Source organism: Ambystoma mexicanum, chromosome 2q (genome assembly GCF_040938575.1).
Source record: "Ambystoma mexicanum isolate Mex_15411 chromosome 2q, UKY_AmexF1_1, whole genome shotgun sequence".
In the NCBI taxonomy this organism is placed as follows: domain Eukaryota; kingdom Metazoa; phylum Chordata; class Amphibia; order Caudata; family Ambystomatidae; genus Ambystoma; species Ambystoma mexicanum.
Window position 1 is genome coordinate 114,875,821 of NC_090924.1, and position 1,153,433 is coordinate 116,029,253.

General features: G+C 46.3%; 2 protein-coding genes and 1 long non-coding RNA gene across 14 annotated transcripts; 1 reads left to right on the top strand and 2 right to left on the bottom strand.

The window, feature by feature from the left end:
* Positions 1-33,486: 33,486 nt before the first annotated feature.
* MAPK8IP3 (mitogen-activated protein kinase 8 interacting protein 3) lies at positions 33,487-925,601 on the top strand. Of its 12 annotated transcripts, none has more exons than XM_069646979.1 (32): positions 33,487-34,645; positions 269,445-269,565; positions 343,170-343,240; positions 392,657-392,754; positions 440,677-440,700; positions 469,091-469,232; positions 476,646-476,883; positions 478,219-478,324; positions 502,781-502,899; positions 581,607-581,624; positions 585,192-585,249; positions 585,694-585,846; positions 589,555-589,609; positions 629,493-629,641; positions 638,723-638,779; positions 644,170-644,340; positions 658,254-658,413; positions 683,350-683,445; positions 742,962-743,120; positions 743,448-743,613; positions 764,295-764,480; positions 789,724-789,913; positions 795,954-796,064; positions 817,391-817,471; positions 824,620-824,687; positions 855,580-855,728; positions 874,978-875,149; positions 878,420-878,533; positions 886,658-886,696; positions 890,995-891,174; positions 904,851-904,994; positions 920,724-925,601. In XM_069646979.1, the coding sequence occupies exons 1-32, from the start codon at positions 34,337-34,339 to the stop codon at positions 920,846-920,848; spliced, it is 4,029 nt and encodes a 1,342-aa protein (XP_069503080.1). In that variant the 5' UTR covers positions 33,487-34,336; the 3' UTR covers positions 920,849-925,601. The 12 variants fall into 12 exon arrangements, with proteins under 12 accessions (XP_069503080.1, XP_069503086.1, XP_069503081.1 ...); XM_069646985.1 differs by having other exon boundaries at positions 658,287-658,413; XM_069646980.1 differs by having other exon boundaries at positions 478,222-478,324.
* LOC138569210 (uncharacterized) lies at positions 396,273-533,223 on the bottom strand. Its single transcript, XR_011303176.1, has 2 exons — positions 533,159-533,223; positions 396,273-398,071 (listed from the first exon to the last, which is right to left on the bottom strand). It is a non-coding gene; the product is annotated as an uncharacterized lncRNA (long non-coding RNA).
* A 93,590-nt stretch (positions 925,602-1,019,191) lies between the features above and the next one.
* On the bottom strand, positions 1,019,192-1,097,154 carry NME3 (NME/NM23 nucleoside diphosphate kinase 3). The gene is made up of 5 exons (XM_069646992.1): positions 1,096,982-1,097,154; positions 1,089,544-1,089,674; positions 1,084,280-1,084,381; positions 1,045,299-1,045,411; positions 1,019,192-1,021,453 (listed from the first exon to the last, which is right to left on the bottom strand). Exons 1-5 carry the CDS (start codon positions 1,097,025-1,097,027, stop codon positions 1,021,336-1,021,338), a joined length of 510 nt encoding a protein of 169 aa, XP_069503093.1. The 5' UTR covers positions 1,097,028-1,097,154; the 3' UTR covers positions 1,019,192-1,021,335.
* Between the last annotated feature and the right edge of the window lie 56,279 nt (positions 1,097,155-1,153,433).

Consider the following 1,153,433-nt stretch of genomic DNA (forward strand, 5'->3'; position numbering starts at 1 on the left):
AAATATAGTTCTTCCAGGCTCGATAGGACAATATAGGCCTAACACTGGAGATGTTTAATGGCGCAGGGATGTAATTTCACAAAAATGCCTGGGGTAGCGGAAGTGACATCACATGACCCTTGACCTCTGATGACACCACAGGACGTGATATCATTTGACCCTGCCCTCAAGTGACATCACGGGAAGTGATGGTGCACAACGTTTCACCCCTTGACAAAACAGGAAGTGGCATCACATATCATTCTTCCTCAGTACACTAAGAAAAATATGTTTACGATATCACTGTAATATGATATACATTATACAAGAATGAATCACTATATGAATCGTTAATATCAGTGTGTATAGGCCCATTTTACCAAATGACTGTGAATGTAAGCAGAAGTCCAAGGTCAAATGATGCCATGCAATGGAAAGAAAATACATGTGGCTGTTGCATGAAATGAAAGAAGTTGTGTCAGATCTCTCTCTTCGGCTGGTGCCTTCTTCTGGAAGAGCCTCCCTGCTTCTCTGACACTTGAGCAGAACCATCACCAGTTCCGCAAGCAGCTCAAGGCTTTCCTCTTTGCTTCTGCCTTCTCTCTTCTGCTACCTTGCTGATCTCGTGTCTGATACTGCACTGGTTACCTGGCTACCCTCTGAACCACGGGCCCCGGTTCCTTCCCTCCCAGTTGCACACCTGCACTGCCCCCCCTGACAACCCTCCACTTGGTGCTGTATCCGCAACCCTACAACCCCCCATACTTGCACTTATCTATCATCTGTTTTTCTGCACTTAACCCTTGCACTGCCACCTGCTGGCCGAATTTTTTTCAGTGTTTGATCATATGTCCTGCACTTGCTTCTCCTCCTCTTCCCCTGCACTTCTCCACTTCCCGCTCCCTTGCACTTGCGCAATCTCAATCTCACTGGGCCTACTAAGATCGTTGTTTTGTTCCCTCTTGTCCCCCTCCCTCGCCTCATCACACCTTGAAACACTTGTGTATAGGCGCGATATAAATAAAATATCATATCATATCATATCATAACCAATTCAACCCTTAGAAACTGAGCCAGAACCAAGCAAATCTACAGTCATCCCATGTCAGGATATGCACAACATTTTTTTGTAGCAGGTTAGATATATTTACAGATGTTGGAAGTTTTCTGAAGAATTTTCATTTGTTAGACAGTGCTCACATATTGAGTGTGGCAAGGAACGCAGAGAGATAGAGACCCTCATTTGTTTGCTCCCCTTTGGCTCCAGGCCACATGGAGACTGAGCCAACATAATGAGGCCAAGGCCTTCCACAAGCCCACATTCGTCACTAGCGGTCGTGTGTGGTCCATGGTGGCTGCACGAATATGTGTTTTTCTCATATAAGAACCTACGCATGTTGGCTTTTACAGTAATCTATCTATCTATATATACTATATATATATATATACATATATATATAGCCTCCCGTGGCTATGGGACCACATCTCGCTCCCCAACCTGAGCGACTGGCATCCGACTCGATAATAATATCTGGAGCGGAGCCGAAGATGGCTCTGCCGTTCCAGGCTTCCATGTGAGAGAGCCACCAGTTGAGCTCTGTCCTTGCTTGAGGAGACAGTGTCAGGAGTTGAGAATAAGAAAGGTTTCTCCTTAAGTGTTGGCCTTTTAATCTTTGCAGCTCTCGATAGTGAAGAGGGCCGGGAAATATTGCTTGGATGGAAGATGAAAGTAGCCCTATCACTCTTGCTAGTTCTCGAAGGGAGAACATGTTCTTCTGTAAGAGTCTGCGTATTTCTCTTTTGGTAGAGTGAATCTTGGCTGATGGGAGTCGAAGCTGCGAATTCTGTGTATCCACTATGAATCCTAGAAATTCCATATTTCTGGATGGAAGTAGAACTGACTTCTCCCAGTTTATAAGAAAACCTAGGCTGTGCAGCAAGTTTATTGCCAGTTCGGTTTGTTTCTGAACTAACTCCTGGGATTGGGCCATGAAAATAATGTCGTCTAGATAAATTATGAGACAAACACCTTGCTCTCTTAATCGAGCTACTACAGGTCTTAAGAGTTTGGTGAATACCCAAGGCGCCACAGAGAGTCCGAATGGGAGACTTGTGAATTCCCAATCTCGGTTTCTCCAGGAGAATCTGAGGTAACTGATGTGTGTTTGATGAATCGGTACTGCGAGGTAAGCGTCTTTTAAGTCTAGGCGCATAAGCCAGTCATTCGGTCTGAGAAGATCTCTGAGCATGTGTATACCTTCCATTTTGAAATGGCGGTAAAGGATGAACTCGTTGAGCGCTCTGAGGTTTATGACTGGGCACACTTTTTGCTTCCTGCGTACCAGAAAAATGGGACTGAAGAAGCCTCCCCGACTTGAGCGGGGGCGAATCGCGTGTTTCTGATGTAGACTGAGTATTTCGCTGTCTAAGGTGGTTTGGTCTGATAGAGACATTACTATGGGAGTGGGGCGACATGTCTGAACGGGCTGTGTAAAAAACTCTAGGTGTAGACCCCGAGCTGTGTCCCTGACCCAGGCATCTCCCGATAAGGTATCCCAAGCATTTGTAAACATTCTTAACCTCCCTCCTATAGGTGTTAGTGGCGCTGGCGCAGTTATCAGTACACTGACCTGTGGGTTGTTGCTGGGCTGGGTATCTGGCCGCTCTCCTCCAGGGACGCCCTCTACCACGACCTCTCGAGGGGAAGAAAGTGTCGGGGCGTTCTTGCCAGGAATTATGCTGGCCTCGAGATTATTGAGGTCTCTTGTCGAAGAAGTAACGGCCGGAAGAGCGACCTCTTCCTCGTCCGGCCCTGGAGAAAACTTTCGTTGCAAATACTCTTTTTATTGAAGCCTGTGCTTTGTCTAACGCTGTGAATGTCCCGACGAATTTTGTCATCTCCTTCATGAAAGGGTCTCCGAAAAGCTGGCCTTGCGCCATTGGGCCGGATTCTGTGTCTGCCAGTTCGGTTAATTTGGCATCTATCTTGTATAGGATGCCTTTCCGTCGCTCTGTTGAGATGGTGCAACTGGCGTTGCCCAAGAGGCAAATAGCCCTCTGGACCCAAACGGACAGTATCACTGGGTCAATGGGGTCCGATGAGGAGATGGCTGCATTCACAAGATCGGAGATTTTTGCTAGTGGACCTGCTATGTCCAATACTTTGTCCTGGCAGGCTTTCCAGGCGCGATCAATACCCTTCCTGGGGTCTTTAATGTTTTTACCCAAAAAGGTAATCATTTTAGAATCAAGCTCTGGAGTCAGAGCTACTTTATCCGCAATGTCTGGTCGTGGACATTCAGCACGTAGTCTGGCGCGAACTTCTTTATCAAGTGGCTTGAGCAGCCTAAGGTGGATGTAACTCGATGTCTTGGAAGATGGTTCCCAGTCGGTGGACCTGGGGTGTATTAAGTCTTCCGGGGTAAATGTACCTTCAGTAGAAGGTTTGGTCCCGGTTGTGTCATTAGGGATGGAGTCTGCCGCAATCCCTGACGCAGAGGGTCTTGAATCCTCAAAATGAAATTCCTCATCTGAAGAGGAGTGAGAAAGATCAGCGTCGTAGATGTTTTTGTTATGATCTTCTTCTTCCGAGCCCTGTCCGTGTCCCTCTGGGCTTGAGGGTCTAGTTCCCCTGGTTTCCTCCTCGGGGTAAGAGGGTAGATGGGAAGGGGTTACCTTCCTATTCATGAAGGCTTGTTTCAGCCTTGAGAAGGCGTCCGTTATGGCAGCTGTGGCATTAGATGGCTGGCTCGGGGGGGTCGTAGAGCTTTTACTCTTGCGAGCCGGTATACATCCCCCTTCTGTAAGGTGCTTCCTTTTCTGTGTTCTCTTCCTCCCAGGAGGGGAGGTCCCTCTGAAATGCTCCTCCGTAGTATCTAGACGATTTTGTATGGGAATGAGCATATCCGTTACAGCTTTCTTAACACTGGTCTCCACAGAGGATCCCAGAACCTTCTGAAAACTATTAGCCATTGCCACTTCATCTATGTAACAGTGATCTCCCTCAGCCTCAGACCAAGCCTGATCTGATTGAGGCGAGTACTGTTCTGCCATTATAAAATAAATGCACCTTACTCACTTTTTTAATTTTTATTTTTCCTTTCTGGGCTTCCGAACGCCTTCTCTCACTGCCCAGTAATGTTATTTCAGTTCAGCTTTGTAATTGTTCTTAAATGCTGAATAGAGAATTTCTTTGCTATATGCGCGGTGAAAATCAGCGATAAGAAACGGTCGCTCTTGTCTCAGGAAAGATTCCGGCGCTCGAGCTGCAAGAACCGTTATATTATAACGGGCATGCGCGCTCGAGCGCCAGAATGTAGAGGAAAGGGCCCGGAGAGCAGGAGCTCCCCTGGCAGCCTGCATGCGGTGCAGCGTCGTCCGACTAGGCCGCGCTGGATCCCTAGTACCTCAGAAGTGCAAAGACGTTGCGGCGAAGCCGGCGCAAGCGAATACGCTGGACAAGCGGAATAAATAACTGATCAGTTGTGACCGTGTGAAGCGGTCTCCGAGGTCAGAGGACTGACGTCGGAGCCCAACATACAGGTACAAATTGTTATATATTTCTTTTGTAAATGAATATTAAAAGTTAAATTCGTATAAGTCTATAACTATGCAGTAAACATATTATAACATTTTGTAACGTTATCTTTTAAATTATAAAATCATGACGTAAGCAGTGCTAAACATGAAGTACTTATCTCTTGCTGTGAGCAGCAAAGAAAGAGGAATTGTCATCATGTTTAGGACTGTTTATGCAGGGGATCTGAACTACTATTGGGTGACTAGGCCACGTGTTGATGGCCTCAAAATGAACTGGAGCCAAGCTCCCTGGGAAATGTAGTTTTCTTCAGAGACTCTTACCTTTTATGTTAAGATATTACTGTTATATTACTGTTACATTTCTATGTTTATTATATATATTTGGTGCACCTGTTTTCTGCACATTACTCATGGCACACTCACTTTTGGTGCACAAATATCTTGCTGCTGAGCTCTTTTCTTTATTGTCGAACAAAAGAAAGAGAAGCATAATGCTCGCCTCCGGGTCTTGACATAGAATTCCACACTAATTCACCAATCTCCACCAAATTTTGCAGAGTCACAGAGTCACCTTTTAGGAGCCTCTGGACATTACTGGCTACATGAAATCTGGAAACCCCACCTCTTTCCCCGAATTTCAGAAAAAGTGCACATTTAGGTGTCTGTGGCTTTGCATATGTTCCTTATACAATTCCACACAGTTTTACCAATCTGCACCAACCTTTGCACAGTCACCCGTTAGAACCATCTGGACATTACTGGCTACATGACATCTGGACACCCCACCCCTTTCCCCGGAATTCAGCAAAAGTGAAAATCTGGGTGTGGCTTTGTGGCTTTGCGGCTTCGCGTATGTTCCCTATACATTTCCACACTTTTTCCTCAATATGCACCAAATTGTAGATAGTCACCTGTTAGGACCGTCCGGACATTACTGGGTACATGACATTTGGACACCTCACCCCGTTACAGAAGAAGGCTCTCAAGGTGTTGTACCTCTGAGCATTGATGCTATTAACCTAAAAGGCATATATATGTGATTTTCTTCAACAGGGCTCTATACGAAACCTCAGTAAGGCTCTTGTTGAATTTGTCCCAGCTATGGTGACGAAGGGTGGGCAATACTATAAGCTGTATTATGTGCACTGTCATTTTACTTCCTTTGTCACGGTTACAAGCAAGGCTGCAATAAGAATTTGCTTCCTGCTTGGAGTGAAAGGATTTTTCAAGGAGTAAAAAAGTAATTAGCTTTGCCAACAGGGATACTTTATGTTTATTAAAAGATGTTCTTTGTCCTTCAAATTAATCATGAGATAGGGCAGAAATATTAGTTCCTCCTATGCCACTGCTGTGTTGGTCACTGATACAAGAAAATATCAGTGGAGCTTTGGTGGCAGAAGCCAGTGGTTGGTTCTTATGTGTGCATTGTTTCCCATTTGTATTGGGCACATTTTTACTGTTTTTAGGGAGTAAAAATGCATGGTGTATATGTCCCTTAGCTGAGAGACTGGTTTCGAGTAACTCACAGGACAACATAATGTGGACAGTAAGCAGAAGCAAGGGAATTTTGATAATCATATTCGGTGGTGCAGTTATTCAATGCAATTATCATCCTTACACAATTTATGAGAGGCATGCTCTCCTGACCCTTGAATTACTTCATTAAAGTGGCACATGAACTCCTATTGGCATGTGTTCTGACACTTTCCTCTTAGTTGCCATTATTTCATCTGCAAATATTACATCCCATCTGATTTTCAGTTAGGAAAAGCGATATTTGTTTTTTGTAATACACATGAGTGTTGTTCCAGTGGGATAAAGCACACATTTTTCTCTGCATGGCTGTACTTTTGGTAGCTACTGTGACACATCTGCTAGCTACTCCCCCAGAAGCTCATTGTCTCCGGAGTCCTGGTTCTCTCTAGGCTTGACTATTGCAATAGCCTCCTCCGAAATCTACCTTCTTCCACTCTGCGACCCCTTCAGCTAATCCAGAATAGAGCAGCAAGACTTATCCTTTCCCCGCATCTCTCCTGCCCTAAAAAGCCTTGACTGGCTCCCGGTTGTTGCATGGTTAAAATTCAAATCCCTCTGCCTCATCCACAAGGCTGTCCGGGGTTGGGGACCAGACTATCTGCAACTCTCTTACAAAATACTCTCCTTCTACACCTCAATATTCCTCTGGCACCAACTCCTTGTGTGTAGAGCTTTTCACTTAACAGAGAGCAGGAGGTCTTCACTTTCCTCAGCTGGATACCTACGATGAACAGCCCCCCCTCCCTCTGCATCTTGAGCATGGCCGTCTCTGATTCTGAAAGTACCTCAAAGACTTTCCTCTTCTCTACTCTGCTAATCTCTCAGTTGCTGTGATTGGTGTCTTGGACCTTTATGCATCCTTTGATCCTTTGTCCGCCCAGACACCATCTCCTCAGCTTCTGCCTACTTTCCTCTCTGATCGACCCTCCAAGGTTTAACTTGGTTCCTTCCTCTCCTCTATCTCTATCTCCACCTTTGGTGTTCCCCAGGGGTCTAACCTTTCTCCCTAGCTGTTCAACCAATACCTGGCATTTCTTGCCCACCGCATTACCACACTCTACCCCAACTTTCAGTGCTATGCGGATGACACCCAGCTAATTTTCAGGCTACCCTCAGCCACCTCTTCTCCCTCCCTCATCTCTGACTGTCTTTCCGCCATCCAGGAGTGGTGTGCTGCCAATGATCTCTGCCTTAATGCCAGTAAGCGCCGAGAGTCTCCTCATCGGCACACCTGCTCCATCCTTTCCTGTCACTCTTTGGCTGACCTCTCTTGCCCTCTTCCTGCTCCCACCTGTGAGGCTAAAAATCTCTGGGTCATCTTCGACTCCACACTCTCCTTCTCTCCCCACATCTCTGACGTCTCTAAGAAGTCACAGTACCAGCTGCACCTCCTCAGAGGTATTCTTCCTTTCCTCTCCTTCCCCAAGAAGCTCACTGTCTCCAGAGCTCTGGTTCTCTCTAGGCTGGACTATTGTAACAGCCTCTTTCTAAATCTGCCTGCTTCTACTCTCCGCCCTCTGCAACTCATCCAGAACTGGACTGCGAGACTTGTCCTTGGCCTCAAGCCAAGGGATCGCATCTCTCCAGGACTGAAATCTCTGCACTGGCTCCCAGTGGCTGTGAGGATTAAGTTCAAAACCCTCTGCATTGTCCACAAGGCCTTCTGGGGCCTCAATACCTTCAGCTCTCTCTTCCTAAATATCTTCCTTCTCGAGCTCTTTGCTCATCCACCTCCAACTCGCTCAGGGTCAGTCATTTCTCCAAGCAACAAGTTGGTGGTAGCTCTCTTCCTTCGGCTGGGGCCTCACTCTGGAATAGCCTCCCTGCCTCGCTGAAACTTGAGGAGAATCATCTCCGGTTCCGGAAGCACCTCAAAACCTTTCTCTTTGCCTCTACCTTTTCTCCTCCTCTCCCCTGCTGACTTCCTGGCTGAAACCAAATCTGCACTGGTTACCTGGCCACCCTCTGATCTCGGGCCCAGGTCCCTCCCCCACCAGTCACACACCTGCACTGCCTTCCTGACAACCCCTGCACTGGGGACTGTTTTTGTTTTCTGTCTCCCCACAGTCCCGATTCTAGCACTTGACACCTGTTTGTCAGCACTTACCCTTGCACTTGCCATCTATTGGCCATACTTTTACCTATTGTTATGTATTCTTTATCCCATGTACTGCACTGTCCCTTCCCCCTTCCCCTTGCACTCTCACCCTTCCCCCGTCCCTTGCACTTGCGCGATCTGAATGATCGTTGGATCGTTGTCTGTCTTCCTTCTGGCCCCCCCTTGACTCGCCGCGCCTTGAAACACTTGTTTATAGGCACGTTATAAATGCCATATCATATCATATCATATCATATCATGGGAGTGTGTGCTGGAGTGTGGACATAAAAGTCATGTCTATAGCCTGCCATACCCTGGGTGAGCGTAACGGGCCATTTGTTTAACTTTAGACAATCGTACTTTACATCTTGCCCCTCCGTAGCCTCTCTTAAGTGACGGACTCAGGCATATGCCCGCAGCTGTTTTCTATGTACAATCAAGAGGAGTTGTGAAGAGATGTTGAGCCAATCCACATTCTACTAATTCACAGATTCTGTTTAGTCACTGAATCGAACGCAATCCTGCTGTTGGTTTTCGTGATTATCTAAGAGGATTTGCGGGGAAAATTGGAGCTTTTCACATTGGCCATAAATTGCAAATTTTAGATGTTCAGAGCTTAACAGGACCTTTGTCTATTTTTAACTAGCACGATTACTGCAATATATCTAACCACAAACCTTTTCAGGAATGTGTGCGGGAGTGTGAGCATTATAGTTAAGTCCATAACCTGCCATTAGCCTGTATATTGATACTGGGTTGATAGCGCTAACGTGGTTACATTATATTGATCTTATCTTCCTACCTCTTTGTACTCTCACGTTGTCCTTGTCCATTTGTATTAATTCATAAACAGCTATAGTGTTGTCTGCTTAAACACGCAACTCAGACAAAGACACTAACGACGTGTAGAATTGATCGTATGCTCAATTCCTGCCAGTCAGGGGTCTAAACACATTAAGGTCATTGCGGTCTGGAGTACAGCGTAACTTGGGAAATCATGTAGCGGTTGAAGGGGGAAATAAATAATTTAAAAGAAAAAAGTGATCAACAACACGACGTATTTCTACTTAGTACTGGATGTGAAGTATAAGGAGCATATTTGAAGTGCGCAAACTAAACACACTAATAATTGGTTTACGTGCTCTTCCCTCCCTGTACTATTTACTTGTGTGCTGATAAACTAAAGTTAACTTCGAGAGGATTTGTCACTAGCAGGAACAACTGAGCAGAATTTGTATAGATCCAACTGGTTATCAGTCTCTGTTTTGTTATGAATTTGCTAGTTACTAGTGAAGCTAACTGTGTCTAACAGGGTGCATGGTTTTGTTCTGGAATTCGCAGCCGGAGGTCTGATTAGCTCTTATAGGGCTGATGGTTGTTGGACTCAGAAGCGGTAAACGCATTACTGGGCAGCTGCCATCTACCATCGTAAATATGAACAAATCACTGAATATGCCTAGTTCCTCTAATGAAATCAAGACCATTGAATGTAAAAATGATAGAATCATTTTGAAGGACACAAAGTGTAAGTGCAATGTCATCTGTGATAATATTGTGACTACTAAGCTCAATGACTCTGAACCTCATGATGTTGGACGGGTTGAGGTTTTAGCGCAGATCCATCACACACCTTCAACAACCACCAGACCCGACATCCAACCCTATGCTGGAAATAAAGGAACAACACATAAAGCTTCCTAAGCAGGCTCACAATTGACTTTTGCGCATTGACTCAGGCAGACCCGGAAGATCTTCTAACTTGCGCTGAAAATAACTATGTGTCTGACGTATCAATGCTGGCACCAGTTGTCATGGCTGAATTGGGCAAACGAGTATTTATTTATTTACGTATTTATTTTATATATTTATAATGTGCCCGCAGGCATCGGGGAGCAACAAAAACACAAGAGACAACAAAAGGACGGGACAATGAAACATCAGACAAAATCAGGGATTACTGAAAGGCATACGATTCCTTATGCAGGGCAAATTACCTGAACAAATGTGCTTTTAGATTTTTCTGAAAAAGGTTCAGGTTAGACATGGATCTAATAGTTGGTGGTATGGCATTCCAAGGGATGACGCAGTGATCGAGAAAGATGTTCCAAGACCCCTCGGTCGAGTGTATCTAGATTTCTGCAGCTAAGGCGGAGTTGAAGAACGCAGAGTTCTGGTAGGGTGGTACAAAGGTACCAAGGCTTTAAGATATTCAGGAGCGTTGCCATAAAGGCAATGCTGAACCAAGGTCCCCATTTTGAAATGGATCCGATCCTGCATGGGGAGCCAGTGCAGATCTCTCCTGAATTTAATGATATGAGATCTTCTGGGGACCTTCAGGGCCATGCGGATTGCATTGTTCTGAATAGTTTGACGGGCGTGGATGTTGGACTTCGAGGCTCCACATAATCTGGTTAAAATTGTGGTCCGAGCTATAGTCTCTGAGTTTTTTCACACAAATAAGGACGGATGGTCAGAGAAGCCCTCGATAATAATTACAATTCCGACAAAGGTAGTCCACTTGGGCATCGGAGTTAAGGGAGGCCTCTAGGTCAACCCCTAAAGTTTAAACTTTTTTGTGGGTCACAATTCTATTGTTTTGAAGAAGAAAGTTGTCAATAGAAGTGTAAGTATAAGACTGTTATTAGGCCCCCCTACACTGCATGCATTATTACCTCGAGTAACAGATGAAATTTGTTTATACAACAATGCTAGTGCCAGCAAAAGCAGCTAAGTAGAGACAAAGCTGGTGACTAGGTTGGACAACTATTCTTTGAATCACCTAGAGACACGTTTTACTATTAAATCCCCTATAGACATCAAGGAAGCCCAACTTTTCTAAATGTCCCTATTGATGATCAGAGCTCTTTTAAAATTGTGCAACTACACTCTGAAGCACATAGGAAGACCCTTTTATCGACACCATTGCCAAACATCAGCTCCTCTCAAGATTCTATTTCCCCTGATATGTATTCATTTCCAGTATTAACCAGAATTTTAAGTCTTATAGACAAGGGGCATGATGTTACCCAGTATGAGATTCGAGAAGTAAAAACATCTCTTGGAGACATTCTAGCCAACATGTATAAATTAGAGGGGTTCATATATGCGTATGGAACTTAACCAAATGCCATCATCAAGAGCTACAAAAAAGTTGATCCTTGCATCTCAAAGGCCATTCAAACTGATGTGCTAGACAGATCAACTCATTCCTGCCAAACATCATTCTCACACGCCTCGCCTCTTTGACACCATTCGGGGCCAATGCCAAACAGGGGCCACACCATGTCTCCTATGACACTCTCCAGTCAAATGGTAGAGACTTATGGGACACCGTTAATAACAATATGGCAAAATGTATTGCAATTGAGGAAAGCATAAAATCACTGCAATGGTCAGTCGACAATGGCACCAAGATGAAGTCTGTTATGCTAGGGACTGAACAAGAAATTGAATGTCAAGATTTGTACTCACCTAATAGCCCCACACCCTTGACAGACATTATTGAACAAACTAATAAAGTAGCCGAACAGAAGATAACAGAGAATTCTTCACTGTTGCCAGCAATCTCATGTTCGCCACCCTCTGAGGCATTTTTTCACATAGAACAAAGCGAAAGGAGATGAGAGCAAAAAATAAAAGAGCTAATATAAGTAGGAACAACTCTTTCCCTACAAAAAAAACAAAGATAAGCAGTCAACCAAAATATTAGGACATGATTCTGATATTAAAAACGTATGCAATTTGCCGAAAGAAGATGAAATTATAGATCTCAATGAGAAACACAAACAGAATTCGAACAAAAAACAGTAACGGTCTGATGAGGTTGTTAAAGTAAAAAATGACCTAATTGGAATAAGTCAGACAAATAACACCTCTCTCGCAATATGTCAACCGAACATAGTTCCAGTTAATACAAACAAACAATTAAACATCCCGCCAGTTGACTCTATGTCTCTGCCTACACAGTTCCTTATGGGAGGAACCGGCAGTAAACAAAGTACTATGTCGACTTTTTTTCCCATCATGACAAAAAAAAACACTACAAGGAGATTTAGTCTCTGTAGTAAAGATTGACTCTACTACTCAGAACCTAGATACCCTGTTAATGACAAGTTACACTCTACCAACTCAGAACCATTGCAATGATGAGCAGGAACAGTCTGATAGCAAAGTAGATCTTAACCAAGATTCACAACCAATGACTTTGCTACTGCTTAATTAACTACTATCTCTCTCCACAAACATCATAGGGTGGAAAAGAAAAATCAAAATGAATGGCACCAATAGAATTAATAGATCGCATATGCTTGATATATTAAAGCAAATTCATGCGCTGAGATTGTTGATATCTGATGATATTGACTGGGTGTCTTTACCATTGAAAAACAATAATCACATGATTTGTCAATTCCATTCATTAATTATAACAAAGCTCATTTGGGAACAACGAGAAGATCTCATGGTGTTGGGATACCAACTCAGTCTGATGAATTCTAAGGACGAAGCTGTTCTGACTTGAGTGTCGTGTAGACCGTTGAAACCTCCGTCCTCAAGTGACGCACAGGGGAACTAAAAGAAACCCGCTGTGCGACCTTTGGGGCCACAGGTGGGAGATGTTACTTCCCGGATCCACGGAACCTCTGGAACACCAATGCTGCTGTCAAAAAGAGCGAGGTTAAGTACAAGGCAATTACAGTATATAATCACAATAACCAAAGGATCTGAATAGCCTTACCTATTCGGTGTTTGGAAAACCCAGGAAACCTAGGAGGGAGGTTCGAGACTCAGATGAGGCGGTCCCTAAAACATGAGGACCGCAGACAAGTGTGGTTGCAGGATAAACCACCTGTAGGACTGAAGGCGTGACTTGAATCCCAAAAAGGGAAATGGCGTAAAAGTTCAACAAGGTACCAAGAGATAATCCAAAGGCAAGTCAGGGTCGTGTCCGAAATCCAGCAACAGGTAAACAGTTCCAAGCAAAGGTACAAAGGGGTAATCCGAAGGAGTCCAAGAGAGAGTTCCAAGATCAAGGTAAACCAGGAAAGCAAACCAAAACGTAACGCCAAACAGGGTCTGAAGACAGCTGAGAAGCAATGAGTGTTCCGTGTCTCAAGCCTTATATACTGAGCGTTTCGGGGTCATGTGACGTCCACCAAGGTCACGTGAGCAAGTGACCGATCGGCGTGGAGATGTAACGCCGCCTCTTCTGCTGTATGTTCTCCATGGCAACTGCCAGTGCAGGAAGGGTTGCAATCGAGCCCGTAAACCATACCCGGTACGGAGCTTTCGGTCCTTTGGGTAAACCGAATCACATGAGCCTCGAACCCTGGAGGGAGGTGTTGGGGAAATGTGAGCAGTATTCTGGTGTGCACTGGATCGGTGTGCAGAGGATCGCCTAACATAGCCCCCCCCCCCCCAATGACCCACGACCCCGTGGGCAGGACGGGTGATCCCTATGGAAGTGAGCCACCAACCGAGGAGCGTCAAGATCCAAAGCGGAAACCTAAGAACGCTCCTCCGGTCCATAACCCTTCCAATCCACTAAATACTGGAGCATACCCCTAAACCAACAGGAACCCAAAATGGCCGACACTTCAAAAACATCAGGAGAGGCCAGGGACCCGGAGGCGGGAAGAATCAGGACAAGGCTTGAGAAGAGAGACATGAAATACAGGATGGATACGCCAAGAACTTGGGAGAACTAGACGAAAAGCCACCGAATTCACAACCTGAGAGATCACATACGGGCCAACGAAACGAGGTAGAAGTTTCCGGCAACCCACCAGGCGAAGGTGACGTGAAGACAACCACACCCTAGAACCCACCACCAGGGGAGGAGCAGCCAAGCGCTTGCCGTCAACACGAGCCTTCATAGAAGCCTTTGCTTAAGTAAGATGGACCACAGTACTAGCATGAACAGCAGACAGATCCCTAAGACAAGCCGTGGCCGCAGGATTCGAAGAAACAGAAGCATCAGGGACAGGCAAGACCTTGGGGTGTTGGCCATAGAGGGCGTAGAAAGGAGAAAAACCTGTAGCAGAATGAGCCGCGTTATTGTATGCGAACTCAGCAAGCCGTAAAGCGCTCAACCAGGAGGTCTGTTGCTGCAATATAAGACACCGGAGATACTGCTCCATAGATTGATTTGTCCTTTCGGTCTGCCCATCAGTCTCAGGATGATAGGCCGAAGAATACCTGGTATCGATGCCAAGTAATTTAGTCAATGACCTCCAAAAACGAGAGGTGAATTGTGACCCTCGATCGGATACAATGACCGAAGGGAGTCCAAATAACACGAACACATGTTCGAAAAACAAGTCTGCCAAGACTGGGGCCGAAGGAATACCCTTACAAGGAACAAAACGAGCCATTTTTGTGAACGTGTCCACCACCACCCAGATGGTGTCAAAACCCCGTATCTTGGGGAGATCGGTTACGAAATCCATTGTCAGTGTATGCCAAGGTCTAGGAGGTACCGGAAACGGAAGCAGCAGCCCAACCCGTCATCCTCTTCGATGTTTAGCCTGAGCACAAACAGCGCATGAATTGACATAGCATTCCACATCGCGCTTCATAGAGGGGCACCAGCACCAGCGCTTTAGGAGATCCAAAGTGCGCTCTTGACCGGGATGGGCATTGAAGGGAGCATCATGAGACCACTCAAGGGCCAAGTTACGAGTGTCAGGTGTGGGAAGAAACAGACGTTCATGCACGAAAGGCAAACCATCAGAATAAACGGGGTCCCAATCCCGCAGTTGGTCGGAATGATTGCTATTCCAAGCTCGTACAGAATCTAACAATGCCAAAGAGGGAGTGCAGAGACAAATCACATGACTCTTTCCAAGAAGTGTCAGGGAAGGTTGGCAACTCGACCCCACCCGGGGAACGTGACAAGGCGTCTGCTTTTCCATGTGAGTTTCCAGGACAATGCATAATGTGGAAATCAAAAGCAGAAAAGAAAAGATGCCACCGGACCTGTCTGCTATTGATGCACTTCAATGAGGCCAGATCCTGTAGATTTCGATGATCTGAGTATACAGTGATTGGATGCTTAGCCCCCAGAAGATGATGGCGCCAGACACGAAAGGCGTCCATGACAGCCAGGAGTTCCTTCTCCGTTACGGTATAATGGGTCTCAGTATTGGAGAACTTACGGGAGTGGTATGCCACTGGGTGGAACTTGCCTGTTGTAGGACATGTCTGAGACAATACCGCACCAAGAGCAAAAGAAGAGGCATCCGCCTCAACTATGAACGGAAGATCGGGATTGGGGTGCTGGAGCACCGGTGCGGTAGTGAAAGCGGTTTTCAAAGCCTCAAAAGATTCCTGATGTTCCTTCTGCCATTGATAGGGTAACTGAGGGCTGGTCAGGGCCGTGAGTGGGGCTACAATTGTGGAAAAGGAGGAAAGAAAACGTCTGTAAAAGTTGGCGAAGCCCAAAAAGGCCTGCAAGGACTTGAGTGTTTGAGGAACTGGCCAATCTAGGACTGCTTTAACCTTGGATTCGTTCATGGATAATGCCCCAGGGTAATGTGGAAGCCCAGAAACTCAACAGACGTTTTATGGAACTGACATTTCTCGGGTTTGGCAAATAGGGAATGTTCCCTCAGACGGGATAATACTTCCCGGACATGCTTTACATGGTCATCAAGATTCCGTGAAAAGATCAAGATGTCGTCCAAATAAACAACCATGTATACGTCCAGAATGTCCCTGAATATGTCATTCATAAAACGCTGGAATGTTGCCGGGGCATTGCATAGACCGAAGGGCATGACTAGATATTCATACAAGCCGTAACGGGTACAAAAGGCAGTTTTCCACTCATCGCCTTCGCGAACGCGCACTAGATTGTATGCGCCTCGAACATCCAGCTTGGTGAAAACAGAAGCATGGCATAAGTGATCCAGAAGAGGTGTGATTAACGGAATTGGATATCTATCATTTTTCGTAATAGCGTTAAGACGCCGATAATCCACACAAGGACGTAAGTCCCCCTCTTTCTTAGGTACAAAAAATATGGGGCTTGCAGCTGGTGAAGTAGAGGGGTGGATATGTCCTAATCGTAGGGCGTTCTGTACATACTGTTTCAATGCTTGTTCTTCCGAGGGAGACAAGGAATATATCCTGCCCGAAGGAATGGTGGAATTAGGGATTAATTCAATTGGGCAGTCATATGGTCTGTGTGGAGGAAGTACCTCGGAAGAACCGCGATCGAAAACTGATTCGAATGCTTTATACTCAGATGGAATCCCTGACACCACCCCCCCCCAACGGTATGGGAATTCACAACCTCTGATCCATCATCATTCAGCGTGAGTTGAGCTAGAGCTCCCAAGGCCTGAGAAGGAGTATCGGTTGCTTGTTGTGTTGGGAGGCAATAGTTCTGACAAATCTCAGACTCGAAGAGCACCGTGCCTGATTGCCAATTAATCAGAGGATTGTGTTCACGTAACCATGGTATTCCTAATATGATACCGAATTGAGGTGTGGTAATCAAGTCAAAACTTAACGTCTCTGTGTGAATGTCTTGTATGGTCAACAATAGAGGTGCAGTTTGGTGTCTAACAGGACCAGAGACTAGTGCAGTGCCATCTACGGCCTGAACAGGTTCAGGTCGGGTTTCTACCACTAAAGGTAGATTGAGGGAATGGGCTAACGCAATGTCTATGTAGTTCCCAGTGGCACCTGAGTCAATGATGATCGTGACTGCATCAGAAATACCTATAGAGGGACAAAGAGTGGCCTGTACAAAGATGAGCTGGACACGAGTAAAGGCAAGAGGGGTACCCGGAGATGAAGACTGAACACTCGACCTGGTCTCCGGATCTAAGGTCGAGCTGTCCGAAAAACCTGACTCTTCCTGGGACGTCGAGGACATTCCTTCACATAATGTCCTGTGGTGCCACAATAAAAGCATGCATTATCCACCCTTCTACGTTCTCTCTCAGATGTTGTGATAGGGTTATGTAAACCTCCTACTTGCATAGGTTCTTCAGTACTGGAAGCAGGGGTACTGACAACTGTAGGGTGGGAAGAAACCCCCAACTCAGCTCTGCGCTCTGATCGTCGTGCATCCACCTGCAGGGCAAGATCCACTAGTTCCTGATACTGAGTGGGCATGGAAGGAATCACTGCTAAGGCATCTTTCATTGCGTTATTTAACCCCCTATAAAATATAACTGCCCGCTTGCTTTCTGGCCATGATGTCTTGGCAACCAATTGATTGAAGCGGGTGATGTAATCTATCAAAGTCCCTCTGCCCTGGGTTAGTTCTAACAACTCCAAATCCTTAGACTGTGCCTTGTGTCTGGTATCAAAGACTCGAGACATTTCTAGAACTAACAAATCAAAATCATAAAGAACCGGGCTATTGTTCTCCAATAAAGGGTTAGCCCAAGCGGCAGCTGTCCCGGCCAGGTGGGAAAGGGCAAAAGCGGCTTTGGCGGTGGTATTAGGAAATGCCAGAGGTCTGCACAAGAAATGTAATTTGCACTGATTGATGAAAGTCCTGAACTTCTTGGGATCACCTTGATAACGTTCAGGAGCAGCCAAAGGGGAAGGGGTTGGGAGGACCACCGGAGCTGGAGTTGGGGCACTTGCCAACGGAGGCGGTGTGGTTGAAGTGCTAGCATCCCCGAATTCAGGGTCTGCAGGGAGAGAATGCTGAACACTCTGTATAGAATCTAACCTCTGATGATGAATCACTGTATTAGCGGCGGCCATATCTGCCCTTAATACTGTAATCGCCTGCACTAAAGCAGCTATGGGTTCTTCCGTGGACCCCTGCATTGTCTAACACGACTATATGGCTTCTCAGTCTGTTCTGACTTGAGTGTCGTGTAGACCGTTGAAACCTCCGTCCTCAAGTGACGCACAGGGGAACTAAAAGAAACCCGCTGTGCGACCTTTGGGGACACAGATGGGAGATGTTACTTCCCGGATCCACGGAACCTCTGGAACACCAATGCTGCTGTCAAAAAGAGCGAGGTTAAGTACAAGGCAATTACAGTATATAATCACAATAACCAAAGGATCTGAATAGCCTTACCTATTCGGTGTTTGGAAAACCCAGGAAACCTAGGAGGGAGGTTCGAGACTCAGATGAGGCGGTCCCTAGAACATGAGGACCGCAGACAAGTGTGGATGCAGGATAAACCACCTGTAGAAGGTGTCCAGTCAACTGGTCGACAACAAACTGGTCGACTGCAATTTGGTCGACACCATTTGGTCGAATGCCAAATGGTCGAATTTTTTTTTTATATATATATGTGTTTTGTGGGTTTTCGTGTGGGGAAAAAAAATAAAAAAGAAAAAAAAGGGGGTTGGGGAGGGGACCCCCCCAAAAAAAACCAAAAAATGGGTAAAAAAAAAAAAAATTCGACCATTTGGCATTCGACCAAATGGTGTCGACCAAACTGTCTGTCGACCAAATGTTTTCGACCATTTGACTGGTAACCCCTGTAGGACTGAAGGCGTGACTTGAATCCCAAAAAGGGAAATGGCGTAAAAGTTCAACAAGGTACCAAGGGATGATCCAAAGGCAAGTCAGGGTCGTGTCCGAAATCCAGCAACAGGTAAACAGTTCCAAGCAAATGTACAAAGGGGTAATCCGAAGGAGTCCAAGAGAGAGTTCCAAGATCAAGGTAAACCAGGAAAGCAAACCAAAACGTAACGCCAAACAGGGTCTGAAGACAGCTGAGAAGCAATGAGTGTTCCGTGTCTCAAGCCTTATATACTGAGCGTTTCGGGGTCATGTGACGTCCACCAAGGTCACGTGAGGAACGCCACTCTGGATCACGTGAGCAAGTGACCGATCGGCGTGGAGATGTAACGCCGCCTCTTCTGCTGTATGCTCTCCATGGCAACTGCCAGTGCAGGAAGGGTTGCAATCGAGCCCGTAAACCATACCTGGTACGGAGCTTTCGGTCCTTTGAGTAAACCCACATGTGCCTCGAACCCTGGAGGGAGGTGTTGGGGAAATGTGAGCAGTATTCTGGTGTGCAGTGGATCAGTGTGCAGAGGATCGCCTAACAGAAGCACAACTATTCATTGAAACTTATAAAAATGAATTTGTTGGTGCAAATATAAATCAATCACAAGACAATACTACCACGGGACCCAATAAAATGTTGATTAATCAATTATCAACTTTGGCAAAAGATGTACAGGTTTGGTCTTGGGTTGAACCACTAATAAAAACCTTTCTGACCATACAACAAGGGAATTCACAAGCCTAGCATTAAGCTACGTTTCGTGGAACACTTTTGGCTTTAAGAATATGTACTCATAGTTCAATAATCAAGCTTTAGCTAACAAACCCTCTATCATATTGCTACAAGAAACCATGGTGCTTAAAAGGTTCAATCTAAGAGGTTATGTAACATACACCTCCTTCGCTAATATGGGTGTATTTGGACGACCTAGCAGGGTGTTAGCAATTGCCATAGCTAATATCATCAAAGCTAGGTCATGGTTAATATCATCCGATGATTTATTGGCCATTGAACAAAAGTCTACTCTCCCAATTATAAATCTATTTTGGAATCCCATCAAAGTTGTAATGTCTGGTATTCTCAAATAAATAACAGGACTGTTTGAAGACCCAATTCACTCTAACCCCAACTATATTTTATAAATCTATTTTGGAAACCCATCAAAGTTGTAATGTCTGGTATTCTCAAATAAATAACAGGTCTGTTTGAAGACGCAATTCACTCTAACACCAACTGTATTTTTATCATAGGAGGGGATTTGAACTGCAACTCTGCTGAGGGGGCCAAGATTAACAAGCTCTAAAAGACTAAAGAATGATAAACCTTTGCTAACCGTAGAGGACAGGTTTGGTATACATTTTTCTCAGAATGGGATATAACTCTGTTAGACTTCAGCAAAGAGACTGGGTTGGTCACTTGGTGTACAGGCAGTTGTACATCTCAGATTGATCACTTCTATGCTTCGGCTGCAATTATAACAGGGTGTGAAAAGAGAAAGATCACCAATCCACATTTAGGAGATCATATGATCATTCAATGTAATCTTAACAGCAACATCCTGGTACATGAGATCAATCCAACTGTTGCCCTGTGGAGTTCGAATGATCTGGGCTTTCGCTCAGGTGGAATGGAAGGTTGTGCAATCACTTTATTAAGTTATTAAGGAGCGAGTTGCAAATAGCTGACACAGCTTGTATTTTTCAGTTAAATCTTCTGGAAAGAGATGAACAAATTAACCAAACCACACAGAATGCGCATCAAACTCAGCCATATAAATTCTAAACATCAAAGACACACTTATGATCTTCAGATTGCAGATTCCAAGTGATTAAAAATAAAAAAAATTGAGATTTATTGACTCACAATCTTTCCGATGCCCAGTATCGCCAAACAAAAAAACATATCATTCAAACTCATAAGAAGTTAGATAAGTCACTGAAAATTGATATGTATATTAAGGATAATCAGACAATGATTAAACATATTTGTAATCATGATAATGCATCTTTTTGGGCATCCATGAGGAACATAATTGACAAGAAAACCATGTTGATGGACTCCTCAATTACCGAGGAGGCATGGGTTAAATTGTTTACACAAAAATATAATTTTCCCACATCTTTTGTGGATATAAATAATCCTTATAATGGAAGATCTATTCTTGGCGTGTGCACATCGGAACTCAAAGACATTGAGCGGGCCATCTCAAAATGAAACAATTCAAGAGCTAATGGCCCTAACGGCATACCTTCCTGTGTACTAAAATGTGATCCCAGTTTATGGGCATTCATCTTAAAAATGAAATACGACATGATTTTCAAAACCAATTGTCTTCCTAAATCTTGGACGCAATCTCTTATTGTGCCAATTTATAAAAAATGTGATCCAGTCAATGCTTCAAACAATAGACCTATTGCCCTAACAGAAGCCACATCAAAAGTATTCTCCATTCTAATCTTAAATGATCTTGAGAATATTATTAGAACATCTGCCATTCTCTCACCATTCCAGGTAGCATTTCGGAAGAGGATGGGCACCGCACTGAATGCCACAATCCTGGCTCATTTGCTAGAAACAGTCAAACGGAGCCAAATTGAGCCAAAATATTTATGGCCTCTTTGGATATGACATCAGCGTTTGATTGTGTTATTCGAGCCATTATATGGCAAAAGATTACTAAATATGGTATCCCTGCAAATTTGATCTTGCTTGTGTCGCTGTTGCATCGGAACACAACATACATAGTATGCATTAATAAGGAGGGCTCACTCACAGGTGCGATACATACACACATTGGGGTCAAATAGATGTAACTTGGCGTCCACCTTGTTTTAATCTCTATTTATTTGATCTTGAAGTGATATGGCAAGGTCAGTGGATCAATCCTGTAAGACTGGGTCAACTGCGTATAAACTGGATAGCGTTCGCTGATGACACAATACTCTTTGATGGGCTACAAATTAAACTACAGCTCTTCATTGTTTACGCCCAAAAACACAATTTACAGGTGAATGCAGATAAAAAATGTTTGTGTTTTCAGGTTGTAAAAAAATAAAAACCTTTGACCTGGTCCATGGGAGGCGAACCCATTGAATATGTATCGCAACTACGATACCCTGGCTACAACGTATGTAACATCTCCTCTCAGGTAATGTGGAGGGACTCCTTAACACAAATTAAGGCCAATGCTGTCTCAGATGAAATTTCTTTTTTACAAATTCTCTCTGATGCCAGTTATTGAATATATTTCCAAGGTTGAGCCAATATTGTTGTATGGTCTGGACATGTCCCTTTTGGACATGGGGGAATTCTTGAAATGTATTCAAGGGCGCATCTGGGAGGACGTCCTGGGTTTTTCTAGTTTCTTACCTAATGTGATCATTAGGCACGAGCTGGGGCTAAGCTCATTATCATCTGGATGTCTGTGGGGGTTACTGCATAATTACTCAAAATGTCTAGACCCACCCAGTTACTCCTTATATGAAGATCTCAATGATATGCTAAGGGATAAACCCCTCCTTCTCTAGCAACATTTCAGTTAAGAATGCAATCCTTACTGATCGAGATTGGTGCAAATGAAGAAGAACTAATTACAAGGCCTGTGAGTGTTAAGAAAAACTATACACTTATGACTGGTCTGTAACTATTAATTTCTTGGGTAACTATAGTTTGCATCAGGACTATGCATGCTTTCCACGCAAAAGATCTCAGCGTTGTTCATATCTGCTACGATTTCCGTGCAATAAACCACATGCAATCTATATGAGGTTTAAATTCAATCATTTTAAAACAAAAGAGCGGCCAAAATGTTGGGCCTCAATGGTGAAAGGAGCGCTCTATATAACATGTCAATTTTGCTCAAATGTGACTCAACTGGAAACACTAAAACATCTCATCACCACATGTCCTCTTTTTGAATCAAGCTAAAAATACTTGATCTAGAGAATGTCGGTAAAACCGAATACTCAGGGATTTTTTTTCTGGTTGAGGTGCATGTGGGGTGAGAACTATTCAATGGTACTTGATACTACTCTCTTTTTGAAAATCATTAACATGGAATAGTCTCGATCTGAAGCTGAGGATGAGTAATCTCACAAAATTGTAAAGGTCAACCTGATAAATTACAACTTTATATGGTGCATGAAATCTTACTTAATCGCAAAGGTGGCTATGATGCTGTGCTGTGAAATTGCTCAACTATGTGATGATCTTGAGCAATAATCGTGATGTAAATATGTAAGATGTATTTTTATGCAGATGTTTATTATCATTTTCTATTTTTATGTTACTACAATTTGACTATTTTCTAAAGGTTTTTGTACGAACCAAATACAAATAAAAGAAAGAAAACGTTTTAAAGGATTCCTGAAGCCTCCACACCTGCCAGTAGCTGCTCTGCATAAACCACAAGCTATGGCAGAGACCCACAATGGAGATACGGTGCAGCTGTCAGCAAGCTGCTTATGTGTCAGCTTGATTTTGTGTGCCCACACACCAGCTTGACCAGCCTAGCTTGACCAGCAAGCTAGCCTGGCTGCCACCCGCGAGCTTGTCCGCTCACCACGATGGGACTGGGGCATAAAATTGACACAGGCACCAATGAAAAAGTGGCCCACAGTTGCAGATGGCAATGAATTGCTTTTGTGACAAACGTTTTGAGTAGTAGGTATAAGGGAGGTTTGTGATAAAATGTGATGCAAATTGTGAATTTTAAAGAAGATTTATTCAGTAACACTGGTCAAAACGACCAGCTGCATGGTGAAGTAACTTATCAAACTGGTCCACATGGGCCAAAAAAGTGGCGCTATCATTTTGTGTTTTTTGTTCGGGCACTGGTCAGGCTCTGGCCTGGCTGACCTCTTTCCTCTCTGATCGACTCTCCCAGGTACAACTTAGGTCCTTCCTATCTTCCTCTCTACCTGTGGTGTTCCCCGGGGGTCTAACCTCTTGCACTGGCTTTTCAACCATTATCTGGCAACTCTCGCCTACTTCATTTCCATTTTCTGCTCTAATTTTCAGTGCTATGCTGATGACACCCAACTCATTTTCAGGCTTCCTTCAACCACCTCCTCTCCTTCCCTCATCTCCGATTGCCTAATCGCCATTCAAAATTGGTGTGCGGCCAACGATCTCTGTCTAAATGCCAACAAGACTGAGATCCTTCTCATTGGTACACCTTCGCCATGCTTTCCCCTCACTCTCTGGCTGGCCTCTCTTGGCCCTCCTCCTACCCCTACCTGCGAGGCCAAGAACCTTGAGGGCATCTTTGACTCCACACTTTCTTTCTCTGCGCACATCTCTGATATCTCTAAAAAGTCAAACTTCTTACTGCACCTCCTCAGAGGTACTCTACCTTTCCTCTTTTTCCCTCAGAAGCTCATTGTTTCCCAACCTCTGTTCCTCTCTAGATTGGACCACTGTAACAGCCTCTTTCTAAATCTACCTGCCTCCACTCTCCGCCCTTAACAACTAATCCAGAACAGGACTGTGAGACTTGTCCTTGGCCTCAAGCCCTGGGATCGTATCGCTCCAGTTCTGAAATCCCTTCATTGGCTCCCAGTGGATGCAAGGATTAAGTATAAAACCCTCTGCATTGTCTACAAGGCTTTCTGGGGCATGGGGCCAAAATACCTTCAACTATCCCCCCGTAAATACCTCCCCTCTCGAGTCCTTCGCTCCTCTACTTCTAACCCCCTCAAGGTCAGTTGTTTTTCATAGAAACGAGCTGGGGGTAAATCTCTGTCTTTGGGGTAGGGCCTCCCTTTGAAACAGCCTCCCTGCCTGCCACCTTGAAACTTGAGGAGAATCATCTCTGGTTCCTGAAGCACCTCAAGACCTTACTCTTCGCTTCTGCCTTTTCCCCTCTTCTTCCCTGCTGATCTGTTTTCTCTCTCGGCACTGTGCACCTGGCCACCCTCTGTCCATCGGGCCTAGGTACCTGCTCACCCTGCCACCCTCCTGCACTGCCACCATGCCACCCCTTGCACTGGGGTCTGTATCTGTACCCATACAGTCCCCCACCCACTTCTCTTCTGCACTTATCAGATATACCCTATATGCTTAACCTAGCACCTGCCACTTGCTGGCTGCACTACTACTGTTTATCGCCTTTATTTATTTATTTATTTTTACTTCTTTTTTTTCTTTCTCTGTTCTCTCCTCTGTTTCTGCACTTTCCACCTATCCCCCTTTCCATGCACTTTCCCCCTTACCCTCTCCCATGCACTCTCATACTCTTAATGTCACTGAGCCTAGTAAGATCGTTGTTTTTGTTCTCCCTTGTTCCCCTCCCTTTGCCTGGTCCCGCTCTGAAACACTTGTGTATGAGCGTGATGTAAATAAAATATCATATCATTGCCCTATTGCCCTATCACAAAGTAGAAGGTGAACATCTCACACTCTTAGTTATCTGTGGAAACCATTAATTTATGTAAACAGAATTTTTGAGCTCTCTTTAGGGAAAAGAGAGCTATGTTTAGGATGATGTGGGAACTTACTTTGTCTCTATTGCCCTATAAGCCAGTTCCAGCCTGCCGCTCACCAGCCTTCCTGCTTGTCTGCCTTCCTGCTCACCTGCCCTCCTGCCAGCCGACCTACTTTCCCAGGTAAGTGCATTCTTGTTTGGGTGGGGTCAGGGACGGTGTTTGGGTGAAGGGTCATGGCGTTTTGTTGGGGGGCTGAGGGGGCATAGGGATGGCGTTTTGTTGGGGATGTGGAGCCAAAGGGATGGCTTTTTGTTGGGTTGTGAGGAGTCATGGGGATTGTATTTTGTTGGGGGGTAGAGGTCATGGGGCATAGCTATAGTTGGGGATGGGAGTCATGGGGATGGCGTTTGGTTGGTTTGGAGGTCATGGGGCATAATTTGTGGTTGGGGTGGATGTCATGGAGATGGTGTTTGGTTGGGAGACGTGGGGGTTGGTCATTGGGCATAGAGTTTGGTTGAGGTGGATGGCGTTTGGTTGGGGGGTCATGGGGCATAGTGTTTGGTTGGGGGTTGTGGCCATTGGGCATAGCTTTTGGTTGGGGATCATGGGAATGGTGTTTGGTTGGGGGATGGGGGTTATGGGAATGAAATTTAGTTGTGGGTGGGGGCCATGGGGCATAGCTTGTGGGTTTGGGGTCATGGGGCATAGTTTTTGGTTGGGGGTGGGAATCATATGGCATAGCTTTTGGTTGGGGGTGAGGGTCATGGGGAATAGCTTTTGGTTGGCCAGTGGGGGTAATAGGGCATAGCTTTTGGTTGGGGGTGAGGGTCATGGAACATAGCTTTTGGTTAGCCAGTGAGGGTAATGGGGCATAGCTTTTGGTTGGGGTGGGGCCATGGGACATAGCTTCTGGTTGGGGGTGAGGGTCATGGGGATGGCATTTGCATGGGGGTGATGGGGCATGTGACAAATTGACTTGTGCCCACCACAAGTACAGGGTAAAGCGCCTACTCTGCCCTCCCATGGAAAGAGTGAACCCAGTCATAAAGTTAAAGCAGGCGCAGTTAAGAGATGTACCTCCTTCGCCTTTTGTGGAAAACTAGCCCAGCAAATGCCATATTCCCAAGAGGGATGTGATTATGATTCCATACCAACCCCAAACAGCAAAGTATAGCAGTCCAAAATAGCGGAATGTCCAATCAAGTTCCTACAAAATATATATATATATATATATATATACTTTGATTAAACAGAACATATGCAATAATATCTAAATAGAAAAAAACTACAAAAACCCACCCCTGTAGAAAGAACACAGAATATGCAAGACAGTAAGAGGCAGAACTCGGGGTGATGAGACGGGGAGAAAAGGCAATAAAAAAATCCAATGTTCAAAAAGGTTATGTTGCAGAGTTGTAAAAAAGGGGATAAAAATGGCCTAGCCATCTCCAGCACCCGAAATGGACCCCTCACTCCTCTAAAGAGGGATATGATATGATAGGTTATTTATAACGAGCTTAATAATACCCAGAGGTTTCTAAGCTTGGACCCTGGGATCGAACCTGTGGTTCTGTTTTTTTTTGGTCATTTCACTGAGACTGCCCCTTAGCAGCCTGTCTCAGTGAATACCCAGAGGTTTCTAACCTTGGACCCGGGGATCAAACCAGTGGTTCTGGGTTTTTTTGGTCATTTCACTGAGACTGCCCCTTAGCAGCCTGTCTCAGTGAATACCCAGAGGTTTCTAACCTTGGACCCGGGGATCAAACCAGTGGTTCTGGGTTTTTTCGGTCATTTCACTGAGACTGCCCTTTAGCAGCCTGTCTCAGTGAAATGGCTCTAAGCAACCATGTGGTTGCTGGGAGCCTGCCATACATTAGGGTCAGTTACAAAATGTAAGTTTAAATACAAATAAAGACAGATACACCTCAAAAAAACGTTTTCTTTTTCCATGTGTTTAATAACAATACCTAATCCCCCACACTAGCGTGAGATGGGGGTTTAGATTCTATAAAAGACAAGGAGGCGAGTATTATGCATTACAATCTTTACTGAGATCCACAGCAGCAAAGAATAAAACTTTGTAAAACGAAATTTTTTCCCAAGAAACATAAAGTTATAACAATGTAATGGGAACATCCCAGTTCAACATGGTGGGCAGGTCATGCCCTGGAGGTAGCCAATAGGGAGCGAGCCAATCCCATATAGGTCCATTCCTTTAACAACTCCCCCTCTTTCTGAAGCTGATCCTTTTCACACGACCACCGAACAACTTCTCCACGTACAATGAAGACCAAACTCCCATGGAGACGCCGGAGCTGAAACCTTCAGCAACTTGGAGCGGAAACTCTTGCCTCTTCCTGCGTCGAAGCCATCAACCGAAAGCTGAAACAACAATCAACACCATTAAGGGTGGGTGGGTGGGATAATACTCGCCTCCTTGTCTTTTATAGAATCTAAGCCCCCATCTCACGCTAGTGTGGGGGATTAGGTATTCTATGGCAAGACAGGAGGCTCATATTATGCAAGTTCAAAGCCCTTGCATTACATTCACCGCCACATGAGCAATACGTTTATGGTAAAATGTCTTAAAAGTTGACTCCCTTGACCAGTCAGCTGCTTTTAGAATCTGTTCCAAACTACCCCCCAGAAAGGCTGCTTTAGAGGCCATAGCACCACGGACTGAGTGGGGACCAAAGGAGGAAGTGTCAACCCCCGCCTCTCACATAACCCATTTGATCCATCTGGCCAAAGTAGAAGGGGAGACCGGCTTATGGGGTTTTCGGAAGGAAATCAGCAGCTGAGAGGTATTGGGAGGTCTAAAACGTTCAGTTTTGAGCTCCAAACATTTCAGACAATTAACCACACATAATTTACAATCTTCAGGAAAAGCTGGATAGGATATCGAGGAAGTCATGCATTTAGTCCTTCGTGAGATAAAGAAAGTAACCCCCTGAGGGGTGAACATCTTATTATCCACATCCAAAGCTCTGATATCAGAGACCCTTTTATTAGACACTAGACATAGTAACATAGCAAGTTTGGCAAATAACTGCTGCAGGGACAGTTCTTCATTAAGAGGCCAGGACCTGAAGAGCTGCAGTACCATATTAACATCCCAAAGAACCGAATACTTCGGTTGTGGTGGAACTTTAATATGGATAGATTTGAGGGCTCTTCGCACCAAAAAATGCCTACCCACCGGTTCCCCTTTAACCAAAAGGTGTCCTGCTGAAATAGCTGAACGAAAACCATTAACAGTCCTGTAGGCTTTTCCTTCCTTATACAACTCCACTAAAAAATTAACCACCTCTACAGGAGGGGCCGAAACGGGATTGAGGTGCCTAGCCACACACCAGCTAACCCATTTGTTCCATTCTGAGGAATACCCCGCCTTAGTAGAGGGTGCCCAGGAGTCCCTGATGACCGCCATAGAGTCTTGCGAAAGTCCTCTGAAGCACCAGGAAGAGCTGAAATCTTCCAAGCCATAAGGGCAAGGTGTCCCCGCAGGACCAACTCGTGAGGGAGACCCTCCGGATCCACCAGCAATAGGGGATCGGGAGGGAGAAGACGGGGAATATCTACTGCTAATTCCAGCAGGGCCGGGAACCAAACCTGAGAGGGCCAAAAGGGGGTAACTAGAACCAGAGACGCCACTTGTGTGCGCACTTGGACCAGAACCCGAGCTATCATGGCAAAGGGAGGAAAGGCATACCCCAACTGACCCGACCAATCCTGGAGGAAAGCGTCGGTGGCCAGAGCTAACGGATCTGGTCTCCAACTGTAAAACCTGGGAACTTGACAATTCAGTCTCGAGGCAAACAAGTCTATGGTCAGGGGACCCCAGAGGGACGCTAAGCGGGCGAAAAGAGATCTGTTCAACATCCAATCGCTCCTGTCTTGCAGGTGCCTGGAGTTCCAATCTGCCACTTCGTTGCTGACTCCCGGGAGGTATTCCGCTTTCAATATAATATCCCTGTCGAGGCAAAAATGCCAGAACTCTCTTGCCAAATCCGCCAAGACTTTGGACCTGGTACCCCCAAGATGATTGATGTATCTCACCGCAGAGATGTTGTCCATGCGGAGGAGAACACAACAATTCCCCTGATCCTTGAGGAGACTCCGAACCGCAAAGGACCCCGCTAACAACTCTAGGCAATTGATATGTAGTTGTTTCTCTGACTCCGACCATTTCCCACCTGTGGAAACCTGACCTAATCTGGCTCCCCAACCCGATCTGCTCGCATCTGACTCCAGTACGACATCCGGAGATGGGCCAAATATTGCCTTGCCATTCCATGCCTCCATGTGCCTGAGCCACCACAGGAGTTCCAACCTGGCTTCCGGCGGCAATGCCACCATTTGGGAGTAAGAGAGACACTTGCTCAAATGCTTGGCTTTTAAGCGTTGTAGAGCTCTGTAATGTAGGGGAGCAGGGAAGATAGCCTGAATGGATGCTGACAGCATTCCCACAACTCTGGCCAACTGCCTGAGGGAGATCCTCCCTCTTTTGAGGAGCAGACGAATTTCCTTCTTTATCTTGGAGAGTCTGTTGTCTGGGAGAAGAAGGATGCAAAGCTTTGAATCTATATTGAAGCCCAGAAATTGGATACATTGCGTAGGCTTCAATATGGATTTTTTTACATTTATCACAAAACCTAGATCCTGTAAGAGGGTCACAGTGAATTTCAGATGAGAACACAGAGTTTGATAATTCTGGGCTAGGAGCAACATGTTGTCCAAATAAATTATGATCCGAATCCCCCTGGATCTGAGAAGGGCCATCACCGGCCTCATGAGCTTGGTGAAACACCATGGGGCCGAGGATAGGCCAAACGGAAGGGATGCAAACTGCCACACCCGCCCCCCCATTGAAATTGAAGAAACTCCTGATGCGGGGGAAAGACGGGAACAACTAGGTAAGCGTCTTTGAGGTCCAATTTGACCATCCAATCTGCAGGGAGAAGGGTGTCTCTGAGTAAATGAATTCCCTCCATTTTGAAGTGGTGATACACCACAAAAGAGTTGAGGGCTTTCAGGTTGATTACTGGGCGAAACCCCTGGTCTGGTTTCGGGACTAGAAAAATGGAACTCAGAAACTGAGAGGCCTTGTAAGAGGCCGGGACTACCGCCCCCTTGGAGATGAGATCCCTTACCTCCACATCTATGAGGGATTGTTTGACTTCGTCGAACACCAAAAAAAGGGTAAAGGACAACTGACAAGGTGGGCATAGAATTCTATTTGATAACCCTGAACCGTTTGTAACACCCAAGGATCCGAAGTGAGGGCCTCCCACTGTGGAAGAAACTTGGCTAGTCTGCCACCTAGACTCTTGAGGGAAAAAACTTTTAGCACCTGAGAAAGTACCTGATTGCCCTCTTGATCTTCCGGCTCCTCTGTCGGCACGTCCTCTCCCATTCGAGTTTTGTTGTGGGTAGAACTGGTTATGTGCTCCCCGAGCAGAGGAGGTATGGTATGCGCCACGGGGCGCAAACTGGCGGGGACGGGAGGAGCCCTGGGAAAAGCGGCTGGAGGAGCGGGCCCTACCTCGTCCAGCCTTGTTAAAAACATTTGGGGCAAAGACCTTTTTTATATTAACCTGAGCCTTGTCCAGCGCTGTAAAGGTGTGAACATAAGCCGACAAGTCTTTCAGGAAAGAATCCCCAAATAAATTACCCTGAGCTGAAGGGCCACCTTCCCTTTCAGCCATGTCTGCCAGCTTGGAATCCAACCTCATTAATAATGATTTTCTCCTCTCCCTACATATGGAGGCATTAGCGTTGCCGAGCAGGCATACCGTACGTTGGATCCAACCCCTTAATGCGTCAACGTCAACCGGGGTATTAGAGGCCGCCGCCTCTTCTGCCATTTCAAAAATCTGCGTGACTGGACCCAGGATGTCCAACAGTCTGTCTTGGCAACTACGCCACGCTTTATCGACCCCCTTCTTGGGGTCCTTCCCTTTTTGGGATAGAAAAGCCGCCATAGACTGGTCTATTTCTGGCGCTAAAGCCACCTTGTCTGCAAGCACAGGTCTGGGACACTCCGACCGCATCTTATTACGATCCTCTTTGGGCATAGGGTGCCTTATCCAGAACTTGAGGAAAGAGGAAACTTCCTCAGAGGGCTGCCACTCGGCTGACCTGGGGTGCTGTATCAGGGCAGGGTCAAAGAAAGGTACTCCGCTACCATCAAGCAGGGGCGCTTCCTGAGGGCCCACAGATGTTACTTTCTTTTTCCGCCTCTTAGGGGGCGAATCAGAATCAACAGAACTTTCTGAGGATGACACCGCAATAGGGGACTCCGCCGGCGCGAAACGCGCGTGCGCAGGCCAGGGTGTGGAAGTGAAAGGTTGATGAGACTCTTCCCACTCTCTCTTTAAAGTTCTTTTAGGGGAAGATATGGGTGAAATGGCCAAGGGGGGACTGAATTGTCCCTGGGTATGTTTAGTTTTGGCCGTACACTTTTTAGGGGCCTGGGTGCAACAGATGGGGCAGCATCTTGGGAGGGGTGGAAATCCGCAATGCGGGATATTAATCTGTCAAAGGCAGACGCCAAGGTGTTATTTAAACCAGTTAAAGCTGTGTCCAAAGAGGACTGAATAGCGTGAGCCACTCAAGGTTGGGCATGACAGGATTGATCCCCCACATTGTCTCCAGACCTGTCGCTTTTCTTGGCAGTACGTACTTGAGTGCTGGCATCAGCAGAGGAGGGGAGCACCCCCTTATCCATGACAGCACTTGGCAGTATTCCACTCGGAACAAATATATAAATATATATTATGTCAACAAACAGCCGGGCTAGCTGTTGAACTATGCAAGCCTAGCAGGCTGAACCCACAATTTCACAGGGAGTAATATCAGGGGAAGGGCCACCTAGGCCTCACACAGGCAGAGCCTGCTGACTAGCAGTCAAAAGCACGCGAGCAGCGTGAGGGGAAAAATATAAACACAACTCCCACAATATAATTATAGAAATTTGTAATTATACAAGAAACATTCCAACAAAATGTTTCTTTTTACACATAAACCACCAGGCGGATAGCAGGTTTGAACCGCCAACCTCCAAACTAGCAGTGGCACCCCTACAGCATGTGCCAGAGACCCTGTGGAAAACGCACGCAGTCTGTCAGAAGATAAGCTTTCTGACACTGGCTGCCGCGCGATAAACAAACAAAGCAGACGCCGCGGCCCTGAACAGGGACGCGCGCCTGAAATAGAACGCTGAGAGCGTTCGCAACAATGTGTCTAGAAGGACCAACCCAGCGTGTGCGAGGGAACTCGGCGCCTTCAGGCAGCGCTCAATACACAAGACGCGGAGCAGGCTCTAATTTGGAACGCCACGCTCGCGTGAGCAAATGAAATGAAATGAAATGAAATACCCAAGTAAAGGAAACACACGCTTAAAACGAACGCCGTAATTAAGGCAAACAAAGATATTAAAGTAATAAATCAAGCAATTCCTACAGAAATGCCACAATGTAACAAGTACAAGCTAAGCAAACTGGAGGTGTGACTTAGCTGTGGGTCAGCAGCAAAGAAAGAGGGGGAGTTGTTAAAGGAATGGACCTATATGGGATTGGCTCGCTCCCTATTGGCTACCTCCAGGGCATGACCTGCCCACCATGTTGAACTGGGATGTTCCCATTACATTTTTATAACTTTATGTTTCTTGGGAAAAAATTTCGTTTTACAAAGTTTTATTCTTTGCTGCTGTGGATCTCAGTAAAGATTGTAATGCATAATATGAGCCTCCTGTCTTGCCATAGAATTGGGGGTTGAAAAAGCCTACTGCCACGCCGGACCCGCCCCTCCACACCCACATTCTGGCAAAATCAGTTGTGCACCCCAGCTCTATTACTACCCTTGCATGCGCACCCCTGCAATGAGGAACATCTATGTACCTCCCGGAATTAATTTCCCTCCTGTTGCTGGGGGCGGCTGAGACAGGCCTCGACGCTCCTGCGTTGAGTGCAGCATTTACCACAGTCATTGGGTTGGACCTGTGTGTATTACTTCGTGCGTGAGGTGGTGGTTTTGAGATGAACGTGGCCTGCATTGTTTGAAATGTGCAATTGGTTTTTATTTTCATGTTATTTAAACACAGCACTTGCACGCATCTCCTGCATTGGTAACTACGCAGTGATAGAAACCCTGTCACAGTAAGACGCTGGCGATACAGGGCGGCGAGCGCCCCCGCCCCCAGCCCACCCCCACGAGAGTATATGTGTTGGGGACGAGGGGATATTGGACTGTTTTCCTTCCAGATGAAGGTTGTAAAGACGGGATGAGCGCAGGTGGCGCTGCAGGGGATGCACCAGCTCGCCCCACTAGCTAGCTACCCAGAATGCAGACAGCCTGACGTCAGATCAGCAGCCCTGGACGGGGGGAGGAGGAGGAGGGCTGTGGGGGACCGGGGAGGGCGGAGGCTGCTGAGCCCGGGTGATCCAAGGAGGGCTGTCAGAGCCGGCAGGGAGGTGCCTGCGCTGCCGCCGCCGCTGTTATTCTAATTCCGGGGCTTGAGACGGGCGAGGGGAGAGCCCGGAGCAGAGACACCCCGCATCCGGCGAGGGAGAGGAGGACCAGCCCGGATCTGCTCAGCTGTGCAGGTGTGTCTGCCTTTGGGCTCCGTATTGACAGAGGGGGCTCAGAGGCAGGGGGAGGGGATTGCCGAGTCAGGTGCACCATCACTGGAACCAAGCATTAAAAAAATAAAAAAGCAAAAATGCCTTCTCACTGCCCGAACGCTGGCCATCTTTAGGATGGGCGCATCCTTCCCTCAGAGGCGTTTCATTATGGGGAAATAAAAAAGAATGGCTGGCTTGAATTTTTTCATCTCTGTGGCATCGCTGGACACCCGGCCAATCGACCAGTCCCTTTAAGGGACTTGCTTGGAAAAATCCGAAGGAGATACCTGGCCAGTGGTCGCTTCGCAACCGCAGGGAGGCTGCCTGCTTTTTTGAAGGCATATGGCAGTGATGAGGACACTGGCCAGCACAGACCTGGATCTCTACGTGGGTGATGCTGGTGCTCTGCTGCTGGACAGTTGCTGGTACCAAAGAGAAAACAGTCTTTTAAATGTCAGTCCCTTTCTTATTTGTTGAAATATTTTTTACCCTGGAAGCAGTACCGTTACTGCAGCATCTAATTCTATATATGTAAATATAAAGTATTTGGGGAAAAAACAAACGATCAGCCCCTCTCCTGGACAACCAACTTTCTCTTGGGAGCTGTCTCTAGGATAGACCAACCCCGCGACCGCCAAGATGATGGATATCCAGATTGACGATGGGGTGGTGTACCAGGACGACTACTGCTCGGGCTCGGTCATGTCCGAGCGGGTGTCGGGCCTGGCCAACAGCATTTACCGGGAGTTTGAGCGGCTGATCCGCTGCTACGATGAGGAGGTGGTCAAGGAGCTGATGCCGCTGGTGGTCAACGTGCTGGAGAACCTGGACTCGGTGCTGACGGAAAACCAGGAGCACGAGGTGGAGCTGGAACTGCTGAAGGAGGACAACGAGCAGCTGCTGACCCAGTATGAGCGGGAGAAGGCCCTGCGCAAGCAAGCAGAGGAGGTGAGTGCTGACCGTCCCCGGAACCCACCTTTTGCAAGTGGATGGTACTTCGGGTTACCGCCTGGATACCATACGCACTGAGCAAGCCAAGGAGTTGAATGCTGACACCCACACCGGTTTTGGTTGATTTGACAGGTGCAAGGGGAGTTTCATGGGGGCCATAGCGGGCCCCTGGGGTGTGCAATAAGGGAAATGTTTGGAGATGGTTGGTTCTGTGGAGTGGGATATTTGAGTGTCCATCCGTCCGTTCATATGACTTAACTGATATGTTGACTGTGGACCGGATGTTCACCCTTGAATAATGAGTGGTGGATCTAGAAATGTACACAAGGGCTAGAAAACCCCACTTAGTTTCTATGATTCTCCTGCTCTCCGCTCATTGGAGCAACCGGATTAGTCCTCTGTGTATCAGTTTGTATTGTTTTGACTAAGCTTGGTCATATGATATGATATGGCATTTGTAACACGCCTATACACAAGTGTTTCAAGGCGCGACTAGGCAAGGGGGGGTAAATGGAAGGAAGACGGACAACGATCCTACTAGGCCAGGTGTGATTCAGATCGCGCAAGTGCATGGGAGGGGGAAGTGGGAAAGTGCGAGGGAAGGGGAACAGTGCAGTACATGGGATAAATAAACAGCACTAAGTAAAGTACGGCCAGCAGATGGCAAGTGCAAGGGTAAGTGCAGACAACAAGTGTCAAGTGCTGGTAGTGGGACTTGTAGGGATACAGGGCTCATAGGGCTCGCAGAGCACTATACAGAACAAGGGATAACTTCAAACATAACTAACTTCAAACACAGCCACACAACAGATGATATTACAGAAATACACGGGGCGTGTGATGTTTGTTATTGCACCCTCCACGTGGGATCCCCGACCAGTCTTGGCTAGCTGCCTCTGCTATTGGTTATAGGGGATGGTATGAGGCCACCCTTAGGTTTTAACTCACACCCTCATGAATTGAATTGCATTGCTTGTATGCCACCTCTTTTTGTGGTAACAAACTGGATTATAAATGTAACAAACTCTTTGGCCAAGGAGTAAACATATGTCCAGGATTCTCCCGGGTGATATGGAGTTAATTGGTATCAATAGCGCCCATCCAATGGTTATTTTCTATAAACATTGCTGGAGTGTCACTTCACCAAATATTGCACACACGATTCGATAATATTGGTTGGTCTTTTCAGCAGGAGTCCTGGTTCAACAATTTGGTTGGCCCTGTTCTATATTATTGGATATTGAGTTCTCTATGTGGCCTGGCTCAACATTATTGCATCCCCAGGTGGATAACCGATTCATCAATGTTAGATACTTACTTCGATAACATTGTACATCCATTTCAATATGAGAGTTTGCCTGGCCGAATGATGTTGTATGCTTTTTCAAATCAAATAGTATGGCCAGTTTAGGGTCATTGTGCCTGGTTTATCATTTTGGGTTCCGAGTTCAATAATATGGAATATCCGTTGATGAGTGCTGAATGCTCGGTTCCATCATATTGAATGTGAAGTTCATTAACAATGAAGGCCCAGTTCTATAAGCCTGGATGCCTGGCGCAAAAGTATTGCATACCAGCCTTAATAACATTTTGTGCACCGTTCAATAAAATTGATTGGGATCTACTACTTGGAAGGGAAACGGACATAGACCTCTGCTCACTGCACATGAATAGAGCGGAATCCGTGGAAAAATTCGAAAATATACCCAGAATGGTAGCTTTGATTGAATTCTGGGTGAACGAAAATTTCAAACAGCCGAAAATGTTGATCAAATCTACCATTCGATGTAATTATAGTGAACACGGGGAGCGCGGGTCCCCTACAACCTTGTTCACTACAACCGAATCGGGGGTCCTCCATGACCTAATAAGAAAGTTGCATGAAACACATTTTTTATTATTTTTAAAAAGGACCCTGAGACGCCAGTTCCCATGCACATAAGTGATGACAGAGTCGGCAGGTTTATAGTGATAAAATCGAAAACAAAAAGGTCGAAAGTCAAAATGTCGAAAAAAAAGGTTGAAATTATTTTTTTAATGAAGTTTTTTTTTTTCGAAATGGGGGGTTCCCCCCCACAACCCCCTTTTTTTTTTATTTCTGGACCCCTAAATAAATATATAATTAAAAAAAGAGTAATTCGACTTTTTTTTGTTTCGACATTTTCGACATGTCGGCGACATACAGCAAAGTGTGCCGCCAAAGATAAGTAAGGGTGTGGTGGGTGGGGGGAGTGGGTTGAAGTGTCAGCAGGAGCGAAAAACGATACTTACTTTTGGTAAAATAACTTTTGCTTTTTTCTCCCTCTGACCTTTCTAATTCGAACAATTCATGGTAAACCGAATAGAGCCGCATACTCTTCTGTATCTACAATATTCACAGTGTCCATTGAAGATCTTGCATAGATGGTACTACCCTCCCAGATCACCTGGCTGGGGCATTCTGTTATGTTTCTAATAAGTGCTGGCAGCAATTTTGTGATAAGGAACCTTCATGAGTATTTGGTGGTCCTGCACAGGGATCCATGTTCATTGGCCAGAGGTGGTCTGTTGGATTAGGGTATTTTCCAGGATCTTTATGCACCTCCCGACCGAGATCCTACTTTTAGGCCACTTCTACTGAACTAGACGGTCCATGCTTCTTGACTACTATTGTGCATGTTAGCAGCAGCAAGAATCGCTCCGGCAGGCCAAGGGAAGCCTGACCAAGAGCAAAGCATATCTACACGAAGGGGCGGATTACCCAATTGAGGAGCAACAGATGGGTTACTTTTCACAATCTATGGAAATTGTTTATTTCCTATGCACAACTTTCTTCATCATCACTGCAACCTACCTTAAATAACGCTGCCCTATGAATATTCCCCTTTTTGTAGATTATGAGAGTCAAAGCTACTTAACGACCTAGAGGTGCTATGCGGCCCCTCTTGCTTTGTGCTCTGTATTGCCGGTATTCAATAATGCAGTATGGGAGTCGAGGAGGAATGCTTATTAGAGGATGTGATGTTACGCATTGGCGCTGTTACCCAACCGCATGCGCCAACAAGGTGGAATGGTTGCTCGATATGACAACCTGGACATTTCCAGGTTCCCCTGGTACTGTTCCCCTAAACGCTTCATCACTCGGAGTAACAGAGAATGCAGAGTATCATTTCTGATATTGAATACTTTGGTTCATCCTATTGTACACTTTTTTTAAATTGTTTGCCTTTATGTAATACTAGTTTATGATTTTGGGGATTATTAGCGTTTATATTATTTTATTCAGTATTGGAATGCGGTACTAGCCCTTAACTTGCTGTTGAAACGAATACAAAAAGATACTGTGTTGCCCGCTTTAACAATATAGTATTCCTCTTATACTGGATGCCCGGTTTAATAATATAGTATTCCTATTATACTGGATGCCTGGTTTAATAATATTCCATGCCTGGTGCACTAACCCTAGATGACCAGTTTAATGACCTTGTATCCCTGCTTCAATAGTATGGGTGCAAGATTCTGATATGACCACTCCCTGAGTGATCTCTTGATAGTGGGGTTCTTCTCTGTATAATATCACAGGCACTCTGATGGTTACTTTAATCTCTGAAATCGTAGCTGTAATGATGACCCAGTAAGACCGCCTTTCTTAAAGCTACAGACCACTGAGGCACGGAATGGGGGTGCTACCACCATGTCTGACGTGCCCAAATCTTGTTTTCAAGGGGCCATCACATGAGGATAGGAGATGCTTTTGGATAAGGAACACATCTTTTTTAAAGATAAAGGTAACGGTTTTGCCAGTTGCAAAAATGTGGGAGCCCCTCAACTGAGAACGAGCACGGCCAAATAAACTGTTGTATTGGGTAGTTTCCACTCGAGAGGGTCTACACCATTGTTTGACCTCACTGTACCCTTCACAGAGAAGAAACATCAACTTGCATATGAGTCTGGACCCACCCACTTGGGCAGTCCATCGCAAAATGATAGGCAATTCTCCTCTGAACAAGACTATCAACAGCAATCCCAGACACGTGTTTCGGCCTAGTCGGGCCTCATCAGTGAGGTGAAGCTGTACCTCCCTTAGCACAGTGAGCAAGCGGTCCACATCTGAATTACCCAAAGTAGGAACTCGGAATTAAAACCCACGTTTGTCAAATTTTGCCAAATGTTGGGAGCCCTACGTCTGAGAACAAACACAGCCAAATATCCTGTTCTATGCGGTGGTTCCCATTCAGGAGGACGACAACCTTGTTGTAGCTCATTGCACTTTTCACAGAGGAAAAATATCCATGCGCTCATCAGTCTGGTCCCTCCCACAAGGGCAGACCAGCACTGATATGCTAGGCATGTCTCTGAACAGGAGTACCAATAGCAAACTATTTTGGGCAGTATTGGCCATGGTTTTCAAATAATTCTTCCTTGGCCATCTGCAGAGTGGTACCACCTTTTGATATTGCCGCCGATGGGGGTTAGAACCAGACCTGCACCGTTTATGTATGAGTCTCTTAACCTTTAAGCCCTGTGCTAGACCATTTGCTAATCGACTGTACAGCTTTCTCTTATCCCAGTTGGGCTTTCATTAAACATCCCAATACATTCTTGGAGTTGTAGTCTTGGGTCACTTTGGCTGTTGGGGCTCGGATAAAGTAGCACATTGCAATGGCGTATAAAAGGAGATCTCCAGACTGGAATGTCCTGTTCCGGTGACATGAAGTTACTGGTTCGAAATCTCACACAACCAGATTCCTTCTGCGAGTATTCTAACTCCCAGCATGCCTTTGTCTGGTGATTGTCCTATGTAATGAGCCGGATGTGAATACCTGAGGGGAAGAGCATCAGCCCTACAGGCATAGTGAATGGTGAGACATCATGGGAGTTGTAGTCCAAAACAACTGGTGAGCCGCAGATTGCAGACCTTAGTGTTAGGGAGTCCGGTCTGGACTCGGGTGTCTCTGTAGAGTGGTCTGTGGTTTCCAGGCTTGGGGTATTGGTGTCTGCTGCAGCCACGGTGGAGGTGTTGTTGCATGGCTGCAAGTGAGCCTTCCGTAAAGTCTATTCATTGTGCCCAGCAAGTCCATGTTAATGTTCAGGAGTAAAATATTGTGTGGGTTATAGAGGCATGTGGGTGTTTTAGGAAAAACCCAAGATGCGGGTGTGCAGTCTTGCTGCATCAATGTAACTAATGGAGCCAATTCTACTGGTTAAGGGCAATTGTTATGTTCTTGAGTGTTTGTACTGCGCCCATCATCACTGGAGTGGTCTTACAGCGCCAAAGCTTGTCTGGAGAGGTGCCAACTTTTTAGTGCGATCTTGAGATGGGATAACTTGCTCTATTGCTAGCTTTTCTGCAGTCCGAGGTTGAGGGCCATTGTCATAACCATAACTTGGTACCTTCATTGCTGGGCACTTGCGGTCTAACAGGCAGCGTTTAGTTGATTGGGTGCTAACGGTCAGGATTGAGACCTACTGACCTGGCCATATAGGGCCTTCGTTTTGGAATAGCAGAGGGTGATGCCAGAATTGTATCGTATTGTATCAGGATTTGTAGAGCTCAGCAAGACCAAAAGGGCATCAAAGCGCTAACTGAGTGTGTAGCTGTACGTCAGGTATTTAGAACAAAGAATTTAAACTTTTTCCGAAATTGATTGCAGATCAGTGTACCTCACTCGTACACAACAGACAGCAGGGAATAGCCTGGGCGCTGTGCCACCATGTGAATTGGTACAACTGTGCACATGGGTGCCAGGGATAGGTGAGAAATGGAAGCATTTTTTTTAACACGCTATGATATGAAAAATAATTGCTTAGCTTTCAATGTACAGACAGATTAATGGCAATTATAGCAGAGATCAGCGAAAAATCAAACTCCTGACAAGCAATCTTGTATTCTATTCTGTAAGATTATTTGTTTCGCAGGTTGACATTCTATAGCTTATTGCGGGCACAGACGGCTTCAGGGTCCTTCAGACACTGCCTCTGCAGGAGCTGCGCGGCAGCACAGAACGGCTGCCCACACACACTACACGGAGGGCGCTGCTGCATTGCTGCATCCCCCTGGAAACACCACAAAGTCCAGCTTCCTTCGATCCTGCCATTCGATGTGTCTTGTTTCCAGAGTATGTTCACTCACTCGGTGGTCTGTAACCTGGGTCTGTTCTTTAGGTGGCGCCCTGCTAAGGTCTTGATCCAGGGCTCGATGTTGGTGCTATTGAGTTCAGTTCAAAATATGGAGGTATGTGCTGGACATGCCCAAGACCCCGGGCAGCCGGTTAGGAGGCCGGGGTCTCTGGCCCCCACCATGAGAGGATGCCCCGCCTGGCAGGGCGGGCGCATAGGCCCATTGTTGGAGAGCCACGCGTGGTGGCTCAACAGTCAGAGGGTTCTACTTCAACTGCCTCGTAAGCCTGCTCGGCACCTTTTATTAGGGTGGGTCACATGCTCACTCATCTGACCCCACTCATGTGACTCAGCACGAGCCCTGTGGCTCGCTGCTGACGCTACAACATCCCATGCCAAGGGTAAAACAAACAATTCACACCACAACAACTTCAGATGGCATGTGTAACAATAAGTGGTAAAACTCTCACTGAACTCGTGGGTCATTTTGGAATAGTACTATTATAATTGTTCTTTTATAACGCACTTCACTTAATACCAGCCAGTGGTTTCTAAGCACGGGTTCGAGTTGCTTCAATGTCTTGCTCCCAAGACAAACGCGTTGCCCCTGAGCTATCCTTCTCACCGATACATATTCTTATATAGGCACACTACTGTACACACTATCTACAAGGGTACACTGGCAGAGATTGGACTGTTCAGGTTATTATCTCGTGGGTAATGATGGGAACCACTTGACCCACTTGCAGTTCTGGCCATCATTGATGCCAAGCTGTTATGCTGGGCCTACTTTCAATGTATCATGTTTACAGTATCCCTGCATTATAAACACGCCTCTTTGTTCTGGTACACATTTACACACCGTTGGTGTGTAACACACCTTTGGAGCTCTACCACTGCCAACTTTATTCGTCCACCAAGAGAGTGGGGATTGCCCCAATGACCGGAAAAGTTCCACCGGGGATACCGGGCCACATCGGAAGATGGTCACAGGGCAGTCCTTCTTTGTCCGCTCACCCAAGATGGAGTGCGCTCCACTAGCCGGCAAAGCCGCAGTGCCTGGGTATGCCAGGGGCAACATTGGCTGTCTTGCCAGCAAGTCTCGTGTAAGTGAGGAATGGGGGTTGGGATTTTTTTAACAAAAAAATATATATATGGGAGGCGGGGGGAGGGGGAGTCATGGCAGCCTGCGGGTTCTGAATGGCCTCACCCCTCATTAAGCCATGCTTTCTGGAATGGACTTGGGTGTTAGCCCCCCTGCTAACCCAAACCTAGGTAGTTAATGAGGGCTTAAGGCCATCCCTGCTCATTGTGTCGGGTGTTGGTGTTTTAGTGGTTACAAAAGAAATTGTTCTCTCTGATGAATATTCAGCAAAGGGAACAATAGCTCATTGAATGACGGCTGGCATGGACAATGAGACGGGGGCGGCTCATCCATAATGGGTGAGGAGGCGTCAACCCAACAGGTCTTGGCCCCCTCTCACCCATTATGGAGGAGCTACCACGGTAAAATATGAGCACTCCCTCCGCTGTTCTTTTCAGGTGAGGGAGTGCTCCTAACTGTGAAAGGGAGGAGAAGGCCCTGAACCACGCTCTGTCTCTCTGCCATATCGGGGATGAATTTTTACGGCCCTCCTAATTCACCAGCCGGCCCTGCAAAGAGAGGAGCTCAGGGCTGAGTCCCATCCCACTTTCAATGGCAGTCTTCAGGAAAGACAGTAGGAGATGTGGCCACCAGGATGAGACCAGGTAACTAGATGAAGTAAGGGGTTTGTGGTGGTATGGGGGCCATGTGGAAGAGCCGAAGTGGTGGTGAACACACTGGAGCCGGACGTGAAGGGGAGCAACAGTCAGTTGTCTTGGACATGGGTTTATTCCAACGGTTGCAGCCTGGCATTCCAACGCATACATTGGTTAGCAACCTCATTCCTGGCGCCAATGTAGACTGGTAGACCCTTTATGAGCAAGACTTTCTCAAAAGCAAACACACTGAATGGAACTACCACTGGGTGACCCTAGGCTAAATGTGGTGGTTAAGGGAAATAAAGCACAATGAGAATAAATGATTTACTTACAATCATATAGTCTGTCAAGTGGGGAAGCAGTATTTTAGCCCTGAGTTCTTGGTATCAGAGTTTACAATTTAGACAGCTCTGTAAACTACATCCTCTCTAGTTTCATCTTTATTTTGTGTACCGACATACACAACTTTCTGCTTAGATGTTTTTAAGGGCTAAACTATCAATACATCCGACTTGTAAGGCGCCAACTCACATAGTAGATCAATTTAATAATTTATATGGAATCTTGTGAGGAACCGGTTTGCAAAAACAAAGTAGGATTCACTTCTTCTGAAAAAAACTAAAGGTAATGAACCGCCCTCACAAGGAGATGGTTGTACACTGACGGATTTACATGCTATATTCTTGGTGCGCAAGGAAAATGGGTGAATGTTTCCACACACATGTGTGGCAATCATTTAAAATGGATACGACAAAAACAATGAGACTGCCATCACTGCAGTGGAATAACCTTTGTTACAGAGCAGCATGACTACCACTGACCACTCCCCCATGCCATGTGTTTCACGTTCTTAAGCAATTGGCATAACCTGCTCTGAGCTGACAAGATCCTGTGCCCTCCAAGAAAAGGTGCAATGAACTGCAGTCTTTCTTCATTGATAAGATCAATAGAAATATGCACTTCCATAGAAGCACAGGCCAAAGATACCCTCCTAGCAACATCAGACACACAGACAAGCCCACCCTTAATCTGGGGACAATATCTTTCAAAGGTTTGTTCTCCTTCCACCCAGTTTGCATGTGTGACGTCTGCAGGGTTACCAGCAATCTGATTCCCGCTTCACACACTAAACATCTCTGTCCATCAATGCTAATGCAGGAGTGTGTCCAGGAGGTAGGCCTCCGATTGAGGGAATAATCAACTATATCTTTGGTATGGGGGTCATGATTCAACAGGCCTTTTTTTCCTTGAGCCATGTTGCTGCAGCTGTGCCGTCCCAGCTCACCTCCTGCTCCTACTCCAAGTCCCTGTCCCACTTTATTTGCGTTCCCTCTGCCACCACCCTTCCCCAATCCCCTCTCACTGTCTTTTTTCCACCACCCACCCCTATTTTTTCCTTTGAGTTCATTCACCACTCTCCATGGCTGCATGGGCATGGCCATTCTTTATCTACGCGTGGGGCATGTCCATTATATCTCCATTGGGGGTGATTACTCTTGGACACTGCCCGTTCCTGTGGAGCCTTTTCATGGGGGGCATCTATGTGCCCGCGGTCCATTTTTTCAATTTAATGAGTGGGACACTCCTGTGACCCCTGTCTTCCTTTTTTTTCTGGTCGCTCACCCATTCTCACTTCTCTGCCCTCCTCCTGTCTGCCGCCACATGAGCCCGCTCTGCTTCCATGGTATAGCACTATTGACGTGGAAGCATGTGCTGTGAACACTTGCCCATGAAAATACAAGCCTTTTTGGTTCCTTTGGGGAAAGGAGTGTGCCTGGTTCACTCAAAAACACTTGGGTCACTCCTTTGTTAAAACAGACATCCTTTCATTCACCGATTTCTGACAGCTATAGCCTGATTTCCAATGTGACCATATTGAGGAACATTCTAGGTGGGGAGTGATGCTATAGCCGCAGGCCTTTACTGAAGATTTGCTTCTTGGTGAAAGACAGGCTTTGGACCTAATAAAGGGACAGAGACTGCTCTGCTCGACGTCGTTGAGAACCTGCTGCAGCTGTTGGGACGTGGACAGAGCCAGCGTTTTCTTACTGATTGATTTTTCGGATGTATTCGAGATAGTCGACCATCTTGTGGTGCTCTTGGACAGACTGAAGGAGGAAGTGGATCTGACTAACACTGCAGTAACATTGCTCAGGTCCTGTCTCTGTGGAAGGTCCTTGCGAGTAAACCTGGACTCCTTTTTATTCTTTCTCCTCCCCTGAAGAGTTTCACAAGGGTCTTGTCTGTCCCTGGGCGTTTACATATGTGCATGAAGGCCTTGCGTGACCTGCTGGTTGAGGAAGGTGTGTCCTTCCATGCCTACGTGGGAGACAATAACCTGAATTGCATTCAAGACTTGTTTGAAATCACTAAAGACAGTTGACTTAGTCTTAATAAATCTAATTCTTTCTCCTGGCTTCCCAACAACTAAAAAAATAACTAATGATCTTTACCCTCAAGTACCCATCACCAGTGTGACAATTTGCAGTAGAAGAAGGGGGGGATCTTTATGAGTAATTCTCGGCTCCCCCTTGTCTATGTCGGCACATGCCAATGCTACCATAAACTCTTTATATTTCCACCTTAAACTCAACTCTTATGCAAGATCCGCCCCTTCCTATGAGAAGCCAACGGCTCCGCCATATGTTGGGCCATCAGAGTTGCTGAATTGGATTACAGCAATGTCTTCTTGATGGCCGACCATATACCCACTCCAGATCCTCAAAAACACTTAAGCTAGAATTGTCACAAACACCTATCGATGTGCCGACTTTTCTTTGGCTTTGGATAAATTGCTCTGGGTATTGGGAAAGGCACATCTTTTTTTTCAAGGCTCTCACACTGGTCCACCCTCCAGCACTAACCCTGATAGAGCTAGAACTGGAGTTAGAAGAGTAAATTAACCCATTCCTAGAATAAATTGGAAGTTTTTATTGGCTATGATAACGATACGTTTGCTTGGAGAATTTTCTCTCTGAAGAGATTATGTTAGCAACATTTTTAATGCCACACTTCTGAGGTAATATTTGTTACTGGAAACCTTTTTGAAGGTGACCTTTTTACATAGAACCCCTCCTGAAATGGCAGCCTTGCGTCACCTTTCAGTAAGCAGTATAATTGGAAAAGATTTGGTAATGTATGGAGGACATTTGGTGAAGACCTGTGCAGCTATTGCCAAACATGGAACAGAAATCAATATCCTCATGCCGTGTGAAACTTAATTGCGATACATGTAAAGGCAAATCACCACACAAGCTACTGCCGGAAAAGTTGCTGAGAGAAGAGAAAAGGGATTTCATAATTCTTATACCACCCTGAGTTCATTGTGCATGTTGCACAATCAATGAATAAGGACGGTAAAATAATTGAGATTAATAGCACATGCACAACTGTTTTTATTCTCTCTCTCGCTCTCTCTCTTTTATATATATATATATATATATATTATAGTGTGGTGGTCGCTGCACTATCGTTAAGTTGAGTATCAAGTTCCATAATAAACCCGAAAAATGAATTACTAATAACATTTGTCTCGCAATATGGATTTGGGTTAAATTGTGCAAACAAAATTGATTGTACTCGTGCCTCTCAGACCCTCAGACTAGAAATATTGGGAAAGATCTGTTATATAATGAAGTTATTAGGAAAGTTAAAAAAAAACATTGTTTCGGCCTAGTCCCCATTCATTTTCCCATACAGGAAAAAGTAACTTTTTTTCGCAACCCTGGAAAGAACTGGACAAGGTATGAAACAACTTGGGCATGACGAATTGACTGGATTTTCGCGAGGGCTCTGGGGTTAGTAGTTGTTAAAATATTTGAAAGAGAAGTGGGTGCCCCTGTCTCCCAAAATTATAGCTATATCTCCCATGGTGCTTTGCGACAGGGAGGCCGATTGGCTTTTCGGAAAGGAACTAGCAGCCATTTTCCCCCAAATCTCAATGGCTATTAACTTTTGAACTGCTGAATGGATTTGGATTAAATTCTGAAAACAAAAAGGTCCCCCACCCCCAAACTTCAAATTTTGGGAACAGTACGTTATAAAATGAAAAAGTTATTAAGAAAACAAAACTCTAGTTTCTAGTTTCACAGTTATCTGCCTATTCATTTTCCCATAGAGAAAAAGTGCTTTTTTGAACAGCCGTAGCGTGAAAACTGCTTGACAGATTTGGACCAAATAAGAAACAATTTGGGCACAAAGCGTTGACTTAATTTCCTTGACTGGTTTGGGGGTTATTCCATCCAAAATATTTGATGGAGATGTGGGGGGCCCTTTCTCCCAAAATGATAGCTACATATGTATCCCATAATGCATCTGTGAGGCTTTTCAGAAATGAAAAATCTGCCTTTTTTTTTTTTGCTAGAGAGAAATGGAGTTATAGCAGGTATAACCGCGGTTAGCCAAAAACGGAAAGTGGAACAAATGCCATTTGGAGGAGGAAAAAGGATGAAATGGCATCAGGCTAGAGGTGGGGAGGAGGGAAAAGGACACCATATGAAATGAGTTTGGGGGACATAACTGGGGTTATCTGGTAGGATAGAAAACTAGAAGATGAAGTGGGGGAGCATGACACAAGGAGGGGGCCACTTGGTGAGTGCCTGGGAGGGCAGGGGAGAGTTTTGGATTTTGCACACTTTTGACGGATAACCCGGCTATTTGCGTGCGTTTACGGATAACCGTGGTTATCTGGACATTGATAACCGCGGTTATGCGGAAAACACTTCTTAAAAATAAGAGCATTAAAAAATTGGATTAAGACAAAAAAGGGGAATTTTACAGCCACAGTGAGGTGGGTGGTAATGGGTGTGCTTGAATGCTAGGGCTGCTTTAATTAACTGAATGATGCAATATGGAAAGTGTTCATGGCCAAAGGCCATTGCTAGTGTAACCAAAAGAAACCCAGTGGTGTGGCCACGGCTGAAGGCTGGGTCACTAGCCATGGCCAAGGAGGCCATGGCTAGTGGGCCTGTTTAGAAAACCTATTGAAGCAATATGTAGATTTGCCAGGGACAAAGGCTGTAGGCACAGGGCTTGGCCAGAGGCCATGGCTAGAGGGACCGTAAGAAAGCTATTGCAGTAATATGTAAAGAGGCCACGGCCAATGGCCGGGCCAATGGTTATGGGTGAAGGCTATTACTAGTGAGCAGGAAAGAAAGGTAGTCTTTAAAAGATACAGTGGACACGGCACCTTGCTGTTGATGTCATGTTCTGGAATACATGTCTTGCATGACTTGTGTTCTGTGTCAGTAAAGGAAGCCTTGGTGGTGAGGAGACCTGCCTTGGTAAAGGGAATACATCTTCTGAATTCAAGATCCCTCTAACTTGTGCTAACTAATATACATGTTTATAAGCCAAGACAAGTAGCAATACTTGAAACATGTTCCCTCCTTCTTCCTCTGAGTTTTACTCCAATACTCTCCCCTCCTCCTCCTCCTCTCTCTAATTGCTCTACATACTGTTTTGTTGGTCTGATTCAAAATTCATAATTGTAATTTGCTTCTACTGTTACTGTTAATTTGTTATCGTTAAATGTACCCTGTTGTTAAAATGTGCAGCGCTTTGGCGTAAAGCGCTATATAAACCTAATTAACAGAATACAATAAGAAGCATACAGTTTACAAAAGACCCAGCCCTTCTCCGGCCACAACATTCCACAATGTTATCCTGACTGCTTGATGGGTGGGCAAATCTATCTTTGATAGTGATCATGGCCCATGCCTCGCCTGTGTGTTGTGGAGTCTTCACATTCTAAAACCTCGTAGGTGTTCTATTAATAAAGTCCATGGGCTTGTGGGTTTATAGTCTTTTCATCTAATGAATTCCATCGAATTATCTATCATACATAAAGCGTAAAATGTTTATGTATTGAAACCCTTTCATCGGAAAGGTTTTCGTTATATAAACACTTTGTATTTCTTGTATAGAAAAACGATGGAACGTGTAAAACGTTTTAACGTTATATGGAGCTGTCCAGTGCTTAAATATGAACAGCTCCCTATAAAATGTGTAGGTTGCACTTTATTTTATAGTGTGGGGCCAATAAAATAAAGCTCCCCAATCCAAGAAAATAAAATGACAGTGCACACTACACATATGATACGGAGATGTTTAGATTTAAGCACTGGACAGCTCCATATAACGTTATATGACTACACACTACACCAGTCAGAGGGAGCTGTCCAGTGCTGAAATCTATAATGTATTTCAGCACTGGAATGCTCCCTCTAGCATGTGTTTGTTTATTGGGGAGGGAGGGTCCAACTCCCAGGGGCCCCGTTTCCCTAATCCCCCCCAACCACCATTTTCAAAAATTAACCCTTTCCTCAATCCATCGAAATTCATTCAATTAATATGTTTTTCGATGGAAAAGCATTTCCATTTATGAATTTCGTGGGATTTTAATTCAATGAAAGTATGTTCGATGGACAGACCGAATACCGGGTTTGTGCTAGCCTTGACTGAAACCAGCATCACAACCAAATACGTGTACGTGTTTGCCATAGAGGCTCTTGACAATCCAGAAACCTTGGCACTTGAGAGCAATAGATTTTCATCAGGGGAGGTCTGTGATAAAGGTCTTTTACTCGCACTGTTTTGGCCATGGAGACGTTACTTGCAAGGCTGAGAATGCTCCATAATCGGGATCACTTCAACAAGATCCTTACCTCGGTGAGTTCAAAGCTGTGACCTTCGCTCAGTTATTGGTGATGGTGCAACGTAGCATTTAACTGTCCATTAGACCTGCATGATGCAATGTTGCGGAACATCAGTAGCGAAAAGGAAAACAGGGTGGGGTAGGAAGGTCAACAATAATAATCATCATGCCTTTTGGTCTCAATTCTGCCCTAAGAATTTTCTCCAAATGTTTGCATGCTTTGATGACCTTTGAAATGGATCCACACCACGCAGGCTGAGCTTCAAGATAATCTCTTTATTTGAAAAAGCCCCACACCTCCTCTCATCATGCCACTCTTTGGATAGTTCACCTCGTCTGGCAATCCTCTCTCTAATCCTCCCTAGATGCTCTCTTTATTTGAAGGTCACAACAACCTTCCCACACTGTCAGGTGGGTATGCTTCTACTTGGAGAATCAGAAGAACTAAGCTACCACATAAGACCAAGCTATTTTAATATCCAGTTGTTTTTATTTTCTTTCCTTGAGAACAGATTTCCCCTCAACCAGACCAAACTCATTGTGCAACCTGCTGAAGGACTGTATCTAATGAACACATTATTGAATGCATCTCTGCAGAGAGTATTGTAGTGGCAGAGTCTGATTGCACATTTCCAGGTAAATAATATTTAACGATCTTGGTGGTTTTGGGAAAGGATGGGCTCATTGCCTAATGCATGCTTCTTGTACTCTGTGCCAGATCAACCTTGGTGGTCTCGGAGAATGACGGGCTTATTGGCTAATGCATACTGCTTTTACTCGATGCAATACTGAGGGAGAAAAAAACCTTCAACCTTTAAAGTATGATTTATCCATGGATCACCATCGATCACCAAAAATGCAAATCTAATCTTCCTTCTTCCTTCGTCTTCTGGCAGCTGAATCCTGGAAAACTGGAAACCCTAGATTTCAGAAGAATATCCAGAGAATATTGCCTCCGATTTCACCATTACTGATCTTTCCAGATTCATATGGGGCCATGGCAAAATGTTCTTGACCATGATTTGCAAAGGATAAATAGTTTTGTTTAAATCTTCTAAGAGCCAAGACCATTTTCTGCACACCAAACAGGATCAACTGAACGAATGTGACTTCAAAGCTTATTTTGTAACTCCAGAACATTACCACCATAATGCATATAAAGATGCTGGGATGCTGAATTCCATCCACTGTGCACCGTGGTCGGTGAGCCCAAAGAATTCACATGATCAAAGATCGTTTTAAAAGTGTATTTAAGAAAAATAAATTGCTAGGATTGGATTAGAATCTCTGAAATTCTCCTTCCAGATTTGGGAACATACCAAGTCTCTCACTTTAGTCAGGTCTCTGACTTCATTGCGCTCTGCGATTCTCCTCCATCCCCTAGAAGGTAGTGTTTCCATTGAATTCATGTTATTATTTAGGTGCTGCTTTGGGGTTTTGTTTATTTAGTGCGCAAAACCCAAAGGTATCTAGGCGCTTCAGCTTAAGAAATTTAGTTACAGTGCTTCTGGTTACAGAAAGGAAGCACAGAAAGTGATTACATCTAAGAAAGTACAGAGATAATTACATCGCGAGCAAAGTGCAAAAAGAGTTTAAGGAGAACATAATCATGGAGCATCACCCCATGTTGCAGGGCGGCTATTGCACAGAGATGCGAAAGTCAAGTAGATGACCACTTTCATGGAGCCTCACCCCATGTTGCAGGGTGGCTACTACACAGAGATGCAAAGGTCAAGTAGATGGGCATATTCAAGCTTACGGCAAGGGGGACAACATCTCACCTTGGAACGTCCTGGTAGCGGACAGGGAGCAGACGGGGGCCTTTGTTGTGGGCCTCGGTTACTCTGGGCCGGCTCCCACCTCCTGGTTGCTGTTATTGGTCTTTCTACACCAATGCAACAAATGGGAGGGGGGAGTTAGGCCAAGCCAGGCACTCGGTTGATGAGCTAGTAAAGCGGCCATCTTGAAAGGCCAGGACCAGTTAGCCCCACAATAATGCCAAGAAAAGCAAAATGGAAAACCCAGGTAGTGTGTTCAAATCAGGAGATAAGAAATAAAAGCACACACTCCTCAAGCGGCATACGATGTAAAGAGCAATTTTGCAATAAATTTCCCCAAAGTGCAGGGTTTCTCTTTTGCTTTTCAGCTTGCTTCTGTTTTTTAGTTTTAGGTTTGTACTCCGTTTCCCAGGTTACATTATTTCACTTGGTTTCTCACTCTGTTTAGTTGCAGTTTGAGTGTGTGACACTAGGTTCGCTTTGCTTACTTTTGTAGCTCTTTGGGATTTGACTCCTTTTCGTTGAATGCAGCCTTTCAGTTGTTTTGCATCTCTTACTCTAGTTATACCTTGTGCTGGGACTATGTCTCACCGAATGTAGCGCTTACATGTGTGTCCTTTCCCCCCCTCTTTTACACTTCTCACTGTTGTACCCAGTTAGTCCCCTTTCCTACTGGTACTGACAACATTCTGGGAGTAGGTCCCAAACGCTCAGAAGTTAGCACTCTTTTCAAATCAAATCAAATTCTTTAATGTGATATAGTATGAAAATAAATTCAAACTTTACACATATATTAATAGACATAAACAAGAAAATCATACATATATATAAAATCATACACATAAAATCAACACATCTAAAAATCACTATTAATAACATCCGAGGCAAAAATGCAAAGGAAGTAAGAGAAAATGTACGTCTAAAAAAAAAAAAAGAGAGATAGATATGGTCACTGGAGACCTTCATATTATTAATTACATGCTTTTAAACGGCTTTGCCGAGTTTGCAGACACCCTCAAGTTACTACATAGAGATTCACTCAATTTTCCACTTCATGTTCTATCTGTTGCCAGACGTTGTATAGGGCTATGAATAAATGCATGTTCGATGTGTTGGTACAGTACTGCCAGAATCTGAATTTAGGTATGTAAAGCAGATCATGCACAAATTCACCCAGAAAATGTACAATAGTCTTCTTGAGTGCACTGCATTGTGTTAGTACATGTCTAGCGGTCTCTAGGCACACAGGAGATTTACATATTCGGCAAGTTCGCTCTGCTGCAGGTATATTTTCCCTTGCTCCTATTTTAGTCAAAGTAGGCAGTTGTTCCAGTCTAAATAGAATAATGAAACGGCGGAGTCTTCTAGTTGGGCAGAGAAAAAGATAGTCCTGTGGTTTCATGAACTTATATACTCTGTAGTTCACAAAATGATAAGATTTAAGGGAGTCTAGATGGGCAAAGTTCTCTAGCCAATCCCAATGGTCCACCTTTTTCCCCAGTGCATTTAGCATTTCTTTAGTCACACTTGTCCTTCTCTGCGTCCAGCCAATTTCGTTTAGGAATTTTCCCATATCTTTATACAGGGGTGAGATGGTGAGCTTTTTTGCTTAGTTCCTGGTGTAGGGCCGTTAGTAGGGGATTTGGGAAGCCACTTGTCATTTTCAGGTAGAACCCAGTTCTTTTTTTCAAGACCATAGCCTTAAGTGACGGAAGGCCCAGCTCCAATCTTATCAGGGCCATTGGCACTCCCGGGGGAAGCCCCAACATACGCCGCCAGAACTTTCTCTCCAACACTTGTAGCCACGCCAGATTTACCGTCAGCAGTGATTCCAGGCCATAAATAACCATGGGGGCAAAAACTTGCATGTAGAGGTGGCGAGTTCCCCATAGAGTAAAGCCCCCTTGTTTGTTAGTAAAAGATGCAATAAGTGCAATCACTTGAAGGGCCCTGGTGTTACGGCCCTGTTTACAGAGCACATAATCTCCTAGGGGCTCTATTTCTACTCCCAGATAGCGATAGGAAGGGGCGTACAGGATTGTCTGTTTATGTATTATTAGATTCACACGGGTAACTCTTTTCTTAGTGAATCTTAATACGTTGGTCTTATGCAGATTGATGGTCAGGCCATTGGTCTTAGCATATTCCCAAAGGACATGTGCAGAACGCCTGAGGCCACCAATGGTGTTATCAAGGACCACCAAATCGTCTGCATACGCCAAGACTGCACACGTCACCTCGCCTAGTTTTGGTGGACAATTATTAGCCTTCGCAAGTGTTGCCGGGATGTCGTGTACATATAGGTTATAGACGAGAGGGGCTGTGACACAGCCCTGTTTCACCCCTCTATTTTGGATCACATTTTGGGTTGCCTGCCCCTCCTGATTGAGTCGGAGGCTTACCGTTGTATCTCGGTGAAGCAGTTCCTTGCTTTTACACTTGGTCTTTGTCTCCCAGAATGCAGCGTTTCAATTATTTTCCCTCTTCTACTCAGTTGTGCTTTGGAACTTGACCTTTTCCTCTAGAGTGTGGTCTTTCAATAGGTCTCCGTTCTTTTACTTTGATTATCCCTGTTTTGGGCGAATCACTCAAGTTTACAGAAGTTAACGCTTCAGTTGGTTCCTTGCTTTCACTTTTGTTACACTCGGACTGGACGATGTCTCCCAGAATTCAGTGTTTCCTTCTCCTACCTGTATTCCCCATGCTGTGGGAGTATGACTCCAATTCACAGAAATTGGCTTTTCAGCCAGTTCTAACAATCCCCTTCCCTTTATTTGACATGCCTGTAGGAGTGTGACTCCAATATTCCAAAGTCAGAATCTTGCTCCTGTTCAGCAATCTCTTACTCTTAGTTTGGTTACTGGATCTCTCAGCTCCAGATGTCACCTTCTAGCTGCTCGATGGCCTTCTGTCTACCTCAGGCATCTGGGTTGCTCATTGTGGTGTGCAACCCCTTTAAGAAAATATGAGTCCCTGCCAGGGCTCATGCGAATGTCACATGTCTGTGACCAGGTGACCAACCCATTAAAAGGGCTGAGCGGTTTCCCGCTCATCAGTCAGAATCACCAGACTCCTGCCTGGTGTGTCGTTATTTGCAGCGCTGTGCTGGCGCTGCATATCCAGGCAGAGGGCCTGTCTTGCAAGGCCCTCCATCATGACAGTGCCCCGCAAAACAAAACTGTCCATGTACAGTCCCTGTCCACCTGTGCTTAGCAGAGCCCCAGCCGGGCAACTCTACATTGTTGCGCAGGAACGATGCTGTGCAACTCTGGCTGCGGAATGCTGCATTGGCCTGGGTGGCCCAGGCCACAATCAGAACGTGTGCTCACAGTCTCACAGAGTGCTCCCTGTAACTGGATATGTCGGCTGGGTGCCTCCCAGCAACTATGTGCCTGGACCCTGTTGCCCTGGGTCCAGGCACCCCACTCATATCCCATCGCCAGGACCAGTATCTCACCCTTGCCTTCCAGTCCGTCCATTTTCAACTCCCTTCTTTCAGTACCCACCTGTGCCTGCGATACACCTCTCTCTGTCAGGCCTCCTCTTCTTCTCTGTGCCTGTCCTGCACTGGGAACCTTGTACAAGGCGCCGGGACTTCTCCTAACTTTGGTCTCTCTCTGAGGTCTGGCGCATGTTCTGGTCCCCTTTTCCTCACTCTCTGTCACTAGCTCGGTGTCAGAGACCAGCGAATAACTGCTCTGTTTCTCCTATGAACGGTTTGCCACAGTATTCTGGCCTCCCTCTAGCTGACCTCAGTTTAGCGGCATCAGCTGAGATTTGTGGGACATCACTATTCATGTTCTTAGTCCTTTCTCTTATCCGTGTGCCTGGTCATCTGGCAATGAAGAGGAAAGCCATACTTGAAAGATGTTGGTCTGTTTTCCTCCGTGTTTCTTCCACATGCTGAAGTGGACTCTGGCCCTTCACCACAGCAGACTGGTCATGGGAATTTGGCACTTGCCGTTGACCCACTCTTTTCCTCTCATTGCAGACATTATTTAGGAGTGTAATAAATTGGTCCTCGACATTTTAAATCGGTAATCCTTATTGAAAAAGAGCCAATATATTCCAACTTTCCCTTCAAGTAATGTTCCCAAATGAATGTTTGGTAAGCGGGAAGGACCTTCCACCTGCACGACACTGGTTAGACAAGTACTGAAGTGTTCGAGCTTGCATGGGCTCGAATGTGTGGTAGATGACCTCTGCCCTAAGTCGGCGGTCCTGAGCGCAAGTAGGGAGCCTTTTAAACAGATGAAGGACCCCTGCCACATATTATAGCCCTTCTGGAAAAAGATCTTTTGAAATATGTTTATAAAGATGACATCTCACTTTGTTGGGTAAACCATGAGTCCCCAGCTGTTGTAACATCAAAGGGTAGCTATTTTGGGACTTGTCTGTGTGTTCATCGGGACTACAAAAGTGCCAGCTCTAGGAGCATAGCAACAAAGGAGGGACACAGAGTAGAGAGCACAGTGTAAAGCATGGAATGTGGCCTGCTATAGGTAGTTGGAGCACATATTTCAGGCGCCATGATTGGCTGAATGAGAAACCTGGTCTGACGGGTGCAATGGCCATTTCTTGCAAAATAAGTCTCATTAAATCAGTACCTAATTCCAGCCCTGCAGATACAGGCATGCCAGGAATCGGGAAAACACATTTTCCTAACAAAAATAGAAAACCTTCAGATTGGAGCCTGTCCGTTGTTTCACGTGCAAACCTCCACAGATCTATTCCTTTCAGTGGGGACAGTGGGCCATTGCCACAGGCATGAGCTCTAATACTAGTATTGCCTAATTGGAAGAGGGGCTTTAAGGTAAAAATGTATATTTTTAATGTGCATGAATTACTACGTGCGAAGTATGGTTTACAAAAATATTTCCATTTTTATAATACCTGTTTGGGAATAGGAATTTCTCTTTTACTAACTGAATAACATTTTTCTCACAACTTCAAAAACTAGGGAGTCAAATACTCCCAAGGAGCCCTCAGTAAGTCTGACGTAAACATGGTGCACAATGCTAGAGCAGCGAATTGGGGATTTTGCAGGAAGCCGAATTGACCGTGTACAGGGAGTGAAATAAAGAGTTGATGTGGGAGCAAAAAAGAAGCTGCTGCGTATCAGAGCTCCATCCCCTACGCTGTTGTTCAAAACGAGACTCAAATCTAACTAAAGTCCTTTGTGCTTGGCCCCCTGGGTTAATAAAGGTCTTCTAGATGTATCTTAATGCTCTTTCATGCCCATTCCCAAACTCAAAATGAATGTCACATAGATATGTTTGTCTGGCACCAGTTGGCTCGGGGACTCCAAAATGGATCCCGGCACCAATTTGTGTGAAAGTAACTGTTAAGACGGATTTCTGAACTCTGTCCTGGCGGCGCAGAAGTTCAGAAGGCCAACCTAATTACTTGGAACAGGGTAACCTCTGGACAAGCCAGACCAATCAGGGTAGCGATCGCGGCGGTCAAGACTAGATCTCAAGAGGGGTGAGGGTGACCAACACATACCATACCAATACAATATATATACAAATACAAACAAGTCTCAAGCGTTAGATGCACGAAATGTGTAGTCCACCTAAAAGGGAAGGAAAACAGGCAGTGCGAAATAATGCTTAGACCCAGTCCGCCTTCAGAGGCACCTAACTAAAAGGAAGTCCGAGCCCTACGAAAAGTGGAGCCTTGTGCTCAAAAGTACCTGCACACGCTGGTGCCAATGGGCAAAAGGGGAGTCTCTTCGAGGGAAATCAGGCAGTTCAGTCAAGTGCACAAATGAAGAAGAACAGAGTTCCGCGACTCAAGCGCAGCCTCCACTGTGGGCAGAAGCAGGGCGCGAGTACGGAAAGGCGTGCTGTTTTGACACAGCGGGGAAAAGCTATGGGCTCCTGCAGGAGGGCGACCAGTTCCTAGCTATGCTACTCACCGGTCCCCGATGCAAGCAGACCCAGGCTTCTCCGAGTCAGTTTCAGTCGCTGGCAGGTTCAGAAGAGCAGGGGACGTCTCGTCGTCGTGTTGAGTCTGCAGCAGCAGAGTTGAGTAAAAGACGTCCCAAACGAAGGAACCCGCACAGTTTGTTACCACAGCAGGGCAACGGAGCGGCCGTGTGTATCTGAGCCAAATGTACACTACTCACTTCAGACCTGGGAACGCCAAGGGTACGAATCGTGTGAGAGTGACAAGGACTCGAAATACTACACAACCTGGCGGCGGTTACAGAGCAAGACTCCTGTGTAGGCTGGTCAGTCTGCTGGATGGCCCAGAGACGCTTCCGAAGGCTTACTAGCAGGAGATGGTGAAAATGCCGAGAATAGCTGTCCCCGCTATTCCAAGGGTCGAAGTACCAGTACAGGCCTTCTGGTTCGATCAAAGGGGAAAAGGGTTTCACAAGGCGACAGCAGTGCAGAGGAGCAGTCCTTCAGCGGGTCACCAGCGATTCCTCGGTTCAGCCTCTTGGTTGCAGGATACTTGGCTCCTGTATTCCTTTGTTCGTGAGAACTCAGGAGATCGGCATGGCAGTGGTGTTTCCAGCCCCCTCTTATCCACGGTTCCCTTCGCGCCAAAACGGAGGGGACCCAATGGGAGATCCGCTCATCAACACTCACACCATACGTGGACCTATCACGGACCACGGTGGTCCCAGGCATTCACACCACCCTAGACTCTCTGGCACCCAGGATGTGTATTGGGACCAGACATCCCAGCCCACATCCTGGAGGCACACACCAGGCATGTAGAAGCCCGCAAAAGCATCCGTGTTTCGCGGGAAAGTACATGCCCAAATAAGGAAGGCCCTGGGTCGGCTCGACCTGGGGAAGGTGAATTGAGCAAGGCGGTCATCGGACAGGACAAAGGAGCCTCGTGGTCTGGCCATTTTGGGAGCCAGGCCACCATTTTGGGTTAAGCGCGAGAAACGCGCTTAAAACGCCAAAAGGAGCTCAAAACACAAGAAACGATCGCTGCCACCATTCCTGTCCGTGAATTACTTGCACCGATCAGTTACAATCCTAAACGAGTATCTAGGGCCTGTAGAAGGCTAGAGACCCAAGAGAGCAGTAATTTAGCTTACAGTGCGCTCTTGTGTCATGTTGCATGAAAGCCGCAACACGATAAAAGAAACTACGGAAAACAGCGTTTCCCGGTACTGACTGTCTTAAGGGCATGTCAGTTTCCCCGTAAGAAAGGAGCGAAAGCCCAGAGGAGTGCGGCAGAAGGCTGCACTTCTCTGGCAAAGTCGAGAACAAGGTGAAAAACAACAGCAAAAAGTTTAGGGGTTGCCACATGGAAGGAAAATTACCTACAATTACGAAATCTTTCCTAACAGTAACCAGCCTCTTCAATGCTAAAAGCAGGAGATAAATGGCTTTCAGCTATTTTCATCCCTGCTTACAAGAACCTCATAGTTAAGGGCCTGGTCAACTCTCATCCACCTCTTAATGAAACTGTAGACATTGTCTTGAAAATTCTTCCAAGCTTGAACCTTTGTGAAGCTCTGAGGTATATATAGCAGCAGAGATGCTGGGTCCTTTAGGGCTGTCGCAGAATGGACAGTACTGGCCAGAAATGGAGTGAGTCCACATTGTAAGATATTGCACAAAACCAGCCTTCCACTTTTTTAATGCAGATACATGAAGTGTCTCCGAACCGGTCATGTCCAATATGCTGTCCAAACTAATGTACATGCTCTCGCTGTGCACATGGTCAGTGTGTTGTAAACAAAAGTAAGCCCAAGGAGAAGTTACCTCTTTGGTATACTCTTTTCTCAGCTGCGTGGCCGCCACACTGTGCAGCATGCCCATGAAGCACAAATCCTCATTAGCACCTGGGGTAGGGGGAGCAGCCAATCTGGTTCCTTGGTTCGTGGGCTGAAATCGTTGATCTCGGCCCACATTACATGCCGCTGCTACACGCCACCCCCCCTTTCCCAGCCGAAACGGGAACAGAACTTCCATCTCTGTGGCAGCCATCTTGGAACAGTTTTTTCTATGATAAACGGGACGCTCGTGGCGTTCCGGTCATTCATAGAAAAGACCTGGCTATCAGCACTCCGGGTTACTGCTTTAGTAACCCGGGTTGCTAAGGGTTTTAGTAACCTGTTCCACGGGCTATTCCGGGGTTACTGTTCCTGTAACCTCATTAAATGAACTTGCTTCGCTTGGGCCTTTAACTTGGGCTGCCGGACTGTTACCCGCCTGTATAGCCCGTGAAATGGGTAACTATTGCCATATTACAACATTGGAATGTTGGTGTCAACATTGTGAACAATGGATCTACAGAGGTGCTTCATCACTGTTGCAAAGCTTGATATTTCTCAACAAAGTTCTGGCACGCTGCGCAGTGTCTCCCGTAGCCAACATTCCACCACGACAATGCTCACTGCAGGGTTCTGAGCAACTTCACCAATTCTTATATTTTCTTTCCAACTTGATTTTAATCCGTTTTTGTGATGTAGTCAGATTATAATGGCATTACAGCCCTAATGGAGATAAATACTTTATTTCGGTTTTCAACATTTACATCATATAAAATCAAGTACATTCAAAATGCACAAAAAAAACTCCATTAACCTCTACTAAAATACAATACAATTCAGTGCATAACAAGAAGCATGTTAAAATGTATAATAAAGGAAAAATTGCAAAAAACTTTAAAATGTTCTGCCCATACCTTTTAAAAAGCCTCAATAGTGTACTCGGATAAATCATTGATAAAAGAAGCATCGACATAGGACAGAACAAAATCCACAGCGTCATTGACATGCCTAATGTCATTGGCACTAAAATGTCTCCTCGGCCGTAGGCGTCTCAGATCTTAACATTTTCGACAGATAAATAGAAAATCAGTTAAATCCTCATCCGCCCCACTTCCGTAAAACCGAGCATTGCATTAAATAACAACGTCATCCTGGAGAGAGGGCTGTAAGAGGTGTTATGATCGCTTCCCTTGTCATGCACCCTACAGCCCATATCTCAGTTGAGGCCAATAATACCTGTTAGTCCGCTCCCCAGGGTTGGAATGCCCATATAAGGCATGTTTTCTTTCCATACGACAACTGTTGTGGAAACTAGCCTTTAACCACAGTACCAGCCTGCCTTCTAGGGTTCTGTTTTGTTCTTCTCACAGCTTCCATCTTTCGCGCCAATCAGTGCGCCTGGATTGGATGCTCTAGCTGCATTCCAAGCGTCCCTTTGTGATGTGTACACGCTTGGCACTGGTCAAGTGGACATGGCCAAGCTGTGCCATGGACAAACCCCAAGTGAGTCTTCCATTTCCCCCCCTGCACAAGCTAATAGCATTCGAGCCCTTATACTCTTGCTCAGTTGTGTGTGCGTTAGGTGACCTTTGCCCTCATTAAAGGCCCTCCCATTTGGTTCAGGGTCCCCTTTTCGGGATGCAAGCTCAACCTGCGACTCTCCAAATGTTTCTGCGATTCCCATAATCCCTTCTGATTGGCAATCCTGGCTAGGCCGGTCGAAGTTCTAGTCCAGAACATCTGGGGAGCTCAATGTTGCAGATACCCATCTTGATCCTATATGTTCTGTATCACTTGTTGTAAGTTACCTCTGTTTTGTAATAGCCTGTGTCAGGCACTGTAACTAAGTTTCGAGTCTACTTGTATTGTTGCTCCCAGCTGCTCAAGGGCTTGGAGCGCATTATCAAATAAACAAACAAACAAAACCTGACTTAGGGGATGTGTGTGCAGGACTTCCAAGGCGCATAAGAGTGCAAACATCATAGTTACATGAAAAATATATCATAGTGCCTCCAGTTGCAGAGTGTTAGAAAGAAACAGGAGCCTCAAATATCTTAGACTGCATTTTTATACTGACTCATAAATATTTATACAAATGTAAACAAAAAGTGTCCTCTTTTCAAGGAGCAGGATGATTTATTACATGTTTAGACCTGTCTCTGGATGCTAGTGATGAAGTTGCATATATAGATCTTAATCTGTTGTGTCATTGCCTCTAAACTCCTTATTGAAACGGGACCTTTTTCCAGGTAAGAAATGACTAAGGATAAACCCATTCCCACCCTGCTAGGAGGCATATTTATGCCAAAAACAGGGCACCAGGAAAATAAACCAGACTGTTTAGTATGGTTGCCTTATGCCAGAAGCCCTGGCACTTCCGGCAGAGGCTTGTGACAGGGTACCCGGACCGGTCTTTTCGCCCTGTCCTGATGCCTCCTTGGATTGCCACTGGAACTGGGATCGAGCCACATCTCAACAGCAAGTAAATGCAGCCTGACTGCACCGAAAGCGCACATACTGTTGTAATCTGGGATAAGTGCCTTGAGACCAATGACGGTGCTGCTTTCACAGATCTGTTTCAGTAATTGGTGTGGAAAAGTCTGAGGGGCCAAGGACCTGGAAAGGCATTAGAGACCCGGGCAGCGTGAGCCCTGCGAGGGAAGTAAAGTGAAAGACTGCCTGACGCGCCATGGTCCGCATCGGTAGACCTCCAGTCTTGGTATTTCCATGCAAGAATTCACGTTTCGGCAGAGGGCTTGCTAAAGACCCCTGGCCACTGCTCTTCCTGGCTTCCTCCCAGTGATGTCGGCAGCCATTCGGTCCGTGATAGGAAGACAATCAAACTCCCTATCATCCGGGTTCCAAGCTTGCCACGGGCTGTGCTCGGTCTAGTGTTGGAACATTCCAGCCCTTGAAAGAACACTCTGAGGAAATGCGAACCATACAAGTGCAGATGTGCACCCTGAAGATGCATCTTGGTGGGCCCCGTCCTCGGAGTTATGAGGGGGCCCTGAGTTGTAGAAATATAACTCCAATTCCAGGGACATGGGGAGCAGAGCCGACCCTACCACAAAACAACAGACAGTATTCTTTTCTTTGAGAAGATGCAGAACACGTATTTGTAAAAACAAACTATCAACAGGGTGCAGCTGTGCCCGCTAAAGGGACAAATGCCACACCACATTCAACCCCAGCTGCCCAGTTGAACTGACAACTGAGAGTAAGGCTGGGGTGTTGCTAGGTCTGGAAAAGATCCGGGGCTATGCTAATGTCGAGACTGTCAGGAATTGGGGCAAGCTAGCCTTTTGGTTGTAGCCGCTGAGCTTCTATGCAAGGCTACAACCAAAAGACCCAAGGCTATAGCCCCTTTAGCCCCCCAACCCATCTGGAATAAGGCCACCGTCAAAGAGGAAAAAAGAAAAGATTGACTTTCGGGATGCCAGACACCTGCATCTTCACAAGAAGAAGCACAATGGGAAACCGTTATAAACTGCTGGCTCTAACCCCAGTTTAAACAGGAGGGGCAATGAGTTATGCAAGGGCATTCGGATGGAATCCCTTTCTTTGCCATAATCTCAACATAGTCTCCGTAGAGTATCTCCACACAGGTACTGTCTTACTCTCCTAGCAAATCATTCCATCAATCATATTTCTCTGTTGTTTTAACGGTATTACCCAATTGATTGTTTACAAACGATTGTATGGTAAATCTGGCCGATCATTTTGGGTAATCACTACCAAACATGGGGAGCGGGGGTTTCGTGGGTCCCCCCCTGCTCTCCATGTTTGGTAGTGACAGCTTTTGGGGTTAGCAGGGGTGTCCCCCCGCTTCTGGATGTTTGGAGGCGAGGGACGGGAAGAAAGAAAATAAAAATAAAGAAAAGCAGACCCTGCTGCGTCAAAGCCGACGCCGCAGGGTTAGAAGATGAGCGGACGGCGAAAGGGTAAGTAGGGGTGGGTGGGGGAGTTTATAGGGGTGTGTTTTTTTAAATTGTGGGCGGGTTTGGCCACAGCAAAATTTGCTTTGCGGCCGAACAATTGTGCCACGGCCAAACCGTATACATCTGTTTTAACAATATCTACCCCCTTACTTGTACAGTAGAATATGTCATACATATTATTGAATGGACATAGGCATTCAGCTCGATCCCTGCAATAAATGTCTGTCTATAATTTGGGATAAGAGGCACCCTTTAAATTAGTCTTTTAAAGCAAAACGATTGCATTAGAGAACAAATAGGAGGAAGACCTCATGTGAGGAGGCACACATAGCTTCTGGGTGTTTGGTTATTTACCCACCCATTGACCTCCATGGCCATGCTAATTTCTATGACCAGGCCCACCGATTAACTGCCCAAAACACAATCACTTGGGATCTGTTTGAGCTAGCTCTATCCTGCAGTAACATCAAGCGTGATTTATAGGGCTTGCCACTGTCATTTCTGAGCAGTATTCTGAGAGTTAATAGTGCTATGTTCAAGAACAATTGCTCTGTATACAATCAATACATGGAGCCAAGGTGACGCATCAACTTCTTTATCTCTTCTCGTTATTCTGCACCTCCCCTTTCTGTCCCTGTGTCATTTCTCTTTTTCCTCTGTCTCACAACATAGAAAGAAGACATGACATCCCCCGACTTGAGTAGGAAATTGTCATTAACCCATTTCCTCGATCCACATCGTTTTGGCATTATAACAATTCCTCGAGAACTTAAACTCGATGGACACGTCCGAAACATTATCTCACTACAGCCATCCTCTATGTCAGTGTTACCATCCATATAATCAGACATTTCACATTAAGTGTATTCTGATATTGGGTCGTCATTTGAGGAAATGCATGCAATGGAGCTTTCTTAAAGAATGACGCATTTCTCGTGATCCGGTGTCCATCTTGTTTAGCCAATATCATGGATCCCTGAACATTTGCAATAACTAGTGGTATGTGGTCATAGACTGGAGTTGCTTTATGTGTTTGAGGTTGTCGTACTAGCACATGATCTCCTTCTTGAAATGAGGAGGGTCTGGCAACTATTCATTTGAATGTTTAAGTCTTCATCTTATTTTTGGCAGCCTCTATATCTTGTACCTCCAGTAGTATCTCTTAATTGGCATGTTTTTCTGTCATATTTGGAAGGCATGTTCTCGCGTTTCTGTTGACCATCAGTTCCGACAGACATTTGGCCGCAGAACTTTGTGGGGTGTTGTGATACTCTGTCAGTAGATGACAGAGTGACTGCGTGAGTGATCCTTTTGAGTATGGCATAGCTGGATTTAATCTTTCCACTGTACCATTTGCCTCAGGCCATAGAGGTGTAATTTTCTGATACCGGAAACCCATTTATTCAGAGAATAAAGCAAAGTCCTGACCACTGAAAAGAGGTCCATTATCTGACGATGCTATGTTTGAGATTCCATACAATGTCAACATTTTATCTAAGGCAGGAAGCATTGCAGAAGCTTCTGTGAATGTGACTATTTACATGTCAGGGTATCTTGACATCTCATCCATTGCCACCAGTATGTGAGTATCATTCCTTAGTGGGACAAATGGGTCAATGGCAACTTCATCTCACACATCTGAGGGCAGCACTGTCGTTTGCAAAGGTTTGGGTAATGTATGTGCTGCAATACTTGCGCAGGGAGGACATTTGTTGAGTGTTGTCTCCACAGGGGTGTCCATTTTATTTTAAACTCCACCTTGTGACGTAGTAGGAGTTTGGTGGAGACAATTCCCCCGCAACCTTCATGAGCTATGTCAATGATTTCTGCTTGGCGAGATGTGGGGATTTCGATTCTGCTGTGTTTTAATAGAATCCCTGCAGTAGCAATGGACAATTAACCTTTAATGAGGGAAAAGACTTTCAATGTTTGAGGATCCATTTCAGTCAGGTTGTTGGATGAAGTGGGTTATATATGTCACCTCCCTGAGTGGATGCATTCTTTAATCAACAGGTTCTTGCGCTGTCTCATGTCTGATGGGGTCTAGAGATTATGCATGTAGACGTGGGTGGTGAACAACATAATTGATGAATTTGTTAGCCTTGGAGGTTGTATCGTGTGTTGTGGGTAGTGGGTGGTGCAGCAGAAAATCAGTTGGGTTGTTCCCTGTACCAGGTTTATGAATGAAGTCAAGCTGATATTGATGCAATCTTAGTCCCCATCATGTGATTCTGGGAGGCATTTTAACATTGTGCTTTCCATATATCGTAAGTAATGCTTGCGTGGTCAGTGCATCCACTGTGAGCTCAGTGTCTAGGTCAGATTAATAGTATTCCTGGCATGTGACTGATGCAATGCAATCTTTTACTTGGTCAAATGCGCCTTTGCAACTTACTTACCTCTGAATTTCGGATCCCTTTTCCATCAGCGGTGTGTGATGAATGATTACCCCAGAAAACCTGGCCTGGGACCCTTCTCATGTGGCCAGGGAAAGACAGGCGCTTTCTGATCCCGACCCTGGGGGTGGTGTTCTGCAGGAGGATCACATGGGGGAGGAACAGGTCAGGAGGAATGGGAAACCCCCTTGTTCAACTTTCACCAAAGCCCCACTCTTTTAATGACTTAAAACTCAAAAGCCCAATTTTTCCATTAGGGACTTCAAGTCTCATAATTCCCTAACTACTGGGACAAAGAAGAGGGCTGAAAAGGTAAAATGTTGCAGGAGTGGTCAGATCATTAATTCAAATGACTCACACCTGAGGGAGACACAGAGGCGTAAAAGGCCCCCTCATGTGCAGGCCAAAGGGAGCAGGAAGTTGTTGTAGGAGAGGAAGTAAGAAGCAGAAGCAGCATGGTCCGTGTTGGCAGGCCACGCAAAGAATGGAGGACAGAGAAGACAACTGGGCCACTCTTAGGCAAATATCAGCTGCCGTCTTGAGATTGTCTGTGCCTCTAAAAATCTGAAGTGTAGAGGTGCGCAGCGGGAAGCAGGCACGAGGAAGGCTTACCTCCTTATGACCCGTTCATTAGAGCTTGCACAGCAAGACACTTGCAGGAGGCGGGCATGCACCCGAAAGCCTTGAGGCTGTCTCTGGTGGCTGGAATGCACCAGAAGGCCTCAGGATCAAGAGAAGCTCCACTAGAAGGTAGTGTGGACGAAGGCAGACTCCTGGAAGCAGTTTGCCGGGTTGTGAAGAGCCACAGCAGCAAAAGATCTTTGAGCGGCGATGGGGAATTGAGTCTTACCCGGTGATTTCACAAGCAGGCAGTGACCACAGAGCACTACATCCCCACTCACGTAGCAGAAGCAGGCATTTGACGAGTGAAAAGCACTTGGGTGTGAGTAAAAGTAACTCCCAAATTGATTTTGAATATCGGCAGCAGCACTCACGTATAAGGGAAAGTATTTCCACAGTTGATTTTGAATACTGAACTAGGGAAAAGCAGCAGAAGTCTATTATATAAATGCCAAATTACTGTAACCTTGAACGTGTGAGTCTGTGGAAACCCGAGCAAGCCAAAGGGGTAATATTGTTGAGAGTTGACACCTATAAGCATTGCCCAAGCCAAGAGAGACTAAGACAAAGGCCAATACAGCCTAGCCACTATTCTCATTAGCTAAAGGGGGCTAATGGAGGTTCCATAAACTCTGAAAACTTGTTGTCCATACTTTGTACAGCCTATTGTACATGCTGGGATAAACACACCATGCCAAAACCCAGGGAGAAGCGGGAAGAGTCCTTATCCCTCTCAGTCATTGGTTACTTGTGTAGTGGGGAAACAAGAGTGATAAAACCAAACTGCCCTTCTGAGAAAAGATATCCAGAGGGAGAGGAGCATCATTACCGAAAAGTATCAAAGAGCGCCAATGTGAATCTTGTTTTCCCTGAAATGTTGTTGAAAGTGGTTAAGCTACACTTTGTTGAAGACTGTGAAGTTGTTGTGAACCTTTTGTCAGTTGACCTTAACCACAAAGGCACCTGTTGGGAAATGCTGTTCGGGCCGGGGAGTATACCCGGGTGGCAGACCTTTGAAATTGTAGGCCTGGCATGGAAGTATACCAGGCGGAAGATGAAGAAGTGTTACCCTGTGGTCCTGACTGAGACAATTTGTTGTTTGTGGTGCTAAATGAAGAGGAGAGTAGAGCTGTTCTAAAAAGCTATATTTCTTTAGAAGTTATCAGTGGCAAAAGTCCTCTTGACCAAGACAATTATTGTTGCTATTGATGAACTGACAACCTGTTCAAGAAAGAGGAAGAGCCTTATATCTTTTATGTTGTAACTTTCTGTTGACAAGTTGCAGTTGCATCAAACTATATTGGAACTTTGTTTCAAACCAGGATTTCCTTGTGTTCTTTTTTTAACTGTGAAGCAGAATCACATTTAAATCTGGTGAAGGGGATTTCGCCCAGGTTATCAAGAGAGACTGTGGTTACATTGTGAATTTAAGCATTTGTGTTTTGAACTGCCATGTATTTCATTATTCATTTGTCCTATGTATAAGTGTGAGGGACAGATATCCTTTGTTAGAGTGTTTCCTTTAGTTTATTTTAGGCATGGAAATCATCATCAGGGTAGTGTTAGTGAGCTAACCTCTCGCATGTTGTAGTGAAGTACTGATTGTTGTGAAATCCTTGATATGTCTTGTGCAATAACTTGCCCTACCCAAGAATGATCGTAAAGAAGATATGTTTGGGATATTGGCGTAACTCTGAGATGTAACAGCTAAGGTCATTCTAGTATTCTTAGCCTGTAGTTCTCTCCCTTTAAACTAAAACCCACCCTCCTGTCCTTTGACACTTTGGCAGGGTCTTGTCATGTGCTCTGGGATTTGGCAGTCTCTCTCTCAGCGTGCTATCAGCCCAAAATGCCATTGGGTGGTTGAAATATGTCTGCACTTAGCCATTTGAGCAGGAAGATACATTTTTTAATGCAACCCTCAGAGTAGAGGTTATTTTCTGACATTCAAGCGCATTTGGCATTCAAAAGTCTTCAAAATAATTTGTGACAGAGCACCTTGGTGTTTTCCTTTTGCAGTTAAGTAAGGTATGGCCATCATGTGATCCTGGATTATTAGAAGCTTTTTATTTTTCAAAGCATGCCATACAATTTGTATTCAGTTGTACCATGGGCGCATTCCACGAGGACAGGGCAGGTCCTGCCAAGGTAATAATGGTGCTTTTTCTACTGAATAGAAGTGCTTTTATCAGTTTTACAATGTGATTAATGGAAAGAACTTAATTCGAGACATTGGGTGTATATTCCTAAATTCACCAGCAAGATAGGGTTGGGAAGAGGTGGAATGAGGCTGAGAATGCATAGAGCCCATTTGCATGTGAAGGCTGCCAAATGGGCGTGAAAGCGAATTTCATACATTCACAATTCTTGGAACCTTTTAATGAATTTACACCAATCTGAGGAGTTGTACTTCCAAATAAAATCATATATATGATTTTATCAGCCCCTCCCCGAAGTATTATCAAGTAAGTGGATAATAACCTTTTTTAAATGGTCACTGTATTCAAGGGGCCAATTACATTTTTGCCATATTCACTCAACTCCACAAAGGAGGCAATTTTGCTGTTGAACCTCTTGATCGCAGTCCTCTGGATTTAAAACTCTCTTTTTTTGTATTTATTAAGCGTTATGAGTTGAAGTGGTCACCCAGAGTTATATTAAATATTTCTAGGGCATTACCCACGCCTGAAATTAAATGACTTGTGCCTAAAGAGATTCCCCAGTTGCATTTATTGTGCACATTGGTAATCACAGGTTCATTCGACACAAACTCAGATAGTACACTTTTCTTTATTTCGGATATGACAAGGTTGGGGTGAAGGATGGCGTCAAGGTATGGGTAACTCAGTTGGATAACTAGCTAATGAAACAGTGCAATGGTGCTGTGGTAACAGAAAATACAGTGCTTGGGTTGCTGATATAAAGGACTAGAGGACCAAAGACCTTCATTAATCTTACCCCTACTCCTGAGTTTTGGAGACCCAAAATCCTGCCCTGAACTATGATACAAACAAAAGAAAACGCTCCCAGGTGTCCACCCCAAAGAAGATTCATCTGGACTCCGTTATGGGAGTTGTTGGGGGGGGGGGCACAGTCACAGGGAGGGTTTTGCCCCTGCACACTTCTTTTCTGATAAGCGATGGCTTGGCATGGTTCGGATTATGTGCTCTCTGCAGTCAGGGTCCCGTCATGTCCTGCCTTTGGCGTCTGGCGGTGATGGTGTCTTGGATCCTCCTGGGAGGAGGTAACACCATGTGGTAGCAGATGGTGTGTTATCTCTGCTAGTAAGAGCAATGACCTTTTCCTGGTTCTAGGTTGGTGGTTATACCCTCTTGCCACTACGGTAGTCAGTAAAAAGTTAGTAAATACTCCCCTCTCATGCCTGCGCTGTTCCGGATAGAATCTCTTAGCCCTCCAACCTAGATCTAAGATGCCTTTCTATCAAATGTTGTTGGCTGAAGTGACAGCCTGGCTCTTACTGGTATCGAAGTTCCAGGTCTAAGCTAATTATCTGGAAGAAACCCTTACCATCAGACTCTAAGCGCTGGACCACAGGTGCTTACACACACCTTGTTCTCTGGTCCTAGATTGTCTCCAGCTGGCACCTCAGTGGCCTTGTCCTTTGCTGTCTGCCCTTTAATGTCTTAAATGACCTTCTTGGCAACAGAGCTGCACTAGCCCTAACTGACTGCAGCTGTCCTTCACCCTCTTTCTCAATATTCGCAATACCAGCCTGTCCTAGCTCCCAACCCAACTCCCAAACTCAACTGCCTCTCTGTTTCCCTTTTTATATTGTGGTTGATTGGTAGCATTTGTAAAGTTTAGTCCTGATGTGTGGGGCTTTTTCCCTTCTAGCTTCGTACCTCTGGTTATGTGAGGGGTCACAAATGTGAGACGGACAACTGGATAGAGGTTTTTACAAGAAGCCATTTTATTAACTCATAAGGGTGTGATAAACACCTCACTTTCCCTAACCTAATGAGGATGTCCCTACTTATGAAACTTAGACTAAAGGAAAACATTCTAGCATCAAAAGGTATCTTTCCCTCACACTTATACTTACACAAAAATCATACAGGTGTCATATGGGCGTTTAACTTCAATAAAACAATAGTTGGATTCACACGTATATAACTATAGATCCTTGTAACTGGGGTTGGTTCCCCCTTCCCCAGGATTTTCCAACTCAAAGTTCAAACCAATGAAGTCCTTGTCAATAATCCAGTTCTGTTTCAAAAGCAATACAAATCCCTCTTAATAGCCAGGTTTTGCTTCATACACATAGTTTCTTCACTCCATGAGTTTTGCACTTAACACTTGGATTGTTCCACTTTCAGAGTTCATTACTCTGCAAAATACTTGTCAAGTTTCCACAACCTCTTGTGTGACACATCACGAAATGATATTGTCACACTGTCTGTCACTATTTCAATATAACTCCTTGGTTTTTCTCCCCAGTGAGGCTTTCTACAAGGAGGGTTTCTGTCCTGCCACCTCTGGGTTTCTACCACACCATTTCATTGCTGATCATGTCTCTTATTCACATTTCTCTCTTTAGGAAAGCGATTTCCCCTCTTATCTATGATTGCCCCTCTTTGCTTAGGCAATACAGATTGTCATTCTCCCTTTCAGGTACTCTTCTTCTTTGTATACTGTCAAGGAAATGGTATCCTGGTTTATTCGCAATTGCCTTTCTTTGGCTCAGGCAATGCTGGTTGTTATTAAGTTCCAATGTTTCCTCCTCTGGTTGTAACATTGTTCAAATATTTACCCCTTTTTGCTTTGGCAATGATAGTGACAGATTGCCCCTACTTTAATTTGGTAGGGATGGTTGCGGTCTGATTTAATTATTGCCCTTGTTATACTTTGGCAATGGATATTACAATCCTTTTCCTCCCACCTGCCTCCAATGTGTACATTAGGCCACAAATAATTTGGATTCATCAGTTCTGTATTCAAAATGACCGTTAGCAGCCAGCGGCCTAATACAGAGCTCCCCAGGGTCACCTAATGAAGGCCAACTCACCGGTCTTCTTTTGCACGTCCGCCTGACCTTCTAACTGCTTTGGTCTTATCGTCATATGTCTGGTTCTGGGAGTTTGACAGCTCCAGTCATACTCCCGCGGGCCACTCTCGCGCTGTAACAGGAGTTTGTCACTTCCCTCCTGTGCGCCCGTGAATGCCAACCACCGGAGTAGGACGCTGGACAGGACGAGCACCTCTCTCCAATGGGACAGACCACAGCTGCACCACTTCCCGCTGTGCGTCCTCTGCAGGGTAAACTGCCAGCGTCTACGACTCTCACCGCACTCTGCTGAGATCACAGCGGCGGTCCCGGGCTCTTCCTTCTGCTTCTTCCACTGCTGCGGCTCACTTCTTCTGTTTCTGCTTCTGCTATTGTTTCTGCTTCTGCTACTGATGGCCCACTCCGGTGTGGGTCATCAGAACCACTAGTCTGCACATCACAGGTCTGCGCCTCCGAGCTCCTCTTCCTCATTCCAGGACTTGGAGCATTATGGGACTGGAAGTGCCTAATGTTGTTCCTTTTTATGCCAAAAGCTTCATTCTGTTTATATAGTTTTTGAAATACAATTTTAAGGGAGGTCTGTATAGGAATTACTGGTTGATTCTGGGCATTATAGGGTACACCCAAGGGGGAATCATAACCATCAAAAGTCCTTGATTCCTGCATATACCATTCCCCTGTTGATTACAAAGTGTTTCACTTCTGACAATTTGGGTAGTTTTGGGAAGGGAAGCCCTACTCTGACAACAAGCCGATAGATATTCTGGCATCATTGAAATATCTCCCTTCGACGAAGATATACACTGTCTCTCCTAGCAGAGCGGTCCTATTCCCTTGGGGTGGGGGGGTGTCTTCTCCCAGGTGATCCACCCGGCTAATACCACCCCGAGAGTTAGGATCAAGTAGAGGCTGCCTTTCCCTGGCCACCTGGGAGGAGACTTTAGGTGGGGAGTCTGTGAGAATTCTGTTGGATTCATCACAGTTGACCCTTGCTAGTTACTTCCACCTTGGTTGTGAGTCCCACAGGTGTATCATGTGAATTGGGTTGTTGTATGCATACTCTGCCTGATATTTTGGTACATTTCCGTGTGCCAGGATTTTAAAGGGGCCTGCCGCAGGCGTGTTGCCATGTCTGGAAAAGATCTGGGGCTACACTAATGTCTGGATTGTCGGGCCTAGCTAGCCTTTTCGTTGTAGCCCCTGAGGTTCTATCCGGGGCTACACCAAAAGACCTGGGGCTATAGCCTCCTCGGCACCCCCTAGCAACGCCTCTGGCCTGCTGCCATCTTGGAGTCATGCAGTCCCAAGATGGAGCCAACCCAGCCCAGGGTTAGTCTCTGAAGAGGTGGGTTCCTTTGTCTTTTGGTTTTTGGGGCATTCTGCTGCAGACAGCCCTACAGGTAAGGGATGTATCGGCCATTTTTTACTCCCTAAAAATAGGCAAATACTCCCAAAAAATAAAAGTAGGGAGCAAACATACTCTCACCAAAATATAGGAAATGGACACGTAGGAACTTGTGCTCCTGCTTTCACCCACACAGCTCCATGGATGTTTGTACCAGTAGAGCATATAGTACCACAGGAAGAAACTTTTTTTTTCTGTCTGATTTAAAGAAGTAAACCTGTATCTTTTAACTTATATGAATAACTGGGTGTAAAAAAACATTTCCATTTTCCAGTTTAAGCATTTTTACTAAAATACTCCCACTTCAAAATCTTATCTGGAGCACTGGCTGCAGCGGTTCATGGCTCGCCACAGTGTCTTCTGTTTGTAATCCCTCCTGACAGGGTAACCGGTGTCTGCTCACTGGTCTCTGCAAGGGAACAGCAGGCCTCAGGACATCGCATTCAGGAGTTCAGGCAGGAGTCCAGGTCTCCCGCTTCTTTCCAAATTCGGGATGCTAATGTGGATTTGCAGCTGAAATTAGCTATTCTCCTCTATTGGTTTGATGAGGACATCAGAGCTAAACTGAGCAGTGGGCACTTTGCTCCTTATTGATTCAGCAGTTTACAATGTCCTTCTCTTCTTGGGGAACCCTCCTGCACTTTGTCATGGGGGACACTGCTCTCTGGCTATCCCCCCAAAAGGACTAGGGGGACCTCTGAGGGCTCCCCATAGCGGTTGTAAAATGGACCGGGGGGCTCACTCTGCCTTCAAAGCCCCCCCAATCCTCTGTCCAGGTTGTCACAATAGCCTGACCCTTTACCTATGGGGAAAAGGGAGGTTTTCCAATCCGTTGCAGTGAGGGTTACCTAGGTTAACGGCCACACTGGATACCCGGGTAGGTGTGATAGAACTATATGAATCAAGGAGTGAGTTTACTACATCAGATTAGGGGTCAGTGGGGAAGCTAATGGTGGGGGTCCATGGAAGACTCCCCATGTGTCCACCGGACCGCTCTTAGTAAGTTGCTGATTTGGCTATGCAGGAGGAACCATTCAGCTCGTGAAACTCTTTAGTAAAACACAATTAAATACAGATTTCCCAATAAATGCTATGAAACAAATGGACTCTCTGTGCTCCAATGGGTCAGTTTAAGGAACAACAAAGGGTGAAAGATGAGTAAATCATGCATTATTACCATATGGCAGGGAAGTGTTCAAAATCGGCAATAGTCAAAATGAGTTTCCTGTCGCATTCAATGCTCATCCTACAGTCCCTAAACCCGGGGAGTTCTCAAATCTTGTGCTGCCAGCTCATGTGGTCTGCCCTCCCTCTCGAGGCCTGCTTTGTCTTGAATGTTTTTCTCACCATGGTGTAGTCCGTCATCTCGCTTGGCTCTTCCTCATCTGCATTGCAGGGCTTGTTGTCTACGGCCACACCTGGGAAAGGGCACCGGCAGCGTGGAGCAGGGAGAAAGGGCCGAAACCTTTGAGCTTCCACCGTGCCGCCTAAACACTTGTAAGCAGGTCAGGGGCCCAATTTAGGGCAAAGCCCATAGGAAAACCCTGCACATAAAAACATCTCTTGCAGTAGCACTTTCACATGTCTTCAGACTGCGCAGACAAGCAGAGGAGCTGGCAGGCACAAGCAGCGGTGAGGAACAGTGATGGGCACAGGCAAGGTAATGCTCTGATTACTTACTGGTAGTCGTCATTACTCCTAGTTCTAATCTTCTTCGTCACAGTACTTGCATCATGAGGCACCTGCCTCCGACACAGGACTTTCTTCTATTTCTTTTCTTTTGTAGAACTCCTCCCCTTAACCCTCAGCTTCCAGTTTAGCCTATCCAAGCCAGAGCATGGGATCTGTAGGATATTTTGTGTAGATTTGGGATCTGGCGGTATTTTCTTACCACCAAAGAAGAGTGGTAATTTGGTGATGACTTATCCTTGCATTTAGATTGGGTTTGGCCTTACCTCCTTTCAGTGACCATGTCCTATTACACTATATGGGATAATTTAGTAGTATACACTATTGGTGGTATTTTCTGGTGGTAAATGACTTAGTGGTGAGCATGATTTTCCTTCCCTACATTATAGCCCTATCATACACAAAACCTTCCTTATTCTTATAATGTTCTTGTGATCTATAGAGAGCCTTGGACCTACATTCAGAAATGCCACAATTTCACATAGAGCATTATCAATAACCTGTGGTGTTATCACTGATTTACCTACATCAGTGAACTATGCTTTCATAGGCCTCATTATCGGTTCATAGACCCCCAGTAATCTATATTTTGTACTAGATTTCACCCAGACACCATGCACTAGGTGAACACACGCATACAACTATTTATCACTGCTAATTCTATCTATTCCATCTGTATGGGAAACATGACAAATGAACCACCCAAAAAATCTTCCCCGTGTCATACAGTATGATTCCAAAGGCACCAAGAAAAGGGAAAAACAAAACTCTATACACGTTCTGCTTTTATATTGTGTGTATTAGAAACAATTGCAATTCAAAATAAACATTTTACCATTTGCATTACCGCATTGTCTGTAACAAAAAGAAGAGAGAAATAATACAGCGACAGAACAAAATTCTCTTTGTAACATTATAACATGGCAATTAAATTCAGGGGATTCCCTTTGGCTACCCTGCCTGCCTGATATTTTTAGAAATTAATTCGTACAACAGCACACAATAACCACAATTCAACTTTGGATATTTACCAAAGATTTGTAGTTCTCTCACACACAACCTCACTTCGCTCGCCTCCGAAGAACGGGCCCAGCTAGCAGGGGTTGCCTTTGTAATTTTGAAGGTTTGAAATGCACAGCGAGAACATAGAGTTCTCAAGCCAGTGCTAAGTGAGACTAGGCACGTCTGTCTCACAGCCCAGTCTTCCAGATCATCTGTCTCTGGAGCCCAGCAAAAGCGATCTGAACTTTTTCTGTCAGACCTTCCCCAGCAGAACTCTGCTGCATACGTGGCATATCTGCAGATATACTTCCTTCCAATCATATTAGCAGAACATGTATTATGTTAACACCCTCATGTCACAAAACAATGGTAGCTTCAGATTATAACTGTTTCTTTTTTTCGATTTCCTGCTGCCTTCCTGCCTTCTGCATTCAGCACAGTAAGAAAAAATAAGAGAGAAAAATGCATGTTTAAAAACTAATTTCAAAACATGTAGTTCCACCTCATTTTTCACATAGAGATTACATTAAAATGTTAATGAATTAGCACCAGTGATTAGTATGTGTTAATTAAGTCAGGTAGTTAGATAAATAATGTAGTCTCCTGTGTATGAGGTATTTCAATGAAGAGAAAAGAAAGAAAAAAAAGAATGCACATTTACTCTCTGTAGCTTTATATTGGGCTTTCTGGCTGCATTACGAATTCCATACCTTGCATGCCTCCAGTCATATATTCACCTGTTATATTAGCAACATAAAGATGACTATATGTGTGTGCCACATTATTGCTGGCAATAAAATGCTATCACATTCAGTGAGGCGCTATAATTCAAGGCGCTATACTACAAAGTACTATAAATTATACTACATTATCCCTTCTTTTCTGACAATTTGGCAGTGGTCCAAGCCACAATTGGAAGAGCCCAACTTGCGCTCCTTTTTCTATTTTCATAATAGCAATTCAACAAAATGAATATTCACACTTCATACAATAAATCACTGTTTAACCACCATAAAATCAAAATTCATCTCAGAGTCCATCAGTTCTTATAAAATATTCTACATATTTCTTCCCAACTGAAGTGTCCATAGTCCAGTTTTTTATACTTGAAGTCAATCATAAAACAATAAAATAAATAATTAAAATAAAAAATTAACATATCAAATTAAAATGATTAATTAAAATAATAAAGATGTGGAACTCCATACTTCCAGGATACATCCGAATTAATGCATTCACAATGCTGCAAGTTTATTGTTCTTCTACTGTTGTCCTCCTCTTGGACGTCCCGACCAGCAACATCACATCATCTGGTTCATTTGGGCATTCTTTCATCCTGGCACTCATGCATGCTTTTTCCATAGGAGTCATTTTTTTTGGCATCTCGGTTACTTTGTCTTCACCTCCACTCGGAGGCAGGCATCACTTGATCTTTATCCCGTGGACTCCAGGACTCCATCGCCTCTCGTGTCCTCCGGTCCCGTGACCTCCGACCTCAAAAGACAGGTTAATGTTCTAAATCAAATAGAAAAGAAACAGATTAAGAACATAGCACAATACTAATTTCATCCTTTTACCAAAAATAAAATATATATATTTTCAAAAATATTTCGGCCTTTTTCTTTCGCTTCCTGAAATTAAGCACATGTTAGAGAGAAAATAAACATACATAAAGTATCATTGATCATTTAACATATTTCATCTTTGTAAAAATAATTTCATTATTTTCAGCCCTCTTTTAATGATCATCACATATAGTCTTTTTATTCCCATCTATCCCATTACAACAACCACTTCTATTTTTATTTCTCTGTTATTTGGCCCTATAAATAGATTCATGTGTCTTCTTTTATGTATTTTAGGGGACCCGATCTGTTTCTACACGCTCAAGTCTCTTTACTTCATGCTTGGGGTGCCAGGGCTTAATTTGGTTAACATGAACAAATTGTTCTGTTACCGTTTCACCTTCAGTTCTCAAAATTTGTAAACTACTGGAGATATCTTACCTATAATTTGAATTGGCCCCTGCCAGGCTGCCAGAAATTTAGAATTATTCTGTTTACCTTTTCCAAAATGAAATTTATACACCTGATCCCCCACACTATATTCTTTCACAGATGTCTTTTTATCATAATATGATTTTGCACTGTCAGCGGCTCTTTCTAAATTCCTCTGCACAAAAGCAAATGCATGTTGTAAATGTTTCCTCAGTTCTTCCATATATTCATGAACTGTAGATGCACTTACAAGTGTCTGCTCATGTGCCCTGTATAGCAGGTGTTGCGGCAACACCATTTTCGTACCTGTCAATACTTCATGAGGGCTGATACCTGTTGCTTTGGCAGGAGTTGATCCGATTGCCATCAAAACCAGAGGTAAACGTAAATCCCAGCTGGAACCTGCCTCTGCTACAAACTTCTTTAATATATCCACAACAGACCTATTACAGCATTCAATTTCACCAGAAGGGGCGGGTCTATATGCAATATGTAGTTTTCTTTTCACTCCCAGTATTTGCCACACCTTACTCATTAGAGCGCTCGTGAAATGACTTCCTCTATCTGATTCTATTCTTTGTGGTACCCTAAATCTTGAAAATATATGATTTACCAGTAATATAGCTGCCCTCTGCGCACTACAATCTGGTGCAGGAATACTCTATCCATTTTGACATTAAACAGACCACACTCAAAACATACCGGTTCCCCCTGCTCGACCTCTTTACAGGCCCTAAATAGTCTATTTGCAAATCTGACCATGGAAGAGTTGAGATTCTTTTCATTAATGGGGCTCTATGCATTGGCGAAGCAGGTTTAAATTGGACACATACTAGACATCCCCTAGTATACAATTCCACATCTTGGGACATATGTGGCCAGTAAGCATAATCTTTCAGTATCTCTAATTTTTTTGTGAACCTCTGTGTCCTGCAGTTATTGCGTCATGTGAATAATGTAGCATTAGCCCTCTGAATGAAAGGGGTACCACCCACTGTATGTGTCCTGTTATGGACTCTCTAATCATGAGTCCATCCTGTAGTCTATTTAGTTTCTTATTTTTTAATAGCACCCTCAACTCTTCTTTTCCCACACAACCATTTTCTGTTAAAGGGTTTTGTTCAGGGTCCATCAAATGATTATAGTAGATTCCCAAAATGTGATCATCTTTTTGTGCCTTAATCAGATCTTGATCTGGTGTATCATAACTCCATTGTACTACTGGTTGGTCCACCTCTTTTGGAGCTTTAAAGCATGTAACTGCATCAATTTGTATTTCACCAAGTAAATGTTCAATAGGTAGCAACTCTCCCAGCACAGCCCCAATTTTGGCTAAATGATCTGCTTTATCATTTCCTTCTTTCTCCTCTCCTGGAGTTTTTAAATGCCCACACATTTTCCTCCAGTATATTGTCAAATCATTCTCTGACACCAATTTGTCTATGGCTTGTATCATTTTTCCATGTTTAAGTGGCCTTTTATTGTATGTAATCATGCCTCTTGCTTTCCAGCCAGGCAAATATTCCACAAAGCTATTTCGTGCATAATCAAAATCAGTCACCAGAACAATTTCACAAAATGTATTATCAACTGCAGTATTAATTGCGTTATAAATGGCTGCCAATTCCACTACTTGACTGCTCCTAGCCCCAATTCTCATCCCTATACTGAGAATGCCTTGACATTTCAACCAGACATTTCCTATTCCTGACACCAATTGTTTATTACTGTCATTTTCAATGTGAAAAGCACAACCGTCAACATATACAGTTGGCAAATCCTTGCATGTCTTTTCATCAAAAGCTTTGTGTGGTGATTGCCCAAATTCCTGTAAACTAGATTCCACTTCTACTTCGTTTGATACATTTTCAGCTGCACAGTCATGTAGACCTGCCAAACCTTGAGCAACTGGGCTCTTTTTATTTTGGCCATATCTCACTTCTACAGGAAAGCCTTGCAATGCCAGTGGCCATGAAGTGATTCTGGACTGTGCTAGGATACCTGAACTAATTCTTTTACTCTCTAAAAACTGCAAAGGTTGATGATTTGTCTCAATAATTACCTTTTCTCCCTGAACAATGGGGCGGAAATGCTGTAGCGCCCACACAGTGGTCAAAAGGGCCTTTTCACATTCACTGAATTTAATTTCAACTTGGGAAAATGCCTTACTTGCATAAGCAATGGTTTTGTGATTCAAATCATGTTTTCGTGATAACACTTCTGACATACAATGTTCAGAGAAACCTATTTCTATCAAGAAATCCCTATCCTTTATGGGGTATGCTAAACATGGTGCCTTTACAAGACATTCCTTTAATTTAGCCACTGCCTCAGACTGCTCTTTTTTTCCATTTCCAGGGTGTATTGAGCTTTAATAGTTTAGTCAATGGTTGAGTAATTTCAGCATAATTTTCAATGAACCTTCTGTTATCATTCCTAATACACTTTTTTAACCCTTTCACACTTCTAGGGTCTTTTAGTTTTTTGTATGGCCTCTACTTTCTTCTTTTGTGGGTTTAGTCCATGTTCAATCACTTCATGGCCTAGAAAATTCACTTTTTTCTTGCACCATTGTGGTTTTCGTAAAGATACTTTGGCACCTGCCTTTTGCAATTGGCCCAGAACATGTTTTATTTCATCAAAATGGCTTTTCAAGCTTTCATTCTTTATCAGGACATCATCCACGTAAACTATGGTTCCTCTTTCCGCTGCATCAGGTATAGCCTTTCTCAAAAATATTCCAATTTCACTCCCACTATTAACGTACCCGAATGGAACTCTAACCCATGCGTATTGGGTCTTATCAAATGAAAATAAATTCTGAATCTCCTCTGCCAATGGCACGCACCAATATCCAGATGTGAGATCTAATGTAGTAAACACTTTTGAGCCATGGACCTGAGCCAGGCCTTGGTCAATGAATAGCAGTGGCCTTCTGGACACTGGCACTCTTTTATTTAATTCTCTCAAATCTCCAAATAGACGTCATTGACCATTTGGCTTTAATACACCTAAAATAGGTGTGTTGGATGTGCTATGAATAGGCCTGATAATTCCTCGAGATTCCAAATTTTTAATGATCTCTGCCAATGATTCTAAACATGCCAGTGGTAATCTATACTGGCGCACAAATACTGGGCTTCTACTACACCCTTCCGGTAGTGTGGCAACATGTAAATTAGTTAGGCCGCAATCATAAGCATCTTTAGCAAAGATGTCTTTAAACTCCATAAATATTTTTCTCAATTCATTTTTATCTTCATCGCTATATCATGCATCTGCTGATAAAATCTGCTCCTCTACCATTTTTGAAAATTCTGGGAAACCTTCCAGCGGAGGAATCTATGTGCTTTCTTCTAACTGTGTGGCTGTATTTCTCTGTAAAGCTGCCACTTTTAAATATTTTGGTATATCATCTTCCACTTCAATGGGCTGATTTTCTGTTTCATTTTCATTCAAGTCAAATGTTATATAATCCTTTTGATGACAGCACACTGTCTCATTTGAATCATAAGGGTACACAGAATGAATTTTAAAGACCCTTTGGGCTGAGAATCCAGGTATTCTGGCAACAAACCCCCTGCATCTACATACCTTTCAGGGATATTTCCAATTACCATGTTATTGAAATCTGCAGTATAATGTGATTTTTGTATGGCCATTCCTAATGAAGAATTTTCCTCTAATTTGAATATCTCGACATCCTTTATTATTCACCAAAATTTTAACAGACCCTTCACCAATATCTATCAATGGAATGTATTCATAATCCAGACCTAGCTGTTTTACGGATTCATTCAAGCACACAAATGCATCAGAATCCTTCATCTGCTGTCCATTTTTGCACTTCAGCGTTATTGTTAACTGCTTGGTGAATGCAGGGATAATAGTATCCTTCCTCAGCTATAATTCAATTGCATATGGCACCAGTTGTGCGCAATGATAAGCCCTTCTTTTGTCTTCAAATTCAGGTGCCGGCCCACCTAGGCGTGACCATATTTTTTTGATTAAGGAAATCTAACACCATACACATTCTGTGCATGATATAGTTGCCCATGTAAAAGTCATTTTGTGTCCCACTCACTATCCACACATTATGGCGAATTGTTTTCTGTCCAATACTAATCTTCAGCATGCATCTTCCTGCAATTCGGTTTCAAAGTCTGGACTGTCCAAACCGGAGACATATTGGTTTGTAATTCTAAATTTTGGGATCTCCTCCCTCTCCATTATTTTTTGCAGTAATTTCTCATTAATAAAGCTTCTTTCCTGTTCAAGCGCTAAGGTGGCTTTTATTATTTTAGAATCATCATTTATACCAATGTGAACCCTTGGTTGCTCATCTTCCATGTGTATTTCAGCAAGAGCAGTAATGTGTTTTTCTGTGTCTGTTTTAGGAATAGTATTCTGTTTGCATGTCTTCTCTTTTAAATAAAAACGTAATGTGTGCTCCTCTATTGCAGTTTGCCATTTTTTCCTAGGGTCTAAATATATTTGTACAGATTGTTTCTCATTTTCACTTTGCATTTTATCTTGACACATCAAGATAAGTGACGCTAGGTATACAGCTATTCTGGAGATATACCTCTACTGCATCATTTGTTTGGCAACGGTGTGACATTAATTTATATTGCCGTTTTGTGATTTTAGTTTCTTAGCTCTCAATGGTTTTTTGGTTAAGGACCACAGTACCCCATTCACCCCATCTATAAGAGGAGACAATCTTTTCATGCAATCTGTCCCCATCAGAAATAGAATTTCACAAATAGATGTGATCAATACCTCCTGTTTCATTCTGTGTTTTCCTATCTTTATGTCAACCTCGGTAACACCTATAATAGGCACCTCCTCACCGTGAAAGTTATGCACGGGACCTTCATTTTGCCTCACTGTGATCTGATTCTGTGGAGATCTCCCCTCATTAATACTTTTTACCAATTCTTTGGACATAATTGTGGCCTGTGCGCCAGTGTCAATCATTGCAAATGTATTGCATTTCTCTTCTACAGTGATGGGAGCATAAAACCTGTCTTCAATTTCCTCCTAACACACATAAGAAGTGTGAATTTTTACTAATTTCAGGACTCGCCTTTCTCAGGCCTTTTTCACTTTTGGCTAAACACATTGGTGAATGGAAAGATATTTTTCCCTCCTTTCTGTCCATTTCTATGTGAGAGACTTTATTCATTTCCCCATGTTCAGAGGTTTTTTGGAGTGTGGCCACTGTTCGCCCATCCATCCAGGTATCATCAGAGGTCACATTACAATCCTCCAACTGAACATGTGTAACAACATCACTTGGCAATTTGTCATTGTCTAACTCTGTGCATTTGTGATCATTTAATATGGTACCAGTCCTTTTAACTTCTTCAAAAATATGTGGCTCAAAGAATTCTTCAGGTGATTGACCTGTACCCTCCTTTGAGTATTTCTTTTTTCAGCCTGTGTTTTGTTATTGTTTTGATTGCCCAGGGAAGGAGTTATAGCGTATGCACTTACTCCCTGTTCACTGGTATTCCCCATACATGAGTCATTTTTCTTAAATATGTCTCTTTGTTCTTTTGGAATTTTAGGTTTTCCTGTTTCATTTGTACAAATCTCCAATGTTTGATTTAGCTCTAGGTTAAACCAAACATCTTTCATAAAGGTATTTGCACTTTATGTCACATGTTCATTTACCGGTATCTTTATTTTTCAATCTTTAAACATCTGAGTCATTATGCAAAATCATATCAGAGCAATCGGTTTTCTTAGCATTGCAGTTATCATTCCTACTTAGTCACTTACTATCAGAAACCACCCGGTCATTGCTATGGCCTTCTGTCCCCTCCTTTGATGACTGTTTTTGTGCTGTACAGAGCTTTCCTATTTGCTCAGCCAACATTTTCACTTGGGCCTCGAGACACTGGAATCTTTCCATTTCTCTAGAATCCTCTCTGTGTGGCCTAGATCGATATTTGTTGTTCTCCCCCTGATTGGATCTATTCTGATACCTCTCAGGAGAATGATTTCTATTGGGATTACCTCTGAACTCTTGATTCATATTTGGAGAGGAGCGAGGTGCACCCATCCTTTGGTTGTAGTCCTCTGGTGGTGAATCATTGTATTGACATGGAGCGTAATTCATATTCTGCCACCTATCCTCTCTCTCGTGTTGTGGGTATTGACCCCTATGTTGATTCCCATTATCAATAAATCGATCCACATATCGGGGTCTATCCTGATTACCATATAGCATGGTGTTGGGATCAAATCTGCTCTGTGTCCCCAATGTCTGGTAGGGACCATCATTTCTTTGATCCTGACTTTGTCTCTGATTATTATTCATACCTGACATATCAGGCCGATAGCCTGCCCGGGGCCTATCTCCTAAGTACCTAGGGCTGATGTAGCTCTCCCTATCAATAGGATCATGTGATTGAAATATTGGTGCAGGAAGTGACAACCTTTGTTGATTACCCCTTTGTTCAGGTGTCAAGTTATTTTTACCTGGACTCTGAGCAGACTCAGAGGACATTTTGGCTGACCTGATTTCCATCACTGTTTCTGAGGGTTCTTTAGATTTTGGTCTAGTGTCTTTCATTTTATCATTTTCTCTACCCTGAAAATAGAGTACCTCATAAAGTTTTGTGCTTTGGTGTACAATCCATTCAAGTGATTTGTCCCAGTCAAATTCACGGACTAACTGTGATATGATGTCTTTCTGTAGCCCATAGAAGTAGGCAGTTTTAAACTCCTCAGAATTAGGGTCAAAAGATAACATCAAAACGAGAAAAAGCTCTTTTTAAGTCTTGCAAAAATTGGCAAGGGGATATATTAGGCCCAGCAGTAATCGTGTAAGCAACTTTCTTTGCCTCCTGTAATGACTGGAAAGGAGAAAAATTACCTGTAATCTCTTTTTCAAACTCAGCCAATGTCATATTCTGCTGTTCATTTAATTCCCTTATGATACTGGCTGTGGGAGCATCTAGAGTTAAATGAAAATACTGTCTGTATTGTTCCTTGGGTATCTGGATGGCTTTAAATATATCATGCACCGCTTCTAAGTGATCCTCTATGCAGCATTCCCCTCCTTTTTTAAATGGTTTGATCAGAGCTTTGATGGATTTCATTATCTTTATGGGGCTACTTGTTGCAATGCACGGAATTGCACTACTTGGTGATTCAACCCTGGTTTCAGGTGTATGGGATTGGTAGCGGCCCCCAATGGGTGTATCAAATCCCCCAAGGGCACTGCAACCAAGTTCAGTCACCGGCCCAATCACTGGGGCACTAGCTCTTTGGGTAGAAATAGGATTCACCTCAACTCCATTGAATGTGGTGCCCTGCCGTCTATCCTGGGACCTGGAAATGCACATTTGCTGTTCCAAATCCTTACACTTCTTAAGGAGCCTGTCTGCCTCTTTTTTTCAAATAGTTGTTTTCATCACACATTTTATTAATGACCTCCTGCGTATCGCACATTTGCATATGGCATTCATTGAATTCTTTGTTTCTCTTGTCTCTTTCTTGAAACATTTTAACCATTTCTTGTTCAACATTTTGAAGATCACTTTCTTTTTCATAATGTTCTTTTTGTAAAATCTGCATTTCCAAAACAACCTCATATTTTGTCTTGTCTAATATGGTCTACCAATGCTTTTAAATGTACCAATTCTTGTTCACTATCCTCAAACTGTTTCTTGCTTTTGGACAATTGAGTATCAAGATCCCTACATTTTAATTGCATGTCTTTTTGACATACCTCCAATTCTGCTCTTTACATTTCCTCCTTTTTGCTTGCCCCATGTAGGTCGGCTTTTAACCTATTAATCAGCTTAGTATCATTTTCTTGCATTCGCAGGTACCTATTCAAAATAAACCATGTCTTGGCGCATAGCCGTATCAGACAATCTTTCTCTGCATGTTTATCAGCTGCATTTAATAATCTTAGAAGGCAGACCTGAATTATGCTGCCTTCTGTAAAAATGCTGTCTAGTGGTTCTTTCTGTACTTCACCATAAATGCGGTCATGCCGTTCTGTGGCATTATTTGATGACCATGTCCCATGTGCATATAACTTTGTCTCCAGATATTGCACTAGTTCTGAGAATGTGGCTTCTATTTGAGACATTCTGAAATTCGCTGTTAGTGACACACTGCTATTATGAAATGGGTTCCCTCTAATGCACGGATGGTAGTGTGAGACACACTTGCCACACCCAGTAGGTGTTCTATGATCACTTTCCCAGCCTGCAACGCACCATAAATATGTAGGATATTTTGTGTAGATTTGGTATCTGGTGGTATTTTCTTACCGCCAAAGAAGAGTGGTAATTTGGTAATGACATATCCTTGCATTTAGATTGGGTTTGGCCTTCCCTCCTTTCAGTGACCATGTTTTATTACACTATATGGGATAATTTAGTAGTATACACTATTGGTGGTATTTTCTGGTGCTAAATTACTTAGTGGTGAGCATGATTTTCATTCCCTACATTATAGCCCTATCATACCCGAAACCTTCCTTATTCTTATAATGTTCTTGTGATCTATAGAGAGCCTTGGACCTACATTCAGAAACCCCACAATTTCACATAGAGCATTATCAATAACCTGTGGCGTTATCACTGATTTATCTACATCAGTGAACTATGCTTCCATAGGCCTCATTACTGGTTCATAGACCCCCAGTAATCTATATTCTGTACTAGATTTCACCCAGACACCATGCACTAGGTGAACACACGCATACAACTATTTATCACTGCTAATTCTATCTATTCCATCTGTATGGGAAACATGACAAATGAACCACCTAAAAAATCTTCACCGTGTCATACAGTATGATTCCAAAGGCACCAAGAAAAGGGAAAAACAAAACTCTATACACGTTCTGCTTTTATATTGTGTGTATTAGAAACAATTGCAATTCAAAATAAACCTCTTACCATTTGCATTACCGCATTGTCTGTAATAAAAAGAAGAGAGAAATAATACAGCGACAGAACAAAATTCACTTTGTAACATTATAACATGGCAATTAAATGCAGGGGATTCCCTTTGGCTACTCTGCCGGCCTGATATTTTAGAAAGTAATTCGTACAACAGCACACAATAACCTCAATTCAACTTTGGATATTTACCAAAGATTTGTAGATCTCTCCCACACGTGACCTCACTTCGCTCACCTCTGAAGAACGGGCCCAGCCAGCAGGGGTTGCCTTTGTAATTTTGAAGGTTTGAAATGCACAGCGAGAACATAGAGTTCTCTAGCCAGTGCTAAGTGAGACTAGGCATGTCTGTCTCACAGCCCAGTCATCCATATCATCCGTCTCTGGAGCCCAGCAAAAGCGATCTGAACTTTTTCTGTCAGACCTTCCCCAGCAGAACTCTGCTGCTTACGTGGCATATCTGCAGATATACTTCCTTCCAATCATATTAGCAGAAAATGTATTATGTTAACACCCTCATGTCACAAAACAATGGTAGCTTCAGATTATAAAAACTGTTTCTTTTTCGATTTCCTCCTGCCTTCTGCATTCAGCACAGCAAGAGAAAATAAGAGAGAAAAATGCACGTTTAAAAACTAATTTCAAAACATGTAGTTCACCTCATTTTTCACATAGAGATTACATTATAATGTTAATCAATTAGCACTAGTGAGTAGTATTTGTTAATTAAGTCAAGTAGTTGGATAAATAATGTAGTCTCCTGTGTATGAGGCATTTCAATGAAGAGAAAAGAGAAAAAAAAATAATGCACATTTACTCTCTGTAGCTTTATATTAGGCTTTCTGGTTGCATTACGAATTCCATACCTTGCATGCCTCCAGCCATATATTCACCTGTTATATTTACAACATAAAGATGACTATATGTGTGTGCCACATTATTGCTGGCAATAAAATGCTATCACATTCAGTGAGGCGCTATACTTCAAGGCGCTATACTACAAAGCACTATAAATTAGACTACAGATCCCCCTCCCCCCGCAGGATGGGAGAGGAGGGTTGCCAGTACTGTGATGGTGAAGAGTAGGACTAGCAGTAATGAAGATTCTGGTAAGTAATCGGAGCATTACCCCCACTTCCACTGTTGCTCGTCCCAGTACTTACATCATGAGACATACCATAGCAGCAACAGTGAGAGGTCCCAATGAGACAGAAAGTACAGCATCAAAAAAGCACGCCTTATTGACTCCAAAAATCACATCCCAACAGACAAAACGCCAAGCCCGAAGGAACCATCCCCGGAGTGGGAGACATTCAATTGATAGTGGTTGACAAATGTGCTCTGATCCGCCCAGGTGGCAGCCCTACAAATCTCCTGTAGAGAACCCCCCCCAAGCATCTGCAGAGGAAGCAGCCAAACCCCTAGTAGAGCGACCCTAAATGTGGTCAGGTACAAGCAGGCCAGAGGCCACATAAGCCATGGAGACAACAGTATGGATCCACTGGCTAATGGAAACCATAGAGGCCTTCGGCCTCGCACCAGGGGGGTCAAAAGTAACCAAGGGACTATCGGACTGTCGGAAAGGGGTAGTACGAGCCAAATATTCCAGAACCGCCTGGCGCACATCAATGGCATGCCAAGCCACCTCTCCCGGCGTCTGTGGATCCTGGAAAAACGCAGGTGAAGTGTGAAACCGAGACACAACCTTAGGCAGAAACATTGGATCACAACGCAAAACCACAGAGTCTAGTAGAGCATTAAGGATAGACTGGATCACAGGACCCGAAAAACCCTGGGAGACTAACCGAGACCGTGCAATAGCCAAACCGCCCATTGAATCTGTCTGACCCTGAACCCCAGACCCACCTGCAGGGGACAAGGCCATCGCAGAATCAACCAAGGCTCCTGGGACCAAGTTTCAACAGGGAGGGAAACCAGCTCCGACGGGAGCCAGAACGGAGCAATCAACAGCGGTGTCCAGTCAAAGGATCGATTACAAAAGGCTTGAATTCAAAAGGTGAGAGTCAATCGGGTCGAAAACCATTTTTATTTATATATTTATTTTTGGGTTTCCGTGTAGGTAAAAAAGTGTTTTTTACCACAAAAAAGGGGGTTGGGAAGGAGGGGCATGCATGCACCCCCCCCCAAGCTTCTTCTGCCAGGAACCGGTAGCAGAAGAGATGAACCTTTGCAGAGGCCCAGGAGGCAAAGAGATCTAGAACCGGAGCCAGAACCTGATCTCTGCAAACGCCCTATCCGACAGAATCAGTTCCGAAGAGTAGGGGAATCAGCACTTGAGTAGATCCACCCGCGCATTGTCCACCCCCTGATATGAGAGGCCACCATGGATAACAGGTGTGACTCCCCTCAGGAACCTATCTGAGCCGCCAGAGCATTCAAGGAGAGGCAGGACCCACCCCTGGCAGTTGACATATGCGAAAGCTGTGGTAGCCATCGGGACCAACACCGCCCAGCCTTCCAGAAACATCCTGAAGTACAACAGGGCCCAGAGAATGGCACACAACGCTCTCCAATTGGACGAGTGACAAACCTCCTCCAGAGCCCACAACCCCTTGGCCTAGACGATGTCCCACGTGGCACCCCAACCCCTTCTACTGGAGGGCTGCCTTGATTAACCAGTCTCGGGAGTATAGCTCAGGGGCAACGTGCTCGCCTTGGAAGCAGGACGACATGGAGAAACACTGGTTCGATCCCCGGGTCCGCAGAAACCACTGGGTATTAAGCACGTTATAAATAACCTTTCATATCATATATCATATCAAGTCATCCAGGTAGGGAAAAATATGAATGCCCCTCAGGTGGAGATGTGCTACCAGGGGATCCACCAGTTTGGTGAATACCCTGGGGGCTGACTGCAACCCAAACGGGAGCACACAGAACTGGAAATGTTGAGACCCCAGACCAAACTGGAAGAACTTCATCTGGCAGGGGCGAAGAGACACGTGGAAATATGAATCGTGGCGATCCAGGGACGCCAGCCAGTCCCCCCTTCGCAATATCAGGAGAATGCTCTGCAAAGTCTACATCTTGAACCCTTCTATCCAGATGAAGCAGTTCAGTGCCTTGAGGTCCAAAATGAGGTAAAACTTTCTTGAAGGTTTGGGGACCAGAAACACCCTCAAGTAAAATCCCAGACCCAGCTCTGGAAGAGGAACCGGCATGATAGCCGCCATCTGCAACAACTCGGACAGAGCCGGCGACATAGCCAATCTCTTGGTCAGAGAGCTGGGAACAGCAGTCCGAACCATGCAACCTTGGACAGGGGTAGACCGGAAACTCACACGATAACCCCTCCGGACAGTGTCCAGAGCCCAAGGATCCGATCAACACTGGTCCCATATCGGAATAAACTGCCGGAGACGTCCGCCCACCGGCCCACCCAAACCATCAGGACTTCTGAGCCGGGCCTGGACGAGAACAGCACGAAGGGCCACAGCCTCCTCTGGGTCTCTGAAAGGAGCGGGAGGAGGAACCAGGGAACAACTGTCTGGTACTTGCACCCGCACCAGAAGAGGATTGCTTGAACATCTTGGAAGACTTCTGGCATTACTTATCAGCCGGTTTTGTCAGCACGAAACCCTTTATGCACCTTATCTTCAAGCAAATCACCAAACCGTTTGGAACCGTCAAAAGGAAGCTTAAGGGCAGCCACCTTCTGCGAACCGTCCGTTTTCCAATCTCTCAGGTGAACATGCCTTCGGGCCGACACACCAGCACCCCTAGCCATGGCCGAGCCAGATCAGACAAGAGTTCAAGCTGCCTTTGCATGACCGCCAGTAGCGGAGTAGAGTCAGAGCCCCCTTCCACAGCCGTTCTCAACTTCCTGAAACCACCCAGCACTTTCTCCGCAGTGTAGGAGCCGTAGACATTCAGTCTGAGGGCCAGATGTGCACCATCGTGAACCTTCTTCAGGCTAAAATTGACCCTACGGTCCACCGGGTCCCGGACAGCCGCCTCTTCAGCCAACATAGAGGAGCAACCCATCAGACTAGCAAGGATATCATCAACACCAACAGTGCCTGAGATCAACGTCTCACTCCCCTTGAATGGATAGAGTTTTGCCATGGCAATCTTCTCTGGATCACGCCACTCACAAAGGATTTCAGCACAGATGTCGGAGACCACGGCAACCCCATCCTCAGGGTATGTCTATACGGTTTAATGGAGGGGTCAGTCCCATCCTCCTGTACCAAGGGCTCCGAAAACCCTGTTACAGTCCCAAACTTGAGTAAGCACTTCCTCAACCTCTTCTATGTCCTGACACTTCCCGTTCCTCATTAGCTGATGCGGAAGGGAAGTGGCTGAGGAGGCCCCCGCCCCAGAAGAGGGTGAAGATGAAGACGACAAACTCTGGCGCTTGTGCCCATGTGAGTGTCCATGACCACGAAGGAGCAACTTTTTAATGTCTCTTCTGGACAAGGAAAAACGCCTCGACTTCTTCCCCTTTCTTTTGTGGTGCACAGAGGAAGTGGAAGACGAGGAAGGGGAAATCGCAAGGTGCCTGTGCTTCTCAGTGCGTTTCCCCATGGTGCAGCCAGAAGTACAATTGCCACAAAACTGGAACACCAGAAAACACCCCTGAGCGGTGCACTTAAATACCAGGCCCGCGAGAACCACCAATCGGGGCAAACAGCGTTCTTCCCCATGGCAACGGGCCGCCTTCAAACCCATCCCAAATCACACACACATACAATGAGCGCAGAGCCGTAGCACAGGAGAACAGACGAAAGCACAGAGCAGAAAAGCGATGAGACAAACTTCAATGTTGTGACGTGTCTCCTCCATGGCTGGTCGCAAGGGTAAGCTGCTCAGACGCACTCCCCTAAATGGCATAGAATTGAAGGGCGCCACCAACCCAAGAAGCCACCGTTTTGGGAGTCCAGCGCCACCACAGCCAGATGGACCAAGGATCGCCTCTGGCACATGACCAGGATCCTCTTATCAGTTTCTGCTGAATCTTTACTATAGTAGCCTGTGTTTTTCTTCTGGCTGATTTTCTTCTTACTCTAGAGTCCCACCACATTCCTGTATGATGTGAATCTTTTAGGTCAAATGTTAACCTTAAATTTGTGCATTTACACGATCATGCATACCACCAGGTTAGGCGATGCCTTGGATCACAGGGCCGGGCTTCAACTTTTCCTGCTCTGTACGTTGCTATTAGATTCTCTCGTGCGAGCGAACACGTGGGGCCCCGTGAGAGAGGCACGGCTGTGGAGAGCAATAGCTCACACGGACACTCAAGATCTGCATCTTGCCCAGAACTCCCTTGCTCGTGGCGGGGCAGGGCTTTTATTGAGAGCGCCTGACGTCACCGCGTTGGCGGAACGTCAGGCGTACAAAACATTCCTTTTACCCAAAAATTTTCAAACAACGCATGCTATGCATAACTCTGGTAACAAAACAACTAATTTCAACTGTGCACTCTAGTCCATTACAGATTAATATTCTTTCCTTTAGTGTCCTTCTACCACTCAGTCTTTCAACCTCTCAGGGGCTCTTGGTGCTGTCCTTAAAGCATAGTGCCCTCGTCTAGGGGCTGTCCCCGGACCTGTGTGCTTTGGTGGCTCACCTTCCTTATTTGGAGATGCCTAATCTGTACCATCCAGCGGCAGACCTACTTCCTCCGAGCGCTGCTGGTCTCCATCAGTCCACATTTGTCATGGCCCGCTCTTAAACCATGAGGCGTTCCTAGTGATGTGGCGTTGCCCCCGTGTTGCCGTCACCATGGTTCCCTGTAGTCGAGTTACAGTCCAGGGGACTAAGTCATACTGAGTGTTTAGTTTTCGAGGGGTTGCTCACCACCAACACCTGGTCCCCGACTTGGTGTCTGGATTCCTTTGCATGTCTCTTGATGCTCATGCGTTCCTTTGCAGAGATTCTCCTCCGGTGGGTGTGAATGCCGTCGTAAGTGTCTGTGCCCTTGCTTGGGTGGTGTGGAATGGATGAGTTTATCACTGTCCCGTACATGACATCTGCCAGTGGTATACAAAAATGGTAGCAGGCACCTTTTCTCGAAAAAACATGGCATGATAACCTGTTCAGTGGTTAATAACCACTTTGAGAGTTCGCAGCCATCTGCTTTTTGCTCACTGCACCTTTCACAGATGGGAAATATCCATTTGCATATCAGTCTTTGTCCCGCCCACATGGGCAGTCCAGCACCGAAATGCTATGGCAATTCTCTTCTGAACAAGAGTACCAACAGCAACCCCATATACATGTTTCAGTCTTGTTGGGCCTCATCAGTGAGATGAAGCTGTGCCTCTCTGAGCACAGTGAGCAGGGGGCAACCAGACGTGGACTTCCTGCTCACTGTGCCCCATGTGGGCGGGACAAAGACTGATATGCATGGATATGTCCCATCTGTGAAAGGTACAGTGAGCAAAAAGCGTGTGCTGCAAACAGGTTATCATGCCATGTTCTTTCCGGAGAGGAGCGCCTGCTACCTTTTTGAAACATCTGCCAGTGGTAACCCTCTGGTGCTGTGGGGTGTCACTCGATAGTTTCTTAAGAAATGGTACAGGTCCACCCTCCAGGGGCTGGAGTCTGCCTGTGATAGGCATAGCACCTTGTTGAGGGTTTGCATGAACCTCTCTGCGTTGCCGTTGGCTTGTGGCCATCTCAGCGTGATGTGATGGTATTGGATGTTAAGATCATCGAGGTATTTTTTGATTTCCGTACCCTGGAAGGGCAGTCCATTATCGCTTCTGATGCGTCATGGCAGACCACGGGTAGCGAAGACCTTTTCAAGGGCTGGTATTACCATGTCTGCTGATGTTGATGACACAATTCCTACCTCCAGGATATCTCGAATGGTCATCGATTGCTACTAGCAGATACGTGCCTTCCTGGACCATGCAAAAGTCAATGCTGATTGCGTTCCATCTTGAGGACCCCCGTTCTGCCGCTTGTATGGGTTCGGGGTTCGGTGGTTCACCTGTAATTTGGCACGGGAGGCAGGCTGTTATGAATTGTTCCACCTTGGTGTCGATGTGTGGGACCACACTCGGTGCTGGATCCTGGCTTTGGTCCTCACCATGCCCTGGTGGCCTTCATGGGCCAGCGCTATAATTCTGTCTTGTAGGCTGTTGGGGATTACGATCCGTGCCCCTCACAGGATTAGTCCATCCCTGGTGACCGACAGGTCTTGTCGTACCGGGAACATGCCCGTGAGGAAGTCCCTGGCTTCAGGTGTGCATTGTGTACATTCCGGAGAAAAGATTTCCACTCGCCTGATATGATTGAGTCTTTGATCAGGTCACAGCAGGTGTCGGTTTGGGTGGCTTCTACAATGTTCTCAATGCCGACCGCTTTGGGTTTCATCGTGTTAATGACCTGGCAGATGTGCTCCTCAGTTTCTTCTGCCACATTCACTTCCCTTGGCGTGGCAGCCGTCGGGTGCCTGGATGGAAGTCTGCGGGGTTGCTGGTTCCAGGTTGGTACGTTAACTCGAATTTGCATTGTTGCAGGTGTAACAGCCACTTCCCTATCCTGGCCGGGGGTGCGCAGAGGATCCTGTGACTATGGGGATGAAGGGCTTGTGATCTGTCTATGCTTTGAATCTCTGTCCATATAGGTATGTGTGTAAATGGCGGCAGCCCCACAGTACTGCAATGGCTTCTTTCTCAATGTGTGAATACCGTTGTTCGGTGGGCGTTAGTGCGTGGGAAGCGTATGCAATTGGCTTTATTTCTGCAGTTCGAGCAACTTGAACCAGGATTACCCCGAGGCCGACGGGGCTGGCGTCAACGTATAGTTCCGTCGACAGTGTGGGGTCGTAGTACACCATGTTGTCTCGGCTGAGAGAGATGTCTTGATCTGCTCGAATGCCTCCTGGCAGTCAGTGCTCCAAACCCATTTTGTATTAGATTTTGTGAGTTCTCTGAGCGGCTCGGACATTGTTGCTAGGTTGGGGTTAATGCATGACCCTTTTTGCATTGATGGATTGGTGCCTCTTCTTGGGGTACACTTCATGTAGAGAGGAAAGTGGGGGTGTAGGCTGTCAGTGACACATTGGCGTGCATGAACATGGTATATACAGTATCTTCGCAGTGGGTAGCACTACGCCAAGAAAACAGACCCTCATATCTTCCACTTAGACTTTCTCAATCTCATTTTTTATTCATTATTTTCTTTTATTGTTTTTTCACAGCTTACGGGCTGTCTTTCGACTCCATCGCAGTGCTTTTATAATGAGAATGGGAGAGGATTTACAATGGAACGTGTCTCACTGGGAGTAGCACGTTCCTACCTTTAAGCCAAGACTGGTCTGTACATTTGACAGAAAAGATGGGTTTTAACTTATTTACGGAATTTGCAAACGTCAGGTTACCAAGAATCTCATGGGGGTGGGCCTTGCGCATTTAAGCTTCTTGCCCAAAGTGCTTCTATCCCCAACGGTAGTGGAGACAGGCTATTTTGAGAAGCTGACTGTAGGCGACTGGTCGAATTGGTAAGGTAGAAACGGTTGTGAGGCAGCAATCAACAGAAGAAACGCAGCTCGTGAATATTATGCATGGCAGAGGGTGGTGTGCTTAATTGGTTAGTACCTTTAGGGTTTAGGGGAATGGTTCTAGGCTTTTGGGATTTTGTAATCGCTAAATTTAGCTTTTTTCTTCCATGGTGGCTATCTTGACATCAGACACTGGAGTGTGTTGCCATTGAACAATTACATTGTCTCATGTGTAATGAAATGTAATGAATGCATGTACAGTACTCTTACCATCATGTGTAACGGCGCCGCGATGCCCAAGGGCTGTCTGTGCGATATACAAATGTAAAAATAAATAAATAAATCCAGCAGGGCCTACACCTAACAGGGCCACTGTGAGGACACAGGCGTTCACATCACACGCCAGAGAAATGAGACCATGCTACATGCTAATGCCGCGATAGTTGCAAACCTTGCACACCATTCATGAAGCTTGCATTCCTCGCTGTGCACCAATCACAGATCTTGTTTTATTCTATTTTCAGTGTCCGTTCGTTGCATCGTAACGAGAGCCCTGGGAGAGAGCTACAACTCTTTCTAGCCAGACCTAAGCGATAAACTAGAGCATGGAAAAACTATAAAATGGACACACGTGTTTCGAACTAGGTTTGCTTGGACTGTGCCATTGATGAAGGCTTATTTTCTGTATTTGCAAAGACGCTTGCATCAGCGTTCAGCCTTCACCGTGCAGAGATCTTCTCTTCCCTGCTGTCAGGAATGGATCCACCATGATCCTATTGCACAGCGAAAGCAGCAGCACTGATCCCAGCAGACTGAACTTTTGTCCGTTGCTGACCTTTCTGTAAAAAGAAATTGCTACAGTAAGAGCACTTTCTCAACATTTAGGAGACATCTATATGCTCCAGAAGGCGTTTGTTTCCTGTTCCAGTTCTAGCTCATAGCACTTTCCTGCATGGCAGCCTCACGTGACCAAGGATTGAGCGTTCCCAGTAACCCCATGTTCAGAGTGGCACCAGGCCACAGTTCTTCCATTGCTCCAATATTTGAGGCCCGGGCCCCTGCATGGATGTGTTGCATTGATCACATTTCCATTCAGGCTCATTACGGGTTTGCCGGTATGGAATTACTAATACCGCCATTTGGTGAGGCTGTATCACCACTGGAGATAATACCACCTGATTACAAGTAACGGTTTGCCGGTGTAAATGCCCATTTGATGGAGTCAATAGGACTCCATTGGGGATTTTTGCCGGTATTACCTCTGGTGGTGTTACCGGATGTTAACATTGGTGATTTTTGGAGGTAAAGTGGAGGAGCTACATCTCCACTTTACCTTAAAAAATTGCTCATAGTACCATCCGGTAATACCGCCAGAGCTCATACCAGCAAACTTGAAGTTTGGCGGTGCGGGAAAAATGGAGGTAGGCGGTATTACCTCCACATTTTTTCCCGCACTGCCAAACTCGTAATGAGACAGCAAGGTCTCCCGCATCACAGACAAATCTTCACATCAGAATTTTTCAACCAGCCTTTTTTGTTTATTCGTCTATGCCTCCGAGGGCGTTTCCATGAATATGAGTTCACTGGTGAGGAGTGGGGGCTGCTGAGCAGGTTGGAGCAGCGCAATCAGTTATTGTGTATGACGTCCCTAATCGGCGTAGAACATATGTGCTTTTGACGCCTTTTAGGTACTTCAAGAAGTCGTTTCCCAGATGGAGATGTTGTAGGGGATTTCCATAGGGTAGAGACCCGTATTGCTTAGTCTTGCACTCTCTACTGAACATGACAGTAGCACCTTAATGCAGAAGTGGCAGCAACATGAGGGAACTGGTTTATCTTGACATGTGCAGCTGCACCTGAGCATGTGGTTGTGTGTCTGTACATGTAACATGTACCGGGGCTGTCAGGGCTGTGCCAGTGCACATGATGGTGTACCTCAACATATGAGGTGCACCTGGAAGCATAGTGGGTATGCCTGGGTAGGTGAGCTGCAACTTGCAGTAGATCTAATGAAATAAAAGGCTGTACCTGGGCATAGATTGTTGATGGACCTGGGAACATGGCCCTATGCCTTGGCATGTGAGAATGTTCTGGGCATGTTAAGCTTCACCAGGCATGTGAGGCAGTGCATTAGTGTGTTAGTCTGTAATCGGCTATGAAGCTCTTGGTATTGGTAAGCTCAATTTAAAAGAGATGGCAGGCATCCACATTGTATTAGGGAGAGTCATGTTATTGGGTGATGGATATTGTTGGTTAATCCCATTTTGAGATATAATTATGTGTTGTGGTGTACTCCTGAATTTTTGTGGCGTACACAAGAGCGATACCTGCTGGGCTCTGCTTATGTCATGTTACTATGCTTTTGTATAGCCGTATCACCACCGCAATGGTAGCGCCAATCCTTTTCTGTGCCGTATTGTGCGCCCACTTAGGGAAACAAACCCTTAGTCTGTTGGCAATGATGTAGCAAGTGTCATATGTGATGTCATCAGTGTGCTCACAGGTTGCACAACCGGAGGCTCAGAGCTAAGCTGGTGAAGCTTCCCATTTCAAGGGTTTTGTTTTGTTAAATCATCACCTTAACATCACTTCAACTAAAGTTTTTTCAGTGTATAGATACATATCACACAAAGTGAGAGAGCCCAGAGAGTGTCTGTCTATACAAATTGTTGGTTCCCTGAAAGAAATCGGTGTACCAATGCGTTATGGCTTCAGGAGAGAAGGTTTCAATGGGCAGAGAGAAATTACACCATCTTTGTAAAGGGTGTCTTATTGACGTTGACTCAATTGTATAGTTTTAGACGTCTGAACATGTGCTTGATGGGAATGTCTCACGGGTGGATGTTGAAAGTGAAGTATTCATGGTTGGACTTGTTAGAATAACCCGTGGTGAACCACAGCACACAATCCTGCTAGCTAGCCATATGATTCTGTACCCATTATGAATTGGAAGTAACTGGCCATATCAGGATGTGGCTGGCGCATTCATGCTGTACCTAAGATATGATGACTTTGCAGGGGTAAATGAAACTGTTTCCCTCCATATGAGTTTGCACCTGACACAATGCAGGTATACCCCTGAGCATATGATGTACCCGAGCATAGAAGCCTTTAACGGGTATACAATCTTCTTCGTAGCAATTGATGGCTGCACCATGACATGTACCTGTAAGGAACCATACATAGTAACTGCACCTAGCTTTTGATGCTGTACTTTGGCATTTGTAGCTTTGTCTGGGCAAACGTTGGTGTACAAAGGCACAAGGGCCAGGGTACCAAGGTACACCCTTAATATGTACAGTAGATGTATCTATTTTCAACTACTGACCTATATGCCCAGTTATACCATTATATACCAGTAAAAGTCAAATATGTAAACACATCCTAATAGGCCCAGGTATTTCCAATTCAATGGGAGCATCAGCCTCGTATTTATTTTTATGACGCACCTAATACCGTACCTGAGTTTGGTTTCTAAGCGCGGATCCGGGATTCAAACCTCTGTTCCTCCGCGTGGTTTAGCTTCCAAGACTAGCACGTTGCCTGTGTCTAATCCTCTGTTCACAACGACTATGCATGTGTAAGATTAAATTATGATTTCAAGACTCTAATATTAGGTAGTGATTTGATGTTGGAAGATCTGACTACTAGTCAGAAAAAATTGATTTTCAGAAGAGCTAAGGTGAGTAAAAAGACAATTCTGAGATGCTGGAAGATGCCAGATTCTGTGGACATTACAGTGTGGCTTAAAGAAATGCATATTCTGGCAGAGATAGAAAGAGTTCTTTACCGTAGAGAAAAGAAAATGGCATCGTTTGAAAAGATATGGGGTAAATTCCTTATATTATACTGTCTAATTGCTTACAAATGTGAACTTTGGAGGAGGTCAATAAGAAATAGATTTGTTTTTATTGTATTACCATATAAGATGTGTATAGTACATGTTTGTTTATTATGTAGCATTTTGTATATATTTTAAACTAAAATAAAATTTTCTAAAAAATAAAAACAATGACTACGCATGTACCAAGGAACCACAGTATATGTGCTAGGTCCAGGTCAAGAGAGTGGTGAGAGCACTAGGAACTACTGGTTACTGCGCCTAACTCCTAGTGAAAGAGCGGGTTTGATTGTACATGCAGCCGGTAGTAGGAAACAAAAGGGCCTGTGCTCTGGTGCCCCAAGTCTGGATTATGTAGGTTTTTGTTGGGCTCCTATACAAATGGTGCTTGTACACATGCGTATGAGCACTTGCTTTGTTTACCGTTTAACGTAAAAAGGGTATAGTCCACACATTTATTTTTGATACCATTGTGGATTTTTATTTTATCACCATAGGTGCTGACACGTGTTTCGACCATCTGAAGGTCTTTATCAAGGCTACAACCATTGATGGGTGTTTTGTTCAGATATTAAGCATCATATCACACCATCATAGTCAAAGGTGCAAAGTGATAGGTGATTGAGTGCAGAAAGTGAGGCCCTTATAATGAAATACAGTATGTTGAAGGTGCCCGGCAATAATGTAGGGCAATTATATGCACAAGGAATCACAATGTGGTTGTCAAGTAGCAACAAGTTACATTCAGAAAATGTAAGCATTATATCACAAGCGAAAATGGTGACGAGAGAAAATATAAGGAGAGAAATAAATGCACAAGGGAAGGAAAGGAGAACATTGTTAGATGAGTTATTGGCTGCGTATTGTCCGATTGCATGGCTCAACAGGGTGGGCATGGGAGTAAAATGTCGAGGTCACCTAGGATTATGGTGTCTCTTGCGTAGTGATTCCGGGAGGGCAGGTGGCCCTGGAAAAGTTATATCACCTTTAGGTGCATCTAAGGAAAACAAAAGAGCATGGTTGGGAATAGAGTTGCAGTTGCTCCCAATGAAAGTCGTCAGTGAGTGGCAGTCATGCTACTCGTCCCATGTGCCAGGGCCCACACCCATGTGTGGGCCTGCTCGGTAAATGGCGTGGTGCCCATGGTGCCTCACTTAATAGGGTTCGTCTCGGAAAGAAAATCCAGAGGAAATAATTCTCAGAAAAGAAAGGCGTATTAAGGATTTTATTATACCCAATACATTTTTTTTCTTTGTGAATTTAGTCACGAATTAATCTGCACTGTAGCAATTTTTATTTTACATAGCAGGAATAATTAAAAACAAAACAGTTTGATAAAATTCATCCTATTAAATCATACAAACATTTACCCACATTCATACTACATCCATCCATAAGCTCATACACCTCATCGACAATTACAAGATAAAAACATATAACAAATATAACAATTCATATACAATTTCATAATTATACAATCAGTTTTTGTGCAAAACAACGCATAGTGCCAATACATTTTTAAGTGGTCAGCAGCAACAACGCTTAATGCATGACCATAGTAGATTTTTGAAAACTGTGGTCAGCAATCAGGATAGGCCAAACAAGATCTTCATAAGCGGCCTTATCCTAGGTTTTTCTCGACCGGTTTCGACGTGTGAAAGATGGTTTAATACGTCTTCATCAGGAGATTAAGGGTAATTGTCTTGTCAATTGTGGTAGGAGGAAATTGTCACAATCTGGAGAATGACTTGAAATCACCGTAAAGGTATTGTCCAAATGCTTAACTTTCCCACCCGAGGCACCACTCTCCTCACCTGAGTCTTCAGGGTCTGAGGCTCCGACGCCGTGTCTGTGGGCAAGGTAATCCTTTTTACTCTTCGTTGTGAATGCTCTGACACGGAATGAAGCCGTGGTGGAACTCTGTATTGGTTACCACCGTGGCTCCGTTCCCGTATGCAGGCGGGTAAGGGGAAAAAGCCCAAAGGCGGAAAAAACCCCTGAGTTGTAGTCGTGGATTGCGATGAGAGATGTAGTTGTCGCTGTAGTGGTAGTGGAATTCAATTGCCTCGGAATCCTTTAGGTAAACAAATCGAAGATCCTTCCGGTGAGGAAATGACAAGGAAGGAAAGAAGACTGGCAAGTAGCCGGTAAGCGTCAACCCGCAGCAGCAGAGGGAAACCGGCGGAGGAGAGGAGCCGCCAGGGAGACGGGAGGGAAGGAGAAAAGAAGGAAGAGAAATCCCCAGAAGGGGGAACAAGAGCGAGAGAAAAGCACTGGAAGCGTCTCACCGTGAAAACGAAAGGAGACGGTTGCAACGCAAGGATTCATGGGAAGCAGGAAGTAAATAGGCGAGACGAAGAACAGAGGAAAAACACTAGACCGTAAACAGAGAAACGTGAAAAAAACAACGTGGTGGCAGTGTTAATGGCGGCGAAGCCGTAACAACGGCATCCATCTCCAACCAAGAGGGTTCATGACAGTATGCCCCCTCTTACTGCCCACCCCGCCCGGTTTACCAGGATGGCTCTGATGAAATTTAGCTACTAGGCGGGGCGCTTTGACAAAATGCACAGGTTCCCAGGAATCTTCAGACCTGGGATACCCCTTCCAGGAAATGAGATATTGTAAACGTCCCCGGTAGTAGCGGGAGTCACGGATTTTAGAAACTTCATACACCTCCTGGGAGTCTCTGGGTGAAGTGTCTTGCAAGGGTTTAGACCTAAAATGCGGTTCAGTCCGTGATTCTTTGAGAAGGGAGGTATGAAACACCGGGTGCACCCGGCGAAGGTAGGAGGGTAGTTGAATCTTGTAAGCCACCGGGTTGATTCTTTCTAGGATGGGAAACGGACCCAGGAACCGAGGAGACAACTTGGAGGACCGGATCCACCTTGGTAAATATTTGGTCGAAAGCCATACCTTCGTCCCTTTAGTCCAAGTGGGGGCCGTTTGGCGATGTTGATCAGCAAGGGTTTTGTAGGTTCTAAGGCTCCTCGCTAGACTGTCTCTGGCCGTCCGGTGAGCCTCAGCAATTTCCGATAAAGCAGCTTCGGCAGCAGGAGAGTTACTGGTGTGAGAAGCAATGGGCCAAATGGACTTGGGATGAAGTCCGTAGTTGCAGTAAAAAGGAGAGATACCCGTGGCAGAGTGTTTGGAGTTGTTGTAGGTGAATTCTGCCGTGGGGAGGAGTTGTACCCAATTATCTTGGAGTCTATTTATGTAGCATCTGAGATATTGTTCCAGAGTGGAATTGAGTCTTTCCGTCTGACCATTAGTCTGGGGATGGTAGCCCGATGAAAGAGCACGGTCAATACCTAACCGGGAACACAAAGCCTTCCAGAATTTAGAAATATATTGGCTACCCCGGTCCGAAGTAATCTTATCGGGCAAGCCATGAAGACGAAATATATCTCTGGCAAAAACTTCGGCCATGCGATTGGCCGTAGGTAAGCCCTCCAGTGGAGAGAAATGGGCCATCTTGGTGAATGAATCTATAGTTACCATGATGCAAGAACAGGACTCTGATAAGGGTAAATCCACAATGAAGTCAGTAGACAAGTTCCCCCATGGCCTTTGTGGTATGTCAGGCTGAGTGAGGAGACTTAACGGTTTGCCTGTTGGATTCTTTGCCATAGCGCAGACTGGGCATGCTTTTATGTATGACTGGACTTCTCGACGAAGATTGGGCCAGAAAAACGAGCGTTTTATGAGTTCAATGGTGTTTGCCTGGCCTCGATGTCCTGCAACTCGGCTGTCATGGCACCAGTAGAGAATCCTCTTGCGGAGATGTCCTGAAGGTATGTAAAGTCGGTTCTTGTAGAACCAGAGACCATCTTTGGTATGAAACTGAGACGCCAAACATTTGTCTCTAAAGCAGGGTTCAGAGTCTGAAGCTTCTTTGAGTTCCTGTAGAAAAGTGTGAAGAGGTGCCACTATGCGAGTAGATGGAAACATGAGTTCGGTAGAGAGGTGGCTCGAACCAGCAACCAACTCCTTGCGAGACAAGGCGTCGGCTAGGACATTCTGAGAGCCTGGTAAATAGGTAATGGTGAAATCGTATTGGGAAAAAAAATAAGCCCATCGCGCCTGGCGAGAGTTAGCACATTCGAGGGACTGCAGGTCCTTTAGATTCTTATGATCAGTGCGAATGATGAAGGGAATACTGGCACCCAATAACAGATGTCGCCATTCCTCACAGGCCAATTTCATAGCTAGTAACTCCTTTTCAAGGACGGTATAGTGAAGTTGACTGATGGTCAGAGTGCGAGAGAGGTAGGCGACTGGATGTTCTATACCTTCGAACTCCTGGAGCAAGGCAGCACCGATGGCCGCGGAAGAGGCATCGGTTTCCACGATAAACTGTTTAGTTTGATCGGCCTGGAGCAATATGGGTGCTGAGCAAAACAAAGTTTTGAGATGTCTGAAACTAGACTCTGCCGTCGATGACCACACAAAGGTTCCAGATGATTTCTTGAGAAGTGTGGTTATAGGTAGCACCATCTCGGAGAACCGGGGTATAAATCTTCTGTAAAAGTTTGTTAAACCCAAGAATCTCTGAACCTCTTTGACAGAGGTGGGAGAAGACCACTCTAAAATGGCAGACACCTTGCGAGGGTCCATGGAGATACCCCGGTCAGACAAAATAAACCCCAAATAGGGAATGCTCGAGACCCCGAACTGGCATTTCTCAGGTTTGGCTAGTAAACTGTTCTCCTTAAGTCGAGAAAGCACTGTCCGGACATGCTCTTCGTGTTCTTCCTTGTTGATGGAAAATACAAGGATATCGTCTAGATAGATGATTACTGAAACAAATAAGAGATCCGAAAACATGCGGTCCATAAATCTTTGGAAAACTGCGGGAGCATTAACTAGCCCAAAGGGCATGACTCTATATTCAAACAATCCGAAGGGTGTTCGAAAAGCCGTCTTCCATTCATCACCCTTAGCAATGCGCAATAAATGGTATGCATTGCGAAGATCCAGCTTAGTGAAAATGTGAGCACCTTGAACCGCCTCAAGAATGTCTGTGATGAGTGGCATAGGATAGCGGTCTCTGACAGTGACCTTGTTGAGACCTCTATAATCAATGCAAGGTCGTAATTCTTTGGAATCCCTCTTGGAGATGAAGAAAAAGGGAGCTCCGGCAGGAGATTTTGAAGGTTGAATGAGGCCATTGTGCAGATTCACATCCAGGTAAGTTCGTAAGACCTCCTTCTCGGATCTGGACAAGGAAAACATACGACCGAACGGAACCAGTGCGTTGGGCTCAAGATCAATAGAGCAGTCCTCAGGACGATGGGGTGGTAAAGGTGCTGGCTTGACTTCTGTGAAAACCTCTCTGAAAGCCTCACCAAGATGTGCCATATTATGGACAGTTGAGGATTCCTGACAAGAAGCAGGGGTGACCTGTAGTTGTAGATAAGATTGTTGAGGAATACAATGCTTCTTGCAAAACTCAGACTCGAAACGTAGCAAATTAGATACCCAATCTATTTGTGGGTTATGTCTCCTGAGCCAAGTGATTCCCAAAATAACTGGAAAATGGGCAGCTCTAATGATGTCAAATTTAAGACTCTCCACATGCTGGGAAATTCGGACTTCTAGCTCCTCAGTACTCTGCGTTATGGGTCCTGAAGACAAGGGAGTACCATCTACACCCTCCACCTTCTGGTCTTCGAGTCTAGCTAGCCTTTTGAGGCCCACCTTGTCAACCCATAAGGTATCAACGAAGTTACCGGCTGCTCCGCAGTCTAAGAGTGCCAAAGTCTCTACGAGCTGATCTTGGATCATCACGCTGATATTGATAACCATGAGTCTGGAATCTTCAGGTGTCTTCTTTGTGGATACAGCCAAAGAAACGTAGAGACTGGAAGATTTAGATAACCACCGGTTTTCTGTCCCTTTTAAAACCGGGGTGATTCGTTTCCCGAACGCCGTGGAGGTAGTTCGGAACAGTCCTTGAGCAGATGTTTGTCAGACCCACAGTAGGCGCAAAGCCCTCTTTCTCTTCGTCTTCTTCTTTCTTCCATGGTGAGTGGTGCTCGGGTGGTTCCAATCTGCATAGGTTCTTCACTCTGTTTAGAAGATGGAGGAAGAGTGTTGGATGATGACCCTATGGTAGAGGGATTTTCTCTGTAACGTCTTCTTTCATTACGTCTCTCATGGAGACGATGTTCAAACTGTAGGACCCAGGATAAAAGATCCGAAAAAGAGGCAGGTCGGGGGGACCGGGCTAGTTCGTCCTTTATCTCCTCTTTGAGACCTCTACGAAAAATGGCAAATTGTGCCTGTTCAGGCCAACCAGCCCCTGCCGCCAGAGTCTTAAATCTAGTAATGTAGGTGAGGAGATCTGAGGCTCCCTGTTTAACATCCAGGAGATCCTCACAAGCAGTGTAGGTCAGTTCATGTCTTTCAAAGGATTCTCTGAGAAGAATCTTAAAATTCCCGTAATTCTGTAGAACCGGGTCTTCTCCTGTCACAAGAGGTGTAGCCCACGCAAGGGCATTGCCCACCATATTCGAAATGAGGAAGCCAACCTTAGCCTGATCAGAAGAAAACATATGAGGGCGGAAAGTGAAGTAAATAGTGGCAGCTTCCAGAAACTCTTTAAGTTTTTTGGGAGAACCGTCGAACTTCCCCGAAGATGGGGCCATAGGTGGCGATTCTGGGGGAGGGGAAGGTTCTTTGCCCAAAACCAATTGTTTTAATACCACATTTTCTGCCTTAACAGTCTGAAGCTCTTGAGAAAGAGACTGTACAGCCTTCCATAGTTCTTGGATTTGATCCTGCAACTGTTCTGGAGTAGCCATTGGTATCTTCGGGCGTTGCAAACTGTCACAATCTGGAGAATGACTTGAAATCACCGTAAAGGTATTGTCCAAATGCTTAACTTTCCCACCCGAGGCACCACTCTCCTCACCTGAGTCTTCAGGGTCTGAGGCTCCGACGCCGTGTCTGTGGGCAAGGTAATCCTTTTTACTCTTCGTTGTGAATGCTCTGACACGGAATGAAGCCGTGGTGGAACTCTGTATTGGTTACCACCGTGGCTCCGTTCCCGTATGCAGGCGGGTAAGGGGAAAAAGCCCAAAGGCGGAAAAAACCCCTGAGTTGTAGTCGTGGATTGCGATGAGAGATGTAGTTGTCGCTGTAGTGGTAGTGGAATTCAATTGCCTCGGAATCCTTTAGGTAAACAAATCGAAGATCCTTCCGGTGAGGAAATGACAAGGAAGGAAAGAACACTGGCAAGTAGCCGGTAAGCGTCAACCCGCAGCAGCAGAGGGAAACCGGCGGAGGAGAGGAGCCGCCAGGGAGACGGGAGGGAAGGAGAAAAGAAGGAAGAGAAATCCCCAGAAGGGGGAACAAGAGCGAGCGAGAGAAAAGCACTGGAAGCGTCTCACCGTGAAAACGAAAGGAGACGGTTGCAACGCAAGGATTCATGGGAAGCAGGAAGTAAATAGGCGAGACGAAGAACAGAGGAAAAACACTAGACCGTAAACAGAGAAACGTGAAAAAAACAACGTGGTGGCAGTGTTAATGGCGGCGAAGCCGTAACAACGGCATCCATCTCCAACCAAGAGGGTTCATGACAGAAATCCATTCAATAATTTTTGTACGGAACAGCAACAATGTCATACAAATTGGCAATGTTCTAATAGACGATCCTGCAAGGCAGTTAGCTGCAGTTGGACTCCAATCTGCAGAGAATATCCCACAGAGTGCATCGCTGTTATTCAAGCGAGACCCAGAGTTCGCTGTTAACTCCGGACGTCTGTGTCGCGTCCAAATGGAAGGGAGACGCGCATCACTTAATAGGGTTGCCTGGGCGGCATAAGTGGACCATGGTCAGTAATAGCAAGAAGGGATGGCATGGTGATTCACTAGGTGGAGGTTGTACGTGCGGGGTTGGGTGGGTGGTTGAGTGACTGGAAATGGGGTTGGGTTTGGCAAAGTGGAACCGTGTGCCGTTAGGCTAAGTAACGCTTAAATTACTAAAGAAACAAAAAGATAAATAGAGTGCAATTGGTCCGAGCGTGGTCGAAAGCCTGAGGCTATATCCCGCTTTAATATTTTGCATTTGTCTGCCGGACGATTTGCTGCCAGGAAGCTGGTGGCTTGGTTGCTGCCAATGTTGTGCCCTCTGTTTCATCATGGGTAGTCTGAGCGGCAGTCGGAGGTGCGTTTATGCAAACGAAGCGTTAGACTATGGCCCGCTTCTATATTTAGGCATCTGGTGTGCACGTGTGCACCGCATGAAAGTTTAGCGGGAATGGGGAGGGCAAGAGTGCCAATAGCTTGGTTGCTCAGAATAATAAGTATGGTGCACTCCGTGTCGTACGGACGGTCTAAGTAGTAGTCGGAGGTGCATTTTGAAGGCAAGGTGTGGGTGCGGAAGCCCATCAGTGAAGCAACATCGATTGTTGCAGTGATAACCAAGTGAGAATGGAGTCTCATCCAGAATGTGACGGGAAGGGGAACAAAATGGTCCCTCCATGGTCACGCTTACCTCTATAGAACAGTGCTTGTAAACACTCGGGTGGTGGTCTTCTTCTTCTTCTAAATTACTGAATGCGTGGGCGGACCCACGCAGGCGCTTCCCCATCCAATAGGATGATGTGCACCTACCCCCACCATTCATACACATTGCCCTCACAATCTCATAACTCCTCCCACCGCCCCATTTGCCTCACAAAATCCAACAACACACTTCTCCTCCTCCTGCCTCTCGCCCCCTCACCTCCCAGCAAAGCCTTCCCACTCAGCTCAGCCACACCCAGCGCAGACATCCAAACTCTCATCAATTCTCTCTCCTCAACATGTCTCTCACAACTAAGCAGAAAATGTCCCAGTCTCAGGCACCCCACATACTGCACAGTCTCTTGACTCGCGCTTCCCCACTCGATATAGACAGTCATTCAGCCCCACATGTCCTATTCTCAACCGATTCAGCATCACCTCCTCCCCCCTCCTCCATTCCAGACTCCCCGCATCCACCTTCACCAACACTTTCCCACGGACACCAAACATCCACATGCCCTTCACCCCACTCCCCCACCTCTCCTGCCACTCATCCATGACCCGTCTCACCACCGCAGCCTTCACCTCATCCACACTCAAAGGCAACCTCACATCAACCGCTCCCCTCCTCATACCTTCACCCACAGCCAGATCCACCAACTCATTACCCAAAATGCCACTGTGACTGGGGACCCACGCCAACTCCAAATCCATTCCCCCACGCACACACCGATCGATCTTCCTCCTGATGTCCAAAATCACATCCTTCCTATCACCATCCACTGCCACAATCGCCTGCAACCCACTCAATGAATCTGAGAACACCACCACTTTCACATACCCCAACTCGCACACCCTATCAATCGCCAATGCAATCGCCACCAACTCAGCCGTACAAATAGACACATCATTCGTCAGTCGCCCCACTTTATACTCCCCAGTGCTTTCCAGATAATATGCCAGGCACAGGATCTTTCGAACCATCCATGAACACCTTACATCCTTCCTTCCCTGCCACATACGCCTGACCCAAAACCTTGATCTCACCCCGCAAACCCCGCTTCTTCGACACCACATTCGCCAACTCCAAACACACCTTTGGAGACCCCATCATCCACTTCGGCCATCTCACCAAATCCGTGTCCGTCACAGCCAACAACTCGCCCACACCCCACTGCACCCCCTTCTCCCACATGTGAAACCCCAAAGTGCCCCCCTTCCTCCTCCACCGGTCCCTGTAGTAGTCAAACCTCCAATTATACTTCAAACATTCACGCACCGGATGAGCCACACTCTTCGCACTGCACTTCACCCACCACCTCATATTCAACGCATCCCTCCTCAACCCCAACGGCATCTCCCCCACAAGCACCTGTACCGCATTCACTGGAGAGGACCTCATCACACCCGAACACACCCTCAATGCCCTCGCCTGCACCCTATCCAACCGCAACTTCTGACTCGCTGTGAAACCCACTGCCACCTGACATCCAAAATCCATCACACTCAAAATCAACCCCTTATACAACATTCGTAAACACTTCTGTTGCGCACCCCATTCTTTCCCAGACACCGCCCGCACAAATTCAACCTACGTTTACACTTATCCACCACACCATCCACCTGCAAATTCCAGTTCAACTTCCTATCCAAAATCACCCCCAAGTACCGAAACTCTTCTACGCTCTTCACCCTCACACCTTTCAAAACCAATTCCAACTCCTGCTGCACCCTTTTCCTCGAGAAAACCATACTCACACTTTTATCCACAGACACCGAAAAAGCCCCATTTCCCACACCACTCCTCCATACGCCCAATCACAGCTTGCATCCGACTCTGCACCAACAACAAACTCCGCCCTCTTACCCATACCACACCATCATCTGCGAAGAAATCCACCTGACATCCGATTCCTGCCAAAGCCCGAATCAACCCATCCGCCATCACATTAAACAGCGTTGCACTAATCACACTCCCCTGCGGCATCCCATTCTCCATCTTCCAAACCTCAGACAGCACCCCCCTCACTCTCACCTGAAAGGTCCTATCAACCAAAAACGCCCTAATCCACCGAAACATCCTCCCTTTCACACCCATCTCCAACAGTCTCACCAACAACCCATTCTTCCACACCATATCATACGCCTTCTCCAAATCCAAAAAGAACCCACCAACTCCCCATCACACAACGCCTCCTCCACACCAGTCACCAACCTCACTAACTGGTCAGCCACCGACCGATTCCTCCTGAACCCACTCTGAAAATCACTTAAACACCCATTTGACTCCAAATAAAACCCCAATCGCTCAACCACCATCCGTTCCATAACCTTACACAGCACAACAGTCAACGCAATCGGCCTATCCGACTTACACTACGTAGGAACCTTGCCACCCTTCAAAATCGCCACCACAATCGCTCTCTTCCACAACTTTGGCAAAACTCCACTCTTCCAGATCTCATTAAACAGTGCCAATACCTCCAACTTACATTCCACTGGCATCTTCTCCAAAAATACATACATGACCCCATCCACCCCTGGGCTTGACCACTTCCCCTTTCGAATCGCCCCATCCAACTCTATCATGGAAAACGGAACCTCATACCGCTCCTCCCAAGGCCCAACATCCGCCAACAACTCTTGCATCTCCTCCTCACCACACCCATACCTAGCCTCACCGCTTCTGGGAAGTTCCCTGAACTGTGCACTCCCGCAAAATACTCCCCCAACAAATTCGCCTTCTCCCCATCCTCACTGACCACCTCTTCCCCTTTCAACAACACTGACATACTACCCTGCGGCCTCATCAATCCAGACATCCGCTTGAACTGTTTCCAAACCTCACCCACACCAGAATCACTCCTCAGGGAACCACAGTAGCCCCTCCAATACCCATGCTTCCTTTCCCTAATCACCCTCTGCACCACTGCTTTAGCCTTCTTATATGCCACCAAATCCACCAACATTCCCGATCTCACCACCCTGGCCCTAGCCTTCTTACGCGCCGCCACAGCCCTCGAACACTCCACCGACCACCAAGGAACCTCGACCTTCCCACCCTTCCCCTTCTCAATCTCCTGAACTGCCGCCACATACGCTGCTCTCATTCCCTGCACCAGATGCTCATTCCATTCATCAACCCCCCCCCCATCTCTACCCTGAGGAACACTCGGGTGGTGTCTGTCGGTGGATCGGTCCAGTGAAGGTTTCGGTTGTGTGTGAAGTTAAGAGCTTGCCTATTGGCTCTAATCCTGGCTCCTGGATTGGTTGATGTGTTCTGTCCTATGATTGGTCTGTATTGTCATGTGATACTCGTATGTGGTAAAGGATACGGCTATTGGGAAATCTACAGCTGTATGTCTGGTTGGCTTGGTAAAGTGCCAATGGTTGAAACGTGCGTGTACTTTGTCGGATGGCATAAAATTCAGAAGAATGATTATGGTGCTGATGAAAAGTGGTGCACAATATTGGCGCTGCGCTATAGTGTTCACTGCTGTTTAAATCACACTGTGTAAACCACGTGATGTTGGCATAACATTGTCTGGCAAATGTACTGCTGACATGAAGATGTACAAGGAAGTTTGCTCAATATGTGCAAAAATAGTGATGCTAGAGTTCACTATCTGGTGAGGATAGGGACACACCTGTAGCGGGAACAGGAAGGGCGCTTGGTGAATGGGTCAAGGTATGTCTGTTGAAGCTGGGATAAGAGCTTAAAGGGATAGTCCAGTAAAAAATTTTATTTAAAAAATAGATAGGCAACATTAAAAAAATAATACTAGCACTTTTTTTTTAAACTTCCTATGTAAAATTTTGAGCTATTCAAGCTCAAAATTCGCAAAAGCAAGCACATGGGCGCATCCATTTTGTGAAATGGATGCCCGCCTGTGCTGGCTTTTGCTTTTGCGGCACTAATGAAGGAAAAGCCAGCCAGCTGTAGTAAACAAAAGCTACCGCTGGGTGGCTTTTCCTTCATTGGTGCTGTACGCGGAGGACGGGGACCGGAGACCAGAGCAGGAAAGCTGCAGCTGAATCTCGGTAAGTGCTATTTATTTTTTTTAAAAAATAAGCATTAGCTGCTTTTTTTTCTAAGTTTTCCGGGCTGGAGGAGCCCGGAAAACTTAGAAATAAAACCGCAGCTTTAAAAACGTTGTATTTATGTTTGCGGTCGCTTTTGAAGCGACCGCAAACATAAATAGAACGTTGTGTTTGAAAACGCTGTGGTTTTTCTTTCCGAGTTTCTCAGGCTCCTCCGGCTCGGAGGAGCCTGAGAAACTCGGAAAGAAAAACCGCAGCGTTTTCAAACGCAACCGCGTTGTGTTTCTGCCTGCTGTGGCTATCACTTTGGGTCTCCGGTGCTCCCCCAGGGGAGCACCGGAGACCCAAAGTGAAAGCCAAGGCAGGCAGAAACACAACACGGTTATGTTTACATGCCACAGTGTTTCTGCCTACAGCTGATTTCCCATTTTGGGCTCTCGGCTCCCCACGGGGGGCCCGAGAGCCCCAAATGGGAAATGCTAAATGCTGCAGTGTTTCTGCCTAAATCTGATTTCCCATTTGGGGCTCTCGGGCTCCCCACGGGGGCCGAGAGCCCCAAATGGGAAATGCTAAATGCTGCAGTGTTTCTGCCTTCCCATTTGGGGCTCTCGGGCCCCCCGTGAGGAGCCCGAGAGTCCCAAATGGGAAAGCGGATTTAGGCAGAAACACAACCGCGTTGTATTTCTGCCTGCCTTGGCTTTCACTTTGGGTCTCCGGTGCTCCCCTGACGGAGCACCGGAGACCCAAAGTGATAGCCACAGCAGGCAGAAACACAACGCGGTTGTGTTTGAAAACGCTGCGGTTTTTCTTTCCGAGTTTCTCAGGCTCCTCCGAGCCGGAGGAGCCTGAGAAACTCGGAAAGAAAAACCGCAGCGTTTTCAAACACAACGTTGTATTTATGTTTGCGGTCGCTTCAAAAGCGACCGCAAACATAAATACGTTTTTAAAGCTGCGGTTTTATTTCTAAGTTTTCCAGGCTCCGCCAGCCCGGAAAACATAGAAAAAAAAAACGCAGCTAGTGCTTATTTTTTTAAAAAAAATAAATAGCACTTACTGAGATTCAGCTGCAGCTTTCCTGCTCTGGTCTCCGGTCCCCGTCCTCCGCGTACAGCACCAATGAAGGAAAAGCCACCCAGCAGTAGCTTTTGTTTACTACAGCTGGTTGGCTTTTCCTTCATTAGTGCCGCAAAAGCAAAAGCCAGCACAGGCAGGCATCCATTTCACAAAATGGATGCGCCCATGTGTTTGCTTTTGCGAATTTTGAGCTTGAATAGCTCAAAATTTTACATAGAAAGTTAAAAAAATAATACTAGCACTTTTTTTTTTAAATGTTGCTTATCTATTTTTTAAATACATTTTTTTACTGGACTATCCCTTTAAAGCCATGGGAGGTGCAAGAATGCAGTTACCAGAGGATCTGGCATTGTGCACATATGTTGTGATCTTGTATTGATAGGTGGCTGACCCAGTTGTCATATAATGTTCTCCGTGTGATCTGTGGTGTTATTGGCTATTGCTGGGTGATCATAGTAACGTGGTAAGAGCCACAGTTTTAGAGACTGGGTGTCTGAACGTTGTGTGTAGGGTGTCAGTTGGGCAGGGGGATTTTGGCATTCCCAGTATGGAATGGGTGCCAGTTGGCCTCTATCAGCATGTTCAGTAATGATGAGCGTCGAGTTAATGGGTTCTTAATGGGGCCATGCGGTTGTGCAAAGAACCAGATACATAGAGAGCATGAGACATTCAGATATTATGCAGATACATTGTGCGGTATTAAAACATGGGTAGCTCTGTCATAAAAATACATTAAGTTTGTGTTCTGTGTTGAGGCCATGTTCAATATTTCTTGTCCTGCAAATCAATCTTGCTTCATTCTGACGAAGTTTGAGTGCCCTGTTCCCTCCCCTTGAGTCGCATTTGACCATTTCCAGTCCGACGAATTGGATCTATTTACGGTTGTCCATTTGGTGTTGCTCTTGCCAGTGTGCTAGGTACAGCCTCATATGCCCAGGAGCAGCAATTAGGTGGCAGATGTCCGGCTGCAGTCCTTAAATGCCAGGTGAAATCTGTTTTTTCTTTGCTGCTGGTTGGAGTACAGGCGAGGTTAATGCATCGTAAGAAGCCCCTGGTTTTGACATAGAATTGGGTGCTGATGTTCGTTGACGCAGCCTTATTTCCTGAGAGCCCAGCGCTACATCAACTGCTTTCCTCGCGCCTCTTGCACTGCAAGGGGGAAGCTGGGCTTTCGGTGATTAATTGAAACCACAAGGGCACCATATTCCCTAGTTAAGCCACAGCGCAGAGCTGCCCTGTCAGTGGTTCCTCCAGAGGCATGAACTATGATTTACACTGTGTGCAATTTATGAAAGTAATAAGTGGTCAGAATCTTGAAAGCAACAGCATCCCCAGTCCCTGGGGGGGCGGGATGTGGAGAGTGATCTCACAAGAGTGTGGCAACATGTTCACAGTGTTGTATTCGTCTCCAGGAAGGGCACCAACACAGGATTTTATCTTCAGAAAGGATGGGGACGGCATGAATTATATGCAAGTGCAGTTGCAACGTTTGAATGCAAAAGGGCAGGTTGAGCCCTGTTTGCTGTGGCGAGCACGTGGCAGCAGCACTCGCTTGACTCCTTTGTGTGCCGTCTGCTGCCTGCCAACCGCACAGTACTTCATTGTTCTGTCACTAGTGTCCCTGGGGGACTTAGTACCCAGGGGACAAATCTCAGCCAATTTTTAAAATGTTTTTAAAACTGAAGGAAGAAGAAGAAGAAGAATAAATTAAAAACACTGGAGATATGTTAGCCCTTCCCCCCTGAATATTCCAGGAGGGAATAATGTGCTAATCCAACTCCAGTTCCAGGAAACCAATGTAATGGCATCTGGGTGTGGATGCAGGATGGTGATGTCAATTGGGCATCTCACTTCGGCATCTGTGTGTGTGGATGCAGGATGGTGAGGTCACATGGAACCTGGAGTGTTGGTGGTACAGGGTTCTATGGGTTCCTACAGAGACAGTTGTATACCTCCTGACTCCAGCGTGGTGTGCGAGCCTTAGAACCCCATTACTTCAGAAACCTTGGTACGCTTTTTGGAATTTGGCACCACGTAGATGGAGCTGTATGAAAGGGGACTTGTGGGAGAACACTTGGATCTAGTTCCCTGTCAACCGTTGCGCTCTGCTAATAGTCTGCCCCTTGAGGCATCATGCGTCTCTTGTGTGACCTCTGCCTCGGGAGCAGGCCGCAGATTGCGTGTAAATTCAGAGATCCTTCTGGAAGGGCACCTTAGTTGGGTCACCTTCATGGAAATGCTTCTTCAGTGGAAGGCAGGGGCTTGTCCACCTACAATGCTTTGCTGCGATTCGCTCGCAGATAATTGAATTTTATTTTGATTATTTATAACGTGCTCCAAGACAGACTTAACTGTATCCAGGCGCAGATGGAACAGAACACCTCAGAATGAGGTGCTAGACAGAACATGTACTCAGATTATTTCTGGGTTGAACATCTTAATTAAACGGATAGGTTTTTAGCCCCTTCCTAAACTGCACCAATGACTGACAGGCTCTAATCTCCAATGGGAGATGGTTCCAGAACTTGGGTCCGAAGATTCCAAATCTCCTATCCCCTCTGGAGACAAATTTGGAGCGCGGGACAAGCAGCAGAAGCTTATCTCTTGAGTGCAATGCTCCGGCCGGGTGATAACAGACTTTCACACTGAGGTACTCTGGGGCGAGCCCATTGACACATTTGAAAATCAAACAGGCTACTTTGTACGTAATTCGGATCTCGACCACCAGCCAGTGCAAAGATCTGCGGAAGGATGAGACCTTGTCTCTTTTTCCAAACTGCCCCACCAGTCTAATTGCTGCATTCTGAGCCTTCTGCAGTCTATCTGACTGGCTGGAATGCCTGCCATCAGGCTGTTGCAATAATCTGAGTGTTCGTCATCGCACCTACAACCACTGCGTGATCTTCTGCTGGTAAGAAGGGAAGTATATTCCTGAGCACCTGCAGGGAGTAGTACACTGACTTTACCTTAGCCCCCACCTGGGCTTCATTACTTAGGTTCTCCTGCCAAAGACAGCCCAGATTATGAGGCAAGACTAATTCCTTCTCCACAATTCTCCCCTTGCGCCCAAACAGGATAATCTCAGTCTTTGCTACATTCAATTGGAGCTGGTTACTAGCCATCCATTTATCTATATCTACCATACACTGGTTGATTCTCCTAAATGCGTCCTCAATGTTCTTCGTCTTGATGTAGATTTGAGTGTCATCGGCATATGAGTAAAAACCCAGCCTGTGACTCCTCACCATATTTTATACTGGACGCATGCAGAGATTAAAAATCAGCAGGGACAGTGATGATCCCTGGAGGACACCACATCTGAGGACAATAGCCTCTGAGGTGAAGCCTCCCATTAGCACCCACTGGACTATGTCCGTCAGGAGCTGGACTTTGTCCATCGGGAAAGATCTAAACCAAATCGACACTTGTTATGAAGCCCTTCCCACTCCTCCAAGACACTCCAACAGGATGCGATGATCCACTATGTCGAAGGCCGCAGATAGATCCAGCATCAACAAAACAGTTGATCCACCACCATTCACAGCCTCTAAAAGATCATCATGTACTGCCAACAGCGCCGTCTCGGTTCCATGTTTAGGTCGGAATCCGGAGTGAAATTTATCCAAAAATCCCTCTTTGCCCACAAATGCTTGAAATTGAGAAGGTACCACCTTCTCCAGAATTTTCGCTGGCCAGATCAAATCAGTCTCACTGGCCGGTAGTTCTTTAGTACAGCTGGATCTAAATTAGGATTTTCAACAGGGGTTTCACTTTTGCATTTTTAATTGCATTGGAGACCCGACCTTCGCCAGGTATTTGTTCACGAACGTGGTCATGAATGGCGCAAGCGGGGAGCACAAATGCCAAACTATTCGTTGGCTTAAGTTGAAGAATAAGAGAGTATATCAATTCCTCAGACACAGGCTGGAATCTAACATTTTCCTCACAGCCCTCCTTCCCTAGGGTTAACTCCTCCGCTAGGGGCTCAGGCATCTCCCTCCCCGGCCTTTCGCAATCTCAATACTCTTCTGTATTGCTATAATCTTCTCAAAGAAGATATTAAAATCATTAGCTTGTGCCTGCGAAGGGACAAGGGATGCTGCAATGCAGGTTGGTTTACAAAGTTTAGACACCACTGCAAATACTGCCTTTGCCTGATTCCCGGCCTGCTCGATCTCCCCATGCAGAAAGTCCCTTTTTGCTTCGAATATGGCCACATTGTATGTTTTTAATACTTTCTTTGCCCTTTCGGCATCAGAGCCCAACTTGGTTTTCCTCCAACACTTACTGGTTTGGCGCACCTGCTTATCAAGCAGGTCGAGAGCAGGCCCAAACCAAGGCATTGAAGTCTTAGTTCTCTTCGTTTTCAGGGGTGCATAGTTGGAGCACAATTCTTCCAATATAGCGGTACCCACTTTGAACAATTCCTCACATGGAAGTATAGAATCAATGTTTGCCAGTCTCACCTGCAGTTCCTCTCTTGGACTTTTGGCAAGATCACTTACTCTACGAGTCAGCCGGGAGAGACTACTCCCGATTTGGGGTTAATGTTTAAGATCTCTGCCACGTTCATATAACGTATGTGTTAGTGCCTTCTGGGTTTTACACTTTTGCCTAAGTTATAGGAGCAGGGTTCAGAGGCGTAGACAAGGTAGGGCCTGAGAGGGCAAGGTCCACCAAAATCTGTAAATGCCCATGTAGCAGCTGAATGGGCATTTACCAATGGCGCTGGTCGCCCAGCACTTGTAATTCATAATATTCAAACCTATGACGGTAGGAACACGTCTATACGGGATTGAAGGAATAAATGGTGTGCATGTACACAAACGAAATGTACTTGGAAATTGATTGTCACAATAACTTTATGCGGCCATTGGCCATCAAAGTGCATCCTGTCACAATGTTATACAAAGACAATCCAAAACATAATACAAGGGTAAAGGGTAGAGAAAAAAAGAAAAATCAAACGAACCCAACCCCTTTCAAAGTATACCCAACTTCATGGGCCCAGCCATTTTGGACCTCACTGTGGCTCTACCCAGTGATGCAAGGTTCGCGCCAATTAGGAGTGATCCTCAGCGCTGTTCCAAGTGGGCCATTGAATCCAGAGTAGGGGTACGGACTAGCAAAAATCTGGAAATATGTGAGCAGGGTTTCCAATCAGACGTGCATATTTCAATCATGCAACAAGATCTTATTCAGAATGTGAATTTAGCTTTATAGGTTTAATATCCGGCCCGCAACCATAGGTTTATTTTTGGGGGCCATGATCCCTGGTAAAATCAAAAACAAAAATGTGAGATCGATGTTAAATACTGTGCAATATCGTGGAATAGCACACCCTGTTCAAATGCTGATTTCTTATGAATATGAATAATACTTTTTCCCTAAGAATATTTCTGAACATCATAGGCAAATGGTTTCTTTTAAAAATCATTCCATTAAATAAATTGGGCTTGAGAACAAGCTAGCAGGGTTTGCTCGCTGGCTCCTCTGCGTGTGTCAGGAACTAGGAAGCTCTCCCTGTTTCCTGTCTGCGTGATGACTGGGTGCTGGAGGCATAGAGAGTAGCCAGGACGCGGCATATTGTCAAGTCTGGAGGCAGAGGCGTAGACAGGGTAGGGCCTGAGCAGGCAAGGCCCATCTAAAATCTGTAAATGCCCAGTCAACATCACCCTGTGGGCATCTACAGCTCTGGGTGCTTGTGTCTGAATGGCAGGGAAGCTCTATGGGTGCTTGGCTTGTGGGCGAATGTGTATGAACATGTGTGTGTATGCCAGGGTGCGGCCCAAGGGGGCATTGGAGCAATGACATTTTTTGATAAGTGCATGGCATGTTTTTTTTGGCATTTTTCAGCAACGCCATCTGATGAGTGTTATGTGGAGGAGGGGTCGGGTAGGGTCAATTGTTAGGGCTCCCTCCCTACGCTCACTCACTTCTGCGCATTCAGGCAGGGGCAGAACAAGCCCCCGTCCCTTTGCAGACTATCATTGGGGTCGGCCCAACTACATTAGCTTCAGGCGCCACTTGTTAGACAAGCCTGGCAACGCCTCTGGCTGGGGGTCCAGGTTCACAGTGCATAGTTGCCCACCTCATCCATAAGCAACATCACATATGGGAATAAGAAAACGTCTGCATCTTCAGGCAGTGATGTGACATCATTTACACCGCTGGCCCCTCAAAGCGGCCCCAGCCTGCCTTAAAGTTGCATAATGTTTCACACCTTCTTCCAGGAAAACTGTACAAACGTGGAAGTCAAATGTACACACAATGTGTACATTTTATATCAGACTTCTGTTTCTTGTGAATAGGCCGTCTTCTTTACTTGTATGTGAACTTCCTGAAATAAAGACCTATACGTTCCCAATTATTTGGTTCGCATAGTGAATGTATTATCCTCTAGTGATTGCATACTGCCCCTTTCCTGGTTTGGAAATAACACTCTCTAATTAAATGTGATGTTCTGTAACATTTCAGTTTTTCTTCTTTTTTAGAAAGAATGATTACATAAAAAATTCTTGAGCTCCCCCTAAAATGTGTCTACACACATAACCTGTTTTCACTGTTGTGGGCTAGGCTCATTTGGCTGCACTCCCTCCTGTTTCCGGGATGGTTAGTGCCATGTACTAGGCTTTTTTTTAAGGTAGATCTATGTCTTCAAACCCCAACATGCTGCATGTTGACAAGTTGCTGAGATATACAAGGATGCCTGAGCACTTAGAATTATGTACAGTGACACCTAGTTTGCATATTTGCGTATATAGAGCCAGTGTAAACAGTCTGATTAATACAGACAGTAACATACTAAACGTATGCTTTCACTGCAGGTACATAAATCATTGGTAAAGTGCCCACACAAGGCCTAAAGTAGCTATGCATTAATTGCATGCATTTATACCATTCAAATGCACTTAGGAAAAGCTTGCTTATTTTTTCTTTTTTTGTCTTTTTATTGTTATTTAGTTTAATACAAAAACTTTTCACACAATAAGATCACTTGTGACATTTTTACACAGCCCAATTGGGCTTTACTTCTTAGTTAATCCACTAGTTAAGACAGAACAAAGTCAGTTTTCGATAATTACTTCTTGGTCCTTCATTCGTTTGTCCAAGAAGTTGACGCCTGCACACACTAGTCCCGGTTTTCTCCCTTGTAAGAACTCTCTCCACGAGTCTTCCTCCGTCATGGACTTGAATTCCTCAAAGTATTTAGGAAGAAACAATGTTCTGTCTTCTGTTACTGCGGGTTAACAGGTGTCTTACCGCTTCCAGTGTTCCTTGTATATTACTGTTGGGATGTGCTTTACGTGTATGTTGTGGTGTCTTTGGTAGAAAGGGAGATGTGCTGTGAAGTGCTTGCAATGTATGCATGTGTATGATGAGCTGAGAGAATGTTGCTGTGCTCTGTGGAATGTTTGGGTGTGAATGTTATGTAAAGGTTCTAGGCAGTGGTCGAAGTGTACGAAATAAAGTAGTGGAACTATGTTCCCTGTTGGCCTGCACCCACTCCCCACAAAATCCATCGCCACGTCCCCTCCCATACACAATAAACACCCCCCAAACACTTGCACCTGCTGTTTAAGGGAACGTTCAGTGCAGTGCACTGAAAGTGCAAGTTTCAACTTCTTCCTACACTTTGATTTTAAAACGAAACCATTCTGGAACTGTTTCTTTTTAAAATAAAAGTATAGGAGCTGTGAAAGTTAATTAAAAAAAGTAGAGGAGCACCGCTCCCAACCGCTCCCGCTCACTTCGACCACTGGTTCTAGGACTAGTCAATTGGTAGAAGCTAGCCTGGGCGATGGGACCCAGTAGTTCACCATAACAGCTTGTGAAGTGACTTATAACAAAGCTTAACTGAAAAACCTTACCTGCGTGTCCAAGGAGGCTGCTTTGTAACAATGGCAATGTGGATTTATTCTAATCAGTGAAAGAACCACGTGTAAAAAGAAAAAGAAAAGATGAAAATTAGCAGTCTCCTGAGGGGGGAGCAGCAGAAAAGGGGAGGCACCACTGCCCCCAAGAGAAGTAAGTCCCATCTGACAAGGAAAAAGGAAGGGGAAGATAAGCCCCAGACATCACCCAGGGGCGAAGAGAATCATAAGCCCCAGAGCAGTCCCCAAGGGAAAAAGGAAGAGGAAGCGTAAGCCCCAGAGCAGTCCCCAGGGGAGAAAAGAAACAGAAGCCCCCGCGAGGTACCCAGGGAAGAAAAAGGAAGGAAGCATAAACCTCAGTGCGGTCCCGAGGGGAAGAGATTGGGAAGCCAAACCCATTACAGAAGAAGAAAAGCAGAGTGAACTCTACAAGGAGAAGTACCAGTGCAGAGCCCGAGGGAAAAGGAAGGGAAGTTAAATCCCAACAAAATGGCAACCCCAGATGGGAACAGTGGAAGTGAAGCTGCGCTCAGAGTTGCAGAAGAGTCCATGCAGTGGCCACAGAAGCAGGCACTTCATTTTAAGCTGGGGAGCGGATCTTCTCGTGACAGTTCTGTGCATGCACTTTGATAGTCCCTGCGTGAATTAAGGGGAGCCTGTTTTTACGACTTTTCGCTACCCTGCATTTACACACAAAGGTTGTGGGGAACCCACCACTTATGTGCTATGTCTTGGCAACATATAGTTTAGACAATAACACAATAGGTCAATGGAAAAATATACATATTTTAAAACGTGTATATATATAACACTTTTCAAAAAATATAAAATCAAACACAGACAGATTGTTGTATCAACGCAAGGGTGTAATGAATATTTGGTGACACACATGGAAACAGTCATCACTCTTCTATTATTTAAGATAGCTTTTGTGAGGTTAGTAGCAAAAGTGAGAGACTGCTTTCACATAGTTATCTATAAATTGGTCCTCTCTATTGGGTGTCTACACTCATTGGTGTTTCTGGGTTCGGGAGAAAGCACCATTATGAATTAATCTATTTTATGCACTTCTTCGAACCCGTCTTCAGGACGCTTGCTGTAAATGGAACGTGAGTTAAATACATTTCTTGGTGCACATGTAATCATGTGCATAGAATACTACAATACAAAATAACAAAAACAGAACATTAGAAAGGTTTTTTTGGCCTAAAAACCTGAACCTAGATCGTTTGTATTATGCTGACGTGGGCTGGATGCCCATGTGACTGACCTTTCAGTTCCTTGTCGTGTATAAATTAATTTTCACGGATCTCCCATTTGTGGCACTATCCAGGTAGCTCGTATTATTCACTCCTACAGAAGGGCAACAGATGAGCCCATTTAATTCTTCTCGATATGACATTCAAATGATATTCTAATTGCTATAATGATGTTAATATCACATTGTATGTGTTCAACGTTGCTTCTAGTTATCAACAAGCCTAGTACCCACTCGTGGTACAAACACTTCTTATTAAGTTGTGAAGTGCTTGTAATGTATGTATGTGTAGAATGAGCTGAGAGGATGTTGGTGTGCTGCAGCGGAATGTTGGGCTGTGAATGCTGTGTCAAGGTTCTAGTAAGAGTCAGTTGGGAGAAGTCAGCCTGGGTGATGGGACCCAGTGGTTCACTTATAACATCTTGTTATGAACAAATAATAAAGCTTACTTGAAAAGCCTACCTGAGTGTCCAAGGAGGCTGCTTTCCAACAATGGCCACAAGGATGGGATTGGAGGGTAGTGCCTTTCCTTTGTGTGAGTGTGGGTATGATGTCCCACAGGGATTGGAGGGTCGCGCATTCCACCAGAGAAGTGAGAGTAAGCAGAAGATATTCCGTACCATGGTAGGAATGTAGGCATATCCCGAGACGTTTGAAGAGTGCTGCATGGAAGCTAGCAAATGTAGAGGTGGGACACCCTCAGCGTACGGATTTGGAGTATGTTGGGGAGGGGGGAAACGCTCTCCAGACTTTTACGAGTTGCATCTCTCCTTAGAAGGATGCCGCATTAATGTGTTCCCCATGTGTATCCTTTTGTGGTTTTGTGAGTGTGCGTAGAGAGGGAGATGTGTTGTGATGTGCTTTACGTGTATGTGGTGTCTTTGGTACAAAGGGAGATGTGATGCATGTGTATGATGAGCTGAGAGAATGTTGCTGTGCTCTGTGGAATGTTTGGGTGTGAATGTTATGTAATTGTTCTAGGACTAGTCAGTTGGTAGAAGCTAGCCTGGGTGATGGGACCCAGTGGTTCACCATAACAGCTTGTGAAGTAACTTACAATAAAGCTTAACTGAAGTTAACTTAACCTGCATGTCCAAGGAGGCGACTTTGTAACAATTGCAAAACCTGCAAACTCTGTTACTTACTCCTCGTTTCTCTCTTGAGTGTCGATATTCGTTTGTGGGGTAAACATTTAGCCTTATCTGTAGCAACTGATCGCAATGCTATTTGCTTGGGAATTTCATTAGATATTGTGGTATAGTATCTCTCATTCAATGCTCCTGTGCCGAGTTATCTAGAGATTTGTATAGTAATTTGATTTCCCGAGTGTTGATCCAGTCATCTCTTTTCAACTTTTCTTTAGCTTTCTCGGGATTGGTAATCAGTTCGTCCATAGACGAGCTAAGCTGTTCCAACTGCTGTTTGCATTTGTCCTTCCAACGTTTTGGTTTTACTGCACCTTTTCATTTCCTGCTACCCGTTAGAATTCTGTATAGGCAATCACTGGTTCCTTCAATGAGATCTTCCTTAGTAAAGCCGGCGATTTCCACCTTATCATTGAATACAGTGACTGCAGGCCTAACTGCTCTTATTGCCACTATGGAAAGGCAACTTGCCAGTTTTAGGGTTGTTTTCCAAAATCTGCTTTCCAGAGTAGGCCATATCTTCCATGACAGGTTCAGGCTCGCTTCGCCTCCATGGGTGAGAATGGAGAAATGTAGAAATAACAGAGTGTTGTCAAAGAGAAATGTCCAAATCTTGAATTCAGTATTGTACCTTGAGAGGCTAGCATTTTTACTTTCAAGAGAAGTTACGTTTGCCAGTTCTTTTCTGCTATTGACATATTAAATGTTATCCCCAGGTAATGTATCACATCCACCGTTTCTAGTTTCTCCCCCCCCAAATTTCCCAATTGAACGACTTGACATTTTTCCTGTTTTCCTCCTATTACCATGATCTTTGAATTGTTGGTGTTTATGACCAGGTCCTTGGTCTGCATGTAGTCTTGCAGTTTCTCAAGCACGTGTTGTAGACCAATTTGAGTTTAGTTCATTAGGAACAAGTCGTCCACATAAGCTATCACTGTTATTTCCTCGTTGTTGAGTTTCGGTGGAAAATGCTTTGATTGTTTTATCACCTCTGAGAGGTCTGCAAGATGCAACTTAAAGAGGGTTGCTGCTAGTGAGCAGCCTTGCTTTAATCCTCTTTTAGTTTGTATGGTTGCTGATAATGCCCCTTTCGTTGTCTAGCCTAACTCGTGTTGTCGTGTTTTTATGTAAAGCTTTGATCAGTTGTAGGATCTCATCTGGGCAGTTCCAGGCCCGTAGTTTGCACCACAATTTTTGTCTGTTCACCCCATCAAATGCTTGCTTATTGAAAATATTAGTTATCTACAAATACTATGTTTGTTTGATTTATTTATTTTATTGGTTATTTATTATGCGCCTATGCACAAAGGTGTCTACAAAAATAACCTGTTTTCAACAAGTAAGTTCACTGTTGTGGGCTTGGCTCGTTTAGCTGCACTCACTCCTGTTTCTAGCATGGCTAGTGTCATTTTTAGTCTCACGTGCAACAAGGCAAGGGCCAGTGGGGGGGAGGGAGGAATGAACGATCCTACTAGGCCTTGTACATTCGGATTGTGCAAGTGCAGGTTATTTATAATGTGCTTAATCCTGAGATCGGTTTCAAGCGCGGATCTTGGATTCGAAACTGTGTTGCTCAGCGTGGTCTTGCTTCCAAAACCCACGCGTTGCCACAGAGCTATTCTCCCTTCTATGATTTAAGACATTTAATGAAAGGCCTAAATGTCATTTTGCAATTTCTAGTGAGGTAATGTTAATGTTAAAGGACATTTGTACCGCGCACTATCGCCACCGGAGTGGTCCCCTGGCGCTCTGGCGGCTCTGAAAGAGGAGGGGAGGTTGAGTTAGTGGGAGGAAGCAGGAAAAGTGCACGAGAGCAGTGATGTGCTGTTGGCGGCCTCAGCCCGGTGGGTCCGTTGGCTGGGCCTGGGATGTTTGCGGCCGGTAGTCGTCGTGTACTGTTGTGCAAGACTATGTGTGTTTTTGTTTTGTTGTTGCAATGTAGTGTTTTTGTTTTGTTGTTGCAATGTAGTGAAGTTTGTGCGGTTTGTTGTGCTGTAGGTTTTGGTTGTGTTTGGTTTGTGTAAGATGCAGAAAGTTACACTTGAGACTACATTAAATTAGCCATTAAGTCTGGGAGCCCCTCTACCGAGAATGAACACGCCCAAACAAACCACCTGTTCCATGGGAAGGTGCCCACTCGAGAGGCTCTACTACCATGTTTTAGCTCACTGTACCTTTCACAGAAGAGACATATCCATTTGTGTTTCTGTCTAGTCCCACCGACTTGGTCAGTCCAGCACCAAGATGCTAGGCAGTTCTCCTCTAAACAAGAGTGCCAACAGCAACCCCAGACAAGTGTTTTGACATTGTTGGGCCTCATCAGTGAGGTGAAGCTGTGCCTCTCTAAGCACAGTGAGCAGGGGGTCCACACCTGCATTACCCTGGGTAACGTAGGATAAAACCCCAAGTTCCTAAACATTCACAAAGACATTTAAATTTAATTAGTCCCTTTTAAAAAAAGAGTATGAAAGGGGCACAGGATTAGCTTGAGATCGGAGCCTCAGAAGAACCGAAATCCGTCATCCGGTGCCGTGCTACACAGCGAGTAGAGAGAGAGAAGCCCAGCCGATATGAAGATGAAGAGTAGCGGAACATCCTACAACCTGATAGCAGAGGGCCCCAAGCAGTTGGGAGCGAGTGCCAAGCACAAATGACGCCAACAAGATGCCAGCATCTTGCAACTAAAGATACGGGTATGAAGTCCTAATCAAGGCAAACTTAAAAAGCAAGTCTTCAGAACTATTTCTTAGCAGCACACATGTTACCTAGATTAAATTAATAATTTACATTATTCATTGAGAGACAGGGAAGAATGTGGCAATCTGTATTTGATTACGCAGTACACTAAAATGAGTACAGAATTAGTACAGGGACAAGGAAGCATTTAGGAATCTGTGCTAAGATTGGTACACAGACAAAAAGGTACATTTAAGCATTTTGTTTTGAAGTCCCATAACTTGGATTAAATGCACACAAAGAGAGGCCTCTATTTAATTTTTGATTGAAATCAATACCCTAAATTATTTGAGAGTCTGTTAGAAGCATGATTCAGGTTAGACCTGCCTCTTTAGTGTGGGGACAATACATGGCAGCATACCTTTGTGAAACACTACGCCTCTTAATTAAATCATGCACAAACAGACAGACATATTTTAAAGAACTAAGAATTTAGAAATACAATTGCAACACCATTGCGTTGAGTGTTATTGTGAAGAATGCATTCACGAAAGGTGGACATCTTGTGTTGAGAAAGGTGCCCCAGCCTGGATGCGTTTTGCTTTATTTATGATGGTTAAAAGAACATGGAGGCTGTTTTCTTTTTTTTAAGTTTGAAAAAAAAATACACCAACTTACCAACTTGATATTCTTGCAAATCATTCAGAAAATACCAGTGTCTGAGCTAATATTGATATATTTTGTTATCACACAAATGGGAACTATCCGCACACAGACTACTTCCTCCTGCCCGTAGCAGGAGAGCCTAAGCAAGCATGATATAAGATCTACAGGAAGTAAGGACAGAATAGACTCACAGGCTCACGCAGACCATGTTGTTTTGTTTTTTACATTTGGATAGCTACATTTTACATTTATCCTGGACAGACTCTTCTCTGAGCAAAGCTCTCAGATGAGCCAGACAGAATGAGTGAAAAAATCGGAAGCGGTTTTAGTAAATAATAAGAATGTATTAATGTTCATTTTGAATGTGAGATACTTTCTTTCAGGGCAAGAGGTCAAAGTCCCCAAAAGTGAAATTCACGTCAGTACTGCCGAGCTGATTGATTCCCTGTTGAGCTCAGCTGACCACCGACTGCTGATGCCTGGTGCCCGCCTTGATATCACTTCCGGGAGGACGGAGTCCGCCAGCTAACATGTCGGCTTCCTTGCATTGCCCGCCTTGGGAATGCCCAAACAATTCCCTCTTGAGCTCAGCTGACCAAGGAATGCTGATGCGGCAATGTTTTTGGTAAACACCTTGATACCACTTCCGGGAGGCCACAGTCTCCTCTAGAATGCCAGCTTCCTTGCATTGGCAGCAGTGGTACCTGCGTCTGCTTCTGCCTGCATTACTGGTCTGCTATGTCCCATTAATCGCACATTGACAGGAGAGAGCAAGCGAGGAGATGTGGACAATGGAGAGGGTTCATGTGACCACCGAGGCCGGGACTATGTGAATGATTCCATTCCCCAGCAGCGCCAACACATGCTGGGTGCCCACGTGGAGGCCCGTCCAAGCTACTGAATCACTGTTGGAGACTATAGTTCCCCTTTGCCATTGTCCCCATCTCAGCAAGTAATGGGGGCCACATTGATTATACAATTATCCTAGATGGCGGTCCAGGGATATGCAGTGTCACGGATGGCTTCAATAAATTAGTACAGAGTTTAGATATTTTAGTATTAATTTGACGGGGTCGACATTTGAATCGTAGGCAGACCAGACTTAATGGGGTTCCTATTCTCACCCTCTTTCTTCCTGTGGGCACCCCCACCCTAGCCCAGGTGTCCCTAATCCCCAACAGGATAGGGTGTAAGCCCAGAGAAAGGTAACCCCTATTGTCGGGTTCCAATCTTGCCTTTCAGTGATGGCCTAGAGGCTGTAGCCTCATCTACCTCCAAGTGTTCCCTTCTCTGCTTGTTTCCCAAGATGGGGTTCAATGATGTTAGGATGATGGTTCCACAGTCTTGCTCTCTCTCTCTCTCTCTCTCTCTCTCTCTCTCTCTCTCTCTCTCTCTCTCTCTCTCTCTCTCTCTCTCTCTCTCTCTCTCCCTGATCTTTCTCTTGCTCTAGTTCTTCTCCCCTCGCCTTCTCTCTCTCTCTCCTTCCCCCTTTCATCTTCCTATGTCCTCTATCTCAACTCTATCTCTCGCACACTACTCTTTCCGCCCCCCATCAATCTTCCTAGGTCCTTTTATTCCCCCCTCTATCTCACCTCTTCCTCTCTCGCTCCCTTCTCCCCTTCCCCCTTCTTATGATCGTCTCACATTCCTTCCTCGCTTCCCTCTCCTTACGGCTGGCTCTTCTTCCCTCCTTCTGTTGATTGCTCCCTCCTGTTCTCCAACCTCCTCACTCTGCCTATGTCTCTCCCCTACAATCCTCCTTTTCTCTCTCCCCCTCACCCTCTCTCTCTCTCTCTCTCTTTCTGAGCCACAATTATCTATCACTACCCACACTCACCCCTCACCCTACTCTCGCCTCTCCCACACCCTTCTCTCCTCACACACTTACACTACATTGCAAACACTACAGTCTCTCTAGCTTGCTACCACTGAGTGTGAGGCTTTTATAGCCCTGCCTTTCCTGGCGTTCACCTCCTCGCCGTTCCCATTGGTCCTGAGTGTCACCTATCCGTTTTGGCCAATCCCTGCGTTTTCCCTCTGGGGTATGGGTTTTCACAACAAACATGTTAAATTCCACTCTTGTGCTCGCTCCCTTTTCGTTCAGCAGCATTTACTCCGTTTGGCCAGTTCAGGGTTTCTGGGTCTCACTGCGTTGGCCTCTGTCTCCAGCCTTGTGAAGCCTGCAGCTTGCCAGATGCCATGTTTCTCGTTGGTGGCATGAGACTCGCCGACGCGATCCTCCACCTCCTCCCCCTGACCTCGTTCGGCTCGTTCTAGTGTGGTTGCATTGATTCCTGGATGCTGTAGTCCTGGGAAAAAAAGGACGCCGTCCAGACAGGTGGCTGGAAGGCAAGGTGGGCAAGACAGTGGCATCAACATTTTACAGTACAAGTTACCTTCAGGTGGGGGGGGAGGAACTGTGGCCACCCCATCCCCCTCACCGCAAAGCTGGGACCGGTGCAGGTCTAGCATACGCCCCAGCATGCCGCCTGTCCCTGCTCCTACTTGACAGGTTCAAGACTCTGACCCTGTCAGACCAGGGAACTTAACATTGTAAGGAATCGGGAGTAAGACTCGCACAAAAGGGAACTGTGTTGAATGTTATAGACCTTTATTCACACAAAATGGTTTGGAAAAAGCTCTCTTTCGCCTTATCACTATGAGGGGTTTCCCTGTCTCAACTCAACTAAGGATGTCAAGTATCAGAATATCCAAAAGTAAAAGAGTTCTCTGTCCTGTGTCTGAAATCCTAACCTGACCCGTACATTATAAACTTGTTAGAACGTGAAAAGGGTGTAGTGTCTCAAGTGAGCAATAGCGAAAGGGTGTACAAAGAAACAAGTAATCAAAGATCCACAATCCTCAGGAGGGATCCTCCACTCGCCTGAGTTTCTCAGCACAAATACAGTTCTTTTTCTCAAAGGCTTGGAGTTCTCCAGTCTAGCGGGTACGGTTCCCTTCCGCTGAATTTTCTCACTCTCAAGGAGCACTTGGTTGCTTCTTGCTTTCACAGTTACAAACACAATTTCAGTCCAGATGGTATTGCTCCCTTCCCCTTGATGTCTCACACTCAAGGGGCACTGTTGTTCCTTGCTTTCACAGTTCAAACCCAATTTCTGCCCAGACGGTATTCTTCCGTTCCCCTGGACTCTCCACGTTCCCAAGAGGTTGCTTTCCTGTTCCCAATTCTCACAGTTCTCTTCCGATTGGGTGTGGGCCCCAAACTCGCAATTACGTTGCTTGGTATACTGTCACGCCAGGGCTTCCACCTCATATGCTTTGGGTGCGGGTTCCAGACTCCCAATTCTCAATGCCTGGTTCACTTCCTTACCAGGCCTTCTCAGATTGTCCCATCTATTCTTTTCTTTTTCTCATGCCTACTATTTTCCGACTCAGTATACCTTTCAGTGTAGCATTGGGTATGGGACCCCTTCTTATTCACTTGCGGTTTTCTCCAGTAATGTCCCAGGAGCCCTACTTCCCTGTTCTTGTCTCCCCAACCTTCATATACTGCTTCTTTCGGCACGCGGCATACCATTTCAAGCGCCTGGCATCCCAATCCCTCTGCGTGGGCTCACCAGTTCTCGACAGCAGTTTCAGGTTCCTTCATGTCCTCCGACTCGGTCTACGGTCTGCTGTTGGGTCTGGCAGATGCCTCGCTTGCTTCCCACTTTTCACCACGCCTCCAACTTTCTCCGGCAGCTTTCCCGGTGTTCGCCATCTCTGCTGCAGACCACAGACTCTTGAGATTCTTGTGACGGTGTCTCCAGCCTCTTCCCTACTGAACAATGCAGGCTGCTTCTTCTGGCTATCCTGGACCGCGTCGGGAACAGTGAGCCTGCTGCCATCTTGATACTGCACCATCTTCTGGTTTCAACAAACAACTAGCGCGCGTCTCTACTTCCGTGCTCCATATTATTCCCCTGCTCTTCATCTCAGTCTTCTTGTAAGGAGAGTGGGGAAAAAGGCTCACAGTCATAAAGCGGATGGACTGGCTCTATATTGCAATATACCATATGGGTTGGTGGTGTCAGAGAGTAAGTATCATGGCGTGAATGAAAGGAGGGATACTGGGGTTTGGCCAGCGAGTGTTCCTCCCTCCACATGGTCCTCCCACAGGCAGCCACTCCCAGGGTCGAGATCATGTAGTGGTTTCCCTTCCCTGGCCACATGGCAAGAGGGTTTCCCCATGGAGGGAGTGGTGACTAGGCTGGATTCACCACAACATGCAAAAAGATTCCTCTGATCCAAAGTTTCCATACCAGAATTTATTTAAAGGGCTGAAGTGGTTCCATAAAGGCAAATGGAAATGTCAGCACTTCCTTAGCACTTTGAAACAAATGTGACCTTGTAAATACCAAACAGATAACAAAAAAGACTGTAAAAATACCTAAAATGAGACCCAATAGAACAAAACGTTCTGTTTAATTATAAGTTAATGGCTGTCATCTACTCAAATCTGTTTATTTCGATTCACAATACTTTCAGAATAGATACAACCATTGGAAAGCCCAGTAAGATCATCAAACAGCACGTCCGATAGAAGTTCGTGTGTTTAATCGAAGGTATATATATATATATATATATAGGCAATCGTATTTTTAAATATTCTTATTATAGGTAAGATAGTTCAGTGAGTTAAGTGCTGACCTCTAGCATTTGTGTGCAGCCTGCAGTCAACATGTTTGGATCTTGGCAGGGCCAAAACAGCCTGTCATTCGTCTTAGGTCGATGCGTACTATTAAAGTAGGACATGACACGTATTATTACAGCACTTTGAAGTGGGAGGGATCTGACATGAGGCGCTATCTCAGAACGTACATTGTTATATTTCATGGTAAGGCTGCTTCGATTAGCCTGAGGTTTCTTGATCACACACCTGAAAGGTTGCATGCTTTCAGCCAAGCAGAGGAATAACGGAAGCCTTCTACACCCTGCGTATTTAAGGGCCATAATATTCGAGCACTTAGTGGCACGCTTAGCAATGCAAAAACCCTATACATTACTCTGAGTGCTCTCTGACCCTGCGCCGCACATCTAATGTATGCTATTGGCAGGTGAAGTCACATGCATTGGGAGCAGTCGCAAATAAACCTCTTAGTAGCGTTTCCCGCTCTTCTCCCTCCTCAGTCTATATTTGTTTCAATGTGCATCCTGTCATGTCGCCATCTATGGCACGTGGACGATCTATACGTTTCGCCTACCAACAGTACAACCCATTACTCGGTACCGCCCCACCCCCCTCCATGCTCACAAGATAGAGCCGTTACTTGGTAAACAAGCACGATGGCCACACTTGAGGGACCCCTCTGGAAACACAAACTCCCATCCACTCAATCCCACCTCACTTGGGACCCGACCAGCGATGGGATGCCAGGAGTTTTGTATTTTACTCCTCCCTCTTTCCTGACTCAACCCTCCCGTTTCTGAAAGGACTTAGTGCAAAGAAGGCACCAAATGGCAGGAGTTGCTGCGCTGTACAAGGCCTGGTTTCCGTACATTGCATAATGTCCTCAACTACTTCAACCGCCTGATATGCCGAACTGGAGGAGCGCGCATGCCAGCTCAAAATACTATGATTGCAAGAGTTGACCATGTGTTCCTTCACATGTGGAGAGTCCTGGAGGTACCAGGTTGTGAGCTGGAAAAAGCAGCCACAGTTAACTACACTGGCACTTTTTATTACCATCTTCAGAGATCTCTGCCCACGAGCCCTTGGACTAGTCCTGTTCGTCACCATATCCCTGTTCTAAACCGTTCGCACCTTGACTAAAAATCCAAAACCTGACTGCGGACGGTATGCAGACTAATCGGAGTGATGGTGCCACTTTAGTTGTGTGGTACAAACCAACAGTAGCGTTTTGACTTGACACAAGCCCCCTACCTTCACAACAAGTGAAGACCTTGCCACCTTGGCAATAGGGTGAGGACATTTGCCATAGCTTCATTTGGTGAGGCCCAGTGCACGTGCGCCCGTATCAGGCCCCATTGCCTTTTCCCTCTATGAGGCCCGTGCAGGTCTCATCCTCCAGGGACTGTTTCCCACAGACTCTGGCGAACAACCAAACAAAATGCATCTGTCCTGTTTTTGGTGTCGGTGCACTCCTTCATTTTATATCCCAGAACACGTGTTTATACACTACTATCAAGTCGCTACTCCCTTGCCTCCTAGTTTACTTCCCCCTTAAAGATTCCGCAGAGTTGCACAATGTCTTGGACTGTCTGAGCACACACAGGCCCTCACTATACGGTTGGCGGAATGGGTTTACCAGCACCGGTAAAGGTGCCAGTAAATCCGTTGCGCCCTATTACGAGGTGTCCTCGCGGGACCCGCAATGGGCGCCTGGAAAAACCAGGCGTCCTTACCGGGTCCCGCGAGGGGACCAGGAGCTAACAACGGGCCCGTCATTAACGGGCCCGTTGTTAGCTCCATCCCTATTCCCATTGAGCCCTATGGAGGCTCGAATGGGAATGGGGATGGACCGGGTCCGGGTTCCTCGGACGGGGAATTACCGGGTCCGCCAAGGTTGCGATGGCCCGGTAATTCCTCATTCGAGGAACCCGGCCCGGATTGCGGTATGGAGGCAATCATGCCGCTAAAAGCGGCATGGTTACCTCCAACCTTCTAATGAGGCCCACAGTGTGCAATACTAATGCATGGTATTGCCGCCATGTTTACGACTCCAAGAATCCAAATACAATGATAAATGGACTTGCTCCTAGCAAAATAAAGACGGGGTGTGCTTTTGGTACTTGCCAAACCGGTCACACACCCCTAGTAAACCAGACGGTGAATGGTTTAGCTCAGGGGCAACGTGCTCGCCTTGGAAACAAGACAACACAGAGCAACACAGGTTCGATCCCGGGCCAGCGCTTTGAAACCTGTGGGTATTAGCCTATCATATCATGTCTAGAGATGTCAGCCATGAAACCCCTGATGCCGGTTAGTACAAACTATGTCCTTTTTAAAAATGCAGAGTATTTTGGTAAAGAGGACTGGCATGATACCAAGGAAAGTGGCATGGAGTAAACGCATCTACATATGGAGCAGTCCTTTCAAAGGGGTGGTCCCCTGGCTGCCATTGGGTCCAGCAGGAATCGCAAACCCTCCTTTGCCTATCCCACTTGATGTAACATGTGTGGCCTCTGCGGCCTTCTCCCCGCCAGTTCTTCTTGCCAGCCCTACTTCCAACTGAACCTACGGTTACCAAGATCTCTGCTGTTCTTCTCCACCAGCACAACCAAGTGCTGTATAGGCCGTGTACCGCGGCTTCAGCGACGTAAATGGTCACGTGATCATTTACTGCGTGGTCCTTTACTTTGTGGGCGGAAACTAGACCGGCATATGTAGATGGGTGGGGGCAAAGAGGGGTGGGAAAAGTTGGGGCTGGGTCGTGGTAGCCGGGTGTTAAGAGGGCCATGTAGGGACCCTCCCATTATCCCTTTATTTCAAGTGAAACCACGTGGAATCTTCAGCCACGGTCTTCTACCACTGGCCGTGGAAATCTTATGGGAACTGATGCCTGTCTCTGAGGAAAACACATTGGTCTCTTTCTCTCTGTCTGGTTTTAGCCAAGAGATGGCAAACCATTATCCCTTTCTAGAAGTGCCCAGGGAATACAGGTAAAACGCCTAAGAAGCACATATGCTCTGGTGTCATCTGCAATTGACTGCTGCCTTCTTCTGGCTAAACCCCGCCCCAAACTGACATTCTGAATGTTCATTCTATAGCACAAATTCATTTTGCGTCAATCCCCTTAGAACCTAAATATAGCTCTATTACCTCTGTCAGAATTCCCCCCAGAATCCCGTCCGCCTTCACACTGATAGGAATACCCGCAAACTCCCTTTCTCTTTAGGTGATTCTAGGTGCTATGTAGCCCTTACCCTCTTGTAGAAACTCTCTAATCGCTCCCTGAAAATTGAGATGTTCAATTTCACGCTTTGGGAATTTGTGATTCTGTTCAAGACACAGATGCTAGCATTTATAGCTCACCCCTTTGAATATGCCCCTCCCCCTCTCCTACAAGCAGCTTTTTAGGACTGAACAAAGGTAAAGCAATTCAAAAATACATATACCCAAACTGAGGTCTAGCAACTGGCCCTTTTTGCTTTGGTCTGAAGGTAAAAGAAGGAGAAATCGTAGTAACATAACTAATAGATTGAGCTTTGGTCTTGGCATTGCATAGACGTGTCCAGTTGCAGTCCTCTATGTCACCTGCTATGCACTGGGGCAGTTCACTCTTGGATTATGCGACTCTCTGCATGTCCTCTTGTTGCATCCAGTCGGATTCAGCACTAGGGGGAGCAAGGAGGCAGTGGCCCTGTCCTGCTGCCTTCAGCGGGGGATGGGCAGATGCTCCCTTCAGCGGGAGGTAGGCATAACATCCACGCTCTTCCGCACCACTTCGGGCATGTAGTCACTGCATGCCATGCTGTGTGTATGGGTTACTTGGGATTTTAGCAAAAACGTTTTTTTTCAATGGATTTTTTTTACTGAAAGAAATCCAGTGAAAAGTCACCACGTTTGTTTATTTGGGGGGTGGGTGGGTCCTCCCCAAGCCCTCCGTTTCCCTATGTTTTAACCCAACCCCAACCTCTTACCCCCCGCACCATGTGTGTGTGTGTGTGTGTGTGTGTGTATATATATATATATATATATATATATATATATATTTGTTTTCAAAAAGATATTTTTTCGATGGAGTTTCTTCGGTAAAAGATCCATCAACTTTTTTTTTTCTCTGTAAAATCACTGGGTACCTATGTATGTCCTTGTATCATCCTATTGTGGACGGACACAGCATGAAATGTTTGGAAGGAAGAAATGAGTTGAGTTGATCGCCTAAGCTTTCTAATATGTACATGACCGCAGCTGCCCCCAAAACTAAAAAGCTCTTCCTTTGCAAGAGTAAAATCTCTTGTGCTGCAAATGGAAGAAAATCGGGCAAACAACATCATCCTCTGGAATCACTGCACCTTATTCCAGGCGATCACAAGGCTGATGGAAGGGGAAGGAAAACTATGTAAGCAGTGCCCGCCGCCTTCGTTGTCCCATCCCCTCCGGCCCCCATTGCGCCCTCCTGACTCCTGATCTAGAGAGCCCCATCCATCACGCGCATACCTATCCCCCAGAGCCCCAACGTCCTTCTCATCCCGCTCCTCTTCCCCTGCCTCACCCCAGGCCCCTAGCCCCCGCACTCCCAGCCCCCCCCTGGTTTCTTTTGATCTCCTTAAGCTGCCAATCCCAAAGGGCCCCCTTCTCTTGAGCCCCACCTATCGTCCCCCAATCTCCCAGGGGCCCCCCTTCCCCCTCAGTTACCAACGGGAACAGAACTCTGAGTGGTGGGGCTTTGGTGCTGGCTTGGCCCTAAAGACCTGGGTTTTTGAACCCTCCGAATATCTTCTCTGGAGGCAAAGAGGCCAACTTGCTAATATGCAGCAATGATGGCTAGGATTTGAAGCACTAGTAGGGCACACCATTGCTCTGGTTGACAATAATCAGATGGGCACGTTGGAAGAAGGGTTTGGTGACTGGGATTATGGAAGGACCATCATCTTAGCATGGTTCTTATTTGCTCCTGTGTCCCACCTCGTCCCAGTACTTGAGTTAGTTATGTTCCCGATGTTCCTCTTTGTCTCAGTACTTTCCAGGACGTTTAGATAGTCTACTTTATACCAACACATATACCTAGTCTGTACAAATAGATTAGCAGAGGCAGACGAGGCTAGAATGGGTGTGATGTTCCCATAAGGGCTACACATTAGATGGTCGTCCTCCCTGAAAGAAAAAGGGGGGGGCATGGGGATAGGGGGGTCTCTCATTATACCACCCCTAGGGCACCAGTGGGTAGTGGCCTCACCTCCATGGCCTCCTGGGAAGGGGTTCTCAATTTCTGTTTTCAGGCCCCAGACACTTGTCTGATAATTACTGGTTTTCTCTTTCCCACTGGGACGAGGAAGATTTCCTTCTGCTTTCGGGTACCTGTGAGCCAATATAATTCTTGGCTGAGTCCCAACTTCAGAAGGCAAACCACAGCTAGGGTGATGTGTGGCCCCCAATTACTGGAAACAGGTGCAGTATGAGCCTTATATGGGGTAGACACCATATCTTAGTTGTAATGCTGCAGATATGTGGTGGTCCAGGAAGGTTTCAGACCTGGATACAGTACAGAATTGGTAGTCTTGGCTTCAGCAGATGACCTAAGATGGGCAGCTGATCATGGTGGTGTCGGGGTTCTCATTTCATTGGCTTTATTGGCGGCATTTGACACAGTGCATCACAACATTCTTTTGTCCAGACTAAGTAGTTATGGGGTAGGAGAGAGCGCGCTTAAGCGGCTTGCCTCCTTTTTATCTGACAGAACACAGGTGGTGGTCTCTCCACGTTTTGAATCTAGTGCAAAATCGATCTTTGGTGGAGTCCCCCAGGGCTCTTCTTTTTGGCTGCTGCTTTTCAATCTTAATTTGAGACCACAGACTCTTATAATGAGGTCGGCTGGAGTTCGCTTTTTTATTTATGCTGATGATACTCGGCTAATTTTCAGCTTGACGAAGATGTTGCGCTCTCTGGCAACAGGCTGAGATTGTGTTTGGACGCAGGTCAGTATGTGGATGCATCAAACTAGGCTTACGTTTAATGTTCAGAAGACTGAGTTGCCAACTTGTGCAGCATATACAGTCAGTTCACTAGCTGGCATTTTTTGGGTCAAACGAAGCGTCTAGATGGGTGTCCCAATTTTGGCCCCCTTCTTTAGGACACTGTCCTTTGCCTCTGCAAAAAGTTAGGCATTTAGGTTTCTGGCTTGGAGAGCCAGATATCTCAGGATTCCATTGTGTGTTTCTTTCATCTGAGGACCCTTAAAAATCTTTTGGAGTTCTTTGGCTTCACATTAAAAATTTAAATTATAAGCGCCTTTATTTCTAGCCAGCTTGGTTACTGCAACGCCCTGTATCTTGGCCTTTCCAAAAGTGGCTATTGGTCGACTCCAAAGACTACGAAATGCAGCCGCAACGGTGCTGATGGAAGCTGGTCGGAGAGAGCATATCTCGCCGATCCAGCAAGCTCTTCATTGGCTGCCAGTAGAGAAACAAATACATTTTAAGTCGCTGTGCACTGTATGGTCAGTCGGCCAATTTCATGAATGCTACACTCCTCTGCTATGCTTTTGAGAGATGTTTGCGTTCTGCCTCCATCAATCTACTCTCAGTACACACCTTTAGATGGGTGAAACGGGGAGGTCTCTCTTTTTTCTGTTCAGGCAGCACGGTTGTGGAATTCTTTACCAATGAATCTGTGGGGGGATTGAAAGGCATTTAGACTTCCGCCATAAAGTGATGACTTTTTTATTCCATCAGTGAGTTGGAGGACAGTGTGCAAGGGGTTGGCGGGGTTCGTTTCTCTACCTGCTTGGGTCTCTTAGGCCCACTTGTTTCAGTCCCATGATGCCTCCAGATTGAGGTGAAATGCTTTGCGCTTAATAAGTGCTGGAACATACCACACCAAGTGTTGTCGACCCTGCGAAAGCCAGCCAGGGTATGACTACGTTATGTCATGGTACATCATGGATCTGCCATTTACACAAACTTATTGAGCTGTCATGACTGTCCCATGAAAGGAATAGCGCCAGAGTGTTTTATAGTGAGCTACGTTTGGTACGTTTTCCCTGAGCATGCTGGGAGTCGTGTGTGCTATGTCAGATTCTACCACCGACTTTTGCAGGAAATGGTTGTGCGCTCAACCCCTAAATGAGATAGTAGCGCCCTGTGTCGTGAAGTGACACAGAAAAAGGAGGGAGCTAGAGAAAAGCTCTGTATTCAGCTTCAGTGAGCACGCCCCGCAAAGCTGGTACCAGTCCCCTCCACTCACCAGCAACCCGTGACACGTAAGCATAAGTGTTGCTAGTCCCCTGCATGCAATTACTAAAATGACCCCCTCTGTAGTGATATAGATGTACTATGCAGATGCTCACCGCATTTAAGACAGATCTGAGTGCCGCTCTCTCAGCCCAGCTTGGTTGCCTTTGTGAGGTCGCGGCAAGGCTGGAAAAGCATTGGCGAAGGCTTGGCACAGCAGAAGATGTTGGCCCTCACTTTGACATACAGCGTAAAGCCATCACACATGTCCTAGGTCAGGGATCGGCAACTTTTGGTTTTCCACATGTTTTGGGTCATCACTCCGATTATTCATCATTAACTATGCTGGCAAGGGCTGATTGGAGCAGTAGTGCGAAACATTTGGAGACATTAATGTAATTGAGGGTGGTGTGCGCAAGGTAAAACACTTTACTTTATATATCGCAATTTAGCGCCCTTATGAGTCTCAAGTGGACACTGTTCTGCCTCAGCTCATAGATCAGACTAGGTTGTGCCGCATTGGAAAAGGGGTAGGAAGGTCAAGAGGGACAGGCGGGGAGCAAAGAAAGGACCCCAATCTCCTAAAGGCTGAAAACACTTGGTTAGGACATTTTACATAAGGTACTGAGGATAGCTCAGGGGCAACATGCTCGTCTTGGAAGCAAGAGGACAAGGAGTAACACAGGTTCGATCCCCGGGTCCGCGTTTAGAATCCTCTGGGTATTAAGCGCCTTATAAATAAACAAGTATAATCATAGTCTACAACCGGAGTGCTGTTTTACATGTCCTTTAGTAGTATGTTATTTATACTCTCCATCCTTGCCCCTGAGTTTGCACACCAGAAGTTTTTAATAAAAGAATAAAAATACCTGAACATTAACACATAACTATTCCTACTTTAAAACTATCCCACTCTAAGCAGCTGCCTTAAAAAATATTAAAATAGTCGTTACAAATATTCAAAGTTTATAAAGTGCACTTTATATGAAAGAATATATACACTGGGTCCTTACTTGTATTGCGTAGCTTGGTCCGTGCTGCATGTACGGACTATGCCCCATGTACCTGGTTTGCTCCTTCTTGGTTTTAACAGCCTGGCCCATGTCCACTCAGTGGCCCAGGGCCAGCAACAGTAGTAGGGTACCCCACAGCAGAGTCCTGGCCCAGACTGCGTATGTCAGGAGCATCCCAGGGTTGTGCTAAAAGTGTGGGGAGCCCTTTCATGTCAGGCCACATGTGCCAAGTGCAGCCTGGCGAATGTTGCAGCAGGCTGTTGGGGCTGGCAGAGTCCCTACCCCGGACCACATGCCCTTAGTGATCTGGGGATTGAGGAGTGCTGACCGCCGGTGCAAGAGGGTAGGCCCAGCAATTATTCTTATGTCGGTCCTCTTCCTAGCAGGGATTAGCACATGTATGTGGAGTAGCCTTGGTGGTGGCCAAGAATGCAGTAAAGTAGGACTGCGTTGGAGAGGATAGTACTGGGCTGCAGCAGCGATTGCAGCGCCCCTCCTGGCCACTAGGCGCTGAGTTGCTTGAGACCAGATCAGACAGGCATTTTGTTCAAGAGGCTGTGATGCGGAGCACCAGCTCAGCCCTCCGAAGTGGGGCTTGGGAAAACAACACATTTAAAAGCGTGTCTCTCGTACCGCTACATAGGTGCTTATCCAGTCCAGGTTTTTTCTTTGCATTCGGTGACTTGTAGTCTTGAGTTTTATAATGGGAAAAGTCGAACTACAAGTCCCAGAATGCAAAGAAAAAAACAGGACTGGATAAGCACCTACAAATTGGAAGAATGGGTCATGTTGGCAAGTGCTCTATATGTGTTCTCTTTCTTCTATTTGAAGTATTCTTTGCACGGTACATGCAATGAGGATGAGGAATAAGGTTCAGACTGGGAGGTTCCTGGGCTCTACCACTTCAGTTTTTTCATTTTAATTAAAAACGTGGCTCACTCGGAAGTGCCCATTTAAGGGGGGGGCGGTGTTAGGCAAGAATTGATGTAGTAACCCTGTGGGAGACTACACCAGCCTTGTCCTCTTGGTATTAGGTAACCCACCTATTGGTATAGGTCTGTACTACACACCTTGGTATTGTGACTGAGCAACCAGACTTCTCCCAAAAGGGGTGAATGTGAGCTGTAGAGTGGTAGCATCGAAATTCACCAATACAAGGATGCAAATAAACAATTACAAGGCAAAACAAGTAGATACTCTTTAGAGACGCTTCATCCACACTTCCTACACCCTGGGGTGCCTTCACTAACTGGGACAGTAATGGCATTTATGTATCACCTTTGTACTTTGTAAATTCCGAGGCCGATAGAAATGAAAGGTTAGAGGAAGGAAAAAAGGTTAACAGGTTCTCAGAGCATGTGAGCACTTTTAAATCTCCCAATGAAGTCTAGATAATACCTTTGCCAGCAATATTAGTTAAGCAACCAATGTATCACCTATGAGGCACAGTTAGAATCAAAGTCGATGGACTAGCAGAGCCTGCAGGGAGCCAGGACAGCCAAGGTCAATTGGAGCAAAGTATATGGAGCTGAGGCACTTCTTAGCAAAACGTTTTGCACAAAGTTAGAGAGTTTGTTGTAGAAAATCACTGTTGGGCCACAAGCTGTTACTCTTGTGAAAGTTAGAGCTAGAAAAACTCTAGAGAATCAGCTACTGCAAGTCTCAACTTACTCTTGTGAAAGCTAGAGCTAGAATAACTCTAGAAAATCAGCTACTGCAAGTCTCAACTGAGAAAAGTAAGCTACAGACACAGAGGTAAGTATCCCTTAGTCAGAACAGTACCGTAGGTTAGAAGAAGAGGATCCAACTGGTTTCTGTCTTAGTTGCAGTGTTCCAGATCCTGTGTTCCTGGGCCTCAGTCATGGGGACAAGAAGGACGACGTCTGGTGGACTCGTGAACAGCATTTGGAGGTCGGCGGCAGCTATGGGCTCTTTTCAATTCAGCAGCACTTGACACTGGTTGGGCTTCCTTCACTCCTTGAGTCCAGCACTCTGGTGAGGCGACTCCAGCTTGGTTTGTCCTGCTTCTGGAGGGTCCTCGGGAGACTCCTGGAGCTTTTGGCCACCTTACAGACCTTGCACTCGACTACAGACCTCTCGACCCCTGGCACTCGGTTCCAGCAGCAGCATTGTAACGCTCACCTGGTTCCCACGGAGGCGCAGATCCTGGCTGGACAGTTACCGTGTCTTCAATTGAGAAGCGCAGGACTCGGATGGTTCTCTGGACCGGACCTCCTCTTATGGAATGTCTGACTTGTAGAGTAAGGTGTCTGCAGGCGGAAGAAAAAGGGATTAATGGCTGGTTGTTGGTTGGGCTTCTCCTCCTTATTCGTTTTTTCCCTGAGGCCGCCCAAAGTCTGAATGAGGTCTCACCTTAGATATGTAAATGCTGGGCTCTCCATCCTGCGACTGATGCAGGGGCGCTGGGTTCCAGTTACTTCACTGGGATTGCTTTAAGTCTCTTGTAGCCTCAGAGGGTTTAAAGCTGCTGAAGAAGCGATGCCGTCGTTTTCTGCACGAGCGGATGCTGGTCGGTTTGTAAAGTTCGAGAGCACCTTTTAATGAAGTCTTTGCCTTTGGTTCTTAGGTGCCGAAATGCTATATGCTGAGCATACGGATGCACGTAAGTATGAAGGTCCGTGCACGTGGAGGAGCACGTAAGTAATATGCTTGCTGACAGGTTTATTCGCACCTCTTAATGTCTTTTTCTTGATTTGCAGGTGTGGAGATGCAGCAGAAGAGGAGATGGCGAGGAGCGCACAGCTCCGGTAAGTGAAAATATAATTGTGTCCAATTTCCCCTTTTTTTGAACTAACCGGAGTTCTTTGTCTTGCAGGTAGAGGCCGCGGGATTCGGGAGATGCCGTGGATTCAGGTAAGTAAGCGCGGCTGCTAAAACGTTGCCTTTTGCTAACCTGATGTTCCTTTGCTGACAGGTGCGGCCGGAGACTGGATCCCTGGATGGTAAGTGAAGATCTGACTTGTTTTCACAGGCTGGAGCAGAAGATATCACTAGAAGACTGGAGCTGACTCGGTGAGCGTCCTGCTGCAGATGCAGAATAACGCAAAGCACATTCTTCCAATCGGGTGTGGTTTAAATAGTGTTGAGGTGATTAGGTGTCTTCCTCCTCAGCCTCGCCCAAGAGAAAAAGAGTTCCTGTGTTCCAGAGTCAAGGAGTTATGCCAGCCCCACCCAGGTAAGAAAGTAGTTCCAGATTGGAAAAATAGTCCCACCCAGCAGAAGGCTGGAGCTTCATTTTGCCAGGACTTGTGAAGGTGAGTATGCAGCATGGTCTGCTACAGGTAAGTCCACCCAAGCACCTTTACCCAAAGTATGAGCCCGGCACCTCTGGCGCCGGGACCAGTGATTCTTATGAGCCTGGCGCCAACGGCGCCAGGACATGGTCCAGAGGGCCCCGATAGGGGTCGGTTGGGACCAGGGGCGGGGGTTGTGAGCCTGCTTCCGGGGATGTTGGGCTTGTCCTGACTCCTTGGAAACAGTGCTCATGACAAGCATAGAAGTACAGCCCGTTGGGGAAGGTCTTCCAGCAAAGTTTGTCTCAGGGTTAGTTGGTCCCACTAACCCAAGGGAACAAGTCGTCCTTTCCGGAGCTTCTCTTTTCAAGCAGAAAAATGAGTTTCAGCACAGCAGCAGGGCTTCACTGGGCAATTCAAAGGTCCAGGAGGATGCAGCAGGCATATGTTCGCGGTTTCTTCGTCGTGTTGTTCTTCCCAGTGGTCGACTCGGTCTTCAGTCCAAGAAGCCTTGCCTTTTATGAAGGTTTCTCCCATTCATGCACAGCCTAGCTGTCGCTCACACAGCAGGGTGGCTGTCCTACAAGGACAGCCAGCCAGCCAATCAGGACTGGGTGCATTCAGTTAACCAAGGAGACAAAGGACAGGAGAGCTTCAGGCATCTCCCTCACTTCCTGTCCGGCCAGACACACTGGAGCCAGAGGCAGGTTTCAGTACTGGAGCCTGCCAAAGGCAAAATGAACAAAGGGCTTAAACCTAGTTTGGCGGGCAGAGTAAAACCAAAGAAAGACCTCACAAGCAAGAAATGACGAAAAAAGAAGACTGGGCCATTTTGACAGAATATTAACCCATTGGTGCTTTACTGCAGCTCGGGATTCGGCCTGTGGAAGAAAAGCACAATGGTTGGAAAATTAAACAACTGCCATCAGCCATTTAAAGTAGTGAGGGTAACATAAAAATGTTTACATGAGCAAGTAGGAAAAGGGGCTACTAAGTAACCCCCCCAGCACTCCACAAAAGGGAAAAGGTATGTAAAGTCAATTTCACTTTACTATTCATTGGGAACTGTAGCTCACACAAGAAAAGTATTTAAAACTTATGAGGAATCTAAAGGATTTATCTGTGACACTGCACTGAAGGTGCTGTGTGTTGCCATACAAAAAAGTAGATGCATATGGCGTTTATCAGACTCCAAAAACAAAGGAAATACATAATTCAAATTAGATCAAAATACATGAGAGAGTAAGAAAAAGAGCTCACCTTCTCCAGGGTTAAAATTAAAAAAGTCCCAAGTCCAGCAAAAGAGCTGGGAGTCTCTAAGGTTGAATGGAATTAGCACAGAAATTAGAATTCTCCATAACGGGCGGGGGGAGAGATAGAGGGTGGTTACACCAAGCTTGCAAACCCCCTGACCTAGGTGTACAACTCGGATGTGTTGCAGACTTTAATAATAATATACTGACCTCAGTTGCAGGACCATTCCTACAGACCTTTATTACCTCGAAATATGTGGGCTAACCCATCTCTTACGCTGAACACTGTATAATTTTTGATTCATGCTTTTCTCTCCTTGTTTCTTGATAACCCTGATGTCCTGAGTGAACAGTTTCTCGCTATACTTGGGATGTTAGCGGCAGCCTATACGTATTCCTATGCAGAAGGAAATGCAGCATAATGAAGGAGCATAGAAATTAGGACCGAAACCTTCTGTTCTGTATTTCTGCTCATCCCCTATGTAATTTGAGATATTTATATCCGCACATGAAAGCCTCTCACAGCCAATCAGGATGCTCAGAAAACAGTCAACGGTTACTGGTATTGACTGCATTCCAGCCATTTCGACTTCAGAAGCAGTCTGGAAACAACAGAAAGCATTTCTCGGCATTCAAGAAACAACAACGCAATTTCCCAGCACGACTCGGTCAACAAGACGCTCCAACCTAATTCAACAAGACGCTCCAACCTAATTCAACACACAAAGTGAAAGCTAAACATGGAACAATGCTTTTACTACTGCATAGAAAAAACATTCACTTTAACATTGCACCTAGTGCCAGCTCATGATAAAACTGTTCCAGTTCAACCATGTTTACAACTAAAATGCTAACTTTATAAAGACAACATAGTGATTTAAATATTACAAAATAAAAGAATGTTCATTAAAGAACACGTTTTGAGTACTTTACTCACTATTAAGCTAAAATGTTTTACTTCACTACAATAACTCTACATCTATTGCTATTACCACTTTGTGATAATAGCCTTTTAGTCCTCAGGGTGGGTCATTATTCTGCAATGATGACCGCATCTGAGGTCTATGAGGCTATAATACAAATTCAGCTTTGGAGATCTACCCTTCACCTATGAGCAACACCTCAAGGACTATCAGCCTGTCTTCCTGAAGAGCAAATTCTCGTGTTCATTAATCCATGTGCTCCCGGTAAAGTGCCAATAGGCCGCTTTGATGAATGTGGCCAGTCCATTGACTGTTTGATTGAAAATCCTATATTGTAAATAAACTGTTGCTTCTTAGGGACTGGAATGATACTGGAATGATACTATTGGAAAAATTAGAAACTACGCTAAACACGGCTCTTTGGCAGTAATTGATAAGCCATTGGCAACACTGCGGAGGTATTTATGCAGATTTCCCAATGCTACTTGGCGTGATCAATTTCTGCGGTTTAGGCTTAACATTTTGCATACTAATGAGATCCTTTCTATTTGTTGTAAAGACAATACTATAAATATGCCCTGTAACTTTTGCGAAGAGAAAGTTAAAGTCCAATCATTGAAGCACCTATTGATTGAATGTGTAGCGTTACAGGAGCCCAGCTATTAGGCTGGTTTGTTGATAGGATAGAGTGGTTAAATACTACTGATTTTTGGAGTAGGCTTAAATCTGACAATGAGACCCTATGAAATGCAAAGGTTTTAGCATTTTTAATTAAAATTAATTTGGTGACACTGCATGGATAACTCTATTTTAATATATACCTGTTTTCCATAGAGTTTGGTGATTTCAGATCTCTGGTTCATACTGCTAAGACTACTTTAGGTGGCTGTGTTGTGCTGTTGTTGTATTTAGTGTGTAATTTTTAATATTTTAATTTTTTTATCTATGATGAATTTGAAAGTATTCGGTTTCTTAGACTACGATGAAATGTTATATTTGATGAAATGTATTTGTTTATTATGTTTATTTTTTTTATCAATTATGTGTAGTTTTTAATGGGTTTTTTGTGCAGGGTTAATATATTAACAGTAACACAATAAAAAAATAAAATATATGTGGTTTCTGCCACCTCGCTGGTCCACCCATTCGCATGCAGGAACATAGTTCAAGCCATGATGTTGGTTAGCCACCATTTTGGAATTCCTGTTTGCCCATCTGGGAATCAGGTATACCTGCCTAACCTCTGGGTTTAACCCTGAGACTGTGCGTTTTTACAGTCTTCTCCGAGTTCTCCGGGTTTAACACTGCACCAGCAGCGAGGCGCCTGCTGTATTTCCCAGTCACTGATGGCTGCTCCCCGTCTCCATCGCATCCAATTCCTTTTAGTCTCCTGCAGCCTATCCCTCCTCTTTCTTTAGATTGTACAAGGCCAATCGCCACTTTGCAACCAGGGCTCAAGTCGAGGGTACATGCAGATGGACGGAGTCCCCCCACTTTTTTCATGAGTACCCCCCCCACTTTTTTCAGAGGGAGCCTTGATATGCTAATTTCTGGTGACTCCACATTCAATAGGTATGTTAATGAGTCCCCCACTTTTTTTTAATAGGACTTGACCTCTGTTTGCAACCCTCACCCACTTCTGTCGTTCGCCTGGGGCATCAATATCATTGGCTGTGGGTGGATGACTCCCCTCACTCCAGGAACTTTATTGCCTGCTGGTGAGTGTGAAGTAGCACCATTTGTTTGCTCACGTTTAGCTGATGTGTAAAATTGGCACACAAACTAGAAGGACCCGCATAATGGAACTGAAATAACCTGCAGGCACACGCATTCCAAAAAAGGAAACATCCCGTGGGACCTGCGCCAAAATAACAGAATCAGGATCTGCACAGTATTGGAGAAACAAGTATGAACAAAAATCAAAGCACGGCCAAGCACAGCCACACATTCACTGACCCTACTGGTGAGAAATTCTGGCCCTGCCCCATTGCTCATTCCACAGCTTCACTGACCCCTGCATGCTCAATAACCCCACCATTTTGCATATTTATGTTTTCTTTAACATTGCTGTTACGAGTGGCCCAATGTTGTGTCTCCAGCGTTTTATGCGAGGAAGCGTCATGACATCGTCATGACGCTCCTCTAATAAAAGGGCCTCTGCTGGCACGTTTGAGTCAGTGCAGCAGAGCCACGAGAAGCGGCAACCCGTGTCTGTGTCCGTTATTATTGGTCCCCTGCCTCGTGGTCGTGGCCTGTCCCCGAAGCCCGGCCTTGGTGCCCCCATTGCCGAGGCCTCCATTGCTGTGGGGACCCCCAGCCTTGTGGTGTGTCGTCCATTGATCCGGACGTGCCAGGGTGATCCCTACGACTCAGTAGCTGCGTGACCGCAGTGTTTGTGTATCTGGTCGGGTGCCCCTGACACTATCTGTGGCCCGCCCCGGTGACTGGAGGCGGCCCCCCCACATTGGCGACGAGGAGGTCTCGCCCCATGTACTTCAGTGTGCGACCTCCCAGAGTTGGTGTCCCTTCCCTTTCTGGTGGCGCGGGCGAGGCAAAGGACCCGCATGCTCGGTTGTGGCCCGCGGCCGTGTGTGGTGAGGAGGCGGCGTCGGCCGTGAGGCGGGTGGCCCAGAGACAAAGGAAGGGGGCGGGCCAACCCTCCGCAAGGATCCCGAATGTAACGGGACACTGGGGGTCAGCCCTGGAAGGGGTGGACAGATTAAAGTCCCAGGCCGCATGGTGAATAATCAGTTTAAACATAATACTCCTCAGGCCGGTGATAAGACCAGGAAAGGGCGTGGCATCAACTGCTCGACTCCAGGGACAAAAGCAAGGGGTGTGGCCTGTGAATCCGGGCCAGCAGCGGTGAACTCCGTAGAACGCAGTTGGCAGCTGGCCCCGGCAGAGTGGACCTAAGAAGAAGACCAAGAATAACGGGTTAACAGAAAGGAGGGGAGAGAAGGAAAGAATGTTTGTTTTTCCTTTTCCTTCTACGATGGAGACAGAAGAGGAAGCCCGTCCTCTGGGGGAGGAAAGCGTGTCATCAACTTCTCCAGTGTTATACATCTGCCCCACGCGCCGCAAAGGGTAGCGGCTCCAGCCAGAGTGCTTGTGCGCCCTCGGGAAAGTCCACGGTAGTTGGCACTACTGAAGCCCACCACTAGGCAGTTGCAAGGGTGTGGCGTACAGTTGCAGGGACTCGTGTGCTCAGGCCAGTGAGCTCTAGAATTGTGCCCGGCTCCTCCTGACATCTCTGCGACCATCAACCTCCCCAAAGGGTAGCGGCTCCCCGAGGAGTGCTTGTGCGCCCTCCAGAACGTCACTCGGCCCAGCACCAGGGGCCCATCAGCAGTGAGTGCAAACTGCGCTACGCCCTGTGCCCATCATGGGGGGATGAAGAGAATGAGGTGGTGTATCGGCAGGGTGGTCAGCTCGCGCCTCTGTCTATTCGATGTCATGGGTGCTCCTGCCAGCATAGGGCCCCACTGGACGGCGTGGGTGCAGAACCTGGAGCTGTATTTTGAGGCGGTGGAAGTCCAGGATAGAGCAAAACACCCAACTCGCCTGTACTCCACCGGACTCACCGTCCAGAAGCTGTTTAGGAGCCTGCGGCCCAGAGACCAGTCCTATGCCGCAGCCATCAAGGCCCTGAATGAGTACTTTAGGTCCATGGTCAGGGACTATGAACGGTTCAGGATGAGGTGTGCGAGGCAAGAGGAATGGGAGAGCCTCGATGCATTTCATGGGAAGCTGCGTGGCATCGCGCAGTCTTGTGCACTGGGCATCTTCGAGGAGGATGAGATCAGGGCGCCGATCTACGGCTGCAGTCCATTGAAGCTGCGCAAGCAATTCCTGAGGGACCCAGTGCTAACCCTCCCATGCATATTAGAACTCGGCCGGGCCCAGGAGTTGGCAGAGGTGCAGGCCTTGGCCATGGATTCAACCAGACAACAACTCAAGCTGGAGGCCCCCATGCAACAGGTCAAGTTGGAGTAGGTGGCAGCCGTCGGCAAGTGGCAAGGAGGTAGGCCCATGAGGAGAGGTGACTGGACGTGGAGAGACCCCGGTCCAACCATAAGCCGTGAGTGCGGGTGGGATCTTCCACATCCGCAAGACTGCCCAGCCAAGGTACACATCTGTGGGAGGTGCGGGAAGGCAGATCACTTTGCACGGGTGTGCCTTGCCTCGCCCCAGTGCCGGCAAGCATGGTGGGAAACCCAGAGGGGAGTGGGTTGAAGGAGAGTGTGGAGAGGAAGACCCCCAGAGTGGCCGCGGTCCAAGTGGCTGAAGATCAAAGGAGGGGGTGGGATGACTTTGCCGAAGAGGAAAATGAGGAACAAGTATTCTTCTTGTACTGCAGCAGCGTCAGCAGCCAGTTCGATCCGGGCATCTTTTGAGTCCTAGAGCCCGCTGTCGGGCCCTGGGTGGTGTGAGGACTGGAACACACCTGGTAAGCTGCATTGTTTAAATAGTTTTTTAGTTGGTGCCAGGACTGGAATGCACCATAAATTGAGACCCTCCTTTGGGTCACTGTTTGCCGTGTGTTGTGGTTTTTTAAAAATTATAATAAAAGAGGGATGTTACGAGTGGCCCAATGTTGAGGGAGTGTGTGTCTTTGGCGTTTTGTGTGAGGAAGCGTCATGACGCTCCTCTAATAAAAAATGGTCTGCTGGAACGTTTGAGTCAGTGCAGCAGAGCCCCAGGAAGCGGCAACTCGTGCCTGTTATTATTGGTCCCTTGCCGCGTGGCCGCGGCCTGTCCCCGAAGCCCGGCCTGGGTGCACCCAGTGCCGAGGCCTCCATTGCTATGGTGGCCTTGTGGTGTGTGGTCCGGTGATCTTGATGTGCCAGGGTGATCCCTGCCACTCAGTAGCTGCGTGATCGCAGCGTTCGTGTGTCTGGTCGGGTGCAAATTAACAAGGGGGATCCTGGGAGTCCCTCTGCCAGACATTAGTCCTGGTTACGAGAGACTTACCCAGAGTCTGGGCAGAGTCTTGTTGAAAAGGCAGCAGGGTATCGGCGACGCCATTCCTCAGGTTTTTTATCTACAAATGTAGGCAGGTATGGAATCGGGGATGCTTCAACAGTCCACATACATGCCAACCCTCCCGATTTAGGCGGGAGACTTCCGATTTTGCAACTAAAAATTGCACAATTTTTTTATTGTCTCCCGTCGAAAATAACTATATCGCCAATGTAACCCTATGGAAAAATGACCTTCTCACGATTTCTGTGGGGAAATCTCCCTCTCAAGCAGGGGCTTAAGAATGTTGGCATGTCTGAGTCCAACACCGTATTGTTCGAAGCACCTGCACAGCACTTAGGTTAAACGGGAGCGAGTGCCACATTTGGAAATTAGACACAACAAAAATTGGTTGGACCATGTCTCTCGTTCCTTTTTTGACCATGATCACTTATGAGAAAGTGCTGAACATCAGGCACATACGCCCCGCTTCCCACTTGTGTTTCTGTACAAAAGCAAACACTGGTGGCTTACCTACCCTAATGTCTGTTTAGCTTTGCTTCCCGTTTTTATTTCCCAATGTCTGTCTTTTCCTGATCGCCTCTTCCTCGCCACAATAATGGCGCGTTCCCAGCTTCGAACACTTGCCTCCATGGTTCCATTATCTCTGGCTCTCCCGGTCTATCTTCCCTGCCAGAGGCTTGTTTTTCAGTGATACTCTTGCCTAGAGGGCCTCGGGGGATTAGTAATGGAAATGGTGCACAAGGGAATGCGCCGTCTGTTCATATATAGTAGACAATAGACAACACAGACTGGGAGGCAGCCACGCGCCAGCACTGGAGCAGAAGACTTCCGGTGCTCGGCTGATGGCCGTTTACAACCTCTTGTCGGCACGCGCGGGAACATCCATTATGCCTATTAGAGGTGAAGACGAGTAAGAGTGGCTAGCAGCGAGCTGAAGATCTAATGGGAGATAGTTTATGCAGGGTTTGCCACGCCCTCACCTAAAGCCCATTCAACAAGCGTTGTTTAAACTATGGGCCTGATTCTGAACTGCTTGTAAAATAAGAGTTCTGTATTTAGCTTTTGTCGGTACGTATCCCCCCCCCTATTCTGTTTTCCTTTATGAATGTAATGTTGTATTTGCTGTTTTTTACTTTGATGGCATTTAGCTGAATAAAGTATTGTGATTGTGGAGAAAAATTTTGATGCTAGTGACACTTTTCTTATTTGCTCCATATGCTGTATCTTTTTCTATATAGGAACTTAATATGGAGAAAATAATAAAAGTGTAGTTGCATCACAAATGACACTTTTTCCATCTTTTACACAGAGCTCAGAAGCAGGCCTTATGTGGGCCAATGCCTTGTCAGTATTTAAGACAATTACAAATAAACATGATTGTATAGGCAGTTAGTGAAACCCATGCAGTGCATATATACGAACTATTCTTTTCCAAGCGGCCTCAGTCGTCAGTATTGTTTTTTCTATTTTCCCGGCCACCTCAGATTCCCAGCTCCTTTGTCTGGATGTTCCATGTGTGATCTAATGCCACAAGAAAACAAGAAAAAGTAAGTTCGCACCTTGCTTGGCAGGTGGCGATGACTCACCCCCCCACCACACCCCCCTTACTTTTGGGGTAAGGAAGGACCGTATTGATTCTAGTGTATGAAGACCATATGCAGAGCTCTCAAGTTTCCAGTGACGGTGCGTGCGAAGACCACACCCAGTCCTGTTTCCATTTGGATTCTGGGACTTGTAGTCTCCCAGACCCCCATTTGAAACCTAAGAAAATTACAAGTCCCAGAATTCCAAGCAAAACAGGACTGGATGGCCACCTCACGCTTGGCCACTGGAAACCTGAGAGCTCTGCATATGTACCCTTTCTAAATTGCATCCTGTGGTGTCGTGCAACTTCGACAAATGTATATTATTGAAGATGTTGCAGACATACATGCCAGCATTATACATTTAATTCGGGAAACACTTGTCCTGTCCTGGTTCTAATTTTGCACAGTGGGACTTATAGTGCTGAGTTTATAATTGGGAAATCAAGGACCACAAGTCCCAGAATGCAAAGTTAAAACCTGGACTGTCTCCAGAATGGAATGGATAATGTTGGCATGCATATATGGATGCTGTCTCTCCAACTCTCTGGCTCTCTCTACATTTCGGATAGCCAGCCCAAGAGCTTCTCCCAAATGGAATGGATGATAATGTATGTTTGCCAAGAGCAAAATCAAATCAGGATTTCAACAATACTCATGTATGATAGAAGTGCAAGAACAGCACATTTTGGTGGAGATGACTTGCATATTATTAGGAGCTGAACCTGAAACCGAGTAACATGATCTTCTGGAAAAGTGGAAGGCATCCCATGGGGAGCTAAAGCCATCAGATTGACTACACCACCCAAAGTAATAGGAAAATCACTTTTAGATATGGCCCATGTGAGCAAGAAGGACCTGAAGGGGCCAGGGCCGCATGAATTCTGAGGAAAGAGTTGATTAGGTCAGGTGAAATAACTGAAGTTTTGCTACTTCGATGGTTGGAAAAGGCGTAATTTGTTGAGATACTCTGTGAGTGATTCTATGTCAAGACCCGGAGGCTCGGTTTATGCTCTACTCAACTCTTTACTTCTCGAGCAGCCAACCAATTACGTTTACTTTAAACAAACTGTCAAATGAACTACAACATCCATGAAAAACAGGAGGAATTTGAAGTTTGCCTCTTATTGGTTTAACTTCCCACGTGACTCACAACAGTCCATTCACGTCTCCAAGTCCATTATAAACACTACTGACATCCTTCCTTTGCTTTCTTTGCTGCTCGAGCAGCTGGGATAAGTGATTTTTACATTTGTTTTGAGAATGTGTGTTAAAATTAAAGAGTGATTGTGCGCGTAGTGTAGGAGAGTGCACTGCGCGAGGCGGATTTGGCTGAGCTTATCTGCAAGGTTAGGGAGCGGCAGTGCTGCATCGAAGTACGCTCCGGCCTCCAATAGGTTTCGGCGCTGGAGCATCATTTCCGTGGAGGACGGCCATACAGATATTTCACCGTCATACAGAGCCCAATATTTGACAGGCAATATCCTTATAAACATAACAGAGCGAACAGCTCCCAGAAGCACGTCTGAGTCTTGACTCTGAGGCTTCATTCACTGCACGCCACCTACTGGTGGCAGAGGCGCATTGCAAGTCAAGAAATGCGCAAAGCAAGGTGCATTGGCGGGCACAGTCCCAGGGGAAACTGATCATCCCTGGAGGTCACAGACCCAGTAGTAGCTCCTTGCAGACAAGCTCAGTCCCAGGATAAACTGCATATTACAGAATATTGACCTGCCTAGCTACGAAGAAAAATATAAATTGACGGGGGCATCCCAAGTATTCCTCTCACATATAAAGAGCGGCACAATCAAAGGTCATGAGTAGGGAAGAAGAAGATTCTGACGGGCCACACGTAAGTGGCATCAGGATGAGCCAGGTGGTCCAGAGAGCTATGAGTGCTGGTAAAGACCCGAGGCGTGAGAGCAGGGGCATTATGGAGGCCCTCGTGGCCTTGGCAGAGTTGAGTGGAGAGGCACACAGAGGCAAAGTGGAAGAAAGACCCGCAGGGCTCATAGCGCCCAGATCCCCCTCCGCCCCCTGATTCACCACACGAGAAGAGGTGGCAAGAGAAAAGCAAGGTCATGGGCCGAATAATGCAGGGATAGCTCAGAAGATACCTCTGAGATGAGCTGCCTAACCAATGACAGATCAAAGGAAGGGAGCTCTCAAAAGTCAGAGGACTCATAATTTTGTGACTCCAGGAAACACAAAAGCAAAAAGAGTAAGCCTACTGGCGAAAAGCCTCAGGGTGACAAATTCGACCAGATGCCTTAATTCACCCAAGGTCCTCTGGGGGGGGACCCCCCAGACAACATTACAGCATATGTAAAGATAAGTCTGAGACCGCCTTTGAGTAAAGAGGCAAGGAATAAGATGAGGGCCGAATGCCCCACCCCCCGGATACAGGATGGGGTGTCCGAGACCGAGATTGATGATCGGATGCTGAACTTCATGGGAAGGTACGGCAAAGATCTTTAAAAAGGCATGGACCGGTACTGGAAAACGTGCCAGGACAAACTGCTCGATGTGATTGGGCCAATCACAAAGATATGGCAGCTGGCCGAGGATGCGAAGCAGAGTAAAGAAGCTATCGACCTGGACATTGTCTCAGGATGGGCGCAGAGGCCAATATGACTTTTAGGTAACGCAAATAGTTCTATCGCAACAGAGAGAAAGTGATCTATTCTCATGAAGATTGACTTAAGTTAGGAGAACTGGCCCCATCTGAAGCAGAAGCTGCTTCCAAGGGCACATTATTTTGGTGAGACATTCATCAAGGACATGGCAAAGTTTGCTAGAACCTATGCCACACTGGATAAAGCCCAGGCTTCCCTGAAGATCTTCGGTAGTAAGGTTTTCGACAGGGCTGGCAGATGCAGGGGCCGCTCGGCTAGCTGGTATACCTACTGCAGGTCCATTGGGAGCAGAGCACAATGGAGAGAACAGGACGACTGGCGAGCCAACCCCTTCTTCCCATCTAGAGGAAGGGGTTGGGGCAGAGGCTGGAGAGGCAATGGCAGGCAACAGCAACAAAACGCCACAGGTGAGAGAATAGTTGTGTGATTGGTACACCGTATGCAGACATCCCTCCAGTGAGGGTAGGAGGGGAGTGGCACATCATATACAAAAGTGGAGAGGATTTTCTTCCGGCTCCTGGATTTTACAGATAAGAGGGTTTCCTGTTAGAATGTTGTCAGGAACCAGCACAGGTATACCCACGAGACCAATCAGGCTCAGCAGGGAAGACAGAATATTCCTGGATGGCGAGATAGACAAATTATGGGTAAAAAAGGCAATCAGACTAGCTTTCAGAGGACAAGGATGCTTTCTAAGCAACATCTTCTTGGTGAATGGCAGACGCAAAGTCAGGCCAGGGATCAACCTCAGAACGCTGAATACATTTTTGGTATACAGGCACTTCAAGATGGAGGGGATCCATCTACTAAGGGACTTACACCAGAAAGGGGCTGGCTGGCTCGGATAGATCCCAGGGATGTGTACCTTACGGTCCCCATACATTAGAGCCATCGACAGCTACTGCAATTCCTCTGGAGAGGTCAGAGATGGGAGTTTGTATGTTTTCCATTCGGCCTGGCATCAGCCCTTTAGTGATTCACCAAGTTGATGAAGCCAGTAGTGGGACACCTCAGAGAACAGGGTTTCAGATTGATTATATACCTGGACGATATATGCATAATGTGCCATGACAGGGAGCTGCTCTTAGAACAGGTGACCCCATTCCAATCGATGGAATTTCTGGGATTCATTCTAGACTCGGTGCAGGGCACTCTTAGGTTACCTCTACAGAAGGTGAATTCTATCAAGAGGGAGATAAAGACCACGATGTCGAAAGAGGTGATGTCTTTAAGGGGGCTGGCAAGGATAGTAGACCGTCTGTGATCTTCGATTCAGGCCATTTTACCGGGGCACCTCCATTATTAGGCATTGTAACGCCTGAAGATAAAACATATCAGACAGGACCTGTCATATGAACTGAGGATCCCTATTTCACAGGAGGCGAGGACAGAACTAGAGTGGTGGTTTCATCACATGGAGGCTTGGAATGACAGGTCGATATTTGGTTCCTCCCCGGATCTTATTATAGAGTCGGACGCCACTGGGGCTGGGGAGCCTGGTGTGGAGATCTGACGACTGTGGGGAGATGGTCGGAAGATGAGTTAGTACTCCACATCAATTGCCTCGTGCTGCTAGCATGATCTTTCATAGTTCAATGCTGGACACAAGAAGGGTCAAAGTGCTCCATTCTTCTCAAAATTGACAATGTGTCCGTGATCAGGTACATCAACCGACTCAGCGGGACGAGATCCATGATGCTGACAGAGCTAGCGAAAGACTTTTGGCATTGATGCCTCCAGAGGAGAGTCAGTCTGCCGGGGGTGCAGAACCAGATAGCATACTGGAATTTGAGACATCTCAGGGACTCCAGCGATTGGCAACTGGAGGAGTCAGTCTTCCAGGCGATCATGAGGGGGAGAGGTACCTGTCGAATGGATCTGTTTGCTTCGAGGCTGAATAGGAAGCTGTCTCGGTTCTTCAGTTGGAGGCCAGAACCGGAAGCATCAGAAATGGATGCCTTTCTCCAGGTCTGGGGACCAGCAACAGATGATGCGTTCCTTCCATTCGCCATGATACCACAAACGCTGGCGCAAGTCAGAAGGCAGGAAATGAGGGTGATACTCGTGACTCCCGATTGTGAGGCCTAGCTTGGTTTCTGGATCTGTTGGAGATGTCAAACGATATACTAATCTTACTACCGCAAACAAAGAGAAGACCTTGTTCTTGGCCCAACAGCTGAACTGCACCCTCTAATTCAGACAGGGAGTCTGAGCTTGGTAGTGTTGGCGATTTTAGGAGAGCCTGGAACAAACTGGGACTTTTGGGAGAGGCTCAGGAGTTGATCAGAGATTCCTGGGCCACCGGTACCAAAAAGGCTTACAGAGGCGCATGGCACAAATGGAGTAATTGGCGCATGGAGAGGGAGGTACAATCGGCATGAACAGATATATAGTTCTTGTGGTGAACTTTCTAGCTAACCAAGCGGCTCAAAACAAGGCTTACAGAACAATTAACACTTATAGATCAGCGATTTCAGCTGGTCATAAAAATGTTGAGGGTAACAGAGTAGGTGAACATCCTCTGAAATGTAGATTAATGAAAGGAATTAAGAGTATGAGAACGCCATTGCGGAAATAGTCCCATCATTGGGACGTGAGTGTGGTGTTGAGAATGTTTGAGTCATGGCCAGATAGCGAGGAGTTACACAGAAAGGCTCTTTGGGCAAAACTAGCTACATTGCTATGTTTAATTTCCTGTAAGAGGGTTTCTGAAGTCAAAGCTTTGGAAGTGGACAGGAAGTCTTTTTCGCCTGTGGGGATAACATTTTATAAAGAGAAAAAGGACTAAGAGAGGGATCAAGACTGTAGATTATGTGGCATTTCCAGACTGACCCAGATTGTGCCTCGTCAGATGCCTTAAGGTTTATGAGAGCATGACAGCTCTGTACAGGCCGGCAGGCAAGTCTCTATTATTGATAAGAGTAAGGAATCCTTGTGGGCAGTGCCGTCTGCCACTCTGGCGAGATGGGTAAAATGGTGCATGAGCCAGGCAAGCATTGATTTGGATAGTTTTGGAGAGCATTCCTCTCGGAGTGCCATGACATCCACAGCATTCAGGATGGGAGCACGCCTAGAGGACATTTTGAAGATGGCAGACTGGTCGAGTGAGTCAACTTTTAAGAATTTTTATTTCATACCGGTGGATCAGATGGCTACGTTGGTGATAAGTTCTAAAACGAGCATAATTCGAGTCTCCGGGTCTTGACATAGAATACAGATTTTCCATACATTCGTAATAGAAAGTCATGATTCTATTGAAGACACAGAGGCGAAGGATTAACCCACCCTCGCAAAGATAGTTGACCTGTCTGAGAACTTGTTGATTGATTACGTATCGTTTCATGACAATTCAAATGTGATTTTCTTTGCGATTGCCCACCCGTTCCGGAATAGTTGGTTGAATAATACTATCTATATCTTGACCGGTGCAGCGTTTAAACCTTCGGGTTCATGAAGAGTGATGGAATGTGTTTTTTCGCTTGCTTTGGGAGTTCAAGCGTTTACCGGTTGGGGGTGCAGGTTTCAGTTGTCGATCAGCTGCAGTAAGAGGATGAAGGAAAGATGTTGGTGCTGTTTATAATGGACTTGGAGACGTGATTGGACTGTTGTGAGTCACGTGGGAAGTTAAACCAATTAGAGACAAACTTCACATTTCTCCTGTTTTTCATGGATGTTGTAGTTCATTGGACAGTTTGTGTAAAGTAAACGTAATTGGTTGGCTGCTTGAGAAGTAAAGAGTTGAGTAGAGCATAATCCTTTGCCTCCATGTCTTTGATAGAATCATGACTTTCTATTACGAATATATGGAATATCTGTATTGCTCTCCTCAGGACTTGGTACTCAAGGTCTCAAAGGAAACCTTTAGCCAACAATAGCTCCAAAATAATTCATCTCAGAAAGATGAAACAGTCCTAAACATTCAGCACAAGCTCAAGCTATGAGAGCTCCAGCCCCACTAAAAATGCATCACTGTTTTAAGTCCATGCCAGCTGGGCAACCCTTCAAACTATCGTTTTTTAACCAGTCAAGCCATTACAGAAGGGAAGGGCTCTAGGCGAATCGGGTTGGAAGGTCTAAGTCCTATGTCTCCTGCATGAGACCATAAGCCAGGCCAGGCCAAACCAACAGTGAGAAAAATCTCTCACTGCATGTTGGTGCCACATACAGTAATGATCTAAGTAACAGGACCTGGGAATGCAGGGTTGCATATGTGCAGTGATATACGGCACAGAAAGGCATACGGGGGAACAGTAAAAGAGGCCCAGTCCTAGACTAAAATGCATAGGAATAGCCACTGTATGCCAGAAACAATGTGATTTTCTGAACACAGCATAATTATTTCTAGCACTTAATGATAAGTTGCAGGATGATTGTAATAGAACTATATGGTGAAGAAGGGAGGAAAGAGGAGGCAGAGTTATGGAGGAAGAAATGTGGAGGAAAAGGTCGTCGATGGGGTGTTAGGTCAGTTGGTGTTGCAAAACAGGTCAGCTTTTTTTTTTGGTTAATCTTTTTATTGGATTTCAAAACCATAAAAACATACACTAACGGGCATAAACCCCATCGACTGAAGAAACATAAAGGCCCAGGTAAAATAATGGACCCCATAAACCAAACTACCTGCCCCAACTTTAACCCCCCCCTTCACCGCATATCACCAATAATCAGCAAAACAAAGTGAGCTAACATGTACGCAAGCAATATTTCAAATAAAAATACAAATTCGACCAAAATGATCACTGAGAATGCTAGGGATTTTTCTTTTCCCTCGAAAGCACAACAGTCTACCAGTGAACAGGCTAGGGCAGAATAGCTAGAGTCCCACTTCAATATTCCAATGTCTCCAGTGGCTGCACCCACTCAAATTGTCATTGTAAGTCGATGGCCGGGTCATGAGATCTCAAAAGTACACTTCACGCGGCAGTCCCCAGATAAGGAGGGAATAACTAAGTATACGTAAGTAGACGGGCATCAAGGGGAGTAAGATAGAGGCATAGCTGTATCAAAAGTGGTAGCCCTCTTTTGGTCTGGTCCCCCAACGCATGTCAGCCATATACCGGACTCATCCGCACACACCAACACCCATCCTGTCACTCTAGGACCACTTTGAAGGTATTAACACTGGAAGCGCTCAAACAGAGGCCTCAGTAATTTCCCAAAACCTATTGGCCTGCTTCGATCTTGAGAGACTTCGAAGAGTGTCACGCTCCACTGAGCATAGCTTGGCCAAAAGGGAGCCCCATGCTGACTTGGAAGGAGGAGTGTCTGACACCCAGTTAATAATCAAGAGCTTACGGGCAGCAAAGAGCATGACATGTATACATTTGCAGACTATGGGTTCTTCTTGCCAGTCCTCCCGCCCAGCTCCAGCTCCAAATAGCATAGGCCCAGGGACCATCTCAAGCCCAACAGCGTGCACACGCGCTATCTTTCCATGCACCTTACGCCAATACGCATTGATCGCTGGGCAGGACCACATAATGTGCCCCATGGTGCCGTCAGCTAGAGGATGTGCATGTAAGACCCATTTTATAGAGTTTGCTGGGCATGTACTACAGCCTCTGGATCATTTTGTATTGGATTGCCCTGTTCTTAACATTAAAAGAGACCACAGGATGGTGTCGAAAAAGTCATAAATGTCTCCCCAGATCAAGAGGGACCTCCAGCTCAGTAGACCAATGCACTGCTAAGATGTGGTTACGCCTGACATTTTTGGGGTTGCCTATGGTGTAAAATGTACGTAGGTGCGGAAAGTCCATCAAATTCTGCTCCATTTCGAACTTGTCAGCTGTCGGTACAGCTTGCCTGGTCTGTACCACCATGTGTTCGCCAATCACTGCTCAGAGGGTTCTATACCGGAGCCTGTCGTTTTCTGCTATGTGCAACACCTGCCTGGCTCCAGGAAAGTCAAGTAGTGTTTCCCCGTCGTGTAAGCCCATTACCCTCACACACGGTCACTCAGTGTTTTGCTTTGGATGTAACGTATGCCTTAGCCCAAACTAGTGCCCATATGGTGGTCCATGCCGGTGCCTCAGGAAGGCGGGGCTGCGGTCACGTGCGGTGGCCCCGGGTAAAAATACAAGGACAAAAAAAGTTACTTTTTTGATGTGTAAAAAGTGCTCCGGTACCGTCTGATGGACGGAATGTCCCACAAGTATGCAATAAAGGGGACTATGGACTAGGAGTAAGGTAGTCACTACGGTGAGTCACTGTCATTTTGGATCGTTCTTCAATGTACTGTCTTGATAATAGGACAATCCCTTCAAAGGTTTATTTGTCCATGTTTCCCTCATGGCACTTCTGTAATATTTTATCAAAAACAATGTAACAAGTTGACCTATACAGTCCAACAATTGATCCAAGAACTGTACGTAATCGATCCAGGATCTCTTATTACCCCCTGACCATGTGAAGGGAGAGTCGCTATCAATTCCAGTGTTCACATAAAGTTGCAAGAGGCTGTTTATATTTATAAAAGTCGACCACAGGTCAATCATGTTAGGATACTCCTCCCAATTTTGTATTACGTTCGCACCATGTTTATTTATTGCATTTGCATTTGTTGTACGCCCAAACCCTGAGGTGTCACAGCGTAGTTACAGACATCTTAATTATCAATTGACAGCATAAAGTACAGCATAAAGTACAGACATATAATGAAAATGAACAGTAAATTACATAATATAGTCACATGGAATAAGTTTACATAAAGTACTAAAAGGCATAATCAGGTAGCTATCCTTTTTAGTTTTCTAAGATGGAAGGTGGCTACTAGCGTTGGGTGGATGTTGACAAACTAGAATTGGTTAAAGAGCCATGTTTTTAATAGCTTTTTCAAACACTGGAAGGATTCTTCATTTTTGACGTTGGTGTGGAGGGTATTCCAGTGTTTTGCAGCCAAGACTGGGAAGCTGCTCCCTCCTGCTCTAGAACTGTTATATCGAGGGACCAGGAGGAGTGATTTGTTATTAGATCTAAGTGTTCTGTTAGATTGTTTTTTTGACTATGGTGTTATTGATATATATTGGTGTTTTCTTGGCCAGGGATTTGTGAGTAACACACAGTGACTTGAAAATGATTCTGGCCTTAATAGGTAGCCAGTGGGTTTATCTTCTGATATTGGAGATATGATCGAACGTTTTTAGTGCTAGGACTGCTCGTAGGGCTTTATTTTGCATAAGTTGTAATTTAGCTAGGTTGGCACTAGAGGTGACTAGTAGGAGTACATTGCAGTATTCTTAGAGAGGCACAGCTCCTCCCTACTGATGAGGTCCAACCAGACCAAAACACGTGTCTGGGGATGCTGTTGGTACTCTTGTTCAGAGGAGAATTGCCTAGCATTTCGGTGCTGGACTGCCCCAGGGCAGGACAAAGACTGATATGTTGGGGATATTTCTTCTCTGTGAAAGACAGTGCGCTAAAGACTCTGGGTAAATCCCTCGTAACCAGGACTAATATCTGGAGAGGGACTCCCAGGACCCCCTTGTCAATTTGTACATTGCAGTAGTCCAACTTAGATAATATCAGCTCTCTGGCTAATGTGGTGCGGTTTTCAGGCGTGAGAAACTGTCGATTTAAGGCAATTAGTTTGGAGGTATAAGATGTGGATGAGGATAAGGCATTTACGTGTTTAGTCATAGTTAAGTTAGCATCTAGGTAAACGCCTAGAGTTTTTACCGGTTTCAATACTGGAATCAAGGTACCAACAATGTTGATTGAGGAATAGTGTCAAGATTAGTCAGGCGAGTACAAAGGCAGCGAATATGGCAAGGGAAATGTGCACCCAGGAACTACGACTCAGGTATGCTAGAACCCAGGAGTGCAAATAGAGTGTGACATCAAAACCAATATATAAAAAGGGATGTGGGGTAAGCACCTGACCGCGAGGAAAGTCGGCAAGCGCCTTACCCCCAATTGCTGTTACAGGTACTGACAGCGCTAAACCCACGTGGAGGGCAAGCAATGACAGGATCTGTGTACTAACACTCTTGATGGTATTACATAAGGGAACTTAAGAACTGTACTCACGAGGACGAGATAACCTCTTGAATGTCAGCTAGCCCACGAATCCTGTTGAAGAAACTGGGACCCAGAAAGGCTAGAACAGCAATGGAAGGAAAACTAAATACCTAAGTGGGAATAGTGTCTACAAAATAGTGAGGAAAACATAAGCATTCACACAGGAGCTAGCTACTACCGCACACCACACCTAATAATCAAAGGGAAAATAAATGCAGAAGTGCAGTGGAAAACATGGAATGGATCCTCTAGAAAGTAAGGATCAGGAGCAGGGAAAAAACGAAATAACCTATGCAAACTTCTCCCTACCCCTCCAAGGAAAAGACAGGAAACTAAACTAAGAGGAAGGCTAAGGCAAATGGGTAACAGCAGCAAAGGACAGAGTCAAAGAAATATAGAACACAGACAAACTGGGCTGCATCTAAAAGGGGAAAGCACTGAGAAATGCTGCCTGCAAACAGGGGAAGACAAAAAGGGAAATCAAGGGAGCAGAAATCAATAGCGCATGAATCCGAAATTCAGGGCGGAGGAAACAAGAAAACAGGAACAAGGAAGTAGGTACAAAGGCAAGGAACCAGGAACCAGGGACTAGTCAAAAACAGGAACACTGCAAACGATGACCAGCGCTGGACTGAAGTGAGACTGAGGCTTTTAAAGCTGTTTAACGAGCACACGCCTCAGGTGTGCTGACTGCTGCACCTGCAGCCACAGGTGTTGCCTATCCTCCACCCAACCTTGTCCTGCAAGGGTGGAGGTGGAGCAGTGGGCCAGGCATTCTGGGAAGCACAGTCATTTGGTTAAAGAAGCATGCTGGCTGCCAAAAACCTGGAATGGATCCGGAAGGGAAGTAGTTTGGAAAATAGGGATTTAGCGCTCCCAATTCATTACAGCACTGTGGCATTAGGTTCGGAGGAAATGTCCAGCAAGGAATAAGCCCCAAAACATGCCCCCAAGTGGCGGGAACGGGAGCGAAGGGAGCGAGTCGTGACAAATAGTCCGGGTGGAGAGTGTTCATTTTGGTTGGGGATTCTACGATGAGAATCTCAGTTTTCTCATCGTTGAAACAAAGGCTGTTTAGAACCATCCAGTTTTGAATTATTGCGTATATTTTATTGATGAATAGTGCATCCTGGTCATTGTTAGGCAGAATCACATGCAGTACCCTTTGGGAACACTACATGCAATTAAGACTACAAGTGTCAGTACAAATTCACCTTTGGTACAAGCCCGTACTACACAGTAAAGTGGTAGCGATGGCTGAGCAGCCAGACTTATTTCAAGAGTTGAGTGAGCAGTAGAACAAGTTACACATAGGACCAACAAATACAGTGATTCAAACGGACACTTTACTCAAGGTTTCTTAGTAAAAGAATATACATTTATTTACACAGTCAGTTTGAAAACATTACACTAGTAAGAGCAGCTCAATATCAGTTACTAATACACCAGAAATACACAACCAAACAAGTTACTGAACAAGTTTGCTCCCACTTCAGGGGAGCTGAAATGTCACTTTGGATACTTTAAAACGGGGTAAAAAGACAAGGTTATAAGAAAAGACAGGCCAAATACTTTCATAGGCAGGGCAAAGAGTTTCAGTAAACTACAACCAGCAATTCAGTTCATAGGCCTGGGCCAAAGTCAATGGTTCAGAGTCTTTGTATAGGATAGCACAGTTCTGGTAGTAAACAGTTAAGTCTCTGCCATGGATTTAGAAGAAATTGGCTAGGCGAAATGTTTGACGAATGTTTAGGGAAGGGCAAGCCTTCGAAGTCGGAAAGTTTCACAAACTTTCTCCGTGGCCGAAAAGATTTCCGGACAGCGTTAGCACAGTACCTTTAAAGTGAAGAAGAGCTGTAGCTGAGGCAGGTGTTCCTGGCAGTTCGAGCTGATCTCGCTGTTAATGAGCTTCAGTCGTGGGGACAAGAAGGAGGATGTCAGGAGGTTCCTGCACTGCCCAGGGATGAGGCCACAAGTTTGGCAAAACGTCGGTTTAAGGTGTGAGTGCCTTAAAAACCACAAACTGGTATCCTTCCCGCTGGCTATCTGGTTTTCCACAGCACTCTGCAGAAAATTTGACCAGGAGCGGACGGTGTCCAGGCGGCTTATGAGTTGGTTGTTCCCACCCAACTCAAGGGAAGAAGTTAACCTTGAAGGGTTTCTCTGTCGATGGAGTTTTAGGCAATTCGGACCTGCAGCAGGGCTTCACCGGTTGTCCAGGAGTTGCAGCAGTCCTCTTCCTTCAGCTCGTCTTCGGTTATTTCATTCCAGTGGTCGACTCTGCTTTCCAAGTCCCAGAGACCTGCAATAGTTTTCCCCCATTCATTCCATGCTGGTTGTCACTCACACAGCAGGGTGGCTGTCATTGCCAGGCGGCCAGCCAGCCAATCACGCCAGAGTGCATTCAGGTCTCCTAGGAGACTAAGCACAGGGAGTTTCGGGCACCTCCCTCACATCCTGTCCATCCCAGACACTCAGGCGCCAGAGGAGGGCTTCAGCACTGAAGCCCGGCAAAGGCCAACGAACAAAGGGACCAAACCTGGTTTGGCGCGCAGAGACAAACACAAGAAGGACCTTTCCTAAAAGAAATGGCGAAAAATGATAACCGAAGTCTGTTTTTACAGATAGGTCTTGGGCGCCATATTGAAAAACACGGCTGACCCGATTTTTAGCTACCGTTGTTAGCGGTCGGGAAAATCATGGTAGTTTGATCTAAACCACTGCCACCCGCCATTTAAAGTAGGAAAGGGTAACATTTGACTGTTACATGAGTGTTTTGACTCCGAGGATGCTGGGGAACCCCTCCAGCACTCTATAGGAAGATAGTGTGTGCGGTGTCTGTAAATTTAAAGAGACTAGTAAAGTCAGTTTAACTTTTTCATGCGCTGGGAGACAGTAGTCAGTCCCACAGAAGGTATTTAAACCTTGGGAAGTCTGAAAGACATCCCTGTGCCACTGCACTGAAGGTGCTGTGTGACACACAGAAAAAGATGATGCCTCTGGAGTTGTTTTAAAACTCCATAACCAAAGAACACAAAAGTACAACGCACATCAAAATACATGGAAGAGTGGGAAAAAGGTTCACACTCAATCCAGCAAAGTTGCTGGGGGTCTCAAAAGGTAAGGGAAATAGGAAGAATTCTCAAGAATGTGCCAAACAGTTATAGCTCCCAGTGATCGTTATGAGGATCTGGGTGTCGTCAGCGAAGTTAGTGTAGATGACACCCATAGCATCCAACGCCGCAAATAAGCACTTGGTGTAAGTGTTATAGAGGGTGGGCGATAGGCATAATCCTTGGGGTACACCTATACGGACTGGAATGGGATATGCAGCCTCTTTACCGATGGAAACTCAAGAGGTGCGATCCGCTAGAAAGGATTTCCCACAGAGGGTGGCATCCTTTGAGAAGCTAAAGTCATTTGCTAGTGTCACGCAAAGTTTGTCATGATCCACTAGATCGAATGCTGCGGATAGGTCTAGCAGCAGTAGTATACATAGTTTGCCTCAGTCCCTATTGGTATCCATTTGGATTTTCAAATCAAGGAGTGCCGTTTCTGTGCTATGTTTGGACCGAAAACCAGATTGTCTGGCTCCCAAGAGCTGGTTTTGTTCCAGATGGGCCTGGATTTGGGTGTAGGCTATCTTGTCTATGATCTTAAGCAAGATTGGGACCGTTGTTATTGGTCGGTAATTCGTGGGTACTGTTGGGTCTAGGGAGGGTTTTTTCAAAAGTGGAGTTACCCACGCTTCTTTTATACTAGCTCGGACTGAGTTCCTATTGAAAGAGGTATTGACAAAGTTAGTTATGATAGGAGTGAGGGTGAGTGCACAAAGTTTAACTAGATGGGCTGGGAAGTTATCCCCTTTGCAATTGGAGGCTTTTAATTTGGATGTCGTATCTAGCACAAATTCTTGAGTCACCTGAGTAAAGTGGAATAGACGTGTGGAGTTGTTGGTAGTTATATTAGTGGTGGAGGTGGGAGAATTTTGTCGGCTAAGAGTTTTCTTTTAGTAATGATTTTATTTTGTAGTAATTCGATTTTGGAGGCTAGTGCATTTTGAATAGTAGTGCACCATATTTGACTGGAATCCACCGTTATGGAGGCTGGTATCGGGTTTTCCAACTCTCTAAGGATACTGAAGAGCTCTTTAGCATTGGAGGTGGCGTTACTAATGCGGGTGTTATGTGTATTCGCTTTATGAGTTATGATTGATGCTTTGTAATGTTTGTTAGCTGCTGTGATAGCATTGGCAGAGTCTATTGTCGAGTAGGAAGAGTCCTGTGATGTATTTCAGTCTCTCAGTTCTTTCTAGTATCACTGGGACGAGTAGGATAAGTCCTGTCACATACCTTGAAATTAAGACTTGCTAATCAGGAGCTCAAAGCAGCTCATGGGTAGCCAGTATTAACCAGGGACCAGGAGCTACCACTGGGGAACCAGGAACCTCGTTCCACAAATCTAATGTTTATGTACTCATTGCCCCAAATGCAAAGACTTAAAATTCACACATGTATGTTTGGCATCAGTTGGCTTCGGGTGGCAAAAGTAGCTTCTGGTAGCTGTTGTTGTGAAGCTGGCTAGGCTCACCTCTCCTGGGTAACGCCACCACTCATGACTGGTTCTCTCTCTCGTGGTTCTCTTCGCCTGCTTTCTTCTTCCTTCAGCTCCTTTGGTGGTTCTCGCACATGCCAGCTGGTTGCTTCCTCCCTGTGGAGGATCTCCCAGTCTCCTTCAGCTTTCCGCACGCTGCTGATTTGAAACTCCCGGGTGTCACATCTCTCTGACAGTAGTCCTTCTTTCCTTTTTATGTCACATTGCTGGGTCCTCCCCAGCAGAGAACCATAGTCCTCTGTTGTTTCTAGTTGAGCACTCTTTACTATTAGCTCATTCTTCCTTTTCACAGTATTATTGGTTGTCAACAACTGAGCAATTGTTATTACTTGTTCATTCTTCTTCACAGTGATTCCATTAGACATTTCTTCAGATTGAATCTTGAACTTGTGTTACAGTAGCAAACCGTGGCTTGATGATCTGGGTTTTTCTTGAACCTTGATGTTTATTTATTTATTTGTAACATGCCTAATACCATTCACGAGCTCGGTTTCTAAGCACTGATCCGGGATTCGAACCTCTGTTGCTTTTCGTGGTTTTGCTTCCAAGACCAGCGGGGTGCCACTGTGCTGTCTTCCTCTGGTCCAAGAGAAAGGGCCTTAGGGAGTTCCTCTACGGATTGGGAGTCCTTGTCCCCAAGAGGGTAGTCTCGCCCTGTGAGGTCCCGGTTCGCGCCACCCTTAGGGGAAATATTGCATAGTGGGCTCACCTCCCTAGCCTCTCCTGGGAAGAAGTGACTGAATCGTGTGATTGGTCACACGCCTTAACATGGTAAGGGGAAGCACCAGCCCTTTATCCACCTTTTTTCAAATTATGAAAGCAGCGCTCCACAATTGTGGTCGTATATACTTTTCTCTGTGTGAGCTAGGTAGATAGGTAAATGTTGAACTGTCTCTCCGCCACATCAGATCAGTTGGCATCTTTGTAGATTGTGCACTGATTGTCAATAGAAAGAGTTTTGACTTTGCGTGATTCAGTACTAAACGAGATGGATCCATGTCATTTCCTTACAGGGATTTAATTCAACGAATCCCGTTACACTGGTTTCTTTTTTAATGCAAATAAATGCGGTGGGAGACGCTGCGCACCCTTCTCAGCCCCGAAACACAACCCCTCTTTCTAAATACCGAACTATCCCCATCTACGTTTCTACTATAAAATGCGGTAGAAAAACTGTGGTAAAACAGGATTCAGTGAAAGTGGCCTGCGAGCAAAATGGGTAATACCAACCAAACAATCGACCAAACTGTAGCAGCCAACTGCCACCCCTTCAAATGTTTTAACCTGGTGAAAGTGGTGCAGCACCTTTGTAGTTTGGTCTAGATCACACAGGGGTTGGCGTTGTCATGCCTACGGCCAAGCCATGCATGGACTTCAGGCCCAAGCTTGAAGCTTCAGTCCAGTAGGAAAACTGCAACTAGAGCGCCTACACCCCACATTTCTGGAAAGAAAACATTCCACGATCCCCGACGAGGTCAGGCTTATTGATCTTCTCAAGGTTGCTCTGCAGATCATGTTTACGTTTGTTGCTTTATATAAAGCACTGCAACGGTCCAAGTGTTGCTAAATTGGGACAGATGCATCGACTAGAAGCCACAATTCATCTGCAAGATCATATTCGTTACTCCACTGCTCACTAGAAAACCAACTTCATCCTTTCATTGCCTGCCCCGGGGGCTGAATCCTGGGACTAAACACGTTTTGCCCCGTGGTCCCTATGGCTTGAGGTGGGGTAGCACAGGGCCTACTGCAGCCCTTCCCCAAATGAGGATGTTCTGTTACCTGGATTAATGCGGTGCACTGCTGCCATTTCCATGGTCTGCGGTTGCTCTGGTGGATCTGAAAGTGGGAGAGGGGTGGGCTAGGTTAGTGGGGAGAGAAGGAGAAGGCAAGATGGCTTTGCTGCTGTGTTGATGCAAGCAGTTTGGAAGTACCTGTGTAACTTGTGCGGGTCTTTTCTATGTGGTCTGGGTCAAGGGCATAGAGGCATTTGTGCCCACCTGTGCATCTGCCCAGGCGGTGTGCTAGCTTGTTTCCAACCCTGGCACCCAAAGATCCTTGTCCATCACTCCATATCCCATGCTACTGAGTCCTGCTGCACCCTCTCACTCACCTGCTGAGACTGGTCTGGCTGTGCTCCCTCGTGATGTTCGCGATGGAAATAGAAAAGTTATTTACTCCCTTTACTATTTGCCATGACAGGCATTTTTGTTAGTAGTTTTTTTGGGCATGCATAATAGGCAAGGAGCCCATTTCCCTTAATAGCTAATAGCGATAACCCCTGGGTTGGGGGCAGACTGGACCAGTAAATAAGCCCTCGCTTTACTCTGGCTGTTTTGGTTCGGGCTGGCAGGCCCTTACCGACTCTGTCCACCGCCGAACGTGGAGGTTATTGCTACTGTCGTCTTTCTTCATCTACCTGCCAGTATGTCTAGGGAAATGCCACCCTTTATGCGGAAAACACCTCCAGGCACAACCCTAAACACTCTGGAAAGGTACATCATTGTACCTGCTCCAGGTAAGTGTTTTTCTGAAATACTGCTTGGTTATGAAAGCCTACTTGCTCAGACATTCATTTGGAGTGGAATTACTTTGCCAGGTACCATTTACAGGTGGTGTCATTAGAAACCACCCCCAACCCCACTTTTTCACAAGGATTTGTGTTGAAATAATTGGAAAAGATGGTTTTATATTACAATTTCACAGATGAAAGTGCCACTAATAATTTTTTGGCACAAAAGTATGTTTTTTTATGTGCTATTTCTTTTGCTTCCACCGTGTCACCCTTCTTTTTTTAATTCCCTTGTTTAGGTAATTTTTCCACAAAAACCCTGGCACTTTAACAACCAGGGGCGGGTGGTGAATTTTTCAATTGGAGCGGCGTAAATCTTACCCACAATTATGCCAGAGTGACTGAGCATAGTGAGTGAGCCTGAACCAACCAACGGGCATTCTGGGTTACCCCATAAAATGCCATGCAATGTTTTGAATAATGGGTCAAAATGGTGCATTATACAACAGACTGTCTGTAAAAAATTGAGTAAAAAGCCAGACAGTTTGCAATTGGTTTTGTAGGGTAACTTCAATCCAAAAATGAAATATATGCAAGTCACCAACAATGTACAGGAGCATTTCCCAATGCATTTTCATCATGCCTTAGCTTGTAAATATATGCCATTATAAAAACATTCTCACAAGGGTTGTGGCCGCACATTTCCATGCTGGCTGTACCAATATATGCTGGAATGCCTATATAAGAACATACTCAGGTTTGCTTTCACATAGTGCCAGTAGAGATGGCTATACTGGTTGCCCCAAAATGCCAGTCTATCCACGTGATAACACTTAACATGATTGTGTATCATAGATTACCAGTAAAAACAATGTCTTGCCACAGTAGGAAATGGCTAGATTGGCTGCCCCAAAGTAATACATAATAACAGTTATCATGCTTGCTATATCAAAGATGCCCAGCAGAAAACATCATGGCACAGCAAAAAACGGGTGGACTGGCTGCCCCAAAATTCCAGTCTAGCCGCATAATAGCCTGTATCATACTTTAAAAAAAAATGTTTTAAATCAAAGGGATTTTTAACTGCCCAACTACAATAGATGGGCAGTAAAAAATGCTATTGTTGCTACCTGCAGCCCCGTCCCGGACGCTGCTTAACAACCTCAATGAAATCCCTGCAGCTCCCACGCAGCACAAACTGGAACCTGGATGTGTTTCCTCCAAATAACAGACATCCATGCCCTGCAGTCTCGCCCCACATTTCATTGCTCATGCATTCAGGGGTTCATAAGAAGCTCCCATCAGCAGCAGGAGTGAAGGGACTTTCTTATATGCGCGCAAAACCCCTGAGGCCCATCCTCCTGGCAGGAGACCACACCACCATTCCCCATACAAATCTGTGCATTCATTTAATACATTTTGTGCATGCTTCACACTTTATAATAGTCTCACATTTATTTTCATCATCATTGTCAGTTTGTCAAGAGCCATACACTTTCACAAGAGATGCATACACATGATGCAAATACATAAACACATGCTTAAAATCATAATAAACAAATAATAAAATGCAGAGTAAATAGAATCCATCCCAATGAAACCCACAAGCCTGCCCAGTCCTAAAATGGACCAGTGGAACCAATGGAAGTATAAATAAAAAGTCCAACACTACAATGGTCAAACAATGTGGAAACTCGCATGGTTAGAACCACAGCATTTTCAGACCAGACACATACCTACAACTATAAAATGCATATTAGGTCAATCATCCTGCGTTGGGGTTACAACAAATTTTCCCCCTTACTACTTACCAACCAAACCCTATAGGGAAACTGGGGAAAATGATGCTCTTGTTTCCAGTCGATTTACATAGGAGCTGGGCATTATAAACATGTCTCATAGAAAGTTCTCTTAACACAGGTTTCAAGTAAGTAGATCGTAACTGACTGTATCCCGGACAAATAAAAAGGAAGCGTTCAACGGATTCTCTATCCAAGGTACACACTGGGCAGATAACCTAAACCCGACACCCCTAGGAATAGAGGGTGCACGTTAGTGGAAGGCAACTAGGCGCAGTCTTACAAAAAGTGCTTGCATATAAGCAGGTGTTCTCCTATCTAGGTAACACCCAAAGCCACATTTATTTTGCTTTTCTCTTTATACGAATTTCATCTTGTGTCAGTTGCAATACATGAGCGCTCCAGAGCACTATTGTGGAGAGTAGGGACACGTAAGGGGTAGATGCTAGCAGGAAGGGAAGAGCGGGAGAGGAGGAACACATGGTAGGAGACAGGAATAGACAGTAGGTGTTCAGTTTCCTTGGTGAGATGTCCAAGCTCAACTCAGTGGACTCAAAAGCACCCCCAGTGACACACAGCTGCTCTGTCACGAAGCCGAGAAGGATATACACCATCTAGAATGTCAACCAAAGGTTTATTTAGGGTGTTATCAAAGGTGGCGCAAAAGAAGCAAAGGCAATGAAAACCTTTCAATAAGGCAGGCTTGCTTCCCCAGAAGTAGAACATTTCAAATCCCAAACCAGCTCCCCCACCGGACAAAAGATCAAGGTACAGTCCGTCCGGGGTTTCAAGTGTCCATGCGCTTCTTTCTTGTTCCTTGGTCTGAAGAACTCTTGCACCTGCTGCTTCTTGTCGCCTGGTCTGAAGGACTTAGTTCTTTTGCTTGTCATCGTTGGCTCTGCAAAGTCCCACTGGAACCCATTGCATCTTCTGACTTTACGACTACCAAACGTCACTTTGTTTGCACTTCAACATGTGCTCATAGCTCAGGCCCTGCCGGGCTCACCCTTGGCAGAAATACATTCACTTTCTCTCCAGCCCCTAAACCCCCGCTTTGGGTTCTCTCTCTCTTTGAAGATTTCTTTAATCTCCTTCTTTGTGAAACTTATTTCCTTCTTCTTAAGGTTTTCCCTTGATCTCTTTCAAGTATATCCTCAGGTCAGCTCTCTATCTCTTCTACTAACCTCCATTTTGATGTTCTTTATTCTTTTCTCCTTAATGCTTCTTCCAACCATCTTCCTTCCTGTCCTACTGACCTCCGGTTTGGTCTTCATTGTCCCTTCCTCTATCTCCTTCCAACTTCCTCCCTCGGGTTCCTTTTCCTCCATTCCTGCATACTTCCTTCAGCCTCTTTCCCCCTTTGCTGCAACCTGTTCCTCACTTTTCTGTGAGTTTCCCTCTTATGTTGCCTTGAAACTTCGACCTTGGGTTGTGTCTTAACCTCCACACTCTTGAGGTTCTCTAATCCCACTCTCCTCTTTCCTCCTCCTCTCTACTGATGTTCTCTCCAGTCCTCCTTTCTGGCTCTGTTCTTTTCCTCCACTCTTCGCTGCATCTCCTCTTTGCATCCTCTGCTCTCTTTGTCTTCTCTCCTTTTTGCCTCTTCTCCCTTCATCTCATCTCCTCCCTGTTCGCCCCCTCCCTTCAGTTCCTCTCCTTTCTTCACCTCTGTTGCTTTCTTTACCTCCTACCCTCACTTCGCCTCTCTGCTCTTCTTTCCTGACAACTCTCTCTGTCTTCCTCTCTCCACCTCAGTCATGGGGTATGTAGTACTACTACTAAAACAAGGAGTTTAACACTGGATCAATCATAAAATGTTATGTACACATTTATACAGTCTGCAATACCACAAGGATCTGCTTTTGGTAACAATTATTGCACAACAATACAATCAAGAAGTATATATTTAACGTCTGTATGCAGTACTCATTACGGTCCTTGTCTTTTATAATTGTTCTTTTATGGTGCGCTTAATACCAGAGATTGGTTTCTAATCACAAGAGCAGAATTCAAACCTGGGTTGCGCTGCGTTGTCTTGCTTCCAAGACAAACACGTTACCCCTGAGCTACCTTAAGCCTGGGAGGGGAGAGGTGGTCCGGGGAATGCCTTGTGTACCGCCTCCAGGCCCAGCATCATATGGCTGGTGGTTGGAGTCTGCCCCCACACCCACATCGCCAACCCCCCATATACAGGAGGGGCTCTTCTTAGCTCTTTTCTATGATTCATAAATTACGGAATGAAACTTTCAAATATCAGAAAAAAAGCACAAGCTTCCCTTTGTGAGATCATAAGATCTCAGACAAATACTAAAGCCACCTCAGTGGGATTAACCTTATTTACACCTACCCTATAGAAAGAGACCAGATACAATTGTTGGTGTCAGATTATCATTAAGGAGGTTATTTTGAATTCTCTTTCTGGGTGACTGTTTTACTTTTTTTTCAGTCCTACTACTCTTGATTTTGTGCCTTGCCTGTGATAGATTTTGAAGCAATTTTTCCAGTGTATTGAATTGTTTTCATTTGTATTTGCTGCATAACATCACCATAGTCAGAGGGGCGGTCTGGATGTGGTGGGGATCTGCCTTGATGTGGGGGCTTGCTCTGATATTGGAGGAACATTAATTATATGCACTAGTGGACCCTCGTGAGGTCTGCTCCAGACATTCATTGGGCCTCAATACGACTTTGGAGGCAGCCATGCCCTTAATAAGGGCATGGCTGCCTCCAAAATCGTGTCCGGGTTCCCTGAATGGGGAAATACCAGGCCATTCCGAGTATGGAGGGCCCAGTATTTCCTCCTTCAGTGAACCCGGGCCCGGTCCTTCCCCATTCCCATTCGAGCACGCATAGGGCTCAATGGGAATGGGGAGGGAGCTAACAATGGGCACATTACGAACGGGCCTGTTGTTATCTCCCTGGTCCTCTCGCGGGACCCGCTCTGGACGTCTGGATAAACCAGACGTCCAGAGCGGGTCCCGTGAGTGGACCTCGTAATAGTGCAGAGTGGGTTTAACAGCGCCAGCACCATTACCAGCGCCGTTAAACCCATTCCGCACTAGTCATAATGAGGCCCATTGTCTTAAGAGACAGACTTCAGAATGAAACTCTCACAGAAAATTGCTTCATTAAACTTGTCGAACCTCTTACATTGTGCATCGTGAGATGGAGGATACCTTGATTACGGTCCACACAACTGCATCCTGGCCCTGAGGAAGTCACTTTAATAGCTAACCCCAAAACGTCTTAGATGTCGACCCTGACTCCAATATTAATCTGTGGACAGCAGTCCTATCGGTTTTTCCTATCATGATTTTAGAGGGTCTTTTCTGTTGCATGCTGCTTATAAGCACTTGCGAATAGAATGATTAACGTGTGTCCCTTGGCGACAAGCACAGAGAGAATTAGCACTCCTTGCAATTGAACTGTATAAACATTTACGTGTGTATTGGTTTATGAACTATCTTTGAATGTCTTCTAATGACAATTTAGTGCCCATTTGCTTTATGTGAGGGGTCAGAAATGTGAGATGGACACAAAAATTACTTTTTCTCAAGGTTTGCCATTTATTAAATGAAAAGGTATGGGATAAACAGCTATATTTCCCTATCCTAACAAGGAGGTTCCTGCCTAGCAAACTAAAACTAAAGAAAAGGGAACTAGTGTCCAAGTGCAATAAAACAATTTATCAGTTACAACTAAACAGTTTTGAGAGTACTCCTTGTGACCAGGGTTGGAATCTCTACCCCTGGATCAGTTCAAGAATACTTGGAGCAACGTTTTGATTCCACAAAGTTCAATGTAACACAAAAACTATTTTAAATCCACTACATCCTTTCCCTTTAAATATTAATTGTCTTTTCCAGAAATTTTTGTTCACAAATCAAAACAAGTGGTGTTCTCCACAGTATCCATTTGTAAAGGCAAATGTCTTTCTTTCAAAACACAGGTTCAAAAACTAAAGAAATAGTTATTTTCAAAATGTTCAACAATTATTAGCATATCACATCTTGAAATGAAATACTTTTGTCAGGATAGCACAGCAACTACTTTTAGTGATGCCACAGCTTGTCAAACAAATGATACGGTTAATAAGTTCTTTCCACCACACCTTTTTGTCACGAACATGCTTCTTCAAATATTCTTCTTCTTTCCTGCTACACTCGCCTGCCAGGACTAACTACTATGATCCCTTTCTTAGTATACTCGCCTGCCAGGAAGAAAACTCCTACAACTACAATCAAACTTGATGGCAATATTGAATCCAAGATTCTCGACACCAATATCTCTTGGAAGGAGGGCAAAACAATAACTGACTTTTCTTATAGTATCTTGACTCTTGGTAATGTGTGTTCCAGTTTTCTGCAAACTGGAAATTCAATATAAAAGCATGGTTCTCAAATTGTCTCTTAACTACTCCTTGACAGATTCCTGACTGTTGGCAGTGTGGGTTACAAGATTCCCCCAGTTGATATCCCAAAATGGGAGAGTTGTGCCCTTGTGACCTCTGAATGGTTTCACAGTCTCTTGACTGTTGGCAATGCTGGTTATAAGCTTTCATCAACCGTAGTCCCTTATAAGGGGACTTACACTCTTGCCACTTCTCCTGTGTTTCTTTAATTGTTCAGTATTCAAAATGATGTGGTTTTAACAGTTGTCTTATTCGGAGCGCTGCAGGGTCATCGTTAGAATCTGGCCAACTCATCGGCTTTCTACAGCATTGCCTTTTCACTGTCGACTGTTGCAGCAGACTACCCGTGTCCCCCCCACTCTACAGTTTCCACTTGCCTTTGGTGGGCTGCGTGTCTCTCCTCTGGAGCTCTGACCGCTCTGGTAATTTTCGGCTCACTGATATGCCATGCGCTAAGTTGGGAGCACGTCTCCCCACGAGCTGGACTTCTTCACAGACTGCTGCCCGCTGTGCATTCTCTGCAATGCAACTCACCTTCACTCTTAACAACAGCATGAGTTGGAATTCTTCTCTAAGGCAATTCCTGCACATCCAACAGCCTCTGCTTCAGCTACTTCTTCCGTATTTCCTTCTACATCTCCAGCTCCTTCCTCATCTCCTTCCTTCAGCTGGAACTCCTTTCGGGATTTAAATATCCCCTCAGGTGCCTTGGCCTGTAACAACTAGACCACCCATTTAGGTTGATAGCACTTGTAATCTTCACTGCCTCTCAGCCCTTCATCCTTGTCCCAATACTATAATCATTATGGGTAATGAAGTCCACAGTGGATTGTATAGCAGCAACATTCGCTTGTTCTATTTTGCAATAAGCCATCAATAATTTAGGAAGTATAGGGGAACCAGTGGGTAAAGGTGATCCTCCCACATAATACCACCCCCAGGGCCAGGTAGCGGCTGCCTTTGCCTGGATTCATCACATTTACTTTGTTTAACTCCAAAATTATCCTTTTGGCACTTGCACTTTCTATAAATACAACAGATTCGCTGTGTTACACTCAATCCTAATTCTCATGTTTCTCATGTTTTTTTATTCAGATATATGAATTGTGATTTTCAGCTTGTACAGAATATTTTCTTCAATGTGGACAGTGATGTTACATTCTTAGTGTTGGAAATAATTTCTTGGAACTATGTACTGAGCCGTTTCCAAACAGGAACGCATTTTGGTCTATTGTTTCTGCAGTTCCTGTTTGTGTAGGGGTTCCTTTCCCTTCTGTACTACTGATGTTGGAGCGGGGCTGGGACATATATTCTGAGCTAATAGGGCCTGTGCTGACGTTGTAGGGGCCTGTTTAGCTGCTGAAAATTTAAATGCCAGTCAATGCAGGGTGTCCACTAAAAAGATGGATCAGCATTAAGTGGGTTTGGGAACTGCTACGGTGCAGAGAGGTGGTCATTTGGTGTCTGACTCGGTGCATTTGTTGCTGGGCTCCTCTGGCCTTTTACTTTGGCCATGGAAGAGATTATGTGGCATTAAGAAAAGCTCTCCCACTCTTTTTGCTCGCGGTGGTAGACCCAAACCCTGCCAACACCTTGTCCCTTTTCTGGTCTTTCATCCAGTGGTGGACTGGCCTATAGGTAAGACTGGAGATTTCCTAGTAGACCTCTTTTGTTTGGTAACCTATTTTCTCAAAATGGTTGGGCTTGCTGAAAATCTGTAATATGGGGCCACTTTGAAAATTATTTCCATGGCCTCTTTTGGTTCTCAGTCCACCTCTGCTCGCATCACACACTGATGTCCCATTAACTCAGGAAGTCGGGGCCGGCCGCTTGTGGCTGCCTTCTGTTAAAATCACTGACTTCTTAAGACTGCTAGGGCAACTAGCTAGGGATAAAGGCCCTTTCCTTCATCACCAGGCAAATGCTTGACCAACGCCATTTTAGGCGGCGCCACTCGGCAGAACACCTTCTCGCAAGACAGGGTTATCATTGAGAATGCACTCACTACACCCAATGCATACCCAGGAAGGAGTAATTGGGGGCTGTGTTTTCATATCTCGGGTAGCGCTATCACTCAAAAGCAAAGACTCGTGCCTCCAGAAAAGCCTAGCAGCTAGCAATCAAAAATAAATGGTAAGAAAACGTAATCCCTCGTTCATCTCCAACTGCTCTGGCTTGACCATTTACTCTAAACTAACATCCAACTCTCAGCCTTGTATCCTAACCAACATGCGTTTTGTATAATAGCACCTCTCAGAGACTTAACCACTTGAATCAATTTTCTTATGCCTCCAACTACTCTGTCCTTATGGTATAGCAAATATCCACTCACACAGACCTTCCTTTCATTGTCCTTTACACCACACACATGTCAGAACCTGAGGATATGAAGGACACACATCTTCTGGGAGTCACAGTAGTGTTGTCTACCACCTCCCTTGAACGGAAGACCTTGCTGTTTTATGAGACACAAAGCCAAAATTGTTTCCCTTTCCTGGGCACAGGCGACTCAGTGGATGATGATAATCTGGTAACTGGTACAGGAGCTGTACGTAGGGAAAACCACAATAAGGAAAGCAGATTTGGTAAGGATCTCTAGTATGAATGTGCAAGGTTCTGCCCACCCTTCTTTAATTACCTGAAGCACCCTGATCCTTGCATGAACCACTGGGGATTATCCTTAATGTTTGCTTCTGTTGTATTCTCATAGGAAACCTTCTTCTGTTGTAGTATCACAGAAGTACTTCTTCATGGTTGCACTAGGTTCGAAGCACGTGAACCCAAAGTGCCTGTGGGGACCGGATGTGCTTTTAAAATATACTTAGTCTAATTGCCTAAACTGGGTCCCGGGAGGGTCAGGAATGCCATCATTCTGTTGTTGCAACACATGCGATGTTCGCGGGTTCTCCCTTTATAGTAACAGACCTGATTTCACTAAGACATGAGTCCACTTATTTGCAGGATACGCGCATCAACGGAATCGCGCCGAAGACAGCGGTCGGCCATCTTGGATGGGGCATGTTGCAGTCGTATTGGTGGCCCTCTTTGAAGAGGCTTGGACGCCTGTGGGAACTCGTCCCAGTGCCGCCCAACTCGTCCCGATGCTGCTACATAGCGGCGTGTCCATGTGGGTTACCATAACCGCCAGGGGAGAAGGAGGGGGGAGTGCCTAACCCCATACAGAGGTACAGAACCGGCCCTAGGGGGGGCGAGCCGGGCGACCGCCCGGGGTGCCACGCCCCCCAGGGCACCTTCTGCCCCTGCCACACCAGCTCGGGGGAGTCTTTCAAGGGCTCTCCCGAGCTGGCGTTGAGGGACAAGGTGCAGCAGGCGGCCTTTTACTGTAAATTGTGCCCGCAGCGGTGGGTGCATTTAAATGCGCCTATCTGCCGCGGGCAGTTTTCACAAGAAAAGGCGCCATTAGCCCCCCACCACGCCAGCTCCAGGGAGTCTTTCAAGGGCTCCCCCGAGCTGGCGTGGTGGCAGAAGGCGTGGCAGGCGCCTCATTGTCATTGAATGAACCCGAGGCGGCGTGCTCATTCAGTGGCAATTGGCTGCTAATGCGCGGCGAAGAGGTTAAAAAAAAATAAAAAACAAAAAAAGTGTCCCCTCCTGGCCCCGTCCCTTTCTGCCCCGCCCACTGTTACGAGGGGGGCGCGGTGGGTGCCAATTCGCCCAGGGCGCTGCAGCCCTTAAGGCCGGCCCTGCAGAGGTATTCCTAACGACAGAGACGATACACCAACCACCTCTCCACGATTATGATCACGGAATCCAAGAAGACGGCTCTGGGTGCCATCTGACATTATGCAATATCAGTCACATTGCACTTTCTGCCATACCGTGTCTTACGCTCGCTACACTGTAACATTTTCACCTGTAGGCCTTTTGAAAGCCAAAATTGAGAAGGTGTTGGCTTGAATCCACACACAAGGATGCCTTTTTTAAAAGCACAATGTTTTGATTGGAACAGTAGGCAGTGATAGCTGGTGGATTTTTAAAGTAGAGGGGTGTAAATATTTTCTCAGAATTTGCATAAATGTCCAAGCCAGAATCAATTTGGTGGATGTTGAGTGGGGCAGCCCCCTCCCCAGAGAATTGTTTTAAATAATGGGTCGAATTATGACTTTTAAAGCACAAAGTTTAGACAAATTGAGTAAAAAAAGCTGTACAATTTACAGTCGGTTCTGGTGGGGGAACACATGAAAAACTCTAATATGTGCGAACTCGCAAACGGAACACTGGAACAATGTTCCATCTGCAGTGCGAGCCTCCAACTCTGACACTCTCCTGACTTCCCATAGGCCAGTCTTCCTCAGTGCCACTTAGCACCTGCGGGGACATAGGCCATGCAGGCTTCATGTGGGATAGGGCCCCCCATGAGAGCCTGCAGGTTGTCTGTCCCTACAGGCAGTAGGAGAATGTAGTTATCTATCATGCAGAGCACTTCTGATGTGGAGCACGGTGCATTATAGGATAAATGACAGCCTGCACATAATGGGAAGGGCTGTGACCCTAAAGCCCATTATGCAGTGGCTGCTACTGGGGAAAGGGGTTCGGGGAGGAAATGTAAAACACAAAGAGACTTTGAATATTGTTTCTCATCCTCAAGTAGCAATGAGTACTGCTGAATAATATTTTGCAATTAAATAAAAGTAAATGCAAATTAAAGGGGCTTATTTTGAAGGTGTTGGACGCAGTACTGACCCCTCCACTGAGGACATCCTAGACTGCTGTCAAATGGGCTTCCGCCCCCTGATGGGAATGGAATAGGTCCTAGTATCGGTACTGGATGAGCTCACCATGATCAGAGACGAGGGTGGCATGGCGGGCCTCGTTTTGTTGTACCTGTCGGCCGCCTTCGATACGATTGATCATGAGATTTTGATAGCTAGGCTAGAGGAGGTTGGGTTTTCCAGACCAGTATTGGACTGGTTCTGTGCCTTATTGGGCTCATGTTCCCCAAGCAGTTTTCCTCTATCCGTATCGCTGTTCCCCGGTTGCGGTTACCTGTGGGGTTCCACAGGGCTCAGCTCTGTCCCCCTTACTTTTTAATTTGTATATTTGCCTTCTGATGGTTCTCATTCACTCATTTGGTTTTTGGGTCTTCTCCTACGCTGACGACACCCAAATTGTGTTTTGTTTGGACTCGAAACAGGTATAGGTGAGTGGAAGACTTAAGAGGTGTCTGGAAACGGCCCGGGCCTGGATGGACGCAAATTGGCTCAAGATGAATGGCGGGAAGACGGAGGTCCTGTTCACTGGTCCACCAGAGGTGGCCAGGGGATGGACCGACGACTTCTGGCCACAGGGACACACTTGGAAGCAAGATGACGCGCAGCAACACAGGTTCGATCCCCGGGTCTGCACTTAGAACCCTTTAGATATTTACTTGCTTTATAAATAACCAATTATAATTATTATAACACAATAGCGTCCATGTTGCAACAGAGTGTGATCAAAATAAATTGTAAATACAATCAGTCACCATGGGCAACAAAAGTCATAGAAAAGCATTCCAATTCTTAAATCCATCAAAACCCTGAAGTCTTGTGGACTGAACCTAATCTAAGGAGGGTACACGATAAGCACGAAACACGCCAATAATACAAAATATTGTTATACATAAGGACAATAGGTAGCAGAAAGGCAAAATGCGATCATGTCAAATATGAAATGATCACTGCAGTTCTTTGTTAAGGCCATCTTGATGTGTTTTTAATCGAAAGGTCCATTGTTGTTCTAGCCGGAATTAACAGCTAATTGTTTAGGGTCAGGAATAACTTGATTAATGATCATCCACAGTATGTCACGGTCTGTGTGGTCAAAGTCATGGTAATGTTGGACTAACAGAGCTGTAGCACCAGTGCGAATGCATGACGGGTGTTCCCCTATTGTGGTTGTAATCTTCCTGGTAGTCATACCATCATATACCTTTTGACATGGACACTTAATGTTGTAATGGCATTACAGGTGTTACAATTAGTATAAGTTCTTAGAGACCAAGACAACTCGGAGCAACAGAGGTTCGAATCTCGGTCTCCGCTTAGAGACTGGCCTCTGGTGATAAGCACGTTACAAAAGAAAAAATAATTGTTTACATTAAACCTTCCATGCATTAATAATTGATAAATTGTAGTGTATATTACAAATAATTATACGACCATATCATATCTTAGATGATTTCCATAGCTAAAGTATTTACATTAATTCATAAAACTAAGAATATAACAGAAGTTATAATAAAAAAGATTCACTTTTAGCCGTCTAGAATAACAAACACAAATCAACGGGAGGTTATGCTCATACTAAAGCCTCTAAACAAAAGGTTTATGTATTCCTAAAATTCTATCACAGATCAGCAAAGAGATTTGCAGGCCGATTCATGGAATAATTAGCGCGGCGCAAGTGGCCAAAAACGTGCGAATCGCAGTGGAATATCGAAAATCGCAGTGCAAGTGCGAAAATCGCACGAAAAGCAGCGCACATCGATTCATGGAAGGCCGTGCGCGAGAAAACCATCGGATGTGCGATAATAAAGTGCCCGGCGCACGTTAGCGCACAGGCCATCTAACTGCGTGCGCCAGGTCTCAGCGAAAATCGCACAGGCCACAGCGAAAATCGCACATAGCGCGGCGCACGCAACAAAAGTAGGCGGAACACGGGGCGTAACACTCGGAATGGGGAACAACTTGCCAAAATGTGGGCGTCACGGGGGAAGTACAGTGTACAAGTGCGCGGAACGCCCACACGCTCGCCTACAACACGTATTCATGGAATAGAATAGGGCAAAAAAGCGCACGCGCAAACCAGCGCACAGGCACAAACACGAACGCCACAAGAAAGCAGGCGGTAGCGTCTCTGCGCCTGTAAGAAATGTGCGCCAAAAGGTGCGGCAAAAAATAGCACCTATATACTGCCATGATGAATGTCCCATACTGTGGCCCTCCAGGACAAATGACGTGCAAAGGGGTACCCACAAACACGGACACCCGCTGACAAAAAATACGTGTGCGTGTATACCGGGGTGCGCGGGAAGTCTCACACGCGAATTGGCAGGGCATGTGAATTCCAGGGGTTTGTGGGAAGTTCCACACGCGATTTGTCAGGGTACGTGGATTACAGGGGTGCGCGGGAAGTTCCACACGCGATTTGGCCCGTGTACGTGGATTCCAGGGGTGCGCGGGAAGTTCCACACGCGATTTGGCCGGGTACGTGGATTTCAGGGGTGCGCGGGAAGTTCCACACGCGATTTGTCAGGGTACGTGGATTTCAGTGGTGCGCGGGAAGTTCCACACGCGATTTGGCCGTGTACATGGATTTCAGGGGTGCGCGGGAAGTACCACACGCGATTTGGCGGGGTACGTGGATTTCAGGGGTGCGCGGGAAGTTCCACACGCGATTTGTCAGGGTACGTGGATTTCAGGGGTGCGCGGGAAGTTCCACACGCGATTTGGCCGTGTACGTGGATTTCAGGGGTGCGCGGGAAGTCCCACACGCGATTTGGCCGGGTAAGTGGATTTCAGGTGTGCGCGGGAAGTTCCACACGAGATTTGTCAGGGTACGTGGATTTCAGGGGTGCGCGGGAAGTTCCACACGCGATTTGGCCGTGTACGTGGATTTCAGGGGTGCGCGGGAAGTCCCACACGCGATTTGGCCGGGTAAGTGGATTTCAGTTGTGCGCGGGAAGTTCCACACGCGATTTGGCCGGGTACGTGGATTTCAGTTGTGCGCGGGAAATTCTACACGCGATTTGGCTGTGTGCTCCCAGGTATTCCCTGTACATCCTCCACGGCCCCTGCAGGCAGCACACACCACAGGGGACTACCCTGCACACCTGCTCATGTCACCCAGCACCCCCACCCCCCAGCATCCAGGGGCACCCTCCACCAGGCCCCCACTCATGTCTCCCACCACCCCCACCCCCCAGCCACCATGGGCAGCCCCCACCAGGCTCCCACTCATGTCTCCCACCCACCCCCACCCCCCAGCCACCATGGGCAGCCTCCACCAGGCCCCCACTCATGTCTCCCACCCACCCCACCCCCCAGCCACCATGGGCAGCCCCCGCCAGGCCCCCACTCATGTCCCCTATCACCCCCACCCCCCAGCAGTGCAGGGGCACCCTCCACCAGGCCCCCACTCATGTCCCCCTGCACCCCCACCCCCCAGCATCCAGAGGCACCCTCCACCAGGCCCCCACTCATGTCTCCCACCACCCCCCAGCAGTGCAGGGGCACCCTCCACCAGGCCCCCACTCATGTCTCCCACCACCCCCACCCCCCAGCAGTGCAGGGGCACCCTCCACCAGGCCCCCACTCATGTCTCCCACCACCCCCACCCCCCAGCAGTGCAGGGGCACCCTCCACCAGGCCCCCACTCATGTCTACCACCACCCCCACCCCCCAGCCACCAGGGGCACCCTCCACCAGGCCCCCACTCATGTCTCCCACCACCCCCACCCCCCAGCAGTGCAGGGACAGCCTCCACCAGGCCCCCACTCATGTCTACCACCACCCCCACCCCCCAGCCACCAGGGGCAGCCCCCACCAGGCCCCCACTCATGTCCCCTATCACCCCCAGCCACCAGGGGCACCCTCCACCAGGCCCCCACCACCCCCACCCCCCAGCAGTGCAGGGGCACCCTCCACCAGGCCCCCACTCATGTCTCCCACCACCCCCACCCCCCAGCCACCAGGGGCACCCTCCACCAGGCCCCCACTCATGTCCCCCTGCACCCCCACCCCCCATCATCCAGGGGCACCCTCCACCAGGCCCCCACTCATGGCCCCTATCACCCCCACTCCCCCGCCACCAGGGGCAGCCTCCACCAGGCCACACTCATGTCTCCCACCCACCCCCACCCCCCAGCCACCATGGGCAGCCCCCACCAGGTCCCCACTCATGTCCCCTATCACCCCCACCCCCCAGCCACCAGGGGCACCCTCCACCAGGCCCCCACTCATGTCTACCACCACCCCCACCCCCCAGCCACCAGGGGCACCCTCCACCAGGCCCCCACTCATGTCTCCCACCACCCCCACCCCCCAGCAGTGCAGGGACAGCCTCCACCAGGCCCCCACTCATGTCTACCACCACCCCCACCCCCCAGCCACCAGGGGCAGCCCCCACCAGGCCCCCACTCATGTCCCCTATCACCCCCAGCCACCAGGGGCACCCTCCACCAGGCCCCCACCACCCCCACCCCCCAGCAGTGCAGGGGCACCCTCCACCAGGCCCCCACTCATGTCTCCCACCACCCCCACCCCCCAGCCACCAGGGGCACCCTCCACCAGGCCCCCACTCATGTCCCCCTGCACCCCCACCCCCCATCATCCAGGGGCACCCTCCACCAGGCCCCCACACATGGCCCCTATCACCCCCACCCCCCCGCCACCAGGGGCAGCCTCCACCAGGCCACACTCATGTCTCCCACCCACCCCCACCCCCCAGCCACCATGGGCAGCCCCCACCAGGTCCCCACTCATGTCCCCTATCACCCCCACCCCCCAGCCACCAGGGGCACCCTCCACCAGGCCCCCACTCATGTCTACCACCACCCCCACCCCCCAGCCACCAGGGGCAGCCCCCACCATGCCCCCACTCATGTCTCCCACCCACCCCCACCCCCCAGCCACCATGGGCAGCCCCCACCAGGCCCCCACTCATGTCTCCCACCACCCCCACCCCCCAGCCACCATGGGCAGCCCCCACCAGGCCCCCACTCATGTCCCCTATCACCCCCACCCCCCAGCCACCAGGGGCACCCTCCACCAGGCCCCCACTCATGTCTCCCACCACCCCCACCCCCCAGCAGTGCAGGGGCACCCTCCACCAGGCCCCCACTCATGTCTCCCACCACCCCCACCCCGCAGCCACCAGGGGCACCCTCCACCAGGCCCCCACTCATGTCTCCCACCACCCCCACCCCCCAGCAGTGCAGGGGCACCCTCCACCAGGCCCCCACTCATGTCCCCCTGCACCCCCACCCCCCAGCATCCAGGGGCACCCTCCACCAGGCCCCCACTCATGTCTCCCACCACCCCCACCCCCCAGCAGTGCAGGGGCACCCTCCACCAGGCCCCCACCCATGTCTCCCACCACCCCCACCCCCCAGCAGTGCACGGGCAGCCTCCACCAGGCCCCCACTCATGTCCCCCTGCACCCCCACCCCCCAGCATCCAGGGGCACCCTCCACCAGGCCCCCACTCCTGTCCCCCTGCACCAAGGTCCTCACAATCACCAACCATGTGCGTAATGGTCAGCCTCCACAGCCAAAAGGCCCTACCAAGTAACCCATTCACCCACATGGAAATGAAAATTATATGTTACACCCCCAACGTACATAAAGCAAATGAACCCATGTCTGTCACACACAATGGTTGCAAATGAATTTGAAAACACCCAACATGACATGCATGAAACCAATGAGATGATACCACACAGTGAAGTATGAAAACAAAAATGTATTAAAAAAATATGAATGCAAATGAAATGAAACAAACTACAATGCCAATGAAAAAAAGAAAAGGTGCATGTCCGTCCCAAAAAATGAAAAACACCAAATCCAAAAAAAATGTACTTCAAAGTCACATTAAAAATGAAATCAATCCGACAGAAAAAAAATAAAATCCAAACACCATTGCTCCATGGAAAAGAAAAAATAAAATTAAAAAATAAAACAATCCAATGAAGAACTATGTACAAAATATCCAAGGGTCCATGAGCCCAACTGAATAAAGGAAACCTACTAAAAACCCTAACAAAAAAGCAACTATATACAAAAAGTGGAGCTGTGTCTGTCGACTCCAAATCATAAGAATAAACAAATGAAACCTAAAACTAAAGAACTATATACAAAGGCGGCGGGCAAGTCCAGCGGCTCACTCCGTAGTGTTCCGGGCCAGGGCATCATCAAACTCCTCGTCTATGTCCCGGAGGCGGTCCTGTTCCATGGCCTCGAGGGTCCGCAGGGACGACGCCATCTGCTCCTCCAACCCCCTGCGGATTGCCTCGAGGCACTCGGCCCGCCTCAGGGCCCTCTGCATGGAGTTCTCCGCCCTGACCATCGTGAGCCGCTCCTCTTCCGCCCGCCGCCGCTCCGCACCTATCTGCTGGCCCAACCGCAGCCACACGGAAGACATTTCCTGTCCTGGGTCCTCCTGCCCTCCGGCCGATGCCTGCCCCTCCGATGTTGATGGCCCCGAGTCATGATGCCTATCACGTTGACGCTGCTGCCTCCGACGCAACTGCCTCTGCCAGCACGACGGCATCCAGGCTGATGGAATCCACCGACGCCGTCGTGCACGTGCCCTGCCTGATGATGCCGGCACATCCTCCATCTGCTGGGGTACAGTTGCTGTGGTGTCCACCCCTGCTTGACCTCCGACTCCCGACTGTGGCAGGGATGGGATCCCCACCGAGCTGGCTGCATAGGTCAGGGCAGGTCCACAGGGGGCCCTGGTGGCATCTGGGCCGGAAGACGGCAAGGAGAACTACTGGCGTATAGCCTCCACAGAGGAGGAGAGGGCCGCCAGATTGGCCGACACATGCAGGAAACCCCCGAACATGGAAGATCCCAATTGGGCCACGTCGGCACGGTGCTCTTCGTTATGATGTGCGTGCTCCTCCCGGGAAGCACGCACGTCATCACGAATTGCACCCGCGCGCATCGCAACCCCAATCAGGACCTTCTCCATACGGACACGGGTCCCCTCGTCCGCAGGTGGAGGGGAGTCAGGTGACATGGACATCCCCTCTACCTGCGGACGGGCCTGGGACGGGGCAACCCTGCTGGTGCATGGTGGTGCACTCACAGGGTCAGGGACAGCGACATGCACAGGCCCCTCCACGGTGACCTGTGCTGCCTCCTGCCCCTGGCCCTGGACTGCACCACTTGCACCAGCAGGGATGCCCCCACCAGGCCCCATGTGTGCCCCTGTGGCGGCCTCCTCCTCCTCTGTGGAAACCACCAACCTGGATGGCTCCTCCTACACGCGTTTGGCCTATGTACGTGTATATCAGGGGTGTGCGGGCACTTACACACGCAAGTACGTCAGCGCACCTGTATCCCGGGGTGCGCGGGAATTTCCACACGCTATTGGACTGGGTACTGGATTTCAGGGGTGCGCGGGTCACACGCTCGCCTACAACACGCGCAACGCATAAATTTCCGCGCTAACAAAATAACAAGCTCAGACCCAGGATGAACATACCGTTCCTAGCAGCAGTGGGCATGGGCTAACAAAGGAGGAGGAGGAGGATAGTCAGGGCCAGAATATTCACACCCAGAACCAGCCTTTTCGGGATGCCTGATGACCAGGTGTATGGGAGGTACAGGTTTCCACCACACATAATACTGGACCTGGTGAGTGAGTGGGAGGATGACCTCACATCACCCACCCTGTGCTCCCAAGCACTCAGCCCCCTGGAGAAGGTCCTCAATGTACTGCACTTCTTAACCACTGGATCATTTCAGCGGACAAGTGCCATAGTGGGTGGGGTATCACAGGCCACCCAGTCACGCTGCCTACACCAGGTCTTGAACATCATCACTGCACGCCCATCAGTCCGCAGGCACATATACCTGCCCAGAACACCTGCAGATAGGCATGCTGCCGCCCTGGATTTTTACGGTGTGGCACGATTCCCCAAAGTGCTAGGTGCCATCGACTGCACCCATGTGGCTCTACGTCCCCCCAGGGCATCAGAGCACATCTATAGGAACCGCAAGCACTGGCATTTCATCAACGTGCAGGTAGTATGTAATGCCAAGGGAATCATCACCTCAGTATATGCCAACTATCCCGGGGCCACCCACGACAGCTTCATTTACCGAATGTCCACCCTAAGCCGGGACCTAGAAGCTGGGCGGCATGGCGATACATGGCTGCTTGGTGAGTATGAATGCCACTGCACATGCATGCATGTCAGATACTGAGCAAGGTCACAACCCCACCAATGATACCAATCACCACCTCCAAAGGGGACAGTGCCTACCCTCTCAGCCCCAACATGATGACGCCAATTCGGAACCCCACCATGCCACCCCAGGTAAGATATAACACAGCCCACATTACAACCCGGGGCATAGTGGAGCGCACATTCGGAGTGCTAAAGTCACGCTTTCGCTCCCTTGACCGTTCTGGCGGGCAGCTGTTGTACGCTCCCCCAGTAGTGTGCAGGATCATAGTGGCAGCATGTGTCCTGCACAACGTTGCAACACGCCGGGGCCTGGCCGTGGAAATGGTGGTGGCCCCACATCCCCAACCACATGCACAGCCGCTGCGCATGGGAGGGGAAAGGGCACGGGGGGAGGCAGCCCGTACACAGCTAGTGGCTAATTACTTCACATAGAAATCACACCCCTGTGGAGTGCACACTGCCCTGGCACATTCCATCTGACAATCAATGATGACTCAACCTGACACTGATCCTGAATGTCTGGAGAATCAACCGTGAAAACCATATCAGCCTGAGATTGTTCACCTGGAAGTGTTACAATGTGTGCATCCCTACCCACACAGACACCACCAATGCAGTTTTGAGAAGAAACACATTCAAGCAGCTAAAATGAATACCCACTTGCAAAATGCAACAAGAGGACAGTGCCATGTCAGCCAACCCATCCCCAGCACCGCCACACGACACACCGTGCCATGTCATGCTATTTGCAGGTAAACAAAGTAATCCCCACAACATGACACTAGTGTCACAATGTACAGTGTCCCTAATTGAAACTTGCAACACCTGAAATGCTCACAGTAATGCAGGACCAACAACAAACTTGAGCAGGTACTACCATTAACATGACATCACAAATGTAATAAATTAGTAGTCTCACCACCTGGAAATGCCTGCACTCCCACCACTACCAACTGTGCAGTGTTGGCGCCATGTAGAGTTGTAGGTGCACTGCTGCCAACATGGACCCCATCTCCAAACTAGAGGGCCTTGTGTAGACATGAGGAAGGGACCTGCAAATTGGGAGGTAGACACAGATGATGAGTTACACATCAATGCAACATGCAGTGTACAACACAACAGCAATATGCACTAGGAATGTATACACAGTATTGACTAGACTACCCACACATGTAGTGGGAGTCCAATGTCACCATGTACGTCAATGTCACTTGGGCACACCCTTTGCAAGCCCATGGAAACGGGAAGCAGGAGGGGTGTGTCTGACTCAAACCCAAGCATCTGAACCAAATACATGACAAGCCTGCATGTGCCCAGCCACAATGCAGCGTATGCCCACAGGAACCACGGAAGGCAACAAATTGTCCCAAAAAAATTTGGAAAAAAATAATTAAAAATAAATAAAAAAATAAAAATAAAAATAAAAAAAAATAAAAAATGGCCATTGATGGGCCCGGGGGGGTTGGGGAGGCCACCCAGGAGGTCCGAGGACAGGGTGCACACCAAAACCCACCTGTGTGGATCCTGGGAAAAAAAAACACCTCCATGGGCTCATGGCCCACACGGCTACCCTATTGTGGGAGTATCACTGCTGTCGCTATTATCACCCTGTGCAGCTGCATCCGGAGGTGGTTGCACTATGGGAGGCAGCCCACGCAAGGCCCTAGTCTGCTCCTCCATGGCTGCAAGCATGCGGGTGTGGTAGGTCTCGTTCTGGAGGATGAGTGTGCGGAGGTCCCCATGCAACAACTCACGGGATGCCCGGACCTCCGCCCTCGTTGCCTGCATCTCAGCTGAGAGCGTACGGGTGAGACGCTCCAGCTGCTGTTCTGTCCTTTGGTGTGTTGAAGCCTCAAGCTCAACAAGAGTCGTCCTGAGGTGAAGGAGCTCCTGCCTCAGGGCTTCCCTGTGGCCCTGGGACTCTATGGAGATGGCCTCCTGCAGAGTCGCCAGTGCCGCCCGCCAGTCCCTGTTGGACGCCAACATGTCCTCCCTGTGTGACTGGCAGATGGAGTCGGTTGCCTGCTGTAGTCGCTCCATCAGCCTTTCAGGGGGGACAATGGAAGTGGCCACCCTATCCATGGCCTGAGCCATCATCTCGGATGATGCTGCCTGTTGGGTTGCCATACCGTAAATGGATTGCTCCCATGCGGTATTGCCAGGTGGCGTACGGCCACCACGTCGGCAGGCACCACACCTGTCTGGGGCAAGGCGAACTGCGCCTTGCTGTGCCGGCACTGCCTGAGGCTGCAGGACTGCATTCCCCCTCTGATCTGCTGGCCCAGGAACAGGATCAGATGTCGCGGAGTGTGACCCTGCATCTGTAACCACCAAAGGCGTAGCTGCCAACACTGACATCCCCATTGAGGGTTCTGACCCTGGTGCAGGTGGGTGGGACAGAACAGAATCCCTCCCTGGAACACTCACCTGCGACGGCACGTAGGTCTCATCATCCAAATCAACACCTGAGTACAGCTCGGGGGAGGTGCAGCCAGAGACACCCCTTGAGAGCACGACCTGCAGCACTTGTGGGTTCTCACCCACCACCACACCACGTCCCTCACTGGTGGTTGGTCGGCCCTCGGACCCCTCCTGGGTCTGCACCATCTCCACAACCCCAGCAGTATCAGGTGCGTCTTCCCCTGCAAAGACATAAAAACAAAGAAATGGAAACAGGCATTAGCACCATGGCACACAATGAGGGCTGAGAAGCAAGAGAACCAGTACTTGATTGACACATGTCCCACATGACTAAAACCCTCCCATGCATGCACCCTCACTGCGTATGAAGGGGAGGCAAATGGCACACATTGATGACACCAAGATGGAAGATGAACACATTTTCTGCATGCTGCCTGGCAGTGGCATCACACATTGGCCTGTGATTGCCAGGTGAAACACACATGCCATCACACAGATGGCATGTACCATTGCTATTGAGTGAAGATGGAGAGGAGGGCAGCACCTATTCATTCAGTCCAGTTCCCGCATGTAATAGCTTTTCTAATTCAAACAGGTCAGATTTTTCACCTGGAGCTGCCAGTCCAAAATGGTTCAATTGCACAGGGACATGTCTGAACAAATGATATCCAGGTAACAAAGTCACTCCACTTTACCATAGCCATGTCAGACATGTGACTAGAGGACTGCGAAATGCCTAGTAAAAGTGGTGGAATTCAAACAATCTGACTGAATGAACAGTGAAAAATAAGCAACAATGTTGTGGCAAGGTGACACTTCAAGGGCAACTGGCGTGCAGTTGAGCTAGATGTCTACTGTTGGCAGAAGGGATACTGCTATGGCCAAATGCAGCTGCGCAGGATGTATTGCATGAAGCACATGGCTGACCCATACGACTCAGGCGCACACACTCTCACCTGGCACACAAACAGAAGCCCTCACACACACACCATGCACATGGATGACACACACATGCATGTGCACTCACCGGACAATGCCTCGTAATCAGGCAGATCTCCCACGCCTTGGATCTGTTCCTCCGTGACGTAGGTCCCAGCGACTGACTCATGTGGAGTGAGTTCCATGTCTACTACTGGAGACCCACCTCCAGTCACTAGAGTTGCGGCATGACTTGAGGCCAGCTTACACTTTGCCCTGCGCTTTAGGTCATTCCAGCGCTTATAGCAATCATTGGCTGTGTGCCTCACGATTCCAAGGGCACTTACGATGTCCGCAACGGTCTGCCAGTGTGCCTGGCGTTGTGCAGGTGTGGTCTTGGATCCTGCAACAATGACCATCTCGTTATCATGTGCGGACACATACTCGACAAGTGCATTCAGTTCGTCATCCGTGAAGCTGGGCTTCCTCGACGGGCCGGACTGTGTAGCCGTGTCTGGGGCATCAACCTGTGCCGGACGAGCACTCTTCCTCTTCCGCTTGGAAGGTGGTGGTGATCCTGAGTGTCTGCGCCACTCTGGACACTAGGGGCAGGAGCCCTGGTGGACTCTGTATCAGGAGTGTGGGATTGCACACTCAGCATGGGAGTTGGTGCAGGCATTGGCTCAAGTGTAATGGTGTCAGGGGGAATGTCAGCAGGATGGACTAGGACCGACACTGTCCTGGCTGGGTGTGTGAGAGCTGGGGTGGATGGAGCCGTAGCTGCCCCTGCAGCCTCTCCGCCCTGCCTACTTGGGGCAGCAGATGACCTTGCTGCCCCAGATGCACGTGGCATGATGACATCAACGTGCACCAGCGCACGTGTCATAGGCCTGCTGACCTGGAAGTCAGCCATGGAGTCAGCCAGGTCTGGTGCCACAATGGGCTGGTCCAACAAGGGCTGAGCATGGATGGTGTCAGCCACATCAGCCTCAACGGGAGGGGGGGAGGGGGGATTATGGGTGCCCTTGACTGGTCCTCCACACATGGGGGGGACAGGCTCACCCTGCAAGTAACGACCACGTCCCCTACCGGATCCACCACGGCCACCACTTGTGGCTCTTCCACCTTTGCCACCCTTACGGAATCCTCGCCTCCCAGCCATGGCACTGATGTTAATGTGCGTATGGGAGTGGCTGTAAACTATTGTCCTGGGCAATTGGGGGTCAAAGGGGTTGGGTACCAGATGGTAATTGTACCCTAGTGCTCTAGCAAGGCTGAATGTAACCCCTGGGGAAAGATGACGGGTCACGCAACGCACAGGAGCCCCAAAAAAGGGAGATGACGTGCACGCAACCCCTCCTAGACCACGTGTGCAGAAAGAAAAACCTGCACTACGCTGTGGCACCCAGTAACACAAGAATGAACGTATGCGTGTCACACGCAGCCTAGAATGACCTCTGAAGGGGTAGGCTACACACGGGGCAAGCACAGATGTTAGATACGTGCGTGACTCACCGTCTGCCAGGTAAAAGAGCGTGAAAAAGGAGCGCGTTTGGTTGGCAACACCCCCGCCAAAAGAAGATTTGTACGCTGTCTGAGGAGACAGGACAACAGTAGAAGGGAACACTGTTTGAGGGAACAGGCCCAGGTAAACCAGTAAAAGAGAAAAAGCTGTCAGAGGTAACAGGGAATACAAACTTGAAACGCTGTGAAGTAAATCGCGTGTGAAACGACAAGAAGTACAGAATTCACCCACTCGCTCTCCGCGAAAAGCACGTACAAGGAAATGGTGTTCTACACGTACCAATTATACAGGCCCACACGTCCAGCGTCACTCACGCGGCGTGTACGCGCTAGGGCCATTTCCACCAATTACACGCTTTGTCACTGCCGCGTGTACGCGCTAGGCCCATTCCCACCAATTACACGCTTTGACACTCGGACGTGTCTTTCATTTTTTTAACACGCAACATTTTCAAACGTGTGCCCAATTCAACGTGCACGTGACTTCATAGACGCGCATACGCTGGCGACGCCTTTACGTGCTAAGGGCCTTTGGTCCAATGACATCGCATATGCGTGCTGCCGTGCATACGCGCATGGCCCTTTCCTCGTATTACACGCGGACGTGCAGATTTTTCACGTGCCAAATCACTCCGTATCAAGCTGGCCACGCGTATGCACACGGAAGACCACGCTCCTGCCCAGAAGGCCGAACTACTGCCCCCCAGAGCCCCGAGCACGCTCCCACCTGTCATCTGCTGCTGCCTGACTGCCTGCTGCCCACGTGCACTGCCATTTGCTGCCTGCACATCAGCCAGGGGTGCTGTTGCTGTGGCCACCCCTGCTGGAACCGAAGACTCCCGACTGGGATTCCATCGCTCCACAGCCCAGCCCCAGGACCCAGTTGCCCACCCACTCCTGCCTCTGGGGTTGTCATGTCGGGGCAAACACCATCTGTGACCACTGACAACCCCCGGCCAGAGAGGCAGAGGGGCACCAGCTTCAGTGCCACCGAAGTTGGTGTCCTGGTGGAGCAAGTCCTGGGGCAGTATGATGCCCTCTTCGGAAGTTCCCGCGCCGACAAGGAAGGACGGACTCGGATCTGGACTGACATTGTGACTGCCATCAACGCGGAGGGGGTGGCAGTCCGCGACTTACAACATGTCAGGAAGCGCTGGGAGGACTTCAAGGTCCAGGACCCTGAACAAGGCCCGGCGCCTCTTGAAGGCAGCGGATGCCAAGGGGCGCCGGGGCCACTTGTCGGAAGAACAGATGAGGGTCCTGGAACGCATATCCCCAGCGCTCCACGTCCAGGTCCTAGAGAAGCAGACCCGTCTGGAGTCGAGCAGTGAGTGTACATGCATCCTGATTGTGAGCAGTGCGTGTGGTGATTATTCGGTAGTGTGCAGGTTGCACATCTGTTTGTATGGGGTCGAGTATGGCTGGGGGTGTACAGGGCCGTGGGGCTGACACATGGGAGGGCTGTAATGTGTGAGACATGGATGGTGCTTGTGTGTGTAGGCTTGCATGCCAAATGCAGTTGTGTGGGCACACATGTTTGGATGAATGTGTATGTAAGTAGACATGTCCGTGATGTCACGCACGTATGTTGTTTTCGGCTGCATGTATCAGCACTGTGTACATGTGCATGTGTGTGTATTTGACAAGGGTGCAACAGTGATGCAACATGGATGCATGTGACGGCGGTATGTGGAAGCCTGATTGGCAGATGTGACATGGATGCCCGTCTGAACAGTGCGACACTTGGCAGAGGTGTACACATGCATGCAAGTGTGGTGGTGTGTGTACATGTGTGGTGCACTTCCTGTGTTGCATGTGATGTCGGGCTCACCTTTGGCTGCTCATGCTGTTGTATGTGTAGGGATGGTGGTGGCAGTTGCGATATGGCTGTGGTATGGCTCATGTGTGCGAGTTGTAATGACATGTGCGTTGGGGATTGTGATGACATGTCTGAGGTTTGCCAATGCCACTCATGTGCAACTGTCATGTGTGTATGTGTCCATTGTACAGTGCCCTGATGCCTGTGTTTTGTTTCTCCCTGTCTGCAGCGTCAACTGATGAAGAGGGCGGAGAAGGTGCTGTGGAGCACAGCGGCGGGGATCCCACCGCCAGCCGGAGACGCAAGGCCCGGCTCCCCTCCCGTGTTGTCATCTCGTCGGGGAGTGAGGAGTCCGGTGCCGCGTCCCAGGCCGCAGCTGCCGGGGGGAGGTCAAGAGGCGGAGGTTGGAGTTGGACTCCTCGGCAGCAGAAGGGGCAGCTGGGACCCCACAGGGCCCAACAGGGGAAGATGGCACGGAGTCATCCAGGTTGGTGGGGGGTTTGGTGGAGGAGGAGGCCGTGCAAGCACCAGAGACGGGGTCTGGAGGTGGGGATCCCACTGGTGCTAGTGGTGCAGTGCAGGACCAGGGACAGGAGGCAGCACAGGCCGCCGCGGAGGTGCCTGTGTGCAATCCTGTCCCCGATCCTGTCCCTGCATCATCTTGCACCAGCAGGGATGCCTACGTCCAGACCCGTTTTCAGGCAGGGGATGAGCTGACGTCAACTGGCCTTCCTCTGCCTGCGGACGTGGCTATCCAGGTCCGGGTTGAGCCTGTCCTGGCTGGTGTGGCGTTGCGTCAACGGGCCATGCGAGGTGACCTGCAGTCTTTTCATGGAGAGACTGCACGTCATCTCGAATGGCTCGTTGACCACGTCAGCCCGCTGGGACAGGTCACCCAGGCCGGATTCCTCCGTCTGATGGGGCTTGCTCCGACCCCCTCCTCAACTGGACCCCCTACGCGCCAGTCGTCCTCTGTGCCATCTTCCCACCCATCAGTCACCTGGGTGCCCTGTGGAGCTGCCTCTGACGGTGCTGCCAGGCTGGTGGAGGAGGCATCCCTGCCACAGTCGGGAGTCGGACGTCCAGCAGGGGTGGCCACATCTACGACTGCACCCCAGCCGGCGGAGGATGTGCAGGCAGCAGGAGGCAGTGCACGGGCAGAGGCAGAGCAGCATCAGCAACATGGTGGGAGCCATGAAGGCTCGGGGCCTTCGACATCGGAGGGGCAGGCATCGGCCGGAGGGCAGGAGGACCCAGGACAGAGAGTGTCTTCCGTGTGGCAGCGGTTGGGCCACGCCATAGATGCGGAGCGGCGGCGGGCGGAAGAGGCGCGGCTCACAATGGTCAGGGCGGAGAACTCCATGCGGAGGGCCCTGAGGCGGGCCGAGTGCCTCGAGGCAATCCGCAGGGGGTTGGAGGAGGACACGGCGTCGTCCCTGCGGACCCTCGGGGCCATGGAACAGGACCGCCTCCGGGACATCGAACAGGAGTTCGATGATGCCCTGGCCCGGAACACCACGGAGTGAGCCGCTGGACTTGCCCGCCGCCTTTGTATATAGTTCTTTAGTTTTAGGTTTCCTTTGTTTGTTCTTATGATTTGGAGTCGACGGACACTGCTCCACTTTTTGTATATAGTTGCATTTTAGTTAGGGTTTTTTGTAGGTTTCCTTTGTTCAGTTGGGCTCATGGACCCTTGGAAGTTTTGTACATAGTTCTTCATTGGATTGATTTTATTTTTCATTTGACTTTGGACAACATTTTTTAGGATTAGGATTTGGTGTTTTTATTTTTTTAAACGGACATGCAGCTTATCTTTTTTTCATTGCCATTGTAGTTTGTTTCACTTCTTTTGCATTCTTTTGTTTTCATACTTCACTGTGTGGTATCATCTCATTGGTTTCATGCATGTCATGTTGGGTGTTTTCCCATTCAATTGCAACCATTGTGTGTGACGGACATGGGTTCATTAGCTTTATGAACATTGGGGGTGTAACATGTAATTTCCATTTCCATGTGGGTGAATGGGTTACTTGGTAGGGCTTTTTGGCTGTGGAGGCTGACCATAACGCACATGATTGGGGATTGTGAGGACCTGGTGGAGGCTGCCCATGGTGGCTGGGGGGTGGGGGTGGTGGGAGACATGAGTGTGGGCCTGGTGGAGGGTGCCCCTGCACTGCTGGGGGGTGGGGTGGTGGGAGACATGAGTGGGGGCCTGGTGGAGGGTGCCCCTGCACTGCTGGGGGGTGGGGGTGGTGGGAGACATGAGTGGGGGCCTGGTGGAGGGTGCCCCTGGTGGCTGGGGGGTGGGGGTGGTGGGAGACATGAGTGGGGGCCTGGTGGAGGCTGCCCCTGCACTGCTGGGGGGTGGGGGTGGTGGGAGACATGAGTGGGGGCCTGGTGGAGGGTGCCCCTGGTGGCTGGGGGGTGGGGGTGCAGGGGGACATGAGTGGGGGCCTGGTGGAGGGTGCCCCTGGTGGCTGGGGGGTGGGGGTGATAGGGGCCATGGGTGGGGGCCTGGTGGAGGGTGCCCCTGGATGCTGGGGGGTGGGGGTGCAGGGGGACATGAGTGGGGGCCTGGTGGAGGCTGCCCCTGCACTGCTGGGGGGTGGGGGTGGTGGGAGACATGGGTGGGGGCCTGGTGGAGGGTGCCCCTGGTGGCTGGGGGGGTGGGGGTGGTGGGAGACATGAGTGTGGGCCTGGTGGAGGGTGCCCCTGGTGGCTGGGTGGTGGGGGTGGTGGGAGACATGAGTGTGGGCCTGGTGGAGGGTGCCCCTGCACTGCTGGGGGGTGGGGGTGGTGGGAGACATGAGTGGGGGCCTGGTGGAGGGTGCCCTGCACTGCTGGGGGGTGGGGGTGGTGGGAGACATGAGTGGGGGCCTGGTGGAGGGTGCCCCTGCACTGCTGGGGGGTGGGGGCGGTGGGAGACATGAGTGGGGGCCTGGGGGAGGGTGCCCCTGGTGGCTGGGGGGTGGGGGTGGTGGGAGACATGGGTGGGGGCCTGGTGGAGGGTGCCCCTGCACTGCTGGGGGGTGGGGGTGGTGGGAGACATGAGTGGGGGCCTGGTGGAGGCTGCCCCTGCACTGCTGGGGGGTGGGGGTGGTGGGAGACATGAGTGGGGGCCTGGTGGAGGGTGCCCCTGCACTGCTGGGGGGTGGGGGTGATAGGGGACATGGGTGGGGGCCTGGTGGAGGGTGCCCCTGGTGGCTGGGGGGTGGGGGTGCAGGGGGACATGAGTGGGGGCCTGGTGGAGGGTGCCCCTGGTGGCTGGGGGGTGGGGGTGATAGGGGCCATGGGTGGGGGCCTGGTGGAGGGTGCCCCTGGATGCTGGGGGGTGGGGGTGCAGGGGGACATGAGTGGGGGCTTGGTGGAGGCTGCCCCTGGTGGCTGGGGGGTGGGGGTGGTGGGAGACATGAGTGGGGGCCTGGTGGAGGGTGCCCCTGCACTGCTGGGGGGTGGGGGTGGTGGGAGACATGCATTGTTGATCAGTAGTGCAAGGTGACATGTGGGTTGGCTGGGGGGCATGCCCATGGTGGATGGGCTGCCTGCGGGACATGAGCAGGGGTGCAGGGTAGTCCCCCGTGGTGTGGGCTGCCTGCAGGGGCCGTGGAGGTTGTGGAGCGTACACCTGGGAGGACCCACACGGCCAATTCACGTGTAGTACTCCCCAGAACCCCTGAAATACACATACCCTGCTGAAATCGCGTGTGGAACTTCCCGCGCACCCCTGAAATACACGTACCCTGCTGAAATCGCGTGTGGAACTTCCCGCGCACCCATGGAATACACGTACCCTGCTCGCACTAGGCCAATCGCGTGTGGAACTTCCCGCGCACCCCTGAAATACATGTACCCTGCTGAAATCGCGTGTGGAACTTCCTGCGCACCCCTGAAATACACGTACCCTGCTGGAATCGCGTGTGGAACTTCCCGCGCACCCCTGGAATACACGTACCCTGCTGAAATCGCGTGTGGAACTTCCCGCGCACCCCTGGAATACACGTACCCTGCTGAAATCGCGTGTGGAACTTCCCGCGCACCCATGGAATACACGTACCCTGCTCGCACGGGGCCAAACGCGTGTGGAACTTCCCGCGCACCCCTGAAATACACGTTCCCCGCTTGGCGTTTGCTGTTTGCCAGCCCGGTGAACTGGTCCAGGGTTAGCGCAGCCCTTTGCGATGATTTAGCGATTTTGATGGCTTTTCCTTGCGCGAGGGCGTTCTTGGGGGCGTTACTGGCGCTGCTGCAGGGTCGCTGCGATTCTCTGCGCCACGGCTGGTTTGGGAGCCTAAAATCCATGAATACGCTGTGCGCGGAAATCGGTTTTAGCGCACGTGCCTGGCGCAGACAATCGCACGCGGACACTCTGCGCCAGCCGCTTGCGACACTTTTCTGCAAAATTCTATGATTTGCCCTGTTGGTCTTTCATTCATATACAAATGTCGTAAAAAAACGAGTTTGTACGTCTGTCACTGCCTCACATTCTACATATAGAGGTTTCAACAATTCTATCCAACCAGCATGTCTACATAATAAATATGCTCTTTGTTTATTTGTAATCCTTCTTGTGACCATCATTCTAGCCAAGCTAGTTTGTTCAATCACAGTATCAGAAAGGTTCTACACTTAGGTTTACAAGAAAACAAATATTTTGTTGTTTCCAAAAAGGTGGGGTTACTCTTAGATATTCAGCCAATGAGTTCTTTTACTTAAAACTTCAAACCTTTGCGCCCTTTCCATAATATCGCTTTTTTCCTAACCAGTGCTATTTTAGGATAACAATTCACGTTACAATCCAACATTTTCTGCAGAAACCTCTTAGTTTCTTCAAACAGCTCCTCAATAAAACTGATTGTAAACCATTCAATGGCATAGGGGTACTCTTTTGACAATAAGCTAATCTCAAAGGCAATACTGAGAATCCACCATATTATCCATCAATGTATCCCAAAGTAGATCCAACTGACATTAATTAGTTGCATAGAGTCTCAGTCGCTTTGTTAGTTATATAAAAACACATGTAGCGATATTCACCCACTACCTCAATAACTGTGCCTACTTGGGACCATTTGTAACTCTATTTCGTTTTTTTATATACATATAATTCCTCTTTTTTCCATTGATTTTAATTTTTGGTTCATACATGCAGTTATTTAATGCCTGAAGACTGCATTATAAATCTATTTTAGTGTGATCAAATAACACAAAGTCGTCATCAAAGGTCAACCAGTTAATAGGGATAGTGTTTATATTTGGTGGCACACTGTTTACACAAGAGAAGATTATTTTAAGGTCTTCCAAATATTAGTTAAAGGTACAAAGTGGTAAAATGCAACCTTGTTTTAGCCCTTTATTGCCACAAATGGGTTGCGAGAAGAGGCCCTTGTTATTATGCCTCATAGAAATTGCTGTATTCTTATAGAAAAGAATGATTCAATTTAACAAGCCCTGATCCACACACCTTTCATTCAACTGGGCCCAACGTGTATTACTATTCTCCTTGTGCAATGCTGCTTTAAGATCAACAAAGGGAACATATAATGGGGGCTTTCCTTGCACAGGGCATCCTATGTTAAGTATGAAATAATTATGCCATTGTGCGAGGTACTGAAGCCATGCCTACTTCCAGAAATCATGACAATATAATTTCCCTCTCCATCCAACACTGCAATTCTTTTAATATGAGGGAAGCAAAATCTTTACTTGACCCGTCAAGTAAATATTAGCCGATATATTCTTGGATCTTGTGGGTCGCCTCTTTTAAAATGGGGATTAATAAAGACTCTGTCCAAGTTAAAGGGAGCCTACATAATAGCCTGATCTTTTCAAAGAGTTCTGCCAATATTTTAGACTACTCAGACATTTCTTGCTTTAGTACAGTATTTAAGAGGCCATTTGGCCTGGACTTACAAATGCTCTAGTGTAAGGAATTTGCAATGTTCTTCTGAGAAAAAGCACCACTCCACAAGTTCTTAGCATTAACATTTAAATCTGTCACAATTGTATTTTATTTGTAAAAACAGTGGTTTGAAATATGTTGCTTCCCAAAAACGAAATGCTTTGACTTAGTCATCATGGACATTAAAGGTCAACTTAGGAAAAGTATTAGCTACTGTAAGGAAGGCATGGTATCAATCAGTGAAGGCAGACACAAGTGATCACAGTTCACAATTGTTTATTGAACTTCAGTGGGTTAGTTGAATGCCTATCTAATCCTAAATCTAATGATGGGAGCAAGCTACGACCATCAAATCATCATAACAGAGTCCTAGTGGAGTCTCTGACAAAATAAAAGGGCCTACACTAATAAACCTATTGCCAATCCTTCTAAATACAAAATGTGTGGGAGTGTTCAAGAAATAATACGTCAGGATAGTTTAGCAGTTGGCTTCCCTTCCCCACATTTTCAGCACGGGACAAGGCGGCACGTTTGAACTTCACAAACACTCTGGCTTCTTGGCCACTAGAAAACAGTTCAAAGCAAAGGTATCGGCACCTTCTGCCAAAGTCTCTCTCCCAATGACAGTCGCTTATTGCAGAGGGCCTGACATAACAAACACCAAAGTTGCTTTTTTTTGTTGTTTTGTATAACAACATTTTATTGATTTTTCCAAAGTAATATATTCATTACAACAATGCAATAATTATAAGTTAATTCACGATGAAGTGTCTCTCGGAATGTTTGTAGGTTGGGGGAGGGGTAGTTGCTGGTCTCCTGGCCATTGTCGGTGGCTCATCTTGGTTGCAGCTAGGTGTCCGTCTTGACTTTGGTGTGTTTTGGGGAGCTCCGGTGTTCAGTAAAGTGGGCTACATTGGAGCCATCTGGTGAGTGGGGGTCTCCTAGTGAGAGCTGGGAATTTGGCCGCGTAGTCCAAAAATGGGTCCCATATATTCAGGGTTCTATTTAGGGAACCTGTTCATATTGCCATGATTTATTCAGCTACTGTTATGTCCCAGCATTTGGCCCACCATAAGGCAATTGAGGGGCCACTTTCGTCTTTCCATAGTCGGGCCATTGCGATTTGTGCGGCCAGTAGTAGGTGATTGCATAGGCGGGGTATTTGTCCTGAGATCGGGAATGCTCGGTCTCCAGTTTCACCTAGAAGGACAAATCCTGGGTCCCAGGGTATGGAGAGCCCGGAGATTTCTTTGATATGTTTTAGGACTTCCTTCCAGTATACCTCTGCCTTTGGGCAGGACCACAACAAGTGGAATAGTGATCCGGGGACTGGGCAATCGCGCCAGCATGCATCGGGGATATCTGGGTTGGCTTTGTTCATTTGAGTAGGGGTGATATAGTATCTGTAGCAAAGTTTGTAACCCCCTTCCCTGTTCCTGAAGCATTGTGAGCTTTTGTGCAATCTGGCCCAAATTTTCCCCCATTCCTCTACCGCAATTTCTCGCCCAAGATCCTTTTCCCACTCTGTCATGTATCTTTCCTTTTTTGCGGGGTCTGACCTGTCTAGGAGCCAGTAGATAGTCTAAGTCCTGCCTCTGCTGGTTGGCGTTGTTAACGTGAGCTCCAGCGCTGTTGGTTCTCTAGAGCATTTTTCTCGGGTTGTTCTGTGGGACATCCAGTGCCTGATTTGGGTATAGCAAAATCTTTCCCGCTCTCCCACTCCGAAATGTATTTCTACATCTCGAATGTGATGGGAGCGCCCTCTTCTAAAAAGTCGCTAGTTTTCGCCAGACCCCCTACTGCCCAGGCTTGGAAGTCCCACGGGGGGTTTCCCGGTGAGAAATCAGGATTGTCCAGACGGGGGTCAGGGGTCCCAAGGCGCATCGAATGCCCCATTTCCGAGCTGCGGTTTTCCAGCAATGGGTCGTTACAGTCGTGGCTGATAGGGGCCCGCTGTTTGCCTGTGGCTTTATGTTTGGCAGGTGTGGGAGATCGGGTAATGGGACCGGACACCAGGACTCTTCGATTTGCCTCCATTTCGGGGGGTCTGTTTCTTGCACCCAGGAAAATGCGTGTGATAATTGAGCGGCTAAGGTATATCTGGCCAAGCCAGGTACTCCCAGCCCCCCCTGTGGTATCCCCTTCAGCATAATTCGTTTGTTAATTCGAGATCCCCCCACCCCAAATAAATTCTAGTATTTTCTTTTGTAAAGCTTTTATGGCAGGGCCTGGGATCTGTATTGGTAGTGCTGCACAGTGGTATAGCCATCTGGGGATCAGGTTCATTTTGACGGCGGTAATTTGCCCGAACCAGTAGATTTCCTGCTGCTTCCACCTTTTGAGGTCGTTTTGCAGGTTTCTGATTAATTGCGGGATGTTGTTCGAGTACAGTCGCATTGAGTCTTTGGTGATCTGGACCCCAAGGTATTCAATTGCACCCTTGGCCCATGGGATTGGTGAAAATGGGGTAAGGGAATCTCTTTCTTAGGTGGAGAAATTACCGCCTTCATTGCGTCCCAGGTTATGTTGGTGGGGAGGACTCAGTGGTGTTCTCCTTAAAGTAGTTGGATAAACGGTGGGGGGCGTGGCCTGGAGCCGACTCGTCTGGTATGGCTGCCTGAGCGCTCCCGTCTGGCCCAATGCGCCTCTTCACAAAACTCCCAGTTCCAGCCTCCGTTTTTTCCTGGAATTGAATCCTCCGGTGGAGGAACCCCCCAGGCACCCACCGATCGAGTGGGTCCCTGATAAGCACCGAAACAGCCGAGGATGACCTTCCTACAGTCCCGGGACCCACTCGGCGGTAAAATGGCCGCCACAACAGCGAGAGCCAGAGCCTACCCAGGAGGGGGCGGAACAAACATTGAAGCCTTGCCGATCAGCTCCTGTCTATGGTGAGCCGCTGCCCGCTTGCTCGTCGCCTGCCGTGGTGCCACCGTGCCAGTGGAACTCGACTGGTTCAACCCCCTGCACCTACCTGCTCCCGCTCACCCTTTGGCTTGGACGAAAAGTTTGGACAGCTCCTTCCCCAGGGGCCCGATAACAATCTGCGCCGGCCGGCCTCCACACATCCAGCTGCTCCCCTCGCCGCCGGAGCTGTCCCACTGCGGCGCCTCCCGCCTGGACCTGATCCACAGCTCCAGCTCCCCCGAGCCTGGCGCCTACTCGGAGCCCATCGCAGGACCACAGCAACGGAGCCCCCGTACCCAGAACCGGCCTCCATACTTCCAGCTTTTCCCCTCAATTCCGGAGCTTGAACGCACGCCAAGGGGGGCTTGATCTCCTGGTCCTCCCCGCCAATCCCACCGAGGACCGGACCCGACTCCCCTAACTCGCCGCGGTGCCTCCGGCCGGGCCTAGACCCGCTCCCCTGCGGCTCCGGCACCTCCAAGTCCCTGAAATCCCCCGCCAAGACCCGCGCATCACAACGCCGCAGCAACGGGGCCCACCCCCCCTATCTAACCTCCAGATCTACGGCAACCGCACAGCTTCCCTGCGCCAGGAGGTGAGGAGTCGGGGGGAGTGTGGGAAAATAATCCGATTGCACCGGAGGGAGGCAGAGGGAAGTGCCCGGACCCGCTGGCTCTCCATTTGCCGCGCCCCTGCATCACCGGGACTCCCCCGATCCCACCTCCTCAAACTTGGAGCCCGACCTCGTAATCGCCAGAAAAACACTGAGCCTCAGCTCTGAGCCCCCGTGCCCGGAACCAAACTCCATACATCCAGCTTTCCCCTCGACTCCGGAGCTCGAGCGTACGCCAGGGGGGAGTACTCTCCTGATCCTCCCCGTCAATTTCATCGAGGCCCCGACTCTCCTAACTCGCCGCGGCGCCTCCTGCCGGGCCTAGACCATACCCCTGCGGCTCCAGCGCCTCCAAGGCCCTGAAATTCCCCGCCAGGACCCGCACATCGCAGCACCACAGCATCGGGGCCCTGCCCCCCCATCTAACCCCCGGAACACTCCGGGGACCACATCTACTGCAACCGCACAGCTTCCCTGCGCCAGGAGGTGAGGAGTCAGGGGGAGTCTGGGAAAATATCCCGAGTGCACCGGGGGGTGGCGGAAGGAGGTGCCCGGAGCCGCTGGCTCTCCATTTATCGCGCCCCTGCATCTCCGGAACTCCTCCGATCCCATCGCCTCAAACTTGGAGTTCCACCCCCGAAATCGCCAGGAAAACACTGAACCTCAGCACCTCACTATCTTAGAGGCAACATCACGCCCCGCAAGCCCCCGCGACAATGTCTAAAAGCGGGAAGGCGCCTAAACAAGCGGACATTATTACCCTCATGACGTCAGCCACCACCGAAAAAGCTAAGAAAGTTGATCCACCGGAAGACACCATGAAAAATAACACTCCACCAACCGCAGAAAGAGACCCCACCTCGCCTCAAGCTGCTACCAAAGCGGACCTACAGGACCTATTGGCAGCCCTAACCAGGGAAATCCAAAAAAGTTCCGAGGAAATCACCAAGAAAATAAATACACTGGACAAAAGAATGGGGGAAGTGGAACATCGGACCGCCGAAATCGAAGCCGAAGTCTGTGACCAAAGATTTGAAGATGAACATAACAAGGACCGGATAGCTGCCCTTGAAGCAAGATGTAACATCCTGGAGACAAAACAGGAGGATAGTGAAAATCGATCAAGGAGGAATAACATCAGAGTCCGAGGCATTCCAACCACTATTCCAGATCCAGACCTGAGAGCTTACATATCAGATCTCTTCCGATTCATTATCACCCTCCCAGATACTTCCCCCCTAGAACTGGACCGGGTGCACAGAACTACTCCAAGGAAAACTTCCACTCTTCCCCCGGATGTCTTGGCTAGAATTCACTTCTTCCAGGTAAAAGAGGACATCATGCGTGAAGCAAGGCAAATGAGACAGATCACCTTCAGAGGATCTACGATACACCTGTACCAAGACCTGGCGAACGCAACACTCCTGAAGCGGAAAACATTGCGACCCCTGACAACCTGGCTACAAGAGAAGAAAATCATATATCATTGGGGCTTTCCCACTTCAGTGAAATTCAAATGGGACGGAACGCAGAGACAAATACAATCACTAAGAGAGGCTGAGAAACTAATGGGCATAAGCGGAGACGACCCCGGCACAGCGTCAGAAGAACCAGCTAACCCCCCCCGAGACAACTCCCCAGGAGGGTCATGGTCAAAATCCAACAGACGGCGCAGACTCAGAGGCCCTCCGAAAAAAGATGGCGACAGGGGCTGAGTACACAGCGGCAGCCCCCCCAACTCAAAGCTATGACGGCCTTTTGAGCCGGGGTCTCCCAAAAACCAACTACAGCTTTGAGATCCTCTGATAGCATCACAAACAACTCAGGTGCTCACACACAGAGGTAGTTCCTTCGACGAGCTTGCACCCGGTTCACCTCGACGGCCCGGTTGGCCACAACGAGCGCATTGGTGCCACAAGTTCCCCAGTGGCAATAGGTAGAAGTTTCACCTACCAGTTCAACGGTGGGAAAGAAACAAAAGATAAGAGAAAAGTTAGGAAATTTACAAGAATGCTTCATGCAACACGGCTACACCCCGTCCTCAAAGCCATTCAAAGACCCCGCAACACAACATGCAACAACATACGAAATCAAGCCCACAACTCACTCCAATCAACAGGTCGCACGCAAATCCCTCAGAGCAGCCCAGGGATGATCCCCACGATGCTTCCTCGACGACCCGCTGCCAATCATGTCTAACATAAATGAATTAAGATTCCTCTCCTGGAATATTCAAGGGATGAACTCCCCAAGAAAACGCAGATCGGTGGAACACCGCCTGGAACAACTGGCCGGAGACGTGGTCCTATTACAGGAAACACACCTACTCGCAGAGGATGAGCGCCGCATAAAATTCAAGAGATACAAACAATCCTTCTTCGCCACTTCTGGCTCAAAGAAAAGGGGCGTTGCAATCCTGCTTAGCGACAAAATTCCCCTCCTCAACATCACAATAAAAAGAGACCCAGAAGGCCGTTACCTACTCCTCAAAGGCATCTTCGAAGAACTTCCCATCACGTTAGCATCAATCTACGCCCCCAACTCCGCCCAAAGCAAGTTCCTAAACGACATGTTACCAACAATCCTATCCTTCCGTGAAGGCCACCTATTCATCGGCGGTGATTTCAATACTATACCCAACCCAGAGCTAGACAAATCCCTTCCCGCCACAAACAACGATTACACCCAGGCCCTCGCCGTACTCAAACTGTTCAGAGAAACGGAGACAGTGGATGCATGGAGAATACAAAACGACACTATAAGAGACTATACACATTTCTCCAACGTCCACAAGGGATACTCAAGAATAGACCTAATTTTAATCCCTGGCATCCTTGTACCCTGCGTCGCCAACACAGATATCCACACACGCATGATCTCGGACCACTCCCCGATATCTGTAAACATAACCATCTCAGGCCAGAAAACTCCCCCACAAAGGTACTGGAAACTGAATGACTCACTCCTCCTTGACATGAGTATAAGGGCCGAAGTCGAGGACTCATTGATAAAATTCTTTGAAGAAAACACTACACAAACATCCCCCATCAGCATAATTTGGGATGCAATGAAGGCGGTAATCAGGGGCGTATTAATAGGGGCCGGAGCGGAACAGCGAAGAACCTCAAACTTAGCCTCCTCCAAATTAGAAAAGGAAGTAGCCCTCCATGAATCACAGCTAAAAAAACAATATTCAAGAAAAACCGAACGAGCCCTAAGGAAGGCAAAAACAGCCTTGGAAATGCACTGCGCTGATCGTACAGCCAAATCCCTAGCATACACAAAACAATTTTATTACGCCAAAGGAAACAAAGCTAACAGAATATTAGTACAGAAGCTAAGAGCGCTTCGGAATCGGAACAACATACTCAAACTACGTGGGGAAAATGGAAAACTACTCTTCTCCCAATCGGAGAAAATAAGAGAACTATTGAGATACCATACCTCCATAATGTCCAGCGTTCCGCTAGATCTAAAAGACGTTCCAGGATTCATGACCGCTCTACCCCCCCGCAACTCTGCCCTCCTGGAGCACTTGGAGGCCCCTATCGGAATGGAAGAAATTATCGAAGCCATAAAATCTCTCAAAACCTCCGCACCAGGCCCAGACGGCCTAACCGCAACCTTTTACAAAAAATTCTCCAGAATCCTAGCCCCACATCTTACCTCCTTATTCAATTCCTTCCTATCTACGAAAACCGTCACTAAATCCATGGCCGAATCAATTACGATCCTGCTGCAAAAACCCGGAAAAGACCCCGAATTGCCAGACTCCTACCGGCCCATCTCGCTACTTAACAATGACGGGAAGATCTTCGCCAAAGTATTAGCCAGAAGACTGGGCCCAACCCTCCCAATCCTAATCGACTGCGACCAAACAGGATTCATCCCTGGCAGAGGGACCCACGACAACATTCGGCGAGTCCTAGATCTAATTGAAGGGGCTCACAAATCCAAAACAAAAATGGCCGTAATCTCACTAGATGCCCACAAAGCCTTTGACCAAATGGACTGGGGATACATGCACGCAGTCCTCCAACACCTTGGCTTCGGCCCTAACTTCATAACATGGGTCATGTCCAACTATCAAATCCCCACCACACAACTCCAAGTTAACGGCTCGAGATCTGACCACATCCATATCACCAGAGGCACCAGACAGGGCTGCCCGCTCTCGCCCCTAGTCTTCGCCCTATCCATGGAGCCCTTCGCTGCCAGAGTCAGACGAAGCGAAACCATAAAAGGCATTCAGGTGGGAAACCGTGAGTACAAAATTGCACTCTACGCTGATGACGTGATGCTTACGATGACGGACCTACCAACCTCCCTGGGAACCCTATGGAAAGAAATTAAGACATTCGGCACCATGTCAGGATTTAAAGTCAACCTAACAAAATCTTCAGCACTCCCCATCAATCTATCTCACCTAGACGAGACCGAGCTTGCCCCCCTCTCACCAATTCCCTGGGCCAAAGACACATTAGAATACCTCGGAGTGCAGATCACTGGAAACCCAGCACGCCTATACTCCAAAAACATCCCACAATTACTCAGAACACTGCACAATGATCTCAAAAGATGGAAACAACAAGAAATCTCATGGTTCGGTCGAATCTCAGCCGTGAAAATGAACCTAATACCCAGATGGTTATACCAATGCGCCTCCCTACCACTCCAAATCCCACCCCCGGCCATAAGAGCACTACAGAAGAAACTAATGGAATTTGTCTGGGGTGGGAAAAGGCCCAGAATCAATAAACGAATCATGACTAAAAGCAAACCCCTAGGTGGAATGGGAGTCCCTGACCTGGAAAGATACTCACTGGCGGCTCAATTATCCCATGCCTTCGCCTGGGTGCAAGAAGCAGACCCACCAGTATGGCGCCAAATCGAAGAATCCTGGTGCCCAGTCCCACTGCAGGATCTCCCTCATCTGCCAACACTTAAACCTCAACCCAACTCAGGACCACTGTCGGCCACGACCACGACAACCCTAAGCTGGAAAACCGCAGCGCGGAAATGGGGACTCCGCAGCTACCTGGGACCCATGTCTCCCATTTGGAACAACCCAGACTTCTCCCCTGGTAACCCACCTCGAGACTTCCACGCATGGATAGCAGGGGGCCTGGCAAAAACCAGCGACTTCATGGAAGAGGGATCCCCCATCACCTTCGAGAGGTGTAAAGCGAAATTCGGGGTGGGAGAACGAGAAAGATTCCGTTACTCGCAAATCAAGCACTGGCTATCCCACAGAGGAACTCGGGACAAATGCTCGAGAGAGCCCACAGCCCTGGAACTCACGCTAACATCCCCGACCAACAAAGGGAGAATCTCCACCATATACCGACTCCTCGACAGATCGGACCCAGAAAAGAAAGAAAGATATATGACGGAGTGGGAAAAGGATATTGGCCGGGAAATATCAGTAGAAAGTTGGGAGCAAATTTGGACCAGACTACATAAAAGCTCGCAATGCGTCACGAACAAAGAAGGAGGCTATAAGATGTGCTTCAGATACTACATCACCCCCACACAAATCAATAAAGCCAACCCGGAGTTTCCCGCTACATGCTGGCGAGGCTGCCAATCCCCCGGCTCCCTCTACCACTTAGTATGGACATGCCCAAAGGCAGAAATATATTGGAAAGAGGTGCTGAAACACATAAAGGAAATAACCGGCCTCTCAATCCCATGGGACCCAGGCATCGTCCTCCTGGGCGAAACCGGCAACGGAGCATTCCCAATCACAGGCCATATTGCCCGCCTCTGCAATCACCTACTACTGGCCGCGAAGATCGCAATGGCTCGCTTATGGAAAGATAAAGGAGGCCCCTCAATTGCCCTATGGTGGGCCAAATGCTGGGAGATTGCGGTATCGGAGAAAATCACGGCAATACGCTCCGACTCATTAAATAGAACCCTAAACATATGGGACCCGTTCCTGGTCTATGCGACCAAATACCCAACCCTCACCAGGAGGCCACCACTCACCAGATGGCTCCAATGCAGCCCTCTCTACTGATCCCCGTCCAGTCCCTGAACAGTCCAGAAATCAGAGGAAGAAGCAACCAGATCTCACCCGCCCAACCTCCACATCCAGGACCCTCCCTCTCTCTCCTCCACCATATGACTCGAAACAGACTGCAAAAGCCCTAATTAACGCTCATTCTGACCTGTAATGCGTTGTTGCATATAATGTACTATCTTGTAAAAATCAATAAAATGTTGTTGAAAAAAAAAAAAAAAAGTAGTTGGATATTGTGTCCTCCACTTCGGCTCTAATACTAATGTCTAGTAAGTGGGAGTCATTTAGTTTCCAGTTCCTCTGGATAGGGTTTCTTTGGCCTAATATGGCTAGATTCACGGAGACTGGAGCGTGATCGGAGATCAGGATTTCACATTCACAGGTTCGCAATTGGTCTCCCTCGCTCGGACCACAGATCCCCCTTGTTCTGGCTCAGATCCCTTTAGCACAGTGTTCACGGTTGGTCTCCCTCGTTCGGGCTACAACCCCGGATCCCCTTGTTCAGGCTCAGATCCCTTTAGCACAGTGTTCATGGTTGGTGTCCCTCATTCGGGCTCGGACCACGGAACCCCCTTGTTCGGGCTCAGATCCCTTTTAATCAAAAACCAAAGACATTCGATTGTGCAATGGGTTTTGCTTAAACCGTCGCAGGCCCACTTCGATTCACACCAATTCTTATTCTTTATCTTTTCAACTTGTTTTTTATTAACATTTTACTATAGGCAATGAGCAGACAAAGCAAAAGAGAATTCGAACAAATTAAAGTAAATACCAACAAATAACTGAAGGAAAAAACCCGACCTTCCCCCCTACACCCCCCCCCCCCCCGGATTCCAGGAGCAGTAAACTAAGCTTTATCCTTTTTGCAACATGACATCGGCAGCAGTGAGAGTTAAGCCCATGGGATCTTATCTGAGTTCGATCGGGATCTGCTCAAATCTCTCGCCCCTTCATGGGTCGGAGTCCTCTTGAGGAAGTATGATTCCAAGTAGTGCCATACTTCTGGGGCACCAAGCTCTGCGTGTCCCTTCCTTCATAAAAGTCAGTAAGGATGCCCAGTCAGATATAAATTTCATATGTTGTCCTTGCATGGAGTATGTAAGCCATTCCATGGCCACGATCGACCACATTCTTGCCACCCACTCGTGCTCTGGGGGGGGGGTGTCTTTCGACTTCCACCTGCGCGCCAACGCCATTGCTGCAGACATCATCATAGTGACATACACTATGCGGACCGATTTCGTAGGGATGTCTATCAGGGCCTGGTTTAGGCCTTACATATTGAGCCCCCTGTTTCCACTCTCCGTGACTCCCAGTACTCTTTCAATGGCCTGGTTAATAGTACCTCAAAATATATTCAGTTTTTGGCATTCCCACTAGATGTGGGCCCATGAGCCTCTTTCCCCGCAGTCCCTCCAGCAAAGCGGGAAGATCGCGCGAACATTTTGTTTATTTTGACCGGGGTTAAATGCCACTGATACATCAGCTTTAACCACATCTCCCGGATCTGGAGGGACATAGTGAGTTTTAGTGGGATTTGCCTCCACAGTTTTTGCCACCCACTCTCCTCTATTACGATGCACGTGTCAATCTCCCCTTTCCTCATGTAAGCTCTATGCGGAGGACCTTCCCCCAGCTTAATAAGCTTATAAATGTAGGCTGTGAGGCCCCTGTCCTACTCAAGTGTGTCTAGGTACTTTGCAAACAAGGGTTTCGATAGTCAGCCTTCACTCGATCCATGAATTTGGGTCCGAATCCCATTTTGGTCATTGTGGCAAAGAGGAAACCCCACTCCACGCGATCGAAGGCCTTTTCGCTAGAAGGCGGGCAGGGATCCCCTTTATCTGGGATTTCTCGACCAAATGGATCACTCTTCGCAGATTATCAGCGGTCTGCCGCCCTTTTATAAAGCCCACCTGATCGCGTCGGACCAGCTTGGGCATGAGGGAATCTAACCCAGACGCCAAGACCTTTGTATGAATCTTCGTTTCGACGTTTATGAGTGCTATCGGGCGGTAAGATCCACATTCCTATGGATCTTTGCCCTGTTTGTATATGAGAGTAACCTTGGCTTCGTCCATGGATCTGGGAAGGACGCCACAAAAGCCTATGTAATTAAAGAGTCTAGTGAGCTGGGGAATTAGAAATTCTTTATGAGTCTTAAAAAACTCGGCCACAAAGCCATCGGGGCCTGGGGCTTTATTCGGGGAGAGGGCAGACATTGCTTTCCTGACTTCGTCAGTTGTTATTTCCCCTTCAAGCCGTTGCCGCTCCTCACTTGAAAGGGCCCTAAGGTCAAGCCTATCTAGGTAAGCCTTTTGCATCGTGGGATCAGGATTGCTTGATGCATATAAGGTGGTGTAGAACTGGCGGAATTCTCTCTCTATGTCTTTGTTATTCGTAATCCTCCGACCGCCCTCCCCCTTGATTGCTAGAATAGTTTTACGCTTTTCTTCCTTACGTAACATTCAGGCTAGCAGTCTATCAGATTGTTTGCCTTGATATAGTGCATTTGACGCAAGCGCAATAAATTGCGCTCGGCCGCTCTGGTTTGAATAAGGTTTAATTGCCCTCTTAGCGTGCAGAATTCTCTAGCTGTGGCCGGCGTATGTTTGGTGGCCAATAGTGCCATTGCCTCTTTAAGTTTCCTGCCTAAATTCTCTTCCTCGAATCTTAACTCCCTTTCCCTTCTAGCTTTGATTGCCATGATTTTCCCCCTTATCGTGGCCTTGAGGGCCTCCCACCATACTTGCGGGGTAGTATCGTCCCAACTATTCTTCTCCACGTACTCCTCCAGTTCCTGATCTACTTCCCGGACAAGAACCGGGTCTTTAAATAATGGAGAGGGGTAGTGCCATTTCCATAGCCCAGGGAGTCCCAGCGGTCTGCGCAGAATTAATGTGATAGGGGCATGGTCTGATCTTGCGATGGGCCCAAGTGAGATCTCAGTAATGAGTCCCAGGAGAAGGGCAGAGACCCAGATGTAATCGATTCGGGAATGGGTCCTATGGACATACGAGTAAAATGTGTACTCCCTGTCTGATCCCTGTGTCTCCCTCCACGCGTCAACCAGGGCCAAGTCTTGAATTTTCTTTTTGAAGTCTCCGGAAGGTCCGCCTGGTGTTCCCCACGGAGCCTTGCTTCTGTCCCTGGAAGGGTCCCAGGCCATGTTAAAATCCCCGATTAACACAATACATCCTTTGGCAAAGTCCCTCAAGCGGGTAAGAGATTTCTGAAGGAAGGCCTCTTGGCCAGCATTGGGCGCATATAGCGTGGGGACCGTCTATACCTCTCCTCTGCCCTCCAATATCAACGCCAGGTACCTCCCCTGTTCGTCTTTCTGCACTGTCTTAATCGACAGTGTCGGCCGGGACGTCAGGAGAGGCAGCCTGGCTATATTGCATTTGACCGTAGCCCACCCCCGAGGCTTATACGAGCTACGGCAGCCGGAAGGGCCAGTTAGGTCTGCCGATGATTGCTCCTCGATGCCGAATAAGTCCAGGCCTTGTTCACAGTACGTGATCTTACATTGCTTTCCCTGTCACGTGAAGGATAGAACAAAGGGATGGGACCATCTGTACCTGATCTGTCTTTCGCGCAAGTATTTCAGCACTGGGAGCATCCGCCTCCTTTTGTTTAGGGTTATTTGGGACAGATCCTGCTACAAGAAAATCTCAGTGCCATCATAATATATATGTCTGGCTTCCCTAGCTTTTCCAAGGATCTTTTCCTTTGTTACAAAGTTGTGGAATGCCACTAGAACGTCTCTAGGTGTAGCGCCCGGCTCTGGGCGGGGAGGGCCCACTCGGTGGATCTTGTCGAACTGAAGATCTGAGGTCGTGCCCACGTCGAGGAGGTCTCTGAAGACGGCTATGAGGGTCTGTGCTAAATTCTGAGCCTGAACGGACTCCGGCAGTGCATTAACTCGTATGTTTATTCTTCTAGAACGATTCTCTAAATCTTCAGCCTGCAGTTCCAAATTCTGGGTAGCCTGTGCCAGTGTTTCCAGGAGATTTTCTGCTTTCCTCACGTCTTCAGTTAGATCCTGGATGGCCCGTTCATTAGTGTCCACTCGTTCCTCAACCTTGTGGATGTCTCACTTTATATCTTTTAGCCCCTCTGCCCGATCTTCTCTCAGAGTGTCCATCTGCTTCTGACTTGCCGACGTGATTTTGCCCACTATTTCTCCGAGGAATTGTCTAAATGCTGCATAGGTAACCGGTCCATCTTGATAATCAGGATAAGACTCCTCATTTTGAACATTTGCTCCATCATCCATTTGATGGTCCTTCTGGCGTTCAGCTTCCGAGTCGTGATCTCTGGCCCAGAGTTTAAAAAGGGAGCTCTCTTGGGTCTTCCTAGTGCTCTTGGGCGCCGGGGGGGGGGGGGGGGTCCTTAGCTCTGTTTCTGGACATGGTAGGATACAGGTCTGAAATTCACTTGACTTCTGTCTCAAAAAGTTGGCATGGACCAGCAAAGCTAGAGTAGGGGCCTCTGCACCCCTATAAGTAGTTGTCTCCGTCGTGATCGGACACCGCTCACTGCTCCTCCACTTAGGCCTCCATATTAGCCTGACAGTATGTTGGGGGGGCACGTCTGTCCGGGATAGCTGAGAGGGCCAGACGTCTCCTCTGTGCTCTAACAGTGTCACATGGGGGGCGGAGGGCCGCTCAGTCAACCTCCACCGAAAGTGTGAGAGGGCCCCGGTGGGAGGAACACAGAGGCGCCTCTATGCCTAGGGAATGCGGAGCTTCTTCAATGTCCATGGGGTCACCTTAGAGCTGTGGATCCCCCGCCTACACTCTCTGTCCCCCCGCTGGGTATGGTGGTCTAGCCGCCGGCCAAATTCAATAACCACTCTAGACTAGTGGGCCTCTCTGCCTTCACTTACCGTCTTCTCTCTAGATGTGGTGTTTCGGTCTCGCCAGTTCAATTGTTGCCCGCTGCTGCTCTGGCTCTGCTCACCCCCACAACATCCGTGCCCTCTAGGTTGCGCCAGGGACCGCGGGGTGTTACAGTGCTGCGCGGGATCTCCCCGGCCTCTCTCAGGACTGACACCGACGGGGAGTCCCCTCTGCTAAACTTCATCGCAGGGCCACTCTTCCACAAGTGCAGCCCGATCCAGGGTATTGCGGTCGACCCAGCGAGATGGGGATGCAGACCAGCTTGAATCTCGAAGGCCACTCCGTTAAGGTGCTCCCAGTGAGGGTCCGCAGATGATGCCCCAGGGCAAGCTTGTTGATCGAGGGTGCCGATACCTAAGAAAACAGCCAGGGGAGTCCAGAATCAGTGTTGGGCTAAATAGGAATCGTCGGCATGAGAATGGGACTGGGAGTTCAGAAGCCGCAGTGTTCGTTATGGAGCGGCCATCTTGGGCTCCTCTTAAGATCGCAGTCAGCATAAGTCACTGCAGCTCCTCCCAAAGAATCCTCTCCGAACAGAGCGCCGGTGTGTCTCCCCCCGGGGCGTGAGGGCTGCATATGTCCTCTCCCGCGGTCTCGGTCCCACTCCTGTGGGACCGCTATGTTCGTTCACAGGTCCCTTGCCTGTGCGCTTTGCCACGGCTCAAGGAGCGGGGGTCCGTGAAGGCGCTGGGCTGGCGTGCCTTGATGGCCCTGAGTGCAGATGATGCTTGCCATCGGGGGTATTTTCCAATTTCTCCAGCGTTGGAAGGCGGGCGCTAGATGCTGCGGAGACCGATCCGAGTAGGTGGTCGGGCGCCCTCTCTGATCAGCCCACTGCCGGGATCCGGATCTTGGTGGTGGCCCCAGTTGACCCCCCCACCCCTGATGCTTCGTGCCCTCCTCTAGCTTAGTCGGGATCCGCTGGGGGTCTGGGTTCGAAGAATGAGCCGGGGAGAGCGCTCCGTGCCACTCCCACACCCCGCACAGACAGGGTCCATCTCCACACTCCCTGCAGAGGTTGTCTCACCGGCAGTAGAGGTTTGTTACGGGCGACCCAACTTCTGATCCCAAGCTTTCATTGGATGTAGGTGGAGCGCTCGTCTTGATGACTCCCTCGTGGTTACGGGCCGTGGCTTACAATACCAGAGGTGGATTACGCATCCTGTCTGCCACCATTCTGAATGCCGTTTCGCACCATCCTTGTTGTCCAGGTTTGTTCCGGTGCCGGCATCTATTGCAAGCGGGAGCCGAGGAGGGCTAAATACGCTTTTAATGCCGTTCCAAGTGTTACGCAGGTCGGGAGCTCGGGAGCCGCAGTGCTCAATGAAGCGCGCCCATCTTGGAATCCCCTTATTCTTTATCTTTTACTTTCGTTTCTGCAACTTCTTGGTTGTATATCTTACAGAGACCTTCGATTGAGCACACTTGCGGTGCCGGAGCACTCTGTCACAAATATTGCATCTTCTTTGCTACAGTTCAAACATCCATCAGCCGTAAGGCTGTCCTCGCGTCTCATCACACGCGTTCAGCAATTGTTATCCTTGTACTTTGTATACAAAGTTGACGCCCGCAACCTTGACTTCAACACAGAGCGGTCTTGCATTGGTTTCCTCAACTCACTGGCTGTGTTGATCTTTCTTTGATCTTGGAGCCAATGACTGTACCAGAGCGGCTGCTGCTTCTCGCCTACTCGATCAGCCGTGCAGGAGGGCCCTGAGTATCTCTGATACACAATGCAGGATTCTTCTGTCTTGTTTCTTGGCCTTATTCTCTGAGATTCGAAGGTGTCTAGAAAGTAAAGTCTTTCTCCTGGAAAGGTCAAGGGTATCTCCCTCCTTGTGCACCCTTCATGGTTTGCCGTCTTTCGTCCCTCGTTCAGCTGCTGTCTCGAAACTGCTGTTACTTTGTGTGCTTTGCCTCGCTGAGAGTGTGCTCTTGTGCTCCGCCTTTTATCCGTGTGGGGAGGTTTAAAGGAAATTAGGTGTGAATGGTTATCACTAATTGCCTGATCCTAGCAGTGGGACATGTCAGGTACAGAGCTTGGGTGCAAGTCAGTTTTCTCCCAGAGCGGGCTGTCCATGTGAAAGTGTTCGTGCAGGAAAGGGGGGAGGGGGTAGAGTTTCCATATATCCTGCGGGATAAGATGGGGTAAAGGTATTACAGGGAAGAGAGAGATACTGCGTCTCGCCATCAGGTGTCCCACTCCCTGAAGACCCCTCACCCAGGTGATCCTCCTGCACTGATCCACCCCCAGGAACTGGATCGAAAAACTATGGCTGTGTTCTGGCCACCTGGATGACAGTTCCCCGAGGACTTGCAATTGAGATACCTTCTGGTTTCTCACACTACATTAAGAAATTAACCCCTGACCTGAAAGATAGTGTAACTGGCATAAGGAGGGGAAAAAAATCGATATAGAAATTGGTTATAAAGATGCTGCTTGAGTCATAGCAATGCGCAGTGGCAAAGAATGCTGGAAACTATTGTGAAGGCTGATAAGAAAAGTATGTGGAGAGCATTAAATGACTTCAGAGGCAAAGAAATCATGATTATTAGTAAACTCCATAGATGAGGCAACGTGGCTAGATTAAATAGAGAAAGTATATGGCAAGAAAGGAGCTAGTACTGCTGAAATTAATTCTGTGGCAAGTGTGTCGTTCCCAATTTACCTTTGATCGAATTTATATAATCCTGAAAATAAACAATAAACTAATTCCAGTGCCCCTGGCCCTGATGGTCTAGCCCAGGGTTGTCCAACATGCGGCCCGAGGGCCGCAATGTGGCCCTTCAAGCCATTTCATGTGGCCCTCGAAGCCTAAGAGCACAGACAAAGCATTAGGGTTACTTTTGTACATTTTGTATTTATTTTATACGCAGCGAGCATTGTGGCTGCAGTTTCAGGGTCGGAATTGTAGTCCACACACATTACGATTTCCATTGGCTGAGAAACAGCCAATGAAAATACTGTTACCATGCAAGGCATGTTGTAGTGGAAATAAATAAAATAAATAACTGCCTTGCATGGTAACAGTATTTCCATTGGCTGTTTTTCAGCCAATGGAAATCATAATCACGTAATGTGTGTGGGTGGAGTGACGGGCACACAGCGCCACCTTCACACATCTGCGTTGCCGAGCCCAGGGCAGAGGCTGCGTGAGCCAGCAGCTCAGCCCAGCCCAGGTTCACAGTGCTACGTGCGGTGCACACTGAGGCCTAGTTCTCCTTGCCTCCAGCAGTGGGAAGTACTGCCTGCTATATTTTCCGACGTATGTTTGCGGCATGCAGTGCTTTGGAGCATCCGAGATACTGCTGGCCAGATACACCGAAACACATGCATCTGCCCAGCAGTACCTCGGAGGCTCAAAAGCAGCGTGGGATGCCTTAATGTTTGAACATTCCGCCTCGGGAGGGAGGGTACAATTTGAATCACTTTTTGAAAAAAACCTCCCCCTTGGGTACTGTTCAAATTGTGTCACAAAAGGAATGAATTCCCACATGATTTTACCGCATGTGGGAATTAATCCTTGCAAAAATAGCTAGGCAACACAATCATGCCATCCACACCCAGAAAAGAAGCACAGAGGGTAAAATGCCTGGGGCTCAATCCAGTTTTTGTTTTTGCAACTGACAAGTGCTAACCTGGACGAGGCAAAACAACCCTTGGGAGGTGTCCGTGCCCCTGTCGGAGGAAGGCCAGCTGCGGGAGTGAATTTTCAGAGCGCATAACACTGTAGCCCACCAATTCCAATGCACTGTGGGCTTTACAGCAGACACCATGAGGTCAATTCCCTCCCCGGTTCCTATAACATGGCCCTCAGCTCAGCTGGAGTGATCCGATTACCGGCGCACTGGCCACCCCTGGGCGCTGGGAGACGCGGGCACCCGGTCATGTCTAGTTCTTCACACTTTTTGATTGTGCTCACATTGCGTTTCTTCAATTAGGATCACCTTTGGGTGATCGCTTTTCCCCATTTTATCTGTTGAATTGGATTATCCTTCTTTCATTAGCACAGAAGTAATGAATGTGTATTAGAGAGATAAGCTGCCATATGTATTGGGCACACTGCACAGACAGCATCAATCATTACCACAGAAGTAATGAATGTGTATTAGAGAGATAAGCTGCCATACGTATTGGGCACAACACTGCACAGGCAGCATCAATCATTAACACAGAAGTAATGAATGTGTATTAGAGAGATAAGCTGCCATATGTATTGGGCACAATGCACAGGCAGCATCAATCATTACCACAGAAGTAATGAATGTGTATTAGAGAGATTAGCTGCCATACGTATTGGGCACACTGCACAGGCAGTATCACTCATTACCACAGAAGTAATGAATGTGTATTAGAGAGATACACTGCCGTACGTATTGGGCACAGAAGTAATGAATGTGTATTAGAGAGATAAGCTGCCATATGTATTTGGCACAATGCACAGGCAGCATCAATCATTACCACAGAAGTAATGAATGTGTATTAGAGAGATACACTGCCATACGTATTGGGCACAGAAGTAATGAATGTGTATTAGAGAGATAAGCTGCCATATGTATTTGGCACAATGCACAGGCAGCATCAATCATTACCATAGAAGTAATGAATGTGTATTAGAGAGATAATCTGCCATATGTATAGGGCACACTGCACAGGCAGCATCACTCATTTACACAGAAGTAATGAATGTGCATTACAGAGATAAGCTGCATATGTATTGGGCACACTGCACATGTTCAGGCAGCATCAATCATGCTTTGTAAAGGACAATGTTGGCCTAAATTGGGAACAGCCAGGATAAACATGTTACTACAGAGGCATATTTTGGGCACAACCAGCATAACAATGTGTTACATCAGTGACAGTGCTGTCTTACACTGTGGACACATAGATAATTAAAATGTGTTGTGTTGTAAAATGTTCTTGTCTGCTGTTGGTGACATGGAATTTTCATGTTCCCCTTTAGAACTGATTATAAACGTATGGCTTTTTGATCAGATTTTCTGCTGTAAAATGCACCATTTCAACCCCATATTTGAAATAAAATTCTTGGAGGGGGAACCCCCCCAAACCCTCCCTAGATCCTTATAGCTCCCTCGCTATGCTCGGTCACCCCCACTATTTCAGGAAAATATGAACACATACACACTGAAAGAAATCACAAGTAACTGACCTCAAATCATTTGATGGAGGGCCTCCCTTAGATAATCACTGCCCCTGACACCAAAAGCTATCTTTGGGACTGCATGGCGCTTCACTACCTGTGATGCTATTGTGTCAAAGTTCACACAATATCACTTTTTAATATACTGCTTTGGATGAGGTTGTTGACTTTTGGCTCGCCGGCCCACATGGTGACAAAAAGTTAATGCTTCGGCCCAACATTCAAAAAGGTTGGACAAGCCTGGTCTAGCCGATATGGTATATAAGCATGATCCTGAGATATGGGGTGATATCTTGATGGTATTGTTTACTAAGGTGTGTGAAGAAAGTCGAATACCTGTTAGCTGGCGAAAGGCCATCCTCATAACAGTCTATAAAAAGTATCAACGTAACATCCTGCCTAATCATTGACTATTATCTATGCTAGACACGACGGAAAGTTATTTGGAACATTGATACTAAATATGAGAGACTTATGGTAGTAAACGTATGACAGACACAAGGGCTGCAGGTTTTCAAAATCCTTATTTGAATATTTGGATGGGGTTGGAAAACCCCCATCTAGCCCTATATCTAAGGTGGGAGTAGTCTTGACCATCAAATCAAAGAAAACGCAGTCCTAGTGAGTGTTTAGTTAAATAAAAATGGCATATACTAAAACAAAACTAATGCCTGCCCTTACTCTAAGATAATAAATGTGATGAGGGAAATGTAGATGCACAAAATGAAAAATCAGTGTTCAAATAATATGTCAGTGTGGCTGAGCAAAGTCTCTTCCCCACATTGAACCTCACGGGATAAGGTGGGCCACTTAGGCTGCATGACACACTCTGGCTCTAGACACTCAAGATGCAGTACAGATCGTAGATCAGGGCCCGCTTGGCCTTCCACGACAAAGTTACTTGGTTTCAGTTCAATCCACCGTTCAACACAGGTCTCCCTCGGACCTCTCAAATTACAGTTCAGGGGGTTCCCTTCCCCAAGTACAAATACAGTCTCAAATCAGCACAGGTGTCCCTCAGTCGGGCAACCTTTCAATCACAATGCTAGGGGGGGAGAGGATAGGGAAACGGGCTCCCTTCCCCAGGCTTTATTCACATTACAGGTCTACCTCAGTCGGGCTCTGACCTTTCCCTAATGTCGAAGACTTTCGATTGTGCAAGGATTTTTCACAGGCCTCCACAGGACCACGTCGACTTTCAGCTTCATTACACTTTGCTCTTCTACCCCAATGACTCTTGGGTCTCGTAGTTTCATACACAAAAGTTCAGCAAAATCCTTTTTCATCTAGGTTTCCCTCTGCCGGGCTCGAACCTAGTAATCAAAGGTATTTCAAAACGACAGTTTTAAATTCAGCATTACTTTGCTTTCTTAGCTGTTTTCTCGCACTGCAAGTCCCAGAATGCCATTCCTCTTTGGCATTTCTCTTTTCTGATCTTGCTGTTTCCCCAAACTACAAGTCCCAGAATGCAGTTCCTCCTTCATTAAACGTATGCCTCCTTCTCCCGTTCCAGCCACACACATGGTTACCGGGTTCCTCTCTTCCTCTGGTCATGAGACTCATCTGGATAGAGTGGCGCTCCCTGGGATTTCTGGGTTGAGGTCAGGGTCTCACCACCTGCCCCTCTAGCACCTGGGCTTCCCTTTACATGCCATGGGGAAACGAGTATTGCAGTGGACACAGCCAGCAGGCTGCAGTCTGCCTTCTCTGGCCCTTGGGAGACAGTTTCTCAGCACGCTGTAGCCCCACAGAGGCACTGGGTCATCTCTACGCCCCACTGTTCTCCTTTGGACACTCTCCACAGCTTATTCTGCTCCATCCTGCCTCAGGGCTCACCAGGTCCTCTCTGCAGTTCCCGCTCGCTCAACATGCTGTTTCTGCCTGCTACTTTTATCCTCCCAGCCAGAGTTAAGTGATGTCCGGTGTGTCTGGTTGTGCTTAAATTGCCTTACCCTGCTTGACTTTATTATTGGGACAAAATGGAGACTGCCCATAGGAACACATGGTACATTGGTTCCTATGGGTAATCTTTCCTTCTCTGTTGTTTCTTCCTCGTCTCAGTACTTAGGCAAGCAAGTGAGGAATAGGGGTTGTGGGAGTTGTAGTGTCTTATAGGGATAATAGGTAAGTCTGGGTTATTACTTTCAGGAAAAGAAGAATAGTGTTGTGCAAAGGCTGAGGGAGAGCAGGGTGATGGATATCGGGAAAGCGGAAGAGAATACTGCGTCTCACCCTTGGGCATCCTCTTTCTACTCCCCAAGGATCCCCTACTCAGCTGATCCTCCTGCACTTGTCCACCCCCAGGGTCTTGATCCAAAGGAGATGGCCGTGCCCTGGCCACCTGAGCTGAGGATCCAAGGGATGAAAATGTGAGGATGTCCTCCGGTTTCTCACATAAAGCTCTTAAGACACTCGGTTGAGGAAAATGAAATATTAGGATCTCTTCAGACTGGCTTTAGTGCCGGATCCAGTACAACTCTCCTTCTATTGATAACCAATTTGATGAACTGAGCACATGAATAATGCAATCACCCGTTACATTTGCTATTTGTAGATTTTAAATCTGCCTTTGACACAGTAAATCGTTCTAGGTTTTGGGAGAAATTGCAGAAATGGGGAATTCCTCACAACAAATTACGTATACTCAGAGACTTCCATACGCATAGTAGTGTGCAGGTAAGGTTGGATAACTTCCTGCACCAAAGAGATATACAAAGATAGGGGCCTCAAATAAGGATGTATGCTGGCCCCCATGTTATTCAACCTTTAACTAGTTCATCTTCCTGAATAACTGATATGGGTTAATAACTTTCCTCCGAAGATTGGCAGGCAGCACATAATTTGGATCTCTTCTGTGGACAATGTGGTTCTCTTTGACCACACGTATGTGGGACTGAATCGGTCTGTACAGGAGCTCCACAGGTACGCGAAGAGAATGAGTTATTAATAAACTGTGACAAAACAAAGAACATGTGGATAGAACATGTCAACATGATGAATTCACAAATGTATATGGCAAATGATCCCATTAGAGTACAAATATCTGGGTATCTACCTCAGCTGAGACTTGAAAAATCATGAAATGCAACAGGTAAAGTATAATAATGCATTTGTCCTTCCAGCAACTGTGACAAACTTCTCAGATAACACTGCAGGGTATAGCTTGAAGGGCATTCTTACTATATACCGACAATGCATAGTCCCGGCTGTTACGTTTGGGCTTGAAGCTATGCATCATACGAATATGGATTGGCTGAACATATTAAAAGGCTGGATATGGAGGTGACTATTAGGGCTTCCAAGGTGTGTTTCTACCCCGGCAATAAGATTAGAGCCTGGGCTCACCTAATTGCAATGTACTTTTGAAGCAGGGTTTCCTTTACATTAAGGCATTAAAAGATCCGAAATGTCCACTATTTCCACTTTTATGGCAAAATATGAGCCAGGAGACTCAGACAGACTTAATTAATTTTAAGTTTAAATGTTGTAAGACCATTTAACTCTATTGGATGGATGCCTCAATGAGAAAAGGATGAGCTTGTATTAAAAAGGAATTTACTGATAAATTGTAGGTATGGGATTGGGGTTTAAATCATATTAATTTGTTTTGAATTGAAAATTTATATTGAATTTGCAGAATTTCACACTTTTTATCTAAAGCCCCAGAAATACTTGATTTGGTCTTCTGCTTCAGATTTGCGAAGATTTATCTTACTCTTGCGGCTAAATCAACTCCCTACCTTGGGAGTTTTAGGACTGTCTATGGGCAAGCCCCTTGAAGAAAGGGTTGCAGATTATGTAAATCATTGCACTTTTTATTTAGACCATTAGACATGTAATGACATGCTGTAGAACGTTGGGTTGCCTGTACACTAATCACTTGGGTGAATTTGTACACAACCTGGACAACAAAAAAGATCAGCAGTCTGGAGACAATGGGCCTCATTACGAGTCCGATGGTAGCCGTGCCGGAAAAACTGGCAGGCTGCCGCCGGACCCTTAATACCATTCCGCCTCTGTGATTGCCGGAATCACCGGGGCATTACATACCCGTTGACCTGGTAATCCCGTAGGCGGAATTCTGTAAATCCCCATTCCCATGGAGTCCTCTAGGACTCCATGGGGATGGGGACCATGGAAACACTGGTTCCGTCTATGACGGAGCCGGTGTTTCCATTTCCGCCTCCAGGCGGGTGTTGTTACTCCCGCCAGGTCAGACCTGGCGGGAGTGACACCTCCCACCTGCAGGACTCGGAATCAGCCAGTCCGGAAACAACGATGGCAGCGGATTTACCGCCACCGTTGTTTCCGGACCAGCTGACTTGTAATGAGGCCCAATGTCTTATGGCTCCCAATAACGACAAAAATGTGGCACTTTATAAATTATGGATGAGAATTGATATTGTATTGGGAGATGCATGATGTGTGTTGATTTTCTGATTTTTAGGTAGAGGAATATAATTTTTTGCATGATGACTGCATTTTATTGATGATGAATTTTACTGTATGTTTGTAAGAAATGTGTATATATGATATGATTGATCAGTATAAAATGCATTGCTATTTAAATTTTGAAATGATTTATGAACTTAACACAGTAAATAACAATAAAAACATACAAAGATTCGGGTATATCATTTAATTAAGGATGAACTCCCCCTTAGAAGAATGTCTGCTGACCATATTCCAGAACTCTTTACTGTCTTTTTACCTATTACATGTAGCATCTGGTGCCAAAGTTCATCCATTTCATGAATCCTACTTCATTTGCACCATTTTTTTAAACTTATGAATAATTATTTTCTGATAGTGGAGCTATTCTTTCCATGGCAAAATATCACTTTTCCCAAGCAGTGTTGATTTACTGTGGATCATATCTTTTATCATTCTAAATGTGAATGGGATTTTGGTACTCTCCAAGTTCAGGTGAGATGACCCTTCTTTCACGTTTCGAGAGATCCATTTCAAGCTATTTCGTGGCCTTCTCTTCGTCAGTTTAGACATTCAGTTTGGAATAATTCTGATGTTACAATGCATCAAACTCACTGCATTTGTACGTTGATCATTTTCCAAAGATCCTAAATACTTAATCCTCTTTGAATCCTCCAGAGTTGCATTCATTCTCAAGAGTAAAATGGAATGATTGATAACATTATTCTTTAGAGCCCTTACTGCCTTTATATGATTAAACTATTTGCCTGAGGTACATAATAATCAATGAATTTTTGTGTATTACCTAAAGGCCAACCGGGATTGGCTGTTATGACACCGGGGCGCTACCATTAACCACTATTAAAGACCATTCTCTTAGCATATCCACCCACAAATACCTTGAACATTTCCTTGATTTCACACCAGCTTACGAAGAATATTTAAAACAAACAAGAGGTCGTCATACAAAATGCATTACATAAATCTGGACGAGGACATTAAGATTTTCACACATTATTACATTGTTGTTGGTAAAATCCTTGTCCTTTCTGTTAGGAGGACATTTATTTCCCTGTATGTAAGCAAGCTCCCATGATTAGAAGGGGAACTATAAATAAGAATTAATAATCAATTGGTTTCTTTAATTTCCGAATTCACATTTCATTGAATTGCTAAATTGTTGTCCAAGTTAGCTGCTCTACCCATCGTTTGCACTTCAGTTCATTCAACCACTGTTAAAAGGGCTCACCTGGGACGACCATGAAGACCGTTCTCAGTATCACATGAAAAGTTTGTAAATCAGTCTAGTCAAGGGCCTCCATTAGCTATGATTCCTGTAGCATCTGAATGTCTTTGTTCTTTAATAATGATTCCTCTTAAATATTTTGAATAAGGCTATTAAGCCTTGTGTGTACCAGGAAAGCATATTCAGCAAAGGAGGGCCTTTGATATGGACGTTGTTTAAATTTGGACAGAAGCACTGTCGATAACCACACTCAATTTTCTCACTTATTGTCCATAGAATCGACTTTGTCCTTGGTTGTAACTCCCCTCATATAATTTTTCCACTTGAATGTCAAACCACCTTTCCATAGCCCCCGAGGTAACTTTTGTAATTGGATCTCTAATCAAACCGCATCCATTTAACGGTTTAGTCAAATTTGCCTTCGCATCTTTCTCAGTTAATCTTATATCAAAACTCAGTATATGCAGGTCACCTGTGGGAGCTAAACAAGTTTAGAGATTGCACAGATTTTAAATATGGATAAACAGCTGAAACAGACCTTTCGGAAATAAATTCTACGTGCAAAATGCCTTGTGATGTTTAAACCCCTAAAAGAGGGTGCCTCTGGAACAATGCAAAAATACGCCTGCGGTTTAGTGCAAATGCCCTATCTTCAACAAAACGCTCCAATAGACCTAAAGCTTTTGCAATCTACTAACTTCCCCATGAGACTTTATGATTCCTGAATCAGCTACCAAGCTTGGTGTTGTGATGGATGACCTCTTCGTTTAAGCCATAGAGAGAGGAAAGGGCCTGATGAGGCCCCCGTCCAATTTCTATGTCAGACGTCTTTTTGTGATTGTGTTTTTTGTTTTTATTGTTTTCATTGTTTTCACTTTGGTGAATGGCTTCGAACTCCTTCTACAAACTAGTTTATCAAAATTCACTGACTTTCATGCGGATATTAATGACTGTGCAACCCTTGGCCGCAGGCAGTACTGTCCGGCATTGGCACCAACGTCCTGGTTAAAGGCCCTTGCTTCGCTAAGGCCGGTTAGCTCTGGCTGTAAGTCTGTAGCCAGCGGATTACGTCCACACCTGTGGCTGCTATTGTTAAAAAAATACAAAATTCAATTACACCTGTGAGTCATTGAATGGTGTGTTGTCTTCCCATGGTCTTGCTGGTCGAAATGTTCTCCTGCCATTTTTTTGTCCCAACTGCCCCTTTCTCCTTCCCTTTATGCTGGTTTGTACCATCACACGCTAAACCTTTTGATGATCCATGTTGGTACAGCCAACCACTCTAAACAATGTGTCCTTGGAAAACCAAATGACCACTACCATCATACTACTTATGTTATGTTAACAAGCATTTATACTGGGCCAACTGACCACTGTGGTTGTTTCAGAGTATCTCGGCATGTACCCAGAAACAAGTGGAGGCACGCCAGGATATTAATACGAGTATATTGTTCCTTTATTTTATCCACTTTTCTAAAAAAACACGTAGCTCGATACAAACGCACACTTGAGGAGAGAACCTAGGGGAGGGGAAAGTAACACCTGACACGTTTCACCCTAACACACCTTGGTCACAGCTGTAGAACTTCCCGCCTCGTTTCCTTATGTGCCCTCCAGACACTCCAGTCACATGGCCTACCGCCACTGTGCTGCCATATTAAAATTGGTTAGTACTACATACACCTCACTAAAGGGATAATGAAGGACTTTACTCCCATATTTTCGCTTCAATGTCAATTTAATATAATGGAATCATTATCCTTCATGTTTCTCTTTTCATTTCCCGCAACTGGTCCTGCCCCTTCTTTCTGCCCCTTACCTTTGTGGGGGGACAGGGGTTGGGGCACACCACCATCAACCTCATGCGAATCCACTTCACCACTCTCCCTCCCCATACAGGCCCCTGTATTTGTCTCCCTTTTTTCTGATTGTGGTGCGGTTTTTGGTTTTTAGGGGATTTTGCTCGTTTTCGTGTTTTATTTTTCAGGAAATAGACACTGACGTGTGAGAAGTCATTGTACAATTGTGGACGCTCCTTTAACCGTATCACCAATTCCAAGGCTCCTCTGTTCTGATTCGTTCTGTAGGTGTGTGTTATGTTGGAGAACAGTCCCACTCATGGCCTGTCCCAAAGCTTCCGATTACTTTAATGGAGTCTCACACCTGTGAATCATATTTTTGGGGTTAAAATGTGAATTCCTGTTGAACTAAAAACAGACCTATGAGGACTCCTGCATCCACCGCCTCATGCCCCATTCCATTGTAGAGCCTGTTTTTTTCTGTGGATTCGGGGGCCTGTAGCCCCAGAATTATAATTGGAACTTCGGGGCTACAACTCCTAGAATCAGCCCTGCGAACATCACAAAAGGAAAAACCTGAACATTTACATCACGCAATGCCATGCCCACAGCCACTTGCTAGACCCTGCCCACTTGCTGCTGGACTCCGCCCACTTACCCCAACCACGAGTAAAACATGTTTTTTTAAAACACCATGATGTACTGCCAGACATGGGTGGGATGTGTTCGTGATACTGTGTCTCAGCGCACACCTTCATGTGATTGGCCACAAACATATGCAGGTGTGGGGGAAGGCTCCCATCTTCCAAATTAGCATCTGTTTGTGAAACTAAACATGCTTATACGGGCCCACCACCTTGACAGTGGGATGATGTCTGCATAGCACTGGCGTCCCAGGATGGAGAGTTGGAATTTATGGTGGACTGAATGGGCTTTTTTGGGCAGGCATAATTAAAAGGGCCAGAGACTGCCTGCAGAAGTAGGCGGTTGTGAGGGCAGGGCAGTGGTCGAAGTGGGCGGGAGCGGTGTACTTTTATTTTAAAAATGAAACCGTTCAAATAAAAGTGTAGGAAGAAGTTGAAACTTGCACTTTCAGTGCACTCCACTGAACGTTCCCTTAAACAGCAGGAGCGAGTGTTTGGGCGTTTGTATTGTGCGTGGGATGGGGCGTAGCGATGGGGTTTGTGGGGAGCAGGTGCAGGCTAGTAGAGAACATAGTTCCACTACTTTTTTTATCGTACACCTCGACCACTGGGGCAGGGGTGGGTGTCCGAAGTAAATGGCCAATGGGAAGCATAATATGAGGAGGGGAGAGATTGCCATTCGTTAATGGTCCTGTAGCAAGTGACTAGGCTCATTATCTTGTTTGAGGGATGTGGTATAAAGTGTTTATATCGAATTATTTTATATTGAATACCAATATATGACATTTTTTATATTGAAAACCTTTATAGTGAATGCATTTAGGGGTGGGGTAAAGAGTTCAATTTTTTTGGTCAACGGTCGGGTGGGTTTTTAGGGGTTGGAAACAGGGGGTAGGGAGGAGCCCCGCACCCCTCAAAAATGTGCATTCACTATAAAAGTTTTCAATATCAAATATTCGAGATATGTGCATTCAATATACAATATTTCGATATTAAGACTTGTAACCGAGGGATGTTTTTAGTTCGATCAACTCAGTGACCTCATGTCCTCTGAACACCACTGAGGTTTCTTTTGAAAATCATTGTCCTCTGCTCTGTTAATCCAGTTGATACAAAAAACGCCCCAGAATGCATTGCTCTGTTATATAGTAGCCCAGGACTGGAGAACACGCTCCCAGGGGACATGGAGCCATCTGGCTATTTACTGGGAGGCCCACAATGTTTGAGTAAATGGGGGAAAAAGCGATATGCTTACCCCTTTAGTTTGTTGCCGCCTGACGTTTAAGCAATCCTTTGTTTAAAATTTTCCAACTTCAGGCACCTGCCTGAAGTTGGAAAATTGAAGGCTGAGGGTATTGGGCTTAAGAGGATCATTTCCTTAGTTTGTTGTTGTATATTTCCAGGAGCAATTTCTTATGTATGTGTGTGCGTGTGTTATTTACTGTGAAAAAATGTATGTGCAAAGGTAGGAAACAAACATTAACAAAGCCAACAGTTTTGACTTGGGTGTGGTGAAAAGGTTTTCGTTGTTGCTACTGTAGTTACTGATATCACGTGCCCATGTACCCTCATGACGAGTATTATTTACTATTCTAACTCCAGTCCTAGAACATTTGGGGAAGGTGCTTGATTTTCTCTGGAGTGCAAATTTGGGGAAATGTTGCCCACTGGTGACCTTTCTCCAGGCGACTTTATCACTGGATACCAATTTGCCTAGTGTAACACACACGTGTCCAAGTTACCATCATTTGGTAGGTTTTGTCAGGATATGTTAACATGCGACCTACTACAGGTATTATCATACAGAAACACACTCACATTGTTGCCAGGCATTTCCCTATGAATACTCGTGCACTCACACCATTTGATAGGTATTGTTATACTTTGTCTAGGTACAGCTGGGCGAGCCTGGCAGGGTTCAGGCTGGTTCGAGCCCCACCTGGGGCTCTGGCCTGACCTTCCCTACCCCACTGTGTGTCCGCCCGTTGTTACATTTATTTTTTTAAAACACACGTCTGCCGGTATTACATCCGCCTGACCCTATCTTACTCTTCCCGGCAGAGCACGTCCTTCACCACTCTCCTGGCTTCCTGCATCCAACAACACATGTTGCACGTTCACCTCTTCTGCCACGACATCTCTCAGCACAGCTGTTTTACCACGGCTGCCCACGGCTGCACTGTGCTGCTGTGATAGTGCGGACCACATTCTGTCCTTTTTTTGTTTGTTAATGTTAAAGGATATTTGTACCGCGCCCTATCACCACCGGAGTGGTCCCCTGGCGCTCTGGCGGCTCTGAAAAAGGGAAGAGGGGGTGAGTTAGTGGGAATACGCTGGAAAAGTGCAAGAGAGCAGTGATGTGCTGTTGGCAGCCTCAGCCCGGTGGGTCCGTTGACTGGGCTTGGGGTGTTTTACGGTCAGTAGTCGTTGTGTGCTCTTATGCGAGTCTATGTGTGGTTTGTTTTGTTGTTGCAGTGCAGTGAAGTTTGTGCGGATTGCTGTGTTGTAGGCTTGTGGTTGTGTTTGGTTAGAGTTTGAGAGATGTATGCAGAGGGGTGAAATTGTTAGTGGATCGGTTAATTGGCATTGCTGTCCTTGCAGTTATGTCTAGGTGTGATGCTTGCTAACATTCACTATTCCAGCATGGAGTGGCACTTACTAATCCTCAATATCATATCTAGATGTGAGGCAGGCTAGTGATCACGGTTCCCTCTAAGTGTGGCCCTTGGTAACATTCACAGTTTCATCTAAGTGTAGCGTATGCTAACATTCACAGTCCTATCTAGATGCCACGCAGGCTAAAGTTAAGAATTCCATCTAATTCCATCTAAGTGTGGCGTATGCTAACATTCACAATCCAATCTAGATGCGACGCAGTTGCTGAAATGTGGTGGTCATGGTGGGGAGCCATGCAGTCATCGTTAAAGAAAATGATAATGAAATTAGGTGCCCTCTCACCCCTCCACCATCCACGTCATTCTGGTTTCACCTTCACAAAAATATAGAAAATAACTGGCTCTCGGTCATCCTCCCACTTAGACATCCACTGACTTGCTCCCCCCTGGTGCCCAGTGCGCCCCCAGCCTTCCACGGCCACTGCCTCCACTCTCTCCATCGCCTTCTTCCTGTGCATGCTGATCCTAGAAGCCACCCCGGACACCAGCTGGAATGTCTTCTTTCTGCATCTGCAGACAGACCCAAAGAAACAGGGGATGGTGGGGCACCATCCGACGTTACTCAATCTCCCTAAGGTGTGGGGAGACCTAAGGGAGGTGGGGGGGGGAAGACGCGCGAGACAGATGCACTGCTCGGACTCGATCCTCGGGTCTGTGGAGACCGAAGGGACGTGGGGGCAGAGGACGTACCGCAGCACCCGTTCTTCCTCTGTTAACTTAGGATCTGGGAAGAGTAGGGGAGAAGGAGCTACATGCTTATATTAGGAAGCAGGGGGTAAATCATTGAATATTCGATATTTGGCTCAGGAGAAAGGAAAAGCGTCAACAACGTGTTTTTTGAGCATTTGAAAGAACTGTACAAATTAAATTAAAAGAACTAGTGGTACAACGTACCAAGGATTTATACTACACTTCCATCTCTGAATGTCGGTGAATTGCTGCCCCCTCTCCCACTTGTTGGGGGCACTACGGCTTAATTAACACTGTTCATGAAAATGCAGTGGAGGGCACAAAATAAATCTCCTGTAAAGTACTTAGTAACAGTTAAGATCACCATCACTTGATGTATGATCCCCATACTAAAGAATTACACAGAGTGTCCTAATTCTATACCATCGCTGGTAAGATAGCTCAGCAGGTTGAGCGCTCGCTCCTGCGATCTGTTTGTGATATGCAGGTTGCAGGTTCTCATCCTGGCAAGACTAATTCAGCCTTTCATCCTTCCGAGGTAGATCAATGGCTACCAACTTCGGTACACATTTAGCGACATGCAAATATGCTGTATGTACAGCGCTTTGAAGAAAGTGTTTTATGCAGTCATTTCCCGGGCTCGGCCCGTGGTGGGCTCCTAGAGCCAGGCCTGACCCCCTGGCTCGGCCCTACCCATGAAATCTCTGGCTCCCCCACCTCTATGTCCAGGTACTCGGATCATACAGCAATATGACTGCTCAAACTTGTAGACTGCCTACTTCTCTTGTCTTCCCCTATGGTGCTTTGAAGGCATTCTTTATAACATTATCTTACTTAATACACCAGGGAACCGCCTTCATTTTCGCCACCACTTAACTCCCTTTATTTCACCTCCATCTTCCATTTCTACGCCGCAGCATTTGGAACAGCCTCTGAGCACTGTATTCACCAACTGGAAAGGGCTATTGGCTCTTGCTACACTTTCAATTGAGAGCAAAATTATTGGGAAAATAGATTACGCAGCAGCAATAGACACTTTTGTAGTCGCTACCTCTAGGCCATGTCCTTCATTTAGACAATGAGCATAAACCTGGGATAATGAACATGAATTCCTGCTTCCAATAGTGTTGTGTACATTGTCTACTTATTAGTTTTAATTGCAAGCCAGTAAAATGATATTTAAATTTCAGTGGCTCCATGATTTTGGAGAGGGGGTGATGTGTGGGGGATAGCAGTAGAGGAGCATCAGGAGGGGGGCTTATTCTGGTGTTTTGCCCTGGGCGCAATAGACAATGCCCTGGGGAGTGGTGCACAGGTGCGCGGGGGAGCGGAGTCCCTTGCTCGTCAGATTAACATCTGAATAAGAGCAAAGGGAAAGCATATGTTTATTAAGACAGCGTTTGGATACCTCCGGAATGTGAAAGGTATGTTGTTAGCGTGTGTGCTTGTGGGCCTCGATATCCCTCCAGTACATAAATGGGTAACTTCCTGCTCAAGCTGCCTTGGAACCCGCCTGAAATGCTCTAGTCACTCGCAGGGAAAGCCTTGTGTGGAGATGTGTTAATAAACGGCGTAACTGACGGTATATAGTTCAGTAGATAAATCTGTTTTAATTTTCATACCCAAAAATTGTTTTTGGTTGTTAAAGGGGCCATATATAATGTGGACCCCTTCACTTTGTGACAGTTTTTCAGTCATAGTCAGTGACTTGTATCGTAATGTTTTCGACCTAACGCCACAAACGGTGCTGTCATTTACAGCGCTGTTGGTTAAAAAGGCGGGACTGGCTGATTGCGTCACATGGGACTTGGGGCAGCTACGCCATGGACGTGTACTGTACTGCAGGTCACCTGCCTCCCTTTTGCAAGTTGCTCTCTGAAAGTGCGCCCATCCCCCGCCGCCTCTGCCTTCACCACCCTAAACGACACATCAATAATACATTAGGGGGGATCTTTCCAGCGGTGTAACGTGATCAGCAGCGTTTGAGCGGAGTGGGCCCAGGGCTGCTGCAGCATCTGTTAACCCCCTGCCTTGGGGGAATGAAGGATAAGCAGCAAGACGTGCTCCCTACTGCCCACCATTTTATGGAGTTCCTGGTGGGAGACCCAGCCGGGCACCCGTCAAGGCGCAGCCGAATAACAGTGCCAGGGGACCTTCTTCCTGTCGGGCACTTCTTCCATTTGATTTAGTGCCATAGTGTTTCCAAAAGATTTCAGCGGGGTACATGCTTTTCTATGCTTCTACCCGTGGTGTTACAGAGGGATGCTAGCCAATTGAGGGGCAAGTTCAAGAGGTTGAGTTTCATGTTACGCCAGAGGCTTACTTTCCGACCCTTGATGCTCGGCCTCTGGTAGTCTAATGTTCCACAACTTAAGATAGTTCTGATCATTTAGGAGGCACAGTGACTCTGGCACACCTCTCAAGGGGTTGAGTCTCCTAGGCGGGTGAAGTCAATGGAAATAACAATATTCCAAGGAGGATGACTGCTTTCTACATTCCTCTCCCTCCCCACCCCCCCACCCCAAGTTTATGCAGGATGCTGGTCCAGCTAGAGGGATGAACATGAGTGCAGGGTGGGTGAGAGCAATCCAAATGTTGGGTGAGTTTAGAGATCTGTCGTGCTCAGCGTCCTTATCTGTATCATTGATTTTTACCGCTAGTGTAAAATATCATCAGACTTTCAGCCAATAAACTAGCACCCATACGGTTCATTAAGTTGAACATTTTAAAAGCCGAGATTTGAGTGTATTTAAATTGCAGGATCATCTTTACGGCCATCAAAGTTACTAGTATAGTTTCTGAACTGGCAAAAACTTGTGCTAGTACCCGGGATAGAGAAGCTAGCCAGTCAGATACTTTGGAATAAGCTAGCCAGTCAGATACTTTGGAATAAGCTAGTCAGAGATACTTTGGAATCTGGGGCTATAACTGTTTGATAGTCCAGCTGATTTCCAATGATTATGAAAGCAGGTGCAAAGCACCTAAGGTCACGGAGGTAACTTGCAATATCCTTTTTCGGTGTGGTCAGGGGCAGGAGTTGTTAGGCAGACACCTGTGCAGTTCCCTTAGGGACCACTGCAAAAAGTTTAAGACTACAGGTGTTAGCAGTAAACCCAATTGGTAGCAGTCTGTACCACCCAGATTTACCTGGTAGCTGTGGCTGAGCAGTCAGACTTCTCTTAAGAAGAGTTAGGCAGTATATAGAGTAGCGGAGTGAGCTGCTGAGTGACTGCAGACTTTGGCAGACCCAGAGTCTCTCTACAGTGGCCTTCGCTTTCCCAGCTCACCCAAGACTTCAAAAACAGCATTCAGCCGCGGAGCGGCCGCGGAGTGAGCTGCTGAGTGACTGCAGACTTTGGCAGACCCAGAGTCTCTCTACAGTGGCCTCCGTTTTCCCAGCTCACCCAAGACTTCAAAAACAGCATTCAGCCGCGGAGCGGCCGCGGAGTGAGCTGCTGAGTGACTGCAGACTTTGACAGACCCAGAGTCTCTCTACAGTGGCCTTCGTTTTCCCAGCTCACCCAAGACTTCAAAAACAGCATTCAGCCGCGGAGTGAGCTGCTGAGTGACTGCAGACTTTGGCAGACCCAGGGTCTCTCTACAGTGGCCTTCGTTTTCCCAGCTCACCCAAGGCTTCAAAAACAGCATTCAGCCGCGGAGCGGCCGCGGAGTGAGCTGCTGAGTGACTGCAGACTTTGGCAGACCCAGAGTCTCTCTACAGTGGCCTTCGTTTTCCCAGCTCACCCAAGACTTCAAAAACAGCATTCAGCCGCGGAGCGGCCGCGGAGTGAGCTGCTGAGTGACTGCAGACTTTGGCAGACCCAGAGTCTCTCTACAGTGGCCTTCGTTTTCCCAGCTCACCCAAGACTTCAAAAACAGCATTCAGCCGCGGAGCGGCCGCGGAGTGAGCTGCTGAGTGACTGCAGACTTTGGCAGACCCAGAGTCTCTCTACAGTGGCCTTCGTTTTCCCAGCTCACCCAAGACTTCAAAAACAGCATTCAGCCGCGGAGCGGCCGCGGAGTGAGCTGCTGAGTGACTGCAGACTTTGGCAGACCCAGAGTCTCTCTACAGTGGCCTTCGTTTTCCCAGCTCACCCAAGACTTCAAAAACAGCATTCAGCCGCGGAGCGGCCGCGGAGTGAGCTGCTGAGTGACTGCAGACTTTGGCAGACCGTGGCAGGGAGTGGAGGAGCCTGCCTGTCAGTCTGCGCGGTGAGCCCTTTTTCTGTGTGATTTTTGACCTTGCTCGACCACTCTGGCCGCCGTGACGGGACGGTGATCATTTCTGAGCAAACCTCTATTGTAAGGACTAGGGACGAGGGACCCAGGACTTAGCAAACTACGCTAAATACAGTATAATACTGTATTAGGAATCGGGCAGGCATGACGCCCCCCCTGCACCCTCCCCTCCCCTGGAGGTGGAATTTTTCCCTTCCTCCCCCTTGTCTGGTCCCCCGTTTCCTGTGCTAGCCTCCCCGCCAGCCCCTGTAGCTCCTAGTCTTACCTGGCCACCCGCTCCTGAAATGGAGGTCACCCGTCGCGTCTTGCGGCCACTGAAGGAAGCACCGAAGGAAGCCAGTGCTCTGAAACCGAACTCGAAGAGGAGGGGCGAGAAGTCTTCGGTGCCGAAGCGGGTACCGAAGCGGACAATCTCGTCAGACCCGCCTGACTCCTCGCCAGACTTTTCGGTGAAGACCGCGAAGACACCGAGGATGAATCTGTCGAGATGTGATGAGTCTCTTCCGGTCAACCCGTCTGAGGCGCCACCCGGCTCACAGCCACCTCGAGTGACTTATCAAATTCAGCCGGAGCTCGCGCCCTCGAAACCAGCTTCTTTAGATCAGGCTGAGCAAAACTCGCAAGCCCTGTTTACCTCCCGTGTGGAGGAGGAGATGGGTCTTTCGAGTAATTCATTAGCTCCGGAGAGACGAACCCCAAACGAAACATCTAGTCTGGAAAATAACATCTCCAGTAACCAAGTAACTGAAACCTATACTGCTATGAGTCTGAGCGGGGTCAGCAACCTGGAGTGCCGCACGCAGCAAACTACGAGTCCAACAATTCCCAAAAAAGGTGAAAAAGTCAGACTGACAAATGCAACACATATTTCAACTGAAACTTTATGCACTGCTATAGTCCACAACGTGCAAGTGAGTGAGGTCCTGGAGAGTCCAACTGAAGCCCAGATCACTGCAGAGGACGCCCAATCAATAGACATCACCAACAGACTCACTGGAATCATCCCAGTGTCGAAAAACCTCAAGACTGTCAATCCTTTGCACGCTCCTGTCTTTTGCAATCCACAGGACGGAGTTGACCACTGCTGTGAGCCAGGTACTTCTAGTGTATCTGGTTCACAGGCCGTGACCGACCAAACGATGCTAAAAAAGCATGATGGGGCGGCAATTCAAGTAAAGAAAAAAAAAGATAAACAAGGACTTCAAACGGATGGTGTGTCTAAACAACTTACCCCCGCACTAACCAAAATATATCGACATTATCCTAACAGGATGAGAAGAAGAGCGACCCTAAAACCAAAAGTACCTTTAAGTAAAAAAATGGGCCCAAAGAACAGACCTGGCATGCCTTTTACAGGTGCAGCAATGAATGATTTCTTTAAAAAGAAATTAGAGACTCGACTGAATCTGCAGCAGGAGTTGTCGGACAGTGAAATCTTGGAAAGTTGCTCGCAAACAGAAACAGAAATGACATCATTAAAAAGCTGCGCAGAAGAAGCTATTACACCTTCAAAACTTCCTGACTCTGCTTCTACAAAGACGCTGACAAAGAGTTTGCCGGCACTGAGATGGCACTACACCAACAAAACTGTAACAGTGAGAAAAGAACAATGTTTGAATGGGGAGGCGAGGGACTGCCCATCCCCTGCGAAACTTGGAGCCAAAAGTACAAGCTCAGTCGAAAGACAAACAATTCTCCAGCGACTGCAAAGCTCTGCGAAAACTTCACCAATCTAGCATCTGACACCATCTGAGCGAGGAAACGAGACGATCACAAGCCCACAGAGGTCGGACTCCCAAACTACACTATGCTCATCATCGAGGTCAGGAAACATAATGCCATCAGCTGAGCCTAAGCATGATGAGCGTGTGCGGGCAAGTGCTACAAAGTCAGCAAAAACTCCAACGCTGTCGTACACTCCTATACGCATGCGTAGACTGAGTGAAACACAACCATCGTTACAAGACCCTTTCCAACAAAACATTATGTCTACTGTAACAATTGCGATGGCACCTTTCAGTAAGCTATATGAGAGCCTAAATGATATTCTCCGCGATCAGATGTCAATGCTGGCCTCTATGCAGTCAAAATTAAACTATCTGGAAGGGTACATTGTCGGGACAGGAGGCATCCCGATACCCAGGGCAGATGGACCGCCCATCAGGAATGATCCCAAAATAATGCAGCCCCCTCTGGAGCTGCTTACACCGGACGGAGAAAACGCCAAGGGAGGGCCAGACTGTAATGAAAGAAATCCGACACTAATGTCGACTGCCAATTCTGAGACAGACTTAACAGCTGCTCAACAAAAAACAAGAAAAAGTGCATCAGCAATGGTACAACTGAAGGATCCTCTAGACGAGATAATTGCAATAATAGAGGAAGAGGATGAAGTCTCTCAGGCTGATCGCTCAAACGAGGTAACAGAAGGACTCACTAAACACGCACCAAATCCCTTCTCCTATACAAAGTCAGGTGAAGGGATGAGCAGGCCTGCCAAAGGCCTCCGGGATAACCCTAAGGTTTTTTCCTACGGTATATGCTCTCAGCAAAAGTCGATTGTCCATCTTACTTCCAAGAAAGACAAGAACACGCCAGCTGCGGTTTCTGGCCTACAAGCCCCGCGGCGGCGAACAAAGACGGCTGCAAGAAGAGTAACCCCTATGCTTCAACCAAAGGAGGTTACCCCTGCATGCGAGATCCGGGCCACTGAAGTAGATGGCAGTCAGGCAAAGAAAACACACCCAGTTCTCACGGTGGATGACCAGTCAGTCTGGAGTACGATAACCATCGATGAGATTGGGTACGAAAACAATACCAGGAAAACCCCGAAGAGAAAAGTGGGGGAAGTGGAAACAGATACCCCTAACAAGGAACCTCCGATCAAAGTCCAAATACATGACCACCCAGCATCATCGCCGAAGTACTCAGAGAAAATTCAAAAAAGCCAAAAATTGCGATTTGGAGATGTATCGAAACCAAGGTTGAACTCAACGTGCACAAAAAGAATGGAACCAGTGCATAGAACAAGTCCGAACATTTGGAGAAACGCCCGACCCTCACCCGAGCCAGCACTTCGTCGGCGAAACGAGTTGACGACTGACACAAAAATTTCAAACTCGACGGTGGAAATGGGTCGCAGAAACGTAATCGCACATGTGCAACACTCCCCTCGGGTGGAATCGAATTCTAAAAGCACTAGAAGATCGGAACCTGAAAGACCCCCAAAAATGGAATCTAAGAAAATAGTAAGCGACTGTATTCTAAGATTGAAAAGCACAAACCCAAATCTGGGCAGAGTGACCATGAACGGAACTAACATCCTAAAAATCCTAATGCAAATTCCAAGCTTAAGACATATTCGAAACCAGGACCTCTGGATGGTGGAGCCAAGCATGTCTGGAAGACTCGATTATTCCTATATACATCTCAATTCCAAGAATATCGAATCTCAATTATTGAAGGAAACTGAAACCCTCCTGCGGCTGGGTTATGAACTAGTGGAAATAAAATGTTTGAATAAACAAACGGATTCCTCACTAGAAGTGGGTAGGGCAACACCCAACCCCAACACTTCTAAACCACCGAAAAGAGACACGCGTGTTCATTATATCAGCAGGATGGAACATATCCGTCCGGTTTATAAGGAGCAAAAAGCGGACACGCACAGAACTCAAAAATCCAACCAGGGGGCAAGAAAAAAATCTAACAACGCCCCCGAAGGCGAAGGACGGATGGAACAGCATCAAACACGAAACGAAAGACATCCCTGTTTCCCAAGGATTGCACAAGCACCAAACAAGCATGATGTAACAGGGGCAAATCAATCAATGCCCTGGTCCTGGTCCAACACTAAGAGGACCCCGCGAGGTAACCAGTAGCCACGATCGGTGGTTGACGCAACCTATCATCCGTCAATCCAGGAAGAACTAACTGATGGGAAAACACCACCAAAGAAGCTTCTAAAACTTGGCTGTTGGAACACGAGGGGCTTTTGGCATTTAACTAAAGCAACCGATGTGAACCTAGGGCATTTCGACATTATGTGTCTCCAAGAAACATGGCTGACCTCCAAACCGCAGCTCGATGGATATGAAATCATCTATACAGCTGCAAAGAAAGGGGCAGCAGGACGCCCGCATGCAGGACTCTTAACCATGGTCGGAGCGGGCTCCGGAGTTGATGTTGTGGAAACTCTCCCGTCACCGTATTGGATCCAAGCATCAATCTTAAAACGTAAGACACTTTCCGCTGCTTCAAAAGTGGGCACAATCCTCTTGATAAACGTTTACTGGAACCCTGAGTCGACAACAAGTGATGAATTCACCTCAGTCCTCCAGAACCTGATGGGAGAGGCTTATGGAAAAAACCCGGATCACAGCACAATCATAAACGGCGATTTTAACGCGAAGTGTGAAGGGATTGGAAATTATCAAAAGCCTATAGACCATAACTCCCCGGCGAGAAAAAGAGGAAAACTCCTTGATGAGTTAATGGAAGCCAGAGACATGTATAACCTTCACTTGTATCATAAAGAGACTAATCTCGAGATCCCGTCATGGCAAAGAGGGAAGCAACAAGGGACGATCGACCATACATTCGTCTCAAGAGATCTCCTTCCGGAAATTCATTCTTTCAAGATTGTGCAAACAGCTTTCAGTGACCACAACCTTTTAGTCACAGAAGGTCTAGTGTCCATTGATCAATCTTCAAATTGCTCCTTACCAATAGAGACGTCGGAGAAGGGAAAACGAGTAAAAATATCTGAAAAAGGCCTCCGTGAGATTGAAGCACGCTATACTCGAATCGATCACAAGAACCTGCTATCTGCTAAAAGGAACAGGGAGGGCCTAGACTACACTCCTCTACTAACAAAGTTCCAGATGTCATCAGCCAAATCAACCAAACCACAGATTGGTCATCCACATTCATATAACAAAGACCTGGTAGAAAAAAGACGACTCCATAGGAGACTGAAAAAAATGTATCAAAAGTCTCCTTCCAACGAAACTTTGGCGAACTGGACAAATGCTGTCAATAACTATAAGAGCTGGCTCATACACCATCGGCATAAACTATACCAGAACGACTCCGAACAGATGTTGATCGCCATCTGTGGAAATAAGCCGAAGGACTTTTGGAACTTAATCAAAGGTTCCGTAAACAAGACCAATGACAACATACAAAATAATGTAGGAGAGAGCCGTTGGATAAACCACTTCTCGGTATTGTTTGCACCGATTCCACCATCGAATATAAATCAAGTGGAAAACAGGCCGAGACCCAAAGCCAAAACTCCCTGGGAAATTCCAGACGACAAGGAATCAATCCTCATTAAATTAAGGAAATTGAACAATTCCAGAGCACCTGGGCCAGATGGCATAAACAATCTAGAACTAAAAAAACACCCGGAGTTGTGGGCCAGCATAATGAGTAAACTTTTCTCAAATTGCAACCTTTCCAATGAAGTTCCATCGTCCTGGAAGAAAGCTAACATCGTCCCAATATTCAAGAGAGGTGCTACTGATGACCCTAATCAGTATAGACCAATCGCCCTCCTAGACGTGATGGGGAAGGTCTACGCATCCCTTGTATTAGGCTTACTCCAAACCTGGATTCGCGTTAACAATCTTGCGGATCCTTTTCAGAACGGCTTCATAAGGAACTCAGGAACCACTACTAACATCTTGCTACTGAGCGCTCTGAAAGCCAAAGTCTTACAAGGTGGCTTTCCCATCTACGTTGTCTTTATTGACCTGGTCCAAGCTTTTGACCAGGTCAATAGACAACGTCTCTGGACAAAACTCGAAGCCAAAGATTGCCCGGATTCAATTCTTGAACCAATAAAAGCACTACATCAAGGAACCTCCATCCGAGTCCGTCTCAGCGCCGAGGGGCGCCTATCAGAAGAAATTGAGACTTCAAGAGGCGTAAAGCAGGGCTGTCCTCTGGCGCCTACGTTGTACAATTCTTATATCGCAGACTTCGGTGAATCAAGTGCAGCGATCCGACACTTTCCTCCATCATTAGGCGGCTCTAAGATAGAGCGATTACTCTACGCCGATGACATTATTCTGATGGATCTGACGCCTATTGGCTTACAGCGCCAAATAGACAACCTGGTGGTATTCATGGCAAAGAACAACTTAAGGCTAAACAAAGACAAAACGAAAATCCTCATTCTTGTACAGTCTGCAAAGAAAAAACAAAAATTCACATGGCACTGTGAGGGGCAAAACCTGGAAACAGTAAAAGCATTTAAATATCTGGGAATTATGATAAGTAATGACAAAGAGGAAAAAACCATGCAAGAAGCACCATGGTCAAAACTGAAGAGCCTAACCACGCAAGCCAAGGCTGCGGATAAAAAATACAGTCGTTTCTCGATCGTTCCAACGTTGAGATTCTTCAAGGCCAAGGTGGTGCCGGCCCTGATTTATGGCATGGACAAAATGCCATTGGCCCCGGACTTTATCTGGGAGAAACTTGAAAGCTACTTCTGGAGGTCAGTCCTAGGTCTGGCGAATTGCACCCCTATCGCCTTAATAAGAAGAGAACTGTGTTTACCATCTCTCTTAGTAACAAAAATGAGAGCAAGCCTTATGTTGTACCGGAAAGTAATCAACGAGCCTGAAGTAAAAGTTCTGGACCTCATCAGAAAGGAAATCCAGAACGGCGACAATTGTATGCTCTCCATCTGGGAAGAACGAAATCTGACCATCCTAAAGGAATTGGACCTCAACGTGGAGACACTGATCCAAAACCCCAACAAAGTGTCGAAAAAAATGCTTGAAGCGCACTGGATTAACACTCAAGAAGTAGCCAATACTTATTCTCTGACAGCAAATATTCCAAGTGTTCCAATGAAGCTAGACGCGATACGAGGCTATCTTCAGAAATTCCCTGATAAGAGTTTAAGCCGACTGTTCCTGAGGTTTAAATTAAACCAACTGAAAACAAATGAAATCCTTGCTATACGCAAGCAAGCTGAAACGAATATCTGTCGCTTCTGCAAAACTGAGAACAAAATAGAAACCACGAAACACTTGATTCTCGAATGCACAGGTCTGGTGACAGAACGACATCGATTCCTTGCAGACCCACTGAAGAACTACTCTACCTTAGACATGGAAGATCTATGGGCAATGCTGTCCGGCGGTAACAACAGGCGCTTTGTCATCGGAGTGACTTTGATCTTTAAAGCTCTGAACTTGTAACAGATCGAACAAGCGAAGGGAAGTCCAACTCCCAAAGACATACAAAAATCACATCACGTCGAAGTCCCTTCTTCTTCTTCATCTGAGAATCGGGACTGAGGTCAAGTCAAGTAAAGGAACCAAATTAGGATATGAATTCAAGGTCATAAGGACTTTCTATCTTCCTTTTTTTGTAAAAATTGTGATACAATTAAAAAAAAAAAAAAAAAAATAGAGTATACACAATAGGGCCAAAAATACAGTAGCACAAGCAAACACTCACCAGAGCTTTGGTATAAAAGTATATAATTATTTATTTAAAAACACACTTGTAAAAATACAGTGGCACTAATATGTCAAGCAAGTTCAAACACAGTCACTAGAAATATATACACCTCCCTAATTAATTATTTGACAAGGCTAGGTTAATACACCACTTATTTAGCACTTATTTACAGAGGTGAGCGTGTAACGATAGATGGCACTCCAATAATTAGTTAAAAAGGGAGAGAAAAGGCAGAAATAGGAAAAACACACAATACCAACACTTTTAAAGAACCACAACAAGTCAAGAAAGGCAGGGTCTACTGTAGAGCAAAAAGTTCATAGGCCAGGCCCACTCTTGGAGAGAGCAAGGCGGAATGTGCCCAAGATCACACAGTGGAAATGCACTAAAAGTCTTTGCAGGAAGGTCAAAAAGAGGTTGCATCAAATTAGAAAGGTAATGTTAACGGGTCCGAGGTCACCCTAGGATAGAGAGTCAAGGATTTACGGGACACCTTGAACAGTCTGTTGCAAGGGAGACCAGGCGGGACACAGTACCTGAAATGGTGAGAAAGCTCCAGCGGGGGGCAGTTGTTCCTGGCAGCGGGTGCAAGTCAGTGCTTCGTACAGGGGAAGAGAAGATCTCGACGTGGAGGAAAGCCGGAGGTCGTTGCACTGCCAGGGAAGAAACCAGCCGCAGAGTTTCCCGGTTAAAAGGTACTACCCTTTTATTCGTGGTAGTGGGGAAGCGTGGCTATCCAGCCACCGGGGTGCTTGGCCACGAGACGATCCAGGAAGGCGAAAAAGGCGAACTGGTTGGTCCCACCAGCTCAAAGGGAAGAAGACCCTCCTGGAAGAAGATCTTCTCTGTCGTCGGAAAAGTGGTGAGTTTCGTACAGCAGGGCTCCACCGTTGGTGGTGTCGTTGTAGATGGCTCAGCTTCTCCCCTCTTTGGATTCTTTAGGTCCTGTGGTGACTTTTGAAGTTCCAGTCCCCAAAGCCCTGCTTTTATGCTGCAAACCCCCCATTGATCAGCCTAGCTGTCAATCAAACATGCTAAGTGGTGAGCCGGGCGGCTCACCACTGGGCCAATCACACAAGAGTGCGACTTGAGTTGCCAAGGCAACTCAGTCCAGGGTGCATATTCCCCCCTCCCACACATCCTGTAGACCCAGACAGAGTGGCACCACGTTTGGAGGCTTCTGTGCAGAAGCCCGCCAAAAGGGCTCAACTTGGGTTGGAGTTACAGAGGCGAACACAAACGCCATTTTAAAACCTGAGTCCTGGCAAAAAGACCCAACCGGGGAATAAATATTAAATAAATAACCCAGCGGTATCTTTAACATTGCACTAAAAGAGTGGTGCGTTTAAAATGAATGGGAAAATCCCATAGGAAATATTCCGGTGAAATATTTCACGTGGTAACCACTGCCACCAGCCAGAAACTCGACAAGGGGGGACTGGACAGTGCCCCCTTGGAAAACAGACCCAGGGGCAATCGAATTACTCCTACCCGTACTTCCACGATATGATGGTTTGTACTGGTTCATTACATTACGTGCCCTGGGAGACAGTAGTCAGTCCCAGGGTATGGAGTCTATGTTTGGGGGTCACTATGACACCCCTGTGTTACTGCACTGATGGTGCTGTGTAACACACTTACCAAAAACATATGAAGCCCTATGGAGTAAAAGACCCCATAGCCCATTAAACACATCTAGAGTCAAAGAAACACGCTCAAATCATGCCTAAGAGTGGGAGAAAAAGAGTCTCACTCTTAGCAGGAGAAAAAAATAAACCCCAAAAATCCAGCAGAGCTGCTGGGGGACTCACTAGGTTTGGGAAATTAGCCTTTACAGAGAATTCTCCCTAACAGGGGTATTTTATTACTTAAAATTAATGGTACACACTGTCATCCCTTTTAATACTTGGCCTCTTGCTTAATCTGATTTAAGAGATCTTCCAGTTGCAGATCCATATAATCAATATAGAATCTGTTTAGATTTCAAAAAGCTTTTATGCAGCTATGAATATGTTGCAGAAAAATAGTTTACACATTTTAATAAAATGCAATCAATGAAAAACGTTTTCATTTTGTACTTTAAGATAAGTAATAACATGCAGATTCCTGCTCACATGTGTTAATCTTCAGCAGAACAAAAATTAAGCATTCCACCATAAACAGATCCATGGTAATTAATCGCTGTAAAGTGTCACAGAAAACTATTCAACTGCCTATAGGTCTTTCTATTGCGCCACACACCCGAAGGCCTCAGGGCGCTCACAAGACAGAACAACAAAAAACAAATAAAGAAAATACAGAATTCCAGGCACCAGAAAGTCAGTCTATAACCTCATCAAAAATAAATGTTTTTTTAAAAAAAAATGTAAGTGCAGCCGGGAGAGTATTTCAAAAGGCAGGTGCCCAGGCATCAAAACTGGAACCTCCTGTCTTCTTTAAAGCAACACAAGGTTGAAACTGCAGGTCGTCGTTATTCGAACGCAAAAGGCGTCGAACGGGTAGTTTCCTGATTCGGGAAGAGAGATACGCCAGTCAGGCATTTGTACATCAATGGAAGCCAATGCAGCCTCCAGCGCGCCTCCGACACATGGGATGGACGTCTCATTCCACAGACTGCACGAGCAGCCCCATTTTGAATGACCTGCAGCCTTTTAATGTTGGCCTGAGTGGTGCCAACGAGACCGCCATTACAATAATCTAATTTCTTATTTATGATGGCAGCTGCCCTCAAAGCTCTATTAGTTTCAGAAAGATAAGGATGAATTTGCCACAACATGTGTATCATAGAAGAACAAGAAGAATTTAACTGAGATACGTGTTTCTTAAAAGTTGATTGGGGTCTATATATACACTCCCAGTGTTTTGACATATTCAGAAACATGAATAATGTTACCAGATATGAAAAAGTTACTGTAACAATGATACAGTTTTGTTTAACTGTGCGCCAGTACCGAGAACAAGCAACTCAGTCTTTTTGTCATTCAAGGCAAGCAAGTTCATTCCCATCCAGGATTGTATAGCAGCATAAACGTCATTCACTCTCTCCATATCTTTAGCATAAGTTCCCGATTATTCCAGGATGATCTGGGTGTCATGCGCATAATTAGAGAACAAGAAAATAATTTGCGATACTTGTAATGGCTTTCATTAACTACTGCAGTGACAGCTGGAATTCTCACCTTTGCTGGCAGGCATTGTGATGCAACAAACGAAGTGTAATAACTGACTGCGGAGCAGTTATTCGGTCAGTTTCTTATTACAGGTCATTTGGGATGGCACAACTAACCTGTATTAATAACATGATTTCCAGGCTTTTATACAGATATTGCAGGCTGCCATGTATTATAAATGTACTTCAGATGCACTCTGAGTTATGCTGAGTAACCAAGCGATTGTCTTCTTGGTAAGCGATAAACCGCTGACAACCTTAGTCGCCATTGGTTTCTTTTCCAGTAGACTGCCTCCTGAAAGTACTCCCATCTTTATGTCTATGTCTGCAACGGTTGTTCACAAATGCAAAGCTGGCTAGAGAAAAATGCTCAGTTCAAAATGAAATTAGTACCAAGTACCTTTATCAGTGTACTCACAGCTATAAAACTGTTAGTGGACTGTTTTGCTGGGCACTAACATCCCCTAGACCTTAAATGTCCTCTCTTCGCACAGGCCTGGAACTTGGTCTGCGTGCACTTAACACCCAGGAAAGCCATCCATCTCATGCCGTAGAGCTGAGTTAATTCTAGTCGATAGCTGCATTTGCCAGTTGGTACTCAGTCATGTCGATGGCAGATCGTTTCTGATTACAGGGGTGTGATGTAGGAGAAATTAGTTTTTGTTTGGCCTTCCCAGTGCACTTGCCCCTATGAATTCCGATGGCCTTTGGCTTTGGAACCAGCTTCTTTTGTGTTGCACTCTTATTACATGACCCCTTAGGTTTGCCTGGGTGAGTTTCAGAAACCTAACTGAGCAAAGCTACTTATTGAACTTCTTTGTGGGCCACTTTTGCCTGTTCTACTTTGACTGTGCAGTACTAATCTGCTGTCTTCCATTTTATCGATGTAAAGACATCTGTATATCTTTGCACTTGTGTCACACATCAGTAGAGGGGTCTTTTTTGCTAAATTGAAAACCGGCTGTCAAGGCTCTGTACTGTGAGAGAGGTATGGTATCGAGCAATCGACACATACACAATGGATACAAGTTTCCAAGACCTTTTATTTATGAATTTGATTGGGATGGTAGAATTCCTAACTGGCCCTAACTCTACAATGGGAGTAATCTCGGCCATTAAATAACAAATACGACCACGCCAGTCTGGTCAAAATGAAAAGGCCTGTACTAAGAAAATCTAACCTTGCCCTCCTCTAGATAACAAATGTGTTGAGGGAATAAAAAAAGGAAAATGGTGTGTCAAAAAGAAATGTCAGAATGGCTTCAGCACCAACTCCCATCCCCAGGTTTAACCCTACGAGGTCTAGAGAGTCTCTTAATAAACAAAGGATCGGTGAGTGGCACAGTTATATCAGTTTTGCACACTTGGCTTACTGGTACAGTTCAATAGTTCATTCTTTGGTTTTCAACTTCTAGAAGTTCGATCACTTCCTTAGGGTTCACCCGCCTTGCCATCAATACCCAATTCATATGCTTTCAATTTCTTACAGTTCTGCGCAGGCTTCCCTCTGCCGGGCTTGAGCCTGTCTTGTTCTTTGTGGAGGTTCCCTTCCACACGTTTTATCTAAGATCTTTCACTACATAGACATCTGCATGACCACTTTGACCTCGTACCATTTTCTTTCAATTCATAATCTTTTCTTGCAGCACCAATACCTCTTGGTACTTGTAGTTATTATACTCTTTCACTTGCCTTCTTTGCCTTTTTCAAAGTTCTTTATATTTTACTTTTGTCCTATTGGCGTGTTTTACTTTTGCCCTCGTTCATATTTCACATATTTCATTTTTGTCTTATTTAACTTTCTTTCCTTTTGATCTCCACTTGTAATATCTTTCAAAAGTTCATAACATTTCACAGAGACTTTAGAATATGCGACTTCCTCTCGCTGGACCACTGTGCTACTCTATATCTTATTTTAACAATTGCTCTCTTCAATCGTGTTTCATCGGCACAAGCACAACATTCACCTTTCAAATCGCAGTCACTTTCCCTTTGACATCAACCAGACTTTTGTTGTGCTCGATAACTCACTGGTTGTGTTAAATGAATGTCTTTCATCTTTTCCTCGCAGCTCAAGACCGTTACCAATGCCTCCTCTGCTCCTCCCCAACTCTGCCGTTCACCAAGGAGGGTCGCAGGCCGTTTGTTACCTGGAACATTGAAGGTTTCTTTCCTCTGCTCGCTCGGCTCTGACTCTTTAAAACATTCAAAACACTCACAGCTTCCCGAAAGCTTGGAAATCTTGCCTGCCTTTCTCTCGATCCTTTTAATTGCTAACCAGACGTTGGCCTTCCAACTCCTACAGCCTGGTTCGCATCAGTCTCGGAAGAGCTGTTCCTTCTCGTACCCAGCCTCGCTCAAAGTGTGTCTGTGCGCAGCCACATTTTATTTTCGCAGGGAGACTTAACAAGTGGCAGTTGTACATTATTAGAGCTGCGTGCATGACTTTGCCTGGCCTCATTACACAAATACACATTACACAAATAACCATGCTCACGCTGACCGATAGTCCTAGGGTGTTTATTGAATGAACTTGATAGAGCAGTTGGAATGGCTGTAGGTTCCTAAAAAGGGGTCTTTAGGGCTTAAGGATTCTTGGGAGGCGTGGGGGCTTGGCACTAGGGCGGTCCCTCTCTCTCTCTCACTCTCAACTTGTCCACTTCCAAAACCCAGGTGTCCGTACGGAGAGGTAAGTAGCTAGCGCCAGGTGAACCTGACTGTCTCTTGTTCTTTTTAAGACTGAGTGTGGCTTCCCTAAGGCGTTGGCTACATGATTCTCTAGTGGTCTTCTAACTCCCCTCTCCTAGCCCCGCTTAGTGTTCATAGGGAATTAGGGATGGTGCCTTCTTTCACCTGTCGTCTTTCTTTCTCTCTTTCACACGCGCAATCTCTCTTGGCCCTCTTTTACACTGGAGCCCAACCTGTTTTCTTCCCAGCACTCCATTATACCTCCACGCTTTGATGTTACCTCTCCACCTGCTACTCAATGCGTACACTGTCGCTACCTCTTACTACCTTTTGTTATTGTGCTCTCCACCCTGCTTCCTCCTACCTCAGTACTGCACAGTCTGCTGCGGTGCAATTTTGGCTTCCAGCGTTCTTCTCTGCTCTGTCAGTCGCAGTTCCTGTGGCAAGGCCACTGTGGCTTTTTCGGGTAAGTAGGAGCGGGGAGGGGGCCTGCCCACACTCGTCTGAGCACCCAGGTGGCTGAGGGGGCCGTGCCTACAGCCCCATCACACCCGCTTGCTAGGCCTTCATTGCTACATACATGATGCCTATAAGCAATATTGCTGCGATCAGAATGTTTGCAATGTAGTCGATCTCATCCGCTATTAACTGCATTCTGATGGGCATCAAGAGGTCTATCCTGAACACGAGGTAATAAAGCTCATCGACGCAGACCGAGGGCTGCACTAGGCGTTATGCACACTGAAGACAGAGTTAAAGGCCGGCCCACAGCAAGGGTGTTTAATAAGACTCACAGGCCCAAAATGCCCGGGTATGGCCTGGGGTCGGGTTTGTAAAGTTATTATAACCAGTTTTACTCTGTTATTATTTTCAAAGGCAATTCCATGTGACTGCCCAGGCTGATTTAGTCTATTATTCCGACTGGGCAGTCGCATGGAATTCTGTGTGTTCTTTCTGCGCTGCCAGTAGCATTGGAATACGCAGTTATGAAAAATCTGCAGGCTATGGAAACCATTTAAGGGTAATTACCGGCCCGCAAGCCAGAGCCTAAGCAGAAAGCAGCGCACCAGGGATCAGCTCGGGCTGCAAATAACTTTTTCTTTTTTGTTTTCACGGAAGAACCAGGCTCTGCACTTATTGCACGAGCCCAATCTCCCAGTAAAACAAAAAAACAAGATTGTCCCTGCCGTAGTAATCGAACAGGGACTACTTCCATGGTGGGCGCTGAGGATGGGAGAAAGCCTTTGGGCCGGAGCACAAAGCGCTGGTCCAGCAGGTAAGTGGGGAGGGAGGGGTGTAGGAAAAGAGTGCGATATGTCTCGCTAGGGTGGAGGGAGGGTGGGGTTGTGGGGAAGCCACCCCCACAACCAAGATGGTGCCACCTGGGGATGGGCTTTGGGTGGCTGGAAAATATGGGCGGTACGCTGCATTTCAGCCACCTGATTGGCTGAGTGCCCCTTCCATGTTGTGAATGAAGCTTTATAGACCTAGCCTGAGGACCATACCAGGAGTTATGGGCCATGAAAACCGATTGCTAGGGTGTTTAATGAGGTATAGGGCCTATAACTCCCAGTTCGGCCAGAGGGCTAGGTGTACGGCCTGGTCTACAAAGCTTTTAGTGCACCCCCTCGTAAATGAACAAAGAAAAAATAAGCAAGAAATATCAAAGTGAAGCTAAAAAAAAAAAAAAGTATTTTTATGGTACACGTGAACATTTGCAGCCTTTTCACCAGCAGCTGGAGATAGTTCAATGTTTTTTGCCTCCTCATTGCTATCTTCATATTTTATCAATTCCACTATGCCGTTTTTTCCCAAACTGCCCCATGAGCATGTACAAGAAAGGGGCAAGGCTTCGTAAACATCTGTCCCATATGTGCCTGGTGTGGCCCGGCAAAGCATCGGGTTTGCAGTCCGGGGGCGATTTAGGGAAAGAGGTTGGGCCACGTCTGCCAGGTGCGCCCAGCAAAAAGTGTGGAGACTTGGGGTGGGCCATTCTAGTGCCCGGCCACGTCTGTCCGGTGCGGCCTGGGCTTTTTGGGGGAGAGATCGAGAGTGGTGCAGTTGGCGGGGCTGCTCCGAGAGTAGTGCTCCTTTGATAGAGTGCCAAACTGAGATCTTTGCTCGCCGCTCTGTGTGCGTCATTATGACATTGGCATCAATCTGCAAACTATACCAGCTCATGTGGTTTTCAGATTGGCCAATCACCACTGTGAGCCGCACCCTGTGGGTGCACTCATTGCATATATTTGTTCTTCAATTGTAAGTACATGGATTGTCTGGAATTAGAACACGAACGCTGACGCTAGCATATTTAGTTGCGCGACCCGTTGCACAAGAATAGAAGATTCAAGGGATTATCCCAGGAACGGTAGAGAGGAGGACATAGAGTTTTGAGAAAATAAGCAATTTAAGATTTGAGAAAGAATATAATGTCCCAATTTTGAAAAAGGCTGTGGGGCCGAAACCCGTGTCAACATAGAGGGCTAAATGATGAAATAAATGAATACACAAATCTACAACTCGAGTCCATTGACTTTAATTTGAAAGCTTGGCGCAACCAAGGAGTACAACAATTTTTGTCTAATATATACAACGGAGTGGGTTAATCTGTTATTTACTCCAGGAGTGCGACAGACAAAATCCATAAACAAAGGGTCGAATCGCGGGGGGGGATAGACATATAAACAAAAACAGAGGAATCTTGGTAACTCCAATCTATACCAGTTGTATGGTTTTCAGATTGGTCAATCGCCACTGAGAGTGGCACCATGCGTGTGCCCTCATTGACCATATATTTGTTCTTCAATTGTAACTACATGGATTGTCTGGAATTAGGGAGGTATATGCTGGAGGGATGTGAAGTTGCTAGAGGCTGAGAAAAGATGTCTACACTGTGGGCCCCAGTCCTTCAAGTCTGTTTTAGAAAATGAACAGCCCATTCGTTATGCTACACAACGATTTCAAAATGTGGAAATAAATGGCAACAATTACTTGAAATGTAAGGTTCAAGAAAAGAGGAATTTGATATCTGGCTTTTAATCTGCATGCATTGATTGATGGATTATTGCTTCCCCCAGGCAAATATTTCTAAGCATGAATTTTGTTACGCAATTGGTTTTTTGCTATGACATAAGGATCAGGATATTTTGCTAATTGTTAAAAAAAAAAATCTGACCCTAACGGTTACAATGAAAAAGGTCCTGTTTCTAATGAAAGGATAACTAATGGGAGGCATGCCTACTGTCCAAAGTAGAGGTTTTTAGCTCCAACTTTATCTCAAAGTGATTTCTGTATCTTTTCCCATTCCTACCGGTCCCCCATCTGTTCCCTTGTATTTCTGCAAAGCCTCCAAGCCCAAGGCTTTGTGGTGACTTCTCAGGTCTGCCTGAATAGAGCTGTAGCTCTGAGGTAGAAATATTCGGGGAGTTTGAAGCAGTCTCCAGGACACAATAGCAAGCCTACGTCAACTCTCCAGGTTTTGTGTGGACGTTATCCCACTCGCAACCGCTTTGCACTCCTACTCATTCTCAGTTTCAGGGTGACCACTCCTCCATGCACATACACACGCACACCGGCACCCCTCCATACCAAGAGCACACTTTCTGATGGCCAGTGCCTAGCACAGCAGCCAAGCCAATCGTGGCGGGTGAGGGAATGGGGAAGCTGGTGCTTTTTGCTGTTGCACACCTGGAGTTGAACATGGGATAGCAATTCTGCTACATGATGCTGCCTGTCCCTAGAAAGTGGCATGTGAGCAGCAGAAGGAAGAGGACCTGAGCAGAAGCCTCAACAGCTTCTCTGTTTCTGTGCGTCTACTGCTGTAGGTGGGAGGTGAGCAGTCTCACTGTGAGGTCATGTCTCCTCGCACTCAAACTCCTGCCTCCTACTAGACATGCAAAACTATACCTGTGCATATGTGGCTCTACCCGAGGTAAGGTGAATGTACTAAGCATATGATGCTTGTACAAGGGCATATATCATCAATACCTGCCCATGTGTGGCTCTATAAGGATATGTACAACTGTAACCTGGCATATGTGGTTTATCTGAGTGTATGGTGGCTGTGCCAGGATACATGAAGCTGGAAATGGCATAAAAAGCATTTGATGGCTGTGCCATTTCAGGTTGCAGACTTTTATGGGTGATGTAAGTGTGCTTTTGAGACCGATTCTTATAGCTATATGGCTGTATTTGGGTATGTGATGGCTGTAATGGGTATGCATGACTGCCCTTGGCATAAATGGTCAGTACCTGGGCATATCTGGCTGTCATTGATATATGATAGCTGTACCTATTCGTATAAAGTCTGCTGGATCTTGAAAAAGATGCCAGTGACTGCACATATGATGCTGCACACAGCCTATGGGATTGTGCCCTGCATATGATAGCTGTATCTGGGCATATGAAGCTGCACATGGTTTAAAGGGATTATACTTGAGCATGTGAAGCAGTATTTTATTTGTATATGTTTATTGTTGGTTTCTGTGGCACAAACCGCAATGCACACGTTGCTTTGTAGCACCCCAACTTGAGGGAGATGGAGAGCAAAGACAAAGAGGAGGCGAAACTAATTAAAGGCCCTTCAAGGTTTTTGGTACATTCAGACCAGTATACGTTTGGGGGGCATGGGGTGGGGGCGAAAAGTAGGCGATTAAACAACAGGAAGTGCAACACGACAAAAATGGGACTATAATTACAGGTAGGCAGACAACAACATTGCTGCTGCAGTGAAGACGGATAATCCAGCCAATAGCCAGTTAAATAACCACAAAGATTGCGCTGGACCTTAGGTTACAGCAAAATGGAAGGTGAAGGCTTGAGCGGGGAAAGAGACAGATCTGACACAGGTGGATCAGTCCTGCAGGAAGGACCGCTGTTAGGTTGTGATCCGCTTTAATGCTTTGCCTTGGATGCCATTCGAGTGCTGCAGTCTCTGCAGCAGGATTTGGTGGCGAACAGGGTCACCAGCATCCTTGAGGTCAAAGAAGAACAACACACCAGGAGCCTTTTGGTCTAGGGTGAACAAGAATACTTCCTTCATGTCAAGTCAGGTGGTTTCAGTGTTACGAGAGGTCTGGAAACCTGATTGGTTGGGTATAACACGGATGATGGATTCCTAATATTCAAGGAATTGTTGTGTGTGGTGAACCAGTAGAAGGAGTCAGGCTCGAGGTTATCATTTCAAGGGTCTTTATTTTAACTCAAAAGAACAATTCCTATCTGTCCCTATTGCTATGAGGGGGTTTCCCTGCCTACAAACTAAATTATGGTTGCTTGTCCGTTGTCAGAACCAAAAAGTAGTGCTCAGTCCAAATCCTACTCACTATCTGGTCCTATCACTTCAGAAAATACAAAATAAAAATGAGTCTGAGCCCGTAGCCTTCAAGCTCTTGCTTCATCCAGCCAATGTTAGTTTAATCTCGCCCAAAGTACTGGCCGTAGCATACATGTTTGTTCTTCCACAAAAGAAACGTATTTCAAGTCAAATTTAAAATTCCTCAGTAAAAATGCTAATCTTTACACAAACCAAATGTCTCAAATTCTTGAACGGGAGGTTTTATACCCTTATTCCGTTTCCGCCAAGTTGGACCATTTCTTCCCCCAGTAGTGTGCCTTGTACAGATTGATTTATCCCTGCAGGTTCCCGTGTAACAATGTATTTTATCTCTTTAGGACTCTCCAGGTCCTTCTGGATCTTTCCATTACTTATTTCTCGCCCTCTCTCTTCATATAACTCAGCTTGCCTCCCTCCCTATGGGCAACCCTGGTTCCTTCTCTTCCTTTGGGTGTGCCCCAGCGGGGTGGCGTCTCTGGTGCATAAGTGTCTTCTCTCCTTCTTCTGTCCGTCTGGGCAGTTTCAGTTATACTTGCACCTTGAGCGGAGGATTCGTTCTTCTATTGTTCCCTGGTCTCGTCGGTTCGGAGGCCTCGGACCCACCATGGTTGCTACGTGGTCCCGTCACCAGGTAAGTTGGTCCGTTTCCTGCCCATCTCAACAGTTTCTATTCTCTCCACACTACAAGCAGAGCATTTGTTCCTCCGTTGTCCCCTGGTCTCGGTTTGCGAGTTTCAGGGCCACCACGGCTGCAGCGTGGTCACGCCACTCGGTAAGACAGTTCTTCCCCTGCCTCTGTTTCCGTGCAAGCAATGTCACCCTTTCAGCGCTGGCCTTCCGGCATCTCGTTTTCCTCTTTCGTTCCCCGTGCTACTGTTGGCTTTGCAGTGTAGAGCGGCTCCGTCCTTCCAGGATGTTCTCACGTCAGAGGCTTGCCTCTGCATAGGATTCTTTCTCCTCCATTGAAGGTTCCTCGTACCTTTTATTCTCACCACCACCGTATTTCAAAGGGGCGTGTCGTTTTTTTGTCAGCTGCTGAGTTCAAGAGAATTCCAGCATTACCCTGAGCCAAAGATATGGAAGTAATGTTAATAGGGTTTGAATGCAAAACAGAAGCAACAGAAGTCTTTTCCACTCCCATATATTATGCAGAGACTGTATTCTTCCTAGGGAATTGTTTGTAGGAAAAGGAGTTCTTGTCCCCTAAAGGTAGTCACTTCCAGTGAAGTCCCAATTTCCTAGACCACTCAGGAAGGACTTGCTTAGTGGGCTCACCTCCCTAGCCTAACAGGGGGGTGGCTTCCACTAAACGAGAAGTGATGAATTCCATGAATTCATCACATGTCCCACAACTTAACAGTTTGCCTAGGAATGGTTTGTTTAGAATATCGAATTTGATATTTTCCATGATATTCTGGTCTGTAGAGTGTTTTTTCCAAAAGTGGGCTTATTGTGGAACATTTGGCATGGACCAGTTTATGGGGGAAATATTGGCCAGCTATTTGAGGGATGCGGCTGGCATACAGATATTTTCATTAATTGGAATTGTGGGACCAGGGTAAGTATTTTCAGAAGAAGCATTCATTTTGACACAGTCTTGGTGAGTAATTCAGCTGAGACGAGTCCTAAAGTGCTAACGGATCATGTCATGGTGGTTCTCAGTGGGTGGTCACATTCGGGCTGATTGGCAATGTTGTTGAGAATAGCTTTGACCTGGTAGAAGTTCTTTTGGCTGCTTAAATCCCATGTGAAGCTGTACATGTCTACAAGGACTGCCCAAGGGCATTGATGGCCATTGCTTGGCATTTGAGGCAGCATTTGTGACAACATTTCATTACCTGTACTCATGTAAAACTGTAACTGCTGTAACTTCCTATGTAAGAAAGGTGCCCAGATGCCTCTGGGTTAGGCGCGCTATATAATTAACAAAATAAATAAATGAATAACCTGGGGAACATGAGGCTGGGCCTGGCATATTAAGCTGTACAAGACATTTGCTGGATGTACCTGGAGATATGAGGCTGCACCTGGAATCATTTGCCTATCAATGGCCATACAAAGCTTCACCTGACATAGGATGCCTGTACCAGTGTATGTAGTGGCTGTACCTAGAGTTCTAATGCGTGTACTGAACCATATATTGTGATAGATGGCTTAAAGAACATTCCAATTCCAAGAGAAGGTTCAAGGGTTTTGATTGAATATTTAGGCAGAGCCATTCCTCACTCTTTCCTCTAGACGAAGCATTTTCCACCTTAGCCCAGGCGTCCTTATTTTCCAGGTTAGTATCTAGAGCTTGTTGACCCCTGCTACCTACTTTCTAACTGGCTGTCAACAAGGGCCTGAAGACAATCGCCTTATCTTTCTAAGCTCCCCCCAGGACCTTCTAAGCTGGGCCTACACTATCAATGTTGTTAGTTCTAAAGGGTTTTTAGGAGAATGCCTTTCACATACTCAACCTTCACTCTGCCTTTTCTTATCAAGTCCTGATGTTCCTTTCCCTGTCTCTCACTGATTTTCTGGTCTCCTCCTGCCACTCTCCTCTTTCCAACTCGTCCACGTTCTCGCCTCTCCTTTCCTGCCTGTGACCCTCCGATGCCTCTCTTTCTCTTTCTCTCCTATCATTCTCACTGCTACTGCTACCCCCTCTCCACACCACAACAACTCCTCCTGTCCACAGTACTACTACTCCACCCCACCTTCTACTCAGTCACCCTCCTTCCACTTTCACAACTACTTTCCATGCACACTCACCACACAGTAACATTTGGTCTCACCAACCACTTTTCTTCAGAATGCCTTCACACTCCAGTCCATCATCCTACCATCTGCAGATATCTTGGTCCGTCACCTCCTCGGACCTCACCTAAATAACCCATGCCTCTCTGTTTCCTGTTCCCCTTCTTATCCTCCCCTTCCTTATCCCATTGGTTTTCGGTTAGCATTTACAAAATAAAGAGGGCTAAGCCCTGCCCCTTTCTTACTTTCTTCTGCTTGGTGCCACTGTGCTGCAACCGTGGCGGCCGCAGCAGTGAATGTCTCGGTTTATGCTTTGATGCCCTGTTGCAGCAAATTCCCGGGTAACTATTGTGTAATTTAGTCTTGCTCCATGGCACAATGACACGAGCCTCTCTGAGGGGGCTTTGTCGCTGCTTCCAGAGTTTGGTGCGTGCTGCTGACTCTTGGTTGTATGCTGCATTCTACACTGTTTTGCGAATCTTCAGTATCTCTAATCATCGATTCTCTCTCTTCTTGCGATACCGAGATCTCTCCCGGCCTGGAGTCTCTGATGGGTTAAGCTGCTGTGGTTGGTCTCCTCTGGTTTTGGGAGCTTATGGTTGCCTGCCATGAGAACAATAAGACCAACCAGCATTTGTTTGCAGTGGTATGTGATGATGCAAGGTGGTACCACAAGGCATACATTAAGCAGTATCATCTGTCAGTATTTATTTTTTATTTAATTTTTTAAACCTTTTTATATGCATTTTCAACACAAAACATTACAAATAACCACTTAAACAACAACACACATCAAATCTCTAATGGCACTTTCAAGTTGGAGTCCATATTATTTCTTACGCCACTCTGTGTATTCCACCCAGGTGTGAATGGCCGACCTTCTCCCCCTTGACTCATTTCAGCTCGTAATCTCCGAGCTTCCTCCGTCGTCTGCTTAGTTCTCGATCCGGCCTCCTGACTCGCCTATGCTGTCTCTTTCATCGCTTCCGAACAGTTCCTGCACAAGTGTGTTCCATGCTAATATCTTAGCCCCACTGTTGTCTTCTCCCCTTTGCGTCGCTCTTGTCCACACTGATGTTTTGGCTATCGCCCATTTTGCAGGTCCACCCACCACCCCCCTATTGAGGGTCCCGTGCTTGTGTTCCACGCCATTGCTATGTGGGGTTTTGCCAGTATTGTCATCGGGTCTTTCATTTTTGCCAGGTGTGTTCTCTGCTTGTCTCTTCTTGGGAACAGGCCTAGTAGATAAGAAGCTGGCGACCACGCCTGCATTTGGATTCCCCACTTCAACACTCTTTCCTTGATAGTGTCCCAAAGTTTGTTATTCCCGGGCATGACCAGAACATATGCGCCATATCCACCAGCTCAGCCGCGCAGCGCGGGCAGCTCCGGGTCTGTCTATTCCCCATGCTCGACATTCTTTTCGGTGTCATATATACTCTGCGTATGAGATCGAGCTGCATCTGTCTGAACCTTGCGTTCTTGGACGCTTTCTTTGCATATCGGAGGGCCCTGTACCATTCCTCATCTGTGAAGGGTTTCTGGAGCTCTTACTCCCATTTTACCCGTGCTTGTAATTCTCTCGGGTGTTGGCTCCTAGTAGTTGTTCGTAAAGCCTGGACACTGCGTGTCGCTCCTCAGAAACGTCGTACCATGTATCTAGTGCCCCCCCTGTGTCATCCGCCTCAACTAGGGTCTCCCATCTCTTCCTCATCGTTCGGACCATATTATTATACAGTATGAATTGACCCTTGTGTATGCCCTGTTCTTCTACCAGGGTCTGGAAGTCCACCCAGTGTCCATTTTGCCACAGATCTCCTATTTGGGCGACTCGCGTATCCTCCCACTGTGTTCTGAACGTTGCCAGGTTTGCAATGCGGGCATCAACCAATCTCGCAAGAGGGATTTGCCTGGAGCAGGGTAACCTTACGTCTTGGATTTTCCATGCTCTTTTCCATAGGGCTCGGCCCAGCTTGACCATATTGGGGAGTGTTTTGGCTGAGGCCGTGTCTATCCACAGGGGAGCTCTCAAGTAATATCGCTGCAGCGACGGTCGAAATAGTATTGAATCTATGGATGTTTCATCGCCCAGCCACTGCACCACAAATTGAAGTTGAGCTGCCAAATAATACTGCTCGAGGTCTGGGAGCCTGATGCCCCCCCCATTCGTAGTCCCTTTGTAGTGCGGTCAGTGCTACCTTGTTTCTCCCTCCCCCCGACAGGAACTCCTTTGCCAGAATGACCCAGGGATGTTGTAAGTAATGTTGGTGAAATAATACAGGAGGCGGGGTAGGACCGTTATCTTCAACAGGGCCGCCCTCCCTATCATCCCAAAGGTAGTGTCCTCCAAAACTGCATCGCCTTCCCTATTTTATCCAGGGCCACCTGTGTATTTGCCTTATGCGTTTCTTTAGTGTTGTGATATATATCCACTCCTAGATATCTGAAAGTAAGTGGTGTCTATGTGAGGCCTAGATCCGGTAACCGCTCTGGTGTCTCGCATCTCAGGCCAGCCAAGGGGAACAACAAGGATTTCTCCTTGTTGATAGTGATTCCCGACAGCCTGCCAAATGCTCACAGGGCTTCGAGCAGGTCCAACAAGTGAGTCCGTGGGTTCTGGACATAAAGCAGCATATCGTCTGCATAGATTGATATCTGATGTACTTCCCCATCTATCACTATTCCTGTGCCCCTGTACTCGGCTCTTAGAAAGTCTGCAAATGGTTCCAGGGACAGGATATACAACATCGGGGACAGTGGCCATCCCTGCTTCGTACCCCCTGCTATACTCCACTCCTTCGAAACGTGTCTTCCCATCTTCACCCTCCCCTTTGGATCCTTGTATAAAAGCTTGATCCAACGTAGGAACCCTTCACCTATCCCAAAGTGGGCGAGCACTCCCACAAGCCATCCCAGTTCACCAAGACAAATGCTTTTATGGCATCCAATGATGCTACTGCGCTTTTCCCCCTCTTTCTGATTAGTGTTGTCTATGACGTAGTGGAGTCTGCAGAGAGTCCACGCTGTATTCCTTGCCGGTAAATACCCCGGTTGGCCACAGCCGCTGCGAGGATCTTGGAATCTTGGCTTATCAGGGAGATTGGTCTATAGGACCCGCACTCTAGAGGCGGTTTCCCTGGTATTGGTACTTTTACGGATTCCGACATGCTGCTCGGGAGCCTTCTCCTCTCGTATGACTCCTTCAGTGTCTCCATTAGTCTCGGGGCCAGAGTGTCCTTGTATTTCTTGTAGAATTCGCCTGGTAACCCATCGGGCCCCAGGGATTTACCAGTCTGGAGCTGGGCTATGACCGCTGATGGTTCTTCCACTGTGAGGGACGTATCTACCATTTGAGCTTGCTCCTCTGTTAGTTGGGGAAGTGTGATTTCCGCCAGAGCATCATCTATATCTCCCGCCTCTGCCTCCTGGACTCGGGAATATAGTTTCTCATAGAATCACGAGAAAACTGTATTAATGCCTTCCTGGGTCCTAATCACCTCCTCCTGTACATTTTTCATTGTGTTTATCAGCTCCTGCTTGCCCTCCTGTTTAGTTAGCCAGGCTAGGAGCCTGCTGGGCTTGTCTCACTCTGCATGTAGCCTGTGTATATATTTCCCATAATCCAGCTTCCCCAGCCTCTCCCAGATTGCCATACACTGCTGTCTCAAGGTAGTGAGATCTCCCAGTTCTTCTCCCATCTCGCCCGCTCGTGCTTCCGCCCTTTCCACCTCCCTTTTTACTCCCTCTAGTTCAGTCAAAATCTCTCCCCTGAGGGCTCCTATCTTCCCTATTGCCGCTCCTCTAACCACCACCTTGAGTGCCTCCCAGACTGTTACGGTGCTATCCACACTCCCCATGTTGTGCTCAAAATAATCGTCTATCATGCTCCGGATATGCTCCTGGAACTCCCCATCCAACAATGCTTCCGCCCTCAGTCTCCATGTGGGTATGGAGGCTCGCCTGTATATATGTACCCATGTCACCCCCAGCGGGGCATGGTCGGATAGTGTTTGTGCATGAATGTGTGCCCCGGTGAGTTCCCCCAGTGTCTCGCTGCCTGTGAACAGATAGTCTATTCGGATGAATGTCCCATGCGGGGCACTGTAGAGAGTGTATGCCCTACTACCCACATGTACCTTTCTCCAGATGTCTTCTAGCTCGAGCTGCTCCAATATCTTCCGTAGTGCTCTGGCCGGCGGCGCTGGTTTCTTATGCTTGGTGTCCGACCTATCCAGCCGGGGGTCCAATGTACAGTTGAAGTCGCCGGCCCAGATGATCGATGTGTCCCTATATGGGGCCAGCCGGGGTGTAAGTGTCCTGAAAAACTCTGTTGCATTGTGGTTGGGGGCATACGTATTCACCAGGCACACCTCCTGGTTCTTCAGCATTCCCAGTATGATCAGGACTCTGCCCTCCACGTCTCTTTCTTGTTTTATGAGTTGGAACGGAATCCCTGGAGCAATCCACGTCAAAACTCCCCTTGCGTAGTTGGTGTATGTTGAACTGTACATCTGGCCTCCCCACTTCTTGGCAACCTTGGCTTGTTTTTCCAACGTCAGGTGTGTCTCCTGCAGCATTGCAATATGGACCTTCGCCCTATTCAGCCAGGCGTAAACCCTCAGCCTCTTGACGTAGGCGTCTAATCCCCTGACGTTCCATGTGACTATGTTTAATACTTCCTGTTCCATGTGTTCGCTGAATCCAGCGGCCCGCTCATTCCCATGGGCACATGTGCTGCTGTTCTTCTTGTTTGGTGCTTCTGGGTCTTCCCCCACTTTCCCCAGCTCGCTGGGATGGTGTTGGTACCTCCCCACCTCAGGGGCCTCCTCCTGCATCTGTTCTGTATGGGCCCACATTCCCGGTGTGCCTCCCTGGTTCTCTGTATTTGGACGTTGTAGCTCTGATCGCTTTATCTTTTCTCCTCTGCCATATCTTTGTCGTTCAATGCTTCTTCCTCTACTTGTGCCTTCACCAATCCAAACTAACCACACAACTCCTAGAACTATAAACAAACGCCCAGCCCCCCCCCCACCTGCTCGGACTCCGCCCCATCACATACAGGTGGCAGTTTGACTCGCCTTATGATGGTGCTCCAAGGGGCGTATAAGGGTCACCCACCTTGCTCCTGGGGTTTAGTGTGGGGACAGTGGTCTGCCTCCCTCGGTCCGCCGTCTGGAGAGGGTACCCAGTGCCCTCAGTTGCTTTGATGGTGTGTTTGCGTGTCTCTTGTGCAGGCGGTCCTTCACCTTCCCCTAGCCGTTGGTGTTCGTTAAGCCCGCTGTGGGCCTTCTCCCTCATGGGGCCCGGCACTGGTCTTGCAGCGACCCCCCCCCCATCCTCCCCGATCACGTTGGCTGAGGCTGTGTCCCTTCTCTCGGCCAACTCTCGGCTGACCAGCGGCTTGCTCTGCTGTTATCTGCTGCCCCTCCGGTCTTCTCCGCAATGTCCGTTGGGCATCTCAGTGCCCCCTCTGCCTCTCTCTCCCACATGTTGTTTTTTTTTTTTGGTGGCACCCAGGGAGGTCCGCCTGCAAGCTAGTTTAATTGGTAAATGCTGTCTGGGCTGTGGCCCTCTGCGCATATCGCCTCCTCCTCTTCCCGTGTACCCAGTGCGCGGCTGTGCTCCGTCCGTTCCTCTCAGCGCTGGCAGTCTCACTGCTGATCCATCCGTCCAGGGTCCTTGTGCTGAGTCCTCCTGGGGAACCCATCATGCAGTTGCTGTCTCGCCCCGGCAGGCCTGGTCCCTCGTCTCCAGATTCTCTTTCACCTCGATTGATGTCAGCGCGAGGCCGGTGCAAGATCCCCAGAGAGCCACCAACCTCACGCCCTCCGACGTCCGGGTTCGGACGTCCCGCACTCCGCCTCTCTCCCCCACCTCACGGCTTGGGAGTCGCGGGTTCTCTTGGGTGTGCCTCGCTTGGCGTCCTCACCACAGGTCCTTCCTCTCATCCTCGGGTGGCGCTCCACAGTCAGCCTCCTCGAGTGTTCGCGTTCCGCCCACTGCTTGTGTTGGGGATCAGGCACATCTTTGTGGTTGCCCTCTCTCGCTGCCAGCCGGTGTTCGGCTCTTCTCCCGACTTCTGCGTCCCTCGCCCGGGGATGCTCCTTGCAGGGTTCACCGGCACCGGCGTCTGCCATTTTGCAAGGCGGCATGAGTCCGGGTCTCGTCGCAGGCTCGTCCCTTCCTTCTCTATCTCACCGTTCCGTGTCGGAGATTCCCCAGCCGCGCCTCAGCCCTTCCGACACCTTTCCTCCAAATTTCTGGAGTTATAGTTCGTGTTGTGTGCCAGCTTGTCGGATCGACTGTCCGGATTGTGCGGGAGCTCTGAAAAGCTTGTTTCTATCGCATGGCCACCAAGCCATGCCCCCTGTCAGTATTTATTTATTTTAGCATTTATAGAGTGCACTAAGCCCTGGGGCATCAACTTGACATAATAACAATCATTAACACAGCTTAACTGGTGCAGGATACAGTGTTGTGGCGTATGTATGGGAAGCATGTTTGGATATGAGGGAAACATCGATCACCTTTAGGACTCTTGGGAAACAAGCAGTGTTTCGATCTGCTTGCGGAATGCCCAATAGGAATATTCTAGTCTCAAGGATGGTGGGAGGGTGTTCCAGTTCTTGGCAGCGATTACTTGGAAGCTGCCTCCCCCGGCTTTTTGAAGTCGGAATCTTGGGTTGTTGGCGATTCGTGTGGGATGAATGGGTAGGTCTGGTGTCAGGAGGGTTTGGTAAATTTGGACGCAGGGTATCTTGGGGTAGAGTTTGAGATACATTTATGAGTTATGCCCAGTGTTTTGAAGCAGATGTACTCTTTGTTCGGTAGCCAATGTGCATTTCTTCTGGCTGCCGAGAGAGATTCTTTTTTTGCACTGTTCAGAGCTGCCCTTAGAGCATTGTTCTGTATGATTTTAAGCTTAAGGTTACTGACAGAGCTGCCTGTGAATAGGGCTTTACAGTAGTCTAATCTGGATCCTATCAGTCTCTTGCAATAGTGAGGCAGCTTTCTGAGGAGAGGAATGGTCTATAAGCATAGATAAGTGTAGTGTAGGCTGCTGATGAGGCAATGGCATTGACTTGCCTCGATATTGATAGAGTAGATTCTAGATATACAGAGATGGTTTTGACGCTGCTGGCTATCTGGATAGAGATGCCGTCGATGTTGAAAGATTTGTACGCCGGGTGTAGTTTGTTTAGGACAGGTAGTGAGCCAACTAAGAGCAGCTGAGTTTTGTCATCGTTGAGACAGAGCATATGTGTCATCATCCATGCTTGGATAGTTTGGTATGCTCGTCTCAACGAATCCGAGTCGGTGTGGTTGCCGCTGGTGATGGGTAGGAGTAGCTGTGTATCATTGGCATAGTTTGTGTAAGAAATTTCCAGGCCATCTAGTAGATCGAATAGCGGCTTAGTGAATATGTTGTACAGTGTGGGTGACACACATGAACCTTGGTCGACACCGCAAGCGACAGGGGTATGGGAATCTGAGGCAGAAGTAGAAAAGACTCTCATTGTTCTATTTGATAAGAAGGAAGAGATTCAGGTAGTAGCCTCAAGGGAGAAGTGGCCTGAGGAAGGGAGGTGCTGGCATAGTATTTAGTGATCCACCAAGTCAAAGGCGACTGAGAGGTCAAGCAGTAGGAAGAGGGCTAGTTTGCTAGCGTATGTTTGTTCATTACTAATCGGCTGGGTTTCCCTTAACACAGGGACCCACTAATCCAGCATTCTTCTTAACTAAAACATTTGTAAAAGAAATGCTTTCTTCAGCGTGCGAATCTTCCGCGGTCCAAGTACACCCATATATGAGTGGCAGACAGCATTTTGCAAACATGATTATTACACTACCAGCAATGATTTGTCTAAATAATTAGAGCATTCAGTTAACTATTGTATCACAACACTGTTATGGTTAGGGTAATTACAAAGGCAGCGTAGATTGTGAACATTTGTCTTTGGTTATACTTACCTTTGCCACATTAGCCTTAATAAGGACCCGTACAAGGTTGAAACACGTGTTGGTTTACGGGCAGTGGGAATATTTGAATAGGTTCACAGCCGCATTTTGTTTACCAATAAAGCATTTCTCCATCTACAGCGCAGTTCTGTACAAAACCTTATTTTGTTCACAGAAAGCTCAATGGGTTAAAGGCGAGCACAGCATTCATTATCTCCTTTGCTTTTAAAAGCGCCCAAGACCGGTGTGGGAGTGTTAATAATTGCAAACCAGCAGCAACCAGGATGATACTTTTCTTAAGCTAACTATACACTGGGCCTCATTACGACTCTGCCGCTAATGGGTTAACAGCGCCGTAAAAGGCTGCGGCGCCGTTAACCCATTAGCGCCTGATTACGAGGTCCCTTCGGGGGACCTGACCTTAACGGCTGGTCTACACCAGCCGTTAAAGTAGGGACCCGCAAAGGGACCTTGGTGCTAAGTACGGTTCCGCAATTTGCGGTACCGTACTTAGCGCCTTCCCCATTCCCATTGAGCTCTATGGGGCAAAAATGGGGAAGGGCCATGGAGGAAGGGGGAATTACCGGCCCGCCAACCTTGTAATGGGGTGGTAATTCCCCCTTTCTCCATGGCGGAGTGGGTAAGTTACTGACATCGACCATGGTGCTATTAGCACCATGGTTTTCCGCCTGGGTCGTAATGAGGCCCCCTGTTTTGCAAGCAGCAGTCTGTAGGCATCCTGCAGATGCATTCCTAAGAATGCAAGTTGTTACTTCACGCATAAAGTAGCACCCCATACCATGAGGCGAGGCTCTCCAAATTGTGCACCCAAACTTATGTCGGTCTTTACCTACCAGTAACTGCATATTTGATGAAGCAGCCTGTACCATGAGGTGTGGCTTTCCAAAGTGCGCACCCAAACCCATATGACCTCACTCTAATACCTGTTTTAAAATGAATGTAAATAATGTCTGTATCTTATGCAAGAAACCATTGTAACTAAATACCTATGCAAGCTACCAATGTAACCACCCTCCTTAAGCAAAAGCACCTAAATGCCTCTGGGTTAGGTGCGCTATACAAGTGCCAAAATAAATAAATAAAATACTGCATGGTCTCCACATTTTTCTTTAAAGTTCAGTTTAGGTTAGTTCATCCCAATCTCATGGTCTGAACTAGATTTAATTGTTTAGTGCAAGGCGCGTCATATTTGACAAACACGAGAGAGCGCTTTTGAATATGTTCATTATCATAAAGCCAAATGGAAAATCTAGTTCTGAGACCTGCTGATTTAAATATATCTCTGCAGCTGGCAATCCGGGAGCTGATCGCAAATTCGTTGACATTCTACCCTGAAAGTGATGGATGTTGGCAAATTGCCATTTTCCACCTAGTTGTAAATTTGCCCAGTTTTCTGCCTTCTACAGCGCCACCAGCTCTGTTTAGACACCAGCTTTGTCTTTCTTCTTGCAGAATAAATACACAAAGCCAACTAGATTTTTTCACAAAGTGACAATCAGTAGTTCCATCCGGTCTGTACATCACAGACCTACTGCAAAATCATGTACTATACTTGTATACCTCCTCATGGGTACACCTTTACCATCCTTTCCTCTTACTCTCTGGCCGGCCTCCCTTGGCCCTCGTCCTACCCCGACCTGCAAGGCCAAGAACCTCAGTGTCATCTTTGACTCCACACTTTCCTTCTCCGCACACATCTGACATCTCTAAAAAAGTCAAACTTCTTACTCCACCTCCTCAGAGGTACTCTGCCTTTCCTCTCCTTCCCCTGCAGCTCACTGTCTCTCAAGCTCAGGTTCTCTCCAGGTTGGACTACTGTAACAGCCTCTTTCTAAATCTACCTGCCTCCACTCTCCGCCTCTACAACTAATCCAGAACAGGACTGGGAGTCTTGTCCTTGGCCTCAAGCCCTGGGATTGTGTCTCTCCAGCTCTGAAATTCCTTCATTGGCTTCCAGTGGATGCAAGGATTACATTTAAAACTCTCTGGATTGTCCACAAGGCTTTCTGGGGCTTGGGTCCAAAATACCTTGAACTGTCCCTCCGCATATAACTCCCCTCTCGAGCCCTTCGCTCCTCTACCTCTAACTCCCTCAGTGTCAGTCGTTTTTCAAAGAAACGAGCTGGGGGCAATATCTCGGTCTTCGGCTGGGGCCTCCCTTTGGAACAGCCTACCAGCCACCTTGAAACTTGAGGAGAACCATCTCTGGTTCCGGAAGCACCTCAAGACCTTCCTCTTTGCTTCCACCTTTGCCCCTCTTCTCCCCTGCTGACCTGTTTTACTCTCTTGGCACTGTGCACCTGGACCCCCTCTGTCCTTTGGGTCCAGTTACCTGCTCACCCTGCCTCTCTCCTGCACTGCCTCCGGGCCTCTCATTGCACTGGGTTCTGTATCTGTACCCATACAGTCCCCCACTTTTCCTCTGCACTTATTAGATATACCCTATCTGACTAATCTTGCACTTGCCACTTGCTGGCTGCACTACCACTTTTTATTGTCTGTATTTATTCATTCATTTAACTTAATATTTTCTCTCCTCGCTTCTGCACTTTCCACTTCTCCCACTTCCACACACTTTCACCCTTTTCCCTTCTCCATGCACTTGCGCGTTCTTAATGTCACTGGGCCTAGTAAGAACGGTGTTTTTATTTTTTGTTCTCCCTTGTTCCCCTCCCTTTGCTTGGTCGCGCTCTGAAACACTTGTGTACGAGCGCGATATAAATAAAATATATCATATCATACTTGGGGCCCGATTCATGGAATATTTGCCCGGTTCAAAGTGAACATGCACTGCTGAAAAGTGACTTTGCACTGCCGACACAAACCCTGATTCATGGAACCGGGCAAAGTGTATTTTTGCCATGCAAAGTTCGAGCGAAGTCAGCGCATAAAATTACTTTGCCCGGACTTTGCACAGCAAAAATACACTTTGCACGGTTCCATGAATTAGCGTTTGTGTCAGCAGTGCAAAATCACTTTTCAGCAGTGCAAAGGTACTTTGATTCGGGCAAATATTCCATGAATCGGGCCCTTAGTCTTTAGTTCGCGCTTTACCCTTCGATTATGGCTGTATTATATATTAGCACCCGTGCAGAAGCGCTGGCAAAATGGGAGGCCGATAACACAGGCAGAACCCGCAAGTAACCGCCTCCATTCCTTTCCAGCCCTATGCACCCCCACCCACCCCCCGGCCATCATCTTGGTGACGGTGCCCCAGGTCGAGTCGCTACTGGCGTCCCTCACTTAGGCCACCAACTGGAGTCCTCCAGCCCACACCGCATGCCCCACTCACCACCTGTACCGCCACGAGGCGCCAAGCAGGCATGCATGAATCGAGCAAAAGCCTGCCTTTAAAAAAAACCAAAAATGATCGGAGCCTGTGGTGCTAATATAGATAAATATGTATTTTTTTATTTGTTTTTTTATAACGTGCCTAATACCATACCCGAGTTTGGTTCCTAAGAGTGGATCCGGGATTTGAACCTATGTTGCTCTGTGTGGTCTTGCTTCCAACACCAGCACGTTGCCCCTGTGCGATCCTCCGTTCACAAATTTCACTTTCGGGGGCCATCAGGCCTCAAATGCTGCACCCATGTCTACCTGTCTCAGGCTGGATGGCAGTTACTGCCTCTGTCCGCCCTTGAAAGCACGTTTATCACTACATTGAAATGTGTTGTGTTAATTAAAGGTAAGGGCCACCTTGTCCATCTGTAATCTAAAGTTGACAATTACCCTGCCTGTCACAACAACATACTCTGCACTTGATCTCAGCTCTGACGTCCTCCAACATTACAAACATTTTGATTCATGGACATTTCTAAACTTCCTACCCATCAAACAATGACTAAGACACAAAATATATGGGGACACTGTCCTGCACATAACCCACTGCATCCTGCATCCCGGGAGGATAGCTCAGCGGCAACGTGCTCGCCTTGGAAGCAAGACGACACAGCAACACAGGTTCGATCCCAGGGTCAGCGCTTAGAAACCTCTGGGTATTAAGCACGGTATAAATAACCTCACATATCATACTTAGCTGATCAGAGCATTGCACTGAAAACTGTCTGCTATCGGACCATTTTTATCAGATTTATTTTGTCTTTGTGTCCTTTCGTGCAAGTTAACTTTTACAGACCTTCATTTCACTAATGTCTTATTTCGGAAATACACAAAAATGTTATATTGTTTTTCAGTCTATCTATTTAGTACCAATAACATCTAGTTACATTAAAAATATTAGTAGAATATTGCTAATCAAATGCATTTGTTTGCTAATAAAGAGCAGTTTAATTAGCAATCTCTGCTAATTCATTTTAGAAAACTAATGTATTCCTTGTACCAATTAAGATACGAACATGCAACAGGGAAGAGGACAGCAATGGGGGTCCTCTTGATGCCACTGTCCTCCTCTGCAGTAGGACTGGCTCTGCATTCCATCCTATTAGACCTCCCACTGCAGGCTTAGAGGGCTTCCTATCCCCTAGTGTCATGGTCTGATTACTGGCCTTGGCGCATACGGTGTAAATGTACATGTAGTGTGGCAGTTCCAGCCCCATGACAACCAGGGCTTTTCTCAGGCATATAAAGATGTATCATGCATGTGGCTGCAGTCACTGTCTTCATGACGGTGGACACGATGGGGTGGCCGCCTGTACATAGGCATATGGAGTCTACACCTGGTGTACGATGACAATATACCTGGACTAGCATGTATGCATTGCTGGCATACAAATTGAAATAAATCAATATATACTTGACTATTTGTTTGTGAGTATTAACTTGTTTATATCTCCACAGGCATCTGAACAGAGATAACTAATGGAAGTTCAGCATCTTATTTAACAGACATCTATAAAAAAAAAGTCCCACATGTTGGTTTTTAGTATCTACTGTATGACACAGATGTTGAAGGAAGATCTGTTCTCATACCAAGCTGTTGAGTGTTACAGCCCCAATCCTTTTCTTTTCCCCGCAATGTCTGCCATCCCTTTCAAAGGTGTGTTAGGGGTTGTGGTTGGCAGTTACTCGAAGTATGTAATGTGTTCTTCTCTTTTGATATAGTTGTTTTTCCCTGACTCCCTTTTTATCAATTTCTGTATTGTAGAAGTTCATTGAGTTTGAAGATGCCCTGGAACAAGAGAAGAAGGACCTACAAATTTTGGTGGAAAACCTCGAGCTTCAGTCCCGGCAGCTTGAGCTGAAGACCAAAAACTATGTAGACCAGAGTGAGTAGTACAGCGCTGCGAGTAATGCTTACAAGAATCTCCCCCACCACTTTGTCATGCTGTCATGAGGTCATTAGGGTTGAATGCACATTTTTAGGCATGTTAATAACAGTTAACCCTTTGTAGGTATGTACACCAACTCTCTGGTAGATAAAAGCATTGAGTTCCTCACCACAGCAGCACATTTGATCTTATTTTTGGTGAATAGTTTTCTTTAAGAAACAGCCATCAAACTCTTGCATTTGATGGGGAAATCCCCAATCATGGCTTTCATGGCTTTCCGTGATTTGCTTAAAGATACCTGCATCAAGCTCATATTATTTTATGTGGATTCTTATTTTGTGGACTTGAGGACTCCATCTCAAAAATGTTCAATACAATCATTCCCTTTCCAAGCCTGCTGTTGTTTTGTATATTTCATGGGCGCGCCACTACATGTAACAGTTAACACTAACCTCTCAAAAACATAAATACGCCCATCACGTGTTCACTAAAAAAATCTTGGTCAAAAGAGCAGTCCCTCTGTATAAAATCTAATGTAAATGACTTATTGTCAAGAACATCCACCATCCAAGAACTCTGTGATCTTACTTGTATTCTCCTTTACGCTCAGTTTGACTCTTCTCTGTGACAGTCCTTACTTCTTGATGATGATTGTAAAGTCAAGAAACAAGCGTGAATCCCAATATTCCTCTCACTACTTACTCCAGGGTTGCCTGGTTCCTATCTGTCTGCGACTTCCAACAGCAATTTGCAGAAAACTATAAGCCTTAAGAATAAAACGGGGTCATTTTCCACGTTGCATGTTCCATCAGGCGGAATCTTTTTCTAACTGCCAACACGTGCATTTGCATTTTTCAGAGTTATTTGCCTGAGATATTTTGAGGCAAAAGGCAAGTGCCTCCAACAGCCTATGAATTACTCACTCTCTGTTCTTGACTTGAGGAACGTGTCCTCTTCTAATAGAAGCAAGGGGAGCTTTCTCCATTCAAAATGACCTCATCATTGGCCATGGTCAGGATGGCTACACAGATGAAATAATGGAGCTAGCTCATACCACCAAGGTCAGCTCTAACTCTCAGCAAAAGTGACACACTCCCTACCCCACTCCATGAATCACTATCGTAGTTATACTGGTGTCCCCTCAGTCCAACACTAAAACCAAGGGGAGAAGATGCTTTGCCATCATAATATCGGGAATGCCCACCCCGCAGAGCTCCAAAGCATTAAGTATATTCCTACTTTTGAGCTTAAACCGAAAACCCACTTGTTGAAGTATGATCAGTGGCACCAAGAGATTCCTGCAGGGATTCCTGCAGGGGTGAGCTATAACTCAAGGAATCAATGAATAATTTGACATTTTCTTTAAATGCCCACTTTTCAACCATTGCATGGTCACCAGCACGAAACAAGAAGGATTTGTAATAGTACACTATGTAGCGACCAGGCCTAACTCCATTAGGATGTTCTACAGTGGAGGATGTAGTTTGGAAATGATAACTACATGATCTGCACCCACATAAAATCAAGCATGATTGATCAAAGCATTAACACCTTTATTCTGATCTATGATCTATTGAGATTGCCCCTGGGAGGGAGGGTGTTGTGGCGAGAGTGCAGTATATTGACATGGTCTGATGTAGTGCCTCTGAGTTCTTTCCATCTGATCAACCCAGGTCCCCTTTGAGTTGATGCCTTTCCCCAAACCATGCACTGCTGGTGTGCAGCAGGGAACTCTCTGTCAGCTGACTGATGAACATGCCCAGACCAGGTATCGTTGCTGCCATGAGGGACCTCATATGGAAGCACTGGTACATGAAGCGCATGTCTGAAACCCAGAACAAAGTGGACGTGTGGCAGTGTTGTAACCTAGTGAGCGGATCGGTATTACCCAAATTGTTCGTTTACAATTGTTCGAATGAACAACTGACCGAATTTAAATGGTCACAATTGATCTTTTCTCAATTGACCGTGTGTATGTGTATATATATATATATATATAATATAGGGTTTTGGTTGGGTGTCGGGTTGCGGGTGGTTTCCCCCCGCATATATGTTACAATTGACCTTCACAATTCGCTCAATTGTGAAAAGGTCAATTGTCATTCGAACAGTTGTAATACGAACAATTTGTATACAACCAGCGGACCCACTTCCAGAAGATGAGCTTAGATGGGGCTGTAGCCTAGAGTGGGGACCTCAGCTCACTGCTGGGAGCACCCAGCAGAGGAGATATGATGACAGAGGTGCTGCAGGAAAGGTGAGGTGTGATCTGGTCCTGCCTCCTTTCTGGACATATCCTGGTATACTCTGCCTATGAGGTGAAGGGTGAAGGAAAGTGTGTCACACGCCAAAGACATTGGGGCGTGTGGTCTCGGTGGCAACTGGGCAGCCATTGAGGTTCCCAGCACGTCTCCTCCACGTTTCATTTTTGACGGACTAGCTTCTGCAGCCTCGGCCTCGAGAAGCCTTTTCCGTCCGTTTCACCCGGAAGCCTGCGCGTTGCAACCCATTCGCGTCAGGCTCTGGGTGAGACGCTTGCGAGTTTTCCTCGCTCCGTGTGTACTTCGTTTCGCTTGATATCTTTTCTTTGTTACTGGTTCCTTGCCCCTCTCCACGGCCCCCCCAGCTCGCTTTCTCGGCCGTGTTTCTCTCTCTCTTTTTCTTCTTGCCTGCCGCTTCTCCCCGCTCCAGTCATTTCCTCCTCTTTTCTTACCTTCCGTGTATTTAGCATTTACTGCTCTGCCCTCCCTGCTGTTTATTATTTTTTCCGGACCTTATTTCTGCAGACTCCAGTTCTTCCCATCCGTATATTGTGTGCTACAGGTTACGACTCCTGGCAACTCTCCAACTCAGAAGACAACTTCTTCCAGTACCTGCATAACACCTGCCCTGAGGGTTTTTTTTGTTGCGTCAGGCTTTTTCCCCCTAATTGTTTGTTCCGGAAGAGGGGCCCCCCAGACCTCTCTGCTCAAGTTCAGGGTGGCTTCCTTCCGGGGTAGACCTTATCCGCTAACAAAAAAAAAGGCCCTGTGGAAGAAGTGTCACGCTTTCACCTCGTCCCATCTCTCATACATCTAGGCCAGGCAACATTCATACTGCATCAGTCACTTTGCCCCCAACCTCATTACCCCTTACCCACGTTCGGGGAGTGACACGTGAGCGGGTTTGTCCCAGTGGCCGAGCGTTCCGCTCAGACAGGCACAGGGATTCCCCATTCATCTGCTGGCAGCTTCTGTGGCGTCTGCGGGATGCTGCGCGAGGGTAGGTGCCACGGCAATCACTGGGACGAATCCAGAGGTCACGTGGCACAACCCCGGGTCACGTGACGCGCTATTCCACTTCACTCGCGGATTTTGTGACGCGGGGGCAGTGACTATTTATGCAGTGAACTCCCGCGGCACCGCGCTTCACAGCTGTTCACTTCGGAGGACTCTGTACGGCGCTTTGGATACTTTGATTCACGGCTTTAGATCACGGACTGTTTTACGGACTTCTTGGATTACGCTCTCTGTCTAAACTGCCTGAATTGTTTACCCGACCTCGGATTGTTATTTGGACTGCCTCGGACTGCCCTATATGGATCTGTTTTTTCCTGCCTTCAAGCTCCATCAGCCTTTGTGATTCCAGCTCGCTTTCAGTCACTTCAGGCGGGGAGGTTGGGGTTCACGCCCAACCTGCTGTTCCTCCTTTCCCCTCTACCATTGAGGAGAGCCTGCTCACGTGTCATCTTCCACGGAACTACACCAAGCATAGGATATAGGGTCTCAACTACCCTTGTTTAGGTAAGCCCCTGTACTTATTAAGTTTCTCTTGTGTACTGTGCTCATTTGATTGCTAACCTAAGCTTTCCTTTGCAGCGGTCTTGGGGTTATCAACATTCCGTGGATCCGGACTTTGAGGACAACCCACCTGTGACCCAATGATCACATAGGGAGTGATCTTGTATTTTCTCTTTGTGGTACTTGGGGACGGAGGTTCCATACTCTTCACGACAATCAAGACACCTAACAAGAAGAAACTTGTGCAAACTGTGGATTCCGATACTTCAGGTGAGGAGGAGGCTGAGGGGTTGGACCGGGAAGAGGGTTTAACTTCTGCAAGCAGTGACAGATTGCAACGCCAAGAAAGGACCATGGCTTCCCCAGCACAGTTCCAGGAGCTCGTAACGGCAGACCAGGGGATGAACGTAGAGCTACAGAATATCAAGGCAGAAAATGCAGCTTTGAGGCAAATGGTATCGGCTCGAGAGCCCAGGGAAACTGATCTCCCCCCTATGGTCTTATCTTCTGGCAAATATGACGGATCTCCCAAACGACTTAAGGAATTTTTGGAATCCTGTGCAATTTCTTTGCCTTTTGTCCCCACACATTTGCCAGTGGTCTTACCAAGGTGGGGTTTATGATCTCGAACATGACGGGAAACACTCTGGCTTGTGCCTCCCCACTCGTGACCAATAACAATCCTGTACTCCAGGACCATGGGGTCTTTCTGACCTTTAAACGCCTTGCAGCCGATGCAGGATGGCCAGAACAACCACAGTATACCATCTTCCGCCGCGGCTTGAAAGAAGAATTAAAGGACGAATTGGGTTGCATAGCCCGACCGACGACCCTCACAGATCTGATGTCCATTGCACTCCAGATAGAGTATCGCCTAAGTGAATGACGAGCCGAAAGGCGAAAACACCGTACCCCAGTCCCTCAAACTCCTTCAGTCCCCCCCCCCACCTCAACCGTCAGCCACCAATAAGGAAGAACCCATGTAGATAGGATCTGCACGAGCACCATTGACCCCTGAAGAACGGAAGAGACGCCGCGATACAGGACTTTGTATGTACTGTGGATCCAACACTCATCTCCTCCGCAATTGTCCTGAAGTCCCTCCTCGTAGGGCGGGAAACAGACCTCAGAAATAAAGGGGACGGGTTTCCGAGATTTATCACCAAGTCCCTATGCTACTCTGGCCATAGTACCTCAATCAGATACAATGGACTCTCGATCGATGGTGGTATCGATTCAGTTACAGGCACAGTTGAAACAGCTCACCAGCCTGGCTCTTATCGACTGCGGAGCTGCAGGAGTCTTTATGGACACTGTATGGGCAGACAAACAAGGACTCTCTCTGGTACAGCGTGAGGATGCCCAAAAGGTGGAAGGGGTAGATGGATCCCCGCTTTCCTCCGGACCTATTACCCACACCACCGAACAGCTGACCGTGAGGATTCTGCAGCACTCTGAGCTCTTGAAGTTCGATCGTATTCGAGCAGCCCACTTCCCTGTCATTTTGGGCATTCCATGGTTGAGGAGGCACAAGCCAGACACACCATGACCTTTGATTCGGGGTATTGCAAGGAGCACTGTTTGCCCCACCAAATTCAGGATGTGGTAAAGATCCTCTCGCCAGAACAAACCAATACGTGCGACGTCTGTTGTATTCCATCTGAACTCTCAATAGTTCCAAGAAGTATTCAGCAACAACACCATCCTGGATTTACCCCCGCATCGCCCTGAGGATTGCGCTATTGATCTCACCCAGGATGCTTTGGTCCCCTTCGGGCGCATGTTCCCGTTGTCCCTTACGGAGAAGAAGGCCCTACTGGCATATCTGGACTCCCATTTGATTAATGGGTTGTTACAACCTTCAAGGTCTCCCGCGGGCGCTTCGCTGTTTTTCATCCCCAAGCGCGACTCTTCCGAGTTGAGGCCATGTATAAACTATCCGGGTCTCAACAAGGTCACTATCAGGGATCGGTATCCCATGCCCCTCATTGCTGACATCCTGGAGGCAGTGCAGGGTGCCACCATTTTTTTAAAATTGGACTTACGGAGTGCCTACCATCTCCTTCGCATATGCAAAGGAGATGAATGGAAGACCGCATTCCGGACTCCCTTTGGGCTCTTTGAATACAGGGTGATGCCCTTTGGCCTCGTCAACGCCCCAGCGATATTTCAACGTTTCATGGACCGTTTGTTCTCTGATGTCCTATTCCTCAACACCATAGTCCATCTGGATGACATCCTGATATTTTCTCGTTCTCCACAAGAACACACCCAGCATCTCAGGACCGTCCTACTTCGCCTACAGGCCAATAGCCTCTTAGTGAACCCTGAGAAATGGATCTTCAAGCCCACTTCAGATCCGTACTTGGGGTATGTTCTTTCGAAAGAAGGAATAACCATGGAGCCTAAGAAGGTTTTTGCCATTTTGCCATCTTAGAATGGCCCTCTCCCACCACATTGAAAGAAGTACAACGATTCCTAGGTTTGGCTAACTTCTACCGGAAATTCATCAACCACTTTTCCCAAACAGTGTTGCCCATCACTGCCCTGCTCAAGAAAGAAGCCAAACCCTTTCAATGGACTGATCAGGCCAACCATGCATTTGTTCAATTAAAGAAGATGTTCTGTTCTGCTCCTATTTTGTGTCAACCAAATCAAGCCAAACAGTTTGTGGTCGAGGCTGACACTTCCGCCGAAGCGTTGGGGGCAGTTTTACTTCAGGAAAGTGAGGGTAAGGAACACCCCGTAGCTTACCTCTCAAAAACACTATCTTTGAGTCAAAGGAACTACTCCGTGATCGAAAAGGAAGTACTCCCTCTCAAGACTGCCTGCGAAGAATGGAGACACCTACTACAAGGTAGCGCCCTTCAATTCATTCTGCGCATCGATCACAAGAATCTGAAGGTTCTCCGGGGTATGGAATGTGTAAATTCCGGGCAGGCACGAGGGGTGCAACTTTTCAGTCAGTATGACTTCACCATCATGCACATACTGGGTACCCAAAACAGCCTTGCCGACGCTTTATCCCGACGAGATTCTCCTGCAGTACGTACCACCCCGTCTCGCTGAATACTTCTTTCCATGCAACAGGATTGTGGGAACGTTCTCTACTTTCTTGCAGGATGTAAGAACTGCCACAACTCCGGATCTGGAAGAAAAAGGTACCTCGAAACAAACAGCGAAATCTACAATGGACAGGAGGCTTGTTGTGGGTTAACCAGAGGTTGTTCATTCCCACTCGAACCTTACAGTTGAAGATATTAGGATGGTGTCACGACCATGCCACTGCAGGCCACCGAGTACAAAGGGGTCCTTTGGAGTTGGTCTCTCGTTCCTTCTTCTGGCCTACCCTGTCAGGAGATGTGAAGAAGTATTGTAAAGCCTGTCCAGTATGTGTACAAAGCAAGGCTCTCACCAGTAAACCTTTGGGCCTATTAGAACAACCAGAAATACCCACTCGACCTTGGTCCCAGATTTCTATGGACTTTATTGTAGATTTACCCATATCCCAAGGTCGTACTTGTCTTATGGTTACAGTAGATTCGTTTACCAAACTAGCCCATTTTTCCCCGCTGTCAGGTATCCCTTCTGCTTCCGGAATGGCCGAGGTATTCCTCAAAGACATTTTCCGTTTAAACGGCCTACCTGATAAGATCATTACTGACAGAGGTAGCCAGCTCACATCCCGATTTTGGACGGCCTTGTGTCAGCACTTAGGGATTGATAGAGCCTTGTATTCAGGTTTCCATCCCCAGACCAATGGCCAGACAGAACGGCTCAACGCCACTTTAGAGCAATACCTTAGATGCTACATAAATCGACATCAAGACAACTGGGTCTCCCTTTTATCCACCGCAGAATTTGCTTATAAAAACTCTGTACACTCCTGCTACCAATCTTAGCCCTTTTTTTTGTACTTATGGTGTACATCCATGGGGTATTCTTCCGGTATTTCGATCCCCTACGAATTTACCCACCATCGAGTCCACTCTGACTGAAATAGCCACTGCCCATAAGACCACCCAGCTTAGTCTGTTTGCAGCCAAGGAAAGGTATAAGGTCCAGGCTGATCTCCATCGTCTGCCCTGTCCCCAGTGGAAGGAAGGTGATAGAGTCTGGTTATCCACCAACTACTTACCTCGTTGGCTGTACCCTACTAAACTTTCCCCCCGTTATGTGGGGCCCTTTAAGATCACACAAAGGATCAACCCAGTGACATTTAGACTCAGGCTTCCTAAGAATATGAGTCGAATACACCCAGTATTCCATTCTTCCCTCCTACGTTCGGTAGACCCAAGTACCGCGAAAAACAAGAAACTCAGCCTACCTCCTTGTCCCATCTCCACCTCTGATGAGTATGAAGTATCCCACATTCGGGATTCAAGATTTAGACGAGGGCGACTTGAATACTTAGTGGCTTGGAAGGGTTATCCCCGTTCAGAAGATTCCTGGGAACTGGAGTCTTTTGTCCACGCCCCTCTCCTTACCCGGAGGTTCCACCGCACCCACCCGGGTAAACCGGGGGGTGCGAGGAATAGAAGGGGGCATACTGTCACACACTGAAGACACTGGGGCGCGTGGTCTCGGTGGCGACTGGGCAGCCATTGAGGTTCCCAGCACGTCTCCTCCACGTTTAATTTTTGACGGACTAGCTTCTACAGCCTCGGCCGCGAGAAGCCTTTTCCGTCTGTATCACCCGGAAGCCTGCACGTTGCAACCCATTCGCGTCAGGCTCCGGGTGAGAAGCTTCCGAGTTTTCCTCGCGCCGTGTGTACTTCGTTTCGCTTGATTTCTTTTCTTTGTCCCTGGTTCCTTGCCCCTCTCCACGGCCTCCCCAGCTCCCTTTCTCAGCCGTGTTTCTCTCTCTCTTTTTCTTCTTGCCTGCCGCTTCTCCCTGCTCCAGTCATTTTCTTACCTTCCGTGTATTTAGCATTTACTGCTCTGAACTCCCTGCCTTTTATTATTTTTTCCAGACATTATTTCTGCAGACTCCAGTTCTTCCCATCCGTATATTGGGTGCTACAGGTTACGACTCCTGGCAACTCTCCAACTCAGAAAACAACATCTTCCAGTACCTGCACAACACCTGCCCTGAGGGTTTTTTTTGTGCCGTCAGGCTTTTTCCCCCTATTTGCTTGTTCCGGAAGAGGGGCCCCCCCAGACCTCTCTGCTCAAGGTCAGGGTGGCCTCCGGGGTAGACCTTATCCGCTAACAAAAAAAAAGGCCTTGTGGAAGAAGAACCTTGTGCAAACTGTGGATTCTGATACTTCAGGTGAGGAGGAGGCTGAGGGGTTGGACCGGGAAGAGGGTTTAACTTCTGCAAGCAGTGACAAAGTGGCACAGCTGGCCATTGGATGTCAGTGGCTTGGCCTTGGGCACCAGCACGGAAGTGCTTAATATACGGATCACATTCCTGGAGACCTAGATTGTCACCTTTGTGCTCTACGGGCCCCTTCATGAGTGTGGGCGTGGTGTGATAAAGTCCCATGCTTTGGAGAGACTGATGGGACTGCCGTGATAATGGGATTGGGTGCCACCACCCCTCCAGTTTAGGTCAAATGGAGGAGCCCCCAGGCTTCTGAGCCCATCACCAGCATAAGAGGGAGCACCTTGATGCTGAGTCCAAGAGGACCAAAAGACAGAAGAGGACGGAACGCTGACAGAGATGTAGACCCCGGGAGGAGGAGTGCCCTAAATCAGCATCAGAGATCCAGGCCTGATGGAAGGAAGCTGCCGAATGTGCTCAAAATAAAAACACAACTTGACGGAGAGGGTTGTAGGGAAATAACATCAGTTACCCTCTGTCACGACCGCTGGGCACTGGCGGCTGTGGGAGAGGTGGAAGCGAGGCCGCCATTGAATTGTGCCGCCACGTTTTCTCCCTGACAGTATTATCGGTCTAGTCTTTTTCAACATGGCCGCTGCCTATGCGTATTTACTTCCACACGCTAGGCAGTTCGGCGCGTTGCAACTTCGGATTTCCCTCTGTTGCTCTTGCTCCCTTATTGTTTTCTCCTTGGCGGTGCTCCGCCCTAGCTGTTAGGGGCTCCCTGGCCCTAGTTGCTCTTTCCCTTGTGCTCTTTCTCTTTCAGTCATCCTTGTGTTTTCTCTTCCCAGTTGGTATCCAATTTCTCTCCTTTCCCTGGCTGTCTCTATCTCGGCACCTTTCACTTATTCAACTGGTCCCTCGTGTACCCTATCTCTACCGTTGGATACTTGTCGGATTGTGCTCCCCGAGTTTCCCGGTTATCTGGTTCCGGTCTGCTGAAGTACTCCAGAGGGGTTTTTATGCCATTCGGGCTTTTCCCCTCACTCCGTTGTTAGTCCGTCGCGGAGGGGGGTCACCGTGCCTCCTGTTATCGGAGCCGCGGTGGCTTCCTTTCGAGGCAGACCTTACCTTCTACAGAAGAAGAGTCTTCCCACTCTCCACGCCAGAAGAAAGAAGTTTAATTCAAGTTCAGGTGAGGAGGAAAGGGAACGGGAGTACGACCGATGTCCTGCTGATGAGGAAGACTTAAATGAACAATCTGATAAATCGGTTAGTCCGCCAGCCCATACTGATAGATTGCAACGCCAAAATATCGAGATGGCAACCCCGCAACAACTCCAGGAACTCGTCGCTGCCGTACAAGGTTTGAGTCAGGAGGTTCAGACTTTAAAGGCAGACAATGCCGCCCTTCAACTAAGGGTTGCTGCTCGAGAACAGCTGACTGCCGATCTTCCACCCCTACCCTTGGTATCAGGCAAATTTGATGGCACCGAGAGGAAAGTAAAGGAATTCCTTGATGCTTGTGATATTCATTTTTTTTTCCGAAGAGGCACCTTTTCCACAGACCACACCAAGGTAGGGTTCATGATAACCCATATGGCGGGTAATGCCTTAGCATGGGCCACTCCGTTGGTAGCTCGATCTGACCCAGTGCTACAAGATTATTCGGCTTTCAAAGACCTTCTCAAACAGACGTTCCTTCATACGGAAACAGCCTTTTTAGCCAGTGAAGACCTCCTTGACATGCGTCAGGGAAATTCAGACTTGCTTTCCTATCTGTCCGCTTTCAAACGAATAGCAGCGGAGGCTGGTTGGCAAGAAGAAGCACAGTATACCATATTCCGGAGGGGTTTGCGGGAGGACTTAAAGGACGAACTAGCCAGAATTCCTCGCCCAGACTCATTCTCCGATCTCATCAAGGCGATAATAAGGATCGATTATCGCATGACCGAAAGAAAGAACGAGAAGAAAAAGACTCGTCCTCCCGGATTATCCCTTGAAGCCCACACGTCGACCTCCTCACCTGTTACTCGTCCACCTTCCAGAGACGAACCTATGCAGATTGGTACCACCCGAGCCCCTTTGACAGCGGAAGAAAAGAAGAGAAGGCGAGAAGGAAATCTGTGTCTTTATTGTGGTTCGACAAGCCACCTTTTGAGGGATTGTCCTGACGTACCCCCGAGGAGGCCGGGAAACGAACGCCCTCGGTAATCGGTGGAACAGATTATCGAGGGGCGTCAGCTGGTTCCTATGCTACCCTTTCTGTGACCTCTGCCAAAACCTCCGAAGACCATCGTTTGATGGTAATTGCCGTTCAACTCCAGTTCAGAGGACAACAGATAGAGACACAAGCCCTGCTTGACTGTGGAGCTGCTGGTAATTTCCTAGACACTATGTGGGCTGACAAGGTGGGCCTTCTTCGATTACCAAAGAAGGAAGACCAGAAGGTAGAAGGGGTGGATGGAACTCCTTTATGCTCCGGGCCCATAACCCACACCACGGAGGAAGTCCAGGTATCTATTCAACTACATTCAGAGTTCCTTAAGTTCGATATCATTAGAGCCGCCCATTTTCCTGTGATATTGGGAATCGGTTGGCTCCGCAGACACAACCCAACAATAAATTGGACAGACAACCTGCTGAGCTTTCACTCATCTTTTTGTAAAGAAAGGTGTTTGCCGGAACCTATGTTTGAAGAGGTAAAGACCATATGTGCTACTGAGAATAACTCCATCCACAATTTACCCAGGATATACGGGGAATTTGCTGACATCTTTAAGGAACAACAACCTTCGGTACTTCCCCCTCATCGGCCGGAAGATTGTAATATAGACCTCATACCTCAGGCCTTGGTCCCTTTTGGTAGAATGTACCCCCTATCCTTGGCTGAAAAGGCGGTTCTCCGGCGCTACCTGGATGACAATCTTGCTAACGGATTGATCCGACCATCAAGATCCCCAGCAGGTGCTTCGTTATTTTTTATACCTAAGAGAGACACAAAAGAGTTGAGACCTTGTATAGATTACAGAGGTCTAAATCAAGTCACGATCAAGGACAGATATCCCATGCCCCTAATCTCGGAGATACTTGAAGCCGTGCAGGGATCGGTTTTGTTTACGAAGCTCGATCTTCGGAATGCATACCACTTGCTTCGGGTTAGATCCGGCGATGAATGGAAGACTGCTTTCCGCACTCCATACGGGCTTTTCGAGTACCGAGTGATGCCATTTGGACTGGTAAATGCTCCCTCTATATTCCAGAGGTTTATGGATCGCATATTTTCCGATTTATTAGGGATCAACACAGTAGTATACCTTGATGACATCTTGATATTTTCCCGAAATAAAGAAGAGCATATATCCCAGGTATTGGAGGTGTTACACCGACTCCGTATACATCATCTATTGGTCAAACCAGAAAAATGTGCTTTCGCTAAATCAGCCATACCCTATTTAGGGTTTATTCTCTCTGAAAAAGGTATAACCATGGATCCCGAGAAAGTGGAAGCCATTCTCTCATGGCCATCTCCTTCCTCGGTGAAGGACATCCAGAGGTTTTTAGGTCTGGCAAACTTTTATCGGAAATTTGTTCCGGGATTTTCGAGGTAAGAAAGAAATGCAGGATGTTAGGAATACCAGTTCTGCTTGGCCTCTGTGGCAGCTGCGTAGGAGAGAACACCCTCACAGTCTTTACCCCTTCAAAACGGCGGCGAGTTGCGCCGCGTCGCGACATAAGTTTAAAAAAAATGTATATTATTATGAAGTTTTACAACATGAAGTAGTAAAACAATCCTGCCCCCCACCACCCACACCCCCGGGATATTCCACCTGGCATTTAGTTTCTGATTGTCTTCTCAGTCTCTTATCTGAACATATCAAGAATCCTAATTTTGTGTGGGCACCATTGTTCCATATAGTCACTTTGTAGGTATTCCAACGTAACAGCCCACTCCTCTCTGTATTTTGATAGTTCCCTTGCAGGTTATACATGATGTGCTCCATTGTTGTATGGGACCAAACTCTTCTTATCCAGTCTATTGCCATGGGCGGGAGCCTCTGCTTCCATTTTTGGGTGATTTCCAACCACGCCCTGATTAGTAGCCCCATTAAGTTTCTTTTCTGCATTTTAGTAAGGGTTTTGTCCTTCGGGTCCCATATCCCACAAAGCCACATCTCCTCCCCCAGATCCCCTGCTCCCGGGAACATTGAGATTATGTGATCCTTCACTTCTCTCCAGTATTGTTATAAGTTTGGGCAGTCCCACCATATGTGTCGCCAGTTTCCTTCCCCACCACATGCCCTCCAGCATTCGTTGGGGGAGTTTCGGAACATTGCGTGGAGCCTTTCTGGTGTATAGTGCCATTGCAGGAGGATTTCCATCCACATTTCTTTTGGGAGTGTTGCTCTCGTGAGTTTGGATATAATCCCCCACGTGTATTCCCACCGTCCCCTGGGGATCGATCTTCTCAGGGTCTTCTCCCATCTCTTGATATATTGCCATGTAACTTTCTCATCTGGGGACTTTATGCATCTATATGTGTTTGAGACAAACTTCTTTGTTCCATCATTTGACATAATGTAATTTTCAAACGGGGTTAGTTCTCTGGTGGCCGCTTTTCTTATTCTCGGCGTATCTAGCCAATGGTATAGTTGTTCGTATTTATACCTATCCTTCGCACTTAGGTGCATTAGAGAAGCACAATCTTCAAACGATCTTATCTGTTGATCCTGATACATGTCCCCAACCATTTTGCAACCTGCTTCTTCCCACTTTTGAAAAGCCTTTTTCTCAACACCCGGCGGGAATTCTGGGTTTCCAAATAGGGGCATGAAGGGGGCTGGATCTTTGCTTAATGTGCCTTTCTAGGTTGCTCTATCCCATATTTCCAATGCTGCCTGCATGATTTCACTTATATGTAGGTTTGGGTGTCTGTGTCTCTTCCCCGCCCATAACCAATGTCTTGTAGGGGTTGTCGCCACTGCTCTGTCTTGGTCTGCCCATAGCCTCTGGGAGTTATCTGGTATCCATTCTTTCAGCACCCATAGTTGGGCGGCCTCATAATATCTTCTGAAATGGGGTAGTGCACATCCCCCGACTTTCCAAGAGGCAGTTAGAACCGAGTTTGAAACTCTAGGGGTTTTCCCTTGCCAGATGTATTCCGTGACTGCTTTCGTTAGGGATTTAAAGAATGACATTGGGAGTCTTATTGGTAGGGCCTGAAATAGGTCCAGGAGTTTGGGTAGGATGGACATCTTAATTACCGTTATCCACCCCCACCATGTTATCGTAAATGGATTCCACCTCTCCATGTCCCGTTTAATTTGACTTATTAGGTTCGGGTAGTTTTGAGAGTATAATTGCTGTATTTTATGCGTCAGAGTGATTCCTAGGTATTTGGCCCCCGTTTTAACAATTTTTAATTGGAGGTTGTCTGCGACAGATTGAATTCGAGCAGCGTCTCCCGCCAGTACCAGAATTTCTGATTTCTGTCTGTTAATCTTAATCCCTGATAGGGATCCATATGTTTCTATCTCTTGCATGAGGCTTGGGAGAGAGTTTTCGGGGTCCACCATCATCACCAGCATATCATTTGCATATGCTGCTGTTTTGTGGTTTGTACCTCCCATTTCTATACCCCTTATATCATTTTTGCTCCTTTTTTGCGTCAGTAGTGGCTCCAGAAAGATTGCATATAGTAAGGGGGATAGTGGGCATCCCTGTTTCGTCCCTCTTTCGATATGAATCTTATTGGATAAGCATCCATTCACTGCTACTCTGATGTTAGGGGAATTATAGTTGGCTTGTGTCATTTTAATGAAGGTTTCCCCTATCCCCATTCTTCTCATTGAGTGGAATAGTAGGGAGCATTCTACTCGATCGAACGTCTTTTCTGAATCTAAGGCTAGTATTACTGCCGGAGTGCGTGTTATTCCTATTTTTTCCACGATATGAAGGACCCTTCTAATGTTGTCGTGCATTTGTCTTCTGGGGATGAACCCAGACTGATCCTGGTGGATCAACTTTGGGAGTACTTACGCAAGTCTGGAGGCCAGAATTCTAGTGTGATACTTAGCGTCTTAATTTATCAGCACTATCGGTCGATAAGAGGATGGTAATTCCGGGTCTTTTCCCTGTTTGTGTATTACCAGCATCTTAGCCTCATTCATCGATGGGATGATGTTAGGTTTTTCTTTGAAGGAGTTAAACAGTTCGGTCAGGACCGGGGCCAGTATGTCCCTGTATTCTTTATAGAATATCGCAGTATATGTTTCTGGGGAGGTCTCTAATCTCCTTGTTAACCTCTTCTAGTGTTATATCTTTTTCTAGCGTGTGTTTCTCTGTATCCGATAGTACTCGGATGTTCATCCCCTCTAAGTATGACTTTTGGAGATTCACGTCTGGTTGATCTGAGGAATACAAACGTCTGTAGAACTGCTCAAATATTGCTCCCAATTCCGTTGTTGGGTCTTAATATTCCCCATATCATCCCGGAGAGCCTTTACTGTCCTATCTTGGAGTTTCTCCTTCAGCTGTCTGGCCAGTAGTTTGTCCGCTCTATTAGCCTTTGTGTAATACTAGTGTTTTAGCCTGATTAGATGCCTTTCTGCTTTTTTTGTGTGGATTGATCCTAGCTGTCCTTGGATACGTCTCAGAGCTTTTTGTAGTTTGATGGTCGGTTTTTGAAATATCTCTGCTTGAATGGTACTGATTTTGGCCTCCAGCTCCCTTTCCCATTGATGGTTAAGCTTCTCCTTTTGGGCCTTTAATGCAATTAAATGACCCCTTGTTACTACCTTCAGTGCTTCCCATTGAGTTTCTATCGATATGTCTGGGAGGTTATTGTTTCTGAGATACTCGGTGATGTGTTCTTGAATATTGTTCCCCAGCACTGGATCCCGGACTATCTCCTCTGGGAATCGCCATTTCCATAACCCGGGCACCCATGGGGTGAGCGTTATCTCGGCCCAAAGAGGGGCATGGTCGGATAGTGAAATAGAGCCGATGTCTATCATTCGTGTTTGCCCAGGATGCCTGGCGAGGCCCATAGATAATCTATCCTGGACATAGTGTGGTGTACGTGTGAGAAGTAAGTGAAGCTTCGTTGGTTGGTGTTAATGTGTCTCCAGATATCACCCAGTGCTAGATTGGACATTTTCTGTTTCAGGGCGTCCGAGGGAGGGCATTTCCCCTGTTGTCTGGGAGCCGATCTGTCTAGTGAGGGGTCCCACGCTATGTTCAGGTCTCCCCCCAGTATTATTTCCGCTGAGGCAAAGCGTTCCAATTTTTCAAGCGTGTCCTTAAGAAATCCCTCCTGCTCCGTGTTGGGGGCATACATGGCCGCTAGCGTTAGGGGGTAGCCTTCAATTTCCGTGTTTGCTAATAGATATCTACCCTGCTTATCTGCCTCTATTTGGAGCACCTGTACCTTTAGCGAGTCCCTGAATGCAATCAGAATTCCCGCCCTTTTGTCTTTTGCATTGGCTTGTATTATCTGGTTGTATCCCTTCAACGGAACCTTTCTCTTGTCTTGACCCTTTATGTGCGTTTCTTGAAGCATGATGATGTCAAATCTTTCTTGTTTCAGATAATGTTCTACCTTTTTTCCTTTTGACAGGGGAGTTGAGACCTCGGATATTGTACGTGAGAACCCTAGTACCCATCACGTTTCTGAAAAGAGAGTCTCTGGATGGTTGCCTTGATATGTTCCCTGGGTACTCTGGTGGTTCCCGGTTTCCCCCCCTTCCCCCGTTCGGCTTCCCCCAACTTGCCTTCGTCCCCTCCTACTCCCAAAAACGGCCCTGGGATGAGCTCTGGTTCCTATGATCGCTCAGGCATTGTGCTGTGCGCGCCATGCTCATCTATACTTAGGGGTAACTTGTAGGGTGTATTAAAACCCTCTGGAATCCAATTGGTGCCACGGGGGCCCTCCACCCCCCCCTCCGCACCTTAGGTTGAGGAAGACTCCTCCCTCGTGATTGTTCTCATCATGTCGGCATGCGTGGACATATTGTGATTATTCTGATGGAGACGTCTGGTGCCTCTCCTTTGTTGTTACTTCTCTTTTGGCGAGGGACCTTTTCCCTTACTTTCTGTTCTCATCCATTGCCATTCTGACCTTTTCTGAGTTTGTTTGTCTCTCCTCTCCCCGTGTGGTTCTTCATCCTGGTCGTGAATGCCCAGTATTTGTCTCGCTTCGTCACATGTTGTAACCCTCCTTTGCTTCCCCTCCCATGTCAACAGAAGCCCAAAGGGGAATATCCATTTATATCTGATTTGTTTTAACATTAGGGCTTTTACCACTGGGCCCATGTCTCTGCGCTTCTGTAACGTGGACTGAGCGAGATCCTGATATAGTTGTACCTGCTCCCCATTCATCCTGATGTGTTCCATTGTTCGGCCTTTCTGTAGTATCAGCTCTTTTTGGGGATATGAGGAGAGAGCAACTAGAACGTCTCGTGGCCTTGCGCCTGGTTCTCCAGTTCTCTTTGGACCCACCCTATGGTCTCTGTCTATTTCCACTTCTTCATCCTCCTTTGCATCCAGGGTCTCCTTAAGGACCTGTTGGATTGCTTCTTTCAGGTCTCTGTCCTCCACCGATTCTGCCATGTTCTTTATTCTTATGTTAGATCTACGTGACCGATTTTCGAGATCCTCGCACTGTAGTTCGAGGTTGTGGGTCCATCTCAGAAGCTTTTGTTGGATCTCTGCATACTGTTGAGCCTCCTCATCCAGATTTTGGGTTATTTTCTCCAGGGTGTCTGTCCTTTCTCCTAGAGTTGTAATCTCCGTACTTAGTTCTTGCATTGCTGTTCGCATGTCCTTTTTCATGGCCTCGAATTGTGTCTGTGTTGTGGCCAAAAATTGCGTCTGGATTTCCCCGAACCACGATTTCATGTCTTCTTTGGTTGCCATTTCAGGATCTGGTGATTCAGTAGCCGCTTTCGTGGGTTGTGCTTCTTAGTTTTTTTTCCATGTGGATGGGCTTGAATACTCTGACCCCCACAGTTGTGATAGGCTCTGATCCAATTTCTTCTGTGGTCCCTGTTAGTCAGGTTGCGTTGTCCTCCCCCTGGATTTTGACATAGGTGCTGATGGGTTTGTCTGTAATAATGTTTCAGATGCCCTTGCAGCCCTTTTGGGAACAACCGTTACTCTGTTTGACCCATCTGGGCACAGTGGGTGTATGCCGCCGCCCCGTCTTTTGCCCCTGCTTGGCGGTAGCGAGTCCTTGTGGGTGTTGCCGTGACCTTTAGTACTGTGTTTGGGATCCCTGTAGTTCTTCTTCACCTTCCCTTGTTGGGAGAGTTGTTGCAGCTTACTGCTCCCTCTGTTTCTTTATAGACTCTGTTCCAGTTCTGGTCTGGGGCTCTTTACTGCTTTTGAGTCCTTAGGGTCTGGTACAGCTGAGGCCTTAGCGTTTTTAGTCTGCCACTCCCCCTTCTGTAGTGCTCTCTATGTCTTTACCTCTCCTGTGGTGGGGGGCTGGGAGGGATCTTAGCACACTGGTTACTGACCGGTGTCTGTAGCGTTATGATGCAGCATTGGGCAGCGGGGGCTGGTTGGGGTTACGGACAGTAGGGGCCTTCGCCTTCGTGGAGGTATACTTTGTCCCTGTGGGCTTTAGGCCCTTTGCTGTTCTTGGCTGGCGCTGTAAAATCTGGCCCCCACTGTCCCCAGTTTCGCATACCTGAGTTGATTGTCTGCCGGGCCTGTTCCGACATGTTCCTGCATGTAGCTGCGGTCCCGGGGTTCTCGAGATGCTACCCTGCCCCTGTGAGCCGTGGTTGCGGCGTCTTCCCTCTGACTTTTCCCCAGCCCCGGCTCCAATCCACGCTGCGTCTCCAGCTTGGCGGCCTCCTCCCCTTCGCCAGGCAGCTTTTTATGTCTGGGCGCGGCTCGCACTCCGCTCCTCCTCTTCAACTCCGCTCTCCTTCTTCAGCAAGCGCTGCTCGGTCCTTTACTTTCCGGCGCATCCTCTGCTCCGAGGGTCTGCTCTGCTACCCCCATAAATCGCCCCCCGATTGTGTGGCAGCAGCCCCCTCTTGAGGGGAGGGGTTCCCCAGCCCCGCTCCGGACCGTCTCCTGCAGTGGCTTCTCCTGATCTGCGCTCCGTGGTGTGTCTCTCGGCGTTTGCAGAGTTTTGCGCTCCGGAACACGTCTCTGTGTTCTGGACTGCTTAGCTTCGCCCAAGTTGAGTTTCCTCCGTCCGGTACTGTTGCCCACGACCTCTGCCTATCGTGTTCGGAGATCTTCCGCTTTATTTTTTTGCTATGTTGATGCAGCCTGGATGGGAGGATGGGGAGACGGAACGACGCTCAAGCACGTCCACTTCCCATCGCCACCATCTTGAACTGTCGCGACAGAAGTTTAAGCAACCTTTTAGCCTTTTTCCAAGATGGCTGCCGGGATCGCAACGCTACGGAGCCCTGTTCAGAACATCATCAAGAGGCTTATAGAGTTGCAGGAAGGTGAGCGCCTTGCGTCACTTCGAACTTTCTTAGCAACTGACGCTGTGCTTTTCTCCAGTTTTTCCTTGTTACTCTGTCTCCGTTCCCTCCCATTTTCACTCACCATGGATCAGGAGATTCCGGATCCTCTCGCTTTCATCTGCTTTCTGTTGTCTGTCTGACTCTGGCTACCCCTTTGGATTCACAGCTGCACGAAGTTCATTCTGGATACGTTTCATCGTTCTCCTGGGTTTTTCCACTACGGGTAATTTTTCCCCTTGGGCTTGACCCATAAGGTGCTCACTTCTGCTCTGTACCATCGGGCTAAGTGGATGCCTTTTGGACTTGACTTCATTACATCATGCAGGACCAAACTCTCTGGACTCCCGGACAAGCCTAAGGTTAGTTGCAAACAAGTGTAGCCTTACAGCCCTTACAGTAAGCGACGCCCACACCATAAAAATGGATCAGATGCAGCAAGTGATGGCAGCCCTGCAGGATCTTACACAGGAGGTTAAAAATAGAGAACGCTACATTACAGCAGATCGTTGCAGCAACTCCTGCAAGAACAGAACTATGCCCAGCACCTCCAATGTCAGGGAAATCTGACGGCAACCCTAAGAGGCTCAAGGAGGTTTTGGAGGCCTATGTGGTCCAATTTACCCTTAAACCCTCCTTTTTTTCCCCTTGGACCATTCTAAGGTTAGCTATATGGTCTCAAATCCGGCTTGAGGCGCGGTGGCATGGGTAACACAGTTGGTCTACACTAACAATCCAATCTTGGATTCGTATCCTGCCTTTGCCAATAGTATCCAGGCGATGTTTAGCCGTCAAGAACTCACTATTACAGCACAAGAAAATCTCCAAGATATTAAACAAGGCTCTTCGGATATATTGACCTATGCTACCATCTTTAAGCAGATGGCAGCTGAAACAGCCTGGTCTGATGTTGCCTTAATCGCGCTCTTTCGCCATGGACTTTCAGAAGAATTTAAGGATGAGGTTTCTCGAGTGCCGAGACCTCACAACCTGAAAGAAATTATTGCTCTTGTCCTACAAATATATTTTAGGTTACAAGAACGCCACTCTGAGAAACGTTAGATTTGCCTGCAAAGGCTCTCTGAAAATGTACGGCTTGCTCCATGCCAACTCACTGACGAAGAGCACATGCAAATCGGTATGGCCAGATGACCCATATCGGCAGAAGAACGGAACCGTTGTCGGACTCTGCATTTATTTTGGTTCGAACAAAAATTTGCTGAAGGAGTGTCCAATAGCTTCTCCGTGCTAGGTGGGAAACTCCAAACCCCGTCTATAGTAGGAACCGCGCATGGGGTTGGATCTATCTGTTCCCATGGACTGAAACCTCAAGATACTCTGATGATAGTTCTTAAAGTGGATTTACAATTGCAGGACACCATCTTATGGGAGCTCCAGCCCTTGTTGACTGTGGAGCCGCTGGTAACTTCCTCGATGACCACTGGGCTAGGGAACATCAGGTGAAGCGAGAATCTACCCCTAATACTATTCCAGTGAAAGGGATTGATGGTTCACCTTTGTCTACAGGTCCCATTCTGGAACAAACGTCAGACCTGCTGATGCGACTTTCTTCGCACTCGGAAATCATTAGATTTGATCTAATAAAGGCTGCCCATTATCCTACAATATTAGACATCCCTTGGCTTCGACTGCACAATCCCTTTGTGAACTGGACTGCTACCACCATGCTTATGGGCTCTAAATATTGCATATCACATTGTCTTCATAATGGGGCCATCGGTTTTCATAAACCCTTGGAGGCAAATGAGTATAAATTCGTTTCATATTTGCTAAAGTTACCTGAAGAATATCAAGATTATTAGCGCGTCTTCTCTGAAGAAGAATTCAAGGAGTTACCTCCTCATAGACCGGAAGATTGTTCTATCGAGCTCCTACCTGATACAAAAGTGCCTTTCGGTAGAATGTATACCTTGTCTATGCCTGAAAAAGAGGTCTTCTGTTCCTACCTACAGGCCAATCTTCAAAACTGTTTGATCACTGAATCAAAGTCACCCGTTGGGGCCTCGATGTTCTTTATACCCAAAAAGGATACCTCAGAATTACACCCTATATTGATTACAGGGGCCTTAATAAGATCACTGTGAAGTATAAATATCGCCTTCCCCTGATTGGGCACATCCTGACAGCTGTCCAAGGAGCATCTATCTTCATGAAGTTGGACCTTAGAGGAGCTTACCATCTCCTCTGGATTCGTAGTGGCGCCGAGTGGGAAACAGCATTTCGCACTCCCTTTGGCCCCTACGAATAGTGACATGCCTTTTTGATTGGCCAATGCCCCTGCCGTTTTTCACCTTTTTATGTACCACCTTTTTGCGGAACTTACCTTGCATTCAGTAGTCGTTTATTTGGATGACATATTGATTTTCTCCAACAACCCTCAGGAACATCGAGCTTATGTGACAGACGTCCTGGCACGACTATTAAAACAGCTTGTATGCCAAACGGGAAAAATGTAATTTTCATCAATCCTCCATTGCCTATTTGGGCTTTATCCTCTCCTCTGAGGGAGCATCAATGGATCCCTCCAAGGTCCAGGCTATCTTACAATAGAAAGAGCCCATATCACCCAAGGACATACAGAGGTTTTTGGGCTTTGCAAATTCTTATAGAAGGTTTATTCCAAACTTGTCATTGTTGGTATTGCCTCTAACAGCACTATTGAAGAAGGGAGCAAGTTTTCTTTGGAACGACTCAGCAAGAATGGCATTTCAGGACTTGAAAACTCACTTTACAAGGGCATCCATTCTATGTCTCCCGGATCAAGACACACCCTTCATCTTTGAAATAGATGCCTCGAATGTAGCCACCGGAGCCGTGTTAAAACAATTATTTGAAGACAGTTGTCAACATCCTATTGCCTACCTATCCAAAACTTTATCCTCCTTGGAACAGAATTATAACGTTTTGGAAAAAGAACTTCTAGCAATAAAGAAAGCCTGCATTGAATGGTGACATCTGCTTCTGGGTTCAAAACATCAGGTCACAGTAAGAACAGACCATCGTAATCTTAGGGTGTTACAAATACATGAATGCCAAAACAGCAGGCAGGCCCGCTGGGCTTATTTGTTTTCCATTTATTCATTATTTATTTTACTTCTGTTCACATTTTTGCCTGGGATTGATAACCAAATGGCGGATGCTCTCTCCCGCACAGATTTCAAAAAATTGAATTCAAGTCCCTAAAGAAAGTCTGCTACCCAAAGTCTCCTTTCTCTTCGTGATTTCTACTTTTCTACGAGTCAGGCAAGCAACTGATCCTCTTGATCCTGCAACAATTACCACCATAAAAAGACATGCATTGTCTGAGCAACAAGAACTCCTGTTTTCTGGTCAAGCCCTCTACATACCCACCGCTGACTTGCAAAAAGAAGTACTTTGTATGTGTCACGATACCAACACTGTAGGACATAGAGGAATTAGGGTTACCTTGGAAAACATCAACAGGCATTTTTGGTGGCCTAAACCTCTGCATGCTATTCGAGATTATGTTTCTGCTTGCTTAATCTGTCAACAAAGCAAGAACCTATGCAGGGTATTAACTCAACCTCCTTTGCCTTCCCGACCTTAGCAACACATCAGCACCGATTTCATTGTCGATTTACCTCTTTCCAATAATTACACCACCATAATGGTGACTATAGATTCCCTCACTAAGATGGCTCATTTTATTGGTGTACCTCAAGTCCCAACCGCCAAACTCAAGGCAGATGTCTTTATCCAGACCATTTTTCACATACACGGCTTGCCCAGCACCATTTTATCTGATCGGCGACCTCTGTATACCTCTACCTACTGGAAGTTACTACACAAAAAACTCGGTATACAAAGAGCACTAACTTCAGGCTACCATCCACAATCAAATGGCCAGACAGAAAGACTGAATCAGTCACTCAAACAGTACCTATAGTGTTTTTCATCAGCATCATACGATAACTGGTTGGATCTCCTTGCATTTGCAGAACACACCTGCAATAACTCACTCCATACCGCCAAGGGTTTCAGTCCTTTCTTCTGTACCTATGGATTTCATCCTACCTGTGTGCCCGTTATTACTCCATCTGACACCAAATTACCATCCCTAAACAAACTCGCTGACAACATAAAGGCAGGCCATACCACTGCTCTACAGGCCTTATAAGACTGTAGAGCTTCCAGCAAGAGACCAGCTGATGTCAAACGCTTACAGTCACCTACTTTGGCTGTCGGGATCTTGTTTGGCTTTCCTCCTGCTATTTTCCAATACACTTGGTTCCTTCTAAGCTAGCTGCACGCTTTTTTGGACCCTTCAAAATCATCCAATTTATAGGATCCGTTGCCTTTAAGATCCAGTTACCGGTTTCCTGTACTCGCATCCATCCCGTTTTTCACGTATCCCAGTTGAAACCCCATGTACAGAACTGATTTCATAGATGATTTCGTAAACCGCCTGCACCGGTCATCACCACTTCTGGACTTGACTTCGAACTGCAATCCATATGTGATGCCAGGTACTGTAGAGGTCAACTTCAATATTTGTTAGATTGGAAGGGATACAGCCCCTCGGATTGTTCTTGGGAGCCAGCTTCTGCTCTTAATTCACCCAGTCTTCTCAGAAGGTTGCACAGACTACATCCCTGGAAGCTCGGTCCATTACCTCTTCAAAGCGGGCATACTGTTAGGAATAACGGTTCTAATTGGTCTCTGTGGCAGCTGTGGAGGAGACTACACCCTCACAGATTCTTTATCCCTTCAAAATGGCAGCGAGTTGCGTTGCGACATAGACGTATAAGCAACATTTCAGCCTTTTTCCAAGATGGCCACTGGGATGGCAATGCTACGCAGCCCTGTTCAGAACATCATCAAACGGCTTAAACAGCTCCAGGAAGGTGAGTGCCTTGCGTCGCTTTGAACTTTCTTAGCAACTGATGCTGTGCTTTTCTCCAGTTTTCCTGGTTCTCTCTTTTGCCTTCAGTTGCCCCGCGCATGCTTTCCTTTGGGACTTGGCTTCATTACATCACGCAGAACCAAACTCTCTGGACTCCTGGACAAGCCTAAGGTTAGTTGCAAACAATAAAAGCCTTACAACCCTTACACAGGGGACACTTATAACACCACAGTCATGAGTGACTTTGATTTGACTTTGGAGGCAGAGGCCAAGGAGATAAATTGATGTACTAGGGTCCACAAGCACACTTGCTTATCGTTGACTTATTTGGTTACTCCTTTGTCCTAAACACAGGTCCTTGGTACATTTTATGTTGTAAAATAATCCTTTTTGAACTAACCTATCACAGTCTCCAACTGTTTGTTGATACCTTGGCTGTGACAGAGGTTACAGCAGTCACAGCTGGAGGGTGAATGTTCCCACAGCTACCCAAGAATAAAAAAAAAGTGGGTCACCATGGCTGTTGGAAGCAGAAAGATAAACCACAACTAAAGGAGTAACCATGATGAGCTCTAGAGGAGCAAGGAAGGATGGTACTAGATCTTCATTTGAGGTAAATAAAAAGGGAAATCTCTGTAGTCTATTACGTTAACTATGTTTTCAACGTATGTGAGACTTGTTGCCTGGCTTCCAAGAAGCCTGTCGTGGCCTGTTGGGTATTCGTTCTGATGACCGTAAGGCGCTTGATGAAGTGGGTAAGCAGTTGGTCCAAAATGAAATGTTTCAGCTGGCAGTAGAAAATAGAGTACAATCTCCTTCTGTGTCCAATCCTGGTAATTGTACACAGATCCTTCTGTGTTTACCTTCAAACCCTGGTCAAAAAGTAGACCGACAATCAGTAAACTACGGGGAGAGACAGCATGGTGTAGGTGGGTTTATCCGTTTGGTCTCACAATTCAATGCAAGGACAAAGATCATCATGCAATCGCATTGAGGGAAGCCCTTCAGATGCTGGGTGTTCTGAAGATTGCAACAAGCATCCTGGACACGTGCAAGTGTGAGAAAAAACCCTGCCTTATTCTGGGAACTTCTAGTTGGGTGACTAAGGTGACTAGGAAACTCATCAGCTAGTGGATGATAGCCGTGGGGGATGTAAGGGTGGATTCCAAGGACACTTTACTCAGCCCCCACCAGAGGGCAGGGTACAATTGGATTCTACATAAAACTGTATCTGGTCCTTTCAGGGTAGAGTCATGAGATGCACAACCTCTCATGAAATAATGCACCCCTTCTCCAACACAGATTCAGTAAGATGTAGACCACAATCTCATAATAAATTATCATCACAACATGGAAACATTTGTGTACATGTGCCAACCAGCACAAACAGAAAATTCAAGATGCCGTACGTATGTCCTAAAGCGACCTCACTTGGATCACAAGAACAAATGCATGCTACAGCTGAGCTGGGAAAGCCATTGCAGTCCACCCACTCACCAGGCCGCAATTCTAAGAATATGCATGTACAGGCCCTAGAGCCCAGACCGCCATGGGAGGCTGGCACACCCACATATAACATGGACGTCCCAGGAAGGGGATGTGTGGGCATTTGGAGAAGGTTGTGGCCGAGATTTGGAGCAGGTGCATGATTCAGGTAGGTGGCTGAGGAAGTAGTTGAGCCAGGGACAGATGAGGGCCGATCAGACTGGAGGCAAGAGGAGGTGAAGAGATATCAGGAGATTATAGGAGGGAAACATCAGCAGCTGCTAGGGGGGAAATAGGATGCATTAAAGAGAGATATCAAGAGGGGACGGGAGTGAGACATCAGGAGGTGTTTGGACGGGCACATCAGGAAGGAAGACATCAGGAGATGAACGGAGAAAGATATCAGGAGGCCCTTGGGAGCCAAGATAGAAACCGAATGACTAGAAAGGTGGGGGTTAGCAATAGCAGGAAAGAACAAGAGGGCACCTACATACCCCAAATCTGGGTTAGGGACGAAACCTTGATCTGATGTGGTCAAGCACAAGCCCAAAGTGGGAGAGAGAACAAGCATATGGTGGAGCATCAAGGAGTGACAGGACAAGGATAGAGGGGTACTACAGAAGGTTGAAATCTAGACTTTACGAAAAGGATGCGAGAAGGCTGTCTTGAATGCATATGTGAAGACTGGGGCGCACAAACTAAGAGAAAATCCAGCATTATCTGTGGCTTCCGGCGGAGACCCAACAACATATATAGAACCTGCAGAAAAGATTGCAGGTGCTCATTTCCCACAGACTGTGAGTGACCATGAGGTGCCCCAATATTTTATGAACTGCAGAAGGAATCATTTAAAGTGATGAAACTATAGAAAATAGACTGTTCTGACTTTTTGTGTTTGACCATTTGTATGAATCGAACCTTTTTGCACATGAAATTATGCCTGGACTCTTTTTTTTTTTTTTTGACCCACTATATATACTATATGACAAAAGGTAGACAGGAGATGGTGACTGCTTGAAGTCTGGTAGTAGGTTCTGTTGAAGAGGAATGATGAAGACCAAATGAGAGGGATGAAAGATCATTGCACCAAAGAGGCTCACATGAGTCACCTCAATTCTCTAATTTCTGAAGGTCTTTGCCTTTGCATTTGTCAGTGTTGGTGAGGTGGAGTCTCTGTGCTGTTTCAGGCTACTGGTACCCATACTCCAGCTACTTTAACGATTACACATGCTTGGTTTGCTCCCTTGGGGGTGGGTGTAGGGTTTCAGGGAATTCATGAGCCTGTTCTTTAGGGACAAGTCTGGGCTTTTGTGAAGGCGTGCAGGTTCAGGGACCCAACTTTTCTGGTTGACTCTACGTGACCAGGACCCTCCATTGCCATGACCAGTTAGCCACCCTATTTGCAAGTTTTGGTTTTTAATTTTGTCGGCTGTTTATGGAGAGGCGTGATCTGGGTCGGTGAGCTATGTTAATCATTTGTCGTTTTGATTGACACTAAAATGGGGACTTTAACGATTTTATTTACATAGACCCATAATCACAGAGACGTTAACACCATGAAAGACCCATAAAAAGACAGAGTATAATATAACTATAGGAGAACCAACTTCTTCAAGATTTAAGCCCCGATATACCCCATACAAGCATGGTATCTAGAAGACTAAAATGCATGGGGTGGCTATATTACTACATAAGTACGTTATGTTTTAGTTGGGGGAGGACAAGCCAGGACAAATGTGGTAGTTTTATTGGTTCTATGTGATAATCTCTCTGCACAAAATCCTGCTTTTTTGAACGCATTTATATTTGGGGGATACCCCCTTGCAGCCTCCACCTTACCATAAATATCACCCCAACTCACCCCCCACATATAAATGCATTTAAAAGTGCATTTTTAAACTGCTGCTTTTTCAGCCACAGATTCTTTGCTGCAAGATTATCACTGGATATGGATCTATTATGGTGAAAGGGGTTATTTGTTGCCGGAACATACTTTTGCCGCTGTATTGCCCCAATACTGGTCAAGTTGTTCTCGAGACCTTTCCTTTAGGATCTTGTGTATTTTGCTGAGACAAAAGTAGATTCCTAACTGTGTGTGTAACCTGGGCGCATCCTCACATCTACTCCCCTTGTGTCTTCCTCTCAGGTGGCCAGGGACTGGCCATCGCTTGTGGATCCCGACCCTAGAGGTGGATATGTCAGGGAGGATCACCCGGGTGCAGGGTCCATGTGGAGTGAAGGAAAGATGCCTTTATGTGAGGCATGGTATCCCCTTTTCCCATGTCAGAATACACCCTACCCTCCTCCTACTGTTGTAGTTTATTACCAGTCTTCCCCACTGACAAACATACCAACTGTCCTACATTCAAATCCCTTTAAGACCGGGGTGAGGAAGAGGCAACTAGGAGTAAAGCACACTTCCATCTGTGCACACCACTTTGGTACTGGGACGAGGAAGAGGACTGTGGAACGCCACTATGATGGACAGGCATGTCCAATTGACAAAAGAAACTATGGTCAGGCAAAGGACTTGCACCTGCAGCCAATTGAGGGGCTACAGGTGCATATAAGGCAGAACCAGCGACTGGGGAAGAGAGACCCGCCTGGGCAGAAGGACGCAGCAATCCAACGTGGAGCAGGCTGGAGAGGGTCTGGTGAAAAGGATGCTGAGCGCTGCAGGAAAGCAAGAAAGACGTTGCGGCCAGAACGGGCCACGAGAGGGCCGAGAGCACTGCAGATTCCTGAGCCGTGTGTCCCCTGCTGGAGCTGGGGGACACAGAAGTCTCCAATATGCCGACAGCAGCAAGAAGGTTTGGAAGAGGCAAGTGCTTCTCGCCAGAACTTCCGATAAGGGAGAGGGGAGTGAGCAAGAGCCAGAGAGGAAGGCGAAAGCACACAGAGGAGTGGCCGTACACCGGTGAGTGACGGAGAGGGAAAACTCATGCCAGGGCGCTCCAGGGGCTTGATGTGTGCAAAGGAAGATGCCGATATAGTGAAAACTTGTCATGAATGGCTCTGGCGACCGAGTGGAAAATATTGAATACCGAACAAGCTGCAAAGTACTTAATGAGTTATTGAATACGAAACTAAAGAAAAGATATGCAAAATATATGAAAATACTGCTCGAGTAAAAAGAAGTAATGTGCATTTATGAACGAAGTGTAAACCAGTAAACCACATTTATGAACATTGTGAAAGTACAAGCCAAATGAAAGCCAGTAATGAGAGCTTGTGAAGCAAGTAGAAAGCAAATGATAAGCACTATTGGATAGTGTGAAAGCAAGGTGGTGACAAGGAACAAACACCACAAAGTGAGTTTTGTGAAATTCACGTGTTTATTTATTTTCTTATAATGCACCAGAGCCCGCAGGCATTAGGGCGCAAAAGACTGAGAAAGGGAATAGAACAAGAATCAGTATAATTCATCTCATTTAAACAAAAGTGTCTTCAAACGTTTCCATAGAGGTTGGGTGTAAGTTACCAGCTCAGTGGATAACTTATTCCATGCCGAGACTGCCTACATCGTGAAAGAATGACCGCTACCCCTAACCCTTTTAATATGTGTGCAACGAAGAAGCATAGAGTCACTGGACCTAGTGACCCTGCAGGATTGCTGCAGCTGGAAACCATCCCGGAGGTATGCATGTGCTGAACCATACAAGCACTTATGGGTGATTGTATTTATTTTAAAACTAATACTTTCTTCAATGGCCAGCCAATCGAGATCCCTTCTATGCTCCGAAATTGGGTCACCTCTTGGAATACTCTTCACAATACGGACTGCATCATTCTGCAGTACCTGCATCCTATGGATGCACCTTTTATTTGCTCCACTCAAAATGGCATTACAATAATCCAATCTCGGCATAACCACCCACATTTTCTTATTTTTCTGCACTTATCAGACTTACCCAGTCTGCTGCCGTAAACACAGCACTTGCCACTTGCTGGCTGCACTTCCACTGTTTATTTCCTCCATTATCTATTTATTTATTTCTTTTCTTTTATTGATTATTATTTATTTCCGTTCTCCTCTGCTTCGCATTTTCCACTCTCCCCCTTTCCATGCACTTTTTCCCCTTTCCCATGCACTTGCACATTCTCAATGTCACTGGGCCTAGTAAGATCGTTGTCGTTGTTCTCCCCTTTTTCCCCTCCCTTGCCTTGTCACGCTCAAACACTTGTGTATGATCGCGATACAAATAAAAGACCATATCATAAGTATTGCTCTAGTGAGAGTAATACAGTTTACCTGGGAAAGGAAAGGTTTGATAAGGCGTAGCAATCTCAGATGGTATTGTGTCTTGCTCACAACATTGCTGGTGTGGGCTTCCTCCGAGCTCAAGGAACGTTCAAGAACAGTTGAGTGTTTTAACTTCGGTAGCAGTGTTAATCAGTTGCTGCTCAAAATGGAAGCCCGCATACTCTGCATTTCATTTTGCTTGCGTTTGTGAAGACCCAAATATAAGAAACTCGGTCTTGGATCCGTTAATGCACAGTCCGTTAACTGTCATCCAAACCTTAATTGACTCATAAATAAATGAAACCTCCTTGGAATCTTTATCATAGTCCCTGCTTAGTTCCATGACAAGCTGGGTATCATCTTCATAGTTGGTAAAACAGATGACCAGCTCCTTCAGTAAGTCACATAGTGGGCGACGGAACCCATTTAAAAAAAACACTCTGTTGGCAGAGTCAAGAGACTGTCAAAGTGAAACAGCAGTACATAAGGACTAATGACAGAAGCAGAGAGGAAGCTTGTGTTGGCAAAGTAGTCCAATGACAATCAATGAACATTACAAAGTGCCAAGGGTTATCGGTTGCGTGACCTGTGATGATTGGACTGTGTGGTCCCGACAACTGCGCCTAGACCGAGTGACCCTTACTTGAAGTGAACCAAGGAAAGTCAACTGACGCTGTTATGCCTAGCAAGTGTTAAAGTGACTATAGAGAAAAGCAAGTTAAGTGAATTGTTGCAAAGCCTGAAAGGTCACAAAGTGAAGTTGGAATCCATCCATATTAAAAGCTGATACAGATGAACAGACTGTAAATTTCAAACCAGGAAAGCTTCCTTCTTGGGGAAGGGAACCCTGAGATTTTGGTACCTTGTTGAACTTGGGGAAGGGAACCCTGAGGCCTTTTGGAACTTAGTTGAACTTTATTTTGTGGAAAGGTTTTTAACTTGGGGGAAGGGGAAATGAAAAGTAAGCTAGGAGCTGGAAGAAGCTCGGAACTTTATTTTGAACACTGTTTTCTGGTTTCTGACATCCCTACACATTGTATATCTTTAGTTGTGAGAGCAAGTATAGGTTTTGGAAACAGACATACTTTTGAATTGAACTTTATGGCACAGATTATCCTCAGTTTCTTTAGTAGGCAAATTCCACCTTGGCATAGGACAAGTTAGGCTTTACTCCATCCTGATTTTTTAGGAAAAAAAGCATTTGAACAATGAAAAGACACCACTTGGGATGGCTGTGGCCTCCTTCTTTCTCAAAATCTTCCCCTAGCAGCCGGAAGTGATCCATGGATAACATGGATAACAACCAAGGAAATAGAACCCACGATGTATACTTTAATTGAAAAAAGGCAGACCTCATACCAGAATGAGGTCGATATGGAAGGACAGAAAATATTGACTTAATAAGGGAACAACAAGGAATTGTTTTCTTTTTGGTTTTTTTGTAAAAATTCATTGAATCAAATAAAACAAAAAACAAAACAATAAACCATTTATTTTAGAAACGTGAATCTGTTGTCTGTGTCCTACTTCATGATGCCTTTGCAACTGGTATGGAACATGACAGTGCATAGACAGGGGTATGGGCCTCTTTTGACTGATTAAAGGCTGTGATGGCAAACTTGGATTGAGGGATGTGTGAAGATTTTCTTTTTCACTTTTTTTTTAAAATTAATATTTATTAAGATTTTCATGTATGAAAACAATACATATCTTCCAGAATGTCAGTTGAATATCTTCTAACATCGAGTAATAATACCTATAACTTTGAAGTAGGATAACGATTAAAACATATATATATATATGATGAATCCAATGGAGTCATCACAGATTCCCTGGCGGTGATCTCTTCCCATGTGGCCAGGGGACGGTAGTCGCTACCTGATCCTGACCCTGGGGGTGGTTATATGATGGAGGATCCCATGGAAGGAAACAACTCCGGGGTAATGTTATGACTTCATTGGAGGCGTCAGTGTTCCCCTAATCCCCACAAGGAAGACCCTCTAATACCAGAGTTCATAATCGCCTACTGTCATTCTAGTCTGGCCTCCACCTTGCACCCAAAAACCCACCTATAACTTCTTTTGTTTCTGATGAGCCTTTATGTTAAGTTCATGAGAAAAACGATTCCGGAGTTAATAGATTCAATATGAACTTCTATTTTCCTAACCACTCGGCTACTGAGACAAGGAGGAGAAATGAGTTTGTGCGAAGTGACAGGAGCTTGCAATCCAACAAGCAGACTAGTTGTTTTTGCAAACCTTCATTGAGCAGGATATTTTAAAATGACGGCCACACTGTGGAGAAAGCAACTGCAGGGACAAGCAGTGCAGGCAGAGATGTTCCAATCCACGCTGGGGCTACACCGACAGAGCAGAGAAGGCCATAGGGACAGGAAGAGGAATTGTCAGGTCTACAGGTGATCTTGACTGGCGCAGAGTCAGCACGAACTCCTGCCTCCCCGTTGGGTCTTGGTACCTGCGATTAGTATAACCACAGGAAACCGCGACCTGCCAGAGAAAGAGGGTTAGAGTCCATTGGTTGGATGGGTATAGGGTTTCAGGATAACCGGGAAGAGGGTTAGGGAGAGGTGGTGAATGGGTAGGTGAAGTTAGGGTAACATGCTCCTCGGCTCCTGCTGCTGGTCATCTTCTTGTGCGTGATATTCTCACTCTGCCCTGTCTTTCAATGCATACCACTCACATACTGTATGCCCAGCCACATAGGAAGCCTTTGTATTGGAGCTTCTAACCAAACACTGCGCTCTTTATGAGCATAAGCTGCACTGAGCTTTTGCCTGGAGCTCTAGCCACGAAGAACGTGCTCTGCTATGAGCATTCACCTCAAACACAAACAGAAACCTTAACAGCACTTCACCTGCATTGCCTTCATGCAGGTTTCACAGTCACAAATGGTAAATAAACGCAAGCTATTGCTAGCATGCAGGCTTCCCTAATACTCGAATATGTTTGTGTTCATTAACGTGAAACAAATGAAATGCACTTAGCTCTGGTTTTCTGTCCAATGCTCCTCATGGGGCGGTCTGGTATGTCCTGAATGTTCTAAGAAGCGCTCCACTGGAAAATAGCAAAACAGTAATAAGAGGGAGCAGCGGAAGCACTGTTGGTTACACTATTTGTTTTGCCAATAAGCGTTTATCTGATAGCACTCTCGGAAAGCACACGGCCTGGAGTGGCTTTCACCCTGAGCTTCTAACACGTTTGTTTGACAATATGTGATCTTTCGTTAGCAATGATGGCCCGGGGTTGCTTACACTGGTAGCCTAGCTGGATTAGCGTCCTCACTGCGGTCTTTACCGCATACTTATCACGCCCACAGTACGGCTGTTAATACTGTTAGTCTATGTTCTCCCACGTAGGTGTGCCTTTCTGGAGCTGTGCAGCACGCGTCTGTTCCCCCCCAAGAGCCGGAATACCAAGCGCGACTTCGCCGGCGCTGGCCTGCGCATGCTGTTGGGTGTAATTTTCTCTTACTGGCAGGCCCGTGGAACACACGGCCTGCTGGGAAGTCTAGTTCCTTTGCACTTCTCTGCCCCTGGGCGTTCTGTCTGCAATAGGGATAGAGAAGCCTTCTGGAATAACGTGTGAATGGCTTACACAAAGGTTTACCAGCATAAAGCTGCTTACAGAGGGTCTGAATTTGGCCTACAGCACTAGTAGCATGCCCAGCCCTGACAGAAATGCTGCGTACAAGCACGAAGGGCTGTGGATATGCCACAAACAGTGCAGGAGCTCCTGCAGGTACGGTTGCTCGACGAGGCAGCAGACTTCATCCCAGGCCGAGAAGGAGAGCTGGCGTATGACCACGGAGCCATGGTAGGTGCTGGGGGAGCATCCGTACACTCCACCCTGGAAGGCAGAAGAAGCCATAGCTAAGAGGCGCAAGCAACGTCAGAGATGCTGGAAAACACCAGTGAGTCTGCCCAAAGCAACTGGGGACTCGGGGCATTCCGACAAGCGTGCCAACAAGTGATTGAATGGTACAAGATTACTAATACAGAAAATAAAGAAAGGCAAAATTTGTTTGAGTGCAGTCAATGCAAAGTACAAATTCAACACCCAATAAGAAGAATGTTTTATGCAGAAAATATACAAAAGAAAAGTTTTTTGAATGCAATCAAGGCAAAGTACAAAGACAAAATGTGTTTGAATACAGACAAGACAAAGTACCAAGGCAAGATTCAAGAAGAAGAATGTTTGAATGCAGACAAGGCGAAGTATAAAAGCAAACTCAAAGCAAGCACCGATCCATGAAATAACAATGTGAGGGAAAAGTTTGAGCAAATATTACCACAAGTAGATATACAAAGCAGCATAGGGTATATGCTATTGTGGTGTACCTAAGGAATTGTGAAACACATAGGAAGTCCTGTCAGGCGAGTACTTCAGGCAGTTGGAAAATGCATAAAGATTCCTGGCTGGGGAGCATGCTAGATAATATGCAAAGATACAAGAACATTTACAGAAAGACTATTATAGAACTTTTTGTTTGAACATAGCTTTTTGGTAGAACAAGAACTGTGTGAAGGCACAACGGAACTGTTAGCTAAAGTAGCTAAAGAGCCATTTTGTCAGCTTGTTTAAGAATCCTGGGGAAGGGGACCACCTTCTGGGTCCAAAGGTTTTTACCTTGTAGAACATTTCCGTTGGAGTCATTCCGATACTTTTGGTTTCAACACTTTTTCTAATATCAAGTTAAAGTCATTTCCTTGCACCTTTTGTTGTTTGTTCACAAGGACAGCTTTTCAGTCACTGACATCCTGACACAGACATATCCTTGGTTTTAGTTTCTAGGTAGGGAAGTTCCTCTTTAGAATAGGGCTAGAGACGCATTTTTCCAACCCATTTTTATAAAAATGTCTTTAACCACGAGTACAACAACCTTGTGTCCGTCTCTCATTTCTGACCCCTCACATATGGTGTCAGGCGTGAGATTGGGCTCAGTTGACATAAACTGGGGAACCCTTAAGTTTGAGAAACTCAGTAAACTCAGTAAACAAGCTTCTGATCTAACCTTTGCCACTGAAACCCTATCGGATTTGACTTGTGCAGTAGTAGGGGAGAACCTTTCAACATGGGGACCAGGTTTTATTACCCAGAGACTTGGTCCTCATTCCCTCTGCTGGAACCTACATTGGACTTGCCTCTAAGTCAGGTCTGGTGATATGGTTCAGACGCATTAGAAGGTGTCATAAACCCTAACTACAGAGGAGATGTAAAAGTACTGATGCAAAATAACAGCAGGCTTTAGAATAGCCCAAGGAATCTATCAGCAGGCTCTGTTCTCTAAACCCCAAGAAGTAAAGACCTCTATTGAAACCTAAAGAGGAATCAATGGTTTGGGGAGGCATATATAGAGCCTCAAGTTAAATCTGAAGCAGTGCCACCTCCTATGGCAGAGAAAGAACCTGAAGTTGTCCCAGATTTTATCTTTGCCCAAAGGAGTGATCACTTGCTTGCCAAGCCTTTTTCTTCAGGTTTTACCTGAGGCGGAGGGAAGTGTGAGGAACTCATTGTGGCAACAAGTAAGACAGACACAAGTGATCACAGTTCAAGGGTGTTTATTGAACAATGTATGATATATGCAGGTTGAAAAATGCCTAATCTAAACCTATATCTAAGGTGGGACCATCAAATGAAAAATAAGGCAGTCCTAGTGGCTTTGTCAAAAAAACAGTGCCTATACAAAAAAAAACTATTGCCAAACCTCACAACTAATACAAAAAGGGGTGTGGGATAGTTCTCAAGAAAAGAAACTAGTGTCCTCAAGTAATATGTCAGGATGCGGTAGCTGGGGTCTCCCTTCCACTTGTTTTGGATATGGGGTAAGATGGGAGCTCGGAGCACACTACAGTCTCGAGCTTCTTCAGCACGAGACAACAGTTCTAATGGCAGCTCTCAGGACACTCTCTCAAGCTTTTAGCTATCAGGGCCGTCGATGGCCAAGTCTCGTTTCACTTGAAAGTCTCTTGACTTCGAGGACCTGACGTGTTCAAATAACAAAGCAAAAGTTCCTTTTAACAAATGAAAGTTCGTTCTCAATGTTCGCTCAGTGATTGGTTCACCCTTTGGGTCCCCCTATTCTGGGTGCTGACCCTTCTCAATGGTTTACCGCAGTTTCCTGTAGGGTGATGGTTTCACCCCTGGGTCCCTCTTGTGGGCGCTGACCCTTCACGTATGGTGTTTCTCAATTCTTAATGTGTTTTTAAACAGTTCCAAACACACTGTTTCTTGGGACTTTAGAATTTGCCCCTCTTGGGATTCGCTTCCCTTGTTTCTTTTCACTCTGGAATTCATGTCCCTTTCTTTCACTTAGTTTGTAGATCAAAGTCTTTCGATTGTACAGGGATTTTACTAGACCCCCTGTATGACCACTTTGACCTCTTTCAGTGACTCTCCTATGGAATTCTGGTGCCTGTAGTTTCGTTCAGATGTGGATCGACCAGAGTCTCTTGAATTAGCACCCACGTAGTGCCGGTTTTCCCTCTGCAGCCGGTCTCCCCTTAACACTTGTTACAGTTCTTTATGCAGTTCATTAAACTTGTCTCCCCTCGACTCACTGGCTGTGATGAACCGCTTGGCTTTTGGCGTTCCTGGAGTCAAAGCTGGTACCGCAGGTGCAGGAGCTTCCCTCGGTCCTGCTTATCGGCATACGCTTGCCCTGTGTACCGTTGACATCTGCTACAAGACACTTGTGCTATTGTTAGCGGTTTTAGGCTCTCTTCCACGAAGGTTCTGCGGGTCTTGGACAAAAAGGCCAAGGACACTTCTCTCCTCGCCACCTCTCGATTCCTGGCGCCTTTCTCCTTCTCTTGAACTGCTGCACCTGATTAGCCGTCTCGTTGTGCTGTCTGCCGTGCTCGTACTGTGCTTTCTGGATCCACCTTGTATCCCTGTGGGAAGGGAAATGGCCGTCAGGTGTGTGTGATTCTGATCAATTGCCTGACTTTGCCTGACCCTTGTATCGGGACATTTCAGGTGAACGGCTCTGGTGTTAGTCTGTTGTCCTTTGTGTTGTGCGAAAGTGTTCATGTTGGAAAAGGCGGGGCGAGGGGCAGTGGTTAAGAATGTCCTACATAAGAGGAGGGGGAAAAGGTGTCAAAGGAAGGGGTATACCGTGTCTCACCCGTCTGTGTTCCACTCCCTGAGGACCCCGCATCCAGGTGATCCTCCCTCGCTGGTCCACCCCCAGGAACTGGATCCAATAGTGATGGCAGTGTCCTGGCTACCTGGATGACAGATCCTCGGGGACTAGCTGGGGAGACAACTTCAGGTTTCTCACAGGAGGAAGAAGGGTGGACCATTTCTTTCATGAAGACTGGGCTGTTGTATAGTGGGGACAATGGACCTGATGTTATCCCTAGATCACAAGTTGTGGTACACAAAAACCATAAGAACATTGTGCTGGAGATTACCCATTCCCCCTGACAGTCAAAGATCTAGGGACAGCCAAAACCCAGGACAGATCATGAACTAGTTCAATTGGACCACGTTATACGCAGATGTAAAGGACTTTGTGGTTACTTGTGCCCTATGTCAGAAGACCAGTACCCAAATGCCATCTCAAGTTCCCTGGCAGCCCTTACCCTTCATAGACCTACTTTTTTCACGCATAGCAATGGATATAAAGGGACACTTGGAACCATCAAAGTTGGGAACCCGGTACATACTGGTGATATTAGACTATGCTACCGGTTACCCTGAAGCCTTTCCTTTACAGAACAAAATGACATGACAGATACTCAAGCATCTAATTCCATTTTATTTCGAGAATTGGGTTTCCAAAAAAGATCTTAACAGATTAAGGATCAACCTTTATAAGTAAATTCATGTCAAAAGTAAAGGAAAGTCTTCAGAATAAAACTTTGCATACTTCTACATGCCACCCTCAAACTGATGGTTTAGTTGAGCTATTCAACCCGACCCTAAAGCATATCTTAAAGAAACTTGTTGAGGTTGATAGAAAGAATTGGGATGTTATGACACCATGGGCTCTTTTCGCCATTAGGAAAACGCCACAATTCTCCACAGGATTTTCCCCATTGAAACCTTTATATGGGAGAGAACTGCGCAATGTCTTAGATATGTTGCGTGAAACCTGGGAAGAACGAGAGAACGCTAATTTACCACTATCCCAAACTGCACAGATATTGAAAGAGCACATGGCAGTAGTTGGATCCATAGTGCAAACTAACAGCACTAAATCCTGGGTATAACGGAAGGGCTATCATGATAGAAAAGCTGTGCTAAGATCCTTTTCTAATGGACAAAGAGTCTGAGTCCTCCTCCCCGCTTCTTAAAACAGAATGCTTTCTTGGTGGCATGGTCCCTACGAGATTATAGATCAGACAGGGACTTACGATTATCAAGTCTCGCAACCAGACAGAAATATCAAGACTGCAGACCAAAAAAGTGTCCCGTCAGGAAAATAGTTTCTAAAAAGCGATAAGTTCCTAATAGTTCATCAGTGTGGGTTATTTTAGAGTGCTCGAAAAGTTGTAGCTATCTCTGGCAGTTTAAGTCAAAGCCCTGGATGTTACATTCTTAGAAGGAACACGTGCAAATGTGTTGTTATTTTCCAGCTTGCACATCGCAAGTTATTGATTTTGCATTTGTTTTTGCAAGCTTATTCCATGCATGTAGCATTTCTATAAACGTTTGGCCAAACACATGTATATTTCTTTGCATTTGAACCAAAATATTAAAGCTATACATAAAATCGAGGCATACAGGAAAACACAAATATAAGTCATCTATATCAAGAGAAAATGTTATATAGATATCGCAGGAGGTTAGGGGGGCCCAGAGTAGTGTCCTAACAATGAAAATGAAAAAAATATGATGGCATCAATTGGCTCTCTATCTAACTAAACGCAACATTCAACACCTAAAAACAGCCACATGGACCAACTTGTGGGATCATGGGTCTACGTAAGGCTCAGTGCTGATCACTAACACTGTGCAGCCACACTCCTGTGTCCCTTAATGTTTCACAGAAGGCTATACATTTTGGCGGTAGTGTTAGAGCTGTTCTGCCTTCCTCAGGACCAAAGAGAAGGGGCGACCTCTGAGGATCAAAGGATAACATCACAAAATAAGATGGAATATTAGGCTTGGGTAAACTATCCAAAATAATGTGACTTTCATGAGTCCCTTCACCTACAAGGAATAATACTAAGAACTAATAAGAAAACCCTTGTGATACCCACACCAAAAAGAGGGAAGGACCCCTAAATCCAAATTAAAGTCCTGTACAAGTGAGCAACCACCCTGAAAGGCAGACACATCCTCGCAGGGGAAGGGGAGGCACCTCCAGAAGGTCTTTAGACTAATAGGCAGATAACCTGCTCTCAATGTTTTCATCTATTTGGAGGATGTATCAGAGAAGCAATCCATATACATTTGGATATAAGCGGAGGGAAATATGTTATGATAAATATTGCAGACCAGTTGCAGGATAAAGAACCTCACAATTAGTTATGATCGTGGTAAAAATGAACGTACCTATTATAATGGTATCTCCAGAGTGTGAAGGGAAGTGGCTTCTCTCAAAGTGTCAACCTCTAACTCAGTCCAGGGTTCCATATGGTGACGCCTTGTGTGGCTCACAAACAATTCAAATGAAAGGGAAAATGCAGAGATTGGGAGGCAGGCAGGGGCTTGATGAAAGTACATCCATTATGTGCTAAAGATCTGGCTTAATAATACAATTCTCACCACCTTACCAGCTCCAATAGGTAAGAACTGGTACAGCTCGTCAGGTCGACAGGTTCCCGGATAATGTTACGTGAGGAGTGGGAGTCTCTTACCAACGTGTTAAATCGTGTTGGTGTAGTGAGCTGCTGGCATACTGGCAAGCAAGTCTGTGGGGTGGAATGAGGTGTTACAAAGGATCAATATTTATAGATTGAGTGCTGGCATGCATGTAAGGTAATTGTGATAGGCGAGGAATGTACCGGTTGTGCTGTTCATAGTTCCTGAGCGAGCAGTTGTCTTTGCTGTGGTTGCCAAGGAGACCTTGGCCGGGGGTGTGGTTGTGTCCTTATGCATTTTGGGCAGGGCTTAGTATGTTGGGGTTCTTTGTTGCGGGTGGTTTAGGAATTCAAATTCCTCTTTTGTTATCCATCTCATGTCCACACCAAATTGTGTTGTTTCTAGTATTTCTTGTTTTTTTGCAGGTGAGGGGTCCCACCCAAGGATCTGGTAGCTCTCCTCATCCTGCAGTAGTTCTAATACCATTTTGTTGTATTGGGCATTGTTAAAGACTACTATACCTTCTCCCTTATCTGCGGGTTTGATGGTCAGTCTTTGGTCCGTCGTGAGTGTCTGGAGGGCTTCTCTCAATGTTAGAGAGATTGTGCCTCACATGTTGTTTATAAGTACTTAGTCTCTTAAGATCGACAAACACACAATTCTCAAACAATATTATTTTCTTTGGCACTTGGTTATGCTGTGGGGTGATTGTTGATGGCACCCAGAGACCTATATCATCCCTTTCGTCCCTTGATTTCCCGTTCCTTGAAAAAGCATTTGAGCCTCCGTTTTCTGAAACATTTCTTAAATTCTACTTCTGAAGTGTACCAATCCTTTTGGTTTGTTGGAACAAATGACAGCCCTTTGGCTAGGACTTGTATTTGAGCTGGCAGTAAGGTAATGCCTGAAAGGTTAAACACTGGTATTTACTCTCATCATTTTCCTTTGGTGGCAGTTGCCCCATATTTATTGGTTGTATGTCCTTCTGCGGGACCTCTGTCGTCTCCTGCCTCCCCACAGGGGAACGTCTGCGTTGTAGAAGTCCCCTGGGTGGCTTCGAGGGGCACCTCTGCCTAAAAAACTTGTGAATCTTCTCAAGGAATGGAAAGAAAATCCCATTGAAGACACTACAGTGGTATTAACCAGTTTGTTATCTGATGAAACCAGCACCAATACTTTGATTCCCTCCGATTTGGCTCAGAATCGAAAGGAGGACCTAATGGACCTCTTCGAACAGTTCCCTGATGTGTTCAGAGCAGAAATTGGGAGAGTAAAGGGGATACATCATTGCATCTGTACCCCGCAAGGAAAAGTAGTACATCTGAAGCCATATCGGATACCTGAGAGTAGAAAGAACATAATTGAAGGGGAGTTGGAAAATATGTTAAGGGCTGATATTATCAAGCCCTCTCAAGTCCCTAGTCCTCCCCGATTGTGTTAGTCAAGAAGCATATCAATTGTGGAGGTTCTGCATTGATTTCAGGAAGGTAAACGCAGTCTCCAAATTTCATACTTATCCCATGCCTAGATAAACCAAAAACTGCTTTTTCTACACCCCTGATGCTTTTTCAATTCGAAGTGTTGCCTTTTGGCCTGCATGGAGCACGACAAACCTTTCAAAGGTTAATGGATCAAATCCTCCGGCCCTGTGCCTCTTTCTGTGGAGTGTACATTGATGATATCATCATCCACAGTAAGTCTTGGAGGGAGCATGTTTATCACCTGTATTTGGTTACCAGGGATCTAAGAAAAGCGGGGCTCACCGCAAACCCAGCCAAATGCCATTTAGCCAGAACAGCTAGATCAGTAGTACAGTATCTTGGGGTTTTTGTGGGAAACGGGCTGCTCCAGGTCCAGACAGAAAAAGTTAGAGCGTTTAAAGAAACCCCCACACCAAAAACAAAGAAGGATTTGAGAGCCTTCTTGGGTTTAGTAGGATGTTATAGACCTTTTATCTTTAATTTTTCATCTATAACGTCTTTTCTTATGGATACACACAAAAATGCTGAGCCCCACAAAGTTAAATGGCATCCTGATGATCAATTGTGTTTCGGCAAACTCAAACGCATTTTGTATAGCAAGCCTGTGTTGGAGGTGGCAGATTTCAACCGGGAATTCATCTTGCAGACGCTTCACATATTGGCCGAAGTGCATTTCTTTCACAAGATCATGACGGTATAGAGCATCCCATCCTCTATATAAGTAGGACATTATTCCCAAGAGCGGACGATTATGGGACTCTTGAACTGGAAGATTTGGCCATTATCTCAAATACTATTTGACAGGTAGGAAATTCAGACTTGTCACAGATCACACAGCATTGACATGGATCGGCCTCTGTAAAGGGCCTCATTACGCGTTCGGTTGAGCAGTAAAAATCCAGCAGTAATGCCATTACAGCTGCATTACCACCCCGTCCAATCCCGAGTTTGGGCAGAAAGTTGGAGATTTACCTCCAGCTTTGAGTCATGGGTAAATCTAGCCACTTTCCACCCAGTACCCAATTTCTTAATAGCGTATTGTAATTCTGGTAAGTCCTCCACCTTAACTCCCACAACCCACATATAACTTCTCCTGTTTCTGATGTGCCTTTATGTGAAGTTCATGTGAAAAACTTGAATCTGTGCTTAAGCCCTACTATATAATTTGAAGAATCATAAAATATGTTCATAATTGAACTTCGAAGGGATTGTGTCCTCCGACGTATTCCTCATCTTAGATATATCCTTCCAGCTCTGCTGGCCTCGGAAAATTTTTTCTCCAGAGGGCGCTGCGCGTCGACGTCCCTTGAGTCGATGACCCTCGACAGCCGCCGTATCGACGCTCGACGTCATCCTGCCTATAAAGGCCGCGCGCAGCGTCCGTTGCTCAGTTCCGTTTTTCCGCGCTACTCGGTGCCTCGGAATACCGTTGCTCAGTTCTTAGTAATATTTACTTCAAGTTATTCGAATCGTACTCGATGGCTTCCTCGTCGGAACCGACAACCCCTCAATCCGGCTTCAAAAAATGTCGAGATTGTGGGAAAAAGATGTCGTTGACCGATCCTCACAGAAATTGTCTGTGGTGCTTGGGAGCCGAACACCATTGTTCGGAGTGCGAGGACTGTATGTCCATGACTGCTAAGGCCCTGAAGGAGCGTAGGGGGAAGCTGGAGAAAGGTAAGACTTTTAAAGCTTCTTCTTCTTCGACGAAGTCGAGACATTCGTCTCCTCGTCACCACTCACGCTCCAGGTCTCGGAGTGGGTCTCATCACTCCTCGAGATCGAAACACTCGAAGAGGAGACGTCGAAGATCCCCTTCTCCGTCTTCCTCTTCCTCTGTTTCGCCAAAAAGAATCCCTTGCCCCACGAAACATAGTTCCCGGGCTGATTGGGAGGAATTCAGAAAAAACATGATGAGCGTCTTCGAGAAAGCGGCCTCGACCCCCTCGAAGACTGCCGAGAGCGATGCTCTGGTCGAAAGACCCGAAGGTCAAAAACGCCGCGAGTCGCAGTACCCGGCGAAAGAAACCTCTCGAGTGCGTCTCGAACCCTCGAGTAGGACCATGACCTCCAAACCTTCCTCGAAGGTTCCGTCGACGAAGGTTCCGTCGACGTCGAGGTCTTCGACGCCGTTGTCGAAGGGACCTTCGACATACAGGTCTGTCGACTCGACGTCGACACCGGCGTCGACGCCGAGAAAAGTCACGATGACCACACATCCAGTGACGATTCCCAGGCCCTCGACGTCGATGGCGTCGATATTGTCGAGTAAAATTCCAATTCTGTCGAGGTCCTCGAGGCCTCCACCTCTGTTTTCGACGCCACGCTCGAAGCCTTCGACGTCGACGACATCGACGTTTTCGAGGCCAATAATGACAAGTTCAGCACCCTCTGCCTTGGAAATGGGATTTACTCCCTTTATTAATTCAGAACAATTGAGAACTATATCCTCAATTTTAGAAGAGGGTGATCTGTCAGAACAAGATGAGTTACAGGGACCTGTAACCCCAGTTAGAGAGGAATTTTCCTCTGAAGAGCGCAGATTAAAGGATCTTCATGATTCTTTACATGAGGCAAGTGGTTTAGACACTTCCCCTGAGGTGGATTTTGCTAAACCAGACCCGGGGGAGCATGCTGAAACCCCCTACAGAGCCTTAATGGCCAGAATTACAGAGTTCATGGGGTGGTCTACACCTTCACAATCTTTCCAGCAAGATGACCTCACGGATATTCTTGACAAAGGCCCACAAGAGGATCCAGTGGTGCCCTTTCATAAAGCTCTTCAGAGAAAGATCATGACAAACTGGGAAACCCCAGATGTAATACCAGCAGTAAATAAAAAACTGTCTGCAAAATACAGAGTATCTTCCACAGACCCAGAGTTCTTGTCTAAACATCCATCCCCAGAAAGTCTGGTGGTACAAGCAGCATCCTCTACCGACGTCAAGACGGCTTATCCTACTGTCCCACAGGACAGGGACGATAAAAAATATGATGCTATGGCTAAGAAAGTCTTTTCAGCATGTAGCATGGCGTTAAAGTCTGTTAATGCTACTTGCACCCTTGCTAGGTTCAGCCATACACTTTGGGAGTGTGCTTCTACAGCGGCTGACTGCATCCCGGAGGGAGAAGAAAGGGATGCGTTCCTGAATATTATACAGGACGGTAAAGACGCTATGTGCGAATCCCTCCAGACGGGCATTGATTCGGCTGACAGTATCAGCAGAGCAATGGCGGCAAGTACATCAATCAGGCGGTTCGCTTGGTTGAGAAAGTCGGGTTTTGCCCCAGATGTGCAAGCCAGGCTTTTGAACATGCCATTTGATGGCTCTTCTTTGTTCGGGAAAAAGGCGGATGACAGTTTAGAGAAACTGCAAACTTCAAAAGCAGCAGCAAAATCCCTAGGAGCTGCAATCCGTCAGACTCCTTTTCGTCCCACAGGAACCTCTGCGAGGGGCAAGTCCTTTCGTTTCTACTCCTCATTCGGAAGAGGTAGAGGACGACCGGCTCAAAGGGGTCAAAGAAGAACTACCCGAGGTGGACGGGGTAGATATTCTAAAGCCGCAGCAACAGCAGGTGCCTCTTTACCATCAGCATCTGCATCAGCCGCCCCAAAACCACTCTGAGGACTTCCCTCACAGGACACCTGTAGGAGGCAGGTTGACTCAACATCTGGCGGAATGGCAGGCTATCACGTCAGATGCTTGGGTATTGGAAACAGTTGCCCAAGGTTACTGCCTACCTTTCCTACGTATACCTCAGAGTCATCCACCGGGGATCAGCTCTCAGAAAGCTCCAGATCCGCTCCTCTTGCAGGAAATTATAGACCTGCTAGAGAAAGGTGCCATAGAACCGGTACCTGTAGCGGAGAGGAACAAGGGCTGGTACTCCCCTTACTTTCTCGTTCCAAAGAAAGACGGAGGACTGAGACCCATCTTGGACTTGCGAGAATTGAACAAATTCCTCAGGAAAGACAAATTCAAGATGGTCACTCTTTCTCAGATCCTCCAGGCCCTTCAGTTTCAGGACTGGTTGGTATCTCTGGACCTTCAGGACGCTTATTTCCATGTGCCTATCCATCTCAAACACAGGAAATACCTGAGGTTCGCAATTGGCAACTCTCACTATCAATTTCGAGTACTGCCTTTTGGGCTGACCTCCGCCCCGAGGGTCTTCACCAAGTTAATGTCGGTAGTGGCGGCAAGTCTAAGGAGGGAAGGGATTCACGTCTACCCCTACCTGGACGATTGGCTGATCAGGGCTGTTTCTCCGGAGCAAGCTCAGATCCAGCTAAATCACGTATGCTACTTCCTTCACAAGCTGGGCTTCTCCCTCAATTTAAAGAAGTCTCAAATGATACCATCGCAGAGACTCCAGTTCATAGGAGCGATCCTGGATACTTCCCTGGGAAAAGCCTCGCCACCAAAGGTGAGGGCTCAAGATATTCTACAGATGGTTACCAAGTTCCAACTTGCCCAACGTCTCCCAGCTTTCGACTTTTTGAGGTTGGTAGGCCTCATGGCATCCTGCATTTTCCTTGTGCCAGAGGCTCGCCTGAGAATGAGATCCCTCCAGTGGGCACTGAGGACTCAGTGGTCACAATTCTCAGGGAGAATGACAGATCTTCTTCAGGTTCCCGGCAGGGTGGCTCGAGACCTTCAGTGGTGGGCCTGTCAGGAGAACATTCTGAAAGGAGAACAGTTTTGGCAACCCTGGCCGGAGATAACAGTAGTCACGGATGCCTCACTCACGGGGTGGGGAGCCCACGCCAACGACTTGACCATCAGCGGTCGTTGGTCTCCATCGGAGTCCAGACTACACATCAACTTGTTAGAGCTGAGAGCCATCAAACTTGCGTTGAAGGCTTTCCTGCCAATTGTACAAGGGAAGAACGTCCTGATAATGACGGACAACACGGTGGCCATGCATTACCTCAACAAAAGAGGAGGCGTAGGATCATTACCCCTGTGCAGAGAGGCGATGCAGCTCTGGTTTTGGGCAATCCAAGAAGGAATCTCTCTATCGGCAGTTCACCTAGCCGGAGAGAAGAACTTGACAGCGGACGCTCTGAGCAGGCAGAACACAGTCTCTCACGAGTGGGAGCTAGCTCAGGAAGTCCTTCAAGAGATCTTCGCCCTTTGGGGAACCCCTCAGGTAGATCTGTTCGCCACCAGCCTAAACAGGAAATGCAACCTGTTCTGCTCAAGGGAATTTCCTCCGAGAGGAGCTCTGGGAGACGCGTTCATAGTGGACTGGGAGTTTCCGCTTCTGTACGCGTTCCCACCTGTCCCTGTCATTCCTCAAATGATCAGGAGGTTGAGAAGATTCCGGCGAACCATGATCCTAATTGCCCCGGATTGGGCCAGGAGAACGTGGTACCCGGACCTTCTAGACTTGTCCATCTGCCCTCCATTTCGACTTCCTCTCAGAGAGAACCTACTCTCACAGAAGGGAGGTCAGGTTCTCCATCCAGACATCAAAACCCTCAACCTTCACGCTTGGCTTCTGAACGGCTGAGGTACAAGGATTGGGACCTCCCTGATGATGTTATGGAGGTGTTGCTTTCGGCAAGGAGACCAGCAACAAAGTCTTTATACCGCTGCCGTTGGAACAGATTTTGCAGCTGGTGTAGAGAACAGAATATCGACCCATTTTCATGTGGTACACCAATGGTTTTGTCCTTCCTACTATATTTGGCAAATTCAGGCCTTCAAGTTGGCACCATTAAGGGCTATCTCGCAGCGCTATCTATCTTTAAGCGTACTGCGGAGGAACCATCCTATTTCAAATTACCCTTGGTAATACAGTTTCTAAAGGGGTTAACCAATGTTTATCCCCCAAGACCATTCCAAGTTCCCCTATGGGATTTAAACTTAGTATTAACTTTCCTGATGGGGACACCTTTCGAACCTCTCCATTCTTGTTCGTTAAGATTCCTTACCCTTAAGACTGTTTTATTAATAGCACTTACATCTGCTAGAAGGGTGAGCGAATTACAAGCTCTTTCTTGTAAACCTCCTCATACAATCTTTCACAAAGACAAAGTTGTCCTGCAAGTGAAGCCTAATTTCCTCCCAAAAGTAGTCTCTGAATTCCATATCTCTCAGAAGATTATCCTACCATCTTTCTATCCTCCTCCTCACCCGGGGAAAGAGGAAGAGAGGTTACACAGACTAGACCCTAGGAGGGTTTTAAGTTTTTACATTAGTAGACTAGCCAGGATAAGACAGGCAGACCAGCTGTTTGTAGGCTACGCAGGTCACAAGCTGGGGTTACCAATAACTAAGCAGACTATTTCCAGATGGATCATTCTAGCCATTCTGGAATGTTATAAATTGGCAGGGAAAGAGCCCCCTCAAAACCTTAGGGCTCATTCGACCAGAGGTATTGCAGCTTCATCGGCCCTCAAAAGAGGCGTGCCGATTAAAGACATATATGTGCGGCCGCTACATGGTCGTCTGTCCATACCTTTACACGTTTTTACAATCTGGATTCCTCCTCTAGTCAAGAGACTAGGTTTGGAAGGGCTGTACTGCATTCTATTCACCAATAGAAGACAGCGTGAAGTCAGTACTCCCTCCTCCGAATATAGAATACTGCTATGGGAGCCTATCTAAGATGAGGAATACGTCGGAGGACACAATCCCTTCGAAGAACAAGTTACTTCTTACCTTGTAACGTTCTTTCGACGGGATGTTCCTCCGACGTATTCCTCATCGACCCTCCCATCCATCCCCGCAGTTTTACTTCCCTTGTTGTTGCAGCTTACGCTCCTTCAGGGTGATTAGTCTAGTCCAAACAGTAATACTGTGGGCTACAAAACGGAACTGAGCAACGGACGCTGCGCGCGGCCTTTATAGGCAGGATGACGTCGAGCGTCGATACGGCGGCTGTCGAGGGTCATCGACTCGAGATACGTCGACGCGCAGCGCCCTCTGGAGAAAAAATTTTCCGAGGCCAGCAGAGCTGGAAGGATATATCTAAGATGAGGAATACGTCGGAGGAACATCCCGTCGAAAGAACGTGACAAGGTAAGAAGTAACTTGTTCTTCTTTATTATCACCCGGGGCATGGGGAGCAGCCATTCAGGTTCCTTGGATTGCTGGATGATACTGCTAATCTCAGCCTGCGTTATATGGAACCTGAAGGCTGCTTCCCCCGCCCGTACTGTCATCTTCCCCCACCCTGATTCATATTTTATTTTTACCGTTCTCCCGCCCTCACCCCTCCGCTCCACTTACCTGTTTTCTTCAGCGGCGGAACCCTCTGCCACCACCGTCTTGTGTTGCTGCTCTGTGGCCACCATTGAAATGGAAGTGGGGCAACTTTTGGAGCTCGCCTTCCAGATCCCTGGCGGCCATTTTGTGCCAGTATTTGCATTCAATTAACAGGACGCAACGCACATCCCGTTTGTTGAATGAAAATAAATGTTTCTTAACACCACAGGTTTTGGGATTGGAAGACCCTCTGGCTTATTGCCTGCCGGATAGGCTATAGGCCTATAGCCTGCTGCATCGGGTTTAATCCGCCCAGGGACCCTTGTTCACTCAGGCCCCAGCCCGATAACACCCGATCCGGCTCGCCGCTATAATATGAATTTTAAATATGTCCATGTTTACTCTATCAAATGCTTTTCCCACATCTATCCTTACTGCCATTGTTCAGTGAAGTCTATTTTTAACAAATAATATCAATTAGCTCACTGTTATCATGGCTATACCTTCCTTTAATAAATCCTGTTTGGTTTATAAGAATTATATGCAGTATTATTAAACTAAGTCGAGTAGCAAAAACCTTTGCCAACACTTTGACATCAGCATTCAAAAGAGATATCAGTCTACAGCGCAATGTGTATGTTTTTTGCTAGGTTTAGGAATCAATGTAATGAATGCTAGCTGCATAGATTCTGGGAATTCACCTCTTCTTCTAATCTCTACGTATACATCATGCAATATTGGGCTCAACAATTTGCTAAATGTATTGTAGAATTCTATCGGAAATCCATCAGGTCCTGCACTTTTTTAATTTGCACATTCATCATAGCAATTAATAATTGATCCCTGGAGATTGAAGAGTCTAATGTTGGCACGTCTATATCACACAGACCTGATCATTTTAACCCTTCTAGAAATTCTTCCATATCTTCTTCAGAACCAGATTCTTCTGATTTGATATAAAGTTTCATAGAATTCCCTGAATGATGGATAGTACAGGTCTGTTTTTTTGAATTTTTTTGAGACTATTAGCCAATAAGTGTCCAGCTTTTCCCCCAAATTCCCAATATGACTGGAGATTTCACAACCCAGGTGGCAGAGAATTCACTTTCTGGTCCCATGTACAAGATTCATATACTAGCATACATCAGATTATAGTCCATGAGTCCTTGACCACTCACAATATGCTCAGAGACAGCGGATGCATAAAGATGACTTGTCATACACCAGTACAAAGTACCAGGGTCTTCCACCAGGAAACATGTTTAAAACATATTCATTTACTTAAAGGATAGTTCCGGGACTTTTTTTTTATTGTCCCTACAGGTCGGCCATGTGTTTGTAAGCATAAATCGGTAGATCGTAGGAAACTTTCCTATGGACCTTACCCGACTTTTCGCCCATTATCGCACTCGAAATCAGCCTCCATTTTGTGATAATCCTATCATTCCGCCGCATCGACCTGGCTCACCTGCCTTTGCGGCACTAAATCAAATCCCCCGCCCCTGAGCCTGACATCATCAGACGCGTACTGCCCATTTCAAGCACGTCTCGTGTCAACAATCGCTGCGCCTCAGCTATTGACGTGTTGCCATGGAAATGGCAGGACGCCTCTTTCCCCAATAAGTATAAACAGACCGTTTCACAACACACAGCAGCAGATTTTCGATTCCATTCCTCTCTCTGTGTTACTTTGAGTATTCTGTGACTCGTTTCAGTGCTCTGGTCAGCTACCTTCGCCGCTTGTAGCCCGTGTGAACACCTGTACCATCTCTGTAAATTATTTTACTATCTTTACCGCACAATGGCCACAATAATGCCGTATATGTACGAGCCCGAGTACACCGAGGAAGAACTACTGGAAAGTCAAGCACGCGAAAACGATGGGGATTCGGACGGCAGTTGGGAGGACCAGTCAACGGATGAAGAGCCTGGACCATGTCGCATGGACGGCGTCTCCACCTGGTGCACGTGCAATCGGTGCGAGCTAATGCCAACTGAGGAGGAGAACTGCTGCTGCCGTGAAAATTCCGGGTGCTTGGCCTACATTTCGGAAAGCGAGCAAAGTCTGCAGGAAGGCGAGCAAAGTCCGCAATGCATCACCGAGCTGCCAGAGTTCAGGGAAGCCTGCCTCTCACGGACCGTGTTGAGGATGATGATGGTGCTTATGCACGAACTTCGCGGCACTGTTCGTCCGCGTAATCCGAGTAACGAGTAAGTATACTCTGTTTGTGATGTCAGTGATGCCACCACTATTTCATGGTCGTCTCCCACATATAAAATTACATTTACATATCATTCGAACGCATGTAAATTTGTTCCATATAGTGCATTTTCTAGATATAATTTTTTTCTAAGAAAAATGACATGTGTTACCTGAATCGACATTGATAAGAAAGTTTGGTCAGTTTAATACAGTTTGCATCTTTTTTTTTCACAGGTGGTACAGGCTGGTGGCCTATCGTTGCTTCACTTGGTGGCTTCACGGGAGGCTCGGACACCGCGTTCGGAGAGTAATACCTGCCTGTGCGGTACTTGCCATTAGACAACATTTCCCCAGTGACAGTGGACAATACCGCGGATTTTCCCTCGATGTGCTGCAACCTCAACTTTACAATGTGTAATGTTTATTATTTATGTTTAATTAAAATCTAAAATAAAGCCCAACATATATTTTAACAATGGTTGTTTTGATTTTTTAAATGAATCTAGTGTATATTCTCCTGGGAGGGTGAGGTATTTATAAACTCACCCCCCTGCATTCCATGTAGTAGATCCTGCAGCCATCCTCTTACATTCAGTTAGATGGCCTCTCCTTGGCCATCCTTGGCCATCTTGGCCATCAAAGGCAGTTCGCACCGGGGTACTTGTGCTGGCAAGTGGAGCTGTCAGGGAGCGATAAAGGCCAAGAGGTGCCAAAGACCATGTACACTTCAAAGTGGTCTATAGAGCATGGGTTGTTGTTCCCATGTCTACCTCCAGACCCCGTGTCTCCTGCCAAGCATCCCCCCTCACGCTGGACGGCCCCCTGCAATCCACATAAGTGTGTCTCCATTCACGAGTCTTCCTGTGTCTTGTCTGCACGACCACCGCCCCGATCCACCCCCCGCCCTATCAAAGGCAGTTCGCACCGGGGTACTTGTGCTGGCAAGTGGAGCTGTCAGGGAGCGATAAAGGCCAAGAGGTGCCAAAGACCATGTACACTTCAAAGTGGTCTATAGAGCATGGGTTGTTGTTCCCATGTCTACCTCCAGACCCCGTGTCTCCTGCCAAGCATCCCCCCTCACGCTGGACGGCCCCCTGCAATCCACATAAGTGTGTCTCCATTCACGAGTCTTCCTGTGTCTTGTCTGCACGACCACCGCCCCGATCCACCCCCCGCCCTATCAAAGGCAGTTCGCACCGGGGTACTTGTGCTGGCAAGTGGAGCTGTCAGGGAGCGATAAAGGCCAAGAGGTGCCAAAGACCATGTACACTTCAAAGTGGTCTATAGAGCATGGGTTGTTGTTCCCATGTCTACCTCCAGACCCCGTGTCTCCTGCCAAGCATCCCCCCTCACGCTGGACGGCCCCCTGCAATCCACATAAGTGTGTCTCCATTCACGAGTCTTCCTGTGTCTTGTCTGCACGACCACCGCCCCGATCCACCCCCCGCCCTATCAAAGGCAGTTCGCACCGGGGTACTTGTGCTGGCAAGTGGAGCTGTCAGGGAGCGATAAAGGCCAAGAAGTGCCAAAGAAAATGTACAATTCAAAGTGGTCTATAGAGCATGGGTTGTTGTTCCCATGTCTACCTCCAGACCCCGTGTCTCCTGCCAAGCATCCCCCCTCACGCTGGACGGCCCCCTGCAATCCACATAAGTGTGTCTCCATTCACGAGTCTTCCTGTGTCTTGTCTGCACGACCACCGCCCCGATCCACCCCCCGCCCTATCAAAGGCAGTTCGCACCGGGGTACTTGTGCTGGCAAGTGGAGCTGTCAGGGAGCGATAAAGGCCAAGAGGTGCCAAAGACCATGTACACTTCAAAGTGGTCTATAGAGCATGGGTTGTTGTTCCCATGTCTACCTCCAGACCCCGTGTCTCCTGCCAAGCATCCCCCCTCACGCTGGACGGCCCCCTGCAATCCACATAAGTGTGTCTCCATTCACGAGTCTTCCTGTGTCTTGTCTGCACGACCACCGCCCCGATCCACCCCCCGCCCTATCAAAGGCAGTTCGCACCGGGGTACTTGTGCTGGCAAGTGGAGCTGTCAGGGAGCGATAAAGGCCAAGAGGTGCCAAAGACCATGTACACTTCAAAGTGGTCTATAGAGCATGGGTTGTTGTTCCCATGTCTACCTCCAGACCCCGTGTCTCCTGCCAAGCATCCCCCCTCACGCTGGACGGCCCCCTGCAGACCGCATAATGCCACGACATATACACGTCATTCATTCACAAACACACCCCTGTTTCGAATTCTTTATAACCCACTTCATATTTCTAATGAGAACTTCTTTGCGCTTTGCTAGTCAACCCGTGAAGGTGCTGGTTATCTGCTCTTCGTCTCTGTGAACTTCCGTGACCACTTTGAGCAAACTCGTCAGTTTGCAACCTGTGAACTGCTCCCTGTTCTACGACAAGAAACTACTCTGATCCCTGCATCTAACTGTTTGTTCGTCAAGGTAAGTCCATGTACCATAATCATTTTGTGTCCAATTTTTTAATTTATATCTATTTGCTAGTAGTCATCAAATTGCATCCATGTTTTCTTTTCGTTCACGACAGTACATGCAAGGAACTAGTCACATGTTCTGAGTTTAGTCAAATTACTTTTTCTATTTTTTGAAAGTTATTGAAATACTTATCCGCATGTGAATAACATGTATAGTTCCAAGAACCAAAACGGACCTTGCATTGAACCTTTTATGTGTCATTTAATGTTTTAACACATTGGTGTTCATAGAGAATTGTTGATCTTTACTTTTCAGAACTTTCCATAATGCCTGCCTGTTCCATTGGCGGTTGCCCTTCGAAGACCCATAACAAATCTGAAGGTACTATAATGCATGTTTTCCCTAAGACAATAGATCAGATAAGAGAATGGGTCCGATATTGCGGATATCCAGCCTCTGAGATAGAAAGTAGAGTCCTAGAAGTCTTTGCGGACAAGAGGGGTGATCGATACCGCATCTGCAGCAGGCACTTTAGCCCAGACATGTACTCCACATCATTGCTAATAAGGACGAAAACACCGCGAGCGAGGCGAAAATTGCTCTCAACCGCTATTCCCACTCTATTCGTCCACATCCCTCCACTGGTGAGTCAAGTTTACGTATTTATCTCTCGGCATTGCGGTAGTGTGTAGCATTAGCTAACAATAATTTCCCCATTTATGTATCCACTCAATATGAAGGCTGAAGATTCTCCATCCGTGTCGTTATTGCAGTCATCAGCCACTTCAAGCGCCTATCGGGTAATCTTACTTAGCTATTCTGACACTGACTTGTTTTAGGCATGTAAATCAATAGTTTTAATTGATCGTGTAATTATTTTACCTAATGGTACACCACAGTACTCGTCCTCTAGTCTTTGTTTTCAGTTATAATTATTGTTATCCAAAATAATGCAAGTACTGTCTTTCAGGGAGATGCTGAGGAGTCCAACGCATTGACGACAACCGTAGATGTCACTCAGATGCTCGAGGTACGTTTCCGGACAGTTCCATCGATGGAGATCATCAGATCTTGCATTCTTGTAGCGTGATTGTTACACACAATGTTTCTTTCGTTTTTAGCCATTGGTATGTCCTTCTGTCGTCGCCCTCCTATGTGTCTTCTTTTTTCAATATTGTGTTCATTACTAATGAAAGTCCTATGTTTCAGGGAGTCGATGGAGCATTAGTCCAAGAGGAAGGGGGAGCATGCAGTTACGGGTCGGCGCAACAGCTTGCAGAAGTGTGCACCGCAGTTACAGCGTCCCTTGATGTTCTTATGCATTTCGAGGTATGGATACTGACAGATCAATCATGCGAGATCAAATGACGTGATTACATCCGCTATACTTCCTTCTTTATTAACGCAAGTACTATGTTTCAGGGAGCTGACGGAGCTTCTTCAACAAGAACATCACCCCTAGTAGTTGATGCAGATCTCTGGGTGGTGACACTTCCAACGATGGAGCAAATCGAATCATATTTGGATATCCATTATTTATTTTAGACAACTGATCATTTGTGCAGGTCTATTTAGATGAGCCGTTGACGCCTGCAGAAAGTTTATGTTCTTTTAAACAAAATAGAAAACCATACTAATGCAATTACTGTGTTTCAGGGAGTTGCTGAAGCGTCATCTTCAATAATATCATCAATGGAAGTCTATGCGGAGCCCGAGGTATGGATCTTGACAGTTCAATCTAACTAGATCAACAATGCGTGAACTATTGTCGTTTGAATGTTCTACACAATGCGTTCATTCGTGTTTTGCTATTGAGATGTACGTATGGGTATTGGTCCCCAAGTACATTTTGTGTTTTCAATATTATTATACATACTAATGAAAGTTCTATGTTTCAGCGAGTCGATGGAGCCTCAGTGAGTGATGGATGTGCTTATCATGAAAGTATAGTCGTTGCAGCGCGAGAGGAAGTGGAGACATGCACACACGAGTCGGAGCAACAGCGTCCAGATGTTGAAGTTCGAGGAAAGAAAGTTTCAAAGAAAAGAAAGCAAAAGAAGGTTAGTGTCCTGTTCACTATATTATGTTGTTTTTCACTGTCAATAGTTCAATACTGTAAGTTGTGTTTAAACTGAACATCCCTTTTCTAATCTGTCCTCTAGTTGCGAGTGGGTGTAAGAACTAGATCTACACAGACAGTGAAGCGAACGAGAGATGTTGCTTGTCAAACCTTTTGGCAGGGACTTGAGACTGGTGATGCATCGTGCCAATGGGAAGAATATGAAGTGATTGACAACGGAGCTATACCACCACCAGCCATTGGTAGTGAATGTCCTCCTGGTAGTTTGGATGCAGTCGTAGATCAATTCACAGAATCCACACCCGCAAAAAATAAGAGCACGCGAAAGTTGAAGACATTGTTTTTTTCTCCCATCTCCGGACAAGGAACAGATGTTGCAATGGAAGAGAATGAAGTGGACGACAATGAAACACCATCAATATCACTCAGCATAGCGGAAGACGATATCAGAGATTGTACCTTTCATGCGAGTGACATGTCCTCAACGTTACAGGCCGAACCAGCTGGGATGCAGAGTGACAGTATAAGGAAAGAGGCCAAATTCATTGTATTCGATAGCTGTTTGATGGATATTATTATGATGATGAAATGTGGGCATTGGGTTGGTGGGGAAGTATGTGGGGAGCCATTGATTAATGTGACTCGTGCAATTCGAGGCACTAACCTTAAAATACATGCCACCTGTACACAATATCATCCGTTCGCATGGTCTGCACAACCCATGCTGGGGCAACTGCCAGCAGGCAATCTACTTTGTGCAGCGGCCGCACTTTTTAGTGGTTCAAGTTTTAAAAAGTTAGAGTATTTCTTTCAGTTTGTGGGAATCCATTTCATTGCGAAAACTCAGTTCTACAAATACCAAACCGATTATCTATTTCCAGCCATTAGCGAAGCTTGGAGAATGGAAAAAATGTCTATTGAAAGTACATTCGCGGGCAAACGGTTCAGGCTAGCCGGTGATGGACAGTGCGACAGCCCAGGATTTTCAGCCAAGTACTGCACCTACCACTTTCAGGACATGGAAAGTAAGAAAATTGTGAGTTCGGTGGTCGTGCAGGTGTCAGAAAGTACATCCTCAGTGGCCATGGAGAAAGTTGGCTTTGTAGCATCATTGCAAGAACTACAATCGCGGGGAATGGTGATCGACCTGATAGCCACGGACAGACACGTTTCAATTGCCAAGACAATGAGAGAACAGTACAAAAATATAAATCACCAATTTGACGTTTGGCATCTTGCAAAATCAATCAATAAAAAATTGTCGGCTGCAGGAAAAAAAAAAGATATGCAAGGTATTTCACAGTGGTCCAAGTCAATCAGCAACCATCTTTGGTGGAGCTCAAAAACATGTGAAGGGTCGTTGGAAATTCTACTGGAAAAATGGCGGTCAGTAATGTTGCACTGTAGCAACGTACATCGATGGTCGACAAATGAGCATTTCCACAAATGTGAACATGGCCATTTGTCCACAGAGGAGGCACGGAAGAAGAAGTGGTTGATTCCTTCATCACCCACTCACAAGGCCATTGAAAAGATTGTATTTGATAAAACTATAACAAGAGATTTGAGGGGACTCACGGAATTCTGCCACACAGGAGATTTGGAGGTGTTCCACAATATGTGCCTAAAGTACAGGCCCAAAAGATTGCATTTTGGCATGGAAGGCATGATAAATCGGACTCTTCTAGCGGTCTTGGCACATAACCATAATGTTGGCCGTCAACAAAGTAGGACGACCGGAACTTTAGGGACGCTTCGCTACAATAAGGCCTTCACTAAAAGAAGTAAACAATGGGTGATCAAACCAGTGTTTGAGGATATGCAATATGAGTTTATTGAGAGACTTATCGTAGATGTCCTCGATAGGCACATACATGGAGTGGTGAACGAACCTATGCAGGGGACAACTGCATTGCCACCCAACATTGCCTCTGTTCCATGTCCACCTAAAGCAGAGCTCATTGAGAAATACACATCACGGTTTAAATGATTGTAATTCGATTGTCTGTTCTCTCGAGTCTCCTCATGTTGCAGGCCCATTGCAATTAAACCAAACAGTAATATAAATCATTTTTACAAAAATTATAGAATGTTTCCGTATTACAAACACATGGCCGACCCATAGGGACAATAAAAAAAAAGGCACGCAGACAAGATGCCCTTACACTAACTGGAGCTAACTAGAAATGTGTGCTCGCTCAAAGTGAAGGTCAGCTGCTTTGATGTTTTGCTCGGGTGGCGGAACGGCCCACGACCCAATATAAGGTTCTATTGTGATTTGACCTTGACAGGCCGGGACCATCCTGAAAGACTAAGAAAAGATATAATGAATAAAATTTCAGAAACGAAACGATGAGCCACGTTCATTAGAAGAAGTAACGTCGGCAAAGAAGGAGTGGTGTTTCGGGTCTGCCCTACACAGAGACACAATGGAAAATGCAAATATAATGTAAGTAACTTTTGATGAGTTTATACCGCAATTTCATTACTATACAGTGGCTTTAAAGACGGGTTCAGTTGTACTTGTTCGTTCTATGTGGCATAGTGTTTTCTACCGCGCACTATCTGGAGGAGAAACATCTGCTTTTACTGAAGCACCTCAAAACCTTCCTCTTTGCTTCTGCTTTCTCTCTCCCTCTCCCCTGCTACAACTGGTCCACTGTCTGCGACCTCGGTCCTGGGCCCTTCCACTCTCCACCTGCACTGCCTCCCTGTCAACCCCTGCACTGGGGGACTGTCTCAGTATCCTACAGCCCCCCCTTCCCAGCACTTGTTCTGCACTTACCTTGCACTTGCCACCAGCTGGCCCTATTTATTTATTATTTTATGCTACTTACCTTGTACTCCACTCCCCCCCCCTCCATGCCTCGCCACGCCTTTAAACACTTGTGTACACCCAGTAGCGCTGTCCTCGCTATGAAATGAATAATTTTAATAAGGATATGATGGTGAGACTAATTTCATTTTTTATGTTTTTAGGTACATCATTCACTACTGTCTGTGTCACGAGTACCAGACACCGGCGGACGGCTTCTACAGCCGCCAGTTGCTTCTCCGCGTGAACAACGTTACCACCCTGACCATTTTATGGGACGATCGCCAAGTACAAGTATGCCCTTACGCGGTACTAACGGTTAGATGCAACATACCTACCGTTGTGGTGGCCTAGTGCCTCGTTGTTGGAACAGCCATGCGATTATCAGTGCGACAGAAGAGCTTATTTTTATCGTAAACCAACACCCTGTGTACTGCACACGAACATCGCTTCCCTCAAGACTAACTAATTTGGATCGAGAGCAAAGAAAAATGCAAATCGCTGAATATTCTCTAAACATTTGATGTCCAATAAACGTACTTTGCCAAATGTACAATCTTGCCGTTTGCTTTTAAACCACGGTTTCACATTCCGAATTGTGGTGCTGTATTGTGAGATGCTCTAAGACCCTGTGTACAGCAAAGGACCATCGCGTTCCTCAATACGAACTTTTTGGAACATGAGCAAATAAAAATGCAAATCGCTGAATATTCTCTAAACATTTGATGTCAAATAAATGTACTTTACCACATTTACAATCTTGCGGTTTGATTTCAAAGTACAGTTTCATATTCCGAATTGTGGTGCGCTGTATTGTGAGCTGATCTGTGTTGATTTCCGGGGTCTGTGTGGAGTCGCGTAGAAGACGCCTGGGCGCGTTTGCCTACGCAGCACAGTAACGTCACGGAGAGAGGCGGGGAATATGAATGTTTTGATAATGTCTGTTTCAGGGGCGGGGGATTTGATTTAGTGCCGCAAAGGCAGGTGAGCCAGGTCGATGCGGCGGAATGATAGGATTATCACAAAATGGAGGCTGATTTCGAGTGCGATAATGGGCGAAAAGTCGGGTAAGGTCCATAGGAAAGTTTCCTACGATCTACCGATTTATGCTTACAAACACATGGCCGACCCGTAGGGACAATAAAAAAAAAGTCCCGGAACTATCCTTTAATTTAGAGCTCCCAGCATTAGTCGCATACATCGGTTTGGGTTGAATACAGGGCGGCTGATTTCGGCGCGTGATTATACTGCGCTTCCGGAATGCTCGCAACGGGTTGCGCATACATGTTCTGACAGCAGGTTTTAAATAACCTGAACGATACACTTATGCAATTTTGTAAATGTCATCCTTCGATACTGTCAAAATCCACACGGTGGCACCATTGCATATTGTGTGGAATTTGACAGTTTCGCAAAATGCCATTTCCAAAACACGCCTATTGATTTTATGTTTCCGCTGACATCCGTCCATAGGAAGCGGGGCACACCCCTGCAGCCCCTGATCACATTATACCGTACAAGGGGAGCGAGGAACACCCCTTCAACCGCCGCTTCCCTTGTACGGTATAACCGATGCGGACACAATCTCTGTTCAAACCCAATCTTATATTTCATCATCTGCAATTCAACACATTTTTTTCAGATTGAATCTCTTGTTTCCCATACATCAGCATCTGTATAATACAGGTAAAAAAGAATGTTCTTCATTATAACAAGCACATAGAAATCAATGTATTTGTCTTGATCTCACATACTAAACATAGCATATGTACAATATTCACAACAACCTAAACATAGGTAGGTCAGTGCCACCTATTAATCATAAGGACAAGTAGGAACAGAATTAGAGAGAAGAAAAAGACCAGAAAGGGTGTGAACCGTTTGAAAGTACACAGTGTGTATAGTAAACTCAGGACGTATGTTGTTCGGCAATAATAGTGCATCACTAAAAGTATGGGAGAAAACTCCCAATGTTTGTTTGTTTGTTTGTTTTATTAATTTATAATGCGCACCAGACCCGAAGGTATACGGGCGCAACAGTACAGAATATGCAAGGCTTTAAATACATGGTTAGAGAGTGTGAACAGAACGGAGTATATACAAGGCAGTAATAGGTCTCATTAATTTATTTATTTATTTAGAATTAGCGCCCAGCGGCCCGGAGGCATCTGGCGCTGTTACAGCAAGTTACTTAGTACAGTAGGACAGGTAATACATAGGTAGTGAAGAGGTTAGTACATGTTCAGTGACCGTGTTGAGAAAGAGTTCCAAGGGTTACAGTGGAACAGGGTGGAGAAAGTACATTTGTAAAAGGTGTTAGTTAAATAACTTAGTTTTTAGCAGCTTTCTGAACACTGTGAGAGATTCTTTGCTTCTTAAATTGAGAGGTAGTGCGTTCCAGGCTATTGGGGCTAATACTTCAAAGCTAGTGCCGCCAGTTTTAGCTCTGTTGAAGGCTGGGACAGAGAGCAGGTGGGAGTATTGGTCACGTTTAGGTCTGTGGGCTGGAGTCTGGTGTATTCTGTCTACTAGGAAGACTGGGGCGGTCTTGGCGAGGCACTTGTGTGTGATGGTGAGGGCTTTGAATGTTATGCGTTCTCTGATTGGGAGCCAATGGGCGTCCTTTCTTGCCTCAGAGATGAGGTCTCTCTTGGGGATGCTGAGGGCGGCTCTGAGAGCGTTGTTTTGTGCAATCTGTAGTCTGTTAATGTTATTGGCAGAAGTGCCTATGAGAAGGATGTTACAGTAGTCAAGTTTTGCTCCAATTGTTGCTCTTGCAATGTTAAGGAGATTGCTTGTAGAAAGGTGGGGTTTTACTGCATTTATAATTTTTGTGGTAAGGGCAGCGGCGGATGAGATGGCGCTGACTTGCTTGTCCATAGTTAGGATAGAGTCGAGGTAAACCCCAAGGGTTTTCACTGATGTGGAGGCTGTAATGGTAGTATTCTCAATAATGAATGAATTATACTTCTCATTCAGTTGTTTTAGGGCTTCTTTGGGGCCTTCTAGCAGGATTTCGTTTTTTTCCCCGTTCAAGCAGAGCCCATTGGCTGCCATCCAAGCCTGGATGCGTGCATTTGTTAGCTGCAGGGTGTGGAGGTCTTGTTCGTAGTTTCCTGTTAGGGGGAGAAGAATTTGTGTGTATCGGCATAGTTTGTGAAAGCTATGCTGAAGTCTTCTAGGTCTCTGAAAAGTGGGAGGGTAAAGAGGTTGTAAAGGGTGGTGGCTGTACAGGATCCTTGTGGTACTCCGCATTCAATCGAAGTTGGAGAAGCTGAGGCTTGGTCCGAAAAGATCCGCATAGCTTGGCCCTCCAAGAAGGAAGTGATCCAGGCGGTGGCCTCTTGGGAGAATTGGGCATTGTCAGCTAGATGTTTACATAAGATCTTGTGGTCAACCAAGTAAAAGGCAGCAGAGAGATCCAGGAGTAGGCGGAGTGACGATTGACCTCTGTCCAAGGCTTCTAGTAGTTGGTTCTTGAGGTCTAGTAGGGCTGATTCTGTGCCGTGACGAGGGCGGAAGCCAGATTGCCTTTAGCCTAATATGTTGTGGGTTTCCAGGTATGACTGTATCTGTATATAGGCAGCTCTGTCCAATATCTTTAGCAGAAATGGTACGGTGGTAATTGGACGGTAGTTGTTAGGGGAGTCTGGGTCTAAGGTAGGTTTCTTTAATAGTGGTCGAACCCACGCTTCCTTAAGGGCTGATGGGATAGTGCTTTTGGCGAAGGAGGCATTTATGAAAGTGGTGACAAATGGGGCCAGGGCAGCTGCACAATCTTTAATTAGATTGGCTGGGTATATGTCTCCTTTACATGGCAAAGGTTTGATGCGTTTCATGATTAGTAAGACTTCAGGGATTGTTACTTCCCTGAATGAGAAGAGTGTAGGCTTGTTTGTGGAGGGTCTTGGACCGTCTGGAGGGTTGATGGCTCAGATGAGGGTGGAGTGATCCTGGGCAGTTTGTCGTATTGAGTCTTGATTTTGTTTTGGAGAGTTGTGATTTTGTTTAACATGGTGTGTTGGATGGTGTTGCACAATGTTTCATTTTTTTCTATAGATACATAAAGCGTACATCACGGCCAAATAGATACAAGAGTATATAGAAACAAGGTGTGAGCGGGAGTCTTATGTACACTAGTGTGGAACTAAGTATCCGAAGATTTCAGTAGATTGATATAATTGGATCTAAATTAGAGCTAGGGCTGCTCTTCTCTTAAAAGATGTGGCAGGGAGTTCCATAATTGTGCCGCTCAGGCTGGGAAGCTACCTCCCCCCGGCTTTAGCCAGCTTAAATCTCGGTATGATGAGGCTGTTGGCATTGATTGTTCTTGACGGTCTGGTGGAACTTCTCTTTAGGAATCTATCTGTGAGATAACTAGGTGCTACATTGTTCAAGGCTTTGTGAGTAAGGGATGCAACTTTTAAGTGAATTTTATTTTGAGTGGAGAGCCAGTTATTTTGGTGCCTTATCATGGATATGTGAGATCTTTTAGACACGGCGAGAGCCGTTCTCAAGGCATTGTTTTGTAGGATTTGAATCCTATGGATGGTAGATTTGTTAGCACCGATGTATAAAGCATTACAATAATCGAGCCTAGATAGAATGAGGGCTCTAGCTAAAATAATGCAATTATCGTCCAAGAGGAAGTGTTTGCCTGATCTGATGAGCTTACAGGTGTAGGCTGTGGCTGAGGCCAAGGAATTCACCTGTTTGTAGAAGGAGAGGATGGAGTCAAGGTAAAAGCCAAGTGTCTTTACCTCCTTTGCCACCTTGATGATGTTGCCATCAATTTCAAATGAGGAGTAGGCCTGGCCTAGTTTCTTGAGGTTAGGGTGGGTACCTAGGATGATTAGCTCAGTTTTATCATCATTCAGGCATAGACTGTGGGTTGCCATCCCGTGCCTGGATGATGAGATACACTCTATTTACCAAGGCCAAATACTTGTTGTAATCCCCGGAAAGTGGGAGGAGAATATGAGTATCATCTGCATAATTAGTGTAGGTGATACCAAGAAGGTCCAGATCATTAAAAAGGGGCTTAGTAAATATATTGTATAAGGTGGGGGAGACGCAAGAATCCTGGGGTGCGCCGCAGGTAATAGGGATCGGGTCTGCCGCTACAGAAGGGGAGAACACCCTCATGGTCCTGTCGCTAAGGAAAGACTCAATCCAAGTTATAGCCTCTTTGGAAAAGTGTGCGTCTGTGTCTAGGTGGCTGTAAAGGAACTTGTGGTTGACGAGGTTGAATGCAGACAAGAGGTCAAGCAGTAGGAGGAGGGCTGTTTTCCCTTTATCTCGTAGCTCATCAATTTGTGCCTTCAGATCAATGAGGGCAGTCTCAGTTCCATGTTGGGGTCGGAATCCTGATTGTCGCGTGCCTAAGAGCTTGAGTAGTTCAAGGAATTTTTGAATTGTATTGTAGCCGATCTTGTCCAAGATTTTTTAGCAAGAATGGAACTGTCATGATGGGACGGTAGTTTGTGGGTATGAGTGGATCTAGAATTGCTTTTTTAGCAGAGGCAACACCCAGGATTGTTTCAGGTTGGTAGGCACAGTGTCCGATGCAAATGAAGCATTGATAAGTTTGGAGACAAACAGGGAAAGCTCTCTGGCAGCATCTTTTATAAGCTGGGCTGGGCAGAGGTTGCCCTGGCAGTTGAATGGCTTGAGTGAGAGGATAACTTTCTCTACCACAAGAATGGAGTTTTTAGTGAACTTGAAACGGGCTATAGAATCATGTTCGTTCGAGGGGGGAGGTCGGGAGTATTATTATTGGACTGAGGTGGGTGATTGAGTGTGGCTTTTTTTTTGCTATTTTATTTTGAAGCGTAATTACTTTATTTGAGAGTGCTTGTTGTATGTCTGAGCACCATGTTTTATCCTTGGAACATGTGTCAGGAATGGGGATAGGGGACTCTAATTCCTTAAGGATGGTAAACAATTCCCTCATGCTAGAATTGGCATTGGCTATGCGCTTATTGTATGAGTTGCACTTGGCCAGGTAGATTTCCTTTTTATAGTGAGATGAGATTTCTATTAATTTAGTTCTACTATCCTCTGAAGGGAATGACCTCCATGAGGTTTCGCAACTCCTCTTTAGTTGTCGTAGATCCTTTAATAGGGGGGCAAACCATTTATTTAGATGGGATTTGGGTTTTTTCAGTGTAAGTTTCAAGGGGCAATTTTGGAACGTTTCGGCGGTAGGGCTTACTATGGACTGCCTTCATCAGGACTAGACTTGAGCTCCTAAAACACAAAGGCATAATTCATATATTGTGGCCCACATATTGTACAGATGACACAGACTCTCTGCATACCAGTTAGCTTAAACCCGCTTACTATATGTCCAAACTTAATTCAGGAAAACCTTGAACAGGTAGAAAGGAGCAGGGGAGTAATTGCATAGTGCTGGATTGGAGAGAGGCCCTTGGAAGAAAAACAACAAAGTGGCGAGAATAAATGCTGTGAGTGGGAGACTATTTCTAGTGTTTAAGAATGTACTCCATGGTGACTTGAATGTTATTATCGCACCTGTTGAGCCATCAGGATGATTGTATTAAGTGATCCTCTGTCCCTCGCCAGACAAAGATGATGTTGTCTATGTAGCATTTCCAGGAAAAAATATTGTCGTGAAATTGATTTTTATCTGATAAGATGAATTCCGTTTCGAAGGATGCCATAGATACGATCGCAAGGCTCCGGGCAAAAGCTGTGCTCTGGTCGGCAAGAAGTACTGGTTATTGAAAATAAAGACATTCTAACAGGGGGCAATGGTCATCAATTCAATAATGAAGCTATTGGGAACACATGTTTGAAGGTTGTTTGAGTTCAGATGGTCCCTCATACATTCCATGGCCTGTTACTGGGGGATACTGCTATATAGGGACTTAATGTCCATTGTGTCCAGGAACCCTCAGATAGGTCTGTGTAAACTGGATCATGGGTTTCTAAAACATGGCCACAAACTTTCAAATTGGTTCTAAAACCGATTCACACCCACATAATATCGGATGGCCAGTTTGGTTGGTAAAGTCTTTGTGGATTTTCGGGAGTGCATAACAAGTAGGGGTGCAACCCTATGTAGTGTTAAGGAATTCAAATTGTTGATATCCATAAAGAGTTGTGTCTGATATAGTTTGGCGGATCTCTGGTAGGATCCTTCCTCAAGATGGCATAGTTATCGGGATCATTAAGGAGGGCCTTCACCATTTGTGAGTAGTAAGTGGTATCATCACCACAATTTCATCCCCTTATCTGCCTAATTAATTGATAATAACATTAGAGTTGAAAGAGAGGGCTTGCAATGCCCCTCTTTCTGCATTAGTGATGATGTAGTGGATACATTTCTTCATCGTTTTCAAAGTGGCAAGATCTTTCAAGATGCACTTCTCAAAAAGTCCCTCAGGATTTGGTTATCATGTGGGCTGAATGTGGAGGCTAAGTGGAGACCTGAGTCGTTCTCTGTAACTTGGTCTGGATGATCCTTGAAAAAAGGTTTGGATGCGAACATTTCTGAAGAATCTCCTTATTTCCATTTCCATCCCAAACCAATCAGTGGCATTTGTGGGGACAAATGAAAGACCTTTAGATAAAACCGACATTTGGGGAGACGATAATTCAGTCCCTCAAAGATTAAAAATTGGAATGCATAGGTGGTCATTTACCGAAAAAGTGTTCTCCTCCGGTAACGTGACCGTCTCCTGCCCCCTCTGAATTGGCACTACTGAATTTGTGGCTCCCGTCTTCTGCCTCTTGGGTCTCCGATGCCTAAAAAAGGCAGTTGGCCTCTAAAGAAGAGTTGTGGATTTTCATAATAGTCCTCTGTAGGAGAATCACTGCTGGTATTGGAGAAGGTACCAAACCTTCTCCTCCCCTGTTGTCTATAGCGTGGGGCCTGGGACCTATGTGTGTTACGTCTACAGGTAATTATCTGCCAAATATGGATAAACCAACGCTAATTTGAAGTCACAAATATTTTTCGCTAATTTTGTGGTTTGTTAAAAGGGTTCATTTTGAAAATGCTCAAATTGTTTGGTAATTTCTATTTGCTTATCTTGCGCATTAGCAGTGGTGGGGAGCATACATTAGTTCAAATGCACGTAAGACAAACACATTAAAGAACCTAAAAGATGAAGATCTAATTCAAGGATTTTGAAAAAATGGTGCCCAAACAGGATATCTCCAAACGCAAAGAGGAATATTTTATTCTGTAAGGACTCGGTACCCCCATATGGAGATGAAATTAGATGCCTTTAAGTTGGTTCCAAGAAGAAAAGTGATAGCTACCTCAGCTAGTGTACAGTGTGTTCTGGAGTTGGCAAAAGAAAAAGTAACCACACAAGGAAACTCCATCAAGGAAGGTCTTATGAAAAGTAAACACTGTTAGAGCTCATGTAATACTATGATGTCAATGGGGCAATGATGGACTGAAGCAAACTACTTTTGGGAAAGGCAGCAAGGTAGGTAGGTTCATTGGCACATAGGCTCAAAGTGAAGCTGAATAGGGCCTATGTGGAGGAAATACAGGGGGTAAATGGAGAACACATCCTCGCCAGGCAAGAGAAATGGAACACATAATAAAGAGTAATTATAATGTGACCGCATGGAAAGGGTTTCCCTATCTACATTTACTAAATCGCAAAGGATACGCCTGATACCCTGATTTCGAGTGAGAAGGACACACATTTATTTTATTTTATTTTATTTTATTGAGCATTTGTAAGGCGCTTTAGACAACAGAATTGTGTTCCAAAGCGACAGATTAAATACCTCAGTAAGTGTTTTTATCATTCACGGGGAACGCAGATAGTTAGCTAATACCAAAATTGTGTAAAGAGTCGACTCTGTGAACATCGTACTGTCCCATTGCCCTAAAAAATCTGGAAGTTAAATTGCTTCTTTAAAGTCTAGCTAAATGGATTGATAATAATATGCCCCATCCTGTTTATTCTGAAAAGGCTGGTTTTATCTAGGGTGCATGGACGTCCAACACAACAATTGAAGACAATGCATCACCTGATTGAAATAAAATCAGTAGAAAAGAAACCCCTGCTATCCTAATAATGTAAATCAGTAGAAAAGAAGCCCCCACTATCCTAATAAAGTATTTCACCTTACCAGCTGCTCATTAATGTGGAAGTCCTAAATTAAATGGAATTCAGAAAGGTGTGTACCTGCTGGGTTCTCATCAACTAGAAATAACGCTTGGCTATCATTAACGTAAACAGGAAGTGTGTCAAATCGGGAAACCACATGACTCATGAAATGAAGGTTCAAACAGTTTTTATTCAAAAACAGGTTCTGATTGGGACAAACACTGATAAATTGTAGGGGGGTATTTATAAAACACCTGGGGATTCCTCTTGGGATATATGAACACTGATAGTGTCTGGATAGGTTAAAAAAAAGACCAGGACACTTGGCAAAATGGTTGTCTGGTTCCTTTGAAAATTGAGGTAGTGCCTCGTGCCTTAAGAGGTACCTCTCCAGGACTTTACAGTTTGCTCTTCAAAGCAGAAAGAAAATAGGGTTTGTAGACATGCCCACACAACCCAGAGCGTTTTATTCAACAACTAGACAAAGGGTTTGCCCCTGGAACAGTAATACACAAAATGTTGTCAGTGTTAGATAAAATATGAAGTTTTAAGGGCCACTCTCTATTGGAGATGCTGAACTCGGGTTCTCTAAACGCAACACAGTCTTAGAGATGTAGTTCCCAGCCTTTTTTATTCTCAGGATACTATCGCAGAGGTATAGTGCCCAGCCACTTCTTTGCCACACTTCCTCTTCACAGGAATACCACACCAAGCTTGCTAGTTGTAATACAGCAAGGAGCCACAGTGTCTGGCTAGTTTCTTCATAACCTAGGATTATAGTGACCCTGTTCACCAAGTAAGGGTAGTGGTACCCTTCTCACAGGGATATGATGTCTTCCTAACTCACAATAAGGCATATGGTGCACTATATATTTCTATATTATGTCCCATCCTGTTCATTCTGAACAGTCTAGCTTTATCCATGGTGCAAATACACAAAACCATTTATGACCATGTTAAAACAATTTAATTAAAAGAAAATAAGCAGAAAGGAAGCCCCCACTATCCTGATATAATGTTTGATACTGAAAAAGCATTTCACCATGTCAGCTGCTCCTTAATGGGGAAGGTCCTAAATGAAATGAAATTCGGAAAGGTGTATATCAACTGGATCCTCACCAGCTACCAATAACGATGGCTATCATTAACATACATGGGAAGTGTGTCATATTGACAAGCCACATGATTCATGAGGTGACGGTTCAAACTGTTTTTATCCGTAAACAGGGTTTGGTTAGGATAAACACTGATGGAATGTAGGCGATTATTTATAAAACACCTGGGAGCAGTAGCCTGCACTGCAGGCGGTAGGATTTGATACAGCTCCCAGGACCCCGCCACAGGTCTTGCTACAACTGCTGTTTCGTCTTTCTGGCTAATTTAGGACCCCAAGGATATCTCCGGGGTAACACGTTTGTCTTGGAAGTAAGAAATTGCAGAGCAGCACAGGTTCGAATTCGGGTCCTGTGCTTAGAGACTGGTCTTGGGTATTAAATGTATTATAAAATATTAATTAATTAATACGTTTCAAGTTCTATTTGCCAGCAGGTCTAGTGATCTTGACCATGTCCTCTGCTCTTTGGCATTCTCCGTGATGGATAATTTGGACTACTTCTCCTCCTGTTGCTCTCTAGCCTGCTTCCTTCCAGTCTGATCCTGGCCCACCCTCTGTGCATCATCTCCCTGGTCTGTTGTGCTTCTGATTGCTCTCTCAGTAGGCTTTATCTAGGCCTTCTACTTGCACTCGATTCGTCTCACTCACGGATTGGTGTACAGTCTGCCTCTTCTCTTTGGGGTCTGTACATGGGCTGATTAACTTCCATTCCCTGTTTCCACCTCCTTTTTGAGAGTCTCTGGTGGTCCAAACTTTAAAAAATGACCGTTTTTTTTCACAAGCTCGGAACCACTCTGCATTCTTGATCTTTGGTTCCCGGGGGCCTCTCTCTGTCCACTTCTGTGGTAGTTCCAGTCTCTACTCTCTGCTCCCTTCTGAGGCAGTTCCTATCTGCATTGTTCAATCACTGCACTCTTTTTTTTGCAGGTACGAACTTGGGGACTGAACATGAGGGTCCCAACACACAAATGGGGATATGAGATGTAGCCCCTGCATTTTCTGGCCCTTCCTTACCCCAAACCAGGGATGGATCCCACTGTAACCACCCCCATCTCCGAGACCAGCTGGACAGGACTGGGCACTAGCAACCTGCAATATATGATTTTATATTAAACAGTAGATGGGCTACGTCCTGAGTTCTTACATGCTCTTCACAATGTGACACAGACACCAAGGTGAATTGTTTTAAAGGATGCCAACGGGACCCCTTTTTATTTTGTACTAGCAAAAGTACGCGTTCTCCGAACAGGTTCTGTAGACAGACATGATAACACTCTCATTCATTGTTAAAAATGAATATCCTGTAGGTCGCCGTTACGCCTTACCCATGCGTGGTATGTTTCATTGCAGTGCATATATCTCGTAAATTGTGCATCCTACGGCCTTGAAACATGGATTTCTCGTGTCAGGAACGGTTGAGAAACAACATTTTTTCTTTCCGTTCCCAGTGAACATTGTTTACGGCTTCGTTGGCAGGCACCATCTCGCAAAAATCCTCTGGAAAAGTAATTTCACCTGATGTGGCAAACATTTTTGTTTCCCTTCACAGTGAACATAGTTTACGGGATTGTAAAGCTGGTTTAGAAACATTTTTTGGTTCCCTTCCCGGTGAACATGGTTTGCGAATTCAACAGCATGTACCATCTCGCAAATATCCTCTCGAAAAGTAATTTCACCTGATGCAGCAAAAATGTGGACATTTCTGGAATGCTACCTGCCTTCACCTTTGCCTGTAGGGTCCATTTGCCTCTCATACATTTTTTGTTTCCTTCCTGGTGAACATGGTTTACAGCTTCGTTGGTAGGCCACAAACCCACAAACAAATTTTAACTTTGCTGAAATCCTGGGGAAAGGTTAGGGTGTCCAAATGACATGTAGCTAGTAATGTCTGGAGGGTCCTAACGGGTATCTATGGAAAATGTGGGGCAGATCGGTGAAACAGTGTAGATTTGTATAAGGTACAACGCTATGTTAAGCCTCAAACAAATTTGACTTTTGCTAAAATCCTGGGAAATGGGTGGGGTGTCCAAATATCATGTAGCCAGAAATGTCCGGAGTGTTCTAACAGATAACTATGCAAAATTTGGTGCAAATAGGTGAAATGGTGTGGAATTGTATAAGGAACAATGCTTTGCGCCACAAACCCACACACAGCTTTTGACTTTTATATATATAGATAGTAACAAAACGCAATAATTATCTAAACGTTACTCACTTTAAACACCTTATAACCATTCTATTATTTATTACCCTGGCGTAATTATTGCTGAGGGATCTGCCATGTCAGCACACCCTCCATAAGGGGGTTCAAAGGTAGATCCTTAAGTTCAAACTGACAGGCCAGGCCCCTACCTCCTCCCTGGCACCACCCTCTGTGGAGGAGGGCCAGGAGATAGCCCTAGAGGCTGGTTCAATCTGCTAGACGCCCTCTGGCAGGGTCTTACGCCAGAGTACTCCCTAATACATCTTTTTATACCTACATCTATCCAACCCCACAATAAACTCTACACATACACGTTCCTAAACAATTATATACCTAATTACCTACCACAGTAACTGTATATAGAGTTACAATAAGTCCACACTTATAAATACCTGGGTGTGTATATTGATGAGAAACTGAATTGGACCCATCATTGGAATGAAACAAAAAATAAGTGTATGAAGGCTGTCTCTACAATAAGCCTGTTCATTGGCAAAAATATTGGATACTCGACACACACAGTTCTGCTGCTCTACACAGCTAAAATATCCCCCATATTACAATATGGATTTGAAATTTGGGGCTATAATACGTTAAAGAATAACGGAATAACGGAATCTAATCACAGCTCTCATCTACAAAGCAGCACAATGCCCCCACTGCACCGGAAACCACGTGAACTCCACAACCAGGCGCCCTCAGGTTCCTGATGCCCCATGCACCATTCATGCCCCATGATGAAAAAAAAGGTCACAAGCAGAATCACTGCCCACACCTCGCCCCCCTTTGCCACACTCGCTTGCTCCCTTCGACTTCCACCAGTCTCGACGCTCTAAGTCACCAAAATCATCAAATGCCTGAAGCCATCCAAATGGCAAGGTGACATTTGCCCAGCCACCGTCATCAAAGACTGCGCGGAAGAGCTTGCCCCTTTTATCGCATCACTTATTAACAAATCCTTTGCTACAAGCTCCATCCTCACCAACCTAAAAAATGCATGGGTCCTCACACTCTTGAAGAAGCCCACTCTAAACCCCAATATTCTCACTAACTACCGCCCCATTATGACAGTGCCCTTCCTTCTCAAAATATTAGACAGAGCAGCTTATCTGCAAATAAAAAATATCGCGAAGCTAACAACCTTCTTGGCCTATGACAATCCGGCTACCGACCAGGGCACGGAACCGAATCTGCACTCCACAAATGGATGAAATCGTATACAGAGGTAACCTAGCCATTCTCCTCCTTCTCGATCTCTCTGCGGTCTTTGACTTAGTGGACCATAAAATATTATGCCAAAACCTTGCCTCAACAGTCTACTTCTCCCCCAAAGCCACTACCTGGATAGAATCCTTCCTATCCAATCGAACAATGAGCCTTCTCCAAAACCGCTTCGGCCCCACCAGCACCTGTCGCCTGCAGAGTTCCTAAAGGCTCCTGTGTCTCCCCGACAATATATAACATCTTCACGAAGCCCCTCTTCGACCTACTAGATGAGCAAGGTGTCTCCTATACTAATTACGCGGATGACACCCAAATCCTCCTGCCCATCTCTGGCAACTACAATACCAACACTGATACCTTGAATAAAATATACCTAATCATCCAGGCCTGGATGGCCCAACATGGTATTGGCTTAAACTACGAGAAAAGAGAGTTACTCCTTGTAGGCACTCAATCACGATTAGATAAACTACATAATGACTACAAATCCTTCATCATAGAGGGCAACCGTAAATCGGTCTCCAAAGAGGTAAAAACTCTGGAGGTCTACCTGGACTCATCACTCTCACTAACACAACATGTGAATGCAATCGCTTCAGCTGCAGCATACACGACAAAACTAATCAATGTTTGCAGACCCTTCCTCACTTCCAAGAGCTGCCTCACGCTAGCCAGAGCACTGATTCTATCTAAAATCGACTACTGCAACTCGCTCTTTTCAGGATCAACCAATCTCAATATAAATAATTCAGAACAATGCCCTAAGGCCAGCCTTGAACATACCCAAAAAAGAACATATCTCGTCGGCTAGACGGACAGCCCACTGGCTGCCGGTTTGTGACCGCATAGTGCTTAAAACCCTCTCACTAACACATAAATGCCTAGCCAAAACAGCCCCACCATACCTCTCGAATATATTTTCCAAATCACAATCCTCTAGACCCACGAGGAAAGTCCACACCAACCTCCTAGCTGTTCCCAGATTCAAACTTAAAAAGGCTGATGGCCGCAGCTTCCCAATGGTCGCAACCAAACACTGTAACGCATTCCCATCAGCTCTAAGATCAGAGACTTCCATCTGTTCCTTCCGAAAACATCTCAAAGCATGGCAATAATTCAGTGAGATACTTCCTCTACTGTGCACTTATGGTTATATGTAACCGCTAACACTTTGGGGTCTCGGCAGGCTCTCATGTAACCAGCCACCAGGCCCTTGTTATTTGTGGAATTGTCCATACCACCTGTCGTTCTGCATCTATACCTTTGCTTCTGTACTACTCGGCGCACAGTTGCCCCGGGGTTCGGAGCGCTATACAAATGCCAAATAAATACATACATAAATAAAAATGACAGTTTCTTTGATTTGGTCCTTGTCAACCTTTTTGAATACCTGGAAAGTGGTTTGGCCTCATACACATTCCAATTATTTCCACAGTTTTCTACCTCTCCCGAGGCCGTGACGCCTGCAAGGCTCTCCTTGGACTGACCAGTTCTTATGTCTGTATGTACCCCCCGCCCTCGCTTCAGGGACGATATTGCCATATTCTTCATGTGCCAATAGAATTATAGGTATCGGGAGGCTATAGAATTGCAAGTGTGGAAGTTTATCTTCTCGCTAAGTATCCTGGTGAAAGAGTGGTTGGACTGTTGAGTATCTCAAATATGAAAGATTCGGCATAGTAAATAAGATATTTATTGCAGCTTTGTGTTGGTTGTTTCATTGTTTTGGTAGACGTTTGTCCTCTGCTGAACTTTTGACAAGATCACATATGCATTCCTTTGGTAATGGAATTCTTTCTTTCAGTTTCTCGATTGGAAGAACGAGAGTCAGAAATGAAGAAAGAGTACAATGCCCTCCACCAGCGTCATACAGAGGTAATTGAGACTATATATAGGGTTGTAGATGATATTTCCGTATCTGGGAACTTGCCTCCTTAACTAAAACCAGCAGAACACATAGAGTCATTAATGTGTATCATCTCTATAGCAATATTTCCTGTCCTGACTCAGATTTACATGGAAAGGACTGTTACACTTTTAGAAATTTTATAGTTGTGAAGCTGCTGCTGTTATGGCTTGCTACTGACTAGGGCCAAAACCTATGACTGGTGCAGTTGCTTTTTTTGTATTTATTGCCAGCTTAGCTGAGCATCTTTCACCTGTCATTCCCTCAGAAGACTTCTTCTTTCATACAAACAATATTTATCCTGCATGTGCAGCTCTCAATAAATGATGTGTGGCAAGGGTTCGGGGAATGCTTGTATAGTGAAAGCTAATTTACCACTGCTAGATATACAATGTGTGTGTGTGTACTATGTTTGTTTTATTTTATTTATATAGCGCGCCTGACCCAGGGTGTGATAATAGCCATATAGAGCTCGGGAAGGGACATTATATCATGGGTTAATGACCCTTTCCCAGCGTTTGACCAGTTGGTGTTCACCGGACAACACCTGCCCCCAGCGAAAACGAAGAAGAGCGACGGGTACTGGGTACCTCTGCCAAACTGTGCCTATAGTGCACCTAGAATGGTGACTTCAACTGTAAGACCAAGAAGACGACTCACTAAAGTAGTGGGAAATGTTTGCTTAAGGGACCTTAGGCAAAGTATACTATAATCCTGGGGAATGATGGTCAACAAGTCCTTGCTTTTGGGCAGCTGTCAAACCATGGTTCCTGGTGATCTTCTGTTTCCCAACCAGCTCCTGGCATATCAATGGTGCCCATTACGTGCGTAAATATGGATTGGGAGACTGTTAAGTAGTGAGCCGGAGACACCAGAGTATTTTGACAAATGATATTTATTTCTTGATATTACTTCAAGTTGCAAAAAGGGAGGTTATGCAAAAATCTCAATTCGAAATGAACAGTGCCAACCAGGCTTCTCAGAATCTCTTTTTAAAACGTGACCGTAATCATAGGTTCCGGTGTACCTCTAAGAAAACTTCGTTTGTGCCGTGCTGAGCGTTTTCCATCACACACTCGACCGAGCACCCCGTTAGAAAGAGTTTCATCATATAGAGTTCCTCCAATCTTCTTGCCGTCCTAGAAGTGAAAGGAAAAACTCAAACTCCAGTATTTTTATCACCTTGTGAGCAGTCCCTCTCCTGTTGACTGTGCTCTGCTCTGTGCATAGTGTTGCCTGCCGTCTCGATAAGGGTTCGTCCTGCGGAGTGCCCTTCTTCCTCTAATAAGCCCACCGGTGTTGTGAGCTGGTCTCTTCCCACTCGGAATCCACGCCGGCCGTCGCCTTCCACTCCTGCAAAATGAGACACACGTTGAGGTGTTTAGTGCAGCTTTAAACCCTTGGGCCACTCCTCCTCCTCCCCAGCAATTAATCACAGGTGCTGCCTCTGGGCGTAGTACAGCCGATGCTAATTCCCCTCCTTCCTGCTTCACACACTCTGAATCAGCGTTAGTTTTCACCCTTAACTGGGAGAGTCTATTCATATATGGAAATGTGGATTCCCTCCTTCTTTCCCTGTTTTCTTTTCCCCGTTGTTGGCTTTTATTTAAAAAATGCATCTGTTGAGGCCTTCTGGGAGTTGTAGTCCCTGTCGTTACTGTATCAATCATTTCACCTGCTGTGATGTGTGAGGTCTGCCCCTTTGTACCGTTTTGGTCTTTATCATTTCTCGATAACCTGTCCGCTGCTACAGGTTCTCGATCACATACTCCCCCCGAAGACCCATGCCGTTCGGGCATGTCCATTGCTCTGGATAAATAGTCCGCCACACATTGATACCTTCCAGGTTTGTGAACTGTTATGAAGTGATATGGTTGTAGAGTCAAGAACCACCGTAGTACTCTATGATTGGAGTCTTTTTGTGTTGCCAACCATTTCAGTGGTGCGTGATCTGTGAAGATGGTAAACCTCCTCCCCAACAGGTAGTATCTGAGGGACTCTACTGCCCATTTAATGGCCAGGCATTCTTTTTCAAGAGTTGAATACGGAAGCTCGTGTGGAAGGAGCTTCCTACTGATGAATGCAATGGGACACAGGTTTTGTTCGGTACCCTGTGAGAGTACCGCTCCTAGACCACATCCAGAGGCATCAGTTTGTAAGTAAAACTCTTGGCCGAAATCCGGACAATGGATAACTGGTTTGGAGGAAACCATTTGTATTAATGTCTGGAATGCCTGTTTTGCTTCATGAGATATATGTAGGGGTCTATTTGTTTTTAATAAATCTGTAAGCGGGGCTGCTATTGTAGAAAAATGAGGCAGGAATCTCTGGTAGTACCCTACAAATCCTAGGAAGGCTCTAATTTCTTTTCGGGTTTCAGGCATTTTTAGCTTTTGCAAGGATTGGATTTTATCTAACAGTGGGGTTATCATTCCGCCCCCTACTTCATACCCCAGATATTTTGTGGTATTGGCTGCCAATTTCGATTTTTTTCGGGTTAATGTGTAACCCGGCTTCTTTCAAGGCCATTATTACTTGGGTTAAATGTGCCAAATGTTCTTTCCATGTTTTGCTGAATATTACAATATCGTCTAAGTATGCAGCTGCATACTGATCATGAGGCCTCAGTATTTTGTCCATTAGGGTTTGGAAGGTTGCTGGGGCCCCATGTAGCCCAAAAGGCAAAACTGTAAATTGGAACAGACCCTGTGGTGTGGCAAATGCGGTTTTCTCTTGGTCGACTGGGTTGAGTGGAATCTGCCAATATCCTTTTGTTAAATCCAGTGTGCTTAGGTATGTGGCTGAACCTAGTTTTTCTATGAGCTCATCAATTCGGGGCATCGGATACGCCTCATATCGGGAAATAGCATTTAGTTGCCTAAAGTCCATGCAGAACCGGGTGGTGCCATCCGGTTTAGGAACTAATATTATAGGGGAACACCAGACGCTTTTTGAAGGCACAATGGTTCCTAATTCTAACATGTTCTCTTTCTCCTTGGCAATCTCTCCCCTTTTTGCTTCCGGAATCCGGTATGGTCTGAGGCGTACTGTTTTTCCCTTCTCTGTAGGTATTGAATGCATAGCCAAATGGGTCCGCCCTGGTATGCTAGAAAAGGTCTCGGATATCGGGTTTAGAGTCGAGAACAGCTCTGCTTTTTGGGACTCACTTAGTTGATCCCCCAACTGCACTTCTCGTATACCACAAGGATGTTTTGGAATTAATTGTTCCGGGACAGACGTGTCTGATAAGGTTGAACAAAGCACACTTTGGGTTCCTTCCTTCCACGACTTGAGTAAATTGATATGATAATTCTGATACTTGTTTTTACGTTCTGGTTGTTCCACCTCATAATTCACGGGTCCTAAGATTTTTGTTATCTGATACGGCCCGTGCCATTGAGCTAGCATTTTGTTTGTGTGGGTCGGTAGTAGCACCAGGACCTTGTCCCCTATCTTCAGGGATCTAGGTCTGCTTCCCTGATCATAGTACTTCTCTTGTTTTTCTTGTGCTCTACCCAAGTTTTCATGAGCAAATTCCCTCAGTTTTCCCAGCTGTTCTCTTAGGTCCTGAACATATTCGGTGAGGGATGTTTCTTCTTGTTGCTCCCACTTATCTTTTAGGATCTGTAACACCGATTTAGGTTGTCTTCCAAATAACAGCTCGAAAGGGGAGTAACCTGTAGAGGACTGAGGGGTATCTCTGAGTATCATTAAAACCCATGGCAATACCCGATCCCATCCCAAACCGGTAGGGCTGGTAGCTCTTTTTATCATCTGTTTGATAGTCTTGTTGTACCTCTCCACTAACCCATCTGTCTGGGGGTGATACACTGAGGTTCTCAAGTGGTGTATACCCAGGGTTTTGCACACCTCTTTCATTACTACCGACATGAAATTACTCCCTTGGTCTGTCACGATCTCAAGGGGTATTCCCACTCTAGCAAAGAATGGTAATAGTACATCAGACACTTGTCTGGCAGAGATACCTCTTGGAGGAAAAGCCTCGGGATATCTGGTGGCGTAGTCCACTATGACCAGGAGGAACCGAAATCCTCTAGTGAAGGGTGCTAACGGACCGACTATGTCCATACCTATCCTTTGAAAAGGCTCCTTGATCAAAGGCATTCTTTGTAGGGGTACCCGAGCTGGGATATGATTGCTCGTTTTCTGACATATGACACATTCTTGGCAATATTTAGCTATTTCAGCATAAATCCCAGGCCAGTAGAAATTCTGTAACACCCTCTTTCCTGTCATATTTTCAGCTAAGTGACCCCATGTAGTATGATCGTGTGCCAGTTGGATCAAGGTTTTCCTATATGACTGAGGAACCAACAGTTGCTCCTTCTCTTGGTTGTCTGTTCCTCGGGTCACTCTGTAATACAGCCCTTGTTTTTCTTTGAAATAGGGAGTGGTAACTGGTGAGTCTTTTATGGTTAAAGCTTGTTCGCAAGCTCGCTTTAGAGTCTCGTCAAGACCAACTTCGGTCCTGAAGGATGGCAGATGTTCGTCAACCCTCCAATCCAATACAGCAATATCTCTTCCCGGATGCCCATCATGGTTATTTTCTTTTTTCTGTTTCTTGGTGAGTTTTCCCCTTGGATTCCTCCCTCTTATCTCGGTTTGTGAAAAGGGAGCTTCTTTTAACCATTTATCAAATTCGGGAATGTCTGTCCCTATTAGTACGGGTGCGGGTAGAGAGGGTATAATAGCCATTTTAACGGGTATTTCTTCTCCCTGTAACCCTAACACAACGTCTTTTGTGGGATACCCTTTAACGTCCCCATGTACACATTTAATGTCAATAGTTCTCACCTGTCCTGGATCTTGTTCACTCACATGGGGTTGTATGGCTGTCTGCCGGCTTCCACTATCCATCATGGCTTGTTGAGGATGACCATCCACCGTAACTTCTATCACATAGGAAAGTCTTCTTCTGTTCCCCTGCGGTTGTAAGGTGCCTATTTCCATGGGTTCGGTTTTGTTTCTCTTTGCACAGAACCTGGCGATGTGACCCAATTCCCTGCATTCAAAGCATTGAGGTGCCTGACCTTTTGTTGGGTTGGTTCCGTTGGTTGCCTTAGGTTCCTGTCTGACTCGTGGCTCAGGTGCACTTCCCCGGTGGTTACTGCGTAAGGCGGGAAGATCATAGTAATGCTTTGCTGTTGGTGCTGCCACACTGCGAGGAATTCCAGCTTTTTGGTAAGCTGTGGCCACGTCTATGGCTTCGGACAATTTCAAACGGTGATGTTGCCTAACCCACCGTTGGATAGGACCTGGCAGTGCTTCAATAAATTGTTCGAGCATTATCTTCTCCTTGATTTGCCCGATTGTGGCGGTATTGGTTTGCAACCATTTCTCCGTTAGATCTAGTATTCGGTAAAACAACTGTTTTGGGCTCTCGCCAGGTTTTAGTCTGGTTTCCCTAAACTGGAGCCTATCGGATTCCTCATTCATCCCTAGCCTCTCCAGTATTGACTTCTTGATGTCCACATATGGGGTATCCCCGTTCGGATTGGCCGCCTGATATGCCCCTTGCATTACTCCCGTGAGCAGGGGCGCCAAAAAGAAAGACCATCTGTCCTGGGGCCATTGTGCCGCTCGGGCTATGCGTTCAAAATTCACAAAGAAGAAACTGCGATCGTCTCCTGCTTGGTATTTTTGAAGCACTGTGGGTGGAATGGCTGGATGTGTCCTGTGCGCCGCTACTGATTCTCCCAGAATTCGCAGAGCTTCCCTGCCCTGCTATTGGGCTGCTGTTTGTACCTGTAAAGCCTGTTGCAGGGCTTGTCGATCTGCTTGGGCTTGATGTCCTTGAACCTGTACCAGCTGTTGTAATTGCTGTTGGCCTTCAGCCAATGCTTTGATGACTGCTTCCATTATGTCAAAGTAGACGTGTCTCTACAGCATCCCACCGCTGCCACCACTGTTAAGTAGTGAGCCGGAGACACCAGAGTATTTTGACAAATTATATTTATTTCTTGATATTACCTCAAGTTGCAAAAAGGGAGGTTATGCAAAAATCTCAATTCGAAATGAACAGTGCCAACCAGGCTTCTCAGAATCTCTTTTTAAAAAGTGACCGTAATCATAGGTTCAGGTGTACCTCTAAGAAAACTTTGTTCGTGCCGTGCTGAGCGTTTTCCTTCACACACTCAACTGAGCACCCCGTTAGAAAGAGTTTCATCATATAGAGTTCCTCCAATCTTCTTGCCGTCCTTGAAGTGAAAGGAAAAACTCAAACTCCAGTATTTTTATCACCTTGTGAGCAGTCCCTCTCCTGTTGACTGTGCTCTGCTCTGTGCATAGTGTTGCCTGCTGTCTCGATAAGGGTTCGTCCTGCGGAGTGCCCTTCTTCCTCTAATAAGCCCACCGGTGTTGTGAGTTGGTCTCTTCCCACTCGGAATCCACGCCGGCCGTCGCCTTCCACTCCTGCAAAATGATACACACGTTGAGGTGTTTAGTGCAGCTTTAAACCCTTGGGCCACTCCTCCTCCTCCCCAGCAATTAATCACAGGTGCTGCCTCTGGGCATAGTACAGCCGATGCTAATTCCCCTCCTTCCTGCTTCACACACTCTGAATCAGCGTTAGTTTTCACCCTTAACTGGGAGAGTCTATTCATATATGGAAATGTGGATTCCCTCCTTCTTTCCCTGTTTTATTTTCCCCGTTGTTGGCTTTTATTTAAAAAATGCATCTGTTGAGGCCTTCTGGGAGTTGTAGTCCGTGTCGTTACTGTATCAATCATTTCGCCTGCTGTGATGTGTGAGGTCTGCCCCTTTGTACCATTTTGGTCTTTATCATTTCTCGAGAACCTGTCCGCTGCTACAGGTTCTCTATCACAGAGACCTACACCAAGGCCTGTGTGCAAGTTCAATTGCATGGCAAACAGATACAAGTAGGAGCTGCAGTGATGCCTAGTTTGCCCGAAGAACTATTTCTGGCGACAGATCTAAGAAATGTCCAAACTAGATAGACCAAGCATGGAGACATGGATCAAGCAACCACCCAAAAATTCCCCATTCCCTGCGCCCCATCAAGTCAGACAACAACATAAAAGGGACAACCTAGTTGCCTGATAGGGAAGAGACTGGTCTACTGGGGATCGGCTCTGGGTTTTATTTCTGAGCCCCTAAAAGTGTCTTTATGTATAAACAAAACCCTATCAGAGGAGGAGGGGCGTCATATAAAGGTGGTGGGGCATATGTGATGAAGTCTCATGTGTCAGGCTAGATGATTGGATTGGCATGCCCCGAGTACCATGTATGGTCCTTGTGATGCTGGAAATGCCTTATGGAGGGTCAGGGCCTCCCAGTCCTCGTCCTACCAATTCTCTGTGTGTGTTTTCCTTATGTTTTCTGCCACTGAGGTCCAGCCTGGACCTCTGGCAGTGCAGCTCTTCGTTTTATCTTTTGGTGAGGAACACCCATGGGATACCCTTCCCTTATGGCACCCATTGCTGGGGTTACACCCTTGTACCCCTTATGTGTGTTTTGGGCACCTGTGTTGCCCACAGAGCAGGGTAAGGGCTGGTAGCAGCTACATGCTGATTTGGCAGAGGCTCTGATTATCCTCCATTGTGGGATACCCAGGCCCTGCCATAGGAATCTATGGATTCCTAAACAAAGGCAAGATGGCCCCTGTGGCCACTTGGTTTCTATTGCCTTTTACCTAGTTTCCCAAAGTCCTGGGAGCCCCGTCTCTGTTCACTTCCTCCTGGTTGGATGTTGGGTGTAAATACCATATATGGCTCTGAGGCTGTCTCCTGTCAGACTGACTGGAGCCTTCCCAGAGGCTTAACCTGTGTGAATGGAGTTGGGAGTCAACTCACATTCTCTGTTGTGGGTGTCTAGTTTCTGTGTGTGTCTGACATAATGAATGAGGCAGCCTTGACTGAAACTGACATTAATGCAGTGTAGTCTGCTGAAAGGCTGGGTACTTACCCCAATGTACATTCTTTGTTATGGGTGTCTGGGTGGAGTGAATGGCCTGGCTGCCCGCATGAATGCCCTTCTGCGTGATTGGCTGACTGAGCCTGGCTCAGCCAGAGTGAATGGGGAACAGATGTGTATATCTGAGGACCCCTCACTTAACAATTTGTTTAGAAGCTGAAGTCGAAGCTTAGCAAGAAAAAGCTGTCCTTGAAGCCTGCTGTTGCAGAGACCTCTCCCCGAGCAATGAGGGACCATTGTGCAAACCTGCTACTCTTCATCCAAAGTGCCCTGGAAGCCAGTCCTGTGTGCCTGCCATCCAGAGAAAGGGTCCTAGTATGTCCTGAAGAGGAGTGCCCGGACATCTCAAGTCAGAGAAGTCCATTGGTGTCACCCAGAGTTTGAAGGTGAGTTTTGTGACCACTGGAAGCCGTTGCTATCTACCACCCAGAAGAGGGGGTACCCTGGCATAGTGCTGCTGGACACCCGGATCTGCGAAAGTTCCAAACTGTCTAAGAACATTTCAAACAACATCCTTGCCCTCATCACAGACCACTCTTTCCCACCAGAGAGAGCCCAGAGTCGTTGGGTGCAGAGGAAAGTCCGCTGGTGGGTTTCCCTCCAGCAGAAGCTAACAAAGAGGTACAGACTTGGTGAGGGTCTGCGCTCGACTCCAGTGGTCGAGCCTAGGTCGCCAGAAGCCGTCCAGAGGTCTGTGCTGTGGTTTCAGTACCGAAGAACCGAATTTCAGATAACCGTGTAAATCCAAAACCTGACACCAAAAGTGACCTATGCACCCGTCGCCGCACAGTCATCGAAGTGTTCCAGGGCTCTTACTTTCATCCACCAAGCCTTTAAGGAGCCGACAGCAAGTTTCATCATCTCAGGACTTCTACAGTTGGAGAAATCGTCGACCAAAGGAGAGCACCGGAAAGAGTAAAACTGCTGCACTTCAGAAAGACTTTGGTTCCTTTTTATTCTTGCACTCAGCATCCCAGCGGCTCCTTCTTCCAAGGGGGTCCATCCTCGGAAGGAATTGCTGAGTGAAACCGAGAAAATCTGCCACTTCGCCTGCCAAGGCACCTAAGGTACTGTGACGAGGAAGAGCATCTTTCTAGCCTCAGGAGTTCAAAGGTCCTAGAGTCGACTTGGATCCTGTTCCCCTGTGGCCTCTCAGGTACTCTGGGGTGGTAGAACCTTTTTTTAAAACAAGCACAAGGTTATTGAACATTATTGAACTAGGCTTTAAAAGACAGAATAAGTTACTTCCTAACTTTTCCATTACAGGTTGCCCAGGTGGGGGGATTCTCACTCAGAATTATCTATCTAGCCAAAATAAAGTATTCTGCCACTGTTCACCACTAAATGCTTTCTTCCCTGTTCTATGCTGATACACCTCGCTTAAGAATCCACCTGCCTATTTAAAACTGTCTGCAGTTAGTGCATGTATTACTGGATTTAAGTAATGTGTGGTACTACATAGAGTGTATATATTTGCCATTCTTTGAATAAGTATTCTAAGTACAAAGTGTTATTTTATGTGTATATATTCCTGAACCCTTATTTTATATTAAAAAAAAGCTGTGTTATCACCTAACATAGTGTGTGGACATTCCTTTGTGTGGGCGTTGGGGAGACGCTGTACTTAAGAACGTGCCTGCATCACCTCCTGAAAGCTTAAGCCTGGCTTGTCGTCCATTGCTACCAAGTTGAGAGCCTTGCTGGGGTGTTCTGTGCCTTTACCCGACCATATAGAGGGCAGAAGTACAGATCCCCCTCCAGTCTTTGCAGTTCTAAAAGGAAGTTTGTTTTAGTTCTGTTAAACCTTCACCCGCATTCCTCAGTCAAACCTAATTATTTAGTTTTCTGTTCTTATAATGAAGACCCTTAGAACGTAGTCTCTGGCATTGAGTCTTCAGGCGGCCTGTGACAGTCTGTGAAAGAAGCAAAATGAGCTGCAGAAAAATATGCACAGTCTTTGTAACAGGACTTTGGGACCTTCCATATGTGCAAAAAAAATTATTGGCTCTCAAATCTACAAGCGCTCTGTAGTATGTTAAACAGTAACATAAACAAGTTCTGGATCTTTTAGTTGTAGACAGGAGTTATGAGCGTTTTATTCTGGTGAGGTTTACTGATTACATTAATAATATGTAATTGGGGTAGAGACAGTTCGTAAGGAATTGGTGAGCAGTCTGGCACAGAGCGAAAGTTTTAAGCTTCAGGTAATATCTCATACAATTCCAGTAGAAATGCAGGATTTCAGATATGCATGCTGCATTTGAGCCTCCAAAACATTAGTGCATTTTGGTCAATAGCTTATGAGATGTGCCCAAGATGTAATGTAAAAAAACATTCACTGGAAACCTATTCTGGTCTTGCCCTAAACTGTATCCATTTTGGATATCTTTCAGCTAATAAGCACATTTTAAAGATGGAAGAACAGCAAGCTGATATAAAGTATTACGGGTGCTGGCAAGACCTACTTAAAACAGATGCATGGGTGGTTGTTAATTTTTACAATTGCATTCGTTTTTTCATCATCACTCACTGGGACTCATCAGAAACTATAGTAATAGGTGAAAGATTATGAAATTGGAAGAATGGTTTTTATCAAAGAAATCGACATAGCAAGGGGTATTTAAGGATAAAGGGAAGCAATAAGATCCAGGTGGAAGGGGAAGGAAGAAAAAATGTGAGCCAGTCTTATAGTTATTTGTGAGTAGCATTGGCACTTTAGCACGGCTGCACTTTAGATCTGGGATCATGTGTTCATTATAGATATTGTAATTATAGAGATTATAGAGGATATTGATGTTAATATTTTGAATCAATGATATGTAATAATCTATCCACATTTCAATTAATTTGTTGGGGAAGATCCTGATATTGCCTACAGTTTTCTGATCTATACTTATATTGCATATTTTTGATATGTTACCAATTTAAAATGTATAAAATTGTGTTACACTACGGCAGCAAAGAGTTTACTTACGAAGAACTTCCCGACCATGGAATCCGCTTTGGCATCGTTACAAGTTGCCTTGGAAACTGTTCAGGTCACGTAAACGTGCTAATCAGCTGATCGGACGTGCGTCACTTACACGGAAGCCACGCCTTGTTCCTTAAAGCCTTCAGCCGCGGGAACTTCGTTGCTGCTAATTGTTAGTTACTACGTGCCTTTTTGTAGCCCCGCCTACGGCACTGTTTGTCTTCCTTGAATTTCCCTCCGTGAACCTTTGACTCTGAACTCTCGTTACCAGACCTCGGCTTTGTACTCTGTTTCTGCTTATCTGGATTACCCTAAGGATTTGTTGTCACAGTAGTTTTATTTTACTACCGTTAAACCGCAGGAGCCTCCCCACTCAACTTTCAGTTCTACGGGCTCTGCGGCTCTTCACTTCCACTCAAAACTGAACTTCAGTTCTCATTCATCTTACGCTTGCACGAACGTCTTTGCTTTCCATCTGAGTTCCGGCTCTTCGATCAAGATCTGCTGAGATCAGCTTCAGCGCTACGCTGCTTGGTCCTTTCTTCCTGTTCTATCTGAATCATCTATTTGGAATAAGACCATTCCTACCAGTGCTGCTTATCAAGGACTGCCTTTGCTCCAACTATCTGATTAACTGTATTCGCATACTGAGAGACTGTTTGTTTTTTCTACTGAAGTGCATTTACGAATGCTTTCCAGGACATGCACCAACCCGGACCTAGTGCGTCCCTCGTGCCGTTCGGGTTGTCCTCCCAATACTAACTTACCCATTTTATTATTTTTTTCCTGTTGTTTTCATCAACCATTTGGATTTTGGTATTCCTCATCGCAACTGGTCCATGATTCCCTCTCAGGTCTACTCACATACACTATCTCAGGTACCGGCAGTTCTATTGGGTTTAATAGAATTAATTAAAAAGAAACAAGTTAGGCATAATACTCAGGCAGTGCGTTCAATCCCGCTCTTTTGCATTATAGATTACTCTGTCTGTTCTTACATAAATAGCAGAGTGGTAGAGTGGTACATCGTGAAAAAGAGCCCCTCTCGAAGAGAAAGCCTGATTCTTGAAATCAGGGGAATTGGGTTTTCGGAGACGTCTACAGCTCATCCTACATCTCGATTCAGGTTGGGGTCATGCACGCCTTCCGGCTCGGTGAGTAACAAATTGTCCAGCTTAATTTAAAATAACATGTCAACGCTGGCATGAAAGGAAAGTAGCTGTCTGGAGAATCTTGAAGGTCTGGCTACCTACGGGAGACGTCTCTAAGAGGAAATGGTAAACTGTCCCCTCCCTCTTGTCTGTGCAGGAGGTTTATCAGAACTGTTTCCACTCCTTTGGCCAGTATTTCTGAATCTCAACTATGGAGTTGATATGCCAACACCCTATCTCCCAAGAGAGGCAAACTTCCTTAGTCTTCTGTAACGAAGGGAAAGTCTTCTGTAACAAAGGGAAACGCTTTCCATATGATGGCTGTCTGACCGTTTATTTCAAAAAGGTTTTATTTATAACTCAGACATATAGGGCCACATCACGAGTTGGGCGGTATCCTGGCGTTACCGCCGGGGCTTTTAGCGTTACCGCCAACCCCCCCCGATATTAGCGCTGGATCACGGGTTTGGTGGAACAGTAATTTCCCATTGGGCCCATTCGGGAATTCCCCATTCCCCACTGGACCCAATGGGGAATTTTCTTCACTACTACCGCCGGCGGTATTAGCACGCAGTAATAGCGCCGATAATCTGCAAATTCGCGGCAGATTTACCCCCAGCTTGGAGCTGGGGGTAATTCCTGCCAAACCCATGATTTGGCGGACGCTTAAATGCAGCAGTAATAGCGTTACCGCCGCATATAAGAGTTATCGCCAAACTCATGATGAGGCAGATAATAAAGAAAACTCGGTGTCATACAACGTAGGGTTATGAGAAGTCTTTACATAACGTACTACATATATCTTATACAGATAGAGAAGAGTTTTTGAATAGGGATTAGTCATTTTACAACAGTGGTACCTCATTTTCATTTTTATCTGTTGGCCTTCCTCTGTGCATTGCTGTCTCAAAGGAGGAGGTACCGAACATCAGAAGTCGGAAATCTGGGGTTCACAACACATGTTTATTTACATAGAGTACAACTTTGCCTGACTTGGGAAATGAACAGTTTGGAGGCCTGCTGGGCCACAGGGCAGGAACATAGACATATACAAAGGCTCCCTCTGTATCAGTCTCTTTGCCAAGGAACCCTCTTCAGGAGACTGCACTTTCAGACACTCTAACAGAAACAAACACTCATGTAAGGCTACCAAAACCGTTATATCCAAGTTATATACTTGTTCCCATCGCTATAAGAGCTTTTCACAGCTGGACTATGTAAGGAAGGCATGGTATCAACAGCAAGACAGACACAAGTGACCACAGTTCAAGGGTGTTTATTATACTTAAAAAAGGTTTTGAAAAAAGCCTATCTAATCCTAAATCTACAGATGGGAGCAAGCTACGACCATCAAATAATAATAACGCAGTCCTAGTACTGTCTTGTCAAAATAAAAGGGCCTATAATAATAAACCTATTGTCAATCCTTACCTCTAAATACAAATAGTGTGGGAAACAATGTTACAAAAAAGAAATAAGTGTTCAGAAAATGATATGTCAGGATGTGCGTCGGAGTGTTCTTGGTAATCGGATCTATCTGCTGTTACTTGCTGCTTTGAGTGTTTTTTGCCTGTTTGCTGCTGGGAGAAGGAGCCTTCTAGTGAAAACCTTGCACCCGGACGCAGAGCACGTTGAGTGTTCTTGGTGATCGGATCTATCTGCTGTTGCTTGCTGCTTCAAGTGTTTTTTCCCTGTTTTCTGCTGGAGGAGCTGGATTAGCAGAGCGTCGCGGAGTGCATCAGAGTGTTCTTGGTGTTCCTGGTAGGACCCAGGACCTTAACTAGCAACTCTATGAAGGACTCAGCTACCACTACTACGGCTTTCAAAACCTTACCCGCTGCAAGTCTCACGATCATGCCCCCACCCCCAAAAACCAGGTTACAGCTGCGACGATGCAACTCTGCTCTGTCTCACCTGGCTCTGCAGGACTTGAGGGAAGTTGGAAAGGTATACGAACAAACTCAAGTAAGTGCTGGCTTGTGTGGGGGCATGCGTGAGGCCACTAAGGTTGGCGGGCCGGTGGAAAGAACAAACATTTGCTGCCACGGGGGGAGATCCATATGCAAAAGCACCATCAGAATTAACAGCACACAAAAGCCACTGCAATCTGACCCCTCTGCTTGTACACCCCCTGAACGGACACTGACCTCGCGCCGGTTGTCGAGCATGAGCGCAAGCAATCTGTGACTGTACAAGGAGAGATCAGGGGGGCGTGTCGGTTCATGAGAACCACAGAAGAATTAATGGCTTCACGTCCTCAGCCGGACCCAAACTGTTACAGCCCAAACCCCCACAGCCAAATCATCCTCATGACAGCCCACTAAAGGCTCTGACGGCCGTGGCAAGGCCCTCGAATCAAGCCAGGTGCCAGCTTTAAGCCCTGTGCTAGACACGGGAGGCAGCCCCTTGCTGCACGTTCTGGCATTGCAAATAGTGGAACAAAGTAGCTGGCCACACTATAATGGAAGCGTGGACACTTTGATGGGGTGCAGCGACGAAATGTGCACTAGCACAACAAGAATGATGGCAAACTCTGTCTTGCCCCAAAAATTGAAGGAATCCAGCTCGGTAGCAGTTTCCGCTCAAAATCTTGTTTGTAACCATTAGTGAAACAATAATCCGCTCACTGTGGAAAGCGTTGAGGTGCTCGCAGAGGACTGGTTGTTTCATGATAAAAGTTCCCAGCTTGAGCTGGGGAAACCTGCTGGGTCCGGCCACCCTTGGCAACCAATTCATGTGGCTCCCAAGGACGTCTTTGAAACAACTTGCTGAAACTCAATCATTGAGATAACAGGAGACGGAAACATATTCAGAGTCCTTTTGCGAAAACATAATTGTGACCCCCAAAAAACAGTGCAATTCGCTTGCAGTCGCTGACCGACTTCTCAAAGATCTGACCACACTCGACGCAAAAATCATAAACAATAACATGAGTGTGAAGAATTTAGGAGACTCTGAGTAGTGGAATTTTGTGCTCAATGATGAACATTTGTACGCTGGTAGCACTAGTTCAGCTACCGCTGGAAAAGACCACAGGGGCAAGCATTTTGAGCGCAAGCAACCGCAGAAACGAAGACCTGTTGATTCTAGACCCTTACCATCAATACTTTCTTCTCAAAAAAGATCCACAGCCGATAATGAACCTCGCAGGAACTCAAGCCCGCCTATGGACTCGGGACTGAAAGGTATTGGGATGACTGAACCACCAGACCTAGCCTCGTCGACGGATGAGTCATCTTCGGATTCATCGTTTGTAGAAAGGGAATATTCAAAAGTGAGAAGAACCATACCTGAGAGAAAACCAAAATCAAAGCAGTTCATTGTAAATAACGAAATACAGGAGATGGCCGAGAAGGTGCTCAACAAACTAAGGCCGAATATCACATCATCAATGACCATTGCAGTAGCTACCTTCATCAAAATGTATGAGTACTTCAACGACAATTATAAAGATCAGAACACCTTAATCGCCCTCATGAACTCTAAAATGCTCAACAATGAAATGGAACTGAAAGAAATGAAACTGCAAGCTAACAAGGACAGTCAAAAAACCAAAACATCAACTAACTTGGTAAAAGAACAGCTAAAAAACAACTCGGATGACAAAAGGCTGCTCGCTGAAGTCACAAGAGAAGCCCTGAACATTCTAAAGTAGGACTATTGCAAGCGAGGAGCTCGAGGACTTGCAAGCACTGAAATCCCTTGTAAAGACAAAGGCCTTCCTTACGTGAATGGAGGTAATGAAAAAAGGAAGGCGGAATGGTAATACCGGCATCATTAACGGGTCTGGGGCATTACGACCCGACAACCCGCCAATACCGCCACCGCCCGTTCCATGCCCCCTCATACCGGCATGCGCGCGTACACGCGCCCCTTCATGGGGTAAATACCGGGATGCCGGTAATAGGAGGACATCACAATCCACCCGGGCATGCAATTACCGGCATCCCGAAGGCGGTAATTAGGGCCTGCACGATGGCGGCCATACAGGCATCGCGGACCACCCATAAACAGCAATCTGCAATCATGCCAACTGCCACAGGTGCACACAATCACCACAGGTGGAGTCAATGGAGCCTGGCCCAGTATAAAAGGAGTACACCCACACACCACATCCCTTCCTACACCAAAATGATACCACTAGCTGTTGCAATCATGGGGCTGGAGGACATGCCTATACTGCTACAACTACAGCAACACCAGCAACTACAGCAGCAACAACAGGCAGCACAGAGGAGATGCAGGAGGAGAAGGAGGGTTAGATGGACCCAGCAATTACCACCAGTGGAGCCAGTAGTACCTCGTAGGCAGCCACCAATCCCTCGCATCAGACCCAGTCCATTCAATCTAACCTCAGAGCAGATCCACACCCTGTACCGGTTGGACCGGGACACCATCACCACCATAGTGGACATGATACACAACAACATCGTCAGCCTCGTAGAAATGCGCACTGCCATCCCCCCGCTACTAAAGGTGGTGTCTGTGCTCCACTTCCTGGCCACAGGCACCTACTAGCACACAGTGGGGCAGCTGCATGCCATTTCACAACCACTATTTTCACGCATGCTGAACTAAGTGCTGGATGCCCTCCTGAAGCACGCTAGCACCCACATATCCCTACCACGGACTGCCCAGGAGATAGCCGACACCAAAGTAGGCTTCCATGCACTGGCAGGCATGCCCAATTGTGTTGGTGCCCTGGACTGCACCCATGTAGAATTGGTAGTCCCCCATGCCGTAGAGGCGGTGTACCGCAATCGCAAGCAATACCACTCCATCAATGTGCAGATGGTATGTGACCCCAGCAAGATCATCACACATTGCTGCGCCCGATTTCCCGAATCATCACATGATGCCATGGTGCTGCGGAACTCCACGCTACCCCGTCACATGGAGCGACATGCTGGACGACGTGCCTGGCTGCTTGGTGAGTTGCCTGACTGGCCCATAACAGTGCATCGGGGTAGTGATATGTTGGGATGCATACTCCACCTGGGTGGGAATGGTGGGGGGATGCATACTCCACCTAGGTGGGAATGGGGGGGGTGCATACTCCACCTGGGTGGGAATGGACGGTGAGTGGAGAATGCACGCAGAGCTAAACACTCCTGACCTGAACCTCCCAACCCCAACATAACACATCACTGGCACACATTGGACCAATTACGTACATCAATGACATGTAAGACGCACAACCTGGCCACCATGGGTATGTCAAGCAATGCATGACTAAACATGATTGCAACTGTGCCAATGTGGCTAGGCTAGTCTGACCATGCACAGTGTAGTATACACAGCAAAAATGGGAGGCAAAACATCGTCCTACAACCAAAGTACATCTGCATCAGCATTCAAGAATTCACCCTGCAACATCTGTACAACGCCATCCAGACTACCACATCATATTGCAGTATAGAATGCATCTAAACAATATTTGTGCATACGTACAGGGACATGGGCAGGTCTACAGCAAATAGCTGTGAATCCTGAAGGTGGCAGCTCAGAATGACTCACATAGACCTATTTGTATTCGCTTCCAGGTGATGGAGGATATCCCTTGAAGCCGTGGCTACTTACCCCTGTGCGGAACCCGCAGAACAGCCATGTACAATCGGGTACATACCCGTACCCGTGTTGTGATTGAGCAGACCTTCGGCCTGTTGAAAGCACGGTTCCGCTGCCTAAGCAGGTCTGGTGGAGCACTCCTTTATGCGCCTGAGAACGTGGCAAAGATCACCATGGTCTGTGTCATGCTGCACTACATGTGCGTCCGGAGAAATTTACCACTGCCACCTGACATTGACATGCATGCACCGGGTGAGGATGATGAGGATGAAGACGGAGGAGAAGCAGCACCCCTGCCAGTACCTGATGCACAGGATGGCCGTGCAGTACGCCAGTCACTGATTGATGAATACTTCTGACCCACAGGGACGTTGATAGATATGTGTCAGTGACACATTGTACACTGTGTCCATGTGGACATGCACACAGGGAATGTGGTGAGTTGGGCACTGTACACCGTCATAAATTAAATGGATACACACAAAATGAACAATGTCCAGGCATTGAATGTTTTTTAACACAACCGGTGTATTGATATCAACTGCAGAAAGTGCAACCCCCCCACCTCCTAGTGAACTCCCAAAACCCCTCAGTGAACTCCCCCTAATACACCCATATCCCGCAGACACCATCTGACCCACTCCCATAGTTGTCCCACACTATTTCCTGGACTTCCTGATGTCCGGAGGCTGCATTTCTGAGTGCCTGGCACTCCGTCTTGTTAGACGCACAGGGCTGGAGGGTGCAGAGGAAGTGGGCGCAGAGGAAGTGGGTCTGGTGGATGGGGTGGAAGCCGTGGTGATTTACCCGGCTGGTGCGGGTTGTGGCTGCTGCATGTGCAGCAGGATGGAGGTGAGGTCCTGCGTGACGGCCCCCAGACTGTCTCGCATCATCAATGCAGAGGCATTGACAGCGACTGTGTTCGCGGCTATGGCGTCTGTGGTCGCCGCTATAGCCTGGGCAAGCTCACGCCTCGTGTCCTCCCCATCCACGACATATTGTCGGAGAAGGTCCAACATAGAGTCCTGTCGAGCCTCCACCCTCGCTAGGCGTGCCACAAGGTTGGTGGTGGGAGCAGCAGTGGTCGAGGGTGCTGCGACCGGGCCTTCATTGGCATTGCTGTCCTCGGGGAGGCTACTCAGGTCTGAATCGTGCAGCAAGGGATCTGCACTGCTGCAGGTGGGTGAGGGCTGAGTGTGGGGTTGGGGGGTGGACACGGGGCTTGGGGAGTGTGGACATGGCACATGGGTCTGTCCATCCTGGTCCACAAACTCCTCCAATGCAGTATCTATGTTGCTCAGTGGGGCAACAGCCTTGCCTTCCACTGGTGTAGCCAGCTCTGTGTCCACGGTGTCAGGCGTTGATGTGGGGCCCTCATGTGTGGCCATGGCCTGGCCACTCGCCCTGGGTGTTGGTGTGGGCTGCGAGGCTGCCCTGGAGATGGATTTGTCGGTGGCTGTCTTCGGCCGGGACGTGGATGCCCTTGTGGTTGGTTCCTCACTGGCATCTTCTCCATTGGTGCCTGGGGGGGGTGGGGTAGAAGAGATGCAGGGCATCAGTGATGGTGTTACATGCAAGATCCATCATATGGTGCTGTGGAGTATTTCATTTATCATGCATTCATATCTTACAGGTGTGTCACACAGGGTAGTATGAAGGGGGCATTTTGGCATTTACTGCATGGCAGGTGGTATGCCGTTGTGTTGGGGTTTGTGTGATGTATTACATGGGCAGGGTCCGTGTGTGTTGGCTGTGTGTTGGTAATGGGATCGGCTCTCAGCATGCATTTCAGTGTGGCAGGGTTTGGGCTTCCATCTGAACAAGGATATGTCTATGTGTGTTGGGACATGCATTGCCTTGCCTAGACTCTCTTCGACATCACTTGTGCTACGTCAAGGTTTCCCCCACTGGGATCTGCAGGGTCACTCACCTCCATCGCCAGATGTTGCTGCACCCGTCTCCATCTCCCCGAAGCCCTCGATCGACTCCATCTGTATAAACGTGCTGCACGTCTCCTCCCAGCGTGTCAGTTTGTCAGGTGAGTGGGGACACCCGCCTGTGGCCATGGCCTCCCTCCTATTGCTGGCCAGGATATTCCGTACCCTGAGGTGGAGGTCATCCCACATCTTTTTGCAGTCTTTCGCTGTCTGTGGAGTGGTGCCGACTGCCAACACCTTGCGGGCTACCTCCTCCCAGATCTCCTTTTTGCACTGCTGCACCTCCCTTTTCAGGTTCTGCAGGTTGATCTCCTCTGCATGGGCGGCAAGGGTGTCCGCCAGCATGTTCAGTTCATCATCTGAAAAACGCTTTTTCCGCAGGCTGGGCTTTGTTTTCCTTGTAGCCTTTGACATGGTGAAGGGATTGGGACTGGTCTCTCCTGAACACAACTGGTGGTTTGGGAGGATTGCAATGGAAGATGGCCACCGGCTCATTTTCCATTCCGACGCGATGATGTTACTTCCGGGTCCGGTGTTACGAGCCCGGTATTAGCATGATGTTATTACTGGGTCGGTATTAAGGAGTGCCTCCTAGGCGGAGGCGGTATTGGCGGGTCCCATCATGGCGCTATGGGGGGGTTGGAGAGCCTTTAGCGCCATGGCGGTATGGCCATTACCGGCATGGGGGTTTGTGCGTCCTCGCGCACTCGTAATCACCCGCTATTAGCAGCGTCATACGAGCACGGACCTGCTAGTTCCTTCATGCCGGTAATGACCCCGTTTTTACTGCGCTTATCGTAATGAGGCCCAAAGTGTCTATGGGTTTCAATCATTGTGTTCCCGCAGCGTCCCGTGGAACCTTAATCCACAGCAAGGAACCAGTGGTCGCTACTACTAATATGCACTTGATTGAAATTGACTTGAGCAACTCCATGAATAACATAAATGAAGTAGTAAACCTGAGCGACCATTCTAAAAGGTCGGAATAGATCCCTGAAATAAATAATAGTTTGCAAAGCAGAACATTAGATCCACCTCAGATCATGGACGAGTGGGCAGCCATCCCGTCAACCTCTGCCAACGCGGATGGAACTAGTGTCGATCCTGAGGTCAATGCAAAAACGGTGCTTAACAACTCAAAGAGCAATGAAAGCTATGCAATTTTTGAGAAAAAAACAACAGGTGAACATACAAAATCAAGTGGTCAAAATAAAACGCAGGCCAAAAGTAAAAAAAAGACCAAAAATATGTCAAGAGGCAAAAATCCAAATGCCAAAAACTTGTGCAAATTTTTGAGAAACATCAAATCCCTGAATTTTACAATTCAAACACCATCCTTTCAAAAAGCACCAGCTCTGGGGGAAACTTGTATTACGTCTCCCAATAAGCTCGATCAAAATATAGAATATGACAGCAATGGAATCCATCCAGGGGAGGTTGTGACAGAAGACTAGATTGCCATGGCGGGGTTGCTGAACTTGTCTACATATCAAATCGACAAAAATGAAGACGACTTAAAAGAGAGCAACCTCCAAGAGGGTGGTATAAATCTATGTACCGATTCTGAAAATGATCCGGAGAGCCCTACACCTGACGAACCTCAGGAGACTGCAGTAAAAGCTACCAAAAGAGTCTGCATTATTTCCAACACACCATTGACGCATCCAGATTTAATGGTCGATATGAACAGTGGTGTCCCTGAATCAGAGTTCTTCTTAACAATTGCAGATCGAAGAGCAATGATTGAAGCAAAGAAATTAAGAACTACGGTAAACTCGACCAATAAACAAAGATCACGACCCCCTGTCCAAACGTCCCAAAAAATCTCTGAACCATCTTTTCACATCGCTCAACGGGGACAATACAAGAGAAAAGCCGACCCTAAGAAAGAAAGGAAAGAGGGCCGGAGAGTTGATGGATGGTCTGTAGTCCCGGCCTCTCAACCAAAAGCAAGCAAAAGACAAAAGATTGATTCCAACTACTGCCTATTGTTGGAAAGAATCTCTCCAACCAACGATGGGCTTATTCTAAATAGAAATAATGTTCTCTGTCTTTTCCACCACATTCCACACTTAAGAGCCATATCGTCAAACGATATCAAAACAGTCGAGTTTATCAGGGAAATGACTTTTGATCGCGTGTTATTACATATTTACTCCAGAACAATCCGCGGCACAATCCTGAATGGAATTTCGGAGATAAATTCATTGGGTTTTGACCTAATGGAAGTGAACACTGGAGACAATACAAACAAATCTACAACACGCTCAATCTGGCCGGATACAGAGAGCAGTGGTAAAAATCTTGAACCAGAAAGATTAAAGAGTGATCACGCCTACATACACAACAGTGGCAGAACAAACTACTGTGGTGGACAACGAAGATTCAACATATTGTAGTTCCCCTGAGAATGACTCAAGGCTCAAAAAACAAACAGAAATCACGTTTCCACCGACACATCAAGCTATTGTACACCTTCCTGCTTCAACGGTTGGACACAATGGCAGATTCCACTAAAACTAACATATAAAGGGCCCATTTGCAACTCACTGCCAAAACACTTCCCGGAGAAGGGACTCATTCAAGTTAAACTCCTTGCAAACCGAAATGGAATGGAAATAATACTTCCTCAAACACCCAACAGACCACACTAATCATCTTCCCGGAGGGTTGAAATTACCTTGCCCCAGGAGGATGCCAAACACCTTTCTCCCACTACATATACCACTCATCTGTCTACCCAGTTCGTCACCCCAAATAACTGACTCCCCTCTAAAATATCCCACCACCTTACACTACACAGACAAATCTCCCCTGCATGGCTACCTCAGACATATCCATTGCAGGACAACATTAATTGAACTATGACCAAGCACATCTTTTTACCTCTACCCCATCCTCCCACACCAATATCAGCAGCTAATCCCTACCCAGAGCACTGTTTTTTATCAGATCTTGCGCTTTCCCCTCTGGAGATATATATTCCTAGGTGTCAATGTCAAAACTCATAGAGCCATGATGGCTTTCAGGGTTCAGGTACTTCTGAACTACACCCATCAAAGCCATAGGTTTTGCATCTACCTCTCCCTTTATCCCACTGTCAACTGTGGTAGGTCAGAAGGACACAGAATCTGGTCAGACATTTCACTGGTATTTTTATTAGAGAATATGAATAAAGCCTATCTTTCCCTATTCTATAAGGCATCCCTACCTAACGAAACTAGCAAAGGTGCTCTTCAGTCTTTAAATGAAATTGTCTGACTCAAACCCATCTGACCCTACCATTATTTTAACAACTCAAAGTCAAGAGAGTATCTCTCTTCTGCTGAGGTTTGTTGGCTTATCTCTCAACCAGTTTTCAATAGATGATCTTTAGATAGTCTGTAGTTATCCCTTGTATCAGTTCGTACAGTTCATTCATTATTGTCTTGGAATTTTGTTTCTTCTCTTTCCTTTCTCTATAAGGAGTGATCCTTTTCTCTTCCCCTGGTAAACCTATCCAGCAAGTATCGTTTCCTTCTGGACTATTTCTTAGTTTCATTAATAATTCATAGGCCCTCATTAGGACCTTGGCGGAGATCCATGGTGCTATTAGCACCATGGTCCATGGCGCTAAGATGCCAACTCCGCCATGGGGGTTGGCGGACTTACCGCCCCATTCCGACCTTGGCGGGGCGGTAAGTCCCCAATCCCCATTTACCCTTCCCCATTCCCATTTTTGCCCCATAGGGTATAATGGGAGTGGGGAAGGCGTTAATTACGCCACCGTAAATTACGGTGGCGTAATTAACAACAAGGTCCCTTAGCGCCATGGATTTTAACGCCTGCTAAAAGCAGGCGTTAAAATCACCATGGCGCTAAGGGAACTCGTACTCAGGCGGTAAGGGGCGCCATGGTTTACGCCGGCGTAAACCCCTTACCGCCTGGGTCCTAATGAGGGCCATAGTCTTTGATTTCCCTTTGTTCTGTGCCTGGAAAAATCCATCTACAATGTCCAGCTGGTGCTCGGATTTCTCTCGTGCATTATGACCTATTTGACTTAGGCCTTCTTGGTATGAGTTGTTATGAATTGGGTCACTCCCAGAATATTTCTCATTCACCTCTCTGTGTATTGACATCACAATATTTGTATCTTGACTGAGACGAGTATGAGCATGGGTATGAGCATTCCAATAATGATTCTCATTCACTCCCGTTTCTTTCTCTTGACTGTGACGAGTATGAGCGTTCCAATAATGATTCTCATTCACTCTTGTTACTAGTATTGTTATATTATCTTTCTCTTGACTGTGATGAGTATCAGCATTCCAATAATGATTCTCAGTCACTCCTGTTTCTTTCTCTTGACTGTAACGAGTATGAGCATTCCAATAATGATTCTCAGTCACTCCCGTTTCTTTCTCTTGACTGCAACGAGTATGAGCATTCCAATAATGATTCTCAGTCACTCTTGTTACTTTCTCTTGACTGTGACGAGTATGAGCGTTCCAATAATGATTTTGCACTGCAACACCATCTATGTTTGCGCCATGAAGAAACTGACTGGATAACTGTAATTTCTCTAAAGTAGAGTGGACCCCATAATTACTGGCAGAAAGAGACAATACTACATATCCCCATGCCATAATGACCTCCATTGGCTCCCAGTGGAATGCAGGATCACCTTCAATGTCATGTGAGTCATTCACAGGACCGGCAGTAACTCAGGTCCCAAATACCTGACTTCCCTCGTCACTTCCAATGCTCTGTCTGGGAACATGCACTCAGCCTCAGAGGGTCTCCGCTGAAGAGGAAACTATAAAATCAGAGAAGCACCAGACTTCTGTACCCATGGAGGCTCTTCGACTCCAGGAGAACCACCTGAAATTCAGACGATGCCTCAAGACCCACCTACTCACTCTTGCCGTCCAACATGTCTTAAGTTAACAGAGTACTGGTGGTGGGAAAGGGACCAAAATAAAATAAAGAGATTGATGGACTTATTGTAGAAGAGGCAGTAGAAACGACATACCCCGCACACTGTCATGCCGCGAGGCGGGTGGAGCCTGTGGAGCTGCTGGCGGTGCAGATACTAGCCCGTCACACGCTCCGCTCACCCGTCACGTTCTCCTTTAGCACCGTTCTAGTGTTGCGCGCTGACGCGGCTCGGAAGCTTAAAGCCTCCCGCTTCCGGATTGCGGACGCGCTGCAACGCTACCGGTTTCCTTTTCCGAGAGTGCTCTACGCTCTGTGCTTTTCACAGCTTTCAGGCTCGTGTATTTTTCTTTCGGTCCCCGATCCCTATAGGGTTCCGTTCCTCCTCTTACTTGCCTGCTCCTCATTGCTCTGAGCTTTTTCCCCCCTGTTTGTTTCCGCTCCTCTCATTCCTCCTTGCTCTCCTTCCAGTCTTCTAGCCCACCCCGTCCCATCTTTCCTTCACTCTGTGTTCCTTACCTTTTCTCTGTTCTGTCTTCCAGTACCAGTCTCCTCCCTTGCTTCCTCTCATCTTCCTGCTGATTCCCTGTGTACCGGACCCCAGCCTGTTGATTTCGGATTGTCTACTCTACCGCTTGGTCACCTTCTTCTGTTGCTTCCCAGTGTACCAGATCTTGGCCTGCTATTGGACTGCCGACTTCTCCTGGTTCTCTTTTCTTGAACTGGGTTTCTCCCTGTGATCACCCATTACCCCTTGGACTGCCTTTCTCCGGAGCTCCTCTAGTATATCTCCGCTGACCATCTCTTCAGCCTGGCCCCGTCTCAAGACTACATCTCAGGGGTCGCTCAGGGGTTTTTTGTGCGTTCGGGCTTTTTCCCCTTTTTGGCGTTCCCGGAGGGGGGCCCGGGCACCCTTTTCGGGTAGCACGGTGGCTTCCTTCCGTGGCCGTCCTTATCTACACAAAAAAAAAGAGCAACCAAGAAGAAAAGGAGAGAAGGGTACGGAAAGGAAAGAAGAAGGTGAGGAGCTAGGGGAGGGTGGAGAATCGGAAACAACGTTCTCTGACGAGGATATCTCTGATCCCAGTGACACACACATAGAATTATCATTATTAATAATGGTTTTTGAGAGGCAGAGATACACAAAATCAAGGTAAAAGAATATTGGTTGCCATGGGGCAGAACTGAACTTTGAATAGCTGAATTGAACCAATGGACGGACGATAGTGCTTGAGTTTGTCAGTTCTCCTGCAAGGATTTCTGGCCTATGAGGGGATTGACCTGAGTGCTAGTTAAATGAGTTGGGCCTCAGCCAATTCTATCTGACTATTGTCTTGTGCTCGAGTCTGCATCAATCATTTTGAAGTAACTACTGCATCCATAGTGTTTATATTTACACTTGAAATGTGAATTAGGCAATAGTGTGGGTGAAGGAGAAAATGAGGAGACACATTTATGGAGAGTGTTTAGACAATTCTATGTATGCTCTCCGCCAGCTATTTTCACTGATGCCTCGTTTACCGGGTCTGGCTTTGGCAATGCAGGGAAACAGTTTACGTGGGACCGCCGCTCCCCTGTCCCCTCTCATATGTGGGGAAAACCCCATCATTCCCCTTATGTGTCCTGCCAAATTTCCCCACAAGCTCCTCTATCTCATGTAGGCGACATCCATGCAACTCCCGGTCTCCTGCTGGCCCCCACTCCTCTGGACCCTTGGCCATCCTCTTCCCCTAACCCCTGTTCTCACTACCTACCCAGCTCTTCCCTACCCCCGGTGAAGTGTCAGAAATGCGAGACAGACAAGTGGATAGTTTTCTCACGAGAAGTCATTTTGTTAAATAAAAAATAGTGAGATGAACGCCTATCTTTCCCTAGCCTAAAAAATGATCTCCGTCCCTAACAAACTAAGGCTAGAGGAAAAGGACCTAATGTCCAGAAGCATCTGTCCTTCACACTAATATGCATACAACAAAACATATAAGAAATGTCTGGCAATGTGAGCTTTACACAATGACTCATAAATTCAGAAACACAATAAACAAGGATCCTTGTGTTGCAGGTTGAATCCCCTTCCCCTGGATCAATACATGATGTTTCAAACCCAAAGTTCAATTTCATTATCCAAGGAAAATGCACACTGCCAAACTGTCCTTTGTCTTGGCTACGTTTACTGATTCAGTTCCAACAAAAGTTTGTTATCTTAAACAATTATCACAGCTTCTACAATCATTGCTTGGTAAACCAAAAAGGGTTCTCTCTTCAGATGTCAAACCAATTGTCAATGTAAATATTCTCCACTTTAAAAGCAAATCACTTATCATTTCATGTTTCTTCTTCATGTGCAACGCCGTTTTGTCTGGATAGTTTACAACAGTTCATCAAAGAAAAAAAACTAATTGGAGGAATTGTCATTTCTTTTCAACCACAACCTTCTACCACTTTATAGTACTTTCAACCCTTTTCTCCCTTGTCCACACGCCTGACAGGAATAACCTCTAATTGTCCCTTTCCTGGTATACTCACCTGCCAGGATGAAAGCTCCTACCACTACTATTTGTACTCTGTGGTGACGTGTGTCTTTCCACATGTAATCCTCAATGGGGAAAGCAAAATCAACAACTGCTTCTTGATTCACTCTCTTAGCCTGCAACACATTTGATTCACTACTTCTAACTGCTTTTTGATTCAATTTCTTCACTGCTAGCACAACTGGGCCACAGCGTCTTTTACAGGTACAAAGGACAAAAGGAAACTACTTCTCATATGTATGAGTTTGCCTCAGGCAATGCAGGTTATACTCCTCTCCATCTTGAAACTTTCTACAAGGAGGGCCTTTGTCCTGCAGTTTCTGATTTATTTTTTATAAAACTACTTCACTGTTGTCAATCTAGGTTGTAATGTCCCTTTGTTGGATATCCCTCTTTAAGCAAGTGATATCCCTTTTGCTCTTTTATTGTGTCCTTTTGGCTTTGGTAATATTGGTTGTAGTGTTCTCTTATTAACCATCTTCCTCTTGGAAGAATACATTTACTTTACTTGGCAATAGTTGTTAAAATATTCTCCTGCTCGCTGTCTCCCTCGTGGGAGAGTACATTTGCTCTGTTTAATATTCAAAATGTGCACTTGAACCCAGCGGTCTAATTTGGAGTGCCCCAGGGTTACCTCTAGTAGGCCAACTCGCCGGTTTGTCTTGGCGGCTCCTGTGGAATCGCTGCTTCTGCTTCCTTACACATCGGCCCTCGCTGACGTTTGGCAGCTCCGGCTCGCCTTCCTCTGCTCACGCTGGCTGTCATTGGAGCACCCGCTGCTCCCCCCATGCTTCGGTGACAACGGTTCACTGAAGAAAGATGCAGGACATGGAGATCCTCTCTCCTCTGGGATAGCTGGCCTCCACACCACTTCCTGCTGCGCGTCCTCTGCATCTACCTGGGGTTCTGACCTTTGCTGCTTGCTCTGCACGCAGTGGCTTAGCCAGGATTGTCTAACAAGTGGGGTCTGAAGCAAATGTAGTTGGGCCCACCGCAATGACATTAACATCTGTAAATGCTCATACAGAGCTACTGAGTGGGCACTTACAGATTTTGGGTGGGCCTTGCCCGCTCAGGCCCTACCCTGTCTACGCCTCTGTCTGCACGGCATCCCGCTGCTGGCAACATGTCGGTCCCTGCTGCTGCTCACACAGCGCCCACTGCTCCCATGGCTCCCACTGATCCACATTAACCTGCACCTGAAGGGCCTTTAAATGTTTAAAAGTCCCACTCAGTTATGGGTGGTTTCAACAACTAGACCGCTCACTACGGTTTAGTAACTCTGCAACCCTCTTCCTCGTCTCAGTGCGAAGTGCATTGTTTTAACCTCAGAATCTTCAACTCCACAATAAGCCATCAAAACATTATGATTATTAGCGAAGTTATTCAGAGTGTGCTTCCATTCTTCCTGACCTGAACCTCCTTCCATATGATCATCCCACATAATAGCATCCCCAGGGTCGGGATTAGGTAGTGGCTGCCTTTCCCTGGCCACATAAGAAGGGTTCCAGGCCAGGGTTTCTGTGATGATCACCTCTGATTCATCACCCCCCCCCCATCGTACCCCCACCCCACTCCTTAACTGGTTGGGCTGCTCCATCTTTTCCTATCCAATCATGCGTGATTCTGGGCATTCGCTGTTCCTTATAGGCTGCCGTTCAGGAAAGGTGGTCGGTCTGGAAAATGGCATCAGTGAAAATGAGCAATTCCATTTGGACTCTATTAACTTCCAAGAGATTAGTGAACCATAAAATAAAGTCTCCAACTGCTGGAAACTGCAAACAACATCTAAAGGTGAGCATTGGTGCAGAGTTTCATCTTAAAAACTAATGGCACAGTTATTTTTTTACCTCGTTAAATGCCTGAAGTACAGTGGAAGACACATTTCTATCATGCAGTTTATTTTCTCTTTGTAGCGATAGTATGCTACGATTGTTTTAACTGTTCTTCTTGAGCAATCATTGCCTGAAAAAGTATTGTAATAAAATATAGGGGGAGGAAAATTAATAATTTTGGTGGGCATGATAGAACACAGCTCCTGGAGCTGCTCGCTTTCCAGGTAAGGGTTCTAACCTCTTGTACACTAGCACTCTGGCAGTGACATGCTCCCGAACACTTTTGACCCTGTGAACAGTGTAGCTTTGACCACTTTTGAATGACCAGGAGACACCCAGTGACGAGACGATAGGCAGTGTATCATCTGTTTCCAAATGTCGCTCTCAGGTGCAGTGTTTTGGTTTCACAGCTTCAGTTAATATATCAGGATTTCATAGCCTCCCTTAATCCCTTCCGAGCCTTCTAGTGGTGTCAAGCACCTTTAGACAACACGTCGCAGACAGATGGATCCCCAATGTATCAGTTATATTTCCCTAGAGCCGCCCAAAATGCCAATCTAGGTCCATACATTCAACCTGCAGAGAGTAGCGCAATCCCCTTCATGTTGTTCTTTGTTTAATGAAGAACTACTGTCAGAATCTTTATCTTGGCCCACTTCGACAAATATTTTGGCCTTTGACCTTTAGCATGCTCTGGTTAGATATTGACATTTTTTTTTAAAGCTGCAGGCTGCCAAAAGGTGCTCTCTGTAAATGTCTAAGATTGCATTGTACAGATAAAGAAAACTATGTAAAAAAAAACATGCCTGGTCTGCAAGTAAAGACTTGTCTCACGTTCCCAAATTGCAATTTGTGAGTTTAATCAACAATATTGTGTAAGTACTTAGTACATAAGTGCCCACGATACCCGTATGCATTGCACTTATGTTTGGCACTTTGCCAACACGTTTCCTTCTGCTAATTGTTCCTCAGTTTAGCCCTTTAATAGCCTGCTGTTCTAAGATTAAGTGTTTTAGTCCGCTAGTTAGCATTGCCGCTCAGTCAGAATTATAGTGAGCAGATCCGTTTGTTAAATCATTTTCCAACAGTTCTTTGCACTATACGCACTCGCACTTTAATGCTTTGCTCTTTGAGCAACAGGTCAGGACAGTTTAGCAACTTGGTATCCCTTTCTGTGCCCACGTAAGGGACTGCAATAGCAGCCCACTGTTAGTAAGCAGGAGCATAGCTATTCTGTGGAGACGGGGATAAGGAAAGCCACCCAACAACCTGGTGCAGTAGAGGGGGGAAAAACAAAAGAAATGATCTGGGAATCTCCATGCTAAATGCATAGAAGATACACTCGACGATTATCTAAAAGTTATATCTGGGAAACGAGAGCAGCAAATTGAATCAGCTGAAAGAGCATTGGTGAATGTGTCACCGAAAGCAAGCTTTAACGCTGCCATTTCATAGCCAAGAAATAGAGAAGTTGGGCAGGGCCAGGGCAGGCTAAGGGTTCTATTTTTCCAGGGAAATACTAGTGATCTTGGCCAGATTACTGGACAACTAGCACAGGTCCCCAAGTGGCCTCGCTGAGACCACCCTATTTATTTATAATGCGCTGAAGCCCGCAGGCATCAGGGCGCATATTAACACAGTGGACAACATCAAGAAAACGGGGCACAAAATAGAACAGAGCAGGGGACTTACTCAAATAAACAAGCCTTCAAGCGTTTCCTAGAGGGAAGAAGATTCCTTTCTTGACGTAGATCAATTGGAAGAGTATTCCATGCAAGTGCTGCTTTTACTGGAAAGGAGCGCCATTCCCTTGATTCTAGGACACACCAAGTGATTTGTATTGCAAGAGCGTAAAACTCTTGTAGGTTCCAACTACACCAAACCTTGATTAAGATAAGAGGGGGCTGCACCATAGAGGCACGTATGATTCAGAGTGTTTACTTTAAACTGCACTCTAGCAGCTACTGGCAGCCAGTGTCAGTCTTTCCTCGAGTCACATCGAAAAACAGAAAGAATATGTCCAGAGAAGGATATGTTAGAAATGATGTATCAACATTTATTTAAGGTGATACAAAAAATTGAAAGCTGGTGAATAAATCACTAATAATTACAGACTGATCACTTTAATATAGCAAATCAACAGCAACAATATGCCAAAGATCGGCTAAAACCTCATCACTCGTACTAACCATTCATGGTACAATCATTCCCACACAACTCATCATACCGTGACATACATCCAAAATACTAAAAAACACAAGAAACATGCTAAAAACCAATGGGGAAAAGGAATTCATAGCTAGTCCCCAAAATGACACACATTATTGTTATGTTTACAGACAATAGAAATAATTCACAGACAATCTATTATCAGGGTGGATCAGAAGAACAAGTGTAGAGATCACATCCCTGTAGAGTTTATCTCTCGACCGGTTTCGACGTGTAATGGTAGTTCACACAATGTCTTCCTCAGGAGGTAGATGTTACCATTCTGGTAAATATCAAGCTGCTGAAGCGGCCAGTGCAATGAAGTGCAGCAAGTCGCACCGAAAAATTCAAGACTAAATCCTGACCTGGAGGGTGCCCTATACAGTCTAGGGAGATCCAGGGCTGCATGTGTTGGAAGATGTAAAGGCAGCACAACTTGGCCTGGAAAATCAACGCTGTCGGAGTCGCTGTAGAAAACAGTTGCCGTGTTAAAGAATTAGCGAGCGCAGCAGGAGATAAACTGGCAGTCTCTTCGTCCCGGAATGATTGAAACGCTGCGCATGCGTGTAGGGAGCCTACACGAAACGGCCTCGAGTCACAGACACAGACATGTTCTCCCCTGGGGATGTTCTTAACAATCCTGATTTCTTCATTTTGTACCACCTGAAGCCTTTAAATACTCCTTTAAATACTGCTTTTACTAGCTTTACTCAAAAGCGCGTTGCAGTAATCAAACCTGAGAATAATTATGGCCCTCATTAGGATTTCACTGTTTTTACTGGAGACAAAAGGTTTAATTTGTCTCAGCATTCTCGGATGATATTGCATGCTTCTAGCAATACTTTCAACATGCGTCTTAGCACCAGGGGAAGGTTCAAAATAAATACCTAGTGTTTTCACCTTGTTCAGAACTGAAATACTGCTGCCCTTCATATTAAAGTTCAAATACCTAGGATCGAGTTTAGCTCTAGCCTGTGAAGATTCAAAGATCATAAGCTCTGTTTCTGAGCTATTTAAGGTCATCCAATGTGCTGACATTCAGTGATTGACAGTCATAGATGGAAGTTAGTCTATCCAAATCATTTATATAGTTACCATTTAGCTGAAGCAATAACTTAGTGCCATCTGCATAGTTTGTGAATTGCACCCCGATTCCTGCAAGTTTATCACAGAGAGGTTTAATGTATACATTGAACAGAGCTGGTGATAAGCATGCACCTTGAGGAACTCCACAGGTTAGTGTAGCTGGATCAGATGCAGCATTTCTCCATTGCACTCTAGATTTCCTACTATTTAAGAAAGAAGAAATCCAACGTACCACACTCTCTGTGCAGCCTCCCATAGTTAGTAACGTTTCTAGGAGGCGCTCATGATCAAGGAGATCAAATGCTGCTGATAAGTCTAATAACTCTAACATCCCGGTTTTGCTTTTGCCTATAATGTCCAACATTTGGGTTTGGAGGTCCAACAAGGTGCTTTCTGTGCCATGATTTAGCCTAAAGCTGGATTGCCTTGAATGAAAGATAGAAGTGTATTCCAGATGATGCTGAAACTATGCAGAGGCAATCTTGTCAGCAATTTTCAAGTGAAATGGGACATTTGTAATTGGTCTCAAGTTTGTAACATCTCTAGGATTCCGACCAGCTTTTTTTAAGAGAGGAGTTACCACAACCTCATTACTGATGTCCGGCACAGTATTATACGCAAATGTAGCATTCACAAATCGTGTAAGGAAATAAGCAAAGGTTTTAAAGTTTCCAAACACATGTTTGGACGGAATAGTATCGCCAAAGCATATGGAGTACCCAGATATGTGGTAGGGACCATAAGAATACATAAACAGTCAATTAAATCTTTAGGTTGTACTCGGTTGAAATTCCTACTAACCTCTTTTTTCAATTTAAGTTTCCAAGCAGGCCTCTCAGGGAGTTGGATCCCTAACTCGATAAATAAATTATCTGACCAAATGCATGGTTTAGTATCTATTGCATCTATCCTGATGTTTCTGGATGCTACCCAGTCCCGAATATTCCCTTTGATATGGGTAGGCTATATTATGTAATGTAACGTCAATGCTATTGAGATTTTGCTCCAGGAGTAGTGCCTCCTTGTCGGGGGTGTCACCCGGCCATCAATTGGAATCCCCCTGCAATATAGTTGAACAGATGGGTTTAGTCAGTGGTGCAAGTAAGTTGATTATTTCATCGTTAAATACAGGCATATTCTCAGGAGGACGATATATCAATATAACATTGACACAGTTATTATAAGAAGTTTAAGAGAGGTCATTTCACAGCCACCACAGATGCTTGATGTTTCAAAAAAGTGGAGATTTTTCCTGGCAATGATGGCAATCCTCCTCCCATCCTCCATTGCAACATTCATGGCTTTTACAAAAGAAATTAAAGTCTGCTGGCACGGCAAGATCAGTTTTGGGTCCACTTGAATCTTTAAGCCATGTTTTAGTCAGACACAGCACGTCAATATTGTTATCCATAATATAATCATGGACATAGATAGCATGTTTATTCAATGACCACGTATTCAAGAGGGACATTTTGATGGTTACATCATTAGACATACAAGGCGTAGTTCCAACAATAGTGGGGCAGTTGCCTTCCTCCTTGGCTATTATAACTTTCCTGAGTTTGACATTGTGAATTACGCTATCCATAATATCCTCGGCCACAAGGTCATTGAGCCCATCTTTAATCGCATTCGCAGTAGCAATTTCCACAGATCCACCCTTACGAGTGTTACTTCAAAATAGTTCATAATGGGATGGGGGTATTTCCAGCGAGAAATCAACAGGACACATAGCGACAATAGGAGTTGTTAACACATAACCATTACTTGAAGCTGAGGCTACTTGTTCAGAGGCTCCAGAGCCATCCTGTATGTTATTAGTTGGACACAATGTTTCCCAAAGATCATATCTGGCATCTGAGAGTTTCTGATGTACATACATACTTACATTTGTCCCACGTTCAGCTTCTTCTGCTGCTAATAGCAGACGCAACGCCTCCATTCCCTATCAGAGGATATATCCCACCCTGGTAATGGCTTAAACACCATGGAGGATCTTATTAGGACGATCAATAATAAGATGACCCGTGGACCTAGAAAATACCCTAGTGATAGTGCATAGGCTGCCAAATCTTCTCCACAAACTAATGACCCTTTGCTTTGTTCTCCGACTCCTAGGAACCAGGTCTTGCACAGTAACAAAGAAAGGGTGCTTGCCCTAGTATTTAATTCAAGAGCAACTTCTACTGGTTAGCTGTAATTGATTGCTTTAAAGAGAATTTGCTTACTCAACCTGAGTTTAGGACAGTTCTTCAGCTCCCACCGGCAGCAGTCCCTTTGGTCCGAGTAGTCGTAGGAATCAATCAGCTACAACCAAATGAAAGGGAGTCAACAGCCTCCCTAATTAAAAAGGCCTCTCATTAGATCAATACACAAATCCTGGGCCCAAGATCAACCACTGTTGTATCTTAATAGCTAGACGTTCTCCTTTGGTGGGAAATATAACTAAAAACACAATAGGGAACTGCATCACCGTCACTTTTGCTAATCAGGCTATTAAAGATAGCATGCTCAACTCAAACATATCGCTGCAAACACCCATGAAAAATACCAGGACTTACCCATTTTCTCAATTTGTATAGCACTTATCCCACCCTTGCAGTGAGCTTGCACCTTTCCTGGAAACTAGATCCAACATACTTAATCCACCTCAGAGGCTACAAGCAATGGCACCTGATCCACGCTCTGTACGTTGTGTAGAAACACAATACTATAACGAGGAAGAGTGAGCGAAGAGCAGGAGTAGAGGGCTCCAGAAGTACTGACACGAAGAAGATCAGGGCAATGAAGAGCCCTATGTGGAACCAATGCAAACATACTAGCTGTCAGAGAGTCAAAAGACGATTTACCATCAACACTGACAAAGGACTCTCCTCAGGGTCAGTCCTGCCCCATAGCAGCATTGAGCTGCGGGGCGAAGCCTGACAAGGAGGATGCGCTGCAGACCTGGATGCCTGCAGAAGGAAGTCTGCATCCAAGAAGGCTGAATGGAACCAAAGCTCACCTGAAGGCTGGAAAACCCGATGTGCGGTGGCAGGAAGGAAGCGTTCCTATTGGTGCAGGTGAGACCTGACGTGTGGGGCAAGACCAGCGTGGCGGAGCCGCTGAAACAGAGAGCAAACCGCAAGTGCCCAGGGAAAGTCAGAGAAGTTTTTTTGGTGTTGCCGAGGACCAGAACCCTTGCGGACCAAGTTAGAAGGTACACCTAGGGGGACCAGGAATACACTGGGAAACCTTAGAGGCTGTGGTTGGGAGGAAGTGCAGAACCATCTTCCTCGTCCCAGTGGGACCAGGCAGATAAACAAAACAAACTGGATGATGAGAGAGCACCCTACAGAAACCAGGAAAGAGATAAGGGTGTGGGACCCGTATGTTGAGAGAAATGGAGAATTATACATGCAAGACAACGCCTGGCAGAATAGTGAACTGGGCCTGATTAAGAGACATTATAACCCTGAAAATGGAGTCTGGGGCCAGAATGTTGAGAAGACTGGAGAATTGCATATGCGAGGCAATGCCTGGCAGGATAGTAAACAGGGTTTTAAGTAAGAGACATAAACCTGAGAAAGGAAGGGGTCTATGGGACCCACATAATGAGAAGAGAAGACCAAGGGGAGAGAGATATCCTTTGGCAAAGGCCAGAAGAAGACCAAAAGAAAAGAGAAATATTCTGTATTCAAAGTCAAGAGAAGGCCAGGGGAGGAAAGATATATCCTCTGACAAAAATCCAGACATTATTGCGACTATTGAAAGAGAGCCTGAGAAAGGCTTGGGGAAGGGAGACATTTTCCCCATCTTTGTAGAACTGTAAAGAGTTGCCTGAGAAGGCCTGGTAAGGGTAGACCTCCCCCACACCCCTCTGGGAGGAACTATACAGTGAAGCATAGTGACAGCCAGGGGATGAAGGATATTTCCCCATCATTCACAAACTGCCTAAAACCACCCAGAAGGAAGGAGCCACCCTTCTGGAGTCAGGATGGAACCTGTAATATCGTTTTTTGTTTTGAATTGTAAGGGACATAAATAGGTTTGGGACACAGTGCAGTGGACTATTTGATTTTGACAGATGTTCTGACATCATCTTAGTTTTGTTTGAGGCAGGGAAACCACTCTTAGTTATGGGGGAAGCTAGGCTTCTTCCTTATTTTCTGTTGAATAAAAGTTTATGCCAACAAGCATGCCACCTTTGTGTCCCGCGTCTACTTCTGCACCCTTGCAATTTAAAGTTAAATTCCCACAAATTGGCATTTTGAATAGGTAGCCCGAGAGGTACCATATCAAAACCCTTTCATTTTCATGTTAATGGAAGCATCTTCCAAACCCCAATTCCTATGATTATTTCGGGGTAACATTTACATCAAATCTGAAAGGTGCTACAAATGTGTCAAAACAGGCAACTAAGAGGACCCAGGCTATTAAAAGACTTGCTATTGTTACAAGGCCCAATTTGCAAATTCCAATTATTCTAAGGGTTTATAATGCCAAACCTAAGGCGATCTACTACTTAAAGGTGCCATCATTGGGGCTTTTCCAAAAAGTCACCTATACAGGCACGGAAACTGCTCTCCTGAAAATCTGTGAAGACCTGCTCTCCAACCTTGACTCTAACATTCCCTCTGTCCTCATCCTACATGATCTCTCCTCTGCTTTTAACACGGTCAACCATACCACCCTGCTCAATCGTCTCTGTGACAACCTGGGTATCACCGATCAGGCTCTGGCCTGGCTGACCTCTTTCCTTTCTGATCGACCCTCCCAGGTACAAGTGGAGTCCCTCCTATCTTCTATCTCCCTCTCTACCTATGGTGTTCCCCAAGGTTCTAACCTCTCGCTCTGGCTTTTCAACCAATACCTGGCAACTCTCGCCTACTGCATTTCCATTTTCTGCTCAAACTTCCAGTGCTATGCTGATGACACCCAACTCATTTTCAGGTTTCCTTCAGCCACCTCCTCTCCTTCCCTCATATCTGATTGCCTAATCACCATTCAAAATTGGCGTGCCGCCAACAATCTTTGTCTAAATGCCAACAAGACTGAGATCCTTCTCATTGGTACACCTTCACGATCCTTTCCCCTCACTCTCTGACTGGCCTCCCTTCACCCTCCTCCTACCTCTACCTGCGAGGCTAAGAACCACTGGGTCATCTTTGACTCCACACTTTCCTTCTCCGCACACATCTCTGAAATCTATTAAAAGTCAAACTTCTTATTGTGACCTTCTTAGAGGTACTCTGCCTTTCTTCTCCTTCCCTAAGAAGCTCACTGTCTCCCAAGCTCTGTGCCAGACTTGCTGCGTCGTGAAGAGAATTAGGGCCTCTGTCTCCACGTTTCCCACAGCAAAATACAAGTAAATTCACTGTGCAAGCCTTGAAGCCACAGGTGTTGGTGTTGTATCACAGGAACCTGGCGCCGCCGAAGACCACAGGGCTATTGGAGGGAAGGTAAGTGTTAGCACAAACAATCACAGTACTTCAATTAGTAATCAACGTAAGATAACAGAGAGGCTTACCTAAACCCAACAGGGAATGACTCGGGATCGAGGGTTGTGGTGCAAGGGGCGCGCAATCAGTTCCTGCAGTCTGGCACAAGATGGTAGTGCCGACCGTCAACACCTGCAGGGGTCATGGAAGGTGCATAGTTCTTGGTATAACGTAGTAGTACTGAAGGGACAAAGCGGAGACAAGTCCCAAAACAATCCAAAGGTCAGTAACAGGTGATCGTGATCAGTTCGACAAAATCAGGGATTAGGCAGAGGCAGTCCGTGATCCGTTTTCCAAAGGTCAGAGATATAGCAGTTTGTGTAGACAAATCCAAGGAGTAAGAAGTTGCAATCCGTGGTCCGAGAGCCAAGGTCAGTAATCCATGAGACTTGATCTTGAAACAAGACGCTGACAGTGTTGCAGGAGAACAGCTGTGAAGCAACGAGTGGTTTGAAATGACCGGCTTTATACGCAGCCCTGGTCACGTGATCAGATAACAAACCACGTGATCGGCAAAGCGCTCTGTAACTAGGAAGTAATGCGATCAGCCCGTACGCAACCTCCAAGGAAGTTGCCAATGAAAACGGGGAATCCAATGAGGACTACCAGTGCCCCTGCCCCGTAATGAGGACTGTTTACGCCTTCCACACACCACAGGTAACCTGAGACCATGAAGTGGGTGTGGATGTAACTTGGGAAGTCTAGCTATCCCATGTGTCCGGCATTCACAGAGAGTGGGCGAGTCAGTCTCCCTTCTTCTAATGGCCTGTATCGTGTCGGTGTTCCCTCCCCGCATGACAGAGCCCCCCTTAAAGGCCCACGACCCCGTGGGCAGGAAGGATGGGACATGTGGAAACGAGCGATCAGGGGAGGGGCATGGACATCACCCTCAGGAACCCAACAACGCTCCTCAGGGCCAAAACCAACACAATCCACCAGGTATTGGAGACCACCCCTGAAAAAACGGGAACCCAAAAAGCCTGCGACCTCATACTCCTCAGACCCACCCACAGAAACAGGACCAGGGGAATCCCGAAAACTGGTAGGAGTGGGACAGGGCTTCAAAAGGGAAGTATGAAACACAGGGTGGATGCGCCAGGAAGCGGGAACTGCAAGACGATAAGCCACCGGATTGATCACCTTGAACACCCTACAAGGGCCCACAAACCGAGGCAACAGCTTCCGACAACCAGGCAATTGAAGATGCCGAGACGAAAGCCACACCCTATCCCCCACAGCATAGGCAGGAGCCACCACCCTCCGCTTGTTAGCAGCAACCTTCGCGGACACCGGAGCCTCCCGAAGATGGGTAAGCGTCCGGGCATGGACGGAGGCCAAATCACATGCACAGGTAACAGCGGCTGGATTGTCAGGAAGGACGAAATCAGGTATAGGTAAAGTGCGAGGGTGCTGACCGTACATAACATAGAAAGGAGAGGAGCCGGTGGATGAATGTGGTGCATTATTTTAGGCGAACTCAGCGAGATGAATGACACTGAACCAGGACTGCTGATGCTGCAGAATGAGGCAACGTAGATATTGCTCCATGGTCTGGTTCAACCTCTCGGTCTGGCCATCCGTCTCCGGATGATAGGCTGACGAAAAGCGGGAATCAATCCCCAGGAGACCGGTAAGTGCCCGCCAGAACCGAGACGTGAACTGGGGCCCTCTATCCGAGATAATGACAGTAAGTAACCCAGACAGACAGAAAATGGATTCGAAGAATAGTTTCGCCAATACAGGGGCCGAGGGAATGCCAGAACAGGGAACAAAGCGTGCCAACTTGGAAAAAGAGTCCACCACCACCCATATTGTGTCAAAACCCTAAATGCGTGAAGGTCTGTTACGAAATCCATCGTGATTGTATGCCACGGCCTTGGTGGTACGGGTAGTGGTTGCAAAAGCCCCGCTGGACGGCCACAGCGATGCTTACATTGAGCACAAATCGCACACGTATTGACATAACAATCGATATCTTGTGTCATGGACGGCCACCAACACCACCGTCTGAGAAGTGCCAGCGTCCGTTTCCGACCCGGATGACCATTTATAGCACTGTCATGGGAATCACTCCAAGGCGAGGTTACGGGCGTCCATTGTGGGCAGTAATAGTGTGTTTTGGATGAATGGTAATCCGTCCCGTATCACTGGATCCCACTCAGAGACTTGTTCAGGGTGTTGTGAGACCCATGAGCGAATGGACGAAAGAAGCGGGGGTGGTGGTGTACAGAGACAGATGACATGTTGGTCTAGTAGGGTTTCAGGGAAGACAGGTAAGGAAACCCCCTCAGGGGATCTCGATAAAGCATCCGCTTTCCCATGAGACAAACCCGACTGATGCTTGATTTGGAAGTCATAAGCCGTAAAGAATAAATGCCACCGCACCTGACGACTATTGAGACATTTAAGAGAAGCTAAATCCTGGAGATTCCGATGATCTGTGAAAACCGTGATTTGGGGTTTTGCCCCTAGCAGATGATGTCGCCAGACTTGAAAGGCATCCTTAATGGCCAATAGCTCTTTTTCTGTCACTGTGTAATGATTCTCAGCAGGGGAGAATTTTCGAGAATGGAACGCTACCGGGTGGAGTTGACCAGATGAAGGGCAATATTGGGACAATACAGCACCAATTGCAAAGGATGATGCATCGGCCTCCACGATGAATGGAAGTTCTGCATCCGGGTGCTTCAGGACAGGGGCAGTAGTGAAAGCGGATTTTAATGCGTCAGAAGCCGCCTGGTGGTTGTCCAACCATACGAAAGGCACACTGGGACTAGTAAGGGCCGTAAGCGGTGCTACAAGAGATGAGAAACCTTGAATGAACCGCCGATAGAAATTCGAGAATCCCAGAAATGATTGTAGGGCCTTAAGGTTCTGGGGTTTAGGCCACTCGAGTACTGCTCGGACCTTGGAATGGTTCATGGCTAGGCCGCCTGGAGTGATGTGAAACCCTAAGAACTCTGCACTGTCAGTGTGGAACTGGCATTTCTCCGGTTTGGCAAAGAGGGAATATTGGCGAAGACGGGACAAAACCTCCCGGACGTGTGTCACATGCTCTTTTGGTATCTGTGAAAAGATAAGAATGTCATCGAGATAAACAGCGACACATACATCCAGCAGGTCATGGAATACTTCATTCATAAATCGTTGAAATGTGGCCGGGGCGTTGCAGAGCCCGAACGGCATGACCACATACTCAAACAAGCCATAACGAGTGCAGAACGCAGTCTTCCATTCATCTCCGGGGCAGATCGTGATTAGATTGTACGCCCCACTGAGGTCGAGCTTAGTGAATATGGTAGCGTGGGTCAATTGATCCAATAAGGGGGTGATCAAAGGGATTGGGTAACGATTCTTTATGGTGATGTTATTCAGGCGGCAGTAATCCACACAAGGACGCAGATCACCCTCCTTTCTGGGCACAAAAAATATGGGGCTGGCCGCGGTGAGGTGGACGGGCGTATGTGACCAATTTTTAAGGCTTTTTGAATGTATTCCTTTAGAGCATTCTCTTCAGATGGGGACAATGAATAGATCCGACCTGAGGGAATGGCAGAATCAGGAACCAGATCAATAGGACAGTGATAGGGACGGTGCGGGGGAAGGACTTTGGAAGAACCCTTATCAAAAACCACTTGAAAATCCTGATACTCTGTAGGAATGCACGTTGAAATGGCCCCCAGTAGGTGTGGATCGGCGGGAGAAGCAAGGTCATCTCTCTGTAAGCTGCGCAATGGCTCCTAATGCCAACGATGGAGAATCAATACTCTCAGGTGCGGTAAGGCAGAAGCTCTGACACAACTCAGACTCAAAGTGTATTTGACCAGACTTCCAATCAATCAATGTGTTGTGTTATTTTAACCAAGGGATAGCCAATATCAGTCCAAACTGGGGCATTGATATTAGATCAAAGGAAATGGTTTCTTGGTGGATATCCTGGATGTTCATCGTGAGTGGAGCCGTCTGCTGCCTGATGGGGCCAGAGACCAAGGCGGCGCCATCCACTGCCTGTACAGGCTCTGGTTGTTGTTTATTAATCAAAGGGAGGTTCAAAGTCTCCGCCAACTTGATGTCCACAAAATTGCCGGTGGCACCTGAATCGATAATGATGGAAACAGTGTGAGTGACATCTGGTGTGGGTTTGAGCGTTGCTTGCACTACTACTGGTCTGATACATCCAAAGGCATGGACTGATTCCAAGGGAACAAAAGAGGTACTCGATCCTGCCCTCGGTTCTAGGGTCGAGCATTCCGAAAAACCGGATTCTTTAGTTTGGGGCGTCGAGGACAGGCCTTGACAAAGTGTCCGTTCAAGCCACAATAGTAGCAAGCATTATCGGTTCTCCGACGTTGCCTTTCTATTGGTGAAATTGGACTGCGGATTCCACCTATTTGCATGGGCTCAGTACCTGTGTCAGTGGGAAGGGAAGATTGAACCGCATTAGAAAACCCCGCCTCATTCTTGCGTTCAGAGCGTCGTGCATCAATCTGTAGGGCGAGATCTACTAGGTCGGTATGTTGTGTGGGCAATGAAGGAACGACCGCCATAGCGTCCTTCATGGAATTGCTAAGTCCCCTATAGAAAACCATGGCCGCCTTTGAGTCAGGCCATGATGTTTCAACAGCCAGCTGATTGAATCTAGTGATGTATTCAATGAGGGTACCTCTTCCCTGAGTTAGGTCCAGGAGTTCGAGATCTCGGGACTGGGCCTTGTGTCGTGTATCAAATACATGGGCAATTTCTGTCACTAATAAGTCGAAATCGTACAGAGCCGGGCTATTGTTTTCGAGAAGAGGGTTGGCCCAAGCTGCAGAGGTACCTGCCACGTGGGATAAGGTGAATGCCGCCTTTGTGGTGGAATCGGGAAATGACAAGGGTCTACATAGAAAATGGAGCTTGCACTGGTTAAGAAATGTACGGAACCTCTTGGGATCCCCATGGAATCTCTCTGGGGCTGCTAGTGGAAACGGGGTCGGCATGGGTACAGGAATTTGAGGCGCAGCAGGGGGTGCAATGGGTTGTACCACTGGGGGTGTTGCCACGACATCCCCGAATTCCTCATCAGCGGGCAAAGGGTTTTGTATACTTTGGATAGAATCCAAACGTTGATGGATGGCCGTATTAGCGGCCGCCATTTCTGCCCTCAATACTGTGATAGCTTGCACCAATGCAGCCACAGGGTCAACGGCTGCGGCCTCCATACTCAACACGAGCAAACGGCTTCACAGTCTGTCAGACTTGCTGCGTCGTGAAGAGTATTAGGGCCTCTGTCTCCAAGTTTACCACAGCGAAATACAAGTAAATTCACTGTGCAAGCCTTGAAGCCACAGGTGTTGGTGTTGTATCACAGGAACCAGGCGCCACCGAAGACCCCAGGGCTATTGGAGGGAAGGTAAGTGTTAGCACAAACAATCACAGTACTTCAATTAGTAATCAACGTAAGATACCAGAGAGGCTTACCTAAACCCAACAGGGAATGACTCGGGATCGAGGGTTGTGGTGCAAGGGGAGCGCAATCAGTTCCTGCAGTCTGGCACAAGATGGAAGTGCCGACCGTCAACACGTGCAGGGGTCGTGGAAGGTGCGTAGTTCTTGGTATAACGTAGTAGTACTGAAGGGACAAAGCGGAGACAAGTCCCAAAACAATCCAAAGGTCAGTAACAGGTGATCGTGATCAGTTCGACAAAACCAGGGATGAGGCAGAGGCAGTCCGTGATCCGTTTTCCAAAGGTCAGAGATATAGCAGTTCGTGTAGACAAATCCAAGGAGTAAGAAGTTGCAATCCGTGGTCCGAGAGCCGAGGTCAGTAATCCATGAGACTTGATCTTGAAACGAGACGCTGGACAGTGTTGCAGGAGAACAGCTGTGAAGCAACGAGTGGTTTGAAATGGCCGGCTTTATAGGCAGCCCTGGTCACGTGATCGGATAACAAACCACGTGATCGGCAGAGCGTCCCGTAACCAGGAAGTAATGCGATCAGCCCATACGCAACCTCCAAGGAAGTTGCCAATGAAAACGGGGAACCCAATGAGGACGACCAGCGCCCCTGCCCCGTAATAAGGACTGTTTACGCCTCCCTCGCACCACAGGTAACCTGAGACCATGAAGTGGGTGTGGATGTAACTTGGGAAGTCTAACTATCCCATGTGTCCGGGATTCACAGAGAGTGGGCGAGTCAGTCTCCCTTCTTCTAATGGCCTGTATCGTGTCGGTGTTCCCTCCCTGCATGACACTCTGGTTCTCTCTAGGTTGGACTACTGTAACAGCTTCTTTCTAAATCTACCTGCCTCCACTCTCTGCCCTTTACAACTAATCAAGAACAGGACTGCAAGACTTGTCCTTGGCCTCAAGCCCTGGGATCGTATCTCTCCAGCTCTGAAATCCCTTCATTGGCTCCCATTGGATACAAGGATTACATTTAAAACCCTCTGCATTGTCCACAAGGCTTTCTTGGGCCTGGGTCCAAAATACCTTCAACTATCCCTCCGTAAATACCACCCCACAGGAAAAAAGGAAATGCTTTATACTTGCATTTATTTAGCAAGTAGTAGATGAAATGGCAAATAATCACTACAAACTACGCAGGAGTTTGCGTTGACAAAAAGGCAAATGCACAAGTTACATGAGCACCAACCTTACGTTCCTTTGCTTATTCGGCTGCGCTAGGGACCCTCATGGACACCAAACTGGTGGATCTCTCTCTCTCCCTACATGCCACCACCCAATGCAACACAGTACACAGGAACAGTCGCTTTAGGCCTCAGTTCCAGGACACGCTGCATGCCCACTGCTCTTTGCTTTTATCAATTGTGCCTATCCATTAACTGTTAAGTGCACTCTTCTAGAAGCTTCTGCCAGCTTATTGTCGATGGAAATGTACTGTCTACACAAGGGTTCCAACTTGCTCCTTCATCCCTCCCTCCGAGAGACTGGCTAGGCCCCTAGGTAGCATTAGTGGAATGCGGTCAAATCACTGACCAAGGTCAATCTGGACTTCTGGTACAATCTCGTACCTGTTTACGTAGAACATTGCAGTGAAAGCGAAAAAAGCTTAAGTCTGCAAACATTTGGTGCGTGCCTTGAAAATCAATTAACCCTTAATAACTCGGCAGGTCTCAGGCCTACGAGCTGTTCTGTCATTATGCAACACTCACCAGGCATGCCACTCCTGAACTGCTGAAAGTGGTTGCCTTCCAAAGCAACACTTGTCTAATTTAGGAAGCCAATTGGTTGAGGAAGTCAACAGTAAAATGCAGCAGACGGTAATGCCCACAATCTGATCAAGTCCAGGGCTCATTGCTTGGATCAGTCAAGGGGCGTTCCTCCATATGACCTCACCATAGTGTGGATGATCTTAGTAGTTTGTTGTGTTTCATACGAGCTAGGCGTGCTCTCCATATGCATGTTAAACAGGACTTGTGCCATGAAGCCACAGGTCCCACAGGAGGATGCAGTTGGGCTGATGGATGTAGTAGAAGCTACACGACCCGGTAGTAAGATGCTCAGTTTAAGGTTTTATGGCTTTGAAGCTTGCCATGCCACTTTGCCCAGTGTGAATAAATGATTAGAGTAACCGATATAGTCTCTTATTCCCCAACCTATAAGATTTCTCAATACCATGTACAATAACTTCCACAGGACACGCTCTGTTTCTGCTCAAAATAATGGAATTCAACAAAGTCCACAGGATATGCTCCCTTTGAGCTCAATGTCATACAGAGGAACACATTCCACAGTCGGTAGCCACTGCTTAAATGTCACGTCCTTGTAACTCACACTCCGTGGAGAGAACGGTAGCCTCATAGTCACTCATAGTCCGTGACTTTAAAGTGCCCCTGGTCCTTCTTTTATCTTTCCAGGCTCTAGGAAATCTTGTTCCCGGCTTTATAACCTGGTTATTGTGGAAGACCTTTTCCATGGACCTCCAGGCCCACACTATGCCTCCCACAGCCTGGAGCTGGAGTTTGGGCAGGCTGTAGATGTGCCACCATTGCTAATCTAGTCTGCCCTGCTTTGGCTTGTTCACCACCTCCCCACACTAGATTTCTGAGTCTGTTCCCGAAAATACCTGCCTCCTCTACATGCTTGTTGATGTGCAACAATCTCCAGCCCACAGAAGCCTGTCTTTCTACACACTTTACCTACCTACCCTCATGCTGCTTCTCCTGTACCTCCTGGATTCCACCTCCAAATCTGGGTCCCTTTCTGATCCTGTTGGTTTTAGCTATTAGGTGGCGCCCAAGCACCCACCTACAAGCCTAAACTATTGCATTGCAGTACAGATAGGAGGGAGATGGGATGTAAAGAGGTACACACAGCATCTGGGTATTGTTTGGTTGACCCTCCATTTCCATGCTAATCCCTGTGGCATTCCCACCAGAAAAATGCCCCTCCCCAACCAAAAGACATCCTCTAGCGATCTCTTTAAGCTAGATTTGCCAAGGATTAACATCAAGCTTTATGATTTATAGGGCCTGCCAGTGTTACTTCTAAGCAGTATTTTGAATGTTAATGGCTTAATTGCAGGTGTAAATGTGCTCCTCGTGCAATAATAATATCTTTACCATTTATAAGTAATGTGCGTTAGCGCATCTGTTTCTTGCTCTGAGGTACTGCTAAAAAGAAAGCATTGGTAAAGCCAACCGTTTAGGTTGTATGTACATTAGAAAGGTATTTGCCAGTCACTGTTACCATATGCCCAGGTACCCTCTCCATTTTCCAACTGTTGTCATGTTATGGCCAGGTAGTACCATTATGACAGTGCCTGGCAAATGCCTATCCCATGTATAAACAAAATCCCAAACTGTTGTTTTTACCAAAGCTTGTGTTTACTCCTTCCCAGAGATAGGAGCCCAGCTCAGGTCCCTCTCCTCGTCTTCCTCTTTTCCATTTTACAGCAGTTCTCATACCCAAGGGGGCCTCAATGTCTCGGGAGGATAGCTCAGGGGCAACACGCTCGTCTTGAAAGCAAGACGACGCTGAGCACCACAGGTTCGATCCCGGGTCCGCGCTTAGAAACCTCAGGTTATTAAGCGCGTTATAAATAACCCATTACATATACATATGTCTTCTCCTCGCTCCTTCTCAGTCCACTGCCCCTCCCAGATTTAATCTCCAACCTCTCTAGTCTATCTCGCCTGCTTGTCTACTATCCCATCTGCTTTTCCCATTTCCACCTTCATTCAGAGTCTCCACCCACCCCCACCTTGGTGCTCGATCTTTTCCCTCATGACTCCTTATAACTCTCGCCTCACCACATCCTTCAATCTCTTCTTAAATACGTTTTCTGCCACCCTCCTTGTAATTCCTGCCAACTTCATTGCCCAACAACCCCCCACACCTTTTCCAACCTCCATCTCACATCGCCTGCCAACGTCTTTCTCAACTTCTTTCCACCTCCTGGATGTTTCCTCCGACCTTCCTCCTTGTACTCTCCCTTCTCTTTTGCCCGCTTTCTTCAGCTAGTCTTCTGCCCCTAGCCCCCTTCCACTTACTGCCTTTCCTGCACAGGCTTCTCTGCGCCACAACCTCTGTGTCTTTCTCGCCAACCCCTGATGCCCACACCCGACTATGTTCTTCACAGCTTTTATAGAACACCTTGCTCCTCCTTTCAGGCTGTGATTCCTCTGAGTGGCTGCAAATGTGAGGAGTAATAGGTTCATGATTGTGATTGGCTTATCGGAGGGGCTTAAATGTGCACACCTGTAACACTCGTCCGCCATCTTGGAGCTGACGCATGCCATGTACGTGCTGTCGGGAAGCTGGCAGACCCGCAGCCCTCCTCCACCAGACTGCTGCATCACCAGTGCTGCCCTGCAGGCTTGTAAACTGAACTGAAACACTCATGCAGTGGCAGTGAGTCTTAAGCTCTCTTCTCTTCCATCTGGAAACGTTCCATAAAACACCGTGGGGCATACCTTATAGAGACAGACTCAGCATGAGCCGACACCCTATCACAGTCCTTTGGCACAGAGCAGGGGTATGCTGGGGTGGTCCAGGGAATCTCACATATACGACTTCCTGCCCAGCATCACCCCACAGGTGATGTCACCCAGCAAATGTGACCTCTCCCCACCTAGCCCCCGCCCCCCAGAGATGAGGCAGGCGGAGTCACACACGTAATGCGTGAAAAACATATGCAGCCTATGACATTGCACACATTTCTAATGTCTGAAAAACGTATGCATTAAGTGAGGGTGCATGTATAGTTCATGCAAGGAGTGCACATTAGTCATGTGCCTATATTAATAAGCCGTGTGTTCCTTTGCACAGCTCCCATTTTCATTGCATAATGAGGTAACCGCCTCATGCCATCGTTGGGAACCCAGGGCAATCGCCCGGCCTGCTAAATCATTTCAAACTGTCATGCTGGCGTTGTTTGCTTAGGTCCATAAAGAAAACAAAGGTGATATGTGGTTTTTATTCTCTTCTAGGCCTTCTTGGCTCAGCGAGTACCAACAATTCTAGAAGAAAATGAAAAGCACCTCAGACTTTGGGATTACAGTACGCATTGGTTCTTCAGTGTAAATTCATGGGGTTGAGCGCAGCAGGAGCTTGAGCTTTGCTCCTTTCCTGGGCAAGTGTTCCTAGATTTGCACACCCGCTAGCTGCCTAGAGGGTTCTAGTTGTAATGGGGCCCTCTATCGCCAGTCTCTCCAGCCCCCACCTTACTGCCTAACCCTTAAAAACATATATGTATTTACTTCCCCACAAAGTGATTCAGTCGACGTAAATGACCACTGAGTAATTTGCTTCGACATAATCGTGGCACGCGGCCTATAGATCCTCACCCTCATCCCTGCGCTAGAAATGCGCAGCTGTGTCAGCCCTTCGCATCCTTTATTGTTCAACAGCTCAAGGCTGCCCTCACAGTCAGATATGTTTTACGCCAAGGTATCCTACTGTCTGGCTTTGTGATTTTGGGGCTACCTCTGTCGCAAGTATGTAAAGCCGCTGTGCCTGGAGCCAGAGGCGTAGACAGAGTAGCCCATGAGTAGGCAAGGCCCACCCAAAATCTGTAGATGCCCCCTCAGCAGCGCTGTGTGGGCATTTACAGATATTAATATCTCTGTGGTGGACCCAAGTGCTTTTAGCTTCAGACCCCACTTGTTAGTCAATCGTGGCTACTACGCCTGCATAGCTCTTCTACCAGGGACCAACATCTGCAGCCTCTGTGCAGGCTTTGGGATGGTTTTGCCATCTGCCCTGAGTCTCAATGTTCTTTTGTAACCCAATCTGTCAGACATGTGCGGCCTTTCGAGCCATTGCTGCTGTCTGTGACGAGAAGGCACACACATTCCTACCGCAGGAATACTAGTCCCGCTATTGCATTGTTGAGACCTGTTGTTGCACTGTTTGATGGTGATGAGGTTTAGTCAGAAGCGGACGACCTCTGGGAAGCCTAAATGGTTATCTTGCACATGAGAACCATACACACAATTGATGAATTTTAAATCTAACATTGGGCACCACTATTCTACAATTTTATTAATTGAATTGTGCTTATATCCTTCCATCTCCTCATCCTAACCATTTCTCTTGCTATGTCTGTTTATCATTTCCTTTGGCTCCTTTTTCTGTCTCCCTTTGTATTTCTACCCGTCTCTTTTCCCCTGCCTTGTTGTTCGCGTATTTGCATACCTTCATTTTCTTTTCTTTCTTTCCTCTCTTTTCCCCATTTTGTCCCCCCTTTTTCCCTGTCTCTTTACATTTACTCCATACTTTTCCCCTCTCGTCCATCCTTCACGCCCACAGATGATCCAGACCTACGTGGAACACATTGAGCGCTCCAAGATGCAACAGGTACAATTAGCAGGAAACAGCCAGACAGAGGGTGTCAACCCTGGTCGCAGGTAGGCCTTTCGTTTTTTTCTTGTGGCTCATGGTGGGCGTGATGTGTGTTTGGAGGTGTGCGCATGCGCAATGCAATACCTGGCACCAGATGCTGGATACTTGGCACCTAGTGCAGGATGGTGTACAGTTGAGTGAGCATGTTGCTGCATGGGTTTATAGTCATTGCAGCGAATGCAATAGCATCGAATGCCATGCCAGAGAAAAAAAAGCTTCGAAAAAAAGCATCAAATGCATTTTTTTCCATATTTTTTTAATGGGGGTCCCCCCCCCCAAGCTCCCCTTTTTTAACCTTTACAACCCATTTTAATTAAACTAAACCCTTTACCTTTTAAAAAAAAGCATTAAATGCTCTATTTATTAGATGCTTTTTCCCCCTCTGGAATGGCATTCAATGCTATTGCATTCGATGCAATGACCAGATACCGCTGCTGCATGTAGGTCAGCTACCTGCCTAGGTGCTTCACAAGCACTGTGCTGAATGTATTATATCTAATTTGGGGCACTTCGTAGTTAAGACTTTGACTTTTTTTATTCAGCAAAGGCTCTGAGGTCTTCTTGACCCAGACATGGAGCGAATGTGATTTGGGCCACTGTTCATACCAGAAAACTCCTCAGAAAGTAAGAGGCAAAATAGGAGTGATTGCCCTTATTAGCGATGTTACTTGTTAGCCTAGCGGTTTCTGTGTTCCGTGCTATAAAACATGTATGAGTCAAAGTGGCCCTTGAGGTAGGCTTGACATCTGAGCCACGTTATCAGACACTCATTGAAATACCTGTAGATAGGAGTGCTGTTTGTCTGGAAGGGACAGCAACAATGCAAAGTGTCATTTTGACCGGTTGTGTGTGCCTGCCGCTGTCATGTTCAACAATAGACAGAGACAGGCTTCAAAATTAGACATTTCATGTGAGAGCTTATTTGTGCCTTCCGCCGTCATATTATAGAATAGACCAAGACCGGTTTAGGAACAAAACCGTTCATATGAGTGGTTATATGTGCCTGCCTCAGTCATGTTGCACAAGAGACCGTGGCAGGCTTAGGACCAGGGGTGGACAGGGAACCAAAAGAAGCCCTCGAAATAATTTTCAATGTGGCCCCATATTACACATTTTCAGCCGGTCCAACCCATTTACTATGAGAACATGTGGAAATACCACACGAAAGAGGCCCAGGGTGCAGAGGCCTGCCAGGAAATCTCCAGAGTTCCCAACAGGCCAGTCCACCCATTTTAGGACACCTGAATAACTGGGGCTCGATATTCCATGTAACACAGTTAGGCACAGGCTGGAATTCCTTTCTGTGTGAGTGAATCATGCGCAGTGTCGTGTATGAAATGAGGCAGTGCCTGCATTTGAATTCAACCTGAATAGCCTTACATGGTAACACTATTTGGGCATACAACGACGATGCAGGAAGGCTATATTTGCGGAGTTCGAGATTATCCTGAACACTTGGAGATGTCATCCTGTATGTTGACATGTAGTTGGTTTCAGTCTAAGACGAGAAATCAGCACTAGCCAGCAGTGGTAGAGTCTTCAGAAATGAGGGCCTTCGCTTCTGTAATCTAAATAAGAATCTGCTTTCTTTGCGTTCCACTTTAAATGTTACACCGCCAGGGGAGTTGCAAGGTCTGGAAAAGATCCGGGGCTAAGCTAATGTCCAGGCTGTCAGGACTCGGGGCTAGCTAGTCTTTTGGCTGTAGCTCCTGAGCTTCTATCCGGGGCTACAGCCAAAAGATCCGGGGCTATAGCCCCCTCAGCCCCCCCTAGCAACGCCCCTGTACACCGCAACACCAAGACTTAATCTTATTGCTCAGGACGTAATTTCACCAAAATGCAGGGGGCAGCGGAAGTGATATCACACAGCCCTTGAACTCTGATTAAATCACAGGAAGTGATGTCATTCGACCCCTCCCCCAAGTAACATCACAGGAAGTGATGGCACACGACCTTAAGATGCGACTAACCCCCCTGTTTCCCGGGGTTCTCATTTCAGCCATATATCAAAACTGAGGCGCAGAGGGAAGCATTTGGGAAATGTCATTTTCCAGTTTCGACGTGGAGCCTATATGTAAAACATACATAATGCAGTACTTGCTACAGCTATTGTATAAAATATCTGTAGATCAATGGACACAGAAGTGCTCGTTATCTGTGGAATTGATGCCAAAAAAGCACTGCCCTGGGGAGGCGAGCACTGTCTGTTTACCCAGGAGCAAATGATGCACAAACAAGGCCTGAAAATGAAATCCTTGGCCAGAATGTAGTATCAACAAAATGTCGTTGTTATAAATGTATCCAAGTCAGCTACCGCTACGATAGAAGAAACCTATTGTGCCGGTGTAAGCTGAGGCCATCTTTCTCTGTGTGCATTTATCTTTAAATTATGTGACAATCAACCACATGTTGTCCCCCACAACCCAGAGCTGAACATAACGCCTTCATTTCCTAGGCTTTGATACATGACTCTTCAATCTTTTTTAATGGGATGAGGTGTTGGGGGAGGTGACGACTGCATTCCCTCAAGAGTGGGGCTCAATGCATCTACGATTTTCAGAGCTCCATGTGCGAGGTGCGTCATTCAATGACCCCCCTCAAGCCCGGCCTATGAAGGAAGATTCCACAAAACCCTTTTCAAGAAGGAGTTTGAGTGGGGAGGGTGGGTTACTCCATGGCTCTCTCACTTCTGAAACTCTGTGTCCACCGCTTATTTTCTTAAACAGTGTTGCACCATAGCAGGGTCCTGGTCGAGTTTGCGGCCCATCTCGACCATTCACATCACATTTGAATGTGTTGAAGGTGAGCAGAGCCCAATCAGTGGCGTAGCACACAATTTGGGGTGCCCACTACGAGCCATGCTCAAGGCCCGACCGCCACCCCACCCCCCAAGCTCCTTAACAAAGCACAGGGCACCCCAGGCCGGCCCGGACCACCACGTGTGCATAATGTCGATGATGATTATGCTGCTGCAGAGGCATGCACTACTCCCAAGTGAAAGAAGTAAAGATGTTTTTTATTCAAAGCTTAAATGTCTCACCTAGCAAGAGCGGGGCGGTGCCTGATCCCAAAATATACTACCCGTCAGTGGTGGCTGGTGAGTTGTGTTATTGGATGGTGTAAACGTTTGCCAGAAATATGTGATTGCGATCGAGCATAGCGAGGGGGCCCGATCTAACAAAAACATGGTTTGGGGAGGTGTGGGGGGGGGGGGGGGGGAGTACAATAGATGCAAGTCACCAAAAGTGCCTAAGCGCTTTTCCCAATGCATTGTCATGCCGGTCGCTTCAATATATGCTAGTATAAAAACATTTTCATGCTGTTTGTGCCCATACATTTCCATGCTGGCTCCACTAACATATGCTAGTATTCCCATATAAGAACATACTCCTATTTGCTTTGAGATGTTTTTCATAGTATCATTACTGGCACTAGGCACAAAGCTGGCTCTGCCAATATATGCCAGTACTCCTATGTAATAAAATACTCCTGTTGGTTTGGCCATTAAAAGTGACATGTCACAATAAGAAAACATATTTATTTATTGAAATTTATATAGCGCACAGCGGCCCTGGGCCATCGTGGCGCTGTTACAGAATACTTGCTTAGTACAGACATATCCAAACTGGTTCCAATGTAAGCCAGTCTAGACCCACAAGAGCACTTATCATCCTTGCTTCATCATAGATGCAGAGTTAATAAAATGTTATGCTACAGTAAGAAATATACAGGCTGCTACACCAAAACGCCAGTCTAGCGGGGTAATATTACTTTTCATGCTTGCTTTATCAAAGATGACGAATAATAAATGTATCAACATGCCAGTCTAGCCAGGTAATGACGCACACACACACACACACACACACACACTCGTACATCCTTTCACCCACCCATACATCTCCTCCCACATTCATTCAGACTGCATTTACCACACAGGCATGCACCCATGCAGAGCATTCACACACACAGTCACATTCATACCCATTCACCCACCAGTCATTCACCCATATACCTTCTCTCACATGCACTTACACTGGCACACACCCCCAGATCATTTATTCACACACACACTCAAATCTTACTCACCCAACATTCACTCACCCATACACCTCTCGTTCACTTGCACTGCATGCTCTACACAGAACCGCACCCACCCACCCAGAACATTCAAACCACACACTGTCACATTCCTACTCATTCACCCGCCACTCACTGACCCATACACCTTCTCTCACGTCCACTCACAGTGCATTCTCCACACAGACACGTACCCATTCAGAACATTGAAACACGCTACCACATTCATACTCGTTCTCCCACCAGTCACTCACTCATACACCTTCTCTTAGATCCACTCTCACTGCATTATCGACACAGACAACTACCCTCCCACCGACCCAGAACGTGCAAACACACACTCTTATCACATTTCATCTCATTCACCCACCACTCACTGACCCACATACATTTGACCCAAAATTCACACATGCAAAATACACATCACATTAAAAAAAGCCTTTTAACCAGTTTTTCCAGCTTCAGTCCGTCTCCCCAGACCACCCTTGGCTCCTCTGTGCTGCTCACAAACAGGCGAGCTTCCTGGTTCCTGTATATGGTCCGCAAGGAAGCCAGAGAAGGGGTTGGAGCTAAACGTGGCATGTGACAAGTGCCACATGTCACAGTCAGATCCAACCCCTACTGAGCACTTCCTTCTCGTGCTGCAAGCCCTGGCACAGCATTCACCCTGATGGGTGAAGATTGTGCTGGGGCACCCCCAAACCTGATGTAGCAGGGCCTCCATACTGCATGGGCTGCGGGGGACTCTGCTACTACAGGAGCTTCAGTTAAAATAAACCATATTTTGTTTTATCTTTTTACAGCAGTAGCAAGGGAGAACACTGAGGTCATGGCTGTGACCCCAAATGACATCCCTGTAATTGCTTAAGCGCACATTGCCCAGTAACCATAGTAAAAGATCAGATTCACAGCCAGGTCAGGAAGCGTAGAAGTGCCGATCTGTTGTAGGGCCATTATCATTTTAGGATCCGCAAAAGGTGTTCATATTTCTTTTCTTTTTACTTGAGTATTTAAATCTTCTTCAGTCACCTTACAGCTCCAGTTCATAACATCATAAGACCAATTGAAAAGGAAAGTCATCTTATCAACATTGTTTGTTTATCTGACCCTACTCCGCCTCTTTAGGGAGGCAATGCTCCCTGGATGCACCCCTCCTTTCTCGTCCTCAGTCCTTCAGGAGCATTTCTGGATTAGCTTTGCTGTTCTTTCTTGGTTCTTGGCTTTGGTGCTTTCATCCTGTTAATCCTAAAATGGTAAAAACAAGTGAACCCTTTTTCAGGGGAACAAAGGATATTTCAAATGAGTTGCAGTATGTCGAAGTTCTTATATTTGTTGCTAACACTTCCACAGCTGAGCAGAAATTCATAAAGTGCATGAAGTGGGGATAGGCTGGAACACACAGAGATAAACCCCCCTCAAAAGGATATATTAACACTCTATGGCCAAATCAGCAACAGTTTTCTTCCTTCCCGGGCATACTCTATGAACACAAGAAGCTTTGAACAATTCTTCTTCTTCCTTTGCCTTTTGTGTGTTGCCTCAGGACACCTCCTCTGACGACTCCTCTTTAATACTTAATCTAAAACTTTCCACTCCAATGCTGATGACACTCAGATTTCCTAAATGTCTCCTGCCCCAAAACTTCTTCTCCCACACAGATCATTTGCTTCTCATCATCGAGAACTGGATGGATCAAAGTTACTTAAAATATAAAGTTTCCAAGACTGAAACCATGAACCTGGGTGTCACCACTGTAGAGAGATATTTATTTTGACACTTTGAATGCCAGATTTCTATTAGTGTGGCCCGACTAACTTCATGCTTCCTGTATAATTCCTACGGTACAATTCTGGGCAAGAAAAACAGATTTCTAAAAATAAATATTTAAAAGAATAGAATCACATTTTATTCAAAGTGATCTCCAGCTTTACACCATGGTGATCACCACAATGTTGTAGGCTGAAATACAATTGGTCAATCAAACACATATTTCCTGCCTGTAAGAATCTTGCTATTGGCACTCACCCAAGCATTCAACTTCATAGGAATATATATGGATACCAGGCATTCTAAGCAACACAATATAGTTAAATGAAAAAATTGCTGCTTTTTGGCCGGTGTATCATTAGGCATTTTTCAATGGAATCAACTCAACATAATATAGAAACCATTGTTTTTCTCCACTATCAAGACAAGTATGGCATTGGAGAAAAGTTACTTGTACATACAACATTGTCATGATATCTTTTTCAGCTAGTTCCCCTATATAAGTGTGGGGTTGTGAATGTATTGGCTATGTACAGCATTTAAATGTCAACAATGGCCAGCTTAAATATGACTCGCACAGGTTTGAATTCAGAAAATCATAGTCTCAAGAATTCTTGCAATCTGCTCTGAGCAGATGTGTGCACACTCTTTATGGATATTCAGTTTTCCCTGAACATGTGGGGGCAATTTCTAATAAACATGTGTTTGTTACTTTCATTCTAGACACGTGTACAACTGTCAGTCTATCTATGTTTGTGTGCACAACTTTTATGTACTCGTGTGTAGTTGTCAGTCTGTGTGTTTTTCGACTGAAGTTCTGATCTGCTCCAGTAGAATGTAGAATGTTATAACCCACTCTCCTTTCACATTACTGCCTGCGCATTCAAAGATTAGAGACTGCAAGGGTTTAACACTTCTAATTCCCTATACTCACTTCTGTTGCTCAAACATCTAATTTATGGCTAGGCCTACCTCTGTGGCAATTCTGTATGATATCACTGTAGACAATAGTGTGTCATACACTATGGCCCAAAGGATGCTACACAGACTTAAGCCACAGAACCTATTTTAAATTGTGTCTAATTTTACAAACGGTCTTCTGCATTCAAGTGGTACCAACGTTGCATACTGTTTTAAATTTGGCCTCCCAATACAAAATGGACTGTATCTAAACGGTCGCATGAACAAAAAGTTCTAAAAATGGTAAAGACTGCGGGGGCAGCGGGGCTGTCCCCAGCAACACCCCTGTTCACTATACTGTGTGGTATAGTGAGCAGGGTGTTGCAGGGTACACCCCCGCAGCACACCCGTGAAAAAAAAAACAGGGGCTGCGGGGGTGTCCCCCACAACACTCCGCTCACCATACTGTGTGGTATAGTGAACGGGGTGTTGCGGTGGACATGCTCGCAGCACACTCGTGAAAAAAACAGGGGCTGCAGGGGTGTCACACGCAACACCCCGCTCTCTATACTTTACAGTATAGTGAGCGAGGGTTGCGGGGGAAACCACTGCAGCCCCATAAAATAAAAATAAAATAAAAGGACACTCCGGCGCCCGTTCCCGATCACGGAAGTGAAAGGGAATCGGCACAGCAGGGACACAGCGTGAAGAAAAAGGTAAGTGGGCTTTGTTTATGTTGGGGGTGTGGGTGGGGGGTGTCATGGGTGTGTTGTGGGTGGGTATGTGGGTATGTACGTGTGTTCGCATGAGAAAGGTGCAAACTTTTGGTTTTGGAAAATCAGCCGCGGTCGGATCACGTAAATCCACAAAATGCATTGGGCTGTTAGGAAATTGGTTCTTACTTGGTACTCAATATAAGTGGGAGACACAGGGCACCATATTTAAGGTTGTGCCTGTAACTTTAATATTCCCCTTGGCTCCCACCCTCTCTGCCCTGGGTTTTTACCCTGGCGAGTCTATAGGGACATTTTGGAGTTATATTTGGGTTTCCATACTTCCATTTTAAATGCAGCTTTTCTTGTTTTGGAGACCGAGTTTGGACCCTCAATCTGGATGTACTGCCTCATCAGGGTCCCTTTTCACTGGCTGTCTGGAAAGCCAGTCTCCCTGGTGTGGTTTGCTCATTTGTCTGGAATGGCCCCTTTCCTCAGCCTGGCTAGAACCCAATTATCCAGATTGTGGTCTCAGCTCTGGGCCCTCCATCCAGTTGTAGTCAAAATCCTCAAATTGCATCTCCCCATAGTCCATAATAACCTCTCTATCTTCTATGAAGAAGCTTATATATTGTTGAACTTATCCCAGATCTTATGAAAGAAGTGTTATTTCTACCAGTCTCATGACACAGCAAGAAGAGGTAAGCTACCTCCTGATGAAAAATGGCAATTTTAATTTTAGGACATAGCTTTAGATGTAAATATTTGAGATTGTGTAGATCAGTGTGCACAATGACAGCTGTGAATGATCGCGTTGTGATAAACAGTGGAGTATATATGTGTATTTCCTAATACCCTATGCATGGGTTGGTAGATATAGTTTCTAGCTGCAAACTGCAATTTGTTTGTGTTAATCCGACCTTGCATCACATAGTTACGATTTATGTTCATGATTAAAGTTTGGGGTTTTAAAGGGTAACCTGTATTTTCCCATCCAGTTTTGGATGGAAGAAATGTTTGCTTCATCCTACAGGGGATACCGTTCATGCATATCCTGCATACTCTCCTTCATGATATCAGTATATGTTGAGGTAGAATGTCTTTGACCTCTCATAAAGATCAGATGAATGTCTGCATGGATTCAGCTAATGGATTTTTATGAGGCCTATATTTTGACAAATGGTGACAGGTCTCTTAAAAGCCTAGAGCCTAACCACATTAGCTGGCATCTGGCTGTGGTTTTCTGGGCTCTCTTCTTAGAAACTGCTTTCAGCATAATACACCAATGGCTCTGTGTAGGCTCATATCTGAACCGGGGCTAGGCTCTGGGAAGGAATTTTCCTGGGCTCATATCTTGTGACTGCATTCCTGAATTGGGGCCATGCTCTGGAAAGGAATTTTCAAACGGTTTGAAGTTACCCAACTTCATCAAGAATATGCCCAGGCGTGTTAATTTCAAATTAAATACAGGCCCTCATTAGGACCCAGGAGTTAAGGGGTTTACGGCGCCGTAAACGGCGCCGACCCTTAACGCCTGATTCCAAGGTCCCTTTGCGGGATGGTGATTTTAACGCCTGCTTTTTGCAGGCGTTAAAACCCATGCCGCAAAGGGACCTTGGTGCTAATTACGCCACCGTAATTTACGGTGGCGTAATTAGCGCCTTTCCCCATTCCCATTATGCCCTATGGGGCAAAAATGGGAATGGGGAAGGGTAAAATGGGAAATGGGGATTTACCGCCCCACTCACCTTGGAATGGGGCGGTAAATCCGCCAACCACCATGGCGTAACCATAGTTTACGCCATGGTGGTAAGGGTACGACCCAGGCAGTAACTTACCGCCTGGGTCGTAATGAGGGCCACCGTCTGATTCAGAGTGAAAGTATGCATGGCAGAACAAAATGGAAATTGAAATGAGGCTTTGGTTCTACTCTACATATCACATTATTTTGGTTAAAATGAAACGTATACAAATATAATCACTGAAATTATATACAGTTTTCTATGCTACACACGTGTAATTTAATTATCTGTGCTTGACACTTGAGACCAAGGACATCACGCCAAGGTTATGGACTTTGTATCCACATGTGTTTAACATTGATTCAGGCAACAGTTGAAAAAGTGCGTGAATTCCAGTTGTGTCTTTAAAATATTAAATCGGGCATTGGAAATAGTTGCAATCCAAATTCACTTTCCTGCTATTAAAATGTTCTTGGGCGTGTGCATTTGTTCACACCTCACACTTCAAACAGGCATCCTTTTGATCCCAACAGCTATCAAGATGCGCAATCCCATAGGCCGTACACTTTAACAAATAGCGACTCTCTTGTTCTTTCAGAAAGGCTTTTCTCTTTTCCCTTTTATTTTAGGCCATTATATGAGCTGTATTTTCACTTACACCACCTGCTTCATGCTATAGCACAAATGCCTCCTCCACCTTCTTCTTCTTTCGCTTCTGTGCTGCTCATGTAAAACGCAGCACATTCATGGCCTGAGCATGTCCTTGCAGGTTAGAACAGTTTTAAGGAATCCCTTGCACGCCTTTAGACTCTTAACACTTTACCCACATTGATCAGGATCTTTGGGCTTTGATAATTGTTTCACCATAATTTCTAAGGTGAATTATGCCAACTAAGCTCTTCCTGATTGCCAAATAAATAGACCCCAAGAAAAAATTCAAAACTCTGAAGCCAGACTTAAAGAAAAAGAGACCATCATCACTCTTGCGCTGGCTTCTATTCATTCACTCCCAGTTTGTACAAGAAGCAAACATCTGTACTTGATCTACTGATGCTTGTCAGACACAACTCGTTGCTACATCTTCATTACAATCTCCAGATAGGCAACTTCTGGCTTCCTGAGATCTGCCAGTGTTGATCACCCACGGCTACAAGCCTCCAGCTACCCTAGGAAATGTTACAAATTCTTCTCAATCCATCCCCCTTAGCTTTGGAACTGCCTTCCATACAGCATCAGAGTCTGCCTCTCCCTATGATTTCAGGGATGCATTCAAGACTCTGCTCCTTCCCCTTCCTGCGCTGGTGATCTCCCTGTCCCCTTTGCCTTGTGGCTGTTTCCCCTCACGTCTTGCCCTCTATGCATCTTAAGAAGATTAATTTCATAGTGTGCCCATTACAAGTTTCATAAAGAAAACTTTTGAGGGCTACTTGCACTAAACCGCACAGGCTGTGCAGATGTAGATTTTGTTTTTTTCCAGGCCCGCTTTGCCAAGAAGAGAGCTATTTCCAGTTCAGGCAAAGGCAAGTCCTTTTCCTACATGTATGTAATAAGTCCTTAATGGAGGTATGTCTTGAAAATCTGGTTTATTTCAAGATAACAATATAGAGCAGCAGCTCCAGCCGTCTCCGCTTCCAGAATCTTCAACTTCTCCACTCTCTTCCTCTTTCAAACCAACACATTTTCAGCTGTCTCGTTCCACACTCCAACGGAACCATCCCTCCATCAGGTCCCACTGAGCTGAATAGTGACTTACATGCTTACCTATCACACCAACTGTTTAAAATGTATGTACATATGTAACAGTGTGCTTATGTTAAAACCCTCCAAACTCTCCCCAACTTCTCAACAGATAATGCTAGATGGGTACCCCAGTATGTCTGAAACCAGGGGGCAAAAAGTGAAGTTACAAGCTACTAGCCAGCTTTAAAAAAAAATCACTTGCCATCTCAATTCTAGACACACAAATGGCACACCTTTTCTTACTTGCCAAGAGTCCAATATGACTAGCCAGTGGCCAGTGGCTAGTGGCGAGTGCAAATTCTGCACCCTGACACACCACACCGCTTTGCAGGATATCTTGCTATAGTTGCCCAGTGTTTTTTTCCATTCTGTCCACAGATTCAACTCTCATATTTTGTAGCCCATGGTCTCCAACAGGACGCTTTTGTAAAGTTTGACAAACATGTTTAATCTTTTTGGTCATTGTCTTTGGTTCGCTCTCGGTCTAATACTCAAATTCATACTGCGGTGTTCAAAATCAGCTGTCATTAATTGCCCTGAGTGAGTACACTTTTGACAGAGCATGGAGAAGATATGTTGTCTTCTGACATTATTAAGCTTTTCAGTGTCCGTCATCCTGGGTGGCTAGAGATCAGGGCGAAATAAGCTTTTGACTGGGGGCGGGAAGATGAAGGGGTGCAAGTCTTATTGCACCTCCCCTCCTTAGTAGGAAGTATGCATTCACCTCATGCCATAACAATAACATTTTTGCGTTAAAAGTGTTTTTATTGAAAAGGGTAAAACTGGCATATGGCAACACTTCAATCTACAACAAGGCATTAGAGAAGCAGAACATACACCACCTGTCATATTTCTCCACTTAGCTCTTTATTTCTCCCCTTTGATCATAATGGTCATTGAGCATAACTTTAGTAAACATTGCAAAAATGAATGTACACATAGTGATGCGCTATCGAAGATGTTCAACACTCCCTGAGCTAGATACCTGTACCTGCAAGTGACTGCATGTGGAACAAATTCTGCCCACTTAGATTAGCGGGACAAGTTACTGCATGCACCCTCTTTTCAAGGTAGGGTATAATTGGTTCCCATATACCATAAAACATTCATGCATTATGTGTTATTAGTTCTGTTGAAAGGACAGTCCAAAGATGTTGCCATTATTCCAACATGTTGTGTACATCTACCCGACCCTAGATTGCAGCTATTGCCAACTTGCCCACCAAGAGTATTTTCCTTATCAAGTAAGTGCATCTCAGCTCTGTACAGGAGTGTGTGTATTGAGACGAACCCAGCTACACCCTCTCTTCCCTGGATCCCAAGGCAACATATTGCCTTTATCAAAGCCTATTTCTTTTCATAAATCCAACAGAAACCGTTCACTTATTTGGCATGTCCACCATGTATGGAATAGTGTCGTCTCTTAACTGTTCTGTCTCCATCACTAGAAAAACCCTCCTCTTTCAAACTCATGGATCCGCAAGTTGGTCAAATACCATTGACCTAAAAGCCAATATGCTGGTTCCCTGTGCTGCACACAGAAGGACGAGTTGCTAACATGTTTTCAAATTGCTTCTGATCTATCATTCTGCATCTCCCTGCTTAGGTCTCTCTCCTAAATGAGCCCTTGCTCTAAGGTTGACATAAAGGCCAATTTCAGAAGAAAAGTCTACAACTTCAAGATAAGAATATTTGTCCTTTTGAGAGATTCCAGCAATAGCTGAAATTGTGTCAACTTTGTAGTAGTTGCAGATATATTGATAGCAGACAGTCCTGAACTGAAGGTACCATAGTCCATCAGCCTCCATTAAACCAAAATTCCTCTTGCAACTCTCAAATGATTTATGGCCCCTTTATCAAAACCATAGAAGTGTTGGTGCCAGTGTTCCCTCTAATGAAGTGTGGAAATTATTTCCTTTCGTGCAAACATTGTCTATTTTCACAACTAATGAGGTAATTCACTTTGTGAACATTGTGACGAATCCAAGGATGATGTCACTCATTCTTCACCTTCAAGTACTAGTCTAGTGGTCAAAACACAACATGACCTAAAGAGTTTGTCATTTCCCACCTTCTAAATATATCAGATCAACCAAAGTATGCCTGTGGAACAGCACCAGTAACAAGATTGTACAGTACTAGGACGAGGAGGCCCATAAAGTAACACTAGAGAAGCGCCAACAGCGCTCTAGTTGTTAACCAGTTACTAAGGGTTCTCAGCTGATAAAAATGGAAAAGGGACAAAACGAAAGTGGTTTTTGGAGTAACAGAAGCAGTGGCAGTCGTGGTAGTAGTGTTCTGGCGTTTCGGAACAGTTGGAGATGCAAAGGCAGATAATATGGTAGCAGAGAAAGTGAGTTACAGACTAACTGGATAAGGAGTTGTGGAACAAGTCGAAGTGGAAGCAGCAGCAGTGGTCGTTGTGGAAGTAATGGAAATGGTAGTTGGAGTGGCCGGAAAAGTTATGGAGAAAGACAGTTGAAAGGAGAAGCTGAAGTGAAGGAAACCGAAAGGCTTGTGAACAGCCCACAGCCCGTGAAGGAGACAGAGGGCTGATGCAGGAACGTGGACGGCGTTCAGAGGTGGCAGAGAGAGAATGATCTCAGGCGGGGCTTCGTGATCCGGTGTAGGTGTAGGAGCGCGGGCACGTTTGGAGGGAGAGTAAACCTGCAATAGGGAGTATAAGAGCCTCATGTCTGTCAAGGTACGGAGAGGCAAGGCAGAGAAGAGCCAGCGAATAAGCCGACAATCGGCTGTTCCACGTGTAACAGCAGTAAGAAACCTGGGAAGAGCGAAACCGGTTTGCAAACTCTGAGCGGGGCGGGAAATCATTGCGGGAGCCCAAGTGACGGCAGAAACCACGGCTTCCTGCAGTGGTACCGCCTCCGGCTTCATAAGGCCACATCATTAAACGCAAGCAACGTTCACTCTGAGGCGGACACACAACCTCAGGAGAGTAGCAGTTTTGCCGACGGTGTGAAAGCGGATGCTTGAACACAGCCAGAGTTAGGAGGAAGAATAAGGCCCCACCACCCGGAGAGCGGCGAGTACAATATTTGAACATCAAGAATGGTCAAATATATAAAAAAGGCATGGTCTCCGCCATACCAGGAAAGAGCTTGTCCCAGAGTCTACGGGAAAGAGATGTGTAGGGACTGAAGGGACCACGTCGCAGAGCGGTGGCAGGGAAGCTGAAAACTCCCAGGAAGTACCAGGACCGCAAAGAAGCATCTCTCTCGGCCAAGAGTGATACCAGATACCAGGGTCGTGTGGGGAGAGAGGACCAGGGATCTGAATAAAGCTGGGAGGAACTATGTTTGAAAATTGTGGCGAACACCAGTACTTGGGAAAATTAAAGATACACTTGGCAGACAGGAGACCAAGTGACTGACAATGAGAAGTAACACAAAGGCAGACAACTTGTAAGTCTATTCTACTCTTCCTCGGCGCAGTACCTGTATAAATAATAACTGACAGGTTAACAAGCCAATTGTTGATGTATAACAAAGTTGTGTGTGAACTAAACACAGTGAAGAATCTGTGAATATAACAGATTCAGATTGGACCGGATAAAAGGCCTGTATAGGCAGTGTGGTAAACCAAATATACATTATTACAGAAAGGAAAGACTAGGGAAGGGGGTTGTCCCCCTGCATTATAAAATCCACTTTCCAAATAGTGGGTGCAAAAAACCAGCAGCCAAATACATTATTATTTTCCCTCATCGAAGTTTGTGGTACATGAGTGTGAGGGCATGATAGGTTTTGGACACAGGACGGTGACCATTTATTTTGGACACCCTGACAGCTGTCTCATTGGTTAGTTTTGTTGAGGCAGGGAAACCCCCACATAGAGTAGAGCTAGTGAGGCATTTCCCCCATCCCTTTTATTATTTAAATAAAAGCACTTGTGGAATCAGTGTCTCCTTACTCCGACTCCTCACATAATGCATAGTTAATGAGCCTTAATTTCGGTAAAGAGCGTGGAAGGGGAATTTCTTCCTCGCCAACCACTGCACTTCTTTACAAATCGGTACAAAATGTGCAACCTATAGAACATCCCAATATATTCGGCCAAAAAAAACATATTCTATAGGTTTTCAAAGAGAGCTTCGAGGGGATTGGGTCCTCCGACGTATTCCATATCTATGACAGGTAATGTCCACAGCTGTGCTGCTTCGGAAAATCTTTGGCGTCTGCGTCCTGCGTCGATGCACCGTCCCCGAGGACCTCCTTCGACGGCCGACGTCGCCCGATGTGATAAGTAGGACGCACGACGCCCATAGCCTCAGTTCCGTTTTTTCCGCGAACGTGTTCGCTTCGTGAATCTCGGTACGCCTCGACTCGTTGGAGTTTGCTGTTTTCAATTCTCGGTTCGTTGAACCTGTTCGGTTTGTTGTGAAGACCTGTTCGTGGCGATGTCTTTCTCGTCTTTAACCCTGCGTCCGGGCTTGAAGAACTGCGTGGACGGTGGGTCCAAGATGTCGGTCACGGCCTCGCACGACGCCTGCCTCTGGTGCCTCGGGGAGGCCCACGATACGGACAACTGTGTCGACTGCCAGTCGCTCACGGCAAAGGCCTTGCGGGAACGCAAGAAGAAGCTGTCGGTAGGCCGGGTGTCTAAGCCCCGGAAGTCGAGGTCTGTGGGGCTTTCGACGGATGACTCGAGGGGTGACTCTATGCGTCATCGTCGGAACTCCAGTGGGTATCCTTCCGGGAGTCGGTCTCGCCACTCCTCCGCCTCTTCGAGGCATTCCCGGAAGCACCGGCATAGGTCGCCTTCCCCGTCCTCTTCCGAGGACTCCACCCGTCGGCGGGTCGCTTATCCCTCCATGCAAGCGACACCGGAGGAATGGGCTTCCTTTGGGAATCAGATGCTAGCGATTCTTGAATCGCAGGGCACCGGTCTGTCCGCGCCTCCGAGTGGGGTTGGTCGGCACCGGTCGAGAGACAACACCCGTACGCCTTTGGGCTCGGGTGGTCGGCACAGCTCGCGGGAGAGGTCCCGCTCGGACAAGGGTAGCCGTTCTCGCCATGCCCATGCCAGGTCCCGGTCCTCGACGCGCTCGAGACCGTGTGATCCTGTGCCGTCTTCGAAGAAGACGTCGACGCCTGTGGCGCCGAGGTCGTCAACGATTTCTCTCGAGGCTCCGCCTCCGATGGGGTCGTCGACGCCGTCGGCGCCTAGGTTGTCGAGAGACACGCTCGGAGCTCCGGCTTCGAGGACTGTGTCGACGCCACCGATATTGGCGGCGCTGCAGCTGACGTCAATGCCGATTCGCTCGACGTCGGCGCCTTTTCTGCCGGCGCCGACTCGTTCGGCGCCCTCGATGCCTTTTCTGTCGACGCCGGTGCCGACTCGTTCGCCGCCCTCAATGCCTTTCGAGGCGGTGGTGTCGGAGGGGCCCCGTAGCACGGGGTTTGCCCCTAGAAAGGCTCTGGCTAAGGCCAGGCACTGCTTTGGTCCCCAGAGGTCTTCCTCTCCCCGCCTGGAGTACATTTCAGAGGGTGATGAAGGCTCTGATGGCGGCTTGGTTCCGGTTCCAGGTGACCTTATCTCGGGCCATAGCCAGTTTGATGATCTGCGGCAGTCGCTGCATGATGCCAGTGGATTGGACACCTCTCCGGAGGTGGAGTTTTGTAGGCCGGAGCCTGCCACTCATGCCGATTCTTCATATCGGCGCCTTATGTCTCGGGTCACTGAGTACTTGGGTTCGTCAGCTCCCCCAGGGTAGTTCGTTCAGGATGATCTCACAGACATCCTTGATCTCAGTCCCCCCACTGACCCGGTTTTGCCTTTTCATATGGCTCTGCAGAGAAGGGTGGCGGCGGCTTGGACTGCTCCGGAGAGTCTCCCGGCAGTGGGCAAGTCTTTGTCGCGAAAATACCATCCAGCCAGTAGCGACCCCTGCTACTTGTCTAGGCACCCCACTCCGGAGATTTTGGTGGTGCAGGCGGCTACTGCCCCGGCAAAGCAGGCGTCGTATCCTACCATCCCTCCGGATAGGGACGACAAACGTGTTGACGGCTGGGCGAAGAAAGTGTTTTCTTCAAGGGGTATGGCGCTTCAGGCGGCCATCTCCATCTCCATTGTCTCGTTTCACACACACTCTGTGGAACTGTGTTGCATTAGCGGCTGAACATATTCCCGAAGGGGACGAACGGATGGTTTCCTTGCTATGGTTCAGGATGGCAAGGATGCTATGTGTGAGACCGTTCAGTCGGGTTTGGACTTGGCGGATTGTGTCAGCCGGTCCATGGCGGCGAGCACCGTAATGCGCAGGTTTGCGTGGTTGCGGAAGTCTGGGTTCGCTCCTGATGTGCAGTCCCGGCTCCTCAACATGCCCTTTGACGGTGAGCACCTTTTTGGCAGCAAGGCTGACGAGAGCCTTGAGTGGTTGCAGACCTCCAAAGCTGCAGCAAAGTCGTTGGGCGCTGCAGTCCGCCAACCTCCGCCTTTTCGTCCTAGGGGACAGCAATGGAGGGGAGGTTCCTTTCGCTATTACTCGTCCTTTAGTAAAGCGAGGGGAGCTAGCAGTCAAAGAGGCCATCGTAAGAGTGCCAGAGGTGGAAATAAAGGTACTCGAGGTGCCAAGGCCGCTGGGGCAGTTGCCTCTTTGCCCTCGGGCAACGCCGCAGCCGCTACCACTCAGTCATGAGGCCAGGTCCCATGGTTCGCCGGTTGGGGGAAGGCTGGTGCAGCATCTTGTAGAGTGGCAAGCCATTACTTCAGATGTGTGGGTTCTGGAGATCATAACCCACGGCTACTGTCTTCCTTTTCGGCAGAGGCCTCACGACAATCCACCAGGGAGCCTCTCTTTGAAGAGTCCGGATCCGCTCCTTGTGCAGGAAATTCAAGCTCTGATGGAGAAAGGCACCATAGAACTGGTGCCTGTAGCGGAGAGGAACAAGGATGGTATTCCTCTTATTTTTTGATAGCGAAGAAAGACGGGGGATTGAGACACATCATGGACTTGCGCGGTTTGAGCAAACTCCTCAGGAAGGACAAGTTCAAGATGGTGACTCTTTCTCAAGTGCTCCAGGCCCTTCAACTTCAGGACTGGTTGGTGTCTCTCGACCTCAAGGATGCTTACTTCCATGTGCCGATCCATCCCAAGCACAGGAAGTACCTGAGGTTCGCGGTTGGCGACTCGCAATTTCAGTTTCGGGTCCTGCCGTTTGGATTGACCTCCGCCCCAAGGGTTTTCACCAAGCTCATGGTGGTGGTGGCAGCGCATCTCAGGAAAGGGGGGATTCACGTCTACCCCTACCTGGACGATTGGTTGATCAGGGGGAGCTCTCCCGAGCAAGTCCTGGATCATCTGTCCGTCACCTGCCACTCCCTTCACAGGCTGGGCTTCTCCCTCAATTTAAAGAAGTCCCATTTGACACCAACGCAGCAGCTCCAGTATATCGGAGCAGTGCTCGACACGTCCCAGGGGCAGTGTTTTCCTCCTCAGGTGAGGGCTCTTCACATTCAGCAGATGGTGCACAAATTTCAGTTTGCCCAGAATCTCCCAGCGTCCGAGTTCTTGAGACTGCTCGGCCTCATGGCATCCTGCATTCTTCTGGTGCCAGAGGCTCGTATGCGGATGAGATCTTTGCAGTGGGCACTCAAGCTCCAGTGGTCTCAGTCCTCCGGCAGGCTGTCGGACCCTGTTCAGGTGCCGTCCTCGGTAGCCAGGGACCTTCCGTGGTGGGCCATCGAGGGCAATCTGATGAAGGGGGCCCCATTTTGGCTGCCCTGGCCGGAGGTGACGATCGTGACGGACGCATCCCTCACGGGATGGGGAGCTCATGCCAATGAGTTGACAGTCAGCGGTCGTTGGTCTCCGTCGGAGTCCAGACTCCAAATCAATCTGTTGGAGCTGAGGGCCACCAAGCTAGCCCTGAAGGCTTTTCTGCCGACTGTGCGCGGAGAGTGTCCTGATTCTAACGGACAACACGGTGGCCATGCACTACCTCAACAAAAAGGGGGGGGCAGGGTCACTTCCGCTGTGCAGGGAGGCGATGCAGCTAGAGTTCTGGGCCATCCAGCAGGAAGTTTCGATCTCGGCTGTTCGTCTGGCCGGAGACGACAACGAGACGGCGGATGCTCTGAGCAGGCAGAGCACGATCTCTCACGAGTGGGAGCTGGCTCAGGAGATTCTCCTGGAGATCTTCGCCCTTTGGGGGACCCCTCAAGTGGATCTCTTCGCCTCCAGTGTCAACCGGAAGTGCGAAAGGTTTTGCTTGCGGGAATTTCCTCCAAAAGGAGCCTTAGGAGACGCGTTCGTGGTGGAGTGGTCATTCCCACTGCTGTACGCGTTTCATCCAGTCCCCGTCATCCCGCAAGTGCTGCAGAGGTTACGGAGGTTCGGTTCCCGGATGATCCTCATTGCTCCGGCGTGGGCCCGGAGGACGTGGTACCCGGACCTTCTAGACTTGTCCATCTGCCCTCCACGTCGTCTTCCCTACCGAGACGATCTGCTCTCACGGGAGGGGGGTCAGGTTCTCCATCCAGAGGTCAGATCCCTCAATCTTCACGCTTGGCTTCTGAAAGGTTGAGGTATAAGGATTGGGACATCCCTGAAGACGTGATGGAGGTGTTGCTCTCGGCCAGGCGGCCGGCAACAAAGTCTCTGTACCGTTGCCGTTGGAGAAAGTTCTGCGATTGGTGCAGAGTTCAGAATGTGGATCCTTTTGAATGTGACATTCCCATGGTTCTGTCTTTTTTGCTTTCTTTGGCCCACAGGGGCTTGCAAGTGGGGACCATTAAAGGTTACCTGGCGGCGCTGTCCATATTTAAGTGCTCGTCTGAAGAGTGTTCCTATTTTAAGATTCCTTTAATTTCGCAGTTTTTGAAAGGGCTCACTAATGTGTTCCCTCCGTCACCTTTTTTGGTGCCAGGTTGGGATTTGAACCTTGTTCTTAAATTTCTTATGGGTGCTCCGTTTGAGCATTTACATTCTAGCCCTTTGAGGCTGTTGACTCTGAAAACTGTGTTTTTGGTTGCGGTTACTTCCGCTCGCAGAGTGAGTGAGTTACAGGCACTTTCAGTTAAGCCACCCTTCACTGTGTTTCAGAAGGACAGTGTTGTCCTTAGAGTTCGTCCTTCTTTTCTTCCGAAGGTGGTTTCGGAATTTCATTTGAGCCAGAAGGTTGTTCTTCCGGCGTTCTATCCTCCTCCACATCCTGGTAAGGAAGAGGAGAGGCTCCATAGGCTTGATCCTAGGAGAGCGTTGAGCTTTTATATTTTGCGCATGTCCCGGGTCAGAGTGAACGATCAACTTTTCATTGGTTACGCAGGAAAGCGTTTGGGACAAGCTGTGATGAAACAGACTTTGTCTCGTTGGATTATTTTAGCTATCTCCGAGTGTTACCGCTTGGCGGGTAAGGACCCTCCGGCTGGCTTGCGGGCCCATTCTACCAGGGGAGTGGCTGCGTCTACTGCCCTGCAGAGAGGAGTTCCTATTCGTCACATCTGTGATGCAGCCACCTGGGCTTCCGTACATACTTTTGTACGTCACTACTCCCTCGATTCCATCAGAGGGCAAGATCTGGCCTTTGGCAAGGCAGTTCTCTATTCTGCAATTTGATTGGGCATGCAAAATTTGTATTCTAAATTCTTTCCCACCTCCTTGCTTGGTACTGCTTTGGGAGTCTGTCATAGATATGGAATACGTCAGAGGACCCAATCTCCTCGAAGAACAAGTTACTTTCTTACCTGGTAACGTTCTTTCGATGGGATGGTCCGACGACGTATTCCATATCGCTCCCTCCCTGCCTTCCCCGCTGCAGAATTTCTTTTGCGATTGCAGCTTGCGTTCCGCAAGGCCTTGTGTGTCTGACTGGCAAAAAACTGGTGGCACACGTTCTGGGAAAAAAAATATAACTGAGGCTATGGGCGTCGTGCGTCCTACTTATCACATCGGGTGACGTCGGCCATCGGAGGAGGTCCTCAGGGACGGCGCATCGACGTCATCGACGCAGGACGTAGACGCCATCGAAAGAACGTTACCAGGTAAGAAAGTAACCTGTTCTTCTAAACCAAACCAAGGCTTCAAGATCTGCCACTGTACCTAGTAAAACTATTCATGTGCAGTGAAAAATATGTTTGTGTCAGAAGAAAGCATTGTAGATCTAGTATAAACAATGTTTTGTTATCGTTATTAATGTGCTGCCTTCTAATGCTATTTGACATGGGGTGGGGGTGGATAAGCAGTAAGGTAGGCTCCTCGATGGATTGTTGAACTAAAACATTAACTTTGATATTATGGGACCACTTAAAAAGGGACAAACTGTCATGTATCTACATGCGCACAATTACTGTGCAAAGAAACTAAGATTGTTTGCAACATCCCCTCCCCCTATCAGGGTTGCCTAGGGTTATATAAGCTGTCAGTAATGCTACTGATTTACAGGAGAGATCTGAGTTGCCATAGCATTCATTACATCTGTGCCCAACGGGGCTCTGAACAATGGAACATATGCAGATTGCCTGCAAAGGACTGCTGATTTCTGAATGTCTATTGCCCTATGCTAGCTATGAGTAGAGCCAGGAATGTTTCCATAGCCATAATCCTTTGCAGGCAAATGGGATTGCAGTGTTGCTTTCCCCTTGAAGTGGAAAATTAGCACAAATATGAGAGTCTGAGCATGAAATGTGCCTACCCACAATTGTTTAGTTTATTAAATTGGTATTTACTGTCAACCTCCTAGTGGTGGTAAGCAGTACATACCTATATCAACACTAGTTAGTATAATTTGGCATTCTTTACGGAGAAAGCAAATAGCAAGTAATTGCTGTAGCTTGTGCATCATGAATGCTTGAGAAGGTGACAGAAGGAAGCTGTGCAAGTCCACGGGCACGAATAAGAGGGAACATAGATTGGTGTACTTATCCCGCCCTTCATCTGTTAACATCCGAGCATCTGGAAGTCGAAGAAAAATCTGAATTGCCAAGGATTGCATTAAGGAGAGGAGGATATCAGTAGCCACCCTTAGTTGTGAGTTATCCATACCCCCAGTCAATTTTCGTGATAGAATTAAGATGACGTGATGAGGTCTCTGGGCTTCTTTAGCCGCAGCTTCTGCCACAGACGGTGGGCCACTGTAGCGTGATCTCATTCCCACCATTGTTTTGTGGATAATACTTTTTACTCTAAGCCTGATAAAAGAGAGCTTCATTAGGGCAAGCTGTCTCTTCACCTGCTCAGGTCTATAAAAGTCTCTGAGATACTCTGGGTGGTCCTCTGCTGCAGATAAAATTAGAATTTTGAGTAGGTCATCACTGGACGGATTTACTGGCAATGCCTGGAACAAATCAAGCAGACTGGCAATAATATTAGTTTTAAGCATTGCCACTTTTCCCTTGCTCGAAGTAGTTTTTTTGCCAATCTCTCAGCTCTTAAGCAAATTCACCAAGATGCTTTGGGGGAATTGGCTCCGAAAGGTCCAGGTATCTTAGGAATTTAGCGACCCAAAGAGCGAAGTAGAATCCAGAGGGAATGGAGATCATCGGGAAACCGTTCTATTAGCCACTCAGAATGCAAAGGTGAACATTCTGAGTTAACAAAATAAATTAAAATATGTGACAAAAGTAAAGTACAGTTCAGTGGAGTCAGGGGAAGCTCAGTTCGTTTGTATCTATTGTTTGTATTTCACAGCAAGGTTTTTGTTTTCCCGCTAGTGCTAACATTCTGCCTCCATGCCATACCCTTTTGAACAGAGGTATGGCAAAGTTGCTGTTTGTTGACAGTCTTATTTTTCTACCCATCAGTATTAGCGGCCATCAGAGAAGCGGACCTCCCCACAGGAATCCCCGTAGGTATGAATATGTGTTGGAAGAATTTTCCTGTACCCCAAGTATCGGGTTCAGGCGGCTCGGTCCATACCTGGGATGCACATAAATGGCTGACTCTTCCAGGTGTAAACAGGGCGGAGCAGTCAAGGCTATCCTTACAAGAGGTGAGGATTGTGGTAGAAAGATACAGGGCATCATGCAACAACATAATAACAATAAGGACATGTCCATTGTGGTAGGTCAGAAGGAGGAGACGGACTAATAGGTGCCATTTTCAAACGGTTTATTGGAAAATAATAAAGAAAAATGCCTAACTTGCCCTATCCTGAGGGTTTCCTTACCTAACGCAACTAAACTAGGGTGCTCGTCGTCAGTGGTGCAGTCCACAATCAAAAGTCTGTCTTCTGTCCAAAACGAACCTACGCTGACCCAACCACCATTACTACACAACCAAACGTGCAGGAGAATGTCTCCCTTCTCCTGAGTTGCTTTTCATCAAACCTCTCCTCAATATAGGACCATTAGCCTTTTGCTTTCTCTCGTAATGCATCCTTCAGGGGCTTTTCCAGGCCCTTTATATAGGTTCCCTTGACTCTTCAAATTCCTCTCTGGGCTTTCTTTGATTCTTGATTGAGTCTCTGAATGTGTTATCCCTCCCAATCCTAATTTCTTCATTAAGATGAATGAGTATATGTTATGTTAGGAACCTTTGTAAAACGCGCGGTCGCCCGGAGGCATCATGGCGCTGGAGAGGCAGGGACCAAAACCAAGGCACAGAGCAGGCCAGGAAAGCTGAAGATCAGAACAAATGGGTATTTAAAGCTTTCCGAAAGAGCAGGTGACTAGTCAAAGATTGTACCACTAGTGGGAGGGTATTCCACAACAGTGATGCCACAATTGAGAATGGAAAGACAAAAAGAAGGTACACAAAGCATGCCAGTAGCTGCAGACTGCAATGGACGGTTGGGAACATAGCGCACAAACTTGGCACACAAATACTCAGCTCCCTGATCGTAAAAACCACAGTGAACAGATCACAGTGCCTTGAATTGAATGCTCTGGGCTACTGGGAACCAATGAAGAGAGCGCAATACGGGGGAGATGTGGGCCCCAAAGGGGGTCCCTGTTACCATCCGGGCTGCCATATTTTGAAGTCGTTGTAAACTGCCAACCAGCCCCTTTGGTTGGGAAAAGTAAAGGGAGTTACGATAGTCCAACTTGCTCAAAATCATGGCAGCTACAACTGAGGGACGTAGTATAACAGGGATCAGGTGTAATATGTTTCTCTGCATTTTTAACTGAAAGCGCCCAGTCTGACATACCGCGGATACCTGAGCGGCCATAGATAGGTTGTCAGACATAATAACACCAAGATTTTTTACCTTAGTTGAAGGAACAGGAAGCGGGCCCAGGGAAGGGGGCCAAAAAGAAGAAATCCAGAGTGAGGGGGTCAGGAGGAGAACCCACCACCAACACCTCTGTTTTATCCCCATTCAGTTTCCACCAGTTGTGGCCCATTCACTCCCCCACGGCTGTCAGGCACTTATGCAGGCACGCCGACACCTCAGACTGATCAAGGTCGAGCGGACCAGAAGCTAGGTATCGTCGGCGTACGAGTAGCACCTGACGCCAAAGGAGCGGATGAGGTGCAACAAGAAGAAGATATAAATGTTGAAAAGAATAGAGGACAGAGCGGACCCCTGAGGAACACCACAGCTAAGGTGACATTAATTAGACGTGAAAGGAGGAAGAGAAAGAGTTTGAGATCTATCAGCCAAGAAAGAGACGAACCAAGCCAGTACCCGACCTGAAACACCAATCGTGCCCAGGCGGGGCATCAGGGTAGCATGGTCTACAGTGTCGAAAGCTGCTGACAGATCTAAAAGAATCAGGGCTCCGACACCCCCCTTGTCAACCAGCCATGTCGTCCTGAACAGAGACAAGGACACTCTCTGTGCCCCTGCCAGGACGAAAACCAGACTGGGCCGGGTCAAGGCAACAGGATGATTCAAGCAAAGAGCACAGAATAGGAGAGACAAGTGATTCCAGAAGTTTCATCAGAAACGGGAGGAGAGAGATTGGCCGTAATTTGGAGGGCAGAGCAGGATCCAAGGATGGCTTCTTCAACAAAGGAATGACCAAGGCAGCCTTGAGTTCAGAGGGGATAACCCCCGACTGGCAAGAGATGTTAACAGCCGCCGTGATTTCACTATGGAGATCAACTGAGATCTCCTTCATTACTCCCAATGGCAGAGGATCTGAAGGGGCACAGGGTGTGATCCTTTGCATGGCATTGTGGACCATATACTCAGAGGAAAGAGGAAAAGAGGACCAACTAGGACAATAACTGTGTGGACTACCACTCGGAGACTGATTGCAAGATGGTGAAACATGGGACAATGGGGCAAGACTGTCTGCAATATTAGTACGAATATTCACAACCTTGTTAATAAAAAACTCAGATAATGAGTTGCATAGCACCTGGGACGATTTATTGCCAGGTGGAAATTTGGGAGCAGAGAATAGGGACTTAATCACAGTAAAGAGTGCTTTAGGCTGGTTTAAAGCAGTCTCAATTTGCGGGCAAAATAGAGTTTCTTGGCCGTTAATACAGCGCCTGAGTAGGCTGATAGGGAGGCTCTATACTGAAGCCTGTCATTAGGGTCATATTTAGTACGCCATTTGCGCTCCAATTTCCTCACCTCCAGGCGAGCAGATTTGAGCTGATCCGAGAACCATGGCTCAGAGGGAAGCCTGCTTGGTTGAAAGTGGCGCAGAGGGGCGACTTCATTAGCAGCAGTCAGGAGAGAAGTAGTTAACAGAGAAATAGACGGTACAGTAGCCACTGCACATTTTTCCTTAACAGACAGAACAAGGTTCTGCAAGTTGACCGACCGCCAACAGCATCGCCATACCCGCTCAGGTTGGGTCTTTGATAGTCCATGGGTGATCAAAATTGAACAAGTCACTAAATAGTGATCAGTCCAGATCATAGGCTCAACAGATTGTATATAGAGGGATGTAGTATTAGCAAAAACAACATCCAAAACATCGAGTGTTCCCCAACTTAAGAGTGTGTACCGCCACCTGCTGAGGAAGATCTAGATCCCTCTGGCCATCGTAAAACAAGTCCAGGGCAGAGGCCCTAGGCGCATTAAACTTCAAATTCAGGTCACCGAGTACCATTAAGTTAGAAAACTTAGATTGCAGATCTGCAATGAAATCGACCAGGGGTTCCAATAGACCTATGTAGGACAGAGGGCGATAGATGACCAGAAGATGACACACATAGGTCGGGGAAATGACACATCTAAGTAATAAAAACTCCATGCTTAGTGTATGTGGGCAGCACAATTGAGGGCATACAAAGTCAGACTAGAAAATGCTCTCAACAACTCTTTCTTTTGGTTATTTTGATCCTCACTGAAACAAGTAGGTGGAGTCCATATTTGACTCTTGTAATTCTTATGATCTGGCCATTCTTGAGTCATTCTCCCTCTTCTTATGATTTTGCCCTCGCTGGGAGGAGTAGGCTCTCTCCAATCGTCCTGTTTGTATTTTCTCTGTACTTGTACATGCGCATCACATATGCCCTGTGCCCCGGATCTCACGCTCTCTCCACGTTACCTTTGTTTTACTGGGGCTGGATCACTGTTTCGGCATCTGACGTGTTTCAGTCTTCAGTCAGGATGGGTCTTCAATCTTGACTTTGTTGCACACATCTCTGTGTCTATTTGTGGTATCTGCAAGTAGAGGGTGTGGGTTTCTCAGTCCTGTCATGCCAAGACGCAATTCTCTTTCCTGTGCGTTAGTTTCCTCTGTAAACAAACCTTCCTGTGTCTGTCTTCAGTGTGCTCTAGGTTAAGCACCTTCGGATTGGGGTTTCACCTTACCCCTTAGTGGATGTCCCTCCTGGGACTAACAACCGTGGGACCGACTTCCTCTAGTCGGTTTCCCAGGTCGTGCACTGCAAGCACTTCTTCTCTCGCGGTGCCTGTAGCCAGGTGAAGCAGCGTTCTCCCCAAGTCACCAGCTTCACGTCTCATTCTGACATTCTCTTGTTCCTCCTTTAGGTTTCTTCATCTCAGTACTTGACAAACAGGCATTCTTTATCACTCCTTTGTTTTTACTCTTCACAGTACCAGGCAGATATTTTTCTTCTGCCATTACATGACAGTAACATATGTTAGTGGAGTTTGTTTGTCTGTCAACTGATAGGGTTGGACTGGGTGTTTGAGGATAATGAAAAAAGAGTTCCTCATTGAAATGGAGGGTCCTTGCCCACATGGGAGTGGGGGGGATTCTCTCTGTGTGAGGCCCCGCTTGCCGCCACCCCTAGGGGGGAGTATCGCATAGTGGGCTCACCTCCATAGCCTCAAAAAGAAGTCTCCCCCTGGGGAGAAGTGACAGAATCCCTTGATTCATCACACCATTTACTATATAGACAAAAATATACTGGTATCCAGTGATTACAAGGAGTAGAAAATAACGAATTAAATCTGAACAAATAAAAACAACGAAAAAATCCCTAATTTAAAATAATATATATATTTGGGGTGGGATAAGGAGTTCAATCTGGTGGGGAGGGGTTTGGGGGTGGTGGGCTTTAAACATGGGGAAGCCAGGGGCTTGGGGGGACAACCCCCAAAAGAATTCAGTATTATTTTTGTTATTTTGGGTTCAGTAAGAATTAATGTGTTATTTATTTATTTGTTAAAATCATATAGATCCAAATATACTCATTATACAGTCTTAGTGCTGAAGAAAAATGCATTGTTTTAAAGCTAAGTATCTTTTAGGAATATCATTTCTAGGGTAGTGTGTCACAAAATGTTCAGTTGTCAGAATGAGTTCAAAACTCAACGTTACAGGACGGGCAATATTATCTAACAGAATAAAATCAGTAGTAAGTTCTGTTGTTACTGTGAAATGGAGCTATCAAAATTTGACATTCAACAAAACTTGCGGTTGTTCGTAGGTTGTGCCCAATGGTTTTCTCTGGGCCAATGTTATCCACAAATAAGCATTACGCCTTGCTTTTGAGGTAAAAGCACTTTCACACTCAGTTCACCATGGTAGTTTTAGGGTATGCAGGCAGTGACCCCCGCCAAGGATGAAGACTGTACCAACCTGGACGACTCCTGGATTGAAGAAATATGAAACTGATGACGTGATAGAGTGCAGCCATTGTGGTAGCCAGTACTGCAGTCCTCATAGCCAAGGCAGTTTAGTGGTTCAAAAATAGTAAGTTGCTGTCTTGGCTGTCTTGATCTTGGTAGCAGATCCTGCCACACAGTGTCCAAAAAGTGCTATTCAAGGAACCGTGTGTCCTGGAGGTAAGTAGCCCATCTATGCCCACTGAGTAAAGGGACGAGAGCAACAGTGTGGTTTCTTCTGGTCATGTGATAATGCCTGAGTTGCGCAGTGGTCAGCAGTACTTCTCCATTGGTTGCAGTTTTGCATGGAATGCTTCAGCATAGCTTCCTTTGTCTTCTTCGGGAGATTGCCTTCTCCAGCTGGTTCGAGACAAGTCTCGTCTCAGCAGTTGACAACAGTATGATGCAAAAATCTAGTTCGTATACAATTATTGGAAGCTAGATGCACAGAGCTGGATTTGCATCAAGCTTCCATTTTGGTACACTGCACCATTAAAACATTTGCGGCCACCAAATCAGGGTCATATATCCATCCAAAACCAGTCTTTGCTTCACTGCGTCTGCAACTTGGAGTATCAGGAAGGTCATGACCGGATATGGACGTGTAGTCATTTCCATGCAGTCCAGATAAGAACAGACTTGATGTGAAATCTTTCTAGTGGGGACCTGAAGGTAACACGCCTTTATTCCCTGATCATAAAATGGCTGCAGCATTGCAACATGCACATTGTAAATTGCAACATTGTAAAATAACACACAGAGCTGTCACCAGGCAGTGCAGGACAAACAGCCAAGCAGGATAACTTGTTCGGGGACACTGACTGCATGGTACCGTAGTGGAAACCGAACCTGGGAGTCTTGGGTACTCCTTGTAACACATATCACATAGTTACATTGCCAGTGAGGTCCTGGTTGGGTCTCACTGGGGGAAAATTGGGTCAGTCAACCAATAGGGAAAAACCAAACATTCAGGTGATTAGCTGCAAATTCTACATTAAGACTTTGGGCCAACACTTTTGAACCTACAATTTGCATACTTGACTAGTCCAGGACACGATGAACTAAAAGGATGTGACAAAGCGGTAAGTGTAAAACACGAGATCACCCCGTTTAAAATCTTCCCTTTTATAATAGGGAATGTTTCTTCCAAATGAACAGCCTTCTTACCATTCTTCATCTCGAATTCGTCATATGCTGCATGCATGGGAATATGCGCCCCTCCCGGCCCCCCTCCCCTGGATCAAGAGCAACACTTCCTGCTTGCAAGAAGTTGGAGCTTGTATGACTGACCTACAAGGCAGTCCATTAAGGTCCCCCCTCCTGTCTTGCAAAGAAGTCACATGTTTCCCCGGAGGATTTGGAGACTTAGAAACTGAGATTTGTTGTGCCTGGGGGTGGTGGGGTCATCACTCGAAACAGAGCTTGCTTCTATGGTTTGGGTCTGCTCCTTGAATGATCTACCTCTCAACCTGACATCTATTTCAAATGACTTACCTTTCAGAAAAAAAATAGATCTTGGCATTGGGAGCGATTTAGTGGATTCTCGACATATCTAGGACTATTCAGTATTGTAAAGGTTTTTTTCTGTTGCGGAACATTGGGCTTTATTCCGAGTTGGCCGGTTCACGGTAAAAGTGATGGTAAAATGTTTACCGGCCCTTTAACCGGACAGGCCAACTACAACTTTGCCGGTAGGGGTTAGGGATTTACCTCCAGCTAATAGCTTCCGGTAAATCTGACCCCTACTGGCAAAAAACTGCCTTTATTACTGGCATGGCTGGTAATAGTGGCAAAATCCAATGGAGTCCTTGTGGGATGGGGATTAACCACCCTTACCGGCACGTTTAATCTGACGCTTATTCTGGCAAACCAAGTGCCAGTGACAGCAATTCCGTTTGCCAGTATTCCGGCGGATTTACCGCCGGAATACCGGCAAACTTGGAATGAGGCCCATTGTCCTTTAAGATGCTTACTCTGTCATGCATCATTCACCCAATAGTTTTTGTAAATAATATAATGATTTATTGTTTTTGTATTATGTTTTATATTGTATTCTGATATGTGGCACTAGTGGGTTTTATTCACACTTTTAAAAGTATAAATCAAACGAAAATAAATTAAAACAATGTAGACAAGCTCTCTTCGAATGCCTTTTTGGATTCCACAGAATAAAGGCTTCATTAACCCTCTCCACTCATTTCCAAAACAATTCGCAAGGTTAACCTTTCAGGGTTCACATCATTTACATAGCCGTGACTTTGGCCACCGAAATATGAGAGAAGGTAGCCTTTCTCTCGTCTGTGCAGGGGTACATTGGGAACCAAAAGAGGCCCCGGAAATGATTTTCAAAGTGGCCACATGTTACACATTTTCCCCAAGCCCAACCTCCATTTTCCTATGAGAGCATTTGGAAAAACCACACAAAAAAGGCCAATTGGGAAAATCTCCAGAGTTCCTATTGGCCAGTCCACCCCTGCGTCTGTTTGTCCAGATGAAAAAGTGGGAAGCTCTCGACTGCGAACGAACACGACCAAATAACCAGTTCCATGGGATTGTTCCCACCCTGAGGGTCTACAACCACATTTAAGCGTGCTGTTCCTTTCACAGAGTGAAACTATCCATGTGCTCATCAGGCTGGTCCTTTGCACAGGTACAGTCCATTCTCCTGTCAACTCTTTAAAAATCCACACACACTTCATTCACCATAAGAGTTACTTGAAAGTATTTGAAAAATAGAAGACCCTTAATGGGGCTCTATTACCCCAATGGGAAAATAGCTTGGGGGAATATCTAAGAGGCTGTTATTTGTTCCATTGACGTGTTATGTTTATGTCTATTGTCCCCTGTCGCATTCCTTTCGCCCGCTCAGGTTCATGTTATCCTTGGCACAGACTCTGTCGTTGTCTATTTTAAGAGTCTACGTCACGAGTCCTTTTTTCAAGGTTCCTGTAGTTCGTGGATTTTCTTGTGGATTAAACGGAAAATTACTCCAAATATCCACCCGGTTTAAACTCGTGCCCTTAACGTTGTTATGATATGGCATTATAGCGCGCCTATACACAAGTGTTTCAAGTGTTCTAGCTAACTGGAGAGGCGTTTTTCCCCCGCAGATGTGCAGGCGTGAAAGGCTGTTTTCTTTGAAAAGCAGCTTTCACAGTTGCTTTTTCATGTGATTGGCATGTGTGTGAAATGCATGCTCTGCCTGTGATTGAGATGTTTAATGGATTTTATAGGTATATAAAATGTATACTTTTTCAGACTTTCCTGTGGAGATAACTTTCTGTTCCCAGATTATTTTAAGGATCCTTCTAAACTACACACCTGTGCTTGCAATGTTGGCACACTTGAGTACAATCCCTCGAGCTGAAATGTGCAAAACAGGCACTTGGACATTTTTTTGCACGTTATGCATGCAACTGCTGCTTGGATTTTGACAAATGACTACAGGGAAGATGCTGAAGTTCATGAACCAATGTATTTCCTAATATTCACCTTCTTCTGGATAGTTTCTGCTTGGTAATCCAGGGCAAGAGTTTAAATATTTGCAAGATCTCAAGCTGGAGGGGAATACATTTCTTACCTACAACTTGGATTCTCCAGTGTGGGTATCTTCTATACCATGGTTACCCCTAAGGTCGCCCTCCAGATGTTTTGGACTTCAAATCTGATGATCCATAGCAAGCATAATCTATGGGGATGGATCATGGAAGTTGTAGTCCACAACACGTGGAGAGCCACGTAATAAGTAACCATGTCTAGACATTTAAAAACTCTCCAATATTCTCTTTGCGGCTTGAAGTGGCATCTCCCATTGTATACATCACCAAAAAGGGTTTTTACAAAGGTGCAAGTCTCCTTTTTACAATAGTAAAGAAATAGGTCATAAAGAAACAATGGTTGGCCATCCATTCATCCATCCATCCATCCATCCATCCATCCATCCATCCATCCATCCATCCATCCATCCATCCATCACCACAACATGCAAACATAAAACATTGGCAAGAACTCATTGGGTTGCTGGTTTGGAAAGAATTGTCCCTTGTCTTTTCCTCTCGTTTGTCCCCATTTGTACCGTAGTTCTGTTCAAACATTCTTCAAACATCCTCTGATTGGCCAGAAAATAGTCCTATTTTGTTTCCAACATGTTCCTGATTTTAACCCTAATTGGTCTTATTTGTATGTCTAAATAGTATTAATTTGGTCATTTTTTATTTGCTTTGCATTACATATGAACAGAAAATGCTACCTTTACATCACCCAAATTAGCGTATGTGACCCCCAAAAAGTCTATGTTGCTTTCCTCTTTCTCTTGTTCCTAAATTGCCTCTTATGTGGCCTCAAAAATACCCATTTGTACACCCCCTAAGAAACTCATTATCGTGTCTACAAAGTTACCATAGGAGCACGTATTGCCCCTTTTAGGTCAGCCAAACTCCTCTTGTTTGTTCAGTTCAACATTGTATTCAGGATAATATTCCATTAAGACATACAGTAAAGCAATCGGACACATAGCTTACATAAAAATACTTCATAAAACCCTTTGCCATCGGTTATAAACAGCTTTGACAAACTCCATGACATATTGCCAGAAAAAAAGCGGGTCATTAGAATTAATAATTGACATAGCGTCCGAGCAAACCCTTAGGTTGTTTCTAATAAAATGTGGGAGTATCCATCATCTCCTCAAGTCTAAAAAGTTTGTACAAGTCCATAAAACATGCACAAAGTCTTCATCCCAGCGCGACTTGCATGAACGTTTTTAGTTCGTGTCCAGCCAGGCCATACGAGCTTTCAGGGGGAGCACATTCAGCCAAGTCATCAGCAGTATCCACTTGACCTCCGGGGCTTTAATTTTATTTATAACGTTTTTGGGTTCTGCACCTATGTGCTTCCTGAACCATTTAACTGCGGTTACATTTTTAATGAGGCTCCAGGTTTCACCAAGCTCTATTTCTGTCTCCCTGCTTTTAAGCATTACCTTGTGCTGACCCTGAGACACACTGGTAAACACTGCAATATTCCCCAACCCGCACCTATTTAATAAGGTGTATGTATTTATTTATTTATTTATTTATTTATTGCATTTGTATCGCGTGCCTTCCCCTCCGGCATCTGGACGCTTGTCTTAAGAATATGGTTACACTTCATACTTAGTTGTGCAGGTCAATTAGGTCGTTCTACAATACAGTGAAAAAATACAGTTGCACAGTAAAGTCTAAGTATAACAATGAGTAGCGACTAATAGCGGGTTGACAGAGATGAGCACAGATAGGCAGAAGATCCGGCCGCTAGGCGTGTCAGGGTTGTTATGAGTAAGGAGGATGCGGCTTAGTGTCCTGTGTAAAGAGGCAAGTTTTTAGCTTTTTGCAAAAGGACAATAATGAGGCATCTATTCCCATTCTGTACCAAAGATACCGGTTTGAAACCTGGGAAGCAGTCAACTCTTTAAGAGTGTTGGCTAGATTACGGTTCGCCCAGTTATCTAAGTGAAGTCTCGGGAAAAAGGCCAGGTGCCTCTCCAGAGCCTGAATCACAATGCAGGGCATCTCCGGAGGCGAGGGGGGGGAGAAGGGGGTGCAAGGTGGCAAGCCGTCACGTTCCGCAGAAAGATATTGTGGGAAACATCAAGCAGCTGCTGTTTGTAAATCCCCAGATCTTGTTACCTTGAAGCACAGAGACCTGTGTTTTGCTCTATAAAACCTTGCAACACAGATCGAGCCTCCATCCCAGGTGTAACCGATAGAATATTAAAGCCCCTCATGCGTGTTGCCACTCTTTTTGTGTGCGGGATCCTGCTGCCCATGCTTGTAAAAACTAGCCCCAAATAGTTGAATTGGCTGACTTCCCTCTAATGTTTTGTTTTCAGTAGCCCATTTTGCCAAATACCATATTCTTTGCCTTATCTGGTTTTAATTTCAGCCGGTGTTTGGCCAAAGATGGTGGCCGCATACCAAGGCTCTGTTGTAAGTCGCCTGGAGTCCGGTCCATTAGAACCGTATCCTCTGTGTATAGAAAAACACTCATTTTTGTGCCATTTAGCGAAGGAGGTGAACGTCTGGCTGGTATGCAATGTGGGATAGATTGGAGAGTAAGAGCATGAATAGTAACGGCGCTAACGGACAACCAACCCTGATTAATCCCCCTATTAGTAGTAAAATCGTCTGTATATATCCACAATAGTTTGTACATCGGACCGCCCCTACTTTGTCTTCATACAGCCGTTGAATTAGCTTTAGCTTTAAAAGACCTGCCGGAACTCCTATCCTGTCTAGCTTTTCTCACAAGGTCTTATGCTCTACACAGCCGAACGCCACCACTAAATCTGAGAAGGCCACATAGACCTGACCACCCCTGATCCTCACACATGTCTCTACTATAATGTTTCGGAGGAAACACTGGCCCATTGTAGCAAAACCCTTCTTAAAACTTGCCTTGGCAGCATCAGGAATTATGTTGTTAGTTGTTGCCCAGTCCTCTAGCCTTGCGGCCAGGCAATTTGCGAACATGTACCGGATTCATGTAAAAGGGCAATTGGGTGGTAGCAAAACCGATCTCGTATCGGCCTGTTCTATTTTTTTAAGAATTTATTTATTTTGATAAGGTAATGGAACAAAATGATCATTAACAAATACCAAAACTGTAGAGTGTAACACTAGAGATACAGATTTAGGCATGATGTGTGAATTGGCAAAAATAGGAGTACATTCAATGTCCAATCGTTGTCGACCCTTTCTTAAAGATTGGAACATTCAGGCTTCTTTTCCACCGCAGTGGACAAATCCCAGACTGCGCATTACAGAAACGTTCCAGTACTGGTTACCCCCAGTCCAGGAACCATCTGAATAAGTCAGGACTTATCCCGCCTGGCCCGGGCACTTTACTGCTCTTCATTTGTAGAAGGCACGTCTGTAACTCTTCTTGACTGAACACCCCTTTGTCATAAGTTGATCTCTTGTGCAGGCTGTACTTAAGGTTGTCGAGCCCTACCTTATATAACATCTCCCGAGAGTGATTTAAGCACACTTCTGGGTGGATATAGCGCAGGTGGCCCGCTGCCTTCTCATGTGCCCTTGACACCAACCGCCAGAATGTCTTGGAATTATTTTCACAAGCGACCCTGTCTAATAGATCACAATGTCGTTTTAAAAAATCCAGTCCCTTTTTATAAGGAAATCCTTGTACTTATTTTTATTGCATGTAACTGTCCAGAACTTTGATCTCCCCTTTCGACTTCCGTGAATAAACTCGATTAGGCATGTCTACAATCTGCACCGATATATTAGCAAAGGACACAGGCCTACCTATTGCTTAGGAATCCATGTATCACATAACTCAATTGGGTTCAAAAGTTTGATGTGAGTTGTCATTTACAGAGTCTGGACGCGAGTCCTACATGCACCCAAACCAAAACATAAGTACTAATACAGATGCATACAATCATGGTTATTTAATCCAACAGGAAAAAAGTTCACTTGTGACATAAATGATAATAATCGAAAACACACATGAACTGTTCCTACACAGATTGTTCTTAGAACAAAACACTTTTTGGAAAACACAAAAATATGCAATCCAAAGATGCCATCGAACAAATGCCATATTATTAATAAAGCACGGGGAACCAACATAAATGTGGTAAGAAAATGGAACAGAAATGGGACCTATTACATTGTTAAAAAAACAAGACAGGAGATCAAAACATTACTAAAAGAGAATGCAGGGTGTAATCATGAAACCTGGACACAACGATAGAAACATACACAAGATAGACACTAAAATGTCAAGTGCACCTTAATCAGCAAAGGAATCTATCAAATATGTTTCAAGAGCAACCAATTTAGTTGAAGTACAAAGTACAGTCGAAGACGGGATGGAAAAAAAACAACTCCCAAAGTTGTCTGTTTTCGACTCGAGTTTCGGGCCACTACAAGGGTTCACATTCTAGCACAAAAATAAATGGGCGTGGCCCTCTTCAGGACGTATGGAGGATGAGTCCAAGCAGCGTGCAAAGGTGTAAAAGTTGATTTACTGCGTCTGTGATTCCCAGCAACAATGGATGCTGAAAAAGGACAGATCAGTAGAGTGGGGGTAAATGTACGGGCTCATTCCAATAACAAAGTGAACAAGGCACCACAAGATCATTTGGGTAAGAATCAAGTACCTGCACCCAAGGTCTTCACTCATAGAGTTCATTTTTCTACAGTCCCACCATGTGATGTAGAAATACCAGCACTGCCTTCAGGGATTAGTCAGGTAGAACTCCTATGGGGCACTGGAGAGTAACACTGTATCAGTGCTAACGATATATCACCTGGGAGTAGAGCACATGCCTATGTTCAAGATGGTGAGCTTTGTGGAAAGAAAGAGGGTTGAAAAACTCCTCGTGACATGTGGCACACTCAAGCAAAGAACCAGAAATGTTGTGCCGAAAAGAGCCGAAAGTGGCACCGCCTGAGCATCACAACAAGTTCCACCGGTGCATCCCATTGCCCTCACTGTGAACACTGTAAGGGCCCTATGCCTACAACCAAAATGGGTGCAGCAGTGCATTCTGTCCAACGTGATGTAACAACTAATTTATTTATTTATTTAGACATTTTTATAGCACACTTAACCTGGCGGCATCTAGGTGCTGTTCTTGATAATGAGGAGCATACAGGTTACAATATTGCACGGAAGTTACAATGAGGAGCATAGAGGTTACAGTGTTACACAAAAGTACTTGATAATACTGTGCATAAATTACAGGTTGTGCAAATGCAGAAGAAGGAAACTATCAGTTGCTAAACGCAAGTTTCGGTGTACATGTAGTTGTATTAAAGTGTGGGTTTTTAATAGTTCTTGTGAGAAGAGCCACGTTTTCAGGTGTTTAGGGAAGGTCCAGAAGGAGGCTTCTGACCTTAAAGTGGCTGGTAACGTGTTCCAGTGTTTGGGAGAAACCACTGGGAAACTGCTGCCTCCAGATTTCTGAAGCTTGAAACAGGGGGTGGAGAGTATGCTGAGCGTGTGGGTCTATTTGATAGGTTAGAGGTGAATTTGTCTGCAGGGTATTTCGGGGCTGACTTATGTAGACATTTGTGTGTCATAGTTAGTGTTTTGAAGAGGATTCACTCCTGGATAGGTACCTAGTGGGAGTTCCGTCTAATCAAGGAGATGTGAGTCATTTTAGATATGTTTAATGCCGCTCTCAAGGCGTTGTTTTGGATCACCTGCAGTTTTTTGATATTATAGTTCATGGTGCTAGCATAGAGGGCATTACAATAGTCAAGCCTGAACAAGATGGGGGCTCAAGCTAACGTGGTGCAGCTGTCAGGTGACAGGAAGGGCCTGCAGGCAGTGATGAGCTTTGACATGTAGGCTGCCGCTGAGGCTGTAGCGTTGACTTGTCTAGTCAGAGTGAGGGCTGAGTCAAGGTAAAAACCATGAATTTTTACTTCCTTAGACAATTGGATAAAATGGCCGTCTATATTGAATGATTTGAAGGAGCCACAGTTTGTTGAGACGGTGTTGTGATCCAATGAGAAGTTCGTTTTTTTCCTCATTTAGGCAAAAATCATGTTGGGCCATCCAGGCTTGGATGGTTTGATGGATTATGTTAAGTGATTCGGAGTCAGTGTCGTAAGAGCCGGAGATGGGTATGAGGATTTGAGTATCATCTGCGTAATTGGTATGGGTGACGCCAAAGTCGTCAGGATGGTCGAACAGAGGTTTTGTGAATATATATCATAGAGTGTCAGTGAGACACAGGAACCTTGCGGTACACCGCAAGTTATCGGGACTGGTGAGCTGCCGAGCTAGGTGAGAAGACTCTCATAGTTCTGTCCATTAGGAAGGAATGTATCCAGTTAATATATTTCGGTGAGAAGTGGGTGATAGATGATTGCAAAGTATGTTATGATTGACACTGCAGAGAGGTCGACCTGGAGGATGAGAGCTAAGTTGCCATTGTCCATAGTCAGTGCCGCAGAAGGACCCGTTGCCGCGTGTGACCAACACTGTGCATGTCTAATTAATGCAAAGCTGCAGGCTCGGACTGGCCTATAGGGAGGGCAATAGGCCCATGGCCGAACCGAAAACACAAAAAGCTTGTGTGGGACCGTTTTTTGAGTCAAAGTGGGCCCGTTTTTTTGGCCAATATGGGCCAGTTTGATGAGTTACTTCAATATGTGGCTAATAGTTTTGACCAGTGTTGCTTGGTAAATATTCTTAAAAATTCACAATTTGCATCACATTTTACCATAAAACTCCCCCCTTGGTATTTTAAAATAGTGTCACAAAAGGAACGGATTCCCATTTGCAACTGTGGGCCCCTTTTTCGATTGTGCCCAAAACAATGGTATGCCCCAGTCCGACCCTGCAAAGCTGAGTTCGAAACGGATGCTCTTACAGCAACATTGCACTTAGCTTGAAGTGCGTGAACAAGAGCACTGTCGATGGGAGGTCGCTCTGTTCCTAGACGTCTGAATCCGGACGCTGTGGTCTGAAGCAAACAGTGAACCAGCTTGGTCTCCTACGTTGGTATATGTTTGACACAAACGGATGGACATAAAAGAACGACAATGTGTACATGGACCAATCCCTCTTGCATGGGGGAATGTGGGCTGTAGAAACTGCTGTGGTCATTTTATAACTGGGTCTAAACGTGTACACCCGTTGGCCAGATAGAAACACAGAAGGGGCAAGTCTGTGTTTAACCAAATGCATATGAACATGTGGAAAAGTGGTTAGGGTTGTAGGTGCTAAGGTGATATGCTGTGCAGCCAGTATGACAAGTGCAAATGCAGATACTATCCTATTCAGTGGCTAACTCATTGAGTGGAAAGCAGTGGTTAGTAGCAAGGCTGGAGATCGTCGTGCTTAGAAACAAGGCTGGAGATCGCTATCACAATAAAATGGAACAATTGATGGTCTCATTGAGACAGTGGTTATGAGTATCTAATCTATATATCCAATGTTGTTATGGCTTATGTAACCTGCGCATAGTAAAACCATTTTTCATATTGGGCGGATGGCTTCTAATATGAACCACTGCAGGTCATTGATCGTGTGCCCCTTTTCCTGAAAATGTTCACCACGGGTGCTTGGGTCTGGCCTGTTCTAATCTTGGATCGGTGTTCATTAATGCAACTGCATGTGTTCAGTGTGGTCATGCCAATGTACCACCGATCACAAGGACAAGGGTTCCATGTGATATTAATGAAAAATGAAATAACGAAAACATGTATAACTAACCTAAAACACCGAAAAAATACAGAATTTGGTTATTTTTTATTTGGGGGGTCCCCCCACACCCCTGTTTCCCTAGGTTTATAACCCCACCCTGACCACCTCCCCACCCGTTTTAATCCCTTACCCCACCCCATATATATTTTTATTTAAAAATTCATTGTTTTTCGGTATTTTATGTCTGTTAAAAAAGTTATTCGTTATTTTAAATTCGTTAACATCACTGTATACCAAGGGCAAGCAATGACATAAATGGAATGTTTGGTCTGACGAGTAGTGAACTGTTGCATGGTCCAAGAGATATTTTTGTAACTGACTAAATGCGTTTTTTGGGTGAACGGACATGCAGTGCAATGTCCACATGGATGATGACCAATGGGCGATGAAATGAGATTACCAATAGCCTGGGGATGTTGGGTGGCCTTGTGGGGGTAGCCAAGGCTGAGTGAACTAATTTGTCATGCAAGTTGTAACCCCTTTTCAAGGAGAACAGTAGTGGGGAGCCAGTCAAATTAGGAATATCTAGTGCTATTTGCGCACACCAGCAGTTTTAACCTGGGAGTATATCTAGAAGTAGTGGTGACGCAAGTGCACATTTTGATTGGTCTTAGCCTGTTGTTCTGTAGAATGAAGAAGTGTTTTGTGGTTGGCCAACCAGACTCTCTTGGCTGTTCTTTTCAACAAATGCAGGGGATATACCCTTTGACGAAATGTTTCAATCATGCAATTGGCCTGGAGGTTGTAATCTGCTTTTTTTGTACAATTGCGCCATAGGCGCAAAAGTTGACTGTACGGAAGACTGTCCCAGAGTTGTTGGTGATGTTGACTGGAATATTGTAGTAGCGTGTTACAGACTGTGGGTTTGGTGTACAATTGGCAGTGTGTCTGATGGTTACTCCTCTTTACTCCATTGGGCAGTGAACTGTAAATTGGGCATGATGTTATTAAACCATGTTCTAAATTGTTGCAATCCCTCAATATTGCCTCACCAGACCCATAGGATGTCATCAATGTACCGGTGCCAAAGGCAGATATTGGGCGTAAACTGATGTGATGAAAATAATACTTGCCTTCAAATGCTGCCATGAACAAATTGGCAATACTCGGGGCAAAGGCTGCCCCCATCGCCGTACCTTTGATCTGCACATATCTTTTAGTGACAAACATGAAATAATTATGATTCAGGGCAATTTTCAAAAGCTGTAGCAAAAATTCAGTTGGAATATTGTGTGGAAATGTGTGTGTTGAGCGCTATTACTGCCACTAATAGTGCCTCGTCTTGAGGAATATTAGTGTAGAGAGCTGTAATATTCAAAGTTACCAAATAAGTTGTTCTGGAATCAAACTCAAGATCTTCATGACATTCCTGGTATCTTTCAAAAAGGCGTGCGTAGTAAAGGTAAGTGGTTTTAGAAATAAATCCACAAACTGGCCTATTGGTTTGATTGTATTTAGTGCTCTTCTCTCCACTTTACATAAATAGTCAATGACAAAAGGGCTCAGATCTTGAAATGATTTGTGTAGATCCCGTCAAACTATGGTGCATGCATTTAGCTTGTTTCGTTGGAAGCCCTGCCAATCCTACATTTTGAAGGAGCCTTGTTCTGGAAATTACTCAACAGTCGTTTGCATAGGGCGACTGTCATTTCTGATGCTTTTCTATTACATGATTGACAGTGGATGCTTGCAATATCAGCATCTCCAACATCCAGGCAGCTTGCACCTTATTATAGCTTGTCATATGGGGGAGAGACCTCACACCATGTGGATTTCGAGCTTCAAAAGGGGGCTCGGTCGATGTTGTCCACACCACGACAAGAGGGTTGTGATCACTCTCCGCCTGATTCAGGATCTCAAAATGCTTCTTTTTTGTAACATTTCGGTATCCTCTCTAGGTAATTGCAATTTTGCTCTTGGGAGACTAAAGGCTAGTCTGACAAGTATTGGGCCTGCTGTGAGACATACTGTATGCTGGAAAGCAACATTGAGTAGGTGGACAGGGATCTGTGCTGGTCACCAGTAGCTCATCTTAACATTCCAAAACTTTACAAAGGGGCCTCCTTTATCACGTGGGAGCATTTGGGATGTGTGTCCTTTTTTTGGTTTAACGACATTTCAAAGAATTTTTTTTCGCAGATTACTCATCGCAAATGCACTTTTTTCAGTGTCCTCTTCTTCCTTTACTTCACTCACACTTCTCACTACTTACAACATATTCTAAACTACACTGAGTCTTTCTGATTTATAGATTTCTTTTTGCTTTCAATCACAAATTTCTCTTACATGCCCAGAGAAATGTGGCTCCTTTTCGCTAACATGTTTTTGGTGCAAAAATACATACACTCTCCTTTATGAGCATTAGCACCATGAATGGGGCCGTCAGCCAATCAGGAGGCTCAGAACACAGGCTGTATGGTACAAGCCTGCGTTTCTGAGGTGCCTGAGCAGCCATCGCCCCTTTCCCTTCCCCGCCCCCCTTCCCACTTGCCTTCCCACCGATGTATTTTTATCAACAGTCTCAACAGATTTAAGCAATATACTGATAGACTAGTGCATACCCTACCTTAAAGGACCTGTGTTGATAGGAGGAGATTTGAATACCAGGTGTTTGAAACAAAATATGTGGATAAACGAGAAGAGTGCATTCCTATGGCATATTGCCAAAAATAATTCTAATAAAGCTGGCAGCTTCTGGGCACATTTACAGAGTCATTGCTTTAAGGATGTTGAACGGAAGGACCCATTACGATATATTAGATTTGGGAAGACATTTCATTCAACTTAAGATTACTTTTTTGTAAACGGGGGCTACTATTACAACTTTGAAAGTTTTTGAATAAAGAAGACTAGGGTGAGCAATCATACTTTTTTGTCTTTGCCGACATACTCCCGTAGTATAACTAATGTCTCTGTTTTAAGTGGGTAAATTAAGTGTAACAATGTAGGCAATGTAATCGGATTGATGGACTAGAATATCAAAGCAATAATTCGAAGAAAGGCTTCCTTAAATATTGTTGAGGACAACATGGGTAAGGTTAAATTAACTATTTGTAACTGACAAAGTTTTGAGGATGGATCATCTCAGTTACAAACTCTTTTGGTGTTGTTAATGGCTGGAGGATTACCACTTATGATGGTTTGAGGAAATAAAACAGATAGCACTTCGGAAGACATATTTGAACTTAAAAGTATTCTATGAAAAGTACAGGTTTCTTACTTTGAGGAAAACAGATTTTATAAAAACTGTATTAAAACCTATAGAAAAGCTAAATATTGAAAATACTGCTCTGCTTAGAATATTCCCACTACGAATGACTGCAAACCAATTGAAATAAGGAGGTGGGACATTTTGAAGTTCATCAGATCTTTGATGTCCTCATAGTCCCCTGACCAGAATGGGCTTTCTAACGTGCTGGTTATCAAATAATCTCAGCAATAGGCTTCTTTTTTTAGAGGCTATGTTAAAGATGATTACAAGAAAGAGTGAATTCCTAGGATTTGACAAGAATCCCTGGTTGTACCGATACACAAAAATGGAAAGACCCAACAAACTACAAGTTGATACTACTCTTAAGTACGTTAAGTAAAATCATTTCCACTATATAGCTACACTAAACGGCTGGGTGCACAATTGCCAACCCTTTGTCTATCATGCAAGAAGGGAATACCTTCCTCTCATAATCACCTTACTGGAAACGTCCTTCCATGGAGAGAATTGCAACTGGGATATCCAAAGAACACAACAAAAATAGGATTAATGGGCTACTTATTTACTGAGCATATTGAGAAAACTATGGTGAAAACTTGCAGAATGTCAAATAGATTCTAAAAGACAACACTTAGAATGGGATTAGATAAGGATGGGAGATTTTGTAGAACAATTCCATTCAGAGCCTTGTCTTAAACAAGGCTGCATCCTTGGCACCTTTTCTATTGTAATCTTCACTTTGCTGATTTGGAGCCTGTGCTATCTAAACAAATAACATTCCCCCAAAATGGGCTCTTGCCATTTGGGCTGCTTACTTTTACACAGGCAGTGTGGTCCTGATGGGCCATAAATGGCCTTCGGGAGTTCTTAGTAAAACAGGATCCGGAAATTAATTGTAAAAAGACTAACATTATGACATTCATGTAAAAAAAGAAAAGGAAAATGTTCCTACTGATAAAGAATCTTACAAAATTCAACTATATGGGTCTATAAATAAAGATAAGTTACTGGACAACACTCTAAAAATTAACGTCAAGAAAAAATAAAATCCAATCATAGCATCCTTAAGGGGCTTTGAAAGGAAACAAGGTGGTTTCAGATTTGGACCCATCTAAAGAGACCCCAATTCAATGCATAGGATGCAAGATGGGATTACTCTCACTTGCTGCTATGCCACGTGTTAAACAGGAATATTCTATATCATTATTATTTTTTTTTTATAAATTAGGAATATTTTATATTGACATTTTGAAAACATGTAATTTTTCCCTGAGTACAATACAATTCTGAAGGAATTGATGATGATGAAGAAGATTGGAAACCAAGAACCATTCTTGGCCAAGCTTATTGAGGATTTATTGAAGGAGATTCAGTGGAATTTAGACTGGCCTTTTGCAACATAAAATCTAATTCAATACAAGGTGATGTTTTGCGACTGGCCAAATAAGACAAAAGTATTGTAAACAAATACTTTGGCTAAATAATATGTTAGCATCATTTACAAATGTCTCTTTCTGCAAAAATATAAAATCTATTTCCATGACAAGGAGAAAAGTAGGCTTTTTTAAGAATCTTAGATTACATTTATTAGAGACTTTTGTGCCCTAGATTAAAATTGATCATGGGGCTAAGATATTAACAAACTGGAATCCATAAAGCTCTTGCTAATGCTTTGAACAAAACTGCACCACTGAAATACATGAGAAACAGACATATCCTTAAGACTACGCGTTTTGGCGAACATTTCTTGGGGATGAACACATTTCTTTGATTTTAGCTTTTTGGGATTTTTATAGCTATGTTTTAAACATATTGATTGGTCTATGATCTATCAATCATGTATATTCGTATTTATTCCATGTTAAAGTTTGTTTTTCTTTAACCAGAAATGCACTTCAAGGACTTTCTAGAAAGTAGACAATAATTTGAGTTGAGCCATTAGTCACTTCTCTAACTTCCAAATGAAAACCCATGCTAACATTAGATAGTAGGGACATTTATTGGAAAAATTAGTCTTGTCTCCATTTGCATATGAAAATATAATGGATGTTATGGAAACAATGGTAAAAAAAAGGAAATGTCTTTCCATTACATTCCTGCGTTTATCTCAGTAAAAACCTTTCCAGAGGTGTGGGTTCATATTGAATACTGGATATGGAGATGGCAGTTAATGAAGTAGTATCATAAGTACATTTACGCGCATATTTGTAATTCATATTCCACAGGTGACATGTTAGCAGATTCCTCCTCAATGATACCCTAACAACTCAGGTTGCCAAAACGTACACATCTTGAACATTTTCCTACCCATTATGCATCAAAACCCTCACTATGTTTAAAGACAGCCCATTTGTTTCTGCAAGTAAAACTTACTACGCACCATCTGAAAACAGAAAATATAACACCATCTCTGATATTTGTTCTCCCAATGAGAGCAATGTTGCAAATGTGTGAGATCCCCAAAGGCATGGGACAGACGAAGGCTGGGTGTACAACCATTTCAATTTCTTTTCTAAATCCACAATATTCTTGCTAGGAGAAATGTTTACTTTTCGAAGCAAACACCTACAGTACATTTCTGAAAGTAGACCTCTTGGGGGGGGGGGGGAGGGGAATCTAGAAAGGATCTGCTATCACAGTGTGCACATGTTTTTTCTGTATTAATTCCCGCAAAACTCCATAAGCTTTTTCAACATGTTGACACATAAAACCTACGAATCCAGCATGTGAGATATTTGATATTGCCTTGCTTTTCCTAAAGAAACACATGCATGTTCAAATAGGACTAAGTGCTGTGCCTTGAAAGGATTGCACATGACTGCGACAAGTCACCTTCTAAACACTCCCTAGGCCGTAACTCATGGATCAGGCATAACACGGAATGCAATTGTACTACTTTGTCTATGATGAATTGACCACAGCCCAGGAGAGGAAGTCATGCAAAAGATGAGTTCCATGCTGCTGCAGGGGTCTTCTATCTGGTCCCGCAAAAACGGCTGAGGTGTCTCTAGCAAACGTGCACTTGGCAACGCGACCCTCACCCACATAAAAGGAGACAGAAACATAGAGCGAGAGAGAGAGAGAGAGAGAGAGAGAGAGAGAGAGAGAAAAGGAGCGACTGACTGAGAGAGAGAGGGAGAGAGAGAGAGAGAGAGAATGCTAGATTGGTGCTGCCCTGGTACCAGCTAGTAGACATATCTTTGCCTCTTCACCGTTATGAACATGTTTATGAATGTAAGGGAGTTTGCTCTGTTGGTTAGACAGTTAATTATAATCTGGTGCATGTGTGTAACTGCTTTGTAGTTTGCATGGACTAACAAAGAAGGGCACTCACTCTTCAGATTAGTGCAAAGGACCAACGGTCTGTCTCTACATATCATTTCTCTGACGCATGCATGGAGTGGCATGGATGGCCATGGATGTTTCTGTCACCGATCTTTGTACATGTCCAGACTAAAGAGGACTGCTGTTTTGTGTGTTTGTTATTGTTCTGTGTTCATGCCCAGGTGGAAATGTCAATTGATCGGGCAGAATGGTTTTTGCTGGATCCAGTTTCTAGAATAGTCTCCTACTCGAAGACAGAGTGAAGGAAACAATTCTGTCTTGTTTCTTGTTATTTAATTGGATGTCTAAATCATTGTGCCCCGCCCCAGCTCATCTCTTAATATTTATTGTATCTACTTGTAACAGAAACGTGTATGAAATTGCATGCCTGTCCCCGTGCAGAGGCCACCGGTGAAGGAGGTCTTGTTTTTATCAGATATTTTTCCCTCTGAACTACTTTCTCTATCATTGTTTCTATGTTTCAATGTGTTTTCCTCTCTGGTCTTGGTACAATACATCATGGCGCATGTGTTTTATGGTTTGTCTTTCAGTATTTTAATAATACGTTGGAAGGGGGAGACTGCCCAATTCCCTCCTTTTTTCGTCTGATTTTCTACATCCTCTACCCCCTTTTCCTATTATGCTTCCCTTGCCCCAGATTCCATACACTCCAGTTGCTCATTCAAAGGTCTGTAAGTCAATCACTGCGTGACTCAGGGACTCCGCAACACACCAGCTGTCTTTCCTCTTTTATGATTGGTCGCTTTTGTGGAGTCGACCAGACTTATCCCTATTAAATATGGTTCCTTTATTCCATTGATTTCTAGTATCTCTGAAATTCCAAATCGCCCTTTAGTCTCTCAGCTACCTACAAACTATCCACAAAATGTCTCCTAGTCCCAGCAATCTTCTTTTAGGAGGATCTTCCAGATGATTAAAGTGTCCTTAAAGCCTGCTATGCATCTAGATTTTGCACATGTTCTGGATCAACGGAAGCCCAACCGTCTTGAAGAGCTTTTTGTATTTGAACGTATGCACTAAGCCCTGTGCTTCCAAAGGTAACACGATTAATTTATGGAAGTGTTTGGACATCTACTGGCCTGCGTTGGGGAACATTCCTGTTGATTTGTTTGAGTCTTGGAACTGGTTACTGTTGTCTAGTGTGATGTCGCCTATGAAGGGTATGGTGGGGATTCTATTGAAGAGCAGGTCAGTTCGCCTGTGAGAGAGAGAGACATGATCAACCGTCCTTGAGTCTGGTGGAGAAGACCGCAAAGGGCCAGAAATCGACCCCAGAGACTTATAGAAGAAATTAACTAAAAGTAACATTTTGTTAAGAAGGGGGTGGGGGGGTGATGTTGCACGAAGCCAGTATCTGTGTCACGTGGAAGGGGGGGACACTGGGCTCACGGGAGAAGGGGAGGAGCAAGAAAGGGAGGGGCAGTTATGTAGGAGAGAAGAGGAATAAAGACGCATGTCTAAATCCTCATCTTGTGTCTGTCTTTCCTTCATCGCATGCAGCATGAGGGGGGCCATGTGGACAAATGGTGAGACCCCCATAGGAGGTCACAGAATCACATCTAGAGATGTCTTTTAATATTAGTCCATTATTTTTCTGCCGTCCGAATGTAGTGTCCTCTCCAGGTGCTCATAGGGTGTTACTGAACCCAGTAGAAACGATTTGCCATGGAACAAGTAGAATTTCCTCCAGATCGTGGAAGGCGAGAAGGAATATGGGTGTGTTACTGCCACTGCATCTATATGGAACACTGCTGACTGGCACCTTGTATGTGTTTTTGTGTACATGCATAGCTACAAAAGGAAAATGGGTGTGTCATTTGTTTCTCACTGTGTAATATATAGACATACACATATGGAAAACTCATAATATTTTTGCTATTGTAATGGGTTATCTATAACGCCCTTAATACAGAGAGCATTCTAAGCGCGGACCCGGGGATTGATCCTGTGTTGCTCCGCATCGTCTTGCTTGCAAGACGAGCGCATTGCCCCTGAGCTATCCTCCCGTGATTATTTGTACACGGATGGACAATGTTTATTTGTCATGCTCTGCACTATGAGTGTGTGTGTGTGTTTGCCCCATTTCTGAAGGAGACGCTGCCTGTGTTCCTGTCACTGCCCAGTTGCATGCGTGCATCAGCACGCTGGCTGTTTGTGCTTTTGTTTCAGGTCCTGCATGAACTTTCCATTCTAATGGTTGTTTTCTTGTCTTGCTTTTCTGTGCCTCTGCTGCTATGTCTTTGCTGTTCTGTGTGTGTCACTGCAGTCATCGCCACACGTGGAGGAAAAGGTAATCTCCCTTCAGTTTTGTTTGCTGTAGACCTCATGGGGTTGTAGAGTTTGCAGGGTTGGTGTACCGGGTTGAGTGTGTGTGTGTATGCCTGATTGTCGGTGTGTGCCTTGAGGTGAATGCTGTGCACAGAGGGATCACACCCTTGTGATTCTGTGCGTTAGTTCCAAAGTGAACCACAGAATGTCCTATTGTTGAGTCGTGGAAGAGACCTTCACGTGGTCATAACTAGTAGGAAGGGCAAGTAAGCTAGTAGGAAGGGTAAGTAACTGGTTGTTTTGACCCGTAAGCTTCATATTGTGCCTGGGTTTATAATGAAGATCTTTATAAAAGAACCCAGGTTTCTTGAAACTATCCAGCATGCAGAGGGAAAACCTCCACTACCTTTTCCCTGATGGAGGACGGTACACAAAGGTAAAAACACGACAACTGCTTGAACATGCTGACGCCGCAGTGCCTGCTGACCCAACCACCTGCTTCTATCCCAAAAACTAGTCGTGGTTTCTGGCAGCTCTTTTCATAGTGGCAGGTTTTATCAGGGGGTAGAAATGCTCCTCATGGGGCAGGTAAATGCCATTTGACATCTCTGTGAGCAGCAGGGAGGGCACGCCTGGATCTCAATGAAGACCCAGAGGAGACAACCTCCCCTTGAACCCTCTCCCTAACTCTGCCACTGGCTTGCAAGAGACGGTCATGGAGAGGGCAACCTCAAGCGTTCATTTAATCTGTTTGAGTTTGGGTTGTAGTTTTTTTTTGTTGAATTATGTTTTTTTTAAAAACAACTTTATTTTAAGTATGCTTGCACATGAAGAATTGTTTTGATGTTTCTTTTGTTGTTCTGTCTCTGGGTGCCATTATGGTTTTGGAGATCAGAAATATGAAAAGGAGAATTTAAAAGTAGCTTTGTGCCCTGATGAAAATTTTAAATCAGAAAACTAGTTTAGGGTTGGAACACACAAAGTCATCAAGTTAAACATTCTTCTAATTAGCAAATTATGGGTGATTTGGGAAAAATATGTGTGTCGGAACCCTGGTCAATATATCACAAAGAAATGGGGCAAAAACAATCCGTCCATGTTAAATATCGCTGTTAAGTATCACGATTCAAGATAATCTTCGTATTAGCACTGACTAATATTTCTAGAAAATTAGTATAGTATCATCCATTGTGACATCGACTTAAAAACTCTATGCACTGTCTCTAAAATAAACACTGAGCTGCAAGCAGGCAAACCTATGGGGACCCTGGATCCTGTTCCATGAATGGAACTGGAGATGGCCAACTGTCACCAACAGAGAGGCCACTGTTGGTTGAGTCCTCAGTGACAATTGGCAGACTGAGTGTCAAGCTTGTGTTGTCCATAATGTCATTTGGAATGCTGAGATGATATGCGTCCCATTGTTGACAGTTGCCCATCTACAATTAATTTATTTTATTTATTTATTGGACATTTGCATGGCGCCTATACACAAATGTTTCCAGGTGCCACAAGACAAATTGGGTAGGGGAACATAGGAAGAAAAACAAAATGGTTCCATTGGTCTTGTGGCAATCCTACTGTGCAAGTGAAGAACGAGGTGGTAAATGCAGGGGTGGGGGTTAGAGGGAGAAATGCAGGAGTGAGGTGCCCAAGGGAGGGGGCGTGTAGGGTAAGTGCTAGGGGGGGGCCAAGAAGGCAAGTGCAGGGGTAGCCAAGAAGGCAAGTGCAAGTGGAAAAGGGAGTGGGAGGGGAGGGTAAGTTCAGAGGACATGGTGGACCAGGAGGGGGATAGTCCTGGGAAGGGAGCCCACGGTCAAGTGCTGGCAAAGGATGCTGGGAGACTGGTTGGGGAGGTGGTCTGGTCCCTGTGTGACTCTGAAGGGACCAGGCCCCAGTCGCAGTGGCAGAGGGGACGTTCGCATGGGAGGGCGAGAGGGAAGGAAAAGGAGAAAAGGAAAGTCTTGAGAAGTTTCCGGAACTTAAGATCCGGCTCAAGTCTGAGGGGAGCAGGGAGATCATTCCAGAGGGAGGAACCTGCCAAGGAAAAGGATCGACCTCCTACTCTCTGCTTGGAGAAACATTTGGACTGCAGACACTTTGAGCCAGAGCATCGAATGACTCTGGCCGGGGAGTATTTAGGGGGGGAGGCTGGATGTAAGGAGGTCCGAGGCCCCAGACAGCCTTGTGGATGATGCAATGAGTCTTGAATTTGATCCTTGCTGTCACCGGGAGCCATTGGAGAGAATTGCATTTCATCTATGGTCCATGTGTCAGTTTCCCACCCTAGCACTCTCCTAATGGCTCAGCATTACTGGGGGTGGAGAGGTTAGGCAAAAGTAAAACATAGGGCACATGCCATCTCCAAGCCCCACTCAGTCCATCACATTAAAAATGACCTGGCCACCTGTCACTCTCACCTCCTCGTATTGGTCCCCCACAGAACAATGTATGGTGTCTTGCCACTTCTCCTTGCATCCCTTGTTAATTACCCACCCCTTCCCTCCCAACAAAAGCATTACATTGCATCCATTCACTCATCTCCAACCTCCCTTATCTTTCCTGCACCCACACTACCAGAACGGCTTCTCAACAGTGCTAGTGCCATGAGACTGTCATTTGAACAGATCTGTGGCTTCTGCGCTATCAGAGACCTTCTGCAGAGCACAGTGCTGACCACAGTGGAGCCGCAGCTCTGGAAAATGAACTGTCTTGCAGCTCTTGTGCCCTCGGAGAGCCACACTGCATCAGTCAGAAACAGACCCTGTGCCTTTCCTGCATCCGTGAGGAGTCGGCGCGGGGAGGCAGAGACATTTTGGAAATACCGTGAGACGCAGAAGATGTTTTTTCTTTTCTCTTGTAGTGACAGAACGATTGCAAATTAGTAAAAATCGTTTTTTTTGGTAAGGACTTGTATCCACAACAGAACTTTACATACTGTGCCCAATCTTTTCCTGTTGTCACGGTCGAAAGCTTATTTTTCCATTTTGCTGGCTCACTTGGGGTCTCATCACAAGTTGGGTGGTGTCCCGGTGGTAAATCTGCTGAAATATCGCCCAACGCAATTACTGTTACCGCCACTTGCTCCGACAGTATTACCGCCTATCACAAGTTGCAGTGGTGGCATAAATCCCCATTTGGTTTGTCCTTAGGACTCAATGGGTCATTGTTGGTGCAATTACTGCTGCAGTAATTGCGCTGTGGTAATTGCACCAAAAATGGGCAGAAGGTCGGCGGATTTACCTCCAGCACAGAGCTGGAGGTGAATCCTCCAACTTTCCGCTATGAGTTGGGCGGCGGTATCTCTGTTACTGCTGCATCTTAAAAGCACCGCCCAAATTGTGATGAGGCCCTAGTGCTTTGCGTGATCTGAGGGTAAATCATGGCCAATGTCTATTTCGTTTTGGCTCAATTCAGACAAATTCCTAAACTCCCTTCCTGTAGATCACAACCCTCTTCTGTTGCTCTTCCTGTGCACACATCCAAGTCCTTGATTCAACGGATGCGTCTCTAGTCAAGCAGTGCTGCTATGGACCAGTCTCTCACCCGAAATCAGAGAGACCAAAGAGCATCGCAAATGTAGTATACTACCGTCTTCCCACAGCAATTCCCTTCACCCAACTTCTATTCTCTTGCTAGAGCATATGCACTCGGAACAGCCCAAAGAACAATTGTGTTGCGAGGCAGAACCTTTTGTGAAGCCCCGGGTCATTCATCGCTTTTTGTTACTCTGTGGGGGACTGGGGCTTTGAAAAGAAATGGCTGAAAGGTTTTGTTCCACACAGACTCTGTAGTACATTCCCCCATAGACAGTGCCAGTTGACAACCACCAGCAGCAACCATGGAAACCTTTGCAGTTAGATAAATGGGCATAGACTAGTGTCATAACCTCCCATCCTTTGGACTTGTATCATTAACCGCCATCCTTTTAGAGTTTTACTTCCGCAGAGACTCTGTTCGAGACTGCTCCTGTGCTGTTGCACCAGTACTGTGTTTGTATTTCAAATAAAGTGAGTGGTTACCATCAAAGTAGCACCTTTGTGCTGTCAGACATTGGGTCAAGTGATGCACCCAACAGCCCAAGCTTGACAGGGGAACAGTCCGGCTGATTGATTGGTTTGTCACATTTGTATAGTGCACCATTACTTCCAGAGGTCTCTGAGTGCTAAGCGTTTAACTTGCTTTTCAAAGGCATGATGTTTTCTATGCTGTGAGTGTTCCGGGTGGAAGTATTTCCATAGTTTGACTTTTCTGAAACAAGAAAAATTCCATACTTTGCTTTTGACATTTAAGTAAAAAGAGTGAATTTAGTGGTGCAGGTTGGAGATCAAGAAGGGGGAAGTCTTTGATGTAGAAATACTTATGGTCAGGTAGCAACAGGAAAACAGAGCAGGAGGTATGTGATCCAGTCCCTGGACTTCCATAACAAGACGTCCTCAGGAGGAATGTGATGCAGTCCCTGGACTTCCATAACAAGACGTCCTCAGGAGGAATGTGATGCAGTCTCTTGACTTCCATAACAAGACGTCCTTAGGAGGAATGTGATCCAGTTTCTTGACATCCATAAAGAGATGTCCACAGGAGGAATGTGATCCAGCCTCTTGACCTCCATAACAAGATGTCCTCAGGAGGAATGTGATGCAGTCCCTGGACTTCCATAACAAGACGTCCTCAGGAGGAATGTGATGCAGTCTCTTGACTTCCATAACAAGACGTCCTTAGGAGGAATGTGATCCAGTCTCTTGACTTCCATAACAAGACGTCCTCATGCATTCTGAATCTTTTGAGGATATTCTTTGAGGCAAATTGGTTTCTCATTTGAGAAAGTCTTTGATTGAGGGTCTTGTATTCAAATCATATGTTCAAAGGAATGACAGGCTACAGATGCTCTCGGTCAAGGGTTATATGAAACCATGAATTAAATTCACTCATTTCAATCTATACAGTTGACAACACTGCATAACATAGGTGATGTTATTTGCATCCAAAGAGTTTTATACTTAAGAAGAGAATTTCACATCACAGCAATTTCCCACGTTGTATTTGAGGCAATATTGTACAAATCTGCATAAAAACATGAAACACAACAAAGGTCATGCACCAACATTTACTCATTGGAGCACACACCAATGTTTCGCCCCCCATTTGAACTTTTTCTATTCTTTCATGATCCTTAATTTACCAAAAGTATAAATGGTACATTACAGCTGGTTTCCAACTGCTTGTCATGTTCTCCTTCTCTCTTTTGATGATTAACCACACATAGGACGACTGTGGGTAACGATTGGGACTGTGGGTAAAGATTGGTATATTTCACTTATGTAATGTTCAGCTTATACTTTTGGTAGACTTAGGATCAGGAACGCCTTAAATGCATTGAGTAATTACACACAGGAGGACTGTGGATAAAGATTGGTATATTTCACTTATGTAATGTTCAGCTTATACTTTTGGTAGACTTAGGATCAGGAACGCCTTAAATGGATTGAGTACACACAGGAGGACTGTGGATAAAGAGTGCATATATTTCTGCTTCTGTGGCATGGCTTTCTTTTGTTCATACTGTTCACAGGTTGTCTTGTGGTGTTACAGCCTCCAGGCAATTGATGCTGCTGGTTAATAGATATAATGAATACAATATATATCAACATTGAAAAAGAGATATACAGATAAACTCAGGCGGGCGCTGTGTCCCCGAGCAAAAACACTGTGCTTATATATTCAAATTGTATGTTAGATTCCTGCTTTAAGTGTTTAATTTCTTTTAATGCTGGTGGTGTTTTTCCAAAAATGTGAAATTTGTGTATATCAGTGTTTCTCTATGCTTCTCTTCCCTAAAATGTCAACTGTTATTCAACAGATTATACAAAAAAGTTGCTTATATTGCTGCATGTATGATATGTTAAAACAGCAAAGTCACAGGATTGTACAAAGTTATTAGAAACAGTCATATTTTCCACCCAAGAAAAATATTGCTTTTTTATAATTCCTATTGGACACTACCTTCGCGGAGGAGCCCGAGAAACTTAGAAAGAAAACCGCAGCATTTTTAAATGCAACAACATTGTATATTTGTTTGCAGTGGCTTCAGCTTTGAGTCTTCTGGGCTCCCCCGGGTCGGGGGATCCCAGGAGACTCAAAGTGAAAGCCGCTGTACACATAAATACAACACGGTTGTATTTATAAATGCTGTGGGTTTTCTTTACTAAGTTTCCCGGGCTCCCCCGACCCGGAGTGAAATCAAGACATAGGGCCTCATTACAAGTATGGCGGTCCAGAAATAAGGGTGCCGGTAGGGTTCTGGGCCGCCATACTACGAGAATGCTGGTAGGGGGCACAGATCCCCCGGCAGGCCTGACCACCTGGGAGTTCAGGCTCCTACCGGCATGTCTCTCACTGAAGTACCGGCACTGTTAGCAACAGTGCTGGTGCTTCAGTGTCCCCATTCCCATGGAGTCCTATAAGACTCCATGGGAATGGGGATTTACTGTTCCGCCGCAACTTGTGATATTGGCACCGGGATATCAGGCGGCGGAATCAGTGTTAGAGGGTTGGTGGCAACCCGCTTTCAGCACTGATGGGTTATCGCCAACCTCGTAATGAGGCCCATAGCGTAAGTGTCAAAATATGCAAACTAGCGAGTGCCAGCCACATCTATGCAGAAGTGAACTTTTTGAACTATTGGGACAATTTTCGTCCGAGTCCCAACTAGCATTCTTTGGAACTGGCAAAAGACACAAAGCAACAAACTTAGAATTTGAACATTTTCACCAGGCAAGAGCATGAGAGAAAGAGAAGATCCGGAGAGAGAACAGAGTGGGGGTCAGAAACCAGCTGTCCAAACCAAAGTATAGTGAAAGCAACTTCATTAGTCCAATTCCATTATTTAGTTTTAGTGCTGTGGCTTTTAGTGGTATGGCGAGCATAGGGTAGACTAGGTTTCAGACAGAATTTATGCAACACAAATTGACAAGCACCTGTTTATTGTTCCTTTTGGGTAATATTAAGGTATTGAGGTAGTTTATCTTTTATTCTTATTACTCGGGTATTTATTGTTCGCAGACTTGCTGTCGGGAATCAACGGAGCGCTTTTCAAACAATAGGGGGAAGTACATAGAGGGGAACGCGGATCACAAAGGATCAAAACAAGGGAGCAGGGAGTCAACAATGTGTGAGGGGGCAGGGCAGGCAATTTGGCAGCAAGGGATCTACAAGCAACCGGGCGAGGGGGTGGAAAGGAGGGGACAGAGCGGCAGATTGTCCAGTCTCGGGTTACGTTGTGAGTGGACGTGATGGGGACCTAGCTAATTACATGTCGGCTTAAAGCCCATGCAGGTTTTGGACACATGTCTGTAACTTGCAGATGTGTTGTTGTTCCTGCCTTATTTGCGTTTGCACAGGTTTACACATATAGCACCCATCTCAGAATAAGACTGTAAATTGGCCACACGTTGTGCCCGCCTTTCTGTCAAGCTAATGGTTTTTGCAGATATGGGTATTTTACATGAAATTTACCCAGAACTTACACTGAGCCTAAAAGAAGAAGTGGGAACAGAAATGGAGGAAGCAAGGAAAATATTAATAGGAGGGAATGTGAGGCCTATGTACAGACAGTCTGTGGCAAATAACTCAATGCATAGGGGAAGAGAAAGAGTGAGAGGAAAATTGAGGCTTCAGCAACATTTTTTTCATCTAAACATTTTTCCAAATAATATTTTCTAACGAAAAAATGTTTATCGAATGAATTGTTTTGTTTTTTGTTTTTTTGTTAGCCCCCCAACCCCTGTTTAGAACCCTTAAAAACCCACCCCAAATATTTTGCAAACAAAATTAAACATTTACCCCACACAAAAATGCATTCGATGGACATTTTTTTGTTACAAAATATTCGATGGAAAATGTTAAGATGAAATATTTTTCGATGAAAAGAATGGATACCGTCTGTGGCACAACAATACAATGAAAGTTGTTTCTGTAACCCTGTTACTCAAGTGGACGTTTATATTAATGTTGCCATCCGTTTGTTAATTGGACCTTTATATTGTACCTACTGGTGTTACGTTGCTGCTGCTCTGATGTGCAAAGCAATGGCCCAATAATTATGAATTTTGGCAGAAAACATGGAACCTTGAGATGAATTCCTACAATAGATACATTTAAAAAAATGCTAATTTCCAGCTATACTCGCACTCACTGAAATAATGCCCAGTGTAATGACATATACATGCATTTAACAAAGCGTTACACAAAGCAATCAATGTGCAGAAAACACAAATTGGTGTCAAAAATGAAAAATAAAACCATATGCTATATCTGAAAATAAATGGAACCTTTGACATACTTTTTTAAAAAAATCTAAAAACCATCAATACGCAGATTCAAATATAAACACAAAAATACAAATACTTCTACAAATCAAAATTAAATCTTAAATTGGTTATTTCTACATACAATGTGTTAGAATTCACCTCGAAGCTTCAGGATGTCTGTTCACATTCTGCATTTTCCCCTCAGTGTGTCTCGAGTTATTGGGACAGCCTCTTTTGAGATTATGCCATATTCCGTGTCGCAGTAATTCTGACGTAGATTGTTTTGTTATATCAATTCTGATGAATAATCTTCATGCTTGTTTTCTGATATGCCTATTCTCTTGCACATTATGTACAATAGCAATGTGTGTGTGGTGGTGTTATTTCTTTTGGCATGCTTTCTTCAACGGCACAGACAATGTTCTACTTTGATTCTGAGTGCCACATGTGGTGGGTACTAATTAATAATCTAAAGCGCATTCAGTTTACTGTCACTATCCAGAGACTAGTTGAGGAGAACAGGAGCCGAAAAGGCACAGCAAGCCCACAGGGGCCAACACCCATAGGATTACTAAGCCGCAAATACCCGAGACCAATGTTCAATTACCCAATGGAGCCAAGGAATCCGGCTCTGCCATTGGTAACGGGATTGTCCAACCGGCAAGCCAGAAACTCATCTACCACAGGCAGCCAAGAATTAATTTAGCCTGGAGAAATACCCTGAAGGGTCGAAACACGTGTTGGCTGACCTACCTAAATCACTGATGAAATCCTTTACATGAAAACTTGAAAATCTTTGTGTACCTTATTACCAGCGCATAAATTACAGGGTCCAATCCTTTCATGTTAATACAAGAGGTGTGGGCAAAACCTCTCCCTCCCGTGAGCTTGCTGCTAATTCAATTTACCAAAACTTAAACAAACCGGATACCTAATGACCCAGTGCTGCGCGATTTGATTCTGCCTCTAGTGCCCACTTTCCCCTTGTTATATTTTACTGAGGTTTACAGATTGACAACTGATGGACAATGCGACCAGAGCTCGAGTTCTCTATGTTCTCACTCCTTGTAACCCTGAGGTCAAATGCACCCTGCTTTTCCTAATTACCCATATACAAATGTTTGTTGTCTATGCACCCTCTGGCTCTCCATCCCATGCTCCGTGACCTTTGAAGTGTCTCCGCTGGAAAAGGCTCCCAAAGATGTTCTCCTAGCTTAACAAAGGTAACCGGAAGAACGAGCGGTCCAGGAGGACCCAAAGTAATCATTATTCCATACAGTTAACTCGTTCCATTAGAAAATCTGAAACAGAGTTAAACTTGAAACAAAGTACAAATGTTGTAATTTTAGAGAAAGAGCCTTTGAACAATGAGAAAAGAGAAGAATGGATATTCATATGTGGAGAATGGTGCTCAGCCAATCAAGTGGCTCGAACAGCCGGCGAGAATACACAATCCCTGCCCGCTGTTCCAGCCCCCCAGCCCCCCGAGGCCCTTCCCCGGGAGGTGCTTTTTTCTTCCTTTTTTCCATTGCGGGGAGGGAACAGGAGTCCTCTCCCTGTTGCCTCCCCACTGTCTCCACTTACTTACAGGACCAGAGCATTGCGCTCCGGGTCCCTAGCTCCTTCCATCTGGCCATCATCATAGACATCGAAAAGGGACTTAGTCCCTTTACAAATGGCAGCGGCCATCTTTTTTTTTTTTCATCGGTGAGATCACCTGCGCTAGCAGCGCGGATCTCCCGATGAACATTTTTGAAAGCCATTTGCACCCCAGACAAACCCCAGGGTGCAAATTGCTTTCATGCCCTTAGCGGCCTACAGTTCTGGCCTGCCTTAGCTGGGGCTGGCCGGTCGGTAAAGGCCTTGTCTGCCTTCCTGGCATGGCATGAAAGCCATAAAAATATCGTGGAAAAACGAGAAAGTAACTCAACCTCCTGTACAAAACCAAAGTAAGCATAAAGAGGATGCAAGATATGGAAAAGAGCTTAGAGAAACTATACAATTGAAGCACATATCAAGTAAAGTCCAACAAAGCTCAGTTAACTTTGAAAGATACTCTGAGAACCACAGTCAAGAAAGGAGAACTAGTAAGAGAATGCCAAGAGAGACACCCAAAGAAAAGAGAAAGCCTAACAATCTAATTTAGGAATTAAGAGTTTGATCCAAGAAGTCACTAAAGACCATTTGTGGATTACGTCCTAAAAATGACTGGTACTAGAAGTACCCTCAGGAGAAGGGATTCATTGTCCCACCCCAAGTTAGTTTTCATAGTGGTTGGATCAGAAAAGGGTTAATATCTTAGTCCGGGAACACCCATAGTGCTAGGGAAAGATATACTTTATCCTTTTATTTAAAAGAAAATTTGACACCATGTTCTTAGTGAGTCCGTGCCCTTTTTCTGACTCGGCACAATATACATTTATTTAGTAATGCATTAGGATAAAAAGACACAAGTTAAGTGCTTTAAAATAATATACAAACAATGCAAATATTTAGAAAAATTGTAGTGAAAGGGAAAAGATAAACATTTCACCTCACTCCAAGTTACACAATGTAGTGGGCTACCCTAACGTTGGAGAACTATACCTATACGAGCCATAAAAAGGAAAAAATGTTATTTCACGCATAGTTACTCATTATGTGGCCCTCGAGATGTTTTGGATTGCAACTTCCCTGATCCATAGCATATTTAATAGTGACGGATCATGGAGCTGTAGTCCAAAACATCTGGAGGGCCGTATAATGAGTTACTATGTAAGAAACAGGCTGAAAGGCCAACAGACAGCAAGTAAAATTAGAAATACAGTACTGGGTCTGAGTAGGTCTCTGTTAATCCATTGAAACAGATAGAAGCAATATAACCACTAGAGTTTACTAGAATGCCTTTAATTCCTATGACACAGAGTGAACTGCAGTGATGTATTTTACTAACATCTATAATACATCACTGTCAGTTCTACAATTACAGTTCTACCCTAGAAATGTAAGGCCCCCAACGGCGACCAAGCAAAAATGCATCAGTCCAGCTAAGTACCTCTGCAAGTCACTTTGCAGTTTAAGAAGTTTCCAGACCTTTTTCCTTCTGAATGAATGCATCAAATCTCATAGGTCTGCTGATGTAATATGGATAAGTCACGTAAGTTATGCTTTTACTCCCCAGGTGCAGCAGGAGAGTTAAACTGCCGGTGGGCAGCCCCCAGGCACATACAAAGAAGTGTTCCAGCCCAGGGTTCCAGAACCAGCAGCCCAGGAAAAGCTAATTGCAGAGGGACAACTACAGTTCATTCCAGACAATTAAGATAAGTGGCAGGGGCAGCTTCAAAACCCCACTACTCCCAGACAAAGGGGATCCCTCAGAATGGAAACAACTATGGGATCAGGACCACAGGACATGGGGACAGATACTAAAGCTGCAAAATTGGCCCAGGAATATTGGATGTGAAAAGGGTGTTTGGGTGTCTGGTCTGGTTCTGACTAGCAACTGTTGGGGGCGCTGCCTGAAGTGACTTGAACCCCGGACCCAGACAAAGAAGGCCTAACAAAGAAGGTGCCTTGAGAGAAGAACTATGAATCAGAAGACTCAACTTCATTGAAGACATTGACAGACGCACCAAAGAAGCCACCAAGGGCTACATGTCATCCCAGGGGGGAGGAAGGGTACAGGCAGCCAGGAAATGGATTCCCAACAGAGGCTACAGCTGGTGGTGACTCAAGGTGTCCCACAACAGAGCTGGAGTATTGCAGTGGCAAGCTGCTTCGATTTTAAGCCAGGAAGACAAGGATAGATCCCCTACCTTAGTCACTTGGGCTGGAAGGATTGTTCAAGGGGTCCAGAAACAGCAGATGTTGAAAAGTCTAGCAAGAAAAGCCAGTTCGACTAGTTTTGAGGACGGCAAGAAGCAAACAAAGACCTTAGTATGGGATTCTACCGGCAGGGAGGAGCAGGATGTACAGCAAAAAGGAGCCATGGTCCAGCCATTATGGCCAAACCAGTGTCTTCAGCAGCAGCTCCTCTTCTATCAGTGTTCAGTTAAGAATCAGGAAAGGATTTGAGGAATGTACAGGATCTTCCACTGATAACTCATCCATTCAGGGGTCGGTCTATATCAGCCTACCAATCATACTCTGACAACACACAAAGGTTTTAGCGGCCAGCCAATCGGGCTAGCCCTAAAATCCACCAAACACACAAGTATTCCCACACTCGATGTAGAGTGGAAAGTCTGGAGGACTTTGAACCAGTCTGCACCAGACTAACCCACAACCAAAGATGCCTTTGTGGGCTCAGCATGAGCCTACATCTGCAAAAAAGCAATTTTGGCACTGCCTTGCATAGTCCACACAGACAATGGTATATTCAAATATAAAATGTCTGATGCATTAGTACCCCAATGTCTACATAGGTGTATTAGACTACTAATATGGTAAAAGTGGCTGCAAACCTGGTGTAGCTAAAACTAAATTTCAGCTGCCACAAATGTGGAACACAAATTGGATGCTTATAAAGGGAGCCCCTGTCCTGGTAGCCATATGGATTTCATTGACAAAAGACATCAGTAGAAGACCTTCTAGAAACAAAGAAAGGTTTTAAAAAACACACATGATAGTAAACGTTTAAGGGGATGCACGAAGTTAGGGAATCAGGACCACAAAAAAGAAATTCTGTTTTAACATACATTTTGGCACTTACCCATAAGTTCTTTCAGCCCTTTTGTAGTTTTAGACTAGTCTTTATATAATTGAAAGGCTAGAAGTCTGTCTATCTTAGACCCATTGAAGTAGTACATCTGTTTTGTTTTAATTAATGTGTCTGCCACCCTGCCCGTTAACAAGGTCTCCAGCTTCTTTAAGTCCATATCATGAGGCACAGAACTTGAGATGATTCTGTCTGTTTATGGGCCTCTTCACAGACCTCTCGCTCAACCTCTGGGGCTTTACACCTACTCAGCCTTGCCTTAACATGCACAGCGATGTGACCAATGATCTGTCCTGTCAAGACATTGTTACCTTCATCATAGAGGATATCAACACTGACTTTCCCGGCTACCATCTCTCAACCACTCTTGGATGCTGTAAAAAGAAATCCTTTCGTTTCCACTGTGGTTTTCCCCTCACAGGGGCTTGCTTGTACCTCTCATACAGCTCTAAGTGGGCCATGATCTGATAATACAAGCTTCCATACTTCTACTTCTGAGACTTGGGATGTAACTCTGGATATAACGGTAAGCAGGCTGATGCAAGAAAAGCCCTTATGTGTCTTTGAGAAAAAGGAAAGATTCCTTTGTCCTGGTTGGAAATATCTGAACTATCGGCCAGTTTGATGTTGTCCATGTGCTCCTGCAAGCTTTGTGCTTTTTTAATCTTGGTAGGGGAGGAGGGTTTTGACAAGCTAGTAGGACTTTGGTTGGACAGTGGGGGCCTTCTATAGAGTAAGGGCATCTAGAAATAGTTGGGCTAGCAGCAGTGTCCAGTGCTTCAAACGACCTTCATTTGGTCGTGGTTAGTTTCGTCGAATTGTGCTGTAGCACCTTAAAGCGTCTTTTGTGCTAGATGGAATTACAATAATGGTCACAAACCAAATAACCATACAGACGCAAGAAATATGGCAAAGTACAACTTTATTCTCAGTTTCATAAAGCAGGGAGACCTGACAAACATCGGACAGATGCATGTACACTCGCACAGCAACTTGATTACTTGGAGGTTTTATACCTCAATATGTGTCATTTATGATGCCATTCTACATGGCAAAATACAAAACCTATGAAGGGTAGGGATTGGTGAAGGGAACCTATCTACTTATAGAACATATAAGGATTAGTGCTTCATTGGCTACCCCTTGTCTGCAGGGCACGCCTTGAACTACCTCTAAATGCATACAGTACTGATTATAGCAGACAAAATGACAGTGGATTGGCACCTGAAGCATTGTGTGTTAGCTTGCCTCCCAACCCCACTGATTAGTTGACATACTATCCCGAACCTTGGACTTTCGGCTCCTTAGCAGCACATATGTGAAACGAAACTTAGGTGTTTGAATCCCATCAGACTACGCCCCATTTTCCCAATTAGTCCATCATCTCTGATCGGTTGGCCATCAGCCAAAGTCTTCCGTTTGTAGTTGACATTGTTGCTGCTCACTGTCCTGGAACATTCAATGGGATATAAGCACACCACTATCTTAACTTGAGGCTCTAATGAATAGCCTTTGTTTTCAACTTCTGAGTCACATGTGAAGAGACCATGAATTTGTCAATTTCAGCCTTCAATTTACTGCTATTTGATTTAATTATGCAGGAGTCTCTTGGCCTCTAGAGACTTTCTCACTCTATCTCACATGAACTTTGTATGCTTTTAATTGACTAGCAATTTGGCTCTCACAGATGTTTTCGTCTTCCTTCATCTATCCGTCCCACATTCACCTATTTCGTCCCACATTCAAGGCTTATCCATTTACTCCCTTTGTGCTCTGGGCCTATGCCTCGAAAGAGCATCTTCGCTCTGGGCCAACCTTGACTCATTGTCGGGTCTGCTCAATGGGCTGTCTCTGGATTCTTACAGCCTCAGGTTGTTTCTGAGGTAGCTTGGTTTTATACAACGTGAGCCGTCGTCCATTTTCCTGATATGGCCATCCTTGCCACGTTATATATTCCTCTATAGCAAGCTTCTATATGTTGTCTTTCTACCTTGCGTTACTGAGTATTTACAATTATTGGTCAGTAAGTTACTTCATCTTTTTAAGATCCATGATTACTTTAGCTTCAGGTTCATGTTACTCTTAATGTCTTAGTTACATTGTTACTTAGTATTTTCATATTGTTTCAGCATAGATTCATATATTTTGTTTAATGACATCGCTTTGTCTTCGTCACATTTCCTTTTAACGTCCATTCACAATATTCATTGATGCATTCTGACATCTCGGCAGGCTACACCCTTCCATGTAGTATTCTTCCATGCAACATCCTTCCACACTTTCAGTGCAATGGTACATTCTATATGGCTGGCTGAGTGCATAGCATCACTCATAAACTTGATTCAGTATAGGAACGATGCAGGGGGTCCAATCTATAGCTTTCCTCTGACTGTTCCAATATGACGGCAGTGAGGGGCAGGAACAGGCAGGATAGCACATACCTGCTCCTCTACAGACTCATTTTAAATGAGTCCACCAAATGCATGCATATATATGTTTATGTGTGTGAATGTTTGGGGGTTGGGTTGGAGGTTTTGGAGGACTTCTCATAACAGAAAAAAGGAGATTGACCAAGATCGCACAAATTGATCTACGAAATCTAAATGAAGGTTGTTTTAAACATGCAGAACCAATAGCAGCATGCAATACTGTTGTATGCAGGAGAGACGTGTTACATCATAACATGGTGTGATAAATCTGAGGATGTCATCCCTTCTCCCCTAGGGGTAGACCTATCCAATGGGGCCAAGGCGGTGCGTCCACACTACAATAGTCCCCCTGGGGGTGGTGCACCGAGGGAGGATCACATGGGGAAGGAATCCCTCCATGGGACTCGAGTTGTAAAATTATCAAAGAACGTGGTATGACCCTGCTTCAATATACTTGGCCCTTTCTCCAACTCTAAATCCTCCTTCCCCTCCTTTGGATAGAGCCAATGGGCCTGATCACGAATTGGGCAGTAATCCCTTAAATGCGGCAGTAACAGTGTTACCAGTGCATTTAAGAGTCAGCCAATCTCAAGTCTGGCGCATTTACCCCCAGTTTATAGCTGAGGGTAAACACACCAGAAAAATGCCAATTTTCGGTGCAATTACCGCTGGCGTTATCACAACTGCAGTAATTGCACCAAAAAATTCCCCATTGGATCCACAAGAATGGGGACTAACTGTTAACACCTAACCTGTGATCTGGCAGTAATACTGCCGGATGGGTGGGTGCTAACGTTAATAACGTTGGGCGTTCTCCCAGCCGGGAGACCGCCCAACTCGTGATCATGCACAATGTGTGTTGGTGTCCCGTCCATAAACCTAACATATATTACAAGACTGAAAGACCAGAAATTACAAAGTATCATGCATATAGTTTTGAAATTTGTACTGTGCCAAAGAAGATGACCAGGAGTCCAGGGATCACTTTAGGGAAGCAGAGTGAGTTGTCTAGCTTCTCAACGCAAGTTATTGGCCCGCCGCAGTACAGCAGTCCTATGCAGGAGTTTGAAAGCTCAGTTGGGACGCAGAAGGGGGCGAGTGATCCTCTGAGGAGGATCAGCAGGAGCAGTGCACAGGAGCAGCTGACGCAAGCTGCAAGGGAAGCAGTAACCGGAGGGAGAGGAAAGGAGCCCTAATGGAATTGGCATAAGACAAGAAAAAGTCTAGGGGAAAGGAGAAAAGACCTCACATTGGAATATGGTATTTTGGAACATTATTTTGCATCCCTTTTTATTCCAAGAGAGACTGGGAACTTTTCTGTTGGTTGAAAACACAAGGAACACGTTTGCTTCGAGAAAATATCAATCTTGCACAGTTAATTTAGATTGTTAGTGTTAGGGACAGAAGTAGGTTTTGAGACACAACAGTAACAGGCTTTTTAGTTTTGGTCTTCCTGTCAATTTTACTAGTTTCCTTTGAGGTGGGGAAACCCCTCTTACCTTTAGGGAAAGAGAGGCCTTTTTCCAACCCATTTTTACTTAAAAGTCTATACCCAAAACTATGCCACCATTGTGACTGAGTCTTACTTCTGCACCCTTACAATGGGCATTTAGGGAAAGATAGCTGAAGTTTAGGATTAGTATACCAATTAAAGTTTTGAAGGGATTGTGTCCTCCGACGTATTCCTCATCTTAGATATCTCCTTCCAGCTCTGCTGGCCTCGGAAAATTTTTTCTCTCTAGAGGGCGCTGCGCGTCGACGTCCTCCGAGTCGATGTCCCTCGACAGCCGCCGTATCGACGTTGACGTCATCCTGCCTATAAAGGCCGCGCGCAGCGTCCGTTGCTCAGTTCCGTTTTTCCGCGCTTACTCAGTGCCTCGGAATACCGTTGCTCAGTTCTTAGTCAGATTAATCCTATTTACCTCGAGTCATTCGATCCGTACTCGATGGCTTCCTCGTCGGAACCGACAACTCCTCGATCCGGCTTCAAGAAATGCCGAGATTGTGGGAAAAAAGATGTCGTTGACTGACCCTCACAGAGTTTGTCTGTGGTGTTTGGGAGCTGAACACCATTGTTCGGAATGCGAGGACTGTATGTCCATGACAGCTAAGGCCCTGAAGGAGCCTAGGGGGAAGCTGGAGAAAGGTAAGACTTTTAAAGCTTCTTCTTTGTCGACGAAGTCGAGACACTCGTCTCCTCGTCACCATTTGCGCTCCAGGTCTCGGAGTGGGTCCCATCACTCGAGATCGAAGCACTCGAAGAGGAGACGTCGAAGATCCCCTTCTCCGTCTTCCTCTTCCTCTGTTTCGCCAAAAAGAATCCCTTGCCCCACGAAATATAGTTCCCGGGCTGAATGGGAGGAATTCCGCAAAAATATGATGAGCGTCTTCGAGAAAGCGGCCTCGACCCCCTCGAAGACTGCCAAGAGCGATGCTCTGGTCGAAAGACCCGAAGGTCAAAAACGCTGCGAGTCGCAGTACCCGGCGAAGAAAACCTCTCGAGCGCGTCTCGAACCCTCGAGTAGGACTATGACCTCCAAACCTTCCTCGAAGGTTCCGTCGACGCCGTCGACGAGGGTTCCGTCGACGCCGAGGTCGAAGGGACCTTCGACACACGGGTCTGTCGACTCGACGCCAGCTTCGACACCGGCGTCGACGCCAAGAAAAGTCATGGTTACGACACACCCAGTGACTATCCCCAGGTCCTCGACGTTGATGGCTTCGAGATTGTCGAGTAGAATTCCAATTCTGTCGATGTCTTCGACGCCGTTGTCGAAGGGACCTTCGACACACAGGTCTGTCGACTCGATGCCAGCTTCGACACCGGCGTCGACGCCAAGAAAAGTCACGGTTACGACACACCCAGTGACTATCCCCAGGTCCTCGACGTCGATGGCTTCGAGATTGTCGAGTAGAATTCCAATTCTGTCGAGGTCTTCGAGGCCTCCGCCTTTGTTTTCGACGCCACGCTCGAAGCCTTCGACGTCGGCGTCGACGACATCGACGTTTTCGAGGCCGATAATGACAAGTTCGGCACCCTCTGCCTTGGAAATGGGATTTATGAGTTCAGAACAATTGAGAACTATGTCTTCAATTTTGGAAGAGGGTGAATTGTCTGAACAGGAAGACGCATTTGAGTTGCAGGGACCTGTAACCCCAATTAGAGAGGAATTTTCCTCTGAAGAACGCAGGTTAAAGGATCTTCATGATTCCTTACATGAGGCAAGTGGGTTAGACACTTCCCCTGAGGTGGAGTTTGCTAGGCCAGACCCGGGGGAGCATGCTGAAACCCCCTATAGAGCCTTAATAGCCAGGATCACAGAGTTCATGGGGTGGTCTGCACCTTCACAATCTTTCCAACAAGATGACCTCACGGATATTCTTGACAAAGGCCCACAGGAGGATCCTGTGGTGCCTTTTCGTAAAGCTCTTCAGAGGAAGATCATGACAAACTGGGAAACCCCAGATGTAGTACCAGCAGTAAATAAAAAACTGTCTACAAAGTACAGGGTATCTTCTACAGACCCAGAGTTTTTGTCGAAACACCCATCCCCAGAAAGTCTGGTGGTACAGGCAGCATCCTCTACCGATGTCAAGACGGCTTATCCTACCGTCCCACAGGACAGGGACGATAAAAAATATGATGCTATGGCAAAGAAAGTCTTTTCAGCATGTAGCATGGCGTTAAAATCTGTTAATGCTACTTGCACCCTTGCTAGGTTCAGCCATACACTTTGGGAGTGTGCTTCTACAGCGGCTGACTGCATCCCGGAGGGAGAAGAAAGGGATGCGTTCCTGAATATTATACAGGACGGTAAAGACGCTATGTGCGAATCCCTCCAGACGGGCATTGATTCGGCTGACAGTATCAGCAGAGCAATGGCGGCAAGTACATCAACCAGGAAATTCGCTTGGTTGAGAAAGTCTGGTTTTGCCCCAGATGTGCAAGCCAGGCTCTTGAACATGCCATTCGATGGCTCTTCTTTGTTCGGGAAAAAGGCGGATGACAGTTTAGAGAAACTGCAAACTTCAAAAGCAGCAGCAAAATCCCTAGGAGCTGCAATCCGTCAGACTCCTTTTTGTCCCACAGGAACCTCTGCGAGAGGCAAGTCCTTTCGCTTCTACTCCGCATTCGGAAGAGGTAGAGGACGACCGGCTCAAAGGGGACAAAGAAGAACTACCCGAGGTGGACGGGGTAGATATTCAAAAGCCGCAGCAACAGCAGGTGCCTCTTTACCATCGGCATCTGCATCAGCCGCCCCAAAACCACTCTGAGGACTTCTCTCACAGGACACCTGTAGGAGGCAGGTTGACTCAACATCTGGCGGTATGGCAGGCTATCACGTCAGATGCTTGGGCATTGGAAACAGTTGCCCAAGGTTACTGCCTGCCTTTCCTACGTATACCTCAGAGTCATCCACCGGGGATCAGCTCTCAGAAAGCTCCAGATCCGCTCCTCTTGCAGGAAATTTTGGACCTGCTAGAGAAAGGTGCCATAGAACCAGTACCTGTAGCGGAGAGGAACAAGGGCTGGTACTCCCCTTACTTTCTCATTCCAAAGAAAGACGGAGGACTGAGACCCAACTTGGACTTGCGATAATTGAACAAATTCCTCAGAAAAGACAAATTCAAGATGGTCACTCTTTCTCAGATCCTCCAGGCCCTTCAGTTCCAGGACTGGTTGGTATCTCTTGACCTTCAGGACGCTTATTTCCATGTGCCTATCCATCTCAAACACAGGAAATACCTGAGGTTCGCAATTGGCAACTCTTACTATCAATTTCGAGTGCTGCCATTTGGGCTGACCTCCGCCCCGAGGGTCTTCACCAAGTTAATGTCGGTAGTGGCTGCAAGTCTAAGGAGGGAAGGGATTCATGTCTACCCCTACCTGGACGATTGGTTGATCAGGGCTGTTTCTCCGGAACAAGCTCAGATCCAGCTAAATCACGTGTGCCACTTCCTTCACAGACTGGGCTTCTCCCTCAATTTAAAGAAGTCACAAATGATACCATCGCAGAGACTCCAGTTCATAGGAGCGATCCTGGACACTTCCCTGGGAAAAGCCTCGCCACCAGAGGTGAGGTCTCAAGATATTCTACAGATGGTTACCAAGTTCCAACATGCCCAACGTCTCCCAGCCTTTTGAGGTTGCTAGGCCTCATGGCATCCTGCATTTTCCTAGTGCCAGAGGCTCGCCTGAGAATGAGATCCCTCCAGTGGGCACTGAGGACTAAGTGGTCACAATTCTCAGGGAGAATGACAGATCCTCTTCAGGTTCCCGGCAGGGTGGCTTGAGACCTTCAGTGGTGGGCCTGTCAGGAGAACATTCTGAAAGGAGAACAGTTTTGGCAACCCTGGCCGGAGATAACAGTAGTCACGGATGCCTCGCTCACAGGGTGGGGAGCCCACGCCAACGACTTGACCATCAGCGGTCGTTGGTCTCCATCGGAGTCCAGACTACACATCAACCTGTTAGAGCTGAGAGCCATCAGACTTGCGCTGAAGGCGTTCCTGCCAGCTGTACAAGGGAAGAACGTCCTGATAATGACGGACAACACGGTGGCCATGCATTACCTCAACAAAAGAGGAGGCGTAGGATCACTACCCCTGTGCAGAGAGGCGATGCAGCTCTGGTTTTGGGCAATCCAAGATGGAATCTCTCTATCGGCAGTTCACCTAGCAGCCGGAGAGAAGAACTTGACAGCGGACGCTCTGAGCAGGCAGAACACAGTCTCCCACGAGTGGGAGCTAGCGCAGGAAGTCCTTCAAGAGATCTTCGCCCTTTGGGGAACCCCTCAGGTAGATCTGTTCGCCACCAGCCTAAACAGGAAATGCGACCTGTTCTGCTCAAGGGAATTTCCCCCGAGAGGAGCTCTGGGAGATGCGTTCATAGTGGACTGGGAGTTTCCGCTTCTGTACGCGTTCCCACCGGTCCCTGTCATTCCTCAAATGATCAGGAGGTTGAGAAGATTCCGGCGAACCATGATCCTAATTGCCCCAGATTGGGCCAGGAGAACGTGGTACCCGGACCTTCTAGACTTGTCCATCTGCCCTCCAATTCGACTTCCACTCAGAGAGAACCTACTCTCACAGAAGGGAGGTCAGGTTCTCCATCCAGACATCAAAACCCTCAACCTTCACGCTTGGCTTCTGAAAGGCTGAGGTACAAGGATTGGGACCTCCCTGATGATGTTATGTAGGTGTTGCTTTTGGCAAGGAGGCCAGCAACAAAGTCTTTATACCGCTGCCGTTGGAACAGATTTTGCAGCTGGTGTAGTGAACAGAATATCGACCCTTTTTCATGTGGTACACCAATGGTTTTGTCCTTCCTACTATATTTGGCAAATTCAGGCCTTCAAGTTGGCACCATTAAGGGCTATCTCGCAGCGCTATCCATCTTTAAGCGTACTGCGGAAGAACCATCCTATTTCAAATTACCCTTGGTAATACAGTTTCTAAAGGGGTTAACCAATGTTTATCCCCCAAGACCATTCCAAGTTCCCCTATGGGATTTAAACTTAGTACTAACTTTCCTGATGGGTACACCTTTCGAACCTCTCCATTCTTGTTCGTTAAGATTCCTTACCCTTAAAACTGTTTTATTAATAGCACTTACATCTGCTAGAAGGGTGAGCGAATTACAAGCTCTTTCTTGTAAACCCCCTCACACAATATTTCACAAAGACAAAGTTGTCCTGCAAGTGAAGCCTAATTTCCTCCCAAAGGTGGTTTCTGAATTCCATATCACTCAGAAGATTACCCCACCATCTTTCTATCCTCCTCCTCACCCGGGGAAAGAGGAAGAGAGGTTACACAGGCTAGACCCTAGGAGGGCTTTAAGTTTTTACATCAGTAGACTAGCCAGGATAAGACAGGCAGACCAGCTGTTTGTAGGTTACGCAGGTCACAAGCTGGGGTTACCAATAACTAAGCAGACCATTTCCAGATGGATCATTCTAGCCATTCTGGAATGTTATAAACTAGCAGGGAAAGAGCCCCCTCAAAACCTTAGGGCTCATTCGACCAGAGGTATTGCAGCTTCATCGGCCCTCAAAAGAGGCGTGCCGGTTAAAGACATATGTGCGGCCGCTACATGGTCGTCTGTCCATACCTTTACACGTTTTTACAATTTGGATTCCTCCTCCAGTCAAGAGACTAGGTTTGGAAGGGCTGTACTGCATTCTATTCATCAATAGAAGACAGCGTGAAGTCAGTACTCCCTCCTCCGATAATAGAATACTGCTATGGGAGCCTATCTAAGATGAGGAATATGTCGGAGGACACAATCCCTTCGAAGAACAAGTTACTTCTTACCTTGTAACGTTCTTTCGACGGGATGTTCCTCCGACGTATTCCTCATCGACCCTCCCATCCATCCCCGCAGTTCTACTTCCCTTGTTGTTGCAGCTTACGCTCCTTCAGGGTGATTAGTTAGTCCAGAAAGTATTATTGTGGGCTACAAAACGGAACTGAGCAACGGACGCTGCGCGCGGCCTTTATAGGCAGGATGACGTCGACGTCGATACGGCGGCTGTCGAGGGACATCGACTCGGAGGACGTCGACGCGCAGCGCCCTCTAGAGAGAAAAAATTTTCCGAGGCCAGCAGAGCTGGAAGGAGATATCTAAGATGAGGAATACGTCGGAGGAACATCCCGTCGAAAGAACGTTACAAGGTAAGAAGTAACTTGTTCATTGCTCTGAATGCATCATGGTGCACACTTTAAAGTCAAGAGTAGTTATCAATGTTCTGTCTCTGTTTTCTCCTACTTTAATCATGTGGGTCTTGCTCGTGGCTATTTATCTCTTTTAACATACTGATGCATGCACCAAATTAATATTCTGTGGGTTCACCTTGATTGGCTGCATCTTGTGAGGCTGTGTGTAATAGTTACATATGATCTTGTGATTGATTCTTTTGGAACATGTCATACTATTTTTTTTATATCAAATACAGTATGCTGTATTGTTAGGATTGTCATATCATAGTAAGGTGTCTAAGGAGAAAACATTAAATTAGTAATTCAGAACATAAGAATGTAGTGTATGAATGCTGAAATATGTTCTTTAATTCCTGAAATATTTATTTTCAATGCCTGCAGATGCTTTGTTTGAAAGACATTTACCGGTCATGCTCTTCTCCACCAATCATCTCGAGCCCCACTCACATCCAAAGGGTATTCTGTAAATCTATTGTCATTGCCAGGAATTTGTTTTGGGTCCTTGCTCCTGGGGTATGAACTTTTGCTGCAAGGACTAAGAGCCGTCTTTATGTGTCATGTTTTCTTGCTTTGTTTTCTTCTTCTTCACTTTTAGACCTCTTTATTTCGGCCTCATAATATGGATCTTTCAAATGGGGGTACACTGTTGTCCCCATTTATACTTTAGCTTCAATACCTTTCTGACCTTTGCCTGCTCTCTTTCCTCCTCTGAACTCAGTCTATGCTACAGCACAGCTGATATTACAGTCTTGTTTCTTTCCAAATCTGAATTTTGGGCTCAGTCTCTTAAGGCATGCACATAGGCTGTTGTACCTGCTGCTTGAACACTTCTCAACCATCCATTTCTTCTCAATTGGGCCGATTCCAGAGCTCTTGGCTTCTTCCTAGGCGCCCCAGCTTTCTCCCCGTCTTCTGCAGACAGTGTCTTTCCTCATGCCTCCTCCATGGAGGACTGTTCTTCGTGGAAAGTCCTCCTTTCCTTTTTTATTCCACAGCCGAGTTCAGCTAGTTCAAATAGGCTGGTCTGCTAACTGTGGTTCGGCAGGGTGCTCTTCTACACTTTGCATCTTCTTCATCTCTGTACATTTCTTTAAGCTGTCATAACTGTTCTTTTTCGTCTCAGTACTTTTTGGGGGAGGACAAAGTTCTATTTTGCTCAAATACATAGAAGTATAAGAGATTCCAGGATTCTGGAGAGGGTAAGAGGGTGAGGGAGTTGGAACAGTGGTAGAAACATATACTGCGTCTCTCATAGGGTGTCATCCTCATCCCATGAGGGATTTCCCTCCCTCTTTCACCCTCCCACGGTGCACCACCCCCAGGGGGATTATTGGACTGTGGCTGCACTGCCCTGACTGGGCCCTCCCCCCTGGGAGAACGGACGACATCCAAGGATGTGCCCCGCAGCCTTCACTGTAGAACTCAATTCAGATGGCGAGCGGGTACCAATGGGCCTATACTACTAGACCAGGCATCCTGGACATTTCATCGGGTCAGGTGAATCCTTGCAACCCTCCCTGACGGGAGGGTGCTATATCCACCTTCCAGGGTGCTAGGTTCAGGCCCGTCCCAGAATGTGGATATAGGGTCATCCCAGAGTACAGGAGGAGGCCACCAACACCTATCAGAGAGGGGTGGGGCATGCCAGAGACAACTCTGTACAAGAAACAACAAAAAAGCTGGGTCATGCGTCTGCCCCTGTTTTCGGATGGGGCATATATCTCAGTCCAGCATAGATGGCCCCGTGGATATATATCCACTTACACCAACCTGGAGGTAGCAATGTATTGATGATCGGAACTAGTGAGGGAGGAGATGAAGATCTGAACCCCAATGTGGCTATGCTAACTATCAGGGGCATTGCTAGGGGGGGGGCTAAGGGGGCTATAGTTCCTGATCTTTTGGTTGTAGCCCCGGATAGAATCTCAGGAGCTACAGCCAAAAGACTAGCTAGCCCCCAGTCCCAACAGTACTGACATCAGCATAGCCCCGGGTCCTTTCCAGACCTAGCAACTCCCCTGCTAACTATTGATAAGTAGAGGAATCCCAGTCGTCCAGGAGTGCATACAGCACAGACCCTATTGGAGCCAAGCGATCCAGGCTCATATTTCCTGAGCAAGGGCTATGGGCCTGGATGGGGAGCAGGGGCAAGTCGTCTCCATGGAGTCTGCCAAAATTCCTGAGTAGCTTGGGCCTTTGGTCCTGTGGATAGACTTTTATCTTCTCTCCCAGTGGGTGGATCAAGCATATCTCAATCTGGGAAAGGGTCCCGGTATTTGTCACAATCCTACTTTGACGAATACCCCACACTTTCCTGTATGAGAGTCTGAAGGGACAGAGGACCGATGGAAACAGTGATGACCTGGCCCTAAGATTTTGAGATACCACCATCCCAAACCCATCATATTAACTTCTATACCTGGGTAAACAATGCCTTCAGGAACCCCTCTCCCAAATATGAATAAGAAATTGGGGAGCCACATGGAAAAGGGAAAAGCATGTGACTATGTCCTCACCTCTATAATAAGCCCAGCCCTGGCTCTATTGTAAAGCGGATAGGAAGACGTGCATATCCTGATTGTTTTGAGACACTCATATTTTTGTATCTGTGAGCGGGAGAGAACATTCCAGAAAGATGATGTGCCTGTGGAGCGAGAGCTCCAGCATACCTAGGGTGTGCATGCGTTCTGTGGCTGCAGCGTATGAGTATGTTGGAAATCAGAAACTGTAGTTAGAGCGTAGCCACACACTCGGATGAGGATGAAGCCTTGGAATAACCAGACGGCCACCATGAGAGGGCCAACTGGTTTCAAACTAGCCACCTTCCCTTTCTGTAATGTCCACCCGCAGCAACCAACTAATCCCTGCATTGCACCCAGTTTGGGGCAGGGCCAAACAGAAACCACCAATCCCTAAGCCTGAAGGATAGGTGTGCAACTGTGCCACAATTAAGCAGGCACTTTAGCAAGGAGACAGAGTACAAAAGGAGGCTGACAATACACAGTGCGTTGGGGGGTTTAAGAAACAGTTGTAGAGTGAATGTGTAGCAGGGGTAAGGAAGTAAGAGAAGGAAGAGGCATGAGTTGGAGAAGAGCGAGATCAGGAGGGGAAGTGCGAGAGAAGTGGTGACAGAGGAGGGAGAAGCGTAAACCACGAAAGGCACAAGGTGACTTGTAGGATCAAAACCTTAAGACCAAAGGACAAGTGACATAACAGATAACCAGGAACAGCTGAGCTGGGAGCTGTAATCCACAAGCCCAATAAAAAGCATAAAGAACACGATCCTAAACAATAATTTGACTAACTCTTGCCCTTTGAGAACCCAAACCAAAAAGGATTCACCTGACCCAGGAAGGCTACGCGAGATTCCAAGCCAGTAGGGCTTTCCGAAACCAGGAGGTTTCATTCAAGCCAGGAAGACTCCCTAAAAATGCAGGCTCTGAGGGTCCATCTGAACCAGCAGAGCGTCCCCGAATCTGAGCCAGTAGGTTTTGCCTCAGCCTGGAGGACTCGCCAGGAACCTGGACACCCGGTTTTAAGCACTAGATAGAGTGCTAATGTCACATACCCAACGGGACATGTAAGTATATGCGCTCAGAGACTTGTTGAATTTGGAACTTGTTTCCCTGAGATATGATAACAATATCTAACAACATGGAAAAATATAACCATGTGCAAGAGGAGCAAGAGTGCCCTACATACCTGAACAAATTAAGTGGTTAATAAGTGCCCTAAGTTTCCCAACAGAGGGGCACAAGAACCAAGAAAAGAAGAGAAAACAATCATATTTGATGAAAAACGGACAAAAATGAAAGTGTAGTAAGGGTGCTAAAAGATTTATTGTGAAAAAGATAGTCCCCTGCTCATACACTCAGTCTTTAGATTGAAATATTGCCTGCATTACAGTAGGTAAGTCAGTCTTAAGAAATAATAAGAATAAGAAATTCTGCAACAATTTGTTTTTAGTGTGATGTGTAGGAATGAAACATGTAGGGGTAAGTATGCATGAGTATGAATGAGAGTGTAAGAACTATGTGCGTAGGTGAATAGTCCATTTGCAACTGTTTTTTCCTAAAGACCACAAGGGCTGCCCACTGAAAATCGCATTTTATCGTGTTGCACCATTTGAAGTATTTCCCGTGAACATGCAATGTTGACTTGGAAACCACTATAGATATGTGAGTTATAGGTTAACCCATGTACTAAAGTTAAAGAAAAAGAATATTAATAAATGAATTATATACTTGTAATAAGGGGAATTGACTTGATTGCCACATATGTACGAGAAGTTAATGTGTAAAGTTCAGATATGAGCAGGTAACATTGCTCCATCATAACGAGTGGGACCTGAGAGCACAGTAGAGTTCAAGTATTTTTAATTTTGGTTTCACAACACCCAGAACTTGAACCAGAAGGGCTCACCGGAGACCCAAGTCACCCCCTGACTCAGAAGGGGCTTCAGTCAATGGCAGGTGTCTCATTTCACTTAATTGCCATGGCGGGAGACGATACTGACGACGGCCTGAAAATGCACCCAGGACAGACAGGGAAGAGATAGACTGTCGAGGTGACAACTAGAGCATAGGAGGTATAACCTTGACCATGACCCAAGAAACCTTACACAACATTGCTGTGATCCCGCACCCTAGGAGACCAAGCCAAGGGAACTATCAAGAACATTGTTGTCATCCCGAGTCCGAGAATACACAATTTGTGGAACTGTCAAGGACATTGGGTGGGGTGGAGGTCCATTCTGACAATAAACTGGTGAAGAACCAAAAGACTCAGGGCGCTGACATAAGAGTGAACATGAACTCCCTTCGACCTTACCTTGTTTTAAAGAGACATAGTCACCTTTAATTTCCTTGTTACTCCCACCCCAGTGTTTTCACCACAATAAAATTGTTGTTTGGAAACAGAAACGTGTCTTGAGTAGTTTGCTGGTTTGTTACTGTAATAGTTCTCAATTCAGTGTGTGGGGATGAGGAAATGTATTCATGACAAAATGTGAGTGGAGTGGGAGAAGCGTTTGGCGAAACGACGGTACGAACTTTGTAACTGTGTTATCTTAAAAAATGATTGAGGTAAATGGGTTTGTGCTCATTGTGTGCACCCTTGCTATATGAAACTGTCATGTTTTTCAGACATTTAAATGAAAAGTGACCCAACATCCTTTGCAAAACTGTTCTCAAAACATAATCTTTTTTTCTTTCCCTGTCTTTGTTCCCCCAACTACCCCCTATCATTTTTCCTCTTCAGGCAGGACCGCCCGACGTCGCTGAATGTCTTCCCTCTCACGGATGGAATGGTACGTGGGCAGATGGGTGTCAAGTTCACCCCTGGTTCGGACCACTGGCACCCGAGTGACCTCAGCCAGATGAAGTCCAACTGCATCTACAAGGTTTGCTAGACAGTCATGGGACCCTCCCCATCTGTCATGGGCATCTCACCCCCTCCATTGTGAAGGCGGAGGCCGAACTATGTCTGTGTAACCCTTTGCAGCCCCTCCCTTAAACCAAGAATGGCATGTTTGGTGGGGACACTGCAACAACGGCATCCAAAATGAGCCCTCTAAGAAGTGGAATGGGGAGGATAGCAATATGGGCGTTCATTGTTGGAGGTTGTTCAACATTGTTATCCTTTCAACAAAGGCTTAGGCGGCACTTATTTGAACACCCCATAACTCAGCTCAGACTCTGATTGTTCTATTGTTAGTTCCCCGTTAAATTTGAGAAACAAATCATCTGTATTTTAATTCTCCTCCCTTTTGCAGAGGTAAGAAACATTGACTCCCTCCAGCTTCCCCCCAAGCTATTGTTTTACATTTATGGTGCCATCACCAACCTCCCAGTGCCTTTCTTTGTTGGTCCTTGTCTGTTTGTTTAGGTCTTCAGATTTTTAGAAGCGTACCAAGAAAATGTGTGACATGCTGTATTCAAACTGATATATGCTGATTGCCCCAACAAATGATAAAACTCATCTCATGATGGACCTGACAGGAAGGAGGATTCCTGATTTCCCCCAAAATACACACTTGGGTTTCTGCTATCATGTGAACCCGGACCACATTATAATTCCTTACCTGCAGCAGGAATCTTGTGAAACTGCTACTTGGTGATTTTCTCCCACTACCTGCTTCTTCGGTAGATTTGCTGGACTGCAGTATGTTAATAGTCTGAATTTTGCACCTGGGTTAACCAGCTCCCAGCCAGACATGGGCCACACACTTAGCCACCTCTGAGACTTAAGTGGACGGATCTCATACCCTGTTGCAGCGGTATGACAATTCACCTTCCAAACCCAGTGAGTCCCCATCTGTATGGTAATTTTATCCATGCGTTTAAAAATTCTTTGTATTTTCTGCTGGGTGCCTCCAACTTGCTCTGCAGGCATGTCTGTATGGCATGTGCAGGGCTCGAGAGCCAAGATACAAATATTACCCTACAGCCATTTTTGCTCCGGATCAAATCAGCAGCTGCTAGGGGCCCTAGCTGTTCTCAATCTATCATTGCATAGATTTGAAAAAGCTACCAAAGGCACTCACAGATCCATAATAAATGGATTTTCTGTCTTTAATTCAATTTAAATAAATTCTGCATTGTACCTCTGGCACTTTAATGCAAGCCCTGTCCATTCTCCTGTGAAGAACAGTGGTTGGCCTACTAGCACTCAGGTGAATGTGTTCCCTGCTCTGTACTTTCTTAGCTGAAGTATATTTGGGTGCTCTGGAAGCTGACGTACTGCCGCAGTTGCACCGGGCTGCCATTTGCCAGGATCCTCCCTCAGATGGGCATGAAGTCTAGTTTTCCCACACTCTTCTGTTTTTGGGGGTCAGTGCTTCCCTAGGGCCAATGGAAGTGACCATAATCTTCTGTAGGTCACGATTCTGCATGGTGGTCCACATCTGTTTCACGGTTACTGCTAATGGTCCTGCTGAAGCGGCATTCGTCTATCAGTAAAAGCGACACCTTGCTATCAGCAGCAAGGAATGGCATTCTGGTTCCTGCAGTGTTCTAAAACCCCAGCACCCTCCAGGAACTGGGGGTGAACCAGTGGATTCTCTTCAGCATGGTCACTGTGGAAACCAAGATTTCATGGAATGAAATACAAACGTATGGGGGTTCTATCTTAAATTAGCTCTTTGATGAAGGCCCAGGTATTTCCTGTGTTTCCAGGGATTGCCATGAAATGCCCAGGTAGCCACCATATCCCCAAATATCACTACTAAATAACCCAGATATTCACCGCACTGCCATGGATTTCTCTAGCGTATTGATACTCGGCGCATCCCCAGGGATTCCCATTGAGTGCCCAGGTGCTTGCACCACTTCAAGGTGTGGCTATCAAAAGCCGAGGCACTCTCCCCAATGTTACCTAAAGGATTGCTGTTCAATTCCTAGGTAGCCGGGAGGATAGTTCAGGGGCAATGCACTTGTCTTGAAACAAGACAACCCTGGCCAGCACTGGTTCGATTCCTGGTCGCGTACTTGGAGGCTGGAGACAGGCATGAAGAGCGGTATGAGAAATCAATTTTTTATTTATTTGTGTACCCTCCACATTGGCAGAGATTGCCAAGAAATTACCACATACTAGCCCCTTTGCCAGCGATTGCCACCCTTTTCACAGGTACTCCTACCATTTTCAAAGATTGTAATCAAATCTCCATAGATTCGTGTGCAAAGCAATGAAATGGCATACCAGCAAAGAGTATGCTAGCTTAGTCCCTTCAGAGAGTGCATAACAGTCACTCAGAACACTCCAACTCTCATTTCCGCAAAAAGTATCATCATTTTGAACAACCCCTTAGCTTGTCTGATTTGTTACGTTTCTGTTTTTTGGGGTAGGCAAATCCCACCTCTTTAAGAAAATACTATTAGGGAGATGACTGTCTTCAAAAGGTTTGTCCTGATTAGACTGGGAATTTCAGTGATTCTGTTTATTCATTGTACTAGTCACTGAGATTTCCCCATAATGTATCTGTGTTTTCTCATCTAGAGAGCATTAAACCTTGCCAAGGCAAACCATGTAAGCTTTCTGACTGTCCTCTTGGTGATGTAATGCCCGTTTATAATGACTAATTTCCCCAGCCTCGACATTAACTATAGAAAGGGGTGGGATTCAGTGACATACACACCATCCTCCTGGGTTTATGGTTCCTTCATGCCAAGAAGCCATTTAGTTTGAAGATTCTCTTTGTCTGGTTTAGGTACACTGCACGATTGTACGACTCTTCCACGAGTCCTGAATCGGATTGGTAAAATATGATTATGTATATGACAGTAGTTTGTTTAATTCTTTTAACTGGATCTATTTATAATAATAAGAATGCTCCTGCAATCCACTGTCCTCATTTAGGTCCCATGGCTGCCATTTTGTAACACTTTCATGGCGAGTGGTCAGCTTCCTATGACGTCTCGTGGGTGAGCGTAGAGTCATGCACAACATCCAATTTGTATGTTGCTGACTTTGATGACAGCCTGTGAGTGGTCTATGAATTATGCAGTACATAACATCACTCTAATGTGGTCTATGGTGATATGTGATGGGCAAGGATTTAGGTAATGTTATCTCTCTGGTGACTGTGTATTGGGATTTCTGATATTTAACAGACAAGAAGTAGGTGTTGTGAAATAATCAATGGTACTTTTTGGGCTTGTATAATACCTTATGGTCAAGTTGCTTTTCTGGATTGTCTTGTAGCTTCAACATGGTAGACATATATGTACTGTGTGACAGGTTTGCGACATAGAGTATCCTATGGCTTTGTAGTGGTGTTTACTGATGCCTCATGCGCCAGGGACTATCCGTTGGAGATGATGGAAATGTTGTGTTTTGGTCGATGTATACCAGGGGTACATGGTGAGTTATGGAGATTCTTAAGTTCACTGTAGGCTTCGGATGATGTTTTCCTATCCGGGAATGGGCAGAAATACATCTTACTCTATAGATATGAGCCCAGCGCATTCCATACGTAGGCAGGCACTCTATCAAGTTGTCTTTAATAACATTCAAAACAATAGCCAACTCTTCAAATCTCAGAGCAATCGTCCTATCTGTTTTTACTTGTGGCTAGTGCAAACTTGTGATATGGTTTGTGTTTGTATTTGGAAGCACAAACCTTGGACGAAAGATTTCAGAGTGCTGGACAGTCAACATAAAAAAGGTATGGCCAAGCGTCCTGTATGGAATCCTTTTGACTCCTGGTCAAATTTAGGAATAACGTCCAGATGGCTGGTGATTTCGGAAGAGTACTGTGTGAACATGGTTTATAGTGATAAAATCGAAAACAAAAAGGTCGAAAGTCAAAATATGGAGAAAAAAAATGTCGAAAAAAAATCGAATTCTTTTTATTACGTATTTTATTCGAAATGGCGGGGTTCCCCTCCAACCCCCACCCCTTTTTTATACCCATTTTTTTTATTCCCAGACCCCAAAATAAATATATAATTTAAAAAAAAGGAATTCGACTTTTTTTTTCGACTTTTTGTTTTTCGATATTATGACTTTCGACATTTTTGTTTCGAAATTTTGACTGCACACCTGTGAACATTATACCAACATTGTACCATGAATTTCTGAGTGCTTTCCCTGCTGCAGGTTATAGATTAGTTTGAATAGTTATTGAGGGGTGTGTTGTAGAATAGGCACAGGCTGTAGTAGACGTATGTGACAGGTCTGACTGGCACGCCGTTTGCAGCTATGCAACCCGTGCATTCCACATGCAGTGGAAATACAGGTAGCACTTCTCCAATCAAGGATAGACGCTTACTGGAGTTAATTTCTCCTCGTCCTCACAGCCATTTAAATTGACTATTTGGTGCACTGCTGTTGTTGTGTTCACCCTCTCCCACTGCTGCTGGGACTCTGGACAGTCATGTGCCTCTGCTCTCTGTGATCTCCAAGCCTGGGAACCAGATACCCATGCTGTCTCTTTCCACATGAATGACTGGCTGCAAAGGATTACTACTCTGCCATTTCCTCACCCTGTGTCTTCATCCTGACATCACACCTTCTGTCTGATTGTTCCTTGTCTCTGTGTTACATGGAACCGAAAAGTGTGTGTTTGGTGGATACTATTGGGTCAAAATTTTCCTTGTGTGTATGCATGTTGAGCAGGGCTTCCCATGCATGCTCACAGGGAGGGAAGTCCCATTTTTTTCTCTAACGCTCATGCAATGATAAAACGGCTTTAGCTGTTCCCCATCTGGTTTCAAAGGATGCTTAGTGAGTTGAGCACCCACATTGGCACCTTTGCTCCCTTTTATGCCGACACCCCAAGGATCAATTGGGCTAACAGAAAGGAGTTCCTTTGTCGATTCTTAGATAAAGACATGTTTTCTGATAGAAGGTACCTTCCTTTCTGGGAAAGCAATAGCGAGTAGGGGGCTCTGAAAACAGGAAGTTGATCATCTAGAAGAAGATAACGGACAGGTCCACAGGTGAGTGTCTATTGATAGGCATCAAAGAACAGTAGCTGTTTGTATGTAGAAGTAATCATTAAGGGGTTTCTTTTTTTTGCATACTGCGCATCATCTCCTTCAAATGCGCAATATCAGCAAGCCCCTCTTAACCCATCACAAAAACACAATGCAAAAAGTGATGAACTATGATGAGAAAAACAAAGGAAGATATGGTTCTTTGACGATTCCTAAATGGTGTTTGTAAGATTTAAGAAAGGTCACGCTAGAGGTACATCAATCTTCTACCAATCACAGTCCACAGTGAAAGTGAAGACCACGTTCTGTTGCAAAGGTCTCTGCCAGGCACTGGAGTTTCTACGCATCTTCTTCTGAGTAGGGAGTGGCATAGGAGGATTTGGTCATTTTTATAGTATTCATGCTAGGAAGAAAATTGTATGATGATCATATTCAAAGAGTGATGGAAAAGGAACCCCAGTCTTAAGCTATGACACAAACTAAGATGTTCATTAGTCCAGAAGTTGTGCTTACATGGAACAAGGTCGCCCTCAAAGCCTGAAGATCGAGGTGACGAGTCAATTAGTTTAGGTATGTTTATGTTTGTAAACATCTTGGTGCTACGGTAGATGCGCAAAAGTTTTAGGAAAAGTGGAACCTGTTCATATTTTGGACATGTCCAATAGTCAATGTACAATACAAGGGATGAGAAATATATAAAAAGACATGGTTAACTTCAGAAATATGAGTATAATAGAATTCTCCAGGAAGGGCATCTTATAAACTCACATGCAATACCTCTGTACATGTTTTAAGGTTGGATTTGCATCTCTGAGTACTTTTAAAATGGCTGACGTACTTTTGATATACGCTGGAGTAGCCATTTTTATGAGAAAGTTGTAATTTGAAAAGCTATAAGAGACCACCCATGGTACAATCACATGTTCTTAGTGATGGTCTCTAAACAGTTGACTATTGCCTTTAGGTCGAGTCAGACATTTCAACATGTGCTTGTTTCTCCTCCGTTAGGAAGTCCATCGGCACCTTGGGACAGAATGCCACCCTACCTTTATTTAATTGACCTTCTTGTGAGAACATCTGTTAACGAGATGAATTATATTTATCCCTGAAAGTAGCTTTTAACATTACAGCCATTCCTTCCAAAGGAGTTAGTGGAATCCTTGCTGTGTCTGTTGATATTATGTGTACAGGATTTTGAAGGGATGATACCAGTGTCATTCTTGGGGAAAGTTATTTCTGGCTTTCATATTGAACAGTCTGCTTAACTTCCACTTAAATCCACATTTTCTTACTACACAAACATGCCTGCAAGCATGATACCATGCTAGATAACACAACTTTTGCTTGCTCTCATTGTCAATTTAATAACACATATGTTTTAGTCAAAACTAAAACTCAAGAAATGAAAGAATTTTGGACACAGTTTTAAAGGGTGTGTTTCTCTTTATAATGTGGGTTGACACAGTCAGAGGGAAATTACATTCCTATACACCATGCATACCACTGAGCTGGAGTGTTGGGGGTATGTGTTCTTCCCAATGCTGGTATTCTGTGACCTCAGGAGTTTCAATCCGAGTCCATACTATTAAGTGGAAAACAGACTTCCAGCATTCAGATGAAATGATAGCCTGTTTTTTCCAATATATTCCATGTAATTTAAATCTTGAAAAATATTTTTTGACCAAAAAACTTGCGGGGCGTACCCTTTTTGAATGCCATGGAAAGAAAATGTGTATTTCCATTTTAAAGCTTTGCATCTTTTCTCTTCTTGATATTATACGAAGCCCTGTGTTCAATGTTCTCACTGCATACTTCAACAAAGAAGAATGCTCCGTTGATTGGCTTGCTTCATGTTTTGACGCTTTCTTACTTCTCATTTGCTGTCGCCAGAACATCTGGCCACACTGTAGAACTTCATACTACACCACACCTTCCTGACAAGATGAATGCATTAGGTGAAAGGTGTAGATTTCCCTTAGCAGTCAATCCATTTTTGAGTTTTGAGATTTTAGAACAGCACAGGTGATGCAGGGATAGCTCCCAGCATATACCAATGTAGGGAAAAAACTTTTGGTAATTGCATGCTTACAGCCTTAGCAATTTGAGTCTCTACAACTGCCTATATGCGAGCATTCTTTAAGATCTCCTTCTGACTATCTGATATATAGATCACATTTCTTAAATATCTTTGCCAAAGTCATCAGAAAACAGTAAATCGACTTCCTCCCACTCCTAAAAAAATGAATGTTCACAATAAAGCACGTGGTTCGTGTGAGCTTGAAAGGGCATGTGAATGCATGTTCCAGAGGAAACAATATCTGTTTAGCGGTTGAGTTACTTCTATTTCTTTCCCTTATTTGTGTTCTAATGCCCAACAGGACGAGATGTCTGAGTCCGGTCAGTCCTCTGCAGCAGCAACGCCGAGCACCACTGGCACCAAGTCCAACACGCCAACCTCTTCCGTCCCTTCCGCAGCCGTCACACCTCTGAATGAGAGCTTGCAGCCTATGTCGGACTATGGGGTGGCAGCAAAAAACAAAAAGCGGGCCCGGGAAAAGCGCCATAGTCGCAACATGGAGGTCCAGGTCACGCAGGAGATGAGAAACGTCAGCATAGGTGAGAGAATGTTTGACTGTGAGAGGTGGCAGCGCAGCTGTCGAGAGGAACAGTCGTCTGTGCCAACTAAGGAAGCAACATACGAAGGAGAGGAGGGAGGTAGTGTTGGCTCCAGAAGATGTTATTACTGCTGTCATCTTCTTCTATTTTTAGGACTTCAGTTCTTTTTGTCTAGTAACTGTGGCTTGCTGGATCACAGTGTTTGGAGTAACAAGGGCAGATTACCAGAGACTAGACCTACCAGAGACTAGACCTTCGATACTCAATTTTGTAGATGTTCAATATTATATTATAATATTTCTCACGTAAGAAGGTTGTTTCCTCTCTGGTGCTTGCTGGTAACCTCTTTAGTCTCCAAGTCATTCGACTGTTTTTATATATACAATTACTCACACCTTTTTCTCTCTATAGACCCAATTGCGTCTTGCCATGCCATTCTCCTGGCATCTGCCCAATTACAGTCTATGGACCTTTATCCAAATATGTTTGTAAAAAGTATGCTATTGATCTAATGTTGTCCTGCAGATAGGCTGTTGACCCCATCATCAACGGTTCATCTATTGGGCTTTGCAGTGGATAGACTGTTCATGACCCTATCCTCCTTGATGTATATGGACCATTAGCCCCATGTTCCTTCCAGTGTATAGAAAGTTAGAGAGCAGTTGACTCTATGTCCTTCCTATTGGGTGGCCAGTTGAGCTCATTGTCTTGTGGTCCACCAGTAGATGCATTGCTAACCTTTGATCCTCTCTGCGGATAAACTGTTGATCCTGAGATCACTCATGCATGTTTGGGCCATGGACGTCCCATAGTATGAGCCAGCGGACTCACACTTTTAGCAGGACAAAGATTGTTGACTGATCATACAGCATATGTGTTATTCTTGTGTACTTTCTGGGGACATTTTAAATCCCTAGTTCTTGCAGAAGGTGACTGCTATTGAGTCAATGATAGAGTAACATGACTATTGAGCACATGGTTCTCCTCTTAGCTGAACTTTCAGCCCCATAGTTTGTTCACCTGTCCAGCCATAACGGGATCTACTGTTTTTTCTGGTAAGCTCAATAATATTGCATAGTGATCCATTATTTTGCCTCTTCTGTTGACTATATGGAGTGTTTTCATATGGAGGTTACTTTTACAATAGGTAGCTTGCATAGTATCCCCAAAGAGATCCCATAATTGCGCTACATGTTAACTCTGATTCCATGCCCCAGTTGCAGATGTGTTTCCACAGAGCCTCTGAGCTTCAGCAATTGACTCCTGTCCTCCTCTGGGGATAGGCACTGTTCATCCTATTTCTCTTAAGCATATTTCACCTCAGATGTCTTCTAGCAGGTATGGGCAGCAGTGATGAGTGGTCTGACGTCCAAGACATTATTGATTCCACGCCTGAGCTTGACATGTGCCAGGACCCCCGGCTGGACCGTACCGGTAACAGGTAGGTGCTCCCATGTTCTTTGTACTTTAGTAGTGGGTGCCAGGCACCTATGCTTGCTCTTCCCTATTGTATGTGTATTTGGGGGCGGACATTGTGGTTTAATGGGTGCACTACAATATTATTTATACATGGGGCTCCTTAATTGTTTTTGCAGGAAAAATACTGTCATGCGCTATTGTTTTTCTGCACTTCAATTGATTTTGCACCACTGTATTCCTTGCAAGTGTGTGTCAGTGTTCCTTAAAAAAAAAACAAAGGTTGTCTAGCAACAGCTGAAGTGCATTAGATCAAAATTGAGATGTTAAAGAGGATGATACAGTTCTATTGTAGATACTGTGAATGTACTGTGGTAGAGGATGGGGCAGTACTACAGAAGATCATTAGAAGTTAGGGCGGAGCCACTGACAATGTTGTATATTGTGATAGACGCCACTCGGGGTGCTGTAGCGGTTGAGCGGTCTCAAGTCAAGTTTCAGCACAGGTTGAGCTTACCCCAGTGCAGGTCACTCTATGGTTAGATTTAGGTCTTGTGAGAGTTCATGGGGTTCTTTCTTAGTGTAGGTGCAGGGAATGGCAAGTCTTCACCAATGCTTGAGAGGTCATATGCTTCTGTTTGGGTGCATCATTGTGTGAGTCTCATTTTATTGGTACACAATGATGAGTCAGCTCAATGGAGGTGAATGTTGGTATAATGCAAGACATTTCAAGTCAAGATACTCTAGAGTGTCCACCACCCCATAATGGCAATAGAAGTTGGCCCAAATAGAGTTTCTTAGCAGGTGAACCCATAATATAATGTGACGCAAATCACAACTGGAATGCAAGTGTGCGTGAGCAACGCTAATCAGAGTGAAATAACTCTTTGGTATAGCAGGACTCCTCCTATTGAGTCCCATGTGCATTTGATGCACTTTCTTATGGTGGTGATTGATCGATTAGAAAAATGGGTTCAGTCTCTCAGTGACAGTCATCTGTGTTCGATCTGCAGGGTGTGGGTTTAAATCCTAGCAGGGCTGAATCAACTCTTTATTCTTCTGAGATAGGAAAAAGGAGTACAATTTAATTGGGCTATATAATAGCACTCATTTTTACAATGCCTAGAAGTGGGACGAATCTAACAAAGCGCTTTATAAATGCACTGTATTTTTATATTTTCCGTGAGGTTTTTTGGTTCCCCAGGAACTTATATTGCTCAAGTCTGGCTTTAAGCCAATTGTGTGTTAAATGGTGGGTCAGAAAAAGGCGACAGACTGAGTTTTGGCGTTCTCCACTTTCTTTTATTAAATAATAAGTAAAAAGGCCTTTCTATCCCTAACCTCTGGTTTTCCCTGCTTAACCAAACTAATTAAGGTGCTCGTCGTCTGTGGTGAAGTCCAAAGTAAACAGTCTGTCCTTTGACCAAAGTTAAGCTGCTCCGTCCCTACCACTAATACAAAATAACAAAAGACCAGGAGAATGACTCCCTTCTCCTGGATAGGCCTCCTCAGACTTAGTCGACAAGTTTGAGATACATTTTAGCTATCACTTGGATTAACTTATTTAGTTCTTCCAAGGGACTTTTCAAAGTCTTTGGCTCCCCTATCCATTCTGTTTGTTGGCTTCTCCTCCTCAATGTTACAGGGTTTGGATATTCTTGTACAATGTCTTTCTTAAGTGTCTCTGAAAGTGGCTTTTTCTCTGAGATTACTAGGGATAACGAATTCCTCTTTCTCTGGTTATTATCTTTTGTGTTTCTGTAGTTCTTTAAATGAATAAGGTATTTAACATTGTATTCCTCCTCTGTTACTAGGTCTTTCTCATTGAAAGCTTTATTTTAGACCCAATAGTTATTCTTATTCTCCTGTTCAATTATTATTACTGAGACGAGTAAGAGAAGTTTCATACTGTTTCTCACTCTTCTTGGGTTTGTGGCATTGACTGGGATGAATAGGCTGAGTCCCAGAGTGTTTCTCACTCTTCTTAGTTCTGGTCCTTTAACTGGGATGAATAGGATGAGTCACAGAGTGTTTCTCACTCTTCTTAGTTTCGGGCCACTCACTAGGACGAGTAGGCTGAGTGTGCTCTTTATCACTGTCTTCCCTCCCGGGTCTCCTGCCGTTCTCGTTACCTTGTTTTCTACGGGTTGGTGTCACCGAGCCTGTTTTCAGGATAGGGACTTCCTTTTTGGTCGGGATAGCGTTGGTTCTCGCCCTGTCTCCTTCTGTTTCTTCTCTGCAGCTCTGTGGCTCCTGTGCTCCAGTGGTCTCTGCGTTGTTACCCGACTGAACAGTCCACCTCTCCAGGGTCATGCCACCGCTATCGACTCGCTCTTTCTCCTGAGGTTTTCATTCCCCTCTCTCTGTGACTTTCAGCTTCCTTGGTCTTCTTGCCAACAGCATCTTGTGGTTTCCTCCCGACCAGAGGATCTCCCGGACTCTTTCAGCATTTCTCACTCACCTCCCCCGGCACTTCTCCCCTCCCTATTCCCTTGCACTTGAGCGATCTGAATGTGACGAGGCCTAGTAAGATTGTTGTTTTTTTGTCCTCCCTCTGTTTCCCTTCCATTGCCTTGTCGCGCCTTGAAACACTTGTGGATAGGTGCGTTATAAATGCCATAACATATCATATCCCCAGTATTCTCAGACTACGATGATAGCCCATAGTAAATGCTCCAGGTACTACTGTGTGGATGCAGCGTCTTGCCATCCTTCTCTATCTAGTTCAAGGGTTAAGTGAAACTTCCCGTTTTCATTCTGAGGCATTCAGATCAAGAGCCTGCAATGCCTGCCATTTTGTCAGTCCTCTCTCTATGGCCCTGCTGCATGTAGTATGTGTCAAAACGCAAGCTGCAAAACCCCAGTGACTGCTGCTGTCTCTAGCCCTTGCGTGCAACCTTCCCATTGCTGTGATTTACACAAACCCCATTAAGACCTCTTCCCTGCTATTCCACTCCTTCATACCCAACCCTGATGCCTTGATGATTCAAAAATTCACCAAACTGCTAAAGGTGTTCTATGAAAGGCACTATTTTAAAGAAAATACACACGTCCTGCACGTTTAATTTCTATATGTGGCATTCACAGATCCAGCTTCCTCCAGGCATGTCTGGCTTTCTTGGATGCTCCATTGATGTTATAGTACTAAGTTAAAAGCCATTTACTGTTCCTCCACATAAATGATGAGTTATAGTTTAAAAACAACCCTCTTACTCGTGTCATTCTCACTGTACCGTCTCAATCGTATAACAACTCCTGCATGGTGGCGTCGATAATGTCTTTCTTCCTTCTGTATCCCTTTATAAATGGATTAGGCCTCTGGAGTTCTTCATTAGCACATGGATGATAATACTGATCTTCTGCTGTTCTGACAATGTGTCTGACATTAGGAACTTATCAGTCAAATGTCTAGCTGTCTGCATCAACAATTTATTAAGCAGAGTAAGCAAAAATCATGTAGATCTTTTTCCATCTCGAGGCCTTTGGCACATCCCTAAGGTAGTTGTTAAAAACATTCACAATCGTTCTTCACATATTGCCTATACAAAGTAACATTTGGCAGGAGACTTGTTAAATATGGCAACAGACCAACAAAAAAGGAAATTGTAAACCTAATTTGCCATTCAAAAGTACTTTCGGTGTGTAGCCTGATGCATTTGATAGATGTTGATTACCCATAATCATTTTTTGCAAGAACATCCTGTGATTCTGCTGTTTGTACACAGATCCAATAGAAGTGCACCTAACATGATTGAGCAAAATGTTTGTATAGAAGATTAGCATAAAAAAACAAATATCTATGTTCTTGCTTGATGACAGCCCCATTGCTATCCACTTCTTCGTCAAACTGTTCATCAACGCCAAATCGTAGCCTCCAACATTCATGCCAGTTGATCTAGACATAATTGGGTTTTCAACAAACTCCTTGGTTAATGCTCAATTCTTGGACCAAAATATTAAGTTGTTTCATATGCTTAAAACGTTGTTGGCATTGATGTCCTTGGTGTTGAGAACTGGGTCTGAAAATGTTGAATGTTTCTGAAGAATGCACACACGATGACTATGGATTTGTAATCCTAAACTCACCCACTCACAAGATGTTCAATGTCGGATAGATACAAAAAAGTCAACGTCTGAGGAATAGTTGAAACCAACAGGGACATATCCATCTGATGACACATCACTGGGACATTACTGTAGAGCTAAAGGGACAAACTCAAGTTCTTAAAACCTTCACTAACTGCCTCACACAATCTGTTATGTATGGCATTAATTGCCCTTGTAAACTACTCTACAACAGAAAAACTAAAAAACAAGTGAGGCAAAGAATATGTGAACATCGGTCATGCGTAAAAAACAAAGTAGACAAGAAACCTTTGGTCGCACATTTTTCTAAGCAAAACCACAAACCATCAGACATATTTTGGTTTTTAATACAAACTATTGCAGCCCCTAGTCGAGAGGGAGACCACGATCTGATGTTGAGGAAAGCAGAACAACATTGGATTTACAGATATACTGTCCAGCATGGTTTAAATACATTTAGTGAGGACTCTTTATATAGTACAGCCCTGTAGATATTTACCCGAATTGAATATGTCTTAGCATCGCTTGTGCCTATCTACTGTTTTTCATGTAGGAATGACCATTGGGACCCATTTTGAAAAAATCCATCTTTGAGTGCCATATGGGATACAATACTCAACGTTGTGCAACATTATTTAAAAAAAAACTGTCCAAGTGTTTTTTAATACATTTTGGAACATTATTTTTGTGTACAATCATTTATTAAGAGGGTTTCATGTAGAATAACTCTGACTTATATACCCACAATAAATGAGTTGTGACCCACATGTATACCATTGATTTACACTGATCCAAGATGGTGACACTATATAAAAAATCAAAATGTCAAGCCGTCGTGTTGTGGTCACGTAGCTCGACACGTGTCATCATGACGTAGCGCACACTGACACAGTGCGTCAAGGCAACATAAATAGAGAAACTTTTCGCCCATCCACGATCGTGGTTCTTGACAGCAGGGGAACAGTGAGAAGAGATGTCGTTCCACGTGCGTAGCAGGTAAGAAATTAGCCCACTCAGAATTAAGTCCGGCACAGCGAGACAGGCTTGCGATTGCTTCGTAATTAATGACACGCTGCACAATGAAATAGGTCTGCGTGTTGAGTGTCGTCGTTCTTCAGCGACACTGGGTTTTTTAACATCTTCATGGCAATTAGAAATGTTGGCCCGCTTAACGTTGGAGACAGAAGATAACACGTAGCAACAAGTAATAAGCTAAATAGCAACTGGATGCAAGGCTAATGGATTAAATTATATTCTTTTGTAGGAGAATGCCCTAACATATTGCATACTTACCCTTTGAAGTATCCTAATTGACAGAAGAGCATTATAAAAAGAGAACAAAAAAGAAAACATAAGGTCAGTAATGCACAGCATTATTGCTTGCTCCTTGAAAAATTAGACCCACTGTGAATAGTACACATAGTGAATACCAACTTAGATCACATCTGTTCTTGTTTAAATCTAGAAATAAAGACAGAAATAAATATTGTCCTGTCCCTCCTTCGGATAGAAGGAACACTTCGAATGGATTGTGTCCTCCAACGTATTACAAATCTTTGATATGTAATGTCCACAGCTGTGCTATTTTGGACATTTTTCGGCAGAAGACGTCCTGCGTCTGTGGCGTCGGGTCGATGTCCCTCGAAGGCCTCCGTCTTTCTGTTCCGCTTCTTCCACAAACGTATTTGCTTCGAGAACTTGTTGCGCCTCGTGTATTCTTCATGAATATGTCTTCTTCTTCTACCCCTCTGACTCCGCGGTCTGGCTTTAAGACTTGCCAGGACTGTAAGTCTAAGATGTCAATTACGGACCCGCTCCGCATTTGTTTGTGGTGTCTGGGCAAGAGTCATGACACTGTCAACTGTTCAAAATGCAAGTCGCTGACTGCTAAGGCCTTGCGGGAGCGTAAGGGGAAGTTGCAGGTAGGTTGGGGTACAAAACCCAGTAAGTCCCAAAAATCTGCGAAAGGAATGTCCACCGACGATTCGAGGAGTGATTCTCCTCGTCGGAAGGAGTCCTGGGGATCTCGATCCCGGAGTGGGTCCCGCCACTTGTCCTCCTCATCTTGGCACTCCCGGAAGCAGCGTCACCGGTCACCTTCCCCGTCGGATGATGGCGCCACTAGAAAAGTGGCTTGTCCCACTAAGTCCTCGACTCCGGAGGAATGGGAGGCCTTCAGGGAGCAGATGCTGGCAATTTTTCAATCCCAGGGCACAGTTCCGTCCGCGCCATCGGCGCTGTATCCGTCGGATACGGATGTCGAAGTTGTGCCTTCACACCAGCTCTCGGTGCCGTTGTCGACGTCGATGCCATCGGCGCCCTCGACGCCTTTGGGGCCTTTTGGCCGGAATTTGCTGATGCAGGTCCCTAGTACTGTGTATCCTCCAAGGAAGGCTAAATCCATATCTCTGAAGCCTGTTACGGAATCCAGACCCACTTATGTCCCTAGGCAGGAGTTCTTCCTTCCTCTGGATGATATCTATGAGGATGAGGAGAGGTCGGATTTGGAATTTGACCCTGTTGAGCCTGATGTGGCGCCTGTCTTTTCTGGGGACAGTCAGTTGGAAGAGTTGCGCCCATCACTCCATGAGGCCAGTGGCTTGGACACATCTCCTGAGGTGGAGTTTGGCAGGCCTGAGCCTGGGGCTCATGCTGAGTCCTCTTATAGGATACTGATGGCTAGAGTTATTGAATATCTTGGTTGGTCTAGTCCTCCGGATGCATTTGTTCAAGATGACTTATATTTTGGGTCAAGGTCCGTCCACTGACCCGGTGTTGCCTTTTCATTTGACTTTGCAAAAAAGGGTGGCGGCTGCTTGGCAGACCCCGGAGCCTCTTCCGGCGGTTAACAAAACGTTAACTAAAAAATACCGCCCTTCCAGTAGCGACCCCAGCTACTTATCCACTCACCCCACTCCCGAGAGTTTGGTGGTTCAGGCGGCTACGGCCACCTCAAGGGAGGCAACGTACCCTACCATCCCTCCTAATAGGGACGACAAACGCTTTGATGGTTGGGCACACAAGGTGTTTTCTGCAGGGAGTATGGCACTCAAGACAGCCAACTCCACTTGTGCCATGGCAAGATTTTCACACACTGTGGAATTGCGTCTCTCTAGCGGCTTAGCATATTCCCGAGGGGGAAGAAAGGGATGGGTTCCTTGCTCTCGTGCAGGATGTCGTGTGTGAATCCCTTTAGTCTGGGTTGGACACGGCCACGAGTATTAGCCGGTCCATGGCTGCGAGCACCGTTATATTCAGGTTTGCGTGGTTGCAGAAGTCGGGTTTTGCTCCAGATGTACAGGCCCTTCTGAACATGCACTTTGATGGCTCATTTGTTTGGCAGCAAGGCTGACAGGAGCCTTGAGAGGTTGCAGACCTCCAAAGCTGCTGCTAAGTCTTTGAGTGCAGCAGTGCGTCAATCTCCACCTTTTCGTCCTAGGTACAACAGTGGAGGGGAGGTTCCTTTAGTTACTACTCCTCTTTTGGTAGGACGAGAGGAGACGGCAATCAAAGGGGTCAACGTAGAAGTACCCTTGGTGGTCGGGGAAATAGAGGTGTCAAAGCTGCTCAAGCAGCAGCCTCTTTGCCTTCAGGCGCTGCCACAGCCGCTCTAAAACAACTATGAGGCCATGTTCCATTGTTCACTGACTGGGGGCAGACTGTCTCAGCATCTAGAAGAATGGCGAGCTTTACTTCGGATGCGTGGGTTCAGGAGACAATAGTCCACCACCCGGCCTGACCTTCCTAAAACGGCCTCACGACAATCCACCGGGGGGTCTCTCTTTGAAGATTCCAGATCCGTTCCTTGTGCAGGAAATCTTAAACCCTGCTGGAGAAAGGCGCTATAGAACTAGCGGAGAGGAACAATGGATGGTATTCCCCATATTTTTTGATTCCAAAGAAAGACAGGGGACTGAGACCCATCTTGAACTTGTGTTGGTTGAACAAGTTCCTCCGGAAGGACACATTCAAGATGATTACTCTTTCTCGGGTCCTTCAGGCCCTTCGACTTCAAGATTGGTTGGTGTCTCTGGACCTACAGGATGCTTACTTTCATGTGCCGATGCATCCAAATCACAGGAAGTACCTGAGGTTTGCGGATGGCAGCTCGCAGTTCAGTTTCGGGTCCTGCCATTCGGATTGAACTCCGCCCAAGGGTTTTCACCAAGCTAATGGTGGTGGTGGCAGAGTATCTCAGGTGGGGGTGGATTCACGTCTAACCCTAGCTGGAGCAAGCTATGGATCATCTCAGTCTCACCTGCCGCTCTCTCCACAAGCTGGGCTTCTCCATCAATTTCAAGAAGTCACATCTGACACCTTATCAACAGCTCCAGTACATCAAGGCTGTGTTGGACACGTCCTTGGGGAAGTGTTCACCTCCCAAGGTGAGGGCTCATCACATTGTACAGACGGTGGACAAATTTCAACATGCCCAGAGTCTTCCGGCTTTCGTATTCTTAAGGTTGCTCTGCCTCATGGCATCCTGCATTTTTCTGGTGCCAGAGGCCTGCGGATGAGAACCTTGCAATGGGCCCTCAAGATGCAGTGGTCCCAATTCTCAGGCAAGATGTCAGATCCCGTTCTTGTTCCACTCTCGGTCTCACAGGATCTTCTGTGGTAGGCCATGAAGGGAATCTGATGAAGGGGGGAGCCATTTTGGCAACCTTGGCCGGAGGTGACGGTTGTGACGGGCGCTTCCCTCACAGGATGGGGAGCTCATGCCGATGATCTGACCACCAGCGGTCGTTTGTCTCCGTCGGAGTCCAAACTCCACATCAACCTGTTGAAGCTGAGAGCCATTAGGCTGGCCCTGAAGGCTTTACTGCTGTCTGTGCGGGGAAGTGTGTCCAGACCCTGACGGACTACACAGTGGCCATGCATTACCTCAACAACAAAGGAGGGATGGGGGGTAAGGTCACTCCTGTTGTGCAGAGAGTCAATGCAGCTCTGATTCTGGGCAATCCAGCAAGGAATTTCACTCTATGCAGTTCATCTGGCCCGAGAGGAGAATGCGGCAACAGACGCTCTGAGCAGGCAGAGCACGATCTTTCACGAGTGGGAGTTGACTCAGGAAGTCCTTCTGGAGAGCTTTGCCCTTTGGGGAACCCCACAAGTGGATCTGTTCGCGACCAGTGCCAACCGGAAGTGCGAGAGAATCTGCTCAAGGGAATTTCCTCAGAGAGGAGCCACTTGTGTATGCGTTCATCCGGTCCCTGTCATTCCTCAGGTGCCAAGGAGTTTGCGGAGGTTCGTATCCCACTTGATCCTCATTGCTCCGAATTGGGCCAGGAGAGCGTGGTACCCGGACATTCTAGAGCTGTCCATCTGTCCTCCACACTGTCTTCCGTAGCGAGAGGATATTCCCATGCGCTAGGGGGGGTCGGGTTCTCCATCCAGAGGTCAAGAGACTCAACCTTCACGCTTGGTTTCTGAAAGTTGAGATATAAGGATTGGGACCTCCCGGATGACGTGATGGAGGTGTTGCTGTCTTCAAATAGGTACTATTAAAGGTTACCTGGCGGCTCTGTCTTTCTTCAAGCGCTCGTCTGAAGAATGTTCTTATTTTAAGATTCCTTTGATTTCCCAATTTCTTAAAGGGCTCACCAATGTGTTCCCACCGTCCCAGTTTCAGGTGCTGGTTTGGGATTTGAATTTTGGTCTTGAAATTCCTGATAGGTGCTCTGTTTGAACCCTTGTATTCTTGTCCTTTGAGACTGTTGTCTTTCAAGACAGTTTTTTTGGTTGCGGTTACATCCGCTCGCAGAGTGAGTGAATTGCAGGCACTTTCATCTAAGCCACTCTTTACTGTGTTCCACAAGGATAGGGTTGTACTGAGGGTACGTCCATCCTTTCTACATAAGCTAGTGTCTGAATTTCATTTAAGCCAGAAAGTGGTACTTCCTGCTTTCTATCCTCCTCCTCATCCTGGTAAGGAAGAGGAGCGACTCCATAGGCTGGACACTAGGAGAGCTCTGAGCTTTTATATTTCTAGCATGTCCAGGGTCAGAGTGGATGACCAACTCTTTGTGGGGTACGCTGGACACTGATTGGGCCAGGCTGTTACCAAACAGACCTTGTCCAGGGGGATTATCCTCACCATTACTGAATGTTACAGATTGGCGGGCAAGGACCCTCCTGAGGATTTGCAGGCTCACTCCACTAGGGGAGTGGCTACTTCCACTTCCCTGCAGCGGGAAGTTCCTTTTAGGAATATTTGTGACGCAGCTACCTGGGCTTCTAACCACACCTTTGTCAAACATTACTCCCTGGATATGCTCCATGGTCAAGATATAGCCTTTGATAAAGCGGTCCTTTATTCTGCCATCTGATTGGGTATTCTAAATTCTTATCCATCCTCCATTTGCTGGTACTGCTTTGGGAGTCTATCAAAGATGTGGAATACGTTGGAGGACACAATCCATTCGAAGAACAAGTTACTTACCAACTGGTAACGTTCTTTCGATTGGATGTTCCTCCAACGTATTCCACATCGCCCTCCTGGCCTGCCTCTCTGAAGAATTTCCTATGCTATTGCAGCTTGCGCTCCCTCAAGGCTATGTGCAGTCAAGCATGCATTGTGTACGTGCAGCTCACACGTTACGGCGGAAAAAACATAAACTGAGGCTACGGGCGTGGTGCGTCCTATTTATAACATCTGGTAACGTCGCCCTCGACTGAGGCCTTCGAGGGACATCGACCCGATGCCATAGACACAGGACGCCCTCTGCCGAAAAATGTCCAAAGTAGCACAGCTGTGGACATTACATGTCAAAGATGTGGAATACGTTGGAGGAACATCCAATCGACAGAACGTTACCCGTTGGTAAGTAACTTGTTCTTCTGAACACGCTGCCCATTACCGTAGTTACTGAAATTAAGGTTGGTGTGTGGCACTTATAAGAAATAACTCCACAAAACCAAGCACTATTCTGCATAATATTAATAGTTTGAATGTTTCCTCGGAGGAGCCTGAGAAACTTGGAAAGAAAAACCGCAGCGTTTTCCAACCCAATAACATTGTATTTATGTTTGCGGTCGCTTCAAAAGCGACCGCAAACATAAATACAACGTTTTTAAAGCTGTGGTTTTATTTCTAAGTTTTCCGGGCTCCTCCAGCCCGGAAAACTTAGAAAAAAACCGCAGCTAGTGCTTATTTTTTGTAAAAAAACTAAATAGCACTTACAGAGATTCAGCTGCAGCTTTCCTGCTCTGGTCTCCGGTCCGCGTTCTCGGAGTCCCGGCACTAATGAAGGGAAAGCCACCCAGCAGTAGACTTTGTTTACTACAGCTGGCTGGCTTTTCCTTCATTAGTGCCGCAAAAGCAAAAGCCAGCACAGGAGGGTCTCCATTTCACAAAATGGCTGCGCATCTGTGCTTGCTTTTTCGAATTTTGAGCTTGAATAGCTCAAAATTTTACATAGGAAGTTTTAAAACGGAGGATGCTAGTATTTTTTTTTTTTATGTGGCCTATCTATTTTTTAAATAAAAATGTTTACTAGACCATCCGTTTAAGACACACTCTGGCTTTGGACACAAGGATGCAGTTTGTTTCGTGGACAAGGGCCGACTTGGCCTTCCAAGAAAAGTCACTAGTTTATCTGCTGGACCTTCTCTCACTCCCGCCCAAGTCACCTTTTAGCTTGTAATACAGTTCAACGAAAGTTTGTTTCCTTCTGGTTACCACAGTTCAGTACTGGTTTCCCTCCGCCAGTCTCAAACCTTTCAATCGCAATTTGTGGAGTTCCCTTGGGGGTTCCCTTCCCCAGGCTACAATCACACCTACATAGGCTTCCCATGTCGGGCTCAAGCCTCCCTTCACTTTCCTTCTTCTGTTGAAGACTTTCGAAACTGCAAGGCGTTTGCTCTTACCTCAGCATGACCACTTCGACCTTCTTTTTTCAAACGCCACTTTTCCTCTCCTACACCAAGGTCTCTTGGTAAATGTAGTTTTGAGCACAGTACTTATTTCAAAGTTCAAAGATATCTCTTACATCCAAGTTTCCATCTGCCGGGATCAAACCTAACAGTTGAAATCTTGCATCTCAGTTTCTTTCTCTATCCGCTGCTTGTACGGCATCAGACATTCCACAGAGACTTTTGAATGGGCAATCTTCTTTCGCCGGTCCACTCTATTACTTTGCTTCTTTAATTTACAGTTATTTACGATGCTTTGCTTTCTCTCGCGTCTTATCGGCACACACGCAACCTACATTCATCGGATACTGTTGGCGTCAAGTTCCATTTAACACAGAATGGGCTTTCATTGCTTTCATCAACTCACTGGTGTGTTAATTCATTTTCGTCTTTCGCGGCTTTGATCCTGAAGTCAAGACTGATACCACAACTGCTGCTGCACCTCCCCAACTCTGCCGGTCACCCGGCAGGGTGGCTGGAGTTGTTGAAACACAAAAGAGGTGCGTCCCTTCTCTCTAGCTGGGCTACCTTGCCAAACCTCTAAGACCCTTCGGAGGTCACAATCTCTTGCTGGGGTGTCCAAGATTTCTCTGTACATTGGTTCCGTACCTCGGCCTGTCAGTTTGCTCCACCTGGTCTGCTGTTGATCTGGAAGAACTGCTCCTTCTAGTGCATCGCCTTGCCCAGAGTGTGTCTCAGTGTTACACATTTTAACCTGATGAGACAAAGCTGGGAGCTCTGTCAAGAGTGCTGGTTCCAACCTAAGGACACTACCAAGTCTGTGGCCTCAGGCAGAAACTGCCTTGGAATATGGACAGTGTCCAACCACACAGATTAGTGTACAAGTGGCTGTGAGGTATACTTCTGCAAATGCACCACACCGCACATGTGCAGGGAGAATTGATTCAAATTGGCAGTCTCAGTCCGTAGGGTGAAGCAAACAGTAATAAACATAGGGGAAGCATCTGCAGCCTCACCAGCCCACCAATCCCAGGCCTGCCATCATAACTGGCCCAAGTTGCAACCCATAGCAGCAGGCCAGGTCCCAGGGTAGGGTTCTGGACCCCCTACATAAGTATAGAGCGGGTAACTTCAGTGTGGATGTTTGGAGTAGCAGAGTGGTAAAGATAGAGAGAGCAGTTGTTTCAGGAGGACGAAGAGGTACAAATAGAGGTGCATGTGCTGGAGGAGGAGGTGTAGAGAGGCGCAGGCACAGAAAGAGGTGTGTAAACATCTGAAGGTGAAGGAAGTGGATGAGAAGAAAAGAAGCGAAGGAGCAGGAAGAGGAATGGAAACATCTGAAAAAGTTGAAGGTGGAGGAGGGAAAGAGAAGTTAAGGAATGGGAAGATGAGGCCGGAGGAGTTAAAGGCAGAAGTGAAGGCGCAGGAATAGGTGTGGAGAGACCTGAATTTGCAAAAGGAGGTGGAGGTGCAAAAAAGGTTGAGTGAGCCAGAGGCCCTGGAGAGGTGGCAAGAGCTATTGGGACAGAAGGAGCTGAGGCAGCAGGGTGAAGATTGAGGATAATTGAACAGGAGTAGGAGATACTGAGAGTGGAAACATCAAGTAATAGGAGAGAAGTTGGCATAAGAGGGAAAAGGTGAAGACAAGAAGATGGCCTATGGTACCCTATAGGCACACAGCCAATAAGAGCGCGTTAGAGAGAGAACATCCAGCTACCAGTTGTCTTGGGGGTGAACAGATCAAGTCCTGGGGACAGGGAAGCACTTCAACACCTATCCCAGCACTTGAAAAACACTGTTGCCTGTCTCACCTCTGGGAGACTTTGTGGACCATACTGAGACAGAGTGTGAAGCTCCAACACGTGGGCTGGTTCCACCAGAAGGATACTACCGAACCTGTGGCCACAAGCTGAAACTGCCCGGGAATACAGACGGTTCCCAACCACATGGAGTTGCGTACACAAGACAGCGCGAGACCTGGGGAACTGATTCTTTGGGACACATTTTATAAGCAAGAACATGTCTTTTATTACACGTTAAACTATCGACAAAACCTAGAAGCGTTTCTGTCTTCATTCAATGTTATTATTGATGTGTTGGTGGGTAAACCTATCCTCAGAAATCATGATCTGAAACCCATCTCCTTCCAGGAGTCTGTGCTTGATATGACACTATTTTCCACCCATGTGACTCGAGAAGAAAAATGACTTCCCTTATATATATATTTCTTCAGATTGAATATCTACCATAGAGTCCAGAGTCTCTGACCTGCCGCCGCACCTCTCTTTATTCTTCATATAGACGATTGAATAGTCTATATGTTCTGTTCCCAAAATGGAAACCTATAGTGTGTCAGGCACACATATATACATGCCCCAATGCTCCAAACACAAGGCTGTCAAGACTATACTGCACTAATGAACCCTAATAAGGGTGAAGCCAGGTATGTAATTGTCTTTCAGCCTTGCAAAATGTCTGTTTTGAGTTGGATAAGCTATGTAGCACTGCCCTCTAAGACAAAGACCAATTTTTGTAGCAAAAAGCGTTCATTTGGGCTAATTTGTATACCCACAATGCCTTGCTGATGTGGCTCTGAACTGGAGGTGAACTTCCAGCGATGGCTACAAGGTGGCGTTGTTGAATGTGTGACTTCGCTCAAATGGATTATCCTACTCTCTCTCTCTTTATCTCTCTCTCAATATATTTATATATATATATATACATACACACACATATATGCACTGAAAAAACCTTAGTTAAGGTGCAGTTAAGTTGCACAGTTTTAACCAACAAAACCCTTGAAATTCAACGGATGTGAAAAGTCATGACCAGTTTAACTCAGTGCCTGTTGATGTTCCCTATAACGCTATGTCCTCCATAATGTCATTTTGTATGTCATTTTGAATCCCTTCTCTTATAATATTTATATGCTCATGGGCTTTGCAACGGGAACGCTCCAAAAAAAGCTGGTCACAACCTCCCATATCCTCTTCAATTTCAAGTTTTTTCAGTGAATTTCAAGTGTTTTGTTATATCATAGTTTTTTCCAGGCCACTACCATTGGCCTTCGGCCGTGTCCACTGTACAAGTTCCTCCAGTATGTTTCCTTTGGACCCACTAGGTGGCCACAGCCTTCGGCCGTGGCCACTATACGGTTCCATGTCTTAAAATCGCGGCAAAAATGGCTGTGAATACAAAATATCACAGCAAAAATGCTGTGGTTTTGCCGCCACAATCATGTTAAGGATGCGTGGGACACCCCCGCAACCCCTGGACCCATTATACCATTTAAGGGGAGCGGGGGACACCCCTGCAATCCCTGCTCCCCTTAAATGGTATAATGGGGTACACCTTTACCAGGTCAAACCACAGCATTTTTGCCGTGATTTCTTTTACCTGATACCCACTATACATGTAATTCGGGCCTACTAGCCAGGGCCTTCGGCCCTGACCAGTGCGCATGGCCTTCGGCCGTGCACACTGTATATTTGAAAAAAACAACACTTATGGGCCTTATCCACTGTACATGTTCCCCCAGTATGTTTCTTTTGAACCCACTAGGTGGCCATGGCCTTGCATGTCTTTTGGGTACACTAGACAGGGCTTTTGGCCCTGACCAGTGAGCATGGCCTTCGGCGGCTCCCACTGTATATTTTAAAAAGCTACTGGGCCACTAGCCATGGCCTTCGGCCGTTCCCACTGTACATGTTCCCCCAATATGTTTCTTTTGGTCCCACTAGGTGGCCACGTCTTTCGGCCGTGGCCACTATACATGTCTTTTAGGAGCACTAGGCATGGCCTTCGGCATTGCCCAATGTACATGTTCCCCCAATATGTTTCTTTTGGTCCCACTAGGTGGCCACGTACTTCGGAGGTGACCACTATACATGTCTTTCAGGTGCACTAGCCATGACCTTCGGCAGTGTCCACTGTACATGTTCCCCCAAACTGTTTCTTTTAGACCCACTAGGTGGTCACATTCTCATGGCCACTGTACATGTATTTCGGGCACACTAGCCAGGGCTTTTGGCCCTGGCCCGTGAGCACAGCCTTCAGAAGTGCCCACTGTATATTTTAAAACACTACCGGGCCACTAGCCATGGCCTTTGGCCGTGTCCACTTACATGTTCTCCCAGAATGTTTCTTTTGGACCCACTAGTTGGCCACATGGCCTTGGCCACTGTACATGTCTTTGCGGGAGACAAAACCAAAAGTTATTTTCGGTAAAATAACTTTCAGGTTTTTCTCCCTATGACATTTCGAATTCAAACAAATCATGGACGACCCTAGCCAGGGCCTTTGGCCTTGGCCATTGAACATGGCCTTCTTGCTCACTGGCCAGGACCATATTGCACCCCTAGACAGGTTACCCCAAACCTCAGTGTAACTGTAAAATTCCACTCTTTTTAAAATTAATCTCATGTTTTTATCTCTCTTTTTTAAAACCCTTTGTCCCAAAACTGTTTATTTTAGCAATGGACCACAAATAACCCAGAATATTTCGAAAATATTCATGGTTATCACACATGTGATGTGTTTTTTATTCCCGATGCAGTTTACTACAATAACCACAAATATGCAACAAAACAAAACCTGAATGCGAAAAATAACCCAGAATATGCAAACATGTTCGAGGTCTGAACTTCCTCCCCAAACCCCCCTTGCAACTCCCCAATTTCACAGGGTGTACTCTTTCTGCCACCCCACCACTATCCTGATGACATTTCCTCCTCCAAAACTTCCAACATTTCGTTTTCAGATAACCCCCAATATTACCCTGAAGATTCTTGTATAACTCTCACATCGAACAAAAAAATGGTGGCGTTTTACTTTCTTAAAAGCGTCTCTGCTGCAGAGCATCATAGGTTGATATCCTTATAATTCTCCATTAAATATTGAAAAAACTGCTGGACGCAATAACCCCAGATCCCCTGTGGAAATCGAGTTAAAGCTTTGTGCCCAAGTTGTTTTGTACCTGGTCCAATGGCATCCAGTGGTTTGGGCTGTGCCCTTGAGAAAAAAATCAGGCTTTTTCCTCTATCGGCAAATGAATGGGGGCTATGCCGAAACTGTGTTTATTTGTTTTCTTAATAATTTCTTTGATCTTTCCCAAAATGTCAAGTCAAGGGGAGAGGGGTGAGGGTGGGGTTAGGGAGGAACATAAGTAGAATTGTGTTTGCAAACTTTCAGCCAAATCCGTAATACGAGTCAAAAGTTATTAGCAATTCATTTTTCATGTTTCCTATGAAACTTGATACTCAACTATAGTACAATGGTGCTGAACTAAAATATTACTATATATTCTGACAAATTTGATGATATCGTCCCTTCTCCTCTGAGGGGTGACCTTTCCCAGTGGGCCAGTGCAGTACGTCCACAGTACAATAATCTCCCTGGGGGTGGTGCACAGCGGGAGGATCACCTAAGAAGGGTAGCTCCTTATGGGATTGGGGCGATCATCTTCAGGAGACACGGCATAACCCTGCTGAAGTCCTTTAACTCCTTTTCAGGAATTAAATTCCCTTCCCACCCACCCTGATGCGGCTGATGTGGTTTATTGTGAAACCAATCCAACCAACTCATTCATGCAGAGTAAAGAAGAAACCAGTATTGACTTATTATATCTGAAACAATGTACTAAGATGAGAAAGAGGACTTTGAGGTTGAAGATCACTCCGGTAAACCGAAGAGAGCAGTCTAGCTCTTGCGGGAATTTGATTGGTCCAGAAGAACTCCTTTATAAATGTAGTACAGCTGAGAGACCAGGGAGGATCCCTCCGGGTATCTGTGACCAGAGAAACAAAGCTGTCAGCTGGAGAGCAGCACCACAGAGATGCCAACCCTGCAAACTGTGGGACACCGTGCAGGGAGCAGGACGGAAGCAAGTTTGCAGTCCGGGGAAGAAGCACTAACCATCACTCAGTCTGCAAACCCCTCCGAGCATCGTAAGGTCTCGGGAACTGCACACCACAAAGACTACAGCCCGAGACGCAGCTTGTTGTTGGTGGAGCTCCTGCTGAGGGAAACAACGCTGGCGCCAGCAAGATGCAGATCAAGAAGAAGAAGTGAGTGGCGGGATGCCACTGAACGAGGAAAGCAGCCACATAGCAGCAGAACCTCGCACCAGAGCAACGCCAATTGGAAGACGCTAACCAGATGGTCAGGTACGCGGTCGGCTCCTGGCTGTCCGGAAGGAGCTACAAAGTCAAAATTAGGTGCAAGACAAGAGGGTCTGGGACCCTGGCAACTAAACAAATAAAAGGTGGGACATTTGGCAGAGAAGTGAACCAAATGATCAAGGGACATTACTGCGAGTCTGGGACCCGCACCCATATGAAAGGCAAGAGCCTAAAGTGATCAAGGATAAGAGGGTCTGGGACCGTGTGAGACAAAAAGAGACTGCCTATGAAAGAGCCACTGCTTTGCGGTAGAGTAAACCAAGCGGTTCAGCAGTAAGAGAAAGAGATACAGCCTGTGAGCAAAACCAGCGTTTCAACAGTAAGAGAAAGAAAGACATCCTGTAAGTGTTTCAGCCTACTGCGAGTCTGGTACCTGCACCCACATGAGAGTTTGGAAATAAATGGGCTGAGAACCCTGGAACTGGAAAAGAACTGTGAATCTGAGAAACATGTTGTAGTATTTGTGGAAGATCCTTTGTGGTTTATGAGAAGAGACTAAAAAGACATTTGTTCCTTTTGTCTAGCTTAAAGGACAATCCCCTAATATTGGAACATTATTTCTTGAACATTATTTTTGAATCCTTTTGGAAGCATTACTGGCTGAGGACATGTTTTTTGACTTGATGGACGCTATTTTCTTTAGAGTGAGATAATCCTTGCACCATTTTGTTAGTTTATAGCGTGAGGGACAGAAATGGGTTTTGGGGGATGTGACTGGGACAGGCCTTTACTTTTGGAGATCCTGACTATTTTCATTAGTTATTTTGAGGCAAGGACCCCCCTCTTAGATTTAGGGCTAGAGAGGCCTTTTTTCCAACCAGTCTTGATAATAAAAGTCTATATGTTATGTTATGTTTGTTATTTCATATTTATATGGCGCTCTATATGTCATTGGTATGACCTCAAAGCGCTGGTAGGTTGAACGCCCTCGGGGTCCGTAGTCCAGGTCAGTCTAGAGAGTAGGGTGTCATAGGGTGCTTGGGTGCACCAATTATGTGCGCAGCTGATGCGATTGCCTGATGGTAGCTGCATCCTAGCATTAGGTGTGGTCATATTTGATATCAGTTGCATGTGTGCAGTCTGGAGGATGGTCACCAAGACTGGGTTCTGGCTGCGGTAGGCCTGTGTAGGACACGTATGTGGTCAGCTAGGCCAGTTTTCGTGGGGTATAGCTGCGTTTTATCATAATGTTGAGGTGTTCATTGAGTATTGTTTGTATGTGAGCAACTAGGCCGAAATTGATCGAGGGATTTAGCTGCGCTCAAATTGTGTGTTCGTGTAGAGTAGAGAGTGAGCTTAGTGATAGGGGAGGTGAGTGTCTGGGTAGAGTTTTTGATCTAACAAACTCGCTATTCCGGATTTCAATTGCGCCTTTGGGATTGCTGCGTTCAGAGTAAACGTATTAGTGCCTTAATAGGCGCTTTCAATGGCGTCATTGCTCGGGAGCGCTTTGAACTCTTGTCATTGGGTTGCAAGGTTTCAGCCGCCTCCAAAGGTCTTAGTCGGCATTATGGAAAGAGCCAGGTTTTTAGAGCTTTGCGGAAGGTCATGTAGTCTTGGCTATGTCGAATATTTGGGGGGGAGTGAATTCCACAGAGTTGGGGCCTTGGTTGAGAATGCAGATCTTCTGGTCCGGACAGAATTAGAGGTTGGAATCACTAGAAAGAGGGCAGTGCTTGATCTTAGGGTGCGAGATGGGAGATATGGTTTTATCTTCTCATGTAGATACGTTGGGCCGGTCTTGTGCACTGCTCAGTGGGTAATGCATAGGGACTTTAAGGTGGCCCTTCGTCCGACTGGGAGACACAGAGGGTTCGGAGAGCAGGTGAGATGTGGTCTCTGTGTCCCAGGGCAAGGAGGAGTTTGGCAGCAGTGTTTTGGGCTCTTTGGAGTTTGTTGAGTTGGTATGCCGGTGCTCTCAGGTATAGGGAGGCGGCACAGTTCAGACTCGACATAACAATAGACATAACAACGGCAAGTCTGTTGGGGTAGGAGAGGTAGGAAAAAATGTGTCTTAAGATGTTTGAGGTGGTAGTGACAGCATTTTGAAATGTTATTGATCGGACGGGAGAGGGTTAGGCCTGAGTCCATAGTGCAGCCTAGGTTTTTGACTATATCGGAGGGTTAGGGTGGTGGACCGAGGGGGGGGGGGGGCATGGGAGCGGATGTGGGAAAAGGGCAGTATTGCCACACACCACGATTTCAGTTTTATCAGGGTTCAAAAGGAGGTGGTTACTTGTCATCTGTCGGTCAATATCGCAGAGACAAGCTTCAAGGTCGGGACGTGGGTTGGTGCTTGTCTTGGCGATTCTTAGGAAAATGTAGGTATCGTCGGCGTAGTTGTAACAGGAGAGGTTGCGCGCGCAGATGATTCATGATAGGGTGGCTTGATAGAGGTTAAAAAGGAGAGCAGAGAGGCATGTGCCTTGGGGTACTTAAATGTTCACAGGGCGAGCAGTTGAGACAAAAGGGGGAGAGGAAGGTGATTTGTTTCCTGTTGCTGAGAAAAGAGTCAATCCATTTGAGTGCTGAGCCACGGATTCCTAGGGAGTAGAGGCGGTGAAAGAGGATTGAATGGTTAACCATGTCAAAGGCTGCAGAGAGATCGAGGAGATTCAGTGCTTTACAGCCCTCAGAGTCTGCCATAACCTTGAGATCATCCCAGATCGAGATAAGAGTGGTTTCTGTTCCATGTCGCGGTCTGAAGCCTGATTGTACGGGGTCGAGGAGTTTGTTGGATTCTACAAAGCAGTTGAGCTGGGAGTATGCAGTCCGGTCAATGAGTTTCTCAAGAAATCTGGTGTTGTAGATCGGCCTGTAATTCTTAGGGTCAAGGGGTCAAGGTAAACCTTTTTTAGAAGTGGCTTGACATGCGCTATTTTAAAGGCTTCAGCAGAGATGACAGAAGTGAGGGAGTCATTTAGTATGGCTCTTGCATGTTCTCTTGCGCAGGTAGAGCAGAATATTTCTTTCAGAAAAGATGCGGGCAGGGGTCGAGGGGCATCCCGAAGTGTCTGCTGGCTGATAGTAGGTCAAGGAACTTGTCTCTGAAGATGGGTTTGAAAGAGTCGAAGGTTGGTAAAGTGGGCATCGGAGCAATGGGATCAGGAGGGGTCGGTGTAGGTTAGGGGTGAGCGAGGATAATTTGGTGTTAATGGTTGCCATAGAAATGTAGCGAGAAGGAGTTGCAGAGTGATTGTGTGGGAGTGGATTGGGTACAGATGCAAGTAGGTTTCACAAATTCGTAGATGATCTTGTGAAGTTCTTTGCTGCTGCTGCCACAGTTCAGAACTTGTTTATTGTAATAGGCTTTTCGGATCTCAGATTTGTAATTACGGTGGTGGAGGGCGAACATGGATCTGCTGAGATCGGTTTTAGATGCTCGCCATTTGCATTCAAGAGAGTTATTTTGTTTTCGACCATCCTCAGGTGGGGCGTGAACCATTTGGGGGACGGTCCTTTGTGTGAGGTTGAGGGGCACAAGGCGTTAGGGGAATTAGTGATTCTTTAAGCCAAGAGTCAAAGGAATCGATCGTTAAGGGTCTACCACTGGGCAGCGTTGCAGGGGGATGGAGTAGCAGGGCTTCAGCTAGATTGGGGAGTACCTTGACTTTGTTCCAGCATTTGTGATCAGGGGTGAGGGCAGGGGGATCTGTAGGAGGAAGGGCAGGTGTGTAGATAGAGAAAGGGATGGCAAAGTGGTCTGTCCAGTTAAGCGGTTTGGGACTGGATATATAAACCAGGTCATAGGAGCTGAAAATCGCATCAAGGGTGTGCCCACCTGAGTTGGTTGGACCAGTGATATGTTGGGAGAAGTTGAGTGCATTAAGACTGTCAACCAGTGAATGGGTCATGGGGTTGTTGGGCATATCAAACCAGATATTGAAGTCTCCCAGGAGTGTAAGAAATGGGTGATTTACCTGAATGGTAGCTATTGAGTCACAGAGATTGTTGGCGAAATGTCTGTTGTATCCAGGGAGTCTATAGATGAGTTGGAAGCTGTGGGTGAATGGCGATGATAGGTTATTTATAACATGCTTAATACCCAGAGGTTTCTAAGCGCGGATCCAGGGATCGTTGCTCTGTGTCGTCTTGCTTCCAAGGCGAGCACGTTGCCCCTGAGATATCCTCCCGAGATGGTAGCGAGAGTTTTACCAGAAGGGATTCACAGGAGGCGTGGCATGTCTGAGATTCGATGAGTGAGACGGAGAAAGGGGGTTGGTAGAGGATTTCCACTCCGCCACCTCTGGTGGGTCTATTTTGGCCGATAAGCGAGTAGCCGGCGGAGAAGGCCTGTGCGCGACTGTGGCAAAATCTTTGGAGAATCAGGTTTCGGTTATAAAAGGAAAGGAGGTCAAAGATGCTGTGTCTGTTTCTTGCTACGGATGCATGTGACTTTGTGAGGGGAGGCGGTTTCCATGACGCTCATCACAGGGAGTGCTTGGTGGACATGGGTGCCCGATGAGGTGGCGGATGTGTTAGGATCATTCAAGGTGGTTGAGACTGGCTGAGGGGGTGTATAGGGGGGACTGGATGTCTGTGGACTTTTAGTGTTGGGTGAGAGGGTTATGTCGATGGGGCGGGAAGAGTAGGTGGGGGGTGGTAGATATGTGAGAAATGAGGAGGGGGATCAGGGCGGATTGGGGGGTTGGTGAGTGGATCACTGTAGGTGTGGGGGTTTAGGCGGTTTGTTTTTGGTTCGAGTCTGGAGGGCGCTGGGCGTTTAGGTGTACTGGGTGAGAAGTCAAGAGCCAGGGGGAGAAGACTGGGAGAGGGGGGATGGGAGGGTCTGAGGGTAGGGGTGGGAAAGGCTGGGAGGTTGGACTGATGGAGAAGTGGTGAGGTATGAAAGGTCGAGGGGGAGGGCCAGTCACATTTTCTGCATTTCATGGGTTTTGGTGCCATAGGAGTATGAGAGAGGGTAGGAGGGTCAGAAAGCGAAGAGGATGAAGCTATAAATCTAGCAGGGCGAGACAAGCTACTTTCAGAGAAGGGAAGGGAAGGGATACGAAGGAGGGGGTCTGTGGGCGGAGGTCAAGTAGGGGCTGAGGGGGAGTGAAAGGGCTCCATGGGAGGTAGGTTGAGAGGGTGGGGAGTTCCTTAGTGGGCATAAGGATGGCGTGGTAGTGGAGGGGGGACTTGCAATGATTGGAGCCTTGTGTCCGAGCCTTACATTTTGTATCTCACAATATATATAGCTATCCTATTTGAAATAATTTCTTTTGCACAGTGCTTCGGGCAGTGGGGCTGGATTTTGAGCACTAATAGAGTGGCGAGGGAAGGCTAGAAGGGGCAATAGGTTGTAAAAGTGTAATGAGGAGACCGAGAGAGGAGAGATGTGTAACTTTCTTGCATCCACAGATGCCTTGTAGATTTCATCATGCAAGAACATATAAGGAAATGTGTCTTGCGGACCAGTTTATACATATTACGAACCTCAAATTCAGTAAAGTAATCTGGGCATTAATATACTAAACAGTATTTTCTTGTAAGTGTGTATCAGGATCACATCTGCACCTCTACAAACAGGGGGAACTGTGACTGAAACAGGAGCTGGCATTAAGGATCAGGAAGCCCAAGCATAGGAGCAGGAGAGACTGAGACACACATTGAGGGTTCATTAGATATGCAACTGATCCACGTGCTTGAGTGCTGAATATCCCCAGGACCAGGATGCTGCACGGAACAATACATTTTGTGAGGGGACATCAGGTGAGCTTTGTAAGGTTTTCGGTGAAGGTTTGGCTGATCCCAATAGGGGTGCAGCAAGGATTGATCCTCTCCCGATCAGGGGTAATGGAGGATGAGTTCGACCCAGAGTAGGATCATGGAAAGCATTATCCAGGCCATGTGGGCATGCAGTGAAGAATAAGGTAACCAATGTACAAGTGCATTAAATGTGGCATTGACCTTTGTGCAGATAAATTACTCTATCACAGACTGGGTGTTGTAGTGTGGTAGGAAATGAATCGCCCCAAGTCGGTACTGTAGATTATGAACCTGCTCCCTTCGATGTGCAGAAGAGCCTGAGTGAACCAGGGTGAGTTGCACTAATGCTTGGTTGAACTTGATTTATTGAGTATATGCTTGACTCCATTTTGGATCTAAACATTTTGAGCTTGCCGATTGAGGATTTAAAATGGTGGAAGCTAACACCAGGCAGTATGCTGTTCAGACGTTATGTTGCAGGGATTCGGTTTATTAGAGCATGTGGAAAAGCCCTGGTAGCTCAACCTTTTAATGATGGAAACCTGTACACAATGGTTTCAGTCTCGGCGTCTACAGTTATAGTTTGAAACATTCACAGTTTTTCCTCTCTTTCTGCTTTATGTGAATAACAGTCCGACCCAGGGGATTGTAAACAAGGCGTTTGGCATCAACACCGACTCCTTGTATCATGAACTGTCCACGGCAGGGTCAGAAGTCATTGGAGATGTGGATGAAGGAGCGGACCTACTTGGTAAGTGAAACGTCTTGTGGTCTGCATAAAGGAAGGCTTGTGAGGAGGGCAAAAGCGGGGTTGTTGGCAGTAGGTTGCATCAATGTCTAGAGCAGGGGTCTCCAACCTTTGGCTCTCCAGGCGTGTTGGGCTACAACTCCTATCATCCATAGCCAGTCTAGTCAATGGTAACAGATCATGGGAGTTCTAGTCCAAAACATCTGGAGATTCTCAGGTTGCAGAACTGAAGTCTAGAGGCATGTGCTGAGTGCCCCATATTCTTACATCCCAAGCAACATTGCTGGGCTTTGTTTGGGGCAGCTGTCCGAGGCTGCACATACGAAGTGAAGTGCCTGACGCAGCCTTGCCATTGAAAGGTGTATGGCTGTAAACGTTGGTGAGCGCTTTAGAAACTAGGGGTTATGGTTAAGCTGGCTGATGTTTGTCTGCAAAGCCTTTGTTCAATAAACATATATATAGCACCACCTTTGTTTACTTGACTGCCTCAAGAATTACTGCTGAACTGCTGGATGCTTCAGTTTAGTGGGTGCCATAAGACGTGGACATCCACATCCTTAACATTTCATAGGGAATGCTGAGGAAGTAGACTCCCACGTCCTTAGCACCGAAGTGGGAAAAAGAGCATCAAAACGAACTTTCCTGTACTAATGCATTGTGTAGATATCTTGCGACTACAAAAATAAAGTTCCACCACAGTCTTTAAAAATTAACTGTCCTAAAGGGTTGAAATCATTATCTGCCCTCTGGTTATCTTGCACAAATGATGTCCTTAGAAGTAGGTGGAGACTTTGGAAATCTTCACCTTGGCAGGCTGCACGCTCAGCTCATCTTTCAGCTCTCTTTATGCTTTCACTACTTTTGTGTTGATTGACTGCCCCTGCATAGTTTTGTGGTGTACACAATGTGACCAGCTAACACCATCATCATCAATAGTTCTTAGGCATGGTTCACTGCTTTGCATAGCACTCCTGTGTGCACAAATTATTTATTTGAATGTTCGCTGCCTGGAAAATCATTGGGTAAATATTGGGGAAGCTGTTAGTGAGGATAGTTTACTGTTCACGTTGAGTGGATGCTCCCCAGAAGTATATTTTGGCTCTTGCACTGTCTCTTCGTACACGTTAGAGCACCCAGAGCGATGATCAGATTTACTGCAACACACATGCACATGTTCACGTCATTCATTGGTTATGTCCCCCTTCCTCTAGACTCCTGGCAAATCTGTACCTATCAATATGGAGAAACAAGCATTTCTTGCAAAGCATAGAAAGCCTCTGTGCAAGCACGGCTGCATCCAAAGCAGGCTCTGATCACATTGTGCAAAAACTGACTACCACACCTTTCACACCTGGGAGAAACCAGAAGGTTTCTCACCCGCTAATTCCTGGGGATCTCTCTCTCAGGTGGTCAGGGCACGGCAATCACCTTTGGATCCAGACCGTGGGGGTGGACCAGTGCGGGAGGATCACCTGGGTGAGGGGTCTTTGGGGAGTGGGGGTGAGATAACCGATAGCGAGACGCTGTATTCCCCTCTTTTTTGTTAATCTACCCCATCCTATTTTTTAGGATTTTACAAAGTCCCAACTCCCCCCCGTCCCACCCCTTTTTACACAAACACTGGGCCGAGGAAGAGGGTGACTGGGAGTAGCCAAACTAACTCTCTCACATCGTACTGGGCATGTTCCGTTAATCGGGTCAGGCAAAGTCAAGCACTTTACCCTAAATGCATACACCTGATACCAGTTAGCTCTGCTCACACGGATAAAAGGCAACACCTAAAGACAAACTCTGAGCAAGGCGGAACGCAAGAACGAGCAGAACCTCTGGGACGAAGGCACACCTACAGAAGCAGAGCAGGAGACCAATGGACAAGAGCAGTGGGCTGAAAACCCCAAGGCTTCCCTACTAGAGGTTGCATCTGACAGACAGCGAAAGACACGTGGAGAAGGCCAGATCCCACAAGTGAAGATTGCATTGTGTTTCAAGGATGCCAGCGACCCTCGCGGGTGAACGGCAGAGTTGGGGAGGGGAGGTCAAGCCTGTGGTACTAACCTTGACTCAAAAATCGGAAAGCACAAAACAAGAAAGAAGCGCACACAGCCGGTGAGTTGGCAAGCGACCTGAGAGACCGGTGTGTGTTAAAGTAAACGAAGTAGCAACATCAGATCACAAATGAGGGCTGCACGCGTGTGAATGAGATGCGAAGAAAGGCAGACCTCTGACTGAACTTTAAAGTAAAATACAGCTGCAAGATCAGCTATACTAGGTAAAAGAGTGGTCCGGTGAAAGGAAGTAACCCAATCGAAAATCTCAGTAAAAGATGCATTGTTTGAGGCCAAAGGAAGAGCAAACAGCAAGAGTGAAAGTAAATAGTGAATGTTGAGTCGAAGTGGTCCTGCGGTTGTCTGTAACAAAAACCACGCACATTCGAAAGACTTTGACATCCGAAAGTGGTCCAAGCCCGATAGATGAAGTTTGGGGAAAGGAGCCCCCCCCTTGCAAATTTGTGTGAATGATATTGTGAGAGGTCTGAGCCCGGCATAGGGGGGCCTACGAGAACTGTGTGGAGAAAGGTCTGAGCCCAGCAGAAGGGGACCTATGACAACTGTGTGGAGAAAGGTCAGAGCCCGGCCGAGGGAGACCTTTGTGAACGTTTTGGTTGAAACATTAATTTTGAAGTCAGAGAAAGGAACTTTAAATCTCGAAGGCCAGGCGAGCCTCGATCCACGGTTTTGAACTATGTATTGTGTTGGGAGCTGAGACAAAGTGTGTCATCCTGCCTACAAGGATCGCCTTACCCCGTGAGCCTAATGTGGGGAGGAGAGCTGGCTCCGCCACATTATCATTTGAACACTGACTTTTCCTTTTGCACACATATTCTCCTTTTTACACTTTTTGTACAAGAGATAGGGCAGGCATTAGGTTTTGTTAGCATGGGCTATTTTGATTTGAAAGACACTAGGATAGTTTTGTTTATCATTTGATGGTTGAGACTACTCCCATCTTAGTTATAGGGCAGTTATAGGGCAGAATAGGAGTTTTTCCAGCCCCAACATTTTTAATAAAGATTTTACAAATTATATCCATTGTGTCAGTGTCAATACTTGTGATACCATGCCTTCCCTACACTCACTTAACCTGATCAGACGTCCACGACGTTTTCAGTGATCTCATCTCTAAATATTTTAAGACTTTTCTGTTGCGATTCGGTTCTTTTTTTCAACCGCTTATGCCTCAATATTGGACTGTAACCAATGCTTAGATCCCCCTTCTACACAATTGTATGATATGATTTGTTATGATAGGTTATTTATAATGCGCTTAATACGCAAAGGTTTCTAAGTGCGGACCCGGGGATCGAACCTGTGTTGCTCTGTGTCATCTTGCTTCCAAGGCGAGGTCGTTGCCGCCGAGCTATCCTCCTGTATGATGCAGATTCTGACACTCTTTTTCTCCAGTGCCTTGGCCCCTCACATCATTGGCTGGGCTGTATTCTTTGTGATTCCCTTTCAGTTCTGGTTATCATGAAGAACTGTGTTGCTTGGTGGTCATCAACACTGCAGCCACTTTGTGCATCAAAGATTTGCTATGAGGAAGAAGAAATAGTGTATCTCTCTTTTCAAATGTGACTTGCTCTCATTATCAGCACTAGATGTTCTTTGCGGTTCTATCACTTCATCTGCATTTTAAGAGAAGTGCCTTGTGTCTGTTTGGACCAGTCCTGGATCTTCTCAACGTTTGGCTAGTCCCAGATCCAGGATCCCCCAATCTAGTTTACATGGGTACTCCTTACTCCGGCCCTATGATAGGACTTCTCGCTGCTAGTACGAATGGTACCAATTGTCCATGACATCCACAAACCAGTCCGGTTTCTGCCTGAGGTGACACCCCTTACTCTTTCATCAGGACTTTTTTTGCAAGCCTGTTTGTACAATTAACAGCCCCATTGCGGTGTCCTGCTCTTATTCCCTCATGTGGACATATGTCTCTAAAGGACCTGTGTCTCACAATCACAGGTGGGCATTTGCCTTATACACTATGCCTACACGCTCTGCTTCCCCAACACATATGCCAGAGAGAGCCCTCATAAAAGAAGACTTCTGTCAAGCTAAAAGGGTACTTTTAAACTCTCACTAGGAAGGTTGTTTGCACACTTCCTTGAACTGAAGACTAGGGTCTCAGCCCGTACATTACCCCAGCTCCTTGGCTTGTACCATTCAGGTGTACCTGCCCAGCTTCCCCCCTGCACACAATCTTGGTAACCAAGCCCTTCATGGCTCAACCTGGTTGATATAAATCCAGACTCAAGCCCTGATGATGCGTCGTAAATTTGTGACACGTATTCTTTGTCAAACGCCAAGTGCTTACATTGCATACTGCACCATTTAACAATCTTATGGGCCTCAAACCTGAGCACTCTGTGGTCATCGGTATGGAGGAGTGAGCTTCTATTCTGCTGTCAAGAGCTGGGAAGGTGGGCATCCTCTTTTAAGATGATGTATTGGGTCTAGCTGCTGATATCTGGAAGAAGCTTCCTTCATTCCTTGTCACAAATGTAAAATTGGACACCAAATGCAACAATCCAGTCTTAAGAGATTACAGTGACGCTCTACAAGGTGACGGGACCATCTACTTCCACTACTGCCTCTGTTAACAGGGCCCACAAGCAGAAGGGCATCATTTGTAAAACCTGTGATAAAGTCCCCTGCCTGGTGATCATGGCATGGGCAGTCACTGTGTGCCTGGGCATGTCTCTTGCCTTCTAGGATCCACCCAGGAGATAGTCTCCCCTCATCGACCACAGCGATAAGTCTAACCTCCTCGTGTCCCAGTAGAACCATTGGGGTAAATTGGTGGGCCCCATTAAGGGAATCCAGAACCAGGCACTTGGCTCCCCTAGCGTTGGTGCAGAGACTGCCCTTAACTCTGCAGAAAGAGCAATGTAGGGGGGCGGGAGCGATAAGAGGGCGACGGGCATAGGCGGTAAAGGTGATACATGTGAATATATATCCACACCCCTAGCCCGTCTCTTACCTGTCTCGAGTTGCCCTGCTCTCCCTGTAGTTTGAGAATCACCCTGGGTCGTGCCGTGATGGGAATGCGTAATAGGTCAGATAGAGGAATGGCAGTGACCATGACAAGGGTCCCAATCCCTTAAACTAAGTAAAATACTATGTTGTACAATAGCACATGGTTAAGCCCTTAAGAGAAAATACAGACTCGTAGACAACGTGGGAGCTGTTTTACGGTTTCTTTAGGTATTTCTTATGGTCACAATCACTGGCTTTCATTAGTTTCTTTATGAAAGGGAGTGAACACACACAAACATCTTTAACATCCTAACTATCCCTTCTGATCAAAACTACCTCTAACTAAGCAGCTGCATAGAAAAGGTAAAAATGTATCTTTAAAAATATAGTACACATGCACGTTACAGGCTGCCTGGTTAATGTCATATATAGAATCCAGGCCATAATGAACTGGGGAACAGACAGTCTCTGAGGACCCAGGCCATGTATGCTGGGTGGTCAAGATGCTGAAGCAGCAGCTGGCAGCCCACAAAAGTGCTATGACCCAGACCACTCATGTCAAGTGTGGGCTGAGCGGTATCCTTGTGTTGGGGGCATCTTGGGGAGACTTTGACACTAGGCACTGCATTGATAAGCTAAGGCCACAGTGGTGATGGTTGCGCAACAACCCTTCTGGCAAAAGAGTGCAGCGTTGATGAGGTAGAGGCTATGCAGGTTGCTACAGGAAGGTGTCACATTATCCAGATCACAGCTGTGAGCGCTGTACTCCTCCAGGGGCGCCACAAAAAGACTGATATCAGACCGGGATCAACCAGGTATTTTTTCTTTAGGCGCATACGTTGGCACTTGTTCAGCACCCTTGGTCAGGGTCTGGCAAACTCATTTATGGTGCTCCATTCCAATGCCTTATCAACGTTCTTTCTGCTTATGTAAGGGGTCCCTCTTATGGCACATGCTGGAGGGACCCTTCACTTAGGTGCAGTCTGTAGGGATCCCTGACTGTTCCCATTACTATTAAAATGTAAAATGCGTGCCTTGTAAACAGGGCAGGAGGTTTCCAAAGACCTGAGCTAAGCCGGAAAATATGGGAGGTAGGCAACCAGCTCAGGCCCCACCTCAAAACTAGAAGCCACCATCAGGGGAGGAAACTACCAGCCAAGGCCTATACTTGCAACCTAAACAGGAAGAGGGGCCTGAGGACTGCATAATGGCAGACGTAGGCACTGGAGAACTACACAGGCCTGAAGGACTATAACTCTCAGGCTATGTACACAAAGTCTAGATACCTTAGTCCCCTTTCACCAAAGATAGGCTGTAAGCCAGAGCCAAAGCCCTATACAACTCAGTGGGCTTAGTCAGTCAGTGGGGGTTTTAAGAGGAAGGAGGATGGCAGCTGGGTCAGGGGAAGAGAGAAGGAGTTTGACAAGAGCTGAAGGAAGAAGTGAGGAAGGAGTTGGAAGGAGTTTGGAGAAGTGTACAGAAGAGGAGGAGCTGGAAGTCTAGATGTGGAGACCATCCTTTTGGAAACTGATGACAGTAAGGAGGAAGATGTTAAAGTTACTTTGAAGGAGGTGGGCAAGTGCAGGAAGAGCTGGCAATAAAATTACATGGAAGAAGTGGAGTAGTGTCATGAATTTGGGGGTAAAGATATAAAGGAGGAGGCTGGTAATTTGTTGTTTTGGGGAGGGAACAACATTTTTGGAAAAGATGGTTGGAGAAGAGATACAGAAGAACATATCAGCGGGATTAGTTATTGAGATCTAGGGGGAGGACAAGTAGATGACTAAGGAGGTAGTTGGAGAAGAGGTGCAGGAAAGTACGGAGGAGGGAGAGGAAGGGTTAGGAGGAGAGTGCAAGCAATTGGAGGCGGTGAGTCACAAGGAGGTTAGAGGAGAAGGGATTAAGATGGTGGAGGAAGAGAGTCAATAGGAGTAGAATATTAAGGCTGTGGTTTGCGAAGACATTGAGGAGGTTGTTAGGAAAATGGGAATCATTAAAGAGATCAAGTATAGGCGGAAGGGTTCAGTACAAAGCAGCAAAAGAGTCAGACTAAGAAGGATGTAGGAAGAAATTAATGGTTTTTGAAGAAAGAAAGAGCTTGAAGAGAAAGATAAAGAGTTAGTGTGGGGACTGACAATATAAATAGAATGAGGAGAGATTAAGGAAAAGAGCAGAAAACCATGAGGTTGAGGAGTATAGTTAAATATAAGTGGGTGAAGATGACCTACCACAGTTGGAAAAGGAGAACAAAAAGAAGATGGTGTTTGGTAGTTTGAGCAGGACAAAAAGAGTACTGTGTTTTCAGAATAAGGGGTTGATGAATAGCTAGAAGAGGAAATAGCAAGAAGTGTTAGATATTAGGAGGCAGAAGAGGAGATTATCAGTAAGTGAAAGGAGCTTGAGAGAGAGCATGAGGCAATTAGGAGGCGAAGGAGCTAGAACCTAAGCACATTAAAAGATGTCAGAGGAAGAAAGTGGGAGACTGAGGAGACTTGGAGAGATATTGTTGTGCGTTGAGAGTCGTGAAGATATAGGAGACCTCCGTCCCCAAGTGCCGCACAGGGAGAATCACTTATCACTCCCTGTGCAACCCTTGAGGCCACAGGTGGAGAAGATCCGAAGCCGTAACCGAAGTACTAGGAACCCCAAGGCAGCTGTGAAAGAAGGCAATGATTATAAACCAAGCAGGCAGGGCACTACAAGTATTTAAACAGAGAACAATCAGAGTCTTACCGGGGACTTGATGAAAAGGATGTTGAACCTGAAAGGGAGGATGGTTCCGGGACTCACGTAGGCAAGGGACCCACCCTAAGGGATAGGTCCGAATGTCTTCGCCAGTCTCCACCTGGAGAGTGTTGTATTGGAGAAAGGGTCCCAATTAGTCAGATGACAACCACCACTTGGGAAGTGTGACCAACTGTGCAGCGAGGCAATCTGGGAGATCCAAGAGAGGTCCGTTGAGCAAAAAAAAAGGTCTGAAGCCAGGAAGAGCCGTCCGAATCAATGGAAGAACAAAGAGCAAGATCCAGAAGAAAGTCCGTGATTCAGTCCGGGGTCAGAAGCCGTGATGAACAGAGGAGCCGATGTCGCCGTAGCCAAGCGTGATCCACAAGAAGTCCAAAAACAAGAGCGAGATTCAAGTAAGTAACACGGGTAAGTCAGCCAGACAGAGTCTCCAAGGAAATCAGCTGTGAAGCGTGGTGTACAGGCACTGCACAGTTTAAATACCGTTTTACTTCCTGGTCATATGACATTGAATGGAGTCACGTGACCGCGAACCTGGGGCACATGACCGTATAGACAAGTCACGTGACCGGGCCACAACGGTACGAGCGCGTGTGTTACCGCTCGAGCGGCTGCCTAGTCTCCATGGCAACTGCCAATGGAGAAACGGCCGTAAGCGCGACTGAAAAGTGTATGGCGATTGTTTTGCCAGCGCGCGAGCCAAACTGGGTTGCCTGCGTGAGCCCCGGGAGACAGGTGAATGGGAGAGAGTGGTCATGTGACTGGGTGACAGGACATGGCCGGAGGAACGACCCGAAGGCATGACAGAGCCCCCCCCCCAAAGGCCCACGACCCCGTGGGCACGAAGGATGCTCTCGATGAAACTGAGCAACCAGCCGGGGGGCTTGGACATCCGAGGCAGAGACCCAGGAACGCTCCTCCGGACCATAACCCAACCAATCGACCAGGTACTGCAGGCGACCCCTAAGGAAACGGGACCCCAGAATGTCCGAGACCTCAAACATCAGGAACCTCCAGGGAAACGGGGGCAGGAGAGGGGCGAAGACGTGTTGAGGAGGGACAGGGCTTGAGGAGGGAGGTATGGAACACAGGATGAACCCGCCAAGAGGAAGGGAGAACCAGGCGATAGGCCACCGGATTGATGACCCGGGAAACAACATAAGGACCCACAAAACGGGGCAACAGTTTGCGACAGCCCTTCAAGTGGAGATGCCGGGAGGACAACCAAACCCGGGAACCAACGGGATACAAAGGGGCCATGGTACACCTAGCGTCCGAGGAGGCCTTCATGGAAGCCTGTGCCTCCTGCAGATGAACGAGGACCTGGGCATGGAGGGTCGTCATATCCCGAATGCAGGCTGCTGCGGCAGGGTTCTCGGAGGGTGAAATGTCGGGGACAGGGAGGAATCGGGGATGCTGACCATACATGGCATAGAACGGAGAGAAACCAGTGGAAGAGTGTGTAGCGTTGTTATAGGCAAACTCAGCATAACAGATGTTCTGCAACCAGGTAGTTTGCTGCTGCAGCATCAAACAACGCAGATACTGTTCCATGGACTGATTTGTTCTTTCCGTCTGACCATCGGTTTCTGGGTGGTAAGCGGAGGAGAACCGTGCATCGATGCCTAGCAGAGTGGTCAAGGCACGCCAGAAACGGGAAGTGAACTGAGAGCCACGATCGGACACCAGGACAGATGGAAGGCCGTATAGACAAAAAATGGAATCAAAGAAAAGCTTGGCCAAGGCAGGGGCAGAAGGGATACCATGACAAGGGACGAAACGGGCCATCTTGGTGAAGACATCGACCACTACCCACACGGTGTCATAACCTTGGATCCTGGGTAAATCGGTCACGAAGTCCATGCTCAGGGTGTGCCAGGGCTTTGGTGGCATGGGTAAGGGGCGCAAAAGTCCCAATGGACGACCCCTACGATGTTTGCCCTGAGCACAAACTGAGCATGAGTCTACGTAACAGCCCACGTCACGTCTCATGGAAGGCCACCAACACCAGCGTTTTAAGAGGTCCAAGGTACGGGCCTGGCCTGGGTGACCATTGATCGGGGCGTCATGGGACCACTCCAGGGCTAGGTTTCTGGTGTCAGTGGTAGGGAGAACTAGGCGGTCCTGTACATACGGCAGACCGTTGTGAAAGGTGGGATCCCATTCCGACAATTGATCGGGGTGTTTTTTGACCCAAGAACGAATCTCCTCTAGTAGTGTTAGAGGAGGTGTACAAGTGCAAACAACATGCCCCCGGGGTAAGAGTGTGTCAGGAAACACCGGTAACGAAACCCCCCCAGGGGAGCGAGACAAAGCGTCGGCCTTGCTATGCTCAGAGCCAGAGCGATGTTTAATCTGAAAGTCAAAAGCGGCGAAGAACAGGTGCCCTCTGACCTGTCTACTGTTTACGCATTTCAGGGCTGCCAGGTCTTGCAAGTTTCTGTGGTCGGTGTATACCGTGACCTTATGTTTGGCCCCCAACAGGTGATGACGCCAGGTTCGAAAGGCGTCCATTACCGCCAGTAGCTCTTTTTCGGTTACGGTATAGTGGGTTTCTGCAGGGTTGAACTTGCGTGAATGAAAGGCTACAGGATGAAGCCGTCCTGTAGTGGGACAGGCTTGTGACAGGATTGCCCCCAATGCGAAGGAAGAGGCGTCAGCCTCAACAACGTACGGCTGGTCAGGGTCGGGGTGCTGGAGCACAGGGGCAGTGGTGAAGGCGCTCTTCAATGCGTCGAAGGCCTGCTGGTGTATCTCCTTCCACTTGAACGAAACAAGAGGACTGGTAAGGGATGTGAGAGGAGACACAAGAGAAGAGAACCCAGAGATAAAACGCCGATAAAAATTAGCGAAACCCAAGAAGGATTGCAAGGCTTTTAGGGTTTTTGGTGTTGGCCATTCGAGGACCGCCCGTACTTTGGTGTGATTCATGACCAGACCACCAGGTGTAATGTTAAACCCTAAAAACTCCACGTTAGATACATGGAACAAGCATTTTTCGGGTTTCACAAACAACGAGTGGTTTCGCAGCCGGGACAACACTTCTCGTACATGTTGAATATGTTCTTTCAGAGTGTGAGAGAAAATGAGTATATCATCAAGATACACCACCACAAACATATCCAAGATGCCCGAGAAGATGTCATTCATGAAATGCTGAAAGGTGGCCGGGGCGTTGCATAGACCGAAGGGCATGACCATATACTCATAAAGGCCATACCGCGTACAGAAGGCGGTCTTCCACTCGTCTCCCTTTCGGATGCGGACGAGGTTATAGGCCCCCCGCAAATCCAACTTGGTATATATGGAGTCATGGATTACCCGGTCTAGAAGAGGAGAGATGAGTGGAATTGGGTAACGGTTCTTAACAGTGACGGCATTGAGCCGACGATAATCAACACAGGGACGAAGGTCGCCCTCTTTTTTGGGCACGAAGAATATGGGGCTAGCTGCAGATGATTTAGACGGTCGTATGTGACCCAGGCGCAGCGCTTTATCGATGTACTCTTTAAGAGTCAGATCCTCCGACAGGGACAAAGAATAGATGCGGCCCGAGGGTACCACAGCCCCGGGAACCAAGTCAATCGGGCAATCATATGGGCGGTGAGGAGGGAGTACTTCGGAGGAGCCCTGATCGAATAGCATGCTGTAATCCCGATAAACCACAGGAATGTGATTGGTGACTAAACCCACTATGTGTGAGGCAGGGGGAATTTCGTCGCCCAGTATTGATAGTTGGGCAACCGCACCAAGAGCTAATGCTGGGGTGTCTGTCTCTCTGTCCACAGGTAAGCAGAAGTTCTGACAGAGCTCGGATTCGAAATGAATGTGTCCCGTTCCCCAATCGATATGCGGGTTGTGTTCCCGTAACCACGGTATTCCTACAATGATGCCAAACTGGGGCATGGATATTAAATCAAAGTGGAGGGTTTCTTTATGGACTGATTGGATGGTCAGGACGAGGGGAGCTGTCTGTTGCTTAATGGGACCAGAAACAAGCTCTGTCCCGTCGACTGCTTGAACCGGTTCGGGTCGGGGTTTGTTGATCAAAGGTAGGTTCAGTGTTTGGGCTAGAGTGATGTCAATATAGTTCCCGGAGGCCCCGGAATCAATAGTGATCTGTACGGGATGAATGATACCAGGGGCAGGCTGTATGGTGGCTTCTACTTGAATAGGCCTGATTCGACCAAACGATGGAGTGTGATTCGGGGAAGGGCATGGAGAACTCGATCCTACCCCCGTATCTAGGATCGAGCTGGACGAAAATCCGGTTTCTTGGATTTGGGTTTCCGAGGACACTCCTTCACTAAATGCCCCCCCAAGCCGCAGTAAAAGCAGGCGTTCTCAGCCCTTCTGCGCTCCCTCTCCCTTGAGGTGATGGGACTCCTAACACCCCCTATTTGCATAGGCTCGCTGGTGGACTCGGAGTAAGACGATGAGACGGCAGAGCTGGCAGACTGGGAAAACCCGGCCTCAGCCCTGCGTTCAGAGCGCCGTGCGTCCACTTGGAGAGCCAAATCCACCAGAGCCGGGAACTGAACTGGTAGGGATGGTACCATAGCCAAAGCGTCTTTCATAGGGTTGCTTAGCCCTCTATAGAAAACAACCGATTTTTTGCTTTGGGGCCATGAGGTCTCAGCTGCCAGTTGATTGAATCGTGTAATGTACTTAATGAGGGAGCCCTTACCCTGGGACAGGTCCAGCAATTCTAGATCATGGGATTGCGCTTTATATCTGGTGTCAAACACTCTGGACATTTCTGATACTAACTGGTCAAAATCATAGAGGGCAGGATGATCGGTTTCTAACAGTGGGTTTGCCCAAGCAGCAGCCGTGCCGGCTAGGTGAGATAGAGTGAATGCCGCCTTGGTGGTGGGGTCAGGAAAAGCAAGGGGTCGACACAAAAAGTGCAACTTGCACTGATTAAGGAAAGTCCTAAACTTCCTCGGGTCCCCATGGAACTTTTCTGGGGCAGCCAAAGGAAAGGGAGAGGGCAGGACCACCGGAACGGGAGCCGGGGGAGTCGGGAGTGGGTGTGCAAGGGGTACAGATGCTGGAGTGGCGTCACCAAGCTCCGGATCTGCGGGTAAGGGATGCTGGGCACTCTGTAACAGGTCGAGACGCTGATGGACCGCTGCATTAGCAGCCACCATGTCGGCCCGTAGTACCGTAAGTGCTTGGATGACAGCGGCCAGGGGGTCTTCAGCGGCACCCTCCATATCTTACACGACAGGCTTCACAGTCTGTTGTGCGTTGAGAGTCGTGAAGATATAGGAGACCTCCGTCCCCAAGTGCCGCACAGGGAGAATCACTTATCACTCCCTGTGCAACCCTTGAGGCCACAGGTGGAGAAGATCCAAAGCCGGAACCGAAGTACTAGGAACCCCAAGGCAGCTGTGAAAGAAGGCAATGATTATAAACCAAGCAGGCAGGGCACTACAAGTATTTAAAAAGAGAACAATCAGAGTCTTACCGGGGACTTGATGAAAAGGATGTTGAACCTGAAAGGGAGGATGGTTCCGGGACTCACGTAGGCAAGGGACCCACCCTAAGGGATAGGTCCGAATGTCTTCGCCAGTCTCCACCTGGAGAGTGTTGTATTGGAGAAAGGGTCCCAATTAGTCAGATGACAACCACCACTTGGGAAGTGTGACCAACTGTGCAGCGAGGCAATCTGGGAGATCCAAGAGAGGTCCGTTGAGCAAAAAAAAAGGTCTGAAGCCAGGAAGAGCCGTCCGAATCAATGGAAGAACAAAGAGCAAGATCCAGAGGAAGTCTGTGATTCAGTCCGGGGTCAGAAGCCGTGATGAACAGAGGAGCCGATGTCGCCGTAGCCAAGCGTGATCCACAAGAAGTCCAAAAACAAGAGCGAGATTCAAGGAAGCCGGGTAAGTAACACGGGAAAGTCAGCCAGACAGAGTCTCCAAGGAAATCAGCTGTGAAGCGTGGTGTACAGGCACTGCACAGTTTAAATACCGTTTTACTTCCTGGTCATATGACATTGAATGGAGTCACGTGACCGCGAACCTGGGGCACATGACCGTATAGACAAGTCACGTGACCGGGCCACAACGGTACGAGCGCGTGTGTTACCGCTCGAGCGGCTGCCTAGTCTCCATGGAAACTGGCAATGGAGAAACGGCCGTAAGCGCGACTGAAAAGTGTATGGCGATTGTTTTGCCAGCGCGCGAGCCAAACTGGGTTGCCTGCGTGAGCCCCGGGAGACAGGTGAATGGGAGAGAGTGGTCATGTGACTGGGTGACGGGACATGGCCAGAGGAACGACCCGAAGGCATGACAGATATATAGTAGAAGAAGGCTTTTACAGCAAGAAATCACACAGCGTTAGGAGGTACGAGAGGGCTCAACTGCCTCTAAGCAGGCATTAGAGGCGACAGTAGGAATGAGCTGGGGGCGAATTGTGAGGAGGGAGCATTTTGTAGAGAGGTGACTTGTACTGTGGTGGCCAGAATGAGGGAAAGCTTAGGAAACCTGGTAGGGATCCCCAGGAGGACATCATTCCTGTCCTATCCAGCTGCCTCTCCACCAAATGGCCTAGAAACAACAGTTTGAAATTGCCCTATATAGCGGTCCAAAACACCTTTAAACCTGCATGGGGCAGCTCAAAGGAGAAACAACTGCACATGAAACCCTGACGGTGGAGAGAGATAGAGACTGTACCAATACAATGACTGCAATTGGGCATCAGTGTATAAACCTTGAGAGGCTTTTTAGTTGCCTTCATCCTGCCCATTTAGCCGCATTCTATACACACTCCCCGAATAAACCGTTGCTGTACTTCATATTGGAGTGTGCTTTCCCAATGGCTGTCCTGACAACCTTTGACAAAACACATCTCTCCACCTCTAACAAGCAAACAGAGAATGCCATATCAGTGGGAAGTAGCTATCACATGTGCAATGATCTTAGGTTTCTTTATTCCAGGAATCCCAGCTGCTAAACAGAAGGGGTTTGCAGCAACAATTAATGAAGGGAAATACATCTCCATTTCCCACCTGTGGAGTGCCCATGACCCTTTGGACACAGCATGCAGTGCATGATCCTTGGAGTGAATGCACAGTTCAACGGAATCCAGCCATCTCCCCCAACATACTCATGACCAGTTCCTCTATATTCTCCAAAACTAGGAAGAGCTTTTTGGTATTGAGAAGTGGGATCAGCTGGGCCTCAGAAAACATGCACAGTGTCCCGACAGTGGTGAACCTTATAAAAGCTCCATGCAAAATATGACCTTACAGGCCACGTGCCATAGGCAGGACCGGTCATCCGACAGCCAGAGGGATAAGCTTCAGTATGAAAAAATGAACCCGCAGCAGATAGGGGCCTAGGCTTCTATTTAAACTACTTTGCAGTATAGATTTGGGGCTTAAATGGCATATAGATCCACTTCTGGTCCTAACGGTGCGTTCCAGATAAACATCTAAAGACGGTTTCGGTGCAAAGAACTCTTTCACTCCTCCTTCCAGGGGGCTGGCTTTGCACCTTAGATACTATCCTGTGAACAAACCCTTCATAAGGCATTTGGCATGCAGTGACCCTTAGCACTACAGGGAGCATCCTTCTCCGCATCTTGTCCAAATTGATGACAGAAGCTGACATTTATCTATGTCAACAGGAGTTGTACAATCTGCCCCCACATGGACAACTGGTTGAACTGTCCATCTTTTGAACAGGCGGCTGGTGCATTCCAATCTGTTCTAAGATATTCTCCCAATTTATGGGCTGGTCCTCTGGTTTGAAGTGGCTTTTGAGGGCATATGTCCTCCTATGCGCAGGTGATTACATGTGCCCGCATGCACATTAGAAGTGCCCAATGGCAGCTCCAAGTGCATTGGTTGAAGCCAACTGGCTTCACTCCCAGCAGGTTCTCATCACAATACAATTGCTTGAGGACCTACAATGGTGCACGATAGAACCCTATGCCCACGAAGGGGGCTTCGCTCACTCCTCTGGATCCCAAGATCTCCATTACTATGAACTCCTCAGAGTGCCTTTGGAATGTTATTCTGGTTTTACTTCAGGTGCTTGATTCGCACCTGAGTGGTTTCAAGTAAAATACAAACATTGCTTACATGCATTTCGGCACTTTTGCAAGATTCAATATTTATCCGCCAAGTGCAGCCCTGTAATCGGTAGCTGTCAATATGTTCTGAGATACTCTTTCAGCCATCACAACCAGATGACAGATGTATTTATAAAGTTTGAGGCCTGAGGAAGTACAAGTGTACAAAACGCATGTATACTCATTAAATAAAGAAGCTACCTATTTTCTTGAAACCACTTGTGACTGAAATATCTTAATAAATTGTCATATGATTAAAATTGACTGCACTTTGGAATTATGACTCCCTGAACATAACTTAACGTTCTTTTTTCTTTAACATTTTTAAGAACAGTTTGACTAGAGAGTAGTATAGAATAGTGCCATTCTCACAAAATTACTTATGGGTGCTTTATATTCATTACCTGGAGAAAGAATGTATGGGTAAGTACTCAAGTATTACTCGACCTGGTAGTCCAGGCCCCATTCCTACAAATGACCTACCCGCTATCGTCTCATCCTCTTACATCAGGCTACCCAAGACCAGAACACCTGACAGTGCGAGGGAAGGGAACCAGAGCAATTTTATTCAGAAACAAATAGTTTCCCTTCATTTGATTGACATGCATAGCCACACACATGAGTGCATGTTGTCACACCCCTGCAGCCCTGCTCCATTGTATCTCTGCCATTCCTCTTCCCTGCATCAGTGGTATTGGAACCTCTGGCAAAAGGAGTGCGTTTTTTTCCTCCCTCCTGTTCTTTTCCCTTTCTAATTTTGACTTTTCTTTTCCTTCTGCCCCCTCGGTGTAACAACATAGTTCCCCTATACCTTCTACTCCATGGACCTATGAAGAGATTCCGCTGCAGCCTACTCTACCGAGATGCCCACCTTGGACTCCAGCAGGTTCTGCTCCGCCTGATGTCAGAGTGAACTCCTTTCTGTCTACGACTCATGATGGTGACCGCCAGCTTCAGGGTAACCACTCCCACCATTGGCTCTTTCGGTGCCATCACAAACTCCACCAGGACCTACAGCCCACCCCTCTCATCACTGCCGCCAATGAACCCTTTGCGGCAATCTGTCCTTCCACCTACATTTGATGTGGATTTAGGTCACAGAGCAGGGAATGACACAGGAAAAGATTACCGCTCTCTAGGAGTACAGAAATGAGTAGTGGCCAAAGCGTCTACTCAGTCCCACGCTTCTACTAAAACAGCAGTGATCCTAATCATAAATGTGAAATAAGTACAACCCGACAGGTATACCTCCTTCGCACCTAAGGAAAAGATTTTGGCGAACCTATCACTGAGAGATGCAAGAGCCTATCCAAAGGCAACAGTCCCTTTGAGTGCCTGCATTACCCGAGAGGTGCCCTAAAACATAATGCAAGCCAATCGGAGGAGTGAACATTGTTTTTCCTTTTCAAGTAGAATTTGAGGGTCCTATGCATATATAGGCTGTGGAGGACCCAGTCAGCTTACAAAGATGGAATTAGGAAGTGGGGAAATACTGACAGTACCTTAGGGACGTAGACCGGATATGTGTGAGGACCCACAGTGTAAGCCTCAGATGCTAAAAAAAACAGGGCAGAAAGAACTGTATAATGCTCCCAAAGAGGAGGAGGAGCCCTTACACGAGAGAAGCGATGTGGAAGGCCTAATGCCAACAGGTCAGTCAAGCACGAATACATATAGATTTCTTGATTTGTCAACCCATGGATGAATGAATAAAAAAAATCATCCAAAGTACAGGCCAAGAGATTTAGTGTGTGGTAAAGGTGCCAACAGCAAGATCTTCTGCATTTGGTCTTGTATTGAGCCCTAGTTACATATTTCCTAGTGGCCATGGTAACTTCCAGGTGATTTTGTTTTGCGACAGGATATCCAGCTTCTGACGAAGGTGGGCTGCAGGGGTTGAGAACAGAATCATGAGGTCTGAAAACCAGGACCTGGCTGGCCACCACCGGACAACTAGGAACATTATGCACAGACGAAAAGGATCACAGTTTATAGATGGCCATTTGGATAAGAGGGAAAGGCAGAAAGGTGCAGAGAAAGAGCCTGCCCCACCCCAAGATCCCCAGCATGTCAGCCAAGGAGTTCAAACCCTTAACCAGTGGAGATGCGAGAAGAACATGTTCACATATTGGGACCCCCACCTCCCTAACATATTCTGAAGAATCAAGGGGTCTCCTGCCTGATTCCAACCTGCTCAGGAAATGCATCTTTTGGTTTGACTTCCACATTACTTGAAGGCAAATCCCATTAGCAGTAGCCCACTCCTACATTTTCAGAGCGATCAGCAGCAGATTGGTACCCCCTTGCATGTTGCTACAGAACATTTCTGTGGGGATGTTAATCAGAGTTCCAACCGATTTGCTTTTTTGTTGTATACAAGTGATTTGGGATCCCTGAAAAAGAATGTTGATATGCCACTCTCGTTGTTCACCAAAGGTCGTGAAATTGCATATCGTCCTTGGTGGCTCCCCTTCCAGTGTCAGTAAAATAAGGGAAATCAATGTTTGCTGGACAAAAGGTCTCCAATCCAGTCTCTCCAGAACAGAATTCTATAGAGTATGGAGGAATAACCAAGAGTACGTATTTGACTGTGGAGTAACTTTGACTTTTTCTCAGTTGAGGTATATCCATACAGAGTGTGAGTCTAAGGTATGGAACCTGGTGCTTACACAAGTGTACACATCGGATGTACAGGATTTATATGAGCTAGCGGGCTGACTTCGATTGAATTCTGTGCTTTGCAAAATTTGCTCTTCTTTTTAGTACCAAATACACAGCCCAGGAGTCTGTTGAAACGTGGGTTGGGACTATCAACAAACAGAAGAGTCACTATAATGTATAGTCTATACTATATTTTTGCCGGCAATGACGTCCTCAAATGTGCCGCATACTGCTCTTTGATGGGCATTGGGGTACGGTGGTGCAACTTTATTTTTCTCTTTAGCGGAAGGATCAAAAAAGAAAACTACACAAATTCTGTTAGCCCCAATTCCAATTGCATTGAAGTTAAAAATGTTCCCTTTGAAAACTATTTCTGTTCAATGGTGAATCAGTAATAATCTTCACATTCTCTTCAAATAAACATTACAGAGATGTCCGCGTCCTTGTCCCAAGCATCACACACTCCTTCGGGACAGTTCCGGTCAACAGGTGCACAAATACTTTTTTTTTATTAAACCATTGTTAAATAAGGAGCATTAGAGCTAATTTCCTCCACTACGCTGACATGTGCTGTTTGGTGTTCGTCCGTAGGGTTGCTACTACGGGTGTACCGAAGATACTAATAGTCAGGTGTTATGCTTCACTCAAATGTACGTATGATCCCTTAGTGCACTCTGAAATTCAAATCATGATAGGGATTAAAAAAAGAAAATACATACGTCCAGATATTGACATGTGGAAAACTGAAGTGAAACTGTTCTTTATTGATGACTTCTTCTCTGCCTTTAGTGGTTACATTACATAGGTTGAATCGATCGAAACTAAAGTAATACAAGAAACCTGTGAGCAAAAATACTGAAGTGATGATTGCATTTCTTTTATGAAGAGATTTATCAGGTTTGGGCATTTGATTGTGGAAAAATAATTCTCTGGCTCTGACTTCAACTGAATACTTAAATATAAGGCCATTGGCTTAATAATGAAGCATCTGTTTGGTACACCCCTAGTTGCCACCTGTCCAGCTTTGATCGGAATTGGGCTGCTCTGTGCGGGTCAGTGGGTACACCTCTCCCAGGGAGGCATATGCTGTGTTTGGGTCTAGATATAGTTGAGTATAACATTGTTCAGGACTGGCCTGACCAAAGGGTGATGTCCATTTTAGAGGGTGCATTTTGCCTTTGTTGCGTTCATTTATTACACTAAATTCGAGATCCCGAAGGAACTGATATAAAATAACACCCAAAATAAATTGAGAAAATGGAAATAGTGCGAAGTATGTATTCATATTAAACGGATGTCCTGTTGAACACAATTAATTATTGGTTTAGAAGGCACCCTTGTAGTATTACTCACACCTGGAAGTTGGCATATGCGTGTTGTCACAGGGGTGAATGCTCGGATGATCCTTAGACAAACACAGCAAATGTGTCTATTGTGTTGAGTATCTGTAGCCTGTATGAATATCAAGACTTGTCTTCAGGTTTTGGAGGCATTTAGCTCCAAGTGACTCAAGCTTCAAACACCAGCATCATTGGTGGAAATTATGAAAACAAAGTAAAACACAACCTGTACTAGATTTATTTTAGTCTTGTTACTTTAGTGGGATTCATTCATTTAATTTGAAAGTTGTGAGGCACTGTTGTGTGATCCAATTAAGGAGGGTATCATCTAACAATCAAATAAATAACAGTTTTCAATTTTGGTGGATCATAAGTATATTTCCCGCGTCCACCTCAGAAGGGTCACTGTGCTGTTCTGTATGCTTGCGGCTTAGTTCCTCCCTGTAGAGAAGCCCAGGCCTGCAATAGCAGAAAGTGATATACTATGAAGTGCACTCTTAAGAGCCTTGCATGGGTCCTATCCCAGTCCGAACTCCAAGCATAGCAGAATAGTGGTTTCCAAACGCCTAGAGCTTCCATAAAGGGCCGGCTAACCTGAGTGTATCTTCTGCTGTTCTGCCACCACCCTGTCTCATGGATCTGACTTTATCCCCCAAAGCCTCATCCTCACTCTATTCCATGATGCGTCGCCATGATTCCTTGCTGAAGGGGACACCTCCTGCTCTCTACTTCTCAATCTGTCTCTCCTCCTGTACCTCCTTGATGCTTTCCACATTCTTTTTTTTTTGGATAAAACATTTTTATTGAATTTTGACATAACCAAAACGGCCACCAAATCGGGGGCCAAGAACAACAACGAACGAAAAAAGAGGGGACAACACATTAATAGCACTCCAGTACAGCTTCTTCAGTCATGTGTTTACATGGTCTTTTGGTATCTCACATCGCCGTGGGTCGCGGGCCACCCATCCCGCCCACCTTCTGTTCATGTGGAGGCCGCCACTGCTTCAGGACGTCAAGGCCCAGTCTCTTCCCATTTCCCCCATATCTTGGATGCTTTATTCGGGCATCCTCTTGCGCGATAGACTCGGTGCTCCGTCATGGCACATGAGTCCATGTCGAGTATCCATTATTCCAGTGTCGGAGGGTCAGGCGCTCCCCATTTTTGGGCAATGTTGCGTTTCACTAGGGCCATGGCAGTGTTCAATAGCAGTTTTTCCCATTTATTGGATTCAAACATGTCCGGTACCCCCAATATTAAGACCTTTGGATCTAGTTCAACAGTACAAGCAAGGGCTCTGGACAATTCCGTACAGCATGCAGTCCAATAGTCACGGATCCGAGGGCATGCCCAGAGGATATGATAGAAGGTGCCTTCCTCCTCTCCACAGCGAAGACAGTTCGGACTCACTACTCTCCTCCAGCCATATAAGAGTTCGAGGGTAGTACACCCTATGCAGGATTTTAAGTTGCCCCAGTCTAAGTCTGGAGGAGATGGCTACCTCCCGTGGGTTCATTAGGACCTGGATCCAGTCCTCAGAGTCTATTTCCCCCACCTCCCTTTCCCATTTGGACTTTAATCCCAATAGCTCGGTAGTCGCGAAGGAGGTGATAGCGTTATAGAGAGTGGATGTACATTTGCTGGGGATATATTCGGGTAGCATATTGCGTTCAATCGGAGTGTAGTCGGGAATTGAATCACCTGGGGGCATATGGGTTTGGAGGGTGTGGGTCAGTTGTGTAAAGTGGTACCGCTCGGTGTTGGGAAGTTGGAATCTACCCTGGATGTCTTCAAATGAGGTTAGTTTCCCATCTTTTAGGATATCTTTAATTCTAAGGATTCCCGCTCTTACCCAGCGCGGCCATGGTTCAAATTTCTCGATTTCCTTCAGATTGGTGTTGTGCCATAGGGGTTGTGCTGCTGTTATTTTGTCTTCCCACCCAACAAACACGTGTGCCTGCCTCCAGACCGTAGTAATGTGAGCCTTAATTGTGAGCGGGGGGGGCCTACCCGGAGATTGGTACAGTTCCTGCAACAGGTCCGTACCTTGTATGGGTTCCACTTCTGCCCTAATGTGAGGTAGCGCCCGATCCCGGTGAAGCAGGTCGTTGACCACCGAGAGTTGTGAAGGCCAGTAGTAAGTCTGGAGACGGGGTACGCCTATCCCACCCTCCCAGACGGACCTCTGCAAAGTACTTAGTGCAATGCGTGAGCGGCCTCCCCCGAATGAGTACCCAAAGAAGGGTTTCTATACGATTGAATTCGGGGGCGGGCATCGCAAGCGGGGCATTCTGCAAAACGTAGAGGAATCTTGGTAGTGACATCATTTTAAAGAGCGCGGCTCTCCCCATGAGGGTCAGAGGGAGGAGTTTCCAATGGTGGACGTCGTTGACCAACCTATCCATGATCGGCTGGAGGTTGTGTCTTGTGTATCTGGTGAGGTGAGGTGTTACCCAAATCCCCAAATATTTAAAGCCCTGCCGTTCGAGCCGGTATGGACAACTTGGTAACTCGGCCTGCCCCCCCCCCCCTTCACCGGGAACATTACGGATTTCTTCCAATTAATTTTCAACCCACTGAATTCCCTGTAAGTGACTAGCATTCGGGTTACTATGGGGCAGCTCCGGACTGGGTCAGCCAGGTATAGTAGAAGATCGTCAGCATAAAGAGATATGCGATCTTCATGCCCTTCGGGCCATTTGAATCCCTACCATGCTCCGCTTTGACGAAGCCACAGTGCCAGTAGTTCAATGGCGAGGGCGAAGAGGAGAGGGGAGAGGGGGCGCCCTGCCGCGTGCCTCTACCTAAGGGAAAGGCTCTGGAGGTCCATCCGTTCACTTTGACTTCTGCCCGGATGTTTCTATAGAGCAATTTCACCCAACCTAGGAAGCTTTTTCCAAATCCCATCCAGGCCATGATTTCCCAAAGGCAATCCCAACGGACAGAATCAAATGCCTTCTCAAAATCTATTGCCAGAAGTGCCAATGGGGTGTCAAGGATGGGGGCCCGTTCTAGAGTCAGGTGGAGTCGGCGCAGATTCATCCTGGTTGATTAATGAGGTATAAAGCCACATTGGTCTGGATGTATAAGTGTGTCCACTACCCATTGTAGTCGGTTAGCCAAGAGCTTGGCCAGGACCTTGGCTTCGCCGTTGATTAGCGAGATCGGCCTATAAAACGCGCATTGCTCTTGGGGTTTATCAGGCTTGGGGATGACCACTATGGTGGCCTTACATAGGTCGTCCGGGAGGGAGCCCCGCTCTAACGTGGCCAGCAGCATCTGGTGCAGGGGAGGTGATACGTTATTGCCTCCCAGTTTCTGCCATATCTCTGTGAGGTTTGGGCCCAGGGTCTTCCCCGGTTGCAGCTGTCCCAGGGCTTCTACCAGTTCGGCCTCAGAGAGATCAGAGTCCAGCATTTCGCGTTACTGAGCCAATAGGGCGGGGAGCACCACCTCATCGAGGAGGGTCCGGTCCAGCGGTAGCTCCGAGGCCTGTTATAGTTCAGCATAAAATTGGGCGAAGGCATCTGCTATATCGGCGTCTGACCGACAGATCTCGCCCTGCGGGGTGATGATCTCACGGACCGAGCGCCGACCCTCATCCCTCCTTTCAAGCCAAGCCAGCAGCTTACCAGCTTTATCCCCAAGCTCGTATATCCGGGCTCTGGATTCCCAGTGGGCCTCTTTGGCATTGTCTAGCGTAAGGTTTCAGAGGCATTCACTGGCGCGTTGAAAGGACATGTGGGTCTGTGGGGTAGGGTCTAGGGTATACTCATTTTCTCTATGGATTACCTCCTTCTCTGCCTCAGTTATCTTCCAGAGCCTCTCCTTTTTTTTGTTTGCTGTCCAAGAGATTATCTCTCCCCGCAGCACGGCCTTATAGGCCTCCCACAGCACAATCGGGTCGGTTTCGTCAGAGCCGTTAATCTCGAAGTATTCAGTTGAGGCCTCTGTAAGGCGGTCTACAAAATCCGAGCTGCCTAAATAGTAAGTGTTCAATCGCCACGTTCTAGGGGGGGCCGTTCCTTGCAGTGGTCCGAAACCCCCCGGGGGAGCAAGTCTGCTGAGAGCATATTAGACTGGTCTGTGTGTGGAATAAATAGATAGTCAAGCCTAGAAAGGGAGCCATGGGCCCCGGAGTGGAACGAATAGCCTCTGGTTCCCGGGTGCAGTTCCCGCCATACATCACCAAGACCCAGGGCAGACACAAAGTTAAACAGCTTAATGGGGAGGTCCGGGTTGCGTTGTCTAAGGTGCGAACAATCTAAGGTGTTGCACATGACGTCATTGAAATCCCCTCCCAGGAACCACTTGTCTGATTGGTGCCTACCCAACAAGGAGGTCAGGTCATCAAGAAGTTATTGCCCCAGCCCAGGTGGAGAGTAAATGGAAACAAGTCCCAGTGTTTCTTCCCGGAGTGTCCCAAGCGCCATCACATACCGTCCGCGAGGGTCCTGCTCTAGTACATGTAGAACAAATGGGACCCGTTTATGTATAAGACTAAGGGTGCCCCTGGATCCCATGGTGTATCCCGCATGGAAGGCGGTCTTGTAATTGGTGCATAGAAAGAAAGAATTTACAGTGTGCCCCCGCAAGGTGTGTTTCAGTGAGCAAAGCCACGTCGGGGGAATATCTGGAAAGTAGCTGCTTGACCAGACGTCTCTTGATCGTGGAACCCATCCCGTTCACGTTCCAGGTGAGAACCTTGAGCGAGCTGTGGCGCGTGGACATGGGTGGGTGAGATTGGTCAAGTGACATCTAGTAGAGGTATAAGAGGGATAGGCAGGCTGCCCCCGAGGGTGCAGCCCCGGCGTGTGAACATGCGGTGCAAGAAAGATAAAGATTGAGGTCTGAAGCGCTGATCCTGTGTAGTGTGGTCCCAACCGGCCAGGAGCTCCACCATCCCTGGAGAAATAACAAACAAAGTTCCCCAACTAACTCCTCCCTCCCCCTCCCTATACTCCACCCCAACTTGAAGTACCTGTCGACCCAACATTGCTGACAATCAAAAAGAGTAGATTGTCAGCTTTAACGGCCCTTATTAAAGTTAAACTAGAAAGTTAGGGGGGGGCTGTGATGGTGTTGTACCCCCTCTTAAACACCCAAGTGGGAGGGCAGCGATCCCCCGCTTACCGCATTACAAACGTGTGAAATCGCCTTTAGTAGTCCAATGGCTTCGTACTGTCAGTGACCACAAGGTAGGTACCCCATGGGCAAGGTCCTCGGCGGGTTCAGGGCGGTGAATCATCACCCCCATCTTCTGGCGGATCTGGTAGTGGTGGCCGGTCCGGCCTGGGATGTTGCTCCGGTGATGGTCTGAGGTTCCTGTTTCTGTTGTTGTTACCCCGGGTTGCGGACCAGTCTCCTTCAATGTGCTGCTCCGCCCAGCGCCACGCTTCTCCAGGATCATCGAAATGGACCGTCTTGCCTCTGTGATACATTTTCAATTGTGCGGGGAAACAGGAGGCCGTACTTGACTCCCAATGTCTGTAGTTGCTTCTTAAGCTTCCCAAAGGACTGCCTCGCTTTCTGTACTTCCCTGGTGTAATCGGGGAAGAAGGCCAGTCTAGATCCGTTGAATGTAATTGTACCTTTGGATCTTGCAAGTTGTAAGAGCGCATCCCGGTCTCGATAATTCAAGAATCTCGCGATCACGGTGCGTGGGGGAGCGCCGGGCAGTGGTCTGCCTGCGGGCATTCGGTGCGCTCTCTCGATGGAAAAGAACTTTGAAAAGGATTGCAAGTCAAACAGATCTGTTAGCAATTGTTCCAAAAAGAGTTGCATGCAGGGCCCTTCCTCTTTCTCGAGGATACCAAGGATGCGAACGTTATTGCGTCCGGACCTTCCCTCGCTCTCCTTCACCCTGGCCCCCAGCGTCTTGAGTGTGGCCGAGATTCCATGGATCTGTTGCTGCACATTGTGTAGGCCGTTTTCTGTCGTCGCGATCCGTTGTTCTGCCTCTCCAGTGCACGCAGACAGCTTCTGGAGGTCGTGTCTAAGGAGGGAGACGTCGAGGCTTATGCGATCTATCTTCTGCTCCATAGATGAGCGGGAGTCCACAATGGCCGCCATAACGTCTTTAAGTGAGAGCGCGTGTTCAGTGTCCATCCCGTCGCGATGTAGCGATTGGGAATCCGTCTGTTGTGACAAGGGCACAGTATATTGTTCAATTCTGTTCTGCATGTTGGGCTTCCTCGTTCTTTCTTTACCCATGGTTGCACCCCGATCCTGGGGTAGTAACTCGATAAGTGTTCTTACCAAGGGCCTTCGGTAGCGTCCGCGGGGTCGGTCCCGTCTCAGTCGGGCCGCAGCAAGGCCAAGAGGCGATTGTGTTGAATTTGCGGCATTACGTCAACCTCCCGTCTTTGTGGCCCCCTGCCGGGAGAGGGGTGGTGTGGTTGGGCACAGAGCCCACCGCCTGCCCAGGTGATGTCACCCCTCAGTGGGCATCCGCAGCTTCGTGGCCCTTAACGTGTGTCAGGGTATGTACCGTGACTTGGGCCCCCGGGTGTACTCCTGCCGGAATTCGGAATGTCAAACGTTCTTCCTCTCCAACCACGTCGCCGCTGGTTTCTTCCCGATGGTGTACCACTCCCACTTCGTGTGCTCCGTGTCTCGGGGCTGTGGTCTCAGTGTGGGAGGCGTCTGACGTCTAGGCCGGTGTTGCCAGTTCTTCTCCTTCTCAGGGGGCACCCTCTGCGAGCATTGATTCTGCAGTGCAAGGCACGACGTGCCGGATGCTTCGGCCCGGATAATATATGGGTTGGTGTCTCGGCCCAGTGTGTTCTTCCAGGATCTGTACTCCGGACCTTCCCGCTCGTCGAGGCCCCCCCAGTCCTCCAGTGGCCGATTCACCGGATCTGCTGCGCACTTGAGCGGTTGATGGGGGAGGCCCGGGAGCCGCGCTCGACGAGGCCCGGCTCTTCTTCACAGATATGACGGGTGGGGAAACCAGTTTGTGTCCCGGGGGGGAAGGAAGGGGGGGGGCGCCTGAGTCACACGTTGCGGGGTCCTGCCTCGGTCACCTTGACCCGGGGCAAGGCCCGGGCCCGGATCCTTAGGGCCGGGGCGGGTCGTCCGCCTCCCCCGTCGTTCCGCTCGGCTCCGGGTCTGGTTCGTCGTGGGGTCGCCTCTTAAGGTTTGCACAGGAGCACACCAGCTCCCCCGCGGTCTTTTCCTCAGCCGAAACCGTCGCAGCACCTCGTCACCCAGTGTGAACCGTTCGTTAAGCTTCTTCACTCAGGCGGCCATTTTGGGAGAGCGCCGGGCAGTTCTCCGTCCACCTTCGCCTCGACGTATCTTCGTACCCGGCTTTCGAATGTTTTCACCGCCTGGACCGAGTGAGCACCACGGTTCCCTCTAAGCATAGAGGTGATTTTTAAGTTTTATAATTAGCGATATCAGGCGATTTTTCAGGATTCATGCGGCGATCGCGGGAGCGACGAAAGGCTTCGTCCTCATCGCGCTGCTAGCCATGCCCCCCCATGCTTTCGACATTCTTGTATCCCCAGCCCTCCTAGGCACACCCTTGTCTAGCTTTGGGTTTGCCTCCTCATGACCTTCACAACTTCTCTCTGTAGCAATCTTCTCCATTCTGCACCTCACATCTCCATTAAGGTCTCTTTCCCATGGTCCTCTCTCTCTTCCACCTTCTTCCTGGTGTTTTTCTTCACTTCTTGTCTCATCCCACCTCCACTTTGGTTTTCACTCCACCTCCTTTATCTACTCCTCCAACCTCCTCCCTATTGTCTCGTGCTATCTCTTCTCCTCTCGTCCAACCTTCTCCCTCCACTTTTTCTCAGCCATTTCTGTCCCCCTTTGCTGTCCCCTTCTCATTGCCTCAGCCCCTTTTGTCGTCTTCACTCCAGCCTCCTATCTCCTCCTCCTTGCCACTGCCTCTTCGCTTCACCTCTCTTCTAGCATCACTTCCCATCACCAGGAGCAGGCATACATTGTGCCTCTTCATTGTCTCTTTGGCGCAGGTGGAAAAAAAATGAGCGTAAAATGTCTATTTCCCTCATCCAAGATGGTGCTGTCCAGCTACCCTTTTTTCGAATTCCATCAGCAGACTAGTCTTTCTCAACATGGCGATCAAATGACTCTGCAACCAGCAAAAGCATTTAGACAGCAGCATAAAGCAGACCGCTTCGGGAAGCTCAGGCGTAGCTTCTTTCTTGATACGCTACGCTCCTGTCAATTTTCTCTGTCTTCCTTGCTATTCTTAATTCCTTCCTTTTTGCTCTGTGTCACCCTTCCCATCTTTGCTTTGCCTTATCTTTCCTTTTCTTGTTTTCGTTCCGTAGTAGGATGTCTGGATCGCCTGCCTCTGCCTTTTTCTACCAAAGAGTTCAGCTTGCGCAACGCGGTCACCATTTATATTTCCACATTGTTGCTGTGTTTTCGTGCTGCTGCTATCATTGTGGGATGTCTGGATCCCTTCTCATGTTCAGAGCCCTGTACTTACCTTCACTTTACTTTCCAAGAACCCTGTAGCTCCATACTGGCATGATTGTCCTTGTTCCTTCCTCATCTTGCTATCCGTGGAACGCTAGGACTTTCATCATTCCTCTTACTCTCCATTTGCAAACTGGCAAGGTTTCATCCGTGTGCTCCTGGTATGCACTTTCTTTCCCTCTGTACTACTTGTTCTTTCTGTGACGTGGGACGTCAGAACATCATGTCTTCAGATCTTCGACTGCACGCCACTGTTGCTGTAATCCAGTCCGCATCGGGTGTTCTTCCCCAGGAGGGCTTCCCAGATTTTACACAGGTGGCTGTATTATATTTCAGAGACCTGTATGAGATGTGGGAGGCTTTCAATTATGTCATTGTCAAGACGTTACAACAAACAGGTTAGTGTCCATTGCTTGTGCACATTGAATGCTTACATTGAGCATCTGACAGAAAGCAATGCCCGTTTACAATGGGAAGATGAGGGGTATTTGAAGCCAAATATTTAACACTCTGCAACCTTGCTGCATAGAGTTAGATTGTGCTTGTACCTCTGTCGCACTTGCTGGAGGGATAGAGGTCCAAGACCCCGCCTCTATATGAATAGTAAATTAGTAGACCCTCCTGCATACAAAGTGCACCACACTTAAAGTTCGTTTGTTCCAGTATTGCAGTTTTTATTTGGCACATACAATTCTGGAATCCATTCTTAACAGGTTGGCCTATTTGGTAACACGTGTTTCGGCATTTGAACAGTGCCTTTCTCAAACCAGGGCTGTGCAATGTCAACCACAAATTATAAAAACAAAGACAAATATCCAATATATTTTAAATGACGTATGTATAAATGTGCACAAATTATATTGACAAATCAACAAAATAACATAATACGTCCATATATATTATAACATGTGTTGGTGTAGGACAGAGATGAAGGATGGGTGAAGGGGAAGGATAATACGGTGAAAAGAGAATCAATAAAAAAGAGACAAAAATTAGACAATGTATTGTGTTAGAATTGACTTGTTCGTTACATCTATTTAGGTTGTCACTAATATACTTGCACTGAAAAAAGAGACAATGATACAAATCGTCCTAATATATACTTAATGTTAGCTACATAAAGGTATGTATGTATATTTATGTGCTTACAGAGAACTGTATTGCCTCCATTTAAAAAAACCTAGGCTATTTTGCAACTTGTATCGATACACAATACAATAGTTGTTTTACCTGTATTGTGTGCTGGCCCTGTCTGATTGTATACGGTCTGTTGCACAAGTATTAACCGGGTTAAATCCCTGAATAGAACACAAATTAGAATTCAGTACAATCACTCTTCAAAATGGTATTTCATTTTGAAATTCACATGCCTCACTGCGGGTGCTGTTTATACATTGAGGGCCTGTTGGGAAATGGGAAATTGCTACGTATCATCTGCCGGTTATTACCAGAGTGTGTGCATTGTCCCTGCTAAATATTGCAGAGTTCCAAAAGATGCCACATTTTGTACGCGTTCACTTTTATAATTTCCGAGTCTGTTGCTGAAAGGATATAATGAGATTGAATGACCGCTTGTTTTAGCCTCTTTGCATAATAGATACATGCGTAATGCTAACTAAACTCGTACAAGATGCTGGCCAAGTGTTACAAACACTTATACTGTGAGCGCACAAGAATATGCATTTTAATTATGTGCTCTCAACATGCCACAGTTTAGATACGCGCGTGTTTGTATTTCAGAGTCATGTGCTTAGGGATTGAAACTGACAGCATATTCGGTTGTTTCCCATACGTGCACTTGTGCTGACTGCAAATTACTGGCTCAAATGCTTCGTATATTAAGGGAAAGCTTTAACTCTCATTAGATTCGCTTTTAATGCTCAAAAGTAAGCATTTTAGTAATTAACTTCTCTTACTAGCTTCAATGCTGATGCATGCGTCCTTACCGTTGTGCGTGGTTCGTGTCCCACGGCTTCTGAATCGCTGTGTGAAACAGCCGGAGCCATTTCAGTAGTAAGATTTTGTTGATAGATGGCGTCATGGCAACCAAGTCCTTTTTTGGTTGCCATGATCCTAATGGCCATGTTTTGGGAGAAGTCCAATGTTAGACATGCCAAACACGTCCGTATTCAGAACTTCATAAATCGTACCTATACTCTCGTTGACATATCGCAATTTATATTCTTGTGATTATGTTAACACATCCATCATGTGATTGGCATGATGCAGTTTGAGAACGGAGGAAATACAGCTAAATAATAATACATGCGCCAGGTTAGAATTGTGCATTAGACGCTCAGTTGTTCAAATGTTACTGTCTATACTCCTTAGGGTAAAATAATGAAAGTTACAAACTAGCAATGAAATGTCATATCTATGTGGTACGTTATCTCGGAGCCAGCGATCATGTAAAAGATAGTGATTTAATTTCGTCTCAGTTTGTAGTATATGTCATTTTGACATATACTGCTGCTCTTTTAGCAGACTCGTGAATGTGTAACGTTTTATACTGTGGTGTTACACTTCAGTTGCGAGAGTGCTCTAGAGATTCCCATAACATTGCTTGTGCAATGTGAGATATATTGGATTCTCACACCATTGATGATACCATGTTACATACATTAAGCGTTGCATTTTGTCAGATGTGCCATAAATAAAAATTGCGTGATATTTCATAAAAAGCAGTACATTTCACTATCTGTGTTGAGACCATATTTGAGAGTTCTAAAATGGCAAATAAGCCGTGCTTCTGACTGTTGTAATGACAGTTCAAGATTACCGCCTCTTCGACCAAGGCTCTCATGTTTTAGTCCAATGAATCTGATGTCTTTCTTGTTGCCAAACTGGTGTTCCTGCTGCCAGTGCGTTACTAGTGGCAAGGTAAGATTTGGACTGCCGATCCCGGCCAGGTGTTCACGAATGCGTATTCGGAGCTGGCGAATAGTGCTTCCTATATACATTTTATGACAAATGCATATTATGGCGTATACCACAAATTTAGTTTTGCAGTTGATGTTCTGTCTGATCATTGTTTGGTTTCCGTAGTTGTCTCGAAAGGTTGTTGACTTTTCATGCGCATGTTGGCACATTGAACAAGTGCCACACTTCCTGAAGCCAAAGGTGTCTTGTGTCAACCAATTTGTTGGTTGCTTCTCAGTGACTGTCGGAAGAAGTGAAGGACTTAAATGATTCCTTAATGTTGGTGCTCTTGTAAACATGATTTGTGGACCATGTTGTGTCCATTTGGCTAGATGGGGATCAAGCTGTAGAAGATGCCAGTTTCTTTTTAATATTCCTCTGATCTTGTCATGGTCATGGGAATATGTGGTGATGAATCTCACTTTTTCTGATTGGTGATCCATTATGGTGTGTTTCTGTACAAGAGTTTCTGATTGAGTCATGGCAGGTGCCTTCTGTGATGCCTTTCGGATGTATTTGGCTTGATAGCCTCTTTGTTTGAATCGCGATTTAAGTAACCTGCATTCTGATAGGAATTGGGATTGATCTTTACAATTTCGCCTCGCACGTATAAACTCTCCTGTCGGAATGTTGTTCTTAACTCTCTGTAGATGACCACTTGTTGCAAACAATGTTGAGTTCACTTCAGTTGGTTTTCGAAATGTTTTGGTGTGCAAAGTGTTCTGTTTTACATAGATGGTGAGGTCCAAGAAATCAATGGTGGTAGGACTTATATGTGATGTGAAATTGATCCCATATGTGTTCAGATTCAAGCGACGTATAAATTGTTTGAGTTGATCCATGTCTCCTTTCCAGATCAAAAGGAAGTTATCTATGAAGCGGACCCATAGAATTACATGTTCTGTGTATTCCGTGTCGGTGTAGACTATGTCATCTTCTAGCATCCCCATTAATAGGTTAGCGAGCACTGGGGCATATTTGATGCCCACACGCTACTCCTTGGTGTTGGTGATAATAGTTACCATCGAACATAAAGACGTTGAAGTCTAGTGTTGCTTGTAGCATTTCTTTCAGCATGTGTATCTGGTGGTAATGTGACGCACTGGTATCCTTGAAAACGTAATCAATAGTGTGAATGGCTTGTTGATGTTTGATCGATGTGTAAAGGGCACATACATCGAGGGATGCAAGAACATATTGCGGTTCCCACACAATTTTGTTGAGCTTCTGTATAGTATGTGTCGTATCCTTAAGATATGCCTTCAGATTTGGTACCTCCGGTCTGAGAAAATTATCGATATATTCAGCTATGGTCTCAGTTGCCCCTCCATTGCCACTGACAATGGGTCTGCCTTCTAGTATGCGTTGGTATGCCTTGTGGACCTTAGGCAAAAAATATATAGTTGGCATGCTTGGATATTGGTTAAATTGATACTTCTGCTCATCATCAGTTATGCTCCCTTGTCTGTGCCAGCTGTTGATCAATAGCTTTATTTCTAGCACAATGTTTGCTTGCGGATTGGATGGAAGTTTCTCATAACAGTCTGGGGTAGAAATATGTCGATATGCCATGGTCAGATAATCTTGTCTATTCATAATTACAATGTTGCCACCTTTGTCTGCCTCTTTTATTACAATGTTTGTGTCTTGTTTTAAGTTTGCCAATGCCTGTTTTTCTTGCATATTCAAATTCCACAGGATTCTGGTACCTGTTGGTTTTGTATCTGCCAGCTTTTGCATATCATTAAGTACTGCCTTGTAAAATACATCAATGATGTTTTCTGGCACCATTTGTGGGATAAATTTGGATTAGTTCTTGAACTCAATTTCTGATAAGCATGGAGCATGGAAAGACTATTCGCCAGACATTCACAGGGTCAAGCCCTGGACAACGAACGTTTATCCTTATGACAGGGTAACCAGGATCTGCTCATTTATATTGCAACCTTCAATAGGTTGGTGGTGGAAACCGGATGGCCTGAGGAAAAACGAATTACATTGTTTCATCGTGGTCTTCGGGGAGAACTCAGACGTCTTGGCTCAAGTTGTGAACCCACCTCAGGATTGCGGAGAGTTTATAGACTTAGTGGTCCAGCTAGACCACCGACTTCAGAATCGAAAGACTGATCGAGCTAAGTTTGAGAATCGGGTATTGGTTAAATCCAACGTTGCCCCCAAAGGAACAGATGCATCTGAACCTATGCAGATCGGGGGGGTTAAAGGACCCTTAACTCAAAAGGAAAGGGAAAGAAGACGACAGATGCAATTGTGTCTGTATTGTGGAACCTCAGGATATTTTCTACGGGATTGCCCTATAAAACCACCCAAGAAGGTGGTAGGAGTTGCTGATAAAAGCCACATAGAGCCTGTTTCAGGAAACCACGCCCAACAAGCGTAGAGGTCCGCTTGCCGAGTTTAAAGAAGGACACTCAGACTTCACATCTGATCATCCCAATGGTCCTAATTTATCCCAGGCAGCCATCACGTATGCACGCAGTAAGGGCATACATTGATAGCGGGGCCGTAGGGAACTATATGGACCACGAATTGGTGTCAAGGATGAATCTACCTCTGCAAAAAGACCACTTTGGATGTCATGACCACAGTCGATGGAACTGAGATTGCCTCGGGGCCTGTAACTCATTCCACTACAGAGATGACACTGTTGAGTCAAGATGGGCATCGAGAGACTATTGTGTTTGATCTAATCAAAGCCCCACAGTTCTAAATAATACTGGGGATGCCATGGTTGGAAACACATAATTCTTGTATTGAATGGCGAGAGAAGAGAATAACCTTCCCGGATTGTGCACACACCTGTTACCCGGAGAAAAACCTCGAACAAAGGCCTGGCTACAGTTGTTAACCCAATCGTGCAGTTACCTCAGGAATACCAAGAATTTCAGGATGTTTTTCAAAAAGAACAGGCCAATACATTACCACCTCACAGATCATAAGATTGTCAAATCGACCTCCTACCCGGTGCACAACCCCCATGCAGTAGAATCTACGCCCTCACGGAACCTGAAAATCTTCACCTATGGCAATACTTGGACCAATACCTTGCTAATGGCTTTATTCGTCCTTCCAAGTCTCCTGCATCCTCTTTATTCTTCATGAATAAAAAGGAAGGTGGCCTTAGAACGTGCATAGATTACTGCGCATTAAATCAGATTACGGTAAAAAATCAATACCCATTGCCTCTGATCCCCGAATCACTACACCAAGTAAAAGATGCTTGTATCTACACTAAATTAGATCTCCGAGGGGCATATCATCTGGTACGTGTCAAAAAAGGCGACGAATGGAAGACTGCCTTTCGCACCAAGTACGGATTATTCGAATATCAGGTGATGCCCTTCGGGTTGTGCAATGCACCAGAGGCCTTCCAGTATTTTATCAACGATGTCCTTCGTGAACTCATTGACGTCTGTGTTGTCATATACATAGATGATATTCTAGTGTACTCCTCCTCAGAATCAGACAATGTTAAGCATGTGCGTGCAGTCCTTGAAAAACTACGCCAGCACAAGTTATATGCAAAATTGGAAAAATGTGTTTTTCATGCTACGGAAGTTGAATTACTTGGATTTATCCTGACTCCAAATCCGAATGGACTCTCGAAAGGTGGACGCAATTCTCAAGTGGCCATCACCCAGTTCAGTCAAAGGGGTACAAAGCATGCTCGGATTTGCTAATTTCTACCACAGATTCATTCCGGACTTCTCCCATGTTGTACACCCCATCACCGCACTTTTGCGTAAAAACAAATGCTTCTTGTGGACCGAAGAGGCTGAAAAGGCCTTCCAAGAGCTGAAAGCGAAATTCACATCAGCACCTGTCTTAAAGCACCCTGAGCTTCCATACATAGTTGAAACTGATGCATCCAGTTTAGCCATGGGAGCTGTCCTGTACCAGAAGGATCCTGAAACCGGTCAACTTCACCCAGTAGCGTTTTGGTCCAGAAAGTTCTCAGCACCTGAGTTAAACTATGCGGTTAACGATAAAGAGCTATTAGCCATCAAATCCGCCTTTAGGGCTTGGCGGCACTATCTTCTTGGTGCCAGGCATACCATTACCGTAATCACCGATCACCGGAACTTGCAGTACTTAAAAACAGCCAAAGCCCAATCATCGCGACAACTTCGATGGGCATTGTTCTTTGCCAAATTCGATTTCGTGATCACTTATCGACCAGGCTGCAAAAATGGCAAAGCAGATGCCTTATCCCGAATAGGGATGAGAGAAGCATATGCGAACCCGGAACCGGTGCCAATAATTCCCGAACAAAGGATTTTGGCATAACTACTCTACAGACTCTAGAAGATATTCATTCAAAAATCCAACAACTCTTCGACCCAGCAACCCTACAGGACTGGGTAAAGAAAGGCCCGGACTACTCGGTCATCAATGATCTACCTTATTATCAAGGACGACTATTTCTACCACACAAGGAAATACAAGAACTAGTCATCTCCAATTACCATGACACCCTGATGGAAGGGCACGCAGGTATCGCAAAAACTGAAGCTAAAATTAAGAGACAGTTCTGGTGGCGAAAAGACGTAAAGTAATTTGTGATGTCTTGTGGCATTTGTGCCCAAAACAAAAGCCAGAAGAAAAAATCTGCTGGCCTTTTACAACCTTTGGATATTCCACCTACACCATGGCACACCTTGTCTTTAGACTTTATTACAGATCTACCTCCATGTAATGGATTTAACACCATCCTAGTTATTGTGGATCTTTTATTCCAAGATGGCCCACTTTATTCCTTTAAAGGGGTTACCTTCTGCTTCGATTCTGGCCAAGGAGTTCCTCGAAAACATTGTTCGATTACACGGATTTCCTTCGTATTGGTCTCTGACCGAGGTAGTCAATTTATTTCGCATTTTTGGAAGTAATGTTGTCAATTGGCGCAAATCGACGTGAGGCTATCAAAAAGTCACCATCCCCAGACTGATGGTCAGACGGAGAGGACCAACCAGACCCTTGTACAGTACCTATGCTGCATGCTACACCAGACCGAAAGCAATTGGAAAGATATTTTATGGATTTCCGAGTATGCATACAAAAACTCTGTACACTCAGGAACCGGACAAAGCCCTTTTTATACCATATATGGACATCACCCTCGAACCTCAGAACTCGATTCGCCTCACGACTTAGAAATGCCCGCAGTTAGTCATTTGCACTCTACTATTACACAAGCCTTTAAGGAAGCCACAGAACATTTGAAACAAGCAAAAGAGAAATTCAAGAAAAATGCTGATCAACATAGAAGTGAAACTCCACAATACCAGATTGGGGATCAAGTTTGGCTGGCTACAAAAGACATACCTCTGAAGGGAACTCAGACTTTTAACCCTAGATATTTGGGACCTTACACCATTAAGGCCATTATCAACCTGGTGGCTGTCAAATTGGAATTACCCTCTAATATGCAAATTCATCCTGTCTTTCATGTTTCACTTTTAAAACCAGTTCAACCAGGGACAAGATTAACCAAACCACCTGACCCCATCTTGATAGATGGAGAACCTGAATTTGAGGTAAAAAATATCCTGGACTCTAAATTGGTTAAATCAAAACTTTTTTATTTAATCGTATGCAAGAGCTACGGACCACAAGAAAGGTCATGGGAGCCTAGTGACCACGTTCATGCACCTCGGTTGGTGAAGAAATTCCATCGGGACTTCCCAGACAAACCTGGACCAAGGGGAAGAAAAACTTTAGGAGGGGCCTTGGGGGGGAGTGCTGTCATGATGCCTACCCTCGGGCACCCGGACCAAGCCCATCAGCCCCGGGAGCAGGCATCCAGACATTTATTAAAACCCCAGCAGCCCCAGCTAGGGGCTCTCTGGGTTCAGTCCTGGCACCTTTGGCGCCAGGCTCATAACAAAAACCAGTCCTGGCGCCATAGGCGCCAGGCTCATAGACATCACTTACCTCATGCAGACCATGCTGCAAATGAATCCAAGCCAACGTGAGGCCTGGATGGAACTATTTTACAACAGGGACTTTTTTTACTCGGGTGTGGTTCTGGGGAACTTCTTACCTGGAACTACTTTGGAGGCTATTTAAACCACGCCCGAACAGCAGCACACGCTTCGCGTTATTCTGCATCCAGCAGCGTGACGCTCACCGTGCCTGCAGCCAGCATCCAGTCTTCTGCCACGCCTGCCTCGAATCCGGAACTCCTAAAATAAAGAGGAAGAAAAGGACACGGTTAGAAAACAAACTTATTTCAAATTCCTCACCTGATTCCGGATCCATTTCATCTCCGGACCTGGAAAGTACATCTATCCTGCACGCGTCGCTTCGCCAGCTCCAGCGCCGCGCCATACTCACCAGTCCTCAGAGCATCTTTCGATCCGGCGCTGTCTCCATCATTTCTTCGCCGTACTCCGGCACCTAGGGGACACAAGAAAAAACAAGGTGAGCCAAGGAAATCAACAAATACAACCTCCTTACCACCATAGACTTAGGCATTATTCTATAACTCTCCACATCTTCATATGCCGCACCTATAAAGAGGGAGAAAAACAACACGTTAACTCATGCAATAGTTACCGGACAGGGTTGGGTAATACAGACTCTTACCTGAACGCCATCAGCAGCCATGAGACCTTCTTCTCACGAACTCAGCTGCAAGATAAAGAAGGAAGGGGACAAGAGTGAACATCGGACACATTGAACTCTTTGAACTTGATACTTACTAATCCTAAGACTAGGCGGGCAAGTCCAGACAGTCATCTCTGCACTACGCATCACATTGGCGGAGACCGCAGCTGTCGGGGTCCGATCGACGCCCCAGGTGAGCGTAACATCTGCCATGACTCAATCAGAAACTCTTGTACAGAAACACGCCATAATGGATCACCAAACCAACAGGTACTCTTACTCTCTTTCAACCCGAAAAGATGTCTCCCAATGTCACCTTCTTATTTATTTGTAGAAGATTTCCGATCTATACTTAGAAAGGAAACACTCCTTCATAGCAATACTATACAAGAGCAGGTGGCCAAATATAACCTCTCTAAAGAAGACGATCTATATTTTTATGGAGAACAGATCTTTATACCCACTATGAATCTAAGAAAGAAAGTATTGCAAATGACTCCCGATACAGTTTTTTCAGAACATCAGGGAATATGAGCCACACAAGACTTCTTAGTCCGACACTTTTGGTGGCGCAATGTGTCTTGTGATGTTAAGGACTATATTAAAGCCTGTACCACCTGTCTACAAACTAAGTCCCCATATTATCATCCCTTCGGACTGTTGGGTCAACCAGAACGTCCCACGCGACCTTGCCAGCAATTATCCATTGATTTTATTGTGGATCTACCACCTTCCTCTGTCTACACCACCATTATGGTTACAGTGGATTCTCTTACCAAGCTAGCCCATTTTATATCGATACTTCAGGTTCCTTCAGCTGCTCAAATGGCACATTACTTTCTCCATACTGTTTTCTCCTAACATGGCCTCCTGAACACCATCATATCAGATAGAGGACCACAACACACCTCTAAATATTGGACTATTATTTGTAAAATGCTGGGTATACAACAAACCCTTAGTTTGGGATTCCATCCTGAAATGAATGGGCAAACAGAAACGCTCAATCAGACACTCGAACACTACCTTTGTTTTGTTCCAGCCTTACAAGTTAATTGGAAAGACCTTCTTCCATTAGCAGAATTAGCTTATAATAACACCCTCCATTCCTCCATTAACACCAGTCCTTTTTTTTGTACGTTTGGTTATCATCCTTCCAGTATTCCTAATCAAACACCTTCTTCAACCAAACTCCCGGCAGTGGACAAGTTATTACTGGACATTCAGGAAGGACACAAAAAATCTCTTTTGGCTCTCTCAGCTTCTAGAAGGCAGTAAAAGAAATATTCGGATTCCAAACGGTCTATTGAACAGACTCTTAAACACTGAGATATGGTCTGGTTTGCTTCCCGATTTCTCCTCAGACATTTGTTCCAATCTAAGCTTTCTCCACATTTTATTGGTCCTTTTAAAGTACTTTCAGCCATGGGCTCAGTAGCATATCGCATACAATTACCCTAAACCTGATCTAGAATGCAACCAGTATTTCAGATATCCCAATTAAAACTACATGTACAGGACAGATTTCACATAAAAACAAAGGGACTTCCACCCCCTGTGGACACCACCTCAGGACAAGAGTTGGAAGTGGCTGAAATATGTGATTCCCGTTACTTTTGAGGACGTCTCCAGTATTTGGTCGACTGGAAGGGTTATTCTCCTCAGATTATACTTGGGAAACTGCTACATTCGTACAAGCTCCAGCATGTGTATGACATTTTCATAGATCTTATCCATTGAAGCCAGAAACCCTCTCCGTACGTGGGGGGCATGCTGTCATACATCGTGCCTCTTCATGGTCTCTTTGGTGCACGTCGAAAAGAATGAGGGTAAGATGGCTATTTCCCTCATCCAAGATGGCGCTGTCCAGCTACCCTTTTTTCCGAACTCCATCAGCAGACTAGTCTTTCTCAACATGGCGACCGACCGACTCTGCAAACAGAAGCATTTAGACAGCATTGCCTCTTTCTTGCTATGCTACACTCCTATTTGTTTTCCCAGTCTACCTTGTTATTCTTGATTTCCTTCCTTTTTGCTCTGTTTTACCATTCCGATCTTTGCTTTGCCTTATCTTTCCTTTTCTTGTTTGCCTTCCGTTGTGGGACATATGGATCGCCTGCCTCTGCCTTTTGTGGAATTTTTGCTGTGTTCCAGTGCTTCTGCCATCATCGTTGGACACCTGGATCCCTTCTCATATTCAGAGCTCTGTGCTTCACTTCACTTTACTTTCCAAGAACACTGCAGCTCCATAATCGTAGCATTGTTCTTGGTCCTCCCTCATCTCGCTATCCGTGGAACGCTAGGACTTCCAACATTCCTCTTACCCTCCATTTGCAAACCAGCAGGGTTTCATCTTTGTGCTCCTGGTATTCACTTTCTTTCCCTCTGTACTTCTTCTTTTTCTTTCTGCGACGTGGGGCGTCAGAACATCTTGTCATCAGATCTTCGACTGCATGCCACTGTTGCTGTAATCTAGGTCACATTGGGTTTTCTTCCCCGGTAGGGTACCCCAGATTTTACACAGATGGCTGTATAATATTTCAGGGAACTTTGTGAGGTCTGGGAGGCTTTCCATTATGTCATTGTCAAGACGGTACAACACACAGGTTAGTGTGCATTGCTTGTATACATTGAACCCTTAGACTGTATATCTGACGGGAGCCTCCTTAACTCCCTGGCCTACTCTTTCAATGCTCACTCATGCCAAAAGGCCCATTTCCCTTATAAGGGTTTAGCCCCTCCCATTAGACCGTGCTCCACATGAGTTGAGACAAAAGGGTGTGCTTATGGTGGCATTGACACAAATGGAGCAGTGGTTCCCTTGTACTGAATTCAATTGTAATGAGGTTCTCCCACTGTGCACATTGATGCAGACTGAGCTGATTTAAGCCTCACCCGCCCTCTTGAATTTTATAGATGCTCCCGGGCCTCACTAAGTGGACCGCCCCCTCTCTATCTCTCTCCTGAAGTGACAGCTGCCATATATGCTAAGCCCTGGATGCTGTCGGCATGCTGCCACTGTGTGCTCAGAACGCCACAAAAATTAACCATAACTTAACAGGGCATTAGTGTATTGGCTTGTTCTGAGCACATGAGAATTCCTAAAAGGACCAGGAGAAACAAAGGTGCCCTGCAGTTGACAGGCCTCAATCTTAGTGCTGAGGCTATGGGCAGCGGTCCGGGGCATTCCCTGTGCATCTCCTCCAGGCTTAGCATTACTGCATAGATAGTCGCACTGAGCCTATGTGACCACTGCTTTCACAGCCCTCAGGCAGCAGCAGAAGATTTTGTAATAGGGTGCACTGGCAGAGCTGTTCCAGCATTGCTAAAGTTGAGCATATGTAGATGACGTATTAGTCAAAGAAAGTGAACTGCATATTCACTGCAAAAATGACTGCAAGTATTCCCATGTTTGTGTTGGTTGTGATCACAAATGTCAATCTCTCTTGATAAACATGCCATCATCTTGGTAGCCTTGGTAGCTTTGGTAGGCTTGGTAGCCTTGTTTTGCAGGGCACTTCGATTGAATTTGCTCATATCTCGCCAGTGTGGCTTGGTATTGTTACACCATATTTGCCATTTAGAACACATTATTTTTTAACATTGCCAAACATGTTACCATTGTGTTGAGCTGGAAAATTCAAAGCACGTGTGTGCCACAGACCATTCAAACTTCACCATGTTTGTGCCACATCTGTTTTTGTCAGTCCATGATGACCTTCAACCTTTTTTGTTATCCATTTGGACTTCCTGGAAAACCTGTTACTTCAGAGTTCATTTTCCTCATTGATAAGTCTGAGGTTTTCTGAATTGATTCCACTACAAATGGGTTGTGGATTAAAGGACCTTGGCCTGACTATGATGAGATATTGTACACAGGCCTCTGGGTCTGATGCAGAAGGGATGGTACCTAGCAGTTCAGGCTGTACTGCCCCTTTGGGGGGGTGAGACCAAGCCTGATTTGCATATGGTTTTTCACCTTTCTGTAATGACTTGGCAAGCGAAGAATGATGGTCTGGATGGTTGCCCAGAGCAATTGCCAGAGGTTTAAGATTAATTCTAAATCTTCCAGCCATCACCTCTTTGTTTTAGCTGTATCACCCTGAGTGGGACAGGTATGTCTTGACTTGAATCCTGTGCCTGCTGGGCCTAGAGACCTAAGCTACTCCTAACTGATGAGGCCCAATGACGCCAAAACATGTTTGGGGATACGTGTGGTCTCATGCAGAAGGGATGTGACCTAGCAGTTGGGCTGGACTGCCCCTTTGTGGGTGGAACCAAGTCTGATTTGCCTATGGTCTTTCCTCTTTCTGTAATTGCTTGGCAGGCGAAGAACGATCGTCTGGAGGGTTACACAGAGCAATGGACAGAGGCTTTAGATTAATTCTAAACCTTCCAGGCATCACTTTTTTTTTTTTTGTACACAGACCATGCCAATCTTCCCAATCCATGAAGGGTAGTTTGGATTTTTGACACTACAAACACCTTTTTGATGTACCAGTTTTTGTTTTTGCTTAAATTATCCGATTGAGAGTACTGGAAATTGATATCGCCCACAGCAGCACAAATGTCCCCTATTTTCTCTATAATGTTCTCCAGTCTGCCAAGGGTGTTAGGAGGTGATCTGCCTCCTTCTAAGAAGCTTGGCGATCCCTCTCGGGCTGTGGGAAGAGCTGGGTGGGGAAAGGAACTCTGAAAATGGTGCTCTTTCCCTGGCCCACACCCATCTGCTCCTTAAAGCACCAGGCCGCATCCTGTATTTAGCGGATATTATTTGTGGTAGAGAAGACAGCCCTATGTGGTGATAAATGCAGTAAGAAGCCAGTGTTTGCCACTAACCTTCATGGCACCTCTCTCCTTCCTAAGACAACAGAACTTTAAACGAGAGGTCTCTGACAAAGCTTGTATTCCGTCGATCTTTTGTTTTTGTGGAGTCCCCTTGAAGTGGCTGTCATTCCACTGGGCTCTGGACTGAGATCTAAATTGAAAATGCTACTAAACAAACTACAAGGCAGACATAATATATGCCAACTGCTGATATGTGTCTGAATTGCACAAGTAGCCTAGTGATGATTGGCTTTCTAACGTGGGCATTGGCAGCTCCATCGATAGCCTACTCACCACAAGGCTCTGATGCTCCGAGGAACTTAGACTTATCTGGCCCTGCCTGGCTCTCTTCTGTAGATTGACGCACACCAGGGTAATCTGTTGTGTCCTCTACACATTGGGTGCATGAGAGATAAGTTACTGGAGTTTTGGAATGCCAGACCTGCAAAGCCTTCTAAATAAGGTAGCACTACTTAAATCCCAGCATTCTACTGGAATGTGTTTGACGGAGGGGATTTGTACTCTATTCATTGCCGATTATGTCCTGGGTAATCCTGGGGTGCAGTCGGGAGTGTGACTTTTGATAGACTGCACATGTCTGGGGGTGGCAATTTTATTTTATTGAGCACGTTATGCTGTCATAGTGAAGGACCACAGTGTTGCACATCCATGTTTCAAACCTATTTCACCTTCTTAACCCATGGACATCACTTCTATAGGAAATGCTTCTCCAAAGAAACCATACATATATAGAAAGGAATGGTGACTGTTTTTAAGTGGACATGTAATGTTTTGAATTTTCGCATCTACAACTACTTTTTTGTAAGCTATCAGTGGGATACGGATCGCTCGTTTCCAGGAAGGATTACAGTATCTAGTAACAGTTCAGTGTGCGTATGGGTCGTCCTTGCTTTAGGGCTAATGAAACCAGCAAAGGAATACCCAAAGGCTTAGTCTACATGAAGCCACCCTGTCACAAATCAGAAAACAACCATTTTAACACTCTTAGAAAGTTTTCAGTTGAGTTATGGAGCTGACACAAATATGATTCTTACTTGCTCTCGAAAAATAATGATCTATGAAAATAATGGAAAGTCCATGTGTTATACAGATCCTCTGAAAATGTGGCAGCACATTAATCAAGCATGTACACTTGGCTGACAAGTGGTCCTCTTGAATGCCCCATTAGCATTCTTTAAAGTGAAAAAATAAATGATATTTGTATTTGTATTTATTGGTTTATAAAGCGCTTTACACCAAAGCGCTGTACAAGTGAACAACTTAATACATAAAACATAAACATAAACAATATAACAGTAGAAGCAAAGTTACAATATGAATCAGTCAACAAAACAGCAAGAAGAGCAATTAACTGAAGGGAGATAGGGAGAATAGTGGAGTAGGACTGGTTGGGGTGGGGACGGGTGAGGGGTAGGAGGAGGGAATGGGAAGGGAGAGAGTGGGGAGGTGGGGGAGGGGAGGGAAATGGTCAAGGGGAAAGATGAGGGAGGGTCGGGAGGCAGGAAGGGGTTTCAAGGAGGGGAGTGGAGAAGGAGAGATTTAAGGGAGGTGCGGAATGAGGAGAAGGTGGGGGTAGAGCGGATTGCAAGAGGTAAGGAGTTCCAGTGCAGGGGGGCTAGGAGTTGGAAGGAGCGGAAACGGGAGGGGGCACAAGGGGACAGAGGTACAGTGAGAAGGAAATGGTCAGCAGACCATAGGGAACGGGAGGGGGAGTAGAGAGAGATGAGGGAGGAGAGATAAGAGGGAGCAAGACCATGGAGTAATTTGAAGACAAGGCAAAGGAAGTGAAATTTGAGTTGAGAGTGAAATGGAAGCCAGCCAAGAGAGGAGAGGGAAGTAGTTATGGAGTCACGGGAGGTGAGTAGACAGAGTACGAACAGGAGAGTGGTAGATGGATTTGAGGGGGGCGAGATGAGAAGTAGGTAGTCCAAAGAATAAGGAAGGAGCAGTAGAAGAGGCGGGAGAAGATAAGGGAGGAGATTAAAAGTTTGGTAGCATGGAAGGTGAGAGAGGGACAGACTTTGCGAATGTTGAATAGGTCGTAGCGACAGGTGCGAGAAGTGAGCGAGATATGGTGGGAGAAAGAGAGAGAGGAGTCGAAGTGAATGCCTAAATTACGAGCATGGAGAGAGATAGGGAGATTGGAGGGAGGAAAGTGAATGAAAGGCGGAGGAGAGGGAGAGGGTAGAGAGTTTGAGGGAAATAATAAGACTTCAGTCTTGTCAGTGTTAAGGGAGAGAAAGCAGGAAGACATCCAGTTCTTTATGGCATTAAGGCAGGAAGAAAGTTTTAGGTGGAGGTCAGTTGAGAAAGAGGAGAAAGAGAGGAAGAGTTGAGTGTCGTCGGCATAGAAGTGGTGGGAAATGCCAAACGAGGAGATAACAGGGGCTAAGAGGGAGGTGTAAAGGGAAAAGAGGAAAGGTCCAAGCACCGAACCTTGAGGTACACCATATTCAAGAGGTTGGGAAGGAGAGGATTGACCACCCCAAGAAACAGTAAAAGAGCGGGAAGGGAGGTAAGAAGATAGCCAGTTGAGAACCGAGCCTTTGAACTCAAAGGAGGAAAGAGTGTGGAGAAGAAGGGGATGAGCGACCGTGTCGAAGGCAGCGGAAAGGTCGAGGAGGATAAGAATAGAGGATTGCTTAAAGTGCCTAGCAGAGAGGAGGGAGTTAAGGATATAGGTGAGAGCAGTTTCAGGAGTGTGTTTAGGGGGGAATCCAGATTGGGATGGGGGTAGGAGAGAAAGATTGGTGACAAAGGATGAGAGCTGAGAGTAGGCGATGCGCTCAAGAAGCTTGGAGAGGAATGGGAGAAGAGAGATAGGTCGGAAGTTAGAGGTGAGAAGGGGATCGGCAGATGGTTTTTGTTCAAAATAGGGATGATCGTGGCATGTTTGAAAGCAGAGGGAAAGGTAGCTGAGGAAAGACAGATGTTGAAGAAGGAAGTAAGGTAGGGGATAAGAAGAGAGTAGATCTTAGGGATGAGAAGGGATGGGAGAGGGTCAGTTGGGGCGGACGTGGGGTGGGCTTTGGAGAGGAGGGTGGAGACTTCAGAAGGGGAGATAAATGAGAAGTAGGACATGCAGGATGAGGGAGGCTCGGGGGGAGCAGAAGAGGAGAAGTCCGAGGAGCAGTTGTTTTTTTGCCGAAGGGTAAGAATCTTGGAGGAAAAGAAGTTAGCGAAGTCAGATGGAGAAAGTGTGGAAGAGGAGGAGGGATCAGGAGTGGGAGGGGAGAGGAGTCGAGAGAGAGTTTGGAAGATACGGCGAGGGTGGGAGGCTTGGGAGAGGAGAAGGTTAGAGTAGTAGGAGCGTTTAGCCAAGGCAAGACGAGAGTCGAAGAGAGCGTGGTAAGAGAAATAGGAGGTTTGGTTGGAGAGCGAGGGGGTTTTGAGCCAGAGTCTCTCTAGACGTCGGAGAAGGCGCCGCATTGAGAGGAGTTGATGAGTGAGCCAAGGTTGAGAGTGTTTCCGGGTTGGGCGGAAGAAAGAAAGGGGGTAAAGTTGATCAAGGGAAGTGGAGATAGAAGAGTAAAGAGAGGATAGAGCATCATTCGCTGACAATAAAGAGAAGTCATGGAAAGAGGGGAGAGAGGAAGAGCAAGTGTCAATAAAGAGGGAAGGATCAAAGTTGCGAAGATCACACCGTGAGAAGATGGGAGGAGAAGGCTTAGTAGAGGAGGAGTGTGGGGTGGGAGAAAGAGAGAAGGAGAGTAAGGCATGGTCGGAGAGATAGACAGGAAGAGTAGAGACTGGGGAATAGGGGTAGGAAGAGTTGAAGATGAGGTCAAGAGTGGAGCCAGAGGAATGAGCAGGGGAAGAAGGAAGGGGGGAAAGGAGGTAGGAGTCGAGGATGGAGAAGAGGGGAGAGGAATGAGGGGGAGAAGGGAGGTGAAGATTAAAGTCACCAAGTACAGTTAGAGGAGAGGGGGAGGGAGAGATAAGCGAGAGGAGGTGATCAAGATCTTCATAGAAGGAAGAAAGAGGGCCAGGGGGACGATAGATGATTAGAAAGGAAATGGGGTGAGGAGAGGAGAAGGATTTGTAGAGAAACTCAAAGGAAGGGAAGGAAGGAAGAGATGGTGAGGAGGAAAGGTATTTGGGGTGGTAGAGGAGGCCAATGCCTCCACCACGGCCAGAAGTACGAGAGATATGAGAGAAGGAGGACGAGGAGGTGGTTAGGGAAGCAGGGACAGAAGTGTTATGGTGGGATCCAGGTTTCAGTCAGACATAGGAAATGAAGATTGAGGCGAAAGAATGTCGAGAACTGCTGCGGTCTTGTTGCAGATGGATCTGGCGTTCCATAGCGCCAAGTTCATGAGGTTGGGATGATGAGCGGTGGGTGGGTAAAGAAGATTAGGACAGTGAGAGTGGGTGGGTGGGTGGGGATAGAAGAGGGGACTGGGCATGAGGAGGGAAAAGGAGAATAGGAGGGAGAGAAGAAGGTGGGGAGAGTAAGAGAAGGGGGGAAGGGAGGAGAGGGTGGTGAAAAGGTGAATTTGCGGATCACATAACAGAGAAATTAGAGATACGTGGAGCTATGATGGTCCGTTGTTGTTGAGAGATGGCAAGAGCAGGGACCAGTGTAGCAGCTTCTAGTAGAGTCAGCACTCTATGGACACGCTTGTGTGGAAGGGGAAGAGGATTAGCAGCAGGGGTTGGGCAGTGGGAGGTAGGTAAGCGCAGAACTTGCTGGGTCTGGGTTGAAGAACTTGGAAGGGGAAGATGATTAGTAGCCGGGGAGAGGACAAGACAGGGGGTGGAGAGGGTAGATGGGCGTCCCAAGTAGTTAGGAGAGTATGAAGAGGGTGGAGGGCAGCTGGGCAGGAGGAGGCTGTATGGTGCGTGGGAGATGAGAGCTTGTAAGGAGGAGGGCCGGGGGTATCACGCTCCAGGACTGGACAGTGGGGAGGGCCGCAGGTGAAAGCAGCTGAGGCGGGTCGGGCTGAGGTACCAGGTGGGCACCGATGGAAGAGCTCAGGTGGTTGAGGTGGGCGGGCTGAGGCACCAGATCTTGGAGGCAACAGAAGGCACCAGTTCTTGGATCGGGGCACCTGTGGATGGACCCAGGCAGCTGGGGCGGGCAGGCTAAGGCTCCAGTTGGGCACCAGTGGAAGGGCCTAGGCAGCTGAGGCGGTCGGGCTGGGCACCAGTTCTTGGAGGCACTATAGGCACTAGTATAGGAGCACTGGTGGAAGAGCCCAGGTAGCTGAGGCGGGCGGGCTGAGGTTCCAGTTGGCACCAGTTGAAGGGTCCTGGCAGCCGAGTCGGGTGGAGGCCGCAGCCCTGTGCAGCCGCGCCTGGTCTTGAGGGCCAATTTAGGGGCACCGGCGGAGGATGCCTGGCGCCAATGTAGAAGGGCTAAAGTTCTGATCCTGGGCAGTCGTGCTTGTACTTGAGCGGGGAGGGCTGCAGGCGGAGGTACCAGGTCCAGGTAGAAGGGACCTGCAGAGAAGTCTCCGGCAGCCGCGGTGAGTAGGCTGAAGTCGCAGTCCGGGGCAGCCGCGCCCACTCACAGATATATCTGCATAAAGTGCACAAAGATAAAAATGCAGCGGCAAAGACAAGAATAAAGGTCAACTACAAAACATGCTACTTGGGAATTTTGGGCAGGGAGCCCTTCATCAAGTCCATGTATTGTATCTTGCTGAGCACAATCCGAATAAGTGTGACATGTACAAAATAATTTTTAAACCAATCTATCCAATTCAGGAGTACGCTGGAGGGGTACACAGTTGCATGCAGGCTAAAGGTACCCTTCTGCTGGTCTCGTCTAATGAAGATGTGTACATTGGATGTGTACATTGGAGATATGGGCCTCATTAAAAGTATGGCAGTGTGGGAAAAAATTGGCGGTAACGGACATACCGCCACGTTTCCCACACCGCCATAACACAAGTATGGCCCTACAGTGGGGTATTTACCTCCAGCATCATACTGGAGGTAATCCTCCTGCTTCCCGCCTAAAATCGGCAGACTGGGCAGAATTACTGCAGCGATAATTCCGCCAGACCAAGTGGTGGTAACGGTAATTCAGTTGGGCAGTATTAAGGCAGATTTATAGCTGAAATACCACCCAACTTGTAATGAGGCCCCTACTTATTCTGAACGATTGCAATAGAGCCTTGCATCCATCTTTCTCTTAATTTCACCCATAGAAGAAGTGGAAATCTGCTGAAAAGATCATCTTGAGTCCCTTTTTTCTTCCTTATAACCATCCTTTTTGGAAGCATAACTGGTGTGTTTAAGGTTTAGCCACTTTCTTTAGAGTAGGGGAAAGGCTACAACATGGCTAATGTAATGGTTGACAGAAGCCTGTCCAAGGACTGCTCAGTCAGTATGTGAAAAGCAGCCATGAGCTCATTCCCAACATGTTGCGCTAATTTATAGCCTTGTATTTATGTCATGGGTTTCACATCTTCATCTTTAATATTCCATGCATGCAAGAAGGCCAAACAGAATATCCCCAGCACTTCATTTAACAGATACACATCTGTTTTCAGGAGTTCATAGTTCTAAGGAAAAAGGTGTACCTTGAGAGAATAAAAAAAAAAATTACAATTCAACATCACTTCATCTTAATTATATCTTTGAACCAGATTAGTTCAAATTTACATTTCTTAATTAACATCAAACTATACAAACTTTAATTTAGTATCACTTACTTGTCATCTTGCAGCATTACCGTAACAGTCTCTCAAGCTTGGCAGCCATGTGTTGTTCTACTTTAATGTCAGTGATTGATATTTGACTAACCTAACGTCTTTCTTTTGTTTTTACTTTCACGTATGACCTGCTCAACTTAGAATTGATATTCATTTGTATTAATTTGTAGACGGTGTTCAAAGAAATCTTTCAGCCTAGCTTTTCAACGTTACTTTTACATAATTAGATACACATTAAAAAAAGGCAAAATTTCAAAAATGCTATAGTTCCAAAGTTTTATCAGATGCACTTGTTCCAACTTTTTATTCCAGGATTTCTTTTTCATTTCTGTTGTGGCAAAACATCTACTTTCCTTTTCATGAAATGAAAATATGTCAACAAAATAAAATTCATACATGTCTCAATCATCATTTCATTTTGAATCTGCTCGTACCTTAAATGTGTATGTGCGATTAGTCATTTGTAATCTGATTCATGGAGACTAGTATTTAAATCTGGGCAATCCAGTCATGAATTTGCTATGATTTCAAAGAGCTTCTCAATTCTGAAATCTATATTTCTCTGTTTCTCATTCTCCTATAACAATGATTGCAACAAATAGTTTGTCTGACCTGGACTGGTCAGAGTTGCATGCAACTGTAGATAAAATACCATCTAAAGGTTATCTCTTTAGAGAAAGCATAGTCAATTGGAGTCTTTGTTCATTGTTCCAGGAATAACAGAATCAACCATGTCCATTCTCGTTGGAGTGGACATGTATTAGTATCACTACCCTTTATTGGTTACATACCACTCCAACAATTAGTAATTTCGTTTCATTCACCTGATTCTTATGTGCCTGAAAATGTCTTACAACCACTTATTTAGGATTGTTTGTTAATATTGTATTTCATTTTCCTTTATTCCCACTTATGGTCATTTGTCCCACATAATAGACTCTGCATCGACATTTGATACTATAGATCACATCAATTAAATGACAAGTAGCAAAATGTTTTACGTGAATATGTTTGCCTGCCTTTCTGTGGAATACCAATCACTTTTCGTTATGTTATTGAAGACACTGTGTTAAAGACATGGACAGGTCCCTTGTATCTGTGTTGCCAAACATGTTGCAATGTACCTTTCATCTGTTCTGTGGAAACAAATAGTACTTCAAATTATTACTTTTTGTATAGGTGAAAATGTATGTGGAACTTCAAAGTATTTATTCTTCACAGGAAAGATGCATTTGCAGTCGGCACAGATCCTTTTCTTCAGCATCCTCCAGGGAATTGCAGGAACCTTTCCTGCTTTTTGATTCCCGCAAATCAGATTGGATTTAACTTGGCACCGTCCTTTTTAAGAATTATTTAAACACAATAAACACATCTTATTTTCCTCAAGATGAAGCCGACAATTGTCTAAGGAAACACGTGTTGAGGACATAGTGTTTAAAAATCACAAAGGTGACATACTGTTTTAAATTGCAAAAGGAAAACCCAGCTATAAACCCAGATATGAGGTTTCTGTGTTCAAACCAATATGTTCAAACACTGCTACAACACAACTGAAACTGTGATGTCTAGCAAGTAATCATATAATGTTTACTGTTGTGTACAATAATGATGTAATTGCAACTCTTCTACATTTATAGCACTAAAGAATCTTAAGTCTTTACTATTGGGCAGTGTGATTAATCAAGGGAATTGGTTCCTTTTCCCCAAGGGGGAGCCCCCCCCTGTCAGGCTGGGGAGGTGAGCCCGCTTCGCAACACCCTCCCTATGGGTCGAGGCAAGTGGGACCTCGTATGAAGAGAGAACTAACATATGTTATCATCAACAAGAAATCGAGCATATCACTTTAAATAGAAATCCCCATTTACCTGGGACGAGAACACTGGAGCCGAGAGAGACACTGCAACAAGCGGAGGGAGAGAGACGTGAACATCAGCCAGGAAAGGTCCAGGGCGGCATAACAGCTGAGAAGGGAGGAGACTATGGAACCTTCCAACTCGTTTGGAAACTGCTGTGGAACAGCAAGCAGAGCACTGGATGTGCAGTGTCATTTGAGAAGGAGAGAGCAAGAAGCTGATGGTGGTGGAGTCGCCAAAAGAACGCCAAAACCACTACGCGGTCAAAACCGCTTACCCCTCTGCATACCCGCAGGATGACCAAGTCGTACCGAAGGAGAGGAGAGAATGGAGCATGGGACACTGGAGTGAACAGAGGAACCAAAGAACACAATGAACCAGAGCGAACAAAGGAAACCAAAGAACACAATGAACCCAAGCAAACGAAGACCCCAGACACGTTGTCCCATAGAATCCAAGGTAACTGGCAGAACGGGAGGTCCGTGAGGCCACGGGGAATCATTATAGGTCTGCTCCTACTCATCCCAGGTGAATCAACGAGAGAATAACATGGAAACTAGGAAAGTTGAATGACGATAATGAGAGAAATCCAAATGCAATAAATATTGAGAAAAAAGCTAAAACTAGGAGACAACGTCTGAGGAGAAAGGCATAGTACCGTGTATGTCAAAAGACAGAGACTATATTCTAGAAGGAGAATCCTATGAACAGAGAGAATACTATTAATTCAGAAGAAGAGAAGAAACCCCCATTAGGGAGAATAGTATTCTGGATATCTCTACCCTGGGAAGAGGTGACAGTACCCCTTTATTGAAAAAGGAAAGCGGGAAACCTAAATGAAAGAGAATGCAATGAGTTGAAATATAAAGAAACCCCTACAGTTTGTAAAAGACAAGAACTATCTGAAAAGGAAGTGAGCTATAATCACTGTTTGATAAATCCCAAATAGGGAACCTACGTTGCACAAAACCAATTAGTATGGATCAAATGGTTCGTCCAAGGTCAAAGAAACCAATATTTGAGAAAGAATGAAAGTCTAATAAAATCTTGAAAGTGTTACACAAACTGGTTAAGGAAGTCACAAAAGACTATTTAATAATCACCTGTTAAGGAGAACCAAGAAGAAGAGATTTGCAAGAAGCAAACTCCAGGAGAAAGGAGTCCTTCTCCTGCCTTTAGTTGTTAGAATAGCGGTAGGGTCAGTTAGGGTTAGTTTTGGACTGTGGACTGATTCTTTGGGTAGGAAACACCCCATAGTATTGGGGAAAGTTAGACCTTATTGTTTAATAAACCTGTCGTTGAAATGTCATCAGAGTGTCCGTGTCCTAATGTGACCCAACACAGCAGCCACCACAAAGGCAAACCTTGCCATTTAAATAGTCCTGGAAGTTAGCCTTTTGTCTTGCTTACGTACAGTAAACGTTGCCCTATCCCTTTCACGTGACACCACAGATTGGAGCCTTTTCATTACACTGTCCTAAATTCTTACATTCTTTAGACATTTTTCACATTCTATACATCTGTTTTCACGTGGTTACAATCTAATTATGAACCTATATTCTCTCATGACCGCATCCCCTATGACATATGTTTAGAATGGGCACTATATTTTCTTATCCAATATGCCACAAGAAAGCATCTTGTCAATTGGTGCATATATATATATATTTGTGTGTCTGTGTGTTCGGTAAAATAAACTTTAGTTAAGAGAGAGAGTTAAGGTGATCATCAATTGCTTATTCCCCCTCCCTGGGCCTCTACCATTATCCCCTATCACTCTTCAGGACGGTTGGCGCAGTTTCTTTTCTGAACGCGTCTTGCAGCTTTGCCGCAGTAATCTTGCAAGATTCCCCCAGTATACCCCTGAAAAGCCAAATAAATTCCCCCTTTAGCCACCTCCAAAGACCACCCTCAACTTCACATGGTGTTCTCTTACCCCCTCTCAACCTTTGCCTTCTGCAATTGCATTCTTTTTCCTCCTAATAACAGCATTTGGAGCACTTTTCATTTTTGGCTTCCCACGATGTTATCACTGCAATCGCTTGCATCGAACAAAAAAAAAGCTTTTCATTCCTGACAAGCCTCTCTGCTGCATAGAACTATGGAAGTTATATTAATGTTTTTGGGAGCAGAGGGCACCCGCTACAATGTCATATATTTTGAAAACTACCGGACAGATTTACCCCAAACCAGAAAAGGAACTTAGTGCGACTGCTTTGTGTCCAAGTTGTTTCTTATTTGGTCCGATTCCATCCAGCGTTTTTTGTGCTTCAGCTGTAAGGGAAAGGCACGTTTTCTCTCTATGGGAAAATGAATGGGAATAGGCCCAAAACAGTGTTTTTTTCTTAATAACATTTTCATCTTTTCACAAATTCTACCCAAAACATCCAGTTTGGGGTGGGGTGGGGTGGGGTGGTGGTGTGGGCGCTATGACTAACATTTTTTGTGTGCAAAATGTCATCCAAATCCATCTTTCAAGTCAAACATTATTAGCAATAGAATTTTAAGAAAGGTATATGTACACAGGTTGCACCTTAACTAGCTGCCCTATAATATATGTAAATATAAATATTAAATCGTATGTTTCTTTTTTCACTAAACCTCTCATGAAACCTCAGTCCATTTATGTACCTATAATCCTCCTATAGCATATATCTAACATTGTTCCAAATCTAATTTAATTATTTAACAAAAATTACAGGGAAAACAATGCATATTTGGCACAAAAATGCTTACAAAACTTGTTAACATTAATTTACAGAGCTGCGGAGCAGTGTCCATAGCAATGGGTGAAAGGATGTGGATATAAGACCAGATGATACAGGGGTGGTAGAAACATGAACCAGGGACAAGGACAGTAGTGCATGATATAGGAACGAAATAGTGGAGGAAGTGCTAGGTTTTAGGATGAAGGAGTAAGGGATAAGTGCAATGGGGTTGTTTCAGAGAGGTAGGGGGAGAAGAGAACAGGGAGATGTAATGGCGTAGAATGCTATGCAAGTGATTCTTCACAAAGGAGGAGAGCTAGGAGGCTGGATTTAAATACAGATAGAGTGGGAGTAGTGCAGAGAAGGAGAAGAGCATACCCGAGTGAGGGGGCGAGGAGAGGAAGAGAGCGAAAACGAGAGGGCGCACAAGAGGCACGAGAGGTGGTAAGGATGTGAGCTGAGGATGATCGTAGGGAGCAAGATGGAGACTAGGGAGTGAGATGGGCTGAGTTTAGACTTTGCCCTCTGTCTCATAGATAACCGGCCTAAATGACGACTGGTGCGAGAGGTGGAGGTCAAGCAGGGAAGGTTTAAGAGTGTGCGGACAGCAAAGTTGAGAACTTTGGCGAGAGGTGGCAAAGCATAGTTGGGAAGGCCATATTGCAGACTTGCATGGTAGTCCGATTGAGAGAGTACCAAAGAGGAGATTAGATGCTTAGCACTGTTGAAGCGAAGAAGATGTCTTATTTTTCTGATGTTGAGGAGATTAAGTGTGGCCGCAGTGGAAAATTTGGAGATGAAGAGTGAGAAGTTATGAGATGCGTCAAAGACGTCACCAAGGTTGTGAGCAGAAGCAGAGTAGGGAAGGTAGTCTGGAGAGAAGAATAGAAAAGGGTGGCAGAGGAAGGTGTAGCCTGTTTGGATTGGAAGTAGAGAACTTCAGTCTTGGTGGAGTTGAGCAAAAGCTAGTAAGATGTCATCCAGTATTTGAAGGAGGAGAGAAAGTTAGACATTTGTGACTGTAGCTCGTCGGATAAAGAGGGAAAGGAGAAGAAGATCTGATTGTCATCAGCAAAGAGTTGATGGGAGAACTCATAGGTGGAGATCAAGGTTCCAAGAGCAGAGGTATAGAGAGTGAAGAAAAGTGGCCCTTGAGGAACACCAACAGTATGGGGGTGAGTGGGGAGGTAAGGCTGTTCTAGGACACCTGGACGTGTCCGGTGGCATGATATGAAGCAAACCAAGTGAGGGTCTTGTCCCAGATGCCTAGTATAGATAGTGTTGAGAGGCGTTCTGAATGGTTGACAGTATCAAAGGCAGCAGAGAGGTCGAGAAGAATAGGAATAGATTAACAATTAGCATGACGATCGGAAGAGGTGTATTTGCTGACATTGAGAGCTGACTCAGTAGAGTGCAGAGTTCGGAAGCCAGATTGAAGAGGATTCTGAAGGTTCTGTGTGTCAAGGAACTCAATGAGTCGGTTGAAAACTACACGCTCTAGGATTTTGGAATAGTGAGGTAGGATGAAAGTGGGCAGGATGGTTAGGATCTAGGCCAGGTTTCTTAAGGATAGGGATGACAGTAGCCAACTTGTAGGATGATGGAAAATTGGCACTGTCAAGAGAGTAATTGAAGAGGGAAGTAAGATATGGAGCAACACTGGAAGCTATGAGTTTCACTGTGAGTAGGGAAAGAGGGTCAATGTGGCAACCTGAAGGGTTAGCCCTGAGGAGAAGGGGAAAAATCTTGTCAGGGTTAGTGAGGGCAAAGAAACACATTGTTGCAGCAGAGGACGGTAGAGGTGTTGGAGAAAAGTGAGCAGGTGGGCGGATACAAGTTCATTTGCACGGGTATTTTGAATGTGGACATTTTTTAAGCATAGTAGAGAGCTAGTCATAGTAGAAAGAGGAGAGGAGATGGAAGAGGGTTAGAAGGGGAGAGAATTGAGTTGAAAGATTTTTGGAGATGCCTAGGTTGAGGGGATTGAGATGGAATGAGAGAGAGATAGAAGTCACATTTGGCAGAGTCGAGAGCAGAGGAGTAGTTTTGAAGAACAGTCCGGTAGAGTTTGAGATCCGAGGAGTGTCTAGATCGTTGCCAAGTGTGAAGTTTTTCCTCATTATTCAGGATGTGTATGGAAGGTGTAACCCAAGGCTGTCGAGGGAAAGGTTAGGAGTGAATGCAGTAAGAGGGAAGTGGGAGGAGAATGGAGCGTTAAGAGAAGTTTTAAAGTTATTGAAGACTTTATCAGTAGATGGAATGGTGAATTTTGTATTGGAGGTGAGTGGTGTAGGTCAGAGAGTTAGATAGGGAATTTGGAGCAGGGAAACTTCCGCTTCGTAATGGAAGTGGTGGATGGAGAGTGTGTGGTGGAAGTTGGAGTGGAGATCGAGGCAAAGGCGATTGTATAATCAGAAGAAGGAGCAGTGGAGCTATTAGAGGTGGAGAGTTGAGAGGAGATGAGAATAAGGTCAAGGAAGTTGCCATTTGAATGGGTGGGCAGGAAGTGGACAGAAGAGAGTGAGTGGTTAAGGAGAATAGAGCAGTTGATAAAGGAGTGGAGAGAGCGGGGAGGTTAAAGTCAGTGACAATGAGGTGATGATGGGGAGGAAGGGAGTCAATTATTTTCAGGAGGTAGTCAATAAATTGACAAGCAGGACCGGGCGGCCAATAAAAAGAAATAATATGAATGTCCTGGGAGAAGTGATTGTGGAGATAGTGAATTCGAAAGAGGGAGAACCAGTGAGAGATCGGGGAGCAGGAGGGATAGAAAGTTTGGAAGATGCAAACAGTCCTACACCACTACCCCTACCAGTAAGGTTAAGGTGGGGAGAGCGGGTGATTGTGTACGCAGGGTCGTGAAGGGCAGCAAGTGTTGCAGAGTCGAAGGGAGAAAACCAGGTTTCTAAAGGAATAATGATGTCAAGAGAGGGTGAATGGGAAAGATAGAAGTCGGAGATAAAGGAAGTCTTCTTACAGACAGATTGTGTGTTCCAGAGAGCAATATAAGAAAGCGAGATGTACAAGCATACTGATGTTGCGTCTGCAAAGTAGAGAGGCACTTTGGGTAGCGAAGAAGAGGAAGTGTGATGAGAGTTAGGGTTGGAGGTTTTGTGAATAGAGAGTAGGTGAGCAAGAAGAAGGGAGATGTTGAGGAAAAGAGATGAAAGGGATAGGAAGAGAGTTGAACAGACGTGGAAGAGATAGTAGGAGCAGTGCATGGTGAGAGCTGGGCTGAGCAAAGGACGTAATTGGTGCTCACAAGGAAGTTGCAGAACAAAGCAAAACAATAGCTTAAAGGAAAAGCGGCAAAGTGGAGGTTTGCCCATAACGGTTTGCCCTTTGCTGGGTCACCCCAAAGCAAGGCGTCAAGTACTGGAAGTGGTGAGGAGCATCCAGTAGCGGGAAGGTCTAGTGATATGGATTTTTGATGACTACTGTTCTTGTTGAGGGAGTGTAAGAAATGTCTGCTGAATGCCTCCTCTCTTTTCAAGGGCTGGAGCTTGGTTGCCTGCCACTAGCTTTGCTGCTGTGTGATGCCACTTACTGCCTGGATATTAACTGTGTTCAAGGGGAGTTGAGGAATAATTGAGGACTGCTACTGCTGGAGCTGCAAGCCACCACCCATGGGCCCACCTCTCCATTGCCAGGCCTTCTGTTTCATTTCCCTAGCCCCCCTACGAGTGATGTCCGCATCCTCCGGGTAGAAACTGGGTCATACTATGGGTCGAGCCTAGGGTATCAATAGTAGTTTTGCTGATGGAAAGGGGTTGTTGCACTGATGTCAGTCATACCATCTTCAACATTCAAAAACATAAGTATTCCACTGTCATCCTTCCTCGCCCTCTCTGCATGACACCCGCCACAACCTGGTTATAAGCTTGGATGCTGCTAGGGAGCAGGGTGGCAAATGTCACCTTTGTCATCAAAGCATACCTTTCTGCTCACCGTTGCTGGCTGATGAAAGGTCTGTGGTTGTGTTCCTTAATGGTGTGTCACTGCTTTGGCATGCTTTTGTGTGCCACTTTCATCATTGATTGACCAACAATTTCTGCTTCTATGCTCACCTTAACCAGTCTTCCTTTTTTAACATCTTTGAGGCTCACAGGTTTACCATTCCATGCGGCTGGACCATGGTCCTGGAAGGGACTAATAGCATTTCTGCATCTCCTGCTGTTCTCCTTTAATGTCATGGGACTCTTTGCAAAGGGCCTGGAAGCACCCTTGAGTGGGAGCAAGTGCTGACTCAAGGATAAGGATGACGCTAGGTTTCCCTCACCTCCTGCATTCTGACATGTGCCACATTGCCCTCAAGTGAGATGCTTATGATAATGTCGGTGTACTGTGGATGGGAGTGTGCTCACTGACCAGCCTTTGACCTGCAGGTTTCAATGGGAAGAGGCATGAGGGACTGGGCTCAGGTTGTTGAGCGACGCAAAGGTTTGTATATTGTGGGAATCTGACCTTGCATATGTAGAGCCTCTTGTGCCACGTTGAGGGGAAGTGAGGAGCTCAGTTTGGGGAGTAGGGGGTCCTCGCCTCACACCCTTGCCTCACTGTCTGTCGAGCTGCCCATATGCTGCCATTGCAGGCTCTGGCCTTTCAGCAGTCATGCCTTCTTGTCATCAAATTGGCCAGGTCATTGTTAATTTTGATTTATTTTTGTTCTATTTTGAAAAACTTTCTTTGGTTGGTTTTCAGTCACTGATTGACCCTTCTCTTCACTTCCTTTTTTTCCTCCCTCCCTTGTCTCTCTGTGCTTCGCTGGACATATACCCTAGGGGAGTTTTCAGGTGTGTATCCTCCACCACTTATGTTATTTCTTTGTTTTTATTTTTTTTTATTTCAAAGTTCCTTGCTAAATTTGGTGTGAATGATGTGGTGTGCACAGGCGATACTTCCCGCTTACTGTAGTCCCTTCCGGCTTCACGCATTTACTCCCACCTTTCCTGGTTTAACCCGGGTAGGCTTTGCATTCAAGAAACCCAGTACCCTGCAATAAACACACTAATGGGACTTCCATGCTTTGCGCTCACATGTCCGCTACACGCCAGCTTGCCCGTCAGCTTTATGTGCCTCCACTGTCCACGCACCATCTTGTGGTAGGGGAAACCACGCAATGCAGGGAGTTATTTGCTGCCATGTTGAGTGTGCTCACGGACTGATTATTGTCATGGTGGATTATGAAGAATGAGAGAAAGCAAAGAGTCTAATTGAGGAGACTGGGATAATAAAGGAAAATGGGTGGCACTGCTTTACATTGCTTTTCATCTTGTATCCAAGTAATAACAGGACAGGGTTAATTTGTAATGCCTGCTATGTATATTAATGATTGCCCTCTCATCAGCAACACAAGCATCCCCAGGCAAAATATCTTCTTTTTCCTGTAAAAGGGCTGTTTGAACTTTAAATCATCAATGCAGAAGAACCATGCCTGCTAGATTGAACTTGTGCTATCAGCCAATACAGGAAGAATGTAGCCTTTTGTGAAATCTAGCTTTATATTTTTGGAATAAGGTGGGGGCATGATTTAAGAGGTTTTCCTCCAGAATCTTAATATTCAGTGGCTGTTAGAGCAATGTGCTGTACAGGCTTGCAGTGAGCTGCCTTCAAACTAGAAGCAAGCTTCCCTTTGAAGCGTCTGTGTGCTCCCGACTGAAAATGTTCTGGAGGAGTAAGAAAGGTAAGTAAAGAAACCGTCTGATTAATCTGAAAATCTGAAATCGCCTTGTACAAGAAGGCCAGGGGATTCATTTGCACTTTTTGATATCTTTTGAGAAGAGGCGCATTGACGATCGAAGCCTCGACCACGCCTGCTGCAGTTGCAAAAGCAATGACCATTAAAATGATGACATTCCAGGTTAAGAAACATGGCCAGGCACTCAAAATGCTTTTGGGGAAATAGCTGATCCAAATGTTCTCTCCTATATGGGAGCAGGTTGCCTCACTAATTAGAAAAGTATACTAATTGTTTAACTAAGAGAGCCAAGAGTCCTAGGTTTTTGTGTGGTATGGCGAGGGCAAGGCCATTGTTCACTTGGACACGTAGCGGACACTTGGGATCAATGATGCCAAAATCAAATGCTACCTTTCTGTAATGTTTATTAAGGTCTGTGTAGAGGTATGGCCAACTGTGTAGTACTATGATCTCCCCAAAGAAACAATAACTAGGATGGTCTTCTCCCGAATGAAACAATAAACAAAATGATCTCTTCCCAAATGTCTCTCCCACCAAACAAGGATAGCAAGGCCTTCCGGCCTCATAAGCTATTGCTGCTGTCCATAGGGTACAAAGGAGGTTCCTTCACATCCTCCTTCCAGAGCTGCGCTTTTAAAGGACCATGAACCCTCTTTTTTGCAGCATCTATTTGCGGTTTTCCACAGAACCTAAACACTTCAATGAGTTTGGTGGGAGCAACGTCAAGAGAGGAATGGCGCCCTGGTAGTCTGGCTGAAGTAGCTGATCATCAGAACCTGACCCTTCTTCCTCTCTTCAACTACTGTAACCTCCCTATCCAGCTCGTGTTCCTCCTTCCGCCATCTGTGCCTACCTATGGCTGACATGGCCTGCTGAATCCTGCCTATTCTGGTTAAGTAGGCCCTGGCATTTCTCACCCTCGCCTTCACTCCTTGATCATCTCAGATTTTTCTCCCATTTCCTCTGTACCACTCTCCCTCTGTTGTGATTGCTACTGTGACATAGAGAGCCCTAATGTTCATGCCTCTCCCTTGGATTCTACCTCTTTTTCCTGGCAACTCCTGGCCTCAAATGTTACCACCTTCTTACTTACTACCACCTCCTTCTGTCCACTCTCACCTCCTAATGTTACCACCTCCTTTGCTACCACCACCCTTTCACTCTCGCCTTCTGATGTTACCACCTTCTTCACTATTGTTACCTCCTTCTATCCATTGTTCCTCCCTGGTGGGTCCTTGACTTCTTTTTCTACTGCCTCCTTCTTCTGTTCACACCTGCCTCCTGATAGTACCCCCTCCTGATTCTACCCCCTTCTTTGCTATCACCACTTGCTTCTGTTCACTCTCCGCTCCTAACGTTACCTCTGTCACACCCTTAATTCTCATCTCCTGTTCCTGTCCATTCTCCTTCTCCACTGTCATTTCCTTCTTCAGCTTCTTACTCCCTGTCACCCACCTACTCTGTCTAGTTTCCCTCTGTAGTGTTTAAACCTCCTCTGTACCACCATGGGCTGTTCTTACTGCCACTGCCTCCTCTCTAATTTTATCGGCACCACCTCCTCTGTAACACGTTGGGTTTTTCTTGGTGCTATCAACTCCTCTCTCGCACCTTGGGCTGTTCTGTTGACCATCTCCTCCAACGCTTTTACTAGCACCTCCTTAGCAACGTTTTCCTTGGCTGTTTCCATGTCTGCCACTACCACTGCCTCCTTCCCTTCGGGTCTGACCACTTCCCTTCCCTCTGGTCTCACACCCTCCTTCGTATCTGCTGCCACTACTGCCACTCATGTCACGATCACTATCTTCTTTACTGTTCTCACCGGTTCTATGTCTTTATCTCAAATATTAAAGGCCGCACCAAAAAAAGATTGTTTTTTTTTGGCCGATTTTGCGCAGCCTTTAATATTCCAAACACTTAAATATCTCTCCCTGCAACAGTGGGCGGGAGCGGTCAGGAGCGGCTCTCCTCTACTACTTCTTTTAATTAAGTTTTACTGTTGCTATACTTTTATTTTAAAAAGAAACCTTTCCAAAACGGTTTAGTTTTAAAATAAAAGTGTAGGACGAAGTTGAAAATTGCAGTTTCAGTGCACTGGACTGGACGTTCCCCTAAACAGCAGGCGCATGTGTTTAGGGGTTTGTATTGTGCGTGGGCGGGTGCGTGGTGATGGGGTTTGTGGGGAGCGGTGCAGACCAGTAGGTAACATTGTTCCACTACTTCTTTCCGTACACTTTGACCACTGCAATCAGGGGTTTCACCCCCAAAGCCCACTTCAACCTCTCACCCACCCCAACCTCTGCCTCATACTCACACACACCTTTCCCCAGCACCCCCTTACATACTTAAGCACTCAGTCAGAAACACACTCGCAGACACATTCCTTCCCCCAGCCCCCTCCCCACCACAAACACTGTCGCCTTTCATACACACACGCACGCAAACACGCACTTACCTGTAACCTGCCTTCCCCTTCCCCTGGCCATCTCGGTCCGCCTGTCAGCCCCTGCGCGCACTCTTGTGCAGCAGGGGCGTGACAGTTCCGATTTAGAAAGACCGCTCAGAGTTCTCAGAGCGGTTTATATCTTTTTATTTAATTGTTTTTTTTTAAAGCTCTTTTGACCTAGAACGGATCTCGCCACCTTCTACTCCTCAGTGGATGTCACTATCTCCTTTCTCCTACTGCTACCTCTCTAGCGTTCGCCATGTCTCCAGCCACCACCTCCTCTGCTGCTCTGCACTCTCCATTTTCATCAAATCCTTTCCAGCCAACTCTGCGTCTGCCGCTCTCCCCTCTCTAGCATTCACCAAACTGGAGCCACCTGCTCCTGCCACCCACTCTCAGCAACTGGGGCTTGTTACATTTATACTGTGTTCTCCCCTCCCCTTTCACTGAGGCTCTGCACCTATGAGTGCTATTAGGGTGAGGGCTTGGATTGGCTTGGTACACATGTGTCTGCTTGAGGCGAAGGGTGTGGAATCAAGTCTATAACTGTCCTGACCACCATTTATGGCGCCAATACTCCCTATATGTTCCTTCTCTGTATTGCTTGTGCTGTGCTGAGAGCTTCTGCTTTCCCAGCTTGTGGATTTGACATTGGAAACAGACTCTGTAGACTTTCTATATTCTTTGCCTACCTTATTAGTATGAGTGTCTACAACATTGTATATGCAGTACTTTCTAATCCATGAAGTGTTGCTTATGAGTTGTGAAATGACTTCACTGATTTGTTCCAGGCAGTGTTTAAACAATGTTACAGTATATGCTTGCAGTGTCTGGTGAAGCAAAATGTTTTCCTTCAGGGGGACACAGTAAGTTTATGTTCACTGGAGGTGGAGGACTGTCTAGAAAGAGCGGCAGACTCCCTCGGTTGGGGATGTGATGCCTTGTTATTAAATTTCAGGTTATTCTAGGGGTTTTGATTAGGAATGAACTTTGAAGGGGTGTTCTGACTTGTTTGGGTAGTGAGGACTGGACCCTTGAGACTGGTGTGGGCAGAGTTAATGTGATTGTTCCCTGCCTTGTGTCAGAAATTAGGGCAAAGTAACCAGGGACTACTCCCCCGAGCTCTACATCCACTGGCTCGCTCCAGAGTTACTGTCTTGGTGGTTTCCAGAACCAGTCGCAGGCCTTTGTCACTATGTATCGACGTGGCAGATTTGCAAGTTATTACACCCAAGACTTGTGCTCACTGTTGCATTTCCAGCATGTGCCCAACCATAATCTGTGACACGTAAGCGATCCATGTCAACCAATTTATGTTTCCACTCTTCTCCCTATATACGTATGTTTTCTTATTACTCCCCACTTTACCTCCCTTTTCATTTACGTTCCCTGACTTGCTCATCATCTGTATCCCTCCTCATCTCTTTTCTTCCCTGCCTCTGTTCTTCCCCCACTTTGCATCTTTACCTCTTCCTGTTTGCCACTGCAACATCCCTCCTGCCTGACCGCAGCCTCCCTGAGAGTCATTCTAAAACTATACTGCTGTATAGATCTCCTATTCCTGACCCTGTGTCAGTTATGCTAACCCCTTACTTTTGAATCCTAGCTCTGCCCCCCACATGCTATTTAACTTCTTGACATGGTCCTGCATCCCTCAGTACTCCACTTACTGTCTCTGGCAAGGTGTGGACATTTTGAGGAGAATCAATTAGAAGAGATATGCTATAGCAGGTGTACTTGCTCCCCTCAACCCACCTCATCCCTCTGAATTAATTTGCATGGGCCATAGCGTGAAAGGTTGGGTATGCTAATATTCTGTTTGTTCTAATGGCAGCGCCTTAATAATACAACAGCAGAATGCCAAGCCTGGCTCTGTTCCCTAAATTCAATCTGGAGGATGAAAGGGAGGCGGAATAAGTCTTGTTAAGGGATTTCTAATTCCAGTCAGCTTTTCAGCGAATATTCCCTCTATAAAGAGAGAGTTGGTTTCTCCAGCATTGGATCTTTCATGGATTCACATGCTTTGAACATTCCCCGTCGTCAGGCTGGGAATCCCCGGTACATTATATAGACCCTTTCCCGTAGGAAAACTTTTTCGACGCTTATGCGTCCTATCCACCTCGTTTTGTATCATGCGTGCCCGTGCCGTCAGGACGTCATGATATAAATACAGGCCCCGCCCCCGCGCTCCCTCAGATTTCAACCGTCTTTCAAAGCAGTGGGATCTTCGTGTTACTACTAGTGATAACTAGATTGTTTTTTTGTCTGTTTCGCGTAAGCGAAGTTCAAATCTGGAGAATTATGTCTGGAAAGGCGTTATTTCGCCCATGTGCAACCTGTGGCCTCAAAAAGGTTTATGAAGGAGACGGCCACATGGACTGTATCTACTGTCTCCACCCGCACCACACGGCGGATACATGTGAGATATGCCAGGGTTTCTCCCAAAAAACCCTTAAGGACCGTAAAAGAAGGCTGGTCGACTGGCTTAATGACGGAGCGGGTGCCTACCCGGCTTCGGAAGTTGGCTCCACGGCCTCCAGGAGCAAGTCGGAGCCTCCATCGAAGAAGGTGCGGCCAGCAGAAATTCGCCCTGAGGACAAGCATAAGGGGAAACATGCTGGATCCTCCTCATCTCATAAAAAGCCCTCCTCCTCCTCATCATCTAAGACGGAGAGGCTGGCGCTGTCTAAATCCTCCTCAGGGGACCGTCCCAGGTCTTCCGTGAGTCGAGAAGCTTCAGCCGGGAAGTCGGCATCAAAATCGACAACGAAGTCTAAAGGCTCGACGACGACGACTTCCTCGTCGACCTCGGTGTCATTGACGATGCCTATTACCGTTCAAGCAGCAGCGGTTGGGATTCCTTCGTCGACGGAAACTCAGTCTATGGCTTGGCTGCCTGAGGTCTATGACCCGATCCCCCCTGAGGTCTTACTGCAGCCAGACACGGCCTGCTCGGCGGAAGGGGAAGGTGACATGGTTCTGCAGCCATTGGATTTAGGCTTACGGCCTTCCACGTCGACGACGACGGCGACGAGTGCGAGCGGGGGTATGGTACCTATATCATCCACGTTGCTGAACCCCCAGACAGTTTTGTCTCTGGATGTGCTTAATACTCTTCAGAAGCTACTACAGCGGCTGGATACCCAGTTCCCTCAACCTGGGACGTCATCGTCACTTCTGTATGTACCTTCCGTCGACGAGCAAACTTGTACGGCTCGCTCGTCGACGAATCACCCATCGGCTCCCCAGGCGGTAAAAGATCGTCCTCGAGCTCAGGAGGAGGGTGAGTTGTCGGAGTCCGACTCTATACATGATGACTCTGGGTCAGACATCTCCCTGTCACCGTCGAGGGACCCGACATGGAATTCGGATGTAGAATTGGAGTCTACGAGGAGCCAGACACAGCCATCTCCCCCTGATGATGTGGGAGCCTTCCATGCAATGATGGGGAAAGCGTGTTCCGAATTCGGCTTGATTCCTGAGGAGCAGAGGAAAGACTGTTTCCTTTTTGACCATATGGGTCAAAGGAGAAAATCGGTATTTGCCATCCCAATCCTTGACCACGTGTGGCAAGAAGGTCTCAAAACGATGCGCCATCCGTTCTCGGAACCAGCCATAAAGGGACGGATCGAGAAAAAGTTTAAAGCTCCGGAGTCCACTCCAAAATGTCTAACATCACAGCCTTTGTCTGACTCGGTGGTGTCGGCGGCAGCAGCTAGGAAGGCCAGGGTCCAGCAAAAATGTTCAACGCCACCGGAAAGCGAGGCTAGGAGGCAGGACGCATTTGGAAAGAAGGTGCTCTCGGTCGGAGCGACGACAGTAAGAGCAGCCAATTCCTTAGCGATCGTGTCACGATATGATAGGGAAATGTGGCACAAATTAGCCCCTATCCTAGAACACCTGCCAGACGAACACCGAAAAGCAGCTATGTTACTGGTGCGGGACGGCGAGGAGGCCTCGAACCACGCTATTAATATCGCAGTGGACCTAGCAGAGTCTGGTTTCAAACAAATCAACCATGGAGTAGTGCTTCGTCGACAAGCGTGGCTCAAATGTACTACTTTCCGTCCTGAAGTACAGTACAAAGTCCTGGACATGCCATGCGAAGGGGAGCACCTGTTTGGCGAAAAGGTTGATGAAGCGCTGAAAGGGATGAAAGAAGACACGGATACTGCTAGGTCCCTCGGCGCCCTTCAAACGGGTAGAAATTTTCGCTCTTTTCGCCCTTTCAGAGGTGCTTCTGGAAACTCCCGCTTTGGAGCCTCGAGGGACCGTGGATTTAACAGGCCCTCGTACTCTTCACAAGGGTTCAGACGAGCGTCCCAGTCGGCACGTGGAAGCAGGGACTATCAAGCCTCCAGGCGGCGAGGCTCAGGTCCGTCGTCAACGAAGAACAAGCAAACCAGCAACCAATGACGGCCTTCGGAACGTCCTGGGGGGTCGAGTCTCTCATCACTTCGACCGATGGAAATGCATCACCAAAGATCGATGGGTCCTAGACACGATTCGCATGGGTCATGCGCTGCAATTCAAAGACAAGCCTCCGCGTCTTCCTCCTTTATTCTCGACACAGCCCCACCTCCAAATCCTACGACAAGAGGCGGAGCTTATGTTGCGAAAAGGGGCGGTAGAGAGAGTTCCTGTGGCACAGGAAGGCCAAGGAGTTTATTCCAGGTTCTTTGTTGTCAAAAAGCCAAACGGCAAATGGAGGCCCATTCTCGACCTGAGGGTACTCAACAAGTGGCTAAAGAGCCAAAAATTCAAAATGCTAAAACTCCAAGAGGTTATCAGATCGGTGCAACCCATGGACTATCTCTCTTCACTAGACCTTCAGGATGCTTATTTTCACATCCCAATACGCCCACGACACAGGAGATATTTAAGATTCGTCGTCGGGAGAAAGCATTTTCAGTTCAAGGTCCTCCCGTTCGGGCTCAAGTCCTCCCCCAGGACGTTCACCAAGTGCTTGGCCCCTATAGCGGCCCATTTAAGGAAGGATGGTCATCATGTCTATCCATATCTAGACGACTGGCTAATCAGAGGGTCATCCAAGGAACAAACACGAGACAGTCTACGAGCCACAATGTCCATCTTACAGGAACTGGGCTTCGCAATAAACTTCAACAAGTCCTCAGTAGAGCCTTCGAGGACCTTGGTCTTTCTAGGAGCGGAGTTTCATACGCACACAAGCCTGGTGAAACCATCCAGCGAAAGAATTCAGAAACTTCAAAACAAGGCGTCGGAATGGAGCGGCGGTACCAGAGTCTCTGTGCGCAAGTACATGTCCCTGCTAGGGACCATGTCGTCCTGCATTCCGTTAATAAACAACTGCCGTCTGTTTATGAGGCCTTGCCAGGAATTTCTAGCGGACCGTTGGGCACAGAGCAGAGGTCGCTGGTCCGACAGACTGGTCGTCGACGAACAACTAGTTCAAGCACTCGGCTGGTGGAAAGTGTCTACTCACCTAACGAGAGGGATGCCTCTACTGGAACCAGAGTTCCAAAAGACGGTGGTGACGGATGCATCGCTGAGCGGATGGGGAGCTCATCTGGATATGTTACAGGTACAAGGCCAGTGGTCTTTGCAGGAGTCCTCCCTGCATATCAACCTGCTAGAACTGAGAGCAGTGCGATGGGCTCTGAAGTCTTTTCTTCCGCAACTGAGGGACTCGGTGGTGCGTGTCATGACGGACAACACCACTACGATGTTCTACTTGAGGAAACAAGGAGGGACACGTTCCAGGTCCCTATCGACAGAGGCACAGAAAATCTGGCATTGGGCCCTTCAACACAACATACAAATCTTAGCATTTCACCTACCAGGAGTGAAAAACGTGGAAGCCGATGCCCTCAGCAGAGAAATGAACGAAGTTCACGAATGGGTGCTGAACGACCAACAACTTCAACAAGTATTCAAGGAATGGGGACACCCTTCCATAGACCTGTTTGCAACGAAGAACAACAAGAAATGCCATCAGTACGCAAGCAGATGGCCTCAGCAGGGCTCACTGGGGGATGCGTTCTCATTCCCATGGACGAACAAATTCCTGTACGCATTTCCTCCTTTTCCCCTTGTCAGGAGGACGTTGCAATGGATCCTCAGGTACCCATGTCGGGTAATTCTGGTGGCCCCATACTGGGCCAGACAAGTGTGGTTTTCAGACCTACTACACTTAGCGGCGGCGGAACCGATGAGATTCCAGAAGACCCCCGACCTTCTGTCTCGACAGGAGGGTGTCGTTTGGCATCACGACCCGGACAGCCTCAAGTTGACGGCCTGGCTCCTGACTTCGCCGAATTTGGTCGGCTAACGATTCCGGAGGACTGTCGACGTATCCTGCAAGCGGCAAGAGCACCTTCCACAAACGCCTCATACGCGTACAAATGGAAAAGGTTCTGTCAATGGTGTGAGGATCAACCAGGTTTGGCCCCGCAATCGATTAGGCCGGAACAGCTCCTTCCATACTTGCTGTTATTAGCTCAAATGGGCCTGTCGGTGTCGTCAATAAAAGTACACCTAGCAGCCATTTCCAGGTTTACTCGTCGACGGCACTCGGCACCATTGTTCAGCGACCGCCTGATTAAGCACTTCCTTAAAGGCCTCTTTCGGAGTTTCCCTCCAGAGAAGAAATTTCCACCGGAGTGGAGCCTCAATCTGATCTTAACGTCTCTTATGAAACCTCCGTTTGAGCCAATGTCATCATCGTCTCTGAAGTTTCTGTCGTGGAAATTGGCCTTCCTGGTGGCCATCACTTCAGCCCGACGTATCTCAGAAGTTCAGGCTCTAATGGTGGACCCACCATACTTACGATTTTTCAAGACCAAGGTAGTCCTAGCCACTAACCCACAGTTCATACCAAAAGCTCCTTCGGTGTTTCATAAACACTCTTCTATCGTGTTGCCTACGTTTTTTCCGGAGCCATGCTCGGGAGCGGAGCGCATGCTACACACATTGGATGTAAAAAGGGCTCTCAAGTTTTATCTTCATCGTACGCAACCGTTCAGAGAAACGAGACAGCTGTTTGTGGCCTATGGGTTGGGTGCTAGAGGAAAAGCCATTTCAAAGCAAGGACTTTCAAGATGGGTGTCATCTACCATCTCGTACTGCCATTCCAAGGCAGGGAAGCCTCTTCTACGACGGCCAAGAGCTCATTCAACTAGAGCAGCGGCATCGTCGACGGCACTGTGGGCCGGAGTCCCTCTAGGGGACATCTGCATGGCGGCTACCTGGGCGACTACACACACCTTTACCCGCCATTACTGCCTGTCGCAGCAACATGCCGAAGACACCCGGATGGGACAGGCGGTGCTTCGACACCTATTCCAGTAAGGTAAGCCCCGGCTGCGGGGTGGCATCCTGTGGAATTTATGACTGTATGTGGTCCGTTTTTTCCCTATGTAAACTATTACTGATGTATACATAATCTTAGGGAACGGCCTTTTGCGAAGAATGTATAGGGGTTTGCATGCACACCTCCTCTTGGGGGTAGTACTGCTATGTAATCTATTCAAAGCATGTGAATCCATGAAAGATCCAATGCTGGAGAAGGGAATAGTTTCTTACCTGTAACTCCATTTCTCCAGCATTGGTATCTTTCATGGATTCACATGCGCCCACCTGCCTCCCCTGATCATGCAAACCGGTTCCCCCACTACTTTGGGGGCCGAAATCTGAGGGAGCGCGGGGGCGGGGCCTGTATTTATATCATGACGTCCTGACGGCACGGGCACGCATGATACAAAACGAGGTGGATAGGACGCATAAGCGTCGAAAAAGTTTTCCTACGGGAAAGGGTCTATATAATGTACCGGGGATTCCCAGCCTGACGACGGGGAATGTTCAAAGCATGTGAATCCATGAAAGATACCAATGCTGGAGAAATGGAGTTACAGGTAAGAAACTATTCCCTTCAATGCCTGTCAGATTAAAATGACCAAATCTAAGCATCTCATCATGCTAGTGAACTGGTACTTAAAAAATATGTCAGCACGGCCTGTGGAAGTTTTGTCTTCTAAGGAGATATTTTAGGATCAAATTACTGTTGATTACAGGTCTGCATATTTTGATTAAATGTCTAGAGAAGAAGTAGTAGTGAGTAGGTTAACTGGTGGATTCGAAACTAGATTTTCGTGCGCTAGTGATCACCTTCAGGTTCAATTATCAGAAAGTCAATCAATCAAATGTGTGCTGGCAGCAATCACTCTAATCCCACCAACCCATCCACCCAGGTTGGTACAAATTAAGTACAGATTTGGCAGTGAGGGATGAAAATGCGCTCAGCACCAAGAAAGAAATTGGTGGTCACTTGAGTTTGAAAATGAAATAGTGACTTTAATTCAGTTACAAGCAGCCGACAGATGTTTCGACACGCTGGTCGTTTTCAAGTCACAGGATGCTTTAAAAATCCCCCACTTAGTAATCCTGAAGAGTAGTCAGGTATGGACTGGGGACACCGCAAAGGACGGGTGTGTATAGTATGAGAGTTAGATAAACAGAATTCTTCCGTGATGGCTCATAACCATATATTGCTTGATGAATCGAGTGTCCACAATCAACGGGATAATCCCCTGCTGTTTTCCAAAAGTTTTTAATTTTCAAGCTCAAGTGACCACCCATTTCTTTCTTGGTGCTGAGCGCATATTCATCCCTCACCACCAAATCTGTATTCTCCAGAGAAGAACTATAGATCTTTGGATTTTGGCTTTATTATGATGCCTGTGATGCCACTATTGGCACAGGGGGTCAGTTGTTCGAACCCTCAACGCCTGCATCTATACATATTTCATGTCATCAGCATAGAGGGCCCTTGGGGTTATTTGGGCGTCTCCTTTGAAAACAATTAATATTGGTGCTTAAACACTCACCTTAATGTTATACAACTGTGGTTCAATGTATCTGGGATATTCACGGCTCGGGCGGTCTTGATGAGAAGATGTGCTTGATTGTCATGGTAAGGGCCTGATCATAATTTCACCGTTCACGGTCTGCAGGTCACATAGCCGTATGTCTGATGCACAAACGGTTGCTTACCGAAGCGCAACATGCAGTATGTTGGGCTACCCGGTTTGCGGCTTGCAGACCGGCAGAGCAGATGGCTTGGGCCACTGCAGGTAAGTGGAGGAGCTAGGATCAGGAGAGCGGCAGGGTCACACAGCAAGGGTGGCAGGGGGTGCAGTTTGAGACCCTCATGAAATGGACCAGGAGAATGGGTGGGAACAAAAGACCGACCTGGTGGTGATGGCCTGCATGGGCTGCATTCTGAAAAGTCGGTCTTTTGTTCCCGGTCTTTTGATCCTGATCCATTCTCAACCTTGAGAGGTCTGAAATAAACATTTTCATTTCTGAAGAAAAAGTGAAGACCTAGCTTTCTGAGAGTGCTTGTAGCAAAAATGTAATTGTCGCTACGACTGTTTGGTTTGGAGAAAAGTTCCCACTGCAGCTTTCCTGGAAGGACAAGGTATACCCCAACTGCATATGTAAAAATCTTCTTCAGGAAGGGACTTTTTTTGCTGTGGGTAAACAAGTTTTCTTTTTTAAAAAGGACTTTTAATAACAAAACAACAATTTTCTACAACAGACCAATTCCATTTGTTTGCTTATGATATCGGATCAGGGGTCTGTAGAGCGGAAACAAAAGAATGACTTTGCAGAATCCAGATTGTAAAAAAGCTGCACATGCAAGGTCAGTCATTTGTTCCAGTCCTCTTCTCCCGGTCCTTTTTGGGGGGACACCCTTGTACTAACCATCCACTGCCCGGCCCGCCGCCCTCTACACCTCCATCCCTTTCCTTATCTGCCGCAGTCACTGCTGTCTTCTCCAACGGTCTTCAGGCCACATGCCCAGAAGCCTAACGTACTGCACGTCTCGCTTCGGTACGCAACCGTTTGTGCATTGGCTTCCGGCAGACAGCAAATGTTGAGATTATGGCAAAGATATAGCCCATTCTGTTTTCTGAAAAGCCTGTTGGTTACCCAATCTTTAAAACTGGGACTTCTCCCCCAAGCCTCTTTAGCCACATGAGGGTCAGGTGATGCAAGGAGCTGGTGTCCATAGAAATATGCGCTGCATACAGGAGAAAATATTTGATAAGAATAGATACTGAACAATTAAGCAAATACTAAGTCTCAAAGACACCATTAACCTCGGGTCAAAGGACATATTCATAATGGTGGCCTTTATTAGATTTCTTCCAAACCAAAGGTGGGGTGTTGATGAAACCAGCCAGAGTCAAGAATGCTAGCACTTGCATTTCAAAGGAGCTTAATGGCAGCATAGAATTCATATTATCTTTGGGAAACATTTATAATTCTACTGAAAGCATTCTTTTCTGGTCTCAGTTCACCTCGAAGGCAGTTCTACACAGACGTGTGTGGCGGCTGCACGCATAAGGAGGCTGAATCCAGGTGTATGAACAGTTGGTTTATGAAGGGAAACCTGCGGCATCTGCAGGGATCCATAGACGGCACTGGCTATTGCCCGCTCTTCGGACATGTCAAAAGGTCGATCCCTTTCCAGAGGATCACAGATGCAGCAGATATTACAAACACTTCCCTAATGGGCGCCACCACCTGGATAGCTGTCCATTCTCAAGTGCTGAACCTGTGCGTTTCTTGAAAATTCCTATGTTGGGACATTCTTATGTCTGCGTGGCCCAATGAGATCATGCATCCGAGATTTGCTTCCCGTCAGACCATTATTAGGAATGCCACAGGGATACTCTAAAACAGTATGGCGTTGAAACTGGATCACCAGTCAAAGGCAGTGTGGAATGCTTTTTAATCTTAAATGTTGAATAACCCTGGCTCTCCATTTTTAGATTGGGATTCTAATGGATTGGGATTGGATACAGACTGCCAAATAGGGAAGAGCTTTCAAGACCTTTCCCCATCAGCGTTCTGTGGTTTCAGGACGAGAAATTGTTCCAGCCCAGCCTTAGGCTAATTACGCTAGCTTTGCAAGAGTTCTGCAACTAGCCCACGACAAGCAGGTGTTGGTGCTGCGAGAGGTGGTGTCATTGCAGTGGGATAGCTTAGCCAGAAGGCTTCTAGAATGCCTCCTCTGTATTTAAACAAACTTCTTTTTTGGGAGTCTTCGTATATGCCCCATTCAGTACTTCCCGATAGGACGGTTTCACAACGCCATTTCCATTGCAGAGATGTGTTTAGTCTTTGGGTCTTATAGCCTGACTTCCTCAAGTTGTATATCATGCCTTACACAAGCTTGGAATATTGTGTTCCCTTTACTTCCGTTAATGGACACCAAAAGCCCAACACTTGGCTCTGTCTATTGTGAAGTTTAGCTCAGTTATGTTGCGTTGTAATCTACTTCAGTAGTTACTTCCACCAGTTATGGCTGGGAAGAGGGACTCTTTCTAAACAGAACCGCGTTACCTGGACTTTAGCAACTGCCATCATGTAAAACAAAAAAGGCGCAATCTCAAAAGTGCAGCCTGACCGTTTCACATATGCAGCAAATAATCAGGAAAGGGTCAATCACAGTAGCCCTCACCATCACTTTCATAATAATAAAGTCTGCTTGGGCGGGCCCCAAGTCGCTTATTGGTTCCTTTTTCGTGGTGATCGATTGAAGATGGTTATACAAGGGTGGTTCTGTAATATTGCTTCTCTGGCTTGCCATTCTTGGGCTCTGCATACCATTCTCTGGTATGGTGGCATTGACATTTCCCTCTTCCATGCGCTCTGGCTGGCTATGGTGTGCCTTAGATAGCAGGGTTCCCTTTCAAGCTTTGCCATCACTGTAAGCTCTTCTATAGCTCAATTGGTCTTTTTGCTATTTCTTTTTTGGGTTTCATAGATCAGAGTTTGAAGTTGATAAGCCGTAGTCTTGTTAACATGGTCCTCCCTCTGCCCCCACAGAACCCTGTTTGCCTCTTTGCATAGTATATGGCCGAGGTACATGAGCATCCATTCCGGACTTAGTGTCCAACGGGAAAGATAGGCTGAAAATTTGACCCAGTATCCAAGTGTTTGCTTTGCAGATGTGAACAAGAGGGAGATTTGGCCAAAAATACTACAGCTAGCATTATTAAATTATGTGGCATCGGCACAGGCACCAGCCTGAAGGGAAAGATTCACTTTTTGAGAGCAAAAATGCTTGTCCCAATTCATCTGGAGTGAAGTCTCTTAGAATCACGTTTCTCTGTAGGAGAAGACCCATAAAATACTTGCCATGCCTCTGTAAATGTGTTAAGTCACCTCTGATCCAGAGTATTGGGATTGGAAAAAGAAATGGAAAGCAAGTAGTCTGATTAATATGAAAGTTAGAAACACATTTAGTTAGATCTGCTGGAAGCAGTACAATGACTAATCTATTACTAGAAAAGACATTAAACTCAAGTCATATAGTCGGTCAACAGCTCATGACTATCACAGACACATCCAGGAGTGTTAATTGCTTCCATATCCTTTATAAAAGGTGCTTATGTACAGACATGATCATCTGTGGTGTGATTAGCCCTTGATATCATTTCAGAGCTGCAGGCTTATCTTTGTGTCTGTTTTAACTAGGAGTTTTAATTCCCTTCAAGGCTAAAAAGATAGATTTGGGGCTGGAAGCATTCTTTAATTTCCAGGTCAAGCTTCATAAAGCCACGTGGAGCCTCACCATTAGTGATACGCACACACCATTAGTGATGCGCACATTTCGAATGAAATCCAATTATTCTTGGCGCCGTTGCGTATTCAGAATCGGTGGGGCAGGGGGAAGGATGGAGTGAAGAATGGGTGCAAAAGCAACATCTGAAGTGGGCTTTTTTGAATGAATGAAATATCTCTGCTCTTCTCTTAGGTGAGAAAATTCTCCAACAATTGGGAGTCTGAAAAAACTTCAGACAAATAGAATCTGCTGCAAGCAGCGAACGTGTCTGGCTTGCTGCCTTTTATGCTCAGCACTGACTGCCTAAAGGAGGTTATATTTCAGATTTACTTAACCGCAGCATCTACATAAAATACTTCTTGAAGATCTCAGAGATCTCCAGCCTTGAGTCGCAGGAATGGAAGTCCTTGGCACTTAAGGGGTTAATTAGAAAAATAGCATACTTTTGGCCACATTTGTACCTTTGATTTGTTGATGGGAGTGGGATTACATTGCACTAAATGACCTCAAAGCGCAAACTGCTTTCCGAGACCAAAATAACAGAAGAGGTAAAAAAGGCAGTAATATGCTAAATAGGTTACTGGAATAAGAGAATCTTAAATACTCACAAAAGAGGAGAGATGACCAAGCCTGTGTAACTCTCCCGGGACAGCATTAGAAAGAGCTGCCAGCTGTACTTGAAAAAAATACCATAGTGCTTTTCTTTTCTTGAAATGAGGTGAAATAATCATCCCTATGTCATTTGAGCAAAGACTTGGGGTGATCCCATTTGATCTTGTCTTTGAGATAAACGGGGGCTTGACCAAATAATTCCTTCTACGCCAACGCAAGGGCCTTAAAGGTTATACAGGAACCAGGGCATTTCTCCAAGTACCGAAATGTAAAACCTACCTTTTTTTTCAACAGCGTTTCCGCATCACTTGAATGTTTTATTACAAGGGGTCGGATGCTCAGACCATAATCAAGCACATCGCAGTGTTACTTGCTGTCTTCAGTTAGATTCAGCACATGCCAAACCTGGAGTCTTGTCTGCTTCGCACCAGATAAATGGGTGTAAGAGGCTGGCATTGAAGACACTTTTTGAGAGGTTCCCTGTAACCATTTCTTTAACCATTCTTTCTAAGAAAAATAGTCTTTTATAAAAATCAAGTACCAAAAAAAGTGACGTTCATTCCTGCAGAAGGGCAGGGGCCAAAGGAAAAGGAGTCGGGCCTCTACCTGTGGATCTCGCATCATTAAAGTCTGCTACAGTGTCAAAGATGCAGGGATGCGCACCTCATTGCCTTTGCGTTGATCAATTTCTTTGGAGCCAAGTCAGAATCCTGGCTACCAGCTTCAGCAATGACAGAGCAGATGGTGAGGAGGAAAAGTCATTCAAATTCTAGTGCTTGTGCGCCCATGGGGGGGTGTGCGCAGTACAGAAAGCATTGTTATCCTTGGGACTGTCATGCTTGTGTTTCCGTATTTTGTTTGGAGGGGCCCTCTAGCACAACCTTACCTTTCTTACACAATTCTTAATGACTGGTATTTAGCACCAAAAATATAATCTTTTGACTCCAAAGCTGGCATATAAATGTTCTGGGGTGATTACCCAAACCTTCCACATTGCCAGCCTTTATGTTAGACCAAGGCCAAGGCAGGGCTCGTTGGGAAAGCTGCTGAGGCATTTATCATTCCTCTTAAATAGATCCACCAACCCAATGGTTCAAATAAAGGTCGCTGCAAATTCTGGATCTTTTAGCATTGTACGTTAAGTCCACAATCTTTGTTCTGAAGATGTTCGGCCCCTTTTTTAATTGAGGGACTGCCTGCTAAAACGGGCCTCCACTATCTTGCAATGGATGGTCAGTCAAGGCCGTGCATCAGGTGGTGCTTGACAACAAGAATTTTTCAACGTCCTCTCTGAAGAGGCATTTATGAATCGAATGATCAACAAATATACCTGATATCAAGTGATCGAACCACATGGACAGAATACCTTGGCAATGTTCTATGATGGGCAGCCTCGTTACCTTCGCCCAAAGATTTGCAGACGTGCTGCAGCACTAAGGTTTGGTCTGCTGTACAGAAAAATGCTTTGACGCAGTTGAAAATCATCTTTCAGTGCTTCACAAATCCCCAACGTCATTACTGGCCATCAGAGAGAGATGATGCATGCCTTACCCAGATGACTTGTAAATAAGACTTCCTTTACTAGCAATGTCAGCTTTTGAAACAAAAGAATTTCCACAAATACTACCCCTAAACAAAGAAAAGTCTTCCTACTGCGATGGTCTCCTGTTCGGGGGCATATTTCACTCATGTTTTCTACAGAGGCCAAGATCCAGTTCCAGAAAACACTTCATTGAAAGTCAAGAAATCCAAGTCTCTTGCTTAATCAATGTCCTATTTCATTTCTATTTCCTTTTTTTATGGACCTCTCAATGCGACGCCATTGAAAGCAGTCAAGAGTGCTGCATGGTGTTAGCTATCATGGCTGATAGTGTTGGTCCATGATTTTTCCCTCCAGCACCCAATTCCCCGAAATGATGGAATTTCAGAGAAACTCTCTTTGAAGATATTGCTCTTGCAGTAACAGCCAGACAGGCTTTAAGAGGGGAAAATTCTTTATCTTAGACTGGGCCAGACACATGGTATCAGAATTTGAGCACTATTCATCCATAAATTGTGATCATTAAGGCATCCTTGCAAATCTTTTTTCTATTTCTTGTGAGAAATACATCACCCAAACATCGAACACCAAATACTGAGAATCACAAAACAACAAATTTGTTAAATCTAATTTAGACACAGTTCATCGACAAAGTAGAGGGGGTGTGGGGTTGGGATGTGGAGGGGAACTGCGGGGGGTATCCCCCTGCTTTTTTCTTGAACTGTTTATACATTTTTAAAAACAATTCTGTGTTTTGTGCAGTGCAATAAAAGATTTGTTGTTTTAACGTAGATCTGTGAGGAACATGTTCACGATCACAGCCTGTACATTACATAGGAACGATGGGTCGAAGGTAACTTCTTAATTTCAAAGAAAACTACTTGACCCTGGAACTCTCAGAGCCTACACTCCAGTCGCCTGGTCTGAATGTTAAAGCTTGGGATTTTTACAGTGAAGTACATAAAGGAATTGCTGCATGGCAAAGGTTCTCTAAAACTGAGAATCCACTAAGATCCTGTTGGACCCTACTGCATCCATCTCCTCAGAACGGTGTGAAATACTGCTTTTTTGTCCAAAAATAAGTGACTGCTTAGGGTCCTGACTTTTTAAAAACCATATGATGTGAAGAGGCAGCAGTTCCTTGTCCCCTCCTCTCAACCACTACCGTAGCTGGGGATTTTCCACAGTTTGATTACCGCAGTAGATCCTCAATGGCCAAAGGCAGTCTAGCATTCAAGGTTTCCTCAGTTACTGTTCATGAGGTGAATGTAAATTAATAGATTTACATGGGGGTAGTTTGTCTAGTAATTGGCTACATTGGAAATTCCTTGTGGTGAGTCCGTTTAGGACCATTTGCAAGTAACTGTGTCCTACAGCATCTGGCCTTGATGAGGATTCTCAAGTAAACCATTCTCATCATCCTTGTTATACCTCACTGTTGCGGCCCACTTTTGCTTCTGCAAACTTAGTGTGGCAATTGCAAGTCTTCAGCAAAGTGCACGCTCCCAAGTCAACGGTTAAATGCACAGATTTCTTTTCTAGAGTTCGTTTTTTTTGTTTTTCCTCGGCCCATGTGTGTAAGATTCGGTTTCAGCGCACCGATAAAGAATCCCATGCATAGAATGCCGGCAGGGCTACACTTAGGAAACAGAACCCCACTGGTGTCCCTTGCATGCACTGACAATATGTGGGCCAACACGTTCACGCGTCCTTGGGAGGTACTGTGCATGCATGCTCCCGCAGACCTAAGTGCTCAGCTCCAGGGCCCTCTGGTTAACGATACTTATCTGCTGCTTTTTTCTTCCTCCTTTTTCTTCCTTGCGTCCTGTTTATCTTTCTCCCCTCCGCGCCATGTGGGACTGCACTCATAGTGCGTGATGATTTTTTTGGTAAGGCCCGGGCCCCTATTTGATATCTCCTGTTGTCCATGGACCATGTCTTCATGATTTGTGTCTCCCATCTGTCTCCTTCCGACCAGGAAGGAGAGCCTGCTCTGTGGTGTTGGGGGCTCTTTCTGTTTCATGATCTCTGTGGCTCACTTTGATGTTTCAAGCTCCCGGAATAGCTCACTCACAATCGCACACAAATACAGTCACTTCTACTCACCCTCATCCTGAAATTAGGTGATCTTAGCATAGCATCACACAGGAAATGTTTAGCACCCCTCACATACCTGCTTGTCTTGACCTACAAAATGCTCCTCTTCAAATGTCCCAAGCACTAGATCACCCTCTGATGGTTTGCACATGTGGGGCAGTCTATATTTAATCTCCCTCTGAGGAGAGTCTATCAAAGTGTCCATATAAGGCAGCAGTCTCTTGCCCCTTCATCCCCAGAGTAACATTCAGCTCATGTTTTGGCAGAATGTCTACATAATTTTTCCTCAAAATTCTCCCTGTGCCTCTCTGGAAAGGGAAGTATTCATTGTGATTACCCCCAAAGATTTGCAAGGTTGCCCTTATAGCAGTTAGTCTTCCTTAAGCTGATCACAAGAGCTCCCCTGTCTTGCTATTGGATGGGCTGCATTCCTCCCCCCACGCCCCACCCATCACAGCAATTCTTATTTTTAGCAGGATCTTGCCATGACTCCCAGTCTCGGATCTCCATGTTTCCACACCTTGAGTCGCTCTCTCCACCAACTTCCCCCTGCCCCCAATATTTCCTTTGCCCAATATGTGTGGAGAGTAAGGGCAATCATCATTTCTCTAGTTCCAAATACCACCTGGTGCCACCCTAAAATGGGTGGCACCTGCGTGTTTTGCCCAGACCACTTCCGGATCGCATTGGAAGCATGCACATACTCGGCCCTTCAATCCTTCATGTTAAGGTGCAATAAGCACCCTTTACCTGTCTCCAAGAATAAGGTTAGTAGAATTTGTGCATAGACTCTCACAGTGCCTGTTAAGTTGGTACATTCCTAGCACCCATAGTCTTCTTCTGATGAGGTAGTTGTTTTAATGTCAAAATGAAATCAAAAAGTGATAGCAGGGAAGGTTTTGAATAATTAACAAGGGGGGTCCTGGGAGTCCCTCTGCCAGACATTAGTCCTTGTTACGAGAGACTTACCCAGAGTCTTTAGCTCACTATCTTTCACAGAGAAGAAATATCCCAAACATATCAGTCTTTGTCCTGCCCTGGGGCAGTCCAGCACCGAAATGCTAGGCAATTCACCTCTGAACAAGAGTACCAACAGCATCCCCAGACATGTGTTTCGCTCTGGTTGGACCTCATCAGTAGGGAGGAGCTGTGCCTCTCTAAGAATAGTGAGCAAGGGGTCCATGTCTGGATTCCCCTAGTAACTTAGGGTGAGACCCAAAGTTACTTAAATATGCAAATTACCAATGGGGGTCCTGGGAGTCCCTCTGCCAGACATTAGTCCTGGTTACGAGAGACTTACCTCTTTGAGAGAGGCACAGCTCCTCCCTACTGATGAGGTCCAACCAGACTCAAACATGTGTCTGGGGATGCTGTTGGTACTCTTGTTCAGAGGAGAATTGCCTAGCATTTCGGTGCTGGACTGCCCCAGGGCAGGACAAAGACTGATATGTTTGGGATATTTCTTCTCTGTGAAAGATAGTGAGCTAAAGACTCTGGGTAAGTCTCTCGTAACCAGGACTAATGTCTGGCAGAGGGACTCCCAGGACCCCCATTGGTAATTTGCGTAGGGAAGGTTTTGAATAAAGCTTAACCACTGACTTTGTTCTAGGCAACGTTCCTCTTTTGCCCGCCTGTTCCATGGTAGATTGAGTGCAAACCTATGCAAGGCAGTCTTGATCCTACCACCAAGGGGAGCAGTCCCACCTAAACAACTAGGCCACATCCCCTCTGCACAGGGAGACCAGCAATGCCCGGGATGGTATGCCAGTCACTTACCTCCAGCGTTGTGCCCTGGCACTACCCACGTCTGGGTATACTCTCTCATCACTGACAAACCAAAGCCAAAAAGTGATAGATGACTCCATTACTTTTTGCTTTTAGTTAGTAGAGTGTCAGCACTCTTGCCCTTCCACTGATCTTTGAGTTGGTACTGTCCCCTTCTGCCTATTTCGTTGTAAAACTTAGCGTATTACCTCCAACCCCCCCAAATCCCCAGGCCTTTCTCACCATGCTCTCTACCCTTGCTTTGAATCTGGAACAGCCTATACTTGGAACATCAAAGTGACCCCCCCATATTCATAGTAGATAGATCATTTTGTCATTTCTTCCTCTTGCTTTCAGGGTGCATGCAAATTGTCCCTTCTTCTTGTCTGTCTTTTTCTTGCTTGTGTTTTCACTTTCACAATCAATACCAAATGTGAAGTTTTTAGAAGGTCAATCCAGCTTTTCATTTTGTTCCAATTTTATTTTTTGTTTAATTTGACAATTGACGCATTAGTCGTAGATCGGTTTAGTTTCTGCATATTTCTTTTCAACCTTAATTTAGACTTGCCGTACTAAAGTTCTCTATGTCCCACACGCAGGAAAGGTCTACCCCAGAATGTCATCTGTGGCCCGCTCTGGCCGTGATTCCTCCATAGTCCACTTTGTCTTTCACTGGGAAAGGAGTATCATTGTCCAACTCACCTGCCTCCCACATTCCGGGGGCCCTTGCCTGTAGTCCTTTCTATGCCACATTGGGCAGGGTGTCTCCCTAGAATATCATTTGTGCCCCATACTGGGAGAGCCAGTGAGCGAGCCTGTTCTCTTCCATTCTGGGAGCTACTACCTGGGTACGCCTTGCCCCACACAGAGAAGGGGGATCATGAACATACTTGGATAAGCTGTCCCAAAGTCCACTGTAGGTATCTTTCGTCCCACAGAGGGAGAGCGTTATCCCAGAGTAGCCTGTGGCCTTTCGTGTGCATGACATTGGGAAGAAGTATTTTCAAGTCCCTCTTGGGTTGAACTATGCCAATCCTTTCTGTCCCATGCTGGTTAATGTACTATAGTCCAGTGTTCCCCATTCTTGGACGAGAGGATCTCCCATAGCGATCTCTGATTATTCAGTTCCACTGAACATTTCTTTCCCTCATGGCTTACTAGCAATCTCTGATTATTCAGTTCCACTTAACATTTCTATCCCTCATGGCTTACTATTTCCCTCCTCCGTCATAGCCACAGGTAATGGTTCTGTGGGAGCTCACAGAAAGGAAAGATGTCTGCCAGGTTGCCCAACAACCATTGCTTGAACCTGCAGGGGGTCAGCTGAACACCTCCACTTCACACACGCGTGATCCATTGTAATTTCACTGACAGGCACTGCTTAGCAGCCGCCGGTAACACACCCCACCATTGCATGCATGTTTTGGACCGCAGCACGTGCCCTGCAGCAGAAATATGCAGAAAGAAGACTGCATGCGGAAGCTGGGGACCAGGAGGGGCAATTTACATCCCCACACACACTGGCTGCCCAACATTAGTCACAGTTGCTGTAGTTATTGCTCTTTCGGCATAAACCTGCTTGACTTTTCTTTCAGGGATGGGCAAGGAAGTTGGGAACTTGCTGCTGGAGAACTCACAGCTCCTGGAGACCAAGTAAGACTACGTTGTACACTCCATAAACACCTGAACCCTCCATTCCAGTTGAGGCCATGAACCTCAGTAGTCAGTTACAGGCCCCTCTATTGATCCTATTTCGGCCGGTGTAAGGCATTAAACATAGCCTTGGGTTGTGGATGTTTGCCCCTTGAAATATTATGGGACTAGGAATAGATGGGCACTAACCATAATGTACCACTTGATTAACCTCAGCTGAGCAGAATTATGCTCTAAGAAACCTGGGTGCCTGAAGTGTACCCTTCGTAGAGATCTTGATATGCTAGTGGGCTTGTCTTCTTGACCACTATTAAGGAACTAAGACCGGAGCCTTGTGCATCTGTACCTGTCAACACTGCTCCTGCTCTGGCTGAAGTGAAATAGACCAGCATGTTATCAGTCTGACTTCACTTGGCTTTACTTGTCTTTTCACTGTCATTAAAGAAATGCCCTAAATGTGGTGAAGAATGACCTGATCGCCCAGGTGGATCAGCTGTCTGGGGAGCATGAGGTGCTGAAGGGGGAACTGGAAGCCACCAAGCAGGCCAAATCAAAGATGGAGAACCGAGTCAAAGAGCTTGAGGAAGAACTCAAAAAGTAAGTGTGCATTCCATATATTGTTACCCATCAGAGTCTCTCAGTGTACCCCTTGCTTTGGGTACCCTATCGATCTGGGCATCCCATGACAATGAAAACACCCTGTCCATCGGGTGAACTGTTTGCCGTGGTCCTCACTTCCCAAGCAAGCAGACATTTTCCACATAACTGAGCATTGGGAAAGCACGCAACCATCATCCTGTAACCAATCAGACCCTACCCATGTCTTCCTAGCGCTGATTTTGGAAACTGCCTTAGAAAAAAGTGGGTGCGAGTTAGAAAGACATCACTTGTAATTGCAATAGTTACAAATGTCCACAAAGGGCCAAGTGAGTGAGAGGTTATATAGCATCTTAAAGCAAGGGTCGAGTCTACCAGGAGCAGAGCCACTGAACTATGAACTTATCGAAACTAAGCCCCCAATACAACAACTTCAACATAGACAACTCAACCATCTCCGTATCATCCTCTGTCAAGAGTCTAGGTGTTCACATTGATGCAAATCTATCGATGAACAAACAAGTCAGCGCCATAGCCTCTGCATCAGCGTTCAGCACCAAACTCATCAACGCCATTAAACGCTACTTATCCACCCCAACTGATTGGCCATAGCTAGAGCAACTATAGGAGCCAAACTCGATTATTGCAACGCCCTTCTAGCTGGCACCTCCGCCAAAAACATTCACAGACTTCAAACCACACAAAACAATGCCCTCAGAGCCGCCATGAGCATCCCTAGAAGAGACCATATATCCCACACCAGACGTGAAGCCCGGTGGCTCCAGGTCAAAGACCATATTACTCTGAAAATCCTCACCATCACTCACAGGTGCATCAACAAAACCGCTCCAGCATACCTATCTGAAGCAATATCAAGGACCACATCCACTCGCCCCACCAGAGCTCAGTACAGCAACCAGCTACACGTACCACGCATAAAGAGAGCCACAGCGGGAGGTCTAGGCTTCTCCTATATTGCACCGAAACTCTGAAACTCACTCCCTGCCACCCTTAGAGCTGAAACTTCCATCTCTGTCTTCCGCAACAACCTCAAGGCCACTCTCCTCAACTAGCAAGTGGAGGACTGCCTCCTCCACTTCTGCCATGTATATTGTAATATAAAACAAATGTAATATAACTATATTGTAACCTGTATATATACTGCTAATGAATATGTAACTATATTGCAACCTGTATATATATTGCTAATGACCATGTAACTAAGTAACTAAGCTTTGTACTGTAACAAGTGCCACGATGTCCTCGGGCTGTTGTGCGCTATATAAATACGAATAAAACAAAACAAAACAAACCAGGGACATCATCACTATGATAATCATGGAGAGTCTGTGTTTGGGGGCGAGGGCGGAATGAGTAGGGAAAATGTCCTGTATCAGGGATACAGGAGGGAGGGATTTCACTGAGGTGTCAACTTTTAAGTAGAGACTGTCCAAGTGAGAAGAAAGGGAACACGGTGGGGAAATAATCGGGAACCCAAGGAAGAAATGTCTAAATTTTAGAGTGCAAGCTCGACCAGACATCTGTATAACAGAGAGTCTGGGGAGACTCAACTGCAGAGAGCAGAAAGTTCTGTTGCCTTGAAATGAGAGAGCCTGTCCAGCCGTCAACATAGAAGAAGCTACAATGGATATAATCTGTAGCAGGAAGGGTAGATCGGGGAAGAGAAACAAAAGATATAGGCCCTCATTACGAGTCTGCCGGTAACCTGCCGGTGCTACTAGCGGGTTACCGGCAGACTCGCCTTGCCGTTTCTGCCACCTGATATCCGGGTGTTACTGGGATATTACGGGCGCCGGAGGAACAGTAAATTCCCAATCCCGTGGAGTCACTTAGGACTCCATGGGAATGGGAACACTGAAGCACTGGCACAGTTCGTAACAGTGTCGGTGCTTCAATGAAAAATCTGCCGGTAGGGGCCTGAACGCTCAGCAGGTCACGCCTGTCGGTAGTTCACGGCCCTGCCGTCAGATTTGTAGTTGGCCGGTCTGGGAAAGGTGGCGGTATCCGTTGTTACCAGCACGTTTTTCTGGACTGGTACACTTGTAATGAGTGCCATAGACTTTTCCGGCACCAAGCTCTCTCATGTCAGCCATGGGTAGTTCATCCAGTGCTGGTGTGTTTTTGCATTAGTGTGGCTATATGTTTGGTTATCACTTTCTGAATGCAAGACTAAGGGTACCAAAGAGCAAAGAAAAGTAGGCCTTCATGAGATACTCTGATCACGTTAAATCGCCCAAGATCGCCGTAGAGGAGACACCAGGTGCAGAATAAATGGAACACTTGGCTTCTATGCATAAGGGCAGAAAGGTAGATATTCTCTATTATTTTTCAGGGCAAATACAGGAGAGGAAGAGGGCGAATGGGGGAGTGGGAGAGAGAGAGAAGAGAGAGAGAAGGGAAGTGTGAGAGGGAGAGATGGAACTGCCACAGCCAAGGTGTTGACAGGGAGATGAAGAACAGGAAAAGAGCTAAAAGACCCATTGTCTGTTATTGAAATGTGAGAAAAAGTGCAAACAAAGCTACAAGAGACTTTGGATATAAATCATCAACATAGACACCTCACCTGGCCCTGGCTGCCAAATTACTCTTGTTCACTACAGACAGCACTCTGTCCTACTGGCAACATATCAACGAAAAAGGCCATACAGCCTAATAACAGATATACCTCCTCCAGAAGAAAAGAGTCTTCCATCCACAGGAAGCCCTGGTAATCTCTCACCTTGATGGGGAAATGCCCTACTCACCGGCTTTATGCTGACGCACCTGGTCCCACTTAGGGTTGCCCAACACACCACAGCCCGACTCCTAGCAGGCAACAACAAATGTGACTACATTTCTCCCATTCTAAGGGAGCTGCACAGTTTTCCCATCCCAGCCAGAGTACCCTCTCAGACTGCCTGCATTACCTATAATTAAACTACTCTTTGCACACCTATACGCCTAGCTGCAAAACTCTGTAGCTCAGGTGGGTTGTGCTCCCCCAGGAGTGGGGTCATCGCAAGGCTGGAGCTAAAACAATCATTCAATGAAAAAAAAACAGGAAAATGGCTTTCTCTTGCCCCACCCCTGCCTACAGGAACACCATCCTGGTGGCAATGCAGACAGCCCCAGTGCTCTTGCTGTTCAGAAAGAACCTCAAGACTTACTCTTCAGTCAACACCTAGGTGCCACGCAGACTCCTTGCGTTCCTGCATCACGTCCCACCCTCACGGCCGGGATAGCCCACCCACGCCGCATATTGGAACCCCCCCAACCTCATATGTTATCCTTGAAGATGTGCACTTCTCTCTTGCTTCGTAGCTAAGTTTGTCTTGCATAAAAAATCTGAATACAAATACACTACAGAGAAGCTGTCTTAAGTGTGAGATAGAAGAGACATTCCATTTCATATCAAACAAAACACAGCTGATGATAGCATTCAACGGTTAAAATAAGAGAGGGACAGTCCAGATGAGCATGACATGAGGGTTTGGAGCAAAATTTGTTAATATTACAAAAAATGACTGCGGGGAGGCGGTGGGGGATCCAACCAAAGTTGTACGTGCAGCATTTCTCTACATAACATGCCCTGATCTTGAACATGCCCTTTCCACCTTTTGCCTAGCTCTTCAACATGTAAACTTCTGCTCACAAGGACTTGTATCTTTCAATCTCATGCTGATCGTAGCCTAATGTTTTCTTTCCTAGGGCGAAGTCTGAGGTTATCGTAGCCCGGCAAGAACCCAAAGAGGAGGTGGAGGATGTAAGTACTTGAAAGTTTATTGCTTGCTGAACCATCTGTTGAAGTTGAGAAACATGTATTAGTTTGTTGAAATGCTTTGGTGGTCATGGCTGAAATTCTGAAAGTCACTTGCTTCGATCTTTACGAGTTGAGGGGAGTTGTTCCACTTGTGAGTGTAGAGCGACTCTAGAGCAATTTGCATAGGTGCACAAGCTTTTCTCACTTGTTCCATCAGGTTGGGAATCCCCAAGTAAATTTGAAACCGTCTTTTTACAGTGTCATTGTTGCAGTCCATCAGCTTCATTTGGGTTGTTTTCTTTCCAGCCATTGAGAGGATTTCTCAATAAGCCTCCCTCAGCTGGATGCCTTGGGATTCTTTTCTGCACTGTTGATGTCTGAAGCCATCATAGCAGAGCATCTGACCTCCCGAACAAAATATTTACAGAATATATTCACATTACTTATAAAATCATTCATGTAGCACTGAGGAACTTTTACGACAACAGTTTTAGTTTTATTCAAGACAGGTGTGGCGTCTAGATCTAATATTCAGAGGACTTTTGGCAATTTACTACCCCTCTTGGTCTCCTCTTGCTTTTCTTCTCAGACCATGTCTGAAATGCTAAAAAAAAACAATGTTGCCAATGAATAGGCACTTGAGCTTCCAAAGAGCTGGACAAAGGTGTTCTGGTGGTGTCCAGTTTGCACTGGTGCCTCCTCCCTTTTCCTCCTCTCCCTGGGTGGTAGCGCTAGAAATCTTGGTGGTGATTGTTGATGCTTTCATGTTGATTTACTGTTCTGTTTGATGCCCCCCCTTGGTAACCACCCCCCCCCCCCTAGTATCTGGGCGTCCATGCCAACTTTTACTGTGAGAGATGTTCCCAAAATCCCAGACAGGCAGTCTCTCAGGCAGGAAGCTGGAGGTAACCAAAGGCACTGGCGGGGGGAGGGGCCGGGGTGACCAGGACACGAAAGCACTCAGAGATTACGGTATAGGAGCATCAACTGGGGAATTATCAATAGTATTGAAATGGGCATTTGTAGCGCAACACTTGTTACTATGAGCTGACTTAAGGAAAGGGAAGTTGTCATGCTACACAAATGAAAATGGTGCCAGTCTCATGCATCAGCCATTTTAACTCCCTCTGAAGCCATGCATGTTGGTAGTTCTTTTGACCTTGTCTGCTTTATGGAATGCTGGCACGACTATAAGAGCTGAAGAGTCTGATACGGGAGGTACCAGAATGGACCCATGTAGGAAGGAGGATGAAGTTTGAGCAGTTCAAGGAAGGCATGTCTTTGTTTAGGGATAGTCTATGAGGCAAATAATTTTCTTTCTTGTTTTAATGACCAGTACTCTAGGTTGACCTATACGTCGGGCATGAGTTATCTCTGAAGGCGAGAGACCGCAAAGTAGTTTGTGAAATCTCTGGGATAGGACCCGGAGTACAACGGAGAGACAGGATTATAATGCATAGTGGTGCTTCAGGCGGGGTTCACGGTGCCCTTTAACTTCACATGCTACTGCTTCGTTGTACGATTTTCTTAAATGATGGAGGGTTAAGATGGAGAGGGAGTTATAGCTTCTGCACAACGATAAGCAACATGGAGTAAAGAAGAGACCGAAGGGAGCCTCAAAAGCCTTATTATTCTAGAAGGTGTGCTATTGATTAATGCTGCTGCACTACCTTTAATTCTGTAGCCCTGATTGTTGTAGCCATAAATTGCCACTACAAAGTGGTGGTGACAAATGGAGGCAAGAGGTCAGACAGTATCTTGTCGGCCGTACGAATTGAAACGCTAGAATTACAAAGGGACTACTGAAGATGTAAAAGCACCGGCACATTCTCTGTTTACTGGTGTGGATAAACCGTTGAATGAGCCAAGATTAGATATAGAAATGGGTTGGGTGAAGGCAGTGGTATCACTAAGCCTGCAAAGAGTGTTAGATGCAGGACTGTATGTCTAGATGGAGAACTCACAGGTTAAGCGATTGCCTCTAATGTAGGGCAAGCCTGAGCCTGCACTTCACAAGGTCAAATCCACTGCAGGGCCGACTCAGCCCTTTGTCCTTCTGAAGTCGAATAATTGAGCACCATTATGCTGGGTAATAGCATTCACTATTATAGCATTTAGAAGTGTGAGGAATCTAGCATGAATAAATACAAAACTCTGATATTGTTATTCATCAAAAGAAGCTTTGGAGGCCAATTTTGAGTTTGCTATAAGAGCCGGTCACAGAGACAGATGCATAACCAAAAGTACTGTTGACGATGCATTAGAGCAATCTAGATGCCTTCACATCGGTATGGAGCAGCATGCACAATCTCAATTGTAATTTAGCAGACCGACTGCCAGCTGGTTCAGAGACCTCACAAAATGAAGCATTGGCAAAGCTAATAATGCTAGAAAGTAATTAATAATGTATGGCACACTTCATACACTTCATGTTGTATTACTCCACCTTCTGATTGTTGCAAAAATGGATGTCAGAATTATTACTCACTTGTGGTACTCAATTTATCAATATGGGGTGGGAGGGTTAAGGGCTGAGTAGCCCTGACCGTGAGAATGCGCACATCATCTTCCTATTCCCAAGGTGAGCATGTTGCGCTTGAGCTATCCTTGCCACTCAGTAGGCATGGGGTTGGCAATTGCGCTGGGAGAACCTTCTGAATTGCTGAACACTCCATAAAATACCCCATTAACCTACTACAGATATAGTATTGAGGATCTAGGAGCATTCACCTGTAAGCGCCTTCTATAAATAACTATAATCAGAGAAAACATTGTCACGAATTATGAAGGTTTCCCTTCTTAACACGCGCTCCGTAGATAAATCCGCTACAGATATACGTGAATACATCCTGGATAACCAGGTTGACGTCATGTGCATCACAGAGTCATGGCAGCTGAACTCTAGTGGTCCTAGTATTGACCTGGCCACTCCAGATGGTTTTATGTTCTTTGGGCAAAATAGGGAAATAGGTAGGGGTGGAGGAGTTGCAATTATAGCCAGGTGAGACCTAGCTTTATTCCAAAAACCCATATCTTGTGGAGGCTGCGAAATTATGATGTGGACAATCCCCACACCCAACAACTGCTTGAATATTATCCTGTTGTATCATCCCCCTTGTGATCCGCCGACTTTTGTAGAAGAAATGTCACACATCCTAGCTACCATGAATAAACCACATAGCTCAACGATTGTTTTGGGTGATTTTAATAGGCACTTGGGGAAGGCGTCAGATTCTAATGCTTTGGACCTAGAACAATTGTTGCAGAATAATCCATTTGTGGTCCTGAATAAAGAGCCTACACATAAACAAGGCAACATCTTGGATTGGATTGCGGTTAGGAACCTACCTGTTGTTACATCGGCAATAGAACCTTGTATCTGGTCTGATCATTTTTTTGTAATTTTGATCTACAACTTCCTATCTTTCTCACACAAAGGAAACATGTTATCAAGAAAGTCATCAATAGGAACTTAAATAACGTTAAGGCAATTGATAAAGAATGCTGCCTTAAGGAACATTTGGCTTCTACTACTGATTATATTTATTTATTTCCATTTATAAAGAACACAACTGCCCTAGGGCATTGTGGCACTGTTACAGAATAGTCACTTAGGCGCAGGTTACATTGGAACAGATCTTAGCTGAAAGATTGACATACAATATATATGTTGTTAAATACATGTAATATACATATTCAGTTCATGATCAATACGTACATGTTACACAAGTACAATGGTGTAAGTGATAAATGGTTACAGGGCAAGCAGCGAAGAAGGCGTGGTCTACTTGAAGAGTATGGTTTTCAGAGCCTTTCTGAAGGCCATGTAAGAGGTTTCTTGATGAGGATACTCCGGACTTACTCGCATTAAAATATGAACAGGTCCTTACTGTACTGTTGGGTAAGTTAGCCCCTCTAAAACTTAAGGCTGTTAGAGAGAAATCCAATAAACAAAAATGTTATACATTACATCTGGTTACATGTAAGCAAATAAAATGGAAAGCAGAAAGAAACTGGGTAAAGCTGCAGACACAGGAGAGAAAATGAGTGGAAAGAATTAGAAAAAATCTATTGGAAAGACATTTTTAAGGCAAGTCAGGAATACTTCAATACACAACTTTTGAATGCAAAAAATGAGTCAAAGAAACTAAAGTTTTCAAGAACCTAGAAGAACCACAGGCCCAAATAATAAAGGTGGACCTCACACAGGAGGATTGTGAGACAGTCCAAAGAGCCTTTGCCGATAAAATTAAGATAGCTCAGGGCAATATTGTAAACATCTAAACCAATGCACATAGATGCAGGAACATCGAGGCAAGGCAAGAACATATTTGCCTTTACAATTGTTAAAAGAGATGAGCTGGAGCAGGTCCTCAAAAGAATGCATCCTCCCACATGCCTGGGGGACATTATTCCTGCAAAAATTGTTTTAGAACATTGGGACATCTTTACCCCTTTTTGCTGCGTTTTGTTATGTAATGCCACATTTATTAACAATCACGTGCCAGATCTGGTGAAGAAGGTGACTGTTAGTCCTTTGATTAAAAAACCTGGGCAGGATCATAAAAATTGAAATAATCGGAGGCCCATAACAAATGTACCTCTTTCATTAAAATTGGTAGATAAACTGGCAACTATTCAGCTCCAGGAACATGTGGAAAGCCAGAAGATTCTCCACACTAAGCAGTTTGGTTTCAGATCTTTTCACGGCACAGAGAGCGTCCTCCTGGATCTTCAGTCATAAATGCCTTGATATCATGGACAGGAGCATGGAGTGGCTGCTGATTCTATTGGATTTATCAGCAGCCTTCGACCTTGTGGACCAGTAAAAATGACTCACTAGACTTGTGGACCATGGAGGGTGCTCTAGTGGAGCTATTGGTTGGATCAGGTTGTTTCTTCTTGACAGGAAGTCAAGAATAGTCTGGGATGATGCGTGCTCCAAGCCTGAGCTAATAAAGTGTGGTGTTCTGCAGGGAGCATGCCTCTCCCCGGTATGGTACTATTTCACATATTTTGTCGTACTTTGTGAAGTTCTGGATACACTGGGTGTGCATTTTTCAAATTACACTGACGACACCAAGCTTATTATTGAATTAAGTGGGGTCTATGAGAAAGATCTGGCAAATATAGAACAAGTGTACAAGGCCATACAAGTTTGGATGACAACGAATGGTCTCTGTCTTAATGCCAAGAAGACGGAGTTCCTCATTTTTGGCTCAAAACAGGCACGTACTAAACTTTCAAATCAGTACAAAGGTTTTACTATAGAAGGTTACTATATTAAAACGGTATCCAAGGTAAAGACCCTGGAAGTGATCTTGGAACAATCCCTGTGTGCTGAAACCCATCTAAGTAGTGTAGTCAAGAAAGCCCAATATCATCTAAGGTTACTTAGACTAGTGAAGCATTATGTATCTTTAGCAAATTGTACAATACTGGTGCGAGCTGTTATTATGCCGAGGTTGGACTATTGTAGTGCTTTACTAGCTGAGGCCAGCAAAGGCTGCATTAAAAGACTCCAGAACGATGCAGTCTGGATTATTAAAGGCACTACAAAACGAGACCCAGTGTCCATACATAGGAGAGAGCTTCACTGGCTCCCAATAGAAGCCAGAATAAGGATTAAAGTAAACAACATTGTGCACAAGTGCCTGTACGGAAAGGCACCTGAATATCTAAAAGAACAAATGGTACTGGAGAACATTAACAAAGTCCCCCGGTCAAAGGATTCGATGCGCCTGACTCAGCCCAGATGCAAACGAGTCTGAGGTAATGGACGTTCCTTTGCCACACAGGCAGTGTTGACCTAGAACAAACTCCCTGTGGAGATGTGCTGGGATGAAAATAATATCACTTTTAGGAAATGTCTAAAGACATTGGGCCTCATTACGACCCAGGCGGTAAGGGGTTTACGGCAGCGTAAACAGCGCCGACCCTTACCGCCTGAGTACGAGGTCCCTTAGCGCCATGGAGCTTTTAACACCTGCTTTTAGCAGGTGTTAAAATCCATGGTGCTAAGGGACCATGGAGTTAATTACGCCACCGTAATTTACGGTGGCGTAATTAACGCCTTCCCCACTCCCATTATGCCCTATGGGGCAAAAATGGGAATGGGGAAGGGTAAATGGGGATTGGGGACTTACCGCCCCGCCAAGGTCGGAATGGGGCGGTAAGTCCGCCAACCACCATGGCGTAAACATAGTTTACGCCATGGTGGTAAAGTCACGGCCCAGGCGGTAACTTACCGCCTGGGTCGTAATGAGGCCCATTGTTTGCCTAGAATGTAATCTGTTGGTTTCGTCGGGTTGTATGTCTGCGCCCTGATGCCTGCGGGCTCCGGCGCAATATAAATAAATAAACATAAACATAACATAAACATTTGCCAAGTCTGCCTAGTGGTAAAACTTGTGTTAAGATGGCAACAGCTGGTAAATGATGTTAGTAACTGGTGAAGTCCCTAGCAACACCTATCTAATGCCTATAATCAAGCTAAAGCTGTTGACTTTCCTAGTGCATGTTTAACAAGAATGCAATCCAAGTATTAGGGATATCACTTCCAAAGGGCTGAGGCACACTTGGCTGTGTTTACAGCGGCCTTTAGACCATTACATTGTGACAGGACTGCTTAGAAAAAAACCAATAGCAGTTCCATTAAATCCTGTCCTTTGATGTTACTGCCCAATAGGATTTGCTAAAAGAGATATAAGGAGAGTGTCTTTTTGGCGGGTAGGGATTGGTAATGGGTGAGAATGAACCAAGAGATTAATCGGGCCATGAAGTGTCAATGGGTGGTTAAAAAAAAAAAATCAAACAACCACAGGCGGGATATCCCTCTTCCTGGCATGGGCACAATATGCCACGTTTTGGGCAAGCTTTGACCCTCTGAGCCTACTACAGTAGTGATTTGGCACAGTATAAAAACTTCATAACATAGAGCAAAAATGCTGGATATTGCCACAATGAAATAGACAATTTTGCTTATTCTTCAGAGATGTGAAAATGGGCAGTTCACATGTCTGCCTTGCAACCAACTCCGACTGTTGTTACTCAAACTGGATTCCAAGTAAATTAGTTGGCCAGATCACCATACCCATTTCCAGTTTTAAAGACAAATTCATTTGTGTTTCAGGCACATTCTCTCCACTTTGGCTCTGAAGGATGCTCAGTGCTGTACATCGTGCATAGATCATCCAGTAAACGGAGCTGTTGTTAGCCTATCCTATAGACAACTGCATCTCAGGGAAGTAATGGGAAAGGAATTGTTTAGATGCAGGCTGTTCCCAGCTGTGCCCAGCAACCCCTGGGTGGTGTCCGGTCTCCACGACGCCCCAAGAATCATCAAAGTTTTGCTTGCAGGGCCCAGTTACTCCTCGGTCAGCAGCCTCATGGCAGTATCCTTAGCAGGGAACCTGCATACTGAAAGCCACCATAACCATGAAGGGTCTTCTGGGTGACCTGAAAGAGCCCCTTCCCACTCCTCAGTGCTATGAGGTGGGTTTACTGTGGCATACACTGCTGTTCAAGAAACCGGCATGTAATAGCATTATGGTATCAGTCATGTAACACAGCTGTGCATAGACTGCACTCTGAGACAATATATAATGTGACAATCACATCATCGCCCCCCCCTTCTGAATACCAGCCCTGCAACATGTCCTGGATTGCATCTGCAAATCCATACCGGCCCTTCCTGCACTTTTGTTCTCCATTTACATTCACCTTTCACATAGCCTATTCTAGACCGAGCCACATTTGGCCTCCTGGCTTGGCAGTCCTGAATTACTATTCAGGAGTTTTCCTCTTGGGAAAATGTAAAAGGTAATCAGGGTTTTAAAAGCCACCAAAATTTACTGGGCATTAAGAGCACCTCTGGAACCCATCATGCAACCAAACGCTGTGTGTTATCCACTGCATTTTGCTTCTCTAAGCTTCTTCAGGTAGACTTTCCTTTTGATGCCAAACACATTTAGAACATACCTTCTTTTCTGCAGCTCAAACATATTGTCCACCTTAGTGAATCCACAGGCACACAAACCATCACAAAACATTTATTTTCTCCTCCCTCATCACCACATCCCTATGTCTGTGACCTTTCACCTGCATTCCCATACTTTTCATCTTCTCCCTACTCACTTTTCTCTGCACACTAAGGTCTAGGCACCCCAGGCAGGGACATACTGTGCCAACCACCAGACAAGCCAGATGCTCCGCAACTGCTATGCTAGTGTTTTGGCGTAGTGTAGGAACATTGTAGGATTGCATAACAACCCATCTCTTTCCTGTCCCTTTACTCCTGTGCCAACAGTTTCCTGCACTCCTATGCCAAAAGTATGCCAATAGTTTTGGCTTCATAGGGGGAAGTAAAGGGCCAACTACTAGCCAAAATATGTCAACTTTTCTGGTTATAGCCACAAACGTGATGGGTGGAAGGTTTTGAATGAATCTGAACCAGTGGCATTGCTCTGGGCATCCTTCCACACCACTGTTTTTTTAGCCCATCTACGCCATTACAAAAGGGATCCAGCCATATGCAAAATAGTCAGGTACTGCCACCAATGGTGGCAGCCCAGCCAGAGCTGCTCAGCCAGGTCCCCTCTGCACAGAAACACAAGCAACCCCAGACATGTTTTGGCCTTGTTGGGCCTCCCCAATGAGGTGCAGCTTGGTTCCCTATGGCGCAGCGAGCAAGGGAACCACGTCTGGGCATACCCTCTCTCACATAGTGAGACAAACTATAGCTTTTCTGGTTTACACTGAGAATCATTTAAAAAATGAGGGGAAAATGCAACTGAAGACATTGATCACTAATTGTAAGGGTCCTTTACGCATCTATGTGCAATAGAGAAAAAGAAGGGTTCTCTGAAGATTTATGAAGGATCTAGAAAAGCGGTGTGTGAACATGTGTATATAGCTAGATATTGGTTTGCACATTATGATTATTGGTGTGCTGGAACCATATACAACAGGGTCAGAAGGTTTACAGGGGAACGGTATGCGAGATTTGGATGTATTTGAATTCATGAGGGCGCAAGGTGCTTAGCACAGAAACACTTCCAGCAGAGAACAAAATATTTGGGGCAATCCTGCATCAGGTGCTTTACATTGGAGAAAATGTTAGTGTGCATTTGACTGTTTTGACTGGTTGCAGGGGATAAGTAGTGCAGAGACCAGGGACTGGACACAACAATCCACGGTAGAAAAAGGATGTTATATTCGGTGGAGATGGGTACAGGCTGTTCAGGGAAGGGAAGCGACAAAGCAAGCAGTACGTTCAGGGGCCTGCTAGACTCAGAAGGGGCAGCTTTAGCAAAGATTTTGGGAATGGATGGCTGTGTTTTTTTTTTCCGACATTGGGTAATTGGTCCCAGTGATGGGGCCAAGGAAGCAGAAGCAGCAAAAGTGGGAGGATGCTCAGGGTGGTTGTGGAACAGGGAGATTAAGGAGGATGCCAGCGTGATTTTAAGAGGCCAGCCATAGGAATTTAAAGAGGGGCTGGTTTCACAGAGAGCCAACTGGAATGGATGCAGTTTTAGGAAGTGCAAGTAGTATTTTGTTTAGTGGGGAGAAGGAAAGGAGGAGGCTGGCACAGTAGTCAAAGTGGCTGAGTGCTGAGCATTAGTATGATGGTTTTGGTGGATTGGTAGGGGAAGAGAGGGTGGATCTTCCTGATGTTGGACCAGTTAATCCTGGCCTCAGTAAGGGTAGAAGTGATAAAGTTGTCTAGGTTGAGATCGCTGTCATAATGGACCCCCTTGTGACTTCGAGAGGGGACAGTTTGTCAGGTGAGAGGAGCGGCACAGCATTAGAAGCAGACAGGTGGACTACTTAGGTTTGGAAGAGGTGAGCATTTGACAGCAGAGTGGCATCTAGTGGCGGATTGCCGAGAGGCAATTCGGGATGTAAGCAAAGAGGCCAGGAGTAGAAGTAGAGAAGGAGAAGATTTCTTCATCTTCCACAAAGGTGGTTGGAGAACTCAAAGATGAATCGACAGAGGCCGGAAGTGTAATGAGTGATGAGTAATGAGCCAGGGACATTGTTTTTGGGGAGGCAGTCTGGAACGTTGGTCTAGTCCGAGCTGTCTGTGTGCCATGAGATGAAGGACGACCAGTGAGAAAGGTAGGCGGAAACCCACTCAAGAGTGGTGTCCTGGATTCTAAGGTTGGCAATGATCTGGAGCATATATAGTGGTCAGCCATTTCAAAGGCAGCAGGAAGGTCCAGAAGGATAGAGGAAAGTATATGATGATTAGCAGAGACGGGGAAATGTGCGTGCTGTTTTAGTGTAATGACTACGGAATGAGGACTGCAGATGGTGACAGAGGTCTTTAGTGTCCGGGTAGGAGGAGATCCACTTAAATAAAGATGAATCATTCAAGGAGTTTGGAATAGTGGATAAGGAGAGTTACAGGCCTTTTGCTAGGAATATTGTTGGGGTCAGACGAAAGCTTCTATAGGTCCGGTAGGAGAGTAGCTATTTTGTATCAGGCCAGGTCGATCTCTACAAAGAGAGGGAAGTTGAGGAAGAAGAGATAGGAACAGGTGAAAGGCAAACGTTATTTGACTTTGTGAGGAAGTAAACAAGTCATTGGGGGGCGCAAGAGGCATTGGCTGTCCTCAGGATACGACCGGTAAGGAACTCATGGTGGCAACAGTAAAGATAGACACAAGTGATCACAGTGCAATGGTGTTTATTAAACTGTATGCCGGTTGGAAAAACACCTAATCTAAACCTAAATCTAAGATGGGAACAAGTGTTGGCCATCAAATGAAAATAAGGCAATCCTCGTGGTGTTGTGTCAAATAAAAAGGGACAATACTAAGAAACCTATTGCCATTCCTTACAACTAATACAAAAAGAAGTGTGGAATAATGTTCTCAATAAAGAAAGAAGTGTTCACAAATAATAAGTCAGGATGTGATTGCCAGGGGTCTCCCTTCCCCGCGTTTTGAGCACAGGACGAGGTGGATCTCCTGAGCACAGCACACACTCAAGCCTTAACAGCACCAGTCGACTGTTCCGTATCAGCTATCAGGTTCTTCAATAGTTAAGTCTCTTTTCAATAAAAGTCTATTGCCTTTGAGGGCCTGATGCATTCAACAAACACAACGTTCTATCCCACGTATATTTTGGGTTATGGCTTTACCCCTGGGTGCCCCTCTTCTGGAGGCAGACCCCGTACCAGTCATATTTAACAAAACAACTAAACAGTTCCTTTTCTCAATGAACTTTGGGTGATGACTTTTCACCCCTGGATCTCCCTCGGCTGGACTCTTCAATTCACTTCACCATGTCTTCCAATACTACTTGCATTCACAAATCTTAATGTCTTTTAAAACAGTTCTTTGGGCTTTGCCCCTGCTTGTCGGCTTCCCTTTCCGGGTTCACTCTCGCCAACTTTTACAGACAGTTCACTGTATTTCGGGACTTGACTTTGTCTCCTCTTGTTAGCATCTCTCCAGCGAGTTCACTCTTACCAACCTTTATGACACACAGTTCATACGCTAGTTTCACCACACGGGACTCATCTCCCTTTCTTCATCATTATCTGTGGGTCAAAGACTTCACAAGTCTTAATGACTTTTCAAACCATTTCCCTCCGTCGAGTTCATTCTTGTCAACAGACTTATCAGAAGACTTCAGACTTCACCATGCGGAATTCATTCCCTTAGCTTTCACAATCATCTGTCGGTCAAAGATTTTCGACGGTACAGAGGATTTTACAAGACCCCTGTATGACCACTTTGACCTCTTTTCGCCTCTTCCCAATGCTTTCGCCACAGCCACTCTAGCAATCAGGCCTAATTTCTGCATACATTTTTGCTATTCTTTGGGGCACAAATTGCCACCTAGTCAATAAGCTATAGTTATGTAATTTACACTGCATAAATACAGAGGCTTTCCAGGCACCTCCACATACACGCCTCTACCTCTCATCTCCAAGCACTGTGCCCATGTCCCTCTCCCGTTGGTTTTTCTGAATGATTTCGTTTGCACTTCACCCTGTCATCAAGGCCCCATAAATATTGGATATCCACCCCATAGACGACAGATGTTTATCCAAAACCAGTTTAAAGTCAGTCAGAGGTCTGTCCAAGGAACCTGCTCATTTGGGGTCTGCCATCGCTCCTTTCAATTGCATATACATAAAGGGAGATATGGGATTTATCCTTAATGCTGTCTGGAGGCTCTCTATGTCTATGAATTTGCCACCATACCTCTCTCATAACACAACTGGAACTGGAATGGTTCATGAATCTGATTCTGAATCGGCAGTGCACATATGCTACTAAGGGGCGAGGGCCAAGTGGTCACTTCTTTCATGTCGCCTTGCTTTCTCCAAATCGCCCAGAGCATCTTCAGGACCGGGTGTGTGCAGACCCACCTTGGAACCCTAGTCCCTGGCATCCACAACCACTCTCCTGTTGTGACCGGTGGAAGTAATATATTTTCTAAGGACACCCATTGTTTGTCTGTATTGCCTCTAAAGTGCTCAACCAACACCCTGAGCTTTGCCGCTCTATAATAGTTTTCCAGATACGGGACGCTCGCGCCTCGTTCCTCTTTCCCCTGGGTCAGTGTGTCTTAGGCCACCCTAGCCCTCTTCCCTTGCCAGCCATAAAAATGTCATCAGGGCTCTACTAGCAAGAACAGCAGGGTAATTTCCACTGGTAACATCTGAAACAAAAATAACATTCATGGTAGTAGATTCATCGTAATAGTGGATAACCTTCCACCCCACGATAGTGTCAACCGATTCCACCATTTCATATCGGGCAGAGTCTGTGACCATAAAGAAGGGTAATTGGCTCCTTAGAAATCCAACAGGTTTTTAGTAACATTTACCCTTAGGTAGCGGATGCTATCTTCCTTTATTCGCAATTGTGACCTTGATAATAGATCATGAACACTTTCAGAATCCCCCTATCCCCAAATTAAAGGCCTTCGATTTTTGTAAATTGATTTTAAATCCTGAACATCCCCCATAAATTGCAAGTGTTTCTGTTAGCTTCGGTAACGACTCTTCAGGTTTCATTATATATGCTAAAATGTTGACTGCACATTGGCCAATTTATATTCTATTCCTCCCAGGGTAAACCCTTTTATCCTTTACTCCTTTCTGATAGAAATGTCCAATGGTTATACCGATAAGGCATACAGCAGTGGGGAGAGAGGACATCCCTGTCGTGTTCCTCTTCCCAAGCTGAATGGTTCAGAAGCCATCTCATTTACTGAGACCACTGCCGTTGGGCAATTGTAGAGAAGCTTCACGCCCTTTGGCAATTTGTGCCCAAAACAATTCTTTCCATTGTAGCAAACAGGAAGTTCCAATCGACTCTGTCGAATGTTTTCTCCGAGTCTAGGGATAATAGTAGAGAACCCTCACCATTACCTTTTACAGACACCATCAGATCTAACGTCTATGTAATATTGTCCACATCCTGTCTCTCCGTAATGAAGTCCATCATGTTGTATGCATTACCTTGTGCAAAAGACCACTCAACCTGGTTGCCAAGACACACTGGTAAAAATGTTTGCATCGCAGTTCAACAGTGAAATGGGTCTATATGACCCACAGTCCTGTTTACTACGGCTTTTATGTGTAGTACAATCACCGTCGGATGTCAAAATTATTCAGATACAGCCGCCCCCTCCAATATGGAGTTAAATAGTTTCTAAAAGAAGGGTGCTAAGATATCAGCAGCTTCATAAGTATATCTTTTATAAAATTAGGCTGTAAACCCATCTCTCCCTGGGGCCTTTCCAGCTTTCATGGACCGTATTGTGCTGATCATCTCATTTAACTCAATGGGAGCCTCCGGAAACATTTGATACTCCGATGTCAATTTCGGAATCTCCAATGTGTCTAGAAAGGTCGCCCTTGCGCTCCCAACTGTCTCCTCTCCCGATTTATACAATTCACAGTAGTATGGCCCAGACCTATGCGCTACCTCTTTTGGGTTTGTCCTCAACCTACCCACTTCGTCTCCAATTTCGACAACCTTCTTCTCTGCCTGTTGCATTCTTAGGTTAATTGCTAACATAGCATTAGCTTTACCTCCTTTTTCATAAAATAATTGTTTACAGTAGTCGAGCTTACTGTAAATCTTGTCCGAATATATCTCCTTCAAATATGTACGTTTTTTCAGCACACCTTGTAGCAGGCACTCCCCTCCCACGGTGGTTCGTGGAATCGTGGCTTCTAGCACACTGATGTCTTCTTTAAAAGTGTCTTCTTTAGCATCCATTCCTTCTTTTTCGCAGCACCTTCAGTCATTATCAATCCCCTAAACGTGGCTTTCCCTGCTTCCCAAACCGTACTTAGCCCCACTACCCTGTATCATTAATCTGGAAGAAGCTTTTAATGTGTTCCCTCATCTCCTCAAAAACTGTATGTATAATTTGTCATTGCATATCAACTTTTTCTCTCACTATCCTATCCACTATGGCTATCATTGCTTTCACCAAGTCATGGTCTGGCCATCCCACCACATTTATGGAGGCAGCCCTTATGAGGTATTCCTGTCCTGCTTCCAAAAATATGTGATCAATCCATGTATAGGTTTTGTGTGGGATGGAATAAAATGTATATTCCGTCACATCTGGGTTCACCTGCCTCCACGCATCTAACAGAAAGCGGTTCTTTATTAACTTCAGTAAAGTGCTCCTCGTCCACTCCTCACCACATACCTTTCCCTCCTTGATGGAATATCTATCTACACTAGGGTCCATCACCAAGTTAGTCTCCCTCACAGATCAGCAGACCTTCTTTCCAGCGAAACAACTTATTAACCGCAGTTGCACAAAATCCAATTTGCGCCGTGTTTGGTCACCTCTTTTGCATTTTACCATTAGCCATCTGCCTCCCATCCCTGTCTTGACTTCCTGTATTTCCAACCCTAGGGATTTCTTATACAAAATACCCATCCCCCCCTTTCTTGTGTGGGCCCGAGGCCCATATGGTCCCCCACAACCATTTCCTTTTAATGTCAAATTCCTCCTCCTCCTTATACCTAGTTTCTTGTACAAATAGGACCTCTATCGTTTCCTGCTGGAAAAGTCACAACAACATTGACCTCTTTCCCAGAGAATGCAGGCCTTTCACATTCAGCGTACTGATCTTTACATCATTACTCAGCATAACAACATATTTGAAATGTCAGGGGACAGAGAGTGGCAAGACTCTGGACATTTCTGTAATGTAAAGAGTCGTATAATTGACCCCACATGAGTTTGCTACATGTCAAAACCCAACCCCCGTTTTATCCCCCCTCTCACTCACGCCCACCACTCCCTCTTCTCCCACTCTCACTCTAGTCGAGACACCCTGCTTTAATGTCCGGGCCACAAAGGTGAGAATCTCCTGATTCTCTTCAATGATCCCATCTACAGCTGTAATGACAATGGTATTGTTTACCAGTCATTCCATGTATGCCTTGTTTGCTACATCTTAATCTGCAAACTGCCCCCAACCTCTTCCCCAATTCCCCCCACCTAACTGAAAACAAGTGTCCACATCCTCCCCTCCATTTGTTCCATCACTCACTCCCTCCTTAAGTTAAACAGTAGCAACCTCATCATGTCACTAGCTCTCTCAGTATTAACCCACTGCCAATTCTCAGGTCTTTGGGGATGGAGTGTTCAGTCTTCTACATTTCCATCATCCTTCCCTTTCCTCATCCACTGGAATTTGCTGGGTCCGCTCTTGTGGGGTTTGAGAGGGAGACGCCAGAGCTTCCTCTGCCTCCTTCATGGTGGTGATACAATACTCTTCACTTCCGACCTCAAAGCTCAGGGCAAACGGATACCCCAGTCTGTATTTCACTCCTCGTTCCCGAAGCCAGGACATCAAGGCTCTACATTCTATTCTTTTTGTCAGGGTGAAGGATGACAGGTCCTGGTAGATATTAACTTTCGAGCCTTCAAAATGCCAATCGGTGCACGCCCTGGCATTGGCTACTATTTCCACAAAATCTCTGTTATAATGGCACTTCGCCAGAATTGAGTGTGGGCCACCAGGTGGACCCCCAGCACAGTGGATCCTATCAAAAATTAAGGACTTCTCACTCTTCCCTTATTCATCAAAAAGGGGTTTCAAAAACAGCCTGACTTCCTGGTCCGCCCTCCCCATCTGATGGACTCCCAGTATGGGAATATTGTCTCTTCGCTCTCTATTTTCTAAGTTATTTAGATTTAAGTCCATGTCGTATTCCCTTACTTCTAGGTCTGTTATTTGTGCTTCTAGTGTCATCTCCAAGACATCGACTGCCAATTGGTTGTTCTCCAAAGCCACAATTTTCTCCTCTGTTTTATCTACTCTGTCTTTATCTCTTTCAGGGAGGCGGGAATGTCGCTATGCATGGATTTAATTTCCTCGAGGATTACGTTATTGTCCGCTCTAGTAGCTGGTGCTTCTCCTTGCAGCTGTGATGACGTCTCTGGTGCCATCTACATAACTAGCCCCTCAATTATCTCCCTTCTATATCTTTGGAGGTTCACTACTGATCGTCTGTGGCACATCTGGTGTAGTGTCCACCAGTACTCTAGCAGGTCTCAGGAGTGTCCCCGTGCCACCAGGCACCCTGATATATTGTTCCTATGATCCTTCTATGGTTGGCCCAGCAAGCTTGCACATGAGCTGTAGCCCGGCAGACCCTCAATCCTATCGGCAGCAAATGGCCCCGATTCCAATTGCTAACCAGCCCACACTCACTCCTTCATTTAAGTGTGGGGAGGAAAGACCGTCTCATCATGTTCGTTATGCTCATACTAGTAGTATGTAGAGGAGCTCCGAGCATTGAAATGGCCAAAAGGAGTGAAGCTCGCTTGGGGGGAGTCCTCTTAATAACAAATTCCTTACCATGGTCTCTGTCCTGCTCCCACGTCCGTTCTGATCACTGAGTCTCTGCTGTGCTGCTTCCTCACTGTCACTGGTTGAAGCGGTGCTCCAGTCATCTGCCCTCATTTTCTAACAGCTGCCACCTAGCTGCAGGTACGTAGGACCTGCCCTCGCTGGCAAGCGCTCCGTAGCCGATTGCTGTACCACACCCTCTGAAGTGCTTCTCGTACTGCGGTTATATCCGAGCGCCACTGTCGCCTGCCTCAGCTGTGTGTCCCGCTCCTCCCAGGCACACATTCGTCCTCGTGTATCCAGCATTACAGCCCTGCCGTGATGCTAAAAGCAATGCAGGGAATCCTTGAGTATTTGGGGCTGGTAGGGGTGCACTGATTGTGCAGTTACCACTGTGCCATTAAAGCTGCATACAAGTGTTTTGTAGTAATCGGAGGAGCTCAGTGCTTAGTCCGCCATCTTGCGTGCACCCATTGGTGGTCTCCATGATCCTCTTTTTAATATCAAATCTCTCCTAGTGCAGATACATTTTTGACAGGTGTTGCTTAAGACTACACATTGAAGTGATCTGACACCGACAGTCACTGTCTGGCCCTCCTGGAAGCTTTGGAGGAAATGGTGCATAGAGTGCCACTAGATGTCTCTCACGTTCGATTTCGAATTTATCTGCAGGTCTATAAGTGAACTGTTGCACAATGTCGTATGAGGTGGCTGAGGGCATGATAATTGCCTGTTCTGCTAGACTGGAAGGTAGTACTAGCAGAGAAGACAAAGAAAGCCAGTGGGGCTAGTGCTTGACCAAGAAGTGCAAGTTCCTCCAGCAACCCTTCTGAAGGACAAACTGACAAACTTCAAAGGGGCAATAAAAGTCCTTTGTTGCATGCTGAGCCAGAGGAAGAAATTTGGCTAGCCAGTCTTCCTTTTTTATAGCAGCCTTCAGTGCACTACTGATGCGTTGCAACCCTTATTCTTCCTGCTCAGGCGTAAGACGCTAGTCGTAGTGCATACTGCCTACAGTCATTGCTTTTGCTTTCTGTGCTACTTTTTTTCCGCCTCCCCTTCCCTCTTGCTGCCTGCAGTCTGCGCCTCTCATTCGGTTTACTTTTTTTGCCCGCTCTGCCTTCCAATTCCACCACAGCAGAGCTTCAGCACCTCCGTCCTTCATTCCGTCCTCGCTCCAGACAACTACAGTACTCTGGCGCCCTTACTCTGTTTCCCACTGCTGCACTGTTCATACTGTTCTTTATAATACCCTCTGGACTGGCTCCTTATATCCTTATCCTCTCCTCAGTCCTCTCTGGGATATTGGCTCAGTGCTCCTCCTTGGCTGCCAATCCGCTTCAGCTTCGCCCTATGGATGCCTACACATATTCCCTCGGACACCACTTTGTGCAAGGATTGAGCTCTTCTCCACACCATCGGACACCTGTTGGACTGAAGGTTTGTTTGCCTCTTGGCTTTTTCCCTTTGTTTTGGTCTTTTCGGCCGGTGGCCTATTGCCTTGGTTGTTGTCACAGCGGGCATAGTGGCTTCCTCCCGAGATCGGTCTTATCTCTTCAAGGATCGGAGATCCACAAGGAAGAAGGGGAACACCCCCTCTCCAGAAGATTCACCTAGTCTATCGAGTGAGGTAGATTCAGGTGAGGAAACTCAGACCATCGTTGACACCGACCAAGAGCTCACTCTGGTCACGCAGCAGAGGGAAAACAGATAAATCGGCCAATATGGACCTTTAGACTGATGACTTATTCCTATTTAGAGATGGCACTGCACTACAAGTGATTGTATGGGGCAGGTACAAAGCTGGCCTTGGAGAAAAACGAACAGAACTTTCATTCAGATCAAGTAAAATGGCGACACAGGTTATTAACAAAGAATCTGAAGAGTTGGAGGCAAAACTGACAACAGCATTAGATAGACAGGGAGGTCTATATACTTGCCTTAGAAAAAATACATTCTTATAAAATAAAACAGCGCTTTATATCTTCGCCTCGAACTTAAGAAATACTATGAATGTATAGAAAAACGTGAAGAGATGCAAAGAAAAAGAACATGAGGAAATTCATCGCCTTCTGTACTGATAACATTTCTTAAGGGGGTGTTTTCAAACAGCAATAGAAGAGAGTGGGAGACCTCCATGCAATTCTATACAAACTGTGTGAAGAAAACAGAAGACCCAGTACTCCATTCAGGGGAACATATTCGGAAGATGTCTCTCGATCCCAATGTTCAGAACAATCTAAAGAAATGTTACACAACTTAACGGATGCACCGCACCGTAAAGGCCTGCAGCTTGCCAACCGCCCGCCCCTCAAAGGGTCTTGGCAGGAAATGTCCCTCATGCTACTACATTCCTGAGGGAGCTGGGATTGGTTACCCCTCAAACAAAATTGAAACAGTAATACCCCCGACCCCGAGTGTCGAAAGGGAAGCTGCACAGCGCGTCGGGTGAAATTTAAGCCATATATATAAGCTTGTTCGTTCACCACGGTTTCCCGTCCTGTCCTCTTCGCATATCACTCCCAGTCGACAACGACGGCAGGTGTTTTAACTTTAGTGGCACGTCATTCTAGTTCAATTAATTGCATTCTGCACAAGTTCGGCTTCCCCGAAACTACTACAAATAAAACAAATAGTGGTAGGTTTCGCTTTGCCATAATCGATGTTATCAAATGAAGAGTGTTCAGTAACAAGGTTACCAAAAACATATATATCGAATATATTTTATTTCGGATGAATTATTCTGTATAAACCAGCAACATAATTCTGATGGCATTAAAAGCCAATATTTTGTGTACTCGATCGTTATTATTGAACATTGGTTTTATCTGCAACTTCAGAGTTCCATAATAATTCAACCAACGCCGGGAAGAGCATTCTAATTTAAACATAAACTAAGTTAAAAACAACATTCCAGAGATAAATATAACAGCATCGCCCTCTGCTGGGAGACTTAAACATTGCAAGGCGGAATTAAATTGGTAACTGAGACGAGTGCATTCATTCTCTTTTACTTTCAAATATGCAGTCATACATGTCCTTAATATTCTATGTTCAAGTTCACCCCACGTGCAGTGCTTAATTTGTGGGGGTGGTTGCCGGTGGCCAACACCGGCACTCTTTTTTGGGCACCGGAACTCATGGGGAGCCAGCGTATGTGCAATTGCTTTGTTTGTTCTTCCACTTCGCTTTGCTTCGATTATAAATCATTGGGATTTGTCATTCTGATCTCAATCTCTCTCATGCTTGCAGGTAGCAGGCCATGGCTGGCTGGGCCTGGGAGGGGCCAGCAACAGCAATGAACAACAAACTGTTACGAACAACAACCAATGAAAACTACCATTCTGTTGTTACTATGCAGTATTTTATACATTAGTATATAGTAACACAGAATGTGCAGTTTTCATTGGCTGTTCTTTTGAGCCAGTGAAATTCCATGGTGACGTGTTGTTGTTGCCACAGGAGGCAGCACAGCGCCACCTTCATTTCACGAGTTACTGTGAAGTGAAGGTGTCGAGGTGTGGCGTCGTCAGTCCTGACTTGTAAGAGAGAGAGCCTGGGTGGTGCGGCCTAGTTGCTTCCTGGGGCCCCCTCTTTCTGCTTTTTCATTTGTGCGGGTACCACTGTGCGAACCCGCCCCCCCCCCCCGCCCCACCCTGAGGCCCCGACAGGAGACCAAGTTCCCAGCCGGCAAAGCAGGTAATTCACTTGTTGTTGCGTGCAGTGAAGCCTGAGCCTGTCACAGTCAAGTGATCAGGCAAGATCCAGGTCGGGGCCCGAGAGGCGGTACAGTCCCTTGGTGGTGTCCTGACTTCCCAGGAGTCAGGACCCCACCAGGGGCCCATCCGTGCCCAGGCTTCTGTCTCCGTGACCTGTGTGCAGTGTGCTGCTGACTGCAGTCAGTGCCAGGCCCAGGCCAATTTCTGTGACCTGGGGAGCCGGATGACTCTGCCGCGGGCGGCCAGGCCCGTGGATTGTGCCCAAAAGTAAGTTTTTTACTTTTTTCTTTGACAACCTGACCTTCCGTGGGGGTGGTGGCTGGAGGCCCACCCCAGAGAAGGTAGGTTTTTAAAGAAATAACTTATTTTGAGTGGTGGCTGTGGACAATCACTTCGAAAGTGACGGGCCTAGCCGCCCAAATATACATTTTCTTTTTTTAAATCTTACCTATTTTTGTCATAATCAGGATCAGCATGGCGGTGGCGGCCCCACGGAAGGTAGCCTAAGTGATTGAGGCAAGGCAGGGCACGGCCCAGGACCGGGCGGGGCACGGGCGGCAGTGTGGTCCCACTAGTCTGTCACAAAAGGAATGAAATGTCGTTTGCAACTTTGCCCACTTTTTCATTGGTGCCGAGCCCGACTCAAGACAATTGTATGCCCCAGGCTGACCCTGGATAGCATTCATCTAAGCGAAACATGAACTGTGACTTTTTGCCTTGGTGTTTCCATTCTTCCTTTTAATGTTATCGGCCTCATTAGTTCACAAACGAGCTTCAGTGAGGGGACCCGGAACGGTGCACGTAATGAGCCGAAACCGAACCGGCCGCACTTTGCGAGAAAAGCCCATGCAAAGACGAACTTCTGAAATGCCATTTCAGGCTTAAAGATACACACATGGAAACTAGACGGGGATAAACATGGTGCACGTGCCCACTAATCTGTCATCATAAATAAAAGCACTAGTTGAGTATTTGTGTATAATTCTCAACCGTCTTTTGCTGTCATTTTCTTACATAATTCCAGTGCATATTTTCTATCCTGATGTGTGGTTTTTACACCAGATGTGGCCCCTTAACCTGGGTACAATACGCTCCGAGTGAGAGCACATGCAATCCTCAGATAGGAATCCTCAGAGAGGTGGGTGTCTGTTACACCCCGCAGTTTAGTGAAGTATGTCAAGAACATGTCAGTGGGAAGGAGATATCCAATATGCATTCTCCTCTGGCTCCTGAATATTGGGTGACAAAACATATTTAGTTTAATAATATGTGTTAACGTGGAAAGAGGCCCTAAAGCAGAAGTAGCACAGGCTGTTGATTTCACAACAATGTCTTGCAGAAATGACTTTTTCCAAGTTATACAACACCATGCTCATGCTTGAAGGAAGGGTGAAGGGGGATGCATTTATGAGATGTGATGACTGATAAGGGCTTGAGAGTAAATTGATTACACAAAACACCTGGATGAGGTGACTGAGGAATGGGCTGAGAGGGGAGGGTGCTCTTCCTGAGGTAACCGATTAACAATACTTGGTGTACTTTAACAGACTGTCAGATGGGTCAGAATGGCTACAAAATTGACAAATAAGATAACATCCACAGGTTTGGAACAATTTTATCAAATGCATCATCACTGCGAGGACAGCAAGTATGGTCCATACGTCTAACAAGTGTGGTCCAGAACTTAGAAGTGTGTTCAAATGCACTCTTTTGCCTCTGGGTTTGCCGGAATGCTGGAACCACTACACCTACCATAATAAGTGTTTTCCACCTTTAAAGCATTATACTTTCTCAACTCATGTGGGCCCTTCCCCATCTCCATCCCACTACTAGCCTGTGCCAGCAGTTGCTGCAGAGCCAAACATGACACATGGAGCAGCAGCAGTGTTATGGGCTGGTGGTGGGCCGATCTAGGTAGGCCTAGCACTGAACTGGCGCGGCTGGCGTGCCCGCGCTGAGGGCAGTGCTGTGACCTCACTGAATGCAGCACCGCGCCGCACTGCGGGTGGCGCCGCGCCCGGCATTATGGGGCCAATATTTTTTGGGCACTGGCACTTATTTTTTTACAAATTAAGCACTGCCCACGTGGGTCAATAAAGTTAAGACTTACTATTTGTATACTACCACGTCCTCTTAAAATGACTTCCATGTTTCCCCCTCTTGGATAATGTTCAACTTTATCAACGACAGCAACACTTCCGTTATTATTGTTCGATGGATGTGCCTCGGCAAAATGAACAGCCGTCGAGTGTCTCCAGCATTTTTATTAATCGTTCTCATGTGTCCCATAATGTACAGATTTAAAGGCCTGCCGCTACTCCCCACATTTAGTTTAACGCATGGACACGTAACACGAATGGCAAAAGTTGATAAACAATTCAAAGTGTCAGAAATAAAATGTATTCTCTTCAAATTATTGAACTCCTGAACTTTTTATTAAGACACCCCTTGCAGTGACCATAGCTTAACAAAAATGGAAGCCTGTATTGAGTCGTTTATATTCCACAAAGTAGCTGCGTCACAACATTTCTTGGATATTTGCTGGTGTATATGCCTCAGAGAAGCTGCGTCACATGTCTTGGATATTTGCTGGTTTATATGGCTCAGAGAAGCTACGTCACAACATGTCTTGGATATTTGCTGTTTTTTTAAACCTTGTGTGTGTCAAGAGTTGAACCAGGCCTATCTGTTCAAGAGTACTCACTACACTACTACCTACATCCACACTTGATCTGCTCCACTTTGTTGCCTTTCTGAGAGCAAGCGGCAGGATTAAACTCCGACCTGGCCTCATAGTACTCATTTCCTCATGCAGAGCATTTCCCATGTAACAAGAGATCCGCCAGCATTGCCTCTTAGAAAATTAGTTTCCTGTCTTGCCAGTTTAGGTAACCCACACAACACTGGTGAGCATAGGGGTACAGCCAGTGCCATTTCCTTTTATACTTCTAATGCAGGGGTATAGAACCTGCGGCTCTCCAAATGTTTTGGACTACCACTGCAATGATCCTGCACCATTGACTGTAATGGCTAGGGCTGATGGCGTTTGTAGGCCAAACATCTTGAAAGTGAAAGGTTGCAGACCCCTGTGTGCTGCAGTTATCACTTTTCTTCCAACTCGCTGGTGGAACCTACTGGTACCTATCGCATGATGGATGAAGGTGGTCTGAACATCTCATGGCAGCTGATAGAGAGGTGAAATGCTGTAGCTCTTTCCATACAGTCCATATTTTTCCTAGGCACAAAAATGATCTCGTAACTTGTTTGTTTGTTTATTTATTTATTTATTTATATTTATATAGCGCACAGACAGCCCAGGGGCATTGTGGCACTGTTACTTGCAGGAACTAAGTTACAGGTGGTACAAGATTTGTAGCAGTCGTTGGCACATTATGATTGCTACAAACAGTTTAGTCATTACAGCTCATGCCTCTTTGGTTATTACATTATAATCAGTTTGTTAGCAAGCATGGTGCTGCGAGAGCCCTTATGTGAAGAGGATGGTTTTCGTAGCTTTCCGGAAGGCAATGAGGGAGGGCTCACCTCGGATTGTGGGAGGTAGGGCATTCAAGTGTGATGGTGCGAGATAAGGGAAGCTGGATCCTCCAGCTCTGGCTCTTTTTACTAGTGGTACACAGAGCATGTTGTTATATGGTGACCTGGTTGGCCTTGTGGAGGAGACTGGGTGGATTCTTTGTGAGAGGTAGACCGGGGCAGTGAGGTGGATGCACTTGTGGGTCAGTGTTAGAACTTTGAATATGATTCTTTCCCTTATTGGTAGCCAGTGGGCTAGTTTTCTGGCCTCAGAGATGTGTTCTCTTTTCATAATACCTTGGGTGGCGCGGAGGGCATTGTTCTGTATGATTTGTAACCTTTCTAGGTTTTTGTTGGAGGTTCCTAGGAAAGAGTACATTGCAGTAATCTAGCCTGGAGCCGGTGTGATTGCTCTGGCTATGTTTGTGCAGTTCTCTTTGGAGAGGAAAGGTCTGACTGCATTGATTAGTTTGGCGTGGTATGCAGCAGAGGAGGCTATTGCATTGACTTGTCTGTCCATGGAGAGGTTGGAATCCAAGTAGACACCAAGAGTTTTGACCGAGTCTGAGACAGGTATTTTATTGGAGTCAATGATGAAATGACTGTATTGGGAGTCTAGATTTTTTAGCGTGTCGGGGGAACCTACCAGGAGGAGTTCGGTCTTGTCGGAGTTGAGGCATAGTCCATTGTCAGCCATCCAGGCTTGGATGGTGTTGTAGAGGTTGTTGCGGATCAGTGAGTCGGTGTCATAGTTGCCAGTGAGGGTGAGGAGGATCTGGGTATCGTCAGCATAGTTGGTGTAGGAGATACCCATGGCATCAAGGATGAGGAAGAGGGGTCGTGTGAAGATGTTGTAGAGAGTCGGGGAGAGGCAGGAGCCTTGGGGCACACCACAGAGGATGAAGGTGGGTGAGGCGGAGGCTAAGTCAGAGAATACTTGCATGGTTATGTTATGATTAGGCGTAATGTTTACATTTGCTAGACCTAAGTTTTATTCATTTGTTTGGCAGAGAGGAGGTGCGGATTGTTACAATTCTGCCACCCCTTCCTCTCTGTGATACAAATACTGCAGCATTTAGCCTCATCATGAGTTTGGCGAAGCTGCAAAATTCAGCAGTAACGCTATTACCGGCACATTTACCACTCCATCCAATCTCGAGTTGGGCGGAAAGTGTGAGTTTTACCGCCAGCTTTTTGCTGGAGGTAAAAAATCTCCCCTTTCTGCCTGTTTTCGGCGCTATTAGCGCCGGTGCTTATAGTGCCAAGAAACCCAATGGTCATGGGGATTTACCTGCCACTGCAACTGAGGATCCGGCGTAAATTGCGCCGGACCGAGTTGCGGTAACGCTAATAGCGCTGGGCATTATCCCGGTGAATCTCTTGGTGAGGCCTTATGATTGTTCGTGCTGGTGTAAACTCTATGGATTTCTATGGAATTCATCTAATTTTTATACCAGTAAAGAGCAGGCATATTCCACAGGTATCCATTGTAAAGGCTGCTTGTCATGCGTAAATGGCAGGCAGTATTTATGCATTTTGCACAGCAGAGTGCAGAAGGGTGGTGTAAAAGCAGGCACACTACCATTTTACACTCCCCTTTTGCACTCTACAATTCAAAATATGCAGTACACTTGGCGTGGACGTGTGCATGCCAAAGTGTAAACTTAACAGGTCCCCTCAGTGTAATTTACTAGAACTTCCAACAGCTGCATATTTTTCCCTGGCCACAGCTAGTATTTCTAATGGATTCCTTCCTTCTGCAGATTATTCATTTTATAGATATACCTCTTCAGTGGCCGCCATCTTCAGAAAAATGTTCCGCCACCAGGGGCACTATGCGGTTCCATGTCAGTCTGCGCCTTTGGGCACTAATGCCAGATGTGATATCAGGGGCAATGCCACTAGTTCTTCTAGATTTTTCTACTGCTTCCATTTCCAATATTCTGTAGGTCTCAGGCTTCAAGCCCTGTAGGGATTGCGGGAGGCAGATGTCCTTGTTAGACCTCCACAGGATATCCGTCTGCGGCCTTGCAGGGGAGCATAACGCAGAGCACTGTGGTTCCTGCCAGTTTATGCATTTGAAGGCCCTCTGGGAGAGTGCCGCTAGTCTCTACACCTTCTATCATAAAGGCAAGAAGATGATGCCATCAAAGTCACGAGGTCGGAGCCTGACACCAAGAGGGCGCGGCTCTGAGAGGATTAAGCCCATTCTTTGGATGCTACATGAAGAACAAGAAGCAGCAGCACTGCAAGGGGTCCCACTCTTCAGTGATACCTCAAAGCAATACTCTTCCTCCTCTCCCAGAAAGAGAAGCCATTGCACTCTCTCAGAGGATGATGAGGACACATCTGAGGAATCACCACCTTAGGTACCATTTCCCATTGGTGATGGAGCCAGAGGCCAATGAGATTTCTGAAGCCAGCAGAGGCACCTCTTTGGCCCGTAACTCCATGCCTGCATTCTCAGTTCTGGTCTCAACTCTGGAGGCTGCTCCCCTCCAACACATCGCAGCTCAACCTCCGGGCCATAGAGCGGGAGCATCCTCTGGCTCAGCGCCAAAACACCGGACTCAATATGCCACTGTTTCCAGGAGTCTGTTTCTATCAAAGATGAGTGATTTGTTTGTACCTTTAAAAAAGAGGGTGATCCCGACACGTATGGATTCAAGACCTTGGCTTCTAGTGACGGAAAGTACTTGCCCGAGAAGTTCTACAGGCAGGTTGAGAATCTTACTACATTGGTTCTGACTTGAGGGATGGCAGTGGGCTGGATACCTCGGCGCAGCTTGACTTCATACAAGCTTCAGTCAATGCGAAACCAAATGTCTTTTGAAAAGACCAAACCAAATGTCTTTTGAAAAGACCTTTGCAAGAGCTGTAGAGACTCTAGTGTTGCCTCCGGCCAGGAAGCCTATGGTCCAGTTTGATCTTAATGACACCCTTGAGCATGGTCAATAGAGGGAGAGAGAGCGAGAGCCGCCTTCTTTTTAACCAAGTAGTTGCTGCCCGTCATGACCATGTGGCTGATGCATGCCTTTTGCTCTGGCTGTCGACCGCAACTATGCCAAGAAGCAGCATACGAATTGCTCGGATGCATTTTTGTCCACCCACCCTACACCTTAAAAATATGTGGCAAGTGCCGCTCCTGTGTGGTCAAAGTTGGCTACTTTTCCCTCTTTGCCGCCGAATAGGGAGAGCAAGAAGCTTGATACCAATGGCGCAAGTTATTTGCTTCTTGCTCTGAGGGCGGTGAATGCCACCTCTGCCCTGGCAATGTTCCACCCACAAGAATTGTGACTAAACAAGTTGATTGCTCCACCAAACCCTACTTCTCCATATCCAGAGATTTCCCCCTGCTTCTTGTAGCCATTCTAGCTACCTCTGTTACCTCTCACTCTAATTTTATTGCCTGGGTGCGTTTCATGGGGAAGACAAAGGGCTGTGGGTATGGCCAAGTAAATGTGCACAAGATCACAAAGTGAATTATACAAATCAAACAGCATGCACTCAGGAACCACGAGACATGCACGCTAATCTGCAAGTGGAACATGATACAAATATATTGAAAGGATTGTGGGATAAGTACTTGGAAGCTACTTACTCTGCACTTAGTCTGCAAGCTCCTCACCCACAATTACTGTTGCATGTACTGGAAGCGGTTAGCCCACATACAGGACGAGCAGTGACTGGGTCTGTGAGCTAACTCCCTGGATGGTATTGTATAAGGTAACTTAAAGACAATACTCACTAGGACGAGAATCACCACTTGGAATGTCAGCAAAGCCCATGAACCCTGCTGATCAAACAGGGAACCAGGAAGGCTATACAGCTAAGGAAGGATAACTTAATACATAAGCCTCCTGACAAGGGACACATTGGAATAGTGCTTACAGAATAGTGAGGGAAAACATAGGCCTTCACACAGGAACTGGACACAAGAGCACAGCACAACTTACAATCAATAGGTAACAATATGCCCACGCCCATAAAACGTGAATGCTAACATGTGCCACACCTAGAATTGTGAACACCAGCCTGCGTGGTGCTCAGATGGAGTTGTAAATGTTAGCATGCCCACACCTGGACGGGTCTCTAGACACTAGCCTGCACCGCATCTGGATGGGGGTGTGAGGGTTGGCATGACCACACCTGGATGGAGCCCTAATCATCGGCCTGCGCCGCGTCTAGATGGGAATATGAGGGCCAACAGGTGTCACACTCAGACAGAACTGTGAATGTTAGCATGGTAAAGGTCAGGTAACCCACTAACCAATATAAACTCAAACTCTGCATACTTATCTCACTCAAAAAACTCACACAACCATCTCTCGCACAACAAGCCGCACGCACTTCACAACACTGCAACAACACATAAGCCGGAACAACAGCACACGCGGACTGACTCCGATCCGATACCCGCACCAAAGCTCAGCACCCGGTGTATACTGAGTTGAAGCTGCCAACAGAACACCACTCCTCTCACTATCCTACACCCTTCTTCACCTTACTAACCCATCCCACCTTTATCGTTTACAGATCCACCAGAGTGCCTGGGGACCAATTCCGTTGCTGACGGTGCGCGGTACAAATACCTTTAACATTTAACAAAGAGAAAAGTGCAAGGGGAAACCAGGAACAGACTCAAATAGTAAGTTCAGGAACAGGATCTGGGAAAACGAAAAGTGCAAAACCACCCCCTCCACACACAAGGAAAGGAAAAGGGTATAAAATAGGAAATCTCTCAATTAGGTTTGTCTAAAAGATCAAGGTTACACTGCAGCACAAGGCAAAGTCAAAGGAATAAAGAACACAGACACACTGGGCTGCACAGGAAAGGAAAAGTACTGGAAAGTGCTGACTGCAAAACAAAGGAAGAAAGAAAGGGAATCCAGGAAGCAGAAAATATTAATAAGCACACTCATTTCTAAATCCAGGGATCCGGGAACAAGATATCAGCAACTTGAAACTAAGTGTAAGAACCGGGACCAAGGGACCAGTCACAAACAGGAACACTGCCATAAGGACCAATACCGGACTGAAGCAAACTGAGCCCTTTAAAGATAGCGAACAATCACACGCCTCAGGTGTGTTTACCACTACCACCTGCAGCCACAGGTGTTTCTTGTCCTCCACTCAACCTTCTCCTGTAAGCGTGGGGATAAAGAAGTGTGCAAGGAATACTGGGAAGTGTAGTCTTTTAAATTAAAAAAAAAGCATACTGATTGCTTAAAACCCAAAATGGATCCGGGAGGATATTGAAATGGAAAATAGGGGGGTTAGAGCTCCCAAAGCAGCACATCACTGTGCCGTAGGGTTCAGAAGGTATGTCCAATAGGGAACTGTACCCAAATCATGCCCCCCCCCAGTGTTGGGAGCGAATCGTGACAGTGCATTCCGTTGTTTCCCAACTAAGTTTGTGCTTTATAAATTGCATGCCGACAGGCATATGCCATACTGGCATATGCCATACACAGCCTCAAATACCATGCTAATATATTACCAAAATAGCACATCATTTTCACATTATTTTGCTATTATACAAACACACATAGATCATCAGAGAATGCCTACTTCAGTTTACAGTTCATCCCATGCATAATGTTTATCGCAGGCTGTTGGGAAATGCATTTATTAGAAATGAAAAGAGAGTGGCTCATCAGTGATCTTTAGCTGATCTCTGTGCGAATGAAATCAAGAAAGAAAACTACAAGCAGCAGGAGTGGGACAAAACTAGGATTGCAAGAGCTCAGCAGCCTCGGGCAGACCTCATAAGGAGGAGGGCAGGTCTGGTGAAGCAGACTGGTGTGAAGTGTGTGATTTATTACTTACACCTCCAAAGCATGCACGCCCTGCAGTGTTGTTAACTTCTGAGCATTTGGCGGCAGAGGCAAAAAGATAGCCTCATGCTTTAGATGTAATCACACATTACAGGAGAGCCCTGGCTGTCTTCAACACCTCACACAGCCAGGGGTGGCAAGGGTATTGCCAGGGTAACCAAAGGGGAAGCCCGGTACGCCTGGCTACATTAATGGCATCCCTTTCATGTGTACGACTTCTGTTCCTGAGTACCCAATCTCCTTAGCCCGGCTAGGTCTTCAGATAGCCATGGACTTTAAGAGGTCCCCTGAACAGGACTTGCTCTTTTCCATCCATACCCTTACGCAGTTTTGGCAGGAACTATCTAGTCAATTTCCACCATGGCAGTTTATTGTTCCTGCACAGGATGTGAACCTTATTTTAATATGTCACATGGCGGCTCAGTTTGAGTCCTTGCATTCTTGTACTTTGAGTTTGCCTACCCGTGGGTGTTTTTCCCTAGTTGCCATCATGTCTGCTAGATGCTCCTCCTGTAAATCTTTCATAACATGTCTACTCTAAGGGGTGGGTGACTCAGAGGGTGAGACCGACCTTCGTCCCCTAGGCCGTGTCGGATTTCCATCTCTCACAGAAGATTCATAATCGTGTTTTCTGCCTTCTGATTCATCCATCTATGGCAGTGGAGAAGTTTCACCCTTTGAACCCAAGACGGCTCTCGCCAACATTGTTGCTTGGTCTGATGGATCACCAGTTCTTTGTTGACTATGCTGCGGCCAGATACACATGCTGTGAAGTGAAGAGCCTCTCTGGTGTCGGGGGAAAAACGCCTTCGTCTTTCAATCTGTCAGTGCCACAACCGATTGCTCTAACCTCTCCACCAACATAAAGGGGGTGTACCACACTCTTCGGCAAGGATTCACTTTGCCAACGATCTCCATATTCAGGAAGTGGCCTGGAGAAATGTTCTCTGTTTGTGGTCCCAATGATGAAGGTCTTCCTCGGATAACTGTTAGGAAGATTCCCAGCTAGATAAACAGCAGCTTTGCTCATAGAAGAACTCCTTGGTCCTAAATTTGAACCTCTACCTTTCAAGTCCACCTGCACCACTTCTGCAAGATTGCTTTCAGTGTGAGAGGCACCTACCAGAAGAGTGAGTAAGGTGTGGGCACTACCTTAGGTGCAGCTGTTTCTCCGACTCCATGGACATTAAGTAGCATGCAGGCATTATGCTTCCATAATGCTAACAAAGACATTTCATGGAACATATTCCAGAAAAATGCAATTTGTTAACATTAACAAATTTCACAGAAAATGACAGGGGGTTGTTGAAGGAGGGAGTGATAGGAAGGAGGGTTGCAGGTGGAGAAAACCAGGAGGAATGGGGAACCCCACTGCCCCCAAGTTGGCTGAGGCATGCCGGGGACAAAAGAAACATTGTTGAACTGCAGTTCAATAAAGAGCGGGCATGCACTGTTGCCTACAAGCAATAAAGTCATGGCGATCATTCAACTACAATTTCCATCAAAGGTATAGTCGGATGCTCATCTAATCTGGTAAATTGCACTCCCAATCGTCTTCTCAAAGCTGTCCGCTTTGGCCGCGGTGTTGCACATATTGGACAACAAGAGGTCTGTTATAATTTATCAGGAACAGAACATTTCATGACTATCAAAACCTAGTTGCCTTTGGAGAATGCCTGTCCCTTGTTGGCATAACCAAACAGGACATTGGCCCTCTTTACAAGTTTGCTGGTCTGGAAACAACGGTGCCAGTAAGCTTTCCGGCACCGTCGTTTCCGGACTGGAAAACTAAGAGTTCTGTGGGCGGGTGCCTTCCCGCCCGTCCGGTCAGACCTGGTGGGAGGGATGACACCCGTGTACAGAGTTTCATGGAAGCACCGGCACTGTTAGACACATGGGACTCCACGGGAATGGGGATTAACAAAACTGCCGGTGCCAGATTTACCGGACCACCAGGGCTGTCTTGCCCCGGTTAATCCGGCAAGTCCGGCACCGGTAAATCAGTACGGGTCCGGCGGCAGCCTGCCGGTTTTACCGGCACGGCTACCGCCAGACTCGTAATGAGCCCCATCATCTTTTGGATTGGGGAGTGCACACATTTATTACAACAGCAACCAAACTGCACCGCTTCAAAAAAATCATATGGATTGTAACCTGGAAAATGTGCACACCTTCAGCAAACATTAATGCTTGGACTCAATCGCACATACAGATGCCCACGTTAGCGAAGCAGTGCTGGCAGAACTAGTTGGGTCTAGGAACTGCTGTGGTTCTGTCCTTCAGCAATAATCATGTTACTATCATTGCTTTGTATTGTATTCAGAGAAGCATTTGAATGTACGAAACATCCAGTGCTGTCGAAAAATGTTGGGGGCCTTGGAATGTAGTTCTCCACCGAAGGTGTCTTTAGTAAATTCGCATATGACAATAGTTAGTCTCCAGTGAGGTTAAATCTCACTGTATCTCTTCCACATGCTTGAGAGTCTAAAATGGCATCTGGTTGTGGGGCATGTGGCATCTGGCTCGCGCTGCACCCAGACAAGGCACACAGTTGCTGAGGGCACCCATCAATAACAGTTAATGCGCTCACCCGGTCTGATGTAGGAGCTGGGATCACCCAGCCAACAGACGCTGGCTCTGCGGGCACACGGCCAGGGGAATACACAGGCTGTGATCACAAGGCGCAAGCCCCCAGCAATTAGACACAGACACCAGTTTGCCACTCATGGAGTCTGCCGCTGTTCTGCCTCACATGCTAGCTAGGCTCCTTTTATTAACAGCAGGTCATGGGCCACACTGTTAAAAGGGCAACACCATACTCCTCCTTTTCCATAACAAAACAACTGTAAATGTCAAACGTGTGAATCAACACTACAACCCTGGATGCATTCCAGTCCGTGTACCCATTCTATCATAGGCAAGTGATCCTCTCGTCATCTGGTGATCCTAAAACCCAGGGTCAAACTCCTCACACTGTGGAATCGCGCTCCAGGCCTTCCACGCTTGCTGGTGAAGCCCCTGATCACTTTCCTGGGCACAGAATAGGAAGAACACATCCTCGTCCTCCTCTTCCTACCATTCGGGGCCTCTTCCTTCTGGTGACGCCAGCTGAGCCACAGATATTCTGCGCGGTCTCCTTCCCGCCACTTGTCGAGTATCCTCCCTTGAGGTGGTGGCTGGTACATGTACCGGATCCTTCTTTTCACACCTCCCACACGTGTTTCCTTTGGCCGAACATTTATGTGTGTGTGTGTGGCAGGCCACAGCCACACAGTGAGCAAATCACTGCTCCTCCCACACCTGCATCCTTCCCTGGCCTCTCTCCTTTCTTGAAGGCATTGCTACCCTGCCATTTTCCTACAGCACATATGTCCTCCAGCTACACCCGCTGCATGGGGTCCTCCAGCTTCACCCGCTTTATGGACCCATCCACAGCGGACGCTCTTCTGCCAACTCATGGGATCATCCCAACTCTAGGATCCTGGTCAATGTTATACCAGGCTCTATGAGGACCTGCTTCCTCAGTTTGACCAAGCTGCAGACATCGATGATTTGTTGCCTAATCTTGTCGTGCTCATTGTTGCCCAATGCGCAGGATAGTGCAATGTGCCGCAGCCTTCCACGGAACGCGTCCAGGCTTTCTCCATCTTCCTGCCTTGCTGACCTCAACCTGAACCACTCATAATCACGGTTTATCATGGACATGAAATACTCATTGAACACCTCAATGGCGGCAGCATATGATCAATCCCTAGGCCCCAGTATCTTGAACAGCTTCCGAACAGCGGGACCCACCGAATATAGCAAGGTTGGCCGTTTTGCTGGCTCACTGATCTCAGCAGCCTCGCAGTAGAGTTCAAGATTTTCACCCTACGCAGTCTACCGAGGCCCAAGGCTGGCTGGTGCTCCCACTAGGTCAAATCCACTCAGCGGCGTCAGCTGTCCTTGTTGACTGTGCTCCCTCTCCATCATCTCCCATGCCGTCTTAACAGATGCTCTTATGTCCTGTGCATGTACAAAAATGGTGTGCCACAGTTATTCAGTGTGTGTGGTGGCAAGAGGGCGCATGAGTGCTCACGAGGAGCCGCAACCCTCTAGTGTCCTTACCACACCTTTCCCCTTTGCACTGGCTGTGCTCCTGAGCATGGAGCGCTAAAGTCACAAGCAAGAGTACATTATATTGAAAGGCTTTCATTCTGTTTGCACAGTGTACCACTCCCAGAATCTCTGCGGAGTGCACACACAGCAGAGACCTGCCCGGGGAATACACTCTCCTGCTAAGCACAGACAAACGCTGTATTTCTTTTACATTTCGGAGTGTAGCGTGGAAGCCAAAAGTACTTATCTCTTTTTTTTCCTTTTTGTAAATCCACACACGGTGCTCTGCCGAACAAACACTGTTGTTTTTCTCACACTTCTAAAATGGGAAGTGCTCTCATCAGGGAGTGGAGAGTGGAAAACAGAAGCACTTGAAATGTTTTCCTCTGTATTTTGTAGACCATCAAACAGGGTCTGCTTTGATGGCTCTGATCCCAAACTCTCTCTCTCTACAATCCTTAATGCTGCGGCACGGCTGACTGCAGGCCTGCACTGCTGCCAGCGTCTAATAAAGTGAGCTGGCGCAATCTCCTATCCAACACTAAGATCAGTATGTAAAGCTATGATCACCAATGAACGCAAAGTTCCTTTAACATTCTTTTCCTCCAACAGGGGACTCATCTTGCGTTCTCTAGATGGTCTGTTGCTTCACATGGCCACATGTTCCACAAGCGGCCATCTTCTGTGCGGATGTGATTGGTTCCTCTGTGTACTACTTTTATGGGGTTGCTGAACTTGGACCCTGTCGTTTGATCCTTATAGGGTAGACACAATTTGAGGCCGTCTCCTTCCCTGACTTCACGACCTTGGGTCGCATTTCTCCAGTCGCTGAACTCTTCCTTCTGGCTCTTGAACTGTTCACCATCAACACAGTGGGTCTCCCTTCTTCTTCTGACGAGGAATCTGCTTTCACGTTGTGTTCTGCCTTCACATATGTCGTGAATAGGTGGTTCCCATTGTGGCCATGGGATAGAAGACGTACCTGGTGTTTGCAGGAACGGCGGGAGAGGCCTTGCTCCTTGCATGGGGATGCGCGGGTGTCAGGGTCTCATCCTCGTTGCCAAATCTGTTGTATAATAATCAGGATCAAGGTAGCTTGTAGCAACAGGCTTTCTTTATTCTACTCAGGCAGTAAAAAGCATCACTGGAAAAGGTGTCCAAAAGGTGCCCATGGGCTGCTGGTGTTAAGCAAGCAGAGTCTGGGGCCCCAGGCTTGCCCTCAAGGCCCTGTGGCAGTCTTTAGGTCCTTAAACAACAGGAGCGCCAGGAGCCGAATGCTCCGTGTCACTGGCGCCTTACCAATGCTGGTTTGCCACTTTCACGCAGCTGTGCGCGCTTCTCGGCAGGATCATCGCTTGACTACGGCGATGCCGCATCTCGCAAGCTCTCTACACTCCTTTTATTACATCATGACCCACTTTCTTAAAAGGGCAACACCATAGGGCATAGCTGCTCATTCTCCGATTGCTTGGACAGCAAACAGCCGAAATTCAATGTATGAGGTGCAATGCTAACACTGTAAGTGCTTGTTTAGAAAATGCAGGGACTATCAGCCAGACAGAGGGAAATACCTCATAAAAGTGCTTTACTAAATTAAATGCACCAATGCTGGACAACTAAAGGTGCAGGTTAATGACATACTTCTTTCAGTATGTGTTTTCAGCTATTTCAAAATTGATGAATTGGTGCCCAACATTGTTTTAATTCAGGGTTGGAATGCTAAATCTCACATTCCAGTTATCATGAACACACCTTTAAGAAACCTTCAGTGCTACTTGTTTTGCATGGCTGCAGAACTGCCAGAGGCGGGGACAGTGGCTTTTTATGGTTCAACCATAAGTGAAATCAGACTACAATTTTCTTGTATTCTTGTTGCCCTTTTGGCCAAAAAAAGGGGATAGCCTTTCTCAAAGTGTATATTGTTAGTGGGAAAGTCACAGAAGACCTCAACATATGTCGCTGCTAAATATTTGATGTTATTATGTCAATCCATATCAAGCTTTGCTAAACACATTGTTTCGGAATATATAGTAGACACATTGCTCCAGTTCCATGCTGCCAAGATGCTGCACTAGGCTTGGTTGATCTGCTGCTTTGGATTCTCCCCGAGACAAAGTAACACTAGCTCTAGAACCTGAGAACACCACACATTAGAGATGAAGAACAGAATACAAGGGAAACCTGGTGAAATCTCAGTGGACACAAATGACACAAACTAACAAGAGTGCCTCTGGAAACAGACAAAGAACTGGGTGATGACCAGAGCCAGTGCAGCGGACCAGGCAGATAAAAACAACGCTGGATGAAAACTAGTAACACTACGGAGGATTGCTCAGGGGTCACACAGTAGTCTCGAAAACAAAACTGTGCTGAGCAGCTCAGGTTTGATACTTGGTCCCAAGCTTAGAGGCTGGAGTCTGCCATGAAGCAGGATATAAGAAACCCATTTCTATTTTTTAGCACAGGTCACAACATTAGAACGTTTTTGGCAGACTTTTCGATCCAAAAGGATGTAGTTCTATATCTCTCACTATCCTCCCTACCCCTGAGCCACGTTGGTAGGCTTTGTGTGCTGTGGAGCTTTAAGAGTGGCAATTGATTGTGCTCTAAGAAAAAGGCCAATAGTTCAAACATTGACATATTGGATTGTAGGTTGGAAACTAGCAATTGAGGGTATATATTCTGCCGAGGGGTTCTGAGTGACATCTAATAGACAACAAGAACAAAGCACTTGGAACACCAAAGAGAAACATCCCACGTCATTGAAAGCAACCCATCTTTAATTGAATGTTGTGCATGAGCCCTGTGAGAAACCAGACGGTACTCTCACAGCTACTCCCCAGGGATCTTTTGCTCAGGTTGCTAAGGAAGGGCCATCCCTTTTGGATCCCGACCCTGGGGGTGGACAAGCAAGGGAGGATCACCTGGGTGGAGGGTCCTTGGGGAATGGGTAGAGCGTGCTGGATGCAAAACATGGTATCCCCACCTTTCCTAATATAGACACACCCCACCTTCCCTCAGCCTTCATGGCCTATGTCCACTCATACCCTATCTTTCCCTGTAAATACCCACCAAGTACTGAGAAGAGGGAGAGGCAACTGGGAGCAATGCACACTTCCTATTACAAACACCACTCTAGTATTGAGAAAAAGAGGTGTAAGACCATGCAGTACTGAAGGTCAGGCATGTCCCACTAATTGGGCTCATTGTAGCCAGGCGGATCAAGACAACAACACACCTGAATCCCCTTAAGAGGGCTCAGGTGTATAAAGGAAGAGGAGGCAACCATGTGAGGAGAGAAAGAGAACTGCCGGGTTGGGGCACAACTAGGAAATCTGAAGACCGGCAACAATCCCGGAAGACCTGCAGGCCCCAGCGAGAACGGGTCACGTGGCATGTGCAGGACTAGGAGCCTTCAGCATGGAAGGTGGACGGATGGAGCTGTTGAACAGCTGAGCTGAGGGAAGCATCTTCCAGCAGAGAGAACACAGTCAGCATTCTTTGTGGGGGACTGGGAAGCCGGCATGTGTGAGGATTTGCCCGGTTAGAGAGCAGCGCATATGCAGTCTACTTCTTGGCGTCAGAAGAGGTGAGCGGGAACAGCAGGGTGCCGCAGAACGGAGACACGAAGAGCTGGTGAGTGTCAGAGGACATGGGAAGACCAGAGCTCTCCCATGCAAGTAACGGTCCGCAAGCCGAAGTGAAAGTGAACAATATTGAATGCCGAACTGAATGGAAAGTGATAAATGAGTGAAAGCACATCAAATTGAATACCAAACTGAATGGAAACTGCTATTTTGATTACAAACAAGTGATATTGAATATCAAACGAACATTTGAAAGTTAAACTGACAAAAGTGAATGTCGCAGTGTGTGTCAACAATGTTGTGGACCAAATTAAAGCATATGGCAAGTTGAATAAACACTTAAGTATTTGAACCACAAATATGAGGAAGCTGTATGAGCTTGTGGCAAAGCAAAAGACTGATGCAGAAAAGTGTTACACTAGCCAAAAGGGAAGCCTAGTGTGGAAAACCCAAAGCCCAAGGCAGAAGGGCTTGTGAGGGGCTAACCAAATCTAAGGGGAAGACATATGGTTGCGTGACCTGTGATGGGTGGACCATTCGGTCTGACAACTGCACCTAGACCAAAGAGCTCTCTACTGTTAAAATCACAGACATTCTAAAGCAAGCCAAGTAGAAGCATGGGGTTCCTGGTTGCGTAACCTGTGATGGGGGGACCGTGTTGTCTGATAACTGCACCCAACAATGGGAGCCCTAGCTGCAATGGACAGTGTGAGCAAGCCACTGAAACACTGTATTGAAATCTTGGGGAAGTGAACCCTGAGAATCGAAGGAGCCAAGAAGTGTTGTCTTGGGGAAGGGAACATCAAGATCTTTTTTGTGTGAACTGTAGCATATTGAGCTTGGGGAAGGGAACCTCAAGGCCTGGTTGAACTTTGATGAGCTAAACAGCTATTTGAACTGTATTAAGCCTGAGATAGAAAGCCCAAGAAGAACCGAAGCTGAGAACAGCTGAGACCTTACTTTCAAACACTGTTCAATTAAGATGTGAGGACAAACATAGGTTTTGACAGACAAACATTTGATTTGGACTTGCAGACACAGATTTCCCTTAGTTTTCTTTAGGCAGGTAAAATCCCTACCTTAGTTATAGGGCAAGTTAGTCCTGACATTTTAATAAAGCTCTTGGAAACTTGTATTTCGTTGCCTGTGTCGTCTCTCTTGATACAATGCCTGTCTCACAGCCCCTGTGTCACTTCTCCTTTCCCTGCTGAATCTATTATGGATCAAAGAGGGGTTTGAGTTGACACATAGGAAAGATGTAAAATAACAAGTTCCTACACGCCTCAGCAAACCAGAAAACAAAAAAATATACTTTGTTGAGTAAATGTGGTATCCCATACTGTGAATTCCTTAATCCTCTGACATGACATCACAGAAGGAAGATAAAGCATGCTGAAAAATAAATAGTTCCAACGGAAGCCATACTCAACAAAAATGTGGTACATATTGGAAGGGTAAGTGAAGGACTCGATAAAGAGCCGTGATACAATCACTCAGAAAAGAGATACCACAGCATCACTCTACACCTCCTAACCACAACAGAAAAAAAGCAAATATGAGGTGCTTTTTAGGAGAAGCGAACCAATCAAAAGGAAGGGTATAGAGCACCCTTTCTAACACTTAGCATGCCCCCATATCCAGCAGACCCCTTCACACTCTTTCCTAAACTGGGCATTTGTAGGTTGATGCAAACGGCACAGGATTGTACAGGTTGCAAGGCTGCCTACTTGCCAATGCATGCACAGGATTACATGCCTGTGCAAAGGTATCAGTGGCGAGTCCCAGTTTTATTTCACTGGCTGAGAGTGGCTCTGACTCCCAGTGGGCCAGAGCTGGGGGCAGTCTTTTACTTTTCTCTTGCAGTGGCAGTATGAGATTGATTAGTGGCATGCCATTTTCCAAAAGAGGGTTCTCTTTGCTGAGACGGGACCCCATGTATCTGCAGATTGTTTTTTGGGTAAATTGTATGAGGTATCAGTGATGTGGTGTAGCCTAGTCAGTTGTACATTTAATAGCTGTCACCCTAAGCTCTCAATCTTCTTGGAGTTGTTTGGATGAGACTATTGACAGCACAGGCTCACAGGATTTCAGTACAGACACTGTATTCCCTGGGTGCAGTTTTTATTTACTCACAGCACACAACGTTCAAGGTAGTGGGTCTTGGGATGTCCTCTCGAGTTGATGCCACGAGAGAAGGGCTATTTGTGGTGCTCTTCCTAATGGCATGTCCCCGTTTTTTTCTTTTGTCAACTGATCTAGTGCTCATCCCCGCTGCAAGACAACATTCCCATCGCCCAGCGGAGGCGCTTCACCCGGGTTGAGATGGCACGTGTCCTCATGGAGCGCAACCAGTACAAGGAAAGGTTGATGGAGCTCCAAGAGGCTGTTCGGTGGACGGAGATGATCAGGTGAGCCCCGGGGACAGCCGGGGGGGATGGGGGAAAGAAACTGAAATCAAAATGCCACTTTACTTTCAAATGTGTAACTTTCTGTGAGGCTTCACTAACTCAGTAACATCACTGAAATTCCTTAGCTAGGTGCCTCTGGACCAAGTCTCGCTCATGACTAGGGGTAGCCTTGAGACTAGGGCTTTTTCTTTAACAAAGATTACCTAAATGACAGCCTGATAATTCTGCATCGCAGAAAGGCAGGCATGGCATTGGGGACACAGCAAGACAACAGCTACCCAGTGGCATTGTTTGGGAAGGCAAGAATAGCTGGTGGCACGAGAGCTAGTGTGTAGCCTGTCACCTCCTACACACTCCTACAAAAAATGAGTGTTGTGAATCACTGCTGGTTTACAAAGATCTTTTTTGGATGTTTGGATTTTATTGCAGGCGTCAAAATTGTTATCTCACATAACAGGCACCAACAATATTATCTCACACAACAACAATTGAGAACTGCGAATCATGGATGTATGAATAGATGTTAAGATTTTATATTAGGATCATAGACTTTCTCAATATACATAATACAGAAATGTACATTCAATTTTAGAAATACCAAAAGAATAGAAAGTTTTCAAGATCGAATGTCAATACATCACAATCTAACAAAGCAAGCCCTGCTCTATGTCGTATTCATTCATGCAGACACTGACAACTAGTCCTGAGTATAATTGTGAATATTTATCACTAAGAAATTAATTTAATTGAAGCCATTTATAAACATCGTTGAAGAAGCCTGAACATCAATGGAAGAGTCATCATGTGTTTTGAAGTTTGTAGGGTGGTTCTCAAGGTCATTTATGTTTATTCCCTGTTGTTTTGCAAACAACTTAATTAGTGCATGTTGAGCCCCCCTACATACTCACCTGCTGCGATTAGTGAAAGGCCCAACATTTAAAGAAATATGAGAAAACATTTCTGATATGAGAGAAGGCAGTGCGGTGACTGCTAAACCCAATGCCACCATAAAGGCATCCTCCTCCTCCTGCGGCCTGTTACATGAGTCTGCCCCTCTGCTCTCCTTCAGTCCCATCTCTGGTGACAGCATCTCATCATATCTGATCGGGATGGTGCTAATGGAATCCATTATGGATGCGATTCGGACAAGTGTATCAAGTGTGGAGCTTGTGACAATGTCCGCTGCCTAGCCCTAGTCGTCAGCATGGGGATGGCCGAGGGGGCTAGTCCCCTCAAAACTTTTACATGATAAGTCTAGGGGTGGCATGGGGAGGATCCCTAGTCTCCCCCACAGCACAGAGATGGGCCAGCATGGCAACATTACATTACCCCCACATAGCACCAATACTACAATCTCAGGGCATTGTGGTTTTGCAGTGTTATCCCTGCTTAACAAAGTGTGCAAATCATACCAGAAAAATCATGCCTCCAGAGATGCTCAACACATATCATTCCACCATATAATTACATTGGTCGAGCCAGGGTGGAGCAGAGCAAAGCCCTGCGGGTACTTCGCCATGCTTCTGATATGCAGGTACTCGCATGTACCGCAGGCCAGAAACCAAGATGGCTTGATCTGTGGTTCATGGCAAAGCCGAGGAAGTCTATCTCATATACCGGAGTTAATTGCCCATTCACCCACATTTTAGTCCCCAGAGCAGACAAATTACACTTTCCAGGTTCCCCGTATTCTGGTATATCTGGCCCAAGCAGAGAGGTTGGGCAAGTATATAAGTACAGGGAGAGAAAGGTTAATAGTGGTCAGTTGGAGTAGCGGGAGGTAAAGGAGTGGAGGGTGCAGGAGGTGGACATGCAGAACGTGACAACGGTGTTATAATGGCTTGGGGCAGAAGGTGGAGGAGTTCAAGTTTCAAAGTAAGTGGCAGGAAGAGGGTGACGTGAAGGTGCAGAAGGAAAGGAAAGTGCAGAGAAAGTAGCAGAGGAGTATGGAAGAGGTAAACGTTAAGGAGGAGAGGAGAGAGCAGAAGGGGTTGAATGAGGGAAACATTAAAGACAAGGAGAGTGTAGAAGAACCTGGAGGAGATGAAGAAGTGGAGAGGAGAGGAGAGAGAGAAGGAGAAGGAGAGGGAGAGGGGCAGAGAGAGCGAGGGAGAAATATACAGGTAGAGATTGGCAGGGAGGAAGTGGCTAGGGAAAGAAAATTGTCCAAGGAGGGGAGAAGGTGCAGGAAATCAGGAAGTCAAGGACAGTGGAAGACAGCAACAAAGGCAACTCAAGCTTATCCTTTGTCTGGGACAAGTGGGAGGAGGATTGAGCTTGTGGCTGATCATTGGCCAGTTGACCAGTGGCAAGGCATAGTGATAGATCACCAGGCACAAGTGAGCATTGCTTTGGCAAGGAGGGAAGTAAAATGGGCTTGGGTAATATCGCCATGCGCCCTGTAAAAGGGACGTCCACTGAACCCAACCAGGCACACACAGTCCCTCTTGGCCTAACTCACCTGACATTATGCAATTTACTGGAGATACAACACAAGTACTTGCAACGCCTAGGAGGCGCTACTCTACTTGCGGCCTAGGAGGAGAGGCACACCTGACACGAGAAGATTATTCAAAGGCACTGGTTTGTGCTTGGAAATTGTACGGGACGCCGGGGAGGGATCCAGACAGAAATGTTTCAGGAAACCTTTTCAAATCAACACTGCTTGAGAGCCCTTTGCAGACACTCTTTTTTATGAGAGACCTTATTTGGTAAAGAATAGAAGCAATGTATGACTTGTCTAACACTTTGGATTCCCCCTCCATACACAAATGGCAGGCAAAGTATTCCAAAGAGGTATGCCACAAACCCTACTGTTGGAGGAGAGCTTTACAAGGAGTCCAGGAAAGCCCTTCGATAAGTGTGCAAACGAAACATAAATTGCCCAGGGTGGGTGCGGGGGGGAGGATCCTGGGAAAAACCTCTGTTAACAAACAATCCTGACCAAAGAGTTAGTTGCCCATTAAAAGGTACATGGACAATTCTGTATGACTCTGACTGAGGAATGGGGGAATTGACATGAATGCCCACCCCTTGTTTTCGTTTGCCTCTGCCTCTGATTAGGACTCCTCCATTCCACTTTACCCCCGTGCCCATTTACTTTTGAATTCCGAATAAAGACTCTATTGAACTCTTAATCTTAAAAGGTACTAACGTATCAAGTGTTGTTTTCACAAGATCTTTGTGATGAGCCCCTTGACTTCTTTATGGCTTATATCATTAAAAATTCAATGTCTGAAGGACTGCCCACCTTTTCAGAAGAGGGATTGTTAGACCCCTTTAAAAAAAAGGATTTGCTGGATAGCTCCTGCTCAGCCAACATTCACACTATTGCCATCCGTAAAACTCTGGCCACGGTATTGGAACTAGAGGTTGTAAGGCAGCTCCAAGCTCATCATGATGCTCATAATATTCGGCCCTATTCAAACTGGGACTGGGGCCCCACACATGTTACAGAGTCGGCCTTATTCGATGTTAGCGACAGCATCTTGGCCTTTGCTGACAAAGGTTTGGCCTGCTTTTTGATTATGCTGGATCTCTCTTTCCGCCCTTCAGTGCAGTGGGCTTCCATGTGCCAGTTGGAGGTTGTGAGAGCAGGCCGAATGGTCGTTTTTTGGTTCTTCTCTTTTTTGGATGAGAGATCTACTGCACTAGGACTCCCTGGACGGATTCCTGCTCTCAAAACATGTAGTCAGTATTTGCATAAGTCCTCTTCAACACCTAATCTCCTCTTTTTGTCTTTCATGCCACTCCTGTGCAGACAATACTCGGATTTAACTGTCCAGGAATGGTGCTCTATGTCAGCTTGATTAATTGGGATAATGTCTTCAAGCACTAGAATTAAGATGTAAGTTGATCTTCCTGGCCCGTTGTGCTCCTTTGCGTCATCTTGCACTCAGGGCAGATCGGCCTGCCTTTTTTTCCTTCTTCAACTGAGCCTTCAGTCAAAATAAAAAATGTTTATTTTCAGTGGAATGCAGTCCACACACTTCATATACAAGATATTAAACAGCCAATACGTTCATCTCCACCGAGTTAAGCTACTCCTTCCTTTTTATACCTTCCAATGACTGAGCCCCAGTAGTGGGAGCTGGTTTATCAACTCGAGACTCGACTACTGCAAAAGTCATGTTGCGATGGGTGCCACACAAAAAATCCTGTCTTGTCTCCCGCTGTCAATACAAATTCCACTGTAAGACTGATGTATAGAGGCTGTAAATGAGGCTATATAGCACATCTGTGGAATGCTTTCTATTGACTCGCAATTATGTTTTGAATCTACTGTGATCTGTTGCTTGAACCGCAGGCTGCAAACTCACCTGAGTGACAGGCAGCACAGTCCCTGTGTCCTTTATTTTCATGGGGGACTGTGCTGCCTGTCTCTCTGCAGGGGCATGTCCCCCACTACATAATCTTTTTTCTTTTGGGCTCTGCAACAAATGTATCAGCGATTAATGGGAGCCAGCGGGGCGTCGAAAGACTGGCCCTGCCGGCTCTCATTATTACGTCAGCAGTGTAGACACTCTGCCTGAGAGGTCGAGAGGAGGCCTCTTCTGTCAGTCAGCATGTACACGTTACGGAGACTCGCAAGGTGAGTATGCTGACTTAGGTCTACCCTACGTTCGACAGGCGAATCCAGACATGGACCCCTTGCTCACTGTGCTTAGAGAGGCACAGCTTCACCTCAATGATTAGGCCCAATAAGGCTGAAACGTGTGTCTAGGGTTGCTGTTAGTACTCTTGTTCGGAGGAGAGTTGCCTAGCATTTTTAGTGCTTGACTGCCCAAGTGGGTGGGACCAGACTGATATGCAAATGGATATTTATCCTCTGTGAAGGGTACAGTGAGCTAAAACGTGGGTACCTTCCCGTAGAGCACTTTATTTGCCCATGTTCGTTCTCGGTAGAGGTTCTCGCAGACCTTTTTGTGAATAATTCATTGAGACACATGTTCATTGTTGACATGATGACTGTGGTGACAGTCTTGTCCTTAAGCAACCATTTCCACTTGAAGTGTCACCCATATGAGGTCACAAAATCGGAACCACCTGGTCTTCATCTACTGATGTTAATTCACTTGCTTTCAGAAGACGAACGAGAGACAATGATAAGTGATCGCTTTCAATCCAATCCAAGACCGACATCTCTTCCACTAGTGGGCAATCTCAACCAGTAAATAGTATATGGTTCATTTAAAGCTGCCATTATCTATTGGTTCTCTTGCCCAGCCCAGAATGCATCTACTCATTAAGTGGTCCCAGGCCCGTTCAATTAAGAACAAGTAAGAATTTAAACCGGATGTATCACATCTGGTAGCCATCATACAAGACTTGGGCATAACCTATGAGTCCCTCTGGGGAACATTTCCTAATTTCATGTTAAAATTGCCACCTATGATTGACACTTCAACATGTGAAAAAAGGTTCCTGTTGGAAATCTTCAGCCAATATGGATACTTTATGTAGCACTAATTCCCCAAAAACCTTGCCTGGGTGAGGTCAGTCAATGGCTGTCTACTTTCAACAAACCCAATGGTTGAACAAGTCTTATAACTATCTTGTATAAATCATGTAAGCAGATAATGGAGTGCTTTATTTATTCTATTACAAAGTTTTATTATAAGGCCAGAAAAAGTACATGTACCATTCTAAAAAGAATAGTAAAAAAGAATCCATACTCGTACTAGATGCAGTCACACCTTTCGCGTGGTGTGACTCTGTTGGTAGAAGCTGCGGCAGGACAAGCTTTTGGGGGTGGGGCTGCTCCTGAGGAGGTACTATGAATATAAATGATTCACGGTTAGTCACAGCTGCTCAATACTTTAAAATATTTCCCCAAATTAGTGCAAGCGAATAGGCATAGAGATAGGACCCCAAAATAATGTATGGATAATTGGGGACTGGGGGGAGGTTCTCCCCCAAGAAACATTTTAATATTATGTCTTGAAATGGTGCATTTCACAGCACCAATTTTGAGAACATGGAGTAAAAAGTCACATATTGTACATATGTTTGTGTAGGGAAGCACTTGAAAAAATCCAGTAAATGCCATGTCGCCAACTTTACACATTAGCATTTTACAAAACGTTTTTGAAGCTGAGGTCGCAATCTCTATATACCAGCAATTGGTCGCTGTAAATCACTTACAGGAGACTGAGGCCACAATCTATGTATGCCAGTAATAGTCACTGCAAACCACTTGCATAAAGTTGCGGCCACACTCTGTTTGCCTGTAATGATCATTGTAAACCACTTGCATGAAGCTAGAACCACAATCTCTATGCTAGTGATTGTCCCGGTAAACCACTTGCATGAGAATACTGTCACTATTAATGACAGTAACAGTCACTGTAAATCACCTGCATTAAGCTGTATCCCCAATCTCTACAGCAGTAGTGGTCACTGTAAATCACTTGCATGAGGCTGCAGCCACAATCGATCTATGACAATAAAGGTCATTGTAAATCACTTGCATTAAGCTGTGGCCACAATCTATCTATTACAGAAGAGTCACAGTAAATAGCTTTCATGAAGCTGAGCCCACAATAAATATCAGCCTGGCAGCAGCCTCCTGCCATGCCATAAAAACACATACATGCATTGTACTCATTTGCATACTCATACCCAGGCAACCCAAACACGAAGTCACACATATGGGCACACACACTTTGACACTAACATACACATGCATACATGCACATACTCACTCCACACTCTTGTGGGCGCGCAACCACACACACAAACACTACTTGCATTATATTCAAAGACACATGAATATAGTGGGAAAACATTTTCTAAAATAAATTCTTACCTTTAGGTCTTCTTCAGTGCCGAGTCATTTCTTTGGGTGAGCTAGTGAGGAACCGAATTCAAGCAGCGTGAGTGTGCTGCAGAAGGACTGGAACATGCAGGGCACACTAGGCACCAACTAATGCCAAATTGGTTGCTTTACAACCTGCGGCCAGCATGTGAGCTGAGCCACACAGTTTGGCGCATGTACTTGTTTTAACTTAAATTAATTGCAAAAATGTAAGAGCTGTGTTCAAGTGATATGAGTGCTAGCCCTGAAGGAGACAGGGGTGTACATTGGTAAATGAGGAGGAGTCCTGGGGGCGACTACCCCTTTACCTGCCCTGGCTCCACCACTGGGTAGAAGGCATGTATGCTACAGTTGTGGTCTCTATATATAAATATATATCTCAACACCTAGATCTTGTTTTTGGTATTTCAGGCCTGAGAGCCAGTTTTCAAGTAGCTAAAAAATTGCGGTCACTTTTCAGAGGTTGTACCTCCTTTGGCCATGATGGCGGCATCTGAATCACTACAAGCGGGAACAAATAGATTGACTAGGATGTAGAAACAATGCTATTCTGCTTTTTAAGAAAATGTCTAGTTAAATTGCGAAATGGTATATGGCCCCTTAAAATCTTAGGAAAACAGTGAGTCCTGTACCTACAACAGTAGATAAATAAGAACTCGTATCTGTTGTATTTTTTTTTGTTGCAAAAGTAATTAATTATATATTTCTCTGTTAAAACTGCTTTTTTCTACCTCTTTCCCTCTTTCCCTTCCCTGCTAATCACCCCACTGCCGCTGTGATGGGTGGCCTGATCCCCATGAATTTGTATTTTTATTTGTATTTTATCGTATTTATAAAGCGCCTTACGCCAAAGCGCTGAACATCAAAACAACATGATACATAAACCAATAACAGTGGAAGCAACATACAGTAATGAATCAGTCCAACACAACAGTGAGAAGAGCAATTAAACTGGAGGGAAGAGGGGAAACTTAGCAGTAGAACTGAGAGGGCGAGGGAGGGGGGAGGAGGAGAAGGGGAGGGGAGGGAAGGGGAAAAGGATGAGAGTGGGGAGGAGGGAGAGAGGAAGGAGATGATCAAGGGGAGAGAGGAAGGAAGGGGGGCAAGGAGGGGGAAGGGGTTTCATGGCGGAGAATGGAGAAGGAGAGATTTAAGGGATGTGCGGAATGAGGAGAAGGAAGGAATAGAGCAGATGGAGAGAGGTAAGGAGTTCCAGTGCAGGGGGGCAAGGAGCTGGAAAGAACGGAAGTGGGAGGGGGCACAGGGGGATGGAGGGATGGTGAGAAGGAAGTGGTCAGCAGAACAAAGGGAGCGGGAGGCAGTGTAGAAAGGGAGGAGAGAGGAGAGATAAGGGGGAGCAAGACCATGGAGGGATTGAATCTCACAGGATCCCAGGCCCTTCCTCCCAGTCAATACCAGCACTCCTCCCCCCACTGCACTGCCCTGCGGCCTCTGCTTGGTGGCTCCACATCCCACCCTTGAGAGTCGCTGCACTAGCACTCAGCCTGAGGTTCACCTGCATGACTCCCCTTAGCACTTCCCTCCGGACCCTCCTCCAGCACTTATCCTCTCCCCTGCTCCTCCTTCCGTCCCCATCCCCTGCACTTCTTCTCCACACACTTGCACGTCCGAATGCCACAAGGACCATTTGGACCACGATTGTATATCGCTGTTTCTGCCATTATTATTGCCCCTGTTCCCTTCCCATTTAGCCTCACGTCAGTCTGCAGTGCCAATGCCCTAACCAAGGCTTTAAGAAGCTTGACTTTCAAGGCGGTAAAGTAGAAGAATGCTCCACATAATGTGGCCTTCAGCCGACATGTTCTTTACCATAGTCAACAGCCAAGATTGTCATGCAACTCGATAAGGACTTTCTGTCCACGTATGAAGGTGCTGTTCATGGGCATGTGTAGGTTCATTCTCCATTAAAGTATCTATAAGCATATACTACTATCCCGAGGTGGCCACCAAGCTGCAAAGCAGGCATACATAAGGCCCCGATCAGGTGTCGGTGTCTTTGGGGAGTGAAGGTGAGGTCTGGTCCCCGAGTCCCTGCCATTGGTTTGAGGAGTCCTCCTTTCTGCAACTTCATTTGCCTGCTGCTCTTGACTGAACACACTTTTTTATTCACTTCTGTCTTTGCTGTTTAACTGTAATTTACAGGCATTTAAAAGTGGGGCTCATCCCTCATAAACATTGCAGACATTAGATAAATTTTGGTTCTCTTTGTGCTGTAACACGTTTTTCTCTCCTTCTCTGTATAGGGCGTCTCGGGAGCATCCGTCTGTCCAAGAGAAGAAGAAGTCCACCATCTGGCAGTTGTACGTAACCAGGCAGGATCTGCTCATAGTAACACAATTCTGTGGTGGGATGCAGTGAGCCGTTGTGTTGTACGAGGAAGGGATGGGCTGTGGAAGGGGCTGGACCGATTTGCTGGAATGGCATGGTGATGCCATAGGAGGATTAATAAGGAGTGTTACAGGAAGGAATAGAGGGATTGCAGAAGGGTGGAATTAGTGTTATGGAAGGAGTACAAGAGGGCCTATCGGAAGACTTTCTGAGGTGTTTCAATGGGGGGTCTAAGAGATCCGTTGGGCTAAAGAGGTTTGGGGATATAGTGGGTTGTTCTGGGAAGCACGTTCTAGTAGCCCCCGGCAGGCGGTATGGATTGCTGAGAAACATATTGCAGAGAGCAGATTGCTGTGGATTGTGGGAGAAGTTGGGACATGTGTGTTTTCTGAGAAGTTGGGGTTTGTAAACTGTACGAGTAGTTGCTGCACGCGTGTGTGGGTGAAGCAGAGACAGATGCATGGCTTGAGAGGTTGAGATATATACTGTGGCAGTATCTGAGGTTGGGTGTGTTGGGAGACCTCGGGAGTGTGGAGACAGCTGTTTCGTTCATGTGAGCTAACCTCTACCTGCTAGTCCACGGGTAAGGACTGCCATACTATTATTTGGTCTTAAAGAATGTCTGGTGGTGTAAATATTTTAAGGAAGCCAAAAGAAACGAAGAGGGAGGAATGACACATTTTTGTAATAGTTCCATTGATGCATTATGTTCTGATATTTGCCGAAAATACTCCCTTAAAGGTGGTTCTTTGTTACTTGGCCTCTTTGATCATGTTGGATTCTGAGTCTGCAAAGGGGTTGATTTTCTGCGTCAACATCCAGACTATTATATTGTCAGGAACTGTCAAGCAGGGCAAAGCATCCCTGACAAAACATCTTGAAAGCACATTTTGGAAAACGCTCCGTGAATAAGGGCCTTTGTGCGTGTGGCATGGTTGTTCTTTATTCCTTTGTGATGCAACCAGTGCATGAATGAACTGAGCTAGCACACGTTTCTTTTCATGTGGTTCACAACAGTAAAACAAGAGAACACATACAGTCTTCCCAGCACTGGGTTTATGCTAACTGAGTTTAACTGAAGTGCTTCTCAATAAACATCAGTAGTGTTTGTCATCTCAGTCTTAGAACAGTATCGCTATTGCCAACTTCTAGGAGCTTTGTTGCATAACCAGAATACAATAAGTCGATGCCCTCACTGGATAGTTTTTCATGGGGACTAGTGAAACGACCTGGTACGTCACAGTTGATTACTCCACACAAGTGTACTTTCATATTTAATAAAGTATATGAATTCTCCAATGAAGTCACTCGTAGCTAATTCAACTTGTAGGGTGCTTGATCCCCCTATTCCCAAACAGTTAGCCATTGGTACACAAATCCCCATAAAATAGCAATTTTCCATCTCCTGGTTATAATTCTCAAGCATCTCACCATCCCTTCGCCAGCGTATTGCCAAAATCCCACTTCCCCACAGGTCTGAGATCGCATCTGATGATCTTACTTACCTCATCTCTTGTGAACAATAAGTGCCACCGTGCACAGTGTTGCCCCAGCTCCTCCCTCCCCTCTACTCCAATGAGAAGGGGGGTAATGCCTTTGGGAGAGTATTGCTGTTGGTCCTTGCAAGATCCTGCTCGCCTGTGTTCCACACATGGGGCTATAGTCCGAAGAGACCTTGCCTGCTAATATCACTGCAGGACACTGGGCTGCCACCCATGCCCCTTCCGCATTGCATGTAGTGCTGGTCGCTGGTAGAAGCCACAGGGCCCTATAGAATGGTTCTGGAATAAATTGGGTATGCACTGTCATGCAGTCCCGGCTCACTGGAAAGACATTCTACTGGAGACAGCGCAGTACTCCGCAGCCTGACCCTAACATGGGTCCTCTTCTACTGTGCACTTGGTCCCTGCTATCCCAGTAGGTTTGTGACTCTTCTGTAGACCCGGACTGCTGGATCATACCTACCCGAGTCTAGGGCAGCTGTCCTCCCCATATGCCCAGAGCTATGTCCTTTCCCTGAGCCTAGGTTTATCCTGAAAATATTCGGATCATATACAGAAAACAACAAATGATAACCAAAACAAAAGTGCCCATAACGCTTAGAGAAGACCTTTTATAGAAACGTAGTGCGGTGCTGTTCTCCCTTTCAAGTCCTGCATTGCCAGCCACGCCTTCCTTCCAAGGCCTACAGTCACAAAGCCCTTGCCTCCCTGGACTGTCTTGTGGATTCACCTGCCCTTTTCTTCCCTCCCATCTGGTGTTTCCTCACTTCCTGCATTAGGCCTTCTGTAAAGGTGCAAGGCACTTCCTTTTTAGCATTCCCTTCTTAGGAGCAGGCCACAGTTCAGAGATTCCAGCCAAAGCTGGGCGTCCAAGGGCATGAAGGAGTCGGCTCATGAGTAATGAATGAACTGGCATGTTAAACACAGCTCTGCAGCAGGAGACTGCAGCCATTGATCCACTTTCTGAGCATAGCATGGTTTTATTTTACTGCGCGCAGTTTACAGCGTTTTTACTGCTCAGGGTCTGATTCTGACCCTGGCATATCTGTGTTTCTGGGTCCACGCGTGTCCATTTCTAGGGAAGGGGTGGCTGTTTCCTTGATATCCACTGTAAAAGGTTGAGAAAGAGCGCAGCCTAGTCAAACTGTTCTCAGAAATGTGAGGGGTGCACTATTTCTTGAATGAGCAGGGCACTGTTGGTTAACAGTTTGACCCCCACCCTATCAGCTCGGGTATGCAATGTGCCCAGTTAAAATTTAAGTTTTGCCTGTGAGTCCCTTGGACTTAGAGGGCACTGGGCTTACTGCTGCCTTTCTAAATTAGTTCAGGGGAAACAATTGAACACTAAAGAAGCCATAACATTTGTCTACTTTTGGAAGTAACAACTACCTTAAATCGGAAACCCCCGTTGATGTCGTCCATTATGCCATTTGTGATATGATGGATGTGCTAATGGGCTGTGCATTGGGGGGGACTCAAAGTTCAGTATAATCATTCTAGCTTGTGTTTTTATATTCATGTGCTAATGGTTCAATTCCGAATAGACCTTATTGCCTACCGACCAAGTAAAGGTTGTCGTCGCTTACAACACCTGCCGAATTTCATGGGCTTTGTTTTGTTGAATTGTTTCACCTTATCTGTCTCTTAACTAAAGATTTATGACTCAATGTCAAGGTTTTGTTCTGCTATATATTACACCACTTGTCGTAATAAACAACCAGGATCAGTGGCCAGGGCCTTAAGCTGGGGCCTCTGGCACTTTACTATAATAAGGGTGAAAGGCCATGACCCACTGGCAATGGCTGACCGCTTTCCAACAATTACAGTAAAACACTGTGAGCCAATGGGCATGGCCAAAGCAGTAATTCACCAGGCCCCACTGGCCATAGCCTTCCGCTGTGTTACCTGCCAATTGGATTTGGGTAGAATGCAATGGCCATTGGTCATGTCCTTCCGCCATGGGCATTTGCCACTTTCTATCTATTAAATACGGCGGCCCATTGGCAAGGATTTTCCTTCATGTTTAACATTCGGATTCATCCATACTGAAGCACTTGGATCTCTTAATGCATCAAAACCCAAATATTCATTCAAAAGCAACCAAGAAGTTCTTAAACTCCTAGTCAATGGATCCTCCATCCTTGGTCTGTTTGGTTTAGTTGCCAACAATGCTCTAGGCGACAAAGTTTTTTCCACCTTCATTCCCAAGGGATTTTCTCCCAAAGGTTTCCCAGAGGAGCATAGCTGCGAAAACCATTGTGCCGACATTCTATTCCCACTAGAACGAATTCACCTGGAATCGCAACACGATTTCAGTACTTCAGTAAGACGAAAACACCTTAAAATGTCTTCCACAGCCCCTCTTCAACTCTACGTGTGCACTCCCTCCCTTTTTGGGTCTCCACATCGTCCGCATACAGTCGATGTGCCCCCTGGCTATCACCTAATATAATTTCCCCTGTTTCATTTCCCACATCACTCTATAGTTATTTACCCGCGGTAATCCTGTAAGATCTCTGCTGAAAACACGAAAACGACCCAAGTCGTCAATAAGGCCTCTCTAACCCTCACCCAAAGTATCAAACTCCCAATTTGGTCCTCTTTAGCCCTTCCGATATCTTCCATGATGTCAAACTTCCATTTCCCTGCTCCAAATACCATTTTGCGTATTTTATTTTCTCAGTTCCCAGAGCATTATCACGTGAATGCATCGCATCGAGCAAACAAGCACGGCATTTCATCTCTAGAAAGCCCCACTGCTGCAACGCACCATGGGCAATATATACATTTGTTCTGGCTCGGGGGCAGCCCTTTCTAGGTCAAATAAAAAAAAAAAAAATCTGGATAGATTTACACCTAACCACCAAAAGGCACCTGTACACCACTTTGTGCCCAACTTGTTCCATATTTTGCACCAATCCGTCCAGCAGTTTTCGCTGCACAGGTGTCTAAAGGAAGCACCCCTGTACACCACTTTGTGCCCAACTTGTTCCATATTTTGCACCAATCCGTCCAGCAATTTTCGCTGCACGGGTGTCTAAAGGAAGCACCCTTTCGTCAATGGCAAAACTAGTGAACTCGGTCCAAAACCAACTTCTTTTTCATGCTTAATAACTTTTAAATCATTAGAGGAATTTGCCGCACATTTTCTAATTTCAAGGACTGAAGTTACGGGGGAGGGAGGATTGGCCAGGCAATGTTATTGGAAAATTTAAGACAGATAAATCAATTAGTCAAATTGTATAAGCATTAGAATGTTTGCAAACGTGAATGGATCATAGCTTTTGCCTCTAATATGTTATGTTGTGTTAAAGGTATTTGTACCCCGCACCGTCACCAACAGAATTGGTCCCCAGGCGCTCTGCCGGATCTGCAAACGAGAAGGTGGGATGGGTTAGTAAGGTGAAGAGGGTTAAGGATAGTGAGAGGAGTTATGTACTGTTGGCAGCTTCAACTCGGTAGACACCGGGTGCTGAGCTTTGGTGCGAGTATTGGATTGGTGTCAGTCCGCGTGTTCTGTTGGTGCGGCTTAAGTGTTGTTGCGGTGTGGTGAAGTGTGTGCAGCTTGTTGTGCGAGAGATGGTTGTGTGAGTTTTTTCAGTGAGATAAGTATGCACAGAGTTTGTGTCAAAACAAGTCCGCTTTTGGAGGGGGTATGTATGTCATGAGGGAATGCAAAGGTTGGGTCTAGGTCCAGTGTAATGTCAACAGTGACATCGTCCATTCAGCTAATGAGTGTCAAAGACCTGGAAGAAAGTGAAAGTTTGGTATAGTTTATGTGTCAAGTCTGGTAGATTGTTGAAGCTCCTACAATGTATTCCCATGTTCTCACTCTGCTTTTCTCCCCTGGTCTATTTTAGCTTCAGTCGGCTGTTCAGTTCCTCTGCCAGCCCGCCACCCACAAAGAGGTCGTACCCATCGATGAACATCCACTACAAATCTCCCACAACGGCGGGCTTCAGCCAGCGCCGCAGTCATACTATGTGCCAGATCTCATCCGGCGGCCAAACCCGTGAATTCTTCCCGGAAGAGTGAGTCCCTCGGCCCTAAGGGGCCGCCAAAGCTGCTGGAATGGTTGCGATTGAGCTCTTGCACTTAAGTACCTTTCCTCGTCCACAATCCGAGAGTGATGCTGCTAGCCGTAGTAAGGCTCCTGGGTCAAGTGCCAGACCATTGCGCTGATTGCTCGCCTCTATTTAAAATAAGAAAAAGCTCTAAAAACCAAATAGGAAGGGAGATATTCTTATGGAAAGGATTTTTTCTATTGCCATTTTTTTCAAACCATAATAAGGTTTGAAACTCTAGGCCACACTCCAGGAATCCATGCAGAGCACAAATTTAACATTTACAAGGTCCTTGTAAAGCAAGTACATACATGTGACCCTACTCCATCTTTCCAATTCTTTTTCGCAATTTTCTTTCCAAGAGGATCAATTCACATCAAGTAATGAAATTATCTCTATGAAAAGAATTAGTTTTGATTTGTGAACATTATTACTTGTTTACAGAAATTAGAATGCATTGTTAGAGGATGACAGACCCATCTGGGATTGTATTTTGATTTTTTGTGTTTTTGGTATTTTCAGTGGAGTAATAGCCTTGCAGGAGTTTTTTTACTTTTTGGTTTTTGTGTTGTCATGTAGATCTTGCTCTTTGTCTCTGAGGATGGACTTTTTACGATTGGAGAGGATTTCATTACTTGATGCAAATTGATCCTCTTGGAAAGAAGATTTCCTATTCAGGGAAATAATTAGAAAGAAAGATGGAGTAGTGTCACCTGTCTTTTTACATGTAAGGTCCTTCCGGCATTCCTGACTACACAGTCAGGACACAGTGTATCATTTTGGATTGGCTCCTGGTGCAAAGAGAGCCCCTTTTGGCTACGGGGCCACAGCATCTATCCCATTGGCTAAACATTGTACCACTATTGTGGTGCGTACTTACATTTATTTTTGATCACTTCATTTCAACCCTCTATTCTCTCGGCATAGGGCCTGTTTTATTTCCTTTTTAAAATCCTATTATTTCCTGGATCAACAAGTTTCTTGTTTTTGACATTGCCTAGCATTGGCCCACCTTTGCACAGCAGGGTTGATTAGCAAAGGGTCATTGGCACATCTGCGCTGTTCCTGTGGCAGAACTGAACAATGCGCAGCTCCTGAATTGGCATAAAAGCTCCCCCCCACCCCTATTTCGGAGGCTTGAGAAGGCTGCACAAGTGCTGCATTGTCTGTCCCTATCTGCATTACCAGAGGCATGCATGCATGGGTGAGGGATGTCTGATTGCTTGTGCAAGGATGCCCACGGGCCCTCCTCTCGTGAGTGCCTCAATAGTGCATTTCAGAGCAAGAGGCCTGTGGAAGGCTAATTTATTTTGCTATCCCTACTAAAGATATGGGAAATGGCTCTAGCACAGCAACGCTTCTGCAGTGCATGACAATTGCTGTGCAGAACCATTTCAAGGAAAGCAAGAGAGTGCTGCAGTCTGCTTTGCACACTACCATGCTGCACCTGGTAGACTAGACAAGGTCAGTGCACATGAAAGGCCTGGCTTCCCACTTTATTGAATGAGGGTTAGGATAGCATGTGGGATGGCCAAGACCCCCTCGTCACCATCCAGATGTGGAGCATATGCTCAAATGCTCATAGCTGCAAAAAGAAGACATTATTTCGATTGTAGAGATCAAGCCCATATTAAAAATACGTTTTGCAAATCTTTCCCAGTATTTATAGAGCTGGGGTAAAAGCGCCTCTGATTGGTCCGACCAGATGTTGGGCATAACATTCCATACATTTGCAGAGTGTTTCGCCTGAACTGAAAGCAGTGCGGGATTGTACTCAGTTTTATGATGTCCTAAACATCCAATGTCTTTTTCGAGAAACATTATAGCTTTCACACCCTGGCGGAGGAGTGAGGGGGGCGCTAGACATGAGATTTAACGGCCCACCAGCCAAAGCTTTGGTAGGCCCGAGCGAAACTAGGGCATCCGCTCAGGCTGCGGGCCGTTAAAGCCCATGTCCGCCCCCTCACAATCCCTGCAGGGGCGTGAAAGCTATTTGCACCCTGGGATTTACTGGGGTGCGGATAGTTTTCTTTCTTTTTTTGGTCTGACGACAGGAGATCAGCTCAGGTAAGCCCATCTCCCATCGAAAAAAAAATGGTCCTGCCATTAAAATGTTAGAGACTAGGTCCCTTTTCGGATGACAGCAGCCACAAGAAACATGTTCCAAAATGACCAACGTCATTAGGAAAAGGGGCATAGTCCATTTTCTATTTTAATGGCGGTGCAGGTGTGATTAGAGCATCGCCTTGGGAAAGATACATTTTCATTGGTCAATCTGTCTTTTCTGGGTAGAATGGGTAAATGTACATGACGGCACAAACTCTTGGCCCCCTTTAACACACTTTCTGACCTTTCAGCAAGAATTATTACAATTTTGGAAACCAGAGTGTGCACTTTTAGGTCCGGCCTCAGAGATGACTCCCTTGTGGGGCTATGTCCTCGGTATCACTGCTTCATTGCACATCATTTGTTTAAAACATTTATTACAGAAAACAGACACAATACACATATATGTGAACATTTGGAAACTGTGCCCTCAGTTCCTATGCATGCATATTCCAAAACAATGTTATCCTTTCTCATTTATTGTATTAATAATCGTCATTATGTAGCACCTAGTGAAAACTCGAACCCAAATTAAACATTTCTGTACAAGATGGGATATTGGTTGAGGGTAAAATGGGCTTTGGGGCTGATACTTGCAAAATACCTCATATTTTCCTTTGCTCATTCAGCTTCATTTCGATATCACAGTATCATAAAAGCAGTAACACAATTATAAATACATCGAGTATTGTAATCAAAATACATACATCACAAAATCAAAACTCCTCTTACACAAAAATGTATTTAATAGCACAAGAACACATGCAAACTACCCATATATTATAACATCTTCAACATTTGCAACCCAGTACATCATCTTCAATTAATTACAGAAATACTAAAAACAGATCATATTTTTTTCAACATTCCTTAGTTAAAATATTTTCCACGGCAAAGAAAACCATACTTCATGCCTGCAGTGATGACGTAACTCCAAATCGAAAAGGAGTTGAGTTGAGAGATAGTAAAATCATGACATCTATGCATGTCCCCGGAACATGAACAATGGCACAGCAACCCTGTTACATACATTCTTTACAGGGTCCTATGAGCTCACAGATGTGTTTCCCTGATGCGCCACGCATGTATTACATATTTTGCTGTGGAAAAACAGCAAGTCCATCGCTAGAATTGTGCCACAGGGCCAATGCCTCCACGGTAGTTCTCCCATGTCTTTCCTTGAACCAGGCTCTCAGAAACCTTTTTTTTAAGGGCAAAGACTTTTGACATTTGAGAAGAAAATTGACCCCATTCTCAACCTGGGCAAAAAGGAGAGTCGGCTGAAACACTAGCATTCCGGCAACAAGAACGGTTTCTCAACCTCAGACAGTTATCTGGCCCAGCTTGAGCTCATAGGCCCTTCTCGCTGCACAGTAAGATGCTGAACACGAGTTCGTTGGATTGAGACAGAGGCCGCTTGACCCTAGGGAATCTAGTATGAGTGACTCCATCTTGGGTTAATACACCCATTACTGCCTCCCTATACTTGCCCATTTCGCCAGCAGACCAGAGCCTTAACCAATAATAAATTGGGCAACCTGACAGAACCATTCTATGCACTGCATCCCTGATGGAAGGCATGCTGGCAGATTTGGTGAGATTTGGGGGAGGGCAAGAATATTTTTAAGATATTTATTTTCCAAAACCACCAATGTCGTGCAACCCGCATTGCCCCAAAGCTCTGCCCCAAATGTGGCTGCCTGCCTTGCTTGGGCTTTATAGGCTTCAATGGAAACTGGAATCACCCCTCCCCCATACTCATTAGTGAATCTCATCAATGCTCCACTATATCTCGCTAATGACGGACCCGCCTTAGCCAACTGTGTGTCCCAACGACAATTTGTCATAAGTCTCAGGCCCGAATAGTCATAATGTTCCATCTGCTCAATAATACCATCATTCAATTGCAAGCGTAGTGCCCCATTATTCCTTTTGCTAGCATGAAACACTGGGCGATTTTGTCTTTGTCGTGTTAACAGAATGTCCGTTCGTGTTACAAAATTCCGCCAATATGCATAATCCTGCCTGCAGCCCGCGAATGCGCATCATCCTGCCAGCAGCCCAACCGGGGTGAGAGAAAGTATGACCGCATCATCTGCAAACATTAACACTGGCATTTTTTCATTTGCCGGTGAAGGGGCAACCATCTGAAGTAGCAACAATTTTTCCATATTCCCATTAATGAATACATAGAATAGTCTGGGTGCCAGGACACATACCTGGCGAACTGCCATCTCTTTTTCCGTTGGCTTAGTTGTACTGCCGGCCATGCCCCATCTTACAGTTGCTGTATTTTCCAATGCCTCACTGGATGGCAGTCAAAAGAGCAGATGGTATACCAAGATTTTGAAGTATTTCCCGTACCCTAGGGACAACACCAAAAGCTGTACGCAAATCAATAAATACAGCATATATATTCATTTTCCTATGTGTAGCATAGTTATCGCAGATCAAACGTAATCGATTTTGATTAGTAGTACTTATGCCACTGGCAAAGCCAGCCTGAAGATGGTTAACGGCTTCCTCTTCCAATACCCATTATTCTAAAGGCTCCAGATCTGCTTGAGCATATATCTTGCCACCAACGTCGAGGAGAGAAATAGGACGATGGTTACTGGGAGCATCCCTGCCGCCATTTTTAAAAATCGGCACAATTTCAGCGTTAGTCCAACAGGACGGCACCGTACAAGAATTTAGCAATGTATTAAACAGCCTCGTCAGGTATTGAGTCCAGATTTCTGGTTCTGATGCGTAAAGATCTACTGATACTTTAACAGGGCCCGGCGCATTGCCTCACATTTGACTTTTGAGTGCACGGCCACCCTCTTCCTCTGAAAGAACCAATGGAACACGGTTTTGGGGAGGTAAGCAGCGAGCAACATTATTGTCTTCACAATTGTCATTTTCACAAGCCCTTGTTTCAGCGTAAAGTTTAGTAAAACGCTCTACCCATGCAACCTTGGAGATTGTTACTGTCTATGCGAGGTCCCGCACTCGTGAGGGACCAGAATTCCCCAAAATCACCAGTATCCATTGCAGTGAGCATTGAGGTCCATAGATCTCCCACCAAGGCCATCTTTTTCTGCTTTAACAGCGCACAATACCTGTTTTTAGCTGCACGCATCGCCAAAATACTACCTGACTAACCCGTCCGAACCTGACTTATCAACGACTTTTTGGCTGAGCAACAATCACTATCAGACCAAGGCGTCCTGCCCTCTGCCTCACGCTTGACGCTTCACTACTTTTTGGAGTTTTGAAAAGCAGTCTCCAAGAGTTTGTCATATTTTGATGTAGAGTTACTAATTCCTCCACATTCTTCGGGTTCTTTCCAGCAGTGGCCAGATCCTACTGTAAGCCACCGGGAGGACTTGCTCGAAGTTCAGCTGTGCCCACTTGATTGAACACCTGGCGTGTTGTGCTATAGACAATGTTATCCTTTCTCATTTATTTTATTAAGCATCGTCATTATGCAGCACCTCATTAAATAACCCAACGTAAGCATTTCTCTACCAGATGGGATAGCTATTGAGGGTAAAATGGGCCTTGGGGCTAATCCTAAAACAGCAAGTATTTGCAAAATACCTCATATTTTAGCACTCACCTCATTACGGAATTGGAGATATTTACTGAACTCTGTGATTTTCGACAGGTGATATTTCACCCTATTGTTTTTCCCCTAGCACTGGAGCGGCAGAGGCAGAAATTGTAGAGGTAGAGGTTTTTTTTTAAAGATTTGTTTCAGCACAGGAAGGAAGCACAATTTATTTGTGTATTTATTCTAATTCCTATTTAAGGTGCCCCACACCCAAAGGCCGCAGGGCGCACAATTGCTTCCCTTCGAGACCGGGAACAAAATGTGAATGAGGACGTTGGAAGGGGCTGAAAAAGTGTGCATCTCTGTTGCCCACTCCCTCCCCTCCTTTCTCATGCAATGCCCCAAAACGCCAGAATTGACACATTTGTGCATTACAAAAATGCACAAGTGATAGTGTATGAGCCACTACAGCACATTATCCCATTCCACCTACAATATGATGCTCGAAATGGACAGAAAAAAGGTCAAACGAATACCAAGTGGATTTTCAGAAGTCTCACTGGTGGTATTCCATGAAAGTCCCTACAGTTACCACTGGTCCAGTAGTCATGCTGGAATTGGGTCTTAACTACTCCGATTAGCACCAGTGCTAGATAGTGCTAGGTTCCCCCAGCTGATGTTCTGCAGGGAATACCTCCAGAGCTGTAATGAGGCATGCATGTATTTGATGTATTCCTAAATTGTATACGGCGTCCTCATTTCACCTTGTGCTCATTTCAGGGTGCTAACGATAAATTAGGGTGGGCAGAGACAAACCAGGGGTGGACTGGCCTATAGTGAACTCTGGCGATATCCCGGTGGGCCTCTGCACCCTGGGCCTCTTTTGTGTGGTATTTCCAAATTGTCTCATAGGAAAAGCATTGCGCTTGCTGAAAATGTGTCATATGGGGCCACTGTGGACATCATTTCCAGGGCCTCTTTTGGCCCCAGTCCAGCCCTGAGACAAACTATAAGAAAAAACATTTCTCAACTGCTCCCCACCGCCCCCACCCCTCCCAGTGTGCCCATCCAAAGCAGGTTAAAGCTGACCATCCTTTGGACAAGAAAGTAATACTGGTATTTGCTGTTAGCAAGGATAAACCTTTTATAGACTAATTTTGACAGAATCCGTCATTCGAGTGGCCTCATTTTCCCCAATTGCATCCAAAATGCTCAAGCTGCATCTACCTAAACAAACGGAAATACTTTCATTTTATGCGTTACACAAAACCTGCTTGGATGCTCATGACTGTGCTTTGTCCTCCATCTATTTTGCTGCCCGATCCTCTTTCATTCTGGTCCTCTGCAACTAACCTGGTTGCCATATTTGATCCCCCCCGTTTCCTTGTCTCTGCACACCTCTTCCTGGTCACTCCTGCCTTCATCTACTTTAGAATATTTATTTCTTACCTTCCCCACTACATAGGCTCTTAACCTCACTCTAATTTTCCCTCGTCTTTGGAATTGCTCTTCTGCCCGTCTTGGCTTTCATGTTTAGATTCTCTCCCCTCAGATCTTCAGCTTCACCCTGATTCCCCCATCTCTTTTTGCGTGGTCTGCCTTGGCCGGATCTGCTTCTCTGATAATTTTCCGTTTCGTTTTTTTTGTATTGTTTTTAAATGTCTTCATGGCTTGGCTCCCTCTTATCTTTCTTGCCTTATTTCTGTGTAATCTTCTTCTCACTCACTAGAATCTTCTTTTGTTCTCGTAGCTGTTCCCCCGTCTCCCTTATGCCCAGAGCCACTTTGGTTCCTTTTTCATCCTTGTGCGCAAAAATTGGAATGCTCTTATATCCTTTTGCTGCTACTCTTTAGTACTTCCATGCTTGTATTTGTTTTACTTTCGCTTTTGTTTTATTTGATTTTATTCTGGTCCTCCTATCCCCAGTTTTATCTCTTATCCGGTTTTACTCAGTGTTGGCTCCACCTTGTATGTTGTGTTTTACTGTTTGACTTGTTCTAACTATTTCTTATAAAAGGATAAATAACGCCAGAATGCCCTCGCTGTTATAGACACCAAAGCTAACTCATAACGCTTTATTACATGCGAAATCGAGCGGGGCGCACGAAGGACACGTCTCTATACTTCTTACTAGCGCTCGTTTACCTAAGGGCTTACGACGCTTTACAAATAAATAAATAGGTTTTGTCCAGACTCCTCCTCCTTTTCACTTCTTTCTTAAAGCTTGCCTTCTCTTTTTTTCTTGCAGCGCTTAAGATTGTTATGTTGTGCGGATCGCGTTTTATCTCAATTATGATTTTTTGGGGGAAAACAATGTACTTTTATTAAGGTACAAGTACTTCGTCAATTCAAATAAATAAAATAAATGGTAAATCCAATCATCCGTTTTTTTCTTAACCGCCTCTTTAACGTGATGTCGTTATTATTTCTCTTTGACTCTTTTTCTGATATATCCCGCTAGCCTGTGACAGATTGATCGATCACCATTTTCATCTTGCATGATGGTGGTCTCTGAGAGTAAAACCCAAATGTCATACGAACCGGGCCGTATGATGGCCACTCAGCCTAAAAAGCCAGCTTCCGGGAGCATCTAGTGAGCCACTCATAATGAAAGCAAAGGCTGTCATTTCGTTTGTCAGCACTCTAAGGTTGCTACTGGATCATCTTGATATAGTTAAGACAAAGGGTTCTTACAAATATTTTTTTCTGACTTTCTAGTTTATAAATTGTAACAGATATTCGATGATGTCCTCGGGTGCTTGGACTAGAGGCTGCAGAGTGAATGTACATGCCCCGGCACACGATGGAGGTCTTGGCGAGGCTCGAATAACAGGATAAGGGATAATATGTTGCAGACAACTTGCCAGACAGCGTTTGAGGCCTAGATCAGGAGTCTGCAACCTTTTTCACCCCAAATGTTTTGGACTACAACACCCAAGGAAATACAGAAAACATGGGGGTAGAAGTGTTAGAATAGTATTGACGGGTCTGGTTATAGTTTATGGTAGATTGACCCATTTCTTTAACATCCTCTCTATTTTATCAAGCCTTGCCTTGCAACTAAATTGCACAAATGTTTTTAGGATTTAGCGGAGGTTTTGCTCTCAACTTTGGAACATATATTGTTAGTACATCATTTTACAGACTAGCATTCTAAGATTTGGGTTTTATCGAGTTTTAAATGGTTACCGGAGACCTTCCCGAACCACAGAGATGGCATATTAAGCCTTTGGGTTACCGTAGATGCCACACACTATTTCTCAAACATTTACACGCGGCTGCAAGGACATCTCATCTCCGTTTACTAAGGCACAGGGATTTTACTCAGTTACTAACTACTGCACAAGAATATATTCCACAAACTTTGAGATACTTTACTTTGTTCGGAAATTGGTGAATGTCCGGTTTTGAAGAAGGCCAAGGGCCGAAACAAGTGTCAACTAACAGACACATCTAACTAATAAAACATCTCTAACTGGCGCAATGTGTGTGGTGGCATTGAATTGATATTTCTCAAACATCCTTATCTAATCAGACTTAATTATGCAGCACTGTATCAGCCGGTCAGTTTGTCCAAAATGCACTGCGCTGTCTATTCCTGCTTAAATGCATAGGGCTATCCCCATCTCCAGGGACCGAATATTCTAGGCATTGGTCTACATAATGTCCATGTACTGTCATCATCTGATTGGATTTTCTCTTCCACTCTACGGGAACAGAGAGTCTGAGATGATCCCAATAGGATCCCTTTCAGTCAGGGACTGTACCATGTATATTTAGAGACTACTCTTATATAGCATTTGCTGGATTCAGTCTCGCCCTGTTTATGACTCATATAGAGCCACATAGGTCCCTCCCTGTCTGCCACCAACTAGCCAAGAACCAAGCAAGGGCATAATTAATATTTGCACCAAATGATTTCATACGCCACCTTCTCTGTGGCACAAAACAAAGCTTCAATACACAAACTCACCATTTGGGATTCCACTTTTGGATCTCATGTACATGGAACACAGGCCAAATACACAGTTCAACCCTCCTGTCCCACGAAAACCCCTGAATGTTAAAATCAAACAATACCATAGAACATTACAAATTCGCCTTTTTCTGGAGCTGGATTTAAATCACAGCACCTTGTTCATTTGGGTAAAAAACGTTCTCCCACGCAGTGCGCTTGATTTATAATCTCACTGCGCACATGTCAAACTAGCAATGTAAAGCACGTCAATCTTTGAAAAACCGCACATTCATCACACATGGAACCTTTTCCTCCTTCACCTTGAAGCAATACAAAATCTCACTTCTGTCAGGGTCACTCTCTCACTCTCAGGAGCGCGTGGACATTTCAATTAGTGACTTCACTTTATTTCATTTGGCAAGGCACATCTCTGCCCCAGCACCATCAACCCTGAAATTCAGTGTACATAATCACCCCTCTGCTTTAAGGCCAGGTCTGAAGAATGGTGAACAATTTAGGAATTTTGTTTTTAGACAAGGACACCAATTCCTTTGAGGGAGTTTTGGCCTGGGAACGAGAAATAGGCATACTCAATTATTTTAAATGACTATAATTTGAATTAGTGTTAGAAAAGAGTGCCAAGGTCTCCAGCTACCCCGACCCCCCGTGCACCCCTGCCAAGTTCGATGACTATATGAGAGTTAATTAAATTATTATTCAGTAAAATATGCTAAGGCTCTACTCAGTTTGCCCCCCACCCACTAATTAAGGGGAAGGTATTAACTCAAACGCTTCCCCAATACACTTGGTTGTGTTGGACAACGACTTACATTAGCACCCTTACGGGGGACCCAGCCTGCCACATTGCTAGGAACGCAGGCTTGAATCGCTGATGTAAGCCCATGTTACAAGCCGCCTGACGGCCAGCTCGCCCCACCACCATCTTCCCCCTACCCTCTGTCCCATTTTCTTTTCTTTTACAAACCCTCCACTTACCTTATTTCAGGTGCTGCGGCCCTCATCGACGCAGCAACACCTTCCTTTCAGCTAGCTCTGGTCACCATGGAAAGGGAAGATGGGCTTCGAACGGAGCCCTGCCTTCCCTTTCCAATGCGCCCAACTTGGAAAAGGATTTTCCTTCCTCCAGTGGGACGCCACGCGCAACCCGTTGTAGGAGGAAAATCATTTTTACTTAGCACCCCGGGTTACCGCTTTGGTAACCCAGGGTGCTAATGGCTTTATCCCCGGAGAACTTTGCTCGGGCTGATAACTTGGGCTGCCAGGTCGTTATCCCCCGTTCCAGCGCCTGACAACTTTCTCTAATTTCTAAATAAACCTAGCTATATATATATATATATGTTCGAAGTCTACTCATCCTTCCAGACTTAATAAGATGTATCTAGCGTTGACATGATGTTGCATGTGCGAACGACAGATTTTCATGGATAACTCAAAAATTATAACGGTTCTCAACATAAAATGTTCTAACCAGATATCTAATGTATTAAACTATCACTTCCGTGAATCTCTGATTTTTGACATTTTCTGGGTAGTTACTACCACATTCTAGGTTATACCTTTTGTTCCCAAGGTCGAAATCTTAAGGGAGTTGGGTCAATAAAATTGTCTGTTCATTTGCTCTCCTATGATATCTGGGTTATCTTTCTACAACGTACGGGTCCTGAGAAAATCAACAAAATCCGGTCTTCAATGTATACTAAAGGCAAAATAATTACATATATGCATATTCTGTTTTAATGGCAACTTAAGTTTTGCTTCCCCCATTCAACCTGAGCCATAGGCATCTGATTTCTTTGTTGACTCAGGCTGGTGTAAATCACATAACATTCTTGTATAGTCAATTGCATGCTAAAGTGATTTTATCTCACTGTACAGATGGGTATCTGGCTTCATGCTACAATCTTGATAGCAGGCCATCCCCCTCATCAGCCCAGAGAGGGACCACATATGTTCTTGAATTTTGGGGATTTTACAGTGTTCAACTAATTAATGGCAGCCTTTCTGTTGACCCAGCCACACCAATACATGTCTCTTTCAAGCATGAATACAGCTTCATCTCTGGCCCTGACACTTCAAAGTGAGGGTGTTTCAGATAGAGAGCCTGGCATGTGATGGGAAGGTCACTGTTTTTAACTTTCAGGGAAAAGGTCTTTGCACTCACACAAGCCTTCTGTGCTCTGAACAATAGAAATACTTGCTTTCCAATCTGTCACATTCACTCTGCATTTGAGGCCTTTTTAATATATGGCATCATGCCTTCAATGTTCATATTTATATCCTCATATGTTCATTCACTGAACTAATGCCATGCAGATTTGTTTTCCCATGTTTATATTGTATGTAGCTGCAAAAGTGCCAATGTTACACTTTACAGTATAATATACCTTTAAAAGGTTTAGGCCACAGAGTTTCACTGGTACACAGTTCCTTTCAAGTCGTAAATATTTTTATTTTTCCATGCTGTCCTTTGTTGTGAAACTTGCTTTAATTTTCTTTATGCCATAGTAAAAAGCTAGGCTTCTGAATTTAGCTCTTTGTCATTCACTTTGCCTGGCCCATTTTGTACTCTTTACTTTCAGTGGAAAACAGCATTTTACTGTGGTTTTCAATCTGCAAAAGTCACAAATGTGCATGGCCTCTCGCTTATTAAAGGATACGTGGTTTTCAGGTTGTATACTAATTGACCTTTTCACAATTGACCTCTGGAGAATTGACCTAATTTAAAAGGTCAATTAGGACATATTTCCAGGGGGAAACACCCCGCAACCCCCATCCAATCCCCTTATATTAGTTATAATCCAAAACCAACCCAATACATATATAAAATAACTAGAATATCATCATGGTAATTTGTGCAGAAGGTCAATTAGGACCACTATAATTAGGTCAAGTAGGACAAAAGGTCAATTGTAAAAGGTCACTTTGGGTAATACCGGTTTTCATGTTTTGCAATTTGAAAATGAATTGCTGGGCATTTTCTTTGTCAATCACATCTTGTCCTGTATCTTGCTGCCAAGGTTGGCCCTAACTTGGCTTTTCAGTTCATTTGATCCTGCTGCCATTAAACCCCAGAACCACACCCACCTGAAATAGGTATGCACCTATCTCTTCCCTCTTTCCCTCCTCCCCACATAAAAACCCAGCTTCCCTGTCCAGTCAGCTAGTGAGTAACAGCTGCTCCCAGACAGTCCCCCTGGGGCTCCATACTGCCATCTATGGCCAAGCCACCTTCCCCTCAGTTCAGGACCCTGCAACCAACACACAGTCAGCATGACACCACACCATGGACTTTGGAGCAAAGAGGAGGACCCTATTCATCCCTAGGCAAACTTTTCAGTCTGTTTCCTGGCCAATAAAATATAAAACCGCATTCTGAGTCTGTAAAATAACATGGGGGTTATATAGTCACTCAGGCATAGGTGTATGTTTTCTCCTCCTCTGAAATTACATTACGCTTAGTAATGTGTTCCCCACTCAATGCGAATATGAGTAAGTAGATGGGACCTTAAGAACTATGGCGCTCCTATTCCCTAGTCCCCAGCGATGGCTCAGATCCAGAATGGTGTTGACTTATGATCTTCAAAAGATGCTACATGAGGATTGGCAAGGATGCCACTCATGACAGGGCTCCTTTTTGTGTGCCTTTGCAAGTTGTAAATGTTTTTTTGTCCTCAGGGATTTAGTGCTTGTTGGTTTTTAAGCGGGGCAGGGCTCTAAGTCAGGTGCCCGGTCTAAGGGTAGGTGAAATGTGGTATAATATGTGGCTCGCATATTTCCACGAATGTTGTCATGGTTCATCCTATGTTTATTCATAGGAACATGCAGTATTATGCACTGCATTCCTCCGAACCTTCAAGGAGGCCTTGAGAGTGCATGGTTAATGTAGGTAATAGCCTTTATTTTTAAATAGCCTGCGTTTGTTTGGTTGGTGCAGAAGGCGAGGGAGGGAGCATCAATACCGTTTGGAGCAATCGACTTTATAGGTAGCGTGGGTGTGAATCTGATGCCAATTTAGCACTTGAAAGAAATGTAGTATTAAGAGAACCTGAGTTGTACGTACCTTTTTCCATGTTGTGAGGGGGATAGGTGTGTGCATCTGTACTAATAATAACGTGCATGCCTCCCTACTCTTGCTTCTTGCATTTAAAGGTGGTTGTGGGCTTTGCGCACTCTCTGCCTGTTGCTGCCGAGCTCTGCTCTTTTATGCCTCTGCACTGCTTCGCTTCCTGACCCCCTGCTTCTTGTTTCTAACCACAGATTGAGAAGTAACAGTGTTGCTTCTCTCCTCAGTGACTGTACGTCGTCCGCACGTCGCGAGCAAAAGCGGGAGCAATACCGCCAGGTCCGGGAGCACGTGCGGAACGACGACGGCCGCCTGCAGGCATGCGGCTGGAGCCTGCCCGCCAAATACAAGCAGGTAATGTGGGGCTGTATCCGGCGGCCATCTTCTGAAAAGCTGGGCTGGCTCTAATGAATGGGTGTTTATATCTGTCAGTTTGCTATCCTGCCAATTCATTAACTGAGCCATTCACAATCGGTTTGGTGAGTAATACAAATAGAAGTAAACATTATTTTTTTACCCCAGGTGACTCTGTTTTGGAATCTCCTGCTTTGCATAACCTCCAGTCTAGTGGTTGGCCTGAGTATTACATTTTGTTTACGAAACTTTTGGTTGGGCATCGACTGGGGCAGCTCAGAATAAAATCCATGTAATTTTAGTGATGTGTTATTTATATAGCGCTTTCGCCAAAGCGCTTTACAGAGATCATATTTATACAGAATATCACCCAAACGAAGTTAGCACTCATTTAGCGACCTCAGAAGGATGAAAGGCCGAGTTTGCCTTGCCGGGATTCAAACGTGCGACCTGCAGATCACACGCAGATCGCAGCGGTGAGTGCTCAACCCGCTGAGCTATCTTACCATGTATGGCGTGTATGTGCAATCCATATTGCTCTTGCTAGTTGACACCCTCGACACATTGTTTTTTTTCCCGCCATTGGTTTGGTTAAGGAGAGGAGGAATGAAAAATCATTGAAGGCAATAAAACCACCAAACTCCATTTTAACCAGCTTTGCTGCAGAGGTTGTTTTTTGGCACAGGGTTATTCTGTGGGTGCAGCTTGTATAAAAAATGTTGTTTTTGGCTCTCCTGTGGGTTCACAATGTTTTGGGCAAATTGGAAAAAAGCATGTTTTAAGTTTTTTTCCCTGCTTGGAATCACGTTGCCATGAATATGGAAATTCAGGGGGGTTAACTGCAGCCTTCCTTGGTGCCATAGTGAAGCCTTGTGAGGCTTGCAGGAGATTGTGGTCCAAGGAACTCAAGACTTGGCAGGAAAAGAGGTTGGTAGGCTTTGCAATGGAAGCTGGTGTATCTGAAACCTCTGTAGGACTTCTACCTCTGGAACAGCCCACAGAGGTGTGGACAATAAAGGCTGCAATGGCAGTGGAGCGTGAGTCTGAGTACCAACAGATAAGCGCAACTCATGACTCCGAAACAGGATATGGGATCTAAAGAAACCCATTTGGGGCAGATCCCATTGCTGCAGCCAACATCATTAAACACTTCTCTAGTTGTACACTAGAGTAGTTTTCATGCTTCATCCCGTTCTGAGTGCTGCCTTCCAACCTTACTGAAACATGGTTTGATCACCCTGCTGTTAAAACGAGCATTGGCAATGCCAATAGTTTGGGCTTTCATCTTCAGGACAATAGATCAGCCTGTTCCCGGTGTGTCTCCAATGCGAACAGGAACGCAAGCTGAAGGACGCCATGCAGGCAGGAACCACTAGAGTACATGGTTGTCTGCCAGCAATGTGGATTGTCCATTTTCACCACAGAAGATTGGTGGCATTGGATCCACCGGGCCAAAGAAGGAGCAGCTTCAGAGACCGAAGTGTGGATTTGATCATCTGTGGACCATGCGTGTGAACGTGCGTGCTATGTGTGATGAAAGCACAGTGTACAGATTGCTAACAGAGGGAAGAAGGGAACCGGCAGCTCTGCTGATGCGCCTTCGACAGCTTTGTTTTCGGGAGGTGGGGGGAGCTATCCAGTCATAGCAGTCCTGCAGAAGTGTAGTTTTCGTTGGATTGGAAATGGTTGTTGAAGCATTCATGTAGACCTTCTGTAAGTGTATACATGCATTCATTTAACTGGTTGCAAAACAGCCTTGCAGCCCTCTCTATCTTCTGCCTCCAAATCTCCACCCCTCCACTTGCTTTGCTCCCACATCCGCACAGTCCAACTTGCCGGGCCAATGGCATCCAGGGGAATGGCACCACGAGCCAGGAGGCAACCTGGAATGTACCCAACCCGCACGCTATTCGGATACAATAGTAAGAAGGAAAACAACAAGCCAAAACTTCTGGCTTTGCCAATGCTTGTTTTTAACACAACTTCAGTGAAGGACATGCAGAGTGCGTATAAATTGAGTGGCTGAAGCTAGACCTGGTAAGACATTTATATTACACGAGTAGCGGGTTTACAACTCCAATTAAGCCATTAACTCTCAGAAGACTGCTTTGAAAAGCACTGGCAGGCACTTCGAGTGCAATGCGTGATGGTAAGGATTGATCCAAGGGAGCTCAAAGAGTTCCCATGAGGAGGTGGTGTTTAGGGCAGGGACTGGATCGAAATAACCACAGGGGTTAGCATGGCCATGGGCAGTTAATGGGTGGGCACCTAACCAAAACACCTACAGGCTGTGTGTCCCTCCTCATGTGCCATTCCTCCCCAGCTGTCATCTAATGCAATAGTTTAGTCTTAAAGCCCAAACAAATGTAATTACAGTAGCCTACGTTTAAAGCGTGCCCTTGATACTTTTGGCATTCAGAAATACCAGTTTCACCCACACGGTTGCATCAAATGCACATTTCTGGATCGAATGCACCTTCCTGGAATTTTGGTTGTTGAAATCAGTTACCCCATTTACTTGACTGCCACAACACAAAGAGTGGAAGATGCAACACAGTTCGCGGCAATAGAAAAATAACCTTTTAAAACCTGTCAGAGGAAATGGCTTTTTCGTTTTTTAACGGGGAATGCAAACATGTCAATTGCCGTCATTCTAGAACAGCAGACCAAACGCCCTGCACAACAGAGTCATAAGTGAAGCAATACAATGGAGTGAGTGCTGTATCTGCCAAGGCAGGTGTAACTCTTTCATGCACGACCAACAGTGCGTCCTGCCTTTACCGGCCAATTCCAATACTGTAGCATGGTCGCTAGGCATTTTGGGGCGCTCCCAGCTTGCAGCACAACACTTCTGGGAATCACACGAAGGGGATGTGTATCCAGTTGGAAGGACTAAGACGCAGAGCATGGAAGAAAGACTTCTTAGAAGACTGACCAACTGGTATTCCCATAGCGACAAAGTCCTTACTACACTATTGGATACCATAAAAAAACGAAATGAACCTCAGAAAGGACAGAAATAATTACTGCTGTCGAAAGAACTCTCATCAGTTTAAAAAAACAAGTCAGATGCATGGTGTCTTTACCATTCAAAGATGGCTTCTAGTTTTGGCTTGTTTCCAGCTTTCTTAGAGACTGTCATCCAAGAGTTCTGAGATGGGCTGGAATGGGTGGGATTAGCCATAGGGTTTAGCATGGCTAGAGGCAGGAGATGGGAGTGGGATCCATAGTCAAACACCAAATACATCTTGTATCCCTTCTCAAATGTCATCTCCATTGAAAAGCATTACAGACCCTCATCAAAGCCCATATTTGAAGCTCTTATGTTAAAGCTCTATAATGACAACATTTTTGGCTTAAAGGTAGCGATTTCAGCGCCACCTAATAGCCCAAACTAATAACTGGTCTTGATGAATGAATATTGAGCCATCTGAGACCAAAAAAGGCGTTCCTTTTTTAGAGAAAATAACCGAAAGGGCTGCAGCTACGGTATCACATTTATAGAAGCAATCTTTTAAGACTTTTTTCAGTCAGGTTTTGGAGCAAAGCACAACATGGAGTTAGCTGCCTGCCAGGTGATAGCTCTGGAATTTCTAGCGGCTTTGGATATGGTAGGGTGTGTGGCTTTGTTGACTATCTTATCTGCACTTATGGGCATTGCAAGGGTTGTCCTGGAGTGTTTTAAGTCCTTCCTCTCTGCCAAATCTAAGGTTGTCTAAATAGGTACCTCCAGGTCCTCTTCCTGCCCGTACAGTGTTGAGTGCCACAGCAGGGAAATCCTCTCTTCTTTACTTTTCAAGCTGAACATGAAGCCACTGGGAGATCTGGTGACTGGATGTGGCCTTTCCATTCGTCACTATGATGATATCAGAGGAAAAAGTATGCAGGCATGGGCCCTGCTTGGGCAGGTTCCCCTGGCTATCCTACCAGCCAGCATGGAAACACCAAGGACCACTGTCACTTTAAGGGAACAGAGTATGAGAGGCCAACATGCAAAGTTGGGTGTGCCTGCATGATTGGCTTCGCCTACATTGCGGCTTACATTCTAAATAAAACCAAAGGAGGAAAGGATGGGTCCTGAATTAGGAATGGAAACTTGAGCAGTCGACCAGTCACTACACACGGTCTCGACCCTCAAACACAGAAGAATGGTTAGGCTGTGGAAGTACAACCAGAGGGCAGAACCATTGGGTGCCAAGCAGGGAAAGGAATTTCCATGGGGAAGGACTAACTCACACCAAGTCCCACATCAAAATTGTAAGCCATCCCCATGTGTGGGGCCCATCATCCTATCTCCATATAAGCTGCATAGGGCAACGTAGACTAGAAAAGGTCTGGATGGCTGGGTCAGAGCCTATAAAAGCAGGGCACGTGGCAGAAGGCTGTGGGAGCCTGGAGAAGGAGACGGCTGGAGACAGGACGCCAGAGGAGAGAGACAGGAGACTGGAAAAAAGATGAAAGAAGGGCCCAAGAGGCTGAGGTAAGGAGAATATAGGTGGCTAGAGAAGTAACCATTGGGGCTCCAGAGACCCAGGTAACGGGGAGAGGTAAACCCATGAGGCTGGAGGTAGGCAGACCAAGAGAAGCTGGGGGAAGGTAGGCCCAGGTGGCTGCGTTGAGAAAGCGGTGATTGAGGAGGCAGAGAATAGTGGGGAGAAGCTATTACCTGATACAGGGGTTCTTGAGGAGGATTGGTGAATAGTGAGGAGGAGGTGGTAGCTAATACAGGGGTACCTGGGGCGGTGGGCCTCTATAGTGGGGATGAAGTGAAACCTAATACAGGGGTGCCTATGGATTAGCTGAAGGGAGGAGCTACAAACGAATTGCTAAGACTGAAAGACGGAGCTCTGAAGAAGTCAAATAGAAGAGCTCAGGGAGGCTGAAAAGCAGAGATGAGGCGCTGAAGAGAGGCTCTCAGACGAAATTGCTAAGGGGGCAGAGGAGGATGAGTTGATAATAGGAGCTAAGGCGAGGGAAGAGCAAAGGAGTTGAGGAGGACCTAGGAAGAACTTGGAAGTGTAGAAAATATGACAGAAAGAGCGCCTCACCTCACCCTAAGTCTACAGAGAGTGCAACTAAGGTAAGAGGAAAACAATGATAAGGCAGAATGTTGAGGAGATGTAACAGGAGTCAGCGGACAGTGAGGGGCCTTAGGAGGGTTGAGGCGCATGTCCCCCAGGTACAAGCATTTAGTGAGATGGCAAAGAGGAGAGGCAGCTAGGGTTAGACATCTAAAAACCTCGGTAACTGAGATGGGGAGGCAGCGAAAGGCCTAGAAGGAACCCACAGATAGCACAGGGTGGCCTCCAAGCTTGAGTTGGAGGCCATCTTTAACACGACTACATAACAACCTTCGGCTCCAGGCAGACTTGAGAGCTGTCCTCTAGCTGCACAAGAGCATCACTAACAATGTTACTTTGCTGAAAGACTGAATCTGATGGGCAGTGGCTCCAAGAAGACACAAGAGGATTCATGAGAAACATTCTATTTCCAATTGTTATGTTTTATTTACACTTACTGTGTTGAGTTAAGCTTCCGGGAGACACCATCAATATAGATATTCAAGAAAATCAGGGGGAAAGGGACTTCTTGAGTATGTACTTGAGGAGCCTAAACCAGTGCCAAGTAAACTCCACAGATGCGGTACGTTCAAATACAACTCAAAACCTCCATGGATACACTAGCCATTACTAAAGCAGTGAATGCAAAAATAGAAAGGTAGTACAAACTGTCCCCTTTAGACCCACTCGTGATTCAAGGTCAGTTACATGCAGATTCAATGGGAGCAACAACTGTAAGGAAATGCCGTGACACGGCGACTTCTAATAGAGGGTCTCCTTCACATTAAAGGAAAAGGAGGCTCTATTTCGGTGTAGGCATATCAACTGCAATTTCCCTAATTACTTGGTATGACCTCTCCCAGTGTAATGCAATGCAGAACCTTCTTAAAGACATGCCAGAGGGTATACATGCAAAGGCACAAGCCATAATAAATGAAGGGCAAAATGCCTCCAACACAGTTACAAAGAGAAGCATGAAAGACTCAGTAATTAAAGCCAGACACCAGGCAGCCACTGCAGCAGTCTTGGTGTGCCACTCTTGGCTGGACATAAAGGTACACACCTGAAGCCCATAGCACATTGATTAATAAACCCATCATTGGGGATAATCTCTTTGGAATATAAATTAATGGAAAAGCCAAGGAGGACAAGCAAACACTCCAAGCCCTAGAACAGCTCTAGGAGCGAGGTCTTTTCACTGGGTTCTGACCGGTTTCAGATGAGGTTTTCCATCACAGATTCCTCAAGCCTTTCAGCAATGCTATCAGAACATTTGATTGACCCATTGTGCATGGCCACATGCATGACACAGCTATCAAAGGATTCACAGAGGACAATACTGGCAAGAATGAAGAGGATGTGGTCACCGCCACGGTACCATGTGCCAAAACACAGGAAATAGTTCAGGTTTAGGTTGGCAACTCATACTACCAGTACAAAGTTCTACATTTTGGGAGAGCATCTCCATCACGCATACTCACAAAGATATTATCAGTGGTAGCTGCACACCTCAGGAGACAGGGCACTCACGTGTACCCATATCTCAATGACTTGCTGATAACGGGGAATATTGCCAACCAATGCTGGCAACACACCCAGAGCACATTTATGCAGTTACATTAATTGGGCTTCTCAATAAAAGTCCTAAAGTCAAGCCTTCAACAGTCAGGAGTAAAAAAGGTTCCTAGGCACAGAAAGAGACACAATGAAATCTCTTGCTTCTCCCTCTCACATACGAGTTGAAGGTTTTTCAGGCCGTAGGTCACCTTCATCAGCCAGTGGTACCTGTCACATTGAAAAGGGTTAAGAAGCTAGTAGGGATGATGGGTCCACTCCAGGAACGGCTCAGCACACCATGGCCACAAGCAACAGGGGGCTTTGAGTATCTAGTGGTAGAAACAGAACAGTTTTTAACGTCTGCGTAGTGGCTGATAAAGGAAAACATTTCACGGTCACAAGCCACGTAAATGCAAGTGACCATCGCAACAGATGTGTCCATGATGGGATTTGGAGCCCTTAAACACAGAAATGGAGGTGGAGGGGAAACATATATTTTATACTGCTACACAAGCAACAACCCCAAAATAGGTGAAAACCTATAACGCAACACAACGAGTGTTGTTGAGCAGTACTCCAATTCAGGAGGGAACACTGATTCTTTCCATTTGCAGGAATTGTAAAACAAGGAACAACGTTATGTTACACTTGAAGTTGATAGCTCAAATAGGAGAATTCAACCGACTATCAAACAATGAAATTAGTAAAAAAAATATACAATTTTATTAATGAACATTAAGTTTAAAAAATCAACGACGAAAACAATCAGTAATTCATCATGCATTGCATAATGTATACATTTACAGACAAACCAGACACAACAGAGTACACAGGGAAATAACTTGCAGAAGTAAACAACTACTTCAGCTGTATATCCAGGCTAGAAGGCAAAGCAAGTCAAGCCTTATGGGTAAGTCTGAATTTCAACGGCTAACCATATATGTGCAAAAATGCAATTTTCCATTCACTAACACACCAATACATTCCCATTCAACTCAACATGTTTCATTCCTCACACACTTCTCAAACAATAAAATCAAGTGAAATTCATCAGGAGCACTATTCTGCCTGTGAACAAGGTGCAATGTATGATGTGGAAACAAAGGCCACAAAAATCTGACACTTCAACTCAGACTATGTTGACTGGATCAGTGGTTTAGTCATCTGATGAGAAGTCATCTAGTTTCTACTCCATCGACTGAATAAACTGAGTCAACTGAAAAGAAATAGTGTTCATACCTGAAAAAGAGACAGAACAAGGGTGTAAGTAAAACCTTATGTCCAAAAAAGGGGGGGGCTAAACAATTTAGCAATTCTAAGGAGGATTATATATATATCCACCTTCGTAGAGTGTTTAATACTCCAAAACAATAAGGGACTAGCTTAGAACATACAGAAAAACTGTTGCACAACAGAATTCACAAGAGTTAGTACTATGGCACGGTGAAGCTCTGCATCTCAGTATTTGAAAAAAGAATTACATTAAACTGGACTTTGGTTACAGATAGTCATATAGCTGTTCTTACACATTATGGACAACCGTGCCTAACATAAGTTACCCCAGTGGCAGATTTAAGGCAAAGGGCCCTGTGGGCAGCACGTGTCACAGGGCCCTAGGTGGGAGGGTCATGTAGGCGGAGCTTTGGGTGGGCAGAGTTAATTGTGGTCACAGTGCACAATGGCAAACTTTAGGGACAAAAGCAATTTTTTATTAAGTTGTCTTCATTACAGTTACCTAGGGGTCTGACTACCTGGAAACAGCTGGGCCTCCTCAGCAGGCTTTGCTATTAATGCTAAATATTGTAAACCTAGAGAACATACGGGTCCTTGTAGCAGAAAAGTGACGTCATTCTGTTTGGGCTGGCGTTGCTGCAGCCATGCATTGCAAAATGGCAGAATTGCATAGTGTTAAGCTTTTGCTGCACGGGTTGGAGAGTGAAAACCTCGGATCTGTACAAGGGTGTACTAGTATGGAATTACAGAGCCCTTGACAAAATGTTGTATCTGCGGTGTTAAAAAACAAACAAGAAGATAATTGATGTTTGTGACAATAGTGTGATGAGCTGCTTGTGATCGCTGCAGGACCAGATAATGTATCTGTTAGTTTATTAATTACATTTTTTTCCCAAAAGATGATAGAATGCTGTGACACTCCCCAACCATACCACACGCCTATGTGTCCGATTTACAAAACGTTTCCAATGGGATTTTTCCATTGAAAAGTGCCTTTGTAAATCAGGCCATATGGCGCCTTCTAGGATACGGCTGTGCTCTGTAAACGTCCTAAATAAAAGAAAAGTAAAAAAAAAAAAAAAAACAGAACAACGTGCTATTGTGGATTGTCGTAATATTTAAAAACCTTTGCATTGCAGCATGTATTTTGAAGGAGATGCTGACATGTATAACAAAGCCCTAACCCTGTGACAACCAACATGCAGAACACGCCACTAGAACTGTTTTTTTTTTTTCAGTGACTCCTCTTCAATTCGCACCAACCTTGTTTGGCTTTGTTTATGGTGTGAAAGCTCTCACATAAAAGCCTGCCATGTTCCCTCAGGGCTGACAAACAGTGTTAAGATTCACAATGAGCCATACGGCGATGGCACGTGCCCCCTCTGGCAGCAGTCAGGGGGAAAGCGAGCAGAGAACTAGCCTGCGCAAAGCAGGCCCACCACAGCAGAAAGGGCCCTGTGCTGTGTGGAAGGGGTGGGCCCTAGGACAGGGGCCCGCTCCCCATTTGTCTGGCTGACGACTGTAGATCCGCCTCTGAGGTACCCCTACATCAACAAACCATCAAGGGGCAATCGTATGGCTGACATGCGGTCAAAATACTTGGTAGACACTCACCACCGAACGACCGGTCGGAAATCAATTCAAGAACGGGTGTCTAAGTTGACCTCTGGAAAAACTGTTGGGACAGAGCTGAAGTCCCCAAAGGGGCAAAGACTAAGAGGCTTGAAGTCTGAGCCTAGGCGTCAGGAGAAAGAAAAAGAAAAATACTGTAGGGAAAGTTCGAATGGGTGGCCCATTCTACAAAAAATGTGATGCAAGCAAAACATTAGGTCAATAAATACCTACATCTGCACCAAACACTAACTATCCCAGCAAAAAATGTGCCAATTAGTATTGCTCGGAAAGCTTGTCGTCTGGCATGTGGTTAATCCTGTAAAGGAATGTAACAACAAACACAGAAAAACAAGTCGGACCAAACTGTAGTGTCTTTTAAGCGAAATTGCTAGCGTGCTAATCACCTGCACATGGTTGCAAACAGGGTGCCTCGTGGTAACTGGCGTTCAGGTGGCCTGTTATTACAAGGCCAGTGTGTGATACATCAAAGCCTTCAAGATGTCCAATATCATGGCACTCTCGCCTTGTGTGGACTGTCCTTCCAAAGCAAAGTCAAAGGAAGAAACCCTGCGGGTATTGCGGAAAAAAGATAGAAAGTAAACAAAAAGCACCCAAATTGGCGTACAAGCACAGTGTTCGGCATGGGGATTCAAATTAATCTGTACGTTATATTGCAGAGGGAATATGCGGAATGAGTGAAACTTACCATCGCTAATTGATGGCGAATCAACAAACCACACCGACCTTAGATCATGGCTGCTGTCAGGTCGTGCCGGGGACCCTTCTGGGAAATCACCGGTTCCTTGCTTGCAACAACGTAGCTGTGATTGATGTTAGTTGGATATTTGACGCCCGGTGGCTAGTTACGTGGCGTTGCGTTGCTAAGCAACCTGTCATGGGAGTGGCCCGATGACGTTCGGACTGGATCCGCTCACAGAGCCTTCTGGTGATGGTAGTGCCAAAACATGAGCCTAACCGGCCACTGAAATGTTAAGGTGCCTCAGTACCACCTGTAATCGCCGCTGGGCAGGGTGGCTTAATCAACTTGTGTATATTGCCTGATCTTAGTGGATGCAAGCACTAGCAGAAGGTTGCAGGAAGACAGCCAAATATTGTTTATTTTTCCCAATGGTGATTTTCGTGGAATATTAGGTGTCAGGGTCAGAATAAGTTTTGCACACAGGACTGTGGACATTTATTTTGGTCATCCTGACCAAGAAGGGTCTATTAGTTAGTTTCAATGGGGAAGGGAAACCCCTCATACGTAGAGTTTGGGATAGTGAGGCCCTTTATCCCAAACCTCTTATGATTTGAATAAAACGCATTGGCATTGTGAAGCATACCACTGTGTCCATCTCTTGATACTCTGGCATCTCACAGTACCTGCAGACATAGGGTTGGCACAGGAACACCCATACCAATGCCTACCTTTTACTTTGGAAGTAATCAACTTGTGCTAATCTAGTCCAACCACTCGATGGTGAAATATAATTTACATGTGATTCTAAACAGAGGGAAGCAACAGAAAGGCTATAACTGGATAAGTAACTTTTGTCATATACTATGGAGCCACTGTTCCAGCAGTAAAGTGAAGCTTTGATCAAACTTTAGATAGGAAAGTGCAAAAAGACTTCCTCTCTGCCTTTTGTCGTCATCCATGAAAGTTCACCAAATGTGTCATGAAACTGATTTGGCTAAATTTGAACACTTCCACCAAGGTTTTCATGCCTAAATGATTGCTGAAAAATGCACTATTTAGACCACACTATCTAAATAATGTCTGATTCAGTTATCTCGCTGTTTGACACATACCCTGGCCATTGGCTAAAGGAGTGCATGCTGCAAGAATTTCGTACATCACATCAGCCAAACTCGAGATAATCACGTTTTGATGCCAAAGAAATGTATTGCTATTTCTGTATGCTCAGAAGAACAAACAAAATGAAGAATGTACCGCGAAATGCACACAAATTGTCACAGCCCCCAAGATAGATAGACACACACACAGCACACATACACACACCCTAATTAGTCATGTGTACTAGGGATAGATGGACACCACAAACAGAAGACCATTCCACAAAGCTAACGTTAGTCTGTGCACCGCACAATATGATCTGCCATTCCCAGCACGTGGTAGGGCTGCCATACATGTATTGTCTGGACTGCAGAACATCACGAAATGAAAACCTTTCTGGGAAATGAAAAATATTCTCAAGATAATCCATTACAGTCAAAACAAATCTGTCACCATTACTCGCGTAATGATCATCCTTCACAATATGGATTTCCACCGCCTTCAAATTGAGTCTTATATCCCTGTGAAAATGTGTTTTATGTATTGTTTGTATTTAACTTGTATTGTGCTGTATATACAAAGCCACTCGGCTTTGAGTATACAAATAAATAAATAAATAGATAATTGAATACCGTCTTAAAAACAAGGAAATCACTGGGAATTGAAAATAAAACATTAAGGTTACTATATGGTGAAGCTAAACATTGGCAGAACTTAAGTTCACTCTCAAATAAAAATTATAAAAGTAATATCACCACATATGTATACCCAGCAATAACAGCATACAAACCAAACATGCAATACATTACAAAAACAAGAAACATCCCTATTTAAATAGTGACGCCCAACAGGCAGAAACATGTGTCTTGGGTTGTTGGTTGTGCACTTGTTCAGAGGCGATTGTTTAGCATGTTGATGCTCGACTGCCCATGCGGCGGGACCATGCTGATCCTCAAAGGGATATTCTCCCCTGTGATTGGTACTGATCTAAAACGTGATTGAGACACTCCCAAGTGGGTCACAGCCAACAGAAAAGCATTCTGTAACTTGCATTCGTTCTTGGTTTGGTGTTTCTCCCATTTTGAATGGTTGAGCATGTGATAGTTGTGTATCTTTGCAAGCGTTGCATCATTTGCTAAAGCACGTGTGCATGTTTTGATGTGTTACTTGTGTACTGTGTGTTTGCACATGCATCATTCGCAATTGTGTGTGTAAATCTGGTGTCGGTCTTACATGCCTACTATGTTCTTTCTGGCCTCATAATGTGCTAATGGTGCGTGTGGGCATGCTGCGAGATCTAATGTGTGGTGTGTACAAGTAGCAGACCTCTAGTGTCATCCTGGTGTTTGAGTGTCTGCGTCGGTGCATGGTTCATCCACACATGTGCATGTGAATGGGGTTCCTGTATGTCTTGTGTTGTGTATTAGTCGCAGTCTGGTTGTGTGTGTGTTGCATGCATCATAGGCAGACTCTGGTAAATGTCAAGATTCATCCATCTTCCTGTCCGCCCATCCATGCAGTCACCTCCCATCCATCCATGAATTCATCTCCCCATGTATCCATCCATCTGTCTGCCTACCCATCATTCCATCCCTGTGCCCTGACATCCCTCGCTTCATCCCTCCCTCCATCACTCCCTCCACTCCCTATTCATCTGCTTCCCCCTGCACCCATCTCACTTTCCATTTAATGATTTATTTTTAGTTTATATAGTGCTTTCGCCAAAGCACTGTACCAATTTAAATAAGCAGATGCAAAACCAATAGTTATCTACAAAATTGACAACTCCTGGCACACATTTCATTCAAGAAGCTGAGCTTTAAGAGAAGATGATAATGTACGGGCAGACCGAACAGGGAAGAAAAGGGCATTCCAAAGTTTTGGGCCCAAAAGGGCAAAGCAGAAACAATGATATTAGGAATGGGGGGAGGATGGGGAGCAGTCAGAAGAGACAGAAGTAAAACAAAGTGTCAGAGAGGGTACATAAAGCGAGACCAAAGAAGAATGAAAAAGAAGGAGCAAGGCCATGGACACGTTTAATGGCCATACACAGAAAATGAAACAGGTGACCGTATGGGAAAAGCAAAGCACTGGAGTGATGAGAGATGGAGAAATGCTGGAGTAGTAAACAGGGAAAGCAAACAGTAGAACTAAAGGCATCACAGAAGTGGAGGAAGCACATAAGTGGGTAAACCAGCAAAGATGGGAGAACAATAGTCAAGGTGTGAAAATATCAAAGTAAGAATAAGAGTTTGAGCTGCTGAAAAGGTTCTAAATGGCCAGATCGTAGGAATAATGTTAAGCTGAAGATAGCAGGAGTGAGCAAGAATAGAAAGGTGATGAGAAAAGGAAAGGGCTGGATCAAACAGACACCGCTTAGGGTATGAGCTGGTGCAAAGAGTGAAAGAGAACCTTTGGGACAGAAGAGAGAAGCAGGAGGGGGACAGTCATAAGGAAAGGATGCTGAAAGAAAAGAATCTTGGGTTTACCGGAAGTGAGGTAAAGAATGGGAAAGCATCTAGGATTTAATCGCTGATAGAAAATCAGAGAGAGAATCTGAGAATGATGAGAATGCAAAAAAGATGTGAGTCATAAGTGTAGAAATGACACTGGAAGCCAAAAAATTGAATACTAGAAGAGCGAAGAGTTGGATACAATGCAAAGATTAAGGGAGCAAGAAGCGGGCCTAATGGAACCCTGAAACGTAAAAGTGGGGAACAAGAGTAATTCCCAGCCCGTGAGACGGAATACGTGCAAGAAGAAAGAGAAGGCGAAATCCAAGAGCGGGCAACACCAGATGTACTCATGCGAGAAAGCGGCAAAGGGAGAATAGCTGGATCAGCAGGGCTAGAGACGGCAGATAAAGTCATGTGGAATTAAGCGAGAGGACTGTTTAGCATGACATAAGGAAGGGAGAAAATTGGTAGTTTTGATAGAATGGTACCCAGATTGTAAAGAAGGAAGAAGAGAGTTAGATTTGAGATGCACAGGGGGCTGAGAAAAGGCAGCACATTTGTATAGTTTAATTTACAAAATGTAGAAGAGGGATGGCATGATAGTTAGCTTGAAGATACAGATCAATTGACAATATTTTCAGAATAGGAAGTGCAAAGAAGAAGGGAAAATGCTAGAGGAAAGAGAAAAATTGAAGGGAGAAGGCAAATAAGGAATAAAAGATTTATGCCAAAGGAATAAGAGATGAAGGGAGAGGACCTGATGGCGTAACAGCCCGGTTTTCACTTTGAAGCAGAAGAGATAATGAGTTTTCAGAAAGAGGAGAAAAAACAGGAAATTAAAGAATGCAGGAGGAAAAGAGGAGGAAGGGAAAGAAGCAGAGAGGAGAATAAGGAAAGAATTAAGGTTTTCAACTTTTGAAATGGAATAAGAAGCAACATTTAAGCAGTAAGAGAAGAGTTCAGTGAGAGACCAGAATGACGAGGGGACACAAAAGTGCGAAGAAGGGAAAATAAATGACATGAATGAGGAGAAAGAGTTTAAATAACAGATTTGTGATAAAGGTGTTTAGTAAGAAATGAATCCCCATCATTGGAGGTGTGGAGAGAAAAAAGAGCGGCAACATCAGAAGGGGAGTGAGATTTATTTTTTCCGAGCAGGGTTCCAATGTAGACGACACCCTCCGGTTAGGTTGTAAAACGGAGGTCAGCCATGGTTGAGGAGATTTCCAGGGAGGGACAAAGGAAAAAGTATAGAATGAAATTACCATAGAAGAAATTGAAGAGGAGAGAATAGATGAAGAAAAATCATTGCAAAGAGAAGACTCGACATGAGAAGAGACGGAAGGTGCGTCGAAGTGACAAAGGTCTCGATGCAAACAAGAAGCAGCAGAATGGTCGGGAAAAGGTAATGAGGGGAGGACAGAAGTATAAGAGAGGAAAGGAAGTGCAGATGCAGAAGAACCAGACGCGCGAGCCAGAGAAATAAGATCAAGTGAAGAACCAGAGATGGGAGGAGGAGGAATAAGATCAAGAGAAGAACCAGAGATATGAGGAGGAGGAATAAGATCAAGAGAAGAACCAGAGATATGAGAAGGAAGAATAGGTAGGCGCCACAAATGAAAGGAGTCCATAATGGGAGAAAAGAATAATGAGAAGAGGAGTGGTCCAGGTTAAAATTGCAAAATGGAAACCAGGGAAATCGAAGGAAGGAGAAGAGATAATAAGGAGTCACTGTTATCACGAAAGATTGATATCGGTCTGGGAGACCGATAGAATATGAGAAAAGCCAGGCAAGAAGCTTGGGAATTGGTGGCAAAATGGGATCCCAAAGAAGGAAAAATAGGAGGAGAAGTTGGAGGACATTAGAGAAGCCTTGAAGAATGACCGAGAGTAGCAGTGCTGCTGCCGCTGGTGCCCGACACATGGGGTAGTAAGAGAAAGAAGCGAAGCAGGAAGCCAAGGCAGTGAGGAAACAGGGGAATTGCAGATCAGGGCACAGAAAGCTTTCAAGAGTCGAGGAGGCCTTGTTACACAAAGGACGTGCATTGCGAAGAGAAATTCAGACAGGAGGTGACAGAGAAGAAGACATGGGAGGGTAGATGAGATTGTACAAGAAGGAAAATAAAGGGGATGCCAGAAAGAGGAAATATTGGAATAGAACGATGAATGAAACGAGGGCAAAATGAAGAATGAAAGGAAACTGTCAAATGGAGAGAATGGTTATAGCCAGACTGGAGCGACTGTCAGAAGGTGAAAAGCATTGTATACAAGAACCGGGAGCAAAGTGATTAGGGACAAAACTCAACACCACTCACCCTCATTTGCCACAGACCAGAAAGTGCATAGCCGCTGTGCCAATCTGACTCAGCCAGACACCGAATGCAGATGTGTGTGTGGTTCTGGGTAAAGGATACAGAAGGTGCTGCCAATCAAAGGCACGGCGCCGCGGACCACAGCAAGAGTGGCTGTGGTAGGTCCCAGCAAGTCACTGCGATGGATGGGAGCAGCAGGCCAAGACCATGGCCACGGGGGATCAGCAGGGTCGGACTGGGACAAGAAATAGGCCCGGGCACCCAAAGAAAACTGGCCCACCCTCGCCTCAAAAAAGTGGCCCAGCCTTCAAGGTCACGTCAAAAAGTGGCCCACCCCTTGCATCAAGAAAAGTGGCCCTCAAACCATCGTCATTGTCAATGCAAGCAGACGTCCAAGGCCAAATGATATGTTATTGTATAGCACTTACTCTTAAGCTCTTTTTTATAGAACAAATATGCATACAATATCACCCAACCTGTGTTGGTATTCATTTATCGACCTCAGAAGGATGAAAGGCTGAGATGGCCTACATCGCAGTAGCAAGTGCTCAACCCACTGAGCTATCAAAACAGCAATAGTAAACTGAGCAATTATTATGTAGTGGATACCATTAAACTGGTAACTGAGATTTAACAGCAGACCAGTTAAGTTCATCTGCAGGTCTGTGCAAATTTGGCTGCATTTCAAGACTGCGTGCATCTACTTTTCAGGCTTCGGATCAGAGGTTGGCAAAATAGGGAAAGCAGCGCACTCACAGGACATCCCATACTCTGAGCACTCGTTACCTCATACATGCAAACAAACATCCTGAACAGCATGCCAGTCTGGTGGGGAAAAATAGACACATTACAACAAGGTATTCATTGCGGCACAATGAAGACTAGTCAATGGCCACTTGATGTGCATGGTCAAATATTTCTACACTGAACACACGCTTTTAGGCACAAGGATTTCCACATTTCCAAGAGGCAGGCAGCATTTGAAGAAGGTGCATCCCTTGCACCTTTTTGTTTTTTTTTAATTCTTTCTGTAATGGGGCAATGGAAGCAAAGTGTTTTGCATAGGTTCAATCACACTGACATGTAAGCTGGAGTATGAACTCGGGCATCCTGGCTTCACGGGACTACAGCTAAAGAGGCAGTGGACTGCTTGATTACCGAGCATCAGGTATTCCCCTCATATTCTATTCCGGGGAATATGGTTTGTGGTAATACTGCATTACAAATCTGACTGTGCATTATTCTAATAATAAGATGTGCTACTTCCATTCCCATCCCCCACACTGACTGGGGTGGAACTTTTGTTGGTTAGCTAATAGCTACACATGGCATGATTTCTGAAAAATCGGCACATTTTAGCAGTGGCAGTTGGGCAGCAATCCGTAAGACTGCAGCAGGCCCTCATGTAGTCCGTATAGTGTATACTGTATGTCATCAGTTATCATTACATTCGCTAATTTAAAATATGTAGAATGCATGTTTTTTGCAGAAATGTGAGCCGTTTTTCCAAGGTATGTTTCTTGCTTGGGCCCAATTATACTGGTGTTTACTATTTATAGTTCACAAACCACATACATGAAGATCTCATCTGTTGGACACATGTGTGCCCTCAATGATTCATTCAGCAACTCCTCTGTGCGTCTCGTGTTAGTGTTAAGTGGATGTAAAAATCAGGAAACTGGAGCTTGTCTGTCTCAGCAACAGGGAGGAGAAAGGGTGAGGACTCGGGAACCTTTGTAATAAATCACGCTTTTTATGGATGACACACACTAACCCACTGACCGACCACCCCGGCGAGCGAACGAACACCGAAGAAGGCAGAGCTGCTAGGGTGTTGCAAAAAAATAACAATGAAGGGCACCTTAGGCTTCGAACACAACAACCCCCAGTAAGGAAAATCCAGGAGTGTCTCCTAATGTTACACTCAGACTAGAGCGTAGGGCAGCCCCCTCCCTCCATCCAACAGCAACACACAGGCCCCCTTTGTGCCTGCGCGGTGCTCATCCACCCTGTTGATTCGTCGAACAAACATGAATGCTTGTGACCGCAGTGGTCCTGTCAGCTTCGGCCTTTTATGGGACAGTCTGACAGCCAATGACCCAAAACATTTTCTGGAAATGAGTTCACACACAGGCGCTTTCCAAATGCGGCGAAATTTGTGGTAAGACTATTTTTTTAATAAACTACTAAACAGTCAACATGAGCAAGCAAAAGTTTGCCAAAGCAACGTGGAACATTTGCTTTGAGATGTAAATGGCCCCACCCCCAGTCCACTGCTAATTATCCCAAGCATTCCCTCGTGTGTATGATGTAGACCACGCTAGATGTTTTTCCATTGCAGGCCATCATCAAGTGGAGGGGTCTGCGAAGTTTATGAGCCAACTCGTAGACCGGCAGCTACTGCCATCCAGCACTGCAGATACATGGGGCTCGAGTCTGAGCATAAAAAAAGGAAGTGCCCGTCTCCACAATCATGCAGAATGCAGTGTGGAAAACATGCCACAGTCTGTCGCTCTACTTATCACGCAGAGTTGCGATGCCCTGTGGTGCATACCTCAATTCACTCTCTTTGGGTGGGTGTCACCAGCCCTGGAAATGTACACCCTCACGTCAAACCCAAGACCCCTCCATAGACTTCAATGTGCCTAAATCATCAACAACAAAAAACATCCGATTTCATCTGCATTGTCCTGCTCCTGGGATCTAATGATGCTGTGGTGGGCACTGGTGGAGAGGGAGTTGTAAGAGTAGTGAGCAAAAAGGATGGAGAGGAGGCAGTGGGAGAAAATGGAAGGGCAACAAAGAATGGAGCTTTGGTTATCAGGGTGTGGAGCTAAGAGAGACAAAGTGAGACAGGTGGGGGTGACATTAATGATAATGATGTCTTATTTATTTAGCGCCTTAATCCAAAGTGCTACAGAGCACATATTTACATACAATATCACCCAACCGAAATTGGTACTCCTTTATCGACCTCGGAAGTATGAAAGGCTGAGTTGGCCTTGCCGGGATTCAAACCTGCGACCTGCTGATTCAGAAAAGTGTATGCAAAATGTATCCCATGTTTTAAATGACCTTTTACAAGTCTCAGTTTGGTTGTGCACTTTTGGTCGAATCGACCAATTACATAGACACATATATGTGTATGTGGGGGAAGGGGGGTACGAGGGTGGGGTGGTCGGGCCGAGGGTAGTGAAGGGGCATTGGGGGACCTCCCATCACAAACAACAAAAAATGTGTCAAATTCAGGTTGTCCAAAAGTGCACAAGCAAAGGCTTTGTACGGCCGCATAGACATATTTGAGTCAGTCTAGCCAAAGAATGCCTGCAGGTGGGATGCCGTAGGAGCTGCGGCTGAAGATCAAAGTGCATCCTGGGCTGAAATGGGAAGGCGCTTTGATCGGGGAATCTCGGTGCCTCCCTCCCATGTGGCTCATCCGCACTGTGGGAAGACTCATGGGAACATGCAACTCTGCTACAGGTCGTTTTCGATAACCGGAATCTGAACTGTCTGACCAAAACAGACATGGCCATGGTTGGCATGAGCATTTCTAATCTAATTATTTTTCACATTAACTTCAGTCTAACTTGAGGAAATATAAAAAGTAAATCCACCGTGATAAGCTCTTTAAAACCCATCACTGCAAATGTACTTCCTGAAACCACATGGTTGCAGGGTGACACCTGCTCACACGCAGATGGGGGCAGCAAGCCTCCGCATACTTAGGTGCCAGGAATGTATATGACACATCATGAGATTGGATAGGTGGGCTTCTTGTGGGTCACAGGCACTCGCAGCAAGTCCTCCACCTGCATGTAAATCCCTGGTGTGAATGAGGTATTTCCTTGCACGGAATACCCGGGACATCCAACCAACGCCGCAGATCACGCTCAGATCGCAGCAGCGAGCGCTCAACCCGCTGAGCTATCTTACCGGCCATAACCGCATTTACGGCCGGTGACTCTTACCTCCTCATCTCAGCCAGGGGCGTCTCTCCATCTCTGCTGCCACTGTGGGCTGGTGACTGGGTGGGTAGGGGGTAGGGGATTGCCCGTGCCAGAGTGCCTGTGTGCCCTCCTGTGCTGGCCTCTGCTGCACTGCTGCAGACGAGTCAAAGGACTTGCTGTGGTGTGGAGACAGGGGCCTCGTCGACCTCGCCCATGGCACTGGTCAGGTCCTCCTTTGTGCGCGGCTTCCTGCAGGCTGCAGCTCCAGTCCTGACCTGGGGCTGGGAGTGGGGGCTGGTGGCGGCACGGAGTCTCGCCACATTTTCATTGGCCATGGCCAATATTAGTTGCTTTCAACTTTGCAAAATGGCGTGAAACAAATGTGTTGCTTGCTTCCTGCAAAGTTGAAAGCAACTTTTCGTGCCTCTGGCCAAGCCCAGCCCTAGGCAGCCTCCAGGCTCCTCCATCACACTGCCTGATGCTGCCCCAGGTCCTTCAAGGGTGAGCAATTGCAGGAATATGTTACTTTTTTACAAAACACTGGTAGCGGGCCGGGCTGAGTCCAGCCCGACCCACTACCAGTGTTTTGTAAAAAAGTAACACTTCCTTCACAATCACCTAGCGCGGTAGCGCCATGGTGTCAGTCTTGCGCCGACTTGCTGCCCGCAGGCCCTGATCATGCAGAGCAGATCAGCACTGCAGGCAGCCCTGAGCCAGCGCGAGACCGGCCCAGGCATGAGCTTGAAAACCGGCCCCTCGCCAGCCTCTTAGGATTTCATATCGGCCATGGGCCGATCGGCCGACGGGCCAATACGACACTGGGGATCAGATCAAAACAACTAAGGAGCAAGCCACACTGGACACGGTGCGCACATGCACTAGTTAGGAGGTGCATGCACCGCCAGACCCTTCCACTCTGCATAACTATCGTTAGGTTCCACCCTTTCCTCCCATTCTCGGTCCCTCCCTCCATCCATCCGCCCTCCCATCTACCCATCCATTCAGATATCCATCCAGTGACCAATGCTGTGCCCTGGGCACATTGGCAACTGAGTGGCATCTTCAGAGGGGCACAGTGGCCACAGGTATGATATGCTATGATTGGTTATATATAACATGCTTAATGCCCAGAGGTTTCTATGCGCGCACCCATGGATCAAACCTGTGTTGCTCAGCTCTGTCTTGCTTCCAAGGCGAGCATGTTGCCCCTGAGCTATCCTCCCGAGATATGGCCATTGGTCGCTTAGAGAGGCTTGGATGGTTTGAGATGTAGTTGAATCCCCTACTCTAAGCAAAGTGGCCACTAGGTCTGGCCAGTTGACATATAGGGTGGCTTGTGTGCTCCTGGGGAAGGTCCAAAGTAGCCATCAGGAATGGCAGAAGGTCATGGTCCTTTTACCCATTGAGTTGCTTGGGGGCTTTCATGTCAATGTAGCTACTGGGTATGCCCCCATCACTTAGCTTAGGGATGCCAGGGTCAAGGTCAGATGCCATGCCCCTGACAAACTGTGCCTCTATGTATGGCCCCACTTCAGCTTCCTTGACAGGAATTAGCCTAAGCAGGGGTCTGCAACCTTTGGTTCTACAGTTGTTTTGGACTACAGCTCCCATCAGCCCTAGCCAGAATAGTTGATGCTGTATGGGTCAGGCCATAGGCCAGTCCCTGTGACCAGGTTAGGTGGCTTTATGGAACCTGGACATGGCCAAAGTCCATTCCAGGACAAAATGTCCACCTGCCATGCCAAGTGGGCATATCAGGTGGCTCAAAGGTGCCTATTGCATGGCCAAAGACCATGCCCATTTGGTCCATCAGGTGTGTATATAGGAAGACTCGAGCATGGCAGATTCCTTTTCCCCAGCCAAAGGTGCCCCTGGGCATGGACCAGGTGTCTGGTGGGGGGTTCAGGTATGGCCCGCGGACATGCAATGGGGCAAAGTGACCCATTGGCTGCTTTCAGTGATATGCCACAGCCATGGGGTCACAGGCCATGTGCAATGGGTACTGTAGATATGCTAGTGTTGACCATTCAAAAATATTTTAATCCAGTGGAAAAACGGTGTTAAAGACACACTGGTCCTCATCACAGGTTTGGCAGTCCGGAATTAACAGTGGCAGTAAACCCGCTGCCACTGTTAATTCCGGACCGCCCGAGCCCGACTCCTGCAGGCGGGAGGTGATGTTCCCACTAGGTCTGACCTGGCGGGTTTAACACCTCCCGCCTGCAGGCAGACGTGGAAACACCAGCACCATCACGAGATGTGCGTGTGTTTCCACTTCCCCATTCCCATTGAGTACTATGGGACTCAATGGGAATGGGGATTAACCGGCTAATTCCGCCTCCGGAATTCCCGGGACACCAGGGTCGTAATGCCCTGGTATTTCTGGGACTCACGGAGACGGAATGGTAAAACGAGTCCGGCGGTAACCAGGTGGTTTTACCGCCTCAGTTACCGCCGGACTCGTAATGAGGCCCACTATGTATGCATGGCAGGGCATAAGAACAAAACCACACAAATTCAACCGGTGTCGTCCCCAAAGCAACCGTAACTCGGCCACCGCCATGCACTGAAAACACAATCTCAGGAGGGCCTTGAGTGATGGGAGAATTGTTTAGAGCACTTACCTGTCATGTATCAGCCCTATCACTAAGGGAACCATATTCACGCCTAACTAAAAGGTTAGTAAACAAAGTGTAATACTCCAGACAAACCACTAGAGGGCAGATTATGCAAAACATAGTTACAAACTGCAAGCATACTGTTGGAGATATGTAAGTTGTTCCTAATATCGTGTGTTATGCCAGATTTGTCCAGTTTCAAAGCAAGTTCATGTGGAAAGGAAATGTAGGATTTGACTAGTATATTTTTTGCTGTAGTTGTGCATACCAGTAGCATAGCTAAGTGAGTTAAACACCCACCTCAGAGAGGTCTGATTGTAACCCCCAGTCGCAGGTTTGAATCTTGATAGGCACCTCTCAGCCCTTCATCCTCAGATTGGGTAATGATAACACCTGCTTGGAAGCGGGAAGGGGGGGGCGGGGCGGTCGATTCTGGTATGAAGTGCTGTTTAAGAACACAAATGATTACAAGGCAATTTCCTAGTCTCCGCTTCTTTCAGTAGGGGGCAGATCTCCACTTACACAAGACTGAGGTGCAGTGATAGAAGTGTACCAAAAAAGTAGTGGAACTGTGTCTCCAGCGGGGGACAGAGTAGGAAGCAAGGGAGCAACTTCAAACACTTTTTTCAAGGGTTGCCGTCATGCTGGTTGACAGCCAATTGAGTTGAAACGGATTTCAGTCTAGCTGTAACTGATAGCCGGTGGTAAAATGGAGACGTGTGCTTTAACTTCACAAAGAACAGTTCCAAAATGGTGACAGTGGTTGCAAAAAGTAGTGGGTGGCGCTGTTAACAGTAAAACAATAAAAGTAGTGGAACACCGCTCCCGACCGTTCACGCTCACGTCGACCACTGCTGTGGTGGTTTGTTTATATACTTATCCTGGTCCTAGAACAATTTGGGAGGCCCGTTTATTGGGAGAAGGACAATATTTCTAGAGCGATGTAATCGCTTGGATCCATCACCATTGTTCCCATTCACGCCTAGTGCACCTTCTCCAGCGAGTGATTGGTGTGTGTGCACTATTTGTGCTGTAGTTGCTAGTCTAAGAGGAATTGCTACAGGGGCAAGGTTTGCCCGCCATGTTGACATTATGTATGTAGGCTGAGGAGGTGCGTCAGGGGCAGATGTGGATTGCTTGCAGTTGTCCTTGTTTCTCTGCAGGTGGCGCAGGGCTCTTTAGTTTTGGCTCTTAGGTGGTACTTTAGCGCACCTACAAGCCAAAACTATTGCCTTGGGATGGAGATGGGATGTGAGGAGAGATACACAGCTTGTGGGGGGGGTTGATGGATTTTTACCCAGACATGACCAAGCTAATCCCTATGGCATTCCCACCCCCTACCTGCCAGCCCAATCCCAAAACAGACCCTCCAGGAACTCTTTGAGCTAGCTCTGTCACGCATTAGCCTCAAACTTTGTGCTGTAAAGGGCCTTTCAGTGTTATTTCTAAGGAGTCTTCTGAGAATTAAAGGCTTAATTGCAGCTGCAAATGAGCTCCAGGGCTAACAAAAATGGCTTGCCGAAGACTGTTATAAGCAACATGTGTGTGTTCTTACCTCTCTTCCTGGCACTGAAGTCCTGTGAAAAATTAGCATAGGCAAAGGCATTCGTTTTGGCATGTGTATGGGTATTAAAAAGGCATGTGCCAGGCACTTGCCTCCTATGCCAAAGTACTCACACCATTTGCCAGCTGTTGCCATCTTGCAGCTAGGTACTATCACACGCCTACACAAAAAACAAAACTGTTGAATTTGCTAATGCTTTTTTCATAAGGCACTCTATTAAAGAATGTCACCACGAAGACACACCGAGATGATTGTGTGATTTTGTTATAAAATCTATTGTGAACGCAGTCGTTTTCACTGCACGGGGTGGTCTCATCTGGTGGTTGACATCGAGTTTTCTCACAGAGACGAGAAATCTGTCTTAAGGAATCGTAAAAAGTGTATTAGATTCCCCTTCTTTCTTCTTTTTAGAGGATTTCCGGCAATGTGAAAAACATGCCTGCCCACAGGAAACAAGCTGCCTGTTGAGGGGCATGACAGCATGAGAGTCAGACTTGCTACAAAAAATTGACATATGGCGCGCGTTTCATGCTTTCTGTGCCCTGTGCAGTGGCAGAGCCAGGGGGATAGGGGGGGACGACAGCCCCCTCTGCCCCCCGTTTCCCTCCTGGTTCCCAGTGCACACCCCTGCTGGCGCCCTATGATACGACCACGCTGGCCACAAAAGCTGCCTCCGCTACCGACCCCAGGCCCAGTTTGAGGGTCACAGCTGTACCTTGATCACCCATGCAGGAGTAGTTCTGTTCACGCTCACTCTCTTTCTTCTTTCTGCATCAGCTTAGCCCCAATGGTGGACAGGAGGACACGCGCATGAAGAATGTCCCTGTGCCCGTCTACTGCCGGCCACTGGTGGAAAAAGACCCTACCATGAAGGTAACAAGCACAGCACAGACGGCATTTCATTCGTTGCCATGCTCACACAATGCTGAGATATTCTTAAATGCGTTTGGTGGTGTTATTGGAGGGAGCCTCTTGTGTTGTTACTGTGACTGTTCTCTGGCGACCTTGAGTAGCAGATGTCAGTGCATATAATACAGTGTAATGTTTAAATTGTGATCCGTTGACTGAAAACATTTTACCCGTGCAATGTGGGACAAGCATGACTGGCAGAGCACAGATTGCAGGAATGAATGTTTGATTGTGTTGGCATTGGGAAACCAGAATGGATATTATTTCATCTGCATAGAAGTCTATTCTTCATCATTGCCTGACAGCATACTAGGTGTGTGTTTTAGGCTATATCCAGCACCGGCTCAAGGAGCGCTCAGCGGATGCGGCAGCATAAGCCCCCCACCGCACCCCCCCAACACCCAGCAAATAAAGGGCGCCTTGCCTCCACTTTACATGACGCAGAGCTGGAGGCTCCAGCTTGGTGTGATGTAGACTTAAATATCGGTCTGACCCAGTGCCTATTAAAGAATCACGCTGCGCCGTGCGCGCCCCTTAAACACAATTTACAAGAACAGCAGGGGTCTCAGTTCTTTTGTTCGGTTAATTCTATCAAGAACAAGTATCAGCCGAACAACCGAACTGAGCCCCCTGCTGCTTCATATATAAAGGCGAGAGGGTGGATGGAGGCGATGGGGGCGGGGAGGGTAGTTAGGCGTGCACCGAAAAATCTCACACGCTGCTGCCAGACCATGGGCCGGCATTGGCTAGATCAGTTTCTAATGCCATGTGTTTGACTGTTCAAATTGTTTCATATCCACCAATAATGTTAGTTGAGCGCTATACATTTCGACTTACATTGTATTGCATTGCATGTGGCACACCATTTTGTCCCACTCATTTGGCATGGGCCCCTTTCATTTAGATGTCATGTCCCCCCAACATTTTCAGCAAAGCTACTCCACTGGACATAGATCAGGTGTGATAAGCATCAAAGGTTGAGCCAGCACATCTTTAATTGTTGTATTGTAGCATCATAGGCTGAGACAATTAGGCAATAAGGCCTTGAGCCACAACAAGTTAATAGCTGCAAGTTTAGCACAGTCATTTAATGAGGGTGGCAGGCCATTTTCACCTCGGGAATATCTTGTGACTCATTGTATTATTTCCTTTACAACCCGTAATTAATGTCTGTAGTGTAAATGTTTTTTACCTGGAGCGGGATACAGGGTCATTTTGTCAGTTCGGTTCTTCCCTGATCATACACACCTCCATGGAAATGACAAACACCAGGGATGTAGTGATAATAATCATCTTTATCTGGGGTCACTTTGCAACAGGACTTGGGCACAGCACTAAGGGATTCTCTGCTTTGTTGCCTTCTCCCCGAAACACCTGGCGTCCATAGAAAGGAGGGGCACTGACTATCCCAGATCCACTCTCTGCCTTTCAGCCAATTGCTAGGAGCATTTGCCATCAACCCATGCTTGCATCAGCATCTTTGTAGTGTTGGACCTTTAATCACCTTAACCCAAGACAGGCCCACCACTTAAGAAGCGAGTGCACGGTAGTACATAAAGGAGGTTTATTGTAGAAAAGCCCCCGGGAGCGGTTAGATGGTGTTGCAGGACCAAACTAACCCAAGTCTCAACAATACAACATCAGTTGGCAGTTTATATACTTTTTGCAACAATTTAAAACACTCCCAGATACTTATATTAACACCCACCCCCCAAATATGATTGGACAAAACTTCTTCAAAGAAATCCCATTTTCCCCAATTCTTAAATTTTCCTTGGTCAGGCTTATCTTCATTATTATCTTCAGATCATATTCAAAACACACCTCTTCTTGGGATTCATTATAGCAGGTCCTAATGTCAGTGCATGGTTAAATATGAAAACATAATTCATTGCTAGCAATAACTGGCCTAAGACCTATAACTTTAAGTTTGTTTGCACATGGTCCTCGTATGGACATTTCCCGCAATAAGAGGAGGCTGGGTGAATGATTTCACTTCATTCATGATGCTATCTCATTATCCAGGCCACTGTTACCTTAACACATTCCAATCTCCAAGGCTCCCATTTTATTGCACGATTGAAAACTCCTAAATAGCTTTAGGTACTTAGCTTACACTGTGTTTTACTACTGACCAGAATAAATAACAAAACTCTTCTGGTTACGCTCTTAAACAGCAAGAGATTATATCTGCTATCTACAAGACTTATCAGACCATAATACTTAAGACTATTTCTGCAGCTGCTGACTGCAAAGGTTGAGATTACTCATTTACCTGCCTTCTACCGTCTGAAAAAAACCTTGTTAGAAGTCAAAGTGCATTTTGCAAGAAAGCCCTAACCACTGAGTTCTGATTCCTTGTGAATAGCCACTTATATTGAGCTCATAAAATCCACATGTATTTATATTAATGTGGATACATCTTTTTACATTTAGTGGATTTAATAGCTTATCTTCCTGTGTGTGTGTGCAAGCTAATATGTGTCAGTGCTGAACAAAAGTAGCACTCACGCTCAGTTCGCTCTACCCGCAGTCATCAATATGGCGCAAGCAACATGAATGCCTCGTAATGATGGGAACCCTCTCCTTGACCACCCTGACATCGTCTCTGAGAGGGAATGGACTCCTTCTCCGGCAGGCTGGTCTCGCCACCCACCAAGGTCAGGTTCTTAGAATGACATGTTCCCCCTATCTCACCAAGCAGGTTATAGCCATATGTATGTGCAGATATAGGTTGCAACCCATTACCTCATATACCATTTACATGGTTCTCTTTATACCACTATATTCTCCTACCTACACCCTAACATGTGCAAACAGTGAAACATGTTTTTCCTTCACCAACAAAATATAGCGACAAGTAAGATGGCTGCTGTTAGGTTTTTTCACAAAGTAATTACTTTGATGCAATTTACTTCGTTGAAATTACTTTGAAAAAACACATTGACATACTTTTTGGGGGGGCGGGGTTACCCCAAAAGCCCCTTCCCTTCCAAATGTTTTTTTATCAACACATAATGCACAGTGCTGTTCTAATGGAATACGTGGAACTGGATTGCTCACTTTCATCGCCACATTTGGCACATTGCACAGACCTGCAATGTTTAATATTTACATGAGACCTCTTTATGACATCTTCAAAAAAGGCAACCATAAAGGTAACTTAATGATCTCAATTCTGAAGAGGAGGTTCTGATAAATGTCTTGGATGAAAGTGAAACTTGGATGATGCTGGGACATGCAGTCAAAGTAATTCCTAATCAGACTGAGGTTTTTCTCTTTGGCCAAAAAACACACTTTGAAAACCAGCCAAACTTCGCGTGGCTCCACTTTTATTTGACATCCCTATGAAGTACGCCACCAAAGTATAAAATCTAGACTTATATTGGCAATAATGTCTTGATTTGGATGAGCAAATGATTCAATTGATGAAATCCTATTTTAATAAACTGTGGTGGCTATGAAAAGCTGCCCCTTTTATTGAGTCGAATTACTTTGCAGATGTGGTCGGTTCTTTGATAAACTCAAAAATGGATTGCTGCAATTAGTTCTACGTAGGCCTCCATAATGGTCAAATTCAGCAAATGCAGAGAGTGCAGAATGCAGCGGTTCGTTCAATCTTTCTCGTCAGGAATCTATTTCCTCATTTCGTCGAGCTCTCCACTGGTGGTCCGTGCGGAGAAGGGTTTACTTTAAGATCCTCTGTATAATAGTGGCATGTTGTTAGGAAAGATTTCGTAATTGTAGGTAATTTTCCTTCCATGTGGCAACCCCTAAACATTTTGCTGTTGTTTTTCACCTTGTTCTCGACTTTGCCAGAGAAGTGCAGCCTTCTGCCGCACTCCTCTGGGCTTTCGCTCCTTTCTTACAGGGAAACTGACATGCCCTTAAGACAGTCAGTACCGGGGAACGCTGTTTCCCGTAGTTTCTTTTATCATGTTGCGGCTTTCGTGCAACATGACACAAGAGGGCACTGTAAGCTAAGTTACAGCTCTCTTGGGTCTCTAGCCTTCTACAGGCCCTAGATACTCGTTTAAGATTGTAACTGATCGGTGCAAGTGATTCAGGGACGGGAATGGTGGCAGCGATCGTTTCTTGTGTTTTGAGCTCCTTTTGGCGTTCTAAGCTCGTTTTCCGAGCTTAACCCAAAATGGTGGCCTGGCTCCCAAAATGGCCAGACCACGAGGCTCCTTTGTCCTGTCCGCTGACCGTCTTGCTCCCTTCACCTTCCCCAGGTCGAGCCGACCCGGGGCCTTCCTTATTTGTACTTTCCCGCGAAACACGGATGCTTTCGCGGGCTTCTACATGTCTTGTGTGTGCCTCCAGGATGTGGGCTGAGATGTCTGGTCCCAATACACATCCTGGGTGCCAGAGAGTCTAGGGTGGTGTGAATGCCTGGGACCACCGTGGTCCGTGATTGGTCCACGAATGGTGTGAGTGTTGATGAGCGGATCTCCCATTGGGTCCCCTCCGTTTTGGCGCGAAGGGAACCGTGGATAAGAGGGGGCTGGAAACACCACTACCATGTCGATCTCCTGAGTTCTCACGAATGAAGGAATACAGGAGCCAAGTATCCTGCAACCAAGAGGCTGAACCGAGGAATCGCTGGTGACCCGCTGAAGGACTTCTCCTCTGCACTGCTGTCGTCTTGTGAAACCCTTTTCATCTTTGATCGAACCAGAAGGCCTGTACTGGTACTTCGACCCTTGGAATAGCCGGAACAGCTATTCTCGGCAGCTTCACCATCTCCTGCCAGTAAGCCTTCGGAAGCGTCTCTGGGCCATCCAGCTGACTGACCAGCTTACACAGGAGTCTTGCTCTGTAACCGCCGCCAGGTTGTGTAGTATTTCGAGTCCTTGTCACTCTCACACGCTTCGTACACTTGGCGTTCCCAGGTCTGAAGTGAGTAGTGTACATTTGGCTCAGATACACACGGCCGCTCCGTTGCCCTGCTGTGGTAACAAACTGTGCGGGTTTCTTCGATTGGGACGTCTTTTTACTCAACACGACGACGAGGCGTTCCCTGCTCTTCTGAACCTGCCAGAGACTGAAACTGACGCGGAGAAGCCTGGGTCTGCTTGCAACGGGGACCGGTGAGTAGTATAGCTAGGATCTGGTCGCCCTCCTGCAGGAGCCCATTGCTTTTCCCCGCTGTGTCAAAACAGCACCCTTTTCCGTACTCGCGCTCTGCTTCTGCCCACTGTGGAGGCTGCGCTTGAGTTGCGGAACTTGTTCTCCTTCATTTGTGCACTAAACTGAACTGCCTGATTTCCCTCGAAGAGCTTCTCCTTTTGCCCGTTGGCACCAGCGCGTGCAGGTACTTTTGAGCACAAGGCTCCACTCTTCGCAGGGCTCGGTCTTCCATCTAGTTAGGTGCCTCTGAAGGCGGACTGGGTCTAAGCATTATTTCGCACTGCCTGTTTTCCTTCCCTTTTAGGTGGACTACACATTTCGTGCATCTAACGCTTGAGACTTGTTGTATTTGTATATATATTGTATTGGTATGGTATGTGTTGGTTTACTATTGTTATATTGTGATTTTCTCGCTACGGTCATTGTTTTAAAGGCCTTGGAATAAATGTGTATATATTTTTAATATAACAACTGTTTGGAGTAGTTTGTAAGTGTTCTTGATTTGTGTGCTCATTGCGGGCTTTCAGTCACCCTCACCCCTCTTGAGACCTAGTCTTGACCGCCGCGATCGCTACCTTGATTGGTCTGGCTCGTCCAGAGGTTACCCTGTTCCAAGTAATTAGGTTGGCCTTCTGAACTTCTGCGCCACCAGGACAGAGTTCAGAAATCCGTCTTAACACGTGTCCCGACTCTTTTGACTGTGGTGGCCCAAGTGGGGTACTGACTTATGCAGGGGCGGCATGAGGTACGAGCGCACACACACATAATGATCATAGTTTACGATAATGGGGTGGCACCTGAGGTGGCCAATCAGATTCCAGGTGTAGCACGTGCCGTCCCAGGCCACTCCCTGGACACGCCACTGTTGTGCAAGGTTTAGACATCAGCATGATTCAGCCCCATCTTGCCTTCAAAATAAACTTCATAGGTATATTCCATCGAGAGCTCAGGGTTCTAAAGAGACGATGTTGTTAGCGGTCCCCGTTTCGATGTTTTGGCACAGAGGTGACTGCAGGTTTTCCGTAGTGCCCACTAAATTATGAAAGTCCCTTCCTCAGAATATCTGTGAGATTAGTAACTTTTTCGCAAAGCTATCAATACCTGGTTGTCTTGTTAATGCAGGACTTCAGTAAAAAACAAAAAGGAAATCGTAATCAATGAGTAACATTGGCCTGCAGGCTTGTTCGCGCCGTAGTTCACTTTATTCTGTAAGTGGCGCGTTATAAATGCAAATAAAACATTTCTGCTCTACGCCTTGTAGTGTGCATGTGCTCACTTGAACCTCCCTGAAACACTGAGCTGGGTGCCATCCAGTTCATAACTACACTGCTTGAAAGCCTAAAACCTGACCTCTTTGAATCAGATACGTTTTTATGGGACGGCAAAAGGGGCACTTGCCCAGGGCCCCCACCCTGGTGGGGGGGGGCACAAAGCTGCCTGATCTGAAGAAGTAAGATTCCATTGTTCACCAGTCCTAAATATCACACGTCAGGATATTTTATGGGGTGCTGCTGAGGGTCTAAACCCAGTGCCTTTCTGTTTTGACAAGTACATTCTGCCTTGATCAATTCATCATGTATTGCTTTCTGTGTTCACTGTGGCATACATAGTTTGTGTGTTCCTTACGGCACAACTCTGTAGCATTCTTTCCTTCTTGTGGGAATTATGTTGATCATGTGCAATAGGCAACAGTGAAATCCATACTGATAAATTGAGTACCACAATGGTTCAGAAGTTAGCTCAGTGTGTGAAGCACCCATTGCAGAGATATGTGTTCATATGCAAAATTAGAATATCCCATTCCAGCAAAGCAGGCTGAGCCTTTCCTATGTCTGAAGTTTATGAACCTGCCTGCATATCTACTTGGTTTTGCAGAACAACATATGCTATTATCAGCAATGTACCTGTACCAGATATGGGTTGCTATAAAAACTAACATATCATCCGTATGATGAAGGTCTAGAAATTGGTTTGTTCAGATGGGGTGTTGTAAAACCCAGGCAATCGCCTCCAACAATGGCATAAACTGTTAGTCCAAGAGGTGAATAAGTATCCAAATTCAGGACTATGGAACAAAAGCGTCCATGCTTGTATCTTGGATTTGCCCTCAGTTGATACAGTGATCCTGGTCAAATCATCTAATATATCTTACATTACTGTGCGGTCTTCTGTTAGGTTTGCCTTCTTGCATGCTGCTGGTATCGTTTAGCCCATTACTTGATCTTTCTTCTTATGTAGGCCATTTGGGTGGAAAGGTTGGTAGAGAGAAGAGAGCGGACCAGATGTTGCAGGCCTCAGGCAAGCATATTTTAAGGTCTGCTTGTTTGACACAAAAAAATGTTGCTTTTTGGTAAAAGTCGAAGGTTTTATGCACCTTTATAAATGAGAATGTCACAAACCATTGTTTTGGAAATATTAAAAGCTTTAAAATACAAAAGACAAACCCAGATTACATTTCTTAAATCAAATCGATTGGCATGCTGGTTCTTATAATCTTCCCTTGATGATGGAGAGAATGAAGCTATAAATAACCATTCACATTTCGCATAACACCCTTCTATAATATTTTGTTTAAAGATGGTCATGTTTGGTAATGTGATTTGTTTAGTTTCCAAATGGTAAGAACTGGAAAAGAAAGTGTTCAAATGCATAAATTGTAGAGTTGGCACAAATCCCAGCCTCACCCCTTAACCAATGTGTGATCCTGGGCATCTCATTTAATCTTGTATTGCCTAACCTCTCAATATTGCCACTCCCTAAACCTTTCAAAATTGTCAGCCCTTCAGAGTGATTTTCTTCTCATGGTATGATCTTCATGAAAGACTTATTAATGGCTTCACTGGCTATAGGGTTGCTTCCACTTTACTAGTGAGCATATTTATATCGCACGCCACAGGCATTTGTTCCTTTGATATCTAATGGCAACACTATTTGAAAACCATATCCCACTTCTAATCTCAGTCTGTCTGGATAAAGACACCATCCTGGTAGCTTCTAACCTGCATCCACTATCCATGCTCCGGTATGTGTAGCTTTCTCCTTCCTTCTAATTGGTCTCTTGTCCATGCATGAGCACTTCTGCATTCTGTGAGGCTGCTAATGTGAGTTATCTGCCTATTATGGGTTACATGTACCTTTTACATACAGTCCTGCATTAATACTACAGGCTGCATATCTTCCTGGATGCTATTGATAGAAATTATCCTGTATGTGCTAGAACGGTAACCGCTTCATAGACTGCTAATGTTGGTCTTCAAATGCTACTTGTTTTTCATTCTGATTAGAGCAAGAATCAAGAGGCTAAGGGGACTTAAAGGGAGTAAACATGCCGATCAACCTAACATGCAAGACAGCATATCAACCTATAGGTTGTGAGCGCGACGGTTGGAGGGTGGGGGGCGCGACCAGTATTCTTGATCCTTTCATTCCTTTGGTTTGGTGGAGGGGGCCCCAAAGATGTCCGTGCCCAGGGCCCCAAAAGTGCTTAAGACGGCCCTGCTTTGAATGGACCCTGCACTGAGTTAAGCAAACTGCATTCTGGCCCATGAAAAGCTTTGCGTCGTTTCCTTTTCTTGTGCGGTTATTACTCCTCGTTTTCCATGTCTTTCCTGGTAGCCTATACTCACAGCTGCCCACACTCATAATCATCAGGCCCCTGCCATCAGTGCAAAGAAATAACCGCCGTCGGCTCACTCAATCACCCAGCAGCACTGTAGCAAACATTTTCCCTCCAAAATCAGGCCCAGAGCAATAGGGCTGCGTCTGCAAATACCCATTCCGCCGTGAAAGCCACAAGGAAGATTCAGAGGTTTGCAATGAGTCTTCTGTGCAATTTGAAGACTGTGTTTTTGAGATTTACCTGGAACATTTGAATTTACATTGTGGAGAATGTCAAAGAATGCCTGTGAGATAATGGGATATCAACGGGTATGTTTGTAAGGCCCGTGCGGGAGATTTATTTTTTATTTATTTATTTTGTTTTATTGTTTTTTTATAATGCGCTTAATACCTGAGTTCGGCTGCGAAGCACGGATCTGGGATTCGAAGTTCTGTTGCTCTGCGTGGTCTTGCTTCCAAGACCAGCAAGTTGCCCCTGTGCTATCCTCCGTTCCCATAGAGAACATTATAGAGAACATTAGCAGGTAAGTCAGTCATTCAATGGGTGTGCCCTAAATATCTCAAGGTGTGTCCGAGTGGTGGGGGGATGGGCATGCATCAAGGAGAGGTGTTTAAGTCGTCAGGGTACTTGCTGAATGGTAGGCTCGAGTGACTCTACCCTGAGCAACCAACCATCACTAGCCAGACCTAAAGGAGTTCCAAACTCCTCTGCGCAAGGGTCAGTCCTGCGGCGAAGTTTGAGCTGCCAGTTCCAGGTCTACATCTACAGAGGCCAGGAGAAGAACTTGCAATCTGAGGGCAAACATAGCTACGTATGAGGCAACCAGCGCAGTCATGTAAGAAGCGTGCCGGGGCACGCTAAACCGCCTCTGGCTCTTGAGTGAACTGAAGAACACCCTCAGGGTGTGGCAACCCTGGGCTCCTGCTATTCAGAGTTGGACTGGAACACTAAGGGTCTCTTGGTGCACTTAGTTTTATCAATCCTCCATCCTGACACTGTTAGCCATAGCCCTTTGTGTTTTAGATGCCTTCTGCGTAGAACCTGTAGGAGTTCCACCGAAACCTTCCTGCAAGAAACATAGAGGGGTTGAACTGGTTCCCTGCTTTTCAAGTCTTCTCTTGCACCCACACCGTGACACTAGGCATATGATGGCAAACCCTGGTATGTTATTGGAGTACCTGGGTATGTTAGGTTGTACCTAGCATTCAAGTCTGGATTTGTCATCTGATCTACACCTGGGCAGAGGTTGACTTGCAAGCCACACATGCCTGGACCTGGGCATGGGCTGGCTTCAGATGGGTGTGTTTGGCTGCACTAGGGCAATTGACGCTACCCCTGTCGTATGATGGCAATACGCCACACCATAGGAGATCACACCTAACACACCATGGTAGCACTTGTTTAAGGAGGCTGTCCCCGGGCATATAATGGTTGCATGCGGACCTATGAGACTGTGAGTGGCATTAAATAAAGCTATACCCATTGGCCTTCTCAGTGCTTGTTTGACTGTGAGCACAAAGACAATAATTCACAAATGTAAATTATTCATATAAATTTTTGTCCCCTACCGTCAATCCCGTTTCCCATTATGTCTCTATTCCTAAAAATGAAGTGATCCAATGTGTCCTATACAGTGTGGTATTGACGCATTGATCCACCTGTGAGAAGTGCCTGGGAAGTGCCTCTTAGCCTGACCGACTTCCCGTGAACCCTCCTGTGGATTTTTGTGGACTTTCTGTGAACTTTACATCGTAAAATCAACTCTTGAGCAATTAGCTCCACCCCTTGGAAGGCAACAGCTTAAAAACGAGCTCCCACGCGTGCACCTGTGACAAGTGCCTGGGAAGTGCCTCTTTGCCTGACCGACTTCCGTGAACCCTCCTGCAGATTTTTGTGGACTTTCTGTGGACTTTACATCGGTATTATAACTGCACTAAATGTTAAGAAGTTCATGAGTATTTGAGGACCTGTCCCTTAGCATTTGCTAATGCGCTTTCTTTCTACTTTATCGTTGTAAAATCAACTCTTGAGCAATTAGCCATGCTCCTTGGAAGGCAACGGCTTAAAAACGAGCTCGCGCGCGCTTACCTGTGAGAAGTGCCTCTATGCCTCTTCGCGGAGGCGTCGAGGCTGCGGGGAAGTGCAGGTGCTTGTCGTGGCTAAACTGAAGTGTGCTGTGTTGGGATCCACCCTGGTGTTGTATTAGAGAACAATGAGCCGCCTAACGTTGAAAACAGGCATGCCTGTACGAAGCCCCCTGAAGAGTGAAAAGGCTGGGCGGGAAATGCAAATCAGTACGGTTACCCATGCAAGTTCCACTCCTAGACGTGGTGGAATTAAGATTAGCGCTTTGGGTAACGCGGATATCCGCACATTCTGTAATGGATCTTTGTCTGCTTTTCAAGCTAAATCGAAGTGAGAAGGGAACGTTTTGTACTGGGAAGGTGATGGCTGAAACGAACGGTGATTGTGACCCAAATAATATAAAAGCCCTTGAGACGGCTGTACGACTGCCGAGTGCTCGATATCGGATAGAGCGTTACTAGACTCTGTGCCAATCACAGGGCTCACTCAGAAGACCTCAGTGGTGGTAAATGAGCAAGTAACGGATGTAGCAGACTCAGTGGTAATTGATTTAGATGCAAATTATTCCGTTTTTTCGAACAACTTACTACCTGAAAATCTGTCAGCCTGTCCAGTAATGTTTTCAGAGAGCAGCATATGTGACTCCTCTCTTTCCAATGATGCTCCCTCTCCGATAAAACTAATAACGAATAATCATAGTACGAATACTTCTGTTACCATTCACCAACCCGATAATATGTTGGGAATTACCTTAGATTCAATGAACCTAGTAGTGGTATCCCTGTCTAGATCTTTGAGTGCATGTGAACAAACATTATCTGTTCAGGGTGAAAGGTTAGGGAAAATTATGGCCTGGCAAGCGAAGAACGCTCATCAGATCGTTCGAGTAGCCGATAAAAGAGTTTCTACTAGCAGGTTGAAGATGAGTATGACTTATGTGGCATCCCAAACGGAACCTAATTCAATTAACAATCAGTCCCCTAAAAATACTCCCCAGGTTAACAGAAAAATGCCAGCTGTTAAGTCTGTAGTACCATGTATTGATGAAATTATTTATGAGAATACATTGGGAACTCAGAATCAAGTGGGAATTGGAAAAGAGGGAAATAAAACAGTACCCACCTCCAATGTGACTGAGCAATGCAAATCAGTAAGCTCTAAAAAGCTGTTAATGGTTCCCCCCCGTTGGCCAAAGTAACAAAAAAGTCAATATTGGTGGGGAAAAGCTTCCAAAAAATCAACCAATCCCGAAAAATATAGGGAAATCCTTGGTAAAAGTCACGAAGCGCAACACCATAATAGCATCACAAAAATACCAGCAGCTTGCTCATGAGAGGAAAAATGATTCCTTTAATTTTGTTCCAGCTCAGGCAATGGAGTATCCTCCACTGGATGCTCTAATGGAGGCTCTATCAAAAAAATAGTGATGCTGGCAAAGTGGGGAATATAGAGACAACTCCTCCTATGAAGGAGCCTTCACAATCAAATCAAGTTCCAGAAGCAACGGACGCATTCCTCGCTGCACAGAGGTCTGAAATCCGAAAAGCAGTGGATGCGTATATGGTGGGAGTTAGTCCAGCTATATTAATCCCCCCGACGCAAAAGTGTCCAAGTGCAGGAGTAAATGGTCCCCAAATGCCCGCCAGTGGAAACCAGAGGGAGCTCCCTGGGGTGGTTTTGGGAGCAGGAATTATCATGCCTGGCATATCTGACCCTCGATGGGAAATGGTGGTGGAATCTAAGACAAATCGGCCACAATCCCAGGCTTTGGTCTCTGGGGTTCCCAACCAAACGCGAGAGGCCCCTATACTAAAAGAAAACACTGGGGATCTGTCACAGATGTCTGGGGCGATTATGTCCTTAATTGTAACGCTCACCTGGCTCCCACGGAGGTGCTGACCTGGTCTGGATTGCTGTGACCTCTTCAAGCGTGATGCGCAGGATTTGAAACACCGACTGATCTGGACCCCCAAATCTGGCTTGTCTGGCCCGTAGAAAAATCTTTCTGTAGGTGGAGAAAGGGAATTAACTGTCTGCAGAGTATTGTGATTGCTTCCCACCTCCCCTTTGCTCTTCTCTGACCACCTACGAAATCCCCAATCAAGGCTCACCTTAATGTTTGAATGGATGAGCTCTCCATCCTGCTTCTGGTGCTGGGGCGCGTATTTGACCAGTTACTTCACTGGTTTCGGAAGGCGAAATGCCGTAAGTATGCAGTTTAAAAGTTCCAGAGTAGAGTCTTCTCTTTTGTTTGCTTTTCTTAACCTGCGATCTGTCCTTATTTTCAGGTGCAGAGTGGAAGTGATGCTTCGAGGGATAATGCCGGAGATAAACTCGGGTGAGTTTGTGATAAAATGATCCCTTTAAATGTCTTTGAATCCCTCTAGTAATGTCTTTCTTTTTTCCCCTTAGGAGCCGGGGTGCGGTACCAGGCCAAGAAGTGGCGCCGACCCGAAATGAGGAGTGGTTCCGTTTAATATGGCCGGTTAAGTCTTGTGACGGAAAATCAGGCTTTCCTTATTTGTTCCTCCTGCTCACCCTTTGTCTCTTCTTCTCACCTGCAGGTGCAGAGATGTGGCGGAATGCCCAGAAGGTCGCGGTAGATAGTGAAGAGCCCACGAGGCAGGTGAGTGATGCGCGGCGCTGCAACAAGTAGCGCAATGCTTTTAAAGAATGTCTATCTTCAGGATCGCTGGCGTGATGGTTCCGGACACAGGTAGGAAGTTAGATTAAGTTCTTGGTTTTCACCTTTTCTCTTTCCTTCCTTCCTTTCAGGTATCCCAAGATCGAGGCGGGCGTGGCTGGAGGCAAGATGCAGGAGCAGGCACGGTGAGCGTTCAGCTGCTAGATGCAAAGCAACGCGAAGCACGTGTGGCAGTCCGGGCGTGGTTTAAATAGCCTTGGAAGAAGTTCCAGGTAAGTATTCTTCCACGGTCCCCACCCAAGTAAAATAGTTCCTTTGATAAAATAGTCCCTCCTAAGCCTCATTTGGCTTGAGGCTTCATGCAGCATGGTCTGCGTCAGGTAAGTGCACCAAACACCCTCTTTTATGAGCCTGGCGCCTATGGCGCCAGGTCTGATGTCCAACATGAGCCTGGCACCAAAGGCACCAGGACAAAGTCCAAAGAGCCCCTATTAGGGGCCGCTGGTCTTTTACCCGAGGGCATGATGCCTGCTCCCGGGGGTGCTGGGCCTGTCCTAGTGCTCCGGGGGTAGGCATCATGACATTAATTGAGAGTGCACTGAATAAGATGCAAGGTCATAATCAGCAAAGTTCTGTACTAGCAGTGTCTGATAATACATTACATGGTGTGGCTAGAACGCGTATGCCACCCCCATCTAGGTGTCGGCCTGCAGCGTATTCATTAATTCTGGCCTGTAAGCGACCATCATCCAGTCAATATGACCTAAATAGACGTGCACTGATGGCTATTTTTTCGGAGATTCCGCATTTGGAAGACATTGTGTCTTCCGACATGGCTCTAGTTGAATTTACAGTGAAAGGCCAACTAAATTCTGTAAGACTTTGGCTCAAATCTCAAGTAGTTCAAAATGTAATCTAGCAGGCAAAGGAAGATCTCTATAGTCTCGTATTCGTTCTGTTTACTGAGCCAGGTCTTAATTTACTCCCCAATCCATCAGGCCATCAAGTAACCTTGCAGAAGGGCCGTTTCGTGGAAAGTAAGAGAGATACGAAACCACAACCCACAAAGGCCGCTGGGAGGTATAACTGTTTGAGTGCTCAGAACTAATATGAGGTGGGGGAGAGGGTGAACCATGCATCTCTGGTAAGCTGGAATACTAGGGGATGTAGACACCTCATAAATAACGACCATAGTGAGTTGAGTGGATCTGACATAGTGCTCCTCCAAGAGCCATGGTTCACCAAAGTCCCCATCTGGGAAAATCATGAATTGCACTTAAACCCTGCCCTTAAACCTGTGGCAGGCCGACCAACTTCAGGGATCTTGACAGCGGTTAAAATGGGTAGTGGTCTGACATCTCAGTTGTGGGCCATGCCAAACAAATATATGTTGTTGGTTAAAGTGATGGCGGCTGATCAAGTATACGCAATTTTGAATGTTTACTGGAACCCGATTGCCATGTCTGACGATAGTTTTTTTCAAGATCTAAATTCAATCCTAGACCTGGTATCGGTAGCCCAAAATGTGAGAGCTTTGGTTGTGGCTGGCGATCTGAATTTAAATTGCCTGTGTGAACTAGGCAATCGAAACCAAGCAAGATTTAGAAGATGGTCCTCATTAGTTAAAGCCAGAGGCCTCTTCGTTCTTAATGGGGCTTTTGAATCAGACATCCCCCCGGCTCTGACATGGAACAAAGGCGAAAGTAATTCAATCATAGATTACATATATGTGAATGAGGTCCTGTGGCCCGCAATGACGAATTTCAGCGTGTCTAAATCTGATGCAAGCGACCATAATATACTTAAGGTGAATTGGGTCGCTGGTGCAGTGCCGGGGCGATCCGATCAAGTGTCCATGAAAGGTTATTGTGAGGTGAATGCTGGTGGGAATAGACTCTGATGGTCGGAGAATGAGATCATTCAACTCGAACAACTGCTAATACTAGGATTCCCGTATTATAGAATACTTGCTGGGAATGTTAGAAATGTACAATCCGACTTATTTCAGGTATTGCAGCAACAAAATAGTAAACCATACAGAACATCCCAGCATCTTGATTCATATGATAGGGCGATCAAGGAAAGCAAAATGCGGCTTTGCGTAGACCTGAGACTTGTGCAAAAAGAGCTGATGCATCTGAGAAAACATCTAGCCATTAAGCTAAGAACTACGTATAGAAATTGGACCAGAGGTAATCGTGCAGCACTGTATCAAGAAGACGGTGCCAACATGTTAAACATTTTGGTAGTAAAAACATTGCGAAAATGTGGTCTGCGATTAATTATTCTTTTGTAGCGCCACAAGTCGTCTTGCAGGCAAGTGCAGTCCAAACGAACGATTGGGTGGCTCATTTCACTCATTTGTATGCCCCAATTAAGCCTAGGGAGACTCCAGAGCGAGTGAGGTTTCCTTTGGTTTTTCATTTGAAATTTGAGTTGTCGGAGATCCTATGCCTTATTAATTCGGCTAGCAACGCAAAGGCTAGGGGTCCTGATGGGCTTTCCAACTATACCCTTAAAAAAACATCCTGAATTATGGGCTTCGATTCTGCATAAAATAATTTTGCTCATAAATACAACTCAGACTCTTCCCAGATCATGGACCCAGGCGATTACAATCCCAATATACAAAAAGGGTGATAGACAGGACCCGAGTAGTTACAAGCCCATCTCACTCCTCGACGTATCTTGTAAATTGTTCTGTCGGCTTATCTTGGAGAAGCTACAGCTTATGGGTGAAGAGCAAAAAACTAATGGACCCCTTACAAACAGGTTTTGTAAAGGGTCTTGGAACTATCCCTAACATAATCACTCTGAATATGATCCAAGCCGAGCAGGCGGAACGAAGGCAGCCCTTGTACATGGGGTTTATCAACTTTAGAGCTGCGTTCGACTCAGTTGATAGATCTTTGCTGTATCAAAAGCTAAAATCGTATGAGTGTCCCCAATTTCTTATGTCACTAATAATCCTGTTTCACTCAAAAACATCAATGAGAGTGCTTATCACCTTAGATGGCAAATTATCTCTGGAAATTCTAACACATCTAGGCCTAAAACAGGGTTGTGCATTGGCAGCGTTTCTATTTAATTTCTTTATTATGGATCTACGTCGTGAATTTATGAATCTGTAATGGCGATGCACCTAGGATAGGAGCCCAGAAAATCCCATATCTGTTATATGCGGATGACCTTGTTCTACTATCACAAATGCCGCAAGGTCTCCAACGAATGTTGTTGCGGTTGGGATATTATGTGTATGCAAATAACTTGGAGATCAATACAACGAAATCCCTAATATTAAGCTGCACCGTGAGTTTGGGGGCCATCAGTCATCTTCCTTCATTTTCATGGAAGCTTCAGGACACCAAATTAGTAAACGTTACCCAATATAAATACCTTGGGGTAGCTATTAAGAATAAACAGATTGGGAGTGATGATGAGGCAATTGCCTGGAATAAACTTCAGCACTTAATCTCCCAGTCAAGAATCTTAATTAATAATTTCGGGAAATTTTCCTTGAAGCATATTGTGTTATTTTACAAAATGAAGGTGTTGCCCGAGAAACGACAGTAGTGGGATGTTCTAGAATCAATATATTGGAAGCAGATTCTAGCCCTCCCAAACAGTGTCCCGATAGCATTCATACGCTACGAATTTGGATTGTTATCCCTCTACTCCCAGGTACTCTGGAGACAGTGCACCTTCCTCCGTAAATGCTTGTTGGGATTAAAGAGTGGAAGCATCCTAGAGGTGATAGGTTATAACCTGCTTAAATCTGGAAATGTATTCCCTAGAACATGGCGGAATCATGTGATGGATAACTTGGTTGAAGCAGATGTGTCCTTAGATTTGTTGTTATCAAATCCTGCTAGAGCTAAAGTTAAAATCTTTCAGGCTGATTGGGAGAGGAATATATCAAGGTGCATCCAATACAAAGACTTTAACATCTGGACCTTTGGAATGAAGCGGTATTGAATGATGGCGTCTTATTTTGTGAAATCTCCTTCGCCTAAGCTCTACTCAGACTATTTAAAGTTCAGACTTAACCTATGAAGCACTCGCAAAGTTCTTTGTAAAAGGAAATTGTTACCAACTGAACGAAACTATTGTAGATATTGTTTATTACTGCATCAAAGTGAAACATTACATCTGTTGGGAGAGTGTAGTGCTCTAAATGGTGTCCGAGCAAGATGTTTTGATAATGTGTTTTCAATCCACTCCGAGATGGAGAGCAGTCAAACATGGCAAATGCTGTTTTCAAATACAGGGAGAGGGTACAGATAGCGCTAGTTCAATTTTTGCAAATGATACTACCACGAGTGAATGAAATGTAAAAAAGCATTACGTGCAGGGTCCAATGGTAGTGATTAGTGGTGACAGCACTTATGTATAAGTCTAATGACTATAGTGGCTCTGTTCTGTTCTGTATGACTCATAGTTTTTATATGTTTTTATGTTTTTATGCTGCTATGTGACTTTAGGTTTTTGTGGTTAAATAAGTATGGCCTAGCTCTTGTCAAGTTTATATAGTCTTATTGATTCGCTGTTCCTGTATCCTGTTCATTTTTTTTATGTACTATCTTTATGTAATATATGGAGTTTGATTTGATGTATGTTGTACTAAATATTTGAAAAGTTGCACTGCAACTAAAACAAATAAAAAAAAAATAGATCCATTTTTGAAACATGAAAACCATAAATAAATAAGTAAATGCATTGCCAACAGGGCTCCAGATAAGATTCTGCAGCAGGAGTATTTTGCTGCCTGCTTTTAGAAGTTGGCAGTAAAAGTTTTTTTTTTTTGCATTAGGTCAGCACAAGCCAGGAAATTCCGGTAAAATGCCGGTGATCGGGAAGACCTGGGACAAGAGTTTGGCAAGCAAGGCTGAAATGTGTATGTGTATGTGTGTGTGTGTGTGTGTGTGGGGTGGGGTGTGGCTACGCAGAATAGGGAGAACCTGGGACAGAGGAGAAAGGAGGTGCGGGAGGGCCCTGAGAGTTCACAGACAGCAGATATGGCGAACACGTCACAGCCCTGGGTTTTACAGAATGGCGAAGAGCGGTGCAAAGGGACTGTCATCTTGCTGCCAGCGTTAACTCGCCAATATAAACAGCTGGCCTGGAAATTGCGGGGTTCAGACCTGCATCAGAATTTTTTTTCGAGGGCCAGTCATCTGCTTGTGACACTCTTATTTGGGAGAGCATTCACATAATTTTAGGGAATTAAACAGGAAAACACACATGAAAGCTGCGTATCTGGATGGCTAAGGGTGCCAAGCCTTTCAATCACTCTCCAAAACTCAGCGCCATCTGACGGCTTCCATTTCTTCATAGCAGCCATGCGTGCCAATGACGTTGCCATACATATAGATATTATCCTCATAACGCGGTTTCCTTGTCTTAATGAAACGCTCGCTATCACACATCTCCCACTGCCATCTCACTATATTTCTGCCTTTTCCAGGCTGTTTATTATTTTCCTCTAAAATGATATTGGACCTCATTACAAGAGTGGCGGTCCAGAAATAAAGGTCCCGGTCGCACCGTACCGGCACCCTTCTCGGACCGCCACACTCCAACTCTGCCTTCCTGGGCAGTTGCCCCTGGCAGGTTTGTCCTGCCGGGCGCAACGGCCCGGTAGGCAGAGTTATCACGGAAGCACCGGCACTGCTAGCAACGGTCCTGGTGCTTCTGTGTCCCCATTCCCATGGAGTCTTTTTGGACTCCATGGGAATTGGGACTTACACATACCGCCGCCGGATAGCCCAGGCCGCCAGGACTTGTAATGTCCCGGTGGCACCAGAATCTCAGGCAGCGGAAAAGCTGTTACCGGTTTGGCGGATACCGGCGGGTTACCGCTAAACTCGTAATGAGGCCCATCTCAACAGTGGGCAAATTTACTGGTAAAGGCGTCTCCTTGACAATATTGAAAACACATCTCAAACATGGTTGACTCAGTATTTTGAACTGCATCACATATACCTGTATATCATTTGAAAACGTTTTTCCTTTGCTAATTTGTATATTGCTTCTGCTTCATCTGGTTCAAGGCAGACCTCTGCATACTGTGAGAACATGCTAGGTTTTCCAGAAGGTGGCGGCCCACTCACTAGTTTCACAACTTACACTAAATCCTGTACTCTGTGCTTTCATCTTTAACCTATTAAGTTCTTCAAACACTTCCTGCATCCTTGGGTTGTGATGCCATGTAAAGTCCTTTTGTATAGTGCACCGCTGCCATCTTGGTCAGCCCATGGCTCTGCAATAAAAGCCTACACTAGGGGGGTAGGTGGAGAGGCAGATGCAAATCCTGTGGTGTTGAAAGCTGCGGGAAATGCCTGTGTATTGGTATTATTATGTTTGTGGCAGTGACAGGCGGGCAGGGGAAGAGCCGAAGATCTACCGGGGGACATTGATGGAACACTGCTAGTGCTACTGCTCTAGGAGTGAGGGCTAGGGTTCCTGGTGAACCCCCTGATTCTTGCTAGCCTCTTCTTTAATATTTCCTCTCCAATTCCTTCCTTTTATACCTTTCTACACGCATCTAGACTTGATTCTCATGTTCAGTCTCGCAATCTTAAAGGAATGGTTCGGTCAAAAAATGTTATTGTCCCTACGGGTCAGCCATGTATTTTTAAGCCTAAGTCACTCGATTTTAGAAAAATTTCCTATGGACCTTACCTGAGTTTTCGTCCATTAAACGCACGCTAAAACAGGCATCAGGGAGCTGCCATTTTGTGATAATCCTATCACTAGCCCCATCGCCCTGGCTGACCTGCTTTTGCGGCACTAAATCATATCCACCGCCCCTGAGCCTGACATTATCAAAACATTCATATTCCCCGCCTCTCTCCGTGACGTTACTGTGCTGCGTAGGCAAACGCGCCCAGTCGTCTTCTACGCGACTTCACACAGAACCCAGAAACCAACACAGATCAACTCACAACACAGCGCGCCACAATTCGGAATATGAAACTTTACTTTAAAATCAAACAACAATACGCTACATTTGGTAAAGTACATTTATTTGACATTAAATGTTTAGAGAATATTCAGCAATTGGCATATTAAATCGGAATGGATTTATTTTTTATTTTCTCTCGATCCGCAAATCCTCTAAAATTTATTGTGAGTCACGCGCTGTTCCTTTATGGTACACAGGGTGTTGGTTTTCCTTAAAAGAAGCATTCGGACGCACGGTGAACCGCAAGGCTGTTCCATCAACTAGACACTAGGCCACCGTAAAGGTTGATATGTTGCTTCTAGCCGCTAGTACTGCTAACGGCATATGGGCCCTTGGCGATCGTCCCATAAGATAGTGAACGTTGTGCATATGTTTACAAGAAGCTGCAGCTGGCGATTAAAAAATCCATCGGCTGTGGTCTGCAATAGGTGGCAGTAGCAGTACGGTAGGATGTACCTGTTTAGAAAACATAAAAATTGAAAATAGTCTCACCAGCCAATCTTTATTACTATTATTCATTTTATTTATTACGGCAGAGCTGAAACTATTTGCTTGCGAGGATAGTGCAATGGAGTATGTTTGGCTCTAAAAGCAATGCGAAAACTAACTAAATAAATCGAGGTAAACACACAATGTAATGATTTTTTAGTGTTGAACCACTGAGAAACGACTGTTTGTCTACATGCGTGTGGAATGGGGACATGCATGCCCATGTGCCCGGTAGAAAGACGATCCCACAAACGTTTTACTTGCTCTTCATTCATTCATTCATTCATTCATTCTTTATTCCCGTATGAAAGCGTCTAAAGAGTTACTTACATTATATTTGCCATTTCCATTGTGTCTCTGCGTAATGCAGTCCGTAAATCCCACTGTGTTCATGCCAATGATTTTTCATATACTGAACTAACATGAAACTCGGCCTAGTTTCAGAATTTTCAGCCTTATCGTCTCTTTCATTATTGCACCCCTCCTTCAAATGAAGTCCTTTCGGCATGGTCCCCGTCTCTCAAGGTAAAAAAATAATAGAACCTTACACTGCCAGTGCGAGTCGCAGGCCTCTTCAGCCCGCGAGCAAAAAATCAAAGCCGCTGACCTTCACTCTGCATGAGCATACATTCTTACTTTGCAACATCCCGTGTAAAGCCATCTGTGAGAACTTGAATTTTCGACTCCCTCTATGTACTAGGCCTCAAAGTGCTAAAGCGAACTGGCTTCTCTCCCATCTGCAACGCCTCGCTTGGCGTGTTCTAAGGCCCCCAATTTTGTCCTCGTTGTCCGCAAGCTTTGCAGCCCTAGAGAACCATAACTATGGAGACATTGACTTTTTGGGAGAAGGTCAGGGAAAGTATAAAGTACCCGAGGAGTTGAGTTGAAAGTGAGATTTATTGTTTTTTTGTTTTTATCATTTGCAATACGGAAGCCTCCCCTCGGTTAACAGTGCGCAGCATTTACATGAGATTGAGAAACTTAGTTACAGCAACAAAAATATATGCATACACATATTCACAAGGTCAGCGATATGAGGTGAATAGAGAGAGAAGTCAAAGATGACACCCATGATGTTCGCCACCCAGGATGGTGAAGGGAGGGGTTAGGGTTAGCATACTTTGTATGCACACTGTACAATAACATTATTTTCAAAAAGACAATCAAATTACAATCATTTAAACCGGGATTTGTACTTCTCAACGAACTCTGTTTTAGGTGGACATGGCACAGTGGCAATGTTCGGTGGCAATGCATCAGTGTTGTGCCCAGAAACGCTCAAAATTCCATATCTGTGCTTCTCTAGTACAGTAACAATTAGGCCTTTAACAAAGTCGAACTCCATTTCCTCATATACTGGTTTCACCACCCATTTCTTACTTCTTTTTGCAAAGGCCGTAGTGTAGCGAGGCATCCCTACATTTCCCATAGTCCTAGGTTGTTCACGGCACACATTCTAGTTATGGGCCAAGACCGCTAGTAGAGTCCTATGTTTCATGCCCTGTATGCCGAAATGCAATCGCTTTGGCCTGTACTTTAGGCACATATTGTGTAACACCTCCAAACCTCCTGTGTGACAGAATTCTGTCAGTCCCCTCAAATCTCTTGATAGAGTTTTATCGAAAACAATCTTCTCAATGGCTTTGTGTGTAGGTGAAGATGGAATCAACCACTTCTTCTTCCGTGCCTCCTCTCTGGACAAAGGGCCATGTTCACATTGGTGGAAATGTTGGTTTTCTGTCCAGCGGTGAACATTGGTACAGTGGTGCATCAGTAACCGCCATTTTTCAAGTAGGATTTCCACTGACCCTTCACAAGTTTTGAAGTTCCACCAAATATGGTTGCTGATAGACTGGGACCAATGTGAAATACTTTCCAAACCTTTTTTTTTCTCCCTGCAGCCGAGATTTTGTTATTGATTGATTTAGCAAGATGCCATACGTCAAATTGATGTTTAATATGTGGGAACTGCTCTCTCATTGTCTTGGCAATTGAAGCGTGCCTGTCCGTGGCTATGAGGTCGATGTGCATTCCCCTCGATTGTAGATATTCCAATGATTTTATAAATCCTAGTTTCTCCATGGCCACCGAGGATGTACATTGGGACACCTGCACAAACACCGAACTCGCAATGTTCTTACTATCCATGTCCTGAAAGTTCTAGGTGCAGTACTTGGCAGAAAATCCAGGGCTGTCGCACTGTCCATCGCTGGCTAGCCTGAATCGTTTGCCTTCGAATGTACTTGCTAGAGACAATTGTTCAATTTTCCAAGCATCACTAATGGCCGGAAATAGATAATCATGTTGGAATTTGTAGTACTGCGTTTTAGAAATGAAATGGAGTCCCACAAACTGAAAGAAAGACTCTAACTTTCTAAAACTGGACCCACTTAAAAGTGAGGCAGCTGCACACAGTAGATTACCTGCTGGCAGTTTCCCCAGCATCGGTTGTGCAGACCATGAGAACGTATGATTTAATCTACAGGCGGCATGTATTTTGACGTTACTGCCTTGTTTTTGACGAGTCACATGAATCAATGGCTTCCCACATACTTCCCCTCTAACGGAATGTCCACATTTCAGCATACTTATAATATCCATCAAACAACTGTCAAATACTATGTATTTGCCCTCTTTCATTAGACTGTCATCCGGCATCAAAGTTGTTTCGGACTGTATCATTGAGGACATACACCACAATTGAAAGCAATATCGCTGATATCAAGTTCTGATGCATCGGTGAATGCTGCTGCTGGTTTATTCTCTGTCATTTCAACATCTGTTACTTCAACATTGATGGGAGAACACAACAATGTCGACAGCTTTTTGGGTGGCAATTTTTTGGCGGGTGTTGATTGTGTGAATTGATCTGCGACTACTTCAGAGCTATCTTCAATACATTCAGTATCATCTTCTTGTGGTGGTGCGGTCACACTGTAGCAATGGTTCAATAAAACTTTACTGGATTCTCCGGACACATTCATTTCATGTTCTGGCCATTGGACATAAGCATCTCCAGTCTCAACACGCCGCATCTGAATTAATAGTTCCTCCATAGTGTAAATGGTCTGGCAAGCAACATCTCTCATTCGCTTCACTGTCTGTGTATGTATAGTTCGTACACACACGGGTAACTAGAGGACAGATTCGAAAAAGGATGTTCAGTTTAAACACAAGATAAAGTATAGTACAATTGACAGGAAAAAAACACTAATATAGTCCCCAGCACAAAACAATTTCTAAAATTATGAACTGTTTGTAACTAACCTTATTTTTGTTTCTTTTCTTTGCAAGTTTCTTGACTTGAACTTCAACATCTGCACGCTGTTGCTCCGATTAGTTTCCGCATGTCTTCCTTTCCTCTTGCGCTGCGACAACTATATTTTCTGTATCCGCATAGACGGCACTGAATGACGCTCCATCGACTCCCTGAAACATAGTACTTTCATTACTACCTATCACAATATTGAAAACATAAAACACACGTGAGGACGAACACACAGGTGCATCTCAATAGCTAAACACGAATTAAATGTTGTGTCGAACAATCAAACGACAAGTATTCGAGCTCTGATGATCTAGTTCGATGGAACTGTCAGTATCCATACCTCTGGCTACGCATGGACTGCCATGAATGATTGTATTGGAGAGGAGGCATCAGCAACTCCCTGAAACACAGCAAATGCGTTAGTATAGTTTTCAATATTGTAAACATAACACACACTTGGGTTCGACGGCACAGGTACATATAAAGAGATAACCACAAATGATGCATTGTCTAAAAGAATCAATGGATATCTAAATATGAACCAATTGAATCGACTTATTTCTCCGATTTCTTTACATCTGCATCACCTACAAGGGATGTTGTGATTGTAGAGGAAGCGCCGTCGTCTCCCTGAAACACAGTACTTGCGTTAGTATGGTTTTCAATATTGTAAACATAACACACACTTGGGGTCGACGGCACAGGTACATATAAAGAGATAACCACAAATGATGCATTGTCTAAAAGAATCAAGGAATATCTAAATATGATCAGATTTAATCGACTTATTTCTCCGATTTATTTACATCTGCATCATTTAAATGGGATGTTGTAATTATAGTGGAGGCTCCGTCGTCTCCCTGAAACACAGTACTTCCGTTAATAGGGAAGAAAGTATAGCAAATGGAATCACGTTATATGATCACGCTCGATGGAGCTGTCAGTATCCATACCTCGTGCTGCTGAAAAATATCTAGGGATGTTGTAAATGTAGTGCGCACTTCCGAAAGCCGTTGCGCCGATTCGTACACGCAAGGTCCCGCTTCCACTTCCCCTGGAATTACTTGAATGTCAGGCTCTGCATCAAGTGCAGGGTTTGAGGCTCCATCAACTGCCTGAAACATAGTACTTGCATTAGTAAGGATTACAATATTGAAAACATAACACACACTTGGGGTCGACCGCACAGGTACATATCAATGGCTAACCACAAATGAAACATTGTGTAGAACAATCAAACGACAAGTATTCCAGCTCTTAATATCTAGTTCGATAGAGCTGTCAGTATCCATACCTCCTGCTGCTGAAGAACATCTAGGGATGTTGTCAATGTGGTGGACGCTTCAGCGTCTCCCTGAAAGACAGTACTTGCATTAGTATGGATAACACTAATTATAACGGAAAACAAACACCAGTGGACGATAACTAAGGTGTATATCAATTGGAAAGCTCTAACCAAACATTCGGTAAAATAATTACACGATACATAAAAACTATTACTTGACATGCATAAAACAAGTCTGTAGCGGAATAGCCAAGTAAGATTACCGGATACGCGCTAGAAGTGGTTGATAACTGCGAGCACGTCACGGATGTAGAATGTTCGTGCTTCAGATTCAAGGGATAGTCAAGCAGTTGTAAAGGTAAATTATTGTTTGATAATGAAATGCCAATATTTAAAATTGCCATGTAAGGAGACAGAATACTTGAGAGTAATGCTATTGAAAATGCGCAATATAGCACAGTTCCCTGTGCCCATATATAGATTTCGTTTGTGGGTTATGAAATCTAAAAAGAATATATTGATAAATGTCATTATTCAAAAAGCTATACACTCATATCAATGTCGAAAGTATTACAAGGGACACAACACCTAAAATATCAATTAATCCATTCGGCGACCTACACACTACCGCAAGGCCTAAAGCTAAATCCGGACACTTGACTCACCAGTGGCGGAATGTGGACGAATAGAGTGGGAATAGCGTTTGAGAGCAATTTTCGTGTCGTTCGCCGTTTATTCTTCTTTGTTACCCAAGATGTGGCGTACATGTTCGAGGAAAAGTGCCGGCTGCAGATGCGGTATCGATCACCCTTCTTGTCCTCTAAGACTTGTTGGACTCTACTTTCCAGCTCAACCAGTGGATATCCGCAATGTCTGACCCATTCTCTTATTCGATCAACAGTTTTCGGGAATACATGCATTGTAGTGCCTTCAGATATAGCATGGTTCTTCGAAGGGCAACCGCTAATCGTACAGGCAGGCATTGTTGAAAATTCTGAAAAGTAAATATCGACATTATTATACAATCTTGATGAATAAAAATGTGATACAAAAGTAAATGAACCATACAATGTTCGATGCAGTTTTTTTTGGTCGCCGGAACTATACCAGTTCATCATGTGCGGCTTAGTATTTGCATAAGTTGCAGAAATGTATAAATGATGTGACTAAACTCTGAACATGTGACTCGTCCCTTGGATGTTCTGTCTTGCACGAGAAGGAAACATGCTTACATTATAGACTGGACCCCCGAAGGATGCAATTCGATGACAATTGACACAGATGAAAATAAATAGATCTATTGATAGCATAACAATTGAAACTCAAGTCAATAGCAATGAGACCAATGAACATAGCACTATTGAGTACTCTACTCGCAAATAGATAGAAATTTAAAAATTAACTAAATATCACTAGGATACATGGCCTTATCGTGACCAAAAAACAGTTGGATTCAGCAAACCGAGCAGTATGTTGCAGGAGAACAGGTAGATGGCCACAGGTAGCACACTGACGAGTTTGCTCGAAGCGGTCACAGAAGTTCACGGATAGCACGACGACGAGCAGATTAGCATAGATCTCAGTGGTTCTCAGGTAGCACGTTCAGGAGTTGACTTGCAAAGCACAAAGATGTTGTCATGAGACATATCAAGTGGTTTATAAAGATTTAGAAATATGGGTGTGTTTGTGAATGAATGACGTGTGTATGTCGTGGTATTATGTGGTTTGCAGGGGGGCGGCCAGCATCAGGCTTGGCCTGCCTGGAGACACGGGGTCTGAGGAGGCCATGTGAGCGATGGCAAATAGGCGTGGGATACCTTTTGAAGTGTACATGGTGTTTGGCACGTTGGCCGTTATCGCCCCTGACAGCACACCATGGCAGCGCTCATCTCCGGGTGTGAACTGCCTTTGATAGGGGAGGGGGGGTGGATGGATTGGCCGGTGGGCGTGCAGACAAGGCACAGGAAGTATGCTGAATGGAGACACACTTATGTGGATTGCAGAGGGGCGGCCAGTGTCAGGCTTGGCCTGCCTGGAGACACGGGGTCTGAGGAGGTCATGTGAGCGGTGGTCCCTGGGCGTGGGATACCTTTTGAAGTGTACATGGTGTTTGGCACCTTGGCCGTTATCGCCCCTGACAGCACACCATGGCAGCGCTCATCCCCGGGTGCGAACTGCCTTTGCTGGGGGAGGGGGGTGGATGGATGGGCCGGTGGGCGTGCAGACAAGGCACAGGAAGGCTGCTAAATGGAGACAAACTTGATTCATTTAAAAAAATAGAAACAACCGTTGTTAAAATATATGTGGTGTTTTATTTTGTATCTTATTTTGCTGGCACAAAAATACAGGACTTTATACATTGTACAGGTCAGGTTGCAGAACAGCGAGGGAAAATCCCCTGTACTGACCGCTGTCACTGGGGAAAGTTTGTCTTATGGCACGAACGGCACAGGCGGGTATTACTCTTCGAACGTGGTGTCCAAGCCTCCCGTGAAGTCACCATGTAAAGGAACGATAGGCCACCAGCCTGTACCACCTGTGAAAAAGAATGAAACAAACTGTTTTTAAATGACCAAGATAAGTTTAATAAACGTTTGTTGTCAATGACAATTCTTGTAACTAACGGCATTCTGCTCGGACAAATGCTTTCCAGACACTGCACACTATTGAACGACTCATGCGTTACAATGATATGTAGATGTAATTTTGGATGTAGGAGACGACCATGAAATAGAAGTGGCATCACAAGCAGAGTATACTTACTCGTTACTCGGATTACGAGGACGAACAGTTGCGCGAAGTTCGTGCATAAGCACCATCATTATCCTCAACATGGACCGTGTGTGGCAGGCTGCCCTGAAGTCTGGCAGCTCGGTGATGCATTGCGGCCGTGGATCGCCTTCCGAAATGTAGGCCACGCATCCCGAGTTTTCACAGCAGCAGCAGTTCTCGTCCTCGGTTGGCATTAGCTTGCACCGATTGCATGTGCACCAGGTGGAAACACCGTCCATGCGACTAGGTCCAGGGTCTTCATCCGTTGATTCCTCCTGCCAACTGCCGTCCGAAGCCTCATCGTTTTCGCAGGTTTCCCTTTCCAGTAGTTCCTCCTTGGTGTACTCGGGTTCGTACATGTAGGGCATTATTGTAGCCATTGTGTGGTAAACAAACTAAAATAATACATAGCAATGGTACAGATGTTCACACGGGCTACAAGCAACAAAGGTAGCTGACCAGAGCACAGAAACGAGTCACAGAATACTCAAAGAAATACAGTTAGAGGGATGGAATCGAAAATCTGCTGCTGTGTGTTGTGAAACTGTCTGTTTATACTTATTGAGGAAAGAGGCGTCCTGCCATTTCCATGGCGGCACGTCATTAGGTGAAGCGCAGCGATTGATGACACGAGACTTGCTTTGGCGTTGGGAAATGGGCGGTACGCGTCTGCTGATGACAGGCTCAGAAGCGGGGGATATGATTTAGTGCCGCAAAAGCAGGTCAGCCAGGGCGATGGGGCAAGTGATAGGATTATCACAAAATGGCAGCTTCCTGATGCCTGTTTTTGCGTGCGTTTAATGTACGAAACTCGGGTAAGGTCCATAGGAAATTTTTCTAAAATCGAGTGACTTAGGCTTAAAAACACATGGCCGACCCGTAGGGACAATAACATTTTTTGACCGAACCATTCCTTTAAAGACCTTATCTATCCTCCTCTCTCTCTTCATTTCTTTCTCCTTTGAATCTCGGTCTCTGGAATGCACGTTCCATCGGCAACAAGACTTGCTCTATTCTCAATACCATTTTCCTTCTTAATCTTCATTTTCTTTGCCTCACTGAAACTTGGCTTTTCCCCACCAAACTTGTTACTCCTGCTGCTCTCTTTTCCTCTTCTACTTCCTTCACTCACACCCCAAGCTTGTGGGGCCGCGGAGGTGGTTTGGGTATTCTGTTCCGATCTAATTTACTTTACTTCCCTCTAAGCCTCCCACTTTCTCCATCTTTTGAATATCAGTTTTCTTTCTTTTCTTAGCCCTCTCCTTTTCCTATGGGCCTTTGAATTCTTTCTGTCATGATCTTGACCTTCTACATTCCTCTCTCCTCCCACTCGGTGCTCCCCTGACTGTTAGGTGATTTTCTACTCCATCTTTCCTCTACTCATTCTGCTGTTCCGCTTCCTCCCCTTCTTGACTCTTACTACTTGTCACCTGTCCGCTCTCCAGCCCGGTCATATTTCTGGCTCTTCTTTGAATCCAATTATTTCTCTTCTTCTTGTTCTTTTACTTCAATCTCGGCTCTGCCTATTTATTCTTTTGATTATTCTCTTCTTTTTTTCGGTTATTCCTCTCTTCCCTCTCTTCTTCACCCTCATTTCTTCTCCGATCTTCGTTCCATTGACTCATCTTTATTTATTTCTTCTTTAATGCTATTGTTAAGACGGATTTCTGAACTCTGTCCTGGCGGCGCAGAAGTTCAGAAGGCCAACCTAATTACTTGGAACAGGGTAACCTCTGGACAAGCCAGACCAATCAGGGTAGCGATCGCGGCGGTCAAGACTAGGTCTCAAGAGGGGTGAGGGTGACTAAAAGCCCGCAATGAGCACACAAAGCAAGGACACTTACAAACTACTCCAAACAGGTGCTATATTAAAAATATATACACATTTATTCCAAGGCCTTTAAAACAATGACCGTAGCGAGAAATCACAATACAACTCTAGTAAACCAACGCATACCATACCAATACAATATATATACAAATACAAACAAGTCTCAAGCGTTAGATGCACGAAATGTGTAGTCCACCTAAAAGGGAAGGAAAACGGGCAGTGCGAAATAATGCTTAGACCCAGTCCGCCTTCAGAGGCACCTAACTAAAAGGAAGTCCGAGCCCTACGAAGAGTGGAGCCTTGTGCTCAAAAGTACCTGCACACGCTGGTGCCAACGGGCAAAAGGGGAGTCTCTTCGAGGGAAATCAGGCAGTTCAGTTTAGTGCACAAATGAAGAAGAACAGTGTTCCGCAACTCAAGCGCAGCCTCCACTGTGGGCAGAAGCAGAGCGCGAGTACGGAAAGGCGTGCTGTCTTGACACAGCGGGGAAAAGCTATGGGCTCCTGCAGGAGGGCAACCAGTTCCTAGCTATGCTACTCACCGGTCCCCGATGCAAGCAGACCCAGGCTTCTCCGCGTCAGTTTCAGTCGCTGGCAGGTTCAGAAGAGCAGGGGACGTCTCGTCGTCGTGTTGAGTCTGCAGCAGCAGAGTTGAGTAAAAGACGTCCCAAACGAAGGAACCCGCACAGTTTGTTACCACAGCAGGGCAACGGAGCGGCCGTGTGTATCTGAGCCAAATGTACACTACTCACTTCAGACCTGGGAATGCCAAGTGTACGAATCGTGTGAGAGTGACAAGGACTCGAAATACTACACAACCTGGCGGCAGTTAAAGAGCAAGACTCCTGTGTAGGCTGGTCAGTCTGCTGGATGGCCCAGAGGCGCTTCCGAAGGCTTACCAGCAGGAGATGGTGAAGATGCCGAGAATAGCTGTCCCCGCTATTCCAAGGGTCGAAGTACCAGTACAGGCCTTCTGGTTCGATCAAAGGTGAAAAGGGTTTCACAAGGCGACAGCAGTGCAGAGGAGCAGTCCTTCAGCGGGTCACCAGCGATTCCTCGGTTCAGCCTCTTGGTTGCAGGAGACTTGGCTCCTGTATTCCTTCGTTCGTGAGAACTCAGGAGATCGACATGGTAGTGGTGTTTCCAGCCCCCTCTTATCCACGGTTCCCTTCGCGCCAAAACGGAGGGGACCCAATGGGAGATCCGCTCATCAACACTCACACCATACATGGACATATCACGGACCACGGTGGTCCCAGGCATTCACACCACCCTAGACTCTCTGGCACCCAGGATGTGTATTGGGACCAGACATCCCAGCCCACATCCTGGAGGCACACACAAGACATGTAGAAGCCCGCGAAAGCATCCGTGTTTCGCGGGAAAGTACATGCCCAAATAAGGAAGGCCCCGGGTCGGCTCGACCTGGGGAAGGTGAAGGGAGCAAGACGGTCAGCGGACAGGACAAAGGAGCCTCGTGGTCTGGCCATTTTGGGAGCCAGGCCACCATTTTGGGCTAAGCGCGAGAAACGCGCTTAAAAAGCCAAAAGGAGCTCAAAACACAAGAAACGATCGCTGCCACCATTCCCGTCCGTGAATCACTTGCACCGATCAGTTACAATCCTAAACGAGTATCCAGGGCCTGTAGAAGGCTAGAGACCCAAGAGAGCAGTAACTTAGCTTACAGTGCCCTCTTGTGTCATGTTGCACGAAAGCCGCAACATGATAAAAGAAACTATGGAAAACAGTGTTTCCCGGTACTGACTGTCTTAAGGGCATGTCAGTTTCCCCGTAAGAAAGGAGCGAAAGCCCAGAAGAGTGCGGCATAAGGCTGCACTTCTCTGGCAAAGTCGAGAACAAGGTGAAAAACAGTAAAAGGTTTAGGGGTTGCCACATGGAAGGAAAATTACCTACAATTATGAAATCTTTCCTAACACTCGCTCCTCCCAGACTATGGAGAGGGGGAACTAATCCACCCCTGGATGAGTCTCTTGTTCAGGTCGGTTAAACATTCTGGACAACCCATCAGCATTGCTATGTTGGACACCTGGCCTATGCTCAATAGTGAAGTCGAAGCCTTGTAGACTTATGGACCACCTAAGCAACTTTGGATTCTCCCCCTTCATGTTCATTAGCCACTTTAAGGGCTTATGGTCAGTTTGCACAGTGAAGTGGGTCCCATAGAGGTAGGGCCTCAACTTCCTCTGGGCCCACACAACAGAGAAACATTCTTTCTCTACCGTGGACCATCTGAGCTCTCTGTCCTTAAGCTGGCGACTGATAAAACCAATAGGGTGTTCCTTACCCTTCTCATCTACTTGTGATAGTACAGCTCCTATCCCAGTGTCAGAGGCGTCCGTCTGCACGATAAAAGGTCTTTGATAATCAGGGGCCCTGAGTACAGGGGCCTGGCACAAGGAGTCTTTTAAGCCATTGAAGGCCTTCTCACACTCGTAGGTCCAAGTTAACTTCTTGGGTTTCTTCGGAGTTGTGAGGGCAGTCAGAGGGGCAGCTATGGTGCTATAGTCTGCCACGAAATTGCGGTAATACCCCGTGAGGCATAAGAAGGCTCTCACTTGGGTTTGTGTAGTGGGGGTAGGCCAGTCTTGTACTGCTTGTACTTTACTGGGAAGAGGCTGTATCCTCCCTCCACCTACTTCATGTCCAAGGTAAACCACTGAGCCTTGTCCAATATGGCATTTACTAGCCTTTATGGTCAAGTGTGCTTTCTGAAGAGCCTGGCGCACAATCCCGAGGTGTTTCACATGGTCTTCCCAGGTGGCACTGAAAACTGCTATATCGTCCAGATATGCAAGACAGAATACGTCCAACCCATTCAAAACATGATTCACAAGCCTCTGGAAAGTGGCAGGTGCATTCTTCAACCCGAACGGCATTACCCTGAATTGGTAAAGGCCGTCTGGAGTAGAAAACGCTGTCTTCTCCTTGGCATGTTCTGCTAAAGCTATTTGCCAATAGCCAGCAGTGAGGTCAAACGTGCTGAGGTACTTGGAGGCACCCAAAGTATCCACCAGCTCATCTGTTCGAGGCAAGGGGTGTGCATCTGTCTTGGTGACAGCATTCAGAGCCCTGTAGTCCACGCAGAACCTCAATTCAGAAGTGCCTGCCTTTGGAACCAAAACCACAGGGCTGGACCAAGGACTACTAGAGGGTTCAAGCACCCCAAGGTCTAACATCTTGTTGACCTTGGTCTTAATATAAGACCATACTTTGTCTGACATCCTGTATCCCCTACTTTTGGTAGGTACACTGTCTCCTGTGTCTATGTTATGTTTGCACCAAGGTGTCAAACCAGGCGACTGTGAAAACAGGGGGGAAAACTGCCTAAGCAAACTTTTCACCTCAGCCTGCTGATCAGAAGTCATGTGAGGGGCCACTCGGACACCCTCAAAGGAGCTATCTGAAGGACCGCTTTGGAACAGGTCGGGGAGAGGTTCAGACTCCTCTTCCTCAACATCTGAAGCCAGTAGCAGTGCTGCGATTTCGACTCTTGGGACAAAAGCCTTCAGCCTATTCACGTGAAACACTTTTGGAGCCTGTCCAGGCCTTCCAAGGTCCACTAAATAGTTAACCTCACCCAGGGGCTCCACCACTGTGTAAGGGCCTGACCATTTGTTCTGTAAAGCTCGAGGCCTTATGGGATTCATGATCAGGACTTGCTGACCAGGTGTAAAGTTTATGAGGGAAGCTTTCTGGTCATACCAATGTTTCACCAGCGCTTGTCCTGCCTTCAATTTATCACTAGCCAAGTCCATCAGAAGTACATCCGTTTTCTGATCCCCAGCACATAATCAACTACGTTGGTAGTAACAGGGGGAGTGGGCATCTCTCATCCCTCTTTGACTATGGATAAGGGTCCCCGTACAGGATGACCGAACAGAAGTTCAAAGGGGCTGAAGCCAACACCCTCCTGTGGTACCTCTTGGTAGGCATACAGTAAGCATGGTAAAAAGAAGATCCCATTTACTTCTCTGAGGCTCCTCCAGAGCCCCAATCATGCTCTTTAACGTTCTGTTGAAACGTTCCACCAGACCATTGGTCTGGGGGTGGTATGCAGAAGAGAACTTGTAGGTGACCCCACATTCTTTCCACATAGCCTGCATATACTTCGACATAAAGTTGCTGCCACGATCCGACACAACTTCTTTAGGGAAGCCAACCCTAGTAAATATGCCAAGTAAAGCTTTTGCAACTGACTTGGCAGTTACAGTTTTCAATGGGATGGCCTCAGGATATCTGGTTGCATGGTCGACCAGCACCAGGATAAATCTATTGCCTGAGGATGTTTGCGGGTCAAGGGGACCAACAATGTCGATCCCTACCCTTTCAAATGGTACCCCCACAACTGGGAGCGGTACCAATGGAGCCTGGATTGTCGAGCCAACCTTACCAGATAACTGGCAGGAGGCACAACTCCTGCAGTGACTTTCTACTTGCACCCCCATCTTGGGCCAGTAGAAGTGCATGGATAACCTTTGCTTGGTCCTCTTAATACCAAGGTGACCAGCAAGGGGCACTTCATGCGCCAACTGCAGGAGGAAGGGCCTAACAGCAAGGGGAACCACCAACCTCCTATGGTCTCCTTCTGTAGACTCTGTGGGCTCACTATACAGGAGTCCACCTTCCCAATAAATCCTATGCGTCCCAGGAGGTTCACCCTCAAGCTGGGAGCAGGCCTGTCTCCTTAGGCCTTCCAGAGATGGGCACTCGCGTTGGCCTTTACTGAATTCGTCCCTATCAGGACCGCCTTCTACTAACAAGTCTTTTAGTTCAGGATGGTCGTTGGGGTCAAATACTTCAGGCATCGCCACCTCCTCGTCAGGCACGGGCGATTGACCAACTTCCTCCACCGCAGTGGTAGGCGAGCTCAGGGGAATATTCTCTTTCCCTCGCCTTGACTTGTTTACTCTTTTCGCCTTGGGTTTCCCCTTCGGCTGGGGCAGCGTATTGTTCTTGGCCAATGCTGCCCGTGCTTGAGACCGTGTGTAGGGTCTTTCGGCAGTGTCTCCTACGAGCCCTAAAGCTCTGAGATCATTACCTAACAAGACCTTTCCTGGGACGTTTCTCTGAATGCTCACTGGAATCCTGACTGCTGTACCATTTAAAGTAAGGTTTACAGGTATTACTGGGAACATATGGAGTGGGCCGTCAGCCAACTTAGTGGGCATCAGAGTAGCTCTGGCAACTTCCTCTGAGTCTACCAAGGTAGAATCCACTACAGTTCGACTGCACCCACCATCCCTAAGAGCTGGAGTATCTACTCCATTGATCAGCACACTGTCTTTAAAGTAGTGCTTGGTATTATCTGGAATCCTAGCATAAGCCTCTGCGACTTTAGGCTCCCAGGAACCCAGGGAAACTAAAACTACCTCAGCCTCTATCCCGCTGGGAAATGAGTCTGAGGAGAAGGATGCTCCTGTAATCTCCTCTTCCTCGTAGGAGGAGAAGGCCAGATTAGCGGAGTGGACCCCCAAAGGTCTAACCTTACACTGGCGATCCCCCTTCACGTGGTCAGTTGCTCCACAAGCAAAACAAGATCCATTGGGTCTGTTTACATAGGGAGGCTTGTTGTAACCAGAGTTCTGTTTCGGGGGCTGACCTCCACTACCCTGTGAGTTCTCTTGTGTCTTACCCTTATTTTTCTTTTTGTGGCCCTTTTGAGAAGAAGATATATCAGATTCTCCACCCTCCTTATCTTTGGACTTTTTCCCTTCCTCCTGCTTACCAGGATGAGTTTTGTCCTTATGGGACACTCAATGCGACACCCATAAGTCTGCTGCAATGGCCAGCTTCTTAGGATCTATCTCCTTCGAATCGGCCAAATGCTGCTTAAGCTCCGGGGAAGAAGATGCAAAAATGTGTTCCAGCATGACAAGATTTATCATGCCTTCAAAGGTAGAAACCTTATAACCTTCGACCCAGCCAGTTAAGGTTTTCAAGGATTCGGTGACATAAGATACCCAAGTACCACCTTCTTTTTTCTTATACTCTCTGAATCGTTTCAAATATTGGACCGGAGTCTTCCCGAACTTTAAAATGAGAGTTTGCTTTAACATTGCGAAATCAGCTCGCTCAGCCTTCGACATTTCCATAATGGCACTACAGCCAGAATGGGGCAGTCTGCGAGGTAACCAGGCAATCTTATCAGCATTGTCAACTTGTTGAACTTCGCATGCATACTCAAACGCATTCAGCCAGTCCATAATGTCATTCCTTTCCTCATACACACTGAGCAGATCTTTCGGCAACCGTGGATGAGAGGAGGCCCCAGACCCATGTCCAGGACCCTTGGACCCATTTGCAACCTGAAGCTTGGCCAGTTCCAACTGGTGATCCCTGTCTTTCTGTTTTTCTGCCTGTTCGATTTTTAGTTTGGCTATGCTGAATTCAAGCTCCTTCTGCCTAAACCGCAGCTCTTGCTTCTTGAATTCAAACATAGCCTCCCCATCAGCACTGGCAGAGGAAACATTAGACATCTCATCCTCCCTGTCCTCGTGGTCGCGGTGGATCAGTGCAGCGGCAGAACCGTCAGTTCTACCAGTGAGAGCAGCCCCACCTCCTTCCGCACTGTCCTCAGAAGTTATAGCATCAAGCTGCGCTTCTTGCCACGCCACGATTCTTTGGATCATATCCAATTTCGTGCCTTGAGAGGAAACACCTCTCTCCGCACACATCTTTTTCAATGTTTCTGATTTGGAAGCATTTAAAGTTAACAAGGTATTTGTTTCCATACCGTTAGATAGGACTATGGCCTTTTTAAAGTTATACTATAACAATTCACTACGTGTCCTGGTAGGAATAACTTGAAATGCCTTAGTTTGTGCGCAACACTGGATACCTTCAGTCGTATCCCACCGGTGTACACAAATTGTTAAGACGGATTTCTGAACTCTGTCCTGGCGGCGCAGAAGTTCAGAAGGCCAACCTAATTACTTGGAACAGGGTAACCTCTGGACAAGCCAGACCAATCAGGGTAGCGATCGCGGCGGTCAAGACTAGGTCTCAAGAGGGGTGAGGGTGACTGAAAGCCCGCAATGAGCACACAAAGCAAGGACACTTACAAACTACTCCAAACAGGTGCTATATTAAAAATATATACACATTTATTCCAAGGCCTTTAAAACAATGACCGTAGCGAGAAATCACAATACAACTCTAGTAAACCAACACATACCATACCAATACAATATATATACAAATACAAACAAGTCTCAAGCGTTAGATGCACGAAATGTGTAGTCCACCTAAAAGGGAAGGAAAACAGGCAGTGCGAAATAATGCTTAGACCCAGTCCGCCTTCAGAGGCACCTAACTAAAAGGAAGTCCGAGCCCTACGAAGAGTGGAGCCTTTTGCTCAAAAGTACCTGCACACGCTGGTGCCAACGGGCAAAAGGGGAGTCTCTTCGAGGGAAATCAGGCAGTTCAGTTCAGTGCACAAATGAAGAAGAACAGTGTTCCGCAACTCAAGCGCAGCCTCCACTGTGGGCAGAAGCAGAGCGCGAGTACGGAAAGGCGTGCTGTCTTGACACAGCAGGGAAAAGCTATGGGCTCCTGCAGGAGGGCAAACAGTTCCTAGCTATGCTACTCACCGGTCCCCGATGCAAGCAGACCCAGGCTTCTCCGCGTCAGTTTCAGTCGCTGACAGGTTCAGAAGAGCAGGGTACGTCTCGTCGTCGTGTTGAGTCTGCAGCAGCAGAGTTGAGTAAAAGACGTCCCAAACGAAGGAACCCGCACAGTTTGTTACCACAGCAGGCCAACGGAGCGGCCGTGTGTATCTGAGCCAAGTGTACACTACTCACTTCAGACCTGGGAATGCCAAGTGTACGAATCGTGTGAGAGTGACAAGGACTCGAAATACTACACAACCTGGCGGCGGTTACAGAGCAAGACTCCTGTGTAGGCTGGTCAGTCTGCTGGATGGCCCAGAGACGCTTCCGAAGGCTTACGAGCAGGAGATGGTGAAGATGCCGAGAATAGCTGTCCCCGCTATTCCAAGGGTCGAAGTACCAGTACAGGCCTTCTGGTTCGATCAAAGGTGAAAAGGGTTTCACAAGGCGACAGCAGTGCAGAGGAGCAGTCCTTCAGCGGGTCACCAGCGATTCCTCGGTTCAGCCTCTTGGTTGCAGGATACTTGGCTCCTGTATTCCTTCGTTCATGAGAACTCAGGAGATCGACATGGTAGTGTTGTTTCCAGCCCCCTCTTATCCACGGTTCCCTTCTCACCAAAACGGAGGGGACCCAATGGGAGATCCGCTCATCAACACTCACACCATACGTGGACATATCACGGACCACTGTGGTCCCAGGCATTCACACCACCCTAGACTCTCTGGCACCCAGGATGTGTATTGGGACCAGACATCCCAGCCCACATCCTGGAGGCACACACAAGACATGTAGAAGCCCGCGAAAGCATCCATGTTTCGCGGGAAAGTACATGCCCAAATAAGGAAGGCCCCGGGTCGGCTCGACCTGGGGAAGGTGAAGGGAGCAAGACGGTCAGCGGACAGGGCAAAGGAGCCTCGTAGTCTGGCCATTTTGGGAGCCAGGCCACCATTTTGGGCTAAGCGTGAGAAACGCGCTTAAAACGCCAAAAGGAGCTCAAAACACAAGAAACGATCGCTGCCATCATTCCCATCCGTGAATCACTTGCACCGATCAGTTACAATCCTAAACGAGTATCTAGGGCCTGTAGAAGGCTAGAGACCCAAGAGAGCAGTAACTTAGCTTACAGTGCCCTCTTGTGTCATGTTGCACGAAAGCCGCAACATGATAAAAGAAACTACGGAAAACAGCGTTTCCCGGTACTAACTGTCTTAAGGGCATGTCAGTTTCCCCGTAAGAAAGGAGCGAAACCCCCGGAGGAGTGCGGCATAAGGCTGCACTTCTCTGGCAAAGTCGAGAACAAGGTGAAAAACAACAGCAAAAAGTTTAGGGGTTGCCACATGGAAGGAAAATTACCTACAATTACGAAATCTTTCCTAACAGCTATCTATTCTTTCTTTAGAAGTCCTTTCATCCTTGTCAGTTGATACTTATTGCACCCTGCTTTCAACCTCGATTCTTGACACCCTCAATCATTTCTATCCTTCCTCTTCTTTCACCCATTCACCTAAACCTCCCCAACCTTGGCTTAACCCCGCCTTTTGCTCTGTGCGCGGACCTGAGCGCTGTTTGTGGAAATCCCAATCCCCTTCTGATATTCTTAACCTTTCTTTCCTTCACTCTGATTATGATGCGGCCTTCATCTTGATCAAACACACTACACTTCTACTCTAACATTTTGACTTTTCTCTGTCTGTCCTCGTTGTTTATTTCAGACTCTTAACGCATACTTTCCCCTTTAACTCCCGATCCTTTTATTTCATCCTCTATTACTGCACCTGATTTTGCCTCTTACTTGTCGTCTAAAATCACCCTTCTTCGGTCCGCTATTCTCTCCTCTTCTTCATCTTCCCCTTCTCCTTACCTTGTGTACTTGTCTTTCTACCTCCTCTTCGTTAACCTCTTTTCGTTCCCTCTCCTCTTTGGATATTTCTTGCTTTTGTTCTGAAGCCCATCTTATGGCCTCTCCTTCCGATCTTCTCCCCTCCTCTCTTATTCCTAAGGTCTATCCCTCCCGTTCTCCTTATTTGGTTCTGCTCTTTAATGTCTCTTCAGTCATCTACTTGTTCCTCTATCTTTAAGCATGCTTCTGTTTTTCCAATTCTTAAGAAACCCTCTCTTGGCGCATCTCTTCCCTTCTGATTTCGTTACTACCTTTTCTCTCTAAACCCCTTGAACATATTTTTTATTCTCAAATGTCTTCTCATGTTAACTCATCTTCTCTTCTCCCGATCTACCAATCTGGTTTTTGCCCCATCATTCTACTGAAACTGCTCTTCTTCCTGTCTGTGATTCTCTTCTTTTCACCCACTATTCTCGGCAATCCTCACTCCTAGTATTACTTGATCTCTCTGCTGCTTTTGACCCGGTTGACCATTTTCTTCTCCGCTCCCTTTCTCATCCTTCTGGGCTTTGGTGTCTCTGTGCTAAAATACATTTGTTCTTATTTGACAAATCACACTTATTCGGTGTCTGGTCTTTCTTCCTCTACTCTCCTCTTCCGGCTCAGTATGGAGTTCCCCAGGGCTCAGTCCTGGATCCCTTTTGTTCTCTCTCAATACTATTCTACTTGCTTCTCTTATTTCTTCCTTTGGACTTTCTCATCATTTTTATGCTGACAATATGCAGCTCTTGCTTCCTTTTTCTTCCTTTTCTCTATTCATTCTACTCTTACTTTCTATCTTATTGAGTGCTGGATGTCGGCTCATTTTCTCCATCTAAATCTCTCTAAGACTGAAGTTCTTTTCTTTCCTACCACTACTCTCCCTCCTTCTTTACCACCCCCTCCGTTTCCTTTCCTCCCTTTTCTCTTCCTATTTCTCTTTCAGCCTGGAATCTCTTAGACTCATCTCTTTCTTTTTCTCCTCATATTTTTGCTTTTAAACATTCCTGTCAGTTCCAGCTCTTCAACATACAGAAGGCTAGACCATTTCTTTCTTTCTCTGCTACTAAAACGCTTGTTTCCTCTCTGATCTTCTCTCACTTGTTCTACTGCTCCTCTCTTTTGTTTGCCGGTCCGGTGACCCATCTTTCCCCTCTTTGCTCCATCTACAGTTCTGCTATATGTCTTCTTTTCTCTCTATCCCTAAGTCACTCTGTTACCCGCGATCTTGCTTCTCTTCAGCGGCTCCCCTTTGAGTCAAGGCTGTTGTTTAACTTCTTGTAATGTCCTCACTACATGTTACATAATACGAGTTAGCTATTTAGCATGTGAGAAGAACACGAGAGTACAGCACGAGGAGAAGAAGCGAGGAGAAAGGATTCCGGGATGGAACGTGGAGGAAAGGCAGTTAGAAGAGGCAGAGGAGGAGAGAAGATGTGCAGTTCATGTCCCTTATTCATGTATACAAATATACTTATAGAATAAATAGACATACGTTATATTATTTAAGTATATAATAAATATACGTTAAGATTACCCCATTTGTCGGCCCCAATTACTTCACTTCTCCAGCTTAGTTTTTAAATGCTTGCACAAGCTGGCCCCTCCTTATCGTTCCACTCTTATTTCTATTTATGTACTACCTTGCTCTCTCTGCTGCAAGTCCCATTTTCTTCTTACTGTTCCTCACCCACATTGAGCTAAATCCGGTTTCCGCTCTTTCTCCCTTTTGGCTCCAAAGCACTGGAACGCGCACAGTCTTTCTCTCTGTTCTCTGTCTTCTTTTTCATTTTCCGTTCTCATCTTAAGGCTTATCTTCTTTCTGTTAAAATTGTAGCTTCTGTTTTACATTGCTTGTACCGCTCATATTTATTTTTCTGTACAATGCTTTGGCATGTAGCACTGTATAAATAAAAATCAAATCAAAATTAAAATCAAAACCAAATAATGAGGCGGGCCGTGCAGTTGCGCCACTAAGGTTAATGTGGTGGGAGTGGTGCTATTAGATATAAAGCATCTATGTTTTTGTGGCTGACTGTTTTTAGGTCGCCGTATATGATGATTGTAATGTGACAATAGTGTAAAGAAATTCTGATGGGTAGACGGACACGACTGGATTTGATCTCCAAGTGTTTTTTATTAAGAATTGTGCAAGGTGTGTTGCACGTGTTGGTGAGGCTCACTCGAAAGACCCCGGCCATATTTCATCCTGGCTCAAGAGATTTTGGGTCTTTTATATGATGATTGTCGTATGCTGACACTATTCCAAGTCTGAAAGAGAGAAAAGGTTGGGGCGAATGACCTGACCAAATCCAACCTCCAAGTGTCCGTGATTAAGTGTTGTGTACAGGCGTGTTGCCCATGTTGGGGGGGCTGACACAAAGGGATCTAGTCTCTAGAAGAAGAAAGGTTTGAAAAACCAGAATTGTGAATTCCCTTAGAAGGGACTACCCTGGGATACATATTGTGCTTTGTCATAGAAAAAAGCTGGCCATTTGTAGGTGAGGATTATGAACATTTCTGTTGGCCAGAACTTTGAACCTTTATTTTTGAAAACATAGTGTTAGCCAGGAGGCTAAGGGACGTTTTAAGATAAGGTCTGTGTTATTTGTGTTGGCCATCATTTTGAGATTTGTTTTTATACAGTATGGCATCCCTAGAGCGATAGAGACTCGTAGGAATAGGGTTGATCGCTTATTGGGAGTGCTTCTGAGACTTTAGCGTGGGGAGCACCTGGAAGACTCCCGTTATCCCATGCTGTACTCTGGTTTTCAGAGGTTCCATACTGAATTCATATGTTTTTCCAAACCCCTACACAAAAAAGCCCAGCTTTTACTAATAAAAGTACCTGATTTTGCAAGCTTTGACCTCGCTAGCCTCTTGCACCTCCTGATGTCTTCCTCCAACCACCCCCTAATGTCTCCAAATAATCTCTTCCCTATATGTCCTGTCAACCTCCTCATCACCTAAACCAATCTCCTCCGATGTCTATCAGTTTAACTAACGCAGTTCGGGTCACCAGGCAGATGCTCATGCATTGCAAGATTGTCAAGTTTTCTCAGCAGCATCCTGTAGCCCAAAGCAAACCTCAGAAACACCCCCTTGCTTCGAACATTGTAACCTTATTATCATCGCAATATTTGTTAACTGAGAGCCTGAGGCTGAGTGGCACCATCGCTATGCTCCTAGAGAAGAGATCGCCAGGCCAATTATCGTTCCATTTCACTTTCATAGGGACGTACCAGCATAGCATTAGGTACTAGTTACCCATTGGCTGAGCTCTGCAAAACAGCACGCTAGATATCAGAAGACCACATCTGGTGGTCTGACAACAGGACTGAAATAATTTCTTTGAAGCGTTATTATATTTTCAATTCAATTTTTCCCAAAAAGGCCTTATTACCTAACTTGACTTCTTCTCGGCTGCTTCCTGCAGAAGCTCTGAACTGTGCCTTGTCAGCAATCACATGGTGCAATGATAAAAAGATTGGCAGCATTTGACACTGATTTATAGTTATTCAATTCATTCAGCCTGTTCTCGACTGGCACTTTTTTAGTATGGGGTCCGTACAAGCTTCAAAAGAAACCCCATTTTTACAGCAATGCAAACTGATCTGCGGGTTCTATCCACGCAACCCACTAAAGAATGCATAATTTTAGATCTATTTCATTTAGTTATAATTGAATTCTCACACATATCTTGATGCACCCATACTCTATTTAATGGAGGCTGCAATTAAAAATTATTTCTTTGACTCAAATGGGGTTTCTATGCCATTACTTAGCTCTGATGCCTGGCACAGCTTTTCACATTTGTCAATGTCAGCAAGAGTCAAAACTATTTTCTGATACCTTTTTTTTTTTTACTATGTTCGTCAGTGGAGCTGGCTAAATAATTTATTTGCAATCATTGTGAAACGGTTTGCAATATTGATATATTAGTGCTGATTATTGCAGTGCTGGCAATAATGACCTTTTGACCTAACCTGTCAATCAATACATTGATATTCATTGATTACACAAGTCCCAGGCCAGGCTTTGCCATTTTTTGTTGCTCAAGTTAAAGGGCTCCTCTGTCATGGGAGGGCTGTCTCATGATGATTTTATCCCTTACCATCATGTTATTTGCTCAGAGAAACCTACATCTGTGGTGTCCTAGATATTATAGGGAATTCATGAGGAAGGCAGGTGGCATCTGACATATTTACACTGGCCTACATTCCAGTCAACAGATCTACGCAGATACAACATTGCTCAAACTCCAGTTGCTTGGATAGTACAGGTTCCGTCATCATTGTGCAGGTTTACCTTTTGTGAAGAGTTGATGTCATGCCAGATTACTTCATGTCCTTCACCAGGGCACATCTCCAGTTCCGGACCTTGAACTAATTAACCAATCCATTCTGAGAGAGGCAATCTTGAGTTGCTTCAATTAAAACAATTGGACTAAAACACCTGATGGTGAGGATTTATAAAAACAGAAGGTCAGAACGGGAACAGTCATGTCCTGTTCGTGTTGAGTCATTTGGTAAACGTACGTGTAAAGCAATGCAGAAAATCTCTTCAAGGAAGTTAGTCTGTTGCCTTCCTCTCTAGAAAGTGAGTATGGAAACCAGTTGAAAAGGTAGCAATGTAGACTGATGACCCTGAGACTGACAGACCATGTGAATATCACCTGCAGTTATCCTTTTTCTGCCTCCATTGTGTCTACGGCCATGCATCCTACAATGGTTTTGCTCCTACCTGATTTATTCCCCGCTAACTATTTGTCAGGCTGAAGGAATTATGAACCCCCTCCTCCGCGGATGCAAACTTCTTTACTTGGAGCTGGTGGCTTTGTAGCTACCAGCATTATCTAAGCTCCTGCAATCAGCAGGTTGTCCTCTATCTTCTCATTCTCAAGGGTTGGCTCCAGCCAACATTTTGGCCAATGCTCCCCGTAGGCTCTCAACTCTAGACTATATTCGAAGTACATTGTGCCTCTTCTACATTGTGGCTTACTCCTGGGAAGTTACCCCATGTGCTTACAACTCATTTGATGAAGCACTGTTTTCTAACAATACTCAAGACTCCCCATCCCACAATTTACCTCATAGATCTCTTGGCCCACCATATCTTGACATTAAAGCCAGAAAATACCTTTCATCAAAGAAATAAAGGCTTGCCTTTTGTACTGTGTCATTTCCCTTTAAAATGTTGAATATCCTTGATATACACTGTCTCTTTTAAGTTACATATTTTTATTGAAATATTTCAAATACATAAATGGTGTTTGAAGATTTTAAAGACAATTGCTTACTGCTATCATAGTCATACAATAGTGTATGTACGTATTGCAATAGACATTCTAACTATATGAGGTTACATTCTAACTACATAGCACTAATGGATATCATACACAAATGAATAATGTAAATTACATTAAATGTCAAAGTGTTTGTAAGGAAGCATACAAAAGTATCATATTCTATAGTTCAATATATGTTGATGAGTGAAGTAGATACAGCTACTATAATAGTAATGCAGTGTATATAAGTACAGCAATAAGAAATTTGTGATGTAACAAAGTCAAGTTACATATAATTATTAATAGAATATAAATGTGAACATATGCATATCTGAGACAGCAAGCAACAAGAAATAATTAGTAATTTATTTTTTATTTTTATTTCACATAGTTTATACAAACGTTTGAAATGTAAACTTAGCCCGATTCTCACAAAAACCCTACACTAAATTACATTTATCGTATGTTCATAAGAACAATAATAAAACCAAGAAAGGTCTCTGGGTGGAGGGTGGAGACCTTCGTCTCTTAGGCTTGTAATAAATATAGATCTATGATAACGAACGAGAAACACATTCTGTGGTAGGACCATAGTGCTGTATATGCTATATCCAGACAATAATTATTAATTTATGATTATCCGAAGCACTGTGAATATCGGTTAATAATGAGTGGGTAAATAATTCTAGAATGGTGTAACAATTCAATGTGTTAGGGTTTGTCAACCTCTTGTAGTTGAATCCTAATTGCCTTTTCAACATATAATTCAAACTAGTACCATGTGATGCATGTCCTACAAGATACACAGTCGCGCTTAAAGCAGTTTAAAGTTTCTGAATCATGGAAACTAAATTCCGCTATTGATCAAAAGATAAGCTAGTAGCCTCTTTGTAGTGAGTATTCATTATCTTAACCTCTAAGGATGTCAAAAGATAGTCTCCTAGTGTTAGAGTTATCCGAGGCAGGAGAAATATCACTGCCACCATTCAAGGAGAGGGAAAAACAGGGCTTTGATATTGCAAATAACAGCTATGCAAGGCCAGACTCTTGATCAGAATTGGACCACTAATTTACAATCCATCTACATATTTTTAAGTGTTCTGATTGCCACATCGCACGGCCAGGATGCATCTGAGACCAATATCCTCCTCCTTTCAATTAATATTTGGTTAACAAATAACTCTGACACTGGTGGCTACCGAGAATTTATGAAGCTATTTCGATATCTTATCCCATACAGAATACAGTATCTCCCGATCACAATCCAGTTACTAGTCTCTCAGTATGTTGTTGTTAATAGATGATTTTGTTCTTAAATACATTTCTATTTAGAACCTAAATACAGTTGTTGACAATAGTGGACATGTAGAAGGAGTTCTATTAACTCTTGATTTTTCCAAGTTACAAAGCTTGATAGGATGTAGTTTATTAACTGAGATAATCCGTTTGTCATAGCCGATAAAATATTTTTCAACCAAGTCAAATCTACCTTGCAGGACAGAGAATGGGCAGATGCTGCCTCTGTCTGAAAGCTGATTACTTGTGAAAATGTTTTCCCCAAGAATGCCACAGAAATGGTGGAACCATTCATTCTAACTGAAGTATTGAACCATATGGAAGTGTCCAAGTCACACCTGACTCCACTTAGACAGTGTGACGAATCTGGACGTTTCGTCCCTTCTTCTCTCTGGGAAGCCACCCCCTTTGGGAACCATTGATTCTAATCGAAGGATTGAACCAGGTGGAAGTATCCAAGTCACACCTGTCTCCACTGGTACACGTAGGCAATGTGATGAATCTGATGGTTTTGTCCCTTATTCCCTGGGTGTAGTCACCCCCTTTGGAAACCATTCATATTAATCGAAGGATTGAACCAGATGGAAGTATCCAAGTCACACCTTTCTCCACTGGTACACGTAGGCAATGTGATGAATCTGGTGGTTTTGTCCCTTCTTCTCTGGGGGAAGTCGCACCCTTTGAGGCTAGGGAGGTGAACCCTGTAAGTAAAACCCTCCCTAGGGGTTTGGGAAAGTAGCCACTCACTGGGAATGATCCCATGGGACAGGGACTCCCATTCCAGTAAGGAACTCCCTAAGACTGCTGAGACATTGTCCGCATATATGGAAATACCAGAAGTGGATTTGTCTGGCAGCTGTGGAACAACAAATAATGTAGGAAATATGTTTAACAGTTGGCTCAAGGCAATGCTGATCTTTAAAGGAGCTGAACAATCAAACACACCCCTTTCGTATCTGATAACAAGGATAAAAAGACCTACTCACATGACAGGAGGAGACACGATATGCAGAGGCGAGCCTCTGACATCATTGGAAGGCGGAGCCAGAGTTAGCATGGAGAAGGACCTGGAAGGAGGTCCAGACGCAGACCTGGAGATACTCCGGCAGAGAAGCCAGAGAGGGAGAGAAACTTGGACGACAAGGCACAGGGCTGTGCGAAGTTGGCAAGGCTGAGCGGAGCCAACCGAGAGGGAAGGCCTGAGCATGCAGAGGATGTGGTGGGATTGAAGCCCAAGAAACAATGCCAAAACCGGCGAGTCCCCTGTTCATCCCACAAGAAACCAAAGAGAGAGGAACAAAGGTGGTGATTGTGGAAACACTCGCAGGCATACCGGAGAGGACACTGAGGAGACGTGGAGAACGCCAGAGTCAGTGGACCGGAGCCACCTTGAGGGAGCAGGCCCTGCTGTAGAGAAGGTGCGTGGGTTCCTGCCAGTTGAGGGGGGCATAGAGAACAAACCCAGTCGAGGGGAGAAACAATGAAGAGTACAAAACAAAATGAGAGCAAACTGGCCCAGAAGGGGTACCAGACATATAAAATTATAGCAGTTACAGGAACCCTGAAAACGTGAGCCTTAAAATCAGCCAAACGGCTCAGAGATCGAAGCAGAAACCAGGGGGAAAATACCCCGTAACTGAATATTTGGGTGGGTAGGCCTTTGGCAGTTTTTGAGCAGGATGACCTCAAAGATATTCTGGACAAGGGCCCTCCTAAATACCCTATCCTTCTACTGCTCTAAAGAGTAAGGTGATAGTTAACTGGGAGGCTAGCATACTATTCCTGCGGTTAGCAAAGATCTCACGAGGAAATGTAAACCACCTTGTGTAGATCTGGAGTTTTTGTCCAAACAGTCAAAGGACTGCTTGGCGATCGAGCGAAGCCGTTACTGATGCAGCATAATGAAACTAGGTTCAAGCAGGACGTAAAGGAAACCTTGCCCGGTGTGAAAAGAAAGCAGTCCTTTGACTTTAAACTGCCTGAATACACACGCATTTGGGGTGCAGTGAAGAGCCAATGCAGTAACTCTCCTTCTTGTTTTTTGTGGCAGCACGCTTGAGTGTGCTGTGGCCCTGAAAAAAGTGGTACAATTACTACACCACTGAAACTGGTAGGTCTGTATAGACCTGTTGTAAGCTAAGGACCAATTGTATGGGCCAGAGGTCTATGCAAGTGGATACTACAACACCTGCGAGAGAGATATAATACTTCAGTAGCACCATTGCCAGTAGTTTCATGTCTGGTTGTTACTAAGTATGGCTCACAAACTCATGAGAGTTGTTTAATTTTTAACCCCGTTTCCCCTTTTTTAATTGCCAAATCAGGGGAAAAAAATAAAAGAATTGTATTTCACCTGCAAGGCGTTAAGCACACAATTTGGTTAGAAATCATAAATTGTGCCTTTTATGTGATCAGAACTAGTGATTGTGTCTAGATAGTTGTAGGGCAAGTCTATCTATCCCCTCACCCTAGATAAGCAGCTCATCAGCGTTGTCTAGCCCGAGTCACCACACTAGGGAATAGAGAGAATGGCTGGAGGGGAAGAAATTCAGAGTTCCACAAAAGGTAATTCAAAAAAGGAAAATAAAATGAATCACTAACCTGACATTATTTTGTGCAAAAAACTTTGGGTGCATTGTTAGGTACGAGACCCACCAATAGTCCTTTAAGTGTGGTTTTTTTCTCCCAAGGGTATTCCTCCAGCAATCCCCAAGGGCACCCTGACCAGGTGATCCTCCCTCGCTTGTCCACGCCCAGGGATGGGATCCAAGCACGGTGGCCCTTCCCAGGCCACCTGAACAAAGGATCCCCGGGGTCTACAAGTGAGAATACCCTGAGGTTTCTCACACTAAGAAGGGGTTTAAGGTTAATAACTAAAGGAAAAAGAGGGAATCCTTGCCCTGTTCCTCTTTCCAAGTTAAAATATGGAGCTATCAGTCCATTAAAAAAAAAAGACCTGCTGTTGGTTTAGTTTATAGTAGGTCAGTCATAGCGAGTAAGGCTGGACCAAATCCATATCATTTTAGGGATACGCTCATTTAATCTCATCTCACCTGATCAAAAGCCTGTGCTGCGTACACCCTGGATGAGAATTGAGCCATACTGATAGCATCATACAGAGGTGTTGAGTTTGATGAGGGCAATCAAACCTGCAAAAATTCTGTTTGATCTGCATTAACTAAAAGCAGCAGAAGTTTGTCCAGTCTAATGGATTAAAGATTAGCAAAAAACGTACTCACAATTAATTAGAACAATGGGCCTTAAATGTTTGAGATGTAAGGGGTCCTTGTCAGGCTTGTGGATAGCAAAATTCATGACATCTGAGCAGGTACTCGTTATGCCTCCAGTTGATAATAAGGTATTATGGAGGATCCACCAGGGGGCGCTGAGATGTGTTGAAGCATCTCCGCTCGTCTCCCCAACAGGGCGCTGATCGAGGGACCTGAGCCCCCCCCGACACCCCCGGAACGAGACATCGACACCCCCCCCCCCCCGTAAGAAGGTGCCGGGCACCCCCGGCCCAAATTTGAAACCCGAGGGTGGAACGGAGCCGGAGTTCTGACCCATCGAACTTCGAGGGCGCGAGGCCCCTCCCCCCTGCGGCTCTGCGGCTCTGCGGCTCCGCGGAAAGCAGCGGTGAGCCCGGGCCCAGAGAAGGCTTGCAAAGGCCCAGGCGACCGAGGCCTAGGACTCCTGCCTGGATCGGACGGCGGTTCGCGGCGACGAAACGGTCCATGAGGTGGACCACGGAGCGGGAGTAGGAGGCGCCGCATCAGGCCAAGGAACCCCCCCAGCCGGGAGTCAGCAGCGGATCGGCACTGGGAGTGCGCAGAGTCTGGCGAGCCCGCGTGGGGCGAACACGAGTGGCGTAGGTGTGGCCCCCCCGAGGTAAGGAGACCCACCCCGGGGGTAATAAAAACCCAAAAGGGGGTAGGAGGAGAGAAGCCAGGGAAAGCCCATACTAGCCCCGGAAGCACCCCGAGCCTGAGAGGTGCACGGGGCTCAACCGAGGGCACCTACCCCCCGCAAACGCCGCAGAAGGACAGACCGCTGACACACAACAGGTCACGGCCCCCAACTACGGGGGAAATAAATAAAAAAAAAAAAGGAAATAAAGCGGGGAAAATCTGGGAAAGGAAAACCCCCGCCCACGACGGAGGAATTGCCTGGGGCTCCAGCCCCCCCACAACCGTGTCCCCACCCTCGGCCGCAGAGCTGCCAGGGGCCCCTGCTCCCCCCAGGAAGCAAAGGAGACAAGCAGGCCCCGTAGGCCACAACCACTCAGTGGCAGACACCGGGGAGCGGGAGTGCCCAGGGAGGGCCTATGACCTGGAGGGAAACACTGCAGAGGTTTCGGCGCCCGTCCCTCGAGCCCCCTACTGCCCCTGAAATGGCCGCCCAAACACAACAAGAAGCGACAGATGCAAACTCGGTCTCCAGGGGTATGGCGGCCCTGCTTGATGAAATTAGAGGATTCCGCGCAGATATCACCCTTAGGCTGGACACCCTAGACAAAAAGGTGGACAATATAGAAGACAGGGTGCAGGCACTGGAGAACAATACAACCTCGAGTGACATTTTCGAGTCCCAATTTGACATGCGCCTGTCGGAGCTTGAGAGAAGAGAAGAGAAATGCTCACTAAAAATGGACGACTTGGAAAACAGGGAAAGGCGCTGCAACCTACGTTTCCTAGGCTTCCCGGAACAAGATGGTGAAACCCAGGCAGACATTGTCAAGGCAGTCAACGCGGTGGTGAGAGTGCTTTTTGACGGAGCTAATACCAAAGAACCCACTATTGACAGGGCCCATAGAGCAGGGGCAGCCTCCAGAGGCCCCAGATCCGTTTTAGTCCGCTTCCACTACTTTTCAGAAAAAAGCAGGATCCTTGAACTGGCTCGCAAGAAGGGCCCGGTGGAATGGGAGGGGGCCCGGATCTCGGTATACCAGGATTTGTCGGCCTTCACTCTGGCGAGACGCCGCCTCTGTTCCCCCCTGACGAAAATGCTCCAAGCCAAGGGAGTCCGATACAGGTGGGGGTATCCTTTTTCCCTATCTTTCGAGTTCGAGGGATATAAGTATACCCTGATCACCGAGGATGACATCCAAAGAGTGACGGGCAAACTCCTAGATAGTTCGGGTTTGGAACGGGGAGACCGCGACCGGGAGCGCGCCCCGATGGGCCCAAAAAAGAACAACGCTCCAAAGGAGAGGCGCAGAGTACGAGGCCAAAGGAAATTCAGGAGAGTGGCACTGGCGTCGCCGGACCCTCATAATGGCTGAAACAAACTACTGGAATCTGATGAAAATTTTATCCACTTGTCGTTGCAAAGGGGGGATGTTGTTAAATTTTACGTTCTTGCATTAATCCCGAAGAGGGGGGGGGCTCGAATGGGTGTTTATAAAGAGGTACCGAGCCCGGAGGGGGGAGACATGGTTGGCCGGTTGTGTGACCTTGGGACGATGCCTCAACACAACCAGGCGATCTGGGGGGAGGGGGGTGGGGGGAGAGATGAGGGGAAGTTGGGACGGTTGGGGTTTTGTTATAGTACGCCAAAGTTTGGGGATTTGATCACACCCTGGGGGCAGTTACTAGCCCTCTGCAGGGTGCGGAAACATTTAGGGAGTAACGACGCTTGCATCCTTGAATTCGGAGTTATGTGTTTCAAAACGTGTCCTAATGGATGATTCACTTCAATCCTTGTCAGTGGGGTCTCTAAACGTTCGGGGGCTCAACTCACCCACCAAGAGGTCGCTGCTCATGCGGGAATTCACGAGGACGAAACTACAGTTCCTCTTTGTGCAAGAGACCCACTGGGTTCGGGGGAGGGAGCCCAAGCTCAAGGCTAAAAACATAGATCAGGTATTCTCGGCCTCGACCCAGTTCAAGAAGAGGGGAGTAGCTTTGCTGGTGTCCCCCGAGGCTCACTTTGAGTTTAAGGTTGCACAGACCGACCCCGAGGGTCGGTATCTCATGGTTAAAGGAGATGTGCGGGGACGTTTGTTCACCTTGGTCTGCATATACGCCCCAAATGAGTCGCAGGACGTCTTCTGGGAAAGCATGAAGGGGACAATAATGGCATTCGCGGAGGGCACCCTCCTGGTGGGAGGGGACTTTAACATGGTGCTGTGTCCCGAAAGGGATAGAAAATCTGTGAACCCTTGCCCCAACATCCGGCTCCACAAAAAATTGGCATCAGCCTTCCAGGAAGTGAATGGGGAATTGGGGTTGTGTGACACGAGTATACCCAAGCAAGGTCTGAACCCCGATTACACTTTCTACTCTAAGCCTCATGATGTTTTCTCGCGCATAGACTACATTCTGGTAGATGCAACTATGCAGGGAGAGATCACCAGCGCTGGTGTGGAAACCGTCCCCTGGACGGACCATGACATGGTCAAGATTAGGATTGGCCTCCCCCCTACCCCCGCAGCCAGCTCCCGTTGGAGTTGTAACGACCTCCTTCTTCACGACAAGGAGACGCGCCAAACCCTCCTGACAGCCATAGAAGATTATTTCTCCCTGAACGACAACGGGGAGGTAGGCACTATGGGAGTATGGGAGGCATTTAAGGCAACTATCAGAGGTACCCTGATTGGCATCGGGGCGGGGAAAAAAAGGGAGAGGGACCGGGAAGAGAAAGACCTGAAAACCAAGATAGAGGCCATACAACCAGGTGGTAAACTGAAAACACAGATGTTTCCTGGGCAGTGGGAGGAATTGCAGAAGCTGCGCACTAGATTGGCTCACCTTCAAGTAGGGCAAATGGAAAGGAAGCTCTCTTTTCTGAAACAAAAATATATGGAGAAAGGCCGACAAGATACTCGCCTGGAGACTCCGCGAATTTAGGAATAGCAGGAGAGTGAATTCAATCCGCTCTGCGGACGGTAACTCGACTGCAAGGGTCTCCAAAATAGCTGAACAATTCAGACTATATTATGAAAAATTATACTGCTCAGAATACAAGGGGGATGGGATAGACGTTGATAGGTTCCTGGATTCCCTCCCTGTCCCGGGCCTGCTACCAGACAAAGCCGACACCTTGGAAATCCCCATTTCATCGGAGGAAGTAATTGACACTATCTCCTCCTTGAAAAGTGGTACGGCCCCGGGGGACGACGGCTTCTCAGTCAAATTCTATAAGACCTATAGATCCACACTCGCCCCCTTTCTGGCCAAACTGTTCAACTGTGCACTTAGCCAAGGGTCCCTCCCACCCACAATGATGTCAGCCTTAATAGTGGTCTTACCTAAAGAGGGTAAGGACCCAGCCTTATGCCAGTCATATCGGCCCATATCGCTCCTGAACACTGACGTCAAAATACTGGCGAAACTTCTGGCGAACAGATTGGCAAAATTCCTCCCTACCCTGGTACATGGAGATCAAGTGGGCTTTATCCCGGGGCGCCAGGGGTCAGACAACATCAGAAAAACCCTCGGCCTTATGCATGAGGCAACCGAGCAGGGAGTGGAGAGGTTCCTCCTTTCACTCGACTCAGAAAAAGCCTTCGACCGGGTCGAATGGCCTTACATGATCAAGGTTCTTAGGAAAATGGGATTGGGAGATAATTTTTGTAGGTGGGTTGCAGCACTATACAACTCGCCCACGGCGAGAGTATTGGTTAATGGGGGTACATCTGAGCCCTTTTCCCTTTCCCGAGGCACCCGGCAAGGCTGCCCCCTGTCACCTCTCCTATATGCCCTGGCCATGGAACCCCTGGCTATAGCGGCTAGGAACGACCCGGAAATTATGGGTATACGATGTGGTGAGTGCGAGTTTAAGCTCTCCCTATTCGCAGACGACATACTAGGCTACCTGACCAGCATCCAAACATCCCTACCGAGGCTGTTTGATCTCATACGCTTTTTTGGCTCCTTTTCGGGGCTGAGAATAAACACATCCAAATCAAGCATCATGCCAATGGGCCCAGGGGAACAAGATATTGAGAATAAAACCGACATTCAGGGGGTTAGAATCGAGCGAGAATCCACTAGATATCTGGGCACCATCATCCCCAGAGATCTGTCACAGCTATACCAACGGAATTTCCCTGAGATCCTCGCCCGGGTCAGTAGCGATCTCAAAAGATGGGCCCCCCTCACACTCTCCTGGCTGGGACGCATGGTTTCGGTTAAGATGAACATTCTACCTCGCCTTCTCTATCTCTTCTCCGCTCTCCCTGTCGTGATTCCCGAAGCCTTTTTCGAGGTGCTCCAGTCCCGTGTCCTCCACTTCATTTGGAATGGCAAAAGACCCAGGGTTAAAACCTCCACTCTGACCCTCCCAAAATCCCATGGTGGCTTTGGACTCCCCGATTTTAGGCTTTACTATAAAGCAGCCCAGCTTAGGGTGATGTTGGAACACATGCGGGACGATATGCGTACATTTTGGACGTATGTCGAAGACACCCACGCACATCCGAGGAAGGTCAGGGACTATCTCTGGGCCTCTCCCAGGTCAATCCCCCCACAACTCAAGACACATCCTACCTTAGCAGTCCTTTGGACGCTGTGGAAACCCAACAAAGCCAATAATTTGATATCTACATGGCCTTCTCCTCTGACATCACTCTGGGGCCCCCCCATCGATCTGGACATGAGGGGCTTTCGGGACACTCAGGCATGGTCTGACATGGGACTGGAAAGAGTCTCCCAGCTTACACGAGAAGAGGGCTTCATCGAATATGACAGTTTGACAGAGGCTCTGATGGATAGGCCCCCTACGGTTTTTGAATTCCTGCGGTTGAAGGGGATACTTACCCAACCAAGGTGGTCCGAACAGCTTAGTCGCCCCCTCACCCCATTCGAACTTATTCTGGCCAAAAGTATATCTCGCAAAGGTTCGCTATCTAAGTTCTATAGTGTGCTGATTACAGCGGACCTAGAAGGCAGACAACCCTTCAAGCGCATATGGGAAGAGAGGATGGGAATGTCAATAGATGATCACACCTGGAGTGCAGTTTTTAAGTGCATTTTCACGGGCTCCCTATACACAGCAGCTATGGAACACAACTTTAAAATCCTCCATTCATGGCATCGCCCCCCGGCTCTGTTGTCTAGAATGTACCGGGACGTTTCCCCCCTCTGCCCCAGAGGATGCCACCAACGGGGAACCTGGTTTCATATGTGGTGGAGTTGCCCGTCCATACAGGTATACTGGGCGGAGCTTCTTAGCTGGATCAAAGATATCGAGGGTTATGGACCATCTTTGCACCCGCTGGAAATCCTACTGGGCTCCCCCACGCCTGAGTCGGAGGGGAATGCCTTCCCCAAGGTCATCAGCGCTATGTTGCGGGCAGGGAGACTGGCACTTGCGCAAAAATGGAAGAGTGTCCTGGCCCCCTCCAAGGAGGAATGGCTCTGCAAGCTTAGGGTCATTTTCAGCTACGAAAAACTCTCGGCAATAGCAAATGATACCATGTCTGATTTTGTCCAAGAATGGACAGCAGTGCTGCTGCACGATGACTGTATTACTATGCGATTGTAGAGGAGTGATCGAACAAATGATTAAGTCAAAGGTTAAATTGCGCGAATCCCCACACTCCTTGGGGTTTGGACTTGCCCCGGCCTAACCGCTTCATGGTATTACCCCACTGTTTCAAGGTTCACGTTTTTCTGTCGAATGCTAAGCAAGTGTTCTTCCCTATGCTCAATGTATATGCATTATCCCTAAAGTTGGCGCGACAATTGTTTGGGGGGAGGGACTGGGAGGGGGGAATAGGGTTTGGGAGTTAATCAGAAAATGTTCCTGACAATGTGATTTCTCCTGCATTTATTGCGGGTGGGATAGGCCAGTTGGCCCACCCTGTTGTGTATGTTGTCAATAAAAACAAAAATTTTAAAAAAAATAAGGTATTATGTAGACTAAAATATTGTGGGCCTAGAAATGATTCACATTTAGAAAGAATTTCCACAGAAAGGCCATCTGGGCCGTAGGCCTTTTTAGCTATCCAAGATATCCTTTAGTGTATTCTCGCAAAGCAAGAATCTAACTAAAATTAAGCATACACTGGAAAGTCCAGATAGATTATATACACAGTAACCTCAATCCCATTTAATATGTAAGCACATATGACAGTAAAGCCATCTGATGGGATTAAACTAACAAGCATTACAATGCCTAAATGCCATGCAGCAGATATCAAGATCGGCCAAACACTTGAGCATTGTCAGGGTATCAGAAGAAAATGGCAGTAAAGTAAAAGTTGACAACATATTAATTAGTGCTCTATGAAATAGGATGAAAGTTGTTTGATCAGAGTTCTGAGGCAGTGCAGAATCCGAACCTACTGTGGGAGGCTTATCCATTTCCTTGACTTGTGTCCTTCCGGGAATTTGCTTATATCATCATGAGGGTGACTTTAAATGAGCAAAGGTGGAAAAGACTATATCGAGCCCCTTATTTGCCAGGCTCGCCCAAAGTAGCCAGAAAAAAACCAAAAAGATTTGGATCCTGTTACCAGACCACTTGAGATGGTTAGTTTGCTTAGTAGCATTGGCAATCTGCTTCCGCTGTGTATGCTCAAGGAAGAGGAGAATAATGCCCCTTGGCTTTGGCTCGATAAGTAAGTTTACACCCTCTTGTGGCTTTCTCCCAAAGACCAATATTGTGCAAAGACTACAACATAGACAGTTCTTACCCCTCCCCCTCACCCCATCCCCCGCACCCAGAGCAGTACAGTGGAGCCGTCCTCCAGCCCCAATTCAGCAGGAGGGACAAAACACTTTTGTAACACTAAAACCACACTGGAAAATCCTCCTCGAATCTCCCAAATGAAAGGGATACAAAAGCCCAGAAATGAAGAAGTCCCCATGGCTTAAACCCTTTACTTGCAAAGAAAGCATCAAGCCAGGGAGGGAGGCAAACACTGGCCAGCAAACACGACAAGGGCATGGTATAGTGGCATAGTGGTGGCTGGAGAATTCTTTTAATGGAGGGGCATACATTTTCCCACAAATATACCAGATCGACGGAGCAAAGCGGTGGAGCCCAAACAAAGCAACCTAGGTTCAGGGGGAGGGGCGGTGGGTGGGATTAGTTCTCTCCCAGTCAAATATATATATTTTTTAAATAGGTTAAGATGATGCATTGTACAGCGTACCTTCTGTAAAAAATTGGGTAAAAAGCCAGACAGTTTGTAATTGGTTTTGTAGGGAAACTCCAGTCCAAAAATCCAATAGAGGCAAGTTACCAACAGTGCGCACAGGAGCATTTCCCAATATATTTTCTTAATGCCTTTGTTCACAATAAATGCCAGTATTAAAAATGTTCTTGCTGGCTGCCTCGATATATACCAGAATACACATATAAAAACATACTCATGTTTGCTTTGAGCATAATGCCAGTAATGGTACTGTAGGAAAACAGGTCCACACTGGCTCTGCCAATATATGGCAGTATCCTCACATAAGAACATACTCTGTTGGCTTTTGGCTATCCTACAATAAGAAAACATGTTCAAACTGTCTGCACAATGTAGGCTAATCTAGACAAATAATACTTATCATACTTGCTTTACCCTTGATGCCCAGTAAAAAATACCATGCCTCAGTAAGAAACAGTAAGAGTGGTTGCACCAAAATACCAGTCTAGCCACGTAACAACACTTCTCATGCTTGCCTTATCAAAGATGCCCAGTAAAAAATGAAATTCCAGAGTAAGAAAAGGCTAGACTGGAGCACCGTCAGCACCCCAATCTGTTTGAATGCCATGGGAGGTGTACGGGTGCCCCCTCGCCCATTCAGACCTGTAGTTCCCCAGTCTCCATGTTCAATGGCCATGCAACGCTGGGGAAGCAAAACACCCCTGTCTTTTCGTGGTCTATTGGACATGCATGCTGGGGATCTACACTGTCAAAGGGAAACCAGATTTCCCTTTGACAGTTTAAGCTAGCTCAGGGGTGTAGCATGCAGCTGAGGGAACGCTCAGTGTTTACACTGTGCTGGCGCAGCTCCTCTGTGGTAGGCAAAGGGTACTGGAGGGTCAGTGCCCCCATACCCATTATGGATAAGCAGCCCCTGGCATGGTAAGCACCATTGACCACCAGCCTTTTTAAAGCCCTTCCCACTGAGTTCTGAACTACAAAGCCTCACTTCCAATTAGATTGTTGCAAAGAAATAAATGGCCTCACTGGCCAATCCATGAGCATCTGCAGTATAAAGCAGTCTCGGTTTCCTTAGTATGGGAAAAAGGACGCAGGCATGGGTTGGTGAGTTGAGACCAGAGCCCCCTGAAAGACTGGGAGGGATGAGAAAACACTGAGAGGGAAAGGAAGCTGAAAGCCTGCTGAGTGCAATATCTCAAGACTGCGGCAGAGAACCGACCCATATAAGGGGAGAAAGCCAATATCCTGTTGAGGGCTTTTTTTGCAACCAGAACCTGGTCTAGGAGGGTGTTTCTTGCTGTGAGATCATACAACCTAAAAGAAATCCTAAGGAAATGGGGGGCGGGGGGGAGAAATTCTTCCTGTGTCAAAGGTCTTGCTGCTGGCCCAGGAGCGTGACCCGCTGCTAGAGGGTGGTAATATCTATCCCAAAATCTATACTCTAAGCACAGAGAGGGTGGGGAATGCTTACTTGTCTGAGTGTGTCAAACGTGTCCTCATTCGCCTAGGTAGGTGACAGGTGGCTAGAGGGTGATAATACCTTAGCATGACCAGTACCCTAAAGCAAGGGGTGAGAATACTTGGCGAAGGGTGATTATAACACTAGGACTGAGAGTAAAACAAAGAAGTGACTCTGAACTATTATTGTTAATGGGTTGTGCCTTTGAGATCCTGGGTGGGGACCATTATCGCTGCAATAGGACTGACACTGTATTTTCTGGCCCATCCTGACACTGTTGCAAGGGACCAATTGAAAGGATGGAGAATTTACTTTGTTATAGAGTAACCCATAGATAAGGCTTTTTGGTGTATTCACCAACCCCTTCGTATTTGAGGACTGGAGCCAAGGGATATGGCAGCCACTACAGCCTATAATGGCCAATAGAATAGAGAACCTGAGCGTAATTAGTCTCCATATTGGATTAGGAGCACAAACATTTATAATTCACCCTATCCGAACAATGTTTGGTTAGATTTTTCTCAGAGAATAATATCTTGTTTTTTGTAAAAAGACCTCTTTTCCCATAGGAATCCAAACCCAGCCTAACAAAGGTTTGTAAATGTAATTATGTGCCAAGTGTTTATTGAATCGTTCACATAGCAGTGAACCAAAGGTGATAGCTATCTGAATACTATCACCAAGGAATTACTTAACAGGCTAACTTTTTTGCCCCAATTTGCTTTTTTGTTTGCCAGTTGTGGTGTGCGGCGGGAGTCGACTTGACAGGATGGAGACCTCTTGAAGAGGAGTCAGGGAATGGAATAAAGGCTATCGCTGGACGTGACCCTTTGACGTGCGACAGAGAGGTGGAAGGTGAAAGCAAAAGTACCCACACTTCTCCAGAAAAGAAAAAGGTAACTGTGTAACCTAGTCTTGCTGTCCTGGTCCAATCCATAATACCACAAAACGTATGTTAAAGCAATTGTCCCTCTCATGCTCGCTCTGTGTATGAGCAGCATCTTCCATTGCCTGGGAGATGCTTTTATATCAGAGATTTTCTGGTATGTAGCTAACGGCCATTTTGAAGAATGTTCCTATTGCTCACTTGAAGCTTTTTGTGGTGATTTCTTACTTTGCTACACTACTTGCAAATGTTGGTTATTTGGCTGCAACCCTATCCTCCTCTGATCCTGCCTCTCTTTTCTCACTTGCTCCGCGACCTAATCGTATCCCTGGTTCAGACGAAGGAGCTGCACGAGATGGATGCCACGTCTAGCCGAGTGTGGATTCTCACCAGCACCCTGTCCACCAGCAAAGTTGTGATCATTGATGCGAATCAGCCAGGCACTGTGGTGGACCAGTTCACTGTCTGCAATGCACATGTGCTCTGCATCTCCAGCATTCCTGGTGAGTGAGAAGGGGATGTTGTCTGGTTATCTCATGTGTGTCCTTTTAAATTAGAAAAGCAGTGGAACCAAGATAAGTTGGTAACACCCAATGTGATTGCATCAAACTGTCCGAATGGACGTTTGGATCGCATTGATTGTTACCGTTTTGTGCATGGCCGAAAATTTCAAACATGAGGAGCCTGGGTGTCCCCGGTCCCCATGTCTGGTATTTTGGGATTTCAGGGGTATGGGGGTGCCCCCCTGCATCCTTAAAATTGGCGCTGGGGGATAAAAATAGCTTGGGTTGCCATTTACAATTAACTTTTGAAACAGGGACCCGAGCAATTACACTGCAGGCAATTTACCCGTGAACAAATCGTTCACGAATAAACAACCCAAATCCGATAGGTCGACCAAAAACATAAGTGGCAGTGTGACCAGCGTAGAACACAGTCCCCTGTTTTATTTGAACAGAGTTGCCCAGTATTCCTGGAGAAAAGTGCATTGTAAGTTTCTGAACATTCTCCAGTTTTTTTGCCCCTGATACATAGTATCTAAATAATGATGTTTGACATTTGGAATGTTTTGCCAGGCGCCGATATTGTCACAGTTCAATAACCTCACCAAAACCTGGTGACTGTGCTGAAAGAGAGATTTTTAAATGTTGAAGCTGTGTCAAGCACTGATAATTTGGCAGCTTAATTAGTTTTTGAAAAAGGACTTGGCTGACGATTAAAAGATGGCATTTTTTATGTGTATTTCTAAAAACTTAATAAAATGGAATAAAATAAAAAAAAAGACGGATAAGTAGCAAATCGTTGTTTTGGAATTTTAGGGTAATTCTCAGGCTTTAAATTGCAGAGCTGACAACAATAATACATTCAGAGTACGGCTTTAAACACACATGGGCATCTGAACCCAGAAGCACTTGTTCTCTATGTTCCACAGCCAAGGCGTGTTTAAAAGGTATTAATAGGGCTTCCTAACCAAACATCATTCAACCAGTGCAGGAACATTGAACCACAGAACACTTAACCCGTACACCCATACATTGAATCAAAGAATCACATAATTAAAACATTTAAATGTATATATCCTATTAAGCAAAGATTCAGCGAGCAAGTAGCCCTTGTCTTGATGCCGATCGGGATCAGCTGACAAGACTGTCTTGAATATAAAGTGTCCGTAGTGGTTTATTTGGGATTGTGGACAGGTTAGAACGAAAATAACAAACAGGATGGATAAAAGATGACTCAAATGTCTCTCTCTGGTTCTTTAGCTGACCCACTCTTGGAGTCAGTGCCCGTTTTAGTAAGTTTCAAGGTGCTGGTTTGCTTGGGGAGGTCCCCCAATCCATATAAAGTCCTTTGTATGGTGTCTACAAATGGGTGGGGTCTTCTGTAAGAAAGGCAGGAATCAAAGCAAGACAGACACAAGTGATAACAGTTCAAGGGTGTTTATTAAACTGCATAATGGGTGAGATAAACGCCTAATCTAAACATAAATCTAAGCTCGGAGCAAGCTATGACCATCAAATGATAATAATACAGTCCTAGCGGAGTCCAGTCAAATAAAAAGGGCCTATACCAAAAATAAATATTGCCAATCCTTACCGCTATGCTACAAAAGAGTGTGGGATAATGTTCACAAGAAAAGAAAGAAGTGTTCACAAAAAAATAAGTCAGGATGTTATGGCTGGGGTCTCCCTTCACCGCGTTTTTAACACGGGACAAGTCGGGACTCTTGAGCACAGCACACTCCTGTGCTTCTCTGGCACAAGCTTAAAGTCCCTTTTCTCTATATCAGGGTCTTCTGTGCCCAAGTCTCGTCTCATGCAAAGTCTCTTGCTTCAGGGGGCCTGATATGCCAAAACAACAAAACAAAAAGTTCCTTCTGTTAACCTTCACATAGGGTGATTACCCTTCACCCTTGGATCCCCCTCAGACGGGCTCCGATCCTTAACTCACTCATTAGCCTCCCTCAATCAGGCTCAGACAAACCACTCACTGTGGACATCCCTCAGTCAGGTTCATACTTATCATCACAATGTTGTTCACTTAGCTTCTTCACAACTTTTCTCTTGGCGTCCCTCAGTCGGGTTCACTACTGCCTTTCAATCACAATCTCCTTATTTGTAATATTCAAAAGTTTCAATGTATTTTTAAACAACCACCTAGATTTAGTAAGGTCCCCCTCATCCGGGCTCAGACTTTCCACAGCACTTGCCAACTTTAAACAAAGACTTCCGAACGGCGATCACGTCTCGCTGGGTCACTCTGTTAGCCTATGGGCAGTGCGTGATTATTCACACAATCGCAGTTCGCACAGCGTTCCCATCCGCTGGGCGCAAACGCCTGTTTCACAATTCCCACAGTTGTGTCACAATTTTACACTCGTCAAACCTTCTGCAACGTGTCAAGGACTTTCAATTGTACAAGGGGTTTGACTTGACCTTTGTATGACCACTGTGACACCTCACGTCAGCCTTCCCTATAGCCTCTTGCTACTTGTAGTTTCTTTACCTTTTTAGTTCAACACAGTCTCTTGGTTCAGGAAAGGGGTACCAGCAAGAGACCTCCTAACGAGTGCCCACGTGGCGCCGGACCACTCTATCTCTGGTACCAAGTTCGTTCACAAAAGACCTTTTGTATCTTAATCTGCTTAATGTTGCCACTGCAACCTTGAGCCTAACACAGTCCAGTCCACTATTAGGTTCTTCCAACTCACCGGCTGTGCTGAACTCGTTGGCGTTTCTTCAGCTGATGGAGTCAAGGACGGTACCACAATGGCAACCGCGTCTCCCCGCCGTGGCTATCAGTGCGGGAGGGTTCCCTGTACCGCTGACATCCGTTAAACCATTTGCCAGCTGCGATTCCCGGTCTTATGTTTCTTTTGTCGGAGGCTTTGCGGGTCTGGTTTGAAAAGGGCAAGGGCAACTCCCTCCACGATGTCCTTCCAGGTTTCGCCGACCTTCTCCTCCGTTTTGAACTGCCGTCCTGGAATAGCTGCTTCCTCGTGCGTTCGGCCTTGCTCAGAGTGTGCTCTTGTGCTCTGCCTTTTATCCCTATGAGTAAGGGAAAGGGCAGTCAGGTGTGTGTGGTTGTCGGCAATTGCCTAACTCTACCTGACCCTTGTGTTGGGACATGTCAGGTAAACGGCTCTGGTATTAGTCCGTTGTCGTTCACGGTGTGAGAAAGTGTTTGTGTTGGAAAAGGGGGGGGGGTAGAGTTTCTAAATATCCTACTTAGCAGGATGGGGAAAAGGTGTCATAAGGACACTCCCCGAAGACCCCCCCCCCATCCAGGTGATCCTCCCGCGCTGGTCCACCCCCAGGAACTGGATCCTGTAGCGATGGCCATGTCCTGGCCACCTGGGGGACATTTCCCAGCGGACTAGTGAGACAGACACCTTCAGGTTTCCCACACTGTCCACTTCCAAGGTAGTCCCACAGCCTCTTGGGTGTAGGCTGCCTGAGTCCTTGCTTCATGTCTGCCGATGTAGATGGAGTGAGGTCTCCAAGTAGCAGAGTGTGGGGGCTTGACTGACAGGGCAAACCTTAGAATCAGCTCTGTTTAACAAGTGCCCTAGCACATCAAATGGTTCTGGTATCCTCCATGCCATGAGCATGTAGCTCCTCCCACCATGGGCTCCTCCCCTTCCGATCGAGGGACACAGCCCTAACCCAGACCCTCTCTTGTTTACCTCCACTTCTGGTTCTTTCACTAAAATTCCTCTCCGCCTCCTCAAATCGCCATTCATCCAATGCCTTTTTGCCTCCCTCACGTCACATGCCTCCTTTCTGCTGTTCCCCAGCCTGCTCCATCAATATTCCCACCTCCTTAAGTTCCTCCATCAATTTACCAATCTCCAACAACCTCATGACCTCCTCCATTCTGCCACACCCCAACAATACTGCCACCCACTCCTTAAATTCTCCAGCCTTTTCCTTAAACACTCAACCTCCTCCAACAGCTGTCCCACCTTCTCCTTCGATAACCATCCTGCGCCCTCCCTAGCTGCCATAACCTCCTCCATCAATTCTAATCTATCCTCCTCTTTCGATCCAGATGTAATCGCTCCTCCATTCCTTGTCTTCCTACAACCGGCAATAACTGTATCGCTGTTCTCCACTCCTTCTCTCACCTTAACCTCCTCCCACCACCAGGGGTGTTGCTAGGTCTGGAAAAGACCCGGGGCTACGCTAATGTCGGAACTGGGGCTACAACCAAAAGACCAGGGGCTATAGCCCCCTTAGCCCACCCCTAGCAATGCCTCTGCCCACCACGTTCCCCCTCCAATACGTTCTACTGAAAGACCTTCTATCTACTTCACACCAGCTCCCTCTCCACCTCCTTCACCCCCTTTAAGATGTCACCAGTTATAGCAGTTATACACTATGCTCCTCCCGCCGCCGCCTCCTCTGTGCTCCAGTCCGGTAATTCTGCTCCTGCTCCACCTCCCTGCAAACACCATCTGTACAACTCTACAGTCAGCACCCCCCAAACTGAATGGGTTTCTTGCTGCTTTTATAGTGCACTGGACGCTCTCTTGTGCTGGTCTCCAAGATGACCGGCTGCAGCTGTGGCTGTTGGGAAGGGTGCCTTTGTGATTAGCTGCAGCAGCTTCCATCCTGCAGGTTCCCTGGGGGTGGGCTCAGCGAGACAGGGGTTCTAAGAGGTTGGACAGCCACCTTGGTTCCCTCCCCATGAACCCGTTTTTGGCCTTCTCCTATTTTCCTCAGGTCAGTCCTAATATTACTAGCTTCTTTGGAGAGAGAGAGGGGCTGAACGTTTGATGTTTTCCCTTATTTGTTAAGAAGGGGCGAGGATGCACATTCTCCCCTCTTACGGACACAGACTATGGATTCCCCTGTGGTGTCATCCCTCGAGTTTGGAAAGTAACTCTGTGGGTCGGCCCATCCCCCTCAGTTGTCCTATCCCTTTCTCAATAAATGTAGTTTTGTATTCCGGCCTGGGTTTTTCCTCAATAAACCACGGGATTATGGGAGATGTAGTCCTCCACTTCTGGCTCTGTAGAAATACCCTGAATGGCCTGGCTATCGGAAGGTGTGTTTTTTATGTGGCGAATGTGCCATTTATTGAGCCATGTGACGGCCCCCTGCTATGGGGAGGGGTGCAGCAGGGGTGATCTGGAGGGTTTTAGAATCACCACCATGGTTAACCCTGAATCCCAGCATGTGACCTTTTCACACCCTAATTAGTAAAAATGTGCTAAATCAGTAAACCTCAGTTGCAGCAAAAACAGAGGGATAGGGAAAAGGAAAAATAGTAAGACAATCACGTACAATAGTGTACTTAAATACTAAGCATAAAGTGTCCTGGAAAGAACCCCACATCTCATCAGATCTTGCTTTTTCGAATTTCTATTAACCAACATGTTCTCATTTGATCTTTGGCTGCTTATGATAAAAGATCAGACGTACACTTCTACTTGGGCCTCTTTTCAGTCAATAAAATCTGATCTAAGCACTTTCTTTTATGTTCCAGCATAGCCCTCGGCTCTTCAAGATTATCCAGCATAACCAATGCTTTATTCTTAACAGTATGCATACGAATCAGCTGCCAGAGTTTGTGGACTGTATTCAGTGGAACATGCCTGTGCTCCCTCGCCACTGCTGCTTCAATTATTGTTCATATCTTCTGTCATGTACTATGTGCTTAAGTCTTGCTCCAACCTCACTAAGTCCTTCTTCTTTGTCTGTGCCAGTGTAGATTCATTTTCTGAGCCTCTGCCTCATTTTCCCCGCTGTTGCTTCATTTCATTGTTTCATGTTCCTCTCCTTAACTTCTGTGCCATGGTTTTATGCCATAGCACATGGTCCTCCATAAGTGCCCTCAATGTACTTGAGCCCTTAACTCGGCCAAGGGTTCCTTCACCAACCGGGGCAGCCTACCATGCAGGTTCTTATATCATAATTTGTTCACTCCTCATTCAGGTCAATTCCCAACTGTCCTCCCTCTGTTGCACACCCATGAAAGTGTCTAGATCCAAAGGAACCTGACAAGACCAACAATAGCAATCTGACCTTGAAGACGATTTACATAGTTTCCAAGAAGTCTAATTCAATCTGAATCTCATCCTCTGCTGTGGGTATCTTAAATATAAGTCTAAAGTTGTGTAGTGACAAGGAACAGCAAATTCTAGACCATTCTGTTCCATTATTAGGCGAAGATTCAATTCTGCATTCTACAAAATATTCAATATAGCAGTTCTTCCAAAGAAATCAAGGCAAAAAAGCTGTAATCTTTACTTGATTTGGCAGTGTGTTAAGTTGGGTCCCTGACGAAGCACAACACTGACACTAGTGTAGGAACAGGATACATCTTTACTGAGTTCCAGCTCTAGGTACATGGATACATTTAGGCCACATCAGGTAAGTTATATGGACAGACATCCGCCGGCATCCTCTCTGTCAACCCATCTTTTCAACTGCACATTCTAAGAACCATTCAGAACACAACATTCTCACACACAGCATTCCATGTCAGTCACTCCTAGCATTCCATGCATACAGGGCAGGGAAAGACAAGACACAACATATCTTCCCCCCTTTACCAACACAAGACACACCCAAGCGCAAGAGACATACATACACATGCAACAACACATGTACATCCCATAACTTCCAAAACAAATCCTCCCAATAACGCACCCACACAAACCTTGTAGCTGTCCTCACCTTTTGGGACAACCTGCACCATAATATGCCACTCCCTTTCTGCTACCACTAAGGGCTAGACACCAACCACTGAACAAAAGGATACCACATCCAAACTTTCAAACAACTTCAGGCACCCAACCCCACACCACACGACTGAGGCAAAACCCATGCCCTACTAGCATGAATGGTGTGCCCAGGAAGCCACAGAGAACCAACACAACCATCCCAAGTGGAGCCAGTCACCATAGAAGGCACAGGGATTACCTGCTTCTCTATATCTTTCACTTTACTCTGCAAGCACACTCTTTTAATGGGACAAAACTACTTCAAAAGTTGGCTTCTTCACACCTGTGGGGTGTCCCAGAAGAGGCTCTATCAATTGACTGGTGGGCTGCCAACTATATGTAGCCAAGAGACAGCATTGGTATAGTGCTTTAAATTCTGAGGCCAACCAGCATTGGCCGCCTTCTCCATCACAGGCTTCCCTAGAACCTACATGCTTGCATTTTCTGCCATGCAGTGCAGAAAGTATATAAAATGTATAAATTTAGCGTTGCTGCGTCATAAGGGGAAAGTGCCTTAATTGACGATAACAATGTCGAGAAGCATACTCAGTATAATGCTGCTGTTGACGGTCGCCTCATCTTGGGTCGACTCATTTTTCTTTTCATGAATGCCACTTTCATTGCCATTGCTCTTTCACACATGGCAGAACAAGACAACAGGCATGAAAATGTAAGACCGGCTTGACTGGATATTTGGCACAAAAAGCCATCACCTTGTCAGTCCAGATTCATAATTGTTGTAGCTTAACAGCTGCAGCTCTGCCATTCGGCATCACATCCTTCCCATGGGCCTTCATCAAGTGCCTCTCAGTTGTCACATGCACCTGCACCCTTACCCTGCCTGAAAAGGCATATCAGTCCACGTACGGGTACCATATTCTGTGCTTAGTTGTGAACATTCCTTTGGCACCCCTCTTCCACAAATAGATTCAATTAAGGGTGGTCATCCGGAACACGTCACAGTATGTCAATCAAACAACATTGGTATGTTTAATTTGTATTTTCTTTCTACATTGTGTTTCAATAAGAATCTTTTACATACATAGATAATGAGTCAGGTGCCTTCCAATAGAAGTAAATGAATAAGAGACGTGAGCCAGGTGATGTTGGGTGAACAGTGGAACATTATTATAATTGTTCTTTTATAATATGCTTAATACCAGTGGTTTCTAAGCACGGGATCAGGATTTGAACCTTTGTTGTGCTGAGTTGCCTTGCTTCCAATACAAATGCTTTGAACCTGAGCTATCCCTAGCCCCTTCCCCATAACATAAATAAAGGCTGAAAACAGACAGGCAACGGAACAGGGAAGAGTATTTACATGGAGAGTTCACAGAATATACCGTATTGGTGATGAAGATGAGGTATTAGGTGGCGGGAAATATGTTCTTGGATAGGGTAGTTGAAAAGCTTCTTTGTCTACCAGATTAGGACCCCAAAGTGGTGACAAAGACTTCCCTATTGGGTGCAGGCAGATCTCCCAAGAACTCAGGACTCGTCGTAGTCTTGATAGTCTTTCCTCCAGTTTGAATTTTGTGAAATTCACAAAACTTGCTGTAACTAGATAGTGTGAAGGCATCAGGAAGTAGACACAGACAAATGAAAAAGGATTAACTTGTCCTATGCTAAACTGGGATTTCCCTACCTAACTGAAACTAATGATAGTCTGTGTCAGGAAGTCCAAAGCAAATGTCTGCCTGTGTCCAAATCATATACTTGCCCTCACATCTACTTGTATATCATTTGTAGGAATGTCAACATCACAATGAGAAGTGTTCAAATAAAAGTTCAGAGCTTCTACCAGTTCATGATTGGAAAAGGGGTTTTCCCTTCCTCAAGATTCAGGATAGTTCACTTTGTTAGAAAGAGGGGTTTCCTTCCCCAAGCTTTCAAGTCTGTCAATGTTCCAAAAACAACACAGTTCCTTGGGATACTTCCCAGCTTTTCTGGCGGAGTTGCCTCTCACCAATTGCACCAATATCACTGAATTCAGTTCCTTAATTTCAGCTCACACAAGTGTTCCGTGATATTCAATCACAAGCTTATTATGGGTGAGATAGGTGGCTTTTCCTTTAGGTGGGGGTACTCGGTCTAGGCGCAGTTGTTGGACCACACGGTCCACCCATTACAGGTCACGCAACCACCTCACCTTACTTGCTTCTTCCTCACTGTTACACGGCCACTGTTTCAGCCACACAGTGGTATTGGATTTACGATACTTTCAAATATTCTCTGGGCTTTTGTCACTGCTTACTCTTTCAGTTTACACAGTTCCTGATATTCTTATGGCACTTGCCAATGCTTGTTTTCTTCATTTCACACAAATCACGGTTGCTTATATGAGGTAATTTCACCAACTGCTTTCAATCCAATTGGTATTCACTCACACTTGCTTTCTTTCAGTTCAGGATTCATAACGAAAGGTTTCATTTCATTCCATTCAGTCACTTTGAACAAAGCAGCATCAAATTCCCAGTTTACTCTCCTGCTGGGAATTTGCACCCTCTTCATGAGTGTTTTCACAAATTCAAAAACGTCTGTTTCCCTGGCCCTTTCTTGGCCTTTTCAATTTCATCTTGTTCACAGTTCGGTATTCACAAACCCCTTTCATTCAGTTTTCTCAGCATTCAGCTTATCGTACTGTCAAAGAATGTATTTCAAACTGGACCGGCATTCAGATAGCCTAAACAATCCCTCGCTAGCTGCACGTGGTTCACCCCACAGCATCCCAGAGTCATTTAAGGCTCCTTTGACTCACTGTTCTCCGCATCGGCAAGCTTTCTGTGGCTGGTGCCGCTCCGGCTCGGCGCGCCTCTCTTCCAGGATCTCTGCCGCCCGGTTGCACGGAGAGGACATCTCTCCGACTCCAGTAGGTATGCAGACCATCTCTGATACCTGAGACCTTTTAAATGCTCACACTACAATCCGCTTCCGCTGCAACAACTCTTCAGCTCCTAGGCGTTTCGGCCATGCATCTCCTTGGTCTCGCCTCCGGCTTCCCCTGCAAGCGTTCCACAGGCGATCTCATTAGCCTCACCTGATCGGGCCATTTATACTGTCCCCTGGGCCCCAGGTGCAGGCAATGTTCCTTTACTGCATAACAGTCTTGGTACTCGGCATCCCTCTTCCTCATCCCATACCAGAGTGGTGTTGGCGTATGTCAGTGTTAATAAAGAGAGGATGTATGACTCTGGGTTGTCGCTTCCTCGTCTGAGTACCTGACTGGTGTGTTTTGGGAGAGTGTTTTCTGGAAAAATAGAAGAGATTGGTAATACCCTATAAAGCCTGGTGGATATTTGACTCCTTACAAAAGTGAAATGGGGGATACCGTGTCTCACCCAAGGGTGCCTCATCCCCACTCCCAAGTCTCCTCCACTCAGGTGACCCTCCCTCGCATATCCAACCCCAGGGTCAGGATCCAAAAGCGAAAGCCTTTCCCTGGCCACCTGATAGGAGGATATATTGGGGAAAGAAGTGAGGATGCCTTCATATTCCTCACAAAAGGCAGCACAAACAGACTGAAGATCCCCTTACTGCCGACATGGATGAATTTAAGGCAACCATTTATCGCAAGGCTCTATTTATGCCTCAATGTCTTTACAAGAAGATCGTTGGGCAGTGCGATTGCCTGGTATAGTGTGGGAGGTGTCAGGTAGATTGGACATAGGGGAAGTTGCTGCACCTGTTGGGATGCAGCACATGGATCCACATGGTGTGAATGACCCGTTCAAAGGATACTAGCTGTTGCAGTACTCGCAGGACATCGCTGTCCATAAGGATGTGGGGGCCATATGTCTCACATCTAAACCTCCCAGTTTTATTATAAAGGGAAGAGATGGTAATTGAAGGTCAAATCACAGCTGACAAAATAAAGAATAATTCTTCCTAAAGAACATGAGTAATTTGTTTGGCAGCTATGTTGGCAAAAGCAAAGGTGCAAGGTCCGGATGACGTGGGTGCTGAATTTTGCAAAGCATATGCCACAAAGTTAACTCCTTAGCTGTGTGAAGTTTTTATGGCTGGGTTAAGTTGGAGCTTCATGAAAGCATGAAGGAGGTTCATATAATAGTACAGCCTTGTAGACTGAGGGAAGGACCATTATTGTTGGATAATGGCCAGCCCCATAAATTGGGGAAGGGTCATTATCACAAGCGATAATGCCCTCTACTAAGGTCTCGAAGGCTAGTAACATATATAAGTAATAGCAAAATATCATTTGGTGTTGTGGCGGTATAGTACAAACTGTTAGTTTAATAGTCCGTAAAGTAAACACACAAAATGTGTTAGTAAACTATTGGTGGTTTTATTTTGCAATATTTAATTAACAATGTTGTCTTTATAAACTGATCAATAAAGTGTAGCAAAAAATGAACTGCTACAGTTTCAGCATTGCCATGCATTAGGCGTAATATAAAAATCAACGGTTTCTCTATATGAAAGTGAAGGCATTCAATTTCTTGGCTTTCACTTTAGTGTGGTAGATTGGATGTTGCATGTCATGTTGAAGGAGCAGTGAAGAAAAGAAGACTCTCGCAGACAGGGGATGTCTTGTTGAAAGAAATCTTGCTATGGAGTTATATTGTTGTTTCTTGAATGCACAGAAATGCTTCCTGTTGTTTCCCTGTCTGCTTCCGAAGTCAGAATGTTTGGAACGCAGTCAATACCCATACTTATTGACTGTGCTCTGAGCATTGTGATTGGCTATGACAATGTTAGTAGTGACCTTCGTGTGCTATTTCCCATTCATTACCATGGCAGCGGGCTTAAGCCTGTTGAACAGTCTATTGTGGCTATATTATCAGCTCTGAGTTAACCCCTGATGTGTCAATAGTATGTTAAAACAAAAAACACGACCCTGGACAAGTGTGCGGGTCATAGTGAACATGGCCACCGTGGAAATGGACTCCTGATGTTAGGAGGGTTTTTCAAAGTCACTAATGAGTGTAAGACGAAGAAATGCAAACCTAGGGTTAGGTTAGCAAGACTTTGACAACCCCAGGTGAGCTAACCAACTCACTTAAGTAGCATAAACCAAGCAATAAGGGAGAGCTAAGGGGAAAGGGGTCACTGTTCTGGAGTTCAGTTAACACACTTTACAGAAATAGTAAATACAAAGACCTGCACAGGTAAGTGCAAAAATAAGACTAATGTATTACAGTGCTACACTAAGGTACAGTTTAAATATTCAAAGGTAAGTAAAAATAACAATATACATAGATATCGCTCACAGTTGGCAAACCCACTATGGGTTAAACACTACTTTAGTATTACAAGCATTTACCAACACTATAGATGCATAAGGTAGAGCAGAGAAAATCATGGTCGGAACAAATCGGACATGGGCCTTAATCTTATAAAGCACTTAGCACCACACACCTTGTCTTCGAAAGTCCATCACTAGCCTACACAGAGTCTCTGCAAGTCTTTTAGTCATCACTGAAAAGGTTTTTGAGAGTCTAAGGTTAATAGCGTAGGAGTCCAGGGCAAAGAAGTCACTTAGTTGTTGAAAAAGGGACTTAAGTCAGATGAAAGCATTCTGGGAAAACGCTACAACCCTGGGGTCCAAGAGGATGACCCCCAGAAGTACTTCCCGATACACCACCACCATGGGCGATGCACTCAACCGTTCGGCCATTGTTCTTAAGGCTCTTTACAGGCTTCTCTTCTGGTGAAGGTCAGCACAGTGGCTTTACAGTGTCACAGCAGAGCCCTGAAGATGCACACGAAGAGTTCCAGCCTTAAGGCCAGTAGGCTTCCATGCAGGGGAGCAAAGCTTGATCCAGGGCTTGCAGAGAAAATACAGAGCTGCATGCTCCAACAGCCTTACACAGTGTTACACTCACCTGGTTCCCACAGGGGCGTCGATCGGACCCGGACAGCTGCGGTCTCCACCAACGTGATGCGTAGTGAAGAGATGACAGTCTGGACTGGCCTGCCTAATCTTGTCTGCTGGACTCGTAAAAGTATTCTCCTGCAAGTGGAGAAAGGGATTTAGCCACCCGTGGACTTTAGTGATGGACCCCCAACAGTTCTCGTTCTCCCCACTAATTACCTCCGATATCGCCTTTTGGTAACCTCACCTTATGTTTTTAAATTATGAGCTCTCCATCCTGCATGGCATGCAGGGGCGCGTAGATACCAGTTACTTCACTAGGTTGAAGGTACTGGAGGAGTTCCGGAGGAATACCGATGTTCACTCTTGTTCCATTCTCTCGTTGGGTTGCAGCTGGGTCCAAAAGAATATTGGCTGGAGGCTGCTGATGGCGTTCAGGTAAGAGTCTGTATTACCAAACACTGCCCGGTAAAAGTTGCATGAGTTTAACTTGCTGTTTTCTCTCCCTTTATAGGTGTGGCATAGGAAGATGCGGCGAATTAAAGAATAATACCTCCGGTGGTAAGCAGGTAAGCCTATGGTGGCAAAGAGATTGTCTTTGTTGGTTTTCTCGTCTCACCTTGTTATTCCTTTTGTTTTCCCCCCAGGTGCTGGGTTTCGACGAAGAAAATGATGGAGGCAGCGCCGAGTCGAAAGATGCGGTGGACTGGTGAGTATAGCGCGGCGCTGCTGTTGGCGAAGCGACGCATGCTGAAATAATGTCCTTTCCAGGCTCAGAGATGTGCTGGGTCCGGAATCAGGTAAGGAATCAAATAATGTCTGTGATCTAACCTCTTCTCCTTTCTTTTCCTTTTGTCTAGGAGCTCCGGATTCGAGGCAGGCGTGGCAGAAGACTGGATGCTGACTTGCAGACACGGTGAGCGTCATGCTGCTGGATGCAGAATAACGCGAAGCATGGGCTGCTGTTCGGGCGTGGTTTAAATAGCCTGCAAAGTAGTCCCAGGTAAGAAGTTCCCCAGAACCACACCCAAGTGAAAAAAAGTCCCCGTAATAAAATAGTCCCATCCAGGCCTCACGTTGGCTTGGACTCATTTGCAGCATGGTCTGCATAAGGTAAGTAAAGTCTATGAGCCTGGCGCCTATGGCGCCAGGACTGATTTCTATGATGAGCCTGGCGCCTAAGGCGCCAGGACTGAATCCAAACAGCCCCCAGCCGGGGCTGTTGGGGTTTTAATGAGTATCTGGATGCCTGCTACCGGGGCTGATGGACTCAATCCGGATGCCCGGGGGTAGGCATCATGACACACAGGTGATGAACCTCGAGCAGGGCAGCCGACTGGTTGGTCCTAGCAGTCAAAGAGAGAAAGGCACCTTGCAGCGGTCTTCCCTGTCAAACAGAGGTTTGAGGTTTGCAGTGAGGGAGAGGGTACTGAGCAGATGCTGGTTCCTGCGGCAGTCCTCTGATGTCCCTCGTTCGTCGTCTTCTTTGGATCTCTTCAGATCGAGCAGTCAACAAGGTTTCCAACAAGAGAGCTTGCATCATTAAAACTTGTGGCTGTTCAATAGTGGACAGCCAGCCATGCCTCTGGGTGCATGTGGATTTGGAACAAACAGCCCTCCTCCCCTCCTCCTGCCAGCTCACAGAGGAACCTATGTGGATTTCTTTTCTGCAAGAAGCAGCCCACCAAGGTGCATGAAGAGGTGGGATCCTCCCCCTTCCTGGCAAAGTAGGACGCCCAGCAAAGACCAGGCCATCTTGAACACGACTTAAAACACAAGTATAGGCCATTTTGAGTGCAACTTCCTCCAAAATGCATATATGCAGCTGAACGGGCAGCATAGAATGGTGCATTTGGAAAAAGGGTACAAACGAAACAACTGCCATCAGACTGTTAAGAAGATGCCTGGTAGAGTAACAACAATGTATAAGACCAAGAAAAAGGGGACACAAAGGGTCCCCAGAACATTCCATGTGAAATGGCGTGTGCTACAATGATAAAAAGAGTATGCCGTAAAAAGGAGATGACTAATCCTTCACTGCTAGACACATGTGCTACCCAGCATGGTCAAAACATAGGAAGCTAATTACTAGCGTGATGACGGTCCCCAAACCGCCCCGCCACCCATGACACATAGCATGACTTGGTGGACTGGACAAGACAGACTTTCCGCTCATGGGTGATTAAGAATAAGATGGTGCCCTCATCACGCTTGCTTATTTGGAGGGTGTTCTGGGTAGGCTGCCCTTGTTGACCTGCAGTTTTGCTCTGGTCGGTGCACGCATCACTGCTAGATGGGGGCAACTGCTGCGTTTGAAGCTGCTTCCAAAACTCTTATTTGTGGTGGGCTGCAGGAACTTAATAGAAACTATGCTATGCTGCTTACCCACCTGCCAGGTGGTCCGCATCAAGTGACTCAGGGATCTGTGATGTGAAATACCAAGCAAGCAGTGGCCAATTCCACTTTGAGTTTACCAGAAAAGTCTCCTTCAGTAACTCAATAACGGGGCTTGTCCATTACAGGATTTTGATAAGGTTGCATGTTTCACTGCCCCTAACACGAACTTTCTCTCTGGACTAGGATAGCAAATGTAAAAACCTTTCCTGTCTCTGTGCTACCTTTTGTCATCTACTTGGGACCGTGAGGACCTTTGTGTATTCTGGGCAGGTTGATCACCGACATAAATTGCAACCTGGCGCTTGACCCACTGGTCATCCAAACATGTGGACTGCAGCTGGCTGAAGTAAAATATATCTATCTGCCATGGGCTCTACCTAAGCAGCGAGTTGCTATGAAATGGCTGAGACGTGGGTCCTAGGACTTTTCTTGGTTGGGTAGCTGGCGATCTGCCATGTCAGGAAGGAATGCTTTCACAGGAGTGCGCACCCCAAGAAAGGGCCCATAGGCGTCTGTGCAGATCAGTGCGAGTGGCGCATTATCACCCTAGTGCTCCAGGGATATGCGTGGAAGCTTCCCTACTAAGCAGCCTCCCCTCAATGGGATATGCTGGTCTCTCGTCCTGTCCCCTTGTGTGCTTTGTCCCACACTGCAGCTCTCTCTTGTGGTTTATTATTATTTACTTCTGTCCAATGGACTGTTGCCATCTTTATGTACTTGAAAAGCATAAATAAATATTGAAGAAAAATTTGTATTTCTGCCATTTCTGTTCTAGCTCTATTGTCATTTGAGTTGATTATGAAAGGGAATATGGGTATTGGTCTATATATATGTCATACCAGAGCAGGGAAGAATGCACTACCATACCCGGTCAAGTGGCACAGCGAGTAGAGCGCTCGCTTTGACATCAGTGCAGAGCCTGCGAACGCAGGTTCGAATCCCGGCAGCGCCAAACTCAGCGTTTCATCCTTCCGAGGTCGATAAATGAGCACCACACACCGTGGGTAATAATAAGCAGCGCTCAGATACCTGAGGGTTCGTAGCGCTATATAAATGCCAAATTATTATACCTTCACCAAGGAGGTCCTAAGACTCTGACTCTGGGTGATGTGGCATATTGCCACATGTTTCCGATAGCCAAACATATTCGGTGCTGGTGGGGGAGATGCTTCCTCAGCCCTCTGTTAGTGGTGGTCCATCCTAAGGGTAAGAAAGGATCCCAACTGAAATATCAATCAGACTCCCTAAATGAGTAGCTATGGCAATCAGGTTTTACTAGAGTGGGGTAGGCTGGTGGACAGGTGAAGTTAGTCCCAATAGGAAACACAAGAGAATACACTGCACAGATATACTGAAAAATATACACGCTATTGCATGGGTGCACAAGTGTCACTCCGTTCAGGGGAGCGTACTGCCAGTCCGAGCCTATGAGGGCCTGAATGGAGCAAGGGACTCGGTGAGGGATCAGGGCCGTTACCAGACTTGTACACCCACTCCGGGGTGTAAATAGTTAATTTTTTTTTTTTTTTTTAAATGGTGGGAGATGTGCTCCGCGTGTATTGCAGAGCCCAGTCTCACGTGAAGAAAAACAAAACACAAATACGAAAAGGGACTAGTCCCTTGTCTATTTCCATGGCGCCCGAGGGCAGGAGGAGCGCCAGGACCAAAGCACAAAGCTCTGGTCCAGCAGGTAAGTCGGGATGAAGGAAGATTGGTGGAGAAAGGGCCTCGGGTGGCTGGGAAATGAGGGCAATACATAGTGTGTTCTCACCTGGTTTTCCAGTCACCTGATTAACTGAGTGTCCTTCCCCGGGTGCATATAGATGGTCAAATAGATTATGATCCGTTTCGGACAAAGCACACAGTAAAACACAGTATAGGCAAATACAGAAAAAAGGGCCTCGCATAGTCCCTCTCTACTTATCAAGCTAAATGTAAAGTCTACACCTGGCAGCCATCCCTATACATTATAAAGCCAAGGTGCAGGCAGACCAGTAAGTGCATACACATATCTAGGACTCACCATGCAGTACATGGGCTGAACAATTGTCCCCCACAGCCTCTTATGCATTAAGAACACTTCGACATGAAAGCAAAATTTGTTACACATACATAATACTTTGCACAGATGGTGAGAAAAGGTTAAACAAGTACAAATGAGGGCCATAGCGCCACCGAATAATACAGTGACGTTTGACAACATGTATTGGGCCAAGCTGGGTCCCAGTTCACCTTTAGACATACTCAGAAATGTGTAGCAAAAATTGTAACGGAGTGTTTAATGAAATCCTTTGGGGAAAGCAAGAACAGCTGTGATTTATACATTACACTCCCTAATAAATGACTGGTACCTCCTAAAGTCACTGTTCTTTTGCAGAGAGTTCCAGGGAGCCACAGTGTAGCTACGATGAAATAAAGTCCTGATAAGTACCAATTGCCAGTAGTTTGTAGGTGTACGTTTGTAAATGATTTGTCCACAGAAAACAAAGGAACAAATACCAGCGGCAGGTCATGGTTATGAGTTCAAGCTAGGTAAGTACAGGTTCTGCCCCTCAGGTGCAGCCAAAGAAGCAACCAACCCCAGGCAACACCAGAGGAGGCCCCCGAAGTTTGAGACCCAGGTGGCTGAAGAAGGATCGATGCCCAGCAGGATTCAGGACCGCACACCACTGCCCCAATCCTGCGGGACTCCTTAAGATGATTATGAAGAATATATCTGGACCCAGGAATAAGTACGTACATCGCCAGTCACTGAAGATTCGGTTCGGAGCTGGGTGGAAGAGGAGAGCGCAGTAAATAAAGGGCTTCTCTTACACTGCTTTGCCAAGGATCAGGTACCCATGGACTCGAACCCCCAGAGCAACGATGACCCAGAAGGAAAGATGAAATGAAAAGAAGAATCTGTGTTTCCAGGAAGGCGACCCACCAGCTAGAAGCAGTAGCAGTGGCGGGGAATGCACCAGGAAGATGGAGGAAACGGAACAAGCGTATCTGGTTAGCTCAAGGGGCAAAACTGGGCAGCCAGCCAACAAAGAACTGTCCCACAGTGGAAGCAACAAATAGAGGTGACTCAGAATGGCCCGAACAAAGCTGAGGTGGATTAGTGGCAACCCACCACTCTTCAAGTTCGGAGAGATGCTGAACCTCGAGGCACTTGGCACAGGAGGATTTACTTGAGAAGTAGCAATGCCCCAACCGAGAAACCGTACCAGCGTAGGACAGCCAGTAAATATATCTACTAGGAGGATGAGGAAAAGCAAAGCAAGGGATTCCAGCAGCCTAAGAAGACATGGGGAGCAAGGACAAGGGGGCGAGGATCCAGCCAGTATGGCCAAACCTGGTTCTCAGGAGCAGCCCATCTTCATTGCAAACCTCTGAAACTTCAGCTAAGAGTCTTTAAGGAATGCACAGAGTATCGCCTACATAACCACATTCACTCAGGAGCTGGACTGTGCTAGCTGTCCACTCACACGCCAGGTGGACACACACATGTTTTGGCTGCCAGCAAAAACGCCAAACACTCGGGTCCTCCCACACAGGATGTCAAGTCTGGTTTTGCAAAAGAAATATCTAGAATACAAGTAATTAAATATTTCATTTGTTGAAATGAAACTAAAATCGAAAATGACAGCTGAGGATCTTAGAAATATGCCACATGGATGCGAGAGACGGTTGGAGTGGGTCAGCGGGAAGGCGCTGTGTCAGCTTGGCATCGGTAGGGGGCAAAATTGCTAATAAAGACACTGACCTGTTAGAGCCTTTGTCAGTGTCTTCTCTGGGCACCACACCCACCGCGCTCTCGGTGTACCCTCTTCCTCAAGCCCAAGTTGTCTCACTATCTAGTCATTCTCAATTTCACTTGGTTCCTGATCCACTTTACTTGCTGTACCCCGTTAATGAATGCCTTCTCAGGGTAAGGCTTTAAGTCAGCACCCAACAGCGAGGGAATTATGAGAATAAATTCCAGGTCAGTTGGCCGGAACCCAGCCAAGTCACTTGGTTTTCTCCCAGTTTCATTTTGATGATCTTTAGGCATCTTGTGACTGGGGAACCAGGACATCTGTTTCTTGAATCGCTGGGCTTAGTCAAGTGTTTGACGTACCACAGAGTCTCCCAATGGAAACAAGCAATGGCATCACCTTTGTTAATGTGGTGGGTTGGTCTGCAAAGTTCAGTAGGCACAACATCAGGCTCCCTGGATATTCATCTGGGACCAGAGGGCATGCAATTTTAGTTGTGTGTCCCAGCATGGGCAGTAGTAGTGTGGGCATGACTAAGCAGTATCCAAATGGAATCTCAATGTGCAGGTCTGTCCCAAGGAGGTCTCTCTCCTTTACTGGGACCCAATAATTACTATATTGTCCACTAAACATTTCCGACACACCACCGCACCTGAATGGCAGCCTGTCATGTACAGCGCATAGCCGAATTCACACATGATGTTGCATACCTGGAAGCGGTGGCATTGGGCTGAAAAGGTAAGAAGTGGGATGGGTGAGGTGGGAGGGGACAAGAGCGGGGGGTGAGGATGGGGCGGTGGGAAAGGATGACGGAGGGTGGAAGCCGTAGATGATAGGCATGTGGTAGTAAAGGAGCTGGGGCCAGGAGGAGACTGGGGGTTACGGGCTGTTCCCGTTTCTGAAAAGGGGGCAGGCAACAGTGGTTCATGGCAAAATGTTTTCCTGCAGTGCCAAAACTGAATCTGGAAAATGGTGAATCGGTTATACTGTCCTACAGGTAGGTCACACGGCACCACAATTACAGGTGGACAGCATATTATAGGCCTTACTCCAAGAGTAGCAACGGACACGCATCTGAGCTTTGAGAGTCAGGGAGGTGAACAGCAGACCTGGGATCCGTCAGGTCACTTCTCTGGTTGGCTCAAAGGACTCCACAGCCTGAGTTTGCATCACCTGTAGGTGATAGATAGGCAGTCCGGTTGTCTCTAGTGTTAGCTCACAGGCCTTAACAGCCTGAGCTTGTTTCATCGCCTGGTGATTGGTAGGAATGAGGCGAAAGCTGTATTGGGTTCCGTTTATGACACCATATGTTATGAATGCTACATATAATGCAACACCACAAATGCAGCTTAATACGTTTCATTTTTTTTGTCAGTATGGTGAGAGGTTTTGAAGCGTTGCCCTCAACACTGTACAATCTAACCCCTCCTTGGGTTCAAAGATATAGGGCCTCATTATGAGTCCGGCGGTAGCCGTGCCAGAAAAACCAGCAGGCTGCCGCCGGACCAGTAATACCATTCCGCCTCTGTGATTGCCGGAATCACTGGGGCATTACAACCCCGGTGACCTGGTAATTCTGGAAGCGGAATTCTGTAAATCCCCATCCCCATGGAATCCCATAGGATTCCATGGGGATGGGGACCATGGAAACACCGGTTCCATCTATGACAGAGCCGGTGTTTCCATGTCTGCCTGCAGGCGGGTGGTGTTACTCCCGCCAGGTCAGACCTGACGGGAGTGACACCTCCCGCCTGCAGGACACGGAATCAGCTGGTCCGGAAACAACGGTGGCGGCGGATTTACCGCCACCGTTGTTTCCAGACCGACTGACTTGTAATGAGGCCCATAGACTCTTAGTTCAGAGTCTCGGGCCTCAAACAAAAAGTCCTCATGGAATCTATATGCTGTCAGAAGCATTGTTCATAAAAGTTTTACGCATGTCAAATATCTGTGTTTTATTGTCTTATTTTACATTCCACTCAGCGGCCAGTGACAGTGACTATCCACCAGGAGAGATCTTCCTGGAAGGTGACATCAATCCAGAAGACTCAACAGACACTGATGGCGTCCTGGCTGGGATCACGTTGGTGGGATGTGCCACGAGATGCAACGTGCCCCGCAGCAACTGCTCCTCTCGCGGCGACACTCCTATACTGGACAAGGGGCAGGGTGAGTCCTATTCATCACTATGCTTCACAGAATATTTGCACACCAAGAGTAATTTTAATGATTGTTACCCAATCAGACATGTACAGACAGAAGCTCACACCTTAGTCATGAGTTAATAGTTGCCCAGTCCTTTGAATAAAATCGTCCATTATTGACATTCCCGTAATGTCTTTGCATCTATGCTTTGGCACAGGTGCGTACCGATTAACCCTGTGCACTTGTCCTTCCGGCTCCTGTGTACCATGTGTTGAACACTCTTGTCCCTAGTTTATTTGCTTTTCCCTTCCTGTACCCTACATAGCTGGTGCTTTGGCCACCCTCAGGCTCCCATCCATGATCTTCAGGTTCCGGAGCTGGTGCTGAGTGAAGGGGCCCCAAGGTTTCGGAGTAGAATGCAGCATGTGTTGTAAGGGGATTATTAATGGGGAAAAAAGACTGAATGCAGAATTAGTGTGCATTCAGCCTGCTACAAACGATCGAATCCCATAATACTGAACAAGGGGACTAGGGGTTGTGGGGGTGTCCCCGCCCCCCTAGTTCAGTATTATGGGCTGCCAGGGTTGTAGGGGTGTTGGACGCATACATTAGATGCCCAGCGGGGGACAAACAACCTAAATCCGAAAAGCTCGAATTACAAAATGCAAACAAGTGGGCTTCCCAATGTTGTCATTCAAGCTTTTTGTAGTTGTATTTTTAACGTTGATCTGTGGTAAGGCTGTTTACCCGTGCTCTACTGCCATTCTTCCTGGTTTATTTCTGCTATCCAACCTCCTCCATCCAGCTAAATGGTGCACATCACAAGCATCGGGGTGGGGCTACCTGTCACTTTAGTTTTTCTTTTACGTTGTGTGTAAAGGCAGACTGAGGTCTACTTCTCCCTCATCGGGGTGGTGCACAAGGTGGGTAGTGGTGCAAGGATAGTCCCCTTACAGCTTTGCCCAGTCCATTCACGTCACATCCAAACTACTGTGGCAAAGTATAGGCCTCTCAAATGTCAATCCCACAGTGCCCCATCCAAAAACAACACTGAGTAAAATATCTACTAAAATTATTTAAGGTAAAATGAATAACCAAATGGCACTGTTCGGAGTAGCTAGGCCTATACAAACAGAGACTATGTTCTTGTTTAGAAATTAAAATGTTCTGGTTAAATGTTTAATAGAGCATAAATATCGTATCTGGTTGTTGCTCAGCCCTTGCACGAGGAAAACATAATTTCAGATTTTTATCATTGTTTTTCAAGGTGTCGAAGACTTGTTGATTTATTTTTTGCTGTTGCCTTAAGAATTATCACTAGAAATTGGATAGATGACTGTAAAGTAATATTTGCAAGATGGTGGAACTCTGTTCCCCCCACTGATAGGTTGCAGAGAGCTCTGGTGAAGCATTCAATGGAGCCAAGAAGGTTTAACGCCCTCTGGGCTCTCCTGGAGGTTTACTTGAGCAGCAAAGTGAAGGACAGGTAATTGCTGAGACCTCTACAAGCCAGGGAACAGAATGGTAATATATGGCTCTCGATTAGAGGATACCCGGAATTAAGGCAACGTGCCTGTGAGATCTGCTCTTCTACATCCCCACTCCTTCCCCATTTGCTTGCTCGCTCTTTTGCGAGAATCTCCCATAATGTTTAATTATTATTCTTATTAAGGAACATGCATTTGTTCACAATTTTTAAACGTGTACACAAAGTCTAATGCCACGGTGTATGGTCACCTCTCAGTTGTGTGTGTTGAATGTCCATAACAGCTTTGTTCATTGTTCAATGTTGTTTACCTACATTGTGAGCTCTTAGGAGCTAATTTTACATTGAGCCGTAAGGTCAATGCAAGACGCAAAAGCCTTGCGTAAGGCTTTTATGCCTTCTATTGATGCCACAGCTCCTTTTCATTCATTCATATGGCGGAGGGGAGAAGCGGAACGCAACTTGCGTTCCCACCACCTTGCTTCCAACCCGCCATACAACTGCTGCAGCTTTTGCACCGGCATGGATGCTCATGCCAACGCAAATGCTGAAAATCCCAATGGGGTCTGCTTCATTTATGCACCAGCAGAAAGCAGGCGGACCCCATAAGGATCCATTGTAAATATTGCCTGCTATTCTTGCTTGGCAGGCGATGTTTAGAATTACAAATACATGCTGTCTGACATGCTTGCATGTTGGTCAGTGTTTATTTTTTGTTGTGGACACTGCTTACCATGCTCGCATGGTAAATAGTGTTCACAAATAAAAATGAAGTGCATGTCGGAGAGCGTTTAATTCTGTTTTGTGAGCACTGTTTGCCATGCGAGTATGGCAGGCAACTTTTTTCCCTAGTAAGTCCTTATCCAAGGTGTCCTTAGGGGAACAACTCTGTGTGTTGTGCCTCCTAAGAGACCTAAACCTCTCTGGTTGGTGACCTAAAGTAATCCTGTGTTTTTCCTGAAGAATTACCCTACTCTCTTAGCTCTGGCCTTCCTCCAGATGTTGTCACTGAGCATATGTTACAATGCCTTGAGACATTTAAACACAATTTGCGATCATTATATGGGCTGCTAACAGCAGCACACCATATTTGACTTGCAGCTGATGGACTTCCATAAAGTCAAAGGGAAAAACTGAGTTAGCAAAAGAAGTGTCATAAATGACTTTGGATTGGCCGGTCGTGTTATGCATGCTACTTTATGAGGGCACCTAGGGAGGAGCTTCCTCCTTGTCCTGGCAATTTCAGCATAAATCCTTTGGAATTACCAAATAGTCTAATGAAATTAAGACAGTGCTGAATGGAGAGAACATGCTGGACCTTCTGTTGTACTGATTGCTTGCTGTGCAGTCCAGGCACACAGTCATCCTGATCAGAAGAGAGGCCTAGGAGAGCAGCGCTAAGATGGCTGCCACTGCGCTGTAGTCATGAGAGCTGGGACCCGGCGTGCCTCATCGGCAAGGGAGGGCATCAGTGTCGCAATCTGCACTTGCAGTGAAATGTGAACTCTGCAACACATATCAGGAGGTGACTCAACCGGCATAAGTGAAGAAGATCGCATATATGGCCTGACAGGAGGTGTGTGCACATGATCTTGAGCATGCTGACATATTCCAGGTGAGCCTGGATGTGTGAGCTGCTCATAGTCACCTGGATTCAGATCAAGCTCTGTGTGCGCAATGTTGGGTGGTGGTTTACCATCTTCTTCAACCAATGTTCTGATATAATATTAGGCTGGTGTTAAGATGGATTTTTAGAATCAGCTCTTTTGACAGATTCTGGGCCACCCTATTCTGGGGAACAGGGACAGACTCTAATGTCTTGACAAACTCTATCAAGGTAGTGTGACTGGGCAGTAAGGCTTAGCTTTAGGAGAGTTTCAGAGTGGTGAAGGGTTCAGTTAAGCACACACAAAGCACTCTTAGTCACCTTAAGTTAGGTGGACTGTATGAAAATGCAATTATTTATTTAGGCATCAAACAATTCTTGTGAATTAAAAAGCACAGATATATACTTTCATTTTTGGGGTGCTCTGGCTACAGAACCACCAACACTTTACTTTTAAACACAGTAAGATCGGAAACAGAACACTGTAGTGTAGCATAGTAATTGAAGAAAAAGACAGATACGTATTAAACCAATTTGGTAAAATATATAGGTAAGATAAAGAAGTACAAAACACAAAAAAGCCATATAATTATAAAGCCTGTGACGAATCCTAGAATGTCGTCCATTCTCCCATAGGGGGGACCCCTTCCCATGGGGCCAGGGCAGCACGGGTACAGTCCAATAGTCCCCCTAGTTGTGGATCACATGGGAGGGCAAGTCATGGAGAACGCGGTATGAGCCCACTACACCCCAACCTCCCTCACCCTGTTAGCCTGTGCAGGACACAATAACCCCACACACTCCCAAGTATATCTGCAGAATAGACATCGGCGCTTCCATGAGAAACACTGAGACGAGGAAGTACATTGAGTACAGGGATGACTGTAATACTGGGACGAGGAAGAAGTGAATAGTAATGTGAAATACTCTCCAGAACCAGTATAAACGCACTAGTCAACTTGTGTCAAGCAAATCTGAATGGAACATAAAAAGTGAATAAGGACTTTGTAGAGAGAGAGACCCTCCCAGGAGCAAGCGGGGCATTCAAATCCCAGCAGTGGAGGAACCGGGATGCAGATAAACCCAAATGCAAAGGCGTACCTAACATGTCTGCAGTGGTCCAACGGCATAGAGAAGCAGACACCTGGGCAAACAGCCGAACGGGAAGCCTGGAGCGTGTGTAGAAGCCGAGACACGCAGCCCTGAAGCAGGGAACCGCTGCAGAGCTGTCATTGTCCCTTGCAGCAGCAGAAGACAGCCGCAGGGAACTCATGTCAGCTTAAAGGCCTCCAACGAGATCTTCATAGTTCCACTACCTTGCAGTCTAGTATACTAGGTGTACAGAGTTGGAGGGGAAATAGGTGTGAGTCTGGGGCCCGCACCCACAAATCCAAACAAAGCCTCCAAGGAGATCTTCTTAGTTACAGTACCTGGCAGACTAATATACCAGGTGGACAGAGACCAGAGAGAGACAGGTGTGAGTCTGGGACCGCCAACCCGAGGTAAACAAGACACCCAAGAGGATTTTCATTGTCGTAGCATCTCGCAGGCAAGTATACCAGGCGGACAGAATCTAGCAGGAAACCAGTTAGAATCTGGGACACACACCCATAATTGGAGTAGTAGTTCAAGTGAAACATTAGTCATTCAAGTGAAACATCTGTGGAGAACGGCAAGGATAGAGAACCACAATACCTCTTCTTGCTAAGACATCTACATCGTTCTGAAAAGTAGTAGCTCATGGGAAAGGAACTGTGGAGAACAGCAAAGCCAGAGAAGTAAAATACCTCTTCCCTGCTAATGAAATGAAATATTTTATTTATATTGTGCTCGTACACAAGTATTTCAGAGCGCGACCAAGCAAAGGGAGGGGAACAGGGGAGAACAAAAACAACAATCTTACTAGGCCCAGTGACAGCAGACTAGGCCCATAAGACATCTACAGCAACCTGAAGGGTATAGAAATACAAGTGAAATATATGTGGAAAACGGCAAAGCCAGAGAAGCCCAATAACACTTCTTGGCTAAAGATGTTTACCATATTCCAAGACGTAATTATTCATGTGACACATAACTGGAAGATTTTGAAGCTAGACAAATACAGTATCTCTTCTTGACTGCAATATATGAAGAAAACAGGGGAAGGGAAAATTCCTGCCTGGCAACTAACTATCCATGAACTTTGAAGAAACCCAACAGCCCAGAAGTAGATCATCATCTTTTTGTATTGATCAGAAGACTTTATTATTAGTTATTTTTTTTTTTTTTTGCGTTCGGGGCAGAGACCTCGGATTTGACACAACGGTGGACATTTATGTTTTTGGACATCCTGACCGTTGCTTAGACTTTTAGTTGAGGGAGGGAACCCCCTCTTAGTGTTAGGGAGTGGCAGGTTTCTATGCTTTTCTGTTAAATGAAAGTCTATAGCAACCACAATACCATCTTTGTGTAGGTCTGATACCTCCGCACCCTTACAAGCCCTACACTTTAAAGTTCTATCTTTAGCTAGAAGAGATGGGGGCCTAGTGCCCTACAAGTCACAAGCCCAAAGTAAACCCTTTGCAGGAGGTTAGGAGTCTTTAAAGCAGCCTGAACAAGTGTGGCAAAGCCAATAAGCAGATTGGAAATGTTGTAAAAATGAAGAACAGCAGAAGTAAGGTTCCTATGATGTCCTCTGCCAATCCCACCACCTTAGGGGAAGTTTCTTGACTAGAATTCCACCTATCGCTGTCAGGTGGAGGGGTAGAAAAAGGTACATTGATGCACCCCCTTTACTCCAATTTGCTCAGTGACCCCATCAAAGGCTCCTTAATTCACTGGGCCTGCTTACTTTTTGTCTTGGTTCTATTGGAGGCGTCATTAGTGCAGAGATCATTTTTGCTATCTGCATTTGGGTCTGGCTAGTTGGTCATTGCTTGTTATGGAAAGACATTTCCTGGCACTGGACAGCTGTACGGCCCTGGCATGATGAAGAAAGGACCACCACAATATTGACGACCTCAGATGCCCCCCAGGATATGATGAAGGTGGAAAACAGTGATGGCCTCCAGATCAAATGGCGGATGTTGACCCTCATGGTGAAAACAAAGAGGCTAGTCCTTGTGCGGTCCCTCCTTATGCTCAAGAGCTGCAACTGCAAGAGGAGGTCACTTTTTCCACAAGTCGATGGCATGTGGAGTCCCAAGGATGTACTCTGGGCGGTGACTGATGAGCAAAGTAGCCCAGGAGGAAGCTGTTCAGTGCACTGGATGATTTGGGACACTTCCGAAGGCATCCAAGGGCAGGATCCTCGAGCAGGGGTCGATACTGGTTGTTCCCACGAGTCCAAGGGTCGAAGCACTGATGGAGGCCTTCTGGAGATCAGAAAAGAAGCAGCTGCTTTGCCGAGATGGTTGAAAAAGACAAAGCTATATGGCTATAACAACGAGGTCTGTGTTTTCTGTGGGATGCTCCTCTTGTGGGATGCAGACAGTCCTAGCAACCACATCTGGCCACAAACACCACTTTGCCCAGGAAAGGTATTAGTATATAAGGCAAATATGGCCCCGAGAGGGCAGGAAGAAGGCCAAAAGAAAAGATGACCAAATGATACAGCAAACTCTCATTGCACAGCCATTTTAGAGAATGTGGTCCTTTAAAAGGCAACAGTAAAATGCAAAAATGCACGCAAGAATGTAGAACAACATGGTAAAAAGTATCCACTGCTACCAGCCTCTCCTGGACATTGAATGCAAGTAACCATAAAGTTACTAAAAGTGGAGGTTTGTAAACACTGTAATGTGATGTTTGCAGTGTAAAACCAACAGGGAATTTCGTAATGGAGGACAGAATCGCCCTACCCTGGAAGTAAACAGATGAATTTAGCAAGGTAAATCAACCAAAAAGGGTTTACTTAACTCCAAAAGTCAGGTCCGGGTCAAAACAACAGCAAAATGTTGGGGGGTCCGATTGATGTCTATAGCGGGAAAGCAGCAAAAAGAAAATCTTTCCTAACAGCTGGTGATCCAAATACACAGGGATTTAACTCTGTAGCTCATTGTTTGCTTGCTACCTGTTCAGGATTTATATTTCCCCTTTGTGTTTTTCATTATTAATGACATACTCGGTTCTTCTTAAGCATGTCCAAGTATAATAGAAATAAAAAGTCAACAATGAAAAAGATGGACCTGAATCAGTTTGCATTTCAAAAAATTGGCAGAGAGGACTGGTGAAGGTGATGTGGTGACTGTCACACAAGAGATGACAACCAGCTGTGACAATATCTTTACCTTGGTAGAAACCATGGTATTAAGATAAATTTCTAGAATCTGGCCTGGTGGACAGATTTTAGGAGGCCACCCTCGTTACAGTGAAAGGGGAACTCTGAGAGGTTATCCCAATGAAGGCAGCAATGGAGAGCAGCCCAGGCGTATACTCAGGAGAGTGAGATTGGGGATAGGGGCCCTCAATGAGTCCACACAGTACGGCACACACTAATTCTATTTAGACAGTCACTTATAAAAATACAGTTTTTTATTTAAGGCCTTTAGAATAAACTGAAAAAGGTAACTAGCAGGTATTACTATCACACAACACTCCATAATACAAATATATACAATCACCATCAGGTTCACTTAATAAACATCAGATACCTTATTCAAGCAATGGGGGTTAGTAAGTTAGATGCAGTAACTGATGGGAACCAGTCACCACAACAATATCCTTACTTGAGAAGTCCAAACCCTAAGATTAATGGGGCCTTGTGCCCAAAAGTCACAGGAGCTAACGCAATGTTTCTCATCAGTATGAGTTCTCTGTAGGAAGGATTCGGTGCGCTTGTGGTGGTGATTAGTTTTCAAACTAATTCAAAGTTATACAACAATTTTCCAAAAGGAAAGGTACGTGTTCTCCTTTCTTCCAGACCCAAGGCTAACCCAGGAGCAGGATGCCCGACCCAGGTTCGACAACCAAAGGTGAGTGGAAAGGAGATGGGAAATAAAGGAACTTGTTCCCAGTGTTACCCTAGAGGGCATGGGGACAGGAGCATGGAGGCTTACTTACCCCCCCAGACTCTGATCTTCCCAGATGTCTTTGTGGATCTACTGGGATGTCTGGGGACTCGACGTTCCACTATTTGCTACAGTGGGAGGTGGCCAGGAGTTCCAGGTTCGCAGATCTTCCAGTTGAACTGAGATGCAAGATGCAACCCCTTTCGATGAAGAAACACAGAGTCCAATGATGTAGGCCTCGTTAGGATACTTCACAAGATGGAGGAACATGATTTCCAGCAATGATCACTGTTTACAGTTAACGACGGGCGTCCTTCTAGTGGCTGTCACAGTAGCTGCTCCAGGACTGGTTCCTTTGAAGGTGGGAAGCTGAAATTCGTCAAAAAAGGCAGCTTTTAGCACACGCTAGCAACTACCAAAGTTTACGGTCTTCAACTCGGAATGGTAACGGTTCTAGTGGGGTAGCGCACAACAGAGCTGGGCAATCCACGGACACTTCTGAAGGCTCTGAAGGGCTGGATCCTTGAGAAGGCATCCAGACTATTTGTTCCCACTAGACCAAAGGCTGAAGCACTGTTCAGGGTCTTCAGAGATCAGGAAGAGGAGCAGGGATGCTGGGCCACTTGAGGAGTCGTCTTTGGATTTTCAGCGAGATGCTCTTCTTCAAGGGATTCTTGGCTCCATCTTAGATCTCAAGAATAGTTGCAGAGGTCCTCCTCTTATCCAAAATCTGAGCTGGAACAAATTCCAAGCCCACCAATGGTAAGGATCTGCACCATTCAAACAGCTAGTAGTTGTCCCATATGGGACAACTACTGGTTTCACCACTGCCCCCGAAGCTGACTTTCTGGCACCAAGGATGTGGATTGAACTAGACAGTTCCAGCCCCCTTCCTGTGCCACACACACAAAGGCCATCTAGCCCCCAGAAGCTGCAGCTTTCCCAAGCCAGTGCATGACCATGTAAGGACTTTTCAGAACTGACAGGACAGGAATGAGGCCAAACTACCATATGGCCAAAGAACAAGCAAAAAGCTCATGGCACAGCCACTTTAGAGCACTATCCACATTTAGTAGCCATACGTGGTAAACATGAATATGCACAAAAAGAAATATGGTATCCAGGCACATATAAAAGTAAACGAAAATCCTAACAAGATTGGGATAGGATAATGGTAACCCCATTGCAGTGCATTGTAAAATACAGTGTGCAATATACAAATGCAAGAATTCAAAAGGGAAATATAGTTTTCCACTACTGATAGTCTGCAGGACTGACCAGTTTCCCTATAACATGTGAGCAAAAAGTCATGTCAGGATCAAAAACAGAGCAAAAAGAATGGGGTTCCATAGGAAACGATGGAGAGAAAGTTGCAAAATGAAATCTTTCCTAACACATGGCTGAACTGTTGTCGAGCCATGTGGAACTAGCCTCAAAGCTGGACAATGTTGCCGTTTTAGTGGAAGGCATTCAGAAAGGTTGAGTAAACTAAATGGGTGCACTCAGGAAGTAGGACTGCGAGGGGGAACTACGGAAGACAACATTAACAAAATGCACAAGAGAGTTGAGACATAGGAGCATGGTATAACAGTATTTCAAGATAAATCTGAGGATTTAGAAGGAACATTGTGCCCATCTAATCTACGCAGGAGCTTATTTTGGCAATATTGAGACCTTCTTGGGAAAACGAATACCCAAAACCTTGCCATAGGACCTATGGCTTTTTCCCACATGGGACATTTCGCCACATGTTTTTGCTGCCTTTTTTTGGGTGTCCAGGCCCCATCCAAGGCCATTTTCCCCTTCTCGAAGACCCCACAACAGCCTAAAAATGTCCCGTCACCAAATTCGGTGACAGGACTGTGGGAAAACAGGGAAGTATGCCTTTGCCATATGCAGCATCAGCTATGTTTTTTATTAATGATCGGACATATAGATCCTTGGGCCAGTCACCGTCACCTGCAACTCCGCCTAGGCCAATAATTCTAAAGCTACGCAACTACTGTGAGCGTGGTGAGATCCTGAGAGCAGAAAGAAAGACTGAAGAGTTACGACATTAAAACTAGATACCACAAGTTTTTCTTGATTTCAGTCCAGGGGTGCCCAAGAGTGTGACAGCAGCTAATTATAAGTTCATATGGACCCCGTAGCAGGACTTAAGTTCGTGGAAACGCTGACCAGCCCTAAATCTCCTGTTTGCAGACCCTCGTCAGTGGAAGATGACCATCATGCACACATTTAAACGTTCTATTAATTGTTGGCATTACATTGAGACGTAGTTAAGCATGAACTGGGATGTTTGAATATGATGCATTTGTTCGGGACAGATATAGCAGTAAAATATAAAAGCTGGTTCGTTAGAAATAAAAATTACCTGCCAAGAACAATGCTATAGTTGAGGTCCTCGTGGACTGGGGGATAAGCTACCCCTTGGCTTCCCTGTGTTGACCACTGAAGGTTCTAATTTTTATATTGTTTTTATTTTCTCCTTGCTATTGACCGATGTTAAAATGGGTTTTCGGAATCCGCTCTGTGGACAGATTCTGAGGGGCCCCTATTCTGGTGAACAGGGAAAGACACTAATGTCCAGCCTAACTTGGTTCAGGAAGTGTGACTGAGAAGTAAGGCTTAGATTTAGGAGAGTGTCAGAGTGCTGAAGGGTTCAGTTACGCACACAGAGCAATCTGTGACAAGGTCCAGACTCTTTGTTTTTAATCGCGATGTGTCACATAATTCTTTAAGATCAATGATGGCAAAACTCTTTGAAGCATTCATAAATATATTGGAGGGGGTGTATTGGTAGGAAGTCTGGCATACTGCAGGATTTACAGAATATTCTAACTACACTAGAGACAGAATTACATACATTGCAGGTCAGATATGATGCACCACGTGAGCAAGGTCTTTGGGTGACTATTGCAGATACATTGAAGAGCTATAATAACACTGCAGAGATTCAATTAAATATTTGGATAGAGAGATTGCAGCATTTAGATATGTAGACCGGGATGGCCTGGTAGGTCCCTTGCGTGGGTGGTGAACAGGGTATGTAGTAAGAGAAGTAAGAGAAAGAGACCAAACACCAATAAATGAAATCTTTATAAGGTACTACCGATCGTTATATAGCACTAGAGCAACCAACTATAAATAGAGCTGAATACATTCACAGGATCACTGTGCTATCCACAATTATCACAAGAGGCTTAGGCATCGCTGGAGGCTCTATTCGAGTTAACCTATATGCAGAAGTCTATTTGCAATATGGCTTTTGTAAATCACCTGTACCAGATTTTAGCGCCTGTCCTTCTTAGGGTATAATATGAGTGAAACGCTTTGGGGCCTTTGCCGCCATCTCTTAACAAAGCTCTAATAATTGTCTGGTTAAAGCCAGGGAAACCGGGTAATGAGTGTGGCTCGTACATACTTCTATCTCTGATAATCATAGACAATAAAATATTAGCAAAAACAGTAGGAACCGTATTCTGTCATTTATCCTGGCTTTAATACACACTGATCAGTTAAGGTTTATGTCATGTTATGTTACTTGGCATTTATATAGCACCTTATGTATCATTGGTATGATCTCAAAGCGCTGGTAGGTTGAACGCCCTCGAGAACCGTAGTTCAAGTCATTAGAGAGAGAAAGATTCATAAGGTGCGTGTGTGCACCGGAAATGTGTGCCACCGGTGTGGCACTTGCATGATAGCTGCTTCTGAGTGGTAGGTGTAGAGGTTGGGAGGTCAGGTATATGTGTTCATTCTGGAGGGATGACGCACAGACTGATTTGTGGCTGTGTTAGGCCTGAGGAGACTCTTAAACTAGCGGTGTGCTCAGCTGATGTTTAATTACCATGATGAGGAGTATGTGGCAGGTGTTAGTATGAGAACAGCTATACCGAATGTGTCATAGTATCGCTGTGTTCTAGTTGCATGTTGGTGTATAGGAGAGAGTAAGCTTAGTAGTGTAATATGGTGGTTATCAGTTAGGTGCTTGAGATTGAGCACTCCATCTGTACCATCTATTCCATCCGTTTTACTTACTTTGTCCATTCATTCCACTTCGTCGGTTCATCGATTTCGTCTGTTACATCCATCTGGTTATCAGTAATGCGTTTAGGTTCGAGCATTCCATCTGTACCATCTATTCTATCCGTTTTATTGACTCTGTCTGTTCGTTCTACTTCGTCTGTTCATCCATTTTTTATCCATTTAATGTAATTAATCCTTCCATCATTCCATCCACTCAACCCATTGTCCACATAGCTTACTCCATCCATTCCGTAGACTAATTTCATCCTTCCCATCCATTTAATGTGTTCATTCTGTTTCATCCTTCCTATTCATTCGATCAGCTGCGTGTGTTCCACCCATTCAGTCAGTTCTATCCACTCAATCTGTTCCATCTACTCTGTCCACTCCACCTTTTCCATCCACTCCATTTGTTCCATCCACTCCATCTGTTCATCCATTCCATCTATTCAATCCATTCCATGTGTTCATCCGTTCCTCTGTTCATCCGTTCATCTTTTCCATCCACTCCATCTGTTCCATCAGCTCCATCTGTTCCATCAACTTCCTCTGTTCAATCCACTCCATCTGTTCCATCCATTCGATCTGTTCCATCCATTCGATCTGTTCCATCCACTCTATTGACGCCATCTGTTCCATCCACTCCATTTGTTCCATCCACTCTGTCCACTCCACCTGTTCCATCCACTCCACCTGTTCCATCCACTCCATTTGTTCCATCTACTCTATTGACACCATCTGTTCCATCCACTCCATTTGTTCCATCCACTCTGTCCACTCCACCTGTTCCATCCACTCCACCTGTTCCATCCACTCCATTTGTTCCATCCACTCCATCTGTTCATCTTTTCAATCCATTCCATGTGTTCATCCGTTCATCTTTTCCATCCACTCCTTCTGTTCCATCAGCTCCATCTGTTCCATCAACTTCCTCTGTTCCATCCATTCGATCTGTTCCATCCATTCGATCTGTTCCATCCACTCTATTCACACCATATGTTCCTTCCACACCATCTGTTCCATCCACACCATCTGTTCCATCCACACCATCTGTTCCATCAACTACATCTGTTCCATCGACTCCATCCACTCTATTCGTTCCATCTGCTGTATCCGTTCCATCCACTCCAACTGTTCCATCTGTTCCGTCTACTCCATCGGTTCCGTCCACTCCATCGGTTCCGTCCACTCCATCTGTTCCGTCCACTCCATCTGTTCCGTCCACTGCATCTGTTCCGTCCACTGCATCTGTTCCGTCCACTCTATCTGTTCATCCACTCCCAAATCAAATATTCCGTCCACTCCATCTGTTCCATCCACTCCATCTGTTCCATCCAGTCCATCTGTTCCATCCAGTCCATCCGTTCCATCCAGTCCATCTGTTCCGTCCACTCCATGTGTTCCGTCCACTCCATGTGTTCCATGCACTCCCATCTGTTCCATGCACTCCCATCTGTTCCATGCACTCCCATCTGTTCCATGCATTCCCATCTGTTCCATGCATTCCCATCTGTTCCATGCACTCCATCCGTTTCATCCACTCCATCCGTTTCATCCACTCTACCTGTTCCGTCCACTCTACCTGTTCCATCCATTCCATCCGTTCCATGTGTTTCATCCACTCCATCAGTTCAGTCTACAGTGTCCGTTTCATCCACTGCATCCGTTCCATCCACTCGATTCATTCCATCTGTTTCATTCGTTAAAACTACTCATCCTTTTCATTCGTTTAATCTACTCGTTCGTCACATCCGTTCCATCCACTCATTCCGTTCCATCCACTCCATCTGTTCCAACTAGCTCCTACGTTCCAGCCTTTGCATCCACTGCATCCGCTCATCCACTCCATCCGTTCCATCCTCTGCATCCTTTCCATCCACTCCATCCACTCCATCCGTTTCATCTGTTCCGTCCACTCTACATGTTTCATCTATTCTGTCCGTTTTTCTTTAATGCATCCATTCCATCCACTGGATCCGTTCCATCCATTTCATCCATTCTATCCACTTCATCCGTTCTATCCACTTCATCCATTTCTTACGTTCCCATATGCTCCATCGGTTCCAGCTTCCATTCGTCCCATCTATTCCTTTTTTTCTATCTATATCATCCATCACATTCATTCCAACCAGTACGTCCACTCCGTTCAATCTGTTTCATTTGCTCCATCCGCTCCGTCTGTTCCATCCATTCCGTCCGTTCGTTCCGACAAGTAGACTTAGTGCAACAAGCTCTCTGTTCCATCTGTCCAATCCGTTTTATTCACTCTATCTGTTCCATTCACTCAATCTGTTCCGTCTGCTCTGTCCGTCCATTGCATTTATTTTGTCCACTCCTTTTGTTCCATCTACTCCATACGCTCAATTTGTTCACCTTTTCCATCCATTTCATTCTTTTATCCACTTTAGCCATCCGTTTCATCCTTTCTACGCATTCGATCTACTTTTCGTTTCGTCTACTTCATCCATTCTTTATATTTCATCCATTCCATCCACTTCATTCGTTCTATCCACTTCATCCATTCCATCCGCTTCATCCGTTCCATCCACTTCATCCGTTCATCTACTTCATCAGTTCCATCCACTTCATCCGATCATCCACTTCATCCATTCCATCCACTTCATCCGTTCCATCCATTTCATCCGTTTCATCCACTTCATTCGTTTCACCTGTTTCATTCACTTCATGGGTTTCGTCCACTTCATCCGTTTCATCCACTTCATTCGATCCAACCACTTCATCCGTTTCATCCACTTCATCCGTTTTAATTACATTGGCCAATTTAGTTTTCTGTTTGTTCGATCGGTCTCTATGCTGGATTGTTATTTTTGATTCAACAACCTTGGTTTCTGTTTGTGCAAAGAGTCGATTTTAAGGGAAGAGCCACGTTTTCAGTAATTTGCGGAAAGACATGAGGTCTTCGGTCAGTCGGATGTGGGGTGGAAGTGAGATCTACAGAGTGGGGGCCAAGGCTAAAAATGATGATCCACCTAACTTGACTGAGTTGGTGTTTGGTATCATTAGGAGGCGGCAGAGTTTGATCTTAGAGTGTGCAATGGATGGTAGGCTTTTAGCTTGTCCTGAAGTTATTGAGGTCCAGTTTTGTGAATTGCTCGGTGTGAGATGCATAAGGTTTTGAAGGTCACCCTTCGTCCAACCGGGAGCCAGTGGAGAGTTTTGAGAGCTGGGGAGGTGTGATCTCTTGGGCCAAGTACTAGTAGTAGTTTGGCTGCAGCATTTTGTGCTCTTTGTAGTTTAGTCAGGTGGTATGCTTGGACTCCGAGGTAGAGGGAGTCTGCATAGTCCAGTCTTGACATTACAATTGATTGGATTTATGCCTGGTCAGCCAACTCAAGTGAATCTACACAGACTGCTTGCCACTATGGCTATGGTGATGCCAGACAGCAACATAATCATTGACTTCCTAGACACAGAAAAAGTGTTTGATTCACGTGAGTGACCATCCTTTTTGTAGTACTGGACAAGTTCAGTTTGGTTTTGGCAAGGAGCTAATAAACTAGGTACAATTGCTATTTTGTGCCCACCGGGCAAAGATGTTGACCAATTCTCATATATATGGCTATATTAAATTAGAGAGGGGCAAAGATCAAGGGTGCCTTCTCTTACAGTTGCTGTTTGTGCTTGCAATAAAGCCACTAATGAATCTGGTGAGACACACATGTACAGAGGGATCATGCATGTCAATGTATGCTGATATGGTGTTATATGTTAGTGACCTGGTGCATAACCTTCAGCCACTACTTGAAGAGATATTGCCTTTCCAACAGTATGCTGACCTTAATATCAACTAGGGCAAGTTGGAATGTTCCATTGACTGATAAAGCAAGGAGATTCTTGATTCAAAAAGGGTTTTATTGGTTTCCAGACAGTGTAAAATATTTTGGCATTTGAATTGCTAACACCAACAGTGAGCTCTTTAAGTGGCACTATTCGCCCACACTTACTTGTTTTTGTGATAAAATGGCTAAGTTGAAAAATATGCACTTACGACAGCAGGACAAGCAGCAGCCTTCATCAAGATGGTTGTATTGCCTACATTCCTTTGCCTATTCAGGGCAATGCCCATCCTTAACCTGGGTATTCTTCAGTGAAGCCAAGAGCATATTGTCAGGTTTGTTCTGAGGCACTGGATCCCCTAGATTAAGCTGGATCCTATAACCTGAAAACTACACTCAAGGTGGGTTTACTGCACCAGATGTAAACCTGTATTATTTAGTGTCACTGGCATGTTTTGTATTCTGTTGGTTCCATGGTATGTACACATCTGTGCATACAGATGCTGAGAAGCACGTATACACCCTTGATAGCATGGTGTGTAGAACCCCAGATGACACAGTGGGCTTGGAAGAAGATTGGTGACATTATAGATGACAACACATTATTTACTCCCTCTCTGAATAATACAGAACTCACCTGATGTAGCATTTTCTAGTAGTGCTGGATTATACAGAATTGGGCACACTGGCTAGATGAAAAGCTTGGGGATATGTTGGTTAACAACGGTTTCCCCAGCTTAGATAAATTGTTCCAACCAGGGATGCATGCTGCTCGGTTGTTGCTGCAGTATTATAAAATACAAGGCACATTAAAAACGAGACTTGCCTAAACCACCTCATACATGTGACACTGCACATGGTTATACATGCATTACCTGGGACACTGTTGATACTTGGCTTCTATAAAGCGATACAGAAGAATATTGTGACTCTAGTTGTGATGAACCTGAGGGCGTCTGCACTTCTTTTCCCGTCCTGGATCCTCCTCTCAGGTGGCCAGGGAAAGGCTATTGCTCCCGAACCTGGGGGTGGATATACGAGGGAGGATCACATGGGTGGAGCAAACTTGGGGATTGGGGCGAGGACATCCTTAGGTGAGCTATGGTATCCCCCATTCCCTTTCCAGCATGAACCTTCTATCCCTCAGCCCTTTCCCTTTTCTTCTCACCATAATATCCCCCAAAAAGGCTACCTTAACACTGGGACGAGGACGAGACGTATTAGGAGGATACATCCTCATTTGGGTGGGATAAACTCATACCGGTCTTATATTATTAATGCAGATACACATCAGTCAAGTACTAACACGAGGAGGAGACAACACAGAGTTATGCACACTTCCTTTAATTCAAACCTCCACAAACACACTCTGGTACTAAGACGAGGAAGAGGGCTATGGAGGATTTCAGATGGAACAGTCAGGCATGTCCAGCTAGAGTTTTACCAGTGTCAGGCATTTGCCTGAATGACCCACACCTGTGGTCATTTAACAATCCCAATGGATATAAAAATTCTGGTTGCACTGCACAAGAGAGAAGCAGCAGGATAGCCCGCTAGAGGAAGCAGGCTGGTGGCAAAGCAGACTAGAGAGAGAGGAGCAGGAGAAATTGGTGCCGAGAGCCATGTCATGCGGGAGACCGAGGCTGGTTGCAAGAGGGTCTGGAAACCCTGCAAGCCCTCCGTGTTGGGTGCAAGCAGCAGGAGTGCTGAAGCACTCCACTCGCCTCAGGACCTCAAGAGAGCGAGCAGTGCTCTCTATGGCCTCCGCGAGGGAAGAGCAGAGGTGATGGAAGCCAGAAAGCAGAACGAAGAGAGGAAAGAAGCCAACGGGAGCTGCCGTGTGAAACCAGTTAGTGAAAACAGGGAATCACTCATACAAGGGCGCTGCGGGAACTTGAAGCAAACGCTTTTAGAATACTGAACAAACTGAAAGTTGTTATGAACACCTTTTGAATGCTAAAACAGGTGCCTTTGAATACTGAACAAATTAAAAATACATTGTTAGAAGATTTGAATGCCACACAGAGCAAAAGCACAAGTTATGAGGACTTGTGAATGGAGTGAAAGCAAGGTGGTGCAAGTGACAGATATCACAGAATTAATTGTTTAAGGCACAAGTGTTGGCAAAGCCAAGAGAACATCAAGAAGGGTATGAAAGGAGAAACAAGCATTGGAAAAAGCTAAATGAGTTCAAGGAACCGCAGGTTGCGAGGAAGCCTGTATTTAATTTAATATTTAATGTGATTTAGTTTACAAAATAAACTTTACACATATTGTACAAATACAAAGCAGAATAATATCATGGTATCCACCACATCCTAAAAATAAAATAACAATAATAAACATAAAAAACATTTAACCATCATTCTTTATATAATCACTATGTAATGCATAATAATTAAACATTCTCAGCTCTACTCTCCCCAATGACTCTTAAACATGTAGACAAATAATCTCGCAGTACCTTAAATAATTGGGGTGAACATGAGGTGTTATTTTCCGATCTCTTTATAAGAAAAACATCTGGATATAAATGACAATAAGGTTTATATTTATAGTTGTTCTCCCCAATAAGGCCCACCATCCATTTAACATGTAGCACGTTATCACAACATTTCCTGTTTCTCATATCATTGGGCCCAACATGGCTTTGATATTTAGCCATATATTATAAAGGGCAATTAGAAGGCGCATACTATTAGTATTAGTGCAGTAATCCCAAAAGGACAGTTGCCCAATGTCTTCCCGATTATGTACATACATACCAATATAATACTGGATTGTACTGGTCATAGTTTGATAGTTTGATATTCGGTCAGCAAATGTTTGGCAGTCTCCAATATTTCCGGTGCTTTACATAGGCGACAAACTCGCTGTTTGATAGGAATCTTTTCTCTGCTCCCCATGACCATCATTGTTGGGAGCTGTACCATTCTAAATAAGAGAATGAAGCACCTAAGTCTTTTAGATGGGCATAGGTTCAGATAAGCCTATGGCTTCTTGAAGGAATATAGTCTGTACTGCACAAACTGATAACTTTTTAACCCACTGAGGTGGGCAAAGTTCTCAAGCCAATCCCATAGCTCAACACGTTTCCCCAGAACATTCTGCACTTCCTCTGAGTAACTAACTCCTCTGCAAGTCCAGCCTATTTCTGCCAGAAATGTTGTAATGGACTCATGGTATACTTTTTAAGTAGTTCCTGGTGGACTGCCATCAAAAGTGGATTTGTTGTTCCACTGGTCATCTTCAGATAGAACCCTGCCCTCTTTTTTAGGACTGTCGCTTTTAGGGAAGGCAATCCTAATTCAAGCCTTATGATGGCCCTAGGAGCACAGGGAGGTAAACCAAGGATCTGTCGCCAAAATTTCCCTTCAATGACCTGAAGCCATTTCAAATCAAAAGTCAGAAGGGCCTCTATGCCACATGTTATCATCGGGATGAACACTTGTATATATAAATGGCGCGTGCCCCACAATGTAAAACCGCCCTGCTTGGTGGTAAAGCTAAAAAAAGAGAGCAGTTACTTGCGCTGCTCTAATAGTACGTGTTTGTTTGCATGAAACATAGTCGCCGCTGGGCTCCAACTCAACCCCCCAGATAACGATAAGAGGGGCATATAGGATATTTATTTTACCCACCATAAGGCTGACACAAGTTACTCTTTTGCTAGTATATCTCAAAACCTTCGTCTTCTCTAAATTGATGGTTAGGCCATTGCTATCAGCATATTCCCATAATGCTATCGCACATCGCCAGAGCCCACTTATGGTATTATCCAAAATTACCAGGTCGTCTGCATACGCTAACACAGAACAGGGGGCCTAACCAATTTTTTGGGGACAGTTTTTGGCTGCTGCTATTGGAAAGAATACAGAAAGTGTAACAAAGTACTTTGTGGATAACCAAGCCACAGTAAAGTTTTGGAAGAGCGTGACACTGATGTCAGATGCAAGCAGTGGACAATTGTTGATGGAAAGCAAACCAGAAGGGGTAGCAGTTGCGTGACCTGTAATGGATGGACCGTTAGGTCCGACAGCTGTGCCTGGACCGAGCAGCCACCTTTATGGAAAGTGGGAGTGAAAGTATCCATAAAGGAGCTTGTGTTTTGCACAAGTCGCTTATGTGATTCTGAAATCAAGAAACAGAACTATTTAGGTGAACCAGGGAAAGTTAGTGATGATAAAAGAGCTGGGAAGTGTCCCAAGGAATTATGTTCTTTTGAAAAGCTGGAAGGGGAAACTGATTACAAGCCAAGAGCTGGAAGAAGAAGCTTGGAGCTTTAATCTGAACACTATTAATTTTGATGCTGACAGCCCTCATATTGTATACAGTTAGTTGTGAAGGCAAGCCTAGGTTTTGGACACAGACGGACATTTGATTTGGACTTCCTGAGACAGACTATTATTAGTTTATTTAGCTAGGGATATCCCACTTTAGCATAGGGCAAGTTAGGCCTTACTCCATCCTGACTTCTAAGTTAAATAACAGTTTTGAACTAATATTGAATCTGTTGTCTGTATCTACTTCATGATGCCTTCACAAGTGTAAAGCAATCGACAAATGGGATGCCAAATAGATTTTCCACTCAGTTCAGCACACTGGACACTAATAAAAACATTACAAATATATTCAATATTTTGTTGATTGCCGCACTGGATTTGTACCTATGTTACTTAAATGTGATGTAGAGAAAACTGCAATTAAACATGTTTAAAAAAACAAAATCTATGGCTTCCTTCTGCTCTATTTCTATGGCCCTCGTATATCAACCTGTATGGTTCACAGGGGTGTTTCTTCTGATTTCCTGACTCTCCAAGGGTAGCTTGGCCAGAGCTGTCAAGGCAAACCTCTAGAAGATATGAACTGGTTTAAATGCACAGTAAATACTTCTATCACAAAACAGAAGGTGCACACAATAAATCTGCAAAAATGTATATTCTTTATTAAAAAAAAGTTATGCATAGAAAATAACTTTAAAAATGTACAGGTAAGTAACACAATAAAAAAAACTTTTGGAATATGATCAAATACAGATATTGTCCACACAGGCTCTTGAAATGTTTACACTAGCCCAACAAAGTTCAACTAGACTTCAAGTGAGTTTCACAGGGCTCAGAAATACAATTACCCCCAAGTCCCGTGGTTACGTCTAGGGAACCGTAGCAATCAAGAGGTTCATGTTAACATACCGAGGTAAGTAGGGTTTCTACACATCGGGCCTTGTAACCATTTCCGTCCCAAACAAGTACACTAGAAGGATGAGATGACCCACCATAGTCAGTCCAGTCAAATAGTTCACCCATCACTCTCTAGGATAGGAGACTGCAGAGGCTGCAGAGGCCATCCCAAGCAGGAAAAGTTGCAGCTTGGTCCTGGATGGGCTAGCTCAATACAGGATCTCTACAGCCATGGAAGAACCAAACAAACCCACATGCGTGAGTAAGGGGCTCGGCAGCAGGAGTTCCAGACTAAGAAATTAAAGCATAGTTGTTCCAGTGAAGAGCCTGCAGCATGGAATTTGGAGCAGAAGCAGTGAGGTCATGGTTGACAGATGGATGGGCAGTCTTGCAAATAAAAACTCTGACCCAGAGGAACAGTCCAGTGAGCCCAGCTGAGATCAGAGGAGCCCCGAAGATGTGCAGGAGAAGGGACGTAGGCTCAAAGGAGTGAGTATTCTGCATTAGTGGCCACAGTTTGCGGTTTGAAGAAGGTGCAGCAGGACAAGCAACTGTAGGCCTTTACACCAGGGGAACAGTATCCTATACCTCTAAACTCCCACAGTTTTGAGACCTGTCACCCGTCATATAGTCACCCTAGACTTCAATGAGCTGCAAAAATAAAATCAATTTGTTCACCCACGCTGGTGACTCAAAAGGCTGCGTGGTATGGTATCAGCATCACCCTACACAGATAAATTGACAAATAGTCCAGCAGAGAAAAGTGCCAGGTGGGAATCTCAGGCGGGTGCATTTTAAATGCGAGTCCGCAGAGGTGATCTTTAAGTTTTAGAGCCACAAAAGTGCAGCCTGAAAAACAGATTCAGCAGTGCCAGAAAAGAGACAGAGCTTCAGTCGGGTTTCAAAACTCCATAGGATCCTGGAGCAGAGCTTCCATCATCATGCAAGTGTTAGTTGTCTCTCTAGAAGTTTTAGGATCAAATCCTAGCAGTTGCCAAAGTTTCTTATGTAGAGTGTCATCTTGTATGCTAGACTGGTGGGTAGAGTGCAACAGTAACCACTGTACCATTCAAACATGTGGCCACCAGAAAGTCAGTGCTGGCCACCACACGCTAACCTTCCCAGGCATTCTTTTGAGAACATCCACATGATGTGGACTGAAGAGGAATCTGTGAGAAACCTAAAGGTGTCTCACTGGCTAGTCCCTGGGGATCTGTCATCCAGGTGGCCAGGACATGGCCATCACTATTGGATCCAGTTCCTGGGGGTGGACCAGTGCGGGAGGATCACCTGGGTGGAGGGTCCTCGGGGAGTGAAAGTGGGACACTGATGGTGAGACACGGTACTCCCTTCCTTATAACACCTTTTCCCATCCTACCCCATAGGATAGAAAGACGTTCTAACCTCCCCCCCCCCGCTTTCATAAATGAACACTCTCTTACACCACGAAAGACAACGGACCAACACCAGGGTTGTTTACCTGACATGTCCCAACAAGGGTCAGGCAAAGCCAGGCAATTGACAATAACCACACTCCTCTGGCAGCCCTTTCCCATCCCCACAGGGATAAAAGGTGGAGCACGAGAGCACACTTTGAGCAAGGCAGACCGTGCGACGAGGCAGCTGTTGCAGGACGGCAGTTCAAGAGGAGGAGAAAGGCAGCGAGAACCGAAAGGACAACAAGGAGGGAATAGCCCTTGTCGACCCAGACCTGCAAAGCCTCCGAGAAAGGAATCCCAACACAAGTAACAACAGCCAGCGTGTGGTGTAGCAGGTGTCAGTAGTGCACGGAACCCTCCTTCACTGATGTCCGAGACAGGGAGACACGCTTGCTATCGCGGTACCGCCCATGACTCCAGAAATAACAAGTGGTTCATCACAGCCATTGAGTCGGAGGGAGAACCGATAGTAAACAAAACTGTGATTGTGCGATGGTTGCAAGTGGCATCGCAATGTGAAACAAGGAACACAGACTTTGTGTGTTACAGAACTGTTGAGAAACCCCAGGGAGAGGCCAGGTGCAGAGTGGTCCAGCGCCACGGGGCGCTCGATCCCCTTTATTGTTGAAACTACCAATACCAGAAGGCCCTAGCAGGGCTCACGCAAGAGGTCAAAGTGGTCATACAAGGGTCGAGTAAAACCCCCTATACACTCGAAAGTCTTTGACCCGTAACCAAGAAGAAAGCAAAGGGAAGTAAATCCAACATTGTGTATAGTAAAGTGAACTGTATTTGTGGCAAATGTGAACCTGGCTGAGGGGTTCCTGCCGGACGGGGTTTAGTACGATAACCCTTTAACATTGTGTTGACAAGAGTGACTTGACAGAGGGAGGCTAACATTGGGAAAGGAAATGAGACCGAAAGAGGGGACCCCATAGTGAAGAGTCATCACCCAACGTACATATACAAAGGAACTTTATTTTGTTATTTTGGATACATTAGACCCTCTGGGGCAAGAGACTTTTGCAGAAAGAGACTTTACCACTGAAGGTCCTGATATCGCTGATAGGAACTGTAGCCTTGTGCTGGATAAGCCCACGAGTGTGCTGTGCTCAAGAGTCCCACCTTGTCCCGTGCTATAAACGTGGGGAAGGAAGACCCCGGCTATAACATCCTGACTTGTCATTTGTGAACACTTCTTTCTTTTCTTGTAAACACTATCCCACTCTCTTTTGTAACTTAGCGGTAAGGATTGGCAATCTTTTATTTGACAAGACGCCACTAAGACCACCTTCTTATTATTTGATAGTCGTAGCTTGCTCCCATCTTAGATTTAGGTTTAGATTAGGCATTTTTTCTCACCCATTTATACACTTTAATAAACACCCTTGAACTGTGATGTGATATGATATATGATATATGATATATGAAGGTTTTTTATAACTCGCTTAATACCCAGAGGTTTCTAAGCACGTACCCGGGGATCGAACCTGTGTTGCTCCGTGGCGTCTTGCTTCCATAGCGAGCATGTTGCCCCTGAGCTATCCTCCCGAGACCCTTGTGTCTGTCTTAACTGTTGCCACCATGAGTTCCTTACAAATCCCAGATATACAACCCAGCCAACTACTCCCAGGCAATGCCATGCATTGCTTTGTGAGTTCTTGGCTGGAGCACGCATCACAAAAACATCAGTACATAGCCATAGCCAGTCCCAGCCAATCAAATCAAGAGCAACGGAGCATGGTGTCCTAGATGCTGGAATTTGCAGCACTAGAGACTCCATTTTGGGTGCCCCCAGGAGGAAAAGGCTTCCTATGAGCCAAAATGGTTACTTCTCTTGCAGAGCCTTAAGGTATTCTGCCACCACCAGAGAACTGACCCAGGGAGAGTAAGTTGCACCTTGGCGGTATCCCCCACCTTTGGTAGCCATAAAGGTCCCCGAAGAGCCTAAAACACTGAATGGAACTTGCTGGGTAAAAAATTCAGGAAATCATAAAGATCAAGCACGAAGTAGAAGGGACTCACACAATTGAGCAAAAGAGGACTTTCTTTGTTACAATGTGGTCTAGTTGTTTTATTGTTGACATGTTTGTGCTTTGAGTCCTGGGTTATAATCTTGATTTTGGCTTGTGATTAAACCATAACCAATTCTGTGCAATTCACTTTATCTCTCTGTGCCGAATATGTAAAAGTCAGCTGTAAAGTGTACTGTTTTTCATCCCCAATATCACATCCCCATCACATTCTGGTGTCTGATATCAGGCCTCCACTGGCCGCTAAACACCACACCGTTCTATTTACAGCACTTCATGTTAGAGATAATCCTGTCCAAATAACAATGCCCTCTATCAAGGGCTCCACTGTTCTTTGCACATACTGCTTACAATGACGTATATAATTTCTGCAACTCTCCTGCGGACAACAGAGACATAAGACAAGTAAGGGGCATAATGACACCCTGCACATGCCACTCACATCTGTCACCATCTCTCAGCCACTGGAAGAGTGAACTCCTGTATCTACTATACATTCATAGCGGAGCGTGACAAAAGTTAACGCTTGCACTCTGTCCGCTCTTCTGAAATCGTTATTACTGCTTCATAAATTATGCACTTTATACATGTTGAATGAACAAAATTGTTGCGGGTGGAGGAGGGGTAGTGGAGCATTGCCTTGCCTTTGCAGTCTTGCTTGTAACAATCCTTTTGCAAGTCACCATTGGTGTTTTCCCTTAATTTTCAGGAGAGGTGTCCACTGTTGCCAATGGGAAACACCACCCATCTCAGTCAGCGGAGGAGGCAACCGAAGCGATTGAGGTGCCAGAGAGTACAGAGAGCAAAACAGAAGCAGCACAGGTTCGGGCTGGTACACTCACAGAGCATGTCTTCACAGACCCAGTACCAGCACTGCCGGTGAAGACTAGACCTAGCAGGTACGATGACGCAGTTCTTTATTAATGGCATGCTAGCTATACTTCATGATTGCCCCATTTCAGGGAATATGGGCAATGCTGGTGATATATGGTGGGTCATGATTACCAGACTCTTATTCTAAGGAAGGCTAGAGAACCTTGGACGTAGGTGAGGGAATATACATATCCAGTCTGATTAGAGCTCTAAATGCAGAGGTGTGCACATTCATCCATGTTAGACACCACAACCTTAGGTGGAACTTGATTTAGACCAGTCTCACAGGAATGTCTGTGTTAGCCTACTCTTTCTCTTGTGTATGGAAGCAAATATCATACATGACTTGCTGAAAGTAATTACACTCATTAGTGGTCCCTTCTGGCACAGAACATTATCCATATCTTCGATATCAGCTGACAATGAATGATGCCCCTTCGGTGTAGGACAAATGAATAGGGAATTGCAAAAACGTTGAAGATTGTTTTGCAAGGTTTAGCAAAGTGTCACTGGCAACAGAAACTTTATGGCTGCTGTGGTTGGCCGAGCAGTGAACATATAACTCAAGATCTAATGCTTATTATGCTTCCTTGTTCAGATATTGCAGGACAGGTTGGGATTAATGCCTAACACTTCTGGAAATTCTAGGCTGCAAAAAAATGGGAAGGTCAGGATAAATTAAACTTTGGTGAACTACCTAGGGATTCTATCGCCACACCCATCCCTGTGGGCATTTTCAGTTCTAAAAGTCCTCATCTTTCCTAATAGACCCTACTCCAAAGAATAAAAGTTCCAACAATTAGCAAAAGTTAATAGTCCAAAAAAATACTCTTCAGAAAGAAGTTCATCCCCTCGATCTTCATTCTAGCCCTCTATGCTTTTACACTCATAGACACTCTCCCAGGATCATGAGATAGGGTTTCTCCCCTCCTTGAGTTCTTCACTGGTTCTTGGCTTGGGTGCTTCCTTCAGAGTCTCTGTAGTCATTCGGCTTGTTGGTCAGGTTTCTAACCCACGTTCTGACCCTTCAGGTGCTGCAAGTAAGTGCTTAATCTTGGAATTCGTTTTGGGCCTGTGTTCTCAATGGATCCTGTAAGGAAGGCGTGGTATCACAAGTATTGACACTTGCACAATGGATACAATTTGTAAAACCTTTATTGAAAATGTTGGGGTTGGAGAAACGCCTATGTTGCCCTATAACTAAGATGGGAGTAGTCTCGACCATCAAACGATAAACAAAACAGTCCTAGTGGAGCCCGTCAAATCAAAATGGCTGTTGCTAACAAAATCTAATGCCTGCCCAATCTCTTTTACAAAAAGTCAAAAGGAGAAATCAGTGTTCAAATGATAATGTGGCTGAAAAATCTCTCCTCCCCACATTAGGCCTCACGGAGTAAGGCGATCCTTGTAGGCAGGATGACACACTCTGGCTCGGTTTCCAACAGTTTCAACCAACACGTTCACAAAGATCCCCCTCTGCCGGGCTCAGACCTTTCACCACACAGTTCTCGTAGGTCCCCCTCTGTCGGGCTCGGACCCTGCCACTAAAGTTCAACACAAAGTTGCAAGGGGACCGCCTTTCCCAAGCTTATTACACTTCGGGTCTCCCTCAGTCGTGCTTGGACCACATTTGGATGTCGAAGTCTTTCGAAAGTGTGTGGCTTTCTTTGCAGACCACCGCAGGACCACTTCGACTCACTGTTCACTGTTTTACTTTCACTCTTCCCTTCCCTGGGAATGAATCTTCTTTATTTCACTTTTGCTGTTTGTTCGCCTTTTAGCTTCAAACAATGTACCTTTCACTGAGACTTTCGAGTGGGCTACTTCCTTTCACCGGACCACTCAGTATTGATGATTTCACAGCTACATTTTACTTTAAAGTTAATTCACAGGTCTGCCTTTCTTCGCATCTCATCCACACGCGTGCAGCCTTCACTTGTGATATAATGTTGCTACTTCATTTGCTTTAACACACACCGGTCTCTCAGGTCGCTTGCCAACTCCCGGCTGTGTGTGCTTCTTTCTTGTTTTGCGATTTCCCAAATTTTGAGTTACGGTTAGTACCACAGGCTTGGCCTTGACTCCCAAACTCTGTTGTTCACCCCAGAAGGGTCACTACTTGCATCCTTGAAATAAATTGCGGTCTTCACTTGTGGGATCTGGCCTTCTCCACATGTCTTTCGCGGTCTGTCTGAGGCAACGACCCGGAAGTTCTGCTCATACTCGAGCTCCGACTTGCTCACAGTGTCTCTTTAGGGGTTGCCTTTTATCTGTGTGAGGAGAGCTAATTGGTCTCAGGTGTATGCACTTGAAGTCAAGTGTCTGATTTCGCCTGACCCGATTAACGGGACATGTCCAGTACAATGTATGAGAGTTAGTCTTGTTACTCTGAGTCACCCTCTTCCTCAGCCCAATGTTTGTGTAAAAAGGGGGTGGGGGGAGTTGAGTTGGGACTTTGGAAAATCATACAAAATAAGATGGGGTAGATGAACAAACAAATGGGGAATTTTGCATCTCACCATCAGCTGTCTCACCCCCACTCCCTGAAGACCACTCACCCAGTTGATCCTCCCGCACTGGTCCTCCCCCAGGAACTGGATCCAAAAGCGATGTTCTATTTCCCAACTATATCTCAATTAGGTCTTCTGGTAAGCAAGCGTGAAATCTCTGAATCTTGTGGGTTCTCAATTCTGACAAACTTATTCCGGCGTTTTTGGGGTGTTTCGGACCGCCACAGGTCTGCCATCTTGTTCATGCCTCTCAACCCCTTATAAAGGAGCCTCTGTGATTTTCCCAAAGGTATTTCCTTCTGCACTCAAAGAGAGTTTGTGCAGAATGTTAGTTTTCCAGTCTTCGTGGGATGTCCCAGGGGAATTCTACGACCTGCAGTATTCCAAATCCTCTTTCATTTTCGTTTGGGGTACTGAAGTGTTACTGTGTCCCCTCCGGGGCAGCAGGCCTGCAGGATACCAACTTTTCCACCCTCTGGGAGGCACATTGTGTGACGAAATAGACCATCCACATCTCTGTGACGTCCCCCCCTCGCATATTAAAGGTGGGGCGTTCATGGAGATGTGAATGGTCACCACACTGCTGAATGTGACATGTTCATGCATTTGGATGAAGGATGCCCTGTGCAATAGTAAAAGGTGGTGAGCTGTGAGTGTGCAGTAGGAAGTTATTTTCTATAAAATATTTGAATTGAGTTATTGGCAAGGACTGGGTATATATGATGCCATATTGCTGTTGGGCCCAGGCATGTGCTGCTGTGACGAAACCTACAGATGAGCAAATTGACGGATCACCACAAAACTGTAATTTAGGCACTGTGTCTGGGGCATGCCTAAAGGGAATTAATTGGCCAGATAGACCTTTATTTATTTGTATATTTAAAATGTGCCGACAGCTCGCAGGCATCGGGGCGCAACAAAGACACAATAGGAACAACAAAAAGACGGGACAGTGATCAATTCGTAAAATCGAGTATCATGGGGATGCAAAAAAGGACAAGTGTCCAAGGAGTTACCCTAACAGTTGTGTTCAGGTAACCCTCTATGCAGTGCCCGCAGGACATGGCCTGTGGCGGTTCCCCTGGAACGCTGACCCTGCAGGCAAGTCTCTCGGGGGATCGCAATGCCTTGTAGGCTCCTGCTGTACTTTGTTCTGCCACCCGTTCTGCCACCAACGCAGTGTGCCAGACTTTTACAAGAGTTTATGGTTAGCTAGACCCACACCATTACTGTATGGGTTTACCATCCATGGGAACAAATCAACAGAGATATAAAACCCATGGGAAAGGAAGAGCAAAGCAACACTGAGTGCTGTAAAGGAAAACAGGGCATCAAGATTCCAGGTATAACAGGGGGAGAAGGAAGGCAGAATAAGGAAAGAATTGGGACTCATTCTGACCTTGGAGGTAACTGTCGCATGCAATGCCCCCCTCTCATGGTAACTGGAATTCAACATCGCTAAAGGATGTCCTTGAGGAACTGGCAGAGGTCAGTTGCAGAGGCAATGTTTCTGTGGCAATGCAGCCATTTGTCGGTCCTACTGATGATCTTGGTAGCCAGTCTTTTTACCGCAGAGGTTTCACTGCAGGTTTGTTTAGAGCACTTTTTGTAACCAAATTTCGAAAGCAAAATGCAGGAGGGAGTTTTGGGTGGGCCAATATGAGATGGGGAAGTATGGGGGAGGGGATGCGGGCTTGGAGTCCCCCCCCCAGCATGTGGCAGCAAAGAAATCAGTAAAATAAATGTGGTAAAATATACTGCCGTGCAATTTTAGCAGTAGCTGATCAATACAAGCCCATGTGCATGCATTGCCGACCTTATCTGCTCTTCTCCTTCCCCGTTGCAAAATTCATCTTTGTCCCCCGCTCCTCCATTCCGCTGTGACTGCTTCCCTGATGCTTCCCATAGTGCTAAGGGGGGGCTGGGCGGGATCTCTTGACTCAGTCAACTACAGACCCTGGTGTGAGTCAGGTAGGAAGCTCTGAGAACCGAGTATCTGTGTTGGTTGAGGAGGGAGGTACAGGCCATAGATTGGGTTTAGTGTTGCTGCTGAGACGCATTTTACGTCCCATTGGCTGGTCCTTTGGGATATGAGGATCACAATGGCAGGGGATCAGGAGCTTCCTTAATGGGGCTCTGGGAATCCCTCTTCTAGCTACCTTCCTTAGGCCTAAGGAGGGTAGGCAGGCCTTACTTAAATCCAGTGTCCCTATGGCTTGGCCAGCAGCCATTCGCAGGCACAGTCACCCTACTACCAGTACTCAAATGGGTATATGGCCATGTCCTGCAGACACATTGAAATTACTTGCAGCATGCACAAGTACCCACAGTTCCTACAGGCATGACATTTGGTTACTGTGCTTGCAGGGCGGGACCTGCAGCCATGCACTGCCGATACTTGCCCAGGGCATGATGCGAACTCCGTAACCCTACCAGAAGTGACTGCAGGACACGGCCTGCGATCATGCCCCCAGCACAGTTACCCCAGTGTGTACACTGCCTGGGGTCTTGCTCTAGGCACAGTGACCTTACCAGCACTACCTGAAGGACACGGCCTATGTACAATGGCCCTAGCTGCAGCCATGTGTTGCAAGCATTGTGCCTAGGGCACGGTCTGCAGTCATGCTGCATTTTGTGGCCCTTGCTGCATTTTCCACAGCAACTTTTATTTTACCAATTGGTGCCCTCTGGGCTGGGTACCATGTGTTGCCATCTTGTACCTAGGAGACACTAATGGTAGGCAGTAGATTTCCCTGGGGTCCACTGACCAAACAGATCTGCAGACCACAGGGCACCAAATATCACCCTAAGTGAAGACGGGTATGGCTTTTTATCCCTCAAAAACGGCATATTCCACCCACTCCCCAAATATGGTTGCAATTTCCTTGGACCCAAGATGAAGGCCAAACTGAAAGTGGAATCCATTTTGAATATGGCTCTACAAACCATCTATGAGCACACCTGAAGAGTGATTCCCACTTGAGTGCCCTGCTCTTGCATTTGTTCTTCAATTCATTGCAGGGATGGGAGTTTACTAGAGCCATTGTAGACGCCTTGAGAGTAGAGGGGGCGAATGCAGCAGAACTAAGTGCAGTGAAGTTGTGTCCACCGAAGAAGAGATCATGAGATACCACTAATTGAAGGGGTCTTAAAAATAGCATCATGATGTTCTTCACAGACGAGAAGGGCAGACTGCGTTCCTGTAGGAGTGATGTCGCCAAAAGCAGAGGAGTTGCTAGGGGAGTGCTGGGGGGGGCTGTAGCCCCTTGGTCTTTTGGTTGTAGCCCTGGATAGAAGCTCAGGGGCTTCAACCAAAAGGCTGGCTAGCCCTGAGTCCCGATATTAGCATAGCCCCAGATCTTTTCCAGACCTAGCAACCCCTCTGACCAAAAGAATATACGAGTCCAGAAATTCCCAGGACAGCTATAAAGCAGTAATAGCAGCTTGGCTGAATAAGTATGTCTTCAGTCCAGAGCTTCTCCAGAGAATAAAATGGGCCTGGTGGCATTTAACTTTAGTCAATAATCATGTGTCAACATTTTTCTCATGTGTGCAGTGAAAATGGCCAGCAGAAGACCGAGCCCAGTGCGACGGTACCGGAGAGCGAAGCCAACGGGGAGGTCACCAGTTCATCGCCCACCATGTGGCTTGGGACGCAGAATGGATGGTAAGGTGCTGGCATTGAGTGTTGAGCCAGGTGTGCACGCTGTGGTTGGTTTTCCAATGTCAGCTTAATGTGAAACATGCCTTCTGCTGCGTGAGCTCTTTCCAGTGAACTAGGCTGAGGTATGAACAGTTGTTATTGCTAGCAGCAAGGTCATGTGTATGCAGATTGTTTGCCCCGTGCTGACATCAGCGCTCGCACATTTTTTAGCAAATAATTAAATAGTGGCGTCATGCGTAGAGTGCGATATCGCTGAGGTACGCACTTGCTGCTATTGAAATGTATGACTCCCTACTATGTTAAGAAGTCTTTGCATTAGAAAGGTGCATGCTCTAGAAAGCCAAAGAGCAGACTTGCCAGGTACAACAGGTAACAGGGCGGGGTGGCAAGATTCCAGCTCTATATGATGTTGGCGGAAGGTAAAAGGAAACGCACGCCTGTACTTTCCCGCTATTGCTCCACCCAGAAATCTGGGAACTGCTCATTCCGCCTCTTCTGATGCCTCCTTCTTTCAGTGCTAGCTGAAAGTTCACAATACAGAAGGCACCTCATATCGTAACCATCACTGACAAAGCCACTAGTTTTAGTTGTAGTTTTATATTTTTTTACTTACTTACTTCTTTTATTTGTATATACTAATTACACTATTACAAACATACACTTTATCAAGATAAAATTCAATGCTTTACACAATTTAAAAACATTCATTTCTCAGTATGGTTTACTGTTAAAATTCCGTTGAGATTAGTACCTCTCGGTATTGTATAACCAAATCCCAAAAGGATATTTTAGGAGTACAAACACTAACCTGATCGGATGCCAACTTGTTCGGAGCAGCAACTGCCGAGGAGAAGGATCACCCGGGAATCCCTGTTCCCCCCTAGCACCGAACATAAAAGAATCGGTGAGGGGAAACACAAACCCAAGGGAAACCCTCTGGGGGGAAAAAACCTTGGAGATCTTGACTCAGTCTTCTTGAAGGAAAGACTCCGGACGTCAGGACTGGCTTTCTCACAGGATGGCCCTTCTCTAGGTGGTGTAGTGGAAAGAGACCGACAGGACGAAAGAATAACAGGTGCGTTGTAAGAAGGGCAGAATGAAGGATAAATTGATGTGGAGAGTACGAAAACTAACTTTAGATATGGCTGGAATTAGATCCTTCGAATGGGTCTTTCCTGGCAGTTGAAGGAGTTGTAGTCCAGAGAGGAGGAGAACAACTGACAAGGGAAGAATGATAAGTATGGTTCTAAACAAGGTAAAGATAAGTCAAATGTAGGAACGGGACTTACTTCCGCTAGGCGGACTTGCTGTCTAGAGCGGGATATACAATGGAGGGCCCCGCTTGAAGGAACGGGAGAATCCCCTGGACTGATCGAGGGAGAAGAAGTGAGCAGCCCGAGACGCGACACAATTCTACAAACAAAAGGAACGTTAGTGAGAAAAAGAGAGTTAGATAGTTGTCAATAGGATGGAGTTCGGGGGTCAGATTCTCTGCGAACTTACGGAGCATCACATTCAGCAGAAGCGACGCGTTGGAGCGGAGTTCCGGGTTCCTTAAGAAGGATCAGATGATTGCTCACATGTTCCTGACGGCAACGTGAAACAACTAGACTGCTGACACAGGTTTCCCTTGCTATACCGGAGTTTCCTACGATCATAGCTCCACACAGGGACCAATGACGCTTAATCTGCCAGCGGCGAAATGGTGTAACAATATGAGTACACATAAATACAACATATTAACAATAACTATAATAATGCATAGTAAAATTCATAATTTCATCGATTATCTTCATCATAAGCCCTTAATTATCTCAAAGCTTTATATCATTGATCGATATTTACTCACCTTCCATATCATTTCAATTATCAAAGTTCATTCATATCAATATAATCATAAAATCATAAATACTAAAACTGTAATAATCCACTTACATAATGATAAAACCCCACATATGATTTTTATAATCATTTTCCACAGCCGGAAGAGTGCCATATGCAGCATACCATTCGCTGTATTTAGACAATGTGTCCAAAAGGAGTCTGACTTAATGTCCTCAATGTCATGTACAAAACACCCAAGGTTCATAGTTATAGGCAATATTAACCCTGCACATTCAGTAAGCAGATGTCTGGCAGATTCCAGCATATTGTTGTTTTTACAAACCCGACATATACTCTCCTTCCGGTCTATATTATATATTGGCCCAAAATTCAGCTGAGTCAGTAACTGCTTTGTCCTAAGCTTTAGTGGGAACATTCTAAGGGTCAGGCTTGGGCAGCACCTAATGTATCTTTGCGCCTTAAGATACATATGCACAACATTAGATACTTCAGAATGGTACCGCAGTCTGTACAGATGGGCATAGGACTGAGTCCAATCCCATAAGCACAGCTTCTTTTTAAATATTTGTTTTAAAGTTTCAAAAGTTCCACGTCTGAAGTCTGGTTTCCATGCAATTTTTTATAAATGGCTCTTAACACATACGTCAAAGTCCCACTTTACATTTTTCTGAGTACTATCCGGAGTACTAGCCAACAGACCAAGTAATTCACATTGGAGCATAGTGTTCTTTATATATAATACTCCCTGCCTCATAATAGCCAAACCCTTTAATGAAATCAGGCCCAACTTGAGTCTAAGATATTCAGTTGGCATAGAGCTAGGTAAACCGAGTATTGTTTTCCATTAATGTCCTTCGATTCTATCGAGCCACGCCATACCAAAAAATGGAGAGGGTATCTAATCCATACAGTACCATTGGGCTAAAACATTGTTTATACGGCATAATAATACCCTCAACTGAGTATCCCGCTGTCTGATTTGAGAATTTACAGATTAAGCGTACTAGTTGCTTTAGTTTTAGTCGCTTAGTTTCTTTAATATGCTTATAGGTTCTCGAGGGACTCATCTCCAGCCCCAAATAGGGGTATTTATCCACCCTCTTGATAACTCTGAGACTAGTAGCAAACACCAGGCATGCAATTTGTTTCGATCCCAAAATCATTATCTTTGTTTTTTTTTCAAAATTTATAATCAAATCATTGGCTTTCGTGTATTCAACAAGTTTTTCAAACATAATCTTAATTCCACTAAAAGTGTAATTAAACATCACAAGATCATCAGCATATAACATGCAGGGGATCAAACGGGCACCTATTTTGGGGAAACAACCCAGAGATTGTGTAAATATTAATGGGAGATCTGCTGTGTAAATACAATAAAACAGCAGCTCAATAGTGCATCCCTGCTTAAGCCTGGCAGTAGTAAATACAAGCGCAGACAAATCCCCCAGTATCATCTATCTGTACCCGCCCATTTAACACCCTACATAGCCATCCAGGACATCCCCAGCTCTTCATTTTAGCCCACAGTTTATGCCTGCAGACCCCATCAAAGGCTGCCTTAAAATCCACAAATAGAGGATACAGGGGGTTCCCTCCCCCCCGGGGTTCCCTCCCCCCTTAACCAAAGCTTCCCTATAGAGAGTATCCATTACCATAATGTTGTGGACTGTACTGCAGCCTGGTCTGAACCCAGTTTGTGCGAAGCTCAGTATCCCTGAGTCATTGACCCAGTCTTGAAGAGCTTCCAGCACAAATGACCCAAAGATTTTCCCTGTAGGGTCTAGCAGAGATAGGTGCCTATAGTTCGCTGGCAGGGACCAATCTCCTTTTTTGTAGACAGGCACTAATAGTGCCTGTCACCAAGATCTGGGGATACTCTGCGCATAACTAACTTTTTCATATAAAATGTTGAAAATGCTTGCCCAAATAACCGGGTTCATCTTCAGGACCGCATTAACAAGTCCATTAGGACCGGGTGCCCTAGATTTGTTCAGACACAAAATCTTTTTCTCAAGTATATCCTTGTTGATGTTTAGATGCCACCCATGTATACAAAAATTGGGGGGGGGAAGTAGGATTACCCACTCTATTAACCTGGGAAATATATTCAACCCATTCCCTTTCCTGCATGGGATACAATATCTTTGCTTTGTTGTCCAACTTGGCCTTGTTAAGTTGCCTCCAGACATCCATATAGTTTCGCTTACTCAAGACCCCTATCATCTTTTGCCAGCACTAGAGAATTTCCAACGCTTATACCAGCCCCTATAGGCGTTCTTAATCTTGTTTAATTTAGCCTTCTTAGTTTCTCTAGGAAGATTTAAGAGATTTACCCTTCTCATGTCCCTGAGCATGCAGCGCTTAGCGTCCTGGACTGCTGGGTCGTAAGCATTAATTATTTTAGAGCAAACTACATGAGGCCTAGTATTATATTTTCCAGTGGAAGAAGGTAACTGCATTAGCCAAAATTCAATTTCGTCACCACTTAACGCCCTCAACCGCTCATATATATATTTTTTAATCTGATTGCATGCACACATGTCATACAATATGATATGGCATTTATAACGCGCCTATACACAAGTGTTTCAAGGCGCGGCGAGGCAAGGAAGGGGAACAAAGGGAGGACAGACAACGATCCTACTAGGCCAGGTGTCATTCAGATCGCAAAAGTGCGTTGGAAGGGGGGAAGGGGGCAAGGGACAGTGGAGCACATGGGAACAGATAATAACAATAAGTAATTAACGTCCAGCATGTGGCAAGTGTATGAGTAAGTGCAGACATCAGGTGTCAAGGGCTGGTAGGGGACTGTATGGATACAGAACAGTCCCCGAGTGCGGGGACTGCCAGGCAGGCAGTGTAGGTGTGTGACGCTGGCATGGGAGGGACCTGCGCCCGAGATCAGTGTGTGTCCAGGTAGCCAGTGCAGTTACGGTTACAGCCAGGAGGTCAGCAGAGGAGAGGAGGAGAAAAAGCAGAAGCAAAGAGTGAGGTTTTGACGTACTTCCAGAACCGGAGTTGGTTCTCCTCATGTTTAAGGGAGGCAGGGAGGCTATTCCAGAGGGAGGCACCAGCCGAAGAAAGAGATCTACCGCTGACTTGTTGCTTGGAGAAGCGACTGACCCTGAGGGAGTTGGAGGCGGATGAGCGAAGAGCTCGAGAAGGAAGATATTTAGGAAGAGAGAGTTGAAGGTATTGAGGCCCCAGAAGTCCTTGTGGACAATGCAGAGGGTTTTGAACTTAATCCTCGCAGCCACTTTGAGCCAGTGCAGAGATTTCAGTCCTGGAGAGATACGGCCCCTGGGCTTGAGGCCAAGGACAAGTCTCGCAGTCCTGTTCTGGATGAGTTGCAGAGGGCGGAGAGTAGAAGCAAGCAGATTTAGAAAGAGGCTGTTGCAACAGTCCAGCCTAGAGAGAACCAGAGCTCTGGAGACAGTGAGCTTCTGGAGGAAGGAGAGGAAAGGAAGAATAGCTCTGATGAGGTGCAGTTGGTAGTGTGACTTCTTGGAGACGTCAAAGATGTGAGGAGAGGAGGAGAGTGTAGAGTCGAAGATGACCCTAAGGTGTTTAGCCTTGCAAGTGGGAGCAGGAGGAGGGCCAAGAGAGGCCGGCCAGAGAGCTACAGGAATGGAGGGAGCGGGTGTGCCAATGAGGAGAATCTCAGTCTTACTGGCATTAAGGCAGAGGTCATTGGCGGCACACCACTCCTGGATAGCAGACAGACAGTCTAAGATGAGGGAAGGAGTGGAGGAGTCCAAGGGTAGCCTGAACATTTGCTGGGTGTTATCCGCATAGCACTGAAAGTTGGGGCAGAGAGCGGCGATGCGGTGGGCAAGGAGTGCCAGATATTGATTGAACAGCCAGGGATAGAGGATAGACCACTGGGGGACACCACAGGTAGAGAAGGAGATAGCAGAGAGGAAGGACCCAAGTTCGACCTGGGAGGGTCGGTCAGAGAGGAAAGAAGTCAGCCACGCCAGAGCCTGACCAGTGATACCCAGGTTATCACAGAGACGTTTGAGCAGGATGGCATGGTTGACAGTGTCAAAGGCAGAAGAGAGATCAAGCAGGATGAGGACGCAAAGGGTGTTAGAGTCAAGGTTGGAGAGCAGGTCGTCACGGATGTTCAGGAGAGCAGTTTCTGTGCTTCTGGCAGCTCTGAAGCCAGACTGATGGTCATAAAGACAGCCAACAGATTCAGTGTGGAGATTAAGCTGGGAGATGGCCAGTTTCTCCAGGAGCTTGCCCAGGAAGGGAGTGATGGAGATTGGGCGATAGTTAGCCGGGCAGGAGGGGTCGGCAGAGGGTTTCTAAAGAAGAGGGTGCACAAGAGAGTGCTTCAGGGGGGATGGGAAGACTCCAGTGGCGAAGGAGCGGTTGCAGAAATCAGCCAGGGCAGGAGCCAGGGAGTTGATGTGGTCCTTGATAGTTTTGAAGGAACAGGGGTGAACCTGTTTCAACGAGACTTTTATAGATCAGACTTGTCTAGAAACCTGGTCTGCGGAGAACAGGGGAAAGGCAGAGAAGGAGGGAGGAGAGGTGGCTGCGGAAGGGCCAGAGGAAGAGCAGGGAGTAGAGGGAGGGAGGGGATACGAGGAGAGTGAGGACAGGATGTCCTGAATTTTAGAGATGAAGTGTGAAGCCAGTGCCATGCAGAGGGCCTGTGAAGGGCGGGAGAGGTAGAGACTGCTGCAGGATTGGCCAGTTCCTTGCAGATTTTAAAGAGTTCATCCGAGTTGTTAGATGCCGCAGAGACGCAGGCTTGGATATGAGCTCTCCTCTTGGTTAGGACAGAGAGCCGGTATTGCCTTTGGAGCAGGCGGCAGGCCAGTTTGTACATGAAGCACGCCATTTCCTCTCGGCCACCCTGCACTCGCATTTTAGGGTGACTAGGTCTGAGTCGTACCAGGAGTTGCACTTGGCTTTGGGCTTCAGGCGGATTCTCATGACAGGGGCCAAGATATCAAGAGTATCAGATATAGCAGAGTAGAGCGTGGAGAGGGCTGTGTCAGGGTGGAAGTCAGCCAAAGGGGCGAGGGGGGTGAGAAGATGGCGGCAAAAGCGTCAACTGATGCACGCTTCATGGGTCGGATGACCGAGAAGGTGGGTGGCAGTGCTGGAAATAGCTTGGCAAGGAAGTGCAGGGAACACAGGGAAGTGAGGAAATATGTCTAGAGGAAAGCAGAAGGAAGCATGAGGGTACGCATGAGCGCGAGATTACGCGGCTAGTCAAATAAGTAAGACTATGCTGCAGGAGATCTAAATGAAAGATGTAGAAGATGAATAAATGAAGTATAAGGGACTACGCCAGTGTAATGATGCATGCACGGATAATGGGTAGTGGCGGATGCAAATGTGAATGAAAATACTTCCACCGTAGTAAGGTCTCATTATCCACTCCTCTTATACGCTTCTGACATTGTGATGTGCTAAAAGGTGAAAACTCTGTGTGCACCTTGGTTTGAATTGGTTGCTGCTACTCCCCACTTAATGGAAAGTATCCCAGGTGTCCAGTGTTTTACGGCAAAGGTGTTGTTGTGCATCTCAGGCTTGACGAGCATCCCTGGGTTGAGAGAAATATTTTAATGGCTTAGAGAATTGACCCAAAACTAGTATGGCTGCCTCCAGGTTTCATCCATAGGCGGAGGAAGATGTCAGTCATGCCATAGAGGAAATGATAACTCTGCTTGCTGCGGTCTCACTTTAGCTAGAACCGGGGAGCCAGTCCCTTGCTTCATCGCTTGCCCCCCTGAAGTGAGCGGGGCAAGACCACTGAGACGGATGCAATTACTATCCGTAGAAATGACCTAATACAAAAACAAAAAAAAGGAGAAAGGACCGATTTATTTTGACTGAAAATGTTAGGTATTTTACTATATGTATAGTAAATAATAGGTGGAGTGGTGGGGAAAGAGAATAAGTTAGGGTAGGGGGGACGAGAGGAGATGTGAGGGCGACTCCCCCGTGCATTATTTTTTAAAAAAAGCTAAAAATAATTTTCGTTTTTCAGTCAAAAAAATGAGGTCATTTTTCCATTCGTTTTTTTTCCTTCGAAATGTTCACGGATATCTTTCACATGTTTGAGTAAAGGAGGTGGGCCCAGAAGACACGTCGCAAGTCACAAGACTTTAGTACAAGAATGTTTGACTATCCAGTGAGACAGTGAGCAGGGAGTCCACCCAACTGTCCGTGCTTTTAGCAGAGGGCCAGCTCACCACCCACGCCCTTCCCTGGATATTACAACTGCCGCATTTGATTTGTCATGCTTCTCATAGCAAAGTGCTCCACATTTCCACCCGAGGCAAAAAGCCTTTCACTAGTAATAGGAACTAGTCACTAGTGAATGCAGTCAGCAGCCATCCATGGCTAGGCCCGCCGGATACATTACATGGGGCAAGGCATCCACTAATGTCTGCAGTGAGAAAGAAGCTGTCCCCTTCAGTTGGTTCAGAACCTGTGATGACGGCGGTGCCATTGGCTGTAGACGAGCTGGAGAGGAAAGCCGTGGAGTCTATTCAAACAGAGGCGAACCTTCGGAAAGCTAGAGCGGAAACTTTGCCTCCAAGTTCCATCTTGTTGGTGCCAACAAGAGATTCCTCATCAATACTATTCGGAATACAGTGCCTTCCCACAAACGTCATGAAAGGGGCTCAAAAGAGGACAAGGGGCAATCTGAAGTGAGTTGCAGTTAAAAAGATGAACCAAAGAAACTCAGAAGCCACCCTTACCAATCAAATGCTGGCTAATGGAGCAGAAGAAGCCACCCTTACCAATCTAATGCTGGCTAATGGAGCAGAAGAAGCCACCCTTACCAATCCAATGCTGAGTAATGTAACCGAAGAAGCCACCCTTACCAATCCAATGCTGGCTAATGGAGCCTAAGAAGCCACCATGACCAATCCGATGCTGGCTAATGGAGCCGAAGAAGCCACCCTGACCAATACAATGCTGGCTAATGGAGCAGAAGAAGCCTCCCTTATCAATCCAATGCTGGGTAATGGAGCCGAAGAAGCCACCCTGACCAATCCAATGCTGGGTAATAGAGCCGAAGAAGCCACCCTGACCAATCCAATGCTGGCTAATGGAGCTGAAGAAGTCACCCTTACCAATCCAATGCTGGATAATGGAGCTGAAGAAGCCACCCTCACCAATTCAATGCTGGCTAATGGAGCCGAAGAAGCCACCCTGACCAATCCAATGCTGGCTAATGGAGCCAAAGAAGCCACCCTGACCAATCCAATTCTGGCGAATGGAGCCGAAGAAGCCACCCTGACCAATCCACTGCTGGCTAATGCAGCAGAAGAAGCCACCCTTACCAATCCAATGCTGGGTAATGGAGCCGAAGAAGCCACCCTGACCAATCCAATGCTGGCTAATAGAGCCGAAGAAGCCACCCTGACCAATCCAATGCTGGCTAATGGAGCTGAAGAAGTCACCCTTACCAATCCAATGCTGGGTAATGGAGCTGAAGAAGCCACCCTCACCAATTCAATGCGGGCTAATGGAGCCGAAGAAGCCACCCTGACCAATCCAATTCTGGCGAATGGAGCCGAAGAAGGCACCCTGACCAATCCACTGCTGGCTAATGGAGCAGAAGAAGCCACCCTTACCAATCCAATGCTGGGTAATGGAGCCGAAGAAGCCACCCTGACCAATCCAATGCTGGCTAATAGAGCCGAAGAAGCCACCCTGACCAATCCAGTGCTGGCTAATAGAGCCGAAGAAGCCACCCTGACCAGTCCAATGCTGGCTAATGGAGCTGAAGAAGTGACCCTGACCAATCCGTTGCTGGCTAATGGAGCCGAAGAAGCCACCCTTACCAATCTAATGCTGGCTAATGGAGCAGAAGAAGCCACCCTTACCAATCCAATGCTGAGTAATGTAGCCGAAGAAGCCACCCTTACCAATCCAATTCTGGCTAATGGAGCCTAAGAAGCCACCATGACCAATCCGATGCTGGCTAATGGAGCCAAAGAAGCCACCCTGACCAATACAATGCTGGCTAATGGAGCAGAAGAAGCCTCCCTTATCAATTCAATGCTGGGTAATGGAGCCGAAGAAGCCACCCTGACCAATCCAATGCTGGCTAATAGAGCCGAAGAAGCCACCCTGACCAATCCAATGCTGGCTAATGGAGCTGAAGAAGTCACCCTTATCAATCCAATGCTGGGTAATGGAGCTGAAGAAGCCACCCTCACCAATTCAATGCTGGCTAATGGAGCCGAAGAAGCCACCCTGACCAATCCAATGCTGGCTAATGGAGCCGAAGAAACCACCCTGACCAATCCAATTCTGGCGAATGGAGCCGAAGAAGCCACCCTGACCAATCCACTGCTGGCTAATGGAGCAGAAGAAGCCACCCTGACCAATCTAATGCTGGGTAATGGAGCCGAAGAAGCCACCCTGACCAATCCAATGCTGGCTAATAAAGCCGAAGAAGCCACCCTGACCAGTCCAATGCTGGCTAATGGAGCTGAAGAAGTGACCCTGACCAATCCAATGCTGGCTAATGGAGCCGAAGAAGCCACCCTTACCAATCCAATGCTGGCTAATGGAGCCGAAGAAGCCGCTGTCCTTTGCGCTTTGGGAGCAAAAACATAAAAGGATATGTATGACCAGAGTCACAGAAAGGGACAAACAACCTGCATTATTGCGCAATACCTTGATTTTGCTGCTGTGAGAAAACCGTTTACTGTGATCATGTTGGTGACAGCACGCTTTTATTAAGATTTCGATTACTTATTTTCCCTCAAGTCTGAATATTGGACTGCAGCTTAAATTTGCAAGTGCTAATAAAATGTTACCTTTCGTAAGCTCTATATTAGAGTGTGGACGTGAGAGGGACTTGCAACAAGACACTGACTAGCTGACATCATGTGCCATGTTCAGGCACCGTCCTCGATCTGTTATGTTGACTGGAATTCCTTTAATGCAGAAACTTGATAAACATGTTTCGATAGACTATTTTGGAAACCACAGAATCTTGATATGAGGTCGTTTTTGCAAGTGGAGGATAGTGTCTTCCTGAATGACGAGCATTTTCCCCATATGAATGGAAATTCTTTCTTCCTCGGCATCATTCTCAGATTTGCCATTTTCCTTGTTACTCGGCGGCCACTTCAAATTGAAGTTGGCTTTTGACACTAAGGCACCTCGTGATTGTTTTAGCTGAGAAGTGGGAAGTGGATGCCAGGTAACACGAACTGTAGTACAGGACAGGAAACATCGCACCAAAAGAGTGTTTTAATGTGCCCTCCCCCCCATTTGAAAATTGACCTAGGAAATTTTAGGGGTATGACGTCCTTTCATCAATACCTGTTTTTTTACGCCGGGTGTTTTTACGAGGAGTGTTTGCCGAAAAAACGTTTTGACATTTTTTGGGGGGTGGGAAAGGCCATATAACGGGTTGGGGTTACGGGGGGGGTCAGGAATAACAAAAAATAGAGGACGGGGGCTTGTGGCTTGGGGGAACATCCCACAAATAATTGTAAACACATTTTGAACACCCGTCGTAAAAACAGGTGTCGATGTTGGACTCAAAGGACTCAATGGGAATGGGGATTTACCGAATTCCGCCTCCGGAATTCCCGGGACACCAGGGTCGTAATGCCCTGGTATTTCCGGGAGTCACAGAGGCGGAATGGTAATACGAGTCGGCGGTAACCAGGCGGTTTTACCGCCTCGTTTATCGCCAGACTCGTAATGAGGCCCTATGTCTGTCGATGAAACAACATCGTACCACCACAACACAGTAACCTCTGAACCTCGGCTTTTTATCAGGCCTTTGATTAGTCGATGTGTCAGACAAAGCTTGAGAAGTACTTCCCTGTTCAATAGAAAAACAAATCCAATGTCCTCCTCCAAGTATTGAACCATGGTCTGCTGCACCCTAGGCTGGGACTCTATACACTGAGCCCAGTCATTGCTGGTTTCTGCAAATGGATTGAAAGGCAAGTTCATTTCGCTCTTCGTCTTCTCTAGGATCAGGATGAGTGTGGACCTCAGGAGGCTGGCGTATTTCCCTCGTAGCACTGTGGCTGCAGGCCAGGTGGGTAGCTATAGCTTGCTCGCCTTTTCAAGCAGGGTGATGCCAAGAATCATGTGTTTGATACCCTGGTTGGGCTGACTCATGAACTGTTCTCTTCCAATGTTGATAAATTGGGTACCACAAGTGGATAATAATAGTGACACCAATAATAATGGTGATAATAAGCTTTATTCGATTGCAATAATCCATCAAAGCAGCACATCATAGAAACAATTTAAAACATCACAGGTAAAACTCACCAAAGCACTTCATCCAGGGCAGGCAGGGTCTGCCAGGGCCAGAATGACCAGACAATGGGAGGATATATCATTGTGAGGCGCAAGACACAGAGAGAAATTCCTGACTAAGCCTGCCCAAAGGGGACCTCTCTACATCTCTTCCTGCTGTCTGCATCCTCTGACCCATCTGCTGATGAAACTTTCCAGCAGAGCGAGCGATGAGGCACCGTACCCTGGGAAGCCAGCCTCTAGTTCACACTAAAAAGAGGGTTTGAGTCCCCCCAAAGCTTGAAACCTCAGAAAGGGGTGACGTAGTGCTGAAGTAGCTTGAACCATACAATGTGGGGCACTTGCTTCTATTTATTTATTGTTGCGTTTCTAGCAGCGCACAAAGCCCTGAGGCATCTAGGCGCTAGTTACAATGGATAAGGATTCTGAGACAGGGAAAGACTACGAACCTGCGTCCCACGGAAGAGACATTGAATAAGAGGAGGGTGGTCTCCGAAAGGAAAAGAGAGACAGTCCCATTTAAGAAGTCGGAAAGAAGATTGGAGATAAGTTGAACGCACCAATCTCATGCGTTGGACTCTGTATTGTTTCAAAAAGTCATTGAGCGAAATAGGTTCATTCCAATTTTTATTCTGATTTGGAATAGTGCACCAGCCGACACGTGTTTTGAAATACCCATTTAAGAAGTCCCTTCCTGAACTTGTTTGTGAAGATCCCATTTTCATTTGCGTTTCCCTTTCTTGTGTCAAATTCCCTCATAAAGATATAATACTATAAAGATGTCTCCGCTCCCTTCTTAATCCCAGGCGTGACCCTGTGAGGGGATACTGAGGAAGGCATGTGTGAAACCAGAGGTGTTGATTAGTGCGGTCTGAAAGTTCCCAAGTCCTGGTTGCTGGCATGGTTCTATCTTGTTTGGAAGCAACACTTGGGTGTGCCTTTTATCTGGAGGAGAGAGCCCAAGAGCTGATAACTCACAGAGCTGCGGGACCAGACTAACCCCTAACTTGGGGAGGTGACCGGTGTTCAATAGAGCTAAAGGTGCGCTTTTACACAGCTCTGTCAAGGTTAATGGGGTACATCATTGGTAGGCATGATGTTGCCGTGTGCAAGGTGGCCTGTGTGTGGGGGGTGGGGCGAGGGAAATGGTAGTAGGAGATTTAGAGGTTAGTTGGCCAGAAAAGGAGGTTTGGGATTAGTGAGGACACCTGTAATGGAGTTTGTTCGAGTTCCCGCCTGTTACTGTTCGAGGTTTGGGATTTCTTGAGTAGTGTTTTCCATCTGGAAGCAGAGTTCCTATCATTCTGGGTTATGTTTTTTAAAGCAAGAGTAGAGGAGACTAACCCGACTGAGTCCAATCTCCTGAGTTAGGTTATGAACTAGTGCACAGGTGTCTTGTATGTTTTTGTGAGACAGCACAAACGGTCCTTGCCTCAGGTGCATTGTGCTTTGCCAGGATTGTTGTCCTTGTCGTTCATTCTGAAAGGTTGTTTTGAATCCAGATCCATGCTGCGCTAATGCGTTGAACGATTCCTGGAGGGCTCTGCCTTTGGGTGGTGTTTTTGTCGCATTAGGCTCTGGGATGGTTGTTGGTGGAAAATGTTTTGGTATGCTTCAGAATTCATTCTATTGCTTAAACCATGTACTGAATTCTCTACGTTTCCAGTGCTGTATTTGAGTGTGTCCTTTCCCATCCCCAACTAAGATCCTCGCTCGCAGGACATCTAGACCACATATCAGTGATATTATTTGCTCCAATTAGTGATGCTCTCTTGCACTGGTTATAAAAAAGACTTGCAGCCACGAAGGCCGTCCAGTTGACACTAATTGAAAACACCCATCACGCAAGCTGTCTTGTGTGTCTGTTGGCTGACATCTCGGAATGCGATTTTGAAATTCAACATAAAGACATTGCAATGAAAAACAACTACTTCATATGAACTTCTGCATATTTTATATAAATTGTTCATAATTGATTAGTATTTTTATTACGGACTTGAAGCCACTAAGGCCGTCCAGTTGACACTAATTGAGAGCACCCATCACGCAGGCTGTCTCGTGTGTATGTTGGCTGACATCTTGGAATGAGCGATTTTGCAATTCAGCATAAAGACATTGTAACAAAAAACTACTTGATATAAACCTCATATTTTATATAAATTGTTGATAGTTCATTAGTATTTGTATTAAGGACTTCCAGCCATGAAGGCCATCCAGTTGATATTAATTGAGAGCAGCCATCACGCAGGGTGCCTCGTTTGTATGTTGGCTGACATCTTGGAATGAGCTATTTTGAAATTCAGCATAAAGACATTGTAACAAAAAACTACTAGATATAAACCTCTGCATATTGTATATAAATTGTTGATAGTTTACGAGTATGCCTTTACTAGTCCACTATATTGGACCACTTATTTCGCTTTGCGCTGGGTGATCCATTAAGCTACTGTTCTTTTATGGCAAATAAGGTATGTGAGATTTGCTGAATGGCATTAACTGATGCAGTCATATAAACCTCTAAAATGTATGATCAATCTTTTTTAATCGTTTTTTTGGAGGAAAAAAAGATTGATCATACATTTCAGAGGTTTGTGGGGTGAGAAGGGAAAAGCAAATATTCCTAGATATATTATGGTACGTAGTATACGGGAGGTTGTTACCCGGACATTATTAAATACCACAGGGGTTTTATCCTAACGAAGACTGCCCACTATATGATGTCAACAGATAAATATGAGCCAATTTGGTTAACAATTCAAAGAGATATATTTCATCCATTAGAATTAGATAACATCTAGTCGATAGGAAAGATTGCCTTCAAGCGAAATAACTAACGACTATGGATTTTACATGCACAAGCCTTATTGCTTGATTGACTGATGCTGACCAAAACATTTATCTGCATTACAAGCCATCGCTTTGGGGCAACCCCGGCCTTCAACTGGCTAATAAAACTCTATGTTGGCGCAGTTGGATTCTAAAAGGTATTCTGAGGATAGGGCATATTGTACGGTATGGACAGGTGGTTTCTTTCTTAGAGCTGCAGAGGAAGTTTGGTTTAGAGAGGAGGGAGCTGGATACACTTTAAGAAATAAGGACACTATTACAACAAAGGCTGAGAATGCTGCCAGGTACATTAGAAAAGAAACCCTCAGGGTTAGGGGCACGGTCAAAACCGAATGTCACTAAATGTAAAATGTTCTTAACAATGTACCTGCATTTTTCATGAGCTGTTTTGAAAACTTTAATAAAAAACAAATAAAAAAGAAAAGAAAGGGGACCCTCAGGATGTACAATATTTAAGTCGTCACCCCGCACAGTATCTACTTATATTAATTTAATGCCTTTCGATGATCCTATTATTAAGTCATGGGACAAAATGAAAAATACTTGGGAGAATGAGTTACAATGTGCTATTTCGGAGGAAGAGTGGAAGAAGGTTATGCAGGTGGGTTATAGGAGTAAATTAGATTTGTACTTGCAACTTATTAATCAGAAAATCTTGGGTTGTCTGTATTGGACGCCAGTGTGTATGCATAGTTTTGACCCTTCTGGAAGATGAGGCATTTTGGGGATGTGGGAAAGAGAGGGGGGACACTAATCCATATGTTGTATTGTTAAAGATCAATGGGGTTTTGGGGAGATGTGTTGATAGATTAGACACAATATTGTGTATAGGTTTTCCGAGAATACCCTTTTTCACAATTCACTTTTCTGATAGGGGAAGATGTGTGATAGCTAGGAGATATAGATGTTGGATTGATAAAGCCTTAATGGTGGCAGTGAAGTAAATATTAAGACTGTGGAGGACTAGGAAAAAGCTAAAGGTAGAGTTGGGTTAGTGATATGCAATTGTTATCGGATTACGAGAAATGTATTTATTATAGGAGGAATTGGGGAAAATGTATATTTGGACGCCCTTTAATGATCTATATGGTTCATAGAAATAAATTGTATGAATAGAGTTCAGATCAAAAACGTGTGATTGCATGTCCATACATTTTGATGTATATGTGTTATGGGCTTATGGTAATTTCATCTAAAACCATTGCATCTAATGCCATCCCATCAAAATGTTTCCATCTAAAGAATTTCCATCTAATGCATTTTTTTTCCTTTATTTTCTTCTTTTTTTTTTGGCGGGTCACCTCCCCAAACCCCTGCTTTTCACCCTTTAAAATACACCTGAACAAAAATTAACCCTTTACCGCCCAAAAACATGCATTAGATGGACATTTTTTAGATGGAAACATTTCGATGGAATGGTTTTAGATGAATTGACTAGATACCATGTTTTATTTGTATGAATGTGTGTGTTATGTGTGTGTTATATGTGATGCTGTGGGTTTTTTTTCTTCTTTTTTTCTCCTTTTTCCCCTTTCTTCTCTTTTACTTATTTTCTAAATCTTATTTGATATATAAACACGTTGGTTGTGATCAACAAATCTGTTGTTTAGTAATATTGAAGTTAGATTCTTGAAAAATGTTACCTGTTACTGATTTTGTTGTATATTTATGGAAAATGATAAATAAAGTTTTCAATAAAAAATGCAGTCATATTGAGGAGTGTTTGCAAGCGACGCAAGCAGGCCTTAGGGGTGTTAACGTTTGACAGAGTTTAATTCAGGTATATGCTGATTGAGTGGAGTAAGGATTTCAAACACCTACTATCCAGCGTCTAATCTTAGGGGAGGGACAGTGGGCTAACTGTCCACCTAGATGTGGCCCTAGTCACCAAGGGAGAACACATCTGGATGTCTTTCCTGGAGGTAGTGCGTTAAAAGACAGGTGAAACAAAAGCCCCAATTCCAGTGAAAGACATTTTCATTGCATACTGGTGAGCTCAAACATAGTTATATACTTTTATTATAGCAAAAAACATGTATTATTGTATTCCTAATTTTGTTATTTAATCCAGATGAACCAGCCATGATGAGGTGCTGGCTGAAGGTTGTGATAATAGGGTACAAGGTTGAAAACACAGGTGGAAGCCCTGATTAGTGAAGTGGATTTGGCGACGGAGCTCAGCTGGAAGGAAGTACCTTCCATCCATTTTCAGCTGTAAATGTATACAGAGTTCCAACAAAGCTGGAAAGAAAGAGCGTTTTTAAAGGGCAGGTAGCCTGTGTACTTAGAATGCCAAAGGAGATTCTCATGGCAATTGTCACGAAATCTGTATCCGTTCAAGAATGGTGCCTCTCAGTAAGGAATGTATTCAGAATCCCCACTAGGAGAGCTGGGAGAATGTGGAAAGGGTAGAGGCAGCCATGGTTCCCCTGGACTAAGCCGATGTTAGCGAGGATATCCTTGCCCCCCCCCCCCCCCCCGAGGGATTTGTAGGACCTGGGGTACATCGTTTGCAGGATCAACGCAATAAAAAAGAAAAATGTGTTTATTGATTTTACCTACAACATTCAACAATAACACCTGCCCTCTCAATCTGTACATGCGGTCTAGATGGCTGTACAGTGTACCAGAAGGATAAGAAATGGGCTTGTGCTGCCAGGTGATACCTCTCAAAATCTGGAAGTGCCAGACCAGCGTTAGCAAGAGGTTGTGATAATGTATCGCATTTAATTCTCGGCTGCCTACCGGCCCATAGAAGCTCTCAAACAATCCCCTGGAGACAAGTGAAAAAAGTGCTCAGATGTAGAAAGAAATATTCAAGAAAAAGTACAGAAATATCGGGAATGGCCATCATTTTGATCACAGAAATACACCCCAGTATTGAAAGTGGAAGGCCTCGCCATCTCTGCACCTGTTCCATAAATTTATCCACAGCCCTGCTATCGTTTTCCTGAAAACGTATGTCCACATCCCTTGATATCTCTATTCACAGCTCCCACCTAAACACAAAGCCCTCTGTGAAAACCAATGTGCTCTTGGTCAGGGAAAAAATCACTGATTTTTCATGGTTTATCTGCAGACCGGAACATTCACCAAACTGGGTCTCTTGTCATATTACCGGGTTTAAGTTCTCATGTGGCTCCTTAATTAATAACATTATATTATCTGCATATAGCGAGATAATCATTCTGTGAGAGTAGAATTGAATCCCCCTATCTAGGTGCTGTTCCCGCAGTAGGGCCACCCAGTGCTCCATAGCCACTGCGAACAGTAGCAGAGAGGATCAGAGAGGATCAATGTATTTAGAGGGTTTTAGAATGTGAGAGACCAGGATAGCGTTGTGAGTTCGGCAGTAGCTGACGGCTTAAAAAGTGGGGGTGCAGACAGCCTTCCTCAGGTAAGAGATGATTTCCACTTGGGTGGCCCACCCAGCAGCAAGGTGGGGGGGGCATTTATCATGTGCTAAAGACTTATATTGAATCAAAAGAGAAAGCAAACCTATCTATCCCTTTTCCTAGGAGGGGCTTCCTTGCCTCAACTAAGGAGATAAGGTGACTGTCAGGATCTCTGTCAACTCAAAAATGTCCACCGTCCTGTGTCTAGAAAACCTTACTTCTGTCCCTTGCACTAGAAGAAGAATACGGCAGTACTGTTCTGGTCCCAGGAGAGTTCTTCCCTTCTCCCAGGTTATAGTTCTTGATTTGTTGAAGCAGTTTTGAAATCTTAGAACAGTCTTGTATCTCACACGTTGTTAGGGGGAACGGCTCCCATCCCCTGATTGTAAAGTTCCCAGCAATACTTTCTTGGTGGGTCAGGAGAATGTCTCCCTTCTCCTGGCGTCCGCTCTCAGATAGCCGGGGGGAGGGGTGACTCCCTTCCCAATGGCTTTTTAGATCTTACTGCTGGTCCGGGTTACCAGGGGAATGACTCCCTTCTCCTGGTATCTCGTTATTAGTTCCTTGCAACCAGGGGGAATGACTCCCTTCCCCATACCTTCGTTTCATTAGGCTTCACACCTACAACACCCAATTCTAATTGTTAGGAGGGTCCACAACCCTGGCCTCTCTTCTTCTTCAATCGGGCCCACTTAGTTCACTTCCCTGCCAGGTACTGCCAGGAAGAAGATGACTCCCTCTGGGTCCCAGACCCAGGTTTCTCCTCTTCTTTGGACTGGCCCACTTGGTTCACTTGCCTGCCAAAAGGAAGATTCTCTCCGATGCACAGATTTTACTCTTTATCGTCGGGGTCCTCGACCCTTCTCTAGTGGTCAGTGGTTGTGGGTCTACTTCTGACACAAGGAAGATTTCATCTGATGCACAACTTCTCCTCTTGACTATTGTGGTCAACAAGCATTCTCTGGTTGTTAGTGGTTATGGGTCTACAATTGACATGAGGAAGACTTCTTCAGATGTTTAAACTGTTCTCTTGACAAGGGTCATTTCATTATACTCATGTTGGGGTTGAGACCCTCTTGTTAACCCTGTGTCCCCGCCGGTCTCCCTGCTCCTCCCGTTACTTGTTTGGGAGTCTTGGCACATCTGCGGTATTCTCTGGGACAGGGACGGCGTCTGGTCTGCTTTGCTTCATTCCTCTTCTTTCTCCAGCTTCACTAACGTCCTCTTGGCTTCCCGTTACCCACAGTACTGGCACTTCCACAGGACTCATTGGTCCGCCTCCCCAAGACAGCACTACCGTCTCCTTGGGTTTCCGTTGCTGGTGGTTTTGTTCCTGCAAAACCTGACAGGGACCCTCTCCGCTCTCTGTCAGCGTCCCCTGTCCTCTTGTCTCTCCAGATTTGAATCTCCTGCACCCGAAGGCTACCTCGCGCGCTGAGGCTCACCAGCCGGGCTAACATCTGGGTGTGTCTTTCTTTACTATCTGATTTTTGTAGCGGGAACAGACCTGCGTAATGTCACTCGAATAGGTGACACCTGAGGCTGTGCTTTTCCCGGTTCATTGTAGCGTTTTCCGACTCTTCTTCATCACACTCCTCTTCTTCCTGCTGATGACAAAAGAAAGGGCAGAATTACCTAGTCGGTCTGACCTAGATATCTCATCCATATCATGATCAACTGACTTTGAAATGAAATAGTACCGATTAACATTGTCAAACGAGTCCATTATACCGTTCTGGGTCTCGATAGTGAAAGAGGGGTAAGGCTCAGTTGTAGAATGAGAGCTCTTACCCCTGTCACGACCTGATGTTATCACTGAACTGTGGGATTATTTTTTTTTTTTTAGACCATGCCTCAGAGTTATATTCTTATCCCCAAGTGGATGAGAGGTGGTCCGCTTGAGGGATTGGGAGTTACAGGGGCCGTATCCCACCCTCGTGTCCTTATCCCTAGGAGGGGAGTTCCTCCCCATGAGGTCCTCCCGTATGTTACCTTCCCCAGGGGGACGACAGGTTAGCTGCTGCACCTCCCTGGCCTCATGTAAAGGGGCTCCCCTCCGAGGAGAAGTGACACCAACCGAAGGTTTGTCACAGGTACCAAAGGGGCTGTGCTGTGGTTATTAAGGTCCTTGCATCATGGATTCCAAAAGCAGGCACGTCCTGGAAGATACTGTTATTGTGTGTTACTGGACACAATAGTAAAAATAGAGCTGGCGAAAAAGTTGAGAATTTTTGTAAGGTATGCTGCTATCATTTTTGTTCAATCAAGGAAAATCCTTTTTTATTAGATAAGTGGTTGCTTAGAACCATTTCCTAACAATCTTAAAAAGTGTGATACCTGAAGTCAGTTATAATGTATTATATATTTGGTCTGCTTTCCATATCATGCAAAAGATGGGGATTGACATAAGACAACCCATCACACCATACCCCTGCTTACTCCTTTCAGTAATCAGCTGGCCTCTTACTGAGAATCGCGCACATTACTTAGACATGCTTAAAGAGCTAATAAGTGTCAATGCATTACAGGTACTGTGCTCTGTCTGGAAGGCTTAACACAAATATTGAAATACATTTCTTTAAAAGACTAATCCCTGACATTGAGTGGTGATATGAGTATGTAAACATATAGAAGAGACCTAACTGACGGACCATTATTACCGGTAAGTAAAGTTTTCTTAGTCCTTGGAACACACTGGAGGAAAGACTACAGAGTCAGCTGTACATAATTAAATACTACTTGACGAAAAGCCTTTGCTTAAGAGGTTGTTCATCATTTTGTCCGTTGGATATTGTTTGCACGTGTTTTTATTCATTAGATTCAGTATTTTGACCAACACGCAGGAGATGGAATAAGAGCCCTTATCTGGCATTTGGGATTAATCAGTCGTCTGGCTTTAGAGAGACCGAATGACTGTCCTCACAAGATTACTTCGTATTTATGCAAGTTTACTCCCTCTTGCAGGTTGTACGTTCATTCTGCGGTATCCAACTGGAAGAAGTGCCTGCATTCCATAAAACTGAAGGATTCTGTGCTGAGCTTAGTGTAAGTATGTGCCCCGGCAGCCAGGATGCATTCCCATTTACATCCTTTCCAACCTTCTTGCAAGGCATTCTCCTTCCATGCAGCCGTTCTTCCCTGTAGGCTTCCTCGGCTCCAAGGTGAAGCTTCTACTTTCTACTTCCACCCTCCCATATGACACTTCTCTCCTTGATGTGCTTCATGTGAGGCTTAAACACACATGTCCTTCAACCTAGTGCCCCACACATTCTTTCCCTAATCCTTCCTTCACGCAGAGGCCTAACATGGATATGTCTTCTCCTCCCCCAATGTTCCGGTGCCCTCCTTGCCTCTCACCCCTGCTCCTCTACCAACGCATTTTTCCTTCTTTCCATTTCTCCTCTGTGAGCCATACCTTTCTCTACTCTTTGGAACATCTCTTCTTGCACATTGTCTTCCTCTGCCAGGCATTTCACATGTTTATTGAACAGCTCCCTACCCGAGGCATCTCCAGGGCAGTTAATATTCCATTTTGAGGCTACCCTCTCAATGGCCAGGTCCCCCAGGAACATGCTGCACTATGGCACGCATGAGTGGGGTATATTGATATTCAGTATACTCTCTTCAGAAAGGGCGAGTGAGTTGTAGACGTAGGTGGCCAGAATTCCTCTATATGTGAAATGTCAAAAAGGTATAACTAGGGTTCAATGCATTTAGTTTATTTTATTTTTATTTTATTGAGCATTTGTTAGGCGCCTATACAACTGAATAGTGTTTCAAAGCACCACAAGGCTTAATGGCAAAGGGAACAGGGGAAAAATAACAATGGCAAAAACAGTCAAATACAGTCATGGTCCTACTTGTGGCATTCAGACGTTCAAGTGTAGTGGGGAGAAGTGTGGGAAGGAGGCCGGGGAGCAGAGGAGTGGGCAAGTGTTGGTGGAGGGCCCGGAAGGGAAGTGCTAAGGGGAGCCAAGGAGGGGTACCTCAGGCTAAGGGCAAGTGCAGAGTCGCCAGCAGAGGCCCGCAGAACATTGCAGTGGAGCGGCGGGGGTGCGAGTGCTGGTATCGACTGAGATGAAGGGCCTGAATCCTGTGAGATTCATGAGGGTCAGGCCACCAGTCACAGCAGCAGTGGGGTGATTAGCAGGGAAGGCAAAGAGGTAGAGAAGAGCAGAGCAGAGTCTGAGAGGGGCAGGGATGCTGTTCCAAAGGGCTAGAATAATGTATACTGCAAGCAGTAATAACTCTCTTATTTTATACAGGTGGATACTGACCCGTAGAGCTTTTGCACCTCTCCCTTCCCCGCCATCATAACTCATGCCCCTTACCCTCATACCTCCCATTTGGGAGGGGAGGCTCCCAGCAGCTATTTTTTACCATTCACATGCTAACGCGGGTATAGTCTCCTGGTGGAGTAAATGGCACACCAGAGAGGAATTCTGGGTCATTTGTAGAGATGCAACATGGGATTGATGTACATTGTTTTCTATACATTTATATACATTAATGTATTTTAGGTTTTAACATAAGAAAAGCTCCAGGAGAAGTCAGTGCAAAGGCCAGGCTTAGGCCAGGCTTAGGCAAAAGATGTGAATACACTAAGAAACGACCCAAGCATACATCTGGGCATCAGGATTGAGCCGTAGAAACATGTGTGAAGAAAATGGAAACCATTATTTGTGCATTCTACTATTATGCCAGGCGAAGGAAGACCTAGCATTAAAACGTTATTGCGATACTCATAGGATGCGGTAGGAGCAAAATGACTGTAGAAAGTAGAATAAATCTCAGCCAAAGCTCAGCCGGTGGAAGACTGGGACGCATATTTATGATCACTGATGAATGCAGAGAAAGGGCACAGAGTTTACCAAGCAGAGTAAAGGTGTTAAATGGATTTAATACTATGACAAAGTGTAAGGGTGGATTTGTAAGAATGAAGGTCGAAGGGAGAAGTAGGTAAAGGTTCGGATCATCACAGAAAATGGTGAATGATGTAAAACGTACTGTTGGGCCAAGAATTCACAAAGGAAAACATTGATTTACGGCCACAGTTAAATGACAGAGCAGAGGAAGCGTCATCCTAAAAGTAGGAAAGCGGTGAGTGGAGCCGTGACCGGGTGACAAGCATGTGCCTACTCCTTAAAAGAAGAAGCAGAAAGTGGGCCAGCAACTTTGGTCCAGGACAAGTGGCTTGGCGGGTGAGACATTGCTAGGAACATATGAAAATACATGGTGGCGTAAATTAAAGCAATGGATTAAATCCTCCCAGCCGACATGAGAGACAAATCTCATGAATTTTATGGACTGGGTAACGATAGAATTTGCCCAAAGAAGAGCAATTAGACTTCAGCAAAACCTTCCAACCCTGTTTCATACAGAGGATTGTGGGGGGAGAGACCCTGCATTCCCCCTCCCCCGGTTGCCCTCACCTTAACCTATTCCCTTACTACACCCCACATATATATTTATTTTATTTTGACCGTAATTCAACCAAAAAAGATCAGAAAAAGTTGGTCAAATAGAAAAGGTCAATTTGACCTGCAATCAAGTATTTGTATTTGTATTTCTTTATTTGTATAGGGTGCCTGGCCCAAAGGCATCTGGGCGCTTAGCATGAGGTTACAGGCAAGTTACAAAGTACAATAAGGACAGGTCAAGAGAGTACAGTGTATATACAGTACAAATTACAAAGTAAACATTATATTGAGGAACCGTCAAACAAGTACAGGAACTATACAGTGCATAATAATAACAGTAGAAGCTGTGGCCGCAATAGTGAAATAATTAGGAATATACAGATATGTACAATGATGAAGCAGAGTGCGAGGCAGTCGAGACTCGCTCAGGCAGATAGAGGGAGGTCTGAGTTGGTAAGCCAGAGTTTAGTTTTATGTTTGAAAGAGTGGAAGGAAGGTTTACGATCTGAGCAGGTTCGGAAGAGTGTTCCATAGTTTGCTGGCAAGTACCGGGAAGCTAGACCCGCCTGCTCTCTGCAGGTTGAACCTAGGGGATACTAGGCAGTTAATTTGAGCTGATTTTAGGGGTCGAGCGGATGTGTGGGGAGTGAAGTGGCTGGCCAGATAAGTGGGTGCCTGGTTGGAAATGCACTTGTGAGTAAGGGCAAGTGATTTCAAGGAAATTCTTTGCACGACTGACAGCCAGCGTAGGTTACGTCTGGTATCAGAGATGCGCTGGCCCCTAGGAAAGTTGAGGACAGCCCTGATGGAATTGTTCTGTGTAATCTGAAGTTTGTTTAGGTTTTGCTGACTCATCCCCAGGTAAAGGGCATTATAATAGTCAATTTTTGACACGATGAGTGTTCTGGCCAGGATGATACAGTTAGCAGTAGAGAGGATGGGGTGGGAGGGAGTAATGAGTTTGCATACATAAGCAGAGGCTGAGCTGACAGCATTGGTTTGTCTTGAGAGTGAGAGTGTAGAGTCGAGATAGATGCCTAGCGTTTTGGTGTAATTCAATACCTTGATAGTATTGCCATCTATGTTGAACGACTTGAATGTAGGGTCTAGTTTATTCAGCCGATAGTGGGAGCCCAGGATGAGGCGCTCAGTCTTATCGTTGTTGAGGCACAATTCATGTTGTGCCATCCACGCCTGAATAACCAGGTAGACATTGTTCAGGGATTTGGTGTCAGCTGTGTAGTCTCCTCTGATAGGGATGAGTATCTGGGTGTCATCAGCATAATTAGTGTAGGTGACACCCAGATAGTCAAGAATATCGAAAAGGGGTTTGGTAAACACATAAAGTGTCGGCGAGATGCAGGATCCTTGCAGGACACCACAAGGGACAGGAGAGGGTACAGCGGAGGCTGTGGGGGCGAAGACCTGCATAGACCTATTATCCAAGAAAGATCTTATCCAATATGTGGCCTCATCTGAGAAGTAGGCTGCAAATTTGAGATGCTGGCAAATAATTTGGTGATTGACCAAATCGAAAGCAGCAGATAAATCTAATAACCGTAAGAGTGCTAACTTACCCTGGTCTTTCAGGTCTTCAATTTGGGTTTTCATGTCAATGAAGGCAGTTTCTGTGCCGTGCCTAAGACGGAAACCCGATTGCCTGAGGCCTAGTAGGTTGTTAGATTCCAGATAATCCTGGATCTGAAGGTAGGCAGCGTGGTCAAGTATCTTGAGCAGGAAAGGAACCGTTGTAATGGGCCTGTAGTTGGTGGGTGTGCTAGGGTCGAGGGTGGATATTATGATGAGGGGGATAACCCAGGCGTCCTTGAGATTGTCTGGGATGATGCCTGTTTTAAAGGAAGAATTTATGAGGGCCGTGATAAAGGGGGCTAGTATGTGTGTGACCTCCTTGATGATGGGGACTGGGCAAGAATCCCCTTGGCTGTTTGAAGGTTTTAGTTTGTTGAGGATGATTTCAACTTCAGTAATCGTAAGTGATGAAAAGGTGAAAGGTGTGTGAGTGCGTGGAGAGGGGAAGGTAGTGCATGGGGGAATGTTAGGCAAATGGCCAGTCTGAAGACTACTTTGTTTAATATTAATTTTGGCTTGCAACGTAGCGATTTTGCCTAGGAGAGCGTTTTGAATGCTAGAACACCAAGTGCTGTCTTTGGTGCAAGTGTTGGGAGGAGATGCAGGGGGATTGAAGCTCTTTCAGAATCTTAAAAAGCTCTCTTGTGTTGGATTCCGCTTGCATAATGCGTTTGTTGTAAGTATCTTTTTTGCCAAGGAAGATGGTCTCTTTATATTTCAGGGATACTATAGTGAGCCTGTCCTTTTTGGGATCAATGGGAAGACTTTTCCAACGGGCTTCTGCGGTACGTTTTGCTTTACGCAGTACTCTCAGCTGTGGTGTGAACCATGAGTTGAGGTGGGAACATGGTTTAGGTTCCCTCAGTTTAAGAGGGGCAATGGCATTGAGAGCTTGGAGCATGGCGTGGTTGTATGTGTCGACTAGGAGAGTAGGGTCCGTGGAAGACGCTGAAACGTTATTCAGCATGGGTAGGATAAGAGGGAGTAGCCTATCATTAGTAATGTCCCTTTTATTCCTAGTGTGAATAGGAGGGGCAATGTCTTCTTTGAGGTTTTGTACATTGGCTTCGATGTTAAAAGTGATAAGATGGTGGTCTGACCAAGCACAGGGAGAATTGGACTGTAAAGTGATACTGCAGTTAAGATCGACTAGCCAGTCGAGGGTTCTCCCCTTGATGTGGGTAGGTTCCTGTATACAATGGGAGAATCTAAGATCAGATAATGTGCTGGCAATATCCAATGCTATGGAGTCATTAGAGTCTTGGAAACCCAAGTTAAGGTCACACAGTAGGATAACTTGAGAATTAGTTTTAGTGTTGCCAGTTAGGATGGACGTAATGTCATCAGCAAAGGTGGAGATAGGGCCTGGAGGTCGACAGAGAAGTTGAATGGTGGCGTTCTGATTAGGTGAGATGGGTAATTTGACTGATAGGAGCTCAGCTGATGGAATATGTTGGTTCAGGATGACTCTGAGATAGAGTTTTTGTGAATTAAGGCACCACCCCCCCACGTATGCTAATACCGTCAAAAACATGCAAAGCCTGCCACAGTGATTGTACCAGTACCAAGTGCTAAAAAAATGTAGTACTCAAGTTGAAAGTTCCCATGAAGCTTCCCAACAAAGGTGGCACTTTTAGACATACGGGTGGTGGGCCCATTTTTATGCTGGGCTGAGATGGCAATACAGTTATTTCATCCTTGCATCTGAGCAGGAAGTCTCAATGGTCTCCTTACCAGAAATATTGATTTACATCACCACATCAGAACCCAAATCTGAGTGCAGAGATTGTTAGACAGCATCTCCATTCCAGAAGAACTAACATGCAAATGTGTAATTATCACTTAAGAAGGGAGAGGTGAGATATGAGAAACAGCTTAGGCATATTCATATGGTCATATAGAGAGGCATAGTCCAACGTGTTTGCAATTCTAGAACAAGGGTTAATGGGATAAGGCGTATTATGTCGTATGATATATACCATATCATTAAATGGAGGCTGTAACCAAGGGTGTTCTTATGCAGACAGACTGCTTAATCAATTAAAGACCTTGCATCATGAACTGGGGAGAAACATTATTTGTGTTTGTAGAAGAACAGGGATCTTTATACAGGGGTCTCAGTAATTTAGTAAAAGCACCTTGAAAAACTTAGTGTCTACTATGTCCTAAAATCCTGAAAAATCTACCTGCAAGGTGAGGCTGTCAGTCCTTAGCTGCTGCCGATACCCATGTGTGTGGGTATTTAATCAGGCTTTGTAGAGGAGGATATACCACGAGTAGCCTGTCTCCTTTATTCTTGCCTTTGCTCCTATGCCAAGCTTCTTTTCTTAATCCTGTTCCCTCCTTCCCCGCAAAGCCTCCCTCCCTACTCTTTTTCTATTCTACCTTACTCATTTCATCTATGGCCCTCTTATTTCTTCCGCTTATAGGCTAAGCCTCTCTCCTTACTCCTTCTTGGAACTGACCTTCACTTTACTTCTCATTACTCCTCTCAGGGGGTTATCCTTTTTATATTTTTCCTGTCCAAACTCTAAAGCGGAGCACCCTTCTAAATGAGTGGCCCACACATGGATTGACCTCTTGCCAACACAGCCTCTCTCTTCCACTTCCCTCTGAGGCCTTTCTTCCCCCCCCAACCCCTTCTGTGAAGTGCTCCCCATCAACACTTCATGAGGCATTCCCTTGGAGCAGTGTTACAGAACCAGCAACCTCCTCTCTAGTTATCTTCCTTCTCCTGTCCTCACTTTCCTTGGCACACATCTGTACATGGGCTACTCCTGGACCTTGATCAGTGTCCTGCAGCATCCACAATTGTACATCCAGAAGGTCTGGAATGAGGAGAGGTACTCTGTTTCAGGAGCATCTCTGATGTTACTTCTAATTTTTACCACTTAATTAATAGTGCATTCAACGAACAAACCAATGGCACATTAAGCAGTCAAAGAAGATATGTACGGGTGTTTCTGTGGAACGATCTAAGTGTCTAAAATAGCATCCATTGTATTGTGTATCGAATAGAGGTAGTTTATTGACTTGTGGGGAAGTAAAGGGGTGGATCTCAATCTCATCCAACATCAGCAGAGTCCGGCAAACCAGGACAATGCAAACTCTGCCCAGTGTCTGAAACAGAAAGCTTCCCCCTTGGTAGGCTCTTTCAACAGTGTTCTCTTCCCTGGATTTTAGGCACGTGAAAGGACGGGTTCTTGTGGCCCTCGCCGATGGAACGTTAGCCATTTTTCATCGCGGAGAAGGTAAGCATCGATTCTACAGAAGCTTGCATGTTCAGATGCATGTACTTGCATGTTGGGAGATGGAAATGAGACACTTGTATGTGTCAAAAGTTCTGATATTGTTAATGAATGTACACAGGTTATCAATGGTATTTACTGAGTGATGGGAGATGTGTGCACCTGGCGTGTTGTTCAATTCCACCAAGGTATCTTTTTTGTTAATGTAAAGGTGTTTTTTCCACAGGCCTCTAGTGAGGTCGGTAGAACCACTAACCTTAAGGCGGGGCACTGCACTAAGCACAAAAGGAAAGCCAAACATCTCTTAAAATGATAACACGGCAGAGCAGTCGGGCTTAACTCTAGGAAGGGGATGTAAGCTGACAGAAAAGAAGAGTTTGTCCACACACTTATCAATAGAATGTACACTACAATGATATACTGAAAAAAATATTTTTTTTAATGTTACAGATATATTTACCTCTTTTAGATATAACTAAGTACTTTAGCAAAAGAACACAGTCTAAAGATACCTAGTGTTTTAAAACATGGCCAGTGTCAATTAAAACACTCCACTCCCCCATACTAAAATGTTAGTCCACCATCTAAGGATAGACGTACAACATATAGTGACGGGGTGGGTGGGGGGATAACAGATAGTTAAAATATCTAGTGACTGTACAAAAACAGAACATAGTTATAAAAGAAACAACAGCCACTTTACTACAGTGTAGGCACTATCTGGTGATAGGCAGATGACATATATAGGAAAGGGGTGGGAGGAGAATGGAACCAGACATTTGTACAAAGTTCAAATAGTAATTTGGGATTCCTAGAGCCAACACCAAAAAAGTTACAGTATTTCAAGGGGATTGTGTCCTCCGACGTATTCCACATCTATGACAGTAATGACCACAGCTGTGCTGCTTTGGAAAGTTTTATCGGCGTAGGCGTCCTGCGTCGATGACGTCAATACGCTGTCCCTCGAGGGCCTCCGTCGAGGGTCGACGTCACCGGATGTTATATCTAGGACGCATGATGCCCGTAGCCTCAGTTCTGTTTTTTCCGCTAACGTGTTCGCTTCGGAATCTCCGCGCGCTCAGTTCTTCTACTTTGTAGCGGTTCTTCTACTTTGTAGCGGTTCTTCTACTTTGTATTGGTGATGTCTTCACCCTCTTCTACCCCGAAGTCAGGCTTTAAAAAGTGTCGGGACTGCGGTTCCAAAATGTCCATCACGGACCCGCACGACGTCTGCCTCTGGTGCCTCGCCGAAAGCCACGGCACCGACAACTGCGATGACTGCCAGTCCCTGACATCAAAGGCCTTGCGGTAGCATAAGAAGAAGTTAGCGGTAGGTAGGGTTTCTAAAACCTGTAAATCGAAATCTGCTGGGCTTTCGACCAACGACTCGAGGGGCGACTCTCTGTGTTGGCGTAAGTCCAGGGGTCTCGGTCTCAGAGTGGTTCCTGCCATTCCTCTGCCTCTTCTAGGCACTCTCGGAAGCGCCGTCAGTGGTCGCCTTCCCTGTCCTTGATGGAGTACTCCGCCAGAAGGCGATTGACTTGTCACACCAAGTATTCGTCACCGGCCGAATGGGACGTATTCCGCCAGCAGATGATGCCGATTTTCGAATCGCAAGGCACCGTTCCGTCCACGCCTTCGGGAGAAGCTGGCAAGGAATGAGCTAGAGCCACCACTCGCACGCCTTTGGGCTCGGGCGGCCGGCGTGATCATCGGGAGCCGTCGAGGTCCCGATCGGACAAGGTTGATCACCATAGCCATGCCAGGTCCAGGTCACGGTCCTCGACGCCGTCAAGACCGTCGGAGCCTGTGAGGCCTTCCAAGAAGGCATCCACGCCGTTGGCGCCGTGTCCGTCGAAGGACTCTTTCAAGGCTCCGGCTTCGAAGATGTCGTCGACGCCGCCATCGGCGCCGCGGCAGTCGAAGGGCACTCTCGAGGCTCCGGCTTCGAAGAAGTCATCAAAGTCCTCAGCGCCTCGGTCGACGCTGATTTCATCGGCGCCCTCAACGCCTTTTGAGGAGAATTTGCCAGAGGTGCCCCGGAGGGCTGCGGAAACTCAGAGGAAGGCTCCCAGTAAGACCATGAAGCCTGTTTTTGAGCCCTTCTCTGCTCCTCCATCCAGATTGGATTTATTCCAACCTTTGCAGTATATTTCAGAGGTGGAAGAAGGATCTGATAAGGAGAGGGTTGTGCCTCCTGAGGTTCCTGATGACCTGTTGTCTGGTCACAGTCAAATGGAAGACCTCTGTCAGTCCTTACATGACGCCAGTGGTCTTGACACCTCTCCGGAGGTTGAGTTTGGCAAGCCTGAGCCTGGCATGCAAGCCGAATCCTCATATAGGCGTCTCATGACGAGGGTGACTGAGTACTTAGGGTGGTCTGCTCCATCTGTTGATTTTCTTCAGGATGATCTGACGGATATCCTGGACCAAGGTCCACCGACTTACCCGGTGTTTGCCATTTCATATGGCTTTGCAAAGAAGGGTGGTGGCGGCTTGGACTGCTCCAGAGAGTCTCCCGGCAGTGAATAAGTTGCTTCTGAAAAAATACCGTCCAGCCAGTGGTGACCCCTGCTACTTATCAACGCACCCCACTCTGGAAAGTTTGGCCCTCGTGCAAGACGGCAAAGATGCCATGTGTGAATCCGTTTAGTCGGGTCTGGACATGGCAGACTGTGTCAGCCGGTCCATGGCTGCGAGCACCGTGATACGCAGGTTTGTGTGGTTACGGAGGTCTGGGTTTGCTCATGATGTGCAATCCCGGCTTCTCAACATGCCCTGTGATGTTGTCCATCTATTTGGCAGCAAGGCTGACCAGAGCCTTGAGAGGTTGCAGACCTCCAAAGCTGCAGCGAAGTCTTCGAGCGCTGCAGTACATCAACCTCCGCCTTTTCGTCCTAGGGGACAGCAATGGAGGGGAGGTTCTTTTCGGTACTACTCTTCCTTTGCTAGATCGAGAGGAGCTGCCAGTCAAAGGGGCCACCGTAGGAGTACCAGAGGTGGAAAGCAAGGTACTCGAGGTGCCTAAGCCGCTCGGGCGGTTGCCTCTTTGCCCTCAGGCACTGCCGCAGCCGCGTCCACTCAGTCATGAGGCCATGTCCCATGGTTCGCCAGTTGGGGGCAGACTGGCGCAGCATCTTGGAGAATGACGTGCCATTACTTCAGATGTGTGGGTTCTGGAGATCATAACCCACGGCTACTGTCTCCCCTTTTGGCAGAGACCTCACGACAATCCACCAGGGAATCTCTTTGAATCGTCCAGATCTGCTCCTTGCGCACGAAATCCTATGCCTGCTGGAGAAAGGCGCCATAGAACTGGTGCCTGTAGCGGAAAGGAACAAGGGATGGTATTCCCCTTATTTTTTGATCCCGAAAAAAGACGGGGGATTGAGACCTATCATGAACTTGCGTGGGCTGAACAAGCTCCTCAGGAAGGACAAGTTCAAGATGGTAACTCTTTCTCAAGTCCTCCAGGCCCTTCAACTGCAAGATTGGTTGGTGTCTCTAGACCTCAAGGATGCTTACTTTCATGTGCCGATTCATCCAAAGCACAGGAAGTACCTGAGGTTCGCGGTTGGCGACTTGCATTTTCAGTTTCGGGTTCTGCCGTTCGGATTGACATCCGCCCGAGGGTCTTCACCAAGCTGATGGTGGTGGTGGCAGCGTATCTCAGGAAAGGGGGAATTCACGTCTACCCCTACCTGGACGATTGGTTGATCAGGACGCGTTCTCCCGAGCAAGCCCTGGATCATCTGTCCGTCACCTGCCACTCCCTTCACAAGCTGGGCTTCTCCCTCAATTTAAAGAAGGCCCATTTGACACCTACCCAGCGGCTCCAGTACATCGGAGTAGTGCTCCACACATCCCTGGGGCTGTGTTTGCCTCCCCAGGTGAGGGCTCATCACATTCTGCAGATGGTGGACAAGTTTCAACGTGCCCAGATTCTCCTAGCGTTCAAGTTGCTGAGGTTGCTTGGCCTCATGGCATCCTGCATTTTCCTGGTGCCTGAGGCCAGGCTGCAGATGAGATCTCTGCAGTGGGCTCTCATGATGCATTGTTCATAGTTCTCCAGCAGGATGTCGGATCCCGTTCAGATTCCACCCTCGGTTGCACAGGATCTTCTGTGGTGGGCCGTCGAAGGCAATCTGATGAAGGGTGCGCCATTTTGGCAACCATGGCCAGAGGTGACGATCGAGACGGACGGGTTGGGGAGCTCATGCCAACGAGTAGACGGCCAGCGGCCGTTGGTCCCCGTCGGAGTCCAGACTCCACATCAATCTGTTAGAGCTGCGGGCTGTCAGGCTAGCCCTGAAGGCTTTTCTGCCGTCTGTACGGGGGAGGAATGTCCTGATTATGACGGACAATACAGTGGCCATGCACTACCTCAACAAAAAAGGGGGGGCAGCGTCACCCCCGTTTTGCAGGGAGGCGATGCAGCTCTGGTTCGGGCCATTCAGCAGGACATTTCGATCTCGGCAAATCATCTGGCCGGAGACGAAAACGCGGCGGCGGACGCTCTGAGCAGGCAGAGCACAGTCTCTCACAAGTGGGAGCTGGCTCAGGAAGTTCTGTTGGAGATCTTTGCCCTTTGGGGAACCCCGCAAGTGGATCTCTTCACCACCAGTGTCAACCGGAAGTGCGAAAGATTCTGCTTGTGGGCATTTCCTCCAAGAGGAGCCTTAGGGGACACGTTCGTAGTGGAGTGGTCCTTCCCACTGCTGTACGCGTTTCCTCCAGTCCCCGTCATTCCACAGGTGTTGCAGAGGTTACGGGGGTTCGGTTCCCGGATGATCCTCATTGCTCTGGCATGGGCCACGAGAGCGTGGTACCCGGACCTTCTTGACATGTCCATCTGCCCTCGACGGCGTCTTCCCTACCGAGACGATCTGCTCTCACGGGAGGGGGGTCGGGTTCTCCATCCAGAGGTCAAGTCCCTCAGCCTTCACGCTTGGTATCTGAAAGGTTGAGGTATAAGGATCGGGACCTCCCTGAAGATGTGATGGAGGTGTTGCTTTCGGCCAGAAGGCCCGCAACGAAAACTGTACTGTTGCCGTTGGAGAAAGTTTTGCGACTGGTGCAGGGTACAGAATGTGGATCCTTTCCAATGTTCCATTCCTTTGGTTTTGTCTTTTTTGCTTTCTTTAGCCCACAAGGGCCTGCAAGTAGGTACCATTAAGTGTTACCTGGCGGCGCTGTCCATATTTAAGCGCTCGTCTGAGGAATGTTCTTATTTTAAGATCCCTTTGATCACTCACTTTCTAAAAGGACTGACCAATGTGTTTCCACCGTCGACTTTCCAGGTGCCGGAATGGGATTTGAATTTGATTCTAATGTTCCTAATGGGAGCGCCGTTTGAACCCTTGCATCCTTGTCCGTTGCGACTGTTGTCCTTTAAAACGGTATTTTTAGTTGTGGTTACTTCCGCACGCAGAGTGAGTGAGATGCAGGCACTTTCCGCCAAACCACCCTTCACTGTGTTCCATAAGGACAGGGTTGTCCTTAGGGTGCGGCCTTCTTTTCTTCCGAAGGTTGTGTCGGAATTCCATTTGAGCCAGAAGGTAATTCTTCTGGGGTTTTATCCTCCTCCACATCCTGACAAGGAAGAGGAGAGGCTCCATAGGTTGGATCCTAGGAGTGCTTTGAGTTTCTATCTCCCACGGATGTCCCGGGTCAGAGTGGACGATCAGCTCTTTGTTGGTTATGCTGGCAGGCGTTTAGGTCAGGCTGTTTCCAAGCAGACCTTATCCAGATGGATAATTTTGTCGATCTCTGAGTGTTACCGTTTGGCGAGAAAGGACCCTCCAGTAGGTTTACGGGCTCACTCTACTAAGGGTGTTGCTGCCTCCACTGCCCTACAGAGGGGTGTTGCGATTCGCAATATTTGCAAAGCAGCCACATGGGCCTCTGTCCATACTTCTTTGTGAGAAACTATTCCTTGAACTCCATCCATTGGCAGGATTTGGCCTTTGGTAAGGCAGTCCTGTATTCAGCAATTTGATTGGGCATTCTAAAATTCTAAATTTGTAAATTCTTTTCCCACCTCCATACGTTGGTACTGCTTTGGGTGTCTGTCATAGATGTGGAATATGTCGGAGGACACAATCCCCTCGAAGAACAAGTTACTTATCTTACCTGGTAACGTTCTTTCGATGGGATGTTCCTCTGATGTATTCCACATCGAACCCTCCCAGCCTGCCCCTCTACAGAATTTCTTATGCGACTGAAGCTTACGCAAGGCTTTCTGCAGTCATACTGGCAGGAGATTGGCGCTACACGTTCTGGGGAAAAAACTACAACTGAGGCTACAGGCGTCATGCGTCCTAGATATAACATCCAATGACGTCGACCTTCGACGGAGGCCCTCAAGGGACAGCGTATTGACGTCATCGACGCAGTATGCCTACGCCGATTTTTTTTTTCCAAAGCAGCACAGCTGTGGTCATTACAGTCATAGATGTGGAATACGTCAGAGGAACATCCCATCAAAAGAACGTTAAAAGATAAGTAACTTGTTCTTCTAGGACTCTGGGACATAGTATATGAAAATTACAAATGCACATATACCAGGTAATGAAGGTTCCAGTGAGCGGATAACAACACAGCCAGAGGCCACCAAAATTCACACTTAAGACAAAAATAGTAATAGTATCACAAAAAACCGTTGCAGGTCAAATATGCATTCACATTTGCGTGAGTTGAGATCATGAATTAAAAAATATATCACAAATCACAGGTAAAATTCTAGTCTTTAAACACACTGGACCCAAAATGGATACAGGAAAATGTCCAGCGGCAGTTTCACCACAGCCACTTGAGAAGAGTTTCAGGTGGGTAGAAAGTTGCAATAGAAATCAACAGCTCAAACTCAATACGCAGTCCTTGTGTATGTGGAAACTGCATGTAAGTCCTGGTAGTACAGCACAGGCGCCCAATGGAGGACATAGAGCAGACAACACGCAAGAGTTCTAGAGGCCGGTTTAAGAACCAGAAGCCACAGAAGTAGATGCAGCACAAAAGGAGAAGCCCCAATTGAAATTAACGGGAAAATGTGGTTAAGAACCGCCTGTGAATAGTCTCGAACACTGACTACGGGGAACCCTTAGGGTGAGTGTCTTCATTAAACCCACTAGCCCAGGAGCCAGAGGTAAGTACTTGTGGGATTTCCTTTCTGAAAGTCGGTTCCAGGAAGCCGATACCTCCCGGTAAGTATGAGGCTTCTTTTGTAGATATCGTTTTTAGGATCCAGCTCCTCCAGACTAGAAACAGGCGCCAATGACAACTCCAGCATCAGAAAACACGAATAAGCAGCCTGTCCATGAGGGAGCCCCTCAAGCTAGAATCAAAAGCAACAGCAAGGAAGACTTTAGGACAGCGAGGGATCCCAATAAAGCAGGATTTAGCGGATTGTAGGCGAAAGTAAGGGTTCCCACCGCTAGAAAAAGGTCTCACAAAGAAGACTAGATGAGGTGGGGTGTTGGGGTCTGCGCAACCTTCCAGGCGACGGCAGCGACTAGCAACAAGCAAAACACCCTTAGTGGTAAACGGCAGGAAGCGGCAGTAAAATTGCCAGAAGAGTGTCTCAGCATGGGAGGCCAGGACACCTTAGGCCCAAAATGGATGCCTAGCAATAGAAAACCCAAACGGGAGATCAGTCCAGGGCATCCGCATACATCCAGTATCACCAAATCGGGTGCTTGAATTATAACAATGGTGGGGAAACAGTGAGAAATCCACCAGCAGGTAAATAAACATATTCGTTGGTAAATTCTGGTAGTAAGACTGAGCTTAAGTGTAGTGTTTCCCCTTACATACTACCACTCCCAAGGAATCTCCAATTTCAATACAGCAAATACAATTGGAGGCTAGGGACAAAGGATCAGGCGGCAAAGCCATCTGGTTGGCCCCTCAATGTGCCACTCAACCCAGATGCCCTCACAGGATGTGATATTGCCGGCCTAGGGACAGAGACTGGTCTAAACCAGCAAAAGCCTTTATGGAGGCGGCCTTACTGGGCTTACAAAGAGCCCACAAGGGAAAAACTGTCATTTTAGGCCTACCTCATTGTTGCCTTGAACAGAGGAAATTCCAAAAACATAATGGACGAGTGAAGGACTTTATGGCTTGTACTTCATCCTTCAGAACATTGACAGTAAGAATCTGGAATAGGATGTACTGGGACTATTAGGATTTTTATAGGCATTGCTCAAAAGGAGAAATCTATGGCTCACTTTTATTAAAAAACGAAATATCTTGATTATATATGACCTGATTTACAATCATGTCACTGCTGTAATTATAAACAAAATCATTTGGCGAACCAAGGCAGTAAACAAGAATTCAATTGGAATGCAGATTCAGTCCCACGGGGCAGACATTCAAAGTCTGCTTTGCAATTTCTGTGTGATAGGCTATGGTTTAAATTGAGAAAAAGTACACTTAAATGTCTTTTTGTACATGGATGGGATGAACCAGCGCCCTGAGGACATCTTTTAAGTTAGTTACCCATTATCAGCTCATTGGGGAAAATTTTACAGATGGTTTTTGGGGGACACATGTTAAGTTGCAATGTCTCTTTGTATACTCCTTACCCAGAGCTGTCACTTGTGCATCAGTTATGGTTTAAGTCTGTGTCTCCCAGTTAGACACATGTACGGAGAGGAATGCTGGGGAAAGGACTGGAGAAGTAAAGATGTCCTGATTCTTGATTATTCTGGGTAGTTCCATGTTTTCCTTCACCCCTTTATAGTAACAAAAACCTGGTATTAAGCTTAAACATACTTGTCTTGAATCTAATTGATCCATGACCACTTTGTGACATATTGGTGTGAGAAGTGGAATCAATTGGTTTGGTTTCATTGTGCCACCTACTATTGAGAACCTTTCAGGGTTACAAGGTGGATCATGGCACCAATGTTTCCGTTTGGGATTCAAGGGAGAATCTTATTTCACATGCTCCCTACAACTAGGTTCATTCCACAACCAGCAATTTCCTCAACTTGAATGCCAAGCCCAAAAGAAAGCATTGCTTACCGCAGTGAATCCAGTCCCAAGACATGAGCAGGAATCAAGGGAACTGCCATGGAGACCAAGGTGGAACCCACGACAATTCCAGAAGGAACACTGAGGTTCCAAGATGACTGCCTGGAGAATGCCCTCGAATGTATAGGATTCCGACTGAGGGGAGGATGGTGTAGCCGAGGCGAGTCCCCTTAAAAAACATCCTAGTGAGGCACTATTGCCCATGCACATACTAGGAAACTGAATTCCATTAAGAACCACTGTATTTGACTTGGATTCAGAGACTAAGGATTATTTGGGGATCCCAAGATATCCAAATCCACCCATCTCAGCTGGGCAGAAGGAAGAAGTTGTTTCTGGCTCTATGTATAGGCACGATACCTGAACCAGTCATGGACGAAGCAGCTGCTACAGGCAAGTCCAACAAGTACCTGCTACCCTGGAGAGTATCCTGAAGCAGTTAGTCACTGAACAATTTACTCTGTTAAACCATCTAAGTCAGCCTACTGACACATCTTTTGCCCGGTCTGACTACTTCAGCAGTTTGTACCTGGCAAAGACCCTAAGGCTCTGTTTCAAAGCTTCAAGTTGATCACTGAGACAAGCAAGTGGGACAATGCATTTTTCCCTAGGTGATCTCCCAGCAACCTATCAAATCCTGAATGCAGATGAACAGATGTAATAACAGACCCAGAGGAATGGTATTTCAGAGCACCTAAAGGTATAACAAAGTATACTACCAGCAACAATGAGGGTCTGGCCAGTGCTCAAAGTGAGTCTGTGAAGGTATTATGAAGCAAGACACAGACAATCGACTTAAAGCTAAAAATAAAATACTTTATTAAATTAAATGTTGGGATGGTAGAAGGCCTAACTTGCCCTCTGCTAAGGTGGGATTTGCCTACCTGAATAGAACGAAGGAAAGTCAGGGTCAAACTAATTCAACTTAAAATATGCCTGTGTACAAAACCTACAATTGCCCTCACATCTAAAGCTAAACAATGTGGAGGATGTTAATAATAAAAAAAATAGTGTTTAACTCAAAGTTCAGAGCTTCTTCCTGCTCCCAGCTCTCTTTCAGATCCCCTTCCCCAAGTGTAAGAAAGTTCCATAAAAGTCTCAAGAGTACCTTTCTTAAGTTCAAGGCAGTACAGTTCAAAACAATCCTCGGGGTTCCCTTCCCCAAGTTCCAGGCAACAAAGTTCAAAAAACGAACGTTTTGAGGCTCCGTTCTCAAAACCACTGTGTAGTCCCTCAAGTCTCAGGACTCCCTTCCCCAAGACTTTAACTTCACCACCACAATGCCTTTGATTTTCAGCATTCAGAGCTCACTGGTCTAGACGCAGTTGTCAAACCACATGGTCCATCCATCACAGGTCACGCAACCCGGATCTCTGGGCTCTTTAGCCCACACAGGTTCTTTGGTACTTGCTCCTGTGCACCAAGTCACTGTCACTGAGTTCCTCTTTATCGGCCTCATGGCTTTATGTGCTGATTTACACTCCTCTGGCTTCTCTTTGACAGCCACGTGGCTCTGCCATCACGTGTCACACACCTCTTTGGCCTTGCTGCACTGCATTCACTCTTAAAGGTTCACATTGGCGGAGTGGAGAGTGTTTTTTCATTCCCTACCTTTGTATGGCGCTCTGTCACACTTGCCCCCTTTTCTGTAGTTCGTTTTCACATGGGCACTTGGGCGATCCTCTGTTACAAGCTTTTTTAATCCATTCAGTATTTAATGTGCTCAACTTCACTTAATTTGTTATGCAATATGCATTCATGTTCCTTAATGTTAAGTTTCCATTCAGTTCGGTATTCAATATGCATTTGGTTTACTTGCATTTCGAGCACCGTTACTTATTTGTAGTCTGCTAGGAGCGCCCCGGTATTCAAGTGCCCTCCCCAACACTCGCTGGCTTCCTGCGTCTCCTCTTGGTGGCTCCTACTGGGTTCTATGTTCTTTCATCGTCCGACATAATTACGAATGCCTTTTAAACGTGTATAAAATGACAAAAAGATCATCAATTCTTTTTTTAAGGTGGGGCTTTCTCCCCCTATCTCCCCCTCCCCCACCTATTTTTTAGTATTCACGAATCCCCCAACCCCTTATCTGCCTTTTCCCCCCCCCCCAAAAAAAATGTATTACCTTTTTCGTAATTTTATACACATTTAAAATGCAGTCGTAAAAATGACAGGCTATGAAACAACGTTATACCTCCTGCTAATGCTTCTCCGGTTCTGAAGCCGGGACGTCCACATTCGCAAGGCCCGCTCGCTTGCCGAGTGTTTCCCTGTACACGCCTGCACGTGGAATGCTTCTTCATAGACGCAGGGGGCATCCTTTCTTCTTCAGGATTTCCTGCAGCTCCTACTGTCTGCCCTCAGTCACCAAGACTCCCAGACCTGTGGCAAGTGCACAACCCACTTACTTCGGGTCCCGCAAGTCCTCTAGGATTTCTGCTGGCGTCCCAACTCCTTCAACGGTCCCACCACGGCTGACTCCTTTTTACAAGGGTCCCCTGCTGGTCTCTCCCATACAAGCCTCCCTGTTGCTCCCTGCTCTGCTCCACTGGTCTCTCTTTACACCTGCAGCCCCTTTATACAGGCTGGTGGTGTGGATGTCTGAGAATTGCCTGACCATAATTAAAGGGGCATGCCTGACCCTCACAGCACTTTACAGGCATCTTCCTCGTCCCAGTACTGGAGCGGTAAAATGGTAGTGATTACAACTTTTAGTCGCCTCGCCCTCGTCCCAGTACGGTCAAGTGTCACATGTGGGGAAATGAGGGGAACAGCTTTATAGTAACCTAGACAGGTCAGAGGTGGGTTAAGTTGGTCCTCAAAAGGAAAAGGGGGATACCATGTCTCGCCTGTGTGTGCCCCACTCACAATCCACAAGGAGCCTCCACCCAGGTGATCCTCCCTCACTTCTTCACCCCAGGGTCGGGATCCAAGGGGAATAGGAGTAAGAATCCCCTCCGGTTTCTCACACACCCTACAGCAGTTATAGCTAAACTGAAATCTGTTTCATCAAATATTCACAAAGGCTGGATGACATCTAGGCTGGAATTAACTTTATCTGGCTTTATCTTAACTATAGGAAGCTGGAGGAGGTTCTGGTAAAACTAAGAAATGATCTCTCACAACTCTCCGTCGCCCCATGATTTTTTGAAAACTTGTCAAGTTGTTTCCTCAGTTTAGCTGCTTAGAAGTTACAGTGGATAAAGGTGCAGGCCATTTCCTCAGGATTTTATTTTAATGTCAAGTGGCTACATGCAATTGGATCCTTCTTGGCACTGGACAAGTGTTCAGTTATAGTAGGAGTTTTAGTGACTGGTTACTTGGGCTACTTGTAATGCACTCCTGTGAGATACATCAGGACCACAAACTATTCATCCCTAGAACTCTATCAGACCAGAGGAGATAAAAGATTTTAAGTCTTGGGTTCCAAGCTTTGTAATTAATTACGGAAGCCTGCGGGGGAAAGGACGCAGGTGTTTGCTGCTGCCACAGCCACTGCCTGCAGTTTGTCACGGGGGCTCACTATCCACTCTGACAGCGCACTGAGGCCACGCCCTCATATCTTTAAAAGACCTGAATAACCCCTGCAGGGGAAAGGGCATGGGTGTTTGTCGCCTGCAAGATGTTCGTTGCTCGCGGGTGGACGCAGCCCCCGAGTCCATGGAGACATGTGCACCAGAAACAACCTGGAAAGCCCCAAAAGAGGTGAGGAGCCGAGAGACTGAGTGGGCGGGCAGGGAGGGTCCTACCCACTGCCACTACCCCACTGCCACCATCACCCCTCGACTGTGGCCACAAATAAATGAGAAACCTGCGAAACCTCCACCTTGGCCCAGCACCCAAAAGGAATATTATCCTAGTAGAACCGAAAATAGTAATTGAAACCTCCTCATCTAGCATCAAAGCAGCTAACCAGAAATGGCCTTTCAGTCCCATAAACGTCAAGTACGAAGCTACTCTTTAATTAAGGAAATTCATTGGTTTCTCTGTGCCAATCAGGAGGATAGGGGGGTAAGGCCTGGAACAAGGAAAATGAAAAAGCCAATGTACACATCAGCAGCAGTAACAGCAGCAGAATGACCACCCAGAACCGAGCGCAGGGCTTTTGACATGACCACTAAAAGCAAATCAGCTGGCACATTAATGCCAGAGGGCCAGACCACAGCCCTAGGAAGAGCAGGCTGCGAAGGGGGTGCAGAGGTTGCCAAAGCAGCCATCCTAATAACTAAACACACTGAGGATTTGGTTACTAATAAAACCTTGACAACGATCAATATTGCCAACTATGATGCCTTACTAATTAGACCTAGTGCGGGCAAAGATGTCTCAATGCCTCCAACGGACAGCACAGACCAGAATTTTGCATTCATAGTGGCATCAAATTGTAAACAGGTGAGGGGCGGGGGGGTGCCCATGCAACAGCAACAATAACACGAGAGTCAGTAAAGATGACAAACAACGGCACAGGGACTCGATCATGATCCTGATCCTGATCCAACAATATAGGCACTACTACATCTTATCAGTACTTCTGTTGGTAAGATGGCTCAGAGGGTTAAACTCTCATTGCTGTGATCTGTGTTTGATCTGCAGGTCGCAGGTTCAAATCCTGAAAAGGCCAACTCAGCCTTTCATCCTTCCAAGGTCAATAAATGAGTAGATAGATTAAAGGGTTACCAGTCAAATGGTCGACACCATTTGGTCGAATGCCAAATGGTCGAATTTATTTATTTTCCCCACACGAAAACCCACAAAACACATATATATAAAAAAAAAAAAATCGACCATTTGGCATTCGACCAAATGGTGTCGACCAAATTGCAGTCGACCAGTTTGTTGTCGACCAGTTGACTGGACACCAGATTAAAGCTCTATATAAAAAACAAAATATTTGTATACTTCCTGTCACAATGAGACAAAATTTACCTACGGAAGATGTGGACAATAAGGGAGCTCTTGTCAAACGGCGTGCCACTCATGACAGCAGCCCCTCTCCTGTAGGCTCAAATGTCAACAAGAAGGGTCTGATCATGAGTGCTTTGAGAGCCGTGTATAAATCCTCATGGCCTACCGATCTCATCGGATTTACTTACAATGCACAACATACATTCAGCGGCCAAGGGTGTATGTGCAGAACGTAGCTGCAAATGTAGCCTTGTGCTGTCTGAATTAGCAGATTTAAAGAGGCTGCTCCTGGCCTTTCTTGAAGCCGATGGAAGAGGGGGCACCCCTTGGATGGGAAGATGCTCTGCGGACCCTCAAGTCACTGGGGAAGACGGGCCACCATAGCCTTGAGGCCCCTGCAAACACTATTAGCACCAGCATGGCCGGGTTGAGGGGCATCTTGGTAACTAGAGAGATCAACGTCACAAATGGTGACAAGGGGAATCAGGCTCCAATCCATTTAGGCCCACCAGCGCTCACTCCAAGACAATTGAGCAATGTAGTGAGACTACCTCACCTGATCACTGCATGACAAGCGGACCTTGTACATAGTGGTAACCCCACAATTGAAAAAGCTATCTGGCAGGGATGGCCATGCCCTATTCAATCAAGCCCCTAACAGTGTTAGCAAAAAAGCCTGCGGACCGCAACCTGGGCAGGGCATGAAAATGTGTGGGATGAGAGGGGGGTCACATAGGGGCGTCAGTATTTTTGCACAAGGTTCCTAGACTGCCCCCCAATTGCCCAGAAACTAGGACATAACTCATAAATAAATGCACCCACGGGCTCTGTAAAGTATATGGCTGCCTATCCGTAACCTGTGAGGACATTGTAAATTGTGTTAAATTGCATCACCAGGGGGAGAGTTTCTTTATATCATACGGATTGACCCCATGGACCAGAGAGTGGCCAAAGGAATACTGGACACAGGCATGAGACTCTGTCCATCACAAAATTCTATGATCGAAATCCGATCCAAACACCAGCCAAATCTTGGCCATCCACCTGGATTCTGGCCACAGCACTATGCAAATGCAGTGCCGCTGGGGAACAGGACATTAGGCAACCTCAATTGACCAGGGAACCCGTACCACAGTTTGTCCTGTATATAACTTAACTGACATATAGGTGGGCTGGCCAACTGGCATGGTATGGGTCTATTGCGAGTGTACCTTTGTCACTCAGAAGGATTTATATTTTATTGTCTCGCTTCATTATTGTTGTATGTGTTAGGACATACTTTTATGGTCTTACAGCCGAATACAGTTATTGACTGACTGAAATGACCAAATTCTATTCTTGACAGCACACCTTTTTCTAGTGGCAGCCACTTGTTGAAGCAGGTGCTGTTCAAGTAGGTGTTAAATATGGGTTCCAGGTGAGTTCAGATCAGCGAGTAGAGGCGATTGATTTCACAAGGCCATATATAAATGTTCTGACTGACCGACCAACTGAGAGAAATGTCTGAAAAACAATACATAGAACTTCCTTCTGTTACCTGTTCAACCCACTTTGCTGTCAGCCTGGCTCACCCACAACTCCCCTTTCTCCCTCCCACCTACCCCATTCCCAGGCCGGAGTCACAGTTCCACAACTTTTTTTGGCATACTTCTACCACTGAGTCAGGCTGTTATCTTGCAAGATCTTGCAACAAATGGCATACCAGACATAGTCCATCTTGGATAAATGGCTCAGCAATCTAATGCTGGAAGAGGTTAAAGACCACCTCATAATGGAGGAGACCTTGAAGTCCCTCTCGACCGATTTACAATGTCCTGTTAGACAGGTCTATTGGTCCTCATTGGAAATAGCACTTCAAACAGCCACAGATCTCCAGTGAGACCAACAACGAAGTTCCATCATGGTCAAAGTAATACCACAGATGGCTGTGCAGGCCACATCAGACAAAAAAATCCCTTGGGAATGTCGAATCTCAAAAGGTAACCTTTGATGCCACTAATAAAGGTGGACTCCACACCAGTCCACTTCTATTGGGCTGAGCGATGCAGGAGGCTAACAGACCAAGCTCCCACCTTTCAGAGAAGCTATCCATGATGTGTTAATTCTGTGGGAAACTAGCACATTGTGAGGACATATCTCAACGATTTAATGACCAAACACATGAGCACTAGCTGTTGAGCCCCAGCAGAGGATTTTGTTCAGGATAATTGGCGGCTTGATCCGAAATATCAGGAGCCCAATGAAGATGATTGAGAAAGGCAGATCCTCACTGAAGGCCACCCAGGTAAGAGCTGCTATCTTCCCTTCAAGTTAGATGATAACTCGTTGATGTCCCTGCATGATTCTGAGAACTGACAAATGGCTGTGTTTGCTCGGACCAGGGTTTTACAGACCAGCTAATACAATAATAGCCCTTTTATCCTTCATGCACAGGGATAGGAATGTTTACCCCAAAGTCCTCCTGCTCCTATCCACCAGACAATCAACCATTACAGGCCAGAGTGGCGGTGATGCCAGGGCTCTCATAGGTCATCCGTGGAGGAGACTTGGAAAGCGTTAAGGCCTGGTTCCAATGAAGTCCGGTGAAGGAATATGATGAAGTTCTCTGACTTATTTTGAGATATATAGTGGGATGGCCAAGGGGGCTGGTTACCACTCGTAGCTAGTGGATGAAGGACCGAGGGGTGGTATGGTGATGATCCCCTGGTGACCTCCACTTATTCCCTGTCAGTGGGCTTGGGTCTGCACACACGTACGACCAAATACCAACTGTCCCTTTAAGAAGTGGATGCTTGTATGGCCAGGAGCAGTCACCCCCATGTACGTGGCCCAGGTTGTTCCTGAATGCCCATTTGCTAATCAAAAGCCCTATTCCTCCATTACATTCTAAACACATGTTCACGCATAAGGATTACATAGATAACTTGAAAAGGGTGCAGTCTCTTGACCGCTATACCAGGCTATTTAAGGTGGGGCCTAATAAATCAAGAGAAATAACATTTTTTGTCGTTTGTCCCCATGCTGAAGGGAATATTAGATCCAAGGTAGATAGCCCTGGGTATTACATAACGCTATGATTTAAGCTACTACCCTATGACAGAATCTCCTGTGCTTGAGCAGGGTGACAGTTACAGGGTGGCCCCATAGACCCTTACTCCGGCCCTTTGTGAACCCAAACACCTGGATAAATTGGAAAACACAGGGTACAAGAACTCAAACTCCCAGAATTCCTCCTCTTTGCTAGAGGTCAAACCTGGACTGGATCTTGGAGTCATCTGTGTTTTAGGAGGATTCAGAACTCTAGGGAGACTCTAGTCCGGTTGCTGAGGACAGAAAGAATGCTGAAGAACATATCCCAAGCCCAAACAGTTGTGTGTGACCCAGGTTATGAATTAGGTCTCATGTGACCTGTGATGCATTGCCTTCTGTTGTAGTACTTCTAGAACGTGATGAACGGTGGGCCTGGGGAATGGTAGTTAGTGTAGAAAGTGTAATGTGGAGGCGCACGGAGCATGGGCTCTTGTGTTTCTGTAACCTATGTGTCAGGAAAATAAATGTTTGTCAGTGGTGTTTTTCAGAACTCTGATGACAGAGACTTCCCACATCAACTGAGAATACGCTCAGATACACCTTACCTTCACTTGGTCCTGCCTGTCAGGGGGATATAGCATAGATAGGATTGATCCATAGGGCTAATTTCCAGCAAGGCTTAGGTTCAAGGGTTGGGATTCCGCAGTGAAAGTTTGTTGGGTAAAAGGGGCTTCCCTATTGGGATGGAGGAAACAAAAAAATCGGTTTGCGGCTTGACATCAACACTGTAGAGCAATCACTGAATGTTGCGCCTGCATGCGAAGGCACAAAGGAAGTGGAGGCATATCTGAATATATTCTTGGATGATGTGGAAAAGCTACCTGTGTTTGTGCACCACATCATTTTAAAGAAGGGGGCTTTGTGCGTAGCAGCCACGTTGTTACCCATCCACTTGGCTCTCAGGGAAATGGTGGCAATTATAAAGAGGGGAGATGCTGTGGAGTGGGCGCCACCCTTAGTGGTGTCACAAAAAACGAACGGAGAGGTGAGACTGTGTGCAGATTTGATGCAACTGTGTGGTTACTGAACGGCATCCTTTTCCTGAAATGGGTGAACTGATTTATCCTATTTGTGAGAGCAAGGTATTGAAAAAAACCTGACTTGGCGTCTGCTTATCACTAGGATGATCTTCATCCCACGTTGTGGTCCCTAACAGTGTTTGCATAAAATGCAGGAGAATGTCTTTTGGGGTAATGTCTACTTCATTCGGCTTGCAAAATACTTTGTATTGACACTTCCACGTGTTCAGCAACGTTCAGTTCAGTTCAGGATGACATTCTGATTAGTGGTAGCACAGTGGCAGAGCACAATGCGACACTGGGTGCTGTGCTGAGAATTTTGAAGGATGATGAAAAGAGGTATGTGCTCTTTCCTGTGCAATGTGATGTAATACCCTGGCCACAATTCTTGGCAGATGGGAAGACCAGAAACAGAGCTGGCAGATGGCATTATGTATATGAAACCTCCTCGTCAAAGGTTGAAGTTCAATCAGTCTTGGGGTTGAAAGAATTCTACCAAAGGTTTCAATGCACAAACAAATCATGTCTTGATAGCATCCATTACAGGCCCCTATCTACACTTAACAACAAAAAACAAATAAAAACACATCCATCACCACTGTTCAATGACCCCCAGTGCAAAGCACCAAACATCCCACCCTCCACCAAACATTACCCACCCCTCATTCATATTCCCTGCCCATCAACACTATGTAATTCCATATAATCCTTTACCAGATTCAGGGAGGTGTCAAATCTTCAGAAGAATGGAGCTCATTTAACATCTTACCCCAATAAACTTCCACCCCTTCTTCCAAATCAGGATCCTGAGTATTTTAAAGATCTGTAGCTCCATTAGACCCCACCTGTGAATGTCTTCTATACATTGTTTCAGAGGTGGAAACTGAGGTTTCTTCCAACAAATTGCTAATATCAACATGAATTGCACCAATCGCCGTCTGGTTTTATGTCTCTTCTTTCCCTCAATAAACACCCACAAGCATACTTTCGGGGGAACATTCACAGCTGTAATTTAGTGATCCATTGATTCAAGAAATCACTCCATGACAATAATTTTTAATAGTTGGGTAGTCCCACAACATATGCCAAATCCCAGGTGGTCCAACTCCATATTGCGGGCAATTCTGGCTCAATGCATCATTTGTAGCATGTAGTTTCGCCTGAGTCATATATACCCTGTGTAGGATAGTGAATTGAATAGGTTGGAACCTTACGTTTTATGATACATTTTTAACCTGTTTCCACACTTTGACCCATTCCTCCTCTGAAATCTGAGAACCTGTATCCCTTTCCCATTTTTCCCTAATAACTAGAGCCTTCTGAGGTTGTTCTTGGATTGCCTTATGTAAGGAAAGCATGTTATCAACAGTAAAACAGACACAAGCAACCACAGTTCAAGAGTGTTTATTGAGCTTCAATTGGGTTTGAAAAACACCTATCTAATCCTAAATCTAAAGATGGTAGCAGGCTACGACCATCAAATAATAACGCAGTCCTAGTGGGGTCTTGTCAAAATAAAAGGGGCTATACTAATAAACCTATTGCTAATACTTCCCTCTAAATACAAATAATGTGGGAAACAATGTTAAGCAAAAGAAAAGTGTTCAAAAAATCACATTTCAGGATATTCAAGCCATAGGTTTACTTTCTCACATTTAGAGCACGGAACAATGTGGCACACTCTAGCATAGCACAGTCTCTGGCTTCTCTAGCATGAGGGTGCAGTTCAAAACTTCAACGTCATTGCCTTCTGTGCCAAAGTCTCTTTGCCATTCAAAGTCTCTTCTTTCAGAGGGCCAGTTGCAACAAACAAATAATAAAGTTCCTTTCCTTTTTGTATTTCACATATACCCTATTTTCTTAGGTGATTTACTTCACCTCGGATCCCCCTCGGCCGAGCTCAGATCCACTTTAACACAATGTTCTAAGGATTTTCACGTATCCAATTTCTCGGGTTATTCACTATTCACCCCGGACACCCCTCCGCCGGGCTCAGATCCCCTTTGACACAAAATCTTCAATCGGTCTTCCTCCGCCGGGCTCGGACCAATTTATCTACTTTAACACAAACTTGCTTTAACCCAAAGCTTTCAATTGGTCTCCATCTGCATGGCTCGGACCAACTTTATCTATTTTCTCATAAACTTTCTTTACTGTATCAACATCGAAGACTTTCGATTGTGCGCAGGATTTTGCTTGACCCGTCGGAGGACCACTTTGATTCACAATCCTTTGCCACTCTTTCACATTTGTCAACTGTCAGCTAGATACCTTACAGCAAAGGTCTTCCAACTGTGGGGCGCGGCCGCATCCTAGAGGGGGCGCCAGAGGCCAGCATGAAATGTAAAAAAAAAAATTTAAAACATTTTTTTTTTTAAAATTTTTTTATAGATTGGAGGTAATGGGAAGAGGCAGCTCAAATGGTCAGACTGGGCCATAAAACGGTCTTAAGCACCAATGAAAAAAATGGCCAGCATTTGCAAATGGATATTCAGTGTTTAGTCACAGGCTGTTTGAATAGTACCCAAGGGGTTGTTTTTTGTTCAAATATAAACAAATGGTGATATTTAAAGAATATTTATTCAGCAACAATGGTCAAAACTACTAGCTGCATAGTGAAGTAACTCCTCAAACTGGCCCACATTGGCCAAAAAAGTGGCCCATTTTTACTGGCCTACACTATCATTTTGCATTTTTGGTACGGTCATCGCCCTATTGCCCTATAGGCCAGTCCAAGCCTGCGGGCTCATCCATAATGGGTGAAGGGGCGTCCACCCACTGGCCACCTCATCCATTATGGAGGAGCCGAAGTGCCAGCCCAGTGAAACACTGAGCACTCCCACAGCAGCTTTTTCCAGCTGAGGGAGTGCTTCTGGGCTGGCTGAACTGTCAAAGGGAAACTCTGTGTTCACTGAGCCATGCAACGCTGGGGGTGTTTTGCTTCGCCAGCCTTGCATAGCTCCTTGGAAATGCTGGCTGGGGCACTGCATGTATGTATGTGTGAGGGGGTGCTCCTGCGCCTCCTCGCACATACGGGCAGAGCATCCTGGAGCAGGGCATTTTAGCAACCACGCGAGGTATGTTTATGGCAATTTACTTTTTATTTAAATGGGTATGGATGTGTGTATGCTTGTGTTATGGGACTGTGGTGGGAGCAGGATGGGCGGCAGCACTGGGATAGTGATGGGAGTAGGGTGGGGAGAGCCCAGGTGTCTGTACTGGGAGTAAGGTGCTGTGACGGCACGCAAAAGTTCATAGCGATTTCTACATACTGTCCATCTGGCACTTTTGGGGGGCCTGGCTTGCCCAAACATAGCTCAGGGGGGGCCCAGGCCAAAAAAGTTTGAAGACCACTGCCTTACAGAGACCTTCGATTGAGCACACACGCTTTGCCGGACCACTGTGTCAAAGGTATTGTATCATAGTTTCAAAGTTCAATCACTCATATGCAATTCAACTTTACTCACTTTGGTTATCACACGCGTTTCAAACAATGTTCGTTCCAGTGCTCGCCATACAATGTGGCCGCTTGCAACCTTGGCTTCAACACAGACCACATCTTGTATCAGTCTCCCCAACTCACTGGCTGTGTTGATTTTGCTATGGCGTTGATTTGTTCTTGTAGAAAAGGACAGTACCACGGCAGCTGGGGATTCTCCCTGCCTTGATTATCCACGTGTGAGGGCTCTGGGTACCTCCGACACACAATGCAGGATTATTCAGCCTGGTTTCCTGGTCTTATGCTTTCTATTCTCAAGGTTTCATGAAAGTAAGGGTTCTTTGTCGAAAAGGTCAAGGGAACTTCCCTCCTTGTGACTCCCTTCTGTCTTGCCGTCTTTCTTCTCTCGTGAAACTTCCATCTTGGAACTGCTGTTTCCTCATGTGCATTGCTTCGCTCAAAGTATGCTCTTGTGCTCTGCCTTTTATCCGTGTGGGGAAGCTAATTAGAAGTCAGGCTTGTATGATGGTCAGTAATTGCCTGACCATTGTATTGGGACACGTCAGGTATACGGCTCGGGGGGCAGGGTTGAGTTCTGAAATATCCTACCTGGTAGGATGGGGTAAAGGTGTTACAGGGAAGGAGATACCGCATCTCACCATCACGTGTCCCACTCTCCAAAGACCCCTCACCCAGGTGATCCTCCTCCCCAGGAACTGGATCCAAAAGCGATGGTCGTGACCTGGCCACCTGGATGATAGATCCCCAGGGACTAGTGGGTGAGACACCTTCTGGTTTCTCACACTTATAGCCTTGAAATCCTGCTCCTACCATCTCCTTGCGACAATGACTGTATCACCTGATCAGTGCTTGGCTCCTCTGGAATGCTTTCCCACATGGCGGCCAATCTTTTTACAACTTTTGCATATGTCAGGAAGTGTCCTTTTGAAATCCCATACATATTGCTCCACTGTTCAAAGGACGTGCATTTTCCGTCCTCAAATAAATTCCCCATGTCATGCAATCCTTCCCACTGAGTGTGGCTAAACCCATCCCTATCATTGCTGATTGAATTTCTGTGTCCACACCCCATGGTAGATCCTTACATTACAACCTTTTCCCATGTCATTTAGCTAGTAGCTTCTTCCAAACACTCACTCACTACCTGAAACACATTAGTGGTGCCTTTCTCTCCTACCATGCCCCATAGCACATTAATACCATGTCGAATAAAATATGGGATGGGGGATGGGGAAGAGGTTGGGAATGAAAGAAAGGGGTTTGCCACTGGTTCCCCTTTTTGCATTTTTCAGCAAACATTGGTCAAAATGAGTAGGAGAAAATGTGCAGTGTAAGATTGCATGGGAAAATACAGAGACCCAACCAAAGAAACGGCTGGCACACATTCAATGGGGCGGCCCTGAAAAACATTTGGTGACTCCAGAATTGTGAGTCCACAGTTATAGAAAATCTATGCCCTTATTCAATGGTCCGACGAATGGCTGACCCCTGCAGTCTACCTAGATTAGCGACAATATCCTTGAGGAGAGAACTATTTCATTTGCTCCTTTGTATTTTGATGGACTTGGAGGAACACATTACTTTTCACCTGGTTTGGATTGTTTAAGTTTGATTTCTTTAACTGGCAAGTCACTGATTGCCCCCCCTTGCAGCAAGAGGGGGAAACACTATTCCGTTGGCCCATTGTCGAGAAAGTGAAAGTGGCCCTGCCCTCTCATTGAAACTTGACATTGGAGACATACTCATGCTGACACCTTGTTTATTGAATTTTGCCACTGTCCTGACACGTCCTATTTTGCATTAGAAGGTTAGTAAAAACCCTTAAAGTCTACTTGGTGTCTGAGCCTCAGTTCTGGGACCTGTGGCACACCTTTCTGTCAGGTCCATTGCCCATTCCAAACAATGTAAGGCTATCAGAGCAGCACATTCAGGCAAACATCTGTGAAGTCGCTAAGTTGAACTTACTGAGTACTCTCTCCATAGACACTGTTGCTTGGATACAGCATCTGGAAGTGACACGCAAGTGAACTCGTCTGTGTTAGGAAGTATTTCCCCATCATTTTCAAACATCTTCTAGCAGTTGGTGTTGTATTTAAACAGCATGTGACTGTAATGAATCCCTTTCTGATAAGGAGTATGTTACTTATCTCCAGCACACGCTCCACATTCCCTCCTTGGATTGAAAAGTAACTACTTCCTTTTCCTGCTACAATAAATGAGCTATGCTAGCTGCAGAGGCCTGTTTTTTGTGTAGACTAAATGTCTCCAGAGAAGGTCAGATGACAGTGATTGTTCACTTGCACACAGGGAGAATGCACCAGTCAATAGGGTGCTCAGGATCTTACTCTTCAACACAATAACATATGTGGTAATAGGCCGAATCACCCAGGAATGTTCTGGGCCTTAACGCTAGGCCACCAGTGCTCTGATCGGCCGATATAGCATGCAACATGGGTCTTATTGCTATTAGCATCCAGGGTTTAAGCCTCGAGATGCAAATAGTATTTTGAAAGAAAATAAATCAGAGCTGCAGGGTGTGTATGGATTGGCGGGATGGAAGCTATTGTGGAAATAGAAGCCAAAATTCAAGAAGCATTTTGAAGATCCTGGAACGGAAGCCGGTAAAGCAGGTACGGCTCAGTATGGGAACTGTGACGATCCTTCAGATCGAATCACTTCTACCCTGGTGAGAATCCCTTCCCATGAGGCTAGGGAGGTGAGGCCTCTAACCAATAGTCCCCCTAGGGGTGGTATCATATAGGGCGATCTCATGGGGAAGGACTCCTCTCCTGGAGATAAGGACGCAATTGGGCGGCACAACCCCTGTCAAATTCCAGCACGTAGGCTCACGATAACGCCCAAATCTTATCAACATAAGATCACCTCCGGAAGTATGTGTTACTGTGAAATATCAAACCCATCTGATAACAAAAGTACTGAGACAAAGATGCGCTCAAAAATGTGAGCGGACGATAACTAGAACAGCTGCTGTCAATTGGACGGACATTATGCTGGGGCCATCACCACCATTTGAACTGAACAGCAAAGAAGGTCTGTATTCATTGTCATCCGCTGAACCTTCCGGCAAAGGTCCCTGCGATTCTGGCAAGCAGGAAGCTGTGCTACAATCAGAGGGAGAACCAGGCTACCAAGGAGGCTACATTGAAGCCTGAAAAGCTGGCACAGGGCTTTGGGAGACTGTAGCGAGGCTTGTCTCCAAGGCTGAGAAGAGGAATAGCGGGACACCCAAAAAGAGTCTTTTGTGTCGGTTGGCAACCAGTGCAATAAACTTCCAGAGACTGAGAGGTGCTAGCACCACCTGTAGTCGGTGGACCACGGTGCAGAGGCCGCCTAACGTAGCCTACAGCAGAGCCACCTATTTGACTCTCAGGAGAGAGCAAGAAACCTGGAGGAGGCGTAACCTGTCATGGCGGGACCAAGAGGTCCGGCAGCTATGTCAAGGCGGTGCACAATAACTCGAGGTGGAGAGAGGCAAGAATGAGAGGACTACTAAAGGAAGAAGTTGAACTAAGAAGCGTGGTCCCGCGACCCCTTGTGAAACCAGTGAAGAGTTCCCTGGCAGAAGGTAACAGGCACATGTACAAGTCTGGGGGGAGGGAGGGAGGGGCGGAAAGTTAGAAGACTGTAAGCCATAGAAAACTGTAAACCAATTTGTGATACAGTTCCCAGGCCATTTCCACAAAGGTGTGGTACTGGAGAGTCGAGAAGGACTCCAGGAACAGCTTAATCGTCCCAGTGTGGGCGGATCCAGAATTGTACAAAACCTAGAGATTGTGAACACATCCCTAAGAGAGCTACAAACCTTATTATGATCTGTGAAAGACATTGGGGAACCAGCTAAGAGAAAGAAGTAATTATCATAGCCCCACAAGAACTTTATGCAACTGTTTATTTCTGCTGAGTCACAGAGAACCCAGAACATGTATTGAACTTTTGTTTTGAGCAACCTGAGGGGCGTTTGGCAGCTTTACATCCAGGAGAAGGGAGTCATTCTCCTGGATTACGAACTGTTGCTAGACTTTATGGTGTTTTGTTGTAGCAACAGGGACAGAGCAGGAGCCTTTGTGACCGGGACAGTGTTGCTTTGTTTTTGACTCACACAGATTTTTCGACAAGCCCCCGAGTATCTTTAGTTTAGGTAGCGAAATCCCCCCAGAGTTAGCAATAGATAGGTTTTGTTTATCATTTAGTAAAAGTCTATAGCAACCAGTATGGCACCACTTGGTCAGCCTCTTCATTCCTTGTTGCCACAGAGCTCAGGGTGCAATGCTAAGGGGCTGAACGGTCCTAATGGGGGGAGGTGGTGGGAAAGGGCAGTGAGCCACTTGGGCATGACTGATTCATGTGGACTCAGGGAGAAAGCCACAGGTCTTAGTATAGAATGTGGCATTATACAATGATATTCAGCCTGAGTTCCTCAGCACCTGATTGTCTGGCGCCTTTCGGCCGGGTGCTAATAATAATTAAGGGAAATCGTGTTCTCACATACTCCCACAGTGACAGAGGACATTTTATCACTAGGACATATTAAAGGATCATTGAGTGGTGCACTACATTACACCATGCGGTGGCAAGTCTCTGCATCAGTGCTATTGGAACGATGTGGACTTCCATTAATGTTGTTGCATTTACCTAGGTGTCACTGGTTTTGTTAACAAAACTAGCCAAACAGATGTGAATAGGCGATGGGGGAGTATTAAAAACCAAAAAGGGGAAGGATATACAATGGGCTTGCCCCCACTTTTCAGACAGAAAAAAAAATCACATTTACATTTGTTTTGTGCTTTTTTGGGGAGACATGCAAGGCCAATGCAAACAAAAAGGGGTAGGGGCAAAGACAAAAAAAGGATGGGGGAAGAGTTAAATAAGTAATGAGGGGAGTCGCAAATGCAATGATGCAAATGCATAAATGTGACATCATTGCAAAAGCATTGATGCAAAGACGTGGAACCAACGATGGTCCTGCTCGGCTTGTGCCCTTTTGATCGGCCAACACCTCTTGCTCTTAATCTGGATCCGTTTTCATTTTTTGGAAGACATCTAGGGGTCATTATGCACTAGGCAGTAACCTTAAAAAAAGGCAGTATTACAAATTTACAAAGTCGTCTATCTGATTTTAACGCATATTGAATACTGTGAACATTGCGTGATTACATGTTCAAATTACACATATTTTTACCTCCATTAAAAAGGTGCTGGTTAAAATAATGTTCCCCCAGCATGTGAAATGGGGGTTGTCCCTGGTAAAACTATTTTTTTTATCTCAAGAAGAAAAAAACAGTGTTTTCAAGAGTTTTAACATAAAGCTATTACTATGGTTCATAATGTACATAATGAAATCAGACAGATTCAGTGTTCGGAATATGATAACATATTTTTAGAATTTTTGGGGTGTAATAATATTGCATTGCATTCTCAATGGAATATGAAATTTACAGGACAATTATCAAGTTGGGATGGTGCCAAAGTGCAATGGTAGCTTTATTTCTTACATGTATATGAACAGCGTCCTTGTATGTCTAAGATAAGTGTAAAAAAACGGATCCACATTTATGCATTTAACCCTAAATCTTACTTTATCCACCTACCTGTTCATCTACCTAATGAAGTCATTGAATATGTGACTTTATTGGGTGTGTACACCATGACACAGATTTCTTCTAGACCCATACAGATTGATGTGCTTTTTATTGGGAAACTGAACCTAGGAAAACCAATTCTCCTTCGCCTTCTCTGGCGGAGTATTGGGCACAAATCACCATGAGCAAAAGGACCTATGGAGTAAACCTGTTTGTATGTTGATTTGCCCATTACAGTCAAATTAGCATTACTCTATTTTCATGTTGTACTTTTGTATATCAGAATAAGAATCCTACCTCTTTTCAAATTGATAGATAGAAGGTTATGTAAAGTGAACGCGGAGAGGAAAACTGAAGTTAAGTGAGTTTATTCGGGAATTGCAAAATGAGAATGTTGCAGTAAATAACCATTTTGGAGTAAATTAAGAATATGAAGTACATTACTCCAAAACGTGAAATTGAAAATCACATTTTTGCAACAGCACTTACCCAAAGTAAAGCAGTAAGTTGCCAAACTTTATTTTTTACGTCAATGGAAATCCTTTGGCAGCTGCACTTGGTTATTCCTGTAATCGAAACATTTTATGCCACCTGTGTATTTATTCTAGGTTTACATGCCAGATTGTCATGTTCTAAATTCAGCAGTTCAAATCCTCTTAATGTAATTGTATTTTTAAACAAACAATATTGCCATAGGAATATGTCTTTAGAAATTAGTTAAGTGGGATCAGGAGTGCATTGATAACCACAACTAATGAAATACAATTATTACAATGGCCAAAGTAAATCATAAATATTAATATTACAGTCTCAAGAACAAAATAAACTTGAAGTATCATGTAATTTGTAGCTGAACTTGACAAATGACACCATTTTCTTTTTACAACTATAAAAAGCCAGTTTCATTATCTTTATATATGTAAAGCTGAATGTATGTATGTGTGTGTGAATGTTTGTCCGGCTATACAAATCCACACCGTTGAACCCACGTCTACCAAATTGTGCATGGATTCCTCTTTTGTCTGGGGCAAGATCGTTGTCTTATGTTTGGATGCAAAAATCTTATATGCAAAAAAACGTTTGCGTGTGTGTATGTTTGTCCGGCTATACAAATCCACACTGTTGAAACCACTGCTACCAACTTTTGCATGGATTCCTCATTTATCTGGGGCAAGATTGTAGTATGTTTTGGATGCAAAGAATTCACTCCGTAGACACCCTCATTTACTGATGCTCACCCCAATTCGCTGCAGTAGGTACTAGAAGGAGGCAACATTTGGAAAAGTGTCTGAAGCAAAATGTTCAATGTGTTGCTTATTCCTTTGAAATGTATTACCAATGTTTACAGTTCAAAAGTGTTAGCGTTTTTAAAGGGAATTTTAAAAAAGTTGCATTTTATTTTATCATGCCACTCAAAATATCGTAAATGGCAAGGTTACAGTTTACTTAAGTTCATTCACGAGAAGAGAGCACAATCAATCTTTCTTGGACATTTTCTCAATTGTGCTGAAGCCATTGAGTGACTGAAACATGCTGCACAAAAAACGAACATCACTTGGAAAAGCTCCATCTGATGCAAAGCGAAAATCAATATCAAGAGCTTTTGAAACACAACAACTAACAGCAGCAGGGCTTGCTGACATGAGGACAAGAACAACATCCTCCAGGGCACATGAGACACCACTCGATTAGGATACGGGGGACGTCTGATACCCCAGCTAGTTTAGAATTAAGCAATATGACCCGAGCAGCAGGGGCATTACCTGAGTCGGTAATGCCCCCGCCATGAGGGTCATATTGCTATTAGCACCCCGGCCCGCATTATATGCGTGAACGGGGCACTAAAAGCATTTTTTTCTGTCCCGAAAAGCCGCAGATTTTCGGGACAGAAAAAAAAAAACGACCAAGAAAATGGCCACCGGGAAAGGGAAAACGGGAGTCCGTTTTCTCTTTCCATGGCGGCCTTTGGGAACACAAGTGTTCCCAGCGCGTTCGCTCCCGAAAAAAAAGGAAAAAAGGAAGCAGAAGGTAAGTGGGGTTGGGAGGGTGGGAGGGAGAGGAAGGGGGGAAGGAGGGGAAGGGGTGAGGGAAAAAAAAACGTACCTTCGTCTCTGCCAGGGGACGATGGAAGCCAAGCCTCCAGCTGTGTGGAGGCGCGGAGTCTCCACACTGCTGGAGGCTGCCATCGTCTCCCACCAGGGACACAGGAGCAAGAAGGTAAGTGGGGTGGGGTAGGGAGGAGGGAGGGAAGGGGAAAAAAAAGTAAAACAAAAAGCTTACCCAAGTCCCCAGCGGGGGGCGGAGGCAGCCTCTCAGCCTTGGGGAGGCTCGGAGCAGGGATGGCACCACTTCCAGCCTCCTCATTGGCTGAGGGGCTGCCACGCCCCCACACCCCCTGCCGAGGACAAGGCAGCTGGAGTACCGGCCGAGAATTGAAGGATTCTCAGCCGGGTAAGGACCCGGCGAGAGCCAATCATAATGCGTGTTGCATTCTGCTTGACTCTCGCCGGGTACTAATAAAATATATAAATCCCTCCTGCAAACTATCGACTTCACTGGTTTTCTAATCTCTTGTGATTCACAATTCTTAAATATAATATTGAGGTGATATTAACCAACCCGGTGGGTTGACCCTTCCGGTGACTGCCCGTCGCTCAAGGTAATGGCCAAAGTGAACCCTGGGTTCCTTAAAATGGGTGGGGGTGACGTTACCAGCCGCCAGGCCAGTCAATCTCGCCATTATAACCATGCAGAGTTGCTAAAGGCTCTTTCTCAATGAAGAAAACGAAAGAGAAAACTTAACTGCGCCACATAGGAAGACGCCCGTCCAGCTACAACTTCCCTTTTCATTGTTAAAAACAATGGCATCATCAACAAGAATATGAGGACTTTAGCGGTACGGGATGCTTCCTAGATGGTGCACTTAAGTCTTTTAATTCATTTTTAAACTTTGTAAATATCCTTCAGCACCTGCATGGGACGATCGCAGGTGCTAAATGATGGGGTGAGGGTCACGTTGGTTGAAAACGGGTAATGGGAGCAATAGGTGAGGGTGCAGTAGCAATCAAGTTGCTCAGAACGCAGGCTTATGCCAAAGAAAACAGCCTGCGTTCCGAGCACCCTGGCTAGCACCCCCACCTATGTTCTAATGGTAAAGAGGCTGGTGTTAACATGATTTTGCTCCTTTTTTTGATCTCTTTAAATTTGGTCTACTGGTCCTTGTGCAATCAGTAAGTAACTTCACTTTTATGATCCATTTGGCACTCAGTTTTTCCTAACAATGAAAATTGCGACTTTGGGGGTCATTTACCTGGCAGTATATTGATAATCAGCGCTAGAGAGTGGTGGCTCTGGTTGATGGAGCAGGTGCCTTTTATTGAGATTTAGTTGTTGACTTCAGCCAATGGCATTGAATAAATGATATCTGTAATCTTCAAAGAAAGGTATATTACGTAAAACTGCCCTTTTTTTATTTATGATCTCCCTGCATAGGACACCAGCACCTAGGCAAGTGGGTTATCTCATCTTCATTATATTTAAAGCCCCAAGCTGAGTACAAATAAAGACCTTGGGATTCTTTGGTTGCAGTGGTTGTAGCTGGTATGAGATCTACAAACTAGGTGTTCAGCCTGGAATCCATGGCAGTGTGTGCAGTAAATGTTGGGGAACTTCTTGCATGCTGAGCATTTGTCAAACATTGTGTAGCTAGGGTCATGAGGGGAGCTGTCATTGTTGCTGGTCTCCCGTTTGATGGTCTCCATTGCACCTTTGTTTCTTTGTAGATGGCCAGTGGGATTTAAGCAACTATCACCTGATGGATTTGGGCCACACGCATCATTCCATCCGCTGCATGGCAGTAGTGTACGACCGCGTCTGGTGTGGCTACAAGAACAAAGTGCACGTCATACAACCAAAAACCATGCAGATTGAGGTAAGATGGAAACAGAGGAGGACAGGTGGTTCTCTGGACTGGCTGAGCGTCAACAGAAACTAGTTGACAAAAGAGCTTAGAAAAGCATTTGTATGTCCTGTATGTTTCTCTAGAAGACTTGCAGGCTCTAAATATGACTTCTCAGTAGGGTTAAGATTACAGAACATTTATAGTTTTGTTTATTGATTACCACCTGCGAGCCTGGTTGACGTTGGAATGCGTGCACATGCAACAGCCCTTGGCACAGCATCCATTTCTTATGTTCTTCTAAGAAAAAATTATTACATTGCATGCTTTGCCGATTTGTACCTAAATTCTTTCATGCAATTTGGTTGTTAATGTTTTGAACCTTTTGAAGCTTCGTTTTTTTCCAATTTACAAATGGTCTCCACTGTGAGGAGTCACATATTTACTTCTGGCGGTTACTCTGGCACCAGTGAATGGTTCTATATTTCTGTTCTTTTATTATGTTTGGGAAGGTCTGTTCAAGCACAGCCCTTCTTTTCCACATGCAGATGGTGATTTCAGGTGGTCAAATATAATGGGCCCACTTTCCCCCATTAAGGGAAATCTGTATGCACACTGCTAGGTTCTTCCCCTCCAAGATTCGTAAGCGAGTGTCTGACCTACTCAGGCATGCAAAAAGAGGCACCCATACGGGTAGGTCTCCGGTGGCCCTCGTAGAGATGTACGTTTACAAATGAGACTGGATATGGTGTGGTTTTATCCAGTATATTTAGTGAATTCAGATAATAGTATGTTGGTCACGCTGACATGTTGCACACCCACATACACTTTTTCAGGGCTAAGTTAAATGTTTTGCAGCAGAAAGTCATGCATTCTATGTATTTTAGCGCTTCTTAGTCCTTAAGATGCAGTCAGCATGCATAAGCTACCACAGTGGTCCGGAACCCCTGCCTCTCCAGATGTTTTTAACTGTGACTTCCATGCTCCCTCACAATTGACTGAGCTGGCTGGGGCTGTTGGTATTTGTAGTTCAAAACACCTGTAGAGCCAAAGGATGCAGACCCCTGAGCTAGCGCTTCAGTTATAGAGCTGCAAATGATGTTCTTTATGCTGGGGTGTCAGACAAATGCAGCTTTTTGGCCACCTCCTAAATTCAACCCCAGACAGTGGCAAAGTCTCGATTCCTTTTGAGACTTGTGCCACACCTATAAATCATGCCTCTTGAAGCACATACAGGGGAGGAACATCCTGCCCTTTGTCCTTTTGTCTCTCCCACACAAGGCACAAGAATGATTTGCTCCTTAGTCAGGGTGCAGTGAGCACTGGTCTGTGATGCATAATGTCTTTTCTTGGGCATTTCATTTATCACTCCCCTAGCGCCCAGTAGCAGCGGGCATTGTACTGAGAAAATATATTATACCTGGATCAACTCCAACATGAAGCGCTGGCCACAGACCAATGTGGTATGCGGGTTCCGGTTGAGACTAGATTACAAAATCTAGGTGGTGGTGGGCAGGAGAAATGCAATTATGACAATACTAAAACTGTGCATTTAGGTTTTGCACACTTACATGTCCACTACTCATATTTACAGTGTAGGCACATATAGATACTTTGATTTGTCCAGACACGCATGATTTATGTTCAAGTACCAAAGCCAGGATTATAAACCTGGTCTGCAGGTGATAAAGTCAGCTGTTTAAACACTAAAGAATAACAAGTACTGTGTGGCCTTTTGCTTTACCCTTGCTCGCTCTGTACTCTTGCTCCTTTGTTATTGTCCGAGACTTTTTAAAGCTTAATCACAGTTGTTTTTCATCACTTTTGCTGCACGACAGTTTCACGTATTGACAACTCTTTCTGTGGACACACAGTTATTCAGTGATACCCATGAGCTTCCCCTCATGTATTCTGTTGTGACTTAAGGTACCAAAACTACTCTTTTGCTTACAGATGATCACTTCTTGTACTGTCATTATTCCATTTTGGAATGTGAATGTCTCTTATTTTCCCCTAAACCTCCTTTTGATCATTGTATACATGATCCTTGAACTCCCACCATAGCAGGAATTATTAAATTTGTGAACATCTTTGGTAGCATTCAATGGACTCACTTCAATCATCTATCCTTCGTGTGTAACTGGAGTAGACCTGAATTGCTATTGGTCCCTTCTCCTCTAATTATCTTTTAACTAGTGTGAACGTCAGTGTACACAGGACAAAGTGTGTGAGGAGTGACATTTTCTGAGTGTTAATTTGTTATGTGGTACAGTCAGCTGGCCTAATATATTTCTGCAGGCAACAGCTCCATCTAGTGGTGACAACAGGCGAAGCTATCTCAATTGGACCACTGTATATCCTATCCTCAGGCAACAGCTCTCTCTAGCAGTGATAACAGGTGAAGCAGCCAGTCTCTACTTTGCAACTTGAAGTCTTATTGTTGTATGCATAAGGCAACAGCTCCCTCTAGCGCTGGTAGCAGGTGTAGCGGGCGTATGGCGGCTTTGGACAAACATACAACTGGCCTTTTATTATATAGTATGATCATAATTGTAACAAGACTTCATCTACTGATTAAAACTACAAAACGAATGCTTGATGTACCAGAACTATTAACACCGTGGGCAGAGTGAACAATCGGGTTGTTGTTCCAATTACAGGCTTTACCGAGGAGTATAAGCTGGCATTCTGTGCACCATTACTCTCTAACCGTGCACCCCCAGCTTGTTTTACACAGATTAAATTATAAGAGCCCTCACTTACCTGTCTTCAGCATCACGCAATGGCAGTCTTGGTTCCTATGCCATTCTGAACAACCTATTGCCGTACCACCTCTCGTCGCCTCTCCCCAGCTTGTTTTACACACATTAAATAAAAAGCATTCACTTACCTGACTTCTGCATCCATCCTTCTCTGGCTAGTATAGAAATGGTAGAGGGGCCCCTTCAGTAATCCCTGACTGCCATTTCCTGTGTACCCATCAGAGTTGTTGTTTTTCTTGTATTCGTTTTTTTATTGAGAGAATAAATGGGTTCTGTGTCATGCATGGCCACACCCTATAAAGGTGGCAGGGTTTAGGCAGAGCAGAGGTGCAGACAATGAGGATGTTGGGGAGAGAGGAGCTGAGAGGAAGAGGCTGGATTGGAGGATGCTAGAGGAGATAAGTGATAGGGAGGAGAAGATGCCTTGGAGGAGGACAACAAGGCTAATTTGGGAGTACAGTAGAGGAGGAGGAGAAAATGGCAAGATAAGGAGTTGGTGTAAATAAAGGTGGGAGCGTCGGCATACAAGTGCGAGGTTGGGCTGAGACATCTAAAAGAGGAAGTGGGGAAAGAGCAGATAGATGTTCTGTGGCAGCGTTGTCCAACTCTACGTCTCGAGGGCCGGAAACCTGATGGTTTTTCAGGATATCCCTCATGAATAGTCATAAGAAAGAATTTGCATACATTTAGAATGTGTATGCAAATGTATCTCATGAATATTAATATGGAATAACCTGAAAATCCGACATGGATCCGGCCCTCAGGGCCTGGAGTTGAACAACCCTGTGCTATGGGAACAGTAGTATGTTGCAAGACATCTAAAGGAGGAGATTGTGAAAGCAGAAGGAGAGGGTAAGAAGGTATTGAGACATCTAAAGGAAAATCTGGTAGGAGAACAGGAGGAGGGGTATGGGCACCCGAAGGAGGATGTAGTAAACCCAGTAGGAGATGGTGAGACTCCCAGAGAAGGGGTTGCTAAGTACGAAAGAAGAGAAAGCTGACAAAAGGGGTGATGCTAAAGTCATTAGGAGAAAAAGAGGGGAACGAGTCAGAGAGGGAATGCACTCCAAATACACTATACCTCTGGTTGCTCAATGTGGAAAGGAGGAGGTGGGTGCATGTGGCAAGATGGCACAGAGATGACAGGAGTTCAGAGCACAGAACAACCTATTAGATAAGTTGAGGGAAAGAAGGAGGATGCCCAAGGAGCAAGATCATTGCAGAGGCATGTGGTGGTTGCCAAAAGGGGGAGTGGTGTGTTTTGGATGCCAGTCAGAAAACCGCTTTGCTAGAGCTAGAATTCCTCCCAGCCCACAACCAGCCTGAGAGCAGCGCAAGTCCTTGGATCTTAAGCTTGAGTTCCTCTAGCCTTGGTTTTTTGTTCAATGGGTTATGTTGAATGTGTCCTCTCTCTCGCATTCATCCATAAAGCAAAGAGTTCCAGAGTTGAATCGGAGGCGGCCTCTGCGTTGGTACGTGGAGAGAGGTGCGGCTTGATTCACAGCGTTGCTCATGCCTAGAGGTCCTTTCCTCTAACATTGCTCCCCTCGTTACGTTGCCGCCTGTTGCTCTGTGTTGGGTCGCTGTGCTACGCGGATCCGTCGATTCCCTTCCCAGAGATAGGAGCCAGCCAGGAGGGGAGCGGTTAGTGCTGATCACTGGCCCTGAGCCTTGGACCCCCGGAGAGTGGGTACAGTTGGAGGCTAAGGCTAAGGCTAATATAACTGCCATAATTGCCCACAGGCCTGTGTCCCCTGTGTCCTTTAAGGCACATTAGGCATATCGCAGAGAGTGGAGAGCGATTTGACGTTTTTGGAACGTCTATCACTACTTTTGCTCCTTTGTGTTCCTGCGCCTCTGCTCTTGGTGCGACAGGAGCTGCAGGTGCTTAGAGCACAGAGTTGCCAGTGGTGTTGCTGGTTAAGTGGCAGGGGCGCTGGTGACTGCTGTGTTTCTCTTAGCTGGGGCTGGATGCTCGCCCTGGGAGCACGGTGAAGAGATCCTCTACACTGCTGCATACTGCTGCGTGCTCTCGCGGACTGAGAGGTCCCATTGTGCTGTTCTTGGTAGCGGGTGGAAGCCAATACATTAAAGGAAAACAGGGGTAGCTGGGACGCATCGTAGTGGGGCGCAGGAACTGGTGCAGCTTGGGTTCTCGCTGTTGTGCTGTATAACTGGGCACCCCGTTGTTGCTGACAGATAGCGTTAAGAAGGTTGGGCTCAGCACCATATGTAGAGACAGTGGACGACACTGCATTAACAGGAGACTGTGGGGAGACTGGGCGTTGGTGCCTTTGATCCTGTCTGGGAGATACGACCCTCTACCTGAATATAGCAGCTGTGACAGCATCACAAGCTGACGGATAGTGTGATCTATAAGGCAAACGGGCATCCCTTAATTACCTAACTTTCCTGTTGAAGGAGAGGCATTGTCTGGGTCGTCTAAATGCCACCAGGGAAAGGGTCTACACATTCCAAGTATAATTTAAGGAAAACAAAGGAGATGACGAAAATCAGGAACTCACTAAATGAGGAGCGGGAGACGGCGAAACCTGAAACAAAAAAGAAAGCTAAGAACATCATACCTGCACATCAAGGTGTGATTACTGGGTTCTTTCCTCTTTCCTCCAAGCATGACACTGCATACTGGCATAACGACAAACAGCAGCAGTGGAACTTGGCAGAAAGGCAGATGAATACACCTCTTGGGACAGCTACTCCAGTCGGGGCCACAGGCAGATTATCAACCTCACCAAACTTCGCAATGGCCTCAATGGAGGATGTCCCAGATATTGAAATAGAGAGTTTGGACTGTCCCTACCCGGAGCCACAGAGATAGCTGAGATCCAGTCATCAGTTGCATCCTTGCAATTCGGTCTTAAGATCTTACTACAGATGTCTGGGCGGATACTTGCTAACACTAATGCTCTGGCTGTGGATAACGAACTGAGGGAGAAAGCCTGTGAAGAAGTAGAATGCAATCTCTCTGAAGCCATACATATTGCGGAAGAGATCGAAGAACAATAAGACCCAGAGATAGACCTGAATCAGGTACAGACTGTTGAGCCATTCTTCTCACGCAAACAGCCAAGAATGGCGAGAAGGGCAGAAATGAGTAAAAGACCAAGCTCTATGGCCTTGCCTTTGGCTGAGTCGGGGCTTCCGAGGCTGCGCTCTAAGAAAGCTAAGAAAAGAGTGGCTAGAGCTAAGAAAAGGAAGGCAACTGGTGATGGTCGCTTGACTAGCTAGCTGTTACCTGAACAAGCGAAAGCGGATGAGCAGGAAGAGGAGGTTGAAATCTTGGAGGCAGACATTGTGGGGGATGACGACATGTTAACAGCGAGCATGGACAAGTCTTCAAGCCCACTATCAGAGCAGAAAGAATGTGCAATCATACCAACCTCATTGGTCGGAGCTACAGGGGCGGCTTCAGGAAACCGAAACTGCCTGATTAAGAATCTTTATCAAAGTGTGGAACACAAATGGCTTTCGCGGTCAGAATTCCTAACAAGATTGAATTCAGTTCCACAACTCTGGGTTCTTAAATCCAACGACTTCCAATTTGTGGAACCTCTGAAAGGACCAAATCATAAAGTCTCAGCGTTACACTGTAAATTTCTGTCCACAGCGCAATTGATAAGAAATTATAAAGATGAGCTAAAAGCATTGGACGTTGAGATCGATGCTGACTTGAATGCAGTAGACCCCAGTTGTCCGGGGCAAGAGCTGGATACTCCCTCTAAAGAAAAAGAATGTCCAAGCCTACCAAAAGGAAAGAAGGTGGAAGCATCAGATGTTCAACAGGTCCTAAAATGGCTGGTGGATTTACTACCAGAGATACTATCAAAACAATGAGACCGTACCATTTTCACATGAAAATGTTGTGGCTTCACTCATCTTCTATCATCGGAGGGTTCAACAAAATTGTTTGATAAGCATAGTTGTATTTGCCTACAAGAGACATGGGCTATGGACCCTTTGATACTGGATGGATATGTAATCTACCATTCTGAGGCCATGAAAGGGGAAAAAGGCAGACCCTATGGAGGTCTTTTCACGGGGGTGGCTAACACTTTAGGCTTGAGGCAAATTAGCTCCAAATTAGATAAAAACATGATTGCTGTAGAAGTTGCATATGGCAGTAAAGGAATCATTGAAAGTTTCCTACTTGTGAGTCTGCATAACCCCCCTGGAGCAGTGGTAAGAGCAACTGCAAGACGCTCTTCATGATTTGTTAGCGACCTGGCTGATAACATTTGAAAATACAGGGGTAATAGTAGTTGGTGACTTTAACTGCCACATGACGGCTAGGGGTGGGAGAACTCAGAACCCCAAGTTAAAAGAGAAGGGTTCCATGGAACACACTAAGAAGGACCTAGAGGAGCTGGGATGGCAACATCTGTTTGAGTCCTGGGATTTAGAAATGTTAAATGGCCGTACTGCCAGCGATCATCCAGGTAATTGCACATGGTCGAATGGAATTTCTCGTAGCACCTTGGATTATATTTTTGTGTGCCCTAAAATGCTGCTACATGTTGAAGATATGTTAGTTATACCCAATGAGTGGAGTGATCATGCTGCCTTATTATGTGAGCTTAACATTTTCAGAGGGGATGCTGTTGAGAGGTGTATAGGTAACGTGAATGTTAACAAACCAGGTACAAGGATTAGTCAGGTAAAAATGTAACACACGCTATGGAAGCACTTGCAATTGATAGATCCCATAATCTTCCTAACTTTAATGAGATGAGAATCAATGTAATAGAAGACTGGATCCCTACTTTTGCTGGCAAACATGCAGCTGCCCCCATGGGAGTTGTAAGTAGAAGTGAGGGCAAAAAATACACCTATGATGAGGTGATTAGAGACGCTTAGAGGAAACTCAGAGCTGAGCTTCGGTGTGCCAAAAAAATGACTGCCCCTCTGGAGACGTACTATGCAAACGTGAGAAGTATTAAGAACAGATACAGAGCAGTCACATTCTATGTAAATTCCAAATTGGCTTCAGACAGGGATATTCCACCGCCCATAACATCATGGTAATGGACTTATTACGCATTAGATCAAGGAAAGGGGGGCAGCCCCCCTAATATGCCTTATACATAGATTTCAAGGCTGCGTTGGACTCGATACCTAGAGGTCATTTGTGGCTGAAACTGAAAACCATGGGTTGCCCTGAACGTCTGCTATACTATCTTAGATTACTGCATATGGAATCCTCAGTAAAACTGAAATTGGATCCGGAAGGTCACACAACAGGAAAGGTTCTCCAAAAAAGGGGGGGTTAAACAAGGGTGTGTCACGGCACCATTAATTTACGACTTATATGTGCATGACATACCAGCAGTAATAACCGCAGTTAAAAATTGACCCCTAAAATCGGTGAGGCCTTATGTCCTGTTTTAGCATATGGGGACGACCTGGTAATTTTCGATCATACCATTAGTGGGATTCGACGTTCTGCAACCTCCCTTTGGGATTATGCGGAAATAAATGGTCTTAGCATTAACCTACAAAAGACGAAGGTTATGAGGTATACCAGTAGGAAAACGGCACGTGTGCAACTCATGGTAGGCAAAGTGATCATCTTATATGCCCCTCTATATCGGTACCTGGGGATGGATTTCAAACTAATTGGTGATTATGCTATATGTAAACAAACAAGCACCATTTCAGCGGTGCAATTGACTGCTATGTTTCGAAAGCTTCACCATTAAGCAGGGAGGATTTACATAATGGGGTACACGCCAATTATATATGCATGTTCCTTCCCCGATGATAACATATGGACTAGAAGCATTGTTAGATCTTGATCTGAAATGGCTCCAGGTCATTGAAGGGAAATTTTGGCGTGATATCCTTGGCCTACCCCCTTGCATACCTATGGCACTTATAAGGCTAGAGCTAGGGTTGATTTCCTTAAAAGCCACAGTCTGTGTTAGGGGGGGTGTGGATTGGCAGCCATGGACTAGGCTGCTCTTCTCGTGAGCTCCGGTGATCCGAAAATTTATCTGGACACACGCAAGTATTTCCAACAGCAATACCAGCTAGAAATATAACCAAAGCAATCGGAATGTAATAGGACTACAACGCATGTTGCTGCAAGAAGATTGAAAGAGCAGAACAGAAGATATGGAACTCTGCTGAGGGCACTACGGAACTCGCAACAAAATGGTGGCTGCCCCCGACAATGGAGCCCTTGGCTGGGAGGACTGTGATTACAGTGAATGCCGAACAAGACGGGAGAGCGGGTTACCAGCATAGCAGTTAAGCATCACGGCGGAACATAATTGCTCGCACTGGAGCACCCGCGGGACTGCAGCCGAGCAACTAAGACGGCAGCGAGGACGGCCCCAGGAAAAGTGAGGGGCCAGCAGCGCTGCAGAAGCCGGAGGACCCGGCAGAGAAGATATGCAATGCCCGCAAACTGGAACGAACTGAGCGGCCCCAGGTGGGCTAGATGAAGCCTCGACAGCCTAAAAGGAACGGGTGATCGCGCATAACACAGTGGGCACCCTGGATGCAGAAGCAACAAAGCGCGTCTGCAGGGAAGGAAAAAGCAAACATTGAAAAGGCCGGACGAGTCCCAGTCGGCCCGCACTGCATACACAAGATGTGGGTGAACGTGGCCATTTGTGCTGGCAATGGAAAATACACATAAGCAGGATCCCAAAGTGGCAGACGTGGCCCTGACAAAGGAGAAGTACGGCGGAACACTGGCACAACACCCCTCGCCCCTTACGAGTTACCTAGCATCATGCAAGAGTGCGGTGAGCCAAGAAAGCGGCTAATAGTGGAATTGTGGAGTGGGGATGTGCACCGGGCACGAGTGTCATCACGGAGGAGGTGAACAGTGGCAATAAGCCCTAGACAGGGGCGGCCAGGCGGCATGCCTTGAAACATCAGGAGGCCACCACCGGAGGACACACCTCTTTAATGGAAAGGGGGTGACAGATAGACGGATTGGAGGGATACAAGTCAGACAGCCCTGGCAAATTGTGTAGGACTCACTGGACCACCCGGAAAAGGTGCTGGACAACTGCGTGGCACGAGTGGCCCCATGGAATGCCATTGTGTCAGCAGAGCTAATGTCCGACACGCTCTACACTGGCGAGCTAGTACCCTAATACTGGAGGACGGAATGGGTACGCGCTAACTACTAGCATGCATCACTACCCGAAGAGAGGTGGCACACGGAATAAAAAGGAGCGGCGATTTGTGGGCGTGGCACCAGGGTTCGAGCACAGGACTAGTGAAACGTATAGGCCCCCACCGTTGAATCAGGACTGTGCGGGCCTGAAAGGACAGTGGGTGAGAACAGATCCCACAAGTGGCGCATCCGTACACCAAGGAGCAAAAGCAAACAGGTGTTGAGAGCCCCGCAACTGCGAAGTTAGGGCTGCAGACCAACATAGGAACTAACATTTTGCCGGTGTCACGCACCTTAAGCAGCAGAAGGGAGGTGCCAGCGACGCCCACTGCAATGGCCCTCAAGGGTGGCAAAGGGAAGCAGCCATCAATGGACATTTTCACTAAACTGCAGCAGTCCCCAAAAACGCTTGCACAAGCCATGGCCACCACACCGGAGGAGACGACCACGCCAAGGGGTGACCACCTGATCCTTGCAGCAATTATAGAACTAAAATCCTCGTGGGGGACTGTGATGGCAGATCTGAAGGCAGCACTGGAATCTAAGATAGAGACAGTAGGGGTGGATGTCAACCTACTGAGACAAGATGTGAGAGCATTGGCAGAACGTACGAGTGGTCTAGAGAAAGCTGTGAAAACTAACACGGACGTTAGCACCACCAACGCCAAAGAGGTCCACATATTGAAGCAACAAGTATCCAACCTGGAAAACCGAGCAGAGGAGGCGGAAGGGCGAGCAAGATGCAATAACATGCGCGTGGTGGGCCTACCGGAAGGAGAATAAGAGTTGGATCCTACGGACTATGTGAAGAATATGATAATCCAGGAAAAAGGAGCTAGCAAGCTTTCTCGGGGGTTTGCGATCGAACTGGCGCACAGGGCCCAGACGAGAAGGCCTCAACCAGGGGCTTCACCCCGCGTAATAATAGCAAAGATATTGAACTACAGAGACTGGGAAAAGATCCTAGAATTTTTTCGGAAAGGTGGAACAATAACTCGGGCTTCTGTGACAGTTACCGCTTACCCAGATTACACCATGCTTGTGCAAAGACAGCACTACAGTTACGTGGCAGTGAAAAGAAGATTGCGAACAGCCGGATTTAAATATATGCTTTTGTACCCCGCGAAACTCAAGGTCCTACACAAAGGAAAAGTGCATTTCTTTAAATCTCCAGAGGAGGCGACACACTTGCTGGATGCCCAGGGTTGCCCAGAGTCTGAGGACGGTCAGGAGCGGGATGGACAGGATAAGTGACCCGACGCCATGCTTGCTATGGTTGGGGGCAGGGGATACCATAGCGGGATACCTAAAGGGGGTGTAAAAGGCACGTCAGAAAAAGTGCGGATACTTATTACTTATACATGCACCAGGTGGACTTGTTGGACTGGAATATAGAATTGTGTAAACTAGATATGGACTGTGTGTGCGCTGCGATCTGTAGCTTAACATAGGAGACACAGGATGTATGCAACCTAACCGCAGAATTAGGAGTAGTTGAAGCGCCGGTAGGGCGATATCTCCCCACTGGGTCCAGAGTACTGGCTGATAGCCAAGAAAAGGGCTAGATGCGGGGTTGCCCGAGATCCAGGGATGGAGCTGGGCATCAGTTGGGATGTGGGTGGAAATATGGGGAGTTCAAGATTAAGTTGGGGTAGGGAAGTTAGAGGGGGCGAGAGGGCAGTTGGGAAAGTTGCAGTGTTATTGGTTAAGGGGCGTTTAAAGTGGGGAACAAGCTTACATACACGAGTGCGGGCACTTCAGGGAGAGGATGGAGACATACAAAGGAGGGGAGGGACACGGCTTGAACATGGGGGACCTTAAAATGATTACTTAGAACGTCAGGGGGCTCAATAGCTACATAAAAAGGAACAAGGTCATGATGTATCTAAGAAGGCAGAAAATAGATATTGCCTTAATACAGGAGACCCACCTTACAAAAGAGAAGCTAGAGGTGATCCAGAAAAAGTGGAAAGGGACTGTTATCGGTGCAACATATTCGGCTTATGCCAGAGGGGTGATCACCAGGGTAGCACCACATCACATGTCCCATTCCAATTACTACAATCCACAGTCGAAGTGGATGGAAGGGTGGTGGTAACACGTTGGCTGGTGGAAAATAAAGAAATATGCAATCTTAATACATACGCCCCGAATCAGGACACTGTGGCATACTTCAAGATCCTATACAACAAAATAAGCCCTTACGTAGGGGGGACGGTGAACTGGGAAGGGGATTTCAACTGTACATTAGAACCAAGGGTAGACAGGTCAGATAAGAAATTAGACAGACCCGCTCCTGCTGCTAGGGCCCTGCAGACTCTGTTGACCAGATTTCCAACTAGAGGATATATGGAGGGTACGCCACCCACAAGATAGACAGTATTCGCATTACTCCGCCCCGCAGAACCTGTATATGAGGCTAGACTACATGTTGGCCACACAGGATATGATGGCGGAAATAGTACAGACAGAATACAAGGCGAGGGTCCTATCGGGCCACTCGCCATTGGTTATGATATAGCAATACCGACCCCCAAAGGGCCAGGATCCCAACGTGGCGACTGAGAGCTGAGGCACTGAAAGATACAATGTTTATGGAGGATCTGAGAGAAGAAATTGTAAGTTACTTTGAGCACAATACTGGGAGTGTTGAGTCGGCCGGTACGCTGTGGGAAGATTTCAAGGTGGGGGTGTGAGAGGGATAGCTATAGCCAAGTCCAAAGGGCTTCAGGGAGGTATATAAAAATAACTGCAGAATGCAGAGACTAGGCTGGAGACAGAGTTGAGCAGGGGAGGCAGCACCAAAGAGGAAGCTGAAACTACAAGCCAACTGCAACAGGAGTGTGCAGGACACTGGGAGAGACTATGTAATCTAAACTATAAAAAATACGTAGAGAGATAACATGCGGGTGGAGACAAACCGGGGTGGATGTTGGTATGGTTGTACAAAACTGAGACCCCCAGACCACCGATCAGAGCAATAATGGGGGAGAATGGGCAGCTAGTGGACACTCAATATGGCGTAAACCGAGAGTTCCTTGAATATTATAAACAATTGTATGGGGATGCTGGAGGGAGTGATAGCAGGGAGATGGTGGACACACTGGAAGACATAGGTATCCCATAAATAACTGCGGAAGAGCGAGAGGACTTAGACGCCCCAATCACTCTAGAAGAATTAGAAGAGGGGTGGTGCAACTACCCACCAGTAAGACCCCGGGAGCTGATGGACTCCCCAGCGAGTTTTATAAATCGTATAGAAACGAGGTGCTTCCCCTGCTGCTGGCAATGTTAAATGAGGCATTCGAAAAAGGGATGCTACCAGAATCTTTGAGAGAAGGGATCATCATCCCGCTCCCCAAACCTAATAAGCCAGGCAAGGAGTGCAGATCGTATAGACCACTATCGATGCTGAACCAAGATAGCAAAATGCTCACACCGGTGTTGGCAAACAGAATGAAACGAGTCATAAGCAAACACATACACCCCGATCAGACCGGATATGTCCCGCACAGGAACATATCCGACAACCTTAGACTACTTCATCGGGTCATAGAGCACACCCAAGGAGACTCGAGTGAGATTGCGATTGTATCGCTTGATGCAATAAAAGCCTTTGACTCTGTCAAATGGCCCTGGCTGAGTGCAGCCCAGACTAACTATGGGTAGAGCCTGGGTACCTAAAATGGGTCAAATTATTGTACAGTGCACCGCTAGCCAGAATCAAGACGGGAGCGATCATTTCGGTGAGGTGGCAACTTAGTAGGGGAACGAGACAGGGATGCCCGTGGTCTCCGATGTTGTACATCCTAGCCTTGGGAAACCCTGGCAATATATTTGAGACAGCAGTATGAGGTAATAGGGATCCGTATAAAAGGAGAACCGCATTTGGTCTCGATATATGCAGATGACATGTTGCTGTACGTACGATATCCTGAGGAAAACTTGATATATCCTGGAGGTGATGGAGCGATTTGCGTCTGGCATAGCAGTGAATCCCAAGAAATCATGTATGTTCCCATTAGGGAGGTATGTAGGGGTCCCACGAGATCAACTACCAGTCTTACAAATACCATGGGAGATAAACACGTTCAGATACCTGGGGATAGACATTTATCACACAGTGGAGGCAGAACACCAGCATAACACTGCAAAAACATCGAAAAATAGTATGAGGTTTTGGACTAAGCTCACTTTGGCAATGATGGGAAGAGGGGCGCTGCTGAAGATGGTTGTGTTGCCAAGATTATTACATTTCTTTGGGAACATACCATATCTGATACCAAGACGATTCTTCATTAAGCTACAGAGCATATGCAGGGAATTCCTATGGCATGGGACTAAGAATAGAATTGCCCTTTGGAAGCTGCAAAATACGCACGATAAAGGGGGTATAAAACTGCCAAATTATGAGATCTATTACCTAGCTAGTCAACTACAATATGTGGCCAAGTGATTATCAGAAGATCCGACCTCAGAATCGAGATTGTTAAGACTGGAGAGTGCCCCGTTCGTCCTGAAAGATGTGATATGGCTGCCCAAATTAGAGTTGAGAGAACGCCCAAAAATGACGGTACTGGGATGGAAGTTATGGCACAAAGCCTGTCAGGTTCTGGAAAACCTGTCACCGTGTTCTCCGCAAGTGCCGTTAGTGGCACTGACGGGAGGAGAAGGGCAATTAAGGAAGGCGATTCGAAGGTATTGGGAACCGGTGGGTGTCGTAACAGTGGGAGACATATGGCAAGAGGGAGAGATAAAGGAATTCGGGGCGTTGGTAGATGAAAGAGGGTTACATGCGGGGCAGTATATTACATACAACAAAATGGTACAGCGGATCAGAGAGACATGGTCGGAAATAACACTAGCAGAGCAGCCTGACGCAGCCATAGAAACGATATATGATATAGCATAAGGACAGAAGGAGGGCATGAGATTTCTAGACTATATGAGCTAATGATGTCCAGAGTGGGGAAGGAAGTGACCCAATTAAGGCATGACTGGGAAGAAGAGGTTGGTGGACCCATGAGTGATGGGATGTGGGAGAGGACCCAAGGATACCACAAAAAAGTATCTAGGAACGCGAGGTTGCAGAAAATACCCACAGAGCATATATGAATCCCCAGAGAATAGCGAGATTCAAGAGTGTAGAACGCCACACCTGCCCCAAATGCGGAGAAGAAAATGCTGGAATGACACATATTTTTTGGGCATGTTCAGAAATTGGAAAGTTCTGGGAAGAAATAGCCTGCCGACTAGATGATAAAGGGATTAAGATAAATGTTGAATCAGTGTGGGCATGTATGATAGGAGGGTTCCCTAGACCACGTCAATTAAAACATGTAAGTAAATTAAAGGATTTGGCATATTATACTCGCCAAGCGTAGAATCGTGATGGGATGGAAAGCATGTAACAGACCAAGAGTAGAAGTCTGATGGAGAGATCTTCAAAAATGGACTGAAGCTAAAACGGTAGTGTGGCAGGAAGCGGGTAATAAAGGAGGGGAGGAAGAAGCGGAAACCCTGACGGCCTGGAAACACTTATTGGCCACATTATATGGGCCTCCCAGGACTTGTCAAGCGACCAGGACCCTGTCGAGGACATAGAAAAGGAATCCCCTGGAAGAAGTAGATGCGGATCGCGAAGTGGAGTAGACTCGATTTGGGGGGAGGGAAAGGGAAAGGATGATATATGTAAAATGTTGAAATAATGACATGTACTGTAAGGTTTTGTTGTATGGTTCTTTATGGTAAATTTAATAAAATTGCTTTAAAAATAAAGCGGGCTGTGTTATATCTGAAAATGACTAGTGATGTAAAAAATGAATTATTAACCGCAGTCCATCAGGAAATGTCCAAAAAAAACTCTATCTGTACAACTAATGGGCAGATGGTTAAATTCTTTGCCGAAATCGGGTGGCACTTTAGAGGAGGGAGTTATTCGGATGAGGTACAGAGGGCTCTGGGAAAACGCATTGACCTATGGGATGAAATGAAAAATCTAAGTGACAGAAATGACATTAATCCCTAGTTGTGGAACAATGTCTAAGATGCAGTAAGTAACGCACGAGGATAATTTCCTTTCTGCAGTGAAACACTACTCCTCCTCTATTACTTTGTGAAATTATTAAGCCTTATAGACGTTAGAAGCTGTAACCCTCACTAAATAACTATCCGCGCTCTGTGCCCTTTATAGAACCACCTCTCTTCTTCTGCTGCTTCCTGTGGTTTCCAGTCATAAATACATAACTCTGGGCTTGGGTGCAATGATTGCTACTTACCAACCCCCAGGCAACTAATCCAACATTTAAAATCACTCCAGGAATCCTACCAGCTCCATTCCATCATATACATGGGGCGTTCTTTGCATCAAAGCAGGGACAGTGGCTTGGATGATCCGGTATTCAATGTGTGTGTGGACAGTGTATGTTTTTGTGTAGTGCCTTGTGGGAGTCATCTGCCTTAGGAGGATGGAATCCAAATGCTTATTTTGTTAAAGAGATTCTGAAGTGGCTGTGCCTAGGATGGAATGCCAAATCCCTGGGCATTGGGAATGCGAGTAGTAAAGAGCAGATAGCCTGAGACCTCTCCTCCTAGATTGAGAATAATGATTGCTCATTTGAGGTGCCATGATATGTATCTAACTGATCACCCATTGCTTGATACAACGACTGTAAAACATAAATTGGATTCATATCTGTTACGGACTAAAAGAAACTGTTTGTACAAACCTTCTGATATATGATGCAATGACTTGACAAAGCCTGATAAAGGGTGAAACATATGCACATGCTACCACCAGGTCTATGTTGGTTCTGAATAGGACTGGCTCATAGGACCTACTATCGATTTTTGAACCTCAATAAATATCTAATCAACAGGTATCCGAATCAGGTCTTTATTGTTGTTTCCTAGCGCAGTAACTTACCTAACTGCTTTCCACAACTGTTTCCTACCCCCTGACTCACTAAGTTAGGCCAATGCAGCAAGGATCAGGCTAACTCTCACATATCGACCCATCTGATACAGGGTGGTGCACAGGCACTATATCCGCTTTACCCTCCCAATATGAAATGCAAGCAGTTTTGCCTGTGGGAATTTCCACAAGGGGGGCAATGGGGACACATTTCTGGTGGAGTGAGTATTCGATGTCCACAATGCATTCCCACCACTACCGGTCATCCCTTGGGTTCTTAGGAGGTTACGGAGATTCAGGGCTCACCTCATCGCCCCAGACTGGGCAAGCAGGATTTGGCACGCGGATCTTCTGAAACTGGCCGTATGCCCGCCTCTCCGGCTTCTTTGGAGGCCGGACCTCTTGTCGCAGTCAGAAGAGAATGTTCTTCCGGAACCTCTCAACCTGCATGCTTGGCTCTTGAGAGGCTGAGGTACGGGGCCGGGGACCTCACAAGGAGGTATTAGAGGTGGTGTTGGCTGCATGTAGACCGTCCGCTAGATCCCTTTACGCATTCAGAAGGAGAAAGTTTCTTACTTGTTGCGAGGCAAAAGAGAGTGGACAGAATGTCGTGTGCCACCTCCTCGTGATGGAGTTTTTCTTGGCCTTAGCCAAATCAGGCCTACCAGTGGGCACGGTAAAGGGGAATCTGGCGGCATTTTCCTTGTTTAGAAGGATTCCAGAGCAAAGTTCATTTTCTACCGTTCCAGTAGTGGCTGCGTTCCTCACACTGAAGACTGCTTTTTTTGTTGGCAATTACGTCTCAAGACGGGTCAGTGTGTTGCAGGCACTATCTTGTAAGCCCCCCTTCCTGAAGTTTTTCATGCAGAAGATATCCCTGAAAGTTTGCCCTAAGTTTTTACCTCAGGTGGTATAAGAATTTCACTTGGTCAGACTTTAGATCTTCCAGCTTTTTACCTTCCTCCCCACCCGTCTAAGGATGACGAGAGGCACCACCGGTTAGACCCAAAGAGGGCATTGATTTTTTACCTAACCAGAATGGGCTGTTTCAGGAAAGATGACCAACTGTTCATTGGGTTATCGCAATCCAGGTTAGGGCGAGCAGTCACCAAACAGACTATCTCTCGTTGGATAGTGCTTTGCATCTGAGAGTGCTACTAGAATGCAATTAAGGAGGTAACAGCAGGGCTTAGGGCCCACTCTAACAGAGGGGTTGCAGCCTCCTCGGCCCTGCAGGGGGGAGTGCCGGCTAGGGAAATTTGTCACACAGCAAAGTGGACCTCTTTGCACACGTTTGCCAAGCATTACAGTTTGGACATTGCCTGAGGAGCCAATGCCCGCTTTGGTAGGGCATTCCTCCAGAGTTTTCTGGTGTGACTTCCAACCCTCCACGAGCATGGTTATTGCTTTGGCAGTCTATCAAGATTAGGAATCTGTGGGAGAATGCAATCCATTGAAGGAGAAATTACTTACCAGTAATGTTCTTTCTATGGATTCTTCTCCCACAGATTCCTCATCGCCCACCCAGCCTACCCCGATTGGAAGTTCATGGGCCTTAATTGCAGTCTGTTGTCGTGGTTCACTGTGTCGATGACATGAGGAAGAGATTGCTGCGCGAGTGCTCCGGCGATTGGTTCCACCCAAGTGGTCTGTTTACTATTGTTTATTGGTTTTGATTGCCCTTCACCTTAATGTATGTTCCCTCTCACATGCTGAGCACAATCAGGAAAAAGGTAGGGTGCTAAGGTAAAGGGGCGTAGTGCATTCCTTTAATATAGCGATCAATGTCACGTCCATTGTCGAGGAGCGGCGCAGCCAAACAAGAGTTAGTCGGCAAGACTATGTTGAGCGACACTACGCCCCCTGTCGAAATAAAACAAGCAGCTGACTCTGGATGGATATCTGTCAAGATGATGAATCTGTGGGAGAAGAATCCATAGAAAGAACATTACTGGTAAGTAATTTCTCCTTCTTCAAAAACTAACAAGTCAGCCACCGGTGACTGGAGTTTTTGAAGACTGTGATCTCCCTGTGGATCACACCTGGAGTCTACACCAGTCGTTATGAGTATCCTTCTTTCAAAGCATGTGATCCCCAAGTTTGAGATTCATTGGCAGACATACTTGTTCATACTTTGTAGCAGGCATGGTGGGTTTTGGACTAGTGCAGATCTGTGACCTCAACTCAAGTAACCCTTTTGCTAATATCATAGCTTAATCTGCAAACTCTAGTAGAATAGGGAGACACATTGAGAATGCTCAAATCATGTCTTATATGGTGTCAGATCAACTTAAACCCCACTTAAGGGTTTGTCTGAGTTATTACCACTGATTGAGGGATGCCACCAAACACCTTGATTTTAAAAATTATTAAACATTTAGGGTTGTTCTCAAAGGACATCCCCTCTTCTCATCCTCTTGCAACATTTGTCACATGCCATGTTGTGTATGCTTTCAGAAATCCTTCGATGCCCATCCACGGCGGGAGAGCCAGGTCCGGCAGTTGGCATGGATAGGGGATGGTGTGTGGGTATCGATCCGACTAGACTCTACATTACGACTCTATCATGCGCACACCCACCAGCACCTTCAAGACGTGGACATTGAACCATATGTTAGCAAGATGTTGGGTAAGTGAAGGTCCCTTTTCCAGAATCTAGAAGTTGCAAATGCTTGTAGGCCAAGCTTAATTTCTATTTGAAGTACAGAGCCACAGGCAATGCTCTCTGGGCATTGTTTGACCGATGCATATAGAACAGTGTGCTAGAGATAATTGTTGGATGGACCACATTGGTGGATATTGTTCAAGATGTCCATGCCCTATTCCCCCACTCATGCTCACATGTCTGTCATTGTGCCACAACCTAGCTCTGTAGGAACAATTCTGGGGTGTGGAAGCATAGAGGGGACCGTTGCTGGTGAATACTGTTCAGGTTGTCCATGCCACTCCCTGCCCCACACACACACATACACACGCATTTCTATCCGTGGGCCTCAGCCCAAGTCTGAATGGCCAACTCTGGAACGTGGAAGCATACAGGGGGCCCTTACCTTTGCTAATTTATTAATTGACCTCACTCTGGAGGGATTGTGGCTTGAAATGACATAGCTCCTTTCATCATCATGCCAATTCAGGTGTTGTTTCATGCTGCATGGACCCTGGTAGATGATGGAGAGAGCATTAGCAGCCATGCTCATTCAGGTCGGGGCCTCCCTCTATGAGGTTGGTGGCTAAGAATGTGTTCAGACTCCAGCCCATTTAAACCATAACCTATGTTTTTTATATGGAATGTGGGCCTCTCAGTCAGTTCAGTCACCTTGTACAGTCAGTTCAGTCACCTTGTACATTCAGTTATTGTAGTCTCCAAGGGTAATTAGGTGTAGCTGTGATAACAGCCTTTGTTATTAATGTATACATTGTGGCCTTACCTTTGTAGAGTCACCTTTTACAGTTCAACCTTAAAGCCTTAACATCCATTGATATTGTCAGTGGCATCTCTAGAGGAATCCCTGTTAAGGAAATGTCACTGCCCATCCTCATTGTTATGTTATGTAAAGGCCACTTGTAGCACGAACGTACACCTGAAGGCACCTTGGCGCAGAGAAGTACATAGCAATATCACAGAAGGAATACGAAAACAAGAGAAAATTAGCCAAAGAGAATAGTCTTGAGTAGATGACGAAAGGCTAGTTGATTCTCAGTGGCCTTAAGCTTAAGGGGAAGAGTATTCCACAACCTATCTGACACAACGGAGAAGGCCCTGCCACCCACTCTCTGAAGACGAAACTTTGGAACCACCACCAGTCGCTCACTGCTAAAGCGAAGAGTACGACTGGGGGTGTAAGACATAAACTTATCCCGAAGGAACTCCGGTCCAACCTGATAGACCGCCCAGTGGACAATGCTCAGCGATTTAAACGTAATCATACCTTGACCTATTTTCTGCCTTTTTCATTACTCAGTCCCACGTGAGGGGTATTGAAATAGCACATGATCAAGATGTCCAATCCTGAGGAATCAGAAATCGTGCTGCAATTCTGGTTTTAACAAGTCTAAGGACAACCACAGGCCCTATTGCCTGAAGAAAAAGACATACTGGTTACAACATGACTGTCCCGATTTCATCCATAAATCAATATGAGCTACAATTGCTAGAGACATTGCAGGGCCTTGCCAAAGTTGGGTGGAGAATGAAGAATACCAGGATCATGTGTGTCAATGATCGTTGGCTGTGTAGTAAATGGGGCTGGACTTATAACCATTTAGCCAATGCCTTCAGACTTGGGGAAGCGGAGAGATGTTCTCAGTTTCCAACCTATCCCACAAAAATACAGAGCCCGTCGGAGGGAACAAGGCAGTTGTAAAACACCTTTGCACAACCCCCAAGAGAGAGTTGCTGACTGGACAAGATGGGAAGAGGAAGTAATCCCTGAAGTGGCTCTTGAACCTGACGGGGGCTTTGACCCTTGAAATAGCACTTGAAACAGAAAGGCACTTTGACCCTGGAAGTTCTGCCTGAACCGGAGAAGGAAGTGCTTGACGCCTGAGGTGATTGGAGCCCTAAAGTGGCTCTTGAAACTGAGAATCACTTTAATACTGAAGTTGCACTTGGGCCAGAGAGGTGCTTTGAACCAGTGAATGGTTGCTGAACCGGATAGGCCATTTGAACCCCTATGTGTAGCACTCGAACCTGAGAGATATTTTGACCCCTATAGTGGCAGTTGGACCTCTCATATAGCACATGAGCCTGAGTTGCATTTAGCATATTGAAATAGCAAATAAACCAGAGAAATGCAATGAACCCTGAATCAACGCTTGAACACTAAGGAGTGCTGTGAATCTTGAAATAAAATAAGTAGACAATTGGGTCCCACCAAACAGTGTTTGAAATACAGTTATTGTTTCCTGCAAGTCCAGATAGTTGGGTATTCTAGGAAGGATAAAAAACATAGAAAGACCTGGCAGAGCCAAACATCTGAGACACTGGGTCAAACATTGAAGAAGGTCCAGAGTGGTGAAGATTAGGAGCAAACCCTTTACTTGCAGCTCTAGGGTGCGGAGTTAGTGCATAGATCTCAAAGAAGACAGGTGTCCAGACTGGCGAGAAACCTTCTGAGAGACTGTGAACATTACACATGGGCAAATAAACGCAAGCATTTAGGTGTGTGCTGCGTGTAATGATTCCACTCTGTCTCAAAGGCCTCTCCCTCAATTCCCTCCCATCTGTGGGTTCCCTATTGGCTCGTTCTCATTTGAGGCTCCTAAATAGTACATATTTCCCTCTGTGACCTCTCTTTGTTTACTCATACCACTTAGGGGAGCCTCTCTCAATGTACTCCTTCCCCTGGGCGGCCTGTATCTCTGTCTGTCTGCCTCTCTTTCTTCCCTTGATAGAGACCCCTCTCTCTCTTTCTCCCCTTCCCTCCATTTTAACTCTTTCCAATGTGAAGGGCCTCTCTGTCTCTATTAGCTCCTTTCCATGTAATCTCTTTCCCTACCTGTCTCACTCTCTCCCCCCCCCCTTGTTTATTCCTTCCCCGGTGAGGCATGGCATTCTTGCCTACATGAAGCTTCTCTGTACATCTACAGAGATTCCACTCTCTTCACTTATGCATTACCCATCAAGACCTCTTTTCTGCTCTTTTGCGTGAGAGTTCTATCTCCCGGGACTCCTTTATCCATTATATTTCACATTATTGTGCACACACAGCACAAGCCACTCTCTTGCACAGCCCTAGACGTTAATCAGCTTTCTCCAGACACTGCCAATAAGTTCACGCCCATGTAGAGGGCATGGGCACTGCACCTTTCACAAAAGCCCCTTTTGAAGTGCCATTTTGTTAGACCTCTCGTAGGTTTGAGTGATTCTGACTGTACAATGCTTCTTTCTCTTTGACAGGCACCGGAAAGCTGGGCTTCTCGTTTGTGCGGATCACCGCGCTACTGATTGCTGGCAACCGCCTCTGGGTGGGCACAGGAAACGGCGTGGTCATCTCCATCCCGCTGACTGAGAGTAAGTTATGGCTGGCTAGAAACGTCTATGTGTGTTCCTTCTGACATCAGCTATTGGGCATGCAGTTTGCAACATCTTCATGTCCTGTGCAATCCCCTTGATGGACTAGTCCCACAAGAGGGAACGCCCCAGGAATATTAGGAAGCATGGAAAGAGGCATAGAAACTGCCCACAAAATTGTCTGACAGATTTTGGGGAGGAGCAGAATATCTATTGTGAACATACCCAGCTAGGTTTTCTGCCGGTGATATGCAACATCAGGAAGATATGTTTGCTGCGATCTGGGCCCACAAGCAGAATGGGCAATGTTCCTCTAAAACATGTTTGTGTGTCTTGCACAGTCACCTTGTCTTCTATTCTCACTCTCTCAGCCTTACAAATGAGTAGTAATAATAACACAGTGCTTAATAACTATTGGGAAATATTATCCAGCCTTTGCAGCCCCTTTTCCTTTAGTTCCAGACTCTCCCTGGCAGTAGGTCCTGTTTTCTCATGCCTGTATGTTATGTTTCATCATTTTCACATTCGTTGGGAATGTGTTTAGAATGCCATATGCACAAATGTAATGCAATTATGCTGGTAATTCTGTCTCTGAAATCGAGCTCTGCTAATCAGACTCCTTTTCATAAATGCCTGATACATAAAAAATAGTGTGCAATGTGCCTGGATATAGGGGTGCCTACTGATATCTGCCAGGATCTGCCCTGCATTGGCCACGAAATTCAGCTGCTGGAACTCTGTTCCCACAGGCAGATGTGGCTTATTAAAAGTAAGTACCTCTGATTCAAAATATAATAACTGTGTGCCAGTAGTCAGCCATTTGGCACATTAATATCTAAATACAAGCTATGTCTTGTTATAACAGGGTGGCTACTGGGGTCACACATTTATACAGCCATAAGCATTTGGATGACATATCATTGTCAGCTTGGTGAGGTGACCTGTTCATGGCAGGACTCAGACTCAATTAGCTGTCTCATCTAGGTGTACCCACAACCATATTTGACCTTCAAAGGAAGCTTCTCTTTTGATCTACATGAGGAAGGTCAACAATTTCGTCCAGGAGACTGGAGTCCTCCTTCAGGTGGTCCCTTGGGAATTAGTGCCTCAAAGGTAGTCCTGATATGGCATAGGTCCTCTCACACCAGAGTGCTGTTTACTAGATTCCTTTTCAAGTAGGCAGAGAGAGGAAGTGGGTGGAATTACAGTAGCCCACATTATAGGTGTATCTCCGGGAGCGGTTTCAACATCTTGATTTTTCGGGGGCTCCCCAAAACTACCTGCCCCCCTCTAATAGCAGACAAAGAACTCTGGGCATGACATCAAACAACACGTATTACATTAGCCTGAATAGGACCCCTGATCTCTGGCTTTCTTTGGACCAAAACGCTGTAGCATTTTGCCTTTATAAGGGGTGGAATCCCTTGATTCATCTTTGGACTTGAAGACAAGAATGATTCACCTGGAACCCTGTTGTGAAAACAGTCTATTCCAAAGTCCAATGCCATTGAGGTAAAGGCAGAAGGCTCCAAAGAAGGGAAAAGCTTATCCTCCCTATACACCTCCATGGCACATCTGGGGTGAAACTGCTAAGGACCAAGACTGTCTGTGCACTAGAATCAGTATCCTGCTAGCTGGATGTGAAGGACCCCCTGCCGGTGCCAGACAGTCTTCCTGGTTCTGGAGTATAAGTGCGTAAGGAAAGGACATCCCTTTTCCCTGGAGACCCTGGGCCGTGCCTCCCAGCAACTCAGAACCCTGTTTACCACCTCAAGGCACTTTCAAGCGGGTTCAACCGTGCTCAACTCACTTCGAGCCGCTACTTTTGTCAATCTAAGTATTTAGATCTATTTACCTGCTTCACCGAGCTGAGTTGACACTGACTTGACCCAGTAAAGGTCAGTGTCGACTACTGGCTCGTCACTGTGGAAGCACCCAATCGCCAAATTCAGAATGCAGAATCGACCAAACATGCGTATCATCTGGACCAGACTTGAAAGCTGACACACCCCTTTGGAAGCCATAGACTTTCCCAGGTCGTATGTCGACGTGACCCAGCGGAAGCAACGTCTCGACGCAACTGCCAACTTGACCTATTGGGATCAATCAATTTGACTAATCCTGAACAACAATTCAATACACTGGAGAGCCCCATCTTGAAGCTGAATCAACCATCTAGACACCAGCTGCTCAGTATTGTAGATAAGCACCAAGAAGCTTGGCTTGATGCTGCCAAACCACTAAGACAAGCATTACATGTATTTGCAGTGGTCCTGTCACTCTAGTCCGCTTTACAGTTCCCTAGTAACTTATAAGACCCACTCTTTGCCATTTCATGACACGTCACATTTGCTGCTCAAATAAATTGCCTACACCCCTGTCTTCACCCAAAGTCCCCCCTTTGCTCTCAGTTTGCATTCTCTGTGTTCCCTTTACAGGGATGGGTAATTTTTTTTTAAGTGCCTATTTCATAGAACCTTGGTTGTTAATTACTATTGTTTTTGTTTGTATGTACCAGCTCACACTTCTCCTAAATAGTAAGCTGCCCTTTGCCTACGTTATCACAAGAGGCAAAGGAGGTATGCCTATCAGGCTGTGCCTGTTTCATCTTTATGATTGGGATCAGTGCTGGTTTAGTAGTAGTCTGGGGCTGATTAGGCCTTTCAGACACTACTCATTCCTGTACTCCTGCAGAGCAGTAGTCGTTTTGTCACAATTAACCTATTACGTCTCTGTTGACATCACACTCCTAAACAGAAGGCATGATTCTAAGGAAGTAAAATTCACTTCATTAGATGGTGTTCAGTACAAACTATTTGCATTGCTTTTTAAATTGACATAAACTGATGCACACAGCGGCACATCCCGACTGTTTTGGGCTCGATGTTGTCCACTGGTGGATTTGCACCTGCACTAGGGAAAGTATTGTGATATCAGTGCTGTCTGCGGGCATCTCTAGTTTGCGCCTCTATCATGCCTGTGACCGCTGATAACTATCAAACAAACTTGTTAGAGTGTCAATAGGCAGCTGAATACAGGTAACAACTCTACAGAGTGGTTTAAATAAAAGGAAAATCCCAAGTTGAGACTGCGCCCAGTTTGTTCAACAAGTGTTTTATTATATCGATGCCCTTTGCGATGACACGTGTTTCGGTCCCTCTTGGACCTTTTTCAAATCAGGGCTAGTTTTAAATATCAATCAAACAAAAATAAGTGGTCACAAAATTATGAAGATTGGTTCCAAAATAATATAAACGCATGAAAAATGAAAGTCATAAAAATGTTCATTCACATGTTAGACCAGTTATAACAAAAAGGTTGATGAATCAGAACAAGCCATAAAAAGTAGCAACAGTTAATAAATCAAAGTAAACAAAAAATACCAGACAAAAAATGGAATGGGGAAAAGGGAGGATTGGTGGGGGTCAAGAGATAGGCAAAACCACATTTTCGGTAGTCTATGTTACATGTACTATCACATCATCAATCCAGGAAAATTAAATGTAGGTTGTCTCTTTTTACCTTGTTTTCATATATACTACCCCTTAGGGTTAAAGCAAATAGTAGTCTCTCTTCAAGTCTCGGGTTAGATCCATTTGTAAAAAATACAAATCAAACAAATATATCACCTCCAATTGTATGTGTTAGATCACCATAGATATAACCTCATACTACGAGATAGTACAAATTAATGAACGAGATAGTATAAATTAATGAACTCAAATATCTGTTACTTAGACTGCCTTATTAATAATACTGTGTGTTATCCATCTATTTTATACATAGGTTTATGAGAAAGTAATGCCCTTTCATTATCTTTCCGTTCCTTGGCTGACTCAGTTTCTGGCTTCAAAAGTATTCTGACAAACTAAACGCGTGCGCGCGTAATTCGCCACGCACGGCAAACAATAGCAAAGTTGCAGAGCGTCTAAAACTCAGTCGCGAGGACATGGCAAGTCAATCTATCCAGCGCAGCGTGTGCTACACTTGGGATGGTCTAATCGCGTGCCGTGGATTCTCCTGAGGGGAAAGCGGTCTGCGCCTAGCCCCTCATTATTGTATTCTAGTCGTCATGGAAACGGATCCTTGCTCTGGTCTGTTTTTTTTTTGTGTAACAGCATTTTTCCTGTGTTCACATGGCGGCCATTTTAAGCTAGTGTTTGTATCGTTACTCTGAATAATTACGTGCATGTTTCTTGTATTTACAATCTCTCATGATATATTATCAATAAGTGTTGGTAGTGTATTAGTTCTAAATTGAAGTCACCATATTATTTCTACACGGAACCTTTATGAGCCACCCTTGTTACTTACAATTACGTAGTGGTTGTGTGTATGTTTGAGATGGGTTCTGGTCTCATTTTATAAATCTAATTAAAGCAAGTAACAGCTTAGGGTTCGTTGTCTACTAACATTGGTGTAAGTGATGTCACTCACTATGAGTAGCAATACGAGCATTACAATTCTCATAATAAAATAAACCGCTACGGTGTCGTACTGATACCTGTCCAGAAACAAAGATATACGTAACACATGGTACCAAAATCATGCTAATTCATTTTAACAGAGAAGGGTTATACAAAAGTACAGGGTCCTCTAAAGAAAGGACACCATCTCATTATCCGTGTTTAGTCCAAGTACTGTGGAGTTCAGTTTGAAAATTATTCTCACTTCTGCTTGTCTTAATTTCTTTTCCTTATTTCCACCTCTTCTACCTAGTGAAATCTTTTCAAGGCCAATAAATCGTAATTCAACTTTGTTGGCCATCTGATGTTTTTCCTGCCAATGACAGGGCAATGGTAGTCTTGGGTCTTGACTTCCAATTTTGTTCTCTAACTCGTATCCTGAGTTCCCTGATTGTGCTGCCAATATAGACCAAATTACATATACAGATAATTCCGTAAACAACATAGTTTGATCTGCAGTTGATTGGTTGTAGAATCTTCAGTGTTGTATTGTTAGTTCCAGTAAATGTGTCCGTTGTTTTGTTGTGGGCAAATTTGCACATTGTGCAAGTACCACACTTCCTAAAACCATTTGTAGATGATTTAAGCCAGTTCATTGGTTCTTCGCCAGTCAGGTCTGGTAGGTTTGATGGACTCAATTTGTTCTTTATGGTTGGTGCCCTTTTGTATATGATCTTTGGTTTATCATCCACATTATTCGCAATGTTCTCATCCAGTTTGAGAAGGTGCCAGTGTTTTGCTAGTATTTTGTATAGATTTCTGTGGTCGCTAGTATATTTAGTGATGAAACTTATTGTTGGTTGCTCCATCCCTTTAGTCTTAGGTGTTAAAAAATGCTCTTGGGTTAGTGTTAGGCTTTTTTCTAGTGCTCTTATGACACATTGTTCTGTATAGCATCTTTCTAGAAACCTAGATGTTAGTAAATTACACTCCTTCTCAAAATGTTCATTTGTTTGGCAATTTCTTCTTGCTCTTATAAATTCACCTGTAGGTATGTTCAAGATTGTTGGTCTGTAGTGGCAGCTCCCTGCGTGTAGGGTTGAATTCACTTCCGTTGGTTTCCGATATGTACGAGTTCTGATCTGATTGTTGTCAATGTATATTGTGAGATCGAGAAAATCTATACTTGTCTCATTGCAGTTGCCCGTAAATTTAATTCCCATATGATTTTGGTTGATTCTGTCTTTAAAGTCTATAAAGTCTGTGGTTGAACCTTTCCATATTATTAATACATCGTCGATGTATCTCATCCAATGCACAAGTTCATTCCCATAAGCGTTATCTTTGTAGATTATTGTATCTTCGAACAAACCCATGAAAATATTTGCTAGGGCCGGGGCATATTTGGTGCCCATAGCTACACCCTTTGTTTGTCTGTAGAAGTTGTTGTTGAAGTTGAAGATATTACTTTCAAAGGTCAATTCCAACATTTCTTTCACCATTTGAATTTGTAGATACATCGATGCAGAATCCTCCTTAAAGGTGTGATCAATCGCTTTCAGGGCCTATGTGTGCTGGATCGATGTGTAAAGTGCGCATACATCCAAAGTTGCAAGTTGATAATCATTTTCCCAGTTACTGCTTCTCAGCTTTAGAATAACATCCATAGTGTCCTTTATGTATGACTTCAATCTCATTGCTCTTGGTCTTAAGATGTTATCTAAATATTGAGAAATGTTTTCTGTTGCCCAACCTATTCCTCTGAGGATAGGTCGTCCTTCTGGTAAATGTTCGTATCTCTTATGTATCTTGGGCAAAAAGTACATGATTGGTGTAGTGGGTTCTTTGATTGTGAGAAAGCTTCTTTCATCGTCCGTAAGTAGACCTTTGTGGTGCCATATCTTAATTTGTTGCTCCAAATTGAGTACTATTTTTTTCATTGGTTTAGAAAGTAGTGTTTCGTAACAGTCTGGGGTAGTCAAATGCTTTCTTGCCATCTCCAGGTAGTCTTCTCTATTCATAATGACTATGTTTCCCCCTTTGTCTGCTTCTTTTATCACAATTGAGCGGTCGGTCTCTAGAGTCCGCAAAGCTTCTTGTTCCTGTAAAGTCAAGTTATGTTTCGTTCTAGTTTGTTGTCTTTTCCAATCCGTCTGATACAATTCCTGTGATACTGCATTGTAAAAGGTATCTATGATGTTGTCTGCAGCAAATTGTGGTACAAATTTTGAAACTGGTTTAAGCTCTTTAGTTTGTAGCGTGTCTGATTAGACGCGAGAACCAGGCTGACAGCTAAGAGACCATCCCAAGTGTAGCACACGCTGCGCTGGATAGATTGACTTGCCGTGTCCTCGCGACTGAGTTTTAGACGCTCTGCAACTTTGCTATTGTTTGCCGTGCGCGGCGAATTACGCGCGCAAGGGTTTAGTTTGTCAGAATGCTTTTGAAGCCAGAAACTGAGTCAGCCAAGGAACGGAAAGATAATGAAAGGGCATTACTTTCTCATAAACCTATGTATAAAATAGATGGTTAACACACAGTATTATTAATAAGGCAGTCTAAGTAACAGATATTTGAGTTCATTCATTTATACTATCTCGTTCATTAATTTATACTATCTCGTAGTATGAGGTTATATCTATGGTGATCTAACACATACAATTGGAGGTGATATAGTTGTTTGATTTGTATTTTCTACGAAGGGATCTAACCCGAGACTTGAAGAGACTACTATTTGCTTTAACCCTAAGGGGTAGTATATATGAAAACAAGGTAAAAAGAGACAACCTACATTTAACTTTCCTTGATTGATGATGTGATACTACATGTAACATTGACTAACGAAAATGTGGTTTTGCCTATCTCCTGACCCCCACCAATCCTCCCTTTTCCCCATTCCATTTTTTGTCTGGTATTTTTTGTTTACTTTGATTAATCAACTGTTGCTACTTTTTATGGCTTGTTCTGATTCATCAACCTTTTTGTTATAACTGGTCTAACATGTGAATGAACATTTTTATTACTTTCATTTTTCATGCGTTTATATTATTTTGGAACCAATCTTCATAATTTTGTGACCACTTATTTTTGTTTGATTGATATTTAAAACTAGCCCCGATTTGAAAAAGGTCCAAGAGGGACCTAAACACGTGTCATCGCAAAGGGCATCGATATAATAAAACACTTGTTGAACAAACTGGGTGCAGTCTCAACCTGGGATTTTCCTTTTATTTAAACCATTCAGATGTGGTTCTCGCTTGGCTAAACCACTCCCCAAGGTGACGCGACCGCATTGAATTTGTTGTAGAGAAAAGAACATCTCTTCTTTCTGAAAAAGATGTCACCATGTTAGACCTGACCAGCATAGCCAAGCTCTTTTAAGAAACTCTACAGAGTGGTTGGACCTTTTTCAGCTAAAGACTGCAGGTAACAATCTTTCATTGTGGTTAGAGTACCCGTTGGGTAGTTTCTACAGGTCACAACCCAGCAGGTTTTTTTTTAGCAGTGTCGACCCTCTGACTGGAGGCAAGAATCCTACTGAGAAGTGAGAGGGGCCATAGACTAGTGACTGAAGGTTAGTACCCTGCAACCTTGGTGCACAGAATTTGATGCTGTTATATGTTCAGTGCTCTCCAAATTGTTTGTTTTATTCTCTCTTTAACTGCCCTTATCTACCTCCCTATCCTCATTTCTTTGTTTGTCTTCTTGCCTCTGCCAGCGGTAGTCCTGCATCGGGGCCAGCTCCTCGGTCTCAGAGGTAAGTTCAGTAACTCCTGTCACTAATGTCCTATCTCTTTAATCCTCCCATCATCTCATCCCACAACCCCTTGTTCTTGGCTGAAGCCCTTGAGAAGAGACTATAGCCACTTGTAGGTTCTGTCACAAGATGGACTTTTCCATTGTCCAGACTAGAGGAATATTGTGCTCTGCGTTTCATTGATTGGAAGGCACTTGAAACTCTATATGCCACTCAACTGTATGGGCATGAGCCCTTTCAGTTCAGTGGCAGATGGCTACTCCAATAAGGGATTCAAGCATCCTTTCCAGCTCTAAATCACAGAACGCTGACATTTCTCTTTTGTCCCCTTTTGAATAGACTGCTAAGATTAAAATATTCTTGCCAGCCCTGGTCTCTACTCTGCTGTGCTTAAACTGCTCCTTCATTCACCATGCTTCTCAAACCCAGCCATCGGTGTTATGATCCCGTTCTCATGTGTTTAAGTTTAAGATTGTTTAAAGCTGTAAATTGTAAGCACTTTGTAAATGAGAATGGGTTCCTAGGGATGGCACAGGGGCCAGGGTCTTTTTTGGTGGCCGGCGCTGACCACCCATTCCACATCTGTAGCAAGACGCTGAAGAATTTAAGCAATACCCCTTTTGAGTCATCTTTCTTCCTTGCCTATGTTGCTTCATTGTGTCGGGATAATGGCTGCCATGCTAGATCCCCAGCCCTCTTTCTGTCTCCATCCCAGCTTTAGCTTGTATTGCTGTACTCTGTTATGTTGCTTAGTCAGAACATTTCCTCTTGGTACGTCTGCTTTGTGGATCCGTGGCATGGCTCCCTGCCGCCCCCTCCCTTGCACACTGTTGGTGTTCATGTCCGAACTTCACCACACAACTCTTTCAATTTTTTTAAAAATTCATTTTAAACAGTTCTGTCTAGACCTTGCTTGTTGAAGTAGCTTTTGCACAGAGCACATTCTCCTCTACTCCTTTTGAATAAATGCATAAGTGTTTTTTGTATAGAAGGATGAACGGACTTTCAGTTGCAGGACCTCCACATGGTATTGCTGATCACAACATGACTCCGTGCCCTTTGCATATGTTTGCTTGGGAGAATATTGATGTGTGTCCCCCTACATTTTGGCCATGGGTGTGTTGGTGAAATACCTGTTAACTTACATCCCATAAGCCACACAGCAAAGAGAAGAAAATAGTAAATTAGGCCGCCACAGGGTCAAAAACACATGCTGTGTTTTCTTTCTGTTTTATCCTTACTAAAATGCTGTGTGTCAACTGGGTCCCCAAATGTTTGGAAAAGCAACTCTAGCTTTTCACTTAGGGTCCTCATTAGTAAACCAAGTAGTTACTTTCCCTGTGGGACTCCTCATAGGTTCCTCTCAGGTTTAGACAGACAGACAGACGCACACACATCCCTGCAAAGAGCAAGCTCATCTACTTCGCCTCCATTACTCCAAAGCCATTAATTCTGCCATGTCCTACCCATCGAATTACACTATCATCCCTGTTGGGCTGCAACTTTGAGGTTCATTTTGACAGTGTAATGAGGCTCTCCACGTTTATCTAGTGGGCAGCACCACCTGTTCATCCATTGCAAGATTTGCCAATCCCATTCTGCCGAGACCTCGATTAATGTACTAGTTCTCAGCAAACAGCACACGTGCATTTATTGGGGCTGATCAACATTTTGCTGGTGTTCGATGAGCGTGGGCCCCGTCCTCCCTTCAGGTTGTTACATTTGCTATGGTACTCTAAATGGCAACATTTTCACCCGAAGAGGATTTTAAAAATTAAGACCACCACACACCGCCCCCCACGTCCGGTGTAATGGTTTCCAGTTAATTTCAAAGGTAGTGAAATCATTTACTTCAATTTGCATTTTTAGAGAAAGGTTTCCATGTAGTGGCTTTCATTAATAGTGAAGGCAGATATACCTAACGTGGCATAATAAATGGCAATATCTGAAAAGAACCCTAAAAGCAGTAAAGAAGTAACAAATATACCAAATGCAATTTGCCTTTTCAGGTTTGGTAAACTCTTCTTCTGCAATATTTGCAATAGTATCCTTCTAACATTTCACATGGAGAATTGAATGAGAAAGTGGACTTTCGGGCATGTGATGAGGTCGCCTGTCTTAGTCTGGAATAGTGGATTGGGTAGCTCAGGGCCGGGCTTCACCACCCATTGGATGATGCTTAGCTTGTGTATGGAGCAGGAGAGACCACAGTAAGCAAGGCAGCGTGACCACGCGGGTGGTTCCAGAACATTCGGGCAACGCGTGTCATGAATGCTCGATTCACATCACTGCTTACCACGGCAAATAGTCAGTATACACAGGAGAGGACAACACACAGAAGCAGCCACTATAATCCTGTTGCAAGCATAATGATCTCAGGCACGTGTTCCTGCTTCAAATTATGAGGGCCGCAGAGTGCGTTCCTGGAAGAAAGCTAGCCACTGTGACCTTGGTGTTGGTGTAAGGCAGTGAGCAAGTAATTTGAGGACGGACTGATAAATTAGAGGCAGTGGAAGGGGAGAAAAGTACAGGAGTAGGACGGGAGGAGGTTGAAGGTGTGCAGAGAGATGTGGTGGAAGGAGAGAAAAGAAGGCTGCATGAGTTAGGATAGAAAGTAGGAAGGAGAGGGAAGAAAGAAGGGGCATGGAGTGAGGAGAACTGAGGTAGCCGGACAAAGGATAAAGAGATGGAAGGTGTGAGAAGGGAAAGGGAAGAAAGGGGCCCAGAAAGAGGTACCTTGAGGGAAAAGGAGAGAAAAGGGAGAAAGATCACCCACACATGATTGGGAGGAGAACACAAGAGGAAGGTGGAAGGAAGATCGAGAGAATACCACACTGAAGGCTGGGAGGAACATCCAAAACAGAAAGCAGATTCAAGGACGTAGGAAAAACTAAGAGTGCTTAGGATTTTGGTAGGAATATCCACGAGGGAGGTGGAAAGGGACACTGAGTGGCCCCATGGAAGACTGGAAAGGTGAAGAGGAAAGCGCCTATCCAGTAGGAGCTGAAATGAAGCATTAGTAAAGTAGTTGGAGGAGGGAAAAGGGAAGAGAGACCGGCAAGGAGAATATCAGCATTGCAAAGAGAGAACTAAATTGGAGGAATGCAGAGGTTAGCGAGCATCATATCACAAAGCCTGGCCTAGGGACATCAAGGAAGGGTGGTGGTACAAACATGTGGAGAACTGCCAAAGAGTAGCATGAGAGAGACAGATGAGGGCATGTATCAAAGGTACCCTTTGACACAAGATCTTTGTGACACATCGAGGAGGTGGGTGAGGACAGGCTGTGTGGGAAACGATCCAGGACCCTGGAACAGGGAGGTGTCCGGTTTCCTGAGACCCGGTTTATAGGCAAAGGAAAGCTCCATTTGCCACAAGACCATTGCAACTCATCAGAGGTAGACGAGGATGGAGTGTTGAGGATTAGAGTCAGAGCCCCAAGATGGAGAAATTAAGGCGGCTTCTTGCCCGCATGTGTAGGGAAGCCGAGTAGGCCTGCCTATTTGTGGAAACTCTGAGACTCACTTCCACCTCACCCCGCCCTTCTTTTGCCACTGACCAAGCCTATCATGGAGGGACACACAGCAGGGCCGCAGAGACCCAGATCAAAGGGTCTTCCGGAGGAAGCAGAGGACCCCCACCATCCAGCCCTTCAAGACTGTGAGTGACGGAGAAGTGCAACCTTATCCCAGAAAGGGATCCCTAGATTGAGGAGTAGAAGACCAAGAGACGTTTTGTTTGAACCAAAGGAGAGGTTATGCTTTGCTGTGTCGTGGAGGACACTCCACAATCCTTCCGCTATCCTGACAGAGAAAGCAAAAGAAGTGGACACCTTTTGTGTATTTATCACACTGTTTGATTTCAGCCATCTCAAGCTCTCGAGAGTGTCATCGCTAACCATGAGAAAAACATATTAAAAGCTGAATCCAAAAGTCACAGTAACTGACTATGGTGGCAGGGAGTTAAATTACAAAGGTGAAAAGCTAGAGTGAGAACTCATGACAGACAGGTGGTGTGCTGGTAAAACAACTGTTTGGAGATTCCTTTCATTGTGTAACAGTTAGTCCCTAATCCCTGATATACCACAAAAAGCTGTTTTCTTCTTCCTACCAACTGTGTGAAAAGTACACGGGGGGCCTTCCCCAACATCCTGGATTCTGTGTGGGCAAGGTACATCAGTTAAACATAATTCAGCAAAGTATAATTTGGAATGAAATATGTGGAAAGGATTGCGACCTAGCTACATGTTAGAAACTGCATTGACCTGTTTGTTTTGTTTTCTCTATCCTTGCGCATAGCCAACAAGACCTCCCCGACGTCTGGAGAGGGGACACGCCCCGGTGGAGTAATCCATGTGTACAGTGAAGACATCACCGACAAGGGCGCTGGGAGCTTCATCCCTTACTGCTCCATGGCACAGGCACAGCTCTGCTTCCATGGGCATCGGGACGCCGTCAAGTTCTTCGTCTCTGTGCCTGGTAAGAGTGTCTGACCAAAAAACAGTTCTTACAACCATCAGGGTTCCATGTGTTTATAACGACATCCCAAATACCGACATACATTTTAAATGACACCTAAATAACGAATAAAGTTGATTTTGTATGACCCCGCTTCTACAGCCTTTTTACCCTCCCCAACTATCCCACCCCTTTTAATCCCATATACTTTTACTGAAAAATGAAACTTTTTGTTCTTAAAATGTTTGTCATTATTTTGTTTTCGTTATTAACACTGCATACAAACCACCCACACATCCCTCGGGCAAACCAAGTGGCTTTTACATTCACCCAATGGGTAAATGCTACTATACGTGGCTTCACTCACTCGCATTTTCGACACTGGGTGGAGGACTGCCAAAGAATTGGATTAAATACTGCTATGTGTCTGACCACTAGATAATTGTCGGTTGTCATTCATTATTGTTGTGTGCTAGGGTCACCGGTGACACAAGATGATTTTTTGCATTAGAATGAAGACTGCTGTGTGCCATTGATCATGAGTTATAGTGAACAGGCAGTTGATGTCGGACTGCCCATTGGATGATCGTTGTTAGGGAAAAAAAGAAATGTTCGAGGGGATTGTGTCCTCCGACGTATTCCACATCTATGACAATAATGACCACAGCTGTGCTGCTTCAGAAAACTTTTTCGGCGTAGGCGTCTTGCGTCGATGACGTTGACACGCTATCCCTCGAGGGCCTCCGTCGAGGGTTGACATCACCGGATGTTATATCTAGGACGCACGACGCCCGTAGCCTCAGTTCTGTTTTTTCCGCAAACGTGTTCGCTGTGAATCTCGGCACGCTCGGTTCTTCTACTTTGTGTTATGGCGATGTCTTCATCCTCTTCTACCCCGCAGTCAGGCTTTAAAAAGTGTCAGGACTGCGGTTCCAAAATATCCATCACGGACCCGCACGACGTCTGCCGGTGTCTCGGCGAAAGCCACGCCACCTACGACTGCGATGACGGCCAGTCCCTGACTTCGAAGGCCTTGCGGGAGCAGAAGAAGTTGTTATCAGTAGGTAGGGTTTCTAAAACCCGTAAGTCGAAATCTGCTGGGCTTTTGACCGACGACTCGAGGGGCGACTCTCCGCGTCGGCGTAATTCCACGGGGTCTCGGTCTCGGAGTGGTTCCTGCCATTCCTCTACCTCTTCTAGGCATTCTCGGAAGTGCTGTTAGCGGTCGCCTTCCCCCCCTTTCCTCGTCGGAGGACTCCGCCAGACAGCAGGTGACTTGTCCCACCAAGTATTCATCGCCGGCTGAATGAGACACATTCTGCCAGCAGATGATGGCGATTTTCGAATCGCAGGGCACCGTTCCATCCTTGCCTTTGAGAGAATCCGGCAAGGAACGAGCTAGAGCCACCACTCGCGCGCCTTCGGGCTCGGGCTCAGGCGGTCGGCGCAATCCGATCGGGCAAGGTTAATCGCCATAGCCGTGCCAGGTCCCTGTCCTCGATGCCGTTGAGACCGTCGGAGACTGTGAGGCCCTCTAAGAAGGCATAGACGCCGTCGGCGCCGTGCCCGTCGAGGGACTCTCTCGAGGCTCCGACTTCAAAGAAGTCGTTGACGCCATCGGCGCTGAGGCCGTCGAAGGACATGCTCGGGGCTCTGGCCTTGAAGCTGTTGTCGAAGTCATCAGCGCATCTGTCGACGTCGATGCCGATTCCATCAGCGCCCTTGACGCCTTTTGAGGAGAATTTGCCGGAGGTGCCCCGGAGGGCTGCAGAAACTGAGGAAGGCTCCCTGTAAGTCAGTGAGGCCTGTTTTTGAGCCTTTCTCTGCTCCTCCATCCAGATTAGATTTGTTCCAACCTTTGGAGTATATTTCAGAGGTGGAAGAAGGATCTGATGACAGGGTTGTGCCTCCTGAGGTTCCTGATGACCTATTGTCTGGTCACAGTCAAATTGAAGACCTCCGTCAGTCCTTTGTTTGACGCCAGTGGTCTTGACAACTCTCCGGAGGTTGAGTTTGGCAGGCCTGCGCCTGGCACGCATGCCGAATCTTCGTATAGGCGTCTCATGTCAAGGGTGACTTTTAGTACTTGAGCTGGTCTGCTCCATCTGTTGATTTTCTTCAGGATGATCTGACGGATATCCTGGACCAGGGTCCACCCACTGACCCGGTGTTGCCATTTCATATGGCTTTGCAAAGAAGCATGGCGGCGGCTTGGACTGCTCCGGGGAGTCTCCCAGCAGTGAATAAGTCGCTTCCAAAAACATTCCATCCAGCCAGTGCTACTTGTCAACGCACCCCACTCCGGAGAGTTTGGTGGTGCAGGCGGCTACGGCCCCAGCGAAGCAGGCTGTGTACCCTACCATGCCTCTTCTGGGGGTATGGCTTTATAGGCAGCCAACTCGGTTTTTGCCTTGGCAAGATTCACTCACACTCTGTGGAATTGTGCATCTTTGGCGGCTGAGCACATTCCCGAAGGGGAAGAACGGGATGATTTTCTAGCCCTCGTACAAGACGGCAAGGATGCCATGTGTGAATCCGTTCAGTCGGGTCTCGACATGGCAGACTGTATCAGCCGGTCCATGGCTGCGAACACCGTGATATGCAGGTTTGCGTGGTTGCGGAAGTCGGGGTTTGCTCCTGATGTGGAATCCCGGCTTCTCAACATGCCCTTTGATGGTGTCCATCTTTTTGGCAGCAAGGCTGACGAGAGCCTTGAGAGGTTGCAGACCTCCAAAGCTGCAGCAAAGTCTTTGAGCACTGCAGTACGTCAACCTCCGCCTTTTCGTCCTAGGGGACAGCAATGGAGGGGAGATTCCATTCAATACTACTCTTCCTTTGATAAATCGAGAGGAGATGCCAGTCAAAGGAGCAACCGTAGGAGTACCAGAGGTGGAAAGCAAGGTACTTGAGGTGCCAAAGCCGCTCGGGCAGTTGTCTCTTTGCCCTCAGGCACTGCCGCACCCACGTCCGCTCAGTCATGAGGCCATGTCCCATGGTTCGCCGGTTGGGGGCAGACTGGTGCAGCATCTTGGAGAATGGCGTGCCATTACTTCAGATGTGTGGGTTCTGGAGATCATAACCCACGGCTATTGTCTCTCCTTTTAGCAGAGGCCTCACAACAATCCACAGGGGAAGCTCTCTTTGAAGCATCCGGATCCGCTACTTGCACAGGAAATCCTATCCCTGCTGGAGAAAGGCGCTATAGAACTGGTGCCTGTAGCGGAGAGGAACAAGGGATGGTATTCCCCTTATTTTTTGATCCCGAAAAAAAGACGGGGGATTATGACCCATCATGGACTTGCGTGGGCTGAACAAGCTCCTCAGGAAGGACAAGTTCAAGATGGTAACTCTTTCTCAAGTCCTCCAGGCCCTTCAACTGCAAGATTGGTTGATGTCTCTGGACCTCAAGGATACTTACTTTCATGTGCCGATTCATCCAAAGCACAGGAAGTACCTGGGGTTCGCGGTTGGCGACTCGCATTTTCAGTTTTGGGTCCTGCCGTTCGGATTGACCTCCGTCTCGAGGGTCTTCACCAAGCTGATGGTGGTGGTGGCAGCGTATCTCAGGAAAGGGGGGATTCACGTCTACCCCTACCTGGACGATTGGTTGATCAGGGCGCGTTCGCCCGAGCAAGCCCTGGATCATCTGTCCGTCACCTGCCACTCCCTTCACAAGCTGGGCTTCTCCCTCAATTTAAAGAAGTCCCATTTGACACCTACCTAGCGGCTCCAGTACATCGGAGCAGTGCTAGACACATCCCTCGGGCTGTGTTCGCCTCCCCAGGTGAGGGCTCATCACATTCTGCAGATGGTGGACAAGTTTCAACGTGCCCAGAGTCTCCCGGCATTCGAGTTCTTGAGGTTGCTCGGCCTCATGGCATCCTGCATTTTCCTAGTGCCAGAGGCCAGTCTGCGTATGAGATCTCTGCAGTGGGCTCTCAAGAGGCAGTGGTCGCAGTTCCTCAGCAGGATATCGGATCCCGTTCAGATTCCGCCCTCAGTCGCACAGGATCTTCTGTGGTGGGCCGTAAAAGGCAATCGGATGAAGGGTGCTCCATTTTGGCAACCGTGGCCGGAGGTAATGATCGTGACGGACGCATCCCTCAACGGTTGGGGTGCTCATGCCAACGAGCTGACAGCCAGCGGCTGTTGGTCTCCGTCAGAGTCCAGACTCCACAACAATCTGTTAGAGGTGCGGGCTATCAGGCTAGCCCTGAAGGCTTTTCTGCCATCTGTGCAGGGGAGGAATGTCCTGATTATGATGGACAATACAGTGGACATGCACTACCTCAACAAAAAGGGGAGGGCAGGGTCACTCCCGTTGTGCAGGGAGGCGATGCAGCTCTGGTTCTGGGCCATTCAGCAGGACATTTCGATCTCAGCAGTTAATCTGGCCGGAGACGAAAAGACGAAAACGTGGCGGCGGACGCTCCGAGCAGGCAGAGCACGGTCTCTCACGAGTGGGAGCTGGCTCAGGAAGTTCTGTTGGAGATCTTTGTCCTTTGGGGAACCCCGCAAGTGGATCTCTTCGTCACCAGTGTCAACCGGAAGTGCGAAAGATCCTGCTCGCGGGAATTTCCTCCAAGAGGAGCCTTAGGGGACGCGTTCGTAGTGGAGTGGTCCTTCCCACTGCAGTACACGTTCCCTCCAGTCCCCGTCATTCCGCAGGTGTTGCAGAGGTTACGGAGGTTCGCTTCCCGGATGATCCTCATTGCTCCGGCATGGGCCAGGAGAGCGTGGTACCCAGACCTTTTAGACATGTCCATCTGCCCTCCACTCTGTCTTCCCTACCGAGACGATCTGCTCTAACAGGAGGGGGGGCAGGTTCTCCATCCAGAGGTCAAGTCCCTCAGCCTTCACGCTTGGTATCTGAAAGGTTGAGGTATAAGGATTGGGACCTCCCTGAAGACGTGATGGAGTTGTTGCAATGAAAACTCTGTACCGTTGGAGAAAGTTCTGCGACTGGTGCAGGGTACAGAATGTGGATCCTTTCCAATGTTCCATTCCTTTAGTTTTGTCTTTTTTGCTTTCTTTAGCCCACAAGGACCTGCAAGTAAGGTACCATTAAGGGTTACCTGGCGGTGCTGTCCATATTTAAGCGCTTGTCTGAGGAATGTTCTTATTTTAAGATCCCTTTGATCTCTCAGTTTCTAAAATGGCTAACTAATGTGTTTCCACTGTCGCCTTTCCAGGTGCCGGGATGGGATTTGAATTTGGTTTTAAAGTTCCTAATGGTAGCTCTGTTTGAGCCCTTACATTCTTGTCTGTTGCGACTGTTGTCCTTTAAAACTGTATTTTTAGTTGCGGTTACTTCCGCAACGTAGAGCGAGTGAGTTGCAGGCACTTTCCGCCAAACCACCCTTCACTGTGTTCCATAAGGACAGGGTTGTCCTTAGGGTGCGGCCTTCTTTTCTTCCGAAGGTTGTGTCGGAATTCCACATGAGCCAGAAAGTAATGCTTCTGGCGTTTTATCATCCTCCACATCTTGGCAATGAAGAGGAGAGGCTCCATAGGTTGGATCCTAGGAGAGCTTTGAGTTTCTATCTCTCACGGATGTCCCAGGTCAGAGTGGACCATCAGCTCTTTATTGATTATGCTGGAAGGCATTTAGGTCAGGCTGTTTCCAGGCAGACCTTGTCCAGATGGATCATTTTGACGATCTCTGAGTGTTACCATTTGGCGGGAAAGGACCCTCCAGTAGACGTACAGGCTCACTCTACTAGGGGTGTGGCTTCCTCCACTGCCCTACAGAGAGGTGTTCCGATTCGCAATATTTGCGAAGCAGCCACATGGGCCTCTGTCCATACTTTTGTGAGACACTATTCCTTGGACTCCATCCATGGGCAGGATTTGGCCTTTGGTAAGGCAGTCCTGTATTCAGCAATTTGATTGAGCATTCTAAAATTCTAAATTTGTAAATTCTTTTCCCACCTCCATGTGTTGGTACTGCTTTGGGAGTCTGTCATAGATGTGGCATACGTTGGAGGACACAATCCCCTCGAAGAACAAGTTACTTATCTTACCTGTTAACGTTCTTTCGATGGGATGTTCCTCCAACGTATTCCACATTGAACCCTCCCAGCCTGCCCCCCTACAGAATTTCTTATACGATTGCAGCTTAGGTTTCCGCAAGGCTTTCTGCAGTCATACTGGCAGGAGATTGGTGCCACACGTTCTGGGAAAAAACTACAACTGAGGCTACGGGCGTCGTGCGTCCTAGATATAACATCCGGTGATGTCGACCCTCGACGGAGGCCCTCGAGGGACAGCGTGTCGATGTCATTGACGCAAGACACCTACGCGGAAAATGTTTTCCGAATCAGCACAGCTGTGGTCATTACTGTCATAGATGTGGAATACGTTGGAGGAACATCCCATCGAAAGAACGTTACCAGGTAAGATAAGTCACTTGTTCTTTGCAGATTTCCTCCCATGGACTTCCATTAGATGCCTTTCTTCTTGCTTGGTTTTGACTGCGGACGTGACTTTTTGTAGATAAGTGAAGCCTTCTGCTTGTCTTTTTGCTCATTATTATGGGGAAAATTATTAGTCCATAAGAGTATGATAACTGGGAAATGATGTCTCCCTTAGTGAATTCCTTGGATTTTTAAAGCTCCAAACATCACTTTAAAGTGAAGTGTGGTTAGGATACTTTGTGTCCTTATAACATTTTGTTTTGTAATGTTGTGGTTACAAATGCAGTGTGTGTTTTGAACATTTTACTTGTGCATTTCTGCATTTACCACAATTGGCTACTAAGAGTGACTAACACTGTCAAATGGCCGTACCACAAGATTTTCACCTATCCCTTGGACGTATTGTTCTTTGCCATTCTTCTTCCCCTCGCAGGTTCGGATGTGCATTATATAGAATGCCCTTTTCTGAGGAAAGCTCAAGCTTTCCCAGGCAAAGTGGTGGACTGTGTGTAAGCCTGTATGTGGGGGCTTCGACTGTCTGGTCCCTGTCCACATGTTGGTGGCTATCCAACATTGGATAGCCACTGCCAGTTTGATTGGTGCAGATCTTACCATTGGTGGACCTGGGTGAGCTTCCAGTCCAGATTTTGGATAACAGGAGAATGATTTGACAGATCATCATTGGAGCCAATGTTAGGGAGAATTCTCTGTTAAGGCTAATTTCCCAAACCTAGTGAGTCCCCCAGCAGCTTTGCTGGATTTTTGGGGTTTATTTTTTCTCCTGCTAAGAGTGAGACTCTTTTCCTCCCACTCTTAGACATGATTTGAGGCGTTCCTTTGACTGTGTATGTGTTTTATGGGCTATGGGGTCCTTTACCCCATACGGCTTCATGTGTTTTTGATATGTGGGTTACACAGCACCCTCCGTGCAGTAACCCAGGGGTGTCGTCGCGACCCCCAAACATAGACTCCATACCCTGGGACTGACTACTGTCTCTCAGGGCATGTAAAGTCACCATTGGCTTTACTAGTCTCAAATTGTGAACAGAACCAGTACAGACCATCATATTGTGGACGTACTGGTCGGGGCAATTCGATTGCCCTGGGGTCTGTTGTTCGAGGGGGCACTGTCCAGTCCCCCCCCGACCGAGTTTTGGCTGGTGGCAGTGGATACTACTTTTTATATTCGACCGCGAATATATTCCTATGGGATTTTCCCATTGTTCGTGGCTACCACTTTTTAAAAATAGCCTCAAACATACCGCCGGTTTATTAAATTAATATAAATTCACCGGTTGGTATTTTTTGCCGAAACTTGGTTCCAAAATGGCGTTTGTGTTCTCTTCTGTGACTCCAACCCAAGTCGAGCCCTATGTTCCACTTTTTGGCGGGCTTCTCCACAGAAGCCTCCAAAAGTGGTGCCACTCTGTCTGGGTACCACAGGGGGCGTGGGAGGGGGTTTAGGCACCCTGGACTGAGTTGCCTCGGCAACTCAAGTCGCACTCTTGTGTGATTGGCCCGGCTCACCACTTAGCATGTTTGAGTGACAGCTAGGCTGAATGAATGGGGGTTTTCTGCATAAAAGCAGGGCTTTGGGGACTGGAACTTCAGAAGACGCCACAGGACCTAAAGAATCCGAGGAGGGAGAAGCCGAGCCGACCTGCAACGACGACACCACCGGTGGAGCCCTGCTGAACCGTCTCACCACTTTTCCGGACGACAGAGGAGATCTCCAGCCCGGAGAGTCTTCTTCCTTTGACTGGTGGGGATAACCAGTTTGCCCGTCTTTTCGCCTTCCTGGACCATCTCGTGGCCACCTTGCCTGTGCCAAGCACCCCGGCAACCGGAATACCACGGTTTATCTCTACTGCGAAGAAAAGGGTAGTACCTTGTAACCGGGGAAACTCTGCGGCTGGTTTCTTCCCTGGCAGTGCAACGACCTTCAGCTTTCCTCCACGTCGAGACCTCCTCTTCCTCTGGACGAAACACCGACTTGCAACCGCTGCTAGGATCAACTGCCCCCGCTAGAGCGTTCTTCCCATTTTCAGGTACTGTTTCCCGCCTGGCTTCCCTTGCGACAGATCGTTCGGGGTGACAGTAAATCCTCGACTTTCTAACCTGGGTTAGCCTGGGGCCTGTTAACTAACTTTTCCTGACTTGATCTCAATCTTTAGTGGACTATCTACAAAGACTCTTTGAGCATAACCCCACTGTGTGATCCTGGACACATTTCGCTTGCTCTCTCTAAGAGTGGGCCTGGCATTTGAACTTCCTTGCTCTCCAGTAGACTTTGCCTAACCTGCCTCACTGTGGTTCTTTGAAAGGTATTGAAATTGTGTGCTTTCATAACTTTCCCTTTTTCCCTCCCCTTTTCTAAAACTTATTAGAGTGCCATCTTATGTTAAGCACTCACCTCTGTCTGAAACTAAGTGGTGTTTCTCACTAAGACTTATCTAATAAGTAATTAGGGTTGTATATATATAATAGTGACTGTGTGTTGAATTTACTTACCTCTTTTTGTGCTAGTGTAATTTACAAGTGTGTCCTTAAATAAGTATATACTTTTACACCAAAGCTCTGGTCAGTGTTTGCTTGTGCTACTGTATCTCTGTACCTATTGTGTATACTCTAAATACTGCCTAACTCATCTTGAGAGAGGTCTGACTGCTCAGCCACAGCTACCAGGTAAATCTGAGTGGTACAGACTGCTACCAATTGGGTTTACTGCCAACCACCTGTAGTCCTAAATCTTTTGCAGTGGTCCCTAAGGGAACTGCACAGGTTTCTGCCTAACAGCCAAGACCCCTATGAAGAAGTGCACCCCTCTGACCATCCGAGGATGACCATTGCAGCTGACCAGCATTGCCTCCAGCTTAGCCCTGGTGAAGCCTCTTCTCCTCTGTCCTGATCTCAAAAAGGCCCTCCTGGGTGCTTTAAACCATGTGCCAATGTGAACAACCTTTCTCGACTCCTGCACAAAGATCCAATCCTGCTGAGCCTTCGGAAGTGCCCCTGGACCACCAAGTGGATTGACCAGCTCTCTCCTTAGCTACCTCGTTACAGTCATCACTGTTCCAAGGGCATCCTTCGAACTTGGAATGGAGGATCTTCAGCTTGTGCTACCAGACACTTGCTCCTTCTGTGCGGGGCCTTCTATTGTGTATGCTATCTGAAGACCACCTGTCATTGCCGGACCATGGAGACTCCTGATGCAATCTGTCGTCTTCACCCCCTGGAGGTCTACTGAGGTCATCTGCTGCACAGAAGTCTACTTCTTTTCATTGCACGGGTCATCAGTTGGACAATCCCGGGAAACAGGATTTATATACTGGGCCTCATCACAAGTTGGTGGTAGCCCTTAAATCAACGGTATTAGTGCCACCAATACGCCCGCCAAATTACGAGTCAGCACAAATACCGCCAGATCCAAAAGGAACTGGCGCTATTACCACCGGCGCTATTACAGCCGGAGCAAATAGCACCGACAACACAAAGCGCATTTACAGCCGTATCACAAGTGCATGTACAGCAGTATAAGTGCCGAAAACTGGCGCTAATACAGCCGACAATTACCCCCTGCCTCCAGCTGGAGTTAAATGAACCAAGGTGTCAGGAATCAAGCCACAGGTGTACACAATGCTCACCAGAGGGCTATATAAGACACACCCAGGCCACAAACACTGATTCCTACACCATGCTGCCATTCTTTACTGTAGGCTGAGCCATGCAGCTGCTCATGCTGCACCTGGACCTCGAGATGCAGGCCAACCAGGCCAGGGCACAGGGAGCGGGGGATACTGTGTAGGCTGTTGTTACTGCATGCACATGTTGAGGAGGTGGTTGTCTCACCTTCTGCCTCCTGGCTGCCGACACAGTCCTCTGCACCTCTGACACCCTTGATTCCCTCCATGTCGAGCATCGAGCTGCAATTCCCCTCCCACGACGTGAGTGCTAGTGGGAGCGTTGGGCCTCCCCCAGTGGCCATGGTGTACTGCCTGTGCTGCGACAGCAGTCCCCGAACCTGGACACACAGGTCATTCCATCTCTTCCTGCAGACTTCCCCATCACAGGTGAAGCGCCCAACTGCAGTTACCTTCTGGCTCACCCTCTGCAAGATTTGAGTGCGGTGCTGGGCTGAGGTTTTGCACTACCTTGCACCGTAGAGCTCAATATGGTGGGCCACGAACTCGTCAACCAGCACAACCAGCTCACCCTCAGTAAATTTTGGCTTTCTCTGCTGATCTTGGGCTGCCTTGTCTTTGACCCTCTCCTGGTACATTTTTGGTGCTTGGGGAGTGTGGATGGCTGCCAGGGTCTCTGATTTATAATGGATTGGCATCTCCAAAATGGCCGCCGCAGTGCTTCCCATTCTGGCGGTGACACATTTCCTGCCACGTGCTAATAGCACTGGCGATAATGGTGCCGATGATGGTCACACTAAATGCATTGGATCTTTGTCCGGTAGCCTGCCTTAGGGCTCTGTTTTCGCCTCACGCAATTAGCGTTACCGCCAGGGCCGAGTGCGCATGCTCGCACAATTGTGATATGGCGTTATTTGCGCCACGGGTGCCGGCAGTAATGCTATTTGCATCTCACCACCTCCAGTGGCCTTGTTAGTTATGCAGGGGTTCCCAAACCCTCTCTCTTGACCTCCTTCCTCAAGAGTGAGTGAAACGTCTTAGTTGTTCAGTCTCTTGAACAAGCTGGTTGGGGCAGCCGTAATATCTCTGTCTGGGTGAATGTGGTGCAGAGATTGTCACTGTCCACTGCTGGCACTTTACCATTCCTCAGCTGCAAGGTAATTTTCTCTTGTAGTTCCTCCCTGCTGCTCTGACCACTCCCCCTTTGGCCTCCCTGCAGGGGACCACCTCCTCTTCACCCCTCCACTTGCTTTGGGATGACCGAGCCTCCTCATACCTTCCTGATTTTCTTAGCCAAGGTGTTTCCTTCCTTATTCCCCTCAAATATTGGTACCACCAACCTCCCTACTGCATTTTCTTTCACGGCCCCCTCCCCTTCTGATGTTACTCCCATCTACTTCTCTTCTGATACTACCTCCTCCTACTCTAATATCACCATCTCCTCTGTTGTTCCTACCTGCTTCCTCTCCTATAATACCCCCTCCTCTGTTCCTACCACCTCTCTCGTCTCCCCTACTCACCTACAGAATCTCCTACTTGCTTGTCCTGTGCACTCCAACTCTTTCTCACTGTTAAGCAAAATCTTCTCAAACAACCAAGATGGAGTCAGGTGATTTTATAGTGTTCCCTTCTCTCCCTACGTGGGTCTCCTAGTGAGGGTTTGCACTTGTGGCTGGTAATTTGGTGAGGGTTGTGATCAGTTTTCCTTCCTGTGTACACCTGAGACTGCTTTGTGCTCAAGGTGCTGGGTGGAAAGTGTCATTAGCCTGCCCATCATCTTGGATTATAACTTGTCCTCTCTGTCCCCCCTGGCTGCACAGTGATGTGTTTCCAGCATGTGATTTCAGGGTGGGAAACACACTGAGTAAGCTTTTGGAACATTTCATTTCAGTGAGAGTATGGGGGACAATCAATATGCTTTGCCCTTTGGGAGAGTTTCCTGCTGGGGAACAATGCTGCTGAAATGGATTCTCAGTGCGTTTATGAGGTCACAAACTTGCAACATTATATTGGCGGTTCAGCAGATTTCAAACCGGATTCAGCAAACTCTGGATAAGAGTTGATTGATATGTGAAGGAATGTCCCAACACTTGCTACCGTCAACAAGTGCAGAGAAACCTCAGGGAGACATCCATGCCCTCTACGTTGGAGGGAAGAGAATACTAATGTTATCATGCAGAGTGTCCCAAGGTTTTTTGTATAGTGGCAGAGTTGTCAGTACTGTCTTATCCTGCTGCACTAGTAGAGCGTGTTAGGTCTAGACTCAACAGGCTGGCCTGAGGAACGGCACTGGGATTGTCCCCTTCCATGTGACAGGGGCCAGGGCGGCATGACCAAGAGATTCTCCCCATAACACTACCAGGCCCACCATCCACTGCACTTGGTCCCCTGAATCACCACCACCTTGCCAATCCCCGGATCCAGGCAGGAGACTTCATCAATCCCAACATATAGGTGCAGTAAAAGGCAGTAATTCAACATGGAGTGGGAGTGGTAAGGAGGGTGGACGATCGATTGTACCCCCTATAAAACATAATAAAAAGAGGAGTGCCACAGCTAACAACTTCACCACTGGCATAATCACAGATCAAAGTGTCCTGAACAAATCAACTCTGCCCATTCCCCTACTTGTTGTGGGTCTAGAGACTCTATTTCTTAGCCAGCCTTACTCAAGCTCAAAGTGCTCTTTATATGTCTGAGCATGGGGCATCACCTTAGGTGCTCTTTACACCTCCCAAATGCTCCAGACACGTACAAAGACTGACACCGAAAGCGCGAGGTGGACATATGTGGCACACCATGCAGTCTGGCCCTTTGCTAGACCATCATAGTTTGTTAAATATTCATCAAACTACTCCAAGAAGGTGAGATTTTAAACGCTGCCCAAGAAAGACCGAGAGAATTCTGCAGAGCCTGGCCTCTTACCAAGAACCAGCTACTGACCGTTGAGTAAAGATTGAACCGGTGGACGAGTGGATCTGCATTTTGAAAGTTGAGAGTTCAGTTGGAGAGCTTTTGCAGTTTGGTGTGTATAGAGAGGGTCATCTTTTCTGATCTCCGCATTAACCTTAGTATTTGTCAGCCAAATGGGTGGGGGCTGGGGGGGAAAACTCTTACACCAGTCTGAACATTTAAAAGAAAACACATCTCACAGTTGTCATCATTTTTTAATCCAGAATTTAGAAAAATCACTTTCTTTTTGAAAACCAGAGCCTGCTATCCTACTCTAGAAATGCACTTTCCCTCCCCCTTTTGTTAATGTATTTGTGAAAGGTGCCCTGTACCTTCATGTTCACCTAACACGCCAGGCCTGAACTAGCAAGTTTATGTTTGGAAAACCTTATATATATATATATAAGTTGAAATTTGCCAACTGTTATTTCAACTGTGCAGAGAATGCCTGCACCTTTCCCAAACATTATTCTCGCCATAGCCTGGCTCATTTTCACAGAAACGATTGAACTCCACCATAGTCTGAGCTGCCTATGAAATTCACTCCTGGTCTTTCTGCGCTTTCTTGCTCCCAAAGTTACTGAAATGCCATTAGACAAAGGTGTAAGGCTTAGTGTGCTTGATTTGTGTAGGCATGGGTGATGCTGTGTTTGTTAATGATAGTCTGCTTAAATGTGTATATTTGCAGGAAATGTTCTCGCTACCTTGAATGGAAGCGTTCTCGACAGCCCGTCTGAGAACCCCAGTGCGACTCCGGCAGAAACAGAAGAGCAGAAGTTGAGGAACGTCCTGGTCCTGAGTGGCGGTGAAGGTTACATTGACTTCCGCATCGGTAAATGAAAAGCTTTTTAAAAAATGATTAAATGTGTTGTGGAGCGGTCCAGCATTCCTGCTTATGCCAACTCAGAGTATTGTTTCAATAGATCTTTTTCAGCAGAATATATGTGCTCTTGAGAGAGAGAGAGAGAGAGAGAGAGAGAGAGAGAGAGAGAGAGATTGCCATTGGCAGTTGAGAAGGTAAAAATGTATGTTGTCTGCACATGGATTGAGTGCGATGAGGCATTGCTGCGTCTTGTTATGTCTTGCTATGCCTTTGTATGCATTGTCATCCCTTTCCAGGTCTTTGTTTGGTGCCTTGTTATGGATTGCTAGGCTATATACTCTGTGACTTTAAGCTATGGTATGCTATGTCAGCTCACACTACTTCAGATGTGCCCCCTTGCAAACTATAAGGTTGCCAAAGGCTTGCTTTATTCCAATTACCATGTATTATTATGCACTGGTGGCCCAGACCAATGTAAGGCAGCACTCCATGGTATTGCCTTACTCAAACCTAGCACTAACATTTCAGCATCCCACCCTAAATAACACTACATACCTCCAGAAAGCTATAACACTGAACCACTGCATTCAAAACACCCTTGACTACATCCTCCAAGCACATGACATGCATTCAAGAACCTGACAGGGTCACCACAGGAACTCACACAGATTACCCCCACATAGGGCCTGTTTGGTTCCAATCTGTGCTCATCAACAGTTCCCTTTGCACTCTTCAACCTACTCTTATCACTTCCCATCAACCCCATCCCAAATCCCCTCTTGCAGGTCCTGAAGTGCCCTTAGACCAAGGAAACAGTAAAAGTGTCACAAGTAAAGACCCAATAATCTAACACAACATATTAGGTGTATTGGTGCCAGGCATGTACCCCAGAAACCTTCTGCCCTCCAGCTATGCCTCAAGGTGGCACGAGAGACCGCCCATGTCTCTGCCATTGTCTTCAGAAATGATGGTGCAAGGTCATCCTCGATTCCTCTTTTGTTCATGAATAGGCCTGGGTTTTAAGAAGCTCTTCACACTTTTGATTCAATGTTTTTATCAACCGCTGTCATGTCCAAACAGAGGATTTCTGACCACAAAACATTCAAAGCTAAAGGTCCAACTACACACAGGTTTTTACATGTTACAAGGGATGTTAATTGCTGATTGGCATTTGTAAGCTCAATGCTAGGTCATTCCATTACCCCACCAAGGATGTCATCAAGCCAATTGGATGCATCCGCAGCCATCTGAGACTTCTTCCACCGCACAAAGAAACAAAGAACAACAAATACAGAACCACAATACACACCAGCGAAAGAAAAAATGAATCCTGCTCCAACCCCATTTCTGCAAACTAGCCCACCCTCAAGCTCCTTCTGAAGTATGGTCTGAAAAAGGCAGTACGGGGCATTCCAGTCTTTGCTTCTAAGCAGTTCACTTTTCAGAGTTGTACCAGTGCCTTCTTGTGCTGCCTCCCTTACCTCCACCACAGAATCCCTACCTTTACCGTGGCATCCCTTGTGCTTTGAGCTCCTTAGCATTAGCGTCTACTTTTCTCAATGTTCGGCCATTGCATTCTTGGGATTTGGTGGACGGGCATCCATTTGCTAGGACTCTTTTGACATGTATGGTCCCTAGCCCAGTGGCTTCCCAGCCCAGTTCAGCCTCCTCTAGAAATTCTTATTTGGTATCAGGATTGCGATTTTCTTCAGAGTCACCAGGCGGGCAATCTGTTGAGATTTCTACTACACACAGCCTACTGATGAGCCACGCAGCTGCAGCAAATTCTGGTTCTTTTTGTCCTCAGGGGACTAGTAATTGTCTGCTTCTTGCATCCAACTTTAGAAGTATCCTTTTAGGAAGACACACCTGTTTGTGTTTTATGAGTTCCTTTCAATGTGCATTCCAGCATCGTGTCCTACAAAGGATATATGTTTTTGGGTAATAAATGACACCAGTTTAAAGAATGCCAGACAATGTATTATTGGAGAAGGCCATTTGTGAAGGCAGAATAGCCTGATTATTTGTTATTTTTAATATATAAATGATGCAGGCAGATCTGTCACTGAAAGTGAGATGTGCTAATCCATCCCACTTTCATAATGCTTCACACTGGAAAGTGTAATGTAACTCTGCTAAACTTGTTTACTGACGCTCCCAGAAGCTGCCTTGTAGTTTGGCAACCTGGCAGTTAGGGTGACTTGTGCGTTCCTACAATCGGCCTGATGGAATCCAAAGTTCCAAAATCCAGGGACTGCCTTTAACCGTGCACAGTCCTGATCAAAAGGTATATCATTGTGTGGTCCCAGAGCCTGGTGTAGATGAAATAATAAATAGTCGTGTCTGGTTTGGACATGGTGGTCTCTGGGAATTATACTGGCCAAAACCTTTGTGTTGTCTTATTGCCAGCATGGTTGCTAATGACTCATCCTCTGGGACTGGTTTTCGCCCAAAACAGTCATTTGGGCACAGCCAAAGAAACCCCTCTTTTGATCTCTCTGGGAAGGCTTGCCAGCCTTCCAGGGAATCCTCCCGGGCAGTTAGCTGGGAACCACTGCATGAAAGGTGAGCTACCAGGACAACCAGGACAACAGAGAGCTCACACCAGGGTAGTAAATAATAGAGACGCTTTGATGCAGGGCAGCCAGGTGAGAGGGTGAAGTTAGAGTAATGTGTAGGGAAGCACCAGACCACAGGTACACAGGAACATGCTCACAAGAAGTGACAGCCCCTGCAAGTGCTCTCTGGCAACCCTCCTGGTTGGGAAGTGCAAAAAGTAACCATCTTGCCCCTGGAGATGCTGGATGGGGTTCCCAAGCAACCAGAATTCAGGAGAGAGCACGGAACACTGGTTGCCTGTTTGAGTGAGATTTTGAGCCGTCTCAACTGCTTTGAGATGCTTTTCAAGCTGCTGCAAGCACCTAAAAAAGCCTTTGATACCATTGTTGTTCTCTGCTGTCAGGCCATTGAGCCACTGACTCAACCACTGCATTCCTGCGCTGCAGACATTTTCGAGCCAATCACCACTGAAGAACTACATCACATTGTTAGATCTCATTGAGATGACTCGACCAATCAGCACACGAGCTAGACCATTGCCACCTGTTGTTCAACCCAAATGAGCCAATCACCTCTACATAACCATTTTGTATCACTGCACCTTTTTGAACCAACTCAACTGTGTCAATGCCCACGATCCTTTGGAAATAACAAACTCAAAAAGTCTTTAAGCCAATTCGACCCATTTTAAAATGCCTACAAGTCTGGCTTAATGCTGTGAACCCCAAGAAGAAGTCCGAAGGTATTTAAATTGGCTCTGCCCTGCCCCTAGCCTACCTTAACAGGCCCTAGTGACTATTTGGCCCCACAACTCTACCCTTTTAAAAGACACCTTCAGTTAACTTGGATGTGCTGCTAAAATTATTGCCTGTGCACCCCTATTTCCAAACCCAAATTGCTCCCTTTCATTAAAAGGTCTGCATATTCTGTGTCTTCTATTACAGGATGGGTTTTAGTGTTTTTGATTAGTGTATTTCTATTTTAACAAAAGTTTCCTATTTTTGTATATAGAACCTGGGTTGGACATTCTTTTATTTTGGTACAGCAAGTACTATTGCTGTTTGGGATGCTTCTGTGGTAGCTCACATCCCCTCCTGAAGAGTATCGGCTGCACTCTGCCTACATTACCATAATAGGCAAAGGAGGTATACCTGTCAGGTTGTGCCAGTGTCACCTTTGAGTAGGATCACTCTTGGTTTAGTAGTAGTGTGGGACTGAGTAGGAGTTTTATTCACTACTCATCCCTGTACTCCTGCAGAGCAGCTGTCATTGTGCCACATTGGGCCTTTTAATATTTGTACTTATTGTGCTCTGGTTTAAAAATAACGTTCACTCAAGCCTCTGCCTATGCCTTTAGGCTCTCCCTATGGTGTGGCAGTGTGTCCCTCCTATGAAAGTTTGCTATAGTCTGAGCAAGGGCAGAGGACACAAGGATTCAATCTGGAAGTTTCTTCTCGAAGCACCTACAAAGCATGTTAGTGTTAGTCCATCAGTGCTTTAAGCCCCAACATGTCCACGACAGAGGCCCCTAATATGTACTACCCAAGTGTACATAACAACTGAAATCATATTATCCAAATCATGTTCCCCTTACAACATATTCTCATTCTATCAACCACCCACATGAACTCGATGTTTACTTATGCTACTTCACCATCTCCATAGAAATCTCAAACTTCACCAATAACAGCCTAGATCCCTCATAACTAAAATGTGATTACGCTTTTCAAAAAACATATTTGACATTGTGCTACCATAATATCACTCCATCAGAACTTTCAACTCCACTCAAAAATTGGAGGCTGGCTCATACTTAAAGTCTCAAATAATCACATTTAAATTTCGAATTGGACATGCCATTATGTTTATTGGATTTATATTACGAGAAATTCAAACAACTAAAGCGGGGTCTGCAACCTTTAGCTCTCTAGAGGTTTTGGACTACATATCCCATTAGCTCTACCCAGCCTACTCAATGGTGATGGATCATGGAAGTCACAATCCAAAACATTTAAGAACCACAGGTTGCAGACACCTTGACTAAACTTTATCTGGTGTAAAAAAACAGTATAGACCCACACAAGGAATTAGCAATCAGCAGAACAAATAGGTTTTCAAGCCTTAGAAAAAGTCAATAAAATAAGAATTGAACAAATGCTGTGAGGTATTGCGTTCCAGTGATGGGGCCTGTTGGGCGATAAACTCCTGTCATCTCTGGTTTTGTATCTGATTTTAGGTACGTCAATAGACATGAGTTACAAGAATGGAGATCCCATAAGGGTTGGTAAGGCGCAATCTAACTGCCGATGTGAAGGGGTGGGGCAAGCAGTGTAGCAATTTGAAAACTATAGAGGATTTTAAAACATACCCTCTGTCTGACATACAAGTGAAATTAGATCCCAATTTTTAAGACGTGGAAATGGAGGCCTAATATCAATATTGAAAAGGAAAGGAGATAGGGGTGTTATTATTTATTATTGAATATAGTTGAATTTATATCAACTTTTTCAATTTTTACATAGAAAAATTCATAAACATAGTCAATACCAAAGAAAAATACATCAAATTCACAATAGAAAAGAAGAGAAAAGAATCAGCCAGTTAAATTCATGAATTGAAAAAATTGGTAAAATATTTTCATGATATGATAAAATATCTACAGACAAGTTCATCATTATAAAACAGATAATGTAGTACCAAATTCATTCAATGTTCAAAGCCTTTAAAAAATGAATAGTGGCAATTCTTATGCTCATACATTCAGTTGCTGCCAAGGCGACCCATCTATTTCTTGGGTCAATTTGTGCAAAATACGCAAAATGATTCACAAAATGAACACTTCTCATGCTCATGAGGGCCGGGCAGTCCAATATTATATGTTGCAGAGTTTCGACAATAGCGGCATTTTTACAAAATCTGCACCAGTTGAGATTTAGGGAAATTTGCTTCCTTCTTGTTTTGACCTCACGAGTGGGCCAGATGTTGAGTCGCAACCTTAAGGTAGCAGTTCTGATAGCAGCAGATAGAGCCAAACATAGATAGGATGCAATTTCTCTGTATCGTTTAGGGCCAAATATTGCGGAATCAAAGTCTTTGTAAGTTAAGCATTGAGCTCTAGTGTCAATCCAGTCCATCATATACACTTTCTTCTTTGCTTGTTCCGGATGGAACACGAGAAGATCAAGTGATATATCGGCGTTCACCATAATCCTCAAAATACTTGTGGACCAATTTTTAGGAAAAGTTTCTGATGATTTAAGTAGATAACTGGAAATAGAGGATAGTGTAGAGTTGTCACATGTGGATAGCAAGCATTTACGAAATAAGGCACATAGTCGCCAATTGTGAAGGGCCAATAAGGATATTAAGCCTAGTTCATAGCGCAGCAACGCACCAGGGACACATTGTAGTAGATGTAAAATTGCTCGCCAGAACTTGGCTTCTAATAAATTTAGAAAACCTATGGGAATGATTTGCGTTTCAAGACCATAAAGAGTAGTTGCTACAACGTTCTGGTTCCAGTATGTAATGGCAGCCTTGATTGAAAATTTACCATATTTTGAAACAATCAAGCGTGTTTGACAAATTGCCATAGTTAACTTCTGTTTAATTTTTCTCAGATGCGATTCTAGTGCAGGACAGCCATCAAAAATGACACCCAAATAAACATAATTTGGAACCATCTTGATGGGGATGCCCTCAATTTGCCAATTTAACAAATGCTTGTGTAGACCTTTAGGAACAAACGTGACACTCTGTGTTTTACCAGTGTTTACTATCAGTTCATTTTCTTTAAAGTAATGACAAAGAGCTGACAGAAGGTTACGTAAGCCACTAGGTGTTTTTGATACTAAGACAAGATCGTCAGCATACCACAAGGCACTAATTTTCACCCCGTTTAGTTTGGGTGCATCAGTTATGATTTTATCAAAGATCCAGCACACATCATTAATAAAATAATTAAACAAGGCTGACGCTAGAATGCACCCCTGTTTTAACCCTCTATATGTGCAAATTGGGGTAGATAAGAGGCCCTCAGCATTTAGTCTTATATAGACCTTAGTTTTTGAGTGGAGAGCGTAAATGATATAAAACAAGAGTGGAGGGACATCCCGCCCTGATTAGTTTATCTATAAGTTTCGGTCTTGATACCGAATCAAAGGCGGAATGAAGATCCGCAAATGCAAAATATCTAGGTTGTCTCTTATTCTGTGCTTGTTGTCTTATGGCATTTAAGGTAATTAAATTGACACCAGTGCCCAAACCAGCCACAAAACCTGTTTGGGCTGGGTCTCGTTGACTAGCCGTTATTGACCAGTCATTAAAGTCTCTAAGCACCAACCTAGAGAATAATTTTCCTGGAGCGTCCAATATTGCTATTGGACGATAACTCTTAGCATTCATACGGTCACCTTTTTTGTAAACCGGAATAATCACAGATGAACGGCATGACTCTGGAATGGTTTTAGTTTGCAAGATGTGGTGAAAAGTATTATTTAAGATTAACGCCCATTCTTTTATATGCTGTTTGAACATCCAATTCGTGAGCCCGTCGAGGCCTGCCGCTCTTGATGAGGATGATGACTTAATGAAGTTTTGAATGATATGTTGTGTACAATGCAAGCCCCAACATATCACAGAGCTGCTGTTGTAGTTATAATGACTCATTTTAGAATCATCATACAGTGATGTAAAATGAGTGACCCACACAGATTCAGATACTCCATTGAGTTACAAATGAACTTGGGGTGCTGTATTGCATTTTTTCAGCAGTTCCCAAACTATTGCGGAATTTTTATTATAACAAGCTGCAAGAAAATTTTCACCATCTATTTGATACAATGCAGCTTTTCTTGACCGGACCCAGCGGCGGTATCTTGATTTAGCAATATTGACAGCTTTAATCTGGGCATTCATGGGTAGTTTTCGAAGATTTCTAATTTCTTTTCTATAAGCTTTTTTTCTCTCACAGAGAGCTAGATCAAACCTATGAACATGTCTCTTAAATGGATTTTTAGGAACAGGAAGTAAATTTGCAAAGGAGTTCAGAACGTCTATGTAAGAGTCGGCCTTGAGTAGCTTCTGGCTGGTCAAAATGGCATCATTCAGTGCTAAAGGTTTATCAGTTGACCATTTAAAACGATTTCTGGCGTTGTTGACTAATAGTCTGTTTGTACCAACGGACAGGTTTAAGATGATTTTCAATTCTGGCCGACCAAAATAATGCTAGGAGATGGTGATCGCTAGCTGTCTGTTTTACAACAACAAACTTGTTAGTATTCATAAAAATACTATTGGACATAAAGATATAATTGATTGCCGATTTAGAAATACCTCTCTCCCAGGTATTCATGGGAGGTATGTTGCCTGTGATAGCACAATTTGCCATTTTTAGATCAAGATCTTCCATAAAGGACAACCACCTCGATCCCTCGCGACTCTTAGTGCTTATACTCGACTCAAAGCAAGACAAATTCAAATCACCCATTAGTAAAATTCCAGAAATATTGCCTTGAGCAGAGATAAGTTCAAAAAGAATCGAGAGAGCCGTATAAAAGCTATCATCGATGATACCCAGCGGATTACGATAGAGGTTGATGAGAGCGTAAGTTTGCAAATTAAATGAAATCTTTACCAGTTGCATGAATTTGTTTGGGGCCTGCCAGGGGGAAATTTTGAAACCCTTGCTTGCTTTTACAGCAACTATCAGACCAGCGGTAGGTCTCCCTTTATCACCTTGTTCTGCTGGGAGTAGAATAAGCTCATGATCATCCCATGTAGACGGGTTTACGAGCCACGTTTCTTGTAAGGCTACTATATCATATGTATTCAGTTGCGTGTTTAAAGTCCATTGCAGGTGAGATGATCCTCGCGTGTTCCAACTAGCAAGTGAAATTTCAGTTGGGGTGGTGCATATTTGTGGTTATGAGTGAGAATTAGTGGGAAACAAAGAATCAGGAAATGATTCTTGAGTGCAGAAATTGCAAGCGCACAAGGGTTCAGAGGCAGTACCTGCAGTGGATTCATTAATGTCAACCTTCTTGATTTGCTGACAAGCCGGATCTTGTGCTAATAGAAAGCCAAGATAGAATAAATCCATTCTGGCATTCCATAAGGTGTTGCGTACAATTCCAGACTTTATCCATAGTCTAACAATGGAGAGGTTCTGATCACGTAGAAACTCAATTTGATCTAAATCAGTAGAGGAAATGGCATCCAGTCCTTCTATGTCCCCAAAAATGTTAAGAACAGTAGCACGGTGTAATGACGAGAAGAAGCCAGGTAAGTTAGAAGCAACTTTAATCTTCAACCTGAACAGCCGTCTTTGCCCTCTCTCCCCGTCTCTCACCCACCTTCCCCCAACCGCCAACCTCGGCACGAGCATGGAATTCTCGGGAGAATTCCACGCTCGTGAAGAGAGCACAAACCGGCCAAGCCATTACTACACACAAAATAAGTCATATTTTGGGAACGGCCCATCTCGACACTTCAGAATCAAACTGTGTAACAAATTACATTTTTTTGACAGTGCAACGCTGGCATCATTTGTACGAGGTTTGGTGCCACCATTGCAAGATTCTGAGTTCTTCCTGCTGTTTTGTTTTGGAAGATCTTGATTGCTACGGCTTTTACAATAAGGTGGTTTTGTGCAAGTGTCTATTTGGGATTTTGGGAGTGAAATTTCGTTTCCAGTGATATGTTGAATGTTAAGTGTGTGAGTAGGTTGAGTACTAACATTTACAGCTTCGGGCAATACCTCAGAGATTCTGTTGAATAGATAAGTGTCAACTGCTGCTTTTAATGAGCTTAATCGGTCATTAGCTCCTGTTGTGGAAATGGTAGAAGGAGGTAGCTTAACAGCACTTGAAGAGTTTACATCACAGTGTGCGGTCAGTGTTTGTGCAACCAGAGAGGGTTGCCTTGTTCGCACGTTGTCAGGTTTAGCTGTTAGCAAGTGTACCAGCTCATTCAAAGGGTCATAGTTAGATGAAATGTTAGACGCCGTCTTGGGGGCAATTTGGAGGGAGGGAGAATCGCACGGCGACACTTGGTTTGCTGATGGCTCGTTGAACATACCGGCCGTATCATTGTTTGTAATTTTATTGCATATATGTATTGGAGCCGCAGGGGTGTTGACAGAAGTGTTTGTAGCACCCAAGGGGGGATTCAATTGATGTTGTTTTTTTATGCCTACCGAGGTTTTATTATGTCTTTGTGTGGCCTTAGATGACACAATTTTTGTTTTGCCAGTACTTGCAGATGTGCGACCAGTTTTTTGTGAATTTTGTTTTGAGCAAGCAAGCGAACTAGAGTTGGCAACTAATTGAACAGCAGTTTCCACTGGAGAGTCAACACTGATCTAAGACTCATTGTGTTTTGAGATCAGGGCATCATCTACAAATTCAATCGGCCGAATGATCTTTGCAAAAGCTGGTAACACTGGATAGGTGGTCAGGTGAACTTTATTTAGTGCTTCTAGAGTTGAGAGACGTTGCGTAATAGTAGCTCCAGATTGTCCATGTAAGCTTTGAAAGGAAGACCAATAAGATTCAAGGGTGGTTACTCTTTGCTCCAAATTCTCTAAAGAGAGGCTTTTAGCGTCGGTTTGTCTCTCATCGAATTACTTATAAGATCTAATTTTGTGGTTTGACTGACTATTTTCTGATCTAGAGATTCAAAGAGCTTGAATAGACTAGAAATAGTAGTATTAATAGCCCCCAGGGTAATTTCTAATAATGCAGGGTTAGCTGGGGATGTGAAGGCTTGTTTTTTCTTATCAGTGGTAAGACAGCGACGAGGAGTCAGTTGTATAAAGGACACCTCGTCCTCCTGTCTTGTTGAGTCCATAGAGCATGGTTGTTCATAGTCAGTCAGAATTGAGACTCTTGAACTTTCTAGGTCTCTACACTCAGCAGAAATAAGACAGGGAGATGGTGAGGGCTTGTTTAAGCTGACTTGACCCAAGTCTTCAATAAGTACTGAGGCCACCGAGGTGTTCGTAATAGACTTATCTCGAACTAACTTACTGTTGTCTAGTAATAACTCTTCAATGTCATGAATGGATTCTTCCAAAACTGTAGCAAATGTTTGAAAAGGTTTAATGATTTTGTTGGGAGAGTGAGATACAGTAGAGTTTGATCTGAAATGGTGATACTCAAAAGGGGTATAAGAGGGCTTTTATTAGAGGTAGGGAGTTTTGATGGACTTAAAGCACTTTGAGGAGCTTTGGGTAAGGACAAATCAGTTGTTGTGTTCCCAGGAGATGCAAAATCGATCGGATCAGCTGTCACTCTACCACATGGTGTTTTCTCATAAATTTGCGAATATCTTGTTGAATAGGGGTTCTAATAGGTGGTGTTAAAATGATATTTTTCTTAGAAGTGCGAGTGCGACTTTTAAGCTTGTTCTGTAATTTAGAAATGTGAGTGCAGGCTGGAGTGCTCCGCCTCCTCCTGAAGGCACGAACACACGATTCCCAGCAAGAGCAGTCTAAGGCTCGCAGTGCTGGTAGGTGACAAATGTAGAAGCAGCTTCAGGCAGCAAAACGTTCACAGTGTGATACACTCCTTTATGAGGCTATATCATGCGCCGCTCGGGCACTTGCAGCTGAGTTAAGGCAAGTCCCAAGGTCACGTGATACGTCACGTGGGTGCAGGCTGGAGGGCTCTGCCTCCTCCTGAAGGCACAAACACACGATTTCCAGCAAGAGCAGTCTAAGGCTTGCAGTGCTGGTAGGTGACAAATGTAGAAGCAGCTTCAGGCAGCAAAACGTTCACAGTGTGATACACTCCTTTATGAGGCTATATCATGCGCCTTTCGGGCGCTTGCAGCCGAGTTAAGGCAAGACCCAAGGTCACATGATCCGTCACGTGGGTGCAGGCTGGAGGGCTCCGCCTCCTCCTGAAGGCACAAACACACGATTTCCAGCAAGAGCAGTCTAAGGCTCGCAGTGCTGGTAGGTGAAAAATGTAGAAGCAGCTTCAGGCAGCAAAACGTTCACAGTGTGATGCACTCCTTTATGAGGCTATATCATGAGATAGGGGTGGGGCCTGGAGAACTCCACATGGTGGTACTAATGGGCTCTGAGGAAAAATACCTAGGGAATACAGGTTGAGTTTTGTAAGATGAAGAACGAAACCAGTAGAGGGATGATTCTGAGACCTGTTACTTCACAAAGGCTAGTGAGACCTATCCCATGATCAATACTGCTACAAAGTCAAACATCACCACTAGAGTTAGATATCCTTTGTCAGCGTTGAAAAGAATATCATCTCAAACCGAGATTGAAGCTGACTCAGAGCTATGAAATTGGCAAAATTGAGACTGTAGCGGGTCAAGGAAAAGACATTTACCTGTGGGTGTAGGTTCACATGCAATTCTTCCACCTACCTCCCCAAGAAGTTGCAAAAGTATTCAGAGTTTTCTGTTTGGAAATGTTTTTTACTTGAAGGGTTGTGATTAGATATTTTGTAAGGTGTAGTTCCTTATTTTTAACTAACTGCTAGCGATAGAGGTAAAGCTATAAACTAAAGATGGCTTCCACTCAGGGTAGTATTGTGAGAAGACATTGGACGCCAGCAAGGCACCCAGCTACTAAAAGTGCCATGTTGACGCATATTTAAAAAAAAAAAAAAAAAGTTTTAATATTCCAACCAAAGCACTAGATGGTGACTTATACACAGCAGATGACTCTTAAACAGGCATGCCGCGATAATACTGTTAGAGCGAGTAATGTTCACCATATTGGGTATTTTGGCGAGAATAAAAGAAGGATCTTGTATCCATTTAAACAGTAGTTCTTAGGATGTAATGTTCTTCCTCAGCTACAACCCACAAGGTAAGTGGTGAGCCCCACCCTCCAACCTCTTGCCTTGCTTAGGATACCCCCCCTCTTCCAAAGCAAACAAGGGTGCTACATTTACACATGCCTCAATTCTATGGTTTTTGTTCTTTACCCAAGGAGATCTGGGGCAGGGGAAAAGAATCAAACCACTACACCAATTACAACGTGATATTAAGGACTTCCTCCCCAATCCTTTGGCCCCTACAAACATTAGCAATATCAAGATCGACCAAGAGTTAAAACTGAATATCATTTGTCATACCAAATCATGCCCAGCGATTTCACTTTTTAATTTCTGGACAAGTGGTAATCAATAAAGAAACATTGCTCGGGTCTACAATCACTCTCTGGACAATATAACATGTGCAACACCTTTCTATCTATAATCAATCAGTAAGAAGATAGTTGGCTTCAGGCACAGCATGCAAGCACAACATGTACAGAGTCAAATGGTTGGTTTCCTTTCTGTAAGCACAAAAATTACAACAAAACCTAAGGCAATATTAAGATCTAAAGATGGTGGCACAGGCGCTTGATCTGCTGTGGGTTGACTGTAAACCCTTCCTGCATGGGGTGTGTAAGGAATTCATGGTAGCAACAGTGAAGACAGACACAAGTGATCACAGTTCAAGGGTGTTTATTAAACTGTATAGGTAGGTGGGAAAAACGCCTAATCTAAACCTAAATCTACGATGGGAGCAGGGTACGATCATCAATAATAATAATAAGTCAGTCCTAGTGGCGCCTTGTCAAATACAAGGACATATACTAAGAAAAACCTACTGCCAATCCTTACGCTAAATACAAAAAGAGTGCGGGATAAGGTTTATAAGAAGAAAGAAGTGTTCACAAATAATAAGTCCGGATGCGGTCGTCGGGGTCTCCCTTCGCCACATATTGAGCACGGGACACAGTGGCACTCAGGAGCACAGCACATGCTCGAGCTTTCCCAGCACGAGACTGCAGTTCAGCTCTCAGGTATCAGGACCCTCCGTGGTTAAGTCTCTTTTCTACAAAAAGTCTCTTGCCTCAGAGGACATGATGTGGTCACAATAACAAACAAAAAGTTCCTTTCTGTAGACATGTTGGGTGATTACCTTTCACTCCTGGACCTCCCTCTTCCGGGCTCAGATCCACAAAAAGTTCTTAGCAATATCAGGACCTTCGGGTTCCATGTGTTAATATCCCCGCAACCATTTTTGCGGCGATATTGACCCATGGACACTGCAGGGGACACCCCCACAACCCCTGCATTATTTTAAAATGTACGGGGGACACCCCCGCAACCCCCGCTCCCACAAATTACACCCCCCCCCAAAACTTTTGCCTATGGTGAGACAAACGGCCATACGTACAGCGATATTTCTGGTGGGGATATTTTGTAGGGATACCGACCTTCGGTAGTTGCGTTTCTTGCTGATTGTACTTGGGGTGATAATTCTTCACCCTTGGGTCCCCCTCTTCTGGGCTCAGACCCCTCTCGAATATCAGCCTTCATCTGTCGGGTTCACCCTGGCTTGTATTCAAAAGACTTTTATGTTGCATTCACGTGTCGGTGGGGTGATGGCTTCTCACCCCTGGATCCCCCTCTTCTGGGCTCAGACCCTTCTAGAAGGTTTGCCTCCCTCCATCGGGTTCACTACGGCTTTTGCCAATTCAACTTCATGGTACTCACAAATCTTAATGTCTTTTTAAACAGTTCACTGTGGACATCCCTCTGTTGGGTTCACCTTTGTCAACACACTGTTCTTTGGGACTTTTGGCTTTGCCCATTTCCATCAGCATCCTTTCGTCGGATTCACTATTGCCAACTTTACATTTCTTTCTACTTTATTGTGATGCAGGATTCACTTCCCTTCGATTTCCACTGTTTTGCCGGTCAAAGACTTTCAACTGTACATGGGAATTTTGCTAAACCCCTTTATGACCACTTTGACTTTTCAATGTGGCTATCTTAGGGCCTTCTGGTATCGGTAGTTTCAACTAACATGGGATCAACCAGAGTCTCTTGAATGAGCACCCATGTGGTGCCGGACCCCTCTGCAGCTAGTTTTCCCTGAACGTTAACAGTTCTTTAAACTTTGCTTTTCTGCCTTTTTCCAACTTTCCTTCATCACAGTTTGGTTTCTTATCGGCTCTCCCCTCGACTCACCGGCTGTGATAAACCACTTGGCTTTTCTTGTCTCTGGAGTCAAGGATGGTACCACGGTAGCAAGCGTCTCTCCCTGCCTTGGTTATCAGCGCAGGAGGGCTACGTGTACCGCCTGCATATGTTTCCTTCCACAGAGGTTTCGCAGGCCTGTGTTGCAAAGGGCAAGGCCGTGTATTTCCTTGTCACCCTTTAGGTTGTGTCCGCCTTTCACCTCCTCTTGAACTGCTGTGCGGGGTTCTTGTCTTGCGGTCTGCCCTGCTCGTATTGTGCTCTCGTGCTCCACCTTTTATTCCTGTGGGGAAAGGAAAGGGCCGTCAGGTGTGTGTGATTCTTGTCAATTGCCTGACTTTGCCCGGCCCTTATGTCGGGACATGTCAGGTAAACAGCTCTGTTGTTAGTCTGTTGTTTTTCATGGTATGGGAAAGTGTTTGTGTTGGAAAAGGGGTGGGGTAGAGTTTATAAGTGTCCTAAGGGGTAGGATGGGTAAAATGTGTTATATGGAATTATAACCCTCGTACTAAGGGATAAAAATAGCACCTAATTCACAATCTGCTTCCACTCACCAAAGTTCTGAAAATCCAGCTGGGGTCTGCAGCAAAAAATGCTTATTGTTGGTTGTGGGTCTCTCTGCGTGCAATTTTCTATTTTTGCCAAATGGTTTGCCAAAGTAAAGGGTAAACACAGGAAAAACACCTTTACTCTTTTCTTTTACGCTCTACTTTGTACAAATAAATATAAATGCTGCCTGCAAATTACAATTTGCAGACTTCAGTTACAGTGGATACCTATGGAATTTGCCTGCTTTTCGTAGGTGTTAAAAGCAGGAGGAATCCATTCAAATCCATTAGTTTCACGGCAGTTAAACCATGTAGTATTTGAAGGCGCAGAAGAAATCCACAGCAGATGTTAAATATGCATTGTGCACCTTTTCCTCTTTTGAATAAAATGAAAATATCCAGCAGTGTAAAAGTGAGTCACAAACAGATTATTACACCTTGTTTTCACACCTCACTTTTGCATATTGGGATTTAGAAAATCATCCCGATTGTCTATTCTTTCATCCTAATTTTAACCTGAGATTGTTCTGCCTAATTGTTGTACTCCCTTTTCTATGTTTCTTTAACAGTGCTGTGTAAAGTGAAAGATATCTAACAGTTCTAAACATTTGACTATATCTCTGCAGGTGATGGGGAAGATGATGAGACGGAGGAGAATGCAGGAGATGCGGCGACCCAAGTTAAGCCGGTGCTGTCCAAGGCTGAGCGGAGTCACATCATCGTCTGGCAGGTCTCCTACATCCCTGAGTAAGATCCAGCTCTTCTGCAACAGACCCCCTCACCTCAAAATCCCCTGAATGCCAAGACCTACACGCATACAACCTCCTGCATCAATCCTGCAACAGGAAATCCAACTCCTGGTGGGGAAGAAGATGCACCAGCTCCTGCATCTGACTGACCTCCTGTGACCTTACAGCTTTCATCTTGGACTTACGCACAGCCCCGGGGCCTGCTACCGACACCCAGAGAACCTTGATCAAATGCCTATGCACTACATCTGGTGATGCTGCGGAAGGGGGAGTCTCGTGGCTGAGGAACCTTCAGAGAACTATGTATATCTAGTGAAGGCCTTTAGGCTGGCCTCTTTCCTCCAGTGGAAAAGTCAGCCGGTGCATTTTCTGCCATTTCAAATATAGCTGCAGGGCCTGAGGGGGAGAGGTCATACTGCTTTGGGAGTCCAGTCTGTAGCACTGCGGACAAGTAAAGGACAGCTGCGAGAATCACTGGGACAGTGGACAAAGACTCAACTGCCCATCAAGCATATCAAACTCGTGGCTATCCAGTGGTGTGTGAGCGGGACTCAAAGTAACAATGGTCAAACGGTCAGACTTGTGAAAGTGGTGCAGGGCCAGGCAGACCTTTCCTTATAAGGTTCTTCCATACTGCCCAAAAGCACTCTGGGATTGCTGAACATAGGTGGCCGCTTCAGTGCTCAGAAGACATCTCTTTCCCAACACAAGCACTCTGGGCCATCACAATTTCCCCCACTGTCCTCAACAGCTCGTGTTTTGGAATGGGTAGGGTGGGTCAGTATTTCTATCCAAGTACCGGCAGCGTTGAGTAAAATGTACGTCTCTGATTAAATCAGTGCTTCCTGTTCAATGGCAGATCTCACCACGTCACTTAACCCCTCTCTAGTATACAAAGATCTAGGCTAGCGTTCCTTTGTGTCTGCAGGGTGTTTGTGTAATGAATGATTTGAAAGCCCACCTCATAAACTCATCTCGTGTACCATGTCATCTTTTCATTAACGTCCCTTTAACCTCTAAAGTGCGCAATGTATACCTATTCTCAGGGAAGCAACATTTATTTTTGCCTCCCTTATTTTAAAACAAAGCTCACATTTACCAGATTCTTAAAATAACATTATTTATTTGGTAGGGTAGGGTACCAAAGCAATATAGTCAATTGTTCTCTGCATGCACTACAGCTCTACAAAGATCCATACACTGCCGTCGCTTCCACCGCGTCACTGCCACAGGACCCTGCACAAGCGGGAGAAATGGCACAGAATAAAACAAATTCACATTTTTACAGACCCATCCTGGATTGCAGTGCTAACCTGTAATGCAGCTAGACATTTAATGAAACGCCACCTGTGGCAGGCGCAGCTACATACTGTTGCAAGTAGAACCTACGAAGCACACAGATATTTGAAAGGGTAATTCTAATGGTTAAGTTCAAGTTTACTGTGTCCAGTCCGTCACACTCTCATATACTCACACTGAGATTTCGAGCTCAAGAGGTATCATTGCTTCTATGTTTGACCTCCTAGTCAGATGGCCATTTTTAGAGTATATCATTTCAGAATCCGTGTCACGACTGACACCATCTTGAGGCCAGGCAAGACCAGAGGAGAATGAGCACAAGGTTTGCATCAGTGAACTTGCCAAAGTTGTCATTTTAGGCCATAAAAACTAAACTGTGACCCCCACTAACTCCCTTTTAAACATTGCAATGCTGGTTATGATTTCTAATTTCATTTTAATTTATGACACGGTTTTTAAAGTCCAAAATAGTTTCACAGGGCATTCGAGTGCCGCACAGAAGAAAAAAATAGAATAAACTGAAGCACAGAAAGAGCTCATAAGATATGAATCTGCTTAACTGTCAGAAAAAGCATAAAAATAGCCCAAGAACCAACATCATTAATAAAAAAAGAATCCTCATATGATAATGTGAAAAAGGGATCAATGTTTTTCACTCACAGACTCTTCAGTTTGTAATCTAGTTGATTTCCAGTCCAGATGGTAGTTCCCAACCCAGGTAAAGATCAGTTATTCGTCTGAACCTTAGCAGGACTAGAATACCAGGGTGAAACATCTCCTGAAGAATCAGATGGTTGGAAGGGAGGGGCAAGGATATAGTGTGTGTTTATTTAGGAGGTTTATAAATAGACACATTGGGCCTCATCACAAGTGTGGCGGTCCGGAAACAAGGGTGCCAGTAAGCTCACCGGCACCCTTGTTTCCAGACCGCCACACTACGAGTATGCCTTCCGGTGGCCGCTGCACTCGACAGATTTCACCCTGCCGGGCGCAGTGACCACGGCAGGCAGAGCTGTCACGGAAGCACCGGCACTGTTAGCAACGGTGCCAGTGCTTCCGTCTCCCGACTCCCAATAGTGGTATAAAACAACACATATTTAAAATCGGGAATGGCAGAGTACCAAAAAGAGTCCAAAAGAGAGAACCATCACATTGAACAAAACTGCAACAAAAAGGGAGCGTGCATGGATTTTGCCACTAAAATAATCAAGGAAGTAGAAATAAAAAAAATAAAAAACATAATTTAAGCCAGGCATGGATATGAAATCAAATCAACAGAATTTCAGCAATTTTTTTTTAACTTTCTTTTATTAAAAAAAGTCCTACAGAACATGATCATTGAAAGGGAAAAAAAGAAACAAGTCATCCAAACTGTTTCTCGAAGTTAGGTCTATCTGGTGAGACTTTAATCAGAAAAGCTTTCTCCGAATCCACGGAACAAAGATCATATGTAGAGTGTAACCAGAAGCAAGGAGCAGGTCCTGCGCAAGTGGGCCTTCAAGACCATAAATGAAACCCTCTCTGAACAGTTCCGTGTTTAGTAACTTCCATAATCGGAGATAAGCATGGAATTAAGCAGTCCCAGTCTAGGGCATCGGATTCGCAACAGACTTCCTCCATGTTTTTCACAGTTGAAGGTTTGTTGGCGAATCCGTTGTAACATGTTGTTCGCAAGTGCCTGCCTGGCACTTAATGTGGGTCAATTATTGCAGGGAATTGGGGCCTTGCAGCCAATACGCTTTGTGTATGAGGTAGTGTGCCTGGAAAGGCACCTTGACTCCACTGGCAACCACTGGGGTGCGTTCAAGGTTTGTTTCACCTGGGCCATGTTTTCAGCAGATTCACGCACAATGTAGCGGCTCGATTTTGTCATCTTCAAAATCCACTGCGCGATTTCTTTGGGTATGCCTGAATGGTGTATATTGCAGTGGCCTATGCTTGCCATCACCAAGCTCTCGTCAGCCCCACTCGTAGATTACTTTAAGAGGTTGGTGAAGAGGGGCGTTCCTCAGCATGATTAGCAGCCGCTTAATGTCCTAGATAGATCACAGCAGTGAATCGGGGTTCAAAGGAGAGGTTATTGTCCAATATTACTCCTCGATTTTTGTTCCTTTTTGGAATGTGTTTGAGTTGTGATAATGTACTATATATATAGGGTCCATGATATACACATGTCTGGTTTTGTTACCAAGGATCTATGTCTCCCATTATTTTTTTCCCCCTGGAGTTTACTAATGGACTGCATCTACCTAAAGATGATCTGACAAGTAAATAAATGAACCCCCTTTTTCGCAGTGCCATCTTTAAAAATATGTTTGAGGTTTCAAGAAGCACCAATCTGCTTAAACCCTTGTTTAGAATTAGACGTCTACCAGCACGTTTGCCCCTCTTAACCGGCATCCCTGACTTGAGGATGTGAGCTTCTCCTTTAGTTGTGAAGTCCGGTTTTGCTAATGCAGGATGCAATCCTTGCTTGGCTGCTCGGTGGACAGGTGTCTGAAAAGTTACGCCTCGTTGCCCTGGAGTCCCATCAACAGGATATAAAGCCACCATCCACAAAGGTGGCTTTTTCATCTCAGAAGTATGTTCTTGTATATAGATGTTTTTATTTAAAAGTATTATAAAAAGAAAAAAATATACTGTAAGTCAAAGCACCTTTCTCCACTCGTGGGCACCAGGTGCACGGGCACTGCTCGTGGGACCGTTGTATGCCGATACAGCGCAAAGTCAGTGATTGGTGGGATAGAAGGAGCGTACTAGACCCAATCGGAGCATCTGTAACCGTGCCACCTGTCAAGGATGAAGTGCAAACATTGTGGACATTTCATTTTCTGTGTAGTATCTTTATGTGAAGATTGAAGTATCAAAATGTTATTTTGAGTTGTAGCGAGCCACACGTGGTATCAAAGGTGCTTTGTTTTAGGTTGACTGAGTTTTGTAATCGGCTCTGTTTAAATTGTACAAGACGATGAGACTTAATTTTTTGTTAAGTTACTTCTGTTGGATATGTTAGCGTCATGATATAACTACTCATCTTCAAACCCTCCAGTACCAGACGAGTGGCCTTTGCTGTAAAAGCAATCAGAGGACAATGTCCTACCCTTAACATTAAATGCACTATTCCATAATGATTCCAGGATTTCTTTGCTAACCATAATACATAGTTGACAACAAGACAAGTTTCCCAGTTTGTGTTTGGCTCTAGTCTTTAGGTAAATTCCAGCTCCTGATATATGCAACTTTGACCCATTCTTTCTCAGATTAGCACAATACGTTTTTAGAATAGCTGGTTGACACGCGTGTGTCCGTATGATCCAGTTACAAACATAGGCGTCAATTCACGAAGAAGTTCCGATGAGTAATGTCGAGTTACTCCTAGAGCTGGGTATTTGATTGACAAAGAACTAGCTAGAAGTTGCTCCAATTTACAACTGACTTCCACACACTCGTAAGTGATGTGTAAGTTGGACTTATAGCAGTTCTTTGTGAGTAAAATACTGCTCTTATAGAGTAAGTTAGGTTAAGTCTAATTTACTCAGAGAAACCCCTTTGGTTCCATTTCATTTCATCGTGGGATGAAACAACAATGGGTTTTTCTCTGTGGATATTTCAACGAGAAAACTATTTTTTTTTTAAATTTATTTTTGGGCCCCCCCCCAACCCCTAACCCCTTTAATTATTTAACTATTCCCAAACACCCACACCCCATCTACATTTTTTTAACCCCCCCCTACAAAATTCGATGAGTTTTCACGTTGAAATAACAACGGAGAAAAACCCAGCGTCCTTTCATCCCACGATGAAAAGACGTTGTACCACCTCTTTGTGTATCAACCCCATGACACCTACGACACAATGAAAGAAAACTCAGACAGAAGCAGGGTGCAAAAATAATTCCTTGGTTTTAGATACTGAAATACATAAGAAACAAGAGGCATGCCACAAAATGTGAAGTTGTTAGGAAACAATGATGTCAAATAGATATCTGAGAGCACATGTGTAGGGAAGGGAAATCATCATAAAGAGATGGGCAAATACCCTCTTTTTTGTTGACGGGAATACCCTCTTTTTTGTTGACGGGGGCCTGACTCGCGAGGGTTAAATCAATGCAAATATAGGGAACATTGAGTCAAGGCTCCTTTGACGCTCGGGTGATGTTGACACAAACCTACAGTCTGCTAAGGGATGTTTCCATTAGCTATGTACGATCACACTATCACATCAATAACGCTGTTAAAACAAAGTTGATTCTAAAATATCATAATAAAAATAGATATCTGCATATGCAGCACATAAACACCCCATGTTACTAACCTCACTGATTTAGTACTGTTCTTATTTAATAACTGACTACGTCAGTCATATACAGATGTCTATTTTTATTATGATACTTTAGAATAAACTTTATTTTAACAGCATCATTGATGTGATAGTGTGATCATACATAGCTAATGGAAACATCCCTTAGCAGACTGTAGGTTTGTGTCAACGTCACCCGAGCGTCAAAGAGAGGGGAAGGGAAATCATACATGCAAGCTATAGTTCACTGGTGCCTTTTGGGAAAGTGTAATCATCTCCATCGCTCCTAAATTCACGGATTCATTTTTTGCAATAAGGATACAACGCATGTGTCGTTGAAATAGGAAGATGAGTCTACTGTAAGAAGAGCAGAGGCGTAACATTCACACCTGGAGCTCCTGCACTGCAAGGGTGCTCTGACTATACGAAGCCGCCCAGGTTAGTCTGTATAGCTTGAGCTGATTGAACTTTCGGTCCCCTGAGCACATTTGGCAGGAGAGGACCCATAAGCCGTATTGTGCCACTGGTCAAGAGATGTCGATCTGAGAGACACAGGTTAAGTGAGAAGTAGACGGAACAGAAAGAAAGCAAGGTGGCAGCAGAAGTGTGTGACTGTTGCGGAAATCCTAATAGGTTGTTTGATGTGCAGAGCGCAAAACAATGTCATAAAAACGATTCAGGGTTAAAAATGCAGATATTAGACAGTGGATTAACTATACTCAGAGAGATTAAGTGACTGGTTTGGGTTCGCCAATGAACAGGTGTCTATGGGCATATTGGGATTCCGGACAAGTCATTTTGTAGCCCAGCAGCATTGTGGGACGCTGCTTCCTTCTGTGTTTCATGTCAAGGTATGCCACACCGAGTTAAAGGAGAGCCTGCTGTGTTTGTCCAGGTCAGGGATTTATTCTTTGATGGGGCTCTGGCTCCCGACTACCCATGGGCAATGTAGTGATAGACGGGAGTTCCTGTAGAAAGGTTGGTAAGAGCCCTTCCAACCCCTGCCACCAGCCCATGCCTACAACTCTACCATCATCTGAGTATGGAAAGGACTTAAAGAATCGAGCACCTAGTGTCTTCCGGTAAAAAGCATATCTTTAAAGATGGGGGTCTTGAGGGGGATCCACTAGCAAGTTCCTCTGCTCAATCAAGGGCTAGGGTGATAAATCAATATGTACCAACCACCAGCTTACTTGGGGACGTATACTGCACATTGTAGGCTGGGAATTGGGCACAGGATATTACTTGTGTATTTGAGTCGGTGGTCTTTTCAAACTGCACTTCTGTGAGCCCATAAAAGGTGGCCTTACAAGTTGATTGCAGAAAGGTTACAAACAGTAGGAACAACCATATGTGGGATGGAGTGCATATTCCGAATGCCGAGTTTATGGCTTGGTTTTGCAAGAGAAAGAAGTAAACAGCAGCCCTCCTTTTTCTCTGTGGAGACCAGAGCTTGGTCCGAATGTCCGGTCTTCATGACTTCCACTTGCATCCATGTTCGCTTCTGTGCTGTGTCCTATCGGGAAGCATTCTGGAACTTGTAGCCCTGTAAATGGTATTTATTTAAAAAAAATGACTACAAGACCCTCTCACAGTATTGTACAGTGCCACTGGCAAGCAAGAGAATGCTAATCTATGGGAATTTGTTACCTGTAGTGAATCAATGTGTGTTCTGTGGAGGCCGTGCTCAACCGTCAACTGCACTAACTCTGCCGGGGACACGGCGGGACTGAGGAAAGGGACATTTGCACAGAAAGAGGACTGAGGTAGTCAGCTTCCTAGGACTCGGGGCTACTGCGTGCAACTGTCCGCGGAGGATCTCTGCATCAGCTATAGGATGGAGTCTAAGCCTGCCCTGCCAGCTTACAGCATGCCTTCCTTCGACTTAACAAGCACACACCTAACAGGCCTCTACCCCCTTATGCATTGGCAGCAAGATGAAAGCTGGCTGGCTTACACTACCCTGCCCCAAAACTGTGATGTATTTAAGTACATTGTATGTTGAAACAGGATTTTCCAAAGTGTCTTTCAAGGCCTGTAGACTGCGCTGTGTGTGTTTTGTTTCCACAATGGCATTATGTAAAGAGACTGCTATGTGAATACTCTCCCGCCTTTACCCCTCCATGCTATGTAACAATACAGGAGATCCATGCAGCTGTTCCGTATGTAATAAACGTATTAACATTCTGACTCTGGCCAGAGAGTGTGTCTTTTGTTGTGCATGCAGATTCTGGGGCTCGTTATGGATTTTTGACGGTGCTGTTGTACGGTTTGGTGCTGGAGGAACACAATCTGTAAAGCCGATTGATTGTGTTTCCCAGTAAAGCAGTCATGCTGGACCATGACCCAGCAACGTAAAGGAACAGTCCACAAAGACCCACAATATCTGCATATATAGAAGCAGAACACATTGTATGTGTTTTACATTCCTTAACCGGTCCCTACGTTTTCTTTAAGATTTTATTTTACAAATTCTGATTTTTGTTTTCCTTTAGTCTCACAATAAACTAGCACCTTTCTTTTAGCCATGACACCGAAATACAATGCAGCATGTATAAACAATTATCCTAATTTTGAACTTTGTTTGGTTTTTCTGATTTTTTGACAGTTGTAGACTCTGATACTTTGGGGTTTGTTTTGTTACCAACTGGTCTTATGTGAACTACTCAAATCAATAATGTAAAAGATCACATTTGGATATGTGACAAGCTCCTGCATTTTAGGCTGGGTGCTGGGACCAAAGTGACCATGGGGGCCAGGTGCCACCACCCACCCGCTCCTAGATATGTGGCACTCTGGAGATGAACAGTAGAACTCCCAGGCTCGACAGCCAATCACCAGCCATCACATATCCCATTCCTAGAGGACCCCATGATAGGAGAAGACACGAACCTGTGAGACACCCCAGGAGAAATTCACTCCTGGGACCAGGATAAGAGATCCAAGCCCTGGCAGCAGAGACCTACCTAAGATGGTTGGAAGGGATGCATCAATTGCCTAAGGCAGGGTGAATACCTTAGTGTCCCGCTCTCCAATGTAACTCCTGAATCCCTGCAACCCTCACAATGAAAAGAGTTTTTCCTTTTTTTTCCAAGAGTTACCCTGGCCCTTTGCATCCAGCCACCCCAGCCCTGAGCCATTAGCCTTCTTTCCAAAGACCAGTGCTTGACTCAAGCCGGTAAGCTCCTTGTACCTGGAAAACCTATATGCTACGAAGCTTTGTTGGAACAATGGCGGTCATCAGATGAACAAAATACAAAAAAGGGATAGGTAGAAGGTTTTGAATTAATCTGAACCACTGCCACTGCTCTGGGCAACCTCCCACGCCACTGTGTTTTAGCCAATCTGCGCCATTGCAAAAGGGGTCCAGCCATATGCAAATCGGGCAGGTACTGCCACCAATGGGAGCAGCCCTGTTCGAACTGCTAGGCCAGGTCCCCTCTGCACAGAAACACAAGCAACCCAGACATGTTTCGACCTTGTTGGGCCTCCTCAGTGAGGTGCAGCTTGGTTCCCTATGGTGCAGCGAGCAAGGGACCCACGTCTGGACATACATCAGATGAAAGCATACATTGCAGTAAACAACATAGCTTTGAGCCCATAAGTGCCAGCGCCGAAGAATGAAAGGTAAGGATTGCGGGACCCTCAAGGGCACAGAAGAATAATGAGGTCCTGCAGCCCCAGACAAGTAAGAATACAACAGTGGTTTCATGCAAACAAGTTCAAGGGCATACAGCAATCTCCCTGCACTCCACCAGCCTATGTCTACGAAAGAAAACGCTTGTGTGCATGGAAGAGGTGTGAGTTTAAAACCGTCAACTGATATGCAGAGAACCAGCAGTGATAGAAGCAACAAGGATGTGGCAACCAAAATGGCAGACAGCTCCCATAAAGTTTCAATCTGTGTCCAGAAAAGCAGATCCATCAGGAACAGCTGCAGAAAACAATGTGAGAGCCACTCGGGCTGTGCAGCTGAGCATGGTTCGGTATTCAGGGATACCAGGGTCAGGCACGTGCAGGTAGAAAAGCACTCACTGGTCTGCGCCGAGCGACTGTTCATAAAAGGAAGGCAGTAGCGAATTGGAGCGGCAAAGAGAGGAAAGCAGAAGGAGAGAGAGACGAGTGAGCAGGAAGAGAGCATAAGCAGCGGAGCAAGAGCAGAGAGAGGAAAAGTGAAAGTACAAGTAGGAGGAGTGCGGAAAGACCATGGGAGAGTGGAGAGACATGGAGAGGGGGGGAGGATGAAGATTAAAGCAGCCTCCTCCATTAAGTCAAGGAAAGAAGCCTTTACAAAGGAAGCAGCAGGAAGAAAAGCAGTGGAGGGGCAGGGCAAAGGGTAGGCAGTAGAGACCGGGAGGAGGATAAGAAGCTACGAGCATTTTTCAAACATCAGGTTGGGTGAAAATCAGAGTACTGCAAGGAAGAACGAAAGCATGGAGCAATCGTAGTGGAGGAGGTGGCGAAAGGGTTGAACCACTTGGGAAAGGAGGATTCTAAAAAAGGTATTTAGGTGGCAGGATGAAGAAGAGACAAGTGAGATGAAAGGAGCAGAGGAAGGTGAGATAGAAGCAAGATCTGGAGGGGGAGGAGCGAAATAAGAACTAGAAAGAAGGATAGAGGTTGGCATGAGGTCATTAGCAGAGAAACTGCCAAAAAGTAAGATGGCTGGCTGAAAGAAAGCAAGAGAGAGGGATGCAAATTCAGAAGGAGAAATAGGACCTGATCATGGCGGGTCGTAGAGGAGCCACTATGAGGTAATGAGGGGGGACAAAGTCAAGGAGGTGCGGACACTAAGGAGGTGGGCAGTCAGCCAGTCCAATCGCTTCATTTAGAATTATCACATTCCATTAAGCAAATCAAATGGTTCAAATGATTTTAGAGCAAGAAAATCTCAAATTTCGTGTACAAATTTACAATGCAAAAAAAACATCATATGTACAGCAAGAAATTAAAGCCCGGAGCTATGGTGGGATGGGTAGGTGACAATAATAAAAACAATGTACAATAAAAATACATTTTGTTGAGCCTTTTGAGAGAAACTCTTTGGAATCAAGGCCCTTCAACAAAACGCGTCACAAATACTTATTTTCTTAATAGACATTGCCCGCCTGAGAATTTGCATTAAAGTTCAAGACACATCTGCGTCACTCCCCCGAAGCAGACAGGTAAATGATGGGTGACATTGCTGCATACTTCTACTCAGAAAAGGGGTTTTGCGTCTCAGAGCACTGCATTCTTTTACATAAAAACAGCAAGTGACAAGGAATTTCTGCAAGGGTTGAGCTGAATGGGCAATTTAGCTGTGTCTTTCTTCTGGGTTAGATAGACCTGTAAACTAGGAATGCCACATTTAGAGGCTTATCTAGTTCATTTTCAATTGTAAAAATATTCTCTGAGCCAATAGGGATATTTGAAATGTCAGGCTATTGCAAGTATGCGACTGTGCATTGTACTTTGGTGAGTACTTTTTGTATGCAACTCAACCACGGTGCCACCAGGCATCCGTCAGGCTCTAACCGGTTACCAGGTATCAGATTAGTTAATATAACTTTTATTTGTCATTGTTCTCAACAAAGTTGACACATTCGCTCGCTTAATTCGGTCCTCTTAAATAACACTGGCCAACATCATTGTGTGCTGCAAATGCTCGGTCTCATTTGGGGTGCTCCAACACTCTTTTACAGAAGATATTTTGAACTTTCTGCAAATGAACAGCTCGCTGGATGCCCCAGAATTCCATACCATATAATGCAATGTACCTAGCCTTGGCCTCATAAACCTGCATCTTTAATGGCTGCGACTTGGATTTTGTTGAGATGAAAACATTTCCCCGGGTTGCCTGCATATATCTAACAGCCTGCTTCTCAAGATGGGTCTTATTAGTATTTTAGAAAATCGAACACGTTTGAACTTGGTTGATTAAAGATGCTCTGGTTCGGAAGTTCCGGGTCTTAGTTGCGCGTGTTCCGTCAAATACTAACAGTGCAGACTTCTTAAGATTTACAAACAATCCCTTTTCGCTCATAACATTAGCGTAAAAATCTATTTATTTTTGTAGGGAATTAGGGGTACTTGCCAAGGGCACCTTATCCGCAAATGAGAGTACAGGCATTTCAGGGCCTCTCATGTGAGGAAGGTCTGTCGCTATTTCACAGCGTCTGATATAGGGAATGAGTAAACTAATTGAACAAGACCTGGGCCAAGACGCGACCTTGACACACACCCCCTCCTCTCTAGTAACATGGGGTGGTGCCTATTCCCTGTGTACCATGCTTCACAACTGTGCTCTTGTTTTCATAAATATATGCAATTATACATAAAAGAACATTCAGCACATCCCTATGCGCCAAGATGTTAGATAGCTTACACCTGTCCGCATAATCGCAAGCCGCAACCGGACCCATAAATGCCGCGTATATATTCTCTTCCATGGCAAATACGCATCTGGCTGTAAGTAAATCTATTTCAGGATCTGGTGTTCCATCTGCTGGTTCACCCTGAAGCCCAGTTTGGTTATAGATAAAATATCACTACCAGTCACCCACTTATGGAGTCGCTCCAAGACTATCTTTCCAAATCTTTGAGAAACATAATCAAGAAGACAGCCCTTTTTATGTATAGGACAAATAGCAGATTTCTTCCAGTTCTGAGGGTACAGGCTTTTTTTCTACAATTGCATTTAAAGCCCTAGTGAGTAAAGGGGACCAGAAATCCATATGGACGTTATAAAGATCTGACTGTAGACGGTAACACAGGCTTGTGGACACTTTGAGGGATGATAGAGCAATGTGTTTTTCATCCACTTCAAATTTGATAGTATAATGCTCCTCAGCATTATTAAACGTCCATTATGGAGGCAGATTAAGATTTTGTTGAGGTGGGTTTAGAGTGGATGATATATAGTGCACCAAGGTACTGGCACCACTCTTCTCGGGGAACTAAGGTCTCAATTTCTCATGTTCTCAAGTAATTCGGACTAGATGTTATCTTTTCCAAAAATAAAAGTTATTGTCTGCTGCAGCCTCATTCAGTTCATCCATGGCTCAATGCATTAACTCAGACTTAAGGCCCTTCCGTGACTTTTCATATTGCTTCCTAAGCAAAGAAAAAGTAGGTCCTATTGTGTTTCTTGTTTCCCTATACCCTGCTTCACCTTCGGGTTTATGATTTGATGCTCATTTCGTTCTTTTATTATTTACTCCAACTCATTAAAGGTTTGATTTGGTGATATTGGATCTCTGTAGATCTCTGTGCAAAAATGCTAGACCTATTTGTAACAATATTATCCAGTGTTTGAATTACTTTATGACTTTTTTATGTTTAACTCTTCAAACTAACATGGATGGTGCGCAGGAATGGTTTTGATGTTACTTCCTAAAACCTTGTTAACACTGTGTATGTTTAACACCTATTCATTAGTTTAAGTTCAAAACATATCTAAGTGTACAAGGTTTAAGAGCCCTGAAGAAGAGCGTAGCTCAAAACACGCGTAGACTCGATTGGTTTTGCTCAATTGGTTTTTGGAATCCCCTTTATTGTAGGCATAATAAATCACCTGGGCATAATTGGCTTTGGATTCATTGATAACCAGAACAGCCTGCTAAAGTGAGCATAACCTTAACATTTGCTCACATTATGCACAATACCATAGAGTAGGCGCTTTTAGAAACTAGGCAACCAGTGTTCTTATATGTACGTTTGCGAGACATTAAGGAAGTGTCTCATACTGCTGGGATTCAGTGCGACACCCGACCAATCATAACTACTACTAGCGCAGATATTGGGGGTCAACCTTCCCCATCCCCTCTTTGACATAGGTTTGCTATTATGCTTATTTTTTAGGGCCTCCAAGTTCTTCTTCCTGGCCTTATAAATCTTATCCAAACAGCTACCTGACCTATCTCTATTTTGAGTGCTCAATTGTGGAAAAGGCGTAATCGAGTCACTTAATAAGAGCATCAAAGTAAGTCAAATGTACCCTGGAGTAGCTGTTTCCACTAAATGGGCCTCAATGAAAGCTATATTTTCTGTAATAAGGTGTTACATTCTATGTGCATCTGCTGTGTTCTTCCATATTACTTATTCTCTGTTAAATCACTTTGTAGGATGCATGTGGTATAATTATCCACCTTATGATTGCCAAGTGGATTAATCCGAGTTAAGTGAAATGATGAATGATCACTGTTTGCCTCCAACGTGACCTCAAGATATAAAGCGCAATACCTCACTCCTATGATAAAATAATAACTTGCTGTCTGCCCTGTGAACCAATGAATGTTTGTCGGATAAAGACTGACATTGCTTTATGGCAGAGTACTCGCTGTTATTCCAAAGATTTGTCCATACGAAAACCCACTGTATCACTGCAACCTTTGAAAGGTCTTTCGACCTTCAATAGGTGCTTCAACAGGTCCGAGAGCAACACTGAGCTCATTACACCACCACCAGAGGCACTCATTCCATCTGGCTGAGGCTGCCTGCTGAGGTCAGGGGACTTACAAGAAGCATCCAGGATTGATCTAGGGTCAGCTCAGGTGGCCACAGACCCCAGAACCGCCATCTTTCAAAAGTCTTTCCACCTCCATCAACAACTCCTGCACCTAGCCATCACTGCTCCCAGTTTCCTATGGACCTACCTCCATTCTAACCTCGAATTGGGGGCACCAGTCTCAGATCACGTGACCGGGGCACTGGAGCAATTGTGAAACAATTTTTACAAGACGTTAGTTACAATTGAATTTAATCAATCTTCCTCAAAGCTTATTACAGATGCCCTGTGCTACTTCTTTCATGTTGATCCTGTATCCTGAGTGTCCAGGTCCAGTTTGATGCTTTTTAGGAAAGATGTTACTCCTATTACACACCGAGAATCTGCTCCACTGGTTAATAGGGCCCACCACTCGTCCTCGTCCAGTGTGGAGAAGTTTTTCAGTGCGTTCTCCAGATGTTGCGTTCTCGCCTCCTTCAACCCCTCGCAGTTCAGTAAGAGGTGTCCGATAGTCTCAACTTGCTGGATGTTGTTACAAAACCGGCATTTATCAGAGGGGGATTGGTTCCTTTGAGCTAAAATTTCATTAGTCTTCAACTGATTCATTCGAAATCTCAGGAATGTTCTGGTTGCCTCTTTAGGGGAGCATTTTTTTAAGATAGCCTCTTACCTCGTTTAATTTCACTCGCATTGTTGGAATGGTCGAGGTCATTTTGTAGGTATTGGCTTTGTCTAAGAAGTTGATCCAATCTTTTTCTAGCAGTTTTTTTGTCACTTTATTGGGATTTTGTATTAGTACACCCAGTGAGCTGTCCAAATTCTTTAGTATTTGGTTGTTTTTTTGCTCCCAGTCTACCAATATTTTGATTGTTCTGCTAACTGTTTCATTTTTGATTAGTTTGAAGATTTTGGATCTTGGTGTACAGTTCAGTTTTCTAAATAGCATTAGAGTATTTCTTGCTTTTATTGCCGGCAGTGAAGCTATACACAGTTCACGTCTGATGAGCGTCATGGGAGTTGACTTTGATAGCCCTAGTACCTCTCTCCAAAAATGACTCTCTAGTTTCATCCATATTTCGTCATGGAGTATGGACATAGTGTCTGCACCATATGTTAACACTGTATCACTTTTGTTTTGAAGAATTTCAATACCGGGATAAGAGAGAACTTCCCGTATTTTCTGTCAATGGCTTTGGCTTGAGATGTCAATGATTTTGTTTTTGACCACAGGGTTTCTTGCATCTCTTGTTCTTTTCGATGATTACTCATTGTGATTCCCAGGTATTTAAAGCTGCTCACTTTGTCCAATCGCTGCCCTTCGATGCTCCATAGCGTCTTATTTCCTTTTCTGGTGTTTCCGCGAAGGGTCATTATTTTAGTTTTTGCAATGTTTAGTTGCAGGCTGTTTTCCTTTAGGTAGGATACCAGGTTATTTAGCTGTCTTTGTAATCCAATTGGCGTTTGATCCAAGGAAATAATGTCATCGGCGTACAGAAGTCTCAATATCTTGGATCCTCCTATTGTTTGTGGGAAACTTCTTACTCTGACTTCTGAATCTTCAATGCTTCGATCGGTGCCAGCATCGTTAATGGGCAGTTCTTGCTTCGCAGCTTGTGCCATAATCGGTCCCTGTTGACCTGATCAAATGCCTGTACCGGGTCAACAAAGGCCATGTATAATGTCGATCCATCCTGTAGCGCCTTTCCCTTGATGGTACTTAGAAGGAGAATTTTAGTGTTCGTGCTTGAGCTCTTTATGAATCCTTATTGAAAAGGATCCATGTTGTCCGTTGCCTTGAGCCAGTGTTGGAATGCCTCTAGAGCCAGGTTGGCAAAAACGTTGCCTATGACGTCCAATAATGCAATTGGCCGATATTGGGCTGGGACATCTCTAGCACCTCGTTTGAAGATTGGTACTATGTGGGCTTTCCACCAGGATTGGGGAACCGACTGGCTAATGTTACAGTTTCTGAATATGTTGCCAAATAGTCTGGCCCAAGTCTCCAGATGTTTCTTGAGCTCTTCATTAGATAGACCATCAGGTCCGGGAGCTCCCAAGCCATTTAACTTCTTAATTTTGTTTAAGATGGACTCTTCGTCACAGGGGATTTTCCATTGAGAAGGTTCCACCTCTTGCACGCATTCCCTATATTCTCTTTTAAGCTCTTCTATGCTAGGTTTAGCATACAATTGGGAGAAATGGCTCACCCATCCAGCTTCTCTCACATCATTTTGCATTTGATCAACGTTGGGTTTTGAGGTTCTCTGTATTAGGCTCCAGAACTCCTTCGTGTTGTTACCAGAAATTGCGTGCAGCATTGTTTCAACGTCCTGTAGCTATAGATTGTGTCTATGTTGGATTAACCAATTCCTTTAGGCACGCTGGGCTTGTTTTCGCCTTTGTACATTTTCTGCCGTTGGTGACTTTTTTTGTCACTCTCGTTATTAATCGTAAGGCTCTTCTTCTCTGTACCAACTCTTTACTGTAAGTGTGAGGTGGCGTTGAGTTGGATTTGCTAAGTTTGGTATTGGATATCGCATGTCTTGTTATCAAGGGGGTACAATCCAGAAATCCCTGTTGTTGGCTGTTTTCCCTTTCATATGTCTTCTTTGGTCTTACGTACTGTTCCGTTAGTTTTTTGATTGCTAACTTGGTCAGTTTGACCCAAATGCCTCTTGTACCTGTTTCGAGATCGTGTTTAAGAATGTTTTTTACTGTTTGAGGAGTCATCCATGTTGTAACCAGTATATTATGGTCGCTATTCTGCGCTCTGATGATTTTGAAGTCGTTAATTACAGATAGCAGATCCTGTGAAACGTAGACATGATTGATAGTGGCTTGTTGCTCTCCTCTTTTCCAAGACGGTACTTTTAGGTTTCCCTTTCTGCGTAACCAGTGTAGAGTGTGTAACGTTTGGTTAGCCATAAACTTTTCTAACAGCCTGCTTCGTGTGGCTATTGGAGACTTGGTATCTGGTTGTTTTTTAAGATCTCGATCCCTTTTTTTTTCCCCAAGATGGCCGCCGGCACTGAGTAGACATGCCGACGGCGGTCCCCGGACCCGTTTGAGGGAAAGTGCCCACCGCCCCACTAACGGTCCACGATCCTGTCCGGAAAAAAGCTGTGGAGTGTCCTGAGCAGGAGAGAAGCTGACCGGCTTTACAGGGTGACTTGGAGCACGTCTCCGGAGCGGTGCAGCCAGAGACACAGCTACAACTGCGTGTGTGCCTGCTGGGAGCCGAGCAGTTGGGGAAGCGCTCGGCAGTAGCGAATGCCGCCGGGAGAGCCCGGGAGGAGCGAGGACAGAGGCCGCCCGAGGAGGAAGTGGAGTGAGGGGCTTGAGGGGGAGAGAGACCCTCTGGGCGAAGTTCGGAGATCTGCCCCTCCCCCATCGCCACCGCTGACAGAGTGCTCGGCGGGCTAGCTCCGGGGAGGCCCGCCGAGAGGAGTGGATGAGCCCGTGGATGCGGCCTGCTGTTCGGCCCCCCCCAATGAGGGTGGTGCTGGGAAAGGCCCTGACGCATTGAAGCAGCGCAGCTGGGTGAGAGGAGGCGCCTCTGCTGGAGCGGCACAGCGGAGCTCTCGAGGAGGCCAGAGGGAGCGGGTGAGTCGGGAAGCGCTGCGTGGGGATACGCTCGCCCTCTTGGCAGGCGGGAAGGTGGAGGAGAGCCCCACCGTGAGTAAGCACCCCACATCCCCGCAGCAAGGGACGGGAGATTCCACCACACCTGCGGCAGTGGTGACAAGCTGAAGGTCGGCGAATTTGGAATGCGCGGGCGTGGAGGCTGGCACCCGGCTGGAGGCCCATCCATAGGGTGAAACTGTGATCACTGCCAGGCTCTGGGTGAGGCGGAGAAGCGCACGGAGTGATACGGGAATGGGAAGCAGCCCCCTGAGACGGGCACCATCGGGACAGTCTCAGAGCTGGGTTTGGCAGCCTTGCTCCGGCCCCCCTCCCTCAAGGAAGTGGAGATCTCAGCATGAGTTGCGTTGAGGACTGAGTGGCCCCCAGTTGTTTAGCAGGACGCAGAGCGAGAGTGATTGGTATCACCAGGGAGGCTACTGTTGTGAGGCCTATGGCAGCGGTGGTTGGGAATCCTAAGCCCTTCCCCCCCCTTCTGGTCTATTGGAGGTTTGCTCCCTTATAACGGTTCTTGGTGGCAGAAATCCTGGATCTCTATGACGGTTCTTTGCAACTTCTACACAACCTAGAGGAGGCTCCGCGAGACAAGAATCGGCCAAGTATAGCCATCTGAGTGAGTTACCTAAGTGCAAAGGACGGGGAAGGAAACGATATGGCCACGAAAGCCAAGGGAAAAGGGGGGAGGGTGGCTCAAACTTCGGGCGCCACATTGGGTACGCTCACTGCATTCTGGTCGGTGCATTCATCAAAGGAGGGACATGGGGCTCCACAAGGAAGGTTGGGGGAGGACTCGCCCCGAGGGGCTTCGAAGAACCATTGGCTGTGACCAGACTGGAATTCCTGGAGGAACTGCAGGCGTTACAATCCAATCTGGCGAAAACTTTTCAAGACCAATTTCAGTTGGGCACAGATCTGCCCACAAATGCGCACAGATCTGTCTGAAGCCCTAGGGGAGATAAGACAGGATATGCGGCAATTGGGGGAGAGGACAGATACGCTGGAAAGGGGCCTTCAAGAAGTTGATGCAGAAACAGCCAATAGCGAGGCCATTGAGAGGCTCGATGTGGCAACACGCAATCTCGAAATTCAAATGGAGGACTTGGAAAACCGTTCCCGTAGGGTCAATATCAGAGTGAAAATGCTGCCTGAGTCGGTACTGGACAAGGACTTGAAAGCGGTGCTTCAGAGAAATTTTGCAGAAATTCTGGGCAAAGGGAGCCCTGAGAAGATTGAATTAGACAGAGTTCATAGAACTGGGCGGACTCCTAAAGGTCAGGTGGGGAGGCCTAGAGATGTGCTGGCAGCGTTTACTAGGTACGTCCAGAAGGAGGCAGTCCTGCGTGCAGCACGGCAGCGGGAACCCATACAGTTCAAAGAACAACAAATTGCACTGTTCCAGGACCTGGCAAACATCACATTGCTGAAGCGGAGAAAAATGGGCCCGCTGTTGAAAGTTCTTAACGAGAAGGGTATACGATATAAATGGACATTCCCATTTGGCCTTCTCTTTGATTGGGAAGGGGCCTTGAGGCATATTACATCTCTGCAGGAAGGAGCTGATCTCCTCCGGATAGAACTGGAGGAAACCGCATCTACTTCAGGAACGCAGAGCGGGCTGGGGCGCCCCAGGTTGAAACCCTGGGAATGGACAACGGTGAGAGAGAAAAGGAGGAGAAAAAACGGAAAGGACGAGAAGCTGCGAAAAGAAAATGTAAGCGAAGAGAGTAACGTACCTGTATCAGACTCCTGAGTTACGCTAGTATTAGAAGGGGTGGTGGGCCTCTAAAAGGAGATTTGGCTATAGGGGTCTTAGTGGAAGCAACCATGTTGGGAATGGAAAGGGCGGAGATGCCCGAGGTGGGAGTGGTGAGTAAGCGGGGAAGGATAGTCCTTCCAGGGGGGGAGCGGAGGGGGTCAGAGAGGGAGTTGGGGGAGAGACCTGGGGACAGGGTTGATGAGTCATTCAAGAGAAGGGGGAGTGGGAGAGTTGAAGGTTACAGGGGCAATCGGTCTTCTAGTTCTGACATCTTAAGTGGCTAACACATAATGTGCGGGGGCTGAACTCCCCTCTAAAAAGGAAAAACTGGAACAATTCACGAGAAAAGAAAGGCGCGACATTATGGGATTGCAGGAAACGCATCTTCTGAGTAAGGATCAGGGGAGACTGAAGTTGCGGGGATTTGATCAGATTATTCATGCCTCGGGACAAAGCAAAGCGAGGGGGGTGGCTCTGGCCATTAGTAATCTGGTCGACTTCAAGGTAGATACAGTGACAAGGGATAAGGAGGGGCGCTTTTTGGTGTTCAGTGGGAGATATCTGGACGCTCTTTACACTATTGCGGTTCTCTATTCCCCCAATACTGGTCAAGAACAGTTTTTATTGCGGGTATTGAAACAACTGGAAGAGCATGTGCGGGGTCAGATTGTTCTCTTGGGGGACTTAAATATAGCTTGGGATAGGGAAAGGGACAGAGATGGTAATCGGCTGAGGGGAGGAGGGGCGGTAATGTCGGCCGACCTGAAAGAAAAGATTAGCGAGTTGGGTTTAAGAGATGTATGGAGGGAATTAAAGGGGGAAGAGGAGGGATTTACCTTCATTTATGGAGTTCATGGCTCGCAATCCAGAATAGATTACATATGGGCATTGGTAGGTCTGGTGGGCAGCATCCGAGAAGTGAACACAGGCCCGATAGGAATAGCGGACCATAAAATAGTCACAGCAGTGATGGATCTGGGTCGGAGGGGGAGAGCAGTGTGGGGTTGGAAACTGCCAAGGGCGATCCTAAGGGACCCGGTGGTGCGTGGGAGCATTGAAGAGAAGATCGAGGTCTTCTTTGCGGTCAACAAGAAGGATGATACGGGAGAGGGAGTAAGGTGGGACGCATTTAAGGCTACCATTAGGGGGGAATTAATTGCAGCAGCAGCTTTCCGAGAAAAACAAATTAAGGCTTTGGAGTCCCAATTAGAGGCTGAGGTGGAAGCAGCTAGACAGGCGGCAGGTAGTACTCCTTCCCGGGTGGCTATGCGTAACTATAGGAGAGCGCTGGGGCAGTTGGAACTTCTGCGTACCAAGAACGCGGAGGGGGCGCTATTGGCGGTGAGACAAAAATGTTATGCCAAGGCAAATAAGGCAGAGGCAAATAAGGCAGACACCCTTTTAGCACGATTACTTAGGGGAAAGAGGGCAAAAAATGCAATTACAGCCTTGAAATTGACATCGGGGGAGAGAGTCACTAAGCAGGAAGAAATACAGGAAGTTCTGGCAGAGTATTATGATTCCCTTTACGCATCCCAGAATCACAGTAGTGATGAACAGGAAAAGTTTTTGCAATCGGTGCCGTTACGGGAAATAAGCAGGGAAACAAGGGAGGCCCTCAACAGAGAAATTATGGAAGAGGAGGTTAGGGCGGTAATTAGAGCTCTCCCAGTTAACAAGGCCCCGGGTCCAGATGGCTGCACTGCAGCTTTTTACAAATTGTTTATCTCACAACTGGCCCCCCAACTACCTCCCTGTATAACTCGTTTCGGCAGACAGGTAGGATTGCAACTTCTATGGAGGAAGCAAAGGTAACCCTCGTCCTAAAGCCACATAAAGATCCAGAAGAGAGGGCAGCCTATCGACCCATTGCTTTGATCAACATCGACGCAAAGATATATACTAAGATCCTGGCGAATAGGTTAGATGCCATTCTCCCTCGCCTCATACATCCCGACCAAGCAGGCCTCGTCAAAGGCAGACAAATGGCAGATAATATTAGACGGGTAGCCCATTTAGTTGAAAAGGCTCAGAGAACGAACACTCCCAAGGTCTTGGTGGCTCTTGATGCTGAAAAATCATTTGACCGCGTGGAGTGGTCTTTCCTGTTCCGAGTGATGGAAAAGATGGGACTCAGGGGAGAATACTTGACCATGATCCAAGCTAATTACAAGACCCCTTCTATTAGATTAATGGTGAACGGGACCCCCTGCAGAAGGGTGAACCTCCAGAGGGGAACAAAACAGGGTTGCCTGTTATCTCCAATTCTTTATGCAATTTATCTGGAACCTATCCTGCAGGCAATCAGGGAGACGGGGGGGATTCGGGGCATCCTGTTTGGGGGTGAACAGCAGAAAGTTGCGGCCTTTGCCGACGACATGCTGCTCATGTTGACAGCGCCGAGCGATTCGCTCCAGGCTAGCATGGCCTTGTTAGGCAAATTCGGGGAGGTTTCAGGATTAAAGATCAACACCAAGAAGTCTGAGGTCCTGAACCTTAAATTAAAGGGAAGCGAACGGGATGAGCTAAAGGGATGCACCCAGCTTCTGTGGAGCCCGGGTGGTATTAAATATCTAGGGGTAAGAATGACGGCTACACTGGCGGGGTGGTACTCTGCTAATTTCCCCCCTCTCCTTAAAGCTATCAAGAGGGACTACCAAAAGTGGCCCGGTCTTAGAGTATCGTGGTTAGGGCGCATCGTGGCAGTAAAGATGATAACGCTCCCTCGGCTATTGTACCTATTTCAGGCGATCCCACAGCCAGTTCCCTCAAGCTTTTTTAAGGAGTTGGATACCCTAACTAGAGATTTTGTTTGGGAAGGGAAGTGTCCTAGGGTGAGTGGTAGATTATTGATGACCCCGAAGGGGGAGGGAGGCATGGCCCTACCAAACTTTCAGAGGTATTTTGAATCAACGGAGCTCTGAATAATTAGGGAATGGTTGAAGGGGGAGGAAAGCTAGAAGGATAAACTTTGGGTGAGAATGGATAGAGCGGTAGCCCATCGGGAGTTGGCAGAGGTGTTGTGGCTTCCAAAAATCCATCGACCCCGGCACCTCTACGAAAGTACAATAACTAAGCTAATGGCAGACACCTGGGATAGGTTGGTGGGTTCTGTGGGAATCACAACGTATCCATCGCCATTTACCCCCATCTTTGGCAATGGAGATTTCACCCCCGGTCAGGGGAAAGGGGCGTTTGCGAGATGGCAAGAAGGGGGTTGCAGGAAGCTATGTGACATGTTTCGGGGTGGAGAAGTAATTTCATTTGAGGAATGTAAGCGAGAATTCGCAATACAAGAGGGGGAAAGGTGGAGATATGCACAGCTAAGGCACTGGGTTCTTCACCCGGGAATCAGAAAGGCTGCAACAAGGGATCCAACGAGCTTTGAGAGATTTCTGCTAACCAACGATGGAACGTGGGGCCTTATCTCCAATATATATAAGATCTTAGCTAGCTCACATACTGATACGCAGTGGGCTTACATGCAAAAATGGGAGCAGGTGCTAGTTAGGGGCATTAGTAAAGAGGAATGGGAGAGGTTATGGAGGAAAATACCAAAACTGGCCAGGGCGGCCCAGCTGCAGGAAGTTTGGTATAAGATCTTGTTCGGGAGGCACTACACCCCGGACCGTCTCCATCAGATGTTCCCAGCGCAATCGGGTGGCTGTTGGAGGGGATGCGGGTTGGCAGGGACAGTAGAGCATATATGGTGGACATGCCCCAATATTGAACCCTTTTGGAAAGAGGTACAAAGGGCACAGGAACAAGCCTTTGGACAGGGGGATGGTAGGTCGCCGGTACAGATCCTCTTGGGCGTTCATGGGGCCCCTGAGGGGGAAGGATCCAGAGGAAGGGAGAAGGCTAAAGTGGTCCTGACTCTTGCGGCTATGATACTAATAGCGCAGAGGTGGAGAAGCTCAGTGACCCCGCTATGCCAGGATTGGCTACAGAAACTTTGGGAAATAGTGGCCCTGGAGTGGGCAACTTACGCCATGGACGATAAAGTGCAGAACTTTGCTGCAGACTGGGGGGACATAATGACTTTTCTTAAAGAGGATTACAGAGTGTGTTGGTGCCCGCAACGATTGAAACTCTTGGACCTACAGTGAATCTGGGGGAACCCGCTTGGAACGAAGTGGATATTGTTTTTCATTCGAATGCTCGTCGATTCTGGTGGTGGAGGGGGGCGAGGGGAGGGGATGTTCTTATCAGTTGATTTGTTGTTAAACTTCAATAAAAAGAGCTTTCAAAAAAAAAAATAAGATCTCGATCCCTTTACAGGCGGCATTGAAGTCGCCGTTTATTATGGTGTGAAATCGCTGTTGTTTAAGCAAGGTTTCGTCCAGGATGTTGGCCATCCTATTCCAATAGTCTTCGTTAGAGATTATATCTGGGTTCCAGTATGTATTTGCTATGACCGTTAACTCTGTCTTTTGTTCCCCTGGCATTTCGAGTTTAGTTGTCCTTTGTAACAAGACAGCCTGAAACAGTTGGGATGCGTGGAGTATTTCTTTCAGTTCAAATCCACTCCCTGATCTTATTGCAATTAGCAGACCAGCGGATGGCCTGCCCTTTAGGCCCTTTTTGGCAGGTGAAAATATTATCTCATAGCCATCTAAGTGGGGTTTGGCGGTTAACCATAATTCCTAGAGGCACAGGATGTCGTATGACGCCAAGTTAACATCACTTTTGGCCATCAGGTGGGTGAATCCACAAGTGTTCCAACATCCCATTGTTGTTGGCAGCGATTTGGGTTTACTCCCATCCCTGGTTCTATCGGATGGCGGCTACTTTTCGATATTTTCCACCTCTGCTGCTTTTTTCCATTCCCAGTTTTCCGGTGCCTTGGACCGATCAACTTTTGCTCCAGCTGGTTCGCTTTCCTTAGCGATGCCTTTCAATTTTGTCCGATCTATAGTTATTTTTAGATTGCCGTTGGGTCCTTTTGGCTTTCGGTCGGGGTCTGTTTCCTCACCGTTTGGGTCTATCTCTATGGTTCTCCACATGCTTTGTTTGTGGTTTTTTTTAGGTGGTTGTTGAGTCTATGGTTCCTGCTCGTGTGGATTGAGTTGGAGGCTTCCGTTAGCCGCTCTTTCATTAACTTGTGGTTGTCTTTAGTTTCCACATTTTGGTCGTATTTGGGCCTTTCCATCCTGCACCTCTCATCATCCTCATTTCGACCAGCCATTTTTTCATCTGATGGTTTTCTCACTTTTACGTTATCAGGTCGGTCTTTGGTCAATCGTACTTCCGATAAGGCATAACCTATCTTCGTCAAATGATGCTCTTCATCTCTTAACAAGTTATTGATGACGCTAGACGAGATGTGCAGGTATGAACGGTCCTTACGCCCTGTGGGACATGGTTCCGCCATCCACAATTCATGGTTCTTTGTGTCTCAGCCTTGGTGTTCGCCTAAATAGATCTAATATTGTTGTCCTGTTCAAAGTTAAGTCGTCTCTTCGATGGTGTATCCGCTCAAGTTTGAAGATGCAAGTGCTGTTAATTTCTTTTTTTACAGTTTTTTTCTCGTGGTTCTGCACTAGGGGCTCTGTTAAGGCTGATGTGATCAGATTTTTTGCATCCCGTTTGATCCGTTAATCTTCTAGGTGATTTAAGGTTTTTTTCTTGTTCTTGGGATCTCTTTTTTTGTCTCTTACTTCATTCTGCTTGATATATTGACGGTTGATTCCGTCCAGCTCGTTTTGTAAAGTTATGAATGCAGGGATGCTGGTTCTTTGATTTGCATCTTTTTCTTTGGTTCAAACTGAGGGGTATCAGTGTTTAGCTCGTCGGCCTTCCTCTTGGGTCTTTGATTTGGATTAATGGCGGATTCTGATTCTTCTATTGTGTATGTGCTCCAGTCGGGGTCCCCCTTCACAGACTTGTGCGTTGTGTTAATTGAGACATTGCTGGGATGCGGACCTGCCATGGTTTGTTTTGGGGTTTTCCAGGTCCTGCTTTCCTGTTCGTCATTGTTAGAAGTCGCGGTCAGTATTCCTTTAACCTGTTGCAATTCTAAAAGTGTCTCGGTTGGCTTCCGAGCCCGGGCCTTCTTGTTTTGCGGTTGAGTTGCCGATTTGTTTTTTGTACACTTATTTGCGCAATGCAGGTGGTGGTTGAAAATGCAGAAGGTGAATTTGTTTACTTGCTCGCCATTCTCTTTTCCGTTATATGTTTTTTGCCCCGCATTTATTATTGAAAAGGGATTCACTTGTGGTTATTTCACTTTTACCTTTTTCTTTGTTTGAGGTTCCACGTCTTCCATTCTTTGTCGTAGGATACCTGTTGCTGTGGCTTTTTTACTGGATGATTCTTGGCAAGGAGTGGTGATCTGAAGGTCAACCCAATCTATTATTTGTGGCGGTTCGGCTGTAGCTCCTTATTTGTTTGTGATCCTTTAGAAGCAGTCATAGGTACACTCTTCCTTTCCCTTGGATATGTTATTCCTGAGGTGTGATGGTTTCTCAGTGGTGATGGTCCTTCACCCGGGTTATGGTGCTCGCCCTCTGTAGCTTCCAAATACATCAATTTTGAATGCAATAATGCGATGAGGGAGGTTTGATCTTGTAACGTGTCTTTCAAGGCCTCATAAAGTTTGCTAAACGGGGCCAAAGCAATGGTGACAGTTCACATTATTGATAAAAGATGCAGTTTTTTTAGGTGTGTCTTTCGGGGTTGGTTGGATTACCTCGCTTAAACGTCTGTTATGAATTGGGGTGTGTGGTGAGGCTTGGTGTTTGTCTTGAGGCACAAGTTTGTTTCTAAGGCGATAACTGGGTGTCGAATCAGGTCGGTCACTGGGGGTGTCCACCTGTGTCTCCACCGAGGCTGTTGAATTGGGAACCTGTTTGTAGTTAGGTGTTTTCTCTATAATCGTGTCTCCCATGTTTGGTTCTTTGTTTGAGTCATTGATTTGCTCAGCTTTATGTTTTGAGGTAGAGGTTTGCGCATCCCCTTTGGGACCATTAGTTGGCATCATTTCCCCTACAGGTCCCGATGAGGTTAGCGAGGGGTATGAGGGTGCCTCTTTCGTTAGATCTTGATGCAGGTGCAAGTTGGGAGGTCTCCCAAAGTGCCATCTTACTGGTGTTGAGGTTTTTTCCATGTAGATGTGCGGTTTAGATGTCCTGTTGTTGGATTTAATTGTTTCAGAACGGGCTTCATTTCCGTTTATTGATAGGTCCATGTTTTCCAATATTTCTGCATCGGAAATTTCGTCTTCGACGTTATTCTTTCCTTCTGTTTTCTGCTTAAAGAATTTATCTAGCGCGGCTGTACATGTTGTTTTTAGCACTGTTTTTTTTGGTCAAACTCCTTCATTGCTTTTCTTCTACTTAGGATCTGTTTTAATGGTTTACTGGGGTTACACGGTTTTGCCTTCGGCTGTGGGCTATTATTTGGTGGAGTCTCTTTCATCTGGTCGTTGTTTGTGTTTGGTCGCCCGGTAGAGTCGCTGTTTAGTTTTTCCACACAGCCCTCTTCCTCAGTGAGTCTTGATTTTTCTGCTTCTTTGTTGTCCTGAGTGTTCTCAGCCTCTTGTGTTGCCATTCTCGATGGATCTCCTTCCAGATGCGATGTAGAGGGCGTGTCACAAGATAGGTCTAGTATAAATTCTGCTACTGATGATTCTAAGATTTTATTTTTGTCGTTTACTTGATCAAGTTGATTATTTTCCGGCATGTGGAAGACCTCTCCCGGACTCATTAAATCCTCGCACTCAATGGTCTTGTGTATATCAATGTTGAGATGGCTTATAGCCTTCCAGCCACTAGGAATTAGGGACGTCGTTGCAGGCAATGACGGTAACGCAAATGGTGACACAGGTGGTGCCGGGGGGCTACCTTCATCGTTACCCTCCTCCTTCCCTGTATTTACGGGGGGTAATTGTCATGACCCTTGCCCCTGGCCCTCACTGGCAAGTTAGCCTTCCAGTTATGGCCAGGTCAAAGGCCTTAAAACCTCATCCAAGACTCTCTTGGAGTCAGTCCTGGCGCCTTTGGCACCAGGCTCATAACCATCATGAAGACCAACATTGGAATGGGACTATTTACTTGGGACTATTTAACTTAGGGGGGTTCAGCCAGCATGGAGGCACACACATAGCTCAGTTACAAGGAACTGAGCTATGCGGTCTAGTCTTTTGGGTGTGGCAGGCCTGGGACTACTTTACCTGGACTACTTTGGGTGTGGCAGGCCTGGGACTATTTTACCTGGACTACTTTGCCTGAGACTATTTAAACTACACCCCAACAGCAGAACATGCTTTGCGTTATTCTTCTGTGGGCAGCGTAACACTCACCGTGTCCAGTTCTTTGATGCCAGCTTACCTGAAACCAAGGACCTGCAGAGAGAGAAAGAACACTACGAAACTTACCTGGAGCAGTATCCTGTCTTCAATTCATCGCTGACTTCAGTTCCACTCATCTGAAGGTACGAACTCCATCATCCGGCACCGCATGCATCCTGGAATCTCATAACCTGGAAAGAGGAGAAAGAAAGACAGCATTAGTAAGCATTTACTCACGTTTCCTCACGAATTAATTCTTACCTGGGTAGTCCTCTCCTGGTCAGTATAATTGCTGGAACATTACGGCACTCGGCGAGTAACATCGCAAACTGCAAGGAGAGAAAAGACAGAGGTTAGCAATATAAAAGGCGAAACAGCGCCGCACATCGTGCATTACTCACCGGACAGCATTGCACACACCGCACTTTCGCCTACTGGCCCATGCTCATCTTCAAACTGCATGACAACACCAAAATACCTTTCCATACCTAAAGGGAAAGAAGCAAGACATTATTATTCGAACTAAGAGAAACATAACAACTGCATATAAAGACTGTAAAGCAGCAAACCTACAGAGTCGCAGCAGTCCTGGATTCCCACACGGGGGCTTGCACCAGTGAAGGAACTTGGTCGCTGCTCGCCCCCACATCTATGGGCCCCTGCCACGAGGAGCAGGATGGAGGAAGGAGTTGAGGCCAAGGGAGGTGGAAAAACATAAAGACAATCTGGTATTGAATCCAGCTCTCCTATATTGCAGACCCATCTTTAACCAGAGGCATTAACAAGGGACCGGGAGATGGTTCGAGAGAGCAAATCATCCAACCAGGGCTGGGTGGCGTCCCCCTGGATACCAGGTGAGCGTAACAGTAATACTTTGTTTCCCTTAGGTTGGCTCTTGTTGGGGCCATTGTCAGAGCCGATTGTTTCTGTATCTTTCACCTCTCTGATATGTGCACTCAAGTCCTCTGTTGTTGTATTAGGGTAATCAGGAATGTTATCAGTCTTTTTATCTAATTGTATATCAGATAAATGATTTTTTTCACCTTTCTCGTCCGTGATATACTGTTTTTACGGGGTACTGTTGTCTTGCTATCATGCCCCTGCCCCGTACCCACTGTTCTCTATCCCTTTTATTCATAGAGTTCATCACCATCACAGCATACCTTGTTTGTAATGTTTAGAGTGTCTTTATCTGTCCGCGATAGTTTTCAATGGATTTCGGGGTATGCTTCCTTAGGTTCGTTTTAAAACTTGGTATTTCCTTTAACTGTTGCAGGACCCTCGTGGAGGGATATTTTACGTCTTTCATGAGTTTATTTGTTACCGACTCTGCAGAGATAAGAAATGTGTAAGCGGGGGGGGGGGCAGAACTGCTTCTAGTTTTACCTGGATTACTTTCATACTTCCGAGGTGTCCTGGCGGCATTTCCGTCAGGCGTTGCTCGTGGTGAAAGTCCAAGCTCCGCTCCAAACCGTGCTCCTCATCTTCCTTGTCTTCGTTGGGAGCAGGATGGCATTCGGGCTGGTCCTCGCACAGTCCGCGTTGAAGTTTCCTGCTTCGAGATGTCATTGTGTCGGTTTGCAGCGTTGTTAGATTGCAGACCAGGCCGCCTGGCCCGCCGCATTCTGCCGACATCTGCTCACTCACGACTCACCCTGCAGCGCGCTCCGCGGCCGCCCTTCGTCACGAGACTGTTTCCCCAGTCACGTTGCTGTAGACAGAAAGAACAGACTCTGGATGTCTGCTGACGTCTACTCACTCACAATTCACTCACCCTTCATTGCTTCTTCTCAGCCTCACCCTCACCATGGAATTCTCATGCGATCTCTTCTTTTCTCTACTTCTCTGTGCACTCTCCTCCGCTCAGAACCATCTCAATTCTCTTCATCGCTATCATCTCTTCTCTTCAACATCATCCCTCTTCTCGTTCCGCTACTCTTTCCATTCACAAAACCTGCTTCAACCCCAACTTTCATTGCACTTCTTCTTTGAGCATATACCCCCAGTGCCTCAATTTGTCAGATTCAACGTCGCTTTGCTTCTACATCTCACTCTCTTTGTGTTGCTCTTTGTAATGCGCAGTCAGTTTGTAATTAAACCTACTTTACCTCTGACTTTTTTCTTTCTCATTCTCCTTCTCTTGACCTTATTACCCTTATCAATACCTGGATCTCTCCCTCCGATTGTCAGGCCGATTCATGGAATAATTAGCGCGGCGCAAGTGGGCATAAACGTGCGAATCGCAGTGGAATAGCGAAAATCGCAGTGAACGTGCGAAAATCGCACGAAAAGCAGCGCACGTCGATTCATGGAAGGCCGTGCGCGAGAAAACCAGCGGATGTGCGATAAAAAGTGCGCGGCGCACGTTAGCGCACAGGCCATCTAACAGCGTGCGCCAGGTCACAGCGAAAATCGCACAGGCCACAGCGAAAATCGCACATAGCGCGGCGCACGCAATAAAAGTAGGCGGAACACGGGCGTAACACTCGGAATGGGGAACAACTTGCCAAAACGTGGGCGTCACGGGGGAAGTACAGGGCACAAGTGCGCGGAACGCCCACACGCTCGCCTACAACACGTATTCATGGAATAGAATAGGGGAAAAAAGCGCACGCTCAAACCAGCGCACAGGCACAAACACGACCGCCACAAGAAAGGAGGCGGTAGCGTCTCTGCGGCTGTAAGAAATGTGCGCCAAAAGGTGCGCCAACAAATAGCACCTATATACTGCCATGATGAATGTCCCATACTGTGGCCCTCCAGGAAAAATGACGTGCAAAGGGGTACCCACAAACACGGACACCCGCTGACAAAAAATACGTGTGCATGTATACCGGGGTGCGCGGGAAGTGTCACACGCGATTTGCAGGGTACGTGCATCACAGGGGTTCGCGTGAAGTTATTCACGCGATCGGGCCTGGGGGAGCGGGCTACGTGTATTACAGGGGTTCGCGTGAAGTTCCACACGCGATCGGGCCTGGGGGAGCGGGCTTCGTGTATTACAGGGGTTCGCGTGAAGTTCCTCACGCGATCGGGCCTGGGGGAGCGGGCTACGTGTATAACAGGGGTTCGCGTGAAGTTCCTCACGCGATCGGGCCTGGGGGAGCGGGCTACGTGTATTACAGGGGTTCGCGTGAAGTTCCTCACGCGATCGGGCCTGGGGGAGCGGGCTTCGTGTATTACAGGGGTCCGCGTGAAGTTCCACACGCGATCGGGCCTGGGGGAGCGTGCTACGTATATTTCAGGGGTTCGCGTGAAGTTTCACACGCGAATAGCCTGGGCGCGTGAATTTGAGGGGTGCGCGGGAAGTTCCTCACGCGATCGGGCCTGGGGGAGCGGGCTACGTGTATTACAGGGGTTCGCGGGAAGTTCCACACGCGAATAGCCTGGGCGCGTGTATTTCAGGGGTGCGCGGGAAGTTCCACACGCGAACAGCCTGGGCGCGTGTATTTCAGGGGTTCGCGGGAAGTTCCACACGCGAATAGCCTGGGCGCGTGTATTTCAGGGGTTCGCGGGAAGTTCCACACGCGAATAGCCTGGGCGCGTGTATTTCAGGGGTGCGCGGGAAGTTCCACACGCGAATAGCCTGGGCGCGTGTATTTCAGGGGTGCGCGGGAAGTTCCACACGCGAATAGCCTGGGCGCGTGTATTTCAGGGGTGCGCGGGAAGTTCCACACGCGAATAGCCTGGGCGCGTGAATTTGAGGGGTGCGCGGGAAGTTCCACACGCGAATAGCCTGGGCGCGTGTATTTCAGGGGTTCGCGGGAAGTTCCACACGCGAATAGCCTGGGCGCGTGTATTTCAGGGGTTCGCGGGAAGTTCCACACGCGAATAGCCTGGGCGCGTGTATTTCAGGGGTGCGCGGGAAGTTCCACACGCGAATAGCCTGGGCGCGTGTATTTCAGGGGTGCGCGGCAAGTTCCACACGCGAATAGCCTGGGCGCGTGTATTTCAGGGGTGCGCGGGAAGTTCCACACGCGAATAGCCTGGGCGTGTGAATTTGAGGGGTGCGCGGGAAGTTCCACACGCGAATAGCCTGGGCGCGTGTATTTCAGGGGTGCGCGGGAAGTTCCACATGTGATTTGACAGTGTGGCTCCTCCCAGGTGTACCCTGTACACCCTCCACGGCCCCTGCAGGCAGCCCACACCACAGGGGACTACCCTGCATCCCTGGTCATGTCCCGCAGGCAGCCCACCCAACATGGGCATGCCCCCCAGCAAAGGCACATGTCTCCTTGAACTAATAAACACCAACACATGTCCCCTTGCACCCCCACCCCCCAGCACTGTGGGGCACCTGCCAGCAGGCCCCCACCCATGTCCAACTCATGTCTCCCACCACCCCCAAACCCCAGCCACCAGGGTCACCCTCCACCAGGGCCCCACTCATGTCTCCCACCACCCCCACCCCCCAGCACTGTGGGGCACCTGCCAGCAGGCCCCCACCCATGTCCAACTCATGTCTCCCACCACCCCCAAACCCCAGCCACCAGGGTCACCCTCCACCAGGGCCCCACTCATGTCTCCCACCACCCCCACCCCCCAGCACTGTGGGGCACCTGCCAGCAGGCCCCCACCCATGTCCAACTCATGTCTCCCACCACCCCCAAACCCCAGCCACCAGGGTCACCCTCCACCAGGGCCCCACTCATGTCTCCCACCACCCCCACCCCCCAGCACTGTGGGGCACCTGCCAGCAGGCCCCCACCCATGTCCAACTCATGTCTCCCACCACCCCCAAACCCCAGCCACCAGGGTCACCCTCCACCAGGGCCCCACTCATGTCTCCCACCACCCCCACCCCCCAGCACTGTGGGGCACCTGCCAGCAGGCCCCCACCCATGTCCAACTCATGTCTCCCACCACCCCCAAACCCCAGCCACCAGGGTCACCCTCCACCAGGGCCCCACTCATGTCTCCCACCACCCCCACCCCCCAGCACTGTGGGGCACCTGCCAGCAGGCCCCCACCCATGTCCAACTCATGTCTCCCACCACCCCCAAATCCAAGCCACCAGGGTCACCCTCCACCAGGGCCCCACTCATGTCTCCCACCACCCCCACCCCCCAGCACTGTGGGGCACCTGCCAGCAGGCCCCCACCCATGTCCAACTCATGTCTCCCACCACCCCCAAACCCCAGCCACCAGGGTCACCCTCCACCAGGGCCCCACTCATGTCTCCCACCACCCCCACCCCCCAGCACTGTGGGGCACCTGCCAGCAGGCCCCCACCCATGTCCAACTCATGTCTCTCACCACCCCCACCCCCCAGCACTGTGGGCCACCTGCCAGCAGGCCCCCACCCATGTCCAATCCATGCCCCCCTGCACCTGGGTCCCAACATTCCCCAATCATGTCCGTAATGCCCATCCTCCCCTGCCAAAAGGCCCAACCAACTATCACACCCACCCACATATCAAAGCCAATTACATGTTACACCCCCAATGTAAATAATGCAATTTAACACATGTCTGTCACACACAATGGCTGCAAGTGAATGACAAAACACCCAACATGACATGCCTGAAAGCAATGAGATGATACGACACATTGAAGATTAAAAAAATAATATGTATTGAACAGCAAATAAGAAAAAACACAAAGCAAATCAAACAAAACAAGATGAATGTCCAAGAAAAAATTATGAAAAATTAAAATAAGCCAATCAAGAAGATAATCCTGGGTCCATGAGCCCTACCAAATTAAACCTAACTGACTACTAACTAAAAAGGGAACTATATACAAAAAAGTGGTGCATTGTCCAATCGCAACCCAAAAAAAATTCAAAAAAACAAAGGAAACCTAACCCTAACTATACAACTATATACAAAGGCAGCGGGCTATTCGGACGGCTCACTGGTTGTCGTCATGGGCCAGGGCATCCTCGAACTCCTGGTCAATGGCTTGGAGGCGGGCATGTTCCCTGGCCCCGAGGTCCCGCAGGGATAACGCAGTGTCAAGCTCAAACTCCCTGCGAAGACCCTCGAGGCACTCAGCCCGCCTCAGCGCCCTCCGCATGGAGTCCTCCGCCCTGACCATCGTGAGCCGTTCCTCCTCTGCCCGCTGCCGCTCCGCACCTATCCGCTGGCACAACCTCTCCCACACGGAAGCCACTCCCATTCCAGGGTTCTCCTGCCCTCCGGCCGATGCCTGCACCCCTGATGTTGATGGCCCCGAGCCATGATGCCTCCCACGTTGAGCCTGCTGCTGCCTCCGACGCAACTGCCTGTGCCAGCACGACGGCATCCAGGCTGATGGAAACCACCGACGCCGTCGTGCACGTGCCCTGCCCGATGATGCCGTCACATCCTCCATCTGCTGGGGTCCAGTTGCTCTGGTGTCCACCCCTGCTGGATCTCTGACTCCCGACTGTGGCAGGGATGGGATCCCCACCGAGCTGGCTGCATTGGTCGGGGCAGGTCCACAGGGGGCCCTGGTGGCATCTGGGCTGGAAGACGGCAAGGAGAACGACTGGTGGATAGCCTGCACAGAGGAGGAGAGGGCCGCCACATTGGCCAACACATGCAGGAAACCCCCGAACATGGCCGATCCCAATTGGGCCACGTCGGCACGGTGCACTTCGTGATGACGTGCGTGCTCCTCCCGGGAAGCACGCACGGCATCACGAATCGCAGCCGTGCGCAACGCGACCCCAATCAGGACCTTCTCCGCACGGCCAGGGGTTCCCACGTCCGCAGGTGGAGGGGAGTCAGGTGACATGGACATCCCCTCTACCTGCGGACAGGCCTGGGACGGGGCATCCCTGCTGGTGCATGGTGGTGCACTCACAGGGTCAGGGACAGCGACATGCACAGGCCCCTCCACGGTGACCTGTGCTGCCTCCTGCCCCTGGCCCTGGACTGCACCACTTGCACCAGCAGGGATGCCCCCACCAGGCCCCATGTGTGCCCCAGTGGCGGCCTCCTCCTCCTCTGTGCAAACCACCAACCTGGATGGCTCCTCACCGTCTCCCACCGTAGCAGGCCCCTGTGGGGGCTCACCCACCCCTTCCGCTGCAGCCGTGGGGGCATCCCCGCCGCCTTGCTCCACAGCGCCGTCTCCGCCCTCTTCTTCACTAGCCGCTGCGTAGAGGGAGACAAAGAACACAAGCATCAGGGCACTGTACAATGGTCCCCTAGACAGGAAGCAATAGCAGATGAGCACCACTGTCAAAGTACACTTCCATCATGTCCCTCCACAACACATGGGCCAGTCCAGGCAAAACACACACAGTAACAGGCATGGTGCATGCCATGGACATTTCCATGCATGTCCAATGGACTCTTGAAACATTCAATGATATGTAACTCACATGCATCATGCCTCATGCCCATCACATGCACACACATCACCTCAGTCACATCCATCTGGCCCCAAACACACCAAACACAGCGGATACAAGGGTAATTTTGCTGCTTTACTGAATCTCTGCATTGTCACACACATGTGTCATGCATCCATGGCATGCACAAGTCACAGACACGCAGGTCAGGCACACAGACATGGCTACCATATATGTACCTGGCATCAGCACCCATCCCTCACCCCCACCCATGTTCAGGTACAGAGACTGGCATGCTCTCATGTTCATAATCTGATTAGGGCTCCCCATGCGGCATATCAACACATGCAACAACCATGTGCATCACACATCACTGGTCGCACATGCATTACCATGATGTCCCTGCACACATACATGCATACATGGGCTATGGCACACATACAGGCAAGTATCATAGAACCAGCACACCGCAACATGCCCTGTCTCACACAGTAATGCATGGACACTTACCGCTCAACTCCAGACGGGCCTCCCTCTCAAGGATCTGGGCGTGGAGCGCTGGGCGTACGCGTTCCAGGACTCTCATCTGGATGGTACTCATGCGGCCCCGGCCCCCCTCCACGAGGCGCCGGGCCTTCACAAGGGTCCTGGACCTCAAGTCCTCCCAGCGCTTCTTGATCTTCAGGACGTCGCGGGTTGCCACCCCCTCCGCGTTGATGGCAACCACACAGTCGGCCCAGATCCTCTGCCGTCCTTCCTTGCTGGCGCGGGACGATCCAAAGAGGGCATCATACTGCCCCAGGACATGCTCCACCAGGACACCAACTTCGGTGACAGTGAAGCTGGTGCCCCTCTGCCCCTCTGGCCTGGGGTTGCCACTGGTGCCAGATGTGGAAGTGCCCGACATGGCAACCCCAGAGGCAGGTGTGGGTGGGCAACTGGGTCCTGGGGCTGGGCTGTGGAGCGATGTAATACCAGTCGGGAGTCTTCAGTTCCAGCAGGGGTGGACACAGCAACTGGACCCCTGCAGATGGCTGATGTGCAGGCACCAAATGGCAGGGCACGGTGGCAGCAGGCAGGCAGGCAGGCAGCAGCAGATGGCACGTGGGAGGCTGCTCGGGGCACTGGGGGGCAGTAACTCGGCCTTCTGGGCAGGAGCGTGGGCTTCCGTGTGTTTTCGCGTGGCCAGCTTGATACGGAGTGATTTGGCACGTGAAAATCCTGCACGTCAGCGTGAAATCCGAGGAAAGGCCCTTAGCGCGTAAGCGCGTCAGCACGCATACGCGATTCTATTGGACCAGAGTCCCTCAGCGCGTAAGCGCGTCTGTGACGTGACCCGCACGGGTGTTCCCCACTCAGGACGTGATGACGGGGCACACGTGGAGATACTGCACGTCAGAGTGTCATCGCGTGTAATTGGACAAAAGTGCGCGTACACGCGATTGGCCTATGTATGTGTATTTAATGGGTGCGCGGCCACTTACACACGCAAGTACGTCAGCGAACCTGTATCCCGTGGTGCGTGTGAATTTCCACACGCTATTGGACTGGGAACAGGATTCCAGGGCTGCGCGGGTCACACGCTGTATCCCGTGGTGCGTGTGAATTTCCACACGCTATTGGACTGGGAACAGGATTCCAGGGCTGCGCGGGTCACACGCTCGCCTAGAACACGCGCTAAGCATAAATTGCGGACTTTAACAATAACAAGCTCAGACGCCAGGATGAACATACCGTTCCTAGCAGCAGTGGCAGTGGGCTACCAAAGGAGGAGGAGGAGGATAGTCAGGGCCAGAATATTCACACCCAGAACCAGCCTTTTCGGGATGCCTGATGACCAGGTGTATGGGAGGTACAGGTTTCCACCACACATCATACTGGACCTGGTGACTGAGTGGGAGGATGACCTCACATCACCCACCCTGTGCTCCCAAGCACTCAGCCCCCTGGAGAAGGTCCTCAATGTACTGCACTTCTTAGCCACTGGATCATTTCAGCGGACAAGTGCCATAGTGGGTGGGGTGTCACAGGCCACCCAGTCACGCTGCCTACACCAGGTCTTGAACATCATGACTGCACGCCCATCAGTCCGCAGGCACATATACCTGCCCAGAACACCTGCAGAAAGGCATGCTGCCGCCCTGGATTTTTACGCAGTGGCACGATTCCCCAAAGTGCTAGGTGCCATCGACTGCACCCATGTGGCTCTACGTCCCCCCAGGGCATCTGAGCACATCTATAGGAACCGCAAGCACTGGCATTCCATCAACGTGCAGGTAGCATGTAATGCCAAGGGAATCATCACCTCAGTATATGCCAACTATCCCGGCTCCACCCACGACAGCTTCATTTACCGAATGTCCACCCTAAGCCGGGACCTAGAAGCTGGGCGGCATGGCGATACATGGCTGCTTGGTGAGTATGTATGCCACTGCACATGCATGCATGTTGGATACTGAGCAAGGTCACAACCTCACCAATGATACCAATCCCCACCTCCACAGGGGACAGTGCCTACCCTCTCAGCCCCCACATGATGACGCCAATTCGGAACCCCACCACGCCACCCCAGGTAAGATTTAACACAGCCCACATTACAACCAGGGGCATAGTGGAGCGCACATTCGGAGTGCTGAAGTCACGCTTTCGCTCCCTTGACCGTTCTGGCGGGCAGCTGTTATACGCTCCCCCAGTAGTGTGCAGGATCATAGTGGCAGCATGTGTCCTGCACAACGTTGCAACACGCCGGGGCCTGGCCGTGGACATGGTGGTGGCCCCACATCCCCAACCACATGCACAGCCGCTGCGCATGGGAGGGGAAAGGGCACGGGGGGAGGCAGCCCGTACACAGCTAGTGGCTAATTACTTCACATAGAAATCACACCCCTGTGGAGTGCACACTGCCCTGGCACATTCCATCTGACAATCAATGATGACTCAACCTGACACTGATCCTGAATGTGTGGAGAATGAACCGGGAATTCCATGTCAGCCTGAGATTGTTCACCTGGAAGTGTCACAATGTGTGCATCCCTACCCACACAGACACCACCAATGCAGTTTTGTGAAGTTACACATTGAAGCAGCTAAAATGAATACCCACTTGCAAAATGCAACAAGAGGACAGTGCCATGTCAGCCAACCCAACCCCAGCACTGCCACACGACACACCGTGCCATGTCATGCTAATTGCAGGTAAACAAAGTAATCCCCACAACATGACATCACTCTCACTATGTACAGTGGCACTATTAGAAACCTGCAACACCTGAAATGCTCACAGCAATGCCGGACCAACAACATACTTGAGCACGTAGTACCATTAACATGACATCAAAAATGTAACATATTAGTAGTCTCACCACCTGGAAATGCCTGCACTCCCACCACTACCAACTGTGCAGTGTTGGCGCCATGTAGAGTTGTAGGTGCACTGCTGCCAACATGGTCCCCATCGCCAGACTAGAGGTCCTTGTGTGGACTTGAGGAAGGGACCTGCAAATTGGGAGGTAGACACAGAAGAAGAGTTACACATCAATGCAACATGCAGTGTACAACACAACAGCAATATGCACTAGGAATGTATACACAGTATTGACTACAGACTGGCCACACAGCTCATGGGAGTCCAACGTCACTGTGTAATTCACTGTCACTTGGGCACACCCTTTGCAAGCCCATGGAAACGGGAAGCAGGAGGGGTGTGTGTGACTCAAACCCAAGCATCTGAACCAAATACATTACAAGCCTGCATGTGCCCAGCCACAATGCAGCGTATGCCCACAGGAACCACGGAAGCCAACAGATCGGAGCCAACAGATCGGAGCCAACAGATCGGAGCCAACAGATCGGAGCCAACAGATCGGAGCCAACAGATCGGAGCCAACAGATCGGAGCCAACAGATCCTCCCAAAAAAATTGGGAATAAAAGAAATCAAAATCAAAATAAAAATAAGAAACAATCAAAAATGGCCATTGATGGGCCCGGGGGGGTTGGGGAGGCCACCCAGGAGGTCCGAGGACAGGATGCACACCAGAACCCACCTGCGTGGATCCTGGGAAAATAAAACACCTCCATGGGCTCATGGCCCACACGGCTACCCTATTGTGGGAGTGTCACTGCTGTCGCTATTATCACCCTGTGCAGCTGCATCCGGAGGTGGTTGCACTATGGGAGGCAGCCCACGCAAGGCCCTAGTCTGCTCCTCCATGGCTGCAAGCATGCGGGTGTGGTAGGTCTGGTTCTGGAGGATGAGTGTGCGGAGGTCCCCATGCAACAACTCACGGGATGCCCGGACCTCCGCCCTCGTTGCCTGCATCTCAGCTGAGAGCGTACGGGTGAGACGCTCCAGCTGCTGTTCTGTCCTTTGGTGTGTTGAAGCCTCAAGCTCAACAAGAGTCGTCCTGAGGTGTAGGAGCTCCTGCCTCAGGGCTTCCCTGTGGCCCTGGGACTCAATGGAGATGGCCTCCTGCAGAGTCGCCAGTGCCGCCCGCCTGTCCCTGTTGGACCCCAACATGTCCTCCCTGTGTGACTGGCAGATGGAGTCAGTTGCCTGCTCTAGTCGCTCCATCAGCCTTTCTGGGGGGACAATGGAAGTGGCCACCCTATCCATGGCCTGAGCCATCATCTCGGATGATGCAGCCTGTTGGGTAGCCATACCGTAAATGGATTGCTCCCATGCGGTATTGCCAGGTGGCGTACGGCCACCACGTCGGCGGGCACCACACCTGTCTGGGGCAAGGCGAACTGCGCCTTGCTGTGCCGGCACTGCCTGAGGCTGCAGGACTGCATTCCCCCTCTGATCTGCTGGCCCAGGAACAGGATCAGATGTCGCGGAGTGTGACCCTGCATCCGTAACCACCGAAGGCGTAGCTGCCAACACTGACATCCCCATGGAGGGTACTGACCCTGGTGCAGATGGGTGAGACAGAACAGAATCCCTCCCTGGAACACTCACCAGCGACGGCACGTAGGTCTCATCCGAATCAACACCTGAGTACAGCTCGGGGGAGGTGCAGCCAGAGACACCCCTTGAGAGCACGACCTGCAGCACTTGTGGGTTCTCCCCCACCACCACACCACGTCCCTCACTGGTGGTTGGTCGGCCCTGGGACACCTCCTGGGTCTGCACCATCTCCACAACCCCAGCAGTATCAGGTGCGTCTTCCCCTGCAAAGACATGAAAACAAAGTAATGGAAACAGGCATTAGCACCATGGCACACATTGAGGGCTGAGAAGCAAGAGAACCAGTACTTGATTGACATGTCCCACATGACTAAAACCCTCCCATGCATGCACCCACACTGCGTATGAAGTGCAGGCAAACGGCACACACTGATGACACCAAGATGGAAGATGAACAAATTTTCTGCATGCTGCCTGGCAGTGGCATCACACATTGGCCTGTGATTGGCAGGTGAAACACACATGCCATCACACAGATGGCATGTACCATTGCTATTGAGTGAAGATGGAGAGGAGGGCAGCACCTATTCATTCAGTCCAGTTCCCGCATGTAATAGCTTTTCTGATTCTAACAGGTCAGATTTATCACCTGGAGCTGCCAGTCTGTAATGGTCAAATTGCACAGGGACATGTGTGTACAAATGATATCCAGGTAACAAAGTCACTCCCCTTTACCATACCCATGTCAGACATGTGACTAGTGGACAGCGACATGCCTAGTGAAAGTGGTGGAATGCAAACAAACTGACTGAATGAACAGTGAAAAATAAGCAAATCTGTTGTGTCAAGGTGACACTTCAAGGGCAACTGGCGTGCAGATGTGCTAGATGTCTACTGTTGGCAGAAGGGATACTGCTATGGCCAAATGCAGCTGCACAGGAAGTATTGCATGAAGCACATGGCTGACCCATACGACTGAGGCGCACACACTCTCTCCTGCCACCCAAACAGAAGCCCTCACACACACACCATGCACATGTATGACACACACATGCATGTGCACTCACCGGACAATGCCTCGTAATCAGCCAGATCTCCCACGCCTTGGATCTGTTCCTCCGTGACGTAGGTCCCAGCGACTGACTCATGTGGAGTGAGTTCCATGTCTACTACTGGAGACCCACCTCCAGTCACTAGAGTTGCGGCATGACTTGAGGCCAGCTTACTCTTTGCCCTGCGCTTTAGGTCATTCCAGCGCTTATAGCAATCATTGGCTGTGCGCCTCACGATTCCAAGGGCACTTACGATGTCCGCAACGGTCTGCCAGTGTGCCTGGCGTTGTGCAGGTGTGGTCTTGGATCCTGCAACAATGACCATCTCGTTGTCATGTCCGGACACATACTCGACAAGTGCATTCAGTTCGTCATCCGTGAAGCTGGGCTTCCTGGACGGGCCGGACTGTGTAGCCGTGTCTGGGGCATCAGCCTGTGCCGGACGAGCACTCTTCCTGTTCCGCTTGGAAGGTGGTGGTGATCCTGAGTGTCCTGCGCCGCTCTGGACACTAGGGGCAGGAGCCCTGGTGGACTCTGTATCAGGAGTGTGGGATTGCACACTCAGCATGGGAGTTGGTGCAGGCATTGGCTCGAGTGTGATGGTGTCAGGGGGAATGTCAGCAGCATGGACTAGGACCGACACTGTCCTGGCTGGGTGTGTGAGGGCTGGGGTGGATGGAGCCGCAGCTGCCCCTGCAGCCACTCCGCCCTGCCTCCTTGGTGCAGCAGATGACCTTGCTGCCCCAGATCCACGTGGCATGATGGCATCAACGTGCACCAGCGCACGTGTCGTAGCCCTGCTGACCTGGAAGTCAGCCATGGAGTCAGCCAGGTCTGGTGCCACAATGGGCTGGTCCAACAAGGGCTGAGCATGGATGGTGTCAGCCACTTCAGCCTCAACGGGAGGGGGGGAGGGGGGGGGGATGATGGGTGCCCTTGACTGGTCCTCCACACATGGGGGGACAGGCTCACCCTGCAAGTTACGACCACGTCCCCTACCGGATCCACCACGGCCACCACTTGTGGCTCTTCCACCTTTGCCACCCTTACGGAATCCTCGCCTCCCAGCCATGGCACTGATATTAATGTGCGTATGGGAGTGGCTGTAGACAATTGTCCTGGGCAATTGGGGGTCAAAGGGGTTGGGTACCAGATGGTAATTGTACCCTAGTGCTCTAGCACGGCTGATTGTAACCCCTGGGGAAAGATGACGGGTCACGCAACGCACAGGAGGCCCAAAAAAGGGAGATGACGTGCACGCAACCCCTCCTAGACCACGTGTGCAGAAAGAAAAACCTGCACTACGCTGTGGCACCCAGTAACACAAGAATGAACGTATGCGTGTCACACGCAGCCTAGAATGACCTCTGAAGGGGTAGGCAACACACGGGGCAAGCACAGAAGTTGGATACGTGCGTGACTCACCGTCTGCCAGGTAAAAGAGCGTGAAGAATGAGCGCGTTTGGCTGGCTAAACCCCCGCCAAAAGAAGATGTGTACGCTGTCTGAGAAGACAGGACAACAGTAGAAGGGGACACTGTTTGAGGGAACAGGCCCAGGTAAACCAGTAAAAGAGAAAAAAGAGAAAAAGCTGTCAGAGGTAACAGGGAATACGAACTGGAAACGCCGTGAAGTAAATCGCGTGTGAAACGACAAGAAGTACAGATTTCACCCACTCGCTCTCCACGAAAAGCACGTACAAGGAAATGGTGTTCTACATGTACCTTATATACAGGCCCACACGTACAGCGTCACTTACGCGGCGTGTACGTTCACCAATCACACGCTTTGTCACTCCTGCGTGTACATCCATTTTCACCAATCACACGCTTTGACACTGGGACGTGTCACGCAACAATTTCCTGCACGTGCAGGTGACTATAGGCGCGCATATGCTGTTGACGGGTTTACGCGCTAAGGGCCTTTGCTGACGTGTGGGATTTCACTACCTATCAGGCTGTCCACGCGTTCACACACGAGAGACCACGCTCCTGGCCAGGAGGCGAAATTACTGCCCCCCCAGAGCCCTGAGCACGCTCCCACCTGCCATCTGCTGCTGCCTGACTGCCTGCTGGCCACGTGCCCCACAGTGCTGGTGGGTGGGGGTGTTGGGAGACATGGGTGGGGGCCTGGTGGAGGGTGCCCCTGCACTGGTGGGGGTGGTGGGAGACATGGGTGGGGGCTTGGTGGAGAGTGCCCCTGGTGGCGGGGGGTGGTGGGAGACATGGGTGGGGGCCTGGTGGAGGCTGCCCCTGGTGGCGGGAGGGTGGGGGTGGTGGGAGACATGAGTGGGGGCCTGGTGGAGGCTGCCCCTGCACTGCTGGGGGGGTGGGGGTGCAGGGGGACATGAGCAGGTGTGCAGGGTAGTCCCCTGTTTTGTAGGCTGCCTGCAGGGGCCGTGGAGGGTGTACAGGGAACACCTGTGAGGACCCACCCAGCCTAATCGCGTGTTAAACTTCCCGCGTACCCCTGTAATACACGTACCCTGGCTAATCGCGTGTATAACTTCCCGCGTACCCCTGTAATACACGTACCCTGGCCAATCGCGTGTTAAACTTCCCGCGTACCCCTGTAATACACGTACCCTGGCTAATCGCGTGTATAACTTCCCGCGTACCCCTGTAATACACGTACCCTGGCCAATCGCGTGTTAAACTTCCCGCGTACCCCTGTAATACACGTACCCTGGCCAATCGCGTGTTAAACTTCCCGCGTACCCCTGTAATACACGTACCCTGGCTAATTGCGTGTTGAACTTCCCGCGTACCCCTGTAATACACTTACCCTGGCTAATCGCGTGTTAAACTTCCCGCGTACCCCTGTAATACACGTACCCTGGCCAATCGCGTGTTAAACTTCCCGCGTACCCATGTAATACACGTACCCTGGCTAATCGCGTGTATGACTTCACGTGTACCCCTGTAATACACTTACCCTGGCTAATCGCGTGTTAAACTTCCCGCGTACCCCTGTAATACACGTACCCTGGCTAATCGCGTGTATAACTTCCCGCGTACCCCTGTAATACACGTACCCTGGCCAATCGCGTGTTAAACTTCCCGCGTACCCCTGTAATACACGTACCCTGGCCAATCGCGTGTTAAACTTCCCGCGTACCCATGTAATACACGTACCCTGGCTAATCGTGTGTATGACTTCACGTGTACCCCTGTAATACACTTACCCTGGCTAATCGCGTGTTAAACTTCCCGCGTACCCCTGTAATACACGTACCCTGGCCAATCGCGTGTTAAACTTCCCGCGTACCCCTGTAATACACGTACCCTGGCTAATCGCGTGTATGACTTCACGTGTACCCCTGATATGCACGTTACCCGCTTTGCGTTCCTTGTTTGGCTGCCCTGTAAACTGGTCCAGAGTTAGCGCAGCCCTTTGCGATGATTTAGCGATTTTGCTGGCTTTTCCTTGCGCGAGGGCGTTCTTGGGGGCGTTACTGGCGCTGCTGCAGGGTCGCTGCGATACTCTGCGCCACGGCTGGTTTGGGAGCATGAAATCCATGAATACGCTGTGCGCGGAAATCGGTTTTATCGCACGTGCCTGGCGCAGTCAATCGCACGCGGACACTCTGCGCCAGCCGCTTGCGACACTTTTCTGCGTAATTCTATGAATTACCCTCTGTGGCAGGGTTGATGGCTTAGGACTGTTTTCATCTTTCAAATTTCCTATCTCTCCTACTCCCCTATCTCCTGCTAATTCCTCCTCTTTCGAATACACCATCTCCATAATCACTGCCCCATACAGCATACATATTATCTTTATCTATCTGCCATCTGGTCCAGTGGTTTGCATTTTCATCCCTGCTGCCAACTAATTGCCTCTCACTCCCGATCGCCACCTCATTGTCATTGGTGACTTTAACCTCCCCTTACTCTCTGCTGTTATATCCACTGACTTAAACGTTCTTCTCCTTAACCACTCACTCTCCTCTGTCCATTCTCTGCCTACCCATTCAAATTGAAACTCCCTCAACCTTACTCGCATCTCCTCACAACTCTCTGCCTCTAATATCTCTAATATCTCCACAACTCCTTTTCCATCTGCTATCTCTTTCATCTTTGCCTCAAGCGCCACTGCTGCTTCATCCTCACTCTCTCCAACTAATATTACTGCTACTAAGTGCAGGTTTCCCTCCTCCAAACTCCCAGACGACCTCTCTGATCTACACCACTCACTCTCCTCCTATGCTGAACTCAGCTTTCCATCCACTGAAGAACCTGTCACTAACTTTAACACTGCTCTCTATGCTCCCTTGTCCTCTTGCTTCCCTTTTTTCAGATTTACTCCTACATCCTCCCCTCCACTGCCCAGGATTACACCTCTCATCTGCAACCTGAAAACAACACTGTGGAAAACGTGTTGCACTTGGCAAAGGTCAAGACACTGCTCAGATCTCCATCTCTACCTCTCTGCTATTCAAAACTACTCCTTGGCTCTTGACTCTGCTAAACGTGACTTCTACCTCTCATTTCATCTCAATCCGCCTAACCAGGCGCCTACAAAAATCCTTTAACTCAATTCTCTCACATCACCACCTAAACTGTTATCCATCTCGTCCATTCTTTCTGAAAATGATCTTGCTCTCTACTGTGCTTGAAAAAGTGTTTCCCCATAACTTACTTTCTATCCCCTCCTCCTGCTCACTGTCCTCCACCGCTTGTAACCTCCTCTCCCGCTATTACGTCCACTTTGCACCCATCAACCCTGATGAGGTTTTTGCTTCACTGCTCATGGCTAACCCTTACCGTGCTCACACATTATGAAGCACGTAGCTCCCAGTGTTGCTCCACATCTTCCCTCTTCAACTCCTCTCTTGATAATTCAACTTTTTCCTCATCCTATAAGTCAGCTACTGTCATCTCTCTCCTTAAAAAACCTGACCCTGATCCTAACTGCCCTGTCTCTCTTCTACCACACTATTCCAAAATCCTAGAGCAAGTAGTATTCATTTGACTCGCTGAGTTCCATGATACTCTCAGCCTCCGGGGCCCTCTTCAGTCTGGCTTCCGGCCTCTGCATTCTACGAAGACTGTTCTCCTCAATGTCAGCAACTTCATCTCTTCTGCACATCATGTGAACCGTTCATCTATTCTTATTCTTCTCAACCTCTCTACTGGATTCGATACTGTTAACCAAGGCACATAATGTGAACTTGCCACTGGCACTTGTCTAGTGAACTTTGACTGTTATAGAGTAAGAAATGGTGTGCTGTGTGTATGTATGGAATTCTGGTGCCAAGTAACTTTTTATGACTGGCTAGTAGTAGCTTGCAACTTGAAATTGTTCCCCCTGCTGTTCAACATTCTGACCTTCTCTCTACTTTATCTCTCCTTGGCACCAGAGATGAGGCGATTTCTTGGTTTGCTTCAGACCATGCCCCTAGAACATTTCAGGTGTACTGGAACAGCCTTACCTCCCCACTTACCCCCCTTACTGTTGGAGGTCAGCAAGAGATTTTGCCTCTCAACCTTTCGCTGAAGAAACTCAGATCTTCTTCTCCTTTCCCTCCTTATCTGACAAGCTGTTGTCAAATATTTTAAACTGTCTCTCCGCCATCAAATATTGGATGGCCTCTCACTCACTCATGCCCAATTCCACTAAGAGTGAAGTTCTCTACTTCCCAGGCAAAAAAAACAATCTCTTCCTCCCCCTCTTGTTACGCTCACCTGATATCCTCGGGGGCGTATGGAAGGCTCTGAGATCTGGAACCCTGGATGCGTAGTTGCCCAATGCTGAATAATGAATCTGCAATTACAGAAGGGAGGATTTGTGATAACTGTCTCTAATGGGTGAATCTCCCGCCTCCCTCTGACTGATTCCCTTCCCACTGGGTTCTTTGCTCACCTTAGTTATTTGTAGGGTGAGCTATCCATCCTGCATTTCATGTGCATGGACACTTGACATTTGTTGGCAAGCTGCCGAGTTGCTTCACTGGTTCAGTACGCCCTCCTTGGGCCCAGGCCTGCTGTGACCCCTAATCTGCTGGTAGGCAGGTAGGTTTGTTAATTGTAAGTCTTTGTTCTGTTTATGGTGGGAATTCGTTAATGTCTTTATCTCCTTCTTTTCAGGTGCGAAGGTCTTGATGCTGGTGTGCCGGATGGAGAGGCACGTTTCTAGGTAAGAGAAAGCGCGAAGCACAGCACCTTTATTGTCTTTAAAAGCTAACCTGTGTTTACTTCTTCTTCACCTCACAGCCCGCTGTGGTGCTGCGAGTGGATGAGAGCGCAATGAAAAATAGGCCCCCGGAATCCGTTACGGTAAGTACAGCGCTGTGCGGTTGTTTAATATTGAAAGCGAACCTGAATATGTCTCTTTTCCTTTGCAGATGTTGCTGTGGTGTTCCGGATGGAAGCGTGGCGTAGCGCGATGGAATTCAGGTAAGACTGATGGAATTTGATGTTTTGGAAGCGCGCGTTCTAATATTGTTTTTCCCTTTCTCGTTGTTGCAGGTCGCAATGTTCGAACAGCAGCTGTGGTAGCGGTTCGCCGGAAGTCCTTAAGCCCAGTTGAGATGCTGAGTGCTGGATGGTGTTTTCTCAGGTAAGACGGAATAATCTTGTTCTTGTTCTTGCAGGATTACAGGAAGATGCTGAAGACCAGGAGCTGGACACGGTGAGCGTCATGCTGCTGGTTGCAGAATAACACGAAGCGTGTTCTGCAGTCAGGGTGTGGTTTATATAGCCCAGGTAAAGTAGTACCATGGAAAGTAGTTCCAGGCCTGCCACACCCAAAACACTAGACTGCATGGCTTGGTTCTTAGAACTAGACTGTGTGGTTGCTACCATGTTGGATTTAAAGGCCCATGTACATAAATGGGACCTAGTTTGAACAGCCGTTCCTTCCTACATATGAGCCTGGTGCCAAAGGCGCCAAAGGCGCCAGGACAGGCTCCAGTAGCCCTTTTTGCAGTGGTTTTAAGGCCCTCAGGGTTCTGGTGGGAGCCTGCCTGTGGCACAACTTGTGCCCCCTCACAGTGGTGGTCATGACACCTCTTCTTCACTTCTCTCCAGACTACCTTCCTGCCTCTGCTTCAGCTCGAAACCTTGGTGTCATCTTCGACCCATCTCACAACTTCTTGCTCTTCATCTCCAAATCTGCCACTGCAGACAGATGCAACCTCTTCAATACCAGAAAAATCTGTCATCTTCTTCCTTTCAATACTGCTAAACAGCTAATCTCCTCCTTATTCCTTCCTAGATTCGACTACTGTGCCAGTCTCTTTCATGGCCTTCCTAACTATGCTTTTTCACCTATGGGCAAAGTCCTCAACTATGCAGTCTACACACTTCTTAACCATTCTCGCTTTACCTCTACCTCCTCTCCCCATCGCCAGATTGGCTGGCTATCTATGAAACAAAGAGCTAAGTATACATTTCTTCTCATCATCATCAAAAATATCTGTGGACTTGCCCCACCATACATATCAGTTCCTCTGACTCCCTACTCTCCCCCTCACTCATTTGGATCATTCTCAGCTCACCCCCTCACTCATTAGGATCATTCTCAGCTCACCACTTTGCCACTACTCGAGCCCCCTGGGATTCCTCTCGTTTTCGCTCTCTCCCTCTCCTCGCTCCCCTACTGTGGAATGCTCTTCCTCTCCCCCTCTGTATTACTCCAACTCTACCACTATTTAAATCCAACCTGAAACCCCGCCTTCTTTCTGAAGAACCTGTTTCCTAGCACTCTGTTACTCCATCACCCTGCTTCACTCTCAAACTATCCTCACGGACAACCCTAAGGCACTTTTCTGTCACCCCGTCATTCTTAATTTAGAACTTCCACTACCATCCCACTCCTATGTTATTCTGTCCTGTTCTCATCCATGGTTTATGTTTCCATCTTCCCCTGCAGCATCTGGTCTTCAAGTCGCATTCTTTCACCCCATTGTGAAAGATCAATGGCTTCTGCTCTCTTATCAATGCTAAATTTTGTATGTGTTTTTGTGCCAGAAATGTATTGCTTACATGTGATTTCTGTAAATAAATTAACTTCTAGGATGATAGCATCGTTGGTTGGGGAATACTGTATGCACTATCTTGATTGTCATCCGTCTCTAATTTTGTATTGCGATTAGGGGATTGCTCTCTATTCCTTTGTATAATATATCCCTAACGTGTGTCTAATAGATTCATCTAAATTATCCAAGAATCCCCATTTCTTCTATTCTATAGGGCCATATAGCAACTCCACCAAAACAAAGAAAATCCTTTCTACTTTAGTTCTACAATTTATCTTGTCTCACTAGTCAAATGTGCTTCAGTCTAGAAGTGTAAAGGCAGAAATATTACGCAGCAAACATCCCCTTGAATTTCTACCATGCTTACTCTGTCTTGCCATTCTAGAGACAGAATAAAATCCTCTCTCTTGTAAATGGTGATGTGCCCCTCATAAAACCTGGTTAATAACTTCAGATTTATCAATCAAGTGTACTAAATCAGTATTTATACATTTGCCTTTTAGACCTGCAACATTCCAAGACATAATCCTTAAGTATTTTTGGGCACCGCAAGATGTGCATATTTTCATGTAGGGGGCTTGAAGATCAGGTAAATTGGATTAGCCACTGTTCACCAAGCAGTAATTTGCAGGTAACACAAGATCAGAGTCTGCCTTTTCAAGAACCTTCTCGGCTTGAAAGCTATTTGATTGTCAATCTACATCTTCCAATCTATTCAATTGATTGTAGCAACTGGGATAAGCAATACATACATTACCACTTGTTGGCCAGGTGTTTGTGCATTCAGGGATTTTGTGACTCAAGGTCTTTTTTCATTAAAGATCCTTCGTGGATAAAATAAATGTGAGTAAAATAAAAGGTTTTCATGGATGAACATTCATTGACCGGTTGGAGTTAAGCAGGTAGGTGACTGACCCAGTGTTCCACAGATTAAGAATGACAGTCTCCTTTGCATACTTTACTTCTCAATCCAATTAATTAGCTTCTCCATCAATGTAGATTGAGGTGTACTGGGAAGACATCTCTGGTGGATGTATATATTCATTGCATAATTTTATTAAAATATTCAGATGATTTGTAGCTAGCCTCTTAAATTTCAAGAGTTTATGCTATCATAACCGTCAGTGGAACAGCATCTGCTAATAAATCAATAGTTACCCCGGGGCTGAGGTGTTTGTTGGTGCTGTAGTTCCATCAAGAGTTTACTCTGGGTACTTTTTTATGCTTCACCCACAGTGTGTTTTTCGACTCCGCTGTGCAATTGCGATTAAAATGCATTTCAGTTGTCTCTACGCTTGCATCTTTCATAACCAAAGTATAACTTTGAATTTGCTTGTTTTTTCCCTGAAGTTGGCGGTATATTGTTGGTCACATTGAAGTATTATCTTCGATGAGTATGATGTCCTCCTGTTTACGATCATTTCCACAGGGTTCACTATTTTTACTGTTTACACCCTTTCTAGTAATTTTAGGTCAGTCTGATGTAAAATGTCCCTAAGAGTCACCTTTATTTTCATTTCCATGTTGCAGTACTTCAATCTCGAAGAGTCTTTCCATCATTGTTGATACCATAAATTAATTAGGTCAAGTGATTTGACCATAACTGCCTTTGTCAGGATATTATTTATCATCAGCTCTATCATAACAGGACTACATAAAGATGATGAACTAGTAGTCTCTGTTTTTTTCAGGCTCATTTTAGAACTTTTAATTTTCATCATGTTGGTCTTTGTTAGTGCCATCACCCTCCAGATTGTATTATTGTTTTGAAACTTCACCGCTGTCAGCAGTTTTCTTAGGGAGCTTGCCTATGTTCCACTTGGGCTTAGTGCCACTCAGTGTGACACCCTTAGTTCCCTCTGGAACGCCTGGCGATTTAGGTCTTACTTTGGCTTTTACTACATTTTGAGAATTACAGGATGAAATTGTTGTATAATTTAACTCAATTACACCAAGAATCTCAGGCAGAACTGTTTTACCGATATTTATCTCAGAAGGCACATTAACATAACCCAATGTTACAGGCTCTCTATATCTGCTAGAGTTGCCCATGTTGGCATTAGACAGGGTTAATAGGAACCATCTGTTTTTTTTAACATATTTGTATTGTTTTCTTAAAACATAACATCATAACATCATCCACAAACTCACTCCCCCACCCCCCGGGAGAGTAGGATCACATGCCGTTCTATTTTCTAGAAAAGTTATGTACCAAAAATGTCTGAGATTTTGATATTGTGCGGGCACCATTGTTCCATATAGTCCGATCTTAAATACTCCAACACCGCCCCCCATTCCTTCGTAAAGGAGTTCTTCTGGACCTGGAGGTGGTGTGTAATCTTTTCCATTGTCATTTGTGACCAAACTTTTTGTAGCCAGGTAAACACTAAAGGCTGGTCCTGTTTTTTCCAGTTTTGGGCGATTGTGGCCCATGCTGCAATAACTAAGCCCATGAAGCTTCTCCATTGTGCTTTATGGAATCTTTTGGCCTATGGGTCCTTTAATCTGCACAACCAGACCCTTTCCCCCATTTGTTCTGCATCTGGAAATATTTTTGTCATCTCTGTTTGGACTTCCCTCCAGAAACCCTTCACACCCTGACAGTCCCACCAGATATGCCTCCATGTGCCCCTTTCCGTGCATCCTCTCCAGCAGCTATCCAACATTTCCGGATACATTGATTTGATCCGTTCTGGAGTGTAGTGCCACTGGGTGATGATTTAGAGCCACATTTCCCTTGTTTGGACGGCCTGGGTGAGTTTCAGGATACTGACCCACAATTCCTCCCACTGTTGTCTTGAAATGTCCTCCCCCAGCGTGCCCTCCCATCTTTTCATGTATGACCATTTAATTTCTTCTTCTGGCGCGTTAATGAATTGGTATAATGTTGACACCAGTTTTCTGTCGCCTGGATTGGATATTATATATCTTTCAAATGGTGTTAGATCTCTCGTGGCTGCCTGAAATATCTCTGGAGTGATGAGCCAGTGCTTTATTTGCTCATATTTATATCTGTCTGCATCCGTCAGTTTCCACATTTGTTTGCACTCTGCAAATGACCTTAGTTCTTTGTCCTGGATAATTTCTCCAATTTTTCTGCACCCAGCCTCCTCCCATTTTTCAAATCCCCCTAATTCGCATCCAGGAGGGAACAGTGGGTTTCGGCAAATTGGCGTAAAGGGGGCCTAATTCGAAGATTCGGATGTCTGTGCTGTTTGTGTTTCCATAACAGGTCCTGCAAGGGGGTCCTAGCCACTGCCCTGTCTTGTATTGCCCAGGTGGTGCATTGGTCCTCTGCCAGCCATTCCCTCAGGATCCAGAGTTGTGCCGCTTGGTGATATTTTTGAAAGTGCGGAAGTGCTAGGCCCCCTGCCCTGATTGGTGCCGTGAGGATGGCCCTGGCAACCCTAGGGCGGTTTCTGTTCCACACAAATAGTGATATGGCCTTGGACAGTGCTTTGAAGAAAGAGTTTGGGACTGTCACAGGAAGGGCATGAAAATAATAGAGCACCCTAGGGAGAATGTACATTTTAACTGACTGTACTCTGCCCCACCAAGAGACCCTAAGTGGGGACCATCTGTCTAGGTCCTTCTTTACAATATCCAGCAGTTTAGGAAAATTGTTTGTATAGATCAGGTCTACCCGGCTAGTGAGTGTCACCCCTAGGTACTTAATGCCGCCTCCTGTTATTTTTTGATCGAGCTTTCCCGCCACTTTGCCCAGAGACCCCCTATCTCCCGCCAAGAGCAAGATTTCTGATTTTTTTCCCTGTTTTTTTAGGCCTGACAGCCCTCCGAATTCTTCCAGTTCTTTTAGGGTCTGTACTAGGGAGTTCTCGGGATCTTCCAAAGCCAGCAGCATATTGTCTGCATATGCAGTAACTTTATGTTGTCTGCCCGCCATCTCTATCCCCCTTACTCCTGCTGTTTCCCTTATTTTAATTAGGAGGGGTTCTAAGAAGATAGCATAGAGGAGGGGGGAGAGGGGACACCCCTGTTTCGTACCTCTTGATATCACGACCTTATCCGTTACTTCCCCGTTTATTGCTATTCTTATCGACGGGGAGTTGTAGTTGGCCTTTACCATATTGATAAATTGGACCCCAAACCCCATGTGTTTCAGCGTTCGAAAGAGGAAGGACCATTCCACCTGGTCAAAAGCCTTTTCGGCGTCTAGGAAGAGCAATACTGACGGTGTGTGGGTGAAGCCTATTTTTTCTACTGAGTGGATAATCCTTCTTAAGTTATCATGTGTTTGTCTACCGGAAATAAAGCCTGATTGATCAGTGTTGATTAGGGATGGGAGGAGGGGTGACAGCCTGGCGGCGAGTTTTTTGGTGTATATTTTTGCATCCAAATTAATCAGGGCAATGGGGCGATACGAGCCTGGGAGGGTTGGGTCTTTGCCTGTTTTGTGGAATACTAGTGTCGGGGGGAAATTCTCCCGGGGTCGGCTGGGCCGTCCACGGACCTCCGGGCAGGGAGGCCCCAACTCCTCCCGTATATCCCAAAAGAGATAGAGTATGAGACACACGCAAGAAGCAAGGTGATTCTGCTGTTTATTAAACAAAACGGCAGGGATGGGTCAAGGATCGTACGCGTCCGTCCTGACACTCTCTCAACATCGTGGGGCTAGCAGGCCCTTTTTACTTTAGTATGACGCGCTACTTGCGTCACCTGAGAAAGTTAGCAAAAAACCTATCGCCACTCTGGATTGGTTCCCCGAGTGGTAGGGTTAGTATAGCATACGTATAGAGAATGTTGTTAGTGGTTAAGGGTCAGTCAGGTGGTATACTTGGGTTGTCCCTTCAGTTTGATACATAAAAATTGTTACATGAAGACCCCTGAGGATTGGTCAATGTTAATGGCGTCAGTGATAAGGGCCCCATGTTCTGATTGGTCCACCCGCGAGCCCCCCAGTCTGGGACCATCGCTGTTCCCAGCTCGCGGTGCACCTGTCATTTGCAACAATGTTTCACTATGGGTATGTGCAGACAATGTGAGGATTTATTAATAAGCAGGAAGGCTGACTACTCCCACCGCTGCAGATGTCCATTGAGTCGCTTAATTGTATCTGCCTGTGTCTTGAGACGGGGGATCCAGGCGCCTTCTTCCTCCTGGGCTTGGCACCCTATCAGGTTCGGCTTGGTCACGTGAGGTGGGACCGTGGTTGAGGCAGAATTCTGCACAATTAATATTGCATTTCTCACTGTGTGCCTGGCTTATCTTGCAGGTGTGACCTTGGCGTCGGCTTGCGGCATGAGAGTTTGCAACGTTGTGCCCTTGACTGTCTGCTTTCGCTGGGCTCATTCTGCATGGTCAGCAACCGAACTCTTGCTCATTCAATGTTCATGGAAGCTTTTTCTTGCGGCCTACTTGGGCCTGGTGCATAGGTGGAACCGTTTGATACAGAGCGCTTTAGGTTATGGTATCATATTGCTCTATCCCCAGTATCGTGACTTCGTTATATTTCTCATTATGATACGTGGGCTTAGGAGAAGCGTGAGCAAGCCTTTTTAGATGTGTTCATTGTGCGTCTTGCGTTTCTGCATTTTGGAAAGCCTATGTGGAAAATAATAAAGATGCACGTCCGTGGGTGTGTCCGTCGCCTACGTCATAGCACTGAGTATGTTTTTCGTGTGGATTGGTGTGGGAGTGTCCGGTGTGTATGTTTGCACGGGTGTGCTGACCGTTGGCTAGGTCGTCATGGCATCTCTAACGATGTGTTGATTTGGTGCTGGATGGTTCAGTCGAGTCCATCCATGCCGCAGGTGTCGGCATGTGCAGGGCAGGCTGGTGGGCAGGCGGGTGGGCACATCCTTATGTTCCTGTACCAGGGTATTTGGTCGTCTGGTAGATGGGCAAACTCCTCTCGTGACGGGTGTCTGGGCCGTGATCCTCTAGGCCAGGGTTGAGATGGGATTGGTGGGAGCCTTTTGTTCACTTTTCCCGCTTCACTAGGATTTTTGCCTCGTTCATGGATGGGGTTATATTACTGCTGTCCTTGAATGTATTGAACAGCCTTGTTAGTATCGGGACTAGAATGTCCGCATATTTTTTGTAGAAGGGGGCCGAGAAGCCATCTGGACCTGGTGCCTTATTGTTCAGGAGGCCCTTTCTTGCCCTGTGGACTTCTTTTTCTGTAATCCTGGCATCCAGGAGCTTTTTGTCCTCTTCCGTTATTGCTTGTATAGGAAGAGAATGCAGAAACATATCCTGTTCATGTTCGTTCGGGTGCTCCGTCGCATAAAGGTCTTGGTAGAAGGCTTTGAAGGCCTCCCCTATGCCCTTGTTGCATGTTTGAGTCTCTCCTTTGGCATCCATCACTTTCAGTATCGCCAATGCATTTTGTTTCCCTTTGAGTTGTCTTGCAAGATATCTGTCCGCCTTATTGGCCTTGATGTAGTAGCGTTGCTTTCAGTTCGGTAGGGATTTCTCTCCTTTTTGGTTTCAGAGCATATCTAATTGACCCTGCACGTGCCTCAGCGCCTTCTTGAGGCTTCTATTGGGTTGATCTACCATTTCCTCATGAATGTCCGCTATTTTCTTTTCCAATGTCCTCTCCCACTCATAGGTCTGCTTGTCTTTGGTGGCTTTTAGGGCTATTATATGCCCTCGTGTTACTGCCTTAAATGCTTCCCAAACAGACGCCAGTGGTACCTCTCCATTGTCATTTAAATCAAAGTATTTGTTAATTTTTTTCCCCCACGGTCCCGCCCAGGTCTCTGTCCCCCAGAATGTCTGGAGGCATTCTCCATCTCCATAGACCCCTTCCTCTGCCTGGGATCTGGAAGTCCAGGCATGATCTGAAATAGTAATAGCGCCCAAATCAATACCCTGGATCTTCCCCAGCAGACCCACCGACACCCAGAAGTAGTCAATCCTTGACATCGTGTTATGTAAGTATGAATAAAACGTGAACCCACTGGCCTGACCCTTCTTTTCCCTCCAGACATCATGTAGCGCCAGATCTTCCATCTTTTGTTTCAATTGTTTGGACGGGACTCCCTGAGCAGGACTTCCCCCCGTGCTCCTATCCAGCTTAGGTTGCCAGGCTAGGTTTAGGTCTCCTCCCAGTATTATCTCCCCCTTCGCGAGTCCCTCTAGTTTCCCCAGGGTGTCTCTCAGAAAACCACCCTGTCCCGTATTTGGCGCATATATAGTCGCTAGGGTAATCCTAAAACCATCTAACGTGAGGTTTGCAAATGCATACCTCCCCTCCTTGTCCACCTGTGTGTCTACAAGGATTTCCCCAAAGCCCTCCCTCACTGCAATCATCACCCCTGCTCTTTTTCCCCCGCATTCGCCTGCACCCATATCTTGTACCCTTTCAGAAATATCTTCTTTTTATCTTGTGCTTTAACATGAGTCTCCTGGAGGAGCAGAATGTCCGCCTTCTCCTTTTTTCCTCTTCACCGGCGAATTCAGCCCCCTTACATTTAGTGAGAAGATTCTAAACTTCATCATCTCGTCTACTCTGTTGCTACTATCTGCCTTCCTGCTATTTGTGATCCCACCCCTCCCACCGAGGCTCTCCCTCCTCCCTTTCCCCCAACCCATTCAACTGACCCCCAACTAATAACTGAAACTCAACTTTGATCCCGAGGAGGGCCCAGGCACCTAAGGTTGCTAGGCCGTTACGCCTATCGCTCCTTGCCCTCTCATGACTCAGGACTAACTGTGCGGGGAGTCCTAAACCCCACATCACTCACAGACCCAGGTAGTGTCCCCTCCGGAACCTCTGCCTGGCCGCCACATACATGGTATTCCGTGATTCGTTTGAGTCCGTCCACACCCGTCTTCTCAATTCCGAACATCATCCCCTCTATGTTCCTTTTAAAGATATCCATTTCTCACCTGCGGGGTGTCTTGCTTTTCCCCCACCAATTTGTTTTTTCATGTGCCTTACCACCTCCCATCCCCAAGGCCTCTTGTGCGGTTCTCCCCTAGACCTGTGCCCACCTACGCCGCCCTCCTCCGCTTGCAGGCCCATTGTGTTTGGAGTCCTTCCTCACAGGTAGTTACTCTTCTCTGTTTACCCTCCCACTCAAACAGAAGGCCAAATGGGAACGTCCACTTGTATCTGATTTCTTTCAGCACAAGTTCTTTCACTAAGGGGGCCATCTCCCTTCTTTTTAAGAGTGTCGCCGAGGCCAGGTCTTGATATAATTGGATTTCCACCCCATTCATCCTTATGTGGTCCAGCTGCCTTGCCTTCCTTAGTATCCGTTCTTTTTGCGGATACGATGATAGGGCAGCCAGCACGTCCCTTGGCTCTCCCCTCTCTCTCCTGGGGCCCCCGTTCTTTTCGGACCCACCCTGTGGACTCTGTCAATCCCAATTATCTCCGCGGCTTGCTCCTCTATTATGTCCCGAAAGACTTCTTGCACCGCACTCTTCAGGTCTTTGTCCAGCACCGATTCCGGCATGTATTTTATGCGGATATTGGACCTGCGGGAGCGGTTTTCGAGATCCTCACATTGAATTTCCAGGTTGTGAGTCAGCCTGACCAGGTGTTCCTGTGTTTCACTGCACTGTTTCGCTTCCTCTTCCGCATTTTGTACAATTCTTTCTAGGGTGTCCGTCCGTTCCTCCAGCTGGGCTACCTCAACCCTTAGCTCTTGGACCGCCTGCTTCATGTCACTCCTCATTGAGGTAAACTGTTCCTGGACCGTGGACATGAACTTGTCCTGAAGCTCCACAAACCAGGCCCGCATTCCGTCCTTTGTCGGCTGCAGAGAGCTCTGGTTAGGAGAGGCGATATCTGGTACGGGTTCTTCACCCGGCCGGTCCTTTGAGGTCATTGTTGCTTCTGTGGACCACATTTGTAACAGGTTAGGATCCTGCCTGAGGGGTTGCGATGCGGTCTGTGACGCTCCCCCCCTCCCTTTAGCCCTTGACATCTTCGCCGGTTCGTGGGCTGGGGCCCGTTCAGACTTCCCTGTGCTGGATGTGGGAGCTGTTGTGTTGTCTTTTGGTGGGGAGCGACTTCACTCTGCTCTGTGTTTTCTTCCCAGAGGGACGGGCCCCTGGGGGGCCGTGCTTAGTGCTGCCTCAGTGTGGGGTTTCAGTGCTGCCCTCCCTGTGCTGTCCCCAGGGTGCCCCTTGTCCCCGCGAAGACTTATTTCCTCACCCTTGTTGCAGTTGTCCCCCCCCTTGCTGAGCGCCTCTCCGATGGCAATAAGGGCGGCGCTACTGGTACTGGAGCGGTGCTTGAGGGCCTGCCCAGGACCGCGCACGATGGGGAGAGGTGGAGTGCTATATCTACGCACTCACCTCTGTCTCCCGTTTTCGCCGACTCTGCTGCCTCTGCTCCTCCGCTCCAATCCTCCGTCTGGCTCCTCCCCCTCGTGGCCGTCCCCACCGCTGTAGATTTCGGGGGGGGGGGGGCACCACCAGCCCCCGGAGGCATCTCTCTGTTGTGTGTCCCCCGTGGATGGAGGGGCGGCGATCTTCCCGCTATCACCCGCTCCTCCCCGGCAGCCTGCGCCCTGGCTGCTGCCGTCACTGCCAGTGGGAGAGAGCCGACGCGCTCTTCCGCTCTGCCTGTACCACCGGACACAGCCGCCAGCTGGCAATTGTGGGTCCGCCGCCTCCGGATCAATTATGTTTATTGGATGCACCCGCGGCGCGTGCTATGTGCCTTTAGTCTGCTCCAGGCCCCCGGGTGCTGTTCTCCTCCTTTCCCAGCGCCTTACTCATTCACCGCGTCCTGGCTGGATTTTCGTCGGTGGGGGAGGGGCCGCTGTCTCTGCCTCTCACCGGTGTTTCTTTTGGCAAAAACTCATATTTCCCAGCTGATACACAGACGGCCCGTCTCACATCACCTCGCGGGGCATTCCGGCGTCTAGCTGAGTATAAGCCGCACGGAAATCTTCATATTATAGTGCTTTTTTGTTGGCGGCCAGGCGAGAGCGCGACTCAAACGCGACTACTTCTGCCGGCGGCCATCTTAGATCCAGGAACCATCTGGTTTTAACTCTTATTGCCCCAATATATCCAGCCCCTATACTAATAATGACCCTTTGTCCAGTTATAGATTTGACTCCACTGCAGAGATGCAAGCTTCAAGCCCGCCAACTACTTGTTTTAGCGTACATCAAGCGTGCCTAAATTCTTGGGTCTCTTGGATGCTGCTTTAATGAACGGCAAAATAGCAGTTTTCCTTTTCACCATGTTAACAGTACCAACATAAAATCCCACCTAATTTCCTTGCGACTTAAAAACTTTGTTACACCTATGAATGGCTCATAGAAACATTTTGAAATCATAAGGATAAATCCCTATATCAAAAATATTTTAAAAAATAGATTCAAGTGTTTACATGCAGGGGAATTAAATGAGATACAATAAGATAAAAGTTTGCTAATGTCCAGGCTGCCCAGGAGTGGATGAACACAACGTGCCTTAGCAAGCTGGTCCCACCCCACATGTGTGCAGGCAGCACCTCTTTAGCCCATTCTGCAGATGGCACTACAGTTGGTGAGGCACACCGCACCATGCAATGCAGGGTCTCGCTCATCTTTAGCCCAGATGGCCAATATCTCTGTTCCAAGGTCTAACAGACCACCTGACTTCTCATGCCTCGTAGCTCCCAAACAGACCCCGAACATCCCAGAACTTAAGGGAGGAGAGGTTACAGACATACTAATTTTCTTTTTTTTATTATTTGTTTGCCTGAAAAATTCAACCTTTCAAACAATTCGTATTACATATACAGAATCATTATTTAAAGAAATTCATAATTACATAGCAAAAATATAATTCATATTCACACAATGTCAAAAATCAACTTTGGAATATACGGAAATCACAGGGTATAAAAGAACAGGTTTGTTCGTATGGGAAAAAAACAAAAAAAAGGAAAAAAAAGAAGAAGAAAAAAGGAAAAGGAAAGAATATTGTTGCTCTTCTAATAAAAGATTACAATTGATTTACTCCACAGTTGCAAATTATTTAGTTTGGTTTCAAGTGTAATTCTCTTGGGATAGCAGTTTTTATGAATTGAACTAGGGCAATGTGTATCACCGCTCTGGAGCTAGTGATTAAAATACTCCAAATCTCATCTTTAGTACGAGCACAAGAAAATTGCAGTAGATTGTGAAAGAGCCTTGCTCGAAAGTTGAAGCAGTGCTGGGCATTCTACCACCAAATGTGATAGGGTTTCAAGCTGTTTTTCATCTTTGCAAAAGCGACAGAAGCTTTGAGTTTTATGTATTAAGCCTCTTCTTGCTAGAATTTGTTTAGTTGGGCATTAATTCAGATGCAGTCTTAGCATCTCTGATCTAATGGTAGCTGAAGGGCATTTAATAAGATAGCTTTCTAAGGTTCTTATGTGGAAATAAACGAAGATCGAAGTCTACATAGCGCACACAAAGATTTTGTGGGGTTATCCGGTCAAAGCGATAGAGTTGTAATTTGGCCTTGGTAGAATTTGTTAATAGTAAATCAATTGTGATGCCTGTGTCAGATAGAGCATTCAAAGCACATTTGGTCCATTGCCTTGGGAATTCAGCTTTCGACGTTAGTATATATGATGGCACAGGGTCCAGAAGATTTACTGCATTGATTCCCATTAAACATTTTCTATAGAAATTGCACATTTTCCAGAGCACTTGGCTAAAAATAGAGACATAGCCCAATTCATAGCGTAGCAAAGTTATCGGAGTACACAAAGGCAGGCACAGAACTGATTTCCAAAATTGACCCTCATATCGGTCCCAAAATTGTCTTGGTCTAGGTAGTAAGCAATTGGAACAACTTTTTGAAGAAAATAAGTTAATATATGAACCATGGTAAATTTCCCATATCTATGCAATAATATTTTTGCTTGGGATGTTAGAGATCTAATTTTAGCATTTGGAGTAGATTCATATACCTTGTTAGCTATAGAACCAGAAAAAGGTAATCCCAGATATTTATAATAGGGTACAACCATGAGTTTTTTCTCCTGTAGAAGCCATTGATAATTTGACATTTTGGGATTCTTTTTTTTTCACACATAACTATTTGGGTTTTTTCTGCATTGATGGTTAAGTTTGTTATTGCTGACCTACTCGTCCAGTTTGTTTAGTAAGTTTTGAAGTTCCATGGGAGTCTGGGATAAAAGGACGAGATCATCAGCATATAAAAGCCAGGCGACCGTTTGATTGCCTAGTTTTGGGGGATCGGTAATGACATCCTCAAAGGAGATTCCCATGTCCAAGAGAAAGTCGATGCAAGTATGCATCCTTGCTTCAAACCCCTTTGAGTCTTGATTTTGGCTGATAATACACCATCCAACTAAAGTCTGACTTGAATAGTGGTGTTTGTGTTTAATTACAGACATACTCTAGTCCTTAAACTGGATGGAATTGCCCATGACTGCGACTGTTCCACACGCACATTAGGCAAACTAGGCAGCTGCCTAGGGTAGTGTCTATCAGCGGGCACGAAGCAGCGGGATTTTTCCATCTGTTCTGTTATCATGAATTACCAAAGAGGTTTAAACCAATCTGAGCTATAGTGGCTGCATGATGCCCTCCTGAAAATAGGGAGGTCGGGGGGAGTGCCCTGCTGAAAACCACAGTGCTCACATGTCTAGGAGTCATTCACTTCGTAGAGGAAGCAGAGCCATTGCCATTGAAACCGGTTTTCAGGCTGAATGGCACATGGTCTGGCTCAAGTAAAACATAGTGGCCTAGAAGAAAAGCATATGGATAAATCAACACCACAGGACCAGGTCACCCACCCCCAGGCAGGTCAGAGTCGTGGTAGATCCCCCCTGGAACGTTTGGGACAGCTGAAGTAGACACATCACAGGGAGGATCAGGAGTGAAACAGGGCGGGCAAAATGATCTTGTACAATTTCTGCAACAAGGAGTGGAAGGGCCTCCACATAATCTCAGAATACGACAAAGTGAGCTGAGCTTTTCATAAACATTTTCATTTGCATTAATCATCTAACAGTTACATCTGTTCAGCTATGCTGAACAGGCTGCCTTTGGGTATTGACATGACAATTGGTTTGCTGCATAAGGGGAAGGATATTTATCCTTGCAAATTTAAAACAGCTGCAGGAATAAATGCACTTTGTTTTAGGAACAATCTACCTGCAAGTTGCTGTTTGTACCTGTGGGAATTCATAGCATCACACATTATGGGTATGGCTACAAAACATCGAACACAAACACTGGGAATCCCATAACATCGGATTTGTGTCAACACATTCTAACACAACAATGAAAATATAGTTGGGGTTTGGGTTGGAGTTTTAATTAAGGTGGGGGTTGTGGGCCGCATTTATTTTCGGTGTGTTAAAATCAGAGGGAAAAAAATGTGATGCCTTGGGACTAATGTTTTCAACGTTTTCACGTATATCCACATTATCTAACATTCATTTCTTTAAAAGTCAAAAAGTAAAGATCCCTAATCGATTTGAAATTTTCTGTGTAAACTTTCAAAGCAGTGCTGAACTAAACTGGTCATGGCTGACCCCTGTAGTTCAGCGTATGTTGATCTAGTGCATGGGATAAAAAGAAGAGAAGCATTCTGTCTGAGAATATGTGCATGTTACAGCTAAATGTATAGCTCTCAACCTGTGACTGTTTTATGTAGGGTGTCTAATGATAGAATGCTGGCCCAACATTCAAAGAAGTGAAAAGCCTTACACTGATTGAAAGATGTCTGTCCTCCCCCTTCTTGAGCTCAATTGTAAGCATGGTCAGTGCAACTGACAGGCTGGTTGGGGTGACATTGAACATAAGGGATTGTAATGGAACTTTGCCTGCGGTGCATTTGCACTACAAATTGCCATGTATGTTCCAGTCAGACTGCCCAGCAGTTTTAGCATCCACCCAGTTAGGACAGCGTGATATTGGCCAGCTGGCCTACTGGTCAGACTTGGGAGCGGAGATTCTTCTTGTTTGTTAATGGCCACATCCCCTTTGATCGAATGAGCAAGTTAGCGAGAGAGTGCGTGATGGTGTGTGTGGGGATAGGCTAACGACTGTGCTATTACACCCAATTTATTCACATCTTCCAGTCCCATGCAAGAAGTACGACCAGCAGCAAGATGATGACACAACACAGTACAGAAATCGGGCAAGTTTGCACAGTGCACCCCTTCTACCCACCCCACTCTCCAGCCAGCACATGCTAACCATTAAGAGCTGCTGATTCGGGGAGAGTGCCATGTGAACGTAGAGCTCTCCATATGCATTGGAGCTGGCAGGTTGCATAGAGCCAGCGCTCATGCTGTGTTCGTAATTTGCAAATGAAACTTGCAGTGGCACAGTCCATGGTGTGCCAGTTATGTCTATGGATAGAGCTGGTCCTGGCTTTGACCAGGCTGTACCTGTACCAATTCAGGATAAAACAACCCTGCACTGGCACATGTACCAGTGTGCAAGGGAAGCTTCCAGTGATGATATTTGTACTATGCATGGGGTAGGGCCAAAAAGACTGAATGCACAATTAGTGGGCATTTGGTCTGGTTAAAAAGACTGAATCCCAAAATACCAAGCAGGGAGAACGGGGGATGCAGGGGTGTCCCCTGCACTCCCCTATTTCGGTATTATGGGCTTATGGGGTCGCAGGGGTGTCCTCCGCATATATTACAGGCTGGCAGCGGACAACCTCCCCCTACCCCCCCAAACATTGAGTTATAAAATTCAAACAAGTGGGGTTTGCCATTTTGTAATTAGATCTTTTGGGACTCGATCTTACAACGTACATCCCTATACATGTACCGATTTAAAGGTCCTTGCAAACACTTACTCTGCCATTGCTATACTTGTGCATGCTTACAATCAAAACTTAAACTTGTCCTCCCATGCTATACCAGTACCTGTTGGCATGGGCCTTGCACTGGTCCTGCCCATGTGGCACCTGTTTGTGATGGAACCTGTAACGCTCACCTGATTCCCACGGAGGCGCAGGTCTGGCTTCGAGTGCTGATGCTTCTTCAATGGTGAAGCGCAGGACTCTGAAGATGGACAGGAAGGGCCCCTCTACTCTGGCTTCTCCGGCTCGCAGGAATATTCCCCTGTGCGTGAAAAGGGAGTATTACCTACTGACTGAGTTATGCTCAAGCCTCCCACTCTCTTCCAACCCTCCACGATACCCTTCCACGATTCCCCGTGAAGTCTCACCTTAGGGTCAGGAAGGATGAGCTCTCCATCCTGCTTCTGATGCAGGGGCGCGTTGAAACCCAGTTACTTCACTGGATTGAGGATTATGGGAGTTCAGGTAAGCTTGACTATTCAGGTAAGGCTCTGTAAAAGTTCTGTTGCAAGTTCAAAAGTCCAAGCTTAATAATAATGTTCATTATCTTTTTCCCCTTAGGGGCCGGGGTTCGGAATGCCGGAGATATGGCGCCGACCCGATGTGATACGTGCAGTTCCAGTAAATGACAGGTAAATTCTGGATGAGCGCTCGGGTAATGTCTTTGCATTCGCTCATTCAATGTCTTTGTCTTTTTTCCCCATAGGGGCCGGGGTCCGGATGCCTGGAAGCGGCAAGACCCGAAATGTAATGGGAATGACCCAACAGGTAAGACTTGAAAGAAACTGAGCTTTTCCTATTCCCTTCCTTCTCTCACCTTGTTCTTGTCTTTCTCTCTAGGTTCTGGGAAGTGGCTGTGGATCCGGATGATCGCTGCTGAAGATGGTGGCGTCCAGGAAAGGTAAGTGAAATGAAGCGATCGTAGCGAAATGCTTTTAAAATGATGTCTTCCTTTTCAGGATCGTCGGTGTGATGCCTCTGTGGTGCTGATTTAGCAGGTAAGGTCTTTTGTCTCCCTTTGCAGGTGACCCAGGATACTGACAGGCCTGGCTGAGGTCCAGATGCAGGAGCTGACACGGTGAGCGTCCAGCTGCGAGGAGCAGAACAACGCGAAGCGTGAGTTGCTGATCGGGTGTGGTTTAAATAGCTTTGGAAGAAGTTCCAAGTGTGTATCCTTCCTCCGATCAGGTATGTATCCTTCCCCGACCACACCCGGGTGGAAAGTAATCCCACAGGTAAAGTAGTTCCATTCAGGCCTCAAGAGGGCCTGGATGTGGCAGCATGGTCTGCATCAGGTAAGTGCACATTAAAACACTTGAACACATGTCTAGCTTTATGAGCCTGGCGCCTAAGGCGCCAGGACAGAGGTCCAACATGAGCCTGGCGCCTAAGGCGCCAGGACTGCGTCCAAAGGGCCCCAGCTTGGGCCCGCTGGCACTCCCCTGGGGGAAATGATGCCTGCCTCTGGGGTTGCTGGGTCGGACCTGGCTCCTTGGAGGTAGGCATCATGACAGTACCCCCCCTCAAGGCCCCTCCCAAGGTTCTTCCTTCCAGGGGTTTTGGCTTGTTCGGAAATCTCTGGTGAAACCTTTGTACTAATCGAGGTGCGTGGACATGGTTACTAGGCTCCCACAATCTCTCCTGAGGTCCATATCCCTTCCAGTCAACAAGATAGAAGAGTTTCGACTTTACCACCTTGGAGTCTAAAATGTCTTTAACTTCGAATTCTAATTCCCCTTCAATTTGAACTGGATCTGGAGGCTTGGACAATCGGGTTCCTGGTTGTACGGGCTTCAAAAGTGATGCATGAAAAACTGGATGTATACGCATGTTGAACGGTAGATCCAGTTTAAAGGCCACTGGGTTGATTATAGCCTTGATGGGATAAGGTCCTATGAATCTGGGATTGAAGGTTCGCGGGCCCTTGAGGGATAAGTGTTTAGTTGCTAGCCATACCTGGTCTCCTACTTGGTAAGGCGGAGTTTTACTCCGGTGCAAATCTGCGTTTTCTTTATACTTTTTCTTGGCTTGCTGTAAATGAGTTGCAGCTTCTTTGAAGGCTCGGGTTATTGTGGAATGCAGATGATTTACTGCGGGCATTTCCAGGCTCAGAGGTGGATCTAGGTCAGAGGTCCGAGGATGGTGACCATACAAAGTATAAAAGGGGGTTTGTCCGGTTCCAGAATGCACTGAATTGTTGTATGCATATTCTGCGATCCAAAGGATGTCTTTCCAATTTAACTCGGATTGGTGTAACATGCACCGAAGATATTGCTCGAGAGTCTGATTGGTTCTCTCGGTTTGTCCGTCGGTCTGGGGGTGGTGGCTGGTGGATAACCGCACATCTATTTGTGCTAGTTGGCAACACTTCTTCCAAAAATGGGAGATAAATTGACTTCCACGATCCGAGACTAATATGGAAGGGAAACCATGTATGCGAACTACATTCTCCAGGAATTCCTTGGCCAAGGTGGAAGCAGAAGGCAAACCCTTTAAAGGGATAAAGTGGGCCATTTTGGTGAATAGGTCCACAATTACAAGGATTGTGTTGTAACCAGCACAAGGAGGCAGGTCGGTTATAAAGTCCATTGACAGGGTGTGTCATGGTGCCGGTGGAATATCCAAGGGTTGAAGTAGGCCGGCTGGCCGTTTCTTTTGAGCCTTGTTTTGGGCGCAAATTCCGCAAGACAGAACAAAAGACTTTGGGCCTCATTACACGGTAGGCGCTAAAAAATGTGATTTACCGTCATGGCGCTATTAGCGTGTCCGCCATCGTAGGAGACCGCTAATAGCGTTCCATTACGAGTTAGCGGACACGCGCATAGGGCCATGACGGTAAATGACCCCACCGCCATGGCGGAAAAGCACCTTACCGGCTCCGACCAAAGTGCTGATAGCACCTCCGCCCTCATGCTGCACGCTATTAGCGGCCACCGCTGTTAGCGGTCACCGTAAAACACCGGAACCGGAAATAGCGTCATCGCACCGGAACGGGAAAGAGCCCGGCGGCCATCTTTAAAAACACAATCCATTGCCATCCCCTGCACTCAGGACCTGCAGCAACACCACGACTGGCAAAACCACATCCCAGAAGAACAAACAATGCCCAAGGCCCTAAAGAAAGCTGATGCGCGCCAGCGCAAAGAACGCTTCTCAAACGAGGAATTGAAAATGCTGGCAGACACCCTGGCTGCAAATGCAGACGTAGTGTTCGCTAGCGACATGCGGCGCCCGGCACTCCTGAGAAAAAAGGAAATCTGGGCTGAGGTGGCGCAGAAAGTCAGTGCGGTGGGCTCCACCCCCCGCACCGTAAAGGACGTGCGCAAGCGGTGTGATGATCTGCGCCTCCGTGTACGCAGCATTTTATCGGCCAACAGGAATCTGGCCATGGGCACAGGAGGCGGAGGTGGATCCCCGATGAAGATGCAGGAGTGGGAGGAGACATGTGCCAGCACCATTGGCATAGAATCCATCGAGGGAGTGGGCCGAATGGAGTGTGGTGTGGCAACAACGTCAGACGGAGGTGAGTGACCACGCAAGACACAGCAATGCCAAGCATGAGTCCCTCCCCCAAATGTGAATTGGGAATCAGCTAATGGATGGGGTCATCACACACACATGTACACAACCCTGCATATATGCCCTGCACATCCCCACACAACCACATGCATGCAGCACCTCACACACGTGTCACCCTGACACATGTCCGGATGACCCACCCATCTGGCCAACAACCTGCAGGCCCAAAGTAGATGTCCAAATCCAAAGAACTGCAGCAACAACAACATATGCATGATGCACGTTGACCCATCACTGATGTTATCCCTGTCTTGCTCCCCCACAGGGTCACAATCTGACAGTGAGGAGCTGGACTCTGCAACGCAGCCCCCACCACCCAAAAAGCAGGCCAAGGGAAAGGATGCAGGCACCAGGCCCAGTACATCGAGGGGCACTGGGATATCTGGAGTGGCCCAGCGTTCAAAAGCCACCCACGCAACGACCACACCAAGGGTCGAAATGCCATCCGACACTGTGGCAGCACCCCCACCACCCACCCCCACCACTCAGGAGCCAGTGCCAGAAGGCACGCCGTCCGCAGCCAATAGCTCCGTTGGGGAAGCAGCAGCCACGGCACCTATGAGTGATGTGGACGACCCATGTCCGACACCGGAAGGGCAGCGTACACCCAGCCCGCAGCTGTCCCCACTCCACAGCCCATGCAACACATCCATTGGCAGCATCCATGAGGTGCATGCCGGAGATGCAATGGATGGGTCATTCAGTCCCGTGGCGAGCTCACCTGATGTCGGCCACATGCAGCAAGCTGCGCCGAGGAGTAACAGGGGCAGGGCCGCAGACGACACCATGAGCCTGATACGCCAGCGCCAGGAGGAGCTCAATGCCCTGGTTGCCCGGCAAGTGAGCGAGGCTGCCTCGACCAGGGAGGAGATCCGGGTGTTGTCAAGGGACATGAAAGCTGCCATGGACAGCAACACGACGCGCCTATGTGACGAGATGGCCGCTGTGAGGCAGGTCCTAACGCGCATTGCTGAGGCGATGGAGAGCATGCGTCACTCACAGGGAGCAGATCAACCAGCCACGCCCTCGTCTACTAGCTCCGACCAGACAACCATCCTGCGCAGGTCCAGCCGGTCCTTGCGGCGGTCAGACTCACAACCCCCCAATGGTGGTAGTGGAGGAGGGAAGTAGGGCCAGCCTGTCCCTGTTGACACTTGGGAACTAATGCAGCACTGATGTGCACACCATGTTCGGTGGAGTTGTGGGGGGAGGGGGGTGAGGGTGTTCGGTGGAGTTGTGGGGGGAGGGGGGTGAGGGTGTTCGGAGTTGTGGGGGGAGGGGGGTGAGGGTTGTTGGGGTGGAGGGTACATGCACGTTTGAATGTAATAATGCTCAATACACACGTAATGGCATGGATAATCACATGACTGGACATTGATAATTGTGTATGTGTGCCTTATTGTTGAAGGGTGCACTGTGATTATGTCCTCCATACACCCCGTGCCCTGAGCTGAACACCAATTGCACCCTCCTAATCCATGTGCATCAGAAACAATGGTCTATCAGGTGCTGCCGCACAGCACGTCCCTCATGGGCATCGCCACCTGCATGACCTGCAGCCCCCTCTCCTCCATCCTCATCCCCGTCATCATCCTCAGACGGTGGTCGCAGTTCTATGTCAGGGGGCATTGGCACATTCCGTCTGATACACATATTGTGAAGCATGACACATGCCATGGTGATCTTGGCCACCTTCTCATGCCCGTACAGGAGTGCCCCGCCCGACCTGCTGAGGCAGCGGAAGCGTTCCTTCAATAGGCCGAATGTCTGCTCGATCACCACGCGGGTACGGGTGTGTGCATGATTGTAGTCCTCTTCGTGCCTGTTCTGTGGGTTCCGCACAGGGGTAAGGAGCCACCTCTTCAGGGGATAACCTGCATCACCTGCATGGGTGCAACAATGGGTATGTGTAAGTGTCTACATAATGTGGAGCGTGCACATATCACACAAACAAACATTGCATATTCAACGACATCCACTGATCCAAGCACGCATGGCAATCAGGGTAACTGCAATGTGGGAAGGTGAGGTGGTCCTTGCAAGTGGACATGCACCATGCATGCATACAGCAGGGATTGCCATGTCCCGCCAGAGTTTAAGTGATTTGTGTTTCCTGGCCCTGGCAACGTTAGTGCCACACTGCTAGTACACTGCCATTCCTTAGTTGATGTCCCCATACTGTTTGATGGCAATTCTGTGGTGGGGTACGGGTGTGCCTCACCACAATGGCTACAGGGGATCCATTTGTATGCACTCATGTGCGCGGACCATTTCTGATGTTGTTCAGCGTACATTTCAGTTGTGATTTTGATATGCATGTTGCTGATTTGTGTAATGGGGGAATGGTGTGTTGTGCGGTGTGCATGTTGTTTGGAATGGCCTGTTTGGCGTAATGGATTGATATGTTTGCCGTGGCACTCACTTCCGGCATGTGGTTTTGTCTCTGGTCCATTGTGGGCTGCCTCACTGTACAGTGATGCAAATATGTATGTCCATTCTTCTCATGACACAAGTTCACGCCCAGTTGGAGTATGCATCTCCCCCCCCCCCCATTCACGCCCAGTTGGAGTATGCATCTCCCCCCCCCCATTCACGGCCAGTTGGAGTATGCATCCCCCCCCCCATTCACGGCCAGTTGGAGTATGCATCCCCCCCCCCCATTCACGGCCAGTTGGAGTATGCATCCCCCCCCCCCATTCACGCCCAGTTGGAGTATGCATCTCCCCCCCCACTCACAATCCACATCACACTGACATGTGGTCGGCCTGCTACTCACCAAGTAGCCACGAACGTTGTCCAGCATGTCGCTCCATGTATCGTGGTATTGTCGAGTTCCGCAGGACCATTGCATCATGGGTTGAACCGGGATATCGGGCACAGCAATGTGTGATGATCTTATTGGAGTCACATACCATTTGGACGTTGATGGAGTGGTATTGCTTTCTGTTACGGTACACTACCTCATTGGCATGTGGGACCAGCAGTTCTACATGGGTACAGTCGATGGCCCCGATGCAACTTGGGATGCCTGCCAGTGAATGGAAGCCAACTTTGGTGTTGGAGATCTCCTGGGCAGTCCGTGGCATGTATATGTGTTGACTTGTGTGCTGCAGGAGGGCATCGAGCACCTGGTTCAGTGTGCGTGAGAATACTGGTTGTGATATGCCATGCATCTGACCTACCGTATGCTGGTAGGTGCCTGTGGCCAAGAAGTGGAGCACTGTTACTACCTTCAGTAGAGGGGGGATGGCAGTACGGATGTCAATGAGACTCACAATGTCGTTGTATATCATGTCTACTATGGTGGTGATGGTATCCCAGTCCAGACGGTACAGGGTGTGTATCTGCTCAGGGGTTAGGTTGACTGGACTGGCTCTGATCCTGGGAATTGGTGGCTGCCTCTGTGGTATCACTAGGTGCACTGGTGGTGCTTGCTGCGCCTGTCTTGCCCTCCTCCTCCTCCTCCTGCGTCTCCTCTGTGCTGCCTGCTGTTGTAGCTGCTGCACAGCAATCATGTCCTCTAGCCCATGTAATGCTGCTAGTATTGCATCCATCTTGGTGTGGGAATGGGTGTGGGGAGGGGTGTGGTGTGCTCTTATGTGCTGCCAGTCTCCATTGCCTCCACCTGTGCTGATTTTGTCCACCTGTGGCAGGTGGGAACTCTGCTGTGCTCTTTTAACGTGTGGTTCGCGATGCCGGTATTAGCGCCTTGCCGGTAAGGGTTCTTTGGGTCTACTACATGCCGGTATTGCCATGTACGCATGGCTCGTGATGCCATGATATTAGCGCTATACCGCTATTTCCGGTCTGAGGGGCCGCGCGCTCACGGACTTGCCGCTAATAGTGCCACCGTACTTTGCGGTGCCGCTAATAGCGGTATGTCCGGGTCGTGATTGGGGAGGGGATTTACCGATACCGGTAATCCCTTACCGGTAACGGTATGTCCCTACCGCCTACCGTGTAATGAGGCCCTTTGTCTTTTCTCCAAGAAGGCCACCAGAAGTGACGTTTAATTTTTTCCTCCGTTTTAGCGATACCAGGATGTCCTTCTATTAAAGATTCATGATGATGGGCAATAACAAGTTCTTGCAATTCTTTACTTGGCAGAAACAACCGCTCCTGGAAGTAGGGTAAGTCATCCTTAACGGTGTAATGAGGACCCTTCTGACTCCATTCCAGTAAGGTTGAAGAGTCTAGAAGTTGTTTTACTTGCGTTTGGATGTCCTCAATAGTGTGCAATGAAGTTAAGCCTAAGATACTTTGCTCAAGTATGATGGGATCAGGTTCTAAGCTCGAATTAGGTTCTTCCATGCCAATCCGGGATAAGGCGTCCGCTTTTCCATTCTTGCAGCCAGGGCGATAGGTAATTACAAAATCAAATTCCGCAAAGAATAGAGCCCATCGGAGTTGTCGTGAAGATTGAGCTTTGGCCGTCTTTAAATACTGTAAGTTTCTGTGGTCCGTAATTACGGTAATGGTGTGTCTTGCCCCGAGAAGATAGTGACGCCAAGCCTTGAAAGCAGATTTAATGGCCAGTAACTCTTTATCGGTAATTGCGTAGTTGATTTCAGGAGGAGAAAATTTTCTGGACCAAAAGGCCACTGGGTGTAGTTGGTTAGTTTTTGGGTCTCTTTGCGACAGGACAGCTCCCATGGCCGAACTGGATGCATCGGTTTCCACTATGTACGGGAGATCTGGGTGCGGGTGTTTTAGTACAGGTGCAGAGGTGAATTTGGTTTTCAGGTCCTGGAAGGCTTGTTCGGCTTCTAGAGTCCATTCGAAGCGTTTGTTTTTCTTTAGGAGAGCGGTGATGGGTTGGACTGTTCGGGAAAATTCCGGGATGAATCTTCGATAGAAATTGGCAAAGCCGAGCATGCTCTGAACTCCCTTCACCGAGCTAGGAGATGGCCATTTGAGGATGGCGTCCACCTTTCGCGAGTCCATTCGGACTCCTTGAGGTGCCAGGATGAATCCGAGAAACTCAACTTCTGTGGTATGAAAAATGCATTTTTCGAGTTTTGCAAATAGTCTGTGCTGGCGCAATTTCTCAAGAACTGCCCTAACATGTTTTCTGTGATCAGATTCTGAAGAAGAGTACACCAGGATGTCGTCAATGTAAACAATGACACAGACATCGATAAGTTCCCGAAGAACATCATTCATAAAGTACTGAAAGGCGGCAGGTGCATTGCACAACCCGAAGGGCATCACCTGATACTCGAAGAGCCCAAATTTGGTGCGGAATGCAGTCTTCCATTCGTTGCCTTCTTTTATGCGCACCAGGTGATAAGCTCCTCGGAGATCTAACTTGGTGCACACACAAGTGTCTTTCACCTGGTCGATAAGCTCAGGGATCAAGGGCAGAGGATAACGATTCTTAATCGTTATTTGATTAAGGGCGCGATAGTCTATACACGTTCTAAGGTCGCCTTCTTTTTTCGGCACGAAGAACAGAGCTGAAGAGACAGGAGACTTGGACGGGCGAATAAAACCATTGGCTAGGTACTGATCTAAATACTGACGCAAATGCAGGTTCTCAGGTTCTGTAAGAGCATAAATCCTACTACAAGGTAGTTGAGCATTGGGTACCAGATCGATTTGGCAATCATAAGACCGATGGGGAGGTAACGTGTTAGCCTGTTCTTTCTGAAAAACGTCTTGGAATTCTTGGTATTCTGACGGTAGCTGTACAGGGGTGGAAGTTGCTGAGGCTAGACCCATAGCTGGATTTCTTGATTAACAAGTGGGTTCACAATCAGGAAAACTTATCTTCTTTGCTCGCCAGTCAATTCTGGGATTATGTGTTTCTAACCAAGGAATTCCAAGAATTACTTGAAATTGTGGGGCCTTGATCACATCAAACACGATTGCTTCCCGATGTCCATCCTGACCCACCAGAGTCACTTCAACAGTGGAATGCGTTACTGGCCCTGAGGCTATTTCGGTTCCATCTACTGTAGTAATGACATCTTGGGTTACTTTCGGGCGGAGAGGAAGCTTGATCCTGGAAGCCAATTCACGGTCTATGTAATTTCCAATAGCTCCACTGTCGATGTATGCTTTTATAGCATGCAACTGCTGAGGCTGTTTTGGGTTCACGAGCACCATTGGCATGACAAAATGCGAGGTCAAAGAGTTAGTTTTCAAGCTCGGCAAGCGGACCCCTACGCTTGTCGGGCTAGGTCGTTTCCCGAATCAGGTGTCAATAATTCGTTATCAGTAGCTCCAACCACCTTCTTAAGTGGTTTAACTGGACAATTTCGAAGAAAGTGACCGGAAGTCCCACAATACAGACAAAGTTGCATTTGCCGCCTTCTCTCTCGTTCTTTCTGAGTTAATGGTCCTTTAACGCCACCGATTTGCATAGGTTCAGATACATCGGTACTCTTGGAGTTAGCGTGGGTTTTGATCGGTACTCGGTTTTCATACTTGAACCGATCTGCTTTTCTGTTTTGAAGTCTGTGATCAAGTTGAACCACCAAGTCTATGTAGTCTGCGCAGACCTGGGGTGGGTTTACTATCTGAGCTAGAACATCCTTTAGCTCTCCACGCAGGCCTCGATGAAACAATGTGATCCTTTTGTTTTCTGGCCATCCAGTTTCCACAACCAGTCTGTTAAAGGTGGCAATGTAGGACAGAAGATCCTGATTACCTTGTCGTAAGGATAGCAGTTCGTTATCAAGGGCCTGTCCTTGGGAGTGTCGAGCGAACAATCTTTCCATGCTGGCCTGGAAGCCCTGAAAATCCTGGAGAATGGGATCATCCTGATTTACCAATGGAATAGACCAATCGGCAGCACTGCCACTGAGGTAAGATAGTATAAAGGCTACCTTGGTCTGATCGTTAGGGAAGGCTCCGGGTCTGCACAGAAAGTGTAAACGACATTGGTTCATAAAGACGGCATATTTCTTGGGATCCCCTGCAAAACGTTCAGGCGGGGCCAAAGGCATGTGTCCAGGTAGATTAATTTGTACCGGGTTACTCAAACCCATTGATGTGGAAATGTCTCCGGAATTAGGTAAAGGAGTGTGCCCTGCCTGGGGCTGTAATAACCTTTTGGCTAGGTCATCTGTTCTTTCCTTGGATAAGATCAGTTCTCTTTTGAGAGCGTTAGTCTCCTGGCGGGTTGAGTGCACCTCTGCCCGTAATTCCCCCAAAAGCTGGGCCAGCTGGTCAGTCTCGGAAGTCTCCATAGCGCCTGGGTGGGAAATTGTGGGTAGGCTTCGCGTTCTGTAACGCTCACCTGATTCCCACGGAGGCGCAGGTCTGGCTTCGAGTGCTGATGCTTCTTCAATGGTGAAGCGCAGGACTCTGAAGATGGACAGGAAGGGCCCCTCTACTCTGGCTTCTCCGGCTTGCAGGAATATTCCCCTGTGCTTGAAAAGGGAGTATTACCTACTGACTGAGTTATGCTCAAGCCTCCCACTCTCTTCCAACCCTCCACGATACCCTTCCACGATTCCCCGTGAAGTCTCACCTTAGGGTCAGGAAGGATGAGCTCTCCATCCTGCTTCTGATGCAGGGGCACGTTGAAACCCAGTTACTTCACTGGATTGAGGATTATGGGAGTTCAGGTAAGCTTGACTATTCAGGTAAGGCTCTGTAAAAGTTCTGTTGCAAGTTCAAAAGTCCAAGCTTAATAATAATGTTCATTATCTTTTTCCCCATAGGGGCCGGGGTCCGGATGCCTGGAAGCGGCAAGACCCGAAATGAAATGGGAATGACCCAACAGGTAAGACTTGAAGGAAACTGAGCTTTTCCTATTCCCTTCCTTCTCTCACCTTGTTCTTGTCTTTCTCTCTAGGTTCTGGGAAGTGGCTGTGGGTCCGGATGATCGCTGCTGAAGATGGTGGCGTCCAGGAAAGGTGAGTGAAATGCAGCGCTGCAGCGATCGTAGCGAAATGCTTTTAAAATGTCTTCCTTTTCAGGATCGTCGGTGTGATGCCTCTGTGGTGCTGATTTAGCAGGTAAGGTCGTTTGTCTGCCTTTGCAGGTGACCCAGGATACTGACAGGCGTGGCTGAGGTCCAGATGAAGGAGCTGAGTTGCTGATCGGGTGTGGTTTAAATAGCTTTGGAAGAAGTTCCAAGTGTGTATCCTTCCTCCGATCAGGTATGTATCCTTCCCCGACCACACCCGGGTGGAAAGTAATCCCACAGGTAAAGTAGTTCCATTCAGGCCTCAAGAGGGCCTGGATGTGGCAGCATGGTCTGCATCAGGTAAGTGCACATTAAAACACTTGAACACATGTCTAGCTTTATGAGCCTGGCGCCTAAGGTGCCAGGACAGGGGTCCAACATGAGCCTGGCGCCAGGACTGCATCCAAGGGGCCCCAGCTTGGGCCCGCTGGCACTCCCCTGGGGGAAATGATGCCTGCCTCTGGGGTTGCTGGGTCGGACCTGGCTCCTTGGAGGTAGGCATCATGACAGAACCTTGGCTCGGCCCTACCCCTGCCTGCATGTACCCTTTTGCTAGGGCACTATATAAGGAACAAGTTACTTACCTGTAACTGTTGTTCTCCAGCATGGGTCTGGCATGGATTCACATGCTCATGAATATTCCCCGTCGTCAGGCTGGGAATCCTCGGTAAAGCAAAAACCAGTATCAGTTTCGTTTCTGATCTGTCTTTCGTAGTAGTAACCAATCACTGATCTCTGCGTCATACTGACCACAGCCAATGACTGCCCTCTACCTAAGCCCCGCCTCTGGCAGCCATCTTCAGATTTGGTAGCACGTGAAGTGGCAGTATGACCAAGTGAAGAGCCGCAGAGGGGTAGGCGGGAGGGTTCGCATGTGAATCCATGCCAGACCCATGCTGGAGAACAACAGTTACAGGTAAGTAACTTGTTACTTCTCCAGTATGGGGTCTGGCATGGATTCACATGCTCATGAATAAAGAATACATAGCAGTACACACATGCACAACCACGGGAGGTGGCAAAGGCTCAACATTAAGCATTACATCAAACTCAACATTAAGCAAATCTTACCTCCTCACCAGGCTCACCTTAGGCGAACAGGTTGCGCAGCACTGCCTGGCCGACCCTGGACTCCTCCCTGGAATCCCGATCGACGCAGTAGAAATTCGTGAAGGTGTGCGTCGACCTCACGTAGCAGCCCTACAGATGTCCAGCAAGAGCACACCAGATAGGAACGCCGTGGTAGCTGCGATCGCTCTGGTGGAATGGGCTCTCGGACGGCCAGGCAGCGGTCGGTTTGCCAACCGATGACAGTACATGATACAGCCGGAGAGCCATCTGGAAATGGAAGCCTTCGAGAGAGCCTTCCCCTGATTGACAGGTCCAAAGTTCACAAAGAGTTGTGACGTCTTACGAAAACACTTTGTGCGGTCCACGTAGAACTTCAGCGCTCTAGCCACATCCACCCATATCTGCCTCGGCCACGCAGGTGCGACGAGGATCATCCTGCACTGTGACCTCTTGAGCTGGTTGATGAGCCGGATCAGCAGTGGCAATGGAGGGAACGCGTATAGAAACAGGCCCTCCCAGGGGAACGAGAAAGCATCGCCCATGCTCCTCGGCTGGGGAAACCTGCTGGCGAACCTCCGGCACTTGGAGTTCGTCGCCGTCGCGAACAGATCGATCTGGGGTGTGCCCCACCGTCGGAAGAGGCAGTCCACTAGATCCTGCTGTAGTTCCCACTTGTGGCACGAGCGCAGCTCCCTGCTGAGTGTGTCGGCGATGGTTTTTTTTATCCCTGCCAGATGAAACGGCACCAGAAACATCCCTTGGGCGACGGCCCAATGCCACAGATCCTGCGCCTCCCTGGACAGGGCTGGGGACCTGGTTCCGCCCTGTTTCCTGATTTAGAACATGGTGGTGGTGTTGTCGGTGAAGATCCTCACCACCTTGCCCTTGAGGGACGGAAGGAAGGACCTGAGGGCCCAAAACACTACACGGAGCTCCAGGACGTTGATATGGAGGGACTTCTCCGTCGGGAGCCAAAGGCCTCTCGCGTGCAGATTTTTGGTGTGCGCTCCCCACCCTTCCAGGGTGGCATCCGTGGTCACTGTCTCCTGGTGGCCGGGGGTCTGGAAGTCCATGCCCGCCATCAGATGCGCGCGGGTGCCCCACCACTGGATCGCTCGTCGGAAACTCTCGTCGAGTGTGATCCTCTCCTCGAAGCTGCCCGTAGTCTGGATCCAGCGCGCGTCCAGGAACTCCTGCAACGGGCGCATCCGGAGCCTGCACAGGGGGATGAGGTAAATGCAAGACGACATCATTCCGAGGAGGGACTTGATGGACCTCACTCTGGCCGCGTCCGCAACCAGCATCCGCTGCACCTTGCCCAGAATGGCCCTCGTCCTTTCCTCCGACGGATAGGCCAGGAGCGACACTGTGTCGAGCTTTGCTCCCAGAAACAGTGCGTCTTGCGCGGGCACCAGGTGGGACTTGGCGTAGTTTATGGAGAATCCCAGGTTCGTGAGAAGTTGGACGGTCCTTGCCATGTGCTCCACGGCGAGCTCCTTCGTCTTCGCTCGGATGAGCCAGTCGTCCAGGTAGGGGTAGACGTGGATCCCCTCTCGGCGCAGCTGCACCGCCACCGGTGCGAGGCACTTGGTAAACAGCCTGGGTGCTGACCTTAGTCCGAAGGGAAGGGCTCTGAACTGATAGTGACGCCCTTGGACCACGAACCTGAGAAACTTTCGGTGTCCCTTTAGGATGGGAATATGGAAGTAGGCATCCTCCAAATCCAACGACAACAGGAAATCGCCCTCCTCCAGCTGACCCAGGACGTGTTGGAGGGTGACCATCCGGAACTTCTGTGCCTTGATGAATTTGTTCAGTCGTCGTAGGTCCAGGATGGGACGCCATCCTCCCGTCTGATTCTTCACGAGGAAGTATCTTGAGTAAACTCCGGAGCCCCGAAGCCTCTTTGGGACGAGCTCGATGGCTTCCTGAGCATCACCTTCACCTCCAAGAGAAGTTGAGGGACGTGAAGTTCTTTCCTGGCCACAGGGGGGATGCGCGGGCACCTTTGAAACTCGAGCGCGTGACCCTAGGCTAGGGCGTCCAGCACCCAACGGTCGGTGGAGATGGACTCCCACACGCTGACGAAGCTCGCCAGCTGGCCTCCCACCGGGGTGCTTCGGTGGGGGCCCGACCCCACGGCCGGTTCAATCCTGCTTCGACGAGGCTTTGCCGCCTTGACCTCTTTGGCGACGACGGCGGGGTCCGCCGGACTTGCCTCGTCCCGTGTAAGCTTCCTGCGACGACGAACGGGCCGCTTGACGGTAGGTGGAAAATCCGCCGCCCGAACCTTTGGAGGCACCCTTGCCTCCGCCGCTCCGAAAGGGCGGCTGCCGTTGCTGGAGAACCCCAAGAGCCCGGGCCGTCTCCGTGTCTGCTTTGATGGCTTGAAGGGAATCGTTCACTGTTTTCCCAAACAGGTTGTTTCCATCGAACGGCATGTCCAAGACTCTGGTCTGCACGTCTTGACGGAAGTCAGTAGCCTTGAGCCATCCACGCCGCCTAAGGCACACGCCGTTGCCCAACTGGCGAAATCCAGTGTCGGCGATGTCCGTCGCAATCGTAATGGCGTGGTCCGACGCCACCTCACCTTCCTGCAAGATCTCTAGGGCATCCGCCCTCTTGTCGTCCGGTAGGAAGTCCAGCAGGGGGGCTAGTTTGTACCACAGCTCCCTGTCGTAGCGGGCTACGATAGCCAAGGCGTTGGCCGCCTTAATCGTCGTCGCTGCAGACGAGATGACCCTGTGTCCCATCGTATCCAATTTCTTTCCCTCGCCGTCTGACGGGGAAGTCGACGTGGAGGCCGCACCCCCCCAGCTTTCTTCCTGGCCGCCGCGGAGACGACGGAGTCCGGGGTCGGCTGTGCCCGGAGGCACAAGTGGGCCGCGTCTGGGACCCGGTACTTCTTCTCGTACCGATCCCTTCTAGCCGGCGTCGTGGATGGGTTCTTGAGGAGGGCGAGGCCCTCATCCCAAATATCGTCCAGTAGAGGCACGGAGAGGACCGTCTTCCTCTTGGCCTCGCGCCGTTGATAAAGGAAACCTTCCTTCTTCTTCTCCTCCGGGCAGAGCTGGAAGAGCTCGGATGCCCTGGCGATCATGGAGTGAAACGATCCAATCTCGTCGGGCGGGGAAGCCTGGGTGGGAGGTGACGACGGCAGATCCTCGTCGTAAACCTCGTCGTCCGTACCCGTCGCGGCCGTGTCAGTCCCCGTATCATCCCCACGAGTCGTGGACGGGGAGGAAGGCTGAACAGGGCGCGATGGCTGAAAAGGAGGTGGAGGGTGAATCCTTCTTCTCTTAGAGGGAGGGCTCCCAGAAGGGCCTGGCTCCGGGTCCCCCGTTGGGAGCGGTTCCTCCGTCCTTATCTCCGTCAGTCTCGTCCTTATCTCCGAGCATAAGGACTGTATAGCCAACAAAATGGCCGCCGAGTTGTCTTGCGGCGTGGTTGAGGGGAGTCCGACAGGCGGTCAGGGGCCCCGTCGGCACCCTCGACGATATCGTCGTCTCCTACGTCGGGATCCCTCCCGACGGGTTGGTCTTCTTCCACGCCAACGCCGTGGCTTAAGACCTCGATCAGCTCTTCCTCAGAGGTTGAGGCCAAATCCACGACGACCTCCTGCCCCCCCTTTTTCTTCTCCATCGGAGGTTTCACGGGGGTCCTGTCGATGGGCGTAAAAGAGGACTCCCTCCGCGGTGGCAGGGAGACTCTGAGCCCTGAGGTCGCCACCACTGGTGTAGCCTCCACAGGCTGAGCCAGGGCCGCCGCGACTGTCTCGATAGAGGCCTTGGCCGGATGGATTAAGGCTTTCACCACCTTAGGTGCGCTCACCGCCTTCTCCTTGGGGGGGGGGGAACACTGCCTCGCTCTCCCTCCGATGGGGCCTTCAAGCTCGACCGGGGCCTCTCCAGGAGCTTCGCCGGGTGCTCGGCCTTCCTCTTACCCGAACCAGAGCGTTGGCTCATGGTTGATGGTGCCGGGGAGGATGCGCCCTGCCTGGCGCCCGTAGAGCCCGACCGTTCGGCGCTCCCGGTGCCAGCGGACTCGCGGTGCTTGGCCTTGTGTTGGACCCCCGTCGCCGGGGCGTCCTCAAAGGTCTTAGAAGACCGCTCGGATTTCTACCTCTTCTTCTCGCCCGACAGGCTCTTCCCTTCCAGCCAGTTGTCGAGACGTTGATGGCGGTCCTTCATGGTCCGCTCCGACACATTGCCGCACAACGCACAGTCCTTCTCCACGTGCGTCTTGTCCTCATGTAGGCAGTAAAGACAAAAGGAGTGTTTGTCCTCCTTAAAGACATTCTGAAGCTGGCATCCAGGGCAGACCCTGAACAGCTTTCCGGGTGTCGAGCTTCCCTTCTCCTGGGCCATGTCCGAGATGGGCCTGAGAAACTTCTGGAGTCCTCCAAAAGCATAGCTCGACGAAATCTTCACCCTTGAGGGGCGTAGACGAATCCAACACGGGTCCCCGTTGATCGGATGAAGAATCGGTGGAGCTTGAGGCTCTTTTTGACCGAAAAAATAGAAGTTTTTGAGGAAAAAAACGTGAAAAAAATAGCACTAACGCTCGAGAGCAATAGCACGAGGATCCCAACACTTGAACGTGCGGTAAAAATCTGAAGATGGCTGCCAGAGGCGGGGCTTAGGAAGAGGGCAGTCATTGGCTGTGGTCAGTATGACGCAGAGATCAGTGATTGGTTACTACTACGAAAGACAGATCAGAAACGAAACTGATACTGGTTTTTTCTTTACTGAGGATTCCCAGCCTGACGATGGGGAATATTCATGAGCATGTGAATCCATGCCAGACCCCATGCTGGAGAATTGTTTATGCCCATATTATACTTGCACCCACTTGTGAGGGAAACGTGCACTGACCCCGTCCATTCTATAGTTGTACCTGTTTGTGAGGGAAGCTTGCTTTGACATTTCTCTGAGGACATTCACTTGCCCATACTGAACCGTTTGTGAGAGAAGCTTGAGCATATGCTGTATCTGTTCGCGAGAGAATCTTGCACTACACCGGTCCATGATCCCTGTGCACTTGGATGTTGGGGCAGCTTAAGGTGAACCATGCACATCCTGCATCCCTTTATGAGGAAAGCTTCCTCTGCCCCCTCCATTCAGTATATGACAGATTTTTGAGGGACGCTTGAATTTGCCAGTTCACCTGTTTGAGGAAAGCTTCCTCTGACCCCACCTATGCTGTTCCTGTACCGGTTCTATTTGTGGGAGAAGCCTGTGCTGGCCATGCCATTGTACTATCTGCAGGTGATGTATTTGTGAGGAACACTCATATTTTTGGATAATGTGCAGCACTGGTGCCTCCCTGGGCTTGAACTGTGTTGGGTGCCTATAAGGGAGGTTGGCACTGCTACTGCTTCTCACACTGTACCTGTTGGGTGTGACAGTATCATGCTATGTTGCTGCCTATTTATTTTATTTCAACATTTATACAGTGCAGATCCTACTCAGGGGGTCTCAGGCACAGAGGAGATGAAAAAGAAATAACCATGTTTTCAGGACAGGATTGGATTAGGATAGGCAAAGGATAGCAGGGGAGGTGGCCTGGTTGGTTAGATCAAGGGAAAGAGGTAAAATTTGAGGCTGTTAGAAAAGGTGGGGATGGAGGGTGTGCCACAGATGTGGGGTAGGAGCGCATTCCAAACACTGGGTGCCCATTAGGTAAGGCTTGTTTTCGTGTGCAGGTTAGCTTGTAAGGTGGAATGTCCAGGGGATTTTTGGTTGTCATGTGCTTTTGTGGGGGATGGGTTTAAGTTTGTTTTGAAGGTTGTATGGAGTTTTGCGATGGATGGCCTTGTATATGATGCAGAATTCTTGAACAACTACTCTCTCGATTATTGGTAGCCAGTGGTGTTGGAAGAGAGCTGAGGCAATCTGCACATGTTTGGGTAGGTGTAGTACGAGTCATTCGGCTGCTTTCTGTTTGGCTGGCATAAGCCAATAGTATTCTTTGGGGGTTCTAGTGAGGATAGCGTTTGCGTAGCCCAGCTTGGAAAGAACAAGTGCCATGACTGTGGTCTGAAAGTTGTTAGGCAAGAAGAATGTTTCTTATATTGCACAGGAGTTGTAGGTTGCATGTTTTGGTGACAGCTGTTATGGGTTGTGTCTAGGTTAAGTGGCGATTGATGGTGTACCCTAGGACTTGACTTGTGTGAAGGGAAATATATTGACCCAGGGTATGAGATGAGGTTTGTGCCTAGGGTGGGGGGCAGATGGGGAGGTATTCTGTCTTGGAGGGGTTGAGTTTGGGAAGTGGTTGGCCATCTAGGTGGTGATGATGGAAGGTCGGATATTGAGGGTGTTAGGATTTAGAAGTGCATTGTGTGCGTTAATTTTGGTGAGAGTTGATGTTATGGTTGCTAAGAGTCTGCCTTAAGGATTCAACACATAGATTGGAAAAAAGGAGGATCCTTGTAGTACCTTGTATGGGAATGTACCTATGAGGTACCTGTTCAGTGCATGATGGAAGCTTGCTTCTCTCTGGCATATTGTTGTTTTGTGTGTGGTGGTCACTTGCTCTCTTAATCATATTGTATTATTCCTGTATCAGGAAAGTTTGACTTATTCTGCTTGTGTTGTCTTTTCTGCATGTGAATAAACTTTGCACTGTTTCTGCCCGTTACTGATTAAAGAAACGGCATGGCCCACATTCACTAAACACAATTAATGACTCACTATACAGAACAAACTGAGTAGTATCAGAAGGTGCTTTTTTGGGAAATTTGTGGGAAATTATACATTTCAAAGAACATTGGGTCAGATGGGTCAGATGTACCTGGTGTTGGCAACAATGTATGACTATGTGTCAGTGGCAGACAATGGACAAGTCTTACTACTGGCTGTTGGGTGCTCCTTTCCCATCGCCACCGGTGTCCAATTTGTAACTTCGTTGTGGCCGTCCGGGTCCCAGACGTGAGACCCCAGAGCTTCTCTGGTCCTTGGAACTTGGCATCATATCAGGTTGGACTGGTCACGTGTTGAGAGACTGTGGCGGCAGCAGAATTACAGGGATTTGATTTGTATTTCTGCTCCGAGGAGTGTTTAGCAGTGGCACGTGTAACCTTGGCGCTGAGAGCGTGGCATATAGATTGCAACTTGTAGCCTCGGTTGTAGGGCTCTCGTCATGGTTTGTTCTGCATGATCAGCACCTTGCAGCTCTGTCTGAGCTGCTCCGGGCCTAGGGACTCTGGTTTGCGGCCTACCTTGGCCTAGTCTATGGGTGGCAGCATACAGTCCATAACATGGGGGTCGCGAGGTGCAACTTGGGTCCTTATACATTTGTCCATCTACAGGGTGACATCTACAGGGATTTAATATTAAAAAAAGCATCTGCAAGCATATACACGAGCTGTTCTGGCATTTTGCGTTTCTGCGGTGCAATAGTTAGCCTATGTGAAAAATAACAACAATGCATGTCTGTCGGTGTGAGTGGTCCTCTATGTCATAGCACTGAGTATGTTCTTTGTGTGGGTTGATGTGTGTCTGATCCAGGTGCTTGGCGGCGCGTGTGTTCTTGTCCGTTGGCTATGTCATCTCTAATGATGGCGATATTGGTGGGTGACATCTAATCGAGTTGGTCCACCTCCACCTGAGGTTCCACCACGTGCTTTGGATAGCGCGCAGCTGGCCTGGGGTGCGGGGCATGGCCACGGTGGATTTTGACATCCGGGGCAGCAGTCAGAGGGCTGAACTCATCCCGCGGTGGGTGCTTAGGTTGTGACGTCATAGGCCATGGTCTGGACGGGAAGCGGGGAAAGGGATCATCCCATTTTCCCTCTTCAAGTATCACCCTCTGTGTCCGAGGGTGACTTCTTCACATCCTTTGATCTCAGGGTGGCATATTTCCACATCCCTATTCAATAATGTTAGACAAATGCTCAGGTTTGCTGTGGGGGACAACAACTGAACTGTCAGTTTCAAGTACTGCCTTTCAGACGCAACTCAGCCCCCATGGTTTTCACAAAGATCTTGGCTCCATTTGTGGCCCTTCTCCACTCCTAGGGCATCTGTCTCCACCCTACCAGGACGGCTGGCTCATTCACACCCCATTGATGTCTCTTGCCCTCTGGAACGAGATTATTGTCCGGAACCTCTGATAGAGGTTCAAGTGGGTTATGAATCTAAGAAATCCGGCTAGATTCTCGCTCAGGTGTTGGAATTTGTAGCGTGTCTTTTCAACACTGTGGAGGTAACAGTGTCCTTACCCCACCACCGAGCAACAAAGATACAGAACAGATTGAGAACACTTTTCAGCATGGAGGAAGCTTCAGCCCTTCAATGGGTGGGGGTACAGGAAGACTTGGCTGCAACACTCATTCTGGTGCCCTCTCCAGGTTCCACTTGAGACTGTTGGTGTTACACTTCTTTGTTAATTGGGATATGTCTTCTTGGGCAATTCCCGGTTGATCTGGATATCTCCTTGCATCAGGCGTAAATTGCAGTGGTGGCTCAATGACATTCACCTCATTCAGGTCCTCCCATTGGACGCCCCAGCCTCTGATTCGAACAACAGATGTCAGACAGACAGGGTGGGGTGTGACACTAGGGTCCCTGTCCATTCAACAGAAGTGGTCCATGAGGCAATGTTCTGACGTTTTACAAGTATTCCCATTGCTCCCAGCCCTTCTCATCTTTGACGCAATCCAGGAACCTCTCCCACCTAGCCCAAGGGTAACTGACAGTCTGATACTCGATTATTGAACAGGACGTGTGGTGGGGGGAGTGGCCCTTATCCCCTCCCCACCTCAGGGGAGAACTAGGGTCACCCTGCCCCACCGCAGCTGATTATAGGAAGTTTCAGCTGGTAGAAATACTGTCTCACAAGGTGGAAGCTTCATGTTGTAAGGACTGAGACGAGGAAGAGAAGGACTGAGTAATGGTATTATTTACCATAAGTAATCAGAACATTACTGGCTGATTTACAATTTGAAGTTGTAGGAGAATAAAAAATCGAAACCAGGGGAAAGGAGCGCCTGACGAGTAGTGAGACAGAACAGGGCAAAACATTTGAGGGAAGGAACATTTGAGGGAAGGATGGGTAGCGCGGACACAGAACCTTCCTGGGCTAGATGAGGTGGGGGTAATCTAGAACCAGCCCAGGTGGGGAGGGGGCACCAGAACCAGCACAGTTGTGGATAAGGAAAGAGAGGCATCACAAAAGTAAGGGTATATGGGGAGGAGGGAACCCCAGATCAGCCCACGGGTAGATGGGGAGGAGTGGTGCCACAAAGCTGATTGAAGATCAATGAGATGCATAGATCAAGATGATAGTTTGAAAAGGCTTTATTTATAATTAACAAAAATGAAAGGGGTGCAATTTAAATAAAATAATCCTCCTCAGATTAGAAAATTAAGCAAAAAAGAATTTCTGGAATCAACCTGGAGTCGCCCTGCCCAGCAGTCCACGGGGCATAATAGTCACTCACAGTTCCAGGTATTTTAAGTACTGTATAAACACTTCTTTCCATCAACCCTGTAGTCATCATGCTTCTTTTCTTTCCAGGCTCCATTTTGTTCTGGTGAAGGGAGTCGCACGCTGGCGCACTCCAAATATGGGCAATCAATGGTAGGAGGTAATTCTTACTTCCCCCCTTCTGGCTGTCCTCCTCACACCTCCTCGATAGTCTCCTCCCTTGAAATTATTTCGCAACATCCCTACTTTGTTCCTTGCTCTGAACTCCTAGCACATCCTCCATGTCAACCAGATGCTCGTATCTCCTCCTGCCCCCACTTGTCCACCAAACGTAGGGTGTATCTGAGGCACAACCGCTCTCTGTCTCTCCATTCTTCCCCTCTGGTCTTCACCTTCTACAGCTGGCATCATGCCTTCCTCCTCATTGCTTACTGACCCTTTTCTGTGATGTCTTCTCTGTCTCTTTTTGTATTCTGAACAACTACTTTTGGACGTTCATTACTGCTGCAGACAAAGTAGAGTGTATCAAGTTGCAAGGTGGGGCATTGGCTGTTCAAGTGGTGGGAAGAGTCCAGGTCTGCCATCACTAACTATTGACATTGCTCTCTAGTACTTCCAGTATTTGTGCTGAAAATTCCTCGATGGGTAAAGGGGAATAACATTTACCGGCCAACCCGTGATCCGGTGGTAATACCACCAGACAGGTGGGCGGTATCCCACCCAACTCGTGATGAGGCCCAACGTGTCTGCTTAGATCCAAGAGATCTGGATAAGCTGTTTGTACAACATGTTGACCACATCATCTTGCTGTGAAAACGGACATTCTTCCTGGGTACCAGAGGTTGTGCAATCCCCTGGAATGAATTATTCCTGGAAAAATTGACCAGACACTATCATGTGGTCAATTCTTTGCCACATGGCACCTCCCAGGGCTCTTTCTTAGCCCCATTGCTCTTTAATCTCTACAAATGCTGCCTGACAGACATGCTGAACCATTTCAACATGGCACTCAGCAAATACACTAAACATGATATTGTGTATTTTACAAGAAATCGTATAAGCATAGTGATTTAAAAGGCTCACACACTAAGTAAATGCGACTGCTGGGTTCGCAGAAGTAAACAGATGTGACATGCTTCAAAAGTGTCATTTATTCTGTATTAACTGTACTGCAGCAAGTATATCTGGCCACATGGAGCCCTCTCTGTATAGCTATTGTTTTACATTGACAAATGCAGGCCTACACGCACGCTTTGCAGCAGGGATCAAGTCCTAACAAAAAAGAGGTAGGACTAACTTCCTGTGATGTCACTTGCCATCACGTACATCTATGTGAGAAGTATTAGCCAACAGAGCAGATGTTTAAATGACATTGCTGGCTAAGTATAAAAGGTGTGCACCATCTAATAGTCTGTAACAAAACATATTCTGTATAGCAAAACATCAATGTGACATTTCAGAAGTTCATGATAGAGATTCTTTTGGCCTTGTGGCCAAGTCTCTGGCCACCCAGCTGCAGTCGGCTGGGGCACGGTTTACTTCAATAGAGGGCACAAGGTCTTTTTTTGTTTTATTCTATTAAAACGCAAAGGAGGGGCGGCGTCCTCCGTTTGAAAAAGGTGGGCAGATGCCATGTACCCTCGACTTGCGCCATGCTTTGCAGTCCTCAATATGCTACGCAACATGTGGGGTTACAGCTAATCAATGAGGGTAAATTCAGAGAATACGAAGCAGTCAGAGACATGATGTGGGGTGGGGGTGGGGAGATATTTCAGTACCCCAGAATTAAAGGGACTTACTGGTAAAATAGCTCAGCGGGTTGAGAGCTCGCTGCTGCGATCTGCGTGTGATTTGCAGGTTCAAACCCCGACAAGGCCAACTCAGATAAATGAGTGCCAACTTTGGTTGGGATGATTAATGTATGTAAATATGGTCTGCGTGACCGCTATATAAATACCAAATCATTATCTTCAGAGGCAAATGGAAAGATAAGCTAGTAGAGGATCTCAGGCAGGCAGGCCTGGCATGTTTGGAATAAGGCCTGCCTGAGATCCTCAGACAGGCCTTAGAAAAGACAACATATCCTAACTATACAGGGCCATGCTGTTTAGTGATCCCCGGGAGGGTCCTCGATTCAAGGTGCAGTGGGAAAAGCACCTGGGGCATACGTTACCAGAGAATCTATGGGGGGGGCGGGGAGGGGAGAAGATCTGGAACATTGCATTTCATGGGAACTTGGCCACAAACATGATGACACACAATTTTACAATCCTTCAGAGATGACACTACGACCCTACGGATAGATTATCCAGGGTGTTCCCCCCCTACATGTCCGCAAGGGTGTGACAGGATTGGAACATATTTTCACATGTGGTGGGCGTGCCCGCATATCCAGATTCACTGGGTTGAGCTTCTGAACTGGATCAAGGAAATTACAGGGGAGGAGTTTGAAATAGATCCCATGTAGAAACGGTTTGGTGCCCCCGCCTATAGATTATGAGCACTATAGACTCACCAGGATTTGGGAAGCATTGCTTATGGCGGGGAGTATTGCGGTCGTGCAAAAATGAAAGGCTCTTTCATCCACAGGATCTGGAATGGTGCAGATTACACCCAGGTAAATTTACAGTCGTGTTGTGTTTCAGAAGGCGACTCGGTGCAGTATTTCACAAAGAAATGTGAGGCAGGTAATGGTTCTATGACACCAAAGGGGGAGATTGCTAATATTAAAGACATATGGAAATTCTCATTTGATGAGCTCGTTACAGCCCTGATTAATGGAGCCATAAACCACCCAAGAGCATGTGGTCCTGATGGAATATCTAATTGAATATATAGGGAGCATCCTACACTGTGGTCAAAAATATTATTTAAACTCTTTACTCATACAGCAGAAGGGGAAGCATGCCCCATCTCATGGAAAAGTGCAGTGATAGTCCCCATCTTTAAAAGAGGCGACAGAGCACAACCTCAGAACTACTGTCCCTTCGCATTCTTGGATTCGGCTGCAAACATCTTCACTAAACTGGTTCTGAAGGAGCTGACCAACTGGGTGGATGGAGCTGGGATCCAGAGTGCTCTCCAAACAGGTTTCCGCAAAGGGGTTGAGGCCACTGAGTGTATTAGCACTTCATGCTTGCACCTCCAACATAGGTGGGATCTTTGGTAAATATATCTATGTTGCAGTGATTGATCTGGAAGCAGCATTAGATAATATGGACATCGAGAAGCTTTGGTTCAATCTGAAGTCACGGGGTATAGACATGGGGCTTCTTCGAATGATTACACTACTGTACACAGATAACTTGAGAACAGTAAGATTAAATAAGCAGGGTCATGTATCCAGGGCAATACCAATTTACAAAAGTGTAAGGAAGGGGTGTGTTTTGCCCCCACACTGTTTAACCTCTACCTCGCAGATCTATGCACCTAAATGGGGTGATCTCAGAGCCAATATCATCGCTTATGCCGATGTCTTGGTCCTGGTAGACTCCACAGAGATGGGTCTCCAGAGACGTCTGATGGGTGTGGAGAACTATCTAGTCAAAAATCAACTGATTATAAATCCAGTTAAATCCTATGTTTGTGTTTTGTCATAAAGGTCATTACAAAGACCTTATAGTTGGAAACTAAGTGGACTGCAGGTCAGGAAGGTCTCCAACAACACTTATTTGGGGTATTCAATTTCCACAAAGAGAGTTATCAACCAGAAAGAGAAAATGGAAGGGTAAAATGCTACAGTGCATTTCATTGATGAAGGGCCTCTAAAGGAAAATGTGTGCCTACTCTTTGATACCCCTTATTGAACTATATAACCTGAAAATAACTGCTACGATGCTATACGGATGAAAATGTATAAACTTTTAAAATACAAAGATTCTTGATATCTGGGAAGGAAAAATCTGGAAGTCAGTGCAGGTCCTGCCTAAGTCAACCCAAATTAGTGTTATTCAGTTGGAACTGGGTATTACAACTTGGTGGGCCCAGTATGTAAAACGCAGTCTTTCTGTTGCATAAACAAAAGTGGGCTGAAAAACCGAGTTTAGGATATTACCTTCATGAATGTTTAAGTAAATAAAATCCAACACTGCACCCGAAAGCATTGCCTGTATTTTGAAGAATCAGTTGAGATCAAAGAAACTGATTCAAACTTTGTGAAGAAAAAGAGGCTGACGCGGTGGGTTAAGTATACAGACGTGACGGTCCTAGAGAGACTTAAATTGTATAGAGATGCACCGAGGGGGAAACTAAAGTATTTAGGAAAATGAACTTCTAAAAATTAAGTGACTTACATCAAATTCCGCCTTAATGCTCTCCCCACATTGGAGGACATAAGCCTAAACTAAACATACCAAAGGAGCTTTGTAGTTGCCATGTATGCGGACTGGCACCTTTGGAAACAATACATCTGGTTTTGGAATGTCCAAATCGGGTGTCTGACAGGATTTGCCTGCTAGGTACATGGGTGCACTCTACTTTTGCAGTCGTTAATTCTGCCTTGTGAGAAAGACTTATGACAATGACTAACCAGGGTCTGATACTAGCATTGACAAAATACCTTTGGCTAATTCTAAAAAGAAGAGTTGGAAAAAGTCCTTCACCAAGGAGAACAAGCGTGGCAAGAATTTTGTTGCGAAAATGTATGACCTAAGGAATTGTAAATGTATGTCTAGAACTATTTCTATGTAGTTGCGGATCAAAGGACTGTAATGATATGAAAAAGCAAATTTGTTTTATAAATTAAGTATGATATTTTTCTTGTAAACTAGAAAAAGCTGATCAAATAAAAAAAGAAAGGCTACTTTACTTCCGGACATCGCAGATTGGTTTTTTGAAGGTGTGGGACATATTCTTGATGGAAAAACCAATGTACGTGGCACAAACCAACAAGGGAACCTTTAACAGGGAACTATGGGAACTCATTAACAAATATACTTTGCACCCAGAAGCCTACCGCTTTTTGTTCTTCTCCTTTCTTTTTTGTGGCACCTCTATCCTCTCCTGGATACACCCCTCGTCCCCAGATACTTAAATAACCATTATGTTAATAACATTCCATCCACACAGTGTGTAACGAGGGGCACAGAGCGGAAATGGAATGTGAGGGGAAATATCCAGGTTCTGAGAGCCTGCTCTAATGATGATGGGACTACGATAAGAGGAAGGCAACCCGCAGGATGGTAGATCAATGATATTAGGGAGGTCAGGGAGGGTTCATGTCGAAATGCCGTAAATATTGAGCAAGATCCAGAAGAGAAATAAGTGCTGATGGGAAACAGTGAGGAGGAAGGTGGGCTTGATTGCTCTCCTAATGCGTTTCAGGGTTTGTAATAACTTAATCCCATGAAGGTTGGAGGAATCGAAAGACTGGTAGATAAAAGAATGGAGTGCATAGAGTGCTGGAGAGGAAGAAACATTTTGAACGAATATTTGTTGTCGTCCTATGCTCGTTAGAGACCCTACGTTATTTTGTATTTATTTTGCTTTGTATGAAAATATGCAATAAAAAGATAGACAAATATGGTTTGTTTTATTATATATTTCTATTATAAAAACACATTTTATTCTTTCCCAGCTGAAACCGTGCTCATGCAGTTGAATGAAGCTGTAATAAGTAACGTTTACATTTCTGAAATTACAAAAATGCTGACAAAAAACATTCTGAATGCATTGCAGGTTTTAACACTGCATTGTTTATAGTTACAAGCGTACATCCCTTTTGAGATTAAGTAAAATACCAGCTGCAGAGTCGAATAGCACATGGCATCAGGAATCACTGCTCACTGTAAAGTATAGAATATGGCAATTTAACCTACCCAAGGGCCAGAGTGCATGAATGTGGGAGATCTAAATAAACGCTGTCACTTGGTACAGAATACTGAAAGCCTCATGACACCGCAACTCTTGCTTCCCTTTTCTGCAACATCATAAATCATAGTGCACTACAGGGTTCAGAGCGTTAGAGTGATTAAGAAAAGGCTTCATTAAATTCTACGTAAAGCACAACAGAAGGGATCTGGGGAGGTAGACAGATGTTTCTCCAGACTTGCTGAAGCAAGACCTACATCCAAGGAGGGAAGAGCTGGAATGAGTGGCTAGGGCTAGCCGTTTTTATTTTATTTCATATTTATATTGCGCCGGTAGCTCGCGAGCCTCGGGGCGCAGAGACAAGAACACGAAAGACATACAAATGGTGACAGGACGGATAGGACGGGACGATCACATAAGATTACTCTGACTGGGAGTGAGATGGGTGGCGGTTTATTTGAAGAGGTGGGTTTTTACAATTTTGCGAAAGCGGGAATAGTTGGTTTCCAGTCTTAGATGGTCCGGAAGGTTGTTCCAGAGGCTGGCAGCAATAGTCGGAAAGGCTCTGCCTAGGCCGCTTTTGAGTTTGTGTGGGGCCGTTGCAATTTTGCCGAGTTGGGACGATCTCAGTGTTCTATTTGGAACATATGGTTTGATCCTAGTTTTTAAGTACGTTGGTGCCTTTCCGTGGATACATCTGTGAACGATGGTTAAGGTCTTAAAGTGCACCCTATCTTCAATTTTCAGCCAGTGAAGCTCCCTTCTGGAGTTGCTGATATGCTCTGTTCTAGATTTAAGCTCAACAATTCTTATGGCGTTATTCTGTACAACTTGGTAGCTTTGTAGGCACTGCTTGGAGGCACCCAGGATTAAGGCATTGTCATAGTCGAGGCGCGACAAGATGGTGGCTCTTGCTATGGCCACGCAGTTGTCCTCTGATATAAAGGGTCTAACGGCTTTTATTAGTCAGAGGTGGTAGGCACAGTTTTTTTTTTTAAATGTACTGTGCTTGGGCATCCGCCCCCAAGGATGCTTCCAGCAGCATACCGAGGGTTTTAACCTTGCCTCAGACCGGTATGGATGTATCTTTGATCTGGAAGGATGTGTAAGATGGGGATAGCTTAGCTCGGGCAGAGGATGAGCCAATCATGATGAGCTCCATTTTTTTCCCGTTAAGGCACATCCAATTGGAGTCCATCCATTGCTCCACGTAGTTATATATCGTGGCAAGTTGCTCGCTGTCTTTCTGATAGTTGCCACTTAGTTCAAATACAAGCTGCGTATCATCAGCATAGTTAGTGAAATAGGTGTCGATATGGTCGAGAACAAGGCATAGGTACCTCAAGTAGAGGTTAAACAGCAGTGGTGACATGCTGGCCCCTTGGGGAACTCCACAGAGGATTTCTTTTTCCAAGGAGAACTTGTCCCCCCCTAGTGCACCCTGGATAGTCTGTTTTTTAGAAAGGACATAATCCAGCTGATGGCTTCATCAGAGCAGTTGGACTTTTTTAATGCATTCTCGAGTAAGTTGTGGTCGAGGAGGTCGAATGCAGCACTGAGGTCAAGTAGGATGAGAAGGCCCGTCTTACCCTTGTCAATAATATCGAGCATTTTGGTCTGAAGGTCTAACAGGGCTGTCTCGGTACTGTGGGCAGGGCGGAAGCCGGACTGTTGTGGGTGGAGGGAGTTTGATTCCTCCACATGCGTCTGGAGTTGCATGGTGGCGATCCTATCCATGATTTTGAGGATGAAGTTGCAGTTTGTTATGGGTCTAAGGTTATTCGGGTTCCGTTGATAGAGATTGTTTTTTTTTACCAGGGGGGTTACTGTGACCTTTTTGATGGCATCAGGAACTTTCTGGTCTCTGAAAAGAGGCGTTAATGATCTTTGTCAAGGTGGGGGCGAAAATGTCTGAGTTGTCCAATATTATTTTGGGCGGGATGATATTCTCTGCACATGTCGTGGGTTTCATTGTCGCCAGTACCTTGATCATTTCACTGCTGTTGATCTCGGTGAACTTAAAAGTTCCAATACCTGATGTTGCGGTCTTGACTGGCAAGGTGACTGTCGTTTTTTTATTGGTCAGTGAGTTTATGATAGTGTCCCTGGCTTTTGCAATTTTGTTGAAGAAGGCGATCTGAGTATTATCACATTCTTCTTGTGAGGTTAGGAAAGGAGGGGTGATGGCTTTAGGTTTTGCTATAGATTTTAGAATATTGAACAGTTTGCTGGTGGAATTAGCGGCGGTAGAAATCTTTTTATTATAGAAGTTTTTCTTAGCCTCGGTTATCATATGTTTATATTTTATTTCACTTTCCTTCCAGAGGGCTTTATTGGCTGACGAGGGGTCTTTTAGCCAAGCATTTTCTCTGTTTCGTTTATCCCTTTATTGTTCTGCTAGTTCTTCGGAGAACCATTGTTGTTTTTTTTGAGTGGGTCTAGTTGACTTGGTTTGGAGGGGAGCTACTTGGTCTGTAAGATTTTCGAGATGGCTGAGTAAGTTTGCTAGCATAGTTTCACAGGAGTCATTCTCAGCTTGGTTATTTCAGATATATTCTACAGTGTATAGTAAATGTGTGCCTAGCTTCAAAACCAGAGGCATGTTGCCAATGTTTCTATTGTTCCTGTAATTTTGGAGCTTAAATTAGACTTTAAAACACAATTGTTTCACATTTCTAAATTTAACATGGCCTTCAACTCAATAGCTGAGTGGCCATGCACATTTCTGGCCAGCTCAAGCTTCTTGGCTTTTCACCAATGCTTGGAAAAACACTGAACGGAGTTATGGTGTACGTTTTGACATAGTGACTGTTTCAAACCTTTGCTAACCCTTGCACTTCTAGCTAGTATAAATGGACTGTACGTGCATTGGTGGATGTTAAAGCGGAATACAGCATGTGCATCTTTATCCGGGGCTTTAGACTGCTTTTAAGTCATTGCCATTTAGTAGCTAAGGAATTTCAATAGTGGCTGAAATAACATGACTAATGGCTTGCCCATCTCGACGGCACAACAGAGGATTTCCTTAGTTTTACTGTGCCATATTTTGGATGGCTATACACATTGTTGATTTAATGTAGGCTTTAGATTCCTATATGTGAATAGGGGCAGAGCAGAATGCTAGCATTATATTCAAGTACACTATTGCTTTTCTTGGGCATTGCTTGTTCGACTGTACTATCTGTAATGCTCATATTATCCCTACAAGTGAATACATGTGCATAAACAATGTTCACACAATTTAGTAGCTTTTAACGGTTTCTGTATTATGGGTATGAAGAGGAACTAAATTGCAAATGTAAAAGCTTGTTTTTATGATAAAACGGTTAAGAGAAATCTCATGACATCTAATATCAGTAATTTACACACAGGTAATAAGGATTGGTTCATAGGCCCACACAACTGTTCGTGAGTAACAGTAAACGTGTCAGGAGCTAAGGGTGGATGGATCTCTAGCCATAAAGCACAGTGATCTAACTTTCTCTGGAGTCTTATGTTGGTATAGTCCTTATCTCTGTAGCACAACTGTCACAGGCCCAGTTGGGCATTGTGTTTACATATGGGGCGAAGGTTAGGCTCATGCAAGTAGGGTATGAGCAGCGCTGGTCCTTGGGCCGGATCGCGCCGGATCCAAGATCCAGCAACAGATGTGTAGCCGGATCTCAGGACCCAGCCAGAGTCAGCCGCTGCAAAACCCAAATTATTTTGAAAAAAAAACAAAAAGAAATCGCCAGCAACAGCATGCAGTAGGGGGGCAAAGCAGCTCATTGCCGCCATGAGCTCTCTGCTAGCTCCTCCCTCCTGCGTGTACACAGCAGACTTTGATACAGGTCACAGCTGCAGGAAAAGCAAACTAACTTCCTCTGGTGACCCCGTGCATGGGCTCACCAGAGAAAGTTACAGTTCTCAGCCAGGACCCAGTTTATTTATTCATGCAATGTTTGTCGGATACATGGACCCCGGTTATTTATTTATGCGATGTTGGTCAGATATCTGTATCCGACAAACATTGCATAAATATACAGGAATCTGACAAACATCGCATGAATAAATAAATACCCCTATTAACATTGCATTGTGTGGGATAGTTCCAGCCACCCAACTGCTTTCAGAGAGGAGCTGCAGGAGCTGTGCCGGGTGGGGTTCAAGTAAACGAAAACTGCTTATGGCGAACAGAAATCACCCCGTTTGTATACTACCCAAGGAGAAGGTTTTTTATTTTATAAAATGGGATAAAAATTGTGCATTTTAAAGAATATTTATTTATTTGGATTTGTAGAGCGCACTGCAGCCCAAAGGCATTGAGGTGCTATAAGAGGAACGTAAGAAGGCTTGATTCCGGGTTACATGAATGCCGCCCATAGAAGTAATCTTATTACAGGGTACATGGTTACAGTTACAGAGGTGGATACGGTACAGGTTACTAAGTTACAGCAACATAGGTAGATGCAGGATAAACACATGGAGTGTCAAATAAAGAGCCTGGTTTTGATGGCCTTGCGAAAGGCTGCATGCGAGTCAATTAGTCTGATGTGTGGAAGGAGGTCGTTCCAGTGGGTGGCAGCCATAGTTGGGAAGCTACTGCTACCAGCACGCGCTTTGTGTATTTTGGGAATGGTTATTAAGTTGCAGTATGGCATTCAGCAACACTGGTAAAAACTATTATCTGCATAGTAAAGTAACTCATCACCAGTGCCAAAGTGGAATTGATACATAGTTTGGAAAAGAAGCAGCATGAAAGAAAAAGCGCTGTTTAAACTATTATTTTTCACATTTGTTTTGATCGGAGGTCAACTGCCAGCTCTGCCTTCTAAAGCCCTCCTCCTCAGGCACCGCCCCCCCAAACTCCACCCTCACCCCGCCCTTATGGAATCCCCCACCAATTTTTTCCCCATTTCCACCACTGGGTATGAGCAAAACCATGTCAATACAGGTTAAAATCCACCTCGACAATGACTACACCACAAATTCAGGAAATTGCATGCCCACAATCCATCTCTAGGTGACTGAAAGCTAGTTTTCTTAAACCCAAGATGGAAATCCTTCTTTGTAGTCCGCATCTAAGCCCAGCACCTGACCTAGTAACTAAATTTAAAAACCTTGGGGTCATATTTAACCAACTCCTCATTCCCTCTGCGTGCCTCCACATCAGCCTCCTGTCACTCTCCCTCCAACTGCTTCCTTCTGCTCCCATGCTCGAGCCTTACTTCTGCGCCAACCACCTCCACCACCAAATCTCCAACTCTTTCACACACCCTACTCCTGAAATCCCTGGGGTTTCATTGGACCCTACCTCCTCACACAGGTGCTCACATCACTGAGTGTGAGATCATTAGTATAGCCTGCAGACTGGTGTGTAGGGTTAGAGAGATTAAATTCACAGTTTGGATTTGGGAGATGCCAGGCTGCGCTTGCCACTTTGGTTAACAAACCTGTAACTCTGATGCTGCCAAGTGGACCTTGCTCTCACAGCATTTGCCTATGGGGCACAAACAGCCAATGCACTAGACACAACTCCTTTGGCCTGGCTCTTTTCGCTTTCTGTTCTGCCACACTTTAACCATAAGGTTTCTGCCACCCCAACCCACGCAACCAACCAGCTAGCAAGGACTTGAGAGCATTGTTGCACCCACCATCATGAATGAAATAGGCCTACAGCCCTTCCTTTTTAAATAGCAATTTTTTAAAGGTTAAATGCCTGTTCACATATTACTTTCTAACACTGAAATTTGCTATCAAGATACACACTCGATAACCAAGCATAATTCCACCCCAACTCCAGCGACTGCAGTTGATCCACACACTTGAGAAACATATTTACATCAATGCATGCTTTCATTTATACACTTTACATGGCGATTATAAAAAACAACCCCCAAACAAAAAATAAATAAATCGAAGATTAACTTCTAAAGTGTCATTTGGCTTATTTATTTATTTGTTTGCTCGTTAGGTGCTTATGCAATACGAACATACTGTTTGAAAGCGCCCGCAGGGAGGGAGAGTGGGAAAATACAGTACAAAATACAATATTTAAGAGCAGAGGGGGAAGCGGAGAGGGAGGGAGGGGGGTACGAACCTACTATGCCTTGTGAGTATTCTGAACGTACAAGTGCAGAAGGGAAGAGGGGGTAAATGATGGGTAATCCGAGCCAAGGACGAAGTGCTAGGAATGAAGAGTGCTACACGGCCTAGATAGAAACGTGCAGTTATGTGTGTGGCATCTAGCTAAGATTCCAGGTATATAGAAAATGCAACCTTAAGTCACATAACAAGAATTCATTTAACTTTCCATCTTTTAAAATGCTGAAGCCTTAAGTTGCATTGGGACAGGGATCAATATAGTTCACAAATAATAGGTGTCTGCGGCAGTCTATTGCAAGTTCAATAGTAGTAAAGGTCTACAATTGCCCATAGGTATGACCCAATACTCAAATAAAAGCTACCCAGATAACGGCATGTGTACAATGGAAGAAGAATTCTCTCGTTAACATTAGTTTGCCCGTAGGCTCATATTTCATCACTGAGCTAAATGTCCCATCAGATGGTGCTGCAGCCATTATTAGCTAAAAGAAACGGTCTGTCCTCAATCATGCGGTGATTGTGGAAAGCGAGAAAGGGCACCGAAAAAGCAGCTGCATAACGGGTTAGTACTGGGTCTTCTGTCGCCAGTCACTTCTGTTCTTATGCCCAAGACGACAACTCGCCCTGATCTCTGCACCCCGTTCCCTCCCGTTCTGCCTTTGCAAGAGAATAGAGAGTCAATGAATTTCAAACACAGATTTTGTTTTCTTACTGTTTATTATTACAAAGCAGATGGACAAAATTATAAAAAAAGAGAATCTCTTGCCACATGTAAACTGAGCTGTAAACAATGTCTCCTTAGTAACAGCCGCCACCCAAGTTTCCGAAGCATGCCATATCCATGGCGCAGCTTGCAAAGCCATCTCTGGTGCAGGTGTCCAAGCCTCCTCTGCAGTGAAGCTGCCCCACAAGTGAAGGTGCGTTGGACGGAGGCACAAGGGGGCATGCCACACCACATGCATCACTTGCGTCTGCACACAGTTTGCAATCCTTCAGGATATGTGTGCCCTTTAAGAAGAGAGTAAGATCATATTTAGCAAATTCAAGTCATCCCCTTTATTTATTTATTTTTTAAAATCAAACTTTGTAAAGCACATAGAAGTAGTCGATGCTTCCTGAAAGATTGGGATAAAGGTCGTACACCATTGTAGGCGAGATTCCCCTTTCTCAAAGCCTTATTCTGGTCTACTTTGCATTGGTAGGTGGTGCTGTTCTAGGGAGGTTTCTACATTACACTTTAACACTTTTACTCCTTGTCCAGAAGATGTGGAGCTGCAGAGGGCGGAAACTTTTACATTCAATAGTTGACAGAAAATAAATATTCTCCACGATTGTCTCCACCCCACACAGCCCAGTGCAATCATTTATACACATGTTTTCACCTCAGCATTCGGGCACTAGCAGAACATGAACGTATGCAATTAATCGCCAACGGCTCCTTCTCACCTCCCGCTCCATTTCCTCCAAGTAAAGGCCCAGAACATTGCCATCATTTGTAGACAGTTTGGCTTTTAGTGTAGATATGTCGGCCAAAGGTTGACATGTTTAGGAGATTTTCAGTAATCCAGTAACAAATCATTAATTAACCAAAGGCGCCCCAGTGTTGAACTCCTGTAGCCGTAGGGCACTGGTAACATCGGATTACATAGCCCCTCACCCCCCAATATCCTGGTGATAGAATACTGGTTAGAAGGAGCAGATCTGCAAACACTGCTGCGATCTATCTGCCTTCTGGGGAATTTCCATCATTTTTTAATTTGTCCTCTGGCTTGTTATGGCACCACATAACGGCATCACCAGGTTCCTCTGCTGTGATCTGCACCAGGCCCTGCGATCACATCAGTAACTGCATGACACACAATGGGCATCATTACAAATGGATTGGTATTACCCAACTGAATTACCACTATCGCCACTTGGTATGGTGGAATTACTGCCGGATTATAAATGGCGGTGGAAATCCACATTTTATTATGAGTCCATAGGTCTCTATGGGGCTTTTTTATCAGAATTACTGTCGGTAATTCTGCTGCTATGGTAATTCTGCCTATTTTGCACAATGCTGGAGGTAAATCCTAGCCTCCAGGACTATACTCTTAATATGGCGAAGCGGGAACATTGGCGGTCATTCCGTTGTCGCCCATTTTTTCCGTCATACTTGTAATGGGGCCCAAGTCTGTCATTACACAGGATCCCTATGAATTCTGTCTATATTTCTTATGCTACAAAAGAGCAGTCAGTACTAATGGCGACCCAAGCCTCTCTGCCTCGAGCACAATCTGGATTAGGCAGAGGTGGTGGCAGATTCCATGTCTGAAGAGGGGGAAACACAGGGAGTGGATACGAGTGGTCTTGAGACTCCATATCAAAATGGCCCAAATGCAGGGAAACATGTTGAGAGTTTGTCTTCACATATTTCGCCACCTCCAGGCCATGTTGCAGCTCAAATCAAGATGGAGTGTTTTGGGATGACATGACCGAAATCTGGGATTATCAACTAGGGTATTGCAATAGAACACAAAGTGTTCCAGGCCTAGCATCGTGGCCAATGCTCGGTCTGGCTTGCGTGGGTCAATATCCAGGAGGCCAAATTAGAAACCAAAGGGCATGCCTGCCCCACAATAAGTAGCTACAGAATTGTCCAACATTTAATACAGCCACTCAGCTCTACAAATGGAGGAGTGAGATTCATTGTATCCATCTACCCTCTGGCCGGCCGACAATGCACTGCTCCTCCGCACCCTACAGGAAATTAAGCTGATGTTCGCAGACTTTCTAAATATTCCCTCTCGCCTTCAGTCCTTCCACACTTGGTGTCAGCATTGCCAACCCTGCAGTCTGCCTATTCGTAGATCCACTTCTGGGAACAATCTTCCCAGCAAACCAGCTCTTCTGGACTGAACCAAAGGCCAATCTCCCGCCGTGCACTTTCTGTTGAGTCACTCCCATGAATCACGTTCCTGCAAGAAGAACAGGGGAAAACAGACTACATTGAGAACTTTTGCAACAAATCACGTTTTTTTGGCAAAGAGCAATCCTGGAATTACTCACTGAATTTTTGCACTCCAAGGGCCTAATAGAAGCCCGTTATAATGGCAAATCCCCATTGGAAAACGCTATGTGAATTAGGCCCCAAGTTTGGAGTCATTTCAACAAGTAGGGCACCACTCCCGTTCATCAACAGTTGCCCCTTTACCTTGTAGCCACTTAAATAACCACTGCATCTACACACCAAAGCCCATCCGCATCCAAAGCCAGGCCCCATCAAACTCTGCACGCTCATCTAAGCTTTTAAACCCCTGAGCATGTGGGTAAAACCAATAAGGTATTGGGCCGGTGTTCTGGGCCACCACCCGTCATTTGCGCTTGTGTTAGAGTTATTTAACCTCAGCTCCATTTTCCAAGTCCATGAACTCTAACAAGAATTTTACATTTACAAACTGCTGCATCAGGTCCTTTGTGAATCCTTCTCACCCCTGCACCAGTCCCTCAGATCATCTAACTCTGCAACCAAGCACGTGTCCATTCCTTCTAACATACACTTCCTAAAAATGTAAAGCTGCATCTGTTCCTTATTTAACTTCTGCATGTGCCCCTATTCCACCAACCCTTGTCCACAATCCCTTATTTCAACATCAACAATCTAGTCGTCAACCCCTGAACTCTGCCCCCAGTCCTTTAATCTCTGTGCTCGTCCTCTAGTCCATCGACCTCTTAACATTTTCCCTAGCCCATCCATTGTTGCGCTAGTCCATAAAACTGTTGCACTTGTTCACTTCTTGTTCAACCTCTGCATAGGTTCCCTAGGTCCATCGACCTCTGTCCCAGGAGCCACATTATGTTTTCTGTACACTTGGTCGCATGGTCTACAAACATCTCCCCTTATCCTGGAATCCAGAGATTCCTGAAACTGTTCCTTACTTTGAACAACCTTTGCAGCTGAGCCTTTGTGCTTCCACATCTGCACCTTTATGTTCACTCAGCAGCATGTTGAGTTGAATACCTCATCACCCCATTCTTTTAGGCAGTGTGTAGCCTCAACAGGCATGCAGATATAATTATTTCGGGTTAGAGATCGTTTTTTTTTTAATTTAAGTGTAGTATTTTATAGTTAGCAAAAGTCAACTTTTAATACAAACCATCCAGATCATTTAACCACAGGTAATACCTTGCTTTAGAATAAAATCCCATTCCATTTGCACCTTCCAATTACAGTGATATTTCAGTCCGTCAGAGAAGCTAACCTTTGAGTAGTGTTCCTCCACAGCATAGTGAGGTAAATAATGCAAGCTTCACAACACCCAGCCATGAAAAGTGACCAGAGATTGTTCCCAGAAAGGCTTGGGTTCAAGCCGGCTGATCTCAAGCGCTGTTTCGCGCAGTCTTATCAAGGAGTTACAGTTGAACAAGAGATATTTGTCAGACTCCAGTTCATTTTCCCTACACAATCGACAGATTCTAGCATGCCTAGGAATTTTATGCCATGCTCCCATGATTTCCAAGGACTTAACTACATTGAGGTAGTCCCAAACAAGTGAATTACCTAAAAAATGATACATGTAGGTAGGAAGATGCGCCCCATCTTGGATATACTCAATATACAGAGTGGCATTACTTTTAATGGCAAGGTTCACAGTCAATTGCTCCCTCCTTGCAGTAACAAGTATAGTTTTCATGATCAGTTTAAATTGCTTAAGGGGCATGCCGAGAACATTGTAGGGGGCATCCAGCCACCTGTCAGAAAAACCCTCAACTGTTGTGCTAGAACTAGGGGACATGCGGCTAGCTCTAGAATGCAAGACACCGTATATGAGATTGTGCAAGGAGGCAGGAGGCATCAATAGAATTTACCAGCTTACAGTATGTTGATAGTAAGCCCAATTGGTAACGGATCAGAATTGGAATGAAGTTAAGTTCGAAATATATCATTTCTGCAGCAGTATCGGCAGGCAATCTAAACAACTGTTTTAGTAGCATGGATTCTAGTTTAGAGAGCTCCGACTGGAGCTGGGGGCGCTGGTCTCTGCTCCATACAAAATAATCTGCAACATTTTAACTTGGTATAGCCTGAGCAAAGCCCCAATAGAGTACCCACTGCCCGACCGGGCGAAGGACCCAATGGTGCCCGCAATCTGGCAGATCTTTGCCTTGGTAACTTATGGTTCTTCCCACTAAGTTTTGAGTCCAATTGAACACCAAGATATCGATAATCAGAGACTAACACAAGTGTCCTCCACATCATGCGCCACTTAAATTCTAGAGGGCTGCTTATTTCGTGGGTTGAAAATCATGACACTTGCAATATTCAATTTGAGAGAATTAGCATCAGAAAATGACTGCAAGGAATCCAGTGAGGCTTGGAGCCCACCCGGGGTCAAGTCAAAGAGTACGAGGTAGTCTGCGTAACCCATCCACTGTATCGGAGTGTCTCCAAGTTTTGGTGGAATGGTGGATAGGCTAGCAAGGGCCTCACCTAGGTTAGCCAGACATAGGTTAAACAGCATAGGCGCTAGGGTACAACCTTGCTCAATCCCTTTGCAGGTTAGGGGCCACCTAGTAAGGGCGCCACGCTGATCTATTGCAACTTTGACCATTGTTTGTTGGTGCAAGGCAATCATCTTTAGCAGGCCAGGCGGGATCCCCCATGATTGCAGCTTTCTACACAACCTAACCCTGTCCACAGTGTGAAAAGCCTAACTAAAATCGCTATAAGCCATGTAGACAGGGGCACTGTGGATATGGCCAGACTGCTGAAAGATGGTAGCAAGGGCAAAGCCATTAGTGGAGGCGTTCAGGCCCTTTCGAAAACCTGTTTGATTGTATGGGATGATGTTCTTACTCTCAGCCCAGGACCCTAGGTCTTCTAACAATACTCTGGCAAAACTCTTGGCCGGGGCATCGAGCAGGGCCAGCATACGATAGTTGCCCGGATCAAGGTGGCTACCATTTTCGTGAACCGGGACAATGATACTGTCCCGCCAAGAGGCAGGGATACGCTGTATCTCGCTGATCCAATAAAAGAGCCAATACAGTGCATTTGCCCAGACCTCAGATTTTATCAGAGGATTACAGATTCCATCTGGGCCAGGTACTCGAGATTACTTACTATCCAATATAACCCTGTAGATGTCATCAGGGGTCTTGGTAAAAGTCCAGGCTGCAGAGTCAACCTCTGGCATATTGATGGCAGGTTCAGTGCCCCTCAGAGTAGATTGAACTTGAACACTCCAATCCTGGTTTTAGACCCGATTAAGATCTCTGGTCAGGGCCTTTCTCCCATTGATGATTTTCCAAAACAAAAATAGTGTTATTATCGAGAGATGCTAGGACGTTTTCGCGTCATAAATCAAATTTCCATAATTATTGGCGACTTGATGGAATCCACACAACCAATAAACATAATAATCTGCGGTAATATCAACATAGATTACTTTAAGCCGCTAAATTCACAAAAAGCAAGCCTTGCAAAAGAATGGTTGGAAGAATTAAAAGCTCGCAACCTCACAATACTAAATGGATGTACCCGTGGAGACATTCCACCTGGTTCAACGTGGCGAGCTTACATCCACCATTGACTATATGTTTGCATCGGACGCCCTTCACTCACTAGTCAAATCTCTAGAGGTTGTTCAAATGCACAACAGCGACCATGAGATGCTAAAAATGGAGTTCTCAACTTTTAGTAACAAGCCTGGTTCAGAGTGGTCAACACAGGTAGTGGTGGAAGCTAGTAGAATCAGATTGTGGCTAGATACAAATGAGGTCGCGTATTTATCTGAACAATTTCACAAAGGAGGCTCAACAGTGGAATATGCACCGCTGCTATCTGAGTTTAAAGCAAAAAACATAGGGCTTAAAAATCAGTCATTCAAAAAGACCCATTGCTTCGATTTAGAAGTGCTCAAAAGGAAACGTCTGATGTTTTCAACAATCCGTAAAAACAAAATGTTCCCGAGCCAAGTAAGAAAAGTGAAAAATCAGCTGGCGAAACAAAACTACAAAAATTGGCTCAAAGGTTACAGGCACCTTCTGTTACAGCATGACGCAGAGAAGATGCTGATGTGCTTAAAAAACAAAAACAGTGGAGATTTTTGGCGCATTATTAATAACCTTGAAGCACCTCAAATGTAACTCCAAGCCTGCATGGTGACGGAAGCTGAATGGCAGACACATTATGACACCCTTTACAGTAAACCTAATGTCTCCCCAATTCCATCTGCCCCAACTGAATCATCTTGGGATACATACTCTTCAAAAGAAGACATCACGGCCATAATAAAAAAAGCAAACAATTCCAGGGCACCCGGACCAGTTGGTCTAACGAATTTCACAATCAAGCAACATCCCGATATCTGGGCAGACGTGTGTCTGGAATTGTTTGAAAGGATAGGAGTACAACAGCAGACTCCAAGGTCCTGGAAATCGGCTATAATCATACCTATTTTCAAGAAGGGAAATAGAGCCTGTCCTAAAAACAACCGTCCAGTGGCACTGCTGGATGTTCTTGGCAAAATCTATGCTACAGTGCTACAAAGAGAACTGATCGAATGGTCCATAAAGGCTAAATCGGGTAGACATAAGACAAGCTGGATTTGTTAAATACGTTGGATGCTCGCTGAATCTACTTATTCTAAACTTGCTGAAGATGGAGGCCATACGTACCAACACTAAAGTTTACCTTGATTTTATCGACTTCTCCCATGCATTTGACACTATTAATCGTGAAATTCTGTGGAACAAGTTTGCGACTATGGGGCTGTCCAGCTGCTTTGGCAAATGCAATTAAAGATCTACACACAGAAACATCGATCCGTATCCGACTAGACCAAGCAGGAACGCTCTCCAAAGAGATCAAGATGCACAAGGGTGTGAAGCAGGGATGCCCATTGGCCGCCGCCATCTTTAGCCTCTTTATATCAGACATTGGGGACGCCATAAATTCTGTGCGATCTTTTCCTCCCAACTCCACATGTCTCACATCAGTTGGCTGTTATACGCAGATGATTTGATTGTACTAGATATAACAGCTATTGGCCTCCAGAGAAAGTTAGATGCAGTACAAAAATATGTGACCAAGAATCAACTGGAGATTAATACCTCCAAATGTGAAATCATGGTGCTTAACAACTTGAGAACAGCTCGAAACAAAACCAAAAGTAAAGTTACATGGAAGCTGGGCCATGATTCGGTAGGCTTGTCAAGCAGCGTAAAAATATCTAGGCATGCGGATAAGCTCTAATATAAACGACGGCCCGTGGATCACTGAAATCAGGAGGAAATGTCACCAACTTGCCAATCAAGCACTTCTAAATAAAAAATTTGGAAGGTTTTCTCTAATTCCAGTTCGAAACTTTTACCAACAAAAGGTCTCTCCAATTCTAACGTATGGAGCTGAAAATGCACTAGGATGTCCCGAGTCCTTGTGGTCCACATTGGAGAATACGTTCTGGTCCAAAGCATTGAGCCTGCCAAAGGGACTGTCCAGGACATGTATAAGGTATGAACTGGCACTAACCTCATTGCATGGTAGAATTTATTGGAACCTCTTGTCCCTATTTCGCAAAACACAAAAACGCGAGAACATTCCGCAGTTTCAGATCCTACATGCCGTATCCTCTGAGGGAAATAACATGGTATCAATGTGGGCCAAACGCTGTGAAGATCTTCTCGCGGAGTTAGATATTAACTTAGAAACATTACACGACAATCCTGATGCTGCAAAGCTAAAAATCTGGCATGCTGACCGGGGCGGCGACATGTGCACAAAGATCTGCCAACACTCTGAGGGCCGCTGCACCGACCGAAGCAAGGGCGCTTAATGAACTTCAAAGGTACATAGGCCTGTTCCCGAGTGCGAACGCAAGGAGAGTGTTTATGCTGTTTAGAATGAACGCCTTCAAAACTAAAGAGCGGCTTAAAGTATGGGATTGTAATACATCCTTAGACACAGCGTGCAGATTCTGTGCATGTGAGGTGGAGACTCTCAAACATTTGATACTGTTCTGTGGCAAATTGAGAGATGTGCGATCAATTCACCTGGGCTCATGGGCTGAGGAACATCTTTCATTACGTGCCGACGAATGGTGGGAGAAAATGTTTAATGGGACTGACATGAAACTGATACTCCCATTCACATCTTTCTTAACAGTGATTGAGAGCTTGTTGAAATCGAACTTACCTCAATCTTAATGACTGGTTGATAGAAAGATGCAACAGCTAACTTGGGCCTGGTAGGACTGGGAATATTTAATGAGTTATTGTGAAGGAATTGATGTTTGTTAAAAAAAAAAAATGTTTAAAGGTTTGTTTTTAAACCAATAAAAATATCTTTTTTTTTTTAAATAGGGCACATTGCACCTGATGCTTGTGCAATTTAAGCCAACTGTCGTAGTCCAGCTGTGGTAGTCCTTTTTTGCGGACCAAGCTGCACTGACAAATCCTGCAGAAGAGAGTCCAACATGTGCCATTCTCCGAAGGTCTTTGCGCACGGCCCTTTTCCTTTCCATGATATGCTTGTCAGAGATGAATGCGTTTTTTTTTTGGGGCCAAGACCGATGCGAGAGCGGACAGCTGTTTAATCGTAGTTTGCTTCATAATGTCCTCCACACAGGTTTCATAGGTGTAGATTATCAGATGGGCAACCGCAGGTGCATAGCCAGCGTCAGCAGGAGCTGATCTGAGTGAAGTCTCCAGTAAGGGGAGAGCCATGGTAGATGCTACCTCAATGTTAAGGTCGCTCCAAGACAATCAGTTACATTGTGCATTAAACTCTAGAGACTCCAAAGGGACTGAGATCGCTGGAGAAGACAGCAAATCCAAACTTGCTATGAGGGGAAGTGATCGCTCTCCTCCCTGTGAAATACACACATGTCGATAAGCATATGCACAGCATTGGTGAAGAAGATGTAGTCAATGATGCTCCCGTTTTCATGACCCATTCTGGTGAAGAGAGGAGAATCTGACGGGTATGCTCCTTTGAATATCTTGAATCCAGCCAGATATAGAAGGTTGGCCCAGGTTTTTCTCACGTTGGCAGGGTTTGACTTGCCTGTCGCTCAGTGAAGAAGAGTGGTCAACCTTTAACTCCTTCCAATTGGCATTTTGAGAGATCCTAGCGTTAACGTTGCCACAGATAATGGCAGGCTGTGAGCCGACCCAAGCAGTGGCATGATACTCTACTTCTTTCATGATGACCTCATCCGAGTTGATGTAGGGTGGATGGTAGAAGTTAATTATTAGCTCACTTCTCATGGAGGAATCGCCAGAGACTTGGACTCTGCCATTTAATGCATTCTTAGATGTATTGGGAATATGGGTCAACCCAGAGGTTTCCCAACTCTGAGCCAGACCCCCCCCCCTACCCCCTAGGTCGACCCCCAAGTCCCTGTGTGGCTAAAGAGGAAAGGATATTCCACCCATCAATCAATGGTTCAGTGAGCCAAGTCTCCTGTAATGCTATTACAGTTAAACTGTCAATGTGCTCAAGCGGGCCGTCATGTGCAAAAAGATGGCGATTTCCCCACAGTGTTTCCATTCAGCAGGAGTAAAGGTAGACTAGGAGTGCTGCGATCTACTTTGTTCCACGAGATTCACCGGTCATTCCCAGTGGCACTAGTCACCCCCTTCGTCCCCCAGCAATGTCCGCCCCACTTAGATAAAGCCGCTCTTCATCGTTTAAGCTCTAGGTTCTTGTTGTGATGCTGTCCCTGCCCTAGCCCAGGTGTCACTACGAGTTCGTTTATAGGTCTGGGATAACCGTGTGGGGTGCTTGGCGAAGGCATCTACATCGCCGACCATAGCAGGAGGCCCTCCAATTCCATGGTTGTCTTTGGAGAATTTACCTTCAGTAGAAGTTCCAAATCGATCTTCAACTTCCACAACACTGCATTCATAGCCTAGTCTATGGAATGAAGAAGAATAGTCCATCACATAGTCAATAAAGTAGTTTGATTCAAAGAACACAAGTGAGGTAGCCTGGTTAACATTTTCGCACATATCGACAATTTTAATGTCATTGCTGTTGATGAAACGTAGCGGTAGAAATAGATGGAGAAGATCCAACAGTCTGGTGCAGTTCAGGTAGAGTAGTGTACTGTCCCCAAATAGGCCCTGTATTTGGAGAAACCTTACTTTGCCATAGTATAGGTGATTAGAGGTAGTCAATGAGTTGCAAGAGCCAGATCTGCAGGGCTCAATTCGATCAAAGGCATTGGTTACAGTACAGCCTTCTGCCAAGGGCGGTGCCGCAGCCCCAAGGCAAATGAACAGCTTTTCCAGATTAAGGATTTGGTCATTACTCGTAGGCGGATCAAGGTTTTGTTCATTAGCTCTCTGCTAAGAACAAGGCTTATTCCCAGGTCGGTCCTGTGCTGCCAGGTTTAGGGGGCCAGGTATAGGCTTAGGGGCATGATGGAATGTTGGTGCCCCACCTTAGAAAGTTAATTAATTGTCAGCAAGCATTCTGCTCATCTCTTCCAAGAGCGGCAGGATGTCTGATACAGTTATTCAATTTGGTGCCCGTCATCCAACAGGGATAGGCACATTTCCCTCCAAACAGATAACCTCAGCCTAATTACAGGCTGCTAGCCCAACTTTGACAATTGGGCGTCCACAAAACAGCAGTTGATGCAGGCCAAGATCAGGGTAACAACGAGGGTATTGAGCTCCTCAGCCACTGAATGGGGCAGCACAATGCTGGTGGTTTTGTTTTTTGGGAGCCACAAGCTGTGCCAGCCCTGCTTCTCACTCCCGCCGTATTCCCGGGCCGGCAAGTGAGGCCTAGGGAGTCGACACACTCCTGTGACCCAACAAGTACTCTCACTGCTAATCCCAGCTGGAGTCAATCTAGACTCAGACAGTCCGGCCCAGCGTCCTCATGTTGGCTCTCAGGACACTGTCGCGGCCGGTCCCCCAAGTGTCTCCTTTCGATCCTGTACAAGCACCACCACCACTGCTGCTGCTGCTACGTCACTTTGAGAAAACAACCTACTAGCATCTTCAACGACTTGTCCAAAAACGAAGCTGCACCTGCAACCAAAAGGCCACTTCCGACAAGATCCAGTTAGAGATAGTGACCTCAGAGCAGTAAGCATTTATCACTTTTTTGTGGGCTATACTCCGCCTACTGCATGGCTGATGTGGTTCAAGTGTCCCACTACCGACCTGCTTCGTGCCTTGTATGGCCCAGAGAAGACCCATGCTATCTGCTGAAAAGGTGGCCCTCAAATAAAATTAAATGGTTGCGAGCCCTCTAAATAGAAGAGATCTCCTTGGTGTACTTTCCTCCAACTCTATCAAAGACCCTAAGAGTGAAAAGCAGATTACATGCTGTGACAAAGTCCACTGCTTGGGACCGTGGGGTACCCAAAGGGGCCAGGGGCAGCAACAGGCCACATGATGGTGCTTCCAGGGGTGACCTGGGGAGGATGCCATGATTACCCCCTCCATGCAAGCACTGAAGGCAAGGGTTTGTCCAGTTGCCACCATACATGCTACTGGGCCTTTAAGAGAATTAAGAACAGCTGAGCCAGGAGTGCCCACATGATCAGCCCACCTTGCACAGCTGCAAAAATAGATACAAATCTACATAGAAGAAAAGCAGAAGCTGACCTACTATGGGAAAATTAGAGAGGCGGTCAGCCCATCCGCTAAAGTTCTCCTCTGTCCTACACCTAAGACCACGAAGGCTGGCAGAGTCCGCCCAGAGGATGTGGCCAGGGAGTGGCAAGCAGAAAGAGGAACTCCCACGGGGAGGGACTAGCCAACTCCGATATTCACATCAGAATGGTAAGCCATCTCCACGAGAGGGAGTGGGCGGGTCAGGCAATCCCTATACAGTTGCCCAAGGATATGCACTTGGTGTCCATTATTACATCAGGCAGAAGCTGGTGGAGCCAAGGCCCTTAAAAACGAAAAAAAAAGACTGTGGGTGTCCGGATTGAAGTCCGGAGGATGTCATTTGGAGAGAACAACCAGGGAAGATATGAGGCCAGAGAGAGGCAGCCCAGGACTATAGGAAGCTCGAGGAGAGACCCAAGGAAGTGAGAGAAAGTCAACCCAGTGTGCTGGGGAACTAGGCCCATTGGGGGAATATTTATTATGGAGAAAGGAAAGTAGGAGACTCAAAGTGCTCAGAAAAGGACCAAGAGGGCTGGGAAAAGAACCCAGTGGGCTGGGATGAGACCCTAAAGGTTGGGAAGAGGGCGAGTGCGAGATGGCTGAAATGAGAATGTCTCAGAAGGCAGGGCAGACAGCGATCCACAGGGCAGAGAGCAAAGATGAGTCTTGTCAAGAGAGGAACCCAGAAGGCTGGGGAAGGAGAGAAGTGGGTTGGGGAAGGGGGCGGGGGGAGAATTGCTTGACGAGGAACTGTAACTGTAAAGAGATGGATTGAGAAGGAAAGGGGGATAGAGGAAAGTGATAAATTGGTAAATGAGTTGTGTGTGGTGGACAGGTGGAAAAATAGCCAGAAGGGGAATGATGAGGTGATAGAAAGAAGTGAAGGGGAAAGTTGACAGAACATCAAAAAGTGGAAGTACGAGGTGGTAGACAGAGAAGTCGAGGAACATCAAGGGGGTGTGGGGAGACTGGTGTGGTTAAAGAGTGGAGCAGCATCAAGGAGGTAGAGTGAGATCTTCTACCAAGCAAGAAAGTTGAGAAACAAGCACATGGCAGAGTGGTGAGAGGGTACTCCAGGGAGAGACCCTCAGGTATGAATTAAAGGAGAGGAACCTGGGGCCAGAGACCCATGGCCCAAATGCCCTCTGGGAGGATACTGCTTCCTGACTGCTGTAAGGAAGGCATGTATCGAACAGTGAAGACAGACAAGTGATCACAGTTCAAGGGTGTTTCTTGAACTTCAATGGGTTGGTTAATGCCTATTTAAACCTAAATCTAAGGATGGGAGCAAGCTACGACCATCAAATAATAATAAACCAGTCCTAGTCGAGTCTGTCAAAATAAAAGGGCCTTTACTAAAAAAAACTTCACACAATCTTCTACTACGTTTCTGCTGCTTCTTAGCTGGATACCTTAAAGAGACCTTCGATCGAGCACCCTCGTGGTGCCGGACCACTGTCACTGGTATTTTATCTTTCTCCATAAATGTTCAAACATCCATCAGCAATTAAGCTTTCCTCGCGCCTTTCACCACAAGCTTTTCAATCTTCGTTCATGCGTTCTTTATACAATGTTGCCGCTACCAAGCTTGACTTCAACACAGACCGGTCTCGCATCGGCCTCCCCAACTCACCAGCTGTGTTGATCTCTCTGGCGCAGCTTTGATCTTGGAGCAAAGGACAGCGGCTGCTGTTCCTCCCTGACTCGGTCAGCCGTGCAGGAGGGCCCCGGGTATTCCTTCTGGGTTTGCCGTCTTTCTTCCCTCATTCAGCTGTCGTCGGGAAAGTACTGTTCCATTGTGTCCCTTTGCCTTGCTCAGAGTGTGCTCTTGTGCCACCTTTTATCCTTGTGGGGAAGTTTAATGGAAGTCAGGTCTGAGCGATTACCAGTAATTGCCTGACCATAGTAGTGGGACATATCGGGTACAATGCTCGGGTGCGGGTCTGTTTTCTCCCAGAGCATCTGTCGGTGTGAATGCGTTTGTAGAGGGAAAGGGGGGGGGGCATAGAGTTGCAAAATATCTATTGGTAGGAGGGGGTAAAGGTGTTATAGGGAGGGGGATACTGCCTCTTGCCATCAGGTGTCCCACTCCCTGAAGACCCCTCTACCCAGATGATCCTCCCGCACTAGTCCACCCCAAGGGTCTGGATCCAAAGGCGATGGCCGTGCCCTGGATACCTGAGAGAGAGACACCCCTGGGGGACCAGAGGGTGGGACACTCTCTGGTTTCCCACACTCCAGAACCACCATCAGGCTTCCGCGCAGTTGTAAAAACCTAAAAGGAGGCCTCTTAACTGTCCCTCAATTACCCAAGTCCATTTCCAAGGGAGGGAACTAGGAGTTCTATAAGCTGAGCCTTTGCTAAGAACAATGGGGAAAGTCCCAGAGTAGCTGCAAGAGAACTTTCATTTGGAAATGTTTTGCTTAAACCAAGATGGCCATACCCCCACAATTAGGTTAAGCTGATGGAAGCGACGAAAAACTTGGATTTACTGAGAACAGAAAACTTTGCTTTGAACCCCCTTTTTAACCTCAACAGATACAGACCTTTGAGTTACTCCAAAGACTTGATCAGCCTGACCACAATTTAGGGATTTTGGTGCACAATCCTGACCTGTGTGAGATTTGGTTTACCACTGCAAACACTCCCAAAGAGCTCCTGAGAACCCCATTTTCTGTCCGGCCGGTATTAGTATAAGGCTGTACCACCTGAGAACATTTGGTAGCATAGAGAGAACAGCCAAGCTCATTTTAGGTGGGAGAGTGGGCTGTAGGAAAGTACAGTGAACTTATAGCATACATGGTTTAAAAGAATCACTTGGCCCAGACGTATTGTAGACAAAAACAAAAATGGTTTATGTCAAATACAAATCAGCCAACATAAATCTTGGAGGAAGTAAGCACTTTGCCATAGAGTATCAAGACAATATAAAAACACAACACAAAGCCCCCACACCCACCAGGAACGAGGATCCGGCGAGGAGCACGCTGCATCAGAGCGGCAGCTGGCCCTCCCCGCCCGCAGACACCAGCTGATGCTGCATCTTGCCCTGCCTGGGCACCCCATCGCCTCCCTGGCACCCTTGGCCCCCCATCTTCGCTTTAAAGCCACACGCGCCGACATCCACCTTTTCAAAATGTCGGGCGCGATGCGGCACGGAAACGAGGCTGAGACGCCTCTACGTTGCTAGGCAACATGTATTTGTATTTATACTTAAATACAAACATCCGCCGGCAGGCGGAAGAGCCGGCGGCCATCCGACCCTGTTCGCCGCTTTGCAGAGTGAAGTCCCCTGCAAAGGCGGAGGAGTAGTGTTCTTCCCGCTATCGGCGGTCACCACCTGTGAGTACATCACTACTGTAGAATTTCTACTCGCACAGCTAACAATCTCTATGGCAGCATCTCCTACCAGCATTCTACCTTTGACCTACCTCTAACTTGGCATGTGCTTAATTCCGTACTAACTCCTCTGCCTATTACGATATGCGCACCACGTCATCTGCTTAACTACCGCCTTGCCTTGCTGCATACAGCTGCCTCACCGGATTATGCTATCCTGGCCTATTCATATCTCGTGTGCACTGTATCCTATGATGTGTATTCTGCCCCAGGGTCAATAACTATCCACCTATGACTATTGCTGTACCCTATGATCGCTATCAGTATACACTGATTTGTGTCGTGACATTTGGTCACTACAGACCTCACCCGTCTTACTATAGCTGACTTTACTACCACAGCACTATAGGGGTCTCTCCGTGTTCTGCCTTCACCAAGCTTATGTCTTGACTAACCTGCAAGGCTATTGTACCATGCCTTATGGTCGCTAATGGACCACTGTGCTGTGCCTTATGGTCGCTAATGGACCACTGTGTTGTGCCTTATGGTCGCTAACGGACCACTGCAATTGTGTTGTGCCTTATGGTCGCTAACGGACCACTGTGTTGTGCCTTATGGTCGCTAACGGACCACTGCAATTGTGTTGTGCCTTATGGTCGCTAACGGACCACTGTGTTGTGCCTTATGGTCGCTAACTGACCACTGTACTGTGCCTTATGGTCGCTAACGGACCACTGCAATTGTGTTGTGCCTTATGGTCGCTAACGGACCACTGCGTTGCGCCTTATGGTCGCTATTGGACATCTGCAATTGTGTTGTGCCTTATGGTCGCTAACGGACCACTGTAATTGTGTTGTGCCTTATGGTCGCCAACGGACCACTGCAATTGTGTTGTGCCTTATGGTCGCTAATGGACCACTGCAATTGTGTTGTGCCTTATGGTCGCCCTCTTGGTCACCATCAGACCACTTGCTCCTAGACTATACTAGGTCAACATGCCCCTCACCAACAGTCTCATTGCTATAAACTCACCCATGTACACTTTCAGTGTCCTACTCACTAGATTACTGCCCATCTTTCTCCTCCTTATACTGCACTCTGGTTGGACCGTACTTAACCACACCACCGCCCCCGTCCTCCACTTTCACCTGCATCACACCACAACTATGCCATCCTACGCTCACCACACCAACCCCTACCTCAACAACCCAGCCCTTTGGATCCAACACTTTGCTACTAGACCTTTACCAAACATACCTTGCTCCATCACCCTGAGAAATGCCAGACTTGGCTCGCGACTCACCCACGCTTCCCATCACTCAGCGCATCGTAACAAACTGCCTCAGACCCCTACACCGTCCACACTTATGCCAAATCTTCCACCATCCCTTTCCAATCCCCCCAACTTAAGCAACATCAAAGGTGCGTTAATCAATGCCAGATCTCTCTCGGCTCACGCCCTAGAAGTAGCTGACCTCATCCTCAACCTCGACCTTGACTTTATCGCTATTACCGAAACCTGGCTCCATCCTGCCTCAGGTCCTCTTCTCTCCCTCGCCATCCCTCCAGACTATAACATTATCAGACATGATCGTAATTCTAATCAGTCCAAAGGTGGTGGCATTGCCATCATCCACAAAAATACCCTAAACCTCCACCTCTCTGCCACGCACCACTTTTCCACTCTGGAAGCACTGACAGCTAAATTAGCTGTTACCCCTAACCACTCTATCACCTTCCATCTACTCTACCGGCCACCTGGCCCGCTATTCACTTTCGCGGAGGACATCTCTAACATCACTCACAACACCAAAACCAATTCCCAGGTCACGATATTGGGGGATTTCAACCTAGGTCTTTCTGACCCCAAGGACACTGCTGCCACGACTATTGACAATATCCTTACGAATGCTGGATTCACACAGTTCATAAACCAACCTACCCACGACAAGGGTAGAACCCTTGATTGGCTAGCCGCCCATAATTGTCCCATCAACATCACCTCCAACCAACAGTGCTCATGGACTGACCACAACTTAATTACATTCAATATCGAGTCCAAATCTGTCAGCCTCTCTCCTAGCATTGCACCTGCTACGGCCACTCGCAATAAACGTAACATCACCTGCGACAGACTCCTCCCTCTCCTCCTTCCGGCTCTCAATGACCAAGCTCTCTCATGCTCTGACCCCACGGCCTTGGTTGACGCCTTTAATCGGGCTATGCTTAAAGCCTTAGACACCATCGCACCCTCTAAACTGAGAAAATCCAAACCTCAAGCCCACCTGAACACCTGGTTCACACCCCAGCTTAGAACTTTACGCAAAGATAAACGAATTGCGTAATCTCACTGGAAAAGTAACCACTCTCCAGCCAACAAATCGTGTCTACTCTTGGCCACCCTTAATTACAAGGAAGCCATACTCCAGGCAAAAAAAGACACATACAATAAACGCATCGAACAAGCCAAATCCAACACCAAAGAACTGTTTAAAATCCTAAAAGAACTTGAAACTCCTGTTACTGCACCTGACACCTGTACCAAAGATAGCACCTGGTGCTCCAAAATCCAAGAGGCTCTCCTAGGCAAGATTGCCACTCTTCAAATTAAAACAACAAACAAACTAGCCTTCAATCTAACCCTCTACCGATCCTTACACCTACTATAAACAACTCCATCCCAGATTCTCTGACTCCTTTTAGCTTCTCTCCACTCTCCATTCCTGAAGTGGAAAAGATCATCGCCAGCCTTAAACCTTCCAACTGCCATGGTGACCTCTGTCCTGCGCCTATTATTAAGGAAGCAGCTCATGACCTAGCACCATTCATCACTACACTCATGAACTCTTCCTTTAGCTCTGGGATTGTACCAGACAACCTAAAGGATGCCTGGGTCATCCCGCTCCTGAAAAAACCTACCTTGGATCCCAGCATACTCACAAACTACAGGCCAATCACCACTGTCCCATTTTTACTAAAAGTCCTTGACCGTGCGTCATACCTACAAATTCAAGAATACCTTGAATCAAACAAACTTCTGGGACTCAGGCAATCGGGGTTTCGGCCACGCCACGGTACTGAAAATGCCCTTATCGATTTAAAAACGCAGATCGAAGGTCTCAAAGACAAAGGCAAACTTGCGCTACTACTTCTCCTGGACCTCTCGGCGGCTTTTGATCTTGTTAATCATAAAATTCTTTGTCACCACCTAAAATCAGCTGCACACTTCTCAGACAAAGCCTCAACCTGGATCAGTTCCTTCCTCGATAACAGATCAATGCGCGTGTTCTCTCCATTAGCAGCCGCCCCACCGGCCCCGGTCTCCTGTGGCGTGCCTCAAGGGTCCCGTGTCTCGCCCACGTTATATAACGTGTTCACCAAACCCCTTTTTGATATTCTGGACCATCTGGGTGTCACGTACACCAATTACGCTGACGACACCCAGATACTAATCCCTATCACAGGTGACTACACTACTGACTCTCTCACCATCAACGCCATCTACCAGGTCATCCAAGCTTGGATGGCTCAACACGGACTCTGTCTAAATGATGAAAAGACAGAGCTCCTCATTCTTGGTTCACCACAAAAACTCACGAAACTTGACCCTGCTTTTAAGTCCTTCACCATTGACGGGAATACTATCCCTACTGCTAAGGACACAAAAACCTTAGGGATTTACATTGACTCGACATTATCCCTGACTAGACAAACCAACTCATTCTCATCAGCAGCAGCTTATACTTGTAAGCTTATTACGGCCTGTCGCCCGTTGCTTTCCACAGCTAACTGCGTGACCTTGGCTAGGACCCTCGTACTGTCCAAGGTAGACTACTGCAATGCCCTTTACCTAGGTACTAATCGCTGTAACTTAAATAAGTTACAAATTGTCCAAAACAATGCGATCAGAGTGGCCCTCAACATTCCCAGGCGCCAACACATATCCGATACTAGGCGTAACCTTCACTGGCTCTCTATCCCACACCGCATTTCCTTGAAGTCTTTGGCTCTCACCCATAAATGCCTTCACAACAAAGCTCCCCGTTACTTGGCGAACAGACTTGCCCTCCATAGCTCCACTAGGCCTCGCAGATCGGCCCAAGCCAACTGCCTTGTCATCCCATGATTCAATCTCCAAAGATCAGGTGGAACCAGCTTCCCCATCTTGGCAGCCAAACTTTGGAACTCACTCCCTAATGAGCTGAGAGCAGAACCCTCCTTCCTGAAATTCAAACACCTTACCAAAGCCTGGCTGTCCTCCCAAGACATCTAACACTGGCTCACTGCCCTACTTGCACTTTGACAGACTCTTGTATATGCATTCTGCTTATCTTCTTACTGCTATTTCTCCTGATTGTAAATTTTGAAATTCTCCTGTAAAAACATTTATACTGCCATGTTATGCTTTCATCATGTTGTATCCAAGTTATGCGCCCGGTTGCCCCTGGGCCTGGTGCGCTATAGAAATAAAATAAATACAAATGGTACACAGGCCAAATCATAAACCTTATTCAGAATTACCAACAGTGATTCAAGGTAAGCTACACCTAATACATCACATTTAGAATAGAACCAACCTATTCATGGGGAGTAAAACCATATCAGTTACTTTTGGATTACTTTCAGTAATACAAGGGCAGTAGACCGAATGGTTATAACCTTCAGCGTTATACCAACAAGAATAACGAGTTATACACAGTGTTACAAGTATACACCTTGCAACAAATGTATCCTCTACTTTCAGAATGGATACAGTTAGATTACTTTTCAGAACCCAGTTCAGAGACAAGTAACTAACTCAGATACTTTGTAGAATGATGAAAACCTTTAAAAAGGTCAGTATGAACTCGCAACTCCATTTAGAATAACGTTCAGTTATACAAGGGGATTAAAACCTATATTGTAATAACAATTACAGTTGCTTTTCAGATAAGTGCAACACAGACTAAGGTAAGCATAACTCTTTGCACTACTTTAGGAATGCACTACAGCAGTCCAAGGAAAGCAAACCCTCTGCAAAACTATTTTAGGGGTGCTCTAAAGCAGACCAGGGGAAAGCAAAACCCACAGTTCACTTATTAGAATGGCACACCGCTATTTCAGATATGAAATACCTTGTTGGTGAACTTTTACAAGTATTCTATTACAGAACTAAAAGTGAAACCAAAAAGTGAAACCAACCATATTACTTTTTAGAAGAGTGGGGTCCAATTCACAGGCAAGTAAAGTAACCTCAGACTTCTTCAGAATGGCAGAACACATTCACAGGCAAGTAAAATAACCTTATATACTTTTCAGAATGTCAGAACATAATGAAAGGTAAATAATCACATTTCAGAGATACAGTTCCTAAGCCAACTCATTTACAAGTAAGTACTTGTTAGATTTTAAAAGGCAAAGGCCAGGATAGTCACAGAAAGCAGAAATGTCAGAGTTCCTGAGGATCGCTCTTCCAAAACTTACTTCAAAATTGCAGAAGGGGTCCAGGGACTTCACAGAAGACACCATAGGTGCGCTCCAGTGTTGGGCCGGGGCAAACTGTATGGGCGAACTCCCAAACACACAAATCGCCCACAAAGCTGCACAGGATTCACATAAGACTTCAGGTAAGCACTCCCCAAGCCAACACAGTACCTCAGCAGAGAAGAGGAGGTTGCAGATGGACGTCTTCGGGATATGGCAGCACAGGACCCAGCCCTTGGATTCTTGGTTGTGATGACTGAAGACAGGACACTGAATGGGAACTTGCTGCTGGGCTCAACGGGGAAGAATCCCAGAAAAGGTTTCTTCAAGGCTTCTTGCGGCTCTGTTGGTCTGGCGACCTTTAACCTCGTACTCTGGCAATAGGTCCATCCCACCCAAGTTGCCCTCCTTCCTCCGCTGCTGCCGCCGCTCAGTGATCTGTATGAAGTTGCATGTCTTGCTGTTATGCTGCCTGGTGTTGCCTTCATCCTCTCCCGCTTGAGCTGCACAATTGCACACTACAACCTGGTTGACGTCATGCACCCGATTCGTCTGTGCCCGTCTTGCTGCTAGGTCACCTGGTGAGTTCATTGTGCTTTGTGCAGTCTCCTTTCCCTCGCTCTCCTCCATCTCCCTGCCCTCTCCCCTCCATGGTGCTCTCCATTCTCCCCCCTTCCCCTCCCCCCATCTACTCCAACTGTTACTCTACTATCCAACCCCTCTTTCAAAGCCTGGAAGGAAAAAGTTAAAGAAAGATCTAGTCGCTAACCCAGGTCTGCTCATCGCCGACACCTACGTCAACGCTTCTCCCAGGCAGACTGTCCCCAACATCTTCTTTGTTGCTCCATCTCTAGACCCAAGGACTCACACATCATCTGTCCCATTTCTCTTGGTCAGCCATTGGCATGCTTCTCATCCTCATCTTCTAGGTGCATCATTAATGGCTATCAGAATGGCGGTGGGCTCTCAGCCCAACCTTCTCCTTCTTGATGGGCGTCTTCTGTCTCTCATCAACGTCCTCCCTTCCCCGCCTCTGTCGGCCATCCTCCTTACCCCTTCACTGATGGGCGTACCACATCCCTGTAACCCTCCTCAGAAGACCTTCAAAAAAGGTAGCAACCAGCTTCACCTAGCTACCCTCAACTCTCGCTCTGTTGTTAAACACTCTGCCAATATCGGTCTCCCTCTTGAAGACTGACCTTGACGTTCTTGCTCTTACTGAGACGTGGTTCACTGCCAGCTCGGTCAATGCTTTTGACACACTCCTCCCTGAGGGCTACAAGATCCTCTCCAAGCCCAGGCCTAAAATCGGCCTGGAGGCAGAGTGGCCTCAATCTTCCCTATATGGGACCCTGCTTCTATCATTCCCACTCAGATCTATTCTTCCTTTGAATGTCTCGTCTGCAAGCTTATTGTGTCTCTCCAACCCTCTCGTTGACTCTTACCACCATATACAGGACCCTTGGTCCCGTCTACCTCTTCCTCACCAAAACTCAGGACATACTGGTCTCACTCTACTCCCGTCCCTCCTCCCACCCCTGCTCGCAGGCCACCCTTTACACCCCCTCTCCCCTTCCCTCCAACTCTCCGCTTTCTCGCCCATAGCACCGGATGAGATCTCTGGACAAGTCTCCTTCAAACAGGTGCTCCCCTGCTCCTCCAGAACCATCAAGGATAACATTGCCTTCCTTGCACCAGCCTTGGCCGATTTCTGTAATCTCTCCTTTGCCACCGGCTCCTTCCCGCTACCCCATAAGCGACTCCCTTGTACATCCTCTCCTCAAAAAGCCTTCTACCAACCCCTCCCTGCCAACTACCGCCCTATCTCCATTACCCCTTTCCTTGGCAAACTCCTGGAGAAGATTGTCATCTCCCAACTGATCTAACACACTGAATCTGCTGGTTATCTCCATGATCGGATCTACGTGATCCGACCGTGGCCGATTTTCCCGTGGCCGTAAAGTTTGCATGAGAAATGTGCGAACCACCAAAAGTTTGCACATTTCCCATGCGAACACACGTACACAACCCCTACACACCCATTCCCCCACCCACAATACACACCCCCCACCCACAGCCCCAACATAAACATACCCTACTTACCTTTTTCTTCATGCTGAGTCCCTGCAGCGCCAGTTCCCTTTCACTTCCGTGATCGGGAACCGTTACTGCAGGGTCCTTTTCTTTTTAACGGGGGCTGCAGGGGTTTCCCCCATAACACCCACTGCAGTCTTTTGTTTGCGTTAATGCTTACCTACAATGCTACAAACAAAGGTTCAAACTTTTGGTGTTCGAACCTTTGGTGGTAGCATTTTTAGGACTTTTTGTACATGCGACCGTTTGGATACAGTCAAATCGTACAATACTCCATGATCACCAGTCTGGCTTCAGAGCAGCCAGAGGCACGGAAACTGCTCTACTGAACACCCGTGAAGTCTTGCTCTCAAATCTTGACACCAACTCTACATCCGTTCTCATCCTTCTGGACCTTTCTTTGGCATTTCACATGGTCAATCATGCCACCCTGACTAATCCGCTCCGTGACACCCTCGTCACCATAGGCTTGGCTGACCTCATTCATCTCAGACCGTCCTTCCCAGGTTCAACTGGGCACTTTTCTCTCCCCTATCACACTCTCCACCTGCGGCGTCCCTCAAGGCTCTATACTCTCGCTGTGGCTTTTCAACATCTACCTCATCCCTCTGGCCCATCTGATCTCCTCCTCTCGTTCAAGGTTCCCTCTACTGCCTCCTCTCTCATCCCCAAATGTCGGACTGCAATTCAGGCATGGTGTGCTGCCAATGATCTCTGCCTTAATGCCAGTAAGACGGAGATCCTTATTGGGACCCCTGCTCCCACCTACCCCCCCCCCAGCCCTCTGGCCACCCTCTGTGGCTCCCCCCTCACCCTCTTGTGAGGCAAACAAAACTTGGTGTCATCTTTGACTCCTCCTCCTCCTCCTCCTCCTCCTCTTCTCCTCGCATTGCAGACCTTGCCAAGAAGGCCCACTATCAGCTGCAGCTCCTCAGAGGCACTCTCTCTTTCCTTGTCTTCGCCATAATCTCAATGTCTCCAGAGCTCTGGCCCGCTCTAGGCTGGACTACTTCAACAGCCTCGTCCTCAATCTTACTTTACCCTCCCTTCACTCCCTTCAACTAATCCAGAATAGGACTGCAGGACCGATTCTTAGCCTCAAACCCAGGGACTGCATATATCCAGCCCTAAAATCTCTCCACTGGCTCCCAGTTGCTGCTAGGATCAAATTCAAGACCCTCTGCATCATCCACAAGGCTTTCTGGGGCCTGGGATCCTGGTACATCCAACTCTATCCCTAAATACCTCCCCGCTAGAGACCTTCGGTCTTCTAGCTCCAACTCTGCAGATTAGACAAATGCTAAGCAGAGAGCGAGGAGTAGATCTGGCTCCTCCGCAGGAGCCTCCCTCAGGAATGGTTTCCCTGCCCCTCTCAGGCTTCAGCCAGCCGGATCTCCTTAAGTTCCGGAAGCTCCTCAAGACCATCCTTTGCTCTTCTTCCTCTCACCTGCCCCTCCCTGCTAACACCCAGTCTGCCTCAGTGAGTGGCTGCCTGGTTCCCTCCGAGTTCTACAGGTCACCAGGTGCCCCCTCCTCCGCACTTAGCATGTGGACCCTCACCACCTGCACCCCATGCAATTCCCTGGCACTTGCCCTCCTGGCCACTCCTTAGCACTCACCTAGCCCCCATTGCCCTCCCCCAAACCCTCTATTGCGCTCTCTCCTCTTTACCCTGCACTTTCCTGCCCGCCCTAGCACTTTGCATTCGCGCAAACTAGCACTTCCCCCGCTCCCCTCTCCCTCACACTTCTTGTTACTACACTTGCACAATCTCTATGTCACAAGGCCTAGTAGGACGGTTATCTTTCTCCCTAGATTCCCCCTACCTTTGTCTTGTGGTGCCTTGAAACACCATTTGTTGTACAAATAACCATTTAAAATTATCTTAGTTAAGAAACACCATTAAACTACCGTAAATGTCGTTATGATTGCTTAGCGATCCCATACTTATTCTCAAAATGTAAAATATTTCAAAGTGTTGCAGCTTTTGGGGCAGTTCCTGTCTGGTGGCATATTTTGCACAGCTGCTCCATACCCTGGCACGAAAAGGTCCTCACAATGACTCAGCCCTCCTTAAGGATCCCACATCAGTCATCTCTAAACATGCATGCAAACTTACCCTTACATGCCCTGGCATTTTCCTAACCCACGAAACACCTACTAGAACATATGAATGACCACAAGCACCATGCATGACCTGAACACAGTCAGCATTCAAAGATTCACAAGGACATGCCCATAACCTGCCAACAAATACTCAAACGACTGTCATTAGCCATCCAGTCCCCGTTTGAGGGTTTCAACTCCGCATGAAGGGGCACGCCCACGCATGTCCCACATTTTAACAGTGCGCATTTTCAAGAATTACCGCTTATTGCAACATTCGCGCTTCGGGGAAGCTTCACAAGGTTGTGCATGGATCATACTGTATACTGCCCTTATTATGAATCCTAGAACCCAGCTCCAACTTTCCAACCCAACAGGTTCCAAGGAAACCGTGCCCGTTTCATGCTTTTGATCATCGTACACAAGCGTATGGTCTCAAACACAACCCCAAACTATGTCACCATGCAGGTGTAGACATGCTTGTAAATGCCTGTGCAAGAGGGGGCAGGGATCGGTGTGTTGAACCTGGGCACAATCCAGCCCTACAGACTGGTAACAAGTAAATGAACACTTGCAAAGACAAGGTCAAAGCACCAGCCAACAAGGCGTCAAAAACTATTTCTGAAATCTCACATTCTTGCCATCTTAAAACAGAACGGCTCCAGCAAGTTGTGGGCAGTCTCAAGCGTTTCATGCTCCATCTGTACATCTGCCCTAAAACGCAGCCAGTCATGCACGAAAAGGATCCATCAGGGACCGACCCAACTACAGAGCAGAATATAGCAGCAATAAAGGCTCAAATGTCTGTTTTTCTTAAGCAAGCCAGGCCATGCCTCACCCTATACCACACACTAACCAGCTGTGCATATGCCAGGATCAGTTCAAGCAAAGCCAGACAGGCCCTAGTATAATCCCAAGTAGGGCAAAGGCAGTTTCTTTTTTTAAGCACAGACAAGCACTAGCATGTGTCCAAGCCCAGTTATTCGTCAAAACCCTTAATGGTCTAGCCACCCAACGTGGGCATCAAAACTATATGAAAATATAGAGTCGCAATGGTTGCGCAGCGCCCGATGGGTCAGTATAAAGGTAGAACAAGTCTTCAAAAGCCCACACGCGCTATGAACTGTCTTGGAACACTGCCTTCATAGTGTAGCTCTATTGTAAGGTATTTAATACTTTCTCACCTGCCAACGTCCACACACAAATCTCCCCGGATGGTCCCCGGCTTGGAGTCAGCAGGGTTGGTTTCTCCAAGCATGATGCGAGCAGTTTTCACCACTTCCAGCCCTTGCCATACCTACAGGAGGTTGATATGGCAGGAAAGAAAAAGGAAGATCGAGAACACATTTTGGTTAGAGTAATGTAGCGCACCACAGCTAGCAATCTCAGATGAAAAAGAAAAAAAGCTTGCGCTTCACAGACACTATTCCCAGGCTGGAGAGTTAGAAGAACATAGGAGAAAGTAACTGAAGACTGGAGACAGGGCACATCAGAGAGGGGGTGCGAAATGGGTGGGGGAGAGCTAGAGGGAAGAAAACATAAAAAGTTCAAGTTACTCACCAGAGTAACTACTTTACTCCTAGACCATAGTCACTTTCCCTCCATATCTTTGGGATGTCTTCTCAACGAAAAAACACACAGAAAATCATGCCACAGGCATATGCAGTGGAACACCCATGCACCGGCCCCTATCGTTGCGCATGCCTCAGCTCCCAATTACCAGAAGCCCCATCGCAGCAGGTATTAACTAGCCAACAGCCTGTCCATAGCTTTGATGTTTGAGACAGGGAGTGGGGCCCTTCCTAGCCAGTCATTTAGGTAAGGGTAGATCTGAAAGCCTTATTTCTAGGGAGTAGATCTGATGGAGTCTGCCACCTGTGAAAAAAATCCAGGGGGCTGTGCTGAGGCCAAAAGGGAGAACTGGCATTGTAAGCTGCCTTTGATTTGGTGGATCATAAAGTCCTCTGTAGTCACCTGGATTCCGCCGCTCATTTCTCCCCAGAAGCCATTAGATGGATCGAGTCATTCCTGAGTGAAGGAACAATGAGTCTTCTCCCCCTCAGCAGCGGCAGATCCCACCCCCATCTCATGCGGTGTCCCCCAGGGCTCGTGTGTCTCCCCAACTCTTTACAATATCTTCACCAAGCCCTTGTTTGATGATTTGGACCATCTCGGTATCACCTCCACTAATTATGCAGATGATACACAGATCCTCCTCCCGCTTTCTGGGGATCTTGCGAAAGACACGGAATTGGTGAACAAGGTATATCTTATCATCCAGGCATGGATGGCCACTCATGGCCTCTGTCTGAACGATGATAAGAGAGTTGATTATCCTGGGCACCCAAGCCAATATCAAAAAACTAGGCCAGGAATTCTCATTCAACATAGATGGGAACATCATCCAAGTGTCCAAGGATGTAAAAACCCTGGGATTCTATCTTGATTCTACCCGGTCACTTGATAAACATCTAAAATCCCTTGCCTCCTCCACGGCTTACACGTGCAAACTGATAATAGCCGGTAAACCATTCCTCTCCAATAAGAGCTTTAATACTCTCCAGAATTGATTACTGCAACACTCTATATTCCGGAGCTAATCAAACAATAACTCAGACTACAAATACTACAAAATAATGCCCTGAGAGCAGCACTAGGCATAAACAAAAGATCCCATATCTCCTCCGCCAGACACCATCACAATTGGTTGACCAATGAGAATAAAATAAAACTCAAGATATTATCTCTGACCCACAAAGCCCTTAATAACGCCGTCCCTAGATACCCGATTGACAAATTCCACAAGAGAACATCTCTCAGACCGACTAGAGCTGTCAATTCTAATTGTTTGACAATACCGAACTTTAGACTCAGTACGATCGGAGGAAATAGCTTCCCAGTAAAGGCTGCAAAAACCTGGAACTCACTACCACAAGACTTGAGAGTGGACTTGCCCTATCTTCGTTTCAGAAAAAATGTCATTCAACTCCTCACCTCGACTGACTTCAGTTGACCTGTGTCACCTACCTCCTACTGGAATTACTTGCACTAATTCTTGACTCTATACATCTGCAACTCTGATTGACCTCACTTGAACTTTGTATATTTGTAATTATTTGTGTTCCAAAGACCTATTGTATTCTCTTCTGTACGTTATGCTATAATGTAACCTGTAAGTTTTGCATTTCCTTGCCACTGGGTCCTGCTACCCTTGGGTTTGGCGCGCATAAAAAGTGAATAAAACAAACAAACAAGGTCCAATGGACCTCTAAACCTCAGAAACCTTGCCATGAGGAGGCTAAATGGGTTGCGCCTATAGGCCTCCTGCATGCTCACAGCACAGATCCATTTACCCTTCTGTAGGAAGCCCATTCTCTCCAGCCCTTGGAGCACTGCTGGAAACCTCCTGGGGGAAAGCCCTACACCTCTTATCTGACTTAGGGGAAAACAAAATGGATGCCTTCACAGTTGGTTTTCAGATAGCAGTTAAGGATTGGCCATAAGCATGTCAGCCTTCCCCCTTTGTCAAAACCTCATCCCTTGTGGCATAGAGGTTCGGAGTAGTGCCAAAGGGGAGGTGGAAGGTCTTCTCCTGCTCATCAGGAAAGAGCTCTACATCCATGCATGCCTTCTGATCCAATGAACACATGCCTACAGCCAGTCTTCATGGTTTGCTGCAACTTCCGACAAGTCGCCTGTCCCGATCTCCATTTCCATGATCCCCAGAGTAGTCTGTTCCTGGTTATCCTCAGCCTTGCACTAAATGCCGCCAGAATGACATCAGCATTTCCTTGGCATAGGTGCAGGAAGGAGTTGGCAGACACCCTCTTGCAATGGTGTCCAGAGCCTTCTCCCCCCCCCGGGCTCGAAATTGAGGGGAGCCATCTAGCTTCTGCTAGAAGCTATAGGATCCTGGTTAGCTTGACACCAACAGTTACTAACAGCTACTTTTGTCTCTCCAGGACAACTGGTGCTGAACACACCCATGTGAATTTAACTCGTGTTTGGGACAATCAATAAAGTAACATTCGGACACATCTATACGACATTTAAAGCATAAGGAGTCATAAATAGTGTATAAAAAGATATGCTTGCATCTTATATAAAAGTTGGATTTGCGGAACACTAAATTCCCCAGTAGTAGCTCTTGGTCACTGGTTAATGTTGGATACCCAGAAGTGGATTTTGCTCCTCTTATCCAGTCTCAATATTGAATCCTGCCCCAGGGTCGCTGCTTTGGCAATCAATGTGCCACAGGACAGGGGCTTGGCTATCACAAGGCACACATTCTCTAGATTGCCATAGTTGCTGAATGGAGATGGGTAATTTGCCTGGCAGAAGAGTAGATTCTGAAAGAGATTGGAGGTGCTAGATTTGACATCTAAAACTAACCCCAATCATAAATTACCAGTGGAGGGTAATCCAGATCTCTGCCAGAAACATTGCATAAGGTCTAATTATAGGGAATAAGATTGGCCCTTAGGAGTACAGGGATGCGTGCACACATTTAAGGTCATTGGGAAATCTAAGGGCAACATACACACTTAAGTCTCTCAAAACTGTATTGAGCTAACAAAATATTATTCCTCTCCCTACACAGCTGAACATCTTTCCCAGTCAGACTAATTAGCCTCCCTTGCCTCCGTCCCCTTTCCCACGGTTGAGCCTGCACAAAAAAAAAAAACGTAAGCAGCCTGATCATGCTGGCAAAGATTAAACATGCAGTGAAGTCATTAAGGATCAATAAAGCTCACAATCCAGATGGCTTCTCAGGGTTTTTTAATATCTCAGTTTACACCCCTTCAGCCCCCACATGCCCCTATCTTTGTTCAGCTATTTTGCCTCTTTGAGCTCCATGACCGTTTCCATGGCCGAATCGAAGATTTGATTGCTGGCAACACAGGGCAAGGAGCCCATATGGTGCTTTTGGAATAGGCGCATTGCCCTCAGCAATATTGAGTGCAAGATTTACACTGAAGTATTGGCCTCTAGATTGGTAGGTATATGGCCACAACTAATGGAAGCGTACACTATTATGCTGGTTAAAAGGAATTTGTGCATAATACTGTGGCAATTGCTGGCAATCAATTTTGGAATACTTTATTTAGTGCCAAGTCTATTGTTATAACAGGAGCAGCCTTTTACGTATGGAATATGGCTTTGCAGCAAAGATAGATTTTAAATAAGTCTATAATATAGATTGCATATTTTCTTTTCTGTAGAATTATGATTTAACTTCTGTAATTGTCTGTATTTTTGTTTCAACTATTTTATTATTTCATATGCATTATATATAAAAAAAATTGCTAAAAGTTTGTATTTTAACCATATGCTTTAAATAAATAAAAAATGTGAGTAATCCCTTTTCCATCCAGTGTTTCCAACTCAGGATTTTCTCATTGATCTTAAAGTAATTCCAAATTGATTGTTGGGGAGAATTCCCAGAAATGTGTTAATTCCCTTCTACCTTAGAGCCCCCTAGCTCTTTTGCTCGACTTTAGGACTTTTCATTTTCATCCTGCAGAGAGGGAGACCTTTTTCTCTCCCTCTCCCATGTATTTTTCTGTGATTTGAACTCCGTTTCTCTTTTGGTTTTGGAGTTTGACAAACTCCATAGGCATCGTCTTTTTACAGTGTGACACACAGCACCTTCAGTGCAGTGGCACAGGAAGTCTTAGATTTCCCAAAGGTTTAAATACCTTCTCGACAAACGACTGTTTCCAAGAACAGCAAATTGAAATTGACTTTACTTACATTTGTATCTTCATATACCCATCACACACAATCTTACAATAGGGTGTTGGATGTCTTACCTAGTATCCCCTTTGTCCATCTTCTCATGTCTCGGGAGGATAGCTCAGGGGCAAAGTGCTCGCCTTGGAAGCAAGACGAAGTGCAGCAACACAGGTTTGATCCCCAGGTCTGTGCTTAGAAATCTATGGGTATTAAGCATGTTATAAATAACCCATCATGTAACATTTTTATGACCCCTTCTACCATTATTGGCTGGTGGCAGTGGTTTACTTTTTCCTACCATTAAGTTTCCACTGTGGGCTGCAATTGCAGCTGCAGTAAAGAACCCATGGGTGCTCATTTTGTCAAAATGTGCCAGTCTTCTTTTTTCGCTTGTTGGAAAGGTCCTGCTTGACATTTACTCGGCACGCCCAAACCAGGTTTGGTCCCTCTGTTCATTTTGTCTTTAGCAGTGTTCACTGGTGAAGCTCGCCACTGGCTCCAGCGAGCCTGGCAGGGCAGGAAGCGAGGGAGGATCCCGGAACTCCCGGTGCTTAGTCTCCTTGGTTACAGGAATGCACCCAAAAGGTGATTGGCTGGCCGTCCTTGGAGGACAGCTACCATGCTGTGTGAGTGACAGCTAGGCTGCGAAAGAATGGAAGAGACTTCCATAAAAGGTGAGGTCTTTTGCAAGGAAGGCAGAGTCGACTACTGAACGGAAGAACAATGTGGAAGAGAAGCTTGTTGCAACTGCTAGTTTGTTGGTTTGCCCGGTGAAGCCCTGATGCAGTGCCAAAACTCTGAATTCGCCTCCCTCTTGTCCCCATGACTGAGGCTCAGGAACAACAAGATCTGCCATAGTACAGGAGCAGAAGCCAGCTGGAACCAATTTCTTCAGACCTAAGGTACTGTGAACTAAGTGGTACTTCCCTTTTACTGTATAACTTAATTCTCTCAGTTGAGACTTGCATTTGTTACCTTGTGCCGAGTTGCTTCAAGGCATAAAATAAGCAGTGTCGCGGAGCAATTTGCTATGCAATTCTGTAGGTTTGCTAACTAAATTGGCACTTGTGTAGCAAAGTTAGCTATTTAAGTTGCCCTGTTCAATGAAAGCACAGATCACCCTGCATTCCGCCCTTGCCTTCAGAGCTCTCTCCGCCCTCTCTTCTCTGTTCACTGCAAGTTCAAATGGGCTAGTGGAGAGAGAGAGTGCAGCAGTAATCATCCCCTTCAGTCATGTGGCAAAAGGCCTGTGTGAGAGTGCTATGCAGATTTTATTTTTATTTTTCAAATAATTGCAAACCATAAATAATCGGGATAACACTGTTAAGCTAACTGTATCCTGTCTGTCAAAGGCCAGTATGCGTTATTTTCTTTTTAAAATGCTTTCAATTCCTTTCCTAAAAATGTAATAGGTTACATAATTCCTAATTACAGTATTACTACTGTAAAACACTGCATTGTCTCCATTCTTTAAGTTGCAGTGCATCTAGATATGTGACAACTAGATTTCATTTTGTTGGGGAAGATGCATCATACTGATGAGTGGACACCTTTGAACAGGTACATGACCACGCAGCCAAATGCTTTTATGGCAAACCTCCTGTTGGTTATATACAGCTTGCAACTAGTGCTCAACCCATGAGCTGATCCCATACTCCTTGACATTCTATCTTACCATGTTGGTTTATACCCATTACCCTGAAAGTGAGATGGCCGCAAATTACAATATTCTGCCTAGTTTGCCCAGTTATCTGCCTGCTATGCCATCCACTTTGCTTAGTCTTTTACATAATGAATACACAAAGCTAACCCGATATTTACTTAAATAAGCAATCAATAGTTTCATCCAGTCTGTACATCTACAGACCTACTGCAAAACTGTACACTGCAGTTGGCCTCCAGAGCTCATTCTGCTCTATGATTAGGATTCAATTATATATTTGCTCCTAGAGAGAGCTGATCAAACTGTTTTAAGAGCCTTTTTATCATATCTATTTATTTTTGTCCATTCATGCAGCTAACCTTTTTGCAGACACTCATCCAGGGTTCGCAAAGTATTTTCACCCACTCGCATAGTCGAGTAGATTTTAAGAAGGGCCAGTACCATTTGCAGGGGATGTTGGAAACTTTTATTTAAACTTTACTTTGTTTTCAGTAAATGTCAAATAAAAGTTTCACTGTGCATGGCTGGCCTCTGGGTGGCAGTGTGCCAAACTAAAGTGGGTTTGTGGTGACATGCACCATTTTATCAAAAGAATTGGCAAGGCCTGACTAATGTCTTACTTCAGCAGTATACAAAACTGCTATATTGTTGCTCACGTTATGTCTTGGGTACAAGTATCCTCTGGTGGCATTAAAAACATTAGTAGACAATTGCTAATCAAATGGGTTTGTTTGTTAATCAAGAAAAATGTAATTAGCAAACTCTGCTAATCAATTTTTGAAAACTAATTTATGCCTTGTGCTTGCAGCTTTGCTCTCCAAAAGCCTCCCAGCTTGTGACCCAACAGTGATTTCATTTTCTGCAAAGCTCTCTATGACATTGTGCAAGACTTTTTACTTACCTTCAAGAAGTGCTTTAGCTCCCCTAGACTTTGCTCAAGTGACATTGGCTGTCCTGGCTCCCTGAAGACTCTAACCTCCGACTGTGTTTTGGTCTGTCCCTCCAAAAAGACATACCTTCTTTTCTTGTATAGCTCGGAAAGGGTTAATCTACATTGCATTGGGGGTTTAAAACTGCTTACCTGTTTGAGAAATGTACTGACCATTGTTTCCTCCCCTAACCTTCTGCGATCTGAGCGTGATCTGCAGGTCGCAAGGTAAAATCCCGCACACCCTTTCATCCTTCCGAGGTCGATAAATGAGTACCAATTTCAGTTAGGTGATAGTGTATGTAAATATGTGCTCTGTAAAGCGCTTTGGATTAAGGCGCTATATAAATAAACACATCTAATAAACATCATATATCAATGTCCACAGTTTCCTAGTTATTGAAGTCACATCAGGATGTAGGCAGTGTGTGTGCCATCCCAAATGGGCATCTACTGATTTATTGAAACTGAGTGTGTATTTTGAAGTATATTTAAGTGTTACATATTTGCTCCCTTCTAAAGAAGGCTTATTCAAACTGACTTGAATTAATAAATAATTGTTCAATCAAGAAACCTTGAGTTTAAGTGTTATTTGGATACTTGTCACTGTGAAAGTCTATGTTACAACCCTACAGCTCACATTGACCCCTCTTGCGATACGCTTGGCTACTCAGTCAATCTACCAACTTGTGAAGTACATGCTTATACCAAAGGTTGGGTTAACTATTGCCAATAGGACAAGGCTGGTGCAGTCTCCCAAAGGGTACTGCATACAATCTTGCCTAACATTGATGAATTAAATGATTGGACGGGTGACATATGTTAAGGTGCTTGTATACAGAAAGCCAGATTTCCTTTGGACACTGTAGGGCTGGGTTAGAACGTAATAGGGCAAAACTACCAATCCAATGAAGAGAGGCTGAAGTAGTGTTGATTTGTATCTAGCTCAGACAGGTTACTCTGATCCCTGTATGTGCCCTCTCGCTAACTGCCCCAGTCTAATATGAGGTTTGGTACACTTGGTTCCCCGACAGTACGACCTATAAGCAGGGTCGAGATGCCGATTCTTGATCCTCCTCCAGCCCATAATAAGTTTCCAAGCTATTTCTCTAGCATTCTGAAGTATTTTAAATGCATCTTCAAGGGGATACTGCTAATGAAGTAGTTCATCTGGGGAGTAGTACTCAAAGTGACATCTTACGCATCATCGATACTGGAAGAGTAGACCATTTTCGAACATCTTCGATCTTTCTCCATAGGTCAAAGTTCTATTCCCAGGTATTTAAGCGTATCCATTACTCCCATTCCCCCACTATTCTGTAGGTTGTCTGTCGGAGCATTAGAGGTTAATGTTATGTTATTTCGCTTTTATACCGTGCACCTCACCACCATAGTGGTGTTAAGAGCGCAGAGAGCTTGTGCGTGAACTGTGACCCCACCAAGGCGCAAAGGAGACCGTGGTCTGTGGGATGAGAAGGAAATTAGGGTAAAGGTAAGCAGGAATTGGCAACAGCAGGGAAAAGGTGAGAGAGGACAAAGATGACAAGGAGAGGGGAAGATAACATGAGGATTGCAGGGTTGAGTAAGCTGGGGTGCAAGTTTAGACTGAGCTGTCATGAAGAGTGAGGAACTGTCCATAATGGGGCAAATCAATTATCAAGTCAGTTTAGGAGTGCAATGTGTTGTAGATTTCATTATATGCAGGTTATGGATGTGTGATGGCCTCGAGATGTGCTCAAGAGTTCCTGGATGCTGTGCAGGCTTATAGACCAGATATTTGTATTGTATCCCTCATGGGGAGTCTTCGTGCTACTGAGCCAGCTGACAGAGGTGCCAGCGCCAAGCATTGGCTGTGTGCTTAAAAAGACACGTTGGCAGACACAAAAGGGGGCCAAATGACAATCTAATCTCCCCCACCTAGAGCCATACTCTGATCACATCCTGTGGCAGGTAGAGAAGGACAGTACACACCTTGCAGAAAGGCCTCACCTTATCCTATGCTGCAGGATGACCATATATGACAATATGGCCACATACTTACATCTTTGCATGTGGTATTGCCATGATACGGTAGCATCACTTTATACCGGCATACAATATCAATAGAGTTTAAAAACAGACTCATTTCTCAAGAGCAGATCTAGCTCTTTTATACATGAAAATGTCATGTTTGACCCTGTCAGGGCAACGAGGACATCTGTCAACGCTAAAGGAAGACGTACCCCAGGGTGGTGTGTGGGACTGGAGAGGGAACCCCGTTGCCAGCTCCCCAATATGTATGGAACCGCGCATATACATTGGTACCTCTGCCCCTGTCCCAATTCCCATCACCCTATTTCCTAGCCAGGTCCCTTGCCTGCACCAAACTCTCAGAAACCTGGGATGGATCCTGAAAGGCAGCACTACATAAAGAACTGGAACTACAGGTAGCACAATGCATTTGGGTAGAACAGACCAAGAACCAGCCTGGAATAGGAGGAATGGGCTGGTTACCAAAATGGGAATGGACTAGGCTTCCCCGTTCAGAAGCTGAGTAGGAACCAAACACTGAGAAACCTGAGGGCGTCCTCACATCTACTCCCCTTGGGTCCTCTTCTCAGGTGGCTGCCATCGCTTTTGTCCTAACCCTGGCGGTGGAGAAGAGAGGGAGGATCATCTAGGTGGAGGGTCCTTGGAGGTAGAGGATGTGATGTCCTTGGCTGAGGTGCAGCATCCCTCATTTCCATTTCAGGAGGAACCCTTAATCCCATACGCAGTTATGGGATTCTGCTACCCCTGTCCCACTGACCAGGAAAACACCAGGGGATATTATCAGTATGGAAGCACCAGGAAGAGTGTGAAGAAGAGAAGATTCAATGGTGAGACAAGGTATCCCCTTTCCCTTACAAGAACCAAACTAACACCTCCCCCAGCCTTTGTGGGCTATTGTAAAACATCTCCCCTCATTCAACCTACTGTAGTACTGGGAAGAGGCGATGGAGTAGTGAGCACTAGTGAGTCATTTCACCACTCTAGTACTACGACGAAGAAGAGGCTTGCAGAGTATTATAAAAGGTCAGGCATGTCCGAAGTTCTCTTCTAGTTGCAGTCAGGCAATTAAAATTGGGAACTCACGCCTGCAACCTGTCAAGTGGTTGCAGGTGTATAAGAAGGGAGGAGACCAGCAGGGAATCCTGTATGTGATGAGGCAGCCGTGGTGGGTGCTGCAAGAGAGCAGGATGCCAGCAGACGAGGATCTGGGCTGTTTGACCACAGTTAAACAGTTTGCGACAGAATTGTTCGTACTCTATTCCGCTGCCACTCTGTTTGACCTTCGTTCAAACCACTGCACCCGAAGCAGCCTTATACTAATCTCCTCTCCCCTACGAACCTTCTCGCCGGTGCTCCTTCCACAGCTCAGAGGCGTCAGTTTCATCCCTCAAACGTGGGTCGGAGCAGACGCTGCAAGGTCCCTTTGTTTCTTCATTTCTTTTAGTCCCCCGCTTGCCAGGTCAAGGAAGCGGAGGAACGCCCCTACAAGCCCCAAAGACAGTACCAAACATGGGGAGCGGAAAACAGCTCTGCAGCCCCCGCTCCTCATGTTCATGTTCGGTATATTAGGCTTCAAACACAATGGTACCACCCAAATTTGATCAAAACGTCAATACGGACAGTTTGATTTGAACAAATTGGGTGGTACCGGCAGATGACCCCAAGGAACTGTTCAGCCCAGGACCAGGCAGGCCACAAGAACACACGTGTGGGAGCCTCCATGGTCAAAGATATGCAGGCGGAGCTGCGAGCAGGGAAAAGGAAGCAAAGTAGCCACTAGCGTCCGCAGAACGGAAGCAGAGCTGCCGGTGGGAACGGAAGAGAATCTGAAGTGCGAGCAGGGCTTGCGATTGAAGGAAAGCTAGCAGGCGGAGCCGAAACAACAGCACAGCTGCCCGGAGGGAACGCCAGGGACCAGCGAATGAAGGGGGAGGGCACTCCTGGGGGCTGTGGGTAAGCAAGATGAATGCCAAATGAATAAAACAGTATGTGCACAATGAAACAAATCCAAAGCTACGGGTTGGGGGAAAATTAAGCGGCAAAGTAATCACCAATATTGTATACCGAACTGAATGAAACCTTTATGGGCAAAGTTATGACCGGATGACAAATGAATGTAAAATTAACATATTGCCCATTCGAAAGCAACATACGATACAAGATAGCAAGTGTGGAAGATTGCGAGAGAGCATGACACCAAGGTGGGGAAGGAATAAAACCACCACAAAGTTAACTTTGTCCTTGCCACACTGAATTCATGCATAAAGCCTGGCAAAGGATATGTGACCAATTTTGGCAAAGCCAAGAGGCTGATCAGGAGAAGCCAAGTGAGTGCGAACCTTCACATAAAGCCAAAAGGCTGACAAGGAGCAGCAGATACAGAATAACCTGTGTGAGCAAGAGAGCCCAGGGTTCCTGGTTGTGCCACCTGTAATGGGTGCACCGTGCGGTCTAACAACTGCGCCTAGACCAGGGAACCCTCAATTGTGAAAGCCAAATACATTGTTGTAGTAAATTAAGGAGTAATGTGATTGAACTTTTCATCCAATCCAGAAGGAGTGTCAAATTCATCTTGAGTTGTTTGAAACATTGAGAGACTGAGACCAAGTGTAAGTTGGCAAGTTGATGTTTTGGGGAAGGGAAACCCGAGACTTAATGAAGGACAGGAACCTAAGGACCAGTTTCTTTGAAGTAAGCAAGGAGCTGGAAGAATCTCAGAACTTTATTTCGATCACCATTTCTTTTATTACTGACATCCCTGCACATTGTTTAACTTTAGTTGTGAGGGCAAGGATAGGTTTTCGGACAAGTTGAACTTTCAGACAGATACTTTCCTTAGTTTCATTAAGGTAGGGAAATCCCATCTTAGTATAGGGCAAGTTAGGCCTTAATCCATCCCGACATTTGAGTTAATAAAGCAATTCTGTTTGAACTTTGAATCTGTTGTCTGTCTCTTGCTTCATGATGCCTTCACAACACCTACAACGCAGACAGGCTATAGTAGAGAAGTGGGGCAGCACCAGGGAGCTGGAACTAGAAGAGAGCTGCCAAGCACTACGAGACACCAGGGAACCATCCCCATAACCATTGTAGACAAAGACGTACTGGACCCAAAAGGGGAACAGCAAAGAAACTATCCCAGTTACCACATTCTAGAAAATATGTGTTGCTTAAAACCCTGCACTGGTGTCTATCAAGTGAAGATAATATTTTAGCAATTGAAGCTAATTGGATGCAACATGTGTTACACCTATAACAATGCTATAAAATGAACAAAACAAAAACAGTTTCAAACCTTCATAGTTGGTGTCTTGTAGCTTTATTATTCTTTTCAATTTAATGCTACAAGCAAAACACATTGGTTTGCACCTTTTGTGCATGTTACTACATGGACCTCATGGCAAATATGGAGGTTGTAAAGGGGGCAGGCCTGGATGCCCTTTTGAAGACTCCAAAGGGAAGTTACGGCCCTCAAGAGGATAGCATCGACAGAGATTGGGCCACGAAATCAGCTGATTTGAGTAGCAAATGTGACCAGAAGGGAGCTTCTAGACAGGAATGGTAGGGCTATTTAAGAGGGATAAAACTAGGAATTTGAGTGTAGAAAGCAGAAGAAGCCAGAAGCGATCAGTTGGAGGGTGAAGACAGAAGGCGAGACAGCAGTAAGACCTGTGGACAGTATGTGGAGGGGGAGAGACAGGAAGGACGTTGCAGAACAGAGAAGACTATGGAGGACAACCAGACTACCCTGCTAGGTCTCATAGGAAGTCCCTGAGGGAGTCAGATAAAGCTACAGCCTTTATGCCTCCTCACAGCAGGGAGAATTTAGACAGAGGCACCAGAGCTGTAGTAAACCAATCTTGATGCAAGCCATTTTGTAATAGGGAGTGTTGGGGAGAATTCCCATTTCTGTGCTAATTCCCCTCCAACCTTAGAGACCCCCACCCAGCTCTTTTGCTGGACTTCAGGACTTCTTCATTTTTATCCTGGAGTGAGGGAGACCGTTTTCTCACTCCTTCATGTATTTGGATCTGATTTGGATTCTGTATTACCTTTGTTTTTGGAGTCTGACAAACGCCATACGCATCTACTTTTTTGTATGGCAACACACAGCACCTTCAATGCAGTGTCACAGAGAAATCCTTTAGATTTCTCTTAAGGTTTAAATACCTTCTCTTGGCTGAACTACTGTTCCCAAGAGTAGTAAAGTGAAATTGACTTTCCTTGCCTTTTTCCTCTGTAGGTCCAGCACACACACCTTATGTGGAGGCCTGGGGTGTTACTTAGTGGCCAGTTTTCCTACTTACTCATGTAAGAATGTTTGTTACCTTCACGACTTTAAATGGCTGGTGGCAGTGGTTTAATTTTCCTACCATTGTGAGTTGTTACCACAGGCTGAACCCTCAGCTGCAGTATAGCAGTCATGGGTGACCATTGAGTCAAAATGGCCCGGTCTTATTTTTTTGCCATTTCTTGTTAGTGAGGTCTTTCTTCGGTTTTACTCTGCGTGCCAAACCAGGCTGCTCATTTTGCCTTTGGCAGGCTTCAGTACTGAAACCCGCCTCTGGCTCCAGTGTGTTTATTGAGGCAGGAAGCAAGGAAGATGCCCGAAACTCCCTGTCCTTAGTTACCTGAATGCACCCAGTTGTGAATGGCTGGCTGGCTGTCCTTGCAGGACAGCCACCCTGCTGTTTTAGTGACCGCCCGGCTGTGCATGAATGGGAGAAACCTGCAAAAAAGGCTAGGTTTCTTGGACTGAAGGCAGAGTTGACTGGACGAAACATCTGACGAAGGAATTGTGAAGAGAAGCTTGCTGCATCCTCCTGGACCGTTGAACTGCCCAGTGAAGCCCTGCTGCTATGCTGAAACTGCTTTTCCGAATCGACTAGAGAAGCTCCGGAGAGGATGGCTTCTTCCCTTGGGTTGGTGGGATCAACTAACCCAAAGAGTACCTTTGCTGGAAGACCTTCCCCAACTGGCTGTACTTATTTGCTGCTGCTAGAACCAAGTGCCAGGGGTCGAGAATTCTGTAGTCGAGTGCATCGTCTTTAAGCCGGACCAGAGCTCCGGGAAGATCCAAAGGACCCTCCCGAAGCAGGACGACACAAGCTTGAGTCCTCTCACTAGAATGCTGGACCAAGGAGCGAAGAAAGTCCATCAAGTGTCCAGGATCCGCAGTGGTGCTATCTGACGGTAGCTGAAAACGCGGAGGGCCGTTGAACTGTAAAGAGCACGTAGCTGGCGAAGACCTTCAAACTGCAGTGCAGGAGACCTCCCTCTTGTCCCCACGACTGATGCCAAGGATCTGCAAGACTGCAACCAGAACCGAAGCCAGCTGGATCCTCTTCTTCTAACCCAAGGTACCAAGGAGTACTTACCTCTTGTGTCTGTAGCTTGCATTAGCTCACTTGAGACTTGCAGTAGCTGCTTTTTGCAGAGGTGATCTCAGCTCTACCTTTCACAAGCCTAAGAGCTTGTGGCCCAACAGGGATTTTCTAAAACTCTCTAACTTTGTGCAAGACTTTTGAGCTATCTAGGAAGTGCCTCAGCTCCATAGACGTTGTTCAAATTGCCTTTGGCTGTCCTGGCTCCGTGCAGATTCTTCTGACCCATTGACCGATTCCAACTGTCCCTCATAGGTGGTAACTTGTTTGAAACTGTTATTGCTCGGAAAGATCCTATTTAGACTTCATTGGGAGATTGAAAAGTGCTCAAATGCTCTGAGAACCCGTTAACTTTTTTCCTTCCCTAACCTTTTCCACAACCTCAGAATATTATCAAGTGCAAAAAGTGACAAATGCCAATATGGACCTAGTAATTGAAGTCACCTCAGGTGTTGGAAGGGTGTATGAAGCATCTCTAACGAGCATCTACTTGATTATCTTGATTCTGAGAATGTGTTATGAAGTGTATTTTTATTGTTGCATATTGCTTATTTAAAACTGACCGTTAAATATATAATTATTTTACTAGAAAACCTTAAGTGATATTTGGATACTTGCATGTGTGGATTTCGTTCCTACAGCTCACATTTACCCCTCTTGAGACAAGTCTGGCTGTTCAGTCACTCTACCAACTTGCGTAGTACAGACCTGTACCAATAGGTGGGTTGGGTTACCTAATACCAAGAGGACAAGACTGGTGTAGCCTCCCACAGGGTTTACAGCATACAACCTTGCCTAACAGGGAGCCTGAGCTAGGGAGGTGGAATCCCCCTTTAGGTTTTAAAGAGCGGGCACAGGGACCACCCCTCGACTTGGAACCTAAATTTGTGTATTTATTTTCAGAATTTAAGTTGAAACTTATTGGTTTTTGTATTGTAACTTATTGAACACCTTGTCAGACGTGCGACACAAGATGATATTAGACCTTAAATTCACCCTGTACAACTCGGTCTTCTGCTTAAATGGTACCATCTATAAACAAAGACAGGCACTGCTATAAGTGCAAACAATGCCTTATCTTATGCCAACCAATTCATGGGCCATTTTTAATGCCTGAAAACACGAAGGGTTTACAAACGACAAGGCTGTTTGGGGGAGATGAATTGATAATATTCTACGAATTTGGAAAGAAGGCACCATGACCTGGAATTACTTTTTTTTGCAAAAGTAATGATTATTAAATACATCTAACAATGTTAGCATAAGACATATATTCTTAGATCTTAAATTATACATAGAAGACAAATCCCTTCACACCACACAACATAGAAAATTCTAAGCTAATTTAAAATGTGCAAAGCAGTCACCCAGGCCACACCATATGCAATACTCAGTCAATCAGTAATAACTATTTCGGCACATGGGCCATAAAAGAACATCTAAAAACAACAATTTTAAAACTATTAATTTTCAGATGCTATGAATTTTACAGAGTCAGTGATCCAGATAAGATTTGGAAGTGGGAGATTTTTACTTTTTTAAAGTGGGTTTTTTTGTGGAGTAAAAATGTTTCCCTATGTGACTATTTTATATGCAAGTAAAAATGTTTTAAATGAAAAAATGAAATGATTTTGTAATAATTATTTCTTTGCACCTAGCAATGTATGCACATTAACAGATACACGTTTACCTCTTCCGATCAAGCAGGAATAATAGTAGTTTCTTCCTGTATTATTACTACATGCACTACGGGTCCAAACATATCCATGGAGCTGTGTGGTTGAAAGCAGGGGCACAATGTTCCATGTGTCCGATTCCTACATTTTGTTGGGAGTATTTTTACCTCGCTGTTTTTATTTTTTTGGAGTAAAAGTGGCCGATACACCCCTTATCTTTAGGGCTGGCCACAGTGCTAGATGGTTCTAGCCTACCTCGGGTACTGTATTATCATAGCTCATATGGCCCAGACAATGTTAAAAACAGTACATCGCTCATCAAGGAGATAGGATTAAAGTGCAACTACTCATAGAAATAGCTGTCAACAATCTGAGGTGTTGCTAGGTGAGGAAAAGATCCAGCGGTACGCTAATGTTGGGACTTGGGGCTTGGTTGTAGCCCCTAAGCTTCTATCTGGGGTAACAACCAAAATACTTGGATTTATAGTCCCCCTCAGATCCCCCCCAGCGACACCTCTGCCAACAATAAACCTAATTTCGAATATTAAACATGTTAGCATGAAAAGTCAGATAAATCCAGGAGTACAAGCGCGTGCTGGTGACCACAAAACAATGCAATATTCCTTTTGGAGAATTTCTTAGGTTAAAAACAAACTACACTTATCTTGAAGAATTTGACATGGCATGTCCTTGATCTCACTACTGCTTTATTCTAGAGACTGGAGAAGGGATGACCAAGGTGCCATTGTGCTGTAACGAGCTGCATGATGCAGAGCCTGGGGCAGGTTGGGGAGCATCCCCTGGTCACTACACCACACCTGTGAGCTTGGTAGGGACTTGTGACAAAGAACATAGTCCTCTTGGCAACTATACAAATATGAGGGCTGATGGTAGAGTTTCAGATGGCAGAGTAACACTCGGTAGAAACCCACTCTACATTCACCCATTCCTTGCCATGCTACAGCTTTATGAAGTTGCAGATAAGAATGTTCAGCTCACACCGACTGCCACTTGCAGACCCTCAAGGTCCAAGATTGTGGACCACTGATCAGAAGTCTTTGCTTGCAGAGAGAAAGGGGCGGAGACAGCAATGCAAATCAGCAAGAAACCCCAACGGGGAGGACACTCGGACCATTCATTGGTCCAAGGTTCAGGCTATGCACACCTCCAACCCAAAAGCTCCAAGACCAACTCTGGCCACCACAAGGCTCAAGACGAAGCTGGCACACAAGGAAAAAAAAAACAGTAAACAGGTTTTCACTTTTTATGCCCCTTTACTTTACAACATTTATACTGTGTAGCCTTGGACCCTTGGGCGTTAGGGCGCAACATGACACAGACAAAGACAAATAAGCATCCTGGAGATGAGCAATATGGTAACCTGAATCCGCAAGAGATCTATGAGAAGAGCAAGGTTTTCAATTTTTTCTTGAAACTAGTAATCAGTACTTGATCCTGAAGGTCTGGGGGGGGTGGAGGGAGAGTGTTCCAAGCAATGGGGACTGCCAAGGAGAAGGCCCCTTTTTCCATCTTCTTGGACTTGCTTCTAGGAATGGTCTTGGAGTTCTGAAGGCTAGACCTAAGGGGGCGGCTGTTAGATTTATTAGAGACCAGATCTTAAAGGTACTTCGGCATTAAACCTACTCTACATTTCAGGGTTATTGTTAATAACCAGAAGCGAATGCGAGAGGCTACAGGAAGCCAATGCAAGAACCGCCTTGTTTGTGAAACGTGGTCACGGCGAGTGAGAACGACCACCATTCGACCGGCTCCATTCTGCACTACTTGGAGTCTGTTGATGATGTTCTTGCTGGACCGAATAAGAAGGCTGCTACAATAGTCCAACTTCGATCCCATAATAGCTCTAGCCAGAGTCTCGGCATTTCTTTGCGAGATAAAGGACACAAGTGGGCAAGCAATTTTGTGAAGTACATCACTGAAGTGGCCAAACTTCTTACATGAGCTCTCATATCCAGGTGCTGATCGAACACTACACCTATGTTTTAACTTTTTCTGCGGTTTGATAATCACATCCCCTAAGTGAAATTCCGAATAGAGTGGTCCCAGTTGCTTAATCATGGGTTGCGTGCCAACCAACATTCATTTGTTTTTTTCCCCCTGTTAAGGGCAAGATTGTTTTCAATCATCCACTCCTCAACTAACAAACTCTGTTCAGTTCCTCTTCATCAGTAGAATGGAAGAGTGCCAAAGGGACGACACACTGGGTGTCGTCGGCGTAGTTGGTGAACAGCACTCCCTCCCGCTCTAGGGTATCGAAGAACGGGGTAGTGAAGATGTTGTAGATACACAGGGACAGACAAGCCCCCTGAGGAACTCTAAACGAGACCAACACCGGGTCAGCTGCTGTATCATCTAAGAAGACACAACTGACTTGATTACTTAGGATAAAAAAATGGTCCAGTAAACCGCTTACATAGAAAAATGTGCTACTTCCCCTAGCTTGTCAGCCAAAATCGCATGATCTAGCAGATCGAATGCGGCTGACAGGTCTAGGAGCATAAGCATGGAAGCAGCACCCTTATCCATTCGTTCCAAGAGTCTTGATTTAAGCTCTAATAAGGCCTATCCAGACTGCGCCAACAATTTTGGCACGGAAATCAAGACCTTAGTCATCAGGCAATATGTAGGTGCCACCTAGGCCCCTTACATTCCTACATCACCTCCCTATGGCCACAACATCGATGCCACATAATGTAACCCACGTCTCCCTACCTCAAATGTTCCCAAAACAAAACGTACAGTGCTCTGGTGCTGATAAACTAGGTTTGCGCTATAAAATACATAAAATGACTACAACTCCGGGCAATGTTGGGAAAGCTTAAGAAGCCTAGAGAGCAGCTTGGTAGAGTGGAAGTTTGGAGCAAGTAGAAAAAAGGAGCAGGAGCCCATCTGAGGTTACACAGGATATATTAGGGACAGTTTTCTAATGTCCAACTAAGGGCTTCATAAAACCATATCTGAGGCAGTATAAAACACCACTCTTAGGATAAGGCTGTACCACTTGAGAACATTTGGTAGCGGAGATGGAGCAGCCATGCTTTTCTTTAGGAGGGAGGGAGGGCTGTAGCTTGGTACAAAGAAATTGTAGCATACATATGGTCCAAAGAAACACGAATACACTATGTACTGTAAACACATTAATTGTTTATTTAAATACAAGTATGCCCAAACAGATCTTGGGTAAGTAAGTACTATAACATATCAAACACAATTATAAAAACCAACTCAATTCTTGGTATACAAACCAAAGTATAACCTTATTAGGTAGCAATTAGCAGTTCAAGGCGAGTCAAACCTACAACACATTTAGAATGACATTCAGCTATTCCTGGGGAGTAAAACCAGAGTTAGTTACTTTTAGATTACATTCAGTAAATCAAGGGTAGTAGACCTTATGTTTTTTTTAAATATTTATTTATACTTGATTCAACTATTTTACTAGTTTTTACAAGTTTGGCGATCCTGTTAGAAATTTTGAGTTCTATATCTTTTCCTTTTTGTTTTCTTTAAAAGTCAGTTAAGATGTGTTTGTTGTTTGGTTGTCGATCAGTTCCTGCTTCAGGGAATTATTTGATGTCCAGGTTGAGACTTTCTAAGAAGTTCCCTACTGCAATAACCGGTTTGAGGTGTTCTCCATTCATCAAATAAGCCCACCAGTATTCTTCTTCCAAGCTACAGAAGTATGTGTAGAGATGACCAAGATGTATGCTTCCGTTAGTCGGTAGGCCTTTGCAGTTGAGAAGCAGGTGTTTTAGTGTTACCACTGTTTGGGGCTCCTTGCAATATCGGCAATTGTTGGATTTGGTTTTGTCCCCGATCATTGAATTTCATTTGTTTTTAGGACGTTCAACCTGGCTCTCATGAAAATTGAGCGAGTTCTTATGTTGGGGAATTTCACCAGGTAGTTTACAGGCGTGTTCAATTTCTGGGCTGATATAGGTAGGTGAGTTGTTAGTTTGTTCTTACCTGTCGTCTTCGTTGTTTTGCACCAATCCAATTCTCTCCATTTTTTTTCCATTTTCGTTGGATTTTCCTTAAGCTCCTTCTCGGAGCTACCAATTTCCTCCAAAAGCTGCAGGTTTTTGCGAACCCATGAGGCCAGCATCTTGTCATTTCCTTTGTTTATTTCTGTCTGAATCATCCGGTAGATGTTCTGATTTGGTACACAACTTTCCTAAACCGCATTAAACCGTTAAGGTCAACAGTGGCTTTTAATGAGGTTAGGCTAGTTCCCGCCTAATTGATGCTATGGGAGTATAGGGTGGCAGATGTAGTGTTTTCCTCCAGAATAGACCTATTTTAGAGCAAAATTCAGACGGTATGGCTGGCATTGCTTCGGCACCAGAGACTATTGCCGGAACTACTTTAGTTTTGTAAAAGTTAATTGATGCTTTGAGGGAAAAACGTCCAAACTTTTTGTCCATCATCTGTGTTTGAATGCTTAGAGTGTTAGTTTTTTGGCGAATGGTTTCCTGCGTGTTGGTGCTAATTGTGACACCTAGATATATGAAAGCTTGCACTCTTTCTAGTTTGTCTTTGATTAATGTCAAGTTGGTGATTTTTTGTGTTGCGGGCTTTTTCAGTGATCATCACTATTTTTTGTTCGGTTTATCTCAAGATCGTTCAATGTGAGATAAACAAGGAGATTGTCAAGTTTTCTTTGTAACCCGACAGCAGTCTGGTCGATTAGGATGATGTCATCCGCGTAGAGACATCTGGTGATCTTTTCCTCACCCAAGGATGGAGGGAAGGTTCTAATGGCACTTTCAGCACTTTGGAGGTCACCAATGTAAGCCTTACAGTGTGCTGGAGCTAGAGGGCAGCCTTGCCTGACCCCTCTATACGTTGGAATGCTTCGGGAAAGAAGTCCCGCCTTATTAATTCTTACTCTCAAAAGTATCCGTGTGAATGGCTTTTACGGGGGCCAAGATGGAGGACGGACAGCCCCATGAGGAAAGTTTGTCCCATAGTTTGTCTCTATTCACCTTGTCAAAAGCCCGAGAGAGATCTATGAAGGCTAACATTAAACAAGGTGAGCCTTCTAGGACTTTGGATTTTAAGATGTGTAGTGTCATGATGTTAGCAGAAGTTCCTACGTTTTTGGTTACGCCAGTTTGAAAGTGATTGTGGCCTTTTGAAGATGATGACCATGATCAAAGTTCTTCTAGAAGAAAGGCTCCAAAGAGTTTACCGATACAGTGCAGTAGTGCGCTAGGGCGATAACTGGCCGGATTTCCCTTGTCCCCCTTTTTATAGATCGGGACAATGTTGGCTGTTTTTGAGGACTTCGGTATTGTGTTGGTCTCTTCGCAGGTTCTGAACATTTCTGTGATCAAGGTTGCCCAAGCTTCAGGGTTTGCCTTTAAATCCATGTTCGAGAGCCCGTCAGGCCGGGGGCTCTAGATGTTTTTAGCTTGTTGATTTTGTTCATGATGGTTGCCTTGTCTAGCCCTATGTCCCATTTATCATTGGTAAGAACAGGGTCCCAGTTGTTTGGTTGAGGTTTGTCAAAGAGCTTTGAAAAATATAGAGTCCACTCGTGTTCACTGACGCTTTTAGATAGAATGTCTTCCGTCACTTTTCTGTCCGACGAGATTAGGGACCAAAAAGCTTTGGCCCATTTCCCACTTAGTGTTCTCAGCATGTTTTCGGCGTCTTTCTGGTATAGACTGATTTGTATGATTTTAACCTGTGTTTGTATTTCTTCAAGGCAGCTTTGGCCACTTCTACTGTGTGGGTAGAAGAGTGTTTCTTGGCGTTTCGAGTGAAGCGCCTCAATTCCAAGCATTTCTGTCTCAGAATTTGATTGTTCAAGTGACAGTGGACCGCTGGTTGTTTCGTGATGTCGGGCACTGGTAGGGAATGAGCAAAGGACACTGGTAGGGAATGAGCAAAGGACAGTAGTCTATTGGTGAAAATTTGCTGGTTGAGGAGACGTGGTCTTTGTTTACCAAATATCTCCTTGTTATTTCCTCAATTGCTTCAACGTTTTATCTGAGCCTGGTCCCAGATAAGTTAGTCTCCACTGTCGCCTCCATTTTCTGTCTGTAGATGGTGGTTCGAGGTGTTCCGTTTCCCCATTTGGTTTAAAGGAGGCTGTGATCACTATTCCGTGTACGTAGTACTTCGAAAGAGGTTATTTTTGCTAAGAGGTCTCTGGAGGTGTAGATGTGATCAAGGGTGGCTTGTCTTCCTGTGAGCTCTCATGTTGGAATTCTCGGTTAATCTTTGGGTATCAGCCAATGAAGGTTGTGTAGGTCCCAGGAGTCCATAGCTGCACTCCATCGATTCCCTCTTGGTGTCGATTTTGGATCCAAATGAAGTGGATTTCTTTTGGGTTTATCAGAAAGATCGGAATTTTGGATGACAAGCTGTCCCAGCGAATTGATTGTCAAGTTTAGGTCCCCGCACAAAATGATGTCTATTGGGCCAACGTCGTTTCAACCCTCAAGCAGGGCATCATTTTATCGACAAAGTACTCCAATGAAATTTTTTTAGGGTTGCAGTAGAGGTTGATCACCAAGTAGGTATTTGGTTTAGTCTTGTGTTTTACCATAGTTCTTGGATGCCAAGAAATTAGAGTAGCAAGGATGTGCAAGTCTCTTATTAGTGTTTTTTCTAGGTAGAGGGAACACCCTGACATGATGGCAGTCGAAAGCCCAGCACAAGGTCTTCCGAGTGGGCCTTTTATTGCAGGGGAAAAAGCAAGTTCGTAGCTGTCAAGCGATGGTTTGTTTAGAATCCAAGTCTCTTGCAGACATAAAAGGTCAAAAGAACCTAAATTTATATCTGAGGTGAACATCAGGTGAGAAAAAAACCCTCGTATTCCATGGCCCGAGTGTTATGAAGTTAGTTTTCCTTGAAAGAACACAACAAGGTGCTTCGTTGCTAGGATTTGTTGGCAATCAGAGCTTCCGGGAGCCAAGACCAGCTTTTTTGGTCTTCAATTATCTTACTTTGTTGCGTTGAAAGACATTTTTCGTTGATGCTTTTAATTTTTTTTAAATGTCTTAATCGATGGTAATAAACCAGTTTTTTTGAGGGCCTGCTGGTATTCTCTCTTTCTCACACAAACTCTTCCAGTGAGAATTTGTGTCAGTTTTGATGGTTCTAGATGGGCGAAAATTGATTTTTTGGGTTGCTCCGTCACTTGGCTCTGGATTTTCAAGGTCTTCATGTTCTGCTGCAAACTTTTCTGGGAGCGATTTGTTTCCGGTGTCCGGAGTTCTGTCTCAAGTAAATAGTGTGTCTCCTTGTGCGGGAACCAGATTTAGACCGATGGTGTCTTTTCCCATGTTTTCGGACTTCTGTCAGTACCGTAACTCGTTTTTCTGGATCCTGACATCGGGTAGTGTGAACTACTCACTCTTGGTCGCCTTTGACGCAGTCTCTTGTCCCTTTGATAGTTTCCTCATTTTGTGCGTGAGGAGGATCCAGAGTTATTTTGTATAGGTGACCTAAGTTCTGTTAAATCATATCCAAATTTGTGGAGGTTTTTGGTAGCTTCACTTAATTTCTTTGTTGTGGAGGATAGAATATGCAAATAAATTTGATCTGTGTCTTTATCGTTCATGAACTCTACTATGTCGATATCTCTTCTAACAAGTTTTCTCAGGGACTGCACGTGGTGCATTAGATTAAGTGTGGTCTTCCTGCTCAAAATTACGTGATCTCTTTCTTTCAAGATACGTTCTAGTGCAAAAGAGCGAGTTTTTGTCGATCGCTCAGATCTCATCAACCTCTTCTCGAACGTAGTCTTGTTCTTCATGTCTTCTGGATTTTTGGAAGAGAGTATAATCTTTTTTCTGATAGCTAAACCTGACTTTTGTGGTCCATCTTGATGTCGGGGTAAGAGTCTCGAGGGTCTGTCGGGACAGCATCTTTCGGCGACTTGAATGGCTTTTGCTCTTTGGACCCTGATCCATTTGTGACCGCGACGTATGTCTTGCCGTTTCCAGAGGCCAAAGGCTTTGTGAAGGTCCCGTCGGTCGGCTTTTTTGTTGTGGTCACGCCTCTTCTCTCCTGTGACTGGAACCCTGATCGGTTTGCTTTTCAGAGCTACGAATTTTGATTCTGGTTCCAATGATGATGGACTATCTCGTGATGAAGCGGTTTTCCTTTTACCTCGAGAGGAGGCCACCAGGTTGGTGGTCGGTCATTTTTTCGAGAAAAAAAATGTCGAAAAAAAAGTCGAATTCTGTTTTTTTAAATTATATATATATTTTGGGGTTTGGGATAAAAAAATGGGTAAAACAAAAACACAAATTTAAAAAAGGGGGTTTGGGGGGGAACCCCCCATTTCGAAAAAAATGCATTTAAGAAAAAAAAACTAATTTTTTTGACTTTTTTTTTTTCCTCGAAAAAATGACTTTCGACATTATTGGTTTTGAAATTTTCACTATAAACCCACCAGGTTATATTCTGAAGACCGTATGGAGTGTTAACTGGAGTTCAGGACAGCTGCCATCAGTTCACTTTCACTGTGCTGCGTTGTGGATGGTTGACCTATCGCTGGATGTTGAAGTTGGAGCTGACCTTTTGACAGAGGTCTTTTCCCAAAGTTAAGAACTGGTGGTTGGTGGATTTTTGAGGGACCTGCTCATTAGGTTTTGTTTTGGTTGATGCCTTGGGATGCACATCGATGCAGAGGTCAACCTCTTGTATAGGACAACCATTTTTTTTCCCGAGTGAGAAGAAGTTTGTTGGGGCGTCGATTTCAAGTTCAGAGTTTGTCGGCCATTCTTCTATTTCCTTGTTTCAAGTTTGGATTGTTGAGTTCATGTGCTTGTGGTTTTGTAGTCATGTGAACAGAAGTTGGTGGAAGACACGCCAGGATCACCAAGACTGGAAGCACAGCTTTATCCAGAGCCTGCCACGGGGCTGTTGCAGAGAAGAGGAAAGGTTCCCGGGTTGGGGGGTGGGGTGGGGGTACGTTTGCGTCTGGTCCGTTTCCGTTTTGCAGTTGAAGTTTGTTTGTGTTTGAGAAGTAGAGGTGGGAATGGTTTGTCTTTCCACTTTTTTTGCCGTTATGTAGCCTTCTAGGAAGTGGAGTCTGGTTTGAGTATATGCGACCATTGTTAGTTGGCCCTTCATGGTGTCGTTTATGTCTTCATAAAGCTTGGTGAAGGGAGCCAGTGCCATTGTTAGTGTGGGCATTATGGAAAAAGGTCTGTTTTTCTATGTGGTGTTCCAGGTTCTGCCGCTCCCCGATGCTCACTTTGACATCGTTTGCCTCTCTGAGCCTCAAGGAGAGAGGAAGCAAGACGGTGTTTTTGGATCAGTGTCGTGTTTGCAGGCCATTCTTGGTCCCCTGCACTTGTTGCAGGCGGTGTGGCCAAAGGTACTTCGTCCAAAGAGTCCCTTTCAAGAGCCTTAATGGCGTTTGCTGACTTTACTGTGTCGATGTCTCCCTCCTCGGTATGTACCGAGTCAACCTTTTGGTTTTGTTTACTGTTGTGTGGCACGATAAGCAAAAACCACTCCTTTGACCTTTTTTTTCCCCCCCTGATAAGTGACTGTTGTATGTGGATTTTGATGCCGGTGCAATGCAAGCTAGAGTTTTTTGTAGTGGAGATTTTTTGTTTCAGAGTCCCCACATGCCATCTCTTTTTTTAAAAATTGTCGTTTGCATTGGTACTGGGAGTATTTTGAGGGGTAGTGGTTACCTGTACTGACTGCCTCGTAACTCCTATTAGTTGCTCAACCTCTACCCGGGATCCTTCTTAAAGCTCAATGTCTGATATTTTAGCTTTTCCGCTTGGGATCTTTTTTTTTTTTAAAGGGGGAAGAATCTCGCGATTTCGCCTAAAAAGGGCAGGGGGCAAGGTGGTTTGTTCGTTTTCTGGTCTTTAAGTGTTTTGCTGTTTGAGGTTTGATTTGGTGTGTGTCCCGATTCTGAAGAATGAAAGCTTTGTTGGTCTTTCCACAGAGATTTATTTTTTGGCACCCCAGCTAAAATGTTCCAGATGAGGAGAATCCTTTTAAAAGTCCAGATGTTGTCAACAGGTCTGAATGGTTTAAGGCCTGTATTGAGGGTCAATACATTCACTAGTGACCCTTAAGTTGCCTCCGGAATTGCCGTGAGGCATTGTTAAGGGTGTGTTTGATTCAAAGTCCTCCATTGTGATGTAGGAGCAGTCTTCCATAGCGGAGGACTCTGGGTCCGACATACTGCCAGTTTTTGGTGTCTAAGTCTGACCCCATTTTTGTTGGGTGAATTTCTATAGTTCTTTTCAGTGTAGGGGGTGGGGTTGTGGTTTTAAAGGATCACATGATTTCCCAGTGGTGTACTCTCTCTGGGAGTCACTAGAGTCCGACATCTCAGTCAGGGCTTGGTCCATTGCAGCCGCCAGTATCTCGTTCATCCCCTTGTGCGTCGGAATGGGTGACTCCGCCCCAATTCTTTCCATGGGTGTCGCCCCCTCATCAGCATCCGAACGAGAGCTCTCCTGTGGAGTTTCTCCCGCAGGCCCGAGGGGCCCGCTCGTGACGGCAGAACAAGTCCCCCGGCAGACCGGGGCAGAGGGCAGGCTCTCCTCTGACCTGGGCGAGGCATCCCTCCGCGATTTCCACCACAAGAGGCCTCGACTCCTCCCCCTCAGTCACCACGGCTCCTACGACCACCATCTCCATGCCGGGCGTCGGGCCGGGAGTGCTGGCTAAGTCACTGCCCGAGGACAGAGTAATCAGCGGCATTGGCGGGCTTGAGGTAAGGAGGAAGTACAGGGTGAGACTCCGTTTGAGCGTTTGTCGTGTTCCAGGTGGCGTGTGATGTGAAGTTGTTTGGGAGATTCAAATCCATATGCAGTTTGTTGTGCAGTTTGGTCCAGGAAGCTAGCCCCTCGTTTAAAGGTGGAGGTTTAGTTGTTGTAGTTGTCAATGCACATAGTTTCAGTTGAATAATTTGGGTGGTCATGGGGAGTGTTGGCCCCAGGTTTTCCATATGTTCAATACATCTCGTGTTGGCAACTGCTTCCTCCAACGTGGCTGTAAGCGTGGGAGAAAAAAAAAAAACAGTCCAGCCACGCTTTGTATCTTTAATGCGACGGCCTCTTGAATTTAGCGATTTCAGAGGGCTGCAGCGTTCCAAGCCGCTATCTTCGCTTCTTGTGCGGCGACTTCGGAGCCAAGGCCCCGTTTCTGTTTGAAAGTTTGTTTGCATGGTAGCCTGATAACCGGTATCAGGGTCGCTAGGGAACGGGCAACCGCGGACTGCCAATGACTGCAGCAAAAACTCTGCGCCCGCTCCGCGGCCTCCTGGGGGTTTTGAATGTTCTGTGGCCATACCTTCAATGAGCAAGGTAGCAGAAAGACTCTGCAAAGAGTGATTGCCACTGACAGCGGCAACTCCGTTATAAATGGGTTATAACATACAGTGTTATTCACTTTCAGAGTCACTAAGGTATACCCACACTGGTTACAAGTATCTCTTGCAACCAATTTTTCTTCTATCAAGAATGGATACAGTTACCAGACCAATGTCACTTTTAAGAATACAGCTCAAAAGGGAGTAACTTAACTTCTATACTAGGTAGAGGCCTACAGCTACTCAAGGATAGGTATGAATAAACTATTTTAGAAGCACCCTAGAGCAGTTCAGGGAAATCACTACCCAGTATTCGTTCTAGAAGAGCAGCAGCTATTAAACGTCAGTATAACCTATTGAGGTTTAAACTATTATACTATTTCTAAGCATATAAATAGATAGTTTAACCAATGCTACTATCCAGAAGTGGGTTATACAATTCTAAAAGGCAAGTAAGAACTCTTATGACCATTTTAGAAGTTCTCTGATGTATTTCAGGAAAGCATAACCCAGTTAAACTCTTTTAGAAAGACAATGCATTTCAAGGTAGGTAAGTACCTAGCATACTTTTAAGAAGGGCATTCAGCAATTCATATGTAAGTATTAACTACAAGACTGTTTTGAAAATGTACTAGGCAGATCAGGGAAAGCAAAACCCAATAATACACTTTAAGAATGACAATGGGCCTCATTCCGAGTAGGGCGCAAAGGGATACCGGGCACCGTTAAGGACATTGGTGCCGGTAATCCCTTTGCACCCTACTACGAGTTCCCTTAGCGGGTCCCTTCCTTAACGCCTGGTTTTACCAGGCGTTAAGGAAGGGACCCGCTAAGGGAAATCAGAGCCAATAACGGTACCGCAAATTGCAGTACCGTTATTAGCTACTTCGCCCTTCCCATTGACCCTATGGGGGCTGGAATGGGGAATGGTCTGGTGAATGGGGATTTACCGGTCCCGCCAAGGTCGGACTGGACCGGTAAGTCCCCATCTCACCAAACCGGACACGGTACCGGTATGGGAGGTAGTCATGGTGCAAAGAGCACCAGGACTACCTCCATACTCGGAATGAGGCCCAATAAGTTATTCAACGAAGGTAAGCCTATTGGTAAGCGTTTTCACTCATTCAGTTAGGAATAATAAAACAGCATCAACATAAGTACTTCTCAGAAGAGTGGGACCCTAAGCAACTTACATACTTTTTAAGGAGCAACTTAAAAAAAGAAAAAGGTAAGTAATAACTTTTGTGACACTTGTAATTGTTCCATTTCAAAGATACACTTGCAACACTAACTCATGTACTTTTGCACTTGTTATAGTTTTCAAAACAGAAGCCTCATCTTTTGTAGTCCTTCCCTAGTCCATAGCATGAGTTTTCTCAGAGGCTAAAGAGGGACCCTTGTGGTCAGGGAGCCAGCTGTAGGCAGGTCAGGATAGGGTTCAGGTGCAGGAAAGTCAGAGTGCCAGTGATCATAGTCTTCAACAAGTATTAGCTTTAGAGTTTTTTCAAAGTGTTCAGGGACTTCACAGAAGGCTACCTATATGCCTTCCAGCATTAGGTCTGTGGATGGGCAAACACCCAACCACAAAATCACCCACTCAGCCTCACAGGATCCACACTTACGGTAGGTATTACTCAAGCCACCACAGTACCTTAGGAGAAAAGAAGAGCTTCTGGGTGGATGCCTTCAGGATGCAGCAGCAGAGGACCCAGTCCCTGGAGTTTTGGTCTGGAGACTGAAGAAATGGACACGGGTTGGGAACTTGGAGCAGCAGTCGCCAATGGAGGCTTCCAGCAAAGGATTCTTCTCAGTTTTTTCGGGACTCTGTAGATTTGGCACCCTTTTACAGCAACCAGATGAAGGACGAATATAGCTGGTCAGATTCTCTTCACTCTCTCAGTCCTGCGTGCTAGTGAATGTCATGATCCACAGAACGTGTCCCTTTTGGACTTCCTGGTCCTTGTCACAACGGGGCTTGCACTCTTTGATACTCCCAACATGGCCGTCTAACGTGGTACGCCTTGCACCAGCTTCCATGTCGGACGTAGCACATTCCACAAATAGACCACGCCCCGCGCGTCTCAACGCTATCGCTGGTAGTGACTAGATATGTGCTCCGTAGTTCGCTGAACTATTCTCCTGTCCTTGGTTCCTGGACCCTCTAATTCCCCAATTCATTCCTTCCTCATCTCTTACCTCGTTTCCCGGATTTCGTGTACCGCCTTCGTGTACACTTCCTCGCTTCCTGGACGTCCTGAGCATCCGAGTATCTTGGAACGCTGATCGCACGCTGGAGTCTGAGGAGACTCGCGCGGGCTTGTATAAAACCCGATCCGTGCGCAAGAAGACTTCCTCCAAGAAATCCTGCAAGGAGCGATCTCGGGTGAGAAGGGGAGAATTCCGTGACAGTGAGGGGACTTCAGGTATTCAAAATCGAGGTCCAGCAGGAGTTCAAAGTTTTGGACAGATTCGGACTTCGGAAGACCATGCACTGCCCTCAGGCTCAAGGTCCCCTTATATTGGCGTTTTGAACCCCAGCAAGGTCACAGAACGTTGAGGGATGGCTCGTTTTGCAGGTCTTGAGACAAGTGCATCTCACCAGCATCTGGGAAGTAGTTATTGCATTCGGGACCCTCAGGTCGACTGGAAGCAAGGGTTGCATCAGGCTCCAGTTACACAACAGCAGGCCTTGCAAATTGTTAAAAATGCCAGTAGACCTGTAGGGTGAGTTCCTTAGTTTACATATTCGACCCAAGAGAAATGCATTTGCCCCAAGGGGACTGGTGACAAAATATTTACCTGTGCTTTTTGTAAAATGGTGCCCGTCACCATATGCACACTTCATATTTGGTGCAATGCTGCCAAGCATGCAAAGCGAAACTTGCATTTGCCATTTACTGCAAAAAAAGTGTGTTTGCAGTAAATGGAAAAAAGGTTTCTAACATTCCCATAGTCGCCAGCAAGGTAGAGTATCATGCAAAGGTTACTTGCACCTTCATAAAAACTACCAGCCAATGCTAGTGGGCTAGTAAATTTTGCGAACCCTGAGCAGGCTCTCCGATTTGTTGGAAATCGCTAGCGACGTCTTTTCTTCATCGGATTCAGCTCCAGTGGTCGACTCGTCAGCAGCTTCCAGAATCAGAGTCTTTCAGGAACTATAGCATAACTTCTGCAAACTCTTCCTGAAGTTCACAGAAAGAGGCAGTCTGTCTGCCCAATCAGGACAGTCAGCCCCCCAGTGGGAACTGGTTGTTTTCAGGCAAGTTGAAAGAAAAATGGCTGCAGAGCTTTGGACTCCTCCCTTCTCAGACACTCTGGAGCCTCTGCAGGGAATAGAATGGATTCCCGCCAAAGACAAAACCTCAACCAAGGTCGTTCCAGCCTCGAATGGCAGAAGGCGACCTAGGAAAACAACAAGCAATCGAGAAATGACGGAAGAGCCCACCATTCTAGCAGAATGTTGACCCTCCTGTGCATTACTGAGGCTGATTTGACAGCCTGCGAGTAATAATGACTAAAAGCAGTTTCACTGCCACTAGCCATTCAAGTAAACCTGCAATTGTAACAACATTTTTACCAGTTAATTAAGAAAGGGGATACATTGTAGCCCCCCCCCCAACCCCAAGCACTCCGAACAAGGTGGGGTGTGCTGGCTCACTAGAATCAAGAGTACAAGATGGGGGCGCTCAAGAGCCGTGCCAAGATGGCAGCTCCAGTGTGAGCTCTCAGCTCACCCCCTGCATATCCTGCAAATATCTTGAGCCATCCGCTTAAAGGCGTTCTTGGGTGCACTGTAGTTAACAGCTGAAGAGTCAGTGCACCCAAAATCAGCGATTCCGAGGTCCGCTGATACCAGCACGGTGCTGAACACCAACACAACTGCTGGGGGGCCTGGAGAGAGGAACAGGCGACTCCGAGAAGCAGGCTCTCAACCTGTGAAACTAGCCGGGTGACTGCATGAGGACAATCGGTGGTCTGCCGATGCAGAGGGACTGACTGACACTGGAGGATGAGAGTGTCTGGCCTGTGTGGTCTGAGCAGCATGGTGCAAGCAGAAGGCCCAAAGAAGTGAATGGGGCTGCAAAGTTTCGGTCTGCAGAGCTGGTGTATCCCGTGTCTGCCCTGATTCTGCCCCCACCCCCTGCAACGTGAAGTTGCTGAGGTGGTGGTGTACCGGGAGCCAAGAGTGAAGCCTGGGGCTCGGGAAGCTGCAGTGCGCTACTCAACTGTGTCGTGAGGAGGCTGCTGCGATCGTTACCATGCTGCGGGGGCTGGTCAGGTACAGTGGCACACACAATCTGTTTCCCTGGCCGAGGAGTCCGGGAGCACGCCGTGGGGCCCTCTCTGTTCGTGCTAGGCACAATGACTGCCGGATAGCGACGCAGTGGATCACTGCAGTCACCTTGTGCTGACATCTGGAGTTGTGCTGAGACGGGGGCCCTGAATGTGGGTGCCTTTCGGCGGCCCAGCTACAATCTATATGCACTGCTGAAGCACCGAGAGCCACAACCCTAGGCTCATAACTGAAGGAGAGTGAGGAATGTGGTGTGCTCACCTAGGGCTTTGGGAGCAGCCCCCTGCTGTGGCTGGCGACTGGACTATAGTGGTTGGGCATTTTATTGCGCCAAGGGCCTTTTTCCTCTCTCCCTCTTCCTCATCATCAACTGGACCGGAGGCGACAACGGCACATTAATCCATGTGGGTGCATTCTTTGCTGTATAGAGTTCAGAAGGGGATACCGCAGAGCGGCCGATTGCCCACATCGTGCCATCCCATTAAAGACGGCTGCATTAATCTGCAAACCCCACCTGACACGGGACAGCATGGTGAAAACAGACAAAATCAATCGAAGTTCCCCTATGCCACCCTCTCCCAGCCCAAGCACTCAACACGGGGGACTCTGGACATGGACGCTGCGGGGGAGCCTCAATCAGACGCCTCTTCAGATGCACTGCAAGACATTAAAAGGTATTTTAACACAGCTGCAGGTGGCCATTCACTCATTAGATAATAAGCTGGACACTCTTACCTGTAAAGTAGATTGTATGTGGGTCAGTCTAAACAGGCATGTTGACAGGCTCGATGCGACAGAGCACCACATTTCCACTGTTGAGAATTAAGCCGTGTTGACCTCGAGAGAAATGGCCCAGCTGAAAAAAGCAGTCAAAGTGTTTTCTGAAAAGCAGGATGACTTGGAGTCAAAGTCCCACCGTAACAACCTCAGGATTGTGGGGGGTTCCAGAGCAGCTAGTAGATGCGATACTACTGGAAGCATTAGGCCAAAATGGCTTCCCTGCGGCATCTGTAGTCGAACAGGCTCTGGAGGAAGGCCTCCAGAGCGTGGCGCACCGCCCAGTCCCATCATCACCAAGCCGCTCAATTATCAGGATGGAGTTTTTGCCCTGCGGCGATCCAGGAAGTTGGGTACCCGCACGTATAAAGGGGACGAAATCTGACTTTTCCTCCAAGACTTCTCCAACAGGGTGCAGGCGTCCAGAAGGAACGTTATCGATGTGAAGAAGAGGCTCAAGGCGAAAGGGTTCAAGTATGCCATGCTTTTTCCTGCACAGCTATGCGGTGAACATAAAGGGAAAGTCCTATACTTTCAGACACCGGAAGAGGCAAGCGATATTCTGGATACAGTGCATGGCGACGCAGGAACATCAAAGACCAGAAATAACCCAGGCAAGCTTCAGAACAGAGACCTTGGTTAGCATGAATGCAATGCTCCAGAGCTTTTTCCATTGTTGCTTCTCCTAGGAGGCTGTGGTAGCCCTGAGCCGAGGCACATGTTGACCTAGTTGGCGAGTGAGGATGGCTGAGCCTCAAGAGGTCCCCATGCCTTGGCACGGGTCACCAATTTGCAGGGGGAGTGGGGAAGTCTAACCAGCTGGTTGGGGTTGCTGGGGCGGGGGAGATTTTGAGGTTTGGTTGCTTTTGACAGCAGATGGTTGCTATACGCTTGTGGTCTTGGATGAGCGTCAGGGCCAGATTAACTCTGGGGTAGACGTGAGGAGGTGGACGCAGCTTGAATCTGAGGAAGGCAGGAGGAATAAGTACTATATTGTGGGATTTGTTTGTAGGGTGGGGGGTGGTGAGCCCCAGGCATGCCGCGGAGCATTTACTATCTATGCTGGAACCGGGGGTGGGCTTTTTGGATTGGACTGGCTGCCCTGGGCCCGCTGGTGAGAATAGACCAATGCAATCTCCCTGTGTTTATGGGTTATACATCTCTAGTGCAGGAGTGACGTGGAATGTACGAGGTCTAAACTGCACATCCAAGACCAGGAAGATATTGCTGTCCATACAGAAGCACCATGTAGATGTAGCTTTCCTGCAGGAAACACCACTCGCCCTCAGACGAAGCTGCCTTTGCCAAAAGCAGGGGCGGTCAAGGATACTTTTCCTCCTTCCCACACTACTCATAGCCATACGGTAGGCGCTAGGGTTCCGGTATCTAGACCTGGTTAAGGACTTTGAGGGGAGGGCCATGATCCTCTCTGGGGTGGTGCAGGGTCAGGAGGTTCACATTCGTTAATTAGGAGGTCATTGTGTGTGACTCCTACAGAGGAAGAAGAATCCGATATGGAGATGCAAGCTTCTGCAGACGTGTCCTGGAGGGGCAGAGCCAGCAGTGCCATATGCTAATTGGAGGCTATGAAGCAGGTACGCTGACTGAGCAAGAGTCGCCGATCAGGAACGGAGCCTAGATGGGACGCAAGACGGCTTTCCTTGTGACAAGATCACTAGAGCAAAGTGGTGGGCTGGGCGCCCAGCAACGGGTGCCGAAACCAGGGGCATGTAAGGAGTCAGTGTCTACGAGCTCCACGCGTTGAGTGCCGGTGCTCAGAAGAAGAGGGAAGCAAATGCTCCCAATGTTTGGATAACAGCGAGGACTGTAATTTTTGAGGTCAAAGACTGCCAAAGCCGTTCCCATTGTGAGGAGCTGGGGAACTGGAAAGGAGCATCAGACGCAGGTAAAATGGAGTGAAAAAGATGTGAATAGTGCAATGGTAAAAGTTCTGTTTTGTTTCAAAGTAGCTTATATCCTGACAGAGACCCCGAGTTCTCTGCTGAAGCTAGGATTTCAGATAGGCCAGAGGCCAGGTCCCTGATAGTGAACAGAATGTTGTTGCATATAGGATTAATTTGTTTTCAATATTTCATGGTTGGATCACCTCTACCTTTGTGGGTGCTCTGATTTTAATTGCATATAACTAATGGCAGCGCAAATAAAAGCGGTGACAATGGGCAGCTTTGTCTTATTTCCCCACGATAAGGAGGGCAAATTTCAAACTGCCTTCTGAAATGTGTGCAACCAGGAGCACATTTACTGTATTCCCAGGTCAATGAAGATTAATGGGAAACCAAATTCAATCAAGGACCGCTTAAGGAAAGACCATATGACACGCTCAAACCCCATTTAAGCACCTATTGTGATGAAGGGCGGAGCGCATCTAACGAGTTGGAGTGATATATGCATTATAAATCCATCTGAAATGGTCAGTGGACATGTGGCTGTTGATTTGACGGATGCATTGTTGGACTCTGGTCATTGCCTGGTTTCATGAGTAAGGTTATGTGGGCCTGTCTCATATAGTCAGAAAGTGATCCTGATGTAAAAACATGGTTATAACGTTTTACCAATTGTGGTACCAGCAAAGTGGCAAAAAGTATTCAGCGGGGAAATCATGTGGGCAAGTGTCTATTATTTTACAGAGATGTAAGACAATCTGCTCCCTCCAGGTCTTTTTTGGACAAGTCAGCACTCTCTGGCAAAAGCTTTGGCAGTGTCACTTCTTCGAAATAGTTGGTGCAGGCAAACACCCCTAGTTTTTTACTCTGCAGTCTAGGGCTTAATATAGAATGTGGCGAATGTCTCATTGATTACATTATCTGTGGTTACTTCCCCATTCTCTACCTTAAATCGCTGGAATATACCTAAAAACCTGCCTTTGTCTGGTCATACAGGCCAGCACGTGTCCAGTTTATTGCTCCGATTGCAGAATCTACAGCCTGCCTAATTATGCATAAAAGAGCCTTCAAATATTTTTGAGGTTGCATTTGGCTTTACTAAGCTTCCTCAAGTTTTCAAATGATAGGCATGTAAGGTATGCTTTCTCTAATGTTTTAAAAGACTTTTCAAGGCTTATTAATACATTTGTCATTCGTTTTTCTAAATGACCGCTTTTATATTACCAGTCCTCGAATAACATCTTTAGAGGCGTCCCATACCACTTCCAATGGGAGAGACCCATCCCCGTTCAATGTGAAGTACTCTTGCATTGCAGCTTGTAATTTTGTGTAGTCAGACTTCTGTTGAAACAAAAATTATCCGACCATATCCTAGCACAGAGTCAATTCCACCGAATAGAGAAGTGTTTTAGGATCATGATCTGAGAGCCCACAGGCATTAATACCTTTAGTGACTACCAGGTTAGAGTACTGAGAGGCCAGTAATATAGTATCTATCCTAGAGAAGGAACTATCTCTAGTTCAAACATGTGTAGACTTCATAGACTTGACTCATTGGGTTCATGAGCCGCCAGATGTCTAAGCCTACCAGCTCAATCATCTTTACAAAGCCCGCCCTCACGATTTCTGTGCTATTGTGAAGGAGGAGGATCAGACAAGTGTTACATCTAGGACTTTTCCAGTCGCTGCCTAGAAGAATGTTTACAGCAAATGTGTAACAGTCTTGCTCAGTTCTTCAAAGAAGGTATTGTCAGAGTGGTTGGGGTCATATACGGAGGGTGTTGTGATTTTTTACAGAGCTTATAGTTCCTGAGACCACCGCCCTTGGAGTCTCTCTCAATATCGTATTTCCTATGAAAGGAATGGTACGCTCCACGAGGATAGCAACTCCACATCTCTTCTGTTCCCTGGATGAACTGTACAAAATGTGCCCCTTCCATCTTACCCCCAGCTTATGTTCTAGAGTAGACAAATGTGTCTCCTGCAGTACAGCAATGTCCGCTTTCAACTTGCATACCTACGTCAAGGCTCTAATTGGGTTATTCATGCCATTTATATTCCAATTCAAAACATTCCGAGTTTTATTACAGATAACGTTTCACTTGCCTTCTGTCTAGGGAGAGTCCTCTTCCCTATATATATATAAGTAGCAAACAGTATAGTAATGTGCATGTATGTTACAAATCATATCTAGTAGATCTTCTACTGATAATTCCTGCCTGTCATCGGAGGATAGAAGGGTGTGGGGAAACCACCAGGGGTGGGATACTTTAAGAACCATAATGACAACAGTCATTCATTCAGACCAACAAACCTGCTACTCAATGACCACCGTTCTCCTTCCTGGATGCTTCTGGAAGTTCTGTGGAAGATTCCTTTTTCTTGTAGAGGTTTTAGATTCTGGAAAGGTCCTCCTTTTGTCGACTATCGCAGGGGACAGATCTTGATAGAACCAGACTGTGTAACCTTCCCAAAGCGACAGTTTCTATTCCCTCGCCAGCGACAGTACTTTATCCATTATGGCTTGTCACAGGAAACTATAGTCGAACGTGGTGGTCCCATGGGTTGGGCTTCGGGTAAAGGAATGTATGTGCGTAGTATCTCAGGAATCTAGAATTCATAGCTGGAGATTCTCATCCAAGAGACAAGCTGCCATTTTCTTCATGTTCCCAGCTTTAGGCCCCTGTAGAACACCTAAAATGCAAATGTTGCGCCCCTCACTGGATTCATGTCAGCCATGTGATTTCTGGTTTGCTGAAGGTGCTCGAGAATCTCTGGTGGGCCATCTTTCTGTGACTTCAGTTTGTCTTGTAGATCCGAGATTCGTTGCTCATCTTCGTCCATTTGGCATAAGATGCCTGAAAGATCAATTCTTGCATCTTTCATGCCACCATTGATTGCATCAAAGTGCACATTTACGCTGGTGAATGCTCTGAAGATCCTGCATTGCTGGACTTGTCCAAGGTCTCTTCATCAGATGAGTTTGCCGTAAGCAATTTCTTGCATAGCCTCTGAGGGCCTCCCATTTTGCAACGTTTGTCTTTGGAAGATAAACAACATAGGCTCCTGTTATTATGTTCCGATTGTGGGTGAAATTCCCCTTTTCTGGCATACAGGGTACCGCAAGTACAGTTTTCTTGAACTCAACATCTGCCCTGGGGGACCTTTGGGTTTAATTACACAATCCAATATTGCACTGGCCATTTACCCAGCTTCAGAAGGTAAGAGAAAAAAAAAAAAAATGTACAATCATTTTAAACAAATGTTACCAGATCCCTGATCATGACTAGCTCCCCGATCACGACTTCACTTATATCTATGATGATTGCAGTACACAGAAATTATGTCAAGGCTTTAATATCTTGTATTTTACACAGCAGCCAATCTGTGATGTAAATAGTCGCAACTTCCTATCAGTAGTTCCTCCTCCCAATTCAGCCGCTATGTCTTTCAGGAGTCTAGTTGTTTGGAGTTTGTTCCTTCTTGTGTTCAGTCTTACTGAAGGTCACAAGTGCTAGAAACACACCCTCAAAAATGTTGCTCAGGAGGTGCAGACTGTGTGCTGGCAGGCTTCTATGCCCTCAGCCTGAGTCTGCCCAGGATCAACCTTCAATTGGGCCCAGAAGGACGATCGGACCATGCACTGATCCAGCCCAGGAGACGCCTGCGCTGTTCCAGCTGTTCAGTGTTAAGTGTTGCCAGTAAGGAGGAGGAGATGGAAGGGAAGAGTGCAAGGGAGGTTGGGAATTCTGAGGCCTTGCCACGGCTTACAGACTGTCGTCCCCGATCTCCTCAACGTAGCTAGGAAGCCCTCCACAGGCTCCGGTCTGTGCCAGCAACATTGGACCCACCTCTGTGTCTGACAACCACTCCATCTGGAGCTGGTATCTTCGTGTGGAATTTGATAGGGTGGCTATCCCTCCAAAGTGGGCTCTAGGCAAACCTTCAGTCTCGAGGTGCGGCCAGGTCACTGGAGCTTACAGCCCAATCTGGCATCTTGGCTCGCGGCTCAACAATATTCCCCCTTAACTTTAAACAAATGTGTAGTAAACACTGCCATATGGGCAACCAATAAAACTAATACCCATCAATAATTTACAATGTGTCTCCAGGCAGTTGAATAATCCTCACACTGTTGTATCATAAATTAATCTCTTCCTTAGTCCTTGTGGCTACCTGTTTTTGGTGGAGAAGAAAGTAGTTCAACTTCAGTTCATTTGCAATAAAACAACCAACTTCGTTAACAGCCATGTTAGCAGAATTTAGAGAAACATACGTTCATACGAAGGCTTTCATCAATTCAAAGAAATCAGATGGCTCACAAATTAGACTTTGCGCAAACTCACTAACACTACCCCGAATCATTCAGTTCCGGTTGAGAATCAGCCTGTATTTATTTATTCGTATTTTTAAAGCGCACATCAGCCCAGAGGCATTTGTACTCACCATAGCAACCACAGGCCCAGAGCTCATGTACTTCACCAAGCGACTGTAGAATGGGCGATCCCTCAGGTCAATATAATGCTCCTTCAATAAGTCCTCAGAGGCCTGCACACAGAAAAACAACATTTAAGCTCAGGAAAGCAATCTGGTACATCTCCACATACAGTGGGATAGGACGACAGGATGGTAAATCAATTAAAATTCCCCCAAGTGAAGATCCAGGTTCTGCAGCCAAAACAAAGCGCAAGTCTCATCTTTACAACAAGAATCCATCTACCCAAAAAGCATACAAAAGGAAAGAAGGGCTAGGGCAAGCTTCCAAACTATCCACACCTTTGCCACAACATGAATTTGCTTCCGACCCTGTGACACACAGATGCACTCCGTTTGCGACATCCTTCTTGCAGTATTGTTCTGCAATCATTCTGCATGAAACGCATGCTCGAAATGAAAAATGTACCTTACCTTTAAATGTGTTCCCGTGATCAGGCAGCATTGAGATGTTTTGCACAATTTTGGATTACAGAAAGGCAAGGCGCTAAATTAACGTTTACAGTTTTTTTTGCTATCTAAACTTAGCTCAGCAGGAAATTGCTAAGTGTGGATCCAAAATAACTTAATCTCTGGCTGACATCTAGGATTTCTTTGGGAGCAGGGGCAATACTATGTGACCTTGAGGATGGAATGGGTTAAAAGAAGAAAAACAGGCTTGTAAGAGGTTGGCTCTTCTTGGCAGGACAATGGTATGGAGGAACAACTTATACCAGACTACACATTGAAGTGCTGCTCGACTCACCTTGCCATGAGCTTTAGAGCATGAACCCGGTCAATTATTCAGACAAAAAGTCTGTACCAACTTCCATGTAGCTGCCTTTCAAATGCTACTGATTGAAATGTTTTCCCAAAGAACTGCGGTGGGCACCCAGGGATGGAATGGAAGGCAGAGTCTTGGCTTCCGCTCACAATATTTGATGCAAAAAACTATCCATCATGGATATCCTGCCTGAAGGCAGTGTGTTCCCCTTAGCACGTGGTCAATCAACTACAAAGAGCTGACCTTCTGCTCGCAAGTCCTTGTTACTGTCCGAATATCACAGCAGAGCAATCTTAGCATCCAAGTATGCAAATGATTTTCCACCAACTGGGGCACATTAGGGAAAAATAATAGAAGAAAACCACAGCAGCCAAAAAAGACTCATGTAAAATAATCTATGGTAAGAACACTTTGCATGTTGCATTTACTTAAACTTAACAAAACTCCAGCCAGTGGGCTGGACATGACTTACAATAACCAATGCTGGGACACCCTCAGTGGCAAGAGCACCCAGTATGAAATATTTATTCTCAACCTTTCATTCAAATGTCATTGCAACTGAAAGGATACTTGATCTACGAGGATCAACACCTGGAAGGAAGACGACCAGAGAAATACTTGTTTGAAAGGAACCAGTACTCAGGGAGAAGCTCGCTAAAAATATGTGCAAGGAACTAGAGCAAGCAGGCCCAGGAAACTGATACCTGGGCAGAAGATTGTGTGGGCTACGATCGCCAATGGAGCCAGCAGCATGGATTGATAGGCTTGCGGCAAAGCTTAGTAGCAGAGGTAAAGTTTCATGAATCACTGATGGAGCATAGCCGTGCGAGGAGCACACCATACACAACTCTTCAGATCACTTCAAAACGAAGATTTGGCCCGACAAAATGCAAGCAGAGCTAATTAGGGATAACAGTGGGGTTATAAAAACAAGCATTGGTACGATGGACAGCGAGGAAGCAAGATCGCAGAGGGCTAGGTGAAGAGCATCATAGAGAATTGGAAAACAGCTAGCAGGATGCCTTATTCATGGAGACTAGATTTGAGAACGAGAAAATACATAGTTTACTGAGAACTATACCAGAGACACCCGGAGAGGGTAAGGGGGAGGACGGACCGGACCAGATGAGAAAGTGCTGAGAGATTACCTCAATCACTGGGAGAGAGCAGGGGAGAGGGAGTGTGAGAGGTGAGGTGTGAGAATACCAAACTTGCTGAGAGCTGTACCTCAGGCATTGGGGCAGACCAGACCCGAGATTGATAATATAGACAAGGGTTAACACCTAAAAGAGAGTAGACCGGGCTTGCTGACAACCAGACACTAGGAGAAAAGAAAAAAAAAAACCACAACATTTTTTTTAAAAAAACAGACTTTAGGGAGAGAACACAGAGCTTTCTGAGAGCGATAACTCAGACCTGGGAGAAACCAGGTTGGAGATAGGGATCCAACTACGAAGTCAAGAAGCAATCTACGAGCTATATCACTTAGGCTGTGAAAACAATATTGACGTTACTTTAGAAGGACAACCCATGGCAAGAGGGGGATAACAGCTAAGCTTTAAACTGACCCTAAGGGAGGGCATATAAATACATGCAGGTAGGAAATTGCCAAGAAGTGGGCACAGTGTTATAACTTTGGGACCAGAGAAGTCGGGGTATTGTACTACCTATTTTTTCAAGTTGGGAGTTAATGATTGTTTTGGGAGTAAACAAATGGCAGTACTACTCCCAATTAGAGTTATTTAATAAGCTAGCAAAAATATGGTTTAACTTTTATATTTTTAGTCCAAGCAGTAATGGGAGTTTCTTCCTGTGGCTCTGTGTACTACTGGTCGCAACATATCCATGGAGCTTTGTGGATGAAAACAGAGGGACAATGTGCCCATTCTCTGTTTTGGTGGTAGTATTTGTACTCCCTATTTTTATTTTTTGGGGAGTATTTCCCTAATTTTAAAGAGTAAAAGTGCCTGATACACCCTGATCTGTACGGCTGCTAGGAATGAAGCCGTTAATGGCCTTTAGTTCGGGAACCTGGAGGAAGGCCAGTATTCTTGTACCTGGGCCATGAATGCACTGCATTTTAGTCGTCAAAATCATTTCTAGTTTGCTTCCGTTATAACCTATAAGAATTACACCAACCCATCCTAAATTAATAAATGTATTGAACTTTAAGACTTGTGCATAATCTGTCCCCATAGCACAAACTTCTGTGGTGGGGCTGGTAGGAGACTATGGCACAGGTCATGGCTAGACTCAAGCTTAGATCTGTGCCTTAACTATGCTCGCCACTATTAGCCAGACAACCATTTTCCAACGCCCACTTGCATTACAAACCCACCATCACACAGACCAGGTTGAGTGAGGTAGGCACATTGCACACAGCTGTTCCCTTATCAGCCTTGCGGAAAAAAGGATAAAAACAAACCGCTTGAAGACAATTTCTTTTTTTCATTTGTTGGCAGCACCAAGACCCGGAGGGATCATGGTGCTAGGAAGGTTACACTACTGGAAGCAGAGTATACACTATTAGTTACAGGAAGTACAATTCGAGTGTGATCATTATAATACAGGTATTGTGCAATTTTGACGGCAGCTAGACATTTCTGGGTGGGGGGGACAGAGTCATCTGGTACATTCAGGCGTATTTATCAAACAATGCGGTTTTTACTTTTTTTTTTTTTAAAAAGATTAGGTAGGATGGTTCATCTTGGATACAGGAAGGTAGGGAGTGCCACGGTGTTCTCTCCCCCCCCCCCACCAGCGACGGTGAAGCTAGATTCCACCCGCTCCCTCTGTTGTATCTGGGGGTGATTTATATATGCTATGAAGTCCAGGAAATCTCAAGATTGTAACTATCTGAATGTCAATATAATTTGCGGACCTTTGATCAATCTGTACAAAACAATTGCAACAGAAAGAAAATTGCCCAAAAAGTCAACATTAGTAGAAATTAACAAATAAAATTAACGCATTGTCTTATAGGTGATAATCCAGTAATTCCAACCCGCCTTTCGTGTTTTATAGTTTGAAAGCTGTAACAGTGCAGGGAAAAATCAGCAGAAGCAAGACCCAAGTTCTGTCTAGACTGTACAAAGGATGCTTTATTTAATTAACAAAACGTAAACGAATCACCTTCAATTGTTCAAAAATGCAATCAATTAACGAGATGGTTCGACGAACCGCAGCCAAGGACGTTGGTAAATACCATTAAGCTGCAACCAAAGCGTCACACCAGAGGCTTCACCAAACCAACCCACTTACTAACCCATCTCCCCTTCCCGCTTCTCCAACATAACCAAAGCCTCTATGCTTGACTAGGACTAGCCGCACTATACATAAACACACCAAGAATCAATTAATGTTCACACCCCACCATCTCTCTGAGATTCTGGAAGCACAGCTAGAGGGAACACCACCGCCCCCCAACCCCCCGACACAGTCCACAAAACCGTCAACTACACAATCACATACCGACACAATAGTCATACACCACCAGCCAACCGTGACTCTGGACCCCTTTTGGCTACAACTAACCAGTATGCACAACCACAACACACCCCAACATCACACGACACACCAACACAAACACTAGCTCACATCTGAGGTACCGATTCCTACCCCTACGGTTACAACAAACAGGGCACCCAAACCAACTCCCCACATGCAAAACAACGCACAGACGCCAGTTCCACCTGGTTCTGAACGGATCATCTCACCCTATCCCACTAACACCCCCAGGCCCCCTCTCGTGCAGAGCCATGCGAGCACCTGGAGACTGCCCGTGGGTGGTAGAGGTGCGCGGTATAAATCAACATAACATTAAAAAGTGCAATAACTGTGTAATCCATGTGAAAAGAATGTCGATGTGTATTAAAGCCTCTGTAGTTTCCTGAAACTTCTCTGTTGAGCTTACTTGAGCATGGAGGCAGGTGTTAAGGACCTGCAACCTTTGGTTCTCCAGATATTTTGGACTACAACTCCCATCATCCCTAGCCAGCATTGTCAATGGTGGGGGATTATGGTAGATGTGGTCCCCTTGCAAACGTTAAATGACCAGTGTGAATATCACAATTATTTGTTACGCCTAGGTGGAAATATGCAGTTATTCAGTAACAATTCACGTTTTAATGTTTCCTGCTTGACATGCCTATTCTGTACGCTCTTACTGCAGTTAATTGTGGGGTTGAGATGGGATTCAGCATATCTGCGTCCAAGTCAAACATCAATCATGGTTTTCCCAGGCGCACAAGCCATCTTGATATAAACAAATACAATTCAGAGACAAACATTGTGTATAGGTTACTCAGACATCTTGGTTTAGTATAACAAATCTATGTGTTCTCTGCATTAAAACGGGAACTAGGAAGAAACATTCTCTCCAATTCCTTTCCCAGACGATCAGCAAATATGGAGCGGAAATCAGTTTGCCTTCTACCAGGGATGCTAGTCCTACCTGAATCATCTTCAAGCCCACCAGGTGGAACCCCTTTCTCTCAAAGCGCCGGATGATCTCGCCAACAAGACGCCGCTGGACACCATCGGGTTTGACAGCCAGGAAGGTGCGCTCGCTGATCCCCGTCCAGGCTGGGGGCAGTCAAAGACAACAGGAGTTAGTCGTAGGAAACTGAGAGCAACCTACAGTGAACTGCTAGGCCTTCAGAACAAGACTAAGTCTTGTACAACTGGGGCATCTGCCAGCAGAAGAAATTCTCCAAAGCACATAAAATAGCCAATGAGTCAGCACGATAGGGAAAATTGGCAACTGCAGATGGTACCAGGCAGAGGTTTATGTGGGGAAATGAAGAAGTGGGCAGAGTTCACAATGTTGCTAGCCAGGTGGAGACATTACCCCCAGAGTGGTTGAGTAGGGTCTGGGGTTGGATGAAGGAGACATTCACGTACTTACTCACAGTGTGGGAAGGAGGATGAACACATTCACATTTAGGGTGGGATTTAAGATCTTTAAGGGACGCACAATGAAAATATTCCACATAGTGTGGGAGAGAGGCGAGAATGGGAGCTAGATAAAACAGCGCTGATGGGTGCACTCGTGGGTTAGATGATGCAGACACCCGTCCAGGGGGGACAGAAGGAACGCTGGATGTTGGACAATGGAGACATCCCTGCACTGCGGTACCCGAGTCAAGGGGAGGATTTTCAAAGATTAAGGCATATCCCCTAGTGTGGAATAGAGAACTCTTTAGGCCAAGCGGACGGAAAGGGAATTGATTAGGCTAGACTGTAGTGTATAACTGTCCACTACCAGTGGGGGACAGGGGGAGATGGGTGCATTAGAGGGATAGAGAGATTCGTAGGAGAGAGGACATTTTTAACTTTAACGATGAAGGCGTTTGTTCTCACTATAGGAAAGAAGGCCCTTTTGGTTTAGGTGGATGGGGACATTCCCTCTGAACAAGTGACAGCGAGAGAGCTCTTCAGTAAGCAGTGGAAAGGGGTGCGTTCTCCCTTTTGTAGTACAGAAGAGTGACCTGCCCTGAATTGGAGCTGACAATTTCCCCATTTAAGGACATTACTTTTTGGGAGGGCCAAGCCTTCAAATAGCTTGTAAGTTCCTGGAAAAGAGCAAGGGTTCTGGGGCAAGGCAATTCACAGCAGAGCTGCCAGGTAATACCATATTTTGTGCGAGTGCCACTTTCAGACAGTCCTGTGTTTTTAGCCAACAACGCTTTGCATGGCAGAAGCATAGGTTTAAACTTCAGACAGAATAATGAAACCACAATACAAAAAGCTTTGGGCTAAAAAGCTAGGAGTTGTTGAAATGCCACAGGTTGCATGGTGTCACTTGGCAGCTAGATCACAGGACTACAAAGTCATGGTCTCCCAATCCTGGGCTTTTAACATGTACTGGAATCATCACCATTTTATCTTTATCAACCCACACTACACGCTGCAGGTACCCTCTTCACACTGCCAAGTGTGCTTGCGACAATCCGTGTTCTGCTAGACTCCAGCCTGTGTTGATCTTGACGATAGCCCCAAAAATTGGTTCAGTAGGAGCTGCATGTACCTGGCTCCTGAGGTCCCCAGCAGTACCCTTCTATCCCTGGGCTTTCTGCCTTTGCTCTCTGAACTCATCAGCATGCACAGCCCATGCCATTGGTGACCCTCCTCAAACCCTGTACTCAATTTCACTGGCAGTCTCCATGAGGACCCTCAGGGATGTGAAACTGAAGTGCATGGCCATGCTGGCAGTGTCCACGCATCTAATCCCTAGGATGTCTTCGCTGACACCATCTACAGTTATATACCCTACCATGGCACCTCTTCCCAGTTCAATTACTGAATGTGAAATGCAAACCCCTCCACTGGGCTTTGACCCCGCTCACTAAACTGAGGCCCTCTTGAGCTTGGTTTTGGATGCAATCTCAAACTCCACCAACGTATCATCTCCACTGCGACTATTTTAGGGCTTATCGTTTTAAACATCAGAAAAACGTGCACTCTTCTCACTAGGACTGCACTAAAACTCATCTCTAAAGTTGCACTTCGTTCATTCCATAACTCCACTAGGCCTCTCCGGAGTATTGCTCACCACTCGTTGGTCTCCTTAGCAAACTTCTAAACTTTGCAAATCACATTTTACAAATCCCCCACTCCTTTCCCACCACCGCTCATTGACTGCATGCTGGCCCTCCACTCATCACCAGCCGTCCTCGAATTCTTTCTACTCATTTTAAACTCAATTCATACCTTAGTCACCTGCCAACTAAATCTACCAGCCCGCGACTCCCCGCCTTGTACCCCTCACTCCAGAGCCCTACTCAATGTCTCTGTTCGTGTCCCCCTGTGCACCACCTCTTGCTTCCAATATTCTTCTTTGTTGCCCCCATTTGGTGGAACTCCCTCCCTCGATATCCAAAATATCACCAGTTAACCTGCATTCGAGTCTACAATTAAACTCAATCTCCTTTTCTTGGAAGGGGACACTGCCTAACCTGAAACATCACCCATCCCCCCTTTGCAATCTCACTCCCTAATTTTACATTTACACCTATGCTTGGAACGTAAATAATGTTTGCATTAGCTCATGGTCTGTCAGTATTGTCCCCAGTATGCCAATTTCTTTCATCCGATACTCGTCATACACTATTCCCCCATTATAAAGCACCAGTGATAGAACTGCTCCAAACTCTGCTCTGTGCTAGTGTAGGTGTTGCAGTTTGAAAAACCATACTCAGATATGCACAAATGCAATATTCGGCTAACATTACCTATTGTAGCTGGGACACCTCACGTGAGGATCCAATCAGCAACTTGTTTAACCCATTAACTGCCACACTATTATGCAAGTCTATGCAAAAAGGACGAGTCCTTGGCATTTTAAAGGACGCGCCTAAAAAAGGTCCTTAAAATGTGCCAGAGCGTGTTTCTACTATTTCACTATGAGGCCATTCTTGAGTATTTTCAAGTCCCTTCAGAGGAGCTGCAGCACCCCGCCACTTGACAAGGGAATAGGCGGGCAGGTGAATGCATAAATGGTGGCACAAGGGTTCTCTTGCCATGGGCCTGAGGAGTCCCTGGTGAGGGAATTCTCCTAAATGAATGATGGTGCACTGTTGGATCCGGGGAAGTGTGTTGCTGGGACCCCTGTCCGTTGTTGCTGCTAAGATAGCAAGAGGAAGAAGCCATTGCCTGGCCAATGAAAGACCCAAGGGACAGCAATGCCAACCAACGATGTATAAGACCTTTACAACTTGGAGCAGGCAGCAGCCCTGCCCCAAAAGTAAATGATAAGCCCCTTAAAAGGCCATGGAGTTGAGAAATTACTCTTTCCCGGAGCAATTAGCAGTTCATAGATGGGGTCTTTGTTGTAATCACAGGTGATGGTCCAGTAAGTGAACGGCTTTCCACTTAGCTTATCCCCAAGGCAGTGACATTTCTTTTCTGTCCTGGCTGGCCTTTATTTATGCTTGCGTTTCTCATTTTATGTGCACTCCTTACTGTCCGTGAAATTTACTAGCCCCCTTTTTTTTTAGTTGACAAGCTTGCATTGTATTTATTAAAGACGTTATTAAGTGCCAAGGACGAGTATGCTCGTCCTTTTTTCATAGACTTGCATAATAGCCTGGCATTTAAAGGGGGTTAAGCGAGTGAGGAGTGATTATCGCGGCACAATGACCTGCTCCCAAATTATGGCCGTAGGTGAAGACGAGGCTCATATGTTTGGAAAGGGTACATTTCTCAAGTCATAATTACCCCTCCCAAAAGAGTTTTGGATTAGAGATTAAGTGAAAGATGTTTTAGTTTAATCATGGAAAAAGTACACGTGTTAGTAAATGAAATGTGTCTTCACGTTGTCATATTTAGAGAACTAGGGTATCTTCAAAAAGTAGGAATTTTAATTATAAATTTGGTTGACCTTGAACTCAGCCTGAGCTAGATTTTGGTGGAACTTTGTAGTGTTAAACTAGGTTGGAGTGTTTCGCTGACAAAAAATCTTTCTTGGAAATTACATTTATGTTTCTTTAATGCAAAGAAATGGCTGCTTCGGTAGTTAGAATGTTTGGAATGCAGTCAGTCAATGGCAGTAGTTCTTCACTATTCTGAAAATTCGCATGGTCTGAGAAGAGGTCAATAACGATTTCCATGTGCTAACACTCAGTAAAAACCAAAAGAAAACTTGGTTTTGACTGCCCTACGAGTAATGCAAGTTATGGGCTGTAACCTGTGCACAACCATCCCAGAAGATTGCTCTGTCACAGGCTGAGTAGCATACTTCACCCTGTGGCTCTAGAGGCTTGACAATGGCGGACCTAGCGTTGTGTCCGAAGGACCGGATGCAGGCAATCCATGTCCCTCTATGACCGGCATTGACTAGGATGGCAATGCATGTCCTTTCTACTATAGCTGCATTGAATATATGGGCAGTTTGCCTCCTACATGGGTGGCATGGTTGGCATTGTTCATGCTGCGTGTCCCTTGAAGGCAGGTGCTGGATCATGCTTTATGCGTCCTTCAAAGACGGACTGGGATGCAGGCAATGTGGGCCACTCTGACTGCTTTTGTTCACAAATACTAACGTTACCAGATGTCTTCATATCACCAAGAGGTCTAAGTGGCCGGGAACTAAAGGGTACAACATACCTCTACTTTTTGGTAAAATCAGCAATCGTTCCCTTACTTTTTCCTGGATGGCAAGCGAAGGGCACTTTGTTTTTTGCAGCCCTCTTACTGGGATTCGAACCTCAGCCCTGCTGGATCTGCTCTGTCACACCCCATTGTTGGCTTGCTGTTTTTTTCTCTTAATTTCTTCAATAGCCTGTTCGGGACATACAACCCATTCCCAAGCCCGGCCTGATTGCCCTGCTCCCTCAGTGTTTGCGTTTAATTTATTTATCGGTCATTTGTTAGGCGCTTATAAAATTAGCAAAAACTGTTCGAAAGCGCCCACAGGGCAACAGGGTGGGGACAAGGGAAGGTAGACAATGAATTACAAGATACATAATTGAATTAATAGTACAAAACAAATAATGAGAATAACAGAGGGGAGACGAACCTACTATGCCTTGTGAGTGTTCAGAATGTGCAAGTGCAGAGGGGATGGGGGTAAAAGGATAACTGCAGTGGTGGCCATGGAGATGTGCTCAGGATGAAGTGCTTAATAAGAGAAGAACATAAGTGCAAGCTCCCTCCCGTGGGAGCATAAGTAAGTGCAGTAAAAATAGACACCAGCTGGGATGACAGATGTGGGGGGTCAGGGCACAAGGATACATAATGGCCCTACACATCAGTCACGCTACTGTACGATTAGCAGGGAAGAGAGGAGAAGAAGAAAGAGGTAAAGAGAAATGGCTTGAGGCTTTTTCGGAATTTAAGGAGGCCATGCTCAAGTCGCAGAAGGAGAGGGAGCCTATTCCACAGAAGGGAGCCCACTGAGGAAAGTGATCGATCACCAGCTCTCCGTTTAGCAAACCGCTTCACATGCAGGGAGTTGGAGCCAGAAGAGCACGGGGGTCCAGAAGGGGAGTATTTGGTCAGGAAACATTGAAGATAAGAGTGGTCCCTGGCCCCAGATGGCCTAGTGGATGATACAGAAGGACATGAATTTAATCTGTGCTGAGACAGGGAGCCAGTGAAGGCTTTATAGGCCAGGAGAGATGCGGTCCCTGGGCTTGAGGCCAAGAATAAGTCTTGCTGCCCTGTTCTGTGTTAGTTGGAGAGGTCGCAGGTTGGACGAAGGAAGAGGCTATTGTAATAGTCTAGCCCGGAGAGGACCAGAGCACTGGTAACATGGAGTCTCTGGGGAAAGGTGAGGAAGAGTAGAGTTCCTTTGAGAAGGAAGAGCTGAAAGTGGGACTTCTTGACAATGTCCTGAATATGAGGGAAGAAGGAAAGGGAGGAATCGAAGATGACTCAGATTCCTGGCTTCAGAGGAGAGGTGGGTCGGGGGGGGGGAGAGAGGAGCCCATGGAGGAAGGCCAGAGTGAAGGGAAGAAGTAAGGTGCAGGGGACCCAATAGAGAGAATCTCCGTTTTGCTGGCATTGAGGCAGAGGTCATTAGCAGTGCGCCAGGCCTGGATGGCAGAGAGGCAGTTAGGGATGAAGGAAGGTGCAAGGGCGTCAGTAGGAAGTTTGAAGAAGAGTTGTGTGTCGTCAGCGTAGCACTGGAAGTTGGGGAGGGGGAAATGAGGCGTGCCAACAGAGAAAGGTATATGTTAAAGAGCTAGGGTGACAGATTGGAGCCCTGGGGGGCAGACACCACATGTGGAGGAGTAAGTAGAGGAGGAGAAAGAGCTCAGAATGATTTGGGAGGAACGGTCAGTTAGGAAGGAGGTAACGCGAAATTGCTGCAGGCACAGTTGTGCACATAGGTAATTGGTGAGTTGGATGGGGTGCTTGTGTCGTTGGCATGTCCCTCAAGAAGCTTGAATGCTAGTTAGAAAGGGTAGGGTGCATACTGCTGCATGCTAGTGGGTGGGGGGGGGGGGGAGAACAATGATTGAAAGCAATGGTGGTTGTTTAAGATGCATTTTCTTTCACTGGTTATTTTCGGTCCTTGCAGTATTCTTGTAAAATACTTAAACACACTGGTGGAAGTGGAGTATGGCTGGACCCAGCTATGGGGGGTTTTGGGGAGTGGGTCGGGCGAGCAGCACACATACTGCCAGGGTCGGACTCGGCCATAAAATTGTCTCGGGCACCAAAGAAAAAAAGTTGCCCGCCGTTGCAAATGGCAATTCATTCCTTTTGTGACACCTTTTGAATAGTAACCAGGATAGTGTGATGCAAATTGTGCATTTTAAATCATATTTATTCAGAAACACTAGTCAAACCTACTAGCCGCAGTTAATTAACTCATCAAACTTGGCCAAATTGGCCAAACCAGCATTTCGTGTTTTTGGTTCGGCCATGGGGCTAATGCCCTACAGGCCAATCCGAGCCTGCATAGTGCCCGTATTTTTCATTGTACACTTAGACCTCTGCAAAGGTCATTACATTAAGAGTCGATTTGATTTACTTAGGTCTATTTAAGTGATACAAGACTAAAGAATGCAACGGATGTAGAAAATGTAATTGCAAGCCTGGTCCCTCGCCCCTCCCCGTGATTTGGATACATCTAGACCAGGTGGTAAGTTTAAAAAAGAAATGCTGCATAAGTCTCTGGTTTGGCATTGAAAGCCCGTGCATATCGTGTGAGCCCCATGATATGTGGGTTAGGAAGAGAAGTAACAATACAGTGTATCCAACAAAACAATCAAAGTATAACAGAAGAAAAGACACAGGATATTGCACCAATGATCGATCACCCATGCTCATGCCGACACGTGGAACCCCGACTCCCTTCCTTTATGGCTAGTGGCACAGCTAATGCAGAAAAACGCGCGTGCCCCTCCATGACGGGCAGGGATGTTTAATTCTCAAATTCTCACCCACGGGGAAGATATGCGCGAAGAAAGTCAAAGCTAAGCAGATCATGGTGGAGCCGGCGCAAAAGGAAGACACTGGGCATGCGTACCCACTGTACAATGACAGGCGTGCTCGCGGACATCGGGAGCGCGCACGTATTTGATGTGTAAGGACAAAAAAGGGCTAGGACGTCACTCTCGCAGTTAAAGGCGGTAGCCATTTATGAATGTATGCCGGCGCAGTCTTTGTTAGAGGCAGCACAACGAAAGATCGCGCTGTATTCCTGTCCCTGTTCGTTTACTAGTTAATATAGTTGGATGATTATGATTTGTGTTCTTTATAACTGTCAACAATTCCGTGTTAAGAAAAATATATCATTATTCCCACGTTCATTGCACATTTGGTTGCTGCTATGGTTACACAGTCGCAAACTCGCTGTTGGTAGGAATGTAGATATTACCTTCTCGGCTCTCTTCCTCGTCCCAGTCCTTACCGAATGTTATGTTATTGTTATTTATACCGCTCCATGCTGCCATTTTCATGGTCTAAAGGCGCTCTGGCAGATTTGAAAGGAAGAAGGGGTGGAAGGTCTTAGTGGTGTGAGGTACTAGCGCAGGAATGAGGCCTGCTAATGCCGGCCGCATTGAAAGGAGGACCTGCACACCGTTAGAGATACAACTGACCAGTGGTCGAAGTGGGCGGGAGCAGTTGGGAGCAGTGCTCCTCTAACTCTTTTCATTACGTTTCACTGTTCCTATACATTTGAACCGTTTCTTTTTTAAATAAAAGGGTAGGAAGAAGTTGAAACGTGCACTTTCATTGCACTGCACTGAATGTTCCCTCAAACAGCAGGAATATGTGTTCAGGGGGTTGTAGTGTGTGTAGAAGGGGGTGTGGCAATAGGGTTTGTTGGGAGTGGGGACAGGCCAGCAGGGAACATAGTTCCACTAATTCTTTTTGTGCACTTCGATCACTGCAACTGATGCTGACATATTCGCGCAGGTCGCTGCCTCTTTTATTTACTCTAGCGCATCATGATGTCATGCATGCCAACCCTCCCGATTTAGGCGGGAGACTCCCGATTTTTCAGTGAAAAATATTGCTATTTTTCACGGTCTCCTGCCTAAAATACCGTAGCCCCAATGCATTCCTATGGGAAAATGCAGGTCTCCTGATTTCCTTAGGGAAATCTCCCTCCCAGGTGCGTCGCAATGTTGGCATGTATGTTTTGTCACTCTTCTCTACACTGTGGCGCTGGCCCTTTAAGGGCGCGCACGCGATGGGGTGACGTTCACTCCGTCGCGTGCTCTGTATAAATAAACAGAGCGTTCCCGGTGGCGTCAGAACCACCGTGGAGCTCACACGAGCAACATCTCTGCCTCTGTGTCTGTATGTCACGGGGGGTGGGGGGCTCACGGACGGCGGTGTCGGAACACCGCTAACATACACCACATCCCTCCTGAACGTAGAAAAAATTAAACAATCACAAATCAGTATCAGTGTTCAGATTACAGTTCATTGATATATCCCGTGGAGGAAGAAACCCCTCAGTTTCGTCGACGGTTTTGGCCGTTTCCTCATCGAGTATCTCGACTTGTTCACCCTGCGGGTGCCTCGCGGTTCATCAGAAATGACTGTCTTCTTGACTCAGACTTGTGTCAGCAACCGTGCCTCCATTGTCTATCACTGTGTCTGTTCTCCTCCAGGGTTCATTTCAGCAGGTGTCGTCTCGGGGGTCATCCTGGGGGTTTCTTTCCACATATTGTGTGGCACCTTTCGAAAAGTGTAGTGCATTTTGCATCACTGTTTCATGGTCTCGCGTTGCTTTCACCATTCCATGTTCATTTTCCGTTATGGTCCATGGTTGTGATTCATACAACAGGGTCATCTTCTTTGGCAAGGATCTGTTTTTCACCAGCACTGTACCGCCTGGTGTGGCCTTTTCTTGTCAGGCTCTCCATCTGGTTTCTGGTTTGCCTGGACTGTTCTACTTGTAATTTATATCCAGAGCTACCCAGTTGGGGTGTACTGGGAGTCCCACCTCTATCGACACCACATACATGAAAAATGCTGGTATAACTTGGGTCGACGAATGTAGTGTTTGCCGGTATGTTCGGAGGAACAAGTATACTTCTGGCAACCATGGGACTTGTTTGTCCTTTGCGATCTGCACCAGTTTATTTAGCGAAGCCATAAATCCCTCGGCGTCCCCATTTGCTTGGAGCCAGCATGGGGTGATCCTGTGGTGGTGTAGGTTTAGGTTGTCGAGGAATCCATGCATTTCTCGCCACTTGAACGGTGCCCGTTGTCACTTTTGATTTTGTTAGAAAGTCCATGTACCGCAAACATCTTTTCCAGCACCGTTATTACTGACGTCGCGTCAGTGGATTTCGCAGGCTCATCCTCCGGGTATCTACTAAATACATCAACTGCTAACGGTGGCCACAGAACAGAAATCTGTGCTTATCACATCATATCTTAGCTGGCTGTGCAGGGGATTTGCGATCGGCTCAAGTGGTCCTGGTGTTGGGAGGACTGGCACGCTGTGCATGACCCCACTAGTGTCATCCCTTTCTGTTGGAGGTTCGGCACCCATACTCTTGATTTCTGGAAGGCTTGCGTTTTTATTATGCCTTGATGGCCTTCATGGGCTTGCCGGAGCATACGTCCTTCCAGTGTCGTCAGATAGTCAATGCATTGTCCTTTTAGTAGTATTCCTTATAGGGAGATGGACAGCTAATGGGGTATTCCAAATAGGTCTTGTAGCAGCTCTTAGAATGCTGATGTGCGGTGCGTCGTTGCCGTAAGAAAATTCTTCCAAACTCCCAATGTGATTGAGTCTTTCGCCAATTGGAGGCACGTCTGCAGTGCCATTTCGTTCACTATTTCTTCCAGTTTCATTCTTTTTGGTCGGGTGCATGCTATCACGTGGCAGATATGTTCATCTGTCTCTTGTGTTGCTTTCTGTTCTGTCGCTGGCCAGAGGTGTCATGGCAAGATAATCCGCCGGGTTGTCTCCCCCTGCTCTGTATAGTATCTCAACGTCAAATGGCTGTAGCATCCATCGTTCCAGTCTTTCTGGGGGATGCTGGGTCGACCATCTAAAGATCGATACAAGCGGTTTGTGATCGGTATATACCTTAGCATGACGTCCAAGGAAGCATACCTGGAAATAGCAGCATCCCCACAGGATGTCTAGTGCCTCTTGTTCGATGTGTGCATCATTTTGCTCAGTCTTAGTTAATGCCCCACTAGCAAATGTGATTGGGTGTGTCACCCCTTCGTGGTCTGTCTCTGCAGGACTGCTCCGAGTCCGATCAGACTGGTGTCCACTAGTAGCTCAGTTTGCCATGCAGTGTTGAAAAATGCCATTGTTGTGTTTGTCGTGAGTGGGTCTTTTATCCTCTGGAACAGTGTAACTTGTTCTTCATCCCACATCCATGGTGCCGACGTCTGGCTGAGCTCCCTTAAGGGTGATGCTACGGTTGCAATGTTTGGTATGAACCGCCCACAATTCATGGCCATCCCTAGAAAGCTCCGGACTTTAGATGTTATCATGGGTGGCTTTGCGCTCTTCACATCAGCTACTTTGGTCGGTTCAGGGGATACTCTGCTTGCATTAAAGACATAGCTGAAAAACGCCAGCTCGTTCTTTCCAAATTTGCATATTTCAGCGTGTAAGATTAGGCCGAACTCTTCTAACTATTGCAAGACTGCAGCCAGTCGGGTGTTGTGTTCTTCCTCCAGAGTGCCGAATACTAGGATATCATTGCTGACATTCGTGGCACCAGGCAGGTGTTGCAGAACCTTGCATATTTAATTCTGAAACACTAAATTGAGTCGACGTTATCTTCGGAGCCCCAGTTGAGATGAAAAAGTTGTGATGAACCAGAACTTTTTGGCCAGCTTGATCTAGTGGTAGCCCGACCAGAGTTCTAACTTGCTAAAAACGGTTGCCCCCATCACATCTACAATGAGCTAGTCTATTATTTCGGTTATGTGTCGCTCTCGGCCAATGGCCAGGGTCTATGCATATGCTCACAACGTTCTGTTGTTTGGGTTTTTTCGTAACAACCATCGGGGACACCCATAGAGTGGGCCCAGATGTTTTCTCAATTATGTTCAAGTTCTCAAGTTTCTGTAATTTGGCTTCCACTGCTGCTCGCATATGGAATGGGAACCGTCAGTGGCGTACTGCCTTCGGTTCCACCGTGGGATCTATGTGGAGTGTGAGGGTCCTGTTCTTCAAACAGCCTATTCCTCTGAACAGCTTTGCATGTTTCTCCAGCAGCATATTGATCCCTAGCGTTTGGACACTAAACGAGAATTGGATGAGTTTCAGGTATTCAGCTGTTTTGCAGCTCAGCAGCGTTTCTATGCTGGCATCCACGACATTTATTCGAATGCGGTATGTCTCCCCATTGTATTATACAATTTCAGATCCTTTTACGGGGGAGCCTCTTGCTGCCGTATGCATAGAGTTGGACTGTTTTGTGTTGCTGCTGGTATCTTCTGGAATGTATTCAGTGGTGTCATATTCGCCATAGCTCCGGTGTCGATTACCATTCACATTGGGGTGCTGTCTACGAGTACGGTACAAGTTGGCTGGGACTTGTGTTTAGTGCTCCTTTTGCTCTTTGTTGGTTCTATCGCTGAGATTAGGTGCACTCTTTCACTCCGTCTCTTTCATTGTCTTGTTCGCCGCTCCGAGGATGACTCTTCCTCGGACTGTTCACCGTCTTCACTGTCACTCTTGCTCTGATTGTGTTCCCGACCAACCATTCTCAGCTTTCCTTTCCCACTCTTCTGGCGGCTTGTTCTTGTCGTTCTGGTCTCCTTGGAGTTCGATCTGTGGGGTCATCAGCTGTTAGGCGATCCTCTGCACACCGATCCACTGCACACCAGAACACTGCTCACATTTCCCCAACACCTTCCTCGGGTTCCCACACGACTCCCTCCAGGGTTCGAGGCTCATGTGATTCGGTTTACCCAAAGGATCGAAAGCTCTGTACCAGGTACGATTTACGGGCTCGATTGCAGCCTTTCCTGCACTGGCAGTTGCCATGGAGAACATACAGCAGAAGGGGCGGCGGTACACCTCCACGCCGATCGTTCACTTGCTCACGTGATTCAGAGCGGCGTTTCCCACGTGACCTTGGTGGACGTCACATGACCCCGAAACGCACAGTATATAAGGCTTGATGCACGGAACACTCATTGCTTCTCAGCTGTCTTCAGACCCTGTTTGGCGCTACGTTAGATAAACTCCATTTGGTTACCTTGATCTTGGAACTCTCACTTGGACTCCTTCGGATTAACCTTTTGTACCTTTGCTTGGAACTGTTTACCTATTGCTGGAATTTGGAACGACCCTCACTTGTCTTCAGATCATCCTTTGGTACTTTGTTGAACTTCTACGCTATTTCCCTTTTGGGATTCAAGTTACGCCCTCAGCTATACAGGTGGCTTATCCTGTATCCACGCTTACCTGCGTTCCTCTTGTTCTAGGGACCGCATCATCTGAGTCTCGAACCTCCCTCCTAGGTTTCCTGGGTTTTCTAAACACCGGATAGGTAAGACTATTCAGATCCTTTGATTCTTGTGCTATATTGTGATTGCCTGGTACTTAACCTAGTTCTTTTTGGAGCAGCATCGGTGTTCCAGAGGTTCCGTGGATCCGGGAAGTAACATCTCCCACCTGTGGCCCCAAAGGTCGCAGAGCGGGATTCTTTTGGTTTCCCTGTGCGTCACTTGGGGACGGAGGTCTCAACGGTCTACACGACACTCAAGTCAGAACAGACTGAGAAGCCATATAGTTGTGTTAGATAATGCAGGGGTCCACGGAAGAACCCATAGCTGCTTTGGTTCAGGCAATTACAGTGTTAAGGGCAGATATGGCCGCCGCTAATACGGTGATACACCAAAGACTAGATTCCATACAAAGTATTCAGCATTCCCTTCCGGCAGACTCTGAATTCGGGGATGCTGCCACTTCAACCACACCTCCTCCGTTGGCAAGTACCCCAGCTCCAACTCCGGTGGTCCTCCCAACCCCTTCCCCTTTGGCCGCTCCTGAACGTTATCAAGGTGACCCCAAGAAGTTCAGGACTTTCATCAATCAGTGCAAATTACATTTCCTGTGTAAACCTCTGGCCTTTCCTAATTCCACTGCTAAAGCTGCCTTTGCCCTTTCTCACCTGGCCGGGACAGCTGCCGCTTGGGCTAACCCTTTACTGGAGAAAAATAGCCTGGTTCTCTATGATTTTGATTTGTTAGTCTTAGAGATGTCTCGAGTCTTCGATACCCGACACAAGGCACAGTCTAGGGATTTGGAGTTGTTAGAGCTAACCCAGGGTAGAGGGACCTTGATAGATTACATCGCCCGTTTCAACCAATTGGTCGCCGAGACTTCATGGCCAGAAAGCAAGCGGGCGGTCATATTCTATAGGGGGTTGAATAATGCAATGAAAGATGCCTTAGCAGTGATTCCTTCCGTGCCTACTCAGTATCAGGAACTAGTGGATCTTGCCCTGCAGGTCGATGCGCGTCGATCAGTGCGCAGAGCTGAGTTGGGTCTTTCTTCCCATCCTACAGGTGTCAGTACCCCTGCTTCTAGTCCTGAGGAACCTATGCAAGTGGGAGGTTTACGTAGTCCTATCACGTCATCTGAGAGGGAACGTAGGAGAGTGGATAATGCATGCTTTTATTGTGGCACTACGGGACATTATGTGAAAGAATGCCCTCGACGCCCCAAGAAGTCTCATGTTTTTCAGACAGCTCGACCTTAGATCCGGAGACCAGGTCGAGTTCCCAATCTTCATCTCCGGGAACCACTCTTGCTTTTGCTCGTGTCCAGCCCATCTTTGTACAGGCCACTCTTTGTCCTTTTACGGGTATTTCTCAAGCAGTCACGATCATCATTGACTCTGGTGCCACTGGTAACTACATAGATATTGCTTTAGCCCATTCTCTCAATCTACCGTTAGGGGTAAAGACCCGACCTGAACCGGTTCAGGCTGTAGATGGCATTGCACTAGTCTCTGGTCCCGTCAGACACCAAACTGCTCCTCTATTATTGACCATACAAGATATTCACACAGAGACGATAAGTTTTGATTTGATCACCCCACCTCAATTTGGTATCATATTAGGAATACCATGGTTGCGTGAACACAATCCTCTGATCAATTGGCAAACAGGCACGGTGCTCTTTGAGTCTGATATCTGTCAGAATTATTGTCTCCCAACCCATCAAGTAACAGATACACCATCACGGGCCTTGGGACCTCTTGCTCAACTCACCTTGAATGATGATGGATCAGAGGTTGTGAATTCACACACCGTTGGCGGGGTAGTTACCGGGATTCCGTCTGAATACAAAGCATTTGAATCAGTTTTCGATCGCGGTTCTTCCGAGGTGCTTCCTACACACAGACCATATGACTGCCCGATTGAACTAATCCCGTACTCTACCATTCCTTCGGGTAGGATTTATTCTCTGTCCCCCTCGGAAGAACAAGCATTGAAACAGTATGTACAGAATGCCTTACGACTAGGACATATCCGCCCCTCTACTTCACCAGCTGCAAGTGCCATTTTCTTTGTACCTAAGAAAGAGGGGTACTTAAGTCCTTGTGTGGATTACCGGCGTCTTAACGCCATCACGAAAAAAGATAGGTATCCAATTCCCTTGATTACACCTCTTTTGGACCACTTATCCCATGCCTCCGTTTTTACCAAGCTGGATCTTCGCGGCGCATATAATCTAGTGCGCGTTCGCGAGGGCGATGAGTGGAAAACCGCCTTTTGCACCTGTTACGGCTTGTATGAATATCTAGTCATGCCCTTCGGTCTATGCAACGCCCCGGCAACATTCCAGAGTTTTATGAATGACATATTCAGGGACATTCTGGACGTATACATGGTTGTTTATTTGGACGACATCTTGATCTTTTCACGGAATCTTGATGACCATGTAAAACATGTTCGGGAGGTCTTATCCCGTTTGAGGGAACATTCCCTATTTGCCAAACCCGAGAAATGTCAGTTTCATAAAACGTCTGTTGAGTTTCTGGGCTTCCACATTACCCCTGGGGCAATATCCATGAACGAATCCAAGGTTAAGGCAGTCCTAGATTGGCCAGTTCCTCAGACACTCAAGTCCTTGCAGGCCTTTTTGGGCTTCGACAACTTTTATAGATGCTTTATTTCCTCCTTTTCCACAATTGTAGCTCCACTCACGGCCCTGACCAGCCCTCAGGTACCCTATTGGTGGCAGAAGGAACATCAGGAATCTTTTGAGGCTTTGAAAACCGCTTTCACCACCGCACCGATTCTCCAGCACCCCAATCCCGATCTTCCATTCATAGTTGAGGCGGATGCCTCTTCTTTTGCCCTCGGTGCGGTGTTGTCTCAGACATGTCCTACAACAGGCAAGTTGCACCCGGTGGCATACCACTCCCGTAAGTTTTCCAATACTGAGACCCATTATACTGTAACGGAGAAGAAACTTCTGGCTGTCATGGATGCCTTTCGTGTCTGGCGCCATCACCTTCTGGGGGCTAAGCATCCAATCACTGTATACTCAGATCATCGAAATCTACAGGATCTGGCCTCCTTAAAGTGCATCAATAGCAGACAGGTCCGGTGGCATCTCTTCTTTTCCGCTTTTGATTTCCACATTACTCATCGTCTTGGAAACTCTCATGGAAAAGCGGACGCCTTGTCACGTTCTCCGGGTGGGGTCGAGTTGCCAACCTTTCCCGATACTGTTCTTGGTAAGAGTCATGTGATTTGTCTCTGCACTCCCTCTCTGTCATTGTTGGATTCTGTACGAGCCTGGACGAGCAATCATTCCGACCAACTGCGGGATTGGGATCCCGTATATTGTGATGGTTTGCCTTTCGTCCATGAACGTCTGTTCCTCACCACGCCTGACACTCGTAACCTGGCCCTTGAGTGGTCTCATGATGCTCCCTTTAATGCCCATCCCGGCCAAGAGCGCACTATGGATCTCCTAAAGCGCTGGTGCTGGTGGCCCTCTATGAAGCGCGATGTGGAATGCTATGTCAATTCATGCGCTGTTTGCGCTCAGGCCAAACATCGAAGAGGACGTCCAGTTGGGCTGTTGCTTCCGCTTCCGGTACCTCCAAGACCTTGGCATACACTGACGATGGATTTCGTGACCGATCTCCCCAAGGTACGAGGTTTTGACACCATCTGGGTGGTGGTAGACACGTTCACAAAAATGGCTCGCTTTGTTCCTTGTAAGGGGATCCCTTCGGCCCCAGTCTTGGCGGAGTTGTTTTTTGAAAATGTGTTCATGTTGTTTGGGCTTCCTTCGATCATTATTTCCGATCGTGGGTCACAGTTCACCTCTCGTTTTTGGAGATCATTCACTAAATTACTTGGCATCAATACCCGGTATTCTTCGGCCTATCAACTTGAGACTGATGGGCAGACTGAAAGGACGAATCAATCTATGGAGCAGTATCTTCGGTGTCTTATCTTGCAGCAGCAGGCCTCCTGGTTGAGTGCTTTACGGCTTGCCGAGTTCGCATACAATAACGCGGCTCATTCTGCTACAGGTTTTTCTCCTTTCTACGCCCTCTATGGCCAACATCCCAAGGTCTTGCCTGTCCCTGACGCCTCTGTCTCTTTGAATCCTGCGGCCACGGCTTGTCTTAGGGATCTGTCTGCTGTTCATGCTAGTACTTTGGTCCATCTTACTGAAGCAAAGGCCTCTATGAAGTCCCGTGTTGACGGCAAGCGCCTGGCTGCTCCTCCCCTTGTGGTGGGTTCTAGGGTGTGGTTGTCTTCCCGTCACCTTCGCCTGGTGGGGTGTCGGAAACTTCTGCCTCGTTTCGTTGGCCCGTATGTGATCTCTCAGGTTGTGAATCCAGTGGCTTTTCGTCTGGTTCTACCGAGTTCTTGGCAAATCCATCCTGTTTTTCATGTCTCTCTGCTCAAGCCTTGTCCTGATTCTTCCCGCCTTCGGGCCCCAGTAGCCCCGGTGTCCCTGGCCTCCCCTGATGTTTTTGAAGTGTCAGCCATTTTGGGTTCCCGTTGGTTTAGGGGTAGGCTCCAGTATTTAGTGGATTGGAAGGGTTATGGACCGGAGGAGCGTTCTTGGGTTTCCGCTTTGGATCTTGACGCTCCTCGGTTGGTAGCCCAGTTCCATAAAGATCACCCGTCCTGCCCACGGGGTCGTGGGCCGTTGGGGGGGGGCTATGTTAGGCGATCCTCTGCACACCGATCTACTGCACACCAGAACACTGCTCACATTTCCCCAACACCTTCCTCGGGTTCCCACACGACTCCCTCCAGGGTTCGAGGCTCATGTGATTCGGTTTACCCAAAGGATCGAAAGCTCCGTACCAGGTACGATTTACGGGCTCGATTGCAGCCCTTCCTGCACTGGCAGTTGCCATGGAGAACATACAGCAGAAGGGGCGGCGGTACAACTCCACGCTGATCGTTCACTTGCTCACGTGATTCAGAGCGGCGTTTCCCACGTGACCTTGGTGGACGTCACATGACCCCGAAACGCACAGGAGATAAGGCTTGATGCACAGAACACTCATTGCTTCTCAGCTGTATTCAGACCCTGTTTGGCGCTACGTTAGATAAACTCCATTTGGTTACCTTGATCTTGGAACTCTCACTTGGACTCCTTCGGATTACCCTTTTGTACCTTTGCTTGGAACTGTTTACCTATTGCTGGATTTTGGAACGACCCTCACTTGTCTTTGGATCATCCTTTGGTACTTTGTTGAACTTCTACGCTATTTCCCTTTTGGGATTCAAGTTACGCCCTCAGCTATACAGGTGGCTTATCCTGTAGCCACGCTTACCCGCGTTCCTCTTGTTCTAGGGACCACATCATCTGAGTCTCGAACCTCCCTCCTAGGTTTCCTGGGTTTTCTAAACACTGGATAGGTAAGACTATTCAGATCCTTTGATTCTTGTGATATATTGTGATTGCCTGGTACTTAACCTCGTTCTTTTTGCAGCAGCATCAGTGTTCCAGAGGTTCCGTGGATCCGGGAAGTAACATCTCCCACCTGTGGCCCCAAAGGTCGCACAGCGGGATTCTTTTGGTTTCCCTGTGCGTCACTTGGGGACGGAGGTCTCAACGGTCTACACGACACTCAAGTCAGAACATCAGCGGAACCTGGAGCTCAGGCAGATGGAGGCAAAATGGTTCACTTAGCCACACTTGTGGCATGTCGCTCCTAGGGCTGCGCATGGTTCTTCCTTGTGCCATGCTCCTCCGCACCACTTACACAATTCTTGCAATCGTGCTGTGCGTCTTGGTATGTTAGAGGGGTTCCTTCTTGTGTCTCCCTGCGAGTACATATCAGCGATGCTTGCAGCAGGTTTCTCTGCAACAATCGGCATTCGGCTCATGCCTGCCGCCATGGCTGCCCATGGGAGGCCGATCTCTCCCTCTGTCTCTACGATTCTCTCCAGACGTAGGTTTCTCTCCAATAGAATGGCCCTCCAGAGTTTGTCAGGCGAGATGCCGTGTATGATCTGTTGCAGTACTGCAAACTCCTCATCGTGGAATTCACACCATACGTCCAACTCCGTACCCTTGCATGCTAATCATCGATTTTCTCTGAGGGCCGTTGTCCCGCCAGTTTTAGCTGAAACCGCTCGTAGTCCGGATTCAGCTAGGACTTGAACTTAATGTTGAGGAACATCGTGGCTGCTTGATAGTCATCTTCCTGGCCACGATTGGGCAGGGCATTGAACAGCCGCATGGCTAGTGTTCCTAGATTTAGCATGGGGAAGGTGCGTTTCTCTACTGCTGCTGTGTTCTTCCTGGACTTCACGTGTCACACAAATTGCTGTAACCACAGCTCCCAGCAGAGGGCGGCACCTAGGCGTCAAATGGCTTTGTGAATGAGCCTTGTGACGAGTCCTCCTGCCATGTGGTGGCTCCCAGGCATGGGCCTTGCCCATCAAAATTCTCCCGCAGTCCTGTGTTGTATTTGTTGGTTGTCTGTCATGCTGCCTAATGGGTTGGTGTGGTGTGCTCTGGGGGTACCTCTTTTTCATTGATAGTGGTGGGTTGGTGATGTCCCAATACGTGCACTTGTGTGCTGCTTCTGTTTTTAATTGTACACTTTGCCTTTTAGTGGGCCATGGCTACTTATTGTGTAGGGGGCAAACCCACCTCACTTGCTTTTTCTGCTGCTCCTGGTACAATATGAGCGCTTGCCGCTCAACTGTGCTGTGAGTGTGCAGTCCCCCTGCCATTTTGGATCATGCCTGCACCTCACTGATGCTGGCGATCATGATGGTGTTATTTTTTTCCCCCAGGGAAGCGGGCCGCTGGCGATTCCGTTCTTTTTTAAGGGAGCGGACCACTCCTTGATACAGCACCACGTGAGGCCGCCTGCTCATCGCCAGTGTGAAGTAGTGCAGGACTGAGGCCTGCTACGGCGAGCTGTGCTAAAAAGAAGGCATGCACCTAGCGCATCCTTACGTAATGATGCCCCCAGGTCTTCTTCTCTACACCACATCGAGAGGAAGGAAAAGCCCTAGAGAGCTTTAATGTGCTGTTGTTAGCTTCAGTTTGGAAAAACCGGTAACTGTGTGCTGGGTTTGTTTTTAGTTGGTAAGGGTTAGGTCGTGTTTGCTGTACGAGTGTGTGTGGGATGATTTGTGTAATTGGTTACGTTTTCTGTGGCTTGTTTGGTTGGGTGTTGCTGAGTGTGTGCATTTTGTGGTGGTTTTAATTTTCCGCTGCAGTAGAGGTATGTGTGTGTTTTGTTTGATGTTTGAGGGGTATGCAGGTTGTTGCAAAGTTTTTTGTAGGCTTAGTTAGTGATGTTAGTAGTCTGTGACCTTCTATGTGATGTTTATGTTGGTCTTGCAGGGTTCATATTCTTCTACATTGGTTTGTGTTAAAGTGCTTTCTTTAGCTGGGGTATCCAGGTTTTGGTTGTGTTGGCTGTTTGTCTTGTGTTGTGTTGGCTGTTTCCCTTCAGCAAAACTAAAGGTGATGGCTGGAAGGTTTTGAATTAATCATAAGCACGGGCACAGCTCTGGACAACCCACCAGACCATCGTTTTTCAGCATGCCAAGCCATTACCAAATGTGAAAGACCATATGCAAATCAGGCTTGGCCCCACCCCTAACGGGGCAGTCCAGCCAAACTGCTAGGTCACATCCCTTCTGCACGAGACCACAAGCATCCCCCGCCGAGAACTCCACAGATCGAACTTGAAGGAGACCAGGCCAAAACATGTCTGGGGATGCTTGTGGTCTAGTGCAGAAGGGATGTGACCAAGGAGTTCAGGCTGGCCTACCCCTTTTGGGGTGGGACCAAGCCTGATTTGCAAATGGTCTTTCCCCTTTTGTAATGGCTTGGCAGGCGAAGAACGATGGTCTGGAGGGTTGCACAGAGCAATTCCAGAGGTTAAGATTAATTCGAAAATCTTCCAGCCATCACTTCTTTTGTTTTGCTTTGTCTTGTCACCCCGAATGGGACGGGTATGCCCAGACGTGGATCCCGTGCCTGCTGGACTTAGTGACCCAAGCTACTCCTCACTATTGAGGCCCAACAAGGCCAAAAACATGTTGGGGGATGCTTGTGGTCTCATGCAGAAGGGATGTGACCAAGCAGTTTGGGCTAGACTACCCTTTTTGAGGTGGGGCTAAACCTGATTTGCATATGGTCTTTCCCCTTTTGTTATGGCTTGGCAGGTTAAGAACGATGGTCTGGAGGGTTGCCCAGAGCAATGCCAGAGGTTAGGATTAATTTGAAACCTTCCAGCCATCACCTCTTTTGTTTTGCTTTGTTACCCCGAGTGGGACGGGTATGCCCAGACGTGGGTCCCGTGCTTGCTGCGTCTGGACACCCAAGCTACTCCTCATTGATGAGGCCCAACAAGTCCAAAACATGACTGGGGATGTTTGTGGCCTCATGAAGGAAGTGACCAAGCAGTTTGGGCCGGACTAACACCTTTGGGGTGGGACCAAGCCTGATTTGCCTATGGTCTTTCCCCTTATGTAAGGGCTTGGCAGCCGAAGAACGATGGTCTGGAGGGTTGCCCATAGCAATGCCAGAGGTTAACAGGAATTTGAAACCTTCCAGCCATCACCTCTTTTGTTTTACTTTGTCACCCTGAGTGGGACGGGTATGCCCAGACGTGGGGCCTGTGCCTTCTGGCCCTAGAGGCCCAAGCTACTCCTCACTGATGAGGCCAAACAAGGCCAGAAACATGTTGGGGGATGCTTGAGGTCTCGTGCAGAAGGGATGTGACCAAGCAGTTTGAGCTGGACTCCCCCTTTTGGGATGGGACTAAGCCTGATTTGCATATGGTCTTCCCCTTTTGTAATGGCTTGGCAGGCGAAGAAGGATCGTCTGGAGGGTTGCCCAGAGCAATGCCAGAGGTTAAGATTAATTTAAAAGCTTCCAGCCATCACCTGTTACTTCCTATCCAATCGGGGTGCACCGGCAGGCGAAGCCGGCTCCCGATGAAGGCAACAGACAAAGGCTACTCCACTGACTGAGCCTGGTTGTCTTTCCCATGCTCCATGAGGTCGAGCAGGAGCTCCCTCGACCACCAGCTGCAGGAGCAGCCCCATGCAGCCTCGAGCCCTGCCTGATGCTAGGTAAGCCAGGAGGCTACACCTCATGCTTTTAGGCATCTGCGCTCCACCACCCGAAAATCGGCCAAATTTATTTCAAAATTAAGGCAGCCCCTCTGTGCAGCTCTGCTAAGCACAGCAGCCCTTTCAGCTTAATGGGCACAGAAAACGAAGCCCACATCCACCAGAATTGCTAATGCAAAAACACAAGGTTTTTGCAATTTAAAGATGGCCGCCGCCGCTTCCTTCTACCCATCTTGCCTCTCTGCCAAGCCCCAGTAGCCTGCTACCCCGTGATTGGTTACCTGTTACCTCCTATCCAATCGGGGTGCACCAGCAGGCGAAGCCGGCTCCCGACGAAGGCAACAGACAAAGGCTACTCCACTGACTGAGCCTGACCGAGCTTGCCGTGCTCGAGTGCGCCCGCTGTCCGGCATCAGCATACTATGGTGAGACCCTTGTTCTACATCCCCTGAAACGCTGCCCGCGTATAACCGCCGTAACCCCAGTGGCTAACTGACTTAAACACGGCCTCCCCACCACCCTGCCACCGACTCACTTTCCTTGCCTACTACAGTGCGCCCACGGCACCTGAACTATACTAACTCCTGTAGCCAACCAACGTACTCGGCGCTCTTCCACATGTATGCTTGTTTACCTTCCATCCTGTCTGCCACTACTGTAAGCCTCACCAGCTCCTCTCTTATTGAACTAAGCCTCTCTCCTAGCATTGCCTGTGTCCGCTTAGTGCCTGTATGAGCTGCTACACATCCCTTAACAGTTAGCATTTTTAATTGCTTGTGCTATTACGCACATCTCCTGTGACCCGTAGTACTTCTCCGCCTCTTGTGCCCACCCGACTATAGCTGCCATTATAACTGAAACTGCCTTTCTTGCATCATATCAGCAATTTCGATTTCAGCCTATGCTTACCTGTTACTGCATAACTGAAACTGCCTCTTTGCAACTTGCCAGTAATTTCGATTTTAGCCTATGCTTACCTATTACTGCATAACTGAAACTACGGACATAACATATTTGAGTCACTGATTGCCTGCACATGTACTTACCTAGTCGACCATATCTGAGTAATTGCCTTTGAGTCATTGATGGCCTGCTCATGTACTTACCTAGTCGGCCATATTTGAATAATTGCCTTTCAGTCATTGATTGCCTGCACATGTACTTACCTAGTCAGCCATATTTGAATAATTGCCTTTGAGTCACTGATTGTCTGCACATGTACTTACCTAGTCGGCCATATCTGAGAAATTGCCTTTGAGTCATTGATTGCCTGCACATGTACTTACCTAGGCGGCCATATTTGAATAATTGCCTTTGAGTCATTGATTGCCTGCACTTCTACTTACCTAGTCGGCCATATTTGAATAATTGCCTTTGAATCATTGATTGCCTGCACATGTACTTACCTAGTCGGCCATATTTGAGTAACTGCCTCTAAGTCATTGATTGCCTGCACACTTACCAGTTACTAATGTGGTATTCTAGATAGGTCACCACTATACAACTATGTATCTACCAGCCATTTACACAACCCTACTGAGGACTATCCTACACTTACTCATCATGCCAGATGTTAACGTACCTAACTCCTTGCCACCTTTGACGTCTGTAGTACACTTGAACGATAACTCTCCTGACCAATATTTACGTCCTAGCTATGAGCCCCTGAAGACAGCTGCCGCGATATCTCACCCATGTGATACACCTAGCAGAAACCCTAGACTCTGTGCAAGACTATCTAAACTGCATGAATCCCTCCGCAGATCTCTGCCCTCTACCAACATTAAAACAAACCTCAAGCAGGTCTGTAAACCTCGCCATACTAGACGACCTTCACAACCTAATTCCTATATTTGCCTAACTCAGAACAATAAGTCAAAAACACCCAATATGTCCACTATTCTACCCCCTCAAGCCACAGAGGTCACTAAGACCCCAACTATTGTTGGAGCACTCCTTAACGTGAGATCGCTTGTCGCCCATGCCCTAGACATTGCCGACATAATTACAGAAGGCAACCTTGACTTTCTCGCTATCACAGAGACCTGTCTACACAATGCAGCAGGACCTTAGCTCATGCTAGCTATCCCTGATGGCTACAAGATAGTCAGACACGACCGAGAAGGTGCTAGAGGTGGCGGCATCGCTATAATCTCTAAAACAAGCCTTTCACTCAGATTAGTACCCAACCAATCAATTCAATCTTGTGAGACCCTATCTGCCAAACTTCAACTAAATAATAATCAAACACTTATCATTCACCTTCTATATAGACCCCCTGGCCCTCTAGGCACCTTTGAAGAGGATCTCCATAACTTACTCACAAATAACCTCATTCTCAATCAATTCTTCTTAGGGACTTTAATTTAGGTTTCCGTGACACCACAGATACCAATGCTACATTGGTAGCCAACACTATTCACACACTTGGTCTAACTCAAAGAGTTGACAAGCCTACGCACCTGAAGGGAAGAACATTAGACTGGATAGCTGACGGCAACTGTACAGCCACTATCTCATCTATAACGCCCTTACCCTTGACAGACCATTCCCTGGTGTCCTTTAACCTAGCTACTGCCAGACCTAACTCTACGGCCCTCCCACTAGCGCCACCTTGCTTAACCAGAAATAAAAAATGTATCACTGTAGAGAAAGTGATCCCAGCTATATTAGCGACCCTTAACGCTCTATCAGCTAATCTAAACCCTAGCATCCTAGTGCAAGAATTTAATACTATCATGCTCACTACCCAAGATAAAGTGGCTCCTCTCAAACTTAGACCAAGCAAACCGAAAGCTCATCTAAACAAATGGTTTACTCCACAGCTAAGAGATTTACGCATTCTGAAAAGAAAGAGCGAAACCACCTGGAGGCTCTGCCCATCAGTCGATAACAAAGCTAAACTATCCACTCTCTCCTCACTTTAAAAAAAAGAAGTTTGCCAGGCAAAACGTAACTCATATGATGACCGTATAGCTAATTCCAGCATGAAAGAGCTTTTTTCCATTCTAAAGGAACTCGAGTCTCCCATCGCCATTCAGGACACCTGTACCAAGGACAAACCTTGGTGCACGGATATCCAGCAAGCTTTAGCAAATAAAATTATCACACTCCAAAATAAAATCCAGCAAAAAAAAGAAGTACTCAAAATTCAGGATTTGCCTAAAATGCCTCACACCAATAACCCACTGGCGCACAGCAATACCTTCCACTTCTCCAAAATGACCACCTTGGAAGTAGAAAAAGTTATCCTGTCGCTTAAACCATCAAATTGTAAAGGTGACATTTGCCCGGCACAGTTAATAAAAGACGCTGCCAGAGAATTATCTCCCTTTATCACTAAATTGATTAACGCCTCCTTCGCCTCAGGCACCATCCCTGCCAACCTTAAACAGTCCTGGGTACTCCCCCTCCTTAAAAAACAGACATTAGATCCCCTCATCCCTACCAATTTCCGCCCTATTACTACGTTACCGTTTCTTCTTAAGATTCTGGACAAAGCCGCAGACAACCAAATTCAAAAGCACCTAGAATTACATAACCTATTAGGAGAAAGACAATCAGGCTTCCGTCCCCTACACTGAACAGAAACTTCCCTCATTGACTTGAAATCTCAAATTGATGAGCCGAGAGATAAAGGGAGAACAGTACTCTTACTACTCCTGGACCTCTCAGCTGCCTTTGATTTGGTGGATAACAAAGTCCTCTGCAGTAACCTGGACTCCGCCGCCCATTTCTCCTCGGAAGCCATTGGATGGATCAAGTCATTCTTGAGCGAGAGAACGATGAGAGTCTTCTCCCCCTCAGCAGCGGCAGATCCCACCCCTATCTCATGTGGTGTTCCCCAGGGCTCTTGTGTATCCCCAACTCTATACAATATCTTCACCAAGCCCCTGTTTGATGATCTGGACCATCTTGGTATCACCTACACTAATTATGCAGATGATACATAGATCCTCCTCCCGCTTTCTGGGGATCATGCTAAAGACACGGAATTGGTGAACAAGGTATACCTTATCATCCAGGCATGGATGGCCACTTACGGCCTTTGTTTAAACGATGATAAGACAGAGTTGATTATCCTGGGTACCCAAGCCAATATCAAAAAACTAGGACAGGAATTCTCCTCATTCAACATAGATGGGAACATCATCCAAGTATCCAAGGATGTAAAAACCCTGGGATTCTATCTTGATTCTACCCTATCACTTGATAAACAGCTAAAATCCCTTGCCTCCTCCACGGCCTACACGTGCAAACTGATAAGAGCCGGTAAACCGTTCCTTTCCAATAAGAGTTGCCTAATCCTGGTCAGAGCCTTAATTCTCTCCAGAATTGATTATTGTAATGCTCTATACTCTGGAGCTAATAAAAAAATAACCCAAAGACTACAAACATTACAAAATAATGCCCTGAGAGCAGCACTAGGCATTAATAAAAGATCCTATATCTCTTCCGCCAGACGCCATCATAACTGGCTGACCACGGAGAACAAAATAAAACTCAAGATGCTATCCCTGACCCACAAAGCCCTTAATAACTCTGCCCCTAGTTACCTGACTGACAAATTCCACAGGAGAACATCTCTTAGACCAACCAGAGTTGTCAATTCTAATTGCTTGACAATACCGAACTTAAGACTCACTACTATTTTAGGAAATAGCTTCCCGGTAAAGGCTGCTAAAACATGGAACTCACTACCACAAGACCTTAGAGCGGACCTGTCCTACCTTTGTTTCAGGAAAAAAGTAATTCAATTCCTTACCTCGACTGACCTCAGTTGACCGGTGTTACCTACCTCCTACTGGTATTAATCAATAGACCTTCACTCTATACAGCTGTAATTCTGATTGACCTACTTGAACCTGTATATTTTGTAATTATTTGTATGACCTTATTGTATTTTCTAATGTACATTTTGCTATGATGTAACCTGTAAGTTTCGCATTTTCTTGCTACTGCGCCCTGCTACCCCTGGGTCTGGCGCGCACAAAAAGTGAATAAAACAAACAAACAAACAAACAAACAAAGCTTTTTTGTTTGGCTCTTTCCCTTCCACAGTGTTTCCTGATTAGCTGGGTGTGTTAAAGGGCCATGTTGTTTTAGCATTTTTCAGAATTTTAGGTTGTCTTCTGTTGTTCGGATTTCATTCAGGAGTGAATTTCAAAGTTTTGCCGAGATGCAGGAGAATGCTGACCCACCAAATGTACTTTTTGAGTATTGTTTTGTTTCGAGGCGAATGGCATGGCTGGACCTTAGTGTTTAGTTTGGTTTGTAGATGTAAGCCTTTCCCTTTATGAATTCCGTTCCTTGGCCCTGGATTGCTCTATGGGTTATGCAGAGTGTTTTGAAGTAGATTTCCTTTTGACTGGAAGCCAATGTAGGGTTCTCATTGCTGGTGTGATGTGTTCTCTCTTAGTGAGTCTGAGGTGTAGTCTTGCTGCTGCGTTCTGTATTCATTGTAGTTTTTTGCTAAGTTATTCTGGCATTCTGAGATAGATGCTGTTGACGTAGTCTATTCCTGACATGACGAGGGAGATAACAGCGAGTGTTCTATGTAGGAAGGTGAAAAAAGGTAGTACCTGCTTGATTGTGGGTAGGTGAAAGAAGCACTTCTTTACTACTGCGTTGACTTGCGGTCGAGTATTAATTAGTTGTTCATTAATATTCTGAGGTTTTTAACCACTTTGGAAGGTTCCAGTAGATTTCCCATTTCAGTAGGCCACGGAATGTGGTGTTGATTCGATGGGTTATTGGTTGTGATCCTGATTTCTGTTTTATCCAGATTGAGTTTAAGGCTGTCAGTACTCATCCAATGATTTATTTCTGTGAGACAGTTGATAAGGATTGGGTCTTGTTCTCCACTAGTGTTGATTTTGTAGATGATTTATGTGCCATCTGCATAGTTGTAGCAAGTGAGAACATGTCTTTTTATTAAATTGATGAGAGGGGTCATGTAAATGTTGAAAAGCAATGATGAGAGTGATGAGCCTTGTGGAACTCTGCAATTTGTTGTGCAAGGTGCTGAATTGGAGGGGTTTAGCCACATTGTTTCTGCTCTTTCTGCTAGGAAGGATTTTAACCATAGTAACAATGTGTTGCCGATTCCTATTTCTTTTGAGTCTTTTGATGGGTGTTTTGTAGTGGCTGCTGATAGATCTAGTAGTATTAGTACCAATGTGACATTGGAGTCTGCATTGGTTTTTAGATCATCCAATATAGATAGTAATGTTGTTTCTGTTCCTCTCATGAGTCTGAAGCCGACTTGTGCCTGGCCTAGTATTCAATTGTTTTCTACATGTTCTAGGATTTGTTCATAAAGTAGCTTTCTATGAGTGTTACCAGGTACGGGATGTTTGAAATTGGTCGGCAGTTGGCTAGGCCTTCCATGTTTCCCAATAGGTTTTTGAGGGGTGGCTTGATGTATGTCGATTTGAAGGCTTGTGGCACACTACCTATAGCTAGTGAATGGTTGAAGAGATTGCAGAAGTATTCTGCTGGTGCTTTTTGGGTGAGGATAGTCTAGTACATGTCTGATGGGCAAGGATCTGCTGGCGACTTGGCCCTGTTGCTTTTGCTCACTAGGCTGGTGAATTTTTCTGTCAACATCATTGAGTAGTTGTTTAGTCTTGTAGTTACTTCGGGCTTTGGCTGGTTAGGGAGTTGTTGGTGTTTTTGGGCATGCTCTTGATAACCTGCTGGATGTTTGTGATTTTGTTTTTGAAGTGGTCTGTAAGGTCATCATATCATTTTTGTGAGGGTGTGGGTGTATTGTTGCAGGCTTTTCGGTTTCTTAGCTCCTCAATGGTGTTGAACATTTCTTTCTGGGTGTTGCTTGCGCTTGTCATACATTTATTGTAATATAATGATTTTGCTTTGAGTATTTCGGCTTTGTATAGATGTATCTCTCTTTGGTATGTGTTGATCGTAGTTTTTCTGGAATTATACAAACATTTTGCCAATATCACTGCGACTGTCCCATTACTGTGACTTTTAGCCCTCACATAATAACGACGTACTTTTACTGCGAATGCAGTTGCACTGTGAATGCTCTCTGTTGCGTTGCCTCTCTTCCTTCCACTGTGATTACAGAATTTTTTGGATTCACTTTTACTTAATTTCTGCGGCCTAAGCGGTCAAGCACTTTTCGGATCCACTGCTCTGCTACTTTCAATGCTGCGTTGCCGGCAAATCTTTATTTCGGCGGCGAGAGCGGTCGGGCACTTTTCAGATTCACTAATGGGCTCTATCCGGCAGGTGATCATTTTTTCATGCCAAATGGGCGGGCGTATTTGTATGCTTCCTCACTCTTTATCATTTCCACGTATTGAAATCATCGATCATGTAATATAGATTATTTTTTTATTATTTACTTTCTTTAAAATTTTATCTACTTTACATTAATTGTATTTATTCAAACGAATAACAACTATATCGATACATCACATTACATCTCTGCAACCCAAAGTACATATAACCTTTTGAAACTCATGTTCCTGAATAGTATATTTTAAATGTTTCTTGGAAAAATCAATAGTGGCAAATGTTGAATTTGCCCAAAAAAACAATTGAATGTTTTCACTGAATCATAAAAGCTACATTAAATGCTTTGCTACAAATACAGTCTGTGAAATTCATTGTGGTAAGTTTTTCTGCGATTTCCTTTATTTTTTCATTACGTTTGGCTGAGTCACTTGATTTTGTAACCGTTTTTGTTCCACTCATGTGCTGCATCATTTTAATTTCCTGTACACTTTGTTCTGTTTTCAATGCATTTACACATTTCCATAGTGATGGTTTACTGCCCCCAATGGCTACATTTAGGCTGTGATGCCACCATTCCAGCTTGTTGTTTGATTTTTGGCGAATCTGTAATGATAGCCTCATAGCAATTGCAGTAGTCTATGGCAATTTCTGGCATATGATACGTCTGCCACATCGTGTCTGCTTTCCTAGCCAGGTCTCTTCAAAGTAATTAAAAAAGTTTGCAAGTGTTTCTTCCTTCTGTTTAAAATAGTCACTCGATATAAAATAGTCACTTGATATTATTTTCACGTAGCTGTTGATTACGGCATCTCGTGGAACATATGCCAAAGCACGTCTTTTTTTTTATTTCGAATTGAAATGTACTGTCTGTTGCGTATTTTGATTGCAATCTATGTTTTTGGATATTTTTCCATAGATTCTGACTGTAATAAAAAAAGCATCCTTGAATTTGTATGTTTGGGAATATTTGCTGCAAGGATATTATGGCAGGTAACTCATAATCCATTCCACATCGAATTGTGTCCAAGACTGGAATGGGAAGTTTTTCTTTTATGTTTCTGAACTTTTCTAAATATGTTTTTTCCAATCGGTTGCTCATCAAAACATATACTAAAGGGAAGAATTCATTATTTATCATTGCATGCATGCTTTATATTTGAGTGAATGGCTGTGGACAACTCTTGAACGTATCATCCATCATCCAAGTGTTGCTTTTTGCTAATCCTTCATGTTTTTACTTGTTGAAAATACATAAAATCATTTATCTTCAGTGTCATTGTCATTGAATAAACATTGTTCCCCATAGTTTGCCAGTTTAAATTGTGCAGATACATTAATTTCCTCTACAGTTTTCAGTATTTGGGTTGCTTTTCTATTATTGCTTTTTGGTAGAGAAGTCTTTGTATAAGTGATCTAGCATTAGGCATTTCACCGGGAAGATGCTGTGGCAGTTCACTTAGTACCAGACTCACTAGTTGTCTGCTTGTACACTGTTCATGCTCGGTTTTATTTAAAAAGTTCTTGTATTTTCTCCCATATCTCTGTAGCACTAATATTGGGTTCATGGTTGTGCTCCCTAACATATTGAACATGTTCTGATTAATTTTGCATGCACGTGCGCCCACAACAATTGTTTATGGAATATTGTGTGCACTTGCTTATTTTTGTTAGTTTTAATTTTCTCTTTGGAGTAAATATATCCTTTAAGCTCAGCTGTTTATTTCCTTTGTTTGAAAATACATATTTTGCTCTTTCCATTTGATTCAATTACTTATTTCAATAAAAATATACTCTCAATAAAAAAGGCATTATTTTCTTTTATGCTTAATTTTTATTTTTAGTGATGTTTTTAACAATGTACTTACTTTTTTTATCTATTTGCAGTCTTCTTGTCAATTCAAATTATGCTCCTATTCAATTTACTCTACGCGTTCACGTTTCACAGCTTTACCTCGTGTTGTACTGACCGTTTAATGTATATCTTGCATTACTAGCCAACGACTTTTCTTTCAATTAATTTTTTATTTTATTTTTCCTGTCATGCTTCGCTCACCTTTTTAATGCGTCCATATTCCTAAACACATTTGTTTTACTATTTGTATGCGTGTGGGCCCTTCAAACCAAAAAACACACTTTCTTTCGGCACACCGTACCTTTTCCTTGTACATTGTCTTTCCAACGTTACTGCTTTCAACATAATCTATTTGTCTTCATATGCCGCACATTCTAACACGGTAATCTTTCACAGAACACTTTATTTTATATGTTTTTCTTCATTCTGCAATCGAATATCGGACTGCAACTTGTGTTTGTTTTGTGTGAACATTACCTAGCTCTATTCTCTATGTGATCGCTGCATTGCTGTGAATGTCCTTGCAAATTTCTAGGGCGTCCTTTTCGGCGAAGCAGTGATCACATACATCTGTCTTTCCTCCATTCGTGTTCCAGTTTCTTGTTAGTTTTCATCAGTGCTCTGAGGTGGAGTGTGAACCATCTCGCCATTGGTTTCTGTAGCGAAGGGGTGAATGGTTATTCCGGTGCAAAGTCATCAAATCTTTTTAAATCAATTGTTGTATTGTCTCCGTTCTTTCTTCGATGTTGGATGAGTCCAAGACAGTGATTGATGGCTTTGTGGATTCCAGTCTGATGTTTAGTTCTGCAATGTTTATGGATTTCCAGTTTATTTTCTGAATTGGAGGAGTTTCTGGGAGGTTAGTTAGTGTTCATGTTGGCGGGTGGATCATGAAGGGTATTATGAGGTGGTCACTCCAGAGGATCTGCACCGGGGGTGAATTAGTGACCAGATTTCTATTGCAAAAGATGGCATCTATTGTGTACCCTGCTGTGTGTGTTGCTCCCTTGACCAATTGCTGTAGATGCACCATTGCTAGTTGATTTGTTAGTCTATTAGTGTTTATGAGAAGTTGGTGTTTTCTTCTTTAAACCAGATGTTCAAATCTCCTAGTATGATCAGAGGGTCATATTTGATGGCAGCGTTATATTGTCTTATCTTTGTATAGCCTCTTCTGCCAAATGTATTGGTTTTGAAGCGCTCTAAATGCAGAGCCCTTCAGCAGACCATGGTTAGAAAAGACACTGGACAGGACCAGCTCAATGCATGCAGCATAAATGGTAGTTTAGGCGCTCCAAGGAAAGCAGACAAATCTAGTATGGATTGTTCAATACTGAAAAGTGGAGAGAGAAGAAGCAAAGAGTGTATTAAAGATGATATCGGCTATGTGACAGCTGGACCACATTTATCATAGGAATCAGCTGGATGCCATGTGTTATCTTTTAAACAATATAATCGTTAGGTGAGGGAAGGCCTCACCTCCTAAGTAATCAGGCTCATCCAGGATGGTCGTAATCGAAACTGCTTTTCCTTCTATTCTCCCCTCGTTGTCACATCCGTTCACATGCACTGTGCATCCAGGTTGACGTCACAACATCCCTCCAAGATCATGAACAACAAAAACCAAGAAAACAACTTGTATAACTGTCTCTGAGTACCCCATTCCATATAGTTGCGAACATTATTCCAGACACTTTTCTTTATGACTGGACCAGGTAGTGGGAACCATCTGTTTTATGTTTGGGGGTATTTTGCCTGAACTGGGCTGTCATTGGCCCCACTCAGAGACACCAATGCTTCATCATTACTGCTCAAATCCCTTCTTGGTCCTGGACCAGCTCATCCACTTCTGTTGGTGCAGTCCCGTCATTCTGTTCACTGCCGTGTCCACCCTCACCCTCGGGGAGCGCTAGCCTCTTGAACCAACTGCAGTTGCTCATCAGCCTTTCACCACTTGTGGTTACTATTAAGCTTTTTATTTCTGTGATCGCCCATGGGGTAGTCTCATCCGGAAGACATAGCTTGTGAGTGGGCTTTCTGTTGTGAACTATTGAGCTATCTCCCACCTTGTTTTGTATCATCGCCAGGTGCCATTGTGCAGACTCTCTCTCATTTCATGTGACCTTAGTTTCCCTGAATTTCGTCATGTCAGTGCTTCCAGGTGGCCCTCAAACCATGTTCAGGCACTAACAACCAAACTTTACAACATAGGAAAGTCTAAGCTGGACAGACCCTTATCTTCGTGTGTGGTTCTATACGCCATCAAGAATATTATAAATTCTTCTTCCAATGCTGACACTCTTTCCATGGCAACGCGGAAGACCTTATTCAAGATCAACATAAAACGCTCGGCATCACTTGATCCCACGGATGCCAAGTACTCATCAAAATGCCTACTTCAGAATGGTGATCTATTGTCCGCCCATATGCTGCAAATACTTCAGGCAAGAATGGAATGATGCATTCTGTGGTTGTAGATGGAAGAAACAGCACTTTCCTGATATCTTGAAAACTAAAGAATAGCACCACAAAGTGATGATTTTGTTGAATTGTTTTAAAATCTATACTAACGGCCTACCATTGCGTTTTCTTGCCCTCAATGGAGACTCGATCAGGGTGGTGTATTCCGGCGACCTGATGCTTGCCACCATGTACAGCTAGACAGCTTCTCTTCCACCCTCTTTGCCAGTTCTGGGAACCAGACTTTCTCCTGCAACCTTGCCTCGGTTTTTGTGGCCTTCTGGTGCTCTGTGTGCACAATCTCTATCACTCATTGAACAAAGCCAGGGATACCACAATCCTTTTGGCTCTCAGGAGGGTGCCCTCGGTACCCACAGACATGGGCGTAGGACATGGGAGGGATAGGGGGGACAAATCCTCCCCACCATTTTAAGTGGGGGGATATAATGGCATTTATCCCCCCCCCCCCCCAGAATATGCAAGTAAAATATGTAAGTGGTGTGCATGCAATGTATACAAATGTGCAGCGTGTCATTATACTTCTGCAGCAGGGGTCATGTCCCAAAAATTAAAGTGGGGGGACACGTCAACAAATTCTATGGGATGTGACGTCACCAGAAATTAGCATATCAAGGTGAAGTATGCACATTTCATTACATTTGCTTTGCATAACCTCCCAAATTGCACTGGGCGACTGTCATTTGCCTTTCATAGAAACAACACACACACACAAAGCCCAGAGAGGATTTTTTGGAAAACGTTAAAAGATGTGCATGTTTTAAACTCCAAGAACCAGTACAAGTGCTTTCCCTGGGAATTGCAGTACCGAAATGAGACATTTTACCTTTAGTTGTTTGTTATTTTTCATCAGGTCATATAATGGAGTGGTGAAGTGTCCGGCCTACAAACCTGACCACTGTGGTTTAATCCCTGTGGTTGTCTTTAATGCATACATTCAAAGAGGACATTTACTGTTTATCATTTTAGCTGGTGGGGACTGAGACCACCCTCTGAAAAAAGTGGGTGAACTCCGTCCCCCTGCATGTACCGTTGACTTGAGCCCCGTTCTGCAGGCTGCAGCTGTCCCGTGCAAAAGTACAAGTTCTGCAGACTGCAGGCTTAAAGTACTTCTGCTCGCTGCATGCAACGCTCCTGCGCATTTGGTACATGCCCAGGCCGGGGAACAAACTGCATGTGCCTCAGCCTGTGTTTGTCCAGAGGCCAGAGCGAAGTGGAGCAGCCAGGCAGCAAGGCGTGAGAGAACTCTGTGACGGCATTTGATTATCAAGACGAGGGAGTGGGAGAGACTCGACTCGAGCCGGAGCTAGCTGAGGTAAGTTACTGAGTAGTAGTGTCTGTGTGTGTGTGATGTCGTGTGACGAGGGGGTCAGCGTGCCTGTGTGTGTGATGTTGTGGGGGGTGTCAGGTTCCCTTGGCCTTGGCCCCAGTTCTCCAGACCAATAGCACCCACAAAGGCAATGGCAGTGCACCCGGTCCAGGCCAAGAAATGGGCCTGGAAGTGGAATGGATCGGAGATTAACACGCTGCAAAACGTGTTGCTCAAGCCAAGCGACACCCATGGCTTCTGCACTCTGAGTCTCTTCCCTGGTGTGGCACGCATAATGTCCCTCCCATACTGCTGAGGTCTCCCAGGGGGCATGTGGCTATATCACACCAGTGCCCCAGACACGCACGCACAGCAAAAGGTGGTGTCCTCCTCCGACAGTGCTCTGGGGCTCCTCGCCCCCAAGGACCCCCCAGCTCCCTGGAAACCCTGCACCCTAGCAACCCAACCCTGCCTCTTCTTGAGTCACTTCTATCTTTCCAATAAGGAGGACCCTCCTGCTGTGCACTTGGCAGACGTGCTAGATAATTCTGCAGGGCCGGGCCCACATAGTATTCCACGTCACCTTAAGGGGTCCTCACATGCTGGATACATCCCTGAAGATGACCAGGTCATGTGAAAGTCACACAAAGGGGCCCTCACAGCCTTTAAAATCATTACTGGGGTCCTCATTCACGACCCATATAAAGTGCTGAAAATGAAAAAAGTAAGCATTGCCTGGGTTTGGATCTCGGGGAGCGACTGCATGGCACACTTTGCCTTAGTCCAGTTCTGCCTTACTCCGTTATTGCATACTCTGTCCCCATCAAATGATGGGCCCTTCCTCCTACTGTCATACAAGGCAACTCGATGCGTCTATATCACATGTCAGAAGCCACCAGATCCTCCGTGAGTTGCCCATCCAGTCCCGGTTTTCATCTGCGTTCTGGGACTTGTGGTTTTGCTTTTCCCATTTTGAATGAGAGACTGCAATCCCCATATTGCAAAGAGCTTTGCCCTCAGAATTCCATGAACATCTCCAGAATATTCTGGAGTGTGTAGCCCCTTGCCCCGCACCTTGATTTCCCTCCTTCCCAAAAAATGTTACCCCATCACTGACCTCAGCACTCTGTGCAGAAAAGCAATGCAAACCAATGGGATGTATCCTAGTGAAAGGACACCTATCACTTCTGTTTCCTGATTAAAAATGCTTTTGGAGGCTGCAGAAGTTAATCAAATGTAAATGCCTGCACATGTGTCAAAAGTAACCTGAAACATAATTGCAGGCTGATACTTTAAATGTAGACTAGTGTAGGAGGAACGATTATACACTACAAGTGTATTGCCTACCCAAATCTCAGTATACACGTCTATGGCCACCAGCCCCCTTTAACACCTGCACCCAACAACTTATCATGTACATTCCCAGAGTCACATAAGGGAGACAATGCTGAGCACGGGGGTGCATGTGGAGGGCTGAAGCTTCCATGTTAGGGCCTGGTCGGTGCAGGGTGCATGTGGGGGCTCAAGTTTCCTTGCTGGGGCCTGATCGGCGGGGGGTGCATCTGGGGGGCTGAAGCTTCCAAGTTAGGGCCTGGTCGGCGGGGGGTGCATGTAGGGGCTGAAGCTTCCATGTTAGGGCCTGGTCGGCGGGGGTGCCTGTGAGGGGCTGAAGCTTCCATGTTAGGGCCTGGTCGGTGGGGGGTGCATGTGGCGGGCTCAAGCTTCCATGTTAGGGCCTGGTCGATGGAGGGTGCATGTGGGGGGCTCAAGCTTCCATGTTAGGGCCTGGTCGGCTGACCTGCAGAAAAAGACATGTCATGTTATAACACAGAACAATATAATTGGCAGAGTTTTGTTGGTGGGCAATTTGATTGTCCTACCATTCCATTATAAATGCACAGCTCTAGCTTAGTTGAAGAAAGCCCCTTTTCCTAAATGAATGGAAGCAGAGTCAGGGAAGCAGGGCAAATGTACCCTGTGGTTGACGAACTGTGCCAGCAAACGAGCAAAGCGCAAACTCTGAAGAGGCAGCCCTGTCTCACATATATGGCAATGGCCAGATGTCTACATAATTAGGGGCTGCACTGTGCATTGTTAAGCACTAATGTAAATTAACTGCATGGGTTTTGGGAGCTGTGTTATGAATGTAATACCGAAAGATCTTCTGACGAGTAAAGAGGAAACCATGCGGCCAACATCCCATGCATCCCCCAAAAGGAGTTCCATATTAGTGGCCCCAACCTTAATGCAGGGGTGCACAACTTGTTTAGCTCGGGGGCCAGATGTTTGACCCTCCCACCATGGTTGGCACGGGTTCCTGATGATAGAAATTACAGGTGACCACGTGGCAGCCAGTGGGCGGAGGAGGGATTAGGGAGAGGTTGTGGATGGGTAGGGGGAAGTAGGGAAACCGGGAAGAGGGTTAGGGTAATAAAATTGGATAGGTAGAGGGATGTTAGGGGAAAAACATACCTTGATACTCTGCCTACCCACCTAGCAACCTGACCTCACCTAATAGTAACCATACCTGCCTGAAGCAATAGCCCACTGCCTTCCTAAATCACTACAAACATACATTCCTCTGACCCCCTTGTACCTGGACATTAGAAACAAAGAATCAGACCTGTAACACCCCCTCAATGGGAGTTGAAGCAGCAAAATGTACATGGCAACATAATGATGCCAACATAATGAAACAAAACAACAGGGAGCTTCTCCCCTAATGATTGACAAAACTCATGGAAATGTCTCAAGGGTTCTGCTTGAGCAGCTGGGGGAAGAAGGGCACAGGGTAAGTGGGAACATGGTGCAACTTATGTCAAGGGCTTGAGACTGATACAAGTTAATGGCCAAGTGGGTAAAACTGGAAAAACAAGGTGGTTCCCCCAGGGGCAGTATAAGGGCCTTTCAAACATTTCATTTAAAAGGGGCCTCGGACTTCCAGATGACATTGACCCCCCCGCCCCCCGTTTTGCCAGTCAGCACCTACAACATGGCAATAAATTCCTTTCTATATTACATTAGTTCTGGGGCTTACAATGTGCGCTTTGCTGGAGACCTTCCGGACATCACTTCCCTCAAGTCCACCTTGGGGACTTCCTTCATACACAAAATCAAAGTCCCCAAGGTGTCCGCTGCCCCCATGCCCCCATATTGTATGTGTCTCCTACGTCACTGCAGGCCACAGACAGCTTGTCTCTCACTTTCCAGAGACTTCGGAGGAAAGTTCTCATGTCCACTGTGTATCATGCTTGATCCGCTAATAGCAATTTCCATTGCAGCTCATCAATCAGCCTCTGAAGCCCACTGTGTGTATTCTAGCTGCTGCAATGTCCTCCAGAGACATGGATTTGGGTATTGCCAGATGAGTGACCATGTTCACCATCTTCTCCGTCTCTCATGCCCCAAATCTGTGTCATCTTCCTGATCTATCGGGTGGTGTGACAGGTAGTACACAGGCTTTCCAGCTCTGGCTTGACACTGCAAAGGAACCCCATAGTCTTGTAGTTGCAGCATCCACCTCTCCAACTATAGACGTGGCCGTAACGCTGAACCTTGCAGTATAGGGAGCAGGGTCTTGTGGTTTGTCACCACTGTGATCTGATGGCTCAATACATACAAGTGAAAGTCCTTACACCTCTGCAACACTGCTAGGGCCTCTCACTTGATTTGATCCCAAATGCAATGGGCCTTTTAGTGCCATCTTCACTTGTTTGATACAACACTGCACCCAGTCCCACCGGACTGGCATCCACCTGGATATCCAACACATTTCTTGGGTTGAAATACATCACAGTGGTCTCAGCAGCCAAAGCAGCGTTTGCATCTTCAAACAACTTCTGAGCTGAGCTGCCCCAACTCCATTCATCATCCTTTCTGATGAGGGCCTGCAGCAGCTCCGTAGTGGTGGTCAGGTTCTGTATGAACAGACCACAGAAATTGATCATTCTGAGGAAGTTTTCAATTCAGAGGGGCTTTTCCAAGACAAGACTATCTTGTGCGGATCGGATGATATTCTTACTCCTTGGAAAATCAACCTCAAGAATTATACCTATGGTTGGAGGAATTGGCATTTCTTCACATGTGTTGCAAAGCCTTTCTCCCTCAAGTTCCTCCAGTTTTAGATGCTCTCCCTCAGTCTTCGAGTAAATGAGCACACCATTGCTCACATTAATAATGCCTTTGAGACCTGCCAGCAGTCCTCACACTGTGCACTGGAACACCTCAGCCGCTGACGATATCCCGAAGCTCAACCGTTTATATCGAAACAACCCCACATGGGGGGAGAATATGGTAACCGTGCGTGAGTCCTTATGGAGTGCTATTTGGTGACAACCAGAAAATAGGTCGATTGCCGGTCAAACCGCCACTTGGAGATCAACCAAAATGTCATACACTGTCGGTGTAGGATGCCTCTCCCTCTTAATAGCTCTGTTGGGTAATCGCGTATCTACATTGATGCCTATTCATCCCGGTGCTCTGGCTTCGGTTCAAGCACAATAGGGGACACCTGTGGGATGGGGCTGCTTACTTTCTCGGCGATATTGGCCTCTTCCATTGTTTGCATTTCCTGGTATACGACAGTGTCGCAGAGCAATGGGCTGTATGGTGTGGTGCACATGCAACCTTACTTCATGCCCCTTGAGGCACCCCACACCATTGAAAATGTAATTTTACGGCTTGCACAGCCCGTCAATATAGATTTGATATACATTGTAATCAAAGTGTGCCAAACATAGTGTCTCCGCTGTACAGCAACTGAATAGCATTTCTTTTGCATCAGGCATCACGTAGAATGTTGCGGGAGAGAATATTCTGTCATGCTTCACCTGCATGAGGAATGCACCTTCTAGCGGAATGGGGTGTTTCCCTCTATGTGAATATATCTGTATCGTGGGTGTCACTAATTATGGCGAAGGCGATGGCTTGTAGAATTGGGTTGATGGCATCATGTGTATGGAAGCACCCATGTCTATCAAGACCGGGACCAGAGTAGATAAGATGGTCACTGCACACCTCGATTGCCATCTCTTCTTGCACCCTTGTAGATAACGTCAATATAAAGAACCCCTTTTCAGTGTCTCATGTATGTCCGCCTGCTTGTCTTCACCTCCAGATGTCTTCTCCATGAGGGTTGATACTTTCGCCCCTTTGATCTTTTAACAGTGGCCCTGTGCTTTGCATGAATGATGGAGGCTAAAGTGCCATGCACACTTTCGCAAAATACCCGATCTTTCAGGACTGGCCACACTGGCAACCTGCTGCTGGACACACCTGTGCATGTGGGAGCACATAACTGCAGAACTCACATAGGTTCTTCACCACCTCCCTTGGTTGAAATTGGGGTGCAGCAAGTCCTCTTGCTCTACCCCTTGCCGATTTCTGTGGCGAAGTATGAACCGCTTGGACTTTTTCCACCTTCACACCTTTCATGGGCCATTCTGTATGCGTGGCCCTGGATGTGGCCAGCTCCTAAGCACGACCTAACTCCAGTATGCATAGCAATGGGAGGCCCAGTTCCTTCGATATTTGTTTGCAGAGTGGACTGGAGTGACATTTCTGAATTAGTTTACCTCATAGTTCTCCTTCCTCATCGGGAAAAGCACACGATGCAGCCAGATTATGGAGCCTGGTATAAAAAGTGTCCAGCGACTCTGTAGGGCCCTGGGTAGCCTGACACATCTGGAACTGCTCATAATCAATGTTCACCAGAGGTGTGAAACTAATTTGTGTGGGCGTCACCAAATTCATCATAGATGTGCCAGGTGGAAGTGTTTTGAATAGCTTATGAATGTCACTCACAGAGTCAAAGAGCAGCATCGACTTCTTCTTACCCTCATCATTAATTTCCGCATCAGAAAAGAACATCTCAAGTCGCTCTTTCCATAGCAGCCACTCTGGTTCCAGTGATGCTGGTGGACCTCACTAGTCAAACTCAGGCATCGGGGACCTGTGGAACTGGTTTTGTGTTTGTGGTGGATCCCTCCATATTCTGGAGCATGCACCTTCCCCTCTCCCTCTCAGGGATGTAGACAAAGACACGTCTTGCTCCTCAGCCTCTTCAATACTGGACCTTTCCCACCTCACTGGAACATCTCAACCAGGGTATGGATACCTCCCAAACTGTGAAACAATCAGGGAGTGTAGAGGTAGGCTCCTACATGGCAGCACAGTGTTAGTGGTCTCCTCTTGAAATCCAAGCTTCATTAGCAGCCTTATATGACGAGCACCACAGCGGGACCACCCAGGGAGAGGATGAAGGTATTGGGCACCAGCTACAGCTACTCAGAGGATGTGTACCCCCAAGCCATTGAGAAATATATAGTGCAGGGGAAGGTCCTGTCCACCACTGATTGAATCAAAACCACATGATCACCCCACTGAGATCAGTGCCACAGGATTATAAGAGAGGTGGGGGTGATATAGCAATGTCTTTGCAGCATGGATTCTTATCATGAAAATCATCCGCCGCCCAGCGAGTTCCACAAGTCAGTACTATCTGGGCGCTTCCTTGTGTCTGCCGAGTAACATCTTGCGGTCCGCAGTACCTGAAGCACTCTTGCGTATCCCCACCACCACGCCCATGCAGTGAAAACCATTGGGGTTTTGCCGCAGTGGCATCAGCTTGTGGGTTCAGCTGGGACCTTCGAGCTTCTTGATGAGCTTCCACACCGGGCGAAGAGGGGAGGGGGGTGAAAGCATGCACTGTGGGGTGCAGTATCCTCATCGCCAATTGTTATATTGTAAACAATATAATCGTTAGGGGAGGGGAGCCGAGAAATAATCATGCTCACATAGGATGGTCATAATGGAAACTGCCTCCCGACTTCTTCTTCTTCTTCTTCTTCTAAATTACTGAATGCGTGGGCGGACCCACGCAGGCGCTTCCCCATCCAATAGGATGATGTGCACCTACCCCCACCATTCATACACATAGCCCTCACAATCTCATAACTCCTCCCACCGCCCCGTCTGCCTCACAAAATCCAACAACACACTGCTCCTCCTCCTGCCTCTCACCTCCCAGCAAAGCCTTCCCACTCAGCTCAGCCACACCCACCGCAGTCATCCGAACTCTCATCAATTCTCTCTCCTCAACATGTCTCTCACACCTAAGCAGAAAATGTCCCACAGTCTCAGGCACCCCACACACTGCACAGTCCCTCGACTCACGCTTCCCCACTCGATATAGACAGTCATTCAGCCCCACATGTCCTATTCTCAACCGTTTCAGCATCACCTCCTCCCCCCTCCTCCATTCCAGACTCCCTGCATCCACCTTCACCGACACTTTCCCACGGACACTAAACATCCACCTGCCCTTCACCCCACTCACCCACCTCTCCTGCCACTCATCCATGACCCGTCTCACCACCACAGCCTTCACTTCATCCACACTCAAAGGCAACCGCACATCAACCGCTCCCCTCCTCATACCTTCACCCACCGCCAAATCCACCAACTCATTACCCAAAATGCCACTGTGACTGAGGACCCATGCCAACTCCAAATCCATTCCCCCACGCACACACCGATCAATCTTCCTCCTGATGTCCAAAATCACATCCTTCCTATCACCATCCCCTGCCACAATCGCCTGCAACCCACTCAATGAATCTGAGAACACCACCACTTTCACATACCCCAACTCGCACACCCTATCAATCGCCAATGCAATCGCCACCAACTCAGCCGTACAAATAGACACATCATTCGTCAGTCGCCCCACTTTATACTCCCCAGTGCTTTCCAGATAATATGCCATACCCACTCTCCCAGACACAGGATCTTTCGAACCATCCGTGAACACCTTACATCCTTCCTTCCCTGCCACATACGCCTGACCCAAAACCTTGATCTCACCCCGCAAACCCTGCTTCTTCGACACCACACTCGCCAACTCCAAACACACCTTTGGAGACCCCATCATCCACATCGGCCCTCTCATCAAATCCGTGCCCGTCACAGCCAACAACACGCCCACACCCCACTGCACCCCCTTCTCCCACATGTAAAAACCCCAAAGTGCCCCCCTTCCTCCTCCACCGGTCCCTGTAGTAGTCAAACCTCCAATTATACTTCAAACAATCACGCACCGGATGAGCCACACTCTTCGCACTGCACTTCACCCACCACCTCATATTCAACACATCCCTCCTCAACCCCAACGGCATCTCCCCCACAAGCACCTGCACCGCATTCACTGGAGAGGACCTCATCACACCCGAACACACCCTCAATGCCCTCGTCTGCACCCTATCCAACCGCAACTTCTGACTCGCTGTGAAACCCACTGCCACCTGACATCCAAAATCCATCACACTCGAAATCAACCCCTTATACAATATTCGTAAACACTTCTGCTGCGCACCCTATTCTTTCCCAGACACCGCCCGCAACAAATTCAACCTACGTTTACACTTATCCACCACACAATCCACCTGCAAATTCCAGTTCAACTTCCTATCCAAAATCACCCCCAAATACCGAAACTCTTCTACGCTCTTCACCCTCACACCTTTCAAAACCAATTCTAACTCCTGCTGCACCCTTTTCCTCGAGAAAACCATACTCACACTTTTATCCACAGACACCGAAAAGCCCCATTTCCCACACCACTCCTCCATACGCACTATTGCAGCTTGCAGCCGACTCTGCACCAACAACAAACTCCACCCTCTTACCCATACCACACCATCATCTGCAAAGAAATCCAACTGACATCCGATTCCTGCCAAAGCCCGAATCAACCCATCCACCATTACATTAAACAGCATTGCACTAATCACACTCCCCTGCGACGTCCCATTCTCCATCTTCCAAACCTCAGACAGCACCCCCCTCACTCTCACCTGAAAGGTCCTATCAGCCAAAAACGCCCTAAACCACCGAAACATCCTCCCTTTCACACCCATCTGCAACAGTCTCACCAACAACCCATTCTTCCACACCATATCATACGCCTTCTCCAAATCCAAAAAGAACGCTCCCACCAACTCCCCATCACACAACGCCCCCTCCACACCAGTCACCAACCTCACTAACGGGTCAGCCACCGACCGATTCCTCCTGAACCCACTCTGAAAATCACTCAAACACCCATTCGACTCCAAATAAAACCCCAATCGCTCAACCACCATCCGTTCCATAACCTTACAAAGCACAACAGTCAACGCAATCGGCCTATACGACTTACACTCCGTAGGAACCTTGCCACCCTTCAAAATCGCCACCACAATCGCTCTCTTCCACAACTTCGGCAAAACTCCACTCTTCCAGATCTCATTAAACAGTGCCAATACCTCCAACTTACATTCCACTGGCAACTTCTCCAAAAATACATACATGACCCCATCCACCCCTGGGCTAGACCACTTCCCCTTTCGAATCGCCCCATCCAACTCTACCATAGAAAACGGAACCTCATACCGCTCCTCCCAGGGCCCAACATCCGCCAACAACTCTCGCATCTCCTCCTCAACCACACCCATACCTAGCCTCACCGCTTCTGGGAAGTTCCCTGAACTGTGCACTCCCGCAAAACACCCACCCAACAAATTCACCTTCTCCCCATCCTCACTAACCACCTCTTCCCCTTTCAACAACACTGACATACTACCCTGCGGCCTCCTCCCGACTGGAAGGGCATTTCCTTTTATTCTCTCTCGACGTCACATCCGTTCGCACCCACTTTGCATCCAGATCGACATCACCACACTATGGGGCACAGTCCTAAAGGGGGGATGTAGCAGGAATGAAACCGTGTATGAACCTCTAAAGCAACTTTCAACCGTTGAGGAAATTGCTACACTTTACACATACATGCCAACATTTTGGATCACCTGGGTAGGAGATTTTCTCTCAGAACGTGGGAGAATACATTGTTTCCATTGGGGTTAGGATTATTTTAGGAGACAGAAAGTAAAAAGAATCAGGAGTCTCCCACCCCAAACCGGAAGGGTTGGCATGCATTTTTGCATGGGATATACATGCATGCCAGCATTTTGGAGCACCTGGGAGGGAGATTTTGTCACAGAAAGTTGGAGACCTGAATTTACCCATTGGATTGCATTGGGGTTAGGATGGAGGAAGAAAGTAAAAAGTAGCCACATTGCTTATAGAAAAATCTGGGGTCTGGTGCCAAAATCGGGTGGGGGTGGGTGTGGGAGGGGTTGGCATGTATGTACATACATATAGAAGAGAGCACGTAACTGCTGGACCACATTTTTTCGTGGGACTCAGCAGAATAGTATGGGACGCGGTGATGCAGGCTGCGTACATGCAAGCGAGAGACATGCAGTCACGTGCAACAGAAATTGAGCGCACCTCTTACCTTGAGTCAGCAATCTTCTTGCAGCACACCTAACCTGGGGACCATTTAAGGTAACATGCCTTCAAGGAAAATAAGCTTATGTGCTTTGAAAGATGGTACATACAGCAATGGGTTTTAAACACTGAGCCTTCTTACAGTTCCACTAGAGAATGTATGTCAAGGTACTATGCTCTTTATAGAACCCCACTCTCACAACCTTCCTCCATTCTACCCTGGGGAAACCGGCTGCTTCCTTTCATTAAGCGTTGTCATTCCTCCTTTAATGAAGACTTGGTTTTTCTCCTGGCCACAGTAAGGAACATTTGTGTCCTTTTTGGAAAGAGTCATGGCTCATTGTTTGTCACAACTGGTGGCTTCTATAAATGGATTTTCCTATTTTTATTTCTTATTTTCTTATTTGAATTGTGTATTTTACACGTCTAACATGCTGGCTTGCTTTAGGTCTCTAGAGCTATGAGGCATTGCAAAGTGTTGCACAGCCCAGCAAATGAAATAAATGAATAAAGCTGCATCAAACTAATAGGGTTTAGAGCACCACAGGACTGTGCTGGAACTGTTTCTTCCCTCATATATGGCATAGTTTATTTTATTTATTTATTTATTTAATTATTAGGCATCAGGTCACACACAAGCACACAATACACAACGCAAAGACAGGACACAGGGACCAAACGCCCATGGCAGCAGTGATAAATCAGTTATTCAAAGGTTAGTTTCCGCAAGGATTTTATATTTCGCACAGAAGCACTATTTAGTGCTTTGTAAAGTGCTTAATGACAAAAGGACTGTTTTTGGCTCAGCAGTGGTCAGATTTATGAGCCTTCCACAGTGTCATGGTGAGCTTGGACATGTTGAAAACATGCCCTAGAAAACATACAGTGCAAAGCTTTCTACTTACTCTCCTAGGCCCGAAAAACATTTGGGCAGGGTTGTATGTCTGAAATGCAAATTTTCTATGTTTGCCAACTCATCAATGAAAAGTGAGCTGGGCAAGAAAAATGTATATGAGGAAGGCTAAGTTGCAGAACAGTGCTATGGGGTAAAGACATCTTTCTGTACGAGCTGCTATTGTCTGTATAATGTTGATCTGTTTTATTTGGTTTTAAGGTAAAGCACTGATTGTGTCATTTTAATGGAGTAATTATGAGCTAAGCGATTGTGACGATGTAACTAATGTGTTTAACTTTTCTGTGAACTGCTTTTATGACTATTTTGTCGAAATACAGCAATAAATGTAAAGTGAGCAAAACAACCTTTTTTTAATTTTATTTTTTATTTCCTTGTTTATGTCATGTTATTGTGTGCTTGGCCTAGGCTCGCACTTCTGTGCAAAGTGCTTAAGGACCCAAAGGCTTTCTTTGGCTCAGATGTAGTCAGATATCTTAACCTTCAATGGTTGCTTGGTAAACCTTAGCATGGTGAAACCATGCCCAAGAAAACACAGAGGGCAAAGCCCTTCTTCCTACTCCTCGAACAGCCAAGAACAGCCACTTACAGTGATGGGAAAGCTGGAAGGAAGTATTGGCACAATTAAATGAGCGTAGGATTTCAACCCTGCCTACCTTGGAAGCAAAAGCTTCAGACCAGGCTTCCGGGATGTTCCAGAGTCCTGCTAGGACGCTTATGAGAATGGTTAGTGGTGTATGAGGCGGGACTCCTCTTTGCTGAGGCTGGGCACATATGGGGGTTAATGTTTCATAATCCAGCCTTTCAGTAACCTTCACATTCTGGGCTGCAGTTACTGTGTTCTGTTAATCGAGGGTATCATGCACATCTCAGGTGTAGAACAGGGGTGTAGAGTCTCATTACCAGATTAGGTGTCAAGGTCTACCTTCCGTTGCGTTTTTCGGTGCATGTTTCTGGGGGTGCTACCTGCTGTTTTATGGCTGCTTCAAGGCGCTTCAACATTGGATACAGTATAACAACATAATGAAACTCCACATAACATAACTTGACATAAGACAACTTAACCAGCTAGTATAACAGAAAGCCCCCCCCTTTCCCACCCAAAAGAAGGGTAATTAGGTACAGAAACATGCAAACGAAAAACCAGCAATGCTCAGGTAGATTCCAGTTAACTTGCATTTAGTTTTGGCAACAAAAACACATTGATTCTAACAGAACAAAGCATTACACAACAGTTTCCTATAGTTAAAACACATGGTATGACATAGCATGATGTAATGCAATGTACCATACATACCATACCTGAGCAAGTGTAGCATTTCAAAGCAGGGCACAGCATAGGCAATATAGCATAATGCAGACACATAGCCCCGCCTCTTTCTGGATGTGAAGACTGCTGATGCTCATTGTGTTGAATGGGGTATCTATGCATCCCAAGACAGTTGGCGCCCTACTCTTCTTCCCATGGGCACCCCGCTCCTTGACTGAGGTGACCCCTGACCTTACCCCTGAGTAGGGGAAGATATAAGGGACTTCCCAACCAATCACTGACCGTTTTTCTACTGTTTGTATCCACCAGATGGACCTATGGTAAGTTTACTAATCCTTTTGGTTTTCTTGCAGGGCTTTCACCGGCATAGGAGCCTCCTTTTGTCAGACTGCTCAAGGAGCAGAGTGAAGAAATAGTTCCCTGGAAGATTAAGACGCTCTGCACCGGGCGCCAATCAGCTTTGTTTTATCTTCATGTGATAGCCGCACCTGGCTAGCACCAGAGTGAGGCTGGAAGGAGGAGCTTGCACCAGACCTGTTCCGGAGCCAGCGACACAATTACAAGGAGCAGTGCTGCAGGAAGGAACTGGCTTGTATGTTTTATTTGGTGGCAACCAGGGGTGGAAGTGGAAAAAAGGAACTAGTGGTACTCTGGCTGCATCCAAAAAGGAGGGAGTGGGATGGTCGGAAAAATGGCCGGGCGGGTGAAGGTGGGGGTGCCGTGGAGGTGGGCGGGGGAGTGGATGTTCAGTGGGTGGGAGGGAGCAGTGACCATGAACCAGGATCGTAAACCTCGGCTCAAATAGTTGGATTTCAAGGTCCACAGTAATAATGTCTTATAGAATTTACTTACAAAAAACACAAATTGCATAATAAAGCCTCATGGCAGCATGTAAATCCTTATAGCAACTGGTTAAGCCACAATAATATTGGTGTGGCTGTCATTTTCACATACTGATTGGTAAACTATAAGTTCCAGAATGCAAGATAATGCCGAACTGAAAAATCTAGTTAACCCCAATGTACTTTATTTCAGTGATTTAAGGCATGTAATAAAAGAAGTGTGATATACAAAGATAGATATGCAGATTATTTGTCACAAACCCCAGCATGTTGTTATTCATGATGTTGAAAACATTTGATTAGTGACTTAAAGCAACCTTATTGTTTTGCATATCAAGATAGTAGACATCATGGATATAAATACATCTTTAAATGGGCGCTTTGTGTTGCTTACTTTAACTATCACAGATTTGGAAATGTTCCATCATGCATATGAAAGGCTGTACCACTGATAAAAGAAATGTGTTGGCTACCTGAGTACCTAAACGGCCCGCAGAGCCACGGACGCTGTCTGTGTGTCTGCCTAGCTGTTACCTGGGAATCTGGTAGTGCTTGAATGTACGGCCGATTGTTTAGTTGGCTCAGGAGAAAGACAACGCGTCAAGGATGCGTTTCTTGAGCCTTTTTACTAAAGGTACGTTATGTAAAAATTAAAAGAACTAGTGGTACGGCGTACCAATTATTTATACTACACTTCCATCTCTGGTGCCAACTGTGGACTTTTAAACACTTTCTATGGCATGGATTTCTATGGATTTCTCATGGCTCTCTGCATAGGAGAAAGGGCAGGAGGGGGCACAGGTCTCATGCCAAGGGGCAAAAACAAGGGGGGTTTTGGGAGTTTCTCTACTACCGGCCTATATCCCGGGTTAGAGTCCCAACCAGAGTCTTTAGCTCACCATCCTTTCACAGAAGAGAAATGTCCGCTACATATGAGTCTTTGTCCTGCCAAGGGCAGTCCAACACCGAAATGCCTGTCAATTCTCTTCTGAACAAGATTACGAACAGCAACCCCAGACATGTGTTTCAGCCTGGTTGGGCCTCGTCAGTGAGGTGGAGCCAAGGGGCACCATGGGAAACATTGGAGCAAGAGACATCACTACAGGACCGCTTCACACAGAATGTGCCATAGGATGGTAGACGCCCCACCATGTGTCTTTCCTCTGTAACTGAATCTGCCCTGTCCATCACAGTTTCTGCAGCCATGCTGAAGGCTTTTATTACTGAGACTGTAGACAGCACAGCTGAACCAAGATTGCTTCTGCCACAGACTCACCCTACCTCTTCCTACTCCAGTAGCTTTACTCCACAGGATTCTTTACAGCATGAGGTAGCACCAAACACCCCAGGGGTTTTGGGGAATAGTTGTCAGATTACTGAGAAGGGAGATTGTGGGGGAGGTGACCTCTTATCTCCTGCATAACGTTGACCTGCGAGATGTGACGGCCACCCCAGTCCCTGAGGATGTTTCTGATACTATGTGCTTGTACCAAAGACTAGTTTACCAATACTACAGAGTAATCAGGACATTATCACCAGAGGTTGGATGTAGCCATAGAAAGCCTCTGTACTAATAGGTTGGTGAAAGCTCTATCCAATTCTGAGCTTTGGACTAGACTTTCTAGACGCCCGTAACATGGATTCCATCTTTACCCCTTTCCCTCTTTCACAAGGCATACCGATGTGGCTACAGAGGACACTGCCGCATCAGATCTCATAGACTGAAAGGTTTAATATGCATCAAATAGGGCACATGGTGCCCCAAACCTTAAACTAAGAGCTGGCGCCTATGCTATGTGACCTTGTCTCTTCTCAAGGATTTTCAAGCCCTCATCCTGAGCTGGAGGAGGGAAATGGTATTTGGGAAATGATCAAAAAGGGATCATGCTGGCTTCTGATAACTTGCATAATGTAACGCTCACCTGGTTCCCATGGAGGCGCAGGTCTGCCTTCGAGTGCTGATGCTTCTTCAATGGTGAAGCGCAGGACTCTGAAGATGGACAGGAAGGGCCCTCTACTCTGGCTTCTCCAGCTCGTAGGAATATACCCCTGTGCGTGAAAAGGGAGTATTACCTACTGACTGAGTTATGCTCAAGCCTCCCACTCTCTTCCAACCCTCCACGATACCCTTCCACGATTCCCCGTGAAGTCTCACCTTAGGGTCTGAAAGGACGAGCTCTCCATCCTGCTTCTGACGCAGGGGCGCGTTGAACCCAGTTACTTCACTGGATTGAGGTTGGATGGGAGTTCAGGTAAGCTTGATTATACTGGTAAGGCGTTGTAAAAGTTCTGTTGCAAGTTCAAAAGTTCAAGCTTTAAATAATAATGTTCATTGTCTTTTTTCAGGTGATGAATGAAGATTTCTTTGGGGACTTCTTGCAACAAAGCGCTAATGTTGATGTCTTTTCCCCATAGGGGCGGGGTTCGGAATGCCGGAGATATGGCGCCGACCCGAAGTGAAACGTGCAGTTCCAGTAAAGATCTGGTAAGTCCTAGATGAGCGCTCAGGTAATGTTTTTGCATTCGCTCATCTAATGTCTTTGTCTTTTTTCCCCATAGGGGCCGGGGTCCGGAAAATGCTTGGAAGCAGCAAGACCCGAAATGAAATGGGAATGACCCAACAGGTAAGCCTTAGAAGGAAACTGAGCTTTTCCTATTCCCTTCCTTCTCTCACCTCTTATTCTTGTCTTTTTCTCTAGGCTCTGGGAAGTGGCTGTGTATCCGGATGATCGCTGCTGAAGATGGAGGAACCCAGGAAAGGTGAGTGAAATGCAGCGCTGCAGCGATCGTAACGAAATGCTTTTAAAAATGATGTCTTCCCTTTCAGGATCGTCGGTGATGTCTCCGTGGTTCAGATTAGCTGGTAGGTCTCTTGTCTCCCTTTGCAGGTGACCCAGGATACTGACAGGAGTGGCTGGAGTCCAGATGCAGGAGCTGACACGGTGAGCGTCCAGCTGCGAGGAGCAGAACAACGCGAAGCGTGAGTTGCTGATCGGGTGTGGTTTAAATAGCTTTGGAAGAAGTTCCAAGTGTGTATCCTTCCTCCGATCAGGTATGTATCCTTCCCCGACCACACCCGGGTGGAAAGTAGTCCCACAGGTAAAGTAGTTCCTATTCAGGCCTCAAGAGGGCCTGGATGTGGCAGCATGGTCTGCATCAGGTAAGTGCACATTAAAACACTTCAACACATGTCTATCTTTATGAGCCTGGCGCCTAAGGCGCCAGGACAGAGGTCCAACATGAGCCTGGCGCCTAAGGGGCCAGGACTGCGTCCAAAGGGCCCCAGCTTGGGCCCGCTGGCACTCCCCTGGGGGAAATGATGCCTGCCTCTGGGGTTGCTGGGTCGGACCTGGCTCCTTGGAGGTAGGCATCATGACACATAATGACAGCTGTCACCCCAGGTGATATATCAGTGGTGTTGGCCAGAAGGTAGTCCTGGCTCAGACCCTGGAGAGGGGAAGCAGCCCACAACGCCATACTGGTGAGGATTCCCTTCCAAGTCAGAAGCTCTTTCGCTCACAAATTAATGACCTGGTTAAGCAGGCCAAGGAGGGCACGCCTAGTCCATGCCAGCCAAGACAAAACCGGGCCATCCTAGGGCCTCCTATAGGTAGCAGTCCTGATCTTCTATCCAGGCACTGAGGAGCTCCAAGAGGGCATATTCTGTAAAATGGGGTGGGTCTTCAGCCCCTCAAGCCCAGGGCCAACCTCCTGCTATTAGCCCCAGCAACGTCCTGACTCAGATTTCCTGCATCTATCTAAATATTTGAAATTTAGGAAACTTGTAACGTTAGTGGCGTGTTCACAACAGAATTTTTGAATTTGCTCTTTTTGGTTTTGCTAGCGCAATAAATCGAGTGACTTTTTTACAATAATATTTTTCTATTTTTTCATATTCATATCGGTGCACGATTACAATAATTGCACAATAAGACAATTTCAATTGCTTTTTCGAATTAAAATAGGCAATACCTCTTGCATAAAAAACTGAAAAGCCACTGGGGCATTATATAAACCAAAAAGGCATAGGTATTCAAACAAACCAAACTTAATCCGGGATGCAGTCTTCCACTCATCTCCCTCTTTTACTCGTATCAGGTGATAAGTGCCCCTTATGTCCAGCTTAGTATAGACCTTGGCTGCCCTCACTTGATCTAGTAGAACCGAAATCAATGGCAATGGGAATCTGTTTTTTAGTGTTACCTTATTTAATGCACGATAATCGATGCATGTTCGTAATGTCCCTTCTTTCTTGGGAACAAAAAATAAAGGTGAGGAGACCGGGGAAGTAGAGTGTCTAATAAACCCCTTAGCCAACATCTCATCTAAATATTCCCGTAGATACTTATTTTCCATTTCCATAAGAGCATAAATTCTGCTGCAAGGTAACTTTGCTCCCTCTTCCAGTTCAATAACACAATCATATGGTCGATGAGGAGGTAAATGTTCCGCTCCTCCCTTATCAAAGACTTTAGCAAACTCCATGTACTGTGAGGGAATTCCTCCTCCCACTGCTCCCACAACCTGGTCTACTGGCCCCTTTTCAGCTAGCAACGCTGCTGGTCCCAATACTGGTAATATGTGTTCCTGACACCTCTGCTCCTCAAACCACACTGTCTGCCTTTCCCAATCAATTCTGGGGTTATGAAGTACCAACCAAGGCATCCCCAAAATCAACCCAAATTGAGGTGCTGCTATTAAATCAAAAGTAATATCTTCTCTATGACCAGATGCACATATCATTTCCAATCTTTCTGTCTGTTTCCGTATTGGCCCTGACACTAATGGTGAACCATCTACAGATTGCACTCCCAAGAGTAATATCCACAAAGTTGCCAGTAGCTCCTGAATCCACCATCACCATGACCTCCTGCTTAGTTAAAGCAAAACATAACGTCACCAAAATATATAAATGAGAAGTCTTACTCCCCACTGTATTTGCCACCCATCTTGGGAACCTTGAGTCATTCGGGCCGGTCACCATTGTTCCCCCTAAGGCCGGCCCATCTCTTTTCCCGCTTCCTTCATGCTCCTCTCTCCTCCCACACTTTTCTGGGGTGTATTGGGGCATGTACGTATAAAATGTCCTGCCTGCCCACAATAGAGACACAATTTGTTAATCTTACGTTGTTCCTTTTCTGCCGCTGATAACGGTCCTCTTACACTACCAATCTGCATTGGTTCCACTTCACTCGTCCTTCCTCCCCTACTCCTATCTAATCTCACAAATGGGACTGCTTCCGCTCTCTTCTTGTCTCCTTTCCTCTCATTCATACGATGATCCAACCTTAACGCTAAATCTATCATTGCAGTACAGTTCCTTGGTTGCGGCTCAACTTGAGCAATGGTATCCTTAAGTTCCTGACATAATCCCTGATAAAATAACACTGTTTGCTTGGCCACTGGCCATTCGGTTTCACCAATTTGTTAAACTGTGTTACATATGTTACTCAATCCCGGGCTCCCTGCTTCAATCCCAACAACTCTTTATCATGTGCTAATGACACCTCCCGTCGGTCAAACAGCTTGCCAAATTCTGCTAAAAAACCATCCTAATTATATAACAGAGAGTCACCTTTTTGCACCAGAGGCATAGCCCATGCCACTGCATCTCCTGTTAAATATGAAATTACAAAGGCTGTTCTAGCCTGAATTGTCTCGAACGCTGTGGGTTTACACAAAAAATGAAGTCGGCATTGGGTAAGGAACATCATGTATTTCCGAGGGTCCCCTGAAAAGCATTCAGGCGCTGCTAAAGGTACACTACTGGGAGGTTGAACAATTACCATGGGATTCTGATTTGTAGAAGCTCCCATTGGTAAGGACGTACTGGCAACCTCCAACTCTGTACTTGTGTCTTTATATTATCTGATTCCTGTCGGGCATGAGCTAATTCCACCTGAATGTCTTGAAGAGCCTTTAGCATATCGGCCAAAGGCGGAGGAGTCGTTTCCATTTGGCTTGGGTGGTCGTGAGTATCCCAATATGGGGGTGGCTTATTATGTCAATGATACACAATAATGGGGAAGAGAATTCAACACTCTCCCCCGAACCACAGAAGTTGAATGAATTTGACCATCCCCCTGTGGTTGGCACAGGTACCTGATAGATAAAACAGGTCACCATGTGGCAGCCAGTGGGGGGAAGGGGAGTTAGGGAGAGGTTGTGGGTAGGGTAGGGGATTTTAGGAACACCTTTAGAGGGTAAGGGAACACCTAGGTTGGATTGGAAAAGGGGTAGTAACAGGGAAAAATCATATCCTACCTAACTCTATTCTCAGTATCTTGTAATGACCATGTACATTGAACTCCTACAATAACCATGCACCATACAAATCCTGCCCACTAGTACCAATAATAAGCACACCTTGATACGTGTACTATATTCTTCTTAATACATCAATAGTATGACTTGCAAAGCAAGATGAACACAGACAGATGGGAATCTTCCCACAATGATAGACAATACACATGACCCACAGGGCAAGCAGAAGCAAGAAGTACAAACACTGAACATAATATGTAAACCGCAAAAATGAGGTTGTCACATGACTTTGACATTGAACATAAATCCACGTCCAAATCCCGAACCCCTAACTAGTTAGCAGCACTGGTTAGTGGTAAATTGCTGCACACCCAGACCTGAGCACCCAATACTCAAATGGGAAAAGAACATGCTTGAGCTTTCCCCTGGTGAGTATGGACACTTGTATAGGCAGCACTGGGCTCATTTTGATTCATTAATAACGTTGTGTCAGAGTCACCATGCCTCATGTAATGAATGCAAGTTTGTGTGATAGCTATATTATAGTTCAGAGCGCATACACGTTCCCATCCCTTGAAAACCCTTCCAGCACTTAACTGAGGTCCTGGAAGCCCCACGAGACTTCCGGACGAAGTCTTGAACAGCAAAAAGCAGCCAACAGCGTCCTTTCCGCCCAAGCTGCTGCCTCGTCCGTGCCGTTAAGAAACGCTGGAATCCATATGCGGGCGAACCTCTCTTTCCTGCTCCGACACCAGCTCCATGAAGAAACAAAATAAGCCACACCTGCCGCGTGCCGTTGACCCGTAATAAGCTGTCCTCAATCAATGTCTTCTGGCCACACGCGCGCGCGGCTACCAACTACATATTTCCAAAGCGCTGCTGGGAAATGTAGTTTATTCATCTCTTCCGTGCCCCTAGCCCTTTCAGAGCCCTCTGCACACTCCTCTCCTACTCCAAACCTTATTCCTGACACACATACAGCCATCGGCCACTAATTTAGCCTCTTTTATCAAAGACACAATGGATGTCATAAATCAACTGGAATTTATTAACTGGGAATCAGACTATAGGCTGGTAACATTTGATGTTACCGCCCTGTATACTAGCATACTCCATACAAATGGGATTGAAACCACACAATAATTCCTAAGAACCAGATCAATCTCTTATCAAAAGCAGAATGAAATGATAATCGAAATGTTGAATTTCACGATCAATAATATCATTTTTCTCTTCAATGAAACCCTTTACAGACAAAAGCAGGGAACTGCAATGGGGCAAAATGTGCCCCTGTATATGCCAATTTATATATGGGATCATATGAAATTCATCATGCATGGCAACATCAATTTCTCACAGAAACTAATCAAGTCATCTATTGGAGTACATTCATAGATGACATTTTGATTATATGGAAAGGAAGCAAGGCATCCCTATGTGAGTATCATCAATTTTTGAACTCCAACCAATATAACTTAAAATTAACCATGGAAGAAAGTGTTGACAGAATTCATTTTTGGGATTTAGAATTATATATTGTCAATAACCAAATTCACTCGACTCTTTACATAAAGCCAACCTTGGGAAATAGCATTTTACATGCAGCCAGCAATCATCCGCGACATATCAAGCACAACATTCCTTATGGTGAGCGTTAAGACGGATTTCTGAACTCTGACCTGGTGGGCAGATGTTCAGAAGGCCAGCCTAGTTTCTTGGAACAGGGTAACCTCTGGACAAGCCAGACCAATCAAGGTAGCTATGGCAGGCGGTCAAGACTAAGTCTCAGGAGGGTTGAGGGTGACTGAAAGACCTCAATGAGCACACAGAGCAAGGACACTTACAAATTACTCCCAGACAGGTGTTATATCAAAAATATGAACACATTTATTACAAGGCCTTTGTAACTCAGACCATAGCAAAAGAATCACAACAATACTAAGTAAACCAACACAACACAATCAATACAAGATATATACAAGACCATTGGGGTCTAAAGGGTTAAATGCCCGAAATATGTCCACAACCTAGATGGGGAGAAAACAGGCAGTGCAGATAGTCTTTAGGCCCCTTTGACATCGACAACACACCCAACTAAGAGGCAGTCCAAACCCTAAGAAGGGAGCAGCCTTATGCTCAATAGTACATGTAGTGCAGGCGCACGCGGTTGTTCCAATGGGCAAAACAGGGTCTCCTCAGGGGTCTCTAGCAGCTCGGGAAGGTGGATGAGGTGTTGAAGAATAAGTTCCCACTATTCAGGGAGGACCTCCACATGAAGGCAGAGGCAGTTCCAGAGTGTGGGATGGAGTCGCTAGTTCGCACTAGCAGTGGAAAGGAGAGGGACCCCCTGGGGCCACTCGTGCCTAACAATGGATGGAGGCGCTAGGGGGCCACCGGTTAAGTTTGGGGTTACTCACCAGCCCCAGGCGCACTCTGGACCAAACTTCGCCAGTCGAGTCCACTTTGGTTGTGGGTTCTACTACGGCAATATGACGGCTCTGTGGCTTTCAGTTACGAAGATACAGTGAGGATTCCCAAATGGGACAGTGGCAATTTCTCTGCTCCGGGTGGATGAATCACCCTAGTTTCACTGCAGCAGGCTTCAGGGGCAAGAGGGTCACAAATGCAGCACACTCGTCTCACTTAAGACCTGGGAATGCCAAGTGTACGAAATTCGGTGTGAGGGTGCCAGGGACACAGATCTAGCAGTATACCAAGTTTCGAGGGCCTCCTCGAAACAACGGCGAAGACAGAGCAAAGGTCCTGCGTAAGCTGGTCAGCCCACTGGTTGGCCCAGGGACACTTCCGAGAAGGCTTACTTGCAGGTTTTGTTGAAGGTGCCGAGAATAGTTGGTCCCACTATTCTAATGGGTTGAAGTGTCTTCGCAGACCTTCTAGGATGACCAGATGCACAGGGGTCCCACGGGACGACAGCGGGCTCAGGGTGCCAAACCTTCCAGTGGTTCACCAGCAGTTCCTTCTTCTGTTACACTCACCTGGTCTCTGCAGAGTTTTTGGGGCCTGGTTGCAGCCCTTCCTGAACTTGAATCACCCCCTTCAAGCCTCTGCCTCAGTAGAAAAGCGGTGAGCGGTGGTACGTGGTGATACTGCTCCTGCGTGGAGATAAGAGTGTGTGAGTGCCTCAATCTGTGATTGTTGTACCTCTTGAACCCTTCAACCCAAAGTACAGTTTCTGTGAGCATACGCCGGCCCATAAAGCTCACCTGTGAATGATGGAAGATAAGCTCTCTGTCCTTCTACTTCTGGCAGGGGCACGTGGAATGGGATCTAGTTCCTTCACTGATCCCTGATAAGGATTAGTCCTGTCCAGCTGCGACTATGCTTCTCCTTATGATTGGTAAGTCTTTCTTGAGCTCTTGTGATGCTGTTTGTTCTGTTTAATGTCTTTATATGTTGCTCCTATTTATGCCTGCAATAATGTCTTTTTTCTGTTTTCTTCCCTTAGATGTAAATGCGGCCTCAATGCAGCTTTGAGATGCGAGACGCGGACAGATGGATGATGGATGCTACCGCAATGTTCGACAGCAGGTAAGTGATGGTTTAAGGAAAAGCGTGATGTATGGCAAAGCGCAACCTTAAACTGACTGTTCTTTCAATCTCTAACCTTGTCTTCTGTTTTCCCTTGCAGGCGCTGCTGTCGACGATGGAGCGTGTCGTGCCGCAGTGCCAATATGAAGATTTCGGCGTTCCGGAAAGTGTAAAGATGAATACTTTGTTCGCCGAAGAGATGTACAGGTATGAACAGCTTCCCCCAGTTGGTAAGTATGCTGGCAAGAAGCAGGATGTCCAGGAAGCAGGATCTTCAAAGGTAAGTCTGACCTCAGGCGACAGTGAGCGTTACACTGCTTGCAAGTGCAGAATAATGCGAAGCGTCTATCATGAGGATCGGGGCAGCTTATATAGCTGAGATTGTGGGCACACCCATTAGGGCCGGTTTACCAGCCACACCCTGACACTCCTAGAGAGTGAGCACATGCAAAGGTAATCCAATAGCAGCCACACCCAAGAATACACTTGGGGCAGCTTAATGGATGGAATGTTCAAGGTTAATTCATCCTGCTTAATGGATGAAATGTTCAAGGTTAATGCATATGAAGTGCTATGTCCATAATAAAAGCTTTTTGGTTTTAAATGGATGTTCTTGTTTACTTTTGTTCATGAGCCTGGCACCAAAGGCGCCAGGACAGTGTCCACCCTAGTCTCCTGTGCATGCGACCCCTGCAAGCCTGTGCCCTTGACTTCATGACCATGACAGCACTCCCCCTCAAGGCCCCTCTCAAGGGTGGTTCTCCTCCTGGTCCTGGTTTGGTGGGATTATTACGATGGAACTGTCTGATTAAACGCGGAGCATGGACGTGTTCACTGGGTTCCCAAGTTCGGTCTTGAGGTCCGTAACCTTTCCAGTCAATTAGGTAATACAATTTTGATCGAACCACCTTGGAGTCCAGGGTGGATTTGACATCATATTCTGGTTCTCCATCTGTTACTTCGGGCTCTGGTGGGGAACTAAGCCGTGTATTGGATTTCATTGGTTTGAGGAGAGAGACATGAAATACGGGGTGAATTTTCATGTGAGATGGTAACTCCAATTTCATGGTGACAGAATTGAAAATGGACTTTATAGTATAGCGGCCCAGGTATCTTGGGCGTAAAGCTCTTGGCCGCTTCAGGGGAATATATTTGGATTCTAACCACACCTTTTCTCCAATCTGGTAGGAGGGAGCTTTCTTCCGATCAGCAAACAGTTTTTGTCTTTCCTTAGCCTTGGTCAGATGCTCTGTCGCCTCCTTAAGAACCTGAGTGATGTTTTATGCAAGTTTTTTATGGCTCGCTTTTCCAGGGTATTGGGTGGGTCAAATACTGATGTCCTCGGATGTCTTCCGTGCACAGTGTAGAATGGAGTTTGCCCTGTGCTTGTGTGAACTGAGCTGTTGTATGTATACTCAGCTATCCAGAGTATATTTTTCTAAGAATCCTCGGACTGTTCCAACATACACCTGAGATATTGATCTAAAGTTTGGTTGGTTCGTTCAGTTTGCCCGTCAGTTTGACGGTGATGGCTTGTGGACAACCGGAGATCGATTTTGGTAATCGTACAACACTTTCTCCAAAAGGCAGAAACAAATTGAGTTCGGCGATCAGATACTAATATTGATGGAAATCCATGCAATCAAACAATTTGCTCTAGGAACACAGAAGCGAGAATTGGTGCAGTTGGGAGTCTCTTCAGAGGGATGAAATGGGCCATTTTGGAGAATAAATCCACAATGACTAATATGGTGTTGTATCCATTGCAGGGTGGAAGATCCGTGATGAAGTCCATCGACAGGGTATGCCAAGGTGCTGGCGGTACTGTTAGGGGATGTAGTAAGCCAGCGGTGATCTGTTTCTGAGACTTGTGTGGTGCACAGACACTGCAGGTTTCAATAAATTGGGCAATGTCTTTTTGCCAGGTTGGCCACCAGTAGTTTTGTTTTACCTCAACTTGAGTTTTGGCTATTCCTGGGTGTCCTTCCACTAATGAATCGTAGTAATTTGTGATGATTTGCGTTTGCAGTTCTTGGTCTTGAACATATAATCGTCCTTGGAAATACGGTAGATTGTCTTTGATGGTGTACTGGTCACCTTTTTACAGCCATTCCTGTTGTGTTGATTGATCCATCAGAGATTGCAAACTGGTTCTTTGGTCATCCACACACGTGGTAGCTATTCTGGTTTGAATCCTTTCCTCAGGAATTATGGCCACAGAGTTGGATGCTGTAAAAGCCTCTTTTTCTTCACTCATGCATGATAGAGCGTCTGCTTTCCCATTGCATACTCCAGGTCTATACGTGATAATAAAATCGTATTCCGCGAAGATGAGAGCCCAACAAAGTTGACGTGAGTATTGTGCTTTGGCGGTTTTCAAGTATTGCAATTTACGGGGGTCTGTGATGACAGTGACCGTATGTCTTTTCCCAAGAAGGTAATGTCTACAGGCCGTGAATGCTGCCTTAATCGCCAGTAATTCCTTATCTGTGATTGCGTAGTTCAACTCGGGGGGTGAAAGTTTGTGGGACCAGAATGTGACTGGGTGTAGTTGTCCTGTTTCAGGGTCTCGTTGTGACAATACTGCTCCCATGGGTTTTTTTGAAGCATCTGTCTCAACTATGTAAGGTAGGTCTGGTCGTGGGTGCCGAAGGACTGGTGCTGTATTGAATGCTAGTTTCAACTACTAGAAGGCTTCTTCAGCTTCTGTCGGCCAATGGAACTTTTGATTTTTCTTTAACAACGAGGTCATTGGATGTACAATTTGTGAAAACCCAGGTATAAACCGACGGTAAAAGTTGGCGAATCCGACCACGCTTTGCACTGCTTTTGTGGATGTTGGTGAGGATGTTGGTGAGGGCCATTGGAGGATTGCATCCACCTTTCGTGTATCCATATGTACGTGTCACATATCGCCCATGGAAAGTATGGAGGAGATGGTCGATATGGAAGAAGGACTGAATTATTCCATGCAACGCACAGCGCGTTCTAGTCTTCCAGTATTAGCCGCCTTAAAGACCAGCAGATGAGAAGCACCTGTGCATTGCAACTTCCTTACTTTGTTCCCGCGAGTAAGTTTGCTTACGCTCCCTCTTGTGTTCCCTTCCGGGTTTCTGCCTTCCTTGTTGGTCGTTTGTTAGTGGGTTGCTTCCCACTCGAACGGCTCCTTGCCTCCGTCCGTTCTGGACTGCTTTCCTCTCCGCTTGTGCGGCGTCTGTCGCCGTTACCTGTTTGCATCTCTCTCCGCCCCTCCTGCTACTGCTGTACTCTCTCCCGCGCTGGGCGGTTCCTCAGCTTTCATTGTTTTCTGTGAGCGGTGTCTACCGTTGGAGCGGTGTGTTCCCGACACACAGTTCTTCCCTTGTATACCACTATCCGCACGACAGCTGGACCTCTACCCGGACAACAGGCAATCGCCAACTACGACAACAACCAGTGCATTCTGGTACTTGTAGGCAAGACCGCTGTCATGATCTCTGCTTCCAAAAGATCAGGACTTGCCCGACTCCCTTGGAAGCAGACCCATAACCCCGGTTCCGAGTGCCAGCCAGTCCCAATTGGGACCTTTTGGACCATGTCCTGGCGCCAGTGGCACCAGGCTCATAAAGATGCCCAGTCCCAGCGCTGGAAGCGCCGGGCTCATAATGCTTGGGTGGACTTACCTGCAGCAGACCATGCTGCTTACTTACCTGCCAGTTGAACTCCTGATCCTCTTCTGTTTGGGACTACTTTTCCTGTTGGGTGGGGCAGGAGCCACTCCCTAGGTTCAGAACACTGGAACTCTTGTGGAAAGCAGGAACTCTTTTCTTACCTAGGCGTGGCTGTGGAAGGAGACACCTAAGCACTACAGGAGGCTATTTAAACCACACCCGATGGATGAATCTTGCTTTGCGTTATTCTGCATTCTCTGCAGCAGAACGCTCATCGTGTCTTCTGCTTCTGATCCTGGGCCTAAGGGAACAAAGGCTTACCATCCTGGAATCCAGTCTTCAGCAGCACCTGTAAAGACAAAGAAAGAACAGGTTAGCACTACGGTCTTCAGTGGCAGCGCATCTCTTACCTGGTCCATCGGCTGTCACCAACGCCTCGCGCTGCATTCCGGCATCTGAAAGACAAAGGCTTACCTACTCTTCGCATGCTCCGGAGGTCTTCGCACTGCATTCCGGCATCTGAAAGACAAAAGCTTACCAGCTCTTTGCACGCTCCGGAGGCCTTCGGCGCTGCATCCCGCATCTGAAAGACAAAAGAAGGTGCGTTTAAAGACATTGGGCAACTTTATTACTCACGTGCCATTACTCCTTCCCACGCCGAATCCAGTGGGTATTCCAGCACCCTTCAGCTTCTCTAAAGTTCCGAACTTGTACCTGCAAGATAAAAGGGACAGTTAGTGCGCATCGTGAAGCAGGCTACAAGCGCTTACTTACGTGCTTCCAGGCACTTCTATTCCTCACGCGGGTTCGATCCTCAACTCTCATCAGCCCGCCATCCGCCATCGCCGGAACCCTGCAAAACAAGAGATATCATTACAAAAGACTTTTAAGACATTTGAAGTGCCCAGAACTTACCGTTTGTGCAGTTAACGACGGACAGCAGTCCTCTGAGGTCAAGAGGCCTGCACCCTTATCCAGTGAAGAAACTGGTTACGGCACCCTGCCCCGAGGCAGATGGAGAGCTCGGCGTTCACTTACCTAAGGTGAGGGCGTTAACCTTTGGGATTCTACAGGAGAAGAGAAAGGGAAGAGGAGAGAGGCACCCAATAACCCCAGTTCATTAATCCCATATTTTCTATCTGCAGACATCTTACTCTTCGAGTCAGACATACAGTGCACAGAGGTCCAGCCCAAAGAGCCAACCGTGTGTTACACATCACCTTTGAAGATACGGCATTCACCCAGTCAAGACCGGCGCCTCTGCGGGAATCAGGTGAGCGTTACAGAACGCAAAGCCTACCGCAAAACTCCCACGCAGGCGCTATGGAAACCTCGGATACCGACCAGCTAGCCCAGTTACTTGGGGAACTAAGAGCAGAAGTGCATGCAGCCCGTCAGGAAACGAATGCTCTAAGAAGGGAACTCATTATTTCCAAGGAGCGAACAGACGATCTCGCTAGACAATTGCTACAGTCACAAGCCGGACAAACTCTGTTACCCGCATCAGGGGCAAATCTTCCTTCAACATCCTCTACGAACCCCGTGCAGATCAACCTACCTGGGAATGTACCTCTGGCTCCGCCCGAACGATTTTCTGGTGACCCAAAGAGGTTTGCAGTATTTATTAACCAGTGCCGGTTGCACTTCTTATGCCGGCCAGCAGCCTTTCCAACTGATCAAGCTAAGGTAGCTTTCGTGCTTTCGTACCTTAGTGGCAATGCGGCAGACTGGTCGATCCCTCTAGTTAATCAAGATGATCCGGTTCTCCATGATTTTCAAGCTTTTCAGCTCAGTATGGAAAGACTGTTTGCAAGACATTCACAGGGGCAGGCCTTGGACAATGAGCTCCTTTCATTGCGACAGGGTAATCAAGACCTTTTGGCTTATATTGCGTCTTTCAACAGACTGATAGTGGAAACTCGATGGCCTGAGGACAAAAGGATTACGCTGTTTTATAGAGGTCTACGTGGAGAGCTCAAAGATGTGTTAGCCCAAGTAGTGAATCCCCCACAAGACTGTTCGGACTATATTGACTTAGTCGTTCAAATTGACCACAGACTGCAGAACAGGAAGGCCGATCGTTCCAAGTTTGATGCTCGAGTATTTTCCAAACCACCAACTCCTACCA

Coding starts and splice junctions, on each gene's coding strand:
- MAPK8IP3 (XM_069646979.1), top strand. CDS start 34,337: ATGATGGATATCCAGATTGACGATGGGGTGGTGTACCAGGACGACTAC. Junction 683,446..742,961: donor AAAAAGACCCTACCATGAAG/GTAACAAGCACA, acceptor TTTGTTTGCCAG/TTGTGGTGTGCGGCGGGAGT. Junction 796,065..817,390: donor CTTGGGACGCAGAATGGATG/GTAAGGTGCTGG, acceptor TCCCTCTTGCAG/GTTGTACGTTCATTCTGCGG.
- NME3 (XM_069646992.1), bottom strand. CDS start 1,097,027: ATGATCTGCTTAGCTTTGACTTTCTTCGCGCATATCTTCCCCGTGG. Junction 1,089,675..1,096,981: donor CGCGCATATCTTCCCCGTGG/GTGAGAATTTGA, acceptor GACTGCCCCCAG/CCTGGACGGGGATCAGCGAG. Junction 1,084,382..1,089,543: donor TGGGCTTGAAGATGATTCAG/GTAGGACTAGCA, acceptor TTCTGTGTGCAG/GCCTCTGAGGACTTATTGAA.